The 918,731-nt window shown below is 41.5% G+C and overlaps 13 protein-coding genes, 4 long non-coding RNA genes and 2 other non-coding genes across 24 annotated transcripts; 9 read left to right on the forward strand and 10 right to left on the reverse strand.

The window, feature by feature from the left end:
* Window positions 1–17,566: 17,566 nt before the first annotated feature.
* Window positions 17,567–23,335, reverse strand: LOC110950206 (uncharacterized). Its single transcript, XR_007942894.1, has 2 exons — window positions 23,039–23,335; window positions 17,567–20,443 (listed from the first exon to the last, which is right to left on the reverse strand). It is a non-coding gene; the product is annotated as an uncharacterized LOC110950206 (long non-coding RNA).
* A 27,968-nt stretch (window positions 23,336–51,303) lies between these two features.
* On the forward strand, window positions 51,304–315,466 carry LOC110950047 (uncharacterized). 2 transcript variants are annotated; one of them, XM_051950415.1, is made up of 10 exons: window positions 51,304–51,351; window positions 52,873–53,107; window positions 80,105–80,217; window positions 284,924–284,961; window positions 290,464–290,584; window positions 305,101–305,213; window positions 305,922–305,970; window positions 310,201–310,304; window positions 312,924–313,367; window positions 314,188–315,466. In XM_051950415.1, the coding sequence occupies exons 3-10, from the start codon at window positions 80,196–80,198 to the stop codon at window positions 314,488–314,490; spliced, it is 1,194 nt and encodes a 397-aa protein (XP_051806375.1). In that variant the 5' UTR covers window positions 51,304–51,351; window positions 52,873–53,107; window positions 80,105–80,195; the 3' UTR covers window positions 314,491–315,466. The 2 variants fall into 2 exon arrangements, with proteins under 2 accessions (XP_051806375.1, XP_051806374.1); XM_051950414.1 differs by lacking the exons at window positions 51,304–51,351; window positions 52,873–53,107 and adding exons at window positions 115,087–115,211; window positions 116,315–116,458 and having other exon boundaries at window positions 79,792–80,217; window positions 312,924–315,466.
* Window positions 315,467–323,042: 7,576 nt separating this feature from the next.
* Window positions 323,043–332,024, reverse strand: LOC127534657 (uncharacterized). The gene is made up of 2 exons (XR_007942890.1): window positions 330,374–332,024; window positions 323,043–324,872 (listed from the first exon to the last, which is right to left on the reverse strand). It is a non-coding gene; the product is annotated as an uncharacterized LOC127534657 (long non-coding RNA).
* Window positions 332,025–332,489: 465 nt separating this feature from the next.
* Window positions 332,490–342,622, forward strand: nr2f1a (nuclear receptor subfamily 2, group F, member 1a). Its single transcript, XM_022192654.2, has 3 exons — window positions 332,490–333,851; window positions 335,289–335,816; window positions 339,750–342,622. The coding sequence occupies exons 1-3, from the start codon at window positions 333,419–333,421 to the stop codon at window positions 340,022–340,024; spliced, it is 1,236 nt and encodes a 411-aa protein (XP_022048346.1). The 5' UTR covers window positions 332,490–333,418; the 3' UTR covers window positions 340,025–342,622.
* A 23,072-nt stretch (window positions 342,623–365,694) lies between these two features.
* Window positions 365,695–524,506, reverse strand: fam172a (family with sequence similarity 172 member A). Of its 2 annotated transcripts, XM_022192641.2 has the most exons (11): window positions 524,379–524,506; window positions 523,450–523,590; window positions 522,661–522,762; window positions 517,741–517,841; window positions 501,721–501,786; window positions 500,188–500,379; window positions 461,410–461,628; window positions 449,811–449,930; window positions 423,389–423,505; window positions 416,774–416,858; window positions 365,695–367,294 (listed from the first exon to the last, which is right to left on the reverse strand). In XM_022192641.2, exons 2-11 carry the CDS (start codon window positions 523,553–523,555, stop codon window positions 367,134–367,136), a joined length of 1,269 nt encoding a protein of 422 aa, XP_022048333.1. In that variant the 5' UTR covers window positions 523,556–523,590; window positions 524,379–524,506; the 3' UTR covers window positions 365,695–367,133. The 2 variants fall into 2 exon arrangements, with proteins under 2 accessions (XP_022048333.1, XP_051806382.1); XM_051950422.1 differs by lacking the exon at window positions 449,811–449,930.
* LOC127534660 (uncharacterized) lies at window positions 367,161–370,106 on the forward strand. The gene is made up of 2 exons (XR_007942893.1): window positions 367,161–367,272; window positions 369,270–370,106. It is a non-coding gene; the product is annotated as an uncharacterized LOC127534660 (long non-coding RNA).
* A 4,493-nt stretch (window positions 524,507–528,999) lies between the features above and the next one.
* On the reverse strand, window positions 529,000–650,653 carry kiaa0825 (KIAA0825 ortholog). Of its 3 annotated transcripts, XM_022192630.2 has the most exons (24): window positions 650,244–650,653; window positions 645,518–645,654; window positions 635,989–636,157; window positions 635,188–635,385; window positions 634,766–634,951; window positions 634,214–634,538; window positions 624,142–624,309; window positions 622,685–622,761; window positions 622,233–622,490; window positions 617,775–618,052; window positions 616,458–616,608; window positions 614,194–614,384; window positions 612,829–613,035; window positions 612,439–612,549; window positions 610,164–610,303; window positions 607,205–607,384; window positions 602,083–602,313; window positions 601,689–601,993; window positions 601,476–601,582; window positions 599,001–599,145; window positions 597,047–597,202; window positions 595,444–595,538; window positions 538,084–538,160; window positions 529,769–529,901 (listed from the first exon to the last, which is right to left on the reverse strand). In XM_022192630.2, exons 2-23 carry the CDS (start codon window positions 645,646–645,648, stop codon window positions 538,130–538,132), a joined length of 3,840 nt encoding a protein of 1,279 aa, XP_022048322.1. In that variant the 5' UTR covers window positions 645,649–645,654; window positions 650,244–650,653; the 3' UTR covers window positions 529,769–529,901; window positions 538,084–538,129. The 3 variants fall into 3 exon arrangements, with proteins under 3 accessions (XP_022048314.1, XP_022048322.1, XP_051806372.1); XM_022192622.2 differs by lacking the exon at window positions 538,084–538,160 and having other exon boundaries at window positions 529,000–529,901; XM_051950412.1 differs by lacking the exons at window positions 529,769–529,901; window positions 538,084–538,160; window positions 595,444–595,538; window positions 597,047–597,202; window positions 601,476–601,582 and having other exon boundaries at window positions 599,029–599,145.
* A 237-nt stretch (window positions 650,654–650,890) lies between these two features.
* On the forward strand, window positions 650,891–684,752 carry slf1 (SMC5-SMC6 complex localization factor 1). Its single transcript, XM_022192609.2, has 18 exons — window positions 650,891–651,122; window positions 651,419–651,530; window positions 654,557–654,635; window positions 654,810–655,035; window positions 655,137–655,290; window positions 655,621–655,746; window positions 655,923–655,988; window positions 656,489–656,635; window positions 657,045–657,214; window positions 657,413–657,547; window positions 657,975–658,122; window positions 658,307–658,475; window positions 658,796–658,941; window positions 659,489–659,598; window positions 663,114–663,193; window positions 669,429–669,521; window positions 670,736–670,918; window positions 682,937–684,752. The coding sequence occupies exons 2-18, from the start codon at window positions 651,420–651,422 to the stop codon at window positions 683,431–683,433; spliced, it is 2,640 nt and encodes an 879-aa protein (XP_022048301.1). The 5' UTR covers window positions 650,891–651,122; window position 651,419; the 3' UTR covers window positions 683,434–684,752.
* Window positions 684,753–691,934: 7,182 nt separating this feature from the next.
* On the reverse strand, window positions 691,935–846,996 carry mctp1a (multiple C2 domains, transmembrane 1a). The gene is given in 23 exon segments (XM_022192591.2): window positions 691,935–695,140; window positions 703,525–703,622; window positions 703,880–703,989; window positions 704,642–704,751; window positions 718,606–718,620; window positions 718,622–718,642; window positions 718,644–718,664; window positions 729,421–729,537; window positions 737,887–738,006; window positions 740,205–740,279; window positions 740,812–740,913; window positions 741,513–741,615; window positions 742,403–742,505; window positions 748,241–748,334; window positions 753,867–754,053; window positions 755,041–755,171; window positions 755,774–755,938; window positions 758,807–758,845; window positions 760,401–760,512; window positions 761,578–761,657; window positions 761,871–762,013; window positions 785,440–785,560; window positions 846,066–846,996. Coding segments are annotated over 23 exon segments (2,670 nt in total). The 5' UTR covers window positions 846,597–846,996; the 3' UTR covers window positions 691,935–695,068.
* LOC127534661 (uncharacterized) lies at window positions 727,020–732,617 on the forward strand. The gene is made up of 2 exons (XR_007942895.1): window positions 727,020–728,235; window positions 732,034–732,617. It is a non-coding gene; the product is annotated as an uncharacterized LOC127534661 (long non-coding RNA).
* Window positions 846,997–847,042: 46 nt separating the features above from the next.
* On the forward strand, window positions 847,043–863,520 carry fam81b (family with sequence similarity 81 member B). Its single transcript, XM_051950423.1, has 9 exons — window positions 847,043–848,635; window positions 849,373–849,458; window positions 849,770–849,822; window positions 850,388–850,595; window positions 851,722–851,840; window positions 853,188–853,317; window positions 854,880–854,986; window positions 861,137–861,272; window positions 861,779–863,520. The coding sequence occupies exons 3-9, from the start codon at window positions 849,770–849,772 to the stop codon at window positions 862,025–862,027; spliced, it is 1,002 nt and encodes a 333-aa protein (XP_051806383.1). The 5' UTR covers window positions 847,043–848,635; window positions 849,373–849,458; the 3' UTR covers window positions 862,028–863,520.
* A 913-nt stretch (window positions 863,521–864,433) lies between these two features.
* Window positions 864,434–868,612, forward strand: LOC110950138 (uncharacterized). The gene is made up of 2 exons (XM_051950426.1): window positions 864,434–865,547; window positions 867,536–868,612. The coding sequence occupies exon 2, from the start codon at window positions 867,596–867,598 to the stop codon at window positions 868,244–868,246; it is 651 nt and encodes a 216-aa protein (XP_051806386.1). The 5' UTR covers window positions 864,434–865,547; window positions 867,536–867,595; the 3' UTR covers window positions 868,247–868,612.
* trnai-aau (transfer RNA isoleucine (anticodon AAU)) lies at window positions 865,376–865,449 on the reverse strand. Its single transcript has one exon. It is a non-coding gene; the product is annotated as a tRNA-Ile (tRNA).
* Window positions 868,613–869,511: 899 nt separating the features above from the next.
* On the reverse strand, window positions 869,512–869,585 carry trnai-aau (transfer RNA isoleucine (anticodon AAU)). The gene has a single exon. It is a non-coding gene; the product is annotated as a tRNA-Ile (tRNA).
* Window positions 869,586–869,675: 90 nt separating this feature from the next.
* LOC110950129 (uncharacterized) lies at window positions 869,676–872,871 on the forward strand. The gene is made up of 2 exons (XM_022192545.2): window positions 869,676–869,742; window positions 872,061–872,871. The coding sequence occupies exon 2, from the start codon at window positions 872,099–872,101 to the stop codon at window positions 872,780–872,782; it is 684 nt and encodes a 227-aa protein (XP_022048237.2). The 5' UTR covers window positions 869,676–869,742; window positions 872,061–872,098; the 3' UTR covers window positions 872,783–872,871.
* A 140-nt stretch (window positions 872,872–873,011) lies between these two features.
* On the reverse strand, window positions 873,012–888,451 carry skic3 (SKI3 subunit of superkiller complex). Its single transcript, XM_051951128.1, is given in 47 exon segments — window positions 873,012–873,416; window positions 873,653–873,741; window positions 873,744–873,781; window positions 874,453–874,583; window positions 875,302–875,454; window positions 876,450–876,614; window positions 876,786–876,910; window positions 876,989–877,117; window positions 877,402–877,513; window positions 877,749–877,802; window positions 877,976–878,048; window positions 878,607–878,831; window positions 879,401–879,524; window positions 879,610–879,734; window positions 879,836–879,913; window positions 880,007–880,100; window positions 880,213–880,354; window positions 880,604–880,678; window positions 881,069–881,137; window positions 881,227–881,259; window positions 881,261–881,284; window positions 881,357–881,418; window positions 881,918–881,996; window positions 882,080–882,221; window positions 882,418–882,517; window positions 882,520–882,599; window positions 883,156–883,258; window positions 883,428–883,460; window positions 883,463–883,677; window positions 883,778–883,797; window positions 883,799–883,839; window positions 883,842–884,030; window positions 884,033–884,081; window positions 884,165–884,221; window positions 884,223–884,292; window positions 884,408–884,512; window positions 885,769–885,799; window positions 886,321–886,364; window positions 886,366–886,427; window positions 886,537–886,599; window positions 886,602–886,637; window positions 886,849–886,998; window positions 887,093–887,168; window positions 887,314–887,405; window positions 887,633–887,776; window positions 887,898–887,935; window positions 887,938–888,451. Coding segments are annotated over 47 exon segments (4,266 nt in total). The 5' UTR covers window positions 887,987–888,451; the 3' UTR covers window positions 873,012–873,338.
* Window positions 888,452–888,877: 426 nt separating this feature from the next.
* LOC110950040 (arylsulfatase family, member K) lies at window positions 888,878–891,080 on the reverse strand (the record flags this gene model as incomplete). Its single annotated transcript, XM_051951223.1, is given in 11 exon segments — window positions 888,878–889,332; window positions 889,335–889,374; window positions 889,376–889,551; window positions 889,654–889,711; window positions 889,713–889,828; window positions 889,831–889,869; window positions 889,990–890,020; window positions 890,022–890,082; window positions 890,084–890,124; window positions 890,127–890,215; window positions 890,906–891,080. Coding segments are annotated over 11 exon segments (882 nt in total), but the record flags the coding sequence as incomplete, so codon positions are not given.
* A 33-nt stretch (window positions 891,081–891,113) lies between these two features.
* On the reverse strand, window positions 891,114–892,330 carry LOC127534850 (arylsulfatase K-like). Its single transcript, XM_051951130.1, is given in 7 exon segments — window positions 891,114–891,382; window positions 891,385–891,442; window positions 891,444–891,459; window positions 891,748–891,907; window positions 892,013–892,048; window positions 892,051–892,142; window positions 892,311–892,330. Coding segments are annotated over 7 exon segments (651 nt in total).
* Window positions 892,331–894,653: 2,323 nt separating this feature from the next.
* On the forward strand, window positions 894,654–902,348 carry arrdc3a (arrestin domain containing 3a). 2 transcript variants are annotated; one of them, XM_022192521.2, is made up of 8 exons: window positions 894,654–895,206; window positions 897,023–897,104; window positions 897,236–897,383; window positions 897,791–897,893; window positions 897,999–898,255; window positions 898,824–898,980; window positions 899,094–899,236; window positions 899,360–902,348. In XM_022192521.2, the coding sequence occupies exons 1-8, from the start codon at window positions 894,975–894,977 to the stop codon at window positions 899,426–899,428; spliced, it is 1,191 nt and encodes a 396-aa protein (XP_022048213.2). In that variant the 5' UTR covers window positions 894,654–894,974; the 3' UTR covers window positions 899,429–902,348. The 2 variants fall into 2 exon arrangements, with proteins under 2 accessions (XP_022048213.2, XP_051806724.1); XM_051950764.1 differs by having other exon boundaries at window positions 895,058–895,206; window positions 896,952–897,104.
* Window positions 902,349–918,731: the final 16,383 nt, after the last annotated feature.

Here is a 918,731-nt window from a genome sequence, read left to right on the forward strand (position 1 = left end):
TTTAGGTTAATACATTTGTAGTGGCAGCAAGAAAGATTCCAGTTCTTTTCCTTCATTTATGAGTGAATAAACAGAATTAATGTTTAAGTAGAATATATTATATAGTGCTACAAAATGTGAAGGTATTGCTATGTTAATGTGAAAATTTAAAAGCACAAGTTGAAGCAGAATGCCTTTTATACCTTATTGGCTTTAGGTCCAAGAGTGCTCATTCTGAGAGCGTGACAAAGGAGACACAGACTTTAGCCCTTACCTAGAATGAACTGTACAAAAACCAAAGCTATTGTAAAATCTGTGGAAATTGGTTTAGGGGAACAAGAAATTACATCTTCAAGTGGCATGACTGGGTTTGTGGTGTGTAATGGATTAGGCTTTTACTGACTGGCCTTAGATTTACGTAAGTATATTTATGATAAAATCCCTATCAAAATACAGCTCTGACTCTGCCAGTGGTGGCATACATAGTAAAATTTAGATCTCACTGCAGCACCGCAGTGTTCCCAGGCTTCCTTATTTGTTCTGGCCAATCACAAAAGCCTTTTAAACCCGGGGCCACAGCCACCATCACAGACGAATATCGCGGTTCTGTTTTCTTCTGCTTTTCCTCACTTTGGTTTGGTCAGCGGGTCACATGTCTCAACTGTATGTAGTTTTTGAAATATCTATTCATGCGAAAAAGCCATTTTCTAATTGTGTTTATTTTAAAATGGTGTGATAACCCCATCCCTGAGTAGTGCATATGATTGCAGCAAATCAAAGCAACAACTTAACTGCCAATCAGTTGTGAACAGGAAATGTATGCGCAAGTGTGGCAGAAATATGAAAGTAATTAAAAGTGAGAAAAGTGAGCAAATCAAATCCTGCTTAGGGCCCTCATTAAGCTAAGGACAGCCCTACATGCTTTGAAACTCATCTATATTAGAGAGAGATGAAACTGGTTGTTAGCCAGCGCCTGATAACATTTATCTATTAGGGACTGCAGAGGACCATCTGTAGCATAATGGCAGATGCAGCTTCATAACACATAAAGACCTCATTAGTGCTTGTTTTGTGAAGTTTCTTTGAAATTTCTCAAGCTATCAGTTCTGTTGGTATGAATTTCTAAATCTTGTGTTGAGGTACACATGAGGTAAAAGTAAGCATTATCACAAAAGACTTGTTCTTTTGTAATTGATCTGTTAATGGCAAAGACTTAAATCACATCCCTTAGTAGAAGCTCATTAATCTATGCCGCGTATGTGCTCCTAGTTGGATAGGTTGTATCCCTGCATTGGGAGAAAGGGTGCCTTGGTCAAGTAGAGTCTTTATTAAGATTAATGAACAGCTTGACATTTTTAGTCCTCTGTCTGAATCGATAATTTTAATACTCATGAGGGCCAATGGGGATCTAAGCTTGTGGAACACACGTTGTGGCCACAGGGTGCATGTTAAATGTCCAAGTGGTAATCAATGCAAAGAAATTAGCTATTGATCTCTTATAGTTTTGTAATAGGTTATCTATTGGTTTGCTCTTTCGGAAAATTCCAATATCAGTCGGATGGAATTGTGGTGGTAATATTGCTGTGGGGTGTGTGTATCTATGTGTATGCATGCACATATACCCAGCTTGTATGTGTGTCTGCATGTTTGTGCAGGGTCACATTCTAATTAGCACAGAGGGCAGACTGTAAATAAACATGTTGAGTAGCATATTGGTGATCCTCAGTTCATTACAAATAAGGCTGAGAACTTGTGATTGCTTTTATACAAGCTTAATGTTGACTAGAAGACCTGTGTTTGTTCGCAGCTATTTTAAATAGAAACATTTCTGCTTTATTTGTCACACTATATGTTGAGTTGCATCTTTTGTGTGTTGATAGTTATGGATTATGACTCTGGATGAAATGCAGCTATATAACTACTTGTTCATGTAGAAAGCTCTGAGTTCTGAGGTTAGAAAAAGTGATGTCACAGTTCTTACTTAAGAATAAATAGTATTTAAAATAAAAGTTGCAATTGGAAAAAGTACCAAGCAAATTTGCTCAACCATTGCTTGATTCATGTTCTCTGGACATACAGTGTGAGCTGGGTATGGAGCTGCTTTGCTGGGGTACAGGGGAGCTTGGCCAGACTGGACATGGCAGGACAGGCGACATCAGTCCAGAGGAAGCCCATCTGACAGAGTTCACCATGGCCAGGCTGGGCAGTGTGAAGCTGTTGGCATGTGGATCCAGTCACTCTGTTGTGGTTACAGGTACAGTTCCCAGTCCACTTTTGTAATGTTTGTTAGGGGTGTGTTGAAAACAATCAGTTTGAATGCCCATTAAGTTTCTTATTCCCTACAATTGTATATTGCTTTACAAATGCCAAAAATAGATTTTGTGATAGAGCAATTAAGACAACAACAATTAGTCATTGATCTACTTGATCCTGGAGTATTTGGAAGTTTTTGAGACAGCCTATGATAACCAGTCTGATGTACTGCTGGTGAAAGCCATTGAAATCCACTGAAGAGAGGCATTTAATCAAAGGATAGGTAAGAAACCAAACCAATATAATTCATGAGCAGTAATCGATGGACATGTTTTTCAAACTACCAGCACTACAGTAAATGAATGTAGTGTATGTACAGGACCCAGAAAATAATTTTATCTAGTTGCACGGTAAAATGGGTATTCAGTATAGGTTTCTAACACACAGTGTCATAGGCCTAGGGTTAATGCACTACATAAGTGTCTTCTCTTCCCTGCCCATGAGGTAATACTGGCCTACTTATTTGCCAATTTGATACAAACCCTGATGACGGGAAGAAAGGAGCCTCCTTTTGTACATTAGCTGGCAGTACTCATAAATCAGCAGCCTAGATAAGTCTTATAGATCACCCCAACACAGGGATCCTATACCTCTACCATCATTACAGGGAAAAAGGTGACATTTTTGATTGATTAAAATGGCGCAGGCTAGCTTAGGCTAAATCATGTTAAGTGATGTGACATTGCAGTTTCACATATCATATTTCTGTCAAGACAATGATGGTGGAAGGCATTGTCAAGGAATGATATCTGACAACAGCAGACATCTGGAGGGACCGGAGGAGATTTATGGGGAAGGTTTTAGTGGTCTGAGGGAGATGAGAGAGAGTAAAAAGTGGTCCTTTTTTGTGCATTGTCACTTCCAGAGTGACTGTAAATTTTACTCCAGTGCTGTTGGGAATTGGAGACATTTACACATCCTGACAAATTGCCTGCTGTAAAAGTATTTATTGGTCTTGTCCTCTCTTCATTCTTGGCCTACTCACAAACATATACCCCCCTCGCAGACACAGAAATATTTATCCACTGCAAATTTATGGGACACACGTTTATGCTGCGAACCTGAGCTATAGCCCAAGATATGTCATAATGGTGTCATGTTGAGAGTCCTGGTCCTCTGTTAATGTTTTAATAGAGGAACTCTTGAGTAGGTCATAATGGTTTTATATCAGCCACATTGTCTCCCATCACTGGCCATTTGGCCCAGTCAGCTCCTAGAAGAGCTTGTTTATGGAAAATTAGCTTGCCAGTGAAATCCATAAAGTGCACAGAAGAGTGAAGAACAACTTTCCTTGTGGAAACCTTCTGACACACACATACTCTATCACAAAAGGATGAGCTGTTAACTGATTAACGGTTGTCACCCCAGTGACTATTGCCAACCAACATTCAGTGACTTGCTGTAAACAACACTGATCGTGGGGACTGTTGTCATGGCAAACTTGCACAGTCTGTGCATATTATATTTTTGTGATGAGTTTTGCATTTTTGTTCAGATGACAAGTGTGACAGTGATTAATTGCAAGTGTCTTTGACGAAGCATGTTGATATGCTAATAATTTGGCTAGTATGGAACATGTTTTTTGCATTGATTCAGTGCAAATTACGGACTATAAATAGCTATTTAAATTGTAGTATATGCATCTTGCCCTTAAATAAGGGTGAAATGATAACTTTTGAGTAAACTGTCTTTTCTGTTTGCTTTTTTCTCCATGTTCAAACATTGCTACATATTTTGGAAAAGCGTTATAAATTGTTGCCACTGGGTGGCACTGTGAGACTACCAATAGGGCACTATGACACAGGCGAGTAGGTGGGGGTAGGTGGGAAAAGGGAGGCTCACACTTACCTCACACTCAGACAGAGCTATAATTTACTAATAGTGTGGGAGCCGCCATTGCTGTTATCTTTTAATAGATTTGTACGGGGGAAAGCAGGTGCCTGTTGTTAATGCGTCCAATTGCCCAAGTTGCCTACAGAATTTAGGGCATCCATCACTGTCGTCGGCGGTGACACCCTGTCGTTCTACTTCACGCGGCGGGCCGGCCGGGCTGGGTTGGTAACAGATGAGGCTTCTCTCTCCTCCAGACGCCCACAGTCACACAGAGACAACCGCCATACGTGCTTGCACATGCATATACACACAAAAACACACTGCTATATCACATTCTTAGAGGGCAAACTATGCTCATACCCAGTACAACAGAAAGTGAAAATGTATGTAGTATGTGTAGAGCTCAGATATACTCAAATTTAAATAAATTTAGCATCAAATAAATAAGTATATCCAATCTAAATGTGTAATAGAATCTTTAAACTAATGACATAAAAACATTGCGTAAAAATTTCCTGTGCTGCTAAAACTCTGCTCATTATTATGAAATACTTAATCTTGCTTATTTCTACAGTAACAATTTATTGCAAATTCCTTTTATTTAATTTAAGCCATTTTTACTTCAAAATGTTTAGTTTTTTTTTTCAAAGTCTGCTTTTATCTTAATGTGCTGTTTTCCCTATGGCCATTTCATTTCATAATGCCACTTCTTATCACAGTTCGGAGTTCCCAGTGTGTTGGACCTGTACAGAAATTGAGTGGGCTTTTGTCATTGATTAGTTTCCTGGAATTGTCTGCTCTTAACTTTTGTTGGCTTGTAGCTGTAACTAAGGCATACTAGGTCTCGGGTGATGGCACACTGAACTAAACTTAACATGGCCTGTAAACTGTATGAATAAATGGATAGTGCATCACCACTGCCTGTCACTGTGCAAAAGTGAAGCCTGACTATTGCGAACCCATAAGCTGCACACACTCCCTTAACTAACAAACACACTTCCAGCAAGAGCTGAGTGACCCGAGGAGCTGGGATGCAGACGTTAAGCCAGGCTGAACCAGATGGTAACTAGCAAGCTATACCATATTTACACCAAACTAACAGCACTTTCATAGTTATTCAGTAATATAGTTTCCAGGCAGTGTTTAAAAAACTTAATAACATGACAAGCTAACTTTGGCTGAGTTTATCATTTGCTAGGACTCTTGCTTTATTGAGTGATTAGCCATTATTGTGCTGTTGGTAACAGCATTCCTGTCTGTTGTCTTTCAGTACAGTGATCTGTTTGGAAAGCCAGCTTACTTTCATTATGTGATGTGACAGCTTTTTGTTCCCTAATATTGTTTAATACTAGTTTATTCTAGAAGGAAAGGGAAAAACTCAGAGGCTTCTGTCAGTCATTGACAGCAATTATACTTTGTAGCACATTAGTATACGCTCCTGTCCATCATCGGGTATGGCTATCTGAAAAATATTCAGTGCTTAAAAATTTGACTGATTTGACACTTGTTGATAATCAGTAAATATTGCTGAGCAATGTTAAAGACCCACTCAACAGCTCCATTAAAATACAATTTAGAATGTTACGCTTTACCTAGTAAATGATGAAAAAAAAAAGTTTTTTCACTATGAGCAATTAATACCTTATCCCATGATATGTAATGTTTAAACTATGAAATATGACTTTGAAACGTCTTGCATATTATTCATCTGTCCATAAGACCCAGGAGGGAGGAGTATACTGTAGTTGTATTTACAGTGGAGATGGATGGAGACCACAGCAGCAATGTGGGACATCTGAAAGTGTGAAACCTAATGCAGGACTGAAGCAGAAGCAGCAGGACATCACCAACAATTGTGTAGTTGAGGATCATGCTCTCCGTCAGCCCGGGCACATTAGCAGTATGAGGGCTATTTTTGTTGCTGTGTTAATGAGACCGTCAGCATCCTTTGTTCTTTCAGCCAGAAGCACTCCATGGTTTAGCTGCGGCTGCTGGATGTCACTGTAATTCTTTATATGGTCTTTATGTTAAATTGAATTTTATTCTGTTAAATCTGACTTGGAGGTATAATTATTTTTTTCACCTGAACATCTAAAAACTCCAGAATACACATTACCAAACGTTTCTCTGTTCCATGTCATTATACCTTCACTTGGCAGTTGTCTTTTTGTTTCAGTATGTCATTTTATGCAGTTCACTTTGAGTTGGCTGGTTATTTTAATGTTTATATGAAAATATGTTGGAATTGTAGGTTGGATACTTTAAGACTTTTAAGGAGTGTCAGGCCAATTTATGAATGAGCCATACCAAGTTACCCCACCAGGGTTGTGTAAAGAATTTTACAGTAGGCTGAAGTTGGCTGCCTACCAAACATGAGTAATAGACAATACAGTGAAAATTGTCATTATGAATTATTACAGCCATTGGGGAAAAATGTTATTTTTCAACAAAAGCAGACTTTGGTAAAATGACATTCAAAAACCTGCTGGAATTAAATTATATTTCATAATGAGCTGAGCTTAAAAGCAAGGTTAAAACTATTTAATGAAGTCAAGCTTGATTTAAATAACAATGGAAACAATGAAAAAAACATGCACGCTCGCCTTTTGAAATTGATATTTAAAATAAATGCTCCGTTAGAGAAAGAAATTGCCATTAAAAAAATAATCTTAGTAAACTTCGCCCCCCATTGCTTTGAATTCTTGACCTTCTAGCTGCACCCTTGAGCTTAGCCAGGGGCACCACGTTGCTTACAGGTTTGCCCTCCGCCCTGGAAAACACTCTGTGCAGCTGTGTTTCTTTAGACCCAGGCTGAGAGTTGGAGGGTATACAGAGGTGCCTGCTAATACCTTGTTAGGGTTGTTTCAGTTGCTGGGTCTCAGTGAGGTCACTGTCAGTACTGCTTTAGTTCGAGCCCCTTGATCTGCTGCATGTTGGATGAAGCCAAGGACTCATGTGCTGGCCGTTTGTGACCTGCTATGATTTTCTGCTGGAGGCCTTGTTCTTGTGACTCCCTCGGACTGTGAGAAGTCAGATGTCTCTGGTCAGAAATGGTTATTTTGATTTAGGAGTTTGAATGGTCAAAGCAAAGACTAAATAATAGACTAAATATCTGCCTTATAAAACTCTAAAAATACCTTTATTTTTTAAATTGCACACAGTTTTGTCAGTAGATGCTTGACAGAAAGTCAGTATGCTATCCCAAAACAGTGCAGGTGGAGGACTCAGCTTCGAGGTTGTGGATTATTTCTTCTTTATTCCACCTCCTTGTTTTTTCCTCTCTTTTCCATATGAGTTATGGACCATGGTTGGGCCTTTGTGTCAGGTGTTAAACAGCATATGAGGGCTGTGACCCAGCTTCCTACCCCTCTCTTCAACTCTGACATCTCTCTTAACATAAAACAGAGCACTCACTCTCACCGTAATTGTAACCATCATGTTACATTTGCACTGTTTTTCCCGTATCACTTCTACATACTGTTTGTAAGCACTGCACCAATTTTATGCATTCCTCAGATACTCTTGTCCTTTCTATACTGAACATGTAGTTCCTTTCCCAACTTAAAACAGCTTAAATTTTATTTTTATTCTTGTAATGACATCATGCATATGTTAGTGATGAATAACACAGTCTGGAAATTTTTAGAGTGCATAATATTATACAACTTGTCAGTAAAAGCAAGTATTGACACAATCTCTATTCTTCGAGTCATCATAAAAATCCTGCAGATCTCTGCAAACATGGAGAGACACATAGCTCTGTCTGTTCAGTTTAATGATGTCCATTAAAATTGAGTACAGCAGACATAGTTTGCTCTGAATTATTTGTTTCTGAAATCCAATAAGTTTTTGAAATAATAAAATAAGCTAAAGTAACAAGGATGGACAATTGACCTGTTGTCTACTCATTCCTTATTGGCATTCAGGGCACTGTTATCTATGTGCAAATCTAAAAGACAGGAAAAGGGAAGGATAGGGAGAGATGGCCAGGGCGGGACAGATGGAGACACAGACAGCCACTATGGCACAAAAAATCCTCAAGGTGCACACATGACCCTCCTTTTCTGCCTTAAGGATAGGGTTCTTTTGGAAATATATAATTCACTTGGACTGTCAGGAAACTGTGTCGTTAATATGGAGACCTACTTTCTCATTTTCTCTTTCTTCCCATCTTTTTTTCCTGCCATCTGTGCCTGTAGGCAAATACACCTTTACCTATGTATTTTATTGTCTTGTTTAATGTTTGTCAAAGAATGCAATACTCCGAATAATTCGAGGAAAGTATTGGCCATCTCCTGCATGACAACTCCAATATGTCTGCTTTGGACCGAGCTCTGAGCAGAGCTTTGATAATAATTTGCCATTTAGCTGTGTGGATGTTTTTCTAAGATTTCCCAGTTGGGAAAGGTGAATGTGCAGAAAAGGGAGGAAAGGGGAAAAATAAACCTGTCCCTGCTTCTCATCCTCTTCCTTACTTACTGTTCTTTCTGTCTTGCCGTTCCCCTTGATCTTGTGCTAATGTAGTTGAGCAGGTTAAGCATTTAGTTTTGCACACAGCTGCGCTTTAAGGTTAATCATAGAACAGAAGTGTTTATGTTGCTGTAATATGGACTTAACTCTCTCGGCGAAGCATGGAGTACTTGAAATATGTAGTTGACCATGCTGTTCCCTCTACCTTTCTTACTCGTCCTCGTCTGCATCCCTCTAAAAAAAAAGAAAAGGAAAAAAGACAAATGTTATGCAGAACAGAAGATGGGGGAAAGTCTTGCCAATTAGCAGCTAATGAGACAAGCTTGTGAGGATATCCAAATCCTCAACGTGTTAACGTTTACAACCCCCCCTCCATCTCTCAACTCCCTCAACCTATGCCTCCCCCATCTGCCCTTGCACCCAGGCTTTTGTAAGGCGGCGAGGGCACCTCGGAGGCCCTCTGTGTGATTATTCACACATGGCCGTGGCCCTAGTGCTTTGAGTGCAGAATAGGCGAGCAAAAAAGAAATGCCTCATGTATGGATAATGTAAAATGCTCCACTGACACATGGCCAAGGCTCTCTTCTTACTTTTTTTTTTTCCCCAAATTTCACTTGTCCTTTTCACCCCCAACACACACTCGCCCCTACACACTAACACCAACCTATCTCATTGTCTATAGATAGATACATAGATCCAATGAGGCACTGTGTCCCTCGCCACCCGTTCTCAATTTTGCTTAATAATATAAAGCCAGGAATTGGGTGGGTGGGTTGTGGTTGGTACGCTGGTGCGGGAAACACATTTGATAAGTGAAAAATAATATGCCAAGAGAAAAACCAGCCATCCCAGTTGCCTTTGACATGCTTTTTAACAGAGATGTCTGTGTTGGAAGTGAAAATAAAATCTGCTTTTGTAATAGAGATCTTTGGACAGCCTTGAATGATTTGCCACTACTCCTTTCCGGACTCATTTTCTCCAGAGTGTGTACTGGGAGTGTGCTTGGAATCTCAGTGGGGGAAATCAAATGTGAGTTGGCCTGGAAGTGTTGCAGTAAACAGTGAGAAAAGCAAACATAGGCCAGATCAGGGAATATCATGCAGTGTAATGTTTGGACTAAAAAACAGAAATGTGTAATGGAACAGCACAAATTCCACCCTCCAAAGGGACTTCTAATTGATTCTGTGCTTCATTACTGGTTTTCTCAGGGACAAATGGACATCTCACTTTAGTATGAAAACAGAGCCATAGACATTTAAATGGATGCCACGGTGATTATTGCGATACAGTTCTCACAGCATTTGGCAGCAGATGATTGCTTTATTGCTTTAGTTTTTCTTAAACTGTGTTATTTTTTTTCTAGAAGGTAGCAGGGAGTAACAGTTTGAATACAACCTTAACCTTGACTGAAACAATTAAATGAAAAGCAGAGAATTGAAAGAGAGAGGTTTGGGAACACAAACTAATCCAGGGCTCCACTTGATATGTTATTTGTCAGGGGCAGTACATTTGTGCATGTTAACTAACTGTGCCACTGGACTTGGCCTGCTCGTAATAGGGTTCCAAGCACAAACATTTTCTCTCAGGGATTTCTATTATTAATTCTGTCTGAACACATCCATAAATGAATAATGAAATAAATAATGAAAACGTTATTACTTTTGGCAGCTGGGTCATTTCTCGTTTCCTGCTTTTTCCTCTGCTTGTTTCCTACTAATTAACTTTCCAAGGAGTTGTCCTCCTTTTCACTAAATAAATTTCATCAGCATGGTAGGCCACTGGAAGTGTGGGAACACAGTCTTATGAAAAGACAACAACCAGAGCAATACACAACCCCTTCACTGCTTCCTAGTCATTGTCAAAGGAAATAAATTAAAGTATTTTTGAAGCTGGACACAGCTGGTACACAGTTCTTTAGCTGTTTTGTCAAAACAGGTGGAATCAAATATGGCGTTGCTAGCATTGAAATCAATTATGACAGATTTTAGACTTTGAATTTGTCCCAAAATAATGTGACCCCATGCTAACGTGTTTTTGGCTTGCTTCTCACAATAAAGTATGAAACAGGAGGCGCTTGTAGCAACATCTTATGGGGCAAATCAAGGTTTCTTCCTCCCTTTCCAGCTCCACCACCACTCATCTCCCTCCTTTCAGATGCCTGCCCTATGCCCTGCGCCATGCTGTTAAAGGCTTGTGTGCTGGGACAGAGGCTTGGTGATAAGTAGCCCTCATTTAATATGGATCTTAAAGAGGGCAGTAAAGCTAAAGCCTCTGTAAAAGTCCCCCCATCCCTCCGGCATTGCTATATAGATGACTCTTCTCTCTCTCTCCTCATTAGAGTCATTGCAACTCTTTCAGACTGCTCCTTCCTTCTCTCTGCGTTTTACTGTTAATTAGTTTGCTTTGTAAGGTTAGACGTGCGGACAGAGCAAGTTTGGGAGTGTTTGGCTGCCATCTGTGTGCATACGGCCCTAACTATGTACAGATGGTGTGTGCTTACAGACAGGTTGCTTCTTGTGTGGAAAAAAGCGTGAGAGACGGTTTTGGTTATTTTAACAAGATTTATGGCTGTTCTCACAGGTAACTGTTTAAGCCTTAATGATGATTGTTAGTCAGCTGTCAAAAAAGGGTAATTTAAGGCAAGGGTAGAAAAGAGAAGACAATGTATATTTCTTCATTTGAGCAACATTGGTGATGAATCCTTTTGAAAAATTCCTGGAAAATTGGCTTTGTTAAATTTTTAACTGTGAAACATATTGAACTAATTGTGTTACCGCTACTTCCGAAAAGCTCTAAAAATTTTGCCAAGTTAAAATACCATTAGCCACTCAGTGAACCAGGTAAGTAGAGAAAGAGGCAGAGATTGCCGAATAATTGCTTGACATGGTCACCAAATTAGAAAACATAATCTAATAAGAAGCTGACTGACTTATTTATGGTTTTGGGTCCCTACACCCAAGTGTCATATTCAAGTCCCCATTAAGTTGAGAAGTTCAAGTGTTATATTCAGTGCAAGAAAATACATATTAGAAACTCAGACTTTTAGAACTTTGCAACAAGTGAAAACCTGCAGTAAAATATGACTCTTAATTTTGCTTATTCTTTTTTGTATTTTCTTTTTTCTGTTCTCATTTTGTGACTTGGCCTGCCTGCAAGGTGCCTCTTGCTGGTGGGAAACCTGCCCTTGTCAGTTGCAGTTCAGTGCCTAATGCTTTCTACTGGGTATTGTGAATGACCCTCCCACAATTAAAAAGGGTTAGCAAAATTATCGTTGGCCTACTGCCACATACTTTGTGACTTAGGAGTGGTCATAGACAGATTGCGGACACAACGTCCCCAAAAGTTCACTTTTTCTAGCTCACTAAATTGCCCGGTGTAATTAGCAAATTGAAGGAATTGTAGGGAGAAGAAAGTCTTGCTTTTTGTTAAGACAAGGAACTCAGACTAAATATAGGATTTTTGCATTTAACTTGAATACAGTAAGACTCTTATGGTTGATAATGTTGAACCTTTAACTTGTGGTTTTTTCACTCATATTGAGGAAGAGCAAAATTGTAATCGCATGTTGTCTAATTGTATTTGATAAAATGTGACCTGTTGCTGATTTTGTAGTTCTGTAAGAACAGTAAAAGAAAATGCTGATTTTTCATTTAGTTTATTCAGTACTCGTACTGTTGGGTTGTAAAGCTGTTTGTATCTGTGCTTGGGAAGGACATAAATGTCCTTTTTATATGTATTCAAAGTGAGAAAGAGACGAAAGTGAGAAGAGTACATGTAACTACACACGAGAAAAAGATGAGCATTTTCACAGTTTTGTCAAACACAGTCAAATAAAGGTTTATTAACGATTATAATTTGCTGTGCTGACACCTTTTTCATGATGAAATGGAGTGTTGAGGCCCGGCCGAGAGGTATTGCAGTGCAGTGTCAGCACTTAAGGAGTCAGAAGAGAATCTGTCATTTCATTAGATTTGTAACAACGTTATTTATTATCATGTATTGATGCATATTACTTGCTGAGACAGGTCACAAATAAAATATAGACATTTATGCTACTCAGTGCTTTTTTTCTCCTACTCAATTGTTAAAAATGCAGAAAATTTGAAAGGCATAACATTTAATATTTTGAAGATGCAATACATTTTTTGCAGATAGTTTTTTTTTTTAAATACTCACTTTGACTGAGTCCATAAACACAAACTTTTCATTAAGCTGTGTCATAACACTGCTTCCTAATGTCTACAAATCAATACAGCAATATTTAAATGTATAAAAACTTATTTGCCACAGCTATACAACAATTTTCAATGAAAACCACCTCCTTTTGTCTTTCTTCTTCAAGACCTCAAGTCCTCAGTGTCTGTGAAGAGGATCCTCCACAAATGTCTGAAAAAGCAGACACAAAAATACTAGAGGGGAAAAAAGATTGCTTTGTTCATTTCTTTTCCCCCTCTTTCTCTCTTTCCCACTCTCCCCAAGGTTCTATTAGGAAATAGATCCCAGGTGTTCGATAAGCCTGTAGTGGACATGACAGCAGTGCAATCAAGTGTATAAATTTAATTGCAGGCTCATTTTGTGCCGTTTATTAGCCGTTTAGGGGCACATCGCTTCACTTGAACCCTGTTATTGCCAGACAGAACAGCTGCTTGGTTCCTTTTGTCTCATTGCATAGTTTGAAAAACGTACGCACTTAAATGCCAAATGTTGCATGTATAACATACATATATAAGCAATAGCAAAAACCGTCGCCCACAAATATATTTCATATGAATTTTGTTATACTACACAGAGTTATATATGCTAAAATAATTGGAATAAATTGTCAAAATACAGACATTTTAGAGGCAATAAAAAACTTGAACATATAGTATTTTTTTAATTAAAATGTGGCACAACCAGCACACATAATGCATATTGCATAAACAGTTGACTACACGCAGGCGACGAAACACAAACAAAATAACACGACTGAGTCTATATACATTCTATTTGTCTATTTGGAGAACTGAATTAGTCCGTCTTCCGTTTTTGCTGCCGGATGATGCCACACGCTGAGCGGCCTGCAGATGTACTAGCTTTGGTTGAAACCTTCTTCTGGTGCGACACCCCATTAATAAAAAGCCCAGAGAAAGCTGTGTTAATTGTTACCATGCACTCGGCCTTGCCATTCCTATAAATCATCCTACTAATTGCAACAAATTGTGGGCTGACATTAAGCTATGATTCCGAACCGGCAAATATTCATCAACATTGCAACTAGCCCCATAAAACACAGAGCTGGCCATTTCCCAGGCTTAACATATATCTACCATCTAACTCCCCCATTATTTATGGATCTCTCTTGTCCTCAGCAGTTAAGTGCTGCATTGTGAGTGAATGAGACGCCATCTTGTTTATTTATTATATCCCTGGATTAAGCCCAAGTAGTGGCAGTCGTATGACCAGTCTCAGACCTTGTTTTCCATGTTGCCCTTGAAGCCTTGTGTGTTGTACTCAATGCACTGAAACGATTACTATGTTGCCTGTCATGACAAAATTACCTTGAAGTATTTCTGTAAATGCAAGGATGCTTAGAGTTTAATTATAAGGAATGTAAAGAATAGCAACAAGAATGTGCTGTATCAGTATGTATACCTGATAGTTTACCCATCTTTGGAAATATTTAGCTTTAAATTAGCTGTGTAAGATGAACAAAGCTAAACTTTTTTGCTCTCTGTCACTGTGTTTTCAATGTTTACCAAATGCTAATAACTGCAGTAGGTACTTAGAAAGTGCTTGATTTGTCACCAAACAGTCATATGTTGGAGCATTTAACCCCCCATGCAGTGTTTATTTCATGCAGACAAAAAGCTAGTTAAATCTCTCTTTCTATGGTCCGACAGTCACTGTAACTGTCACTGCAGATGATCTATTTCACAGCCCAATGCATTACTACCAATAATGTTTCACTACGCTGCCAATTCACCCTGGTACTGTTCAAAACAGCGACAGTATGTGTCAAAACAGTACTTAATAGGCTGTCCCCCAGGTGTGCATCAGCAGCTAAAGATGTTAGGGCTAAAGGTCAGGATCTGATTTGTTATGTGGAAGTTCATGGGGAATTTTGATGTGAACTGATCAATTCCACACCCCGACATGCACATAAATCAATTCTGCATCTGGAGGGAAGGTGTACATGTGTGCACATCATGTATGAGCGCACATGCGGACATGCACACGCATGCACAAATGGACCCATGCAGCCTATAGTGTAATTAATCATAAATCTCTTTCACTATTATGTGAGCATGTTTTTATCGCCTCGTCTTCCCTTATTACCTTTTCCCCCTCGTTCCTCCCTCTGTTTTAAATTGCTGAGATCCTAGTCGGCTTGATAGACCACAGTAACTGGCACTACCATGGGGATAAGGGTGATTGGCTGAAGAAGGGAGAGCAAAAACATCCCTCCTTTTGACAATGTTAAGCATTGACGGGCTTATTACTGTGTTCTCTGATTCAGCTGGATGTGTTCAAGGATCTTCTCTGCGGTGAAAAAGGTCAGCTGCTCTTAGTTGTGCTCAGCTAGAATACTAATACTGTCCTTATTCAAATGATCTGCTCCAGCGCTTATTAAATTGATGGCCCAGGCGCTCTAATTTAATAGTGTTGCAGTCCAGGAGAGGGACACAGCTGCAGTCACCGGTGAATTAGGTGCTTCTGAGGCAAAGTTCAAGCAGGAGCCCCCTTTGCTTTTGGGATGCATTTTTCCCAGCAAATTAGCAGTCAGTGGCACTGCACAATTAATTAGTGCAAACCAGGAAAAGCTTGTCATTTAATAAGGTGCTTTTTTCCCACTCACACCTCTCCCACACAGAGAAATATCTCTCCCTATCCAACCATACCTCATTCCCCTCCCCTAATCCCTCCCTCCTTTTTTGTCTGTCTGTGTCTTTCTTCTACGTCCTCCTCTATTCCATTCCACATAAACAGAGGGAATTGATCCATTACGTGCCGTGCTATTAATACCATTTAATGTATGTCTGGTTAGATGAAAGCAGTGGGTTGGGTATTTCTGTGGCATCAGAGTTTGAAGGCTCCCTCTGGCTTGAATTGAAAGTGTAAAGATGAGGGACTTGTGGAATATTTCATCTGATCAATAACTGTGATAGGTTGATGGTTTCAACCCAGGCTGATAAGCGCACTGATATCTTCAGGGGCCCGAGTGTGTGCAGGAACTTTTGTGTGCGTGAGGCTATTTGTAAGTACAACCATGCACAGTTTATCTTGTGTGTGTCCATATGAAACCCATAAAGAGGCACTTTTTCAGTGTTTAATTGGACTTCACTTCAAGAGGTAATAAATTGTATGGGATGTGATGTGGACTCAAGTGGTTTGCAACCCAGCCAAACAGTTACGTAAACTCCACATCATAGTAGCCTTTACAAAAGTTGCAGTTGATTAGTATGGAGAATAATTTTGCTCGGTAACAGCTTTGTTACCCTGCTGTTTGACCTTCTGAGCATAATGTAGTTCTCACTTTTATATTCCATACCTTAGATCCTTTTAGTTTCACATCAGCACTGCGACTTATAACAAGCAGAAATACACTTGCATGGTACACAACCACACCGTGCTCGTAGTTTCCTTTGAGGGATACATAGTAAGTGAAACATACAGCAGTAAATGCACTCAAAATTGCCTAGGGACTGTAATATTTTTACTACAAAAGGCAATTCTTAGAAAAAAAATAGAAGTCTGGACATTTAATGAGAAAAATAAGCTTGAACTGCTCAGTGAGAACCTTGCCACTAAAAATGTGAAATAGAGCAAAGTGTGAGATATGCATGCATACATTTTGAATAATGGCAACAGGAACAGAGTGGAGCATGACATAAATTATGTCATTTGACCCACAGAATCTCCCTACACTGAAAGTTTGCTCTCATTACAAGTTGACTATATTGGTTAGTGCTCATGTTTTATATCAGAATTTACTCCTACTGTTGTGAGTTTTAAATGTTTGTGTGGATTTTATGTACAGATTTAGTGTTGCTGAGAGACCTGTAACTGCACAGTAAAATGTTGGGAGACTTACAAATGCAGGAGTGATTGATTAAAAATCTAGTTCTGGATTTCTGCATTTTGATGAGTGCAAGGTAACAACTTCTGTGATTTCCCTCATCCCACAGATTCCAAAATATGGAAGCTTTTTGAGAAATATGAGAAGATGTAAAAGATATACGTGCTGCTCAGATAGCATAATTAATGCTTGAAGAATATTCCGACAATATGAAGAAACTTTTCTTCCTGCACGTTTTAATGTGTGTGTTACAACTTTGCTTGGACAGGTAATGCTGTACCCGACGGATGAATTTCTGACTCTTCTGAGACTCACACTTGCTTGTTGAATGTTACTTTAAAAAAATTGACTTTGTCACCAGCTTTTTTTTTTTCTACAAATGGCATGCATACAACACAGATGTAGAACATGTGTTGTTGCTGTTGCTTTTTTCAGAAACAATATTTTCATGTTTATTCTTCTTATTAATAATTTGCAAACAAATTACAAGATCGAGAGTCATTTGAGGGTACCTAAAATCAGGTGATTTATCAAGACATCAGTGAAGACGTGGCTAAAGAATGGCACACAGTATTTTACACACACACACACACACACACACACACACACACACACACACACACACACACACACACACACACACGGTCAGAACTCTGTCCCATTGTCCTGTTTACAGGCTGAAGGCTGAATGCTGAACATGGAGTACAGTGCACCATAAATAAGAATGGTGGGGCTCTATCAGTGCTGACAGAGGTCTCTTTTGCCGTATGCACACACACGCGCCCACACACGCGCCCACACACACACACACACAGCCTGGCCCAGTGCCTGCTTGCCCCCCCCCACAAACTAATAGACTCTGGTGAAACCAGTCAGCATTGTTGTTCTGAGATTGATGTGACCTTGATGCCGTTTAGTGCAGTGATTTGTTTATTGGCACTTATTTTGATGCATGTGGAAGTGAGCCTTAAAAGCCATACCAGAGACACACACACAAACAGAGTGAGGAAGATAAAGATGGGAAAAACAGAGCTAGAAAGACAGAAGGGAAGAAAAAGTAAGGGAGATGGAGTAGAGGAGATATACTCCTGGGGCAGATTACATAATACATCATTCACAAACCATTGTTGCCAATATGTCTTTTATACTCCTTAAATTGCCGTTGCCATCCCAGGGCCCCCTCTGCGCTTTGACAAATGCATCACAACACACACAAACATATTGTATTCTCTCTCTGTACAGTTTGTGTACAGTTAGTGGAGTCTATCACAGGCCTCCTGGGACGCTACTGTGTGAGGAGAGGAGCTGGTGCCGAGGAGTACTGTACAGTATTGATGGAGCTGTGTTTCTGTTAGGCAGTGAAAACAAAGTCTCCCTGATGCACAGTGGAGTGTAGGGGGATCAATAGACGGGGAGCGCTTCATTTCCTCAGGCTTCTACTGAAGAAACTCTCACTGATGTGTCAGGGCTGCTGCAGTTGTTGCTTTGACATCGAGGAGATACAAACCATCAGGCTGTACTGCATGAGATGCGATGGAAGTACAGACACATTCTCATACACACACACACACACACACACACACACACACACACACACACACACACACACACACACACACACACACACACACACACACACACACACACACACACACACTTTGGGTGTGCGCACACACGGAGTATGATGAGGGAAAGGGAAAAAGAAAGGTCAGCATTGTGTGTTACATTGTGCTGTATTAGAATAACAAGAAACAGGCATGGACCGAGGTGAAAGGGTTTAACTGACACACAGGATATAACAAGACATAAGCTTGAGTGATGGGGAAGGGATTGGCCACCGCACAGGATGTAACTAGACATGTGACTGTGTGCTGGGGAAGAGTTTGGCTGGCGCATGGGATGACACAGGGCCAGAGCCTGGGGCAGCCAGGGAGAGTGGAGAGCCCAGCTGTCACCTCAGTCAGCCCCTTCTCTGGGGGCAACTGTCAATCAGCAGCCTCTCATATCGCTCCGTCATTGAAGCTAATTGCTATTGTCACCCCCAGAGACCCAGAGGATGCTAATGCTAGCGCAGTTGCCCTTTTGGAGAGAGAATACTGCCTCCAAACATGAGATAAAAAATGCAGGAGATCCAGAGAAGTGAATCAAAGGTAGTTCTGGTAGAGCATTAATAAGGCATTAGAAAATTAAAGGCAGGATCACAAAAAATTACCTCAAACGGCATACATCCAGGCCCACAGAGTAAAGGCTGGACTATAAGGGAATTTGGCAGTGAGGCTGAGTGGAATCATTCAACAACACATAAATATGCATGCAGTTACACTGTGTCTCTTACATACTCATACATGCACGCACATACACACACACTCTCACTCACTCACAAACAAGCCAGCACACATATGCACACAGCAATAGACCTAATGAAAATAAGATGGATGCTCTCTGAGAGACGGGTGGCTGTGTTATTAATTGCTGTCTGTCCCCTCCTACTGATAATGATGGGCTGTATCCTGGAGAATTTGCAGGGAATAGATTTTATTTGGAAGGATTATTTATTGTTCTTCTCATTGGAGGGGTGGTGTGTTTAGAATAGTGAGGCTTTAAATAATGGCCCGTGCGAGATAAGTCCTCGTGTTAATTCCTCTTGCGCCTCTTCCTTCTCTGGCACCTTCTTAACCACGCCATCCCCATTATATAGATTTATCCCTACAGACAGCGAGACTTCAGATGGAATATTTACTTAAGCTTTCGTTTTCAACTCTTAAATTAAAGGCAAATGGCCAAAATAAGTTTTGTGATTTGTTAATAGGCATCATAAACAGTTCTTACAGATTTGCAATCTTGCTGCATTGGTACTATTAATATTCTAATCCGTAATGACTGACTGCTGTTGCGCTAAGCGTCGCTGCCCTTTCTCAAGTGTCCACGCAAATTTGGAGCAATTACTACAATAAAGACTGTCATTCTGTGTGGATGTGAAGCCGGTTGGCTGAAACAAAAGGTCCATGTCACAGAGAAGACAGAAGAGGAAAAATAACGCCCACGTGTGCGCAAGGGAGGTTAAGTCTGCTCTGGTTCTCTCCCTTTGCTTCCCTTCTCTTGCTGTCTCATTCCCTTCATTTGTGGGAGTACAGAGGGACAGCATTATCATAAGATAACACTGCCCCCCCTCTCACCTCCAAGCCCATCACACTCTTGCAACCTATAAATCAGGACGCTGGTGTCATGGTGGCTGGAGGCGTGGTAGCTGTGGTGACATGGAGGATCCTGGTGTGGGTGTGAAATCACTTGACCCCCAGCATTAACCTTTCTGGAGTGAATGGCCGCTGCTCTCCTCAGCAGGCTGGGAACAAAAGAGGCCTGGTATTGATTAAACTCTGCTGTGCACACTTGATATTAAACACTGGCTTAGATGCCTGTGTTCCCTAAACCCCTCTTGCTCAACCCTGCCACTGCCCTACCTTATATGTATATGCATAGAAATGTCTTGAAATATGTTTTGCTGTTGTCAGTTGTGATGCTCACATGGCTAAATGAACGAATCCTCGTGACCATAAGCACACCGCTAAATAGACACAGTGGGTGAAGACTGTGAGGCTGATCATGGCTTTAGGTTGGGATGCCAAAGGTCACAGAAAATGATAGAGAAAGAGAGAGCAGGGAAGGTCTAGGTCTCCGGGGTGATCAGTGTTTTGTCATCTGGAGCGGTGTTTACTTTTTCTCAGCACAGGTTCTCCTCCCTTCATCTCCGCCCCATCTTCTGGATCGATACTCTGCATCCACAAAGGTCTGGGAGAAGGCATACGGGCATGTGAGTCAGTCAACACTTACTGAGCTAAAGGCAATGGAGTTTAAAATCTCCCAGGCTGCAGTCGGTGTTCTATCACCTTTTCTTCCACTTTTCAGACTCTGTGTAGCATGGGATGTAGAGTACATATAGTGTAGGTGTCAGGCAGATTCCTGTGTGGACTATTTAAATTGCTTCTGAAAAACTATATAAATCTACACATTTGTCATCTGTTGGAGCTATGAAATTGCTGTAAGCTTATATTTTTTAAAAGATATATTTAAATTTTTGATTAAGACACAATTTTTGACAAAAAGCAGAGGTTATACATAGTAGTACAGTACACAGGTAAAAATAAAATATTTTAAGCTCTTTAAATGAGTTCAAAGTCCACAGACAGAACAGTTAGTTCTGCTTGGATAACCTTTCAAAGAGAGCTCTTCATTTGCTCTTGTATTCTTTAATCAACTGAAATACTTCTCATTCAAGTGCCCATTTAATCAAATACAATTTAAGAGACTGAAATATTAAACCCTGCTGTGCTATTCATCCCGTAACGTGAAAATTAAGTACATTAACTTTGTCATAATAATAGCAACAATAATTTTGATTTCCGATTTTTAGAACTACAAAGGCGAAAAATCAATTCAAATGTATGAGCCTGTCAAACAGTATAAATTAGGTAAGTTGTAGTTTTTTCTGTACCATATAATGCTGTTGGAATATATGCACAGTTAATTATAGGAAAAATCCTTAAACATATAATTTAATATTTTGTCAAATTTATTTACTGCTTGTATCTGCTTAACATATGAACTCTAAGCTGTAAGAAAAAGTCTTAAATATGTAATAATCAAACTAAATCTTAAATCCTGAATTACTCCCCACTTACACCTGCTAACCACATACAAACTCTGCGTAAACCTCAACTTGAGGTTGGGAGTAGAGAGCCTCAGATCTATCGCATACAAACCACAAAACCGTTCCCCATAATGGTGGGCAGGACTTGAACAATAAAATGCATTCAGCTCCTCAGACAAGCTTCACTGGCCTTACAGGCGTACTCTCTCTAAGGCTGCCCTTTGATTATAAATGGTCCATCACAAGGCTGTTAGTTCGTTTAGAGGCAATGGTAACTCTGCTACACACACCTTAACCTCAGAGGCAGGACAGGGTCGCTTTTCACAAGGAACGCCAGCATCTGTTCCAGGAAGTGCCCGTCTCGTTCAGGCCTAATTGTCGTTCCTCTATGAGAAGGCTGGTAAGTGAGAGCAGGAGGGGGGCTGTCACGTTCCCGTCACATCCCAATGGTCCGGTAAATAGAGCGTGTGAGAGTACCCCCCAGTTACTGACGGACGAATAGCCTCCCATCCCTCCCCGTCCCTCCTCCATCCTCCCTTTCTCTGGCTCCCCCCTCCTCCCCTGCAATTCCACTCTAGCTTTCTCTCCCCTTATTTATCTCTACTCTGTCATGTTCTTCACACGAGTAGAAAATAATTAATTACTGCATCGAGTGATGATTTATGATATTACTGACATAATTAATGATACACATCAATTTTCCTGCTTAATTGAAGGGGGCTGCAGAGTGGTGCCTTAGTGCCTATCCTGGCACCAAGAAAGGCCACTGCCCTGAGAACGTGAAAACACCCCTCCACGTTCATTCACCCCACCCTCAAGTTACTCCTCTTCCTCTTTTCCCACTCTTTCCCACTTTTCTGTCTTTGACACTCAAGTACCACAGCAGTGTTAAGTTCCATGTACCTGCTATGTTTAGGAGAAAATCCTGATCATGGTCTGTATGCTCTAAATAAACCTTAAGAGCTGGACAGTTGTTTTCACATGTAGATATACATTCATACATATCTTGTGTGCGAGTGTGTGTGTGTGTGTGTGTGTGTGTGTGTTCTCCATAATGGCCACTATGAGTGTGTGTAGGTATACAGTGATATATGATTCATGAAGATGCGTGTGAGGCATATGTAATTCCATCTCTACCCTCAGGACTAGAGACAACAAGGTAGTGCATGAATATTTGATTTGCAGGGAGAAGGTATAGGATCTATGCACAGCATTTTAAACAGACAACCTCGAATATTCCACTTGGAAATCTAGACACTCAGGTTTACCATCATGCAAATATGTTTTTTAATTGTCTATTCCCTGCATTGCAACTATTTTAAAAACAAATGCATATTATATACTTTTGAGACTCAAAGCTGTTTATGTCCAGGGGATTTTGTAGCTTGTGCATAATGAAACTGGATGTCTTTAAAATTTAACAGATCAGTTTTTAAGTATTGTGTATTGCTGTGCGACATATTTTTATTGTTGAATATTCACCAAAAGTATTTTCAATGCAGACCAATGCGCAATTCTTTTGACAAACAGTTGCAACAGATTTAAGTTTTGTTGTCAGAAAAGGGGGGAAAAAAATCTTCTTGGTTTATTTTTTTTTCCCGAAAAATACCCAAAGAGCTTGACTGTGAAAGAGGAAAAAGTGCAAAACAAAATATGTTTTCCAGGTTTCTGTGTATACTCGTGTGTCTGCGTGTTTGTGTGAGTGGAAGTTCAAGAGAGTGACAGAGTCCTCTTACCTTCCTCGCGTACAGTGAACTCCATTCGAGGGCTTCCCAGTGGCTCCACCAGCGTCTAGCTAAATGTGTGATCAGGTAGTTTCAGAAACTGCCTGACGGTGTCAACACACAGAATGTGGACAGGGAGTGTGGGGGGAGTTGTGGACTCGGATTAGTCTCCATAGCAACGGCAAAGTAACCCTGTTTGTAGACAGACAAATTTTGCTACATGTGAAAATGATTGGCAGGTCTGTTCCTCCACAGCTGACCCATAGAAATTAGCGAGTAAGCGTTAGAATACTCAGCTGCATTGACGGGGTCTCCATACTTTTTAAAGTCCTCGTGTAAGTGCTTCACTTTGGCATTTGCATAAGAAACATGGCATGCTTATTGGAGGGGGTTTGGGGTTGTTGTGGGGTGCTTTCATATCTTTAGCTTGACGGCTTCTTTGTGATCAAGGGGGTTGAGGGGAGGGAGGGTTGCCAGATGAGAATAACTTAATTTCCAAAGCTCCAAGATGAGAGAGAGGAGTTGAGGGTATAAGTTCATGATGCAGTCTCACTCAGGCAGTAGTGAAGGGAAAAAAAAACCTACAGCGTCTGTGTATGAAAAATGGTTACAATTATGCAAATCAAAACCCCACTCCTATTTGTTGAGACCACACATTTTGTTTTTCTTTAATTTAAGACCACGGGCAAAAACAGCTTAACATGTGATGTAAAACGATACATAAAAGGATAGATGGTGAAGTACAAGGCTCAGGGTTGTCTTATGAAAAAGAAATTGGATTTATGTATACAAACTCTTACACCCTTCTGGGAAAAGTAAAATCTTTCCATTTATTTTCTTCACTATTGCTTAATGATGACTGTAGACAAAGGACGTCAGGAAAGATCACAAGTGCACAGTTTATAACTTGTGGCCGTGCAGTACTACAGTATGTGTGACTGCCGGTACTGACTACAGTTTACGCCTCCTGAAACACGGGGAAAAGAGAAGATCCTGCAGCGGCAGCTAATACACACATACAGAAATCACACGCTTGGAGAGGGATGGAATCAGGCAGGGAAAACAGTCCGTAGGATTGAACCTGATGTCAGTTTAAGCATAGTCTAAAATTATATCTTCTGTATGGGTGACTTCTGATGCCTGCAACCCTGTGTATAAATGTTAACATGAGTTTTGTTGCTGTTGCTAAAAATCATAAAATGTTTTTAAAGTTTTGTATGATGTTTTAAGATTTATGAAACCCTACGATTATATTGTAAATCAAATTTTAAAGTTAATTGATTTATTATTTGTTGATTAAAACTTGTTAGGAATAGTTTAAAATACAACACACACACATAGTCATATCTAATGTCCTAATTCACAGTATGTGAGTAAAATAAAGACATTTAAACCACATCAAGGCCTCTGTCACAGAGTGAATTTTCAGCCAGCTAGTATTGATTGGACATAATTTGACAATCAGCGTTGTTTCAATCAAAAGGTCATATAATTAACACTAGGGGGCACCAGTGTTCCACACAATGTTGTATTTCCATTGTCGAGAGACCACTGGAAAGGAAATTATGTTCTGATAAATGATGTGCTTTTGGCACCACAATGCATGTTCACAAGTAAGAGGAATTACAAAGTTACTTTACAAATATTTTAATTAATTTTGACAAGCCTTTTAGAATAATTCAAAAGCACTCTGACATACTACATAAATTTACTTTGGCAGTACAGCAACTGAATAATTTTCTTTTCAGGAGAAATGACTGGTGGAGAAGCTGGGGTCAAGATAGACACAAAGAAACACTAATGAAAACAATCACCTGTTATCAGTGGTTAATACAGTTCTTATTCTCATCAGTTGCGGAAAAATCAAAGTGAACAATTAACAGATGGGATTTAACTTCAGCACGTACTTCTTTGATTTTGTGTATTGATTTGTATGTCAAATAAAAAGTTTTAACCCAAATTTACAAAATGAAAAATGTGTTTTTAAAAATATTATAGTAAATAGCTTACCCCACAAAACCCACCAGTTTTACTCACCTCAGTTTTAGCTCCCAAAGAAAGTTTCAAAGTGTTGTGTTTTCTGCCAGTATGACGACAGTTATGATAAAAAAAAAACTGCTTTAGTTTGTTGGCCTCAATGTAGAATTAATTAATTTTGTTCTGAAAAGTTTCTTTTTAAATCCCTAACAAAATCACCTGAATAGTTTAAATTGAACAGTTTTACAATTTAAAGTTCTCCAGAAGATTGTAATATAAAGTGTAGATTTTCTGTTCCTAATTTGCCTTTGTTTTAAATCAATAAAATTAACAACCTCAGGTTTTTCAATAATCCTTTATTTGTTTAAAAAAGAAATGAGTTTTTAAGTCTCTTTTGTTATGTGTTTTTATATATGAAAAATAAGTGCACAACTTGAACTTTATTGTTTATTGTAGAATAAAATTAATAACTGAATAATATTTATTTCAAGTTAATTATTTCTGTATGTTGATTTAAGAACATTATTATTTAACATTGTTAAAAGTTTTAATTATTCAAGGGTTGTAAAAATTCAATTAAAAAAAATGATAAATTTCGATGTAATCAAAATATTATACACAGGAATGTGCAAACATTTTAGACACGAAAAGTAAAGTGAGTATGCTTTGAGAAATAATGCCATAGTATTTATTTATTAAATAAATCAATAAAAAGTGTAGTTCATAATGTTGAGATTAGGGCTTTGAGGGCCACACCATTAGTTGCAGATTTGCTGAAAATGGTTGTGTGTGGGGGGTTGCTGTAATGCAGCAGAATGATCTCAGGACTGATCAGACTCGTTTCTGCTAGAATTATGTGATGGATAAGTAGCTAAATAATCTATCTTAAGTGCTTAGAACTTTAAACATGGTGCTTTATATGCCAGATCATCACTGTGATAGTTTTCAGCTTTGTACCATTTAGTTTTTACAGCAAAGTTTTAGTTGTCCTTTTTCTTTTTGAGCTTAACTCTTTATCTGTACAAAGAATTATGGGCAAAGTATCTGCAATTTCTTTAAAAAACATTATTATATTGTTTAAAAAAGATTTAACGCTTCAAGTCCCTTTCTCTCTCTCCGGCGCACACACACTCAAACACATTCACACCTCCAGCTCCCTGAGTAATCATTGTTCAGTGGCTCTGGTCAGCATGTTGTCACCTGTATCCCATTAAGAACATTCTTGCCTCAGCACACAATCGCACACATACCAAATCTCTCTCTCCATCTCTCTGTCTCTCACTCACACACACACACACACACACACACATACCGTATCCTCATCTCCATTCACCCATCCTCCTCTCCTCAGCCACTGTTTGTACCCCACAGTTCCACACCTGGTGTATTGCCCTTTTTCCGACCTATGGTTTGTCGCTGCCCTTTTCCCTCTGTGAATTTTTATTTTTTTATTTTTGCCTTCAATAGCAGGACCTTGTGAATCACTGCTGTACAACACCTTTCTAGGCCGTTCTGCATTTTTGCTTTTCATACAGTTTTTCTCTGTGACAGTAAATGGAGGTGGGCTTGTGAGGAGGAGAGCGCAGTACAGACAAGACATCTGTGTGAACGAGGTTCCTTGAGGGGCTTGGGTCATGGGGCATCATAAGCCACACCCTTAACTGCCTCTATCCACACCCACCGGCATCTGATTGGTTAACACTGTGGGGCCAGGGTAAACCCGACTATCAGAAGACTTAGAATAATAGGATAATAATCAGACAAAATAGTTTGAACGGAATTAACAGAATTACAGAAAAACTGTATTGAGACAGAGCATTCTTGGTGTCTTCAGGTGTTAATTATGATAATCAGAGTTTGTTTGGCAAAGTAGAAGTTGTTGTGTACTACAAATTATTTAAACAAAAAATACCAACTAAGACAATAACATAGTAAAACCCATCGAGATGAGGTCAGAAGATGTACATATTTTGTGTAATCAAAAGAAATAGTTCATCACAGAAAAGCCAAAGGCTTTGGTGAGGTTAAGAAATGCATTTTTTTCCTAATTTGTTAGAAAATAGACATATTTTTTTTTCTCCCTGGTGTGCTCTTAGTGTAAGGCCATTTTGTGAGGTCAAAAGCTGATTAAAGTGTTTTAGTCTGTGACTAATGCTGTTCATTATTATTTTACATATTATAATAGCAGAATCTTGAAAACAGAAAAAGTAGGAGGACACAAACTGTTGCTTTTTTGTATTTTAATGTTGTATTTCTTAAAAATTCCCATTGGCTTATTTCCTGTGTTTTCTATGCATGATTTGAAAATTAAGGATCAGAATCATATTTCCATCAAATCTGAGTGCAACTATTGTTTGGTTATGGGTATACTAGTGCATGTGTATTCTATAGGTTATAGATGCATATTCAATTGTGTGTGTGTGTGTGTGTGTGTGTGCACACGTACACACTTGTATACAAAAACACACTGCATCCTCAGTGGAGCACTCCTTCCCACACAATTGTTGGTTGGGGAGTGGGTACCCTGTCCCCATCATCTGTTTGTGACACCCGCTCTGTGGGACATGGCAGCTCCCTTAGAAACCGGCAGAGTTCCAATCATCTACATGCCATAACCTTACGGCCGCCTTTGTCCTCACCTCCGCCAAGATTCATTTGTGTCGCCCCAGCAGGTCTGACCGCTGAACAATTCCCGGGCAGAGCAGGAGGGAAATACATTTCACTGATTAAAGATATCTGGTGACTGTTCTACATGCTGTCAGCACTCTGTTAGTGCCCCCTCCCTGCAACCCCTCCTTTCTCTCACTCACCTCATGTATGTCATCTCTTAGATTTTCCCCTTGTACTTTTTCTACTTTCTTCACCTCTCACCCTGTCCCACATGTGCATGCTGTAATTTCACTGTTTGAGTGCAGGTCATGATCTAAAGTTGAATACGCAATATTTATTTTATATTTATTTTTCTGTTTCTGCTACTAAGTTGTGGTTACATGCCACTGACAATGTGCTTACTGTTCTAGATTCATACAAGAATGTAGTGATAATTTCCTGCTTACAAACTAGAGCAAAATTAGCAGTAAAGAAAAAATTAGAAATGCTGAAATTGTATAAGAGCCCAAATAAGTAAAACAACTTGAATTTGTGTTGGGAAATGATAAAGAGAGTTGATGCAAGCAATCTACAGTCTGAGCAAGACGGAGTAAAATAGGCACTAATGTTGGTTGGGCAGTGTACAGAGAGAGCATGTGTATGCGTTATTATAAGTGTGTGTCTCATCTCAGTGGCTGTGCAGCCTGACCTTGGGCTTTTTGCAATATCCTCCTCCAGCGGCATGCCAGCCAGCTGTAAAATAAAATGGAGGACGGCACGCACACAGTAAATCAGAAGGAGCTGGGCCACTGTGCACTGTATGTGTTTGAGTCCTATACTGTAGTAAAAAAAGCCTTGCAGCAGGGAGCTGAAGTTGGGTGACCCCTGTAAGAGGCATGGGGCATCTCCTGACCCTCCTCCTAACTGTCATCAAATATTAGAACTGATAAGTTAAAAAGAAAATTATTCCTTGCTTTCGTTTCTTTCCGTTTTCCCTCTTTCTTTATGTCTTTTTTTCTTTTCTTCTTGCCTTTTTTCCCTCTTTCTTTTTCATCCCGTTCTCTACTTCATACAGCACTGCATTAGGGAGGAATATCCCGGAACTGTAAAATGACAGTTTTTTTCAACACATGCAGCAATTCTCCAGACCAGCAGGGGACAGTGTTACATGACATGTAAATTGATATGCTTGAACAAATACGCATGCACGATTAATTAAAGAACAAACATTCTCGTCTTTGTTCTCTTATTTGTTGTTGACTTTGTTCACATACAAGTTTTAGCCTATTTCACATGATTAGTTAGACTCAACTGCCCTGCCCACGTTGGCAGCAACACACAAATGCAGAGTGGCCTATAACTTCAAATGACTTGATTGTTCTACTTTCTTCATTAGGTACTCCTGTATATAGGTCACATGTTTTGGAAGGTGGAGATGGAGGGGATGTGGGAATTGGCACATCTTTTTTTGAACATTTTGCCCATTTCCATTTCAGGAGTCACCTCCAAACCCTAATTAACAAGGAAAGCCATCAAATCAAACTTTACCAATCCCAAAGGTGCTGTCAGCAGGCAACTGGCACAGACTTTCTCAATGCCACTCTCTGCTGCCACCTCTAGTGTTGACTCACTCACCACTGTGCCAATGCCTGTGTGTGTGCATATATGTGTGTATGTGTGTTGGTGGGAGTACAGGGGGCAGAGTTCAGTGGGAATGACAAGTGCTGCTGCTACTATGAAGGGCAAAGATCTGGAGACATCAAACCCTCCACAGGCTAATCATCCATGTGTGCATTTGTCATTGTGTGTTGCTAATTTGCGGTGTGTATTCCTGTAGCAGCACATTTGTGTTTTCATTCAGTTAGTGTTTGCGGCTGTGCTTTAGAGCGCGTTTGTATGCACATGTGCACGTCAGAGGCGACAAGCGAGTGTTAGATGTCAGCAGAGGTGAGGGACTGTGGAATATGGAGAGCAGTAGAGTGGTGCTCTGTGTGACACCAGTCCTGTAGACAAGGGTTAAGCAGGGAATAGGGAATAGTCCTGAGGTAATAGCATGGGGGCGGAGGGTTGATGAAGAGTGAACAAAGGTGATGCAGTGTTTCACAGACGCGACACCCTGATATGCTTTGTTGGCTCATTTGATAGGAGCATGTGAGTGAGGGAGTGTGCCCTCAAGGGAAATTTAATAGCAGTCAACATCAGACTTTACGCTATGAAAGTAAAAAATAGGGTAAATATACAAGGCTGTGAGAGCAGAATAATTCAACAGTCTACCGGCATAGCCCGGGATGTTTAGTCAAGTATCTCTTGCACTCTTAAGCCAATAGGGCCGTGGCTAGCCTTTATTTCAGTTATTATTCAACGTGTGTCTATGAAAACCTTGGTGTGCGTAGAGTAAAGGCATCCATCATTAAACACAGAGACTCCAGGTCTCTCTTCAGTGTCTCCTCCACTCCTCTTCCTTTAGATTCATATCAGATGTAGCCACACAGCCAGATTATGCTCGCTTTTCTCCAAGTCTACACAGAAACCAAAGCCTGTGTGTATCTTACACTATAGACCACAGAGGTGACTGATTCCCACGTGTGAAGCTCAGGAGCTGATGGGCTCTGAACTTCTGATTCAGTGTCAGCGTCCCAATGGCGTCTAGAAAAGGGTAGCAGGCAAACACTTGACCTTCCATTAATCGTCTCGCATGCATAACCACTTGTTAATTACTGGAAGAGCCAAAATGGCTTCCAAAGCTGGTTTGTAAAAGGTCACTTACCACTGGGTAATGAACAGTCTCAGCAGCTCTCAAGCCCGCTGGTCTATGGGTCTAGTAGACTGGTAGGTTGTAAAGATGTATGATGTTGTAATGTAGATTCTGTCTTATGAGTGAGAGGAGATGGAGGATGGTGCTTTGTCTTTGAAGTTTCTTTGACCATTGTCAGGATTGTCTGTCAGTTATTAGTTAGAATATAAATTCCCCGTAGACAGCCTATTCAACATTCATGCTGAATACTGTAGTGTTAAAGCGGAATGAATGGAAGTGTATGGACGTGCGAGATGCCAAAACATTAACCTTGTGGTTCATAACTTTATAACACACACACATACATACACTCTTACTTATACACACACTCCCTCATCATCTCATTAGCCTCTATCCCCATTCTCTTTATCTTTTGCACCTCGTCTGCATAAGGAGAATATATACATTCTTTGTAGTGACAGTATTATCAGACAGGGTCATCTTTCTTGCCTCTTCCACACAGTATAACGATAAGGATGTGTGTTATTTTAAAGAACCTGTTCAAAGAGAGGAGCGATAATACAGCGATAAGGTGATTAAATAGAACAGGTTTTATATGATGCACATTAACAGTTTTGTCCCTTTCATGTCTCAGGAATGATTACCTTTAAGTATCTCTCCTGCTCTTTAATGCAGCTTATGAAAGCATCTAAATGGCAGCCTAGCAACTGGGAGTTAACTTTCTAGGCTTCTTTATGTATTTGAGATTATTCTTAAGTGTCTTCCCAGAGGTGTTTTTTTTTTTTAAGTTAGCGGTTTTGTTTTGGGACAGAACTCAGTCCTTATATTTTTCTAGTTCTATTCGTTGTATGAGTATCGCACGGTGATATTAAAATTTAAAATACAGTGTGAACCCCACCGCAAAGGTCTGTTCCCATATTGTGTTAACTCTCCACCCAATCCATCTCATGCCTGTCTGGGCTTTCTATCGGGGTTATACGCAGATGCCTTGCATCACCACATATTTGATTGTTGGTTAGGAAAATGTGCTGGCTTCAACCTTGCAGGGGTCTGTAACCTTTCAGAGGGGCATGCAATCTTGGTTGATGTTTAATGGTATATTTTCACCTCTTTCATTCTCCACCTAGTTTCCCTCTCTCCTTCTCTACTCCTTTTTAATAGCTCCTGGTATTGTCTTGGTCCTTGCTGACAACAAAGGGGATAAATGCAATGCCTACTGTAAGTCCCTGTGGTTAGGCCTTGGACATGACACGTGTCAGCCTATGATAAATTGGCTGTGTGTCTGTTCAATTTCAAATGCAAAGCTCCAGAGAGAGAGGAAGAGAGAAAGAGAAAAGAACATGATGGAGAATTGGGTGAGAGAGAGCGAGAGGGAGCGAGCAAGGGAGAGAGATGCCGGCATATTTCTGGCACAGAGAGAGAAGGATGCCTCAGATGCTGGATGTTAGTGTGTGGGGTACAGATAAGGCATTGCACAAGTTTGAGTGCGGGATGCCCACGTCCTGGGGTTTGGGAGGTGAAATCTTGGCAACAGGACAGGTGCTAGACAGTGGAGGTGGAGGAGGGAGAGAGAAAGAGAGACAGGGAATGAAAGATGAGAGAGCTCTTTTCACAATGCTGATGAATCACTTTTTGCTGATGTATCCACAAGCACTAAAAACAAATTTGTGTCACCTCATTCTGCCTACTTTGCTTGAATATGTGTGGGGCTAATTGTTTTTTGTTTAGTTTTTTTTTTTCCTGTCCTTGACTTTGGTCTTTTGTATATTGTGATTAGACATCAACAGTAAACTGCATGGGGCACAATGATTTGAAAGTGAAACAAAAAGGGTAAAGAAAAGAAGTACGCAGTGCTTCCAGGAGATGCCTGCCTAATAATCTGCCTGTGCTAATCAGTGCAGCTGGGTTGGGAGAGTTGGCGCCCAGGCAGCCAAGCAGAGTGTTGGGGAAGAGGCAAGGATGTGAGCCAAATCCAGCTTGTATCTCCCAAGCAGAGCTTCATGGGGGAGTGAGGTGGGGGGCTGGGTGAAGAGACTGGGGAAAGCGGCTTCTGTACCTTAGGATGCCTGCTTGATGCTTCTATGGGAAAAGATGGCACTTTTCCGTAACAATTGGCCTGTGAGGTGACAAAGCTGATATTATGGTAATGTCAGTCTAATCACAGGGAGAGTTATCTCATGAAAATCCTTGGCACAGGACTCTCCTCGCAAATATCTCAGGGTCTCTCAGTGCATGCCCTTCGCTTATGGCTCCCCGAGCTTCTCGGTTTAAAAACTTTGACTTTGATGACGCTCTTCTCATTGCAGCAGCAAATCTTTAATGATGTGATGCATTACAAAAATAACCTGTTTTGTTTCCTTGTTTTTGATAGCACAATGAGTTGATTTCCCTCAGTGGTTAAGGCTACCTGGCAACTTGGCACTGTTCTCTGTGTCTGAAAAAAAATGTTAAGCTAATTTTAGTCGACTCTCTGTTTCTCAGTCTTTCTTTCTCTTCCAAGCATTCATCTGATTTGGCTCTCTACTCTTCCTCCAGCAATCTTGATATTCCATAATATGTAGCATAAGTCTCGCAACCCGTACATGTCATTTTGACCTTTAAATGTCATTTGCAGGTGTGTTGAGGCGGCTCGCGCTAATGCACAAATTTGATAAGAAGTTTATCTGTCCCAGTATCTAAGAGGCCTGTGAGATGGAATGCTGGTGGGTCTGCTGACATCCAGGCCAAACTGATCCTGCAGGAAAGCCACAAAAAAAACAAAATCTTGATATTATAAACTGAAAGAAAACTGAAGAGAAGGCAGAGACAATAGGAGAACAGAAAAGAAAGGTTCAAGACCGTGACTGTGCTGAGCCAGGAACTGTTTTTTTCCCTGTGATCTATCCACGCCTGAACTCTCTGACACCTCATCTACCGTGCTGACGAGACGTCGCCGTGGCTTAATTGAAGTGGGTTTGTCTCATCCCTTCTCTCCCATGATCCTCTTCTCTATGGGTCAGTGAGAGGTGGGGGAAACCCCCTTGAGTACACGGCATTGGTGGGATTGCTATTTGCCTCCTACCACCCCACTGAGAGGATGTTAGATTGAAGTTATTTTATGCTTGGCTTACCTCTCCCTTCCACTCTTCTGCATCGTATCTTCTGCTCTTTTCTCTTCCTTTATCTTTTCTTTCTCTGGCCAACCGCTCCCCCGTTCCCACCATTCTTAAAACCTCTCATGCAGCAAGAAGGGAGGAAGGCATCCGTTACAGTGTGAAACTACTGTGATTTTATGGAGGTCCTGTAGTTGAATAGGTATACTTTTCCCAGGGGAGCTCAATTGTGTCTGAAATGGCTATCATCTTTTTTGTCTCAAATGCATTGAATGTGTTGTCAGACTGGGCAAGGAATCTGAGGGAGTGGAAAAATGCCGTCTTTGGCTTACTTTTGTTGAGAATAGGTCTAGAAAAGCTGCTATGCAGCACAGTGACCTACAAATGGCCTCTTATATAGTTTGGTGTCAAAATTGTTGCATCTGTAATGTTGTGGGAATGTTTTTCTTGCAGTTATTTGTAACATTCAGACAGAGTTTCTGTTGCTTTCACACTCATGAAAAAGTTTTTTTCCAACACTATGCAGTAAGTAATAACACATTTTGTGTTGCTAGAGTGTGCGCGTGGGCACAAGTAAATTCATACGTCTGTGTGTGGCATCCTGAGTGAATGCGTGTCTCTGTAGGTTTGTGTGCCTGTATGTGTGTTCTGGAGTCAAGCCTGTTTGTAGCTCTAAGTGTTGTGCGCATTAGGGGAATGAGGGTAATGATGTGAGAGGCAGTTGTGTTTTGTGCCAGGGCGACCCTGCGGCTCACACCCCATTCCCAGCCCAATGTGTTTCTGATTCTCTCCATCCCTCATCACCAGTCAGCTTCTTCTGACAGCAACCTCATACATGCGAAGTTAACCCACAAGCACGTGCACATGCACATACTCAGACACATTTGTAATGTATCTAGGCTTGCATTCATACTTGGGCACTAAACACTGAACATGAAGGCACACCACACCTCATACACGGTCACGTCAAAGTGCGCATATTTACAGCCATGTCAAGATATGCATACACACACTTGTTATTTTTCTTCTAAGCTACAGAATGGAATGATCACTCTACCTAGCTATCTCTTCGTTTTTTTTTCCTCACATGCAGGCATAGAGCAATATTCAACCTCATTCCAAGGGTGAAACAGTAAGGTCATTGCATAAGTAGAAGTCAACCTTGATTCTCCATTTTGAGATGCAAACATGTGGGTAGACTCACATTCATGTATATAGACGTATTCCCAAAAACCTGTCAGAAACATGCCTCTGCATATTGATTTCTCTGTTGTCACCGCGATTAGAAAGATGTCTGACATTCCCTGTATTTCCCACCTTACCACTGAGGGGGTCTGGCTGGGACACAAAGGCAAATATATGACAAAGCCTTCTTCAGCACTGCTTACCTTTATGGTTCACTGCAGTAATTGGCCTAGGGTGAACATACCCGCTCGACACTGGCAGTAATGTATTTGAGAAGATATTGAAAAAGCTGATGAGGGAGACACAAGATGTGTTGTAGAATACAAAAGTTAATAATGGTGGGGATTTTGATGAATGGATCTTTAAATGTATCCTGATATCGGTCTAAATTGCATTCTTTTGCTCACATTTTTTGTGTTTTTAATTTATACATCCTCTCACTGACTATGCAAGGTGCTTTTGCCTTAGAAAGGAACAGTTCACTTTGTGTGAAGGATAGTGCATACACAAGAAGTACAGTTTTTCTATGTATATATAAATGTCCACCGAGTTCAGACAACACTATGAAACCTTCCAATACTGTCATCACACAGGCACACAGCAAATGTGTCTAAGAGTCATGGACTCGACACTCAGGCAATGTGCTTTTGAGTACATACATATCATTTTATTGCTGCATATATCACCCCCACACTGAGACATCGGAAAAGAGAGCATGATCTATACCAAAACATTAATCATCATTCATTGTATGTTAATAAATTCAGAAATTCTCCATTTACCATGCGGACGTCCATGCGTGCTGGAAATGCAACCTTTCCAGAGCTCATAAATCACACACACTGAGTCATCTGACAAAGTACCCCAAACACAGGCTGAGGCGCTGCGATCCCTAGGGCACAAACACGCCATCTAATGTGGCGGATTCAGAGCGGGGACCACAGCTTTCTGACGCCTCTTGCCGATACTCCACTGCCAACCCCTATCAACAAGAAGCGTTCGCTGCGATCTGAGAAAATAACAGAATCAGAGGGGATTGTGGGATGTCTGCGGCCTCCTCTGCAGTGGTTTTGAGTTCAACAGAGTCCCCTCTTTGTCTCTGTCTTGCTAGATTTCCTCCTCCTTTTTCCTGACTGCCTCAAGGGTTTGAGGCCATGTGCAAACAACAACACTTGGACCCAGAGGGTTGGTTGGTGCTGTGTTCTATGGGGACTCTCTGTCTTTGCCTTATTAGACAGATTTTACCATTGGAACTTTACAAGAGAGAAACTGTGAATTGCGTTACTTGGATCACTTTCAGTTGTCTCACTGTGAAAATATGGAATCTTGGTACTGTTTTCCACTAAAAAGCAAAACAAAAGATATCAAAAAGCTTGCGACTATGAGAGCAAGACAGGTAGCAGCTTTCATTTCAGTATCAGTGTGTCATGGTAAAACTTTATTTATAGTTGCTGTTTACAGAGCGCTTGTTTTATGCAGCAGAACTGCAATATTTCTCAGCCATAATCCTAAAACTAACAATAACATAACTATAGTTTAAACATTTTGGATAATACTTTTTGCAGCTCTCTCCAGAATATAGATATTAATAAAAGCATTATAGATGATTTTGTTCAGTCTATACTCTGCTCTTTCCATTCAACACAAATTGCTCTAATCTGGTGGTTCAGAGAGATTACCAAAGCAAGCAGGAAATCTGAGCAGATACAATAGCTTCTTCTCTGTATACCAGCACAGATGAGGAGAAACAGATTTATCTGCTACTAACTTGAGAAGCCCAGTAAGAATGGGTGCTATTCAGGTGTGAGACCGCTATTTGCGCATCTACATGACAGATTAAATTATTTTTAGCCTGCAGGGAAAGGATCTTCATTGTGTTTTCCTTTATGCAGAATAATCATGTGTCTTTACCTTTTAGCAAAGTGGTCACATGATCTCTGTGCTCTATATACTTGCTTTATGCTTCAGATTAAAAGATTAAAGGCTTTGTGGTGAAGAAGAAGACACAAACAGGAGCCCAGTGAAAACCATGATATTGTCAAAAAGGGGTTCGAGTCGGTGTTACAGTTGTGTTGTATACATTATAAAAGAGACCCTCTGTAGTGCGATTAGGATGATAACATCATCACATGTTAATGACCGGAGTGTTTGCAGTGTGCAAAATGAGTGCCCTCTGATATGCAAAGCACTTCTGCTGAGAGTGTCGAATTGTCTGCGTGTGCGGAAATCCAGTGAAAATAGAGATGCTAGTCTGTGCAGTATAAAACAGACAGCATTATTTATCCCCTTTTTTCCTTCTCTCTCATTTTCCTCCTTTTACCCCCCTTTGGGTCTCTGGATCCTTTCCCATCTCTCCTCTGTTGCCCAGGCCTATCCCTGGCTCCCTGGAGACAGGAGGACGAGTGGTTATTTCTGACTTTGGAAGATGGTCGTGACTAATTGATTCGACATCTGATGGAATGTGTGTAACGTCTCTTTTCCCCTGCTGCTACAGCCTTGCCACTTGCTTGGATGAGCAGAGACCATTAATGTATTGTGCATATATTTATGTACTGTACGGCTGTGTTTGATATGAGAAATGTGTTTATGCCGGCGCTGTCTGTGTTCCTCTGTAAACTCCACGTAGTGTTGTCCCTGGTAATCTAAATTATTACTGGACTGTTTGATGCTCTCCTTAGAGAACAGAAATTCTGTATACCAGTGCATTCCCACTGGTCTTATAACAATGGATTATATGGCTAACAGTCAAAATACTCCCACTTATGTATCTGTTAGATCGCTTTGTATTGTTTTTACATGTTCTTGAGATGTTGCACCGCATAAACACAATTGATCCCAAAGGCGCTTTACTGTAGGAATGCATCTAATTCATTTGTTGAAGTTTAGTTTTCTTTCTCTATCTTGGTCTTTGTGCTTTAGTTTTGGGTCAAGTCCAGAGACCTAATGAGGCGGTTCTGATGGGCCAAGTCCCACCGGTCTTGAAGCTGCAACAAGCCGCTGTTGATGCCCACTCCAAAGCACCTAATTGATCTGATCATTTAGCCGATTGGTCAAAGTAATCAGTCTCTGGTGGTCACACGTGGGATGAACAATGACAAGTGTTTTGTGGCTGCAGGCCGGTTTGTTCTCTGTATCTACAATAGGTTGGGAGGTTGGGGGAAGGCAGGACTGTGCGAGTGTGTGCTCAAGATTACGTACTGTGTGTGCTCTCAAGTTAGGGGAGTGTCAATGTGCTAAAATACCGTAGTGAATAAAAAGTTTAGGGTTGCTTCAGTTTTCTTTGCTCATCTGAGTTTGTGTTTATGAGCTAAATTTTCATGACATCTTGATACGTAGAATATAAAGTTCTCAATCAAGCTCACATGGAGTGCATAATGTTGTGCATGTAATTTTAATGAACAGTGTAAAGTATATTTCAAAGTAATACCCTTCATTTACATCTTCAAAGGTCTGCAAAGCAAGGCGCAATGAAACTTCCTTTATGAGGAAGACACATTCAGTATATCGTTTGGATGTGGAGAAGGCCACTGGGGAATGATCAAGTGTGCATCCCATCGACCCGCATCCTCTTCCCCATTACCCTGACATTTCATCCCTACATTTAATTCCAGGCCTTTCTAAAGAGCAGGTAATAGTGCAGAGGGGTACAGGGACCCAGAATTAAGCAGTTTTACACCGAAGGGTAATTTGGTGTGATAAATGTGCCGTCGCTGGTAACTAATAATACATATTTTAAGTAGCAGCGGCACAGCTCTGCGGCCCAGTAAAGGTAGCATCATTATTAATGTGGGAGTCGCTGCGTGTTTTAGTCAGGGTTACGGCACCAAGGTCAGAGCTACGTTTCACTGAATTAAAAGCCATTTTGAGCTATGGCACTCCTAATCAACTCGGACCTAAAGGTGCATAGCTCAGTTATAATGAGGCACCAATGAATTTAAATAAACAGCAAGATCTAGTGATTTATAAAGGCAATGTGCTATCCTTATAGCTCGTTAGCCATGACGGATACTCTTTATTCTCTGGGCCTCTTTACCCACAGGACCCTGAGCTTTTAACCAAGTAATGTCTGCCTCTATTGTCAGCGGATACGCATTCGAAGCAGGACACTTATCCCCGTCATTATGAAAAGTGGAGACACAATACAAGAGTAATGGTAATGTATGCCATCCAAATAGGTGATTTTTCTCCTCCCCTCCTTCCGTTTTTTTTTTTTACGAATGTAAAAACTACCCCAGAGTTTTAGGCCCATGAATTCATCATCATATTTTCTCAAAGGGGTTTTCATATATCCTGAAAGGAAGTATAATCCTTGATAGTAGAAATGTTTTGCATTTAAAGGGGTACTTTTGGTCGGGGAATTGATGGTGATGTTTGGGGGGGGCTGTAGAGAAAAGGAAAGTTCTAGTTTTTAGAGTGATCACTTATATAAATTATAATATTTTCATGAGTGAAAAAAGTCAGAGGCTTATTTCAACTACTTTACTTTGAAATAATAGAAACTTTCGCAGTCAATGTGCCGCCATTAATATGCTGATTAGGAACTTTCTAGAATAATGATGTTTGATACTCAGACTCTCCATCCCCCACATTTTAGGAATTAATTCTTAAGCATTCCCCTGTCTATTAGCAAGAGTAAGTTTTTTCCCTTTTTTTCTTTGCCAATATTGATCTGGTCTGGTGCAATCACAGTTATTGCCCCTGGTTTTGCATTTCTTAATCTAATGACCCAGGGAGAAGAGTTAGTACCTCAGCTGGGTTCAGCCGGGGCCAGACAGGGCAGTGAGGCGTGCATATGTAGCCGCCTCTGGCCGCCCCTCTGATGCTCCTGGTGGGGCATGCCAGAGCATTAGCCACTTCATCAGGTTCTTTGTTGTCCGCCTCTCTTTTGTGTTGCCCTTGAAGGATGCTTCAAGCAAAGCCATGGCTCCAGTCTTCTCAACATCTTGATACAGCTTATTCAGGGGACTTTTTGAAAAATCCCTGGTTTGGGAAGATTTTTTTTTCTCTCCAGGCTCTGGATTCAGAATGTGTTTCCCTTCCATTGATTCCAGCTTATGTAGCTCACCCCATGTTAAGAATGATTGGTTTTATCACTGTGCATTTTATGGCATCTACTTAATTACCTTTCTTTTTAAAGATTAATTTGGTGTGAGGATTGCTGCACAGTAAAGACTGGTTTTGTACCGCTGTGAGAGCAATTGGTTCACCTGTGCATGAGCATGTACCGTATCCTGATATGCACCACGCTTCCTTTGTAGGTGGCAATACCTGAGGCCACTCTGAATTTAAATTGACATAAAATATTTTCATTTTCCAAAGGACAAAAGTGTTGACTCGCCTCCAAAATACACTTGTCTGATTTCCCATGTGAACATAGTACACAGTGACACCCATAGCTTTCACCATTCAGAGACTCACTCACTCAGCCTCTCACTGTGCTCCGCATTTCAGAGTAATTTTCACTCCTGACACCACGGCTCTGCCTACCTGCCAATTTCTGTCTCGGTTCCTGAATAGGTGATTTGTAAAGCCATGTTCACCTCAACACTCAGAAGATTTACTCAGGAGTGAGCTTGCCAGGTATTTGAGCTGTCAGTTTGCTCTGTGTTCACAAACTTGCTGAAGGGAAAGTAATAGCCATACTCAGCCAGTTGACTCAGCCAGCTGAGTTGCCATTAGAGTTACAGTGGAATACATATGGTTGTTGCTATTGATTTGAGAATCGCAGCAACAGAAGCAGACTTTATTTCATGATAACATTTGAGGTTTAGTTTAAAGTTGTCTTACTTTACTACATGCAGACAACCTAGCATTTAGTGTTCCCTGAAGTAAACACATGGCCATTCCTTTAATGCCTGTGTATACCTTGTTGTCTGCTCAACTTGCATTTTCAATTTGGCTTTAAATCTTCCAGGTTTTTCTTTTCCTGGTTATGCTCCTGCCTTCCAATCACCATGATTTGTAAACAAGATGTAGTTGTTTTTAGGGCTGGAGGTCGTTGATTTGTCTGCCTCTCCCCATAGGTCATTGAGGTCACCATGGCCCCGGAAGCATCAAGCTTAGAAAATGAGAAGCCCTACTCGGCTCTCCCGCTGGCGACCGGGAGCACCCCTTGCCCGCGCCCGCCCTGATGATTAATGCCACCCCCGTCCAGCCACAAACCTTTCTGCCTCAGATAATGCCAGGCAGCAAGCGCGGCTGACACTTTTAATGTATAATTAAGTAGAAAAAGTCAGCACTGGCTATGCAAATTTTTTAAAATGATAAATGACGCTGTACAGCAGCAGGGATTGATTTGGTGTAAATGAAACTAATTAAGGAAATGTCAAACATAATTAATAAAACAGGTTTAAGCTGCAAAACATTGTCAATTGAATGAATGAGGAGGCATTGGCTCCCATTGTTCAGGCTTTATTTAGGTCTTGTGTTTAGCTTGTTCCCTGCTCCAGAATGCTCTCTCCCCTCCTCACTCCCTCCACCACCAATTCCCTGAGAGGGGGAAAATAAATTTGCTTGTCTCTCCGCTGACTGTAGAAATTAATTGCTGAAATCTTGTCCCATCCAAGTGTTACATTCACACGCAGGACATTAACATAACTAATTTGAAAGAGCTCAAATGACTGCATAATGGAGCTCCGTCACCATGCATGACAGTCGCTGGTCATACCAAATTAGCTTGGTTTTATAATTGAAAAATTTCCCCCCCTTTCTTATTTTTACACCATTTCCCTCCTCTTTTTTCATATTTTTTTCCCGTCTTCCGTACTCCTCGTCCTTCTATGGTATCATTCTTTTTTGCTCTGTTTTCTTGATAAGAACAAAGGTTCTATAATTTACAAAAGGAGTGCTTGACCTATAATTAGAGAAGAGGAGTGAGGGGAGAGGAGGGGGAGTGCCAAGTTGTGGCGGCAGAGTCAGATCCTTAGTCCTGGTAATGATGCTGGAGACCTTGTGGCCCCCAGGGAGGCAGAAGAATAATGGGATGGGCTATTTTTATGGGGGAGCAAAGCAATGGGCCACCAGCCGCTGGGATGCTGGTGCCTGGGTATGGTGCAGAGCAGCAGGGGCAAGCAGGGGGCTAGTGGGGGGCAAAGGAGGGTGAATACTCAACCTGCCAGATTGCCGGCTCTCAGCCCTGCCCATCAGTTCTGTATGTCAGCCTGATGCACCGCTGTCGGCCTCCGTGCCCCCACGCCAGCCGCTTCCCTTGCCGCAGAAACAGCGAGACTGAGCGAGAACTGTATGTGTGGGTGGATGAGTGGGTGTGGGGGTGTGTGTGTGTGTGTGTGTGTGTGTGTGGGAGCGAGCGAGGGGGGGTTAAAACATCTGCCACACAGAGGACAACAGAGGGCTCAAAGATACAAGGTGAGGGGGGCACATCTCAGCCAAGTGATGCATCTCAGATAAACACACAATACTGATCACATAAAAAATGATAAAGACCCCGATAGCATAAAACTTTGTCAAGTTATTCTTTGCCTTTGTTTGAATCTCATTTGATGAAAGAATTTGTGTGTCAGGATCCTTATGAGCCCTAAATGCTGCTAAACTAACTAAATACTCAACTTTGTCCATCTAAAGTTTGTATCAGACAAGTGGAGTTTTTTTTCACACCCATTTTGCCCTTTTGTTAACTAAAAGTTTTACAAAAGTTCTTAAACTGTAAAAGCTATTTGCTGTTGTGTATTGTTTGACCCAAACCTGGTGCTAACACAGATATCCTTAATAATGTGCATGTGTGCAGAGTGCTGCGGCAGACCTATGGCTGCCAATATTTTTGTGTTTTGGTTCTACACACTAACCACTGCTATTTATCATACTCCCACATAACAATTCTCAAGAGTTAAAGGAGCAAAAGAAACAAAAACAGGAAAACAGAAAGTACAAGAACAAAAGAAAACAAAAAAATACAAAACAGGAAAATAAAACTCTGGAACAGTCACAGTCTTTATTCCCATTGCATTTTCACTCTCATCTTTATTTCATTATTCCAGCAAGGACTCTTATGCTTTTAAAAGTAAACCCAAATCCTGGACTTTTGTGCTGTTTGTGTATTTTTTATGCATAACAGTAAGAGCTTTACAACAGCCGTAGCTCCACCATCACCCACGGAGCTAAGATGAATTTTACAGCAATGCTTTGTGCTCTGGAGATGTGTTTATTGTTTAAAACACGGCCCTTTAATGGATATCCTTTCAATGAACTATTTTCGCTTCTTTTTATTCCTGTGACCAATGAAAGTACACATAGACTGGTAGTAAGCGGCGCATAATGAGTGTGGTCGGTCCAGTGAGCTGTATGTGTTGAATTGAGCTCAAGGATATAATTTCATATGAATTATTACCACATGCATTTTTCCTGAAGCACTTAAAAGGTTATAACATGCCCGCATATTAGAAGTGCTGTGTCTTTCTGGTGCCCAGGCTGGAGATGAAGTTATAGTCTCTTTGTTTATTGCTTGGTCTTGTTCTGTAGTGAAAAAAATCACAGCTGACTCTATTGTACAGCACATACATTTATTCATGCATGTGCAATGAATTTGCTGCAATATACAAAGTAGCTTGTACATTAGCATTGTATTAGAAACAACTACAAGCTGTAGTAAATGAATAAACACACCAGCAGGGCTGCAGCTAATGATTATGTTTTATCCTTGATCAGTCTCTTAATTATTTTCTCAATAAATAGTTGGTCTATACAATGTCAGATATTGGTAAAAAAAACAATGTTGATTTGTGTTTCCCAGAGCCCAAGATGATGTCCTTCAATTTCTTTGTTTGTCCACAACCCCAAGATATACAGTTTACTGTCATAGACAAGTGAAGAAATTAAAAAAAATCAAATTTCAGAGGGTGGATTTGTTTTTTTCTTCCTTTAAAAACATAAAGTGCTAGCTTATTTTTCTTAGCTGATTAATCGGTTTAAGAAATACATTGAAATTTATGTAATCGTTGACAACTAATCAATTAGTCGTTGCAGCTCTACATAGGAATTGCATAGTGATGCACACTGTTATGACTCTCGGCCTGACTGCTTGGGTTCCTGGACTCTTTCCAGGTTTTGTGTTGTCCTCCTGACCAAGCCTTGTTTTTTGTGCCATGTTGTGCCTGTCTGTGTTGTGCTCTGGCCCAACTCTCTCTCCCATAATTAGGTCAGAGTGGTTTCAGCATCAGCTGAGGCCACTCCTCTCATCAAGGGTGCAGGGCGGGCTGAGCAGCTGTTTCAGATTCACCATCACACCTCTCTGACAATAAAAGGCCGGTTCAGACATTCATTCGACGCCGGATTGTTATACGACTACCATGTTAGTAACTCTCCAGCCAAGCTCATGCCATACGAATCCTTGTCTAGATATTCTGAAATCGGAATTGAAATCAACGAACAGTAAATCTCTTGTCCTCTGTCTGCCTTCACAGTTCCAGTTGCTCAGCCTGAACGAATCCCGGACCCAGCACAGGCAGTCAGCCCAGAGAAATCCACAGCCACGATCACGAACCGAACCACGATTCAGGCCGAGCCTAGAACCACAGCCAAGGGAAATCTACAGCCACGACCACGACCCGAACCACGACCCAGGCCGAGCCTAGAACCACAGCCAAGAGAAATCCACAGCCACGATCACGAACCGAACCACGATTCAGGCCGAGCCTAGAACCACAGCCAAGAGACATCCACAGCCACGACCACGAACCGAACCACGCCCGAGACGGACCCCGGAACCACAGCCCAGACCAAGCCCTGAACCACAGCCAAAACCCAGCCGAGATCCCCAGCCCTGCGAACCCCCACAGCCAACCCTTCCTCCACTAAACACTCCCCTCCTTTAGCAATAAAGAACCATTAACACACCTAATCCGAGTTCTTGCACCGCTTCCTACCCCTGAGCGTGACAGAACAATCCGGCCAAAATGGAAGCGGAGAACTCAGGTCCCGAAGAACCAAACCCCGCCCAGGTCCTCCAGGCTGTTGCCATCCATGGTCAACTTCTAGGACAGCACAGTAAGACCTTGAAGGATCTGGTGGAAGCGGGGAACCAGGTTTCGGCCCAACTCCAGACCCTGTCCGACCACATGACGCAGATATCCTCAGCTCCCACGGTGCTGGAACAGCACAGTCAAGCGCTTCAGGAGCTTGGAGCAACTTGTCAGCTTCTGAACAACCGATCGGGGGACATGAGTACCCAGCTGCACCAGATCACCGCCGCTCTCGCTCGACTCTCAAACCCGCAGCCCCCTCCAGCTTCCCCAGCTCCTCCGCCGAACCCCCCATCTCTCAGCAATGACCAAGCTATGTTAACCCCGAACTGGGCTCCGGAACCCAAGATACCAGACCCGGAGCGATACGCTGGGGATCAGGGAGCCTGTGGAGACTTCCTGATGCAGGTATCATTAGTTTTTAGCACTCAGCCACAGAAATTTCGCACAGACGAACAGAAAATATCTTACACTCTGAGCCTGTTGAAGGGTTCAGCGCTTCGATGGGGCTCGGCGGTCTGGCAGAATAAACGTCCCGCGTGCGCCTCATACGCGACCTTCATAGAAGAGATGAAGCGGGCATTCGATCACCCAGTACGAGGAGCGGAAGCCATGAAAAGACTGGGTAACCTGCTTCAGGGGGATCAAAGTGTGGCCACCTACGCGGTAGAGTTCCGGACGTTAGCAGCTGAGGTGGACTGGACCGACTCGACCCTCCGGTACCAGTTTCTTCGTGGTCTCTCGGAGGAATTAAAGGATGAACTGGCCCGCCGAGATGAAGCAGCGGATCTGAACACGCTTATAGATCAAGCCATCAGCTTGGATAATAGACTACGAGAGAGAAGGCGAGAAAAGAGAGTTACCCACCTGCAGGCGACGCGCTCTACCCTCGCTGCGCAACCACGACCCGGAGATTACATTCCGACGATTCCATCTACCCCACCTCCACGAAGGGTTCCGCCAGCCAGATCCGCTACAACCATGAGCGAGGAGCCCATGCAGCTCGGAAGGGCCCGCCTCTCTCCGGAGGAACGAGCGGAGCGCATCAGGAGAGGGGCATGTTTTTATTGTGGCGAGAGGGGCCACCTAGTGGCCGTTTGCCCATCCCGGCCGGGAAAAGACCCGGCTCACCTAGGTCTGGGGAGATCCGGGTGAGCCAGGCATCAGTCTCCCCTGTGCTAACACACCTTTTGGTTTCTTCCTCTCTTCACTGGGAGGGATCCCAAACACCGGTGGAAGCTCTCATTGACTCCGGAGCGGAGGGTAACTTTATTGATGTGACCTTAGTTAGACGTTTATCTTTGCCTACAGAATGCATTAAGATGCCTCTATGTGCTGTAGCTTTCAACGGTCGCCGCCTAGCCCAGGTCAGTGACAGGACCCTTCCAGTTACATTCCGGACATCAGGTAACCATGTTGAAACCTTGTCTTTTTATGTTTTATCGGGTTTGAACTCGCCCGTGGTTTTGGGGTATCCTTGGTTAAGTAAGCACAACCCTCAGATAGATTGGAAACTGGGAAAGATTTTAACATGGAGTACAGACTGCTATGCATCATGTCTGGGTTCGGCAGAGACCCCCGGTTGCCCAGAGCCTAGAACTCTGTCTTTTAACCCTGATCTATCTGGCGTACCACCGGAATACCATGATTTAGCTAATGTTTTCGATAAAGACCGAGCTAAGACCTTGCCCCCACACCGACCTTATGACTGTGCTATAGACTTGTTGGAGGGTGCACCTTTGCCGAATGGCAGGCTATATAATCTTTCGAAACCGGAAAGATCAGCCATGGAGAACTATATTAGGGAATCGTTGGCCGCAGGTTTAATACGTCCGTCTACTTCCCCAGTCGGGGCGGGGACCTTCTTTGTGGGGAAAAAAGACGGCGGACTCCGACCGTGCGTTGATTATAAAAAATTAAACGACATCACGGTTCGCAACAAGTATTCCTTACCGCTTATCGACTCCGCTTTTACTCCATTGCATGGCGCCACCGTCTTTTCCAAGCTAGACTTACGAAATGCCTATCACTTGGTGCGGGTGCGGGAGGGGGATGAATGGAAGACAGCGTTTAACACTCCATTTGGTCACTTTGAATACTGCGTTATGCCTTTCGGGTTAACGAATGCTCCGGCTGTCTTCCAGCATCTGGTGAACGACGTCCTGAGGGACTTCTTGAACCGGTGCGTCTTCGTGTATCTTGATGACATCCTGATCTTCTCCCGCGGCTTGGGGGAGCACCGGCGACACGTGAGAGAGGTTCTCGAGCGGCTGTTAGAGAACCGGCTTTTTGTCAAGGCCGAAAAATGTGTGTTTCACGTGTCGTCGGTGACCTTCTTGGGTTACATCATTGCCGCGGGGGAGGTCAGGATGGATCCTGCCAAGGTGGCGGCGGTGGCGGATTGGCCGGAGCCCGGGGACCGCAAACAGCTCCAGCGGTTCCTGGGCTTCGCCAATTTCTATCGCCGCTTCATACAGAACTACAGCCAGATTGCGTCTCCCCTCACAACACTCACGTCCAGTTCACGTCCGTTTGTTTGGTCTCCGGCAGCGAATCATGCCTTTAACACGTTGAAATCTAAGTTTGTTTCCTCTCCTGTTCTTGTTCAGCCAGATCCCACGCAACAGTTCATTGTGGAGGTCGACGCCTCGGACACCGGAGTAGGAGCGGTGCTGTCTCAGCGTGCAGGTGGAGATGGGAAGCTACACCCCTGTGCGTTCTTCTCCCGAAAACTCTCACCAGCGGAGAGAAACTATGATGTCGGTAACCGAGAGTTGTTGGCTGTAAAGATGGCACTGGAGGAGTGGCGGCACTGGCTGGAGGGTGCAGAGGTGCCGTTTCTGGTCTGGACAGACCATAAGAACCTCCAGTACTTACGGACCGCCAAGAGACTAAACCCGAGGCAAGCCAGGTGGTCTTTATTTTTTGATAGGTTTCAGTTTACTCTGGCATATCGTCCCGGTTCTAGTAATGGTAAACCCGATGCGCTGTCCCGCATCGCCTCAAAGGAGGCATTTCCTAAGAATCCAGAACCCATTCTTTCTCCTTGTCACCTGGCTTGCCTCACGTGGAATATCGAGTCAGTGGTCAAGAAAGCTCAGCAAGATCAGGTGTTCCCCGAGGCCGGTCCTCCTGGAACCTTGTTCGTTCCTGAAGCAGCCCGATCAGAAGTCCTGCAGTGGGCTCACTCCAGCCAGTTTGCCTGCCACCCAGGGGAGTTTAGAACCTTATCGAACCTTAAAAGGCGGTTTTGGTGGCCTTCCATGGCTGGAGACTGTCGCCAGTTCGTTGCCGCCTGCTCCGTCTGTGCACAAAATAAGACTTCCACCGCGTCTGCTCCAGGTCTTCTTCGGCCTTTGGTCATTCCTCGACGACCCTGGTCGCACATCGCCTTGGACTTCGTCACGGGTTTGCCTCCATCTCACGGTCAGTCGGTTATCTTGTCTATAATTGATCGATTCTCAAAGTTTGCTCATTTGATTCCTCTGCCGAAACTTCCCTCGGCCAGAGAAACCGCAGATTTATTGGTTCACCATGTTTTTCGTGCCCATGGTCTCCCGAGAGACATTGTATCTGACCGTGGGCCGCAATTTACTTCAGCGGTTTGGAAGTCTTTTTGTTCGGCCCTTGGAGCCACGGTCAGTTTATCTTCTGGTTTTCACCCCCAGAGCAATGGCCAGACGGAGCGGCTGAATCAGTCGATGGAAGCGGCCCTTAGATGCGTGTCATCAAAGGATCCGGGTTCCTGGAGCAAACAACTCCCCTGGGTGGAGTACGCCCATAACACCCTCCCCAGTGCCGCTACGGGTCTCTCTCCGTTCCAGTGTGTGTATGGATACCAACCTCCCATGTTTCCGGAACAAGAGCAGGATATTGAGGTACCCTCGGTCAGGTCCCATCTCCGCCGGTGCGCTCGCACCTGGCGTCGGGCACGTGCCGCCCTGCTCCGGTCGTCCCGCCGTACTCAGGATCTGGCGAATCGTCATCGGTCCGAGGCGCCGATCTACACCCCGGGTCAGAAGGTCTGGTTAAAAACTCAATATCTGCCTTTACGTGCCTGTCCTAGGAAGTTGTCTCTCCGGTTCATTGGTCCCTTTACCGTTTCCAAAATCATTAATCCTGTCGCTGTTCGTTTAGATTTACCTCCGTCACTGAAAGTTCATCCCACGTTTCATGTGTCTCAAATCAAACCGGTTCGGGAAGCCCCTCTGGCCCCTCCCGTGCCCGTCCCCCCGCCTCCTCGCATGCTGGATGGCGATCCGGTGTATACGGTTTCGCGGCTGCTGGATGTCCGCCGTCGGGGTCGGGGTCTGCAGTATTTGGTGGACTGGGAGGGTTATGGACCAGAGGAGCGTTTGTGGGTACCCAAGGCCCGCATCCTGGACCCCTCCCTCATTCGGGACTTCCACCGCGCCCACCCTGACAAGCCCTGTAGGGCGCCGAGGGGCGCCCATTGAGGGGGGGTACTGTTATGACTCTCGGCCTGACTGCTTGGGTTCCTGGACTCTTTCCAGGTTTTGTGTTGTCCTCCTGACCAAGCCTTGTTTTTTGTGCCATGTTGTGCCTGTCTGTGTTGTGCTCTGGCCCAACTCTCTCTCCCATAATTAGGTCAGAGTGGTTTCAGCATCAGCTGAGGCCACTCCTCTCATCAAGGGTGCAGGGCGGGCTGAGCAGCTGTTTCAGATTCACCATCACACCTCTCTGACAATAAAAGGCCGGTTCAGACATTCATTCGACGCCGGATTGTTATACGACTACCATGTTAGTAACTCTCCAGCCAAGCTCATGCCATACGAATCCTTGTCTAGATATTCTGAAATCGGAATTGAAATCAACGAACAGTAAATCTCTTGTCCTCTGTCTGCCTTCACAGTTCCAGTTGCTCAGCCTGAACGAATCCCGGACCCAGCACAGGCAGTCAGCCCAGAGAAATCCACAGCCACGATCACGAACCGAACCACGATTCAGGCCGAGCCTAGAACCACAGCCAAGGGAAATCTACAGCCACGACCACGACCCGAACCACGACCCAGGCCGAGCCTAGAACCACAGCCAAGAGAAATCCACAGCCACGATCACGAACCGAACCACGATTCAGGCCGAGCCTAGAACCACAGCCAAGAGACATCCACAGCCACGACCACGAACCGAACCACGCCCGAGACGGACCCCGGAACCACAGCCCAGACCAAGCCCTGAACCACAGCCAAAACCCAGCCGAGATCCCCAGCCCTGCGAACCCCCACAGCCAACCCTTCCTCCACTAAACACTCCCCTCCTTTAGCAATAAAGAACCATTAACACACCTAATCCGAGTTCTTGCACCGCTTCCTACCCCTGAGCGTGACAGCACACAAGACTATTAGCAACAAGTCCCATGTCTTAATTACCATCACTATGTACTGAAATAAATCTACCCATTAAAAATTTAGCGAAAACTAAAAGGGAGAAGGGATAAAAACCAATGTCGCTGAAAACATACATGCAAACATATACTTAAACAGAGAGTGAGTTGTTAAAGGGCACTGTTAAGTATTGACAGTGGTGTGATGACTTTGGAAGAAACCTACAAAAGTTTTTTTTTTTTTTTTCTATTTTCTATCAAGTTTCAAGAGCTTTGTCTGAATTGCCAAAAGAAAGCCAACTTTTTTTAAATGGTATATAATCATATTACGAGCAACAAATGCTGTTGCATTCTTTGATAACAGCCGCATCTAATATAAAGCCCTTAAAACATGCACTAAAAATTCTATGACTCGCTTTGCTAATTTTCCCCAAAGTTTCCCAAGTGGTATTTCACTTTTCATGTATTTCCTTTTGCACATTTTGCTATGACTTGTTCATGCAACCCAACCTTTAAAATGCCAAGAGTCACGAGTCAAACATATGCAGCACGGATTACAATTTATTACCCCACATTTGCCTGATAATTTTTCTCTTTTGACAAGCTTAGGTAAATCATATAGCCTACTCTATAATGTATGAGGGCTCTGCTGGCTTGATGAGTAAAGTCCGTTGCTATTGGCTGTTACCCCTGTGGTGTTTCAGTTCCCATAAGACCAATAAGGCTTGTCTGTGTTCTAACATGACTGGGATATCTGCAGGAACAGGTAGAGGTCCATGTATTTATAGAAACTATATGCAAATGCTTGAGTGCCACATTGGATTGTTAGTGCAGAGAGGTGACACTTAAATACATGTACATAGAGGGAAAAATATAGGCTTCTCCCTCTCTTTGAGACAAGTCTAATCAGTTAGGATTGCCTCCTCTCCTCATTTCATTTGAATACATTCAGCTTGAACTTAGACTAAGGAAGTGTCTCTCCCCTCCCATGTATATTATTCCTTCCCGCTGAAGGCTCATTATTTTACAGCAGGGTGTGTGAGAGGCGGCCCCAGTCTCTGAACTCTCTGTCGAGGCTGTATTAATCAAACTTCACACAGCGGGAAAGGGTCCACCCGCTGACACGGCACTGCTCACTCTACACTTCAGGACAAAAGAGAAAACACACAACCTAAGCTGTTACTGTTTAACATCTATAGCTTTTGAAGATTACCACTTTTAATTATTTTAACAGCAACTGCTATACCTATTTCTAAAGACTGCCTTAATGATAGTTCATGGCCACAAAGAGTTTTACAGAATTGTTCATGCATTTCAGCCGGTGCATCTTATGCTGACATTGTCCTCCTGTTTCTTTTCACCACAGTGGATAACAAGATCTTTGCATGGGGAAATGGCACCAGTGGACAGTAAGTAAATGTCAGAAGAAACAATATCTGTCTTGCTCTGACAGTGTGTGAAGGATGAGAATGAATAGTGATACTTTAGGGGACTTCTCAGGTGTCCATAAAACTATCCTTGCTTAGTTTTGTTTTGCCCATCGGCCCTTCAGATGTCTCCTTGTCTTGACAGTATGCTGTACAGCTGTATATTAAACTGCGGAAAGGCAGTGACTGACAGACAAACAAACAAACACATAGTTATACACAGACATAAGTTGTTTTTCTCCTGATGAGCTTCCTTGTTAAAACTTCTCCAGCCAGGAGCCAGCCTGGCCATAATGACATCTAAGGACCTGGGGGCTACAGTGATTCAGTGGCCCTCAAGTACTCAAACAGCTGCATGGCAGACCTCAGAGAAATACATAAAAGAAACAAAGGCATCACTTCTCACTCTCTCATCATTTCCCATTGTCCCTTAGTCTCCTTCTCTCAATCTCCATTTCTCTGTCTGTCTCGTTCTTTCTCCTCATGATGCTTTGACCCATCTAAGCAGGTCGGGGCTCTCTAGTGGGGAGCTTATAGTTGGAGGAGCCTATAGTTGGAGCTCCACAACACCCACTTGCAGAGCAAAGGGTGAGCATCTCTGTTACACAACTGGCACTCTGATATCTGAAAATTCCTCAGCTCTCCTGTGTGTCTCACTGGAGGCGAGAGAAGAGAAGAGTACGAGGGAGCTGTGTAAATTTAAACTGGCAAACTTTCTGATGGAAATAGCTGTGACCCCAGAGTGGTCTTGTCTTGAGTTGAAGCATTGTTGTAATCAATACGGGCTCTCGTGGGGATGGCGGGCAAGGACCTTTCGTTCCCCGTTTGTGGAAATAATGGAGAAGACTGTTTGTTATTTTTCCCAGACATGCCGCAAACTAGCAGATATGGCCGGGGCATTGCAGGTTATGACGCTGGCTCAGGGAAACAAATACAAAGAGGAGCATTTTATCAAGAAGCAAACAGCAGAGCTCTGTTTGAAGCTGCTGGGAGCTCACAGGTCACAGGGGTTCTGGGGCTGCGTTTGACCAGCTCATCTTGAAACAGGGTCTTGGATGTTCTTTGTTCACTCACACTGGGGACGCAAAGACAGAAACACCACTCTCAACGAAGGCCTATGTAAAGTCATTTGTGGCGCTACAAATTGAGTTAGGTTCAGTTATTATTTCTTCCCCTGGAACGTAAAACTGACCTCCATGAAATATGCCTGTCAGACATATGCGACCCTTGTCTGTGTAGAGTAAACACACCAAAAAGTCGCCATTTTATTGCTGCAGTCCTGCAAACTGTAAGTAGTGGATGTTATCTCATCACATATAAAACGAGAAACACAAACACTTTGTATTAATTCAAAACACTCTGATTTTGTTGGAATTGTTGTTTTATGCAACAGAATATAAAGAATTTTGAATTGTTGCCCAGTCAACCTTCACCTTAATTCTGTCTCCTGTGCATGGTAGTGTAAGAAACATTAAAAATGTATTTTTTGTTTGTTTTCTCTAGGCTAGGTGATGGAGAGAGGGCAATAAAGGATCAGCCAGGTGAAGTCAAGCTGCCACAGGAACAGAACGTTAGAGGAAGACTTGCACATGTGGATATCGTCCGTATAATTGGTGTAGCTTGTGGAAGCAGACACTCCTTCATATGGACCGAAACTGGGCAGGCCTACGGTTTTGGGAACAACTTTTATGCCCAGTTAGGCTATGATTTCCAGAGGGCTGACTTCAAAGAGCACCAGGTATGAAAATATTGTATTTACAGTAATGACCAAATTAAAACCTAATACATGTCAGCTGCTGGTCCCTTCTGAACATTTGAAAGATTTTAGGTGAAGTCATTAAGTAGACACATAACCCACACAGAACAAAACAAAATTAAACTGTGGATTTATTACATTTTAAAACAATGTCATTTTCTAATGTCCCCCTGAAACATCTACATGGTCTCTCCGGTATAATATTAGTTTTTAATTCACTGTTGGGATGGGGGTGGAGTAGGGTGGGTGGGGGCTAATGTAGGCAGGCCTATGTGATGGATACCTCAAGGGCCTGGATGGCTTTTTGTTGGTTGCCTCTCTCAATCTCTGTCCTTACGTGGCTTACTATACAGTAGCGTGCTGCTGAACTACACAAATCCTAAATTAAGTGCTGTGGAATTGAAATTGGCTCTCTTGTGAAGTGTTCCACTTGCATTGGAGCTTAATTTTGCCTACTCATATCATTTGATTCAGTCCCTCAGTCCCTCTTTTGCTCGCTGCAGCCCATCGCTCCCTCTTCCTTCTCATGCAAAATAAGCCCATTTACCGCAATGTGACAGTGTCTAGGTGAATGATTGCCACTCAACACTTGATATATGGGTATGTGCTTCTATGTGCATGTGTGCTAGAGAATATTATGTCTCCACCAGATTTGCCCAGTCTCTCGCAGTTACATTAGTGCGTTATACATAAAGTCTCAAGTTATACACACTCTCATATTGTAATGGATCGATTAAATAAATGAAGATGCTTTGGTTTTTTTATTTTTTTATTTTTTACTTTGTGTATTGTTTACTGCCTGTTTCTCTTTTTCTCCTGAACTGCAGTGAGTACACAGAAGTTTTCTTTCAAGATGGGCTCAGCTTAGCTGCCTAGACAGTAAAATTTGATGTGTCGCTTTTGGAGTAAATTTCCCTCGCATCAGTTGCGTTTTTTTCAAATAATATTTTCTTGTCATGTTGCTGGCTGCTCCTTTTGCCTTGTTCCAGCAATTACACTAAATAAATTCCCAGAAGAGATATCTTAGAGTTCGTAAGAGACTTGACTCACATTGGCGGGCAGAACGTACCCAACCTCTTGGCACCGGTGTCAAGACTCAGGCGCCAAAGCTCTTACCTCTGTTCGCTGATGAAGGTGATTTGGAACTGCAGGTCTGCACCCTGCCCTTACATCTTGAAGGATAACATGGGGGGGGGGGGGATGCAGCAGCAGAGAATGGGACCTGGTGGTGTGAGTATCTCAGAGTCACCTGTTCCTCTCTGTAGCCATAACAGTGACCTCTGATCGCCCCAGGTGGAGAACCAAACCTCACCCTTTCCCTTCTAAACCATTCTCTACCTTCTTTCATCCCTTTTGATTCCCTGTGAGGATTTTTTTCTGCAGTACCAGACGAGCTGCTCCACCTCCAGCTATCCTCCAGCCTCCATACTATATGATACTGGCTATTGTTGTAAAGAATCTGTAGGTTGGAACTGCCGGCTTCACCCTTAAGGCTCAGTTTCTCCTTTTTTGTCTGAAATGGAGTGGTAGCAGACCGCTGAGATCTAAGAAACACTATATTCTGCTCTTTATTGGCCCAGTGATAAGGTGTTGGGATTCTGCTCACACCTGTGAGCCCTTTGTTCAGGCCCGCTATGTCGTTGCACCTGCAACAGACAAGGTTAGACGGATCCCCTATTTAATGGTTTGATTGACATTATTTTAATGCAACACCGTGGGGAGCTATATATGTGTGAACGGAAATGAAAGTTAATCTTATTTTTTTTCCCCTTTCATGTCTCTGCCCCTCTCTCTCTTCTCTCATTCGGACAATGACATTGTCATTTCTCAGGGTTTTGAGGGATGTGCTTGTATGCAGATAGGACAGTCCCTCTCTGGTTTTCTGTAAAGCCTTGTATAAACATTTGGATAAAAATAAATCCAGTGTTGGGGGTGTAGTTGTGCTAGGTTTTGCAATATTAAGACAATGTCACTAACCATTTTTTTTGTTCTTGTGTGTTTGATTTTTTTCTCCCAGTGTACATGCCAGAGCTAGCTACCACCCATTCACAGTATTTCTACAGAACTAGGCAAAAAGCAACCATGGGAGCAAGAAAATAAACTCTGTTCCTAAGTGTGACACGTGTGCAGCTTGAGCTTGGCACGGCATCCGTGTTCAGCCTGGCTGCACACAACTTGTTTGAATGTCATATTTATCCCTGTGTTTTGTCAGAAAATTAACTTCCTGTGAGTTTGCGGCAGAGCCGAGCATATGGCCACAGCTCTCTGGAGATGACAGCCTAGCGGAGCGGGAGCTCGCCGGTGCCGCTGCCCTGCTCTGGCGGCAGATGCTCCGGGCTTCTCCGCGATTAAGTGGAGATCATCACTGTTTTCTTTGAGCACCGCTGTGCCTTGTACTCTGAAGTGTTCCGTTAATCACTGCCTGCCTCCCTGCCTTTTCCACACAAGCTGCCAAAGCACTCATTAAGTTTGAATCTCCCTCTCACCGTTCGCTTGCTCACTAGCTCGATACAGTGTGTGAATCTTAGCAGGTTCTGCAGGTTTGTTGTACCTTTTTGGCAGAAGGAATCATAAAAGTCACATTTTTATTTTTTGCTTGCTTGTTTGACTAGCATATGCGATTCCATCTCTGGCCTTTTTTGCTGCTCATTCCTTTTAAGACATTGTGTACACTCTGTAAAGTAAGTGTTGCTCTTTGAGCTACTGAATGTTTTCTCTATTTTGTGTATGCTGATGTGGTCTGTATTTGAGTTTTTCCCCAAGCGCTAAGATACTGGCAGTACAGGCCTCTGAGGAGAGTGAAGCCTTTGCTACACTTGTCTTTTTTATGCCTTTTTCCATTCTGTCTGCATATTATTAGGAAACACTGTTAGTCACATTTACAGTTGTCAAACATTACCCTGTTATCAACTGTGTATGTGTATAATATTAAATTTATGGAATCAGAATGCAGGTATAATGTAAATCACAACTTTGGTCAAAAAGAAACCAAAAAAAAGAGCCTATGTTAGTCTCCACTGTCTCCCATCCGCAGTATCTCACATCCAGTCATGGTGCATATATCTCCTACACAAGCAGCCATCCATTGTTATTGTTAAACATTGTGACACGCTTTAACCCTGATTGATCTTGATCTCCGACACAAATAATAATGTGATTACAGGCTTTTCTCTGCTTCTGTCTTCACCGCAGTGGAAAATAACATTAGATATTTCCTTTCATGTTAATCGCCTTGGTTGGAAGTATACCTCAGTGCACCAATAGGCCTCAGTAATGCCTCCTTTCTTCTAAAAAAAACATTCAAAATAACCTATTTGCAGCACACCCACACACACATTGCCTAGCTCTGTAACACCGTTATTCTGCACCTATCAAAGCCTGGCTTGCTTGTCCTGGTGCAGCGATCATTCCCCCACAATAGCAGGATGGCATTACTGTTCTTTTGAAAGCATTTGCATGGCAAAGCAATAACATGCACCTTGTAAATAAAGGAATTGATCCTGTTCAACGCAGGTGGATTTCCTGGATAAAGCTGTGGGAACTGGATCTCTGTGCCATCTCACGTCGATATACAGATCCCGTTTCTTCATCCTCAAGTTTACTTTGCAGTAGGTGTCTGCTTCTTAATCTTGTCAGGCAGACACACAAAAATGTATGCGATTCCCTCTGCTGCACTGGTTACTTGGCAGACAGCTGATTAGTGCCAGTTTGCCTCTTTTTCAATATGTAGATACCCAGATAGAAAGCTGGCCCTATTCATTGAGTCCAAGTACCAAAATAGCAATTGCTGCTCTCAATCAACTACGAAGAAATTGGCTTGCATTGTTAGAAGAGGTTGATTAGTGACTTTTTGAAGAGGCACTTGAAATTACTTTTAAATCAGTCTGAATTGACAGACAGCTGGTTGAGCATTCATTCTACAGTGTCAGGTCAGCAATAAAGGCTAATGTTGTTTTTTTTTTTTGTTATGGCTCATACTGTATGATTGCCATGCATTTGCACCCTCTGGGCCTGCATATTGTTATTCAACACAATAAACGTTTATCTCATCTACTCAGAATTAAATCTATTCACAACTGTACAAATTGCTGCTGTGCTCTTGGCAAGGTACAACTAATTTTTAGACGAGGAAATTCCTTGTCAGGAGCAGCCAAGGGAGAAGGTGTCAGTTTGATACCACAAGTACACTAACGGCTGTGCGGGAGCATAAGCGTTTGCTGCGCTTCGGTGGTGGTGCGTTTGATTTCAACACTGACCACCGGTGATGCCAACCCCGTAGTCCTCATCTGAGCTGCCTCTTGAGACACAAACATAGACAGCCCTCCCCCACATCTCACTCAGACTGATGCTGCTGAGGGAGAGAGACGAAGAGAGGGAGAAAGTGAGAGGCTGCCAGACAATAAAGTCGTTGTAGAGTATATACTTCTCTGGCTTGTCTATTGTTACACTGCAGTATGTGGGAACTCAGTGTGGGTGTACAGCGACCTCAACTACTATACCCATCTCCCCTTGGGGCACCTCAAAGGACACTTGTTCTGTTCCTTCTCTCAGGCCCTGGGCTCTGCTGCAAAATGAGAGACAGGAAAGAGGGAACAGAGGGAGGTAGTCTCAGTTGTGCTGGGAGGCTAACCTGTGCCTGTGGAGACCCTGCATCTTTTTAAAAGTACCCATCTTTGTGACTCTTCATTCCCTCCTCTGACTTTTTCATGGCCACAGTGTTTAAGTTGTTCAGTATGATGACTTGCGCTGCACTCTGGAACTACTCTATCTGCCATTAGATGTTATGCAAAGTTAGTGCTTGAAATCCACATTATTTTCTCAGTGTGAATGAGAGAATATGGTGTTTGTGACCTTGTTTCAGTTTGAATCATATGCCCCACTGTTTCCTAATATGCCCCTAGTGTATGTAATGCAGAAAGCACATTTATTACACATCAATAATTCTGTACATTTCCTTCTGGAAAACTAATTCTCATAATAGGATTTTGTCAATGTGATTTGAATAATGATCTCAAAACATCCCATTTTAGGCTACTTAACTAAATAGAATATTACTGATTGCAACACTTATCCATGGTAGGGGTTTTGGTAACCTTCTTTTCTGTTTCTTGCCAACAGCCAATTTTCTCTCAATTAAAGCATGATATTAGCACTCAGTAGGGCATAAACAGAAATAACCGTACACTGCTGAATATCACGCCTTGATTATGAGCTTAAGAGTGGGTGTACAGATGGATCCAGTTTCTATACTCCTATTAGAGTGCTGGTGTTTATATGTGTGTGCATATGGGTCTGTGAGAGAAAGGGAGAGGGTATCGCTGCCTGCCTGTGCATGAGTGTGTGTGTGTTTGTGTGTGTTTATAGCACTTGAGCAGCAGGAAAAGCTGGAAGTTTTCAGCTCTCTCCTGTTAAAACCTCTGGAAAGGGAGGGCAGTGGGAAAAGAGAAAAAGTCACAGGTATAGTATGAAGAAAAGTGTATCATTACATTGAGAGCCAGTCAGTAGTGATGCCAGTTGGCCAAAGTTAGCAGGAAGCTGTCCTAGTAAATGGCAGCAGCTGCTCGCAGTTCGAGAGAGCATGTCCCAGTCAGAGGAGAAAAGCGATGGCATCTACATTAATACTACCTTAATGGCCCATCTGGCACTCCGTAGGGTCCCTGGCTGCGCCACCGACTCATAGGCGTTTGACAGGCAGTCTCCAGCGCACCAGACGCGCATGGCATGCCAAATGGCTGGGAGACGCCTCCGTGGCGCACAGATCTGTCAAACTCTCTGACGCTGTAGTCACACAGGCAAGGGAAGTTAAGGCAAGTTTTCACACGTGATTGGTTCTTGACATGGATGGGGAGAGGGAGGGGGCAGGAGGAAAATGACTGGCTTGTCTATCTCTCTCCTCCACACCCTCCTCAAATGCAAACACACATATGTGCACACTCAACGGGCACACACACACACACATATAATTGCACACACCCTCACACGTTCACACTCTCCATACTAGATGCTAAGTTGCCATGACCAGATTAAACCTCAATGAGAAAGCCAGGTTAAGATTAGCCAGTGGTGGATTCACTCTGCTCTGATGGCAAATGGAGATAACAAATATTATTTTCGCTGCGAGTCACAGGCTCTCTCTGTAAACAAATGCTGGAACTAATTGCTTCATTGGAAGAAATTGTGGAAGGTCTTATCAAAACACCACAGGGGTTTCTGGCTATAATTGGCATAATTGGTTGAGAGAGCAGGCTGCAGTCCATGATGTGACACAGTGATGCACTTTATGGAAAATGACTGATCATGGCTTTAGGACTACAGATTGCCCTTTTAGATATTTAAAGATACTACGTGAAGTAATTAGTTGATATGCAAAGGCAGGACATAAGGTCCACTAGGGTCCGATAATTCTGAATTTAAAATCAAACTGTTTCATCATCTCAGGTTTACACCATCAGCTAGCATCATACTGTTCAAAGGGTTAAGAAGAAACCGCCGCGAGTTTTACCAGTGGATGATCTCAGCCAAATTCCTACTCTGCCCTATGTGCTTGGCCTTTCCATCAGCCCCTGTTGAGCCTCACAATACTGGCACAGTGGAGGTTCCTCTCAGAGCAGGTCACATTCTGCAATACACATCAGCACAGATCACAGCCCCAGAAGTCTGTACCACACTGCTGCTGGAGACTGTGCCTTCTTTTTGTATGAGTAAACTACACAGAAAAGTACAGCTAGAGTGTTTTAAAACATTTGCTACCGTTCTTTCTCACACTTTTTCTTAAGGACATTTAGAGAGATAGCAGCAGTTCAAAAATGGAACGGAAGGTTCTTTAGAAAATACATTTCAAATGGCTTATCCAGTAGGTAGCCCCAGAGGACACCTCAGGGATAAACCTTGGCAAGAAAGGAAGATAGAGGGGAAAAAAGTGAAATTGGAAAGAAGACACAGCCGTGACTAAAACACTAGAAATATATAGAGAAAAGGTATCCTCTTAACCTGCCGACGCCTCTTCAGAGGAATCACAGTGCTCCATATCAGCATTCACTCACTGAACATTTTTGCTGTGTTTATAGAAAAAGCGTAGATCCTCTGATGTCTTTTGGCCTAGACTGTCTCATATTTAGGCAGCCGGTGCAGGTAATTTCAAAATTTATATCACCACGTTAGACACTGTCCCAGTTTTGTTTTTCTTGTTTGTTGTTATTGATGTGTCAGATGTTGTTCTTGTTTTTATGATAAATCAGTGGAATAGTAGAATTTGCATGTGTTAAAAAAGAGGATGTAGCATTTTATTCTAAGTGAAACAAGGCACAAAACGAGCAAAAATTTATGTCAAGGAGAGGTCAGCTGGACAAATGCTGCCAAGTTTTGTGCAAGAACGTGAATGATGGAAAGAGGGAGGGAGCCAGACGAAGGCTGAAAGGAAAGAGGAGAGGAGGGGAAAAAAGAGGAATCAGCAAAATGGGTTTGGGGGCTTGAGAGAAAAGAGCAGGAGGAACTCTTCAACTTTCACTCTCATTCCCAGATGTGTTGTAGGCAAGATGTAGCCTTTGAAGAGCTTGTGGCAAAATAGGCAAAATATGAATACACACACCCTCCACTTTCCCTCTTTCTCACATACTTCCTCTTTCCCTCTCTCTTTCTTTTGCTCCCTCTTTCACGTACTCTCCACATCTTTATCTTTCTCCCTGGGCATCTCCGTTCCTTAGTGGCAAACCCAGCTGCGGGGTTTCTGTGGTACTGTGAGTGAACCTTCACTGACTCCTTCGGCAGGCAGCTGCACAACACACAAACACACATACTGCACTTACCCATGCCTCTCCTGCTAACTTTGATTCACTAAAATATTTCCAGATACTCCTCTCCTCCTACTTTACATATCTATTTTACTTATGTGCCAAGGTCAACATGGATAATTCACAGGTCTCCAAAATAAATCTATCCTTTTTAGTTGACACAGGAATTTCTAAACAGAAATCAAGTTTGAAAAATATTACATTTTTAACAATACTAAAAAAGGATAGGACTCATTCCCTTACCACAGCTTGCATTGCAATTTACTCCAACGCCACTAGAGGGAGCTTACATTATGCTGTGGTCCCGCATGCCAGGAATCTTTCTTGTAATACTGTTGCTGCAGCAACGGGGCACAAAGAGACAATCTTTCAAATGTTCCCCATTCTATCCCTAAATACATAAACTGTCCAGCAGTTTCATGGTTTTGACAATGTTGAGATTATGGTCTCTAACCCAGACAAGAGACAAACACCTAAATTAGTTGTAGGAGTTTGTGTTCTTTCAAACAAATACAATAATTGCTTCTCGCATTTTTCTGTGAACAGATATCTGCTTGTATGAGTCTATTCGTACATGTGCAGAGGTGATATTCTGCTGTTGTTCAGAAGCTTGAGCAGGGTATGCAATGACAATAACAGAGAGCATGCCTAGGCATGCTTTCAATCTGTTTCCCAAATGTGTAATGAGTCTGGGCAGAAGTCTGGTCATCCCAACTTGATCAAAAACGGGAAGAAATCTGCAAATGATTTCTTATATCCTGTGGAGATTCATCAGTTACACATGTCAAAATGATGCTGAGCTGAAAATTAAAAGGCATCTTTCGTCACCATTATTTTCTTAATGTAGATGGAAAGTGGAAGCATGAAAGCAATTCAGGCAGGCCAGTAGAGGAAATCTGTTTTATATGGTTCTGTTTAGAGCATAATCCATTTTATTTGATCTCACGCCATCTGTATCTATTTTATTCAGAGTAAAGGTTGTAAATTCATATAAGTAACCAAAATAATGAATTTTTCCACAGCTTTATTTCGAAGTAGTGTTTTGAAGATATTTATCCTTAAAAGTATTATATATTATACATTCTTTGATTTATCAATGACTGTGGTTGTCATTAAAGTGCATTAAGGCATTTGCCTTACTTCAGCAGCTATTATCAGCTTGTGCACATCCAGAAGTACACATACACACTGATCTCTACCTTTTGAGCACCTTTGCTGTCTTGCATTTCATCAACCTGTAGCAGACTAATGCATATTGCCAGTTAATCATATTGCCACTATCTCTGTCCCTCCCTAGTAGGAATGGGGTGACACAACATCATCTGAACTAGAGTCCCAGACTTGTCCTGCCATAATGTTACACGATCTCCGCTCTCGCATTACTTAAACAGGCTTGGCCGATGGGATTCGCCATACTCCGCACTTCTCCACTCCTCCTGCCCTTTTCCTGTGACAGGGCTGCCGATGATACAGATCCACTGTGACATTTTACATTGTGCTCCCTAATTGCAGCAGCTGATAGTGGGATGGCTCACCATACAGCTGCATATTTCCTTTTCTCCACCCTTTGCCTTTTTTTGAGGGTTTTTGCTAGGTGTCTAGTAAATGGTAGTGTACTAAACTAATTGCATCGCTCATGTGCTGTCTAATGATATACCTTTAAGTGTTTCTCCCTGATGTACAGCTCTGTTTGCTGCAACACTTCTTCTATATGTAAAAAAGCAATTAACTAAAACTATAAAATAATAATATAATTTCCAACATTTACATGAGTGAACAGCATCTTTTTTGTTCTTGTTTTTTTGCTAAAGTGTTGTCCGTTCCCCGTTTTGCTCTGGTGTTTTGTCCTCAAGTGCTTCCCACAGTCTGTGACTCCCAAACTGAAAGCCAGGATAAACCTGTGTGACAGATGCAGCTCTAATTATACAGTTGTTTTAAGACTGTCAGGTTGCTGCAAAAAGGGAGCCAGTCATTTGGGAAAGTGAAGGAGGAGGGTAGTGAGTAGGAAGAGGGGGTAGAGGGGGACAGTTTGATGGACGGACATTGTAACACCAGCATCTGGTGATAGCTGCAGCTGCCGTATCGTTTTCCCACCGCCAGCTTGCCAGCTAAATAAATATTGCCTCGATCTGTCTTGTACTAGCAAGTGTAAATTACTTTAACACGTCAATAACTAGTTTACAATGATGTTTTTTCCTGCCATTTCAGAACATATATTGATTTCACATTGCTGTTAAATGGCACAAGCATTGTTTCCTTCAGCCTGCACTTTGTTTTTCGCATAGACTCGGAATGAACTTGGCAGGCACAGTGGGGGGAAAAAAGGGGAAAAACTATATTAATCATGCAGTTATTGTACTTTTGCACTCAGGCACTAAATACAGAATTCAATTTATCATATTTAATTTAATGCCCATTATGATAACAGCAATCGCTTGTGCTTGTTTGGTAGTAATAGTGAGGGTAGGATTGTGACTTAGTTTTTCATCTTTTTTTACATGTTAACTGCCATGCAACATTTTGAGGTTGATAGTGTCACCATCAGTATCAGATATTTAGTGCAAAAGACAAAGTACGTCTATTTTTGTCTTACTTTGTTAAATAAAGCAGATTGGATTTAGCGTAGAACACTAACATGTTGAGTACAATGTTACCAGAACAATTTTTCATTTTATGCTGTGTTTCAATAGCTTCCTCGAGAATAAACACAAGTAATTATTTGAGGGAAGTGACTCTGCAAGAAACATTTCCTATACATTTTCTAACAAAACTAGACAAAGAAATCAGAGAATGCTTTGAGCTTTACGGCTGTTTTTTTGTGTGAATATGCACATGTGAGCAGTATAAAGTGGGAGCATGCACGTGTTTGCACCCATGACGCGTGTCTGCAGGCGTGCTAACACATCTATATTGTCTATTTTCATTCATATGGGTTCCTGCTCTCGAGGACAGATGTTGGGAAACCCACAAAATCAGAGCTGAAGCCGCACTATAATCACTGCGATTTTAATCAAGGTCTCGCATTGTGACCCACTTATTTTCTCACAGTGCTGATTGCACTGCAGTACAGTGACGACTAGCATTACAAAACTGCAGCCTGTGATTAACCTTCACATCATATACGTGTCCCCTAACCAGCGTACAGCGAATCCTAATCCCAAAATTACACCCACTTGGACTGGAAAACCTCTCCCTTTGTCAAATTTAAACATTTTCCTCCCTCATCCTCCCATCTTGATATGATACAAAGATGATGCCTGCTTCCTGCGTATGAGCAAATTGTGGTATGTCTGAGTGTGTAATACTCAGCTGGTATATTTCAGTCAGACATTCTTAATAGTTTTGTGGAAGAATATAGATGCAATCTGTGTGCTGCCAATTTCTTGCTACAAGTTAAAAGTATACACACATACACTGATTGATATTATAGGTTTTTGAAAGAATAAGGGAATATTTGTGCCTTCTGTGCCATTTTCGCCACGATAATTATCACATCAGTGATAATAAACCAGATTGATTATTCATTCTCATGCTTCAACACCGTTTAATTGTGTAGCCACAACACTCCAACTTGGAGGTCAGCAGGGCTCTCTTTCTCATTTACACAGAGACGCGTTAATACACACACATACACGCATGCACACACACATATTCAGAAATGTCCCGGTTTTCTTCTCTTGAGATGGTCTCAGAGGGCCCCCTGAAACATGCCTGGGCCGGAATTTGCCAAAATATCCTTTCTCCTATCAAACGCACACTGTGCCCCATCTCGGTCCCATTCCACTTATTCCTTCAACGTCTCAATTAATACCTCTTAGGAGGCATAGTGTCCCACAGAGCTGCCGTGAGACTCAGTGTGGTGGTGGATTCTTGCTGTAAATGTTCATCATACAGTACTGTAGATGCTGTAGTGCTTTATTTTAAGCCACATCTCTAAGCTATCACTCAGAGCCACCTCAGTCTCAATCAACACTAATAGATGAAACACATAGATTCATCAGCTACTGTCGATACGTTATCTGAGAATTAGTCCAGTTTTTGTACTGCATGATGGTTAAGGCATTTGGGCTTGAGCTTCATGCAGGCTTTTTAGTTGATAGTTTTGTGATAAATATATACAGGTGCTGAGTCTAAGCCATTTAAGAAATAAGAATGAAGATAACATTCTGTGAAAGTCAAAAATCTCATATGAAGGATAAATAAATTTAGTCTTTTTGTTTGTGATATGTAATTATTGGTGTGCACTTTGATGGCTTGGTAGTGTAAAAGAGTTGATGTGCTACTGAAAGACTGAAGGCTTTTATTTTTCAGCCATGTCACAGCCATACAACTGATACCTTACCATGCCCCGTTGCCTCTCTCCTCTCGATCTGCCTGTTCTTCCTGTTCAGTAGCTAATGGATTTTTGTGGTTTCCAGGGTCTGCTCCAGAAATGTTCTCCTGTGGAGATCTCGTAAGAAGTGCCCTCAGCTGGTCCCTCCGTCTGCCATTAGGCCTCTCCACACTTTTTATCCCTAGACCTTCGAGACCTCAAACTGCCAAATGAGTTGAATTATGGCCAGTTATGTGGAGTGGACCCAGAATCACGGGGGAGAGGCTTGAGTCGGTGGAACTAACTACACTCCTGACCATTAAAAGGCAGCCTGACACTGCCTCTTCATCTTCCGCCTGCTCTGCAAACCAATGTCCCCCAGAGCAGAGACACAGTGCAGTGAGCCAGGTAGCCGACCAGCCAGTCTGTCAGGCAGTCAAGGAAGCAACCAAAGCCCCAATCTAGTCCCTTACATCATTACATTTGTTTAGCTCTTCCTGGACAAATTTGGTTTTTACTTATTTCTCTTCACAGTTATTTTTGCCCCAAATCTTTGCCCCACCCATCTACTTGTCTCGTTTCTGTGTCTTCCTCTGTGTTCTTTTGTCACTTTCCTGCCATATTTTCTTTTTTGTCCTTTGCCCTTCGGCTTAGTGGGTGGGGTTTCAGGGTTATACCCACACAAGGTTAATTGCTGCAGCTAAAACAAGCATAGTGGCCACAGCTCTGGCTCCTGTATAAAGGAGGTCATCTAAGCCAGGAAGGACTCAGAAATCCACTTGCAGCATCCACAGTCACACAAATGCCAATCAAGCCAACCAAGGAGACCACAGTTTGCATCTCTTACAGCCAGACACAGTAGACACACACACACACACACACACACACACACACACACACACACACACACACACATGTTTGTACTTCTATCTTAGTGAGGACATCCATAGGCGTAATGCATTTCCTAGAGCCTTACCCTAACCTTAACCATCACAACTGATTGCCTAAACTTAATCCTTACCCTAACCCTAACCAAACCTCAATTCATACCTGTTCTCTAAAAACAAGTCTTCACCCTCAAACATGGCTGTTTCAAAGTGAGGACCGGTCAAAATGTCCTCACTTTGTAAAAATGTTCTCACTTTGATAGTTAAATGCAGAAAATGGTTCTCACAATGTAGCAAGTACAAGTACACACACACACACACACACACACACACACACACACACACACACACACACAGACACACAGAGCACTGAATTTGATCTGTCACAATAACAGGGGCATCATGACATGATGGATACAGCCCTTTTTTCCCCTCTTCTCTCCACCGTTCTGCCTCTCTCCGGTAATGTTGATGCAGTGTGTAATGTTTGCTGTAGCCGGTGGCAGAAATTGAATGAGTGATACAACCAGAGGTGCTGGGATTACCGAGGGCAGAATTGATGCTATCTGTCCAATGATGTGTTATTTTGTGGAAGTGAGGCAACAAACCGGAGAGAGAAATGGTAGCAGCACTCTGTATGATTTTACAGTTTAAGTGGTGAAAGACAAATAGAATAACAGTGATCTGCTAGCAGGGGTTGTAAATGGTTGAATAATTTTCCTCGATTTCAACATTCATTTATCTTTTCTACAGTCCTTTGCAGAGCTTCGCATGGTGGCTTGAATGGTATTTATATCTCTCGTCTACTCACAATTGCAGCATCAGCTAACTCAGCGCCCATCTTTAGAGGTGAGGCAGGTTGTGTCCAGTCTCTATTCCTCTAATAGGGTCGGCTCAGAAAAGGGTCAGAGGTAAACTAATGACACCTTCAACAGATGCTTCTTCCTGGAAGCCTAAGCTGAGACTGAACATGGGCCAGGCTTGTGGGAATAAAAGTGTGCTGCTTTGAGACTCAGCAGGCTGTGCCGGGGTCAGTCGCTAACCACTGAAAAGACTAAATTCAGCTCTTTCTGCCGGTTTGAGGCACAAGCTGAGGGTCTTTGGCTATTGTTGTGAGGTCAGGTTAAAGCCATCCAGATTGCCAGAGCAGCTGACAACCATTCATCACCATTTCAACACTGCATAGCGGCTAAGTTCTGCTTTGGTAGGGTAAAGGTGTTGAAACTAAATTTTTAGACATCACTTTTTGCTGTTGTTTTATATTTATGAGTGTTGGCATGGGTTTGGAGTTCCAGAAAAATGTACATTGTTGTTGTTTATGTATGTTCTATTTTTATTTGTGCTTCTATGGAATGTTTTGGCCAGGTAAATTAATCACAGCAGCAACTTCAACATCTTTTTACTGGGTTCGTTGCCTGCAGATGTGTCAAACAAAAGTGCAACTCATTAATTTAGTCACTATTTAGAGTTTTGCCTAAAGGTCTGTTTTGGCTTCTTCTACACAGTCGATCCATTCTTTTTGTGATTATTTCAGCTACTGTAGGCAAATTTTGACTTTTCCTTAAAATCTTCCATAATAAGAAAACACACAAACTCACCCACTTGCTTTTAATGTACAGTATTTGTAAGCTGTCTTTCCTCTGTCACATTCAAATTTACAGTATGTTTTTAAATTTAATTATTGTGTGTTTTTCCGGCTGGCAGAAAGAGACTGTGCTGTTCTGTTCGAGGGAAAAATTAAAAAAGAAGGGCTATTTTTCTCCCCCATGTAAACAGCTGGCAGCATCCCATGCTTGCACAATTAATGGGCATCTAATTGGCAATAATCATTTTTACTTAAGCAAATATAAAATAGGCAGTTGCCCCTGGAACAGACAGCTGTTGGTGGAACCTTCTGGCAACATAGCGTAAATGTTTGAGGATGTGGCTGATCACTGTTTACTGGAGGTGGTCCATACATGAACACTTACACACTGAATTGTTGGCACACACTTGCATATGCTTGTCTACCCAAATCCATCTACACTTGTAGAGGATTTACTGTATGTTGAATACAGGTGTATCAAATGCATACACCGACCTGCACAACAATGGCTTATTGTAACTTTGGCTGTACTTGAACAGTTTTGTCATTGACTCTTTTATACAGTTAAATTATCAAGGAAACCAAAGTGAAGATTTTAAACACAGCAAGATTACTTTAATTCAGAATAAATGATCCTCGACCCCTGTAAGCACCGTATAAACTGTGGAGTATGCAGTGTAAGAAACTTACAAGAGTGAAAGTTAGTTGAATAGTTAAAGTTTAAGATCGAGGTTTATATGCTTAAGTTACTGAGTCAGTATTTACACTTTAGTGAAAGAGAGACAGTCACACATTTTTACAATAATGATTTCTCTGTGATGTCAAGGACCTTTCAGCCATAATGCTTTTAACATACTTGTTGAATTCCCTATTGACAGCTTTTAAGGTCAGACCAGTGCAGTGTAAATCTATAGAATTATGATTTCATTCAACTGAAAGCAACCCTACCAAGGTTACGACTCAATAATAAAATACTATGAAAAAGTGCAGCACTGGCAGGAAGGACGAAGCCTTGCGGCTGACAGACAAGTTGGCAGTAAGCAATGAATTAAACACAAAATTGTGTTTTGCCATATAACTCATCCGGCCAGGAGTTAGTCAGATAGAAAGCCAAAGGCAGGATATGAGGGGGGAGGAAAAAAAAAGCTAAAACTCTAGTTCATGTGATAATGGTACAGTGAAAGTCTCTTTAACATTGGCTTTGGGGCTTCTAATGCAATGCACAAATTAATTGATATGATGGAGTCTCTTCTGCTTTAAGCTTTCCTCTTGCTGAAAGGAGGGACAAGTGAGGGGAAAGAGGGGGAGAATAAGTGTGTAGGATACTGAACAGTAATGTCAGACAACTTGATTGTGAGACAGGAAATGGATTAAGACCATTGTTTGAGCTAGAAAAAGGAGGCACCTTCCATACTTCTGGCTGCCATCTTATCTCACCCCCCAACAGTGGTCTAATCTGTTGGTTTAGCATCCCTGCAAATAATTTCTATCTGTCAGAGAGACAATGGAGCTGCCACCTTGTTGTGCATCACGGATTACTGTACTGTGCATCCTGTCCCGCCCCTACATAGACCCCTTACAAAGGACTTAATTGAATATCCGTCCATGGTTAATTTGTGTGTGTTCCATGTGGGAACTTGCATAAACACGAGCTTTAAGTTCACACAAAATGACTGCAGACTGAGCAACTGCACATAAACACACTCACAAAGCTGTATGCACTTAGCCCCTATAGGAATTTATTTTCCGGCTACTTGCTCATTTAGTCTGATGTTGAAAGTCAGAAATTATTGCTTCCAATCCTTATGGCTAAACTGTAAACAAATTCAATGGGCCAGATTCAATTAACTCCGTCTAACCTAACATATAATTACATGAAAGCAGAGTGAGGAGTAGCAGATAATGGAGTTTTTTACCCTTGAACCTTAACCCTACTTTTCCCATTTGTTTATCAAATTAATTTAAGCCAGTAGATTTGTTATGCTTGGGCTTAAATACATATAATCACCCATTTTAGCTTCATATTACACTTGTGCTTAAGCTAATTAATCCTCAATGTTTATCACACATAAACAGTGATGGCTTTGCATTATACATCCACAGAAGGAGTTTTTTTTTAAATTGTTATCAAAAATGTTAATTATGTAGAGCCATCACAAATGTCCTAAGACACATCCTTGTCCTTGTTTTAGACAAACATTGCTGAATGACATTGAATGATATTGGTCTTCATGATGGCGCTCTTTATAAATAGAAAATGAACATGAGTTTGTTAAAAACAACAGTTGGATAATGAAGACATTTTTCTGAGGATCTAGAATTTGCTGTCCATATTTTGTGGAGAATGTCTGTCCAGGTTTTGTGAAGTGACAGCAGTGCTTCGTCTCATATGATGATGTGTTAAACAAAACACTGCCCACATGTTTGCTTTAAACTAAGTAGCCCTTAACTGCTTGGACAGACAGCAGGCTGTTGCACTTTATGTATTTGTTTATTTTCAAGATAAGGGGCCTCTTTTATGGATAAGCAGCTGACGCTCCCGCTCTGTCAAGCTGGGACAGGCTGAGAGAAGATAAAATAGAGTCTGTTAATCTGGTGCTGGTGAGCAGAGAGAGTGATGTTATTGACCTACGCTGGCAGCAATGTGTTTCAATTATACACCGCCATCCATTTGTCAGGCAAGCAGAGCGATGGGGGGGGCACGGAGTTCAAGCCTGGGTTAGAGTCATTCTCCATCACTTACGATGTGTCTTTGGAAAGTACTTTAATTGAATTACCCAATTTATTCTTCAAGCAACAATGCCCTGGCCCAGACCCATGACGTGAGACAATTAGATACAAGTTTAAAATCAGGCAGTTTGCATACTTCATCTTTTCATGGTGTACACAGGGAAGGAGATGGCTAACTTATGGTGACTTTCTTCCCTCCTTCATCCTGAATAAATTCTATTAATGTAAGTGGTGTGACTTTATCATCAAATTTTTATCCTCTTCAAGACTCTTTGATCTACAACTTCGTGAAGCATAAATAATGATATCGTAGATGGCACTGCCTTTGTGTTGCTACTTTGCCATGTGCACTGTGTGTATGCGTTCTGTAGGATAGCAAGTGGTAGTTTGTTAGCAAGAAAAAACTCAATGCTTGGACTTGAGACATTAATGTCTTTTGCTGAAAAAGAAACTAAAAGCTAACTTGATGCAGCATTAATGTAGAAGTAGTTTACCCTTGACCAGTGTTGAATCTTTCTCAGATATTCGCCATATCCAAGAAAATCAATCTCACTTCTACTTAAAAAAGCGAACATCTACATCTGTCTTTTTACTTTAAAACTGCTCAATGGCCAGGGCACATGGTCAAAGCGATGTTGCACTGGTATAGTCATATTCATTCTTTTGTTCCCTTGCTACAATCTCCCAAGCTGATTTCCTTGAATATTTTCCCTGATATTTGCAAATTGCACAAGGTTGAGTGTGATTAATTCTAATCAAGTTCAATTTATTCTAGTAGAGCAGCTGGAAGAGGCCTAAGTGTTGACTGCATTCTGTCTGTGAGCTGTCTGACAAGATGGCCAGGCTGTCGATCACCTCAGCCCCAGTTCCAGGTGTAGTGAAGGTGCTTGTGTCAGATGCACACTGGCCCACTTGCACTCTGGCCCCAACACCTGGCTGTTCACCAAACTCCAATTGTCAGTTCATCCGTTTTCACCAAGTGTCACTGTCTGCTCCCGCTCTCTGTGTCTAATCAACAGTGTTGCTCTCTCAGTATCTCCAGAGCTCATCTTGTTAAGGGCGACGAATTGTGGATAAAAATGTACTCTCTATAAGCGTGTACTATACACCAATTATGTTAATTTGTAGTGTTGCAGATGGCCCAGTGTTGATTGCAGCTTTAGGATCAGGAGAGGCCGTCTGAAATTCGAACGTGGTACTCACGTGACACTCATTACTGCACAACCTCAACCAAATATCCCTTTGTCACTTGTCATCCATCTGTGCTTACTATCTTTGACAGATAAGACTATTCAGAACTCTAGGCAGCTGAAGAGTTGCACAACAAGCAACAGAAAATATCCCTAGTTTTAATTGGCATTTCCCTAGTTCAGCTGTATTTGGGTGTGCTCTCAAAACAATGGGCTTCGTAAATCATGTGAAATGGCAATGACGAGAAGACTGAGAGGAAAAACTAGGATAATGTCCCAGCACAAGATTCTAATGTATTTTATAACGTAAATGCACAATGACTGTACAGTACATTCTGAATGATGACAGTAAATAGAATTATTGAGATGTATGACTTTTATTTTTTCACATGCCATTTTTGCATGCCAGTGTACTCATCAGGATATGGATTGCTATCCACTCCCAGTATGTTGGCTCCGGGGGCAGGAGAATCCTCTCCAAATGCCAGTCCACTATGGGAACTGTGACATTCAAAGTGTGCCAAGGTGTGCAGTGTGAGCAAAGCATGTGCAGTCAGATGTAAATTCATCACCGTCGTCGGGCTATGATGCTCTTTGTTCCGGCTATTGAGGCGAGTCAGTTTAGCCCCCATCTTCTTTTAGACCATGCTAAAGTGAACCCATGCTGATGTTCAAATGAATGGAGTCCTTTCATGAAGCCATGGCCATTGAACTCTGGAGGCTGAATATAGCCGTAAGTCCTGCAACCTTTGTGGCAGGGGGTTCCTGCCAGGCATGATTCCTGTTTAGTGAATAAGTGGGGTAATTATGGTGCAGTTGGGGCCATGCAGCAAATGTCACCAGCAGATAAACAGTAGGAGCAACTCTTCCGTAAAAGCCTGATTTATCCACCCTAGACCTCCCGTAGCCTGCAGATGAATTAGGGGCAGTTGGGTGTAAAAAACAAACTAGCGTCTCTTGATTTCACTGGAGTTCAAGGATGCATATAATTGGAGAAACAGTAGTTAACAGATAAGACCCCCAAGTTAAACCTTACTTTGTCACACACCAAATCTCTCACACTGGTCTCTACAGGCAGCTGCTGGTTTGATTTGTGTATACCGGGGCAGAGACTGTGCGTAAATAATATACTATGACATTGTGGAGCTGTGAATGGTTTGCACTGCCTGGAAGTTGTTTTAATAGCTGCATCAGATACAAAAAGCAAGTCCTCTATTCCTGAAAAACTCCTGTTAACTGCAGTTGTAAAATGACCCCTCACACATATGGTTTTATGTGTTGCTATTAGAATATGAATCTCCAACTTATCCATTCCCAGTCCCCTCCTCTGTATCTCTGATTGGAAACCACATCTATTGCACTCCATTAAAGAGTGCCCGCTCACGCGTGACTACAGGGCGGCCTTTATAACATCATGAGCCTGGGGAAATGGGAGAGTCAGCGAGTGCCATTACATTACCTGCTGAAATGGATGCCCCTGTATCTCCTCCTTGATTAGCTTTGTCTCAAATAACAATGATAGCTTTAAGTGTGTCTAATTGAAGTCGGGCTCGCCCTCCCTCTCTCTGTGAAAGTGCTTACTCATTTTGTCTGTCCTTTTAATAATTACATTATCATTTTACACCCCTGCCGGTTCCTTGGGAAGTGGGCTGGCGCTTGTGTTGAAGTGAAAGCTCATTATTGGAGCTGAATTATGTGCAGTTTATTGATCCCCATGGTGGATTATGGTGCTCTAAGTTAGTCTAGACAGAATAGTTAGCCAGATGACAGAGAGGAAACATAGAGGCCCCAGGGGGAAGATCTCTGGGCTCAGTGAGCAATTAATGCCTGCCAGGTAATGGAAGTTAAGTTTACACTAAATCCACCAATGCCTTGGCATTTGAAGTGCCTTATAAAAAAACATTAGCCTAATGAGACGGTCAAGAGCAAGAGAGGCATTCTTTTACACATATTTTCTCTCTCACACACTTGTCCTTTCTCTTTCGTTCTTGATTATCCGATACGAGCACACTAAGGACCAGCCATCACTACTCATTTTGATATGTTGATAGTGTATGGCAATGCCTTTTTGGAAGTGTGATGTGGTTTCCTCTCTAGATTGGCCTGGAGAAAGTTTGATTGATAGGCTTTAGTTGGTTCCATTTTCCAGTCAAGCTTTGCTAATCTCCATCTTAGCCTGGGTGAGGGTGTTTTTGTGATAAAGAGCACTGTGAACCGGGGAAAGGCCAAACTGCTGAGTAAGAAGCCAAGCCGGACATTCATCTCTATAAAGCCGAGGGTTCGTTTTAAAGCTATCCATCATTATCTTGATGAACCCGCCACATTACTAACAGCATTGCCTTCCTGCCACCAAGGCTAGCAGCGGTGTGTCCTTCAGTGGACTTTTAAGGACCTAAGTCACATGAAGAGTCGAGGATTCTTTTTTTTTTTTTGGGGGGGGGGGCACTTGGGCAGCAGATAAAACATTTACACATTATCACCTTTTTAGCACTAACTTATTACTTCACAGTTTCCTATCATATTTCTTACAGTCATTCAGTCTGGCTTCCAGTGCAGCTGACCAATTTAATTCAATTCAGTTTTATTTCTATAGCACCAATTCACAGCGTAAGTCATCTGAGGGCATTTCACACAGTAAGGTCAAAACCTCCCAACGTTATAGAGAGAAACCTAACAAATCCAATGATTCTGTTAGAGCAAGCACTTAGCAACAGTGGGAAGAAAAAAAATTCTTTTAACAAGAATAAACGTCTGGCAGGACCAGGCTCAGGGAGGGTGGTCATCTGCCTCGACCGATTGGGGTGATGGTAGATAGGAATGCGTAGCAACTATAACTGATGGAGACGAGTTAATATAATATTGTCAATAATCAAAATGATATTAGTTAGCTGTATTATTTTTTCCACCATGGTTATACAACACAAAATACTGTTCAAACTAATTTATAGACACCATAGACTGGGGCCTGTCTGTCGTTTCATGCTGAGCAAATGCTGTTAAATGAATCTTTAAAAGCTTTTTTTATGCTAAAAATTTGCTGGCTGCTTTGCCGAAGATTGTCCTATGACAGCAGTGAGATACGGGCCAGACAGCAAAACAAGAAGCTGAAACCTGTTGGAGAGCTAAAAAAGGGGATATAATAAAATGAAAATGCAGAAATGCAAGAACATGAGTGCATGCGACTGTTAAAAGCCATTCAGCAAGTGATATAATCATGTATTGTCAACATGGAGTCCAAAAGCATCAATGTTTAGATCAATTTTATACTGTCAAACCAAAACATAAGGTACCACAAATCAGGGTATTGCAGTTTGATGTGCAGTGTAAATTACAAAATATAGCTTTGGAAAGATAAATCAGAATTTTTGTTCTTCTCTGTGGATGGATCAACCTGAAACTGAGCGATTCCTCTTGAACTGGCCTCTCCGTCAGTACTGGCCAACTAACGAGCTGCTAAGCAGAGTGAGAGTCGCAACACAGAGTTAATGATGGGTGTGCACAAGAGAGACCGTGTGTCAAAAAATAAATACATAAAGAAATTACAGGTACTAACTCAAGTTGGAGTGTCCTGCACCCTGTGGAGAACATGAAGCAAGCCGTCCCCTGGGTGCCTGAAAAGAGTGAGTCAGTTACTTTTATATGAAACAGATTTATCTTTCAATAAAATCAATGTCCTTGCACCCCATAAATAAGAAAATGTGATCGCTTTGGTGTTTGTTAGATGCACACACACTCACAAACACATCCTTGGGGCAGACGGCCAGTTACTAAATTCCATTTTAAATGACAGCCTTAATGAAAAATACTGGTTAGTCAGGCAGTGTTTTTGCACCTGTTAAAGAAGCCTTGTGCATCCTGTGAGCGAGACAGGAAGCCAACAACTTTACCCCATAATGAGGCCAATATCTAGCTCAAAGCCTTTCTGTGCCTTTTGTCTGGTTTACTGTGTCCTTGGCTCATGAGCCTTGATAATGTTGGTAAATACATACAGGAGCAAGGATAAACTGGGCTGTAATCCACACTACCTCTAGATGGAAGAGGAAGGGAGTGATACCGGGGGAGAGGAGTGGGAAGAGAAGCAGCTGATTAGACTGGTTTTACTGCTCCTCTGCCGACCTAGAAAAACACAGCAGCCCTGACCTTGCATAGCCCAGCCCTTATATATCTAATGATCTCTGAGTACCTTAATGATACAATGTGTTCTCTCTCCCGCTCTTTCCCTCCATTTTCCTACCATTCTTTCATGGAGCTCTCTCCCTTTTCTCTCTCTTTTTAACACAAGCGTTTGCACACGCGCACTAGTCCACACAAACGCAGACACACACACATACACACAAAGTACACAGCCTTGAAAAACCCAGTCAGCAGTTTGGGCTCAGAGTCTAGCAAATGAGCTGTCCTATTGAAATAGAAAGGAGAGTGCTCTATGCTGTAGAAAATGCTGCTATGGCAAGCCTTACAGAAGAGAGACGGAGGGAAAATTACTTGTTCGGACAAAGAAACATGAGAATGTCCTTTCACTACAAATGTACCAATTTACATTTGGACGGTGCAGATTACATCCATTTCTCCCGTACTTTATTTCTTTTTTAGCCCTCTTTTACCACCCCCATACCTCATCTCATTATCATTCATAAAACACCACTAAGTGCTGTAAGAGCTGTAAGAGAGACAAAAAACTTCCAATTCAAAAAATGTCTTTTTCTCATTGATTTAGCGTTCTTTTATCTCGTCCTAGGTGCTCCATTGGTTTTAACACTGCGATTGTGGTTGGACTCCTGCAGTTTAATGGTGGCGGCACTGTTATATAGCTCAGTTCAGTTGTATCAAAGATGACTAACCAGCCATAGTACCATCTTGCATTCTTAAAGCAGGATACTGAATACCGTGTACAAATCTTCTGTCCCACCAAGAGGAGTGTATCTCTGGGCATGATGGGTTTCCGGTTATTTACTGGCGTTCTGATAGATAATCATCTACGCCTTTACGAAAAACAAAAGTAAACAATTCTTAAGTATTAATTAGGCTTTTCCATTTTCTGTCCATTTTGTCACTGTGAAGAAAACACCTTCCATTGGATTAAGTCATTTATTTTTGTGTCTGATTCCTTCCCTTTGACCACTTAAACCTCCATTTGGTCCTGGTATTCCCCCTTCTTGCTCTATCTGTCCACGGTAATTAAGATTCCATTTTGCTCTGAATAGGAATGTTAAAATGGAGGGTTATCGCTGGGCTTCTGTAGGCTCACCCAATGAAACACCTATAGTGACCTCTCTGATTTACCCAGTGGGGGTTCCTCCGTTGCCCCCCTCAATATCCCTTTCCCCCCCTCATGGCCGTCTTGTTGTGTGGTCTCCTCTCTTCAGTTCTCTCATTACTCTCTGTGTGAAGGCCTGGGAGATGGGTGGCAGGGGAGGAGTGGGGCGTTTGCAGAGGAGGGCTTCTGTCCCTGGATGAGTGAGTGTGGATAAGAAGTTGTTTGAATTCATAATTGTGCTCTTGTGAAGGGGGAGATTTGTAAAGCAAGGCTGGGTTCATTGTGTGGCAGTGTGAGTCCGGTGGAGGGTGCGAGCCGCTCAAAGCTAATGTAATCTACGCTATTAGAGAGGGTTAATTAGCTGCTGAACTGGAGCCTGAAGAGCAGGCAGAGAAGGAGAGACACACAGAGCGAGACAGAGAGAGAGAGCGACGAAGGGCGGGCAGTAGGGATAGAGAGGTCTTCAGGGAGTCATTAGAGACTGCTTGTTGTAATACAGCCACACAGTCAATAAGGCTTCTCCTCTGAGGAGCAGAAGAAAGGCAAAGAAAGACATGCAAGGAAAGAGAGTTTCACGCTAAGAGTTTGGATGTTAGCAGCACTGCCACTGGACATATGTTGGAAAACCAGTCTGGCTTTATTTTGTAACCACTTATCCACAATATGTAGCACAATAACACAACATAAAACACAACTTGATAATTCGTAACAGATTTTTTACATTCACAAACAATTCTAGTTTGTAAAAAAAAACAAAATGTCAGAAAAAACAGAAAAGTTTAACTTTTTAAGTTTCTGTAGATTGAAATAGAAATCAGGAATTGACTTTGTCTCTCTACACAGTCCTATTTTTTCTATATAGCTGTCATTGTAGCATTTTTTTGACTGTCATAAGCTACAGTATTAGATTAAACTGTTTGTGAAACTACAGTGACTTCACAGTATGTCTTCATGTGATTGTTGGTTTGCTTTTCACAGCAAATCAGACTAGAGGAGGACAAAACAAAAAATCAAGTCCAAATGTCAAAGTACTCATGTAATTGTTGACCTGATAATTGATTTCCTTCAACAAATAATACATAATTAATCGAAAGCACATCATGTCACCCTGAGTGAAATTTCTTCAGAAACTTTGTTGCATTACATAGAACATTACATTAGATTTAACTTTATTTATTGTCATTGCAGAGAGTCCAAATACTAAGACAACAAAATGAAGTTTAGCATTGAATCAAAAGAGCAAAAGCAGAAGTGAAGTGCATTATCTGTTCTTGTATGCTGCCATAACTAGTAGTAGCTGTTAGCCCTAAAGATGCCATTCTCCACTTAAGTGAAGTCAAGCAATTCCAGAAATACAAAAGCATTGATTTCTTGATAATGGCATTAAAGATGCTATACTCTGTGTTTAATTTATCACACTATGCTTTGAATGGTAGTAAAAATGAAACCAACTAAAGTTTTTTCTTGAACTTACCTTCTTGTGCCTTGAACCTGCTATTTTGTGCATTATAATGCATAAAATACTATCTGTCATGCTTACTGTTCTCCAGCAAAAGGGCCAACACAACTTATTGCTCAGCATTTTTTGTCTCCACACCGACAACTATTGTGGCTGGATGCATTGCGTTGTGGATTATTTGTTTGTTCGTAAGTTTGTACTTAAGTGCTTTTGTGTTGTTCTTTTGAATGTGATATGTCTGAAGTACCTGAGGGGGATTTCATTACATCTGGCACAAGTGTTTACTTGGACTCATGGATGAACCAATTAGAAGTTGGTGGTCAGTAGCCACTTTGACCTCATAAAACCTTTTTTTAGCCATAACTCTCACAGATTTCTCACAGATGTCTATTAGGGAGAAATGAAGAAGGGATGGTGTTTTATATCCAGAGGGTCAGAGGTCGTCTCCACTCTACCGTCATACTGTTTTGCAAAAACACTTCTCTGGCAATTATTTAACACCATAACTCAGGAACAGAAGGGGTGATTGTGACTGTATTTCACATTTTGGTCTGATACTCAGTTTGTGTCACTAATCGTAGGTGCCACTTGGTAACTGTGGATATTGTATAGGTCTTCTGAGTTGCCTGATTTGGAATGTGTGTGAAGCGTCCATATTTTAGACTTTGTAGCTTCTTTGCAGCAACATCCATATTTGAAACATTGTCGACTGTCATAGCTAAGCTAAGAATCGGCTTTATTGACTAAGTATGCTAACGTACAAGAATTTTGACTCTGCTTTTCTTTTTGTTATGTGAACTTATGCACTTCAGAGTCTTCATTATTGTCAGAGTCTGGACTGGTATGGGTTTAAACAGCAATTTGGCTGGTTGGCAGTTGGAGGTAAACAACCTTGAGGTGATGATTCTAGTTCATTACTTTTTCATGCAGGCTACAATTCTGTTCTTACCGTAGCTCCCATGAAGCTCTGATGGCCCCCTGCTAGCATTCGATTTGTATTTATCAATTTTTTCTCTAGTAGTCCATCCTACGTCCTATGTGGTTGTCGCTCTGAGCCAAACTTCACTTTAGACAGGTAGTTAGTGTCTGTTCCCTTGGCATTTTAATTCAGATTAATTACTTTCCCTGGCTCAAACAATCCATTTTTGTTTTTGTGGATGTTTTTAGCTTTATCTTGACCTTGGGGTGAAGAAAGAAAGACAGAGGGAGAGGAAGAAAAAAAGCCCTCTACACTAGACTTATACCCTCAATTTAATAGCCGAGTGAGGTGTTTCTCCAGCATCATCAGATCAATGGAGAGTAAATAGCCCACACTTCTTGTTTCACAGTGCAGTATTGATCTTTTCCTCAGTCTCCGCTTCCCTTTCCCCAGCATCTCGTGTCTTTCAACCCCTGGGACTGTGCTGATTGCCATAGATTGGACAAGCTAACAAGCGCATGATGAGGAACCAGGCTTTCTTTTCTTCTCATAGGCTGTTTCATTTTTTCTTTGTGGCACTGGCATGAACACACACAGACAGACAGACACACACAGGGACTTAAAAACATCAGATCTACACAGCTCAGCCCCATAAAGGAGTATGCTGTTTCTTTCTTGTTCCCTCTGTTGTTCACGTTGTTCTGTCTTCATCTACACTGAGAGGATCTGCTGTAGCTGTGCCTGTCTTTGGGATGTTTGCCAGTCTGATGGAGTATACCAACTTAACTACAGAGCAACTCAGAGATACTGTGTGTTTCTTCACCTCACTGGGAACTTTATTTTATTCCAGCTGGCACCGTGTTTGTTCCAGAGTCTTCCATCATCTCTGAAAATATGTCAAGTGGCCTGCGGAGAGCGACACACTCTGTTTGCGCTGGAGGATGGCACTGTGGCGGCATGTGGGTAAGTTCAGTGTCAATGCAGCAGACAGTTTGCCGAAGTCCAGACCGGAGGGGGATAGGAGGAGAGATGAGGAGGCAAACCCCTCCCCACACATCCCAACCCCCTTGATATTACTGCATAGGCAAATAAGGTTCAGGGGAAAGACTGAAAGATTGTGCATGTGTGAGGTACAGTGACAAGAAATCACTAGGTATTTAAACTTCACATTTTCTGCATGCATGTGTGCCTTTTCATATTGTCTCGACATGCACGGTCGTAATAAATCTTGTCGGGTGGGGGTAAGAGAGGTGCATGTGTTGCTGTGTGGCTTAGGATCAATGTGAAATGTGTTTATTGAATCCAATAGTTGTTTATACGAAGAAAGGAAATAAACCAGCTGGAATAAGTGATCAGATGTGGTTTAACCCTCATTACTAGCCCGTTGGGCATATAGATCTGCTTTTAAACAGCCTTTAGATTAGATAAATTTATGCTTGAACGACGGCAAACATTATTTACTTGGTGATTTCAGAATCATGTTTGATCTTCTCCCTGTATTTCTGAGATTTCTCCTTCACAAGCTTGAATTATTGTTTCACTCACAACTAGTTATATTCTTATTTAGTTGCAGAAATTTGTCTGTTTCTCCAAAACTAGCTTAATTTAGTCTCTTGTCTATTGATATAACTTTTCTTGAAGGTTTGTTAAAGTGCAGATGATCAAGAAAAAATCTAAATTGGGGAAATTATAATTATATTTTGTTCCACTATTTTCTGTCACAATCTTTTTTTCTCCTTGGTTAAAATGCAACAGTCGAAAGAATGTTTTGCTCTGAGGATACAAAGTATAAAACAAAGCTAAAATTATTTACCTTGAACATCCAGTCGGGTTAGGAATTATTGATTGATATTGTTCAATGTTTTGGAGTCTGTAAATTATGACTTAAAATTAAGGCGTGTAACAGATTGACTGAAATAACTAACATCTGACATTTGACTACAGGTAAACCGAGCAAACAGGATACGCTCTAAATGTAAAGGTTTAATATTGATCCACTGTACTTATCACAAAAGTAATTTCTTTTTTGTTGAAAGATCAGTGGTGTTGTGCTCAGTTTTGTTTTTTGATGAAGGGAATTAAAATATGTTATTAAATTTGGCTTTAAGGTGAAGTAAAGAGGGGTGGGAATCTCCTCATCATGCCTGGGTATTCATTTGGCATTGGAACACTCAGTGTGCGCTAAGAACAAGCTAGCATGCTAATACAACAGCTAACAAAAAGTCATAGCGTTAAGATACAATTATACGTTGAGTTCAGTCAGGAGTAAAGGACTGTATTTGAAATAAATCCAGTAGACAGACAGCAATTTAATTATTTTTACTGACATTTTGAACTACAAGTTTGCTCTTGCACTGTTAGTTGTTATCTGCTTCTATTTCTGATGTCTTCATCCCAGCGTTCCCCAGCTGATCTAACCACATACAAATCCACACCCATTCTTTCTTCTCTTCTTGGCTCCCTGTGTTTGCATGTGATATTTTAGGTGACTCTGGGAGGGATGACAGTTCTAACTAGGCCTATTAGGTAACCCTCAGGGTGCCCTCAGCACTGATTTGAGCACCATTAATTTTCTATTATAGAGTGCTAAAGATGTGCCCCTGCACAGTCATTCACCTGGCTTATTGAGTCTCACACACACCAGTTGTGGACTTTTCTAGGGCAGTGTTGCTAAAGGTTTAGTGCGACCCCTCTGGGGAGCTAATTTATTATTTGCAGATATCGATCTGGCAGGTTAGGCCAGCCAAGCCATGGCCGATGTTGACTCTGCTCTGGCCTGTGGCGACTTTAACCCTTTCCAGACTGCAGCAGACACACACTAGATGGATGGTAAGTGGGTGTGTTAGAGCACTGCTGTTACTATTTGTTTAAATTTCCTTGCCCTGGACAGTGTTTTTTTTAAATATTTATTTAAATGAACAATTGATGGAAGTAATTTTCAGCAAGGAGAGGATGGGTTTTATCTTTCTGGTTATATAACTTTTTTCTTTTTTTTGTGAACGGCTAAATAAGCAGACACATCCACACATGTACGAACACTCAGACACACACACACTGTCTCGCCTGTCCAAGGGAAATAAAATCACAGTTAAGAGGAAGGAAAACAAATTTAGAAGGTCAGACAAAACATTTATCAAGCTGTGTATGTCTGGTGGGTAAATAACAGAGGGACGGTAAAGGGCATGACTCTGAAACCACCAGATAACCACAGGAGATCATCACACAGTCTCAAAATTCACTGCAGAGAACAAATATTTCTCAGAGGGTTTCCTTCAGAACATTTACTAATATTCTCTCTCCTGTATTACAGTTTTATTTTGAACATAAAACTGAGTTATTACAGCATGCACCCATGTGACTGAAATGAAAGTTGTTGTAGAGAAAGAAAGAAACCTAGACATCTTTGGGCAAATGTAGCAACGGATACAGTAGAACGAAAATGCATGTACCAAGCAATGAAGAGGAAACCCTTTTTTCTCCAGAGCCTGAGTTTAAAATAGTCAGGTTACATGTACTTCGCATTTCTGTGTGTTTAACTTACATACCAGACTTATTGCATAATTAGGATTAATTTAAATGGCGACCCCAGAAAAGAGTGAGACAGAAGGAAAACAACACTTTAAAAATCTGAATTTATCATGGCTCAAGGGATCTTAAACTAAAACAAATAATATACATTAGACATCTTGTACAGTACTTTACTACATATTCTTAAAGCAGAAGCATCTGGCTATTTATTAACACATTATCTGAATATTCACTGTATATGATAAATTCAAATTATACATCTGAGAGAATGTAATTTCATGCGGTGACATTTCTGCTGAATCCTCTATGATGTATCGAAAAATAACTTGAGCCAAAAACAGGCTTCTCAGAGATCATGTTCATTACATTCAATTAAAAATATCCAGATGTAGCTTGTGTGCATGTGTGTGAAAGTGTCACGTCTTTGTGAGATTATCTCTCTACTTATTGATATCCTTATTGTACACAAACACACTCACACTGTATTAACTTACTCTCCAGCACTGGTGTAAGGAGTCAAACAAGCCCACATACACACACACACACACACACACACACACACACACACACACACACACACACACACACACACACACACACACACACACACGTATATACAATTATGCCCAGGGACCAATAAGTCGCTTCCCACAGGCCTCCTCAAGGCCTTGCTGCAACCTCATAGTCAGCTTGGCCTGTCCTCACCCTAATTGGTATTTAATGTTCTCACTGAACCTCAGAGGTCAAGCAGCAGTTTCTGTGAGTATGTGTGCGGCGGATGTGCTTTTGTGTGTTTGTGTAAGGGAGCTGAGCCAAGTAAGCCACAGACTGTATAACCAAGAAACGATGAAGAAAGCAGTAGATTGCACAACTATGGGGTGTCCTGTGATGAGTGCTAGGTAGCCTGAATAGAGTGTGAATGATGATCGATGTCCAGAGAGGAATTATGGAGGATAATAGACCACCATTTTCCTTTTATGCCGGTTGTTATGATAGCGTTTTGCCTGATTTTTATGGCCTGGAATATAAAATAAAGGTCAGGAAATTTCCCAGAGATGAAAGTGCCTCCAACCAATCCGAATTTGTCCATTCTCCTTCTGTAAAGACGATTTCATGGTTGACAAGCCTCTCTCTTGTTGAAGTTGGCGTAACCTCAGAAGATGGCTCATATTCATCTTCCATATTCAAGTGAGTCCCTGAAACTGGCGGAGGTCACAGAAAAGACATCACTGACGAGGAAACATGATGGAGTGGATTTTCCACTGTTTTGCTGCGTAGTCTCTGCTAATGTTGTTATGAAAGAGTGGGCAGTCCGCCCATGGAGGCCTGACAGGGAGGAAGATGGAGGGAAGGAAGCCACCCTCTCCACAGGCGTTCGATGCCACTTCCAAAACTCAACTGTCTGATTATTACTAGAGGCCACAGTTTGTGAAGACGCACCTCACAGCTGTCTACACTCTGGGAGAGGAAAGAAAAAGACAAGAAAAAAAATGTGATAAATATAAATGGAATTCATGAAATGGTGACAAATAAGAGATTACCCATCATTGCTTATTTTGTTATGTCTGTGGAATGTCATTATGTGTTTCATCTGCCAGATCAGTCTGCTATAAAGGAGAAGAAGAAAGCTTTTTTTTTTTGTGGGGGGGGGGGCATTTTATGTTAAGTCTCTAATTATGCCATTATTAGGCTTGATCTGTTCTCAGCTGTAGGAGATAAGTCCAGCATCTGGACAAGACCAGGCTAACTGAAAACAAAGAGACACGCCTTGATTGAACAAAAGAAAGTGTGGAATTTCATTGCGCATCCAGATTTGTTTGCTAAAAATGGTACATGCTCTTAGTTTATCATGAAATTTTTCATTGGATTTACATCCATTACAGAGCTTTGGAACCTGTGCCATTACAAATTGCTCTATATGTAAAAGGAGTAAATGTGGTTCTAAAGCAACACAGTTGTCAATAAGCATCAAGCAGCCGTCGCTGACGTGCCTGCTGTCTCATCAGTAATCAGGCCAATCTGTTTTAGCAGAAAATGGCCATACACGGCGCAGCATTGATGGAAATGTCTCATTTCAACTTCATGGTGCCTTGAGAAGGCAAAGCAAATCAGCAAATGTTCATGAATTTGACAGAAGAAGCGTGGAAATTCTATGACAACTAGTTGGATTCGGTGAGCTGAGTGCCAGCACTTTGCATTAAGTTACACTGAGCACTAATTGGATGCTACCTGGCTCAACATCACTAGCAGCTCTGAACAGGATCAGGATCTGGCTCTGACTAACAGCAAGCTCTCTGGTGTTGCTGGCTGATTACCCTCAGCAAAGGGAAAAGCGAAACGATGATGAGAAAAAAAATCCCTTCTCTCGCACAAGCCCTTGGCCCTGTTGGCACTCTGCTAGCTTTTTGATTTTTCCTGATGTCCCTGAAATTGATTTTCAGCCATGATTGCATCGCTTCTCTGAGGATAATCAAAGATTTTGAATAATTGCTGCAGTATGACTGTACAATGGGGAATAACAAGAATAGTGGCAACTTCCCCTTGCTGTCATCTATAGAATAATTTTAGCTGAGCACTACCGTATGACTTCACAACATACCTCTCAAATGGTTCCCAGTTGTATGCATGACACCATATGTTTCATTGAGCATGCCTAATAACATCCTGCCTAGGCTTGATAATGACAAAGCGTACCATTGTCTGACTGTCTTTTTGTTTTTATTATTGAAAACTATTACTTGAGTAGTTAATAAACAGTCTCTATAGTTTTCTTTTGGGTTTAGGGGGAAAAAAATAGAGCCAAACTCTTCCTAATAAATGACTTCTCTTATCCGTGCTGATTCATACATGGTTGAATTAGCCATGGAAAGAATAACTCGATGTTCTGAATTCCAGTTACACAAGCCTCGCAACACAGCAGCTCCCAGTAACATTTTCCCTGCTTAATCTTGCCGTCATTGACTTAAAAACATCCTGAGGAAGTTGTTTTGTGCTGTTACTCCTAGCTGACTCGTATGAGAGAGACATCACCATCCTGGAGCCACTCTTTTGTGCCACAGTGAAAGATGGTCTCTCGTTTAACGCAGGAATGTAACCGGTGTTTGCAAGGGGAGAAACAGATTGATTACAGGGCGAGGGAAGATTAATAAGCTGCACAGGGCAGTTATGACACCCATTGTTTCACACATGCCTTGTAGAGGTGTGCCTCCCAAAATGCATCATTGTGTAAAATATTGACCTAAAACATATCATTACTCTTTCTGGTGTGTGCTTGCTTTGCTCTCAGAAGGAGGCTTCTAAACAGTAATAAACTGTTCTCGCCCTTTTTATTTATTTTTATTTATTTTTTTATTTTTTTGAGAGACTGCACTGGCTGCTTGAATGGAAAAAGTAAAAATACAGTATGGTCTGTCAGAACAAACTCAAAATCTTGTCATGTGCCGAAAGAGCAGAATCAGGGGCACTCAGAAACAGGCGGAGGCCACATTGTCTGGTGCCAACACTTAATAAAAGCGTCCATCTCCCTGCTAGCAATGTACTGCTCGCAAGGAAGAATCTGTCCCTGACGAAAGAGCCAGACAAATGAGAGACCTCTAGCCGTGTAGTAGGAGGTTGGATGCTGGGGTGGGATGTAACCTTGAGGAATAAACTGCACGACCCCAACAACTTGTTTACTTTTTCATAAGATCCTGTTGTTACTAACTTTGTAGAGCCTTGTGCCGAGAGTTTGGCTGGAATGAAATTCCTGCTGGCATCATGCTGTAAATGGCAGCACTCACTATTTGGTATTATTGATTTAATTTACTATGCTGAGCCATATAAAGCCCGAAGCCATTTCTCACAATAACCTTGAGCTGTGGCTGACACTGCTCAGTATCACACAATCGCAAGTTAATAAAGTTCACTTATCTGCTATCTCATTTTGTGAAAAGAAAAACTAAGAAACTCTGCAAGGATTTTATAACAGCTCCTAAAAGCAGAGAGAGCCCAGGAGTATACGGATGCACTGACACAACAGGAAAATGAGAACAGAGGTAGATTTCATGAATCATCTTTTCCTTTTGACACTCAAATTCTTATCTGTTGTATGTTGCAGTGTTCTGCTCATAAAACACACACAGAACTTTTTTATGAGTAAATGTCACTACGGATATGTTTCTCTTCACAGCGAGTAGCCAGTGAATCTTTATATTATACAAAACACTAAATGAACACATTCCAGTCTGAATCCAAACACCCACAACCTACTATTTAACAGAGAAATTTGATTAACTGTGCAGAAAACTACATAATTGATTATACACATTCTCTTAAATGCAGTATCAGGCCTGTTCATGGTTTTTGTATTCACAAGCATCTGTGTCACATAAATTTCATCGTCTGACCAAGTTTAGGAGACTGTATGCACTGCACGGGTGCCGACTGCACTGGGAAAATATAATGCATTCTTGTTTTGAGGAGTTGCTTTGTGAGAAAATTTGCCATTACCCTCACTTTTATAGTTTTCATTAGGAGTTGTAATTGAAGTAATCGCTGTTGGACTTGAGTGGTACATTGATTTTTACATACTTCCCATTAGTGGTGCCTAAAAAAAAAGAGAAATTCCAAATTCTCTGCAAATCTTGTGCTACGTCTATCTACTGTACTTTGCAGCTACAGCCCAGTAAATAACTGCAAAAAGCACAAAGTTGCAGCCAGTTGTTGAGATACATCTTCGGGAGTCCTTTGCCTATTTCTTCCTCGATTTGAGTGGCAGTGTGATGTGTCTACATAGCAGACAGATGCGTGCTGTATTCTAAGTATGAATGAAACCCTGTCAGCTGTCCGTATTCAAAAATGGCATCAGTCATTGCATCCAGATGTGGAAACTTGGCCTCTGACAATAGCCAGCCGTGATTGTCAGCTTGTGTGTCTGAGGCTTTGCTCATGCGTACTTTGTTAAAAGGAAAGTGAAAGGAAACAAAGATACACCGTTGGTAGAATGCCAACACATTTTGTAGTGGATTAAGGGGATAGCATTTGGGCTTTTATTAAACAAAGTGAACTCGCAGCACAATAAAATAAAAAATGTCAGAAGCTGTGTTCTTTTAAAGTAATGTAATAATAAACAATTGGATTAACCTGCCATATTCACTATCAACAGCTTTTGGATGCAGTCATGGATGGGAAAATAATGCTTTGCATAACAAAAATCTTTCACACAAAATGTTTTAAGTGCTAATGGCATTTCTGTATGAAGACTGAAGTGTATTCCAATTAGTCAAATGGCAAAGCTTGATGTTATCTAAAATTAGCTTTCATGTGAGATTTTCTACCCTTGTTTTTTTCTGTTACTAGCTAGAGGCATGACTTTGTTCCCCTTTCTATTTAATTTGCTGCCAACCTGTTTTATTTATTTCTGTGGTTGCAGAAATTGCCTTTTGACCTTGATGATTACAAAAAGTAAGTGAATTGAAAAAGCATTGATACCCAGAATTCAGTCGGCTGGTGCACAAGGTTATTCATCTTCCTACCTCGGTGCAGTCTCAGTTTTGCAGTGGTCAGATTTTAGTTCCCGCTTCACTGTTTTCATTATCTTGAGAGGGCAGAGGAGAGCTTTTTGCTGGAGCCCCTTATAAACTTCTATTTCCTATTCAGTACACCAGCACGTAGATATGCTCCTACACACACACACACACACACCGCGCTATCTGTGATAGAGACATGCCCCCTCCCTTCACACATTAGCACACTCATACAGAAGGCAGCCTTCATGCTAAATGCAAAAAGTGTCCATTTTGGATTTTTTTGGCTCTATATATTGGTTTCAGGAATAAATAATGTCATAAAATGACTTTAGAGATGTGTATTTGGTGAAGTTTATAGAGAAATCTCTGCAACCATCCATATGTCACCAGTGTTGTCTAATAACACTCAGCACAATATATTATTTAAAAAGACGACAAATCCAGTTTTCAGAAAAGATGGGTCTAATTTTATAGGTCAGCTTCCCTTTTACTCTCTTCCTTATAATCTTGCAGCTTCTCTCTCACACACACTCAGTATAGCGATATCATTTCTGACACCTGTAAAATATGGACGTAATGATGTCTACAGTGGATGAATGGCTGAATGAGCCTGCAATGGGGCTGTATAGTATCGTGTTCACCTTGGGGTCACTCATTTGATTCAGGGGTTGCTAGGCAGTGATCAGAAATCATTTCCAATCATTACTAATGATGGAGTAGAAGAGAGGGAACTTGGCAAAAGGCGTCTCAGTGGTCCTTTCGCTCTTAGTTCCCTTCATAATACAGAATAAATGATTCGGTCTACAGCTACCTCCTTTTCCTGCTACTGTAGCAGTGTTCACATCCCTGGGAATCATTTTTGTGGTGGTGATAGTTGGAATGTATGGGTAGGTCTGCCTGTGACAAATGTGTACCTGTGCATTTTTTTTAATCTTGGTAGTCATAAGGTCTTGGTAGCAGTACGGCTCTTTCTTTGTCTGTTGTACTGTTGGCAACCATTTCTAGTTGCTAGAGAAGATGATTGTGTTATTATATCAACCGAGCATATGTGCCAACACTTGACTCTTTGCAGTGGACACACCTGTGAAAAGCTGTGTAGGATTATACTCATCATCTCCAGAATTTTCATAGAGTTTGTTTTCTACCATTTATGCTGATTGAGAGCATCTCTCAATCAGCAGTCTGTCATTGTTTTCTTGGAGAGATACAAAAAATTGAGCACATAATGTTTATCACACAATGGTGATGTAGATGCCCATTTAACTTATATTTGTTTATATTTTTTACTTATTAATGTTGCTTACTGCTAATTCCATGTACATATTTGGTTATTGTGAATTTACAGTTGTAATATTTTAAGTAACTAATTTGTAACAAGATCTTTTTCACTTGCGCATCCAGCAAACTGTACTGTGTAAAAGTGTGAAAAGTATGGCGGATGAAAGAGAGGTAACAGGGCTGAAGGGTGAGAAATAAAAGAAAAGCTCATTTGGGCTCTCCAGTGTTGCAGTGTTTTCTCTGCTACCCTTTCAAGCTTAGAGAGGCCCGGTGGGGGCTGGAGTGTGTGAGTCTGGAGTGCAGGGAGCACGGGGCACTGTGTAGGCCGGAGCTCAGCATCTGCCAGCCCAGACTGTCCGTGGTTTGTTCCCTTTCCAGCACATTCTTACGTAATTATCTGTGATAAACTCCTCTGCAGTCAAGCCACAAATCCACATGTCAGAGGCCTGGCTTACCGAACAACTCTGAGAAAGCCACATGCACACAAGGCCTTGAAGATGCATGAAGACACACACTCACCCACACGCATTTATAGAGACGCACAAGTGTGCATTCTCACACACCTACTCATACAAACAAAACTTTGGGCTGCAGTGACAAGTGGGTTTTGTGTTTTGGAGCCAGAGGATGGAGGGTATAATCCTGGTTTCCAGATTGACACTCAGCAGAGTTCAGCAGACTTCAGTGATTCCTGTTGTGCCCAGCTCTTCCGCCTCTAAGTTCTAAGTTCCACTAAGCGCTAAGTTCCTGAAAGTCCCCATGACAAAGAACCCGCCGATACACTCTGCTGCGCCAGAATCAGCGCTACAAGAAGTCCTGCCTCCACTTTCTGGCTGTGAACAACTTTGCCTACTCAAAGCTCATCAGACAGAAGTGAGGGTTATTTTGTTCAGCATATTATGACCTTGTCTTGTATCTTTCCTATCGCTTACCTTGGAAATGTTGTTTATATCATTATAATTAGCCATCCATGCATGCACATTGTTAAGATAATCATATTTTGTACCATATTTTGCTACAAATTGGGACACAAAAATGAAGAACAATGGCCTGGTTTTGAGTTCAAAGAAATAATAACCATATTATTCTCTTGCCATGTTTTTTTTACAAGGGTTCTTGGATCTTCGTTTTGCTGTGTATTATCTAGTCTGATGCCAGCAGAACAGGGGCAGGGGATGACAATGGAGTGGTGTACTGCGGAAGACTGAAGGCTGTGCCAGCAGGATAAGAGAGAGTGAAAAACAGAGGAGGGTGGGGGTTTCATTAGCATAACTAGCGGGATGCCCAGAACCTTTCTGGAGTGGCATGTTTACGGCACCACGCTTGGCAAGAGCACACTCATTTTATAGGGTTTATTAAGGAGACAAGGGGAGGCACAAGCAGGATTTGGGATATTGTCGTTGTGTATGTATGTGTGTGCACGTTTGTGTGCAAGTGAGTGTCTGCTTTTATTTGTGCATTTGGCTGTTTTGTTTGCATGTGTGGGGTCTGAGAGGAGCTGTGCATGGTTTCAGTAGCTGTGTGGCGGCATCCAGCCCAACTACTTTTACATGTTTGTATTTTGGCTTAAGTGCCCTTTAAAAGCAATGAAATAGAAAGTGCATTCATAAGCCAATCCTCAAGAATGATCCCATTTCAGAGGAGCAGAGAATGGGGCTCTTTGTTGTGCTCTGGCTCCTTTCATCTCTCTGAGGTCATTTTCACAGAGCAAACAGGGAGACTCATTATCAACCTGCACCTGAGAGGTCAGAACCTGAACTCTCCCCCCTTCCCTCTCTCCCCGAACCCCCAGCCACCCCCGCCCCCCAAGCCGTGTCGCCGCTCACTGCTACCCCTGGTCCGCACTCGGGTTTATTAGCGCAGAACATCTTTTCCAGTGACTGAGCTTGCCCTTATTGTCTACAGCGGTCAGGGTCAAGTCAAGGGCGCTCAGCCTAGATTGGAATCATTTGTCACATGGTCCCGGACTGGAGCTGATTTCAGCAGAGGCCAGGGTGAGGTACACAGCGATTCAAACACCACCTCTGACACGGAGAGCAGGGGAGGGCAGCTACTGGACTACGCAGATGGCCTCAACATATTACACAGCCGGTGCTTGCCAACAAAGAACCCCTCTTCTTCCCTTTTTTTGCTTGCAAATTTGAGAGGAATAAAGTGTGAGTGAGAACATATAAATGGAACGTGCTCTATGCATTGTAAGGACCTATGCTTCCAAGTGTTGAGGTGTTGCTGGGACCTCGGTCTACCTTTGACAGTCCAAAATTGCTCCATGAGCAACCGTGATAATGACTACACCTTTTAAGTCAGAAAGCAAAAACATTGCCAGCAGAGGACTTATCCCTTAAATGATGTAAACCGTGCAAAGTGTTGCAATTTGGTCCGGTAGCACTGGGATGTCCCGCCCCCCCTCCCCTCTACCTCTCTTCATGGTCAGCAGGAGCTTGCATGAACAATGGATCGTGCTGAGGTAGCATGTGGAAAATTACTTTAATACACCATATAGAATGGCTTATTGCTTTGGCCAGTAGGACTGCAGTGAAGATGGTGTATCCTGCCGCTTGGGAAGGTTAGACCTGTCAAAGGGCCACGGTGACTGATTCCCAGACTCTGCTTATGAGGTCTGTAATGGGTGTACACGAGTGTGTATGTGTGCTGGTGGTGGTGAGGGGGCTGACTGACAAGCAAAGTTATAAAGGTTACATATGACACACACCTTGCCATTAAGCCTTAGATTAGTCCATATTTTTTCTTACTTTTACATCTAAGGCTATTTCATATGTGGCGCACTGTCGAGGTGGCACTAAAAGTGCTACACCATGAAAAACTGAAATTACAAATATTAAAAGAACCCTGAATCAAATAAACAATGTTTTCAGCAACCTAGTGAGTGAGAGAGAAAAGTGGAAATACCAGAAAAACAAGGGGAAATGAAAGATTGAACATCAGGCAATTTTAGCTTGTTTTCCCTCAGAGAGGGCAAGTGTGGAGGTGAAGGTCACAGAGACTAAGCACACAGCTCATAAACAGCACAGCTGGAGGAATCATTGAAATATAGCCCTTTGTTTTCTTGGGGCCGTAATTGGCCCTGGAGCCTTCTTCCCCTTCCCGCTCTCTCTGCTTCTCTCTGTCTCTCTTTTCCTCTGCACGTGTTTTGCACCAGCGTAGTGCAGTTTAGAGACCCAGTCTGCAAAGGCTAATGACTTTAAGGTTAAAGGGCACACCTGCGGTCACAGAAACAATACACATTACAATAAATACAGAAAAACATAAACAAACATACTGGGAAATAACTGTTACAGGCATACCCCCACCACCACCATTTTTTGGGGTAGCTGAAACTGTGATTAACACAGGGACAATATTATTACATTTGATCATTCTTTCTGTCACAGGTAAAGCAATTATCTTTTCCTTTTTTTACATTAAAGATGACTCAAGGTCAGCAGTAGGCTGTGTTTTTACACCACACAAGAGGCAAAAAATACTAATGTCACTGCTAATAAAGGTCAGCTGTATTTAATTTAAAACTTTCTTCTACCAAAAAACCCCAATAACATTTTCTTTATAGTTCACAATGTCTGTAAAGCAGCTAAGTATTATTCTTGGTCCGCTTTTCATAATTGTTCTAACAACAATTTTCTCATCTCTTTCTTTTTTAAAAGCTGTAACTCTGTCAGTATACTAGTCGGTCCAAATAAGATGACCTTGGTGCTGGAAGCTCGTGGGATCCGGTTTAACGGACGCCAAGAGCACCAACCACTATAATAATGTGTATGCATGTGTTCAAATATTCTCATAACAACTTGGCTTATAGGTCAGAGGGGAAAAGGCATGCATAGCTTTACTATTACAATAATTACAATGTTAAAACAAGCCATTCATTTTATTGTACCAATGTCTGCAGTACAGCTTCAAATTCAGTTTTTAGTCTATGTAATTCAATTAAACAAATGTCAGCCATAACTAGGCTACTGATAAATCTATCTGTTATTAAGTCAACACATAAGAACAGAGTTTTTATGTTCGTTCAAGCCCGTTCAAGTAAGATCAGGTTTTGACACCCATTTTTATTCGTGTAATCAAATGCATGCGCTCACAGCGTGTTTATTTTCATTAAGTTGACAGTGGTGGAACACCTCTTGAGGGATTAGCTCTGGGAGATGGCTGTCGCTCCTCCTAACTAGAGGCCTGAGATCTCTGAGTAGAGGAGAAAAACAGTATCAGATCCAGCCTGAGATAGCAAGGCTTTGCCGTATAATTACCATGTTAACCCAGATGATTCTCTCTGATCTCTGCAAACATCAGGGCGCAGGCCCCGCCAGGCCGGCTTAGGCACTGATCTGTCACAGTGCACTGTGGGACACTAGATGTATGTTAGCTTGCTAGCAATAGGACTTTTGGTGTGATCTGCATATGCTTTATTTCAAACCCCTTGCGTGTTCTTGTGCACACAATTAGAACAGGGACTTATGTTTTCAAACCCTGGAAGTGTAAATTCTAAAAAAATAAAATAAAATGCAAATAGCTGTATGAAAGGTCTGTATTAGCTGTGAAACCTTGCTTCATTGTTCCTGTTTTATAATTTAGTAAGATGTGCATACTTTAGGGATATTTTTCTTATCTCCAGCGTGTTGTAATATATCATTATGTACAATTCCATTTTTCCTTTGGACAACAATGTCTAAAATCTAAATTTTGTCTTCTCCAGATTTGTTAATTTTGTTATGTACACCTAAACCTCCTTTTTTAAAAAAAAAACAACTAAACCACACAAAGTAGGGATATATGTGAGATCTGAGACCGTTTCCTTCATTGAGTATTATCCCTCTGAATGTGAGTGGAGATTCTGTCTTTGGTTGCTTGCTTCCTAAGCCTTATTGATCTGTGGGCGGTTTTTCTCCTCCATTCTCCAAAGTCACTAAGCTTGCATCAATTCATCTTAATCTGTTTGCTCCTTAAACCCGGAACAAGGCATGTCTTGTTCCTGGTTGTAGGAGTCTCTCGGCTGGCTTCCCTCACATCCTTCCTAGCCGGGCTTCTCCTGGGTGGCAACAAGAGGCTTTTCATATCGAATCAAGTGTTATTGAGTTCCCCCACACACCTCTTATATTCCCCCCTCTTCTTCATTCTCTCCATTTTTTTCTCTCTCTTCCATTCGCCTTTAACAAAGCATTCCTTTAATGACTGTGGGATTATGGGCCAACCTTTTGCAGCCAGTCTGTGGACTAGCCTGTAATCTGACCTCATTACATCCCCTGTGACAAGCTCCTGGGTCACCACAGACTGCCTACACCTTATCCTTCTGAGAAGCCAAACCTCACACGAGCCACCACCCTGAAATGACTCTCAGTCATCCAAGTCAGGCGTCCAGTCAGGCCACCCTTTCCTCACCACCATACCTGTTCACCAAAGCGTAGGATCCCTTGATCCTGTTTCCTTCCCTTCACTTCTCCTCCATTACACCACCGCCAAGATGAATGGTCGTTTGTGGGAGCGGATGAAAACACAATTGTGCGGGTCCAGGCATAGTGGTGTCACTGATAAATGTGCAGAGGACATGTTGTTCCACAGGCTCCTAATTTTCCGACATGGCAACAGGGAGAGTAGAGCAGCATGCCTCTTTGGGATTACTATACAGCCGCATACACATTTATACACACACACTGCATGGGAACAGGTGGTTAAACACTATAGTAGTGGTAGTCAATGAAGTTCTCCAATTTGGTTAATTAGGTATGGACACATAATAATGACTGAGCTGTTTTTTAAAGCTAAACCAGCAGGCAATAAAACAACAATACAGCATATCAAGCATTAAAACACAAGCCTATCGTAATATTAATCAGGTCTGTTTCATATCAATAGGGCCTAACTGTTATGTCTATAAAATGATAAATGGTTCAGAGGTCTCTGGAACAACCATTTATTCTTTCTTTATCACTTTCTGCTCCATTATTCTCTTCAACCTCTGTGACTCCGACAGGCTTTCCCCCTCCCTTTCTGACTCTTCTCCAACCTCAGTCCATCTCCAACTCCATCCCTTCTCTCCCCCTGCATGTGTCCCTTCATCCCAGCAGTTTTTGAGGGGCAGGTGTTGACAGCAAGTTGGCCTGTTGTCAGGCCTACTATGCAGGATTGCAGTGCAGTTGCACTGTGCTTGAGAGGACAAGGGAGGCCAAGGTAGGTCCATTACATCACCCCCATCAAGACTGATTGGGCTCAGGATGGGGGTCCTTGCATGCTCATGAGTGGCTGGCCCAGCCCGGCCCATATGCCTTTAATATAGGAACAGATGTGGAGCACAGACCTTGGGCTCTCACACCCTGCATTCCCTCCCTCTGCCCTCCACACTGCCTCAAGCAGGCCATGTTGTCCAGAGCTATGTTAGTGGACTGCTAGTTAAACAAGTTTAATGGGAACTAACTGGCTTACTAAGACGGTTGGGTGGAGATTATTTTTAATTTGAAGTGACTACCTGCCAGAATTGTTTGTGTTTTGCTCTGCTCAGAAAAAGGAGGAAAGCAAATGTTGAGTCGAGGCGATGACATAAAAATGAATTGTTGGCAGATGATACCAAACTCATATCATCAAACCTTTTGGGACATGGTTTCTTTTACAAACAGGCCAAATGGACGAAATCAGGCTTAGAAAAATGTGTCAGTTGATATCTCATCACTCGTCAACTCTTTTTGGTATATTTTATGGACAGTAATAATAACCTTAGCCAAAATAAACGGCACGAACTCAAAGGATGCTGCCTGTTCAAATATTTCTTGAATAATTGTGTTTGGACATACCATGGGTGCATCTATGTAGGAGTCTGTGGTGGGGAGCAGGTGGGAGAAGCTCTGCACTGTGTGTGGACTAATGTGGTGGGCCTCAACCAGTGGTGACTAGAGAAAAGGCCGGTGCCACTCTCCAGTCAATGAAAAACTATATTCAGACCACATATATGAAGTTCAGGTGGATCAAGGCCAAGATCCTGGTGACTGTGGTTTGCCACGAGGATGTTGTACGTCCAACTGCTGTCAGTGAGCTCAACTCCCTCCGAGTTTCTCTGTGGGGCCAAAAAGAGTCGAGGTCTGTTTCCCTGTTGTCTTATTCTAACCTTACAGGTCTACTGGGGTAAAGCAGTATCAAAAAACAGACAGAAGAAATCGTGAAGGGATAAGCAGAAAGACAAGTAAAGGGGTCAGTGGGTGGACGGATAGGTGTAAACACACAGGAACAAGATAGAAGGAGAAGGGAAAACAAAATGAGGGATAAAAGAGCAGAGTGATATGATGATAGAGGAGCAATGGACAGGAAGCAGCAGGGGTTGACTCATATCTCCTCAATAGCATCCCTATCCTGTTAGCTGTGCCAGAGCAGCCCAGATACAGCCAATCAGGTCCTGAGGTCCTTGGCAGCTATTTCCTGGAGAGGGATTACCGACCCCTCCTATTGGGCGGGACAAGGCCTCCTGGTCTGAATTCATCAGCGACACGGCCTACGAGATGTAGGAAGCAGGTTAATAGACACTCATCAGACATCTGCCGCTGGGTTACCGTCCAATAATCTTCTCCCTCGATCTGCTGCCAGCAATTGATGACCACATTTTTCCCCCTAAACCCTTCAACTGCCCTCCCTCCCGTTCACTCTCTGCCTCCCCTCCTCTCTGTTCCTCCCAACCTCTCTTCTGTAACACAGACAACTGCACTCTTAGTCAGGACCGTGGCTGGGTAAATGCACACACACATAACACATTTTCAACCTCTACCCCCCCACACACAATCCTCTCTCTCACCCCTTATATTCCTGTGATGGCAAGCAGACTTTTTCAATTTGGAGGGCCACTTCTGATGGAGTCTGGTGACAGATTTTGGAGCCCAGTGGTGGCTCAGTGTGGCTGTGTGATGAAAAGTCTGCTGTCATACAAGAGCCAAGTGTAATCCTCCCTTCTAAAAAACATGGCCTACATCTTCCTGGTTCCAAACCACTTCCTGCTCACACCGCCAATGAGGAATGACAATCTCTGGCTTTCTTCTCTGCCTTTTTTATTCGGTTTTCTTGACTTTCTCATTGTCTCGCACTGTCTCTCTCTTACTCTTGTTCTCACTCCCTCTTTGTTTTTTAACGGTGTCATTTAGCAAATCGAGGTATAAGCGTTTTTTTTTTTTAAACTCAACCAAAGTATGCTTGTTTTTTTGCCTTTAGTTCCCTAATAGAACCTTTCATCAGCATTTAGCTTGTTTTTTCACTTTGTTTGAATTGTCATGAGTTTGAATCAGTTATATCCTCTTGGTGATTTGATCTCTTGTGTCAATGTATTCAGCAATAACAACCCCCTCTCACATCGCAAATACTCCCTATAGCCCTTTTTTTTTTTTTTTTTACCAATAATGACTGTTTTTTCCTATTGAGTATTTTCAGAATTCAAGGTTAGTATTGTGCTGCGGGACATATAATGACTCTTCTAATGATTACAGCCACATAACTCCAGCAAAAATCATGTGGCTCCTCTCTTATTGACTGTTTTCTCAACCAGGTTCAGAGGGCAAGTAGAGAGTGAAGCTCCCTCTCTGCAAGGTTATTTATGACTTTTCTTCCCCAAAGTTATTTTTCTTTCTGTGATTGCAGAGTGGTGTGTTAAATCCGACGTGTCGGGAGATTACTCAGCTGGCCGTCAAGTGCACATGGTCAATTTGCCATGATGAGAGGAACTGGATCACACAACCCCTGGAATCTCACTGGGATCTCTGGGGGGAAGTCCTCACATACGCGCACGCACGCACACACACACATGTTGTTGGAGGACGCCAATGTGGTAGTCATTTCGAGCGCCAAAATCAAATGGAGGTTCAATTGTTTCCACATTTCTTAAGATAACATTATGAGAGGGAGAGAGATTGGAGGGCCAGGGCAATCAAACACGTTCTGTTTGGTGAGGTTTCTATGGAAGGAGAAATAATGGGGTCACAGGATGAAAGGTGAGACATGTGTAAGAGTAGTTCCAGGGTTCAACTATAGGACAGTGCCACTTGTTTCTGGCTTCTCCACACACACACATAGCTTACTGCTGTCAAAGGCAGCCTGTTTCAAATGCCCCATGGCCACTCCTCGCAGCAATTAATGCAATTGGACCTAATAACTTTGGGAATTACTAGAAAAATGGGAGGGAAGGGGTGAGTAATGAAAACTGTAGCGTACCAAGCACATGCTGGAGTAGTTAGGTGCACATCCTTTGAAAGCTTTCTTTATGAATGAGTGACATGAATGTAAATACATGAATATTAAGGGATCACTGTCTGTTCAGGCTTTAGTGCAGTGTTTGGCGCGAACCATTCATTTTTCTTCTAAAATTTCCCGAAGCCTCCTGATGTGTGAGAGGGGAGTGCTTACATGCAAAAGAGTTAATCATAACCACTGATCCTTTTTGTGCGAGGCGTCTGTGTTGGACTGGGACGTGTTGAATGCAGCCTGGTACTCGTATTGAGGTCTCACAGGGAATTTGGGACTTGTAGAATGGGCAAAGGGGCGTTTCCTCTGTTCACACTTGAGCTCTGCCCAGCCATGCTGAACCCCCCGGCCTTCATCTCTTCTCTGGGCCATCATCTCATCTCTCCCAGCAACAGAGTAATGAAGTGGGGACCATTACGATCAGTATGGCTAATACAAGGCTAATGGAGTTCAGATAGTGGACCAGCCCACCTCAGCCCATTAAAATGGGCTACAGCAGTTAAGACACAATTAAGAACTGGGAGGGATGAACCTCGGGAACTATACTTTAGAAATTCAAATATGCGTCATTTTTTCACTAAATCAAACCTAAGGTTCAGCAGACTTTATGCTTGTGTCTACATATTCTGGGAACTACAAATGTGATGTTTTTTTGCTGTATACATGGCAGTTCTACGTAAAGTTTGCAAAGTTCTGAAATTATTTTCTCTTGCATGCCTAGAAGAATGCATACACTCGCTAACAAACATGTTTGCTGTAATCTCGGACACGGCCTGCCTGAGCCTTTAACGAGGGACTTTTTGTCACGATGGATCTCCTTCTGATCCTCAGAAGTGAAATTCCTTCAGTCAGCAGTCAGCACTTCCCTACACAGTAGCTTGCTGCTGCAGAAATCCACAAGCCAAGAGATTTTGAGTTGCCGTGCCGCCATATATGAGGCTTCTGTTACATTCCATGTTCAGACGGCCTCTGCGCTGGCCACATGATTTGCTACACTCCCCACTCCTGATGCCAAGAGCTGTCTCTGACTTCTGACATTAGCCATCTTTAAACACTTTGTACAACACTGCATTCTCTCATATTTCTCTTTTTTTCCTGTCTGTCTTCTCTCTTTTGCTCTCTCTGTCATTTGCTTTTCCCCTTTGTGTTCCTACTCAGCGATGGCTTACAGCTGAAGCTGATTCAGGCATGGAAGGGATCAGATGATTTCAGCTGGAAAAACTGCATTCTTTTTGCATATTGCTTTGAACCCTGCTATTATCCAGTTGCCTGTTTTACAGTAATACTCTTAAACAGAAAGACTAGGATGGAGAAACCTTTGCACAATCAATGTCTAGTCCATCGGCACGTAGTTTCAAAAATATCTCTGTACAGTGATTGGGTGGCACCAGAGAAGGAGAAAAGATTAGATTTTCTTTGGTATTGTTTGGCTCATGAAAAGGGTATTTATACAAACTAAAACCAACATTTATAACCAACATGTATTTTTTTTATTCATAAAACCTTTTGCCTAAAGTGAATAACTACAATGCCCGGCATGCTTATTTGCTGACAGTGTGATTCTTTGTGAAATAAGAATATTTTAAATTGGACAAATAAGACAACAATAGCCCTATTGTTATAACACGTGTTGTACATGATGAGGGTACTTTATAGCATGTTTTCCTGTGTTTCTGACAAGGCCGAGGTGAATGCAGCGTGTATCCTTTTGGATTCCCAAGAGGTTTCATGGTAATCAAGAATGGGCGATGGGCGTTTCTCCCCGTTCACACTTGATCTCTGCCCAACCATGCTGAACCCTTCGGCCTTCCTCTCTTCTCAGGGTCATCATCTCCACTTCCATCTCCTGCAGCAGAGTAATGGAGTGGGGAACATTAGGGTCACCACAGCTAATACAGGGCTAATGGTGATCAAACAGACGCCCAGCCCACCTCTACCTATTAAGCATGCAAATAAATGGAAGACTGTTAAAGGACAATAGGCAGGGATAGTCCAAGCACCAGCGGTTTTACTGCTGTCTGAGCTGCTTCAGAAATGCTCTAATTTTTCAATGCTTGCTACTAATCTTTGAATTACATCAATTGGAGCTATTTAAATATGGATTCAATATTTTGACGTTCATAAAGAGATTACAGCTTTAATCCTTCATTTAAAACTGCTTCAGGAATAGCTTCAGTACCTTGAATGGTTTTTTGTGTCCTTCATCTTAGATTAACTGGCTTTATATTGTTTTAAATTGACAATTGTATTATTATTTAAAATAATTGATGTGTATGTTTGAACCGTATCCTTCGTGCACACTTTTCTCCTTATTTGAACCTCCCTTTCCAACTTGTTCCAGTCAGTCTGTATCTCTTCCTGGTCAGTAACTATAGGAGGAAGGCCATTATTCCAGATAGAGGTGTTAGCTGTGCTGGGCCGACCTGTATTGATCGCCTGTGAGAGGACGCTGAGCGGGGGAGAAGGACTATTTGCTTTAAAGTTCAATGGCTCTCCACTGCTGTTAGTGTTGCAGCCACAGGAGCAATCGATATCTGGACAGGGACCCGTGTCACGAGACACGCTCCCCATTTAGAAACATCATAATACAGTGCTGATGCTGTTACCCCACGGCTAGAGCTTGTGTTTAGATTTTTTTTCCATCTTTACCCCCTCCCTTGCGACTAGGTTGTCATGTGCCCCTTTGCACCTTACAAGCTGCTTTCTTATTTTATACTGTAGGCTGGGTTTAAGCATGGCGGGCTGGAATCAGTGTGAATTGTAATTAGAGATGATACACATGGCTGGAAGGGAGAGATAGAGAGAAAACACTGAGCAGAATAAAAGGCAAACAGTCATTTGCAGCGAAGGTAGGTGTCACAAGGTAACTGATTATGTAAAGAACACAGTGAAGGTGTACAGTGGTGTGTGTTTGTGTGTGTATGCACTTCCGCTTCTCTGTTGTTGGGTTTTTTTTGTGGCTATGAAATATAAAAAAATATATAATAAAATGTGCTCATTGCATTTCTTGGCTGTGGTTCAAGTGCTGAAGGGAAAGAAAGAAAAAGGGCGCAATTGTTTCTAGTTCAAGGTGTGTAATGCACAGAGGCGTACATACATAATGGGGTATTGTCAAGGGGTTAGTGTGAGGATATTAATGCCCTGGTTTGTCCATGCTATTTGGTGCAGTGTTGCTCCCTGAAGGGAACAGTGAGAGTAGGCTGCTCTAACTACTCTACCCCCTCCACACCCTCTTCCCCCAAGGCCCCGACTAGAGGTCACTCTGTTTAGCACAAGGCGAAGCCCATTTTTGCCACGATGTACCAAATTCTCTCCTCTCCTCTCCTCTTAGTAAACATAAATGCCCCGCCTTGCCTCATTGTGTCCTGAGCGTTCACCCTCTTTTTAAACCCTCTCAGTATCTCTTCTCATCCCTGTGTGTAATCCCTCTCTACCCATATGCATATGCATAACTACTCTATGGCTGTGCATACATTAGCATCAGACTCCCCCTTTTGCCGCCACCCACTCCCTGCTACCAACACTTCTACCTCTGCCAATACCCCTCCCCATAGCCTCCCAATGAACCTGTTTATGTTTGAACATTTTCACTGGCATTTGAACTCATCCCATCGATTTCTTTATGGCGAGAGGTTGTAAGGCAGTTCCTTAAAGGGGCTGAAATCGACCATCTAAATATTTGACTAAGAGGTCACTGAGATCGCGCCAAGCCTGAGTGAGGAAAACAGACGGAGACGCAGTGTGAGAGAAAAGGGGAAGTGGCTGGGCGTCTCCGACAGGAAGAGGCTGGAGGGAAGATGCAGCCGGAGGAGGAGTACTGCAGCAGGATGCAGAGAGAAGCTGCAATACTGAACATTAGTTGCAATTAATGTAGACTCCACAAGAGGGTGCTGCTGGACAATCCATCCCAGGTCTTTAAGAGGTAGTGGAGAAAAAAGTCCAAAACACCCCATATATTTATATATATTCATGTTTAAACAACCTCCACTCTTACTCTTTTAAATAAAGTTATGTCCTTATACTGAAGTTACAGCGCTGAAAGCTAAATTGATTGTCCTTGCACTTCTCTAAGTACTGCTATTGTGCATGTGTGACAGTAATTACATGCTAAGCTGTCAGTGACATCAAGCAAAATTGACTTCACTCTTCCCTTGCATTGTCAATCCATCGTTTTCCCTGAACAAAAATGTATTTCAGAGATAAATCTGAATGGAGAGGGGTCTTGACCGACACAAGGAAGAAATGTGAAATAATGAATCTAATTGAATGTCTATTAAAATTATAATTTCTGCCTGATTGGGAAAATGAGTGGCAGTGTCCAGAGTATTACCTGCCACACTGTTCCTCACTTCACCAAAGCCGAGACTTTCTTCCTCCCTCTTTTTCTGTCACTTTGTCGTCACTCCTTTAGTCTTCATCTGCACATCATTTCAGGCCTCTCGTCATGATTAGACTTCCATCCTAAATTACAGCATTAGGATATTCAGATGACAACATTTGCGCTACAGTCCCCTCCCATTATGCCCACCATGACAATAGCCCCAGGGCACACAGAGGGGCTCATGTACTATCTCCTCTGGATCCTTTATAGTTAAATGAATAATGCATTCAAATATTCACTGTAAATCAAGTGTGTGTCCTCAGTTATTAGCTTATCGCAAATTATGTATTTTACTGTACATTGCCTATTACTGCCATATGTCCCTTATGTTCCTGCTCGGTTTTGAAACCGAAAGGGATTTGCATCAGAAACATTACGGCGACGCTTGTCTTCACAATAGCCTGGCTCTACATAATCCACTTGTTATTGGGAGTTGTTTAAATAATGGGAATTACTGATCTCTTTACATTGCATTCACCCCCATTAACAAGCTGTGTGTCTCCCCTTCTCTTCCTCACTGTCTCTTTTCTTGCACTACAGTTGTACGCTGCCGTGGTGTCTGTAGTCGTGGTGTCTGTTGTCATGGTGTTCAGAGCCCATGCCAGATGTCATAGTTAACTTTGAGGGAAAGGGAGAGAGTCATGCTAGAGGCTATTTTGTTGTCAGTGATTTAGATGAAACACAGAGATGTTAAAATGTTTGACTTGCCCCACAAAGCCCCCTTCCTCTTTTTTTTCTTTTTTTTTTTTAGAGAGATAGTAAATTTACCTTGAGGGTACACAGCCTTTTGCTCTGTTAAATTGAAGAGGCACACAAAGCACTGTTTGAAATCAGCAGGAACAAGTAGTTATCAGAAAAGAACCGAAAATGGCTGTGAAAAAATGTGTTTATGCTCTATAATGCCATCTGAATTTTTAAAAAAAGTCAGCTGAGGTTAGAATTACAAATTGATTTCTTCGTGTGAAATTGCATTGTGTTTTTGATTTTACCTGACATGATGTCAAAATATCAGCAGCTTCTTTTACATTCACACTAAAGTGTGTGAAGGTGGCTTCTTAATTATATAATTTAAAAAAATGGTTTCTTACAATCAACCAATATCCACTTTGAAACAAAGACATCTCTAAACACTCAACATACCGTTCTGTTGTCTTGACAAAATTTTGCTCTGTGTTTTTCTCTCTTCTGACTCCAATGCAGATTCAGTGTAACAAACCTATCTTTAATTATTCATTTTCACTGTAGCTGCCAAATATTTAAATGCAAATCTGATTTAAATACATTTTCTGCAAAATATGAATAAAGCTTAGATATCAGATTATAGCATTGTTTCTTAATGATGGAACATAAACAATTAAAAAGCATTTAATCAATTAATTTAGAATTACATGCATGTATATACACATCATACAAGTATGTATACATTAGATGCATTCAACTTAAATTGGACACATTGCAAAATAACTCAAAGTGAACTTGTTGAATTCACTTTTGGAATATCTAAAGTTGTTCAAATGAACTGGTGTTGAAAAGTTACACTTAATCTTAACATAAAGTGTATCATAACCTTCTCTAAAATATTCTACGATAACTGTTTGCTGTGATATTTCAGAGTAAAAAATAACACAACATATTAGTATTTCGTAGCTGTATTTGCTCACAGTGGAAATTAGGGATATTTGAAAATGAAAGAAAACAAAAAAATATTATCAGGATAGTTTCTTGGAAATCAAATTAATTAATTATGTTGATTATTCCTTGAATATGTAGATTTTGCACATACTTTACAGAGTGGGGCTGCTGTGAATGAATTAGACTGTAACACTTTACATTTAGGCAATAATTCATCAACTAACTTTTATTGGTTTAATTTATGGGAAAGCAATTTTCACTACCAGCACTGTGGTAAACATCATTAATCAAAATACATTATTATAATGAAGCTGTTTTAAAATGTTTATTAAAGGAAATAAAAAGGGGGTTACCCTTGCTTTGTGCATCTTTCCACTGTCGTGATAATTAATAGCTAAACTGAAGGTTTTCTTTTTGCCAATGCAGATGAGGAGACAGTGCCAGAGCAACAAGAATAGTCAGACTATAAATTTAACAATAGGTAGGCTTAACCTTAGGTGATGAATGCTGTGTAATATTATAGGAGGAGTACCGTACAAATGCACCCCACTGCCTTCACAATGCTGGAGATGACAGCCAATTAAATTCATCGATGTAAATGGACAGACTAGTTAGTTGATGCTCATTGGACAGTGGGTGGCCTCTGTATGTTTGTAGCTATTGTTTGATAGTGTTGTAAAGGTGGTATTCTGTGTTTGTGCATGTCTGTGAATGTGTGTAACACGTTACTGTTCCACGTTGAAATTCTGATTGTGAACTGTTTTAGTGAACAGAGTCAACTTTATATCCTTGCCCTCCTGGGGAGCTGAAATGGTATTTACACTTCAGGTTTAAATTCTGCAAAAATACATATATTTATATTTGAATGTCACTATATTAAATGACAGAATGTGTTCTGGTACGTCCTTTCCTGTGTTACTGAAGCTTACTGTATTTATCAAGATCTGTTGGCTACTAATTTAGTTGACCTCACAAAGTGAAGCGTTATCCCCCACCCAATTCAGCTGGTGTCCTTTGGTGACAGCCTTCTCTCTCCCTCTCTCTTTCTCCCATGGGAGGGATGAGGAATCACCCACCACTGCCACCTCCTTGAGTGCTATTTGTTAATGAAGGCCAAAGTGTTAGATGATAAATATAGTTGAAGAGAAATGGCACATGTAAGTGATCTCATTTAGGAGCATTAGATTTGAATTTATTGGGGTACTTAGAAGGGACAGAGGGGCCATGACTCTGAGGGAGAGGGGAAGGGTGAGGAGTGCAGATGACAGATTCATAATAGACAGTGTGGTAAGACACGTAGAAACTGGAGAAGGATGCAAGCTCAGTGTATTTATGTGGCATTATGTATGCGCTTAGATACAGCTAAATGTGTGTGATCTATAGGTGTGAACATAGAGATGGGTGAAATATTAAAGGAAAAAACAACATTAAGTAAGGTGTTTGGGACATCATGTGCCAAGACCAGAACAGCTTCAAAGCACCTTGGCATTAATTCTCCAAAGTCTCTGGAACTTCACAGGGATGAACACCATTCTTTCAGAAGATAGTCCCTCATTTGGTGTTTTAAAGATGGTAGTGAGGAGCGCTGTGTAACACATTAGTCCAAAATCTCTCATAGCTACAATGAATTGAGAGCTGGTGATTGAAACAACCACCGGAAATGATTCACATAATTTCTATGAAAGCATTCAGTGATTCCTTTCTGCATTAAAGGTGGTTGCACTATCATCCTGGAAGGGTCCCCTCCCATCATAGAATATAGGTGAACGCTAAGCACAACTTTGTATTGATTAAACGTGATGCTGAGGGCGCAAGTGAAGGCAAACCAGAGCCACCATATCCCCTCACTGTAGGATTCAATGGTTAAGTCCTGCACTGTTCTGCTAATGCACGTCAGACGTCCACTCACCCACTTGTCGAGAAATTGGTAACAGATCTTATCACTTAATTCCACATCTCTGTAGACCAGTGTTTATGGTTTGTACACCACTAAACTGTCAAATATGCAGTTATCCTTGTAATGAGGGTTTATGTGCTTCAATTCTAATATAAAATCGCCGTCTATGTAATCGCTGACAGACTGTTGTCGTTGACAGTCTAATGACATCCTGCACTGACATTCAGAGTCACCTGAAGAGGAGTTGCTCTTCACCTTCTCCTTACATACAAGCTAAAGCAGAAGCATCCCAGTCATCAAATGTGCAGTTATCCACAATTTCTGACCCTATTGATGCCTTTCCCACAGATCTACTGTAAATACTTTAATCACAGTTGCTATTGAAACATGAGCCAAATGAGCAATCATTGTGACTGAAGCTCCTGCCATCTATGCCCCAACAATGAACCCTCTTTCAAAGTCGCTTAGATTTTACCTCTTTCCATCTTGTTACGTAGTCAGAAATTACTGGGCTTGCTCAGCATTTTTTTACACAGCACAGTGCATGATTGGATTTTAATTGCCTTATTGTCCCACACAATGCACCTGTGTGAAAACATCTGTATTCATTGTGTTTCTCCACTCATTTATTCAGGCTTTTGCTTCAATTTGTCACCCGTCTGTATGCTTAGGCTTTGGATGTGTGTGGTGGAAGTCAAGAAGCTAAACAATCAAGAAACAACCCTATTGTAATGTGATGGTACAGTGTAGGATAGTAATAGCCTTGCGTTGGAATGTGTTTTGCTACCTCGAAACAACCAGTAGAATATCAAGAAAAGATGGAACATGACATTAAAATATACTACCTCCTTAAATTTCTGGGAACATTATCATGCACCATACCTGTCAACTTTTCAAAATTATATTTCATATGCTAAATTTGTTAAAAACATTTAAATAATCATTACCATCTTTAAACAGTGTTTGGGTGTAAAACAAGTTAAGCATGAGGAAAAAAAAAACGTGTTTATTAAGCAGGCGTTGATTTGTGTGAGGACAGTGTGTGTGGGGAACAGTTTTCACTTGGTTCAAGACTCCTTTTCTGTGTATAATCCCCACATCAGAGAAAAAGAGCTTTGCAGGAGTGAGTTGCCTGCTTGCATGGTTCACGGTTAATTTATGTTCGGTTTTGTTACAGTAACTACACCCATATTGTGCAGTCAGCTATTCAGAAGAGTCCTACAGTATCTATAAACATTGGCAGAGTGAGACACACAGAATAAAAGACCTGCAATACCTCCAACTGGTTGACACAATTTGGATTGCAGAAGACGAACAATATTTTCAATCCATTTCTTGGCCCCGATGCATTTAGTAAATACAGTGCCTAGTTGGTAAGAGGGATGTTGACAGAAAATCAAAAGCAATGTAGCAGCAGCGTCCTATAATGGAGACTTAGCTCTACTTTACACTCCTCTTACAAAGATCTACGATTTGAAAACAATCAATCCCTTCATGAGAGCTTGTTATTTTCCCCTATAATAAGAGTAACGGCTTTTCATCATTCCTGCACAGCACTGATTGTGTTTACACTTGAAATATAAGCATTCACGGCATGAGTGCGAATAGAAAAAGAGAGTATGGCAAGGTTCTTATTTGTGAAAATCCCACTCGGTCTTTTTCCCTTCTTTCACCTCTCTGTTGAATTTGTTTTGCTGCCGTCAGATGTTATTGAAGATTGAAAATATCCTCATTGCGTATCAACGGCACACCACGAAGGTGGCACAATATGCCACAGAGCAGCAGGGTGCCACGTTTCTCCTCCCTGTCTTTGATTTGAGGCAAAGCAGTCTGAGAGTTACCCGACAGTATTTTTTTATATACTCACACATGAACAATTTCATGAAACATCGAGTACTTTGTGGTCCTGTTATGTCATGCCTGTCTGAAGTCACTTTTGTCACAACTTGTGCCTGGAAGTTGCTGTAGCTGATTCTCATGGCCTGCAACGTTTTGCCTTTTTTCAGTGAGGCGTTTTAGTGCAATACTGTATCTGTGATCTGAAGCCACACAGGAACGTGGAACCTCCGAACCAGGTGTTGATGTAGTAAATAAGCTTCTTTGGTAAATGGTTCATGTTTTGACTCAGTGCAGATCAGTGTGGACTGGAAGGAATGTTTCTTGTTAAAGCCAAATAACATATTTAAGTAAACGCTGTTTGCCTCTTTCAGTGAGACTCTGCCTATGGCACAGCCTCTATTAGACCCTGTTACGTTTCTTCTAGCAAATGACCGTTTAACCGTCTTTTCCGCACCCTGACGCCTCGCCTGTTATTACCGCCATTGTCTCTCTTTCTGCTGTATACATGTGTGAGGCTGGGCCCTTTAATATGCGGAGAGCTTTTCCTAGGCTTTCCTACGGGCACACTGGTCTGTGTTTACTCCACAGTCAGAATGGCTCCTTTCCACAAGTTTGACATGCCTTTTTGTTGCCATGGTAAGCCCTTCCTTAAAATATATATTTCTGCTTTTGGCCTGGATGTTTTTTTATCTCAGTGGTTTAGAGCCTGTTGCCCCCAGGGCCAGATTTAAATGTGTGTGGGTCTTCAAGGATTTTTCTGCAGAAAAGCCGTTTTGATTGCAGCCTTACCACCATACAAGTGCGACCGAATTGTGTCATTTCAGGTTTTTGAGCCATCGTTGGAACCAAAGGAAAGTCCAAAAGAGAAGCAAAAAACACAAGACAAAAGCTGATGAAAATGGACCAGATTGGATTATGTCAGACTTGGCATGTGCCTCGTTATGAGGGAAGTCTTCGTTCTGTCTTATCACACTCTGCCTTACAGCTAAATGAATTAAAAAAATAAAAAGGCAAAGCAGCTCGGCTCATTGGAAAACAACAGCCAGATCGTAACTGTAAATACTGGCTTAAAGTGATGTGGGCTCCACATGATTTTCAGTCACAAAACAGGAAGTGAGAGGAGGGGGGAAAAAAATAAAATATATATATATATATATATATATATATATATATATATATATATATACACTACGTGATTGCACTAACTTTGGGGAAAAGTGGTCCATGTCTCTAAAGCTTTTGGGCGTTTTAAGCAGTCCATGTTATAGACGGAGCAATCTTTTCAACACTTAAATTTGCCTACAACTGTTCTCACTGATGCATATTATTGCAGACTTGGATTGCAACCTGGGCATCAACTTGTGCATCCTTAAGTGTAGAGAGCCACAGTATGTTCAGATGGGCTCAGCTCTGGGAAGTGTGTGTCTTTTGTGGTTTGCAAACTCAAAGACAGGAATTCCCACAGCTCGTAACACAAGACAAGAAATTTAAGACTTTTTTTTTTTTTTAAATCTTAAAACCATCCTAAATAAGTAGATCACAAGGTGGGTCTATTTATGTATAGGGGCCTATTATGTACTGTAATTTTTTGTTGCAATTTTATAATCATGCATTTTGTTTAGCTTCCTTCTCCTTCATTTCTGGATCCTTCTTAATTAGTGCAGCTCAACCTTCATGTCTCCAAGAGCCAGGAGGCTGCCTTTTTGTAACAATCAACAGGTAATCAAGACTGATTAAGCACTAAACATTGCCTAATTGCATTAGATCTCAGAAGTACAGTATAACTAGTATAACTGCAAACACACATGGTATGAGAAAAAAAGAGATTTGAATTTCAGAGGATGTGATGTGACTCTCTCAAGAATTAGGAGAGTCAAATGGTTGTGACTGTTACACTCAAAACCAAATATGATGCCATAAAATCAAGGAATGTGAGAACGTATTTTCAGTTTACATCACCACATTTTGCTCTGTTGATTCTCTTTTTAATCTGGTGATGGATATGTAAGTCATACAGTGTAATTAACTGACTGTACCATAGTTTTACACCACGACAAAACAGACTTGATTGTGTGTACAATATGCTGCATGTGTTGTGTCCTTCAGTGAACGTGTTCTGTTCACTCTGCCATGTCTAAACTCCTCCTGTATTACTATGAAGCCCTTTAAGTGTGCTGTGACATGTCCTGAAGTCCTTGTTTAGCACCTCTCTTTGTGTGTTCAGGGTGTGAACTGATACCTAGTGTCAGCTAGCGTCAGGGACAGAATGGTAAGAGAGAGATAGTTGAGGTTCTACATAAACGGATAGGCCTTGAGGATTAGCCTGGGGAAAGCAGGAGTCACACTGGGGAAAAAGAAATGGAAATGGAGAAAAGCAAAACAGGAGAGTGAAAGGGAGAGTTGGGGCTTTAATGGAGGGTTGTCAATTTTCTCCAATTTAGCTCAGGAGGAAGCTATTTTCTTGGAATTAGATGGTTGGATCAATGAAGCTTTCCAGTCATTTATTAGCGCACAGTGACATCAACTGTTGCTGCATTCATCGCCAGGCAGGAAAACCAAAAAACAGTATTTTCACAGGGCTCAACCTTATCACCACTTGTCAGTTAATTATGCATTGAAAGTGAGGGGCAATAGTTCAGCAGTGAAACACTTTGATTGAGCCCTTTGAACTCAACCGGGAAAGAAATCAGTTCTCTTAATCCTCGCTCCTATGTAATCATCGTAGCCGGAGGATACAGACCTCTGTGTCCATCATCTGCAGGTCAGCCAACTGCCGCACTATTAGTAATGCAATCACCCCTGTGATCTGAACTTTCGAACTTTGAACCAAAATAAATAGATAAACATGTCAAAGATATGGTGACGAATAAAAAGAAAAAGGAGGTGTAAATGAATCATCTGTTAAAGGTTCATCCAGGGGGGACGTATAGAAGTTTTCCAGCTGGTCTCGATAGCCGTAGGTGATATGAGCTACATGATATATGATCTTTTTGATCATACGAGTAATGCTGTCCTCATTAGCACAGGTCACGCTCTCGGTTTCCAAGTAGTTCACACTTTTCATCATTTTGTCCGAGAAGACTAGCATTGAAAGATGAGGATGAAAAGTTAAATGCTACATGCATACTTGGAAAAAAATAATGATCTGTATCTGGTGTAAGTATATTTAAATGAGTGTGGGTAGATGGTGTGAATCTCAAGGGTTTAACACATCTTCCACATCCAAATCAACATCTGGAACATAACAAATTGTGCAGAGATCCATTTAATTATTCCCAAACTCATAAACACTCCAGATCAAGAGCCCAACACACCTATGTGTACATAGTCGATAAATCTATTAGCACAGTTGATCAATTTTGATTGGTTAACACTTCGACTATCAGAATGTAAGCCTTCATAATTTAGAAGCTGCTCTGAATGTAGTTGGCCAGACTATATCTAAATGTTTAAAAGTCAAGTGAAGGAAGGAGACGGTTAGACCTGAAGTTATGTCCTCCAAGGGAACTTTACAAAGATCCTCTTGCAGATTTATAGCCACTTACCTAGGAGCCAGAGTCGATATTCATAAACATGGCTTCAAACAAAGCCCCCATCCACTATCCCTGCTTGTAAATAAATACAGATATGTCTCTTTTACAGACAGCAGCAATCTAAAATATTACCACCAGCATAATTTTACCACACACATTAATATTTTACGGCACATTGTATTTTACCGCATTGAATCTTAAACTTTCATGGCCGGCCCCAAGGATTTTATTCTTTAGGAGCCTGTATCATTATTAGACAAGATCTATTGCAGGTACAGCATGATTGCCTTGCTGTTGTGCTCTCCACTTTTTCATAGATAATATTTTCAACAAATCAATAGTCAACAATCAATCCTGTTTGCTTTACTAAGGATGTGTCTTCTAAAGTTGAGTGACTTTGTTATTGGCTTCTACATTATCAGTTTTCAGCCTGAGATCTTTTCAAAACTCCACAAGCATGTTTTTTACTAAGCTATAGGCATTTTGCACGTATGAGGTAAAAACTGTGTGTCTTTAACTAGACCGGAGGCTCACTAAGACATTGCTTCCCGAAGCTCCGTTGCCATTTGTTTTTCTGTCAGGTATCATTTTATTAGACTTTCAATCCATACACTATTTATAAATTGCCCATGTAATGGTAAGACCCTATTAAATCTTGTTTGAAGTGTTTAGTTTTTCCTCTAAACGAGTAAAACCCAACCTGTACAGTATCTGCCTCATTATGACGAGAATAAACTCTAACATCTGCATGTGTGTATTTGCATCTGTGCTGGTGTTTATGCCTGTGTGGTGATTTAAGTGGTTTTAGTGTCAAAACAAGTCTAATGAGCTGGTGCAATAATTATCAGCCATTTTGCTCTCACTTAAGCTAATTGAGGCTTTATATTAGAGATAATACTGCTGCCTGTGTGCTCTGTTTTACAGTTACCAAAATGTTTGGCCAGAAATAGTGCTACCAATAATTTTGATTTTTAATTTGTGCATGTCAGTGTTTTAATATCTCCCTATTAACCATATTTATGAGCGTTGACAGTTTTCCCCAGATGGAGGTCATTGATCAACTCCTTTTTTGTGTGTTTTTCTAACTAATGTAAACAGCTATACAATAGTATCAAAGTCACAAAGGACAAGAAGTTGTATCGCTGTTAATCTGATTGGATTTAGCTGTGTGGTTGTGGGAATTTTCTTTATGGCATTTTTATTTTTGAGATGCTATTTTTGTTACCTCTGTAGAACAAATGCAGCATGGCTATAATTTATTGCAAAGACCACTCATTCATTGTCAAAGTGACGTTAAACAGGCCTTCTCTTTTTACATTCTCTCTGCACTTTATTCTAAGTTGTCTATCGTGTTTCCACCGCTCTTCCTCCTTTCACACTTTGCTTCATGTATTTGAAGCGCTTTGTGAAATTCCTTTCTTATCCAGGTGAGTATGAGCTGATCCCCAGGCCCTTTGCTCTTGTCAGGAATCTCCCGGGCTATCGGGCTCTCCTGGGCCCCTGTTTCACACACCAAATTGATGTCTCCGACTGGAAATGACACTTTCAGCAGGATTTGCCATTCTAAACCACCTCAAACCCATGTGATCTCACCCATTCACTCTCAGAGGGATTGCCTTGAAATGCACCTAGCTTCAAAAGCCAGTGAGCATAGAATGCTTGAATGAAAAGCTGATACATATCCTATCAGGGGGAAAAAAAGATATTCTAAAATGCTGGCAATGTAGAACAGTATTTTTGCCTCTGAACAAAGACCAACAATCCCATGAATAAGTAGGTATTGCCTAGGGGAATGCAATGGAGGGTAAAAGGGAGTGAAGCTAAAAGAAATCAATAACCACATGAATTTTCATGTGTAGGTGCTTGTCCACCATTTTTTTTATCTTGTTAATATCTGTCTCAGTCTGTCTGTCTATGAATACAGACGCAGATGGTATGATTAATACACGCCATTCAGAGCTCGACATCTTTTTCTCACACTCCATTTAAAGGAGGAGCACAGTGACCATGTTACTTTGCTTAAGGACTAGTTATGATATAATTTGACACTGAAGTAGAAGGAAAAAGGGAAAAGGTGTGACCAAGAATCCCTCCCTTGACTTATTTTCATCCCCAAGTCTTTTTGGGGCTGCACGTTTCTCCTAGGGGGCTTTACAGACTGGCATAATGGATAAGGGCAAGGGTGTGAAAGGAGCACCTTAAGGCTCCTCATTCAACTCTCCCAATCTCTCCTGCACACACTCTTGAGCTGTGAAGGCCCTCTTTCTTTACCCTGCTAGCATGGGAGCCCTGTAATAGGCTCTAATTGATAGGGAGGTGTTGGGGTCTTTCTGTATGGGCTGAAGGGATGAGGGTAAGAGAGAGAAAGGGGGAGAGAGAGAGAGAGAGGATTACATGTGGGCATGTGGGTGGAGCGGGGGAGGAGGAGAGGCTGTGGAGCGGTCTAGGCCTGGTCCGTAATGAGTCATTAATTTCCTAGCAGTTTTGTGGCGGTTGGCTCATTACTGGTCTGCAGAGGAGCAGGAACAAAGCTCTGGGTAGGTAGGAGGTGAGCTTAAATAGTTGGGGCTCAACACTTCCCAACAAAAGGAGGAAGAGAACGTTGAATGGCACTTGGAACAGATGCAGTAAAAAGTGGCAGATGCAAATTGCGGGAGAGCAAGTCTCCCTTCAAGCACTTTTCTCTTTTTATTTTGTCAGACTGCAGCCTGAGAGTCTAATTAGTTAGTGAGGTGTTTCACTTCTGATAGGGCTGTGTCTCGTTATTGTCACAAAGAGGACTCATAGAAATGGGAGGAAACACATATGTTTCGCAGTCCCCAGTGTAACTGGCTCACTGCAATAGTTTAATTAATTAGATTATTTATTTTACCCTATAGAAACTGAAAGATGTGCAATATTTTCATGCTTTGAAAATGCATTGTGTATACTTTAAAATGTGATTAAAGAGTATGAAGATGATGCCTGCAGGTGACTAGTTATGTTTTTAATTATGCGTTTATGCTCTTCTCCCTAAAGGCAGAATGATTATGGACAAATTGGCAGTGGTTCTAATGAAAATGTGGTTGTCCCTCGCCTTGTGGAGTGTGTGCACCATGTGTCGAAGGTCACCTGTGGGGCAAATCACAACCTTGTTCTTACAGGTACTGTAAAGCACCGTGTAGGTCTGCTGGGATACACAATATTCAATTAACATGGTATCATAAAATTGATCATTAAAACAGATTCGTATTTTTTTTTTAAATACAGTCATTTGTATTCTTTATGTGTACACTGCACCAGTTACCTTTTGTCTTTAATATGGCCCCTCATAAAAGATAAAGATCCTATCATTGACCACTCAGTATCTTTAGAATATCTTAAGAAATGGAGCTGACGTCAGTAGTCATGAGCTGTCACCCTGTGCTTCAAAGTTCGCCTCTTTTACTCAGTTTTATGCGCATATCTGAGCCCTCAAGCCCTCGATCAGCACATCACCTGAGAGAGATACAAGGAAGGAGAGAGAGAGAGTTAGTGAGAATATGGCCCTGGCTCCTGATCCATAACAGTCATTGCCTGTTACATACATTTCAGAATTCATTCAGGCTATGAAGATAATCGAGGTAGTCGACAGTTTCCCCTGCAGCCCAATGGATTTATGATAGCACTGTCAAGAAAATGAGGCAAAATGACACAGTAGCTGACTTTAGCTGCAAATAATGTGATAGGCCGTACAGTGGTGCAGCAGCAGCTGCTGTCATTGCAGGTAATAGCCTATAAAGAAGCCTGATAGCAATACCTGTCATTTCTTAATGGCTGACTTCACTGAAGAGCTTTTGTGGCCTTTAACATGAAGATAATAGAAGATACAACAAATTTTACAGCTTTTGCGTTGCATCCATAATTTATCTCCAGAGGCCCCCACGCAGCAGTAGCACAACAAGGACAACATGCTCCTAGAGGTGTGCTGGAGAGAGATGCAATATGAGCTGCAGGGGGTGGGAGGCCCCGGCTGTACTTTGCAATTAATGGAGGAACTGCGCAGAGTTCAAAACATCTTCTGTGTGTTGATATCATCATGAATCTGTCTAGATAATAATGTCTTTGTGTGGTAAATTTAGAATTTTTGTTTTTAAATGAAATATTGTTACATTGAAACTGTATATGTTTTAGTTTGCCTAAAAAATCTGTTGATGACATTTATTTATAAATTGAAAACTTGATTAGTTTACTAATTAAATTTAATTTACTAATTGATGACATACAGGTGATGGCAGATTGTTTCAGTGGGGCTGTGGACGGGCATGTGGGAACACAAACAGGAACATCCTGTTCCCAGAGGAGGTGACTCTACCAGGCTTGCCAGTGAGAGACATCGCTGGAGGTTGTTGGCATAGCCTGCTTCTAACAGGTTAGTCTTTGCTCATATTTGAAACCTATTACTGTAATTCAGGCAGTGCCTCCAGGCTACATTCACAGTTTTTAAACACATAATTTTTGCTACCTTCATGTCTTGTGCCCACACTACTCTGCCATGTTAGGACACCTGAAACTGTTTGTTTCATTTCATCTGGTTGACCAGACATCCACATTAATTTATCAGTCAGTACTTATCCTTTATTATTCGACATACAATACCTTTTTCTAGAAGAAAACAAAGACATCAGCCTTGACTACATATTATTTCAACATGAATAGGAAAATACAGGTTTTGCTGATTTTTTTGGGGCTCGCGGCTTTTTTGCAGGTAACTTTTGCATTTTAGCATGCTGCTACTGCTACTACTACCAACCACACGAGACAATTTGATGTTAAAGTGATTTGTGACAGTTTCTGTGTCCAGTAGTATTATCAGTCATATGGTAAGTGTTCTCATGAGTGTTAGTAGAAATGGAGATTATGTCTAAAACTGTTAAAATACTGTAAATAAAAAATAGTTTTATTTTAAAATACTGTTTTTAAAAGAAAGCATAGTAGTGAGGCCGAAGCCTTTGTCTGCCGGTGATGCATTTTTCTGTTTATAATACATGTAGACAGAGAGTACATGCTTGCATGAATTGTACAAATGACCTCCGTGACCTGAACATAAAGTATGTGTAAATCCTTGGTGTGTGTCTTGGCCCTCACACAGACGTGTGAGTGTGTGCTTTTAGCTGTGGTGTCCATCTATCCACATCATTCATTAAGAGCTCTCCCAGGGCTGGTGCGGCTACATAAACAGAGAGGTTGAGGCCACGGCTGCTCTTTCACCTCGCTGCGGAGAACTTCAAAGTGACTTCTCCTCACACGGCAGATGAATGCTCCCTGTCTGGCTGGCTGATATATTGGCCCCAGTTGCTGTCTTCTTACTGTAGTACGGCTGCGACTGAGGCCCCATCATGGAGCCAGAGCTGGGCCATTTGTTAGTTTTAGCTGTATCTCCAAGACCTGGCTTTAATTCTGAAGGGAGAACATTAATCCTTTTAATACAACACTTTGTAGTGTCGTTTTCCTGTGTTGCTAATGCCGTCTATTATTAACCCCATTAAAAGTGTAATACAATTTAAGTAGAGTGCTAAAAGTGGATCATTTGTTGCTCCGTTCTGTTTGAATTAATTCTCAATTTATGATCTAAATGATTAAACTACAGGAGTCAAGGCACTAAACGAGATTCTTAAACCGCCAGGCATACATTTACACATATTAATACAAACATTTATGAGCACAAATTTACACAGACATGTCCAAGTGTACAGACTCACACTGAACGCCACTGTGCGTTGCCGTTGCTCTCCTAAATCCTGTAATGTCCCCAGTTTGATCCCTAGTTCCATTCTGTCATGAGGGAACAGAAATATCCATCTCCAATCAGGCCTTAATGAATAGCCTGATGAGTGTCGGGCAGAACTGAATTACCAGATAGATTTGAAGAGCGTGAGAGTGTGTATGAACTGAATGTGTGTGTACGTGTGAGGGATTGGTGGGGGGTAGTTAGAGGGTCAGTAGAACAGGACACATGTAGGAATTAATTCTCTCCAAGTTCAAAAAAGAAATTGGCTAATTCTGTCATTTGAGCGTTATGAATCGCCTTATCTATTGGTATGAGTTTTCATTTATTAGGGTCAAACTGCGGAGGGATGCATAACGGACAGAAAGGAGAGGTTAGGGAGAGAAAATCAGAGTGATGAAGGATGAGATTTGAAAATTGGAAAGAAAGTGAGGGGAAGAAGTGGGAGAGAGTAGAAAAATGATAGAGAGATGGGAAAGATGGAACAAAAAGGGAGCAAGAGAGTCAGTGGTATGAGAGACAGCTTGCCAGGGCCGGAGCATATTGAGGGCAGCAGGTGGAAGAGTGGCACAGTTAATTAAAACGCCTGTCTTAATGTCTCAGCCCGTCACTCCAGGGAGAGAGAGAGAGAGAGAGAGAGAGAGAGAGAGAGAGAGAGAGTGAGAGAGAGAGTTGCCAGGCTTGAGCTGGGCTGCACCCAACCAGCCATCTAGACAGCAAACCAACCATCCAGCCAACCCACCAGGCCACATGTCAGACATGCCCTGACACTATGCCCTTCACCCCCCTTCATCTTTTGCCACACACACATACACAGACACACACTCACACATGTGCGCAGGCCCACACACATGTCCAAACCCCTCCCACTCTTTCCTTTTTCTTATCCTCACACACCTATCTAAAGGGCCACCCCCTCTAATCTGATATGGAGCAGAAAAAAAAGCCTGTTCTCTAAAAAAAGAACAAACACACTTCTGATGTTACTGTTTTGCTCAGCAGCATCTGTAGCGTGCCTCTAGTCTAGCAGGCTTGCAGCCTTGCAGCGTAATCTGTCTGCTTTTAATAATTCATAGAAAGCACAGGCTGTGCACTATGTACTGAATGCTGAGGGTAATGGGGATGTTGTGATATTTCTATCATGGCCTGTCTGGAGCAGCGAGCGAATCAAACCAGTAAAGATCTGATAAGCAGTCTGGTCTGTCTCATAACAGCATTGGCTGTCATCACTGCCTCATCAGTGGACCTTAACAAATCCATTCTGCTCTGTAAGATACAGGCCAGCAAATTGTGATGTATAGCGAAGATTCACAAAGTTTCGAGTCACACCAGATCACAGATTTTTGGTATTAAGCAAAGACACGGGTGCATGAGCCCAGTGTAATGTCTGACGATTCTTCGAGCGTCGCTATGTTGTTTTTAAAACTGCACTCAATGCATTGTGTGAGAAAAGAGAATATTATCAAATGAAGCGTGTGAGCATCTGTCCATGTGTGAGGTGGGCCTCGAGTTGCACGTTGTGTTGTTTGACTAATGTTTTATCAGGTTTTGCTGTATCACGGCGGATTGCTTTGTCAATACCCAGCCTGGTGCCCCACTGAGCAAGAATCTGAGATTGTCAGGCTGAGTGACAGGCTGGAGATGGCAGATAATTCAAAGAAATTGGAAGTGTGAAATCTTTAAGGGCCACTTCTTAACACAGCAAATGCCAGGGTATCTTTCCATCAGCTGCTGCTCTCACAAGCCACCACATTGTTAATGGTGGCCTGTCTGTCCATCAAGTCAGCTTCAGGAGGGATTTAGACCTGTTTGGCGGCTTATCTCTCTGACTGCCTCCCACTAACCTGACCAATGCTCAGGCCTTGAGTACCTTGTGTTCCATCTGGCCAGTGAGGGTTGTAAATCTACCCCCAGAGTAATATATATTTTTCCTTTCATGTGCTTGTTTATAGATATTGATTTGTTTGATTTTCTGTCTGACAGTGTATTGATACAGTATGTCTATTGTTACACAATCAGGAGCCAGGTGTAATGGTGCTTGTAGCACTTGTTAATTTAGCTGTCAGCGCTACTGATTGACCTTAGATTGTAGCAGTAGGAGCTCATTGTCCTTGTGAGAGTGTTTCTGTGTCTGCTGCTGTCTTTCTGGTTGGACATTACGAAGCCAGTGTCTGCTTTCAGTTTGAGGCAAAAACATTGTTCTGACCAAGAAACTTAAAATGTCAATCACTGAACGGGATAACTGTTTCCATATGAGTCCCACCTTCATGCAAGGGAAAGAAACAACTTTATTATAAGCCTCAGTTGAAATTAAGTAGGGAAAATGAGATGTTTTTTTCAAGTAATTTTGGTAATAGCATTTGGACTTTATCATGAAAACTTCATAAGATTGGTTTATTGTGTAAAGCACAAAATACAGTGCGGTCCACTCAGGTCCACTCAGGTCCACTCAAACACAGCAAATACAGATTTTCCCCAAAGTGTGCAGAGGAAGTAATGGAATCATTGTCTTCTATGAATATACATTTCATTAATAATTTGAGATCTAGGTCATTTGAATACCCAAAATTAACCTAAAAGTAATCTGAAATATAAGTTAATTATTAGTTTGATAATGAGGTTCATGATTAAGAAGTTAATAAAAGAAACAAAAAGTCCTTTTTGTGCCAAAAAACTAAAACCAAGGGTTCACACAGGAGTACAGAGAACGGGTGTGTGTGGTTTTGTGTATAAGCGCTGCCAGTGCTGCAGCAAAAGTTAAGCATCAAAATTTTGAGTGGTGATGCAATGACCTAGCTTGCTCTCACTTTCTCTTTTCTGCACACACAGACTACTTACTCACAATCACTCAGTGAAAAGGGTTAAGTATAAGAAAAAGGCAGAAGAGGTCTTATGGAGAGAAGCAGAGGAAAATCAACAAGGTATAAAAGGCTTGCCCCATAACAATCTTAAAGTGCTTAGATCCTGTCCTCTGTTTGTATGTACAGAGAAATAAAGTGAAAAAATACACAGAGAAGTAGGGGAGACTACAGAAAAGGACCCAGAGAGAGGAAGAGAAATAAACAAAAAGCAAAAGAAAGAACCATGTCCCCTATTTTCCCCGCATAATGGTCTCAATTCCCTGCCAGAGCTCCCTGTCACAGGGAGGTAGTTCCCAGGCTGACACATCTCAAGCTGTTTAAACATCCATTAGGATGTTTTGGTTCATACACTCTACAAATACAGCAAGATGAGAGAGAAACGGGCAGATGATGATAGGGAAATTGAAGAAGAAGGAAAAGAGACGGACAGAAAAGGAGAGAGGAGGAAGAGGGGAGAGAGTTGATGGGAACAGCAGATAGAGGAGAAAAGGAAATTTATCAAAAAACTCATGTGATATTTAATGATCCTTGTATGTGGAGAGAGAAGACCACACCAGCTCGTTCTCCTCCGCCAAATACCGATCCCCTAACTTAATTTCCTGCTCAATTGCTGTTCTATAGTGCATAGTACAGTGATACAGGCTGGTAATATAGAAAACAGATTGCCTGTGCGGCGGAGTGGATAAGGCTGAGGCTTGTGCTGCTGGAGACCTGCAGTCTCCAGGGGGGTCTTGTCGGTGGGCTTCACAAAACCAACAAAGCCCATCTTTCCCTGCGACTGGCAGCAGCTGGCAGGTAGATCTTCAAGCAATGGAGGTGGGGAAGTGGATCTGTGGGTGTGGTGTGCGAGTTTGTGTTTCTGCAGTGTGTGTATGTGGTGCAGAAAGTCTTGCTATTCTTTGTAGTGGAGAGTTCCCCTGTCTTCCATCTTGTGTTTGCTCATGTGCTGTGACTCCAATCCACTCAAAAATGTAGGCCTGCATGGACAGCAACCATCAATCAGTGCACAGAACAGTATGTAACTACATCTACAGTGTTTTCCCAGAGACACACACACATATACACGCACACATACACTCACATCAACCTTCCATCAGGAATACATACATGCAGTACACCTGCCTGTTACTTGTGAGAGGATTCAGCAAGTATTAAAATTTCGTGCTCATTTTTTCCTCATATTATTTCATATTGACTCCCCCAGCTCTGCTTTTGATATCCAATGAATTCACCATGAAATTCAGCAACATGCAAAAATACAGATTTGCAAGTGTACAGTTCATATTCACCAGTGGTTTTTCAAATGTTGTCTGTCAAGTCCTCCTTCAGGAACCAAAAAAAAGATCATGCCCCACCACCCCACACAAATGTTATTCATCATTAACAGTGACAGAGGAGGCAAATATTCAGTCAGAATCCAAATAAAATTTTAGTACAATAAGTCTGCACAATACCATCAGCAAACTTGTATTTATTTGTTTTCCCTACAAACATTATATTCATTCAATTTAATTTCACACCACATCTTTCCCCAAGTCATCCACATCCCCCTGCAATGATTCAATTCCCCTAGATAATTAATAGCAGATGATTGTGATTTAACACAAAACAAGTTCATGAAACTTTTAAAAGTCATCTTTTCTGGAAGGAATATTTATAATAATTTCGTCACTTCTTTTCAATAAAATGATGCCTCTACTGTATCTGAATGAACAGAAAAAGGAAAGCATTGGATACAGACAATTTCTTCCCTCAAAAAACTGTATTTTTTTCTCTTTAAAACATCCCTGCAGTAGAGTCATAACATTCAGATGGCTTGAGTTACCAAATATTTTTCATTTTGTTTCCTCAGCTGACCATCAGATATGGCTCTAGGATCAGTAGAGATTGGAATAAGGTTTTTAACCTTTTTCTCAAATTTTGATCTATTTTGTATCCAGGTAGCTGGTGGGCTGCCATCTTTGTTATAATTTGTAAACAGAGGCTTAGCCCAGAAGAGGGGCACAAATTGATGCTATAACTAGGAGACGTAACAGCAGTCTTCGCCGTGGAAGATCCTGCGGCCTTCAAGACAAGAGAAGGCACGTCAGGTCAGGAGCACCCCGAGCATGCTTGTCGTTTTCTTTAACATTATGTGGATCATGGATCCATCCCCAGGTTCAGAACATTCTATGTGAATTACCTGAACTGTCATGGGATGACATTTGGGTGCTCCAATTATGTTGTGCCCGCTCACATCGCATTGTGGGTTGCGAGTCTGTTGGCCACAAGTGTCGTTCTCTACCTGCGTTACACCTAAGATTGTACTCCCTGTGATTTTTTTCTCCTCCCTCAACATTACAGTGCATTCAGCGCATGTCACAGACTATGCTTGATATGCTTACTAAGCAAGTTTGACAGGGAGCTTTCCAAGTGCAGCAGGAGCACTGGAAGCAGTGAATCACAGCACTAGGATGCTATTTCAATGGGAATGATGGGTAAATTAAATGTAGCATGTTTCTTTTTATAAGTGCAGTCTTATAAGGATTTGTTCTTACCTCGTAAAAAGGCCATATATGATGAACAGCAATAGATTCAATAAATTTGTGCTGTCGAAGGCTATTATGATGTCCATATATACAGAATCAAACAGCAAAGACATTATACTACTATTGATTAATTGGCTTGATTGATTGACATACTTATATACCTTTTCTGCCTGAACTGACGTGAAGTCTTTATGTCTTGTCTGTTTTGCTGTCTCACACAAATTAGGTCAGGATACTGACGTCTTATCATGTCTACCTGGAGATGTGATATTACTTGTATCTCAGTTCTTTTCGAGATCCTGTTTAATGCAGGAAGTGTCACTAACCTAGTTGCCACTGGGTTTTGCGCTAATGTTAGCAGTGTGAACCTCCCCTGACCTCTCAAAGTGACGGAGTTTTGTTGCGTAACAACCTTGTGTAATGAACTTCCTCCCTGGAGATGTCATTAAGGACGGGAATGTTTGTCTTCCGCTCGCACCAAAATGAATATTCAGCTATTATCGCTGCACAGTATTCAGATCTGATATGAGTATTGGGTTTCAGCTTGTGCAGAGGAGAGACAGAAAACCATTCCAGATGGATTTTACTTACTGTCTCAGCATCTCTGTGATCAGCCACCAGTTTTCTTAATTTAACACATCCAACCGGGTTTTGGAACATGAAGATAGTTAAGGTCATTTCTTCTTCCTAGACATAGTTTAATCTACATACGTCATTCTGATTTTCCCTTGTGTTCCTCTTACCCAGATATAGATATTTATTTCAACTACTGTCTTGCTTTAGGCCAAAAAAAACTTAGAATAACACTCCAAGTGTTTCAGCAAGAACGCCACGCCAACAACCACACAGATGAGGATTGAGTTGTCAGAAGGCTGCATCACACACCAGGATCACATTTGAGCAAAGGTTTTCCTTGATAAATGAACCCAGTTGGTCAGCTTATCGGCTTGATCAACAATGAACAGTAGACCGTTCAGGCCTTGTCTATTTTTTCCATGTAGGAGGCCCTGTATGGGGTAGTGCATTCGTGGTGTGTATGTGTGATATATGAGAGAGGGAAAGAGAGACAAAGGCACAAAGGGAGAGAGCAAAATATGTCACAATGATTATTTGAATTCCCTTGTTTATTGAAAATGACTGAATCCAAGGTTGGAATATTCACAAGAACAGGAAGGAATGGGAAACAACTCTCTGTCCCTGTGGGGGACGGCTTTCACCATCAGATGCCTTGATTGCCAATTCCCTTCCGAGTATCATCATCCTAATAGTAAATATAACTACAGGAAGTAATGATTTCTGCTCCAATTATGTGGATGTTTACATTACTTGTCAACTGAGTAATATATTTCTGATCAAAGATAAACTGTATGAAAGAAAAATAGAAGTTGCATTATTGCAACGGTGGGAAAGAGGAAATGGTGGGTCCCAGCAGACTGATGTACCTTGTGAGGCAACCCTCCTCCCCCCTTGCTGCAGCAAAGGAGTCCCTGCCAAGATGGCTGCTTGAGCTCCAGGCATGTAGGTCTTGACCCCACGAATGCTGCCAGACACTATTTCTCTAAATCCAACCTCAAATTGAGTCTTCAGACCCTGGCATAATTCTTCATCCTCTCCTCCCGTCCTCCTCACAACATCTCTCTGTCTACATGTTTCACTTCGCTTATATTTACCCCAATGTGGGCCACAGGGAAAATGGTGTGGTGTGGCCTATCTTTCAAATTCCTATGAATTTACAAAGGTAAGACTTGTTTTTGAGGATGAACTTCATGGAGCTGAGTGTCTGGGCCTCCTCCCTGCAGTTTTATCATGTTGGCAGCCATGGATGGCTCCTTTTTAGGGTTGCCATGAGTTGTCCTCCCATGAGCCTGGACCTTTCAAGCATAGTGGCATGAATCCTTGGCAAATGCTGTGCACAAAAAGAGCCATTAACATGGAACGTCAAGTTTAATTGCAGGCCTTACAGTGAGTGTTTCTATGTATTGCTGACCTTATGCTGAACTGTGTTGTAAATGGAGGACCACATGATCACATCTTTTATTTAATGGAACGCTATGATGAAATTTGGATTAACAGGGAACAAACGCGTTTTGTAAGCTGCACTGTACAATATGGAAAGTAATAGATTGGATTATTAATTGGAGCATGTCTCGAGAATATGAAGCCATGTTTTACTTATTTGAAGCAGTTTATTGTTTGCGTATCCCAAAGCCAAATATGGGATCAGCTGTGTCCAACTTCAATTGCTCGTGTTGAATATATAGCTTATGAGTTTAGTAAGTCATTTCAGTTGACAAGTCCCCATAATAACCACTGATTTATTGTCTTAGAAAAGTGAAATAATAGGTTTTCTGTCTTAGGCCAATCTCCGAGAGGTTTTATTGGATTTTTCCATTCCTCTATTAACTTTGCATTATTTTGGTTTCACAGCCACAGTATATACTACTAAGTTGTTCTTGTGGTCTTCATTTTCCACCATTTAAAAGACAAACAAAAAAATATTTTCCATTCCTACTAGTCACATTATAGCAATAGATCTTTGGACCAGATGTGTGCTAAATACTGTAGCCTCAACTTCTTGAGTGTTACATACAGTTTCACCCTTTTCTCCCAGTTTCTGTTAGTAATAATACCTTGCGGTTTTTTCTTTATTTCCTTAAACTCCTTTCTTTACTGTATTGTTTCTCATTGTTATAAGTCTCACAGGGATTGTTTTAAAATTAAAGACTATGCTTTAACCATTAGAGGTAATGCTTATTCTTTATTTTTTTTCTTTTCTCCGAGCACCACCTCTCTTTTTTTTTTTAACCAATGAGTGGAGCCACCAACTCATCGAAGGTCACTAGCTAGCCAAGGCAAAGACTGTTCAGCAGGACTGCAGCACACTTGGCAAATCCTGGTAAGACTCCCTGCTACTCAATGGGACATACCAGCTTCTTTGCCAAGTCAAATAACACATTTAGTGGATTGAAAGTAAGATTTAAGTGGGGCAGTACAATGCGGCCAACCCTCTCATCTCTGAGCCGGTCCTTCTCTTTGTGTGCTAGAGTGTGAAAACTGCTCTTGTTCTCAGGGACTTAATCTTTTTTTTTTTTTCTTGCATAATTATTTGGAAACAGGTCAGTTGGGTGTGGAGGCTATAACTCCACCCCACCATTTTTCCCCTCATAACTTCACGTTCATTGCTTCATCAGTTTAATTTCTCCTCACCTCTCACTCCGTTTCCCTACTTCTTTTCCCTTATTTTCACCAGCACTCTTTTCTCCTGCCTGTGTGTATAAGAACAATTTTCAAAGAATTTAATTGACAAGTTTTAGGCACTGGAAGTGATTGGCTTTGATTCAAAACTTTTTCTTCTGTTTGCTCATTTTCTTCTTTTTTGTCTATCTTCTCAGAGTATTCTTATTTCACTGATACTTTTAACCTCTTTTTTATCTTTAATATACTAATACAAAGAGGTTCATTTTCTGTTGCCCTTTCTTTTATTTCAAAGCCGTTGTGATAAAACAAAATGATGAGATATCCTGCTAATATGCTTTTGAAATACATCCATATGATCTGTCTTTAACAAATTTACACAAAAATGTATATAACTTTTTGAAAGGCACAGTTTTTGAAAACGAGACTTGGCCTGTGGTTATGTCAACAACAGGGAAGTATTGCATTCAAAAAACATTTGGCACTGAGTACAGTAATGTCTTTCCCACAGATACAGTCTCCATGTAGTGGCTTTTAGCATTCAATTTATTCATAGATTTCAGTGCTTGTTTACTTTCCGAGGATAAAAACACAGAAGTGTGAAAAGCTGAGTATGTATTAAGTATGTCTCGGTCTCAGTGTCGTTCTTTCTTTGCACACTCTAACATGTTTGGCGCTGAAGAAAAAAAGTCTTGTTCACAGTCTGATTTCTTCAGCAAGCTGTATATGTAATCATAGAATTTGAGTTATTATAAACTGCAAATAAGTAACAGTTTTTGAACACAATCACAAGGCGTGCTTGCATCTTTGCAGTAAGGGTGCAGGAAGTATAGTCAGGATCTCCTGAGAGAGAAATTGTTCTCTACATGGCCTGTAAGACATGTTTCTCAAAACCTGTTATGATTTCATTACACCCTCGTTACTGTGGGTGGACAAGACAAGAGTTTGTAAACACGCCACTTATCTGTCATCATTCATTGCAATTTCATTGATCACATCTGTTGCTTCTATCAAAACCATTTAGCTGCAGAGGAATCTCTTTTTCAGGGCCTGTTAGGGCCATAGCCAAGAAAGTTCTCACTGTGCAACACATCTGGGGTGATGATGGTTTTAAACGATGAGTCTTAATTAATGACATCTTAGAGTGTATAACGTATTCGCTGTTGTGGAGTGTTGCAAGTGTATGGGGATAATACACTAGCTACAAGCCAGTGTGGTCAAGCATAGCAAATTGGGGCCATGGGCCAGAGGACTGTTGTAGCACATTAGCTGATGCCTCAAAGAGGTCAAAATAAGCTGTGTTAGCTGGTGTGTTTGTGAGGTGAGATGCTCTGTGTTTCTGTGTAGGTGGTCGCACCTTGCTGCATGATTCTGTGCAGGTTAACCAGTAGGATAGAGACCGATGACAGTTCTTGACCTCCCCAGGGTGTACGGCTAGTGCAGACAGGGTTCAGAGTTCATCTATTAATCTGTGCTATATCTGAAGGGGGAAAAAGCAGCCATGAGAACGTTCCTCTGCAGGATAAACAGAGGAGATGACTTTCAGTGGAATAGTTGATGAATAAAAGGTCAAATAGGTTAAAAGTGACAAAATTATATTGAACAAATCTGAATAAACAGCTCATTGCTGAACTACAGTACTTGAGATGTCTGTGATTATAATTTGGGCCTTTAAGTAGAGGATGTTGGGTGTTGTGTGTGCAGTGAATCATGATGTGGCAAGGCTGTGGTAGTCTTCAACAATATACACCAATCAGCCATAACATTAACACAACTGACAGGTGAAGTTTTGTTACAATGCAACGATCTGCTGGGAAACCTGTCACTTTTATTGTGGATGTGCCCTGCCGCACTGCAAAAACATCTCAGGAATGGTTAGAGGAACAATCTAAAAAGCCCAAGAATTTGACCTGGCCTCCAAATTCCCTAAATCCCAGTCTGATGGAGGATCCACTAGATACACCAGATCAGAACCGATTCACAGAGGGCAAGTCAGTGGTGTCAGAAGCCACAGTATACCACAGTGTCCATGCCTTGAGGGGTCGCAGCTGTTTTGGCAACATAAAGAAGACATGCACAATATTAGACAGATGCTGATTTACTGTTGTTGTCGATCAGTGCATAATCAGTGTATAATGTTTTTCATTTAACGATAGTACAGTTTCAGGAATGGATACTAAAATATAACAGTGACCTTTTTTTAAGAGTGACATTTTTTGCCAAATCACACTGAAGCTACAATGGAATTATGTCGGAATCATGTTATCCACATGAAATTATGGTTTAAGAAATGAGGCATTTTAATCTAAATGATCTCAAATGTGTAACAAAAGGGCAAGAAATTGGGATACAGGGTGCAATAAAAGTTTAAAGATAGAAGAAGAGGCAAAATAGGTACTGAGTGAAGAAGAAAACATTTGTGGAAAGGAGGTAAGATATTGAGGGATTGGGAGGGTTGGGAGGGCAAGCAGAATCAGCAGGCAGTTCTCAGAATCCAGCTGGTCCCCGACTCCCAGGGTCTACTTCAAGGACCTCTGCCTGTTCCTCTCTGTCTGATACACACACACACACACACACACACACACACACACACACACACACACACACACACACACACACACACACACACACACACACACACACACACACACACACACACACACACACACACACACCTACTACACCCACCCACCACACACATACACACACAGTAACACTCTACCATTGCTCATTGTCTGGCTCCAATCTCTCTGTATCCTCACTCCCCACATCATCTCCACCCACCTTCCCCCTTCTTTACTTTTGCTGTATCTGTCATTTTCACCCCCTCTCCATGTTTGATCCACTGGCTGTTAATGATGAATTTCCCTCAACTGTACAGGAGTTGGCAGAAAAGTTTGCTCAGCAAAAGTTTTGAAAGTGAAGCGAGAGAGAGCGCAGCTTATGATATTAGTGCAAATTCAACATCATGCACCGTAAGACAAAGCCATTTTCCTCATTTAACATCTTCAAGTATGTCTTTTGCTAAATAAGCTTTTTTTTCACTGAAACCTACTGTTTTTTTTTCTTTCTCTTACTCTTTTTTCCCTTTTGCTCATTTTTTTTATTACTCTACTATTTTAGATCACCCATAGGCCATGTTAAAATCAATGGCTTTGTGGTCATGATTTTATCCAGGCTCTTGTAATTGAAAAGTTTTGTCGAATTTTAAAATAATTAAACAAATATGCATGAGTCATGGTGATATTACTTTATGATTCAAAAGCTTCTGTTGTGGTTATATTTAAACAAGACTCAAAAACATATCAGAAAATAATCTTCCCTATTTCCATTACATAAGTTAGAGCTACACTGTATACACTCAACCGACATCAGTAACTCTGTTTTTGACAAACGGCAAGTAGTAACAGTTAATATTTAACTTTAACCTCAATACTCTCAGTGGAGATTGAAAATGGAGAGCGATAATAACCTTACCTAACTTTAACTTTGGGAAAGCCCAATATCAGTCTAAAAGAGCCAAATTGCAATTAAAAACATTTTTTTTTAAAATGGGGCATATAATAATATAATTTGTACAGTATATTATATTGCTCACAACTTAAATATAATATCCTCTCATTTCTGTTGGCCAGACAGCAGTAAACATAACCACATTCATCTCAGAACACTGAAGAGAGTTAGCTATTTACTTAACCAAGTAAACCAAGCTTCAATGGAAATATGTGCATCCCCTTACTTTCACCTGCAAGAAGGGCACTGTCTAGCTGGTTGTCCAGAACATTTATCGGTTCAGTATATTCTACCTCTATTATTCCTGCCATTCCCCAGTCACTGTGAAGCTCTTTTCTGCCAAGCATTTTCATTTGATTTATGCAATCCAACATCACCTCCTAAAATTGCGCGTTTCACTCATCCTCCGACTGTGTGGCTGCCTACACAGTATGCTCAAGTTGGGGCACCCCTGGGTATACTTTCACATACAGCTGTGCCCACCCTCATTACTGACTGCACATCTGTTTCTTTTTTGTTTTTCTTTTAATTCCTACACTCTTTGTCTGAAAATTAAACGGTCCTCCTTTGGCTTTCAACCTGCATTTCTCTCTCTGCTGTCTTGTCTCTACAGCCAGGTCATGACATATGGAGGAATCTTGATACATCCTGTATACTAGAATTTCCAGTTACATGGTCCTAATTGCAACAGCAAATAATTTAAAGACGTGATTGTTACCAGATTACATTTTCCATACTTTAATTAGGAAATATTATGTGTTTAATGACTGATAAGTAACAAACACTGCAGATAAATCGGATCAGTAAGACATTAACAGACAGTTTTGTACCACCAGCATTTCTTGCACTGACATACAGCATTACTAAAATAAATGTGTAGATATGTGCAGATGCTGTCAGCACTTGGTTAACTTTAGGGAAAGATTGTGGTCTGGATTAATGTCGAGAATGTTAGCAGTGACTTGAGACACTGTGTGTTTTTATCCAAAGCCCCAGTCTTTCTCTAATTATACCTAAAGTACATTATGTTCCTAAACCAAACTACAAACAGGAGTCTCTGGTGTAAGACTCTTCTGCTTTTCACAATGTCCCTCTGCCTTATATTAACTAGATTTGGGGGACTGATATGAACAATTAGTAATCAAGGACACCAATAATATAATATTGGTACTTATATGCATTTGCAGTAAAAGTGATCTTGGTATAAAATTCCCAGCAAACAAATCCAACACAAAAATTGTTCAAATTACTTTGTTTATGATGTTTCCATATGCTTAATCCTTCATTTTTTGATAGGCTATTGCTTGTGACATTTAAGGAAGGCGGCTGCATCTGAGCCAAAGGTAGCTCATTCTAATGACTTTATTTTTTCATCAAAGAATAAACTAAATACAGACAACCAGAACAATATGACCATTGGATTTGATAATTAATGAGGCTTGAAATCAGCGTGACCCATTAATGATGAACATAATTTCTAGGTGAACTGGAGGATCTTGACCCTTTAGAATTAAAATTATAATGTAAAAAATAGCCTTTATTTAGGAAATGACTAGAATTATAGAAATCGCAAGTGTTTCTGTTGTAACCATCTAAGTATTTGTGCCAACTTCACTCTCTTGAAAAAGCTCAACAGTTCATCCTCACTTTTAGCGGCAGATATTCTTGTTGAGCCATGGCGTACTGGTGGCTAAACCAAGGCTTTTTTTTGGTGCTATTGTGCATCATAACGTTGACACCATTTAATTTCCGGCATTCATCATTTGATGAAGTCAAGAGCGGTTCTGTTAAATAATATATATTGTGGCAATTCAAGCATGTGTGTGTGTGTGTAACCATAGCCGCTACTATGGTTATTTTTGCTTTGACCTTTCCCAGCATCACTGTGGTGTTTCTCTTTCATATGTCATATGGTTCTATGCTTATTAAACTGCCGCATCATTGAGCCTCATATTGAGGATGCAAAGCCCCATCACTGTACCATTTAAAAGGGGAAAACAAGCAAGCCACAACAAGGGTAGATATTTGAAACACCTGGTTAATTGGCCTAAAGCTTGTACATACAGTAATTCAATTCCAAAGCTTCTTTCGGTCCTCCTCTCCCCTTTTCTCCTCCTCCTCCTCTCAACCTCACTGCCTCTCTCTAGGATTATGTGCAGGTTACAGAGCTAGCACAGTGTGGATTAGCAGGGGTCGCATCCTCCATGCTTTGGTGCCTCTCTTAATGTGATTATGCATCATCAAGCTTGTTTACTGTTAGCTAGTTCATTGTTGAGACCTGACAAAAGTTCAGCCCCCTTCAACCCACTTACTGGTGCCCCCGCCCACACACTCATACAGTGCTTAAGCTGTCATCACATTCCCCCCCCCCCCCCCCCCCCCCCCCCCCCCCCCCCCCCCCCCCCCCCCCCGCTCATCCTCTGACAAACAAACATACAACACATCATTTTCACATAAGCAAAGTATAGCAATGGCCCAAAAATATTCTGTGTGGCTTTCTCTTGAAAAGCAGTACCACTTTTTCTCTTTTGATGATGAAATTATATGTACAGGTATTTGGGGTGAAATACATAAAACGCAGTAATGATCACAACTGTCATGAAAGATCCATTCTATCTGAAGGATACCATTAGATAGCGCACCACAGATCAGGTGTCTGTCTTGTGTTCCCTTTAGGCTAGTCCACTATAACCATCTTTAAGCGTCAGCCGCCACCTTTCATTAGCCTAATGAAGCCATCAAGACAGCCTGTTTGTACAGAGCTTGGTCTAGCTCTGTCAGACTTCCCAGCTATGCACTCCATCAGTGCTGAATGAGCCTCTGTGTGGCCTGAGGGGGTGTGACTTAGACTCGGTGTGTCATTAGCTTTGATGTTATTGGCTCATTATCTCCCAATTAGGCTGCTATCAGAGCTAGCTGCCGTTTCATACAACGTAGACCTCCATGATCTAACAAGACCCAATGCTGCTGATTAAAGATGGTTTCAGCAATAAACATGTAGTGTGAGGTCTTTGAAACTCTTGGTGATATAGTTAGAGCGGAGGTGATATAACACAATGAAGCTGATTAGAGAGGGCATGTCTCTTATGTGCCACTTACTGAGGGTTAAGGCAGAGTAATACTGATTAATGTGCTCTTTGGTAGCACGTTTGTAAGAATGATACAGTCAATTATGAAATCAGGATTATCGTGGATTGGAACAATTAAGCGTTTCAAAAACACATGGACAATCAGATTTTTGATTTTGTCTTAAGACTCCCCATCTACAAGTGTTAGCACTTAGCGCCCCTCCATCAGCAGCATTATTACAGTATATGCACATGTCTGTACATGTTGTACAAATACAGTGTGTGACCGCGAAGGACAAATAAAATTCTGAGGTTGTGTCTGTGCTGAAGACTAATCAGCTCTGTTAATCACCCAGGGTGGGTCAGCATGTAAGGGCTGGGACAAAAATCGCCTCTCCTCAGGTAAATCAGAACAAGGAAATAAAGTCATGCAAATTAGAGGCCCTAGAAAAAGGATATAGTCACCATGTTTGTCCTTCAGTTTGACCATGGAATCAGTGCCAGCTGGGCAATACTTCTCCCTCAAGTTGTATTACTTTTTAATTAATCCACCACAGACTCCTTAGAGTGATGGGATACATTAGACTTGTCTGTTAAATGCTATCTATTATCTTTGTTGCTATAGAATATGGAAGATAATTGACATGTCTTTCTTATGGTGATGGACTGCAAGTGCGTTTTTATTTAGAATTTGTATTTCAAGTGTCTTTCAATCAGCAGATCACAAGAAGATTTGGTCCTATATATTTGACTTTTAAGCATTTTTATATGAATTCATACAATTTATTTCAGAAATGAAATAACAACAAAAGAAACTCGTAGCAGAAATGTTGGTACATGTGGGAGTGTGTTCTTGGTGGCCTTGCCTGTGTTCTGCATTTCTGCCTGTTTACCCGTTAGAGGGGTAGTTCCCTGATCCGTGAGAACTCTGTAAGTGTCTGCCTGTTATAACTCCACATCGCAGCAACAACGTCTTACCCTCACTGCATAAATGGGCTTAATTGAGGGAGCTGGCTCCTTAGCAGGAACCTCTTTCACTCTGTGTCGATTAAAACGTCATTTACAGCCAAAAAGAAACACGTTCCCAATCACTGCCCTTGAATTATTGTTCTGTAGCTCGAGGCTTGTATTTTAAAGTCACTGAATAATTGCAATCAGATTATTCTAATCAAGTGCGTGGAACAGTAATTACAGGTTGCAGTCATTAAGCTGCCCTGGAAGTCCCATACACACTGCTGGTGTGCATATTAAAAGTTTATGTCGCAGGAGATAAATTTAATGAAGAGTGAGTAATCTTTCAGCTACTTTAGATAGGTTTCACACGTATTTGAGGACCATCTCAGCCTTCAGCATAGCTACGCCCAGAGCCATTTATGGTAGATATTTTTCGTACCCTGTACCATTCTCCTCCGGCCCCCTCAGTCTCTCAGTCAACCAAGCCCAGGCAATAGTACCAAACAGTTCTCCCAATAGGACTAGACGCGTTCCCTCCCTACTCATCTCCCCCACTGATAACCTCATCTGTGCCCAGGTCTGGATTCATGTCAAAGCAAACGTTAGGTGACTTAGTGCTGTGCCAAGCTGTCAGAGAGGCATGAGAATACAATCTGGAGGTCTGTGTGACAGTGGAACCGTCTCTCCTAATCCTGTTTACGCACATCCGCATCACCCTGTTCCAAAACAGAAACTAAGTGTGTGTTGTGTGTTGTGTGCAGCATGAGCGTGCATGCGTGTGCATCTCATATACGTGTGCTTGTTTTCATCGCTGTGTGAGTTTGTGTCTTTGTGAATACAGTATGTCTATGGTGTGTGTATATGCGTGTGTGTCTATGTATTGTGTTGATGTGGAAGGTGTCGTACATGCCCTGAATGTATAATTCAATATGACTAATCATGGTGGTGGCTGCCAACCCAGCAGCACTGGCTGACAGACTGGGCCCACAGCTAATTTGATAAGGTTACAATGCTCTTGAGCTGAGATTCAGATTCAGCAGCAGTAGCAACGCAACAGTGGTAGTACAGCAGCTCGCGCAGCTACCTGAGATACCAGTCCCCAATTGACTACTTTGGGCTTCCGTCCACACCTAGCTATTCCATACTTAATCCCTATTCAGTTAGCTTGGCTGCATAGGAAACATCTCCCTCTGTCTCAGACACTATCGCTAAAAGCATAAAAAAGGGAGGGGGTTGTGAAAAAGGAATGGAATTTAACATCATAATAATCATCCACAAAACATACCTGTGCCTTATGAAAGACACAGAAGCTTATGGAAATCGATCACAATGGCATTGATCTCCATAACAGGCTTTGTGATGTATTGCTTCCCTTTATTGTCGTGAAACAGGTCACTTTCTAATCTCTTTACTGCCTGTATTTTGGTGTAATTCTTGTAGCGTGTCAGTAAATGTAGTAGCTCTACAAACTAGTTCAAGGGGATTTCATGTGAGGCTGTGAAGACATTTTTTCATTGAACATTGTGGTGACAACACGCAAGAAGACCACCATCCCAACTGTTGATGACACACCCAGCAGTGTGATATTTTTACTGAAGTCAATGTATCTTGTGTTAAAAGCTTGCTATTAATGGATGTTTGGTAAATCTGGAAGTTTACAGTGAGCTTCCCTTCTTCTGTTCCTTTATTTGTTGTTGTATACATCACATCAGTGCACCATTGCCCTGTGCTGTAATGTTGTGTACAGTCAGGGATAGCAATCAATTATCCAAAATGTTCTGTTTTGTTAGTTTTTGGACGTTACATTTAGTTTGCTGCTCCTCATGCATATCATCTCCTTCCTCGGCTGCTTTTGCTCCTCATACGGTAATGGTGTGTGACCAAGTGTTGTCAGAAAGTTTAGAGTTATTACTGTAGTCCCACTAGGGGAGAGCCTATTATAGGGCAATGTCAGTGGCATGGGCAGATCATACTGTTTTTTTTCCCATAGTAAGTCTTGTTAAAATGCTAATAAAGCTGTGGTGATCAACACATTAATAAATTTGGAAGTCCAAAATTCTAATTAGTGATGAACTTGATCAGGTTTTTGCGGTGGATTTTCTTCACTTGTTTCTGTAGGGAATGCAACTGGGGCTTAGAATACAAAACTACAAGGAAATGCAAAAATGCTAAGGAGAGACACTGATTTTCACTAAATCGCTCTACTTACCCTGAGGCCTTGATGTAACTGTTGCTAAAAGCAGTTTGTGGTTTTCTTTATGAAATGAAAATGAAAATCCTCTGATGTAGAAGAAACTACAATGTGTACTCCGCCACGAACTGCCAAACTCGATTTTGACATCCCGTCTTAGTTTTTAAGATGCAACTCCTGTTGTAGTTCGGTGTCTTTAAATTACATATTTCATCATTAGGAGAAGGTACTGGAGCAGGAAATCCTCTGTCAGATGATTTGAACATACAAATCAGTCAGCTGCTAAGTAAAGTGAAAGGATGAGGAAATGATGAGAGAGCAAGAGGCAAGGAGTGTCATCAAATGGTTAAGATAAAACTGGCAGGTTATTACACTTTTTTCCATTTCAAAGTCCAATATAAATTTCTATTATAAGGACAATTAATTACCCCTGCAAAATGGCAAATGTGCATCCTTGTCAGGTAGAGTGTACTCTGATGGCCTTTCCTCAACAGAGAATGTGAAGATTTGATCTCTTCTAATGGTTCTGCAGGAAAGGGTAATTACGGGCATGGTCCAAAGCTAAATTTGCTTTCTGCCAGATGAACTGTTGTATTTTATTGCAGGCTGACATTTTAAAGTAATTATGGCACTGTTGACCCCAGACAATTTCAGTTGTAGCGTGGTCTTGGGTGATCCTCGCTCTCCCTCTGTCACTCTCTCTCTCTCTCTCTCTCCCTGAATGGAAGTCAGAGGCCGTAACAAGGTAATGACACGGACGGAGAGAGCAATATGGGGTCCTCCATCCAGCTCACAGCCTCAACCTTCAATCATCATTACCCACCCATGCATTTCACATTGACTTTGCATCCAGACAGAAGTATATGCCAGTGCGATGATGATATGTGTGTGGGCATGTGTTTTTCCCAAGTGCATGTAGGTCAGAGTACATGCTCTGCTGTGTGGGTGAGAGAGAGGGTAATGTGTATTGTCCTTTCATCCCTGTGTTGCATTCTTTGTCCATCCATAATCCATGTATGATGAGGGTGTAATTATGTGCCTCAGTGATCATCTCTCTGTTTCTTTACTGCACAGGAATTAAGTAGGCAAAGGTCAGTGTTGGCTCTCTGAAATTGCCTGCAGAAAATCATATGCGATGAAGACAATTATGGATTTTCTCCCCCTCTCAGGGACCCCTCTCTCTCCTCCGCACTCTTTTTCTCAGTGTTTCTTCTTTTGTCATGAACATTTGAGCAGATGTCAATCGATGTGCGCTTCTAAGCAGCAACCTCCGTATTTGTACTGCAGCAACCCCATAAAATATCTCTCCTGTATTCTTGAAAAAGCATGCGGTGTGTTTGCGCTCATACACACACATGCGCACACACCACTCACATCCCTAGACGCTCACACACCAAAGTCAGAAAGTATGCTAATGAAAGCAATAGTAGGAGATGCTTCATTACCTCAGAAGATTATCCGATGAATTGTACAAGCAGCAACATACACTATATGCTTTACAGAATGTTTTCCACATTCACTGCCACTGTTTTGTACAAACTAAGTGAAGGCACTGCTGTGGCCTAACCAAATGTGTTGATATGATGCTAATTGTAGTTAGCGTTTGATGATTCCTCTTCGCTCGTTCTCCTGAAGAGAAAATGGCTTAAGAGGGATGCCCACTATCTATGTTCCTCAGTGCATCTTTCCCCGTTCTTGACTAACCATACCCTTCCATCTTGTAATATCATTTTGGATCTAATAAAGACTGACACTTGTGACACTTCAAACAATGTCGCCACCAATGGCTCCTGCCTACAAAAGAGCCCCTAAGCGCTACATGTTTTAATGGCGGACCAAGAGCAGGCCGGTGCAGCCCGGCCCAGCAGGTGTCTCCCACACATCCTGGTACTGTGAAACACTCCCTCTCATTCAGTCTGTCACTGAACACAATAGCACAAAAAGCCCTCGCCTGACGTGCACACAATGGCCACCGTGCACAGACGGGCCTATAGCTTAGTGATACCCGGTGTCTTAGAGAACATATATGTGCAACATGTTCTAGAGGCACTTCAGAATGGGCAGTATCAACAATACTGAGGAGATTATATGGATTAGTTTCTTCTCGCGATTTCTTTTGCAGTGAAACATTTGCATGATTATTTACTTATTCTAAATTTTATACAGTGTTCATGTTTTTCATCAGTGTATGCTGCAATTGGTTTCCGCTTTGTGTGACCTGAACAGGAAAAGTGAATATACAAACTGATTTATGGATGGGGGGATGCATAGGAATGAGAGAAAAAATTCCTCAACATCATAAATTGGAGTTTGTACTTGTAGGACACGGCTTGAGACCACACCTACACCTTATATGTACTGACCTGCTTATAATTAGTACATTTGCACCAACTAATTATTCTTGGAGGTGCCAAGCGTTCCAAGATATTTTGCCATTGCTTTCTCTTACGCTCAGCATCTGAGCTCTGCAATTGAAGTTATGCCTAATACAAAAGGTTTTGGGACCTTTACAACCTCAATAAACAATTGGATGGAAAGATCAAAGGCAGCAAGGCTGTTCTGTGCTGCCTGTAGGGGTTGTAAGTGAATATATAGCCTGCTGTGCATTGTGTGGCTGAGATTTCTTCTTCATCTCTCAAAGAATAGCATGCCTAATTATAAAGCCTTGTCAATTGCCTGATACAACTTTGATAATGTGAGCTTCTAGCTTAATGCGCAGTACAATTATGTTTTCAGGAAGCAAAGCCATAGTTCTTGCTAATCACATCCACCTTAGTAATCTAATAATAACTCCATCCTTCTTATTAATATGTATTGAAGTTTTTTGGTTTTTTTTTGCCAGGTGATGGTCTTGTTGTAATGGAAGAAATACTGTAACTGTAATATTGCCATATCATCAGGATATATTCAGGAGATTAATTTCTGTTGAGCTCAGCAGTGGTTTAATCACATTATCAATGGCCTTTTCAGCTTGGGACTTCAATATCTGAGAAAACCAGAGCCTCTGACAGCAACGTGTCTACATTCTAATTTGTATTTTCGATTACTTGGAATATTTTTAACACATTGGTTGGAATCCATAGTTTGTTATGGGGCTGATTCTTTTGGTTCTACAAACGAAAAAGGAACATTTTTCTTTCACAAACACAGATCCTAAAGTCAGATTAAAGTGACTCACTCTAGTGGGTTAGTAATGTCTTGATTTACTATCATTGAGTACTACCTACAGTACATAACTTGCCACCAGTTGGCCACCTCATGGGATTTTCTGAGCTGAGTGTTTGTCTCTGTGTTGACTTTGTAATGTTCCCTTAGACCTAACTTACTTACATTTGTTCAGCATGCTGTATCTTTGTGTGTATTCAAAAAGGCAGTAAGTACAGAGATATAGTGAGTCTATGGTCTGAAAGAGATAATTGTGGAAGTCCATTACACAATAAACTCTCCTCTGTCAGATAGCATAGTGTGGTTATTGTTTAGGTTCTTAGACTCTTATGAGTGAATTAAAGAAATTGCATGTATAGTGTCCACACATTTTGTACCCTACTTGATGTTAATATTATGACCTTTGTTACCAAAAATTAAATTTCCGTGGGCGGCAGTACAACAAGTTCATATTAGCTCTGCTGATTTGTTTATCTGTGTTTTTTTCATCTCCCTTGTGTGTCTCTGTTTAAACCACATCTGGGAATTGTATTATGGAGGTTGGTGTCTATATTGTTGTCAATGGGTTTTCAAAAGGCTATTTTTATTGTACATTGAGTGTCAGCTTATTTGTTTATGTTTTCAATAAGCCAAGCTCATGTACAGCGCTTTTTTGTGAGAGCCACATGTGAGCAGACTTTAAATAGTTGGGGCCTCAAATTAAAAACAAACAAACAAAAAATCCTGAACAGACAATCCACCATGTTAACAATCAGTAATCTGTTGTTTATTAAAGTGAATGAAATAAAGTTTATGTTATCCATATGCTGATGGAATAGTTTTTTCACCACTGACACACAAAATTAGTTTGTTTAATGTCGGAATCTTAAGAATAGCAAAAGTAAACCCCAGGTCACTGTATGACATATTCGGAAGCAAAACACAATGCTAATGGATACTCTGTTCGTGGCCTGTATGAGCAATTAGAAGTCTTTCTTTAGCATTAGCATAAGCCTCAGATAACTAGCTATACCTGACTGCTGCCAGACACCTTTATCTAACTGTACACTGGTAGCGGTTCAACAGCAATGAGATGTGCTCGTTTAATCCAGCAAACACACCTGTAGTTCCATCTCATCAGACCGTACGAGGCTCCACATGGTGGCATAACCAGATACTGCAGCAAATCTACAATACATGTACTGATAGTTAATGCATGTCTCTGCGGTATTGCAAGCTTGTAACCGTCCAGAGTAAGAAATAACCAAAAGAAACCTAATTCGAAGTAGAAGCCCTGATCTCAATGTTCTTAAGCAATTGATCAATAAAGTATTTCTGATTCTGTTTCAGATAATGGTAGAGTAAAACACCTGAATGTGTAATAAGTCGGCAGGTTTTGTTTTTGATCCAGGAAAGGTAATGCTAGCTGAATGTCACTTTTGAATTGATAAGTCGGAAGCTGTCCCTATCAACTGAATGCCTGTAGAAGGTTCACTCTTGGTCTACCTCAGTTTCAATCACCCTCCCACTTTGCTGTCTTTGCTTTGTCCAGCAGCGGGGCTCTTTTTGTTTTGCCAACTCGAGTTTCCACAGTTACACCAGTTCTTCCACCATCCAATATCGATAGCTACCAGAGAAAACAAAAAAGCTATCCCCTTTGTGGTTTGGCCACCCAATTTCAAAATAAACTTCCTTTGTTCCATAAATTGACCCTCCTTTTTGTCTGGGAGTTTTCCTACACAGTGGCAAACAGTATTTCATAAGGAAAGGGAGGCTTATAGGGCACCAGTCTAATCATGATGGTGTCATTATTCTGTTGACATTACATTGTGCATTTAATAATTACTTGACAAAGTATTTACTTGATAGGTTAAAGCAAAAAAAACTTGCCACTTTATGGTGACTGTAGAAAATTAGGTTGTACAACATCAAGTTGTAACATCTTGTTACATTATTATTGCGTTAGTGTAATGATTTGTTCCTTAAGCACTTGTGGATCAGGCTGAGGCTACAGGTTATATTAAGTCCCTGGAGGTGATGATAATAATAATATGACTGCTGTATTAGGTTAGACTGGTTCCGGCCTGTCTGGTCTTGAATGTGCCTTAGAGCCTGATTACTGTTGGATGAGGTTCTTAGTAAGAAAAAAAAATGGCTCTTTAATTCATCATGCAATCAACCAACCATATAATTTAAATACTTCTATGGGAATTAGTGTAATGTTATGATAATTGCTATACAATTCAGTGTAATAATTTTTCCCCTGGTTGAAATTACTCAATTTTTCACAATAAATGTGGGTGATGTGAGGATTTTAATTGGTTTATAAATTGTTTCAAAATAATAATAAGTAGTCGGAGCAAGGATGTTGGTTTGTCACATTGGAAATGCTAAAATCTATCTGTTCTACATTAACTGGAACAAATGTCAATGTGGGAAAAATCCACTTTTTCGCATCTTTTCTTTAAAAAAGACAACACGGAATGAGGGGCAAATTCATGCATGCCTCAAAGAGCTATGTTGCAGCTTACTGAATAGTGCTGCAGTTTGAATAGCTTAGGTTGTAGCAAATCACGTGTCAGAGTCAAAGTTGGAGTTGAAGAAAACAAGATTTCAGTTTCCTGTTTTCTTTTCATTGTGTGTTATACAGCCAGGTCATCACCCTGTTTGCAACACCACCTTTGTGCTTTGTCTCAGAGCAGGCCCGGCTTGCTAAGAGTATTGTGAGTAAGATTACGTACACACAGAACGATATTTTTGTATTTGAGTGTCTGTCTGCCTTCGTGTGTATGTGCACTGTGTGTATAGTGGGGGCAGGGGCATTGCTTTCACAGCCCATCACCTTCACTTCCACACCCAATTTGTCATGAGTGTCACGCGTCAGGGTGAAAGCTGAGGGAGTCACCACAAGAAAATGGCTGCTTCCACATCACAAATGGGGAAAGAGAAGGGCAGTGGCTCAGGAAAGGTGGCAGTGGTGTTGCAATGAGGACCATAGCAAGACAGTGGGAATGAAAAAACTAATAAATAAATAAACACACAGCTGCCCTCTCTTCTGATTGTGTGAAAGCACATGGCGACAGCTGAACATCCACCATCAGTAACCTGAAAGTAGTTTTCCCCAGTGTTGTGCGGTGGCAATGCTAAGTGAGTGGGTGTGGTAGGTGACATGGCTGCCAAGGTTCTGACTCTGACTGATGAGCTGTGCGGTTGGTACTGGGCATCTATAAACATCTGCCTTGCTCTTGAGTGACAGGTCATTAGCAGTTTAATCAGATTCTAGCGTAAGTGCTGGTTGTGATTATTGGCTCATACTAGCCCCTCCCTGACTCTGCATGTAATTATTGCTTTTGATGGCATCTCCTGTATTTTGGTTTACTTTGAGTTCAGCCAAGCGACACACTTCATTTACATCACTAAAAACTGTGAAACATGCTCTGCATGTGTATTCTCCACTTTAATCTGATTTTGGTTGTAAAATGTTTTGAAAATAAAACAGAACACAGAGGTTACCGAATTCCAGGCTTGAGGTAAAAATGCAGCACAGAGAACCTCATGACAGTGCTGCATATTTGAGCTGCTTTTGTACTTCCAGGTACACATTGCCATGACTTTTGTGTTGGCCAAAGCTGAGTATAGTCACAAAAGCCATTACAGAGGGGTGAGGCTTGTAGCTGGAGGATTATCGACTACTGAGGTGTGTGTTCGTCTCATGCTGGAAACTATCAGTGACATCTTCACCTGGTCAAATCCCACAGCATTAGTCCCTAAACTGAGTGGCTTGCTGGTACAATAAGACCACCAACCCAGACACAGATGCCACAAAGCTAACGATTCCAACATGCTTCACACTGAACAAAAGTTCTGTTACACATACCATTAAGCATTGGATGATTTATAATGTTTGTTTGTTTGTTGTTGTTGTTTTTTTGGGGGGGGTGTTCATATTTTTACCTGGAATGTTTTTATGCCATTCGTGTGTCTATTTATTATTTATATGCTATTCAACACATAGCTTTAATCTGCACATGGAGTCATTGATTTACAAGTATATTAGTTATAGTTTATTAGTATAACTACTAGGAACCAACTAAATTACTCATCAAACTGTTCAAACATTTGAAAAATGTGTGGGGATGTAGTGGGAACTAAATCCGGACTGGCTAAAAGGAATATCTGGGCTTGATTGACACATGTTTTATATTGGTACAATGTTTACATTGAGTGCTCTGGTATGAGGCAGTGCAGGGGGATTGGACAGCAGGAGTCTCAGTCTGATTAAATCCACCCTCTATGAGAGATGACTTCAGGAAGGCAGGCACAGACAAACTTTAACAGCTAGGTGCAGTGAAACAAAGCGGAAAAGACTTTAAACAGGTCCCAAAACAGTGATAGGTAAATTGTGAGAGCATAATCATATCCCTTATGATACTCAATTATAAGTTCATACATTATGTGATGCACTAACAAAGAGTAAAACAGGGTGAAACTATAAAAGTTCTGCTATGTAGAAATCAAATGGTTGGATAACACAGGAAGTATGACTGAGAGAAAGCTGCACGTGCTTTTTTTAACCTTTTGCAGAAGATGACTTAATTTGCAAAGGGAAAGCTGGTCTCCCTCTGAAGTGCTACCTCGCTTTCTTTCTCTCATTCTGCTTCCCTCCTTCCCTTCATCTCTCCCTCTGTCCTCTTTGGACTGTACCGTGACCTTCACTGGCGTTCCACCTGCAGGAAGCCATGTTTGATTCTCTGTCCGCCGAGACGCCTGCTTGACAGCAGAATGGTGTCATAGGACCGAGTGGAGGAATTTCTCTTTCTCTGTCATCATTAAGGGGCTTCCCCCTATGGTGAGGGGGATGAAAAGTACGATTTAATGTTCTCTGGAGAGTGGCAGCCGAAGAAAAGCTCAAAGCCCTGCATGCTGGTTTCTGAGTGGGTCACTCCAGCCCTTGCAGCGAATGGGATGTCCCTGAGGAATTTGCCATAGACTGGCCTGAAAGGATGGGGATTAAGACCCTTTTAAGGATGGAAATGTAACAAAAGGAGCACTTTTATGATGTAGCAGCATAAAATGAGGGGGTCCATTGTGTAAGTGATTGCAAAAGATCTTTGAAACAGGCGGCCCTACACTGCATGCTCGCCTGGCCCAGTGGGCTTTAACGGCTTGTACAAAATGACTTGTCTACATTAGGGACAGAGTGGCTCTCGTTTAGGAGGCAATGTAGAAGATTATTGGTTTGTTTCTATTTCACTCTTTGCTCCTCCCTCTCTCTGCCTTTCTATCATTCACTCTGTCCTCTCCATCTGCTATCAACGCTGGACTGAAATGGGCGACGGAGTCCCAGTGAAAGTTGGGTAATTTAGAGTGAGGGAGAAGGTAATTAGCATGCCCTCAGGCGTGGCTAAGCTCGAATAGGAGGCACTAGTATAGTTTAGATGTGAATGGGAAGCACCGTGCTTGGGTCTGAGGCAACAGCGACCAGATTCTTTGACTGCTCAAAGCAAAAGCCAATCTGTGAGTGAAAGAAGATGCCAAGGCAGTGTCACCACATGGTCAAATATGATTGTAACTGGTCCCTAAGAGTGTGTTGTAAAATGCTATTAGTTTTTGTTTACTTTTATTGAATAATTGTATTTATTTATTATAATTTTGGTTCAGTGGTCAGAAAACACTTTGAAAGGTATGCAGTATTTTAGCAGCTTAATTTGACTGTGCCGTAATGTAGTTCAGTTCAGTTATATTTTTAGTGATGCACATGGGGGCGTCTCGTAGTCATCTGCAGTTTGTGATATTTGAATAAAAGTAGAGCTTTTTGTATCATGTATCTATTGAATTTGCTGCAGGTATCTCGATTGATTTTAATTTTACTTAACTTGGACAATGGATGGAAACTTGCACTTTCAGTGGGAGTAGGCACATGAGAGTCCAGTGAACACTAGAGGGGGAGCTTACCCATGATGCAGCCTGAGCTGGTCTGACAGAGGGAGCTGTTCTCAGGGCCCCACCACTTCCATGCCTTTTTATCACCCCTCCGTCCTCCATCTCTCCCTCCTCTAGCACAGGCAGTGGGAGACCTCCAGGGATCAGAGGTCAAGGGTCGAGAAGAGCGACGGGCCTTTTTATTGTCATTCTCCCAGGAATGAAAGCACTAGTGTTTGTGTTGGTGTGCGGATGTGCACGTTGGAGCATCCAAGGAAAAGGAAAATGTCAAAATGTTTGTTTTTTAAAAATCTGTATGCATTGTTGAATCTGTTCAAATGCGACGTTAAAGCCTGAATAATGTTTCTAATATATATGCATATGTTTTAGGTTTTAATTACTGTGCATGTGGATTCAACAATAGATGTGTTTGTACAGTATACACATAGCAAGTAAGTTGTGAACAGAGGTGTTTGGAGAGAGGGGGGCCGACTGGCTGCTGAGTTGGTAAGCAGGGGGAGGGAAGTTTAGGAGGCCTCACACTGTGATAGGAGCCCTTAAAAGGCCTCTGGAGGGAGTGTAATATCAAGAGCAGGATTATTCCCCAATCCCTCTTTTCCTCCCCCCTCGCTCACTCCCCCCCGTCTTCTCCTTCTCTTCTCTTTTCAGCTGACCCTCATCACCTCCTCCCTCACTCCCCACATCATTTAAATGTCTAAAGAGTAATTGAATGAATTATCATAAAATTTTGACAAATTCATTGACTCGGCAGACTGTTCGAGCCAAACGCTTCCTTCCATTTGCGTCTAATAAGACATGACATTTGAGATTAGTTTATGTGCTGGTTAGACCTTTTGCCTTTTCCCTAGGTTCCAGAAACAAAAGGCCAATAAGTGTATGAGGGGAAAAATCTTAAATGCAACACATACTGCAGACTTTTAAGGAGAACGTGGTGACTACAGCCTGAAACATGGCATTTATCCATTCTGTACTCCTACATATTCAGACTGTGCTAAATTCTTTTTTTAAACTTGTTTTGAAGATAGGCTTCACAAACCGAAGCCAGTAGCAGGAGAAGTGAAAAAAGGAACTGTTGTGGGGGATGGAATTTAGCGCTGCACAGACTGTTCTCGCTGACCTCGGTGTTCCCACATCAAAGGGCCTCCCCAGCCCACTTCCCTCGACGCAAGCTGAAAAGAGGTCTTTAGTGTGGAGGCTTGCGCTTGTGTGTATATGTGTGCGAATGTGTTGCGCTGAGACCTTCAGGCTGCCTTGTATGCTGCCAATATGCGATGGCGATACCAAGTTCTTGGGCTTCTATTGAAACCCTCTGTGCTTAGAAAGGGAGTGGTGAGGGTAATAATATTTTGTGCATTTTTGCTTTAGAAATATGCTGTTGCACTTGTGTATTTTTTCCTCAGATTTCACTCTTTATTTATATATTAGGAATTACAATTGTAGATTTTGTTTTGAAAGCAGCACGGGCTCACTGTAGTTCATTAAACATGCTGCAAGTTAATTGAAGTCTAAGGTTGGAGGTTAGAAGCAATGTGGTGTATCTGGAAGAGTTCCATGTTTTCCTTTTGCTGGTCACAGCTGTGTGTCCTCTGTCTTCTGATGAGGGCAAACAAAGTTAAATCTGCTGAGTGTGTGGGTCACATGCACAGGGCGCTGAATCCCCGTACTGGAGAAATTCAGGACACACACAGTAGCTCACCAAAGTGCATACGGGTCATGCACACGCCCCAAACTTAGAGTAATGATTCTTGTTAGAGCCACTTGTTCCTCGTGTAGAATTGTTTGTTAGCAGCAGAAGCTTGGGCGTTTGCCGTGACGAGATGAAACGGCCTGCTTCCATGCCTCCATGTGATGTAACAGCTGTGCCTGCAATGAGCTGCTTATACCCCCCCCCCCCACTAAAAAAAAACAAAACTGTTAACACACTGTGACGCACAAATACGCATTCACACACTATGCATGGACATTCATATTTTATAATCACACCAAATGCAATGTAAACACCACTTGCATATCCCACAATAAAATGGTCTTCTGGTACAAAAATACTCACACTTTCCCCTCCACCTACCACACAAATGCACACACGCAGACATACACAGGACTCCCACCTCTCCTGCTGCGTGAAAAATGTGTATTTGCTGACAGGCGGAGAGAGGGCCGCCACCGTGTGCCCCATCCGGCTGGCAAACGGCTCGATACATCATGGTGCTCTCCTCTCTTCTAGCCCCGGCTCCACTCCCAGGCCAAATTGAGCATGTTATTCTCTGCTCACATCTGATTTCCCCCAGCCACCCAGTGACTGAGATTTCTCTTCTCCTACAATGGAGAGAGAGGGAGAATGGGAGAGCAACTCTGGACACACGTTCCTGCACACACACGCACAATCCAGACAGTGAAACCGACAAAGAAAGCCACACACCCTCCTTACAGGCGAGCATGGACACACACACACACACACACACACACACACACACACACACACACACACACACACACACACACACACACACACACACACACACACACACACACACACACACACACACTCTGACCTCTGTGCTTGCCACCACAAGGCTGCCACTGATCTTCAAATACAGCAGAGCATCAATCAGTTCGTGACTGCCTTTTAGTGTCATTTTTCTTCCTTCCCCTGGCTTTTTGTCCTCATCCTCTCATCCTTTTTTCCTGCTCCTTGAGTATTCTTACAGGCATGTGCTCTTTCTGGCTGAGCCTGCAGAGCATAGGTCATATTTAGTTTATCTCTCAGCTCCCTCTCACATATCAGGACTGTAAAATATCCCAAAGAGATAGAGCAGGATAATGTATGTAAATCCAAATTGTTGTATCTCAGGCACTTATTTATTCCACTTTTTTATGGAAATCTTTTTGATTTTCTCTCTCTCTTATCCTAACACTCTCCCGTCCTGACTCAAAGTCACTCTGCATCATATATACTTGAATGATACACGAATGTTTCATCTCAGGACTGTAACTCGTGATAGTATACTTCCAAGAGAGAAAACCTTTGGAATTGTCTCAGAAAATTTCCTTTTGGCAAATACTCAAGAGAGAAAAAGCAATGTGCACATTTTTGAAATGATCAAACTCAATATATTATATTAATGTATACACTGTACTGCGGAGTTTTATCTTCATAGTCAACTATTGAGTGAATACTGAATGCTTTCCAATAGATATTGGAAATTAATTAAAATGTTTAAAGCCTTGTTGCTATTTTTGTGCACTATTTATAACTCTATCTCCCCTTTTTATAACAAATCATAATATTCACTAAATTGAAATGCTTGTGCTCTGCGCAGTGTTTGAGCTGTTTAAATGTTGAGTCCTTGGTTATAATTTGTGGTCTTGCTTTTTTTCATCAACTCAATAATGCTCACATTCAGAGCCCAATTAAGTGTGACTGTGTTTATTTTTAGCTTTATGGCAAATGAATTAAACTTCTCAGTGGAAGACTATTAGACATTCCCTGGCAGCAGCAGCCTGCCAGCCAGCCAGCTTGCTGCTTTGGGAACGTCAGCGCAGTGAACACTCACCCCGCAGAGCACATAATCGTGTTTACTTGGTTGAGGTCCCAAAATAAGTGTTATCTTAATTAATAAACAAATTACAAAATAATATAAAAAAATTGTCGGCATAGAAGTTCATCAATTACCAGGATTAGCCGGGCAAGAAGCATGTAATCTACACAGAGACATTTATAGGGCAACGATTATGCCACCTTCCCTATAAGCCTTTATTGTGATGAAATTTGGAGCAATAAAGCACCTTCCCTTTTCCCCTGACAAATCCTGTACTCCTCCTCAAAATCAAAAGGTGAAGCATTTAGCAGTCCGCCTCTAATGGGTAAAGCCGTGTGACGAATGAATTGCCCTACACACATCCAGTGGTGCTAAAGAGGGTGGAAAGTCAAAAAAAAATAGAGCGAAAGGAAATTAGAGACATACGGGGCGAGTTAGAGAGATCAAGCCATTAAATGTGGAGATGTACTTTTAATAAAAATTCACAGCATAATTCTGTTATTATATATTTGATCGTATATAACATGTTGGTTATTCCATACTGAATGCAAGGGATATTTATGAGATATTCCAGCATGAATTACTTATTACGGTATCCTGCAAGGGAAGATTTAAACTCTTCCCCCCTCTACTTTTTTTCTTTTTTTTTGTCTTTGCTCTAGCTCAACACAAGCTGTTAATTATGTACATAGGAGAGAAGTGCAGACTGAAAACAGCATTGTCTCATTTGGCATACTGAGTCCTGCTTTACGTCTCTCCCAACACTTTATTTCTAGTAATCTGCTGATAGAACCTATGGATTATGAACAGCAGAGCATCGTAAGTAGGTTTCTGGCTCTCTTACCTGAGAATTTGCAGCAGACCCCTCAGCTCACTCACTGAGTCGGTGGTGGGGGGGGTGGAGGGTGGGTACATGGATAGGATGCACAGGCACAGGAAATCTCCATGTCTTTCCTTTGATATGTATATTTCCAACCACTTTCTAAAGCGGATATTTTTCCCCTCCCCTCACCAAATGCCACTCTTTTTTACCCGTTACAGTAGTCCTTTTTATTGAGGATCAGTTTGTGTTTTTTACATCTTCCCTCTACACAAGAGTAGACACATCTAATATAGCTTTGATATGCTTTAGACTGGCATTTTCATCTCTACGTGTGCTTGTGTTAGTCTTTCCCGTCTTTCATATTATAAATATATACAAGGTGATTCATTGCCAATGCCACTTAGAACATGCACTGCCATCTTTTTTTAAAATTCACAGATGATAGCTGTATCCATGACTGCTTCCATCTGAAAGTCAATTTTTTTTCCTCCATATTATCAGTTGCTGAGGGTATGTTGTGGAGTTAACATCACATCCACTCTTCGACTTTACAACGGATCTTTTCCTGTCTTAGTGTCCAGGTGTCAGCGGGTCTAAATGTACCTTCTTTATATGATGGTGCTCGCTATTGTGTTCTCAATTACTGGGCATTAATATTTCCATCCCTGCTGGTTTGATTAACTGTTGTCGGCCTGCCATCCATCACTGCCTCATGGACAGCCTGGAGTCACTGCAGAGTGATGGGCAAACCTTTGGAGAAACTTGCTGTAAATGTCAACAAAACATCTCAATGGGTGTCCAGGTCTCCCTTTGTTTTCAGGCTTGTTTTCTTTAATGAATAGACTTATAGTTAAACTCTACAAATAAAAAGATTTACATGAATTGATCACTGTCAGTCTGTGATTCATGGGAGTTCTCACGAAGGGGATTTACTTATCTTATTTCATCTGATGCGCTGTATATGACGGTAATTTTATGGTTTACTCTGCACCTATTTACAATTCAGACTCACCCTGTGCCATATTCCTCCATACTGTATGCACAGTACAGTGTAAGCTTTTGCATTGTGTTAAATATTCAGTCTTGAGCAACTAATACGAGCAACCATCCCCATTTATTCAAATAAATTAATATTCAAAGGTTAAGATATCTCCTCACAAGGTGTAATGAGCACCTCTGCACGATTGTTACCATAGGTGTTCCAATCCTGGGACTGCATTAGGGACTACACTCAGATAATTTATGATTCCCATAGTCCCCCTCAGCGGGGATTAATTTTGAATTATTTATGCTCTTATACGCACATAGAGCTGAAACATTTTAGTAGGTGTCGGATGCTCACTCACAGACGAGGCTAATGTGCGGACTAGCAGGGGAACTGATGGCAGTCTCTTGTTATTTAAAGTCTGCTTTTTATATTCCAGTCATTCCCCTAGGGAACAGAGGGGCAAAAGATGAAAACAATATGTCTCTTTAAATAGAAATATACAATTCAGACAGTGGTCGGGGTGACTCAGAACGCAGCACTGTGAGAGAAACGGAATAAGAAGAAAGTTTTGAGTTGGGGGAAGCATGCGGGGTTTGTTTTGTTGGGGGTAAATTTCTCTCTGGCTCACATGCACGTCGCTGTTCTGTTGGGAGGCTTTGACATATTGCTGACAACACTGAGTGTACGACCCTCTTTTATTAAGCAAAGAGAGGTTGGAGTGTTTTATTTGTGGAATCCATGTCAGGAGTCAAATCTTTAATCATGTTTTTGTTTTTGCACAAATGAAAATGGATGGACGTTTTGAACCCCTGAAATGAAAGGTGCTTCAGGTTAATAGTAGCTTATATTTTGCACAATTTGTACAGTTAGTCATTTCTAATATCATTAGGGAAATTAGGTGTGAGGTGATTTATTTGTTTATTCATTTAATAAATCATTTAAACCCATTCTGAATCTTAAGCATGCTAGGTGGAAGACGAATAGCCAGCTCACTGTGCCCTTATAAACAGGAAGCCACATAAATCAGGTAATAAACTTACAACATGTTTTGCATAGCGCTAATTACTAGTGTTTTTAATTTGTCCGGTTCAGGCAGGGTTCTGTTGCCGTGTGTCACATCTCATTGCTCTCTGGTGAGTAATGAATGATGTGATTCAGCCTAATTCATGTTATGGATATTCCCCTGCTTTGTTCTCTTCATGTGTACCTATTAAACTCCCTGCAGTGGAATAGAGTTGCTGTAAATATGCAGAAATTCATGTAAATTATTTTTTGTATTAATTTTCAGTGTGCTTTTTGTGGATCAGGTCAACATAAACAACTGTGGTTTTTATGTACCACATGCTGGGTGTATTTATAATCATACAGTACTTGCACACAAGAAGACACACACATACACAGTGCAGTGTCAGTCCTACAACCCTTATAACTCAAGCCAGGCTCTGTAATTGTGTTGGCAGCAGTATTGTCCTTGCCATAGGATCACTGCTACTATTGTACAGAAAAGGTCCCCTTTCTCGCTGCTCAACAATGTCTAATAAATCCTGGGGTGGGGAACATTGATGCTGGGCACTGACTGTGACACAAAAGAGGGGAATTTGGGAAGAGGCTGCAGAGGATAATGAACAGTATTTTAACTCGGCAGTTTAACCTCCGAGCCTGTCAGGACTGACCTTTCGCCAACCCCGGCGAGAGTCTGATTTCTCCTGTTTCTCTGTTTTTTTCCCTCCCTCCTCCTTCACTCCCTTCTCACTCTCTCCTCCTGCCCATTCCCTCGCCTTCCCCTCGCTTTTATTCTTCTGCTGACAGAGAGTATACTGGAGTAAAAGAGATGGAGAGAGGGAGTGCGTGTGTGTGCATGGAGGGGAGGGAGAGGGTAGGGGCTGGGATGTGTAAGAAGTGTCAGTCCCAGACATTTACATGAAAAGCAGTTAGTAGTTGAAAGGCGAGCTGTTTCACAATCTGCCTGTACATTTTCTTTTTTCTCACCCTTTCTCTCTGGCTAAGTCTCTCTCCATCTCTTTTATTGCCATGGTCCATGCCTAGCGAATTGATGTGAGAGCAGGGGCGACCCCCACACGTCTACACCAGACTGGGAGGTGTTATTGACTCTCATTGAGACCTACATGACCCTCATGCAGTATGACCTTTATACAACCTTTTGCTTCACCTGAGGTTGACCTTGAAGGAATGCGGCTCTCTGCCTTTATGTCTGCTATTATTATTGCTCGCCGACTCATGTTTTTTTCTCCTTCATTTTCCCACTTGTCCTTCTTAGTCACTTTCCATGCTTCTTTCTCTTTCAATTTCCCCCCCTCCTCTCTTTCTGTCTCTCTCAGTTACACAGCAGAGGGTAGTAAGTGTAAATCAAGCGGGGCCATTTTCTTTAGCAGGGCCCTGATTAGTGCTGATGATGTTTCCAAAGAGGTGAAGGGGACAACTCAGAGGCCACCGCAGCTGCTCTCCCCTATTCACTATGTGGAGATTTATGTTTCCCCCTCTCTTTTTTCCCTCTTTCTCCACCACTCTCAGTCTCTTTCCTACCACATTTTCAACATTATCAATATCGATTGGGCTGTGCACTTAGAACCTCTCTTTAACAATTGGCTCCTGCGGTTGATATAGGCATTAATGGTGAGTGCTTGCGGATAGAGAGATAGAGAGAGAGAGATGGAGGGAGGGCGGGAGTGATTTAAAACAGTTTGAAAGATTTATGTAATTTCACATGAATAACCCACAGATGTCATGGTAGGGGATTCTCTCTCGCTCAGACAGCTTCATCATTGTAATAGTTATCCACATACGTCTGAGTTCACATCATCATATCATCTTATCTTTGGCTAAATGTTTGCTTTTTATGGATATTTCATGGGGAGCTGAGATGAGGTCATAGTTGCAATGCTTTGGCTTATGCTGCCAGATCTGTCCTGATGTCCTGACCCTCCCTGTTTGATTTATGATCATAGGAGTCTGCCAAGGCTTGATGGGCTTCAATCCATTCAGCTCAATCACTTAATGAACTTGACAGTGGTAGGAACAAGCAGAGAGACACTGCTTTGCCTAAAACATCCAGTAAACTTTATTAATCTTTCTTTCTGATTAGATCCATTTACTGCAGCTTCTACAGAGCTATTACACAGTTAACAAAATGTAAGAGGGCAATTTCCCATATAGTTGCATATTTCTATAATGATGAGTGCATGGTTAATCTCATCACTGGCCCATGTTAATCCAGTTTGAATACAGATTTTTGTCTCAACCTAAAAACAACCCATAGCTTCTCTTTGCCCTGGGAAATCAATAAGTGAACACTTTTGTCTCACGACGATACATTATTCCAAACAAATGAAGCAAGGTGTGAAAACAAGAGGCAGATCTGATTGAAAAATAATAGATTTTAATTTTCACAGGGAGCAAGTAGAATTAGTTGTTCCACTGCATCCCCCTTCCACAGCATAAATAATTATGCACGGGTTACTAATTTGGAGACACTGCATGCTAAGTATACAAATCCCCCTTTCTTCCTCCTGCTTCGGGGTTCAGGAGGAATAACACATGACCGCGAAACAAAGGCAACATCAAGCTCATAAAATTAACATAGAAAATGACCTGAAGAAGAGGCTCGATAAATATTCTGATCTTATCACCTCTAAGTACTGCAAGACGACTAGAGAGCAGCCAATGAAAACACCCTCGTTAATCTTCCATACCCTCGGATAAACTTTTTACAGGAAGCCATCTTTCCAGCAACTCTGCAGGGGTCGGGACAAGGGCGCCTTCTCCCTAACTTGATAGATATTTTTGGGAGATCTCCGACTTTTGTTCAGACAGCTACACACTGACCTTGGACTCAGACTCAATTTAGCTTTTCCTTTCTTTTTTTTTGTTGTCTCACTTTTTGTAATGTAGAAAGTGCTGTCTGAGAGACACCGTTTAAAAAACTGTCTTATTTTGATTCTGTATTCGATCAGATCTATAAAGGAGCGCGTGGGGGTATGGAGAATGAGGTTTGTGTTTGCACGTATCTGTGTGCAGCTGCGCTTGCATATATCGTTTGTGTCACAATCCTAACACCTTGTCTTGTCCCTTCTTCTCTCCTAAAGCTGTTTATGCAAAGTGCGGAGATGGAGCTTTGTACAAGTTTGAATGTTGTCTCCTCTGAATGTTGTCAGAGGAAAACAGTCGTCGTAGAGATGAAGAGGGGATCAATCAGCCTTACCCTCCTCACCTGCCATATGTGTCATGTGTCTTTTGGTGTGTCGTTCTTATGGGCTGCAGGTAGATAAAATGCATAATCCCCCTCATTTGATTCAGGTGCATGTTTTGTCAAGCCAGCATATGGATAAAAGTGATGGTTCTCTGTGTGTGAGTTTTCTCAATGTGCTCACGGTACCCTCTGAATAAACTCTAAATCTGCTTTGTGCATCAAAACTGGAACACTGTAGGTTAGGCATAGAAGTATGTATTTTTAAAGATATCTCTAAGCAACTTATTTGTCAGTATTTCGATAACCAAAGTTCCTCTCTAGTTCCTTCTCCAAAAGCCAAGCGAAAGGAAAGTTTGCATTGGTATTTGTGTAAAGCTACAATCTGTATAAGGTAGTTAACCAAAAATAGTAATCACTCCTAGATTTACTTATCTGATCAATATTTTGTGATGTTTTTTTTTTTAATACTCAAAATTTTTTGTGATAAATTTTGTGATATTTTAAAGGTTTATTTACATGAGAAATTATTGGAAATGCATTAGGAGAAAAGTAGGCCCATGTTTTTGATCAGGATCTATTGAAAAACATACATACAAATCCTTAATTGTAAGACAACCCTCAATTACTCCTGAAAATACTTTTTAATGATATGCTGTCAACGATTTTAAATGACTGGACACAAGTGCCATGTCTGTTATTCATTTGGTGCATTTAGAAATATAAATATGCAAATAGATATACAGGGCATTATGAGCTAGATAAGTAGAGCACATCATATACATCATTATATGTTACAGCCAACATGTCCATGTTACCATCATTCGACATTTTATTTCACATTACAGTGTCTTATTTGTCATTGCCCTTCCCCAAAACTGCGAGCATTCTGCAACAAGCAGCATAAGTCATAGTGGATTTTTAACAATTCCAAATATATTCCACTATTTGTCCAGGTCGTTTCCCTATTTCCATCCTCCTGGTCATTAGATTCATTGTTCCACTCAAGGCCCATAGGTTTAAACTAGCTAAAATAGTCCTCCTGTGAGAATACAATGCTCTTTTCCAAGGCATCCTGCAGCAAGGACAAAATCAACACAGGGAAAAAGTGTCACCACTGCCTGTATCAAAGAACAGGGGCATCTGATGCCCTAGTTTCTCTTTGTGGTGTACTTCTACATTCAACTTGATATAAGCTTCCATCTCTACCTTCTTGCCCTCAAAAGTGTGCCCCTTACTCTGAGAAGTGTATTTGATGTCTCACTTTGCTCTTAACATTGGCAAATGTAGACACTCATGTCTCTGTGTTTTTGGAGTTAGTTTGTGTGAGTGAGTGTGTGTGTGAGATCTGCAGATCTGCAGATGAACGGGGAGGGACCCAAATGTCAGCATGTCGTGGACACATCAGGTCACTCGGAGCACATGAAATATGTCGCTCCTCGATGTGGCGCAAGGACTCAGTAACACACACATGCTGCTGAAGGCTGGAGCATAAATCACAATTATTGAAGCCAGAGAACACTGACTGGCCCGATCGTACAGTGCAACACAGTGCAGCATTGGGAACTTCTCCAAATAAGTCTCACTCCCCTTGCTACTCTTGCTGAATGACACTCCCAGAATAGAGAGTCGTGTGGGTCCCCAGTAGCCAAACGAGACAGGACAGGAACACAAAGTTAGTGTATTTTCAGGGCACAGCCAGGAGCCTCAGTGTCAGCACAGAGCGGGGAAAAAAAAAAAGAACGGAGGTTGGTGGGCGCTCTTGCACTGAGCCGGTGACCTGGGTAATTAGGAGATTGTGTATGTGTCGGTGTCTGTGTGGGCGTATATGCATGTTCAACTTGAGTACCAGTCCCAGAAGCCAACTCCCGTCTCCACCCACTCCCTGTTGGGTGAAGGGGACAGGTATTTGTCGTTACCAATGAGCGATTAGGCCGCCGTTTCCTTTCCTGTTTTTAACGTGTCACAAGCTGCTGGATTAAAGAATTAACATGTGACTGTCGAGGAGGAGAACAGACTGACAGGTAGAAGTAAAATATGATAAGTAGAGAAGAGTATCAGAGCTTGCAGCTGCTCAGATAACACATACTGTACAAACAATTACACACAGTTCAGTGGGCACACACATACACACACACACACTCACACACTCTCACACACACACACACACACACACACACACCACACACACACACACACACACACACACACACACACACACACACACACACACACACAATGTTTCTTTCCTGTCTGTGTCCAGAAGATATGATTTGGACTGACATTGGCTCCAGACTTCCTTACACAACTCTGATGAGTAGGCTGACCTTGTCTCGGTCTGACCTAGTGTGACCTCCTGTCCTCCAAACCCCCTCAAAGACAAAGCCTCATTAAGAAGGAGATGGCCTGAGAGCGGTCACTGTGCCATTGTGTGTACATGTGCGCACGAGTACACCCCTAGTGGTTTCCGGGCGTATTATGTTTTATTCAGCATGTGTAGAACACCATGCTTTAGCACTGGAGAGAGTAGATTGTGGTGTAAGTGAGCTTAGTGCCATTCAGATGATTGGTGATGTTTTAATTGTCAAGCTGGAGATTACAACTTGAGGTTTATTTGTCAGTGTAAAAAATCTCCATGAAGCAGATGAAGTTGCTGCTTGCTGGATTCCTGTTGGTTTATGTTTGTGGATGACTGGTAGACTTAAATATTGCAGATAGAAAAGCTTTTCTGTAGTCATTTACAGCAGACAGCAGCACACATCGTTAGAGTATCCAGTTAGTAGAATTGCTAGACCCCCTCTGGTGAAAATCAAGCTGTTTCCCTTGTTAACATGTCCATATGTGGGCTTTTTTTATGTGCTGAAAGACACATCATGAGCGGAATAAGCAGTCACCGCCATGGCTGAGCATTTCTACCTTGGAACTGCAGTATATTGATGACAGTCTCAGAAACATACATTCAGTCAGCCAGGGTTTCATATGTAACAACCCAAAGGAACCATTCCCATCAACTTGCATAAAACTTGACACATTCTGTATCATTGTTCTTCTTAAGAATTGGGCTTCATACATCACATTTTAAAGGAAGCAACAGTGCAGAGTTGCATCTAAGCCATTTAAAGGCATGAAGGGATTACTTTCATGGAAAAAACTGCTAAATATACAATTTCAATACACAGAGATGAGATTTTAGGAGTTTAATCAATGCCTGGAGAAGAACTTTAATACTTCCCCTTTTCTGTTTTGTTAAACTTGGAACTCATCCCAGACATCAAAATAAAATCAGACTTAAAGCAAATTAAGGTTTATAATTTATTTGACTTTGCTCACACATTCCTCTATCTCCACATTAACAGAGCTACGGTAGGTATTCACAGAGATATGTATGCATTGTAAAACGCAAGGATTGTCGACTGGCACTATTGTCCCCCCAAAGCTTCGGCTAATAGGCTGTAAGATGTTGATTTAAGGAAAAGAAAGGGATGTCAGCAGTGTAATAATGGGGCTGTACCACGCAGAACAAGGAATAAAAGAAGGCATGTTACCTGGATTTGCATTTCTAATGTTGATAACTTAGCTTAGCAAGCATTGGGGGTAATTTTAAGAGGGGCTGAGGCGTGCAGAGTATGCACACATTGCACTCACTAATAATGTCTCCCATGAATTATTCTCTACCATATAACTATCCAGGTCATACCTTAACAGTTTTACTTTTCCTGTTTGAGAGGGACAAATTCTACAAAATTCACTGTCATCATTCCTGATATATTTACATGACATCTTCTTTAAAATTAAATAGAAGCATATGCAACGACATTTTTTTTAACTTTTGATACACTATATAGTAATCATTGAATTGCAATATTCACTGATTTCTTTACCCATTACTTTAACAGTCAAGAAAATCACAAGACATGTCAAACTTGTACTTGTGCACGTGCTGCAACCTCAGTTTTGTGACGATAATGATTTCTTGCCTTCTTTTCCTATATTGACACCTGCCTCCCAGATCAATGGTAGATGGTCCAACAGGTAGACAGAATGCAGGAAGCACTGTGCTGTTAGTTGTCTCGACATAATAAGTTCCCCGGGGTACAGCCCAAGACGTTATTATTGCTGCTTTTCTCCCAGTCAGAAACTTTGAGGAGATAAGGAAGAGAAAGAACAGAGGAGAGGAAAAGAAAGGATGATGAGAGGAAGGGAAAATTGGGACACACTGCATGCCAGTATTAATGATGAGAACTCAATGGATGAAGAGTTTTGACTAAAAGGAATAAAGGAAGCTTTTATTCAATAAGTAGTCATTAAATTCCAGGTATTTGGCTTATCTCAGTAGGGCAGTTGTGAGTCTTGCCGAGCTTATTCCAAACAATAACACAGTTCAGTCCTCGTTGAAAATTTGCTTTAATGTCTGTTTTATGCAGTTTTTGTCATCTCCTGTGCTGTCAGACAGCAGAATACACACCAGTGGAACCTTTAATTTCAGGTCATTGTCTGACTATGCAAAATGTAACGAAAAGCACATATATTGCAGGATTTAAAAATTATTGGTATTATTATATATAAAAGTTATTTTAATGACCCCTAAATAAATGAATGCTGACAAAAGCCTTGTAATGTCAGAATCACATTTTAAATTTTTACCTGTCGATGCCTATACAGGTTATTCATTAGTAAGTATGCTGTAATTACGGTCACTTAAATGCATAATTATGAATATGTGGTAAATTATGCAGTGTACTATATGAAATACATTGATTTTTTCACCTTTTGAAAAGTGCTATCATCCATCAGATATTACTCTGCTCTTACAGACTTGAAATGTACATGTGATTCCCCAGTTTTGATCAGCTATGACAAGATATTTGACCTCTACTGCAATACTGCCATAAGTCATGAAAGAATGGCGGATGTACTTGACAAAAGGAGGAGTGATATTTAGAGTAATGGGATGCACCGCAGGTGTAGCCTACCTTCTGCTTGTAATAAATGATGTCCGGCCCCTTAAAGACAATTCTATTACCTCCCCAGTCATGTGCAATCAGTCTCTGTCAGGGAAATGGATATGCACACGTGTTACCAAATCGGTAGCCAAGGCCCTATCAATACAGGCTGATCTCAAGATTTATGCCACTGCTTTGGTGGCTGGTGGCTGGTACACATTACTGACAGAATCGCAGCCAAGTCTTTCGCTCAAGATCTAAGTACACATAGCCAAATCTAAGAGGTATGGATGACTTCCAAGGGGATGTAATGTCGTTTGTGTTCACTGTAAATGGCCCTTTACACTATGACTTTTTCAAGCCTGTTTTCATCAAAAACAAGAGTTTGTTGCAATATTTTTAGCACTGTGAACCTGTGATGGACCACTGGGACTCATTATTTTCTCTTGGAGTCAGCATAACTTCGCCTAAATGCTCTAGTCTCCAGTTCTTCACAGAGGTAGCAACATTTACAGACACACATCACTTGCAGGATTAAAACCCTGGGATGCCTCTTTTTTCAGTCCAGGGCCGCTTGTTGTTTACTGGCAGGAGAACCACATGGCTTGAATTTTTCTGTATTATGCTCTCTTTTATGTTTATTTTCTTTTTCTCTGTTTTTTTCCCCCTCTCTTCTTTTTTCTGTTGCCATTTTGCGTTTGCCCTGCGAGCATGAAACCAAAGTCAATGAGAACCAGGGGTGTATGGGTCTCAGCAGGGGTGAAGGAATCAGACCCTCTTTGAGTGTCACATGTGGGGCTGGTTAAATCGGGTCAGACCTAAACGTACACATGCATGCACACTTATACACTTTCATCCAAGCGAGCCTCGGAATAGTGGTGCCGTTTTGTAACCTCCTATCAACCATTCAATGCTTCCGTTATTACATTGTGCTGAGGAAAACACACTTGAAATTTAAAAAATATACTATAGTCTCATGATGCTAATTTTTTTCAGTGTAGTCAGGGTTTATATATAGGAACAAGGTATGAACTGTATCCTACATTATTATCTCTTTTGCCCAAGACATGCCCAAAATTTTCTTGAAAATCTGCACACCCATTTACAGCTAGCATCTTTTTTTTTCTTCCAAGTTGCACCTGATACATTTCTCTCCTCTTGTGACTGTCCAAATATTTGAGTGGGAGAGACATTTAAGAGAGACCTTGAGAGGAGCACAATAACCCTCCACTTATGTCTCCATTGGAGGGGAAGAAATAAAAGCAAAAAAGCTCTCTCAGGCAGAGGCCAGAACATCTGGAGTGCAGGAAAACACCTAAAGCTGCCCTGATTAAAATCACACTTTTTCTCCAGAGCCGTGACAAAATGACACTTAAAAACAGCCAGGCTTAGAAAAACACGCTCGCATATTAGAATAATACAACTTAAGTCTCTCTTTTTATTAGATAAGGGTAAGCACAGATGTAACTCGGATCAGGTTCAGCTCAGGCTGTGATGTCTGTTTGGCCTGCGCGTTACACGCCACCTCAATAACTAAGCAAGTTTTGTTTTCTTCTCCCCTCTTTAACTAATTTGTTTGTGGACCTTTTCAATTCTCATGATTTCATCTTAAACTTTCCTCTTAAACCTTGACCTCCGGAGTTATTGTCGAGTCCTGTGGGCTGGAGTACAGGCTGGGTGGCCAGGCCAGAGAGGCAGGAAAGAGGAAAGGCTACGCAGACTCTTTGGGATCTGTTTACACAAACTGGAAGCTTTTTGGTGGGAGATAAAAGTTAGTAACAGCAGTGAAGTGCTTTTCCCATCGTCTCTGGAATCCTTCTCACATCGGCCCTTCTCCTGTCACTTTAACAGATGTTTGGTTTAGGGAACTGTAAACGATGTCTGCATTTCAATTTCTGTTATCTTCTTATTACTTATAACTCTCCAAGCGCCATATTAAAGACTTGGCATGTCCTGTGTATCTGCTGACAAGCCAAACACTAAATATTGTAGTCTGTAATAAGCAACATACACATGTTGATCTCAGGGGACACATGATAATATAGGAGTTTTGTCATCACAGCATGCAGAATAAGATAGACTACCACTGCACATTGACAGATATAGTGAAAAAGAGTTATGTGGTTGACTACCTGATTCCAGAGAGGCATGTAAAAAATCAGCCTCTCTATCTGTGACCCACTGTTTGTCCGCGTAAACCTCCACACTGTAATCCCTTTAGTGTTCAATTAATCCACTCACTGCTGTTCCAACTTTGTATTACACACTGATTTGTATAACCCCTCTCACATAAGCTGTCTGTATCTATGTTAGCTCAGCCCTTGGGTTTTTGCAGCCTTTACAATCACCTCCACCACCAGACAGGCAGCGGTAGAGAGGAAAGCAGGGAGGGAGGGTCAACATCAAATGTGATGAATGCCTTTCTACGGAAAAGCTGTACGGAATGTCCTTGACTTTAATCAAAACTATTTGTTTTTGGGGCGGCTCGTCTGTTGTCTCATGCGCTCATGTCCACTGATAGCCTGACATTAATGACACCATAAATCAGGCCAAGTGACGCTGGGGTTTTTGGTAATGTTTCAGGGCTGCTGCAGAGATGGCGGTCATTGAGGAATATGAGGAGGAGAGTGAAGAGTCTGTTGGAATGCCAGATTATGTGGGGGTTAACTAGCCCCTTGAGAAAAAAACAAGATCTGAAGCTGAGCTATGCCAGAGCCAAGAGAACCAAAGCTAGGCTGTTTTTAATTTGCATGAGATAATATGTTAGAGACGAGAGCTACATGATCATATTTTGTTGAGAATGTTTTGTACATGGTGAACTGGGAACGAAAGAAACCATGGAAAAAAACATTGGCATTATTCTTTTAAAAAATATGGTAGTGGAAATGCAGCTGGTACACGATTCTTTTCTTTCACTATACTCAACCGCCACATGGTAACATTTGTACTTGAGCAGCATCAAAGACTCGAGCCAAACACGGCTGATAAGCTCCTCTCTGTGGATATGTGAATGCCATGATTCTCTGCTGCACATCCCTCATCCCTTGCTGTGATAGTCTGCTCACATAAACACACAAGCCCTCTCTGGGCCAGGATCTAAACAAATCTGACATGATTGATTTGACAGAGGCTATGAGATAACTGTTCATCGGCCAATACACTATGAATAGAAAGGGCCTGAAACCTTCATACGGTAGGGACGGGCCAAGAAAACACTGCTGCCCATTTGTATGTTTGAACAGAGTGGAAAAGGCTGAGCAGATGTTTAGTATTTCTAAGGGTCAGTTAGTGTAATTCTACCTCAATTAGCTTGGATTTCAGGCATTAAGATGTTCTGTTTTGGGTCAGTGTGAACTTTCACACACAGAAATCGTTAAGATATGACACAGCTTTGGAACTGACATCGGCTGTGGGAGGCAGTAGTTGAGCCGTTGCACAGAATTTTACTGTGGTCAAGTGCTTCTAATATTTTTTTTTATGGATTTCTGTTTTTCAGGGCTTAGTGATGCTCCAAACATATAATTTAGTAATGAGAGTATGGAAGAAAATTATTGCTAAATGAAAACATACCACTTCTTTAACAAGAAAAGAGGAAAAATCCTCTCTTATCCCTCTGATTGGAAATGCATGCTGCTTTTTTTTAGAGCAGTAGAGTAAGTGGTGTGTGGCTTTTTTCCTGTCACAGTCAATGCAAAACTAAGGCGCAGTACACAAGAGCTGTTTGGTTGAATCTCACATTGCCAAGAAAAAGCTATCTAGACAGTGTCTGCCAAAAGGAGTGTGCATTTCTAATCCCTAGATGGCTCATAGGCGCAACAAATCTTATCTATCTACATGCTGTCAAAAAATGTCACTGCCATATCAAATAGAGGAGACGATACCTGAAGGAGAGGTGCTGCAGGGAGGGAAAAGGAGAGGAAATATACAACAATGTGCATTTTCACCAGTGTGCACACACGCATACACCTCCTCAAATACACTGGAGAGACATGGAGCTGTCGTCAGTTGACAAACAAATGACAGACAAATGACATGTTGGAACACCTCCACCAGGCCTGATAGTAATCGCCCTGTGAGATTGTGCCAATGGCATCTCTTATGGAGAGAGGGAGAGAGGGTAGAGAGAGCGAGGCCCGTGTGCCATTTTACACAAACAAAACCTCTGCCAAACACCAGATCTGATTGCTTCCACCGCCATCAACTGTGTCCAGTTTAATCTGTCTGTCAATCTGGGTTGCGGCTACTGAGAACATGTTAGAGGAGGCAGGAGGGAGAGGTAGAATGGTAAAGATGGGGAGAACAGGTGGATTTATTATAATGGACAGGGGATTTGATACTTAAGCTGTGGCAGTATGTTAACCGGACTTTTTTCTGCTTTAATCAGTTGTCCATAAAGCTAAACAAAGTAATAATTTAATGCTTTACTGAGGCGCAGTCCCAAAGTGTAAGAGCTTTAAAGATTTTCTAGTGTGTTTTCCTCTGCCCTCAGTGTCACCTTTGTTATATGTACATTTGTATACATGTTCATGTGTTTGAGGAGTGTAAGCATGTGATTGTGTGTGAGGGGGAGACATTTGTTTTGGAGCCGTATTGCTCCGTGCAGGGTGGGTGTCATGTATCCAGCAGTGAAGCCGGTGGATAATTGGAATCATGGTCAGCATCTCAGCAGTCTGTGCTGACCTGAGAGCTGCAACAAAGTGAGAGAGAGGGGAAGAGAGACAGAAGAACTGAGTGTAACCTAATGACAGAAGGACCGAGTACATATATAATACAGGAACAGGGGGTTATTTATTTATGAATGTGAGTGAGAGTATGAATATGATGATGTATGTGTGAGTCTGTGTGTGAATGAGTTAGCGCTTGTGTCTATGTGCACGTGTTTGCAGGCACCTGCACTATTAGTGGCAACACATGATCGTGCACGCATGTTTGACTGCAAAAGTGTGCAGCAAAAAAAGGTAACATCCAATTGTGAGTGCAGGGAAATCTTACTTAGGTGCCTCTTGAAAGAAGCAAAACACAAATACAGTAATCAATGCATTCATCTGCAGAATCATCAGTCCTATTATAATTTATACAAATTATACTTTTATGCATGGTGCACTTATGACTCATCAAATTGTCATGGCGAACAATGCTCTGCGACCTTTGTGTTTGTGTGTGTATGTTAGCACTCAGGACCCTGCTGGTGGATACAGTGTAATGTGTGCTTTTGCTTTTCCCTTAATTCAATCAAGTCCCTCCCATTGCTGTGGCCTCTTTATTCCAATTCGATTAGTGAGCTAAAGCCATCAAGATTTCCTGGACAAAATGAATGCTTGTATTAATCCCCGCAATTTCCATTTAAAACGTAAGGGCATCGACTTGATTAATAAGGGCTGATGCTGAATAATTACACAGCAAACACAGGGAGGGTTATAGGGAAAGCACAGCTGGGCCTGCCCCCAAACGCCCTCTGGGAAACCAAAGGAGGGGAGGGGGGGTCAAAGTAAAGCAATGGCAATGACTGAGGTGATGAATCTCTTAGCTGGCCCCTTATGCAATTAACAAGCAACGCTTCTATTAATTTGGTTCCCCCAGAGTGGTGACTGATCAGATGTCTCAGGGTCAAGGGTCAGGGGTCGAGATCAGAGGTCAAGCCAACAACAGCTTGAAAAAGAGAAAGAAAGAGAGAAAGTAAGAAGACAGAAGGAGATAAAAGAGGAAAAAATGACACTTAAATGAAATCCCAAATTCATTTCATAGATTTAATTTGTTTCTAGTTTTTAACATCCCCCAATTTTACGTTGGGTTCATCAGTTCATTGTAATTCATTCAGAAGCTCTGTGAGAACTGAGGATGTCGGTATGAAAGGAAACATCCAGTGCACATTTACCTGGGAGTGATCAATCGTTGCATGCAGTGTTTGAGCATTCAATACAGCCTCGATCAATTCCAGGGCTGGGCAGGAGAGAGAAAACAAACAATTGGAGTGTTCTTTAAGATACAGATTAAATGTTAACATTTATTCATTGGAGATACCGTGAGGCCAGCGTTGCCACCGGCTGAAATATTAATCTAGTGATCCATCATCATCTATTGCAAATGTTGCATTGATCACACTCAAATTGACTTTTACCTCTGTTTCTGGGTGGTATTTTATCCTGCTCTGGATACTACAGTTAATATCCCAAACTGTATGTTTTCAAAGAACACATGAAGAAAACTGCAGTAATCAAAGCTTACTTTGCAGATATTTTTATAGTGAGTATTAAAGTTCAATATCTCAGTGACCGCAGCAACATTTTTTTTCTTTTTTCCATATTATATTATGTAGAATTGGTTTCTTTCTTTTTATACTTTTAATCTGAGCTGTAACTCTCCGCTGTGTTCAGAAACCTCTCAGCGTTGTTAGTTTGGGCCTTTTGGCTGTCTCACAATCAGAGTTCAGGCCTCGTCAGAATCAAAAGGTGACTGGTGTCCGGGCTTTGGAACGGTCTTCCAGATAGGATTAGGTGTTTTGGATTTGTCTTTGTTTTGAAATTTTGCTTCAAAGCCTACATTTATTAAATCATCTTCCTAACCAATAATACACTGTCATTGCTTGCAAGTTAGTGCCCTGCTGTGCTGTGTAATTTTTTAAAACTTCTATGGTTATCTAAGTAATTACACATTAAAAAAAAAAAAAACATTTTTCTGAACTACACACGTGGACAAAATTGTTGGTACCCCTCAGTTAAAGAAGGAAAAACCCACAATTCTCACTGAAATCACTTGAAACTCACAAAAGTAACAATAAATAAAAATGTATTGAAAATTAAATAATCAAAAACAGCCATTACTTTTGAATTGTTGATTAACATAATTATTTAAAAAAACAAACTAATGAAACAGGCCTGGACAAAAATGATGGTACCTCTATAAAAGATTGAAAACTATTTGACCAGAGTGACATGATTAACTCAGGTGTGTCATTTAAATGACATCACAGGTGTTTCCAAACTCATAATCAGTCAGTCTGCCTATTTAAAGGGAGACAAGTAGTCACCCTGCTGTTTGGTGAAAAGGTGTGTACCACACTGAACATGGACAACAGAAAGCGAAGGAGAGAATTGTCCCAGGACATCCGAAAAAAAATTATAGACAAACATCTTAAAGGTAAAGGCTATAAGACCATCTCTAAACAGCTTGAAGTTCCTGTGACAACAGTGGCTCATATTATTCAGAAGTTCAAGACCCACGGGACAGTAGCCAACCTCCCTGGACGTGGCCGCAAGAGGAAAATTGATGACAAATTGAAGAGACGGATCGTTCGAATTGTATCCAAAGAGCCCAGAGCAACCTCCAAAGAAATTAAAGGTGAACTCCAAGGCCAAGGTACATCAGTGTCAGATCGCACCATTCGTCGTTGTTTGAGCCAAAGTGGACTTCATGGGAGACGACCAAGGAGGACACCACTGCTGAAAAAAACTCATAAAAACGCGAGACTGGAATTTGCAAAAATGCATGTTGACAAGCCACAAAGCTTCTGGGAGAATGTCCTTTGGACAGATGAGACCAAACTGGAGCTTTTTGGTAAGGCACATCAACTCTATGTTCGTAGACTCAAAAACCAAGCATACGAAGAAAAGAACACTGTCCCTACGGTGAAACATGGAGGAGGCTCAGTAATGTTTTGGGGCTGCTTTGCTGCATCTGGCACAGGGTGTCTTGAAAGTGTGCAAGGTACGATGAAATCTGAAGACTATCAAGGCATTCTGGAGAGAAATGTGCTGCCTAGTGTCAGAATGCTTGGTCTCAGTCGCAGGTCATGGGCCTTCCAACAGGACAACGATCCAAAACACACAGCCAAAAACACCCAAGAATGGCTGAGAGAAAAGCGTTGGACTATTCTAAAGTGGCCTTCTATGAGCCCAGATCTGAATCCCATTGAACATATGTGGAAGGAGCTGAAACATGCCATTTGGAGAAGACACCCATCAAACCTGAGACAACTGGAGCTGTTTGCTCATGAGGAGTTGGCCAAAATACCTGTTGACAGCTGCAGAACGCTCATTGACAAATACAGAAATCGTTTAATTGCAGTGATTGCCTCAAAAGGTTGTGCAACAAAATATTAAGTTATGGGTACCATCATTTTTGTCCAGCCCTATTTCATTAGTTTGTTTTTTTAAATAATTATGTTAATCAACAATTCAAAAGTGATGGCTGATTTTGATTATTTAATTTTCAATAAATTTTTATTTATTGTTACTTTTGTGAGTTTCAAGTGATTTCAGTGAGAATTGTGGGTTTTTCCTTCTTTAACTGAGGGGTACCAACAATTTTGTCCACGTGTGTATATTTGCATGAGTTGAGTGACAGAATCAAACAGATGCAATGCATACAATCATCTCTTTAAGTTGTAAGGTTTTGTAATGTGGTCATGTCATAATTATAAAACTCCTAGCTAGTATTGCTGTTTTTTTCTGATTAGTTACTACACTTTTAAGATTTTTGGAACTCTCATTTGCCTCAGCTGTGATACAAATACAAAGTTAAAGGAGCTGACTCAGAACCTAAGAGAATTTTCTTTCATTACACCAAACAGCAGCAAACCTTCCTGAGTGTTGAAGAAAGAGCAAAAAAAAATCTCCAATCAGACATTTAAAAATAACAGCTGAAAAACACTTCGGTGTTACTGCCGAAGACTTGCACCTGGAGGCCCTGATGAAGGCAGAAACAAAAGTACCGGTGCACACTAAATGAAGAGCACTAAACAAGTAAAAACTTCAGAAACTTTGCTCCACTCCGTTCTTAAGCGAAGAGCAAATGCGTAGTTCACAGTAAAGATGCCTGTGCAGCCTGCAAGTTTGTTTTATGGAGTGATGAGACTAAAATGGATCAGCAGTGTGTCTGGCAATAGAAAAGACAAGAAGGACACCGTTCCACTGGTCAAACATGGAGGTTATTCTGTCCTTTTGTGGTGGTGTTTCACTGCTGCAGGAAATGGTACACTTTGCCTATGGCTGGCATCACGGATTTGTGGACACACCAGGCCATTTTCAAGAGGGATATGATAAATTAAAGCTGAGTAATCATGGGACTTTCCTGAAAGGCAGTGTTCCAAAGCATCACCAGCTTGGCTCAAGAATTTTCCAAGAATGTCCTGAACGGCCACATTAGTCCCCTGATTTGCATCCCACCAAAAACTTTTTTGTGTTATTTACAAAAAAGTGAGGCAGTGTGGAAGCAAATAATTATATATACCATGGTAGAGACTGCGATTTGGTAGAATTGGAGTCTCTACCAGTAGAGATTGCGATTGGAGTCTCTACCAGTAGAGATTGCGATCGCAATCTCTACCAGTAGAAACTCCAATTCTACCAGTAGAGATTTGTCAGGGCTAAGGTTAGACTTTTAAGGTTAGGGTCAGGGGTCAGGGCAGGGGTTAGATTAAAAGGTCAGGGTCAGTTAAGGTTAGGGTCAGGGGTCAGGGCAGGGGTCAGATTTAAAGTTCCATCTCTACTGGTAGAGATTATAATCGCAATCTCTACTGGTAAAAACTCCAATTCTACCAAATCGCAGTCTCTACCCTGACATAACTGCGGTGGAAGCCTTTGGATCTAAAGTTGACAAAGAGAGGCATTAGAAGCTTGTGAGAAAGTAGCGACAACATATACTGAATTTTCTAAAGGTTCTATTGTATTATTCTTAAATACTGAGTCTGAAGGTTGAATCATTCTGCTTAAGTATTTATTTTCTTTATTATTATTAGGAAGCTCAGCACTGTATTGTCCAAAATCACTCGAATGTTCAGCATTAAAGTTTCCAATACTCTTCACCGGGGCTGTTGATATGTTTTCATTCAGTTCTATTCACCGTACAAGAATGTGTTGCAGGTTAATGGGGTTTAATCAGTTTAACTGCAACCATGTATACTGTATATTGAACTGAATTCTGCTTAAAATGTCAGGGTCATTACCATAGCTCAAAGCTAGAATTCACTACCTATTAATTAATTAATCTCAATAACAGACTTACTGACTTCACACTGGATACTCATACTAAGCAGCAAGTACTTCAAAAGAGGTCCAGTGGCCTCAAAGTTAATGTCGTGCCAGATAAATGGAGTAGTTGTTAAAATTAACATTGTGCCAAGGTAGCTCTGCTTCCCTTTAGAATATAGGGAGTCTTGATGCTTTTATGTTTGAGAAAAAGCATTCCCACATGTTTTCAAACATGGGGAAAATGCTCCAGGGATGGACTGTCATGACCACCTCCTGTAGGGCTTCAAAATACTCCTTTGTTAATTGTCAGTGGAGGAGGAAATGAAGCCTGACACTATTTTGATTTTGAAAACACCATGCAGACTGGTACCACTCTAATGATTGTCATAGTTCCTTAAAAGGCTACAATTTTGGATGGAAACCTGAGGCGTGATGGACGATAGTTCATACTCTATGTATAAACCTACTTTACTTTTTTTAAACTCTTTTGCTGAATGCTTCTCTGTAAAGGACAGTCAGTGCATGTTTATATATTATTCTTATTACTATTCTGTTTATAATATTAGGATTGTACTCTGCTTAAGTAAAATGGCTGGTTAATAGTGCAGCTTAAGCAGTGTTAAAATGTATATGCAATGAATTTAATAACTGCTGAATAATTGTGAGTGTTAGTGGTTCCTCTGCTTACTGCCACAAGTGGATAATTGCAGAAACATATTTGTGTCTCTGTACTCATTGTTTCAGTGTGTGGTGTTTAATTTGCCGATACTGCATTTCATTTTACATGCCTTTATATTTACTTGTAGATAAGAACCACAAAGCAATTTGCCCTGAGCTAGTTTTGCCATCTGTTGACAGAAAAGCTCCCCCTTAGAGTCTCCCAGTAGTTGAAGTAGAGCAGCACAGTGTAAGAAGACTAACCCTGTCACAAAACAACAACATATGCTTATAGTCTTACAATTTGAGCAGAAGTTCCTCTCTAATATGCGGTGCCACAGATGACTGACATTGTTTTGTCTCAGCTGCACTTTTCCCATCTGCCAGCAAATAGGCTGGATTCATTACATGAGGACAAGAGGATCCAATCAGTACAAATGTGCTTGTATGTGTAGGTTTCGGACATGTGTGGTGAACATGGATGTGGGTGTCTATGTCATGCTTTGGGGAGTACACATAACTACAATATTGATCTCTCCAGTCTTGAGTCCCCTTTTAGGATGCAGAGGGCAGTTGAGGAAGAACAACCGGGGCTCTCATCCCATCTCCCCCCGGCCTCACATCCATTGCATCGCTAACTATTGTTCACAGATATAGATCAAGCACCAAGTGGAACTGCGGAGCCAAGGGACCTGGACATAAGGGACGCTGAAAAGGGAAGTGCAGAGGGATACTTGGGAAGGAGAGAGAAAGCGATGCAAGGAGAAGCCAGTCTCTATCTGCCTCTATCCTCTTGAAGGCCGACAGTCCTAAGCCTGGCTCAAGGGGCTTATGCAGATTCAATGACCTTTTTCCCAGGGACCAGATTTTACACTTAAATTACCATTAGAGCAACGGTCTCCCTGGAGGGGGCTGCGGACCAACCCAACCCCCAGCAGGGGTTAAAACCCACAGTGGCACTGTGCCTGGGCTGCATGCTAAACGATGTGGAACACTTGTAAACCTGCCTCGCCGACAGCAACGAGTCACGATTGAAGTGAGTTCCCAGTACTGGGAAGCATCAGACATGCATTACACTTAAAGTGTACATACCACAAAAATTGGGTGATTCTAAGATTCACATGATGAAGAAAGGGACGAAGGATTTTTATGGCCCATTGAAGACTATATCATGGTGAATTTTGAAGAATGTCCTTTTAGTTGACTGTGAACCAAAGCATAGCTTTTTTATCTAGAATAGATCCACTTACATGTTCTGTAGTTTAGTAGAGTCTGTTTAAGAACTATATACATTTTACTCCGATGGTGAACTACATATTTTGTGTTATTTGTGTCAGCCGTCTGTCTTTAAATCACACATACAAAAGGCGCTTGAGACTTTCAGGGAGTAGTTTTACAGCACCGATCATGTTAGCAAAGAAGGACATGAGAGGAAATGGAAAAACAGCAGAGTTCTGCCCTCATTACTCCCTTCAAACATAAGAGAATGATGGCATCTCCCCTCCCTGACTGTAACTCCACTACAGGGACACAAGGACACACACAGTGAGCACACACACACACACACACACACACACACACACACACACACACACACACACACACACACACACACACACACACACACACACACACACACACACACACACACACACACACACACACTCACAATTTCACTTCCTCTTCCTATGGCCGCAGGTTTGTTTGTCTTTAATTCCCTGCTGCGCGGGGGTAATGGGGACTCTGTGACAGCTGTCATTCTGCCGTGACCTCAACGGACTGCAGATCAGTAGTGGCACGGTGATTGTCAGGATCAGGTGTGTGTGCATGTCAGTGTGCGTGAAGGTTGGTACGTTCAAGTATGTGTGTGTGCACACAACGGGGTGTGTGCATGAAAGAGAGGAGGAGGAGGAGCGAGAGAGAGGAAAGTGTGCTTTTGATGTGAAAATAGTGATTAAATACTGAAAGGGACTTCCTCCGCTCTAACCCTCCCCAGGCCCAACAATATGCCACTACGAATATGTGTATTCAGCAGAAGACTCATTCTGACAGAAGGCCAAAACAAGACTCAGGCACTCATAGGCTGATATGACACAGGGCATTAGGAGCTGGAAAGGCAAAATCTAAGTGTCGATATGAGGAAAACATTTCCTTTACATATCACATGTTCTGATGTAGTGAAATAGTTTATAAGGGATGAAATATTAAATTTCAGATGAAAAAATATCCACAGCTACACCCCTGATTTTTATCTTCTTTTTTTCAACAGAAGATATTGTTCTGTTTGCCACGTTCAACTATTTCCCCGTCTTTCCCCTCCTCTCTCCACAGTCTCCTGAGTTTATGTTACCTACTTTAGAAGAGCTGTCAGTGAATGTGGAAATAGAAGGAAAAGGTACATATGATAGCGGGAGCAGAGCACGGTCGACTGCTGCTCCAGGGGTATTTGGGGTGCCGAGTCGAGGTGGGCGGGAGGGTGTATAGGGGCAAAGAGACAGGGAGTGAGAAGGTTCATAGTTAATGGTAATTCTGCTTACTGACACATCAGACCCAGGCTGGGAGGTTGGTGCTCAGTTCAGTGGTCCCACAGGGAGTGGGTGTCTGCGGTCGAAGCCCTGTGTCCAACCACAGCAGCAGCCACGTGCTAAAATGAAGGTGAAAAAAAGAAGAAGCATCTCTCATCACACTCTTTCTTTCTCCAACCAACACTACCCACCCCCCTCCTCTTCAAACATCACCTCCTGATCATCCCATTCTGAGCTGCCTGGGCCATGCTCACCTCTGATAGGACAGGCTGTCTCCCAGAGTGAGGGACAAGGTGTGTGTGTGTGTGCAGGGCCTTGCCGCTGTGCATGAGTCATCCTAATTGGGAAGGTCTCTGCTCGGCAGCAGATCCTTCTCCTGCTGTTTCAGCCTGTTTAAAGTGATGAACCCTGGATGAGATCAGCAGTCGGACACCACAGCTTTTATTGCCTCTGCGTTTGACCTCGTTCTGTCTTCCTCACCTCTGTGTATGTGTGAGTGGCTCGTGTGTAAGTGTGTGTGCGGTGTAAGATCATTCGCTTCATGCATGTGTATGCAGCATACATGGTGGGGGGGATTGGACGAGCAGAAAAATTTGTGTTAAGGCTGCCTCCCCTCTCTTTCCTTCCCTTACACACACGTACACACTCCTCTAAAACGATTATATGTCAGCAATCCCCACAATTTGGTTCCTACTAAAGCTGCTGTGAACTCATCGCACCCACCTGGGGAATTATGCAGGCTGTAATGCAGGTCTCACCTGCCAACGCACAGCACAGGCCCAGCCCAGGGACTGGCCGTCATGTGATAAGTCTGCCCTGACCAGTTCAAAGCTGATTTGGCCAGGGGCTGATTGCTGGCAGCTAATCATTTTAGCAATACCTAGCAGCAAGAAAGTTCAGGGGAGGTGGAAGAAGAGAACAAGACGAGTCAGTCAGGGAAGAAGGGGAAAGAGGGAAAGAAAGGGGAGAAAGAAAAAGAATTGATCTTTATTTTTATCCCCTCTATCTTTTTTTTGCTGGCACTCCTTGGTTGAACTTACTGTGAACTCTGGGATCTTTTTTATTTACTTCAAGTGAAGATTTTCAGTGAGCATACAGTGCAGTCAGTTACTTGGACAGTGACATATTTTTTGTTGTTTTGGCTCTACTCCAGCATAAAGGATCTGACATGAAACATGGGGTTAGATTGTCAACTTCTATGTTTAATTTCTGGGTGTTTACATTCATGTCAGATGAACCTTGTAGGGTTTGGCGATTTCTGTATGTTGTATATTCCAGACAGTTGTTGATTCCCACACACTTGATCTGATATTGGTGTAAAAATCCTCAAGTTTAAGCTGAAAGTTAACTCTTCACTTCATTGTTACATTAAAAATACACTGTGTTTGACCATGGAACCAAATCAACAAAAAATGTGGCATTTTCCAGACCTGCGCAGTACTTTCACCCTCTGTATTTTATTGTTCTCACTTTCTTTGTCCTGCTATGCTTTTTTTCTCCAGCAAAGACTACTTGTGCTCACCATTTGAAACAACCTTGGAGACTGCAGTTTGACCAAGTCTATGGCCAACTAAATTTGATGCTCCACAAAAGATAAATTCAGAGAAAAAGCTGCAAATATTTTTTCAAGTTCCTGTAAAATCCTGAAGGCCATGCAGCCAGAATGGGCAGAACTTGCCAAATACGCTTTACAAAAATATTCTGTAGTTCACATTGTTAACTAAAGAAAGCCCGTACCCTTGAATAAACTATTGTCATGGTTTTGATCAGCTTGTGCAAAACGTATCGGTGTATTTAATTTCCGCAGTATTTTTACTTTGTAAAATGTGTGTTTCTACATGTCCTTGTGTGTGAATGCTGGCTTTTTTCTGATTGAGACATTTGTGCATGCACGGGCTCTCTGGGTCGATATAAGCAGTGATCTTGGCAGAAGCTTTCCGTCTTGTTGTCCCAGTGGGCAGTCGTCTACAACCAAATCTAACCTGGGCTTTACATCCTTTAATAAATAAACCCTCGAATGGCGTTGGCCATAAGGCTAGAGAGAAACAGAAAGAATGAGAGAGTGTGACAGAGGGAAGCCACAAAGATAAAAATATATATATATCTGATATGGCATAACAGGGTGGTCTGCGTGTGCTCGTGTGTTCTGTTGTTGCCTCAGGATTCAAAAATGGGATTTAGTTCATTCAGGGGTTCCTTTGTGCTAATGTATATGCACTAAAAAGCTCCTCTTTTTCCTGTCAATACTTTATTTCTGGCTCCCTCATACATCATATACTCGGGCCTGCCTACCCATGTTGATTTTTTTCTTTGTCCCCCATCATCAGTCGACATAAATACCCAGTATGTCACAGCAGGCTGTGCTCCGAACGCCCCCTCAGTGCTTATCTCTGCAAAATGTGAATCTGTTATTCTACTGTAATGGAAACCATGTTGGTAACATCTTAACATATTACATTCACTCAAACACACTGTGAAACTCTATCTTACCGCTGTGTCAAAGCTCTTTTTATACTGCGGGAATGTGGGGGGGATGTGGTGAAACACAACGTTTTGCCCAAAGCGCAAACTCTACGTGAATGCACACACAGACTACAAGGTTTCTTTTTTATTCTTTATTTATTTCTTTTTTTAAGCGGACAATTCAAAAAAAAAAGCTGAAAACACAGGAGTATTGTGCGCTTTAATGTTTTGAAGCTCTTGTATGTCTCTCTCTTTACGTTTGCAGACTAGCAGAGGTTCAGATTTCTTGAGGCAATTTGTTTCAGGTAACTGGAGCTTTCAACTGCAGTTGAGTGTATCCTGGGAACTATTAAGGAAAAAAGAGAGTGTTCAAGCTTTTCAAAATGTTGATGGATCCAACATAATGAGCATGTAACTGATCACAAAGATAGACAGATAAGATTTTTTTCCTTAAGAACAGATGTGATGCTAAAGAGGCTCTGAGTAGCACATTGTTATTCACTTACTGCTCCTGTTGGGATAGCTACAGGCTGTATAAGTGTTTCTATCTGCCAGAAATCTTAGAATGGAATCAGTGCACAGTCAGCATACTGTAAGCTCCAAGCAAGAACAGCTACACATTCAGTTTTGTAAGGATCGTCTTAAAACTGTCGAGAAGTTTTTGTCTGTGTGTGTATGCTCATTGTCTTCATTTTGAATCTCTTCAATCTGACTGCTGTTAATTGGACTTGTTTTCCTCGTTGGCAAAGTCTACGTGATCACCCCCTCACCTAGGTATTTTAACCACTTTCTGTTGCCTATTGGGATACCAGTATGGTGGAGGAGAGGGAGGACGAGGCCCCGGGTAAAACATCACTATTTAGGGCATGGATCCCATGGAGGGCATCAGAGAGACAAGAGGTTGGAACAGGTTGTTCTAATGCAGGCAGCTCTCATTTAGCCTCCAGTCTTCTGGTCGACTGAGACAGTCATCACACACTGATGTCTCAGGTTTAGAGGACATATGATAATGAGTTTAGACTGACTGACGTGAACACAACCGTTGAAGGGGCGGGGTTCTACAGCTCGGACAAGAGGGCAGGTTTAAAACAGTCTTTGCCAACAGTCATGGTAGGAATAGATTAGGATGTTGGTCCCAGGAGTAGATCTGAGGCTAGGTCTGTCATTGAGGTAATTACGGCCATGGTTATGGTATCTGTAGGAAAGGCTGATCTCAGACCTGTGGCTCTGCCGGTAGCCTCTCGTCACTAAAATGTCCTTGAAGTTTTTTGGGGTTTTTTTCCACATTGAGAAATGGTGGTAAAGCTGAGAAGACTTAAAGTATTTCTTATGAAACTACTTCTTTACTATCTGATAATTTGTACAACATGATTTAAAGCAAAACCTACTGATTTGTTCCTTTCATAACAAACCACTTGTCTGTAATATCTCTTGAAAGTCTCTTTCACTGTTACACTTGTTACACCAGTAACAGTGTAGTGAAAAACATGAATGGTTGTTTCTAATGCTTTGTTAGGTGCTCATGAACTCTACACAACTCTGCAGTACTTCGCCCACTAATGTTCAACCAATTTTTCACCTCTGTGAAATAAAGCACCCCACCAAGGTTGCTGCTCAACCTCCACCATCTTTGCAATGTCAATTAGCTAACTAGCTGTCTTTAACTCCTCAGAGACCAAACAGAACTTTATGTGACCCCTCAGTTTTGCATATGTCATTCACAATTTACCACTCGCATGGTTGTGCCGAAGTGCACTGCCAAAATAGACAGATGTCTCTCTATCACAGTCCTCTCCACTCTTTTTCCCTTCTGAAGTCAAGGGCACGCTTTGAACTAAAACAGGTTCCCTTTTTTTTCTGCGCTGTCGTCCTTTTTTCTTTTATTTCTCTCCCACTGCCCACTCGCCGTCATTTATAGCCTCATGCCTGTATCCTGCTAATGATACAGATTTCACAGGGTGTCAAAGGCATGCCATAATTGGACCTCTGCACTAATAGTTTGTTCACTGGCACGGTCACATTTGTATCTACCTAGGCAGCTGTTGCACCTGTATATACTGTACAGAAAGAGCTAGAGATGTCAGACATAGAAGAGATGAGAATGGCACAGGAGACACAATGAATCTCTCCATGAAGACTAAAATTGAAATTGTATACACTGAGTGGCACTCGTTGAAGATGACATGATTCCTGTATCCTTGTCTGTGCTGCACACTACACCCCCTATCGCCCCATCTTGCTCCGCTGTGATTAATTCTTCGCCCAGGGGCTGTAATCCCTGAACTCTACCCCTCGACTGGACCATGTCTCTCCTCGTCCCTCTTCCCTTCCTCCGCCGTACCTTCCCCCAGCATCTGCCAGTTTCCAACCGCCTGGATGGCATCATCGGGTATGACAAGAGAATAAATCTGTGAGCGGCCACCTTCGCCTAACATCTGAGGGACGCCCATGACAGCTCTCAATAAACTCCCCAAGATTGTTTTTTTTTCTTCCTTCCTTTTTTAATCTCCGACGGCAGACGTTGGAATCCTGCTGTCAGCATAACGGGAGCATATTAGCAGGGCTGGCCCCACCTGGACCCACCGCTCCCCGACCTGTCCCCTCCCTGTAATTATCCCTTAGCCCCTTTCCCATTAACCTACTCCCTTTGATCCCACACATGCTGATATTATGCAAAACTGCTGAATAGAGAGCCTAGGATAGTGCAAAACAGCACGCGGTTACCCATGGTTCTGATTTCCTCACTTATTCTCCTCTTCTTTTACTCTATATCTCTCCCTAATTATCTGCCTCTTTGTCATGGATTAAATTAATTTCAAAGGAGTCTGTGAGGATAGAAAAGGGACGAAGAAGAGACGGATAGAATTGTGGGCAAAGAGAAAATACTAGTATTGGACATTTTTACAAGCCGTCTAGGATGAATTAAAGCATCTGAAAAAAGGGTCTGAAAAAGAACTATTTCTTTTAGTCTCCCCATGCATGTATCAAGTAAAACGTCTTCATTAGGTCTGGGGCCTAAAAGCAAATATCAGGGTCTGCACAATGCTGAAGGTCTGTGACTGACCTTTCTTTGGTTTTAATCATTGCAACTCTTGACAGCTTAATAAGTTGAAGGTGCTGGGTTCCAGCCTAACGTAATAAGGCCCACACCAGAGCCTTGGCCACCTATGATTGCTCCCATAAGTCTTAGCACATCTGGCTCTGTGTCCTTGGGTGAGAGATATTTTCCATAACTTTTCTTATGCTCAGAAGGCACTATCGCCTTTTATTAAGAACGGAGATGATACAGTGCACAGTGTCTCCTCGTGGCAGAGCATGTCCACGAGGCGTTAGATGTTCATAATGCCGAACCATATTCACTGTTATCCTCTCAGTTGACAAGCACAGTGCAGTGCGGCTCCAGTGCATCACACCATGCAGTGTTTAACTTGTTAAATATTCGAATAATTTATGGGTGTACTTTGTAAATCACACTACCATATTTATTTCCTCCCTGCTGAAGTATATTGTTAGGTAGAATATATGCCATCCATATTCCATGGTTTATTACTTCTATGGATGAATTACCCACCATTTATGATGCACATAAGGTGTATAATTCTATATGCAGTAAAGTTGGATTTTTATGGAGACGTAGGTTTTCACCCTCCACTTCTCATCGCCTTTCTCGGTCCACAGAGGAAGAAATTAATCCACAGCTATATGAGAACTATTGTTGTTGCGTTAAGATGAGTGGCTAATACTTAATCATTTGCATTCTTTGAGAAAAGTATGGCCTCTTACTTCAGCATTGTTTGTTGAGCAGATCAAGCAACATATGGTGAGATAGCCTTTGAAATTCAAAAAAAAAAGTAGTTGAATTTTTTGAAAGTTAAATTGTATTTAAGAGCTTTCAAATGGACAGTGTTTGTGTATTAGTGCTCCAAACATTGTTTTTTTTTTTTTTTAAGTATCTCTATTGACTTTTACATAGACTCACTAATCAAAGTCTGGTATTTGGACAAGCTAGTTAGTGGCACTATCATCCAGCAGAACTATTTTCGATACCTTTGCATCTCCGCATCCTATATCCTCATGATGACAGATATTTCATACCACAGACAGCCATACCTTTACACTGCACAAAGGCCTTTCAACATGGTGGTACTGAGCGATACCCCGTGTTCATTTGATAGGCCACAGACTGAGGTGAGCTGCTATCATTAGCAGGCATGTTAATAAAGGGGACTGGGATGTGTTTGATTTAACCGTGACATTGGCAACCATCAAAGACCACATCTGGCCACCGACTCATTGTTCTGAACAGATGCTCGTCCACCCACTTTGCCTGTCATCTTCACTGGTGTTCTGAACCAAAAGGCCAGTCTGTCCATCTGATGAATGCGGACGGCCTGTGAGCCTTAACATTCTCCTTGCTGGAAACCTCAGGTTTTTAAAATAAGGCGACTAAATCTTTGTGCTGTAAAGCAAAGGTTTGATCTCTGCTGTGTGTTAGCAGAGAGGCTAATGTAGTAGTTTGAACCCCAGAGCTTTCTGTTGGAGATATTTTAATGAATGGCCTTTGTTTGGGGTTCGGGTTGCCTCTGTGTGATCGCCATAGAAGCTATTCTGAGCCCACTGTTGATTGGGTACCCTTAAAGGTGAGGATGAAAGCCCTTGTGAGAGACACAGGGGGTTGAAAAGGGTGATGCAGAAGGGGAGGAGAAGAAGAGGTGGTATGGAGACTGCATGAAGGCATTAAAAGCAAGCCCTTGCTCTTTTAAATCCACCCGTAACAGGGACAGTAGAAATTTAAATGTAAATTGCCTATTAGATTTTCATGTAAAGCATCTCTCTCCTCCTTTGTGACTGCGATTGGACAATGTCTGTTCACCTCTTATGAACATAACAATAAGTCAATTATGTGCAATAGAGCCACTGTACTAATTTTATAAAATGGGTTATTCATTTGAGATATGTTGAACAGGTGGAGGATAAGGACTGTCACACAAAAAGAAAGTTTACAATATGTGGACCACATATGCCTCATATAGTCAAGAACATAATCTCATGAGTGCAACTCTTTGGCACATTTGCATGTTAAAATGTGTTTCAAATTTCTCAAATTCAAAATGTCCTTATCACTATTACACTTTTTTTTTCAAGTAGATAAGTGGATGGTGCTATAGCTCTTATTTTCTCAGCATTATATGTAACTTAATCATAGATATTTTCATCATAAATACGTTGTCAATAACTACTAATATTTCATGTCAGTTGCACAATCAGCTTTTACAAATAGCCCACGTAATTTAGTATTACAGAAAATTTTGTTATCCTATGGATGTACTTGGGATGTATTCTTTTCATGTAGTTTTTGCTCGTTTTACCCTTTGATCCTCATTTACCCTGACAATCAAACTTAGAAATGCATTTTTTGTATTTGTTCTATACTCCCGTTGTTCTGTCCGTCGTGCTTTTTTTCCTTTGCGGTGAGGACCAAATTGAAAGAGTGAGGCGCCAGTTTAAAGGGCAGACCCAGGTCCCTGCCTCCAGGGCTTTTACATCAGCGCTGACAGAAAGCCGTGCGAACCACTGGGAAATGTTTCATCGGTCACGACACATTATGCAGCCGAGTGAGAGCCACATTAAACTTTTCACTTACTCCATCATTGCTTCAATTTTATTGTCCAGCACGCCTGCTGACAAATCTGCAACCCTGGGTCCACTGGAGAGTTTAACAACTCAGAATGTTTCCTTCAATTAATGTAATTCCTTGGGTCTTTGAAATATGAAAATAAATGTTGCTGTGTTCCTGTGGTTCGGACACGTACATGGCTAGTTTATGCTTCCTCTGGGAGTGTGGGCCCTCGTTGCATTTGATGAGAAAAAACAAACACCTGATTGATTTAGATACTTTTTATCAAACTAAACATTGTGTCAACAGTTCATACGGCATGCACATTCAATCCCCTGTTATACTGATTTGGTGATTGATGTTTTTATAGCTGTAGCTTGCTCTGACATTTAAATGCAAGTCATGCACAGAAATGTAGTAAAAAAAAACACACACACAAACTCTTAAGATGTTGTATGACACGTAAATCATCCAACATGTAACAAGATAAATAAGTTGTACCTTGAAAAAATATTTGCTTTAGAATTTCACCCTCATCCAAGAATAATTGAAAATATGAATTATAACTGAACTCTGATTAATTTAAAGTCACTTTACAAGTTTTGTCTATGTAAAACTATCAGATAAACTGAACTTAGAATGAGCTTAAAATAATAAATGCTATCAACAACTAAGCAATTTCAACAAACTTAAGATATTAGATTCAATCAACTGTTTAGTCTTGCAAGCAAGCATTACAGCCAGATTTGCTTTCATTTAAAATGTTGTCAGTTTAAAGAGTTACTTCTTCATTTGGCATGTTTTAACCATTTTGTACTAGAGTTAGTAAAAACAACAAGTGAGGCAGCGGTCAATTCCTTTGTTTAATAACAGTATAGAGAGTAGTCTGACCAGTTGTAGACTGCGGTTGCAAACCTGCCGTTTCTGTCATGCATTTAATGTGGCATTCTTCTGCACAGTTGTGCATTACCATTTTAAAAATCCCCATAATTTCAGGGAACAACAGTCTATTAATCAAATATTCAAATGACACATTTTGATGAAGAGTTTGATCACACAGCCTTCTTCTCTCTGTGCATTATACCACTTTAATGACAGTATTTGCTTCCTTGTGTTCACCGAGTCTATTTTGCAGGGGCACCTTCACTGCTTCATTGGCTTAGCACCACCCAACACTACTATGACTCATTTAAAGAAATATAAAAACGTCAGAGCATTTTTGTCTCATAGCAGAATGATAATCGGTACAGACAGGCCATTCTCCTGCTAACACAGCGCTCTGGAGTTAGGTCTGGCTATACACGTCTAGGCATAGATCTAATTCAGTCCTTACCTTCATCAGAATCATGGCTTTCATTATCAATATTATAAAAAGTAACTATGACTTAATTTAATCGTGAACGATTCTACAAACTACATAAACATGAGGTGCTAGAATGATACTGGGAAGTCTACTTTGCTAGTTTTGTTTCTTCAGAAATCGAATTATATGGAGTCCTTAAGAGTTGACTGAATTTTCATGTCGTCATTTCAAGCTGCAATTCCCTACATTTAAACTATTTATTCTCATGAAGTTTCAGTGTGGTTTGAAAAATTAAGCAAGTAATATCACTTGGAACACTAAATCTCTCTGTAATTGTTTTTATAGTGCAGGATTATGTATGTATAGATGCAATATTCTTTGTCTCCTCAGAAAAGGTACATAGATATACAGACACCAACAAAAGCAATATTCTTATGTGACTGCTTGAAATAGCTGTAGCATTAAGAATTAGACATTGCAATTTTTAAGGCATTGAAAAATTGTATTTTCAATCTTTTTTTTCTAAAACAGAACAGGAGAACTTGTGTGACTATATTTTCTTGCCTAGCAGCATTTTGCATATGTGACAGGGCTTCTTTATTTTTTTTTTAGTTCCAATTGTGTGAATGTGCTATACATGCAGCACATTGCTTTGCATTCTTATTTTTCCCAGACTTGCTTTGAAAGATTTATTTTAAGATTTCAGAAGAAGTTGTAGTTCCACATGATAGCTGTGGCAGTGTGTGACAGAACGCAACACAGCAAAGGGATAAGTCCCAAACCAAGTGAAGATGGCTGGCTTGGTCAGTCAGCCTCAACCACTCTTGATCATGCCATCAACTGCCTTGTCACATGTGAAACCCACGGCAGGCATTATATTTGGCATCAATCTGAATTTCTCTCAGCCTTGCAGGGGGAAAATGTTCACCGGGGTCAGCCAAGGGACATAGAGAGATACAAAGTGTGAGAAAGGGAAAAAGAGAGAGAGACCAGACAAAAGTGGAAGAGAAGGAGATTAGGGGGAAAATAAATGTAACACGGACAAGAGAGCTTTATTAATAGGATTATGGGCTCATAGTTTTCGATATATCATTGGTTAGAAAAGGGAGTAAAAATGTCAGGGAATACAAAAAAGGAGGGGAGAGGAGAGCAAGAATTTGTTAACAGTAATTTATTGAATCTGTATCACTAGGAGGTGAGAATGCAATTTGGCCCAAAAGATAAGTTTTCATATGGACAGAACTGGGTTGTCCTGACACTTTTTGGAAAAGACACACAGGAAACAAGGATGGTAACCACAACACATCATTAAATGTGGCATTTCATCTAAAATGCTTTTCTTTTCTAAATTTATTAGTTGTGGTTTTATATCATAGGGCGATAGACAAAATCACTTTAATCACTGAATCTGCTATTGCTTATATGCTACTTCATAAAATTATGTTTATTGATGCTATATAGCCAGTGTCAAGCTGTGACGATTCACTAAAGCTAGACTATAAAAGAGGCCAGCACCTTTAATGGGAGGAGGAGCATTTGCTTGTTACTAAATACAGCAGTTAACCTCTTTGAAACACATTAGCGGGACCCAGTGTTAAATCTTATTCCTATTACTTTCCCACTCACTTTATGATAGCTATAGTACTCTCAAAAATTTATATTGCTATTTTGTAATGACCTTTTTCTTGGTTCATTAAGCACAAACATCGCCTCAGTGTTAAGAAGATCCAAGCCATTACCGAGTGACAGCCTATAAAATAAAGTAAAGGCAACTATTCCTTTCTTTTCAGTAGTTTGTTACATATTTACACAATTTCAGTGCTACAGTCTACACATTTACTGGGCAGTGTTTTCATCTGTGGTCCTAAAGAAAACAAGAAATTAAATTCATGTGAAGCTGTCAATTTAACAGAAAGTACTAAATGATAATAACAGGTAATTCGTAAATTCTGGCTAAAAAACACACGTGTGTTAAAGAGAAGGAAAATCCACCCACACCAGTGGTCTGTTTGTTGTATGACTTCAAATATGGATTACTTGCAATGCAGAAGAATTCACTTGAGGTGAGGAAAAGCTGTTATTTTCTTAGCATATATCATTGTCTCATTTAGTTTCAAGCTCGTGGAGGTTGGCTGTCTATGTCACGGAAGTAAGCTGATATCTGGTTCTGTTTTTACTTCCAACACTGCACCGCGCCAGCAATCATCAAACATCAATAATCCTGTAGTTACCACCACTATGTGCTGCCACTGAGTTTTCTCCAGCTGCTCACATGGCAAATCCTTTATGTCCCTTCATATAAGAATTTAGTTACAGTTGTCTGCTGTCACTTATTATCTCATTGTCGTATTGTATTTCCCACAGCGGGAAATATAACTGTATAACAGCTCTCTTGCCCTCTGTTGTGTGACTTGGAATAGTTCCAAAGACCCTGAACATAGTAAAGTACAACTTTGTGAGCCTCCTGTTAAGACGGATTGCTTTCTAAATCATTTCAAACATGAGGAATCACTCTGAAATGTTTTACTGTATCTAAGTTGACTTCTAACAGTAGGGCAAAATCTATTTTAAGCACAAAGATGGGAAATCAGCTATCGTTTAGCACACATCTTTTTCTAGTGGGTGAGGGGGTGGAGAAAGGTTGAGATTTTAAATGCCTCATTTTGATGAGCTTTGACAGTAATGCAGCCACATTGGCAAATGTAGCAGATTTCTATGACACCCATGTCATAGGGCTGTGGTTATGCTTCTGCTCGATCATTAGAGAAGACTTCTAAGAGAGACAAGTGAGAATGAGTAATGGTGCTGAAGCAAGCTTGTATAAACATGTCAGGGAGCAGAAAAGTTCTCATGTCATCTAGGTATTTTACTCTCAAAGAGTGACAAACTAAATAGCTAAAATCCCCCAGGCTAAAATCTCCACGCTCTACCACATTACAGTATTGGCTCTTAATGCCTTGAGAATGTGACAATCGCATTTTGAAGCATTTTACATATCCTTTCACAAACAGTCACCTTGTTAGCCAACTATGTTTGTTTTTCCTACTTCTTCCCCCTGTGTATTTCTCTGGAGGCATGGCTTTGGAAGTGGTGATGAATGAGTGGAAGTTGACTCATTATTAAAGGTGGGAGATGATTAATAAGGACCATGTGTGTTTTCCTCTATAGTGTAAATAAAATATATCATTCACGTAATGCGGGCCTGAGCTGGGAGAGTGATTTATGGTGTGTTAAAATGCACAAAGAGCCAAAGGCTGAAGCCCTCTCAGACACATCGCCATGACAGTGCCCTACCCTGCCGCTTTAACATGACTTAAAGATCTCACACTCCTGCTCTTGCTATCGCTCTCTGTTTCCTTATCTCGATTTCCACTGTGCTGGATTTATTTGTCTGAGACTTTCAGGAGAGTTCCCAAGATTGTTCTGAGGTCATTCAGAACTAATATAAATGAGACCTCTAAAACCTTATGTCTCAGAGCCTTGTTAAAATACATTTGTGTATCTGTCATTGATAAGATAGACAAATTGCAACCTGAAAATTCTCTTTTTTTTATTTACTTATTGATTTTTAAGAGGAGAGCTACCGAAGAATAAGTGTATGTTACGTACACAAATAAAGGACAAGATAGCATGGCCCAGATTTAGAGGGTATGTACTGGAAGAAATTGTCTTCTTTCGAGGGGACTCACTACTCAACCTTGATGTCCAGAAGAAGACACATTGGTTGTGCCAGTCTCTTTGGCAGATGGCTACCACTCCACACCCAAGATATTGATTCACTCAGACGTAACCATATTTCTCAACTTCAAATCCTGATGGAGTGTCTCTGTTTAAGTGTTCGAAGGTAGACTTCCAACAAGACACATCTTACATGGATTATCTCCTCATCAATCTCAGTGTCTGTGAAGTACACAATTAGGAAAAATAGGTTTGCACCTCTCTTTGTTTGTCTGTAACATCACATATTGGTCTAAAAAATGTAATTTGTAAGCCTCAACTCAGTATACCACAATTGCATAGTCTTTGTGTGACCGATATGTCACCATGAGAGAGAATGAAATTTGAACAAAGCAGTCATTGACTCAGTTTTTTTCTTTTCCCAGAAAACATCCATGTAAAAATTGCTGTGTAGTCAACCACTTATTTTCTCTTGTTCTGACAACTCTGGTTTCACTTAGTTTTTCAGTATTTCTGGTTTATAATATTTCCTCAGCTTTCAGGCAGTAACACTGTCCTCTTCTTCAACCGTGTTACTGAGCAGCGTGCATGGTTTTGCCTGTAACAACATAAGAAAGCAGATGGCTATATGCTAGTTTTACAGCTGTGAATAATCCTCCCACAAAGTCATGGACAGAAAAAGGAACTTGAATAGATGCTTTGGTTTTCACATGGGCATTTTCTTTGGACCTTCTGAACTTCGCTTCCCCTTTTGGAGATTGCCTCAAGTCTATATCCTTTAATACATTCTTGTACATTTCTTCTGAGGATACCACAGTTTATTTTCTTTCCTCAGTCATTTTCACAATGTACAGTCAAAGTGAAACAAATGTGTTTGTTTGATTACAAATTAGAGGGCTATTTCTGTCAGCGGCATTAAGTCTTCCGCTACGTCAGCTGTGTGTCAGTTGCCTGCAGTCTAACATATCTGGAAATTCTATTCCATAAATGAATATGTGTGTGTTTGTGTGTGTCTGTCTGAGGGAACTTATGCATGCGGAGTATGTGCATAAACACAGAACATGTGTATGAAAATGTGTGTTTTTGACATCAAAAAAGACTGACAATGGAACCTTGAGTAGCCCCATGATTCAGTATCCTGCCCATTCCCCATGGTTCCTGACCTGGGGGAAGGATCTGTCTGTCTTTTGGCAGGCTCCATAACCACTGCCCTCCCTCACTGCAGTTATCATCACTTCATCTCAAATAGGAAAATAGGGGCACTGACTGAGGCTGTTTTTGGGTTACAGCTATTTCTCCAAATTTCTTTTTAAGTCAGGCCCTTCCAGGCCCACTGGTGGCAGCAGCCTATTCTGCTGTTCACTGGGGGCATGCCCTGGTTTCATGCGTGCTGTTGTGGCGGGAGTGAAGGAGCGAGAGAGGGAGAAAACGGAAGAGAAAGATGGAGGAGGGGAATAGAAATACTCCCATTGTGCCACTGTGCCCCAACCCCAGCCAGGGTGACACACTTACCAGCCAACATTCTGCCACCTTGCCCTGGCACTGCAGGAAAGCCACGCTCTGCCTCTGAATGGGGGCACTGGGTGCAGAGGGAACCTGTTGGAGAAGACTCCTAAATCAGGCTGCTGGGGAGACGGATGTTAATGTGCTGTCTCGATGTCTTAAAGTGCAAAGTTGGAGCCACGGACTCTTGCTGAGAAAGGCTACGAGGCGCTGGCTCCCTCATATCCTTTGTTTACACAGTCAGTGGAGTGGGACTACTTTACCTGGACCCACTGAGTTCACTCACACAAATCCTCCAATATGTACAAGTGAACATAAGGAGCTTAGCCCAGAGAAAGCAATTCAGTCTGCTCTTCCAGCCGTCCCCTGGAAATGACAAATTAGAGATGTTAAACAGCCTGGTGTGGGTATTACAACTAAAGAAGCATTTTGGAAAGAGTTATGTACAAAGAGTTATTACTACAAGCAGCGGTGCTATAAGCTCAGGCTTAGGCTTAAGTTCGAGTATTAACTACACCTAATATGCTCAAGTGGAATAGATACAAAAACATACATTGGTTGCCAGGCTTTAAAAAAGATATATAACTCGTAATTTCTAAATATTATTTGGCCAGTGTGTGGTGTACTATACTTGTGTTTTTTCTATCTGTAAATGTTGACTAGATCAAACAGTTCTGTATTTGTTCCATAATATTCCTCCTGCCCAAAACTCATTCCTCCTTTCCAACAAAGCTTGTACCCAAATCACATAGAGCCATAGTAAGCGCCATGTTTAAGCTAATATACAGCATTTTCATGGAGTGGGTGTAACTGACACCAATCCCGGTGGGGCAATTACAGGAAATTAATTACCAGCCATTCCTGTATTAATGGTTTATTCCAAAATAAAGCAAGCTAATTTATTCATTTTGACACAGAAAATTGATTCAATGAGGATTATAAAAAGCTATTTGCTAAACAAAATGCAAGGGAGGAAAGGGAAATGAAGTAGGGGTTAAAAAAAGAAAATGTGAAAAATCCCTCAAAATGCAGTAATTAGTGGATGATAATGCCAGAGCTTGCAGTGCGCTTCCCCAGCACTGACTGTAGGTATTTGACAGGGATTTTACAACCATTTCCTAATGTCTGCTCAGGTTTCCCTTCCTGTTTATGCTGTATTGGAATCTCCTACTGCCAGAAAAGGAGCGGAACCTCTGCGGAGAGAGGAGATGATGAGGAGGGGTAAAGTCCTGCGGGCCTGGGGCCTAAGGGTGAGAAGAGAAAATGGGTGGGTTGTCAGGGAGTAAAAGAGTGGGAGTGGGGGAGACATGGAGCGACAATACGAGATGAGTTAGGGAGTGAAGTGGGGTGGTGGGAAGTAAAAAGGGAGAGAGAGAGAGAGAGCAAAAGAGAGAGAGCGAGCAGTCTGACAGCCTGAGAAACCTTGAGGTGCCATCTGGCGTGTGGGGGCCAAAGGACAGGGCTCACCGACCTTTGACCCAGATCCCCCTTTTAGCAAACATCCCAGCGCTGCAGATTTATGGGCTGCTGAGGAACAATAACTCTGAGACCTGAAGTGAAGGCAGGCACTGTTTCACTATCTTCAGGTGACTAGGAACCAGAAATGATTCCAAACACGGCTGCTGCCCAGGATGTGGTGTCTAAGTTGTGAATTTGACCTCACAGCAGCTTAAAAAACACAGAGCAAGAGAGGAGAGTGTTATAAATTCCACCTGCATACTCCTACAGAAGTTTTTTTTTTTTTTTGACTTGCTCTTCTTTCTTAACTAAAGGAGCATTACATAAAGACCCCTGTGATGATGCTAAGACAGTTTCTTAAAGTTTTGGCTCAACTGCCTACAATACTTGTCTAGGCTGTTTATAGTGAGAGAATAGAATTACATTCTGTGGAGTGGAGAACTGTGAGTTTGCCATACAAGTTTGAGTTGAAGGGTAAAAAGAAAGTAATACAATTCTGTGTAATAGACCAGCTTGCTGCCAGCTGATTAGTTTGTCTGTTTGAATGTCCAGGGTCGTTTTTGTCTTGGAAGCTATTCAGTTTCCACTCAGCTCAGCAGCAGCATCACAACAATAACAGCAACTGCTTGGGGACCAACGTGACAAGGATCAATACTGCCTGCGGAGATTATTAGGGCACCCTGTGGCAAAGCAACCCCAAACAGTCCCCACAATCACACATCCATCTGACACATGCATACACGCATAGGCGCATGTACATGAGCGCAAGTCTCTTTGCAGTTACAGACATAGCAGCCGCCTTTGAACAGCAAGATAGAGAAGAGCACAACACTCTTGACAGCCAGCTGTCATTCACCATCCCATTTGATTAGCCCAATGGCTACCAATAAATCCTCTCTCATGCTTTTCTTCCATTCATTTCATTGCTCACTCACTTTCGTTCCCCTTCTTTTTCCCTCTTTTTTTGCATTTTAAGTGGGGGGTGGGCAAGTCTATACATGGGCCAAGACCTGAATAGACTTTTGTCTTGCTCATTTTTCCTGGTTCTGACTGTGTCAGTTGTAGAGTGCCCCTGCTGAAGGCCCTTTCTGCATCACACGCAGGCAAGCTGTCTAGTAGCTAGTTAGCATTCAGGACAGCCAGACTAGCACCCAGCAGACTAGTCTACCATGGGGGCTGGTACAGGACTGGCTTTCTTAGACAAATTTTATTAGTGTGGCCAAACAGACTTGAACTTAACTACGGAATTATTGCTGAGAGATACTATTTTTTCTTTTCTTTACTTTATTCATTTTCAAGTTTCTTCTTCACATTAAAAGTAAAAAATAGTATCTATAGAACATCCAGCTGTTGTGATATATTGCTAATTATTTATCAGATAATATTTGATTAGTTGGTGTGAGTAATTTATTACTTCATTATTAGATTAGCTGTGTCCGTGAATGACTCGCACATGCACGGGATTTCTATGGATAAATAACTGCCCAGAGTGCCTCTCTTGTTCACCCTTTCTTTGCCTTCTCTTTGTACAGCTTGCTGACATCATAGATGCTAATATCTGCTGGCTAGCGTGGCATCTCTTAGTAGGCGGCCTGGAATTCCAGATATTTACTCCTATCGGGAAGCGGCAGGATCAGTAATGCTAGCTATGTGGATCATTCTGAGAAGATTGGGCCACAGCCGGCATGCCCTCATAATAATGCCGTGCATTTCAGCAGTATGTCTCAATCGAGGCCTGCAACAACCCAATGCCTCCATTGTTCCTGCCCTCCTTTGTGATGCAGTCAGGGAAAAAATCATTTCTTTTCTAATGGCATGAAAAGATTTCATTGAAGTGCAGATTGAGAGTGTACCGCTGCGGGTTGTGGAGCGAGGCCAAAAGCTCAGTGCCCGCTAAAATGCCCTGGCTCTGCAGTATCATTCCAACACCAAACTGATGTTCTTCATTGAAGCTGGGCAGCGTCATAGCAACCCAGAGAGATGCATAAAAGATGACTTCAGAGGTACCACTTTGACATGCACTTCCACAGCAAGACACACGATGGGCTTGTTTCAACCTTACCGAGGTCAAATGAGGTAATTCTATATAAGAAATAGATGCTGTGCTGTTCTTTCTTTGTCAAAAAAATGTGAATATATTCAAATGATGTATCCATGCATCTGAAGACAGGATCACATTTGCATGAAATGTAAGGAGTATGCATTCTCATTTCCCTCACATGTCTTTGTAAATGCATGCATTGTAGAGCAGTGGGACTGTCAGTCTGCCTAATTGCTATCTACTCTGTACATGCACACGTTTCAGAGAACATATACTCTGCTCTGGTAACTCTTGTTGGGAGCATATGCTCCTGTAAAGTACAGGCAATTGCCGAGCAGTCCATCATCTCGTATATCTCTTTGACCAGGAGACATAGTTTTTCTGTGAGCTACAGAGGCAGAGAGTCAGACTGCTCTTTAACCTTGACACCCTCTTCAGCATGTTCCCCCACTTCTCCCAGTTTGGTAATATTTTTTCGTTTGGCCTCATCTGCAGGTGAACTTGTTGGGGCTGTAATGCTGAGTAGAGCATCTCCTTGCCAAACTGCTGGGTAAGAATGGTGAAAACTGCTTGATGTGTTTAGCTGGAGATCCATCACTAGTCCAAGTGGAGAGACGATTTCAAAACCACACACGTCTTTGGAATTTCCTTCTCCTGCTCTCTGTGGCTTTCTCTGCCTCTAGCTCATTCTAACCTCTTCCGTGTAAAAAAAAATAAATAAAAAAAATAACGAGAAATGTGTGCCACTAAATAAATTCAGAAAGAAAGGAAAGCAAGCATGTGGGTTTCTGTGTGTACTTACAGGAAAATGCATTTACAGTATGTACGGTAAATGTGTGTATCAGTGTGAGACGACAATCCGGCAAGAATGGGATGGGTGAAAGGAAAAGCAATTGTCCTGTAGGGCTCAGACACTCATGAAATTAATCTATTATCTTCCCGTGCAGCTGCCATGTACGATACAAGGTGCTTGACAATTCCCCGTGCCATTGCAACTCCGTGACATTTGCCCATTCACTAAGCTCGCTGACACCAACAGGATCTGGCCTTGCCGCCAAATTAAGGCAACGAGTGGGGAAATGAGAGCGGTGGCATCGGCCAGGAAGAGCCAGAGAGGCGGGATAGATTACCCCTTATGTTTGAAGACCTGACCTAAGCACCTTGCCCAGGGGCTTTTTATCAGCTGGAGCTGAAAAACACCTTCAGGAGGGAGACGGCGATATAACCACAGCCGGTTGTAATGGTGTGACAAGGCTGTGCTGTCCTTGCACAACTCTTGACTCCCCTCCCTCCCTCCCTCCCCCTTTCACTACTATCCCTACTCTTCTTCCCTACCGCTTTCACAGACTGGGTACTCTATCTAATGCTCCCTGCAGTTGGGAATGGGCAGACTTTAAATGCCTGTCGCCCGGTGTCACAGAAGTAGCTGCACACGGGGTGTCCAGTGTCACAACACAGGCTGGGCCCTGTCAAGGGCAAAATGAATTTGTTGGAGGGAAAAAGGTAGAGGGGGAGAGAGAGAGAGAGCAGAGAAGGGATATATTATGGCGAATGATGAATAACCCCAAGGTGCACAGATACTCCACACAAACGATGAAGAGAAGAGAGGTGAGGCGATGGGAGGAAGCAAAAGAAGAGTGGTAAAGAGGGGTCTGGCCAGGCTGTTGCTGGCTTAGGCTTACGGATAGCACCTGTCAAAGGAGCAAGGTTTTATTTATTTATTGTTGGTCTGTTTAAAGAGATGGTGAAGGTCAGGCTATGTGTCTGCTCCCCAGCTTTGTTATGTGAGCTGGATCAATTTATGAAATATGTCTGTTAACAATGCTGCCGATGTAATCTCTCTCTCCCCCCACGTGCACTCTTTCACACTCCCCTCTGCTTTTCTACCAGCACTCCTGCTGTCGCCACTACAGCTACAGTGACCAAGGTAACCTCATCACTGTAGTCGCTGCTGTTGCAACAGCGTTGTAGGATGAAGAGGTCAGTATATTATTTCCTTGAAGAAGTACACAGGAGGCTCTGTCAGCTCTGATTGCGGTATCAGTGTGCTCAAAGGTTTATACGTGTGAAGCAGAAGGTTATTTATTGTGTAATAGCACCAGGATAGGTAAAGTCTTTTGTAACTCAATTGAAAGTAGTGTATTATATTTCAATTCCACATCACACACTTATCCATTATAATCATTCTGTATTCCTTTGCTGAAGCATGCCCTGTGATTGACTACCACCTTTTAAACTAATGTGGCACTGTGCATACACTACTCTGCATTGTATTTATGCAATATGCATATTGTGCAATTCACATAATTTATGTCCCTATTTGTGTTTCCTTTTAGTATGACATCTCATTGGTTTAGAGTCAGTTTCACATAACATGATGAACCAAATAGCAGCTCATATATGATCAGTTAGCCAGTCCACAGTGAGATGGATTGCATGTATCAGCATTATTGAAAGTGAAAGTAGACATTTTTTCCTTTGAGTCTAACTGCATCATCAGTCTTTACATTTTCTCCTTTGACTCTTGTCTCCTTCAAATCTGCACTATAACCAACACAACCGCACCACCCTCTCACCCTGTCAGTTTTTGTATGTAAAATCTGCCCCAAGCTGGAGCCTAATTCATGCTTAAATGCACAGTGCAGTTGGAAAATATAGTGTACAATGTTGTAGAGTTTACTCGATGCTGTGTTCTAAATGATTTCCGTAGATAATGTTTTTTGCAAGCCAGACAGACTGCGGCCTGGATCGCTGCTTCACCACCAGGCCCTGTGGCTTTTTCCTTGACCAGCAAACCAGAGCAGAGACATGTACCTCTCCATTCTTCTGTTAGAAAACTCAGCATTCACACAGTTCAGGTCAAACCTCAAAGCATGTCTGATCAGTCTGAAGATCCGTACTGTTTTCAGTGGATCCTTATTTTTTCTCAGTGGTTCAACCAGAGCAAAAGAGGATAAAAAGACATTGTTTGAAAAGTGGTCACACATCTGAGTCTAATAAGGCATTTTTGTGGAGATGGGTCACACTGTGTGTCTTCCCTTAAGTGAACTGAAGGTAATCTAGGACAACCAGGGCTCAGGGGCAGCTGGTTTGTGTGCGTATTTTTTTGCGTGCGTCTTTTTGTGTTTTACATGTGGTGTTGTGGAGGGGTTTTGAGGGGTAGAGAAGGAGGGTGACAGGGGTTGAGTAAACAGTTTGTGAAAGAGCAGCAAGGGGAAATGCAGGAAGACCAGTTTGTTTTGGATTGCTCTAGGCCCAACAATTTATAGACATAAATATAAACAGAGAGCGGGAACAACTAATCTCCCAAAGTGCAAGATTAAGAAGTGAAATGATTCCAAGATGACCGTTGATTACAGAGTGAGGGTGAGTTTGATGGAAAGGGCATATGACATGGGTACTTAGCGGTGGGCATGGAAAACCAGAGGGGAAGAAGAAAACTGGGCCATGGAAGGCCCAACTGTTGATTTGCATTTTGTGAGTGATGTAAATAAGGGCTTTGGAGATTTCTAGCCCAAGAGCCATGACCATGTAATTATCACAACTTAGGGATCAATATCCGCTCATTTGCAGAACAAAGCTACAATCTAACCATCAGTCCTCTTTGCTCCCTTCACTTGCATGCGCCTAAGTGACTTTGACAACTAAACTGTATGTGTGCCCAGTTTTTTAAAATAGCTTGTCTTCCTTTCTCTCATGTGGCAGCATATTGAGCTCTCCCACGCACACATTATTTTTACGAAATACGTAAGTGTCGAACATGTGCTCCTTGGCCCTGAATATCAAGAAAGTGACGCTGATAGAGAATTTATTTGATCCATACAGTCGTATCCCTTCACCCTTATTCAAACTGTGGATTCATCTAAATTCTATGGAATCTACAGCAACACATTCCTCTTCTTCTCTTTCCCTCTTTTTGCCCTCAGAGTTCAGAAGCTTGTAGGTCTTTAATTATGTATAATATTCTTTTGCCCTGTTTTATGGAAACTCCAGACTGGATTCGCTCAAGTCATCGACTTGAAAGTTTGAAAACCTCCAGTGACAAGAATATTAATGTGCCAGCAGTGTCATATCTGTTTCAGCTCATGCATATTCAATGTCCCCCCAGCTCTCCAAGATTTATGTCAGACTTTGCCAGAGTGTAGTTTTCCACCATTGGAGATAATAGCATGCTAAATTGATGTTATCGGGGGCAGGTTTTTTCGTCTCTACTCCTCTCCAGGTCGGGGGGTTGGGAGAGGGGAGCGAGGAGCAACCCACTCGCCTGGCTGCTATTCAGGCTGTTGGCAGCTTTAATGCTCACCTCCACCCACCGGCCTGTTCTGTAGTAGTAGCGGACTAAAAATCTCCGTCATGGGTGGAGAGGAGAGCATATTTTGGAAGGAGATTAGGGGCGATCCTGTGGATTATCTTTTAATTAAGGACGGTTGAGTTGTGCCCACTCTGGTGGAGCAAACGCCCAGCTGCTAATGAAGTTTAAACAGACATACTTTATTTAATTACCGCTAATCGCTGGGGCCCAAAGTCCGGCCCTCTTTGATCTGCCTGTCGCACTGTAATCTTCCTGGCAGATACCATCTCCCGTTCTACCCGGATCCCTTTTAGAAGTTGCTACGGGAGGTCCAAGATTAACCATGGGTTAATTGAGACAGCCGGAGTGGAAGTGTGTGTGTGTGTGTGTGTGTGTGTGTGTGTGTGTGTGTGTGTGTGTGTGTGTGTGTGTGTGTGTGTGTGTGTGTGTGTGTGTGTGTGTGTGTGTGTGCGTGTGTGCGTGTGTGTGCAACACAGAGAGAGAGGACCAGAGATGGAGAGAAGGAGGGAGGATGGGCAGGAGGTTGATTGATGTGTTTGTGGCCTTAGAAGTCATCCTGTTTTCTCGGCCTCTGCTCTCTCTCTCTCTCTTTCTCTCTCTCTCTCTCTCTCTCTCTCTCTCCCCCCACTCCCACCAGGATGTTTTGGTCACACAGTACTTGACAGTTTGACATTATGGATGCTACAGGGTCATGAATACACCTGATTTATGAAAAGAAAACTGTGCCCCCGCCCCCTTCAAGCTCTTTGTGAAGATTCCTAAACAAAATTTCCTTTCAGCAGCATGTAATATTTAGTAACATGTTTCTAATTCAACATTGTACTTTGAACTTTGAGGAATTACTTTTGAGTTACGTAAGCAACTCTGAGTCATGAAAGTCACTCAAACCCCCTCTATCTGATGGATTTCCTTCTTTGTGTTTACCAGACATGTCACAGGAGGAGGTGTACCTCCACATAGCTGTACACTCATGCACCCAATTATCATTTAGTGCAGTATTGTTTTACTGAGACCTTTGTCATTGTACATATCAATGTAAGTGGTCGGTGAGCAGCTGTTATCTTTGTAAGGTTCAGAAAGGTCAGCAGGGGCAGCAGAGAGCACAGTGAGGGGGTTTGTGTGGTGCTGTGTGTGAGAGAGGAGGGGAGGGGAGGGGAGGGGGGGTCTTTATCTGACCTGGGGGAGCTATGGGCTTCCTGTTAATTGGGTTAGTGCAGCGACCAGGGGCAAACCGTGTGACTGGAGAAAAATACTGTGAGAAAAACCCTAAGAGGCACTTTTGTCTCAGCTGAGACATATGGCAGAGGAGCTGTGAGCACACCGAGTCTTCATCTGGAGGGAGCAAATGAAGAAGGTGTGAGAGAGGCAGGGAGGGAGAAAGAGAGATACATGTCTCCCCAAATTAATGCGGTATCCCCAAATCGAGTGTAAAAGAGCCAGAGGACACACTTGCTGTGGTAAACTGATCTCCCTATCCGTATCTCTATCTAACATGCACACACACACACTCACACACACGCAAACTCCAATCCTTTGTCTTTCGAACTCTCTCACACCCACCCTCGCCAACATCTCTCTTCCATCCTCACCCTTTCAATATGTTTCTATTTCTTTCCTTCACCCCCGTGCTCTCGCCTGCCTGTTCCCATCCTCCACAGCTTAAAGATTGCCAATAAATGAGTGATTTATATTCCGATAAGAGATGTTAACTAAACCGCTGCATGCATATTCATACCTGAAGCTGTTGATTAATGCTGGCTTCACCATAACAGAAATGTGTATTGTTTTCTTTTTTTTATTATAACATGAACCATAGAGTCAGTAAAGGCTGTTACGTGCCTCACAAAGAGATTTACTGCTTTAATTATCCAAAGTAAAATGGCAAAAATATTCATAGCCCTGCTTAAAACGTGGTTGATGGAATTATGCATTACAATTTGTGAATAATTGAATCTTTCCTTCAGATTGTGACAGAATAGTTAATTTATTAATAGACGTACACAAAGTCGAGTCAAAGCCTCGGTCGGTCCTGCGGGTAGAACTGCTTTCAAGAGAATGAACCCTTGTTAAATAAGTTACAGAACACAGTCCTGCGCAGACGCCTTGGTTGCAAACAAACCCAAAAGACAGAAAGGGGAGAGGGGGAGACAGAAAGTGTGAGGAGTTTTGCAGACACCCGGTGTTAAACACAGTGATGTCTCAGAGGCCCTTCGGTAGAAGAAATGAAATATTAAATGCGTTAGTGTTTATTAATGGGATGAAACAAAGGGCTGCTTCCCTTTGACTTGTGCACATTGACACTTGGCACAGAACAAACAAAATCAAATATGGTATTGATCCATAATGGATGAAAAAACCCAACTATGAATGAGTAGCATTATTTAAGAATTAGGAAAGGGAAGAAACGATACAGGGAGACACACTGTTAGAAAACAGCTTCCTCGCCAATACACAAGTCTGGCTTAGTATACATATTTATGTTATATATGAGTTTTATCCATACTAGTCTTTCTAATTGTATGTCATGACCAAAATATCATGAGATTACAATCTTTTGTAAGCATGCAGTATTTAGGATAGTTACAAAGCATCATATTTCATTCAAGTTTTTCATTTGAATGAAAATTTCCCAGATGTGCAACAAGAAACAAATTCAGAGGATTTGGGGGAGCTGAGTAAAGAAATGTGATGCATCACGTAACCTTGGTGACAGTGGTTGATGTAAGCCACTTTGTATGTCTTTCATAGTAAAGCAGGGCTGGGGTGACATTTAATGTTGTTAGCAGTTTAACCCCTAGTCCCTATCCATGAGGCCCTGTCATGTCCGAGTGGCACTCCAAATAAGCACTTTTGACACGGGGACCCCAGGCTTGCGGCCCCTGCTTCTGTTGACAGTTCTTAACAAAGGGGCCCTCTTCCATTGATTACCCTTTGCTGTTATGCAAATTCAAGATTCTCACTGCTCCCCAACCGAGGAAGGAAGGTATGGGGTTTACAGTAAGTAGCAGTTTCTTTCTAGTTCTTAAGCTTTTTTTTGGGGTCTGTAGTAAGACATCTCTGTGTTATGTCAAAGTAGTTGAAAGTCCTGTCCCTGCAGTTGTAAACCCACTTCCTTGATTCTGTGTTTGATTCTTCTTTCTTTCCTACTGTCATTTTCACCCATACTTCCCAGAACTGCTAGTGTTTCATGGGACAGAATAAAGCAGGTCAACTACAAATCGGAGTTAAATTTTCAGGTACATGACTACATGGAGCAGTACACACAAACAACACTATTCACTGCTTACGTTGTCTCACTCACCCACATATTTAGTCTCACTAGCACGCATTTGACACGCAGGAGAAAATCCCCTATAGCCTATTCCTTCTGGTTGTGGTTCAAATTCTGTGTCCTAATGCCTTCACCAGCTGTGTGTTTGTGTGTCCCTGGGGAGTTCAGGCATAGCTGCTGTAGTGACCTGATAACATCTGGGAGTAACTGATGGTTTTGCCCACATGCTCCGGAGCCTCAGGACCCCACGGGCATCCTCGCAAAAAACAGTTTCCCTTGGATCCTTTCAACACCTCCTCGACACTCGCTTAATACAAATTCCACCAGTGAAAATCCAAACATACTCTGTGTTTTATTAAAAAGTGTGCCTGTAGGACTATTTTTCATTATCTTTGAAGTGGAAGTCCTTGTCACTGTGCAACGTAGATGGACGAAACAGTGGGAAAGGTGAATCTAAAGGGTCGATTTGCATGTTTTATTTCTACCATTATTTTTTAAGCTACTTGCAATCAAAATGAGATTAACTTAATCTGGATAAACAGTGAAAGTTTTAATGCAATGGTTAAGTCAGAACTTTGCCAGAGATTAAATAGTGCATGCCATCTGATTTGATAAACTCGCTTTTGACATTCTAGCTTTCAAAAGCTAAAAATACTTATCAAGAGGACAAGACGGGGGAGTGAGGTATAACACAACAGTGGACGCAGTTGCTCTTGAGATATTTCATGACTGCCTTGACCTCCAGACTTAAGGTTATCAAGGCATCAGAGCAACTAGTTCTGGGATTCCAAAACACAGCAGAAAACTAAGTGGAGAACTTGTTTATCCAACGCTGACGAGGTGGTGATGAGTTTATTTTTCCTCCATTATTGAACATTTACATATTGTTATAACTGCTCAGAGAGTTGCAGTGAGAGGGGCTGAGAAAGGACCTTTTTAAGTGTTTTATTTCATTGAGCTGTGATAGCAACCCTCGTGTATAGGGAAATTACATCAGCCTGTAACATTTAAGTTGTATTATTAAACCCCACGGAACCATATCCCCAAACCAGAGTATATGTAATCTATTATATATGTGTCATCCCCCTCACATTGCGCATGGAACTGTGCGCAAGTATGTTTGTCTTTGTGTCAACATCTGAAGTACAACAGAGGCAAAAAGGGAGTAAAAAGTGCATGATGGCCGATGAGGGGATGTATATGACCCTCTCCGTAGGAGGAAAAATAAACAAAAACGGAATGAAGAGGAGGAGGAAGAACAGAGAAGGCGGAGGAATAATAAAAACAGAAAAGAAGTGTTTCCATGCTTTCTTCCAGCTGTTTTCCCATGGAAAGGCACCGGTTATCCTACACAGCTTGTTACAATAGACTGAACGAGCCTGGTGGGATCTGGAATTGACAACTTGTGTCTGCTTAGTTACACTAGTTAATGACCCTAATTATCTTCCTCCTTGCTGTGAACAGTCAATAAACAATTAGTGTGGCATATGGACCCCCTAAACTCTGTGTTTTCTATCTCCAAGACAATGGGGTGTCCTTCTCTGGCAGTGGTAAAGTGTCAGTACCGGCTGATTAAAGTACGTAGGAAACAGTAATCAATGGCTTATCCTAAAACACTTGAACACTATCCTCTCCTAGAAGCCTTTGCCTTTCAGCCTCATAAGCAGTGACAAATGGAAAGACTCCATGCATAGAGTCCATCTATGTTACTTTTATCTCCTGTTCTCTTAGATAATTAGTTAAGAATGAAAGAAAACAAGGTCCTGATTCATTTGATTTCACCAGGGGATTCAAGACTTTGGCTAGCTTTACCAGGGTGAGCCCTCTTTACTGCCCATCTTCCAGATAGCCAGGGCCTTGAACAGCTCTGTCATGTGTTTATGAGTGCAACCTTTGAATAAGGCTCTCTCTCCTCAGTAGCAATAGCTCGACAGGGAAAACTAGCTAGAGGGAGAAAGAGAAGAAGCGAAACCCTTTGAATATGGATGGAGTTCAGGTGAACTACACCTGAACCCTGCCTGTGATGTCTTTATAGAGAGGTGTTTCTGACTTTCTTTTGCTTTTCAGCCACCATCAAAAGTTCAAGAGGCAGTAATGTTTTGTATTCAGGGAGAAGAGAACCTTTGAAACCTTTGGGATAAAAGAGCTGCACTGTGTCAGTCTGGAAGGTAAAGCAGAAGGAGGGAGGAGGGCCAAGAGGGTGCGTGAGAGGGGAAGAAAAGGGTGCACTTTGTTGTGCCGTTTCACAAGCCTAATCTGAAATAAGCGCTAACCTCCTGATAAATGTTAACTAGAGTGGGAAAAGTCTTACACTGCCTGATGACCTTCGTATCAATAGTTAAAGTTTTTATGAAGTCCGTTCAGTCAAATATCAGCTAAAAGTCACAACAGCTCAAACATCAAAATTTGGGCCACCCAATTAATGTCGCTATTATTTAAATTTTTAGTTGTTGGAAGAAGAAAAGGATGGTCTTTCTCAAAAAGTGTAACAGATCTTTATGTGTTTAACAGAAACTGCAGAGCTTGGGTAACTGCCAGATGGCCTAATAACATCTATCTACCCTTGCTAACTTCTCTTCATTTCTATTTCGGTGTTATTTTATTGACAGTCTGAAGTGGTAGCTGATGCAGAAGGGAAAACCACTTTGGGAATGTGACACGGTTTCAGGGCAGAATGAGGATGCTTGTATAGAAAGTTACATTTTTCATTGTGATCATTTCCTTGCAGAGTAAGTTCAGACTGCATTTGGGTTTCAGGAAATTTCTGCTGTAATTTTAGGCTTTTTTAAAACTGAAAAAAGCCCAGTAGCACTGTTTTGAATATTTCCCTTTGGCTAGAGAAGAAGAGTTCTGATCTCTTGGTACGAACTGTATCCCTGCTGGCAGAGGTTCTGATGTCTTGTAATGGCTCTCCATGGATTTGATAAGATTATTGCTTTTCTAACTGTAATGTTTTCCCCCTTACTTTGCTCCATCTATGGATACTGTTTCTGTATTCATGATAAAGTACTGCAGCCGTGTTTCTACAGTTAAAAAAAATGTTGGGGCATATAATGTGTTCATGTGTTATTGTAATGCATGGACCTATTGAGGAAAAGATACATGAGCTAAAACCTGTCTTGCAGCAAATATACATATATAGGCATTTTTGCACATATTGTAAAACAAACAAACAAAAATACTTTAAAATCATACTGTTAATTGTTTCAGATAGAAATTTCAATCTTGCTTTTTGCCCACAATATAATCATTTCTCACCATAACTCCAACGCAATTTGTACTACATGTCATTTATTTGCAAAAAGATTTGTTCCTCTGCCACAGCAGGAGCCAAGGCATAAGTACATTTTTAGTGCTGGCTATTTGTCCATAAGCAAGATTACACATACACTACTCCGCTAAATTTTATGAAACTTGGTTGAGAAGTGGTCTGTTTGTACAGGAAGAACCCATGAAGGTATGGATCTGGATCACTTTTTTTATGGGATGTTGGACCTGGCAGGGGTCTGCTCACTCCAAGTGGCCGAGTAGTTTCTTATTTGGATATCATCTCTGCAAAATAGTTCACATTGAAAAAAACATTTTTGCATGTTTTTCCCAGGAGGACCTTCTCCAAATAACTTTGCAATTACAAATCGCAGTAGTGACAACATTGTACTGAAGTGTCGCTCCCCTACTGGTTGGCTGCTACTTGAAACATGCCTTTTTTTTGTACACAATTAGGCTAACTCAGTGCTTCAGTACTAATGGTAAGACGGTCGGCTCAGAGGATTAACTTAGTCGTGTTGGAGGGTTAGTGAAGGGGTCTGCTTGTGAGAGGCCCTATTGTCCTACCAGGTCACTGATCTAGAGGTTCATACCCACTCAAGACCAGGACTTTACCCTCCTTCTCTCTCCACTTCAGCAGGCAACAGAATTGGCTGCATTGTGTGATATGAGGTGGAAAAGAGTCCACTGCCCCACCCATCCACTTGGGTCTTGGAGTGTGTTTTGAACAGTGCTCATCACAACACTGGTTGTGCACATGCACACACACACACAAATGCACTGTGGCATCCTATCTGCACTCAATAACCAAAGGGAAACTCCAGCTGGGCGAGCCATTGATGCCTTCGTAACAGGCTGATTGTTTCCTATAGGAGAGGGAGGAACGGGGAGGAGAGAGTGGGCAGTTCACTAACTCCACCCCTAGGCTTTGAGTGGGGCCTAGCAGGTGTAAACATCAAGTACTTTTCTCTTTATGAGTGGGAAAGAGGAGAGGGACCCCCAGGTAGTCACGGGACACTGCTCAGAAGGAATTGAGAAATTAAAAGCCAAGAGAAAAGAGACAGAGCTCCAAGAAGAATCACAGGCCATACTGTGTACATGTTAGACTCGGACCAGGTGTTCCGTTGTTATAATATGACTTCCCTCAGCCCTGCTGTGAGAGGCAGATAACCTCTCTATTGACCAACAAGACTGAGATCACTTTTCTGTGTCTGGGCAGCTGTAACACAACAGAACTTAAAGCAGCAGCTTAAATAGGGATAAATAGTGGCACTGGCAACGCTTGTCTGGATAGGAAAGCTCCTGTGATGATTCTGGGGGCCCATTCAGATGATGGAAATTCAGCTTCAATGATTCATCTCCATTTACTTTGCAAGGAGTATCCTATCCCTGCCAGTTTGGAAGGCGATATAGCACAGGAGCTTAGCTTGTGCCTGAATGGAGCTCTGTAAGAGAAGTTAGTATGTTTGAGACGCTTCTGATACTTATAATGCATACTCTTTGGGTAACGCTGTTGGGATTATAGAGTAGAAGGAGGCAAATATATATCGACCAGCATGCTGTTTATCCGTTGGTTCCACACCCTCCAAACAGAACCCCATTACACAGGCCAGTTTGGAGAGGCTTAACACCTGTTTTTTTCCAGCCCATATAAACTCATTCTCTCCTTCGCTCTCACTTACTTTTTGTTTTCCAATGCAAAGAGGATGAAGCCAGGGGAATGAGAAGAGCTCCATTATTGCTGTATTTTCTTTCCAGAGAAATGTTATTTACTAGAAAGATATCATCCTAGCTTTTAATCCTCTTAGCGGTGGATTGCGGTTGTACTTACAGCGCCATGCACCTGCTAAACTGCCTTCTCTTAAAGCTGTATAAACACAGCCGCAGGAGCCATTGCCTTCCCAAGCTGAACCCCATCAGCTTTTTTTCTGATTTTTTTTTTTATGAGAGTTAGAGAGAGGGAGAGAGCTCACAAGAAGTTTGGAGGACACCGTGTTGATGGGATGATGCTCATGAGAGCAAGAGGGGCCCTCTCCCTTTCACATCGGATGTGGTCAGACCTCACCTGATGCCTGTGGTTGTTGGTAGGCCTGTTGGAAAGGAGCCTCCAAACCACTAAACAGAGAAGGGCCTGTGTGTAGGAGTGTTTACATAAGGACTGTGAGCATGCTCGTATATCCTCACAGTGTAAATTCAGAGAGGCAGCCTACTTCACTTCATCTGGATTATAGAGCACTCAAGCGTCCTATCTTTGCATCTTTTGTTACAGAGCTACTTTAGGTTGTGACTTTTGTATACTGCTGACTTATTGTGATTTTAGATAAATTGCATTAATCACATTTTTATTACAATATCAGTTTAAGGTCTTCTCTGTATCAGGGTTTCTGAAATTAGTAACTTTTACCTCTTAGCTTGTGCATGTATTTAGAACACTGGGCTTGAGCAGTGTTTTTTCTTTCTTGTAAATAATCCGTCTTCCTCCTCCGTAGTAAAGGACATTTTGTCTAGCTGGCATGACAGGCACTGCACTGTGTTAATATTACGTCCTCTTTTCTAACAGGGTTACAGACTCCCTCATCCTCCCATTCCCTGATGGGGGAGACAGACAGAAAGACAGCACAAGGAATAGAGCAGCACAGGAAAAGACAGAAATAGAAAAAGTGTCCTTTATATATGTGTGTGTGAGTGAGTGTGTGTATGTGTGTGTGTGTACTGGAAGGAGGGAACTTCGACCGCAGGCAAACAATATGGAATTTGAAATATTGGCTGGCGTAGTGATTGAACATGGCTCCCTTATCACTGGGTTGCCAGGTTGGCCAGCTATAACGATGACTTATCACAGGGCTGAGGAACGTGGAGTATATAACAAGATTCTCCGACATGACAAACACTGCCCTGAGGAGACACACACCACACTCTGTAGACTGCCCCAATCCAGGGCATCCAGCACGGGAGTGGAGGATTCTCCCAGGACTATAACACAGGTGGAGTTGCATATGTGAATGAAGAAGGTCTGCCGTGTTTTCTCCTCATTATGAGATGAGATGCCAAGTACTGTGCACGCTGATAAATGTTACAAGTACTATGGCATTTTACTGTTCAACAGAATAACAGGAGTGCAATGTATCATAGGAGTTTTGATAGGGTTGTTTGTCACTGTCTTTGCCTTCGCAATTACTTTGCCAGGTGCTGACATTTCTGGCTTTCATACTCACTTTGTGACCTATGCTCTCTTTTGAAGCAACACCTTTTCAAGTGCTTAAAAATGACGATGGTGTTATGCGAAAATGAAATATGACATTTTTGAGCCTGGAAAACATTAACACGTTACATTTATACAAACCATAATTAATTAGTTTGCTCATTCTGTTTTCAAATTTTATTTCATCCACAAACAAATGTGCGGTGAATGTTCTTTACTTTTTGGTGAAATGTTAGATTGAAAACAAAAATAGTATTGTTTTTGACTTAATTAGATAGTAGCAGTGAAAAGAAACAGGAAATTTAGAAAGAGAGAGCAGGGGAATGACATGTTGGAAAGGTCCAGGCCTGCTATAATTGGAACTGGGGACTCACTGCTGACACCATGTTGTATGTGCCCTAACCACTTGGCTGTGAGGTTGCCCCCTCAAAAAGCAATAATATTTGTGTGCAACATAAACTCAGATGCAGAACAGAAATGAGACTTGTCAGAAAGTTGTTCCTTCTTCAGCTCTTAATGAGCTTCGATCTGGTAACTGTTTTTGTGTGTTTTCTTTAATTGCAAGACTGTGCTGCAGGTCAGTGATGAGCTGTGGGCTTCATTCTGTGCCTCATGACCCTTCTGTTAGATGCTGACTCTTCTTTCTGCCTCCCTCAGTCAGGGATAGACAAGGAAGGGAGAGGAGGTCAAGCCTAATGGGACAAACGGGAAAGTTGAAGGCAGAGAATTGTAAAAAAAAACAAACAAAAAAAACAAGAGTATTGTGTGTCTGTTCCTTAACTTCATGAGCAGATGAGTCCTGATAAATTTCAGCTTGGGTGCCTTCCTCATTGTGTTGCCTTGGCCTAAATTAAAACAGGGCTGAGTATACATACTGATGTTAGATAAAAAGATGTAGAAACTCCTGTGCAAGGAGTTAAAATGATTCATACCCTCACGGTGAGCTGTTAGATGTTCAGAGGTGTACCGCACAATGTTAAAGCTGGTAAGGTTTCTCAGTGTATTGGATGTAAACTTGGCTGCTTGGAACCTAAGAGCCATGAACTTTGACCTTTGGGCTAAAACAAAACAGATGCCAGGTGAGGTGACTCACATCCGGCTTTAAATACACTGGTGAGGAATTTTTCACCCTTTTCTCTGCAGTGTTATTGCTTCATCTTCTCCTCCCACTGCATTTCTCTACAAGTAATTCTCCTTAGCCATGAGAAGACCACCCCCTCTTATCTTCTTTTTTTCCCACTGTCTCTATCCTTTTCTCTGTTTCTTTCATATTCTCTCTCTGGAGTTTTCATTAATTATGTTCCTTTGGCAGGAACTTGTTTGCTTTCTCTCTGTATGTATGTATGTATTGCTGGCATTGGAATGGATTTGTTTATAGTTGTGACCCTTGCTGCTTGAAGTCTTAAAGCAGCTCTGCTGTCAAGAGCCAAAACTCTGGCAAGGTCAGCTCATTTCTGTTTACTTTTCGAGCACTATTTACCCTCTGGGGCTTTTAAAAGCACTTCTGCAAAACATCACTTCCAGGAGGGAGGGAATGAGAGAGAGAGAAAGGAAAGGAAGACTGGAGAGAGAAAAGATTAAATGAAATACTGAGAGGATGATGGTAGGATTCTAGTTTTCTATCAGTGACACTGACATTTTATACACTGGATCAGGAAATTTGTGTTGAAAACTGCAGATTCGTAGTCTGCTTCAGGTAACTGCACTGGCATATTGATATGAATATGGTGCATTAACCATAATGGTCCTAATTTTCCCTCAGCAGCATTACTACTCTGCATATTACCAACATATCCTAATGCCTTAATAAGAGAACGATAAAAAATTTTTAGCATGATAGACCCTGTGGCTGTTGCCTGAATGCAAAGCCATGGACTTGGGATTAACCCATCAATAATCACTATCTGGCGTGCCATGCATTTGCCCCGGCAGAGCTAATGATTAATCTCCCCTATATGGGACTGATCACTATCAGATTGATGAATGCACCGACCAATCATGTTCCAGCAAACCCACGGCATGTACATACACCAATAAGTGATGATGAACAGCCTGTGTTGTTGGTTATTTATGCTGGCTGTATGGAGGAGTCCCTGCGGTTTTTGTATACTGATGTGGTCATACGGTATATGCACTTCTTTGGCCTGTGTGTATGGATATCGGTTTTGGTGTGTATAGCATGAGGTGCACCGATTTATATCCCTTGTAAACCAGAGAGAATAAATGTCTGGTTAACCTCATATTATGGCTCAAATCTCAGGAACATGCAGTAGGATCCGGACACCTCATGCTCTGAAATCCCAGTGCAAACATCCTCTCTCCAATGTGTGAGGATGAGCGAGTGAAAGTTGTGTGTGTGCGTGGGCTTGGAAATTCGGCATGAATGCAAACCTATGTGGACAAATTGTGTTCCTCCATGTAAGACGTACTGTAGCTGCCCTTGAATGATGGATGTAGATTTTGTCCTTGTTGCTTGTTGTTGTTACTCAGGCTGGGCCTCCGTGTGTTCCATGCTGATGTCCTTGTATAGTCAGGCTTGGGTTTATTTTCTCTGGATCGACAGAGACACCTCCTCTTGAACTTTTATTGCCCCTCTTAGTGATGTGTATCTGAGAGAGTTGACCCGGGTCACCAGGCTTTACGGGCTTCCGCCTGCTTCTCATCTCCAGTGTTTGTTTTTCTTTCGCTTTTCTATTTCATATCATTTCTTTTCACACGTTTACACATGAGCGGAATGACAATGACAGAACAGAAATGAGAACGATTGTGAGATTTCTGAATCTGCCTTCAGAAGCAAAAGAATAAAAAATCTGTACCTTAAGCTTGAATCCCTGATGCAGCATGTACTCAAATGTACCTTTCCTCAGCCATGCAGATAATTAAATGACCTCCACACTGTCTTTTGTGATTGCTTTTGTTTGATATATTTCTAGTTTCTTCATCACAGATGTCTGTGTAGTTTTAAAACTTTCTATTTTTTGAATTTTTGCACAGGGTATCATTGTACCCAATATTCACTGAGTACCAGTAAAATGAATAGCTGGAAGTGGTAAAAGAGCAAGGCAACAGTTTTTTCTTGTTTCCCAGGGCTGATATCCACTCTGGGTCATTTCATAGTGTAAATCCCAATAAAGATAAAGTGCACAGCGTAAAGCCTAATAAATGCCAAAACCAGTAAAGTGAGCTCGAAAGACCTGAGGGACATGAGACCTCACAAACTTAACCCAGCCTTTACCTTTCAGCAAAATCCCAGAGCAACAGTCATACCTCATGCTCCCAACCTTTAGACACCTCTTACCTCTCTTTAACACACACACGCACACAGGTGCCTCTCAGAGACACAGGGCAGGACTCTTTTGGGAACTGTTCGCAGTCGCACCATCATGCCAGGTCTGAGAGGATTATATCCATATTACAAAACAGTATTTCAATACAGAGGTCTCCATCTACAAATTACTGACCAGACAGAGGGAGCTTGGGAGTCTGTGGGCCTAAGCTGAAGTGACAGTTATTGGCCCCACTAGCCCAGAAGAAAAATCTGTAAAGCCATTTGCTGTTGTGTCACATTTCTTGGTAGGGAATGTATTCCCATGCTTTTGACATGGCCACATTTAACCATGTACTCATGAGCACAGTCCATAACTTTTCTTTGGCTGAAATTTATAACAAGAGCTGCATTATGAGGTACTCATGTATACCAGCCACAGAGCACTCCTCTTTCTGTTGTCACCATAAACTGTGACACAAACCCTAAAGAGTTGTCCTTTAAATTGTTTACCTCATTGACTTTTTTTTTTTTACCCTGAGATGGGTAAAAGAGACTAATTCCTCCTGGTGTGTTTATGACCAATAGAGTCAGGCTTAGTTTTTAAAAAAACAAGAAGCTCTCCCAAGTTACAATGTTTCCTGTCTTGTACAAACAGCAGATTGTATTACCTGCACATATGAGTATACGTACATAGAATGTGTTTGTAATCTTCTGATGAGGTCCTGGCTGAGCCACACGAGGAGCATCCCACATCTCGGCCTTGGCCACATCTGGTCAAAGCCCACTACTTTCCTTTTTACGACTGACTGCTCTATCACTCCCAACACATCCAGCATTCCGTGTTCAGTCAGAAAGCCTCCACCTTAGTTCTGCAAATAACATCTTTTATCACTTCACATTTACATTCCAGTTCCCCCACATCCAATCATCTCTGATTTTTTTCCCTCAATCCAGAAACCCATGAACTAGGCCCAATGCAATCTAGTCTTGACATGTCAAATTATACGAACAGGCTAACTAATCATGAATAGAACAAGTTTTACTATTTAGGCACTGACTTACCGTTTGTGATTTCATATAATGTATATGATACATATCTGTGTAATAATTTTTTGCAGCACATGGGAAAAATCTCAGTATGCAAACATAATATGATACGCAAACAGACACAGTACATTGATGCCAAAGCAGGCATGCTCTTTTAAAAACAAATACAACAAAAGTACCCGATGGTAACACATAAGATAGGTAATGGAAAACATATGATTTTAAAATATTTCCAAACCTCAAGCTGAGCGCTGTTCAAGCACTGTTTACCCTGCTTGGTCCATTCTATCATACTTGGTTGTTTACCTTACAAGGGATTTATTTGTTCTTTTGGTTTTGTGTTTAGGTTTTAATGCATCGCAGCTCCACTGGCACCACGATGAGTAAACATATTATGGTTCCAACTAATCTCGTGCAGCAATTCCAACAAAAACAGCTAATTGTGTTTAGCTTCTCTGTGACTCAATGAGCTGTATTTGTTTTAATAATTATGCTTGTGTGGAAAAGACACCCCATTTGAATCACTTCAGGAGGGTGGGAGATTTGGGAGGATGAGAAGTTAGATCACACCACGTTGTTGTAAGAAGGATGTACAAAGAGGAGAAAGAAACCACAATTATACGCATGCTCCACACGCATATCCACACTTACATTGTGTACATGTTTAATGCTGTGAGTTAAATCTGTTCACAACAATTCTGTTAGACATACAAAAGAAGAAAAAGTAGGTGAGATCACAGTGATTTAGCGGTTTCACCATTTTAGTAGGGACAACACATCTTACATATTTTGTGTTCTGATTTAGTGCATTAACTGACTAATATATTTTAATACTATGGATTTTTCCCCTGCACTGAGAATGAGCCACTTTGTGTGTGTGTGTGTGTGTGTGTGTGTGTGTGTGTGTGTGTGTGTGTGTGTGTGTGTGTGTGTGTGTGTGTGTGTGTGTGTGTGTTCAGCTCTGAGTTTTTGGAGCACACACTCTCGATTTACTGTTTCGTCCTTGCTGAGTTGTCACAATTTTGACTGGGGCCTCCATTGTTGTTGCCAGCAGGCACATGCATATAAAGATGTGAGTGACGGTGGTTAATGTCAGTATGTTTTGTGAAAAAAGGGGAACAAAGAGGAATTTCTGCAAATGTCTCAGAGGAAGGAGGAAACCATAAAATCCACTGATAATTCAAAATTCAGAGGTGCTGATTATCAACAACTTTTGACAGGGCTTTAAAGTTCTAACATTAGTAACTTTAAATGAGTTTTTTTACACTGAATTTATCCGATTGGTTATGAATCTTTAATGTTTTCTCTTTAAAATCAGTGAATACTGTGGGAACAATCATAATAGAAAAAAAAACATACACTTTTATACCTCCTCACTGGCAACAGCTGTGGCTGAAGGCATTATGTTTTGGGATGTCCACCCATTTGTCCCATTATTGTGAACACGATATTTATGGAATGCCTTGAGGTGTTTCTTCAAATCTGGCACAAAGTTTCACTTTGACTCAAGAATGAAGCGATTAATATTTGGCAGTAAAAGGTCAAGTTCACCGTGACCTCACAAAACATATTTTTGCCCATAACTCAAGAATTTATAATGCTAATTATGACCAAATTTCACGCAGATGTCTACTGGAATGAAATGATTAAATGATGACATTTTGTATCCAAAAGGTCAAAGGACATCTTCACTGTGGCATCATAATGTTCTGCAAAAATACTGTTCTGGCCATTATTCATTGCTCAAATAACTCAACAACAGAAGGGGAGAGTACGACCATATTTCGCATTTGGTTCGATGCTGAATCAGTGACACGTATTCTGTGCACACTTTGAAATTTTGTTGATTGTGTAAATCTTGTTTCCTGGCAGGTAGAAGATTTCTGTGAAGCATCCACTAAGCACCATCCATATTAGAAGCATTGTCTGCACCTTTGTGCTCCATCACAATCTGCTTGATTAGCTGAGCATGTCTGTTTTTTGTTTTTATCAATTAACTTACACACTCAAAAGTCTCCTCTACATATTTTATGTGCATCTGGACTGACATGGATGTAAACTGCAACTTGAGGCATTTTAATTACACATTTCCTCCCAATTACATGTTTTAAATATGTTTTAGAAATTCTTTTTGCCGTGCAGATATTCGTGAAGCTTTAAACTATTTTAAAATACTTTATAATGGATAATGAAGGAATGTTTGTAGTGATCTCTACAAATCTAATGGCTGGTTTGTGTAAATGGTTATTCAGATTTTAAAAAATACTTTTGCAAAGCCATTTCCAAAATAAATAATATACAAGGTCATCAAAGTCAGAGAACTCTTAAATATTTTTTCTCTTGCTCATCCATACTGTGTATTCATCGGACCCACATCACTTCTTTGCTGGTTTGTACACATTAACGCCTGTTGGTGTTTGCCAAATTTGGTTTGCCAAACAGGGAACACATTTACTCACACACACACACAAACCGCCACACACACTTCAGTTAGACCACATCTGAGGAGAATTACCCATTCCTCCAGTGTTTACACAAGGCCGGTCTTGACGAGAGAAAGTGGGAGGTACGGATATTATTGTGACACTCACTGTAATGCCTTTCTTAACACACTGGCCAGCCATGTGTTTTCCCTGGGGTTGAGTGTGGTATTACTTGGTGTTTAGTTTAATGAGCGTCAGTGCTAACTGACAGCTCATGCAAATTATAGACGGATGAGATTGTTGGCTTGAATTTGAAGTTACAGTTTTCTCATTTGGTCTTATTTTTACTCTTGCTATGTGTTTTTTTTCTATCATGGTAGAAGAAATGTTTCTTTGAATGAACCTGTTGTGCCACTCCATGTGTCCCTGTGCTCATTAACACATACACCCACTCTTTACATGCCGAACACTTGGCAATGTCTGTTAAGCCATTTAAAGCGTACTATTCATTGGATAAATGCAGGTGTCGCCATCGCAGTTACCCGTCTGTCTCTGGGTCTCATTATCTCACACAAATGGGGGATGACTCCTATTCAAGACAAGTTAAGTATCTAGGGGTGAAAATAATGGGCTGACTTTTTTATTTTTCTTGGGGAATACCTGACCTGTATTTTGGAATGAGACAAGGTAGGGAGGTGAAGACAGAGGAAGGGAGAGGACGTTTGACAAATCGATGAAAAGAACTGCATTGATTGAAGAGTGAAGCTAGAGATCTCATGAAGATTCATGATGTTACGCTAAGGAGTAGCGTTATTCTGACCTTCTGTCGCAAAGTGGCACAACTAGTATTTTACACTAAATTCACCAACTTTGCATAATATTCTAAAAATGATCAATCTTCTCTGGTTTCTTTTTTTATGTGTACTTGTCTCTTTGCAGCGGTCCATTATTTTAGAGATCATGTGCACATCACATTTGTATGGTATTATGTTATGCGATTATGCTAATTGAAAGGCAGAAAGCCATAGTGTGTGAGACCTGTATTGTACTTGAAGATTAGCGAGCCATAATTGTTGTGTAGGGGCTTCCCACTCAAGCTTCAAAATATGCTACTTTACATCCCCCCATCCCTTTTCCTTCCTCTGTCTTTCTGTCAGCCATTCTCCCTGCTTCTTTCTCTCCTCGTGTCTCTCTCCCCCTCCACCTATCCTCGACCTGGTTCTTGATCCCTACACTGGGAGCGGGTACTTCTGCTAGGATTAATATTTCTGCCACTTTGATGTCAGAACTGTGTTTCACAAAGACAGAGTTAGGATGAGGGGGCGATGGGCAGAGAAAGAATAAGACAGAGGGAATGAAAGAAAGAGAGGGATAAGGAGAAACGGAAACTGGAAAGGTGGCAGAGATGTGAGCGATCCTTACTTGGCAGCCAAACATATAATCTCATAGTGTGTGTATCTGTGTGTGAGCAGTTGTGTGCGATTTTTTTGCATGTGACTGTGTGTTTATGTGTGTGGGGGACCCCTGTTGGCAGCTACCCGCGCTCCCACCCCAGGCTGTGTTTGCAGAGGCGTGTCGTTGTTGCTGTGGGCTAGCGGAGGTCAACAAGGGGGTACAGGCCAGGCTGCTGTTCCTCATTGGCTCCCAGGCAGAGGCTCTGGCCTTGCCCATTAAGCCAATCACTCACAGCCAGCTGACCCCTGACAGCCTATCAGCTTACTTGGCCCGGAGGCTGAGAGCAAATAGACAAAAGCAGAGGTGTCGGGGAGGGTTATGTTATTGGAACAGAGCTTGGAACGAGATGTGGTGAGAGAGGGAGAATGAGTAAGACTGCTTAGCATGGTTTCAGCTGAGGAGCCAAAGGTGAGAGCAAGTGGTGGGCGAGAGCGCCCTTAATCTGTGGCTGACGAGGGCACCAGGAGCCTCCATACAATAATTACATTAGAGTCAAATGGATCCCTGTATCTGAAAGCAACACATTTATGCCCTGCAGGAGAATCCCTGGCTAATTGTAATCCACCAAGACGGAGCAAGCGCAAGAAATGCCTACCTTTAAAGTGAAGAGGTTTAGGAGAATGCTTTTGTGTAATTTATTATGAGTATTAAGTGCATGTATGTGTGTCTTGTGTTATGATTTCTGTTAGTCTAATGGTTACACAAGTTAAAAGAAGCATCACGACAGAAAATATATGAGCTTTGTGAGTGAATTCAGCCGCACGTGGATATCTGCACATCAATATGCACTTGTATTTACTTGCGTTATGACTCTTGGCTGCAGTGTATGTTGGCAGCATTGCTTTTAGCATTGCTTGAGGGATAGGTGGATGGTGGAATGGCAGGATGGAGAGATAGTCTAGAAGGGGAATGGTTGGATGGAATGAGAGGAGGGGGGTTAGTATATCTAGTGAGCAGAGCCAGGCGCAGCCGGAGGGGAGGAGAGGTTGATCTGTTTAGTGTCCGTCTCCTGCCAGCTTTCACTGGTCATTAAAAGTAGGCTGTTATCAGACAGTGCAGGGAGGACTACCCAACCAGCCAGCACAGTGCTGCGTCTTCAGGTAACAGCTCCTTATCTGTTCACTGATTGCCTTCACGCTCCCAATCCGTCTGACGTTGGCGTCTCAATCAGTCTTTAAATAATCTGCCTCCTCACAGCAGCCCAAGGAGATCCGCCTCCATACCTCCATCGCTCTCTCTTTCTTTCTCTCTTTCCAGCTCTAGATCTTTTCCTTTCCTTGTTGTGTATGAGTTGATGCTGAATATTAATGCGGGAAAGCATTCTGTCTTGCACACTTATAAGAAATAAACAAACAAGTCTCTAAATCTGCCTGGGTGTGCTGTGCTCCCCTGGAGCATGTGCACTGTGCACAGTTCAATCCAACAGATCTGAATGCTCGGCTTTGAGCTAAAGAGCCAGTGATTCACACAGCAGTGCTGACATTACATTCTGGGCCTTGCCTTCTGAGAGGTTACTAGCAAATACAGAGTAACAATCTGAGTTTAAAAAAAATTACTTAAAACTATTTGTTCAACAAGTTTGTTTTTTTTCTGTAAATAGCAGCTTACTTGTTCTTATTACTTAGAAACATTAATTTGATTTTACCCTTTCCCTTACTTTTAACATGAATCAATTACAGTATGTTAGTCACACTGATCTGAACATCATAGTATGAATTTCGTAATAATTAATAAGCCAGATATGAAAAAGTAAATCGCATAGAGTCATATTTTGCTTGGAGCCATTACACTTTATGACTGCAGAGAGAAAATCAACTTTTACCTCAAAGTTGTTGGAGTTGTTGAGCGCAACTCTAGGGCAGCTCTAAGTTGAGCTGGCAAGCCCTGCTGCCAACAGCATGGCTGACACGCTACACCGAGCCTCCCACTCACCTCCCACCCTAAGCCCACAGTACAGGACCACTACCACTGTCAGCTCCACAGTAGTTATCTCTCCCACACGCAGAGAGGCAGGAGAAGGAAGAGAGGCAGAGAAACAGTGAGGGATAAGTTATTCACCAACTAAAACAATTGTATAGAGGGCATGAAGGCAAAAGTGAGATAACGATTTAGTGACTGGTTGAGGGAGCAAATGAGCAAGAAAACCTATTTGTTACTTCTTTATCGGACTTTATGATTGGAGAATGAATTTGTAATACAGCGTATTGATGAATCTGCCCATATCTGCATTATCCTGTGTGACTCCAACCTCTGTAACTCGCGTCACCTTTTTTTTTCTCATTGTGTTTGTAGCGGGAATTTCTCTGTCAAAGGCTGTGGAGGAGCAGTAATATGAAAGCAGCTAACAGGGTGAGACTGACTGTAAGAAAATGCTTGTTTGTGATGTCTTCTTTTGCCTCTATCTCCCATCATTATGAGCTGACTCTGTAAGGCAGGACATGAGTTCAGTGGAAATATATGGCATTATAGTTTCAAACATTCAAATCTCAGCCATTATGAACATAGCTGAATGTAAATCCACATGGTACATTTCCTAGTTTCCCTTCTTTTGAAGAATAATCAAGTTTTAGCAAAAAATTAAATCTTTCTCAAACAATGTCAAATTGAAGAAAAAACAGCAAGGAATCTTTATTGTAATGCCCTCTAGTATTATGGAATATTCACTCTGCTTCCTACTTTGGTCCCAGTCAGATTTCAAGAAGCAAGAGTCATCTATCAAAGAAATGTGCCCAGAAGTGTCAGCTGAGATACGAGAGCACAAATATAATGAAAAGGTGCTACAGTATACTTGTCTGAATAAAGTTAGCTAATTCTGAGTTATTGCACACTATTCAAGAGTTTTGTTTCAGATCAGGTGTCTTTAACTAACAAATTTGACCGGCAGTGGAAAAATGACAGCCAGTGTAACAGTCACAGTTGTGTTATTCTCAGTATTTAGGTGGACACTGATGGGAAGGTATTTGTTTGGCGAGCTGGTAGCAGCTCCAGTAGATGGTGTAATAGTGACTGTACTTATTGACTGTACTCATACCTCAGAGTGAGTCAGATAAATGAACGTTCCACCTCCGTCACTACTTCACCGCTGATGTCATATGGGATTTTAGACTGCAGGTGACAACCAAGTAATAACTCCTCTATCTCTCCACCTCAATCTCTCTTTTCTTTTGCTCACTGGCTCGCTCTCTTCTACCTCTACCTAGAAAGCATACTTCCATTTCTGAGTTATCTGTCTCTCTCTGTCTGCCTCACCAGTCCCTCTCTGTCTCTCTTTCCTTGCCCCTGCTCTCATCCATGTGATGTGTGATATGTATCATTGGTTAAGACTACTCCAGGCCGGCATGTTGACATTCCCCCGTGCCTCTTCATCTCTCCCCGCAGAGCTGAGTGCTGTTGAGTTGTGTTGATTAATGATATTGATCGCTCCACACACTGCTTGACTTTCAGTGAATGAGGGAAGGAGCGAGAGACAGAAAGTGAGAGCAGAAGAGAGAGAGAAATTGGTAGAAAAAAAATAACTCACTCAATCTCGATACAGTTTTTTTTTTTTTTCTACAAGCTCTGTTTCCATGGAAACCATACCATAGGGAAAAAGATGGAGACACTATAGATTCATAGGAAAGAGGAGAAAAAACACAACAGGTTTGGCTTACAGGTGTTGAGGGTGCATGTAAGTTCAATTGTCTATGGATGTCTGCTGCCATGTCTGATGTATGTCTGCAGTGAACAATCAGGAAAAAGTGTGGATGTGTCATCAGCATATGCGACAACACATCAATGGGACTAAAAGCGGGATGTCAATAATCCTTCCAGGATGGTCTCCTTGACACCTAATAAGTTGTGTCAATAACAATGAGGAAGTGTCAATACCTTTTTAGGAGTGGCTGATCTTGCTCTAGGAGAGTTAGTCACATGAATAGATAATATAGATGAGGATGATTGTGTATTCTATCAGGAGAAATTTACTGGCTCAGTACTACCAGTAATCATTAACCAGTCAGAATCATAGTCAGATCATTAATGGTCTCATATGTGTGGTCACTTTAAAGGATATTTATGATGAAACAAATGGGTATTTGATGCTAGCGATGGGAATTTCCCCTGTGATGCTAACTAATGGAGCTTCCTCTCTCCCAGGCCTGACAGGACACATGGGGAGAGTCATACCACAACTATGGTGGGGTTTGCAGGCTCCCATGAAAGCTTAAATCCCAGGGAAATGTATTAAATCACTGGTATGAAGCGTGTGTGTGTGTGTGTGTGTGTGTGTGTGTGCATGTTTATTATAGTGTGTTACTGCAGGACAGGATGCAGAGTGTGTGAACCAGGCTCTGTCCCACTGAATCAGCTGGTGTACAGGAAGAGGAGAAACATAATAAGTACAAGATACTCGAGTGTGCAACGTATCGTCATTGTTTTGCGTAGCTATTTGTGTGTGTGTGTGTGTATGTGTGTGTGTGGGTGGTTAAAGGAAGGAGGGATCTGAGGTGCACGCTTTTCCTCTCATATCCACAGGCAGTTCCACATACCTCCCTGTGCAAACAAACATAGGCAGGTGCCCATGTTCATTCCGCTGAGTTGTGTGTAATGGAGCAGGGCATAACCTTCCTAAAGAGTGTCACCACAGGCACGGTGCCTTGAACCTTGCTCCAAAACAGAATTGGAAAATGGTGACAGTGATACCACGTCATCACGTGCGCGCTGTTTACCGAAAGCCTTTGGCTGGTTGCTTATGCATTTAATCATGCATCCCTTAAAGTGCATGAGTGTACACTTGATTTTGTCTGTACGTGTTTGTTTGTGCATGTTTTTTTTTAACTCATGTACAAGTACATTTTTGGTATGTGTGTGGGTTTTTCGGTGTGTGTGTGTGTGTGTGTGTGTGTGTGTGTGTGTGTGTGTGTGCTGCTCATGCTTTCTACTGTCTGGCCTTCTCTTGTTCTCCCAGCTGTCCCAACACTGGTCTGTGTTGACAGTAAACACAGCTGCAGGTCACAGAGGCCTTGCTCTGGTCGGACATGAGGCTCTGAAGGCCAATGGGGGAGCCGAGCGTACAAGGAGCGTGCATGCAGGAAAGGGAAGGTACAACTAAAGGCTCTTCTGCGGTCAGGCACAGTGTACTACAGAGGAAAAAGAAGTTTGTTGAAAGGAGAGGAGACGGCTTTTTGGTCCAACATGTGCATTTGTGCTCTCTGACAGTCAGAGGCAAACTGAAGTAAGCAGAGGGGCAGAGGTGTAAGATGGTATTCCAAAAGACAAGAAAGGGATGAAGAGTATGGTGGAGAACTGCAGAATTTCTGTTTCCAGGCATCAATGTCCAAATCTGATTGGAAAATCGAGGTACACATCGAAAAAGTGAATGAGCTCGAAGAGGAGAAAGACTTGAGCGAGAAAGTTAGGAAAGAGAGAAATATACTCGAGGCAAGACAGAATGAGGCAAAATATGCGGTAACTGTGCCATACGTACATCCAGTGTTTGACATTGATTTACCATCTACATCCTTGAGGTCAGAATCAAAACCACTAACAACAGCCACCACTATGTGACCTGAAGCCATGTCTGTCATTAAGTCTCAATATCATCGGACATTTACATTTGAGAAACCTTGTCCATAACTGTGGATTGGATGTATCTTTAGGATCAATACATTGCGATAAATCTATCTCTTTGTTTTTAACAGATGACATTAGCATTGCTTACAGACACACCACCATTAGGGGTCTATGACCTTTGCATGCATAATTGATAGATTGTCTTAGCCTGTCTACGTGTCATGGCCCTGGCTGTAAGAGACACGTTGTTTTGGGAACCCACCTATCTCTATGTATACACTCCCCTGTGAGGGTCTTTGCAGGGGGGAGACTCAAAGATATGTGAGGATATACAGACACATGGACAAACACATCCCACAACCCACTTCCATTCACATACAGCAGCACACACATGCGCGCCCACACACACTAGTACCAGAAAACCACCATTTGACGTGTTCTCTTCCAGCCCCTAAGGACAGATCAGGCACAGCTGTGACTTGGGAGGTCACGAGGCTCGGAGGGGTCAGACTGAGCAGACTCTGTGAGAGCCCAATGCAGGGTCACAGGTCACTCCCAGCAGCCCTAGCGGTGTGAAAGGTCATGGGTCAGAGTCTCACCACGATGCGTCGGCTGGGTAGAGTTTCAAAAGGCGGCTGGGGCCAGTGAGAAGCACAGATTTATAGATACTGAGCCGAGCCCCAGTCCTCAGCCCAAGGTAATTACACAGAATATGAGCATGCCCGTTGAGGCTTGGCCGCCATATTTCATTTCCACCCTGAGCCCCTGTAGACTGAAATAATACATGAGATAGCCAGGGAGAGACGAGAGGCGAGACCAGGGGGCAGAGAGGCAGAGAAAGGAACATCCATTGATGCAAGGTAAGAAGAGATAGAAGGTGATGGATAGAGAGAGAAAAGGAGGGAAAGAACGTGAGAGTGAATAAGCAAGTTATTCACTCTCACACACAGTGCGAGAGTGCAGTAAAGTCAGAGTGAGAGAAGGGGTGAGTGCGAGACTGAGCAAAGGCAAAGGGTCATATTTGTTACTAAACAAAACTCCATTCTTAGCAACAAGACCTTTGACGTCAAATTCCAGTAAGACAGGGAGAAGGTCACAGGGATCATCCCCGGGGAACGCCGGGAGCCGGAATGACATGGAGCATGGACAGCAGGGAGTGACAGCCTCGCGAGAGGAGCGGAGCACAGGAACAGATGGAGCAAAGGGTGGGGGGAGTGAAAGAAAAGAAGAGCCCAGAAATTAGATTAGTTTAAAAAGTGAAGTTGTAATGCAGCAGGCTTGATATCCTGCTCAGAGCAGTTTCCCGTGAGAACCTGATCGGGCCACCGCAGGCTCATCGAGACAGTTCAAACATATTTACCCCTCGTTGGAAGGTACAAATTAAATCACGCTCTTCCACAAAGAGGAGATGTTTTCCCCTTCTGTTCTGATGTCATGGTAGTGGGGCGGTATAGAGTGGGGGTCGGCCCGCTCTGGCCTGCATGCATTTATCTTAGAGGCCATTCATCTTCCAATACCCCCCACCCCCCGATACACACACACAGCCACTTTGCCTTCTTTTCTAGATCCTTCTGTACTTTTTCCTAAACACTGTATCAAAGTCCTGCTTTGCCTAGTTACCCACACACATACACAAACACGGACGATGAAATTCAAGAGCAGGTCAGAGCTCTATCCTGTTCTCAGCACTAACTCTATCATCTCCCCTCTGTCCCTCTCTTTCTCTCATCTTCCCTCCCCCCTGCATCCCCTTTCTTCTTATCCTGTGTTATTTCAAAAGAGTACATTCTGTGGAACAATTGGAAGTGCCCATCCTTTTGTTCCTGCCTTAACAATGCCATAGCAGGTTTCATTGGAGATCATTACAGTAATTGCTTCATAATTGCATCGACTTTAGCCTTGGCTGCGGCCCATTCTCTGAGTGCATCCAGGCCCTGTCACAGACTCGGTGATGCACAGCAGTGTGTGACCTTAGACCAGGAAGCGGGTGGGTCGTTGTCACTTAGCCTTTGGCCAACCTGGCAACACTACAACATTCCTGCACAGGAGAGAGAAAAAAACTGCCTTTTTATGCCTCTGTTTTTGTACAACTTATTTTTTCTCCCTCTTTCTCTCTCGCTTTCTCTTCCTGCTCATTACTCGTTCTCATTTTACATTCATTTACTCTGTTACTATCTTGTGTTGCTGGACTGTAAATGTTTCCAGATAGTATTCTGAAGGACAGTGCGCGGAGGCCTTCACCCTCCACCCGCTCATCTTGTATTTATAGAAAGCAGCATCTGCTTCCAATGCTGCTGATTTTTCATAAAGGGAGAAAGAGTTTGATGACTCAACCAAGCATTTCGAGGAAGGTTCATACTGTATGCTTCAGGAGTTAGAGAAAAAAAAACTTGTTGAATTTATCATGTGTGTCATCACATGTGTGCTTGTATACACACATAACACATACACTTATAACAACACAATGCCCTTCCTTTCTCTGAGCGCTTATCTAGCCCTACACTAGCTCTCCCTCTGAGACAAACTAAACCACTACTGTGACACTCCAACAGAAAAAAATACTTGAGAGTCATACAAATACACAATAACTCAATCCATTATTTACGAGTGAACTCATTCAGAAAGGAAGCATATGTAATCTACTCATCCATGCTGAGAAGATGCTGAGAGAGAGAGGAGGAGTGGAAGAGAAGGAGAAGTGGGGTGTGTTCAGGGACGAGGCAGGCGGCCAGCTGAGAACGAATTCTGTTTCTGTTACTAACTCCCCAAAGAGAGGTGGGAACCAGTAAACAAACAAACTGAGTGAGAAAGTGTTTCCTTCTTTAATGACAAAGGGAGAGGATGGGAGAAAGGCAGGGAAGGAGAGAAGCAAGGCTAGGAGCTGGCGCAGTGTGTCAGCTGTCAGCCTTTTAGTGTGTGTGTGTGTGTGTGTGTGTGCGTGCCCTCTGCCCTGTTTGTATGCAGGCCAGCAGCCTACACAAAGGCACAGAGGGGCATACACACAGATGGGTAAACAAAGCAATTGTTTACTATTTTGTATTTTATTATGTCGGGAGAGATTAGTTGTTATTGATTTTTCTCAGTCAGGGCCAAGAGGAGTGGAGGCAAGTGGCGAACGTTCCCATTGGTTGCCGTATCTTCCCGCACACACACTCACACTCACACAAAGTCCTCCACCGTACCCCACTACCATTGAGTCTGTCACGCCCTTGTCAGTTCCTATCACAGTGTGTCTACCTGAAATATGCAGATGACGCCTTTGTGGTCCCCTGTCCCTGCCTTGATGCCCATTCTTTCGGGCTCAGGTCTATTATGGCCTGAGCCCGGGGCGGGTCTCCACACACACACACACACACACAGCACTCCTGGGGTCATAGCCTTTCAACCTCAGGGGCTCGACTTCTGCCACCGCAGCCTGACAAATCGCCCCACGACACACAAAAAAGCGCCAGGGCCCCAGCATGAGTGGGGCCCAGTTCCAAGCAGCTCCTCCAATCTCTGCTCTGTTACAAGCAACGCCAGTGAGCTGTTATTGCCCTACTCCCACTGGATTTGGACAAAGGGGAGGAAAGAAGATGAGGGGAATGAGAGAAGGGGAGAGGAAAAAAGCATAGGCCAAAAGGGAGAGGTGGGAAGAGAGAAAGAGATGGGAGGAAGAAAGAGACATTTGGGTTCTTTCATTTGGTGGACTATGATAAATGGCCTGGCCTTTAGCCGGTCTGTGCTCCCCCAGCGCTCTCTCTGGGCCTCCCCTGACAAGAGGGTCTTTGAGGGAGAACGGACCCCACAAATATTGCTCTTTGTCCCAGACAGAGCTTAGCCAAGACCCCAATGCTCTGACTTTAATCAAGTAAAACCAGCAAAGCAAGGGTCTGCTTTTATGTGTGAGAGTCAATCACTTTGTCTGTGTGTGTGCGTGTGTGTACGTACAATTTAAGTTCGCTGTGTGAGTGTGAGGAGAGACAGAAGGGGGAGAAGCGTAGTAGAACTGAGGAAAAGTCAGCACACTACATTACACTGGCACGTCTCCCCATTACTCCTTTAAAGACATTCAGAGCTTTGCCTTAGGGGTACGTGGGTAGATTTGGGGGAAGGCTGAATTCAGATACACCCTTAAGGCACATTACAAACTGACTCAGCGATCAAAACAACTTGTGAAGTTCACCTCTAACAAGGGGAGGTCTTAGTGACAAAAAATGTGTCTGAAAAGAAGCATTTCCCTGTACTAAATGTTAAATGAACCACTTCACATCTGTTCCACTGACTCCTACAGCTTATTATTGATCTGAGTATATGGTATTCAGCTATGATGGAGTAATTTACAGATATGCTTGTTATATTTACTGTGACTATAGTATGTGGCCACCGAATAATTACACTACATCAGGTACATCTCACTAATCCCACGGGAGCATTTACAGACAGTTGCAATCAAATTAATGGATTGCAAAAGCTGATTAGCAAGGTTGATGCCAAATATCTTGAAAAGGAGAGAGCACAGCATCCTCAATGTCATAGAAGTTTACGGTGGATTATTTTTTCTCAAGCAGGCCTACTGGCGGTGAGAGTGTACAGGGTAGAATTACACACTTGATAAAATTAATGCTCAGAACTTGAATACAGCAAACAGCTGAGTGAGGCTGCTCTGAGGATCTACACTGCTCACTTCTTCTTACAACTGTAGTATGATACTGTTGTATGGGTGTGTGACTGTGTCTGTTATGGCGTGTTTAGAAGACTGTGGAAGAAAGAGTATGTGAGACAAATTGAGTGTTTTTGGGATTGTATGGAGTCGTGGGTGGAGAGTGTAGGTTATGGAGCTTTTTGCCTTTTGTCAACCCCTAACATTCATTTCTAAGCCCTCCTTTGCCTTTTACACTTTCTCTTTCCTCAATGTCACAGTCGCCTTGTGTTTTCCTTTTGCCTGTGGCCATTCTCGAGAGATGGATCGAGGTTTAAACTTAGATCACTTTCCTGGTTTTTGAATAAAAGCGGCATATACTGTATCTGCATGTTCTGCTTGCCTGCTCACATGCATTTCCGCCAGCACATAAATAGGTTCAGTGTGTGCTTATTCCTGCACATATCCATGTGTGTGTGATGAGGGCAAAGCTCAGTGCCACGGTGCCATAATCTCCGCCCTTGCCCAGTGGCCCAGATTAAATCCAGGCTTTGATCCACCCCCTAATCTGAGTTTACAGGCTCTAGGCTGAGGGTGGGTTCTCTGCTCTGCCTGCCAGCTAGATTCTGCTTGCTTCTTTCCTTCCTCCCTTGTCTGTCTGCCTCCTTGCTGCCCCCCCACTGAGGAGCTGGCAATTGAAATCAGCTTTAGAGTTGCTTAATACAGAAGCGGGCAGAATTAGACCCTTTAATGCCTGTCATGGTCGAAGATTATATCAATGGCTCTTTTTGTCACTGCTACATTGGTGTCAATGGAAAAGCAGCAAGACTGCCAGAACGAGACAAAAGATACATTTTTAGATTCACTTGTAGTTTATCCTGTCTCCTTGGGCTCGAACGTGCACATGCACACACACACACATACATTCGTAAGCGTGCGCACACACACAACTTACAAACATTCATGCAAATACAAAAGCTAATCATATGTTGCGTGTTTTAGTTGAACTGTAGCTTCTCCGGGGTATTGAGTGATGTACATTTTGTGATTGTAAAATCAACTTCAGTGGCAACCGCTTTTGAAGTGCAGTGTGGTTCATTCGTTCAGGGTCAAACACATACATAGTCTCAATTGGAACCAAAAGTCAGAGTCTTGGCTGCGCTTTAATGCTACAGTGAGTTTGATTTACTGCCCATCTGCAACCGCACAAACACGCTTTGACTTGGCCCGGACGAAATGAATAAAGAGAGCAGGAGACTTACTGTCGTTAACCAATTTACCAGTTTATATAAACAAGCCCATGGGTGATTAGAACAGGGTCTTCCTAAAGTAATAGTTTACAACACAGCACATTAAAAATAATTAGCCTTAACACAATAAAGTTGAAGGAATTTCAGAGCCACAAGACTGGGCTGAGTTAGTGTATTAATGCTTGATGTGCTGCTCTGTGTTAGCTGCTAGCATTTGGGGTTAACCAAGCTCAGAAAATGTCCACACTTACAAAGATAATTGAGAGTATGACAGTATTACATGGATTGTTACACTGTGTGGTGCAATTACATGCTGTTGTGGCAAATAAAAATTGTGGGGATATGCAATATATTAGCTGATGATGTACTTTTAAATTAGCATGGAGTACTCACACATAGACACACACTGTTGCACTGCTCATCTCTGCAGAATAAAAAGGTCACACTTGGCGGGAAATTAGTGCTCCTTGTTTATGTTGAATGTAATGACAATGGCAGAGAGATGGAAGCTGAGAGCAGTGGAAGACAACATGTGGAAACAAGTCAGGGTTTGTTACAGAAAATCTCTGTTGTACAAACAAAAGTAAGTCCACCGCACAGGGAAGACAAGGCAGCACCACAGTGTGCTGTTTGTGTGCTATCGCTTGTCACACTCACCATGTCAGTGCTGAGCTTTAAACATCACTCCTTTTTGTTTCTCTCCTCTCCTCTGAATACAACCACATCCCACACATGTACACTTCAATGTGGAACACAGACAGGTGCAGGAACATGCTGACTGATCAACACACATAGACACAAACACAAGCCTAGAAAATGTGGGATGTCATTTACAGTACCTTTGGAAAGCCCAGGCCGTCATGAGTTATTTGTCTTGCTTATTGGCAGAGGTTGACCAATTAACGCCCCAGTGCTAGGTCCAGATCACTGGCTCTCTGCGTGGTGGTGGAGTGTGAAATGTGCCATAAATCCAGGGCACGGCCCACAGCACATAAGGGTGGCAGAAAGGCCTGGCAGAGGGTGTTTCTCACTTGGGTGAATGGCAACGGAAGAGTTCACAGGGTCCGGATGACTGATCCAATTAAAAGCTGCTTCCTGATATTATTTGCCCTCTGGTAAAGGCTTTATGCCCACATTATGAGCATCTCTTTTTGTTTCTGTGTGATATAATGTGATAAAAGTAATTTCACATGATCACAATCATTTCCAGGTAGTTTTTCCCTCAGGTCTTCAGATAAGAGGAGTATGATTCCTGAGGCTGTGAGTGATGAGCCTTAGATCCTTGAATGTGTTCTCAGACAAGTGTCCTCAAACAATCACTTACTAGATAGCTGAGGCAGGTCAAGGGGTCACTGGTCCCTCTTGTTGCTCCCTGATAAGAGATTCATTAGTTTAGGATTATCTACAGGTAGGTGCAGAATGGAGAGTTCAAAAGGTTAAATAAGAGTGAAAGGTCACTGAGAGAAAAAATGTTGACAGTCTTTTGTATCCACATCTTTTTGGCATTGTGTTTCTCTCTGTTGATACATTTTAATGTTTTAGCAAGTTTTGATGTAATCTTCACATATATTGACTGATTTCTACAGCAATGAAATGGCACATAATCAAGGTCTTCATTACTGATGTTGTGCCTCTGTCAGTTAGTGTGGTCATCTACCGATTGACATGTCAGCTGCTCACCCTTGACCTAGATCACAACCGTTCTTTGACCTCCAACTCTGTTTAAGAGCAGATAGATTATGGTCTAATAAGCTGGGCATCTTCCCAACTTACATGTCAGTAAAAATAGGGGGCCACTAACACCTCTAAGCATCGCATCATTGACACTTAGTAATATGACTCTGAATATGAATGTGTCAGTGTGCCCAAAAGGACTCTGCAGGGTGTGAAGGTTGTCTATAAGGCCAACGGCACCTCATTCTAAGCCACGCCTCTAAACTTGCCTGACTGGTGGAGGTCTTTTAGAAATGGTTGACCTAGGGCTGGGCGATTTGGTCTAAAAAAAAAAATCTCAGATTTTTTAAAGAAAAATTCGAGTTTCGATTCGATTTTCGATTTTTTCTTTCAATGCACTTAAAAATTACTGCAGACATCAGATATACTGTCAAAAGTAACTTTATTGCTGTAATTGTCCTCAGAATAAAGAAAACGCTTGTAAACAATTTAATGAACAAGTTAATGACGCAAGTTAATGAGGCTCTATAATTCAACAATTTCCCCAGGAACTGAGAGCATCTTTTAATCCGTGGGCAATTATTTCACCGGTGTGGTAATCGGGGAAATATGCTGTCCGAAGGCAGATGCTGTGCATGGTCTAGCTGTCGTTGCGCTGTGAGACTCATGTACGGCTGCATTGTCCGGCCACCTCCTCCAGCTCGTTGCGGATCTTTTGCCGAGTGGTATTGTACAGGTGAGGCAGCGCCACATCGGCGAAATACTTGCGACTGAGTACAACGTACCTTGCATCTAACACTTTCAACAGCTGCAGTCAATTCCAGCCATTTTCAGCACAAAAAAATCGCTAATATTCTATTTGTAAATAAAAAATATGACGAGAAATACAGGGAATATTGGACGCGCATCGCGAGGTGCATTTCCTTGAAAACGACTGATTCGTGGATTATATACCGACTTCAGGACATGTTTTGGACAAAATAGTTTACTGGCTTGTGTTGTCTGGATGTAAAAGGTTGGATTCTGGCGGTTTTTTGTGGAATATTTTCATCTGTGTGTAATAATGAACCTGGAAATGTGAGTCGCGCTGTGTGCGTTGAAGCCGTGTATAGAGAACGGATGGATTGATATTCGTTGTTTGTCGGACAAATGTGTTTTTCTCACCCGCTGTGGTAATCACATCTGAAAGTGGTTTATACCGGCGGATTCATGAGAATCTAAGCTTTCCATCGACGTATAGTGTTTGTATAATAGCGTTTGGAGCCTTCGGACATTCTTGAAATTCCTATGCAAATTAGTAAATGTACCGCCGGCGGTACACTGAAGTTTTAAAAATACTTTGCAGCGAGGCTTTGTCTGTTGTTCGTCTGAAGCATCAAAACCGAACCAGTTCCAAATGATTGAGTTAGCTGTGCCTTTCTTTTGAATGAGTTCTCTGTTACATGTTGCCGCTGCCACAGGGAAGGGGGCTGTGTCACACCGCGCGAAGGAAGCCCACGAGGAATGGGCGGACGGAAAGCGAACAATGCCGGAAAACTGCGGGGAAAAACTCGAGTTTGCAAAATAAAAATCTTTTTTAGCAACAAATTCGATAAATCGATTAAATCGATTTTTTGCCCAGCCCTAGGTTGACCTGAGGTTCCCCACCTTACTCCTCCTTTTCACTGGAATAAGAATTGTGTCTAAATTACTTGGCATGAAAAGGATGTAAATGAACGCTGGGGGTTGCTGAGCTCAAATCCAGCCAAGGTCAGGCATCCAGCTGTCAGTTCATGTTTGGGACTAATCGTTTATGTGCCTGCACCACTCTGCGCTTGTTCCCTCATTCTCTCTGTGTCTGTCACACACCTCTCCCTCTCCCTTTAACTCAATGTCCTGCCTTTTGTCACTGCACTCTTTTTTCCATCTGTTCAGTGCATCCTTCATCTATTTCATCTTTCAAATTTCACATCCTTACTCTCAGTCTTTTCAGCAAAGATGGTGATCTACCTGTAGTGTCATTACCTACGTTGTCCCATGGCTAATGACTTGTGTGACTAGAGAGAGATGTGTTTCAAAGTATGATGTCATGGTCACCTTGGAGTAACTCCTGCATTAGAAAGATGTGTATATATATATATATATATATATATATGTATATATATATATATATATATATATATATGTATATATGTATATGCTGTTTTGAGCATTAATATGTTATCTTAGAAATTTAGTCTAGTGCTTTTAAGAAAGCACTAAATATATTACTGTATATTTATGTAAATATAACAGTGTAGTTTAGACTTTCTACTGCCATCACCTTATATTTTTGTCTTCAATGAAATTACCTGTCTGAGGCATATGTTAAGAAACACATTTACATGCTGTAATATGATATTATTTTTCATACCTTTTCCTGTAATTATTATACAAAATCTTAGACAAATTAAAACAGAAAAATGCAAATAAGTCAAAATAATTCAAAATAAATCTTTTATTTTTGATATCAGATTTTAATTGAGCCTAAGGTGTTTGTCAAGAAGCAACACTTTACTCCATACATACCGTTTTTCATATGTCTCAGATAATTTCATTAACCCTCCCTCCTCCTCTCCCCCTGTCCCACCTTGGCCATAGACCAGGGCTACAACGGCCAGGGCCACTGCCGTCTCACTGCTGTGTCCGAGCCCTGGCCCGCCACGTAAAAATGTGGCAGGTTGCAGAGTTCAAGTCCTTCGAAATGTGAATCGAAACAGCTGCCCCTAATCACTAGCACAAGCTGGGCTTAAGGGCCTCTCAGTTTCACCCCTCATCTGCCTGGAATTTTGAATTTCCTGAGTGGAGATCAAATGGCAGCCCGAGTCAGTGAGACCTTTGATATATGGACACCCATCTCGTGAGGGCCTTCTGCATCGGGATTTACGCTTGACAACACACTTGGTGTCACCTCCTCTCCCGGCGGACGCTCTGCAACCCCTGGAAACATTGGACCCCTTTGACGGCCCAGCAGAGGCCCCCCCGAACCCCCCTGGAGTGCCCAGCAGTTATTTATTAAATTTGTTGTGCCCACCATGGTATGGTTTCAGTCGGCCACTTAGTTTTGGATTGCACTCTGGATTTTTCAATTATGTGGTTCATTTCACCTGCTTGTGTTCCTTTACCCCCCAGGATCAAGGGCATGAGAGATCACATTTAATTATTTCAAAACAAGAAGTCTCAACCGGGCCCCACAGATCTATAACATCTTGCTTCGCTATCTACTCCTCCATCGCCAGTACTTCAAATAAGCAGTATTTAGACTGTTAAAAAAAGAAACTGAGAATCTCCTTCCTCTGCCTCCGATCACCCCATTACTCATGTCAATAAGGAAATTTGTCTACCTAACAGGAGGGTAAATAAAAGGGCAGAATATGGGATTTCCAGAATTCCCTGCTTGTTGGGTCTCATATGGAGCACATTAGTGGCCACATTGATTGACAGGTGCTCCTGTGTGTAGCCAGAAGGGAGAGGCCAAGAGAGATAGGAGATGATTATATCCTAGGTAATAAGTGTGGGCTGTCCACAGCAGGCATGAAGATGCTATCTGGAGTGGCTGTGCCCTATGGATTAGAGGATGTTAGTAGGTTAGCTACTCCACTGAACAATGTCTTTATGTGTACATCTGTGGTCACATTCACAGTCTGTCTTTGTGCGCATGGATGGACACATAGTCCAGAAAGTAAGCATTTCAGCATGGCTCAGAGTTGACCGAGAGTTGTCATTTAGACTGAGTTGGAGGTGTTTGTCATTATTAGGCATAAAGAAATGACTATCCATGTGAGGAAGAAGGTAACAATGGCAAAAAGACAAAAATCTATCATAGGTATAAAACGTAGTTGATTTGCCTTAATCAACAGGTGGATTTTTAAAACGGTACACACAGGAAGACGAGAAAAAGGCAAATCGCCCAGTAGACTGAGGAGTACATGTATAGTGGATCTTTGCATGGTGAAGAAAAATGTCTTTATGACAGTACAGCAAGTCAAGAATATCTTCCAGGATGTATGCATGTAAATTTTCTCATCAACGATCAGTAGAAGACTTTATGACCATAGCTGCAGAGGAATAAAGAGAAAAATGGGCTGTATTTTATAAAACTGTACAAAAACCAGAAGAGTTCTGCAACTAAATTCATCAAAGAAATAAATCACAAATCAATCTGTCAAAAGGATGGAAAGAGGACAATGTTGAGATAAAGGGAACAGCAAAGCGCACCACCTTGTCTGTCAAAATGAAAGTGGTTTAGGTATGTCTTGGGCATGGATGGCTACCAGCGGAAGTGCCACACTTCCATTCATGAGTTTACTGCTATTGCAAACAATAGGGTGAGTGGGGACATATGCATTCCCAGTCTGTGTGCTTAGATTCAGTTACATTTATCAAAACTCATTGAACGGCAGTTTGTTCATCAGCAGGATAGCAAACAATGATGAGGACAACAAACCAAAGAGTGTCTCAAGGGGAAAAGGAGGAATATTCTTGATAGCACAGAGCTGAGGAACAAAACGTGTAATTGCTCCAACACTTACTTAACAGGGGTTGGACTGTATACATCAGTGCATGTGTGTGGCATCCTTTCAATCCAGACACATTTTTTTAATGCAGCGATTACCTTATTGACGTCATCACTCAAATTTGTACCATTACCACAGGAAATACCATACGCACTCTGCAAGAAAATCCTGTTATGGTAAACTATACATCTGCCAAAAAATTAAGAGAAGTTGTGATTTACTGAGAGCTTATGTTTTTACTAGTCATATTAACTCCTGGGTGGGTGTGTCCAGTTTTCACACCATGAAATTAAAGTAAAACAACATAATAAAACCGTCTGTATGACCAATTTTCTAATGATTCCTGGGGATTATTTAATTGGCTAGGCTTCAGACTTCAAGCCTCTTCCTACTCACACAGATGTAACATTAAATCCTCTCTGTAAAAAAAAAAAAAAGAGTAAGATTTCTTTTTGGTCGATATTTTTTCAGATGAGTTTTGATTTAACTCTAAGATTTTTTTATAATACTGTACTTGGCAGAGGTGAGATTTATTCTGGAGATTATTATCGTTCAGTTACTTGTCTATTCAAATTTTCAATTCACCTATATTTTATTTATTTAACACTAATTCAGAACATAAGTCATCTCAGTGTACTTCACATAGAAAGGTCAGTCCCTTTCAGTATTATATTGTAAAGCAAAAACCAATGATTTCCTTTTAGCATGCACTTGCCAACAATGTCGTCATGTTTTTTCATTTATCATTAAGTTCATATAAACTTTACCAGAAGAATGATTGTAAACAGCAGACACAGAAATGAGTATTTGCACTATAACTGCTGAATGGCAAAAAGTAGGCAACTAGTAGAAATCTGTTGGTTTTTTAACAAAAATGTTTGCAATCATTCTATTTTCTATTTTCTTTTGTCTGTGTAATTTGGTTCATTGGAGCCAAATGGGGCTTTGGACAAGATGAAAATGACCCCTCACATTGTCTCGAGTAGTTTTGTGATTTAAGAGCTTTGTTTTTTTAAGAGTCTCCCATCATTAAAATAATTCATTACAATGAACGTTGGAGGCTCCACAATGAATCAGCTGGCTTTTTTTTAAATTCTTGTAAAGAGCAAAAGAAGTGTGGGGCTGAGTGAGAAAATGTTTTGTGTGTGTATGTGTGTGGTGAGCTAAATGACTTCATGGTTGAACCCACAGGGGAGACATGAATACTGGGACTCCAGTAGACAATCAGAATTTATTTTCTGCAGCATACTGGGAGTGTGTTTGTCTTCTCAGGGCGTGGCAGGAAAAAAAATGCCATAGAGAAAACAAGGGGAGAAAGGCAAGCTGTGTTTTGCCATTAGAGCTTCTTTTTAGTTTTTCTCAACCTGCTTATTTCATAAATCAGAGTAATAAAGAGGCAACAGTTTTGAGGCAAAACTGTTTGGGGGTACGCAATGACCACTTCCTGACCCTGGAGTGTGGGACACCACCTGACCTCAAGACGAGGGTTCAAACGGTCAATTGCAGGTCACTGACAGGGGGAGGGGGGGTGGATGGCTCCTCTGTGTGAGTCAGCCAGAAGGTGTAGATTTTAAAGCTTATGTATGTGTGAAGGCTGGAGGGGACGTAGCTTCTGATCCCTAATTAGTGCTCGGAATGGATGACCTACAGGTTGCCCATCGGCAAACACAGCTCCCTTACCACACACCTCTCCAGCACACACATTTATATACACAACCTGTCAGAAATAGTCACACAATATCCAACTTTGCACGGAGAGTTTACATTCACCATATTCACTGACTGTCCCTACTCCTACTGTATGCTTATTTCTCTCTCTCCGTCTCTCTCCTTCCCCTTTTATCTTTGTCATCATGCTATCTTTCTTGCCATTCATCTGTCTCTCCTGTCTTAGCTACCAGGTTGGCTATCTATCCTTCTAATGAGCTCCACGGACTCCTCTAAAGAGTTGTCAAACATTCCTCACACAGCCATCACTTTTACTGGGCTCAAGCTAAGGCATAAACAGCAGCATCCTTGTGGCAACCTGCTGGAAGAGGAAGAGCAAGAGTTACTGTAGCTTAACAGACTTAGCACTAAAATACATGTTACTAGATTATGAGTGGGATCAGATGTGAGCTACAGGTGTTATTGGATCCAAACGTAACTGGGAATATGCTGGGTTCTAGCCAGCCTAAGCCATAAATCCTTCCGTTAGATAATATTAACTAAACTGAGACAGCTTCATGACAAAAATTAATGATACAAATCCACTGAAGTAGCCTGAGTAATGTAGTAAAGTAAAGATGTAAGCACATATGCATTTTTTATCCTGCAGTGGTCTCAGTGGTTTATTGTAGATAAAGTCATTTCATGAAAGTGCATTTGAGAAGCAAACATCTGATGCCACATACAAACTGAAATCTGTCTCCATTGTATCTGAACAAAGTCATTTTTCCTGAATACAATGAGTCCAGATACGTACTGACAGATGTTCAGACTCATCTACCGTCAAGGCTCAAGAAGTGCAGAGAAACATTTGAACTCCAAGCCATGTGCAGGAAACTACAGAGCGCTCTTCCTCGCGCTATCACCTCCCCCTAATTTCTCCAACCTCGTCCTTCACGAGGCCAACATGTGAACATCACTCACAGTGTCTGTGTAAGCCAAGCACCTAGTTCATCAGAAACACCTTCTGTGGCCCCAAAGCTGACCCATTCTCTCCTGGGCTAAGGATAACAGGCTGCAGGGCTAACACACTGGATGAGAAATGGACCGGAGACAGTGGCATGTGTGTGCGTGTCTGTGTCTGTGTGTGTGTGTGTGTGTGTGTGTGTGTGTGTGTGTGTGTGTGTGTGTGTGTGTGTGTGTGTGTGTGTGTGTGTGTGTGTGTGTGTGTGTGTGTGTGTGTGTGTGTGTGTGTGTGTGTGTGTGTGTCTGTGTGTGCATGCGCTGTCCCTGTTGAGCTGCATTTGGAATATATGTTTCCGTGTGTATAATGTGTATGACTTGCCTGCCAGAGGGGGCCTGTGGAGGTTACACAAACACAGAGGAGGGTTATTTATACTTCCAGGAAATTATGGTGGTTTCTGTCAGATCTGGCCCACTCTACCCTGATCTGGCTCGGTCTTGGTCTAGTCTTAACCTATTTCCAGCCCACACAGAGCCAGTGATACACAGAGAAGCGGAATTGTGCTAATATGGCTGTCAGTGACAACCCCAGTGGCTAAACTCTGTCAGTCTACAGCTCTGAGCCCACCTCCACAGATGGTCCAGCAGTACTTAAGAATTCACCCCCAGGGTTTTACTGCTCTGTTGTATGGAGGACTGTCACAGCACAGGGAGCATGTGGTTTAGATATGGGAACAGCATCCTCCAAGAGCTCTCATGGCCTGGCACAATGAGATGTCTCCACCCCCAGTGAAAGACAAGACAGCCGAGAATGCCCTCTTTTATGACAGGACACAGTCCACCAGCTGAGGAAGCTGAAGATGCTGATACACACTAAACATTACATTCTGTTTAACCCATCTGAGTACTGTCCATTTAAGCTCTTCATTTCTTTTAAATCAGAACTTTAATTCACTCCGTCTCGCTGGCTCTGTGTTGTATAACATGCTAATGTGACTTCATTTTCCATGTACTTCGTCAGTCAGCCAGTCAACCTGTCAGGCAACCAGCCAGTCAGAGGACGGTGATTTACTGTCCTGCTTCCTGAGAAAGAAAACCTGCTGTTACCTCTCATTCAGCCGGCCACCCTTTTACTCTAAATGTGGAAAAAGGCACAAATCAGCATTTGGTAATTTGTTTATTTCCCTTGTTCTGTCCCCCGCCAGAACTGCCACCGCCCACCCCACCCCTTCTTATTGATTGCCGAGCTAAAATGTGAAAGTATTACAGGGTTTGTTAGGCCTTCAGAAAGAGGCGGTTTGCTTTAATGCATATGAAGGGAGTGGGTGTAAAAAGACCCTGCGGCATGGCACCCTTCTGAGAAAACTGAACACATCCAATGACAGTCTTGTTTTGCTTTGTGTTACACTGATGACTAAGATGCAGCAACTGTTGAGATACACTAGTCCCTGAGGTCAAAGTACATGCTCGCTGTGTACACATGTCATGTATGTGTGCAAGCCTGTTGGTATATGTAATCATGTATACTGGCAAAGTGATGAACTTGCTGATGGCATTTGGACAGATGCCAGTGCGAGTCGTAAACAAGCTGAGGGTTGAGTTTAGGGGTGAGTGGTGTGAAGGGAGGGGAAGGCATTTTGCACGTTGAATGTGTCTGCCTTTGCAGGTCCCTTGCTCAAAATTCCACTGATACGAATTTAATCAGGAGTAATCTGCTTATCAACCTCCTGGGGCACTGATCAACCTAAAGTGCTTAACCAAATGAAGGGACCTATAAGATGATGTCACCGAAAAACATAAGGTGGGCTGTTGCTCCAGGTTTTTTTTTTTTACTTCATCTGTTTCATTAAAGCAAACTGTACTAAAAGAAGTTACTTTACCTCTCTGCCTTTTCTTGACAAACTTAGTGTCCTGCAGGTTTCTTCTTTTCTGTATCTCGTGGTTGTGTCTAATCCCAGGACTTTCTGTCACCTTTTCTTTCTTCTAATTGACCATCTGTCTGTATTGCAATGCATTCTGTCTAGTAGAAGTGGAAAACTTTTCAGTTGTGCAAAAATAATCCCTACAACAGACAAGTAACCCCATGAAAAACAGAAAAAACATGTTACATAATATAACACCTCATCTTGCCAGACTCCCCAAGTTGGCCCTGCAGAACGTATGAGAGACAAGACACGGCAGTCCTGTTGTTTGCTGTAATTGTGAGGACTAATAGAATAATTGACTTGATCTTGTAATGGGGGTTAAGAGACATAACCTCAGTTAATGAGAGATGAAGACAAATTTGTTCACGATAATGAATATCGTTCAAACAAAGCATGTAAGAGAGCATTGTCTGTGCCGTGACAGAAAAGGAAGAACTGTTTGAAGAAATTGTGTGCTTTCTGTTCTGTCTCTATCTTACTCTCCTTAATGCATCTGACACTGTGTGATAAGGTGAATGTGATGCTTGATGAGTTCACGGGCCATGTCAGAGCACTTGTCACCTGTGCCACCTTGTGATCATAGATTATCAGATTAATGCTGATGCTTCACGTGGGCTGTCCTCAATTTCATTTGATTCAAGAGATCAGTGAGGTTGCCGCTGAGGTGGAAGTGCTCTGACCTCCGCTATGTTTGATTCATTTACACACAATAAAACTGCATTGGGTTTGTGTGCTGCCATTTTTCTGTGTTCATATTTTCCTGTACCCCTGCAACCCACTCAGTTTCTGTTGTTGCATCGCCATGTCCCAGTGTGTCCTCTGCCAATCTATTTCCTGCTCCCATTGACCTTTCATTCCCCTCATACATGTCTCCTCTCAGAGGACAGGGCCGTGTGTGGAAGTTCTCCTCATGTTCAATGTGATCAATACAAAGGGCAGGGACCTTGCACACCAACTCTCCCGCTGACTAAACGGGAAGGATTAAAGGCCGGAGAGACTGTATGGTGGGTGCACGTATGTGTTTGTGAGTGTGTGTGAATGTGTGTGTGTGTGTGTGTGCACGCTCCTTGCATGTCTAAAATGTATGTATGTCTGTGTGTGTATGCCTAAGAGAACATCCCCTTCTGAAACTTGCGAATAAATAGTGTTGTCATCTTTGCGAGGTGGACTGGGGAAGCTCAGAGTTCATGACCTCAGTCTGTGTCACAACACAAGGTCCCTCCAGGTCACACAAACGCACACACATTTGCTGCCGTTTAACCTAAGGAGAGGAAAGGGAGGAACTAAGTGGAAACGGCAGAGAGAGGGATTAGCAAAGATAGGCAGCACTGGCAGCTGGTTGGTCATTTAGAGATTCCTATTATCCGGTTGTTGCAGTATTAATAGAAACTTGCACTCACCCAGCAGTCTCTCCAAAATAGATGCGTATTTCCCAGACTCTGACTGCCTCTGATGAGTGGGTGAAGGTACAACTCAAGAGGGCAATGGGCTGGGCAAAGGTTAACAGGTGTGGAGGTGATCAATCACAACCAAGATCAAAGGCCTTATGAAATGTTTCTTGGTCTCCTTTTGTAGTTGTTGACCACAGATTTATGCTCCCTGCTTAGCAACTAAAAGCACACACACAAACATTTGAAGAAACATCTCCAATTGTACTCATTAGTGGCCTGTTCAGACACACATAATCAGTTAAATTGACTTCAGTTTGATGTATTTCCAGTGAAAGTAACATAACATATATTTTTCGATGTTAATCACTTAAACTATCCTCCTTTCTGTTTCTGTTTTCACTGCCGTTTAAGATCTAAGAAAAGGTAACTCATTGTTATAAGCAGGTGTGGTGCCAGTACGTTAGAGTCATTGCGTTTGGGTTTTCGTAGTACTTCACATATTTGCAAAAAAGATTTACCTTTTATTCATATTTTATGTTTTTTGGTTCTTTGATGCCTTTGTTCTCTCTTGCGCTACTTTAATTGTTTAGACATATTGTGCAGCATTAAGGGCATATTTAATCTGTCTTCATTGGGATACTGTTCTGTATGTTATCTGCAAAACATAGTTACAGTCTGCAGACGGCCTGTCCTAATACACAAATATACAGACACAAATTTGTAGCACAGATTGCAGTATCTCCTCTTTTAGAGAAGAAGAGGTGACTACTTTATAATTACAGACAAATAATATTTAAACTGTTATTGAAGTGCAATAATTTTGTGATTGATCTTTACTGCCACCCCTCTTTTATGTCCTGTGGGCCCATTAAAGGGCAGTGAATCAGCCCCCTCTGCCTGCCCTCTCTAGTTGTCACTGAGCGGGGGTCCGGCCCTCTCCACTGGGCTTATCACAGGTCAACGTGCTGCAAGGACATACACACTTGGACATACACACTTACACATACACAGACCACAAGCTGGACACTTCTTAGCATAGCTCCTCGGTGCTATAGCACAGACCTTGCCACAGGGGGTCTGGTGTGTCATTGTGTGCATTTACAAACAGATAAAGCACAAACGCACTGAAACACTCACACCGGCAAACATTCTTCCCCTATCTCTGTGCAACTCAAACACAGACACACACACATGCACGCATTTCCCCTTTCCCTTGCCCTCTGTAACCCAACATACGCACTCCCAACTCCCACCTCTCTTGTCACCTCCCATCTCCCAGACCAAGGTCAGCTGTCCAGGCCTGCAGCTCTTGATGTAGAGGCTTTGACCCAACATGGCCACCTCTGTCCCTCCAGAGAGATTAGCACAAGGCAGGGACAGGGAAACTCAGCTCCATGTGGCTCCATGTTATCCCAGCCACTCTCTATGTCTCTACTCTCACTTCTCATTCTGTCTCAGATAACTCCTCACGTCTGCAGAGTGGGGACCGGGAAGAGCTGCAAATTGAATATGTCTGGCAGGCAGATCTGTGAAGACTCATGGGGGATGTTAGCGAGAGAAAGCGGAGTGTAAGTGTCCACGTTGTGTCACTCAGGCAACATACATAAAGGAATGTGTACAGGAAGATAAGAGTGGTTTATTATCCTGCTTGTGGCTTGTGTTTCTGTCACTGCCGGGTTTTTTTTTTTATTTCCTCCTTGTTTTTTTTAACATTTGCTGTAAGATAGTAAAGCACAGGAACAAGGTTGCATCTTTCAACAAGGCAAATAGAACATCCAGTGGCGTCCCGGAGAAAGTGTTGGCTGTAGTGGCACTCTTGAGGATCTTAAATGCTTCCATGTTGTCTTTGTTTTCCTATTGCCCGTCCAATTACGTTGCTGGAGTCCCGCTCATTATTTCCACTGTCGGAGGGGTTGGAGGGGTGGCTGCCACGGCAGTCAAAAGGTTAAACAAAGTGCTGCGACTGTCAGGCTGAGTGAAACCAACTGGCGCTCGCCTATCAGAAGATAATCAAGGCTAATAGGTACATAATGGCTAACAGTGGGGCCGCACTCGTTGGCAGATGCATCATGGGGGACGGAACGCAGACAGCGTGACCTCACATTCCCACCACAGCTCTCACCGCTTCAGAGTCATCAGGCGGAAAGAGCCAGACACCAGGAATTTTACCCCTCCTTTGCCCTGGGATTACTCACAGTAGAGTCGCCTCGATTACAATATGCTTGTAGTTTGCATTTTGTCTTTTTCCATTTTACTGTTAAACTTTTTTATTGTTAATTTTAAATTTGAACTTTACAGAGTCTATCAATTAATGGGCCATGAAGTGAATTGCCATTGACAATGATGTCACCACACTAGACTGAAAGTGAAAGGAGTACTGAAAAATAGCCTATTCAGCTGGGATCTTAGTGAGTTATAGTTCATGTAGCATATGCTTTCACTTTTATCTAAACCAACAAACAGAATGTTTGTGTAACTGATGGTCAGAGTGCCCAAGGTCCTGAAAGACACTTTGTTCTGAATATTGAAGATTTATGAGCCTGTGAAACAAAGAGGATAAGAGCAACATTGTAAGCCAGTATTCTGTGGAAATGCCAATAGGAGAAAAAATATCTGTCTTCAACTACAAATTAAAAACCACATCTACGGACAGTATTTTGAACTCAGCTTAGATTTACCAAATATAAATAACAAATGCAGCCCTGCAAACCTCAACATACTGACCACACAATCTCTGTGAATACATTATATTAAAAAAAAAAACCTTCACCAAGTGTGACACTTTGACCTGCCAAGCAAAGAGTTAACATGTTCTAAATTGATGCAATTGAGCAGAAAGGGTCACAGGATCATGTGTTAACGAATGTACACATGCTTGGTTCTCAGCGCTCTGCGAAGCATCCAGCCAACACTTCCCCTCTGACAGCACTTGGTTGCCCTGGACTCCTCTCCAAAGACTCTCTCTGTAAATAAAGCATGCTTTTGTTGAGGCCCAGTGCGTCAGAACCATCATCTCCAGAGGGCAAGAGGGATATAGAGGGGAGATGTAGGGGTGGGTGGAGAGAGTTAGACAGACACAGAGAGAAAAAGAGAGAGAGAAGCAAAGCGTTTAGGTGGGGGTGAAGGGCAGGGGAACTGACAGAGGTCTGGGTAATTGCAGCACAATGGAGATTGTGTTTGATCTCTGAGGTGTCCAGGCCTATTTAGTGGGGGTGAATGTGCCAGGCTGTGGAATGTTGTAGCACTGAAAGACTGAGTTTATCAGGAGTTCAGCAAGTGAGAACAAGATGGGGCGGGGGCATTGGGGGTGTGGGGGGTGCAGTAGTTTGGAAACGGTAGAGACACAAGAGAGAGGGACGGAGAGGTTAGCCAGGCTGCCTTTTCATTATTGGCTAATTATGTCTTAAAAGCCTCTTAGAACTTCACTGTACATACTGTTCACACATGTTGTATGTATTCTATCATGTGTCTCTCTCTGTATTTGAACTGAAATGAGAAAGGCCAGTCTGGTCTGTGGTGCAGTGCAGCACAGCAGCAGCAGCAGCCTCCTGATAGCAGGGCTAAACTGCTGGAGAGCAGAGAGTGCCCGCACAGAGCAGAAGGCTCTTTGAACTCTGTCTGTACTCTCTGCTGCAGAGCTTGAACTGGGTTAATCGCTATTAATATTTAACACGCTGCCAAAGTTCCAGCCCAGAAACTATATCAAAGCCAAGAGCTCCATCCAGCAGAGCTCTTTCAGTACTCTTCTGTAGCAAGCTGGCTGGCATAAACACAGTGAAGCTGCCGACATGAGACTTGATAAAGTTATTAAATTCTTTTTTAAATAAAGGAGTGGATTTTTTGCAAGAGCAATCTATTTTCCATTGAGCCTGACACTGTATATTTGAAAATATTAGCTTTCTGTCTGTATGGAAACCAATCAGAATCAAGATTTCGCTAGTAACTGTTTTTATTCTTTTTTTCTGTCTCTCTCTACGATTTGGAGTTCTTAATATGCACGACTGCAAATATCTATACGATTTTAGCCAGAGGCATGTGGCATTAGCACAGTATATTGATACATAGCGTACAACATTATCGACAAAGATGAAAAATGAGCAGATAAAGAGGTTTACTTTGTAATCAAGTGTTGGGAGGATGGGGTCGGTTATGAAACATCTTCAGGTCGCCACGGGGCTGCTGTTCTGTTGCTGCCGCTCATCTCTCTGTCTGTCTGTACTGTCAGCTCAACAAACTGGATTATTTCATCAGAGTTCAAGCCTCTATTGCCTCTGCCACTGCAGTCTTTTTCGCTCTCTTCCCTCCTCTTTACATCTATCTCTGTATCTCTCTCTCTGTCTGTCTCTCTATATCTCTCTTTCAATCTCTCTCTCCTCTCCTCTCTTTCTCTCTGCTCCCAGCGCCAGGACCTCAAACAGCATGGTTAAATACCCAGGCCAATGTGTCGCTCTTCAAAGAGACTCAGGTAGTAGATATACTGGCAATAGGCCAAGATCAAAATGAAGAGTTATTGTAGAGCATTGGGGCTGCCTTAACTTGGACCTCAGTTGAACCATATTAAGGGGTCCCACCTGGGCCAAAACCTTCCCACAAGGCATCTGAAATATGGGCCTGAGGTCCCACTTCACCCCCTCTGAAAAACCCACTAATACCACGCAGGGACTCATTTTTATTTCACTTCATAAATCAGGCCAACAGGACGAGGAAGTTCATTTGCCATAGAAGAGCTTATGTTAGTTTTAGCCCCTGTCGTAAAGTTCCTTCTCTTGGTGCATCTTACCTTGTTGTGTTTGTTTTATCTGAGCCCATTTTGCTCAAAAACAACAAAAACAAAGAGGACTTTCAAATGGTCATAGATTTGATGACTTAAGATTAAGAAATGACTGGCTGTTTGTTTCTACAAGACCTGCTTGATAAAATATTAAAGTGCAGCTGAAGGGGGAGCTTTGTAGAAGACAAAAGCTGGAAACAATTTGTGTAGCTACCAAATTAAAGTTATTCAGCACCAAGGGTAATTTAATTACCATTCTTTAAATGTTTGAATGACTTTGACCTTTTGAGTACTCTGAGGTCATGCAGGTGTATTTACTTAAGCTAATTCAGAATCAGTAACATGAAAAAGGTCCCAAATCAAACAGGCCTCCTCCCAGAATATCTGGTTACCAAGTACCAGCTCTTTTTGTTTATAAATTAAATGAATATCTATCCACCATGTCATTAGGCCCTTTTTCTCAAAACCTTGAAATCTCTCTTAGGCCCTATTATCCCCCAGAGCAGCAGACAATGACAATGAAGAGCAGTGAGAAAGACATAAGCAACAGATGAAAAAAGCTGACAGCCTTTCCCAGGATGCACCTCTCCCAGCATGGCTCATGAATGGAAACAGGTGTGTGTGATTGTGCGGTGGGTCTTGAAGATTCGGGCCTATGTGGCATGTCTACTGCCTAGGTGATTTGGGTCAATGGAGCACATCTGGTACTAGTCACAACAGAGTGCACACGTCCACGGCCCTCAGACACCCCACCAGGCGATCAGGGAGAGAGAGAGAGGCAAGGGCAAAGAAACATCTGGGTTCTCTCTTTCTTTCTCACAAGTGTGCACACACACACACACACACATTTGAGATTCTGCGCTTTTTGGGGTTGCTTGGATTCCTCCAGGTGCATCTGGACTCGGATTGAGAAGAGCAGGAGTGGTGGAGGAGGGAAGGAGGGGCACATTTGACTGACAGCCTTGAACCAGAATGTTCTCCGTGCCGGGTGAGCAACTCTCCCATCATGCCCACTCTCTCTTTTTTTTTCTTTTGTTTCTTCCAGGGTTTCTTCCCCCACTTTGTCTGTGCTCTATAATCTTCCTTTATTTTCTGGTGTTCTGTTGCAGACTTGTTTTTGTGTATGGGGAAAGAAAGGAATATATACTTTTGGGTAAACTAAGCCAGGCAGGGCAATTTCTGTATTTTATAAACATAAATAACAACCCACTGCAGTTGTTTTGTCACATGTTGGACCCTTGTGAGCAATGCAATGCAATAATGCAAAGCCAGAGATACACCAATGGACCGAAAGGACGCACACATTCACACACATGTACATAGACCCAGTCAGACAGCAAGTCTACGGTTTGGCAAAAGTCCAGGAGTGAAATGGACTTGATACACTGTGGTAATGATAGGGTAAAACTGTATATGAGACACTGTATCGAATTCTGATGCTGAGATTTTTCAGCACTGACAGCTCTCTCAGCCTCAGTTTCTCTCTCTCTTTCTAACCCACTTACCTCACTTCACCCGCTACCTTACCACATGCCCAAGGCAACAACAATAAACATGATTGGTCCTTCGCACAAAAGAAGGCGGGCCATCATTTGGACAGGCATGACAAAGGGCAAGTGAAATTGATTTCAAGTGTATCGGTCTGTGTGGGTATGTATTTGTGTCTCCCAGAGTGAGTGTGTGTGTGTGTGTTAACATAAGGTTTCGGGTTCTTTCACCAAGTTTGAGCAGTGTGACGAATATGGGAAGTGATGGCACGTTGAACGGAGCATTTCCTTCCTTCACTTGCAACAGCGGTTAAGGAAACAAATGCAGGTTCCCCTCTTTTGCTCACACAATCCAAACAAAGCGGCATGTGTCATAGATGTAAATGTGCTTGCCAGCGACTGTGTGTCTTCATGATAGCCTCGGCGTCTGTTACAAAGCACAGAACATTACATTTGACACTTTGACGGCATAACAACAGGAGAATGTTTGAAAACAGCAGACATACAATTTAAACCCAGTATATAGATTAAAAACAAAAACCGAGTCCAATTTTAATCTTGTAAAGATGCAAACTGCTCATCTGTTTGGCACCGTATTTGTTTCTATATAGCTGATGTGTTTAGTTAGATCAGTGAATTGCTTCCAGCAGACTTTCCCTTGGAGTAGCCAGTGAGGATCAGACAGAGGTCACCAAAGTCAAATGTAGGGCTGCAGCTACTGTTAAATACCAGTCGCTGATATTACCAGCTGGTATTTTTTCACTTTGTCAGTCTATTTACTACCTTTGTGAGGACCAGTTTGTACCTTTTGAGAACCAACTCTGGTGCAGAACCATTGCTTTTAGGACATGTCAAGTGATGAGGTCCTCTCATCTTTAAACAGCAGTTTGAGAGTCATGACTTACAGTTTAGGTGTGTGTCATCATGACAGAATTCTGTCCTGGAGACACCTACTGTAACAGAAACTGTCACAACTGTCACTTTTTGCTTACTTAGGCAGGAGTTCACATGTCTATCTGTCTGTCTGTGTTTGTCAGTGCAACAGCATTGCAACCGTACAAGACACAGTCGTGAAATTTTCCAGGTTTATGTTTGAGATCGAGATTAAATCTGAGTTTAACAATGAATGTAGCCTGACCCACAAGTACTGATTACTTGTATATTCTACTCAGTGTGCATGTTGACAGGTGTCACCATCACAAGATGGTCTCAAACTTTTATTGTGGATTTAAGTAATGATTATTTTATTGATTTATCAGTTTTTTAAAGTCTCAGTTCATATTGTCAAATCTTCTGTTTTGTCCAACCAACAGAGCAAAACCAAAAAAAATCAAAGACACGTAAGACAATAAGTAAACTCATATCTGAGAAGCTTTTGCACTTTTTAGATATATATAATAAAATTCAGTCATTTACAGTTTATTTTCTGTTCATCAACCATCTGATAAATCAAATAATTGTTGTGTCTCTCTTTTGTGGTTCATCATTCATCCAAAAAAGCCTAATATTTATTCTATTTCTCTTAGCTTTCAGAACTGTTTTGTCTCAATATGTTCACACTTTTTTTGATATAATAATGGTTTATGAGTATGTCCGAAACAAACATTGTAATGGGATGTAAAGTGCATTTGAGGTCCTCTCACCAGATTGCGTGACAGCAAAGTCTGTTGTGTGTGTTCGTGCAAAAACAGAGAGACAACGAGACAGACAGTGGGAGGGGGGATTAAGGGAGTGTCCTCAGGTGCCCATCTCTCCTCTGTGTGTGTTTGTGTATGTCATAATTCCATGCAGTGGTGTTAGTGGATGAAGTGAGGCAACGGCGTATGACCCAGGCTTCTTAATCTGGTTAACTAGAGCTGAATGGGTGAGAGTAATGGCTGTAATCTTCACATTTATGCACAGATACCAGACCCAAAAACCAGTGCAGAGATTTTCAATTCCCTAAATATACTTTTAATTCAACAGCCATCTGCATCTGTTTAAATGGTCGCTGACAGCTATGCATTAAACCGCGATTTAAAATCCTCATCTCGCTTTCTAGATTTATTGCTGATTCTTTCAAACTATAACTGAAACCAGTTTTTTTCAAAAGTTTCAGGCTATAATCCTTATAATTCCGTTAATGGCTTGCTTTTTGTTTTCTGTTTTGAGACAGCTGTGTTTCTAGGTTAGGGTGATCTAACTGTGTGTGTGGTTGCTGTGTGTAGGGGTAGCCTTGTGACCACAGTTACATTGTTCATCCACAGCTATGGATTCTGGCCCAGAAAGAAAGCCCACACACATTCAGCGCGCTATGATCCCACTTGGATTCAAACCAAATAATCTCTCATACAAGTCAGTCTGATTTGTGCCGTAATACCACTGCATTTGTCCATCCATCCTTCAGGGCTGCTCAGTTTGTCCCAATGAGACATAGACATGCAGCAGACTACCATAGCGAACAAATAACAAAACGCGGAATTGATAAACATGTTTCTACAGCACCGCAGCCTTCTTAATTCACAGTTTTAAAATGCGCCTTTTTCACAACGCACATTCCGACTGCATCTTTTTGTCCCTCAGTCATCCGAGGGGATTGCATGCAGTCACAGATGATGCTGCTGCTGTGAGCTGTTGATTTCTCAGGAAAGCCATTAGTGTTGTTTGTCTACTCAGAGCAGTGCCGGGTTACTAGATCCCTTCTTTCTAACAGTTGGCTCATATTGGCAGACAGTCAGGGCGCGTAACTATGAACAGGAAAATTACTTGCCCTCAATGGATTCCATTTAAATGACAGAACATATTTTGCTTTCACTACTATTTTTGAAAAGTGTGCAATTAAATTTGTCTTTAGAGACTCAATTTGTTCATGTTTCTTTCTGTCATTCAACCTTGCATCCTTTTGCTTATTTTTTTTTCATCATTTGACCCTATAAAGTCAGTCTCCAGAAATGAAAACTCAAAAAATGCCAAAGTATCCTCCTGCTTGCATATTTTGCGAATGTTCAGTATCCTTGTTCAAATGTTTTTTTCTGCAGAGAAACAGATGGATTTCCCCAAGAATGACAGCAAACTTTCTACAGCAAACAAATAGGAGAATCCTGTTGAGATAAATGGAGAGAAGGTGGATGAGTGTGAGGAATTTTGGATTGTGTAGTTTGCCCCTGCAACTCTGGAGCAAAGAAAACTTGAGAGTGGAAGCAGTCAGAAAAAGTGCATAAATTTTCCTTTTTATTCACAGCTTCTGGAAAATGGTCTAATATAGGTAGTGTCCAAACACAACACTTTCCATATTCCCCAAACGCTTGTTTAAGTCTCAGAGTGACTGGACAGTTTATACTTAATCCCCTGTTCTCAACCAAAGCCCTTTCGATGCCTTTCACAATTTCTTATACTGTATGTAACAGAATATTATATATTACTATCAGTGCATATTTTTGACTGCAGCTATGTTGGGTTTATACTTGGAGCATAACACATTTTCCTGGCCTAAGAAATTCTTTGTGACCCCAGCCAACCACATCCTCTCTCAGTCTTCTAATTGTGCTCAGGGGAAAAATGCACTTTTGCGTCATGTGGCCTTTTATAAAGATTCTATTTCCAATCATGTAGTGACCGTCAGTGCCAAGAAGTCTTGGCAGTCTCATAAGCAGTCAACGTAGCTGTTAATGAAGAGTTTTGCAAATCTGCTGTCTGGATATTTTTGTCATACCGAAGCAAGATAGCACTAATACCACCGACGTGGAGTGAGATACTTAATCATCTTCAACCAAAGCTTTGTGTGTCTAAAAATGTCTGTGTGTAGATTAATGTGTCAGTTTTGTGTTTTTCCACATGTACTCATTTAATTGTAGTTCCATTCTTGTCGAACATTCTTGTTCCGGTCCCCATTTTCTGAGTCCCAACATGTGTGTATGTGTGTGCGTTCATGCACACGAATGTTTTTCCTTGTTCAGAATGTGTGAACAACTCTGACCTTAGAGGGGGGGAAGCTGATCATGTCCTAGAATTTTCTACTCAGCCAAGACCCACCTCATCTCAAAGTAATCCCTCTTGCTTTGAAAACGCACTTTACTGTTTAAAAATACACATGTACAATTAAAATATGCATCCAAGTCCACTCTGCAAATACCTGTTCATACATGCACGCCTCCACTCAGATTTTCCCACTGTCCCACCCACTGCAGTTACCAGTAAAGGAGGGTTATTGGACTTCTCTGAAATGTTCACTGACTCTTGTCCTGTACAACATGGTTTTGGCCAGAAGGTCCTCACTGTGAACTTTTGAACCCCTCCCATAAAAACAGCAATACTACTTTGCTATAATGCTGTTCAATGTTACCTTTAAGCCCTCAGTAAGTGGGATTTAGAAATAATGCCCTTATGCAGGCTGTTTACACAAGATCCCTGCCACACCAGCCACACTCTTGCCGCCTCAGCCCCCTCCTGCCTCAAATCACATTTAATAGGGCTAGTTTGATCCCACGCCAGCATAAGCATACACTTGCTATGACCTTGGTTGGATTTAATGGGGGTTAAAGAAGTTTTCACATTGGCAGTGCACACATTAATAGTTTGTCTGGCGGATTTGGTAAATTGGAAGAGATGGAAGTGGAGTCAAAGTGTCCGATTAATTGGGTCTGCAGCCCCCACAACCCCCTCCGGTGCTATACACAGCCCTCGTCCTACCCTTAGCATCCCGTCCAGGTTCACCTTGGGGTACTCTGGAACACGCTGTTTAGACCACGGTGTGTGTGTGTGTGTGTGTGTGTGTGTGTGTGTGTGTGTGTGTGTGTGTGTGTGTGTGTGTGTGTGTGTGTGTGTGTGTGTGTGTGTGTGTGTGTGTGTGTGTGTGTGTGTGTGTGTGTGTGTGTGTGTGTGTGTGTGCGTGCACGTGTACATGCGTGTACACATAACATATGGATGTGTACTGTATGTCTGCCATGTATGTGTGGGAAAAAAGACTTAGGGGGAAAAATACACGAAGTGGGAGGTGGATGAGAGGTGAATGAGCATTGGTGGAATGAGGGGGCGTAAAGAAAGTGTGAAGTAACTAAAAGTGCACGGAATCAATAAAAGTCTGTAAAGTTACAGTGAGCTGCAAAAAGTTTAAATCTGTAAAAATGTGGGAAAGAATACAACGGTCATTAAACTGCTAGTATGATTCGCTGGGGTAAGAAAGGAATCGATATTTCACACAGAATAAATCCTGCTTGTGTTGATTTATATTTGCATATTTTTGTACACTGTCTTTTTTTCCTCTGTCATTTCTTTATGAATTGTTTTGTTCCACATTTTACTGGATTTTCTTGGATTAGCATCACTCATAGTCTATTAAACATTTTCCAGATATGGCAATGCCAGCCTCTATAATGTTATTCTTCATAAGTGCCTTTACAGGCACTCGACTGTAATATATGTGATAATAGCATGGGATATAGCATCATAGTGTGAGCCAAACAAGTCTAGTAATCCACTGTAATTGGTTGGATTTTTGCAATGAGTCAACCTCTCTGTCTGCCTGCCTCTGCGCCTTTGATAATCCAATATACAGTTCTTTAATCTTTACCCTCTGTGTTGAGCAAATTAATTAAATATTGACAAGGAATCCGGCGAAACCACAGAAAAACAGAATGTCACAGCTAAACTGATTACATCCATGACAGAGGTAAGAGAGAGACAGAGAGAGATGTATGATCTATCTCATGCACTATGAATGATTAAAGACCATAGACGATGGTTGAATCCTGCAACCTGCTGAACACTAAGTGTGCAGATTGAATACTGTATTAGCCCAGGCTCACTTTCATACACCATCAGTCTGTCAATCTTTTCCCCACTAACCAAACATGAAAGCGATAACAATGTCTTTCTGAGTGTTTCCCTCCAAGAGAGAATCCCATTTCCCTTCTTTAAAGCCAACGCACCATCTGTCACCAGGGCACTGGTAATGAAAGACTACGAAAAACACTCGTAGGATCATACAAGGAAACCTAACATGTTGTAGGAGATGATTTGAGCAGAGTCCATGCAAGCTGATGAAGTTTCTTCCCCCATGTTGACCTTATTTTGACCCCTGTCCTTTTCTCCACAAGGGTAATTGGCCAATCTGGTAGACACGCATACACTACAGAGTGGAAAAGAGCCAAAAGTATTCTGGTTCACGTGTGTGTGTGTGTGTGTATGTGTGTGTGTGGTGGCAGCGCATGTATATTCGCTTACAGTGTTGATATTTCTGCCAGCCTGTCTGGTGTTTGTGTGTGCCCAAGCATACACGTGCTTGTGTCTGTGTACAAGCATGCCTGGGATTGTGTTTATGTCTGTCTATTTGGGAGAATCAACAGACACAGTGACGATGGAGTTGATTTTATTAGGGATGAGATTAGGGTCATGTTGCAATACGCTCGCTGTGGTCTTATTATTCTGATCTGTCCGTTGGAGTTTTCTACTGCAGAGAGACAGCTGGCCCAGTAACATGATCCAGACCACCAACTACCCTGTTACTACTTCACAGCCAAGTCAAAGCCCAGGCCAAGGACAATAACTGATTTAGATTTACTAAAGACATGCACACAAAAACACATTTCTCCTTACTTTCAGTAAGGTTATGCAGTCTTTACCAAAAAAACTACCCAAACCACACAGGATAGCCTGCACATCCTCCTTCATTGGAGAGCAAAAGAAACATTTTTTTTTCCTCTCCAAAACGATGAAGAAAGAAAGGAATGGATAACTGAGAATGAGTGTGGAGGTGTTAGGAAAAGCCCTCTGGCTGAGAAAGGTAGGAGAGCTGTGAGTGGTGGGGAGGGAGGAGGCAGATTCTCACTACCATCATGTGGCTGAACCAAATCCCTTCCCTCCTCTCCTCTTCTCTTCTGCTCTGTGTGAGGAGCGAGTGTGGCCTGGGGCACATGTTCAGATATGGGTGCGAGTGATTGGTTTGCTGCCAACAATGGCAAAGGTCAAGCTGCTCTGTGCTCTTTGTTGTTGTTTCCTCAGAGTCACTGTTGTGTTCTGTTCTTCACTGCAATCCCGTGTTCCGTTATTACAGTTGGAGGTGGGAACAGTGGTGTGAGCTGCATTCGGTAGACGTTTGTTTATTTCCATTTTTAATCTGGTTTTCTGTTGCTTTATGTGATTTGTTCATCTAGTATAACACTCTAAATTCTTTACTGTCTTCGCTGCCTGAAGTTGTTTGAATTGTATCTTAATACCTATGTTCAGAAATAACATTGTTTTCCAGAGCCTTACAGCAGGTGTGTTCAGATAAAGGCTGTTATCAGTTAGCTGCCAAAAAGAGCAAAACATGGCTTTGCTGATTAAAAATTAGGGGAACTAATTAGTCTTAAGGATAGTCCCAAGTGAAACAATGAGCAGTAAAAAGATATTATTAGGCGTATGTCATCAATTATTAACTTTATGGTAAGAAAAGACAAAGGAAAAATTTCCCAAAGTTGCTTTCTTCAGAGAGAGAATAAATGTTCATCCCAATGGATCAAAAGCACAAAAATGTTCAGTAGCTTGACCTAATTTAGTCCTTTGTGTCAAGTGAGAAATATTTATGTTGTGATGCCAAGTATGGTGGCATGTTTTCATCAAGAATAATTATTTGAATGGTAATCTTTTGTCTAGTTTCTTTGCCTGACAAGAAATAGAGTTTGTAACTTAATGTAATGCCTACTTTAAATGTTCAGGAAAGATCATTTCTTCATCATGAGACCATCACATGCCCGGTTCTATATTTTCTATGGTCAGTCACAGCCGGTAATGTTGAGCAAAAGAAAGAAAATAGAAAGTAGGAAATACGCTGCAATAAGTAACACTAACAGAAGAATAAATGCCAGTGCTGCTAATTCAGAGAAATAAAGGACTGTCAGCTGGGGTGGACTGCTACTGTTTTAACAGAGGCTCATATACCTAAGTATTCCCAAGGCTGGCAAATTGGTCCAGTGTGTGCTTTTTCTGTCAACATCTGTCTGCACCAATTTAATGAAAAAAAGTGATCAATATCAATTAATCGTGAACCTGCAGATCGTACCAACAGTGTTATACACATAAAAAAGATGCTTTTAAGGCAACTGAGACATGTTTTCAAATCTAATGCAGCTGCTTATTGGTATTTGGTGTTTTGCCTTAATCACCAACTTATCCTTTTTTAAAGCTTTCTTTACTTTTTGCATGTGTGTATTCTCTGTGTAAGAGCTATTTCTTTTAATGTGGGAATTAAATCACATCATATCACGTCACATCCAAGTTAAGTACTTGGAATGTTTCATTTTAAAACACGCTGGTTGAAAACTGCAACAGTCTGACTACATGCGCCTCAACTCTTTCCTGAACAGGGTCAGTGTCATGTTAAATAAATGATGTGCAGGTTTGACTGTGTTAAGTTGGCTGTCTCTCTCCAACTTTGCGCAAGTAGTTTCACAGTCTCGGGCACTGTTTGTGTTTTGTAGGCTGCAGTGTGTATCCCCTCAGACATGTTATTTTAACCCCTGAGGTTTGTGTGTTTCATCCACTGCCCTCTTTCTTCTGAGAGGTGAAGCAAGTGCTCTTAAGACTGATGTGTGTCAACAGCACAGACAGAGAGACTACAGCCTGCTGGACCCCATTTTCCATCATGTTTTCCACAACACAATTGCATGTTTGTGCAAACACGTATATGAATGTATGGTTTGACTCTAAGATGGAAGTTAAAAATAGGAGAGGCTATATGGTGCCACATTAGCATGGCAACCACTGTTCATTAGTATGACAGTTATTTCAATATAATTAGTTGTCATGAATGCCCTAAAAAAAACAGACATTTGACTAATTTTAATTCAGTTATGTGATTTGACATTTAAATCTGCATGAAATACAATTTTACCATGGCATGATGTTCAGGGTGTCCAGAACCGCATTTCTTTAAGGAAATTTCACAGCTCTTCAGCTCGTCTTCATCGAAATATTTTGTCTGCTCAGCTGAAATTAAGTTTTCCCAAAATCCCCACTTTCCTCTGCATTCCTCCACCCTGTTATACTTTTCCTTATACCTCCACTTCTCCCCTCTTTCCATCCCATTCTATTATCGCCTTCCCATCCTCCCTGTTTTCCATATTGGCCTTTTTGCGTCTCATAGCCCAGACGTTTTTCTTCATAGAGCCTGGAAAGGCGCTTGAGCAGTGAATAATTCTGAACATGATAAATCCCACCTTAAATCCAGCCATGAGACTCCAACAGGGTTCCACATGTAATTCTAAGCCCTATTATAGGCCACTAATGCCGGTAGAGGATGGCGAATCACGGCACAGCCTGCAGCCATGTAAGAATTAGAAATAAATATGCATCGGTACCAGATAAATATAGCAAGCGGCAAATCTGCCATGAGACTGTGTGTGTGTGTGTGTGTGTGTGCGCGAGAGACGCCACAATTTGCAGGCGATGAGAAGAATTCGCAACAGCTCTCTGGGTAATTGATGGATTAAATTCGGTGGATAAGGGGTTGGAGTTAATGTGCGCCATAATTTAGTAGAAAGAAAGCTCAATAAAAAAATGTTTCGTCCATATTTAAAGAAATGTGTTTCGCTGTGGTTTCTGAACACCTCATTTTGGGACTTGTATTAGTTGTCTCAAGGGTGGCAGTTGAGGTCTCTATCGATGCTGTTTATCTAGCCGTTCATTGACTGTGGAATTACTTAATGAGGAGTCTAAGCTAGCCTGGGTAGAGCTCCGGCTCTGGTGCTGGGTAAGATTTTTTGTGCATATGGGCCCCTTTGAAGTCATAAGTATAAGTGTAATATTATTTTACTGAGCCCCGACCAGACAAATTCTTTATGCCTGTTTCCTAGAGCTGTACTAGCCGCTTAGAGCTGTGGTCCAGGAGCTGATCTCCTCACACTGTAAGGCAAATAGCAGAGTTACTCAAATTCACTACATTTCCTGTACAAAGTCTCCTCAGAAATCAGGTAGAAATCATCCAATCAGAATGCAGGATTAGGTAAGTAGATTCATGATTGAACCCAATGCTCATTCAGTCTACCTCTGTAATTTACATGGCTTACATGCCATTGTCTGTGTGGTGCACACATACGGTGATAGCGACTTTAAAATCTTATACTTCATATTTTGATTTTTTTAAAAGAGCAGAGAGGGACCTAAAATGGGATTTACAAGATATCTACTGCTCCAGTAGGACTAAGAAAGACAAAGTATCCCAATATAGCCTGATGTAGGAGCACAGCTAGTAAGGTAATCCTTGTAATGTAAACACTATTACATTGACATTGACTGTGGCATTATAGTTAAGTATTGGTATATTCTTATATATTTCTAGTTTTGAAAAGTTAGAGCAATGATTATGATACGGCAGAACCCAAAGCCTTTGGACTGTTAAATGTTGTCATAAAATTTAAGATTTTATTTAATCACTCTCTTGTTTCAGTCTTCCTTAAATACTTTCCCACCTCAGATTGTTAGGTAATACAACCTCGAAATACTCGTGTCGTGTACTAAAATCTGGGTGCTCTTATGCCATCAACAGTCACAGTGTACAGTGCACAAAGTTTGACATCATTTTTATTTTTGATATTTATTGTAATCAGATATAAAAATATAGTTATCCCATGCTGGTTAGCAGAAGTAATAAATTTGTATAATACAATTTAGAACACACAGACGGCACATTTTGCATAGCAAGGCATCACATATCAGATGTTTGACATGTTTACTAGTTGTCCTACCTCCTCTTACAACCCTTTGCCTTTTTGTGCAACTGCGCATCTTTTATTTTTGGCATTTTGAACGTCTTCTTCTCAGTCAAATAGTGGCTGTAAATCGCTAATACATCAAACTGAGACCACAAAAGGATACTATAAATAATGAAAGAAGTTGGGTTTTTTTTGTTTTAAATATGAGAAAGATTTTTTAAAAATGAAACAGGAGAAAGACAAAGGGGCTTTATTGATAAGTATCCTGTCAGAGATCGTGCTGCTTCACTCTAAAACCCTGTAGACCTGTCATTTGTTGCCATTAACCTGTGAGTGCTTATCACCTCCTGCTGGGTACCAACCCCACCATGGCGGTTACTTATTAAATAAGTATTTTGTTGTATTAGAGACCTCACTTTATACTTCAAACGCCTCATTAGATCATTTCCCCTCTGTGTTTTGACACGAGGAGTGATTTTTTTCTCCTTTATCTGAGGGCATATGCTGGTTTTTGTTCTCGTACAGTGCAATGTGGCACTATGACATGGTATTTGAAAAGCCCCAGTTTTGTTGACTTATTAATTGCTTGTGTCTTCTAACTGAGGAGTGTGGAGATGACACGGCCTGCTGTGATATTCTCTTTAGATAGTGATAGTGGTTGCGGTAGGGGGTTGGAGGTGGTGGGTGGAGGGGTTCTTCTTCACTCTTTCTCTCTCTCTCTCTGTCTTCCTTCCCTCAGCTCATCAGTTCATCAGGCTTCTCCATGGAACACTTAGCCCTGAGGAGAAGCCGTGGGTGGGGGTTTGTAACTTTTGATGAATGAATACATCTCTGACTCACTCCTCTTTTATCTGACTGTTTAATCTTGACGCTCTCTTTCTCTGTTTCTTTCTCCATCTCTCAGTTGCTCCCTCTCTGAACCTCTTCTTCTCTCTTTCTGGCCTCTGCTCCTCACTCAAGACATTGGATGCTGATTTAATTGGATTGTGCTGAACTCTGGCTCTCTGTTGCATGTCTTATGATCATCGTGGAGACTCTTTGACTCAGCCTTCCTGTGAAGTTCAGCTTTGTAGCATTGTATGAACTTTGCTTTCTGTCAGTGGAGCCTCTTTTTCCTAGGTTTTCTCCAGGTATACCGTGTAGATGAGGTTATCAATTACCTATAAACATTTTTTTTCTTACACAGATCAAAAGTAGGTTGTAGAGTATAGGCAGCCTTGAACATAAAATCAGGGTTGCTGATATGAAAGTGTTTACAACAGGTTCAGAGTCTGAAGAGCCAACTGAGAGTTCGTCATCCAGAGACAAACTCTCATGGATCCTTTTCCCATACAGGACTCTCATCCTTGGGCTTGCCCCATTGCCTCCCTCCATATACCCTCTTGCCTCTCCTCTCCACTCCCCTCCCCTTTGCTCTCCTTTCTCCAACCTCCCTGAGCTCGATTGAGGGAGATGATTAAGACATCAAAAGCTGTGCCTCACTGTAGATCAAAACTCAGGGCTGACGGGCGGGAGCCTGATCCCACATAGACTTCCGCTGCATCTCCACAGCCGGAGATTTGCCATTCCCAGCAGCTCTCCTGCTCCACTCCATTAGTATCTCCATGCCAATCGGCGGCTCCCTGGGGTTCGACATGTAGCCAAGGATGAGTCAGGGCTGTGCAATCAACCCCATCCATGAACAGGCAGGTGCTTGAGTGGTGAGACGCAGCAGTGTGTGTGTGTGTGGGGGGGGGCATCTGTATGTGTGTGTTTGTGTGTCCATATGTTTATCATAGCTCAAGGGCCTTATTCACCCCCACTGTTTTATCATCCCCAACACTGAACAGCAGCAGCCCATCACACTGCCTATATCTCCTTTTCTCTCCTTTCGCTTTCAGTCTCGCTCTCTACCTCGAGGGGCTTTAGTTCATGTGATTCCACGCTCCAGCTTTAGCTCAACTTTGTCACTTGGCAGTCTTGAAAGATTTTTTTTCTGCTTGTCTCTCGTTTTACTCCTGCTGTTAAAGTGGTGATAAAGGGAACAGAAAATACATACAGGATCACGAAAAGAGACTTCTCACTGCTTGTAAAATGAAGTGCTTCATGTTCCATCTGAGCAACGTCAGTGGAAAAGGGTGAGAGCCAGTCAGAAACGGTTAGGGCAAATTGTGGGAAAAAAAAATTAAAAATTAATAAACGTGGTTCCAATCCAGGCGTGGAAATAATAGGAGGAAATAATTGGAGTCTTTCTAGCTGGGGGGAGGGACGGGGGTTAATAATAATAGTCTAAGTATAAAAACTAGGGTTTATGAAATGATTTGGTATTTGTTTTTAGTAACATGGAGATAAAACTGAGCTGAGAACACACTGTGCAAATAGTGTTATTATTCCCCTGTAACCTGGCTATTTTTGGAATTTTTTCCATGTTCACTGTAATTTGGTGCTGATGTCATGGTTAGTATGCTGCCTGTACAGCCATTAATGTTGCTGGAAAAAAAACACCCTTTGAATAGTCTTTGTGTCCCTGAGAGACACAGAGGAATCTGCACCACAGAAACACACAACACTGTACAGACACAAGCAGGCCAGACGTAAATGTACAAATCACAATGTTAGAATCATCCCTAATTCCTCCCCACTTATCAGCTCATTGGGATCTGTGCCACTCTTCACATTGCCGGCGAAGTTGCAGTCATCTGAGCAGCCATTTGGTCATTCAGTTTTAGCCAGTCAACCAGTGAGTCAGGGCCTGGGGCTAAGCTCATTAAGGCAGGAGAGTCCCCTACTATCCGTCCCTCCCGCTATGCACCTAAGGGCGAGCCCCCTCCCTGTCAACTCCCTGCCTTTAATTGAGTTCTCACTTCTCTTTATTTTACTGTCAGCATTATACCTCTCTCATTGTTATCCCCCTCTCCATCCCCTTTTCTTGAGCCCATCTCCTCCCTTTCCTTTACTGCTCCCACCACCAACACTTTTTTTTTGGTATTTCAGAGAGTAAGCACTTTCTCCATATTAAGATGTGAAATTCATTTTGACACTGGGCTGGAAATAGAGTGGAACCGGCAATATGCCCCTATCTGTTTCTCCCTTTCCCTCTCTCTCTCTCATTTTCTCTCTCTCTCTCTCCTTCAATCCATGAATCCGCTCTCCCACCTCTTTCTCTCAAATCACCTAGAGAGTATCTTGCATGGTAAGGTCCTGTTTGCCCCAATTATATTTTCATAAGGATGGCATTGAAGAAAGGAAATAATCGTTTCCACCTCCTTCGCAGGATTTGTATATAGGAGGGAAAGAGAATAAAATAAGGGATGGAGAAAGAAAATAGAATGGATTAAGGAAGAATTATGGCCAACAAGTAAAAAGCATAGAGTGAAAAATGAGAGAGCGAAGAAAACTGCATGAAACAGACAGAATTGTTAATGTCAGTGGTGTACAACTCAGCTGTGCCCCTCAAGTCCTGTTTCAGTGAGTCAGCTGATAATGTAACCAAATGTACTGATAGAGGAGATATATTTGACATAAAGATTGTGTGAGAAGCATTGGATGAATACCACATCCCTGAGCCAGCGAGTGTCTGTCTACTGCTGCTGCTCTTAAAGTGTAACAGAGGTAGCTGAGACATGGAGATGATTAGACTGTTACATCTGGCCTCTAGCCCAGAGCTAATTCACATAGCTGAATAACTGTGTGACCAAATGGCAGGGTTGCCTAGACCGCCACACTCTTCTGGAGATGATATGATGCAACCGGATAAAGAGCAGAACGAGGCTGTATGTGTACACTTAAGCCAAGCGGTGGCTTTTCTTACATGATTTTTCATCATGGCTAAATGTTTGTTTTCCCCCCAGGGACATTAGCGTCAAGGGATCAAGGCTATAACCACGTTACCGAGGTGGATTTGAGCCGTTAGGCATGTCGTAGCCTTAAAATCACCTCTCGCTCTGAGGCATATACAGTGAATGGACATGCTTACATATATAGGCATGAACTGTAATGTGTACAGTACGCAGTAGTGCACACAGATGCAAGGACAGACAAATGCCTGAAGACACACAAAGGATGAACATACAGTGTCTACACTACACATATTCCATTCCTTGATTATGTGTTCTGCAGTTTAACATTATAAATGGCTGTAAATGTGAAGTTTGGTGTTCATTATTGCTGCCTGCATCCATTTTGGTGGACAGACATGCATTTCTTTCGAGTGTGATTTATAAGAGCTCGGTTGTTTCTGCTGCTTGTGTCTTTTTCTCTTTGTTGCCTGGGATATCAGTAATAAATAATGTGTATGAGCAGCTGTGTGTATTTATCCAAGTGTGCAACCCTGAAAACTGCCCATGAACATATTTAGTTAAACTCTGTGACTTATAGGAAAATTGTTCTGTAATTACAAGCAATAACGGAGAGAACAGACAAAACCGTTGCATACATACACAAACTCTCCCTCTCTCTCACACACACACACACACACACACACATAGAAAGCATCCCGGCTTCTAACAACACACACACATTCTTCCAATTTAATTTGTAATTTAATCAATCTAAAAAAAGTCTAAAGAAACAATCAGCGACAGCCTGTGGCTATTCAACTTAAACCCCTTGCGATGTCTGACTAGACTGAGATAATTGTCCAGTAATGTGGTCGAGAGGGCAAGGGGGAGAGGGACTGAGACAGAGCAGAAGGTCGGGGCCCATCTCCTCATCTAAAATAGCCTCTAAATGCGCAAGGAAAGGCTCCCATTATTAGGCCTTCCCAAGTTGCATGGAGATGGCCTGTTTACATTCACTGGTGATATTTGGAACGAGGGAACATAGAGGGAGAGGAAAGGCATGGAGGGGAAGGGGAGAGGAAATAAATTACCAAGATGGTCCAGGAAGTGCGAGGCAGGTAATTGCAGTTGACAGTCCAGTCTGCCACACAGTTAATTTGAGCCAGAGCCCAGGTCCCTTCCACTATAGCGCACCATACTTATACACAGCACAATCTGTCTGCATAGGTACATGCCCAGACATCATCTCAGTCTCTCTCTCTCGCTCGCTCTCCTTTCTCTCGCTGGCAGCAGAATTATGTCGTCAGCAAGATATGAGCAGCCATGTCTCTCCCGCTAGATGCACACTCCATGTCCTTATTTTCCCTATAGTTTAATTTTCCACTGAGAAATATTGAATTTTGGGCAGGGTGATAGTGTACCTGTCAGTGATAGGGCGTCATCTCTAACTCCCTCTGACAGGTGGACCATTATATCTGCGAGGGAAAATAATCCCTCTCTACTTTAAGAACAGAAAATTTTCAACCCTTTGGTTGGAAAAGAGAAGGAAAGAAAGGCCTCTTACCTAAATCTGCTCTGATCGGTTAATGAAAGCCATTATTTAGAAAGGTGATTGCTTTTTTCAAACTGAACATGGAGTATGAATGTTTGCCTTCAGTTTGAGAATCCATTTTGGTGAACCTGACTGCGTGTGCACTTGGGTACATACACACACTGTATATGTATCGTTCATCATTACGTAGAGATTTTGATCTACCTAACAGATATTAAAATGCATAAATGTCAACCAAGCAAGAATGTTTTTCCGTTTCTGTAAGATAAAATATTACCTGAAAGATAGGAAATAAGCTCAGTGCTGTCAGTCTGTTATTTTAATTTCTCAATATAGTACATCATTTCATGTCTCTATGACCCCCAGTCTCGTATCGACAAAAAATATCTGTGTTGATTTAGTCAGAAATGTAGTAATGTTTTTGTGAGCTAAGTCTCTTATCTGTTCAAACATGTGCTGCAGTTGGGGATCGGGCTGAAATCAATCCTGATTTCCCTCTGCTGTCCTCAGTGTTAAGGTTGGGAATGCCCAGTGGCCCCTCAGTCTACTGTACCATGGATGACATCAACCCCTCTGGTCCCACATCCATGCAGCCACTTGACATTTCTATCGACATTTCCCACGGTGCTCTCACATTAAAGGGCGTGACATTTCATTTGCACAAGATGTTGATTAAAATACACCCTTATGGTCTTAAAAAGAGGGGGAGGGTGTAGGCCCTTTTTGTACCCCCCACTTTGGGAAATTGAGAAGAGATTAGGGAATAAATAGAAGATCGTCTGATTGAGGGAATTATAAAAAGGCCCCTGTGCTGGTATTCAGTGAAGATTTTTAGATAAAAGGGATACAAAATGTCAGTTTCCCAACACAAAATCAGTTTTACTGCTACAGAAAAGCAAATTACAATGAAACAATGAACACATTGAACAATGAAAACATTTGCGTTTTTGAAGTTCATGCAGACACATATTGATTTTAGTTGTGTCTTTCAGGCCCATGAGCATTTGACAACATTCCTCTTCGCAATACTTCTTAATGCAAATAAAACCTGATTTGAATCAAGCCGAATTCAGTCGGAGTCCATCAGTGGCAGGTCATATTTACGTCTGTGTCAGGCCACCTGCACCGTGCTGCTGTCTGCTGATGTGTTAGCCCCAGCTGGACTTGTATGATCTGACTCCAGGCCAGGTCTCACCTGCCAGCTCCTATCGGGTCCTCCACTTGTACACTGGCCTGGGGCCTGTCACTGATGGGCAGCCTGCCGTCCGCTCTAAACGGCTGGCTTCTAAAGACATTCACTGATGTCTATTCTTCTCTGCCTTAAACAACTTCTGACAAGACACGGAGATGTTTATTTCCTGACTCAGTTCATGTTTCATCTTTGTTGTAGAGCTTGGCCTAGACTTTAAGTCTGACCTGTGAATTATTTAATGTTTAGAAGCACTGCTTGAAATTGTTTGACCAAAGAATAATTGAAATGATTTTAAGTATATAAAATAGAGCACTTGTATATTACATTTATCTCATTGTGTCTAGTTGAGTGGGGCAAGTACTGACCTGTTTCCATTTTTTCTCACTAGGCTGTGGTCAAAGCATCATGGCATCTGTAGCTCAATTATGTTGAATTAGCTCAAAGGGAAATGTATAGCCATTAAATGGGCATTTATGGTATACTTTTATCCCCAAGCAACCAATTGGAAATCAGAAAAATGTAACATAGTAACCTAATTAAAAGCAGTTGAAATAATACCCAGTGACCCCTCAGTTGTTAAACTAGGAGAGGTGCAGGGGTTAATCATAGCCTGTGAGCAGCTTCGTGTAATAGAACCATAATATGATAATTAGTTCACTTTTAGTCAAACTTATCTGTTTCAATAAAAAAAAATATAGGCATTGAGATTGAGTATATCACCCTAGACAAAACATCCACTGTTCATGTTTCATGCAGCCCAGGTTAATGCCAGAAACATGTAAAAGCATTGCAGTAATGAGTGTCTACTATTGCTACAAGGTGTTAGATCACTATTATGCCTTGCAGATAAGCTAATTTAGCAACCATTATAAGCAAGTTGCCCTTGCACCTTGGTAGTATTTCTGTAATTACTGTAGTGACAGCATCATCCCACATGGTTACGCTATTATAACCCAAGAGATTGTGTTTAAAGAGTGATGCAGTTATTAGCATACCTTGTGTCATAAGCAAACTCAGTAACCTACAAAGTGGCACAGTTAAAGTAATGATGTGACTGATGTGAGAAGAAGTAGGTCTTTTGAATATTCTAAAAATTACCAGCATATATCTTTCTAGAAATAACCACTTGCATTCTTTTTTTTGCTTTTTTTCCCTTCATAAAATGGCTTTAGTAGAGAAGTTGATCACAGTTTCTTATAATCTACCCCTATAATGAACTGCCCCATTTTCCCGCAGAGCATTGCATCACTTTCAGAAAGGTATGTGCTCCAACAGCAATTCACAGGAGCAGCTGACTACAGTTATCATGGACTGCCATCAAGTTATGGAGATGACAGTTATATCATCAACTCCATCAGCCCTTCTCAGTGAAACAATTTGCAGTGTCTACAGGGGCAGACACAAACAAACTGTTTTCCTGATATTCCTTTCCCAAGCAGTCAGTGCTTCAAGGGTCTCTCCTAACTATCCTGTCTGGAGGGGAGGACAGCAGGCCTGCAGAGAAATGGATCTATATATATATTTACATATATACAGAGAGAGTGCATAGGAATACAGAAAAGGAGGGGAGAAAGAGAGAGAGTCTGATAAAGCAAAAGTGAGAGACAGAAAGACAAAAGGGGGAGAGAGAGGAGAAGTGAACCTAAATTGGGAATCTATTACTGAGGCATGGGTGCAGCAGCCCCTCTCTGTCTCCCGTAAACACACAGAAATGTGTTCAAGTGCAGGGGCTTTATAAGTTTCCCCTTCTCCAGAGTAATGTGCTTTGAATGGCTGGTAAAATGGGACTGGGAGAATTTCATTCCCGCTGCCTCCCCAGGCGACTCACCTTTGGCCCAGCGATGATATGAGCCCTTTTCTATTTTTTCCACTTTTACTCTCCCTCGTTCCCTCTTTCCATCTACCCGACTGATGGAGAGGAGGAGAAATAAATGGAGAGCAGTGGCACAGCAGGGGATGGAGGGATGGGAGTGTAGAGAGAGGCACGGGGGGAGGAGGATTGGGATACAGGGCTTATTTATTTAGTGGAATGAGGCAGGTGCCTTATCCACAGCTCAGATTAGCTCATCTGTTTATGCTAAATGCCACACCATGGGAAGCGCGGTCATGTCACAGGAAGTACAGAAACCCATTTTTCTCACTGTGTGCTGCTCCCACCGATTGCTGGATCTGTACTATTCACCTGTCAGACCTTTTCTGGGATCGGCGTATCAGATATAGGCAACAGATTATTGGCTTTGCTTTTCACTTAGCTTTGTAGATCCAGTTACCTAATAATTTAGCTCGCTGATATGTTTGTTTCTTATTTTACTTGATTCAATTACATGCCAGAAAATCTCCTGCCCCCCTCCACCCTTATTTACAAAATGTGACTGAGGGAGTGATTTCTGAGCCACTCTTAACCTCTGAGTTCCTGCACACTCAAGTGAGTTCACTCAGAGATGAAAGCATGTTTAAGTACTATTTTGGCCCCTGTACTAACATGAAGTCATGAAGCCAAGGGTGTTGGGTCTCTCAGCACCCACTTAGACATGACAGATGGACTTACAGGCATGGTAACACTAGATGCTGAAAACATTATAGCAACAGAAAAACACTGGTCCAGTTCATTATTGCATGTTATGAACACGTATATGATGAAAGTTATAGCTCAGGGTTTTGCTTATCCTCTGGATGTGTATGTTTCATGCTGCTTGCACACTTTCATGGTAAAACTGCAGTTTAGACATTGAGCACACTGTTACATGTTGGGCACTAGATCATGTTGATGTCATATTTGACTTTTCACCCAAACTCTACATATACTGTGGATGATGTCTGTCACTGGGAGGTCTGTAAAACAGGAAGATGTTAGAAGTTTTATAGAAAGTGAAACGAACACTAATCTTATATTCATATCAATCTTTACTGGAGAATGTTTACATGCATATAAGAGATTTAGTATAACATAGATTGTTTTCATCATTTTGTATATTATACAGTATTGATAATCAGAAATGTTTATATATACTTTCTATGACCTTGTGCTCTCATCATCATCAACTTTCAATTTCCCCACCAGTGAAAGGATCAGCATATCACTGCTTCTGTGCCAGTCATTATACCAGCTGCTACGAGCCGGTCCAAATGCACATTTTTGTGGCCCTTTGCATTAGATGTGAGATTATCAAATGATAGAGCAAGAGAAACTAAATAGAAAGCAAAGCGTGAATGAAATATTACTTGTTCTTTAAGTTGTGCATTTAATGGTGTGTCGCTAGGAGGTCATATTCTCCTCCATTATCCTTTAACTTGTTCATTACCACGTGATGTTTCCACCGCTACGTACTATGAGAAGAGCGTGGCCAAGCCGCAACCTTTCACCTCTTCGTCCTCATGCGGAAAATCCTCCTGATAAGACATGTTATAGCTGCAACATTACTGCGTATGTGTGCACATCTTTGTGTATCTACCGTGTGCGTAGCATGTGAGAGGGTCACAACCTCGCTGCATGTGTGGCTCCCACCCACATCTTCTCTCCCTCACCTTTTTCATTTCACTGAGCTGTGAGACTGATGCTGGGTGTGCTGTTTTTCTGCCATTAGAAGATGCTTGGTAATGCCTCCATGATGGCACCACTCACTTCTCCAGTGGTGAGAGTAAATGGAGCAGCCTTTCACAAACAATAAATCCCTGAGGGTTCTCTTTCTTTCCCTTCTCCCCCTCACCTCTGAGCACTGGCTTTTCATTTGTTTTATTTACATAGCTGCCTTTATGAGCTTTCATCAGTAGGTCTGCTTATATATGAAACTAATGGCTTCTCAGAGCTGTAATTCGAAAGTGTGTTTGTGTGTGTGCTTGTTGGTGTGCATGTGTGCACCCATCCATGTATTTTCTGTTTGTATTTCCACCCATGGGTTTGTGTGTGTGTGTTGTCCTCTATTTTATAAGAAGAAATCAACATTTCCATGAAGTGTTGAGTGTTTTGTCCAATATAACCCTCCACCTTCCTTTCTCTGCCAGCCTCCTTCCTTGTCCTATATTTCTTGCTTTCTCTGTGCCTTAATTTTTCTTACCTACTTTTGTCATTGATTGTCCATCATCCATGATGCCTTCTACTTAATACTTCTGTGCAGCACCATGTTGTGTGTGCATCTTTATTTGATTATGTGTTTTTAAAAGGGTTTTATAGTGTACATAATATGTGGCCAACTTCTTTAAGTTTTGTGGAATGTCAGTTTGCCAGTTTTACATCCAGTTATTTTACAGTTAGCAGTAAACTCAGCAAGCAACACAGAAATAAACAGACACATTTATGTTGTGGGAAAAATAACACTTCCACCACCTCTGCTCCCCTCCTCTGCCTGTTTAACACCCTCTGTGCCCCCCTTGGGCTAAACAGAAATAGGTCCAGCTTAGGGCCATAATTGGTCTTGATCCTTAGGCTGCAGGCATATTCCAGCGGTGGGTCTGGATGGGGCGCTTGTTATGTGTGAAAAGGTGGCAGGGGAATGCCTGGCCAGTAATTAACAGTGTGCAGGGGACTGTGGAGGAGGAAATTTAAAAGTGAATGGGGGAAGCCAGTTCATTCTGTGGCTCTGCTCTGCCTCTCTCTCCGCCTCCTCTGTTTCTCATCTATTCAGTCTTGCCTGTTATTGGAGCTGATGGGTTTATAGAGATTTTCACACTTTTGGAAGTTGGGCTGGCATTGTGAATTTGTTTTAGCTTGCCCCTCGTTTCTCGCCCCTTTGCCCCAGCCCGCCACACACAAACATGTTCCCCTGTGTCATTTCTTTTTTTTTTCTTCAGTCAATCGCTTGCTCACTTACTCAGTTGCATTTCTTTGCACTTTTAATGAAACTTAGTGGTAAGAACATCAACACTTTGTTGGGAAAAAACAACAATCCCAAGCTGTTGAACCTTAGTAATCTAAGGTAACAGCTGATTGTAAGTGGGGTGTTTATGTACAAAAGAGAAAGATTGCCATGTACTTGTTTGTGTAATTGGGTTATTCAGTGTAAAATTTGCAGTTGTTCTGTGAACTACCTGAAAGTGTGGCAAAATTTCTTCATTGTGTAGTATAAAAGTCAACTTTTATTCTCATGCTTCTCAGCAAAAGACTCTCTGAACAGGAAGTGTTTGTCTCAGTGCTAAAGGAAGCATACCTTCCCTTATATCTGAATGTCCATGTGTTTCTGTGTCGTCATGTCTGTGTTGTTAATTGATTTTTTTTATTATTATTTAACCTTTATTTAACCAGGAAAGATCCCATTGAGATTAAAAACCTCTTTTCCAAGGGAGTCCTGGCCAAGATAGGCAGCAGCAGATACAAAACAGTTATAAGATCACACAGTTAAGACATGATTAATATACGAAAAAAGAATAAGAAAATAAATAAAAAGAACAACAATAATAACATTTACAAAACAAGTTATAAAAAACAAGTACAAGTTGTGGAAATGGCCTCAGAAACTTGCAGTTTTGATTTAAAGGAACTCAGTGAGATTAACTCAGTTAATCTGAAGTCTTTCTGCAACATGTTCCAGGCAGAAGGTGCAGAATAAGTAAAAGCCTTTTCACCCAGCTCAGTACGAACACGTGGAACTGAAAGCAACAGATGATCTTGTGAGCAGAGCAGGTGACGATCACAACTTTTCTGTGCTGTTAAGGCGCAAATGTCAAATGATTATCACGGAACCTGTGTTTAGTCAGGTTCCATTTTTATATCTTACCTCTGACAGACTGGAAGATGTACTCACTGGGCCAGTAAGTCCTTCTCTAAAGATCCAAGTCTCCATCTTGTGTAGATTTAGTCTACACAATGTTTCCCATGGCTGAGCTGTCTAAACAAAGAGAGGAGTTTAATATACTGTAAGACAGAATACATACACATTGCAATGCCATTGTGGATTGATGAATGTAATACAGTTAGGGCACAAACAAGTTTATGCATTTCTGACCCCTTGTGTAAAGTAAGCTTATTTTTGTTTTTCAAAAGATGCTGAGTTATGACTTGAGAGCTCTCAAATGTCTGTTGTAGGCGGCGGACAACAGCAAAACACTTTTAGAAAAAGCGGGACAGACACAGATATACAAACTTCATCCATATATAAATATGTTTGCTTTTCACTTTCTTGCAAACAAATTCCATCTTTTAAAAATTCAAAAAGCTTCACTGGCATGCCAGTTAATAAAAATATTCCCAAAAGCAAGACAGCATAAGACAATCAAATATCAGCACATTATTAATGCACATCTCCCTAAGCTCGTATTATTGTGCTGCACACCTGTAAAAACTCACAACACAACAACTTTGTCATCCTGGCTTCTTGTTAATATTACATTTGGCGGTATTTGTGTGCTTATCTGAATTATAGAAAAAACAGTGTATGCCGCCTTCAGCTACAGCTGAACTTCATTTATATTCTATGGAAGCCTTTGATTGAGATGTTAACAAAACAATGTGTACACTGGTGTGTGTTACATAGTATTCTGTAAGCCATTCAGAGCTGTTTGTGTCTCCCTCAAGATACGCTGGTGTGTTAGTTTGCCAGTATTTCTGCAAGCCCTCTCCTTTCTTCTCCTCTCCAGCCAGGCCAGGTCCAGACTAAACATGTTCGTTTGAGAAGCCTGTTTACAGTGTTTAGGTAGACAGACAGACAGGAAGTGGGCTAAGTGATGAGAAACTCCCAGACAGCCTCAGAGATAAATGGACGCCCTGCTAAATGAAGGAAGGAGAGACCTCAAATGAGCCAACGCAGGGATGCACCCTTTGTTGTTTGAAACACTTTTCCAAAGTGTATGTATGCACAGAAAGAGATCATGGGTCTTCCAGAGAGAGTATATTTTTAAGTATGTCTGTTCATGTGCAAGCATGTGTCTGCCTGTGTGTGGTTCGAGGGGTAACAGGTGGGAGGTATGCCATGTCCTGGTTAACAAGAGTGTTATTGTGTTGTTCTGTCCTGCATGACTGACCGTCAGCTGTGCAGGGTCATCCTTCTTCCCCCTTAACCCCAGAACACTAACACAGCAGCCACGCCTGCCCGCACACACATAACGCACACTTTTCAGACTCACACATACGGAGTCAAGGACACACCCAGTCATGCACACACAAACAGATTCTGTTATGCATCAGTTGGTGGCCTGTAATTGAATTGGGACTTGATCAGTGATATTTCCGATTTGGTGGCCCGATGCACCCCAGTGAAGAGGCATCTGCTCTCTTTTTCCCTGCCACGAAACTGTTCAAGGCTGCAGCCAGCATGAGACATGGCTTGAGAGGCTCACACACACACACACACACACACACACACACACACACACACACACACACACACACACACACACACACACACACACACACACACACACACACACACACACACACACACACACAAAAACCCCTCCCTGCTGCACACGTATACATAGCTTCCCTAAGTCACTCATACACGGTGCCTCAGGGCACTCTTGCAGTTCTGTAACACTACCCAACAACAATACTCCCTCAACTGCTTGGCTGTTTACTTTCTAAAAGAGTTAAAGTCTCTCACTTAAAGGATTACCTTACGCTTCCCTGAACCCCCTGCCCTCCCTGCCCTATGCTTTAGCCCACATACACATTTACACACAGATGCAGACGGGCCTGCACACATGCACGTCTACAGACACATAAATGAACACACACACACACACACACACACACACACACACACACACTCACACACACATCCAATGCCAGACTGACACCCACACAAAGACGAGAGTGAAAAAAAAATAGTCGTCCACTGATGGAGATGGCCTTTGTCCCAGCTCTACCTTAATCTCTTCTTCTCTCTACCTGCCACTGACTTTTCAACAGGGCAGTAAAGGACTGTCAGGAATCATGCATCCCTCTGCTCTGCTCCTCATTAATTTAACTGAGAGGGTTTTTTTCACCATTTACCAGGAGCGCCTACTCACATTAACCCCCTGTGCTTTTACTGTCATAGGTGTTTTACATTCTTTCTTCTTTTCAGATGAAACATCTGAAAATGTGCATTTTCAAAATTTCTTCTGCTCTACATTGCGATCTGAAGTGCTCGTGGTAACTCTTACAAGTTGAGGGAGTGGAGCCGTGCCAGTCTCTCACTCTCTCTACACTCTGAAGTGGAACTCAAGTGGTCTGACAATCTCTACCTTCTCTTACAAAGCACCCCCTCCTGGGCTGGGCGGAGCGATCTAAGCACTGAGGCGGGGATAGGGGGCTGTAACTGATGGACTTGTTTACATACAGACTAATTATTGCCCTCCCTTGTTGCTACACTTTGTAAGGCACTGTATGACTCTGTATGAACCACTGTGTTTCAAGTAAAGATGTGGAGTTTGAGGGAGTGAGAAGGCCAGAGGCGTGTGTGTGTGTGTGTGGTTTGTAGTGGCAGGTGTGTGCTCTAAGCCCTGGCCATTGACATGTTCTCGGGGCAGTTGCGTGCTTGTTTTATTTGAAGAACTTCTTTCATTTATGAGTTACGTGCGTGTCTGTGTTAGCTTTTCTCTTTGTCAGGGAGCTGTTACTGTTATCTCCTCCTATAGCCTCTTGTCTCATGGCTGAACAAAAGCCACATAAAGGTCTGGGGGATTCAGAGTCTGATGCTGTCCAGCACGCTCTTAATTACTGCTCTCAGGGCAGGAAATGCCGGGCTTATGGGGGTATCAGGGCCTGCACTGTGGCACAGTGATGTCTGTTTTGCTGTAATCCACCTCCCTGGATAAACATTCAGCAGGGATTGAGCCACTTTGCACATCTATTTGTAGTCACACTGGGGGCTAGATTGATGCAGATGGATGAAGATGTACTCACATCTTCAAGGAGAACAACAGACGTGTAATTGGAAACCAAAAGTCCACTTTTGTTCTCTAATATTATTTATACAGATACATGTTTTCTGTTTTACAATTCCTATGCTTTTTCTTTGGCACATGTTGGCATACATTGCTACTTTAAAACACAATGCTTCTAGGTAGCGCACACACACTTGCATGAAGTCACAAAGTCACTCACACACACACACCTTGGAGGCCCCCTAAATTAACATAATGTCATGCCTGCCCCTTGGAGAATGCAGTAGACAGCTGACTACTGGAGCTTATGAGAATGCTCAGTTGTCAAGAGGGAAGAATTTACATGAAGGTGCTACTTCCAGTTTATGTGCTATGCATGGCCCCTGCATGCCAACTAGCGCACATGGTATGTGCATGTGTGTGATGTGGGTTTATGTATGTGTGTGTTCAGGCGGGTTACATGTTTACGTATGCCACTTTTTAAAACATTCAAGTGTGTGTGAAGGTGTGTACGAGTTCTGTCTCTGTCTGTTTGTGTGTGTGTGTGTGTCTCTGTGTTATATTTGCGCATCTGTTGCATATCTGAGCTCTTTCATAGTGCCGTTTCAAGTTAGTGTATGTATGTGACAAAAAGAAGACAAACGACAACCAAAGAAAGCCTGATCCCACAAGGACTCAACAATCTGTTTGATGTTTCTTTTCTGACCTTGCAAAGTGCGCGAGTACGTATCCTGTTCAGAGTTTAGCTACGGCAGCTCAAAGAAATATGGAGTCAAAACATACTTTTCACATAATGGCATTTGTCAAGTAGGTTAACTATTTCACTGTCATCTTTAGAGGTCACTGTGTGGACTCTGCCTTTCTACTCATTTGTAACACACTGGTCACAGTGTGACATTTGAAATATGGGAACTGTTTTACAATAACATTATATGTAACCATCATATAACCCATAAAACCTCAGAGAAATGTTTACAGATTTGTTTTGGATTTTTTTGTTAATTCAAGAGTTAAATCACTGCATCCCCTTAGCCATCAGGACTGGAAGTGATTCAGCTGGCCCAGAGTCAGTTGTTGCTACATAGTTATGAAACAAAATCTCAGGCCAAGAGCTAAAAACAAATACACATTTATTGATGGTATTTGCTTTTAAAAGAACATTCCTAATTCGTGGTAGGAAATATGTCCAAAGGCCACAGTATGTGGTATGTTTTGTTCCAGGGTCACTCATTTTCCAGGAGGTGTGTGAAATAGCACTGACCCTACAAAACCCCTGGCACTGAAGTACGGCATGTCACAGGCCAGCCCTACAACATGGAACTACGGAACACACACACACACACACACACACACACACACACACACACACACACACACACACACACACACACACACACACACAGAGGACATCAACAGGTGACTGTTGTTAAGCATCACATTCACAGACACACTGCTCTTATTGCAGAAGCCTAGTCTTGACAAATCAGTAAGTTACTAAAGCATCAAAGTCACATGAGTCTTTACACATGTATTAATATAGAACCAAATACAGATTGGCGTTCTGAGTTAATTTCTGGACTACTCTTTCATTTGTTTATGTATTTGTTCCATGAGTGATTTTTCAATCAGTCATTTAGTGTCATGCTGTGATAAATAACAGCTTTCTCTCATTTTTATTTTTAATAGATGCTACCAGCACCAGCATATCAACCGTATAAATCCTCCTTACTCCATTTGCACACCAAGAGATCTCATTTGGGCTCCCAAATCCTAATGCTGCATATGTTCTACAGAAAAGACAGTGTGGTGGATTTTACTGATCAGTTTAATCCAAATCGGCCTGTTTTTTTTTTTTTTTAATGTGATGAGTCAGTCCTCTCTGAAGAGAAACCGGTTCCACCTCAGTTTCACCCAGTGACTCAACTCAACCCACCTTGCTCTCTGTGTCTGTCACCCCTGCTTCACCCAGCTTTCTCAACCATACCTCCCCTCAGACACCAGGCCATTTCCGCTCTCTTCCCCACTCAACAAATATGTTCTTTGGAGTCCTTCCCAGAATACTTTGGCATGCACCCATGCCCACTCCCAATCTGCTCTCTTGCTTGACACAGATCCAGAGGACAGCAAGGGGGCAGTGAAGGTGGTGGGGGGGTACACCCATATAGTTACTGTGCAGTCATGGTGTGCCTAGCCCTTGAGAAAGAAAAAGAAATGAGGGAGAGGAGAACACAGACAGAGAGAGAGACTTACCTCTTGTCCTATCCTGTGTAGCATGCCAGTAATGCTTAGACATAGTTTACTTTCAGTGGAAAGGCCACTCAAAGCCTGCTCCTGCCTAAAATATCCGTTCTTGATCTCTCTGATGGAAACTGTGACTCTGCCTAATGACTGCTGTAAAGTTATGAACAAGTGATGAGAGGCTGGACGAGAGAGAGATGAGAGAGTGATGGGAAAGGGGTGAGAGAGGGACGAGAGACAGATGGGTGGGGGAAGTAGCAGCGGAGGGTGAGACGGGGAGGGAGGGTGAAGATAGGACATTATTGGTCAGCATGTGACACATCTGTGTTAAACACGTCTTTAGTAGTTTTTCTTGTGAAGCCGCAAACAATGATGTTCTCAAAATGAAATGTATTTGGAGTCAGGGGACTTTCTGTCTGATGGTTTATAAACTAAAATATATTTTATTTTGGCTCTAACAGAAGGCACGAGTTTTACATGCAAAGCTTTGCAAGCAGAAAAAGGAGGCAACAGTTCAACATCCATGTGTTCAACTGCCTTCCAAATATGTGTTGTCAGTGTATTTTACTACTGAGAATGACTCAACAAAGAGAGAATCATTTCGTAATTAGTTGTTGTGTAATGTGTCACCTCATCACCAGACCAGTAGCTTGTATGTGTCTCTAATTGCTAGTTCACTCTGCAGTTTCACCAATAACGAATTCCTCATCAAACCATGCCTTTTTGACCCGGGCTCCATTTTTTCCATCCGTCTTTTATTTCATCAAAACCCTGTTTGTCCTCTCATCTTTCTCACACACCACTTCAGAACTGCTCACTAAGCTTGAGCAATACGCCTGTAATGGTGTTTTTAAGTGGCCTGTTTGCATAGAGGGTCTATGGAGAGAGAGTCGGTGATAGAGCCAGTGACTAAGTGGGGCTTGTTACAGTGACTGAGCTCATATGCAGAGCCCAGTCATCCACTGGGGGACTGGCTGCTACTGTAGTCTGGCTGTGGTCTCCGAGCTATCACCAGCCAACACAGTTTTAGCAGTCTACTGTAATGTGACACTTGGGGATTTTTCAAAGAGTGACGGCTATGTAGTGTACTTGTACCATGTGTACTATACGCAGTGGTTAATGCCTTTATATGTAGGTCTGCGTTTCCTTGTGTGTATGTGTGTAGTTTTGCATGTGCATTCTTCTTTGTGTGTCTCTGTGAAAAATAGCACATGTATTTGTGTCCACACACAGTTGCCTAATAATCATCCTTTCTCTGATTTGATTTTTGACCACAATAAGTCTATTTCAGTGCCCCTAAAGAATTACTAGACCTCTCCCTTCATGTCTGCTTTAGATTTCTTTTCATGGTTTCTTTCAGATTTTCAGTGAAGTTATTTGCTTTTACTTGGCCATTGATAAAAGCTACATTAAAGCGGAGTGACTTTGATGCAGTTGGAGAGGAACCTTTGGCAATGAGCCTTGATGAGACAGCCAGCCGGTCATCCAGCCAGGTTTTCATTAGATGAATGCTGTGTGGGACTCTAGCCAGATAAGATGGGCGCCAACATACTGGAGCCAACCAATATAGTTATAGCAAGGTGCTCTTTATTTCACTTCCTCTACGTCACTGTCTGTCTTTGTGGAAGTCAGGGTCTGCCTCTCCATCTCTATCTCACTCTCTGTACAAGCTGAGAGGGTAAGGCTAGCCTGAACAGCTTCCATGCCCTTTGCAAATCAACACACCCAGAGCAGTGATTTCCATAAAGATGTCTTGGCCCAGCTTTGTTTAAGAATAGGCCGACTGGAATAGGTGGCTCAGTGGTAAATGTCAGACAAAGATCCAAGAGGCAGAGAAACATGGAAAAAAAAAAAGCAGAATGAGAGAAACGAGTAAAAAAAAAGAGAGAGAAAATGGAAAAAGACGTAGTTTGGTAAAATTCAAACAATTTGAAGGTTCATGGTGGAAATTACTGCTATTGACATAACAGTATGATTTGTAATACATATGGACATACAAATATATACAAATATTCTTGAACTATATTCTATATTTTACAGTGTCTCAATTTTCAACACAGAATACTTCCTATGGTATTGTACATAATTAGCTGGCCATTTACATGTTCAGTTAATGTATGAGTCAGAGTTTGTACCTCAAGCATCACTAAGAAAGAAAACAGGATGCAGTACATTAGGACTTATGTTTCTTTACTTCTTGCGGGGTATAGGGTAATAAATGGTGGAATTTTCCACATCAAGCATCCATAAGACAGAGCTATCTAGATCCTTGTACAAACAGAATTGCAAGAATTTCTGATGTGCACGCTTGTGCGTGAGCGAAGGTCAGTGGACAGACTGTATGAAGGGCAGCTGTGCTTCTCCAAGGCCAGTTTTTAACTGGTGGTCAACATTTTGCCCCAAGACCATGTAGGATGCCATGGATTCCCACAGATAATAATAGCTGCAGAGAGCTGTGTTGAAGAGTACAGCTGTGGCACGACTTCTCCCCTCTGCCTGGTGACAGCACGCCATTTAAAATGACACCCTGACACTTTGCACCAGTCTGCTTTTTCAAAGAGGAATCTTTTTTAGATGGACTAAAAGCCATGTTATTTCCAGTAAATCCGTGTGTGACAAAGAGTAATGCCTATTGGCATCACAGGACAGAAATGAATGTAATCTTGTTTCTTATGTGCCAGAAATACTGTGATGGTTAATAAAATCTGTTAGTTAATGGCATTGATTGACAGAGCTGAGACAATTCTGCAAGGACATGAAGAAAATGTCATTTACAGGTCATTTTGGAGCACCTATAAGGCTGTACTCAAACATTTCCCTCTTACATCCAACTATTTTGTATTCTTGCATTCCTTAGCCCAGGCCCCTTGTCTTTAGTTACTACTTACCTTGTGAAAGACATGACCCCAAGGGAGTAATGCTCCTCAAAATTCACAGTTCAGTATGAACCTCAGTTTTGAAGTCATTTTTAGTCCAGCAGAGATGCAGAAAAAGTGCAAAACTTTTTTCCCCCTTTATTTTCAAAAGATGAAAACATCCAAGTGTCTATCTCGTCACAATTTTTTGTGAGTGTATCCCTGTGAGGAACGACTGAATCAGTGCAATATATTTATATTTTTAAATGGAGTTTGAAAACTCTCATGTGACTTCACTGCAAGGGAACGCTGCATGTTCAGTGATTTGTTCAAGCAACGTACTACCCTGTGTACATTAGCCCTGAGTGATAGTCAACGATTTAAACTACAGTAATCAGGCCCAACAAGTTTAGGGTAATGCTAAAATGTAGATCAGTTTAAAAATATTTCAAAGTAATTAAAATTGGTGTTCATCTCAATTATCTGCAGCAAGTTTTTAAATATCAACAAGTGTAAATATGTCAATGTGGCAGAGCTTCCAGTTCTAGAAGCTGGACATCACTGAAGAATATACGCTGTTCGACGGTCTTCCAGTTGAGGGTTTGACTACACAGTTGGAGCACCAAACAGTTTGGTGAACTCATCTTTTAATGAACTGTTCCCAATGATCTAGAACACTGAATAGACTTTCTTTACGCATCATTAATACATGCACTATTACACCCGTAGTTTAAATACACTTACGAATTTTGTATGTGCATTTATACTTGAATGTTCTCACAAACAGTGCTGCACAGACTTTTAATTTGAAAAATCTTTCCTGTGTAAGTGTGTGAATGAATTCCTGTGAGTCTACAGGTGTCAGGAACAGTTTGACTTGTGTGTTGTGTGAGTGGGCTTATTTGTCTGCATCTGTATATTTATACATGGCATGGCAAATCCTCTCACTGATTGTTTTAACTTCTGAGAGCCTGTGCGTGTGTGTGTGTGCACGTGATGCGACAGATAGCTGATATCTATCGGGGCGTTAAGCTGATTAGTGTGAACTGTGGCCAGGTTCATTTGCATACGTTTCTTATCTCATTAGATTGGTATCAGCCTCTGTCACCATGCAGGGCCTCGACCGGGATGTCTTCGTACCTCGCTCTGTAAGCACACACACCAGCACACAATCACCCTTGATGCCCCTGGCAAACAACAATGCTAATGTGTAACACCAGCCAAGGAGTGCAGGCTCCTCATCTCCTCTTGTCACCAGCACTACTACACCGCTGTCACGGCAACACATCACATCTTCTCCTCGGGCTCTCTGTGTCCCTGGTCTTATCAAGGTCATTAACTCACATCTCTTACTCCTATCTCTATGCTGTCATCCTCGCTCATCTGATGCTTTTTTCACCTCTTTTTCCCTTGTTTATCTTTAATTCTGTTTTGTTACTGAAGTGAAATACTGCATCTCTGTAATTGTAGAGACTTTTCTTTTGCTGGGCGCAATAAAGATGTTATGTAACTCTCGAGGGAGTTCAGCTGGGTTTGTATCAATTTGTGATTGCTTACTGCTGGGACATTTCAAGGATGGAGTGATCAATACAAAGAAGTCTTCACCGTGAACAGACAAAAGATGTATACAAGGATGTACTTTACATGTGCATTAAGACTATTTGAAGCGGATTATTGAATTGCCAAATGAGTCAAATTAAATTGAATTTTGATCAATCCAGGTAATGAGTGCTTTCAAGAGGGATGCAAAATAAAATCTTATCTTACTTTATTTCATCAGACATCATAGTTATCGTCTCATGCAGTGACTAACATTTAGGAACAGTGTCTGTAATTTTCTTTTACATAATTTAATTTTCACTCTTGGAAAGCTGACATGTTTGCCAGTTTAACTCCATGGGCATTTATATAAAACTTAACACATTTTGAAACCATAATATCACAAATCTTGCATCAGGATGACTCTGTGTTTTTATCACTGCATGTTCTCTTGACATGTTTATTGGTTGCTATGAATCCAAACTTGTGATTTTTCAAACTGGGACTTGAGAAAGACCAACGCATTCTGTACAGTTTGTGAAGATAAAAGTTTGGCATATCACCATGGACAAATTTTATAGCTCATGTTAAGGTGACAGTCTTGTTATTTTGACTGTTTCCAGAATGACTTGAAGAGAGTGTAAAAGCCACTTTCACAAGCTAACACTTGTGTGTGATTTCCTCAGGCTATGCTGATGTTTAAAGACGCTTCTCAGACTGCTACTAGATAACATTTTATTTACTATCATGCCTTCCTAACCAAGGACAGCATTAACACTTTGTTTTATGAGTTCTGTCAATGCTGCCACGCCTGTGGACAAACCAATACATTGTTCTCATTTATCTATCAAGTGCTTGCCCGCCTTGAGTGAGGGGACCCGCTCTGAATGCTTGTTTCAGCACTGTTCAGTGATCTCCTGTACCTATTTCCATTGTCGGGCAAAGCCATGGATACTGTTGGGGACAGACTGTATATCATTGTCTCGATAGCCAGTGGAGACAGACAGAGGTCATATTAATTTTTAGTTAGAGCGAAAAGTTACAGTCTGCTGAGGTTAGCATGTCCCTCTATAGAAATGTTGGCATCACTGCAAAGAATTCAAGACTGAAGTAGTCTGAAAGTATAATAAAAATGCCATTAGTGGATGGAGACCTCAGCTGGTCCAGAGGTCTTAGTATTAGCAACTGATAGAAAAGAGATAGAAAATTGCCTTATCATGTTTCTCAATTAAAGAATACACAGCTCTGCAGCATTTGACATCACTGGTAAAAGATTCAGGCATGTAAAACTTGAGAATGGGAAGAAAAGAACATGAGATAAGATTATTAGTGGGGAGGGAGCAGACTAGCTAACTCGCTTAAAGCAACTTTCTCACTATCCTTAATATTCTGCTATTCTCTTACCAAGTGTTGCTAATCAGTTACTTGTCATTGTTTGCACCAGGACTTGTGTGAACAATGAAACAAGTACTAATCTCAACATGCAATTAAAAATGATCTCACCTGCATATGCATTAGAGCTTGATTTCTAACAGAACAATGTTTTCTCAAGCTAATTTATTTTGCAAGTCGCTTAAGAATTTGATTTACTTTAAGTGGTGCAATAATCACAAACCTGCCCTTGACCCTGTGATGGTTGAATTGCTCTGTGGTCTGCTGTTGGAGCCAAGCAGACTGACAAATACAACACAGAGTAAGGTCAACACCGTGTGAGACATTACTGAAAAGAACACAGCGTTAGACCATGAAACCTAAAACGGTGTCACGGTGCTGGTGTGAAAGAGGTTCATCGTGCAACACACAAACCATGTCCTTGCAACATCATAGATTTGAATTTGGCACATGTTAAATGCCATCTCCTTTGCACCATGCACTACATGACTAAACAGAAACAGCTTTAAAAATGTAATCTGCACAGTGTCATGTATGGATTTTAAGCTTCCTACGCTGCACTGTGGCATATTGTCACGTGATAAATTCATGTTTGACAGTATTATTAGAAAGGTGGGAGTTGAGGAAGTTATGGCAGGAAGTTTTGTAGTCACTATATTTTATTCAGCATTGCACCTCTAAGTGCATCTCATAAAATATTACTATTTCATAAAATCCTTACTCATAAAACAATGCAGTGGAGAGGCCTACGTGTGGATGATAGTTGCACCATTATCAGGTTGCCAACATTAACATTATGACGCCATGATTTGAGCACTAGTGTACCACCAAATGCTAAGCAACTACTCCGTTTTTATGTTAACTTTTCCTGATACTTCGCACTACTGTGTGTTTCTTACTTGTTCAACTTTATTTTACACAGTTCTACAAAATAACCACAGGGAGTTGAATCAGTCAGTCATGACAGTTACATCAGATATGTTTGAAATTTACCCCTAACCTCTCCGAAGTTTAAAAAGGTGCCCAGATATTTTGACACAAGAGAGTCCCGCAGTTTAACTCTTAGTGATTTTTTTTTCCCGCACAGAACCTCCTTAGCGATGAAAGAAGTACATGTACATGCCTGCAGGTTAACTGTTAGTTAGAGTTAGTGGGGAAAAGAGAGCTACCGAGACAGCCCCTCACATCTCTGTTCCTTTCAAGAGGCTAATGCTTTATTTATAACACTGCACCCCCCAGGTGCACACCTCAGGTCCCTGCACAGCCCCTTCTCTTCCCCACAGGTATACTCTGTGCCTCTGCCTCGTACTGTGCTACCTAGCGCACCTTCACATGCCTTTCCTTTCAACATCCCACTCCTGCGGCTGCATAAGAGGAGGAAGTTGGGGAGAGAGATACAAAGACTCAGTGTGACGCACATACAATCTGCAGACTGAAGCGGTTTCACAACCATGGTCTCCGATGTCTCACTGCAGTTCTCTGGTGTGTTGGAGAGAAAGAACTGAATCCCCTATCCTCTGGCCCTGCTCACTCCCACCGAGCCGACGAAACACCACAGAGGAGACGGAGAGAGCGAGAGATGGAGAAAAAGAAATGTGGAGGAACACTAAAGGAATGGAGAAGTAGAATTGGAGGGGAGGTGATTGGAGAAGACAAAAGAAGTGGTAAGGGGGTGTGAGGAGAAAAGAGAGATTGAAGAAAGCATGATAAAGAGGGAGAGAAATAGTGTCTCGCTCTTTTTAAACTTGGAGATGCTCAATCCCTTCTTCTCACTCCAACCTGCATTTCTGGGTCACTAGAGACATTTAAACTGCACTTATAATTAACAGCTATTTTTAAACAGGGAGGGAGAAGTGGAGCGGTGGCGAGGTACAAAAGCATTAAAATTGCCCCAGATTCGCTATTGAATAGGACACATCAAGGCAATATGCTGGCAGATCAAAGTGAGCGAGGAGAAAGGAGACAGGGCCGATCAGTGGGGATAAATTGTTCCCTTTATAATGGCATAAGAATAGACCTCTTTGCCGCTGAAACAATTTAATAACTGCATTCATTACCTCTGTCCAGCCTGTCTGTCTGTCTGCTGCACAATGTGTAACCACTTTTGCCACGCACTACCTCTCTTTGTCTCACTTTCCCTCTTCCTCATTGTGTTCCAAACTTATCACCTCATTCCTTTTACTTCTTTACATCACACAGTCCTGCTTTTCTCTCCTCCCTCCTCCACCCATCCTCCGCCGAGTCCTCCACCTTTCCTCCTGCCCCCGTCCCCTGCCGCCCTGCCTCTTTTCCTGTACGTTGCAGCGGTAGCTACAGCAGCAGAGTTTCCACTGAGCCGATGTGCTGCAGGCCCCACAATGAAGATGTGCAATGTCTGACACTCTTGGAATGAGAGCCCTAATAGAAGGGGAAGCGGTTATCACAGAGCTCCCCCAGGACCAGCCTCTGTGTGCCTGACGCTAATTATGGCGCATGCAAATGAATGTGCAGCATTAAAATCAGGAGCCTGCCTGCCTGACTCTGACTGTGTGCGGAGGGGTTGCGTGTCAGTGTGTGCGTGTGGCTGTGTTTTGTGCGAGTGGCAACGTGTTTGTGAGCGTGTGTGCACGGACCACAAATAGGCTCACATACATAAAGGTGTGTGTGCATGTTTGCATGTCTGTGCACAGCAGGAATGAAGCAGCAGGCCAATACCCCTTTTACCTTTTTGCGCCTGCAATGGTTCAGACACTTAGACTGATTCATTCTTTATTGTTTTATTCATTAGTATAGACTAAAGGAGTAGGCCATGCATCAAGGATTAGGATGAAGAAACAGGCAATAACACAACCCCTCTCTCTCTCTCTCTCTCTCTCTCTTTCTTTCTTTCTCTTTCTCTCGTGCACAAACGTGAGGCTGAGCACAGAGGATCTCACAGGAGGATTCCTATAAATACATCTCCCTCACATTCACGAGCAACCTCTCCAAGAGGGCGTCTTTATTAAAACCATTTTGTCTTCCCTTTGTGCCCTTTGTATGCTGGTGTGTTTGTGCACATTTGTGTGCCCGTGCATTTGTGTGTGTGTGCGCGTGCATGTTGTTGCCCATGTGCACATCAGCATCTGTTTATAACTGTGTTAATAAATGCATGCATTGTGTTTGTATGCACACTTTAAATTGCATTTTCTCATTTGAGTATGTTTTCACACTGGCACGTTTATGTGACAGCCTCAGTCCGTTTTCCCATTGTTTGTTTGTTTGTATGTGACCGTGTGTGTGTGTGTGTGTGTGTGTGTGTGTGTGTGTGTGTGTGTGTGTGTGTGTGTGTGTGTGTGTGTGTGTGTGTGTGTGTGTGTGTGTGTGTGGATGTGTGTGTAGTCTATATGTTGGCCATCTTATCTCCCCATTAGCCTCTTGTGCCCTGACCAGTATTCCCTCTCTCCCTGTCCTGCTTTCTCTAATGGGTAATTTAGCCATGCTCGCCTGACATCTAGCCTATTCCTTGTTTAGTTGCCATGGCTACGCAGGCCTATGGATTGCTCCCTTGCTCCCCTGGCCTTGCTGTGGATGCTATAGATGTCTCAACTATTAGAGGGCAGAGCTACTAAACACAGAGCACACACATAGTCTCACACACACAGTATGGACTACATAAATGAACAATCAAGCACATTGCATGGAATATAGATTAATCTCTTCACACAACAGAGTCTCTGACTCCAGTAAACAGTGAATCTAACAGCAGATGAGAATGCATTGGTGTTTTGATGGCTGGTTAGCGGCATAATAAACACATTTTTAGACTGGTATGTTGTTTTTTTTTTGTATGCTTCTTTGAAAACACAATAATTGCAGTGAATGAGAATATTCTCAGCTAAAGCTCAGTGTGTATATAAAGTGATGTCTGTGAAAAGCTTGCTTTATACCGGCATGCCTTTCAAGGTCGCATTGTACTGATCCAACCATCATTCTTCCGCAAGAAGACGAGAAAACACTATAAACTTGAGTGGTCTCTTCTGGTATAGCTTTAGTGTCATCTAAGGTAACTTTTGGCATTATAGTTTTCACTGTATTGTATTTTTTACTAGGTTTTATCATCTCTATTTCCCTGTTACGACAGATCTGGGCCTGATCAGGGGCAGCAACCTGCTGATGGATGAGACCCTTTTGTACTTCCCAAAAAGAAATCATGACTTCAGTCCTCAGCCCAGACACCTACAGAAGCTAAAGCTAGATGAGTCAGTGTTGAAGCATAAATGCATACGTGTTCACTGTGTGCATGCGCCTACATTTGCATTGTATTGATATTTTCTTCCCTTGTGAAATATTGAGCTTCTCAAGAATTTGAAAACTTGATACAACTCTGCCTAACAAGAAACTTCATACTTTGTCATCAGTTTTGTGAGGTCATTGTAGTAGCTGCAGTGGCGTATGCAAGAGCTGCTTTCTACAAAAGTTACACAACACTAGCACATGGAAGAATGAGGGTTGCAGGCAGGCATGGGGGGAAAAAACTGTTGTGGATTTGGTCTGTCTTCCTCATGTATTTTGCAGGAATCGCAAGTTTGAGGTGGAGGGTTTTAGCAAGGGGCTTCAGGGTCAAAACAAACAAACACACTTGAAGTTTCCATGCTTTTGCAGAAGATCTTGTTTTCTTTGAAGTTTTTGCTATCGAGAGCTAAGGAGAGAGGGAGAGGCAAATGGGTATAGAGAGAGCTCGGATAGGGAGAGCAGTGAGGGAAGGAGAACAAGTTATAGAAGTGTGAAGCCCTTGAGTTGAAACTGTGCCTGCCTGGGCCTACAGAGAGCAGATGACAGTAGCTTTGGTTTATTTTGCGGAGCTCACAGTACTTTTGCCTTACATAACCCCTCCCATTGTGCTTTTTCAATTATTTGGGGAGAAATCTTAAGTATGCACTTTAAAATTTAATGCTTTCATGTGTGCAGAAATATGGGGAAAAGAGGGGCTGCATCACAGATCACGCATAAAGGAGATGGTTCTGACAAGTTTGCAGAATATCGACAATTATAATATTCTATAAGGTATATCAGCAGAGTTTAGCAGAGTGTTTTGGGAAAGAGAGAGAAAAGATAGATATATGGCAATGTAAGAGCAGATGCAAGTGGTGCAAACTCAGACATTCTTACTTTTTACCCTTCCCCCATCCCAGATTCCCCCTAAGGTGCCCCTTACTCCCCTTCTCCCCTCCTTCTGCTTCTCTGTGAGGTTAAAGCGCACCTTCCCACTAAAGGGCTCTGGGGTCACGCATCTGCATGTGAAATGTGAACCCGCTGACATTCCAGGGCAGCCCTAAGCCGTGCAGTCCTTTTGTTCACTAGGGTGACAGTGTCAGGCCTAACAAGCCCAACGGAGGTCTCTGTGAGAGGAAAAAGACGGAAAATGAAGTTGGTGTGTTGTTGATGCCCTCTGCAATAATCTGTTGTCACATATGCCAAAGAAAGAATGAAAAGTTCTGTTTTTTTTCAAATGCAATACAGATACTTTATAGACAATCTCCAAATGCAATGTTATCATGAGATGGATGTAAAACCAAACATATAGATTTGAGTATGTTGAAATTATGTGTGGAGGGATGAGGGGGCCTGTATGTTGAATAAGGTCAAGGCAACCATCGAAAAACAGTTTCCTTGACAACAGTGACAGACATTAGTGACCAAAAGACCAGTCTTGGCATCAGAGCTGATTGTATTCAAAGTTTGGTATAAAACGTGTACTGAACTTACACTCTGGACTGTTTTCGTACTGGTCAGTCCTCTGATATTTGAATCCTCAAAACTCAACTAAACTTAGTGTGTTTAACCTAACAGAAAGCTTTCAGGCAGACCTCAGTGGACACTCACTTTTTTTTAAATCAGGCAGCACACAGAGGTGCAGAGCTGGGGTCCTTTCAGCCTGTGAATTGAGTTCTGAGGCACAAAGGGCAGCTTTTCACCAGGCAGTGATGGACTTCACACTAGCCTTTATGTCCTCAGAGAGAGAGAGGGAGAAAGAAAAAAAATTTGCGACGAATACGTGAAATAGAGAACAGATATTACACAAGGAGCACTGGCATGGATTGACAAACTTTTTATTAGAAAGTATTAAGTTCACAGGACCAAAGGAATTTCTTGACATGTTTCTGTTGCTTGCTGGATTTTAGTGTTTAAAACTCACACTGAGAAGTAACAAACAGCATAAAGTTTTGTTTCCTCCTCACGTCAGCAGCAGTCAATCTTGAGATTGTCTTCTGAAGGAAATTAAAATGCCTTAACAGTCTCATGGGGATATGGTTAAAGCGAAAAGTGGAAAAATGGTTCTTTTTGGTGTGCCGGAAAAGGGTTTGTGTGAAAACAAGAAAATCAGATTTCAGTTCTTGCAGGGGTTTCAGTGAATGAAACGAAGCATTTGGTCTGCTAAGATATGGCCAAGGCACAAGGTGATTCGACACATTTTATTATGGGAGTGTTTCTAATGAGCTTATAGATCAGTTTACATCTACCCTAAATGTTAGCACCTCATGATGTCTTTTTCCTACCATTTTCAGAGTTTTCAGACTGGGATGGACTGCAGTTGGGACGCCCCTGGTCCTGGCAGCCGCACAGCCTGCTCTGCTGTAGAAATCAACGATGTGTCCGATAATGTTTCTGTACATTTGGCTATACAGTCAATTGAGGGCCCCATGTCACCCTCATTGGCTGTGTCTCGGGATGCAAAATAGTCAACCCTTTATTCCTTGCAAATCATAAGTGATACAAGTGTGAGACCAACTGTTATTGTCAACAGAAGTCAGTAGGTTTTGGGATATGCACAGCTTTCCTTTCTTATAGTGCACATCAAGACAATATACATGGAAACACATAATGTCAGAGCATTAAGAAAACTGTTGCTAACTTATAGAAAGTGTCAAATAGAAAAAAACTTTTTTTTTTTTAATGTTCCTCGAAGGTGTGTATATTTTTACCATCTTAACCGGGAACACATGGATATTTTTCCACACTGTCATTAGTCATCACACAAGTTATGATAGACTTTACTGTAAAAGAAAAACCTGTCAGGAGATTAATAAAAGTGTCACATTTGACAGTAAAACTGGGCACAGAGTGCGCACCTGTTATTGCCATCTTGAATCTCATTTATTTGAACTCGGGTCTCATTTGTGATGAATTGCGATCTCTAAAATCAACACCTCCTGTACTGAAGGATGTTCCCTGCACACAGCACTGAGACGTGTGTACCTGGACATACAAACACTTAATTTCCCACTTACGCTATGGACTGTAAATACACACACACAGTGTTGCTAATAAAGGTCCGCACTTGGAATCACCAAACTTCTAACAGTTCATCCGCATGCACACTTACACACATGTGATGTCACACAGACACCGTTTCTCGTGATACACTTTTACTTACTTTAACATATTGTAAGTGGGGCCTTACACTCCCATCCCACATTCCTTTCCCTGGGGAGCCGTGTGCAGTGTGAGTGATTCAGTTAGCATTACTACATTAGAGCTGTCCATCCATCCGGTCTGCTTTTCCAAACACATCCATCCCAGTCCTAGTTAAAACACTGGGGGATCTCCTCCACTCTACCTCCACCCCCCCAAAGTCTTTTATGATGTCCATAAAATGGAAGAGTGCAGCTTTACTTGAACTAATAATATCTGAGCTTACAGGGCTGTGATTGATGATCTTTAAAGCCAGCCCGATCGGTCTCATCTTTCTTCAGATTTTTATCACTGACTTGTTTGCAGTCATGTGCAATCACAAGCACCGGGAGAGGTAACAAGTGCTTGATGTATGATGCTTGAGCCACTTCTGTCAGCTGTGCATTTCCCTTCTCTCCCTTCGCTTTTGTTTTTTTTTTTTTCTTTTTCTTTCCTATTTTAACCCCGGGCTTCTATTTGTTGGCTCTCTTGAATTGTTGTGGACTGTTGGTTTACTGTGTTTCTCTCGCTCTCTTTTCAGATGGTGGGAATGTCTTCTCCTGGGGGATGGGGCAAGAGGTGAGCCAAACATTTTTCTACTTTTGGCCCTGCCAGGAGAGGCAGACTTAGAACTGGACTCCATGCCTTTTTCATATCATATGTTTTCTCTCTCTCTCTCTCTCCCTCTCTCTGTCTCACACACACAAACATCTTCCATTTTGGTAAGATTTTTTTTATGATTTGAAAGTGGAGATTAAAAGGTTGTGAAAGGGATCTATGTCCACGTCCTCCCTTTGAGCACTTAATATCCTTTATAGTGTGCCAAGAATGCACATCTTTTTAAATTCTGTAAATCACCTTTATGGGATCTGCTGTTTGTCCGTTTCTACTCCTCTGCTTCTCATGGACAGGGCAGGAAATCCTCTGTGTGGCATTGTCTGCAGTTTATGTATGTGCATGACACTTTGAATGTGCATAGCCAAAATTATGTGTGTGTGTGTGTGTATGTGTGTTAGTTGGCCCTGTCCCGTCTCTCCTCCTCTGCCTGATAAAGAATCCCACCTGTCACTGAGGACTGTTCTGGCCTTTCATTTAAGACGCTCTTTAAAGAGCTACATCATTACACAGCCCTCAGACAGAGCCCAGAGAGTGTAAAACCTAGGCCCACTTCAATCCCTCTATTCCCATCTCTCTCTGATTCTTTTTCCTCTTGGCTTTGGTGTTCATCTGTGAGGTCGTTTGAACGCACGGCCAAAATGTGATCACTTTTACAATGTGAAAGGATGACGCTTTGCCAGGACAGTGTAACAAACATGTAGGTGAAAGTTAGAGAGACAGGGGAGCAATGAAATTGTTAGACAGCAGTTGTTATTAGCTTTGACGTGGCCTTGGCTTCCACGCTGCGCTCTAATGTTGCAGGGTGGCTCCTCGTCTGACTACACTCATTGGGTTTTCATAGGCGTCCTCGCATCTTTATAACTTTAAGTTAGTCTCTGCAAGGACACAGTCTCTTATACTCACTCCTCATCATGTTCCTTCTCCCATCTCTTGTCCTCCCTCGCTCTTCCTCTTCTCTTGTTACTTTCTGCTCCTGCCCCTCTTCTCCCACCATTTTCTCCTTACTCTTCCTCCATCTCTCCTATCTTCCTCCCCTCCCTCTCTCTCTTGTCTTGGAGCCATTCTGATGATTGATTGTTTCTCTGTGCAGTCTGACAGGATGTAGCACACTCTCGGCCCCAGGGGCCCCCGACAGACTGCACCACCTGATTAAGACTCCCCCTGTAATCAGCCGCATAGTGCCACACCGAAACCACTCCCGTCAACACGTGAAAAAATAAGAATGGTTCCACCTTCTGAAAGATAACACTTTGTTGTTTTCTGCTCAGGACGAATTGAGATGAGGGGACATCTTGAACTTTTTTTTACTAAGCTGATACTGTCCTTTCTCTAGGGCTTAAAGGCTCCTATGTATCAGTGGCAGCAGGAAAAAGTAAAAAAAAAAAAAAAAGGTCTTAAACTTAAAGTTCTCTGTTGCCTAAAACCAGGCAGCTCTAACCCTATTACAGCTGGTAATAGTATTACAGATAGAAATCTCATTGTTTTCCTTCTATTGAGACTAAAAGACAGACAGCCTGCATTGTATCACATGATTGAGGTGAGAAGGAATTTAAATGATGTCAGAGAGCATGTGGCACAGCCGGAATCGATATGGTAACAGCATAGCGGGGTAGTAAATAAGTGTCAAGGCAAACTGGATAACTGAAATTGGTCTTTCAGACATTTTGTGTGCAAAAATGTCTCTTACGTTTAGCCTATTCTTTTATTTTATTTATACAATAGCATCTAGGAAGTTATTAGTATTACTTTGCATTATGGATTATTGAAATAGCCAGTAAGCCAGTGTATCCACTGTCATGAAAACAACACAGATGAGTGCAGAGTGTCTAGAGTTAAGTCTTGTCATGTGTTGATTCAGTGATATTAGTTTTGTGATAACAGCATCAACTGTCTGCTAAAGTTGTGTTAGGGAGTTCAATAGGGCCAGAGAATAAATAACTTGCCAGATATAAATAACCAGAGCCTTTTTCAGTAACTGTTGGTTTATTTTACAGGGACAGTGAGCATTAATAAACATTTCTTTAAATGCACCAGCCGAGAGGCTATTTTTTCATTTGCAGTCCCTGAACAGATATTACAAAGTTACCCTATAAACAGAATATAGAGTATACAATTACAACTACAAAGTTGCTGAGATCATGAACAAGCACATGGAGAAATAATACAAAAAATAACAGAATATTCATGTTAACCTAAGTTATAAACTGAATGGCAGTATACCAGCATTACCAATAAATTGAAAACAAGACACAAATCTCTCTGGGAATGATATTTTAGTTGTCTGAGAAAAATTAAGGAGTGCAACAGGACAGTCAAGTGCATAGTGAATGCAAGAAATCAGGGGGAAGTAGGCACTACTGTTATTTGTCTAATTGCCTTTCAAAAATGAATGTGTCAACCCAAAAACAGTAAAACATAAAGCCAAGCATCCATGTCTTATATGCTACTTTTTAAATACCAATTTTAAGTGACAAGAACAGATTATACATGATCCAAAATGCTTCTTCTTTTCCCTCACTGATGTCTGAAAATTGTTGTAACATAGGCAATAAGACCTTTTACTCTGTGTGTATGTATATGTCAGGTATAGCTTCAGATCGGAGTGGATATTCAGCCTGTTGAATGCAGTCCTGTTTATAATATAATGATGAGTGTGAGTCATGAGGCAAGGCGAATAATAAAGGCCTGATGGTGGTAGAAACCCTGGGCTGGGCTCCAACACAGTTCAGGCCTCATCGAACCCTGGGCCTGTTCCAAATTAATGCTAATACAGTTTGGGTTGCAGTGCTAAACTGAGCATTATTCATTCTATGGATCTACAGCTTGTCCCTTGTGTAAAAGAAGAGGAGATGAAGAAAAAAAAATATGTCTGTTTGTGCTAGTGTGAATGGGGCCATGCGTGAGGATGTTCGTGTATGTGTGTGTTGATGCATGCATGCATTCTCTAAAATGTATGTGTACATAGTGTAAGCATCTTTGCCTGTGGGTGTGTTTGGTATTTTCACCATGCTCACATTTATATCTGTCTACGTTTTCCTTTTCCCTTCCTGCTGATGCCATCAGTACACACATTGTGACTGATGACAGTCGTTGCCGCAGTCTGATGCTCTGCTGCTTAATGTCCTTTTTGTTTATTAATTAACTGCAGGACATATATGCTGAGAGACACCTATTGATTCTGCTGCTGCATTAATTGATTTTGTGCTTCACTAATCATATTGTTGCTGCAAGATCATTACTAGACCTCTGTGTTGTCTTTGCGCTGAAGCATTGATATGCTGTGTTGTTCTTAGTTTTGCGGGTGAAGTGTTAAATGCGGTTGTCAGTTTGAAAGGATATGTTTCTATTTTTATTGTGCGGTAGAGAATTGAGAATAAGGACACAATGACTCAAAATGCCTGAAACATCTCTGACAACGCATTTCGTGCAGTTTGTCCAAGTAGACATGCCGTCACACGTGTGCAAATGGGCAGTTGATCTGGTAGTGGCAGAACGGAGCGACTCCACATGGAAGACAGTAAACAGTAGGGCCCGTCTGATTTATCGGCCGGCAGACTAAATCAGCCGATTGTAGCCCTTTTCAAAATAATCATCGCCCAGAATTTTGCCGATTAAATGCCGATATATTCTTAATTTCTCATAAAACAGTAAACGCTGTTAAGTGTCGGAAACACGCAGAATGACGTCCATGTGCTGTTTCAGCTACAGCAAGGCAACATTACAGGAGTGGGCTGCCTTTATACCATTTTCTGTGAGTGTTTGTCCTGCACTGAAACACTCATTAAGTCAAAACCACATCCAGTTGTGGCCACATAAACTGAAAGCAACAGATCTTAACCAAATTCTCTGAAAAAAACATGTTAAATAATTCAAAAAAATGGAAAGTCCTTAAGTTAATTTTTTCACTTTGATTGCTTGAGTTGAAGAAATAAGTAATAAGACCTAAAAATCAAGTCTTATGATTCCGTCAAGTTCATACACAAATACAGATCTGGATACACACAAACGTGTGGATGCGTACATTAAGAAAAATCTGGCTTATATGATATTGCAGTAGCTGACAGCTTAGAAAAGGTGAGTGTTCTCAGATATAAAACACTATTGTTCTATCATTGTAACAAACACATTGCAGTGTTTGTGTGTATCAGACTGCCAAAGGTTCCCTAGTGAGTCTGACCGGGGGTTACAGTGTAACCAAAGCGTCTGTCTCCTGCTCACCAGCCAGATCTGCCGGTTCAGCTTGACTGGGCCCAGTTGTCTTGGTTTCATACTGACGACTGTCTGGGAAAGGTCTGTCTGGGGTTCAAGTACATTAAAGTCATCCGCTCCCCTCCCACTGAGCCCCAACACAGATGGCTCCAGATGCAGCTGGCACAGCATGGAGCAGCACCTGACAGTGCTCATTCACTCAGACACACAAAAATACACATATACAAGTATAAACACATTCAAATACACAAACACATGCACAAACTCAGGTATGGACACAGCTGCTCACTTAGTGTACCTAAATGCAAGTAAACTTGCATGCACACACACACACACACACACACACACACACACACACACACACACACACACACACACACACACACACACACACACACACACACACACACACACACACACACACACACACACACCTTAAATACTTAGATGCACACGCTCACAGCAGGAACATATGCTGCCACGCGTCTACAAATCCTCACAGTAGCGCACATACGAATAGGCAATTAAAGACTCCGATTACTGCATGGCGCACACATACACCCAATTGTAAACCCATACATATTGTGCTCACTTCCTAACATATGCCAGGGCATACCAATGTGCACAGTGCAGAAAGCCTTTTTCTCTGCAGGAGCAGGCAAGAAAGAGAGGAGCAGGACAGCTGAGAGAAGTCAGATTGAACATCCTCACCATTTGTAACACAGAAAGATGTAAATTGAGGACAATGCATTTTGTTGTACTGCGTGAGACGCTTTGGCTATTAGGGCTCTGTGCGCTGGATGGGGGTGGTAAATGAAACATGAAACAAAGTAGACTTTTGGATGCTGAAAGAAATATGCACTGCGCCTTTTTAAATATTTCCTCCTCAGCGACAGCCATTTGAACCAAGATGAATTGCCAGTTGCCCGTGTCATTTATTGCAGTGCAGAGCTGATATTATAACAGGGCTTTACAGAAATGCACTTATGACCCTCGGCAGGTGATCTGCAAGTCCTCTTTGACAAATATAACAGGTATGTTTTCATTCAGGCATGTCAGGGTGGCAAGAATTAGACATGAAAAACAGACTAGACTTTCAGGTGCCACACAAATTGGAAAAGTGATCTTTCCCCAAAATGTAAATGCTACTTGGAATAGTTAAATAAGACACGTCTCTGTCCGTGCAATGAAATCATTGGGAATAAACTGACATTTAATCTTGTGACTGATTTAGTATCATTATTTTTCTTGCAGGGGCAGCTTGGACTTGGAGAGGACAGGCTGCACATATCTGCTCCTTGTCTTGTCAGCTATTCTCAGCTAACTGAGGTCACACAGATACAGGCAGTGGACAGCTACAGTGCAGCTGTCACAGGTGAGCAATAATCCAACAAGAAGTAGTCCTCAGAAATTTGGTCTGTCTTTCCCACAACTGCGCTATTTTAGCTGTAAAGTATTATGTACAGTTGAATAGCATCACTTTACTTAGACATTCAAACATGTAATTGTCACTGCAAATATCTCTCATTGTGATTAAAAGAATCTTAAAAGTTGAATTCACTCTACATAATATATAAAACAACTTATTAACTTGAAACCCTGATTTTCCCAGTAGTATCCCGCACTGTGGCTTTGAGCCATGCAAATTTTTTCATCTACATCATTTCATTGAGTTTTAATTACCACAACAAGGATTCAGTGTCCTCAAATGACATCACTCGGAGCTCAAATTCAACCTCATTAGCTCTCAATATCTCTTAAGCCAAATGAAAGTGCACAATACTGCACCCAGTTTCAATTTTATGTGTTAGATGATGTACATAATGAATTTGTTGTTCAACCAGCTATCCCTAAACTACCCTGCTAAGATCTCAGGCTACCCCTGTAGCTACTTTGTTATTATTAGGACTGAGAGATAAGGAGGCATGCAATCTTTCCCACTATCCTGGCTGCATTTACTGTAATTCCTAAAAAGCCAAACTCTGAGCCCTCTTTGCTGACTAAGTCTGAAAACAGGTAGTGTCAGATAATTCCCTTTTAACCCTTTTTTTGTCTGCCATTATTCTCTAATTCCACCACAGAGAGTCATTGATCTGACACAAAACTACACTGGACAAAAAATATACACACAGATTGTAATATTCTACTAAATTTTGTCCATTTTGTTTGTATTTGTACACAACATCTCTGCAAAAAAAAAAAAAAAAAGATACTGTGGAACAAGCACTATATTGGAAGTGGTAGCGGGCACATGTAGAGTGGACTGAGACACCAGAAATCACAAGTTAGTAAAAAGGCACACATATGCAGTGTATGTAGCTGATGATGATGTTGATGCTGTCTTTTATAGTTGAGTGTCTGTGTACTGGTCATACTATCTGATCCATGACCTTGAAAGCCACACCTGACGAGGGTGTGGATCAACTCAGTGGTGGAGAATTTGCTACGACCTGAACATTAAAACACACAGGCAAAGAACCTGAACCATTTTCTAACCACAGCAATACAAATGAGATATTTTTTTTTAACTTTTCTCTAAGTCACAAAAGAACGTTTGAATGCTGCATTTTTGCAGGCAAATCAGATTTGTTTCTCAAATCAGATCTTTACGACAGACTGTCTGCACATCTATTTGCAAGGGATCAAACCAGATTTGTGTATCCCAACATTACTAACCTCTGTGCATGCACTGCAGTGGCAACTATGCAGGCGTCAATATCGACGTGCTGTGAGACATCTCCAAATAAATTGTCTTGTTCCGGGAGGTTCCTTCCTGCTTTGCCTGTACAGAATCCTCCAGCAAATGTGCTCACAGACACTTCCTTTTGACTTCTTTGCACAGACTATTTTTTATTGTGTTGTCTTCCACAGTGCTCTGCACTCTGGATCACTGTTGTCCCAAGTGTCAAAAGACACTTTGAAATCAATTTTAAGGGACCAGGGCATCAAGACTTAGATCAGTCTTTTCAGGGTTCCCACGCGTCCTGGAAAACCTGGAAAATGACTGACCAATTTTCCAGTCATGGAAAACATATGGAAAATGAGATAAAAGGTCAAGTGTCCTGGAAACTGTTAACTTATCCTGGAAAAATATTTATCGTCCCCCTGTCAATGCAAACATGTTCAAAGTTAGGCGCATGCATGACTGTTGTCACCTGATCTTCTGGGCAACATTAAGGCATACAATGTATATATATATATATATATATATATATATATGTATGTGTGTGTGTGTGTGTATATACACATTCAAAAATATAAACGCAACACTTTTGTTTTTGCTCCCATTTTTTATGAGATGAACTCAAAGGTCTAAAACTTTTTCCACATACACAATATCACCATTTCTCTCAAATATTGTTCACAAATCTGTCTAAATCTGTGATAGCGAGCACTTCTCCTTTGCTGAGATAATCCATCCCACCTCACAGGTGTGCCATATCAAGATGCTGATTAGACACCATGATTAGTGCACAGGTGTGCCTTAGACTGCCCACAATAAAAAGCCACTCTAAAATGTGCAGTTTTATCTCACAGCACAATGCCACAGATGTTGCAAGATTTGAGGGAGCGTGAAATTGGCATGCTGACAGCAGGAATATCAACCAGAGCTGTTGCTTGTGTATTGAATGTTCATTTCTCTACCATAAGCCGTCTCCAAAGGCGTTTCAGAGAATTTGGCAGTACATCCAACCAGCCTCACAACTGCAGACCACGTGTAACCACACCAGCCCAGGACCTCCACATCCAGCATGTTCACCTCCAAGATGGTCTGAGACCAGCCACTCGGACAGCTGCTGAAACAATGGGTTTGCATAACCAAAGAATTTCTGCACAAACTGTCAGAAACTGTCTCAGGGAAGCTCATCTGCATGCTCGTCGTCCTCATCGGGGTCTCGACCTGACTCCAGTTCATTGTCGTAACCGACTTGAGTGGGAAAATATTCACATTCGATGGCATCTGCCACGTTGGAGAGGTGTTCTCTTCACGGATGAATCCCGGTTTACACTGTTCAGGGCAGATGGCAGACGGCGTGTGTGACATTGTGTGGGTAAGCGGTTTTCTGATGTCAATGTTGTGGATGGAGTGGCCCATAGTGGTGGTGGGGTTATGGTATGGGCAGGCATCTGTTATGGACGAAGAACACAGGTGCATTTTATTGATGCATTTTGAATGCACAGAGATACCGTGACGAGATCCTGAGGCCCATTGTTGTGCCATACATCCAAGAACATCACCTCATGTTGCAGCAGGATAATGCACGGCCCCATGTTGCAAGGATCTGTACACAATTCTTGAAAGCTGAAAACGTCCCAGTTCTTGCATGGCCAGCATACTCACCGGACATGTCACCCATTGAGCATGTTTGGGATGCTCTGGATCGGCGTATACGACAGCGTGTACCACTTCCCGCCAATATCCAGCAACTTTGCACAGCCATTGAAGAGGAGTGGACCTTGTGCACTAATCATGGTGTCTAATCAGCATCTTGATATGGCACACCTGTGAGGTGGGATGGATTATCTCAGCAAAGGAGAAGTGCTCACTATCACAGATTTAGACAGATTTGTGAACAAAATTTGAGAGAAATGGTGATATTGGGTATGTGGAAAATGTTTTAGATCTTTGAGTTCATCTCATTAAAAATGTCATAGTTTAGCATCTTGCTCTTTAAATGTCATATTATAGCATGTCCCTCAAAAAACGTCACAGTTTAACACCTAGCTTCAAAAACGTCATAGTATAGCATGTCGTTCTAAAAATGTCATAGTATAGCATGTAGCTCTTAAAACGTCATATTATAGCATGTCTCTCTAAAAAGGTCACAGTTTAACATGTAGCTTCAAAAACGTCACAGTGTAGCATGTCGCTCTAAAAACATCATAGTATAACATGTCACTCTAAAAACGTCATAGTTTAGCATGTTGCTCTAAAAATGTAATATTATAGCATGTCGCTCTAAAAACGGCAGATGTTGATATGTTGATATAAGTAAAGATATGCATGTCACTCTAAAAACATCATAGTATAACATGTCTCTCTAAAAACGTCATAGTATAGCATGTCGCTGTAAAAACGTCATAGTATAGCATGTCGCTGTAAAAATGTCATAGTATAGCATGTCGCTCTTAAAACGTCACAGTTTAGCATGTAGTTCTAAAAACATCATAGTATAGCATATCTCTCTAAAACGTCATAGTACAGCATGTCGCTCTAAAAACATATTATAGCATGTCGCTCTAAAAACATCATTTAGCATGTCGCTCTTAAAACTTCATATTATAGCATGTCGCTCTGAAAACGTCATATTATAGCATGTTGCTCTAACAACTAGGAACAGTCCAGCACAGAACCGGCCCTCCTGACCATGTCGCTTCAAAAACGTCATAGTATAGCATGTCGCTGTAAAAACGTCATAGTATAGCATGTCGCTGTAAAAATGTCATAGTATAGCATGTCGCTCTTAAAACGTCACAGTTTAGCATGTAGTTCTAAAAACATCATAGTATAGCATATCTCTCTAAAAACGTCATAGTACAGCATGTCGCTCTAAAAACATATTATAGCATGTCGCTCTAAAAACATCATTTTGCATGTCGCTCTTAAAACTTCATATTATAGCATGTCGCTCTGAAAACGTCATATTATAGCATGTTGCTCTAACAACTAGGAACAGTCCAGCACAGAACCGGCCCTCCTGACCATGTCGCTTCAAAAACATCATAGTATAGCATGTCGCTCTAAAAACGCCACAGTTTAGCATGTCACTCTGAAAACATCATCGTATAGCATGTCGCTCTAAAAACATCATATGACCACACTTAGTACCGTCCGGTTCTCCCTTCTATAAATCTGCTTGGAATCTTCCACTTCCTGTTTGTCAAAGTGGCCTTCTACCTGGACAGGTTTTGTTGGAGCTCATGCAACAAACATTTTGGGTAACTGCACTTTAATATGGATGGATGACACTGAATTAGAGTCTGTTTTAATGAGACTGAGTTCAGATGTGTAGCTCTGTCATTAAATAGGAAATTATTTCTCAGAATTCACAGAGAAAAGTCTGAAATGTTTGCTAGGTTAGCTCAGCTAAAGCTAACTCTCCAACTTCTGGATCTCTCGAGTTGCTTGTTCTTCAAATATCTTGCTAGAGGTGCTGAAGCTTAGAAAGTCTGAAATGTTTTGTTCAAAATAAGCTCATTCTCAAATCTTATCTGAACTGTCCTCTTTTGTTTGAACTTTCCCTAAAATTAGGAGTTAATGACAGAGCAGCACATCCACTCAGTCTCATTTATGTAGAGATTAAACTTCAGTGTCATTCATGATGATAAAGTGCAGTTTTTCAGATGTTTGTTGCACATGCTCCCGACCAAACCAGTCCAGGTAGAAGACGATGTGAAGAGAAGCTCCAGAGGATGAATATCACACATTTACATTGGAAATAAATGTCCTTTAATTAGACATTGTCATGAAAAAGTTGGATTTCCCTTTAATGATGTTCAAATCTTTGCTGAGTGTTTTGTTGATGTTGGTTTCTAAATGTTTTCTGACACTCGGCCCCAAAAATTAAAACCTTCTACGGCTCACAAGCTGCAACATTTCACACGTTATCAACTAGACGAGCCCCCAGTAGAGGGCAGAACCACGCCCATGCATGATACTCTGTATCAATTTTGATCATCCTACGTATATCTCTTCCTACTTGATCTGCTGACCTCTAACTCCACAACTGAGCAGGGGACCTTAGACTGATCTTCAGTGCCAAGTTTGATTATCCTGACTTCAGCACTTGCAGAGATATGCAGAGAATGCAGTAGCCCCGCTGACGTACGTCAGGCGTGGTTAACTATCTTTCTGACAAAACTAAGATAATGAGTGAAAAACTGCCTGATTCCTGCATCATGAATGTAAATGTTTTAGGTTTTTATGACAGTAAACTGAATATATTTTGAGTTTGACATTCAATAAACCAAAACAAGAAATTAAGTACTGGAGAAAACAATCAACAGATTAATGGACAAAGAAAATGTTGTTTTGTTCTGAATTCCTCTAACATTACAAGATACATACAATTTTAATTTAATTTTATTTATATAAAATTACAGGTCAAACTGTCTCAAGATGCTTTATTTTTATATTTTTTGTCATATTTAAAATATGACAAAGTAAGAAATTTAAACCTCTTGACTAATCCAATTTATTATTTGTTTTTTAAGAGACTAATCAAAAATTAAAATAACTTTCTCCACTAAAACTAATAAACATGAGGTCAAATAGAAGGAACAGTGTTAAATCCTGCAGTCCCTCGATGACAAGAATAAAGTTTCTCAACAAAAACTAAATCTGCTGGTAGATTCCATTAAAGTCCTAATAAATGATAATAAAGTGTGATACTAAAGGTTTGTGGTGCTAAAAATGTCAAAGTAAAGATATCAAGTTTAACATCGGGATGGAGGTTGATAAAAGTTGACCTCCCTTCATTTCTCTGGAGCCGACCCCATGGATTTGAGGGATGGAAGTTAAAGATCTGGGGCCTCATTTATAAAACATTGCGTAGGATCCATACTAAAAGTTTGCGTATGCCGAAAATCTGAAATGGGCATATGCCCTTTGTCCCTGATTTATAAAACTGTGGGTAAGCACAGCTGCACGCTATTTCCCCTTTATAATCACACACCAGCTGGAAGATTGCGCAAGTGGATCCACCTCACATCCCGCCCACAACACACCAACATTTTACCATGAATGGTCAATGCAAAGTAACTCATGAATGTATCTGTATATAAATAAGCTGCTGATCCACGGCATTTTACGCAGCACCGGCCTGCAGTCTTTTCGCCTACACTGCTGTGCGTCAGGATGAATGAATCATGTGTTGACCCAGGCCACCCTGCCACTAAATTTGTTATCATGTCCAATGTACAAATAATTTGTACACTGATTGAATGTACATTTTTTCGGTTCACATAGACAAATTCATTTTTACTCGGAGCCCTTACAGCAACATGAGTGCAGTCAGTTATGCCGATTACATTTGGGAAACCAGACATTGCTTTAAATTGCCGTTTAATGTTGGCCTGTTCACCCACAGTGTAAGGAAACCTGATGTACTGACTGGTCATGTTTATAATGTCATCCAAAACAGCTGGCATTATTGCGCTGAGGGATGGTTGTGATATCTGAGACCTAAAAGACATCATTTAACTGTATATCAGACCCAAACGGGATTTAGACAACAAATGTAACCTCATATATTCTTCATATAAAACACATACCTGTCGGCCACTTCCTGCTGGAAGGAGCCGGTGTCACCAGAAACTCCTGAGTCGTCAGCTCCTGTGTCTGTACTGGGATGGCGTGGTTTCGGCGGGTGGGTCGGACTAAGACGGCCCAGTTCAGCACATAGATCCAAGAGTACTGCTCTAGGGAATCTGAATCGGCTTATTAGCCAGTCATCATGGGCCAGGAAATCCCCGTGATCCCTAAAATCTCTCTCCATTCTTAACGTGATCTTCCAGCAAAGCCAGCGCATCCATTGTGCCACATTACGCACGGCTGTCACCCGCTATTTATCCGCTTGATCAGCGATTGGACTGATTGTCACATGCCTTTTCCAAATTAGTAATCAATCAGTGCCACTCACCGCTCGATATCATTTGAAGATGGAAGTTTGATATATGAACATAGTTCTGCAAATACAGTCGTAGGCCGAATGGCGCACTATATGAACATCTACAACAATGAGGGTTTATGATTATCAGGCTCTACAAGTCTAATATGTGATAACAATAAAGGTTTGAGATCAGTCTGGTTTCAATTCACCACTTCACCCTCCGGCACTGCCGTTCCCTCTGTCTCCAAAATGTGCTTAAGCAAGCATCAAAGTTGGCGCACCGGTGCGCACATTCTCACGCCAAGTTTGTTTTTAGAAATCACAACGTACACAGCGTACGCCACTTTCTACGCAAAGGTTGTGATTTAAGCCACTTTCTAGCCCTGTTTTGTGCGTACACAAGCATCAAGAATCAAGGTTGGCGCACCGGTGCGCACATTCTCACGCCAAGTTTGTTTTTATAAATCACAACCTTTGCGTAGAAAGTGGCGTACGCCACTTTCTAGCCCCGTTTTGTGCGTACGCAAGCTTTATAAATGAGGCCCCTGCTCTTCTCGTCGTCTTCCTTCTAGTCGCTGTAAAAAGTCACTCCATCCTCGCTGATTTCAACACCTCTTCATGACAACTTGTTCTGCCTCTGACCTGGTAGAAACTCGAGAAACCCGTCGAGACTCGGATTCTTGAAAAATTCATCGGGCGGGGGAAGGTGTGATGGGCGGTGGGTGAGTAGAGGGGGGCAGTGGGGGGAGGCTGCCACCCACCTCCCCACCTATTTTCCACCCTGATTCCACCCTGACTCCACCCATGTTGTCACTTGGAAACTACGATGTCAAAGGGATGACGAAATCATGTCTTTTTTTATCTGATCTGTAGCTTAGTGAGTTAAGGGTTTGCCTATGGAGCTGCAGGTCGCTGGTTCAAGACCAGACCCTTCTTAATTTTTTTTGCAAAACTTAGACAAAGAAAGGAAAATGCTGGTGGTGGGTCTTGAACCTGCTACCTTTCACTTCGTAGTCTCTCTTCTTACCCCCTGAGCTACTCACTTAGATACTAATTCTTCTTTTTTTTTGCGCATTTATCATCTATTTTTTGTCGTTTTCAAGTTTCTTTTTTTAATTTGGGTTTCGACTCGATCGTTTTTCTCAGGGGGTTGGAATTCAGCCTTTGTGCTGGAGGGTTGAACCCTCAGTTCCAAGACTTTCCAAAGCCTCAGACCTCCCGAGTCCTCAGGACCTGAGCTTTCACACAGTTTGAGGGCTGAAAATTTCTAAGTCCCACAGTAGATCTCTGTTAGATTTAACTTTCAGACAGTCCGAGGACTGATATCTTCTTAGTTTCTGAGTAATTCACTGTTAGTTTGAACCTTCACACAGTCTGAGGGCTGAAATTTTAAAAGTTTCTCAGTACGTCTCTGTTAGTTTGAACTTTCTGGTGAACAGAAGCCTTAAAACTTGTGATCATGAGTCTTAATTTCACATTTAGATCATCCATCTGAGTTCTTCTCAGACCTTCACCTGTGGGTTCTTTAGAAATCCTGAACAAACTTTGATTGTCTTCACTGAACAGTAAAGTTTTTGGAGATCAGAAGGTAACATTAGTTTGATCAATACCTTCGACTACGAGTAAACTTTATCTGGAAAGCAGTTTTCTGAAATGAGTTCTTAATAAATCTGTCCACAATCAAACCAAGAAAATAGAAAGAGGAAATGTTTGAAGAAAGAACTTGATGTTTTCATTTCAGACTAAAAAACACTTGAAGACCTTTATCTGTTTTTTTTCTTTTTGATCGTTTTATTGTCTCTTCTGTTTAATTTAATCTTCTAAAGTTTAACTGGTGTCTTTTCAAATGTTTTGTCTTTAGTTTGATTCTTCTTAAATGTTTAGTTTTGCTCTTTTCTCCCCTTTTATTCTTTTCTAATGTCTGATTTGATTTTTGAAACGTTTGTCTTTTTAATGTTTAATTGTTGTTTTTTCAATTGTTTTATCAGCTTGTTTGAAAATTTTCCTTTTCTTTCCCAGTGTTTAATTTTGAGATTGAATCTTTAAGGTTTTTCCTTTTTAAATGTTTTAACACCTTTTAATGTTTAATTTTCTTTTTAAATGCTTCATTGTATTTTCTGTTTAATTCCTATTTAAAGTTTTGTTGTTTTTAAGATTAAATTTTCTCATCAAACACAATTTTTAATTAAATGTTTTGTCTTTTTAAAGGTTTAATAACCTAATTAAATGTTTTGTATTTTTTAATGTTTAATAGTCTTCTTGTTTAATTGTATTTTTAAATGTTTAATTCTCTAAAATATTTCATCTTTAATATTTAATATTTCTGCTTAAAATTTGTTTAATTTCATAATTATTTTTTGTATGTTTTGTTTAATTATCTAATTAAATATTTTGTCTGTTTAATATTCTTTTAAAAGTTTTACTGTATTAAATGTTTCCTTGATTTAATTGTTTCTTAATGTAATTTATTCCTTTAATCTTCTTTTCTGTCAAGATTTTGACCCCAACCTTAAAAATGAAACAAACCCTTAAATTACAATGAAAGTACTTCTGTTGTCACAGTCATGAGTTAGTCAGTTTATCAATTCAACTTTAGAACATTTCACACATGACAAAACTACAAAAGCAAAGACAAAAAACTGTAATTAAAACTCAGACATATTTTTAAAAAAAAGATTTAACATGGTAATAAAATGTTTTGTGTCCAGGGGATGGAGGGAGTTTATTGAAGTCTTCTTGGGCTCACACAGTAAATCATTTAATATATAAACTTGATATTCAGTCTAAAGAAACTGGAAACTGCAGCACAACAAAGAACCAACAATATCTCCTGTTTTCTCGTTTAGTGAGTCAACTCTTCTGGTGCTTTCAGACCAAACAACTACAGACTCTTCACAACCTGCTCAAACTCTTGGTACTGGACCTCATCACACGGGTCAAGAAGGTTTCCTTCTCATTTCTACTCTGAAGCTCACCTTCTCCTGCTCAAACTGCTGACAAGTGTTTCTGCTGCTCCAAAGTCTGGTCTCCAGAACTTCCTAAAAACTCAAAGTCTCTTCTGCTGCAGGTTGCTTTGTAGAACTGTGACAGAAAACCTCACTAAACCACATGGAGGGGCCTCAAGATAGTCGTCCAAATGAAATTGTACAAAAACCAAACTAGCACAACCCAAACGCTAAAGTCTCCTGCAGCCTACCAGAGAAGCTCTTTAAACAGAGAATCAGGACAGGAACTCTTACCTTCTGGACAACCAACGTTGGTTCACAAACAAGAATACAGAATGTGTCTGACCAAAAACCTCTAAAGACTCACTACAGCCAAGATAAAGACACAACTCAGCTGCACCAAATCCACTAATCACTGCACACATTAGCACCATGTGCTAACTGTTGCTAAAGAGTCACATTTGCCAAGACAACTATCCAGTACAAAGCCCTAAAACACACCTAGAAACACATTAAAGAGGATTTTACTGCTGGAAGCTGCAAGCTAATGCCTAAAGAACAAACTAAAGCAACAGAGCCAAACAAGGTTCAGTGAAGAGAAGCAGAGGAAATGTTTGACTGCAACCATAAAACATTAAGACACTGAGCTGCTCAGGTGTTCCTGATAACACCAAGCAGCCATCTGGACAGCCAATAGGAACACAGCTTACTGGAAGTCCAGAGGGCTGGCTTAGTGAAGGAAATTTAAAGTTGAAGAAGAAAGTCAACAAAGAAAGTTGAAAACCACCTTCTGATACCTGAAATCTCTGAGATTTTACACTTAGAACACCTAAACATGTCAAACTGGTTCCACAGTAGAACCATCACTGTAAAAACGTCATAGTGTGGTGTGTTGCTCAAAAAACATTACGACAAGCTGTCTAGGGTCGCCAAGCAGCAACACAAAAACTGGACAAACACTGGTTTCCAGGGGGTTAGGTAGCTATTTATTTGAAAGAGTAAGTTTACAACAACACAACATGTGAGCAGAAAAAATCCCAAGGTCCGTCTTAAGTTCAGCTGAAAATATTAGTTTTTGTCTTTCTTTTATTGACCAAGCTTTTCAGGAAGTAGATGAAGAATAATTAAAGCTCTCATGTAGAAGTTCAACTTATTTTGGATCCTTGTGGAGAGTTTAGTCTTAGAGTTTGTAAAGCTGTTGAGTTTTTAGAGTCACATGGATTGTTTTGACATTTAATAACCGAGTCCTGAAATACTGGCCTTTTATTGTGGGCAGTCTAAGGCACACCTGTGCACTAATCATGGTGTCTAATCAGCAACTTGATATGGCACACCTGTGAGGTGGGATGGATTATCTCAGCAAAGGAGAAGTGCTCACTATCACAGATTTAGACAGATTTGTGAACAATATTTGAGAGAAATGGTAATATTGTGTATGTGGAAAAAGTTTTAGATCTTTGAGTTCATCTCATAAAAAATGGGAGCAAAAACAAAAGTGTTGTGTTTATATTTTTGTTGAGTGTATGTCAATTGTGTGTATTTCTAAGTATTTTAAATAATTCTTGTCATGCTTCATGAGTCAGTTCAGTGTACCTGTTTCTTGTAAATGGCAATAAAGTCTATTCTGTTCTAGCCTATCTCCATGTTGTATGTATATAACAGCCTATAGCTGTAGAGAGAGAGAGATAAAGAAATATTAATTATTTGATTGCCCTTACAATTAAATCTTTTGATCTATAAACATATTTTGTATATATGTATATTTTTATCTTTTTTGTTCATATAGCTATATATCTAATTATTTACAATCTAAATTCTACATTTATATATAATAGCATTATTCTATGATACATTTGTCTTAATTATTTGTCATAGATAAATTATAGCCACAAACTGCACATCAATTGTCTGAGTAATAAATATAGAAACAATCTGGGTAAATGCAAGTTACAACTGTGCTAAAGAACACATCCAAAGAATGAGGGGGACGGGAATGTATTAGTGTATGATGTGATAACGAGTGTCTGTACCGGCTGAAAATGTCCTGGAAAAGTCCTGGAAAGTAATTTCAGGGAAAGAGTGGGAACCCTGCATATGCAATTTAAATTTCATTTCAAACCACCTCCAAATATGGTATGGATCTGTTTTCCAAAAATCACGTCTCATGTTGTTTTTTGCTCTGTAGATTTTCTCAAATCCAGCTGGATGCAATATAGATGTAAGAAAAATGGATTTGTGCTGACAGTCTGAACAAGGCCTCAGACATTTACACCTTTACAAAGTGTCAGACAACCACTTCCCCTTCAGTAGCTCTTGCCTTCTGCCAGACAGTTGGAATTAAAGTGGTTACACTACAAATGCAACATCACCCATTTACAGAGAAAAGGCGCTGTACTTGTTTCGAGACCAGGGTATATTTACAACCTACTGCTATAATGCAGCATTCCAGTAAAAACAATTGCCTATTGTTGAACAGAGACGTCTACTGGCCCTGTGTGCGCGGTTTTCACTCGAAATGCCACTGGTTCATTAAATGAACTGCAGTCTCACCATATTAAGTTTGTCCCATTTGAATTCTTGGCACATTGAAGACTGTTTGGCTAGTGAGGCCCTACCTGCCTGTGGTACAGTTATGTCTTTAAGTGATCTATAAAATGTTATTATTTAAAACAAGCTCTTTATGGATTGCTTACGAGACATGCTTAGCACATGATTGATCTGACCTTTCACAGACTGTCGTTCTTTGGGAAAACATCAGCCTTAACCTTTTTTAGCTGGATTACTCTGCCAGCATCTCCGTATGCGTGTGTGCGCATTTGTGTGTCCATCTGTGTATTTGTGTGTCTGTACATGTATGAGTTTGTATTGTAATGCATGTGTTTGTGTGTGGAGTAAAATGCCATCTAGCAACGCCTGTCTCATATGCTTTCATAAGGTTTGCTTCACTGAGATGAAAATAATACATTACTGATTGATTGATCAATCATGTCTGAAAGGGTATCTGCGTTTGCGTGTGTGTGTGTGTGTGTGTGTGAATGCGTGTGCATGTGTGTGCGCGCTTGCCAAGGCTGCGTACAGCTTGATGCAAAATAGAGATTGATGGAGGCTTGCCGTGAGGAGGATACTCAGTTATCTCCTTGTAATTAAAATCCACCTCATAAAGATTATTGACTCCCCCACCACACAAACCAGCATGCTCCCTCGCTTGGCAGGGTTTGCAAAGCGCTTCTTAAAAAATGAAAAATAGCATATTAAGCAGCACATATTTCCCATTTATGCGGAACATTTAGATGTGGTTAAGTTATCGTAATGTGCAATAAAACCTGGATGTGAAATTTGTAATCCACTTTGGAAAATTGCTTACTATATTGCTTTAACATCCCCTGAAAGAGCTTTTGAGATGTGTGTGCCAGGTTTATTGTATGCCATAATTTAAAAGTCCTCAATGCAGGCAGTAAATATAAATTTATTAGTGGTGGGTTTAAAAAGCCAGACTGAGGTAGCATGAGTGAGTGGATGCTTGAGTGTTTGCAGTATGTGAGTACATACAATGTTTTTGAGAAGTGCCAACTGAGAATGTGTTCCCTCTGCGTGTCGCACAATGAGCAAAGGTGAGCGTGCGTTTGTGTGTGTCTGTGAACACAGAGTGTGTGTATGTGCCCAGAGTGTGCAGGATTACCGTCTCAGTACACTGCTCTATATCAGCTCCCTTTTCTAAACTAAACTGAACTGACAGAATGTAATTCTCGCTCCATTTAAGTGTTTATGATTGAGGTCAGTGTTTCTTTTTAAATTTGGAAGAAACTGAAGTTGTAAGGTCCAGGAGTGGGTTAATCTGTGGTAGACTTGGGTCTGTTTTCCTTGTGGGCCTTTTTTGGCACTTGGCTGTGCCATTCCAGTAAAGACAACAAGCAAGTTCAACTCATGTAAATACGTCAGGGGCCCATGATCAGGAACTGTCAAGTTAAAATCAGCTTTTCTAATCCTGTCAAATTCACTGGATATCTCCTCACGGTCCAGGGGCTGTTCGTTCTGTGTGTACTGAAAAAAAAATCCTCTGCTGGTGTAAAGCTCTGGCTTTGCAAATGGTAACCAAAGAAAGGGGCTCAGACCAATCCACACAATACTTTTCCCACATGACCTGTGCCTGCTCAGAGCTTGTGCATAGTTGTGTTCATGCACACCAATCAGAGTGAGAAACATAGAAAGAAAATACCAACACATCCTTGTAGGTCATTTTACTTTTCATAGTTGAGAAAATATGTGGCAAGGTGACACTTTATGTATTACTGATGTATCTGTCTGAACTTTTGCCCTTTGGTTCCTATCTTCAGCAGGTGGAGAGCTGCTTCTCTGGGGTCAGATCCCTTGTGTTTCCCGGGTCAGTTATCACACAGGTCTCAAAAGACTCTGGACCCCCCAGTCTGTTCCTCTGGCAGGCCGAAAGGTGTGTGTGAGAACGGCTGCGCAAATTATATTTTCAGGCTCCTCAAGTGTAAAGCAGGTGAAAGCCTCAGGACTTTCTGAGTACATACGTTTTAGCTGGATATGCATAACTACTTAAAGGGCAAGTCCACAGTGAATCACATGTGTCTGAAAACCGACTCTGTATGGCTTCCCAAGCATGTAGAGCATGTATCACCCTGAACACGCACCAGTCATGTTTAGTCTGAGTGTAGTGCAGAAAGCATTGTAAGAAATCTCTCCTCTCTGCTCTATGAACTCACTCTTTTTGTTTGGAAATAATATGTTATTGGTTTAAAATGGAGGATGATTTTTTACTGTGTTATTTATAATTAAATACAGCAACATTTCAACTGATTTATTTGAAAAAAAATCACATTAATCAACATTCAAATAAATATAAATGTATCCGAGTTAGCTAAAGGGCAAATTTTCATCTGCAGTCCCTTTAATTTCTGTTCAGGAATTACATCATGTATCAAGAAAGTAAATGTAACTCAGAGGTCTTAGGCATAAAAATACATAATAAAAATTACCATATTAACATTCTGTCTTACTTTTTAAGTGACTTCTGTTCCATGTGATTCAACACAGTACCAAAATCCATTTGCAGGGAATCTTTGGAAATGTTGCTATGCCAGTATTGAATTTTTTCATTACTTTAATTCTAAAAACATTTTATTTTATTCAGGTGATTGATGTTGCCTGTGGAACACGGCACATGATGGCTCTCACCACAAGTGAGTAACCTGTCATCCATCCCTAAATGTTCATATCTCTCTTTAACTGGTTTGGGGGCAGTGAGGTTGGTTCAGAGGTAAACCAATCAAATTCATGGTTTTGATTCGTATTACTCCCCTCTGCCTCAACCCCAGGCTGGCTTCTCTTCCCTTTCTCCAAATGATGTCTTGTTCCTCCTCAAAGCCCCTCCTCACTCACTTTCTCACTCATCAAACCATAATTCACTTCAGAGGGAAGCATCATTAATGCACAGTAGGACCCAGCAGCTTGATGTGTGCTAATTATATTGTGTGTTTTACACGCTGGATGACTTTTGCTTAGTCAGTGATGAGCTCAGTCTCTGGTAATTGTTTTTTGGATGTGATGAGTTTATAAAAGCCTGCCTGTACGTGTGTATCTGGGCATGCTATGTTATGTTTGCATTTGTCCATTCGTGTATGTGTGAGTGAATGTGTTGATGGCGAAGCTTCATGGAAACCCACATTTGTCCGTGCCTGTGCTTGTGTATGCCATGTTGATTTAAGGCTGTGTGCACACATGTATACAGCACACACTGTTTTATACATAACCACAAAGCCAAGATTATTCTACAGCTCAACACATTATACGCTTCTGTGGACTTAATAATGATTAGCAAACAGTCAAAATCTCAACATCATTCTGACACGTTAAAACTGTGTGCAATTTTAAACTCCATCATTTCCACACAAAACTTTGACATGCACACTCAACCATGGCACCACGCTCCATTACTTGCTTGAATTCTTCATAACCAGTGTGATCCTTTTAGCACTGTACATCAGTCAGCGCCGTAGCTAGAAATGTAGCTCAGCCTTTGGCTAATCACGCTGATTGGAGGTGTCCTTTGGCTCACCTGGGGGCTTCCAATCCTATTAGGCCAACAGTCCTGAGCCTAGCGTACCCAGCAGCCGCTCGTGTTTGATCACTGGTGCTTAGAGCCCACACTTGTCCTCTTATGTTGGTGTTAAGGCATGGAGGAGAGGAGCAGCAGGGTAGGGTTTGGGGAGGGGGGTTCAAATGTGATCTCCTTAACTCTCTAGGGGGGCAGAGGGGAGTTCAGTGCCCCACCTCCCTCGCTGACACTCCTCTGCTCCTCCAGCTGGAGTTGGTCTTTAAACTTCTGATGCCACTTGAAAGGCGGAACACAGCAAGTGTTCAGAAGAGGAAGAGATGGAGGGATTGAGGGACTGGTGGCAATGAAAGATTGAAAGAGGAGCACAGTGAAGAGCAGCTTTGTCTGTGTTGTTTTGACAGTTAAAAAATCATTTGGAGAGTCTAAGTCGTTTAGAGATTCTCTCAAGCTCATATCACCCTCTTTTTTCCTCTCCTTGCTTAATCTTTCGTTTCCTCTCTCTGCACACCTGATCCCACCAGGCCTGTCACCTCTTTCTACCCTCTACCTATCAGCACCACATACTTTACCTGCCCTCCATCACTCCTCTCAGCCTTCCTCCTGACTGCTATTCTCCCTCACTGCATGCCCATCACTATGTCTACCTTGTCCCCCACTCCTCTACTCACCCCCATCTGGCCAAGAGCGGCTAGGAAGAGCCATGTGTTTCCAAAGTGGACTGGATGGGAAATCGAAGCAGGGCTTCTGTGTTTATCAAGCCACAGCTCCGTCACCTTGCTCCTACTCCCCGTCTAGAGGCCCCGGCAAATTGGTGACAGCAACAACAACCCTCCAGCACACATGCCCCCTTTTTCTGTGCGCACATCCACACACACAGTCACACACACATAGCATAGCACCTTGGCCTGTTTAGTTTTATTGCTGGTGTCAGGTGAGGAGGTGGAGGTAGGAGTGCTGTCTAATGTTCGGCTCACACACATATACGCACACAGATACGCTCACACACAGCCATTTCCACCCCTGCCGACACCTTGGCTAACGAGACCTGTGAACTGCAGTGACAGAACTCCGAGACTTGTCAGAGTCCCACTCATTTAATGCCAAGACCCGGCCCCAACTCTAACCCAACATGGTTTCTGTATGCACACCAAGCCACAAGGCCTGCACACTGATATACTGAACATGATTCTGCTGAATACCACTGCTCATTCATGTTAATATTGTTTATGTAATACTTTTATGACTGTGATCTAGACTAATTATTTCACTTAAAGGATACACTTGTGGCACGGGGCAACCCTGCATGGATCTGAGATGGAAGTGCAGATGAAAATGTCATGGTCCAGTAGAACTTCACCCTCAGTTGTACTTCATTGTCTTCATGTGCAGCAATTACTTCTTTTATCTATAAATGCTTGAATGTTTGCCATTAGTCTTACCATCCTACTTGCCTGTCTAACATGCAGTTATGTGTCTGTGAACTGATGTACCCACAGGCATTTCATCTGAAGTATCCAATAGTCTCGAGTCATTACAAGCAGTTTTGCATGGAACACTGCCCCTTTTGTTGCATGTATATAGGATACTTTCTGCTTCAATATCTTTTTCAGTGTCCCCTCTCTTTCTTTGGTGTGATTCATATAAGTGGAGGATAAAGGAGAGTTGACTTGGGTTAGAACCTGCACGGCCTTGCTACCTTGGAAATTAACTGCACAATAACGTCTGGCCATTGTGCCTAAGCACTTACAACGATGCCCATTTAAGACAGTATTGATCCACCAATGCAGGGTCAATCATTGGATCAATGGTGTGTGGGTTGGTCGGCTGGAAGGCTGTCTGACGGCATGAATGAATGGATGGTTGGATAACAGATGATAGACGGTGGATAATGAATGGATGGATGGATACATGGATTGATTCATGGATGAGCTTTAAAACTGATGCATGAAAGGCAGCAGTGTCAGGTTTTGCAGATATGAAATGGTGCAGATGTGAAGATTTTACTTGCTTGCCATCTTTTGTGTGGGACTGTGTTCATTCTGTCTTGTGTGCTTTTTAAGTATTGCCAACATTCAACACACCCTGAGGTTTGGTGTAAGTTCAAAGTGAACTTAAGTGCAGCAACAGCTAAAAACAAAATCAGCAAAAACTTTGCAATAGTCGGTCATAACTTCTTAGGCTTCTTAGCTGTTGCCGAGGAGGTCACAGAGCATTAGTGCACATCTAATACATAAGGGAGCAGCTTACTAATTACACATATTTTTACTTGGATATGCACAAGATTAAGTTGAAATCCATCAAGGAGTTCTACTGGATATATAAAGTTATGTTTGTAGCATAGAAAATGAAAACTGAGGGAGAGATATAAATTAAAAAACAGTCATTGTCATTAGCATGTTGTTGGTGGATTGTTATGATGTGTTTACACCAGGGTTGATTGACCTAGTTACCCAGCCCCTGGCAGCACAACATGGAGAAATGAAATATAATGCAACACAGGGGAGAGGTGTAGATTCCTTTATAATTTTTACATGTGAGATCCTTGTGAGTGAACACACACACAGCAGTGATCATCAGGGGCTCACAGAGGTCGTGCTTGTGACGAAGTGAAAAAAAAAAGAAAGAGCGCTTGTTTAAAATTCTGTAAGAGATGTCAATTGTGCCCTCTGCATATTTCTATGGAAAATTTGTAAATAGATCCTTTGTAAATAGCTTCTCTCTTGCCAATCACCCTGTCTGCTCTGTGCACAGCAGCATTAAAAATTGATCCTTAGCCGCACCAGGGTGAAATGCTAACATCGCTGCCAAATGACTGATTAAAAAGAAAAACCTTTAATCTTTGCTTAAAAGTGTCTACTGCCTTGGCATGCCTTTCCCTGTGCTCCTCTATCTTCCAAGGCTGTGAAGGGAAGGAGGGGGTCGCCGTGGGGGAAACGGGGTCACGCTTCATGTAGAGTCAGCGCTGTACAGCGATATAGCTCTAGAGGTGAGGGATTTCACTAAGAGAAGATCTAGCAATCGACATGCATTGCTCTCTTCTGAATTTAACCTTAAACCAAAGGTTAAAAACACATTTGAGCATTCCACAACAGGAGGAGGAAGTGCTGGCATTTCTGCTAATGGCTTGTAAAGAAAAGTAGCTTTTTTTTCCAACTTAACCATGCAAGTTGGCAAAAATCAGCAGGGCTGTATTAACAATGCAATACTGGCATGCAGTTCCAGCAAGTTATATTATAGTTGGTAGTGACATGTCAGCCGAAAATCTATGACATATCGAAAAATGAACAAGAGACGATTTTACAAAAGGACATTACAGTGTGTATTGGAGGTGTTGAGAGATGTGCTTGTGTTTCAGGGAGCAGAGAGAAGAACAGACACTATTCTCACCAGGAAACTGAAGCTCACTTCAGAGACCTTGTCAGCAATCCTGTACCAACGGAGAAAGAAAACACAGTGAAAGTAAGATAAACATACCTTGTCTTTTTTGCTCTGTAGCCCTTTTATTGACTTACTTGCATACCGTACTACTTAATCTGTAGCTCACTTGCTAACTCAACTCTTGATCACTCCTGAATGATATCTTCTTCCTCCACTCTCACTACCTGCCTTGTTGACATCCTCATTACCCATCCATTGTTTGCTTCTCATATCCTCTTTCATTTTTAGCTTGGTTTCATTTTGAATGCTGTAAACGAACATATCACTGATGAATGATACAAATATAACAAGTTGCACTTGAGTAAACAGCACAGCCCTCAAAACATTAAGTGGGTGAATATATATTCCCTCACCTCTCAGAATTTTTAGTGAGGGCCACTAAACTGTCACCCACAGTCTCTCACACACACACACGCTCAACTCCCGCCCCTCCTCATCTCTCTGTCATTCAGGTGTTTACTGTCATTCATACTCAGGGTTTTGTATAATCCTCTCACCACACCTGAGTGCTCCCCACTCAGTGTCACTGGATTTACTCCCCCACCTCCCCTCACTTCACCCACCCCGCCTCTAGTGCACAGCCTTTTTCATTTGCATCACAGTCCATTCTTTTACACACGCCGTCATTTCTTATGTAAATAACGACAGATAAAAAGACAGTAACAGACATTTTAAGATTTACCACACACCGCTCAGCGCGTATGTTTTCAGTCATCCCCTCTCATCAGCCCGTTTGTTTGTAGAAGTGTCTTTGCCTGTAGCCATAAATTAGGGGTTGTGATTTAACTCATTGAGACAAAGAGAAAGACAATGAACATGCATAAAACAAATGATGTGGAGAAGGTGAGGAAGAGGGAGGAGAGGAGGGTGAATTGAAGGCAGAAATGGGCCAGTATGTATTTCTGCCTTACTTTCACTTCGGTAAGGCTTCATTAAGAAGTCTGTTTCCAGAGCATGGTGGAATATGTATGTGTGCGTGTGTGCACCCGAGTGTGCGCATGCATCATAGGTTAATGTGTGTCGAAGCACGTGCACATGCATACATGTGTGCATGCCCGTAAAATTATTTGTGTGTGTTCAGTGAGAGAGATCTCCTAAATTATTTACACCCAGAACTCTCTAATTGGTATCAAGTTTTTTAAATGGGGTCAAATGAACAGTTTCATGCTGCTTTTCTCTTGCCTTAAGTCTGTATCATTACATCTGAGCTACAGTGCTGCCTGCTTCATTGGACTTGAACCTCTAAATGCTGTCCACCGGGCTGATTCAGAGGAGGGAAAGAAGTTTTTTTTTTTTTCCTTGCTGTGATAGAGCTGTTTTAGTCCGTCTACTCATGTCTGTTACATGGTGAATATTCTGTAATGACTCTGGTGAGTCGTAAACATCAAACAGAGGTAGACATGCTCACACACACACACACACACACACACACACACATACTGAGCCTTAGGCAGCGCACAGAGCTGGTATTAGATTTAAGCCCCCTAATAAAGCCAATTAGAATTATACTGTGCACTGATGAAGGCAACCTTACCAGGGCAATTCTCTTACTTCCATGCATGCACATGCAGGCATGTACGTATACACTCATACATGCATTCTATCTACTGTGTATGTGCTTCAACCAAAAATACTAAATAAGGAGTTGATCTCATTACATTTTATATAATTTCTTGCTTTTAATCATTGGATACATTAAGTCCTGTTTTGGACAGGTTCCTTGGAAAATATGATTAATTTCTCAGAAATATTACTAATTGAAAAGTAATACGATTATTTTTCTCAACAGCAAAAGCAGCTGGTTACACTACTGATGATATTAGTTTTGTAACTCTGCAAAACTCCATGAATGATCCCTTTGCAAACCCAAGGAAAGCTACTCTAACCTTATGTCACATCTTCTAAATTTGCATGTGGAAAACGAGACAGTGCAGTTTAACAAGCAATCGTCCCAAATGTTTGGAGAGATTTACTGGCTATCAACAGCTAGCTTTGTCTGGCGGGCTGCACACAGCTCACCTCACAGTCAGATTATGGTGTTCACAGAGATTCAGCTGTTAACAAAACCCAGCATGATCTCTAAATGGAGGCTTACCAGTTACAGCTATCGTTAACAAGCCAACTAAGAAAACACAACATCTATACTGTAAAACTTGTGGAGTTACCAGAGGCCAAATTGCTTGTTACCAAAAGTGCTTTTATTACTACTGAGAGGTGCATTCCTTTCTCTAAAGCTAACACGTTGTCGACCAGCCTGTCCAGTAAATGAACAGAGCAAAAACTGACTAGCAGGAGTGTAACAGCTTCATTACTGGGTTTAGTGACTTTAATGCAATTATGGAATTAAATTGTAATTGACTAGATTACTGATTACTAAAGCATACAAGCGCATCACTGTAGTGCTATAGGAATGCAAACGTTACTGTAGAACACTCTGTAAAATGCAGTGTTTCTCATTTTAGATATAAATAGTTTATAGTTCATAAATGGGTACATTTCTGATTGCAGTTCATATTACATTGTTTGATATATAATGCTTACTCTGACAAGTTTGTTTTCCCTGTTTACTTTAACTCTACAATAAACCTATATGTGCCACAGTAGGGAAACCTAAATAGATATTGTTTGTCCTCCTGACAGGACTCGAGCCAGGTTCAACACAAGCTGCTTCAAGGTCTGGAGACACCAGAAGGCACCGAGGAGCAGAAGACAGATGAAGAACGCAAGAGTGCAGAGGAAGAGGAAAGACATGAGCAAAAACCAAACACAGATGAGCGAGACATAGCGTTACGCGATGCAGCATTTGCCATAGCCAGGTCTGCAGCGGGGATGCACAGGACAAGAAATGACCACTCATCAATCAGATCTGGCCAGGGGGATGATAGGGAGGACTGTAGGACAGCAGGGCCGTGGGAGCTGAGGAATAGGCCATTAATAAGCAGACGAAGTAGCCGTGATGTAGTCTTCACTACATTGCATCTTTTGCCTAGATCGGGGTTAGAGCGATGCAGGCCCAGTGGCCCCACGTTGCCCCAGCTGTTGACAGCACAAGCTCAAAGCAGAGTTTTGGCTGGGGCTCGAAAGGTGAGTACTAATGTGGTTATCACAAAGGGAAGAAATTAAATCTCAAGCTTCTTACTGTTGTTTCCGCTGACGAGAATATACATGAATACAAAGTGAAGCAAGCATTCAGGTTTGCACAGTTTAAATTTAACACTTTTGTCCCAGTGAATACCATCCAAACACAAGTGTTTTGTCTTTTACTGGATAATTGAAAGTACAGAATGAAGAAAAATGTCGAGGCGTCTTGCGTTGTACTTTTATTTTTTATAGTATTTGAGAATGTTTCATCTTTTGTATGTGCTCAGGGGCTACAGATGAAAAGGAGCCTTTTGACTAACTGGCATATTTTCAGAAATGATAATCATGGTCTCAATTAAATAAATGAATAAACTCAACTAAGCTCAATCTGGCAAAATCACAAGGCCTTAAACCCGTTATTTGTTATACCTCCTATAAATGTCAGTCTTACAACATGACTGTGAGAGCTAAGTGGTTTTACACTTCTAGAGTCAGTAGTGAATCACTTTGGCTGAGATTAAAGAAACAAGTATACCGTAAGTGGTTGGCAGGCTTGAGGTGTGACTTTAGTATTGGACAGCTGCAAGAATGGTGATTTACAAACAGTAAGCAGCTGAAGTGATGAAATGTAGAAAAATGAAGCCTTCCAAAGGAAGACTGATAGACTGTAAATCCTTTGTCTATTTATATCTATATCTATATCACAATATGTCTGTTTGGCTGTGACTTTTTCTCACAAAGTTATTTTTTGTGTTTGAATTTTTCAGTCCTATGTGAACTGGTTTCACATCTATTCTTGTTATTTTTTCATTTGTCTCCTTAGGATGGATCTGCTAATCTGTCTCAGTTGGTCCAAAAATCAGGAAGCGACAGCAGCATTTTGCATTTTCCCAGACCCACACCCAGACCTCCAGAGAGATGTACAAATCCTGAGGTTCAGAAGGTAGACTCTTGTCAGCAATCAAGAATTAGAGTACACGGTGGCCGTAAGTCTTCGATTTACAATTCTTCTCCCAAACTGAGCCCTGGACAACAAGCTCAGAGGGCCTCACCTTCCTCCCACCAGGGACCACGAGTCAGAACTTCTTTTTCTCCAACTTCTTCTTCCTCTGAACCTTTCAATTAATGTCCTACACACTGAAGAATAGTTCCCTCCTTTGGCACCTCTTGGAAGAATCTGTAAGATTCCACAGATCAGGTTCTCTTCATCAGTGAAATTTGTTGATTTATTGTTTATTTCTTTATGAAAACCTGAATATTTTTTACCAATAGTTGCCTAGAATGACTGGATATGGAATGAGAATGTGTAATCAGTGGTACAGCCTTTGGGGAGACCACATACAGAGCTAAATACTTTCGATTCCAAGGTTCCCGATAAACAGCCTCTTGCTCTGTAGGAGTTCCCCTAAACAGAGTCCAGTTCAGCATTAATGGGCTCCACTTTACTTCACACTGTGATTTGGCAAATATGTTCCTTTTCCAAACCATATCACTCTACAACACTCATGAACCTTGACCTCCTATGATTGCATTAGACTTTCGTCTTACAGTCAAAGCTGCGTGAAGGCACTGCGGAGTCACTGAATCACTACATTTCAACAGAGATGAGAGAGGGTTTTCTCCCTACATATACAGAGCCCAGTTTTTTAAGACTTACAGTATGTTGTTTATTAAAAACATGACACCCTCTCAGATCTTGGCCTCTTGTAAGACATTTCACGGTGGAGCATTTTCATGGCTGCCCGTCTCTGCACTATGAGTCACATGTGCACGCTACTATGGCTCTTTTGAGTGTGAGGAAATTGATTTGTTGCAGAGATAATACTATATGATGAGGTTTCGCAACGTAAATAGGATCATTACAGGAAACACGGCTTCCTTTGAATCTGGTTTCTCTTTGTCTTTACTGTTTTGTATTCGCATTTCCTAGAGTGGTCCTTCATTAGCCTTGTGCTGTATGCAAACTGGTTTAGTTTTGTTTGTTTGTTTTCTGGTTTTTTTTTTTTTTTTGCACAATGTGGATCATCACCACATAATTCCTTTTTTGGCTTTTCTTTGTAATCAATGTACCTTGCAAATCTTTTTCTATCATCTATATTTAATAAAAAGGACATTTTTACACAGAGCAACATGTTAGCAGTGTTGGGTTAGACAAATACTCAAAATGTAGTGATAAAGCATTTAAATGAGCTCTGAGTAATATTAAAATTGATTTGTTTCATGAAAGTTAATAGATTAGCATTTTAAGCACTGATTTTACATTTTATATTTAATTATGAATCACAGTGTAAAGTTACTGTAAGTTATTCTGAAATACCAAACAGTTATATTATTGTTCCTGTTTTGCTTTTGTCACAATAGTCAGCATTTCTGTCAGACAAAGAATACATGTGGACAAACAAGTAATTTATTACCTGGAAAAGGTTTACTGTATTTACTATTCTGTTATTTTCTGAAGCTAAGCAAACTGTCTAAAGGGATACTGAATCACAGCTCAAAGAGACTAACAAAAAAAAACAATAAAGTGCTTTTGAATTGAGATTTAAATTTGTTTTTGCGAGTTGCAAACCCAACACTGACTACATACAGGAATGCAGCACTGATGGCATTGAGACATCTACCCACATCCCTCTCTGACCCTCCCTGTGGTTTGTTTTGGTGTGAGTAAGTGTTGGTTGTGTGTATCACGTCTTTGCCCTGCGAGACTCCTGCCAATCGATTCAAGGTGAGACCTGTCGATTAAACACCCTGAGCCGTGCTCTCTACCCAACCCCGGGGTGATTCAATCCCACCCCTTACACACACACATACACACACTTGTACAGACGCACACACACCCTCTTCACCTGTCATCCATCAATACCTCCGTCAGGGCCTCTATTGATCCCCTCTATCTAGCCTCTTCACCCTATGCAGTACAACATCAGGGCCAAGACGACGTCCGTGCAGGTTTAATTTCTGGCAGATTTACAATAAAGCTCAAGTTATTATTTAACTCTTCCGGCTGCAGTGTGCTCCTTGATTTAGCACCCTGGGAGAGGATGAGTTACAGCTGACACTGAGAATCTGCCGGGGCTGGAATGGTAGGCACCCGGTTCATAACTCAGCCGCCGAATGTGTAGTTAGTCAATCACTTGATCTGTAATCACAAATGCTGCCAGAAATTACATGAGTGATGAGCTGTAATAAAAGCACTTACTTTTCCTGCTCTGTCTCTTAAGTGTTATTGGCAGACCCCTCTCTCCCAGGAGGCCGTGGCTGTGAAACAAAATCCCGATATAAACTGCCTCATTGGTCCCTGCCTCACGCTCTGTCTCTGTGGTGTACAGTATGTGTGTATGTGACTGTGAGTGTGTGTTAATGCCAAGTGCTTCCACTACAGTGTAACACAAAGCTCTTTTTGACAGTCTTTCTTCAACTCTAAGATTGCCTTGCTTCAGGACAAATGAGCCTCACTCGAGTAAAGACAGTCATCCACATCTCAAGCATTTATAATCTCTGTTGTCGACAGAGATGCGAGAAAATTCACTGACAGTGACTGTTTTTAAACAGACCTGGCACAATTAATTGTTAAATACGACAAAACAAATAATCTGGTTTTATTGTGACGCTGTTCAGTAGTTTATTACTACTGCTAAAACTTTCCTTGCGTGGATTTTTATCTCAACCAAGCATGTAGTGATAAGTTACCATACATCAAAAACATGACCTATGTACAGGTAATCAAACATCTCAGGGTCACGACACAAACCTTTCTTTGACTGTCTGTGACTCCCAGCTCCATAGCTTTTGGCAAGAGGTCATGGATGACAGTTTTATTGATACAGACCTCTGTAATAATTACACAGCGTCTTGCATGCACTATTGATCAGGCCTATTGATGAAATCATATTTTACTGTAAAGGTCTGTTGATTTGATGCATTACAGCATAAATCTCTCCTCACAAGCAGCTGAGTTGGAACTCCCACTGCTGAGTGATGGATGCTCCCCCAGATAAACACACACACACAGACACACAACTATTTATATCTATTGTTTGATTGAGGTAGCATAAGACACACGTTGAAGATAGACAGAGATGTAATGATATTCGTATCTTTAGCCCAGCCATATAAATAGACGATCACACGGAGACAACAAGTGAGATCTGCTATCCAGTCCGGCTCATATGATGTGATATATAAGCGAGGGTGTTTATGGAGTCACTGCTCCATCTTATCATGATTTGTGTTGTCAGCAGGGGCGGAATCTGCATGGCGGTAATAGATTCTGATGCGGTTCAAATGCCCCATGGTGAATGCGAAATAGAGATGAATGTGACAGATCGTACAGGAATTGTCCTGTATATAAACGGCCTTCAGAACTGTTGTTCTCACAGGGAGGGAAGGAAAGATGGTGTAATGGCTGGTGTAGGGAAATGTCATCGCTGGTATTAAAATGGTAAGAACCTGATCCTCAAAGCTGACCTCTGCAGTCGACACAATGAAATTCATATGATTTCCTGTGGAGAAACATTTTATACCTTCGCTGCGAAAGTTTTTCTGGTATTAAAGAGGTTTTTGTCATATTGAAGTTGCAAGCAAGGCGAAATGCAAACTAATGGAAAGCTAAATAGAAAGTGTCAGGTTATGTGCACTGGTGCCTATGGTGTCGCGCATTATCACCCTTTGATCTTGCCATGGAAAAACATAATATGTGTAATAAGGGAAAAGAGCAAATTTATTACTATTGGAGGGAAGGAAAACAGATCTTTATGGTTCAGGTTAAAAGAAGCTTACTAGACCATGTTTCCGCTTTGGCCTGCAGTTCAAAAGCGTGTTTTCTTTTTGGACTTTTCTCCGGCTGGTTTCTGAACCACTTGGGAGTAGTTCGCAAAGGCTGTGGTGCACCAGTGCCGGGCTGGTTTTCACATTTAAGGAGCCAAGGAGACATGGAGAACATGCTCATGTTCAAGAGGCCTACAAAACTCTGAAAGCCTGGGATATAGAGTTAATTGCTGGCCCAGTCAGAGTCGAGCTGCAGCAGAGGAATGAGTAGGGAAAACTGATCCTCATCAGCAGTGATTTGTTTTATAAGCATAAAACCTGCTTCAGCGTGAACTCTTTTTAAAGCTCTGGAATTCTGATGAAAGTAACAAAGATTAGTGTTTTTTTTATTTTTTATTATGCAAACCAGTTCATGGATGCCTATTCAAAAAGAATAAAACAACACCGCTGTCTCTAAATGGCCTAGAAACAAAAAGCAGTGGGGAGAAATTACACTCAAAAAGCAGATGATTTTGTCACACAGCTGATTTTTAAAGAATATTTATAAATGTACAGTTTCCTCAGTATTTTTTGCACCAGTTGACGACTTCTACAGTGCATGATTGTTACAGCATCAAATCTATCCACGGAAAAGGCACATAACTAAAGCATACCACTGACTTTGAACGTACTCACTACTTTTGTACCGCAGCTTTCTGAAATGCTAATATATAGTCTTGTGGAGTAGCAACAATACTTCCAGTGTGTTCCCCAGAGCTGGAGGGAGAAGGCAGAGCAAGACAAAGACGGTTTTTAATCTGAGCGGGAAGCATACAGTGGCGATTCACTGTGACACGGTGATTGATATGAGTGAGTAGTGTATTTACTGAGTCTGACGGGATAGGAGAAAGAGAGTGTTTTCTTCCCATCCATACATTTATCTCCCTCCATAAATCACTGCCAATGGGATGCATAAATGTGGATGAGCAAACGTCGTATTGCTCCGACTCGGGCAATTCCACTTTGACCTTTACATTTGGCATTGGTCACTGGTGCTAAATGCGTGCCTCGACCTCCCCTGACCTTGGACTATTCATATTTAATAGCCATGAAGCCTGATGGTTTCTGCAGACAACATAGAGTATCCAGACACAAACCAGACGTGGGGTTGCTTGTCATGCAAAACAGCATTTAATGTCGAAGTTTGAAATTTTTACTCGCAAATGGCTCGTCTACTTTTCTGCGCCTATGAACATACCACACAGAGGGAGGAAGAGAAGATATAGTTGTTTCTTTTGTTCTCATCAGTCTGCGTCTTTATAGCTTTGATTCCATTACCCCCTACCCAGCGGCTCTCTATGATGTCCTATGTCCATCCTAACCTTTGACTCCAGCCAATGCTTTAAAGGTTCTGCACTTTGCCCTCTCCCATTTGACCTGTCTGAAGTATACCTTTATAATTGCCCCTGTCGCTATCAAATGCACATATGAGAGGGTGCAGGGACAGGGAGCCCAAGTCTGTCCTGTAACCTTTTGGCCTCTCGTTCATCCATTCTCCTCAAAGCAAGCACAGCAGGTTTCCTCCCCCTACCCACAATCCCATACTGTATTAGTCTACATGTCGGAGTTATTGATGGCGCTCTGGAAATATTTTATTGGTCAGTCATGACCTTTGACTGGGGCAATGCGAACACTAACCCCCCTAAAGCTTCCTATCGACATGTATATGTGTATGATCAGATGGCTAATAGAAGTATAGATTTAGAATGGCTGAAGACTTAGTCATTTGGATTTTAACACTGTGAGGTCAGCATTGCTTTCCCCACTATGCATGTGTAGGATCAATAGGCAAAACACATATTGAGTTCCTTTTAATGGAAACTATCGAGTGAAGCTCAGAAAAGGTATTTTTAGATAAATGAGTAATGAAAACACAAAAATATGGACAAATGGATAGTACTATGTCACATAAAATAAGGTTTTAAAAGTACAAATGGCACCATTGAAATATAATTCTTTGATTGCTAAAATGCAAGATACAAACAGTCGATAAAAAAACATTATATGCACTCCAAAAGGATAAATCCTTTCCTCGCACCATCCTCTTGTCTTCTCCCGTTATTCCACATAAGTCTCTTCATCAAGAGAAGTGTAGCTTGCACTGAAGCACCTACAATTAAGATAAGCCCAGCCACAACTGGACAATTACCTGCCAACTAACCTTTTCTGCCGGCACTTAAGAACGTAAGGACCCCCGAGGATAGATGTGCCCTGAGTAGAACAAGCTCTTCAACAGGCCAGAGAGAGAGGGAGGGAGGAATGTAATGTATGAGAATGGATGGGGTAGAGAGAGAGTGTCAAAAAGAGAGAGAAAATGATAGAAATAGAGAAAAAGACAGTATCATGGTGAGATTACCTAATCCTCTGTCTGAGAGGAGTATTTGAAGGACCTGGTGGTGTCAGACATGAGGCGGCTTTGTGGAGGTTTACCCAGGAGAGGCCAGCTTAGCGGGGGAATCCAGCGGAACACCAGGTGACCAGTGCTCTGTCCCCAAGCACAAACCTCAGCTTGTGGCTTTGTAAACACTGTTAAATTGATTGCAGGGAGCTGATGAGATTTCCCTGCAGCCTGGGTCATTATCACATTGTGTAGCAGCTCTAATTCACTCGTACAGAGGCCTCTATGGATTGTCAGCCTTTTTTTTCCCTCTTCTTTTTTATTTAACGCTGTCATTTTTAATGTAAGTGACAGTGTTTTCTGTCAAAAGTACAAATCTGTCGAGCAGTGTGTGAATGGAACTGAGGTGGTAAACATGCAGGAATTTAAAAACTGAAAAGCAGATTTCTTTGTATTTCATCTCCTAATTCATGGCGCAGCATTTTTTTTTTTTTTTAATACAGGTAAGGGTGTTACGATCTACCCTCCTGCACAGCGGGGTGAGTTTCAGCACTGTATGATATCTGATCCCAAAAACCCTGCAGGGCAGCCACAGCAAATCAACAATGGATTAATGGATGTGGTTCTGCTCATAAATCTCTGTGGGGACTGGAAAGCATTCGAGGACAGTCAGCCTGTAGTGGTGTGCTTAATGTTACAGGCAGTTTGGGTTTCCCATCGTTCAAGGCGCTGACAGAGTAGTAAAGATGTGGCAGCATCTTATGTCTGTGTTAAATCAGTGAATGTCAGGAATGCTAGATTGTCAGTCTGCGGTGCTGAGAGCTGTACCAACACTGATTCATTGATACCGATTTGTTTATAAATAACTCCAATGCTTTGCCATAGCTCTTAGTGTGAAAAAGAATAGCTTCATGCACTGTAGAAAAGACAGGGGGAAAAAAGACGTGTTGTGCTGATACGCCCTAATTCACCCATGTCAGTACAACCCTTCAACCTTAGCCTAGTGTGGTAAGGCCTTGCCATAGATCACAGTGGTTAACAGTTAGCTGTTCCTGCAGGTGTGTAGGGAATGGCAGTAACAGCTTCCATTACTGGAGAGAATGGCCCAACTCCCACAGCCCCCTCCAGACAGTGCTGTCATTACCCATCCATTGTGAGGCCTGAGAGGGAGCTGTAAGTATGGCAGACTTATGGCTTTGTTAGAGTGACTGGATGGTCTCCTCTGGCTCAACACAGGATAAGGAGGGACGGTGGTATGGAAGGATGGCCAGATAGAGTGATAGAGATGGAGGATGAGGATGAATCGAACAGCCCACGTGCCCCGCCGCCGCACCACCCCCTGACGTGCTTGTGAGTAGAGTGCAGGCTGTAAGGTGGGGAGGGTTATTTGGTGCTATTTTTACAAGAAACGGGTTGATTTGTCTTAGGCCATTACCGTCTATTACAGCTGCGAGTCTTGGGGAAAAGGTGGGAAGCGGCAGACGCTGGCATTCTGCCTAAAGAGAAATCAATGAAACAAATTAATCCTTCGCAGGCTGCAGTGACACCGTAATCCATCATTCAGGGGGCGCTTTTACACACTGAATCAGGGAGCAAGGCAGGGAGGAGGAGAAATTGGCGGATTGGTGGGTGGGTGCATGCTGGTTGAGGCAGGGTGGGGGAGAGAGAGAGAGAGAGAGAGGGAGAGAGCGGCCCAAGCCCCTGGGGGACAGGGGCAGACATCCATGCTTCGGTAACACTGGGGTAACAGTGGGTGGTGGCAGGGAATCGAGTGGCTCTGAGCCCGTCCTTTACATCCTTGAGCTGCCTGTGGACATACAGAGTAGGAGGAGGAGGAAAGGGACATAAACACAGTCAACTAAACCGCACTGTGGACGTGGACATGGCCATGGCCGTGATTACACACATATGCAGACGTGCATTTTCCCTGTCACTTGATGGCATTTTAAGCTGATGACTGATGGTGAGAATGATGCAAAAGCTTTATCATTTATTTACATTGGAAATACAGGCTGCCCATTGATGTGTAGAACTAACAAGGATGTGAGAAAAGCAATTAATGAATGAGGTATAATAGGTTCCACCCTTTTCTTATTGCAGCTTCATTGTAGCACATTTAAGAGCTTTCTGCATTGTCCTAGTGATGACATATTCTCTTGCATTATAGATCTTTATAGCAGCAGACCTCTGTGCAGGTATCCTCGTCCACAGATACTCAAGAAGCTCACTGCCCTCTTGCCTGAGAAGACAAAACTACACTGAAGCACGGCCCACCATCTTGCTATTCAAAGCGGAGAGCTGTAAACATGCACCCAGATTCACCATTGTGATGCGCCATTGCACAGCCAATTAGAGCCCAGATCTATCCCTGTGATTGAGACATGTGATCAGCTACCCTGCGAGGAAACAGTCTTGTCCAGGCCAAGATCCATGTGAAGCAGCTGTACCCTCCGATGAATCATGTAACAGCCGACATCAAATGGTATCACAATTCAAGTGGGAGTGAGGAGTGAAAAAAAGCACATACGCGCATATCGAGATTGATGTGTTTTTATTAAGATCTTTGCTGTGTTGCATTGCCTTTTAGTAATCTTACATCATTATGGAAGCAAGTTCAAGAGCATGATCCACTCGGTGTTACTGTATCAGCCTGCTTTGCTGGTCTCCAGGCTCCTTTGCGACACTGTGGCTGCTCGGCTGACGTTCATCGATGGTGACTGCGTGTGTTTTATACAGCAGTGACTTGTAGCCGGAGCTCTGATGGAGGGTGGTGACGCTTAGGATGCCAGGTACATTCCATTTAAGCCACACACACACAAAAAAAGTTCATACAGAAACAACAAGCACAAGCATTATTTGCCGTGTCATTGTAATAGGGGGTGCCACTTACCTTAACCAGCTTCCAGAGGAGGACTGCCAATAGCTCCCCCCTTTTTTCCCCCTTCTAAAGACACAGGTGGTAGCATTCTGTGGAATGGCATGTTAGAAAATCAGAGAAAATAGTGGGTGTAGGGGGGAAAAAAGAGGGGGGGTGAGTGAATGTGCTGGGAGAGGAGAGAAGGGAGGGAGAGTTTGAGATTAGGCAGGGTGGGGCAGCGGAGAGGAAGGGTAAAGGGAGCGAGATTGGGGATAGAAGGCGAGGAGAGGGAGGGCAGAGGAAGAATTGAAAAGATGGAAAAATGTGGGGATATTGCAGCAGAGCGGATGGTGTGAGGGAGGCAGAGTGAGAAATGTTGCCGGAAATGCTAGAGCCAGCAGCGTGTAAAAAAACCACACTGCAACATTTCTCATCCTTGACATCACTGACAGGCTTTCCAAACACACACACTGTGCTTTCAAAGTGCAGGGTTGTAATATCCAAATCTTTACCACAGCTTCCCCTCTCAGATCATACTCTTTTGTTTTCATTCCTTCTGTAAACAAGGCAGATGTCAGGGATATTAAATTTAACCAGTGTTGTAATTCTTAATTTGAAGGGTGTGTGCTTTTAGATTCCCACAGCGAATACTATAAAACATGTTTGTGTGTAATGAGAACATTCTCTGACTCGCTCAAAGTCGTAGAAGAGACACGCTGAGAGGAGTAAAGGGGTGAGGAATGACGGATATGAGGAGAAGGGAGGAGGAGGACAGAAGATTGTTGTGGAATGTTTGCAGTTCTGGCCAGAACTCGACCATCTCATTTGTCAGGGCTTGACCCCAACTCTGAGGTCAAAGGTCAAAGGGAAAATCTGAGGGAAACTGGCTCGACTATCACCCACGCAGACACGAGTAAACATACAAACATGTGTGAGAGTGTCTCTCCTTCAGCCTGCTCTCACACATAACTCAAGCTCATGCGCACTACATCTGTATATATCATCATTAAAATCCCTCCTAGTCTTATTTGTTTTATTAATACTGAGTGTTATGTTGACCTCTAGTTATGAAAAGATCAGCTGCCAGTTTCCCAAAAAGCATTCTACGGCCTTTTTCCAAAACAAATCATTGAAGAAGAATTTGAGGATGCTTGGATTCCTTTCTGAGCGGGAACACTCGGGTTGTGCTTGATAAACACACACTCCAGTAATGTACATAAGGAGAAAGAACAAAATCTGAACTGAGCGGTGTAAGTCAAAGAAGGCAGCTTCTTAAGATCAACTCTGAGAGTGGCAATTAATTCACCTTTTATGTTATATTTACCACATATGTGACTCTATGTATCTGCCAAGTGATCACTACACTCAGAGTTAGCAGTGGTATCGCTGTCACTGTCCTATAATCAAACGGCACTCGTCATAAATCACATCCCGTCCATGTGTCAGTCCTTGCACCACACCGACTTGTCCCACTGTGTTTCCGAACGTCAGGCCGCCATGTAGCTCTCTGCCTGCGAGGAGACAAACAACACAAACTCGGTTACACAGGGCAAGGTTAGCTCCACTGAATCACTCGCACAAACTCTCTGCTTCAAGTTTCAAATTAGAGGCAGCATAAAGCAGGCCGTGACAATGTGGGTGGCCCGCTTTGGTGGCAACACTGGACACCTGTGAGTCACATGGCATTAAGACAATGGCTGACAGCAGCCACACCTTGGACACTGAAAATGATGCAGTGGCGTTTTTATTAATCCCTCTGCAAACAATGAGTAGTATGACCTTATTTAATATGACAGTTCTCTCGTCACACTTCTGCAACACCACCCGTAAGGAAACAAATTGTTCATTTTTGTTGTTTAAAATTCAGCCTCCCTCCTTTTTCTCTGCTGTAAAAAACAGACAGGTAGCACAGTGGCTGATATTCTTGGCTTTGAGATGCATCTTAAATCGTACACCTTTGTCATTCTTTGGCCGGAGACATCAAACAGGTGCTATGAATAATTTATCTTAAGAGTTTCACATTGATAAGGTCACAATCTGCCAGGTCTGGACACTAAACACAGGCCATCTTCACACCTTCACTTCACTGTCTTTTTACACACATGTGCCCTCACACACACACACACACAAACAACAGACACACTCCTTTCAAAGGAAGATACACAAAAATCTCAAGAGGCTTTTTTCTGTGTGTGGGTGTGTGCGAGAATAAGATATCTTGTTTTAAATATTATTTTGGATATTTCTTTCAGTCGGAAATGTATGATTTGTTGAAAATTATACATATATATTTTACAGTTTGCTTCATTGACTGATGTGTTCTTTATTTTAGTATAATAATAAATAATTTTTCACAGGTATTAAAGGGGAAACAAATCAAAGCAAAACTTTGATTGAAGCTTCACGTCCATGTTTGTTAATTTACAGCGCAAAATATTCTCAAGGTTGTTAACATTTCTTTGACTCCAACTGCCTCTGAGAGTTGGTGAGGAAGTTATTTTCTGTTTCCTCTTTACTTTTGTAAACTAGACTGCAGCAGTGTGCTCAGTCATTCTCTGCTCCAGCATGTTGATGGTTCAGCTACACTACATTTCTAATTAAGCTCCTGCTGTGTGTTGGTTTTTTTGGGGGGGAAATATAGGAGGGAGGAGAAAAATAGTGCAGTGCTAATATCATGCCACTCACTTCTAACCTAAAGATAAACAAGTGAAAAAGTTCAACCAAAAAGGTGGCAAACTAACAATCAATGCAGGGCTTCATCCCCAGCAGTGTCAAAATCAATACAGCCACAAGAGAAATAATTAGTTTCTATGTCCCCATCAGTTTCATATTTAGTTTGATGTGCATTTATTCATCATAAATATTCATCTAAACTCTTTTTAGGTGGCTCCTCCATCCACTCCACTACTATGACAGTGACAGGACACTATGCACGGTGAGCTCGGTTTCTAAACCCCCTCTGAAATCACCCAGAAAAACACTCCTCCACCGCGTTGACCCCCTTCCTTCCTTCCTTCCTCCCCCTTCTCCTCCCTCCCCTGTCTCTCTCGTCTTGTTCGCTCTCCCCCCTCAAATAATCGCAATACTTCTTAAAAACGGTTTTGCACTCTTCTGTGTCGGAGGGTAATCTCGCTCTTCTGTCGCTGAGCTATATTTCTACGGTGTGTTGTCGGATAATGTGAGGATGGGATGAAAGGTAATCTGCGTGCAGAATTCCTAAAGCTCCCTTATCCTTGTTGAATTTCTCAAGAATTCCACCTTTGGCCCCCGGTTTCCCTGAAATAAATTACCTTAAGGGCGAGATGCCTTCACGCACCCCCGTTCAGGTCCAAGTATTTTTTTTTCTTTTTTTGCGTTGCCCTCTTTAAGCGCAGTCAAACAGGTATTAAGTCGTGTTTTAATTCACTTTATTCCTTAAGGCTGCATCGCTCACTGGATTTTTTGACAGGCAGACAAGAAAAATGTGCTGTTGATCATTTCTGACTGCAAAGTTGCACTGAATTGACGCGGTCATTTTAAAGACTATTGACAGTCATAAAAAATCAAATCCCATGTCAGTTGATTTCCTCTTAGTTTGCTCTGTGTGCGCCTCAGCTGCTGATTGATACTCTCTAGGCTTCCTTTCACACTGTATCTCTAAGAAGTACACACGCTGTTGAAAATCTGTTTCCTCTCATCCAGCTCCTGGTACTTAAAGTTTGGTTTTTTGGTGTACTACAAAATTACAGTGTTTGCACTGTGGAACCACGAGGGTTTCAGTGCTAATGGATTTATAATCTCCGTCTCTGGGACCATCCAAAGTAATTAGCACATAGGCTCTAAAGAAATGATGGTTAGTGAGCAATAAAGCCATTGCCCATAGCATAAACTGACAGTCCCTCTAACTTAACTCCAACCTCAAGCCTAATTGGGAAAGTCGTTGCAGTTATTGTCCTCAATTATAGTCTGGGATACAAAAACCCTGGAAAGAGACTTTCATTCATCACGTGCAGAACTGAAGGAGCGCAAATCTCTGGAGACGCGAGTCCATATAAAAAATAATGAGAAAAATAGACAATATTTACATGCAAACTAGGAGGATTCACACTGCAGGATAATGTCATTTTGGAGTTAAACTAAAGCCCTTGTAGGACTAAAAGATAACTCTAAAAGTCATCCATGATGTAATAATAAAGTAACAGGGTTATTATAATACGCTTAAAGTCACATTTGCCCAAACACACAGATTGCAGTTTGAATTTAAGCTTCTCCTGTTTTATGGAGACACTTCTTTGTAGTTTCAAGTGATAATTAATAAACATTCTATTTTTTTTAACTCTTGCTGCCTTGTTAACTATTTAGGTCTTAAATGCTATAAGTCTAAGGATATTTCCACTATTTCTCACGGATGGCCTTTCCATTAAGAGCAATTAGATTATGCCTATTGAAAGTTGCTGATCCATAGAAGAAAAAAAGCAATCGGATAAAAGGCGATTTCAAGTGACCTTCTCGTCCCTTTCACACCAATCTGAGCCTCCAGAATAATTTGGGGATCAGATTTGAACAAAAAAAAGAAAAAAGCAAGAGAGAATCCTCTCACCCCCCCTCCACCCAGCCCCCTACCCTTCATCCCCCCTCCTCCCCTTTTCAACACGCAAACCCACTCAAAGCAACAAAACCGCCAATTCAAACATAAGAATCACTTACATTTTTTATTTTTTTTTATTTTAATTAGGACTTAAAAACAAAGTCAACACTGTCATATATTTGTAAGTGGGCTGTATGAATTTTGCGTTTACTGGCTATTAATATGTTAAGAAATTGTGTTGTAGCTTCTGAGTTCCCAGCTAAAGGTCAAAATAGCAAAAGGTGGTTCATTTAGGTCAAAGGCCTTAATGTCATTTTACATTTGACGTTTTCACAAAACACACGCTGTGGCTGTTTACGTGAAAATGACAAGAAGGTTGGAAGCACATTTCCAAACACAAATTATGATCAAATATATATTATTAAAAGATAAGCAGGAGACTAAAATGTGTGTTGTCTTAATTGTCAAATGTGAAACAGACTGGTCTGATGTTACTGATCTTCTCTGCTGGGTCAGTTCATTCTATAAAATGTACAATCAGTGTCTTCGCTAACAGGTGAACCCGTGTCATGACACTATCAGCAGTTTACCCACAAAAGCAGCAGCATCTTTAATGAAAAGAACTTCTGGGACTGACTTTTCCACGCTGTTCAGAAACACAGTGTAAAGTTATTTGTTGCTGCATGTTTTGCTGGGTTTGATTATTCATCTGTGTCCATTCTTCACAGGAGCAGTCAGGACCAACACTGGAGATGTGTGGCGACGCCTGGTTCCCCCACATTAAGGTGTCCATCAACTTAAATCGTTTCAGTTGTTTAATTATTTCAATTTTGCAGTCAGGTGTTAAAGTCGCAGGGATCAGCTGCATGTGGCCCTTTAGCCCGGCGCCCAGAAACGTAACACTTCTGTGTACACAGGAGGCATTTGGAACAGAGGCCCCTGGAAAAGGGAATCAGCCTCGAAGCCAATACACCGTCTTATTGACTATATTCTGTGGTTATAACCCTGATGTGATTACACACAATCAATAATAAACAGACCCTCGCCCATTTATAAATCTCTACATCCGTTTGCATCGCTTTAAACGCTCTAAAATGCGCTCTTGTGGTGATCTGTTGTTTTATTAGGGGGCCTTGCACTTATGACCTCAGTGTTTTCCCAACTGATTGTTGCTGCTTGTTGGTTTCAGCTGTACTTTTAAAAAAAGCTGCATTTCGTGAGTCTTATAAAGTGAATGTGTGTACAGAGGGCATCAGTTATTGATCACACATTTGGCAAAACTGCAGTGTGCTTCCTACTCTTATAAATGTTTAAAAAAGAAGGTCCTTTGACAAAACTATCCTACAAGGGGAAATTTAAGCAGTCGTAGAAAATCTATTTGTGGTTTATTCAATTTAGTTTAAAATGGAAAAAAGTCAGAATCATCGTCTGTATTCTACTAATTATCTGTTGCAAAGCAAACCATCACGGCTCCTTTATGGTGCGCAAATGCATCCATCACCGGAATGACACGTTTAATAATGGGATTATGTAATTCTTTGCATGTTTTCTGTGAGTTCATGTTTTATAGAGACAGGCATAATTTTCTGTGCAAATTATAGAAGTAGAAAAGTTGAAGATTGGGACAGGGAAAATTAATTTTCATTGGCTTGCGTAAATTATTAATTAGCCTGAACTTTATTTGGCCATGGGAGGATTAAGTGAAATGTTATTATGTAAGGTTATTTTTACAAAGCTCCTCGACGTGCGCTTTGTCCTGGAAAAAAGTTAACCTGGCCTAGATTGCACGTCATTTATTTTATATCACTTTTCATTCCAGTCCCTCCACATCAATAATGCTGCTTTGATAAATCACCTTGCATGTCATGTAACATTTCCTCGCTGCAACCTTTTCTCACACATTACGCGTTCTTCACTTTGCGTTGAATTTTATTTTTGTCGTAAATCTATAATATTTGCATGTCGTGGCTGCCCTGGCTAAACTGGTACTTGGAGGGAAAAGAGTGTAAAAGATGGGAAACGTCTGGTCTCCTTGATCAGCCTTTTAATCCGGTGACACTATCGCTGAGACAAACAGACCGCTATCGATCTTTTCATTATGTGTTCAACCAACAAATAGCCTCGCAGGTGAGGTACGCGGGACGTGCAAAAAACAAAGTGGCTCCCATGTCCAGCGGTGCTCCAAGCAGCCTGTAATAACATTACTACTATCTGATGGACAAATCTGCAGGGAGCGCTTGGAAAAAGAAGGGAGCGAGCCTCGATAATCGGCGATAATGTGGAGAAAAGAAAGCGACTGTCCACTAGTTTCAAAGTTGTAACTCTGACACGACCCGGGTCCTGTGCACGCTTTGAAGTAAACGGTCATGTGGCGTGACAGAGAATTTAACCTTGCATTAAGAGCCATGTGCAGCGTAGAAGTGCAGAAATAAATGTTGTACTTGCCTCATCGACGGCGGGTTTTATCCAGGCAGAAAGCTGCTCCTCTACTGCAAACCGCAGTCGCCGGTGCTGCTTCTTTTAATGCCCTGCCGTCCACTTTCTCCTTTTTCTCTCGGCGTTTCCCCAGATTTCTATTAGAGCCTCTACCCTGCTCCTATTCGCTGTCCCTCTCACTCTCACTCTCCTCTCCTCTTCTCCTGCGGAGCCTCTTTTTTTCCAATCTGTGGAGTTAAATCTTAATGATACACTTACAGAAAAAAATCTTTGTCCGATTTAATCTTATTGGTTTCACCTTTTCAAAGAGCTGGAGACATGGCCGGGGAGTTTCAGTGGAGTGTCCGAGACAGGGACGGGAGAGAGAGCTCTCTTGTTGAATACTTAAAAAACAACCCATCCCTCCTATGCGTTTTCAAAGGGGGCACTTGCATATTAACGCTCCATTATACCTGCTAATATCTCTGTGTGCTTAAAGATCTGCACACAAACATTTTGTTTATTTTATTTAACTATAATTGCATGTATTATGGACAGTTACTCCTATCCAACGTGGATATTACCATGGTTTTGGAGATTATTTACGCACAGCATTTTGGGTTTAAGGTCCCTCTAAATCTCACGCGATCAAAATGCTAGTCTACTTTTGAGACTGTTTTATTTTATTCTAACTTAACACACATTTTCTGATGGTTTTTGAAAGTTTTTCTCTCCATTTTGCAACTTTTGCATAAAAGCAACTGTACATTCCTGAAACCCCAAAAAGATGAAGGACAACAATGCGCAAAATATGCCCTTATTTTATTTTTAAAGCCATCTTTAAGCTTTAAAAATGCATGTTTGATGACTTGGACATGCATTAATATGAGGCTGTAATTGTACAACGTACGCTAGATGGCAGCGCGATCCAGACATTTTTGAGTTAGAGAGGTAAGCCTGCAGAAACCCTGGTACAAAAAAGCCGGAATCCCCATGCAAATTCCCAGTAACTTCACATGATTTTGAATTAGTGTCATTATTAAGACATAATGTGACACCAGCTCAGTGATTGTGGAGACTATAGGACCTTGGTAATTATTGAATATTGCTTATTCCTCCGTCTAATTTTAGAAATTTTCGGCCGCTGGCAAGGCATCCCGTTTGTACAACATACTGTCTTTTATGCATCATTCTTCCCAGTGACATTTTCCTCATTTTATAAACTGGTTTAAACTAAATTCCAAGTTTTAATCAGCGAGATTTGTGCCGATTACTGGCGACGATGTACCGCAATGCGCATGCCAAGGACAAAACAACGTGTATAAATATAAATCCACTTCAAGCCAACAATGTCATCCGTTCATTTTATAATAAAGATAACAGTCCGAGGCAAACCATTTTGAAACTTTGGGGAATTTCGGAAACAGAATCCCCCTTTCACCGCTGCGCACAGTTTTTTTGGTTTATTTGTCGTGCGTAAAAGCTTTGTCCCCCCTTGCCTTTACCCCGCTTTTTTTGCTATTCTATCCAGGGTTTCTTCCTCTTTTTGGTGACAATAGACGGCCCATACTAATCAGGTTTCAAAGTAAATAGCAGCGCGGGGCGAGCTCAATGTAAATTGTGCCTGTCAGAGCCCCCCAGCCCCTCCAGCCGTAGATGGCAACACTGTAAAAAATATCCAACCTCAGACATCAGCCGGCTCAGCGTTCAGTCTGGAGATCTTGGGCTTTCTATAACGGCAGGGTGAATATTCCATCTCGACGCGAGATGCTTCTACGTGTTTCCAACCCCAATCGATACACCACTGTACATTTTATCACGCCGACTGTGAATTTGTGGCGGAATCTCCCTGCGCGCTCCGCTTTATTTCACGATACCCACTACCTTAAAAAAAAATCTACAAATGACTCGGAGCGAGTCGGGGAACAAGCGGAAATCTGTAAAGTGCACTTGATTTTCTACACTTTATTTTCCGAAAAAGATGACATTCTAACATTTGAACACGAGACCCAGTGACTTATTGAGATGGACATTTTTTGCAGTGACTGAACGGAGGGGGACTCTAACCAATGGAGAGAAAGAGAGGGCTTGGCTATAACCTTAGCCTCCCATTTTCTCTCTCCCTATCCCCCCTCTCCTCCTCTCCTCCTCCTCTATGCAGGGCTCTGGCCAGTCAGTCGCCTTTGATTATCAGTCTCCAGCAGCCCCTCTCTTGGCTCCTTGACATGAGCACCATATAAGGCGCAGCGATCTCCATAGAAACGTGTCAGTTTCAATAGTAGTGTCAAAGTTCACTATATACAGACATTCGCGCAGATCCCCCGTTTCGGAAACATTGCTCTGCTGGTCCTCCCGTTTAAGCGCATTCATTTTTGGGTCTCTCCTTCTTCTTGCATATTCTATTAGTTGTTGGTGTTTTTCCTCTTCTTTTTTTTATCTTTTCTCTTCGTATCTCCATTCCTCCTGCTGGAGAGAGGTGAAACTATACATGGGCACTTCATTCGGCGACGCGGTTTTCTTTCGCTGCTGGGCGAGATGATGAGCTTTATTTAAGAATATAGATGTAAAAATCCGGCTCTTCAGTTTTTTCCTCCCCTCCTATACGGCGAAGACGGGAGTGTAAAGGAGCAAGGGGAAGAGAAGAGAAAGGAATTTATCTCCGCAGCACTTTGGATCGCGTGTCTTTCCAGCAAAAAGGTTTTTTTTTTACTCGTTCCTGCGTCCATGTGAATCGCTCCTGCCTTTTTCTTTGTGGCTATTTTTTATCAAACTGCAATTTGTTACGTCTGGACTCGGGTTTTCCTACAAGATTAGGGATTCCTGAATGGCTGACTGCAATTTACCTTGGAACTGGCCTCCCGATACTTGCATATCCTGATCGGGTGCCTATTCAATCGCCCTCCTGTATTTTGAATGTATTGATCGCGTTGTACTCCCCTTCTTACCCCATATGAGATTGCGTGCTCCGATTTGACTTTGCACTGCCCGTCTTTTGAGATCTCATTTTTCTCCTCTCCGCTTCCTAAACATCGGCGATCATTTCGCTTTATAGCACTTTCCGGGGCCGAGATATGGCAATGGTAGTTAGCGTCTGGCGAGATCCGCAGGAAGACGTGGCCGGAGGACCTCCGAGCGGCCCCAACCCAGCAGCGCAGCCGGCGAGGGAGCAGCAGCAGGCGGCGTCGGCGGCGCCGCACACTCCGCAGACCCCCAGCCAGCCGGGACCCCCGTCCACGCCGGGGACTGCCGGGGACAAGGGGAGTCAAAATTCTGGACAGAGTCAGCAGCATATTGAATGTGTGGTTTGCGGAGACAAATCGAGCGGCAAACACTACGGCCAGTTCACCTGCGAGGGATGCAAAAGTTTCTTCAAGAGGAGTGTACGGAGGAACTTAACATACTCATGTCGTGCCAACAGGAACTGTCCCATTGACCAGCACCACCGAAATCAGTGCCAATACTGCCGGCTGAAGAAGTGTTTAAAAGTGGGAATGCGGCGGGAAGGTGAATATATATATTTTTAAAGCCCACTCATGATTACGCATCCTAGTAGCAGACGAGCAGGGCTGCCATGTTGCATTAAGGTCACAGGCTATATGGCTGGGCATACTGCAGTCTCCATCCGTGTTTTTGAGGGATGTTTGCATGAATGCTTCGTCTTTCTGACTGTGTGAGAGAGGGGCTAAGAGGCCAGTGCAGCCACAGCAGCTATGCTTGTGAATGCAGGTCGCCTGAACAAAGCGGCTCGTCTGGGCTGACCCTTTTATTTTGTTTTTCTCGCAGTCTAAACTGTACTGCTCTCAAGCAAAAGACAGAGGGTCCAACAAGCCCATTTTACGTATAGGGTTTAGAGCAGAAGAGTGCTCGTGTGGATGTGTGTGTGTATACGTCTGTATGTCTGTGAGAGAGAGAGAGTGTGTGTGTGTGTTTGGAGTGTGTGTGTGTTTGGAGTGTGTGTGTGTACAGTGTGCAGGGCTAATAGTCTCTTCTCCAACAGTCCCTTAAGTATGTGCAGCTTACTAATTTATAATTGTACAGTAGGATTTGTAAGCCGCGTGTGTGTGAATGTAAAACGAACACACTCCAAACCCACGTCTCTCTCTGGCTCCTTATGCTGAGTAGACAGCTCAGACACACTGAATAATGTCGCTGAAGTTGTTCATGGCTCATTGTTTTTGTCTTGGTGCATTAGAGGCCGTATAACTTTCCTCTCTGTGTCAAGTGTTTGATTCCAATTTATGCAGACATCCCTCATTTCAAGTCTATTATTTGCAGTACACACTGCAAGCCCATATCTAATGCACAGTGGCTGACATTAATATTTTATTTTTAATATTAAACAGAAGGGGAAATCCTTTTATTCCCAGTTGACCTTTTGATTTGAGCAAAATGTGTAAACATGATTGCATTTGGTAGTAATTATCAATCATATTTGTAACATCTTTGGCCACATTTAATAATTATTTAAATAAACAAAACTCCACATATATATAACGTGAAAGTAGTGTGTAGCTGTGCCTCGAAATGTCATCAGTGGCAAATTAGTTCAATTTACTTTTTGGGAGACAGAAAGTGTGTATGTTTTGTGCGTAAAAGTGGATGTATTTTCATGTGCACACTGCCCTGCTGTATAGCCTGAATCCTTAAATATAAATAGACTCCAAACAGTGTGAAGCTTGAGGGACACAGCACATCTGTTTTGATGAGATGCTCACGCTGTCGATAGAATAATTTGCTCTGAAATATTATAGTCTTACGATCAGATTACGGTGGTCAATATGTTTTGCAAAGCGTGCTGATTTTTAAATTTCAGTGCATGCCGGTTTTTTTCACTCAGAAGAAACACACTAGCTGTAGCCTGCTTTGACGGTTGCACTACTCTTGAACAATGTTTATCAGTCCTGGATGCACATTTCCTCTTTTTCTCTTTCTTTTTGTCAGCGGTTCAGCGAGGACGAATGCCTCCAACCCAGCCCAACCCAGGCCAGTACGCGCTGACGAACGGGGACCCTCTGAATGGCCATTGCTATCTGTCCGGATACATCTCGTTATTGCTGCGGGCCGAACCTTACCCGACGTCCCGGTACGGGAGCCAGTGCATGCAGCCCAACAATATCATGGGCATCGAGAACATCTGCGAGCTGGCGGCTCGTTTGCTCTTCAGCGCCGTGGAGTGGGCGAGAAACATCCCTTTCTTTCCCGACCTGCAGATCACCGACCAGGTGTCCCTTCTCAGGCTGACGTGGAGCGAGTTGTTTGTGCTTAACGCGGCCCAGTGTTCCATGCCTCTGCATGTGGCCCCTCTGCTCGCCGCGGCGGGCCTCCACGCCTCCCCGATGTCCGCGGACCGCGTCGTGGCTTTCATGGATCACATCCGGATCTTCCAGGAGCAAGTGGAGAAGCTTAAGACCCTGCACGTAGACTCGGCAGAGTACAGCTGCCTCAAGGCGATCGTGCTTTTTACATCAGGTGGGTGTCCAACATGTCACACAGAAACACGTCTATAATGAAATGAGGCCTAGTTCCAGTAACGTTACTGGGAGCGGGGTTCCCAGTGCGAAGACGCGTTGTGGTATCAGGAATATGGCTGTCAGGTATAGGCTGGTCACAAATCTGACTTTAGGAGATGTCTGTGTAGCCGATGAAACGGCTATTTTGTCAACAGCTTGCTACATATCCACTTACATGCATTCCCATGTCAGTTGTAGCCGCAGCAGAAGATGTGTAAACAAATCCAGATTGAGTGAACGCATCAAGTTTTTAAGTGTATCCCTCAGTTCAGTGGCCTTTAGATGGGAGATAATTAACAAACTCATAGGTAAATATTTTACAATTGTTGAGTTTAAACTTTTTTTCTGAACAATGTCTGAGCCGAGACCGAGATTGTTCGCGTCCATAAATTTTGGAACAGGTGTCAAATAATCGAGCGTAAAGATGAAATAGTCTATCACTGGGTGATATATGACAGCTGATGCATTTATGAGTGTCGCTGCATGCTTTTATCCTTGTTTTTCGTGCACAAACACATGTCTTGGGGGGCAGGAAATAATCCTTAGCAGACTGAGATCAAAAAAGCTGATGGAAGTTGACTCATATGTCAGTGCATCGCTTCTGTAGGACACAGAGCAGCACTGCTCCATAGATTGTTTGTTAATCTTCGCTGACCTATTAATTTTCTTAGTTATTGAGGATAGTTTTTCTTGTCGCACAGCTTTCAAAAGTAATCAGCGGCATTTAAAAACAAAAAACAAAAACAAAGTAACCTACATTGTTGATAGCTTAATTGATGGCTGACTGGGGCAGGGTCCTAAAGGTCCTTATTTACTCTCGGTGCGTAATTTAGATGCTATTTTGGAGTTAGTTGTGTGCGCTTGGTGCCATTAGGCCTTGTTATGTCAGGGGAGTGTGGTGATTATGGAGAGGAAAAGGAAAGTCTAAACTCACTCACAGGCCCTAAACTACTTGTGAACTTACCTCAAAGTTTTGACCTCATTATCTAATTTTTGGCCCATTACAAAATTCTGTAACATCCTGGTATATAATCTATAATTGGACACGCTCGTGGTAAAATCAGTTTTATTGTGGTTTTCACTTTTGGTTAAATATAGAAATAAGTGGCACTTTCAAAAATCCCTAGAAAGCGGCATAAATACATTTTATGTAGTGGGAGGTGCACACTTGTCATCCAGTATATTTCAGCAATTATTATTTATTATGAACTAAACTTTAAAGGGAACTACAACTGTCCACACATTTTACTTATACTGTTTTGTTTTATATTATATTATATTATATTATATTATATTATATTATATTATATTATATTATATTATATTATAATTTCCTCACACTACATTACAATCTCCTATAGAGTGTGTATATTTTGTAATATTGAGCTGTGTATACCCAGGATTTAAATTATCCAAACTTTAACTTCACTGCTCTTCCAACTTGTAAATAGGAGCTCAGAGATTGTATCCTAAGCTGCTAAACCGCCCTCAGCATTCAGCTTTCCTCCTTTTGGTGAGTACATCACCACATAGGTTTTTCCTACAGTTAGAGGACTTTCTATTTGTTAATATTTTTAGTTTCAGAAGCCATAATAACTACTGTTCAGTTTGGGGGTTTTGGCAGCTCGGTTAATTCGACACGCCAAATTGTGACGGCATACTGAGAGGTAAATATATGTTGTAACTCGAATAATGCGTATTTTGTCTCAGTTAACGTTTCCTTAGTAATGTGACAGCCTTATTTACTATTAGACTACACATCCTGTAATGTAACCGTGCGCACTAGTTGACCATATCTCTGTGCTGTACGGCGTCCTCAGTAATTCACCCCAGATCACCCGGAGAAACTCCATATACACATTAACATCCTCCATGTTTTCGAACAGATCATTTAGTTGGTCTGATAGGCTACAACTGGTGTCGGCAATAGAAAGCCATGTGGCACTTTGCCAAGATCAGCGTGGATTGTTTGCCTGCCTTTAATAACACCAGACTTGTCAGTATTTGATGCATAAATAATGGTGGCCAGGCTAAAGTATTTCACCACAGTTCAGGATCATTGTCCTACATTAACTCCTTATCCACATGTGCACACTGGGCTGTGTGTGTGCGCCTTTGCAAACTTGCAGAAAATAGTCGTTTGCGAATCTGGAAGCGATCTGCTCTTATGCCTGCAGTCTATTGAGGTTGTGGGGTGCAGTGTTGCAGGCAGGCCGAATGGAGAGCTATGGGGTGTCTTACACCAGCCTTCTCTTGATGCATACATCCAACTGCAGCATATTTCGCACAAAGCTTTGAACCCCCATATATCGCTGCTCTGCAAAAATCACACCACGTTTGGTGTGTGTGTGTTTTCTTTACGAGAAATTTCTAAATGTAATTAATTTCAACCGTATTGATCGGTGTAGATTTTAAAAGGGACACTCAGCGTTAATCCAGAGGGATTTGCATACATGGGGCTCTGACCGGCCGCACTAAGGTCACAGTAAATCACCCCGAGATCCCAGCGTTGCCCCCGGGTTCATAAGGTTACTGTGTCTGGCCATAGTGAGTTATAGCACTAAGAAATTAAGAATAGGCTTAAAAGCCTCTGTCCACTGCTTAACGTATAGTGCTTAAAAAACTAAAGCTGTCTTTCTTGTGTAGTGTCTACAAAAGCACAGCTCAGTGCAGAACGTTTTGAGGACAGCCCAGACTTCATGTGGGACCATATACGCCAGCGGTTACGCTGCTTGCGTTTACAGCAGTTTATAAGCAGTAGAACACGCATGCTTGGGTTGTGTGAGGAGCACATCTTTTTATAACTGACTAAAACATGTAAGACACTAACAAGCCTTCAATGCTTTTTGTCTGTCCTGAAGCGAGGCTGCACGAACCCACCAGTGAGCACCAAACACACTCCTCGCATGCGTTGGTGCACAGGCTCCTTTTCTGACATTTTCTGCCGCTTCTGTGTGACTATTGACTTCACCTCCTCTAATAAATTTGATTGCTTTCAGCGGCCTGTCCTATAGGCTCCATCGAAAAACAGGCCAAGAGTGGTCTATGGAGAGAAGAGCGGCGAAATCACTTAACAGCTTACTGCAGAGTAATTAGGTCACATTACATCCAGTGTAATTTCAGATTCATCAGTGCCGTTTATGTTTCCTTATACTTGAATCCCCAGAGTCCAGACATCAAGAGCATCGGCCTGTAGGCCCTATTGCCTACCTTCCACTGCCCCATCACTTCTCACCCTGTTCGCCACCAGCACTGTTTTCATGACATTTACCTCTATATTCTTGCTGATTGCTGTGAGGACAGGCTGCGATATCCTCCACTGAGTTGTGCATCCCCTACTCCAGCAGCAAGTCCCTTGTTTATTCTGTATGACAGTCCCACTCGGTCAGTGTGATGTAGCATGTTTGGGCAGCGTGTTTGTTCATTCCACATTGTCAATAACACGTAATGGCGGGCGTTGAATGATAACCAGGGCGCTTTTGCAGGACGCAAATTGGGTATGGCAAGGTGTGCACTTGCCAAAGCTGAGCCCACTTGAAGCATAAAAAATAATGACCATGTGGCTTTGTATTCAAATTTTGTGCAGATAATAACACCGAATCCAGCAGCAATATAAGCTGAGTTGTACACCTTTAAAAATAACCGATGTGTGTGTTTAATGTCTGTGCTTCTGCTCAGCTGTGCGCTCCTCTGCATGCTTGGTGACCTGACATAGTTTGAAATATAATTCTAATAATATATCTTCAGCCTACATTGTTTGACTTCTACCTTGAAATCTATAATATCAATAGTGGCACATCAGATTTCAGTGGCTTTTCCACAACGTGCTGTTCCTTAGGATTTAGAGGGACAAGAGCTCTTACCACAGTGTTTTTTGGTGTGTGTTTCTCAGACGCTTGCGGCCTGTCGGACGCTGCTCACATCGAAAGCCTACAGGAGAAATCCCAGTGCGCCCTGGAGGAGTACGTGAGGAGCCAGTACCCGAACCAGCCCAGCCGCTTTGGGAAGCTCCTGCTGCGGCTGCCCTCTCTGCGCACCGTCTCCTCTTCGGTAATCGAGCAGCTGTTCTTCGTCCGCTTGGTAGGTAAAACTCCTATTGAAACCCTCATCAGGGATATGCTATTATCCGGGAGCAGCTTCAACTGGCCTTACATGTCCATCCAATGATCCTTATAAGAAAGTGGAAAAAGAGAGGAAAAAAAGGACCAAAATTCAGCACCCCTCACCCCATCCTCCTTCAAGAAGACTATATATAGGACCTTTTCTGAGAAACTTGGAAGACATTACTTTTTTTCTGTCTTCTGGGACTGTGATGGAATACATTATGTACAGAAAATATTGGAACTGGACTTTACACCTGTGTAAATCCACCCTCATCTTCAAGAACAATACTCTTCATTTTGTAAAATACTAGTCTTTATTTTCCTTTTTTGTAAAAAATACAAATAAAATGAAAAACATCATATGCGCAGTAAGAAAAAAGAATCAAGACTTAGCGGGAAAATAATGTTTCCAAGCAATTATAAGAATTGTCCTGTGTCTATGTACCTCTCTGTTTTGTATTTTTTCTGGTTCTAAACCAGGGTTTCTGTGATTCTATACTAATAATTTTTTGATATAACCTTTTGCTTCTTATAATGAGTGCGATATATGTTGTCGAAGCTATGTTCTCCAAGAATTAAAATTGAAGTGAGAATTTAAAAACAGAAAAATAAAGAAATTTAGACAAATAAGAAACAGTCTAATCGCTATGACAATATCACCACTGATGGTTGAACTTTTTCCCAATTGATACGATGGACCTGCAACAGCAGCAAACTGACCTCCAGGACATTTTTACTGACATTTTTACTCCAGGACGTCTGGGGCGCCTTTCCCCGGGCCATGAGTGCGTGTGGAGTCGATCATCAGTCAAAGAGGAGAGACATGAAAATCAAAAGCACTTTTAATATATCATTTCAAATACATTTTGTTTGTTTCGTCTTGAAAAATTTTCATTGTTTCTTGAATTTTATTGGTTGTTGCCTTCAATTTGCTTACTCCATGATGCAGCTTTTTGCAGAAGGGTCGGTTGATGAAGTTGTGTGATGGTGACTGTACTATTAAAAAAAGAAATAGGCAACGATGTCTCATTCTCAAGCATTTTCCTGGACGCAAATGTCAAGATATCTCGGGCTTATTTTAAACCATCTGTGGGAATCTGTTGTCTCTGTGGGCCCCTGGTTTTGCTATATGAAAAGTGCAAGTGAAGCCTGCAGTTACTGAGGCAGAAACATATCATTCTGAATACACGGTTTGCCTCTATTGCACCTACCAATGAAAACGAGGTGATACACGGGATTAAGTGTGGTAATTACACAATAGGTGCATACCTTACATCTGAGCAGACCCACTGACATAACTGGCATTGCGGATACAAAAGCAGCAGAGGCTATACGTGAGGAACCACAGCTCTCTGCCAGCCTGTGAGCGCATTAATGTTTAATATTTTTCCCAGACAGCAAGGGAAGCCTGCGCACCACACAGAAGCCACCTCTATCCTTCCTCCCGTGGCTTAATCAAGGTGATTCTCAACAAAACCAAACAATATTCCCCCCTGTCTCTCTCTCCCTCTCCCTCCTTCGCTCTTAAAAAACTCTGCCTTGATAGTGCATGCCTCAATATTGATGTGGGCGTCATTTGGCAAAAGGGTTAGGCCCCGCTGCAAAGCTGCTGTGATATGCGTGATCAATCTGGAAAATGTATTTTACAGCATGTAAGCCAGTCGATAGGAACACCGAGTGTGATGCATTGTGTGGGAATAGAGAGGAGGAAGGAGAGGGAGGGAGGGATAGAAAGAAAGAGAGAAAGAGAAAGAGAGAGAAGGGGGGTCGAGAGACTATGGAGCCAGTGCTGGGACAAATGAGAGGAGAAACGTGTTAGGAGGAAGTCAAGTGTATGTGTGTGTCTATGTGAGGGGGAAGAGAAAGACAGAAAAGAGGTGGCCTTGGTTTGCCTGATACATTCAGAGTGTAATGAATACATCGATAAGTCCTCAATGTGTTAGATGGGTTACATAGAGTTTCTGTCCTTGCGGTGGTCTGTCTCCATATGTTGCGTTCTCTTCTGTTTTTTTTTTTTTGTTCTTTTTTGTCACCCTATACTCCACAAAATGACAAAGGAAGTCCAGTTCTGTACCTGGATCTACCCTCACTGGCGTAACTGCATTACACTCACAACCCAGAGTGATAAAATGTGATAAATCGGAAGGTGTTATGAGGAAGAAAAATGGGGTTTTCGGTGTGACAATTATTAAATTTGCCTGTTAGTCTCCCCCCTCTTCATCATCAGACGTGTTGCTTGTGTGCCATATTGCCCACATCTTCCTCTGCTGACTGGCAGTGATGAGGGACACTATGAGGAGCTGAACTGCATGCAGCGCGTTGCCATGCCTGACTTTGATATCGCCTTTATTTGTTATCTACCTTATATGACTTTGGAGGGGAGGGTTATTGGTGCCAATGGTTTATTTGATTGTATTGCTTGAAAGCGTTTAAACACGTCAGTGTTAAAAGTATAAATTAGTTGGCGGTAATGCTGGAATGAGGTAGGTTGTGCTTTAGGTTGTCGTCAGATGCTCTCTCATAAGAACACATTTTTTTATTCTTATGACTGATGTGTGTTCCTGTATATTGTACCTATAGCTAAAAATCGACCTGTCTGTGACACTGGGTCATACGCCTTGTTGTCAGGTTACTGTACAAACATAAATGTCATATTTCTTCAGTTTGGATCGTTGTTTTATTTCCCCCTTTTCGTGGATATGATTCTCCCAGAGCTTTAGGTCAGGTGAAAGCTGCACAATAATGAACTGAAGGGGCCTTTCCTTTCTGTTTTATACTGGAGGCAGAATGCACAGAATTTTGCAAACTAAAATTTAAGAATTGACTCAGATAACCAGCAAATATCTAAAACACAACCTTAAATACGTAGCCTGCAGCACTGAGTTATTTAACACGTTTGTCTTTAACGAGGGATCTTTTAAAATTTTATTTTTTAAAGTAATCCACAGGATCGTCTCCTGGATGATGAGGAGGACTGTATGTGAGAATAAATGTTTATTTTTCAAAGACAATGGCTCTGGCTTCACCATACCCAACACAACAGTCCAGGTCGTTTTTGTTTTATGTAGCTCTGGACTAAATTGTTTGCTGGGTTATTAAACGCAGCTTTCAGCTGGTTGTCTCCACATAATGTATTCAAAATCCCTCTAGAGTAACTATCTTTTATCCTCTTGCTGAGAGCATTCTGTTATACAATTGTTACACTGCAGGCTATATAAAGCAATAGTTCAAAAACAGATGAAATAGTGGCATGTGTTCCTAATTAACGTTTCTGTATAGGCAACACAAGCAAAACACATGAGCACTCGAGGAAAAGTGATATTTTGTATTTAGGCTGTGGACCACTTTAGACTCTCTTCTCTTTGACAGAGGCTTAAATTAGTTTATTATGTAACACTTCAAATATTGAAATATTGTCTTTCAAATAACAGCTAAAAAATTCTTTATTTTTCAACCAGGCGTTTATCATCCAATTTCTGATCGTGTGATGCTGTGGCAACATAATTATTAATTAAACAAAAGGAAAGAGGAAAGCACAGAGTGCACTGAGAGAAGTAAATGCACTGTCAGATTGGAGCATGACTGCGGTGGGTAAGGGAGATGGATATGTTGTACACTATAGGCTCCATTTGTGTCTCTGTAATTTCGGAAACTCCGGTTACCAAAGTGTTACTACGAAATGAGTTAAATAACCATTTACCTTTGTCTGGTTTCATTCATCAAACCACAAGTGGAGGACTCCTAACACGGGGGGCTATTTGTTTGCTTTACACAAGCAGCTGGGTGCGATTTCACGTTTGAGATATCTGTCTGAAAGCGAAACATTTATTATCCTAAGTTGTCAGCGAGCCTATTTCTCCAAAACCCTCAATGCAAACCACTGGTTTTATGCAGCAGTGGAAATGTCCTATTGGCGTCACACGTCACTACATTTCACTTATAGTAGCCCGGTTTTCCTGGTCACATTTGACAAATACTGTTGTTTGAGACAATAACAATTTCCAAATAGCGGCTCCGTGTATGAATGGGGGCCCCTCTGAAGTATGACACGGCTTATTTCTCATATTGTCTTGTGCGTAAAGATGATGACAACACAGGACAAGTGCCTCACCGTGTCTACCACGCACCTCATCCTCACGAGCTTGCAAAATGGCTGGGAACGCACAGTGAGGACAAATGTCCAAAATTAAATGGATTCCCGGGAGATGTTTTGTTATATCTCAGCAAACAGCCCGACATTCTTGTTCTATTGACTGTACACAGTCAATGGAGAGAGGCGTATCGTGTGATTACAGTGTGCTGTTCTGAGATCTGTCCGCGGACCACATAGGCAACCTTTAAGCCATGGATCAGATCCAGTCCTTCGGGGTATAAAATATGCCTGATTGTGAGAGTACCATAAGGGGACGCCTCCCTGCTCGCGCGCGCGCACGTGTGCGTGTGTGCACACGCATGTTTGTCATGACTGTCATAATTGTGTGTGGAGGGCAATTGGTGGGACGTTTAGTGTGCATTTAGAAGGTATTTCTGTATGTATGTGTGCGGGCACGTTCCTCGCATGCCCGTGCCTAAAAGCGTGTATCCCCCGAACGTACGTACGCGTGTATGTGCGCGCTACCGGCCGAGGGAGAGAGGTGATTGTGAGAAAGCCCGGATCGCTGTGTAAGCGGATCCCTTTGTGTTGATTTAGGAAGACGTTTGCTGTATATAACGTTCAAGGCTGATAATATCATTGCCTGGCCAGATAAATAAAGCATTGGCCAAAACCATCGGGTCAGCTATCGATCCGCTTTTTCTCCCAGAGAGAGAGAGGGAGAGAGAGGGAGAAGAGAGGGGGGTGAGGGAGGGGAGGGGGGTGAGGGAGGGAGGGAGGGTGAGGGAGGGGAGGGGAGGGTGAGGGGGTGGACAGGAGGAGAAGGAGGAGGGGAGGAGGGTGGATTGAGAAAGAGAGGGAGAGAAAGGGAAAGAGACCTTACTCATTAGCATTCCACAGCCATGGACTAAACGCTGACAACTAACAGAGATATCCAGCTCTACACCACTGCATGCATTTTCCCCCCTTTGTCTTCTTCCCCCTGGCCCTTCATTTCCAGCGGACAGATCTCTCGTCACAGCCAACACATTTTTATTTATGCCCTCTCCACTCCTTTTGCACGAATGGACCCCTTGCACAAGAGAGAAAACCTTCTAGTAAAGCAGAGGAGAGAAAAAAAAGAGGGGGGAGTGATGTTGTAAAAGCTGTGCAGAAGTGACAGCGCTAAGCACACTGGCTTTACTTGAGAGAGATACAATTGTGTGTGACTTGACAAAATAGAAGCGGGAGACGTTTTAAATTGCAACCTTAGCTGCCATTATTTAGATATTTTCCGATTTTTCTTTTAAATCTACAGCCTGCTTGATTCTTTATGAGAGGATAAATAATAATAAATGTATTTACAGATCGATAGTAGGGGGATATTTTTCCGCTTAGATTTTGACGCTGGGTTTAATTCAGTGCCACTTTATTTTTTGCTTTTTTTCACATTTTTAAGGTTTGTAAAACGGTTTTCAATTAAGGCTGTGCGACTTTTTCATAATGTGTAGAATGAAATAAACAGATAAACTCAAAAAGGCTGCCAGTAAAAACTGTAATTCAAAACTTGCGAAGCTTGAAAAGTTGTTTGCCACTTTTTTTATATTACTGTTCTAATGATTTACAGCTAAGCAGAAGCTAAATGTACATTTCTGACGAATGAATTAAAACTTTAAAGATTTCCGCGACTAATATAGAGGCTACTAATGACATCATTTGGACAAGCTCCTTTTTTTCTCAGATGACTATATCTTAATATGCGCTCAGCTCTCGCCCAACAATGACAGCTGTTCATCTGATAGTAACTTCTTTCCAAGTTTTCTCCCCTCCCACCCCGGGGCCCCCGGTCTCTGTCTTGCTTTGTTGTTTTAAAATATGCATGTCTCTCCGGAATGCCAGTCACGGGTGCAAACTTTGTGTGTCCCAACCTCCCACATGATGAAATGATCCTTTTAAAGCGGGCTCAATATGTCTCAATCTGCACTCCTCTTCCCTTCTCTAAAGCTTCTGGGTTCGGGACTCAGCCCAGAAATATATTAATTAAAGCGCACTGCTACGGACCTTTTTTTTTCTAAAGCACTGAGGAAGAAGCGGTTGGATCAAGTCAAGCTCTGTCAACGACGGATGGATGAAGATTCATGGCAAGAAAAGGGAAAAAAGTAAGGCTCATTTTGACGCTCTCTCTCCTTCTGTCAATTCCTCTCTCTCTCTCTCTCTCTCTCTCTCTCTCTCTCTCTCTCTCTCTCTCTCTCTCTCTCTCTCTCTCTCTCTCTCTTTCCTCTGTGTGTGTGTGTTTTCTGCACAGTGTTCGTGTGTGTTCCTCGAAGTGAAACGGATAAAGCCAGGGGGAGTGAGTGAGAAAGAAAGAGAGAGAGAAGTGCGAGAGAAAAGGGGGAGGAGGGATATATACGTAAAAAGTGAAAGAGGATGGACGTTTGTCTATGTGTGTGTGTGTGTGTTTGTGTGTGTGCTTGTCATCACTAAGAAAAATTAATCAGCTTGTGGGACTAAAAAACTCCAACGTGCAACTTTTCTCACTGGAGCTCTGTGTGTAGTATATGAACACTTGTTTGCATGAATGGTGCTGTTTACATACGTATGTGGAATAAACCACACTAGCAGGGGGATAAAGAGACCCGGATGGTAGGAAAGGAAATGCTTGAGTTTAAAAGGGGAGGGAAAAGCGTGAATCGGATGTAACAGAGCGTTCGCAGCTCAAGAGGAACTTCTAATTCCTTCTGTCAAGTTTGAGAGGATGTGTACATGCTTCTCAGCGGCGCAGTGATGCCTTTATTTATTTTTTTTTAAAATGACTGAGGCATGCCTGCATGGTGGAATAATAAGCTGTTAAGTTAATGAAATTTAGGAGGAAAGTTGGAGTTGAAGGCAGCCAACCTGTTGCTTCTGCTCCAAGCACAACAGCAACCTAAATGCTGTGATAACATCCCATGAGCCCTGCAAGCATCTCATCCCATCATAATCCACCCCCTCCAAAAATGTAAACACACCAACACTGGGAGTCGCTGGAAAAAAAGATCTGCACAAACAAATTGAATTTAATTACTGTGTTCATTTATTAAACTCAGATACGTTTTAATAGACATCCCAACAGTCTGATTATGTCAACATATGGGAGGCCACGCAGCAAGGCCCGGGCTTACATACCTGATAACGCCTGGGCTTTTCAGCAATATTTACGGCTTCTCTTTCTAATACACTCCAGATGGTGTGTGACTGTGCCACCGCAGCCAGCGAGCTCCTCAATTTTTACTCAGCAGCATTTTTGTTGCAATTACATCAACGCCGAGGCAGAATTTATCGGTGACCCAATTTCAAATGCATTATATGCAACAAATAAAAATTATTTCAGATTTATTTTTGTTCAAAAATAAATAAATAAAATGAGAAAGTTTAGAAAGCTCGCTGGTGTGGCCTGTCTTACTTGCATGTGAAGTTTGCTTTTACGTAAAAGAGAAAGAGAGAGGAAAAAATCTCATTAAAGTACACTCCTCAAACAGTCCCCCCACCTTCACTTCATGGTTTGATGGATTAATATGTTTTAAAGACAAAACACACAGGCCGCATTCATGCCTGACCAATCTTGTTGTTGCCTGTGCGTTTTTTTCTCCAGCCAGTCACTCAGGCAGAATAATGCGTGTAAAGATATAATCCACTGAGCCTATAGCCTCTGTAGTCCCTCGCTATATTATCTCCTGACAATAAATTGGAAAGCTTTTTAGCAGGTATCCAGCCTCTGCACTAAACACGGGCGAGTGTCATTTGCTAAGGATTTGGTTAATAGACTAATTCGGTTTATATATATTATGATATTAGGTTTAGTATGACATGATCAACGCCTGTGTGTCTGCTGTGGAATAATTCTAGTTTTTTTCCCCCTCCCTCTCTTCTCGTGAGTACGTTCATGCAGATACCCATAAAGCTATTATCTGAATGTAGACTAACAGCACATTTGGAGTCATACGCAAATGTGATTATTTTACATCTGTTTGGAACTAAAATTAGAGTTTAGTATTTATTTTTTGCTACGTGGACTAAGGCTGCTTCACAACTTTTACTAATGAACAAATCTATCTATCTATCTATCTATCTCGTGTTGAGTTACGGTTTGTTTCACCGTCACACTCACATTATTGCTATCTGTGTTTACCTGGATTGCTCAGGTGGCTGCTGTACGTCTATTATGATTAACTGAAACGAAGCATTGAAGGATATTTTTCATCTGTGCCACAGGGTACCGCTCCTGACAGTGTAAGGTTTCCCATTGACTCCCTTTAGTCTCCATGGTTGGATCTCTCTCTCTCTCTCTCTCTCCCTCTCTCTCTGTCACCTCAGAGGACATGCGGCATGTTGATAAATACATGTCTTTTTTCCATCTTACTCAGCACCATCCATCAAATTTGTATGTCCATGTTACACTGCTGTGCTTAGGGGAGGAGAGAGGATGCCAGCAGTCGCGCAGAAACACATTCTAAATCGTCAACAAGGGATGCATTGCTCTCGCTGTACAAACTCAATAATTACCTCTCGCCGTGTTTCTGGTCACGTTAACGCTGCTGAATTGTCTTAAATCAGGCTATGGCCGGGTTATGCTGTTTGGAGATTGAGGAGTGGTCTTTTTTTCTCTTTTTTCCCCTGCGCTCTGCGGGTTAATAACCTCTTCACGCACTATAACCGCTGCGTTTTGATCCCAGTAATACGTTGGATTGGAGCATTTTTCTGGCTTTGCCCACGGCTTGGACCACTCTACAGAAGACCAGTCGCCCTGTGGTTGCAAACTCTTTGTGGCCCCACATACCGCCGCTGTGATTATAGAAGTGCCTCCTCTCCCTTGTTAAAGAAGCAAAGCTCTAATCTAGGCTCTGTGTCGCCCCCAAAGCCAGCGTGTTATGGTGCAAATGTGCGTGCGTGCGTCGTGCGCGAAGACAGCGAGTAGTGGGGGTCGGTCAGAGCGAGAGAGGGGAAGGAAAGGGTGGGAGAGCAAAAAAAAGGGAGGAGGATGGGGTGGGGGGTTATAACGGAGTGGCCCTTTCCTTCGTTTGAGTGACACGACCCCTCTCTTCTCTTCAAAGGCCATGCAGAAATAAACGCATCTCATTTGAATGGCGATTTTTTTTTCTTCTCTTCTTGGTGGTATTTTACAGCCAAGATTTCTGGAATAGGAATGTGTATTTTCTTTTTTTTTCTGCTTCTTCTTCTACTCCCTGCAATATTGAACTGGGATGGTTCTGGTGGCGGGGTATTCAATATTCCCATCTCTCCACATGCAGCATTCTGCAGCCAGTGTGGTATTTTGTCCATGACCGCATCACCATCACGGACACCACCACCGCCACCACCGCCCCCCAAACCCGTCCAAATTCATTTGCATCCGCTGATGATATCAGCAAAGAATTGCTGGCACCGTATGAGGCAGGGTGGGGGGGAGAAGGCTTATTTGGATTAAAAAAAAACAAAAAAAAAACTGGACTGCAGAGTGGACACGGCCCTAAAGGTCAGTCGCCCATTCATGTCAAGGTGGCAGGGGGTTTGTGTGTATGTGCGTGTGTGTGCTGGAGAGGAGGGGGGAGGAGAGTGTGGAGGAGGCGGGGGGGGGGTCGGCATGGGGTTGCCAAAGAGGCTTATTTGAAAGCGGGCGTATATTTGAGGCAAAGGGAATGAAAAGAAGTGGACCACAAAGCTCGTCATACTTCAAATACGCCCCGTCACATCTTCACTCTTTCCCTTTCCACGCAGGAGGCGGGTGTATAAAGTGGGGTCTCCGTACTGTGGCGTGGCCAGCACAAAACAATATTAATAATATATATATATATATATATATATATATATATATATATATTAAAAAAAAACGTGCGACCAGAAGAGTGTATCACAGAGGTTGAGGTGCACTCAACAAAGAAGTTGTTTCCAAGGTTCTTTCCTTCTAGTGGCTCCCTTTGATTTGTGCAGATAAAAATATTAGATGAATTAAAATGAGGGGGAAGCAGCGTGGTTGTCAGAAAGTTCCTTTTAATGCTGCTGATGTGGAACATTTCACGTAACCTCGCCGGGTTGTTTACAGCACCATAACGCTGAAGAGATAGAAAACCTTTCTGAGATGATTCTTTATAGCACCAAAATAGGGTTTTGCCATGGAGCAAGCCTATAATTTTCTGATTACTAGGCTCTATGCTACAATTTTGGTAATAGTGCAGAATGTCAAGGATTTACTTCTAAGGCAAAAAAGGCACAAAAAAAAACCCGGAAAAGTATGAATATAATAGTATGTGTGCTGTATATATCCACTGAATAAAGCACTGAACGCTTAGAGGGAAAAAAGAAAGAAAACGCAGGCAATATGTCACAGTAATATTTGAAATATTAAAAAAACTAATCCTATATTTTACATTTGGAATCTCTACTTTCATACAGATTTCAGGTTATATTTTTAATTCAATAAATCACCAGGAGCCAGATGCTGAATGCATTCAATCGTTTCCTCACCACTGAATAGTAGATAAACACCCTCATATAAAGCAGAACTCCTAACTAAACTGCACATGCATTTCTCCATTAATGAATAAATCAATTAATACACTCTTCTGCCTTGCATATAGCCCAGTTTACTTCTAGGGCACAGCTACCGCACACACACACGCACGCACACACACACACACACACACGCACGCACGCGCACACACACACGCACACACACACACACACACACACGTCATTTCATCATTTTGTACAGGCTATATGGTAAAATTGGGTGAGGTACAGTGCAGAGGAAAGGAGTCACAGTTTCATTGTAATTATTTCTTCAAACTACATCCCTGGCCTACTTCTCAGTGTGCCCATGCAGTCTATATCCTAAACTTTATTTTTCAGGTCCAGAGGATGTGGAGGGATTAATGAAAGCTTTAACCAAGCGAAAATGGTCACAAATTCCTGGTTGTCGAGGAGCGAATGACAAGATAACGAATGTGGAAAATGTTTGCCCCTGACACCTCTATTTATATACCATTGCAGGAGCCAGTCACTCACACGTTGTCTTTGGTATTATTGCACTTCACGTCAAAATTATGCGTTTATATATGTATATATTTGCCCTCTCTTAAACTAAAGCAAAAATAATATTTAATGTGTTTTCTAATTCGGCTCGGATACAATGCACTGCTTTGATAATCCAGGCGTTTCAGTTTACATCGTATACGCATTTTTCCCCCAGTCTTTCTGCTCTAATGTAGACTAAGATGAATAATGACAAGAAGGCACCGGCGGCTGAATGAAGCACAGTGAAGCTTGATCATTTTAGATATATAGCTCTGCATTGATTGCTGCACTACAAGCTTGTGGCCCCTATACCCACGATCAGGCTTTTACCACCGCTATCATTATTACTCATCATTATTACTGCTTATACTGTATGTAGCCATAACTGCTATTGCTGTTATTGCACCATCATTACCAGCAATGATGTTACAGGGAACACGACTTAGCTCTGTCTTTGTATATGAAATAATGGCTGCGGTGAGGATGATAGGGGAGATTAGACTGCGAGTGGGTGAGGATGGAGTGTTGGAGGCATATTAGTGACCATTTTACGCACATGGCACTACTTTTTTTCCTTCCCTTTTTATTTGGTCAAAACTCACCTCTTAATACCTCTCAGCAGCAGTGGAGCATTTCTTTCTCCCTTACACTCCCCCTCTCTCTGTCTCCCTCTCTATACATGTGTATATATATGAAAAAATTGATTCGCAACTATGGACTGGACAGAAGATGTATTGTTTGCTTGTGGTACACATACACGTCCCGACTAAAACGCTGTCATGGAGCTGGAGAGTGATAGTATCAATTGATTTTGTCAAGTGGGGGAGTCGGCAACCGTCATCCCCCTTGCGTCACCCACTCTGACATTAAAAGTTTTAAAGCTTGACCAGCGATCAGCTGCTTTGCCACCGTCACCCCTCAGTTGGATTCGGTGGAGAGAGAAAAAAATAAAATAAAACGCAGCAGAAGTTGCACCAACACTAATTAATCACTTTATTTTAGATCAAGTATTGCTCTCGTACATGCAGCAAACTTGCATACAAGACACCGCAGAGCCTGGTTCGCGCTATGGCATGCATTTCTACAGAAAGTTTGGAGCGTTTGAGAGCGCTCAAACCGCGGCGCTTTGTTGTGGCGTCCCTCTGCGCCCCTGTGTGCCGTGTGCGTAAAGGCAGCCTCTCTCTCAGACCCTCCGTGCTGTTATTGTTTCTACCTTGGTTTGCTAGATGGCGCTCTGCGTTGTGGGACCCTCTGGCACAAGAACCTCCTCATACCCTCTCCCTGCCTCTCTCTCTCTCTGCTCGGCTCTGCTCTCAGTCCACGGCGCAGCAAAGCAGCTTTTCCATGACCGTTTTTTAAACCAGGAAATCCAGCAGCTGCAAACGACTTTAAAGCAACGCCACCGCCGTGTAAAGCGGGACACTTTTATAATTGCATTATCCTATGTCGGCTGGCGTTTTTGTTTGTTTGGTTAAGCTGGGGGAATCCCATCGACTAAAACCAGCGATCAGTAATGAATTTAATTCTAATGTAAACTCCTAATAGCTGAAACTCTCGCGCAATATTTGAGCTTTTGATAATTAATTGTTTGTTTTAGCAATGTAACGTTGCAAAACACACAAGACTGCACTAATAGAAATTTAAATGATGTCGAAATATATAAAATGACTTTAAATATTCATTTCCAAATAAATAATGTCTTGTTAATTTAAATATACACAGACTAAATCTGAAGATGCAACAGTGAATAAAGTTCGGCTTTAAAATGGACACAGCAACATTTTGGCTTTTACAGAAAACCTCTTAACTGTATCAACACATCACGTCGTAAAAAAAGGTTGTTTCAAGTGCAAAACAAAGCACATTATTCACTTTAGGAATTATAAAATTAACGAAAATTATTATTTATATAATTTATCATTTTAAGAAAATTGTGTCGATCATCTGTCCCCACTTCATTGGCTATTTTAAATAGATTATTACTAAAGAAAAAGCTCCATTGTTTTGTTTGCTGAGTGGCCCACTCTGCTCTAAGATATACTGCTGCAGTTACACTTTCACTAAATAGCGGCTTGTCGATGTCTGACGTTGATGAATGTGCTGGAGACTTGGAGAGCCTTTTACAGCTGTCTTAAAAAGCGCCGTGGCCCCAGACCAGCCACAAACACATCAGGTGCAGGGGCCTTAATACGGCAGTCAGTGACAAAGAAACACACACTTAACACACATTTGGAAAGAGCCACTGTTGCACCGAAAAGTAATCTCTAAACCTTTCATTTTGAAATCGACTTTGTCCACCGTTTTCGGTTAAACCTTGATGATGTAACCTGAAACTATATCAGTCTAATGCAAATGATAAAAAACACATGGTCGTTTGGGGGGGGGGGGGGGGGGGGGGGGGGGGAGTCTAAACGTGATTTTATTTTTATTATTAGCTTGTTTAATAATCATGTATTGAAAGCATCTTTAAATTCACTAACAGATCACTGGGCAGAAAAGCCTTCCTCTCATGTGGCTGAAGATGAACACAGTGCAACTGCAACCCATGTGGGCTGTGAATGGTGGTTTTGGCTTTTTTTCCCCACTGTTCCTTCATCTGTTCCTCACATGAAGACATCTAAAACCCAAATGTGAAGTCAAGTTAGAAGTCAACCGCATTATTACATGAGGCAATATTTTTGGAGAGTATGTCAAAGTTTTCTATTTTTATGGCAAGCAGCCTGTTCTTTATTGATCACTGATTATTCTTTTTTTAATGAACTAAAGACTTTACATTTTACTACTTGAAATGCTCAGAAAGTTCCATGGCTGTTACATGAAACAGATGAGGAAAGTGGACAGAAAGTTCTGAGAAGTTGCAGGACTTGAAGGCTACTCGCACTTCTGAGTCCAAAGACCATTTCTCTGTTGATTGAGCTGTATTATCCAACTGTTCCTGGACTCCCCCCTCTCACACACATACACTCACACCTCCTCCCCCGTTGGATCCTGGGTGGTGTGGCACAGCAGGTTCGCTTGTACCGTATAAGGGGCCTCTCCACCTGCAGCTCTCCTCCTCCAGAAGACACAAACCCAGTCAGGTTTCACCTCATTCCCTCCAAATCCACGTCTCCTCTCCCTGCTATTTACATGAGTTGGCCTACACTTGGCGAACACGTTATTAGCAAGCGGGGGAGAGAAGGAAGCAGCATTTCAATTATTTTCTGAACAATGGGCATGGGCCCGTCATACATTTTGAGTGTTTGAGTAAGGCTCTCTTGGTATTTGTTTTCCACGACTTAACAAGCCATCATCTCACACATGCATATAGAATTGAAATGGCTCCGAGATCCCGCAGGCAAAGGGCGGGTTGCGGGTTCAATTAAGGTGGAATAATGCATGGGGACAACGCGTATGATGACCTCGATTGAAATTGATCAGAAAACGCATTCACAAAAAGAAAAAAAAAGCCACAGTAGCCTCTTTGTTTTGACTTAGTGTTACCTCTTTGTATCCACACTGAGGCCTATCCGCCTCTCTCAAATACTTTGATTTTGGAAATAATTCTAACGCCTGAACGTGCAGCTAAGTATTTAATACCACCCAACCTGTGTCTAGACTAATTCACTCATTTTTTTCCTTGACATTCCTTTCTTTCCCTCCTTAATCGAATTTGCCACATTTAAGCTGGTGTGTGTGGATTTTGAAGCATAAGCAGCCATTTGGGCTTCGTCCCTGAGAATGACAGAGAATACGAAGGTTTGTCATAATTTCTTAAGTAGAAAACAAGATATTTCACCGCCACAGTGGGATTTTAACGAATTAAAATATCTCACTGCTCGCCTGTGATAAAAAGGTATGGGATTGAGGCGCACGCTTGTTAAGTAACTTGCTGTCAGTATAGTTAGCAGTGCTCTGATATGGACGGTGGCTGCAGAGCCTCATCTCTTGGGGTTTTAATTAACAAGCTGTCTCAAAGCTGTAGAGCTCCATCAAACAGCCTCCCTCTCTCCCTCTCTCTCTCTCTCTCTCTCTCTTTCTCCACCAGTAAATCCTCCTCCCGTCACTGCCTTGGGCTTTCTCTCAAAACTTTAGACATTCTGGTTCCCAAATCAACTTGTTACCACAGTATGTGCACCAGCTGATAGGGTGTAACTACTCCCGAGAAGATTTGCAAAATATAAATTGCTTGTTTTCTCTACTTGCTTAGCATCTATTTACATGCACTGGTGCGCACGTTCACTCACCAGACGTCCACATACTGTACGGTTTCTGTTGGGTTTGACATCAAGCCTGACTGGTGCATGAAGAACTGTTGCTTTCTGTGTAGCTCCTGTGATAGAGCAGCGACTTGCATAGTCTGTTAAAGAGAGGGAATTTTGATTTCCAGTCTGCTTTACCAATGCCTTAAATTTTAAGCTATTTCCTAGAAGTAGATTCCAGCACCACGGTATTTATTTGATAGTTTGAGTTACTTCACGTTTAGTGTACAAGTTGACATCTTAGCCTAGAACACATCTAACAAGCTTAGAGACTGAGCCACTCAGCAGCACATAGAACCGGTAGAATGAGCTCCACCTGAGTTAATTATACAGCAAAAGTGCTGCTTAGGATTAATAATAATGCAATGATAAAATATCTGATAGTAACTCTCAAAAGGGCAATTTCATCTGACTCAGAAGTATTTTTCTGTGGATAGTAAATCTTGATAATATTGCGTAAATGACTTCTGAAAGAGCATTTATATTGCAGTGCTGCTACTGGAAAAAAAATTTCTTTCAGGAGAATCAGGCTGAAAGTGTCAGGTTTGAAATCGAAATAATAGAACTGACAGGGTGGTATTAAGCTGAGGGAAGTAATGCAGAGGCGGACGGACCCTTTAAGGACAGAAAAGATGAAATGAAGTCTTTGTGTAAGTGTAACTCAGGATGGTTTACATAGGAAGTTGGCGCAACAGCCAGCGTAAACCGCCAACCTCTTCTCGATTTACCACAGAGTTACAGAGTGTAAGCACTGGCTTCAGAGAAGATTTGTCTTTGGAGAAAGAAGCAAAGTCTCTCTCCCCTCCTCTCTCCATCTCTCTTTCTCTCCTCCTATAGTAAACTTGGTGCTGGGCTCCCACCGTGGCTCAGACGGGGGTAATTTGATAGCAAGGCAAGGTCAAGACAGTGCGCTGTCCATGGTGCTGCGGCGGGGCAGGCTGGATGTTATCATCAAATTAGACAGGACAAGTTTCAAATCGATGCCACCCCCGGATGTCTGGAGACCGCCAGCAGTCGGAGTTAAAGTCCTAACAAGTCCCCCCTGACAGGTCAACACCTCGACACAAACACACACCTCTGATGCAGCAGCCTACAGGTCAGCAGCGCTGTGTTGGCGAGATAAGCACCAATCCCATTGAAGGCTCTAAGTGAAATATAGCTTTAGGTCCACTGTTATTCTGCGGACACTGCATGGGACTCCGGCAGCTCAGGTTGGATATCTTCAGGTTTTTCTTTTTTCTTTTGCGGTTGTGCCGATTTGTTTAAGAATCTTTGTTTATCTCTATGAGGAATATCAGACACTTCTAGATCCAGAATAAAAGACGCAGGAATACAGTGGAAAGTTTGCGTTACAGTGCAACTTTGTGGATAATTAACTGATCAAGTTAAAATGGTCTAAATATCTATATTAAATACAGATGTGGATAAAAAAAGATCTCATGCTGAGACATAAAGTGCTTAGAGAGATTTTGATGTTTTAAGTGTATTTTTGCTTCCAAAAGAGCAAAGATACTTTTATTTAATCATCAAACACGATGTCCTTAAGTAACAATTGTCTTCAAACTTGTCTGCACTATTTAATTTATTGCAGATTCTTTAGAATGTGTAATTGTAAAAATATTTCATTTTTGATTGCATGCATGTTTTATTTAATTAGAATCAGACACAATCAGATGAAATAGCTGCTCCTAAATGAAAAAAAGAAATTCCGTCATTTTGCTGCTATTGAAAATGTACTCCACTTATTATTTTATTATTTCAAATATGTTTTCAAAGGCGCATCTTTTTGAGACAGCAGATAATTAAACCTGTGAACCTTGACAGGGTTCGAGGCGGTGACAGGGAAAACTTTCGACTCGAGAAGTGCATTATGTGGTACGATCCAAAGAAGAAATGCCATTAGTAAGAATGGCATGGTAGGAATTTTCCTTCGCAAAGAAAAAAAAAAAGATCAGAAGTGTGTTTGAGTTGAGAGGGGATCTCGGAGAGGAAGGAAGAGGGCACTGATTAGAGATGCTGCCAATCTGTCACCCCCTGACAGCTTTTGCTGCGGGGATAAACAGCAATAAAGTCGAGTTGGCCGCTGTGTTGTTAACTTCACACACACACTATCACACACAGCTCGCTCGCCCACCGGAGGAGCAGGTAAATTCACTCAACTCCTCGCGTGGAGCTCTCCCCCCTTCTCCTCCTATCATCATCGCCTCTGTCTCCCTGCCTGCATGTCAAAACCACCCTCCTTTTTCCCCTTCTTTCCTCCCCCGTCCTTCCTCCCGTCAAACTCTTCCTCTCCCCTCTTTTCATCCTCCCCTGCTGACTCAGGTAGCAAACACAATGAGGACCTTAGCGACAAGAAAGGAAGCCATTCAACCGGATGGAGAGATTTCAGGGAGAGAGAGAGAGAGAGAGAGAGAGAGAGAGAGAGAGAGAGAGAGAGAGAGAGAAGGGGGAGAGAAACGTTATATTTGAATGGTTGATAAAGAAATGCAATAGATGGGAGCAGAGTCTAAGCTGTCGGATGGAAGGGAAAGGAAGGAGGAGTGAGGCTGCAAGGTGACTGCAGGCCTTTAATAACACAGCTATATTAACCACGCAAATTCAAAATGAACCCAGTTTCACTTAAGGGGCCTCACAAAACCATGAAATGCACATCAAAACATACACCTGCCAATCCCTACCTATATCCCTCCAAGCTGACTCCCACCTCCTCCCCCTTCTCTCTCTCCATCCGAGCTGTCTGTCATGGTGTGGCCCGGCTAATTTGAGTTCATTGGATGGCAATAACTTCATTTGGACCTTCATCTCTTTTTGGGCTGGATGTAATGAGGATGCAGGGTGCTGCCAGTGAAAGGCCGCTCCCTCAGTAATAATAACTCGGATCGTATTCTTACCCCACGCACCGCCGTGTTTATCCTCGGAGGGCTGCGTCCACATGATGAAACTCATCTATAATGTGTGATTTAATATCGCCTTGCACTCTTGTTTCTTTCTTCTGCTTTTTTTTTCGCTGAGATTTTAAACCCAAAAGAGAGCAGACAGTAGGCTATATGTGGTTTAGTGCAGGAGTTACACTACAGATATATAGAGAGAGGATATAGGCTGATATCTATTTTGAAGGTTGAAAGTTTCCCATCTCTATCACATTCTTTTTTGAAGCATTTGTTTCCCTGTCAATATAAAAACCTCCTCAAAAAGACACGATTTCCCTTTAAACAACTTAAAAAAAATAATGTATAATATCATTACATGCCTGAGATTATTGTCTTATTTTGTAGTATTTAAAAATTTCAAAAACAAACCATTTTTACTGAAATTAAGCTATAAATATTGACTTATTATACAGGCAGATTTGATAACTTTAAGCGTTTTCATTAAAAGAAATATTTGAAAGAAGAATATGTGGCAGATGATTCGTTTAAATCCTGTTTTTTATTTCCTCCAGTCCAAGTCAAGGCCTTTTCTCTAACTGCCAGGTAATCGATACTCCACCACGTGCAGCGCGATATTGATTTGGGGAGGGTTTGTACTTTACGGATTTGTGGAAATACCTCATTATTTCGTTGCTTTAAGTGCTGGAAAATATTGTTTCATATAAAGTCGACCTCCTTCGATTTATCACCGCTTAAAATAAGACTTAATTCTTGCAGATCGATGAATACTGGAGTTGTTATTAGTACTAATGCGAAGGTTTTGGAGGGGGAAACTAATCTTTTGTGTTCTGCTGAATAGACTGTGAGCCACTTTCCGATATGAAAATTCTACCTTTTCTATAAAAAGAGCATTGTTTTAACTTATTTTCATTTTACCTTTCTAACCATAACCACCTCATTGTTCGATTTTTATTTTTATTTTATACAAATGCAGTTTTAAATGATTGTTTTAAAGAGTTTCTTATGAAAGCAGATAAACATGGAGGATTTGAAACTGTGAAATATATATGTATTTTTAAATTATACCTCAGCTTGGTACCTGTTCAGATCATAAATTTGTTATGTTACATTTTTATTGCCCTTTATAAATTTCGCAATATCATATCGCTAATTTTATTATTTCAGTGCAGCATATTAGGTCGGCATTATCAGAAATATAAGTATTTACTCTTCAAAATATATCTTATAATAGATTATTGGTGCTCTGTTAGAACTTTGATAACACTATTTGTATTTAAATCGATAGAATAAAAACGGCCTTGCAGTCATCTGGTTGGAAAATAAAGAACACACACAGTAAATAAACTTTTTTTAAATGAGAAATTAAACGTGTGAAAGCAGCAAATTTAGTCTCCTTTCAGCTTTCTTTGTGTGAACTGAAGAAATGCTAGGAGACTCTTAAATCAAACATCGTGTGTGTGTGTGATTCCAACTGGGCTTATTTGATCAGTTCTTTTTGAAACTTGACAAATTAGAGCGCTAAATAACGCACATCAGCGCTGTTCTCTTCTCACACATCCAGCCGCATTTAACGCCTGAAAAGGGCCCCGGTCACAACACAGGGCCTACCTACCTACAGCCCCTTCATCTCGGCTGCCATTCATCAAGACTAAATGACCAATTTTTCCCCAGTAAGTCGTCGGTGGCCTGTTAAAGTAGGCCAGCGAGCTGCGTTACACTTCCTCTCCTCCCTCCACCATCAGCGCCTGCCTAGAATCATCAGAGAGTAGCCTATAGCCCCAAATCTTAAAAGTCAGTGCCCATTCTTCAAATGTATTGCATTTCAGAGGGTGTTTTTTTTTTAACTGCAGGAGTCTTTAGGCCAGCAAAGTATCAGAGGAGGTGTAATTGAGGGGGCGGTGAGGGGATAGAGTAGCGGTCCGCCTGAAAGCTGCTATTAAAGCCAAATGGACTGAACACCGTAAAACGGCTCTGCCAACAGCTGTCCCACAATCGGAGTATTATATGCCAGGATCCTCCTGAACGCACCACACACACACACATTAGGGCCACGCTGCTGATGTAGTGCTTGCTTAAAAGTATTAGACAGCAAAGCCAAGAAAATACCAACGAACAACCACAACAATATCCCATAATGTTGTATTCCTATGAGGGGGGGACTTCAGCCTGCCTCTTGGCGATTTTTTTAAAGTCTCTGCAGGCATTTTTCTCACTTCTCTACATGCTCTGATTTTCCTCGAAGTTAATAATCTGGGGGATTGCAATTTTGCTGGGACAGCTTTGCATATTTCCACATATTACGGTTATAAAAGTGCTTTATTTTTTAGTTTGACACATAGGAAGAACCAGACAGGTGAGGTAGAAGAATAGCAGGTGTGTTCATATGAGCACAAGTTTTTTAAGACAAGTTTTTGCTTATACGTTTCTCTGCATTTGTGCGTAACTGAAATGGGGATGAGAAGAGACTAAAGCACACGTGTCTGTTTTTATGCGGCGCCTTAAGAAGCCCTTCATCCCACTTTGTGCTCCCTCTTTGGTGCAACACCTGAGCCCAGACTTCACTCTTCTTTCACCCAGTTAAAGTCCTTTCCCTAAATTTAATGTCCGTGGCCCCAGAGTGTTTGTTTCAGTCTGCGAGTCCACAGAGGCGATTGAAGAGGAGTCTCCTCCATTGGATTAAACGGCTTCTCTGCAAGTCAATGAATATGTAATGATGTCTAACGAAACCGGCCACTGAGTCCTGTGCTCTCTGGTATACAGAGCTCCATATTAAAGACCTCTTCTGCTGAGGAAAAACACAGTAAAGAGTCGGGCAGAGAGGAAAAAAGGAGGGGACAGAACAGAGGAAAGGAGAGAAGGGATACAATCTTGAATGCACCTTCAAGCTTAAGCCAGACATTCTCCCAGTCAATAGATTAAAAAAAAGTATTTACTCACGGACTGAGAGAGAAAGAGAGAGGGAAGGAGAAAGAAAGAAACAGAGAGAGAGGGGTTCTATTTTTGAGGCGAGGGTGGGGGGTGAATTTACATTTTTTAAACTGCTTTGGAAATATTGTTTCTGATAAGCAGTCATGCCAATAATGTAATTGAAATGAATTGATAAAAGAAGGGGCGACGAGGGAGAGAAAGAGAGTCCCTCCACTATGATTGTTAAAGATATTTCTCCCTTAGTATACCCGATAAAACACTGATTGTTGCAGTTAGTTGACCCGTAAAATTTGGGGGTTAGTTTTCTCCTCTGAGCTGAGCATATAATTATGCAAATAGTGATCTGACAGTGATCCGCTGGAGAGTGCTGAAGGAGACTGAGTGTGTGTGTGTGTGTGTGTGTGTGTGTGTGTGTGTGTGTGTGTGTGTGTGTGTGTGTGTGTGTGTGTGTGTGTGTGTGTGTGTGTGTGTGTGTGTGTGAGGGGGCTGTCAGAGGGGTGACATTCCAACTTTGCCTAATGCCTGGTTCCTTTGGAAGAGAGTTCATCTTCTGCAGGGATGGTGTGCACATCAGAGTGGGCAGAAGCAAGCAAGCGTGACAACAACTCTCTTTAAGTAAAAATTGAAATATCAGGCTGTGTGGCAGCGCAGGGGATCCCCAACTTCTTTTTTTTTTTAATGTCATGGTCCCCACCCTTACTCCTCCTCCTCAAAGCTGACATTACAGCACAGACCCCCCATTTGGCAGGATTTCATCCTAAAGCTCCGCAGCTGTCATTTTCCGTTGTAGATATGATTCAGTGTGGAGCTGTCTGTACCATGAACTGACGACAATAGCTGGGAGAGTGAAACCTATAATCAAATCAGACATACCTATTAAACATTCACATGGTGGGCTAACTTCCATCGAATCAGACTTTGTCATTTGGGTTTTCTTGGGTAGGGGGTCCCTCCTTGGAAGGTCCTGAGACATGAAGAGATCATCTTTGTCACAGCTGCAGATGGCCACACAGAGCGAAAACTTCAAAAGCAGTGACGATTCTCTAAACTTGTTTTCCATTTCTTCTCGCATTGCCATATAATCTCTGAAGTGCGCTTAACAGATTGTGAAGAAGTCTTAAGGCATACATTAATTCCTGGACGAAAATATAATGCAATCCTCGGCGTAGTCTATTAGTCGCCTGCCTTTGATGATAACTGACTGCAGGTCATAATTTATGATAGGCTACCTCTTACATTACTAGCTTTGGACAGAAGGCAGGTTATTTAATTAAACTCTGGAAATTCTAACTAATACGAGAAAAAGTGAGTTCTTTTTCCTTCTTCTGTATCACCGAAGCTCTGAAGTTGCGCATATATCCCAAGGAAGTTCTAAACACGTTTAAAGACAGAAAGTCGAGCCTAATTCACTTGTGTGTGTGTGATTGTGTGTGTGATTGAATGCCTCTCTTTAATCTGCGGCCTGACACTGTGTGAGGGGAACTCGCCTGGTTCCACTTGTTGTTCGGGGGTTAATGGAAAAGATTTCTAAAGATTTATTGAGGGGGCGTTTAATGACCTGATCGGTTTCACCGTGTGAAAACAAATGATGCCGTAAAACCTCGCTGGGTTGGAGGGGGCTCAGTTTGCCTAAATTAATGACCAAAAAGAGGGGTATTACAGTTTATAGTTTGTTTTCCTTCTGACACGCTTCTTGCTGCCGATATAATCAATTTAAAGATATGGTTCTGTCTCAGAATAACCTGACCTATAGCCGAGGAGGTTAAAAAAATCCAAACTTTTATCTGCTGCTCAACTTTGAAAAGCAACACTGGAATATGGTGTAATTAGTTATTTTAACAGTTTAGAAACCTGAAAAAGATCCTAAACAGGTGGCCGATGCTGCTTCTGCATTTCTAAATAGGTCTATAATGTGCGCCGGCAATCTGTGAAAAAAAGAAAAGAAAAAGAAAAAAAGTTCATATGTATAGCAAGAAAATCTTAAAGAAATAAAGAGCATAACGAAAAAAACTGAACAGAAAAATATCAAAATGAAGATGCAAGATTCGTTTTATTTGCTTTAATGGGTTGATTACAAAAATGAAATCATGTTAAAGTAATTACTGTGCTGCAGAAGTGACAAAAATGATTTTTAAAGACAGTCGTTTAAAACCCAAGATGGATCAAAAGAAGAGGAGGAAAACATTTGATAATAGAAGCAAAATATGTGACCTGGCAGGATACTTTCAATAAACCAAAAGCCTGTACTGTGATGAAACAACATAGGCGTGTTTCTTAAACCATTAGAACAAATAAACCATCTGCAAAAAATAGCGTCTTCAAGAGCAATTGGCAAAAATAGTCCACTTTTATTTGCAGACTGCTTTGGATTTAGGCTGCTCTTACATCGTTAGTTCTGTTCACATATGGCTTGCTGGATATTATTAAAAACAGTGCGCAGAGTCTTGTTTATTCCTAAGGCAACAATATACAAATTGTGAGTGAAAAATGAACTGATTGTAGCTGAAAAGCAGAAAGATGAGCAATGGTATCTTGAAATGAAACTCATCAAATCAAATAATAAGCCAACTTCTTTGCTGAAACCTGGAGAGATCTGAATCAAATTAAAAGGAAATTAGGCCTGCAACCATCAGCCACACTTGTCTGATTACAGCAGAAAGATAATCCACAAAAGCCTTAAACCATACACACAGTGGGCAGACGAGGCAGGATTTCACAGTGCACAAGTTTAACAATGGTAACTGTTGGAAGTAAAGGAAAAAAAGGAGAGAGAAGTACAGTGCATCCGGAAAGTATTCACAGCGCGTTACCTTTTCCACATTTTGTTATGTTACAGTCTTATACCAAATCGGATTCAATTCATTTTTTCCCTTAAAATTCTACACACAACACCCCATAATGACAACATGAAAAAAGTTTTTTTGAGATTCTTGAAAATTTATTAAAAATAAAAAACTAAGAGACCACATGTACATAAGTATTCACAGCCTTTGCTTAATACTTTGTTGATGCACCTTTGGCAGCAATTACAGCCTCAAGTCTTTTTGAATATGATGCCACAAGCTTGGCACACCTATCTTTGGGCAGTTTTGCCCATTCCTCTTTGCAACACCTCTCAAGCTCCATCAAGTTGGATGGGGAGCGCCGGTGCACAGCCATTTTCAGATCTCTCCAGAGATGCTCAATTGGATTCAAGTCCGGGCTCTGGCTGGGCCACTCAAGGACATTCACAGAGTTGTCCTGAAGCCACTTCTTTGCTATCTTGGCTGTGTGCTTAGGGTCGTTGTCCTGCTGAAAGATGAACCGCCGCCCCAGTTTGAGGTCAAGAGCGCTCTGGAGCAGGTTTTCATCCAGGATGTCTCTGTACATTGCTGCATTCATCTTCCCCTCTATCTTGACTAGTTTCCCAGTTCCTGCTGCTGAAAAACATCCCCACAGCATGATGCTACCGCCACCATGCTTCACTGTAGGGATGGTATTGGCCTGGTGATGAGCAGTGCCTGGTTTCCTCCAAACAAAACGCCTGGCATTCACACCAAAGAGTTCAATCTTTGTCTCATCAGACCAGAGAATTTTTTTGCTGATGGTCTGAGAGTCCTTCAGGTGCCTTTTGGCAAACTCCAGGCGGGCTGCCATGTGCCTTTTACTAAGAAGTGGCTTCCGTCTGGCCACTCTACCAAACAGGCCTGATTTGTGGATTGCTGCAGAGATGGTTGTCCTTCTGGAAGGTTCTCCTCTCTCCACAGAGGAACGCTGGAGCTCTGACAAAGCGACCATGGGGTTCTTAGTCACCTCTCTGACTAAGGCCCTTCTCCCCCGATTGCTCAGTTTAGATGGCCGGCCGGCTCTAGGAAGAGTCCTGGTGGTTCCAAATGTCTTCCATTTACGGATGATGGAGGCCACCGTGCTCATTGGGACCTTCAAAGCAGCAGAAATTTTTCTGTACCCTTCCCCAGACTTGTGCCTCGTCACAATCCTGTTTCGGAGGTCTACAGACAATTCCTTTGACTTCATGCTTGGTTTATGCTCTGACATGCACTGCCAACTGTGGAACCTTATATAGACAGGTGTGTGCCTTTCCAAATCATGTCCAATCAACTGAATTTGCCACAGGTGGACTCCAATTAAGCAGTAGAAGCGTCTCAAGGATGATCAGTGGAAACAGGATGCACATGAGCTCAATTTAGAGCTTCATGGCAAAGGCTGTGAATACTTATGTACATGTAATTTCTTTGTTTTTTATTTTTAATAAATTTGCAAGACTCTCAAAAAAACTTTTTTCATTTTGTCATTATGGGGTGTTATGTGTAGAATTTTAAGGGAAAAAAATAATTGAATCCGATTTGGAATAAGGCTGTAACATAACAAAATGTGGAAAAAGTGAAACGCTGTGAATACTTTCTGGATGCACTGTATATATTTGAGAAAGTGTCTAAGGTATCATAAGACTTAGTATCCAGTTTGAGTTTTTACTAATGTCATGACACATTAGAAATGTATTCCATTAAGCCTCAAGTGGTTTATAAAACATATCGGCTTTATGGAAAAAAAATTACCATGTTTGTGTCACATAGTCAGATTATGTGCAGCTGAGCATTGAGCTAACTTTGTCACTTCTAAGTACACAAGAAGAGTACTTTGGTTGAAAGAAAAAAATTGGATATGTTACATTTCTCCAACATCTGAGGAAATATCATTCCGGCTTAGAATAATATTGAAATCTTGGATTTCCTGACATGTGTAAGGCGATATATTGAGGTTTTATGAGTGTTGTGAGCTGACTTCTGGCTCCTGTTAAAATGAGATATCCCTCAAACCCATTTTGATGCTTGACTTTAAGTGATTTTAAATATGCTCAGTGTCCGGAATTTTCCATATTCAGAACAGGTTGTGTTTGGTTTATTTGTTTCATCGCATTCAATCATCCAGAGACATCAATTTCAAGGATATCACACTGGAAAAAAAAAACAAGGGAAAAAGATATATATTTATAATAAACAGAGAAATGAACTCTCCACACTTTTTGCAAATCAAACCCATAGATGTGCTAAAGCAAACACTCACTTACTTGCTCCAAGAGATATTGGTTTAATATTAAAAAAATAGCAGTCTGAATGTGTGTATGAGACACTGCCTTCGAATTTAGCTCAAAGTTGAAAAACAAGCAAATAAATCTCTCTTTTAATAAGAACTGCAATTCCAGAAATATACGGCACAGGTTAGAACCATGTCCTAAATGACTAAAAGTCAAACTTAAAAGCTGATTGTGTGTGTGGAAGAGTCACACAAGAAAATATAAGTCCTAAAAACAATGTTAAAACAAACAGGAGTGAAGAGAGTTCAGTCTTATTAAAATGTGTAGTGGGTATGGGATGCAGAAATAATGGGGCATTAGCCGACTTTAAATGATACCGAATCTTACCAGAACATGCCGTACCAGATGAGCTAATTTCAGGGTAAGCAGTCCAGGCGTTAGGACCGGGGGGAAGAGGGAGAGGAGGGAGAGGCTGAGCAGTGCAGACTGGAGGGCAGGCGGGGCATTAGCTCAGTTCAGGCTGATGTCAGGACAATTAGAGGTGCACCACAGCGCATTGTGCACAGCGCCTGTCAGCCTTAATCTCTGCTGCTGTGGCCTGTACCCGCAGCCAGGCCACAGCCCACGGGAAGCGCTAACACTCAGGCCCATATTGCTTTGACAGTTGCACTCAAGTAGAAGTAATGCAAAACGTTATTGTGATGTATACACGGTGACCCTGTACTCTTGTCTCTTACAACAAGAAGGCTATGTGAGCGCAAAGCCAGGGAGGGCTGGAAGGGAGAAATGACACTCAGGGAAAAGAGGGGGGAAGGAGAGCTGGTGGGAGGTTTTCGTGAAACAGGGCTAGAAAAGGAAAAAAAAAATAGCAAACAGGACCCTTTTTGCACCCCACCTCTGATCCCTTGCCACCCCCACCCCACATCTCCTGTTCCAAGTCACTGTTGATGGTTTGCCTACAAATCTTGGTGTTTGTTTTTGAGGGAGCTGCTGCGAGTGGTGACAGTGTTGGAGGTCTCCTCCGCCTCCTCGTCTTCTTTCGCCTCCAGGACCTCACCAAAGAACCTGAAGATGGAGGTGAAACTCATCCAGGAGGTCAGTTCATGTCTCTCTGTGCCTACATGTACAAGAGACACACACAAAGATATTTTCTTACTGTAATGCTAGAGGGAAAGAAAGTACATGATGAATATCCTCATTTTATTATAAGGATTACTCTGCATCATGTATAAATGAGCAACATTAGAAATGACAGTGTCATAATGCTGATTACTCCCACAATGCACTGCATCTCCGTATGCAAACCTAAAGGCTTTATACGTGAGAGCCATGGCAGCCTATGACCTGCTAGCCCAATGGGACAGCCTTAATATGTTATCCAAGCGGATACCTGATAATCAACACCGCTGCACGTCCAAGGAGATGGAAAGAGGTCCTTCCAACAAAACCAGAGATATGCACAATGGGTGCACTAAGTGAAACCAGTGGAGCGGTAGTCATTCATTCTAAAGGACTGATTGAGGAAAGGCAAGACACGAGCTAGAGCGAGGTAACCAGCGAACATATCAGGTGGTCTGGTAGCGGTGGGGGGAGGCAGCAGTGCTGGGTTTCCCTCTGACCTCCTCCAGGTTAGCAAGTTCCCAAGTTGGGGTCACTCCGAAACTTGAAATCTGGTACATGCGCCTCAGGTTCCTGAGGGTTAGGGTATCACAGGCCAGCTTTTTAGCTGGATAGCCTGTAAACTCGATGGCAGATAGTTCTACTACAGAACATTGACTCTGCATTGAAGCATCGATGATGTGGACGGATCATGGCTGCAGCTGATGCCCGACTCATCTCTACTCCTGCTCACTAAATGTTCAGGGGTAACAGATAATGGCTGGTTTCTGCTGCCGCTGGCTAGCAGCTCAGCTGCTTAGCAACATAACTGGAACTGGACCTGAAAAGCCATATAGAGGTGCCCTCCTGTTTCCCAGAGGGAGAATGGGTTTGCTGTGAGATGATATTAAGAGTTCTATCCTTTATAGATGAATCTAAGATGTCTTTACACAGAGGGATGAATTAACTTAAGTGTGGCTGTAATGGGGTTTCTTTTTTTAATCTTAATTTGCACACTTAAGATGTTTTTGTTGCAAACTGCATTTGTTTGTCACAATGGGTTCTTATGATTTATTTGAAAAAAAGAAGTGACTCAAATCAGGTAGAGCTGCTTGACAAAAGCTGCTCCCAGCAGAGAAATTTTGAAAGACACAACCCTTCTATGAGTCAAGTCAGTAGTACATATAGAAAGACCTCTTTACCTCAGCTGCTTTCTTCACTGCCTTCCTTTCTCCTTCCATCCTGCATTCCTCTCCTCTCCTCTGTGTACACTGTATCAGCTATAAAAAGCAAGACTAGAGGGCCGCAGGGATACAATTAGGAAGCACGTTAAAGGCTCTCTCACCATAGACAGGCCTCTGATGACCACTGCACTGACCCCATGTTTATTAGATTGACCCCTGCCTGGACGCATTAATGGAGATGGTGTGGCTGCATGTGTGTTGGGTTTATGTGTATGACTGTAGGACTGGGGGCAAGTGCAGAGTTTGGGCTAAGAATGGATTTAGGTTCAGTTGCTGGTGGTGTGTTTTGTTTGTGTGTGTGTGCGTGTGTGTGTGTGTGTGTGTCTGTGTGTGTGTGTGTGTGTGTGTCTGTGTGTGTGTGTGTGTGTGTGTCTGTGTGTGTGTGTGTGTCTGTGTGTAATTTGTGTGTATGAGGATGTAAGGGGGTTCTCGATCACTCTGTGATAAGGGACTGCACTGTGCACTATATAGCAAGCAGACGGCAGTCAGTGCCTTGGGTCAAATTTACTGGCCTGGCAATCATGGTAGTCAATAACCCAGCTCTCTCAGTGACTCTGCTACCTGTGTAGGGCTCATCATAACACCCATCCCTGGAAACAAAGACACAGCCCTCTCACACCTCTAATCTATCATTTATATCCAATTTGAGGCACTGTGATCTTTTTCCACCTCCTCCATTTTCCCCGTCTCATTGGTCCCTCCTTCACTAGTGTTTTTACTTCTGTTTTGTCCTTTTTTTTTCTCCTGCAGAAGCGATCAATGCCGCAGCACTCTCTCGTTCACCCTGAACTGGCGATGAACTCCTCCGGAATGCCGCCAGCTTCTCCACCCTATCCCATCGCAGTTCAGGGTCACCAGGGGGGTGTCTCTGTGCCAATATGCAGATGAGCCTGTGCCCCTCCAATGACTCTAGCATTAAGCTCCACCCCTCTATATGGTGAAGCCTCTGAAACGAAGTCCACTGCCTCAGACTCATGAAGCCGCTTTCGTACAGACTTAAACACTCCGTTAACAACTTGTGCCCACTCTTCCTTTAATAGCCACAGTATGTTGAACCTAATGGATGTTGTCAAAGCTGAGATGTGATCACTGATTTAAAGGAGCAACCCCAATGATCAGAGAGAGAGAGAGAATGGGATGGAAGAGAAGAAGAGACAGAATTACATCAGCTATGCCACAAATCAAAGTAATATCTTTAAAAGATGTGGGAATCGATGAGGTGTCATCTGGCTATATCTCGTGTGTAAAGTGAACCCATAAACAGCCAATACTACTTTATCCTCAATTTTACCCTGTTACTGAAAAAGGTTCTTTTCTTTTTTTTTTTACCTGTAAAGCAGATTCTTTTATGGGCAATTGATTTCATGTATTAACAAAAGATACAATGGACCAAGAGCTTTTCCATTTTCATGATTTTAATTATCACTTGGATCTTGTATTTAATTGATGAACTTGAACAATAAAGCATCCTGCGCATTTTTGTTTTCCTTATTGAATTAACTATAAAACAAATAAGTTGCATGTGCTAATTTTAACAGGTTTATTGTAATTGCATTAATTAGTCTAATAAAGTTTATTCTAAAGACACTATTGTCCTCATTTCTTGTAAATACAATAATTACATTACTGCTGAGCTTCCGTAACATTGGGAATTGTCATGGGGAATACAGAGAAAACTCTCTTTGCTTTCACAGTGTGTTTGTAATTAGCACTGGGGAATCGCTAACTTAAGAGATTTTTCCTGCAAAGAATAGATGTAATAAATATGACAGCTGACCTACAGGTAAGACAACACGCCTGCACACAGCACTGTGATGATGTTTCGCTGCGAGGCAGTTAAGAGTCGGCACAGAAAGGTGGTCTGTGGTGAGAGCTCCCTCATGTGCTCTTTGCTCAGGTCATGGCACAGTTTCAGTGCGGCGCCTGACCCGTGCCCTGTGTTTGACCATTCTGTGTGTGTTGTCTGAGCCTGGTGAGGTTGCCTCATTATGTGACAGGCAGAGAAGAGTATTTGATCTGGGATATTTAGCCTCCTCCTCTCTGTCACAGCCACTGGAGCCCTCTCAAGGTAATTGACTGACTGTTTGATCTCCCTCTGACTCTACACTGCTACAAGATGCTGACACACACACACACACACACACACACACACACACACACACACACACACACACACACACACACACACACACACACACACACACACACACACACACACACACACACACACACACACACACACACACACACACACACACACACACACACACACACACACAACTCATGGATGGAACACATATTTTCACATTCACCTGCCCCAAGCACACATACATAGTTGTTAACATTTGCGTGCAGTGAGGTGAGGGAACAGAGGAGGAGAGTTTTGAGCGGGAAACAAGGAAACTCCTCCATAGCTATGGGCCATGCTTTCTTCCCTCTGCACCAAACGCTGCATGCTGTTACAAATGGTAATCGGCTCTGATTGTCACAAATTTCAAAACAAACGCTAGGTGACTGAAAAGCCAAAGTGACGCCCCGAGTGATACTCTGACAAGAAGTGCGAATCAAAGCATGCCGACTATAATTAGGTTCCATCTGGGCTACATTATTTAAAGCCGCACCAGTTAATTGCTTGTGTACAAATGGCCTATTTTATTTGAATCAAACTCTTTTTTTGTGATTCATAATTACATTGATGTGAAGGGGGCCATATCTCTTTACTTCATTTATAATATAAATACATTTTAAAATTAAGAGCATTTTGAAGCAAGGGGAATGCAAAGTGATGATACTTTTCTTTGTGTGAATTGAATTTCTTTAAACAATTATGAGTGCTTAATCAAATATAGTGACATTTGGGTTAAACATTTAATGAGCTTCAATTAAAAAAGGAGATGAACAATGATATTATCATGAAACAAAAATTACAAAAACAGAATACCTAACAGGACTAATAAACATGATATTATTGCACACGGGAGCAAACATTTTCTCATTTCCTCTTGTCGGAGTTTTCATCAAAAAACCACAAACAATGCATTATCTTATCAATTTCCTATCGTCGGTAACCTAAGCTTTTGTTTTATCTCGATGTGAGGCAGAACAGTGCATTGTGGTGTGGGCCTTGGCTGGTTGTAACCTTAGCTAGGCTGCTGTTTGTGGAAACTATCTGTTGCATGAATCAGCGGTGGAGAATCGCTATCTGTATCCTGGTTGTCAGACGATCGGATTTCCGCCCCTGACGCTCTCTGATATTAGAAGATCTTCTGCGGTGTGTGCGAGTATGTGAACAGTGTGTGTGCATGTACTGTGTGTTTGCGTGTATTAATTCCTACGTGCACACGCACATATAGTCAGCTATGCGTGTTGTCACCTTGCTTGCCGACATGCATAAAGGTCAACAATGTCATTTTGTCCCACATGGCTGTCTGTTGAAGGGGGCGCGACACGTTGCCACGGGAGACGAGGTCAAAGAGAGACCAGGCAGGTGACAGGTGGTCAGCCACACTGTCAGAGCAACCCTGTCCTCGCTAACACAACATAGAGATGTTGTCTTCAGTCAAAAATTTAATTAAATTAGAATTTACCCTCCTACCCCTCCCTAACACCACTCCTCAAACATCACTCAGGGAGAAGACATCCACATCAAACCCGCAGTGTAGCACAGGTATAATCAGACTTTGTCTGTGCTTTGTGCCTTCATTTTAAATGAAACTAACATGGGACTAAGCCTTCACAGGTTTATGGGAGCAGGAGAGACACACATTTATCAAAGAAAAAAAACAAAACAATACTCAAAACAGAGCTCATTCCATCAAACCAGTAATACTACAGTTGCCTCTTGAATGAAATTCATTTTTATGCTTGTTGGTAAGTGGGGTCTGCACCCCCCAACACACGCCCCCCATACTGCTTTTAATTACTTTGCTTATTATTGAGTGTTGTTGTTAGACAAAAACAAGGCAGAACTCATTACACATCCAGAGATGAGGAACCTGAATCACTAGCTACAGGGGCCGCTGAGGGGACTCTGTATTTACTTAGAATAAAATATGAACAGAAGAGAGACACGGAGAAACAAAATCAAGCGAAAGCCCAAAGAGGGGAGAACATCACATTAACTGGTTGAAATCATCACCCAACCTAAGCTACTTTACATTCCATATAACAGTTCCATTGAGAAAGAAACTTGTGACAACAAGGACTGTGTTTCTTATTTCTGCTTCTTTCTCCTTCAGTTAAATCCCTTCATCTGTCCCTCCCTACTTGCTGCCTCCCTGCCCAGACACTGCACTGAGTGCTTTTTTTTTATTTTAAAGTGAATGAGTGGCCTTGGCTGTCATAAAGGACCCCTGCTTTTATAGACTTGGAACAGAGTATTTACAAGATAACCCTGGTCCAAGGACTGCGCAGGCTATTTGATACCAGTGTCAGACTCTCCCCTCTTCTCTTCAGTAAAAATCAAAAGCCCAAACATGCCCTCGCTTCTCCATGGCCTCTCAATGTCAGTTGTTTTACTCTGCTCTACTGAAATAGATTGAGATACTTGGAATAACCGATGAGACAACTGTCCGTGGCATTTAATAGATTCTTTGGTGGCATGCTTTTTGATTTGTTTATATTGGATAATGACATGATGTAGCAACAACAGAAATGTAAAAAGTGTATTAACATTCTAAAATGAAAGAATCAGGTTAGCACTGAGTATCTGGAGAAAGTGAAAAGAAGTTGCTTAGAATTTCTCAGCCTTGTCAGGATGTACACATGGCAGGATGTGAGGCACAAATACAAATAAAATACTCCAAAACAACAACTTAAGATTAATTGGCCACTTACATTCATAGATTAGTTACTGAAAAACAATGCGACTACAAAACAGTTTAAACTATACAAATCTAGTCATTATATACAAAAAGCGGACAATGTGTTGCCCATGTAAATCATGAAACCATTTGAATAAAATTGTGCTTTTGTTTTTTACATGACTAAAAAGAAACGGAAAACTATCAAGAAATTAAATATATAACTTCTACATAATAACTAGAACACCAAGAAACATAACTGTGAGAACGCTTTAGAAAATAAAACATACAACTTCACCAGATGCACATCTAATACAACTTTTGCTATTCCTGTCCTTACAAACAACTCCTATCTTGTTTCTATTGACAATCACATGCTTCCATTAATTTGGCTACAAATGTTTACTCTGATTTGTCCAAGATTAACAGGCAGGTTTTGTTTTCAAACTGCACAAGTTCTGCACATGTACCTGTTGATTCAAAGTGTGTATGTGACAGAGAGAGAGACACTGAAAGAAACAGACTGAGTGACTGAGTGTGCACACACGTATGTGTGGAAGGGCCTTGTTGGGAGTGCCACCCGGACATTAACACTGTAAACAGTGCAGGCCTCCTTCCCTGTCCAGGCCTTTTGTTCCATCTGCACCACCATTGGTTGGGACTTAAATGGCAAACACTCGGGGGCTGCTAGCTCGCCTGACATGGTTTTGTTTTTGGCCTATTGAGGGGCAATGGAGAGCTTTTGTTTCTATGCCCAGGCACAATGTGTCTCAAAAGCAGCATGGCTGAAAAGAGAGGCCCCCACAAAGACTGTGCATTAGAGAAGGCACTACACATGCATATACTTGCACTCACACATGCACAAGTACTCACAACCAAACACACTGGCACACACACACACACACATCATGATGCCTGGGCAAGGGTCAGCACAGGCAACCTTGCCAAAGACAAGACGGACAAGATGGAGTGAAGACAGAGCATGCACAAATGTGGGTATGCCCACGCACTTGCTGACTCGCACACAAGCACAGCATCTATATATCCAAATCCAAGCCAAATTGCATACTCACTCCACCACTTCACTACACTACAGTCACTCCTCACTCACATAAACACACGTCGTCTACCCCACTTCAACACAATGAGGTCTGGCACACACACATGCACACACTCATGCGCCTCCCTTGCACCTTTAGGACAATACCAGGCGTAGAAAAACACACACTCACACACCCACACTTCTACAATATCAGACATACACACATCACTCAGTCACAAAAGAGCTGGAGGAGGAGTAGGGGTAAGAGAGGCCCCCTTGCACCTGTAAGAAAGACAGGGCGCATTCAGAATCGTTGGTCAAAGAATAGACAGCCTTGAGTGTGAGAACCCCCCTTTCCATACAAGGCTATGCTGATCGCACACACCTTACATACAACCCTGCTTTACGGACCATGTTGTGTAAGCTCTATACAGTGATTGAGCTCAGCCATTAACACCATTGGCACCAGCTTTGTGCAATGCACAGTATAACTGAAAGTATTTAAAGGTATTATACACTGACACCATGGTGAGGGAATGTATAGTATATAGCAACATTTGTTTTCAATGATTCCTCCCTCTTTTCCTATACATTCCACCATATAAGTCTTTGTCTACTTCTTATAAATATTTGTATCGCTTTATATTTGTGGCTTTCATTGCTTACAATGAGAAAAATGCCTTGCAAAAAATAAGGCTATAGCAACAACTGTTATTAATAGCACTTCGCCTGAGGATCACTTTAGCACTAGAAGCTAAAATAGCTCCTTGCAAAACAGATTCTAAAACTGGTGTTCGTCTTAATATGTTACCAGTGTCAATACAAACAAAGCTGAGACAACAAATATACACCAGCACAAAAGAGACAATTGAGAGCTTTAGACACAAAAAAGAGAAAAGAAGTGGAAATAAATGGAGCTGCTTGAATTTTACATTTACCCTCAGATTGTACTGAACCGAAACCATGAAAAAGAAGAAACACAAGCTCTTGTGTACATACACTTATCGGTTTCTTGGGTTAGAATGATGTGTAAACAAGCTCCCTAACAGATTCCCATTGGGGCTAACCATCAACAGTTAAACACTATTTGACTGAACATTTCTCACTGTTAAGCATCTCTCAAGTTCACCAGGTACATACACGTAAAAAGTCAATATAAACACACTAAAAATGATAAGTCCAGACATAGAAGAATAAACAAAAAATGTGGATATTCATGACTGAACCATGGTCACAGTTAGACTAACACAACATTATACAAAATAATCAATAGCTTGAACTGAGAAAGAGGAAAAAAGACATTTTTTGGAGAAAAATCTGCAGTAGAATATGTGATACAATAGAATATATAGCTTCTATACAATTTTGGACTAACATTCTGCCTCGAGAAAAAATTAACATGTAAATCTACTAGCAAAAGTTCACTTAGTATCATACCATTTTTGTTTCAGACACATACTACCACCTGCTATCCAAGTATACAGCTACTTGTCACATGTGACCCAATGCGATGTAACACATACAGACAAGGGGAGATAGTGTGCGTCTGTGTGTTGGGGGGATGAAAAGAATACACTAGAGGAGAGGAGAGAGTTCAGGTGGGGGAGGAGCAGGCCAGAGGTGGAGATAGCGGAGAGTGGGTGTTGAGGGTGGGGCAGGTCTGAAATAGATCACTTAATGGAACAAAGTGTAATTAATGGGTCACCACAGATAAGAGGGCTCTGGCCCTATCTGGGAATGTGCTAATAGAGCTGACACACACTCAACAAGATCAGTGGACAGCCCCTCATTGTGTGCGTGTGCAATGTTTGTGCATGTGTGCATGTACATGCATGGGTGTGTGTGTTTTAGGGATGCACAGTGGATAAATAGTGGGTGGAGAGGACTGCTAAGGTGACAGGTTAACTTGGTTTCTTCCATGACAAAGATCTGTCATCCCTGCAATCAGAGAAAATCCAGAAGGAAACACACACACACACACGAGGTTTCTTCTGCTGCATAGCCTCCCTGAGTCAGCCTCCCTAACTCACGTAGACGTCCCGCCTCACATCAAAACATGACTGATGTTATTACACTTGGCGAGCCAGCATGCCTTCAGTCGCAGGGATGTAGTTGTTTACGGAGAGATGGAGGAGAAGGAAGCCGCCTGGTCAAGAGAGGGTCAAACCTGAAGTGTTCGAAGAGAAGTAAACTGACACAAACCTCTCCTCAGACTTCCTGCCTGTGTGTGTCCCTGCGTCAGGGGAACCTGGCTGGAGCCATGGGGCCAGCGCATGTGTGTGCGCAAACTGTGTTGGTTAAATCTCTGGGTTTTGGAGCCTGACCGGGGAGGCTGGGGGAGGGTTTGCAGACACCCGCATGTGGTGGAAGAGTGAGATGGCCGGTGATGGACAAGGCAAGACAAGGAGGATTTCCCTTGTTTGTCTGAGAGCAGAGCTGCCGCGTCACACACACGCAGAGGGAGAAGTCTGTCTCCGGGACGGATTGTGTGTGTGCATGTGTGTGGCATGAGGCGAGTAGGTCATGCATCTGGTTGGTTTTGTACATAGATAGATCTGTGTGCGTGTTTATGTGTGTAAGTGTGTGCCTCTCTCAGGGTCACAGACCCAGGGGCCATCTACTTCAAACTGCTTTAGTCAGACAAGCCAAGGCCACATTAACACACGGCTTGACTTAGTAATAGAGACACCCCTGGCTTGGTGTTGCCCAGACGGGGGTAAAATCAAAAAACTTTACACATATCTTACATATGATTATGGAAATTAACAATTTAATGCCATTACAGTCACCTTGACAAGTCAATAAATATGAAATGAAGTAAATGTAACAGTCCTTAAACACAAGGGCATGACCTCAACAACAGCAAGCTGTGCACAGAGCTCTAGGTGAATCTTAAACCTTGCAATGTGTTATGTGTGCCCACAGCAGCCTGATAACTGTGTTCTGTTTGTGTGTGAGTGTCTGATGTAGCATCAGGGGGTTAAATGGAGAGGGACGAGACTCCAATCTGTTAGGACAAGGGGAGAACAGCTTCAAAGACTCAACATCAGCCCCTCTCTTTCTCCCTCTCAGACACACACACATACACACAAACATAAACTGACGGACAGTCCATTGCTCCCAGCATATCTCTACTTTGTCCTTGGACTGTCTGAATACCACTGGAGGCGAGCATGATTTGAGAGAGCAAGTGGGAACAAGAGAGAGAGAGAGACAGAGAGAAGGGAAGAAAGAGGAAAATGATAGAGGGAAGGAGAGGGAGAGAAAGGAGGCGCCCCTCAATGACATCTAAAGAGATAACTCACTCTCCAGAGCTTCTTTTCTCTTGCTATCACTTTCCCAGGCAGCACTCCCTCCACATAAGGCCTGAAAGTGTGAGTGTGTGCATTAACTTTGTGTGTGTGTGTGTGTGTGTGTGTGTGTGTGTGTGTGTGTGTGTGTGTGTGTGTGTGTGTGTGTGTGTGTGTGTGTGTGTGTGTGTGTGTGTATGAATGAGTGACAGTAGCATATGTGGGAATACAGTGTACGTGGAGGTGAAAAAGGCATGAGATTTCTGAATCTCAATGAGATTATCTAAAGGCTTATCAAGCACAGTGATATGCATACTGCACACAGCACATTGTATATGTTTGCTAGAAAAAACATTCTTGGTCTGGAATGATTTTGGTTGCCAGAGAGCATATATAAAACTACAATTTGAAAAACACAACAGCGGATTTGTTTGCATGTAACAACAACGTTTAATTACCCAAGTTGAAAACTGAAAATACAGAAAAGTATGTGTTGTATGTATATATTCATGTCAGAGTCATTTTGCGATGAGTCTGCACTTAGACGGCTGCTCAAGAAATGATGTACAGAACACAACACAAACAACAGCTGGCTTGTCTCTTGATTGAAAGTTAACTTTGGGAAAACAAAGCACTGGGCCACTGGCGGGTCACAGCAATGTTGAAAACACCCAAACAAAACAGCAGGAAAACACAAAGTGGTCCGATGCTGCCACTGTTGTCGGAAATGCTCCCCTTTACAGACGCAGACAACTGTGGGGAAGAGTTAACCTTTTGATAAGCTGCTTCTAGTCCCAGCTGTATGCATTTTTCATCGAAAAGTGTGAGTCAGAAAGAGAATAATTATCTCCTCTCGCTCCATGGAGAGGCAAGGGGTTGCAGCCCCCAGTCTGGTCTTCATAAATCAACTAAGTCCTGAAACGAAGCCATGCTGATGAGCATGGAGAAAAACTGAGTTATGCTAATTCATAACCCCAAAATCAAGGAAATGTGCAAAGTAAAACTTCACTGGTTAAGCACAATAGCAAAGGCACGAAGAAGCACATTATTACATTGGGATTTCCAGACACATTAGGATGTTCTACATTCATCTTATAATGAACCAGAATCTTCTAAGAATATTAATTTTATTCCATGATAAAATGAACCTTAATAGAATTCTGATAAGATACCTAATCCGTAAAAGTGTGAGGCTGCATTCAGATCGACAATAGCACTGATTCACATAATCCATCCTCCTCGTTCGTTTTGATGAAATCACTTTATTTGTGCAGAGAAGCTGCTATCTCATGGGGCTGCAGCATGATCGTCACGCAAAAACCTTAGCATCTGAGAATGTGCCGTTTGTCAAGCAACATGTGCATATTCCAGGTAGTTTGTGCTGTAAAACACTGCCATTTGCATTACATATAATGAGAGAGTGTAACACAAAAACGTTTTCATGCTAAAAAAAAAAAAAGGTGAATAATTCTTCCTCATATACTATTAGCTCACGTCAGCTTCTTTACATCCGATACATCTTCAGCCTGGCGTTTCTGGTTTGTATTTTATCTGTGCACCTGTGCATGTAGCAATCATGCCCGACTAATGTTTCTCTGATTAATTCTTTGATTATTGTTGATCTGAAACAGCTCAATGGTTGTTGTTTCTGTATAACTTTCCTAATCAGTACAAGAGCAATCATGCACACACAAACACAGAAGTTGAACAGTGTCTGCCAAACCGCAGCAAGGTCGCTGATCCCTGCGTAAGAGTGACCACGATCTCTCCAGAGGAGACAATCTACACCCACCCTGGCACAGAGTGAAAAAAAAACAGAGCACCCACCCCAACAGAGCTTAAGACTTTTATCTGACAGCATCAGCCAACACCAGATACACATACAGCCCTGCCCTGACCTTGCAGCACTTCAAGATTAATCAAAATTGTGGTTGGGATCAGAGGTGTGGGTACAATGGGCAGAGAGAGTCATTCATTTTGTGTGTCTGTGTTTGTGTTTGTGTGTGTGGTATGGTGGACGAGACAGTCAGAGATTGAGGGAGGGCAGGTCAGGGGAGGCACTCACCCTCTCAGTCCTCCACTATTGACTTGAGAGCAGGGAGACGGTGCTGAGCAGTCAATGACAAATGGAATAAACTGATCAATAACCTCGCACTTGTCAGGAGGGACGAAGGCACCTTTAAAAAAACAGCAGCCCAACTTGAACTATGCAAGAGGAGAACATTGATCAAATCACACAGAGCTCTGCCACCCTGCTTACATAGTTTTGTCCTCTACACATGATATGTACAACACCACCTCTCAATAACACTGTGGGAGAGGGCTTAGAGAGGGGCACAGTGAGAGGGGTGGACCATAGGCTATAATGAAGCTATGGCACAGAAGCAAACTAAAAATTATAAAAAGATAATAAAAAAAACTGGAGAAAATGGGATATCTACAGCCAGAAAACAAAACAGAATGTGACTGTGTGTGTCTTGGAAGTGGCTGCTTGGTAAGGCAGGTGTTGAAAAAAAGTGGAAAGAGAGAGGCGCGAGATAAAAAAGTTAGTAGGACTGGGGCACTGAGAGCAAAGGGAAGGAAACTGTGAGTGAAAGCGGCAGAAACAGAAGTGCGGGAAGGAAGAAAGGAGAGGAGAAAACCTACCCTCTGTCATAATTTAAACGAGCCGTGGTCTCCCAACGCTGTGTTTACAATGTATAATTTATGCCTCCCAGTTCAAACACAGCTTTATCTGCACTCAGCTGCTAAGTGATATGATTTCACTTTTTATAGCAGCCCCCCTCCTCAACCAGTCCACCACCACCCCCAGTCCCTCTGTAATGCAGGCTGGTGTGAATCTGCACGCCTCATGCATTGACTTTCAACTGTACAGCCCCCCAAGGGCTAAAGTAGCATATTAAATCCCTCCCGAACCCTGTCCTCTTCCCTCCCCTAAGCAAAACTGCCGTCGTAGACGCACACTTAAGCACCTGCGCTCTAGCGTGCGTGTGTGCACGGCCACAGACATATACACCCTATATGCTGCAAAAGGAGACGGCTGCCTCATATTTTACAGCAGTTAAAATTTCTTTCTGTATTTATTGCTGTGTTGGTGAGCGGTAATGTCCCATTTCACAGCAGCACACTCTGACCTCTGATCAGAGCCTTTCCGATGACCCTGTGGCTCTGACTGAGTTGCACTATAATGCACCACCACTTAGGTTACTTTGGTTTAATGACACTCTCACAATGACACTTTTAGGCATCTTAATACACATAATGTAGTTGTCCTGGGTTACACCCGACTATAAAGGCTTCATCTTAGTGCCGGTCATCAGTGCAGTGATGGCATTAAAGGTCAAGAAACTGACCAATGAAGGCATAAATTGTAGTGTGCTGTAGAAAATGACCAACAGAAAGGTGAGCGTTCATTAATATTCATTTTTAGTAGCAATTAACTGTTTACCCTTTGTATATCAGTAACATGGTATTAACCACTTGTACAGAAGTAGTGCAGTGATAAAGACATGTTTCTATTTTTAAGCACAATCTTCTGTAGTCATGTGATGACTTTGTACCTCATATACAATCACCAAAAACAAACATTACTTACTGAATCACATTCTCATTATATCATAATGCCACAGATCAATTTATCTGACTTCTGCAAAGTACTGCCCCTCTTCTGTTGTTCTCTGAACCCTTCACCTCTACTTTCCCACCATTTCATCTATCACAAGACTCCCTGCTCCCTTCCTCCAGCATGCCTCTTTTTACTAATTCTCTGCCATCTCCTCCCCTCTTCTTTCTCAGCTATCTGCCTACATAGTGTTTGTGCTAGCAGAAAATTCCCACTTCATCTCTGGGGAGAAATGCATTTTTCTCTGCTCCACTCGTCTCTCGTTCTTCTCTTGTATGTTTTCCATGCTGGCAAAGCTTCCTCTTCCTGCATGCAGCAGGGAGTGTACTCCGTCTGTGGCTGTCCCATAAGGGACCATACAGTGTGATGTTACAATCTCCCTATCCAGAGGGATCCTCTCTCCATCTTTCTCTCTCTCCGGCTGCTCTTTTCTCTCTTTCTCTACAAGACATTCATGTCCTTATTTTTTTTCTCGCCTCTCACTACTTTATTCTTTTCTCTCTCACTTACTTTCATAATCTGTTTATCCGGCTCTTACCCTTCTGACACCTTCCACCCTACATGCTCCCTCTCTCTTTCTCTGACACAGTCACCCTAAAAATGCAGCCTTTTTTCTGTTTTCATGTATTATTTCAGTATTGACTTCTTTACCCTTGCATCAAAATGCAAATCTTACTGATATATGGAATACATACAAAAAGAAACAATTCAAATACACATTTAAGTGAGGTCTGCAATGGAAGTCTTTTCAGTGTCTGATTGCAAGCTTCATCTTCCACATTAAAATCTTTAGTCCAGAGTTTGATTATCTTGAGGCATTTTTAAATACAACACCCTATGGGGTTCCTTTGCTTCTGTTTGTGAAGCCTGGAGCTTAAAGACTCCAAACCCAGCCGTTAGCATACAACTGAAAGCCTGACTCTTCAGTCTCCAGGGAGGTGGGTGTTTTGTGTGTGCTGCAGTCCAAGTATAACTGGCCAGCCAATAGAAGAGGGACCCCCACCATATGGCTAGGGGCTGTCCCTCTCTGGTGTCCCTGTAGGGGCACACTATGACGGGCCACCCCACAGAGACTGAGCTGGGCATTGTGCCCTATGACACACACACTGGGTAGGAAGGATAGCCCAAACACACAGTGAAGCAACAGAACATTCACTACAGATGTGGACAAGCGGGAGGAGTCTCATTCACAAAACATCTTTTACAAACTCATTAGGCTTTTTCCTACTGACATCACACAGAGCACCACAATTAGTCTATAATGGATTGTAACTGAGCTAAACAAAATGGAAATCTAGCACAGTTTAAAATAAACTTATTTTGCTGTCCTTCACTAAAGTAAGCATTCTGCCAAGCATTCGTCAACAGGAAATGAGCCACACCCCTACAAATGGAATACTGTGCAATTTTACAGTGAACTGCAGTTAATAGGAAATAACAACAAACATTTGTTCTTTCCTCTTGATTAAACCAAAAGGACAAAAATCTAGTTAAAATTAAACAGGCTGGCATGAAATGCAGTTTAACAGTAAAATTTAATCCAATACTTTATGCATAAGTTACAGAGGGAGAGAAATGGCAGTGTCCTCATATCACTATTAAAATGCAGTGCATCTTAAGCACCTCATTATCCATAGCTTCACCAAGACATTTGGAATTGGCCACTAAAAAGAGAAAGTTCCATGTGGGAACAGAGTAGTGATTATGCCTATATACAAGGAAATATCAGGGAGTTAGAGAGATACAGAGTTTTAAAGGTTGAGGGAAATCTTCAGTTTGTAGAAATGCAGAGCAATGTCTTGACTAGAAAAGATGAGGTGCTGTGTGGGTGAGATTCCCTTGACCTGCCATCTGTGGACAAGGTCTCTGGTTAATTAAGTTTCTTTTACATTCAACTGCATGGCTATTATGTTTGCAGTTCTCTTTGGAGATTAACATGGAGGCCTCTAAATCCACCTCACAATTTCTTTTTATTCACCAGGATTTCTTTTCTCTTTTGTAAAGGTTCATATCAGCAATGTGATACGGGGGCACAGGGCGGTCTGTGTGTTGTGCGTGTGCATGAGCGTGCATGTGAATCTCTGCTCTTTTCAGAAGGAATTTTGTGACTTGTCTGTGCTGAAGGGACAGATAAAGAAAGAGGAGAAGAAGAGAGAGAAATCTTTTCAGTGTGCATTCTGGCATGTTAATGTAAAAGAGAGATGTTAAACGGAAACACAGAACGTGATTCGGGTTAAAGCTAATTCACCTCTCTAAGTATTGCTCTTGGCTGAGGATGAAACATTTAGCCACGGTGTTCTCAGCTGGACAGAGATGAGCAGGGACACTAAATGTCAGAACCTGATGCCTGTGTGATCAAGAGCAATCACAAGGTGAAGAGCAAGCAGACTGTCAGCACAAAAGCAGACTTTGACAAGTCTAGGTAACAGAATCTCACAGTGTAAATGAAGAGCACAGAGGCCATACAGTGTAAGTATGTTGGTTACACACACTTTGACCACGCATATGCAGACAATCACACACACACACACACACACACACACACACACACACACGTCTAATGAGCGATTGGTACACAATGTTTGTTTGGGTGGAACTTGAACCTGTCTGTGCCCCAGGGCCACAGCCAAGCAGGTGTTGATGTGCACGTGCACATACACAATCACATACAGAGAGTAAGAACACCTGGACACCTGGGATGGGCTGCACTGGAACTGTCACACTCTCCAGGATGAAAGTGACCCTAGAGCTGAGGGGGGCACACCTGTGCCATGGGAGGCCTCCTGTCTGTTAAGGACCCTCTCATAAAAACACTCACAATGACAAAGTTGTAGGCGTTTAATTGGCACTTAAACTCACTCACTGCTAGAAAGGGGACTAATAACATCTCTCAAAGTCACCTAAACAAAGGGACAAAAGGCTGAAGACACGAAGAGGGCTTTAATAATGCAGATAAAATAACTAGCTGTCTGGCTACCTAACTAGTCCCAGGTAGGTGGCCACAGCTTTGGTAATACTGTCTAAATCTGTGTGTCTTCACGGGGCGGTACAGTGAGCAGCTTTGCACTTTACGCTGCTATGAGCAATCATCAAAGCCAGTCACACGTATGCATGAGAGCCGAGGTTCCCGAGTTCCTTGCTCAATCGCCTTGCTGGGGGCAGACTCTGTGTATTTCTGAGTGTGTGTGTGTGTTTCAAGGGATCAGGGCACTGTTTGATCATTGCCCAGCATTGTTCAGTCCAGTCATTAAAGGGCCCTCTCACCTGTGTGCTGAACAACGATGAGGGACAAGAGAACGATGGACAGAGACTGAAAGGCGGAGATGCAGGAAGACACAAAATAAGCGTGATACTAAGTCACAGAGCCAGAAGGAATATGATACAAAGCCACAACAAGAAATAATAAAAACAATGCAACAGCATAATGGTGAAGCTACAAACACAAGCTGGGCAGTTCAGATAAATGCAATGGGGGGAAGGGAGAAGGGAGGGCAGTGGGCTTGTGGGTCCTGTCCTGCCCTCGACCTGCAAATGCTGGCACACCCTGTCCTGCTGGTGGCTAAATAAAGAGCCCCAGGGTGGGCCGGGCTGGGCGGCAGGAGTAACAGACACAGAGTCGGCATTACCCAGCTAATCTCATTAGGGAGGCAGCCCTGCCAAGCTGCCAGGGGTCAGCCAGAGTGCGACGTCACTCACCGCACCTTTGGCACTCCCTTGACCTGTAAGCAGGTTTGGAGAGAGACTTATGGCCAGCAGTGGTGAGGGGCAATGAGGAATAGGGTTGGTGTTAAAGGTGAGTAGCAGGCAGGAAAGCTGAGAAGAGTGTAAATCAGATCAGTAGATTTTAAAGTTGGTGTAGCTTACAGGCTGGGAAATATCTGCATGCATTAAGTCAGAGGAAAGTGGATGAATTAAAATCAAAAATGAGACAAATATAGAGAAACGATATGAAGCAAATGAGGGAGGCAGAAACAGATAGAGGAAGAGGAAGCAAGAGAAAGGGAGATGGATAAAGAGAAAAGAGGATGGATAAGCAGCTTCCTCCTCTGCTGCTTGGTTTAATGTATTTACAGTGGATTGCATCAGGGTGCTGTAGTTAAAAGGGCCATCATCATTCAACAGGGTCATCGGTAGTGTGATGTGTCTCTCATAAAGGGGATGCGTGTGACCAAGCTTACAAATACATACACAATCACATAGTCACACAAAGGATAAAGTCATGTACCCACAGATACACACACAAACATACACAAGTGCACACATAAATACACTTGTGGTAAAATCTCTTCCAAAAAAAAAAGATGAGAAGCCAACAGGGTGATTTAAACGCTTGCCAGTTCTTTCCTATGGAGCACACCCTGACTGCTTTCTTATCTCTCTTTCTGTTCTTCCCTCCCTCTGTGAACACAGTTAAGAGCTGATACGATGGCCTTTTCAGCCCTCACTCCCTGTGCTGGTTTAACATTCAGTAACATAAGCAAAGGTTTAGAGCCATGGAGCACCTCAGTCCTGTCAACACCTCAGTTACATGCTGCTCTCAGACAGGGTCAGACACATTAGCTAATGTTACCTGCACACCACCAGCCCCTGTCCACTGTGGACGCTGAACCACTGACATCGACCATGATCCAGAACATTTTCACAGAGGAAAATTTTTATAGCATCTACCTTGGGGATTTAGTCCTCTCTATAATCTCAACTTAGTGATCGAGTTGGATTTTTATCCAAAGTAAAATACTGTCGATTTATAGACATAGTCCCAAATCTTTGCAATTAATTTTTCACTAAGGTGATTACAGTTATTGGAAGACACTGTAAATGAAAGCAGGTCTTAATCTTGACCCGTAAACTTCACCAAAGAATAAGTAGATTGAGGTCTCTGGAGACCAGGAGGCATGACCAGTGACACTCACTACTATGGACTGTGCTCTGCTGTTTAAAATTGTTGTCTCATTATAGTAACTCATGATACTCTGGAAATACAGTGGCTAGAGGGGTGTGTGAGAGAGAGAGAGAGAGAGAGCAAAAGAAGCACAGAGAAACATGAAAAGCAAGGGTCTCGCTAAGGCTAAAGCCACTGCTTTGTGTCTGTGATGACTAAAACAGAGACTTACAGTCTTTTGGCTTGGACTTCCATCATTAGCCTCTAGCCAGTGCCAGATGACATTTGTCTGTTGACTTACTGGTGTTAGAAATGAAGTGGGGAAAGAGAAATACAACAAATCACCTTTTCCACTAAGAAGACACATTTTCAGAGCTTTCTTGGGTAACCCAGCTTTCTAACACTGATGATGTCTGGCTAGCTAAGTGGCTACTGTGGCTGTTTGACCGACAGCATGCTGCATTATGACTCCCTGGCTAGTTAACTGACTGGCTGGCTGCCTAGCCGGGTGGCTGGTTGGTGTACTGGCTGGTATGTGGATAACAGCTGAGAGTTTATGTTATAGTGGAGCTCTACTCAGCACCCTGAGTGTGTTTAGACGTGCCCTGTAAACTATGCATAAGAGCATGCACTGTATATTGAGGCCATCATCCAAAACCCTCCTAAAATAGTCAGAGATGGAGTCTGGGTAAAGGGGGAGCCAGCTAACTAGAGAGGGAAGGGCACTGAGAAAAGGGTTGAGAGTTCACAGCTGAGTTAAGGCGGGCCCTGCACTGTTTTGGGCCCCTGGCCAAGGCTGAGATTGGGATAAGCTCCTGATGGTTCCACTGTGAAATGGGATCAGAGGAGGGACAGAGGGAGGGATGGATGGAAGGTTGGAGGGAGGGAGGGCGAGGCGGGTGGGTGGGTGGCTGGAGGGGTAAGTGTATGAATAGGCCAGAGCCTGTGTTGAGATTTGAAATTGTTTAACAAGCTGGTTTTGGAATATGCTCCCGGGAGCAGAGCTGACTGAACTGCAGCTGTATAGGGAGGGAACATGCTTGGAGGAATTTTTATTCATTCTACAGTAAAAAGATTGCTGGAATTGTGTGATGTGATTAGGTTCCTCAGTAAAAACAAAAAAACAAAAACAAAAAAAGACAACATAACCCATGCCAGAGAAAATTATCACCAGAGAATCAAAGTGAAGAATGAAACTTCATCTATTTGGATAAACTACATGATGTGACCTTTGTATGTTTGTATCATGATGAAAGGTAAAGATGAAAAACAAAGGTTGCACAGCCACATGAAGTCATATGAATGATTGAATAGTTTCAGTAAACACTGAAAGTTAAAGTTTAGATGCAGTTCACCAAAGTGCCCCAGGGCCCCTACAGCAGGTGCCAGAATTTCCAAACTAAAAGCTGATCAAGCTAACCTTACAGTTACCTCAGTATAAATGTTCCACAGTTGACTAAGAGTGGGAGTGCCCTTATCCTCTCAGCAGGGGAGAGAAAGAAGTAAAGGAAAAGAGAGAGGAGTGCAGAGATAAAAAGTCTTTAGGAAAGCGAGGCTCTCCTGACTAATTTTGGAGGGGTGAACAGTACAGAGTTCGGATTTGTGCCAGAGCATAATTTGCAAGAGAAGTGCAAGCACCACTTCAGTAAATATTAACAAGAATCGGAGGTACATGCAATGGCTGGATTCAGGATATGGTTGGACTCTAGGGGTGTTAAAGTTTTAATTGCAAAGTCACCAATCTAGCTGTAAACTAGTAAATATGGTTTATCATAATTTTCAACGTCGATAGAATGCAAAGCCTTCATAGACCTTGATATTAGAAAACACTCCCAATGACTTTGAATGGGCTGGGTATTTAAATGCTGATTTGGCTAGATCTTGCAAATATTCAGCCATGTCGTCCAAAAATTACCTTCTTATACAACTGAACTGCATTCTTCATTTATGTGTTGAGAAACATACTCCCTGCTGGATTATGTTTGTAAAGAATTAAAAATACATTCAAATTCAAAATATTGTCACTACTTATTTCACCACTTAATTTTTACTGCATTTCAGTCAATCAGTCATATCTTAGATGGCATGGGACCTGTCACCCTGGTAAGCCAGAAAATGGGAAATAAGTTTGAAGCATATTAATAAAGGGTCACATTTTATTTAAAGTGTGGAATTTTTCCAAACCTAACCACATAGAATGAATTTACAGACTTTTTCCCAGCCCCTAGCCAGTCATGGACTGGAAGTGATCTTTGTGCCAATAGTGGACATGCAAATTCAGTTATTACTGATGTAAAATGTCTAGAGCTAGTCCAAATTTGCTGAAGTAAGCTGTCTTCTCTGAACTGCATGCAAACGTGTGGGTGCTTTTGGAATTTCCGAACATTTCACGGAAAAGGTCTCTCACTATCTCATTTGATTTGTATGGCTGATGTTTGGTCACTGTGTGCAGGCCCTGAGTGCAGGTGTACAGACAAATGTTGTTTGGAGATCTGTTGCTATTTCCTCTTGTGGTATCAGAGATGGAGGTGACGGCATGGTTGAAGTGAGGGTAGTAAAAAACAGGAAATATCAGGCATCTGTTAGCAGATTGTTTTACCACTTCATTTTTCACACACAAGCACACACACACTTATGCAGAGTTTGAAACATTTTCTGCATAAAATACACCATGCCTCATATGCAGCACCTGGTACTAGTTTCACCAATGTTGTACAAATCATGTTAAATCTTGGTTGAAAAGACCAAATTGTACTCCTCCATGTTGGCGCTATAAAGAGAAAGTACCTGTTCTGAGCATTTTAGTTGCAAACAAAAACTGTTTTGGTGGTTCACTATTTTGATATTAAGCATTTGGGATTCTTTTTTTAAAACAGACTTGCAATGTCAGAAACTAGAATTACCATCTTGTGGTTGTATGTGTTCGCCAACCAGTCAAGTTGCAGTTTACATATTTGCCTGTCCAGATTGTTCCTGATGTAATGACGCTGGATAAAGGCCAGAAAAGTGCTTGTGCATAACATTGTGATGTCATAGTGAAGTTGAACTTTGGCTTTTTGGAAAACCATGACCTTATCATTTTACCCTCAATATTTGGGTGAGATTTTATCATAATGAGCAAATAAATTCTCGCGTTACAGCCAAAATGTGTTTTGTGAGGTCACAGTGACCTTGACCTTTCACCACCAAAATGTAATCGATTTATCTGTGACTCCATATGAACGCGTCTGCCAACTTTGAAGAAATTCCCTTAAGGCGATCCTGAGATATTGCATTTACAAGTTGAGTCATTGCCAAAAATGTGTTTTGTGAGGTCACACTGACCTTCACCTTTGACCACTAAAATATAATCAGTTCATTCTTAAGTCCAAGTGAACCAAGTGTGCCAAATGTGAGGAAATTCCCTCAGGGTAGTGAAGAGATATTGTCTTCTCAAGAATGGGATGGAGTGATGGACGGACATGTGTACAGACTTGTCGACAAACAGTTAACCCTAAAACACAACGCCTCAGGCCATGGCTATCACCAGTGCATAGACATTAAAAAAAATGTCTGTAAAATCTTACTTTCCATGTTTTAGCATTTTTTTTTTTAGACTTTGTAAGTTGTAAGATGTTTAGTAATGATTAAAGCTTTGTTTTTAGATTGATGAACTCAACGCCTTGAAAGATAAGTGAAAAGGCTGTAATTGTGACGGCTCCCTTTCTAACAACCTTACAGTGAAGTACAGTCACTCTTGACTTCCCTCCTGGTCACGCTGTAGGATGCGGCTATGTCAAAAGCCAGAGAGACAACTACAAAATATGAACCAACATCAAATTTAACGTCTAAAGCAGGGGTCGGCAACCCGCGGCTCCGGAGCCGCATGCGGCTCTTTTAGCCCTCTGTTGTGGCTCCCTGTAACTTTGGAAAATAAATTGTTCTGCCTTTCAGGCGCGTTTCAAATATAGAGAGTTTTATTATGAAATTACCGCTCTTATTTTGACGTGTCACTCTACCGGATGTGCTGCTGGGGTTTTTTCCCCCGGGATACGAGAGCGCTAAGTTGATGCAGAGAAGATGGAGAAGCAACGCCTGTAGTTTCATATCGTTTTGTACTCAGGAATGGCAAGTCTGTATATTAAAGCTCCACTCCAAGAAAGACACGTCTTGTCTTTGAGTCAAAAGTACTCATGATAGGGTAATACACGTTACTCGCAAAAACACGGCTCGATGTCCAGGCAGCAGGTCAGAGAGTCAGAGGAGTGTCATCTTGGAAAATAGGGCAGCGACTTACCGGAGAAAAGTTATTAGCTTAAGATAAATAGATAAATAGATTTTACAAGTTAAATAGACATTCGTAAAATATTGAGTTCCAGCTAACATTACGTAACATATGAGGTCCAGGAGCAAAAATGACATTAACCAGGTAAGATAAATATTAGTGGAAGGACACAATTTTAAAAAATGAATCTATCTAATTAGAGGCTTTGGAATTAATTAATCACGACTGATTAACAAGGGCATAGAGGTAAAAAAGCGACATATGCAGTGTTGTCTTCATTTTAAATGCCAAAAGGATTTTGCGGCTCCCGGTGTTTTCTTTTCTGTGGGAAACGGGTCAAAATGGCTCTTTGAGTGTTAAAGGTTGCCGACCCCTGGTCTAAAGGCTATTCAGCTATTCTGAACTTCTGCTTTGAGAAATCTACCTTTATTTAGCTAAAACATCGAGTCTAAGGATCCTTTCTCTTCTTTGTAAGACAGTGAAATTACATACATTTTAAATGTGCCTTATAATACGCTACAACTAAAATGCTGTAATACTTAATTTTTATGTGTGCATAATTTCTATGGAGGGAGTGAGTGCATGTGATGCGTGCATGTACAAGCATTTTGACAAACATACATTTGCTGTATGCAAGCGTATGTTTCAAAGCCTCAATGCACGTCTACATTCAGGGAACTCATTACAGGAAAAATCAATGCATGACATTGGTTTAAGGCGGATGGCTTTTCATCAGCCCAAGACCTCATCCCATCCTCTCTCATTTCTGGCTCAGCACAGACACCAAACATATGACCATGGACTCAAACAAAATACACAAATCAATACACTTGGTGTATACAGAAGGCACAATCATCCTTATGAGTATGATCAAACACAGCTGAAAATGTGTGAAGGTTTTATTTGTATGTGTCTGTCAGTGTGTTTGTGTTACAGAGACATAGACAATATAAACAGCTGTGCACGTCAGTTTGGGCATTGCCTTGTATGGAAGCATGTTTGTGTAATCAGACATTTGTCTAAGCATACATAGAGTATATACGTATTTTGTGCTTCTGTAAGTCATTTGTGTGTGTGTGTGTGTGTGTGTGTGTGTGTGTGTGTGTGTGTGTGTGTGTGTGTGTGTGTGTGTGTGTGTGTGTGTATGCGCGCGAGGATGTGTGTTTACAGGCAGGCGTGTCTGATGAAGATATCAGAGTTAGCAGAGCCAGGGCAGGATCGGAATGTTGAGGAGGACTGGGGGGGCTCAACAGGCAGAAAAGAGGATGCTGTCTGTCTGAAATGCGCACATCCACACTCACACCATCCCTCCCCTCTCCCCGTCATGGCCTCTGCTCCTACTGTATGTGTGGCACGCAGCATGCTTTATAGCCAGAACTATGAGGCACAACACTGTTTGCCTGGGGAATTCTCTGCCTCTACATCACTCTCTCTTCCTTTGCACATCTCTCTCAGGCTCACTCCTCCACTCCCACATTCTCTTCCCCAAGTCTGACTCTACAGAAACCCTGAAAGAACTTTTGCTTGCACAGCCTTCTCACAAAAGCGATCCAACCCCCCTCTTCTCTTTCCCTCTTATAGCCAACAAGCAGAAGAGATGGCAACCCTGTGCTCAAAAGTGATCAATTTTTAATTTCTATCCATTTTTTCAAGTTGTGTCAGAGAGAGATGTCAGCAAACAGGAGCCCTGGGGAAGCTTGAGGAAGGGGGAAGAGGGGGGTCGTAGTAGATGAAGGAAGTGCAGGTGAGGGGAAACGAAGAAGAGCAGAGGATGGGAGAGGAGAACAAATGAGAGAGCTGAAAAAACACTAATATTTGCAAACACGTTGACTGAGCGGAAAGATTTATGCATTATCACTTTCCAAACAGATAAGCATTATCAAGATCATCTCTCGTAATTTATTATACACTTTTATTAAGGTGGCAGCTGTTGTGTTTGGCCACAAGCTGGCTCAGCTCTCTGGGTTACTGTTTGATTCTTCCTGGTGACATGGGCGGTGAAAACGAGCAGAAAATCTAACTGTTCCATATCAAGGAATATTTTTACTACTGCTAATGTGACTTAAATACCTTGTTCCACAGCTGAATGGGCCAGCACCTGCTGCAAGCTCAACTAGCCTATTGCAGCTCAGTACAGCACTGTCGCTAATTTTCTGATTCAATTAGCATGCCTCAGAGCTTTCCAGTCTAATTGCAAACTACTTCACAGTTACCTCTCTGATTAATCGCTGCCCATCTGCGAGCCACTGCACGGAGAACTTAGTGGAACAAATCTGTGTATTCTCACATCAGCTCCAAATAGACTTCAATCTCATATGGTCACTGAAAATCTCTGATATTGCTCTTATGTCCCAGTCCCATGGGTCCATGGATTTTAAATACTCAGAGGCAACATTTCAATGTTTTACAAATATTGCTAGAAGGTTTTCACAATGTCACTAAACATAATGAGAGCGGCTTCTGCTGTTTACAACCTCGAGCAGACAGGTGGTCCCAGATTGTGTGAGTAATATGGGCATGTGTGTGTACATAAGTGAGTGTGTTATGCAGGCTACAATGCGAAAAAGCTATAGATTACATGTTACAGTGAGTCCAGTCAGTATGCCTCCTATTTTTCTAAATTGCCAAGTCAAAGAACAGTAGAACAATGGCAAGCTAATTCTCTTTCAGACTCCTATTATCTGACTTTTGCATTGCTTCAACTTATGTCATTTTCATTATCGATTAACCAACAGATTATTTATCTTAATAAATTTGTTAATTTAATTTGTTAACTTAATTTGTTAAGGTCTTTGGAACAAAAATATTTTGGGACGTTATTATAGCAATACTAATATATTTTAAATCCTGTGCAACACAAATAAAATTTTATCCTATTCTAACCCATGGACTAAAAGCACAAAAACCTCTAAAAGTAACAAAAGCATGTGCAAGAACAGTGGATGTAGCTTGTTCACAAAGCACAGTAACAGGAGAACAGGGGACCTTCACAGATCACCACTGCAGTGCTATGATATTACAAATCTTGGTTTGTTTATTGTGAGAACTCATATCACAGTAATGATAAAATCCTAAGCTGTACACAGGGTTTCTACATTAAAAACTGGAGGCTCAAATTTTATTATGCAATATTAAAAAGTCTGTTCCTGACTGACATCCATAAAACCAGTGTTAGAAAGATGGCTCAGGCTTGAGACAAGACAGAGGCTGTGTCCGAAATCGCATACTAACGTACTACTCATACTAAGTGTGACGTCAAAATAAGTATGTAGTGCGTTCACATTAGATAGTATGAACAGATTGAGTACGCGAGAAATACCCGGATGTATACTATATCTGGAAAATTTTAAGTATGCGCGGTGACCACACTAGTCATACTCAACCGCCCCATAATGCTTTGCGAGCTATCCACCGAAATGCAAGCCTCCACGGGATATGTGGCCGGACCGCGGCGATTTTTATTTTATGTGGTTAAGTAGCATCCTAATCACCCCACAGATTTGAGAAATAGGCGTTTTCTGACCTACGTTTTAAATTTGTCAGACGCCTCACAACGTGCTACTGAATGCTAGCAGCTATTTGCAGCAGCTCGCTTTGCATACAGAACAAGTAGCAGCTACCTCCAGTAGCCTGCAGCTACAACTGAAACGATTTGCATAATCTGGCTAATATGCGACTGTTTGTTAGCGTAAAATCGACCTGAAGCCGGCATTCAGCCGAGATATTTGATAGCTGTACTTCCGGTTTTTGTCGTCGGAGGTTTGAAATGCATTATGGGAAACGGAGTAGTATACTACAGTGTGAACGGTCGGCATTCTAATCATACTTACAGTACGCAGTATACAGTATATACTCATTGAGAATGTAGTATGTAGTACGTTAGTATGCGATTTCGGACACAGCCAGAGACTCCATTCACCCAAAAGGTTCAAATGTTGCAATTGTGAGGTTTGTTTAACTCATAAGGAAAAATAACAGTGTAGAGATACAGCAGAAGTAAGTGGTTTAAGGCTTTTATGACTTCATTACTTCATAGAAAGGAGAGCCTGTCAGAGGAAGATGTGCCAACATCTGGTAACCCAGGTAAACACCATCTGATCTTCAGTCAGACAATTTTATTCTTTCCTTGAGCTGTTTCGATGTATATTTTGCCCAATTCTCCAGCTTCATATAGTTAATGAAACCATTGAAGCTTTGTTGCTGGCAGGGGCTTCCCCAGTCACGTAAGCTGTAAGACAGCAAGTGGACCTCAAACATTGTGACCAAACACAAGAATGACTGAGCTAAAACCTTGAGTGACTATTACTATCACTTGCACAAGCCAGGGTAACCCATTTTCTTTGTCATGGTAAAGGAAGGCTTTAAGGGATTGGTGGAACTGATCAAGCTTATTGACTCTCTGGATGTTAATGAGTAGACTAGGCATACTTCCCATAAAGGTACAGATGCATACTACCTGTTTGAAATGTGGACAAAAGGCAGACACCATCATTAAGCAGATATTTGAAAGACCGACTGACTGCTACCCCATCTTAGACATATTCTTTAGTGGCACTCTCCACCTCATTAAGGGCAACTTTACGGTTCAGAGTAGAGAGACAGTCAGAACATTTAAACTGATTCCCCAAAGATTAGCAAACCTCCTGTGTCAGAGGAGAGTAAGATCTGAGACTCCAGTATGAGTCCAATGTTATTTCTGAATGGTTACAGGGAAGTTTTCATAACTACAGACTTCGGTAATAAACCTTTTAAAGACATATGGTACAAAAATACTGCAGCTATGGCCTTACTCCTTTCAGCTGAGTGGGCTGGTACAGCTGAAGGCAACAGGCTCAACTGTATCACTTACTCTGAAGTAGTTTGCTCTTGGGTTTTGGTATGAGGCATTCATTCACTTGTTCTGGTGCTGCTAAGTACTACTGGTTCATCTACATTTTCCTGCTGACTGTGCCACCCTGTATCTCCAGTCCCCTTTGACTTTGTGGGTTAAGTCATACCTGCCTGTTAATACTGCTTCAGATGTACTTTGTACCTGACACTCAGTAAGGTAAGTAGATACAGTATATGTTCTGAAAGAGCACACCTGAACTGGTACAAGAAGAGTCTATAATAAAAGTGTAATTCCCTTGCAAAGTTAACATATTTTGGGTTTTCTTGTTTTCAAGAATTTCTACACTTATCAGTACGCCTCTGGCACCAACTTGTGCGCTTTCAAAACTGCAGTTTTTGCGTGTTAATAGTTCTTGCTGTCAGTCATACTTAAAGCAGAAAAAGGCTTCCTAGTCTTTCCCAGCCAACCTGGCTATGTGGTAATTAAGTCTAACTGGTAACATTTTTAGCTTTGCTGTCCTGTTGTTGTAATAGCTGAGTTCAAGATCCAGCCTCAACCTTTCAAGTTCAAATTCCTGTTCTTTGGAATGTTTCCCACCCTCTAATGCCTGCTGTAAGATTGACAAAGTTTTTTTTTCAGCTACTCAAAAGTTAATGAAGCTCCAAAACCACGAAAAAATGTTTGGCTCGAGGTTCAGGAGAAATAGTTGCTACAGTAGACATTTTACCACTAGTGCACTCTGGACCACAAATCTGAAAAGCAAAAATAGTTGAGTCTTCTAATCATTTATCTAATAGCTTGAAGATGCTGTGTATTTTTAATAACTGATCCTGACTATAGGTCTTTAGTAACTCCTTACTATGTTTCTATACAAACCCCTCTGGAGAAGTTATGTCCACAGCACATATCTGTTACTGACACAATAGGTTACAACCCTCAATCTTTAGACTTAATGTAAAAAGTGGTGGAAGTTTTAATTGGAAAGCAGAACAAGATCATCAAGAACAAAGCTCTGGTCTAAGGTTCAGGCTCACAACAGCGTAAGCCATGTTTACTGAGCAGGTGGATTTAACTCACTGGAAAAAGGTTGCTTGGCACACTGGGAACATCGGTAAAGAAAGGTGGAAAACAGGAGTATTGGCATTCTCAACCGTGGTAATAGGACAGTCATTCCTCAGAGGCACAAAATATACCAAGAAAACACTCACAAGATATAGCTGATGCCATCTTGGAGTGACTCCTCACTCCTAGAACTCTCTCAGCCTCAACTGGACTCCAGCTTTTCCCCCCAAATTTCCTACATATCTGTGGAATCTCCAGTAGGGGATGACACCACAAATATTGCCAGCCATGACAAACAACAGCAACAACGCTTGAGAAAAATCATCAAGTTGAATAGTTGCACTGTCGACCACCACAGACTCTCATGAGTCTCATGAGGTTTCTAAAGGCACTGAGGTGTTCAGTGCCGTTGGTGCTACGTGGGCATCTACACACGGGTCGTAGTGCCATTTTTAAACAGATGGGACTTTGGGGGAAGACCTGTGTTTGGTATATATGGTAAATTAATTTCTCAGTCCAAAAAGAAAACATTATGTCAGAGTCTGTTAACTTGAGCATTTTGAACAGAGATGTACATACACTGTATAATGAATCAATAAGTTTCTTTTATTGTATTATGTATTGCTATACCAGGTGCGACAATCATACACCCAACAAGTAAATCCATCATTGACAAACAACCAACAGAGCAGCACATACAGCCATGGCCATAAGTTTGGACACAAGTACCATGACGCTTGTGAATCTTAGAAAATACCACAAAATTGTCACTTACAATATAAATACCAGTCATAGCCATCAACCAAAATGAAATATATTTCATTTTGGTTGATGGCTATGACTGGTATTTATATTGTAAGTGACAATTTTGTGGTATTTTCTAAGATTCACAAGCGTCATGGTACTTGTGTCCAAACTTATGGCCATGGCTGTAGGATAGATTAGGATAAGACTGAACTGCTTAACTTGTACTCCTTTACTAGCCATGAAGGAAAACTCTTAAGACAAACTTGCATAAATACTACTGTGGCGTCTGGATCATCATTTCCTGACTGTTGGCCTGATACTCCATTTTTCCAAACCTCCCCCAAATGAAGGATCCAGGATAGTGAAGTCTAGACTTTGAGGTCATAACCCTCATCGAGACCCACAAGTGAGCCCATCACCTCTCCCACCAAACCAGATCGATAGCTCTGTGTTGTCTGGGCTGTCGGCCAGCGTTTACTTGTGTTGACCTCTGGAGCTCATGAAGACCAGCATAGGACAGATGACAGCAGGGACACAGGAAAGCACCATGGCAGAGAAGATGAGGGCAGACACTAGACAAGCTGAACAGATATACTGCTATCAAATAAGAAAGGAATAGGGTCAGAGAAAGGAGAAAAAAAAAGGACAGCAAGAACATGAGGGCAGGGCAATATCAAGCGTTCAAGAGAAAGTGAGTGCATCGATATAAAAAAAGAAAGGCCTGGAGGAAAGGTGACCAGGGAGCTTTGACAATGAGAGAGAGGAGTGCAAAAAGATGGTTAAAGGAGTGCAGCTTGGGTCAGAGGTAAGACTGAGGTATCTCGGGTTATCACAACAGTCAGTCAGCTAGAGACTTCCAACTATCATAGCAAAGCACGTTGCTCTCAATCCCACACAATCCTCTTCTCTGTTCTCCAACCCAGCCCTATTGACAAATCTAAAACCAAGGTCACAGCAGTGTTTACACAGTCTTTAGCCCAAATTACATCATCCAAACGCTGGCCTGCTGGATGCATCACACTGTCACTGAGAGTAAATGACCTGGCAGACTGCCGTCCTGCTGAAGGAGGAAAAAACAGAGAGAATGTGAGCGACAACGGGGTGGCAGGAGCGTGGGGTGGTGGTGCAGGGTGGGAATGGGGTGGAGTCAAATCAAGAGCTAAGTCTGATAAAAGAAAAATGTGAAAGAGAAATGACACAAGAGCTTTAAATGCAGAAACTTGTCAGGATGCTCAACGTGTGCCCTCTACGACAACAATCCAATGCCTCAAACACACAATGTTGTTGTCCCACTGGCAGCATTTCCCCCTTATGAGTCCACACACAAAACAACATAATGCATATTGTTGCTGGATCCCAATAATGATGCATAACCCGGTGGCTGCGCAGGAATATAATACCAATATGTCAGGTCTCTGATTTGGCCACAATTTGCATGGTTATAATAGCTTATCGACTGGCTCAAGGTTGAGCAGGGCCAGGCGGCTTCACTGTAATGACTGGCCGTGTGCCTCCGACAGTTTATTTCAAGCTTCTGTGGCTCAGTCACCCGGCTCTCCATCTCATCAATACCCAATCTTGATCCCACTATCTGCATCCTGACAAAGTCTGCACAAACACGTCTGCCCCCACCCATATTAACAACAATCTCACCATCACCTCTTCAATCCCCTCCATCACAGTGTTCTTTTTTCTTTAAAATTTTAAATGATTTCTGTATTATGGAAGCATTTCCAATGGAGATCAATACAGGTGCAATTCATTAGGCCTCCCAAAATCAGTTTCTCTGCAAGTGTTTGCCCGTATAACAGCTATCGACCCTTCACAGGTTGGCCTGGTGCCCACCCTATTCAACATCTGTACAGCAGCACAGCAAGCTCCAAGAGAAGAAACAAACATTTGAAATTAAAATTATAGATTTTGTTTGCATCAAGGAAAAATATGCTATTGTGAGGCCTCTGAAAACAAGTGCATGTATTTATATACAAATAAAAAGACTTTGTGAATATTATTTTTTCAGGCAATCCATTGCTACTTCTTTGGTTGTAGCCTCAGTTACATTTGACGTAACATTAAATTGAATTTACCGAGTACTAATCATTGTGTTAGACATAAGCACAATAACAGTGTTTCAGCAACTACATGCACAGATTGGAGCTAACCAAAAAAGTTAGCCAATAGAAAATTATATAATTCCAAAACTACAAATCCAGTCACCAGGTCACAGATATAAAACTGCAGCTTAATGTGGTCTATATGAAGCCTATCTTATGTTTTGCTTTTACTTCGAAGAAAATTTTAAATCTTGTGCAATGCCAGTAAATAAGGACTTAACACACATACATAATAAACATACTAAAAATGAACTACTACTTGTGACATCATTGGCATGAATTTAAAAAATACAAACAGAAATAATAAATTTACAAGTGCATTAAATCTAAAGGCTGTACTTGCCTTGTCACTTAAGTCTTCTAAGTTTTCATACAATAAGCTTTACCAGGTAAATGTTTTGTTAAAAACCAAACTTTATCAAGTAAATTACACAGACGAAGACACAGCATGGTGATTGAAATCACTTTGAATTTTGAAATTAAAAATGTTAAAAAAGTAAAAAAAAAAAAACTCAAGTAATTATATCTGAGAAAAGGAAATGATAAAGCAATGAGGAAAATAGATAGAAAAGGTTGGTAAGCAAAAGGTAAACAAAAGACCTGATTGTATGCCAAAGAAATAGAGAAAGAAAATAGATGGATAACATTAAAGAAGTGAGATGGACAGAAGTACAGTCAGACAGATGTCTGTCATCAAAGAATTCTCCATGCATTTGCCATTGGAAGTCCTCCGCTTCCCAAAAGACTACAATACTTAACCTGTTAAGCTTCAGTGTACCGCCGGCGGTACACCTACTAATTTGCATAGGAATTTCAGGAATGTCCGACGGCTGCAAACGCGCTTATACAAACACTATACGCCGATGGAAAGCTTAGATTCTCATGAATCCGCCGGTATAAACCACTTTCAGATGCGATTACCACAGCGGGTGAGAAAAACACATTTGTCCGACAAAAACGAATATTCATCCATCCATTCTCTATACACAGCTTCAACACACACAGCGCGACTCACATTTCTGGGTTCATTATTACACACACAAAAAAAAAGACTCCACAAAAAACGGCCATAATCCAACCTTTTACATCCAGATGACACAAGCCAGTAAACTATTTTGTCCAAAACATGTCCTGAAGTCGGTATAAAATCCCCGAATTGACTGAAGCTTAAAGGGTTAACAGTGTGATTGTTTCAACACTAACATTCTGAGTTATTGTCAAGCGCACTGGCTTGAGAAAATATTCTCAAAGAGGCTACACAACAAGAGAAACTGTCTGATTCCTGCTTACTCTGCCTTGCAATCAGAAAAAAAATAAAGATTTAAATTTACCTGGTAAAAGAGCTTTTTAAAAATGTTTTGTAATAATCTCATTCTGGTGGAAGGCGTTATGTAGATATAGGAACAAACCTATTAAACCATGATTAACATAAGTCCATAGACATATTCCCATTTCGAGCTTAAACATGTCTGTGAACTTCTTTGTCCAATCCTCTATTGGTAAGTGTATGTTCTTACCTAACTAAACTACATTTTCGATTACAATTCCAGGCAAACACAATTTTGTTTTGAAATATATACATACATTCTCACCTGTGACACTGTCAGAAAAGTCTCCAGTTTGAAAGAGTCACAAAATCTAAGTAAGATGGCAGAATAGAAGGATGGAGGCATAAGTCAACAAAAGCTTTCAGCTTTTAAGGCATTTCAGTTTTCACTTGCGTTCTTATAGGATTTAGGCAAAAACTGTCACATTTTGACTTACACTGTCTCAATGATAACTAGGTATTAGAAGCTTGGTTAAGTTTGGGCTCCATACGTACTTGGTTAGGTTTAGGAAAAAAATCAGTTTGGTTTAAAATCTTCCTAATTTCAGAACAAGTTTGAAGCTTTTCCTCAGTTTTCTGGGCTAGGGTTGGGCCTATGAATCCAGCCTCATTTTTAATAAATGATAAGTTGGCTAAGAAGCAGTGAAAGTAAAGTAAGAAAATACATGGCTAAGGTGTGTTGATTAGAATGTATTTGTAGTATACACTACAAACAAATGCATCATGGCAGAAAATAAGTTATTTTCAATTTTCAGAACTTATTTGAGACTGCAGTTTAGTTTCATAAGAATGCCGTTTTGTGGAGTTGTCTTATTTTTTTACACACATATACCTCTTGGTTACCCATTTAATTGTCTTTTTTTTGTTCTACATATAGTACTCAGAAGCTAACAAGAAATTAACTCTCACATGCAAGCAAAATATAATGCTTTATTGTTGCTGATCACAGCTCTTGGAAATAAATAAGATTATGTAATTCTACCTGTAGTTCATTTGGAGGATCAGAACAGCAAAAATAATACTTTTTGTTGTTGTTCTTTGGTGAATGATAGATTGCAGTATATTTAAAGCCCAAAGCCCAAAAGGCATCCCACCGGTTGTCTAATCACAAACTTTTCCCACTCCTTTGACAAATCAATTCGAAAAAGTCACAGTTTTGGCTGTTGTGTAGCCATTTCCGAAATACAAAGAGGAGCAGGGGGGTTAGAGAGAGAATAAAGGGATAAATTAAAAGGGGTGGTGGAAACAGGCAAGCAGTGGTCCTCGGTCGAGAGGTCAGAGTGAAGGCAGCACAGTCATGCCCACTGTGGGCACTCAGCTGGAACTAAATGTGGACACCGAGACGCCAACTGTTGGACTGCTGCCAAAGACCTCTCACCCTGCTGCGCTTTCTCTCCCTCCTTTTGCCCTGGATTCAACAAAGACTGCAAACTCACTGCCTCCCACCTGCACCCAAACTCCCCCACACCACACCCTTCTACTGTATTTTGCACTTATTCAGTCATTCAGCTTAACATTTTCATTACGCCCAGTGAAGGGAGAATAGAATAAAAAAAGACAGCCGAAGGGGGACATAAAGGACGTTGGGGTAAACGTTAGACCTCTCACAGTCATTGTACTCAAAATATTACACACATATATATATATAACAATTTCAACACCACCACATATGAGAGTTTGAGAGTTTGTGCAGGACCACCTTCTCTGGGGTGTGTGTTGGAGACAATGGGGCCAGTGAGCTCCAAACAGCTGTAAGTGAGATGGGTATACACACACACACACACACACACAATCTGTGAGCACCAACACATGACAGAGCAAATAGGATTACAGTATGGAGGAAGACAAGGAGGATGATCCAAACACCATAATATCATTTCCAAGAAGCGGATGGGGATGGGGCAGGGCATGAGGCGGGCAGGTGTGGGGAGGGCGGGGGTGAGGGGTTTAACAGGGGGCGGGCCAGGGGCTTAGCTGGTCAGGGGTCAGGCATACAGTGCAGCGATCTAATGGCTGTCTGGTTTGTGCACCACAGCTTAGCTCATGTTTTCCAAAAACAAGATACAGAAACTAGGCCAGGATTCAAGAGATGAAAAGCGCCACAAATAGCACACCGGATAAATGAAATGCACCAAAGTTCATATAGTTCAAACCTTTTTTTTTGCCGTAGAACCTTGTTTATCTTAATTCCTCAGAGACTGAAGTTATTCAGAGGAAAGTATTTGATACATACAAACACAGAGAAATCCCTTATTACTACTGATGAAATGTGAAACATAGAAGTACGTATGGTGTGCATTCTAATTCAGGCTCATTTGTATCAACATTGCTTATGATCATACAACAAAAACCATAGTTCACAGGCAGACAGTTTTTATATCTCTGAAGTGTTGGTGCCAATTTTAGATGGCTGGTGAGCTTTGAGACCCTGCTGTGGAAAGGTTACAGGCCAACAGCAGACATAAACCTGATGACATGGTCAACATAACAAGTACTGAGTGTCAGCTACGATTAAACCTCGGGTTAAATCCTGGGTGTACCCTGTCATTCGAAAGAAACATTTTCATATCACTTTATTATCATGTGATTTGTCGACTAATATTCAATGTATTAAAAGAGATTATGGTTGCATTAGAGGATTAGAGGTCTTTTGAGGAACAAGGAATGAATGTACAGTGACCCTCCCACACCCTTCTATACACACAAATACAGCCATACAGAAAGTGTACAGCAGTCTTGCGATATATAAATCTGATTACATTGGGACTTCCAGGATGTGCTACAAAACAGTCAATTTCTCTCTCATTCATCTGTTCATCTATACATGTATTCACATCTGTGTTGACTGGTTCACAGACCTGTCTATGTGACAGACAAAGGTTGATCCTGGGGCCAGAGCAGGGCTGGAATGCCAAGTATGGGTTTAAGCTGTAAGGTAACATCTATGTCAAAAGCCTCATCATGTATAGGACGAAATCTCTGCGTTAGGCAGGTCTTGAGTAGGAACTACGAAGACAATCTAATATGAACACTTTCAGCGTGGTCCACAGGAGCCAGCCTGACATGTGACTGGCTGCGACACCTCAAGTTCAAAGGTCAACACAGATTTCAGCAAATCTGAGCAGGCACGGCATGAGCTTATATTCAGAGAGGGGAGGGGGCACGGCTTGGCCTCCAACCCTTACCTACTAAGACCCTTGAAGTTTTTTACCCTGACCCAGACTTGACTCCTTCATCTGGGATGTTAGCTATACTAATTACTACCTGATAGCTGCCTGGTGCCAAATGCAATTCACTTCCCCCCCGATTCTCCTCAACTCTGCTCCAACAGCTGGTGCCAACCTCACTTAGCGCTCATGAAGTGTTTCAGACACGAAGTACAGGCCCCCATCTTTCCTCTCCTCTTGCAATCTACTTCTTTTGTTTAGGGTTTTGTTTTCTGGCCACATGTTGTTGAGCGGATAGGGTCAGTGGCAAATAGGATGTGCACTGGCTAACATCAGAAGGTCAGCTAGAATTTAAGAACAGAATTTAATTGTAAAAAGCAATCCACTAGACAAACTACAGTGAACGCATCCATGTCTGTCCAGACTCATAATATGTAGTGAAGACTTCATATTCAGAATCATATTCCTTGTGTGTTCTGATAGAACAGAAAGTTCTAGTTATGATCGCTGACTATGCTTCAAAGGTGGATGTTGCTGAAAAGACACTACAAAGTCTAAAACATGAATGCTTTGCAGACATCTTTAACCCCACAGCCCAGAAAAAAATCACAACAGTTTCAAGACGGGTACTAAAGATTAGTGGGACCAATTCAATATTAGAACAAGTGTGAAATATGGTCAGAATCTCACCGTCTATCTGTGAGAAATGGTGTGGAATAACAGAAGAAAGGAAGGCAGAAAGGTGATTTTGCAGGACATTGTGATGTCACAGTGAAAATAACCTTTGACCTTTTGGATACTAAATGTCATCACCGCAATAATTTTATCTATTTAGTCATTTGTGTGAATGTTGTTCTAATTACCATTTGAATTCTCAAATTATTCCCCAAAAAATTGTTTTGTGAGGACCCCACTCTTTTGATTCTGAAGAGTAGATAAAAGAAAAAACATTTTCTCTGCGGCTGGGAAGACTATTACAATCTGAACAAGGGAGAAGGCAGGGTGGAGGAAGTTGGAAGGAGCGTCACAGCCAGACAGGTCCTCAGACTTGAACTCTAGGATGGGCAAGAAGACTGTCCCTTAGAGTAAAGAAGCCCAATTTATTTTCTCAATGCCCCACGGCCGGTCTTGTCCAACCTTGTGGCGACCTCTGCTACCTGATCTGCATGTTTACCACTTGGCTTTAGACCATCTTCTTTGCCCTCTGGGCCACTCCCACATCTCACTACAACAGCTAGTCATATCTAGGAATCCAGAGTGGACCCAGATCGATGTGAGTTTTCCTGCGATTATCAGCATCAGGGTGCATGTGTGTGGTATGTGCGTGTGTGTGTGTCTCTATAGGAGTGCATGGCTACATGTGTAGGGTCATCTCTGGGCATGTTTGTGTGAATCTGTTAGCATACATGCAGTTTTTACACGTGTGTATGAGGACAAGTTGCCTGTCCATGTTGATTAGATACGAGGTGTGCCCTGCAGTAGGTGGTGGATGTACTGGCTGACCAGCACAGAGATGCAGAGACAGGGAGGAGTGGTGTTTTTCTGCTGGCTCTGTAGTTTAGCCCTGAGAGGCTCACAGAGGTGATAACCAGTCTGTCTCTAGGTCACCCTGATAACATGGCTGTACACACAGCATTCTTCATCTTGGGAGGACAAGAGCAAGTGTGTTTCTGCATGTGCAGGAATGTGTGCACACATATCTCCACCAAAACATAAAGACTCGTACCACAAAACCACACTGTTCAACAAGACTTGGCACAGATGACACAGTCAGAGGACCTTTTGAGTCTTACAGTGAAAGGACAAATAAAAAAGTGACTGACAAGATATAAATACAAAGGATGACCAATGACAACACCAGTTGCCAAAGTCTAAATCGTAGAATCTCATGATATAGACAGAACAGTGTACATGCACCATATAACGTCATCCCAAAATGGATTTCCATAGTTACAGTGACCTAATGTCAATCATGTCTTTATGAGAGACTATGAAAGACAAATGGGAAAACGAAGATTGAGTGAGACCAACATGATGTATAAAATCAAGGCAATTGCATACAGACTAACTGGTTTGGTAGTAAAACAAACAACTTAGTTGCACACTGAGGAAAACAACGTGTACTCTTTATGACTCATTTATGACTTTGGTTGAACTCAGTCCCAGACCATTTTCAAAGCTGAAAAGTCAGCTGACACACAGGTCAAAGGTCACCTGGTGCTACCCAGAGTAGTGACAGGCCAGCAATGGTCAGAGGATGCTGGTGGATAAACAAGCGAAGCAGGAAAAGTGGGTTTAGGATTAGGAGTCATAGCATCAGTGAAGGATCAGTGCAGTCTATCTCATTACTCCCAGGCACAATAAGCACAACAACTCTCTGAGCACTTTATAATTGCTGCTTCCTAGGCCACAAACAAGCTGTGTTTATTACCTCTTTCTACTCCTTGGTGCCGTCACCGTAAGAAAAAAAAAATCATCCTCTAATTGCCATATTTCTCTAATACTTGCACACATTGGTTTCAGTGGCGATTTGTTTCCTGTCCTGGAGATGACTGGTTAATAAAGTTTTTATCTGTCAACATGGAGCACAGGAGAGGATTCAAGGTCAATGTTGTATACTCAAAACCAGGCTGGTCATGGAATCGACCATCACTTTTGTTTACATAATTATATAAATAAGATTTAATTTTCTTTTCTCAGCAAAAAAGACAAATAAACATTATAATTTGAGGCTGATTATGACTCAAGGACTTTCAAGGGTGATTTTTTTCCCCTTAATTTTCTAATCATCTCTTCGGCAATTACGTGCATTCCAAATATATTCTCATGGCATCCATGTTTGTTTTTTTTTTAAATTCATAACAATCACATTAAATGTGCATTTAATTATAATCTAATTGTGCAGAGGGGATTAGAGGAAACAACTGCTGCCACAAAATATCTAATAGCTTTAGCTTGACAGGAGAGTAGGCTTAAAAACACACTGACATATTAAAAGGACTGACAAGATCCATGGAATAACAAAAAAATGAAGAATAAAACTTACATCTAATTACAAAGAGTGAACATTTTCGAGAGAAAAAGTCATAAAATCAAATTAAAGGTGAGAAGAACTAACTTCTTTTTTGACTTACTATAATGACTGCATCTGTATTTCTGATGTCATTTGAAAAAACTGCAGGCAAATTAAGATAAGACAGCACTTAAACTCAGACTGACCAAGATTATGCTGTTTTGTACTGAGAAAGTAAAGACTGAACTTAATGCTTTAAGAACAAACAAAAAACCAAACAAGTGTTGACATGATACTGTATGACTGGAGTGTTTGCAGTAAATACATTTATGAGGACAAAAATACTTAATACGCTGACAAAATTGACTGAAAAAAAACAGACAACCTAAACGTCTACTGGTATCTGTGTTTTTGGCTTCCTTTCTTGGCATAATAGTAAAGTAAAATATTTTGTTTAAAGCAAAATTAGCTAATATCATATTCTAAACCTCCAATTATAATACCGTGGAGTAGTTTTTTTTTTTGGCAAGGTGAACATACAAGGATTTATAGTGACACCCTCATATGAATACTTAATAGATTAACCTCTCCCTGCCCTAATCTACTTTATCCCATCAACTAAACTACCACATGTGAGGAACACTACTGTTACTGCCAAAACATTTGCAATATTTAGATGGAATATATTTAAAAAGTGATGCAGGCAAAATAGCAAATAAATATCAAAAACAATTTCAGCAATGAGGAGCAAAAGTGTCGCTCAGAGGTGTTCCCATTTGGCTCGGTTATCCTCTCATCTTCTCACAGACAAGGTTAATGCCAATAATGATGAGAAGTGTCATCATAGTGGTGCTGCTACACAGATAACATTACAGTGACAATTGCTGGATGGCAGCTTGTGCCTTGTTAATGAGAACACTGCGATACTGGGAGACTATGGGATGAAGGCGATCGCTGAGAGTCATAGTGTTAGTAGTGGTTCGGATTTGCTGCGACCCTGCAGTCCTTATTGGATTAATTCCACACCAGAGTACGTACCTAAACTAGTCCACAACCACAAGGACACAGTGTGCTACTATGGTATTTCCTACCTTCTGACTAAATCCCAATCCAAAAGAATCTACAGTGCCGTACAGCGTGTGATGATCAGAAATGCCACGATTTTCACCCTCACTTTTTCCACTTCATCCTGCTGATGCTGCCACCATCCAGTGTTGTATATGCATGGCTAGTGTGTTCTTTTTTCTAAGTAGTTTGCCACATGTCGAGGTCATGGGTAAAGGCTGGGCGGATTAAAGCCTATATCATCTCAATGAGAAGAGGCCATATGGGCAAACGAGATCCATGTCCATGAGGCACTAATCTGGGAATGCCCCTGCACATTAGTGCCCCCATCTGACCCTGAATACTCAGAGAAAAAAGAGCCCCGATCACGAAAGAAGATTAAAAACACTACCAGAGCAAACAAACACAGTGCAATGTGCAACCATATTGGTGCCATTCAAACTAAATTTACACAGAAAGCACCGTCATGTGAAGCTTACTGCTTGAACGTGTAAAAAATTATGCCTTTAAGTCACAAATTAGTAGGATTTAAGTGAAAATGTATACAAGATACTGTATACTGCAGACAAAGACGTGCTTAAAGGAAAATTTATTCTATAGAAAGACATTTACAGTTATTATCTGAATAATACTTGCTGTGCCCCATAGAGTAAAAAAGTCATAAATAAAGCTGTAGGAGGTATGGTAAGAGGAAAAAAAAGTGGAGATAAAACAAGAAGGAGGGGGTATTTATAAGAGATTCTGTCCCACTGATTGGCTGCGAGGCGAGTAGCAGAAGGACAAATGGACAAATCTGAGGAGCTAATAAGAGTGAATACGGAACAGCCCTCATGGGCAAATCTGGTACTAAGATGATAATGAGATTATAAAACCCCACTATATTGCAGCAAATTGTATAAGTGTTTCATTGAACCTTGTTGAACTTTCATTTATGCATGCCAGGCTCTTTCCCTTTTTGTCTCTCTCTCCTTTCTTCCTTTCCCTGGGATGATGAGTAGAGTATGCAGAAGGAGGAGAGGATAAAATGCCTCCTGGATAGAGTTTACCTAGTGCAGGGGTGAACTGGAGACCATAGACTGGGCTTTCCAGACACACTTGTAGTTAGCATTACCACAATACCATAAACTGTTTTAGGGCTCTGAGTGAGATATGGTTATAAAACTCACTTTACATCTTACATGTTTATTCTTGCATTTAAGTATAGTCGATTGCTGATAGCATCATAATTAACAAACATGTATTTCACAGTGTTTTTCCAAACTCTGATGTTTTCCAGTCACATTAATGGAACCAGTTTGAACAACACCACTCTCAGTGTTGCAGAAATTACAGCTCCACATATGCACAACAACAAATAAACAATAAGAAAGAAAATCGGCCAAGGTTAGATGTTAGTAATAGTGTAAATAATGACAACTGCTGAAAATGGATCAAATATAAGCAGACTTCATTTCCATCTGTTTATGTTCTGTCTATTTGTTTACACAATCAAAACCAAGTTAACCAACTCAAGTGTGCTCCGAAGTGGGCTAGGTAGAGCAACTTTTACAAGTCAGTCTATTTATTCAAACAAAATGGAAGTTACCAACTTCAGGGTTCCATTTCTTGTTTATCTTTTTTTTGTTTTTGCAGTTTTGTTAACACAAAAAGCATTTGTAGTTTTTTATACTTCAATTCATTTTTGTTGTTGTATATACAGTGGGACAGAAAACTACAGAAAATATTCAGACCTCTTGATATTACATACAATTTTGTGCTGTAGAGTTAAATTTAAATGAATAAAAACAGTATTTTTCTCACCAGTCTAAACTCTGACCAATAATGACGAAGTGAAAACATCCTTTTAACAAATTGAGTATTTTTGTAAAAAGTTTTTTGAGTTTTGTTTTACACTTGCATAAATTTAGAAAAGCAAACTGTAAATCATGGTTTCTTAAATGAAGATAGTGGATAAAAAAAATGCAAGTTTGAACCATTTAAAATTAAATCTGCAACACAATAGAGTGGTCCAGTTCATTAGATTGTGGCAATCCCCACACTGGAAACATCTACTCAAGCAAAGAGCTCAATTACAGGTGGCCACAAGAATTTTATAGCAGCAAAGACATAGAACAAGTCATAGTCATGACAGGCAGTGTTTTTAAAAAGTCAGGCCATCATTCACAGACGCTCAAAAAAGCAAAATGTTGTGGTGTTATGCAATGTTGTGATATAGAGGACCTCCAATAAATTTGACTTTGCCCTAACCTTTTCTTATAACTATCATATACAAATTCTGTGCATACTTGATGACAAAAAAGGAAGATAAATCTTTTGATAAAGCTCTAACTTCCATGATATTTTCTTTTTTCCTTAAAAAAATGAGAAAAAAATCACAATTAAGCATCTTCAACCAGAACTGACAAGAATTTAGCAAAGGGACCTTCAAGCAACATTTCAATCAGATATCAGAAAATCCATACAAAAAAAAAAAAAAAAACAAAGTTAAAGAAAACGAAAGCAAAGAGGAGAGATAGTCTGTATATTCACCACTCTGCTTCGCTCATATCCTTTGTGTATCTCCTATACACCAGGCTCTTGATAATGAGCCAAGGCACCACTCCAGCCAAGGCAGCTGAGAGTTAAATACATTGCAATACATATTTCCACAAAAGAGTCTGGCGCTCTCAGAGTTCTGTTTCACGGGTACTTAACCACTTAAAAAAATCTGTATGTTTTCCAACTAATGTTCTCTTTATTCAACACTCTGGCACTCAAGTCAAAAAGGAGACTACCAAAATTTAAGTGGCATCAGCATTTAAAAAACCTGAACCCCTTTCTGGCTTAGTTTAGTTTTACAGAAGTACATGTTTTGACTTGCATCCTAAACACTCACTGTTCTCTGTTATTCCTCCTGAGTCTCCATGGAAACGTTCACCTCATGGCTACACCATTCTATCAAATACAGGTATATACTACAGCTGTTGTGCCATGTTTGTACACATTTAAAATTCAAGCCGATTTTGGATGGTTGGGACTAGAGTTTAAAATATAGTGGTTTCTATACAAAGACTGGCAAACAGGCATGTGCAGTATATGCAGATTTGGGATGTCACACTGGTTTGTTGTGGATGCTGAGATAAGGTATGACGGACAGACATCAACATAGGAAGAATGAAGAGGGAATAAGGGTTCCATGTGTATTGTTCAAACTAGTAGATATAAAATTCTGAAGTTTTCTACTGATGCTCTTAAAATAATAGTTGTATTGTATAACCTTTTTGACAAGCTGGTTATAAAAAGTAATTACAGGATCAAACAAGCTCCTTTTTCTTCAGCAGTAACATACCATGAATGTCCTAGATCTAGATTGAATTGCCTGTAAAACAAAGTCAGGAAAAGGAACAAACCATCTAAACAACAGCTTTGCATGACTCAACAGTGTTTTTGTTTGTCTCGTTCTCATCATTGTATTGTATTTGTAAGCCTGTCCAAATGGGTTTACCACATTTATCAAAGCTGACAGTTTGATTCACATAGAAAAACTTAACTTAACCTCCAGCTTAATATTTCCAGTTTTTGTTATTTTTAAAATTGAACAAATTGTTGTTTTTTTTCAGCTCTAAAATGGCTTAAATTTTGACTCTCATTCTGAAACTTTCACTTTCCAATTCAGAGCATGCATAGAAGAGAATACCAAAAACACCTAAGCTCTTCATTTTTTTCTCGGGGTCAAGAAAGTTTGTTTTGCTCTTCCTGAAGAAACTTGAAGATATTGAAGACATGAAGACAGTTCCCCAGCGGATGTCATAGCATAAAGCTACTGCAACTAAACCTGTCCCTCCAGAGTCTCCACAACACAAATCACACAATTCTATAAGAGGGGAAAAGGGCAAAAGAGAAAAAAGAACTCTGAACTGCTTTGATATGCTCTCCCTCTCTCACCTCACTGCCCAGTTGTGCACTTGGTGAATCATCAACTAGTGAAGTTTGTTACTCAGGTGTTTGGATTGAATTTTTTTGAACTTAAGATGTCAAAATAAGATAACAAATCAAACCAAATTATTCTTCTATCTGACAAATTAGGGGGACTTTGTTACTACTTTCTGACAGACAGACCACTCCCAGAGTTCTTGGCATCAGCATTTTCCACATCACGATGATATGGTCTGTCACAACTGTGACCCAGACAATAGCTTGATCCAGCACCAGCGAATCCAGGTCAGAGGTGAGGATCCGGTTCACCAAAGTTTACCCGTCTATTTCCTGCAACACTAGCACAACGTGTGCCGGTCAGGCTAAGAAAACACTGAAATACATATGTGAAAACACAGACACAAACACACACACATTTGCATGTGATCTTTCACTGAGGTAGCGGACTTCCACCTTGCCAAGCTGAAAAAACACTGGTTGGAGGGGGTGAGGTTATGAGTGGGTCTGGGTTTCCTCTCTAAGAATTAAGTCACACAAACATCAATCAGACAGAGTGTGTGTGTGATGAACAAGTGCAGACAGCTAGTGGCGCTTCACGGTCATCAATGCGTGGATCAGGGAGGTGCGGGTTACAGTCAAGTCAAACTTACAGCGGGATGGAGCTCATTTGCAATAAAAGCATGACAGCGAGTGTGTCAGCTTGGCTGCTTATATTTCAAGGCACTCTTTTGTGCCTCTGTGGTGTCTTTTTATTAATTACTAACTCTCAGACGTATGGGCCTTAGGTAAGGTAGAAAGGCAAATTGACCTCCCATGTCATTTCACAAAAATCATTTCTCATTTCTATGACAATATTGCATCACTTTCACAGCCCTGTGTCTGCTCTTTTCATTCAAGATACAGAAGAAAGTCTTTCAACTTGTAATTATGGAAAAACTACAGGGAAAGCCATAAAGTGTGCAAAGATTACATACACTAGCATATATGTATGTTGTAAAAGGAAATGAAAGTGAGTCCCTTTCTGCAGTCCATTACAGTTAATTACAGCTTTGTGCTGGGATGCTTGTATGAGAGCAGGGTTGGTAATTAAAGTACAGGTAAGACATTAACTTACTTTTGTTAGCCATTAATCAGTGTTTACCTTCAGAGAGCTCTCCCTTTGTAATTAATAATCAGCTTGGACAATGAGTAATCACCCAAGAGGAAGTTGTGTGTGAATGTGTGTGTCAATGTGTGTGTGCCTATGTATGTGTGTGTTATTAGCAAAGGGGTTTTCCCACCTTTGAAAGAGCAGCCTCACTGACCAAACAAGCAATCATCCATCTCACCGAAGAAAAAGTCAATAAACTAAGCAACAAAAACAGAAGATCCTTTACATGGGCCACTGTACTGTTTTTGCGCTCTTTCCTTACATCAATTTCTTGTGACTCTCACTCTCTCACATTTTATGTTTCATCCATCTCTTGACATCTAAACAGCAGAAAATGTTTGGAATAATTCAATTTTTTTTTTACTCTTACGCGTGTCAGCCTTGCACCTATTGCAACACACACACACACACACACACACACACACACACACACACACACACACACACACACACACACACACACACACACACACACACACACACACACACACACACACACACACACACACACACACACACACACACACTCGCAAAGAGAGCTTTTCCAGCAGGAGATTGGTTCCACTGTATCTGCATATTTAGCCTGTGTTCAGCGTGCTGCTAACTGATAAAATTCTGCTAGTGTGCCAGACCGCTGCCAAACGCCAGAGCAATGACCTTCTTGGGGGAACAAATTCCTTTTGCAAGATGGAAAAAAAAGAATGGAATAACAACAAAAAAGATTAAGACAAAAAAAGTTTAAAATGAAAGGGACGAAGCTCACTAGCCAAAAGGGAATGAATCCAGGTTTTAAACACATTTAAAACAGGAAGTGGAGAAGTTAGTGGACACCCCCGCTATACATTATTTTTCCTCTCTCTAAGTCCTTCCAGGCCCATCAGAGTGCCACACTGGTATACATTGCTTCACAGATGATTAAAAATAGCAGACAAGCTCTGCCCCCACTTCTCCTTATCCCCTTCTGCCAAAAGCCTACTAGCATGGTGAACACAATCATCATATCATCACTGCACACACAGGGAGGCAGGATGCAGGCAGAAAAGAGAAGAGGCAGATGTATAGTAAAAGTCAGAAACAGAGAAGAATAAGAAGGAAGAACAGACGCAGACACGGCAAAACTCCTACTTCAACCCATTCACCCATCATGTTGCCGGACAAAAACACATCCAATACTTTACTAGCCTTCAGACATCTGTGTGTGTGTGTGTGTGTGTGTGTGTGCGTGTGCGTGTGCGTGTGCGTGTGTGTGATCGTATGCCATTCTCCACAGCAGCCGAGTTGCCCCGGGCCTGGCTGAGTCTGGCTCCACACAAGAGCAGCGGTTCACATTGTGATGTGTGTCTTTGCATATGTGCACATGCACACATGACAACAAGGATTCATCGGTCTGTTTTCTGTAACTGAGACGCTTTATCTCCAGCCCTGATTACCAACACACTCACACACACACCCATGCGATAGCAACGCAGACAACAGCAGTCATGGTAGGAGAAAAGGTGACTGTTTGGAGCAGTATGTGTATTGATTGAAGTGTTGGGCCACGATGCCTTGACAGGCTTCCCTCAACCTTCTCTCAACCTCGTCACCTCTGTTGCTCTGCTGTGACTCTCCCCACAATGGCTGCTGCTTGCGAACCTGCCAGGCTGCCAAGGACACAAAGATGACTGAGTCAACCTTTGACATCAGAAGCTGCCACCAAAAGGCCAGAGACAAGCCAAGTTGGCAGCTCTGTTAACAGGCTGGAGACCCAGATCTTTTCAGCTTAGTTAAAGTAGCAAAAGTCAATAGAGCACAAGTCAATAGTGCATACATATGGATGGACACTGTGTCAAACAGGTCTGTGTTTGGACAATGCTGGGTATGCCAAAAGTTTCAAAAAGGTGACCTCAATATTTTGGCCCGATCATTGCCGTCTTCTGAATGACAGCAGTCACTGAGAAGGGACATGAATTATCAAAGTGAAAAACTGACATTTGAACATGAAATACAGCATGGGTTTTGTACTGAAGGATAGATGACATTTCGAAGAGTTGATTCACTGGTAGATGTTAAGGCCACCCACCCACACAGCTCCATGTGGAACATGGTGTTTTAGTGGAAGGGATGAGATAGGAGTGTGAGAGATGTATTCGGTGACATGTGGATCATGTGCAAAATGACCTATACATTCACCGTGATGCCAGTCAGGAGCAGGTGTTTTAAATACTTCTGACAGATATAATGTCTCCTGTGTAAGGTTGGACTTTCCTTTGTTTCTGTGTGTGTGCTTGTGCGCCTGCATGTGTGACACTCTTCAAACAACGCTGCAATCATCATCTCTTATCAACGCTCATGTTGAGGATTACAGCTTTCATCCCTAATCCTACATTAAGGACACATTCTCATGATGGACGTGACATCATCAAGGCCAGTCAACCGCAGAGAGGGCACAAGGACAGGAAGCCAAACACCACAGGAAAGGATTAATGAATATAGGAGACAGAGTGGATGATGAAAAAGAAAGAGAGAGAGTGTGCAACAAAAAAGACAAAAATAGAAACTCAAACAGTACATTTTCTGCAGTGCGTGTGAGGCAACCTCTGTATATTTGTTTCAAGATAATCTGCCACTGCTTCCGTTTCTCAGACAATGATCCTTCTCAATCAGCCCTACTAAGACCTAGAATCTACCCAAGACCCGGAAACATGTGGATGCGCACACAAGAACAAATACTGTCAACATACTGAACTGCACTGACTGCACCCTGACAATCTGCACATGTAGACTGCTATAATTCACTGTTGAAGACATACAGAGGTACAACAAACACCGAGTAATGTATTTGTATTAAGTGCATCCGTCATTTATGACAGAGGTGCTAATTTCACTTACCTGCACTGGTACTTACCACTGTCACCACTTTGAGACAGTCTCAAGTCAGACACAACAGATCCACTTTATAGTCTCAGCTTTGATCAGGGATAAAAAATTCAAGAAAAAACATCTAAACTTGTTTTGTCCATCTTCTCTTTTAGAAAAAAATGACTCATATTTTCCAGCTACATATAAGGGGATCTGTAGCCATGATTTCTCAACATTACGCAAAATTCATACTTAACTGTTTTATTTATTACTTACTGTTATATCACTGTTTGTGATCCGTTAGTTTAATCTATTTCTTATTTAAAAAAAACAAAAACACTTGGCTTCTCTAAGTAGTCCCTCCAGGAATTCGCGATTCCGCGATCGTGGCATTTTCCGCAGATTTCAAAGCTCTCCACGGAAATCAAAGCTGACCGCGGAATATAGGGCAAGGTGCAGAACATTACATTTTACATGTAGTTTTCACAGAGAAGCACACTCACATGTAACCAATTAAAGGTGAAAACTCCGTCCAAACAACAGCAAGTAACTTAAAACTTGCAACACTTATTAAGTAAACGATTGCAGAACATTTAAGTGAAGTGACTTATAAATTCAGATGACGCACGGATATAACTGACTGGGTCAGTCCTGGATAGACGCGCACACACTCAGACACGGATAGAAAAAAAATGAACACAATGTGCAGCGCTCAATTAGGACAAGAAACACGGAACAAATCAAAGATTCCCCCCAGTCTTCTTAACAGGTATTGCAAATAATTTTCTTAAGAGAATTCTTCCTTCATTATTGATTTATTTTAGATTTTTGTAATGCCCGCGGAAAATCTACTTTTAAGCCGCGGAATCAAGAATTGCTCTCCGCGGAATCAACACTTTCTCTCTGGAGATTCGTGGGGGGTCCATCTAAGGTTGACACACTGCCTGCTGCCTGCAAGTGAAGCTTTGTATTGACCTACAGCTTATGTACCGCTATTTTATCGTTTAACTATCTTGAAATTAATAAAACCAAATTACACAGTTGTTGTATTCGGAAACTGCATGCAAACCCTGTAATGCCTCAATGGCAGAAATCAAAAAAATATCATTTTGTTTACTACCTGCAGAGACTCTGGGGCAGTCTGGCAGCATAGGATCCAGCGGTGTGTCCAACGGCTCTGGACTCGACACCCAGTTACAACAGTGCTGTGAGGGGAAAAAAGATTGACAACTGAAAAATTGTGAGGGCAGACATCTTTCTAGTTAGATGTTACTCCGAGAAAATGTATGGCTTCTACATATACTGCTTGTAGCATGTGAGGAGTGTGCATACAGGAAATTAATATATGTGGCAGCCAGCAATTTTCACAATTACTCCCACAAAGAAAAATACAACACGGAAATGCAACAAGGGAATGGATTAGATATGTATGTGCTCAGTGTTGCTGATGAGTACATTCTTAAATTAAATCTAAAGAGAAATTACAATGAAACAGACTGAAATAGAAAAGAAATGGAGATAAAGAAAGGGAGGATAGGTGGGGAGGACAAGGGGAGAGGCTGCGAGAAAGAGGTGTGTGTATAGATGAGCAAGGTGGGGGAAGAGAAGAAGGAGAGAGAGACAGGAACAAGCAATTAAAAGCTATGTGACATGTTGCTCAGACAGCTTGGCGTTTGTTTGTGGTGCAGAGCTGAGGCCTTCTACCATGGTGGATCAGTGGATGCCCTGGGGGAGGGTGTCTGCCCAGCTTGCTGACCCATAACCCCCTGCAAACACCCCTACTCCTCTCAAACCCCCTGTGGTTGACAACTCTACTGTCAGAAAGAGGAGAAGACCTCTTTATCTGTTTTTGCTGTCTTCATCTCCCTGTCTGTGTGGCAACCCCTCGTTCTACCTACCACTGTAGGTTATTTCAGACATATAGAGTTTAAACCATGATGTGCCATTAATGAAGTGTATCAATGCCTTAGAATGAAGCAACTTTTCCAGTGCTTGGAGTTTTCATGCTCTGGGTCAGCAGATGACAACACATCAAAGAGTGTTTTCTCTTTTGACTGTGCAATGTGGATTGGTATGCTGTGGCTTGTAAGGTTAGTACAAAAACAAGGGAAAAGGGAGAAGGAGACAGAGGGAGGCTGAGAAGGAATGCTTAGAGAAGACGTTCCCCCAGATAAGATAAAAGTTCAATAGAAGAAAGAGAAAATGTAAAGAGATTAGAATGTGCAGCTGGCGTCCTTCTGAATCACTGCTTATCTGCCCTTGTTTACTTTCACCCTGGCCCCCTGACAGCCATTACCGCGTTGTGCGTGCTTGTGTGCGTATGTGTGTGCTTGTGTGTGTGGGTCAGCGACTGCATTTCAGGGGGTCTCCCAAGAAGATGTGCAGTGTTGTGAACCCGTCAGACTCAAACACACACCCAAACGCACACGTGCTTTGACATCTTTGCTCTCAGCGACCCTGACTCCCAAGGCCCTGAAAGAGGACTCGTTGGATAAACAAATCTGTGAAACATCTCCCACTTGAACCACTTCTACATACACACAAAAATCCAGGGTCGCCTGATACTTCTACTCACCTATCATCCCTCAAGTAACCCCCTTCACAGAAAGACACAATAGAACTTTTAGGTGCACAATAGAACTTGTAGGTATGAATCGTGGCAAATATGTTGTGTGCTAGTGTATCTGTGGTCCCTGTTTTTCTGTATGAATAGAAAGAGGTATAGTGAGACAATGAGCACATCTGATGCCTATTTCAGTTCCTCTTGGGTGGTGTTTTTTTGTTGACACAAGTGTCTGCAGAAATGTCAAAGCTGATGTCTTACATTACTGACTGCTTAACATTTTCTACAACTTCTGCAGCTCCACAGTGATTTATTTACTGTAAGCTTATAGAGACATACAGGAATTCATTGCAAGAGATGATCATGATGAAACATCTGGCACATGTATGCAAATCCATAGCAAATATCATCAAGTAAGTAAACAAATTCAGTTGGGAAATGTGTACAAAAAGGTTTGTTATTATAATAAAGTTTTCCTCATGTGTAATCCATTCATATCCAATCAAACCAAATTGAATTCAACTAAAGTGAAAACTGTATCCACCTCCTCTTCAAAAGTTCACTCCCTTTTACCATGTTTAATTTCTGTAGGCCTGTCAATCAAATGTACTAGCAGTTGGAAGGGATGTAGAATAAGAAGACCCAAAAAGGTTGAGGAAAGATCAGCAGAGAGATGAGAGGGGATGGAGGGTAGGAGGTTGGGGGATTTAGTGTTGGAGGGAAGATGACAAGTCATCTTGGTAAACAGTGGCATATTGTGTATTTTTAGATCCTTTGCTTTGCCCTAGATGTGCTCTCCTCTGAGCCTGGGCTTGAGGGCAGAACGGTGCAGAGCAGCACAGAGGCAGTGGGGCTCCTTGACTGCTACATCAAGTGTCTCATTGTATCTCCTTTAATTCATTCAGTCTGTCTGGAGGAAGATGTCAGCTGGGCTGTGGAGCAGTGGGCTGAAGGCGGCTGGAGAGAGGGGAAGGAGAGGAGTCTTTCAAAGGGCCCTCCTCCCTCCCCTACACCTCCACCATCACCACCAATGGAGGCAGGGAGGCTGAGGTTTGAATAGATTTGTCAAGGCAACAACACACATGTGCGCACAAACTCTTGCATAAATGCACACACACACACACACACACATACACACACAGCACAAAGCCCCAGTGCTGTGGGAGACCGCAGGCATAACAGCAGTCACATAAAGGCAGGGCCTGCTGGCTGGGATTAGAGAGGGGTGACATGACAAAAGGATGGCACATCACATCGGCTGCCTCTGACGCATAGCATCATCACTTCAAGCAGCTCGTTCACCAATCAATGGAGCCATTGAACTAAAGGCCGACAGAGAAACAAACATGTAAACAGATTTGACTCTTCCCCCACCTCTGCTGCTCCACGCATGAGTTTCTCTCTGTGTGCTCAGATTTGTGCTGTTTATGGACACATACATGTACCCATGCACACAGTCTGCAACACACATGACCACCAAGATTACACACAAATAATGTTCTAAAAGATCTCTTAAACTTAACTCTTGTGAGTTAGAGGCTACAGTGAACCAACAGACGAAGAGCTTGGTTCAAGAGTGAAAATGACAAGCAGGTGACAGGTCCACTCTATAAGTGAGGAAAGATTAAGAGTTTATTTTAATGTACTTACTGAATGTGTGTAATGCCCGTGTGTGAGATTCACCACCTGTTGCCTTCTACAACTCAGAGTGGAAGCCAGCCCACTGCTTTCATATATACAACACAAACACACACAAAGCACTGCATTCAATTGATGGCGGGGTATTTAAATTGAGCTATCATAAGATCAGTTATGTAGTTTATAGGTCCAAACTACTACATAGTACCACATAGCAAGTGTTACAAGAATACACTCACAAAGCATTTCAAAGGAATTCATTCTCCCTAATGTCCAAAGTTGCAGTAAACATCAAAGAGAAAACACTATGAACTCAGACCTGGCCCAAATTTATCAACAGCCTTTCAAGGTCACAATGCAAAGACTGAACATACAACAAGTGGATAAAAGTGACTTCATCATCAAATACATTGCAAAATTATCTCATGTTGATGTTTGTAGGAAACCGTTGTACAAATATAAAAAGAAAGATAAAACAGGTTTTCATACATTTGCATACACGTGGCTCCATTTGGTTGTAAACACCCCCCCCCCGCCAAAAAAAAAAAAAACAAAAAAAAAACTACCTTTCTAAAAGCACACCACACTGAGTCCCATGATAGAAACTCTCTACAAAGTGTACAAAAGTCTCCTAAACTATAACACACATGACAGCCTGCAACCAACTTCCCAGAAAGTAGTCCTGAGTATCAATTCTTGCTCACACTCCTCTGTGTCTGCCTCTCTCCCACCTCCTCCAGTTGCTGTATAATCTCTATGGATTAGGATGGTTTATTCATGACCATAGTGTAGTCTGTATGTGTGTGTTTGTGTATGCGTGTGTGTTTGTGTATGAGAGTGTATGTGCGTTCTGGGCAGGCCACTAGAGTGTGACAGCAGGCCAGCACAGTGACAGGAGACACCTTGGAGACTGTGACAGGCTGCCAGCTGTACACCATCATTCGGATTTCTCTCTCTCACTCACTTCTCCTCACTATGCTACTCATCTACTGGATCTCCACATACATCTCTTCATCCCCTCTCTTCCATCTGTATTCTCTCCATTCATATCGTACCTGTCTTTTTGTTTTCCCTTTCCACAACTCTACCCAGTGCTTTCTCAGTGGCAGTCAACAGGACCTAAATAATTGAACATTTCTCATACTTTATTTCTTTGTCTATTTCTTTTTCTGTCTCAGTCAATGGATGAGTCTTTCTATCTCTGCCTCTGCTTACTCCCTCTCCCTTCTTTTCTCTCACCTTCACGCTGTATTTTCCCTCCTTGCTGTGACGTCAGTTGCCCCTCGTCTGACCTATCTGGTCTATATAACCTGGCTCAGTGGGGTCCGATCTCTAAATCCCATCTTCTCTCTTTTACTCTTCTCATCGCTTCATCCCACCATCCAGTGACCTCTTGAAACCCGAAGGAAGGGAATTATCTCTGTCCAAAGAGAACAGAGCAGTGCACTGCTGGGATGTCCCGACCTCACATGCACCCACTGCTATGGGCACCCATATTTATACACCACCCAGGGCATTACTCAGGTTCAGTGTTAGCACCCCTCTGTGATTTACTACAGCATCAAGGCTTCCCTCCATGGGTGCCCATACCTTAGTGTGAAATGTTATTTATGTTCAAAATCCAGCTGTGTACATGTTACTGATATAGATGTCCTTTAAAAAAAATTGCACTGTATTCATCTCCTCTGTTTGGAGGCTTGTGTATTTAGGTTTTCCACAGGACCAACAAGTGTGCTCACTTGTAAACTGTGAATGCTGTTAATACAAAGCCAATCATAAAAAAACTGAGACAATGATAAGAACCTCTAAATAAGTTCTGGCCTTTTGGTGAAATTAACCCTATCGATTTCTAACTGGGACAGATTCAATTTTGGATTCAACCCAATCCTCATGTAGACTTGCTGCTTTTTAACTAAGACTGCCATCCACACGCAGCACAAAGTAATGTGATTAAACACTACATTTGATTCATACAACTGATATGAGCAATTTTAAAATATTATAGAACAATAATGTATTATTTTTGCTGGATTTCCAGCATCTGTATCAATCAATTAATTTTTTAATATAACTGCAAACCACAACATATGCCATCTCAAAGTACTTTGCACAGATAAGGTCAAAATCTGACAATATTATAGAGAAAAACTCAACATTTTCTTATTCAGCAAGCACTTGGCAACGATGGGGAGGAAAATTTCCCATTTAACAGGATGAAACCTCTGGCAGAACAAGGCTCAGGGAAGGTCCCCATTTGTGTCGACTCTTGGAAGTAAGGTGATGGGATCAGATGTTAAAATATCCAAAAACTTAACACTGATCCGAAAAATTTATCATAATTATAGTTGCAAACCCAAAATTGTTTTGGTAGAGAACCAAAAATGTAAGGAACAGAGGCTGAAAAAGAGAGTATATACAATCAGTAGGTGTACTCAATTCCTGCTTTTTTTTTGTTGTTTTATCATTGAGAAGGACATAGCAACGCATAGGTGTGTCACCGTTTCCTTTTAATTAGGCAGGCTCGTCTCTTAATTCAGCCAAAAAGGACAGTGGGTTAATGAGTATGAGAGAGAGTGAATCCTTGCCCGTCCCCTTCCCCTGACTGGACAATGAAGGTTATTTCAGATTTATTGTTCTGGGTAATCATCACAAATAGAAAATCATTTAACATTCCAATTATGTGGTGTCCCACACATCCCTTAGATGAATCAAAAATAGGAAAAGCCAAACAAGGATAAGGGGGCCAGTGCAACCTTGAATCCCCACCATTTATACTAACATACGTACACACTCACCGACAAGTGACACACTTGAGCACACCAACCACACACATGCGGAATTGGAGATCACAGATACAGCAAAAACTAAAGCAAACCTTATAAAAGAGGATGCAATACAAATAAAGGTATGATATGGGATTGTGTGTGCTTCCAAATGTGAGACCATGTGTGTGAGCGCATGACATTTGCATCTCTGGCTCTCCAGCAGCTTTGGTCTTGGCTCGTCCTCATCTGTATGTGCATACTGAGTGAACCCAGGTGATGCATATGGCACAGAGGTCACACCAGAAAGGGCAAATGCTAAAATGAAGCTAACACAAATGCACATGTGCACAGGAATTATATCTCACACTCTTACCCACAAGCACATATGAACAAATGCATGCATTCTTCCAGATACTATGCATTCCCAGCCACACACATATGCAGTATGTGCACCAGCAAGGGTTAGCTGCTTCAGTTACTTGTTGACGTGCACCCAGGAAAGAAAAGCAGAGGTGGATTTAAAAAAAACAAAACAACAACATGCAAACAATGACTTCTAAGTCTGGCTGTTAGTCTGGGCTACTGGTGTAGGTCAGCAGGGTAGTGGAGAGAAATTAGAGAGGAGCAAAATGCTTGAGACTTCGGTTCCCTGCTAAAGGCGAATTTACATGATGAGATGAGAGCTCAGGGATGGACCTCTGCACACCTAACAGCATCTCTGTTTGCCTTTGGTATGCAAGTGTGTATTTGAGAATGTATAGGTGTTTACCTGCTGCATCCAGTCCTGTGTGCTTTTGCTGGTCTCCTGTAACCAGATGTTGTGAGCAGAGTCAGTCAGGGCCACTGCGCACACTCTGTTCTTCACTTGCATTTCTCTCTGATTCATCTGCCACAAAAAGCAAATCAAACTTGGGTTAGTCATCCTTCCAGCATCTTAATCACACAGGCACTTTTGCTGAGGAGAACATTTGAATACCACAGACACCTCAAGTTGTAAGAGACATCAACTCTTTAGAAAAACAAATCATGCATTTTAAAACGTACAATGTGAAGAAAATCATTATGACATACTAATTGTGTCAGTAGATATTTGACTAATAAAAAATGTGTTCACTGTCCAACATGCGCTGTCAGCCTGCTTCTATGATAGCAACGGCCCAGTGGACAGCTTTGTAACTGGAGGATACAGATTCCACCTGCTGTATAGCATAATGTTATAAAGTGAAATATGAAAGAGCACTGCTCCACCATAGCGTGTCCTTGTCACGTTCTGTGCAAATGTCCTTCCCTGTGCACGTTCAAATACCTTGGTCCCCATTCTTAATACCCTTTCCCTTCACATGTCACAGAGAATGTGGCGTTCGCAGGCCCGTCTTCTTATTCCCCTCTGAATGTCAACGCCAAGGAAAATGTCACACAAAGGACTTGTTACCGCACTACAATAGACTTCCCACACTGCTGGTCCCACCCCAAGGAGTACTATAGCCAGGCCTTGGGAACGAGTCGTTTCACTCTGCTTCGTTTTAAGATAAAATAGGAAGAAAAGAGAACAGGACTTGCAACAATAGGTTAACAATCACTTACTGTATACATTTAGTGAAAGTAGAAAAGACTGGAGGGCTGGGGATGGGCAGAGGGTTGCAGTATAGCACTAAATTTAGTCAGTGCCTGCTCATCTATGACTGTAAAACCATACAGACCCAGTTTTAACAACATTAAAGCTTCATCTTAACTGTAAGTCTAGAGGGTGGGGGGGTGTATTTAAAACACTCTGAACAACTTAAAATGGCATTGGTGTTTATGGCTTGGTGCCTAGGAATAAGGCAAGTGCTTCAGTGGGAGATCTACGTAAGGTAAAGGCTAAGGAATTGGAATATCAGGCACTACTTGGTGCTTGCACGTAAGAACTGGATAAATATTGGCCTGTAAAAGCCAAGAGTAATAAAATAAAATTGGGCTGTGGCATGAGTATAAAGCTGTGTTTTCAGACGGAACGGAGGGTTTAAGGTGGGACTTAAGTTTGACTCTCAGTCTAGCTAATGCAGGAGCAATCACACAGACCAGCTCTGGCTGACTGTACATTAAAATGACAGTGGGCATTTGAATACATCCTCCCCTGCCCAGCCAAATTAAAGCGGGAGTGTATAGAGATAAATGGAATCTATTAAGGCACTAAGGACTCATACATCATCCAGCTGATAAGACTTCCACTGGAGCTTCTTCACCATGGTGGAGAACACAGCAGATTGAGAGGGGAGGTACAAACATAGAGAATAAAGTGCACAACGGTACAGATAGACACAAAAATGACATACGATTCACATGTATGCACAGACACATTTGCTCACTCCCACAAAATCACACTATCACATACACACCAGTACAAACGCCTCACTATACTCCCTCCTCATCCACGCTTGGTTGAAAAGCTTTCCTCTGGCAGAACTGATCCCATGGGAATAGCAAAGTCAACCTTTTAAAACTGGAGATGTCAGTCAAGGTTTTGTTTTCTGGCGGTAGCCAAATGGGCCAATCCCTGAGTAAGGGGGCTTCTAACAGAGGCCAGAAAACAGCAGACAGTGGTTTGACTGGCCATGGAAAACACTCAGCACATGACTTCAATCCAGTAAATAACATCGCCCACGCCTGGGATTTCCAAGAGGAAATTGGAAAACATTGCTTGCTGCTATTGGATGTTATTTTAAAAGAACCATTCAAATGTTTTTCACTTTTAATGGAAAACTTATTTTACATTTGCATGCTTCATTGGATATCACAAGTGTATTAAAACCTTAACACAGCTATAATAGATTTACCATAAACATTTGTCAACTTGCCAGTAATGACAGTTTTCTAAAGTCTATCTTTAGTTATTTTGACATGCTACTTTTAAAACACAGTACTTAAGATATATTGGGCGATATGCGGCCAGAGGGAAATGACAGAACAAGATTAGCAGAAAAAACAAACAGAGGGAGTGTGTGTGCATGCCTGCATGTACGTAGATATTGGTGTGTTGAAACAAATGTAAGCAGATATAAGTGCACTGCTCATGGAGTAATGGAGGGTCTGTTAGGTGCAGAAGCCAGTGAATGACAGGCAGTGATTAGACATAGATTAAGGCATGCTTCTACAGAAAAAGCACAGCTGGTAAAGTTGGAGTGAAGCTGGCTGTAGATGGTGCTGGATGAACTTGTCTAGAACCTAAATACTGGACTTAGCAATTTAGAAAACACATGATTAATCTTAGTGTAGACAGACTGTCTCAGCAAGCAGATGGGAAACTAGGGAGAATCCAAAACATAATAAAATAAAATAACATAACAAGACTGTTGAAAATCCACAAGCAGCCATTTAAACCGATTAGATTCAGCACCTCTGGATGTTTTTGCTAGGCACAAAAAAGTTCCACCTAGCTAAATTTTATTGGTTTGTAATTTAACGAAAAAAAAAAGATTTCTCTCTGCCTTTCTTTAACTAACTTCTGCGCTCAAGTTTCTCTGTGATTTGCTATTCAAAGCTATTCACACAGTGTTTCATATTTGCTGAAAGGAGGAGGGAAAATAAATCAGGAACTCTCACCAAACAAAGTCTGTTTCCCTTATGATGCCTCAACCGAAGATTAAAGACCAAAGCACTCCATCTCCCAACGCTGGCTATATCAATCACTCATTCTGACAGCCCTCATTGCCGCAATGTCTACACACAGACAGTTGGCTGTGGTAACAGTTGGGGTAATAGGTTGACAAATAATGACTCCAGGAGAGAATGCTGTATGCTGTGTGGCCTCGACCACAGTAATTTTGACACCCACAGGGTCCCATGTTTTACAAGCCACAATGACAACTGTGGTTAGCTGCATGTTGAAAGCATAATCTAAGCATGTCTGTATCTTCTTCTAGGTGAGTAACATTCAGTCAACTTACAAACTGTTATTTCCATGAGGCCACATTCCCCAAAGTGGATATAAATGTAAGCTGTCTTATCATATAACTCATCATTTTACACAATGTTAGCCTGTGAGTCAGTGTTAGCCATGTATATCCAGAATGTTAAATGTGCTAATTCACTATGTAACTGCAGACAGCAGCTTTAGCAAGGAAACAAGCCAGCTGTTGTGATCAGTCTTGTATCAGAGGGGGGAAAAAGGAAGAGAAACATGTGGAAATACTTGTTGAACTAAAACCAACACACAGCTGCGGAGGCATTTTCTGCCTTTCTGGCCTTTCTTTTAATGCTCAAGCAGCTGGATATGCAGAGTAAAGTTCAGGTGGGTGTTGGACATGTGCAGTTTGTGTGTAAAAATTATAAGAGGAGTAGAAAGGCAGAAGGCTATAAGAAGCTCAGCGGATATCAAAAGTGGTATGCTAGCAGGGAAAAGAGAGTAATAAGGAGATAAAGCAAGACAGATGAGAGACAGACAGGCAGCTGTGTACAACAAAGAATATTTATAAATACTTTATTAATCCCCATGAGGAAATTCTCTATTCCCTTGGCCCACTTCAGAGACAGATTGCACCAAAGGGTCAGCATCAGATCAGTGTCCCAGAAGCAAGTGGGCTTTTACCGTATTTCTAAAACATAAGCAGAAGATTAAACTTAAATAGGAGTGATGCATTCCATCACAGCAGTCTGAACCAGAGTACTCAGCTTGAATGGCGGCCTTCCCACCTACCAGAGTACCTTGATAAAATGTTTATCACCAGCCTAATGTTCTTCATCTATCTTCAGCACCATAACTGGCTTATAAGTCTAATTCAGTTAAATTATGAAGGCCGTTTTCACACCATAATTTAGTGTTCCAGAAGAAAAAAAAAACACGTACAAATTTTTTTTAAACACACTGCTGTGACTGTGCCTTGTTTGAATGCATTCCCTCACTGCGCTTTGGATTTAATTCGAGCGAAACTACACATCACATTTACATTCCTGTGAACTCTGATAACAGAGCTGAGTCACAACTGATGATGCAGACTTGAATTCACCCCCCACCACACATACATTCAAACTCTGGATGAACTATGAAATTCTTTTCCCTCTTTTTTACCCCTCTCCTCTTTTTTTTCCTCCTTATAAACCATTTCTTTTCTGATTTGTCTGCAGAGGGCCTGGTTGCTATAGAAACACACAAACATCACAGATTCTGACCCCCTGGTTGGCACAATTCTGCTAAATCCAGCTTTTCACAAGCTCTATGAAATAGCCAACCCCCACGCATTTGGAGCCACTCAAAGACATGCAGACACACATACACACAGACTTTTCTCTAACCCCTGTATCTTGTACCTGACCTCTCACATGGCCCTTAGCAAAGTACAGTGTTTACCGGTTTAAGCTGCTTCCTGCTACAAAGCCCGCTAATTGCCAGACTTTTTGTTGTGCATAATCTTATTTTCACCACTGACGTAGAATGTGATATGCGATGGGTGTGTATGAAGGAGGGAAGCGGGGCATATTAATCATGTTTATTTATCTGGACGAGGAGTTGAAATAAACGACGAGACATCATTTAACAGCATGCTAAGCTAATCTCTGGTCGAGATAAATACTTCATTTCTCTCCTCTCCGTGTGACGCTCCCTTGCTCACGACTGCTCCGCTGACGCTACATCTAAACACCGGCAATAATAAAGACAATTATTTAGGCCTTTGATAATTATGTGTCAAAGGCAGCGAAAGCCACTAGATAATTGGGCGAAAACTGAATGGTAATCCACAATGGAGTTCCCTGTGGGGAGACAGGCAGACTCATCCCTAGAAAGAATGCAGAGTGAGAGAAAAGAGAGAACCACGCAAAGACAGAAAGATGAGAGCTCTTTAAGGGGCCTTGCTCACTGTCAGATAGTCAATGTGAAAAGCCACAATTATACACAGAGAGAGTGTGCAAAGAGAGAGCAGCAAACAAGAGGAAGGAAAACAAGGGATAGAGAGAGAATGACAGAAAATAAGTGAGAATGGAAAAGAGGACAAAATGTAGAGTGTTAGTGAGAGTGAGCAAAGACTGAGCAGAGGCCAAGGGGAAGGAGGAGTGTGTGTCTGAGAAAGAGAGAGAGAGAAAGAGAGAGAAGCACCCCGTGACGATGCCAGTCAGAGACAAGGCTTATAATGTGGCTGCGCCATGCACTGCCAACAGCCACAGATAATCTAGGACTACCCACTGAGCACTGAAGCACTGCTTAAATATTTGATTGATTAACTGTCCTGTTGCTGCCAGAGAGTAAGAGGAGAGCATCAGAGAAGCCAGGGCGAACACAGAAAAAACAAACAAACATGCATGTGGGAGCACACCGGAAGGTTTGAAAACACATGGCGCAGACACACTACAACACATACACCCCCGTAAATCCCTACACAACAACATTGGAAGAGGGGCACAAACACAAACACACACAAACATGTACACATTGAAAGCATGCGTAGACTCGGCAAAGACAGTGGCAAGGGCTAGGCAAGGGAAAACAAACATTAATGCTGACCAATGCTCTCACAGTCATTTTTCTCATATCATCACATATAATCGTATAATGTAACATATAATAACCAGGGGATTCACCACGGGGAGGATGTGTGTGTGCTGTCTCTCCTATTTCCATCTACATACGATATGTTGCTAAATGATCTCAGCTCAAAGTAAGGCGGACAGGAGGGATAGAGCAGCGGGTTCAGCGACTTTACCTATCCTATCTGTGACACACACGCACAAATCACACTCATCCCACTTCATCCCTGGCTGTGAAAACACAGGCAGCTGGCCCCCCACGTTCCAACACCCTCCACAGGAAGAGACAACACCAGCGTTTCCTGTGGCTTTGAAGCAGCGGTCCCAGGTCCCCAGTCGGTCCCCAGTTTCCTTTGTCTTAACCGCAGGAAGGAAGCCCTCTGTAGCACGAGGCCACAGGGCCCTAGGGAGCGACAGGGAGTGTGTTTGTGTATGTGCAACCTTTGGTGTTGTGGGAGTGTGCAGAGGTTTTGCTCACTGAGGTCATGTGCATTTACTCGCAGGGTTTTTTCCCCTCCGACTCTCCAGTGTATGAACTCTGGTTGTGGCAGGGTTGTAGAGGTGGAGGGAGAGAGCAGGAGAAAACTGCAATAACTTCCTCCTCTCTTTCCTCTTTCCTGTTCTTGGCTGTTCGCCAAATGCATGATGGAGAGAAGATGAGGGAGAGAGAAAGAGAGAAAGGGGGGATGGCGGGTGGAGCGACAGGGCGAGAAGGGGGCAATGCTGAACTGTGTGAGTGACACAACCGGACACAGGGCAGTGAGAGGTGGTGCGTGTCCGTGTACGTGTCGGGGAGGATTCTGTGTGGGTATAAACATGCAAACCACACACATTAGTGCACACACTCAGATGCACGGAGATACACACCAACATCAGTGGGGGTGGTGAGGAAAAGGAAGGCCAATAAATATTTACTGACACAGCAGAGGTGGAGAATGGTTGTCCACTGGTGGAAACAAAAGGCAGAGGATGAGGAGCGGCGTGCCAGGAAACCTGCCGGCTGCGGGCGCTGTGCCCCGCTTGTGCCCGCATGGAAAACAAGAGGAAGACGGGAAGAGAGGACAGAGGAGAGAGAGAGAGAGAGGGCAGGGATGAAGGGATAGAGAGAGGGAAGAAGGAAGGGATGGATTGTGTTGTGGGTAAGAGAACACTCATAAATAATAGTGTCCTGGAGAAAAAGAAACTGCTGTTCACCTAATAAAAAAATATGATTTAGTGTCTTCAGGACAGAGTTGAATGAGAGTTTCAATATGTGGGGGAGTCGGTTTGTGCATGTGGATATGTGCTAGGAAGCATTTATTTAAAAAACACTTTCTCTCATATTACTTTTCATGTTACTGTTTGTAGCTCTCTGCACAACTGTCTTCATAATCAGTGACTTTGTTGTTCCTGCTAGTGATATAAAATTCTATAAAATAATAATGAGTCCATGAACTTTTGAATTCCTGTTGGTTTTCACTTGACTAACAACTCTTATTGTGGTGGCATTATATTCAAATCATATCGACCAGATAAGCCAAGCAACTCTTCAGACTTATGGCCCCACATCATAGTTGCTGCAGCAGAATTTAATTAATTTCTTATTAACATGTGCACCGTGTTAATAATGTGAGCTCCCAACAGTTTGATCAGTTTACATTGTCACAGTGAAGACTGCTAGTCATTGCTCAGGTTGCTCCAGCAATGTCACCAATACCCCTATAATATCCACACTTTAATGGTACTGACAAAATGAAGAAGTAGACAAAGTTTTCAAACATTAACAGTTCAATGTATTTATGTATTGTCTAGCAAGAGCAATGAGAGAGATTTTTCAAATGGTCATTTCTAATTAAACGTCACTAAACAAAGTCAAATTATGGCATATTGACTAATTAAAATCCAAGTGAATTAGAATGCATCTTAGTTAAGAAAACCGGCCCAAGGTATGAAGAGGGCAATGCCTGAAATCATTGGCCATATTAAAAGCTTTGGCCCACGGAGTGAAACGAGAAATAAACTTTTGCGCACTAAATACAGTCCCGGCCTCCTCATCACTGCTCGCCTTTTCTCTCCCTCTCTCTCTCTCGCTCTGAAAGTGCTTCTTTCTTGTCTTCCTCCCTGTCTCCCAACCCTCTGGCAATGCTGTAAAATAGAAACCTAACCTCAATATTTTCCCTCACGGTGCTGGGACTTGCTGGCCCATTAAATTCCCCTTCCCATGTGTCAGCTTGCACATTTCCACCATGAAATTTTCGTATAATTAAACTTTCTTAATGATTTATAAGCTATAATAATAGCCGTAAGTATTTCAGAGCAGGTTAAAGGGACAGCCTTTAAGTGTACACCGGGGGATGACCCTGTTTTAACATAGTTTCGGATGGGTGATTCTCGGCTGGAGACGAGGATGGATAAGGGCAGGGGAGAATGGGATTGACGGAGGGAGGGAGTGAACGAGAAGTGGGTGGAGGAGCAGGCTGAGACCTTTGGGTTGTAACTCAGGGTGATACTGACATCGAGGAAAACCAAGGGCTCCCTGAACCCTGGCAGGGAGGAGGCAGCTTACCACAGACAGGCAGGAAAAGATACACATGGAGAGCAGGCGTAAGCAACAACAGAATCTGAGCAACTGCGAGAAAAATGCGGAAAACTCTGAGCGAAGAGATTTAGAAAGATAGACACAGGTAGAAAGAGAGACAGACTGAGGGTTGAAACATCAGATAAAAATAAATCACAATGTAAACAGAATGCAGAAATACGTACCAAACTATATCACAACACGCATAAAAATGTCTGTTTAAAAAAAAGGAAAAAACACTATGACGCACATCATTTTACAAAAAACAAATTCGACTAATCCTGCTGAGGCACACAGACACTACTAAACTGGCAAAGTTTACTGTAGACATCTTAAACAGTAAGAACCAGTGTCTAAATGATGGGCAGAAACAGTTTGTACGCATGTTCTGGGGCACACACACAAACACACACACAGATGTTTGCTCTCTGATGCCTCTCTGATGGTGAGGCTGATATGATTGCCACTTAGGAAATCAGTGTGTTTTCACACCACTCTCAGCTCTGCCAAAGCTAATGTGTTAAATATCCATCGGGTACTGCTGTCCATTTCTAAGACGCACAGACACACGCTGCCTTAGGGGCTGATAAACACTGATTCCTTGTACTAACTGAGCCCAAAGTTGGCATTCAAGCCAGCATTTCTAAATTGGGGTGTAGTGAGAAAATTTCGACAAGAGATGATGTGGAATTTTCACTCTATTCTTCTAAATTTGTTGTGAGGAGGCTGAAGTAGAGCTAAATTTTAACAGTTGAGCGACTTTTTTTTCCCACTTTGCTTGTTATCAAGAAAAGCCCTTTTATTTTTCAGTGGTCACAGTTACAAGTTACATACAAATTGACTTTATGCTGCACAAATCAGCTCATAAAGTTAAGCTACTGTATGTGTTTCAGAAGCGGCTGACGGCAAAATCTACCAAATAACTCAGTGGACTGTTTTTCACCTTAGCTGTGATTGGGGGAAAGAGGAAGAGAAAGAAAAAAAAAATCCCAAAGTGCATGCTGCCCTGCACATAACTGGCAAATCAGGTGTGTGTGTGTGTGTGTGTGTGTGTGTGTGTGTGTGTGTGTGTGTGTGTGTGTGTGTGTGTGTGTGTGTGTGTGTGTGTGTGTGTGTGTGTGTGTGTGTGTGTCCCTCCAGGGCTGCAGGAGTTGAATTCTCAGGGGACATGTTTTGTTTTAACTTCCAGGCCCACTCAGCCCATCTCTACAAAGCAGTATGGACAAGTGAAAAAAAAGTTTTGGGGGGGAAAAAAAGATGAGAGGTAAAAGACAGTGCTAACGAAAGTGACAAAGAGAGTCTTCCTCCCTTCAGTTATCAAACTCTGCTCCTTCATATTTGCTCGTCTCCTGTGCCGAGGGGCAGGGAGAAAAGAGAGAGGCCCAAAAAAGAAAAAAAAAGGTTCTGTGAAGCCCCTGTACTCAAAGGAAGGAGAGAGTGAGGGAGGAGAAACTACAGAAGGCCAACTGAAATTAATGGTAATATATAACAATCTGAAATTAACTTCTCATTGCCACCAGCCATGATTTAAAACAGCTTTTTAACGAGTGGAAAGATGAGTCAGAAAAGAAAGAGAAGAAGAGAGGGTTGAGGCCATATTACAAATTGGACAGACTGGGGGAAGCTACAAGTTAATTTGCCCCATCATGTAAAAACTTTGCAGTTCTCAAGGCATACTCACTTAAATTATTATTTTTATGCCCAAAGTAATCAAGACACAAGACCGAAAGATAAAAAAATAATACTAATGTAGGATATAAGAAAATACAAAGTAATTCAATTAGTTGATTTAATAGGCATTTTAAAGGGGGAAAAATGAATTTAAATTGTACCATAATGTTCTGTTGGATCAGACTTAATAGCAAAAACAGATTGTCAAAAAAGCAAAACAAAAAGTAACAGTTCAAACTTTTGGTTGTATTTTAGCCAGCAACCACGGGAATCCTTCCTAAAATTAATGAGATTCTGCACATTGGTGTTAGAAAAGTATTAAATTAAAAATGATAATAATACTAATAATAATATACTAACAATAGGTGACACTACATATTTTAAATACAAAGTAACAACACTCACATGTAGAATCAGTTACTTTTGTTCTTCTACTATTCTTTACAAGTGATTGAGAGTGTAGTTTAATAAATTATGTGATCAACAACCACAGCATTACACTTTAGTACTTAATAAAATTACACAACAATGATTCCCTTAATAAATTAAATGTAAAATTTACAAAAAAAGCACACCAGTTAAAGTTCTTTTCAAGTGATATTGTTGATTAAAAACAAAGCCTGAGAGGAGGATGAGGTGCACACACACACACACACACACACACGGAGCACACACAATTCAGTATAAAGCATATTATTAATCTTATGAAAAAAGCAATTAAATCAAAGTGGTATAGAGCCTCAAGCTATGAGGACTGTCAATTCTGCTGGAAATGCCACAGAAGATTACAGTTGGGTTTGTGGATTCCATGAACCCTTTTTTGATTAGGGAGTCAATTATTTCTTATTACTGAAGATGCTATTTCGGAAAAAGACCTTGTCAGTCAATCATGCAAAAAGTCCTCGAAAAGCGTGAATAAACCGCTAAAGAGAGAGGTGGAGGCAGGGTGGGGGGTGGCACTGACCCTTTTCCCTACCCAAACTCCTACTTGTAGTGAAATTACCTTTTAACTATTACACCTCTGTCAGGTCTTTGTCAGCGTATGGTAATTAGGGCCTTCAGTGAAGCGCATTTGAAAAGAAAATATATTTATTAGTTTATCTCAGAGAAAGGCATTTACCCAGAGCTGAAGGTAAGTTTGAATGTGGTGATTATCTTGTCATTTTCAAACTGTTTTTTCTAAGTGTGTGCATGTGTGCGGTAGTAGGTGTTTGTGTTCGTGCGTGCGTGTCAGTGTTGAGTGAACTGTCGCAGATGATGCCAGGTAGTGTGCTGCCGTGTGTGTGTGTGTGTGTGTTTGGATGGACAGACACATGTGCATTCATACACACATATATATATAATATATATTTATACAAATGTGTGTGTGCGCGCGCGCGCGTGCGTGCGCGTGCGTGCGTGCGTGCGTGTGTGTGTGTGTGTGTGTGTGTGTGTGTGTGTGTGTGTGTGTGTGTGTACTTTGGCTGCATTCAGCACACTGATAGGCGAGCACAGCACATTTCTCCCGTCCTCTTTGTTCTGTGTTGGGTTTGACACCTCTAAACAATAACAGCGCTTCACTTCGCCCAGCCCCAACCCACCACCATCCACACACTGCATGGACGGGAGCTGCCAATTAGCACTATCAAACACCCCTCATCAGCTGTCTGCTTACCATATAAAACACAACAAATCAATAATTCAGAGTTTCCTTCAAAAACAATCACATTCATCAGCAGACTTAAGGATACATGAGGGAAGAGAGCATTTATCACTAATTACACAGTATGGCTTGTATGTATAGGAAAGATGTACAGAAAACAAACAAAAAAAAAACTACTGGTGTGGCCACATGAAGTGGAGCGACAAGCTCTCAACCAGCAGAGTAGAAACAAAGATCTGAATCCTCTCTGTCGTCTTTCCAAGTCTGGTGTCTTGAACTGATTTTGGGGCCGGCTCCTCCTTGACCCGACCCGAATCCAATCGAGGTCCCTTGTCTAAATTGCCAGGCTTTTGGATAAACAAGGCAGCTGCTCTCATGCATTATCCTTTTTTCCTTATACAGAAAAACTCTCCAGTGTGAAAATGCCCCGGCCTCTCTTTTTTTAAGTTTATCTACCTTTGTCTAATGCTGTGTTTGCCGGCCAATGGGCAGCCAGATGATATGGTGCGACCCAGGGGACAGAGGCCGACGTGGAGAGAGAGAGACATGGAGATGGGGGGCCTGTCATGGAGAGAGGGTCTCTGAGGGCCGGAGGTGAGCAGAGGTGACTGGGAGATGACTGTCGCTCTTCTCGGTGGTCCAAGACCTTTTCATTAACCCACACCCCTGGGCTTGCCAAACAGAAACAAGGGGTGAAAGTGAGGACAGGGGGATGCGGATGGGTGCCGAGCACTAGCCCTGATGACCACCAGAGACCTGCGGCCTGCCTGCCTTCCTGCCTTCCTGTCTGTCTGAATGCAGATCTGTGTCATCCATTACAGACAAGGGACTGCTTTTTAACGAAATGCAAACACAAACAGGAGCACATGCATGAGCACACAGACAAAGGCAAAACACGCGCATGCAAAAAATACATATGCATCAAAGCCTGCTAAGGGAAAGAGAGGGGTAACAAAGGACAGGCAGTGCCCCCTAGTGTTTTCATCAAAGAGAACTCAGACCAAATCAACTAACCATCACCCCAAGCGAAGAGACAAAAACAGTTGCGAAAGGAGAGCAAAGGGAAAAGAGAGAGGTGGAGAGAGGTGGGAGGTGAAGAGGCTTAATTCATGAGAGAAATGGCTTCACATGTGGACGGCACAGGCAGGGAGATGGGTGAGGAAGGTGGAGGGGGCAAGACACTGGAGACAGGCAGGATGGATGAAGAAGGGGTGGAAATTAACAAGCGGGTTTCGGTGATGGGGGGTGTATTGTACATGTTAGCTGGTTGGTGGAGGGGGGTTAAAAGTTGTGTGAGACCACCAAGATATTTTCAATGTTCAAGGCCGCGGGAGCGAGAGAGTGAGAGGGGGAGAAAGGGAGGAAGAGAGGCAGGCAGGCCATGCATGAAAGCCAGTGTCAGAAGAGTCCAGAGGAATCGCTGAGTGCGAAGCCATCTAATAGGAAAGCAGAATATATATGAGACAGGGACACACACGCCGACTGTGAATTACAAAGCCCCCTGATGTAGCCTCCTAACTGATCTGAACATGAACTACAAACTAATGACTAACATGATGGGGTTAAAATGAAAATATACTATTCTGTCACTTTAGCTTTTTGGAGTAAATGCAAACTCATGCTTTAACAGCAGGATGAGCCATAACCTGGATGACCGAGAATCTTCACACACATAACATAAAAACATTTGTATCCAAACATGAATGTGTAGAAAAAAAATCTGCATGTGTGTGTTTTTTGTTTGTTTGTGGATTTTTTTTTTAACTCGGACAGCACATCCAGTTTCAAATTCCCACCATGAAACAAGGCCTACCCTTCAGTGAGTTCCACATTCAGCTCCGAGTCGGCTAACACATCAAAGGCTGCTCTACACCAGGAGTCTCTCGCTCGCTCTTCTTCTCCCTTCCTCTCTCTGCCTTCCTTTGGTCTTTCATAACCCCATCGTATTTCACAGCACATAAAGCCTTAAAATGGCACATAAAACAGTTCATCTCTTTTCACTGTCAGCTTTCCAGGCTTAAAAAATTAAATATGTTTTACTGCAGGTACATAACTAAAACACACCCCTGGAAAAAATTGCCATAAAGGATTCAAACTAGGCTTTCCATAAGTATTGGAGGCTACAGAATCGGAAATAGATCAGATGAATAGCCAAAACGGGGTATACAAAGCTTAAAGCGCAGAAAAGACAGAAAAACATGATGACTGCATGATTTTCCCTTTTCCATGACTCCCATCATTGTGTTGTCTGTTAAAACACGGAAGATATGTGAAGAAAACAAACCACACAGTCTGCAAGTTATGCATTGATACTGAAAAAATTCTCTATAAAGGGTAAAAAAAAAAAAAAGAGAAGTGCTGTGACCCTGGAACTGAGCAAAGCGCAAAGACTACAGAATACCAACACTGCATTCACTGAACTTTCAAAGCAGTGAAAGACAGAGCGGGTGATAGGGGTGGGCGTGGATGAAGATGTAGAGTTTGGATGAAAAAAAGAAAGTATAGGAGAAGATGGGAGACACAGGGGCAGCGGAGGGAGAAAGGGTTTAAACTTCAACCCTAAAGTCACTGAGTTCACTGACATTTGCACCAGGATCCGCCGAGCTGTGCCTCGCAGCTTTTCAAAAATAACACTTTCTCTCCTTTCAGTTCCTAAGACTTATTCTTCCTTCTACCTTTGCCACAGAATAAGACCATTCACAGTCTTGAGGGCAGAGGAAAAAAACACACACAGAAAAGCAAACTGGATTCAAAGTGTTGAATTCGATTGATGCTAGACAATCTGCAACCCTGTGCGATCTCAGGATTCCTCTCCTATATTGTATGCATTCTAATGGCAGAATTAACAAGGGGGGAGGATAAAAAAAAAGACAAGTGACAAGTGATTCATTTGAGCTGTCAACATGTCATCTTCAACACATTCAAACCTCATGTCAAGCACTTGTATTCCCTCTCTGGTGAAGGTGACCTAGGTCGTAACCAGCTGACACACACAGACACAGCAGGTGAAAGCTGGAAACATCGCAGTGGGAACAGAGAATGCGAGACAATGAAAGGCAAGTTTGAGCAAAAGGAATAAGAGGAAAAACAAAACAAACACCAAAAAAAAAAAATCTTCTCGCAAAAACACTTGGAGATACTTCCTAAACGTGCATTTTCAGGGAAGAATAAAACAAGCTTTTTGCAGATCATTCATGTGGCATTTTAGATGATATGGAGACAACAATTCCACTTTCACACAAAATAAACAGCACTGTAGAGATTAATTTGTAATGCAGCAAGTAAGAATTGTGAGAAAGATGAATCATTGAGGAAATGAGTGGCTTTGGACTGAGATGTTTGTCGAAAAAGACAAATATAAAAAAAAAAAGGTGTGTAGGAGAGAGAAAGTGGGGTCAGTCTCAAGTGAAGGATCACAATTCTTGGCAAAGACTGCAGCAGCAAGTTCAATGTGAAGTTGAGGTTAAGAGAGAGAAAGGAAGAGAAAGTGACTGAATCAGAAGCAAAGGGGAAGAGCAAAGAGTAGGCGAAAGACCATAGGTTCCAGAGCACGAGATAAAAAGAAGAAAACGAGAAGAGGAAAGTTTACAGATAAGTGGTAAGAAAGAGCCGAGAGCGGAGGGGTGACCAAAGAAGCACAGAGAAGTGTGACAGACGCAGAAAAAAAAAGCAACGGGGAGTGGTTTGATACTTTTAAAAACAGGAGCAAGGGGCAAAGGAAGAAGGACTACGTGAAGGCGAGTTTGGTTGCGAATTAAGAGGAACGGTTAAAGGAAACAAATGACAGAGAGGAGCGAAAAAGTGGACAGCAATGGCCAACAAGCATTAATGAGCGAGTGAAAGACCGAGAGAGGTCTGAAGTAGAAGAGGGAGAAGGGAGCGAGACCTTGCCGCTAAGGCAACGAGCCGAGAGGAACGAGAAAGGCAGACAAAGCCGCATACTGCTTTCACAAAGCAGAACAAAGAGAAGAGGTGCATCATGGGAGTCTGAGCCTTGCGCCGCCACTGACGCCATGCTGGATAAACACACAATGGCACATATGCGCAAATCAAAACGCAAACACATGAGCCTTAATTTAATACTGAAAGATACAATTAGATGATAAGACCTCTGAGTTATTGTGAATAGAAATTTACGGCAATGAATTCTCTAGGAAAAACAGCTGTGCTTCTTCAACCTCAGTACAAGTCAAGACTATGCAAAACTGCAAAGATTTTCTAAATTCACATCTATGGTCACTAGTGCTTTATAAGCACATGATACCCCACACATAGTATACAATTAGGGTCTGTCAGTCATAAACATGGTTACAAATCCAAACAGAAAACTGAGATTAAAATTGATTTCCAAAGAGCATAAAACATGCTGCACAACAGGGAAAGTCCAAGCAAAGCAAGACAGCATCCTCTCTGACCAAGTGTATAGGTGAAGAGAAGGAAACTGTCCAAGCAAGCAAGAAAGAAAAGGGGAAAAACAAAGTAAGACAGCACAGAGGAGAGCTTTCGCTGCAGCACACTGATACAAGCAGACCAGGGTTGAAGCAGAGGGTGAAGATGAACAAGAAGGGAGGAGGGCTACTCAGGTTCAGCAGTAATTCAGGTTTGAGTGAAAATGGTAATATCTGTCAGTGTGCTGGATTTTGTATATAATATTGCAAACCCAATTATTTACATATATGGATCTGTGTGTTAACTCATGTAAAAGTAGTGCACATCATTTTATTGCATTTACTTAGTCTAGCAGCTTAATCAATCGGGCTGAAAAACTGATGACAAAGGGGTGGCATGGGAAAATTGGTCTTTATAGTCTTAGCATCAAAATTCAAAGAAAAAATATGCAAAATTATTAAGATATTGGCTCTAAAGTTTTTCATCTATCCACTATGACTCCTACTTGCCCCTCTTTTTCTTTTTCCTCTCTTTTCTCTCTCTCTGTCAGCCTCTCTCCCTTCCTCCGGCAGGTCTGATATGCCAGAGCTGCAGCTGAACTCTGAGTAGCACTGTCTCCGGGAAAAAACAAAGTGATCAATGTGAGAAGGCACGGGGCGCTCATGGACAGGCCAATCAATGGTGGAAAGAACCTTGCCCAGGGCCTTATGCAAATGGAAGCACGTCCTGTAACCTCAGGAGTGAACATGCGCACTAGATCAATGGGACAAGGGTAGAACCTTACAGCAAGATCAGCCTCAGCCAGTAAATATGTAATGATGAATCCCTTAAGATTTAACTGAACTCAAATGAACTTCAACTAGCTCTGCGTCTTATATCATAAAGTGGTGAATAAGACCCTGTGTTGAAGAGGTGGGGTGTGGGTTGGGTGGGGCAGGACAAGAGACATTAAAAAGAGCTGTTGCACAATGATGCACTGAGGACAGATGGATTTTGCACTTCCTTTTCACTAGGGGGGAAAAAAACCCAGGAAGACAAAAAGGTTAGAGGAGACTTATGAATAGTCACCTCAACAATACTTGTTTGAGATGTAATGATTTTCAATTACATTACCATGGCAACATCTTTGTGTTTTGAAAAACGAAGGAGAGGAGTGGGTAACCGTGACGACCTGGTGAAAGCTTGCTCGGCCATTTAGCACTACGGATGGTCAGACCAAGGACTAAATAAGACAAACTATTCAAAACGAAGAGCTGACATTTAGTAATGTCTTCATATACTGGAGATTGAAATTGGTATCAATCAAAGGCTTTCACAGACCAATTAGAAGCAGCGCCTTCATTATATACAAGGTAACTGTGGCGATGGGAAGGTGGATAACTTTTCTGTCTGTATGCAGAATGCGTGTAGAAAAATTACATACTGCAACTTAGTGAATTGTCAATGAAAAAAGGGAGAGCTTTTTACTCAAACTATTACTACGAGTGATAGAAGATGGAAAACGAGAAAGAGAGAAGACAGAAAGAGACATTTTAAATGACATAAAAGACATAAAGAGAGAAAGAAGGGTTCTTGAACTGACGATGGAAACTGCAATGTATGTAGGAAGTGAAGTCCTGAAGAGTATCGACTGTTCCTGCATCTTAGCTTGAGGTGAGAGCAACAGCTCCCTGTCTGCCTCTGGGCGGCTGAATGCGCTGTAGGAGAATTTGATCAAAACAAGACATATATCCCCAAGATTTTAAAAAGTTTGAAAATAACAGTGATGCCTTGAAATTGCCCTTGGTTGTTGGCTATGTCTCAGACAACTTTTATACTGTAACCATGGACGAGAAGGTAGGGAAACAAGAAAAATAAACTGTACTGAGGCATACTAGTGTCTACCTATCTATACCTGCAGCATTCCTGAAGCAAAGTTCAGGGAAATGGCTGTTAAAACGCTCAACACATCACTTTCCTCAGAGCCTCTCTTGACAGTCTATCTTTTCGGCATTGAAACAGTCCTCCAAGCAAATCTGTGTTAAGCCACTAACTCTATACAGGAAATTACTAAAAAAGAGGAGAAAATACAACTGATCAAAATCCCATTGCTGTCGACAGTATAAGTGGTATGTGATAACAGAAGGATACAAGGACTTACATGCATTTGTTTAATGCATAGAGACTAAATGTGCCTCATGTATTATATAAAAACATTCCTGAAATCTAGTTCTTTCATTGATAAGATCACAACTCCTGATTAGTAAGCTAGCTAGCTAACTACCTACTAGTTGTTGCTACTTAGTGACACACGAGAAACTGTCTGACAAGAAAATAAAATCAGAGGACTAGCAGATGCTAGCAGCAAAGAGGACACATGATAAAGGAGGATACCTCAGTGGACAAATAGGATTCACTCGGTATTTTGGCAGAGCAAAGTGGATTCTTGCCAGCTCTAGCAACTGTAATGCTTTTCCCTTTCAGTTTACCACGACAGCACAAAATAATCACACTAAAATGAGGAATGCAGTATATGTAAGACAGAGGCAGATGCAAAAAATAAAAATAAAACAAAAACATCAACAGATGGTGCTTATATTCAGAGATCTTGATTGTTTTGCAAATGGACAAAAATAAAATGAGACAGAATTAATAACGAAGGCGACTGAAAAATGTAGTAAAGAACACAAAATCCATTTCCCTAATTTTGGAAGGAATAGCAGAAGAGAGACATGAGGTGAGCAAAGTATTTTCAACCCTTCAGTCCTCTCTGACACCACAAATGCAATCTAGAAACCAAAGATGCTCCTGAAACATAGAGAGAAACACCAACAAAGGTGAGAATAATGGCAAAGTATTGAAGGGAATACTTCACAAAGCCTATTGTGCGAGTATCCTTTTCAGGCAGCAAACCCGCTGTAATTTGGTCTGCGTCATCTGCCTCTAGTCACAATGCAGCACTACAGCTTTGAAATGGATGGCAAATGAAGGCCATTTGTACATAATCACAGCAGATAGAAGAATTCAGGAGCCCTACAATGTGTTGTTGAGGTGGAAAGAAAGACCTTGGTCTATCTGTGGCAGCGAGCGCAGCTAAGGTTTGGCAAGGGAGGTCTTTTTTTCTAGAAACAAGCAAATCAATTCAAATCAAATCAGCTTGCTAGCCGTGACATTTAAACAGTTCAATTTACATCCTTATGTTAAGAGGAGAGGCGCTCTCTAAGATTCTATTCATTCACAAAGAAATTAGACGGCTATATTTCAGCCGCTTAATAGAGCAAATATGCTGTAGCTGTACGGAGGAAGAAACCATGTCTTTTCATGGTGTACAAAGGGCCAGGCATTGTCTGTCATTACAAGCGAAGCACAAAAACACAGACAGTGATAATATACATAATATAGACAGGGCTAGAAAACAGCACTATGCCTGATATGCATGCATTACCACATACGTGCACACACAAGTCCGTACCAAAACGTGTGCACACATGCAAATCCACATACACACTTTGTCAGTGGCGATGGTGTATGTCCTGAGGGCTGCTGCCCTGCTGTGCAGGCTGGCAGGCACTTTTGTCATGGTGGTCCTTTTGTTTCACATCAAACAAAACGCCACAGCTTTGCATACGGCTCCACTAATTTCTGCTAGTGTGCCCCAGCCATTTATCATCGCCTCTCACCCTCTCCTCCTCTAACGTGGCTCAGATAGCTGCTCTCCACACCAAGCTGTTCTGCTCAGGACGATACAGGCTTCTCCAGGCTAGGGCTGACACACACAAACGCGTGCATATACATACATGCATGCACACAAACACTCCACAGACCCATACAATATGCACGCACCCATTTGTAGACATACACGTGCACATAAGCACACGCAGACAGACATACACGCAGGAAACTGCACTACAACTGCACCGCTTGCAAGCCCGCCAGCTATGGAGAACCTTGAGATAAAAACAAACCTTCTCTTCATCCCCTCCAGAAGCAATAGACAGGCTAGCACTCTGAGTTTCGAAGGCGGGCGAGACATGCATACAACATTAGATGAGGGGATTTTCACAGCATTCGAATGGACGACTTCATTTGTCAACACATGGAAGTGATTTTTGTGTGTGTGATGATGAACTCAGGTGAAAGCTGCACTGGTAGTTAAAGAATATTTCTGATAAATATAAACGAGGGACTTAGTCAGATGCAGTTTAAAGGAATACTCTAGCACTTTGGAAAAATAAGCTTATTTGCCGTCTGACTGGAATTTAGATACTGTAAGAAGATCAATATCAATTTTGAATTGGTGCTAAGAGGAACACACAAACACCTGAAGGAGAGTGAAAATGAGTGACTTCTGGCTACAACAAAACATCCAATACCTTCAAATTTGTGTCATTTGTGTTGTGTTTGCCAACAAAGTGATCACCAATCCATCCGAGAATCATTTGAACTTTGCTATGAGTTAAGAAAGACAGAATATTTACTGTAATGGTAAATCGACTGCATTCACAACTGCTGACTTCAAAAAGCAATACATAAACAGCTACACTACAGGCGTTTCAAAATCGGGTTGCATCATACACGAGGAGAATCTTTACAGGTTTTTGTTCTAATCTCAGACATGCACACACTACAAGACTGGAAAATAATGATAAATGACACACTAGAGAATATTATTGAGATTATCATGTCAGAGGGAGCAGTCAGGGAGCAGTACGCCACCTCACCTAATCTCATGGTGAAACAGACGTAAACAAAATGGAGACTGTGGTGCACAGCTTGCCGTAATATTAATGACATAATGCTGTGAGAACAAGCAAAAGCAAAAGCAGAGGGAAAAATGAGTCTGGATGAGTAAATGGTTGGGAAAATGCAGTCAACACAGGTTGCTGTTTCTTCAGCGAGAACTGTAGGTGGGATTTTACCTATCATTTTTAATATCTCAAGCTAACATTAGCCTCAAGGGCTGGAATATTTAGCGTTGACTGGCAACAGTGTGTGCTGCTGAATGTGCTTCCATGATAATCATAACCATCCTGGTTTAAACTTTTAAATATCAAACATGTTTAATATTATCGATGCTGCCCCCACAAATCTAAAAGAAGTTTGGGAGGTTTAAGACTGCATCTATAAGCCCCTCACATCACCAAATAATTTGAGCTGAACATCAGTTCAGACGAACATCCCAGATAAGATTTTTCCTCTGATCAGTATGGGTGAAATAGAGGTAAATTGGCCTCAAAGTCGACTGTCTGAGACCAGCATAAAATAATTTGCACAAACTGCATCAGTTGCATTCAAGGCAGCCCAAAAGTGACCACACCAAAAAAAGACATCAAGTTTTGTTTACTGACAGATGGAAAAGGAGATTCATCACAGACACACAATTTGCTAAATACAGAACACAGGACAGCAATCAGCAAAAGTACTTTCAAAAGAAGGCTGTCTAGTAGTGCTCTCAGAGGACAAGTAGCATTGAAGTAATCTAAACCACTTCTCAGAAGGGGAAACAAGGCCAAATGCAGTTGATGGGCTAAGACATACCGATGTATGTAAGGAGCTGGCCAGGAGAGACAGTGGTACACAGTATATGGAGTCCCAATAAAACATATTGTATGGGTGGTGTTTTACCATGTTGACTACCTGGCCCAAAACAGCTCCACGCTGAACAAGGAAAAGTAGGCCTCCATTCTTCAGAGACATTTATGGGGCACAAGACTGAAAATCTCAAACAATCCTGACATTGCAAAAAAGGTCTTTGGAAGATTGTCATATGAAGCTGAAACAACATAGGAAGGATTTTTGCAAAAAAGTCCCAAAGCTCAAGCGCATGCTGTCATCAAAGCAAAAAGGAGGTATAAAAAACACTAAGATTCTGAAACTCATGTACGTAATCTATATGAGATTTGGCTTTTTAATCATTGTGAAGCTGATATTGTCATCTACTATTTGTAATAAATTCAAAACTAATGCAATGTACACATATCTTTAGAAGCGATCTCAGAAATTTGGATCCCACTGTATGTACATCTCTGTGATTTTACAGAGACATGCTGTAAAATGAGTGAAAATTGGAAACAGTAATGTTTGCCCAGCGCCATGTGTTCACTGGGCTGTTACCATGCCAGTCATGGAGCTATACAGACCACTGCCAGACCCGGAGTCCTGCACAGGGGGCATAGTTGGCAGCAACCCTGCCCTGAGGGTCACCACAAGTGGGAGAGAGGAAATTAGGAGGACGAAGGAAATGAGGACAGGAAACAGGACATAATGCAGAGCGGATTTTGGGATGTCACATTTTGTGCTGAAAGGGCTCAGTACATATAGTAATAAAGATAGCAGAAGAGAAGTGAGAATCCAGAAGACTGACTATGCAAACAAAGCAAAAATGAAACAGCTGCATTGCACAGGGAAATCACAATGAGCTTGTTTGGAAAACTCTCTGTGGTTAATGAATAGGAAATCTTAACGAGACACAGACAATACAGTACAACTACTTTTCTCACTTGTATTTCAACTTGTAAATGTGATCAAGTGCACACAATGGCATGGAAATGAAGTCCACAAGGAATGAAGAAAACCTCCGTATCTATCCGACTCACCAGCATCTCTTCCCACATCTGACACCTTGCCACATCACACATACACTATACACACACACAAAACCAAAGATGGTAGAGAGAAGACGAGGTATATTCATTATAGATTGAAGCAGATGGCACTATACAGAAAGTGTACAGAACGATATTCTGCAAGCATGCACTGTATGTATGCGATGTGTTCACAGAGGGCACTTAAAATCTGCAACCATGTTTTTGAGGGGCTGTTGTGGCGGCTGGCTGGTTGTCTGGTTGGCACCCACACATTTGTGTACTGGGAGACAGATGCATTCTTACATAAGACCTTATATAATGCTGCCCTGTCCTATCCAATAAGAGTGCTCCTTTTTCACTCTGTGAGCGGGGAGGTTAGTGCGGGTTAGACAACCCTTCCTCAACACAACCACCACTGCTTACACTTACATGTCCACCCCCCTAACTCCTGGCAATGAAGAAAGATGAAAAGACAAGCTGAGCAGAGGGAGAGATGGATTTGGCCCCCCGCTCTCTATGGCTCGATCCCCTTGGTCCCCTCCTCTCTCTCTGGTTTGTTGTGAGATTTTGTCCTTGGGTGAAGAAAGGATAATGTGAACCTGGAACCTAAACAAGCACCACCATTTAATGCATGTGTGTTTTGTGCATGTGCTGGAGAAACAGTGAGAGAAAGCTAGTCCACAGCAGGGTGAAAATTCCTTAAACTTTGAAAGGGCTATAGGAATATTAAAAACAAAGTAGGACAATTGAGGGAACATGATCCATGTTTACAGCTGAGAGAGACCAGAGGAAGGAGCAAGAAGGAACGGGCTGGCCAAGCATGAAAGCAGATGTCAGAGGAGACTAGAGATTAAGAGAGAGATAGCAGGAAGAAGAACATGGAACAGAGATGGATGGATGGATTCTGTGATCGCTTAAAAATGATATAGAGTGGCAAAGGGTGAAAAGAGTGGGGGTGAAGTGGTGAAAGAGCGCGCAGCATCCCCCTGCAGCACAAGCCTCTCTTTCTCTCTTGCGCTCTCATTCAAAGGCAGTTAGTTACTCTTTGATGTATCTATAATTAGTCAGTACACACTGTGAAGTGTTTTAAAAGAATCAAATTGCATTGAAACACTTGAGTGCTCTAAACAGGGGCTAACATGCTCCGCAGCAAGGGGAGCGAGCAGGAAAAATTAATGGCGGGCCTTTTTGATGTGCTTGATCAGAAATGTATTTATTAACTGCAAAGGGGAGTAGTAATTAACCCACAGACAGCTTGTTTTCTCTGGGTCTTCTCATGTGTCAAATGGTTCATCCCGCAAGGCTCCACTCTGCACTCGCCAGCTCATGCACACACACCTCCCATCCCATCCCGCTGGACCACTTTCTCCTCAATTAAGTAGAGTGTGCGTATGTGTATGAATGTGTGTGTGGCTTTATGTATCTCCGTGTGTGCATGCTTATGGTTAAGGATTGCATAAATACAGCAATAACAAGAAAGAAATGCAAAGTGGCTGCTTTAAATCCCAAGTGTAATTTTATATATTATTCCTGTAAAGTATGTGTCTAAGTTTGTGTGCATTTCAAAAAAAAAATCCAAACAGCCTTTATGACAATACTCTGTCACATATATAAACATTCCTACTAAAAAAACCTAGAGTGTAAAAAGGCACAAAAAACTAAAGATTGTCTTCAGAATTGGCACATCTGACTTAACCACATCTAGAGACTTCTCTCTTTCCACTAAGTTTTTGATAGATATAGGTGGGCAATTGAGGGAAGTGAATAAAAACCGTAAATGTGTAAATGTGTTTGTATTAGTGTCAGGTTGGAAGAGGTGAAGGAGTTTTGACACAGATAGTCAACAGAAGCTGCTATGGCCTCAAGGGAAACCTGACAAGGACACATTTGAACACACCGTCACCAAAAGCAAACACAGGGATCTTTCAAGTCTCTGTTTTGATTTTATTTTTTCCATACTGCATCTGGTATGAGCTATGCATTTATATATGCACATACTGTACGCGGATTCGTAAGAGGGTTTTCACATGATGAGGACATCACATAAAAGAAAGCAGTAAGAACCTCACTGAGGCCTTTACAGAGAGACAGAGAGAGAGAGAAAGAAAGCGAGAGAGAGAGTCTGACTGAAGGAAACACAGAGAGACAGAAAGATACAAATAGAGAGAATAGCTAGTCTTCGTCACACAGTGAGAAAGCCCAGGAGATTGTGAAGCTGTCACGGACAAAACACTGCATGAATATTTAGCAGCCAAATTAAAATTACAAAATACAAAACAAAAAAGAGTAGGTGAAAGAAAAAGAAGGAAAATAAAATATCCCTGCAAACACCAGTGGGACAAGTGCCCACCTTTAATCCCTCACTAGCTGTATCCTCATTGTGCCCCCTCCTTCCTTCTTACCTTCCCAAGAAATGAGGTGAGATACGTCCTAAACAATATGGAATGTAGATATAGGGACTCCAGATCAAGAAACTAGCAGACTTGCAATGTAGCCCAGGTCTGTGATCACAGAGAGGCTTGCAAACAAATCTACACAATGTGTTGGGTAGCAGAGCTTAATGCAATGTAGTCCTTCACAGTTACAGCACTTAAAATGCTACGATGCTATTGCAACTAGCACACTAGGCTAACGGTAAGTCTGGCACTGAGCCTAGCAAGCTGCAGATTGGGATTGCTGAGATTTCAGAAAACAAAAGCATCTTTTTTTCTTTTTTGCATTATATCATGCGTAATCAAGTTCTTTGTGCACTCAGCAAACAGTACAGCTGTGGGTATCATGATCTTCAAATTAAAACATTATATGAAATTATATGATACAATAAAAAAACGAAATACAAAGCCACAGCAAGATTTTAACACTACCGAAACACATTACCAACACAGTGCATGGCTATGATAAATCAAGCAGCAAGTACTAAGTTAGCAGGGTGCAAACATAAGCATGCCCACTACCTGCTATATCTCTTAAATACTATACTGTCTTGGTCAGGATAAGTCACCACAATGGTAATGGCTATCTGCAGACATAAGCACTATTATTACAGTAGGTAACTCTTATTAAAACACTACGAGAAGAGCTGGAGATGATCAATATGTGATGCGCACTCCCACTAGACATCACAGTAAACCAAAGACTAGAAAATAAAACATTAACCTCAGAGGCCTCCATATAACCCACAAAAGACACACTGTAGGCACATTTAGCTGAAGGGTAGGGTTATAAAGCCAACAAGCTGGCCAAACTTTTATTTTCACCCTCCCCAGTGCACCATTAATTCTGTCAAGTCCACTTCCCTCCCACCATCTTTCGACCTATCCACTGTCTCTCTAAAGGCTGAGAGATCTGCATGCTCTGCAGCAAATCTGGTTCAACAGCAACACTGTTGTTGTACTGCCATTCCTTCATTTTTTATCCAATCCACTTCTTTCCCCTCTTTTCCTGTTGTTCTTGATGTGCAGAGGAGGCAGCTAGTGCCCAAGGACAAGGATGAACCAGATTGTTTACAGAGGCAGCACTTTCTCAAAGAAACTAAATGCATTTTATTTTTAATCGTTCCACGATGTTTCACACACTATCACTCTGTTGTCTGTATACCTGAGGTGGCCCGTGCTAATACTGCTCTGCATGTTCGTATTTATGTGTGTGTGTGTGTTTGAGACTTTGTTGTTCTTCTACATCCTAATGTGTGTGTGCGTACATAGGTGTTGTGTTGCAACCTGGAATTCTTGTTTGCATACGAGTTAGAAAATGCAGATTTTTCAACATGTATGATAGTGGCCGCTCTGACAGGAGTGTATTGTGTGTCTCAAAGCCTCTTTATGCTGGTGGGAGGTAGGAAAGACTAGCGGAAAACTAAAACACTCACCAGCTCAACTAAAGACAGCCCTCCATAGCTGTGGGCCACGATGAAGACATTTTTGGCTGCGGCTTTGGACACAAAGTGGTCCCACACGTACTGCACGTGTTCCTCGGAGGAGGCGTTTTCCTGCAACACAAAAAATAAACTCTAATGTCATATCCATAACAAAGAAATCCTATATGCTTGAAGGCTGCCGACGTACTCAGTTGTGCAACTACAAAACATTTAAGATGTGTCCAGCCAATGAGAGTGAAGCATCAATAGAGTTTAATAACTCTATTGATGCTTTAATGCTGCAGCATCAAAACCTGCACCCTGGGGCCAGCCAAAAAGAGAGAAATACAAAAAAGTGGTGGTAGCCTGAGGTGATTTCTACAAAGAGCCACACTTCAGCAGATCAATAAGTCTTGCATATTGCAAATGCCCCAAATGTAAAACTCAATAGGCAGGATGACGTAACATTTAAATCTTAATTTGTACCCCGCTGCTGAATCGATGGGCCATCTAAACACCAGTAGAGGCATAATGGGAAGACACTAGGGGAAGGTCAAAGGAAAAAACAACAGAGACATTCACATGCATATACAAAATACACTCACTCAGGCACAGTATTGCAATCACAAATGAATACACCTATGTTCTCTCCATCTGCATGTATACAGCTGTACTCACAAATGAGCAGGAACACGTAAAAAGAAGACATGTTTAATTAACCTGAGATGTAAGTGCTTATCCAAGGCTGGAAAGAACAATAGTAAAAGTACAGGCGAGAAAAGGGCAACCGTTAATGAACTTGTGACATTGATTTTAGACTTTGATTTCCCATCAAACTGTCTGGTTCACAATAGAAATCAACAATACACTCCCAGAGGAGGTTACACTACACATGGTGCCTTGCTGACTAGAAACACCTGTATCCTACACCCCAAAACCTCAACATATTGTTACCATATTGGATGCAAACATGCTACTTACACATACATGCAAGCATACACATTTCTCTTAATTAGCATATATATTCATAGAAAAATTCTCAAAATAAACAAACAAATGGCCCATAGAGAATGGAACCTCATCTGTTAATTGAGTGTCAAACTGTTCATTGTGAAGGTAGGTGTGAAAAAAGAAACAGCAATCAAAGGCAAAGGACAGTGAAGGTGTCTGTCTAGAGACTGTCCCGTTAGCTTCACTAAATGTGCCTGCATTTTACAAACACAGTAAATTATCACAGAAGGCTAATTTACTTTAACATTCCTTCTCTTAAAGGTGGTAATTGAGGAAAAGTGTAAAACACACACGCACACACGTACGTTAGAGAAAATATGATTTAAACTTTACTTTTAAAACAAAGTAAGCCAGCTTGTGATGTGCTGTTTTCACTTGCATGCATCTGTGTGTACACGTCTGTGTGCGCTTGTACTATTTGATGATGTGCTGATGTGTGTTTTTGTTGCTGTGTTTGTCTTGAGGTAAATTAACCTGTCAGAGTGTTTGTGTTTGTGCTAGATTAGCATGAGGGGGTTGTAGTGTCAGCACCAACCTCCATTCACAGAGTGTGATGCAAGAGCAGGCAACTTCACTCTGCCCTGCCCTTCTGCCATCAAGTGCGGTGCATTTGCCCGTGTGTGTCTATGTGGTATCCGGCATGTGCTGAGTGGATGGCTGAAGCAGAGTTGTCTGTCTGAAAGGCTGTGACATCAAAGTACTTTGAAGTCTCCCTCCTCTCTCCACCACCATGTCACCCTTCATCTGCGAAGCCCATTTCATTAGCCTGCCTCTCTTCCTCATTCTTTCTACCTTCTTTTCTCCTCCACTGATGCCACCTGTTCTTCTTTGCACTCCCCCGTCTCTTGTTTTGTCCACTTCTCCACCTATCCTTTAGTGACAACATCTGACAAGGAGACATCAGGCAAGGTTTTGGTATTGTACATAACACTTCTACATGTTTGTGCATGTGACATTTACTTCATAAATAAAGTCCAAATACCTGATAATAGACAGAATGTGGCACATGAGTGATAACCGACAACATACTACTTTTTAGTCAATGTGAGATGAATGTTTTACATGTTTCTATGCTATTAGCAATAATAAAAATTAAATAATTCAACAAAAACATTGCAAGGTTAATGTCTTCATGGATGCAAGGTGTGGTGCTATGCTCCTGACTCCATCATTCAATCACACACACACACACACACACACACACACACACACACACACACACACACACACACACACACACACACACACACACACACACACACACACACACACACACACACACACACACACACACACACACACACACACACACACACACACACACACTCTTTGCCAGTATCCTCAGCAGCAGGCAACAGCGTGACTGACTACCTGGCATGGCAGTGTAGTGAATTATCTAAACAGCATTTGCATATTGTTGCAATTATTTCCTGGGGTTAATTCGCTGCAGTGGAGCACACCGCCCTGCGAGACTGGCTTCCTGTCACAAGCTCTCACACAGTGTCTTAGTTTATTTATTTATTTTCCAGAGTTTCCCCGCACTGTCTTTTGTATTTGTTCATGTGTCGCGGTGTGTTTGTGTGTGTGTGTGTGTGTATACTATGTGTGTGTGCACCTGCCAGCACCGTCACAATAGCATCCCAACTGCACACCTGTTGCCAGCATCCTTCAGCCATGACTGTCAAGGGACATTTGAGGGTGTGCACTGTTTGTGTATGTGTTTACTGAATATACAGGGATCCATACTGTCCCCCCAGAAAATATAAAATACAAATATGCACCTGAGACAGTCCCAGGACCAAACAGTCTCCAGATGCTGACAGCTAAGTATTATCAAAAAGAAAGAAAAATTGCAGCGATAGAAAGAGAGAGGGGGAGATGGAAAGAGAGAGAGAGGGAATGAAAGAGAAAACAGTCATATACATCATACATACAGTATATCTGTGTGAACCTAGACAGCATTCTATGGAAAGAGTTCGACAGATTCTTTAAGCTGTGAACATGTTACATCACAAAGAAACACGCACGGGCATAGACAACTACATGTATGTAAACAAAACTAAGGTGCATTATAATTTTCTGAAGTTATCTTCATCACACAGCTTTCGATTAAAGTGACAGTCATTGGACTCACTGGGTAGTTCAGTCAATACAGTAAGGGATACTGCAAACTAAGTCTTTGAGAATTAACCTAACATAAAGCAACACATGTAATATAACACAGATGCAGCCAATTGGTCTTCACATGGTTAGTGAAATGGAGATGATCTGAGTACAGTGAATGCTTCTCAAGTGACTGTAGTATAAAGACACCAGACTGGTGAATCAGTACTCCTGGCTATTGCTACATCAGGAAGACAAAAAGAAAACTCCAAGCAACTCAGTGAAAAGGTTACTGAAAAGCATATGTGAAGGGATGAATACAAGAGAACATTCAAGTCACTGGATATCCTTTGGAGTACAGTTACAGTTAAATCTACCATTAAAAATGGGACGGAACATGGCACATGTTTATATGTGCCTAGAGCAGGCAACCCTGAGTCCTGAGTGACCATGCAAGAAAGAGACTGGTGAGGGAGGCTACCAAGACAGCAATGACTCCACTAAAGAAGTGCCAAGCTTCAGTGGCTGAGGTGGGAGAGACTGTACATACAACTGTTGCCTGTTTTTCACCAGTCATAGCTTCATGGGAGAATGGCAAAGAGAAAGTCACTGCTGAAAAAAGCTCATATTAATCTCAGCTAGCGTACACCAGAAGGGATGTGGGACACTCTGAAGTCAACTGAAAGAGACTTCTTTGGACTGATGAGACCAAAATTAAGCTTTTAGACCATCAAGAGTACACACTGTGCTTGGTAAATAAACATCGCACATCAGCACAAACACAACATCGCCACTGTACTGTAAAGCATGGTGGTGGCAGCATCATGATGTGGAGAATCTTCTTGGCAGCTGGCTCTGGAGGGTAGACTTAGAGGGTAAAATGAATGCAGTGAAGTACAGGAACTTTGTGGGTGGACTTGAAAAGCGCTGCTCACTCATGATCCCTTCGCAACCTGACAGAGCTTGAGTAGTTATGCAAAGAAGACTGGGCAATATTGCAGCGTCCACATGTGCAAGGCTGATGGAGATCTATCTGCTGAGGCTCAATTATCAAACACGTATTACACACATTTTAGATTTTTAACTAATCACTTTGTAGAAGTATGTGTTCACTTAGACATAAAATAGTTTTTTTGTGGTAAATTCTTGTCAAAAAAGCCACAAATTATTAACCAGTAATAAATGCTGAAAAGCAATAAAACAGGAAAATTTCCTAGGGTGAATTTAAGCACTATATATATTGCACTATATATTTACATAACATTAACGGCTGAGTAGGTCAGATTACTAAAATACAGTGTGGGCAAAGTCCCTGCTACCTAATCAACACAACTCTGATTTTGTGTTATACATTACATCCACATTACAACTGCTGCACAGCATTGTGCATGAGTATCTACTCCACTTTCAGTCCATAAGTGGTTCCAACTGTTAGTCATTTGTTGAATGTGTGTCTTCCAATAGTCTACTTTCAAGAATTTGTTCAATTTTGCTGTTTCCATTACTTCGACAATAAAACTTACACTCCAGTCAAAAGCCACACCTAATTGCTTGCACCCAAGGATACACACAAACAGGCATGCTCCACTACATGCACACAGATCGAAACTCGCACACACACACTCTCTTGTTTCCTCTAAACTTGTCCGGTCCAATACTTGCCCTGTGTTTATTCACTGTAATGAGAAGCAGGGAGAGGAGAGCAGAGGAGAGGAGTGCACTGCAGCCAGAATAACAGCCCCAATGCCAACACAAACCCAGTGTCTGACCAACACAGGAAACAATGAATCTAACAACATCAACACACTCTGACAAACAACCACTGCAGACCTCCCTGCTCCTCCCTCCTGCTCCTCCTCTCCAAGACAGAGGACTTCAGAAAATGTCTGTGGAAGCCGGAATTTCTAGTTGGGAGATGCTGTGCAGCGTAGACCGGAAGGAATCTAGTGGATAAGAGCCATTATACTTTTTACACTAAGAAACCTTTCAGTAAGAGCCAGAAGTGTCAGGACAGTGTCACGGGATCCCAAAACAACTTTATTGGGTTTGGACTCTTTTGCTTGGGCAGTGCTGCTTCCAATCTCGCAAAAATGTCAATAGGTATTTCAAGGTGTTAGAGTGACAGCTAAAGGAGAAATCAAAAGTAATAGAAACACACATCACGCAACAATATTGTCCCAGAGTTTCTTTCTCCAAAGAAAGAGGCAGAAACAAATTACTCAAATTACACAGGAGCTCTCTTGCTCTCTCTTTCTGACTCACTCACTTTCTCTCACACACAAAAGACTGGCCGACCGATCTCTCAATCTCTCAGTCCCCTCGTGCTCTCGGGCCACACACTGAGTAAATGCAGCCCCAGTCATTATGGTCTTTAATATGTCCAGCTCAGCACAGAACAGGATTGTTTTCATTTGGCCTAATGATTAAATATTAAATAAGCAATGCAGGTAATTACATGTTTGGTATTAGCAAAGAGGTTATTAGAATGAGTTAGTTTATGTTTGTGTGTACATGTGCGTGATTGCGTACATGTCTCTCTGCACACAATTAAAAAGTGGACCTCGACAACACCTGTTTGCAATTGCATTCTAATCAATGTCTGGGACGTGTAGTCCTTTGCCATCCCTTTCTCTTTTTTCCCTTCCCCTCCCATATCTGTTTCATTCTTTACTCACTTTAAAGGCAGACAGAGAGCTGAGGCGAGCTGGAAGCTGTCTGGGAGCTGATGGGTCCGCTAGAGTGGGGGAAAGGAAGGTATGGAGCAAATTAGCAGCAGAGATGGGAAAATAATGACTGTGGCATTGTGGGTAATTAGCAGGTATAGTACCTATGGAGAGTTGGGAATATAATGATGTGAGAAAGAGACAGAAAAGGGAAAATGAGGTGAAAAACGTGTGCAAGACTACCAAGAGGGGGGGAAACTAGGTGTGTGTGCCCGTGTGCGTGTGTGGTGAGAGAGATGTATGTGTAGGTATGTTATTTGACTTTGCAATGAGGGGATATACAGAGTGAGAGAGTGAGTGAGTGAGTGAGTGAGTGACAGAAAGAGAGACAGACAGACAGAGAGGGGAAGGAGCAAAACTACAGCGTACATGTCGTCCCACGTGCAGATTAGCGTGCACAGACTGTATACAATAAAATAGCATGACCTTGGCAGGGTCAGTCTGCTCTGACAATATTTGCCAGGGCATTGTTTCAAATCAATAACTCATTAACAAAGTACAAAGGAAGTTGCTGTGGGTTTGTGAGATTCTTTATTAGAAAAGAGCGTCTGTGGGCCAGAAAGGTCATCGCTGTGACATCTCGGCTAGCCTCGCGCTGCCGACCGGATTGTCAGGTGAAATTACTGCGAGTCATTAATTGACATAAGGCAAAGGAGAGCGGGCAGGCAGACAAGGCTGTGTTTGTTCCAGGATGACCCTGAGGTGCTGTGCGTGTGTGTACCTGTGTGTGTGTCTGTGTATGTCTTTATTCGGGTCAGCCTGTATCCACAACAGGGTTGTGTGCAGAGAGAAAAAGAGACAGGGAGCTCAGTGGGTGGGGAGGTGTGAGGGAGGGCAGGATGGATGTGTTTGATGGTTGACCTAACTAGAAGATTGGGAGCAGGGATGTGAGACCAGCTACACTGGTTCTGCCTTGAGCAAACACACAAACACACAGGTGTGTGTGCATGTACAGATGTTATGTACATACCCAGAAAATGTTCACGCACACTAACAAGCACAAAATCTAACAGACTTACTCTCCTTTAAATCTTTCAGAAGCCAAATGCTCTCACTTACACACTGAATTCTTATAGAAGATAAACTTGCAGTTCAAACACACCTCACACTAAGGTGTACTTGTACTGTGTTCTTAAACACGAAGACTAAACTCCTAAAAACAGATAAATGTGCACACAGGTCAAAGATTTTTCAATATCACACACCGAAATACAAAAACGGCATCTAGTCAATTTGTTCTCTGCAGTATGCCAGTGAGTTGCACTCCAGCCCTGGTCATTGACCTCTCCTCTGACCAAGTTCAGAGGTTAATCAAGTCCCTACCTGTCCTTGGATATGCTGAGCCTCACATCTTGGCAAGACTGCAGATCAAAGGTCAAACAAACTCTGTCTGTATAATTGCTAGTGGGCCACAGATTGGGGCAAATGGGTGAAGGTGACAAAGAGCAAAAATCCAGTCCCACAGAGAAACAATGTAGTGCCATGTTGACTACAACAGTGTGTGTGTGTGTGTGTGTGTGTGTGTGTGTGTGTGTGTGTGTGTGTGTGTGTGTGTGTTCCTGTCTTAATGTTTATAATCAAGTTTGGTGTGCGTGTAGATGTGAATGCATGTGTGTTAGTGGATCCTCAGGTCAACGTGCAGTATAGTGTGAACATGGGGAAACAAACATCATCTGCTAAACATAGACAAGGACAATGATCTCAGCTGGCCCTTATGGACAGCCGCAGCTGGGAATAATGGGAGAGGCAGGACCTAAAGAGCTGACGCTCCTTTTTTAAGGAAACACAATACATATGATCCAAAACAGATCAGTATGAGACAGTACAAGACCCACTCTGTCACATCCGTCACCAAGAAACTGGAGAAAGCAATCCTCAGAAGAGTCCTGTCTCTGAAGACCAATAAAGCAAGACAGCCCCCCTCCCCCAGCCAAAAACAATATGCAAATAATACTTATATTAATATTACACAGACCAGCGAGTGAAGGGTGAAAATGTTTTAACATGAGGGAATTTAACAATGCCGACACCTGAAACACTAGCACACTAAAGAGATGCAGTATTTCTTCTCCATTGTGGTAAAGCTATGCCGAATGAAAAATTGTAGAGAAAAGCAGGAATATGTCACATAGTGGAAGTATTGAACGTCCTCCAGTCTCAGTCATACAGATCTCTCATTCTTGAAGTTGCACTGAAGCTGAATATAGCGGGAGGAAAAGAACAGAAGGAATAGCCTCAATCTGCTACTTCAAAATGCTACTGGAGTGAGGGCCTCTCTGTCTATCTCTCCCTCACTGAACATTTAAGAAACGTGCAATGTTGAAAGGAGAAACATAAAAAAAAAAACGAAGAAAGAAAGAGAGAAAAGTATTCCAGTCATTTATAAAAATAAGTGGTGCTTAAAGAAAGGCGAAGCTCTGTTTTTTGTCCTCTTTGCTCTTTTTTCCCCCCTTCTTCTTTCCAGGGCCTGCTGGCCTAATCCCAGCCAGCCAGCCTTGGGTGAACTCTTTGGAAGCTTCTTAAGCCCATGAATGTGCCTTTTGTTCCTGCCATTCCTCCGCTTGGCTGACAGAAAATAGCTAACTGGATTACTGCTAAAATTCAGAGTAAAGTGAACTCCCAAACTTCTATATGGCTAAGTGCTAAGAAAGTACCCTCCACCCCCTTCCCCTTCACTATCCTCATCAGCATCCCTCCGATCAGACTTTCTATCCCTCCATGCCTCCCTCTGTCTTCTCCCTTTTTCTTCCTCTTCTACCATCATCCCCCTAAACATGGCCCAGTGGTGTGTGATCTGGAGGAGCGGAGAGGAGAGGGATTAGATAAGGTTGAGAGGTTGCACACTATGAACCCAAGGCTAAAAAGTAAGAATCCTAAAAGCAGTTAAGAGCTTATTAATGTGTGTAAGGAAGCGTATTAATCAACTCAACTCTATCTGTGGGCTGCTGTGTATTTGCGAGTGTGTGTCAATCCTTGTGAGTCAATTTACGTTAAAAAAAAACCCCACAAAGCACAATTTAAGTTTATGGGTCTCACAGCTATAAATAAAGAGCAACACGTATTTGTTGAAGCTAACGGTGTGTTTTTGTGCGATGCTGGATTTAATGATATTACGTGAGGAAGCAGAGGCATATATCTGAGTGTGTGTGTGATTCTGAATGGCCTGTGTGCAGGTGGTCTGGCAGCTCAGCAGGAGTTAGAGTGCGAGGTGTAGAGAATAAAAAAGGTTGGTGAGTGTGAGTGTCTTGGGTGGGTGCTCCTAAAAAAAAAAGAGATGAAAACAACCCTCCCAAAGAGGTTTGATTTGATTCACCGCCCACCCTGAGTTAAAGGAAAAAGACACACACACAAACACACTATATCAGCTCTTTCTTCACCTCCTTTATGCTTTTGTCAGCCAGTACGTGTGTGCCTTTACATATTTGCATGTGTGCACATGTGACAGCTTACTCCGGGGCAGACAGAGGCAGAGCAGTGGAGAGTAACGGAGTGAAGGAGGAGGCGTGGACGATAAAGGCCAGGTCATATATGCTAACATCCTGCTCACTTCTGGGTCAAAGGTCAAAATTCAAGAGGCACCAACAGAGCGCAAACCTGCTCACCGCTCATTAATCTTTATCCCGAGTTTTGCAATCCATGTATCTAAAGACAAGTGTATTTGGCTGGAAAATCTAAACGCTCTACATGACCCCTATTTTTCTGGTTAATGAGGATAATTTTGTATTAGCCTGCACATTTGAAAAAAAAAAATAGAGATAAGAAATATCATTGATCTTTCTATGTTTTAAAATGCCTTAACACCAACTACCACACCAGCACAGAGTGATAAATCAATTATCAATGTGCTACTGTAGCTTAAAGTTTAATAACAGAAAAAAGGGAGCTGACAAGGCACCGGGGTGAGGTCAGGAGCTATTTTCTTCAGTTATTCATTATGTCGACTGTCCTCACTTTCATCTCGTCGAGTTGTGAAACGCCAAGACTGTTTAACTGCACAATATTTCTGAGACACTGCAGTTTCAAAAAGACACACCACTGCTCCATACCGCCCTTGTCTTAATGCATCTGACCCTGTCCAGCATACATTATGCAGGCATGGGGAAAGCAAGCAGAGCCGACTATCAGGATATGAATAATACTGCATGCTTCTTTGTAGGTTAGAGAAACCTGGGTTGGGATTGCACTTACAATCTCACACTGCTAATGTTACTGGGTGTTTAAGATTTGAGTACAGAGAAAAAGAAAAATGGAGCAAAGGCGAGGTCATTAGGTAACACAAGAAGAGTTCAAGTTTTACCTTCAAAATAATTCTTAAGAAGAGATGGATTTTTACATACATGTGCATGCACACATACAACCATTCCTGGGAACAATAATCATAAAATAAACTCACATCCAATAAGCATTATATAGTATAGTTTAAATGAAGAAGTACACACGTAGCAGTAGATGCAGATGTGTGACATGATTACTACAAATGACAAATCATTTAGCGAAACCTTCATGTCAGATGCTGTAAAGCAAGTTCATCAGCTGTGTGATGAGGAAACCAGCACACATGTAAAGAAGTGCGATAGAGTAAGATAGCACTGCAGCTAATTATCCCTTATTAGAGTGTGCATAAAGGTACTGCTGGGGGGGTGAGGGAAAAAAAAAGCCTGCGTTGACAGCTCACACACCGCCCGCTAGTCCCACAGCAGCCCTAACTCTTGTCAGACACCAGACAGTGACGTCTTTCACACACAGACATACGCGGACACACTTACACACATGTACAAACACCTACCCACACATGCAAACGTCCATCCATTACTGTGACGCTACTGTCATCAACCGAACCAACACACAGATAATCAATGAGGACATTCATCTAATATGAAAGCCTGCCTTGAGAAAAAGTCAAGGTGGACTCCATTTTTCTAACCTTACTGAATGAGAACTTTACATAAGAAACAACTGAGCTGAACGCTGCTCAAGCAGCAAAATATTAATTCTGTTGGCCCGGGTGACACACAAGACATCTATGAACGTAATTTTTCCTCACTTTTGCCAGATTTATTGTCGCAATGAAACTAGGTAAACTGGCAGAGCTAGGTGCCTCAAGCTGTGTGTGTGTGTGTGTGTGTGTGTGTGTGTGTGTGTGTGTGTGTGTGTGTGTGTGTGTGTGTATGATTAGGGGGTGCACGGTCAGTGTAGCATGATAAGAATGTTGCAGTGAGTTTCCAGAGTGTGTGTAAGGGAGATAATAATCCCAGCGGTCAACAAGAGTGAAGGGCCAGAGCTGCACTGACCAGCCCACCATCTGAGAGAGGGAAAAAAAAGAGAGGGAAAGAGGGAGAGGAAGAGGGAGAGAGGGAGGTAGCCATGTGGTTAACACTTGCTCACTGAGAGGCGACTGGAGCACAGCCAAGCTCTTCACACACAGGCTGACCACACAAGAGCCACTCTTTCTCCCTCTGCCTTCCATCCTCCCTTCATCCCTCGTTACCTAACATGCCCTTCCCTTGCTTCCTTAGCTAGCTACCTCCCACCCTCTTCCTCTCCGCACCTTCTTGCGTCTTTTGTGTCTTCCAAACTTGTCCAAATCCCTCCCTCTCATTTTCTCACCTGTCTCTTCTGCTACCTCCTCCTACAACCCCAGAACTGTCACTCTGTCCACCTCCCCCATCATGCATGTTTTTGATGAACATCTATCAGTCCATCCTCCCGCCCCGGCTGTCCAAACACTTCCTTCCCGTCTTCGTTTTCAGTCTCCCTCCCTCCCTCTAACTTACTCGTATAGGAATCCGTTCAGTCTCTGTCTCTTTCTGTGGGTTCCGGTATTTCTCATAAAACTCTCTCTTCTTTTTGCCCTCTTTGTCATCCTTGCGCTCCCTCTTCTCAGCAGGTTCGTCCGAGGGCTCCGTAGGAGAAGGCAGGGGAGAGAACTTTGCTGGCTTTTCCACTTCCAAGTAGTTCTCATTGGGGTTGAGTACCATCACACCATAGCCCTCCTAAAATAGATAAGAAACATAAGTTTGTGTATTAGATGTCATCCGGGTTTTTGATATTTAATATTTCACTCATTCACCTATATATGTAGTAATTTTGAGCTTTATATTTATATATCTTTTTATGACAAAATGCTGAACAATGTAAAATAAAAATTCAAAGGTAAAACAATGCAAAACTGTAGTACATTTGTAAAAAAAAAAAAAAAAAGGCAGAGATTTAAGTGTGTCTGTAGTCAATCTGTAGAAAATTTTCTATTATATAAGTATATTTATCAACATAACTAAGATTTTTTTCCTTAACTTCCTCTACTTTTTTTTATAGAAAGGTTTAGTTTTGTTGTTCTCCACTTCCTACACAGTGCCTATAAAATACATGTATGAACTTCAATAATAAAAATGCATTGCCAACATAGTTTTTCGTCATGATAATTTTTTTTTTTTTTTTACTTTGGAAAAAAAGGTGATATTAACTTTGTAAAGCATGCATCCATTTAAATTTAACACTGCATGATAATCTCTACTACATTACAGCTCGGAAATACTTCTGCGCAGTGGCTCAAAGAGCTCGGCAGTGGATATTTATGAGCAAATAATAACCGTCACAACACTTAAAAGACACAGATTGTGACATGACTGGGGGAAAAGATGCAAATCCAGGCTGAAAGAAATGGCAGCGAAGGAGACAGAGGAGAGAGTGTCACTGTAGGGACAAGCCTCAGAAGTAACTGGGGGATTGGAATGCAGCGACGGTGGTTTCAGTCAGTGAGTAGCATTTAGTGACTCCAAAGGCCATGTGTCACTTAATATCAAATCCAATCGATCCTACCATCACTCGGTGAAAGAGTTAGCTTCAAATGCATAAATATCTGTGTGTATGTGCATGTGTTTGTGTATATGACTTGAAAAGTAAAAAACAAAAAAAAGTCATATGAAAATAAAGAAGAAAGAAATCACATGAAAAAACAATCAGATTAACACAAAATGCCGAAAAGTAAAGAGGACGCTAAAGAAAAGGAAAACAGAAGGGAAAAGTGCATGAAATAAGAGAGAATGACAAAAGGGAAGCATATTGTGCAAAAAGGAAGTTTTTTCGCAACCTAGTGGCTTCTTCAACTTTGAAGCCATTTTAATTAACTGTGTTTATTGTCCCAAGCACTCTGAAACTAAAGCAGGAAATGGATGGATTCCTGTTTCCCTTTGGTTGGGCTTTTCACACACAACCCCCATTGTGAACACATACACACAATCCAAGACTCAAACTTCTGGGAGTACGCCTTTTCCAACACACAAGTACACGATTACACACACACACACACACACACACACACACACACACACACACACACACACACACACACACACACACACACACACACACACACACACACACACACACACACACACACACACACACACACACACACACACACACACACACACACACACACACACACACACACACACACACACACACACACACACACACTGAGGAGCACGAAAGATATTAGTGCTGACAAAAAGACCTTTAGGAGATGTGAGAGGTAGTTAAGAGAGGCAGCGTCACTCAGCTTCCTCTGCAAATCGCCATCACACACACTGTCTCCTCAAGGCAGCACGTCTTCTCTTCCTTAATAAGTGTTAACACAATGTGCTTGTCTTCCGTTGACGCAGCATGTGTGTGTGTCCCTCCTGCGCCTATCGACATCAAACCTGCCACACACCCTTTCCCTTAGCACCTGTCGTGTGTTGACAATGGTGAAATGACACTTACGGCAAAATGCCACTTTCTCACTTATTCAGATTATAAAATAAGTCTTATTCTCACTCTCTTTCAAATTCAGACAAGGCTCTCCTTCCACTATATGTATCCGTCATGTTAAACTTAATACAGAGTTATTTAACCTTACAAAACATTTTCAAGGAAGAAGTCAACTGGACATGATCAAACCGCTAATTATTTTTTGTTTTAGTGTTTAGAATGATTTTTTAAAACTTAATACCCATTACATCAGCATTTAAAATGCACTGAAAATGAAACAAAGGTATTTAAACATTTCAGCTTTAAAGAATTTTCAGCTACTTGCATCTCCATAATGACTGAATTACGTTTTGTGTTTTACTCAAAGACATTGAAAATCTAATGATAATTTAGCAAGTGATTTACAATTTAAAAAATCAAAACAAGAAAACAAATAAATACACGTTCATAAGAATGTCTGCATGGAAATTTGAGGTAGAAGGTTATTCCAAACCTGGGTTATAATTAATCTGTATTTGTTGGAAAAGTTGGAAAAGTAATTGATGAGGCTCTATTAGCAAGAATTAATTCTGCCTTCAGATATCACAGCGACATCCACACAAAAATACAGAAGTTCAGACACACAAGCGCACAATCAGACAGATGAATTGAGAGTTGTAAAAATAAAATAAAAGCGAGTGAAGACATAAGAGACTGGGGGGACAGAGAGATGTAGATGGATCGTAAAATGATAAGACAAAGACAGAGAAGGAAGGAGAGACAGAGAGATGTAGTACAGCCCGATACACACCAGCTTTGTGCCACTGCCCACTGGTGGTAGCCTGATAAAATAACTGACGAGACCAGTTCAGCCTATGGCAACAATGTCATAATTCAAAACTGATAAATTATATACACATATCTATATACTCACTGATCACTTTATGAGAAACATCAAGAAAACTCATGTGTATTACTGGGATGGACAAATTATTAGGAACACTTTTTAGTGCGATGCGGTTCAGTTCACCACAAACACCCATTTTCACTTCACTAATAAATAAAGTCAAATTATCATCTATCTGACAATGTCAACAGCTACTAGAAATGTATGTAATTTATGGCAGAGCAGTTGCACTGGATTGCATTACACTGCACAGGTGTGCCTAACAAAGTGTGAGTTTCTGTGTGTGTGTGTGTGTATGTGTGAGTGTGTGGTTGTACACAATCGTATCGTTTTCGGTGCATTTCTCCTTTATCCTAATCCAGGTTCACAGGGCCAAAAGCTAATGCTTTAGCAACACTGGTGCACGTGTTCTAATGTGAACCCTATGGCCTACAACCATGTTCAGTCTTCAGTGCTCTTACCCCAACCCTTACTGGTCAATGACTCTCCCTGGCCTTAAGTACACTAATGCTAACCTTAAATGGCCCACTTCCTAGCCTTTAGCGTCCTTATGCTAACCCTGAGTGGCCTATAGCCTTTTTCCTTTGGAGAGGCTAACACACCTAACCAACCTAACAGTGCTAACCTTTTCAGCTGTCCAGTCACCCAGAAGAACATTGCTGTAAAGGCGACCAGTGTCGTTGGCATACTTAGTCCGGAGGAGCAGGCCACAGAGTTCACCTCTATGTCGGAAACCATCATTCATTTCAACACTGAGGTCTGTGTTGGTGTCAGGACAACATTGCGCTCCCTGTCCAGTCATTTCCTCCTCTTATTCCTCCCTCCATCAACCAAATATATAACCGACACTCTGGATCTAGTGGACTCACTCAGCAACTGAAAAAATTCCTAACATTTCTTTTACACAATTTATACTTCAACTCATAACATTTTTTTTGTATCACTATTTTAGATTTTCATAAAACAACTTGACTGCAACTACAATTGGTCACTGTAAATTCGTAAGTGGATACAAGAAGCAAACCCAAATTAAAACCAAATGTTCAGAAGAAAAAACATGATATTCAAATAAGACATTGCAATGCTTTCCCTAAATACCACAGAACTAATTTCTCCCACCAAGCTAATGCTCATTATCCTATTCTGTGCATTGTTTTGTGACAGCTAAATATCTCTGCCATGCACCCTTCCAGAGTTAGGTCATTCAGTCTTTGTGTTTCTAGCTAACTGTTAAGTCCAGCTCCCTCCTCTCTGAGTTAAATCTGATCTTTGTGTTGTGATGTGCTGTCAAAGTGTGAATCTTACACAAATGCACGTTGCAAACTTTAGGTCACCCTGCTTTTTATACCGCTAAATCTCTCTCTCACACATTGCTAACATTGGGTCACCGCCTTTGTCCTATACACACACACTGTCTCAAATAAAACAGACACGCACAGTCCTCTAGCGTTAGGTCAGTCTTGTCTTTCTGCTGTAGTATGCAGGCTAAGTCTCTTCCCATGCCCTGTGGGTGCCCCTGTGCCACCACCACACTGAGTCCCTGCCCTGGGGCCAGCGGTCAAGAGGGTCACCCCGACCCCTCTAAGGGGGGACACCCCGACCCCCATCACCCTGCTCTGGACGCTCCTTAGCTCTTCATTGTCGGCCTGTCCCACACCAGATAGCACAACAAAGGCTGCCGCTGCTACGGAAACCAGGGCTTGTCTCATCATCCGATGAAACCCTTCCTCCGTCATCTCCCCACATGTAGCATTGCAAAGCTCTTTAAAACCTAAATGCTTTGTATCGTCGTGTTGTATAAGAACAAAAAAGAAACTATAAATGTTAATTCTAAGTTTAATTATTTTAAGAATTATTTGTGATTAATTATATCAAAACTGGAGCCACACTGCGCTGCTGAAACCACGCTGCCGGTCCACTTCTATGACACTGATGTGCCCTGTGTTCAAATACTGCAGCTGTGTGTCTAGAACTAGAACTTTTCTCATCTGGTCAGGCCTTTTATTATTTAAAAAGAAAGTGGATAGTGTTAGTGTGTGCGTGTCTATGCGAGTCCACATGTGAGTGAGTACACGAGTGCGAGTGAGAGTAAATAAGGTGTCCCTTTAAGACGGCAGCACCTCTATTTTTCCAGTGGCGTTGTAATGAAATGAAATGTGTCTAATGTGCAGGAGCGGGGACAGAGGCGGCTGGAATGAGAGGGTGTTTCATCTGTGCGTGTGGAGCTCCGCGAAGCTTTGATGTGAGAGCTCTCATGTAGTGAGCAGGGCTTTGGGCACAAGGAAAAGGACAGCACTTGACAGGTACAAAGCATGGCTGATAGCGGTCACGGGTGCATGCAGTGAGGAAAGTGAATGGTATGGTTGCATGAATTGGAGGTTATATGTGTTGTGTGTGTATTGTTTGCTGAACAGGAGCACATAAATGTTCTCCTTCCCATTGCACTTGTTTGTCAATGCATTTATATATCTGTGAGCACGTATTTTACATCTCAAGCATCAGTGTGCGGTCTGTAGGTGACCACTGAAATTGGCTGTCAGGCAGCTTACTTTATTAGCTTTCTGTCAGGGGGCTGTTAGGATCAGGGCAAATGGTGATGCCTTTTCTCAACAGCCTCTGCTTCACTTCCTTGTTTCAGCAAGATGCATCTCCCGATTCGCTACTCTGGCTTTGACTGACAGGAGGGAAAGGGTCAATGGGCATGGCATACCCAATAAGAGGAGGACAAGGGGAGGGATGTCTGCAGGCCACTGTCAGGTCCGAGATCTCAACGACATACAATGGCTCACTGACAAGAGAAAGGCTGAGTTGAAAAATAAGCAAGAGCAAAGCTTTGGCGTCACAGTTCGTTCACATTTCAGTTACCAGTGACTGAAGTGACAACAAATACAAGTAAAAAAAAAAAAACTCTTCATAGAGAGGGTGAGAGAAACAAGATCGTTCTTCAATAAAGAGGTATGTACTGTATGAGCTGAGAGAGAAGGTAAATACTATAATAAGTACACTCTCTCCTTCACTCTCCCTCTCTGTCAGGGCCACCCTGCTCTGCGTGACCTTGTCTGTCTCAGTCTATGAGAGCTAGCTTTGCATGCAGGGCCCCTTTATCCACTGGATCCCCCTCTTTTCTCTCTCTCCCTCTGTCTCTTTTCCCACTCCCCCTCTCCCTGAGGCCGAGATACCACACACTTCGCACAGTACTGTCAGATTAAGTCACGGTGCCCCCTTTCTCATTTTAACACAGCACCAGTCTGAGGCCCCCCATACCCACTAAACACACAGCTATGTTTCTCTAGGAGCAGAAGGGTGGGAGAGTACTTACTGTACCACAGGGGCTATGAAAAGGCGTGTGGATCTTAGAGGTGATGTGAGAGAGGATGAGACGGGATTGTCATCAGCCTGTCAGCCAAAATCAATCATCCTCTTGATAACTAGCAACAGCCAGGAGGCCATGCAAGTGCTTGCAGTGAAGACCTAAATGTTACTAAATATACTTATTTTATGGTTTCTTCTAAAAAGTAAAAAGAGGTGCAACAAAAATAGCACAGTGTTATAAAGTACAAGACATACTGTACATATGAGATACATGTGCTCTACTTGGTTTTTTTTGTATGTGCTGCTTTAATCCACATCCCTATACATTTAAGCAATCAAACAAACAAATGCTTGCATTGGAAAAAGAAAGACAAACTGGAGCCTCACCTCACCATCTGCCCTCTGAGTTAATTTTAAACAAATCACCTACTGCATGGGTTTCTCCTCTCATAAAGAGTACACATTTAATTAAGTTTCTCTAAATTCAACTTTTCACTTCAAGTTCAAAGACTCTTCGGTGTTCGCTTTGACTAATGTAGTCGTACATTAATTTGGCCAAAGTAAATAACTCTGTGGTAATGATTATCCTTTTCTTGATCTTAATGAGCACAAATAGTTTAGGTCAGAGTAAGAAGCTAACCTTTTGAGCTAGTCAAGTAGTTGTGTCTGTAATAAGCAGCAGAGTTTTTAACCTTGGCTTGGATGTCTGGGCTCATTTGGATATTGTTTATATGTGGAGTTGAATATTTATAAATGAGTTCAAAGTGGAGCAGTGGGGTGGAGGAAGTGAAGAGAATAGTACAGCTTCTGATCCCTCTTGCCTCAGTTTCTTTTCATGCTCGCATTTACATTTCTTTCTCTTTGTTTCACTTTCTATTTCTCCCTTCCTGTCTTGCTCCTCCCGACCTGACTATTTTCAGCACCTTCGTGAAAGAATAGACATAAAAACCCTCATACCGACATTGTTGAGTAACTCACTCAGTGAAATGTCAGTCAGTTTACGTGTCGGTTATTTACCATACTTAATGCCTGTGAATTTGTTCAGCCACTATCCCAGGCTCAATGGTTGATCAAGCATCTGTGTCTAGACAGACATTGCCACATAAACACTCACACACATACGCTGACACACACACACAGAGTTCGGAGGCCTGCTTCATCTGCTCTCAGCACGACACGCACAGAAGGAGGTGTAGAGTTGGGGGTGGGGGTTGCTAGATTGGGGGTGGATGTAGCATTAATCACCGTCCAGGTGGAAATTGTCAGAGCTATCGATTGTGCAAGTAAATGTTACACAAGTCATTTGTCAACTTTTTTCTTTTCTTTCTTTCTTTTTACCATGCCACTGGCCAAGACACAACTGTGAATGTAAACTCGCCGACGTTTGAGATTTTAGAGCTGTCTCACCAGATGTGCAATCAGCTACTTAGCAATCATCCAAATACATGAATCTTTTCTGAAAGTCTGATTACATCTTTAAACATCTTGTAACAATTGCACAAACTTGGATAAAGATTAAAAAATTAATAAATTAACAATATTTCCCGTATACTTTAATATTAGTGTATCTAACATGTGCTTGCCACAGCAAGCACAGAAAATACAGTAAGCAGGTCCTCCACACACAGAGGAAAAGCTATGGGGAAATAAATACAGCAGGCTTACTCTGATGCCGTTAGCATTTTGATTTATATATTCTATATTGTCTCCCCTAAGCATACACATGTATTTTTAATGAGGGCACAGTGAGATATAGATCATGGAATGATAGGTGCCTCCCTATCCTCCCGCCTAACTATTTAATGTATAAATCAGGGGGAGAGGTGAAGAGAGAGGGAAGGGCAGAGGAGCTACAAAAAGAGGGAAGACAGGAGGAGTGGAGGTGTCCCTGGAGCAACGCTGTCCTGAATGCCACTAATAAGAAAAGGAAGACAAAAGCCTGAGTTTGGTGGGCCTAGGTAGAAGGGAATATGATGACGATGATGACCATCAAGATATTTTTTTTAAAGAATTCTGTGACAATTTAAGCAATTCCTGAACAAAACTAAAAACATAAGCAATGACAGTGAAGAATCTTTGATGATCACAATGGCAACAGTGCCAGTTTGACTTCAGAAAAGAAATTCCATCACCTTGTGAATTCCTAAAGAGCGCTGTCGATGAATGTTTCTACTTCACCATCTGGACAGGTAGTTAGTGCGTTGATACATGAACACACACGGTGGGTGCGAGACGCATGGCCATATGTACTGACTGAGCCAGCCGGGGTCACTGGCAGGACACATCTAAACATTGTAGACACATGTATCACATGTACTACCTGCATGCATGCATGCACGTACACAGACCAAAGCACATACCCATCACCATGGTGAAATAATACACAAGCACATGTGTATATTCCATGGTAAATTACCAAGAATAAAAATATTTCATTACATCTGGGTGGTAAAAAAGAAATAACTTCCCATTACAGCCTCACAGTTGCCAGACACCATGTGTCATTTAGCGTACATTAAAACAAAAAACAACAGATCATGAAATTAAAAACAGAATTTCAAATTCAGAGTTTGACTTGTCATATGTGTTGAGAAAAAAAAAATGTGCAAGTGTGTTTCCTTGGGCGTCATTTACCAATAATGGGCAGTGTGTTGGATAATGAGACTGCACTGTTGCACCTAGCAAATCAATCTTACTGAACATCACAGGACCACTATGACCTCAATGGGCCAGAGGTCAAAGAGGAGTCCCTTCACCCCTGCCTTGTTATTGTGACCTAAGAGGGAAAGCCACAGAGAGAACTGGTGGTTCTGCCAACGTTGCTGACCGCTGCTGCGTGAGGCGTGTGTGATATTTCATGTTAAGCGTGACCTTTCGTGGGACGAACTTTGTTATCCTATATGTGTAAAATATTCATTTCTGTTTGCTGCGATGTATTTCACTGTGAGATTGTAACAGGCTACGATCAGTAATAAATCAGAAGGCCACCGTCTTAGCACACAGTCCCACAATGACACACACACGCTCCAACTATCCAAAAGTCTGACCTCTCTCTAAGTGGAGCAGCACTACAGGTCCATGAGTCACGGGAGGTCGCTACAGCCAATCACAAGCTGTGTTTGAAGTGTGAAGGGTAAACACTATGGCTGGTCCATCCTGCCATTTACTCTGCTTATTTTCACAGCATGGAACTTAGAAAAGAGATGGCAGAGAATATAGTATATCTGTGCGTCTGTGTATGCCTGTATGTCTGTGTTCCAGCACATTTTCCATAGTGTCATTACCACATGGCTGGGTTTATGCTTCACAGCACACACATGGAGCTACGCATGTATGTTGGAATCCCCTTCATCCTTTCGCTGTACAGTCAAATACACATGGCGGAATCCATGCTGTGGCAGCTAAGGAAACCATGCATGGAGCAACAGACATTTTCTTATTAACCTGATGTAGCCTTCAAAAATGGTTGAAAGCAATTAACCATAGAAAAGGTACACATCCTCTTTCTCCACAGCTCGTTCTCACACACACACAGACCACCCTCGACCCCACCGCCACCACAACCCTCACTAGAAGCCCTTTCAAATCGACTACTTTTTTTTAAGACCACCTGTTGTCTATTATTTTTACATACAGCTTTTCTCATAAATCATAACACTAGGTAATTAATCAAGCTGTCAAAACAGGGACCGGAGGTCACCTGGAGGGGTCGGAGGTGGTTGCAGGGCCGATGGAGGTCAGGGTCACACCGCATTCCTCATTATCAAGTTGGGATGGGAGAGGGGCCAGGCAAACAAAAGCGAAAGCAGATGGAGAGGGGGCAGATGAAAAAGAGAGCTAGAGACACAGAGAGAGAGAGACTGAGAGAAGGAGAAATTGACAAAGAAAAGTGAAAGAAACTGTCAGCTGCCTACAGATGAAGACAGGGGAGGCGATTCTGAGAAGGGAGACATGAAGAGGTGGAAAAAAAGGGAAGAGAAAAGGGAGAGAGGCATGAAAAAAGAACAAAAGAAATCTGCGAGATGTTTCTACTGTATAGACCTGAAATTGGCTGCAGAGAGAAGAAAGAGGAAAGAAGGATGTAGGGTGGTGTGGCTTCTTCGACGAGAAAATAGGGAATCAGCTGTGGAAGTATGATTGTTATCTTGTTCTCTTTCCTAGTTTGTGTGTGTGTGTGTGTGTGTGTGTGTGTGTGTGTGTGTGTGTGTGTGTGTGTGTGTGTGTGTGTGTGTGTGTGTATGGCTGATGAGGCAGACTGATATCTCTCTCAGAGGAGTGTGTATCGGTGTCTCAGTGGGTTGAGAGTCAGTTCAGAGACAGGACCAACGGGCCTGGAGTGGCATGTCACAGACTCCACAATACACACTGCTGATTAGACTGGCACATACACACACAGATGGAACACGCATACACATGAATGGAAGTCCACAGACCGACAATAAAGCTGAATGAATGCGTTGTCTTCTCTCAAGTTGGTGCTATAACTGTGAAAGTTACTTGCTTTTTATTAGGTTAATGTTTTGGGCTTTTTTTTTAACATCTTCCTGGTTCACTTAATAATACAAGACATGTCATGTGCGGCATAACATGTTCTGACAATGAAGTAAAAAGAATTACCTCATTATGATGTGTGTGAATATGTTGTGAAGTTTAGAGTGTACAATCAAAAAAATGAAAATACAGAAACTAAATGCTCAGTAGGTGTGATGAAAGGCTGAGACGGACACCAAGAATGACGAAGAGAGGAAAATATTAAAAAGAACAATTTAAAAAGTGCAAATGCCGCGGAACTCATCGTGCTATGTTTGAGTCCCCCTCCCCTGCGTCAAGCATGAATTCTCAGGCGTGGCTTGCTCTATCAAAAACATCACTCTTGAATGAGGCACCGACCATTGCGCAAAATTAGCTGTCACCCTTTCCTCAAAATCTTTGTTAATCTTGTTTCCAGTGTTTGCGGATTTATCAGCACATGCATCAATGTCAGCTCCTTGGTTACTGAGCCGCACTACTTGGGAGAAGATATAATTAAAAATGTTTGGGGAGTGGGGGGCGGAAGGGGATGGTTGCTGCAGAGCGGGAGCGCCTGGAAAGACGGGGCGGAGTGGTGTCTGGGAGGAGGAAGGTGAAGTCTTCCTCTCGTCTCGCAGCTTCCCCTGGGAGCCTCTGGAACACAAAGCCAGTGATAACAGACAAACGGGTTCGGCTGTGCCTCTCTTCCTCTCCCTCTGCTGCTGACTCTCTGGTATCGCTTGGGTCAGTGTGTGCCGCTATCTCTTTAATGACAGTAGCTCCACTGATCTCACTGGTCAGGAAACTGGTCTGATTGTTAACAGCCGCTTGACAAAGAGGAAAACAACAGCCAAATGCATTCATCTAGTGATATCATGGCCTTAACAACAATTTGACGGGCCACTAATCTATCAAAAGGGTTCCACACGTGATTGTTATGGGTGACGGGACACAACGCATGGACATTATTTTGGAGTGAGTGACTGTGAATAAATAATTTTCAAAAGCACATATTTAGTGCAACTGGAATTCTGTGATTATTTAATTATCTGTTTGCATGTTCAATGACTTAAACTAAAACAGCTTGACATCTGGAGGGGCGGTGATAAATTACACTGTGCCACCACAGCTTGATCCTTGATGTATTTCCAGCACATTTCTTATTATCATGTGGCTTTTCAAAAACCATCACTTGCCCATCCAACTTATGTCAAGGGAGAAGGGACATCATGCATTAGAAATTCAACGTGCAACTCTCCCTTGCTAACTCACAGACACACACACACACCCTGCACACATTCACATGTATACAAAACCACACACACACACCCCTCTGGGAGTGCAGTTGGGATGCTGAGACATCCCCAAGAGCCATGCCACAGTGCCAGCAGGTTTCAGGGCTGTGTGGACAGAACTCTGTCCATAGACATGACAGCTCAAGAGGATGTCAGACAAATGTTTAAAACATAGCGCATAAATGCAAATTCCTTACAGTACGAAATGACACCTACTGCAGTGGCTCTTTGTCTTTCTCTCAAGATTGGGGTGTCAAAAAAATGGACCAATTGTGCACACTTGTGTGAATATCTATGGCAGAAATTGGCAAAAAGAATACAGTGTTCAGAACTTAGCTTGTATATAGCCTTGCAAGCACAAAGATGCTAGATAATTGTCTAGTGCAGGGTTTTTAGAGAGGCATCTTTCAAACATTTAATTCTCTTTTTTTCCCCACGTCATGGTGAAGAAATTCCAGACCTAGGCTCACCAGTCTTTGACACAAGAATACAGCAGTCCCATGGCAGAGGTCTTTCTCTGTCATAGAACAGCCATGGACAGTGAATAGTACGGTGGCCTCAGGCTTAACCTCTCACCATGCTTGATACAACATGTCAACAAAGAGTGTAGCTTTTTAAACATGCTCACATATTCTCGTCTTCTGGCTCTTCTTCCTCCCTCCTTTTCTCTTCCATCCAGACCTTTAAGTGCGGTCAGGCAGGTTTGGCTGGGAGGTCGCGTATTCCCCCTCTTCATTAGTGAGAAAATGGACTCTGGTAAACGCTTGTTAAAGCCCTTACCTACACTCTCCCAGTTAATGGGAGTGATCCATTTGTGTCCGTTTCTGCCTGACAAGGCTTTACTGGAAGATTAATAGTGCGGTGTCAGGCCATGGCCACCCTCTGTCCCGTTCTCATTTCCTTTCTTCTGGGACGGACACATGCAATAATGGAGCCCCGTCTTTTGTTGTAACACCATGATTAGCAAGGGAGAAAAAGGCTCAGGAACGACAGAATGAAAGAAAGAATGGAGGTGAGAAGAGGAAAACAAAAAGAATATAAGAAGAAAAAAAGCTCTACTTCATGACGTGGTACAAGTGGAGGTTTTAAGGTTGTGAATTACCGGCACTTGACAATGGCACAGTGATATTATTAATTAATCTCAACGTGAGGTAAAGAGAGATGTAATGAATCACTTATGGATATTTCCTCTGTTTTAAGGCTGGCTTTATCTTGGTAAGATCCAGCAAGAGGTCTTAGAGTTGATGGTGGAATGCATAACCGAAAAAGAGGCAGAAAGACAGAGAAAGGGAACACCAAGGGAGAAATAATAAAGACAGAAAAAAACAGAGAGAGACTGAAAGAAAGAAGTGGGGAGAAGGCCACCCAGGGTTTCGTCCATCACCCAGGCCCCCCAGCCATCCCTCTTCCTTTCCGGGATGACACTGTCAAGTGCTCTGTCCCTTCGCTGGGTGAACCGGATAATCGCTCTTAATAATTACACAGATATTCCCGGGAAGTCTATCCTGTCCAGCAAGAGCAATTCTTCAGATGAGAATCCCACAGTGTATCAGACCTGGAAATGTGCCACATAAATGCAGAATTAAAATCTAGACAGAATACTTTATTCTGTTTTGCTTTTTTTTTTCTTTGTATTTTATCTCTCTGGGTCTTTTCTCTCTGGTGATTTCTCTGATGGGCAGACCAACAATCTGGTAAACACACAAACAGACACAGACAGGCGACCTGCATCACAACCCCCTCCTCACTACATCACAGTCGGTGCCAACGGAGAGCAGGGTGTTTCTCAAAGCAGAGGATGGGGAATTGGGGCTGGTGGTGTCTCATTAAATTCTTGGGATTGTCTAATTGTCTTTCGTGGACCTCCGAGAGACTAGTACATTATACTCATTGCAATTAACTAAACAAAAGAGCCGAACCGCCCAAGCACTGGGGACAAGGCTGGCTAGGGGGAGCAAGCTGTCCAGCCAGGACCAGTACAACAAAACACAAACACACATACACCAGACGAGAGTGCAGAGAAACACTAAAGAACAAGAGAAAAGATATGAAGGAGAGTAAAAAAATGAAGGGGGAATAAAAGGGGAGGGGGTGAGTAAGGACTCAGACAGATCTTGGGATTGGCCAGATGTCAGAGTCGGGTGGGAGGTTGGGGGTGAGACAGGGTGAGAAAAAAAGAGGAGGAGGGTGTCTGTGCTCATTTGAGACGCACCTTTGTGCTGGACCTGTCTTGTTTACTGCACTACAGCTTAGCAGTGCGAGGGTCCTATTCAGGGTCCAGGCCTTTCAGTAGGTACTGAAGGAGCCCTTAAGCCCACTTAACTACCATTTTCACACACTCTGCCTGCTCTCCTCTTTGTCCTTGCCTCCATTACATCAAACGCAGGAACAAAGGCGGGGAACAGAAACTGGGGCTGGCAGAATGGCGCCCATCACAAATATTAATTTGAAAAGGTGTTGAAGAGTAGAATCTACTTTTATGCACAAGGACAACTTGGGATTTTTTTCTCGGCCGTGTGGGGGGGCTCTTTGGGGGCCGCAATGAGCTTGGTTTTCAGGCTAAAGGGGAGGCTGAGGACTTGCAGCACAATTATCCAAGAATAAGGGGCTTGAGACGTGGCACACTGCTAAAGACTGAGCACACACAAGCACACATACATGCACGCGCACTGCCTATTAAATGCGTTCCCAAAATCAGGCCTCATTCACTTGCCAGAGTTATTAGGCAAAGCAACAAACTCAAAGAGCTCTTCTACTAGTACATTATTACCACTACAGAAAAATATACATTACATGAGTCTTTACAAAAACAAAGCAGCACACATAAACCAGAAAGTGTGAGGTGAGAACAACACTAACAAAATGTCATATATTGAGATGTTTCAAGCAGTGATTTCATTCAGACACACTTGACTGAAGCATATTTGCTGGCAACTAAATGGGTTTGTAAAACTGACCTTGAATTGACTGGTGGAAAGATAATTGTCTGAACTAGATGTAATCCACAGTCCACCGCTCTTATTGCTATTAGCTCAGAAACACATAGAAGCTGCGCGCACACACACACACACACACACACATATTCACACAGGTGGAGGGCGCATGCGTTTTCTGTGGAATGCAGTTTTAGTCGGATCACATGAGGAAAAGTGGGGTGAAAAGTTTACACTGCCATTACCCATCAGAAAAAAAGTGTGCATGACTTTCTGACACACACACACACACACACCCACGTACATCATGCACTCACACTTCCCTAGTTCAGGGAGTCATGGCCAGGTTAGTGGTATGTTGAAAAGTCCATCCTTTGTGTATATATGTAGTATCACTCTAATCTGCAGGATACAAGCTCTGCAGTCCCACCTCCATCTCACTCTGCCCGTACTCCAGGTCTCGCTGTTGGTCAAACCAAACGCCGGTCTGCCCTGGCCCTGGCTCTCAGCAGGCTGGCTCTCACCCAGCTACTCTGGCTGACCCTCCGAACATGTGGTCAACTTGGGCACGGCAGACGCTCAACTCTCAGGTGAGGGAATGTGAGGATGGAAACGGGAGGGAGAGATGAGGAGAAATAGGACACAAGACTGGCTCAACACCTTACTTTATTAAAAAGAAGATATCTGTGATAAAAACACATATACAAATAATAACAAGCTGCAACACTTACTCCTGACAAATTAACTTAAAATACTTATATTTTAAGTTGTCAACTCTTTACCTGATATCACAGTGGAAGGTACGAAACTAATGCGTGTGCTTACAATTACTAGCAGATGCAGAAACATCGGACCTGTCTATTTACTCACATGGATACTAAGTGGTAGGGAATGCAAAACGGGGGGATGCCTACGTTGATCTCCGAATCAAAACCCAGACATTTGATGGGGGAGGGATACTTTGTTCGCCCTTTCACAACCTCCTTCAAAAAACATACACAATTACGATTACTTATAATCTGCTTATGATGCAGCCCTATCGTGCTTTTGCTATTATGACCAGAGTGAATAAGGGACACAAGTGCAAAAAAGAAAGTGAGAGAGATCTAAACATGGACAGAACAGTCTCCAGGTGTCCAGAAAGCAATGCTTTTCTTAATTGTTAGCTACTAGAGACTAAAGTTTAAACATTTCACTCTATTCATGTGCTCCCAAACTTTAAAGAAAATAAGTAAGAAATTAAGTGAAGTGGAACAGGAATGAAAATAATTGTCAAGTCCTTAACTTTTAGAGTACTGAAGGAAATACTGTGTAAACACGAGTAAACAAAAAAGGGATAAAAGGAACTTTTGTCTTCCTGCTCATTCAGCTGCAGTATAGATGAATATCTGACAGACTGACTGACAGACAGATGCTGCTTAGCTTAAGGACAACACAATGCAGATGGGAGCGGTGGGAGAGTGTGTGTGTCGTTTTTGTGTGTCAGTCGCAGGTTAGAGAACAAGATGATTGAAAAAAGAGTGTGAAGAAGAAAGTCTGAGAGTTGAGGATACGACCACAGGAGTACACCTCTGGGGAGGAGTGGTGGGTGTTTCGATGACAAAGCCATCTATTTCCATAGGCTCTCAGTGCCTGATCTCCCTCTAGTCCCTCAGAGTCACGGCATTGATCTGGGCAAACTGTGTGTGTGTGTGTGTGTGTGTGTGTGTGTGTGTGTGTGTGTGTGTGTGTGTGTGTGTGTGTGTGTGTGTGTGTGTGTGTGTGTGTGTGTGTGTGTGTGTGTGTGTGTGCGTGCGTGCGTGCGCGTGTGCCCGCATTTATCTGCTCACATCTTTTTGAAGTTGATGGTGCTCTATGCACTGTTGAAATTTCTTATCCGTGTGCTCTTTTATACACTCTACATGTAACACAGAGGAATGAATAGCCGTATCTGTACCTACAAGTGCCTAGCATCTGTACATTTTAGGACTTAAGCATGTCGTACATGTAGGGGGAGACGAGGGAAGAGTCTGGAGAAATGGAGATAGCCTGGAGGGAGATGGAGAGGGTGATGTGACTGAAGATGAATGATAAACTGTGTGACAGTGGGAGCTGAGGATGACCATGAAGTAGAAATCAAAACTATTACATGATGTTATATATCATACATGTGGCTGTAAAATATCTCTAATATCAGATAGATATAGACAGATGGGTAGAAAGATAGATAACAGGAGAGCAAAGGGAAGAGAGGGAGATAGTGTTGATCTAGCCTGACAGTATACTGCCACCTATCTGTCAAATCCGGTACAACAGTTTCTGCTCTTCACACATCTGTCCTAGGATCTGTCGCTCAAGTTTCATATTATTCAGAAAAACACAACCATAAGAAAGGCAAGATCTGAGGCAGGCAAATGATAAAAGCCCTGAAGAGATTACATGCAGATAGTGACAGTTTTAGAGAGAGAAGGATAGAGAGGAGGAGAGAGGAAAAAAGAGAAAAATCATGTCTGTTCCACAAAGCCTGTTGTATCAAAAGGTAGCATAGCAGCCTGGAGCAAACGTCTGCTCACCTGCCAGCCCAGTCTGGCCGAATCTCTCTCCCTTTCTCTCTCTCTGGCCTTCGCCCGCATCAAACACAAAAACTGCCAAATACGCACAAAAGCAAATTATCAGCTTTCATTTAATTAACATCAAGCCATCAAAGTCATACCTGTGTATGCATCTAAGAACATACATGAGCCCTCCACTACCTATCCCACCCCCACATACACACCCCTCTTCTTGTCAATATCAGTATCAATCTCCTTTTCGAATTACCCAGCTGGGGAACAGGGATGGCTGCTGGGCTGGGCTACCACACTGGTTCATATGCAGGTTCCAGTTCATCCACAGTTCATGCATACTCTCATCTTTTTGAAGCAGCATCCCATCAGCTCAGGATCATGATTATTCAGGACAGAGAAGAGAAGCGTGGCATGCCATCAATATAATGTCTGCCCTACTCCCTCCCACCCTGTCTCGATTTTTTTTTAAATACAAACGCATAACTCCCTTGGAGAATTAGCACTGCAGCATTTAAACCCATGTTCTGACCCTCTGTCTAGATCCATGCCAAGTAATAATTTGTCTTTCGTTCTCATTTTGTAGCACCTCCCTGGCTACAAAAAGCACACTGCCCTAAGCTTTGAACCTTTAACTAGCCAATTTGACTAACTTCTAGCACCAAGCTGCAAAGTTAATCATGAATATTTTAATTTATCTAATCTGTTGAAGTACTTTATATAATATTAATTCCTGGACATCAAACAGACAAATATGTGCATGGGAATAGGAATCTCTTGTCCCAAGTAACACTGAGGGGCTATTACTGTGGATTAATCAGGGTTAATCTGGTTGGTGCATGTATGCAAATCCACACAGACAAATACACGCATAGAAGTTTATATTCCCTTACATTTTAGGGCTATTTGACATAATTAGAGAATATTTATGGTAACTTCTAAATGAGTGTAGAAACGTTTCCCTTTTCCTGACTTTAAAATATTCAGACCTGAAAAAGCAGTGTTGGCCCCTGAGACAAAAATAAATAAAAATGATCACATAAGTTTATAAATTGGCGTAAAATCAGTTCATTAACAAGACAGCACTCACTACATGAGAAAAACAAAAGGATATTAAAGGGCAACTAAAGTTCTTTTTAAAAAAAAAAAGCCATGATAAACACCACAGTTTTGTTTTTGTTTTGTTTTTTTTTTACATACAGCATAAGAAGGACGGGATTTTTATTTCCTGAATGCTCTGACTCAGGTTCCCCACCAGCAAGCCAGCTTGCTTTTCCTGCACTGCCACCCACTGCCAACATATGCCACTTCCATACACAAGTAAAAGCTCGAGGAACTTCACACAAACTACACACGTGCATGAAGACACAAGCACATATGTGCGTTCATCCACTTGCTAACACACCCATCCTTCTGTTGCTGCACACGCACGCACTCACGTACACAAACGCACACACACTTTGTACCTCTCATCTGGCCTCCTCCTCTTCCCGTCTTTATTTTAATCTGCAGGAGAGGAGTTCACCAAGAAGTCAGCGGGACACACAGGAGTTGCACCTCCAGCTTCCCACACTTGCATACGCGCGCACACACATACACATTTACACGCAAAGTTACAGAGGCACACAGCAGGATGGTGCAGAATCAGGAACAAGGCAAGGTGGAGGTAGGACGCATCAGCACTTTACATTAACCAATGGGAAAGCTTTTCGCATCAAGAGCCTCCTCATGTCTCGTCATAACACAGAGAAAAATAAAGTACAAAACACTAAAAACTGTATCCTTCTGTCACACTAACAGAGATGTTTGTAAAGGAAGATGAAGCAAAAGAAAATACACAAATTTACATCCTTATGTATGTGCAGATATTATTCACAATATTTATTTCACAAATGTTGCTGGGACGAATGACACTAGTGGTTAAAACGAAAGGGATGAAAAAAGAAGACAGAGGGAGTTAGAAAGAAAGAGAAAAAGAATGAAGGAGAGAGATCTGTATGTAGGTTATTGCAGTCTCACTGCACCACTCTTGAATTTCAAACAAGAACCCTGGGCAGAGCAGAGAGCAGAGGAGAGAGCAAAGGGGTGGAAAGGGAGGAAAGATAGAGAGGCGGCGGGGCGAGAGCAGCAAGCTAACACTGGAGGCTAACAGGAGGCAGGCAAGAGAAGTGGTTATTAATGAGATATCTTAACTAAAGAAGAGCAACAAAGAAAAAGACATGATATGAGAAGAGAGAGGCAGGACTTGGAAATAGAACTGCTGGTAGAGAGCGCAAACAGGGATGAGGAAGTGAATGAAAGGCTGATATCTGCACAAAATTAATGCATTTTTTTCCTTTTTAATTCCCTGCACTTTATCTACAGCTAACTGCAGTCAGTAAGACTGTGCATGACGCTATGAGTTATTTGTGAGTTCTGCTATCCGTTAAATAGTATTTGTCCAAGTATGTAACTTCACATTTTCTGGTACATGTGAATATGCACAATTGCACATTCGTGGATGGGCTGTCTTTGCGGTGAGATTGCATATCTATGTCTGTGTGTATCCAGGTGTTACTGTGTGTAAGTCTAAGACTCTGTGCACACAAAATTCTACTTGTGCGTGCGTGCGTGTTAGACAGCAGCATCTCTCTAATCACTGGTGTATTAAGAGGGCCAGCTCTTTGATCTGGGGGCTGTACCGGGCCTCAGCACTCGCTGCGCAGGGTGGTCTCCCATCATGCTCGGCTGATCACAGCCGCAGCCTCTATTGGCTGCCTCACAGGCCCTCCCATCAGCCCTGATGCTACACGCCTCTGACAACTTCATTAGCCAAATTCGACCCTCTTCTCTGCTATACTCTGCTTTGCCAGCAACAGGAAGCTAGCGCTGGTACAGCTGGCACACAACCACATTAGTTCAGGGAAGTCTCTTCCACAAATAAAAAAAAAGATGGCACGAAGAAAGAAACCAAAATACAGAAAAACACATTTGGTTGAAGGTAATAGTTAATAAGATCACACGTTTTCATTTCCAATTCTTTTTCCTCCCTGATTCTCAAAAAAAAGGCAATTACAAAATCACAAGTGTAAAATTCACAAAGCCTCAGTTTTTGTATTTTTGTGCTGTAATGTCGTATTCAGCGTGGCACACTACACCTTTATTATCAGACAAATAATTGATGAATTTTTGATCTGATGAAGAAAATGGGTAAGAGAGCAGAGTAGAATTTTAAAATGTCTTCTATTATAAGGCTTTTCTTCATCTTACTTTCTCTTGCTCTCACACACAAGCCTGTGACTCAGAAAATATGTAAGAACGTAAGGTGTAGGTGTGTATGTGAAATGTAGCTCTTAGTTATATGCAAACACCTTTGTTTTCTCTCATAATATTCTGCTTCATTACATATCATGCTTTAGGGGAACTTCAGGTGTATGTATACAGTGCATTGCTGTTACAAATTTGCATTTTTGTTCTATTCCACACAAACATGCAAGAACAAGAAAACTGTGCTCATTAAGCCACACAAAAGTTGCACAGTGCCACTTGGTATTTTTCCAACTCTATCTTTTTAAAACAAGCAACAAAATGTGAGTTTGTTTCATGCTTCATATGTGAATATGAAGTAAACATACCATACTAGGCATTGGCTATACTATACATACTATAGATCTTATGTAAGATCTATAGTAAGTTTTAACCATTGCCAATGTTTGAAATATCAAAGATCAAGATGAGAGCTTTTTCCCAATGCTTCACTTTGTCACAACAAAAACTGATTGATGGGACATATCATCAATAGCCTTTGATCTTTTACAGGTGTAGCTGACGCATCTAGGACAAAGCTTTTAAAACATCTCATTTTAAATGACAGTAGTCATAAATGTGATCCTGTTAAGATATCTTTGGTTGCATTTCATTTCAAACACTGTGTATATCTAGGCATATTTGCTCTTCAGTTTCCAGGCCACTCAAACTTCCTGTCCTATGAAACACAGAGACTACGGGGGAAAAAAATAAAAAATCGTGCTTCTTCTGAGAACAACAGCTCCCATGTAAATCCACCTGGCCAGCTTTTTGGACTGATTTGATTTCCAGGTTGCTGAACAAGACAAGTACTTGTAATGCTGGGGTTTGGTAGCCAGTAGAGCAGGTAATCCAGGTTTACCACCATTGTATCTCAGTGGTAGATAGGTGAACTATTGAACTCTGTCCCTGCAGCTGTAGTTTGGTAGTGCAGCGAGCTAATTAGCCAGAATCAGGAATGAGACAAAAAAAGAGATATCTCTCTCTCTTCTTCTCCCGCTCCACTTCTACTTCTTTTCATCTCTCATTCATGAGCCCTTGGTGGTGCCCTTGGCATTGGGTATGTAAACTATCATTTCATACCATCACACGCTCAGGATTGGCATTATAAAACCATACCACAGGTTGCATAATGAGCACACAGCTTAATGAAGTTGTTTAAGAGGTGATGCTGTGTGGAAAAGAAAAGTCAATGATTATTTCACCGTTCTGAGACACATTTTATTCAGTGTAAATGTAATTGCAATTTGTTGAATGTTATATAAAAGATTTGGAGATTGTGAAGTGCCCATAACAGAAAGCAAGTCACATAAATATTCCATTTTAAATGTTTTTTTTTTTTCATTCAATGCTTCCGTCATCATATTACTAGATTGAAATACTATATATTTGTAGCTATGCTGAATCCAAGTGCACAATTTTCTTGTGGACTATTGCTGGTTCCTGCTTACTAGATGTGAGGATTTAGTGGTTATTTTTAAATTGTATCATTGGAAACAAATTATCTTTGGATTTTGAACTGTTGATTCGGGGGGGGGGGGGGGATGAATCTGAAGATATAAACTGTGGCACTGCAATATTTTACTGTGCTTTTTTTTGACAAAACTTTTTGATAGCTTGTTGTGTCATAGCTTTGATAATTATTTATTAAATGATACAATGTTATAAAAATATATGTCCAGACAATTTCAGAAATAATCTCCATACATACAAATGTTTCTGAAAATACCTATCACATGACCATTCACATACGATAGGGTTGCGTGTGTCAGTGTAAACATGAGGTTTCTATGCTTAGTAGTAAAGTCACATGATATCAGGATTATAAAAAGAACATCATAATTTCCAAAAGTGTCTGTTTCTCCCCATCAACACTGCAAACTGGATTTGTAAAAATGTTCACCTTAGAACGAGTTTACCCAAAAGTTGGCTTTCAATTACAGAAGGCCTAAATGCATGTAAAGATATCTGTGTACACGTGGATAAGGCCAAAAAACAATCACTGGCAACTTGACCAGTGAGGACCTCTGATTATTACGTTGTGCACATTTGACATAATTGGATTTTACCCATATTCTCTCATTCAACTATTCTCTTAATCAAGTACACCGAAGTCAGATATCCAACCAAGAAAGGAATGTGTTCCAGCTTTCCAAGCAAAAAGATGGCTGGCTGGATGGCTTAGAGAGAAACTCAATCCCGCCTCCTGCTGTGGGAGAGACGAGCGCTGGCTGTCGACAGGCACGCCACCTGACTACCACACAACTACTGATTTGAAACGACAAGTCAAGAGAAGTCAGGAGTAAATAAGAGAGATCGACAGAGAGTGAAAAATAGAGAGAGAGAGTTAGAGAGAAATAGAGAGAGAGAGTTAGAGAGAAAGAGAGAGAGGAGAGAGAGAGAGAGAAGGGTAATAGATTTGAGAGTGTTTTTGGGGAGTAAACAGATGGAGTAAACACAGCACGAGGGAAACCAGGGGACTCCCACCGAACCCGCTCAATGTGTCACTGACACCGCATAGCAGAATCAACAAAGTGCTCTGAGGGCAACATGCACACATACACACACACAGCCTCCCACACAATCACACACAGTTCACCAATTGGCAGGATGCTGGGACCCAGAGCTCCTATCCAGAGCAGTGACAGGCACATGGAGAACAAGCTGGCTGACAGCACATGACAACTCCTCAGCTAGTGGAAAAGGAGAGAGGCATCTCCTGCTCTTACTTTCTGACAGTGGTTTTAACAAGTGGCTTGAATATGAGCTGGTGAAAATACAGTAATATTTTCTAATATTTCCAAAATGTTTAGTGTGAAATAGCACTCTGTGTTGAGGAATAGCTACAGTTTACCTTCTCTCATCTACCACTCGTGCCCTAAACCTCATCCGAGCACCCAACTGTATTGCTTCTCTCTCTCTCCAATTTCTTCCATGCCCCCAGACCTGCTCGCAAGCCCAAACTCTGCTGCTGTGTGCCAGCGTACCAACAGGCCTGTAGGCCTATCCAAGAGAGAGAAAGAGAGGAAGAGGGAAAGACGGAAGGTAGCCAATTAAGACTGGGTAATGGGAGAGTGAATGTGAGTGTGTGAGTCTGTGTGTGAGTGTGCGTGTGTTTGTGCACACTCGTACGGGTGAATGCTTGACTTCAAGCGGCTGTGAGTTCACTGGCTCTTGTGTGTCCATGTGTGTGGTGCCACAGGCTGTGCACACAGCCAAACTTAATTTAGCAGGCCCAGGTTTTTAACACATGCCTGAAGCTAGCCAGCAAACTATAGCTAGACCGGAGAGCCAGAAGTTAACAGGCACATTGCTCTCTTAAACCCCCTGAGATCTTGTTCCCAGCCTGAGGGGTGGGAGAACTCATTTAGTCATTGATGACCATCACTGTTCACATCCTTATGGTCATATCTTTTCATCAGCCACCTCATTACAATAAAGCTTTATGGAGAACCCTTCCAACTTTCAAGACCTTGACAGTGCTAAAAACGGTATGGTGGGCCATAAAGCACTGACGAAACTTCTGGCATTGTTTGCGATTGTTCATGAAACTGGCATTTTACTAGACTACTATCACTTGCATTGCTGTATACAGTCTGACAGACTCGATTTGATGCCATGAATAGCAACTGAAGAAAACAAAAATGGCAACATCCAACACACTTCTGTTTTTTGGATGTCCCAAGGAAGAGAAGCTTAAAAGACATGCTACTTTGTTTATGTGTGTGCATGCAGTGCCCATGTGTAATATATATGTGCGGTGCATGTGTGGCATCAGGACTGAACTGGATGTGGGAATATGGAATTCTTGTACTGTGGTGGGGCATGCCCTTGACGTTGTTGTCACTGACAAAAACACAGGCACAGCAACTATCTAAGCTGAAACACACCTTGATCACTGGTGTGTATGGGAATTCATGCCTGGGGACTCAACACAACAAAACAGTGTTGGATTGTGTCAGAACCTGCAAAACAAACGAACATATGCCAAACTAGCTAAGCAAATAGCAACCAAATTTTCACTTGTCTCGCTCACTTGCCATTTGGCGGCAAGGTTTATAAAAGCTGCACAACTGAAAATTAGATCAATTACACATGATGGTGGGTGAATACGGCCTAAAGATTGCAGAGTGACAATCAAACTCAATATTAAATGAGGCGTGTATGTTTGTGCATGCATGGGGGAGTGTGTGTGCATGGATGCATGCACCAGTATGTGTCGTCTTATTCTACAAGGTAATAGGCAGTCAGCTTCACAGCCAGAGCATGACCTAGAAAGTGAAACCACACGGCAAGGCACTAAATGTGTCACATGGGCTCAATCATTTTCTCTCTCTCTGAAGACAGAGAGAAAGAGTCATAGAGAGGGAGGAATGGGGTGAGAGAGGAGGCTTCTACCAACCCGCTGCACTCGGAAGCTAATTAAGTCATTTGAAATAGCCACAGAGGGTACCTGTATGCAATCTAGCCAAGGCAAAGGGTTGATGAGGCTCTGTGAGGCCCCAGGCTAACTTCAAAAAGAAGGCAAAGGAAGGGAATGAAAGAAAGAAGCAAAGGAGAAAGGAAGGGGAAAAAAGTGAAGTGGATTTTTTAATTGAAGCCCAACTTGAAGACGAGCATGTGTGTCTCCGTCTCCTTGTGTTGTGCAGCAGGAAAAAGGTTAAGCATGCCCCCAGCAGAGTATGTCTGCACACAGAGGCTCTCAACAGGGAGCAGGTGGGAAGATGCAGGGATGGAGGGACGGAGGGGTGCAGGAGAAAGGCTCTAGATAATTGAGAGAGTTCACTGAGCGGCCATGTCGTATAGTGTCTGAGTGTGTGTCCATGAAATCCCGCTCTTTCATTGGCATATTAACACAAACCTGTGTGTATTTGTTCTGTCTATCCCTTTTAAGACATGTGGTTAATGGATATAGTCAGTAGTGTACAAAAACTTAATTAGGAGCACCCTGATAGCTCACCTGGATGAGCTAGCATCCCATATATAGGGGCTAAAGCAGTAGCTTCACTTTCAATGTAGGCGATTTGCTGCATGTTGCCTCCTCTCTCTGCTTCACTGCATTCCCGTCACTATCATTAAAAAGGCCAAAAATAAAAATGTTTTAAATGTAAGGTAAATATACTTCAGAGACAGCAGGGACAGTCAGATAATATTGTGTTTTTAAATCAATAATCCAGTAGTAGAATGTGAAAATAGAGTTACTGAATTATCATTTGTTTTGCGACATTTCCACAGAGCCAGATGACATAAGACATCCACAGCTGTGCTTGAGCAGAACACACACATCTGAGGGTTTTGTGCCCTAACATCCATGCCCTCACCAGGGGCAAGCCTGGCAACACCAGTGACTGAACTGGGTCACATGCACACACATACATACACACACAGTATAGACTGCGGCACTGGCAGCGTGGTGATCACAGGAGAGGGCAGACAGGGGGCTGAATGTAGAGTGATTGGACTATTCTAGGTCAGCTCTCCTGACAATGCACCACTGTCTCCTAATGTGGTGGGCTAAAGGATAAAGGCTGCGTTTGGCCTGACATTACAGCTACACGTTCCAAAAGGAATATCTGAGACATACAAATATATGCACACGCGCAGCACAGAGCTTACAATGGCACAGTCAGAGATAAAAATATATTCAAAAATGCAATCACACATACATGTTCTAAAAGCAAATTGATATATTTCTATATGTCAACAAATGCTCAAGATTTCAACAATTTGATTCACCTCTCGTTTTTTTTCCATCCCAGTCTAATAAAGCTGTATGCAGCAGATCTTCTCTGCAGCCTATAGAGCGAGATCAGTCTGTGGACTTCAAAGAGGTTGCAACTAGGTCACCACAAGACATTGCAGTCAGCGAGAGTACAGTCTCTGGCCTGAGACATCTCACTTCTCTCCCTCTCCTTTCTCTCACTCTGCCAACCACTGCCTCACTCTCTTGCTTTTTCTCTCTCACAGTACAATGATATCAGTGAAATTAAAATGGATTATGGTGCCTCTCTCTCTCGTCATTCCCTGGGGTTGTACAGAACCATGTCATGTTACTGTTACTGTAATGTTACTTCCTTATCACCGCCCATCGTCGCTGGCGCTCAGCAGTTTAACTTAAGTTTAATTTAGACACAGAGCAAGGAACACGGAGAAAGAGAGAGGCAGCAAGAGGAGGCAGAGACTGAAAACGACACAGAAACACCAAGCAGAATGCAGAAACAGCCCAATCCTCCATGGTCACACACTGCCATCCTGATCTGTCAAAGGCCAAAGAGACTGACTCCAAAGGCTACTTTTCTGCAGTTTCGATAAAACAGCCACAGAGGCGGCTGCCTGTGGCTGAGGGATGAACAGGAAACAGGAACCTTAGCAAGAGCGGAAAGAAGAAAGAGGAAGGAAAAAAATTCAGGAGGGATAGGGAAGGGTGAGTTTGAACAAGGTCAATATGAACAGAGAGCTGCAGGGCCACGTTCCCCTTCTGAACACTGAGCAAAACACAACAACTCTGTTAACATGAGAAAGCAGCCACCAACATCTTAAGATGGATGCAGAGGAGAGGAAGAGAGGCAGGAGGACAGGGGAGGTACACTTTCATCAGGTATGTGAAGGACACAATATATCGTAACTACACACACACACACACACACCTACAGTCACATGTATGTCCTGTTTTCAAGTAAACCTCATCAGAAAAGATACTGAAGATTGTCAATTTATGGATAGTGAAGTTGTGAAATGTCAAGTTGAGAGCAGCAAACAATTATTCTGGAAAGCTCCTAGATTCCTTAAAAACTGTGGTCTTATGCAACATTTCAGTTACAGCAGATGTCAGTTTAGGTAAGTCCTTACAGTTAAATTTTCTACACAACTTTAGTACCATGGCAGCAGAAGAGTATATTTGTGCAAAGAAGATGTATTTTATCCAGGCTACTGTCCACCATCGAAAACAAGCAGCTGTCTCTGGTCCTACTGGACAACAGTGTTCATTAAGTTCTGAACAGAAAGTAATACAAGTACTAAAATCAAATGTGCTTAATATTAGGACCATGAAGTGTAGCTGAATATAAGAATTGGACGGGTTAAGAGTTGTATGTTTATAAATACTGTCGCAACCTCCATTCACATTCATGAACAGTGTCTTTTGTGCTGGTGATTGCATTGCCATTTATAAATGCCCATATTTAAAAGTAGTGCTGTCAAATGATTAAAATTTCAATCACATTAATCACAGGGTTGCTGTGGATTAATTTCGATTAATCACAATTAAATATCATTCATTTTTCTTCTAAATTATTGGCGTTTCATTTTGCATGAGCAAACACTCTCAAGAAAGAAAAGAGTATACCGTATGTGCACTTAAGGCGTTAAACATTTTTAAAGATTCATGTCAGAATCCTCGACTAACGCATGCTTTGTGTTGGTACTTGAAGCTGGAAGTGCTTCGGTGAAAAGAAACGACTCCGACACTTAACAGCATTTACTGTTTTATGAGAAATTATGAATATGTCGGTGTTTAATCAGAAAAATTCCGGCCAATAATGATTATATTGAAAAGGGCTAGAAATCGGCCGGGCCCTTCAGTTCACCGTCTTCCACATGGAGCTGCTTGGTTCTGCCACTACTGGATCAACTGCCCATTTGTGCATGCGCGACGGCAAGTCTGCTTGGACAAACTGCACGAAATTCGTTGCCAGAGACGTTTATTTTAAGTCATTATCATTATAGACTGTATATGTGCTGCAGATGCATTAACTGTTTTAAAAATTTGAATCAGATTAATCATGATGATACATACTGGTTTTGATTTCCTTTCCTAATGCAGCAATTTTTTCTTTTTCTTTTCTGGCTTAAGTAGACCAGCTCAGTTATGTTTTATTTTTAAATGCTGGTCAAAAAGTGATAGTCTCCATGACATTCCCAAGCTATGTTTTCCTGTTTTCATGGCCAAGAACTGCTTCTTGAGGTAATGAAAAGCCGAGAAGTGGCTCAAGATTAGGCACAGGATCCAAAATGGGCCTAAATCTGCCTTGGTGAAAAGAGGAAACAAATGATGACAGACCAGTACCCTCCACTGGGGACACAGACTGGAAATCGATGCCCTGCAGCAGGAGGCGCGAGTTGCTGCAAACATAGTTGGCTACGAGTCAACACAACATATCATGTCATGCACACACTAAGAAGTATTTACTATGCATTTTTTCAAGTTTGGAACAAAATAACCAATATACTACAATTCTAGAATATTAACTATCAAAATTAAACTTTGAAATATATATGGATCTATCTTTTGCAGGCAAGTATAATCATTTAAAGGACCACTGCAGATGCTGCTGCATCCTTCAGTCACCTGATGAAGAGTAACATGACTTCCTGGAGACAAGCTTTACAGTCCTATCATTGCATCCCAAAACAGAGTATGTTTATTTTGTTCCTACTCCAGTGTGTCTGCATTTTTCTTTCCTACAGTATGGGTGCATGCATGTCTTACAGACTGTGTATGTGTTCTGTCACTGTGTTTCTGAGTGTGTGGCGTGGTGTACTGTGTTGTGAGCTTAGGCTGACATTCGTTTGACTGACATCGGGGGCGACAGCAGCACAGTAGCATATGGTAACCGCCTGCTAACCGGCAAAACTTGACATTAGTGCAAACAAGTCAGCCAAGCGTGGCATAGTGTGCTCCTAAGAGGGTTAAGGGATATACTGTCAGCATACGGGGGGATAATAACACCTATCACAAGCATCATAATATTAGAAAAAGGGGAGGGGAGCCAGACCAAATAGACAGGTTGGTGTTGACTCAGATGAAACGGACGACAAGTTACACTGAAAAATAATGGACAAATTAGAACAAATCGGCTGTTGTGAAGCAGGGCATTCAGATCCCAATGTCAGCATTTTTTGGCATTACACAAAGCAGGAGGTTTAAAAGGAACTTTGAGTCTTACATTCAATATCTGGATAAATGTGAAATAACTGAATCATATTCACATCTGACTTTGACATGCTACTTTAGTATTAATACTGAGATTTTATCTTTCACTGAACCCTTTCCTTGCAGACTGTCACACACATTACTTCCTTCGACAATATTTATGTGAAAAGTGACAGTAAATACCTCATCTGGTTTGTTCGTCATCCTTGAATAAGCTGACAATGCATTTTTGAAAAGTAAGCTACAACGAAAGCAGTCTGCTTCTGTCACTTGCATATGTGTGTGCTTCTTTTCTGTCATCTGTCTGTTGTGCTTGTATCAGTGGACTAGAAATACATTGTATTTTTACACAAGACAAAATGTATCTCAGAAGTCCAGAAGTGGTTTGAATAACTACATACAACTTTGCTTATTCACAAGGATTTCATGCATTTTATGCCAAAGTTCAATCGAAGAAGCATGCTGATTCCTATTGTACAGGGCACACAGATATACAGACAAAATCAGTTATCCACTGACCCACTGAGCTGCAGAAGACAAAAGAGCTGCAGACAAATCTGATCACCGATGCCATCTCTCCTCATTGTCTGTCTCCCTTTCTTTAGCACAGACACAAAAGCACACATATCTTGAAACACTCAGACACCACCATCACTGCTATGATCTGATGTACTGAAATGTACATTTCACATCCACAGAGAATGCAGGATAATATCAGTCTCAAAAGACAGATAAGCCTTCAAATAAAGATTCCATCTTCAATGTCTGGTCACATACCGAGACAGAAGAAAGCAGACAGCTACAAGGCACAAACATCTATTGGTAAACAAAGATAAACGGCAGTTACAAATAAATGTATGGAATACCACTAATCATTTGTATTTGACAAACAATCCAGTGGGACAAATAATTGTAAAACTGATAGTGATATCTGTAGAGCATTCTGTTTTATCTAAAAAAAAACCAAACAATTCTCCAAAACTGTACTGTCCACAGGAAAACCACCTGCCTCGAGTATCTACTTTATTTCTAACCACAGCATCGGCATTAACTATTAACAGAAAGATGCTGAGGTTTTTTTTGCCTCTCGCCCTAACGTACCCCTAGAACCTTGGTAACCCCTATTTAAACACTAAGTTTCCTCTCATCGATCAAAGTGTGGCGCACACAGTCCAGGAGCGTGACACTGGCAGTAGAGAGCTTACAGCAGGTTTCAACTATGACCCTAACAGATTCTCAGTGTCTGATTATATGTGTGTGAGCAAGTGTGTGTGCGTGTGTATATTTCTGAGTGTCTGTGGTGAAAATTCACCAAGGGTCACCTATCTGCCCAACGCTAGCTCCTCACAAAACTCAATTTCCTCCTCGAAAGTCCACAGCTAAGCACTTTTAACCTCTGCAAACCTGCTGCGATGGAGAATACATGTAAAATTTACAAGGAGATGAAAGATCCTTTACGTGTGTGTGTGTGTGTGTGTGTGTCTGATGTAATATTAATTGATGCAAACACATAAGGCAGATACACACACCTGTATCTAAAAAAGAAGGAAAAGCTGTTACATTACAGCTGTCAGGTGGTGAACATGCTGCTGCACAGGTTGATGACTTGTGCAAAAGACTGTGGAGGGTTTTCCTGTGTGTATGTCTTCCTGTGTGTGCGTGTGTGCATGTGTGCGCGTGTGTGTGAGTGTGTGGGTATATTGGCCGTAGAAGAGTGTTCCCAGTGAGAGAGTGAAGAGGTATCACCACACACTGCCTGGAGCCCTCTGGAAGAGAGACTAAACAAGACCTTCCCACTGGGACACACATACACAGCCTGCAGCTGCAAATGACCTACTACCCACCTCACACACACAGACATACACACTCCCAGTCATGCACATACACAAAGAGGCAAAGCGTTTTTGATGATATAATTTGTTAATTTCAAGAGTAAAAAAAAAAATTAAAAATAAAGTCAATTATCACACGTGGGCTAATGAATGTACATTCCCAAATAGCGCCTCGAAATTAGATATCCTCTTCCTCTCTCGTTCTCTTTTCTGTTTCATCCTCTTGTTCTTTCCATCTCCTCATTCCCCAAGCAGCATGGCGACATAAGCATCTCTGTGAGTGCGCATGTACTGCACCATTCAAGCTATGTGGTTTTCTATTCTACTTCTATACATGTATACTTGTTCAGTTTTGGGATCTACAGCAGTAGTTTAACTTTTTAAAACCATGGCAACACATTCTAATGCATGCCTTCAAGCTAAGAGTGTAAAAGTAAATATCTATTATCAGCATTTCTTTTAGGTCTACCTAGTGTGACAAAAGTGTGATAAAATGTTTTTAAAAGGAAGCCACAAAAATTGGAGACAAATCTTGCCACATCCCTGGCCAGTTTTTATGGCACCCTGGGATTCTGCAGCACCTAGAAAAAAAATAGATTTAAGTGCTATGTTTGAAGTCACACTATTAAAATCGGATTACATTTAGAGGAGGAATCCTCTAATGCAATTTGCATGTGGTGTGTGTGTAAATTTGGAGGTACTTTTTTGAAAAATAAGTGATCTCTGCACTATAAAATTACCACAGTTAATTTACTATCTCTCAAGGTGTTAAAATCAACTTGTCCCATGTTTATAGAGGCCAATCAACACTTATTAACACCACACAATTAGCAGTTTTTTCTTTAATCCCTGCTTTTGGCCACAAAGTTAAATGTCACAATGCGTGCTAACATGCTTTTGCAAATTATGTATCCAGCAGATCTGAATTGAGCACAAATCACTGGTAATTATGGTAATCGTAGGACCTCCCAAAAGAAAAGTCATATTAAGATTTTTTTACATTATAATCCCCATCAAAGAATATGACCTGCACCAGTGACTTACAAAAACAATGTTAAAAACCATGTAATATCTTTTCCTATAGTGAGTGTACTTCAAACCCACTGTAAAGTGACATTCTCATTCATCAGTGTCTTGTGAAACAACGGCCTGTGTGTTTTCCTAGAGGAAGCCTGAGGATGAACATATCTTCTTCATATCATTCTCTGACTAACAAATACAGGCTCCCTGCCAAGAGAAACTCAATGAGACCACAATCAATATACTGCTACAAGGTGTGCACACACTACATAGATAGGGGATGATGTACGATTACCTGGAGCACATAACAATCAGCTGCATGCTCATGCAGTATGCACAAGCACACTCAGGTACTGCATACATATATATATATATATACACACAAACACACACACATAAATGCACACTGAAAGACACTTAATATGCAAATAATTTTTTTACAACAGGGACACCACTCCATTGTTCATCTGGACGAAGGGGGGGGCAGATAGATAGATAAATAGGTCTCTAGATATCTAGCTCGGACGTCAGTTGATGAAATTGCACATACGGCAGCAGCAGTGCTGTTAGGACAGGGAATACCACCACAAAATAATGTTTTCTCTCCCTCTGATCAATTTTTAATTTGGCCCGTGCAGCCGAGCCCTTGGCGGGCCTGGCCCCGGTAATTATGGTGGGTTATTGACAGCTGCCTTCCCGCGGGAGGCTATTTAAAAGAGGTTTAACCCCAGAGCAAGTCCAGGCCCCACACCCGCCTTTGAAGGTGTCAAGTGCATTGATCTGAGCTGCGGGATGCACTGGGACCTTCCCACCTGGAGGTGTGTGTATGCGTGTGTGTATGCTTGTGTGTGTGTGTGTGTTGCTTGCAGGGATACTATTACAAGGCCATGGGAAGGTAGAGCATCTTCTGACCCTTACACAGACACACACATATGCATGCACGCGCGCGCGCGCACGCACGCACGCACGCACGCACGCACGCACGCACGCACGCACGCACGCACGCACGCACGCACGCACGCACGCACACACACACACACACACACACACACACACACACACACACACACACACACACACACACACACACACACACACACACACACACAAAGTGTCCTCTGGCTAAAGCTGAGTAGCTGGATAGAATGATACCTGTCTGGTCTCGGTAGCCACCTGATGCCCCGAGATAGGCTGTGCACACACTGTACATACAATGTTATCATTGGCCTACACACACACATACAAACAGGTTAACTCACAGCTCTGGGGGAATTAGATGAACTAATGAGAAAGGAGGAGGAAGAACAGTGATCGGGAGGACAGAGAGGGAGCAGAGAGACAGAGGGATATCCTCATAGCACACAAGGCCATGACACAATGCAGACAGATGATAGAGTGTGCAGCCGATGTTGAAGAAGACATCATCGAGCAAAAAAAGAAAAAGGGTGGGGGGGCATGACAGAAATTAGAAGAGGGTTTCTGTGTTTGAGTTTGTCTGCCTCGCTGCCCCCTTTCAGTCTCCCATTGAAATTCTGGGCAGATACAAACCCCTAGGCTTTTGACACACTTTTGAAAACACCACACCCCCTCTTTCTTTCCAGTGAGTCTCCAGTGTCTAGCCTGACTCACTATCAAGAGAGTTAGTGAGCATGCTAGAGTGAGATGGAGAAAAAGGGGGTGACAGCAGCTATAGATTGTGTTTTTGCATTAGCAACTTCCAAATTAAAAGTCACTCTTCAAGACAGGAAATGTTTGTGGTTTGTGTGTATGTATGTATGTGAGTAGTTACAAATGTGACTGTTTAGAGACTTTATGTGCTTTTATTAACTCACATGTAAAAAATCGTCCAAATCAAACTATTTTATAATGCTGAAGACATCTGATAATCTGAAAGGACTAACAACTGAAACTCTATGGCTGATAAATATAACTAGAGCAATTAAAAATATTGAAAAGGAAATTAGGTTTTACCCAGATGAGAATTTTTCCAAAAGTAGCTGATAGCTAGTGTCGCCTACAAAACCAAGAGGTGCCAACTGAAGGAAAAGTTGGGAAAGAAGTTAAGAAGTGACGAAAGCAAAAGGACAAAAAGTTTGCTGTACCACAGCAATGCAATACAGAAGAGTTAGGGTCTCACAACAGCATTCATGTTTCGTCTTTCAGTGTGGACACAAACCTAAGTGAGGTAAAAGTCCTGTTAACTCCAACAGGTACTATAACTAATGATCCAACCTTTCAATATTCAACATTCACACCTTCCTCAATTATTCTGACTGTAACCTCACAGTCTGCACTCTCCCTCTCCAATCCCCCTTCCCCAAATGCCTTCTAAACCCCATGGCACACACCCTCCACCTCCACCATCTCAGTCTCAGGATGCAGAGCATTGACAGGGCCAGAAGGTAATGATACAGCTGCCATGATGCAACAAGCAGACCTGTCGACTGTCAGGAATTGAAATCATGAAGGAATAAGCTGTCATTAAGAGGCCCTCTCCCAGTAGTGGAGCTGTCAGACGACTGCCTTCTGCCTACTCTCTCTCTCTCTCTCTCTATACTCCCTTCTCTCCTCTGCCAGTCCCACCCCATTTGCAGTCACTCCCTCGTCCTCCTCTCATTTCTCTCTTGCTGCATCAATCCTTTCTATACTCCTCTCCTCCTTTTTTCTTCTGTCCTCTTCCAACCAATCACAACCCATCTACCGCTCTGCACCCCTAACACCCCCACTTTTCCGCTTTTCTACCTCTTTCCACCACTCTCAGGTTGTTTCTGGAGAAACCTCCTCTCACCTGTCATTTTACCTCTAGGCTATGGGAATAGCACCGCTTCCATGTGCACACACACACATGCACATAAAGACAACATACATGAGACCCGCACACACAGCACGAAAATTTCCCTAAAGCCAGCGATAAGGTATGCACTATGCCACATGCTGCTAACATACCCTCTGCCTGATGTGATGCGTTCCTGTCTGTCTCTGTGTGTGTGTGTGTGTGTGTGTGTGTGTGTGTGTGTGTGTGTGTGTGTGTGTGTGTGTACATACTTCAGGCTTGTCTTTAACATACACATTTTGCCAGCTTATTAAGGTGTCATCATAATATAGCACCATGACATAGAAATAGGCTGGATATGAGAGGGAGAGACAGGTGATGTACATGGTGTAAATGGTGTGTCAGAGAAAGCCTGCCCTTTCACCGAGAACGTGACTGTTTGTGTGTGCACGTATGTGTGTTATGTGAAAGGCCTGATTAACTATAGTGCAATCAGCTATTTTTCATACAATCGCGTGATTGGCAGCGGTGATCCCATCGGAAGAGAGGAAAGGCTGACTCCAGCTTCCAAGGAACATGGCTAAGAATTTCAGAGTGGTGCAGGTGCAAGCTAATACACACTACGGTGCATGTGTTTATACTTGTGCATTGCCTGCGCGCACACATTACTGTAGTACTGAGTCAAATTAATGGCTTTGTCTGTGTGTGTGTGTATCTGTGTGCATATATTTATGCATTTGGCAAAGACACAGCTTCCACATATTTCCTCTTCAGGTGACCCTTTTCTGCACTCTTTGAACCTCCAATCAGTTTCCCGTGAGTAACATCGCATGAGCTGCACTCAAGGCAACAGACTGTTGCCACAAAACATTCTGGGGAAAACGGAGCCTAATTTAAACGTAATTAAAAAGTATGCCAAAAATGTCAGAATCTGACCCAAAACCACACTTGACAAGGTCGGTAAATCTAAAATATTGAGTAGTTATGGCACCAGAGTTGCTCTTACGCAGCCACACGGAGTCAGACTGCTCCAATGAACAATTTCTAAATAAGTTTATAGTACATGACAAATGATTGATTGGAGATCCGCTGCATTGTGTTTAGCTGTAGATCATATGGGTAGGTGGAGAGACTACGCACTCAAAATGTGGACACAAATAAATGTAATAAAGAAAAGAGACATGGCTAGATTTATGCGGTCAACACATTTAGTGGCAAAGATAGTTGTTTCTTTTGTCCGTGAACAGAGAAAGGCTCCTTGTCAAGTTTCAGATCTCACCTAGTCATCACCATTTCTGCTACACCTCCCTTCCCACAACAACGTGCTGGGAATCAGATAGCCACTTGGCTGACCAATCAGGAAAGGACTTCAGACATAAATTAAAACAAAAAATAATGCAATACTCACATAATACTATGTTTGTCTTTGTGCTGTGTAACCGATGAAAGCCCATATCTTTAAAGAGTAAGATGGGATTCGTCTGTCAGAGTGCTGCATTAGTAGCTTGTACTGGTACAGGAGTTAACCAGATGAGATATTTGAGTGAAAATGAGGAAAGGAGGAAAACAGCATCATGCAATTACATGTCAAATGATAAATAGTATAATCAAAATAACTATGCCTATAGAAATATGGATTTAATTGCAAATTGGTAAATAAATTTAAGCTTGTGATTCAAATTTTAAATTTTCACAGTTTTATAATGTTGACCACTGAGTTTCTCTCTCAGTTGGGAGGGAAAAAAGCAAATTCATGTTTGTTTTTTTCATTGTCTTGACTATACATTTCTACACAAAAAAAATGACATGAAATATAAGCTACAATTTAAAGCAACATAATATACACTCCACAATAAAAACGGAGCAGGGAGAACAGAAATTTGAAATTAGTAGTCCCTATCCGTTAGGTAATTATTTAGATTGAGACAAAAATCAGCAAAAACTCCACATTTTTCAGATGGTATATTACTTGTAACTCCTGTTTATGTGCTTTAACAGACATCAAGACAAATTTCATGGTATGACATAATAAACCACAAAAATGTTCATAATAGATGCAGACAGCATAAATTGACTGTAAATATGTGTGACTGTCTTTGCAGTGCACACACTGACTACAAGGCCTATGTGTGTGGTACATGCCTGGATGATGATTTGTCAGGGTGCAAGAACACGATTTCTTGTTTACTATGATGAATGAGCAACACTCGCACCACATACACCATGTTCTCTATATCTAGCTGTCACTTTGGCTCTCTACAGCACAGCCCTGCCTTCTCCAACTGGAAGACCGGCCAGGGTAACTGTATAAGACAGTTTTAGGGTACCTGAATCATCAGTTAGCACACATGGACCTCTCCCATTTTTGTACACAAAAGGACTATACACATTAGGTAAAGCCTTCATGGTATTCACATGGACAAAGTGAAGGAATGAGGGGGAGAGGGAGAGGAGAATCTCCCATAAGTCAATTTGAACAGCAGGCCAATGAAATTACATAGGTAGTCGTGGCCAGGCTGACAAATGAGTACAGAGATGGGGATGAAAATAACAAGACAGGCAGAGCCACCTTTTGCTTGCTGAGACAAAGATATATACAATTGTTGGTGATCATATGGTACGGAAAGAAAAACTAATCAATATTTTACATTACATTATCTCCTTCTCTCTCAGCTCAGTCACTCGTGAATGCATAAGGGTACACAAGAATCATGTCTCATAAGAACGCATAAGTGTTTTCTTGTATAATAATGACCATGCTGAGGAACATGCTTCATTTCACTAACAAGACAATATAAGCTTTCATTCTGGGTTGAGGACTGTTTACTAATAGTATCATTTGAGAGCATGAGTTTATGTTTGCACCTGTGAATGAATGTTAGCTTCTTATTTTTTTCATCTGTGATTATACGATGCTGTAGAATGCTGAAATTGTTCAGCATCATATAATTTCTCTTGTGACCCCAGGGCAAAATTTTCTTTTCACTCTACACTTGTGTAAATCGCACAATGAAGTTAAACTGAACTGAGTCAATCCAGTGAAGTAGAGTCGAAGGTATTAAAGCACACAGTAGCAACATTTACCCGCAATCACATTCAAAGCCAAAGTAAAATACATGAAAAACAAAACACCATGACACTCTGTGCTTCCAAGTGTGCCACAACTGCTTCCACAGCCCCAAATACATAAGCCTGCCCTCCAAATAAACTGTGCGTGTTGTCACACTTGTCACACCAATATCCCATTAGGCTAACCATGGTGGCTGTGGTGGTGACTTTTTCATTCGGGGACTCACGAAACCAGACATATTAAATCTCTTAGTTTCTACTTTCCCAAAGTGGAAAAATAAGAAAAGAAACAGACAATATGCATATAAAGCAGACAGTAAATCAAGACAACATAATATCTTGGATCAAAGATCAGAAAAGCAGTTCCATGTCCAACAAAATAGCTTGAACTGCTTTTGTTGTTTCCCCTACCTCCATTGCTCTGTTAATGAAAGGAATCTGCGTCCCTGAGTCCAGGTCCTGATTGATGATTAGTCTACGGGCCCACTGACCGGCACGCACCACACCACTACCTTGGATCAGCACCAGCAGCTTGGATGGGTTGGACAAGGCATCTGGGCTCAGGTAGATAAAACTGGTGGGTTCATCTTCTGCAGCATCCACCTAAACATTCAGGAAACATAGATTATCATTTGTCACTAATAAAAATGTTTACTTTGTGACTTTATGAGATAAAAAAAATCATATTATCTATGGAAACTATGATAGTAATTTACTTCTATAATGAATGAGTGGTGGAGAAACTGACTCCTCTTTTTTGGATTAATATCAGCACACCAACCATCAATAATCAGAAAACAGTCATTGTGTCATTAAAACAGCAACAGAAAGAGGCTAAGCAAGTGAATAAGTATTTGTGTGTGTGCATGCGCTCCATTCACATCCCATGCTTCTTTGCATCCCTCCCAAGTATGCCTGGAAGAATCTCTAAGGAGACAAACACTGTCCATAAAAGCCATGGGTGGCAGCTGCAAGAACTTAATCCAAACAGACAAAGAGAACCAAGTGGGGGAGAAAATCTTACCCTTTATTCTCTTGTGCTCCCTCATTCCCTCTCCCTATACTTGGCTGTGGTTAATCTTCTTAAAATCTGCGGTCACAAGTTCAATGCCACGCAGGTGGACGGACCCACCACTAACACACAAACACACACACACAAACCAAATACATGCAAGCGGGTGGGCAGCAGAAAAGCCTAACAGAGCAATTTTCCAGAGGAATAATGAGATAAATAGGCCAGGCAGATAAACCAGTAAAAGTGTATGGGGGCTAATGAAAGGCGCTGACTCTGGCTAGGTGATTTATGGACACTGTTAGTGCTGGAGCTAACTCTGGCATGCTTCTAAACACCAGCGCTGCCTAACATCCCCATAAACGCGGTCTGAAAAATGATCACTACTTTTATAAACAGAAAAAAGAGCAGGGATGGAGAGGTAAAGGGGGGCAAAGAGAGAGAAACATGCTTCCAACAACAAATAAAAGGGATCAAGTGTGTGCTCTGAGCCTGGATGAGCTGGGCAAAGAATAACTCCACGATGGCGGAGTAGAAAGTCCCCTTCAGCGCAATTGAATGCAAAACAGATTAAGCATCAACATGCTGCGCCTCTGTGCCTTTGAAATGACACGTCACAATACAGTTAATTTGTTGAGGAGACACTTTTGTACAAAGGATGTGGGCAGAGGAGGGGAGAAAGAAAGACAGGGAGTAAGAGAGGAACTGAGTGAGATAGAAAAAGAAAGACAAAGACTGATAGAGAATTGGGGGAGCTGACTCCTCACAATCCCCTTTTCTTTCTTTTTTTTTTCTTAAACACAGGACACTCAATATCATTATCAGACTCTAAAGCCTAAGCATTTACGTCAATTTTCATATTTAATACTCTCTTTAATCTTCAAGGGCATAAATCAAAGAGGAAAATGCCTCTATTCACGATGGGTACTTACTGGCAGGATTGCTTTAGTCATGTTGCACTTTTTCTCCAACAGCTCATAAACATACTGAGTGATGATCTGGAGAGGAAAGAAAAAGACACAGAACACACACATAGTAAGACATTACAATGATAATACAGTGTAATGCAATTAGTATTTTTATATTGCTGCTGATACAAATCCATCCAACAAAAGCCAACTAAACTCTGTGTGCATGTGTGAACAAGTAATAGCATCCACTGTCATGCTTACAAACAGAATAAAAAATACTACTCAAAACCCTCATTTGCCCTCTGGTAAGTGTGTGTGCATGTGAGTGCACATGAGCTACTTGAAAGGCTCTGGATCGTGCTATGTGCGGTGTGTGTGTGTGTGTGTGTGTGTGTGTGTGTGTGTGTGTGTGTGTGTGTGTGTGTGTAAGTGTGTGTGTGTGTGAATCACAGTGCAGTGAGAGTGTTGAGGTTGTAAGTGCCAGGAGAGGAAATCTCCTGTACAAGCGAAGGGCTGATGTAAGTTATGTTTATCCCCGCAGCCACAGCACTAAAGAACCTTGTATACCAAGTCATTCCAACCCAGGGCCAAGCCTTTCATGGTTCAGTGACATTAACAACGTTCTTTCCCATTTTCCTTATTTTTTTTCTTTCCTTCTTTTCTTCTTCCAACATCCTGCTCAGCTGAGAAGAGAGAGAAGCACTTTGCGCAACAGATTTCAATTTTTGATCAGGTATTAGAGAGAGAGAGAGAGAGAGAGAGAGACGCACGAGTTAAGAGCGATAACAGATGACAGGGCACACAGTAGGCAGTAAGCTGTTCTGATTCTTCCTCAACACATGCTATGACAAACCCTGTGTCCTGTACATGTCACAATGATATCATGTTCGGTGGATGGACCACAGGGACAGCTGAGCAACACGCTGTTATTTATGCTGTGAAGTCTCACTTTGGTTAGCTTTTGAAGCATCAGCCCTACTAAATCAGGAAACCAAAGGCCAGTGGTGGCGCCACAGCTACAAAGCGTATCCGAACTCCAGTCACGCTCAACTGACTGACCCCAAACACAAACAAGGATCAACCAGAGACTGTCATGTCTCCCAGCACAGAGTGGGATGATGCTCAAATGTCATTATTGCATGCAAAGAGAGGGACTGCAGTGAGCTTTAATAGTAACAGTCACAAGATTTGTACATGTTAAATATAAAAGAGGCTGGTCATTTCTGGCTAGTCACAATTTTTTTTAAATGTAAAACTGTAAAAATTGACATTAACAAGATGCAAATGTTCTTCAAAGCTAATCAACAGTAATATTACTCTGTGTAGTATGTAGAACAGATCTTTAAAGAAGTGAAAAAAATCTCTCCCCTTCCCACTGCAATGTCCAGTGCAAGAATGTTGTGGATCAGAATCAAAAACTGAAAAAAACTAATAGGAATGTTTTAGATCATGATCTGCGTAGTTTTTGCAACTTTTGGCACTCACAAAATAAAACATATTCTTTAGACTATGCTTAGAAATGTCAACCACAGGACAATGAAACTACGCATATCCCTAAATTGCATGTTACAAACTTGGTACACTTTTGAAAAGGCAATGCCAAGTGCAACTTTAACACTAAAGAATGATTTTTGCCTTTAAGTCAAACAATAATTCTCATGATAATCTTAATACCATAAGACTATGCTATCTTATGTCCAAAATAAACTCAATACTAACTTCATCTACGGCTTAAAGACCAACAAGAATGGCATTACATATCAGACACATATTACCCTTATGACAGCCAATCAAAGGCCAGCAGACGGACCAAATGAAATGATCGATTTCACCATTTGACCCTGTGAAGGCGGGGGGGGGGGGGGGGGGGGGGACTAGAGGAGCTGCAACAACCCCATCTCACCCCACAAACCCCCAACAGCTAATTCAGTAAAATGTCAGCTGCTCTGATGAAGACTAAAATGATTCCAGGCCTCAGTATGCTAGTGTTTAATGACATCAATAAGCTTCACAGGAAATTTCATTTGCACTATGTTATTTGTTCTGTGCCTCAGGTGGCTCAAAAGCCATCCGATATAGAATAGAAGAAAGACTAATGGGGAATCAGAAAAGGAGAATAAGTAGGGAAAATGTGAGTTTTCTGTGTGAATATACTGTCACTGCTAAAAGAATAATATAAATTCTAAACAATATAATATCCAGTCTTGTACATAGGCTGGAAGATAATCACATCTGTATGCTTTAGTTCATAATGTAAAGAATAAGAGCTCAAGAACAACAGTACCAGCATTCAACTAGACCTACATCCAAATTGTTTTTTAGTAACAATGGGATAGACTCAGAACGAACACACACACACACACACACACACACACACACACACACACACACACACACACACACACACACACACACACACACACACACACACACACACACACACACACACACACACACACACACACACACACAACCTCCTTCTGTCTGCCTCAGAGGACTACGTCTCAGCAGCTGATCAGTACAATAAGAAAGGCCTCTTTGTCACCTAATTACCAATGTGTTATTAGTGCTTTAATGAAATGCCTGCAGGAAGCAACGCTGAGTGTCTGCATTGTCGATGTCGGACGATAGGATGAGCATGAGGAGCGGATTTGGCAAATAATATTAAGACTCACAAAGAGAAGAGAAGGGAGGGGAAGAGAGACAGAGAGATGGAGCAGGGGTGGGTGGATTGGTGGCAACCTAAATCAGTTCAAATCAATAGATTCCCCTACCATAAATATGCTTACAATGTTCTTTTAACCTGTGCTAAATATCTAATATCCATCAGTCCTGTCATTATGGACAGTTTATGAAACCTTTGCAACCACTGTAATCCTCACTGAACAGAGGGGCAAAGCTAATAATGTATACTAAAACAGCAAACTTTCTGAGAGTGAGCTTGGGACAGTCTGATCTAGACCTTTTGCAGCTGAGGTCATCTCTGTGTCTGCGGTTTGTTTGTGTGGAGGAAGCATTGTGGCGATGAACCAAGAAGAGGAGGATCAGGGAGGAAGGAAGGGACTTAGAATAAGGCTCAGTGGGAGGAAAGAAAGACGACAAGAAGAGAGAGATGGTGAAGTAATCCCCAGGAGACAGAGTCTCGTGCCAGCTCCCACTGCGGTGAACAACTGAGGGAAGGAACCATGGAAGAGAAGGAGGGGGACAGAGAACAGTACAGTACGTGGCCTTGATAAGAAGCCTTTGACTGGGTGGGCTGTGACATCAGCTCCTCACAAACTGCTGGTCATCCCCATAACGGTCTCTTCATCACTCACATACACACCAGGCCAAGATCTTAATGAATGCCATTGCAGCTGCAAGTAGATGTGCTTTAAAACTCCTCACTACAGAGAAAAAAGGCCTCCCACAATATGTGTGCATTTGTGTCAGTTTGTGTGTGTGTCGTGTGGGTCTGCTTGCATGTGTGTTCTCTCTTCTCCCACTGATTACAACAGTCATGCCTGGTTTGGCTGACCGCACCTGAGGCAATAAGGAGATGATCCTTCCCAGGCACTCACAAAACAATCGGAGGGAGGAAGAGAACCAGGACAGGAAGAGGAGAACAGATCAAGATGCAAGAAAGGTGATGGCAAGAGGAACAGAACTAAGGGAAAGAGAGAAAAAAGTAAAGACAAAGAGAAAAGAATGATAAAAGTTTGAGGATGATACGAAGGAGGCAGGAATGGTAAAGGTTGAGATGATCAAGGGCAAATTGAAAACCTGAGGTAATAATAGGGAGATAACGCCACAATCCAAAACCAGCCCTCAAGAGACAGTCATGAAATATGATTTATGTCAATTAAGCTCCATTAGCAAAGATTAATGTATCATCAATTTAGAAATAAAAATAAAGATGAGAATGAAAATTGACAAATTACATGGACCAGTAGGTGAAAGGGTCATCAAGTTCTCCACCACAGCAACATAGGCTGCTTGGAGGTGGTTGTGGATCAGGAGGGGAGACCCGTGGGTGGTGTTGCGCTGCCTGGACACAAGCCAGGGCTTGATCAACCCCATCTGGCTCGCCTGGGTGAGGGCGTCCGATGTTGAAAGACCCGAAACACCTGATGACTCCAGGACACATCACTGATGATGTGTCCTGGTGCATAACGATGATGTATGTCAAAAGCAAATCATCCAAAGTCACAGTTACAGAGCCACTTCAAGGCCTAGTGACCCCTTCAATTTAAATAATGTACTTGGAGACATTTCTAACACTTACAAGGGCCCATAAAGCTCCACTGGTTGATCTGAAAAACTATCTGAGTGGAAACCATGTGCACAAACATACTAAAGACGACAACACATACTATGTACAGGCACACAACTCTTGTCTCTCAAGTCCAGAGCCCTCTCCAAAAGCCACTTAGCCATAGAAACCAGAGAGCAAGAAGAGGCATCAAAGCTGTTTATATAATGAAACTGAAAGAGCTGCTCCGTGCCGTATCACTGACTGCACCCAGGAAAGCTTTCCTTCTTCTCCAGAGAATAGAGGAAAGGAAGAAAAAGAAAAAGAGAAGAAAATCCCCTCGAACAATGCAGCACAACAACAGCGGCAACAACAGCAAAGCATACTCAGAAAGAGAGAGACTGTGAAAAGGAGAGAGCGTGAGGCAATAGAAAGGTTGTTTATTTTAAGTCAGCCTTGTGTACCAACAGAAAGTGTATTAAAATAGGCCTTATTGTTGTGAATTTGTGATCTGTCAGTCCGCATGGGAAACAAAGAGAGAGAGAGACTGCCGTAATTCCCATGAGGTCGCTGTCAGAGGAGAGAGGGCTCTCCAGGGGAAGAGAAAGTTCTCAGACACAGACTGATAGACAGACTGTTTACACTTAGCGTGGATATCCCGCTCTCTCACTCCCTGTCTGCCCTCCCTGCACTACTCATCCTAATGGCATCATAATGACCTCCTCAGGTGTTAACTGAGAAGCCAGCAGAGGGCTAATTCAAAGTAAAGTATTGTATGCCACCGTGGGTGTCAGCAGTAGCGACAGATGTCTGTGCTGTAACTACCAGCCCTCCTGTCTTTTCGCTATCACCCCCCTCCGCCCCCATCCCCTGTCCAATTCCCTTTTCTTTCATCAACTGAAATCCACCTCACCCACTGCCTGCAACCATTTCTTTCTCTGACTATGTCTTCTTCTTCCTTCTTGCTCTCAGCAGAAGCAGCAGCAGCAGTTTAAGTGTTTTGGGAATGGAGACGTGATGGCAGTCAGTGACTCAGGGCAGACAGCTGTCATTTATAGTTCCTCTTTAGAGAGATCCCATTAGCTTCCCAACAAAATGATCCACAACTGTTATGGGGCCTCCTGGTGTTTTAAGTACAGTAGGAGGCCTGTCTCCTGGGTTCCCACCATGGGCTGGATGCAGCACTTTATGACTGCTCCATGACATTTTATAGTTAACACATAGCATCTCTTCAGCTCATGAGTATAATCCACTCCTTATTGGTTCGTGCTATTTATTAAAAACGGACAAACATTCTATTTTTGCTTGTTTAAGAGGTGAAAAAAGCATGTGAAACAAAGAAATGTGTAAATCCTTTAAAGTGACTGAACTGTAAAATGTCTTCACAAACAATGACTTCCTGAAACAACTTGTCTTCTTTTGGAAAAAAACAAAAGTTGTACTATCTGATCAAAATGAGTTAAATACCCACACTTTGTTGTTTAGATATTGTCAAAAATCCATAATGTACTCCAAAAGTGTACTGTTGCAGAGAGCTCCAAGGTCATGTTTATACTACACTTAAACAAACACAATCGTGTTCACACATGAACAATCAATATGCAAAATATATGTGTAGAACAGGGCTATTCAATTAATTTGGAATCAGGGCCAGTATATGAAATATAAGAAAGCATGCACTTAATTGTACATAACTGTACCAACAGACTGCACTGCACTATAACAGCACACGATCTATGAGCAGCTCCACCAGGACGAAGACGGCGTCCAGGATGACCAAACACACCGTCAGTAGTCAACCCAACTAGACTTCATCTGCTTCAGGGAAGGACCAACTGCATACAACAACAAGCATATTTGCACTTCTTTGACTGTTGTGAATATTCTGCACTAAATCCGCCACTTCATCTCATGGCCGTGTTTACATTTCACTCAGTTCTGCTTTTCTTAGTTGTTGCTTGGTTCTAGTTTTGCTTCCCTTGTTCTTAGTTTACCTCATTTTTGCTTTCAAGTTCTTAATTTATGTAGTTTTTGCCTTATTATATCATATTTTGTACATTACATTTCTAAATTTATAGTTTTTTTTTATCTCAGAACCTTCTAAGTGTTTATTCAATGTCTACTGTTGCACGAAGAGAGAGTAACGTCATTCCGATTCTTGGTATGTCATGTACATATTGAAGAATTGACAATAAAACTGACTTTGACTACACAAGTTTACAAGTCGCTATATTCAATATTTAAGATTGCACTCATGTAACAGGCAACGTCAAATGCATCTCCACCAACAACAACAAAAATAATAAAGTGCATAGTATGTTACAGAATAGAATTGCAACAACATAGCAGTGCATGGTATTTGATCAAGGCAATGCATTTCAAACTGCAGCACTCAGTTCAGGTGAGCCAAATCAGTGGTTTAGAATTTAACTGAACTGGCAAACAACTTCCTAGTGCACCAACAAACACAAAACAAAACTGTATATCAACATAACGGTGCAAGATATTTTACCAAGGCAAAATGCTTCAAAGTAGATTTAACAACCAATAATCACTTCATCCATTCTAAGACAGAAAAATCACTGTCATCTTCACCAACATGTTGATGCCCGTCAAATCCAACTTGTTCTCCCCAAAGAACATAATTTTAATGAAAAGAATCTCACCGGTAGTGTGCCCCTCTGCGAGGCACGGCTGTGCAACATCACTGTTACCTGTCGACTCGTCCACGGCCAAAGACATCACCTTGGCGTTCCTCAGCTTGTCCAAAAGCGTTTCGAAAATGTCCCATGCAAGGGACTCCACTCTCCTCATATTTGACGTGTCGGATATTGGAATTTGCTTAATGGAATCAATAATGGTTTTTCGGGTTTTCTCATCTGCTACCACCTCTTCAATGGATGCTAGCTTACACTCCTTGACGGTCCTGAGTCTACAAACGGCTTTTTCTTTTCACTCAATATCCATGCGACTCCTAAGGATGTCGCCGTTGCTCTCTCTTGATATGTACAGGCGCAAAACAAAATGTCTTTGCTCATAACAAGATGTAAGGCCCGATAACTTGTACCTAGCAGCAGAGCCCGGTGGGGAATTAGCATCAAAGCTAGCATGCGTTGTCATGAAATGCCGTCTCAAATTGTATTCTTTACACACTGCGACACACGCATTGCAGATTAAACATACTGGATTCTTTTCCACTGCAATAAACGCGTATTTTTTTCTATCCTTTCATTGTTGAACTGCCTTTTATGAGGTAGAGACAGACACTTTGTCTTGTTAGCGCGGCTTCAGACAAACGAGTAGGTCAGAGAGCAGCGCCAGAGAATGTTGGTCACGTGTTGTCCGTCAAAATATATGTCCGGCCAAAACGGGTAGTTATTTTACCTGTTCTGGCGCCATGGCTTAAACGGGTGCATACCACGAGAAAATATAATACACTGTATCAGACTAACCTTGTATAATAATATTTATATTATATCCCAAGGGCCGGTAAAAATAAAAAAATTGCTGGGGGGCCTCCAACTGAATAGCCCTGCTGTAGAATATGATTGGGATACATCTGCATGTAACACTACTAAGCCAACACTGGCAGTTGAGAAAAACTGTTGCAGCAATGCCAGTTCAGAAAGTGTGTTTTCAAGTGAATGTGTAGTAATATAAGTCAAGCCTTCAAATCAATCTCAGTTTGTCCAAGTCCACAATTATCAAGTAGTTGGCCACTTACTGTCCACATGTTTTCCACAAGGACCTGTATGTTCTTCACAACCAGCGCTACTTAGACGTACTGCACTGCATAATGCTGACTAAGCACAGTATAAAACAAAGGGAACCCTACAACATAACCACAAGCAAAAGCATTTAGCAGTTCAACACTGACTGTTCACACGTGTGTGCAGATTAGCTGGTCAGTTCACTCCTACATACATGTACTAATGGAAAGTCTTTTACTGAGCTAAATTCTTTGGCAGTGCAAACAAACATGAGCACCAGAACTTCGTTAAACAGTGCATATTTACAGCCCCTGGCAAAGTGATAGGGACAAGCCAAGCTAAACAGTTATCGGTTACAAATGGTAGAATACATAGTAGCATTATTGATCAGCCTACATTTTATACTGCTGGGATACATATACAACTGACATTGATTACTTAAGATAACTGTCTAATTAGACAGATGGTATGACAATGAATGAAATCCTACTAAAGGATACGTGAGGTTGGCACCTCATGGCCAAAAGATATGATTTAAACTATATACTATATTTGATCTTTATATTAGGGCCCAACAGCCTGAGACTACATCAAAAATCTATTACATTTTCATGTGAACTTGGTTTGAGGATTTGGAAATATTTATGGGCAGAAAATATTTCAGATTTCACACAATTCTAGGACAGCAGTGAAATAGAGGCAAGTGGCACTGACCATGTTTACTCATTTGTCCAAAAGCAAAAAGATGTCCTTCACTTGTAGCTCCTCTCTGGAAGCATGTTTAGAGGGCACACTGGTGGGTTTCATCTTCTCATTAGAGGCTTGTAAAAGTAAACCCAGCTTCACACTACAGGAGACTAGATCAATTTATCCTCATTTCACCTCTCTCAAAAATCAGAGGTTTCTGTTCTGGGATTTTGGTCTGAACTAATGTTTGGCCCGGATTATTTGGTAATATGAGGCTTTTACAGATCCAGTCTTAAACCTAAGAAACTGTTTCCAGACACATTGGGGTCAGCGCCGATAATATCAAACATGTTTCATATTGATGAGGTATGATCAAGTACAATTATCATGGAAATACACCGAGCTGCACATACTGTTGCCAATCAACTCTAAACATCCCAGCCCTTGAGACTAATGTTAGCTACAGATAACATCTCTTCCAGAAAAATTTTGCCTTCTGCTTTAGTTTTTTTGTTTATTTTTTCCTCACTGCAAAGTGTCATTAGCATTACAGCAAGCTGTGCACCACACTCTCCATTTTGTTTACATCTGCCTCACTATAAGCTTATGTGAGGTGGCACACTGCTCCCTCGTTGCTCCCTCTGGTGTCATAGTCTTAATAATATCCTATAGTGTGTGATGCACCATTATTTGTAAATCATGAAGTATGTGCAAGTAAAAGATTAGAAAGAATATCTATGTTTTTTTTCTAATGTATCTGATGCAACCGGATTTCAAAATCTATTAGGATTTTCAAAGAAAATTCAAACTCAAATTGGCATTCTAAGCAAAGACGTGCTTTTTCAGTGTCATATCAAGGTTGGACTGAAGGTCTAAAAGGGTAGTAAACAGCACTCTTCAACTGGATCAGATGTATTAAAAGATGGCCACACCATCAGAAGATCAATACATCAAATTTTCATGGAGAAACAGAGAAAAGCAAATGTACCACATATACAGAAAGAGCAAAACACAGAATGTAAGACTCCAATCAGCAAAAAAATCCTGTCAAAGAAGGCTGCCTAGTTGTGGTCTTCGGGGACAAATAGTCTCTAAAGCATTTCTCAGGAAGGAAAACAAGGTCAAACTCTTGGGATGGACTCAGACATACGAGCATTTCAGAGTGGATAAATGGAGAAGACATAGTCCTGCTTACCGAGGAATGTTTCAGATTTATGGCAGTAACAGAAGTGTTGATGTTCAGAGATGACGAGGAAAGAGAGAAAGATACAGCACTGTGTCAAACCCCCAGCGAAACAGTTTGGCGTGAATATTAAAGTCTACCAACTCTGGAGCTGAACACCTACACCAAATCAGCTGCACCTTGACCCAGAACAAGCAGTGCTCCATTCTTCAGAGACATGCTCCACTCTCTGATTTAGATCTTTGGGGCGAAGGATTCAAACCGCAGCAGGATAACGAGCCCAAACACACCTCAAAGCTTTGCAAAGGAGTACTGAGTGTCATGAACTTCCTGCACAGTCACCTGACCTCAACCCCAGTGAACATTTAACATGGCATTTGAAGACTGAGAAAGCCAAACATTCCTGACATCACAAAAAGGTGTTTGTGAAATAGTCAAATCAAGCAGGGATAGCACTGGTTTTTAGGTTTCACAAAAACTTGTGGAATTCATGCCAGTTCTAATACATGCTCTCACTAAAAACCAAGATACTTAGAAATTCTGGTATAGTTTTTCAGAAATTCAGGCTTTCATTACAATTGTCAAGCTTATACTATCATTTTTAAATAAAGGAATTGTATTTGACTAAAAATGTTTGCAAAATAGAGGTTTCTTAACTTGCAGTCTTAGACTTTGGGTCCATGCTGTATACAGAAGACCAAGGCCTTAAAATATAACAGAGAGGCAGCAGAGAGTGCAAGAAGCACAGAGAGAGAGAGATACATGATGAGACTGAGAGAGCGAGAGAGCGAGCGAGCGAGCGAGAGAGAGAGAGAGAGAGCTTTCTAATTCAGCCATCTGGCTAGCTTTACTTCATTATAATATTCTGACTGTGTGTGTGTGTGTTTACAAATTTGTGACTGCCTTCCATTCGACAGATGTAGACAGAGAAGAGAAGAATCCTCATTTATTAACAGCTTAATAGAGCTCCATCTGGGCCAGACCCTATGCTTGTCTTCTATCAGAGAGATTCATCACCAAATCACAGGAATTAGACTACAACTGACACCTACACAGGCTGAGGTGACCCTGCTGCACTGAGCAACACTGCACAGATAGCCTGCACTGTACTACAGCTGTAATACAGCCATTACATTGACAGTCGGAGCAGAGGATGGAAAACGTTACTAATATGAGCAGTCTGTGGGTTTTTTCCATCTTGGTTTGCCTAATATTTTGTGTTTGAACACAAACAGAAAACAACAAAGAACATATAAGATCAATCCAACAATTTTACAAACTGGGAATAACAAAGAAATAAATCCTTTCGGTTAGCACTGAACCTCTTTATTGACAGAAAACCACTGATGCTCTTTCTTAGGTTGTAGCCAAACCTTTAGATGAAACAGAGAATCATACAAAAGGCATCAGTGAGTGAGTTGACTCTGGAGGGAAAAGGGAAAATATTACATCCTCCAAATATCCCAGCTTCCCATGGAAAACTTCAGTTCAGATATTTAACAATCAGGTAATCCCTGAATGCATTCAGATGTTTTTATGCCAGAGCTTATGGTTCTGAGAGACATCATTCTCCTGCTGCATGGTTTCACTGATTCAACACACTGTACTTGAAAAGTACATTCAAACAGTTCAATTTGAGTTTTTTATTGATGTTTCTGTCCAATTTCCCTCAGCATGCCTTTTGCAAGTCCTCATACCTAATTTCCTGAATTTCAATCAGTGATTTGCTACTACTCTTTCAAAGTTGTAAGTTCCCTCTATTTCGCCACTGTTTTTATGCATCTTTTTCTTTATTCATGCAAACATGTGCTACACAATATGTGTTAACGTGTTTATCTATGCACATCACAGTCATTCTGTCAAGTCAGCTTCTAACAAATAACCCGCTGTTCATCTTCTCTCTCTTTTTCTCTCTCTAATGGGTTTAGTGGCTTTCATATTTTCTATAAGCTATATTTTCCTTTCTTTGTGGAGTAACCTCATGTCGTACCATCTCAATTTCTTTTCATTATGGATTTGTTGGATGGTTTTATTGCATTACTACTATAAACAGACTCAAACTTAATCTGCAATCAAATTTTGTGGTTAATAGGTTTTCTAAGGTGTTGAACTGGAGCCCAAGCATGTTTTACCCCCATACGTACATAAATACAGCCAGTTGCCCCCCAACAAAGTGGACCAGTGCAGCCACTTGGAAATACCATCTGCCAGTCTCTCTATATCATACTATGAATACATTGCAAAACTTTATAATTATTTTTTTAGTGATGAATAATGATTCATCGCTCTTGCGCTCAACCCAGATTTTGTTCCCATCTCTTTCTTTTGCTTGGAGGCCATCACACCAACATTCTCGTTCTCCCTCTTTCTATCTGTCCCTCCATTCAGACGAGGCTGAAGTGCAAATTGGACATCTGGTGCTGTGATGTGTCTGACAATACAGCCGCCACCCTCCCAGCCCCCTCGCAAACGTACAGACACACAAAGACGCTCACACACACGCACCGAGTCCTCCACGCAAAATACATAACCGCAATGATAGAGAGACACCAAAAGAAAGAAAGGAGAGAGAGAGGGAAGGATGGACAGAGGTATGGAGGAAGGGAGGGAGAGAGAGAGAGGAATGTGATTGAACATTAGGGGGCAATGATGATGCCATTCCATTCACACTGCCAGGGGCAAACACATGCACCCATGTCCTTGTGCCATCTCACACAGCTCTCGGGCTGAATGTAGCTAGTTCTCAGACCGTCTCAGGTGGCAGGCTGATAGAGGACATTACAGTGTGTTGTAGTGTGGTGTTGCTCCATAACAGACCTATCTGCATAGAGACTTATTTCTACATTTACCCTCATGACATCTGAAAAAAGTCTCTCTTCCTGTCTGACATAAAGAAATGAAGGAGAGCGATGAGATAGAAGACTAGAGAGACCAACAATGGCATACAGTGAATAATCCAAGCAGAAACACATCTGCATGTATTGACTAAACAGTTGCAGAAATAAGAATGCAGGTATGGCTGCGTGACACACACCCTCAAACCCATAAAGAGGCTGACTAAGCAGCATAACCTACTTTTACAACCAAAGGCATACGATTCAGTAGTTGTGTCTATTTATAATGGGGCATATTTCTTACCAGCAAAAACAATGCATTTGTACTTGCAAAGCTGTGTGAGAGAGGCACAGTATTCATTTTCTTGAATCATCTGTGGCCTAAAAACAACAGACAGATAATATTGCTTATTCAGGTAGTGCTCCTTTCTTCTCAGCCAGTTAATCTCCAGCAGCACAACTCATACAGTATTTGTTCTCATTACACAAGCTCGTATCAACAGGGATTGACACCGTTTCCTTTTTCCTTCTCTAAAGAAGATGCTTCTGTCAATTTTTTAATCACGGGATGAATAAAATTTGCATACATCTTGCTTGATGATTATTTGCTTCCTCCAAATGCTTGCCCCCCCTCAGATGCCTGAGTTCAGCTAGTTTAAATGTCTGTGTGTTCTTTCAGGGCCTCTGCTTTCTTGCTACCAAATGTTTGTTTCCACATCCTTTTTAGATGCTGGTAGATAGTGTCTGAGCAGGCAAAAGAAAAGAGGAGAAAAAAGCCTTCACAGAAGGCTGGCTCTCAAAGGAGCTACTGTATACCTGCATTGGAAATAATAAAAACACCCAGGTAATCCCACAAACGGGTCTATCACTTTGCTTTGAACTTCAAAGAATGCACACAACAATTAAAAGAAACATAGTAGGGGATGCAAATTTAAAAAAAAAAAAAACTGATTACAAAAGAACATTTGTCTCATTATCTTAATGCATATTGCATGTGGTGGAACTGTGGGAGTGTATTAGAGGTGAACTTTAGGATGGAGTATGTTTAGGTATAGGGTGACGCAGTGAGACGAACATAAAACTTCATGAGAGCATCAAGGAACTTCACAAAAGACATGTTGAAATGAAAATCATAGGCATTATATGACATGGAATTCTTAAAAGTAAAGTCCAAACGTAGCTCTCAGTGTCAATTCACCACATATGCATTTAGTGTACACTACACTAAAGAAGACTAATCTTACTTCAAATTCAAGTCATAACTATGAACAATGAAGAAAAGAAATTTAGAAAGTGCTGAACACATGATGTGTGTGAGCGGTAAAAAGAGGCAGTACTAGTAAAACACATTACTAAACGACAGATAACATACAAGTCAATTAAAAGCAGTTTTTAAAATGTGTTGTTTGCTAACGTTTAAAGGAATATACAGGAGTATCTGAATGGATTGTGAATTCTGAAGTTTAGGAGCTAAAGCAGCAAAAGCACAGTTCTTTTTATACAGTGTCTAAACTTGTGCAATAAAATGTAAGAAGAGCTTTTTCAGCCAACCTGAGGGTGCATCTAAAAGGTAAGATATGTACAGCTGGGTGACAAATCAAAACACTTAATTTTTTCAATCAAGTAATCCGGTAATGGGTTATGTTTTGGGAGGGACATTTTGTTGGCATGCTTTTGGTCCACTTGTCCCCTTAGAGGGACGGGTCACTGCAAATCAATTTGTTCTGAGTGACCACCTTCATGCTGTGATGAAACACTTCTATCCTGATGGGAGTGATCTCTTGAATGATGACAATGCCCCATCTGTAGGGCACAAGCAGTCTGAGTGGTTTGATGAGTATGAAAATTATGTCAGTCATTTGCTATGGCCTTGGTAGTCACCAGCTTTCAACCCAGTTAGACACTTATGGGAGATTTTGGACTTACAATAGCTCTACATTACCATCATCAAAAGAATTGTGTTCATTCCTCAAGAGTTCCAGAGACTTGTAAAATGAATGCCCATGCGCATTAAAGCAGGTAGTATGTGGTGGTCCAACACCTTACAAAGACAGTCTGTTCGCTTTTTCTTTGTCATTAATCTGGGGCCATTCAAAGCAAACGTGAAGAGATGCTAAAAATTGGTATCATGTGTTCTTTTCTTGTGGTCAAAAACTGAGCTGCTGCATTTTAGAACAGAAAAAGATGATTTCATGCTTTTTTTACTGACTGTAGCATACATAGAGTCACAGTAAATGAGATGAAAGGAAAAATTAGTGTTAGTAGGCAGAAATAAAAAGCTTGATTTCAGAGATGATGATCTAACTAATCAATTTAGTCCTAAAGAAGTCAAGCTCATTAAACTGAAGGAAACTGCTGTTATCCAATCCACTGAAATCAACAGGGCTGACAAGGAAGGTATACTGTAGTTGTGTGTCATAATTATCGAAATAAACTTAAAATTATTTATAATCATTTGGACTGTTCTTTTACAGTCTAGTCACAGGAGGGACACTGCGACACCAGAAATTTGGTAATCCATATCATTGAAATTCCACTAGTCCTGATACTGAACTCAATACCAAAAATAATACATTGTTCAAAATACATATTCCAACACACTTAAATAAAAATAAAAAACAGACTTAGTCGCAGTGTGCTAACACACATGCAGCATGATATATTTAGACAAGCTGAATGGCAATGATGGCAGCCTGATAATGTGAGGGACTGAAAGTTATCCTCAACAAAAGAACGTCAGTCTTTGTCTGCAAAGCTTACATAGTTGGACGCATTTCATTTTTTTGTTATTTAAACTTGATCCACTGACTTAAACGCAAAATATTTATGAACACAAATCTTGGGGTGTTATTTTTTATTCATGTCACAGCAGACTATTGCTGCACCTGCATTTGCCACCACCATTCCACATGTTGTTGATGTTGTTGTTATTCTCCCATATCGCCACTATCCATGGCACTTACAGTACCACAGGCATGAATCAGAGACATCCCATGCAAAAAGCTTCAGATATAATTCCTTATTCAAGCCTCTTGGGCTTTAAGTGGCCAGTTTAGAAATCCAGAGTGAATCCAGCCTCACACTGCAGAATACATTTCTCCAAATCTCCATCTCCAGTTATAAAACAAAGACTTGACATTAAAACCATCTGTATGTGAAAGTCAAAAATTCTCTCTGCCTTATTCCAATATGATAAAGGATGTTATGGATTTCATTTGTGGTAATTGTTTTTATGCCACAACAAGCACTGCAACATCTTGATACAAAACTGGCCAACACAGGTTTCTCTAATATGCTCAGCAGTGGAGGCCAAAGTTGCTGAACATAGATGGCCTGCATGCAGCTTTAAAAAGCATATTTTCACTTTGTCTGCCAGTAGAAACATCAGAGTACTACCTCTCCAAGAGCTTCATAGCGTTTCTGGTTCCAGCGGTGGAGATCCTCTCTGGCATTGAACACAAAGGGTTTACCCGTTTTTATATGTCTCAGCTGGCCATCTGTGGGAGAAAGATACAATGAAAGAAGGAAAAAAAACATCTGCAATGATAACAGATACATGTATATGTGTGGTTAAGTTGAACAGACACATTATAACCTCTGATTACACATGCCATAGTCAGCAAACTAATCTTGACTCCTTAGTTTCTTTTATTTATTTATTTTTTGCCTCTTGGTCCGTTTGCTTCCTTTTTCTCCCTTCCTCAGCCCCCCATCTGGCAGGTACAAGGCCTGTGGATACAGCAGCATTCTTCCAGTCACGACTCCAACAGCCTTCTGGGTAGTCTGGCAGGCCAGAGCTGGACAGCTGGTATGGTAAAAATTCTCCTTCCTTCTCTGTCTCTTCACTCGTCTAAAAGCCTCTCCCCTTCCTCTTTAACTGGGGCCATCTCTCTCTCCCTCTCCTTCCTTGTTCACTCTGGCAACAGGCCACAGTTCTGTCCCTGCCTTTTCCACCTGAAATCTCCAAGAGCAAAGACTAAAGGAGGTGTGGAAAAGGTTCTCAGCATGTTTATTTTGTGTGTGTGTGTGTGTGTGTGTGTGTGTGTGTGTGTGTGTGTGTGTGTGTGTGTGTGTGTGTGTGTGTGTGTGTGTGTGTGTGTGTGTGTGTGTGTGTGTGTGTGTGTGTGTGTGTGTGTGTGTGTGTGTGGGAGCATGAAGAGAGAAAGGTGGGCTGGCACGCACTGGCCACGACAACAACTGCTCCTTGTAACTCCTTGAGGATGCAGTCTGGGCATCAGCCAATCACCCTAACCAGTACCGCTTACACACTCAAACACAGACATTCGCAGGGACACAGACACACACACACATACATACAGACACACTCCAGCCAGGAGGACCAGGTGTGGGCATACAGTCAGTGTCACCAAGCTTAAGTACGCGTGCTTCTGTAAATGGTTACAAGTGAGTCCTATTGCCATTACAACACACAAGAATAGACAGACAATGAACAAAAAGTCTTTGGAAGAACATTTAAGTGATTTATTATAATTCAGGGAAACTAGGGGAGCTTTTTAACACATTCAGGATTGATTTCAAATAAAATAGTCATAAGATAGGAAAATGCGAAAATGGTACTACTTTTTTAAACAATTACCCCTTGTGTGGCTCTGGAGCCACTACCTTAGCAATGAGCCCATCGATCCTGCAGTTGACACTACAACACAATAAAACACTAAACAGTGTTAAATTTAATTTTGACCTTTATGACTGCAAAATTTGTAAGAGCCAAACCACAAAAAGTACACATACTTAACTCAAATAGCCAGGGGGCTCTCATACTTTCTCAATTATTGCACAACGTGAGGAAACCATCTAAGATATAAATAAATATACTATCTTTGCAAGATAAAGAAAGAATGCATGAGCATTTTTTTCATTTCCTTCTAAATTGCTACCATTTTCACACCTCTATCAATGTGATAAACCTTGCATTGCTAGCTCACTGTGTATTACAGCATTTGCTTTCATCCATAGTTGTTAGACAACATGTAAACCCTCATATAGGTTTGGTATCATGTTGTATAAAAAAATAGAACTGTGTGAGAGATAGAGCAAGAGACAAGTGAAAAGTCAGGATAAAGCAGTATGCAAACAAAGTAACTTGAAGAAAATCAATTATGCATTCATGGAGGGGTGAGGATCTAAACAGTACTGCCTAAGAGAGGCAAGAGAGGAGCTATAATGAAATCCTACTGTAGGAAGGGTGTGTGTGTGTATCTGTGTGTGAAGGAGGGAAAGAAGAAGAGCGCAGAGTGTGTGTATGTGTGTGTGTGCGTGTGTGTGCGTGTGTGTGTGTGGGCTGGGGGGTGATCAGCTCCACTGTCTCCCCCAACTCATCCTCTCAAAGGAATAACATTTTCTCAACTTTTCTCCTCTTTTTCTGTCATAATTAGCATTCTGTTCTCAATTTGGCCGCTTAATTAGGTGTACATAACCTTGGATTTCCAGTAATGGAAAACCGGAGGGCTAGCGAGATGAAGCCATCATCTTCAGTGATTAAGATACCTGCAAACTATTGTACACAGCCTCTTCTGTATTCACATCATTACATGGTCAAATTAACATTTTTGTTCCACCTGTCTCGGGCTAAGGTAGCCTGGATGTAGCTATAGAAATGCCTGCAAGCCAGAATGACGGTGAGTCGACATACTAGAGACATTGCCTGAGGGCCACCATGGCTTTAATAGAAATGCTATCCTTCAAAACAGGCCCAAGTAGAAATTGACAAGAAATACAGATAGGCAGGGGTGCGTATATGTGCGTGTGAGAGTGTATGTGTGTTTGTGTGTGTGTGTGTTGGTGGGTGAGCTGTTTTTTGGACGGACAGAAATAAAGAAATACAGAAAAATGTAGAGAAAATGAATGAGGAAAGACAGGAGCATGAGGAAGGGGAGATGGAGAGCCTTTGAATGTGTTCCTGCCTCCATGCTAGACTGAGCTGGGACTTGAGGGAGCGGTAGAGTGGTTGGCGGGTGTTGGCATAATGGCGGGTGGGGGCTAAGTCTCTGTGTCTGTGTTCTTAGGCACAGCGAGGTTATGCAAATGCTCCGTCAGGCAGAGGGCAAGGCTGAGTAGGTTACTGACGGGCCGTAGAGTACACAACATGTCCCCCACTCAGCCAGCCAGACAGCCAGTAGAGACACTGACAGAGAACAGAGGGGGTGAGAAAGAGAGAGAGGGGAAGAGACTACAGGGGAATAATAAGAGCCAAAATCACCAGCACCACTACCTTTCCAGCTCTTCCTCCTTCTCCCCACCTGGCTTGATTAAAGCTGGCCAAGGGAAACCTAAAGAGACTTTTATATCACCTGGATCCACACCACTCTGGGCTCAGCTCTGCTCCTTGCTGTCACTGTTGATTGACACACATCAATACTTGCACTCCCAAAGTGTCCCAAGTAACAGGCGAGACAGTTTTAGGTTATTAATTTAGAAATGCTGACATAACACTAACAGAACTATAATTACTAGCAGCTTCCAACCTGACGCCCTGGACTCATCCAGTGGTCACAAGATTGATCACAGGACAACAAAAGGAAGGGAAATAAAAGACGGAAAAACAGAATTTTTGGATTTTTGCTAAGTTGAAATATGGGATAGTTTCCCCTCAGGTCAATAACTCTTCAAATGAAACAAATCTTATAAGTTTTTAAGGGGAAGTCTTTTTTTTTTTTTGGTGGATATCATCAGGCTGTGGCAATGGGTTACATGAAGACGTTGCCTCATTTAAAGTTGTCACAAGCCAAAAATCACAGGAAATGAATACACATCCAAGCCACAGTCTGTCAAAATAAGTAACATGACTGGCTTTATCAAAGAGTTAAAGTGATTGCAACCTGTCATTCAGATGAATGTCATCTTTATTTTGATGTTCTTCACAGCGTCACTGAGACAAAGTGACGACAGAGACAGTAACAGTGCCTGTGCAAGATTTGCTAAATGCGTGAGATTTTATCGAGGTTCAAGGAGCTGCTAAGAAACAAAAGCATAAATCTAAACTAATAGCAAATTGGTCAATATGGAGGACAGGTTCAATTATGATCTAACAACAGGTCACTCTGTAGACTTTTCTTCATTTCAGACAGGTGATCTGTTACATAGAGTAGCCGTTTTTAAGTTATAGTTAAATTATTTGTTACATACCATAAGTCCTCATATTGAGTCCTGAGCTCCATCACTGCTGTCGGAATATTTTGTTTTTACCATAAAATCTGACTCTTTTATTACCTTTCTGTAAAGCATGATACAGTTACAATCCAATGCATCATAAAAAAAGATCAAATTAATTTCTTTAATTATTTGTTTGTTAAAAACAATTAAAAAAACAAAACGGAATTAACATGTACAACATTTTTCCATGTGCCCACGGGTATTATCAGTACATGAGTGGAAACGTTGACCCTTCATACTACATGTAGTTCGCAACTTAAAGTTTGATCTTTCTTCAAAACTTCTTTTTAACAGCTTTGAGGAAACAGCTTGCAGTTCATCCCAGTCCGGCCGAAAAGTCCTGGAATTTTTGTCACAAGACTGAGACACGAATGGTTTCCTGGTTGCAACAATTAGCACAGATTAAAAAAATTAATGATTTCTTATTTCGTTAGTCTAAATGAAATTTTTTGGAGGGGATTTTTACATGAGACGTGTAGAACAAGGTTTTATGATAGATATTCTGATTTTAACCAAAGATTAAGCTACGTTTCTGACCGAATGGCACGTCACAAATGAGTAGTTTAGGAACTATCACAATGTTCAAAATCCAATGATTCTGATGTTTTTACATGATCAGACTCTGACAAATGGTGCAATTTTGTCAATTTTGTAAAGACAACATGCCTATCTAATACACCAGCAGGTTCTAAGGTTCAGAGGGTTAAAGTTAACACATTTGTCTGTTTCATCAAGTTGTTTTTTATTACAGGGACTTTTTTTACATTGTCACAACAGAATGTCTGCAGTAATAGCCCAAAACTCCCCTACATGTATATAGAATGTGACCTGGCTAATCTTTATGTGACAAATAAAACTACGTCGCTCATCCTATCCACCACTCTGGTCAATCTATCACGTGACTGCAGGCAGTTCAAATAAGATAACCAATGGAACTTGGACAGAGAAGTGACCCGGGTGCTCATTTAGACATGAAGGCAGCAGATTTGTGGAAAATAGTGCATATTCAAAAAAGGATTTGGACTTGTTGGCATTTGAGTCTCTTATTATTTCAGAGCAACTGCCTTTGCGTAATTGGTCAAGCCACTTGAATCATAGACAGATTTGTGGTTTATGTTTTAAAGACTATATGTAAAGACTTACATTCATTGAAGGCATATTCAAACTCCTCCAGTGTTTTGGGGAAAGTAAAAGGAGGTTCATCTTTCTTCATCAGTTCATCCAAGTCTATTCTTGACAGCAAATCTGTGGAAAAAGAGAAAATTGTGGGATAAAGAAATAACATCTACAGATGATTTCCTTCAAAAAGCATATGATAACCTCAGAATGTTTAGCAGGATTATCTACATTTTGCTTTGATAATCCCCATGTCACGAAGCAACAGCAAACGCTACATTTAAGTCCCTGCTTATAATAAAACCTCTTCATCATCTTCAAGTGGAACAATAGGTGTAAAAGAGGGTACTCTCATCAAATAACAAGAAAAATTGAACGTCTATTAACATTTTTCAGCAAATTCTATCACTGAAGCAGGAAGATATTGCCTTTTTGTTGTCTATTTTTGATGCCAGCTACAGCAAACACCGAAATGGATGGGGAAAGTGTAATTTTCAATTCAGGGCACAAAAGTTTAAGAAATGTCTTATTTAGAGTCTGACATACATTTTTTAAAACACACACACTCCAAGAGAGACACATCGCTGAGACTGAATCTCTCCTCTATAGATAAGAAGCCTGGACATCATAAGTGATATAAAATTACAGTGTGCAATCTTATTCATTTGTGAACGCCAGACAAGTTTGAAATGTTGTTTGCTCTAAGGTTAAAGCAGGAGAACAGCTTAACTTAGCTCTTTCATAAACTATGTTATGTGCATTCCTATGTTTAGTTGTGTTTGTTTTTCATTTTCACAGTAGGATTCTTTAACTCACCTTTGAGTGCAGTAGTTTTCTCTCTGTCCTCCTGACCACCAACCTGGGCCATGGCGATCCACAGTATGTACAGGGGCGGTATGGCAGCAGAAAGATGAGAGAGCATGGGTCTTCCCCTCCCAAAGATCACAGAGACGAATTCTGTCAGATTAGATTACGAAATAAAACTACATTTCATCACTGCATGGACTTTGTACTTACTGGCAACGCACTGAGAGACTATTGATTAAGTCTGTCGCAAATTTGCAATGACAACAAAAGAAATTCTATTGTATTCTGGGGAAACATGTTATGTTGTGTTGTGTCATCTGTTAACATGTCTCAACCTGTCAGAGACTAAATCCTTTCTTAAAAGGCAATTCACAACAAGCTTGCTGCACCTGCAAAGTGGCAGAAGGCCAAACAATACACTTTACTGCTGTAACCTGCTTTCCTGTAAGGCTACAAGCTCCTAGCGTGTGAATAAAACATAGTCGTGATCATTTACGCTGCAACAACACACGACACCAACAGCTAACCCAACTATTTGTCAGCAGTAGTGCTATGCAACATGTAACTATTAGTCTGGCGGCAGTCGTGTGTTCCTAAACTGCACACGTGCAACAACTGAGTTAATTATTCACACAGCTCCAAACTATTCTTGCTCTAAACCACGCTGTAGGCGCTAGCAAAACTCTTAATTTTCGCAGCCACCTCAAACTGCTCCGTCATTTTCTCCTCAGCAACCAACATCTGTTTAATGCCTCGCACTCTTAAAAACAACTCCTGGAAAAATGTGCAGTCGCCCTAAATGGAGCTACTGCGAGCAGGTACAGCAGGACCCTCGTGTTTTTATTAGACAGTAACTTCAACCAAACGTTACAGGGCGGTTCGAGGAGGAACAGCTGTCTACGGGAGACGCATGCAAACTGTTTGTTTGACTCACGCACCATCAGCATTTGCGACTGACTCCAGTTGCTGCTGCTTCCTTGAAATTTCTCAAACAGGAAGGACTCTGAGCGGTGCAGCATGGAGCGCGTGAGGCTTCCGGGTTACCGGGGCAACGGACTGGAAGGGAGATTTAAAGAGACAGTAACACCGCAGCTGCTGCAGCTGCTGCAGATGTTTCCTCCCGTGTGCGTCGACCACTTGGCTTTGTCTACATTGTATTGTTCATATTGTTCACTGGTGGAAGGACATCTGCACATGTGCTGCATTTATGCATGTATGCTACTTTCCTCTTCTGCTACGACATTTCAGGTAGAAAACTACAGAAGAGGATTAGGGCCACTGGAAAATTTTATTTAAGGTCTCACTTTTTTCATAGCATTCTCATTTTTTCACAGATTTCTAGGTTTAAATTTAAATATATATTTTAAAACTAATCCAGATACCGTCAATGTAATTTGCAATATGGCATTTGTCAATAGTTTTAGTTGAATTTAATGTCAAATATTTCCTTTACATGTACATGGGCAGAATTTGTTTGTTCTTTTCTGTTCTAGTCTTACCGTGTTTACTTGCTTATCTATCTATCTATCTATCTATCTATCTATCTATCTATCTATCTATCTATCTATCTATCTATCTGCACTCTGCTTTTCTAATTTATGGTTTAGCTTAATGCAAAGTGCAGTAGGCAGAAAAACAATCTATATCATATTATTAGGTGTGACCACATGTTGCCTTTAAAACAGCAACATTTCTCATAGGTATAGCTACTTGTGCACACATCTTCAAAGTACTTGGCAGGTAAGTTGTTCCGAGTATTTTTGGCAACTTTCCACACATCTAACATGGACTTAGGCTGTTTCCACTTGCTTCTGTCCCTTCAGGTAAACCCAGACTGAATCAGTGATGTTGAGATCAGGGCTGTGTGGGAGCTATACCATCTGTTGCAAGATTCACTGAAGATAGTTATTTATGACTCTGACTGTATGTTTGGGGTCGCTGACCTGCTGCAGAACGACTTCAGGACCAGACGCCTCCCTCACGGTATTGTGTGATGGATAAGAATCTAAACATCTAAAGGGCCCTAAACTTTTGCACAGTTCTATATGTGGGGAATCTAACTCTCTATGCTATTTTTGCAGACAATCGGTGTTAATTTTCCTTACATGAAGGATTTTACTACTTCAGCCACCACTGGTGATGTTTTTTTTTATCATAATTCATTTTTTAGCCATAAACCTGAAGAGAATGAGGGGCAGATCATTTTAAAGAAAAAAGAGATATAAAGTTAGACTTTTATTAATTGGATTAGGCCATTATTTTATAGCAAAGGTGAGTGAGAATTATGAGATTTATACAGTTGCCATTAGAGTGTATGTTTTGTTTGTTGGCTAACTTCATGCAGGTCTATGCTTGTGTGTTTAAAGCACATAAAATCTATATTTCTCACCTCTTTGCCTAATATCAGTGTTTAATTCAGGGTGGGAAGACTTTATATTTTAATGCTCAGATGTAATGACCATCCATGCAAATTTTTATATTGCATAAAGTAAGATTAAATATGTGAATAAATATATTTTCAATTTTTTTTAAATAAACACTGTTAGAAAATCTAAGTGTCGTGATGGGACAGCAGGAGGAAACCCTACCCTTTTAGAAAACCTGCTCATTTGTTATATGAAAGTCAAAACTTTATGTCAAAATAAAAACAGACAGCTTTTTTTCTGACTCAGGCATGTGTTGTACCTTGTTGACTTTCAAATCAAAGTTGACTTAGATCTCTGCACCCCAAGCGGTTTTCTGGGTGTTTTTTTGTGCTCCTGTCACATTTTTACTCACTATAGGCTCATTTTTCACTACAATATAAAGGCCTGCACCTCAATGGAAAAAAACAACAACACAGTCATGGCCAGAAGCAGAAAGAACTCAAAAATCTATTTTCTGTAGCATGGCACAGATGCAATGCCAAGGATCCTAAAAAAAAAAGGAAAAAAGAAAGTTGAATTTCTATGATTATTTATTTTACAAAAAGAGTGCAATTAACAAGTTTACATTTTTCCAAGTCCCCACACATTTAACCACTACTCAAGAAAATGGCAACTCTAGAAATTCTGTCACTTCCATTTTTACAACCTTTACAAACTAGGCAATTTCACACTACCCTGCACATCAACTCTTGAAAGATATTTCACCATGATTAATGTATCTTCCAACAACTCGCTGACAACTTGCTCCTCTGTGTACTATTTTTGAGCCATGCTGCATTTATTTTATTTATCTGGTATGTTCTATTTTCCTCTCAGCCTATCTGATTTGCTTCCATACTTGTCTCCTGCCTGCTCTGAGTAAACACGGCCTGCAGTTCAGCCCAAGAGTTCTTGAATTTTTTCATCTGACTGTTGGTCAATGCTGAGTAATGTCATGGCTTATGAGTTGCATAATTTTATGATTAGATTTATTTAATTTTCCTTCGGGAGTGACTCATCACATATTTTTTGTGGAAAAGCTTTTTTTCTATTGTTTGCATGTTGTGGCTCTGAAAATGGTGTAGTTGTGGCGACGTGTCTTCCAAACCTGCTGATGGAATTCAGGCTGTCAGGGAAATTTATGTAAATCCCTAAAACAAGAAAAATACACAACACTCTTTGTTTTTATCATGATAATTAAAGAGAAGGTCGGAACAACAACGGAACTTATAAAATAATTGCACGTTTTGCAAATGTGTTATCTTAAACGTTTTTAATAATTTACTCTCAATGTCATATTTAAGGCGTTTGTGATTTTCTATCATTAGCCTCCTCCAGGGAGAAGCAGCTGTGGTGAAAGTGTTCAGGACTCTTCTCACTAAACTGTCAGAGTGACATGGTTTCAAGCACATCCCAGTATATTTAAAGCGAATGGAAGCTCTTTTGATTGAAACTAGACCTGCCAGACTGATACTGTGCTATAAGTGACATATCAAAAACTACCTGCCACATCCTGTTCACCTGAATCAGGTGCCTGCGGCTTTACTTCAATCCATTTGCTGTTGATTCACCAAAAAATACTTTTTTTTATTTTTTTTATTTTTACACTAAAGCTGGATGTCCTACTTCTGGATGGCCTCTGGAAGTTGAAGGTGTTTCTCTGGGGGGCTGAGTTATCCTGATTCCTCGAGCATATCACTGAAGATGCTGCAGAGGGACACCCAAATAAGAGACAGGGATGACTTATTGTGGCATTGATATCTGTTGAGGCTGACAAGACAAAGGACATGCTTCTTGTAGATTCCACATCAGAAAAGACAAAAGCTGTAGGACTGAGTCAAATGAGTGGGTCAATATTAAGTTTGACTGCATGAGCCCTTACAAAAATTAATCCCAAATCAAAAATTGGGTTGACCTAGATTAGAGCATCCAAATAAACATTTAGTGACACTCCATTTCATCTGTATTATTTCCCTAAAGTATTTTTTTAAATAATGAATATTCATTTATATATAAAATGCTTCTTTGCTGCTAATGCATTATTATACACTACCACTAACATCACAAGTTTCAATCAGTAGACATTTTTGACTTTTTTTTTTTTAACCTGTATCAATAATTAGACTGGTATTGCTTTATGCTGTTATCCATCAAGATGAGGGATTGGAACTTGACATTGGAAACCACAGTATTCCAGCTGAAAGATGCTCTGAAATGCCACCATGTTGCTCAATACATGCTGACACAAAGCTCGTCATACTCAGAGAATGAACATGCAAACAAAACCAAGATGTTTCTGCTTTGAACATTTGCTGTGGACAATGCACTCTACTGAGAACAATCAGTTCAAAGAAAAAAATGGTTTATTTCATATACATTTGTTTTCATGACTTCTGGGGTTCGAAAACGATTATGTGGGTTTGATAATCCCCAAATAAACATCCATAATAGAATATTTTCTGTAATGCGGTGTTGTGAATTAACTGTCAGCTTAACTGACAGTTGTCTTCTGAGCCTATCATCTGAGTACAATGGAAATACAAACGGATATGTGAACAGGTACTTACTCTGGGGGGCTGGGAGAGGATGGAGATCAAAGCTTTCATTTATTTTGCAGGAAACAGTTATCATAAAAGAAATGTTTGTCTGGTCAAATACTTATACTAATTTTTGCCACACCAAAATAATAACTGTTTTATTGTAACATTAAATGCAATATATTAAAAAGAAAAGACTACTGCTGTTTTCTTGCTGTTTATTCTTTATTCAGTGACAAAAGCAGAATTCAGTTGCTGAACATTTCTCTGTCTTTTGTATTCGCTAAGTGATTTGGCGATTGCAATCTTGCTACATTTGCATTGAAAATCTAGTTAACGAAAGAAACATATCTCTCTCTGGAGAAGGAAATGTTATCCTCCTCTCTCAAAGGAACTGTGGTGTGCAGTAGCCTTTGTGAGCTGAAATGATATTCTTGTTGATGAAAAGAGCATCATTTGAGTCACTGATTCCTTGTTTGAACACAAGAAAAATAAGAAAAACATTTGATGGATGTATTCAGAAACGTAATACTACCTTTATAGTCATAAACCAACATAAATTATTAAGAGCACAAAGATCGCACATGCTGATCATATGACAGAAAAGGAATGTTCGATGGAGAAGTCAGAATATGCTTTTATTTTCATGTTTAATTCTAAAACATTCCATCTCATAAATAAGAAAGCATGGAGACATTTGGGGGGAAAAATATACTGAGCAATAGTGTTACACATAAAATAAACGTTTTCTCAGTTTGCACAAAATACTGACTGATATTTCATAGTGGGGCAGATTTTTGGGACACATTGTAATCAAAACATACATCATCTTGCTTCCCAAACATAACATTTGATGTTTGCTTTCAGGAACCAGGAGAAAGTATGCTGACACCGTCTTTACACTCACGGTCTCAAAAAAAACTTCAACTACCTACAATGATCACACAGTCCCATCGTGTCCCAGGCAAACAAATCCAGGCTCTCCATTTCCCAGAACTGATTTCTGCAGATGTGCTCCAAAAAGATGAAATGCATCCGATGCAGCATAGAAAAGCACAGAGAGTTTGTCTGAGGTGTGTGCATAAAGAGGAAGACACCATCTCTCACTCCCTTTCTGTGCCTTGTCCTCTCTCTCATGTTTTTATGCACACACATATGCAAATTCGCAGCACACAGCTCATGTACAAACCCAATTATACCTACAAATGTGCAAACACACACACACACTCTCTCTCTCTCTCTCTCTCTCTCTCTCTCTCTACTGCCTAGAGAGCTGCAAGTGCATATTACAAGCAAACATTTACAGCATGATAAAAATTCCAACTGCGTGAACTGTTATTGGGCAACATTTTTATCGGATGGTTGTGTTTCCCCCTGGGTCTGCTCTGGAAGTGTCTCATCAGCTTCAGGAGGGTCCTGTGGTCCCGGGCTGCAGCAGCACACAAAAAAGGTCTTCTGAAGTTCTTCTACCAGTGCTTTCTCTCCGTCTTCCAGCTCTGCACCCTCCTGCATCTCCCACCTGGAAAGTATCCAGACACACAACATCAGTTGTTTTAATACCAACAAACATCTGTCACTCAGGGTTAAATGAAAACACATGCAGCAGAGCGCACCGAATTCATCTTCACCTATACATTATGCTGATGTATGAGGTTTATGTGTGTTGATGTCTATGAAATGCTCTTCGGTATAAAAGTGCATTGACTTCACAAAAGAAAAAAAATGACATCTTATTAAAAGATATTATCTTGTAATTGCAGGGCAATATCTTGTAAATACAAGAAAATACCTCATAATTATGACAACAAGAGCTCCTAACTGTGACAAAAATGTCATAACAAGAAAATGTCTTGTAATTATACAAGAAGTGCAGGATCTCTTCATTTTATGATTAATGACATAGAACTTCTAACTATAAGAACTATTAAGATGGCCTTGACATCAACCAGCACCTATAGTACTGTCAAATTTAAGCTGCTTTTATTTTTCCTCTTTATGAGACACTGCTAAATATTAATGTTGCATAATTTGGACAGAATTATTATTAGCATGTCAACACTTTGCAAGCATCTCAAGACATTAGGATTGTTCAGGCGGAAAGTCTCGCCTGACCTGCTGGAAGTTGTTCTCCTCCTAGAAAGAGAAAGTTAAACTGATAATGGGTGTTTCATAGATATGCATTGATGCATCAGAAAGACTGTAGTCAAGTCAACCATCATTCATTCATTCATTTTGTTTGATGAAACTAGCATACTCTGTGTTTGAAGTATACGTTTGACTTAACATTTACTGTAATAGCAACAGACCAACTCTGAAAAGCAGTTGGAATTGACTTTTAAAGACAATATCACAAGTATCTGATGATAAATGTTACAGCAACACTTTCACATTTAACATTAACCTGACAGGCAGCTTTGCATATGCATTGCTGTAAGTCAGCCGTATCGCCGGTGATTAAAGAGTGTTTTCTCCAACTTATAAGATTTTCCCTTGTAATTACAAGTTAGTGACTTATAATTATTTTATCACTACTATATACACACATATAGTAAATGAGGTTCACTTTCATACTTCTATTTATCTATCACTAACAGAAGAAAGGACCCTATTGCCTGCAATTCGGCTTGATTTCATCTCTCAGTTGAAGTCTGTCCGAAATACATTCTGTCAAACACACTGCAGCTTGCAAAGGCTCTACAAACCACATTTTTGCTCTTTAAGTTCTCACATGGGAGTCTTCTTCTCTTTCGTTTTTCATGCTGTGTGGGTCAGTATCACACAGGTTTCTGCTGCTGTGATACACCATCAGACACACAGTTTTGCACTCATGTATACAGGCACTACCACACTTCCAGGTATCCACACAGAGAGAACGAAGACTCGAGGAAACCTCTAGGAAACAATAAAAGTAAAAAAGCGACATTAAAAAGAATAGATGGTTTCAGTTGTCTGTATGACGGTATCTTCGCTGTTCTATCACTCTGATTCTTCCTGTAGCTAAGTCATGTCAGAACAACGGCAGAATCGCCCCTGTTTGGGTGGCTAACGTTTATGGAGGTAACAGCTCATGTTGCATATCATATTGTTGCTCCATCCTGTCTAATCGTTTCTACAATGTGTCTCCATACTACATTTTCAAATGTTTCAAATAGCTACAGAGCTCCAGAGTGCATGGAGGGCTTCAATATGAAGACATCAAGGGCAGTCGCAATGTAATTCATTCTCAGTATTTCAATTGAATCCCTTGACGAGTGAGTGTGGTCAATCAAATCCATATGGAGAGCTGGCTGAAGGCTGTCTTTGAGCTGCTGCATCACTCTGCCTCCAAAGAAGAATTATATCTGTTTGACTGCAAATGATTGCATTTTCATTGCAATCTCTGCGTCTCCTTTTATCCTGCCCTCCCTCCCCTCCAATTTCTCACTGTATCTTCAAACATGTAGCATACGTATAGCTGTGCTTTGTGCATGTGTGTGAGGCGCACATGTGAGTAAGGAAGGAGAGGGGGTAAAACACCACAGCATCATACATGTGTTTCATGCATAGTAAGAAGTGGGCCTCTCAGTGCACTTTGATGAAGTTTCAGTCTCTGTCATAGTGCATATGTGGACAAATCAGACATCCTGTTTCTCCATTTCCAAACCATTTTCAGTGTAGTAATTACCTTCTATAAGGGGAGGATCTATTTATGTAAATATGCTTTGACAGAGAGGTTTCCCCTCATGTGATGGCATTCTCTGTCTAGATACAACTTTGGCCACTAATTTCTCTTTTTTACCGGGTAATTTATGTGTGAGTCTCTCTTTTTGTACATCCATCACAGTGTGGCACAAGTGGACTGTCTCTCAAAAAGACAAAAAAACAAGGGAGAAGTTGTGGCAGAGGACCGCTACAGGCAGACACGTTATCCTATATTATTTTTTCAGCGACATAAAATTAAAATGTTTTCTACCAAGTAACCATTATGAGAAACAAATACACAAACAAATGTCACACAGCGAGCAAAACAACAGCAGAAAGGGAGTGAGGGAGAACAGAAAGCTGGAGGAATGGCAGCCAATAAAGGAGGGAGCGAGAGAGGAAGGAAGACAGGAAGGTACGCTAAAGGTTTTTCAATGTTTAATTTTCAAATAGGATTAAGCAGAATGACATTTAGCTGAAGGTTACAGGCTCAGCATTGTCTTAGCTGATATTGATATGCAGGAGGCGCCCTGCTTGTCACTGGGACAAACACTGTTGATGAATGAGAAGCCTTTCCCCAGGAAGGTGTTAAGTGCAAATTTGAAATGAGAGAGAGGTAGAGGTAGAGAGAGAGAAAAAAGGGAGCACACAGAGAGAGATTGAATTACAACAATAGTTGCCATGTAAACTGTCACTAGATAATGTTGCCAAAAGTGTAAATTGTTCCGTAAAGTATAGGCTGCATATTTGTTGAGGCTGGTTGATCTTGTGCTGAAAATGAGCTAAAAAATACACAAGGTGCTTTGCTGTGTGTATCTAATTTCAACAACTACAACAAAACAATGCTTCTTAGAAATGCATAAGTAGGCTAAAGTTGACAGTAACTTCACTGTATCCTCATTTCGGCAAGTTTTCCCCCGGAATTTACATCTTAATAAGGGGAGTCTTACCCTTTAATTCTTATGGGCTCTGCTCATTTCTCATGCATTAATACTGGAGCTGCTGACTTGGCTCTTCCTCTGAATACAGAATAGGACACACATATTAAGACTCATATATTTACAGGATTGATGCCACGGGAGATTGTCTCAGAGTGAGATGAAAAGGCTGCCTCAGATATATTTCAATGTGAACATCAATGTAAGCTGTCCTAATCATGGGATGATGCAGGCACGAGACAGAAAGCATCTATCCTGATTTTCAGCTGATAATGAGTAGTGATGTTCAACAAATTAAGAGCATAAGCCTTGTTCAGAGATCATCAGGCAATCAACTTACTCACTAAATCTTATTCAAAACACAACACGGATGAAACTTTGATGTGTGACTTCGGCACGGCTCTGTCTGCCGGAGACAAATAATACCAAAAAGAAGATGTAAACTGTGAAAGAGGGGGGAAAAAAATTGCTGTGGAGTAAAGCACTGGAGGAAAAAAAAAGCGAGCAAGAAAGAAAACACGATCAGCAACAAAACAAAACAGACAGCGGTACACGCGTAGACTATGTGAAAGAAAGTGAGTGAGCAAAAAGACAGAGTGCCTGAAAGATCACGAGAGACAGTGGCCAGCGGTTGCTTCTGCAGCTGTCAGAGGGCTGAGTGGTTTCTCTCAGTGTTGGGTGTTTGTGCTGCACAGGGTGCCCTGCCTGCTCTGCCACTGGGACCTCTGTTTGTTTAAAAGGCTCGCCTGTCAAACAGAGAGCGCCACCGACAGCCAGACACTCAGCTAAATGACTCCGACAGCAGCCCTAATCAGAGGCTTTGCACATTGCCGCGGGGCCTGGAGGATCCATCATAACCCAAGCCTAAATATTTAAAGTGCTAAACTTTCCAAAGGTCAGGCCTTTCCATGCATGCCAGGGCGACATGTGTCAGAGAAGGAGAAAGAAGAGGCACTGAACAAGAGAGCGACATACAGAGACAGAGAGAGGGATGGTTAAATGGTGGAGATGGTTCTATTTTTTCTTCACCCTTGTGAGATCCACTTTCAGTTTTTGGATTTTTGGAGTCAGGTTACTCGTACTGAACAGTATTTTGTCTGGTCGTCACATCTTCAAATATTTAATTTAGAGTGAGAATCTTGGATTGATGTTGAAAGTTGAATTTAACAAGATTTTAAAGTAAAAGTAAACTCTACTTAGCCACTCACATCAGGGGCTGTTGGGCAGCAACTGACAAGGCTGTCTCAGACTAAACAAGATACTCAGATTCACCCTGCGTCTCTGGGAAAAAAATCTATAATGAAGATGTTTCAGAAGTTTAGTTAGAAATATAAATCTCGCTTCCCGACTGCAGCAAGTGAGCAGTGCTCAGTGTAAGCTGGACTCACTAAAGATGGATGAACCTTTTCAACTATCTGACCAGAGCAGGTTTTTAAAATTCAACATGCTGCTTCTTGCTGATGTCAGAGTTTAAGGTTAGAGGCTTGGAGGTGAGAGGTAAAGGTGAGGTCAGTGCATGAATGTACAGTAGTTAGAGGAAGGATGTGCACAGTGTGTCTCCTTCAGATCAAGTGTAGCCATGTAAAGTCCATACTGTCTCATTTTATTCTCATGTACCAGTTTTGTAGGTCCACAAACAGCACTGCAGTGCTGGTGTCAAGGGATAGAGTACATGGGAGAAAATCATTAGAAAAGAGAACACAGAGTAATCTAAGAGACGACATGAAGTCCTTGAACGTTTTGTCTACGATTTGATAGTAGTTCTGACTGAAGCAGATTGTTTATTCACCAAACAAAGTCAGACTTTGTCATACAAATCTGCCTAAATTTAATCTCAATCAACTGTGCTCCTTGACATAAGGTTCAAAAATGAAACTAGTGTTCACTCATGTTGAGGTGAAGGAGACAGAGAACAGCTTTAAAATAAACTCAGAGAAAAATGAGAAATTACATCAAAAGAAAACAACAATGAATGTTGTACATTAGAAACTAGTTTAACTGGGGTAACTGACAAGTTCACAATACTGGGCATTGAGGTCATTTCTTTGACTCGATTTCCATTGAGAAGCAAACATCCAATTCAATTTAGATATGTGCCTGTGTTAGGCCATAAGCCAGAGGGAGATTGTAACTGACAGCCATTGGACAGCTGGCTGGATTTGAATATTGACGAGACAGAGACTTGACAGAAGGGATTATGCTCTACCTTCTGACTTACTAGCCTCCACACTGATCCATTCTATTGTCAGATCAACTCAGTGTCAGATCTACAGTATGTCCGTGCGGTACGGTGATGCCACTCAGTATTAGACCCTACCTGAGATCCATCTCAATACAAACTGATGTCCACTCAAAAGCAACAAGGCACTCACTAATGCCAGACGGACAAAAATATGCAATATCAGAGCAAATCTATTTCAAAGTAAACAAGAAATGGGAGCTTTAACTCTTCAGCTCCAGTCTTCAGTGCAACCTTATACTGTACAGTGTTTGCATTATAATACAGGATGAGACCTTTAGAGCATCAAATGAAGGTGAGGATGACAAAACCTCTGCAACATTTAGTCTTAAAGCATACTTTCTAATCTCATGATGACACTGTGAGTTTATATAGAAAAATTAAAATTTTGCATGTGTCACATTTTAATAATTCCTCACATGTAGCACCCTACAACAAAACGTTCTCCAAAATTTCAACTATTTACACTAGTGTTTACATGTTTGTGTGTGTGTGTGTGTGTGAGCGTGCGGGTCGTAAACACAGTGTCACCCATGTCAAACCAGTCTTGTCTCCCACCCGGCACACACCCTCCCATCTCGAGGGCAGGCAAGTCATAGAATGTCTGATCAAAGGGCCTTGGACAGGTCTGTGAAGGCCCTTTGAAAGGACATCCACAGTTACACAAGCTGACACGCTTTTTCTTGCTTGAGCTCAGACACACACCCAGGCTCAGGGGCAAGCACACACACACACACACAAGTGCATGCACAGAGGGACACACAAACACAAAACTTCAAACACGCCACGCTACAACTCTAAATCCAAGCAGCGATAAGCCCGGCGTATCAGAGGGCACAAAGGGCCTTTTCCTTAAATCACAACAGAGTCCGAATACGGACAGAGGTGGAGGGGAACAGAGAGAGGGAGGACTATAGATGTAATGTTGTGACATCTCCACTGAAGAGTTCTGAAAAAAAAATCAGATTTAATGGTGTATAAAGCCAAACAGTTCCAGGGACAAATGGCATGGATATATATGGGTAAAACGCTAATCTATAGGTTCTATAGGATGGATATGAATTACAAAATGCGAGTACAATATGGGACAAAACAATATCACTGCTCAGTCATATAAAATGAAACTTGGGCTCAACACGAATCCTGTTCCCAATTCCCATTTTAAAATTTGAGTTCTGTGTTAAACAAATACGATATAACATAATAATTAAGGATGTTTAGAGGTGCTTGTGCTCTTTTTTTTTTAACCTTTACACTGTATCCGAGTCGATATATCCTCCAGTCGTCAGTCTTTATGCTTAGCTGAGTCAACTGTCAGCTGGCCCTATTTTTAATATCTCATCAATATTTCTCAAAATCAGCCAAAGCAATTACTGTGAGTTGCTCTTTAAATATACGCATAACTGTGTTTATCATGGGAAACTGGTATTTAATTATTTTCCGTGATGCTGCTGGTGATGGTGGTGGTATCTATATCTGCTACAGTACCAATGTATAGAAATGAGCAATAATATTTGTTTTGCAAAATAACTCTTAGGGTTGCATATGCATTACTGTGTGTTTTGTGGGCCAGTTTTGCGAGACACTGTTGTATTATTTGGAGGAAAAAAGAGATATCATGTGACCACATATTTCAAATCCCTCTGCATGGCTGTTCCTAGCTTCTCACTATTCTCTCCACTCATCCAGGGGAAAGTTTGTGTAAATTTGCAGTGGCTTAATTACTGAATAATTTAGACCATGCTCCAAATTAATGTAGACATTTCCATATTAATGTGTTTGCCTACTGATTCCACATTTATTTGTACTGTGGACAGGAAGGTAGCAATTATCACAGCATATCATAGCAGTTGTTCTGGTATTTCAGACATCATTAGGCGGGTTGTCCACCACAGTGTGACTGCAAGCACTAGAGTATTGGGCACAGTTTGGTACATTCCTCAAATAGGCTCACTGTGGATAAGATCTATCAGATCTCGCTCCGGGAGAAAAGGGTGAGGGGCCTTGTTTGTGTTTGACAAGGTGAGATCCAATTTAGAATCCTTGCTGCTTGTGAATGTATTATTATATGCAGTAAAAATCAGGACAACAGCAAATAACCAAACACCTGCCAAGTCTACACAACTGTCTGCTGGTCAGTGCAGCCACTAGCTGACTGCTTCACACAGACACTGAGTTCTGCATGTGTCCCAGGAGGTTGACAGCTCTTTGCTCCTCTTATCTTCCATTCTGACCCCCCTTTTCCTCCCACCGTACCTCTCCTTTCTTTTCTTCCTCCTCAGTCTCCCAACTGTTTGGCTCTTGTTAGGAGCTTGGCTGAGCAGGCTGGCACCTTTCACTGAAACAGCACCCCAGAGGAAGTTGTGACACCGAGAAACGCGAGCATGTGTATGTGCTTATGTGTATGTGCGACCTCTCTTACTGGGGCTGCAGTAAATCATTACAGCAAGGCCCTTCGTTAAGAAAGCCAACCACCTTGGCACCTTTCAGCCGTGTCATGTGTCTGACTGCCTGACACTGCCTCTCAGACTCCCACCATATAGGGCACAACAATTATTTCCAGCAGGAACCAAAAAAGCGATCACAAATAAATCTTCATTTTTTTTCCCCCGCTGACCACAACTCATGTGTATTTCTGATGTTACACTCAGAGAACAATGATATCTCTGAAAAGTGATGCATGTGCATGTATCTGAGCATGACAGCCTATGCTTTTCTTCCATATATGCCTCATGGTCACCCTCTCCCTCCTTCCATCTCCTTCCTCTTGCTGTAACAAAGGATGACCAAGTTCTCTGGGCAGGCAGTAAGTCAGTCATTCAACCTGGCAGACAGGCAGGTACCTGTTAACGGCACCGCTGTATCGGTGGGTTTCTGGGATCAAAAATCTCAGTAGAGGAAATCTGTCTTGTACCATGAGCTGTAGAGGGAGATAGAAAGGAGGAGAGAGATTAAGGGAGAGAAGTAGCAGGAAGAAGTTAGAAAGCAGAGATGGTAGGGAGGGCTCTTGTGATGCAGAAAGAAAAATATGTGAACATAACGCACACACACACACACACACACAAAAAATCTGCACATACGTAATGTAAAGAAATAATCTAAATCATAAACTAAAATGTAAAGACAAGATATAAAGCAAGACAATGTCTTAACATAAACGCTAACAGTCCAGTGCAAAATTCTGCAGATGTTACAGGGGTTGTTGTCCACATCGTGTCAGCTCCTGCATCTTTATGGTTATCTCTAAATGCATCTATGTGCCACAAGAGCATGGCAATAACTATGAGTCTTCTCTCCCTGTATCTTTCTGCAGGTATCTCTGGCTCTGGAGTCCCGTGTTTCTGTTTTGTAGTTACAGACCTCACCACCCTGCCCAGTGCCTATTGTGAACTTATTTGTTGTTTCTCACAGCTCAACATTTCTCTCTCTCCTCTTTCTAAACCACAACTGGTCAAGAGAGATGGTCGCCCTCCCCGAGTCTGTTTCTGCTGGAGGTTTCTGTCTGGTAAAGGTTAAAGTTTTGCCCTCCACTTCACTATGTGCTTGCTCAAAGTAAACTGTTGGGTTTCTCTCTGGAATATTGCAAGGTCTTGATGTTAACATTTAAGGTGCTCAAAGATTGCTATTCATACTTTTTATACTGCATTGTAAATCCTCTGTGTCAAATTGAAAACACTTTGGGTCAACGTCTGTTGTTTAAAATGTGCTATATCAATAAAGTGATTTGACGTAGTCCGAGCTGGCTCTGCTCACTCCTTCATCAGTTCCCATGACCATCTAGTTTTGATATAAACTGCCAGCTTGGTTCTTTCTCAATCAATCAGTTGTCTACAGAGAACAACCTTCCCTACCGTCCTATGCCTTCCCCTACAGTCCACCACAACAGAAAGGTTCACTTATCTGCAGTGCAAGCTCACTTGTTGCCATCATCAAAGTTTCCCTGCAGTCCACTTGAACCTTTAACTCCCCAATCCGTCATCCTCTGCCACCAGCTGATCTCCACAGCCCCAGCTTCCTTTAGAGAATAATTACAAAAGCCTCCCATAACACATAGTGTGCCTCAGTGTCTTGTGTCTGTATTTGGGTCTACTCCTTTCAACCTTGTCACCAAATGCATAAAATATAAACCATGAATTAATGAACAAAGATGATTCAGATAAATAGTCAGTAGCTTTAGATTTTGCCCTCCTCACACACACACACAAGCACAAACACAAAGAACAAGAACTCACTCACGCAATCTCCCCACTGAACAGCCTACAGAGGGGAAAAAAAGTTATTTGTTGTTATTTCACCTCAGTGTGCTACCAGGAAATATCCTATTACTTATTCAATACTTTCCCTTTGTCATTTGTGCATATATGAACTGTAAAATCTACTAAGGAGCGCTGAGGGTTGAGAAACTGCCGCTTGCTCTGAGACAAAGGCCTCGCTCTCAGACACTGATCTGGCAAAACTTCTGTTCAAACCCAGCTATGTATAATTTCCATAGCCACTATGAATAAATTGCACATTTCAGCATATTCTACTTTTTTTATGGATTATGTAGTGGCTTAGCTGGGTGTGTTGCTAGTACGGTTGATATAATGGTGAGAAGCGGAGTGAAGAAAAAGACAGAAATGCTAAAAAAACGTAAGTTACTGGAAGCCAATTGAAAAAAAAACATCTAAATATCAAGGTTAATTAAGCTAATACAATCATTTGACTTGGTTGCATCAAATCAAATGTTATCTATTCACAGGCTACCTGTTAGACTGATGATAGTTTGTATTTTACACACTCTCCTTAACACTGATTAAGCAGTAGTTTTTTTTTTCTCTGCACAGACAATCAGCAGGTGTAATTTCATGGCCTTTCTATGCAATGATAACACTGGGATAGGAATGTAGCTTTCTACTGTGGTATCAAAAATGTAACAATGCAACAGATATGCAGGGAGACTCAAACTAAAGAACCACTGCATGTTTTGTAGTAGTGAAGCAGAAAAAGCAGCAGCAAAAATTGACTTTGAAGGTACAAAATAGCGGGCATTCACACATTACACTAAACTCAATGGATCCTCAACAGAGAACACGTTTGTTTGATAACCACTTAAAGTTAAAGCAAACCCTACCTAAAGCACCATTTTCAACGTAAAACTTTGTTTTTAGTGACAGCAAAACCAACACTTTTACTTTAAAGTGTGGAGAAATGAGTGTCTCTAATGGACACCAGTTGGTGTGGAAATCCTCACTGAAGGCCACACTGTAAATACAGCAGCATCCAGGCTCCATTCATAATGACATTATTAGCACAGGGCCCCTGTGGTTTTGCTGGGCCTGCAATGAACTGATTAGTCCATGAAGACATTGATCTCACCTTTCTGTTTTGCGTGTGTGCATATGTGTGTGTCTGTGCATGTGTGTGCACGTACGTGTATGTATGTGCGTATTAGTCCGTGGCTGGGGGTGCTCTGTTATTGTCTATCAGATCAGGGCCTTGTTCTCTTACCATTTCAAACAGTTCATTTTCTACCATGCTAATGGCAGTTTTAGGGGGTTAAGGAGATAAATAAATCCTCGCTGTCACCTCATTTAAAATCAAATGCCACTTAATTATAGCTGTATGTGTTTTCAAACACTTTGCATAATTTATTGTTCTGCTCCATCCTAATCTCCAGATCCTTATCGCATGTGCTCTATTTTACCCCCTCTGTCCTTATAATAAAATTATAATGCTCCCTCTCTCAGTTTTTCTTCCTCTTTCTTGCTGCCAACAGCAGTGTGAAAGAGATAAGGAAAGCGATGAAAAGACGTTTTTAAGTTTTGCCTCACCTTGTAGGGATTTGATGCTGTAAAGGTCTATTGTCAGCTCAGGAGAGCATACATGCACACTCTCACACTCTTACACACAGCCCTCTGGCAGTGTTGCATTTCTTACAAACAAAGAACAAACATTGTCAAATTCTATGAAAAGAGCAGGGTAACATCATCATTCATGATCTGCTTGTCGGCACGCACATCACAAAAAAAACAAAGAACACAAACATGACATGCCGATTAGATTTTTCAACCTTTATCTATAAGATGTCAGGAAGTTTCTCCTCTTTTGCATACGTACTGTACAGGCCCATTCTTTCATTTCCTTGTAGCACTAATGTGCCAGAAAGTACTAAGCACATTAGTGGCATTAATGCCCTTGAACAACGAGGGTCATAAAGGGAAGTGAGGGGCACTAATATGCTACTTCAGTGGCTAAGGCTGCCATCATCAACACTAAATGTCAGATCACAGTCATTTTCCCTCTTTTGAGAGAAAATGCTGAAAAGTTCAGTTTCCAATGATGCTGCCCACAACTTAGTAAGACTTTCTTGAGACAGTTAAGGCAGTGGGTCAGAGGCTTTAAACTTTGAAACTCCAAAAAACAAAATGAAAAAGCTTGCCAAATAGTATTATACCAACTGAGCTTGGACTACTAGTAAGATTTACAGTCATCAATTGCAATAAATGCACTGGATCATTAAGATAGTGATAAGTAACAATGCATGACACAACAAAAACAGGCAGACTTTAGACTGATTGTGAAGTAAAAGTAGACTGTATATACATCTCACTATAAATTCATACATTTGCCATTTCTATCACTTTGTATTCAGGGAGGATGATGTACAATGTGGCTGCAGCTGCTAAAGGGGTGTTACAGAATTGTCCAGCAGCACAGTGGATCGGAAGACAGATGTAGTCCTTATAATCAGTAGAGTTTGATTCATGAGGATTTTTATCATTCAACTCCGTACAACAAGTAAAGTGGTCATTTTAATGAGCAACCGCAGGGAACATCTGAAACGTTAACAAAATTTATCAGAAACTGCTGATTATGAAAGCAAGCAAAACAAAAGCAGCAACTCTGTAGGCATTGTTAAGTTTTATGCAATTAAAGATCAATTTAGGAAAGGCATTGCAAACTTACATAGACCACAAATGCTGAAATATGGGGCACATACTTGTCAAAAAAAAAAAAATCCTTAACACAATTATAACAATAGCATGCACTTACATGGCAGGAGATCTTACTATTTCTTAACACAAAATACGCAAAGCAGAACAAATGGGCCTTATTAACTGAATCAGAATCAGAATCACTTTATTCATCCCCGAAGGGAAATTCAGTAACTGGGAAATAAATAACTGGGAAAGTTCCTTACTTTGGTCAGGCAAATAAATACCTCTCATATACACTAATGGATCCACACACACATGGACACGCAATCGGTAACACTTTCATCAATGTGTGTGAATTGGGAGTAAATGGTGTGTGCATACCTAACAAGATGTGTATGAGGCTTTCCGTTCCAGAGACTGAAAAGCAGCAGCTGTTGCAGTGCTACCGTAACTAGGTAATGGATGGGAGGAGCATGCAGTTGTGCATCCTCTCTATGGCCCTTCCATCCTGGGCCAGTCAATGGACCAGACAGGCTGGGGCTTAGTATATCACATAGATCCCATAGCTGGACAGCATAGCAGACAGATACGAGTCAATAGGAGGGTGCTGCCTTTGAATATTCACTCAAGTGTTCAGTGGCAGGCTGCATATTAATTGGCAACGGAATAGCAGAGTGAGAGTCTTTCATGCAGGTTTTACAAAGATTCCAAGAGACGGGAAGAAGTGCTGGCAGTAGTTGGCATGTGTGTGTGTGTGTGGTGTTGGCTGGAGGTAAGAGGCGGAGTTCTACTTCGCAATTGAGTGACTTAACAGCTGGGTCACTTCAGCCAGCAAAGTCAGTGTCAGCTGAGTCAATCTGGGTTCATAACACAAAATTCATTCCAAATAAACTAATATCTTGGAGTATAAACTTCAGACGGACACTGAACTATATAATTACACTAAGTAGATTGTTTAGCCTCAGAAAACCATCAATCATATACAGTGCAGCCATTTCAAACATATTCCCTAAAGAGAAGCATAAAGATATTGCTATCGAGCTTTCAAAATGTCAGGGCAATGGAAACCGAGGCATTGTGCAATTACATAATGATTATTGCAAAACTTTCTCCCCCTCACTCAGTGTGGCTGTAATATGCAGTGCATGGCCATGGGGGTTCATTAGTGAGAACAGGCTGCTGTTGAAAAGCTCCAGTTTCACCTCTGATCCCGGCTAATGTGATTTGGACCTGAGATTGGTAGTGGAGAGATTAGATGCTAGCTCACCTCAGGGTGGGAACCAGAGAAGGAGACATACATCAATGTTGTTTGCTTTCAAAATCAAACGTCTTCTCACCTCTAATTTGCTCTGAAGCATCTGCAAAAAAGTGTCGAGGAAGTATTCCTAGTCTAATTTGTTTTTCAGCGACAAAGTATTGGTGGGGCTGAGCGGGCGCTCGCTAATCCACTATGCTACTTTTTGGAGTGCATGATTTGGGCTTTCACAACAATAATAAATCAATTGCTTCGTTGTGAGTATTGGAAAGCCGAGGATCAGCTACGGATGACAACTGTGTTAGCGTTTTCCACTTATTACCTCATGGCTTACCCCCGTGGCCTGTTCTGCCAGTCGTAATGTCAACCTACTCCTTCTTTCATTTCCTTTTCATTAAGCCTCTGCTTTCTCTGTCACTGCTTAGCCTCCATGTTCTTCCATATACTCCTATTGCCCCCTCCACCTCTTCCATCATGTCTCTACCTCTTTCCTCTCCCTCATTCCCCTCTCCCCTCTCATTAGGTCATAGTTGTGGTGATTTGTCAGAGTGGCTGTGTTGATTAATAGGCCAACGAAGCCCCTATATTTGGGGGCTGTCAGCGGGGCTCCAGAATGCCAGGGCCGCCCTGCTGAGCTCCCTCACCACCCAGGTGGCCCCATTTGGGCTAAATGAGCTGTGAAGGGTCCCGGCTATGCCCGCCTGCCCCACACTAAGATGTTACGCACAAACACACACGCAGGCAGAGAGACAAAAAGGCACAAACACATGCGGGTATACACACACACACACACACACACACACACACATTTGAGAGGCAAACACCAAACACACATGCAGGCATGCTCACGTACTCAACACCCTAGCTCTCACTGCCACGCACCCCTGCGTTCCCACATGATTTGTCACACTCCATCAATAGACAATAAGTTACTGCCACTCTAGCCTGTCAATGGGTCCTGTCTTCAGCAGGACCCCTCTATGCCATCTCCTCGCCTGGAGGGGGTGGGGGCAGGGTGGGACAGGGAGAAAGTGGTGAGCATGTGGTGGTTGAGTAAAAAGAAGGCACTGAATAAAAACACAGCCAAAGTATGAGAGGGGGAAATAATGCAAGTGCATGCAAGAGAAAGAAAATAAAGACAGACGGACAGGAGATATTAGACAAATTGCTTTGCTATGCATCCCACATCCCGATGGAGGGCTTACAGAGCTCATCCTGATGCACAAGCAAATAGCCAGCTTCAAGTAAATGGGAGTGTGAGCCTGTATGTGTTTCCGTGTGCATAGAGTAACATGGTTCAGCTGCTCTAAGCCAATTGCCTGGCCTTGGAGTCAGAGGCGGGCTGCGTGCGTGAACACGTGTGAAAGTGAACGCCCCTCTTTGCAAGATTATTTTTGTTCCCCCTAAAGTAGGGAAGGGGCAGACCTTGGTGAATGAGATCATCCTGCCATATTTGCAATCACACACACACACACACACACACACACACACACACTCCCACCAAGGCACACACGCCTCCTCGATGATTCAATCTGATGATGAGCTTTGGATAGGAAACTGGAATCTGTGAAGGTCAGAAAAGTCTGAACAGTAACATCCACCACTGCAGGCTACTGCCACTGTCTCAACTCCTACACTGTCATTACTGCTGGCCAGCTCGCTCTCATTATCAACTTACTTCATCAAATACACTTCATTATCAGCTTGTCCTTAACAGACAGATGGGATGGACCCTCCAGCAAATGACAGAGTAACTGGTATAAAGCGAGTCCTTTTAAAGTCTATTCAATGAACGGGTCATAACATATATAGTCCTCTGCTATTAGTTTATCTGTGATTTGTACTTGATTGGACATCTGGAGGAAGAAAAAAGTGGTATGTTTCTTCAAAAAAAAATCCAGTTTAATTGTACCAATGGCTATGCATTATAATTACATCTGAAGTGATTATAGTCATTATGAAGTCGTTATTTCTGAGACTGTTGAACATATGAAAGGCGGATGGATACACTGGCTGAATAGACAGCTGTTACTGAAGATGTAAGTAACAGACAGCCCTATCATGCTGGCAATATGGACGACCATGAAATTAAGACTCAACGTATAGTAATTACAATGACAATGAGCTTTGTTCGAAGTGTCAAGTATCAATCTAACACTTGCCAGGCAGCTTTCATATCATAGCTAATAGGCAGTTGGTGAGCCAGGCCGCTGCCAACCACTGAACCAAGCTATTCATAAGCTGGCCCTTGTCATTGTGCTTAGCAGTTGATGTAACAGTAACACACCCATCAGCTACATGTGCCCCCATGCAAATGAGTGCATTAGAGCAGACCTCAGAGAGCGGAGTGTGGCCAATAAATTCAGCCGGGGTGAGAAATGTAGCCTTTACCATGCGTGTCCAACCCCATCTATTTAACCTAATTACACACACCATACCAGGTAATAAAAGTCTGCATGCCATCAATTCTGACATCTCATCCAGGGCACTGCAAGAAATGTCTATTAGGATCTATAAATCCTCAGGGTAGTGATCTTCTTTGGGTGTAAAGTGTGTGAAAAAGTGTCTCTATGGGCGGCTGTGTCTTTCCTCTGCATATGTGTGTAAGAGAAGTTAAGCAGTGTTTCCCACATACTTATCACGTGTGTGTACGCATGTGTGTGTTTTTAGCCATAGCTCCTGGGACTGTATCAGAGCACACACACGAGTGAGCACAGCCACCTTCATGTGAGTATTAGGTCAGTTTTAGGATGCAGGAATCGCCACACAAAGACATGAACTCACCGGTGGAGTTCAATGGTTCCTGTTCTCTTTATTGGCTCTAATCCAAAGTGAAAAGACAAAACAACAAATAGCTGATTCAGACAGCAGTTAAACATGTGAGCAATCCTCGTTTTGGCTGGCTGGTGTTCCTATCCAGGTGTTCCATGTTGCTCGCTGACAGGCCTGTCACGCCTGAGGCCAGGCGGAACATGGCTGCAGGTACTTTCACTTTCCAATGTCATGCCTTGCATTTAAGAAAACAGCACTGAGTTGCCGAATGGCCGCAGCCAGTGTTGTAGCCACAGATGGCTGGATAAATAGATGTGGTCACAGTAGCTTCACTCGCTCTTTCGTCGCCTTTGTCTGCAGCACACCTGAGTATATGCCTGACCCCCACCCGTGGATGTAATTCAATGAAAGAGAGAAGGAAGTGGTAAGATGAAACAGGGCAGAAAGGGAAGAATGAGGGAAGTGAAAAACAAATAACCGAGAGGTGATGAATCTATTGTTGCAAGACAACAGTGTGAAGCATTTCACCTCTCTGGTCAATTGGCTGAATGAGAATCAATCATGTTAGAAAGGCAGCATCTTGGCATTTTACATGAGCTACTGGGTGAGTAAAAGTAGTTTGTTAAATAAACCCAGTATGAATAAAACAGGAGGAGATACATAGGAGATCACAACAGCTACTGTACAGTCAAACTCAAACTGAACATAATATTTAATGAAGAAGACAAATCTTCAGCTAATATACTTCAGCACCATAAATATGAGTGAAGCTATTCGGGCTACATAAATTGCAAACATTTGACAAACATCCATATCAACCTGTTTATGTCCCAGATTCTCTTTCTGTCTCTCTCTTTTACACACATCATTTTGATGGCATATTACCCACCCAGCCCCCAGTTTCCAGCTCCTGGAGGAAAAGAAAGAAAAAAAGAAAAGAAAAAAAGGATCACCACACCTGGATTTTCACTCCAGGATGTCATCCATGGAATTCAGCAGAAAAGCTAATCCATCAAACTCTCTAAAAAGAACAGTGTGGGTGTGTGTATTTTCTATTAAAAAGGATTACTCCATTACCAAAACAAAACTGGTTTTAAAAACCAGGCTTGGAATGTACGGTTTGGTAAATTGATTTATGAATGATTTATCTCACACCAACCTACAGTGCTGGTTTTGGGATAAGTGCAGGCTTTGCGTCACAAACAATTACTGTTTCATATAGCTGCCTAAGAAAGATGGTGAATTCTCAGCAGCTGGTGTCAGAACATCAGACCATTGTGGCCACTATCACTGTAGAAAACACTAATTGGTTGTGATTGATAGAGGGCTTTGTTGGGAGGGGGACTCGTGTCTCGCCGCACTTTGCGCTTGTTTTCAAAAAGGCAAACCCCGCGACAGTCACACACACACGCACATTTGCACAAACATAAAGATTTAAAAACAGGAGACACTCACACGTATACAGCACTTTCCATGAACATACACACTACACACAAAGCCGGTTAAATGTTGATTCGCTGTTGGTTTATAAAGATTATGCTCTTCTTCATTGTCACATGTTTAGTGCATTGTGCTGCGACTCTCTACAGAGCTCCCAGCTTCAAAGCCACTCCAGTGCAATTGTTGCCTCAGTCACCTATTATAAACAACACATTTTTAGAGAAAAGACTGTAATTGTGCAAAGTGTGGCACAAATGGCTTTGTAACATTACTGTATGCCTTTCTTCAATGCAACCCATACACAGGACCCTGAAAGCTCTTGCCAATTGAAGTTCGGCTTTCATCCAGCATAAAAGCTACGCTTGCAATTGAGCTTTGGTGCTATACCTTTCCTCGCCTTTACCCCCACCTTCTATGCCTTGTTACATATGAGTGCACAACCACAGTGGCTTGAGTAATGGGTCCAAAATGCTTTTTCCTCAAACAAAATCACTGTTTTTGTGGGTCATGCAGAGGTAACTTTGAGATCCATACAACTCAAACAGACTATTGCTATTACTAATTCCTTTCTCTATTCTAATAGTGAAACCATTCTGTGGTACCTCACAGGCCTCATCATTTAGCCTGGCTTAGTGCAATGCACACACATGAGAGAGGAAAAGTAAGCGAAAGAGAGAGAAACATACGGAGAAAAACACAGGGGAGGAAGAGAGAGAACACAGGTCAACCACAGAGCTTTTTCCTTGTTTGAAAATGTCAACTTCAAAGAGAAGCTTCTCTCCAACATGGGGGCGTGCTGGTGGGCCGCGGATGTTTCCTTGCTGCAGAATGAATTGGGGTCCAAAGCCAAACCAAAAACGGTCTAAAATAGCTTATATGAGTTAAACCTGCATGAACTCAGTGCACAACTACTGCATTAGTCTAACTAAAAACATGATAAATAGAGGAAGAGAAGTGCTTCAATGTCACTCTGACTCCAAAAGTTTGATGTAAAAAAATACTGCATTAACCTAACATCCTTTAATTCTGAATTTCAATGACAAACATCTTGTTATGAAACTTAAAATATTTAAAATTCTTCTTGCCTCTTGCAGTCTCTAGCAGCTGTAAATGGACCCTAGACAGTGCCTTCCAGTTCAAACTCTCAGCATCTCACCTACTGCTGACGTAACGTCCTTTGGCATATATCCTCTATCACATATGAAAGCGTGTTGTAGGTGCGAGCACGTTGTGGGTGGGTGTGTACGCCTGTGCGTGTTTAGAAGCGTGAGCAGGCTGCAGACAGTGGCCACTGGGAAATCAAGGAGCACTTTGTCATGCATCCTTAAATGTGTGACACTGCGTCTCATGAGACAGTGCCTGATTGGTCTACGAGGCATCAAAGAATGACGGGTGAGTGATGGCCTCAAGGGGATATAGCGTGTGTGTGAGTTGTGTCGAGAGTTGTGCGTGTTTGTGTGTGTGTTGGCTGAGGTTAGAGACACAGGACAGCACTGTGACATGTCTGGGTGGCACCCTGTCAAAGCCAGCTGGCAACGTGTCGTAATGCTGCCATCAGGGAGTCATACAGCACTCCAGTCTCAGTTTTCAAGATTCAAATTGTTTTAACCCATGTGTGAACTTCACTCAAATAAAGAGAAAAAATGTGATCAGTCTTTAACCCACCAGTGACTCTTTATATGGTGATTTGTTAGACCAAAGGTATTATAATGGACGCATGTCAAAACTCAACCACATATGTGCATGTAACAAAAAAAGGAGGATTTAAACAACATAATGAGTTTCAGACTTTATCTGTCAGGAAGCTCATGTCAAATTTTCATATTTACTGACAGAACTCAAAATTCCTGATTGCCAACTTAACAACCAAAGCAAAATGACTCAAAGTTTCACATAGGATGTATACTAATGAAAAAAAAAAACAGGATGCAAAGATTATTTTGAACTAAAATGGCAGTTTGACTGTTCAGTTAATCTGTGATTAATGTGAGATGTGCAACATATATGCCTACATTGTATGAAGCATTCAATTTTGACTTTGACTGGTTTACTGTAAGTCAGATATTCTTTATTCCCTATGAAGTATTTCAGGAATTTGCAGGAATGTGTGAACTTTGGGTAACCAAGAGATAATGAAACTGTAGTAGAGAATCATGGCCTTCACTAATCTTAAGTCCACTGACTGCATTTCATTAATGGCTGCTGAGGCTGCTGTCAATGTCCAAATGTATATTTCAGCCCAATCTCACGAGGATTCGTGAAACTGTCACGTAATTTTTTTGTTTCGGTTTCGTGCGCACCAACACGATTTCGTCATGTTTTTCGTGCCGCTCACCACGAAATGCACACCAATGTATTTTAAACAGCGGACTTTTCGTGCCACTCAGAACGTATTTCAAATGAATGGGTATATTATATTTTTAAAGTAAAACCGTGGCGAATCCAACGCTATATTTTGCATGACATCATCCCTAACCATAACCCTAACCATAACCTAACCATAACCCTAACCATAACCCGGTGGTACACTTACCAATTTGCATAGGAATTTAAAGAATGTCCAACGGCCGCAAACGCGATCACACAAGCAGTATACGCCGATGGACAGCTTAGATCGTCATGAATCCGCCGGTATAAACCACTTTCAGATGTGATTACCACAGCGGGTTTCGTTGTGAGCAACACGAAAAACATTTCGTGGTGAGCGGCACGATAAACATGACGAAATCGTGTTGGTGCGCACGAAACCGAAACAAAAATTTACGTGACAGTTTCACGAATCCCCGTGAGACCAGGTTGTATATTTATCTCTTCAGTGATTGGAACCTCCATCTATGTACAGTATGTTGAATATGACTGCAATGCTAACTGTTCCAACAAAAAAAAAAACAAAACACAATTTAAAATGTCAACATTTTACCCTCGATTTCTTTAAGTTCTTTAACTTTGTTATGGTCTACAAAGCACAGTTGGGAAAAAGACTGAAATCTGAGGGTAAAATGTTGACATTTTAGATGGTGAAATGTGTGTTTTCTTTCTTCAAATGCTACGGTCACTGCTACAATTGATGTGACCTCTTTGGGCATTAATATGGCAGAATAAAAAAGGAACACCAATGAAAGAGCTAACAAAATTGGCACAGAAATAAAAGGTACATAATGATTCTGTGATGTCTGAGGTATTACAGCTTGTATGCAATATAATAATAAGACACCCTCACCCTATTACTGTTATGTTGGGTTGAGCATGCAGTGTTTTGCTTAGTTTTTTTTACTGCAGCTTCATTCTCCACTGTATGAATCATGTGTGGCTGCTCTAAGGAAGAGCTGAAATCCAAAACCAACAGGGGGCAGGCATAATTACCAGCATGTCCCTCATATTTACTATCTCTTAATAAGCTGCTGACATAGAGCAGACAATGGCCTGTCAGCTTTATTTTGCGTTTATTTTTGTTCTGTTTAGCTGTTGTATTTTCATCAGGAGATAAGGACTGGCATGGAGTGAGAGAGAGTGTTTAACTTTGTCTCCCTGGTCTCTGTTTCTGATCGATGTTACCACCTCTTACCACCAGAGAGGTGGAGAGAGAGAGAGAGAGAGAGAGCATGAGAGAGACAGCGAGACAGAGTGAGAGAGGAGGAGGATTTACGCTGGCACCGCATTTTTGTCCAATTAATAGATTGCCAGTGTGTTGCGTATTTTGCATGACAAAGGAGGGTAATATTAAACTGCCATTTGTAATGAAAATGCACTTTGCAAATTAAAAAGTGCAGAAACCCAATTTTTCCTACCTCTTTAGGAAATAAACAGTCCTTAACCAATTAAAGCGCATTGTAATAATTCTGTGATTTATTGCAGGTTGTTTAACTTTCAAAACTCAGCTAACCTATATTAAGGTCACAATCCATCATGTCTTGCATGGAGTGCTGTGGAGTAATGGCTGTTGTATTAGCTGCTTTTGATGATAGTATGAAAGAAGTATTAGCACTTGTCAACAAAACTGCTTACAACATAACATTAGCATGCATGAGCTGCGTCGCCTATTCATTATCTTGGCAGCTCCGCACACGCGGTTGCTGCCTTATACAACATTTTGCCGGTCTGAGAGCACATGCACAATGTTTGGTTTTGAGATAGAGTGGCAACATGCAAACCATGGGGCACGCTCTGGTTGCAATGCAAACAGACATAGGAAAGATGAAACAGTCTCTATGACACACCAGTGAGGGGGAGAGGAAAAGGGAGAATGAGAGAGAAGCAATGAGGGATGGGAAGGATAAAGGAGATCACTCTCCATCTTTGGCATGATCACCTCCAGTTAAGCTTCAGTTAAGCTTCAGTTTCTGTGTTATAAACACACCAGAAAATGTCCACCAGTTGACAGAGGAAGAAAGGCAGAGAGGACGGAGGAGACAGAATGGATGAATGCACTGAGGGTGACATAGAGTGCAATGCTATGAAAAAGCTACCCGCGTTTAGCGTTCAGCTGAGTCTGAATGATGACTGGCAAGAAAAAGGTAGTGCCTGAAGAGAAATGGGAAGACACAGACACAAAACAAGCTAAGCTGTGAGGGTAACATTTGGAGGACTGCTGAGGCAGATACAATGTGGAGAAAGAAAAAGCTTCTGTGTAAGTAGTAACTGATTTGAAAGACAGAAAGATGGACATGATGAGGGGGTTCAGAGTGAGACACGGGGTGAAGCAGAGAGAGAGAAAGAAAGCAGAAACAGATGTAAACACACAGAGAAAGAGTTACAGCTGAAGGGCACGGCAGGGTACCAGCCAGAGAGAGAAAGATGCAGAGATGCAGGGCGGTGTGACATGGTGACATTTGCCTCCGCAAATGGGTTCTCTGGCTTTAGCCGCACAGTCTGGTGCGATGCCCCCCGACTGTGAGCCAAGAATGCACTTAGCTCAACAAGAGCAAATGAATGGCCCTGTTTTGACTTCTACCATTACACTCCTTCTCCCTGATAGCTGGTGCTGGGCAGAGTGGGCCTTTGTTGGAGCGCAGGGTTCCCTGCGTGTTTAAACACCCCTGCACCATGGTCTAATTAGTGTGATAAATCAGCACTTGGATAATATGTGGATTCAGTACTCAGTCCTTGATTCTCCAGTTCTGATTCATCTGGCTTGTTGCAGTTGGAAGGGAAGTGAAATTAAAATTGATTATCAACATACCCTGCTACAAACAGCAATATGCTGCACATTTAATGCCAACTTCAAGATAAGAAGAACTTAAACAGATGCCGTTTTATTACCTGTAGTTGCTGTTCTGGATATAGGATACACTCTATGTTCTTACTAGATCCCCAACATAGAAGCTTGTTGTTTACTTCCCATAGAGTGGAATCTACTCATCTACCCACCACAAGCCATGCAAACACCTGACAGGCCCACAAACATGTCAACAACAGGCCATTTAGCAGCCAAAGCCATCACGCCGGCTATTCAATAGGGCTAATTGCAACCGCTAAGAATTCTCATATCCTAAGGGAGCGCTACTGAACATCAGGCTTAGATTATTTATTTTTGCCTGGAAGTCCATTTTAGACATGTGTGCTCACCCCTTAGAGCAAGAAAACATACATCTTCTCCCTTCATTAACTACTTAATCACAAATAGTATTACACTTTTTTTTGTCAGTGTCAATTTTTACGCATTTCTTTGTGTTTCCTGTTTACTGAACTTGAAAGTTAATTACTACGTTGGAATGTAACTCTTGTCCAACACGTAAACACATTGGCTCATGCATTCACTGTATGTTTCTTAAAGGTATTGTACTCAAACCTGAAGAAGCACGTATATGCACAGAACAGTCTGACTGGGTCACTCCTATTGATACTTGGCCTGTAACACAGTTACCACTACACCTCTCTATACACTGTCTGTCTCTGATCACTCAGTCCCCTCATCCCACTCTGCATGTGTTGATATTCAAATCTCTCCCTTTCTCTCTGCAGCTCCAGCTCCCCGATGATTATTCATGTGCATTTAACTCTCAAACAGCCCCTCATTAACTGTGGCACACTGGGCCATACGTTGGGCCAAATTACGCGGCTCTGACATACACAAACCAGCAGGGGGGAGGGCGGGAGGGAGCGGAGTTGTCGGGATAAAAGGCCTGGCTCTCTACTTGGTCCTCTCTAACCATAGATAATGGCTGCCAACTTGTCTGTATGGTCTTTTAGAGCAATCAGCACTTTCGCTTTTAGAGGAGTAGGGTTGGGGGTGGGGGGTGAAGAAGGGGGACAGCGAGGAGAGGAAGGAAAAAGGGGGGAGAAGTGGTAAACACTGAGTCAGGATTGGACCCTCATCATCAAACACAGACGGCAGGGAAGGTGGGTAAAGAGCAAAATTGTTAAATTTAGATTAGGGATTTTCAGAGTTAATGTACAATTGGTATCAGGTCCAATTAAGGACTTTATTTTTAATTGACTGGTATTATCTACACAAAGCTCAATGCATTCATGAGTCTTTATTGCCAATTGCGTCAGCTGACAAAAACACTAATTTGTATGCATTAAAACACTATAACTTATTCTTAGCAATAAATAAAGAGCAGCAGGGAGTTTCGATGAATGATATGCACAGTTTGTGGCAAGCAGTGGGGGCACAGCTATCTTGATTTTAGGTCGGTTTCGATGACATCTGCAGGTGTTGCTGTTGTCTGAAAGTATGTTTATGAATATAGAAAGAACTGTGTGGAAGATATAGCCTTTTAACAGATAATATTTAAAAGTTCAGGGATTCAGAAGTAATAGTGCAAAATATGTACAAACACAAGTCATGCAGAATCATTATATTTGCTTTTTAGATAATCCTTTGCAGCTAATGAATGCATGACGATGCACTTCCGGGACTTCAGCTCTTGCTTGCTGTGGGGTCTCTCTCTGCTCGCCAGTAAGAGGAATGCAGCTCAGTCGGATTTGGATCAAGTGATGGACTCAGCCAGTCAAAAATTCTCCACCTCATCTGTCCGAAAATCTCTTTGATTGCTGCAGTCCTACGTTTTGGATTGTTGTCCTGCTGAATGATGAAATGTCATCCAATGAGTTTTGATGCATTTGTCTGAATCTGAGCAAACGAACTGCTTCTTTAAACGTCTGCATTCATTTCGTTGCTTCCATTAGCGTGATATCATCAATGAATGCCAATATGTTCCATCTTGTCCTCTAGTTTCTTCTATTGCTGAGTCTGCTGTGGCTATGGCCATTAAATCCTGTCTTGATCACTGAAAAAATATATCCTGAAAAGTATTCTGGACTTTCTGATTAGTCATGAAATGATGTCCCTCCATCAAGCAAAGGATTTTTCAGGCAGCCACAAAATCTGTGCCCCTCCTCAGGTCATCTCTCGTTTTCTAGTTTTTACCTGCTTTTTTCACAGAATGAACCCAGCTGTTGATTTTGACTAATTACCTTTATCCGATCGGGTTTTGCTATTTTTTCCAGCTCCATTTTTTTCACTTGCATGGTCACCTCTCTTGGTAGACAAGTCTGTCTCAGTTGAGCACTTTTGTGCCTGAACTAATGTTAAAATGACACACGGCTGCCCAAGAAACATTTAGCAGCCAAGTGTCCAATTATTTTTCAATCCCTAATCTTTGGGCACTGTGTCAAAATGGCTACGTCTCAAACACAATTTATTCAATAATGGCATAAATCAAGTCAAATTAAAGCGGAGATTCTGCGCTTTATTATGGTATCTATTATTTTATTTGAAAGGGATGTGCTGAAGCGCCGGAAGAAAAAAAAGGGAAATTGTCCAAAACATACTTATCTCTGCATTTGAACTTCTTGTGCTCTATTCATGTTGCAGATGAGGAGAAGCTGTACGAATCCCTCCAGGATTTCCAGGCACACAAGATCCAGACTCAAACTGCTCTTTCCACAGATATATAAAACATAGTATGTGCAAAACACCACAGGCAACCCTAGCAGGAATGCTGTGATGCAGGCTGTAGTCTCTTAACCTTAATTGGGCCAGTTTTAAAATTTAATGTAGCCCTAGCGTAGCCTAACTATGTACTGTGAAGCTGTATTATAAGAATGTGTAAATATCAGATTGGAACATGACAGATACTTGCTACAAGCTGACTGGGGCTGATATCAGGAGAAAAAAAATGATGATTCAAATGTTCTAAGTGACTGATAATGAAAGATGGCTGGCGAGTATATAATATAGGGATAAGGAAGAGTTATTGAATTCTCACTGCTAACGAAGTCAATCAGGAGATTAAAAAGAAGCAGAAAATCTAAAAGTAAAACCGGAGAAATAGCTAATAAAGTCAGGTATTTAGATGTGATAATGGCAAGAATTTGTTCTCTTGCTGCCACTTTTGGAATTATATTTAAGTCAAGAGCACAATCAGAACCGTTTTATTCATTAAGAGCTGATGGCCTAATAACTGTGATCACAGTTAAATAGTGGGAAAGTCTAACAATGGATCTTGGTAATAGACAAATCAGCCTTTAAAGCAACAGAGAAATTAACCCTCGAATAAGCAATCAGCACAACGGCAAGGTGATTAGTCTCCGTCTGACAGTCTACTGTACAGCCTCTGCACGCATAAATACTACCACAGTTCATTCAAATATACATACTATAAAGTGGAACCAAAACGAGATTTTTAGATACTTCATGGGTCAAGGCAGGGGTCTTATGCAAACAGCAGCCTGACAAACAACAAGAGAGATCTGGCGATGTTATGAAAATCATGTAAAAAGCCATTATTGTAGCTTTTCAGTGAAGACTACATTGTGAAAGTTTGGACAAATGTCAGAGTGAAGTTGATTTATGTGTATAGTTTGAGTTCTTTCGATTAGCGTAGAGAAGATTAAATTTGAACATATGACAGATAATAAGTAAGAAAAAAAAACAAGAAAAATATTTTAAATATCCATACCTATAAAAATCACAAGTCCAGAAAAAGGAGTGTGAAGAAGTAAACACTTCTTTTCAGCAATCAAATACATCTTAAATTGCTACATATTTACACATTCATAATCATTCTGCAGGTGCAACAACATCATCAACAACAATATCACATTCCAGAGTGAAACCAAGCCTCCTCCTGACCCCTGTACCTCACAAAGACTGTTTTTTGTGTATCGCTTCAGCGAGTTCAGCGTCTAAGTCATTCCACAAATTGATCACACAAATTGAAACACGTCTTCAAGGTAGCACAAACACAATGTTTTCTTTTTCTTAAATTACAGTTTTTCTCACAAGTTATAATCCCTCCTTACTGTCTGAGAACATTTTTTTATATGTTACAGGAACTGAATTTTTTCTTGCTTTGTTCATTATTTGTGCAGGCCTAAATTCTACTGTATCTATGAACAGCAAATTCTTAATGTGACCTGCTCACAAAGAAAAAAATGCTTAAATACTAATATGTTTTGTACTGGAATGAAACAAGCAATATAATATAGAATCTGCACTAAAATCAGAAATCCATTCTGAGAAATCGCAGATTATTTAATTCACATGTCATGCCACTCAGTTATACGACCAGTCCCGGTACTGTAGCTGTGCTTAATGTATAAATATGTCAGTCACTGAGTCTTACAAAAAGATACAAATGACTGTACATGTCTGTTATCAGCTGTGTGCTGTGATACACCATAATAACCCTGAGCGTGGGAGAACAAGTTTTTTGGATGACCTCACCCATCGAGTAAACACAACACCGCCATTACGAATCAGTCTTTATTGAAGTGCCGGCTGAAAATCACTCATCATCACCTCTCCACGCACGTAGTTGGGCAATCAAATCAAAATGCGCCCTAATTTGACAGTTGCTATGATAGTGACCCCAGCATAATGTGAATAACTACCCTTTATTACAAAGAAGAATTGAGACTAATTCTGCATAGCTTGTCACATCTGACGTTGGGCCTTAAGGTTTGGGGGGAAGGGTTAGCGCCATATGCTCAGTATATGACAGCTACATAACAGCAGTGTGACAACACAGAAGTGTATACTCCTCATGGGATGGTGTGGGGCCGAGTGTGTGTTTGTGTGTGTGTGTGAGCATCACAGATGTTGCAGTTTGAGGTCTGGTGCAGATGGCTCTGGGCACACTTGCCAGTGATCTCCTTCCAGTAAGAACAGCACCCTCACACATTGCTACCTGGACTCTGCTTAGAGGATCGGAAGTGACAGCCTGCACTCACATGGACACAAATGAGACCGAGAAACTAATCAGATAAATCAATTAATTGAAACTACAACTTTCTAATTGACTGAAGCTGGCCCATCTTGCCTATAATAATCACAGCAACAAATCAAAGCTATCCCTACAAGCAAACAACCAGTCGCTGAGAGTTAGCACGCACTTGTCATCTTGGCTTCCTATGTAGCAGCTAGCAGATTTAACCGATGTAACCCAACTATGAAGGACGACGAGGAGAGAGAAAACCGGCCAAACGGTGAAGAAACAGAAGCACCCATGGGTACTGAGAAGGCAGAGCTGGTAGAGAAAAAAGAATCTGTGTTGGTTGTGTGGGCACACTTTGGCTTCAGTAAACATGATATGGAGCAGAAAGTTTGGTAGGAGTACGAAGAATTATTTTGAACATCTTGAACACAAGCAAGTCACAGTATATGGCGAAATCATGGGCAAGAAGGTAACCACTGCAGTCCATTGCATGATGTTAATGCTACTGCACATGCCGAAACTATTTCATTTGGAAAGCACCTTTGTTTGGAAATGCCTGCAGTATTTAAGCTTTTTAATTTGTATTTCCTCAGGAAATGTGACACAATCCTACATTTTTTTTAAATTTCTGTAAATGCTGAACAGGGAATATGAACCTGTGAATATGACATAGGAATGTTGTCATAGAAATACAGGCTGATAGTTTAAAAATGGAAGGGGACTAGAAAATAGATGCTACTGTATAAAGAAACAAAAACAATTGTGAAGTGTTTCTACTGTTACTACATCGGTACTGCTGAATCCATGATTTTCCATTTATTGTCTACTTTGAAAACAGATTTCGTGTACAAGCGTATTAAAGAAAATTAAATCAATTATTACTGAAGTAAATGTGGCAATTAATCGTGATATTGATTTTAGGTGATATTACCCAGCCGCAGACACAGAGCAACATGGAAACTACTCATTTGCACACTTGCACACACTAAAACATCAAAAATACACACAGAGCACGCAAGTCAAGTCTTTGCTTTTTACTCTTCTTGATAAAACAGGTCTATTAAACTTGACCTACAAGCATTTTTGGAAAATTTAGAGAGTCTCTACTGTACAAAAAATGTCAAATTTAATTATTTCATCTTTTTCTCCAACCATTATTGCAACATTCTTCACTTCACACAGTAATAGCGCAGACAATAAAATGTTCACTTAACTTAAGTGTGGCTCATTCAATAAACATTCCTGTAAAGTTTATGTGAGAGAAAGCACATTACTAACTGGTACGCCACTGATCCATTGATAGCTAGCCCTGCTGAATCTGACTTTTCTTAAGTAACGGAGCATTCATTGTTGCTATATGTGCTTCATTTTATCATACCTTTTACACACATGTGCATGCCTCCAGGTCCAAAGCCTCCAGGTCATGAAGCCACAAATCACAGCCAGAGAGTTTAGAATGAGAGCCTCATTGTAGCATCACATTCAAACACAGTACACAGACACAGAGGAACACTGGGTAAAGGTGTCCTCTGGGAGATTTAAAAGCCTCAGGGGATTTGTCTTAGTGCAGAGTGCCACCTTGTTGTCAAGACTGCAATGACACATTTCTTTCAAAGCCACTCCTGACAGACGCTCACAGAAGAGAAACGTCATTTTGTGATACACTGCAATATCAATGCTAGCACATAAATAGATACTTTCTACAGTATCTATTAAGATGAAAAAGCAGGGTGTGGACTGGCCAGGGGGCAGACACAGTATGACATGAGTGTTGTCGTCATATGTGATCTGCCATTACCTCATTACCTCATAGCATCTGATTTTAGTGGCTGTATCTCCATCTCAGACTTCAAGGGCTTTATTGCCTCCACTGAAAGTTTTAAAGATGGATTATAACTCTTGGTGACAAATTGAATTATTCTTTATAATTTAAGAATACTTGCAAGTAAATATGTAGTATGTAATTGTACACAGCATATTATCCATGCTTTAGTCCACATGTAGCATATGTTTCTTTAGGACAATGCCATAAAATCAGAGTCCCTCCCTTTTCTCTAAAAATATTTAAATAAAATATCACTTTACATCAAATAAACCCTCCTCTATTATAAATATTGTGGTCCAAATAAATTGACTAAGAAAATACGTTGAATTCTGGCAGTCAACGGTCATTGTCAGTGACAATTATAACTGTAACCTCATCTTCATCTGACGTTTTCCAACACTTATCAGGTGGAAACTGTGTTCAGTGATTTGGAAAGATGTGCAGCATAAATGAAACATCATGACCATAAAATAGTGTTTTTTTTTTCCCTTTCACTAATTGGAAAATAAAAGTAACCTATGTGCTATTTTTTTCATTTCACTATGAGAGGAAAAACTGTCCCCTGGGAGAAAAGTTGACCTCACTGCAATTTATTTCAATAAACCTATAGAGTCAATAGTCACATACAGGCGTGAAGATAAAATCATCCAAAGCAATGTTGTACTAAAACTGTCAGAGACAGACAAATGAAAGATTATGAACATGTGCATACAGGTGAGAGTGCATAGAAGTGTAAATGGAGAAAAAACAACCTTCATAAAAGCCACCTCCTATAGCGAGGAAAAAAAAGAACATAGTGGACATGTCCGTTCAGTAATGTATTCATTAATGTGTGAGCAACCAGAATACAGGCAGCATAGTCCTGGCCACAGTCACTTTTACTGGATGAAGAAGTTAATTAAATGAGGAAAAGGAGGATGAAAAGACAGACAAATGGAGGAGAAGTCAGGAAGGACTGAGGGTTGATTGTTAACAGGACATCTGGCACAAGCTTGTTTCTCTCTGGGAGAAGGGAGAAGGAAAGATGAGATAGCAGGCGCAAGTACTTGACCTTCCACTTGTCTGACTGGCAAACTCAGACGCGCAAAATCAAACTCTAACAAACAAGCGTGCACCTACAGTGCGACTGCATACATATGCAAAAGTGTACGCTTTTCATGGGAACAGGTTCCCAGAGATCCGAGAGAAACAGTGTGAAGGTGAACAATATGGCCGGCAGGGTGCAGACACGTTAGAGACGGAGACCAGAGGATGAGATCACTGTCCCGCCTGTGGGCTGTAATCGTGACGAGAGCCTCTCTTGATGCACACGCGCTCACATCAACAGACAAACATATGCGCACGCGCTCAAAAACAAATAGGCAAGAATGCATGCCTACACACATACTGTACACACTTTTATATGCACACAGACACACACACATACAGCCTCACAGTGTCTCTGGGAGTATGCAGTGAGTGTCTGTGCCTGCTGCATATGTGGCCCCATGCATAAACAATGTGCCCTGAGAGACAGTGGAGTGATACTATGGCCCTTAGCACAACTCCCATGAGCCTCTCTGCCCCCTCCATAACCACTATGAGTTTCTCTCTATTGCTCTCTCTTTCTCACTCTTTCGTGTACACACTCAGACACACACAGGCAAATGAACAGTAAGAATATACACATTAAAAAAAGGAGCAGCCAGCACAGAGAAATAGAAACACAGAGAAGGAGTGAGGGAGGTGTGCATGAAAATGTAGCACACACATGCATGTTTCCTAGCTAGATATGTGGGTGCTTAGTGCATGTGCATACAGTAAAGCTTACAGTCATATACAGGAATACACACAGGCACTGTGTTTCAGAAACACAAGAGAAGCAGCTGTGTGAGGTCCCACTGTGAAATTACCTGTCGATAACTGAAGATACCGACTGCACGCATATACAAGATATATTGCTGTCATTTATTGTTACTGCTGGCTTATAATACCGTAACAAAACTGAGACAGAAGTACAGCAAGCACACAAATGTTTGAATCGATTAAAAGCAGCACTCTTCTACAATTTCATGTAAATTTTCCCTCTCGCTACTTCCCATTACAGATTGACATAACAATATAATGGCGGTTCTCACGGCCACTTCATTTTCCCCGCACTTCTTTCACTTTTGCTGTTGTAAACATCTGGTGTCAAGTTGGTCTTTCATGGGAAAATTCCTCTTGGTGCACAGGAGGACATGCAATTTAAATTTCCAGGAGCAACAGCACCAGCAGTTTGATTGGAATAAACATAAGAGGAAATGGGTGGTTAGAATTTGCAGCATGGCTGTAGGAAGAAAAAAAAAGTGCCACCAAAACACACTCTCGCCTTAATACCTTGACTGGGAAGTGATGTCAGGGAGGTGCAACCCCAATGTACAACAAAAAAGATCACATATGAGCAAAGTTTGATAAAATCTAGGTTGTGGCAATATTTGCTACATTTAAACCTGGGACCCTGCGGGTGACAAAATATGCACAAAGTTGAACAGACGCACTCGCACATAAAAAGGCAGATGTGACAACAACAAAATCCTGTTGTGTGAGGACACAAGCTGGCATTGTGAAATCAGTATCATGTCTTTAAGTTAACCTATGACAGAATGAGGGCAACCAAGGTGAGGATGAAATATATAAAGGTAAATTAGAAATGGAAATTTAACAGGCAGGGGTACAGGGGTAGAGAAGACAGACGGAGCACGGGGTGGGGGGTGGGGTGGGGGGAGACAAAGTGAACTGGCGAAACAAAGAGGAATGTGCTCAGTATTACGAAGGAGATAATTGAGATATCCAACTCCTGACAAAATGTGCTATTTCACTGGCGCTGGGGGAAAAAAAACACAGAAGAGGGGGGAGAATGAGAGGAGGAGGAGAGATAGAAGAGAGGGAAGGGGAGAGGAGAGGAGAGGAGAGGAGAGGAGAGGAGAGGAGAGGAGAGGAGAGGAGAGGAGAGGAGAGGAGAGGAGAGGAGAGGAGAGGAGAGGAGAGGAGAGGAGAGGAGAGGAGAGGAGAGGGAAGTCTAGAGGGAGGTGACAGTGGTGTATGTGGCTGTGCTGTCTGTCTGACCTGATTGCAAATAAGCGAAGGAGCTCCGCCGTGGCCCAGAAGCACTTCCTCATGCACACAACTCCTCTCTCTCACAAACACACAAAGCCTTTCCCTTTAATAAGACTGCTTAATGGTGGCTGTACACACACACACACCACAGCAGTAAAATGTGCATGTGCGTATATGCGTGCACATGTGTTTATGTGTGTGTGTGTGTGTGTGTGTGTGTGTGTGTGTGCACACATTCATGTATACATGTAACTGGTGAGGAAGGGGACAAGGAGGAGGTGTATGGAAAGTGGAGAGGGTTGCTTTAGTGAGACAGCAAGGAAAAAGGGGGGAGAGAGAGGGGAGCTAAGGAGGGAGGGGCAACGGTGGATTTCCGAGATGCATTTGCAATTTAAAACACGGTTTGGTATAATGAAAATGTAAAGCAGTGGTTTTATTTTATTCAGTGTGGCAGGTTCAGATTCCCAGAGAAGCTCCACTCGAGCAATCAGTCCATTAATAATTGAATTTTGTTCAGGAGCTGTGCATGTTTGTGTATGTGAGCATATGAGTGTGAGCATATGCGCGTGTAACATGTATACACGCGTGCGTATTATGAGTGTGTAAAAGTGCGTGCGACAAACCTCTCTTCTCTTTCCAGCTGCTGACCCTAATATGAAGCAGCCAATTAGAGATCTTTATTTAATTGCCGGGCGACTCGTCCTCGCTGCACACCGCCAAAAGACTGGCACTGTGGCACTGGGGCAAGGCCAGGGACACACACACTTACACCATATGCGCAAATATGGGTACACTCTCATAGACACTCGTGTACACTACTGCAAGAATTTCCTTGATAATTCCCAGAGGAATATGCCTTGCTGTAACTGGACTATTTTAAGTCCTACAGTAGGAAGCAGCATTATTATGCTTTGATATCTTACACCAAAATTAAAACATGTTTGCAGCAGAACAAACTGTGCATTAGATATAACTCTGTAGAGCTGAGCAGAGAAATGCCAGTTCCCCGTTCTTTCAGCCCTGTTTCGTCCTTCATCCCTCACTCCTCACTGACTGCTTTTTTCTCTCTCTAGGTCCCAACTTTATGCCATCCTTCCTCTCTGCCCTAAATCTGGTCTTTCTCCTCTCCCTCCCTCCTCCATCTCTATATCTCTCTTTCTCTCCCCTTCTGCCTGGCTGTCAGAGAGTATCAGATCGGTAGTTAGATCCATTGCTGAGGCCAAGCCGGCCTCTTCGCTCTCAGCACTCTACCACAACACATCATTACAGCTGACAGCAGGACTTCACAACGCACCAAATATGCACACACACATGCAAGTGTGCATCTACACACATGCCGCCATGTTTATGTGCAAGCTCTTATTCGCTCTGTTGGTCTCACGCACGCACGCATGCACGCACAAACACACTGTTACGAAGCATGAGGTCTCCACACATTTAATAACAATCACGCTGTAAAGATTGAACAACTTTTTTTTTTCGTGTGATGCATTCACTAACACAGCTGTTTTTTATTGGGCAAATAGTTTTTTACAGATTGCATGGTGGGGTTTCATAAAACAGAGATTCAAAATGAAGGGGGGAGAAGAAGGGGGGTGGGGTGCGGTGGGGGAGACACCACTTCCAAAACCAACAGCAGCAATATGCCAGCGCTGGCGGGAAGAGTTAGCCTCTGTATAATACTTCCAAAGAGAGGGATAGTCCCCTCTTGTAAGCTGTAAGGGCCAACTGCGATGTGTGTGTGAGTGTGTGGGTGGATATTTTTTAAGCCAGGCTGGGGACTTTAAAGCTTCTGCTAAAGTGGGGTTTACATACACACACACACACACACACACACACACACACACACACACACACCCGCACACACCCACACCACTTGAGAATACACCTGAGAATACACACAGCCATCACGCCGAACAACATATCCAACACTTTGCCCACTTTGATCAGCTACCCGAAAACAAGCCAGTGGAGGGGTAAAAAGGTTGGGCCCGGTTGTGGGGTGTGGGGGGTGAGTAGACATGGGAGGAGGGGTTACTGAAAAGATTTGAGATAAGGTGCCCAAAAAAAAGTGCCCACTTCCCTCCCCTCTGGTAAGATGACAGGAGGAGTAGAAGGAAAAACAAAACACACTAATCTTCTGGCTTCACAGGAAGCCACAAAGCATCATTTACACAGTGGAGTTAACAGGAGAGCACCAGGCTTCCTGATTTGCAGCGAGCAGCCTTGTTCTAGATAGAGATATTCAGACTGTCAGTATAAACTGCTTCTGTTTTCGTTTTGCATTTATTTCAATGCCAGACTCAGGGCATAAATTTTTCATCACCTGCTAAGCTATGAATAAAAGATTAAAAAAGGAACTGAGAGGGGAGTGGAGGGGAGGGAGGGAGGGACATCGAGAGAGAAAGAGAAAAAGAAGGAGAGAAAGAGAGCGAGAAGAAGAAGGAGAAGAAGAAGAAGGAGAGGTACAAAAAAGTCTAACAGATGTGGCGCATGCGGTGCAACGTGCGAGCACAGTGTGCATAGTGAGAAGGTCTCCCTCTCCCCTTTCTCTTTGCCCCCACCTGCCCCACTCCCCCCGCCCCCTCGCTCTCCACCATCCCAATATACCTCTAGGAAGAGGAGCAGTGGCTACGGTGCAGGGTAAAGATGCTATAATGAGCGGGAGGCAGAGGAGCATCTCACCTTGGCTTTTTATAGGATTACCTGAGAGGTGAACTCTCTGCTCTTTCAGAGGATTCATCAGCACATCCACTCTCTCTCTCTCCCTGTCTCGCTCGTGCTCTCTCGCTCTCTCGCTCTCTCTGCCCTCAGCGGTCTTTGACAGGCAGGGCGAGAGTGAGATGTCGAAGAGCTGCTGGAAAATTCTCTGCAATACAGAGCTGACAGGTTCAGGTGTGGGTTAAAGAAGGGAGAAAAAGAGGGGGATGGAGGGAAGGTCGAGGAAAATGCACAGATAGGAGAAAGAAATGCATCTCTCTTTCGAACTCTGTAATTCTGTCTCTTTTCCTCTTTCTGTTGAGTTGAGTTTATGAAGCTGTACATTCTGCCTCATATGGCCTATGACTGTTAAATCCGTATATACCTCACACCATTACCTCCTCTCCAACCAGCAGACTCCCACCATGACAGTATGCCACCTTTATTACGAGGAGCGCTGGTGTCACTTGCATACTAAATGAGAATCCAAGAATTCTAATAGACATGCCATTTATGCCCAGTTGTGTTTGAATAAAACATGTCCAGAATACATATACATCTTTATATTCTGATGTTTGTTTTTTCTATTTTGCAGGTGAGTTACAGTAACCGTCTGTCAGCAAATGTACGGAATTTTGACCCTGTCAAGTTATAAAGTGTTAAAAAGCTGACTATCAATAAGAAGCACGAGTAGTTTCCCAAGCATTTGCTCGTTAAAATCACTGCCCCAAGTTATTATTTTCTATCAGTTTGTGTACACCAATCTTCTGCGACTTTTTTGTGTCATGTGTACAGCAGAAAAGATTCTCAAGGCTGTTTCTGATTAAAGCCGGAGAAAAATGGGCGAAAAAGTTCAGTGCACAGGTGACAGAAATTTTAAGCACACATGTAACGAAACACACACACATACGCCAAGTGCACACAGGCCCACCAATTAACCTAATCAAACAGAGTGTAGTCTAAGGAGACAGGTACAAGGAAGCAATACAACAAAAACACAGTCTACATTATGTCAAGCAGTGTGTGTGTGTTTGTGTGTAGTAGATGTGTGAGTGCTGGCGTCTGCAGGGAATAAGTGTGATCCACGCTCAAAACACCTGATCTAAATAACCACTTACATAGATGAGCAGTCACAGCAAACCCACTTAGCACAGCATCCCCACACTTGTACATATATGCATCCATAACCATAGAGATCTATTCGCATGACCTTGTCTCAACATTAATGCTGGACTCCCATGAAATATATACATTACACTAACACAGAGAAAAGAGAACACCCACCAGCATGTGTTTGAAAACACAAGTGCAAGCATGTGTGTGTGTGTATGTGTGTTTGCGTGTGAGGTCACAAACACACATGCATGCTCATGCAGTATGTACACACGCACAAATATATTTCATGTAAATATATATATAAAGCCAGAAGGCTGTAGTGTGTGTAGGTGCAGGGCGGAATTCATCTCTGGTTAGAGTAGAGGTAATATATCCCACTAGGACCTGCGTTCCTCTTAGCAATTTAAAATAATTATTGTGAGACCTGATGCTAGATGTCAGTTCCAGCCTTCAGCATTTAAATGAGGCCGTGTGTGCATGTGTGTTTGATCGCCTGCATTTTAGTGTTACCTACTGGAAAAACATATTCGGGACAGAAAGAAGCGCAGCCCCAAAACCTCCTGAACCCTGGCTGTGGTTATGTTTAATGCTATCGATCAGGAGAGGAAGCATGATGTCAACATGTACAAAAAAAAACAAACCATTCGACCAATCAGATGAAGCCCATGCTGGCAGTGAGCTACCCTCACATTCCTGGTTGTACGATTGGTGGTAACTGGGTGGACAGCTAGCAGCATGGCCGAGAAGGCAGCAAGGGAAATGCGAGTTCTAAGAAAATATTTTAAAGGGAGAAAGTTGACTGATTGGTTATTCAAGTGCAACTTGTTCAAAAAAGCATGCTCAAAATAATTTATTCACTTATTTATTCAGTGATGATGGGCTATTCAGTTTAGGATCTATGTTAGAAGTTTCCCTATAAAAGCAGAAAGACAGACTTTAATATTCGTTCATTGGTTTTAATATTGAACAACCTTTTCGCACATGGTAGTGTTTCCTCTTAACATTCAGGTTGAGTATTTTTACTGCGAGGGTCTTAAAATACTCAAGACTACAAGCGAGACAACAGAGCTGCTATAGTTGTACTAGAAAGCCTGCAGTGAAATCAAAATGATGAAGACTGGAGCTGTGACATTAACTGTCAAAACAGTAAGTTCAAGTGAAAACATAAAAAAAAATTCACAGGAGCTGTAAGTTTCTGAAAATATGTGTCTGATCATGATAATGACACTGCAAACTAGGAGAGTGCAGTGGAGGAGAACACACAATGAAAAAAATAAATAACTAATGAAAGAAAGTGTGAATGGAAGGGGGGAAAAGCTATAAATTCAACAGTAATTTTCACCACTACCCCAGCAATAGTACTGCTAACCCCCTGTGTGGCAGAATCACAGATTGAACGTAACACGGCTATAATTTCATAGTTTTTAAATAGCTTTGTTTTCATGTGTAAAAATAGATGCACCAATTTGACTGTGTGAAAGTTGAATCAAAACTGTGAGAACGGTTTTCTGCCATGGAGGCTGCAGTTTGGCCCTTGCACCTCCAACTCGTACACCTCCTACCATTTCTTCATATCACCACCTACTCAACACCTTCCTATCTCACCTCCTTTTTCTTTGAATCCCTGTGTCATTCTCCTCGTCTCCCCTTCTTCCTCAGCTTCCTGGCACCCACTGTCACCCTCTATCTCTTCTATCTGAATCAGAGCATTTCTCATCCTGCTGTACTATGATCTCCCTCCATCCTCCCCCAACACCATCTCCTCTCAGTCAGGAATAAGGGTGAAGGCCATGCCAGGAGAAGCTGGCATCAACCTGTCACCCTAGAATTCCCGCTTCCTCCTTCTGCCAGCCTGCTTAATCAAATTACCCCCCTTACACATGCACACAGAAGCCCATTTCTCAATCAACTTCCCTCGATGCTCTCTTTCCCTTTTTCTGCCTCTCCTTCTTTGCCTTTCTTGAACCCTGTTCCCTTAAGGCTTTTGCCTGCCAGCTTCCAACAGACTGTTTTCAAAAACAAAAATAAAAAACCAATATATAATACATATATATAGATAAACAGGCACAATCCATCTGGCAAAAAAAAAAAAAAAAGTGTGTTGATGTATCTTGTCTGTACTTGTGTGTCTGGGTGATTTTACATGTTTGTAACTACAGCACACACTGCAACGACGGCTGAGGCTGCTGTTTCATCATAGTTAAATTTCCCTCCTCTTTCCTGCTTCCTTCCTGTGTGCCCGCTTGCCCACGCTCCAAATGTCAACAGGATTTGGGCACATGGAGTGGCATCTGGTGCCACATCACCCAACGCACATGGATACAAAAAACCTCACAGCACGCCGAGTTAACCTGGAGCGCCGCCAAGCCAGCAGCTACTTGCTAGATAAGTGCCACAGCGCCAGTCAAGTGCCCGTTCGGCTGTGCGCCCACCCGCATCACTGCATCACTCACACACACACACTCACACATACACACACACGCGCGCTGGCACTTTCAACCCCCAGTGGCACTAGGCGCTGACAGGGAGACAGAAGGGCCTTGCCTTGCTGAGCCGCTCCCTGCCCCCAGCACATACTGTACAGCTCCCTACCTAACCCCAGAGCCATACTGTATCTCCATACCCTCACTGGCTGTCTTTTAGCGTGGGCTACACACAAACAGACTGCGCGTTATGCCGTTAACACACTCTCCCACCACGTGTATCATCATATACGGAACATGCATGCAGATACACATCACCACTCCCACAAACAACATGAAATCATACACACTGCCACACTTACACTCAGTAACACACACACACACCCACACAGAGCTCCTCTTTGATATGTTTGAACTGTCTCAGATGGTACCATTAGAGGCTGGGGTCTGGCCTTCCAAAACAGTGTTCCTCTGAGCTATTACTGGCTTCCCAAGGTTTTACTGCGGATTGGGCATTTTCACCAGAAAACACTCAAAGACACATGAACATGCTCGCACAGACACAGACAGAAACACCCCTGCTATCCGAACTGTCTATTTGGTGTGGGAAGATACAAAAAGTAGATGTGCTGCTTAAATCCAAGGACGGCAAAGAGAAAGAGATCATGTGTGTGTGAGAGAAGAGAGGAGGAGAGAAAGAGAGGGGGAATGAAAAAGGTAATCGACAATAGTGACCTTGAGTTCAGGCTTTTCCTGTGAGGTAGAGTTGGAGTCAAATGGATGTGTGTGTGTGTTGTAGCCCTGTGGACAACACAGGAAAGACGAGACAGAGGAAGATGATATAACCGCAGCCACAAGCAGAAGAAGAAACAAATCTCCAAGACATTTAAATTTTTTGGTCAATAATATTTGTATTCTAGTAAAATAAAAAAGGAAAAGAAATTCCACTGCACAAGATTTACGCTACGATAAGAAACTCCCCATAAATTCTGGGATACCATTTCTTCCTTACTTCCCACACTTTCCTCAGCTTGCCTCCATGCAGATTAGAGTTGACTCTCAATTGCAGTCTATCTCCGAGCGCAGATGACAGTGTGAAGCAGGCCCAAATAAAACACATCAGGCTTTTCAAATAGGCTGGTTCAGGACCACTGAGCAGCCAACAGTGCCAGCCAGCTAGCCAGTCAGCCAACTCCATATATACATCCATAGCTGTGAAAAGAGCTTAAGGAAGCTAGAAAGCTAGCCATGCTGTCTGAGCCCAACATATGTTCTACTCCAATCCATGTCACTCTTCATTTGCCTGTTCCTCCTTCTTGATCTCAGTGGCTCTTTCATTCTCTCTTTCTTGTGTCTGCATTTGTCCTAATGATATGGACTCCTTCTCTCTCTCTTTCTCTACATCCTTTCCGCTTTATGATTTGGCAGCGCTCAACTGGCTCTTACACGGCATTAAAGCTTGATTTGAGTGAACGCTTCTCTTTACTACATCTAAATACTGACCAGATCCATAGTAGGAGGAATGTGGCTTCATTGTCTTATCTTTAACAGGACAAGACAATTATAAAAAAGTTTAAAAAAGGAGAAGAAAGAGTACAATAGCCCATTTGAAAATTTAAAATGCAGTAATTTGGCTTAGTTTTGGAGCTGTATGCACATAAAAACAGATGCATGCTGGCAAACAGAGCCAGATAGAAATGAGCCTTGGTGGCTGAGGAGACTGGGCTGAACAGAAAATCTATGGGATTATTTATGGAGGAGATGCCCCACATTATTTGTTTAGTGCTTGTCATTCTATTGAGTGAGATAATCAGAGTGATTATTTAATGTAGGAAAACACACATGCTCATATGGTGGTTGCTTGTAACGATGTCAACACATAGGAAGCAACGGCACAGCTTTTGCATCCACACATCAAGTGATGCATCGTGTGTTTTGTAGCAGAGTGCATATACAGCATGTTTATGGTGGTAGGCAGGCAACATGCATCTGTGTGTGTGCACCAGAATACATTCAGGTAATTGGGTTTGTGCAACTTCTGCATGAAACCTACTCAATGAGTGACCTCCACTTAGAGAGGAAAGTCTGTCTGGATCTGTGTAGCTACTTTCACACCAAAGAGAAACAAAGTAAGTGCTGCTGTTCCAGTTTAGTGTAGGCAGGACAGGCTGAGGGGTAAGAGAGAGTTCATTAAGAGGTTTCAAGGCACCTGAAGTTCATTTGTCTCCCTAAAGCATCAAAACAGGATAATAAGGACAGGGGAGGTAGGAAACGGCAACAGCGAGTCCTGTCTTTGTTTTTGCCTCTCTTTAACAATTCTCTCCTTTAAATAGCAAAGCACTTTCATCCTTATCTGCTGCATGTCTCTAGATTTCAGTATGAAAAACTCCTTAATACCTTCCAGTGTCATGGTTCATGCAGGGCAAACCCGTCTCCTTGCACAATGTAGTAAAGATAAGGAAAATAAAATTACTCCCGAGAAAGTATTTCAATTCAAACCTGGTCATTGCCTCTCCACTGGTGATGAAGTGCACAAGGCTTGCTCATCTCAGGGTTTTCAGGCGATGTAGATTTCAAAATATGAGCAATAGTATTTTCCTACAGCATTGATCCATTGTTGTGTATTTGTGATCTGTTAAAATTACACATATAGAAAATTTGTCTGCTCACTGTCTCTATCCATTTGAATAATTAATGGGGTTTAATTGTCATTTAGTTTCTGTTCCAGGCTTACCTCACTCAGTGTACTTTTGTACCTGTGTGTGTACTCCTGCCCCTGCCTCGCACACGGCCAGTGCTGAGGCTAATAAATATGCGCTTATAATCCTGCTGCTGGTGTCATCCAAGTGTCACTCCTAGACATAAGGCAGGGCGGCAGTGGGGCGTCCCTTGCAGTGTGTGCGTAGTGTGTGTGCTTAATTTGACTTTGCATGAATGAATGCATGATTGTGTGTTTATTGTGTTGGTGTGTGCGTGTCCTGCATACTTTGCCGTGCGTGTCTGCGGGACTGATTAAGACACACTCTTCTCTAGTGTGGTGGGACACCTGGTCTTAGTGGGAAAATGGGCTGTGGGCCACAAGGGCAAGAGGGTAGGCAAAGAAAGAGAGGCAGGGGGAGGCAGGAGGGAGGCAAGGTGAGCTACAGGGAAACACTGTTATCCACTTCCGCACCAAAAGGACTTTTAATTTAGTCACGGTCAGATTAGACCACATGGCATAGGTGGGGAGACAAATGGTTGCCAAGCGATTAGGTAACCCAGAGTGGGCAACGTGACAACACACAAATAGATATACTGTATGAACACAAATATACACTGATGCTCTTGGGAAGGGCATGGAAAACTTCTACAGTATATGTGTGTTTACATAAGCTTGATATATGCTGAATGCAACTGGCATGGATTTGACTATCAAAGCTAATTCAGTACAGACTGTGGCAAAACAGATACTGTTTCACTCAGTTTCATTTAGTTACAATTCAAGCTGAGTGATGAAATGATAAATCTGTCAAAAACAAACTTATGTGATGAGTTTGCTGAGGAGCTTGTGACATGTTTGGTACGTTTTATAATTTCATGTGGTCAGAAGGCATTACATAATCTAAATCACACAAATTATTTAGAAATAATATTGATTCTAATTATATATCTATCTTTCTTTTTGTGACAGCTATTCTATTATTGCTATTTTTGATAATTTGTAATAGAATCAATTTATAGCTTCAATTGTTTCATTTGAAGGATTTTACAAAGGACCACAACACAAGTTCTTTTTTTGTTCATTAGCATTGATGCCATACTGCTGTTCCTCCATAAAATGTGCTTCTTTTTCACCATTACTCATGCTGCTTTTGTTTAAAGGCATCACTTTACATCCACTTCTCTCTGGGACCTCTCTGGCTTGTGTGCAATATCAAAAGAGAACTGAGAAAGATTTAGGAGGATCTGTGCCTGCTGATCAGGTATTTCTTACAACACCCCATGATGTAATTTGATTAAGATACCAATGTAAGGCCTTGACATAATAGCTGAAGTAAGTGGAGAATGGCTGTGAGACCTGATTGCAAATGTGGGGTCCATACATTAAACCAAGTGTTCCTACTGAAATGTATTGATTTACGTTGAGGGAACTTGCTTTTTCCCCCAAAAGGAATGTGACTGTGTAAACAGATTTATGTCCCCACAGTAGTAATACAAGGACACACACATACACGCACAACATGCACGCACAACACGCACACGCACACGCACACACACACACACACACACACACACACACACACACACACACACACACACACACACACACACACACACACACACACACACACACACACACACACACACACATCAACAGTAAATAAAAAAGCCTAAGGCAGCCTGCAAGATTGCAGTAACAAAGCTAAGCAGGAATGGCAGTTTTCTTGGTGTCTGCTTAGACTTAAAGTAATTGCTGCATGTCTGTCATTGCCAACGAAGGCGAAGAAAATGTCTTCCTCAGCTGCTCCCCTGCCTGTTTTGTTCGCTGCACTTGTGTAAAGTGGGAGAAAATAAGTGTCATTCAATGAATGCAGCTATTCTTCCCATGACAGCTTCATATCTGTGAGTTTGGGAGGGGGGGAGTCCACCCCAAAATCCTCCTTTCTATTGGTAACGCCTTTGACAGGGTGTTAAAAAAGGCCCCACCTCTTTGTCCAAGCATGGGTAAGCGCACACACATATAGACATGCACACACACCTACGTCCCTCTCTAATAAGTTTTTACACACCCACTCAATAACACGCAAGGACACGCATTCACATGCAAGCGCACACACGGACACATGCACAGAGAGAGAGGGAGCAGTGAAGGGTGTCTGTGCTGAGTGAATAGATGCCCTTTTTAACCCTACTCAGCAAGTGTCCCTGTGTTAATACAGCTGATCAGATGGCTGGAAGAGAGACAGAACAAGAGAGAAGGAGTGACAGAGAGAGCAAGACAGAAACAGAGATGCTGCAGAGGAGTCGAAAGTAAAATGACTTTCCCATATTCTTATAACTACATCTGTGTGTCTGTCAATCTGTCTGACCCCATCTCACATTTATTCTCAAACTCCTTTGCCCTCACTTTCATATACAGCAGGCAAATGGGTCAGTTGCCATGGTAACAGCTGAGAGGCCAGGGATCTTCTAGTTTATTAAGAAAAGTGGGGACGACGTCCCCACCAAACCTCATATACACATCCTCATCCAACTGTAGAGCAAAAAGTGTGAGGGGAGTTGTCGTGGGTGAGAAAGGTGATGATTGGGTAAAACATATAAACACAAGCACACACACACACAAACACACACACACACACACACACACACACACACACACACACACACACACACACACACACACACACACACACACACACACACACACACACACACACACACACACCTATATAATAAGAAAATGCATATATTTATAATAAGAAAAACAATATCAGCAACTTCGTCAAGTTCCCAAAATGACGTGTCTACATTCCAGAGGAAAACCTCTCTAAAACAGGAGTAGCACCTGCGACAGGATCAAAGAGAGAAATAATATGATGCTGTTACATATTTTATGTACAATCATCATGGTTCCATGACTTCTTATTTTAATCCTAACCATAACTTTTCCTTAGATCTAACCAGCTGTTAACCATAGCATTGTCACATCATAAAAGCGATTTATTTTAATAACGGTTTTGTAACCATTTTAGAAGGCACAGGCAAATGATGTCATCCCACTATTAGAAGTGTCAGACCAGAAAACGCTTACATCCTTTGCTCCAGAGGGCACGGATGTAAAGTAATGCTATATAATGTGCTCATATATGCTTGATTAGTGTGGGCAGATGCAGGATTCGTCACTTCTTCCAAAGTGTTTTATTTGCCCTTTGGAGCTGAAAATACCACAGAATTAGACTCAGTTCTGTAGAATTATTTTTACAAGAAACTGACAAAGTCTTGTATACTTTTATGTTTTGAAGTACAATATCATTTCTAAATACGGAAGGGAATCTGAGATTTGGCAGTTTCCAATTAAAGTGCATTGTCTTTTTTTTTAAACTTAATAAAAAAATGTGAATTTCTGTGCATACATGGGCTGTTTTGGAGACTGTTCATTACGTAGCTCTAAAAATGTGACCTTCTGAGCTCTCCAAGAACCTATTGGCTTCCTGATCACTTTGCTTTCCTGTACTGCTGAGTTACCCTCACTGATGGTGCAATTCCTTTAATATTTCAATGACCAATTAAATATTAATACACTATACTGAGATGATGAGTACAGGAAGTAAGGGATGGGGCTAGAGTAGAACAAGAGAGTGATGGAGGGAAGTACTGCCAGCTGAGGAATACGGGAGAGAAAAAACAAGATTGTGAGTGCTTCTTTTTTTCAACTGCTCCATAAAGTGCAATTATTTTTATACTGAACTGAAGTAAATTCACAAAAATACTGACATTCTTCCAATACAAACACATAAATGAAATAATCTATACAGGCTAATATGCCAGAAATTCAAAAATAACATGTTTTCAAACAAGTAAGCCCTGTTTGCTGAAGCAGGGCCCACCAGAGGAAAACTTGGGTGCAGACATGACTGGTCTTTGACATTACCTGAGATTATATTGTATAAAGCTCAGTGGCAGAGAGTGAGCGAGAGCGACAGAGAGACCCCTGCGGCTCACACTCTGGTGTGTATGTTACGCTCTATTAAATTAGCATGACTCCAATATTAAAATAATAACATTTACCTCCACAATAAATGCTTTGGGTTCCAAAATCAATATCTCTCCCCTATAATGCCAAAGTATCATTACAAATAATAAGAGCAAAGTTGTTGCATTATATTGAGCATTTTAAAAAACTCAGAAGGGCATGCACGTATTATAGATTAAATAATTTCATTTGAAATGTCACAGATTCCCACCATAAGTGTTAATAGAGTTACACTGTTAATGTGATTTTTTTTTTTCTTTTGGTTCTGTGGCAAAGAAATCGGGAGGCAACTCGGTGATAATGTAAGGAAGAAAGAAAAAGGCAAGTGTGTACTCTTTGTGTTTATAACCATTAGGGAAATGTGTCTTTTCCAATTGAAGTTTTAAGACTGAAAAAAAAGGAAATCCAAGGCAAACTTGCTAAGTAAAGGTTTACCTCATGCTTAATTGCTCGATCGAAGCATCCTTCATGAGCACAATCAGAGTAACTAAGGCACCAAAGAGTCCTATCTCTCCACGTCCACAAAGCAAGCCTATTAGTGTTCAAAGAATACTCAACACATCAAATCGGAGGGAAAAAAATCATTGATTGAGGTACACAGATGACAGATGAATTAGTGGACTTAGAAAAAAGGACATAAAATGTTGGAGTGGAGTGATGATTGTATCATCTTTGAGTTGATAGAGTCGAGTCTAAAGGTGAGAACAGAATGATAGGGAACTATACAGCTGAATTGTGAAGGCCCCTGTCATGCTGTCTATGGCCTTATTGGATGAGCCACTCTCAAGGTACTCAGTCTCCATTCAGAGCATGAATCAATGGCTCCTGATTAGATTTCGGAGGGTTACTATGCTGTTTTTGTTTGTTGTGACATCTTCCCTCGCTTTGTGAGGTCTCTGTGCTCCTGCTTGACAAAGGCGCCACCTCCTCTGATGGAGGAAGAGAGAAATGGGGAGACAGGAACTGGGGGAGGGGGATCATTGAAAGGGACCGTCAAGGCTGTTCCTTCTTGTTTCTTGTTATGTTGTGTTCCGTGGTGCTGTTGTGTGAAGCCGTAAATGCAAGCTTTAGTGTTTTTACGTCTTTGGCGCTATGAAACATTAGCCGTCATGGAGCGCTCATTGAGCATTTGTTAAATATGTATCAGCTGAGAGTATTCATGTCTGTTCTGAAATGGAATTGAGTTAATTTTTTCTGTCTTTTGCTGGATGTTCCTGCTGCTGTTAGTCCCTTTTTTGTCCCTGCCCTTCTACTCTATTCAGTGGAGGAATTGGGAAGAGGAACATGATGGAAAAAAAGGAAGGCATTTGCAAGTGATGAAGGCTCTCGAGTTTCCAAGTGTTCATTATACCAGAAAATGCGGGTCAGAATGACATCCCGTCCTGTCTTGTCTTCCGACGGCTACTTCAATGGTGAAAGTCCAAAATGGAGACCAACTACTCCTCATGAGTCCTCTGCATGAGCCACATAAAAAACTATTACACTGTTCAGTGCATATTATACTGCAAAATCTTCAGTAACGGAAATTTATAGCGAGAAATGTTTACCAGGAGCTGTGAGAAAATATATCCCTCTACATTCCAGCCAAGGCAAGGCCAAGCCTCACAGCCATCACAAGTAAACTGCCTATGTGATAAGAGGCTGGAAGAATCCGATAAGCTCTAAATCTAAACAGGGCCAAAGCATCTGCCTTAATAATAAATGCGCCATGCTAAAAGGTTACTTGAACTGCCGAATTCAAATTTAATTGAGGCTGTGTGTTGAATAATTAATCCTTTTCCCAGGGAACACAAGGCGCACTGGACAAGCCAATGCTGGGAGCCCAGAGAGACAGAGAGAGAGAGAGAGAGAGAGAGAGAGAGAGAGAGAGAGAGAGAGAGAGAGAGAGAGAGAGAGAGAGAGAGAGAGAGAGAGAGAGAAACAGACGCAAAGATGGAGGGGAACAGTGAGCAGTACTACACCAGCCCTCAGCACCATCCCATGAACTCTGCCAGAATGCGACCCACTATACAATACAGTCAGGGCATGATGTCATCTGCCACATCATCACCCCGGTAACCAGCCTGCGTGCGCGTGTTTGTGTGCAGAAAGGAATAAAGAAATCAACCTTTCAACAACCGAGCACCGAGGAGAGTGTGAAAAAGGGCAAAGCCAGAAAAGAGAAAGGAATCAAAGCATTAGCAGGGAGAAAGGGGGGGTGGGGGGGGGGGGGTGGGAACGCACCATGAGATGATGTTTGGTAGTTTTGTTGTTATTTTTGTTGTTGTTGGGGTACAAAGCTGGTATAAAGCGGAACGTTTAACGTCTGTCTTTAATGTTAGTATCAGTTTGCCCCCCCTCTCGTTCTCCTCCTCCTCCTCTCCTTCGTTTGTAGGTATTTCGGTTGGAGGCGTCTCCTTAGATCTGTGCCTTTTAATGCTGACTGCCGCAAATCTTTTGAGGCCGACTACAAAAGCAAGCTGGCAGTAAACTTTTCCCCCTGAAGGAGAAAGAGAGGAGTGCTGTTTGGGATAGCTTCACTCTGGGGAATCTCCTCCCCGGCAAGGGCTGATGTGAGGGTGCCACTGCCCCTCCTCTGGCCCCGACAGGCCTCCAAACACACACCTGCAACAGCGAGAAAGCCTGTTTGGAGTGGCTGCATGTCAACTGATTGTGTTTGGTCCATGCTGATGGATAAGTTAAGGTGCTTTCATATACTGTTGCTGCATGTTTCTGATATGCCTTGCTGTATGCGGCGCAGCACACGGAGTATGAAAACACAAAATTACGCATAATCATGGTTGTTTTATTGCAATCAGGCTACACCGTCGTCGTCTGCCCCAACAGCAACTGCAGTTCCGCTCAGTTTTTCAAGGCGCGCCCCCCCCTCCACACTTCTCTCTCTCTCTCTCTCTCTCTCTCTCTCTTCCTCCCATCAGCCCCTCTCCGGGCATAAGGCAGCTCCTCTCCATTGTTGATCTGACTCTGGGCTCTACATTGCTGAGGTGGCGGATTGTGGCGGAGAGATGCCTCTGTCAGGAACGTGCTTATCCTCTCACTCTAGCCACCCTCTTATACATAAAATATCAAACATCTGAGGGACAATATGCTGACCTGCTGTGACCTCCACACATGCGTACGCACACAAAAGGGACACACTCACCCATTTGCACACAGACACACGCAAACACGCACACACACACACCCTGGAAAACAGAGACACACATACACATGCTCGCACAGATGAATGCCGGCATACAGTGACACACACACACACACACACACACACACACACACACACACACACACACACACACACACACACACACACACACACACACACACACACACACACACACACACACACACACACACACACACGCACACACGCAAACGCTCAGATAGCTCAAGTCAGCTCACATCCCCCACTCGTACGTGCCTTGACTTTTTTCCATCACAACCGTATCCCTCAGATGATGTATTTGCGACATCTGGCGGCACTCACTATATTCATGGGTACTGAGATACGCGTGTAGGAGGGAGAGAGAAAGAGAGCGCTAGAGAGAGAGAGAGCGCTAGAGAGAGAGAGAGAGAGAGAGAGAGAGAGAGAGAGAGAGAGAGAGAGAGAGAAAGAGCCGTGGCTGCCTGAGATGGCACAGCAACTGAGGGAAAGCAAGAAAAAAGAGTGAGGTAGAGCGAGGGAAAGGACCCCTAACCGGGGGTACATAGAGGGACGGATTCGTTGGCAAATATACCATCCGTTGCGCTATAAAAGCCGCGAGCACCTCGAATTCCGCAGCAAAAGGCTTGGGTACCCCCTAGTGGGCGCCCAGTGGCAATCTGGCCCTTTTGGCGTTGTGGGGTGCTGCGGTGGGCTGCCATGAATCCATCAGAGTCAGAGGTCAGCCTTCTTGAGTTGCAGTGACATCATGACAATGGGACACTTCTAGAGCCTCAGAAACACAAGCTGATCCATTCTGCTGAGCTAAGGCACCAGGCCCCTCTTTTCCCACACATTCACACCCTGTGTCAGACAGCGAGAGAGGGAGCGAGCGAGAAAGCAGAGAGGTGAATATGTAGGCCTCACCCCCAGCACCCCCACCCACTCAGCCCCATCTCTCTCTCTTTCTCTCTCTCTCCCTCTTCTTTCAGGAGCTAGATTAAAAGAGATGGCTTAATTCTGTCTAATTATCTACCCTTACCCTCTCCCTGCTCCCTCCCCCTCTTTTTTTTCTCCCTCTGCCTATATCTCAGTGCGTGGATACTAATTAGCTGACGTGAACTGTATCTACTATACAAATACACTGTGCAATTATGTGAAAAATGTATATCCCTGCCTTTTAAAACACTACACATTTGTACCACTGGTGTGATCCAGAAATGTTTCTTTTATCCACCGAGGTAGTGCAGAAACAATCTGCCGGCAACTGTCTTTTCTGTGGACCAATCAAAACTATGACATTATGACTGATGATATTCATCACACATTATCAAATTGCTCAGATAATTGCAAGACATAAGGGGAAAGCTTGGTGTAAATGCCCTAAACACCAAACAGCACTGCCGACTAAACCTACAGCATTACTGCAACATTTGAGTCATCGCTCTAACTGTATTAGCTTAACAATAAACAATACATTCTACATGTTTATTCACTTTATGTAATAATACTGCAATCTCTGAGTGTGTACGTACAAATGTAAGTGAGCGCGACTGCGTGCACGTTACATAAGCAGAAATCACATTAATGAGATCATACACTAGTGTTGAAAGTGCTAATTAGTTGCTGGGCTCAGGGTGAGGAAACTAGGCGAGGATCCTAGTGACTTCAACCATTGTTTCCTAATCCCCTTCACACATTCATAATTCATTCTATCATGGACGGCAATGATACAGCAGTGCTCGTTTTGTCTCTTTTTCTTTCTCTCTGGTTGGGGAGATGATGGTTTTCTTTTTTTCCTCTTCGCTCTTTCCTTCTTGCTGTGAGGTTTCACTGCGATCATAATAAAATGTGCGAGAGAGGGATGTTCGCCTCGGGACCCAGCTGTCGGGCCACTTTGACAGCTTCATTTGTGGTGTCGCTCTTTGATCCTTCCTGTCACTGATATCCAACATATATTTGCCCCCACCCCTACCCAAATAAATAAATAAGTCGTGAACTGTGCAGTGCAGAGCCAAGTGAAGCAAGGTTTCCAAGCTAGTTTTGCTATATCTGCTGTGAACTAGCTCGCCTCCACCCCTTTTGCTCTCCCTCCACTGCAGCGATGCATTGACACCCTCAGGGCTGATCCCTTTGTAAATGATCTCTGACGCAAACCCACCTACCCACATACACAAACAAACACTAACGCAAGCACAACCTTGTATGGAAATAACGGCAGAATCCCTCCCAACACTGACTCCCTTTGCATATAGTGCATATTCCCAAAGTGCACCATTACTGCGTGGAAGAGAGCAAGAACGAGCGAGGACAACGCTAAGCAAGAGAAAGACAAATACAGATACACCGATACACGAGTTAGGTTGCGATGCAGAGAAAAGAGATAGCAGGAGGGAGAGCCGAAGGGGGACTGATTATGATCGGTGCTGTCAGGTCTAAGATGCTGAGATGACAGAGATATCAGCCATATCTGCTCTCAGTGATACAGATACTGAGAGACAGATATCAACCCACATTGGCCTCCTACTGCCTCGACGCAACCACCTGAAGAGGAAGTGATGAGCCGACTCTATCCAATACTGAATGTTAATGTGTAACAAATGTGCATGATGCTTTATCAAGAAATAAGTTAGTTTGTTTCTCATGGCTTACCTCATCAGCCTGTCAGTGATTGTGCTGGGTTGTCCATTATGAACCGAATTTGAAAATGTTGATTGATGGATAAAGCATAATTTTTTTGGGAAGATGTCATGCACATATACAGAAGACAACTCAAAAACTCACAACTATACCCCTAACAATATGGAAACAATGATTCTGTGAAGTGTCACAGTGGTTAATAAGGACTAATTAAAGCAGGATTCCTGACAATAAAGTTTACATTTCTGTATTTCTAAATTTGGTAGCCATGACCTGGACACTATCTCTTACCAAACACAAGTGGAACTAAAGTGCAGCGGTCTTGATGCTTGTGTTGTCTATATTAATTACAGTGAGTACACCGGTGTCAAGGAGACAACTATGTCTGCTTGAAATTACATCCATATACTACTAAATTACAATGCAAAGATGCTTTTGAAGAAGCGCAATGGCATCTCATTATGTTTTTATTAACACAATTAGAATGAATTGCAACTGATATGATGTGCTCTGTTGCACAATGTTGATACTGACAGTATCCGTAAATGTTCACTGACATCTTTTTTGTTCTTGCTCTCTGCCCTCATATCACCTTACCATGATTGAGCTTTCAACATTATTCAGGTGGCAATTATGCTTCACTGTGAGTATAATGGGCTAAACAATTTAGTAGTACATAAACATGATTTTTAGGAGACAGGGTTGAACAAAAATGCAACAAGAAATGGGAAAGAGTCAACTATCTTGCAGACTCTGATGACAGACTGACTATCCGTTTGACTCTGTGATATGTTTGTTTTCTGATGGGAAAGATATGAGCCCAATTTGTCCTGTTGCAATCATCTGAACTCTGCTTCACTGCTGCAGCAGCATATTTTTACCCCCCAAAATGACTCTGTGTTCTTCATTTGCAATTGAACTTAGCAAAATAATGTTGTTTGTCATTGTTGCCACTGCAAGTGCTTTAGATGTCTTCTCAGCCATTCAAAAACAGATAATCAGCCACAGTAATAACTACACCAAAGAGAGGAGAAGCTAACTTTCAATCAAACCAATCACCATTAATTCATAAAAAAGAAGTATTTCAATCCATTTGTTGCGACAATCTTTGGAAAGTATCAGAACAGGTTTTAGTCTTAGTAATGCTCAGATTACATCACATATACTCTGTCAGACATGGACCGAGTGTACATATAGGAGAACCTCTTTGAAATGCCTTTGCTGTTGGCAGGCTCCAAGACTACTGCGGGCATTTCGACCACTCTACCTGGCATGTGGGCACGAAACTACATACCCTGCAGATACTCACAAGGAGAGGATGGGCAGACCAATAAGATGCAACAAAAGAAAGAGAAAAGGAATGAGATGGGTTTATGGCTCAACTTTCATTCAGTGTTTTATTCTATAGGATCTAAGAATGACAGCGCATGCCGACAAGTGTACTTCTACATCTATCTTTAGGAGGAATGGGTTGAGTTGTAAACCTTGGGACAGAGGACACTTTGACCATTCTTCACTTTCTGATATATTGTCAAAGGACTGTTTGAGAATTTTTAACACTTGTTTTTACAGTTAGGGATAGAATTAAGTTTAGGATAAGGTTTCGGGTTAGACAGTCAGTTGTGATAGTTAAGGTTAGAGTAAGTCCTGCTGTCTTAATAGAGATATCCTTACAAGGGTACAGTGAGTTAAAGTTAGACCACATTCCTATTGAAATTTCTATATGTATGTGTGCAGGTGTGTGTTGACAAGGTAGAGAGGATAAAAAGACGAAAGCAAGATGTGACTCACTTTGAGAGATGAATCACCTTTAAACTTCCACTACTTTGTCAGATGTGCATAAGTACAGCACAGAGAGCTGGTAGAAGATATATGGAGGTCAAAGGGAAAGACCTACTTTGAGAGGAAGACCTAGATGGCTCTTTTGCGAAACACATATGAAGAAGGCGCATATGAAGGAGAGTCAAAATATAAAGGGCGCAGAGAGAGGCCAACCTTGAGAACAGTGAGGGGCAGAGGGAAGGTCTACCACACGGTGATAAGAAGGACTCTTTCAAAGGACTAAAGGAGGAACACTCAGTCGAGAGGACTAGGCAGGCTGACTGATTGCGAGGTACAGCCCAAGGGTCACACTCAGACTCAGTGAGGGCACAGCTGCTGGACACACATGCACACACATGTCAGGTTGCCACTCATTCAGATAAAAACACCAACTTGTCTATTCACACACACACAAACAAGCCATACACACACATACACACATACACAAACTGGTCTATACCTCTCTGACCAGCTCTTCATCATCACAAGTCAAACTCAAAATGAAGAGAAGACAGATTACAAAACAGATGGAGTGATAGGAGGGCAGATAGGAAGAGACAGGATGGGGAGCCTCGACAGTAATCTAAATGTCCTTCCCCATGATTGTCATTGGCGTTCTTATAGACTGGCATGTATCAGCACAATATGTCAAATAATACCAGTCACTGTTCAGTCTGCTGTAAAGGGTAGACCTGTTTCCATAATGTCATAGGGGAAAAACATCTAAAAAGATGCTTCCAGCAAGCCTAGGTCCTGCATCCAAAGAATCCATCAAGATCACTAAATGTCTCCAGTGGCAAATTCAATCAAACAGACTGTTCTTAACAGTCATGACAAAGCAAAGATACAGAGGAAAACAAAGATGTTTTTTTAAAGAAAATGAAGGAGAGAAAGAATTGATTCCTGCAAAGGCAATTCACCTCAGAAGAAAAATTCCAGCGCTTTGCTTTTATGTTTCATTTTTTCTTTCTCTCTTTTCCTTTTTCTTTGTCTTCTGTCAAAAACAACTTGGGCTAACATCACAAGCTGTCACATCAAGGCCATCCCCTGCATCTTACAAAAGGGAGAATTCTGCAGTTGGATGGCGAGGCAAAGCTCTCAGACACCCAACCATCGTTTACACACATGAGGTGTAAAGAATAAGGGGAAAAAAAGCTTTTTCTATTTGAACCAGAGTTTGTGCCCTGAGGACAAACCCATTATGACACAGTAAAGGAAGTTTTCCTGGCAATAACTGAACAAATAGATATGGATGGAATGCTCAGCATAGCAAGATATGCAAATCCCAACCTTTTAAGCTATTTAAAAACAATGTAAGAATTTCACCCACTGAGGATTTTATTTTTCCTAATGATTACAATGTCAAGTGATCATTATATGTCAGATACAGTATGCAAGGATGCCTTGCTTATCAACCAACTTGGAACATAGCTACAATGTAGCTGCAACTGATCACAACCCAGTGCTATAACAGAGTCTTTCATCATGTCTGAGTGGACACACACAAACTCAAAAAGGCACGCACACACACAAGCTTTCAACATCAGCAAATGCTTTCAACCATCAACATCATAGAAGCCAGATAAATGTGCCCCCTCTTTTGCAACAACCACTGGGGAGGTGAGAGGCCTTGTAGTCAACATGCTGAAAGACTACTCATGATCAAAGACTCAGAAAAACATGACCCATGATGGTTTCTCTGAGAAGATAGCAGGTAAAAGGAGAAAGAGTTGAAAGAAACATAGAGTAAAAGCTGCAAAGGTGGGGAACCAGAGAGTAGGAGAGTGCAAGCACATATTTGCCATTTGCCACATGATAGACAGCCCGCCATATTTACAGTACAGACTGACCCCCAACTGTGGTGTGGTTTGTTCTGAGTTGGAACTGGTTTTTGCTTTATAATAATTAGGGATTTATTAAGTTATTCGATTGCCTATATGGATTAAGGCATTTGGGCCCACTGTGTTCCCAGATACATAAATATATTTGCGTATTGTAATGATTACAATACGGTGGACTTACTGTAGCAAAAAGTGTGGCTTGGCCTTGAAGAAGACAGGAGAAGAACACATGGTTAGATGTAAACACTGGGTGAAAAGGACATCATATCAGTGAGGAAGTTGTTTTGAGACACTAAAGCATTTACTACAGTGAGGTATAAGGCAATTGTTACACTTTATGCTTCTGCTAAAGTTTGTATGGTGCCATCATCTCCCTAAGTCACTAAGGACTCCTCTGCGGATGTCCACATGCAACCTAAAATTTGTGTGTGTCCACCTCTACAGTACAAGGGCAGTGGTGTCAATGCACTGAACAATGATCTACTGCCTAAGTCTGAGAATCTTCCAAGTAGACTAAAATCAGATTTAGAAGCAGTATAATAACAATAACTACTGTGGTCCATGCAGTGGTCCATGTGTGTGTCTACAACAGAGTACAGTCAAGGTATAGAATGCAATGGCTTTTATAACCCTGGTCATAAGTAGAAAGCACAAGTATATGCATATGTCAAATCAGTTAATGTTGGTTCATCAATCTGTTAAAACAATACTCATTTTGGACATGATAAGGTAGACAGATGATAAAATGATACAGCCAAAAACCAACACAAATTTCTTAAACATAAAATGACTAAATGTCTCAGTCTCTTCAAAATAAGTAATTTTGGGGTTTTCTGCTGACTCATATAATACTGTAAACCCAAATTAGAATTTGGTAACAGGAATCAATAAACACATTCTGAATCAGTGTGACAAAAATCCAAACAAAACCCATCTTTAATATTTATGGGATCCAGGTAGTGAAGGCATGTGAAGACAGGAAAGTATTGTGGTGTGGAAAGAGGAGAGGAGAGGAGAGGAGAGGAGAGGAGAGGAGAGGAGAGGAGAGGAGAGGAGAGGAGAGGAGAGGAGAGGAGAGGAGAGGAGAGGAGAGGAGAGGAGAGGAGAGGAGAGGAGAGGAGAGGAGAGGAATGAAGAGTGGGTTGATTCCAGCTGGAATGTTCGCTCTGGCTGTCTATAGATTTGCCAAGACAAGTGTCAAGACAAGTGCACCTCTGTGCTTACCTGTAATGGCACAGGGGCAGGAGGGCGGGACCGACCATTTCAATTCAGCAAAAGCGTGTCTGAGTAGGTCTAAGTGTTAGAGTGTGTGTGTGTGTGTGTGTGTGTGTGTGTGTGTGTGTGTGTGTGTGTGTGTGTGTGTGTGTGTGTGTGAGTGATTGCATGTGTGCATTCCTTTTTGAGACAAGAGAGAAAAAAAGAGAGAGAGACTCATAAAGAAAGGCAAAGAAAAAGTGGAAACAAGTGTAGCGAGAGCTCCTGGACAGAGGGTAGAGGCACAGAGTACAAAGATGACTGCATTAGAATATGAATCCAGGGCCTTGGCCACTCTTGGCACTTAAAGAGCCCCTAAAGTCAAGTGTCAACTATTATGTGCCATCAGTGGTGACACAGGGTCACAGAGCAGGACAGATGAGGTCAGCAATGGTACTCACCCTCTCTCTCAACATGCACCATTTAGCAGTCCCACAGTGTGCAGAAAGGACTAGCTGTCATTGGGTGGAAAATAGGCTTTCTATCCAGCTTTTTACATTGGATTTTCTTGTACAGGATGAAACACTGTCTATGATATTCAATTAGGTGAACAGAGTCAATATTTGCATAGACACATTCAGCTAATGATGTGATATTTTACATAATACGTGACATGTGCATTAAAGGCGGAAACATTCACAGATGTACCTCATTTCCCCCGATTAACTATCAAACAGGTACAAATAAAACACACGGGCAACACGCTGAATGTATAAAATGCTTCAGTTGTTTGCTGCTAAACCAGCTCTGTAATTACCTGAAGGATGTTTTAATTGTCGCATGTTCTACTCTTAATATTAGTCAACGCTTTAGCAGCTCTCCGAGTGAGATTGATTGGATAAATCAGTTGGAATTATGGGGAAACAGGAGGCCTGCCAATCAGCGATGTGTGTGTGTGTGCGTACGTGTGTGTTTTCAGCATGTGTGTAGCTGGGGATGTGCCAGTGCATGAGCACATGTACAGGTTTTTTTGGATGTGTGTGTGTGTTTGTGTGAGCGTGTAAGTACTGTATATAGGGCTGACAGCTGGGCTTGTTCAAAAGGCTTACTGAGCATTCTGCCTGTTTGGGAAGCAACAAGCACAGTCTATCTGAACAGGGATCTAAAACCTGTGTCAACAGCGTAGTACAACTGGTGTAAACAGCCACTGAGTCAACATGCTATCATTCACATACCAATGGAGAAGCAAGCTCTGATATATTTTAGTGTAATATGCTGCAGTGATAGAGATAAGAAAGATGGCAACAAGACAACTCAATTGGTCACAAGTGAAAAAGAGAACATTAAGAAAGACTAACACTCCAATTCGGCAGCAGACTTGGGAAGGAAGGATGAGAGAGATGCTCTTTGTGTGTGTGTGTGTGTGTGTGTTTTGCCTGTGTACAGTATTAGTGTGTGTGCAGGTACTACACTTCCTCTTGCATGTGTGTGTGTATTGACTTCCAGTGTGTGTACAGGAGTATGACACCGTGCTGTTTGTGTGTAGACATGTGTGTCAGTCCATCAGCATGTCGGCGTCACAGCCTTTCACTAAGTCCCAGATTAACAGTGACAGGCAGAGATCCCTCTAATTATCTCTTCCTGGACCACATGCAAATGGCAGAGCCAAGTCGAGAGCAACGATTGGCTGTGGCTGGTTGGGCGCCGCCGACGGGCTAATGAGCCTGGCGACAGGATACAACCTCGTGATGTACCACCAAAACAAACCCTCACCGTCACACAGTCTCACACAGGAGGACACACACGCACACACATGGACATTATGCTTTACGCATTTAGCTGATGCCCTTTTCCAGAGTAACTTGAACTGAAGGAGCAAAGAGAGTCTCAATGCCTTGCAAAAATATATACATGATATTTGGTTGCTATAAAATCTAAAATTGATCTTTTACGCGTTTCTGCAATGGAACAGCCCCTAGGTTGCACTCATGCCCTGGCACATGTCCATGGGAAGAATATACATTAAAATTTTGAGCTATTATGCATGCTTATGCATGTGTTAAACTACTATTACTTATTAAATCAATAGTTATTTCACTGCCAAAGCTGGTAGCGTATGACTGGTGGCATAAACAGTGCAGCTCTTCCACAGTACAATACTGATACAGTTTCATTCAACATTTAGTATTACAGTGTAACCCTCCGATACACTCATCAAACACATTCTGTGAGGTAAAACATAAAGTAAAGTGTCACCTCCAGAGGGTCTGAATAAAGATGGCACATGGAATAGTAAAAAACTCCCAAAAAACAAGTAGCGAAGGCATACAATGATCGACTGGAACAGACGGTCACAAACTGGCTCTTGACAATGGACTGCTGCAGTCAGCTAAAAAGTCATCTCAGTAAATCAGCAGGAAACATGGCAACAGTGTCAAACAGTCGACCACGTCTTGAACTGAGTCCCAGTCCATCTAAACTGGTTGACAAAACTGGTTCCAGGGGCAAAATATGGAATTATTTTGCTGACAGAGCTCACAAAAACAAATACCCAGTGGACATAATAGAATTTCAAAGAAAAAGTTGCTCCAAAGCTAGCAGAGTCAGGTGAAGCAACAAAAGACATGAAGGTTGCAAGTGTGGCAACTTAGCAGAGTATCTCAGCGACCATTGTGCTGTGGCATTACTTTAGTTTACAATTATAAAATACTGAATTTTTAGCTAAGAGTGATATTATTTCTGTAGAAGGGTCACAATGCCAGTGCACAATTGAACTTGATGTAGTATGAGAAGGTTCAGTTGGCAGTCGGATACAATTTTTTTCAAGTCGGATGTATGAGATGATGCAGAAACCTCTTATTTCCTTGGAACACAAACCCTTCCTTCAAATGATTAAACTTTGTTTCCTTTTATTTTCACACTAACTGAAAAAAGTGTAAAATAGGCATAAAAAGTTGCTGAATCAAAGCTCATTTTAAATGCATACAAACCTACTTTAAATTGTTGCTCAAAAGGCTTGTGTATCAAGTTATCTTGCAAGATGTAGTTCAGCTTTACAAGGCTCCAACCACACTGGCGTCATCCTCAAAATTCTGGCATCATCCAAAGAGAAATTCCTTCCCTCCAACACCCTTGCCCATATTAAAGACAAAAAACATAGCTTTCTTTTTCTGGGTGGAATACTGTCTTTATTTTCAGCACCAAATACCCCAGTGCATATGAGGAGCCTTGGGACTTGCCATTTTTAATCAGCAACGGTTGGCTTTGTCATGTCTCTGTTCCATCCAACATTTCTATCCATCCTTGGAGGGTTTTGCAGCAGATTAAGTAGCATTTTCATTTAGCTCTGGCATTAGAATCTCTCCAACTATTTATCCATTCGAGGTTTCAAGTTGGAACAATCACACAGGTTGCTATTTATATTATGAAATTATCTGAAAGTACGATTTTTAAGAGTGGAATTGGAGAGGTCAGGTGCAGTAAGTTGACAATACTCAAGGGATAACCACATAATCCTGTTGAGCAGCTCGCCTTGTGCCATGAACACTATGCACTGATAATTATGTCAGTTATTAGTGATATTATTGAAATAATTGTGAGCAATTGTAACTAATTTTAACCCAGTGGGAGTGGAGATGGGAAAATAGTATGTGAAATAATAATATGAATGACATGGGAAAAGTGGAAATCACAAGTAAAGATATTCTTACTGTATCAGTGTATAGACTTAGAGCTGGACACACTTAGCAGTAGGTATTGCCTACCCGTCATTTCCATTATTTATACTTCACACAAACATATTCCTTGACTTTACTAAAGCAGAATCATACGTTGCATAAATTAGGATTTATGTGAGTTACAAGAGGAACCTGATAGCACAGGTCAGAGAAAAAAGTTAGCATTCCAATGCTGTAACCACTGAGTAAGAAGCAATGTGCAGCAATGACTGATGTCTTGTGTCTCTAGAATGGTTTGACCATGACCACTCTCTGAGAAGATGGATATTCCTCGACCCTCGAGATCGTTTTTAGAGGGACAAGACAAATATTTCAGATGTATCACACTGAGGCATCATGCTGGAGGTGAGAGGAGGTAAAGGGAGAGTGAGAGATAAATACAACAGAGGTGAAAGAGAGAGAGGGGGAGAGGAAAAGTGCAGCCTGCCTGCCTGGCTGACAGTTGACTCTGTTGGATGTGACTTTCACAGTCTGCTGGCGGTTTGTGTGGAAGCCATCACATCTGTGACTGGCCGTTTGATTAATGAGCCTCTCAGCTTGTCTGTGCAGCTTGAGGAGGGGCCACGGCCTTATCCCAGGCATCACTGATTTATTCGCCTTTGGAGCAAACCTCCAAGTATCATACACACTAAAATGTAATAGTGAACATTCACACACATGCAGGCAGACACATGTACGCCCTCCATGATATGCTTACAGTATACAAGTTGGTGCAGTGCAGATGCAGACGCACACAGGCAGGGATGGAAGCAAGCGCGTCCCTCTCCTCCGCCACCTGCTTACGGCTAATGAAAACCTCAATGTGTCAGTGCTGTCCAGGGGTAGCGAAGACAAAACACACCATGTATAACCAAGCAGACAAAAGATGTATTCTGTCTCCACCAACACAAACTCCCATCCCTAGCTGTCAGTCAGTGGAGGGGACACACAAGGGGATCGACGAGAGAAGAAAGAAGCCCTTCCTCAATGACACATCACACTCTCCTGATTTTCAAAAGTGACAAGTCTTTTGAATTCCTGGCCTCGCACGATGGAGAGTGTGATGATGGCTTGAGAGCATTTCTTCTTGTTTCTTTGGCAGCAGCAGCCATGAAATGTCACTCTGGCTAACCTTGAAGCTCTTTTCTCCTGTGTTGTTTAATGCTTCCAAGACTAGGGCAACCAACTGCTCAAAATGGTATGGTAACATCCCCCTTTAAGTCAGATAAATGATTTCAGAAATACTTCCAGGTACATAAATGCACATTAGTGTGTGCATGTGCTCACAAAAAAGGCACATGTACTCACACATACATAGACAGAGCCACGCCAACCATGAACACACACTCCCTCATTCCCTGAAGCGTAAAGTAAGACCATTAATCCAGACACACTGAGATCCAGCTTCTCCCCAGGTTGATCAGCGTCCGTGGAGGAAGACGAACATTCTGACATATTTGTTTTTATTTTATTCCCTGAGAAAAAGGCCCGCCATATGGCAGCACCCAGGAACAGATGGCGATTGCCCACTTCCTGAAAGCACAAGCGTCTATCGCCGCAATTTAAGGAGCCGCTCAAGCAAGAGAATGCCACAGACTGGCATTTTTCCACAAACTGCTATTGTTATGGACCTGAGGGGTAACAGAAACAATGAGACAATGCAGATGAAATGCTTTAGTGTTCAGTAGTTACATTGTAGCTTACCATATTAAGCTACCAAATCTATGGGTCAATGCTACTAGTGCTCTTTTTACTGTCAATGTGTGTGTAATAAAATCATGGGAACGAGTGCTTACTCAGAAAATCAGCTGTGAAAATAGCAGAAGTCACAGCATATCTAACTTAAAATTTACTGCCAGTCAAAGCGTAAAGTCTTCATGTTGTTCCACGCACATTACATGCAAGTAAGGTTATCTGGAGGAGTAGAACCAGTAGATCAGAGCATGAATGTCCTTGGATGATATTAGGCCCTTATGATGGAGTGGAAGAACGCCCTGTGACACATGAAGCTTCATCTCTCATACTTGGCTACCCCTTATCAGCCAGGTCAGAGGACCTTCCCTGACATGCAGGCACAAGGAAATGGTATCAAAAAGTCACCTTGGCAGATGACACTTAAAACGTGACTTTCATCTGTGGCAGTACTCCACACTTTTTCAAAGATTTGTTTTATTTTTCTTGGATGGAAAAGAAAAATGACATAAAAGACTACAGCACATAAAGGCCTTGTAACACAATCACAGTCAGAGGAGAAAGTGAAGGGTCAGCACTGCTGCCATTAATTTCAACCTACAAAGGTGTTAAGTTGCTTTTGACTGTTTTGTACAAAAGTATGCTGAGACAAAGTTACACTAAAGAGAATTTCAAGGGGTAACCAAGGACAAAGCAGATGCACTATCAATTTGTAGATCATTAGCTGAAGAGAAACTATTCAGTCTCATTTGAATCATTTAGCACTTTAACTCTATGCCTCTACAACAAAGTGTGGCTCATAACTTGAAGTCAAAGACAGAGGCAATGTGGGCACATTTCAAATCGGTAGATCATGGCAATTAACACCAACCTATTGTGTGCAATTAGTTGAAGAGGAAATGTCAAGTACATATTAAGAATTTTGGCATTTCAAGGAACTTTGCTTTACAACAGCTAAAGGCCTGTGATAGAAAGGGTGAGTCAATGATATAAATCTGAAATATACTGTAGACCTGTTGAAGTCTGCTCATGGAATCTGATTTTTGAATGATATATGATGTGCTATTCCTATTGCATACTCCTTTCATAAGTCAGCTTCAAAGAAATATCTATCAAATAAGCTACGTGGCATGATTTAAGTATTAACAGAGACGAAAAAGGTGAAGTTGGGGAAAGGAATGTGTTAAACGTAAGGACAAAGAAAACAAAAAAGTAAAAAGGTTATTGAAAAACATCTCTATAGAAAATATAGAAAAGGAATAAAAGACAATACATATAGCTGCAGATTCAACTTAGGACATGGTAATGTAGATAGAACTAGGCTGGGAGTGCCAGCAAACAGTCACCCAGTTATCCTCTCAGTCAGTCAGTTCATCACTAAAACTGTAATCCATTTTGAGACCTGACATTGATCAAAGCAGGCCAACAACCAACAGGTTGGTCAGCCTCTCAGCCATTTCAACAAAATATAATTTAGCCTATCATTAATCCGGCAAGCTTTTCCACTAATTGCTACTTCTTACATCTGTCATACAAATCAAAAGGCACATCACAAATCCAGTCACTTTTTAGCTGGCAAAAAAAGCCGGCTAAAAAGTTAGCACACACACAAGTCATCCATCTACCCACTCAAACCACCAGCCCGCCAGGAAGCCAGGTCAGCCAGTCAGCCAGTCAACCCTGGGGGTCTTACGGCAGTATTAATCAGTCTGGTTTCTGCTGAAAAGCTCAATCTGCAGATGATGGATGAGCCATCATGCTGTGGGAGCTGAAGTGACAGGTGACAAAGAAGGACACACACACCTGTATAAATCCACTCTCCCTCCTGTCTGGCCACGATGTTACACCGTCAAGGTAGCAGGGTGAAAGTGTATGTATATGTGTGTGAGTGAGAGCGTGTGTGTGCAGGCACAAGTGTCCCAGCATGTGTCCTGCTCTGCTAATGAAGTCATCTGAACAGTGATTTAACAGCCCTGGTTTAAAAGCCTACCGCCCTTAACTCATAGCCTTGCTCCATTAGAATGTGATATAAACCCTGGGCACAATAACTGTCCTGCCACTATAACAATATATAGGAGGCCAGTGGGCCACACTGCTAACTCACACAGTTCGGGGAGCAGGAAAAAAAGAAAAAAAAATATTGGCTGTGTACAGGAAAAGGGAAGTCATTCAAGGAGACTGAAACTTATAAGATAGAAAATGCAGCTCATCACAAGGTCACAGTGATAGATGTTTTTGTAGAGTATGGGGGGACATTACTAGTAATACCATCAAGTGTGTGAGATACACAATGCAGTTGTTTGTCTAGAAACTGGAGGCAGTAAAAGAGTAATTGTTGTGAAGCCTATGTGAAAACAGCCGAGGGCACTTCAGCCTGTGGTTATGCAGAAAGCGTTATTCTTATCTCTGCTAACAAATGGATCACTGGATCAGACATCAGTGTGCTTATCCCGCGAATGGCCCTCTATAGCAAGAGAGATATTTTTGAGTCAGAGATGGATCTGAGGAAAACTTTGACAGTTTACATGTCGCCAGCCATGAAAGTAACTTCCCGCTCTGTGTGAGCGACTCAGGCAGAACCAAAGCCATTCTCCAAATCCTCCATGAAATCTGCTCCTCTGGCCCAACAAAGAGAGGCTAATGAGGCAAATGACAGAATCTCAGACACTTTGATATTGTGAGATTAGGGTGAATTATATAACCTTTACCCCCTCCCACTCCCACTCTCATCCGCCTTGATACTTTTTTGGTTCCGTGTCAGAATTGACTACTCTCTCTCTCCACGTCACTCTCAATCTCAAACAGAAAGTCCAATCTCTCTCTGTCTCTTCCTATCTGACTTCATATCCGCTTCATTCAATTTCTGTTCATGAATGCCCAAACACTAATTTGGCTCAGTCAAGCAATGACAGTATCTGTTTTAACATGCAACAAAGCAGCACATAAGGGGAGGAAGAATGGAGTATGTGTATGTGGGTGTGAGAAGGAGGGAGGGGGGGGCAGAGGCATGACGGCGACAAAGCTCGTCACAGCACAGCACCGAGCTGCGTACTTCACCCTTATTAGGCCTGTGTCCTTGGCAGATGCAGAGCTTGCCCTTTGTTAGAAAGGTGTGTGCGTGTTACAATGGCAGTGATTTAGAATGGATTGGGCGTAGGCGTGGAGACAAGGTGCAGTAGCCCCATAGCTCCCTGATAGCTGGCAGCGTGACAGCTGTGAATGGAGAACAGGGAACAGCCTGAAGTATTGCAATCTAATATGTGTCACATACCTGCATAAATATTTATGCCTGTTGCAGAGCAGAACAGGGGGGGGAGGGAAGGGGGATGAGAGGAGGATGGGACAAGAGTGGTGGACTTGGGCGAAAGAAAAAAAACTTCAGGTGACACCACGATCTGAGCCGGCAAGTCTTTATCCATCTTTAACTACTTCAGCATCAGTCTGAAGGTCTCAAAAGTACCCAGTGAACAGGCATAGCTCAATTACCCGTGCCAAAGACAGGGTTTTATGATTAAGCACACACTGCACACTATAACACTCCAATATCTTCTTTCCAAAGAGTTTTTCAACAGCTCAGCCTTCATGACAGAAACCACAATGGACAGAATTGAAGTTTAAACCACTGATAAAGAACTACTTGATACCACTGATTTTGGAAGCTTTATGTCACAAAAAGAGCACAAAATTGAAACACCAAAAGACACATGCGTATATGTAACAAGTGAAATATTTTACCTGTTGGCCAGCAGACTTTTGAAGGTGACCTGACTCATGCCCTGATAGGCTGGCAGCAGCCTCGGCCAGTCCCATGCCCAGTCGACCACGGCACTCTGTTGATGTATGAGGATAGCGTATTGTTAGTTATTAATCAGGGTTAATACCATCAGTGCATTACCGCTCCAGCTGGGACCCACTAACAAAGGAGGAGGGGGGTCTCCAGCGCAGGCCACCGACATCAGGCGATCAATCATGTCCGCACAAGAAGGTTTTTATTCCAATAAGACAGCAATTAATTTATAAATCCATTTGGGGGGATGTAGCCATCATTTATAGAAAGATAAATCAATTTTTGGAGGGAGTCGTTACTCTTCTTGCTATGCCTTTTTTTTCTTTCTATCTTCAGTGGCACCCCGCCAACCCCCCCTTTCTCCTTTTCTCCCTCTCCATGTCTTACACTCCCTCTCTTTTTCTTAAACACACACACATGCGCACACGGACAAACACACTTGGCACTATCACCATATTGGGAAAGCAAATAAAAATCAGATTGCTTTGATTGCAAAAATGTCACTCTTAACTCCAGGCTGAGTTTTATTGACAAAAGGAGGAGAACTCCACTCGTTCCATCAATCCATCCAATCCCCCTCTGCTTCTTCCTCATAGGTGATTGATGGATGTAACTTTTTTTCCCTCCTCCCTCCATTTTATTTGACAAACAACACAGGCACCTGAAGCGGAGAAGGCATTTTAATCATTCTCTTAATAGGGTGTTTCTATGCAAAGCTATGCAGCCTCCTGTGATAAGCCGAAAACAGTCCAAGACTTAGGATTAAAATGTGTCTGTTCTTGAAAAACAATTGCGACAACACTGCAACATTGTAAGGGATCACAAATGTATAAATACATCTGATCCATTTTTTAAAAAGTAGACACACAAGCATATCTTGAGGAAATACCTTTGTTTATTGCTTTGTGTGATGTCAACAGTATTTCCCTTGATAGTAGGAGAGAAAAAGGGGGGAAGTTGACTATTCTCACAGTGAACCTCAGCTACCTGCAGCTAGACTTAACCCCTTTATGGAGAAAAGAAAATCTACAATTAAATGAACATCACGGTGGCACTCATGGGGATAAGTTTGGGATAAGAGGGTAAATGGTTCAAAGCCCCAAAGAAGTGCACTTCAAGCCCGCATTCTCCTTTAACATTCCTCATTTCTTTATGAAAAAGAGAACTTCTTTCAGCTTTTCACCTTTTCAGCGTTCTTTTCTTCCTGCCAGCCTAACTCCTACTTGGAAAAGGCAGCGACCTATTGGGAATAGGAAAGCCAAGCCCCAGAAAGACCTGACAGCTTCAGAGACAGCCACAGTATCCAGTTCACTAGAGACTCAAACAGCTCCTAACCTTCAACATTAAGCCTCTGGCCTTGGTTAAAGTTAAAATGACACTCTGCATGTCACAAGTACACCTACACAGCACAAAGTCATAAAAAAAACTTGAAGAAGCTCACTTGAACAATTGCTGGAATATCAAAGACATTTCATGGAGCTGAAATAAGGAATAAATATATTTTTTACTACCTGAATAAACCATGATTATCCCTAACACGGCTTCACTAACCTGATCCAGCTTCTTCTTGCCAATGTGGTCAAACTGGTGCAGAGGGTTGAAATGGGCAGCATCAACATGACTGCGAGAGCCGAGGTCAAAGTTCACCAAGTGCGGAGGATCATTTGGCAAGTCTGTGTTTACACTCAGTTTAGACATCAGTAGCTCCTGTATGATGTAGGGGAGATGCAAGGGGAGAAAGGAACAAAGGAGACAGACAAGACTGATAAGACTGACAAGAAATACTAGCAAACAAAGACCACTACAAAACAACCAAAAAGATATGTACAAATAAACCTACAATATTCACATTCAAAGGGCAGAGCATACTCTATGACAGTCAGCATACCGATATCTGGAACATTAATAATGATGTTGAACATTTCTTCTAATGCCCAGTTTGACTGAACCCCTGAAAGCACAACTTCCTTAAGTTCAGATACTCATACTGCCTCTTTACTAGACAAGCATATATAAGGAATAATGGTCTTCAGTCACATTTTTCCCAATTAATCAGAGCTGTTTAGAAGTTCAGTTATGACTGCACAGAGTGAAATGAGATATTATGTCGATGGATAGAAGTAAAGAAAAGAGGTTTTCAGATCATCAGTACACTTTCTAATCCTATTTCTGCAACCTTTGCTCTGGTTACATAGTACAGGTGTACTGCAAGGGTATAAAGTAATGAGTCTATGTACAGTATGTCTTCATGTGTGTGCTCAGGCGTACATGGGCATCCTGGTGTGAATCCACTATATTCCCATCCGTCAGCTTGACATGGCCTCTGAACCTCCTCTCGCTCCACCTCAACACCAGCCCAGTCTGTCCCTGACCTGCATGCTCTTGCCTTGACCTTGACTGGGTAGAGATGCTGGAGCTGCCAGGAGGGGAACTGAGACCATTCTTGGGAATCCCATTCACACTATCAAATTAGCACGCAGAGCAGTAGCTGTTTATGGATTACTTCAAGAGCAAATGATGTATATGGCTGATCCTAAATGTAGCATCCTTCGCAGAAACTCTGCTGATAGCAGTTCCCAACAAAGACACTCTTCAGCCATGTTTGAGTGATTTTCTATAAATGACAGTGTCCACTCTTTTAATTAACTTATGTAGCTTTCCTGGAAGAAATGATTATTTTTCAAGATTTATGTCCACACTCGTAATTGACAGACATAAAGCTGGGCTGTCAAAGGGTCAAGAAGTCAAAAAATAAAGAGAAATGGTCTACCACATTGTTAGTCTTAATCCTTTCGTGGAATTTGTTAATAGTAGATTAACTATTTCCAATCATATCTTGTGGTTAATATTATCACTGTATAGAATAGCGTATGTCTTGTCATGAATAAATATATTGTATAATTAGGAGGAGGATGTTTCAGTTTGATTTCCACTTTAAAAGAAATATGAACTCTCCTACTTGTTATGGAACCTCCTGAACTGCTAAACATAACTACTTCTATGTGCTTTTACATTTAATTTATTTTCAGAGTCTATGAAAACTTTAAAGCACTTGTTTTACCAACTGTGTACTGTGGGAAAATGCCACTAAAACTTTCTCTCTCCCCTTCTTCCCCCCTCTCTCTCTATGTTACATTAACTGAAATTAATGTGAGCATTTTCTAGAGAATAGGTACTTTTTTCAAGTGACGTCAGCTTAAAAAAAACAACTTCCACTTCAGTTTTAAAAAGAATGACTGTTCTTTCTCACTCAGATCTCCTCCAAAGAGTTTTAGACTGAATCTGGTAACTCCATGTGGCTCCCTCTCCTCTACATGTGGTGAGTGTATAACACAGAAAAATCACTGTAGGTTTGCACCCTTGAGGTCACCTGAACAACATAAGATCAGAACAAGCAGACTGCACACAAGCAGCAGCCTTCTTCCCTCTGTCTCCCCCTCCTGAACAGCCTGCGGCCTCAGGCCAGCAGCCACCTAATTGCTGGGGAGAGCGAGTGCTTCCCTACCTCATTGCCTTGGATGATGTGATAGATCTGCCTCAGGTAGTTGCTGCCACCTGCTTTGTGGCAGACCTCCAGCAGCATCAGGCCTATTTTCTGCTCAGTCAGTTCAGCCGCAGCAACTCCTCTCTCCCTTCCTTGCTCAAATACGCTGAGAGAGAATCAGAGATGGGGAAGAGGAGAAGATGGGAGAGAAAACACAAAGACAAAACACAAAGCGGGGAAACAGAGAGGAGAAGAAACAGGAACAGGGAGAGTGTCAGCTCACATGTGAATTCCACCTCTGGGTAGAGGAAGTATTTTCTAGTCTAGAGAGGAATTTGACTTGAAATTTGGAATTTGCTATATACCAGAAAATTAACAGAATGAGTTAACAAAGATTTATTTTTTTTCACTTTCTAGACAAATCATTCACTCCAGAGGGCAAATGAACTTAAAATGTAATTTTTGGTGAGGAAAGAAATTACATTCTACTGCAATATCTGAAAATCACACAGTTCAGTCAAGGCTGGGTGAAAATGAGTGAGAAATACAAACAAATTATTAAGGGTTCAGTAACAAAATAATTCTCACTGTTTTCATTACAATTCATGAGATACGTTGGACATTTTGACCAAAGGATTCTGCTGCACCAAAGTGATTGGTGTGTGTGTGTTTTTGAGCATGTACGGTGTGTGTGTGTAATTGTATGTCAAGGTCCTCATGCATGTACGGTCGCCAACCCTGGCAGGCGCCCGCATCATTTTCCTGCCCTTCCTGTATGGATGGATATCACACTACCGTCCATCAAATCTTCTCCTTCACATACACTTCCTGTCATTGTTCCCTCTCTCTTTCTCTCTCCCTCTATCCTTCCCTTTGTAATTATAAGGTGGCAGAAACTGTGTCTCCTGTCAGCCAGCCATTGGCTGTTTGACATTGAGAGTGGCAAAAGAAGAGGAGTCCCGTCTCGTCCATATACATCGCCTCATTCTTTTGCCTGCCGGCCTGGCGGTAGTGTTGTCGCCGATGGTGGCTGTGCATCCGTGTCAGCACCTGCGCTGTATCCTTTCCTGTCCATCACTGTGCAGGTGAAGCAGATGATTGGATTCAGTCAGCGGGGTGATTAATGAGGGCCCCTCCGGATTTGGGACAGCCTATCAATCATGTCATTAGGGCCAATGTGCCCTGAAAGAGGCAGACCTCCGCCAAGGAATAACTGCATTCATCTTCATCTGTGTATGCATCCCGTCAGCCCAGCCAGGGTCACCATGATGGAGAACAATAATCTTCTCCTCTACAAATTACTTTGCAAAGACAAGGTGGGTGCTGTGGCGAGGGGGGTTACAGTTGGGAGAGGAAACAGGGAAAGTGGGATGAAGGAAGAGAGGAGGGCTTGAACAAGGGGCAAATATTCTTTGAAAAGGGGTTTACTCTGCATATGTGTGTGTGTGTGAGATGCCAATGAGAGAAGTGCCAGTTGTTTTTGGAGTTATTAAATCCACGACTCTCTCTCTCTCTCTCTCTCTTTCTGACACTGTATTCTGATTGTTTACAAGCCAGGCGTCACTTCCCTGTGAAGGTTAGTTTAATGAATAGTAATGATCCCACTGAATGCCTCCGACAGGTGATACATAATCACTCTTCTTTCACTTTTCCACTCCACCCCTCACCACCCCTCCACCGCCCCGTCTCATCTCTTTTTTTTCTCTCTCCCCCTCATGCTCTCTTCCTGTCACTGTAACAGACATCATTTCCTAGAACTGGCCATAATCCACTCAGTGTTTTTATTTATTTCATATTTTAAAAAATTGTTACGCCACTGAATCACCTTTTTTATGAGGATGGATGCATCCAGAGTTTGTTATGATGAAGTGAGCGACCAGAGACACCATTTCTGGGAACGAGCTACAAAACGCAAAGCCAAAGGTCACAGATCAGCCCAAAATGAAAGCTGTTTTCCCATCACTCCAGTCTGCAGTCCACTCAGACGGCATGGCCATCATTTACCACAACAAACACATGTGAGATTCATTGATTTCACTTATGGAGCCTTTCAAAGAAAAACGATCTTGATGATACGATACATCAAGATTTAAATGTTCAATTAAAAAGACATATTTAAGTTGCATTGTGTTCAGTGTTTTATTCAGTATCTATTTTAAATGTCAAAAAGCTAAATGCACCATCAGTCAGTTTGATCAGTTTAACCTCCCCCTTCATCAAACTATCAACCCTCATCAGCCATCTTATTATTGATAAATCCCAGAATGTATATATTGGGAAACTGATTTTCTAAAATTGTCCCTTTACTGTAAAAATGCTCTCAATAACATGATTACTCTTTTTTTTATTGAAGGCTTACATAAATTTTCAACTGGGATTAATGATGTATAATGAACAAATGGCCCTTTTCTGAATGCACAGAACGATTAAAATAAGTTACTGTCTGAATCAGTCTGACCTTGACCTCTTGCTAAATCCTCACAGTTGACCTCTCACCTGTCTGAGCAGAGTTTGCGAGCTTTCTGCAGCTGCAAATTTATCCACTTGGGCCTTTTTTCCTCCAAGGCCTGCAATACTTTGTGCACTGTGGGTTTGGGAACACCCTGTCATGACACACATCAAATCAACTATCAATATATTGAAAGGATACAGACAAACATATACGTGTACATACCATACCAGAATAGAATAATAAATCGCAGCTTTTACCTTTTGCTGAATGCCCATGGCAGCCTGTAGGCACTCTGCCAGTAAGGATAAACTGTCCTTTGCCCCACGATCCAGAGCCACACCACTCGTCTGTTCTAGTGTGTCTGGGTCCTCCAGGTCCTGGATCAGACAGCCCAGCAGGGCCCAGAGCAACGGGCCCACTGAGCGCAGCTGCCGGGCATGCTGGGAGAGGTACTTCTCTGCTACTTGGAAGAGGAAGCGGATGGAGAGAGGCAAGGATGCTACGGCCAAGGGCAGGTTGGTGAAAATGAAGGACAATGCTTGAATTGCTAAGGATATGATGGCTGGAAGGAGAAAGAAACGTTAGTTTTAGAAAGAAACCTTAAATTTCTTGGGAATAGTCTTGAAAATGTGACACCCAGCCTGTACATACTCTTATTGCCCGGCTCCTTTCTCCTTGGATTCAGTGGTGTGTAGTGCCAGTCCTTAGGTATTTTAGACAGGACACTCTCTGGCACATTGCGCTTGAACAAGGATCCACTGGGCTCCTCTGTGGCCTGCCAACCCAACACCATGGAGACCAGATGTACCAGGAGGCTGTTGGTGGACTTGGTGACTATCGCTCGGACACAGCTGATCAGTACAGGGACTCCCTGTGTTGTGTCTGACAAAAGTGACAAATAAAGTGGCGCTCAAATTTAGGGATCTAAGACCTCAAGAATTTTCTCAAATTTGAAAAATGCAAGAGAAAAAAATCTACGTCTGGCTGTAACCTATCTGCACATTCTTTGATAGGGTGTCTGCAGGCTTTTTGCACCTATTGAACTTTCCTATCAGTTTACATTGAGCGGTGCTTCGGTCGTGGAATCATACTGAAATTCTCCAAGATGTTGAACATTTTTGGCTGTATACTGCTAAAGTGGAGAGAAATTACCTCACTGTGTTAAAAAGTGGACCAACTTGGATGGAGGAGAGGAGAGGAATGCTGCTTTATATGTTTCTGTGCTTCTCAATAATCTTCTATCTTGTGTCAGAACAAATGCAACATTGGACATGTTTGCAATTTCTGATGATCTGTTGAAGTCCCTATATGGCTGTTGATTAAACCCCTAAAAACTCATCTCTGAGTATCAAAGTTACATATTTAAAAGTTTGCTATAAAAAAATACCTTACTGAAAATGACTTCCACGTAACTGTATACTCTTGTTTCCTGCAGGATGCACTGATCCACACTCAACAAAAACATAAACGCAACACTTTTGCTCCCATTTTTTATGAGATGAACTCAAAGATAACTTCTTCCACGTACACAATATCACCATTTCTCTCAAATATTGTTCACAAATCTGTCTAAATCTGTGATAGTGAGCACTTCTCCTTTGCTGAGATAATCCATCCCACCTCACAGGTGTGCCATATCAAGATGCTGATTAGACACCATGATTAGTGCACAGGTGTGCCTTAGACTGCCCACAATAAAAGGCCACTCTGAAAGGTGCAGTTTTGTTTTATTGGGGGGAGTCCACTCCTCTTCAATGGCTGTGCGAAGTTGCTGGATATTGGCGGGAACATGTCCGGTGAGTATGCTGGCCATGCAAGAACTGGGACGTTTTCAGCTTTCAAGAATTGTGTACAGATCCTTGCAACATGGGGCCGTGCATTATCCTGCTGCAACATGAGGTGATGTTCTTGGATGTATGGCACAACAATGGGCCTCAGGATCTCTTCACGGTATCTCTGTGCATTCAAAATGCATCAATAAAATGCACCTGTGTTCTTCGTCCATAACAGATGCCTGCCCATACCATGACCCCACCACCACCATAGGCCACTCCATCCACAACATTGACATCAGAAAACCGCTTACCCACACAATGCCACACACGCCGTCTGCCATCTGCCCTGAACAGTGTAAACCGGGATTCATCCGTGAAGAGAACACCTCTCCAACGCGCCAGACGGCATCGAATGTGAGCATTTGCCCACTCAAGTCGGTTACGACGACGAACTGGAGTCAGGTCGAGACCCCGGTGAGGACGACGAGCATGCAGATGAGCTTGCCTGAGACAGTTTCTGACAGTTTGTGCAGAAATTCTTTGTCTGAGTGGCTGGTCTCAGACCATCTTGGAGGTGAACATGCTGGATGTGGAGGTCCTGGGCTGGTGTGGTTACACGTAGTCTGCGGTTGTGAGGCTGGTTGGATGTACTGCCAAATTCTCTGAAATGCCTTTGGAGGCGGCTTATGGTAGAGAAATGAACATTCAATGCACAAGCAACAGCTCTGGCTGACATTCCTGCTGTCCAACCATTCCATCCATTCTCTATACACCGCTTTATCCTCACTAGGGTCATGGGGGTTGCTGGAGCATATCCCAGCTTACTCGGGCGAAGGCAGGGGACACCCTGGACAGGTCTTCAGTCTGTCGCAGGGCTACATACACAGACAAACAATCACACTCACATTCACACCTACGGGCAATTTTAGAGTATCCAATTAACCTCAGCATATTTTTGGACTGTGGGAGGAAGCCGGAGTGCCCGGAGAAAACCCACACATGCACAGAGAGAACATGCAAACTCCATGCAGAAAGATCCCAGGCCCAGGCCGGGATTTGAACCAGAGATCTTCTTGCTGCAATGCGAAAGTACTAACCACTACTCCACTGTGCAGCCCATTCCTGCTGTCAGCATGCCAATTGCACGCTCCCTCAAATCTTGCCACATCTGTGGCATTGTGCTGTGTGATAAAACTGCATCTTTCACCTTTTATTGTGGGCAGTCTAAGGCACACCTGTGCACTAATCATGGTGTCTAATCAGCATCTTGATATGGCACACCTGTGAGGTGGGATGGATTATCTCAGCAAAGGAGAAGTGCTCACTATCACAGATTTAGACAGATTTGTGAACAATATTTGAGAGAAATGGTGATATTGAGCAAAAACAAAAGTGTTGCGTTTATATTTTTAAGTGCATAAAGAATAATTAAAACACAGATAACATTGTACAAATGCCAGTACTAAATTGACTCACTTGGTGTTCTAGTTTTGACATGGGAAATATCTGCTTTTGCAGTTGAATTAAACTCAGATAGATGAGAGCAGAATTTGTACAGTTTCTAATATTCTAGAATGAAGCATGGGTTGTAACATGTTTTGGAATTTTTTTGACTCCATCAACAGACAGAATGACTTTTCTTTAGAGAATGAATAGAAATCGGTCATTAAAGGAATTTATGTCTTGCTATATTTAATAAGCAGATGTGTTGCTGCTGTAAAAATCATTTTTTTTTATTTATGTAATAGCAGGCATGCAGCACAAAGAGGTCTCTCAATGTATAATAAAAACATGTAGGAGCTTTCAGTACTATTCTATGGAAATACTATTTTACTGGAATTCTAAAGCATAAAAGGTTTACACTATAAACTTGTTCAAGACCCACACATGCCATTCTATTGGCACAAAAATGAAACATGACTGCTACAACATTAGATTAGGTTACATTTCATGTCATGGTTTTTGTGCTCTGGACTTTTCAAATTAGCTGCAGTCAATGTAGTCAGTCAGTCTATGTCAGAAATTAGTCAAAAAAAAATACAAAGGCATGAATAACTTGTGAATCCATATAGCGCAATATGCTCTTGAAATATCTGCACTAAAGGCAAATAAACCAAGTTAAATTCACATGTTCTCGATCAAACCCAGGTGGCCTGATGGTAGGAATCTTACTACCTTCTCCAGGTGCACTTGGTCTTTCATCACTCTGCCCTTTCATATCCTGCTCATATTGATAGCAGAGCATGAAGTTGTATGGCACCCATAAACTTCCTACAGCTCCGGCTGTAAAACCAAAGGCTACAAAAGAGAGAAATAGTATTGTGGCAGGAATGGAATCTCAAGGGATGCCTAACAAATGTGCGACCCCAGAGCCACAGAGAAAGAGGAGAGCAGAACAGAAAACGATAAAGCTTTTGGAAGGAGAAGCGCTCTGTGGCAGGTGAGACCTAGACCTATTTTTCAAAGTCACTTGATTCTCAGACTTTATACCGCCTGCTACTGTATTGACTAGTGTATTGATCTGAAACAACCTGCTACAGTGTGATGAAACATCAGTGTAAGTGGAGAAATACTGAAACTCTCAACGTAATCTATGAAAGTTAACTCAGTGAACAGTTTAAATAGAAATGGGGGCACTGGGGGTATCCTGTAACCAAAATTATAATACAAAGATTTGGAACAGTCCAATAATTAAACTAATTATCCTGTGAGGATAAATGATGATTGGATGACATTGAGAATTTCTCTCTGGCACACTCTATCTCTCTTTCGTTCGTTTCCTCTGTCGACCCCTCCCTTGCTCTGTCTCCATCCAAATACTCTTCTCCAATCACCCTAATTTATGCTACAATAATTACAACTCACCCTGGATATAAGAATCACCACTAAAAAGAGCTCCATACTCCACAGGAGTTCTGATTATGCTCTGTATTAAAGCTTGCACCAGAAAGAGGCAGAAAGAGTTGGGGAATAATTGCAGTCTGTGTAACAGAGTCTTATAGCTGTGCTTTAGCTCATGTGTAAGAAATGTCAATACTGGCCTTTAGGGAAAATAAAAGTGAGGTATTCTTTGTGCGCAGGTTCGCTTCTGTATATAGAAATATATACACCACATTTTCTTACAACAATTTGTTCATCAGTGAGAAAATGTGGTGAAATGTCCAAATAGGTTACCTACATTATTTTTTGTTACCCAAGAAAGAAACAAGTGTGTCTCACTATCAATATTTCCATGAACTGGCAAAAGCAGTGGCTTTAACATCACTTTATTTCCTATTGTACCATCTATATATGGTACAGTATAATTCCGTATAAATTAAATAATTTGAGCTAATGAGCAATGGAAGTATATAAATTACATTGTAGTTTCTTTCCTGTAAGAAATATTTACAGCGCCCTCCATAATTATTGGCACCCCTGGTTAAGATGTGTTATTCAGCTTCTAATAAATTCATTTTTTTCTAAATAATATAGGACCACAATGAAAAAAAGAGGAAAATCCAACCTTTAATTCCAGTGCATTTATTCAGTAGGGGGGGAAAAAATCACACATTAAGAAATAATTATTTTACACAAAATCATCATTATTATCACGACTGATGTTAATACTTTGTACAACCCCCTTTTGCCAACAAAACAGCACATAATCTTCTCCTATAATACATTTTTCAACAATTTTCAGTGTGAGAGTATGTTTCTGCAATAAAAATTGAATTTACTTTAAGGTTTTCAACACCTCTTAACCAGGGGTGCCAATAATTATGAAGGGCGCCGTATATTCTCTATTAGTTTAAAAAATAAACTGTGATTCAAGCAATGTATTTCCAAGCACACGATGCTTGTGACACCACAGGGTTACACATTGCTACAATATACAACAGCACTGAAACTTCAAGTACGACCTTGTATATCTACTGTATCTCCACATCAGTGCGATGCCGGGAAGTGATAATGACCCTTGAACCACAGCACAAGACAGCAGCTGGCTGTCACTTTACCTGCTAGTGTGTAGAGGTGTTCCCATATATGTACCCTCTCCAGGTATGGTTGAACGGCTTGAGTCAAGGCCTTGGGAACATTATTGAGGCAGGAGAAAAGGTTGAACAATGCAACTATGAAGTCATCTCCTGCCTTGCAATTCTCTGTCGACACTTCTAGGCTGCTCTCCTGGCAAAAATCTGAAAAATCAGAGTCAGTTTGGTGAGACACTTCTGTGAACAATACAAGTAAATGTGCGGATATTCAAAATGTCACTGAATTTATGAAACCCTGACAATCTGGAGCCCTTGACACAATCACAAACAAATGGATGCACAAAGAGATGAAAAGGCTGACTCATACGCACGCAGGGGTGTGTAGGTCAGTGCAAAAAATTTGCCTGTTTTTTGAATTAGAATTCAGACAATATTAACCTTATGGAGGTAGGCAGAGAAAGATGTAAAACCCTATGCTATGAAAAACAGCATCTTGATTTCTGCGAACAAAAACACATTGGAAAATGTCAAGGCTGCCCAACCTGACACATGTTAACAGAAAGGCTGAACAAAAGGCGTTGTGGAATAGAAGGGGAAGGAAAATCCACATCTGTGTTAGATGGAGGGAAAAAAACAGACAAAAAAAAACAGAAAAAGAAACAGATTTCAAAGCCCCTGGCTGTGGGATCCACAGTACATGGAGACAGGAAGTGAAAAGGAAGAGGTTTTGACAGGGTGTCCTTGTGGGGGTTGCTGTCTGAGCACAGGGCTGAGGATGGAGGTGTGTGTGTGTGTGTGTGTGTGCAACCCATACAGATGTCTATATACTGCATGCGTTTTGTATGCTTATAAGTGTGTGTATGTGAGTGTGTGTTAAGTTGACAGGGGTTGCTGAGGAAAGGCCCATTGCTCCAGAGGTGGCAGACATCCAGCGGTCTGTCAGTCTGCTGTGTGGGAGATGACAGCTATTTGAATAGGAGAGTGAATGCAACGCAGCAGTCAATGAGGGGGCGCTGTGATGGAGGGCAGCGCGGCTTCCTTCTGACTAATGCCGGACTATTTTAAAATGACAGGGCTAAATTAGCTGTTGCATTACGGTGACAGTAATATCAGCCACCTTAATAACATTCAGGTAGGAACCACTGATACCACTCAAGGTCTGTATGAGAAATGATTTCCTCTATCTCCCTGTCTCAAAGTCTCCCTCTGCGTCTCTCACGCTTCTTTTCATTCACAATCACACATCTAACATGCACACTCAAAAGTGTCAACCAGCCTAACCTATAATCAGTCTATTAGGCAGCGTTATTGTACGTGGATTATGCAGGCATCTTGTTCGCTGCCTGTCTGGTAATTGGTCCTTAAGGAGTGAGTGTTCCAGATATCACTGCTGTGACTGCAATGGTCCAAGGAAACAGGGGTGACTAACATTAATTTCCACTTGGGGTGGTGGAGAGCATGGCAGGTTAACTAGGTGGCTTTTAATAATGATCCCATTATGGAGCAGCAGATGACTTCAGAAAAACAGATGTCAGTGCACTGGCACATCTCTGTGGAGTTTCCATTAAGTCGTGCTCCACAAAATAAGTCCAATGTGTTTTTGTTTCTACGCAGATTTCTCAGTTGCCTTTTCTATTTTCCCTCACTCTCTGTCTCTGAGCTTATCCAACCTTGATACATAGCCAATATATACACCTGTTTATCTTCCGGACAACCAGTCAACCAGTCACAGGGGCCCTCTCTGCAAACCTCTGTAATTGGAAGCAGACACGCTGAAGATAATAAAAAGGCTGTGTGTGCTGTAGTGTGTGTGTGCACCAGGAGTAGTTTACCTTCTAATTTAGGGTAAGCTGTGTAAACGCGAAAAATGATACTGTAGATGAGGAGGAGGCACATTTTCAAACAATCAGACAATGCAAAGGCCATTTAAGTGGCCTGCCAGCTTGGTAAAAAGTTAGTGTGCTTTGATAAGACCGATACAGAGCATTTAAGAAAGTGCCATGAAGTACAACAATATTGAGAAAGTGGTGAAATGAAGTTAGTGTATTAGAAAAAAACAATATGCCGTATTTTAAAACAAAATCGTCTGACTGTTCTAACAGCAACAAAATTTAAAAAAAACACAATGAACTAAATTTAATTAGCTAGATAGAGCTAGATAGAGTCCAGAGTGATTCACTGAGCTACTTATCCATGAGTAAGTTGTACTAGAATTTTTATTAACAGAGCACTACGACACGCCCCAGAATATACATGTAGTGGGAAGTGCAGTGGCTTCCGGGAGTGTAGGCATTCAGTCAATCTGTTTCTTCTGTCTGTCTGCTTCCTGGTTAATTACCCCGTCACCGTGATAACACGTGAGAGTCAGCGCTTCTAACGTTGATTTACGGCAGCGTGCAGGGAGAAGCATTGCAGAGCCTTTGAGTCAGACTCAGACCGAGCGAGAGAACAAGACAGTGAGAGTTGTTATTAATGAGGTCGCTATAATGTGAATTAATGTGCGAGTGCACAACACTCTTTAAAGGTTAGACTGTTGCTGTGTGGAAGAGAAAGGAAGGAAGGGAAAATCTTTAAAGGTCAAGGCGTGTGCTCTGCCTGGGCCTGTTGAGTGTTTATTACTGCGCTCTATTGATTTAGTGATGATGATGACCAAGGTGAAAATGATGATGATGGCAAAGATGCTGATGATAACTTCATAAAACAGATAGAGCTCATCTCAAGTCTGTATAACTCGCTTAGGATCTTAGGGCACCATAATTAAGACACTGGTAAACACTTCCCACACATGTCCCCTGTGGGATTTGTTCTGTGGGTCTAGACTTCTAAAAATAAAATGAATTATTAAAGAATAAAACAAAGTGGCTGCACTTTCACTCTAAAAGATGGACAGCTAAGCATATGCACAACACACATGCATTCCCGCTGCTTCCTTTACCCATTAACACATACCAATCCATGCACAGTACAAAAATAACAGACTCACAAGAATTTTCCAGGAGTATTCTGGGCAGGTGACAGTCTCTGTACAGCAGCATTCGCAGTAGCAGCTTGGGATTGTGTCCTGGGTCAGAGGTCAGCAGCCTCAGCTGACAGGCCAAGGCTGCCTGGCCCACAAGGCCATCTCTGAGAGAGATTGAGGGGAAAAAATGAAAACAAAGTTGACAGTTCTGCAGTGTCAGGTGAGTATACAGATAGAAGTCCATTTAGCAAGAGACAACAAAGCTTCACAAGTTAAAGACAAAGACAGAAGTCTTGGATGACAATCTGGGAGGGAACAGTTGGGGAATAGCTACAATGGTAACTTCCGTCAGTGTCACTCACTCCAGATTCAAGATTAGTCTCCAAATGCCTTCACTCTCACTTATTATAAGTAAGTGAGAGTGAAGGCACCGGGAAGGAATTAGCTCTAATCTTGGCCAGCTAAAAGCAAATTAACATTTGGGAGACAGCCAAATACATGAATATACAGCAGTACCCCCCTCCTGCATCTTTTGTATAACCAAGAGGCTGCAGCCAGCTGTGGCTAATGAGCCGTATCCTTGGTGTGTGTGAATGTAAGCCTGCGCGTGTGTACTCTTCAGAGCCCGTGCTTGTGGTTATTTATGTGTGCATGTGTGAGACCATGCTGACATGTGTGTGCCTGCATGTTACTTTATACATCTCAATAAAATATAATGGAAGGAATGGACAGAGTTTGTCTGTAGAGCAAGGAGGCAGGAGGCAGCACAGGGGGTGTCTGCCCAGAAATTAACCATTCTATTTGAGCCAAAAGGCTAGAGCAGGGTGCACCCTGCTGCTTGACTGAGGAAAACTATGCCTCAATCTGACAGCACAATTTATGATGTCACTGGGACTGCAAATCCAGAAGAAATCCTCTTTTAACTGCTCTGATAAATCTACCCGGCTACAGCGCAGGGTCAGCTTACAGAAACAAGACACACAGATGCAGACACACAGATACATACACACACATAGGTGCAAAGGCAAGAAGAAAAATGCAGAGAATATACATGGACAAACACAGAAAACACAGTTTCAGGTGCTTTCTTTATAGCCTAGAATGCTGGGTGATTTATTTACTTTCTCTGCAATTTTATTATTGTTTTATTTAATGACAATAACAATGGGCTTTATTTTAATGGACTGGGGAAAGATTTGGCCACAGAGGTTGGGTCCTGGATAAGGACCTGTGGATCTGGCCATGTGCCACTGGCAGCCCCCCGGCACCCCACGCATGAAGGCAGGAGGTGCAAGCAACGAAATAAAGAGGTCATAAAAATAAACTAATTTCAGCTCTCCAATACTTAGAAGCGAGAGAGTGGGGGTTAGTTTGATTTGTGATCCATGAGCACGCAATGACATCACCTCTGGCTGTGAGGGAGATGAGAGGGGAGGAGGGTGGAGACAAGGGTGAGGGGAGAGAGTGATTGACTGTGTAGTGGAGGTCACAACAGTAACTGGACACACGGATGCTGCTCAGTATGCTTTTGAGGATGCCTCGTGTGTAAATGTAACATCCCTTCAATCGATGTCTGCTGTATTTCCTTTAATTTTTTGATGTTCACATGTCCTGTTGTTTCAGTCATTGCCCTTGTGTGTCTCCGGCTCCCTTGATTATCTACACCTGCCCAAAATGCCCATGGTTTTTCTCCCAGCCAAGTCCATATTCTCCCATTTTCCGTGTTCCTCTGCCAGATTGTCTTTGTTCATCGCTTTCCAGTTTTCTTTCTAGCGCAGGTCTCCATGGTTTTTGACCCTGCTTTACTCTTTAGTTTTTGGATAGTTGCCTACTCCCTGCCTGGATTTGTTTGCTTGGTTTGGACTGATTACCTGTGTGTGACCACCTGGATTCCCAGGAAAGACTTTGCCTTTTTGACTTTTACCTGAGTATTTCTCTACATCTGAGTCTCTGTCCTGCCTAAAAGCGTCACAGTAAAGCCATCAGCTACCATCAACATAAAACAAACTCGGTGTCGGCAGCAACGGTAGACTGTTTATTTTTTTCTTCCTCAACCTGCATCTGTGTTATATTACAACAGGGACTGCAGCTTGAGCTCGACTTGCAGGTTATATATTGTATCTGCACATGCAAAATGCACACACACATATGGTTCTCTATAAGGTGGGTGGATGTGTGTGATGGCTTAGCATACCAGAGTGTGTGTGTGTGCATGTGCATTTGCATGTGAACATGCGTACTGTATGTGTATGTACTGAATGATAGGTGACAGATGGTATGATGGGTGTAATTTACATACCGTATGGTCTGCTCTGTGAAGAGGTCAGGGTTGATAGCATTGAGCCAGTGTACAGCAGGGCTTTTGGGCTGGCGTGGTGTCGAGTCCTTTGTAGCATCAATCATAAATGTCCTGGAGGAATCAAAAATGAACATGATCAACATGTCTTCGGTTTCCTCTAATAATATTAAAATAACAAGTACATCCTCCTGTGTTCATAGTATACTTTTGTTAATCTTTTTTCACAGTTGGCAGTCCACTTTTGTCAAGTTTAGTGTGGGACCTGTAGCCATTTGACTGTCTCTATTCAACAGTGTTCAATGGAAAGTACAAAAACGTGGGTATCCATTAGTCTCATTTGACTATAAATTAAGTTAAATAACAAAAACACAATGCGCATGCAATACCAACCTATACAGCAAAGATACAGGTGCTGTGACAATGATGAGGACTGTCAGGAGTTGGTCACACAGGCCGTGGATTACATAGGGCCAGTCGGAACCACCTCCTATTATGGTAATGGCCGAAGTAGGGTTGGAGCGCACCAACGCCTCAGGACTATCACACACGCTCCACATGAGATGGTCCACATACAGCAACACCGCTGTAATGTCACATCTTAAGTACAGGATGAGGGAAGCAGAAAAGGGATAAAACCAGAAAAGATGTAAGTGAAGAGGGGAGAACACATAAAGATCGTCTACCGTTACATCATGACATAGGGGCCTCATTCCACGCGCAGTCAGATAACAGAACCTCCTTGTGATTTTACTGTTGGAAAGTGAAGTGTCCAGGGTTTGGATTTCGCTATAAAAGTCCTCTATGTTACACCCACCCATTGGTTTTACATAAACAGTCGTATATCTGTTCTCTCAATTGGTTTAGGAATGCTGCTCATCATCTCTCATCTCCTCATCCTTGCTTCCCTATGGCCTAAATCATTATTATAGACACACGAGAATGGGCTGATACAGGAGGGGTGAAGTAGCATAAGAGTACCCAAGTGAGTGCTATACACATAGGAGACCTGGAGAAGATTTGAAAAGACATCTGTTTAGCCTAACTTCACACTTTACAACTATTCCTCCTGAAATACATACATCTCCAAGCAACATAAACCAGGCTTTGTGGTGACATCCTGAGTTACAGCACATGCCTTCTGCACTTTATCTTCGTCACTATTTCTGCCTCTTACTGTGTGTCACAGTTTAACTCATCTATTGTCATCACTTAGCTATTAGGGAAAGAAAAACAAAGAGGATACAGCGAGTGCACCCACGATGTGCCAACACTATGATCGGAACTCCACCATCAGACCCCCACCATCACCCTCAAACCTTAACATTTAAACCAGCATGAGCAAGAAGTCCTTAAAGCAAAAAACTGAAGGGCCATGTGGAGAAACTGTTTTCTCAGTTATCATCCCATTACATGTCTGGTCTGCAGCCACAGTACGTGAGAGGGATGAAATCCTCTTTGAAGGTATATTTATATTCATATTGTAATGATGAAACTTGTACACTTCATGTCATGATTTAGTAAATTATGCAGAAAGAAATGAAGCCCTGTTTTGGCTAATCCAGTGAATTCAACAGCTAGGAATCAAGGTACTTGATTACACCGCTATGTTAAGTTTTGTATATCAAAAATTGGCATTAAGTAATCAATGCATCAACAATAAACATAAAGTGTAGTTAAGGACTGTGTTTGATACATTATATTTCAGTGGCCTCATTTATATTGATATCTATAAAACTACAATACATGACAATATACCTGATTTGCAGGTGTCTCTTGTATGAAGCACGGGCCCTGGCATATCTTCGCACCAGCAGCTGTAAAGTCTCCGACAGCACTTGGCCAAGCAGCTCTTTGGCCAAGTCTTCCGGAAGGACCGCCCACAGGTCGCTACGGAGCCCACACAGGAAGTAGAACCACATCTGCAGGGAGAAGGAGCAGCGCTCGCCCTGTGGAGGAAAGTGGTAGATGGGAAGGGAGGGAGAGAGGAGGGTTGCAGATGAAGATATGTTGCGATATGGACACTGACAGTGAAGCAAAATCACAGAGGAGATAAAAATAGAGGGAGAAAAAGAGAGGGTGAGAGGGAAAACCTGAGGGATGAGAAAGAGGGAGAAAGAGACAGAGGCAGGTCTGTCAACACCAGGATGTCTCAGTGGTCATGCCACCTGCACTCTGCACCTGGGTTTCATCTCCCACTGGGATTTTAGACTGCTTTAAAGTCCTGAACTGGAAATCACATCAAAACAGGCACACACTGGCATGCACATACTCGCTCACACATACAGAGTGACTGAAAGAGAGGAGTGGAGAAATCCAGAAGTTTTCTAAATAAAGTCAGCAAAGACAAGTGAGAGTGAGATGAAAGAAGGACAGGCAAAGCAAGGAAGACAGAAAAAGATTATTGTCCTGGCAGCCTGCATCTTTGTTGGAAAATGTATAGAAGGATGCATTCTTTTATCACCTGTATTTTCTTCAAACTCCTTATGTTTAACCTCCAACAGTAACCTGATGGTGCGTGTGTCAGTGACAAACCCAAAGCTCATCAACTTCCTCACACCTTTAACTCATTATGCCAATGAATCTATTCTCATTTTCCTCCACCCCTCACCTCATCTATCTTGTGTTTTACTTCTTCCATTCTTCTCCCTTGCTCTCCTCCCTGCAGCCTGTCATTCATGCATCGATCATTGATGGGAAACAAAGCCACGCTCCCATGTCTGGGATTCCGTTGCCATTTTCTGCCTGTGGACTCAGTCGAGCTAACGCAGACAGAGATGAATCCATTGGATCCAAACCAAAAGCAGCCCCAACAAAAAGTCCGTTTGCACTCGTCCAAGTGAAACATTATTTTACCAGCCAGGTCAACTATGAACAAATTACTATTAAAGATGATGGCCTGGCAAGAGTGAGGACTGAATCTGGGATGGACAACTGAGAACAGAATACACTTGGAAGTGTTTTTTTTCCCATTAAATTAAAATTAGACTCCAAAGGCTCTGAAAGTAAAATCCTGACATGCAAGGCAACTAAGGTCATGTTCAAAATTGGCTTTGTTCAACTTAACTGGCCTCATATGTTGCTATTTTACTGGGGCATATAAAACATTTTTCAGCCAATAGCAATTCACATGTCAATAGCAATTTAAAATAACAAAAAGAAAAATGCAAGTTGGAGACGAGTCTGTCTGTACTGAGCTTTGAAGGAGCCAAGATACACGTTTGGGAACCAGGGAATGGAAAGCCTATGCATACAACTACACATACAACAAACATCAAAAAAATATAGATACATACACATACACACACCAAAAGAAGCTCATCCTGAGATGCTGCAGCACAGCCATACATTCACTGGTACAGATGCACACAGGGATGGTTGAACAAAAGCACACACCTGCTCACAGCAGGCCTGTCTGACACCAGTGACCCAGGGAAGGAGGGAGGAACAAAGGGAAAAAAAAGGCAAAAGTGGGATAAAGTATGAAAGAGAGGGGAGGTTTAGATTGGTTTAAGGGCATAAAGGTAGGGGAGTTCCAGGGGCCCTATGCTGTTTCCAGACAGTCCCAGTGTAGACTGCAGACTTCAGACAGCTGAATCCCTGGAGCCCCCAGGGCAACATGGAAGCCACAGATGTTCTCAGGGAGCTCAGAGTAGAAGGCTCAGTTAGAAGAGGGAGAGTGGGAGGTAAAGGTGTATTGTGGGAATGAAACGAAGAAGCAAGAAAGCTCCAGAGCATAATTCCTAGAGTTCCTCAGAATCCACTGAACAAGTCTGCTAAGACACATGGCATTAGAATTTCCTCTTTTTACAATGAGCAAAGCAGTGAAATCAACACCCAACAACACTGGAGCTGTTTAATGTGCTATTTTTTGATTTATGGGTAAACAAAGCATACTGAAACAGGCCCAAATGACATAAGACAACCAGATATTTTTAATCCCAGAAGAGCTTATCATTGAATGGCTAATTATATTTCAAGGTATTGTCAAATTGAATATATAGTATGTAAGGACATTTTACCTCATAGAAGGGTTTGGGATCAGCCCAGTGGTGACTCTCTGCGTCCTGAAGAATGCAGGTGGAACAAACCTGGGTGCAATAGCCAGTTAGCTGATCTCTCAAGGCCTCCACTGTCTCTTGGCACTTCTGGATAGGCAGCAGGGTCAGGGGTCTAAGCACAGAGGAAGGCAACAAACCTTTAACAGTAATGGCATATAATACATAATCTATAACACACAAGGCATGTTAGGAAAAAGAATGAGCTAACAATGGTCAAGAGTTCAAGAGGGCACGATCCTGTAATATTTAATTACTGTATATTCAGGAAGCTATCAAACAAACATGAGGGGAAATGATCAGATGAAAGAACAGTTGATTTATTCTAAAAGTTCAGTGTGACATTTCATATCCTTAAAATCTGCCTGCCTTGATACTTTCCAGAGAGAGGAAAGGCAGGGGTGCAGGAGACTTAAAACCAGGGGGACTGAACGGTGTGGAGGAGGGGGGTGCTTTATGACTGAAGGGGGCACAGTGCAAGTGCAGGTGGAGGGGCGCAAAGGGCCAGAGGTGGGACAACTGGAGCACAGAGGGCACCTGGGATGCCTTTAGAGGGGATCTGCAGAGAGCAGAGGTTAAGGGGGTATTAGGGGGCATAAAAACTCACCAGATGTAGACACAATATGGGTGTCATTACCACCTGTCAATCATTTCTATCCTTTAAAAAAAGAAAAACTGCCTGATCAACTCTTATTAATCTCAAATTCAAAATCTTTTGAATTGTTTCTTCTGTTTTCTATTTCACAATTTTAGAAGGAATCGCTTTGATGTACTGCTTCAATCATTTGTTTAATAAATATTTCTGTTATAGTTCAAACCGGAGTCGAAAATCCTGTGACGATATACACAATATAGCTGGAGCAAGTGGAGATATACGTACCATATTAGTCTGTGGTACAATTGTTTGTATATGGTATAATGCTATGAATGAGAAAAATAGTGGAACGATGGAAACAAGTCTGAGCATAGGGGCAGAGTAAAAGAACATAGTATCTGTGGTTCGGATGTTGAACTAAACTCCTCAACATCTGTAAACTCCTATTATGAACTTAGAACCTTACAAATTTGGTTTCTACTGAAATTATTCCCATATCTGACCATTTTGGCATAGCATGATGTCCCCTGTAGTCACCATCTGTGACGAAGGATAGACAAACGGATATGCACACTAAAATACAGAGAAATATGAATATTTGTAAACACATGGCAGCCAGTATACCATCTGATTCTGACAATCCTAATACCCACTGAAGGGCTCACATGCATACACCTCTGTCTTACACTTTAGCTGCTGTGGTATTTGAATCCTTCAGCCTGGCATTGTAGTGCTCTAGTCGTTGGTGCACATAAATGCAAGTGGACAGCAGAGCAGGCAAGTTCTTCAGGGGTGCAGAAGATGGGACCTCCAGGGCCCTCTCCTGCAAACGGGCCAACATGGCAAACGCTGCTCTGCCACATGCCTCTACAAAGCTTGATCGCACACCCAGGAGAGAGCTGTCCCTGCAGGCTGCTGCCAATGGTAGTAAAGCATCCAGTTCAGTCATGATTGCTCCACAGAACTGAGGGGGGAGAGAGACGGCAAAGATGAGACAAGATGATCTCAATAACAGAAGGAAAATCTGTCAGTAAGAGGAAAAACAGAAGAAAAAACATCAGAAAGAGACCTCATTAGATGTAAATAATGGAACATTTGCAAGGAGTCATCGGAATGACAAGGATTCAAGACCGAGCAGAGCGTTACACATTACAGCTGAAAAGCAAACACTGATCAGTGCAAATGTAGAATACAGATGTCTGAAGACATGCCCTCGACATACGCTTTGCTGCTGAACATGCAGAATTGGTAACCTTTTACTTCTGAGGAATAGATCAGCACATCGGTCTAGTTTTATAACAGCATGCGTCATGTTAGTCACATTCAAGCAGAAGTATTACAGTACATATCGGGCGAGGTGGGTAGTCAGATAGGCTGTGAGGAAAGAAAAAGAAAAGGTCACGGAGAGGTGAGAATGGGAGAGAGGGTGAGAGAGAGCTGCTCCAGCAAGGTAAAATAACGACAGCTTATTCTACAAACTGCCAGAGCAATATGCAAGACTTATCCACATTTGTCCTGGAGAGAGGCCTTCAGGGACAAGGCTGTCTACACCTTTAACTCTCCAGGGCCCGTGGAAACTGGCTGATCAAGGCACTTCAAAATACTCAAGCGTGTGTGCTTGCAGAGACACAAAGAAGCAGTCTGGGTATTCACTAGTATTTACCTATAGGAGAAATCTTTACTGTTCACAAGACAAGGCTAATCTATCAGGTTAGCCTCGTTGCTACAATTTCACAAGTATAGCACAAGACTTGCTATAGTTCGAACCTGTTTGATGTTCATAATAGAAAATATTAACGTGCGTGAGGGTGTCTGTTGTGTGTTATACTGCATACAGTATAGTGGTTTAATGTGCATCTGTAGACAATTTGAAAAGCACCACTTCTGTGAAAGCTGCGCACCAAGACATATGCACGCACACCTTGAGACTGCTGCCTCCACTACCTCATGTGCTTCTTATTGGTATCACACTGGAAACAGTGAAAGATGATCATGCACAAGTCAGGGAGTCACATATGTATGTGAGTTCAAATCAAAATTTATATTTGTGTGTATACATGAGTTACGAGTCAGGTGGATCCTTAAAAAACTTCAAACAAAGCACATTTCCCCATATTCCCTACAGCTACCGAGCCAGGTCACACTGAGGGAAGAAAATGTAAGTCTGAATACTGTATGCCAGTTAAATCGATCAGTCAATCAGTCACAGCATGTTTTACTGGCTTTTACTGTTGCACTATTACTGGACTTACTGTAGGGGCAGACTAGGAAGTTCGACATTCTGCCACATCAGAGCTATGGTGTGCGTACACAATTGACAATCCTACAATCTCTTTGCACAATTTTGTCCATAAAAGCTTCCAGTGGGGCCTGGAAACAATGGCCGTTTGGACAATTAAGTCAATAACTGACTGTGTGTAGTCATTAGGAGCTTAGCTTTGAGAGCTGGAGAGCAGAGGCATGCGCACAGCATTGCCAGGGTGAGAACCTGAAGAAGCCTCTCAAACACTTACAGTATTGGCACACAGGCACACACATACTCGGGATATAGTCATCCTCGCAGGCACACTCACACAACAACAACCACATGCGTGAGTCCATGTTGAAATCTGACTGAAACCTTAACGAGCTAAGATCAAAGCCTAGAATCCCACCAGGACTATTGCAGCAAGGTGAAAGAGATTGTATAAAGTTTTTAAGTGCGAGGGAGGCCTGTTTGTGTGTGCAGAATGTGGAGTAGACAGACGAGTAGAGAACTGAACACACAGGTGAGGGCTTGACTGAGGTCTGAATACAGAAAAGGTATGTCTGCTGTTATAATAGAGAGCTGGCATCAAGGTTACAAGGGTCTGGTGAAACAAGGAGGGTTCAATCCAAGGTTCTGACAGGAGGGCGAGTTCCAGCTGTTGAATGAAGCTATTTGCTTTTCCATATACCTGCCAACAGAAAAGTGCACTAAGTACCCTGATGGATGAACAGTATCATTGCAGCCTGCATATTTATGGTAATACAGACAGTGAAGTGGGTTCACATGAAAAAAAAAGTGAGGACTGAGGTATGAACATATGAATATAAATGTGTGAAATATTGATTCATCGTGATGCCTTTGAACTGGCAATATTTCATGGTTACATCTTGTAAAGTAATTTGCTCTCTGCTTAAACACCAGGGCATGTGTCAAAAAAGGACGGTGGATAAAAATATATATATAATATCTTACGGTCTTGTCTTGAATGTCTGTCTGCCTCGGTGCTACTGAATGCAAATGCATGCATGTATAACCTTTGGGCTGAAAGGCTCTCATCTTTGAAGCACTGACCTACACATAAATACGATGTACAGGTCCTGAGCGCAGACAAATTCTGACACTCGTTAGCAATGAGAGCCACAAATACTGTCAGTGTAAAAGGGCTACAGGAGGGGAGAGTGGGAGGTGGAGGAGGAGAAGGGAAGGTGGGAGAGAAGGAGGATGTGGAGGAGGAGGGAAGAGAGGTAAGGCAGTAATGATAAGAGTCTGTGCAGTGTGCAGTGCAGAGGAAGAGTAGTGGGTAGCGGAAAAGTTGAGAGGAGGATGGAGGAATGTGAGTTAGAGAAAGTTTCATGGATTTTCAAGTGGAACTCCCTGCAAAGTTGTTCAGCAATATTAAAACAGGCAAGAAAATGAAGAGAAGCAAAAGAAAAAGCAGCATAGTGTCAGTAAGTGTGCGACTGACCAGCCCCAAACACTGGAGATCCTTTTGTAGAGTTAGATACTAAGCCTGGTTTCACATCAGACACTGGTATACCTCCTGAGAAAAGTCAATCTCTGGTGTCTGCATCACCTCACGTTGCCATTTCCCAGGCCCTCTCTTCTCATCCCTTCACTCTCACTATCCCTTATTTATCCTGCTCCTTTCCTCATCCTCTGTGCCCCTGTGATACATCCCTCTATCACCAGGACACCGTATATCCTCCATTTCCCCCATTCGAGACCTTTCTCTACACATCATCTAACCCTCATAATATCACCTATACTAGTTCTTGGTCTCCCCCTGCCTCTCTTTTGTCCCTTGAGCCCTCCCCTTCAAGTAATACTGATGACTCTTCCCAAGGCCCTTTCTGATCCAGGATGTCAACTGTGTCAGGCCCGAATCATTTGGGCTCTCTATTACAGAGGGAGCGTTCCACTGGGGCGACAAAAGACATTAATCTCCCTGGGTCTGGGTGTTGTTTGTAGACCTGCATTGTTCAGTCAGGTGGTAATAAAGAAGGATGAACAGGACAGGGACTCCACTGTGTACGGCAAAGCAAGCTCTTGCACAGGATGAGGAGTGACAAGTTGGGCGAAAAGCTGACCTATATATTAGCGGTGTACATTTTGTGGACTACGGCTTCACAGATGAAATGTAACAAACTGTGTGCAGAACCAGCATTTGTTGGCTCAGAACACAATAGAAGAGCTGATGTAATATTCAAGATTTAAATTCCGGCCTGTTTCTGTGTTGAGGGGCGGCATGGCTCAGTGGGTAGAGTGGCCGTCTTGCAACCGAAGGGTTGCCGGTTCGATCCTCGCCCCGTCGTGTTCGAGGTGTCCCTGAGCAAGACACCCAACCCCGAATTGCTCCTGATGGGGTCGTGGTTAGCGCCTTGCATGGCAGCTTCCGCCATCAGTGTGTGAATGGGTGAATGTGATGTATCATGTAAAGCGCTTTGGGTACCTTGCAAGGTATAGTAAAGCACTATATAAATACAGACCATTTACCATTTTGTTGTTTTTTTTTTTGTTGTTGTTTTTTTTGAAAATCCATTCGGAAATTGAAATCTTAAACAGAGGCAGAGAATAAAGACAACAAACTAAAGACGACTGAAGTAACCATGGGATAATTGTTGACTTTTCTTTGTCATCAAGTCCATGCACTGCATTTGCAGAGTAATTCTCTCAAAAATAAAGTGTTTTAGATTAAATATGCCTGGAATTTCCATGACACATTATTTTCTATCAAAAATAAAACATTGTTCTCTCACATAATGAGCTTTTCTGACAAGAAGCAGGAAGGAGAGCTACAATTCTAAATAAGTGAAACTGCTTCAGGAGTGTCCTGAAGCAAATATGCTTAATTAAGAAAAACTAATTTCGGTCTATTTTACGTGATACTGGAGAGTACCTTGGCAACCATTCTGGGAGTGTCTCTCTCTGAGTAGGTGTAGAAAGAGTCTTCTTTGAGGTGTGTGTTGCTGGCAGCGTTGGTGCTCTGTCCACTAATGGGGCTTAGGGTGACAGAGGTGTGTCCAGACGAACGTAAGGCCTCTTCTTGTTGCAGATTCTTGGCACACACGTCATCCAGCACCACTTTGACACAATGCTCCATGTGGGGGGCTAGTCCCTTAAATGCTGACCTCCAGTTAAATTCCAAAACCTGCGCCTGAAAAGCAGAAGATGAGCCAACAGCCAATTAATGTAACAATGCTGAAGGGAATATTTCACCTGTTCCATTTCACTGCTACACATTATCTTGCCTCTCTGTAATTATGGAAAATCATAATAAGCTGGAATGACATTGAATAGTCGTAAGAGAACAGAAACTTTCTCGCAAAGAACACAAGCAAAAAGTCTCACCTCTGGTGTGTGGACTGTTCCTGGTTTCTTTCCATCTTTTGTCGTGTCTGAATCTTCTTTATTCTTCTTCAGAATGCCTAAATGAACAGTAAGTTACTTAATTGGTTAATTGATTTAAATATGATACAAAGTAAATAATTTAAGTTGCAGTAACTGCTTGGTGAAGCTCTCAACTCACGTCAGTGAACTTTCAGCAGGCAAAACACAAAAGCTCATGAGAAATCCTGATTTGAAAATGAAGTGCTGTGATGTAATATGTAGCATCTTTCAAGTCGAAGCATTATTTAGTACTTAAATTGCATTTCTTTTCCCCCACTGGACAATATGAGACACAGTGATCAAAATATAACTGCACACCCCCCCAAAGAGACTTGAAAAAAAAGCCACTGGCAATGGCTTTACAAGTCTAAATTTGTGAGTTTGTTTTCAACGCAGATAGTATCGTCCTTATATGCAGTAACTCCATGATGTGCAGATTGTGTGGATGTGTGCTGAGATGGGGGACTGTAGGGGGGTAACGTGAATAAAGCACACAGGATGTTGGGTTGAGTTGCAATTAAAAAGCATGAACATCAAGGCCACCTTTTCCTAATCAGAAGGCGAAGAGTAAGACCCCAGGCGAGGCAATTTAGCCGAACAAGACCGCATGCAATGGAAGAAGGAGGAAGCAGCAAGCGCATCACTTTTTGACCTTTAAGCCCATCTGATGAATTTCTGGTAATTAAGCCATTTGATTGCCTGGAATTAATGATTTGGATAACTGCCCTTTAAAGGCTGTTTACCTCTCTGTAAATTGAGCCTTTCTGCAAGTCTTGTTTTTGTAAATGTAACCTTTATGGAAATTACTCCATGCACCAAAAGCTTTCATTTAACATCGCTGTAGCGGCAGTTCAAAGGGGAGAAAGGAAAAGGGTACTAAAGGCTTATATAACACCCAAGATAATTCCCAACTAAAATAACACATTTCTTCAGCCACAACTCAGACTTTCCGCTAGAACAAGTAACAATCTATATATGTGCGTTTCGGGGTGTATGTGTGTGTGTGCGCCTGGGGTGATGGTACACACGCAGGGCTGTAGTCGGAATTTTAGGATTTGGAAGTTAATAGTCCCCCCACTGTAACCCCGCCACATTCACCAAAACAGGTTTTTAATTATTCGATTTATATATTCGTCATCTGTTTAATATAGTTTGGTAAATTCAAACCATCTATTTCATATTCCAAATGCTATTTTAGAACCTTCTCAATACTTACAGGCCAAAAATCTTGTAGGGAAACACTGTTATCACTATTTTGGGAGCGAAAATTTGCAGATTTTAAGGACATTTAGTGTAAAGAATATTGAAAACTACATAATTTGACATTGTAGAATGGAAAATGTATTTTCGACAAACAAGATCATCGTGTCAGTGTCTACACGGATACATGGGTGCTTTTTGGATGGCCGGAGTTGTACCTTTAACACAGGGACTGTCTCCTGTACAGTTAATGAAGGTCATGTTCGTGACCAGCTCCCTCACGTCGCTCTCAAACCTCAGCAGAGTGCAGGCCAGCTGGGTTAACGCCCTCAACTGGTGGGAGGTCAAACTGAAGCTCCTGCTTTTCATGGGAAGCTCCATCGGTGCTGCCAAGGGGGGGAAAAAAAAGACAAGACATCAAACACACACTGCATATGCTTACGAATGTATGACTGACAGAGAAATGCACTACAGTGTACAGCTGAGTAAAGGAATAAACAATTTCATGAAAACAGGTTTTCAACCCAACCTCCCCGCCTACATGCACTCATCAGAAAACACCCCCCCTCCTGAAGTCTTGCCTCGCACGACACCTCTTATAAATATCGACCCATTCATGTTTTCCCAATACACAGTATAAACAAAGAGACAGTGAAAAAATATGCAAAACTTTGCTCCCTGAGAAGTCACACATGCACATCCTTCTCTCTCAGCACAAAACTTTTCTCCCCCTAACCCGCCGATGACCCCCTCGGCAAATATGGATTTCCCATTTTGGAGGCTGCCAAAGCCATCACCCGGGGGATGTTCCGCATTAAGCTGGAGAATGGGCGGCTGGGAGATGCGTTGCCATACTCCCAGACACATGCACAAATACTTTTGTGTGTCCGCTTAAATGAGCTCCTCCACTGCAAAGGCTCAGTATTAGCCTTGACTCTAAAAGCGAGAGATGATTGAGCGTTGAGATGGAAAGAAGAGGGGGGGTCCTTTTCCAATAATTGTAACATTATTGCCTCTGGATCCTAATGTAATTTTGTTATATTGTTAAACAAAATCTGACAATATGACAACATACTGTCCCCAAGGATGCTTGGTTTAATCATGCATGAGGTCTGACTCCATGTGTTGTGTGCGGGCACTTGTGTATGTTTGTATGAGTATTAATGAGTGAGAGTCGATGAGTTTTTGTGTATTTGTGCCTGTTGAGTGTGTACGCACATATTTATGTTCATGTAATGCAGGTCATTATGAATAACTTGATTTGTAGAAGACACTTTCACACACATTTGCACATGTCAGTCTTGCAAGATAATTGTCACACTGCTACCAGATTTTGTGGTCACTGTGGAATATATTCTGACCTCAAGTTTGTTTGTGTTTGCAAGTCTAAGTGTATGCATGTATTTATGTGCATGTGTGTGCATGTGTGTGTGTGTGTGAATGCATGTATGAAATCGTAAGTGTAATTATTTGGGGTGTGTTTTAGCGTGTGTGCTTGTCTGCGTGTGTGTGTGTGTGTGTGTGTGTGTGTGTGTGTGTGTGTGTGTGTGTGTGTGTGTGTGTGTGTGTGTGTAATTAAGCTGCATGGGTCTGCAGCTCAGCAGCTGCTCTGTAATGGGGTCCAGTGGGAGTCTGTGCTAGAGAGACGACCTCATGCTGCATGTGTACACGTGTGACCTGGTAGACACCAATGTGCCAGCCTTGTTCCCCAGCTTGCGCTTTCACGCACGCACCACCAGTCTTGTCTATTCCTGAAGTCACCAACAAATCAAGAATTTTCTATGCTTAACACGGGGCCAACCTAAAGCTGTCAACAACTCAAGAGCAAACATCTTAACCAGACTAGACAGGACACGTTCGAGAGAAATCCAGCGGTCCGTGTAACGCGTTGCAGTTCTTTGTTTAATTTGCTCCATCAAAATGAATCAAATAAAAAAGTAAACAAATGTGAAATGGGACTCACGGATTAATTCACTGTGTCCATGGCAACATTACGCTTTCTGTTTCTTGTTAAAGTTTGTATCAGCTCACACGAATAAAGACTTAAAGTGGTATTTTCCAAAATACTTGTTCTATTGCTCTAGCTCTTATTTATTCCACTACATGAAGCACTCAGTGAATTTGCTACTAGTTTATCAAATGCAACACACAAAGAAGTTCTTTTTTTTTTTAACTTGAGTGCGATAAATAAAATAATAAAACAAAGCCATTTTTCTTTTGCGTTGAACTGATAAATGAACGAACCAATTCTTTATTATTTTATTTTCTGATTTTGAATTCTCAATTGAATATTAAAAGAATGAATGATGCACAGATTATAGCCATTTATAGCCACTGGATTCTCCAAAAACCTATCACCACTACCCAATTGCCACCGTCTAACCTTCCTGGGAGATTCATGTGAGCATAACAACCATTAGCCACCTCCTCATCTGGAGCACCACCTTCTCCAGAGCTCCAGCTCCATCTCTCTCCTCCCTTGTCATTCATTCTACTCATCCTCTCCACCTGTGACCCTATGACAGTTTCACTTGCTCACTCAGTCACATTCTAAATAGTCACCCATGACCTTGATGTTTAGCAATGCTGCGTCTCAGCTTTTCACTGGGCTCTGCCGTGTGGGCTATATAGGTATTTATAGTCGTCTCCCTAGCCAAATAGCCCTATAGCCATAGCAGTCTAGTACATAGCCATCTAAACCTCATTATACCTTTGTCACAACAGTGAGGCCAAATGGAGGCTCCCATAGCCAGTTGATGGAGAGGGTGTGCTTAAAAGCACCCAGGTGTGTCATATAGCATAGTACATAGCATGTCTCATGGAGCAGAATGAGGAAGGGCACTAGCAGCCAGAGAGTTCAACCAAAGGTCAATGTACTGAGAATCAATAAAGGAGGAGCTGGTGCTGAAAGCAGGGCAAAAATTACATGTTTATATAAGCGCTCCTGCACATGATATTACAGTGTGAGGATGACATTATGGCGTGAGGATGTTTGTATAAACAGAAAGATAAATGGAAATCCATATTTTAGTGTGAACCATAAAAGCAGTAGGCCTCTTATCAAAAGCTCGTAAAGCAGACAAGCATATGTTATTCAACGAAATGTGTGGGCCTTTACATTTCATGTGGAACATTGTAGAGAAGTGTCTGAAAATATCAAACTCTGTCAGTCTACAGTGGCCGGTTTTAGTTTGTAGGTTTTAATAATGATAACAGTGGAACACAAAAGGATTGGGGGGGGGGGCAAAGTGAGCAGGTATTTTTGGCGAGCCATCAGTCTTCTGCTTGTCTCTGTGGGTTCCACCAGCTACACAGCATCTCTCTCTCTCTCTCTCTCTCTCTCACACACACACACACACACACACACACACACCACACTGCTCTTGACTGGCAGGGAACAGAGAGAAGGGAGAGAGGAGGAGATCTGGGGAAGGAAAAGGGGTGGTGGATAGGGATGAAAACATGGGGAAGAGAGGGAGGGAAAGAGAGGGAGGGGCGGGATAAGGGAATTCCCTTAGCAGTTGTTATTGATTCCGGTGTTTACGGGCGAATAGTTTAGTGCCGTTTACAAAACAGAACAGATGCAGCCAGTGAGCAAAAAGGTAAACAATTGCTGTGTGGCGGGCTGCCAAATCCCCAGTCTGATGTATTAAACTCACGGTGAAGAGCATTTCCCCTTTGGCTGCACTTATTGCCACTTCATTTCCTCTTCGCTCACATACACACTCTCTCCTTCTTGCCATCTCTCCCCTTCTCTGCGTCTCTCTCTTTCTCTCTCGTTCTGTCGTTTGTCTGAAGTGAAAAAAAAAGGACAAGGGTGTATGGCGCTTTTTGCCGTTTGGCTATTTTGTGTCCTCCTCTGACCCAGGAGGCCCAGTTCTACCTAACAGAGCCATTAGTAGGGGGAATTGCATGTGTCTGACATGGCCGAAAACCAATTATTAGACACTTTCTACCAAATGATGCCCAACTCTTTGGGGAATGGACAATCATGCAATAATTTAGCCACTGATTTAATTTCTCTCCCACACACCATCTCTCACTCTCTCATCCTCCATCCCTCATTTCCCCCTCTTTCTCTCGTTCAGTCTCTCTGTAGTGTATATCAGACCATCTGAAGGGTGGTCTGCCTCTCTTGCCGCACTGTCCAACCAACGACAGGTCTCTCATCATGTGATTACAATATATGAAGACGAGTTTTCTGTATTTGTGCAGAAGTGCATGTTGGACAACACCCTCTACAGGTGATGTAAGCGTGGGATTTAATTAGATCCAGAGAGATTAGGAAAAAGGATTTCACAACACAAAGCACTTTTACTTCATTTTACACACTAGAAAAACTAAGTGCTTTGCATATTACACAAAATGCATAAACGTGAATTAGACAAATATCCGTTTTAGGGATAAACTTAAGAAATTAATTATATTATTGTTGAAACTAGATTTTGAAGGATCTGCTGTTGCTGAACAGCTTCTACGAAAAGACACAGTTACCAGCTGAAAATAAAGCATAGATCTGCATTAAGATCCTCCCTGGACATGAATGCTCTGCAGAAAAAAGACATTTGCATTAACTGAAGTTAGGAGAAGATATCCAAAGACTAGGAATCACGCTATGAACTTTCAGCACTTCTGAGTTGTCTTTATTTGTTCAAGTCATTGCTTGTTCAACTGTGCATTGACCTATGTAAAGCTGCAGGTTGATGGTTAAGTTAGAAAGTTATGAAGATTTCAGTATCACCTGTATGTTAATTAAAACGGTACTTAAACCAAGATTTGAAACTGATACAGCAGACTCAGAGTAATTGTTGCTTTCATTTCATATATCACCCACAATGAATTGACCACCAACAGTTCATTAGGGTGTGTGATGATAGCAGCTAATGTAGCAAGCAGAGAGAAAGAGATGGGTATGGAGGTCAAGGTAACCAATTTATTCTCAACTCTCGACATAGATTTCTGATTTGTCTTGACTGTTATTAGGGTTCCCTCAAATTACGTTACTTGAGGCAGTTTTTCAGACTTTGCGTGGCTCTCTTTGAAGCTACAGAATGCTTTACACAACTTTTCCCCCCTCCACAGATGCAATAGTATTCCTCAAGACTTGTAAACAGACCTCTATTGACCCTTGTCGTACCCCAAAGAACAAAGTTGCCTGGTTGGAAAAGAAATTGCCAACTGAAACTAAACATCTAAACATCTCCTGTCCAGTTTAAAGTATTTCAGACAAACTGTAAAAGAAATACGGAGAAAGGTGGAGAAAAACTGAAAACTTAGCACCAAGTGGATATGACTTGGTGCAGCTCTCCTGCAAGTTTCTCCTGCAGTGCCCATTTGTACTATTTTTAAAATTCTGCCTGGGGTCCGCATTAATACCCAAGGACTTAAATATCAAAATGGTCTGGTTTTGTGTGTGTGTGTGTGTGTGTGTGTGTGTGTGTGTGTGTGTGTGTGTGTGTGTGTGTGTGTATTTGTGAGCCACTTCATTCATAACATGGGGCTTTACTCAAGAGGTGCAATGCTATGCAACAGCTCTTCTGTGTGTGTGTGTGTGTGTCTCTCGGTGCACACGTTTGCTGTGTACCCATGCCTCCTTGTGTGTTCATCTCATAGGGTGTCAAGTGGGGTCGTGTGGGTGCCTTGGGGTACGTCTGTGCATGTATCAGTGTGTATGTGGGTAGAAGGAGACTATGAGCCACTGTAGACCGCCTGCTAGGCCGTGTGACAGCTGGGGTCCTCTTCGTCAGTTGCGGCCCACTGCTCACTCAGACAGCCTTATTATGGGAGGCCTCCTGCTGTGATTCCCTAATATACACTCTGACACATGCACGCACACACACACACACACAAACCACCCAAGCCCTGGTCTCTTGTGGCCCCTTCCCTGGGTGCTGTCCAACCAGGCCTCAGCAGGGGCCACCTGGCCTTCACAGAAGGAGAAAGTAGCAATATTTGATAACTCAATTAAGTCGCTTTGCCAGGAAGGAGGCGTAGTTGTAATAGTGGAGTTTATGGCGGGTGAGAGAGGAGCAGGGCTAAGTTTCATCTGCTTTAAATTTGTTTTTCTCTCCTTCTCTGTCTGTCTTTGTTCCTGGCTCTCTTTGAGGTGAACATTGCAGTGAGATAGGGGTTAAGATTTCGCTGGCTTCCTCTGCGTACTTGAACCAAGTAGCCTGGATGAAGAACACGAAAGAATGTATTGTCTTGATGGGAGCATTTCATTAAATCCCACTTGTTTAGTGCCCTTGTTCGCGTTATTGTTTTCAAGCCCTCAGCGAATCACACTGACTCTTCATCACAAAGTGCTGGCTGCTCTCAATAAGCCAGCCATTTTTGTCTGTGTTTTCTCAATAGAAGGTGCCAGGAAAATGTTCATATCCTTGAGCTGTTCAAGAGTGATACACAAAAGCCATTGTGACCACTCTGTGGAAATTGCGGGGAAAAAAATAAATGGCACGCATAATACACATTCTCAAGGGCCATGAAACATATTCTTTTCTGCGATTTCATTGGAGCCATGATTTAGAGAAAATGAACGCTGACATGCACACACATTAACACAAGCAGAGAGTAAAGACCCCGCTCTTCTCATTAAGATTAGTAAACAACCACTTGTTCTGTGTGGTAACTTTCTTAAACAAGGCCTTCTCATCATCTACAAGGACACAAAGAGAGCAGTATAAAAAACATCATTCATAAACCGTACGCATCACGCACGGAGATGTGCTAACGTGCACACAGTGACACACGAACCCCCCTACCCAGCCCATAATTACATGGCAGCATGCGGGTGCACGTCCCCGGCTGACAGTGTGTATAAACTCAGGCAGAGATATGATCTAGTGAGGAGCTGCTCTTATTAAATATTAACAAACGCCATTCCCAAGTAGCCTCAATCCCCACAAGCACCTCCAATGCCAGTCAGAGCCTCAGCCGAGCTATCTCGCGTCACTACAGAACCTCTCTCCCCGCTGAATAGGCTGCTGTGCTTTCTCTAAGAAAGAGTTCAAAGAGCCAGAAAGGGCGAGGAGGGGGGTGCGGCGGTGGTGAATGTGCTTCCTATACATGTTCCAACTCAATCCTTTTTTATCTATAGGGAGCTGCCGACGTCGTCATATGGGGAAATTAGTGGAAGTGGAATTCAAATCAGCGCTATCAGAATGGGGTTGCAAAGTGTTTGAACAGAATTTCACAACCTCGACTTCACCCCTGTGGCCGATTGTTAGGGAATGAATTGTAAGTGTGTATGCAGTGAAGTTGGAATGAAAGCTTTTGATGTCCTACAAAAACACGGATCTCCTATGGATATGTATGCAAATTACTGATGCCATATGGAAATTTAATGATGCATTTTTTAAAGGGAGGCATTAAATGACTCTTGATCACACAATTTTCTAAGTAAGCCAGCAATTAGTGTGCATACATGCACACATGCATTGGAATCAACTCATGGAAAAAATAGCCAGGTGCGTGACATAGGTTGAAAGGTCATTGAAAACACACTATGTAAGTAAGTACGGACACATGAAGACCTACACAGCCACACATGCATACATCGAGGTAAAAAAAAATAAAGGTAAAAACATATCAACACTGTACCAAAGCAAACATGTTGGTAGTATTGGTGTTTTTGCACTTTTTTGGTTACATTTCATGGAATCATTGAACTTTATCTGTAGGTTTATATCTTTTGTTTAACTTTTGTATTACATTTTGTTTGTATGAAAAGTGCTCTACAAACAAAGTCTGAATGATTGATTGAGAATCATAAAATACAAGAATTTGGGAGATTGCTTAAAAGTTTTAAATTTGTAGCTTATGAGCAGTAACTTTCATTGCACCACACTGAGCTGGGCTCTTAGAAAAAAAGTGAATTACTGTATTTTCTTTATTTTGGCACAATTCAACACACACACACACACACACACACACACACACACACACACACACACACACACACACACACACACACACACACACACACACACACACACACACACACAGACATGCACATGTAGACTTGGCCCACCCACTCCCCTGCAGACTCAGTGAGGTGTGTTAGTGAGGTCTAAAGTCTGTATTGTTCCTGACCAACCAACCTGTCTAGTACAATCCCCCAGTCTCTCTGTTCACCCCATTACACTTGGAAAACTGCAGGAAAATGGGAAAAGAAAAAGGGAGAGGAAGTGGACGTGGGAGAGATGGAGTAAAGGAAAACGGTTGGATTGTGGGGGGGTGGGAGGGCTGAGACCCTTCACATCTGTCTAGGTACAATGTCAGAGCCTGCCTTTGAGTCGGTGGGGTTAAAAGAGGAGGCAGATCTTGCTGTGAACGCTGTTAAATGGTTCAGTGGTTTGACAGTGGCTGATGCTACAGACAGCGCTGCTCCCCTGGGAGCCCACAGAGTCTCCCAGGCATGGCTCTTATCAAAATATACCTACCGCCAGCCTCTACTTCAGTAATAAACAATAACACAGCGGGGAAGGAGGGAGAGATCTAAGGAATCATTGCATGCTTATGAAAACAGAATCACTTTTTTTAACCACTGTCATAATTGCCTTGACAATTATGGGCGTAACATACAGTATAGACAGTAAAGTGTGAAAGCAGATTATGCATTAATGTTCAAGCTTTGGCTCTTTAGGAGCCACGGGCATTTGGGTGGTGGATATGTGGGTTCTTGAGCTTTTTGGGGGGGACTTAAAACATGAACAACACAAAAATGTAATCCCAGTTGTAGCCCTCAAAGCTGTGTTGCAGCTGATAGTCAAACACACACACACACACACACACACACACACACACACACACACACACACACACACACACACACACACACACACACACACACACACACACACACACACATACACACAGAAACACATAAGTAAAACCAGCACAGGCAAAACTGCTCCATTTTACCATCATTACACAGCATGGGTCCCTCGCTCCCTTTGGAGCCATGTTCTGCCTCCGGTGCTACATTTGACGGTTTGTTGAGCGGCACGTAGGTGTGTAGCCTCCGCCGCGTTACGTGATCAAACAGCCCAACTGACGCATGGCCAATTATCCTGGCTGCCTCCTCTCATCTCACGTTTAAGGAGAGGGAAAGTAAAAACCAGAGAGGGAGATGGAAAGAGAGAGATGGAGGGAGGGAGAGAGGGGGAAAAAAGAAGCGAGGCTGGTGGTGTGTTTATCGAAGAATGGCAGATGCAAAAGCACTCCTTTCCCTGTTCCGCAGGGAAGCTGACATGTGCACCATTTTTGAAAAAGTAAACAATGGCTCACATACAGTTTTTTTATTGTGCATATTCACCCTTAGCAAGCCGTAAATAGGCCAATACGAAACAAACAAAGAGAATATGGGGGGAATTAAGTATAAGAAGTGACATGGTGTGTGAAGGTCTGTGCTCGTCTCTAGTCTCGGTGTAAAACATCAGTGCTTGTTCACAGTGACATATTCTGCATTAGTGGCGAATATTAAAAGTACTTCTTCATGTCTTTTTTCTCTCAAATACTCCTCTGCTGTGTAACAAGGTCAAGAGAATGTTGAACCTTGCTCTTCTTCCTGCACCAGCTTTTTCTCTACACCCTGCTGTTCTCCCTACACAGCTGTAACGCTGCTTGAAATTTAGTGGAAGGTCAAGATTAATCAATTTCTCGTCTCCAACGTAAGGTCAGGAGGTTGTATGAAGGTACGACTGTAGCACTGCACTTGTTGTGTTTTAATAAACTTTTATATTGTTCACTTTTTATGGCATGCATGTAAAGAGGACCACTGAGATACGGTTATTAACACTAAATCCCCCATTGGCCAAGGTGACAGAATATATTGCCTTACATTTCAGATAAAGAAGCGAATTAACACGGGCTTAAACACACTGCAGCCCAAACTTTGGACATTTTGAGAACAAGGCTTATTTCAGTCATCTATGCAGTATGTGGTAAATAGTGCTTAGAAGTAGTTTCAAAAGAAGCCTTGGCCTTGGAAATACTGCTCCTCTCCTTTTGTTGGCAAAGAGAAAAGAATGGCAGACAGAAACGAGGGCCGTAAAAAGAAAGCAATTACAATGGGAACAGCAGTTACTGACAGTCACTTACAGAGGCCTTGGCTCTGGCTCAGATCACTACACACTACAGCTGAAAAGTAAAAGAAAATGGAGAGGACAGAGAGAGAAAATCACCTTTGTTGAGTAACAATGAGAAGCGGGAGGAAAGGGAAGAGTGTAGGAATGAAAAGACGAAACAGCACTGAGGCTCATCTAAATAAACTCTAAGTATATCACTTACCTACGGTTGCCCGGGTCTTGGCTGAATATTTTTTGATCTTGCTGCTCAGCGCGGTGTTGTCCCTCTGGGCAGTGTCACATTCTTTCTCCATCAGGGAGGCCAGCTCTTGGGCCACGGTGCTGAGGTAGGCTGCATTAACAAAACCAAGGACCGTGTGGGGCTCTGCTAGTCTTGGGAGGACCTGCAGTTCCTCTGTGAGGGCTTGGGTCAGAACTGGGACCACAGAGGAGAAACTTATAGCCAGTCTGTCAAAGCCGGTCTCACCGCCTGGGCAGGAGCTCAGGGCTGAATGCAGCACAGACTGCACAAATTGGCATCTTAGAGCCTGGATACATAAAACAAAAATAACACTGTAAAATCACTGGTGTACTACTGTATCATATTGGTACAGCAAATACATAAAGTTGATTTGGAATACAAGAAAACAACAACATAGCTCATGATTGTAGTGGAAAAAACAACTGCTAACACTTATGCTTAAACACAAATAGAGACTGAATTTAAGTGGATTATTTCACTTGATTTCATTATTGTATTACAGTTTTACTGCACCTGGTAATGTGTGAGCACCTCACACTCAGGATAAAGAAAGAAGAGCTGTTGCAGACAGTGGGCTCGATCAAGCATGGACAGAGTGAAAATCTGTCTGGGCCCAGGATGTTCTGGGCTGCGGGAAGACAGCCGGTCCATCAGGTAGCGTCGCAGCTGGAGACGTACGTCATCCCACGCCACCTGGATCTTAAGGAAAGAAAAAACGGGTGCAAAATCTCACTAACGACCAAGAACACTGCACAGGAGGTAATTGAATATTTATCTTTAGTGGTTAATAGTGTCATAACTCAGGTGAAGTAAAACAAGTACAGCCTCTTCATTTGAGTACACTCAGCAGCTGAATTACACATTAAATTAATTAAGTCAACAACAAATTAAATACTGTAAGAGAACATTGAACTGACTCAAAAACTGTGCATTACCTCTAATGAGGAGTCATCTTTGACTGTATGCACCAAATGGATGGAGGAGGCAGTCAGTAGAGGATTAAGAGAGGAGGATGAGGTGCAGGAAGAAGATAGGGTATAAGGGAAGCAGACGCCGCACTGGGCAGACAGATTCACCAATAGCTGCAGTGTCACCTCTTCTTTCATCTCTTCTTCAGATCTCAGGTATTCTTGCTGAAAGGACCCAAGGACTGAAGACGTTAATTTCACAGGTTTCACAGCTGTTCTTAGTTCTTAGTTGCTGCTTGGTTCTAGTTCTGCTTCCTTGTTCTTAGTTTACCTGTTTTTTGCTCTCTAGTTCTTAATTTACGTACTTTTTGCCTTTTTATATCTTACTTCGCACATTACATTTCTAAATTTTTATTTCTTTTATCTCAGAACCTTATAAGTGTTTATTTAATGTCTACTGTTGAACAAAGAGAGAGTAACATAATTTCGATTCTTAGTATGTCAAGTACATATTGAAGAATTGACAATAAAGCTGATTTTGATTTTGACTTTGATATGAGACCTTTCAGAATGAGTTGTCTTCTGACCTGAAGGCCTTGTAAACAAACAGCTGCAACTCAAAGGATAGCTGAATACGGACAATGTCAGGACATTGTAGTTAAATGTCTAATAGAGCTGATTTATTAAATCAGTATGGTCATAATTATCAGTCTTCTAGATTTTTCACTTAAGAGAAAAACTGCTTATCTATAAAACATTTAACACACATGCTACAAAAGGTGGAGGTAATCACTATCACTTAGTGTTATCATCATTCAGATGTATTACCAGAGCTCTGAAGAAGTTCATAAGCTCCTGATGTCCTGGGGAAGCAGGCTTGAAACGGCTTTGCATTCTGACGTTGAACCACTGTAGGCACTCTGTAGGACTTGGTGGACGGTCGCCTGTCCGGGAGTCTCCCATTTTTGCCTGGAGCTCCTTCAGCTGCTGTTCAATGCTGAATGAACGAAATATAAAGGTGCATTGTTGAAGTCTAAGAACTAGCGGCTATGAAACTAAATAAAAGCCGAGAGTACAAGAATAAGAACTCTCGAAATTGAAGTGAAAAAAAATAATTCTATTAGAAGATTGCCTCCAAAGAGCAAGTGCTAAATCCTGACAACAAAAGAAAGGAAGAAAATATGCAGAAATGCAACATTTTATAACAAATTAAGGCTCAGCTTTATGGTATTTGCGTTAAAAATGGACAGCTTGTACCTTACGACTATTATTTGGATTAGAGCTGGTCTGTCTGATGGCCACCATGTTCCCGTTCATCTAAACTACTCTCTTACCCACTTTTGACTGACAAAAAAAAATGCTTGACTGTCCAGATCTGCTGGGACAGCGTCTCTTTTTTGAAAAGTGACTGATGAGACATAAAGTAAATCCCAATCACTCAAACACACCCAAATAAAAACACTGCAGCTGCACCACAAACAAACGGCGACGATACACACAACGAGCCGCACTGCTGTCACACAAACACACAGACACGCCGTCGAAGACACACACGGACCTACACACGCCGTCACATTCGGCTCTCCCTCACTCTATTTCGATGCCTGTACTGTGAGGAGACAGATACAGAAGCATCAACAGTAATGAACACAGACATCGATATATCAGTGTGTGAGCGTGTGCTAAGCATCTGGTGTGAAGTGGCATTACAGGCATCGGCAGGCATCTGAGACACACATTTCTTGCCATCTCATGTCTTACTCGTTCCCCTGACACACACACACACATAGACACGCACATACACAAACACCGCTCTTTTGATTTTAACAGACGGCATCAGCTATTCAGTTCCCTCTTTAATATGACAGATTAGAAATGACATCTTTGGGCTCGACATGTTTAGTCATTTCCATGCAAATCAATGCATATATATTTGGATGTGTAATACAGAGTGTGTGTGTGTTTGTGTGTGTAATGCGGGCCTACATACCTGCATAATTAAACATGTTATGGCGTTGTGAACACTGTCATTGTGTTCATGTGTGGTTGTGTGTACATAGAAGGCTCCATAAGTGACTGTATGGAGCGGTTCATATAGTGGAGTGGAAATGATCAATCACACAAGCCATTATCTGATGTGCTAAAAGCAATTAAGAAAATAAAGTCGAATAATGGTTTGTGCGTTTTTTATCAAATGTTGATGATGTTTTAACTTTTTAAAGCCATGTTCTTTTTGAAAAATCAAACACATCACTATGGCCTCTGTGGATTTGCAATGAGGGCTTGTTATGACATTCGATAGGCTAAATGATTAATCAAAAAATTCTAAGAAATAATCAATGAAAAATTCAAATCTGAATTTGTTGCACACCTGCATCTCCGTATCCCCAACATGTGTGTGTTTATATATGATACAAAGCCAAAGTGCCATTTCTCCACCAGACAGCTCATCCCCTACCGCAGGTCTATAAACTGCCTCCTGCCTGCTCCTGGGCCATGAACACATCCAGATGTCTTACAATGGCAACACATTAAATAACCGTTCAATCTGACACACTTTGGTTTCAGAGGGGAAAAACGCAAGGGGATAAAATGTTATAGACTGTTACAAACCGCTATCCTCTAGATTGAACACCGCCTAATGATATTGTTCTCTCTCTCTCGTTAACTACCTTACTCTCTCGCTCTTTCCTTCTTCTTTATACAGGCCAGATGATGCATCTCACTTTATTCTCTTGACACCAATGTGCTGACTGACAGAACCCCTGATTATAAAGTGGGTGTTTTTTGTGTGTCTGGAGTGATTGGATGCCAGACAATATTTGCTACACAGACTGTTCACTAAAGCATCTTGTTAAGTTATTTTTTTAAACCTACTGTGATACTATGCATATTCCTGTTTATTTCTGTATTATATAGGAGAGACATAGCCCTGTGACAGATTGTGTGAGTGCAGCATCTCTTGACTCTGCTTGCCCAAAGCTCACTAGCTGTAAACGAAAACAACTTCAGCAAGGTCCAAGCAAAACCACCGCGGCTCAGGATTGCTGACGGCACTGTGTGTAAAATTAATAGACACCACTTTCAACAACACAAAGAACTGTTGCGATGCTGGTTTGTTTGTGCGACCTCTGGCTCTGCTTTCTCCATGGAGAATATAGCAATGAGTTTCTGAAAAAAATGCAGCTCTGAATAAAGCATACTTAAAGTGACATCACCGCTCTTTTGTTTTTTTTAGGCCACTCTGGGCAACGAAAACATAACGAGAGGAAGAACACTTTTAAGAGTAAATGCAGAAGTTAGTTTAGATTTTTGGAGAGATTTCTGTCACATGTCGTATCTTCCAATGAGCACTTGCTGTAGATTAAATGGCTGCACAGAGCACTGTATGTGTGTTTATGGTACGTCATAAACATGGATGTTCGTTCAGGGCTCCACCCCAGGACTTTACAAAGACAGCAGGTTTCAAATGAGCTTCCATCTGTAGCTCACTTTTCACCAAATCTCTGAAGTTCATTAAAAGCAGAAAATGTAAGTAGACGATGAAGTTTTCTCTTGTTACTCAGTTTTACGGCAGAATTAACACTGAATTAAGCTTCCTAACCAAACTGACAGCCTCAGACTGGGACACAACCTTGCCATAGACATGTACGTGGACACAACAGAAAGAGATTGTCGACTTGAATCCAATATGAAGCCATAGACTAAGACAGGAAGGGGAATGGCTTTTAGGCTCCACAGTCTTTCCACTCCTCATCATCTCACTCTTGCCTTCACTCGGGAAAACAGTGGACTCTAATGGCTACAGCAACAACACTTGCCTCTTCAGATACATTTCCAGGCCTCGACTCCATTGCTTTTCTCTCTCCATTCCTCCTCTTTCTTTTCTTTCTTCTCAAAAACTCTTACTTTCCTAATTTTCTTTTCTTTACTCTCGCCTTTCAATTACCCCTCCTTAAGGCCTTGTGCTGTAAGTTATAAAGTCAATGTGGATGGTCTGTGTCAAGAAGTCCATCCAGCTCTCGACAATGTAGTGACCTTTTGCCCGCTGGTGTGAATGCTACCTGCAGCCTAATCAACTTGGCAGGATTAGCTCCGAACCTGATGACTTCGACCGCCAGGAAGCTCAGATGCCGAGGAAAGAGACAGAAAGAGTATAAGAGAAGAGGACGGTAAAGACGGGCAGAAAACAGAGCAGTCACAGAAAATAAAACCACTCAACTTTCTGAGTGAGCACGACAATGGACAAACCCTTAATGGCAAAAACGCCACGGCAGAACTCGACAAAAGGGCCAGAGAATGAGAAAAGAGGCAGAGGAAACTAGGAGGAAAGAATTCTTTAGGCCTCTTGACAAACATGTCAATCATTTTACACTAACTGACACACACACACACACACACACACACACACACACACACACACACACACACACTTGCACTTTCACTGCCGAAGTGAAATTTAATTGTTTTTCAGACCAGTTCAGCCAGACAGTCGACACCGCAGCCACACTCACCCCAACCTTCACCACCGCTGAGAGAGAAAGGGAGCAACTGGAGGTCTTTTATTAGATATGATGGCACATTTCACAGCTCCCTGACTTACAGAAACCCAATCCTGCGATTAGTCAGCGCTTTGACGTTATCTTAAGTTCCTTGTCAGAATTAATTTAGTGTGGGTGGGCTGCTGTGGGGCTGTCTGTCTGTCGTGCTCCGCTCCCCTCCGCTCGCCTACAGGAGGTGGGGGGTTGGAGACAACGGGGGCAGGAAGATCCCTTTCAAATAAGCCCCAGCTCCAGTCAGTGCCAAACCAGCCGCATGAGAACTAAATATCTCCTCCATCAAAGGGTCCTATTCTGCGAGGGGAAAAGGAGTGAATGGGCTTGAATGAGCAGCCTGAAAACAAATCCCGTCTTGGCCCAGCCTGTCGCCCACTTAGTGCCCTCAGCCTTCATCCCCCCCCCCCACAGCCATCCAGCCCTGCCAGTGATACCGGAGAACTGATACAGATGATATACCGAGTTAACACACGTGTCACGCACAGCTAAACACAAAATCAACTACATACTGCAAGGACTACAGATCAGTATTTTTGCTCAATGAAAAGGAACCCTGCACGATATGTGGCCAGCTTTCAGTTCCCTTGGCTCGCACACGCATTCAGTATCATGATTATGAGAAGTGCTCACACACATGGAATCAAATGTAAAACTATTGATACTGTACCCTGATCAAGATTGGCAGGCGACTAGCGAGAGCCATTTGTCTTGCCAGTGTGAAACCAGGCCTGTCTGTCGTCTCCAGGCCTGTGCTGCTGACACTTCATTAGAGATCTTTTCCTGGTGGCCCATCCCCATTCGGCCTCACTCTGCACCCACCCCTGCACTGTCCCATCTGATGAAAACTAATGGATTACAGCATTTCAATTTGGGGGAGCCAGCTCCGTTGTCAGCCTATCTTAATCTCCTTCAATTAGGGAGCAGCTCTTAGGAAAATCTCTGACATCTGAGAACTGGGAGCAGGCCAGTCACTCTGACCCATAAACAGGCTGAAGTCCTTCACGGGTGTGGGCAGCTCTGTCTCCTCCATCTCTCGGTTTCCTTTTCCTCTCCTCCACTTCCGTAATTTGTCCCAGACACTGATAAGTCAATTAGGCAGCAGGTGAGTGAGCTGTGGATGTATGTGTGGGTGTGTATACGTCTACAGCCCACCCTGGTTGAGGTAGAAGGGGGCCCTTGCTAGGTTTTATTTGCTTGGATGTGTCCCAACAGAAAACGGGTTGTCCCGAAGTAGTCTGGGAGGAAGTTAGCTGCAGTCTGACAGAGATACTGACCAGTGGTCCCCCATGGCGAGAGGAGGATTGCCTTATTTTTAGCCCCATTCTCCATTATCTGGATGCTTTGTTCTCATAATGGTTATCCCTCTCCCATCTGCAGGAACACAAAATAACCCTTTAATGCTTAGAAAGCAGAAAAATGGCCCGGCCTTCAGTAATAAGCCTTGAATTACCTACCCAAGGGTTTTCGTTTCAAGATGTGGAATCTTCAATTATTATGTTCCCATTTAGAAAGAGGAAGGAAAGAAAAAGAGAAAAGGGGAGGGAGACAGTAAGAGAGAGTGAAGAAGGGATGAGTCCCAGACACTAATGGTGCCAGAGTGAGCCTTTGTTCACTTGCTACATTTAGCCTGTCCTTCATCATCTGCCCTCAGCCTCACAACGCCACAAACGATAAAAGACCTGAAATATAGATTTCTCTTTTTCTTCTCTGCCCCCGTGTCTCACTCTTTATCAGTGTATTTGTGCTCTCCAACTATCCGCATCTGCAGTCAGTGACAGATATCTATACTTCAGTCATCAGTGTGCACAAAAAGAATATTAAGTATGTTTTTTTTCCAAAACATATGATGACAATATTGCTTTTTAAAAAAATCTATAAAAAAGAACATTCTTATTTCATTTTATTTTAACAAATAAGTGACCTTAAAGGTTAGAAACATTAGAAGACAGTTCTGAAAGTTTAAAAGGGGTTTCAATACAGCCATCTCAAAGCATCTCAATCATCAACAAAGAGAGAAGCAGAATGTAACCACAAACAATTTCATTTCCCTTAATAATGTTAAAAAGATCATATTCAGCAGACCTGAAGCACATTTACATGCACACAGCAAACCAGTTAACTGAGGAAAATCAGAGTAAAGCTGAATCAGGCAACAAGTTCCCATATACAGTGGTAATCTAAAAACCCACTTCTACATATAACTGGTCAGAACTCCCTCTGTGTGCTGCTTGCATTTTGACTGCACAGTAAGAGGACTGTAATTGTCAGCTCACATTTTCTGCTGCTGTGTTGTGCGGCTTAATTTTACAAACAGGCTGTTCAGCTGTGAAATTATTTACCTTGGTTTCAGAGCCACTTGTAATCAGACATTGGATTTAATTACTGTATTAAAGATTCAAGAACACACAGGCACAGGAAAAATCTGTCTTTTTACTTCTCCACAGTGCTGCGTCCTGTCTGTATACTACATATCAAGTAAAAGCCGTGTTAAATATGTGTGTAACCAGGGAATCTGATATATCTGGCAACAAACTAAAAAGAAACAAACACAAAAAATGAAATTAGGAATTTCTGTCTGCTAAAAACAAAAGCCTTTGTTTTAAAAGAAAACAAATTAAGCAGTTTTAATGAGCTATTTTTTTAAAGCCCACTGTATGTGACATTCAGAACTACTAGATGCCACACTAGAGCACCAACATCTCAGACTGAAAGAATCAGATGCATGGGCCACACCTTTCCACTTCCTTTTTTCATGCCTCATTTTCAACCAGAAAGGTTGTGCACATCAGAGTCACGAAAAAACAAAACATTAGTCCAATAGGCCAGCCTAGGGGGTAGCAGTGCACAAAAATCATAGTTGGGTATGTACCCTCGTTTTGAGGTCACAGTTCAATACATTTTTGGTACAGGTGAAAACAGGAGGTAAGTCATTACTGCTACAACTGGCTGCAATCCACTAATGAAATATAACATTGACAAAATATATCAATCAAGACAAATATTCTCTCAAATGAGAAATGAATAATTTCCATTAAAGTGCAGCATTTCAAAAATGAACTACTACTACATGAACTGCGTCATTCATGTCAGTCGATACTCAGTAGCTCTAGATATCAATCCACAAATCTTTGGAGCAACAACAGATGCATTGAATAAGTTGAGGAAAACTGCAGCATGTGCTTGATTAAAAGGCTGGTGTGACTTGCTGGTTGACATGTGCATGAAGGGCAACTTCGTAACAAGGTTTGAGTACTTTCAGCATGTGCTTAAAACCTGTGTTTTCGACAACAGAGTATGGTTGCATATCAGTAGCTTAAAAAACACCAGTGGTATTCGTTATTACTTGGCCCAGTCTGAACTAGCAACAGACTGCCTACACACGTGGACAAAATTGTTGGTACCCCTCAGTTAAAGAAGGAAAAACCCACAATTCTCACTGAAATCACTTGAAACTCACAAAAGTAACAATAAATAAAAATTTATTGAAAATTAAATAATCAAAATCAGCCATCACTTTTGAATTGTTGATTAACATAATTATTTAAAAAAACAAACTAATGAAATAGGGCTGGACAAAAATGATGGTACCCATAACTTAATATTTTGTTGCACAACCTTTTGAGGCAATCACTGCAATTAAACGATTTCTGTATTTGTCAATGAGCGTTCTGCAGCTGTCAACAGGTATTTTGGCCCACTCCTCATGAGCAAACAGCTCCAGTTGTCTCAGGTTTGATGGGTGTCTTCTCCAAATGGCATGTTTCAGCTCCTTCCACATATGTTCAATGGGATTCAGATCTGGGCTCATAGAAGGCCACTTTAGAATAGTCCAACGCTTTTCTCTCAGCCATTCTTGGGTGTTTTTGGCTGTGTGTTTTGGATCGTTGTCCTGTTGGAAGACCCATGACCTGCGACTGAGACCAAGCTTTCTGACACTAGGCAGCACATTTCTCTCCAGAATGCCTTGATAGTCTTCAGATTTCATCGTACCTTGCACACTTTCAAGACACCCTGTGCCAGATGCAGCAAAGCAGCCCCAAAACATTACTGAGCCTCCTCCATGTTTCACCGTAGGGACAGTGTTCTTTTCTTCGTATGCTTGGTTTTTGAGTCTACGAACATAGAGTTGATGTGCCTTACCAAAAAGCTCCAGTTTGGTCTCATCTGTCCAAAGGACATTCTCCCAGAAGCTTTGTGGCTTGTCAACATGCATTTTTGCAAATTCCAGTCTGGCTTTTTTATGAGTTTTTTTCAGCAGTGGTGTCCTCCTTGGTCGTCTCCCATGAAGTCCACTTTGGCTCAAACAACGACGAATGGTGCGATCTGACACTGATGTACCTTGGCCTTGGAGTTCACCTTTAATTTCTTTGGAGGTTGCTCTGGGCTCTTTGGATACAATTCCAACGATCCGTCTCTTCAATTTGTCATCAATTTTCCTCTTGCGGCCACGTCCAGGGAGGTTGGCTACTGTCCCGTGGGTCTTGAACTTCTGAATAATATGAGCCACTGTTGTCACAGGAACTTCAAGCTGTTTAGAGATGGTCTTAGCCTTTACCTTTAAGATGTTTGTCTATAATTTTTTTTCGGATGTCCTGGGACAATTCTCTCCTTCGCTTTCTGTTGCCCATGTTCAGTGTGGTACACACCTTTTCACCAAACAGCAGGGTGACTACTTGTCTCCCTTTAAATAGGCAGACTGACTGATTATGAGTTTGGAAACACCTGTGATGTCAATTAAATGACACACCTGAGTTAATCATGTCACTCTGGTCAAATAGTTTTCAATCTTTTATAGAGGTACCATCATTTTTGTCCAGGCCTGTTTCATTAGTTTGTTTTTTTAAATAATTATGTTAATCAACAATTCAAAAGTAATGGCTGTTTTTGATTATTTAATTTTCAATAAATTTTTATTTATTGTTACTTTTGTGAGTTTCAAGTGATTTCAGAGAGAATTGTAGGTTTTTCCTTCTTTAACTGAGGGGTACCAACAATTTTGTCCACGTGTGTATATGCCATGGGAAGATGGGTTTGCATGGCATTCTTTAATATTTTTTCCAGGACTGAAGTTTACATGTTCGTTATGTCATTCTCAAATAAGGGAGCAAATTCATCATACAACAAGCTACATACCAATTGTAGCAGAACAATGCTGGCATAAAACATTTGTCCAATTCGCCAATGCTAGTTTTATGTTCAAAATCTCAGATAAAGAAATTCTGATAGCAGGCAGACAACAAAACCGTGCAGCAGGTATCATAACACTGACGGTATGGCTGAAATTGTAAACAACGCTGCTGATGTTCTTTTTTTAACTGTTAGTCATGCAGGTTTCTTTACACTGTGTAAATGTGTGCACACAGCCAGAGTAAAAAAAATAAGCGATAAAAAGAAATCTGAACTCATTTTCTATTTTCCCACGCTCAGCCACTTTGAACGATACAGAAAACGGCATCGATATGTGTGAAAATTGTCTGAGAATTAGCACATTGTATTCAATAAATGTAAACACAAAGCTTTAATTCTGTTTTTTCTTCATAATTGCAGTTTAACACTGTTTATTGTGGCAGTGTTATGTTTTCATTCTAAAATGAACATTATATAAAGCTCTGCTTCCTGCCATTCATCTGACATCCACAAAAAGAAAATGAAGCTATTCTTCCCTTAAACATATGCAGCTTTAAAAATGTCACTGTCTTTATTTCTTTGGGTGAAGCAAAGTAAATATCGAAAAAATGACAGAACTATACATTTACTGTGGTAAACATGAAGAGATCTGCTTCCTTGCTACCTGGACTCACCTGCTGGCATTGAGATTGAGTTTCTCCTCTGTGTCTTTCAGCAGCTGCTCAAAGTCCAGATCACTGCCAGCTCCTGGAACCAGCAGGTCCACAAAGGCATGGTCGTCTGGAAAATCCCCCGGCCATTCCATGACGCTCTGCAAGAGAGAGAATTGGCTTTATACCATTAAAAACATCCTAATTTGATGTGCACCAGTTCATGAAACACAATAATACAAAAGATATCACTCGTGTCAGGAATGAATCAACAATGTAGATTGACATCAATCAACTGCATGATCTGGAGTGTTGTATTATCACAGCTGTCTGTCAAGAAACACACACATTCCACACACTCGACACCGACACAGCCATGTGCTCTACAATAATTTGAAATTTCCTCAAACAGGAGTGTTATTAGGGGGCACAAATCAATTTCACCTGAAACAAAAGGAAGCTTATGATCAACAAGAACAGTTTCTTCCAGTCCCCCTCCCTTTTTCATGGAAAATCATTTGCAGTAGGAGGGCCCCTGATCAAAATGCATTGCCTCAGCCTCCAACCATTTCCACCTACTGACACTACACAGAGTTAACACAGGGGAAAAAAGACCAAATAAATAAACAATGAGGTGAGATGCTCTTCAGTCAGGGCTTTAAATAAACAACTCATGGTCTCTTCTAGAACTGAGGGCTACCTCCCCTACCCTGTGGTGCTTAACGCTCATGCTAACAGCCAATCCCACACTGGTGCAGCGCTGCTGGATCTCATATCAACATTGTCATCAGCGCGAGTCAAGTGGAAGGTAATGGAGAGTGTCTGTGTCAATTTGGCTTTCTCACACTCCGCCTCTCGCCCCTTCCTCGTCATCTGCTCTGATTTTAATAATCCCTGTCAAACTCCAAACAGCTCCCCGCACTCCGCTCTGCTTCTTCGCTGCAGCATACAGTCTATGCCACTCTCCCTGACAGGGTAGACAGGAAGCTCAACATTCATTTAGCCTGCACAAAGGGAGGCCTGTCCAGCTGGACAAATATTATTTTCCTCCGCTGACAGCCTCACCAGTTAAGCTTGTCCTTTATTATTTCTCCCTCTCTTCTTCTCCCTTACTGCTTCCCCTCATCATCACGCTCCCTCTGCGCCACTGTCTGAGAGGGGGTCTATACGCAGTCATTGCTGAAAGGGGAGAGGATTTTCAATCCGTGGATTAGGAACTCAACATTGTAATTATATGGACTGAGCAAGACAGTGTGTGTGCACGTGATTTTTGGATAGTGTCTTATTGTGTGAGTGTGTGCATTGTCTACAACATCACACCTTTCTTCAGGCGTTTAAAGGACAGACAAACAGACGGATGGAAGGTTTGAATGTCCATACTGTACGTCTGCTGGGTGTCTACCTCCTGGTCTGCCGTCATATCATCTGTTATCTTAAGCAGCAGTGTGCACATGTGAGTGTGTGTGAGTTAGGATTCACCAGGCAGCACACGGGGCCTCATTAGTACTATACTTTAAATCATCCAGTCTCCATTGTCTTGTCATTAGCTCTTTAGAAAGCAGATGTTGGAGAAGCCCCCATGTGTTTCACAGAGTTGCAATAGGGACGACTGGGCCAGGCACTGAGACGCTGCCTGCCTGAGACATCAGCTCCACAGAACAGGAGAAGAAACGCACTCTTTCTCTCTCTCTTTCTCTCTCTCTTTCTCTCTCTCGCACACACACACACACACACACACACACACACACACACACACACACACACACACACACACACACACACACACACACACACACACACACACACACACACACACACACACACACACACACACACATCACTGTCCTAGCTCTCTTGCTGCTGCCTGTCTACACCAGCTAGGCTAACACACAGGCCCATTTACAGTAATGAGTTTGTCCTGAAATATTTAGCAGCATGTCCCCCAGGCTGCCGCTTTAAAACCACTTAGAGCATGTCAAGTTAAAGTCAACATTATTTTAAAGGGGTACCTAACAGTCTGCCGTAAAAGAAACATAATAAATTAAACAGGTGCATATTCTAAGATCACAACAGTGCTGAGAGCTATCTCATGCACACCCTGGGGAGGGACGACTTCGCTGTTACTGTACAATCAGGTAAGCCTGCTCCATTACATGGCTTTTGACTGATTTTTTTCTGTACAGCAAGACCTGTCTGCTTTGGACCTTAATAAATTTGTCTCATCAGTTCTGATATTTCTGCTGGATATGGCAAGCACAAATCTTATTAAAATGCATCGGTCACTTTTTTGTTGCCACAGGAAAAAGTGTAGACATAATATCTTCTTAAAATATGATGTGTACAGCCGTTCAGAGATCATGGTGCAACAGCTTTGCATCGACAATACAAATGCCTTTGTGATTAGCTTACACTCAGGGAATGAATAATACATGGCATAATCCCAATATTACTAGCTGTTGCTGTTTTGCAGAGTGATCACCATTATTCAACAGTATTAAAGTATCCTGAGCAATGAGTCAATTACAACCCTTGAAAAACCAAACAGTATTGTCACACTGGAGCAGATCGTATTATGCAGTTTATTACATCCCAACTGTTATGCTTTCAGTGAACTTACACAATCCGATCCCAAACATTAACAAACAAAACATTAACATAGCACAAGTGACATATACACACAGTTGGATTGGGTATGACTGTACAGGTGACAAAAAATGCAAAAAAGAAAGGGGAAAAAAGCAAATATATCAACATACTATAAATTTTAAGGGTTTTTGGTGCCCAATTTGCATCTATTTATAAATCCGTTAATATAATAACAAATTCCTTATTAGTGAGCAATCTTTTAATCTGTAAACTCTTAGATAATATTATAATATAAACATCCCAATTTCCAAGACCCTTCTGCGAAATTCTTTAGCATCTTGTTTTGTCCAGTTAACATAAAGTCAAAAACCAAAGATATTTCTGTTACAGAACATTGTAGAAAATAAAAAAGGCAGGAAGTCATCACATTTGAAAGGCCAGTGGATGTTTTTTTTAATGAATTCAGAAATGATTCATGTATTATCAAATCAATCAATAATTATTTGTGCTTGATTAAATTTGTCAATCAGTTAATGAATTATAAACAAAGCATTTCAGTGCCAGGGGATGAAATGCATTTTATTCTCATTTGATTTGCAGTTTGTAAAATTTTATAGAAATGTTAACAGTCTCTTCTAGTATGAAACACAGACATATGTTGACATGTTTCAATTTTTTTTAGAAGTAATGAGAGTGTTCAGCTGTTGACCTTTACTTACTTTTTTGTGGTGGAGGTGTTTGCTCAAGCATTGACACTTTTCAACCTTTTATCTTTTTCTATCGAATTTTTGATCACCCTAATTCCTCATTATCAACCACAGAATATTAGAAAAAATTAAAACATGTCCATCATAATTTCTGAGAAGCCAATTTAAAACATTTAAAAGCAACGTAAAATGATTAATGAATAAATAACTTACAGTTTATCAGACCTATAGTTAATTATTAATTAGAAGCTAACCATGTCAACAATAAATCTGTTCTCTCATTGTCTTTTTCAGACTATACACGTTGTACAGCCTTAAACATTCTGTGTGTTTGTCGGTAAAACCAGCACATTAACCCTCATGTTGTCCTGCGGGTGAAAACTGACCCGTTTGAAAATGTGTGTGTGTGATGTCCACATTTTCAATCTTTTTTGAAAATCTTTGAACATTTTTTGGTGGAAAAAAAAAGAAATGTTAAAAATGTTTCTTTTTAAAAGTTTAAAAGTTTTACTGATACATGTATATGTAGTCACCTTAGATGTTTTTAGGATTTTTTTGGAAGATATTTACTCATTTTTGAAAATATTTACTAGAATTTTCTTGCAATATTTGGGGGATTTGGGAAATTTTTATTGATATTTTCTTCCTGAAGGTTATGCAAATTCTTGGAAATTTGGGGAATTTTTGGATTTTTTTCAGATGGGGAAACAATATTTTTTGAGGAGGACAACAGGAGGGTTAATGAGAGAGACAGACATTGGACTACTGACTTTCCCCTGTTTGTTGTTGTACTTGTCCATGTGACTGGCCATCCAGATCTTTCAGATGACAGTAGTCTGTGTAGCTATAGCACGGACGTATCACTGTATTTCCTGATTGTCACAGGTTATCTGTAATTTTTTACAAAATGTTGTGGATTCAGGGCATATATGTTACATAAACAGTCCCACCACCTCAACACACATCACACTGCTGGTACTGTGTGTATATAGCATAAATCCTAGATCTCATATCCACTGTCCATAGTGTTTACGTAATTTATACTGTCCATTCTGTCATTTATCCCTCATTAATATTTGCATCTATCCATCTTTACATTGTTATTTATGTAGCACACTCATATTCCCTACAACTTATTGTATTTTTATACTTTTTATACATTTATGTATCTTGCATACTTTCATGCAGTGTTTTTACAGCTTAAGGTGCATATATTTTTGGACATCCAGACTGTACTATTCTAGTTTCATATTTCATATTGCACTGTATTTTTACAGCTTCTTTTGCACTTCAGGTTATAAACTAAACTGCACGTAGTTGTATTTGTACACGTCCTCTCTACAATGACAGTAAGGCTGAATCTAACCTTCTCGAATCATCTCATCTAATCTAAACATGACAACTGTGTGATGTTATGGCAGACAAGGCATCGTTTCAGTGTTTCTTGGGTGTCTTACCGTCTACAAGCTCCTTAATCCAGCCAGTGTTAATCCATGACAAGGAAGGGAAAATGCCAACTACATCGTTTGCGCTCACTTCTTGCAGATATTCATCTACAGCCGCTATTTTCAGCTCTAATAAAACGGCAAACCAAGACAATTTAACAGCTAATATGCCAGCATGTGGTATAATTTACATTGCTATGACTGACAGCGTATCTATCGCTGTGACTGAGCGCAACACGTCACTGAGCAGTTTTTTGTGAACAACTGTGCGGCTTTAAAGCAGATTCTGTGTCAGAAATCACGTTCCACTATTATCGATCAAATATTGCTGTTAGTTAATCAATGCTTGATGATCTTCCATGTATTTTGGCCGTTTCCGGGGGCTGAAAGCGTCCGTGACAACAACCTGGAAGTAGCTCTGTGAAAACTTCCGCACTGTGGAACGTTCCAACTGTTAAATCAAACAGGGGGAGGAAGTAATTCACGGTGATAGGGAAATATGTAAAGTTTATAAATAAGGCACAACATGTCACACAATACAGTATTTTAGTTAAATTCACGTCTTTTATGTCAGATATTTAGTGGACAAAATCTTGCAAATCCCTGTAAAATATTTCCCCACAATGAGTGTCTCCCCTTTCCCAAAATAGTTAGCTACACAGCGAAGCTGTCCACTCATGGCAACTGAACGGTGGACCCGCTTCAGGATCAAACGCATTTCTACCGTTTAGCAACCAAAATGAGCACATTGATAGACGTTTATGTTGGTTTGCGAAGGTGAGCGACATTTTGGAAGCCACATACTGATCCAAACGCTGCCACGTTGTTGGATGTCACTGTCAGAGTTTGGGCACGCCTAAACTGGGAGTCCCCGTCGGTGGTATGAGAAAGGTACTTGATCAGTCAGCCAGCTGTGTTTTGGCAGTGAACTATTGATGAATGAAAAACAGTCAAAGCAGATTCCAGTCATAATCATGTGCTCTGACCTGAAACTCAAAAATGCAAGGTTTATTAAAAGGAGTTTATATAGCTCGGAGCTTTGGTAGAGCCATTCTTTTTTGTAACGTGTGAAAGCAGTTTAAGTCATGTAGTCTAACAAGAAGTGCAGCATTATTTTCCCCAGTTAATATCACGACTATCATATAATTGTCTCCACTTTAACCTCACTTTGTCTGTTTGCTCGTCAGGATGGAGAGCTGCACACATGTTTTCCAGATCTCTGGGATCAAAACCAAAGATAAGAAGAGGGCTCTGGTGCAGGGAATCCTACAGCTGGGTGGCAAATACATTGGTGGCTCAGTGAGTACAGATCCCTTAAAACATGCCGTGAAAACGACAGGTGCTTTTCAGATATTCTGAAATTCTATACAGTACCGTTCAAAAGTTTGGAGTCACCTAGACAATTTCGTGTTTTACATGAAAACCTCACACTTATATTCATGTGCTAACATAATTGCACAAGGCTTTTCTAATCATCATTTATCCTTACAACTCCATTAGCTAACACAATGTAGCATTAGAACACAGTAGTGATGGTTGCTGGAAATGTTCCTCTGTACCCCTATGTAGATATTCGATTAAAAATAGTTACTTTCCAGCTAGAATAGTCATTTATTACATTAACAATGTTTAGAATGCATTTCTGATTAATTTAATGTTATCTTCATTGAAGAAAAAAATGCTTTTCTTTTGAAAGTAACCCCAAACTTTTGAACAGCAGTGTATATTCCTTTACAAAAGCTTTAGGTTCCTGGCAGACAGTTGTTAATGTTAGGTAGTGTTTCTGTAAATGTGCAACAAGGTCACATTTTCATATGCAAATTAGATTTGTGGCAAAATGTAGTGGGCGTCTTGTTATCTTTCAAGACATAGTGTACAAGTTGTACAGATTACGAGTCTGTCGTAGAGACAACACACACTCATCCAGAGTCATGCTCACTTTCACACCTACGACCTATTAAGAACCACTATTTAATTTAAATCAGAGGAAAGCCATGTACAAAGGAGAACAGCTGACCAACAGGATTGGATCCAGAAACTTTTTGGTGAAAGGGAACAGTGCTAACAATTGAACCCCTGTGCAAGTTTTAAGAAAATAAAACAAAAGAAATTAATAAATGACTACAGTGGAAAAAAAAATAATTCTAATTATCTGAAAAATTGCCTGTTGTCTGCTGTTGCAGCGTTCTCTTGCCAGGGGAAACATGCCAACATCCACCAGGCAGAAACCTACCACACTGAAAATTTTGAGTTTTGCTGAGGATTTAGATCACGTTGTAATGCCTCCCTGTTGCTTTTTTTTTTTCCTGTGGATTATCACAGTTTTGAGGAAATACTGGTGCTGCATGGTGAAAAGAATTACAAACTAGCCACTGCATTGATTTTCTCTATAGCAGAATGACAGTGTGATGGAGCCAGAATGGACTGGCAAAGCAAGATTACCTGGAATGCTATCTATGACAAGCAAAAACTGACATGTAGCTAACTGATTACCACAAAGTTACTAGAAGTTTAGCACTACTGGCAAACTGTGGTGGTGAATGTGTTTGCCGAATGTGGCAAACTTCTCATTCTTGGCAGAATGTTGCTGAAAGTTTGCCACTACTGGCCAACATTGGCAAACCTGTGACAATGTGTGTTGGCAAACTAATGTCTTTGCTGCAAATCGGCAACAAATGTGCCACAAAACTGCCACCACATTTTTTACTTTCTGATGTATCTCATGGGATCAATATACGTATAATTGCGGGACTTTTTGTAACATGGTTGACAGGTATCATAGTTGATATTTTTTGCTGTTTTCAGGCCACCAATAACCAAACATCACATGGCATTTTTACAGAAAGATTCTTCTAAATTGTTATATTTACAATTAAGTAAAGTTAAATTGAAAGTTTTTTTTTATATAAAGATATTGCAATAAACCTGGTGACATGACATAAATCCACACTTGACTCACACACTACTTTATATTAAATAACTCAGAAAGCCTTGGAGTTAATTGCCAGTCATTTCTTCAGGAGGAAACTACATCATGTGGAGGACTTCATGTGATTTGGAATTAACACACTTCCTTCAGAGGTGTTTTTGTAATGGGTAATTTAGCTAAAAGGGATTTTTTGGGCACAGATATTTTTTTTTTTTTGCTTTCCATATAGAATTTGATATATTGCCAGAAAATAAATATCTGTCATGATTATGTCAATTTAATAAAAAAGAACACAATCAAAACAATTTTTGAATAAGCTCATTTTATTATTATTTAGCTAATTAGAAGGTGGTTGTATTTAAATTCGAATGGTTATTCAGTTGACATTTTAGTGATATCCAGTCATTTGTTTTATTATTATTATTAATAATAATAATAATAATAATAATAAACAATAATAACAATAAGTGATTGTTTCCATAATAAATAATTATGGAATTTGTAAAGACATGATCATAATCAGCATACGTAAAAACAGTGGTTTAAAATATGTGCAAGATATTTTCCATGGACTTCAAAAGTCCCTCAATTTTAAACTGACCCAATGATTATTCGATATGAGATGTAGTTTAACAACTTTTAAAAAAACTGGTTGCTAGCATCACTAGCCCGGACTCCCAAATATAGAAAATCAAGCAATTGTTTTTGCTTTGAAGATCAAGAAATTGTAACTGCAGCAATGTGCCATCATGTAACAAAACTCTATCACTGATGTTCTGTCATTTAAGTGATTCATTGAATGAGTGACTGGTTGTGTACAGTCAGTCTCCAGTTCTGTGAACGACAGCGAGGGTTTGATTTTGTTGTTATCAGCTGGCCTGGGACCCTAAATCTATTTTTAAGAGTAAAATCAAAAAATTATTTTCAGTTCCTATGCTTGCACCTCTCCTTTACTATATGCTTACTTTTACATATTATGTTAAGGTAAATGTATTAATAAATTAGACCGTGGTGCTGAGCATCATCCATCGACAGAGACTGGCTGTATTGTATGCGTCATTGTTTTTGATTAACTGCTTTGTGTAACAGTAAGTAGGTGAATGACATGGTCCCTCTTTGGTCTTTTTGTTGTTGGTAAATCTTCAATTGTCCTGTGGTTGACAGCAGTTTCATTTTCTGTCAGTGAGTGCAGTTTATATCAGGTAGATGCTTTCTTCATCTGAGACAGACTACGTGCCTTGTACTGCAGCTTATGCAACTGATGTATTCATTTGTTTTTTCAGGTTTGATGATAGGTCAGTATGATTTGAATACTTACTAATGATTTACTGGGATATCTTTTATTAAATGAAACCCCACTGGTGTTATATGTACTGATGCAATGCTTTTGTTACAGGTGTATCACTACGAGAGCACCCATCTCATTATCCCTCAGGTTTTGTCCAGTGAGAAGTTTTTGGCAGCCTGTGCTGCAGGTCAGTTATGATTATTTTAAGTAATAAAAACAAGGTTTTCAAAGATAACTCGTATCTTGTTTTCTGAAGCTACAGTATATTACCCTAATTCATTCAACTCTTATGTGTCTCATGACTAACATAACATTAGTCCCCTTTCACTGGATTTCATTCTTTCTGCTTCTCTCCTAACAGGAAAGTGGGTTGTGACTCCAGGTTATGTGTTGGACAGTGTTAAGAATGGTTCCTGGCTTCCGGAGGGCCCCTATGAAGTGACCATTTCCACCAGTTCCACTGCTGCCTTCCACCCTGTCAGACAATGGAGAGAGAAGGTGTCCAGTGGGAAGCTAAAAGGAGCCTTCCAGGGCTGGAGGGTTCTCCTGATGGTGCGAGAGCCCACCCGGAGAGCCATGTTCAAACGGTGGGATTCCAGGCAGAAATAATTAATTGGGAATCACAATAAAACCTTCACGAAAGAAGTATAATAATAACAATAAATATATTATTCTTTAATCTTTCCAGGCTGCTGAAAGCAGGGATGGCCAAAGTGTACCACTGCCCTCTCCCCTCTCATGCCTCCATCACTCATGTTATGGCTAAACCTGTTACAGAGAACTCAAAATCCCACAATGCTCCTTGCTACCCTGTGAGCCACATAGTCCAGCACCTCTTTGGGGTAAGTCAAACTAAATTCTGGAAGATCTAAGGTCGTAATTGAGGAGTGGGCTTCATCACAGTAGTTTCATTTTGCCTTTCAATTTTTCTTCTGTTGTATGGTCTTCAGTTAAATTTTCCATCAGTACTCAGGTTTTAAAGTTTGCATTTTGCCTCCAGGTGGTGGCTCACACCTATTACTTTCTCAAATCTCGTTGTACCCTGTATAATGACTATAAAGCATATTCTATTCTATTTAAACTGATTTATACTGCTTTTTTTTTTTTTACCAGGAATATTGGCTTGAAAATATTGTTTGAAAGTCTTCAAATGCCTTTTTTTCGTTTGGCAGAGCAATAATGTGGACATGAATTTCCACATGGCAGAGGATCATCCAACAGAGATGAAGGCCAGATTTGTTGATGCTGACTTCTCTAACTTGGAGGCAGAAATCAAGAACTACGTAATCAAGCAAGAGGTGTGTGTTCATGCTGTTGTTTTTACCTGTAAGAGTGTGTTGCAGAGAAGCATTGAATCATAATGTTTAGACACCATTTAACACACTCTTAGTTGGTTTGTATTCTGCTCACTTGAATGACCTTTTATTGCTGTTTTGTATGTATTTGACATTGTTAATGGGGTCTTTTCCTGTAGGGCCAGCCAAGACTGCACTTCCTTGAATTTCTGGGTTACCATGACCCTTATCGTCCCCAGTCACAGGTAGACGTGCATACATATCAGCCTCCTCACTACAATACATCTCTAAGATAACTATGTGTTTCATCAAGAGGATCAGGTCATTCAATTTCCTTTATGTCATACATTTCAATGGGAAGTGACATCTAGAGCAAGGACGCATCATAGCCAGGTCACCGATTTAACCACCACTGTCAGCTGATCTGAGAGTTTTGATTGGCAGCCCTATTAACGATACTCTCCCCTGTACTGTCCATACCTTACCCAAGTGGATATCCGTTGGATTGCTATTAGACGTGCTCATGTATTCCCTTTCTATCCTTTGAGTCCATATGCTATTTGCCAATAAGCGACAGTCAGAAGTGACCCCCAGAAACTTTTCATGCTCGTTCAGTTCTTACTTCCATTACCCTTCTGCCCTCGTTTTTTTCTTATCTTTCCCCCATCTGTCTCTTTTACTTCCGTGTTCCCTCCTTCTTTTCATACACCTCTTACATTTTCTCATTGTTCCTGTATTCCTTCAGGCAACAGAAACAGATTTCAGCAATGTTGGTAGTATGATCGAGTGTGGACTCTTCACTGAAGCCTTGGACTCAATCAGAAGCGCTGTGTTCCCAGGCCTGCTGCCACCAGCGCCATACCTGATCTCCCTCTTAGAGTATGCACAGCAGGTAGGACCAGAATTACCGGACTACAGAACTCCCCACCTTCTGCTGCATGAGCCCCAGAGGCTGTACAGAAGTATTACTTGTCCCTTTTTGGAATTTGGAAAGCTTGCTCAGACAGAAATTTTTGTTTGGCTGAGGAGTGTTGTTGGATTGAACTGTAATTGAGACTGATGACTATTTTTAACTATTAATTAATTGGTGAAATAATTTCTTTGATCAATCATTTTGTCTGTAAAATATCAGGAAATGTCCTCATAATTTTCGCCTTTGCTTGCTTGAAACAGCACTTAAAAGATTAATTTTGTGGTATCAACAAGTCAATTGTTGCAGCTCCACAGTAGTTTGGCATTCTGTTGCATTCAAATATTCAAACTGATTGAACCTCAAGTGTTCTGTGTTTATTATGCCACAGGGTAACGCCACCTCTGTCTTCCTGAGAAATTTCCAGCAAGTCATGTACAAACTGCTCCTCACCAACCCTCCATGGTTGGCTCCCAGCTCAGTGAAAAAATATTTTTCTCAAGTGTTACAGTGTCCTCAGTGCAAAAGGGGCTTGTGGCCTTTTCTAGAGACCGCCATCAGGTAAAGATGTTTTGTGAAATTATACTTGTTAACAATTTGATAGTTTTAATTGTTTAGATGTTAGGACAGCAATATTCATCTTTTTCAATTAAAAGGAACAATTTGCATCTCACATTATGCACTCTACAATTATTCTGGCAGCAATCCCATTAATGTGAAAAACACTCCTCATATCAACTGGTACATGTGATCTTCCAGGTACTGCCTGTCCAGCGAGGTCACGTGTCACCCACTGCCTGGACCTGCCCTGCCAACACTGTTACATTTCCACTGTGACATCCTGGGACTTTCCCTCAAGCTCTTCCAGGGGGAACTCCACTCCGTCACTGCCGGGTAACAACTTCAGTCAACTGAGGGGGAGATAGGACAGTACAGTTTATCAACCCATCACCAACTCATCTGCCTTGCAAGTGCATAGCTGTGGAGGGATGTTCCCATAAATATGAGCTGCTCTTGGCAGAAATTCTTAAATTGTATTATTTTAGCTGGAGGTGATACATATTTGTTTTAATTCCTAACAAGGGAGTAGCTTACAGTCATACAGCATAAAATAATGCAGATGCATGTCCTTGTTAGATTTTTTTTCAGTTTGCACTTTTCTGTGTTTTTTTAATGTAAAGTTAGTAAAACTACACATTGATACCTAAACTGTATATTTATTTTAAGTACTTTATGCCACTATTTCTATTTTTATAATAATTTTACTGGTTCTTTTTAATATTCTGTCTTGCATTTATTACCCCTGCGTTTCCTGCCTCAGAGATTTCATGCTGCCACAGGGAACGAGAGTCTCTCCAGCATCAGGCTCTCTGCTGTATGGAACCTTTTGGACTGTGTGGGAGCGCTCCACTCTGCTGTCGTCTGCTGTGAAACAGCTAACTCAGCTCTTGATACAGGCTGCCATGGAGGTAAATACTTTGCTATTTTAATTGGATTGGATTGTTTTGTTCATATCAGGCAGCAAAATTGGGTTTATTGTGAGCTGTAAGAGCCAGCTGGGTTCAGATTTGTGATCTGACTGGAAAAATAAAGTTAGCGTTGCTCTGAGAGCTTGCTAGGTCCACAGTGTGATGTTGTTTATCTTCACTGAAGGACTATGCTGAGAGGGATGAGAAGCAGAAGCTGCATTTGGCCGACACCCTGCTGGACCTCCTGTCTGTGTTGGTGGAGTTCTGGTGTCAGCAACACTTCAAACTGAACCGGATCCTCGTGGAAAAAGGCCTGAAAGACCTCTCAGAGCACCTCGCTGTTATAAGCCAGGGTATGGAATCAGAACTGAAAAACTGCAGAACAGGAAAAATAACTGGAAGAATGTCTGTTTTTAGTTCCTCTGAAAGTTCTGCTGTGGTTTTGTAAATGTTGTCTTTGAGTTTATAGTTAAATCTTTTCAGCAGCAGCCGGCTGAATTAAAATGCTTTAAAGTAAATTAGTCGCAATGTTAAGCACAAGTTTTGCATTTTTAATCATGCACTCATATAACGCTGGAAGCCTTTTTTTGTCTTTCTGATTTTCTTCATATATAAAGAAAAAAAATGTGACGTGATGTTGTCTTACATATTTCATCTCTGTTCTGTACCTTAGATGCAGCTCCAGTTGTTTTGGTTGAACTGGTCGTCAGAGTTCGCTCTACCAGGCTCAAGTTGATGATAGCTGATGCCATATTCAGGAATCTCTGTTGCAAAAATGGAGTCACCATGGGAGATGAACCGCTCTCTCTCAAGAAAATGGTGTGTAAGATTTCGGCTCATCGCTCTTCACAATCCTGTCACCCTTTGGCATCTTCCAGTTGAAAGACTTTGTCATAGTTGGATACATACACTTCCATACTACTAATGTGGCCCGCAGCCCTTCCTTTATTTTTAACTAGTGCTGAAAAAGTCCTCTTCCACAGTAACAACATCATGAATATATTATATAATTACGTTCTCACAAATGCTTGTAAAAGCAAACAACATATAAGTAATTGAATATACCAGCTCTAACTCTAGAAAACTTTTTTGTTGTAGTAAAAAGGCAACAAAAAAAAACAAAAAACGCAGATGTTCTGCATTAGATAATATGGTAGTTTGAAAATTGGTGTAGATTACAGTTCTGTGCTATGGAGAGAAAAGATTGCTGATGTGGTCTAACCATTATATTATGTTGCAGAAGAACATCTGGCTTTCTCACTCACCATTGGTGTCTTTGTGCCTCCTCAATTCCCCAAAGACACATACATCCACGTGCAGTGTAAAGGCGCTGTCTAACCTTGTGTGTCTGTATGACTTCTGACAGGTGCTTTCCTACCTGCCTGTTCTGGGAAGTTTAGCTCAGACTCCCAGTGGTACTCGCCTCAGGACTGGACCCACCTCGAACAGCTGCACTAGTCAGGGGACCAACTGCAGGTCAGTTACACACAGCTGTCTGTCTATACCACTCTTAGTCTCCATTGTACAGTCTCACAAGAGCCTGAAGCAAAACATGCAAGGACATACATGCAGAGGTGGAAGCTGCACAAAGGTCAGCAAGTTGGTCTGGGACTCCAGTGCATTTTACACCAACTTGAAGATACTTTTGACCCTGTAAGTGCTTTCTCACTTCAGTGTCTTGTGCTAGACTGCAAGAACATTTACTCATGTTTAAAGATCAGCCGGGGGATTTTAAATGGCAATGTGTGTTTTTCATTGCAAGTCCTTGGTCCTCTGTTTTTTTACACTCATATAAGTCATTTTTCATTGGTTGAAAAAAAGCTTCCTCAGTAGAATATTTTTTTTATTGTGGTTTCATAGTGTTTTGTTGCTGCACAAAGAACTTTTGAGAGTTAACAAAAAGGCTTGTGTAACAGAAAGTCTGTTGCTGGTCAGACTTCTCTGAAGCTGCGAAAGAAAACCTGCCACCCTGTCAGATTAGCTGCAAAAGTTTTCCACTTATTTTCATGCCATCTTTGTGTCTCTAAAATAACAGATCTATTCAACCGACAGTCTACTATACCTCCATTGTCAGGTTTCCACCCACATAGTTACGTTTAGACAGCGCGGTATGAGGCAAAATGGGCGAAAATGTACAGATCCGATGAGAAATGTGAGAGAAAAAGGAACAAAGGAACACCTGGAGAGAGGAGGAGTGTGTGGAGGTGAGGAGCCGAGATGCATGAATGGAAGGACTGAGGGAAAGCTGGAGACAGACAAATGGAGGTCAGATGGAGCGTGAGGAGTTGGCATGTGATGGGTCATGCCCAGGTCTGATCCTATCAGTGTGTGCTGGCTGACAGGAGGGGTGCACGGGGAGGTTAAACCCCTCCTCACACACACACAGTACTGAGTCTGATTTGGACAGGGAGCCGACAGATAGACCAGGATATCCCATCAGGCTTTTGTGTCTTCCCTTACGACCACCAGCTCTCAGCCTTCACCCCCTTCCCCGCCTCTCTTGATCTACCCTCGCATACTAAATCCCTTTTTTCAATGCAATCACACACACACACACACACACACACACTCGCACACACTCGCTCCATACCCCATATCAGACATCTGCTGTTCCACCAGCAGGTAGTTGGCCTGGAGAAGGGCAGGAGTCACCAGGGAGCAGGTTCATGTGAAGGCTACTGGTTCATGTACTGTACACATCCCCTCCTTTCCTCCATCTCTGCTCTCTTTCTACTTTCAGTCCCCCCCCTCACCCCCCCAGTTTTAAGGGTTTAGTTTATTTTGACGCAGACATGAGAGGAGCTGAATAAAACAAGGAACGCAATCTGCACGGCTGAGATAAAGAAATGCCAAAGGGCATGTAAAATCATTTGACCCTAAAAGAAAGAATGAAATCAGAATGACAAAGCCTGTGATAAATTTAGAACAGAAGCAAAAAGGAAATCTTGTTTCCTCATTTTCATGCTTGAATTCGTGATATTATACATATTTTTAGGGATCTTGACACTCTTAATCAATTAACACATCTTCTGTTGAAGCATTTCGGAGTCTGACACACTCCTGCATTTCTAAGCACTTGCAGTACAAAATCCTCTGTGTTGAGAAAGCTGCTATGACTCAGTAACAATTTAAATATTTCAAGTAAGAAATCAAGTATGTTGTTAGAACACTTGTCTGCAATGCTTAGTCTTTGAGATGTGAAAACAAAAAAACTTCAAGTCTTAAGCTTACAGAGCACAAATATGATTATGGTGTCCGCATAAAAATACTGGTATTCAGTTTGTACTGCATTTTAAAACTGAGAGCAGGAGGCAAAATCCCGGCAAGATGTTTGGTATTTGATTAATGAAAAAAAGCACATCAGGCCACAGAGGTTGAGAGGAGCCACGTGACCCTTATATCTCTGAATTCTTGCTGTTAGAATGCATTAGGCTGTATTTTATGTGACTTGAAGCTGGTGTAGTTATATATGGGAGATGGTGAGTGTGTTTCTTCTGCACCAACAGACAAGCTGGCATTAGGGCACATGTCCAAGCTATACCAAGCTGACAGGGCTGCTGATTGACCGACTGTTTAGACGGCCATTTGACTTGCCGGCTGGCAGCGTTGCACTGAGTGCTGTTAGCAGAAGGGAAGCTGTAATTAAACTGAGGTTTTCCTCCTGCTGGTTTAATCAGGCTCTGTACATTGCTGTATTGCCGTTGTCTTCTCATACCACCTGACTGTGTCATTATTTATCAATTATCGTATAGTGTTGGTTGCCAGACTCAGCTGGGTTTAAGAAAAGCCTGCAAAGAGACAAACAAGATCCACTATTTTAGATAAAAGGAAGCTGGGGAGTTTATTTCCCAGTGGCCTTTTTGTAGTTAAAACTGGTAGAAGGTGCCGTAGATAGGTTTCTCTTGCTGTGGCACTTGACATGCACTTCCGCATTACTTCAATTTTCTTTAGTTATTGCTCATAAGTTTCTTCAGAGTTGTCCTCCAAGGGCACACACTGCTCCAGGCCCAGAATTGATAGCTGGGCCACTGACAGCATGCTGGCCTCCAAAAAGCAGACCGTGAGGGAGGAAGAGACCGAGGCGTATACAAGCCAAGTACTGTCAACCTCTACCGCTGCCAGCCTATATGGACAGGGGACACTTGGGTGAAGTGGTTTGAGATGGGAAGCGGTACGCCCTCATCATAGACACTGTTATGGAGTCTCCCTCGTGCGTGCACACACACACACACACACACACACACACACACACACACACACACACGCACACAGAGCTCGTCTCATCTCTTCTCAGCCTTGTCCTTGCTAATAACAAGCAACGTGACAGGACGTGTGTTTCCTCCTCACTGCTGGGAGCTCCTTCCTGGCTTCTGAACAACCCAATTACCAGGGAACAAGCCTCTTCCCTGTAATACGGGTGGCACTCCACTTCAATGCCACGCATGCGCACGTGCACAGACGTATACACACAAGACACCTGTCAGGCTTCATGCAGGCAGATCTTCCATACCTACACACAGGACTAGTGACAGCCCACAGCTATTAGCACGCCACTACTTTGAAGAGGCTTCACTTTCTTTTACTAGTTATTCCTCCTAATGTGCTTGCTCACATCGAATTCTTCGTCTGTGCGTTTGAGGCGTTAAGTGGGAGGAAAAGTACTTTGGAGACAGGAATAGAGGAATGGGTGTGTGAAGTGTGTGTGTGGCCAACGCAGTAGGGGTTTGACAGATATTGTCAGATTTCATATAAGATGATCCCGCGCCACGAGGGATTCATTTGCTAATGGCACTTTTCACAGTACAATGATGCCGGGTTCCACTTTCTGTACCACTGGGTCTCCTTGCTGTCATGCTGAAATGGTCAGTCATTGAAGCCCTGGACTTGTTTACGTGAATCATGGGGTAATCGGTTTTTGAATTTGAAAGGATTAGCAAATACATGTATATTTTCCCATAAACACCTCGACCACGTTCTTTGTCTCCATACAGAACCCAAAACTCTCTGGTGAATGAAACGAGCCCGGAGAAGGAGAATATCCCCAGAGGTTTGAACAGAGTCAACGCAGCAGGTATGGCACATGCATGTACACACACACACACACACACACACACACACACACACACACACACACACACACACACACACACACACACACACACACACACACACAAACTGCTTGACAGTATAGCTTCACATTTGCAACGAGCGGACTTTTAATGGACTGATGCACTGCAGTAGGTCATCAGTAAAAAGGGACATGATAGCTCTGTCATCACTTTCAGTTTAATGAAGAGCACATAATGTATGGAGAGAGTGATTGATTTGCATCGGACCACGCTTCCATCTAGTCAGCTGTAAGAGCAACTTGACTGCATAAGTAGGCCCGCCGTGTGTGTTTTGTGGCAGAGTTTGGACCGTATTCTCACCGCCGTAGCACGCCTCCTCCACTTATTCTATTCCCATTGAAATTCAATACGGCGCTTTTTGTTTTGTTTTGCTTTTTACCTCATGTCTTATTCACCTTTTTTTTTCTTTCTTTTTTTTTCAAAGCGGACAGATAAATAAATAAATAAATGAATAAATGGCATGGACAGAAATAATGGGCTTCTCACACAAAACAATAACACATATTAGTACGTGCAGTGTGCCTCAGATCTCCATTTTAGGGATATTAAATGCAGCAATTAGGCTAGCGCTGCAAATATACAGCGGCTGCACTGGTGGAACTTCCTGCAATTAGAGGCATGGCACTCTGTGTGAACTCTCGAACGTGTCAGAGCTCATATCTCCCCCCTCCACCTGATCAGAAAGGCCCTGTGCCGGTGCAAAGGAGGGGTGCAGGGTAAAGGAGAGGCAGTGGGGGAGCGGCGGAGGAAGGGCTGAGGCAGTAGACTCAAGGCTGTTGGCATGTGTTGTTTTTCCACTACGTGATCTCTATACCGATGTGCTTGGCATTAATTTTTGATGAACCATCGGCACAGCATTCTCCCCTCTCGCCCTCTCATCCCTTTCTCTCTCTCTCCCTTCCTCTCTTTCCTTTCACAGGCTTTTTCACCCACATATGTAAGCCTGCTCTCTTATATTCTGCACATCTTTGCTTTAGAGCATCTGTCTCACCTTCTGGAACCTCTGTATCTTTGTCACGGGAGCTGAGAGGGGTTCAGGGATTTGGGATGAACTTTTTCTTTTCCCGTCCCACCTTTGCTTTGGGAAACTCAGCAGAGATTTCAGTTTTAGGAAACAGTGTGTGTACATTGTCATACAAGAACTGCTGAGTTGCACTGTTTAAAATCTGCTTGCATTTAGCTCCATGTAGTTCTTGAAACAAACCATGAAAGTCAGCATCGGCACAGCATCGTTTAAAAGCCAAGTAGATTTTTCTTGATAAAATAAAGCTATATTGAACGACTTCTAGAGCAAAGCTGTTTAACAGATTAGTGTTTGGAAGTATGGATTCACTAAGTATTGTCCTGGATCCAACATTCAAGATGTTTCTGATTAGCTGTATTGTTGTCTTTTATTGCAATACAGATAATGTCAGGTACAGTAGTCCTTCGTCTGTTGCAGGGTTTGACAAAAATTCGCGAAGTAGTGACCATATTTTATTTTATTATTTATAAATATTTTAAGGCTTTTTAAACCCTCCCCAAACACCACACAACATCACAGAGCAACACTATGTGCCGCAATCAGGCGTCTATACGAAATAGCCGTAAACTGAAGGCTGCTACACGAGACAGAGGAGACTGATGCTATGATAGCTGAGCCAATCAGAGCCCAGCGCTGTACGCTATGCATTTTATTTCGATTATTTCTTTTAATATGTCTTAATTAATATTTTTTATGTTTGCATTTTTTTCAGGCTAGAAAAGGCTTATTTTACCGCAAAATAATTAAAATAATGTAGCGTGCGCAGAGCCGGTTGCTATGACTGAACTGTTGTGCTGCGATGCCATATGGGAGTTCGGGGTGTTGGGGGTTTAAATATCATTGTGGTTTATGCTAGTGTTACAGTGTTATTAGTGTGTGTGTTTTATTGTGTTTTTGTGGTTTAGTCGCTCTAGTTAGTTTGGTGTTTTGTTGTCAGGACTGTGAGTGTGAAGTGTGTTTGATGACTTCCTGCCGTATTTACGTAGTGCCATTTTCCGTGTGTATCAAAAAAAGCATTTGTCAGTTGCAGAGTGCATTAAAGGCAGATATCTTTTCTCCAGCTCCATTCTTCAATCCAGCTTGCCATAATAAATATGTTAAAATACCTGTATACTGAAAAATCCCGTGATATAACGAAAAATCTGCGATGCAGTGAGACCGTGAAAAGTCAACCGCGATATAGTGAGGGACCACTGTCCTTAAAAAATGAGGTACTTTGGTTCTGATGCAGCCTCTCTGCGGCCTTACGAATTATCCTCCAACAGCACTATCAAGTAACAGCCTATCAACTCTGAAGAATACATGGTGAAAAATGGTCTTTTAATTAAATAAATGGAAAACATAAATCAGCAAAGACTCTGATGTTTTTGTGTTGTTTTTTGTGAATGAGTTTGTGTTATTCTGACACCAGGGTTGCCATTCTTTGTGCAGCTGTTCATGGTTCTGAATCGGTTTGATCGGTCACTGTCTGTAAGTTCTTCAATGAGAGAACTTAGTCCTTTTCTGTTCATGTCACCAGATTGCACTCTGTGACTCCAGTCATTTCTAGCTGTCGTCCTCTCTACTTTGAAACACTTACCGATACTAGGAAATATGACAGAAGTGAGAACACTGCTGTGCAATATCGCTTAAATGTCAACTGTTTTAAAAGGATAACACCTCACAGTAATTGCATCACTTATAAGCTGAACAATAGGGTACTTGTGCATATGTAGAATTAAACTAATAGTTCGTCTGTATTACGAAAGCAGGCTGCTCTACCGGAACTCTGTGCAACAAAAGTCAGTTCACGCTTCATTATTATCTGTCATGCATCAATTACTCCTGCTTTTTTACAACACTTCATGTCTCCACCTTTACTTTTGATGATGGGGCTTGATCTTACTCAACATGGAGAGTGCCATCTTTGGGGAGAGATGCACTGCCATCCTGTAGAGACATTTCCTTCTACTGCCCTTTGCTGGAAGAGTTGTGTTCTTCTGTTTTATTCTTTAAAATACCCTAAAGGCGCTCTGTTGGATGGAAGTCAGGCGACGCTGTATGCCAGATCATATTCTAAAGTTTCTTGAAATTCTTGTCTGACTTTCTAAATGTGCTTTAGATTGTTATCATGCTGGAATAATCCTCTTTTGCTAAGCTTCTGGAGATGGAGAGTCATCTTGTAAGCCAGCGTTTTTGTGTATTCACTGGTGTTAATGATGCCACCCACAAATATCACATACATAAGAATTTTTGGACTCGTGCAGCCCCGTATTATCACTCTCCTGCCTATGTACTCCGCTGTTGACTCTTTGCTAAGGTTTACGTTAAAATTGCTGGTCTTTATCTGAGCTGAACAGATTTATCTTGATCTCACTTGACTGGTGAATGTAATGAAAGTTCACTTGGATGCTGTGGCTAGAGGTTGACATTATGTGCTGTAATTCACACGTCTTCACATCCAGATCATGGAAAAGGAAACTTTATTGTTATTTTCAGAAGACAAACACTGCAGTCCTGATTAGTGGCACTATGGATCCTTCTTTACTTCTTGATTATTGCTGCAGTTGTCTTTCTGCTGAGTTTTAGTTGGTCATAAATCTTTGCATATATTCTCTTCCAAATCTGTGAAGCCTCACAATCGAATTTGTCAATACCTCTGTCACTTCTGTTCCATGTGAAACCATGATAAAGACATGCAGTTCAACCGATTCTCAGTGATCAAAAGTGTATTCACTTTTGTTGCACCAAAATTCTACTTTGAGACCACACTAGATCAGGTTTTTATACGAGTCTTTGCTTAATATTAGTTGAGACAGTTTGTGTTTCTGTCTTATTACTTCCTGTTGGCAGAGAGGATGGCTTAGAGGGGCTCTGTTGTGGTCCAGAGCTGATTTTGACTGATTAAGTGGAGTTATCCTCAGTATTCCCAGTCATATTTTTAAATGATGGTTGCACATGTTAAGGCCAGTTCTTTTTTGAGACCTAGTGAAAGCTGTGGTAATCTTGACTTTCGGGAATTATCATGCTGCCGTTGCTTTGAGAGCCAGCGACAGTAGTAGTCTTCAAATAGTTTTAAATATATCCAATAACTGGCACCGAATACCTTTCTAACACATTCCTGACAAATGGCATTGTTACAGGCTTCCAGCGGCTTTTTGGTCCAGGGATCAGCAGGCCAAGCAGCACTTTACAGGAGTGTAGCAAGCAGACTGAGGGATATAAAGAGCAACACATACATTTAACTTTTCTATTAAAGTGTGAAACGGGGGATTTATAGAAAAGGACAGGCGGATTTATCCTTTCCGTGCTTGTAAATGCTGAGCATGCAATTACCCCTATAATAGAGGCGTTGTGTCCAAATTGGAGCCATTAAAGTGATTTAACAGTGCGTGGATTGGCCCTGGCATTTGCGAGGATGTGTACACATGGGGTGTAGTGGAATGGGTGTTTAATCACAACGTTTTAGCGCCCGGTAATAGCAGAGCAGCCCATGTAGAACACTGACGTGCCACACAGTACAGCTTACTCATTAGGGACTGTACTTTGGACTGGGCTCCACCCTCTGTTTGGGTGTTGTGTTTTTTTTTATAATTTTTGTTTTGTTTTAGTTTGGGAAAAATGATTTGTTTCACTGATTGGCCTCATTATTGTTACCATTGCTGATACTGTACAACCACCAGAAAGGCTCCAGAATTGTGACTTACTGTAATTTGCCTTGTTTCTGAAAGATATCTATCATCTAATCTTATATAGAAAGTTTGCAGAGGTTTGAAGTTTGTACAGTGATGACATGTATAGCTGAAATGTTCAGAGTAAATGTGAATATTGCAGAATACTGTATGTTTTTATGTGTGTCTGAACTGGATATAATCAGTGCTGAAAAATTTCCCTCTCTCTTCTGTTTCTAAAGTTTTGCATGACATTCTCAGTGAAAACATCAATGATCCTCTTTTAGATAAACACTTCTTCCAATTCCCGTTTTTTTTTTTTTCTTATTTCCTTCCACTCTTCAACTTCTTAACTGCCGGCGAATGACATTTAATGCATCTTCTGCTTCCTCAAAGACACCTCCTGGAAGAAAGGGATTCTTGGGAATGAATAGGATCCAGTATTCTCAATATTTTGCCTACATGCTTTGAAATGCAGGAAACCCTTTTACTCTCTCCTTCACTGCTTCTTCTCCTTCTTCTTGGCCGCTCTTTTCCCTCCTCTCCTCCCCCCCACTCCTCCACCTCTTTTTGCCCCTCTCTTTGCTCTGTGGTGCGCTCTGGAGTGGTGCCCCTGTACAGGCGTGGCGTCCTGGGGAGAGCTAGTAAAGCATTTATTACAGGCTTTGCAGTTCTGTATTATACTGGCAAGCACAGAGCCACTCATGCTTGGCCTTTAACTTCCCTCTGAAGTTCAGCCATACATGAAAAGAGGGGGCTCTGGCCCGCTAATATATTCCTGATTTAATATTGTATCAGAAAAAGTGAGGGATGCGGTAAAGATGAGGGGGAAAAAAGGGGCAGAGCAGGGAAGAAAATTGTGTTTAAAAATGTAAATGGAATCTTTGAGAGTTTTTTTTTCTTTCCCTGTTCGCTGGTAGTTTGCTGATTAAATATCACGTGGTGACACTGGCAATGCCCAGCGGAGCTTTTGAACCCAGGATCTGTGAAGAATCCTTTTCGAGGCTTTGTGCGTGGGCTGTCTACCATAACTTCCTCTCAAGTAACAATGTAGGGATGAGCGGACAGGAAGCGAAGCTACTTTCTCACCGCTACATTCATTCACTCGCCGACTGCCCTGATATTAACTTTGTTGGGCACGGGGTGTAAGTGGAAAATCTCCCTGTCTATTAAACGGGAAAAGAGTGGGGCGAATTAGCCCAACTCTCCATTTTTAATTTTTTTCCTCCCGTCTTTTTTTTTTTTTTCCCTTGAAAGATCTCCCCCCTTTTCTCATCACTCTTCTTAAGTCGCGTCCTCATTGGTGGGTCGTACTTTTTTTAGGTCAGGATTTTTTTTTTCTGTTTGGGGACATTTCTGTGGTATTTTATTGGTGTGTTCACCATATGGCGGGGGACAATGGGAAGGACATCAGGCACACCCTAATTTTGGATTTCTCTCTTCTCTTCTGCCTCTTCTCTCTTCTGGGTGTGTTTGTCCGTTGTGTGTGTGTCCTGGTCGAAGGAGAGACCCTCCTCCACAGAGCTTGCAAGAGGAACCAAGTGGAGACGGTGCTACAGATCCTGGCGCTTCCTGGCACAGACGTCAATGTTAAAGGTAAGACTTTCTCGCTTTCCCTTTTTTTTGTAACCTCTGTCTCACCGTCATCTCACTTCACTCCCACTGTTTGCTCTGGGGTTTCGAAGAGCGATTAACATTGGAGAAAAAAACGGCAGAGAAGAAATAGGAGTGTGTGTGCGTCATCATTGAGGTTAACCTTTAGCTAAAATGTAAAGGGTGTGTCTAGAAAGAACGGGATGGGTTTGGAGTCTCAGATTTATAGATTTACGACCACTTTGCTAAGTGAATTGAATGCCTTTTGATATTTCAGAGTGACTCTCTTTAGTCCCTTTAGGTCAAATATAATGACTTGCTCTTCCTTTATGGAAATGTGCCGTTTCAAAGGTTTCTCTGGTTTTGTAATTGTCCTTTAATAGCAGCCTAAATTGACTTGCATCTCAGTCAGGGGCTGATGTCCAAAATGTGATCAAGTGGAACTATGTTCAAAATGGCGAGATTACCGCTGTCAAGTTGCAGTTTTCTAACAAAACAAGGCCCCCGCTAATTGAAGCAGAACGTTTTCATTTTTCGAGGAATTTTTCTTTCAGCTCAAACAGATCGACGCTGCGATGCTCTCAAACTTGTCTGTTCTTTATTCATCAGAATTTCTCCATCCTCATGTTTTAAAGTGAAAAATAGCTCCATAAATCCTTAAAAGATGACGAAATTATTTTAACGTCTTTGTATAATTACGTTTGACATTACAGTATCGATGGGTAACAACCTATTCAAGACACTGAAATAATAAATAATTTTTGACTAATGGCACATTTATTATCACGAATCAATCTCTAGCATCCTAAATTCAATCATGCTGATGCTCTTAGGAAAAGACAATAAATATTTTTTGAGCTTCATCTTTTATGCAAAGTAACGCGGTGTGTAAATGGGCTTAATCACTTTGCAAGGTTTTTCCTGTTCATTTCCCAGAAGTTTTGCACCACGCCCTGTTTGCCTATTTGTTAAGAGTTAGTTCTCAGAGTGAAGTAACAATTTTCGCTACAAAAAATGAGCTTTTCGTCATGAAACTCACAAACTTTAAATTTATCCAACATCATGCTTGATCTTCAGATTCATGAGGCTTTTAAAGACTTTTTTTAATTCTTTTTAACCTTAAAAGATGAGCACTAATTAAACAGTTTTGCTATTTTTTTTCCTTTGTGTGTGTGTGTGTGTGTGTGTGTGTGGGGGGGGGGTTCTTAACCATGAAGACCATGCAGGCTGGACACCTCTGCATGAAGCGTGCAACCACGGCAGCACTGAGTGTGTGGAGGCTTTGCTGCATCACCGTCCTGCCCCTGTGCTTAATAACCAGGTGGGTGGAGTGAGTCCGCTGCATGATGCCCTGCTGAACGGACACATGGACATTGCCAAAATGCTGCTGGAACATGCAGGTGGGTAACTTTGCCAATACACACAGCGGCTCACTGCATCAGAGCGTGAGCTGATGCCACAAAGTACTGATTTTATAAGATGGAGGCAACACTAATAAACACAGATAGCTCATCTATGATCTTTACAATGCTAAACAACAGTCAAATCTTATTCTTTTGCCACGTAATATTGGTCTTGGAGGTTATAGCTTTGAGACACATCAGTACTTCTGAGTATCCCTGTCATGGTTGGCCTCTAGAGGGTAGACTCCATTGTCACACACTTGAGAGTTGGCTGCAGTGTTGCATTCAGGAACTAACTGGAGACTCATTGTTATGATCAATACAGTCAACAGATGGATGCACGTGAACACATGACTTTCTCAATGTCTACACAAAAATGTATTTAGATGAAAATGAACTTATGCGTTTTATCTGACTTTGACCATTTGTATATACAGGGTGGGCCATAAGTTTCCATATACAGGAAAAATAAGCATTTTATGTTGGACAACCATTTTTATTTATATAATGTGCTCTGTATGATAACCATTGTTTTGAAAACTCATATTAATGTGTTTTCCACTGTTGATGAACTTACATTAGCACAGCTGAAGTTATGCTTGTAATGGCGTTGGTGATGCGTTCCTCGAGATGATTTATGTCTCGTATCTTCACCTCATACACCATGGCCTTCAAGTGCCCCTAAAAGATGGCGTTAAATGAATCTTCTGGGATATCTGAAACATAACAAAATATACTTAATACATTTTCCTATGTATGGAAGCTTATAGCCCTCCCTATGTGTTATTTTTATGGTAACACTTTTAGGTTGAAACAGACACAGCAATGGTCTTGGTGCTTTCTTTTGTTAAAATACAACATCTTTAATTTGTCTGGCCACCTGCCACGAGAACTAATCTGTAACCATTTAGCCAATTAACCATTTAGCTAATGATTTACTACAGTGTCACCGCTGCTGTAGCCAAGACAAGCTTTCAATTGAATGTAGCCTGCAAATGTAGCAGAGCTTACCGGCCGATTGAAGGCTGTTTTCAGCCCTAATTAGTAAGACACGTTTTATCTTAACTAGCCTTCTGGTAGGGTACGGGACCTGTTGATGAGGGTGCATTTAAATAGGTACTCCACAAATTCCAGTTTGTCTATCAACTTTTCTGATTGTTGCTTCTAAAAGGGTTTATGTGTATCTGGAGTGAAATTTCCAAAGTCTGACATCTGATAGGGGCTTAAAGACTTTATATAGCTACATACTTTTTAAACAAACTGAGAGCGTAGAGTTTGAGAGACAGTGGAGGAAATTTGGCCAGGATGGAGAATCCAACTAAAGGCGTTATTAAGTTGCATTATGGGAAATGTAGGATGTAGGGGATGTAGCTTGATTTGTCAGGAGTTCTCACCTGATTACTCTGTAAAGTTTGCAACTTGGGTGGTTATCCATCATGAGAAGTCCCCATCAAAATAATTTAATAAGAACAAAGCAAGAGTCTGATGTAGACGAATCTTTAATTACCTACAATACCTGAAGAATTCTAGACTTCTGGGGACAAACAGAAAATGGCACCGGGCCTAAGAGGTTGTAGCACCGTGCTTCTTCACAGTGCGAACAGTAGATCATCTGCACCATCTAACTCTCTGCCCCCACAGCTTCGCTTCATGATCCACATGCAATCCTGAACTACAGCGTCTGTCCAAACAGATTACAGCAGCACCTCATAAGATGTCTGTTAGCGTCTTCTTGACGAAATTAGAGGCGTCAGGATCCGCCGCGTTCAAAATTCACATACAGGTTTTTGTGGAAATGTGTCACAACACAAGCAGTTTGTGCGTCTGCATGTCGGCGTGCCACGTACATTCTGAGCTCGGGAGGGTTGAAGCGAGCGTGACGGGTGTCGGAGCTCAGGAGAGGGTGCCGTCGCTGGCTGTATGGCAGCAGGTGGCAGAGGAAATGTGTGTGTGTGTGTGTTTTTTGGGAGGGTGGGGAGGAGTGCTATTTGCCTGCGTTGAACAAGTCTCCCATGTAACACATACCTCTGCCTCAGCTCACTTCTCAGTTTGACTAATTATAGTTAATTTGATTCGACTTTCCCATTAACACATGTACATATTCTGTCCTCAAAAAATAAATTAGACTGGGATTGTTTAGTCCCGGAGAGGAAACAAGAGAGCGCTCCCCCTCTTTTTTTTTTTTCTTCCTTCCTCAGTAACAGGAGGGAGAGCAAATTAAAAGAGGTCAGATGAAGCAGCTATCTGTATCTGTAAAATTAGAAGAGAAAGAGAGCATGTGTGTGTGTGCGCGTGTGTGTGTGTGCGCGTGCAGCAGACGTCTGGCTTACTGTCTAGGCCAGGTCTTTTTGCAGGGACCGAACAGAACAACAGCAATGAGAATTCTCTCAATTTGAAACACCTGCAGGCTTGTACATTACACTTCTTTTTCTCACTCGCTCTCTCCTGACTGTTTGCTATTTCCTCACACCTTGATGGTGGGTTGTCTAAAGGCTACAGCAGGGAGTTTGTGAGGAGGTGGTCCTCTTGACTCCAGGCTATCCTGTCTCTCATGGTCTCTTTTCCATGATCTCCATCTGGTTGCCATGGACACCATCGATAGGCCTCTGCTTTTTTTTTTCCTTCTTCTTTTTTAGATCTTTAAGTCCAGGCTGTTAAATGCGGAAAGTTTTTGGCTCCGGGGGGCTACATCATGCTTAGTTACCATAACAATCTTTATGTTGTTGTCCGTACCATTTTTTTTACTCTAAACTTAAGCAGGACTTTTTTGCTTGTGGCTGCAATTCAAACAGCCATACATCAGACTACTTTCTACATTTTGGCCAGGTAGACTCGCCGCACTGTTCCATGATAGGAAAACAGGCTAGTGGGCCAGATGCATTTCCATTCCTCCCCCTCTTGTTATTTATTATATTCCTGTGTGTTGTATCCTTCCGAGTGCCTGCTGCATTTCCTGAAACTATATTTTTCATGGAGGCATTCACCCTGTTGTCCTAGTTGTTTCCAGCAGACAGGCCGAACCGAGCTGCCAAGGTTTTGGTAGGCCAGAGAGGGCAATACTGACACTGGCACACCAACAAAGCCTTTATTTGGGAGTGATCTCACCCCTTTGTAAGCCTGTCTGCTTGGAGGCCTGTGCTCTGTGTGTGTGTGTGTGGGTGTATGTGTGCATTTTTAGGGGTTGAATTGTATTAGGGGGGTGAGGAATGGATAGATCCCACCCCCTCTACCTCAGTCCCCCCAGGCTTATGGAGCTGGCAATGAAAGGATGCCATGGCTGAGGGCAAGGCTGACTCCGCTCTCTTCCCCTCCTCTTCCCATCGCCCAAGGCCACCCCACATGACCCTGTATATGTGTGTGCGCGAGTCTGGCTTGTTTTTACGCTGCACTCAAGTGTCCTTGGCTGTATATTTTGGTGTATGCATGGTTATGTGTATGCATGCACAAACATTTTCCTGAATCTCCATCGCTGTAATGAGCTGGCTTGCAATTAAGCATCAGTAAGTGTGTGTGCTCCTTCCTCGCTTCCTCGTGCCCCTTCCTTCCTCAGCTGTTAGAGATGTTTAAGTTTTGCAGGGTGGCCATGGCAGCCGGTACCCCTGATTGGAATGGAAAATGACCCGGAGCCTTTAGCTGTGCAGTGCAGACCTGGCACACACGCACACAGAGGAGGCGTGTCAGTTAGCGAAGAGGGTGGAGAAATGAAGAAAAGGGCCTTTAAGCTGTCACCACCCGGCCCCGTGACCGTAATCACTGATGGTGCCCTCTCAATACTACCCGCCACGTTAGTAAGCGCAGCTAGTCCGCCTCAGATTGTGAGCACACAGAGATTCGCCCTCACACACACACACACAACGACTCATTTGCAGAGGAAAAAGTACAGGAAAAGCTGAAAGAACTGCTCAGGTTCGAGTGTTTTCTGCTGTTTTTTCTTCGGGAAAGGTTGCCACATGACTGCATCTTTAATTTCTCTTTGGATTTTAGCGCATATCTTGGATGCACACGTAAACACACACATATGCTTAATGCACTGGATCCCGTGGTCCCTGTAGATCATGATGTGAATGAGTGTTTGTGGAGCAGAAAGATGTCATTTGCTCAGTGGCACAAGAAACACACAGTCCCCTCGGACCGCCGCAGTCAGTCGTGGTGTGTCTCTTGTCTGTTTGTCTATCTCTGTCGTAGATACACACTTGGGCCTCTTCCCTGTCGACACAGTAAAGAAATAAAGAAAGTTCATTGTGCTCGGCACTTATTTCCCCGCGGGTCCTGAACTGGCAACTGTGAGGAGCCGAGCACTCGTACTATTAGAGGTGAGGCTGTGTTTGGAGCCCTCAGCTTCACTCGGGCGTGTTGATGTTTCAACTGCAGGTTTCTCCAGGCTGTAGTTCAAGGACTTCCCTCGCTGGGAATTTTTGACTAGTCTTCTTTCTCCTCTTTTCCTGTCTCTTGCTACCATCCACCCTCCCCACCTCCTCGCATACACACAAATACACACATGCACACTCACACACCTTTCTTTCTGTGTTTTTCGGGTGCTTGCCAGGGATTAAGTCTGGAGCTCTATCCAACAGTCTCCTCTCTGCTCCTCTCTGTGCTCCAAGAAGAGGGTGAGACCCCTTTTCAGATAAACTCTGTGTGTGTGTTTTCTACAGACGAGGGCCAGAGAGGATCAGAGGAGGGAGGATGATGATTTTGAGATTTGTTACCAAAGGTTTCTTGCCTGCTACTTATGCCCAGCACCATTTTAAATGTACAAACACACGTCTTGCCCTTTTTGCTCCCCCTTTTTAAAACAGCAACAGCATTCACTGAGCATGAAGGCCACTGGGAACTTGCTTCTGTGAAAAGGAGAGAGCAGAGGCCAAGGCACATTAAACTATTTTTATTTATTTTGCTGTCCTCTCTCACCTACAAGGTTCAGCCGGAGTGTAACGCGGTATATTTATTTGTAAGGACTACATGAAGAGGTGGGCAGTAAATTTGTAGGTGTTGAAACCATGCTCTTTCCTGCCGCAAACAAAGCTGAGTTTCAAGGTTTAATTCATTGCCTTTGTTCGTTTCCAGAGTGCTGGAAAAGAAAAGAAAAAAAAAAAAAGAAAAAAAGCATGGTCACAGTCCAAGATGGTTTTGTTTTGCTGGCCATGAAGATCGTTCTCTGTCTCAGTGCTCCAGCCGTGAACTTAAACTGTCATACACTTCACAAGAGCAAAATGTTAGTACTTTTATTTTACGGTTTCAATTAAAACATTCAACAACAACTCAGGAAGAAATTCAGTGGTATGTTGGAAAAAAAAAAGTTGATACAAAAAAATGCAAACAAGAGAAGAAGTTGTGCGTAGTTGAAATTCATTAACAAGAGGGCAACAATAGGTGGGTGTATGAACTCCGGTGGAGCGGGTCATATAGTGAAAATGAAGTGTAAATGAAGACATTCAACAGCGGTTAAGTGTGTTCCCTAAAGCATTCTTTCAATGACAAACTAAAGCCTGCAGCGTATGTAGCGTGTTTTAATTGTTGCGTTATTTGAGAACACCTCTAGCTCACCTCTAAATTGTCAAGTCTTCTAAAGGACAGAAAAGAGTTTTGGAGCACCACAAGAGCAGAGACTGAAAGCCATCATTCATTCTTTTAACAACAAGAACATCTGAAGTTCTTAAATATAACTTTGCCGGCACAATGTTAAACGTAAAGGCTTCATACTGTAGAACACACAGAGCTGTCTCTGTTTAAAGGTGCACTCAAATGTGACATTCTTGCTTCCAGGGACGTTAGTTTTATGAGATTGCATCAATACGCAATTGTTCAAAATCTTGTTCACTCATTTAAGGTTAAGGGCTTTATATGTTTTTGAATTTACCAAAACTCCATCAGTTTTAATTTGCTTTTTCACATTATAGTAAATCTTAAAAATACTTTTGTTCTCAGTAAGCTTCATGGGGAGCAAGAGAAAGGGATTTTTCTTCACTATGAACTGCATCCAGTGTATCCCAGACAACAAAAACCATTCACCCAAAATTACATGAAAAATATTTTCTCATTTACTCAGCGTTTCTAACCATAGGCTGTGGAAAAATGGTCCTTATGAAAACAGGTTTTTTGGAATTCTGATGCACAGGAACATTGTATTTAAGAGGTGATGCTGCTGCCTTTTTTGGGGGGTAATTTATTTTACTTTTCATGATCATCAGAGGATGTATTTGGTGATCTTCTGACCTTTCATCCAGTGTTAGCACTTTCTCACACTATTTGCTTACGTGTACTTTATATTCACTACTAATTTTCCAATGCTAACATGCTTAACTAACAGTAAAAATGGTGCATTTCACTCGCCAGACATCAGCATGTTAACATTGTGAGCATATTATCCTGGTTTTAACTGTAGTAGCACATTAACATGTCTGCAAAGTGTTAGTTTTGTTACCTCACCTTGTGTAGCATTGAAATTCACATGTCTGTGCGTCTTACTTTTGCACCTTCCACACTGTACCGTGCATGAACAAAAGATCTTTTCAAGTACAGAGGAATGCAAACACGAAGTTTCATTCACCGTGAAAATAAAGCACACAGACTTTTCTTTGTATTAAATTATTCCACCAATCAGAGCTTTGCAGACGCTGAATTCTAAAATCACAGCAGTGTTTATGCATTTATTTATTTTTTTGTGAGCCTTTATCTTCCTCTGTGTTCACCTTGGCTTTTTTTAGGCACCTTTGAGTCTACTTCTGTCAAATTAACTTCCAAATAGTTCGAGCAACCAAAAGAGGCCCCGCACATGTTAATGGCATCACAAGAAACCGTTTATTTGTTTGTACTTAATGATTTACTGCAGGAGATTATTAGAGCTCAGGGTTGATGGCAGTGACTAGCCCTTTCTGATTCAAGAGACCAGCTAAGGGTTCATTTAGGGCTCCTGTCTGATTATTTAAGATGCTAATTGCCCACCGCTGATCAGCCTCCAGTAAATCAGAGTAAATCGGATGCCCCTTCGCACTGCAAGTGCTGTAGTGGCATGGGATTACACAAAGCTAGCAGTTGGTATCCATGCCTTCATCTCACCTTATCTGCCCCACCTCCTCCAAAAGGCTATGATCCAACCTTTTTGCAGACCCCTGGAAGAGCCGCTATTTTAGAGATCCAAAAAAACGAAGCAAGCTGTGTTTGAGTGAAGAGCCCAGTAATCAGAGACAACCTGTTAAAATCACCTGTGAATCAAAATAATGACTCTTTCTATTGAATTTAAAAGGGAAGTGAAGCACAGGCAATGTAGTGCTGCTACCCCTCCATTGATATTGATACACACACACACACAAAAAAAAGATTTTAACTGGACTGCTTCAACTGATCTAACCTCCACAGGTTCTCCCATCTGTGTGTTTCTTTAATACTCTAAATATCAAGGTGGAAAAACATCACCGCGCGTTCAGACACTGTTGCTAAAGCAGAGAGGGATTTTAGCATATTCGCATGTCTGGCTGTTTTTTCTTTTTTCTTTCTTTTTTTTCTCCTGCATGTGATGCCTCTCCGCTGGCTGCTTTGGTGCTTCACTTGGTTGGCCTTGTTGTTTTTGCTGTGGTTTCTAGTCGCTAGCTAGCAGCTCCCTGTGGATATGTGATGCCGTGCCCCTGGCTGCAGTTCACACACTCACCCTGCCTCTCTTTTTCAGGCAGCGAGGGGGAAAGACGGAGTGAGAGAGAGAGAGAGAGAGGATGTTTACCATGCTGTGGAGCTGCCTGCTTCCCAGCTTGTCTGCCTCAGCCTCAGACCAGAGACAGAGACGTAGGGGGAGGGAGCACTGCATCTTTCTTTCCTTCCCTCCCTCCCTTTTTTTTTTTGCGCCAATTTTCCCTTCCTCCACTCTCGCCTTTATATTTCTTGTCTTCGCCTGCCCTCTAAAGGCCAAAGGGCTTTGCGCTCTGTATGTAAATGTGTGTGTGTGTGTGTGTGTGTTTGTGTGTAGCAGCCAGGCTGCATCTGGCTGGTGCATCAGGCAGTGGCTTTTGCTCAGCATGTGAATTCCCTCCCTCTGCTGTAGCTTCAGAGCTTAGGTCTTAGTGGGGTATTTTCACATTCATGCACACACACACACTCTCTCTTACACACACACACACACACACACACACACACACACACACACACACACACACACACACACACACACACACACACACACACACACACACAAAGGATGGTGTAATTACCCTATGCTCTCATGTAATCCCCCAGGTGTTGTATTTATCTCCACTGCAGCATATCTGACACCCAGCGCCAATACCTGGATTCACTTCAGTCACAGTCCCTGCACCAAAACCAGTCCCCAGGCTGTAGTCTCATAACAACGTGTGTGCGTATATATATGTGTGTATTACATTATAAACAGCGTGCAATGCTGTTTTCATGTCTTCTGTTATGTTCAGATTTGCTATTTAGCACTGGATATGACCACTGACATCTGTGTTAAGTGCAGTTGAGCTGTGCGGTTGAACATTAGAGTGGTTTCAGTGATGGATAATAACATTCTCTTGTTCAGCGGTTGAAACGTGCAAGTCAAAGGGGAAAAGAAAGGCCTGGAATAGCGAAGACATGAGCTGATGCTTAATGGGAGTAAAACAGAGAAAGTCAGGGAGGTAAATACGCAAACTGCAGAGAGAACACACCGGTGCTCACCGTTAGCTTACAGGCAGACTGATCTACAATCAAACACACAGCCGTACAGTCGGCGTTACAGGCTTTCAGGCAAGCCGAGCCCAGGGCCGTGCTACAGGGGCCCTCTCCTCCCCACACCAGTGTCATCCCTCTGATTGGAGTCTGTCTGTCAGCCGAGTTTGACACGATGACAGCAGGGGAACATTGGAAAGCCGCGCTTTTTGTTCTTGCGTTTCTTTATTTCGCACCGGTGATGTGCAGCACTGAGCTGTTTTTGAGACATGACAGAAAGTCAGATTGGACTAAAAGCACTGGAGCAGATTGCTGTTATTTGATTTTGGGTAGAGTTTTGTTTCAGGCAGTTTTACAGTCATTTCTGATTTTCACAAGAGCAGAGTGAACTTCTTTTTTTCTGTGGGTCAGTGATTCTAAAACACTACTTACTAAGATTTCTATTGTCTGAAAATGAAGCTTTGTCTGACTTGTACGTGCCACTTTGTGTGGGTATTATTCCTATTTCTGTTTTAATCGTTTACACATCTTTGCAATAAGCCATTTTCCCACAAGTTTTGTCTTATTTTTGTAGTGCATGCAGATTTTTGAGCATTTGTAAGTGGGATTCAGATTTTACCCTTTTGTGTTCATTTTAATGTTCTCTGTACTCAATGGCAGTTTAAATGTCCCTGTATTGTGCCGGCTAAAAAAAAGTACTGCTGTATTCATTTTTAGATGAAAGGAGAAGTATTAAGTGGGAGTGGGAGAAGTAAACCTTGTCCTTCCTTTTTCCTTTTCTCCACTTCAGGTTGAAAACACTCCACAGAGTGCTTGAGTTCATGGCACAGACTTATAGGCCCCTTGCAGAGCTTTATCCAGCACCAGTTCTCTCAATGGAAGGCACAGAACGGATAAAAAAAAACCCAACCTTAGACTTTGAAAGCCATCCCATCTCTTTTTAGTGCTCGTCCAGAAGGGACAAGGATGAATCTATTGTTCTGCAGATGTGCTTGTTGTTGCTTGTGGCCATGTTTCTGTATGGAGTACTATATAGCTGTGTATTCTTTTTTTTTATATTTCTATAAAAGAAATCCACATTCTATTGGACCTGAAACTTTCTACAATGTGTCATACTGGGGTTGGCTTCACGCATTGCAGCCACTCCTACTGGATGAGCGTAATGGTGAGGACAGCTTGTTATAGAAACCTGGTGATTATGACCTGCTGTGAACAAGCTCTTTCTCTCTCTCATCCACCACACTGCTCCGTCTCCCTCTCCCTCCCCACCATCTTTCTCTTGTGGCCACTTTGATCAAATCTGTGCTCTTACGTCCTTGACTGCTGCCCCTGACGCCTGACCCCTGCATTTGAAATTTCCCCGCTTATGTAAAAGTTTATGTAGATTAATGCCACAATTTATGCAGATTGAGTTTTTGCCACTCAGACTTGAAGCACTAAAAGGTAGATGAGCGCTGACCTCCCCCGCTAACAGCTACGTGAGCTCTCACCGATTATCTCATAACTGCTGCACACAGTGTTAGTTCTGCAGCAGACACAGAGATGGAGAGCAATTTCAGAATTCATAACGTTGCATTTTTAAACTTTTTTTTTTTAAAAAACACTGTCATTTAAAACAGGCCTGTCTTTTTGTCAGAGTGGCATCTGGGAGACTTGGAAAGTGTGGTTTGTGTCATGATGCAATGCACACACAGGATTGTCCCTCCTTTAAAACATCATGCTTCCTGCAGCCCCACAGTGTCTGTCAAACAGAAACAACTGCCAGCAGTGGTATCAAGCAGCTTTTCAGCTGTCTGTGTGTCATGCCAAGCCTCCACAGAGCCGTAAACTCGCTCACAAGTGGCAGCAGCATTGCCGAGGTTGAACAGTCAAGTGCCATCAAGAGCAGTTTGCCATAGAAATGGGTCTATCTGAAAGCAAACAAAGGGCTCACACTTGACTCGACCCGCTCCATGTAGGCTAAATGCACACGGGCCTGTCTGACACTGGAAAATGGCTTTCAGCCTGAACAGAGAAGCAGAAGAGTAGAGAGAGAAGCTGGTAAATGTCACCATTATAACTTTGCTGGCTTTGTAAGAAAAGAGGAGAGAGAAAAAAAGTGTTACTTTCAGCTATGACTGTCATGTTCAGTTTGAATGTAGTGATGCGGGGCTGAAAGGATAAAGTAAAGGTTGCTGGAGTTGTTTTGATTGTAAAGAACTGCATTCAATCTACAAGTCTAGATGGAGTATTTGTAGCACGCTCATCAGTGGATTAATGTATTAAGTTTGCTTTTCCAAATTGTCCCCACTAACCTTTTTTTTCTCTGTAAAGCACAAACTTCTAAAGGTGCCATTCACCGATGTCACAGTGGAGCTGTGTCGTGAGTTATTCGCCGCCGGTCTCTGATGAGAGAAATTAGCTCACTTACAGGGCAGTTTCAAAAAAAAGCAGGAACGGCAGAGTCTCCCATCAGGTCACTAACCCGCTGCACCTTTTACACAAACACAAAGTGACCCACCAGTCACCGAGTTAAGACAAGGTGTCAGCTGAAGTTAGTGCTGAAGTGAGCTAAAAGCCCCGGCTGGCACCGAGGTCCAGTGGGAAAACAGCTGTTCATTTAAAACTCTCCACTTCACACAGTGTGCGCGTGTGGAGGAGAGTTTTTCTTAGCATGTGTGTGTATGTGGACTGTATAGCATACTGTTTGTGTGCGTGTGTACCATTTATGTCTGTTGCTGTGTCCTGCCGTTGACCCGTGTCGTGTCTCTTCTGCCTTATTTCATAATGATGCAGCAGCCTCAGCTAGCTTGGCTGCATGTCAGTTTCGTCTGTTATGATGTTATCACTAATGTTTCAGCTGGCTGTTTACATTACACTCATTAACCTCCAAGTCTCAGGCCAATCTGCCACTTTAAAATATTTAAAATCTCATCATTTACTCTTGCACTGTAAATTTCAGGCGGATGGTACCTCATTTAACCCGCATTTAAAGTTTAACACCTAATGTTCTCTCTGCTACTTTACACTCAAGCACTTTCAGATGATGCCAAATGGAAAAATGGCATCTCTGATTGCTTTAAATCAGTTTTCTGTCTCTGTGTTCTGATGTGTTTGGTCTGATCAAAACAATACTTGAGGTGACTTTTAGGAATGCAATGACAGAATCTGTTGTACAAATAAATTAACACTCTCTGTCAAAAGTATTGCTTCCTCCTGCTGCAGTATTTTGATTCTTGCAAACACCTTTTTATGTGTAATAATATGTTTGTAGAATTGCAAGCTGCTGTGCTGCACCTGCAAACATGTAGCAGCTGTTATAACAAACAAAGAGTGAAGGTTGGGTGATCTGATTATGTGGACCTCTCTCTCCACCAGGCTCAGTTCTCCTCCGGCAGACCGATAACGACGGTCGGGTTCCACTGGATCTGGTCTCTGCACCAAGTCAGAGGGAGGAGCTGCTGCACAGCGCGCAGGTTGGAGACTCGACACTGAAAACCCCAGTGACTGAGGTCTCCAATCTTGCCCTCCTGGAGGCTGGATCCTCTCTGCTGGCCCACCTCATTTTCTCCTACCAGCAGGAGAGGCGCTTGCCTGGCCACATGCAACCCGGCGACAAGCCTCGCAGCCTGGTCTGCAAGATGGTCAGAGCCCTGGAGACGCATTCCTTCCAAGAAGTGACTTTGGGCTGGACGGACCAGCGGGCAGTGAGGATGGTGGAAGACGTGGAGACACTGCTGGAGCTCAGCCAGGGGAAGCACCAGGGGCAGGTGTCTCAAGCTGTGAGAGAGTGTAAAGGAGAGAACACGCTGTTTCTGATGGAAATACTGGAGGATCTCAGGTCTCGAGGAGAGGCACTAGTAGCCGACTTGTAACAATAAAGACTTCAATACACAACCTATGTTTGAGTGTTAACAAAATGGAAAATGCGTCACTGTCACATAGTTCACTAAGGCCTTACAGTATCTAAATGGGCACCGAACACCTTTCCCTCCCTGGATTTATATCTCTAAAACAGTGTAGAAGTTGGATGTATATAAGTTTCTCCAAAGATATCATTTTGTACTCTCTTGATACTGACATGAGTCGACTATATTTTGCTACTTTATTTTGGTTCAAAATGTTTTTTGCTTGGCGAATATTTTTGAAATGTACAAGTATGTTTATGTTGAACATTATTAGTTGTATGTTTTTTACATCAACATTTCACTGTAGACTGTCACTACCTCACATTTTGCTTTTCTATACCAACTTGACTTATGGTGTTTGTTTTTTTTTTGTTCACGACTATTTAAGACAAAATAAATGAAAATACATTAGTTAATATTAGCACTCCCTGCTATGGTGTCAAGAAATTCAGGTCGCAGTGAATCTACGGTGGTCTAATATTCTATAAAAAGTAAATCAGCAAAAACGGGTACGGCAGTGTGACGCTGAATGAAGCTCTGACAGATGAGTTCCTTTATGTGGTTACCACAGAGAAAAATATAGCAGTTCCCAAGTAATCCTGTCCTGAAATGGTGATGTGCACTCTGGGTCCCAGCTGCAGAGGCAACAGTGAGGAATGAGCAACTTCACGAAGCTGAACGAGAATGAAGAGAGCGGCTTAGGCCAATGTCAGGGTTCCCACACGTCCTGGAAAACGACTGACCAATAATCATTATCAGCCTCAAAAACCCACAAAACACCCCTCTATACTCGACCACACTTAGCACAATCCGGTTCCACCTTCTGTAAATCTGCTTGGAATCTTCCACTTCCTGTTTGTCAAAGTGGCCTTCTGCCTGAACAGGTTTTGTTGGAGCTCATGCAACAAACATTTTGGGTAACTGCACTTTAATATGGATGGATGACACTGAATTAGATTCTGTTTTAATGAGACTGAGTTCAGATGTGTAGCTCTGTCATTAAATAGGAAATTATTTCTCAGAATTCACAGAGAAAAGTCTGAAATGTTTGCTAGGTTAGCGTCCCACATGTTCTTTGACTCAGCTAAAGCTAACTCTCTCCAACTTCTGGATCTCTTGAGTTGCTTGTTGTTAAAATATCTTGCTATCCGGTCCAGGTAGAAGACGATGTGAAGAGAAAGCTTCAGAGGATGAATATCACACATTTACAATGGAAATAAATGTTCTTTTATTAGACATTATGATGCAAAAGTTGGATTTCCCTTTAATGAAGTTCAAATCTTTAAGTGTTTTGTTGATGTTGGTTTCTAAATGTTTTTTGACACTCGGCCCAAAGATTAAAACCTTTTACGGCTCACAAGCTGCAACATTTCACACATTATCAACTATCTATCTGACTAAACTGAGATAAAAAGTGAAAAACTGCCTGATTCCTGCATCATGAATGTAAATATTTTTGGTTTTTATGACAGTAAACTGAATATATTTGGGTTTGACATTTTATAAACCAAAACAAGAAATTAATTGCTGGAGAAAACAATCAACATATTTATGGACAAAGAAAATGTGTTTTACAACATATATTTCTAAATTACTCCAAGATTACAAGATATATACAATTTTAATTAAATTTAATTCATATAATGCCAGTTACAGGTCAAATTGTCTCAAGATGCTTTATTTTTATATTGTCTTCTCATACTTAAAATATGACAATGTAAGAAATTTAAACCTCTTGACTAATCTAATTTATTATTTGGTTTTTAAGAGACTAATCGACAATTGAAATATTTTTGTCCACTAAAACTAATAAACATGAGGTCAAATAGAAGGAACAGTTTTAAATCCTGCAGTCCCACGACAACAAGAAAAAAGTTTTTCAACAAAAACTAAATCTGCTGGTGGATTCCATTAAAGTCCTAATAAATGATAATAAAGTGTGATACTAAAGGTTTGTGGTGCTAAAAATGTCAAAGTAAAGATATCAAGTTGAACATCTGGATGGAGGTTGATAAAAGTTGACCTCCCTTCATTTCTCTGAAGACAACTCCATGGATTTTAGGGATGCTGGTTAAAGATCTTCCTTCTAGTCGCTGTAAAAATTCACTCCATCCTCGCCGACTTCAACACCTCTTCATGACAACTTGTTCTGCCTCCGACCTGGTGGCAACTCGAAAAAACCCATTGGGCGGGGGAAGGTGTGGTTGGTGGTAGGGGAGTAGAGGGGGGCAGTGGGGGGAGGTGGGGGAGTACTCTCCACCCTGACTCCACCTTGGCTCCACCCATGTGGTCACTTGGAAACTACGATGTCAAAGGGACGATGAAATTGTTTTTTTACCTGGTCTGTAGCTCAGTGAGTTAAGGGTTTTCTATGGAGTTGCAGGTTGCTGGTTCAAGACTAGACCCTTTGTAAATTCTTTTGAAAATCCTGACAAAGAAAGAAAAATGCCAGTAATAGGTCTTGATCCTGCTGCCTTTCATTTGTAATCTCTCTTCTTACCCCCTGAGCTAATTGCTCAGATATTAATTCTCCTTTTTTGCGCATTTATCATCTATTTTTTGTTGTTTTCTAGGTTTTTTATTTTTAGTCTCGACCGTTTTTCTCAGGGGGTTGGACTTCAGCCTTTGTGCTGGAGGGTTAAACCCTCAGTTCCAAGACTTTCCAAAGCCTCAGACCTCCCAAGTCCTCAGGACCTGAGCTTTTACACAGTCTGAGGGCTGAAATTTTCTAAGTCCCACAGTAGATCTCTGTTAGATTTAACTTTCAGACAGTCCAAGGACTGATATCTTCTAAGTTCCTGAGTAGTTTTCTGTCAGTTTGAACCTTTCGACAGTCTGAGGGCTGAAGATTTAAAAGTTTCTCAGTGCGTCTCTGTTAGTTTGAACTTTCTGGTTAACAGAAGCCTTAAAACTTGTGACCATGAGTCTTGATTTCACATTTAGACCATCCATCTGAGTTCTTCTCAGACCTTCACCTGTGGGTTCTTTAGAAATCCTGAACAAACTTTGATTGTCTTCATTGAACAGTAAAGTTAGTGGAGATCAGAAGGTAACAATAGTTTGATCGATGCTTTCAACTACTAGTAGACTTTATCCTTAAAGCAGCTTTCTGAAATGAGTTCTTAGTAAATCTTAGTAAAGAATATCTTTGTAAAGAACTTGATGTTTTCATTTCAGACTAAAAAACACTTGAAGACCTTTATCTGTTTTTGCTCTTTTTGATCATTTTATTCTCTTTTCTGTTTAATTTGATCTTCTAAAGTCAAACTGGTGTCTTTTCAAATGTTTTGTCTTTAGTTTGATTCTTCTTAAATGTTTAGTTTTGCTCTTTTCTCACCTTTTATTCTTTTCTAATGTCTGATTTGATTTTGAAATGTTTTGTCTTTTTAATGTTTGTTGTTTTTTCAAATGTTTTATCAGCTTGTTTGAAAAATTTATTTTTCTTTCCAAATGTTTAACTTTTGATAAAATCTTTAAGGTTTTTCTTTTTAAATGTTTGACCACCTTTTAATGTTTAATTTTCTTTTTAAATGCTTCATGGTATTTTCTGTTTAATTCATATTTAAAGTTTTATTGTCTTTAAGATTTAATTTTCTAATTAAACATTAAATTCTTTAATTAAATGTTTTGTATTTTTTAAATGTTTAATATTCTTGTTTAATTATATTTTTTAAACATTTATCTAAAATATTTTATCTTTTATGTTTAATGTTTTTGTTGAAAAAAATGTTTAATTTCATAATTACATTTTGTATCTTCTGTTTAATTGTCAAATTAAATATTTTGTCTGTTTAATATCATTTAATTGTATTTAATGTTTAATATTCTTTTTTGAAAGTTTTACTGTATTAAATGTTTTTTTCCTTTGATTTAATTACTTTTTAATGTAATTTATTTCTTTAATCTTTTTTTCTGTCAAGATTTTAACCTCAACCTTAAAAACAAAACAAACCCTTAAATCACAATGAAAATATTTGTGTTGTCACAATCGTGAGTTAGTCAGATATTCAGTTTATCAATTCAACTTTATTTGTTTAGTACCTTTCACACAGATGACAAAACTACACAAGAAAAGAGAAAAACTATGCTAAAACTATGATTAAAACTCAAAGACTTTTTTTTTTTTTTTTAAAGATTTAACATGGTAATGAAATATGTTGTGTCCAGGGGATGGAGGGAGTTTATTGAAGTCTTCTTGGGCTCACACAGTAAATCATTTAATATCTAAACTTGATATTCAGTCTAAAGAAACTGGAAACTGCAGAGTGACAGAACCAACAATATCTGCTGTTTTCTCCTTTAATGAGTCGACTCTTCTGGTGCTTTCAGACCAAACAACTTCAGACTCTTCACAACCTGCTCAAACTCCTTCTCATTTCTACTCTGAAGCTCACCTTCTCCTGCTCAAACTGCTGACAAATGTTTCTGCTGCTCTAAAGTCTGGTCTCCAGAACTTCCTAAAAACTCAAAGTCTCTTCTGCTGCAGGTTGCTTTGTAGAACTGTGACAGAAACCCTCACTAAACCACATAGAGGGGCCTCAAGATAGTCATCCAAATGAAATTGTACAAAAACCAAACTAGTACAACCTAAACGCTAAAGTCTCCTGCAACCTACCAGAGAACCTCTTTAAACAGAGAATCAGGACAGGAACTCTTCTGGACAACCAACGCTGGTTCACAAACAAGAATACAGAATGTGTCTGACCAAAAACCTCTAAAGACTCACTACAGCCAAGATAAAGACACAACTCAGCTGCACCAAACCCACTAATCACTGCATATTAACACCATGTGCTAACTGTGGCTAAAGAGTCACATTTACCAAGACAACTATCCAGTACAAAGCCCTAAAACACACCAAGAAACACATTAGGGAGGATTTTACTGCTGGAACCTGCAAGCCAACACCTAAAGAACAAACTAAAGCAGCGGTGCCAAACCCAGGTCACTGGTGAAGAGAAGCAAAGGAAATGTTTGACTACAACCATAAAGCATTAAGACACTGAGCTGCTCAGGTGTTCCTGTTAACACAAGGCAGCCACCTGGACAGCCAATAGGAACACAGCTTACTGGAAGTCCAGTGGGCTGGCTTAGTGAAGGAAATTTAGTTTAAAGTTGAAGCAGAAAGTCAACAAAGGAAGTTGAAAACCATCTTCTGATACCTGAGTTTTCACACAAAGAACTAGCCTAGCCGCGCTAGACCCAGGTCTGAAGACACAAGGGTCGAGGAACTCTTGACAGGGAGGGAGGCGGGCTAAAAGGTTGTCTTTCAAATCACTCTGCAGAAATTGGGTAGGTATACAACCAATCAGCGCAACGAATAGGCTGACGTAGTTCCTCGAGCGCCAGAAATCAGAGGATGGGCGAGTTCGGTGAAGTTTTATTTATACAGTCAATGGGTGAAGCTCAAGTATATTACAGACATGTTAACAGAAAGATTATTCAGAGTCGGTGCTAATGGAGCTCAACGACTGTTGTCATTTTTATTGTACCCTGGCAGAGAATTAAATGCGTTGCCATGGGTTGTCTAGCATGGCTAGGCTAGTTGTTTCCGGTTGTTTCTGTCAGAATCGTCGCGCTTCTGTCGTCACTTTTTAGGAGCATCCAACCTCGAGGCTTACCGAGGGTAACTAGACCCACCCTGGCAGAGAATTAAATTCGTTGCCGTGGGTTGTCTAGCGCGGCTAGGCTAACAAAGAACACCCGAACATGTCAAATTGGTTTCATAGTAGAACCTTCACTGTAAAAACGTCATAGTATGGTGTGTTGCTCAAAAAACATTACGACCACCTGTCTAGGGTCGCCGAGCAGCAACACAAAAACAGAACAAACTCTGGTTTCCAGGGGGTTAGGCGGGCATTTATTTGAAAGAGTAAGTTTACAACAACACAACGTGAGCAGAAAAATCACAAGGTCTGTCTTAAGTTCAGCTGAAAATATTAGTTTTTGTCTTTTTTTTATTTACCAAACTTTTCAGGAAGTAGATGAAGAATAATTAAAGCTCTCATGTAGAAGTCCAACTTATTTTGGATCCTTGTGGAGAGTTTAGAGTTTGTAAAGCTGTTGAGTTTTTAGAGTAACATGGATTGTTTTGACATTTGATAACCCAGTCCTGAAATAAAAGTACAGTTGTGGATTTCCGTCATTTAGTCTGGACTAAACAAATAACTGCAGCAAAAAACTCAAACGTCATTATGAGGAGTCTAGATGGCCCTGGCTACTATCTATTCATTTTGAAATGAGGACGATTTCTGAGGAATGTGAACATTGTCCCCGGTAATGGCTGATCAACACTTGAAATCCCAGGTTCAAGTGGTAATGCGCACACTAGTGCCTCATTGTTATAACATCCAAAATCCTCAAAGTGACCTGAGGGGCTGGTTAAAAGGAACATTCCACCTAAAACCTCAAATATAGACCTGAAAAGGGTGGTTTAGAAAAAATCCTTCAATGTAGACCAAAAAAGTTAGTATGGAGGAATATTCCACCTGAAATGTAAACCTGAGAAGTTGATTTGAAAGAATATACTGTCCTAAACATCCTTAAATGTAGACTAAAAGACGGTTTGGAAGAAAAATTCCACCTAAAATCCTCCAATGTAGACCTAAAAGGTGAGTTTAATGGTATATTTCACCTAAAATTTACTACTGTAGACTTTGGAGGTTGGTCTGATGGTATATTCCACACAACATCCTTCAACAGAAACCTAAAAAGTTTGTTTTCAAAGAAATATTCCACCTAAAATCCTTCAATGAGGAGTATTCCACCTTAAATGTAGACCAAAGAATGGTTTGAAGTAATATTCTACTCTAAAATCTTCCAGTGTAGACCTAAAAGGTTTATCTGATGGTATATTCCCAGAAGAACCCTTGAACATTGGGCTAATGGTATATTCCACCCAAAATACTTATACATATACCAAGAAGTCAGTGTAAAGAAAGTATAGACCTAAAAGGATTGTTTAAAGGAATATTTAAACTATTATTTTCATTATTTTATAATCTGTTATCTGTCAGAACCCTGACAAATTTATTTTCATCAGTTTTTTTTAGTGGAAGTCACAAATAAAGGAGCTCTTGGTTTTTACCGGCGTTACTGAGTCAAAAGCTGCTGTTTCAACACAGACATGTTCACATGCATCCACAAACCTCTCAGTGCTCAAACACTCACTGACAGGTGGCCAGCCGGGCCGAGGCTCGGCGGCGTCCTCAGACCCACAAGTCGTGGAGCCGTAAACTTGTTGGTCTGGTTTGAAGGCCTCCGTGTAGTCCACGTATCTTGAACCACAGCAACTGGCCGGCATCAGGTGGAACCGGCTCGTCCTCGTAGGACTCCTCCTGTAGCCTTGAGGGGACCACAGGAACATTAGCTGTTGGAGTACTTCCTGTCAGGCTGGTGGTAGAACGGCTCTGAAGTATCTTGTACTTGTCTGGAACAACTCAAACAGCCTAAACTGTTAACAGCGGTGTAAAGAAGCAAATACACAGGCACAGACTGGGACTCAAACTTCTCGGCTCATCTTGGAGGAGGACGTGTATCATTGACAAGGATGCAGCAACTCAGTTTTATTGAGTTTCATTATTTTCATGAAAATTTACACTTTTACGGTTTCTTTATAGACGACCCACTGTGACCCAGTGCACACTTATTATTCACCCTACTTGTGTTTGTATCTAAATAAATAATAAATATCTGCTTGTATCCCTGCTTTCATGCTATTAGCATGTATATATACTTATTATATGTCAATTGTGTACATGTCTAAGTATTTTAAATTATTTTTGTCATGCTTAATGAATCAGTTCAATGTACCTGTTTCTTGTAAATGGCAATAAACTCTATTCTGTTCTATTCTATCTCCATGCTGTATGTATATAACTGCCTATAGCTGTAGAGAGAGAGATAAATATTATTTGACTACCTTAAATCTTTTGATCTATAAACATATTTTGTATTATGTATATTTTTTATCTTTCTCTTTTTTGTTCATATAGCTATATATCTAATTATTTACAATCTAAATTTTACATTTATATATAATAGCATTATTCTATGATACATTTGTCAGAATTATTTGTCATAGATTAATTATAGCCATAAACTGCACATCAATTGTCTGAGTAATAAATATAGAAACAATCTGGGTAAATGCAAGTTACAACTGTGCTAAAGAACACATCCAAAGAATGAGGGGGACGGGAATGTATTAGTGTATGATGTGATAACGAGTGTCTGTACCAGCTGAAAATGTCCTGGAAAAGTCCTGGAAAATAATTTCAGGGAAAGAGTGGGAACCCTGACCGTGTTGGCGTTGGACGAGTGGGCAGTGGAGCAAAGGATGCGAGTAGAGAGAGATCTGAACCTGAAGTGGAAGTGTAGTTGCTGTCTAAGACTGAGATGAATTTCCTTTTATTCCACTTATTTACCAGCATTGCCTTAAAAATGATGCAGAAAAGATCTAGACAGTCTGAAGATGATAAAAAATATTTAATCTCTTTTTTTCAAAATAAGTAACATACATCAGATGCATTTCATTATTCAAATCGGAGATACACATCATATTTTCTTTTGCCCTTCTTGACCCAACCCAGTCTCATCTCCTACAGCGATCCTGTCCGGAAATGTCATTGGTCAGAACTGGGCACATGAAGATGATGTCACAGGCAGGCAACATTGCAGGCGGAAAAGACAGATCTTAGAAAATGAGGCAGGCATACACCTACTTTACAATATCATCACCAGACCATCAACAGGCATACTGTATAAAATACGACCATAAATTAATAAGTAGTTAGCTATGTACAGTATAATTTAAAAAATAAATAGTCTCATTTAACCTTGGTGCAAATAAAAGTGCTTTTTTATCCCTTTACAACTGTCATTCTGATACATTCTGTTTGTTTAAGTTATTTTCTCTATATCATACAAAATAAAAACACTTTGGTTTGCTTTAAAACAGCCAAAACCAAATAAATGACAAAAAAAGACAGTATTTGGATGCAGTACCACACACTAGTAACCACAATTTGCTGTAAAATGACTACATATAGTAGTAGACACATACATATCAGGTATTAAAGCAGTCCCTTCAGGCATTATAAAAAGCCGTCCCTCACGAGTCACCAAGTGTGTTCGTTGAGGAGGCTGGAATCAGTTTGCGACGCGGCTCTTGGGGAAAGTTTGTTATTGTCTTTCAAGTGGATTCCTCAAAAACAACAAAGCTAAATCAGCGGCCCTGACAGATCCGAGCCTGTTGATATTTAAGCATGGAGATGGATGGGCGGGGAGGGAGGGAGCAGGAGAGGATAGAGGTGATGGGCGAGCAGACAGACGAGGCGAGAGGATGACATAAATGGCAGAAGAGCACTGTGGTTGCGATGGCGAGGGGGGGTTTAGAGTGATAAAGACAGACAGAGAGACAGACAAAGGGGAACCAAAAGAAGTAGAGAGCGGAGGGTGGTGGAGGCAGGGATCAATAGGATGAGAAGAGACCTCCTCAAACGTAGCCTGTGCTGTGATCTTTCAAGAGATGCTCAGCGAGAAGCCCAGGAGACCGTCCCTTCAGACAGGGTCGCAACCCCGCTCACTGACGAATGAGGGAACCGCAGAGAGAGCAAACGGAGGGAAAGCATGATGGGAAGAAGGATCTGAAATAGCATAAAAACGCACACACACATACACACATTCATTCGTCTGTCCCTGACATCTCAGGCCTAAGTCCCCTCGGAGCCTTGTCTTGTCACACAATGACTTGCTGCTCATCTAGCATCTCAGCAAACTCTACACCAAATAACAGCTGGCACTTCTGCTGCACCACACACACTCACGCACACACACACACACCGACTGAATCTCGGCATCAGTCTACAGCTGGAGGGGAGAGACAACTAACACACACCGACGCTGAGAAAAGCAACATGTCTTTGATTGCATAAATGCGTATACGCAAACACTCTTACACAGTTCACATATACGAGCCTCTGTCTCTGGAAAGACTGATCAAAGTTGAGCTGTGGGCACAGGAGGTGGGGCAGATGGAGAGGGCGGCCAGCCTGGGGCACAGCATCACAGAGAGCATGTTTGTGTTTGTGTGTCAGCTTTATGTGTGAGTGTGTCTGAGAGGGAGAGAATGTTCCTGCTCAAATACAATGTTAGGTTTTCATCTGTGAGCAAGTAGGTACCGTATGCGAGATCTCTTGTATTCACGTGAGAGGACGGGTTTTTTGTGTGCGTGTGTGTCAGCATATATACACATGCAGAAAAGTGTGTGCATGCGTGTGTGTGTGTGTGTGTGTGTGTGTGTGTGTGTGTGTGTGTGTGTGTGTGCGCGACCGCCAAGGCAAACACACACAGGGAGATGAGAGGAAAGGAGACCAGCCTTTCAAACAAGATTAGGGCTGTGGCTGCCTAAAGGCCTGCCTGCCTGACGACACTCTGCATAGACTGGGTGACATCTATATTAACACCACGACAGCAGGCCCAGTCTGCTGCGCCTCCTGACAGAGAGAGGAGGTGTCTCCTTGACTGACTGGGGATTTTGACATGATTTTAAGAGGTTAAACAAGACTACGGCTAAATTATCTGCTCATTTAGTAGTGAAAAAAGGTTCAGGGTGTAGCAGCCACTGTCTAATACTCAACAGTGCTCATCTTTTTTTTATCCTATGGGTACTATTTATTGAAAGTGATGTCATTACAGTCTATTTTTAAGAAGTAGAAACCCACTGTTCTTTAAGCTAATGATACTGTGGCTTGATATTTTTTTTTGATTTGGAAAATATAGCAAATTTGGCCATTGTAGTAAAGCATAGACAGACACCAACACAAGCCTTCAGCCTGTTGGTCCAGATTTGTGTTTGTGTAGAAGGACATATCTGGAGGCTACCACCATAATTGCTAATCAACTTGGCTGGCTGAGTTAAGTGGAGACAATCCAAATTACTGCCAGTGAACATAACATCATTACCACATCCAAGATTGGAAGAAAACAAAAGATACTTCAGTACAAAATCAATTAGAAAATATAAACATATTACCAAAATCATTTAATAAAAACAACATGAGCTAAAAAAAAAAATCTATTGCAGAGAGATAATGCAGGATGATAGCATAAGGCTTCTATTTTTGATTCACATGGATGCACCCAAACATGTCTTTTTTGGAACAGTTAGAGTAAATGTTAAACTCATTTTACTTATTGTGTGACACTTGAGGCAAGCAACTAGACAGAGTCCTCGGCGCTGTCAGAGGGATGGAGACAAGGAATGAGGAGAGCGGCTCACACGGCTGATATAAAGGTCATTCCATCCATCCTTCCTGCTAGCATTTAAAATCAAAAGCATAGTGGTTATGATATTAATTCAAGAGGCTTCTTGTACTCGTTTCATTTTTTTTTCTTAAATGACACTTAAGGAAACTGTACTGTACATCCTAACTAATTAAAGACAGAAAAGAAGCTTAAGAGAATGAAATAGGAAATAAAAAATGGAAGGATAGTTGAGCCAAGCTGCTCCAGAGCCGTCCTCCTCTGCTCCTCAGTGTCCAGTAATAGACCAAGAGAAGAAAAGTGGAGAAGAGAGGAGTTGGTGGGCGGACACAGTCATCTACCCGGGGTTGTTTTTCTTCCTTTTATTTGGACTGGGATTGGGATCCAGTTTCAGCTCTCGGTACTGCACCTGTTAAAACACACAGAAACACACACGCACACACACCACCCGGTCAGGTGGAAAGAGCAAAGGATGCTTGAATAGCACAGAGACCCTCCAGAGGCTCCAGTCCAGCTGTGTGGAACAGTGGCCTCGGGGAAGGGATTACACACTGATTACAGCACACGCATACACACAGATGCAGGCAACACTCACATGCGCGCACACACACAAGCACAACACACGTACACTGTTTAAAGTTCCAAATACACTCGTGCTCACTCACAGACGCACACGAGTGTACGTGTACACGCATACTTCCACAGATGTGCAACAGTGGCCTAAGGGAAGGGATCACACAAACAAACAAAGAACAGGGCGAGGGCTCATGGGAAAGCTTGGAGAGACAACAGTCATCTCAGCGTAGCAAGATGGCGAGCAGAGAAAGGGCAGAAAGATGGGGAGGAGACAGAAGGTAGAAAAAATGCACCGTAACCCTTTCAGAACCAAAGCTACAGTTACTACAGTACTAACACATTACTAATTACATGTAGCCTGACGGATACTGCCTTTATGCCATCTAGGTAAACCCACAAATAGCAGACACCATTGAAGTCTATGCCCATTCTGATAACAGATCCCACCAAATGACACAAGGAGCACTGAGGAACCATTAGACAGGCAAACTCTCCACCATCCAATAATCCAGTCAGTCCATTCTCTATTTAATTCTATGACGACTCCAATCTGTGTGGTCTTTCCCTCCAAATTACCTTCAAAGGTCCTCTTGAGGAACAACCATGGAGGTTGTTTGCTCAAAAATAATTCTCCTCTCCTATGACTGGTTCACCTCAACACTGTATGCCAAGCCATCAACCAACTAATGCTCCAGTTAAGTCTCCTGGTAATAACCCCCATTTGAAATCTGTGAATGGACCATAGTTGTTCTGCACGGCATCTCCAAAGCAAGACAACTAAGCAGGTATTCAACCCTTTACAACCTCCAGAAGTTCACAACGCACCACAAACCAGCCAACCATGTCACTGATCATGATGTCACAACTTCTAATAAAAACTGAAAAGGCACCAGGTTGCCAGTTCTGCACCATCTCCACCCTCATCCCCCTCAGCTGCATCTTCCTAGCCCCAAAACAGTAATTTCTGGAACAGGGATGCCAGTTTTTCTTCCACTTAAGCCCTTACTGCAACAATGAATACTTGGATATGACATTACCAATGAATCATGTGATTAAGGTGTGAGTGTGTTGTTCGTTCATGACTATGAGCCTATCTGAGATTCTTGTCTACTTACTCATGCATTAGCTCACCTAACTCGCTCCTTCAGTTCTGGCTGGGTCATTAAAACTCACTGTGCATTTATTGTAATCATATATGTGCAGTACACGTTCTGCCTTGATCATAATCCCTAATGGAAGCATACATGGACACCACAGACATGTAGTTGTTATCATACAACTTTCCAACCCACTTGGAGGATGGATTAATCTACTGCACAGTTTTCAAACACGTGCAGTAGATAAGCATTCATCAGTTCGATCCTGTCAAACCCTTACATACTCGCATATCATAATACTGACTTTGTTTCTGGCCAATCATAACTTCAGTATGTCCTTGTATACTTCACTGGCCTTAGTTGATGACGGAAACAACTTTTGAGTCAGATATGTGATGAGACAAGTGGAAAAACATTTTAAAAAATCAGAAGGCTATAGGAAGGATGCAAATATGAGAGTACAGTTGTGCTCAAAACGTTCACAAATGCCACATCACTAAATTCTGGCATTGGAATACCAGTTTCTCTCACCTCTATCCCCCACTTCAACAGTCTTCTGCTCTTACTTGTGCGACCAAGATGCCAGTTTCTCTCACCTCTATCCCCTACTTCAACAGTGCTCTGCTCTTTTTTCTGGCGACAGGAATCCAGTTCCTCTCACCTCTATCCCCCACTTCAACAACCGCCTACTCTTCTTTTTGGCACTGGGATGCCAGTTTCTCTCCCTGACATGATTTCTTGATTGGAAGCAGTGACCTCCTGGAGTTTTGTTGTCACTTTGAGTTTGCCAGGCAATGAGCAGAGATTTCAAGAAGGCAGTGTCCTCAGCCAAAAAGTAATCCAGCACATAATCCACGTAATGGTGACACTTTATCATTTTTACATTTATTTTTTTCAGTGAAGTAAACAAGATATAGTGAGTTCATGTGTGCATTTTAGAAATGCTGGTAGGTAGATTTCACCAACCAGCCTTTGTCTTAACCTATGTGAACTGTTTCAATGTTTACAGTCTTTGTGCTAAGCTAGGCTGAATGAACAATTATCTGACTAACTTAATATTAATATGAAACATGAAAGTGGTATCAATCTAGTCTTTCACATGATAAAAGAATGAATAAGCAACCAAGGCTTCAATGTTAAAATTTACCATGACATTAATTTTCTGATTAATATTTCTCTATCACTGTAAACCTAACAGAAGCATTTTTGTTGCACATTGCTTGAATTCCTCTCTTCATAAGATGTTCAGCATTATCACTGATGGAGTGTCACCGATGTCTCCCAATAGGAACTGATTCCCACTTGACGTGACACTTCGCAAAGATGGTGAGCAGATCTTAGAAAGAAACTGTTCTTTTACCTGTGAGTGACGGACACTCAGAATGTAACAGCATCACAGTGGCTGAGCATAAACAACCAGAGACTGTCATTGGCAGTCTCTCACTTTCAAATGTACACACACGTGGATGCACACACAAATACAGTTGCTAGCCTAGACAGATTCAAGACACTGACAAGCAGTAGCCACTGAATCAGAATACTAATGGAGAAAAAAAAATAGACTTAACAGTCACAGCACCAAAGAGCCAGTATCGTCTGTGGAATCCCTCCTAAGTTGACGTACTATAGGCTACTCTGCCTGTCTGACTGACTGACACTCTCTGTGATTCTCCAGGCAGACAACAAACTGACATCAATATGGTTTCTCTGTTCTGTCTCATGGTGGGTCTGTCTACTGTGGACGGAAACAGCAGCATCTCTCAGCACTGGCTGGGAACAAGCCTTTATCATAAATCTTCTACTGGTTCCCACTGTCGCTTCAATGAAGCCTTCCAGTCATCTGCTTGCAATGTACAAATCTGAGATGCAAAGCGGATGTGTGCACATCTCCCACATCACATAGAAATACTGAACCTTTCCACCTTTATATCATTAAAACCCCATAACAATTCACACACTTCACAATGGAGTATTTCTCCTCCTCTGTCTCTTAGTGGTGATCACCAGTGTCCGGTTAAGGTACTTAGAGTGGTTAGCCCAGCATGTGTTTCTGTCTTCGCCTCACTAGGCAGCCAAACTGCACTGATTCTGATCTGGATTCTTCTCATTGTCCGCAAGGCAAACTAACATCCTCCCAAACATCTGCACAAATACAACCTGTTTGTGTCCAGTGAGGAAGAAAAAGAAAGAGCAGAAGATGATCTGAAATGTAATGATGAAGCAATTCAGGTGGAGAAAAAAAGAGGAAAGAATTATGGGAAACAAGACAAAGAAAGGACAAAAATAGACAAAAAGATCAAGGGAGCAAGGGCAGAGAGCGGGGCAAACAAACAAAGGAACCAGGAGAGAAAACAATGAGAATGAAGAAGAGACTGGGTGAGACAGAGGGGGATCTGTGGACACTCGGGTGATGACAGATACTGTTCTCATGTGGGTGCGGATCCTTTTATAGCCCTGCCAACTAAAGCAGACAACGCAACAAAAACCCAGGGGATGGAGAGGGCTTTATATGGCCCCATCTGTGTGTATGTGGGTGTACATGTGTGCAAGTGCAGTAGTAGTGTTGTTAGGGGACCATGACAGTCCTGGCAGCGTGCCCACATTGACTGTGATCAATGACAGTGGTGCATCCTTGGATGAACAAGTGAGTGAAGGGCTGAATGATTTAATTCATTCATGACAGAAGGAATACCAGCACATCTGTAGTGTGAAATTAGATGGTCATGTATCTGCTAATGTCAAATGACAATAAAACTTTTATTTGACTGTTTCTACATATACAACTCATTCTCGTCTTTTCCTGTTAGGATTACACAAGCCAGCAAGATATCCAAAAGTAGGACAGGTAGTGAGCGGGATCACTGGATGTTAGTGGTCCCATTATACGGCCAAACGCCTACAGCAGCAAAAAAGGAACACAGCAATTTAATTCTGCGCGTTGACATTCCTGTCCAAACAAAATTCTCTGTGAGCGCATATAAACAAAGAAAAGTTTGCTTGTCAGTAGAAAGTACGGTTTTGTTTCTCATGAAGTGCAGCGAAGGGGATCAACAAAAAGTAAGGGTGCCGGAAAAAAAAAACAATATTTCAATCAAACAGGAGTTTTCTCTGTGAAGATCTGCCAGCCAGGAAAAATGGGGCTCATGCGTCACAGGTTCAATTCCACCTTACAGGTGACAGGCCTGCCTGATGCTACACCCTTGGCTCCCCGCTCACCTCACTTAATAGCACACACACACACACACACACACACACACACACACACACACACACACACACACACACACACACACACACACACACACACACACACACACACACACACACACACACACACACAGGTACTAAACCAATGCAGACAACAAGAGCTAGTTAAAGTCAAAAAACAGAAGAAAAGGCAGAGGAGGCGAGGAGAAAGTGGAACGTTAGCAAAATAAAAGGAACCGGAATTGGGTGAAAGTAAAAAGTGAGGTAATGCAGCAAGCACATAAGCAATTTGGTACACGAGTGGGGAGCTTAAAGGGAACATTGACAGGAGAAGCAGTGGGTAAAGACCCAGCGCTGCTCAAAGGCTGCTCCACCCTCGCTCCTCTCCTCTCCCAAATGTTGACAGTACAAGTGCAAAACAGGCTTTGAAGTGTGCTCTGCTGAAGGGGTGCCGTGTACCGTGCATCGTGCTTCGTTTAACTGTGTTACCCACAAAGCATCCCGGGACCTGCTCCTCTCTTCCTCTCTCACCGTCTCTCATTCTCTCTTTCCCCCTCACACTGAACCTTTGACAGTGTTTTGATGATGCGAGTGTGGGCAGACAGACAAGGCGAAACCAAGGTGGGTGACAGTGAGCAGAAAAAAAAGAGGCAAATAGGCGTTGTAAATAAATGAATTCCAAGGGAGCTACATTTTAATGATACTACGTTATTCTTCTCTTCAGTCCTTTTTTTGCAGAGAGCACAAAACTCACCGAGTTTCATCTCGTGTGACAACTAATGGAGCATAAGGGTTATTAAATGTTTCCACGGAAACACTATTGTGTACAGTTCAGACATCTGCAGATTGGAGGATTCAGCACTCGTGTCTGTTGTTATGTTGAAAGGAAAGGCATGCCAAGGTGACATAAGCCAGTAAGCAAAAAAGATGCTAAAAAAACACAAAGTAAGTAAAGTTTTGCCTATTAGCTGAAGTGGCAAGGCACATACTGAACAGTGACTAATTGTGTACTTGCAGTGAAATGTTTAAATTTGTCACTAAAGTGGGGAAGGACAAAGCGAAGGAGACAGAGACCTCTGGTACACGTGAGTGATGGCATCTGGCAATGTTTCAACCTTTAACGATCCTGACTTTGCCCCCTGTATTTCCAGTGAGGTTTCATCCCCTACATAAATGTTGTCCAAAAATATTAACCCGACTCCCCGCTGTTCATTAGCCACTAAATTGGAATTCATGCTTATTTTTGTATTGGGGATTTGATCCGGCTCCTTTACACCGATCATAAAGGGCCACTTGGCATGCTAATTGCCTTGGCCCTACTTATGCACTCCCTGGCTCACATGGCTAATGGTGTCGTAAAACATACTAGTGCACTGACACCTCCCAAACACCAGGTAGGGAATACTTAGCGCTATGAAGGTGCTCAGTTTGGCCTCGTTTAAGAGGACATGAAGGATTCCCTGATAATGACCACAAAGACGGCTTACACTGGTAAAAGATCCAAACCACATAAAAGAAACTGTTATCCAAAGAGGGACAGTGACTTTTTCCACATACACTTGTGCTACACACCATGCCAGGCTTTAACATGGCTGCTCACAAAGGGAGATAATGATTTAAGTAAACTGTTCAGGTGGTAAAAATGAGTTGCAGCTTCCATGCACCACTGGGGATTTAGTTTATAAAAGATGTTTGGTGGTACTGTTAGGGGCCTAGTGTCCAAGTTTGAGGACTTTGTTTGCAAACTCAAGCACAAGTGATGAGAAATGAGTGTTGCTGCAAAGTTTCTTTTATGTAATTGAATACTATAAACAGAAATGAAAAATCTGAAAAACTATGAGAGTTCAAAAGTTGTTCCACAGTTACTGTGGCACTGTACAGCTATATACGCTATGATGGACTGTGGCCCAGTGTGGCTGCCCTTTGTATATAAAGTCATTAGAACCTCATCAGTTCTGGCTGCACTGAAGCACCTCCAAATGATGCGGAACAGTGCGCTGAAACACCCCCGACCTACCTCACATGCACAACTGCTGGGAGAGCTAGTGTGTGTGTGATTATCTACGTGTGTGAGGTCACAACGGGGCCCTGAAATAGCACTTCATTAGTCATCCAGGGTGTCAGCCATAGTGGGCCCCTGCACCAATGCCAGTGGGTGCCATAGACACGTGCCCGTGAGGGGACGCTCCATTTGGACCCCAGCACCTCTCTGCATCATCCGAGAGCCTCAAGGGCTTAATCCCCACAGACGTCTTTGACCCAGTAAGGCGAGGGCAGGCAATGAGGTGAACCCACCACCGGAGGCAGCAACGGGATGTACGGCAGAGCAGAACGTTCTGGTCTGTTTTTAGCCAACGACCGCAGAGCAGGGTGTCTTCTCAAAAACACTAACCTTTGGATTTAGTGGAAAGTGATCAGTAAAGGTTTCAGTGTCTGAATTTCACTGGCAGTTTCCTAATGATACCAATAAAATACCCTGAACTAATGAATAACATGTAACAATCAACTCCACTTATACCTTGTGTTGTCAGTCCTTCTTGTGGTTTTTTTTTTTTTTACATCTTCATCTTTCGTCCTTGGCATCTATTTTTACACATCTCCCCCAGTTTTTCATCCCCAGAATCCAAACTCTCAGTAAAACCTGGCAACAATTACCATTCCAACAGCTGCAGCAATAAGTGTTACAGTAGCACTTACAGTATTACTTATACAGTAGGCACAACTCCAGCGGGACGGGCACCAGACCAGATCAGCATGTCTGCCCCCACCTTCACCAGCCAGCAGGCCCTCATTAGGGGCCTTGTAAAGGCCTCGTACCTGCCAGGCCCGAGCCCCTTTACCACTGCACTCCTTCAGGCTCCAGGTGTATAAGGTGGCTGCACTTCACCAGAGGGGACAGCTTGGGCTCATTTAAGTCGATGGCTACTTGCCCTGCGCCTGCTGCTGCAACAGGCCCCTGTAAACTACAAAACTGTAAAACTGCACGGGGGCCAAGAGGGGGAGAACACGGGGGGTTGGATGAGGTGTGGAGGGGAGCAAGGATTATGACCCTGTAAAGATGAAAGAAGTTGGCGGCAACAAGCAATCAAAGAGGAAGTGTGTCAGCGCTGATGTGGCGGGGGATTGGTCATATCGGAGGCCCCGGGTCGTTCAGCCTCAGCCTGCATCTGTGTATATCTGTGCATTCATGTGAGTGTAGTGAACTCAGCTCAGCAGGGCTTAACGGCCGCAGTGGACACCATTGGTGCTGGATAACACAACGGCTTTCACAAGCTGCCGCTTAATTGCAGTTTAAACTGCACTTTGTCCTGGATAGCACAGCGTGTTACAGTTAACATACACACACACAAACACACACACGCACACACAAACAAACCTATATTTTACCGAAGGAAGCATCTGTATTCTACAGCCACAAAGTTAATCTGATCTCACGGTTAATGTAGAAGCAAAACCGCATGGGGCTGGTTAACAGTTGGTTTACACTCTGTTCTAATTACTAGCATAGCTGGGAAACAACAGCTAACTGTAATTGTGTGTGAGTGTATGTGTATGGAGTCAATCAGCCTAGTTATATGCTGGGCACTAAACTCACTTAACCTTGTTATCTGACTACACAGCTCCAGCCATGTATGTGGAAATTGAATTAGACTAGGAAGCTATTAATAGGAAAACACAGAAACAGCTTTGAAATAATTAGATTAGATGTCTGCATGGCTAAAACAATGGATAGTCAGTTCACCCAACATGAAAGCACAACAGTGAAGAGCCAGCGGCTGAGAGGAGAAAGAAAACAGAGTTGAAGACAGAGGAGAAAATAAAAGGAGCCCTAACCCTTGCCCAAGCCTGCAACTGACAGATGTGATGTCAGAAAGATATAAAAGATGAGATGAAAGACGGAAAGTTCACCCACCACTTGTACATCTGAGGGCACTCTGGACAAAAAGTCTAGCAGCTCGTTGTTATCAATGGAGTAAGGGTCTCGCAGCTTCTTGGTGAATTTATTCACCCCTGTAGAGAGAAAAACAGTGGGGGCAGGTAGGGACAGAGAGAGGTAAACATCAGTTCACATTTTAAGTCATACAAGTTGCTAAAAGTCTTTATCGTTTTTGTGTTCTCTGTAACCTTAACTGTGTTCTTTTTCCAATAAAAAATATAAAAAGCAGCATTGAACAAAACAAAGAAATTTCTTTGCCAGAGATTTACTTAGAGTAAATATGTTCAGCTATATATTATGCAATGCTGTATAAAGCATGACATTAGCTCACCCCAGGCCAACACAATGTATCTGAGCGGGATGAAATAGATGATAATGGTAGCCACTCCGAGAGCCACAATGGCTAGCCAGCTTAGGAAAGGCACAGTCCAGTTAAATGTGCTGCAAAAAGAGGAAAACGGAGTGATAATTAGTGGACAGGACAAAACTCAGTCCAGTTAAACAAACAAAGAAATACTATGAGGAAAAGTCGGGCAAAAAGTTTGCCTATAATCTTGCATTTCAGTATTGCTGAGTAAAACTAGCACAAAATTTAATACAAAGTACATTTTAACACACATAATCAGTAAAATGCACTCAACTGTACAGAACAACAGTTTATTTCAATTTAAAAGGTATTTATTTTCAACTGAAGACAGAACTTTAATGAAAACAAAATCCCCTGTCTTCCCTTTGCTTTCTATGCATCTACAGTGTGTGAAAATGAGGCTGCCTGTGTTTGCAGGAGTGCACAGTAAATAAATGGTTTCTGTGTGCACATGCAGTGATGTGCATTTAATCTGGTATGTACACGATTCAGTTCAGAGGTCATGCAGGGTTAAGCGAGAAGTGACGGACATAAAGACAGACAGCCTTTGTGTTTGTGTCTCAGGGTTGGGGTGTCACGCTGGCAGTATTTCCTGAGAGCAGCACTGAGCTACACTCAGTTAGGCTGGCAGGGGGAAGCGGGCCAGCCTTGCATTGCGGAAAAACACTAGGACGTGCAGAGCAGAGCAGAGCGGGCTGGGTGCCGAGGAGCAGGCTTACGACTCACTTCTTTATCCGCTCGCCATAGGAGGCCACTTCATCCAGTGCATTCTGCACGCTGATGCACACGTCCTGAATGGCATAAAGCTTGTTCATGAAGCCCTTTCTCTCTGAGTCCTGCAAGAGGACAGATAGAGATGTAGGCGAGGGAGAAAGAAAGCAAGGATGAGGGAGGGAGAGATGGAGAGAGACAGGGAAGAGATGGGGGGAGAGAGAAAGAGGAGAGAGAAGACAGAGGCTGGGCACAGGCATCTTTGTGAAAACAATACATTTTAAATAGCGTCAAAGATTTGGAGTGGGGAGCCAAATCACCGGATATCCTGCATGAAGTGACGGAGTGCTTTCTTTCCAGGCAGTAATAGAGATATAAAGTTGGCAGAACAAATCAAAATGTTTTCCTCTTTACAAATGCTCACACAGGAAAATTTGAATATGTGAACAGAGAGGCAGAATTAAACTGAAAGCCGAATGGATACATCAATCTTTGGGCTCTATCTCTCTCTCTCCCCTGCTGCCAAGACAGCGAGGCAGACTGGGCAGAGCCCTCTTTTGTTCTGCTGGCTGGCACACTGTGATGATGTCACCAGCCGTGACATCATTATCATCCTTATTAACGCTGTCACCCACCATGAAGAGCTCTTCCTTTTCAACTTTTGATGGTTGTGAACTTGAGAATATTGTCGGAGTGGGGTGGGGGTGGGGGGGTGGGGGTGGAAACCACAAACTAGGCAGGCAATCTAAAGTCTACCTCCCCCGCCCCGCTTACTGAAACAAAGTGAAGAATTTAAGAAGTCATGCAACAGTCAACGAGCTGCCCGCTGACTGACAGGCAGGGACAGGACGGATCTGGACAGAATGAGGTGACAGAGTGATCAAAAGCCACTGGCTGAGTGAGGACATCAACACGCAGACTGGTTGTGGCTAAATGTGATTGGTGGGCATGCTTGAGAGACAAAAGGGAGTAGAACTATCCTGAAGAAAGTTACACAAGTATCCAGTGGTACTGTCACGGGTGGTCAGTTTACAGAATGGCAGCAGTAGGGTAATTTGAACAAACTGGCAAAGGAGAACACTGTAATTAAAGGATCATCCAGTGCTAGTGCTTTACCAAAACCAGTACTGTAAACACCCTTTGAAAGAAAAAAAGTAAACTGTATTACAGATGCCAGAAACTTTTATAGCTGAAACAAGAAAGTGGACTGTATTACACAGGTGTCTGGAGAACCCGTTGATTAACTGTAAAAACGGGAAAAAAAAGCTTCATTAGGAAAGGTTTTGAAAAGCAAGAAGATTACAGCATAGCCCTACACTGCCAACAAGTGTTTCTCTTTTGTTAAAGAAACAGCATGCATAGAAATAGCTGATTTATTAATGAAGACATATGGACACTGTAGATTAGAGAAGTACAGCTCTGAATAATTCTTATCATTATATCCTAAGAAGACAGTAAAGCAGTCAAAGACATAAAACCTTGAGGACCTCGGAGGTTTTTACCACATTTCACTCTTTGAGGCCGCCCCCCCCCCCCCCCCCCCCCCACAACCCTCCCACTGAGACCCAAACTGCCCCCAAACCCACCCTCTCTTTTTTTGCTCTCCATCCAGGATCAGATAATGTGAAAAATGAACCATGGAGCAGCCAGGGAGACCACATGGCCTCCCCGCAAAACCACACAAGACAAATAGATATAATTAGACAGCGTCTCTGGGTTATTTTTCTTCACAAATATTTTACAAGACTCCCTTTCTTTCCTCCTCCCGCTCTCCTCCTCTTTTCAGTCCTTCCTCAGAGTCCATCTGTTTTTCATTGCTCACTCAAACAAATCTCAGAATGCAGTGTCTATTGTGCTGGGCCTGGTAAAGCCTAGCCGAGCCGGGCTGGGCCGGGTCAGGACATTTTATTTTTGAGCTCAGACTCAGGGGAGAGTGTTTGAGGGCCACGGGAGTGGTGTGAGAGAGCGGACGGGGGTGGAGAAGATAGGTCAGAGGTCACTGAAGTATAAACCATTGCCACATGCCCTTCGGACTGCGGTCTGACTCCTATTTCCTGTCTTCAAACACGGCTTGGGGAGGCGGGAGGTAGCAATAACACAGAGGGCCACGGAGAACCTTGTTTTCCCAGCTTCCCTGCACACTGCGCACATATGGAGTCAGGCAACCTGTTCTTATAATGGAACCTAATATGCACACAAACACACACACACCCTACAGCTATTAGATAAGGTTGATCTGCACACCTGGTCTTGCTGTGTGACTCTACAAACAATACTATATCCCAGCACAGATAGGTTGATGAGGGCCTCTGACTTCCAGAAATGGTTTCTTTCTCTGCTGAGCAAGTTTGTTTTGGACTGCAATGTCATGACTGATAGAGGAAGAACTGATACAGAAGAGAAAAGGAGAGAGACAGAGCATTCACACATCACAGTCAAGGTTAAAGAAAGCTTTGTGCTGACTTAGATTTTTACGCAAAATTGTGAAACATTTGAATCATGGAGGTGAGCTTTCTAAGACACACATTTACATGTCCTCACAAGTTGATGGATTATTAGCAGATTAAGTTAAATAAAGGACTCAGTTTGGTCATGCTGTATGTGCATGTGTGCTAATTTCTTGACTTAAGAGGACGACCGAGGCTTTTACAGGAGACCTAGGGCCTGTGTATCCATCTGTTTCTTCCTGTGTCTGTCAGGGAAACTAAGTGGGTTTGTTTGGAGACCTGAAGGCAAGGCTAATAAAATGAAATGTGCGTGGCCTCTCGCTTTAACTTGGCTACAGATGCAAGCCGTGTTAATGCTCTAAGTATGCTCCAAATCCCAACACCTCTGACAACAGTGTTCTGATGGATGGAGCTACATGTCTTGAATCATTCAGGCAGATAGTGTAATAAGACTGCCTTAATGTGTTTAGCATCATGAATTTTAATGGATTGAAACTCTAGGTTCACCTGCACAGTGTTGCACTGGCATGTTACAGTAAATGTCAGTTCTGTGTGTTTCCAACAAACTGTTAATGCAGTGGAATGATAGAATATTCATTTGTGATGATTTTAAGACAGCTCTGAATCTATGCACATAGATAGGCATACATTTTGGTCCAGCGCACATACCATCCATGCCTGCGTATTCATACACTGAATGGAAAATGATTGGAAATCAGGTAGGAGCAGTGACTGAAATGGAAACAAAATAAATGCAGGGATATCAAAACACTGAATACAATGTAGCATCCTCAGTTGTCAGTTAACAGAATATATAATAAGAGAGAATTGTTGTTTTTATTGCCGATGATCATCAGTCACCTTCTAATGCAAAATATAATTAATTTATGTTGAATACATACTCTGATATACATGCAAGGGAATCTCAAGGACTTTACACACTTCTCTGTCATTATTAGCATGAACTGAATAATTTTGAAAATGAGTTCTAGTGCAATCAACTTTACAGCAAAGGTTCAGGGTCGCTCAGACTGTGATGTGAGTGCAGTCTAAAGCAGCCCTCTGCTTTGTAATAAATGAAAAGTGCATTGAGACAGTTTGTTTATCCTGTGAATGAAAGTTTCTATATACGTGCAGAAGAAACTCTTTGACATCAATTAAGTCTCATCAGCTTGCTAGCAGAATTATTTAGTGAGTCGGTAGCCTTTGTTGGGTGAGAGTTGCATGTTTTAATTGCATGTATGCCATTTATAGACAATAAATGCATCTTTTGTGGTTATGTCCGAAGTTTGCATCATTGTTTGGATGTGTGGAGTGTGATAAGAAATCTCAGCCAAGCAGCCATCAGTTTAGCGGCAGGAAGGCTCGTTAAAGTGATGGGAGTTGTTTGCATGCGTTAAGGAAAAATAACCCTCAGTGATACCAGCGAGAGCCCAGGGACACACACACACACACACACACACACACACACACACACACAGACACACACACACACACACACACACACACACACACACACACACACACACACACACACACACACACACACACACACACACACACACACACACACACACACACATACAAGGAAACAGCCAAGTAAGGCTAACCACATTGCACTTGCTGGTAAATTGTGGTAAACAAATGTGGTAAACTCCTTGAAACACTTGATTAAATATTTAACAAAGGAAAGATGCAGAATGCCTCTGTGTACTCGGCTGCTCCATTTCTCTTTCAGAGAGATACCATCATGGCAAAGTACATCTATATGCAAAAGTGCAAAGTGAGCAGTTGTAAACTTTGCAAAGACAGTTTGTTCTTCACTGACCCAAGGCCTAGAGCTAAACAAGAGAGAGGTCACTGAGGACTTAGCCTATTACGATGGACTCAAATATCTGCCCTATATCTACTGGGTGGAAAGAAGGAGCCATTTGAGACTATTTTAACCTCCGATCACATTGTTCTCCCTGCTGGGTTGCACCATAAAAATGATAAACCTAACGGTTATAATGTAGCAGCATATATCCCATCACAACACAAAATCAGTCTGAACCACAAGTGGCTGCTGCTCATTGCTGCTGTGCTAAAATTGCACCTGTTTTTCTTTGTTTTTCTTTTTTGCCTCCCTCTCTGGCAGCACAGTAAAAAATTGAAATGTCATATAAAACGTGACAGGATGCTAATATGTGACTCCCAGAGGGCATCTGAAAGCGTTCGTGTTGATTTTGTAACTGTGGAGAGAGTCTGCATCCCTCCCATTTCCACCCCAGGAAAAATGAATTAAAAAAAACAGTGAAAACTTGAGCAAGTTGAGGAATGCAAAAGGGGCGACACAAATTCAATTTCAAAAGCCTGTAGAAGAACTACGGATAACACAATAATAAATAGTGCATATTAGTGTATCCTTCAAACTAGATGTGTTAGTACTGCTCCCTGAAAAATCAAATGTGGAAAAAGAAAACTAAGATTTGTTTCAATAAAGATAATCTTCGGTTATACACGCTTCTTTTTTTACTTACTATAATTAAACGAATACAGAAATAATTCAGTGGTGGATAATAGCGTACTTCATTAGAAGGATAGGAGGCCTTCACTGGTTAATTTGCATTCACTGCTGGTATCCAGTAAATCTAATAGTGGAAGTATACATGAGTTAAAAACAAATAAATGTTCAGATGGTCCATATCTAAAACAAAGCAAGCAAAAACAAATACAGCAGGCACAAAGAAAAACATTATCCAAAGTCATTAGTTCATTCATGATCAAGGATAACAGCTCAGAATTTCCACATTTTTTTTCGTGTTTATCAGCATGGAGAGCCAAATCTGTATTGTATATTTTGTATGAAAATGTGCGTAACTGTTAGTAAACTGGTAAAGTAATTTTTCCATTTTCACTTGTTCATTAGTACTTTTTTTTTTTTTAGAAAAAGCAGCTTTAGTAGCAAATGCAGCATGGAACACTTCTTTATCTCTTATGTTGGCCATTTAAATAGTTCAGCTCTATCACTAGTGTTTTATTGGTGTCTATTCCAAGCGTTACCAACTCCACTGGGGAACGATGAGTCACAGATTTTACCAACTGGGAATTAAGAGAAACCCCTCAAGGGATAAAAAGAAAAAAAAACTTGAGGACCCAGTGGCCTAGAAGAACATCTCCCTTCTGTAAGGAAATGACAATAAGACAAGACAAAGACCCTGCAAATGGCCTTGGATACCACCATGCAACCTGGCACCTCGCCAGTGCCACATGAAAGAGGCAGATGTTCTTTTTTTTCGGAAGGAGGGGGGCATTTTAATAAATAATTTATCCCTTACAACAACTAATCCAGGGGCGGATGTGGGGAATACATCTATTTCCCTCCCTCTCTTTTTATCAAAACACATAAATATCTGTTTAACTAGGGTGTTGAGATGCACAGCACGTCCTCCTGGCCCTCATCAAGCAGCGTGCACACAGAAAGGCCATGTTAAGCTGTAAAGGGGCAAGCCACTTCCATAGGCCCGAATGGAAGAAAGTAAGGAGGGAGTGTATATGTGAGTGTTTAGAGGATGTACTGTATGCTTGTTTGAGAATATCTGTGTGAGCTGAGGGTTCGCTCCGCAAAAGCCAAAGTCAAACTCCAGTTAAGACTGTCAGCTGGAGGTGGACCAGGCACACACAATGCTCTCTAGTACTAATTAGTCTCTTCACCCAGTCAAGTCCCACAGCGAGGATAAATATACACATATGTAAAAGAGAGGGATGGAGAGAGAGAGAGAAAGAGGGATTAAAAGGAAGAGTTGGTGACTTATTTTCAGTTTGACCTCCGGTTCCTATCCTAAAGAGAAAAGGTTCCTGGTGTTATGAGTGTGCGTGTCTCTAATGTGTCTGGTTGGCAGGAGGTTGTTTGCCACTGATCATCTTTACCCATCTCCCCCTGGGGCCTCTCATCACCTCCACCACACCAGCCACTCTATCAGGCTCAAGGTCAGACGCACACACACACCCGCATAAATGACTACCACCCCACAACTTCAGCTCTTGATCACTTGATCACCCCTTCCTCGCCTCCTGCTGCACACCACCCAACCCCCACCCATCCTCCACCCACACCCTGCCTCACCTCTGCTCCCCTGCTCCCGCACTCTCCTTCCCCTGTCCTTCCCAGGATCCAGCCTGGCAGAGTGTGATGAATGGGACAACATTACTCTTGTCCTCTGTTGGCCTGGTTTAGCTGCTCCAGCCCCTCTCCCCCCGTCTGTCAGTCCGTCTATCTGTCTGTGTCCGACATAATGCTGCTGCACAACCTAAACTCTAACTTGTTTTGGTGATACCACGGTGGTGGCACATATAGGCTTTAATTTCTGCAAACAAGGTACAGAAATTAGGCACTTAGAATAGAAAGGAAATAGATTTTAAAAAAAAAATCAATCATGTGTCTGTACAATTTTAAACAACTTTTTTCTTTAAATCATGTCTTACTCTGGTTGAGGTTAAACTACATCTGATTCATCACCTCGGCCTGTGAAATCTGCCAACTTTGGCATACCTTTAATTACATATTCATGTTCAGAGACACACAGGCAATAGAAACAGCTGTAAAATCCACTGTCTTAAACTTTGTTTTGGAAGAAAAAAAACAACAGAACGAGAGTGCACTGCTATGAAGTGAAGGGATCACATCTTCAAAAAAGTAAATAAAATATGCATCCTCTCTGTGCTCATTACAGATTTATGACTCTTGTTAAAAGAAAAGGTGGCGGCTGCCTTCTTACATGTCTGACTTTCAAATTCAGACGACACTGCTGTCAAGTGTTGTGCTCCACATTCTGTCCAATGAGAGACCGGGAGGGCTGAGAGTGTGCTATCTTCAACGTCTTATTCGGTGAGAGTCTCGAAGAGACTTACTTTGGGTGGATGAGAGCACAGAAGAACTCCTCACCTACAGTGCAAGGAGCGCTCGTCGTAATCCTTTGATGCATAGTTCATCAATCAAAAAGTTCAGTTGGTTCAGCCACTTGTGTGTACGCGATTCAGAACAATAACATTTGCGGGACTAGACATTGTTGCATTAGGCATAATGAGCATTGGGATTTGCTTGAGCAATATGAGATAGTTTTACTGTTCTTGTAGCAACTTTAAAGGAAAAGCACTCACAGGCACATTCAAATCACCCCACCAACCACAACACACACATGCACACACACTATACTACACACTCCGGGCACTAAAAGTCATTAGAAAATTAGTTTGTTAGGTGCTTATTATCAGTGACTCAGGGGTCATAAGGTGTGAAAACAATCATTATTTTTGAGATGAATGTAATTAGTGCTTTTAAAAACAAGTCTATGTTTTGGTTTGAAAAAAGTATTGTAAGCGACTCTGTGAGGAGATTTTATTCCCCTATGGCCCCCATTACTGCAAAGATTTTATTTTAAAAAAGGAAACAAATACACTCAATTGACTCCCCATGTCACTCTTTATTACTCCAGAGCCAGAAGTCCCACCATAGAAAAGACACTTAACATACCATCACACCTCGGTCTTGCGGTGTAACAGGTCTACAGTGCTACAGGGAAGTCACACAAAAAGATAGGAGCAGCCTTCCATGCTGGAGCTCTCTTTGCTTCCCCATCACCCTAAAGAGCAGGCACAGGCAGAGCCCTTGCGGTGGGTTTGGGTTGGGGTGCCGAACGTGCAGCGGGTGGGTGTTAATTGAGACGTGGACAGGGGACAAGTACTGTACACAAACCCCGACAGGACGGCAGACAGAGGCCGCTGGACAGACGATGAGCTAAAGAGGAAACCGGAAGACAGCGACATACACCATTGGGAGTCAGTGCCAGAGCCACACACATGTCCACTTACCACCATCGCTCGTATCCACTCAAAGTGCCAGGAAGCCAACATATCCTCGAGGATATGGTATTTATCAGGGGTGTCCTCCCAGGGGTCTGGTTTAGGGTCCTTGTGGATAGATTACAGTGAAATGTTCTCTTTACAACCCACAGAAATTAAAGTAAAAGGGTTAGAAAATGTGGATGTCTTACAGTTGAGGTCTTACACATTTTTCTCACCAAATGCTCTGCAGAGACTAACACTTAAGCACTGCTCTGGAAACAGCTTTCGCCTTGCAGTGCTGAGAAGATTTTATTTTCAGTACTCACCTTTTTTGTGCTTCAAAATAACTGCATCTGACAGTTAATGAAAAGTGGATTGACTTAACAGCCATTTCAGGCTTATTTTTCCTGGGTTCATTAGACTCTGACAAAGCCACATCCAGAGGAGCATGCATGTCCCTCATCTCTATAAAGATTGTGACGATTATACTATAACCTATATGAATATTGTCCAAAAGAACAAAAAAACAGAACCATACTTGGGGGGTGGGGGGGGGGGACTGAGGAGAGAATGGCAGAAAACAGAGAATGAAGAAAGAGAGAAAGCAAAAGACAAAGCAAGAGATGTGTATCTGGGGAGAACAGAGATAGTGAGAGATGATCCACCTGATGTATGTGTGTGACAAAGAGGAAAAACAAACAAACAATGCAGTGTATTTTGCATAGAGAGACAATACCCATCCATGCCTCTTTCACCCTCCTTTTTGTTTTCATTCCTCCCTCTATTAGCCAAACATGATTAAAATGCAGTTCCTACCAGCGTCTCTGCTGAACAACGGGGGGAAAAAAAGACACTGAGATGGGAAGAAAAATGAAGCGGAAAAGTCAAAAGCATCTTTTACAGCGTGACACTTTTCATCCTTCACAGGCGCTGAGAAGAAAAGAACAGAGACATTCAAACTTTTTTCTCTTCCCTGCTCCCCTGCTCTGTCTCTCTCTCCCATTCTCCTCAGCAGCTGAAACCCCCCGATACCTGAGGACAACCCCACAGCATCACAAGCTCAATAGCCTCCCCAGAACAGCATTTCAGTCACACTGTTTTTTTTTCCAGAGCATTGATATAATTCCCAATGCTCTCTTTAGTCCAATTACATTATGCCATGTCACTATCTGAGCAATCGGCGCAGCGCCGTGACTGGGACTGAGAGAGGAGTGCTGAGGCTGGGGAAGGTGCTGCAGAACTCCATATGCAATCTGGAGATAAGTTTGAAAACTTGCACTGTTTTTAACCAGATTCATACTGAGATGAAGTGTGTGCTTTGTTTAACTTTACATTGAGCAGAGAGCCTGGGTACCTGCTTAACGGTACACAGAGGAGACAAAAACTGAGACAGTCATGAGGAGAGAAAGACCATAGTCAGATAGATGCAAACAGATATACTACGACTTAAAATCAGTAGTGGAAAATGGCTGAAAGGCCTGTAGGATCTGCAAAAGTGTGCTAATACTCGGCTTTCATTGGGAGTTACTTAATAGCCAGAGAACCATTGATAAACACAAGCATGGGCAGCACTTTGTGTGTATGTGTACGTGCATACATGTATGTGCATGAGTCATGCCTACAGGGAAAGCAGCAGAGGGTGAAATGGCTGTCTCAGCACTATAGATGGAAAGGATAAAGAGATACTGTGATGCAGGAAGATGGTTGTGTGGCAGGAGAGAAGACGAAACACAGGATCACCAGCAAAATGCTCAATCTCAAATCTACAATAGAGTCACCAGTAAGACCTTTAAAATACAAAACTGATATCTGTGTCATGCAAGATTTACATGCTGTACATTACAGAAAATCCCAAATTCTATGAAGATAATGAGCTGCTACCTCAATCGATCAATGATAATACTGAGAAAGAGCCAGTAGGTTTAAACCCCAAAGTGGATGCCTTGAAGAATTGGGTCCATAAAAGACGACTAAAAATTCACATTTTCAGGTCAGTGTGCTCACGCTAAGGCATAATGTCTGCTCTATATTTACTATCAGGAGAAAAGCAGCGAGGAACGAGAGAGGAAAAAGATTTTTTTCAGGTACATGTGGTGCGTCTGTGTGTGAGCGAGATATTGACAGATAGACATAGAGGGAGAAAGAGAGAGGGAGTGCACCGAGCAGTAAGCCCGTGAGCAGGACATGATTGCAGTGTGTATCTTATCTGTGTCAGGTCCTCCTGAGGCTAGTGGAGCCTAGCTGAGCGGAGCACAAGCGCTTCAGTGACCAGTCAACCGTGTGAGGGTAATCTCCTCACTCCTTCAGTCTGTCTCTCTCTCATTCACTCTCTCTCTCCATTTTCCAGTAAGCCCCCCTCTGGGAGGCAGCTGAGCAGCGCACACACACGTGAGACGCTCACACAAATACACAAACATATTTATACACACACATGCACACACACAAACACTCGCAGCAATTTGCAGCCTAAAGGTGATTGTCTCATGCCAGCTCCGGACAGCGAGCCCACAGGTGAGAAGAGACATCACAGGCTGCATTATACGGTGAAGCCGCTGCTGCCAGCAGCCTGTAAATATAGGATTGAGTAGTGCGTTTTTACTATCTCACACTGCTTAAGTTTTAAGCTGAATTTAAAGCTCCTGAGAAGGTCTGTAAAGGATGCATTTTTAAAAACAAAAATATATTTTCCACGCTATTTTAGGGACAGAATTTAGTGCAGATATTTTTGTCATAGCAGAAAGTCGCAGGTGTAACTGATGACATTAAAATTAATATCACTACTTTGCACTTTAATCAGGTCCAGGGTCGATGATTTCAACTCAACCTGTGTTCAGTATTTCTTGTCATGAAAACTTACTCTTAGATTAAAGCAAAGAGTACGAATAATAGTAATATGTGAATACATTGCATGCAAGATGCTCGTTGAAAAGGGTTCTACATAGAGCTATGGCATTTCTTTAGAACTAATCTATGAAAGCCCTTCATACAATAAAAACTCCTTCAATGAGCCATTAATTCTTTCAGATGGAATATGTGCATGTCATTTCTATGTGTATGACTAAAATAACTTTGTGTCTTATATTTATGTCCTGGATCAATAAAGGGAAACAGTACATCTGCACTTGGCACCGTGCTTAAAATTAGTTTTCGCGAAAATAGAGGTTAAAAACTGGGGCGCTCTACTGCTGCCATATTATGTGTAGATGTGTGTGCATGCATGTGTGCAGATAATACAAATCAAGCAACATTCCATGCTGAAGAGTCAGACGCACACAACACAGTGTGTGAAGGAAAGGAGGAGGAAAAAACTGTTCATGTCTAACATTCTTTCACCCTTCATGTGCCTGCCTGCTTGGCTTTAACAACTCAGCCGTCCCCATCAATTAGTCTAGATGCTGGACTTTCATTGAGATTAAGTGACTAATATCAAGTGCTTGCTCACAAGAAAGACACTTTTCACGTCTGCCCAACAATCTGTTAAGTCAAAACACATGTGGTGATCCAAGGCAAAAAGCCTGCAAGGGGTCCCTACTGCAATGAAAAACAGGTGCTCTACTTTTGGCCATGTAATACCCCATTTAGCCTCTGGAGCAAAGGTTATCCATTAATAGCTGCCCTTGTGGTGCACTGGAAGGCTATGCACATGGCCGGAGTAGAACATCTGGGTACGGAGTGTACATACTTGCCAACATATGCTTCCAAGTTCAATTTAAAATGAGGGCTCTTGGCACATTTATTAATCTTTTATTTCCTCTCTTCTCTCTCGGCTCTCTCTCTTCTTCCCACTCTCCCCTATAGCCTGTGCCATAAAAGAGGCCTCCTTTGACCCGTCCTTCATACTTACTCATACGATCTGAAGCTGTAGCTCATATCCAATGTAAAGACTTCATATCCAATGAAAAAGACAAATTTGCTAAGCCTTGAAACTCCATTTGGTTCTGCCACTTAACCAGGTTGGAGGGAGAGCAAAAGGAAGAGAGTGAGTATGTGTCAGAATGAAAGAAAAAAAAGGCAAGGTAGGGGGACGACTGAGGAAAGGGTAGAAGGAGAATGGGAGGGGAGCGAGATGTAGGCGAAGAAAAAAGAAAAATGCCCCCCTTTCAACTTCCCTACAGCTCAAATGAATTGCTAACAGTTGAGAGGAGCAATAGATCAAAATGTATGAAGCCAGAGTTGGTAAATTGTAGGCCTTTGTGGCAGCTGTGCTATCCAGCATCCCAGCCCTGGTGTGAACAGAGAGCAAGGCCTTCTTATTTGAATAATCAGTTTGGCACCAATCTGACAGAGGCCGCACAAGCTGCTTCTGCCACCTCATTTCAATATGAAAGTCCAAAATGTATTTCATATAATCTGCAGCTTTTCAAATGCCTGTATTTTATCTGTTTCCATGAGAGGAGGTAGGAAATGCAATGAAGGAGGACAGATGTAAAGAAGGGGTATAAAAAAAAAAAAACGGTTCAAGGTGCCTGGTGCATATCTTCAGTGCAGTACCCCGCTGTACATTTCAGCCTTGGAACTTCACAGCCATGAAACTTTGCTCTGCATCACTGTGGGAGAGGATGTAATGCTCACATATCTTTGTGCGCTCATATCCAACTGGTTGCCTGGCTGACTGATTGCTTGACTGGGCTGGCTTGCTATTGGATGACTATTTGACCATCTGTACAATAAATGTGTTTTTTGTTGCAAGCGAACACTACTAATCTTTATAAATGGAGAAGCTGTGGTGATGGTTGTTGTGTTGTAAAAGTAAATTCAGCAACAACGTCCTCAAGCACAATTAGATGTCAACATCAAACTGACTGGCCCATCCAAACAGTCAGTTTTCCTCCCAAAAGATACGAAACCAGACCGTACAAAGCACCGCATCTCAGCATACTAACATGTAGTGCACTGTAGTGTGGCTGTAAGGCATCGACTATCAGCCTCAAAGTCAATTTCAGTTTCCCAGATTGTCCAAGGTTTTCACAGTAAAAGATTTGGATTTCACTCAAGGTATAATGCTGTCCTTGTTTCACACTGCTGAGACTCATCAGACTGGAGTATCAAACAGAAAATGCTTTCATTTCCAACTGACCACAAAACCAAGACAACACAGTGGGTGGATAAAGAGCTGTACAATTTCAATACCGTCCAAGTGGAACATGACAAGGAACTGTAATCGTATCCATGGGCATTTGCTTCAGTAGCTGTTCCTACAGTGTAAACGAGCGGAGGCAGTAAAGCAGCCACCCTGTTGTTACCTGATAGTGTCTGGACAAAGCCCAATGCTGTTTTACTGGGACATAAAGGAGCAGTGAATGGACCTAAATAGCTAACTAAGCACTTTATAATGGGGCGCATGTTCTCAGGAAGAAGTAAATGTTAGCGGCGCAAATTCAACATCGTGTTGTATGTACAGAAATATAAGGCAGCGCACCAAACTATTCAAAGCCCAAACCAAAGGAACCACAAGGAGGAAGGTGAGGAATGTGCTTGTATATGCAGACAGAGAAAACTTTTGAAAGGTTAAAAGGTTGTACAATCTGTAAACATGTGTTTGCGCCTCAGGCAGTGAGAATAACTGAACGGGGGAGGAGATGGGAGGGGAAGATGGAGTCATTTCGTTAGTCTGTTGTGTTTCCGGTCTGTGAAGCAGTGTCAACCCCTCCTGAGGCAGTGGTGTATGTGTGTGTGTCTGAGTGCATCCCTGACACAAGACATAATTACCTTGTCATCTTTGTCCAAAATCCTCATCTTCATCCTCCCAGCAGGTCCTCCACGGCTTGCTGACAGTTGCAAACGGGAGGAAAGAGAAGAAAGAGAAATAAAAATGTTAATGTAGCAACTACAGTGCAGATAAACATTAGATACACAGGGTTAACATCATCAGAACAGCCAAAGAGGCATATTAAAGCTGATTGGTTATGCTTATGTCTGGCAAGAGTTTGTTAATGAGTATGGAAAGCATGAAGATAGCACAACTATTGGATTTGTGAGTGCTAATATGTCATAAGCTTCAGAATGGTTCTGAATTAGATTTAATTTTAGAAACATTCTGTTGTTCAAATATGTTGACACGTCTGGAAATGTAAGCAAATGCTCTGGCTTTGAATTTCAACGGGCTGAGGATTAAAGTCATTCATCCACTCAAATCGCATTGCACAAAAGCATTCAAATCTGATAGCATTCAGAAGGACAAGACAGCGGAGCTACTTTTCTTCTGCTTCTGCTCGATCTCGTCTGAACCTCCTTAACCTTTGCACTTGTGTCTCACCTCTACCTCCAATTCTACTCATTCACCTTCGTATCGTCTTCACATGCTCTCACACGACGATGCTCCACGAGAGAAGACAGAGGAAAGCCTGAAGCCACAGAGGCAAGTCACAAAGAACACCAACTATTTGCTTCAGTGGTCCAAACAGATGAAACTGAAGCTGGTTGTAACTCCGAAGCCCAAGACACCCTGAGACATACTGTACAACACGAAGAAAAATGACATACTGTACAACAAGGAACAAGTACAAAGCACACAAGGAGACAATACTGCACAACACAGCGTACAATATTTTAAATTTAGTAATATAGCTTTTAAATACACATTAAAAGACAGATATAAGAAAATGGCGCTATAGAAAACGCAGTCCTTCACATCCAGACCTCCGTCGGTATTTGAAAGCAAGCCAATAAACATATGTAACAGCATAAAAGGAAAACCCTGAGCCAACAAGAGCAGTTCAGCTACGTCTGATTAGTGTTCAGTGATATGATACTTGAGTGAATTTGTCATGGTGTACCTCTAATTTGTCACACTTGACAGATTTTTGCGCTGGTACTTTTGTACTTTTATCCTTGTAACTTTATGAGAGGTGTGTGTTCTTTGTTTTGGTTCCTGACATGATGTTAGCACTCGGCATAAATGAATGACTTAATTTGTCACGTTTCCTCTAAGTTGTCACACTTGACGGGTGTTTTTTTCTGCTACTTTTTGTGCTTTTATCTTTGTAACTTTCACAGAGGTCTGTGGTCCATTGTTTTCTGACATGGTGTTGGGGGTGTGGCACATACTGCATCCACACCGTTTACCACAGCAGAGCACACCTGCAGTTCACTTAAATGAATACATTTGACATACAGTAGAGCAGGTATTAGTTGCTGGTATCATTTTTTCCTTGGCATCGTCATCTCAAATAATAACAACATAAACCCTGACCGCTCTGACAGATCGTTGCTTTGTTTAAGGTGATGCCTCCTCCCATCAGCAAATGTTTCCCCTCCATTTAAAACATAATGCTTTTCCCATGACACTTGCCAGCTTGTGGCACTGCTGTAGGAAAAGCAGCACATCCCCAGACTATGGCACCTCCCACACTTAGATTTATTATCCAATAGATTTGAAACCATGTTCAACCACTTACGAAATGGCAATTTCATAAGTGACTACAACTATTTCAAATATTATTATTTTGTATTAGTATTGTTATACACTCAATATTTATTGAGTCTTGAGGACACAGCTGTGTTGAAACATATGTCTGCTTGCAAAATTAAAGACTAATGTGCTCCAGTTTCCCTTTACTTTGCTGTCCTCAAGCTGAGAAGTACCTGATTCAGCTGGATTTTGCTGGACAATGCTCAGAAAGCACTGTTTAAACCTGAATGAGTCTCTGTAATTCTGAATCACACAGGCTAGTGCAGCATCATATCCACCCTCTCTCTGTCAATCACGCATTATGGCTACAAGGTCATATTGTTGCTCACAATTTACATAAGCAAACACCCATATCATAAGCCTTACAGCTGTCAACCTCAGAATTCATCTGCTCTCATTGTTGCTTTGTGTTACCAGCCCCAGCCCCCTAAAGCCTTCACCCAGCTCTGACATCACCACAACCCCCTTACCACCTTCAGAACAGTACAAACTAGTTTGGAGAAATCCAAAAATCATTACTTAACAAGACAATAGCTTTTGTCCTTTTTGTTTTTCATTGGAATAAGGGGGAAACTATGTGGCGGCTGACATAAGCCTCTTATGTAAATGCAGCTTCCCACACAAACAAAGAGGAGTTCAGAACAGCAGAGTTGAGAGGGTAGAATCAATAGTGCATGCGTGTGTGTTCGTATGTGTGTTCTATCAATAGCTCTGAATCACTAGGGCAAAATGTCGTATATACGTGGAACTCCTCATTTTCACTGTCTGACTTTATAGCAACTGGTTCTTCCCAGTTCACTTCATCACTGTCTAGTCAAATAAGCTTGACTGTTCACATTCGACAATCTCTTTATTGACACAGAATACACTTAGTTCTACACTATACAAACACGACAGAGGGAATTCTTGCGCTCAGCCACGGCAAAAGATGTAGACGTGATACTGTAAAATGAAAGCCTTCTGGCATCTCTAAACAAATGAACTCTAACTGTTTATAAAGACATCATGGTTTCCTCTAAATCCTTTCACCCATGCCAAAATACAAATATAATGGAACCCTCCACACAGAGGCTTTACTAGGGCATGCCTGGCACATGCTCCAAACTTTAAACAAAGGAATGAGCATGAGCTAGCTGGAGAAGCATGACCTAGAGAGACAGAGAGAATGATAGAGTCGTTTGTCTCCCTCTGCTCTCCGCTCTGCTCTCTCCCTTCTATCGCCTCTGGTAACAGAGAGAAGTCATGTTTCCTGCAATGAGACACAGTGTAAAATTAATAAATAAAAGACATGGAACATGTCATCTGCCCTGAAGATTGCCACGGCTAAATGCGCGCACTGAAGCTACTGTCTCAGTAAGGGAGGATATAAATTACCTCGGTGCAGCCGATGAATTCCAAACATCTTTCTTTCCTCCTCTGTATCCCTCTACCTCTCCCTCTATTTGTCTCATTCTTTCCTCTTTCTAAGACCTGTTTGGTGTATGATATCATTTGTCTGCTTATCCCCCCATTATCATGTTGTTTGAATTACTATCATTATAGCACGGCTGCATCAAAGCCTTGTTGTCGGCAGGATCGCGTGGGGCTCACATTGCCTGCAGAGCTGCTCCAGTCAATTCAGTATCTACTGAGGTGAGGATTAACATATTCAGACCTATTCAAATGATACAGGGATGATGCGGGCTACTCTTACAGATTACAATGTGCCCCGTAAATACATACATAGATGATGATAATATAAAACACACACAAAGAATGTAAGTGTGCACAATGACATTGAGAGTTCAAATGGCTCTGAAAGTATGAATGCATCCGTTTGCCCTTATCTTAGACCTAAATAAAAAAATAAGATTTGCTAGAATTATGTTTCTGTTGTATTCACATCCATCACAGGCTCTGGTACTTCATGGCTATACTTCCCATTAAGCCAAAACACTGTCTTTGCTACACAATAAATTTAAGGACACTACATTTAAAACAATAGAGCAGCGACAACAGATCAGAGGTGGTGTAGTATCCCTTTGCTTCAGTGTCTACAATTCATTATTGTATCTTTGCTGACTATTGATTCAGTCTTCTTGGTGATTGATACTTGAAGTACTTAGAATGCTTTTGAATGTCTGGAAGCTTTATGCCAGCACTAATTTACATTCATGCTTACAGGGTCAGATCTTTGTGTAACATTTAGTCTTGTTTTTTGCCAGCTCAGTTGCACAGTGCTTGCAAAAATCTGCGATAAATTGGGGTAAAAAAAAAAAAAAGTCTGGTTAAAAAAAAGAGGATTGTAAGGTAGACAAAAAGTTCAGAAAGTGTTTCGATCTGATGTTTTCTGATGTTTGAGCAAACTCTTACTATACAGACAGACTGACTGTTAAAAGAGATATTAAAATGTTCAGTGATATAGTTTTAAAAAAAAAAACTTTTTCAAGAACAATCTACCAAGTAGAACCCAAAATCCACAGGAAGCCTCTTGCACAACTTCAACAGTGCAACAGCACCCCTAGTGTGTTTTCAAGGACAGAGAGCAAACTCTCAGGGTCACAAGGAATTATGACTGTGATCTTCAGCGGTGAATGTGATCATAAGCCCTTTAACTTAAATCATAGTGTGTAACTGTGTAGTACCTGGAGTACAGTATCTTCAATTTAAAATTGGCCAGTCTTGATTCATGTCCAGTTGTATCCTCCTCAATCCTCCGACTCAAATGAAGTTAACTCTATCTTTGATGTTGGAGGATTAGCCATGTGGCTGTACCTTACAGAATTTATCCCTTACCTGTGACACAAGTGAAAACAGCCCAAACAAGTTTCCAACTCAAAGGGTACAGGCAAGGATAAAAAGGGTAAAGAAATGTGGAAAATGTCTAGAAAACAATTAAAAAAAATAAGACCTTACCAATTACCTAGTCATATAGATTTATAATTCAAAACTATGCTATATGGAGACATGGCAAACAAGAGAATTTAGAAGAAGTCAGGGAAAAAAGTGCTTAGAATGGATGGATTTCATGGAAATAAAACTGAATAGAAACTGTCTGGATCAATGACACTCCATAGAGGGTAAGTAAAATTCCACTACCTGAACTAGTAGCCACATCATTTTCACCCTTCCTCTGAAATGCCTCTCAACTCACCCCTCTGTCTCCCTGGCCGGACTGAGTTCCACTATTTCCCCTCCTCTCACCTTCCCAATGACAGCCGCAGAGGGAATTGACGCCGAGGCAGACATCCTGGTGAACATGAAGATATACTTTTTCCTTCTTTTTTTCTCCCATTCCTCTATCCCTCCCTCCGTCCTCCTGCTGCTTTTCCTCTTTGATACGTGAGGGGGTTTTAACCTCTCCAGCTGCTGAGGTTTGGCCGAGTAGCTGGCTGGGGGATCTCAAGGCCCTATTTGGTATGCACTATCCATGAGTGCATGTGTGTGTGTGTGTGTATGTGTGTGCATATTGCCTACACCACAGTTTCTGCAGACTGGGGGAGAGCTGTGCTTCTGATAAGGCTGAGCCTGGCTGACCCACGCAGGCCCTTCACAAGCTGTCAGAGCCGTGGCCCTCAGAGGGGGGCCCTTCCATCTGCACTGCCCAAGCCAGGGCTCACCCAGCAGGGGGCTAGATAGGGGTGAGGCTGAGGTGCTACCAGAGCTGGGGGCTGGTGGTAGGGGTGAGAAGGGCGGCTCCATTTTCATGAAAGCGGCACCAAATCTGTGGGCATTGGAAAAGATTGAGTTTCGGGATTGTACTGTGGCACTGCTAACTCGCACGCACAATTCATACTGCTTATTTACTGACAAATCAGCGAGTGTGTTTTGTCAGAGATTAGGCAGCTATCCAGATAAAGTCAGTTCTGAAGGCTCCATTGCCATTGTGGAAAGTACGTAAATATAGTGATGTTTGTCCTTCTCAGACAGATAATACTGTTGTCTCTTTTCTGTTCCCCCACATTCAACTGTGCAAAAGAGCTCTAGAGCTGGTAACATACTTGATGTTCAATCTACTGCACACAAACACACACATCCGTAGACTTAAGCTCAAGGTTTAAACTGAAAAACTCACAAACAGCTACAGTGGGTGTACTGTAAAGACAAAACAACAACAATCACTGAGGCAGACACCCTGAACTGCTGACGTTGTTAGCAAAGAGCACAGACAGTTACAAAGGTTCAGTGTGATGAAGGGAGTTAGACAAATGGAAGGGGGGAGGAAGCGAGACAACATGATGAAAAAGGAGGTTGGGAGGATTCTGCAGTGGCATCGCTGATGCTCCCGATGCTCCCGTCCCGCTTCAAACTATGCCCGTTGCCTGTCTTTCTGCCTGCCAGCCTGCCATCCTATCTGCCAGTTTAGCAGAGACAGAGAGGCAGCGAGAGGAGCAGAGATGAGCGCGGTGATGCCGGGACGGCACGGGGGAAATCAGCGGGGCACAGGCGCTCCCAGTTAAAAGTGACATGACCTTTTGATTTTGTCACCTGTCACCAAATGCCATGTCTGACTCCGCACTGAGGAGTGCCTGCCATCCACCGCTGCTTTCCTCTGCCTCCGTCTTTCTGTCGCTCCGTCTCTCTGAATGCCTCTCTGTCTTTTTCTGTCTCTTGCTCCCACTCCATCTCCGTTTCTCATTCTCCTTGTCTTTCCAGAGTTGTGGTTTTATGGGGAAAAAGTGGAGGTGTGACTTTCTGGTGGAGCCGAGGTATAATAGGCAGCACTCGTCTGTTCCTTGGAGCTTTCTTAATATTTACTCTTCTCTACCTGTGTTGTGCATGGCTCTTAATGAGGGCAGATGTCAAGGCAGAGTGTGTTTAGAGATGCAGAAAAGTAGGGGTTTTTTTGAGATGCAAAATCAGGGAGAAAATAGAACAGATAAAAATGGCAATGAAGTCTTGTTCTAGAAATGATACAACGCTCAAATAAAATCAGATAACATTACTGTCTTGGAAATATAGCTGATTCTGTTTACACTAATGAACAATACACTCCTGTCACACTGAGCACTTCACAGTCAAGAAAGATTACTGGAACTACGCAAATTTAAATAAATATAACATGATAACTTTAGCAGAACACCAGAGTCAATTATTTTATATTAATGAACAACTAAATGACAACTCCAACACAAAGATTAAACTCTATATTTGTTTTTATGGAAATGCTATCTTGCTCAGGATGTAAAGTGATTTGAAAGTAGTCAGCTTTCTTGCCACTGGAGGCAAGTCTGTAAGTGTGAAATATCTTCAGGCCATTAAGGTCTTCTCTTCCGTAATGGCTTGGCGGATCCATTGGGTGAATCAATGTAATGGTCTGAAGCATGGGATAAAGAGGATGGTCCTCCAGTGTGACGAGGCCTAATTGCCCGTCATCCTGTGGTAGAAAGAGACATCACCGTGTTCCATATGTACCCTCTACGACAGCCTGCACTGAAATTAACACCTTCATAACATCTGGTAAGGGCTTTTCTGGGCCAAGAGAACGGCAAGGAAGGATTTCTATTGGGATGTGTCCCTGCTTGTTCATCTCAGTGCCCATCATATACATTCATGCAAGCAGGAACACTCACATGAATACGACACACTGCTATGAAAAGCTACACGCCCGTGTGCATATGCATCTCGCAGTCTTTTTCCTCCTCCTGCAGAGCTGCCTGTCCTCTGGTTGACCAAGCCCAGCCTACTGGCAGCTTTCTTTGCAAGAGGCTAAAGATGGATCCAAGCTCCAAATTGTTCCAGGTTTCCAAACAAGAGAGAGATGGCGAGAAGAGGGTCATGTCATTAAAATGCTCCTCCACCTCCCAACAATAGAGGACTCCACACAAACGCAGAGGGACAGGATGAGCCTTCCTTGATAATGCATTATCGGCTTTGAACATCAAAATAAAAGCAGCGTCAACCTCGGCATAGATTCAAAAGCATAAAAGGTCCTCTTGTTTATTTGTTTCAGAGAGCGTGTTACAGCATGACACACAGGTCAGCTAACAGTGTTGAAGAGTCAGCATTCGTGGGTCAGAGTGCTACATGATAAGAGAGGAGGTCGGGGACCTTGCTGGTGCAGTGCCTCCTTTAATCGCTGTTCTAAGGACGTTCTGACTGCTTAGCAGGTACTGGTCAAGGTTGGGGCTAGGGTAAGGAGCGCTGATCCGGGATCTGTTTGCAAAGCAGCATGTAACCACACAACAGTCAGTGACCCTGAGTGGTGAATTACAGCGTGTGGAGAGGACTGTGTTTGTTTATTTGCTATAGACAGGGCTATGGACTGTGGTTGCGGTGTAAAATCGGAGAAGGCTCCTCACATTGAACCCATCAGATGAAGCAAGTCCAGTTCATTAGGAAGTCTGTACTCAAGTGTATGCTTTTGGTTTTTTTTTCGTTTTCTCTCATTCTTCCCCTTCCCTAACCGTCTCTCTCTCTCTCTCTCTCTCTCTCTCTCTCTCTCTCTCTCTCTCTTTCTCTCTCTCTCTCTCTCACCCTTCAGAGTGAGTTCAACAGAGATTCCTTTGGCATTACCCTCACCCCGGACTGCTGGAAAACCGCAGCGCTCCGGATGCTGACCCTTGCTCGGCTCAGCACAATGCTTTAATTTGCTGTGTTGTTTAAAGTAATTAGAAAGCCTTTTCCCCCTGTTTTCTTTTCTATTCTTTTCAGTTCTCTGCCAAGAGCAAGAGGGAAACAGTGAGTCGTCCATGACTTCAGCTTGATAAAGACTGAGAAGAGGAATCCAGGGGACCGGGAGAGGAAGCAAAGAACACAGATACTGTATGCTCTCGCTGTGCCCACTCCTCCTCCCCCCCTGCACCGCTGCAGATTGGGAAACTGTCTGAAAACAAACAGGGACAGGACTCAAGGGATACTTGTGACTGAATGTGTGAGTTCGAGTGTGTGTGCGTGCGCGTGTGTGCGTACACAGCATTTGCAAACACAAATGCCTGAAAATAATGAATGCTTACATCGCACATTACTTTGACTGTATGTAAAACTCTTATTTGACATAAGGCAGTAATATCGCGACTGAAAGAGGCAAAGAGTTTATTGTGGAGCAAAAAGAGAGGGTTCATCACATTCACCAATCCTTAGGCAGTAAGATCGCAACGCGGAGACAAGAAGGACAATGATTGTCAGAGAATTTTCTTTGTGTCGCCCCTGCTGCTCTGTACTGTTCAGCGCAACTGTCACAGCAGCAAGAAAAGGAGCATTAATGGTGCTAATCTTTGACAATTAATCCCACTTTCATCAGATATATTGTTGCAGAGAATGTCTGCACATGCTCATGCATATGCACGCTGAACAGCAGATAAAAATACACACACAGAGACAACTTTTATCTCCATGTGCACACGCTGTATTTCTCCACACACATGCAAGTACCAGGCAAACACACACCTGGACTCAGCCACTGAAGAATTATGTGGTGCAGCTTACTGATCTAAATGTGGAAGTTTATGTCAATCAAATCTGTAGTGCTGAGATGCTACTATGACAGTATCAGATGTTAAAACAGCCAAACTCAAAGATTGCATATGTCAGTACACTATTAGGTGTCCATATCTTCTCTCGTCTGTGAGCACAGAACATTTTTGTAGAACGAAGCAGAACAGTGTGGTCATACTAAAAAGCACTTGCCATGTGAGAATCAACAGTATGAACATGTCCTAATGTTCCAACCAATTCCTGTGATACTTGAGACACAATAGCCCCTTTCAAGTGAGAAAAGCAATTCCACATGAAGTGGGAGTTACATGTACTTACTCGTATGTGAAGTGAGAGTGCCGCATTACAAGAATATGTAACCTTTGTTGCCTCACTTTACTTAGGAAGTACACAGGAAAAGAATATCATTAGGTCTGGATAAATACAAGCAGCAGGTAGGGGGACAAATCATCCTGCCGGGTTTTGTCTTAAGGCATGTGGGATTTTTCATCAAGCAATGTCGCCATCTACAGGTGAGGAAAAGTGTCCTCTGAAATTTATGTCTGTGTCATTCACAAATTGTTTATTTTGTCTGTGAACTTAGTTACAGTTTTAATCCTTGACAGTGCTATATTCAGTTTAAATATCCTACTAAAATATGAACCAAAAACTGCAGAATGAAAAAAGCTGTTATCAAGTAACAGAAGACTTGTATTTGTGTCATTTTACTCATTTTAACGGCAACTTTTCAAATTAACAAATATGGAAAGAGAGGCTTATAAATAGAGAAAATGAGCTCTTTAGACTTAGCAAATAAATCTGTGCCGTACGTTATGTACAATTCGCATCTAATTCCATTTCTGTGTGTAATATTACAGTGACACACAGCTATTAGATTTGCTTCATTATAATGACTGAATTTAATACCTCTTCCCAATCCAATCTAACCCAAAGAATCCTTATGAAGAGATAAATATACATACATAGAAGGAGCGAGACTGCAAGAAAATCTGAAGTCTGTTAACTGGTTATTTCCAAGTGAGTCTTGGAAAAAGGCACTTATTAAAATTAATCACTTCATTGTTCACGCTCACTCCATAGTCCAGCTTTCTCTCTCGTTTTCACTCTCTACTCTCCAAATGTGCCTGGCCATGATTAAAACATGTCTGTTTCTCCATGACATTGCTTTGACATCATTTAATTGGTATAAGAGATAAAAATAAATGAATTAAATAAATATACTACCAGGTAAGTGGCGTAACATAGCTCAAGGTGACAGCCTATTATTTCTTCCTTTTCTTTGCCTCAAAGAAGGCATAGTGAGAAAAGTGAGATTGCACTGAGAATGCAGCTCCTCATGCGGCAGATGGAGTTTTTTTATTAAGAAAAAAAAGTCTGCAGAGATTTTTTTTTTAAAATGAAATTCTAATTCTGCTTTGTGAGGGCAATTTAATCGAAAGGTATATTCTGACATTTCCCCCCAAAAGTGTGCTACTTTCTTATTGATCTGTATATCTCTACCAATTATGTATTGTTTAAATAAAGTCTACAAATGAATGCATATAAAATTAAAGACATAAAAGAATCAGGAGCATAATTTCTCAATAGCACAAGTGCGGCTGAATTTTAACCCTGCATTGTGTGTGGAAATAGGCTTTTACAGTGAATTGAAAGAAAGGCGGAGGGATATCGAGAACGGGAAGGATGGGGTTACTCACCACATCTTGTCTGGTATCCTTCCCTGACGCAATGAGGATGTAGTTCCAGACCAAGGGCAGCAGCAAAGCCAGAGGAATCATATAGAGTTCAAAGTTCCAAACAACAATGACAAAAAGCTGTTGAGACAAAAACAAAACAAAACACAAAATGGTTGGTAAAAGAAAAGTGAAAACAAATAAGAGCGAACGGTGTGGGCTAAGAGTGTATACATTCAGCACCCCATACTGACGCTCAAAAGGCTAACTGTTGAGAACGTAAGCTGGCCACATGTGCCATTGGAAACAACGCACATTCATATGCAGAATTGTAAAAGAGTAAAAGTGTAAGCCTGTGCTTCAGCAAAGGCACAGACCCGGTGTCGGTGAGCCGAGGTCCAGCACCCTGACCCTCAAAGGTTTCTGGGTCTCCAGCTGTGGAGGAGGACGATGACGAGGATGAGCCTGAGCCGTCAGAGCCTCTTTCCTCCATGCCAATCATCCCTGAGTCTGAGGTCATGTATCGTTTCAGCCACAGCACGTCAACGCTGACCCTTCTATACTCAACCCCAAACTCCAGCATATGACCTCACACACCCCACAGCCCGAGTCCCTAACCCTGTCACTCCAAGCCCCAATACTCTTTCCAAACCCAAAAGACTCTTATGCCCCGTCTCTAACCTCCTCTGCACCCATCTGCCAAAACCATAACCCCTATACCTCCCCTCTCATTAACAAACACGAAAAGTACCATCTGAAAATTAACCTTTCCTAAAACCCTGTATTCTGGTTTTGGCAGGGCTCCTTAGCCTCTGACAACAGATTACTGCGGTGGTAGCGAGAAGATATCTGTGGGAAAGTGAAATTGCTAAGGATGGAAGCTTGATATTTTCTGGCAGTATTGTGTCAATTGTGAGAAAGCATTGTGTCAATTGTCGTTAAAATGTTAAGAGAGATGGGGAACTGTGTGGGAATACAATCTGTCAGAAACAAACAGAACAAAAGAATATTTATCTTTTCTAATAATATCATGTTTAAGTATACAGAGATTTCTCATGATTGATAAAACCTCGGCAGCAATTATAACAAATGCTGAAAATGCAAACCATGCCTAATGCTCAATCTCCTCCAGCAAAACATATTTATCAAATTCAAGTACAAGAAATCTATTATTTCAAATATGAGCAAAGAAGATTTGAAATTAATTACTGTCTGTATGGAAATGCATCCCTGTTAAACAATCAGTTTTGATGGGAAACTTTAAAGAGTGGTGAAATTGAGACTATTACTGTATAAAGCAGATTTATTGGTCTGTGTACCACTTATGATCTATCCTGTTTGGCTGAACAACATCAACAAGAGACAGAGGAGGCTTAACAATCAACAATCAAATTGTTTTATTTCTGTGTTTGTGTGTGTGAGGGAAACAGACGGAGAGAGGGGAGAGTAAAATCAAGCCCTTCATTGTGTTTGCAGTCTGAGGTTAATGTGAATATGAGGTTCAACAGCCCCTAAAACAGTGCGTATCAGGACTGCTGTCACTTTAGTGGAGCCACGGACACTAAACGGCACAAACACACACACACACACACACACACTTGTCTGTACTGCACTGTTACGGACAAACACGTGAATCTGAGAATGACTGCGAACAGCTCCTTACAATAAAAACACATTCAACTCTACTTTTTCACTTCTCATGTAGGAAAGTTTGAAAGACTTATATTGGAACTTTTCAACTGAATTATAGCTTCATGTAAAATTAAGTGACAGACACTGCATATACAAAGCAAAAAAAAAAAAAAAAGAAGACATAAATTAAACATTAGAAATGTCCAGTACATCTGCATAATGCTTACAGCAAAATTTCTTCTTCAAATAAACCCGAATGGCCTTGGTGCAACAACCAAATCTCCCATAAGGATCAAAATCATTCTCTGTCTCTCTCAGGCTCAACTTCTCTTTCTCGCACACACAGAGTCTTCCTCTGACACAGCTGTGTAGGAGAACTGCAAAGAAACTCTTCAATAATTCATATTTGTATACTAATAAGCAACAAAACAACTTCCCTTCATTCATCATAAAAAAAGCTGTTAGGACCACGAAAGCTCAACAACACAAACTTGCATACAGACCAACACAACTGCAAGTATTCCCAGAAATTTTCTCGACAAAAATTCTAAAATTATCCATCTTCCTGCAAATTATTCTAATTTGTAAATCTGTATGAGCTGTTACATTGATAAACACTGGAATGATCTCCAAACAGTGTGCGATAGAGGTGCAGACACTTGACTTCAGTTGAACAAACAAAGGAGCTCGCTTGTTTTTAAACCTATTCTGGTAGAAGCTATAAATAACTGCTCAATTACAAAGATCTTCATGCAGATGCACATACGCTCCTTTCAAATACGCTGCTATAAATATAACTTACAGGAGAAACATACTGCACTGTAAATATACTCAGTGTCTGGTTGTCTTATCGTTCCCAGTATTATCACAGCAGAGAATTTCATTGTACTTTGCTATCCTGATGATTATAGTAAACCTTAAAACCCTCTTTTATGTTTTTTCAATCTCACTATTTTCTCCACTTAACATGTCATCCCCCTTCATTCCTCTTCCATTTGGTTGAAGTGGCTGAGGGCGAAATTTTGACTGGCAGCTGAGGAAACCGGACACCCAGGCTCAGCAGTGGCTAGCACTCAACCGTCTTTGTGCCCACCGGCTGGGCAGTGGGGCCCTACAGTGCCTGGACCTTTCCACCAGGACTGGGAGATCACAGCCACCCCCCGTCGCTCGCTACACCAGATAGGAGGCTCTACGCCTGGAGAAGAGGGAGTGGGAAGGAGCCTGCTGTGGATGTCAGTGACCAGAGAGAGAGAGGCGGAGGAAAAGAAATAACGATGAAAACATGCCGGATCGAAGGGGAAAAGAGGAGGAAAATGCTAAATGAAGCTCCAGATGTAGTCCATGGGAATAATCTGTAGTTGACTGGTTTTGGTCAGAGACATGTTATGTAGTGGCTGGTGATGGCTCATAGTGCATATCTGAACACGCACAGAAGGAGTGCTCATCATGCCTCGTTCCTGCTTTGTTTAATAATGCTGCATCCTTGATGTAAAACTGTGGATATAAACACTGTCCCTTTGTTCGTCTCTTTTGGTAAATGTACTTTCATATTACTCAATAAATGCAAACTCGCTGATTTAGTTTTGAGATTAGAGAAATGAATGTAAAATTCCTATATGCCTAAAGTTGACAGCTGGACCCTGTTTTTCCTTCTCATGCTAGTATTGCTGGAAATATTTTCTGCAATTATCTAAATTACTCAAGAACACTTCTTTATTTTAGTTTATTTTTTACTATGATGGCCACTTAATGCTGTCAGAAAACCCACTGGCAGTACTGTCAAAATAAAAACAAGTCATCAGGACTAATAAATTACCTTTATCTGGCAAATGTATTTTGTCATAACAACAGACCATCATTTCTTTTCAAATTATTTGTGTTTCAACACTCTTTTGTAAAATATTGTATTTTTTTTAGGAACAAAACTACTCAGTTGTCATAAAACAAAGTAAAATAATATCTTCCACTGTCAAATCTGCTAAACCTGTTTAGATTTAGTTAGAGGCTACATTTGAACTGGGCAAACTTCACATCTGAGCACAAGCCGAAATTCAGATGAGATGTGTAATTAAAAAAGACAATTACAAACATGAACAAAGTAAAACCATGGCAGCATAATTTGTAATATTTTAGGTAGAAAACCAATACACAAAATCAATAAACTAAATTATTCTGACAAGTCTCTGTAGACGCATTTCATTGCAGTTCTAATCTTTGATGCATTCTCTTAATATTAAAAAAAATTTAAACACAAGACGCCACATTAAAAATGTTAAAACAATAAGTCAGAATGATTTATTCAAGCACTTAGCGTGACACATTGAGAGTTGTATTATTTGTTTCAAAACACAACCCGCGTCCTTACAGCTCTTTGCCGCAGCACTGTGGGAGGGTAATATTCAGTACTTTGGCTTACATTAACCACACACCAGGCTAACTTTCCCCCTGCTCTGTCTCAGAGGAGTGAAACTGAAGTTTGGATTTCAGAGTTCCCCTTTATCTTTCTTACATCAATTTCCATGCTGGCACTAAGTGTTGCCAGATAGCAACTAGAAGTCCTGTTAAGTTCGAGGGAACAAGGAGGGAGGGAGACTATGTCCTGTTTGTGGCCAGACCTACCCAACATTCAGTGGTGCTAGACTGCCCCCTGCTGTTCTCCAGCAGAATATAGAGGTACCACACAATTAACACTGTTCATCTGATAAAAAGCAGTCCAAATCACTAAAGCTTAAAAGTCAAAGCCAGTTATTTTGTTTGAGCACAGAAAAATTAAATGGAGCACTCACCATTTATGGCCACAATTGTACACCTGCAGACTGGTACTTGTTAGAAGTCAGGATACTGTATCCACGACTCCGCAACAAACAGCCTCACACATTTTTCCGTTGAGTCTCTATTTCTGGTGATTAAACTCTGACTTGGTATTCTCTGTTAGTCATGCCACTATATTTCAACTATCATTCATTTTGGAAATCAGGAGAGCAGTAAAATGTGAAAGTATATCTTTCAAAGCTGTCCCTTGCTGTGGGCAAAGACGAACTCCCGACTTTAAAACTTTTAAAAGTTAGACAGGTTCTTTGAAGAAGAGTCAAAGGAGCAATTTAAAGAGACCTGGAGTGGTGCGTACCACAGACTGCTATGGTGTCTCTGCACTGTGTGTGTATCAAACTGCCAGCCAGACATGTGCAAACACACACTCCAATAGTTGCTTCTGTACCTGTCTTTGCTTTTTTTTTTCCCTTTTTTATTTCAGCAGGGTGAATTTTTATCTAAATGCAAAGCAGGTGATAGGTGCTCCAGTTTCCTCTAGAAGTAGCTCCCTTGTCTGGGCTCTCTTCCTGATAAGAGTCCTACTTTGCCTGACATAAAAGAGCCCGGTATCATTTCCCCTGCCTCCCCAACAACCCCCAGCTCGCTGCCCTCGCCCTTCCCCGAGCTTCACAAAGCTGCCTCTATTTGCTCCCAATTCAGGGCCCAATTGCAGATAAAGTTACAGCAAATTTGTTTGGAGGAAGAGCTGCTGAGGCCTGCGGTCCCTGGGGCAATAACAGCCTTGTCTTGCAGGGGCCGTGGGGAGAGCTGGCAGCAGCAGGAGAACAGAACCCAACACCGCTCTGCCCGACAATGGCCTCAACTCTCCGGGAGGGGAGGCAAAGGGAGGGAAGGGGGGGGAGAGAGAGAGAGAGAGATAAAGAAGAACAGGGATGGATAGATGGATAGAAGGGAGAGACACTAAGCTTGCAGGTGTGGAGAACGGAAGCAGACACTTAACCCCGAGACGGGGAACAGAGACACCACCCACAGACACACACACACTCACACACACTCATGCACACACAGGCAGACACCACCCATCATGCAGGACAGGAGGTAACTCCAGTCCCGTCCATTGTGCCAACGCCTCAGGCAAAGCTGCCACGGTGGCTGATTCACTGTCGGGATGGGTGGGTGACAGCAGTGTGGGTGTGAGAGAGAGAGGGAGAGAGAGAGAGAGAGAGAGAAATGCTGCATGTGAGACTATGCGATATCTCTCCTTCTCGCACATGCACACAAAACACACACAACATACACACTAATCACAGCTGGCACTAATGGGTGATGTGTACATGCGGCTGGCATTTCAGAATTGGGCAGAAGGAGAGTAAGGGACCATGAAGGAAATTTTGAGCCTTTTTGTAGAGGGAGTGTTGTGCAGTGACAAAGTATGACAACTCCATTTTGGTGTGTGCTACTGCATTCACAAAATCCCACAAATATCTGAGCACGCTTAAATTCGCCCCCTCAGGCTCACTTAGCAGTTAAGAAGTGGACACATTTGTAAGTTTAGAGGCTGAACTGCCCACAACTCCACCTCTGTGGCTACAGCCGTGCTGGAAAAGTTAAGTGTAACATCTGTCTAGAAAGACGGCCAGAAAGAAACGCACGAGCACATGTGTACAGACACACACATACCATAATCACACACAGCAGTACACCTACAGGAACGCACCACCTTGGCCAGATGGCCCCCCATAAAAACCCACTTAAAGAGATGAGTGAAGTGATTAAGAGGCCTCTCAAAGTAAGGGAGAAATGAGAGAGGAATGAAGAAATGGAAGGGGAGGGAGGGAATACCTGTGTAGAGGAGAGGCCCTAAATACTCTGATGCTTTTAGCTAAGTGCATACTCCTACGTTAACAGACTCCCAAAAGAGCGGGGGACGGGGGGGACACGATGACACCTAAATTTCTGAATTTCTATAAACTATAAAACACTATGTCCTTGGCCTAGATACGTCCTTTGTCATCATCTGAATACTTTGAATATAAGCGAGTACAATGAGAATATGAATAGTCAGAACTGTTACTCTGAGATGGATGTACGGATGTGTATGGATGTGTCGCTGTGTTTTAAAAAAAAAAGGTTGAGGAGCTATACAAGGCATGCACATGTGTGTTTATCTGTGCTAACATGGAGGCTACACTATCCAAGGCTGCGTCCTCTCCTCTCCATTCACCATGCAGATTGGCATTTTCCAAAGTGACCTTGTTTTCTGTGAATTCCTTACATTTTTATCTGACATTTTCACTTATTTTTAAAAGACACGACACAAGGACTCGTGCCCAGATCAACCTTACATGAGAGCAAATGCAAACGTACGTGCACGTGCCAGGCTCGCACATCAGCGTACTCGCACGCACAAAGGGGAAAATGTTAACTGATCAATACTATGTCTCTTCTGACCCATGTCTTGTGATGACACTGTGACCTGCTGTACAAACACACACACATACAAGCCTCTGCAGAGATTAGACTGGTGTCAGACAGCCAAATGCTGCTAATGTCTAATGTCTGCTGTGGAGACACTTAGTGCTCCCACAGTAAAGGGCTGGGGCAGGGCGGGTCCACCTGTCCTGTAGCTACTTAAGTCAGGACACTAAACCAGACAGGATTAAATGCCTGCTCTGTCATCTTTAGGGTAGGAACCTCCATGCAGCCACTCACTGCCCTGCAGGAGAATGTATTTTACCGATAGCTCTGCTGTCCAATTACACTTCACCTTTTAATACCAGACACAGATGACAGGGGGGAGAGAGAGGGTGAAGAGAGAGGGAGAGAGGATGAAGAGGAGGCCGATGGGTGAGGACAGAAACAGGCTGCCATTTCAACTGTCTGCAAGAACAGCTTGTCACACTTCAATAGATTGTAGTTATATTTTCGCAGCATGGGGACATCTGAGGGTCTAATAAAATACTGTATAAGATGCAACATCAACGCTCAACTCATTCCCAGTGAGTGAGTGTCAAAACAAACACTTGTCATATACAGTATAGGCCATGTGTGAATGTACATTTCATACAAGGACAGAAAAATAAACTTCATCAACTCATCATCACAAGTCTGCTGTATGAAGATATTTGAGTGTGTAAGTAACAGTCTGTGGGGGGTGTACTTAACCACGCTTGAGACGTCAACAGTCTCTTCTGTTAGAGTGTGAAATTACCAGTGAAGCATCTATACTTTGTTAGCGGAAATGGTCCTACAGCCTCATTCTGTGTGTGTGTGTGTGCTGTGTATGCTTAGCACAAAGTATGTAACCACAAAAATATACATTTAGAATAGTACTGATCAAAACAGGTGGGGTTTATGTAATTTTTCTGTGACACAAAAGAAGGCCAACTACATTTAGATACAAATTTGAGATCGTCTTTCTTTTACATTAAATATCTAATGAACCTACTTAGTTACAACACAATATAATCCATCTTAAATATATGTTATGTATGTCTAGACATATAGACTGATCAGCCACAACATTAAAACCACTGACAGGAGAAATGAATAACATTGATCATTTTGTTGCAATGCAATGTTCTGCTGGGAAATCTTTGGTTTTGACTTGGGTCATGGGGATGTTACTTTGACATATGCAACTTCTGTAAACATTGCAGACTAAGCACACCGCTCTGATGGCAACAGCAACTCCCCGACCTAAGGGACCTCCCCGAGTAGGCAGCCCGATCGCCGAACCACACCTCAAAAACCTGCTCTGAAAAGCTTGAGGAACACAACCAAGAGCCCAAGGCATTGATCTGACTTGCAAACTCAATTGATCTTAATCTGATTGAGCAATCATGAGATGCACTAGGAACAAACCCAATCTATAAAGGCTGCATCCCACAATCCACAGCACCCAAATGGTCCCTGGCCAGCATCTCGGTTCCAGACACAATATATAGTGTATAAATAAACTTATGTCTATGAAGTCCTGGTTTTGTCCCAACACTGGAGGCTCTTTTCATACCTTTTAAATGTCCAGATTTGTATGTGACATGCCGCAATTAATGATAGTGTCTATCTAAAAGCACCTCTACATACCACAAAAGCACAGATGCTCCTCTGCGGAGACTCCCATTCGAAGCAGCTGTTGATGTAGCAGCCTGTGTTTATCAGGAACATGATGCAGCGTCTAACTCGGTTGAAATTGCGCAATAGCAACTGGAAAAGGAGAAACAAGTGAACATTTAAACAAGTGAAGGCATGTTTTGTCATTTCATTGTAAAATAATGCAAATAATATGCAAACATGCAAATAGTTGATGGGACTAGGTGTGACACTGAGTTGGATATTATTAAAAAATGAAATGAAAACAAACTAAATAAAACAGGAGTGAAATGATCTGTTGAAGTACAGCTATCATGGTCTCTCCCCGTTCTAGAAGCTTGTGGTTAAGAGATCACTTCTCTCTCCTTTATGTTTAGTGAAGATGCGAATTCATCACAATTTAAAGAGTGAATATGTTATATAATATAATTAGCACATTAGCTGAAAAGACATAGTCTCAATAAGTCTTAATATAGTGGGCTGATACTCTATAGAGTCTCATTCTGCTGTTTCTTTTTAAAGGTAACTGAAGCATTAAGTTACTTCTCAAGATTTGTCGCTTTGACCTCACTTCAGATTCGCCATTACAACATTACCGTACTGAGGCCACCAAGAGGACATCAGTGTGTTTTCCGTCTTTGAAAAGCTACATATGGATGTGGATCAGAATAGGACAATATGAATAGTCACAGCAGATTGACTCACAGTGTTTCTTTAAGTCTACTCTCGCCGTGATAAAGTTTAGTATAATAATAACAATTTCCAACACAGTCCCTGGATTCTCCTCCCTGAGCGTTCTCCAGGCATTTGGCCAGAGATGAGAGGGAACAGGCTAACTGCTGTCATCCCCTGGGTTGCCAGCCATTCAGGGAATAGCATAACAGCAGCGAAGACCGCCAACCACCCAATCAGGTCACCACCAGGAGAAAGTGCTCCCAAAGGACAAAGCGTGTCTCCAGATAGCTGTTCAAAAAATTCTAGGGCATTATTTTACTCTTTGGAAAACTGCATATGTGTTTACAAATGTGTATATTGTGGATATACACTTTGGGTTCTTAGACGTAAAGTCTATTAAATGTATGTGAATCGGGACAGATTTGCATTCGGTTAGGAGTGCTTTGGCTGCTTTGATGCTAGATGAGAGGAGGATTTCTCCTTCTCTATGTGTAATTATGTGAAGCTTTTTGTCGCCAAACTGGGGATGACTATACAGTGTCCTGCTGGGGACACACAGACCCTGAGGACACCAAGACTGCAAATCATCCATTTCCACATTCCTCAGCACATGGACTTGATGTACATGCTGTACTCTTCTTGGCTCATTATTGCCATGGCTGCCTTGATAAGAATATCTAATTTTTCATGAATTATACCGAACAAGGCCATTAGTTTTTCTTTAAAAACACTTAGAAATGTGGTGAAGTCATTTATTAAATCAAATGTCATAATTACAATTAAATGCTTGTGTTTGGCAGGCGGTGTATGTGCATGTTTTTTTCCCCCCCTTTCCTTTTCAGTGTGTGTGTGTGTGTCTGCACACTAAGCAGCAAGCATCAGCGGGGGAGCTGCTACCACACAAAAGAGCCCTCACGGGGCAATCCCTCCAAAGCAGCCAGTGACATCATCATTGCGAGACGCTGACATGGGTCATCTCTATGAGTCAGGGGTGAAATGGAGATGAAAAAAGAATTCGGCACTTGGGAGAAAAGCACAGAGTGGTGCGAGATAGGGAGCAACAGAAAAGGCAGGAAAAGTGAGGAAAGCAAGGAATAGATGGAGGGCTGACAAGAGTGTGGTGTGGGAGCTGGTGTGTGTTGTGCGGGGCTGGGCAGGCCTGTGCTCGGCTGTGCATAGTGCAACATTGACTGCTGAGCCCAAACGGTCACTCATATGACATGTCTGATGTGGGCCAGCCCCTACTATTCATCCCTTTGTGGTGCCGCCACACTGAGCAGCGTGACAATGAAGTGCAAAGCAGCAGTGGCAAAGAGGGCCAACTATAAGGATGGCCAATCTACTTATGCACCCCAGAGCTGACAGCTTGACATTTCTATTCACCACTCAGAGTGGATGCGAGGGGGTAGAGATGAGAGAAGGGGGAGAGGAGGGAAGAGAAAAAAGAAACAAAATGCTGTTTTTCCTTCAATCATCCTGTTGTATCTTGCCCACACAGTTGTTGTGCTTTACAAGATGCCACTCACCAAGGCTGTTGGTTATGCTTCCGACAGTTAAGCAGCATAAGGGATGCAGTGGTGGACACAGATAAAAATGAGGCGGAGTGGTAGGAGATAAGTGTTGGCTGCTGGATGTACCTGTTTGGACACTCTGGGCTCCTCCTCAATATACTTCTGCTCAATGGGAATCAACGTCCTGAGACCTGCCTTCACCTGGATGATGGAGTAAACAAACGCAGTGTCATAAACAGCAAATGGTGAGACAGAAATATCGCTTTAAAGTGAATTTTAAAGACACACAACATGATGACAGTGATTTAGCGAGGAGCTATGCCTTGATTATATCAAAGGTTTTTCTAACGCTCTGTGCTCTGGCGTAACATAGCACCACATGCATAGAGCGTGCCCCATGTCAGAGGCTAGAGAGAGCGAGAGAGAAAGCTGTAAGATGGCCGCTATAGGACACACACAGTGATGGTGAATGGGCGAACAAAGGCTGCTGAGAGGGAGTCTTCGATAATTAAAGCCAAAACGAGGACGAGGGACAAGGGACGAGGGATGAGATGGAAGCAAGGGAGGGGGGACAAACAGAATAAAGACAACAACAGTGTAGAAGGGGGGAATGCAGGAGACAACAAGAGAGGGATAGGAGAGAGAGAGAGAGAGAGTATAATAGGGGGTGGGGGGCAAAATAAAAAAAAAAAATCCAGGGAGGAGACTCAAAAAAAGCAAAAGAAAGACTTACAGCATTAAAAATCACGTCTATTTCGAGAAAGATGACCCCTTTTGTTGGCCCTGTCAGCTCCTTGCTTTTCAAGGCGTAGGCTTTGCGTTCTCCATTTTGGATCTGTGGGAGAGGGACATGACAGGCGTCTGTCTGGCAATACCCGGCTGAATCGGCTCCCCGGGCCACCTTTGAACCCCAGCTGCTGGCGCTGACAGGGAACCCAAAACAACTGTGGCAACTCTGACAAGTACCTGTTCATTACCCACTGCAGCTCGGCTCTGTCAAACAGAAATTAACTATCCTGGGGAATCATACTGTACAGCAGAGCATGGATATATTAGATACACAGTTCTTTCACAGGCTATCTATATTTTTTCCAAATATAAGAGACACTCTTCCGCCTCTATTTTTTTTCTCTAAATCACATTGTTCCGTCTCTCTATCAGTGTCATTTTCATATCATCTCTCATCACCTAACTTTCTTTCTTCTCGGCTATCAGTCTCTTCGTTTTTTCTCAGCCTCTCTTCCATTTTTTCTCCCTGCTGTCATTTCTTTCTCTTTGTGAAATAATAAGAGTGTCATCAGTGGAGTTGCAAAAATAACCTCTGCTTTTTATATCTTTCTGCGTCTGTTTTCATTCTTTCTGTTCCTCTATGTTCTTTCTATTATTCCCAAGGGAAAGGAAAAAGAAACACGCAGAAATCTGCCTTTGACTCACATTTAGTAAAGGAATAGCCACTTTCCCCAGGAAGTCTGCACTTCTGTCTCGGTCCTCGTCGTAAACAGTGACCTCAAGTACTGAGTGGATGTCCTTCACGTTGCTGGACCACACACAAAGACATCACCAATGACAGATATACTCAAATGTGGGCTGCAAACGTGAAGCAGTATGAAATCCATTCCATCTTGCACAGCCTTCTTTAAGTATTGAAAACGCACAGAAAGGAGTTTAAAATCTGCAACATCACATGAGACGTTAGAAATTCCTTATATCTGAAAACTCACTTTTACATGTACATTATGTTGAAAAAAATCACCACCAACATATTTTATGGAACACTAAACTACAGTACAGAATGAGCTAAACAGAAGTAAAGTGAGAAGCTCAGACATGTCAGACGGCTGGCAAAATGATGTTTGATGTGTTGTGTGTTAAGGCACAATTAAATTAACTAATCTCATCAGACGTTTGTGATGAGATTAGTTAATTTAATATATATATATAGTATATATTATTAGTAGTACTATATATATTTATACATATTTGAAAATTAAATTGAATGAATAAATAGCATAAAATAAAATTAAATAAGCTGTTGCATAAATGAATTATTAAGTTCATGTACAATTCAAAGCACTTTAAACTGTGATTAACAGGTATGTTTTTAGCGCTGAGATTGTCCCTGAACGAATCTACTGAATAAAAACAAAAGCGAACCGGTGAAAGTTATGAGAAAAATGCTATTATAGATTTTGCTTTTTTATAAAACGATGACTCTAATAACCTGTCATTCGGGTTACATGTCAGTTAAAAGGGGAGCTTTTATTTCATTGGCAATGATGTCAGTGTGCATGCACAGACATATAGGTATTGTAAAAGGCACTCACAAAGTGAAGACCTTGTTCCACTCAGGGTTAAGGTTTTTGTAGACAGTGTGCGTCTGCAGTCGATCGTTACTTAGCTCCACCACGCAGAATGGGTCGCTCTTACCTGCCAAGAACACACACACAAAAAAAGAAAGAAAAAGCATACAAGGATGACCTTGTAGTGAAACAATAGATATAAATACAGTAGATACTGAAGTTTAGTTAGCTTGAGGTCTCAAAGCAAGAGTCTTAATAATTCCAGCAGAATGAGTCACTCTTACCTGCCAAGAGCACAAAAACAGAAACAAAAGCATACAAGGATGACCTTGCAGTGAAACAAAAGATATAAATACAGCAGATACTAAAGTTTGGTTAGCTTGAGGTCTCAAAGCGAGAGTCTTCATAATTCCTGCAGCTTTTGTCTATCTCCAATCCCTCATATTATTAAGACATGTAGTATATAACGTCCTCCCTTAGACCAAATGACAGCTCAAATACCCTGAACTTATCACAACTGTAATAATATGATTCTTTCATTTTTATCCTTGATGTCACGTACATTATACAAGAGTATATCAGTGTAACAGCTGCAAGCCATTTCTATCAGTATCCTGGGAACATGGACAACTAGAAGATAAGCTCCAGGACAACTGTGCCCTGGGCAGTCACAAGGAGGGGGTGGGAGAGAGAAAAGAGGGAGAGGACTTTGAGAATGGATGGTGCAGGGAACACAGAGGTCGATGTGCCTCTGAAGGCCAGAGAACTTCTTAGTAGAAGATAAAGACGGCCGAGCATGGGGTGTGAGAAATGTAGCCGGTCCGTGATGAGCGAATCCAAAGCGGGCGGTGGGATGGTAGCGGCAACAACACAACGAAAAAATGAATGAAATCAAGGACAACGTGAGAAGCAAATGATAAAAGAAACCTCTCCTCACTATCATTTTTTACTATTTCTATTAATAGTGAAATAAAAGGATAAAAAAAACAATAAAAGGTTTCATTGAAACTGACACAAAGTCTTTCAGGAGATTCCAGACCACCAGCAACAACTGGATTTTTTTTCTTTAACAAAAATAACAAAACACTTATCCACATTCAGATTTATCCTAGAAAATAAATCGCTCAACGGAAGAACATTGCTTTAAATCATAGATAAGATATATGCTTCACTATAAATCATATTCATTAATGGTAATTAATTCCAACAAAACTTTCAATTCAGAATTTACCACAATTATGTAACTAGATAGGGAGAGTGTGAGAGACCAAGAGAAGGAAATAAAACATAATCAGAGTTATTTCCTCCTCCTGAGAATAGCATACTGTAGTATAATAATCAAACCCAGTAATGTCCTATATATTCTCTATTTGTTTACTAACGTCTCACATTTCAGATTCTTTGTACACAGAAAGGAGTGAGACCAGCTCCCCACGCCTGCCAGCCCACCTCCCGTCGACTGCCTCCAGATGAACTAAAAAAACAACAAAAACTCTTAATTCTGGCTTTGATCGCTATGTTTTATTAAAAACTGTTGGGAGTCGTTGTGCTGTTTGTTCGAGCTTATCACTTAAAAAGGCTGGGTCACGAAGTTTAACAAAATATGCTCCAAACAAATTTCCAGGGAAAATATTAGGAAGATTGAAATATTAGTGTAGTGGGAATGTTGCGTAATAAGACTCAATAAACTTGGGATTGAGTTCAAAGCCGTCTGAAGTGTGCGTGCGTCTGTCTGTGTGTGCGAGTCATGGGTAGAGCGCGTGCGTGTGTGTGTGTGTGTGTCATTGATTGGTGTGATTTTCTTCAAATGTTGTGACAAGGGCAGGACATTTAGTGGGTGTGCAAAGTAAATGTCACTGTGATCAATGCTGAAGCGTAGGTGTTGCCTTTCATATCTGTTTGTGGCACTCTATTGATGTAGAGTGTTTCAAGTGGATATTGACAGCTTTGACTTCTACGACAGAAAACAAGATACATTAAAATAGACAAAAGGCTACAAAATCAAGAGCCTACTTCCCAGTGCACGTCTGTACGCACTTTGTTAGCCTTACACACTGCTCGCGAAATGTGTATTATTAAAATGCAAATTCTTCCCCCGTCCCATCCTGAGTGCACAAAACTATTTATTTTAAAATTGCAAACCTTTAAAAATAATATTTTAGCAGCAGTTTTCATTTAATAGTTTTACAGTAAAAAAATTCCAAATCCTCCTTAATCCTCCCATATCATAAACGATTACAGTGTTGTCCCCACAAATCAGGTCTGATTAAATTTAAATGCAATCATCCAAATTAAGAGATGGAAATTATTTCTGCAGAACCCCGTCCCTCCCCCCGATCTTCTCTCTAATATTCCGTTTTTAATGACATGGCAGGCTGTGTTGCCGCAGAGAGCCAGTTGTTATTGGCGATGAACTTTCACCTTATTGGCCGCCAGCACCAGAGGCGGCTGTCTTAACCAATTACACGCTCCGGTTTGAGCGCCACTCAGCGATCATCCAGGTAATGTCCGAGTAAAGCTCCTCCCCCCTCTGGGTCCTGTCCCTGTGGCACTGGTGAAGGCTTTGCAGCAAGGAGTGGGCTCAAATTAATTTCGGAGCGCTCTCAGATAAGTGTGGAGGATAAATACAGTATAGAAATGAGGGAGCATACTGTAATTGCCTCACAGAAAGCTCAGAGTTAGTGAAGAGTTTGAAGTTGGAGACGGAACACACACTCTCATGTTCCTGTAATATCACAATTAATCAGGATTTGTACTTTAAAATAAGGCCGCATGATACTTATGTTTTCCTCTTCTGTGATATATATTGCAATATAAAATAAGTACAGGAGTTTTCACCAGATGACTTGAATAACTCTATTTGGAAAGAATTTATCAATCTAGAATGATTCAGAGGATTTTATATGCAATAAAAATAAAACAAAAAAAAAACTGTTAAAAAACAGCATTTAACTGTGAAGAATCTTGTTGAATATGAACTGTTTGGAACCTCTCTATCCCGCTATAACACTGCTAAACTCATCTGAAATAGTTTTTTTTTTTGCTTTGGATGGTTTTGCACTGCTATATATTGCTTACATAAATTGTCAGACAAATCAGTTGTGTTTCTTTGCGTAATAGCAACAATTGCTAGACACTGCTGAGAGTGTTTGTTTTTGGCCAACATCGTCCTTTCTGTAGCTAAAATACTTTATACGTCTCATGTTGTGTTTCTATTTGCAACCGAAGCGTCGGTGTTTTTCTCCTGTTCTGTGGCTGTGCACGTGTGGAGCCTGTATGTCAACAAATTCTGTGTCTGTTGAATATAAAAAAAAAAAACTAGAACTCTGTATTCAAGCATCAATCCCTAAACGACGTTCTACCAGACAGACTTCTGTTGTAGATTAGTCATGGCATATCATAACCGTATGAGTTTCCATTTTGTATTAAGCCACAATAACAATTGTAGCTTCACATTGTACTTACTCTGATGTGACTTCTGTGTATTGCGATGTCGACGCTGAATCGATATAACATGCAGCCCTACTTTGAAATGCAAATCAACCGTATTCTTCTTGTGTTTCCTTTTTCATTTCTTTATTCTTATTAAAATGTTAAAAAAAAATACAATCTACAGTTTTTCCTCAATGTGTCATGTGAAAAATGTACAGGCAGGCTTTGAGTTGACTGAAAAGAGTCTACACATACTGTGATGCTGCTGCTCAAAGTGTGTGTGTGTGTGTGTGTGTGTGTGTGTGTGTGTGTGTGTGTGTGTGTGTGTGTGTGTGTGTGTGTGTGTGTGTGTGTGTTACTATTGAAATTTTCTAACGGTATAGCATCCACTCAGAGGGACAAGAGCTGGCAGACAAAAGGGATTGTTGGTTTTAGAGACTATTTTCAGTTATCCTACTTGGGCTAGAGTGGAGCTACTCCACAAAAACACTCCAATTAGAGAGAGAGATGGTCAGAGAGGAGAGAGAGAGAGGAGGAGGAGGGAAAAAGATGGGAGAGGAGACAGGCAGCATGAATGGGAGAGCGATGGTGAACTCTTTCTCTCTCACTGACCTCCTCTCTCTCTCCCTCTGCCTGTCTCTGTCTGTCTGTTTGTCTGTCCTTCTGTTTCTCTCTCACCTTGCTCCTGACCCTCTCTTGGTCTGGGTTGTTAAAATAGGGTGTTCATGTGGTGAGGGCTCTTATGTGGCTCTTACAGAGCTATTGTTTCTGCCAGTGACACGCACACTGACACACACACACACACACACACACACACACACACACACACACACACACACACACACACACACACACACACACACACACACACACACACACACACACACACACACACACAGCTTCAGACTAAAAACAGGAATAAGCCATCTAGAAGCAGCCCCTTCGCCTGTCTGTTATCAGTATCAGTTCACTTACTGTATTCATCTGTGTGGTGTTAGACTGGCTGAAAGGTGACAAAAGAAAAAATATTCCCTCTTCTTTCTGAGAAAATACAAATGAAAATAAGGTTTCAACATTGAACTGTCTGAACCTGAAATCAATGTGGCAAAAAAAAAAAAAACACACCAATATTTTCCAATCTAATAAAAATGTGCTCTTTGCCGTAATGCTGAACAAAAGCATGGTTTGTTCTAAGTTTTTAAATCGAGGTGTTTTTTGTTATTTAGTCTTAGTGTATTCTATGTAAAATATGAGCCGTGGGTGGCAGCACAAGACATGCTGCATTTGTACTGTACAGTGAGCGTAGCAATAATTTCAAACCATCATGGGCAGTAGAGAAACGCTCTGAAATCAAATCAAACATTTTTTGATGGCCGTGTCAAAACCGCAGAGACAAAGTGAAAGACAAACAGTAATAGACGTTTCCACTGTTTTAGCCTCTTGATATTTTGAGGAATGCGTGAAGCTCAGACTGAATGATGAGCTCTACAGCAGAGTCACAGAGCAAATTTCTGCTACGAGTGAAATTCAAGAACCAGAGAGCCATTAGCCTTGCACTCTGACTGCTCCGGTCCCCTCCCTGCAATAACCCAAATCAACTAGCTCCACTCTGTATTTGCTAATGGGACTGTGGATGTTTCAAATGGAGAAAAACTCCAGACTTTCTCTCTCCCTCGCATGCACAAGTGCACACACACACACACACACACACACACACACACACACACACACACACACACACACACACACACACACACACACACACACACACACACACACACACACATTCTCTCTTTACTAGATAATACAGAGTGAAAAACTAGGCCTGTCCACTGTAGACCTAATTAAAAGTAAGAATTAATGGAGAATGGAGGATTCAGAGAGAGCAAGCAGAGAAAGCGCGGGAGGAGGGAGGAGAGAGATTTGTTGGTTCAAATGTGTACTTTTTCTCTATTATTCAAATGAGCAGCCTGCATCTTTTCTAAAAAATGCAGAGACAAATTTAGTGTCCTGCACAAAGTAGACTTTAACTCTCTCTGAGGAGTCTTGTGGAGGATCATCCCTTAGACCAAAATTACACCTTGACTTTAACTTTGGTTAGATTAATGTCAGATTGCTGCTGGTGGGGGAGAAATTGTGCGACGGAAATTGTTCAATGTCTACATGCAAAATGAAGCAAAAGTTATTTAAAGCAAAAGAAAAAAAAATACTCTTGGTAGTTGCTTTTGACAGTGTCACCTATCAGATGTCCTGCTAGTGCTCGCTCTGACACAATAAACAGAAATTGCAAAACAACAGCAAAGCTTTTAGGGTTATGAATATACGAGCAGGAATCCAAGAACAAAAAAACAAGAAACTAAGTCATGACAATGCATATGAGAACTGCAAAGATTACAGCGCCGATGTTTGAACTTAAGATCATCGTCTTACCTGTGACATCAGCTGCCATTAGTCCCTCAGCCCTGATGACCTTAACCTGCACCACACCGACATCTTTCAGGTTATGGAGCGACCTCCAGAGGCTCTGAAACATCACAGGGACAGGGGTGAAAGGGCAAAGAGGACAGCAAATTAGCATCGAAGTGAAAGGCAGGTCAATAGCCTGACATTTCATTAAGAGAGGAAAGGGTAGAAAATGTCCTTTACTAGCCTTTATTTGAAAATGTAGAGCTGGCATTTATAGTCAAGTCTAACAGAGGACAAATCATTGAATTTAATAGAACAAAATAGCTGCGCTTGCTTGTTTGAAATGCTTCCTTATGCAGTATTTTTGAAATAAAATTAATTTTGTGACTTTGGTGAGGAAGATGAGCCATGCAGAAATGGCTGCAACAAACAAAAATAATACACAGAAGAGACTGTGAGAGACAACAAAGCATAAAAACAGTACAGATATCAGCATCAAATATACTCCAAATACACAATAAGAAAGCTAGCTCAAGAAACTGCCTTATCAGTCTCACACTTTCTACTGTTACACTTGTTTGTTCTTTCCCATTAAGTTTTAACCTCAGAATGTCACTTACATACAAACAGGTCTCTGCTGTGTTTCAGTGAAAACTGGTGTTTCTCATAGTGTATAATAACCATGAGAAATTACAGCACAGATGCATAATTTGCATGTGACGTGCCCGTGTTTGCTTCATGGAGAGACGGAGTGAAAATTAGGCTGATATGATAATAATTATATCATGGTGAGTCGACACAATAGGTGAAGCATGAGTGGCAGTGATATCGTAGTTCCGAGGCAAACGCGCACACTGACCTCCAGATGTGCCATGAATCCCTGTGACTGTCTACAATGAGAGGGGATATAGTGTACCAACATGGTTTCAATAACCAGAAGAGAAAGGGAGGGATGATTGTGTAAAAACTAGTCTGTAAATCTGATGAATAAGAGAAAAATATAGAGATCAATGACTCAGCCATGAGCCACGGACATACACTGACACACACACTCATACACAGGCACACACACACACACGCACACACACACACAGAGTTGTAAACTTGTGCTTTTGTTCACACCCAAATACTCAGGTATAAACACATGCATAGAAAACTTACACTGAGGCCAAATTGAGTAGCATGTCGGCATGTCTTAAAAGCAGAGTGGAAATGCACTTCACTTCAATTTATTTCTCTCTCTCTGGCAATAACCCCTTCCATCCCCACAGGAGTAATTATAATTTAAATTTCAGAGTCAGGGCCAGGCTACAGACTTAATTCATTATTACCAACTCTGTCAGACTCTGCCTGTTTCCAGCGATATCATTGTCCAAAAGCTCTCTAAAGGAGATGAGAGGGGAGAGTGTGTGAAAGAAAGAGAGGGGGAAAGAGTGTGCAAAAGAGAGACATACAGAGAGAGAGGGAGAGGGGACAACTCTCAATTTTAAGGCACGATTTCTCTGAAGATACAGCTGCTTGTTGTGATTATTGGGGAGCAGCCGAGAAGAGAGGCCGAAAGAGAAAAAGAGTCAGAAAGAGGGCACGGGGGAGGCGACAGAGGAAGAGACGAGGGCAAACTAATGGCTGACTAGTTGGTGTACTGGGGTATCAAATATAGTACATTTTGTTATTACACCAAAAGTCAGGTACCACACCATTAATATTGTGACAATACTGCAACAGTGGTTTTCATATTAACACACAAATACACAAGAATGGCAAAGAGACTGAATGAAGAAATGAAAATTACTTCATTAATGCATGAATGCTGAAATTTTCTCTCACTCATCCCCCAATCATTCCTCCACTCTACATCCCTTCCTCCCACCATACAGGCTCCCTGAAGGGACATTTAAGGTTCAGCCTCAGTCCATGATTGGTAGATAAAGCAGACCCATCCTCCACAAGGATTCAAATCCTCATCAGAAAGATAGACAGCAATAGATGGACTGGACAGACAGGTAGGGAGAAAGAGAGATGAAAGAAGGCCAGGACCAACCCCCACACCCTTCATTTATGTCTACCCACACCCACATCAGCATGTAGGTGGAATGATGAGGATAAAAAAAGGATATGAAAAGGAGGGATGAACAGAAAAGAGACGAGAAAAACTGGAAGGACAGAGTTATCTTTCATTAGACAAACCTCCGCCGTTTCAGTGACTGACACCTCGTCACTGTAACGTCTTCTTCTCATCTCTGTCACAATCCACAGACACATAAACACACAAATGAATCAGCGGTGGCACAGGCCTATGACTCGCTGTCATCTTTGCAGCTCGTCACCTTTCATCACCGCTGCATAACATTTCACACAGACACACTAAGCATCTGCCCAGCAGCCCTTGTGTTTAGGGGATATTTGATCAAATGACTGTGAATGCTCAAACACAAACTAAATGCTAACAATTTCCTCATCCTCCTCCGATTCCCACTCATCAACTCAATCTCTCTCTGTCAAGAGTCTCTGTTAGAGTTGCTCTTTGCTCACCTGACACTTTAGTGCAGCCCCTCATCTCACTTCCTGTCCAACTTATGTCCTTTTGCTTCACCTTAGAGCAGTGCACCAGAGTGGGTGGGAGAGGTACTGCAGGTGTGTGTGCAGTACAGCACATAGGGGTGGGTGTTGAAGTGCCACCACTTCAGCGGAGGTCACCACGTCCTCCTTCGCTCATCCAGCCATCTTGTGGCCACCTCAGGCCCATTAAGAGCCATTAGTGTGTGTGCTCCTTTGCCATCATAATGCATAAATCTCTTCCTCTCCTTCTCTCTCTCGCGCTACGTCCCCCTCTCTACTTCTGGGAAACAGTAATTAGGGATGAAGGAAAGGTTACAGTGAGCAATAGAACATCTAAGGCAGTTGTCTCTAAGTGACTGTATTGCACCATGTTGCATATATCCCTGCTGTAAGTTGCATTCAAAGCAGTTTGTGGTGGAAAATCTTGTGTACTCATTCACGTGCGCGTATGAGGAAGAATCAAGTGTACACAGGCACACACAGAGACCAGACAGACACCAGCGCACACAGTGTACGCACACAGAAAGCCATCACAATGCAGAACAGCAACGCGGAATGAGGTAGACATTAATGAGCTCGGTGCTAGCAACAGATCCCGGCACTCAGGTGTCTGTTGTTGGTTTTCATCAATGGCCACAGATTGAAATGGGAAAAATAACACCTGCCAAATTCAGCACAGTGACCTCATTGTGACCACTTGCGGCGTGATGTGTGTGTAGTTGTGGTGTTAGTGTGTGACAAAGCGACACATGCATTGCTAGGACTGATAATTACGTAAAATAAAGACAGTAACGTCTTCTTAGAAATTCAGGTTTTTAAATTTAACGTGCAGGATGTAGGTGTGTTTTTTAGTCCATGCATGCAAACCATTACTACATGCTGCCTTAAAGTTACTGTGCGTGTGTTTTCATGATGAGCAGAGTGGGCCACACTGTTGAAGGGTGGGACAAGCAGAGGATTTCAATTGTCTTCTCTGCTTCATCATCGCTTGTGAAGGCATCTGCTCTTTAAAGCTGTGATGATGACAGCACAGCACTTGTATTGCTCCACCAACCGCTACCATTTTATTAGATGGCTGACAAAGGTAGACACTGTTTTTGCATGTGCCTGTATGTGCGTGCTTGTTTGTGATTAGCTGCAGTGGATGCTTTGTGCTGGACTGATTTCAAGCTGATAATATCAGTCGGTAAAAATGTGCCTACACATACACCTACACATCCACACACTGGGCAGATTAGCAGGCTTTGAGCGGCACTGTTATGCATTAGTGGTGGTTCTTGGTCCTAGCAGTGCTCTTTGATAAGATACATCTTTATTAAATTCTCCAACTGAAAGACTGCCAGTCTGAGGAAAAGGAATATGTTAGTAGGTAGAGACCATTCAAGTCTCCACCCGACCTCACTGTGCCCCTCCATCTGCAACCCCCACCTTCCTCCACCCTCTATCTCTCCATCCCTTCATCTAACAGGAGGGCCACAGTGGCGACAGACAAAGAGCCGAGGTTGCTGGGAAAGCGGGATAGAAATGGGGAGTGCAGCGGAGAGAAGGAAGCAGGAAAAGAGGCAGGTGAAGGAAGCAAAATGTGTCGCCTTCAGCCGAGCAGAAAAACGGGGTCTGCACAAGTTGTGAGAGAGGTGAAATAGCTTTTTCTTTTCATTTTACACGCCTTCCCTTCCCGGTGCAACCCTCACCCTTTACCTCTCGCCCCCTATTACACACATTCACTCAAACGCACACACATACACTGGCTCTCCCCGCCCTCATTTTGTGACAGTCAGTAGAGGCACGGTGTGCTTGTGTCTCAGTCCTAGAGCTCCCCCCTCTGATTCTGGCTGGTTCCTGCAGCGCGGAGCAGAGCGGTCGACCTCCTGTGGCTAGCCAATAAGGCACCGCCACGGTTATGTAGGTCGTGGCACCGATGTTCAGCCACTGGAGCTTACGCGCACATTGAAAAAGGCAAAGATATTCGAGCTGGGAAGAACCATTCTTTGAAATCCGAACATATCCTATAGTCCCACAAACTCCATCTATACGAACATTCACATACAGTCAACCTACACTTTTACAAGCACATAAAACTAAGTGATACTCTGACTTAAGTACTATCCATCCTACTGGCCAATTAAATACAATAGGGCCACAAATAAAACCAACTTTTTTGTTAAGTCGTATAATAAACAAAGAACATTATGTGAACAAATGTCTTGTTAGTCATGGCTTCAAGCAACTATGGCTGCAGCATTAAGAATCAACACCACACAGAATAAAGTTCCATGTCTTGGCTGTCAGTAAATGAAATCTATGCGAGTTCTGTGAGTGTCTTTGTGGAAAGAAGTGAAGATGACAGGGTGTGAAGGGTTAACAAGGCTAAGACAAAGGCATGAAACCATTGTGTTGGGTGGGGGGCCTCCTGGAGCAGATGTGGCCTTAGGTCTCTCTGCCTTTCTCCTTCCTTCTCTCAATCTCTCTAATACTAATTTCAAATGAAGCAAGCTTCATTGCAAATGGTGACCAAGCTGAGGCATTTTACACTCAAAAGACTGAGGCTGAATGTATTCCTTATTAATGCAAAGCACACAAATCACTGCAGGTTGCTGCTAAAGTACCACTTACACGGTACCTGCTGCATGAATCATTGCAACAAAAGCAAACCAGCAATGTGATCCTATGTACTTTTCAAACAGATAATCCAAACCAATCTTCCTTTAAGAGATTTGTGATTTCCCTTCTACCTCCCTTATTTCTCAGCCCGTGTTCTTTCATTTCACTGTGTTGTGTCTGCTGGCCACATCTTCCAACTTTAAACCACATCAGCAAATCTCAACAGAGAGACTGTTTTGGATGAATAAGTAAAAGTCTTCATGACTTAAATTGGGGGCTTTATAACAATGAGAAGTCTGTCTATAAATGAGCGAGGGAGTTGTTGTTTGACACATCAATCTGACTAATGACAAGAGAGAAACAATACTATTCTTTGTCTTTGCAACTTGGACATGTCAACACACACACATACACGCATACAGCAATCAATACAGAAAAGAAGCCACAGCAGCAGGTAAATGGTCTAACTCTTACTTTAAAACTAACTCACATATCTCTGTGTGATCTGGTGTCTCTCGTGCGGGTCATCCAGCATGTTGACTGACAGGTCTGAGATGGAAACGGCAGCGGAAGCAGTGAGTGTTACTAGCAGCACCAGCACGCCTTCACCTTCTTCCAGTGGCAGGTCCAACTTGTGCGTGTGCTCTTTACTGAGAAGCGACAAGTCGATGGTACACCTAAAGTAAAGCATGAAAAAATAGAAGCAAAATGACACAGCACTGTACATTTGTGGGGAGAAGATGAAACAGATGCTACGTAAGATGAAATTAAGCCATACAGACTAAACTTAACAAGATGCAGTGTAGCCATTTTGAGAGCTGGCATTTGCAGGAAAATTGCCTGTCGAGTAATCATAGCCATAGAGAATCTATGAAATCAGTAGAGGGCAACTGGACTTCCTTTTGGTCCTAAATACTTCTGACAGGAGGTGAAAAATCCAGTTGCCTTCGACTGAAGCGCTTGGGTTTACCTGGATGACCTAGAATCTCCACAGATGCAATGTCAAAGTTCACAAAGTAATCACACAGAAAAAAATCTCCAATTCCCTCTTGTAAATAAAGTGCTGTTTCTGTTTGTGTGTTATCTTATAATCAAAAACACTTTACACTTTATACACTGTACTGGAGCACAGCATTAGCAGCAGTCTAATAATAGTAAGCACATACTGAGCGTTATGTGTGAAGGATATAAGCAACTGAAGATAAGTCAGCCACAGCTGACACAGTTAATACCTTTTAGCATGCACTTGAGAGCATCTTCTTTGAACTGCATTGATTTTCTGACATGCTCTTAATATAGCTACAGTTAATATCAGCGTAGGCCAATAGTAATTATTGGACTTGGATCAAAGGGGTTTAAAGCAAAGCCATGCTCAAGTGCCTCTAACCTGATGAAAAACTAGGAAACACATTTCCACTAGGAAATAGTAGAGTATGTAAATCAAGACTACAATAATCTATGTTGTAGAGAGGGCAAAAAATGAGGACATCCATATAAATGAAATGCATGATCAATTTGAACTGAAACGATTGCAAATGCTGACATTGTGCAACTATTTCTGTTTAAGTAACAAAAGCCAAAGCTACATGTAATTTTGGTAAGTTACATCTGTTCAGCTTGCAAACTCAAACAGACTGAGACATGACTGGTGAGCACCACTGTACCTTCCCATAAAGTCATCCTTCTTTCCAGCATCTTTGTCCCAGACCGTGATGTCCACGTAGCCTCCTTGCTCCTCATACAGGTGGAAATCAAACTGTTCTCTCCACTGCGGGTTTAGCGTTTTGGGAATTGTCTGAATAAACCACATAAAGGAAATGTATCTTTTGTCCATGTGTCTGAAATGTTTATACAAGGTATGTCTTTGTGATAAACTGTACACATAAGTTGATACAGCTAGTAAAATATGGATAGCATACAGAATGTTTGATTCAAAGGACATTAAATAATTTTATGAGAGTAGAAAAACGGGTGACAGTCTGGCACTCATTTCTTGCTGTATGCATAAGCCAAAAAAGAGTAAAAGAGCAAATTAAGTTAAAAAGGAAGTGTGTGGATGATTAGAAATATTCATAAGATGTATATTGTAGGAGCAAGAACAGAAGAGATCATTTTCTTAGTGCAAAACCAGATCATCTACCAACATGCTTGTTCATGTACTGTAGAATGTTTAATACATTTTTCCACTGAACATCTGAATGTGAATAACAGCAACAATCAGAAACATATAACTGAGTCACAGTAGCTCCACTGTGTGCTGGAAATATTGAAATTATAAAATGTAACATAAAAATGTTCCCTTTGTATTTGATCTCAAGGCCACAGAGAGGCTTATTCATATTTACATGGTGATAAAAGCCGAATGAAGACAACATAATTAAACAAGAGTGTGTTTACCTTGCTCTTGTACTTCTGGTGACCCATTCTGAATTTGACATAAGGGTCACTGAGGCCGTTGGCGTCCATCGGCTGCAGGCCACGACCTTCTATCAGACTGATGCTGACTATACCTCGCCACAGCTGGGCTTTTCTGTGCACATCTGACAGACGCATACTCTGATACTGCAGCAGGCACACACACACATCCAGAGAAACATTTACACAAACGTGTGCATTTATACATATGTACAGAAACATCCACAGAATAAACACATAAAGTAGGCATTAATTAGCCCCGAGGTAGAATTACGGCTTGTGCACACTTTGTACTCCGTCCACAGGAAAATAACCGATACCAAATAAACTGAGACAACACAGACAGTAGCAGGCAAAACACACAAAATAACACTTAAACACAAACACAAATGAGATCCTTTACTTCTGAGGTGTCAGATCACCTGACAAATGAGGACATCATTATAAATTACCAACAACTTATTCAAGCAATGCAAGTCTAAAATCCTGAACAATTTCTTGGGAGGTCTGGCAAGCAGCATGACTTCTGGTAGAATCCACATTAGTGAGTCGACAGAACATTTACTGTAACTTCTTTCCATCATTTTAGTGTTTCCTGAGAATCTATTATGAAGAAAATTGCTTACAGTCAGCACAGGAATGTATATTTTCAGTCTGTTTATTGTACAAATTCAAAATACAATAAGAAAATATATAAATAAACGAGAAGTGATTTGTAGGCTGTCTTCTCCAAAACAGGCAACCACTGAGTTGCAGCGTCCTTCTGTACATTTCTTATTCCATCTGGCTGTACTGTAAGTTGACAGCTCTGCAAATTCAGATTGATCATTCCCCATATTATAAGTTAGCTTTTTTTCTTAAACAGTTTTCTCAGCACTCACAGGCCTATTTAACCTCTCTTTGAATCATGTCAGTATCCTTCACTAAAACAAAGAGCATGGTATTTATTTGTCAAACAAATACATCCCCCTCTTCACCCTCTCTCTCTCCCTCTGCCTTTCTCTCTCCTCCTTCCTCGTTAGGGAGAATTTATTAGCATAGCTTTTGTTTTGCGGGTGAATTTCATTAAACTCTGAACAAACCCTGCCTCGCAAGCGCAGGCCTTTGATCTGGAGACGGAGCCTCTTAATTTCCATTCTCCAGACATTAAACAATGCGAATAGCTCCCTGCAATAAAGCCAACCTCCCATACAGCAACTCCCACATCTTTCATTTCTGCTGTTCACTTGCTACGAACACACTGTATACTAATGACGAGAGGTCACTGTTATGTCCTACCGGAGCACAAGCCTTTTTCCTTCTTTCCTTGTTATTGTTGCCACATATTTCTTGCTACAGAAAACCATGGGCTGTTTGGATTGCGAATCCGTATCCCACTGCCAGAACACAGCAGGATAGAGATCATGCACAAATAAGTTCAGAGGCTGAAAGTCTCATACGAGATGCTAACACACAGTTTAAGAGCTAATACTGCCTTGCACATGGTTCAACTTCTGTCAGCCGTTTTTGGAAGAAGAAAAACATTTGTGCCAAAATAAGAATTTTGCCCAGTGGTAAAGTCAGAGACCTGGATTTAATCTGCCTCTAGCTCGTAATTATTGTCTCAAACTACTTCTTGAAAAGTTTGTATCTTCTACAGTAGGTTTAACACTCACATGTTTCATTAAAAATGAGTGGTTGAGTAAAAATAACCGTGCACTGTATGCCGTCGAGCACAGAGGCAGGGAGGCAATCAGGAGCAGCGCCTTTTTTTGGTGGGGTAGCACAGTAGCTAGTTAGTCGGTGTTTGAGCTAATTCCCGAGTCACAGGCGGGGTGGCCCAGTTTGGAGGCTTCAAAAGATTGGTTTGGGGAAGCACGATACAGCAGGACGTCTGCCCAGCTCCAACCAAGCACACTTCAAATGTATGTCTCTTGGCAGTATCAAACTTTTTACTGTTAGTTAAGGAAACACTCAGTGACTCTAGGTGCAATTCAGGAGACAGAGTAGAAGTATAACGGAGTTTCCAGATACAGTCTGTTTCCCTGTCAGTGATAAAATACCTATATAGGAGTGAAACATAAGCAAAAAAAGCTGTGAAATAAACCCAACTTTGAACGCAAAATCATCCCTGATACTAACATTTCTAATTTTGTTTGAGAAGGTGCTTCATGCATGTCAATAAGAAGAAGCAGAACCTTGACCAGCATGCTTCCAGTTCAACCTGACGGCCAACAAGAATCACAAAACTTGAAATGAAAAGATAGCAGTCTCTTACGCACAGCAAGATGGAAACTCAAAATAATATGACAATCAAAGGTTTCTACTAGATGTAAAGGGGTCTAAGAGGGTCCTATAATCAGTCAACAAAGTCAAAAATTAGCAAACGTTCAGATTTTACAACTGAATTGCATTACAGGACTCTTTTAAAACCCCTAAATATATATCAGTTGCTTTATTTTCTCACAGGGTAGCTGCAATACACTGTGCAGATCAAAAGTGGAAGAAACATGAAGATATTAAACCTAGAGTTCAAACTGAGCAAAAGCACTGGATAATTTAGACAAATACAAAGTCTCGTGTAATGATGTAAAAACCTCAATTGCAATAGCTCTTAAGTCCCCAATCCAAAGAGAGAAATAAAAGAAGTAAATCACTTATTACTTCCACCCTTGATGTATATACAGCTTATGATTTGCCTTCACACATGTCAATACATTTAACATTTAGGCTCAGTTGCACTTGCATTCCAAAATAAGAGCTCACATCCCACCAGGTGACGCAAATGTCAGGTAGCATATTGCAGCTTGCGGAAAATAAGCTGGTGACGATGAGAACGAAATAACCGTCAAAGAAAAAATAAACGGCAAATACCACTGTGGAAGGAGGAAAAGGAGGGAGGAAGGGAAAGGGCCAAGGAGACTCCATCCATGTACCAGGACACCAGTGAAGAAGGATAGGCGAGGTGCAGTGCGGTCGGTAGTGGGGTTACAGTACAGTTGGAAGTTTGGGGAGTTACATGCTGTTTTAGTTTACCTTACTAGATCGTTTCCAGTTCCTTCTCAAAAGCATGGTCTGTAAATGAGACAAAGCGGTTACAGAGCGCCCACCTAGTGTCTCCCCTTAGAGCTGAAGGACCAGAGGTTAAAGGGCATGAAGTGTATGAAGGTCGGATGTTAGCCCTGGCCTGGTGCAGGGGGGGTTAAATAGAGCAAGTGGGACAGTCGTCATCATGCAAGTTAAGGAAGCAGGGAGTGTATAAGCGCTTTTACTTGTCATGTGGTGTTTATATCTGCAGACATGCATAGACAGACACATACACACAGATGTATGTACGCTGTATACAGTAGCTCCAGTTTGTGTCTTGCACACATGATATTTTCAACTACCTATTTCCATCCTAGACTCCTCAAAAAAGACAAAAACTAAAGTTTACCGCCGCTTACTTTTTTAACCAACTTGGCTTTTACTTGTCTGGGTCCAAAAATGGAGACTAACCTTGAAAAATAAATTAGCAACGCATTTTACTCGACACATTATACAATACTGTCAAGGCATAAAGAATAAGGAATGTTGTTTTGCTCTTTGTCTCAAAATTTTGCCTTGTTTAAGGTTTGACAAAAACATGGCTTATCTCTGTGAATTCAATGCAAGCATCAGTGAAAAGCTTTCAAAAAAGAATGTGAGGACTATTTACAAGTGCATAAAGGAATACACAAGATTCCCTCATGTCATCCTCACACTCTTAAATTTGTAAACAAACAGTATATGAAACAGATGATTGTATACAAAAACATTGTTGTTACTGTATGACTCCTAAAACCACTGGATTATTAGCAGCTGAACACAAGATTATTTTTAAAAAAGTGTATTTAAGATTCATCTATTATCTTCTCCTTCCATACCAGTAGATGGCAACAAAGAGAATGTGCTAGTATAATATAACCTTGTACTCAATTTCTTCACAGTTGGAAAAATCCAAAATGATGCTTAACCTAAATAGAATTTATTTGTTCTGTCAATTGTGGACTCTCTGAACTACAGCACTAAATAAGCAGCAGAATTAAGACATCAGATCAAAAGGAATAAAATATTTCCCCCATGACTCTGCCTTGTTCCGAATCGAGCATGCAGGGGTCCAATTAACCAAACAAATAATTGAACAGAAATAAATGCAATTCTGAAACATCGAGCATGTCCACAGAGGCACAAGCCAACATAATTAGGAAGAAGATCCAGTGCTCTTTGAACATGTAACTTTTCTACACAACATATTAATTACACTTGTGTTTATGCATATGTATTTGCTGAGTTGAAGAGTTTCCAGTAACTGAGGCTGAACGCAGCCAGCGCATTCCAGTTCCACACAGCTTGTCTGATCTTCTGATGTATTAAGACACAGTTTTCCCACAAATAACATTCTTGATGAACTTTATCAATGTAAGTAAACTTATTTAATCTTATTGTATTGATTTGTGATTCAGTAACTTCAATACCGTTCCTTATTTTGGACAATCAAACAAGCAAAATGCATGAGAATGACTCCCCAAAATAAGGAGGATATATAGTATTAACAGTAAAGACAGAGATGAATGGATAATCTCACAGAAAGTTCATATAGATTTCTTACAGCATCCCTCATGTCTCCCTCCTTCGGCGACAGAGTCACAGCTAGTTCCAGGCTGCCCAGGTTATGTTCAGGGTACTGTGGGTCCTTCAGGTCCAGTGTCACATCCAGTGTCCTACAGGAGTCAAAGTAAACCATCTTCACAAACAAAGAGACTGTGATTACATGAGTAGTGCAAATTCATATCCACATAGCACAAGGACTCCACCAATGAATACTGAATTTTGGGAGAAGAAAATGCATCCCAGGAAGTCATTCTGACCTGTCACACGAGGAATAGCACAGGTATAAGTAATTAAATGAAAGATGGCTGAATTCCACTTGGACCTTTCTTGGTAAAGACATTTGTCCATGGAAGACATTTTTATTTGTCATAGAGAAGAGGAGAAACACTGATCAAACCAATTCTGTCAATAATGGCTCTGTCTCATCAAGTGTTGTGTAAAGCAGCATCAGTGAGCCAGGCCATGGAGTTGGCTCATCTGAATGGGATGCCTTTGTTTTTAATGTCATCAGTAACACACCTGTTCTAGCACCTCCTGCTATGGCATGTCAAAATGCCCCCTCTGAAAATGGTCTGTCGTGCATGCTGGCCAAGTGTCACACTCACTGCGTGCTGTTAAAAAGGTCTACGACAAGCTTTGCTTTATCCACCCTTAACCTGTCTAGAGGTGAAACCAGCCAGGAAGATAGAAATCACTTACATATGTGTGTAAGTCCTTTAAATTTGAAATATTCCCACTAAAGAACGTGACACACATAAACACTACTGCATGACTAATATCACAGTAAATGCATGAATAAATCTTGGTAATTGAATTGTATACATCTCTGCAATTTAACTGTTAAGGTCAAAAAGAGAATTACCAAACATCACCACTAGAGGGAGGCCAAAGCTTATATTTGATCCAAATGACTGCATCATGGCAAGCAAGCATGAAAGCTGCTTGCAGAGAGTTGTATGTCACACTATTTGTTGGATCGTGACACATCAGTTTTTCTGAACATACTCATTACTGAGAGAATGCAGCTACCAATTTAGTACTTCAGTTACATTCAGTAGAGTCATAGAGCAGTTCAGTTAATAGGAGAGGAAGAGTCTAAAGGTGTGTTAGGTGCCGGTTGAAAGACAAGAAGGAAGCATGCATTAAAAAAATGGATTCAAAACAGACAAAGAGACCTTTGGTGTTCCAGAGACTCCAGATGGAGGTACGCTGAGCCCATGAAATCATCCTGAAGTCCAAAGTCATAGTCAAAGACCTACAGAGTGACAATAAACGGCAGGTGTCAGCACAAGACCCTCAGCACCACATTGCTGGTGTTGTTTGACATTATTTTCACATTGACTTGTCATAACCTTCATCAAACAGAAAGTTGCACAGAGAGTTTATATCCTTTGAGACTGTGCAAAATAAAACAGAATTTTACCATGGAATAGGATGGCATTTGAAATGTAGAATTTGTCGACTGTACCTTGACATACAGCGGGTCCCTCAGCGTTTCCACTAGAAGGCTGACTCTCTCGTCCCACACTGGGTTGAGGTTCTTATGGATGGTTTTGCTCCTGAACACCTCCTTCCCTGCAATCTTAAACTTCACATACGGGTCGCTGGTCCCTAAGGAGAAACAAATGAAACACAGAGAAACACTGTAAGCTAATATTAAAAAGAGAACAAACAAAATTAAGGTAGAAGCTAAAAACATTACGGTTGTGTTTAAAGTCTCGTCCAGCAGTTTACCTTCATCAGCTGGTATCACTGGTCAAATGGTAGTACCTATTACAAAGACTGCAATAAAGTAGGTCCCCAATAATTGCCCATGGAAAATTGAATAATCATATCAAAGAGGATTTCAAAAATAAAAGTCGATTGTATATTTTAAAATTCTGACTGATTGCATTTCCTTGTATACAAAGTGGGTATGTTGTGCAATTTCCTTCTTATTACTGCTGTAGTACTATCTTAGGAAAATACATATTTTGTTCCCTCAAATCATTTTTAAATCTTAATCATTTTTTAACATAGAGATACAAAGACATGCTATTTTGAGACCCAAAGGAGAGAATCAAGTTTGTCATGTGACTCATGTTCTGTTGTAGTCATATGATTAATGACAGTATTTAATGTTGTCCTTTGCAGTGCCTCTATGTCATCACTAGGTGGTGGCATTGATTTACATTTGTATTACATTTAAACATGCTCTATCAGTTTAACTTTTATTAAGAAATGAATACAAACTTAGGTACTCTGCGAGATATACAAACGGCTTAGAATCTATAATTTATATTCTCATCACATTTACCATTTATCATGATGACTAAGAAAAATACAAAGATATATATTTCTACATCTACATTTTATTGCTCTGCTTAATGGGACTGATCCTCCAGTTGATTGCATTTCTGCCTACCCACACTTGTAATCAAGATGGAGTGCCAAAACAAAACTTTGAAATGTGAAACTGGAGCATATGTTATTGAAACTATGAATATATAATGAAAATTTCAAGTCACATAAAGTTTACAGATTAGAAGTTTTCTCTGATTAAACAATTTACTTTGATGATACAGACTCACATAAACACAAACTTCATGCACAAACACAACAAATATTACTTATTGTACATCACACTGTATACAATGAAAGTGACTTCCAAGTTGTAAGTTGTAATGGCTGTGTTCTGAGAGGTTACACTGTTTGCAAATATCCTGAGCGTGGCTGGTTCATCTCAACTGTTCTACTCCAACACATGTATGTGAACTACTCGGCACAACAGTGATGACATTAAAACACATCGTAAGTTCCCCTCATTTTAAAAAGCATCAACTTCATGCTCTATTTTTGTCATCTTTCCCATTCAGCAATATTAATGTTTGTCATTTCAACCTGATAACCATCACTCTAATAGTGTTTAAACAGCTAACTAATGAATCAGACCATCATCCTTCATAAGATTAAAACACGTCTTCTTGTCTGTCGCTATCTTAACTGTCCATACTGCAAATTTACTCAGTCTATTTTGCACAAACATCTGTTGCATATCTACTGCTTTTGAGAAGATCATGCTCTCTTCTTCTTTTCAGGTTGTTCTTGTTACTTTTTGCTGTCAATTGGGTGATTTTTTTAGTACCCAAAATGAGGCTCTGAGGTCAGGAGGTGTAACATGCTGTACAGATTGAGGCAAATTTGTGATTTGTGATATTAGATGAGGAGTTTGCATCTTCTCCTTGTGCCTGTGTGGGTTTTCCCTGAAGGCTCTAGCTTCCTCCCACATGCCAAAGACATCTATGTTCGGTTAACTTGTGCTTCTAAATTGGCCATATTGTGAGCAGCTTTGTATTTTGGCCCAATGATGGACTGGTGACCTATCCAAGTTGTACACTGTCTTATATCATCTGGACTAGGCCAAAGTAGGTACAGAAAATTCTTGCATGGATGGATATCTGGCTATATAAATAAAATCTAATTGACTTGACAAGGTGTGAGGATGATGAGCAATAGTTCCTACTGAACGCTGTCCTGGCGTGACCGTTTGTTTGTACTGAAACGTGTCTCGAATAAATGTTGTGTTATCATTCACTGTGACCAAAGTGATTACTAAGCAAACAGCAAGGGACGGAAGGAATCTTATCAAGTAATTTTCATTCATACACATACTTTGCATAAACACTTCCTGTGACCGATCCTGTCTGCCAGTATCTAAAGAAATAGTGCAGTTTACGTTACAATATGATGAGTAGCTGTGAAGATCACAAGCAACCGTATGCCTGAAACATATCTTTTATCTATTGGAGTCTGCTCTGTTTTCTGCTATTCAGCCAAGAGGGCGGACTGACAGCATGTATGCTAGTGGATAAAAGCCTGAGCTCTTCGTGTTCGTGCGCATTTCATCACTTCAAACTAGAGTCTAACAGTATCTAACTCCCTCATAATGACTTTCCTGATACTTAGGAGTAATGAACAGTAATGGCAAGAGCGAAAGAAATGTGAGAAAACAGATATAGTCTAGTAATGAAAAGCAAGAAATTATATGGACTATTCTGTAATATTATATTCTGTATAATCTGCAGTTATCATTTGCTACTGGTACTATTCACCACATTAAAAACAAAAGCATAAAATCTGCTTTGTCTGGGTAAAAACTGCTGATGTGATATTCAGATGCCAGAAAGTGTTCAAGTAGGAGCAGCGAACTACGCACTAACAATGGTCTGCCGGGGAAAGATGTCCATTTAATAAACTTCAGATGCCTTCATGCTTTCCAGCAGAGCTACTAGAGAGACACACTTACACACACACACACACACACACACACACACACACACACACACACACACACACACACACACACACACACACACACACACACACACACACACACACACACACACACACACACACACACCACACACGTTTGTTTTTCTATACCGGTGGGGACTTACCATTGACTCCCATTCATATATCAATGCCTAACCCTAAACAAACGTTTTTGCACTTTTACATTTTTTATTAACAACAATATGGCCAAGAAAACGGTGTTGCCACCCGTGGGGACCTCATTTTAGGTCCCCACCGTAAGACAAGTCCCCACCTTTATAGCAAATAGTCAGGTCAAAGTCCCCACCAGTATAGTAGAAACAAGTACACACACACACACACACACACACACACACACACACACACACACACACACACACACACACACACACACACACACACACACACACACACACACACTCTTTTACACACTGCTGCCCTTGACATATCACTGTGGGGCAGCTGCAGCAACGTTACACAAATGACAGAATACGGAGGCGGAGAAAATGGATATAGCCACCAATTTCTGAGAGGGCATTACCATGTAGTGAGATAAACATCGGAGAATTGCAAAAAATATGCAATCTCTTTGCTTGTTTCAAAATAACAGAATAGAAACTATCTCATGGACATGAGCTGATGCCATACAAGCTATTGAAAAACACGCACGGCTAAAGAGAAATGGTCCCAAACCACCATCACGAGGCAAAGGACCACTAATCTCTAAAAGTGCAGCAACTGCCTATTCTCTATGTCGTTCCTTTTCTTCGTCCCAGCAGGTCAATATTCTCCTGACACACATCACTGACTCTGAGTCTCTGCATCCCACAGTGCCGGCTTTATGGGGCCATAAACACGCACAGGCAGAAAAGTATGAAATGGAAAAGGCTGGCGCTGTAGGTGGGTGATGGCTGAATATGAGTGAGTGTGGGTAAAGTGCAGAGGAGTGATTGGAGATGCACTGTCTTGGAAATCTACCACTATGTATGACATTTATGGCAAGTTTTTCAAAAGACATCACACTCTTGGAGAAAGTCCGTAAAAAAAAAAAGGGATTGGATCTCCCAAATGAGGGCTGCTGGGCGGATAGGTCAATAAGCTATAGGTATTGAAAGATCAATATGCCCTAGAAGAATGAATAGTGATTGACATGAATGTCTAAAAACAAATGGGACTCAAGACAGCAGGTTTAATGGATTGGAGCCCCACGGACATTTGTCCACCTTGGAGGCAGAAGGCTATGAAATAGAAGTGCTTGGTAATGGAAGACTTGGTATGAGGAGGAAATGTGTCACACAATGATAAACTGGCAAAGGTAAAAGCTGTAGGTACTGAAGTCGAGCCATGGGATCATGATTTTCTGCTTTTCTGCTTTTGAGTGGCATTAGTGCAGAGCCCCAGAGTGGCCAGAGAGAGGGAGAGAAATGTGTGTGTGTATGTGTGTGTGTACATATATATATATATATATATAAATAATATGGCCACATTTTTAATATACTCAAAGTACTATTGCTTATGCACAAAACACAATACATTGCCATGATTCAAATAATTCATCCGCACGTTTTGATTCATTTGTGTGTACTTGGTAAGTGTATAACAAGAACCAGCATAACAGATGAGCTTTATTCAAAAAGCATGAAGCGCGCTGCACCTGCTGCTTGAGTAAAGGTGGAAAAATGTTAACAGCTTCTAATTTTTCAGAATAATAATTTATAAGAAAAATATTGTTATTTTCAGCCAAACGTCCAGCATAGACAAATTACACAGAACTCTATAAGCATTTGCTGTGAGACGAGTAAACCAAAAAGAGATACAACAAAACATTCATCGAGTTCACTCCAAAGCAGTGTTAAGCCTTTGTTTCCCCACAGTGTTGTAACAGGAGACCACTGATGTGACAACTGATATCGTGTCTCATTAGTATGAATCAAATGCCCAGCCAGTGTTGACAAAGATGTCACCCAAAGTCAGGCACATTCTCGTATGGCTGGAGAGGCTTCGCTGGACAAAATTTCTTTTTGCCTTTTGTGCAAACATGGAGTTTGTTTTGCAATCTGTGTCTGAGGGATTGTTATTCTGTGACTAACATTACCGAATGTTACACACAGCTGACAATGAGAAGAGTGGAAAAGAGACACTGAGACAAGACACTCAGAAGCAAACAAATACATCTCATTCTTTGGATTGTCATGGAAAATTCATCTAGAGTCCTTAATATAGAAAACAGACCACAGGCTGTTGCAGGGAATCGAAAAACTCAATTACAATCCATTCACATATTGGCAATAAAAAATAATAAATGCTTTTACAATAGTACTTGACAAGAGGATAAACCTAATGAGCCTGAACAGACAACCAATTCTGAAGAGAAAAGAAAGATACAGAGAGAATCACCCTATAAGCTGATGGGACTGGTTCCTTAAATCTGTTACATATGAAACCCTGGCTGTCTGAAGCTGTGCTTTTGAGACTGTTATTGGTTCTCTGCAGCTTGAAGATGGAAATACTCAGCTGTGAATCTGACAGCTTACTTTCTCATGGTATATCTCTATAATGGTATATCTATAAAATGCACCACAGGAACAAGTTAACAAGATTTTTTTTAAAAAGAAAGGATTTTCACCAGAAGGGATCTTTAATGATCTTTAATGCTAAGTTCAAGTGCCATATACCAGGTTAGTTTAAGAACACCGGCTACCATAGCAACAGAGTGTAAACCTTGTGTTTGGAACAAGGGTTTTTCTGTCAGCCAGGCTGCTGTAACCGAAAATCCGGGATTTCGCTGAACTGTGATATGAAAGATGTGGTTAACTTCCTAATCCTCTTTCCTGAAACACCCGCTGGGTCCACAGACTACTGAGTGAGACAACAAGAAAGTGACTGAGTGACGAGAAACTGGCAAAGAAGACACAAAGAGAAATTGTGTGCATCAAATCAAGGATTTAATCTTTTCATTGATATTCTGCTACGTCAACTACACAACAGAGTAACAGTTGCCAAGAGTGAGAATAAATGTATTTATGAGCTGAGCAAGCATTGCACAGAGCAGGTAAATTTGCCTTAAGTGCAGTACATAGACACACCTAAAAGTCCATAATTTCTTTTGGAAAGCAGCATTCTGTCTTTTGACAGGCAGCTGAGAACATCATCCATCCGGACATTTATCTCTTCTCAAAACCCACTGGGCTGCAGCCATAAAAATACCGCTCCCTGTGTCCCATTGTCAGTAAACCAGACTGCCATGCCAGACACCTGAGCCCACAGTAACCATAAAAGAAAAAACTGTGATCTAAACGTAGCAAAGCTCACACTAGAAAAAAACCTTCCACCACCCTCTGAATGGTCATTCAATACAAGAATTAACAAATATTACAACAAATGAACAATTGTGAGTAAGAAACACAAATATGAAATCCTCCAACTATAATTCACATTCTGCAATTACAGTTCAAGTATATACCCTAAAAGCATATGGTCAACTGTTATAAAATGAGCCTTTAATGCTCGATTCAATTATCATGCTTATCCAGCCTGGAGTGCAGCATTAACAGAAGGGTAAGTCTGGAGGGTGAATCTATGACTGTAGATGAAACAAACTGAAGTATACTCCACCACTAATGCCTCTTCATACGATATTCTACAGTCCATGATATCAACAGTGACTCCCTGCTGTTGAAGTCATCACTTCTCTCTCTCTCTTACTGTGTTGCACTGTTTCTCATTTTCCACAGGGGAAAGCAACAACTCCTTTACTATCAATGTTGTCAGGTCATTGTTTCTGTCTACAGATACAACATGAGCATACGTATTCACATGTAAAGTGTATCTGTGCGTGTGCGTGTACATATACTTCTGGACTGCCAATGATTACAGATTTGTCATGTGTGTTGAGACAGATTGTGTGATCCGGCAGAATGAGTTAACTCACAACTACAATATCTATGTGTTACACAACCAGGAAACTTTGCAACTCTGCAGACAGATTAATATAAGCGAGAAAATAGGAAGAGCAAAACTGTGTACATAAGTAGATAATAAAAAGATCACACTGAAAAATGTTGACAGTAATTCCAAAAGTTTCTCTGTTATATTCATGAAAAAGCAAAATGATCTTATAGGAGTTTATCCAGCCCACAATGTTTGAAGCAAAACATTAAAATGCAAACAGGTTTGCTATTGAATTTTTACATTACAGAAGCAATAAAAGAAAAGCAATAATCTTAGCATAATGTTATTTGAGTGAAGTGTGGACTAGCAAAGTGCACACTCATCTCTCCTACTTTACACCAGCCGTTACCAAAGGGAGGCAGTGTGTATCCATTAACAGCACACACTCACTCCCAGGATAACCATGAGGAAAAGCCATTCACACATCAAGTCATTTCCACAATGTTTCCCTTTGATCTTCAGCTTTTAATTGTATTTAAACACAGACTAAATACAATTGTGACCATTTATTTATAAAATTTGACCAAATCTTTAAAAAAAAACCAACGTATTAATTCATACAGCAATCTTCTTTCTTTCCTGGTCTGTCTATGTTTCTTTTCTTTTTTTGCTCTCCTCCAGTTCTCTCAGTTAAATGACTTCATTAAGCCTCCCCACACAAACTTTCAGTTGATTTTTTGCTGTAGGTGCTTAGACAAACTTATGGCTTTGGCATATTCACATGTTATCATCTGACGCCCTGTTTACTCTTCAAGAAGCACAATTTTGCTTAATGAAAATGGGACTTGCAACATCAGCGTGGTCAAATGATGAAGCATCACATATTATCTCTTCTCTCGTTATCATCTGGCAGGTTGTTCAATCTTCAGGAGGCCAGAATTCCCTTTACACAAAAATTGGATTTGCAACATCAACGGGGCAAAAATGATGAGCGTCTTGTCACACTTAATGAGCTGTTACAGAGTTTTGTCACAGATATTCGAAGAAAATATTATTATCACAGCAAAAATGTATGGAAATATGTCATTTGCCAAAGTAATGAAAGTAGACTCTACTGGAAATGAGGAAACCATAGCATTTAATAAACTTCTACAAGGAATGAAAACCACAATAACAGGGTAATTGACAGTGTTTTAACATACATTACATTGTATACTGTGCAGAATAGGACATACATTATGTCATATAGCAAACTTCTTTTCCTTTTGGCTTTTCACTTCAGGGGTCGCCACAGCGAATCAATTGCCTCCATCTAACCCTGTCTGCTGCATCTTCTTCTCTCACACCAACTACCTTCATGTCCTCTTTAACCACATCCATAAACCTCCTCTTTGGTTCTCCTCTAGGCCTCCTGCCTGGCAGTGGGAAACTCAGCATCCTTCTACCAATATATTCACTCTCTCTCCTCTGGACATGTCTGAACCATCTCAGTCTGGCCTCTCTGACTTTATCTCCAAAGCCTCTAACATGTGCTGTCCCTCTGATGTACTCATTCCTGATCCTATCCATCCTGGTTACTCCAAAGAGAACCTCAGCATCTTCAGTTCTGCTACCTCCAGCTCTGCCTCCTGTCTTTTCCTCAGGGACACTGTCTCCAGACCAAACAACATGGCTGGTCTCACCACAGTTTTGTTAAACCTTTCCTTTCATTTTAGCTGAAACTCTTCGATCACACATCACACCTGACACTTTTCTCCAGCCGTTCCAGCCTGCCTGTACACGCTTCTTCACCTCTTTTCCACACTCTCCATTGCTCTGGACTGTTGACCCAAAGTACTTAAAATCCTCCACCTTCTTGATCTCTTCCACTTGGGTCCCTCTCATTCACACACAGATACTCCGTCTTACTGCGGCTAACCTTCATTCCTCTCCTTTCCAGGGCAAACCTCCACGCCTCTAGCTTCTCCTCCACCTGTTCCCTGCTCTCACTACAGATCACAATGTCATCTGCAAACATCATAGTCCATGGAGACTCCTGTCTAACCTCGTCTGTCATTCTGTCCATCACCATAGCAAACAAGAAGGGGCTCAGAGCTGATCCCTGATGTAGTCCCACCTCCACCTTGAACTCCTCTGTTACTCCTACAGCACACCTCACCACTGTCTTACAGTCCTCATACATGTCCTGCACCACTCTAACATACTTCTCTGCCACTCCAGACTTCCTCATACAAAACCACAGTTCCTCTCTGGGCACCCTGTCATAAGCTTTCTCCAGATCTACAAAGACACAATGCAGCTCCTTCTGACCTTCTCTGTACTTCTCTATCAGCATCCTCAAAGCAAATATTGCATCTGTTGTACGCTTTCTTGGCATGAAACCATACTGCTGCTCACAGATGTTCACCTCTGCCCTTAGTCTAGCTTCAACTACTCTTTCCCATAGCTTCATCGTGTGGCTCATCAGCTTTATTCCTCTGTAGTTGCCACAACTCTGCACATCTCCCTTGTTCTTAAAGATGGGCACCAGCACACTTCTCCATTCCTCGGGCATCTTCTCACTATCTAAGATCCTGTTGAACAACCCAGTCAGAAACTCTACTGCTACCTCTCTGAGACACTTCCATACCTCCACAGGTATATCATCAGGACCAAGTGCCTTTCCACTCTTCATCCTCTTCAATGCCCTTCTCACTTCATCCTTACTAATCTTTGCTACTTCCTGGTCCCCAACAGTCACCTCTTCTACTCTTCGTTCTCTCTCATTTTCCTCATTCATCAACTCTTCAAAGTACTCTTTCCATCTTCCCATCACACTATTGGCACCTGTCAACACACTTCACTCCTTATCCTTTATCACCCTAACCTGCTGCACGTCCTTCCCATCTCTGTCTCTCTGCCTGCCAACCTGTACAGATCAGTCTCTCCCTCCTTACTGTCCAACCTAGCATACAAGTCATCGTAAGCCCCTTGTTTGGCCTTTGCCACCTCTACTTTCACCTTACGCTGCATCTCCCTGTACTCCTGTCTACTCTCTTCAGTCCTCTCAGTGTCCCACTTCTTCTTAGCTAACCTCTTTCTCTGGATCCACTCCTGCACCTCCTCATTCCACCACCAAGTCTCCTTATCTCCTTTCCTTCCAGATGACACACCAAGTACTCTCCGACCTGTCTCCCTGATCACATTTGCTGTAGTTGTCCAGTCATGTGGAAGCACCTCCTGACCATCCAAAGCCTGCCTCAACTCTTTCCTGAAAGTCATACAACACTCTTCCCTTTTCAGCTTCTACCATTTGGTCCTCTGCTCTGCCTTTGCCCTCTTCATCTTCTTCACCACCAGGGTCATCCTACACACCACCATCCTATGCTGTCTGGCTACACTCTCACCTACCACTACTTTGCAGTCACGGATCTCCTTCAGATTACACCGTCTACAGAAGATGTAGTCTACCTGTGTCCTCCTACCTCAACTCTTATAGGTCACCCTATGTTCCTGCCTCTTCTGGAAGAAAGTATTCACGACAGCCATTTCCATCCTTTTTGCAAAGTCAACCACCATCTGTCCTTCTGCGTTCCTCTCCTGGATACCAAACCTGCCTATGACCTCCTCATCATCTCTGTTTCCTGCACCAACATGTCCATTGAAGTCTGCACCAATGACAACTCTCTCACTTTTAGGGATGCTCTGCATCACTTCATCAAGGTCCAACCAGAATTTCTGCTTCTCCTCCCGCTCACATCCTACCTGTGGAGCATACCCACTAACAACATTGAACATCACACCTTCGATTTCTAGCTTCAGGCTCATCACTTGATCTGACACTCTTTTTACCTCCAGGACATTCCTAACAAACTCCTCCTTCAAGATAACTCCTACTCCATTTCTCTTCCTATCTACACCATGGTAGAACAACTTGAACCCTGCTCCTAAACTTCTAGCTTTACTACCTTTCCACCTGGTCTCCTGGACACACAGTATGTCCACCTTCCTCCTCTGCATCATGTCAACCAGCTCTCTACCGTTCCCTGTCATAGTCCCAACATTCAAAGTCCCTACTCTCAGTCCTAGACTCTTGGTGTTCCTCTTCTCTCTCTTTCTATGAACACACCTTCCTCCCCTCCTTCTTTGACCAACAGTCGTCCATTTTCCACCGGCACCCTGTAGGTCGACAGCACCGATGGCGGTCGTTGTTAACCCGGACCTCGACCGATCCAGTATGGAAGTCATACACTTGATTCGCATGTTTGATTTGGCCAAAGTTTTACGTCGGATACCCTTCCTGACACAACCCTCTGTATTTATCTGGGCTTGGGACCGGCACAATAAGACACTGGCTTGTGTCCCCTTGCGGCTACATTATGTCATATAGCAAACAAGATTTCCAATTCTGATTTTGTTTAGGCTTTTTTTGTTGTTGTTGTTTTTTGTGACAGCTATTGTTTCTCTCAATTTGGTTTAAACCTTCCTCATTTATAGCCACACATTTCCCAAACATTGTTCACTTTTCAAAGACCTCTGGCCTTTTAATGATGGATCATTTGATGGTTTTATAAATAATACATAGCCCAGTCAACTACAAGTCCATTAAGGACTGAGCAGATTTCACGGGGCTGTGATGTAATAGTCATTACATGGAGAGGCTCAAAAGACAGAAAGGCTCATCAAAGTCTAATGCGTCCATTGAAATGCCAACACTGCTCTGGGAGTACACAAAAGTCCAAGTGCATGCAAGTATGCCTTGCTCCTGGCAAAACCCTAAGCAATAATGAGGATTTATTAATTTCACACATGCAGGAAGGAACTCATGAAGGGTTTGAGGAGCTTAGTTCCTGTGAGTGTGTTTGGGTAATTAATATGTGAGGCAGTTATTGCACACAAATACAGTCACACACTGAAGTGGTCAGCGAGGAACACCATTGACCAAAGCCCTGCTACAGTGCTTTGACCTACGCATTTTATTACTAACTCACAACTGTATCTCACTTTACCAATAAATTTGCAAAAAATTGAATTATATTAGTCAAGAGAGACTCAAGGACAAACATCTGTTTGTCTGTATCAATACAGACAGAAAGCTTTAGACCTTGGAAAAAAAACATTTGGTTAAACAATAAAAGATGACTCCTGCCTGTCTGAAGCAGTCGGACGGAGAGCAGACAGTTCGAAAACATGAATGTTAAGGAGGGGAGACCTTAACTGCAGTTAAAATGGCATAATTTGAGGTTAGGGCCATGTTCAGAGTTAATAAAACCATTCTTCACCATTTGGCACACTATCTTGATCAAGGGTTGCAAACACGCTGTTGCTGACCACAGAGTGAAAGATGATGAGACGATAATAGTGATACAGGGTCTTCTCTGTCATACGGATTCACATTGATGCGCAGAACAATTAATTATTCTGCTTACCCATTTTCATCATCAGTCTGTAGATATTCATTACACATTCATGATCAATAGCTTTCTGTCTCAGTCCACGGCATAAAAATGGTCCTGAATTATTAATTGATAATTTATGAGCAGGTAATTAAATTTCTACAGAGAACAGGGTGATATCACGCACTAAAAATAAGTATTAGAGAAAAAATTCAGTGCATTCAGACTTTTTTACATCCTTCTAAGTTTCCCACATTTTGTTATGTTCCAGATACATCAGAAAACCGATGCAGTAATTTTTTTCTTATCCACACACAATTGTCCACAATGACAAAGCAAAAACAGGTTATTAAAATGTTTTATACAGTTATTAATAATAAAAGACTGAAATACCACTTTCAGACAGTTCACTTTGTACTTGGTTTAAGCATCTTTGGGCAGAAATGAGAGCCACGAGTATTGGATGTCTTGGCAGACTCATTCAAGCTTAACCAGACTAGATGGGAAGCACTGGTGTCCAGCTATTTCAAATCTGTCCAGAAATGCTGTATTGGTTCAAGTCCAAACTCTGGCTGGGCAGGACTTTCACAGTTTTTATGAAGCCACTTGTCCAGTTTCTCAGCAGCATGCGAGTTTTCAGTCAGGACTGCTTTATATTTTTCTGCATCCATCTCTCTCTGTCTCTATCCTGACTAGTCTTTCATTCCCTGTCACAGTAAAACATCCCCACAGCATGATGCTGCCTCCACTGCGTTTGACTTTAGGGATGGTATTAATGAGGTGGTGCTTAGTGTTTGGTTTCCTCCTCACATGGCATTGGTAATTGTGGCCAAACAGTTCAATATGTGTTCCATCACAAAAGAGGATTTTGCTTCTCATAGTCAGAGCATTGTTCAGTTGTCCTTAAGCAAACTCTCAACAGTCTGTCTTCATAATGCAGAATGACCACTGGCCACTCTACCATATAGGCCTGGTTGGCTTACTGCAACACTAATGGTTGTCCTTCTGAGAGACTCTTGTTCTTTATGACTGCTGGATTCTTGGTTACCTGTTAGACCATGGCTATATGTTGCTGATTGCTACGTTTTGCTGGGCTGCCAGATCTGCAAAGACTGTTGGTGATTTCAAACTTCTCCCATTAAGAATGATGGAGGCTACCGTGCTCTTATGAGCTTTCTTTGCTGCAGAAAATTTCTTGTACCTTTCCACGGATCTGTGCTTTGACACAATCTTGTCTCGCAGGTGTTTGGAAATTCTCTCGAGCCCATGGTTTGGTTTTCATTCTGAACACCAAGTGACACCTTTCCTAATTATCTCCAATGAATTCAACAGACTGTTTACAGAGCAGCCAGTTTGACATGAAACAGGTGAACACAGGTTTAACTAATCACAAAACAAGGATCTGTCTGTCTCCCAACCTTCCTTAATGATGTTAGTAACACATATGTTTACCAACTATATCAAGTCACAGCAGATGATGTGAAAAATTTTACGCCAACAAAGTTGTAGAAGCATCTCAAATATCATTAGTGGAAGTAGGATGTACACTTGTTTAAATACAGTGTCATAGCGAAAGTTTGATTACTAATGTAAGTGGGATATTTCATTTGTTTATTTTACGTAAATAAATATTAAAAACACACTCTAAAAGCCTGTTTTGGCTCTGCCATTACAGAGTATTCTATGTAGATTGATCAGTGTGGAACAGTCTAAAAATTCACCAGATGCACTGTACAATCTCACTATATAAATATAAACTTCAGTGACTCAATAAAGCATATCCCTTTTAAATTACACTAATGATTCAATTACACAAAAACCACAAACAGCTTACATGTTTTTCTTACAAAATAAATCTCAATGAAAAGATAAGGAGTGAAATTTTCCAGCATTAAACTCACAGGAACCGCACCAAATTGAACAAACATGATTTGCATCAGAGCAAAACCTTGCAGATCTAATGACATTTTGAGTATCAAAATATAATGAATATGGATGACAAACCACCTGCTGAAAGTATCAATAATTCAAAATGTCAGATTAAAATTGGTGTTGTTTTATTCTACCAAATAACCTTGTTGTTCAGTGTTCAAATGTGATCAAAATTAAGCTTACTTAAGCCACAAAAATGTGCTATTAGATTCAGTGACTCTACAGTTATGTACGTATAGCAAGGATGACAGATCTTTCCCAACAGGTAATCATCACTGTCAGTCCCAGTGAGATCAGCAGGATCTTAGTTTGTTGTACCATGCAGTACTACACCAATCTGTATTTGTTTCATAGATACAGTACCTAAGGTCAATCTACAGCAGCACATTTCATAGTGAATGTTTGTGCTCAGCTGTTACAGAGTGATATTGTGCTATGATGATTTGTCAAATGTCTGGAGCATCTGTGCTGTGCCATCTCCTCCCAAATGTAATAAAACCCATGCAGTCAAACAATATTTACACATTCATTCACACTGCATGTGTCAACTTTGAAAGCAACAAATCAATGAAATAACAGTTTTTCACAGTGTATAACCCTCACCTTTTTTGAAATAACGAAATGAATTAAAGATAAAATTGAACTGTTGAGATATACCTTTAGCATATGCCAAACATCTCTGTGAGACAGTTTGCTGGAGGAAAGCCTGGATAATATTGAAGCGTGCAATATATTTATCCACTATGCAAGTAGCCATGGTGATGAAAGCATCTGCTGCTATTAAGGTATTTTTCACTGAACACATATTTTTGCAAAAGGGAACTACACAAGTGCAATTGTTGTCATTACTAGCAACTACACTACATGGATGTGTTCCAGTCCAAGAATCACTGAAAGAGGGCCACTGTAAGTTACACCTGTGCTTTTCAAGTCTGCCCTGATAAATGTCCTACCACAAAAAAATTAATTAAAAAAAAAAAAACAAAAGAAATTTAGCTAATAGTAGGAAAACAAGTATTAAGCACATCACCCTGCTTGTAATCTCACAGATATTAAGTAAATGAACCATTTGGGTAGCCTAGCCGCGCTAGACAACCCACGGCAGCGAATTTAATTCTCTGCCAGGGTGGGTCTAGTTACCCTCCATAAGGCTCAAGGCTGGATTCTCCTAAAACTGGCCGGACGAATCACCATGAAGTGTAGAGTCAGAAGGCGGCGTAACTAAGTGACGACAGAGGCGCGACGATTCTGACAGAAACAACCGGCGCACAATAAACAGTTATCTTTCGACTCTGCTTTGGCCACAGCCCTTAAAGATTTGAAGCTAAAATTCAACTTGAAAGATAAACAAAGGACGGCACTGAAGTGTTTCATTGAGAAGAAAGACGTATTTGGACTTACGCCGACGGGATATGGCAAATCCTTAATATACCAGTTGGCTCCGCTGGTTGGGAAGCTAATGGGACTTAGCCACAATCCGTCGGTGCTCTAGAAACTGCGTCAGCCTATTCGTTGCGCTGATTGGTTGTATACCTACCCAACTGCTGCAGAGTGATTTGATAGACAACCTTTTAGCCCGCCTCCCTCCCTGTCGAGCGGCCCTAGACCCTTGTGCCTTCAGAACATGGGTCTAGCGCGGCCAGGCTACCATTCGGGCTAATCTGACAATTTATCAAAACAAAATGTACACAGAAACAAAAAAGACACACATAACACAATTTGTCTCATTTGATTGTAAGATTAAGAAAATGCAGCCTCATATTAACCTCTTTTGATTGTTCTTGGGACTCACTGCATCACTGATACGCTGTGTAGGAGAACCGATTCAGAGTTCTTTAGCACACTGCCTGTCAAAAACTCTATAATTAAGAACAACACCATAGGGGAGGCTCACCGATGCTTGTCATGAGATGTGAGAACGGGAGAGGCGAAAAATGCAGTAAAGCTACCCATAAAACCTTCAGTCACGCTTGAGCTGCAAACCTGGAACAGCTCCACATTTAGACTGGAGATTCTGTGTGTGGCTGAGCATCTGTGTGTGTGTTCTTGATCTGAGTGTAGTGTCAGGACTGACGGATGGTTGCAGCTGTGGGGTTTCCTAATACCCAGAATGCAATCTGCTAAAGAGGATGCACTGGGGAAGGCTGCAAAGACAAGACACCCTATCATGGGATGCACACAAACTCAGACCATATGCCTCAGTTGCTTTGTGCTTAAGAGTTCACTTTTTTGTCTTTTCCTTGCATTTAGTCTAAATGAACCGACGGTGATGTGCAACATGATCCTGCTGCAATTACAACCTGAAGTGTGACATAGCATAAAGCTTTGATTTCTTTTTGCAGTTGAGCTGAATGAGCAGAGACAAAAATAAAGCAGTGCACACACAGCATGTGGGGAAAAAACATGAGAGGTGAGAAAGTAATGAAGTGGACTTAAAATAAAACAAAAGACAACATGCCGACAGTGGTGTCAAGCTCTTGCATCGACTTACATCTTCAGAAACTCATCATACTTTGAGAACTCAGAACTAATCAGTGTAAACTTTCACACCATCCTTAGCCTGAAATATGCACACAGAACACATGAACACAAAATGTGTTAGCACATGCAAATAGCAGCGACGACAACTGTCTTGCTGGTTATTACTTCATCTCAAGGGGATGAAATTACAGTATTTTCTAAGAGGGATTTTTAACAATTGGCAGTCAGGCTACAGTTGCAGCAAATTGCACTGGTTTATATATAATTGTACTTATGTCTACTTTAACAATACATTTTGCAGATAAATTGTGCTGATATATATGATGTGGTTCTTCACATCAGTTGCTGAAATATTGCATCTGCATTGTGTCTCACTGGCCTGAATGCAGCAGTATATTTAGGCCACTTATTGTTAATCAGTCTGTCGTCTGTTTGATTCATCTGCTAGTATGATAGAGATTATACAAAATTCCACCCTAACAACCCATCTCATGCCTTTCACTTATGTAGCTGTATGAATTTTTGTGACAAATATGAAAAAATAAAAATAGAAGACAAGAAATGATGTGTGCAAGGGGAGAAAAATCAAACACATCATTAGAGTGGCAGTTAAACAATAACAGCCATCAGGTAAAGGAGGTCGATGTGAAGCTTAGTCAGATGAGAGATTAAAAGAGAGAATAGGCAGCTTACAAGAACATATATTAATAGGAACATGCTTTAAGCATGATAAACAAAATATTGGGTTGGAGTCTGATATTGTGAGCTGAAATTCACTGGTATTACTGTTTCAGTCCTATTTTCAGCTCCAAAATTGCATTACCATTCCAATTCAGAGATGTGAATATATAGTTGATATGTACTGCACTATAACAATTAATCATTGTATAATAGACTTACATGAATACGTTTGCATATAGTCAGGCAAGTGCAAATTTGCAAATTTCTTTAAAAAGGGTAGCTGCGTGCTGATCATAAGGCACATTTACCATTAAGAACACTTATCCAGTGGTGGCAATTTATCATTTTGCATCCAAATGACATTTAATTACACCTACAGGGAAATCCGCACCTGGTGAATTTGGATAATTATCCTTCAGTACATGTAAAGCAAGGAGTGTAGAGCAGCAGAAATAGTTCTGTTGAAGTATGCAGGAGTCAGGAGTCCACTATTCAGTTTAACAGCCTGAGGGGAATCATTCAGCCATATAATTTAAAAGCCCTTTTAAACACAATGGATTTGTTGAATGGTAACTTTAAAAAGCTATCTGACAAATCATATTTTGTATCCAGACAAAAACTGGTCAAAAACTGTAATCGCACACATGCACGCAAATATCACTGCAGGCAAATCTCACCATTCAGCAGTTATTCCAGCTAAGTGATTTAAATAAATGAACAGAGAGCTAGAACTACATTTCAAATGGTCACCAGGAATCATTTAATAATGTCAGCAGCTTAAAAGTTTGGTATAGCGCCACACAATGACTGCTGATTGTTGTATATACAGTATAGCTCATTACAACACTACAAGTAATCCCCTCATGATCCCATTTTTTTGTGTTTAGCTGTAAAATGTTTACTGTGTTCATTTACCAGTAAGTAAACACAACACCTCTAAGACCCTGAGGCAAGATTTTTTTTTTCTCCAAAATTAATGAGTAAAGTCAAAAGAAATTCAGGAACATGCATCCTCAACGTTCTCCGTCACACACACACACATTACACACAGGTATGGCAAGATGGAAGGGGAAGAAGCTGTGCCAGATCTTGAACTGCTGAAAAGGTTCACCTTGTGGCACCTCACCCACAGGGAGTATACAGAGGGCAAAGTGTTTTCATCTGAGGTCACCACAAAGCTACAGAGCTTCCATTGGTGGCTCGACATATATGACAGCTAAGACCTGGTTTAGGACTCTACGGACACAGCAGGATCTTGCCGATATAGCAGAAGGTAAAATTCAGGGAAAGATTTCTTGATAGAATCTGACTCAGCTGGGACAACATGAAAAGAAAATTAGCTCTTCAAATATCTTTTGTTGTCAAACAAATGGCTATCATGGTTTTCTTGCTTCTTATGGTTCAGGGCTTTTAATGGTTCCCTTTTAGCAGTTTAACCTCAGAACAAATAGCATCAGATATCGGTTTAAAAAAAAACAGAAGCACATTTAGTTGGGTAAAACATCAACATAGATCTACTTTGTGTTTTCTTTATTTATTTGCGTGCATGTATGCTAGCATTTACAAGCTTTTATTTATATTTTTCCAATCAAGTTGCGGGAAATGTCACACACTGAGTTTTTTTGTGAATCATTGGCTGTGAATAAAACACATTTTTTGTGTTTGTGAGGTTTTGGGAGTAATTTCACCCCATATGTTTCACTTAGTGAGTAAAATGATTTTACTCTAAGTTATTATGGCTACAAACAAAAAGCTCTGAAATGGCTCTTGTTTGTTTAACACCAGACAAGTGATTTTCACGAACTCCCATCTGAAAGTCTTGCACTGTTGTTTTCCGAGGATGACAGAAATAGTCCCTTGGAGGTCTTTGTATTTTTAAGTCTCAGCTTTGTAACCACCAACTTCTGAGCATTGAGACAAGTGCTGAAGAGGTGGCTGATAGGCTAATATGAATTCCACCTACACTCACTAATCTTTACATTCATATTCACAGATATTTTTAACTGTAAATGAAAAAGATTGTGGTTGATTTTCAAGAAAGACCTTTGACAAACAGGTCACACAGTCAGAGTAGTTCCAGTATGTCTTCTTAATGCCTTCATGTCTCCTGCCGACATTCAACGTCCAGCCTCCGCCCTCAGCAGTGAACCTTTACAGACATAAATTGACAGCACCTGCATGCTCAGCAGAAAACCACAAGTATCTGAAAATGCTTTAAACGTGACTGCTCTCAACAACTAGAAAACTATGGCCAGTACATTATTTAATATGCAGATTAATCCCATTTAGAAGCAAAATTATAGTAATATTGTAGCAAATCTGATGAAATTCCATATAGAATTGTATCACATGATAGTGGCACAAAAACTATACAGAGAGTTTGCAGGCGAGTATTCCTGCTGTAGCTTTATGGTTAAAGAACACCTAGAAATGGTTTAGAAAGACTGCAAGACAATGCTCAAGCACTTCATGATTTAGCAGAGGGATAAAACAATCTTCACATAGTTTTTATAAAAACATGTCAAACTTTCTGAGCCTTTAGCCAGTGGGATTGTATTTGGTTCAATATGACATGCTTCTCTCCTCATGTTGTCTTCTATCAAACTGAAGGTAAAATCCCCAAATGACTGAAACTCTGTTCTAAATGCTACAACACAACAGAATATCCTCCTTCGCTTTCAGAATCAAGTGTTTCCAAATGTTCACTGTGACTGGAGATTGAACAGTGGTAGCTGAAGGTGTATTAGAGAAAGGAACTCTTGATTGAAAAGCAAAAAGATGTTTACGGTTTGATGTTGTAAATAGTGATTATTCTGCTTAAAATGTCGAGCAATTTACAATGTAGTATTATCAGCGCATTATATTAAAAAGGAAAGCATTTTTAACATTATTCTAACCAGTACAAACAACCCAAATTATTAATCATCAAATACTGAGAAAGTTTTTCTGGAAAATTAAACGGTCAAAAATAATGGCACAGTTGTTTTTCCAATTTCAAATGCTCTGCCGCCAATAGTGATTCTTCACAAATCAGTCTATTTAAAGCACATTGTTTGTATTCACTTTTTCTAAGATCCCATTCTTTCACCTCCTCAAAGGAATTTTTTTATGGCAACACATCCTTCAGTAATAAACCTGTCAGGGCTGTTCCATTTAAAATTTAAGTCAAACTTCCTGGCCTTGTTCCCAGCCTTGCTTTGGCACAAAAAGGCTCCCTTCATCACTTAGAACTTCACTGAAGGGACATAAGGGAAGACATGGCACTAATGTAGAACTGAATGCCACTGAACCCTTGTCATGCCCTCCTTTGTGTCTGCCTTGTCAACCTTGTCTCTGAGGGCATACATCACTTTGATGCATGGATCAAAGCTGGGGTGTCAAATAAAGCGTCCCATCTCATCTGTTACCTCTGTGCTTCTGGAAACTTTTTGTGAAGCTCCACTAATGTCTCCCCTAAAGGTCCCTCTTCTGTCTGCCTCTACAAGTAATTTTCAGGAACTTGCAAACCATTTTAGGGCAACTAAAACCTCTGTGCATGTTCTCAATGTAGTAACCGCTCAGGTAGAGCCTCTTTCAGTGCCATTATCGTAGGAGAAAAAAAGTCTTTCTCTGGGATGGGTATCGCAGCACAACCCTAAAAAGCTGCTGATGAGAGTGGTTAAAGTTAAAGAGTATAATAGCATGAAATGGGCATTATTTTTTGCCCTCTTACTGTCCTTGTCAAGTAGCAGTCTCCTGCTCTAAAACAGTACCATCAGCAGCGTAAAATTTGCCATACAGGCCAACATACACCTTCCACCGCTCTATTTCCTACACGCTCAAAGAACTAGGGTTCAATGAGAAAGTCCTATTTGTCAATGTTTTGATGCACTCTGGGGTTTTGTCACAATCAAAGTCGGTATCACTATAGAAACAGAAAGGCTAAATGGACCATTTAGGTTATTGTTTCTGTAAATGTTCACAGCACCTTTGGCCTGCCCCGAGTCCCTGCAATGGAAAGCAATCTTTGTTTGGTTGTAAATTCCAGCACCCCAGAATACTTCAGCATGATATTAGAAATCACCTGAATGTTCTTGTTTCATTTTTCGTTCAGTGTGTAAAATTCTGCAAAGATGCTGACAAACTGGAAAGTACATGTTTCATTTGTAATTCATGCTATGGCTTTCAGTGAATCAATAGGTAACAAGCAAAATTGCTTCTTGGCTCTCCCAGTAAAATACTTTCATTTTATAATTCAGCTCTTTTCCAGTATACACACCTGACAGGGCTAGACCAGGCTACACTGTTCGGCTAAAAGAATGTTTCACCAATCCTACATCAGTCTTCTGCAATTTATCCATTGCCTGCTGTAAAAAAAAAAAAAAAAAAAAAAAAGCAGCAAAATGTGAATATCCTGACACAACTGCATGCCAAGATTTAGCATCAACGGCTGCATATGTTAAGAAGCTGCACATTCTGATAAAGAGCTCCTTACTGAGCAGTGGGTGACAAAACAGCACGTGTTACAACACTGATTGTGATTAAAATATGCTCATACTTAATTAAATTCACCTTTTCGTATGTTATTTGCCTGTATCTCTGCATCTGTCTTGCTCTATAATGAGCTGCTGTGACGAGCTCAGGACAGGACAGGTGAGCTCAGCACCTCGCTGCTCATTATCTGGGCGCACAGGTAGTCAGGCAAAAGGTATGGGAAAGAACCCGGCAACTCGTACTGATCTGTTGTCATGGTGACTGCTACAACACTTAATGAGACCTCGCTGTCCATCACCCAATCCACTGTCCGTGTGAGTTTATGGGAAAATCTCTGGCTTTGCATGTTTTTGCTGGTTGGCTTTACCACAATATTAGTGCTACGTTCAGACGGCTTTCACAGGCAAAAGGTTATCTGTCCTGAGCTTAAAATCACAAACATACCTCAGCTCCAGTGAAGCAGAAAAATACTGTTGATCAGAGTGTTTTATTGTGAGACAATATCTTTTATACTGGTCAAAAGAGTAGATAAATTTGATTCCTTCACACAATAGCAGAAATAGATAAGTGCAGTGAATGGAACAACTCAAGACAGCGCTACATAAACAAGCCCACCTCCACTCCACTGACCTCTCTCAACCATTATGAAATGCCCCTCAGCCATCTTTGGAGCTTCTAGTTCTGATTCTCTGAAGTTACTAAATTAAATATTTAACAGAAAATGCAGAAACAAGAGCATGGATAAAGAAGACTGCATCCAGCCAGGCACACTGGGTAGTGAAAGGAAGGATTTAGAAACGGGGACCATATAGGTGTCAGTCTTCTTGACTCGAAATGTGACAATGTTCTAGCTTCAGTCAAAGCTGAATCCTGTAAAGCACACATTCACTAAACATCACCCTCATCATTCTAAGTAACTCCACCTGACTTCACACAAAGAAAATCGATTGAGATGTGAGGATGAAATGTGTGAATTAATAAAAGCCTACACGGAAAGAGGAGCGAGAGGGAATGGGGTGCAGTAGAAATAAAGAGGAAAAAAAGTCCAAAGAGAAATATTCCACTAACAAAAAACAGATATATACATATATATAAAAGAGACATCCAAAAAATAACAGAAGAGTAAAAGATGAAATATCAACAAAACTGAAGGATAACTTGGATGATTCTCCATATTTTTTTATGGTCAACAAATCCAACAAACAGACTGAAACCAATAACACTGATCCTTCCAACAAGTATTGGCTGTGTGTTCAAAGCCTGATTCTACTCTTTCCTACTGAGACATGGTGTTGCACTGGATAACATGCTTCTTCATCAGAAAAGCCTATGGACACTATAGTTAATTTAGAAACAGCTCCACAGACTAATATCAGAGTCTCTGGGTAGTTGTTGCTTTAAGACTGAGGTCACGACAGCTGCCCAGTTCTGTTTACACTGCTTTGGCAAGCTACTGGCGTACATAACACAACTCGGCCCAAGTTCTTTGAGAAATTTACAATGCCTAGGACACAACCTGATCAATAAGCCTTGGAATACAGGATATGTCTGACTCAGTGCTTTTTTTAGTTTGTTTTAGTTTTATTTTAATTGGTTTGATTTTTCACTCCAATGAAGCTTTTCCAGGATGATGAGCTGACTGAGGATTCAGACACACAGCCAAGATTTGTTAATAAGATCAATTCACTGTTGGTTTTTGTCTTTTTGATTTGTTGACGACCACATAAAAAAATCACCAAAGTTATCTTTTAAGCATGAAACAGTTGAAATCTTACTAGCATTCAGCGACAATGCAAATTGGAGAAGTTATGACTTCATAAAACTGTTCACACGGTCCCTCAGCATAAATCTCAGCACTACTGAGGTAGCAGGAAGAATAAACAGGTCCCTTACCTGTGCGATCTCGGATGGCAAGGTTTTTTCCTTTCTTTAAGACAATATCCAGCTGGTACATGGCGGGACTAGGAGGTTGAGGCAGGGGCTCTGCATTACTGGGCCCCACTATGTTGATGCCCTGTAAAGACACATAGGGACACAGGTTAGGCTATATAGGTATACCATAACTGTCCAGATTATTCCAGCATCATTATTTTTCACAAAGGCTTAGAGCGAAAAGCAAAAGAAAGAAAGGAAGAGAAAACAAGAAAATTTTACAATGAAATTATATAAGCCGTAAGCCATCTGTCTAGTCATAAAAGAAACAAGAAAAGCGCTCAAAGACCACGATACTCTGCCAAGGCTGCTCAGTCACTGTATCATTTCCGACGGATGAAATCGTTAATAAAAAATTACCTTGAGCTGAGCACAGGTGTGTGTTATGCATGTGTACATTATGCACGGATACCAAAACTCGTGACCTAAATATCTAGCGGGTGGCATGAATTGATATTCAATTCACACAGTTGTGCCTTGTGTCATTTCCGACAGATAAGTTCCGATAAGTCTGCAGTGGCCAATTTTAGTAGGATCGCAATCATGATCGTCAGCAAACAGCTGACGTAGCGTTCACTTGTCGTCATAGTTACAGTGAAGCCGTGCCGTGATCTCACAAAACAGAAATCTTTAACAAATCCATGGATCCAGAATATAAGCTGCATTACTGCCAAAATCTAATCACTTTGTTCTTGTGTCATTTCTGACCTTCCCTGAAAATTTCCTTCAAATCCATTAGTCTGTTTTTGAGTAATGTTGCTAACAGACAAACAGTCTGACATACGTACACCGATTGTCACATAACTCTGCTGCATTCCATGGCGTAGTAATAAACACAAAACACACACTTTCAAAGAACATCATAGTTGCCCTGACAATGTGTATATTCTATACATGCAATCAGAAACCACACAAAATTAGACGACTGTTTCAAATATGAAATATTTAAATAAATCCGAGAAGTAACTGCTCAGAACTGTTATTTTTATAACAAAATGCAGAAATAAAAAAAATAAAAATAGTGGTCTGCATAACACTGGTTACTGAACCATCATAAATATTTGATGAGCATATGAAAGGGAATACTGAAAAAAATATAAAGGCTTTAAAATGGCTTTTGTGACTAATTTTTGTTGCAGCATTAGTACATTCGGAATAAGAGGTTAAAAAAAAAGAGAGAGAGATTACTCATGCACTGAAAAGTCCATGTTTAGATATTGCATAATATGCAGTGGATGTATAGTTTGATAACTAACTATCGCCAGCATGCAACCTCTCCAGGATGCTTCTAGGGATCAGGGTCTTGGAAAGGGTCATCTCTGTGCCTTTGCATGTCATGCTGTAGCCCTGAGGTCAGTGCTGTTCTCCGCTTTGACAGAGATCCCCCACTGGCTCTGATTATGGTTGCTGTTGGAGCCCCTTTGCAAGCCACATAATAAACCAGGCTACGCTCTAAGATGCACAGCAGCTTACATTCTTTCTCGATCTTTGGCACATCTACCATCATTTATCTCTCCTCCTCATTAGACAACCCGTGGGTGGTCAACTACTGTCATGTCTCACCAGATATCGTACTCTGTGATGAGGCTAAGAATAAAACAGCAGAAAAACTCTAGTGGATCACTGGGACACTGCTGAGAGACTCTCAAGGCTGTAGCATAAGAGAGGGCTGCCATTTGACAGGAGCAGAGAGATCTACAAACAGAGATGGAATACTCTTGAGAAAACTCTGTATTAACATGGTCATCAAAATGCACGGTTTATAATAAGGCTGTTAGAACATATCCTGTAATTGTTCATAGCACCATTTTGCTCCAGTGTAATGCCTGATTGCCCGAAAACATAAAGTGGCCTGGTGGCTATTGAATTCAGCAAAATTAGCAAATCTATGAATAATAATGAAAGCTAGAAGGAGCTTTTGTATTTCTGTTTATCAAACCCATAATGAAGTTTGCTTTCAATCAGAGCATACAAGTCATGCACATTACAGCAGTCCTCCGACTTCAGTGTGCAAATAACAGGCATACAAAAAATTCTGAGATTGTTCCTATAAAAATAAAAAATCTAAATTAAACTGGCCATTCTCCCTTTAGTCGTCCTGTGCGCGATACACTGATCCGAGAGATCCTGTTTGGAGCACTCCATGGAAATACCTTCTGTAAGCAAGTCACAAACTATCTGCATGCTGGATCTCCTCCACTGTGTCAAAATGGTGACCCTTCAACCTGGATTTTATTTTGGGGAAGATAAAAGAGTCGCAGGGAGCCAAATTTGGCGAGTGGGGCAAATGGAGGGCAACGAATGCGACAGTGCAGCCCAAAAACATGTACATTTTAACATATTGTGAGCATGTGTACATTGGCCAAATTACATGCACAGCAGTATAGGTCATTTGCAACGAATGCTCTCCCTCAGAAGTCACAGAAGAACATTGACAGTCTGACCCAAGAGGTCACATGGAGCATGGCCTCATGGATATCGAAAAAAATTACAAGCATGGTCTTGGTGCACTGACTTGATGTGCCTTCTTCAGTTCTGGAAACCACAGCCTCTTCCACTGAAGATTGCTGTGGTCTGTGGGTCGCAGCCACAGACCAAACTCTTGTCACCAACAATGATCTCCAGTTTGAACACAATTTGATGCTTGGTCTCTGCACAAGTTAGAGGTCCATGGTGAAAATTAACTGGAATGACTTCCAGAGAGTATTTGAAATGAGGCAGGAGCGTTACGAATGGCATATTTCTGCATAAAACCATTTTGAAGGGAATGGCAGCTAAATTCAAATTGGGTACCATTTTTCCACCTTGTAGATTCAGTCACTTAACTTTGCAGCTACACTGTGTAGGAAAACGAGATATATGCTGTGTATATATAATTGATCATCTTGTTTAAATGAAGAAAAAGAGAAATATTCCACTTGTGAAACAAAACAACTGGGTCATTCCAGGGGAAATGACCAGATATTCCTTGGGGGTGTTACTGCACCATTTTCAAATTAGTCCTAAATTTGTATGCCATTAGATAGTCACAAAAGTACTTTCTATGCAAAATTGTAAGCATGTAGCTCAAATAGTTTCTGAGTTGTGGGGGTCTGTGGGGGTCCTGAGGAAGCTGAGGAGCACTCGCATCCCCAGACCTTTGATGGTGAACTTTTACAACTGTGCCATCAACAGTGTTCTGACGTATGGGTTCTTAGTGTGGTTCTCCAGCTGCACTAAGGTGGACCAACAGGCTCTCCAGTGGGTGGTGAATCCTGCGGAGAGAATCATTGGAACTACTCTCCCTGAGATCAGCACCATCTTCTCCGCCCACTGCTTGAGGAGAGTGCGCAACATCATGCGGGACCAGCACCATCCTGCTCACCACCTTTTCCACCTGCTGCCTTCAGGGAGAAGGTACAGGTCCATACAGGCCAAAACTGCAAGACTGGCCAACAGTCTGTATCCACAGGCTGTGAGGCTACTCAGTTCTGCCCCCTCCCCTCTCTGCTCCCCCATTCTCACGGACAATAACCATATCCACCAATTATAAATTTGAACTGGTTTGCATAGTTGCAGAATGTCACTATTCACCACCCCCCTCTCTCATGATCCTTCTTCCCCAACGGTTATGTCTTTGTTGCACTGGGTGATTTACGGTATTTAATATTTATTATTGTGGGTTTTTTTTGTTTTTTTTTGTACTGGGCTATTTATGATATTTATTACTGTGAGGTCTTTTTGCACTTATCAACTCTGCTATATGGATGCTCCGAGCGTAATTTCGTTGTTCTTGTGACAATGACAATAAATATTCTGATTCTGAAATTTTCAGAATTTGGGACATAAAAAGCCTCGCCAGCATTTTTTGCATCTTTAAGTGGTTATTTCTCAGCCTCTAGACATACCAGAGAGCTGTGAGTTGGTAAACAAGGCCTCTGCATGTAGCTAGTGCCCCACAAACATCCCCAGGTGTTTCCCTACACTCTGCAGGCCATGGGGGTTTGCTAAAAATGCTAAAAATTAAGAGATACCTACTCACGAGTGGGGTTTGGGACCTTAAAAGTACTAGAAATACTGCACAGAAGTGTTCTAACACCCCTGGGTTCCATTCTACACAAACTTGTGTGATAACTTAGCAAACTGGAGCTTTCTAGGTACCTCAGTTTGGAAAATATGAGCTCCCAAAGTTGGACGAGATTTTTAATTGGCTATTTTTGGTGGCAAAAATCTCAGTGTGGGACAGGTACCAGAGACCCCAAATTTTTCTACAAGACAGTTCCATCTGTCTTCTATCACTGTACAAAAAAGCAGCAGGGTTATATTTGTAGTTACTGAGATATTCTTACTCAAAATGGCATGGGTAATGTCAAAATCGTTTTTTGCTTTTCAGTACTTTAAATTGGGATACAAGTATTAGTAGTCATTCCAATGGTAGTATTATGTATGTTTTGTTCTTTTTGAAATGTTAGTTGTTAAAGGTGACTACCTTCAAAAAGTGTAATGACATGTTGACACCCATTTGCAATGCATACATGTAATTATAACATACACATACAAATTACACGTACTAACTTGAATTCAGGGAGCTCTGTAGTAGTTCATGGTTGATCAATTTAAAAATAACAACAATAATGTTGAATTTTACAGTATCAGTGCAGTGGGATTAAACATTTTAAATTTAATTGTACAATGTCATGTTACAAGCAAAAGAACCTATACCTAAGTTATAACTTAGGTATACCTACGTTATACCATTACACTTTGTGAAGGTAGTCACCTTTAACAACTAACATTTCAAAAAGAACAAAACATACATACTACCATTGGAATGACTACTAATACTTGTATCCCAATTTAAAGTACTGAAAAGCAAAAAACGATTTTGACATTACCCATGCCATTTTGAGTAAGAATATCTCAGTAACTACAAATATAACCCTGCTGCTTTTTTGTACAGTGATAGAAGACAGATGGAACTGTCTTGTAGAAAAATTTGGGGTCTCTGGTACCTGTCCCACACTGAGATTTTTGCCACCAAAAATAGTCAATTAAAAATCTCGTCCAACTTTGGGAGCTCATATTTTCCAAACTGAGGTACCTAGAAAGCTCCAGTTTGCTAAGTTATCACACAAGTTTGTGTAGAATGGAACCCAGGGGTGTTGGAACACTTCTGTGCAGTATTTCTAGTACTTTTAAGGTCCCAAACCCCACTCGTGAGTAGGTATCTCTTAATTTTTAGCATTTTTAGCAAGCCCCCATGGCCTGCAGAGTGTAGGGAAACACCTGGGGATGTTTGTGGGGCACTAGCTACATGCAGAGGCCTTGTTTACCAACTCACAGCTCTCTGGTATGTCTAGAGGCTGAGAAATAACCACTTAAAGATGCAAAAAATGCTGGTGAGGCTTTTTATGGCCCAAATTCTGAAAATTTCAGACCCCCACAACTCAGAAACTATTTGAGCTACAGGCCTACAATTTTGCATAGAAAGTACTTTTGTGACTATCTAATGGCATACAATTTTAGGACTAATCTGAAAATGGTGCGGCAACCACCATCTGGTGAAACCACATGAAATGACCCAACTACGAATGAGCTTGTATTCTTTACATATTGTGCATCTCACTGAAGCAGAAACACAAAAGGCAATCCAAAAACCACAGTATTATTAAATTACAGTTTGGGTAGTATCAATACAGAAAATCGCTAAATGTTTGCAGAAAACTCAGTACTGGTGGCCTGCTGAACCTCCCAAAATCCTTCCTTACCTCTGTCATCACAATAAGAAAAATAATTAATTCTTATGCCTATGATTATGGTCTTCAAAACATTCATGTGCAGAGGATAGTACAGATTTCACACTGCCGAATTTAAGACCACAGCAGCTGGTTGAGAAGTGTGGTACTGCATAACGCTTGAAACTCCCAAATCTCACCAGTGTGTCAAGCCAAAACAATTTAAGCTTCACAGCACCTGTTGTCACACAGGCAAAAGAAACAGAGGGAAGGGAAAATAGTCTTGATATTTTGGAGGAAACGAGAAACTGAATTAAGTCTAACAAACAAAATGCAATTTGTTAGATAGCAGGTGTACTAGCTCTGCAAGTACCTCGAGAAATCTAATTTGAGCATTCAGGGACAGACAATAGAGAAAGCTGTGTGACTTAATGGCATAAGCCTGGGGTCAGCGGTGCATTTAGGCCACTGTAGCTTCACTGTGTGTGTGTGTGGATACAACAATACAACTGCACAAAAGATGAAGGGCTCTGACCACGTAACATTAAGCCCTTTTGTCCAGGACTGTGACTAACAAACAGCGACAAAAAGGCACACAAAGCAACGCAATGTCGAGTCCAGTCACATCCTAACAAATAAGCGATTAATGAAATGACGGAAATTCCTAGTCGCGCTGTGGTCACAGAGAAAGATGGCATGTGTTCTTGCTGCTTTCTCTGTGTTGAAAGTCTTGAAAGTACAAACACACATCAACATAATAGCGAGAGCAGGATTTGAAATGGATTTGCTGACAGCACCGGATGCTTGAGAGTGATGTAGTCACGATATGATAAATGAGGCCTTTGCTAAAACAAGAACACCAGATAAAATAGACATGCTCCCAAGGAACAAACACGATAACCCTGCACAGAAAGAAGAAAACAAGCTGTTGCAGACCGAGGACTACTTTTTGCTACACACCCAAACTTTTTCAATAATTTTTCAGTTTTTGCCAGTATTAGCTTCAACAAAAGAAATCAAACCTGCTACTGAATTACAAATGACCCCAGTGAACCAACAATACAAGAGACTATTACAAAGCAGATATTCATTATTTCCTGCTGTCTTCCATATGTAGTCAAAAAATGATATCTGACATGAAAATGCACTATATTGTTGGTTCAAAAACTAGAGCTGAGCAAAGCTTATGTATCAATGGATATTACAATACTGAGTCGTCCGTAGCCGTCCGTCATCCCTTGAACAGATGTGTCTCTATTTTAACCTATCCAGCTGTCTAAATAGGCCACTCAACAACTTGTGCTTTACACACATGCGTAAATGCAGCAAAAATAATTTGTTTTTCACAATTCAGGTTTATTTGCTTTGGCTTACACACCAACATGTAACACTGTTGACACAGGCAGAGCACTTTAGTAGCTAAAGCTGCTACAGTTTGGCTTGTTGCAGCTATTGGTGTATATGTTGGCCAAAAAGTAAAAAGAAACTGAGGTACACATCTGCCAAACTAGCTTTGAGGAAATGCAGAAACTTTAAATATCCAAATCAGCATGTACACACGTGGACAAAATTGTTGGTACCCCTCAGTTAAAGAAGGAAAAACCCACAATTCTCACTGAAATCACTTGAAACTCACAAAAGTAACAATAAATAAAAATTTATTGAAAATTAAATAATCAAAATCAGCCATCACTTTTGAATTGTTGATTAACATAATTATTTAAAAAAACAAACTAATGAAATAGGGCTGGACAAAAATGATGGTACCCATAACTTAATATTTTGTTGCACAACCTTTTGAGGCAATCACTGCAATTAAACGATTTCTGTATTTGTCAATGAGCATTCTGCAGCTGTCAACAGGTATTTTGGCCCACTCCTCATGAGCAAACAGCTCCAGTTGTCTCAGGTTTGATGGGTGTCTTCTCCAAATGGCATGTTTCAGCTCCTTCCACATATGTTCAATGGGATTCAGATCTGGGCTCATAGAAGGCCACTTTAGAATAGTCCAACGCTTTTCTCTCAGCCATTCTTGGGTGTTTTTGGCTGTGTGTTTTGGATCGTTGTCCTGTTGGAAGACCCATGACCTGCGACTGAGACCAAGCTTTCTGACACTAGGCAGCACATTTCTCTCCAGAATGCCTTGATAGTCTTCAGATTTCATCATACCTTGCACACTTTCAAGACACCCTGTGCCAGATGCAGCAAAGCAGCCCCAAAACATTACTGAGCCTCCTCCATGTTTCACCGTAGGGACAGTGTTCTTTTCTTCGTATGCTTGGTTTTTGAGTCTATGAACATAGAGTTGATGTGCCTTACCAAAACGCTCCAGTTTGGTCTCATCTGTCCAAAGGACATTCTCCCAGAAGCTTTGTGGCTTGTCAACATGCATTTTTGCAAATTCCAGTCTGGCTTTTTTATGAGTTTTTTTCAGCAGTGGTGTCCTCCTTGGTCGTCTCCCATGAAGTCCACTTTGGCTCAAACAACGACGAATGGTGCGATCTGACACTGATGTACCTTGGCCTTGGAGTTCACCTTTAATTTCTTTGGAGGTTGCTCTGGGCTCTTTGGATACAATTCCAACGATCCGTCTCTTCAATTTGTCATCAATTTTCCTCTTGCGGCCACGTCCAGGGAGGTTGGCTACTGTCCCGTGGGTCTTGAACTTCTGAATAATATGAGCCACTGTTGTCACAGGAACTTCAAGCTGTTTAGAGATGGTCTTATAGCCTTTACCTTTAAGATGTTTGTCTATCATTTTTTTCGGATGTCCTGGGACAATTCTCTCCTTCGCTTTCTGTTGTCCATGTTCAGTGTGGTACACACCTTTTCACCAAACAGCAGGGTGACTACTTGTCTCCCTTTAAATAGGCAGACTGACTGATTATGAGTTTGGAAACACCTGTGATGTCAATTAAATGACACACCTGAGTTAATCATGTCACTCTGGTCAAATAGTTTTCAATCTTTTATAGAGGTACCAACATTTTTGTCCAGGCCTGTTTCATTAGTTTGTTTTTTTTAAATAATTATGTTAATCAACAATTCAAAAGTAATGGCTGTTTTTGATTATTTAATTTTCAATAAATTTTTATTTATTGTTACTTTTGTGAGTTTCAAGTGATTTCAGTGAGAATTGTGGGTTTTTCCTTCTTTAACTGAGGGGTACCAACAATTTTGTCCACGTGTGTATGTTAGTAACAATTACTGCCAGTTTCCAAATCAAGTTTGTGTTTTTTGAAGACTACATATCAACCATTTTCCATCATAATTCTCAGCCACAAGAAAACAGGAAAAGTGAATTGAAATAAAGCATCGACTAAAGGTTGAGTGCGATTAAAAATAAAGCTCAGACACTGAGAGAGACATAAGGACACACATTCAGACAGAAATACTCAGAAACTCCGACACACATTGTTTCTGGGTCTAGAACCAGCAATTCTGTTCCATTTGGTTTGGTCTGCTCCATCCTTTGGGACAGACTCGGTGAAGAGAAACTGCCTCCCTCCTGTCCTTGGAGTCCAGTAGGCCTCAGCCCTCATCTCTGAACACTGACACCTCAGTCAAGAGAGACACACACTACACATGGATTCATTGTGATGGAAATGAAGAGGAAGAGAGGAAGGAAAGGAAAGGCTGCCAAGCTCCATCCCACTCCACCTGCTCGGTGTTTCATGAGTCCTTTAAGCTGACAGAACTAAATAATGCCCACCACAACTCAATCTTTAGTCTTTCTCCAGTCTCACAGGGCAATAAAGACTGTTGCAGAGGGAGACCTTACAGATCAACACACATGTTTAAATGACTGGGTATATTACTTACAATTTCTGTGCACTGAAGGTATACTGTTGTAACAGCAGACACAAAAAAGCCAACATTACTAAATCACATTCAAGGTTTCTGGATATAAACACAATTAAGTAGCTTTTCTTTTTCCAACGTTGTCTAATTAAAGGTGTGTGATGGCCGTGCTCACAGCCACACAGAAGTTTTCAGAATTCAGTCACCCACAAACACCATTGTCACATGTTTAAGTATTTTGAGTTACAGTCACTTAAATTACAACACACAGTGGTTTAAAATTGATTTATTAGCATGCACATTTAGTTTACATATTTCATCATTTGGCTGTTTGTTGGTAGTAACTCATCTTTCTTCTGTTTGAGTTACCTGGCTGCTTCATAGAATTTTGGCGTGGGCAAACAAAAGATGAGGCTAAGGGCAGAGCAGAGCTTTATGCTGAAGGCCCTCTCATGGACCATACCAAGAATGTCTACATCATAGGGGGAATCAGGGTTTCATTTAGTTAGTTTTATTTATTGTGTATATAGGTTCCCCCTGTATGTTAAATGTGGTCTGTTCCATCAGTATATATGTTGCCCCAGCCTGTTTGAGTTGGTGTCTAGGTTCTGTCACTCTGATTTTAAGTGGAGTGGTATTTTGTTGACCTCTTTTAATGGCCCTATAGCTTTGATTTAATTATATTTTGGTCATTTGTTTGTAAAAGTTGCTTTTGGAAAATATATTCTTTCCTTTTTTTAACTTTAAACCTGTGTTATTTTGTGCTTGACTGCTTGGCCCACGACAGTGTGCATACTGTTCATAAAGCAATCCTAAATTCCTAGCCTGTGTGTATGTTTGTATGCATTCATGTGTCCCCAGCAGCAAAATGTAAATAAATAAATAAATAAATAAATAAAGGAAGGAAGGAAGGAAGGAAGGAAGAGTTCCATTATGTGGCTCCAATCCTGTCAGATGAGCAGAGCACTTTACATTTTCATTAAATAATCCCCAGAGGGCTGCACCGGAGAGAGCTCTGGATATTTGGACACAAGCCTTCAGCATTTCAAAGACAGCCTTTCAGCCTGAATCCCAAATGGCTCTGTTGAAATATCAATAAAAATCTCTTTCCTTTTCCATTAACTAAAGCTACTTTGACGGGATAAATGGTGTTCAACATTGCTTTGCAAATATTTATGACAATGTTGCATCCTCCCATCACCTACAGATGTCTCGAACATGTGGTTGCAAGCACAAAAACTGCATGTTTCAGAGTTTTTGTCCCTCATTTCTTTATGTGGGGTGAAAGTCCTGCCTTCAGCAATACAAGGAGAGCGGACGATTTATCACGCTTCTGAAACGATGAGTAAATATTGAATAGGATATTCAACACCGCCAATAAATCACATGTAAAGAATGCTTTTTCTTTTTCCAATAAGATATTCTACACCAATAAACCCCATTTAGACATAATGCATGTTGTCTGCTGCTTACAGTCGAAGAGGTTGGGCACAAGAGGGTAAGGAGATTATGTGGATATACTGCACTGAGCTTCAGCTGAGCTCCAAGTCATGTTATAAATCCATACATACCACTTAAGTCAAATAGCCTTACTACTATTGACTTTCCTGCACCTTAATTAAGTTACAGTGCAAAACAAAACCCCCACATGTCCACACACAAGATCATAGCTTGGCCAGGGCAGCAGCTTTAGTAGTACAAAGTAAAATTGTACCCAACATGACATATTGAACAAATTTATGTATTCATTTTTGCCGTGATATCTTTTCACCGATTCATATGAAATTAAAATAAATGCAACATATTTTAATGAGAACTGTTGAAAAAGAGAAAATGCAATTTTTGAGGTGAAAATACGGATGACGAAATTAGTCGGCAATAAATTTAAATGTCACCATGTGTGTTTTTCATGCAGACTCGAAATGTGCTGACACGAAGGCTTTACTGCTTAGTGGATTGAAGTGTCACCACCCTATGTGAGGCGCTGCCCGATGCGATTACAGAAAAGCACGTATCACCTTCACACAGTCTGAGGACATGCTGCCAGAGGAACACGCTTACAGCGGAACTCAGCACAGGAAAACCGAAAGAAACAATGTATGAGCAAGCCTTAATAAGCAATATTTCTGCCAGTGTATGCAAACAAAGCGGCTGGGTTGCCTTGGCTGATCCCCTGTTTGACCTAAGCATCAGGGAAGACTTTAGTTAAACTGCAATTAATGTGCAGTGGTACTAGGCCTGGGCTACAAAATGGTAGCAATGTGTACTGGCAATAGACAGTCAATAGCAATAACAAAACTGTATTGGATGGAAATGGCTATGAATGCACACCATGAAAATTCAAAGTTTCACTGCATGATTTAACCTCAGCTGTGCTCCCTTCTTAGCGCATCAGCATTTTATGTCTTAATAATTCAGCCTCTTGGCCCCCGTTGCTCCCTCTTTGACTTTCATAAAGGGCTCCGACTAGTCCACAGCCACCGGGGCCTCTTGTTGCCTCACTTGGTGGAGGCTGCTCTGGTCTAAAACCACTCATTACTGTGTCTTCCACCATTTCCATCTAAGCACCGCGTTGGCGGCAGCCGACTCCAAGAGCGGACAAATGTAAGGTACGGCAGTTCCTGTCCAGTGAAGTCTAGTCCTGGTCGGCTACACAGAACCTGGGTTTTACTTGCTTTCTTTATTAAATGAGTCAATGAAAAAATATTCCTTTATCCTTTTAGATTCTCAATTATTTGTAAATGTATTTATTTGTGTGCATTTTTCATTGTTTGGTTAAAATTATGATTATTTCCTGTGTACCTTGATAAACAGGCTAAAGTGAATGAATTGAAAGTAAACCTTTTCACTGCTACTCTTTATTAAAAATTAATCATTAAAAATGGTCAACAAAGATCAACAGACTGAAACAAAATATATTAATATGATACATTTCTAGGCTGTGTCACTCAGCGCTAGGTGGTACAGTTGGCAGTAACACCCAACGTTGCTGACAGTTTTGTCAAGTCAGCAACATTAGCCTGATGTGAGGAGCACCATGTCCTCATTAAGTTATTATACAAACTATATAAGCCTACCTGAATGGCATCAGCCTGTCACTGGCCCTGTTAGACCGTCATAACATCCATTAAGTTTTTATTGGCCCTGTTGGTGTCCTCTGTGTGACTGTCATTCGGGTTGCTTTAACAGCATTTTTCCATAATGTAGCCTAGTATTGTTAGCATTAATTAACAAAAATCACAAAAAAACACCCACACTTTACACTACATAAGTACACAATGAGCATCTTTAATGACAGTCACCACATGGCTAAAACGATCTCAAGCTAAATTCAAAGGCAGATACCCACTGATTACCCCAACTGTGCAATTCATTATCCAAAAAGTCATTCACTCATTTCAATAATCAGTAGATTATTCGACTGTTAAGTCAGTTATTAGTTGCAGCCTTAATTTGCTTCTATTTGATTTCTTAGATCAATATCTGGCCTCAGAACATCAGTGTTTTTAGCCATAGTCTTAACCTCATTCGAAAGAAACACAGCAAGCTTGGATTGCAACATCAAAAGGTTGGTCATCTGGTACCTCATGTTCCAATCATTTATAGTACTGAATGTGAGAAACCACTGGTAGTCGTTCATCAGAGATGCATCACATCTCACACATGACCCACAGCTTTCCACTCCTTGACATCAGTGCTCCCCAGCGCTCCTGGTGAAAAAAGCCAGGTCAGTCTGCCAACTCACACAGAGTAGATTATTATGTGGCTCTCTGACCACATTACTCTCCACTTCCTGCTGAGTTGAACTTGAGCGTTATGATGTAACTTCCCTGCTGGAGTAAGGCTAGACTCAGAACTTTGCAGGCGGATGTAGGGTGGAGGTGAGGCTTTTGAAATGTTACCATTTGTGCAATGTGTGAGGAAGACTAAACAAAGAACACTATATACTATCTTGCTGTTTAGAAATAACTGCTCGTCTCCTCCTCCTACCAAATTTCACTAATGCCTCACACATTAGGTAATAGGTACCTGACATCTCAGTCGGTTAAGTAACCAGAGCACCAGGTTACTAGACCTGGTAAAGTTCATCATCAGTCACTGTCCCTTTGACTAGTTTTTCTGCATGAGTTCTGTACAAGTTCTCTTCCAGCATGAGATACAAAACATTTAGAAAGCAGGAAGTTTCCATGCTCACAACCCCATAAACTTGAAGAGCACTTGAAGCATTAGAAATGTAATTCTCTAGTTCCATTTATTAGTAATTCAGTCCTGACACAGGAAAGTTATTAGTATTGATAGCAATGCCAGCCCTGAAGTTTAACCTTTACTACTGCTTCAGATAAGTTAAAAGTGATCAATTAGGAGAGTTCTATGGAAGTTCCTGTTTCACACTTGAAGGGAAAATAATACATAACAAAGCTTCTTCTCAAACTTCTCTTTTGGGATACAAACCAGAGTCATACATTTCTTATCCCAGATCATGTGTCATGGCAGCGGTGTCGTTATAGAGGAGGAAGCCTGTATTTAGCCCTGGGCAATGTGTGGAGCCAGACTCTCGTTTCTCACAGTGATGACAGGTCATTTCCAGGCTCTGCTCCTCCATTTCTGCATACCAATAACCTATTCACACTTTTCTCATTAGCAACGACATTATGGCAGTTCTCCCTCTTTTAGTTGAGATGCCCCATCCTGCTAATCAGTGAAAAATTGTATTTGTCTCTCTTTTTTGGCATGAGATCCTCTCTGACCTTTCATTTCTCTGTCCAAGCACTATGTCACACAAAGTTTTTGGCATTTACAGTTTTCCACTGCCTTGTTAAGAACTAACTACATTCAACAGTTTTGTGATTTTGTTTGCAGTTGTCATGATTATCACTAAGGCTGCGTCAGATAAAATCATGCACATCACATAAACAACAAGTTACTTTTTGTATAACAAAAACATTGATTTGAGAATAATGAATACAGGCTTTTTATATAAAGGCATGACTAATTCATTTCCATTTTAGCAAACTGATATCTTGCTGGCTCCTGTGCTACATGTTTAGGAGTAGAACTAATGTGAACACATTAATAGAGGAAGGCATTTTCATTTATTTTCATGCTCTTTGCTGAATACTAAGACACAAGTGAGCATCAAAGCCATAACCATTGACTTTAGTGGCAATTAGCAATGACCTGGAATGAGATTTCACTGTGGTAGCTGAAGAAACAAAACCAGTCTGCTACTACTAATTCATCAAACAACATGTCTCTCAAATTAAACATGGCCCTTAAATATATCTGACATTGACTCATGATGAGAGCTAGATAATTCAATTGATAAAACACTTAAAGCAATTCCACACAGCGATGAAATAAGTAACCTAATGAGCATCTGATGAGCATGTACACACGTGGACAAAATTGTTGGTACCCCTCAGTTAAAGAAGGAAAAACCCACAATTCTCACTGAAATCACTTGAAACTCACAAAAGTAACAATAAATAAAAATTTATTGAAAATTAAATAATCAAAATCAGCCATCACTTTTGAATTGTTGATTAACATAATTATTTAAAAAAACAAACTAATGAAATAGGGCTGGACAAAAATGATGGTACCCATAACTTAATATTTTGTTGCACAACTTTTTGGGGCAATCACTGCAATTAAACGATTTCTGTATTTGTCAATGAGCGTTCTGCAGCTGTCAACAGGTATTTTGGCCCACTCCTCATGAGCAAACAGCTCCAGTTGTCTCAGGTTTGATGGGTGTCTTCTCCAAATGGCATGTTTCAGCTCCTTCCACATATGTTCAATGGGATTCAGATCTGGGCTCATAGAAGGCCACTTCAGAATAGTCCAACGCTTTTCTCTCAGCCATTCTTGGGTGTTTTTGGCTGTGTGTTTTGGATCGTTGTCCTGTTGGAAGACCCATGACCTGCGACTGAGACCAAGCTTTCTGACACTAGGCAGCACATTTCTCTCCAGAATGCCTTGATAGTCTTCAGATTTCATCGTACCTTGCACACTTTCAAGACACCCTGTGCCAGATGCAGCAAAGCAGCCCCAAAACATTACTGAGCCTCCTCCATGTTTCACCGTAGGGACAGTGTTCTTTTCTTCGTATGCTTGGTTTTTGAGTCTATGAACATAGAGTTGATGTGCCTTACCAAAAAGCTCCAGTTTGGTCTCATCTGTCCAAAGGACATTCTCCCAGAAGCTTTGTGGCTTGTCAACATGCATTTTTGCAAATTCCAGTCTGGCTTTTTTATGAGTTTTTTTCAGCAGTGGTGTCCTCCTTGGTCGTCTCCCATGAAGTCCACTTTGGCTCAAACAACGACGAATGGTGCGATCTGACACTGATGTACCTTGGCCTTGGAGTTCACCTTTAATTTCTTTGGAGGTTGCTCTGGGCTCTTTGGATACAATTCCAACGATCCGTCTCTTCAATTTGTCATCAATTTTCCTCTTGCGGCCACGTCCAGGGAGGTTGGCTACTGTCCCGTGGGTCTTGAACTTCTGAATAATATGAGCCACTGTTGTCACAGGAACTTCAAGCTGTTTAGAGATGGTCTTATAGCCTTTACCTTTAAGATGTTTGTCTATAATTTTTTTTCGGATGTCCTGGGACAATTCTCTCCTTCGCTTTCTGTTGTCCATGTTCAGTGTGGTACACACCTTTTCACCAAACAGCAGGGTGACTACTTGTCTCCCTTTAAATAGGCAGACTGACTGATTATGAGTTTGGAAACACCTGTGATGTCAATTAAATGACACACCTGAGTTAATCATGTCACTCTGGTCAAATAGTTTTCAATCTTTTATAGAGGTACCATCATTTTTGTCCAGGCCTGTTTCATTAGTTTGTTTTTTTAAATAATTATGTTAATCAACAATTCAAAAGTAATGGCTGTTTTTGATTATTTAATTTTCAATACATTTTTATTTATTGTTACTTTTGTGAGTTTCAAGTGATTTCAGTGAGAATTGTGGGTTTTTCCTTCTTTAACTGAGGGGTACCAACAATTTTGTCCACGTGTGTACATCAAACGAGTACACATACACAAAGGTAAATGTCAGAGAAGCAGGTTGTGCTCTGAATGATGTACTAAAAAGTGACATTAATGTGATAGTGAGGTATGTTGTGCCTAAAGCTGGAGATTTCAGTGTCACAAAGGCAGCTCTCTTAACCTGGTTAGATCACTATGGTAAATTATGCTACACAGCTACTTTGTTCTGGAGGAGGTTATGTCCAGAGTTTGGCTTTCAAATTGCTTGTAAAAAGCGTGACTCTTTCGTCAACAGTCCTTTTCCTGACTACATTCCCTGTGAGTGATGCAGATTCTCAGCTAAAGGAATACATCATATCTGCAAACCCGTTGAGCTGTGAGTAAGTAATGTCACTGAATAAAGCCGAAAAATCACAGTAACAGTATGCTGCCACATCTGTTACGCTGCAACTACATGAACATAGATAAAAAGAAAATGATTCATCTTTTAGTGCGTATCACAGTGAAGATTAAATAAACACTGATTTCACAATGGATTGGCCGAAAGCTTAAGATGTTTCCACACGTTCTTCATTATGCTACAGTGCTAGACTTCAATGCACTTCTTGAGTACCATGTGTAAATGTATGAGGTTTAAGGTTTAAGCACTATGATATACTTAGAATAAGCTGCAGATATTAAGAGGGCACTGACTAGTAAAACAAATATATCATTTACTACCACTGTAGTGATATCGCCGATTCAGGTTTTAGGTTTTGTCAAGCTACCTTTCAAAAGAAAGCCTGGATATATTGAATTTGCTTCATAGTACACTCTTCTAAGCTACTTGATGTGGGCAAAACAAAACACAAAAATGACTTGTTATAATGTTCTACACAAATCATTGTTCTTTCCATTTGTCACACTAACTGCAATCAGAAAAAAATAGCAGTATTTGGTTCCAAATTTGTCCAAATCCATACTTTTACAGATGACAGTGCTGTTAAGAAACATTCTTCTTGTAATATTAGTTGAGGCAGCAACACAAACTCTATTCAGTTCATTAAACGCAGATAAAGTTATCCCGACAAGTCCTCAGAACTCCAGCCAAGACCTAAGCCAATTTGTATTCATTTGTGTCTTGTATTATCAGTTAATAATCTTACAGCAGTGATTAGTCTGCTGTCGTATTGAAGGATACAACACTCGACTCACAGCTGTTGATGGATACACTTTAACTCATGCATTTGTTGACAAATGTGACGGATGATCTTGCTAACCACAAAACCACACAGACACGATGAAGCAGTCTTGGGTTCATGTGTAAAATCTCTCTGAACTGCAGCGACTCTGCTTGTAATCACTGAACACACTGGTAACTATACTGTAGCTAATCTTTATGGTCTGGATAAAAGTATGAGCTGAAACAAATCGGTTATAATTAAAAAGCATTAAAGGGCAAAAAAACTTAAAAGTAGATTATTTATACATTATTTATCAATAATAAAAGTAAAAAGAAAATGCAAATGCAATGTATTTTGTGCCTGTCAGAAAAGGTTAGAAATCTGTCTGATACGTGCTGACTCTTGCCTACTCTTTGAGAGCTTGCTTCCTTGAGACCATAAATTTGGGTCTTGTGCAGGCGAATACATAGGATAATATCTGAATGTTGCTATGCAACCACCCAATCAAAAAGCCTAAAAAATAAGGCTCACATTCTTATATTTAATGGGAAAACCTATCTTGCTGTTTTCCACAATGAACACAAAAACAGCATAGGCAGAAGATGAGCAAAAGAGGTGCATATAATTCCAAATCAATACAGTGATATTTTACAATCTTAATGCAGTGATCTCATTATTTCTCTATATGGATTCATCTTCAGAAATAGGGTCTCTTAAGCTTTGGCCGCTCAGAATATGCAATGCATCCATTAAATAGATATTTCAGGTTGTCCAAAAGAATAATATGTAAACACAGCACCATAACACCCACACATAGATGCATTAACACATTTTGCATATGCACATAGAGACACGAACACACAGACACTACAAAACAGAATACTCTCAGACAATACAAGGGACAATACCATTAAAAAAAAAACAACTTTGAATTTATAAAGAAGATGGGTCTATCATCAATCTAATCTACTCCCTCGGATATGGTCCTCTACAGTTTCTACCAATAACTGTATCAACACACCTACAGTACATGGATACTTGTAAATACAGACATACAAGGATAGGAATGCTTCTGAGGTCTGCCAGGGAGGTCTATTGAATTTCTAGAAAAGCCTCTTTTATGTACTCGATCTAATTATAGGACACATGGGGGAGGAAAATACTGTCGAAGGAAACGGAGGTTGTTTCCAGCTCTATGTCTCACAGTACAGTACAGTACATACTGTCAAACCCTCCCAAACTGTGCAAGACCAACCTAACACAAATATAATGATCTGAAGTTCCCAGGATACCGCATATGAAAGAAGCACAATCACTTTTTGCTTTTTTAGCCTGCCTTCCATGTGGATTTTGTAAGCAACTTACAGAAAGTAAAATCTGTGTGAACAAAATCTCTAAACAGAAACTAATAGCAGCATTTCTCTACAGCTACATGTTATGGAAAGTGAAAAAACATCTAGCATCCTTAAGCTATTACTACTAAAGCTGTAAAAGGAATTATCCGAGAGAACGTAATGATATGAGGCATTAAATAACTTGTCCGATTAGCCATCTACCACGTAAAAAAAACTTTGACTCAATGAATGATTTAACACAGTAAATGAGCAGAAATGCTGCACTTTAAAATCGCCACTTTGCTGACTGAGCCACAGTTCCATTCAGTCAGATGTAGTTACAGATGGTAAAGGCTTCAGCAACAATGAATTTGTCACTTCATCAACGACAAGTGAATTGCTGCCATGCTCCATTGCCTCTTTCCATCCCTCTCCTGCTCTGTTACTCCACTTTCTTTGTCTCTCTCTCTCTCAGTAGGACCCCATGATAGTATTACACTATCACAAAACCCCATTTCCACTTCCATATCTGGGACTCATTACAATATTAATTAAACTATTAGGTATATATATATATATATATATATATATATATATATATATATATATATGAAAAAGGTATTTCTGCTTCTCATCACGCCAATCTCAAAACCTTGAAAATGCTCTCTATTAAACTAGCCCACCCAAGTGAGATACTCCATTATCTCAGGGCCATTACTGAGCCTCTCCTCTCCTGAGTATGTGCAGCCAGGTAATGTGTAATGTGACAGAACACAGGCCCAGTGCAAGGTAGCGGGTAGACTGCCAACAGCCACTCCACCAGATAATGAGGTCTCTTTGGTGTGTTCTTTTCTTAATAACTGCCTAGCAGTCTGTTGTACAAAGTGCAAGCTTCTTCACTCCTAGATCTCCGACTGGGGTATTGAATCTGTTAATGCAGCGGATATAATGTCCTCCTGATGACAGCTTGAATAGTCGCTCAAGTGATTGACAAGACGATTAAATACAGGCAGGAAGATGAGTCAAGGGTGGCGAACTATATTGATATATAAAAGTAACTGCCAGACTTCACATTAGTGGGGAAGACCCATAATTTTGTAATATGCATGCAATGCAGAGACCTTTGTTTACTAGTAAACTGACATTTATTACACCAAAATGAAATCTTCTCATATTCCATTCTCCTGCTGCTAAAATAGGGTTAGGCAATAAAATGACTGTGATATGCAGCAGCAAGAGGCACTTTGACTATAGCAATAAGAAAATCGCTTGATGGAATGATTCATCATTCCAATAATATGCATCACATGCAAAATGAAAGCACATAAAAAAAAAGATGCATGAGCAAATCTCAAGCGTGCTCCTTCCCTGGATCACAACAGTCTTATCCCTTGATAATAGAGCCTGTTCATCCTCCAAAGGCTCCGTCAATCCACAGGTGCCTGGGCAATTCCTGCAGATCTGCCCTGGGGGAGGGTTTGTCCAATAGAGGGTTGTCATCACAGTCAAAATACACTCAGTTCTGATTCCCCACCTCTACCTACACTGGTCACCCTTCACGTACCTCAAGTACCCAACATTTGGAAATGACTTAGGCTGCAGCGCACAGATATTGTAACATTGTATTTAGTAAGTTTAACTGTTTTTTTAAGTGTACTTATGTATTGCATCTTATTGCTGTGAGGTCATTTTACCTCAAAGTTGATATTGCTGCTCGCAGTATCAAAGGAGAGGATTTCTTTATCATCATTTGTTTTAATCCATGCTTGTAAATATATGTATTATTTTTGTTTTTTTAATGTTGTAACATGAAATAATTAATTGTGTGAGCTGAAAATAAAAGCGGCTAGATTCAAAGAATTTGGTTGATTTCAAAATACACTTTTTTTCTGCTATAAATAGGTCATTTCATTAAAAACTAGCAACAGACTGAAATGTAACATTTGATCTTGATACATTTTTCAGCAATATCACCCAGCCATATGCTAGGAAAATGTTTAGCAGCTCAGAAGGTAACCTGTCAGTCTAGAAATTGTCCATGATCATAAAAGAGAAACCCACAGAGAGAGTCAAAGTCACAAACATGGGAAGTAATTAAGTGATTAAAAGTGAAATGATGAATGAAAACAGAGAGGATAAAGAATGAATTAATAGTCTGTAGCAAATTTCAGCTGAGATGTTGACCTTATTAGCACAACCGGGATCAAAAGTCAAACACTGCAAAGAATTCAAATGAAAGTGTTCACTAAAGCTGGAAAATTCATCTCAAAATTTCTTTGTTACTAATAAAACTGAAAACTTGCAAGTTAAAAAAAGGTGAAAGCTACAGTTTGAGTTAAATTCCTGCTTTATTTAAAAATTAACTACCCTGTGACATATATGCAAGATTAGCCATGGCTTTGATGGACTATACGTTTCCTATCCAGCATATATTTTGACATACTGTCTTTACATCTAGTGTTCTGTCATAGCTGGCAGCTACTATCTATTTAACACAATGCTCTGTGAAGGTGGTTTATTGTCCACATGACCTTGGCTTTGGTAGAATAAATTTAGGCAAAGCAGCTTTCTGTGAATTCTCTAGGCAGTAAAACTCTCAATTTTAAAACAATACAAAGCTCCCTATTGGCTTGCAGTTCAACATTTCAGTGCAGGTGACTGACTTTCACAAGATTATTCTCTTACAGAATTCAACACGTATCCATCCCTGGCTGTAATCAATAGCTCTTTACAGCCATGATGTGAAACAAGTACTTCCTTCAAGATGAATGGACACCCAAGGGGCTCTAATTAAATAATGGCTCTTTTAAAACTGTCATCAAACGACCAAGCATTAATCTTTCATTATCCTGCACATATCAATATAAGAACAAGCAATGGGCAGACGTGAAGTCTATCATATAGAACAGAATGAATGATGACTAAGAGAGACTAACTATTGTAGATGGCTTTGAGTGATTGAACAGTTAGTGCAGAGAAAAAATGCATTTTTTGTACTCTTTTACAAATAGATAATGCCGAAGCCAAAACAGTTTCACTGGTGATCGCCAAGGACAGAAAATCTGTCTTTTAATTCAAAGTATACTGTAGTGACACATATTAATGAAAATATAAACACAGAGAGTACGATCTGATGACTCAATCTACAGAAACCAAATACTCTTAATAAGGCAAACGAGTTACAGAGCAGGCCTTCCAGGGATTATTTAAAGTGTGACGGAGGGCCTGAAAGCAGTATTGCTGCTCAAGGAGACCGCATATATAAATCAGGTATGTTTTTGCACTTCTCAAGTGCAGTTACAGAATTTTTTTGATTGCACCTCGTAACCGTAGATAGCGTTATTTTATCTGTTTGTGAAGGTGTTAGTCCTGAAAACACAAAACATATCGGCTGATCCCTTCAAAGAAGTAACCTGGCAATTAGTGGGTAGCCCTACCCTAAAGCCTGATTTATTGTCTATTTTTCACTAAGGTTGTTGCTAGAGGTACGGACCTGTACCCGTAGCCTGTGGCCTACGGATACGGCACTTTCCATTTGCCAATCAGATACGCGAGATCTGGTCACATGACTCCCGGTAGACGCTAGTGGTACGGACCCGTAGCATCGGTACTACAGGTACGGACCCTAAACCTAACCCTAACACTAACCCTAACCTTAACCTTTGCTTACCTTTCAACAGTTTGCAGTGGTTAGCAGCTTCTTGACTCGCGAGACTCGCGTACGGGTCCGTATCTGTCTGGCAAATGGAAAGTGCCGTATTCGTAGGCCACAGGCTACAGGTACGGGTCCGTATCTGAAGACACTACCTTTCACTAAATGGAACCATAATTACCAAATGGACATCATGATGCATTTGGAAACTATTCAAAGTAGAAATTCAGTCTGTTTACTCTTTAGGAAAATGTGTACTCAAGTGACAAATCATGGAATAAGCAGAAACAATTAGTTTGTTTTTGCAATGAGCAGAATCACCCCATAGCTAAAACTGCGTCACTGAGTCATAAAACAGACAGACCTAGAACTTAACCACGTTCAAATGCAGCAGCTAAAGAAAGTGACATCCTGATGAAGATAACCTGAATTAGAGCAGGAGTGCTATTATGCCATTTTGTGTTGTTTTCCAGGTAGTCACATTGAAATAAGTGCTAAAACAAGAAAAGAAAAAAAACAAGGAGGAAAATAATTCTGTTTAAGGATTGACAGTCTCTTTGTGTCATACATGGCAATTTGTCTGAATTCACTTAAATCATCCACCCAGTGACTGTAAGCTGGAGTGGGTAATTGGAGTGCATAATGGTTATATCAAAAACCTGACTAATGTCCAATAAATATGTTAATTCTTTCATCACAGAGTGGAAATATCATGTCTTTCCTGGAGTCTCTTTTGACCATGCCTCCAGACTTACTATAAAAGAGTAGCACCCGGTAATGATTATGAGACATCATCATCCTTCTTATCATGATCACTCAGTGTCATCCAAGCTGCCCCCTCTGTGTGGGACTCCACAGCCCTGACCTCCATACTCAGAGGAGTAACCCAGTTTCCATTCTTCCTGCCAGCTGTGTCAAGACCCTCCCTCCCAGTTGTACCAGATGTCAGGGCTCATCTGCATGGTTTGACCTAGTTTGGTTTATGGTGGAGTGGGTGGTCAACGCTGGGTCATATATGGAGTAGAAAAGGTCATTGTCTCTTTCCTAGTAAATCCTATGATAAGCAAGATTACTTTGTAGTCCTTCAGCATGTCTGTGGGTGTGTCTATATATTATTTTTGTGTGTTTAACTACTACCTCACATGATCCATCATAATCTCTTAGCTTGGTTCTATTTAATTTTACTATCTGACAACATATTTTTGTTTCCGATGGTTAAAGAAATATTTTGACAAAAAAAATCAAAGAAGTAATCTTTCATAGACCTCGATGTTAAAAGGACCCGCTCTACAGCAGAAATAAGTATTTTTACAGCCTGGTACGAAGACTAATTTGATCTTTAAGGCAAATTCCCCGGGTCATGGCACCACCACACTGAGATTCAAAACCACACTTTAGAAACGCTATGGTTGATATCACAGGTGGTTCGTCTATCTATGCATACATACAGTCCATTTACTAGGGCAGTAAGAGCACGTCACTAGAAAAGAACTTCAATTTTAGGCACTTAATGAAAAAACATGAATGAGAAGCAAAATTTTAGATATAAATAATTGATATTTTTACCAGGTGTGACGGACATGCTTTTCTTGAGTGTTAAAGACACATTTGTTCGACCAATTGAGGATAGTTTATTAAGAGTAACAGAGGAACCTTTGGTTGGTAAAGGATTTATTGTGGCCATTGTGAAAGGGCAATTTTGAATGTTAGTTCAAAGAAAATGAAGCTGTTGTCTCTATAGTAGAGTCAGCTAGATTTGTTAGCTGGAAATTCTTTTGTCCAAGACAGGGATGTCATGTCTATGATCAGAACATCTATACACAAACTCAGTCATGACAGGTCATAGTTACAAAATCTCATAGTATCACTGTAGAGATTCCTGTATACCTCTTAGGGAAAAACTACTTCAAGGAAATGTCCTGTTCAACATTTCAACATAATCCGTTCCAGATTAAAGTGCTAAATGTGTTACCATCACATCCTGATGCAACTGTATTAAACTATCATTCTTCCAAGAGATAAGACATGATTAGAGGTGTGACAAATTGCATTCACAGCTATGTTGACAAGGACATTTTAGACAGAAACGTGGCCGGTATCGAGTAGAAATTGATGCTGGAGACACAGCTCTCTTGTCTGCTGCACCTGACAGATACACAACGCAACCACTCTCCATAAATAATGAATCGGAAAGATCTTCCACTGAGAGAGAAAACCAGAGGCGGAGGACATGAAACAAGAGAAGAAAGAGGAAGAATGGTTGCTTGAAATAGGAAGAGGTATAGATTGATGAACAGAAAAAAGCAGGCAGTTGAAAGGCTGTGACTAAACAGTGAGGGTATGACAGCATGAAAGCTGAAACCAGCTAAATGAAGACTAGCAGACACCCCAATGGAAGCATCTCTAGGCAGGCAGAAAAACAGTGACTCAGTAAGACTGAAAAACACAAACTAATTTCTCACACAAAAAACATATGGGCGGGTGTGTTTGTCGCTGCTGAAGTTGGTGCAGTGACAAACTGAGCCGGGAGCGTCGAGTCTTGCTGACATTGCAGACAGACAAGCTGGTTGCCCTGCTGCCAACCCAACCTGTCAACCAACCAGAAACGAGTCGGTGCCAGTCTGAGATCACGCCGACACGACTCCCAAACTGAGCGCAGCACATCCGTCAAGAACATGTTGATCCAGGCCTGCGTTTGCTGGCTCAGCAACTTCACAGTAGAAATAAACCAGATCAAAAAGATTGCTGATGTGCCTTTTTTATTGAAGTAACATCCTCTTCCACCCACCACAACAGTGTAAATACTATACAGTGTATTTGAGCAAGAGAAGCGTTACTCTCTGGATTCCTATCGAAATCCCGGATGCTATCTTTCATTGATTGCGCATGGTATCTCTTTCATGCAGCATATAAACTGTCAAAAATCAAAGTCACTTAGCACAGGATTGTTTTGGAAAACAGAAGCCAAAATCATCACTGTTCTTGGCATACTCACATATATTGCTCATTCTCATCTTTACTATCACTCAATAATTATTTTTTTTGCGTTATGGTTGTATTTTAACTGCAATGTGTACATATATGCCAGCATTAGCCACTGCAAGACAATAATAGGGCTCTATATTTTATAATGATGATATATTTATATTTTGGATATAAAGGACAATGTGAGTGCCTAAGTTTTACAAATCACAGACGTTTACCAGGAAGACATCCATCACGAGCGGCTGTAGCTCAGCTGGTCATCCACTGATCACAAGATTGGCGGTTCAATCATCAGCCAAAGTGTCCTTGGGCAAGACACTGAAGCCTCGATTGCTCCCGATGGCATTCAGGTACCTTGCATGTAAGTTCTGTCGCCATTGGTGCATGAATGTGTGTGTAAATGGGTGAATGTGAAACACTGTAAAGTGCCTTGAGTACCAATAAGGTAGAAAGGTGCAGTATCACAGAATGACAAACTAATGCTAATCCAAATTTGATTCTAAGCTAATGTATTCCAATGCAGTGTGGTTTTAAAATGAAAATGATCGTGTGTTTATGCAAAGTAATACACCATTATGTGCAGACAGATTTTCACATTTCAGTTTACATGAAAAAAAAATTGGCCTTGCTTGCTGATTAGTATCAACTTATGTAATAGCTCATTTGTGTAAGAATGATGAATTACTTAAATTCACACAATAAAGTGTTTAATGTGAGTGCTGTCCTGGATTCCAGAATCATGAAATACACACACTGTATATTTCAGGATGTGTAAAGAAGCACAAGTGCCAGAATGTCCAATATGTAACTCCATATTCTTGAGAAATATATTTGTTTTATGATGTTTTTGAAATGGGAATTCAAGGAAGTGTGAAAATAAAAAAGGCTATTATTGTATCACCCTAAAAACACTCCTCTAAAATCTGACAAAAGCTCTGAAAAGCCAGAAGAAATAGAAGCTTTTTTATTTTCTCTGGTCACATTTTACAGTTTCTCCCATACAAACTAATGAGAAAGAAGGAGGCTTTTCTCAGCCATTTGTATTACTCTTACTGTTTGGGGGATTTGACTTCCATTTGCCTTAGCGGGGTGCCACGTGTTATGAGATGCCCCATTTTAATGACATCAATGACTTTATAACGACTAAGTGTGACAAGACATGGCCTCATCAGCATTGACTGAACCCGACAGCACAACCTCCCCTTCCTGAGTCGTGATGCTGGAATATAGATCTGGTCAGATCTATCTACATCTCTTCAGATGCTTCTCCCTTACACTGCAGCATAAATACAGTGTTTGTTTCATTCGATTTTTCAATTAATCAGCATTAGCCTCTAGTTTGCTTATTCACTGTGCAAGCTTTACGTGTTACACAAGAGGAATTATTAAATCACAGCACTGCACAACAGAAACAGTGGAAGCTACAACATTACGGACGAAGAACAAACTTAAACCTACACCTCTTGTATATGATCCAGCACCACCTGCTCTGTAAAAGGTCAGGGACACTGACCAGACGGACTGGCATCAGTCTGACAATCTATACATGTGCCAAAGTCTTCATAAAATATTTCTTGAAGGACTGCTGAATCTCAGACTCAAAGATAGAATAAACTAAAGCAATTTATATTTGATAATTAGCTCAGTCTACAATGTGTCTGCAAACTGACTATCCAATCCAATGAATTACATCTTTTTCTACATGTACAGTTTGTCTCCATGCCAGCTACCACCATCTCTTCCAACCAAGATGATGGAGCTGATCAGAGATTGTGGACAACACCTCTACACGAGCAAATAAACTAACTGGCAGAATGACAAAACCCATGACAGTCACGTTTGCTAGAAGATGATTAAGACGTGAGAGGAGTGGGTATCACTACAAAGACCAGGTGCTTCATATGAAGCAATGCGCTAAATGATGACAAGAAACAGAAAGTGCAAGATGCAGAGCAACAGAGGGAAAGAAGGAGAGATGTTAAATAAATCTGATTCATATACAGATACAAAAGCATGCAGAATATTTTAAATGAAATTCTGAAGTTCCTTGAGGTTTTTTTTTTTTTGCCGCTGTATGAAAAGTGAATAAATACCGAGGTGCCAAAAGCTCCTGAGCAATATCAACCTGCATAAGCATTCCTTCACAGCTCTAGTTGCACACAGAAGGAGGTGATTGCAGCTATTCTTCAGCTGATACATCACACTTATTATGTTATTATATTATTCCACCAAGAACATTTTGTAATAAAGATAAATTTACCCACAATTTGCTGTCTTGAATGTGTTACATTTGAAATGTATAGTAACTGCTGAAACATTCTGGTCTTTGTTCACATTAGACTGCTCCAAAATGAGAAGCCAGTCAACAACAGTGTGCAACTGAAGCGGAACTATCACATCTGCAAAGGGCAGGTGCCTCCTCCTCTCTAGGTCTCCTCAGCTGGGATATTTACTCCAGCAGAATGCAGCAAGTGTTGGCGGATGTTTAACTCTGCTAGGCGTTCTGACCGGTAATCAGTCATTGTTTGGAGGTTCTTTTAAACACTGAAACTTAGTTTGGGAGTCAACATAGGATCAGTAGCTGATGCAATGTAAAAATGTAAGCTGGTTTTCAATACACTGAGTAGTTTCTTAAATGAATGACAGACTGCAATACATTCTACATGCTCAGAGCACAATGCTGATACAAAGCCTTTAATCCATACTAAAAGGAATAGGAGCTGTGTTATATTAAGATTACTGGTCCTAACCCAGTCATGTATGTAATAAATTAATCAATGTTAGCATTTCCTTAACCTTCTTAGCTTCTAATCTCAAAGCTCTCTTTATCTATACAGAGAGATATTCTATCTTTCTTGCTGGCTTTTATGTGAATGTAGTTCATTAATATACTGAAGTGTGCACAGTATATTGTAATGCAGTCAATGCAATTTAGATGAGAAATTAAATGATTCAGTCACACTTCGGAACCACTTTCCACATTAAACTTTGTTGCAGATTCTGCACTTAGCATCTAAAACACATTAGTCTGTCCCAGGAGGACCCTCATAGTATGCATTATGCATGTACTGTACACTACTGGGTATAAATGCAGCATACCCACAAACACTATTCAGGAATTCAGACATAAGCTGCCACTTTTCTCGCAGTCATCTCTGAGTCGAGCAGGTTTGATTATTTTTAGATAACACAGATTTAGGGGATTGATGTGAAAATTACCAATTTCATCAAATGTTTTCTTGCCATGACCTAAAATTAATGAAAACTGAGCTTCCAGTATAAAGGCGCCTGATGAAACCCTGCAACTTATCCAGCATTTGTCTGATGAGAGGAAAAAAAAATCAGTGGAGAGTCTCACACATATTCCCCACTACACCATTCCTCTTCACTTTCCTCAGGCTACCCCCTCTATTTTCACCTGCTGTAGGCTTTTTCCTCTTTTCTCTCATTCTTCTTTATTCCCAGGTCTTATCCAACGCCTTGGCTCAATTCCCCCTCTCACGACTCATCGTTTTCCTCCTCCATCTCTATCTTTCCTATCCCCCCCTCTCTTCCAGTCCTGTATTTCTCTCATTCTGAGCACGTTCAGCACCAAGCCCTTGAAACAGGAATTAAGGAAACAATACTGGAGCTGGCAGAAGGGTGTGGACTTGGGACATGAGCTGTGGGTAGAGAGCACATAGGCTATCTAATCTTTCATTTTACTTGTTATCCGGTCAAGATGGAAACACAAGCAGTAAGATCTCTCTCTTCAACTGCATCAGTCTGACATCTGTGAATCCCATGTCCTCCCTGCCTGTGTGTTGTATACCCTTGTTTTTTCTGGCTCTCCCCTCTCGTGCTCTCCCTCTCTTTCCGAGAGTCTGACAAACAGTCCCGTGTCATGTCACACCATCAGCCAGCTCAGGTTCCACACTATTGGAAACTGGACACGACACACCCACTGCACACCACCCTGCCATCCCCCTCCACAAATACAAACACACACAAACACCTGCACATAGTTTACAGATAGCCAGTGCCTTCTATTGGCAACAGTAAGTGCAAATTACCACGCAAACCAAGCTGGCACTCAGGTCTATGGAAATCCTGTATGAAAATCTGTTCTGCATGCAAATGTGTGAACGTGCCAAAGTGATGGAAACATTTGTCTGATGGCCAGCACATTTTAATCCCTATATCACCTCAGTCAAATCCTCAGAACTGAAATACTCCTGGAATAAAAGAAATCTTTAGTGCAGCCCCCCATCTCAACCCTGACACTCAATATCCATTATAAAAAGAGATGCATATACACAGAAATTACAACAGCAATGAGTAGCCTACAAAGAAAACCAGCAGGTAATCAATCAAAAGAGCATGTGCATTTGTGTATCTGTGAGTGTATGAATACCTACAGTGAGGCTTCGTCCCGCAGCTGATAGAGGCAGCGCTAACATCCAGACACTGAACACGCTCCACTGTACTACTGCTGCTGCTGCTGTTGCCGTACTCTATATGAGAGCGGCGCACACACACACACACACACACACACACACACTGGCTCGCTCCGTACCTTGCTCACTCACATGCACAGCAAAGGGCAACCAGCTGTGAGGTTCTTGCATACCCCCCCAGGCAGTCAGTCAACCTCACAACTCGACAGATTTCGCTGTCTCTCACTCGCTGTCACTCTCACACACACACACAACGGTGTGGAGGTACTCAGTGTAGACAGACTAATTCACCGGGATAGAACGATTAAAAAAAGAAAAAAGTTTCCAGTGCTACAGCCAGGGAATCGGCACCAGCTGCTGCCTCTGTGTCTGCAGATGTTTAGCCAGCGAGAGAGCTGGTTTTATATTTTATCTTCACCAATCCTCTCTGCTGGACACATGATTAAGACAGTGGCTGATAACCCCAAAATAGCACTGGGATTTTTAACTCACAACATCCCCAATGCAAACATACTGATCACTTCTAGGCTGTCTGCCCCTCCGTTGTCGCTTTAAATGGGTAGATGCACTGTGTGCTGTTAGAGGTTTAATGTGTATTGATGTCTAAATATTTTGGCATATGACTACTGTAAGCCCCACAGCCAAACACGTGGGCGTTTGTGCTGGGAAATGGTGGAACAAGTGGAGCTAAATTATGGGGTGCGTGCGTCAGTGTGCCACTGTCCATAGTACTGAAAGAGAGCAAGAGGAGATCAAGAGGAAGACTGACAACAGAGAACACGTCACTTAGTTCAGCTTCTTACTCATTCATTACCGTCTTTCAATTCCATGCAGTAATTGCCTGTGTTTGTTTGTAAGTCCATATTGCAAAAAATCAGACTGTTATTTCCAAAACTTGCTGGGAATGCTTCTTCCTGAGAAACCATTACTGCAGAGTTTCCATGAAATAACAAGCAAAGCTGTCTATAGTTGCTCTATCAACTAGAATACTGCGGCATAAAAACTCCAAAATAAGAGCTTTTTTGTGTTTTTCTTTTGTCCATAAACTATTGCATGACCCCCTTCAGGTAAGACCACTGGATTAAGATGACATATCAACACTACAACATAGAGACAGCAATGGAAGGTACAAAGAAAGAGGTAGCAAGAAAATATGGACAAATATGGAGATGACTGCATTTTATATAGTGCTTTTATATCAATTGCTTTACATCATGCCTCTGATTTACTCACATATACAGCACTGATTCAACTGCTAGCCACCAAGGACAACTGCAGCTCAGTGGTGGCTTAGGGACACTTCAGTATGTGTACAGGAAGAACTAAGGAACTGAAGCAGCAATCCAGTCACACCCAGCTGCCCATATACATACTGATTAAAGACTTACTCCTGACAACTTCTTTCTTTTATTTTCCTTCCTATTCATATTTCTTTACAGTATGTTGGCAATGGAACTGTCTTAAAGTATCCACATGCACTTAGTCCACTCACTTCTTACTTTGAACCCGTTCTCAGCATTGTGTGGTCATGTATAAACTCTGGTTGACTGACGTTTCCTTCATTCTCCACCCTGTCATCAATGCAGTTACAGATTGCACTGTCAGAAGGGAAAGAACAGGAGAAATATCCTACTACTCCAAATGAGGAGCATTCATTTCTGCTTGCAAGATAGTTACCCCCACCAGCAAGCGTTCTGCTGAGTGAATGCAATGACTACTTCCATTACTGTAAACACCTTAAAAAAGCTACTTTGCCATGCTTATGATTTTGAGCCATTTGTTAAATAGTGACCCTAGATACTAGATATAAGTCCTTGTAACTTCGCTCAACTGATTGATCAGTTTTAAAATGTAACCGTTTTTGGACATACCTGCCAACATTTTGCCACCACGTTGTTAAATCTTCTTGTAGATTTTTTACACCAAGTCTCATAATGTTCCAATATCTACGGGCTGCGTTTCTAACTTGACTGCTTATAACTACGGTCTAAATAATATGATATGAATGCAGCATCATAGCACACGACCCAAAATAGTTCCATTTCAAACTTCATTTTTTGGGCTTTGACGATTCCGTAAGACCTGCACACAAATATTCATGGATGATGAGCTTCAATGAGTAGAGTAGGATGTGGGTAGAGAGAGATGAGGACAAAAATCACACTTCCAGGATGCAGCCAATACGACTACAATCACACAATGATCAGTCATAGCTGGGAAACAATCAATGAAAACTGTTAGCATACAGGTTTTACTAAAATCATCCATAAAAGGAAAAATAACATTTTAGCAGTTGCAAAATGGCTAAGCGGCTACATAAAGTTTTCAGTGCTAAATAAAAATTATTTCTTTCATATCTGTCCTATTTTGGGAGTCTCTTTAGCACATTTTGTGATTTCAGATGGTAAACCTTTTCAGCATTTTGCATACTTAGCTGAATCTTAAAGGCATTATGGAGGATGTTTTTTTTTTTGTTTAATTTGTCTGATTCACATAAAATGAATATACTGACCTTTAGTGGACTTGTATGTATGGTTTCTAAAAAAAATAAACAATTAAAAAAATAACTGTGAACATGGCAGGACCTGAAAAACATCAGCCAATCATTGCGCTCGGACCGAGGCGTTTGGTTTGCTCCCTTTCCTGTCAATCAAAAATCTTCCGGCTCAGGCCTAGGTACGTAGATTACGTACGCCTTGGACTTACGTGTTTTCTGTATGTGTTGCTTTGGTATAGCTTCATAGTTAGCTGGCGACTTGTTTTGCTCATCTTTTTTTACATAATGGCAGATAAAGATCCAGGGGGACCCAGCCGTAAAAGACAACTTCATGAGTGCTACGCAAGTTTCTGGAGGGGGGCGTTCCTTCGTAAATGTTAAGAGGGGGGAGGTTAGAGTGGGGTGAGGGAGAGGTTGTATGTGCGCATGCGCATGCTACGTTCAAAGTTGTAGGAAATTAAATCTCCTCTAATGCCTTTAAGCCTGTCACACGGTCACTGTTCTAGCGTCAGTGCCGGTAAAGTTAGATGAGAGTTGTGATGTACAAAACTATCAAGATTAAATATCCTTGTCCGAGAATACCTGTAATATTTAATGTTTATACATGATGAATAAGGTTAAATTTCTTAATTCCCTTGACTGTTTGGAATTTCTGAGCAAATGCATATGCATTACTAATAATATTCATGAAAAATAAATGCAGATTTGAGCATCGATTGCCAAGGCAACCGTAGACAATTAAGAGATTTGATGCATTCTGTTAACCCTGACCAACGTCAACCTGACTACAGGCATAATCACTGAGAGGAGTTGAAACACCTATGTGGGCTGGATTACTCACTGGAACCAAAGAACTGTTTATACTGCATAAAATCCTGTCATAAAAAAAACCTCTTCTACAGTGTATTGTATACATTCTTGTCATTCTTCAAAAAAAAATCGCTTTTCTCTCTCTTGCTGAAGCCATCTGTTAAAAGTATTAAAATGTTGAAAAGCCATTTAGTGCTGCTTCGGCTGGCGTGCAATCCTTTACACGCCATAACATTCACTGTGACAGACTGACAACTTAAACTGGTGGCAAAATAGGAGAAACATTTCTTTGGTGGGGAACAACAGAAGGGGCGAAGACCTTCCTCTAACCAATTACTGGCCGTGCTCTGGAGCCACAGCTTATCTGCTGAGTGGGTATTTCTCCTTGGGACATTATGCTGAAGTACTTGAGTTTTTTTTCCACTTTGGGGACCAATCAATGTTAAAGAAACTATTTGTAGACTGTGTTTAAAGAGCAAATAATAATTCCTTAATAAGCTCATTTATTTGTGCATTGTTTAGTAATATTGAAAATAGTCAATAAACAAAAAGTATTAATACAAGATGAACATGCGTGGTCTGTATGTGCATACCTCATGGTGCAAACCTCCCTGCATGCTTTGAGAAGGCTGCATCCTGTATGCTCCTCTTGATTACACAAGTGAGTTGTAAATAATGTAAAGCTCAATCTCCCCACCCGTTATCCTTCTCTCTTTTTGTCAGTGCCATCCACCGTGCCTTTCTGCCTGCTGGCTATTCATATCACACATTTTGAGGGTGCTCCTCACCAAGAGCTATCAGTCCAGTCGAAAAAATAGAGCCTAATCCTGAGGGAAACTGTGGAAAAGTTCACTTCACAAGTCAAAAAAAGAGATGTGTTTTGGGGAAGCATAAGAAGAGGTGCCATAAAATAGTACGAAAATGTACATCAGTGCAGATGACTGAAAGGTCAACCAGTTGCAGAAAGAGGAGACGGAGTTAGACATAGGGAACATTACACAGGAAAATATTTGACAGCAGCATTGGGAGCGACAACAAAGGAGAAAAGTCAGGGGCAGAGATGAGCAGCAGGAGAGACTAAAATGGTCCAGTAAAAGAGGAATGGATATATAAAACTATAAAACCCAGCAGCACAAAGAAAAGGAAAGAAATGCTGACAGACTTGCGCAAGAGGGAGGCGTATATATTTTCTCAGTCTCTTCTGTAACACCTCTTGCATTTGGGAAGCGAAACAGGGTGAGTGTCTTGCCATGCGAGAGGGCACGACAGCAGGGAGGCGCCACTCTGCTTTCTGGCACAGACGGCTCTGCAGAGCCACGACAAAACTCTGTCAAGGCACAGAGGGGGAGCGTTTTGTGTGTGTGTGTGTGTGTGTGTGTGTGTGTGTGTGTGTGTGTGTGTGTGTGTGTGTGTGTGTGTGTGTGTGTGTGTGTGTGTGTTCTTATATTACAATAGAGTCAGATCCCGGGACACGACAGCTGTCCCTTTCATGTGTGCTGTTGTATCAGCCTTGTTTAGCAGTGTGTCTGTCAGCAGGTCTTATGACTTCAGTTGCTGAGTTCAGTCCAGAACAACACACCTCACATTCACAGCCTAAAGCAAGACAGAGACAGATCAAGAAAAATCGCAGCACTCTCTCGAGAAAAAAAAGCACTAGCACAATAGTTTAGGATGCTTCAGTGCATTTCATAATAAGATGCTTTTTCCTCAAACCAAAGCTATTCTGACACTTTAAGATGTGATATAACACAGACCTGTGGAGCTCAGACAGAAATAGCTGCATGCACAGAGCAATATGCTTAAGTCTGCACTTGTAGTTGTGCATAGTGATGTATATTAAGTGAACACGTGGTAACTGAGGGAACAGTCTTCCTGCTTCTGTAATCACTGTTGTGTTCTTTAGTTAATAAACAACCGTCTTTGCCCATACAGCTGCACATGTCCTCATAAAATGTATGAGGTTGTTTTTCTACACTCACACAATCACGCACGTATATGAAATAAACAAACACACCCATGCTGTCCATCCATCCCTGCTTGACTCGCCTGCGTTGGCATGTCTGCAACACCGAACCCTGGAGAGCTCACCATCTGTCATCTCATTACCCACCGCACATCACAGAGCACACGCGTACACACATATGCACAGCATAACATCAGTGAAACACATATACATACATACTTGACATTTCAACCATAGAAAAAGCTTTTCAAAGGCTTAGCAAGTCTCTCATCTGTACTGCAGTTGTATCAATGGAAGAAAAAAAGAGACAGGCTTCATGTTTGGTAGTGGTATGGTGGCTTCAACTAGCAGACAGATGGACGGGGAGGAACAGGGAAAAAAATAAGAGACAGGCCTGCAGACAAGTGCACAAGAAAGACTGATTTATTTATTTTCTCAGCATGCCTCATAGCAACCTTATGACATTTACTTTGGAACTCAAATCAATAATCAATTAAACAAATGTAAAGCAGTTACTGGGAGTAGGCTGTGCATACAATTACAGGGATCAGCTAATCTCTATCCCTGCAGGAGCTCACAGCGAGATGCTTGATACAGGTGGTACATTACGATACTTTGCCCTTAACGTTCCTGTTGTTATTCTTCCTTCTTGTCAGTTCCCTCTCTCATCTTCTGTTTTCTTTCGTATTCCTTCTTCAAATTTTAACCTGCAATATCTCACCTTTGCTTTTTATCCATTTGGCATTTTCTGTTTACCGACTCTTAGAATCACAGCATCGAAGTGCTGGCTTCCCATTTTTTGGCTTTTGGCCTGAAACCGCCTGGGGCCGTCTGCATGTTCACCCACACACACATTGTCTACCAACACATCTTTGTCTTGGATGTTAGTGCAAAGTAGGAATATTAGTTAAAAATCCACATGCATTTGCAAGGTGATGAGTCAGGAGCTTGCCTTCAGTGATTTAATGATACTTATGGTGTAATTTTATTTTTTTCAACAAGACTGATGTAGGAACTAATGAAGAAAAAAGAACAATTAGGACATCATAATGGGCATTTATACCATTATACAGACTAAACAATTATTATTTTAAAATGATAACTCACATTTTAATTGATAAGTCCATAATTTGTTGGTTAAACTTTAAAGAAGAACTGCGGAAAGCAAAATAAAACAGAACATGTATGACAGAATCATCCTACCGTCATTTTTTAAAAAAAGGTTTCAGATCTATACATGTGCAATGTGTTTGTAAAAAGCAGTGAGCACAGCAGTGATGTTAAGAACAGTCACTGGAATTAACAAGAGACAAACACAATCAGAGCAAGATTATGAAAAAAAAATTAAAAACATTTCAAAACAGAAATAATAAACCAGGTGGCCTAAATGCAAAACATGCAAATCGAGTTATTAGAACAAGGACAGAGGGCCATGGTTCAGAAAAAATATTAAATCCAAGAGATAAAAGAGGAAAATGAAAACAAAGAGACAGAGATGAGAGGTTTAAGTCAGGAAGGATAAAGGATGCGGGGATGTACAAAGGGCACAGTCTAGCTAGCTGAGCAGCCCCACTGACTGCCAACAGAGGAGGCTAACACACACTGGGATGCAGGCCAGACACAGAATAACTCCTCCTGGGAGAATCCCCCCAGATCTATGGATGGATTTATCGTCTCTGTTTACGTCTGTCTCTGCCTGTCTTTCGCCCTCCTCCTCCATCGCTCCTTGACATTGCTCGGTTCATCAGTTGCTGCTTGTGCGTCTGCCGCCCTCCTGACTGTGTCGATTGGACGCTCAACCCTCTGCCTCCCCTTTCTCCTTTGAGCTCTCAGTAACCTTGGGCAGCTTCTGTTTCAGTCAGAGTGCCAGTTTGCATTAAACATCTCAAAGGCAATATAAAGACAAACTTAAAGTAATCAGTCAACCAAATTAGAGGAAACACAAGGAGGAAAACTCTGACCTTAAGATAAGTGGTTGAATCGAACCTGCAATCCTCACTCTGGTCATTTGAAGACTATTTAATGAAATATACATGCAACATGCATAATTGCACAGTACTTTGCAAAGGTTTTGGCAAAGGACATGGAGGCTTTCAAAAACAGTGCAATGACTAGTTTATAATTCACTGAACAAGTGATTAATAAAAGTTATACAGAGTTCAGTGAAGTGCTTAAAACAATGTTGACACCCTTTAAACAGGGGTGGTAATCTCTTTGCTGATGCACACAGCAATAGGTCCACTAGGTACAACTGATACAAATACTCATATCTGTGCCAAATTCAGCTTTTCCATTAATTTGTGGACTGGCTTTCATTTAGGAAAGGAGAATCATCTATCCCAAAAACAACATGCCCACAACCAAGCATGGTGGTGAGAATACAATGCTTTAGGTATGTTTTTCAGTTGATGATGGCCAGTAAATGGCATATTGAAAAATGACAACTATATTAAGATTCTGGAGAAAAAACGTGGCCATCTTAACCAGCAGTGAATCTACCAACAGGACAATTATTCAAAAATCCACCAAAGTGGTAAACAAATGGTTATAGGAAAGCGATTTCAACATTCAGTCAAGGCCTGAATCCTATCAAGAGTGGAGAGAACTGAAGACCAGAGTGATGGGAGGGCCGTCTTTTGATCTCAAAGACATGGAGATCATAATGAAATGATGGTCCAAAAGGTGGTGGTCCAAAATCTTGGTGGAGACATTAAAAAACGTTGAACACAATTCTAAGAATTGTTTGACTGCTGTGGCGGCAAATGAAGGCTTTGTCACTGAAACCGTAGTGAGAGTCTAAATACTTGTGGGTATGACTTTTTAACTAAAAAAAAACAACAAAAAAAAACAAAGCTGAAAGGTAGGAATATTTCCAATTTGCTAACAACATCTCCAACACAAACTCTTATGTTTTGTGACATGTTTGTGTCATTTCCAGCCAAAACGAACGAACAAATCAAATTTAAAAATGACTAAAACAAAATGTAGCATAATTCCGTACATTTGTCCACACTTTTTAAAGTTCTTCACACGTAGGTTGCTCAAAGCATCTTGGAGGGTTTGACAGGGCTGTGAATTTACCTTGTACTAGCTGTTTCTGTCTCTTCACATAATCTCAGACTGATTCATGATGATGACATCAGAAATCTGTTTGAATACGGGATGAATTTGCAGTCTGGGACCATTTGTACAGGACTGCCTGCTCTTGTCAAATGTTTTGTGCATACACAATAAAAAAAAATCTTGTTAGAACTTCCCCTTTGGCAAAATCCACATCTTAGTAGAATAAAACTTCTTCTCTAACCTGTCAGGTTACTTCCTGTAACAAGTATCCTGTTTTTCATGTGATTTACCTGGACATTTTTTCTGCATCAGTCTATCCTCAATGTTTCATACACCCCATGTTATTCTATATTTTAAACAGTCTGATTTAGCCAATAAACCGATCAGACAGAAACAGATATTGAAACTAGTAGATATATGGCTTATTTATTTCAATGTCTGTCTTTGTGTTTTCCTCTGGGTCTGTCTATGTCTTATATATTTCTGTTAACTGCATCCACTGGTCTTGGATAGCTCTGTTACATGCAGCACACAGTCACATACACAACCGCTAACAAAGCCTTGACCTTAGAGGCTGAAGGAGATGGAGCAATAAAAAGGGTTGGAATTACCTGGTATGAGAACTGTTGGCAAAGTACGTGACCTTCTTTTCCAATTTCAGTGGGCCCGCTTTGCTGGGATATTTCTTTCTTTATGCTTTTGTGCCTCAGTGTATGTGAGTATGTGTGGAAGAGCTAACGCTTGTTTGACTGTTTATATTTAACCCTGTTTATGCAGAGAGTCTTTGAGTGATGAAGGCGTACCTGAAGTTGAAATTCTATCTTTCCTGTTTGTTAAAGGTCACTGTAACTGGAGCTAAGGTGAAGGCAACAGAGGTTGTGACCTCATTAAAACAAGTCTAACTTTGACTGTTAAAGGCATTAGAGGAGATTTAATTTGCGCATGCGCACATACAACCTCTCCCTCACCCCCCTCTAACCTCCCTCCTCTTAACATTTACGAAGAAACGCCCCCCTCCAGAAACTTGCGTAGGACTCGTGAAGTTGTCTTTTACGGCTGGGTCCCCCTGGATCTTTATCTGCCATTATGTAAAAAAAGATGAGCAAAACAAGTCGCCAGCTAAGTACAAAGCTATACCAAAGCAACACATACACAAAACACATAAGTCCAAGGTGTACGTAATCTACGTAACTAGGCCTGAGCCGGAAGATTTTTGATTGACAGGAAAGGGAGCAAACCAAACGCCTCGGTCTGAGCGCAATGATTGGCTGATGTTTTTCAGGTCCTGCCATGTCCACAGTTATTTTTTTTAATTTTTTTAATTTTTTTAGAAACCATACATACAAGTCCACTAAAGGTCAGTATATTAATTTTATGTGAATCAGACAAATTAAACAAAAAATAAAAAACATCCTCCATAATGCCTTTAAATCGCATAAGCAGCTGCCTTGTGTGTGGCTGTGACTCCTAGAACATAGAATTCATTATGCTAAAATATCATACCAAAATGTGGGATTTAAAATTGAAATCAAGTCGTCCATTAGGGAACATGAAGCCAAACTGTGTCTCCATGAATTCTTTTACTTGCCAGACTGTGATTCACACTCTGTTAGGTTAATTTCCATGAAGTTACTGCAGATGCGTCGTGACTCGTGACTGAGCTTTGCACATGAACTCAGCTCATCCAGTAAGATTTTTACACTCCATACAGCCAAAACTGCAATATTCAGCAAGTGCGGAAGTTCAAATGCTTTTTCCTTATCTTCACTATCCATCTAATCACTATAAGAGTTACTGGTCTATTACTGGCATGCATTCCTGAAACACGACGCAGTGCTGCCTCACAATCCCTCCACTGCAATCATAAAGCCACTGCCACACTAATTCACTGAAAAACAGATTGGTTTTCTTTACCTTTTAATTTTTTACTATATCTTCAAGACATCAAATGATAACAGATTCACAAGAAAAGAGAATCCCTGATAGCCAAAAGGAGAAACATTTTCTATTCATCTCCAACACTCATCTTCCTTTTGTGAAGAAACAAACTGACATTGACCTACACATTTTGAATAACTGCTATTGATTAGCTGCACACAAAGAGCCGTGCACAAACTAAAAATAGTCTATGTGAAGAGTATAGTAAGAACTCTCACATCCTCCTTATGTATGGAAAATGCAGACGAAAGTTATGTCTTCAGATACTTTAGCGCTTGACGGTTTTTTTAAGAAGGTCAGCAGTTAAATCATGTGGTGTGCTATTGAGGGTTTATTTCCCACTTACCCTTTAATGGACAAAATGAACTCTCCACACACAAAGAGATTTGTGTCAGCAATATATGCCAAACTCTCTGGACAACAGAAGGCCCTGTCTGCAGAAAACATCACTTGAACTAAAGAATGAAGAAGATAAAAATCTTGGGAAATGGTGTGGAAAAAAGCTGTTGCGCTTCTAATGTTTAAACCAACAATTTATCCATTCTAAGCTGTCACAGAGTTTATTAAACACCTGTCACCATGTTTTGCCTATAACAAGCACATAGTTCAAACGGTGCCATTTTGGTTGATGAGGAAGCTATAAACAGATGATGTGGGAGTGTCCCTCTGTTCAAGACTTTTGTCACCGGGTGTCTTAAGTTTAAGTATCTGAACTGATTGACAAGACCATAAAATGAAATCCAATTTTCCAGCTCCTCGCTGATGATTCACAGTGAGAGCTGAGTGATGGACAGCACAAGTTACTGCTGGTAGGTTTTACGGCTGCCAAAAATGTGTTAGTTCAAAGATGGCTGCCCCCTCATGATCTCTACCAGGAAATGGCTGATATATTTTCATGATATAGTGCTATGTGAGCTGTCTTCTGCCGGAATTAATGAAGCAAAATCTTCCACTTTGGAAATGACAGCAGTGCAAGTAAAGACTAAGGCTCCTTGGGTCATGAACAGAGCAACGATACATGCAAAACCTAGAGATCCAGGGGTGGGTTCTCTTAGGAGGGGTGTTTGAAGGGGGATGGGAAGGGAATGGGGACATGGATTCATGTTTATGGAAAATATGTTGATTGATATCTGTCAAATCAAAACAATGTTCTCAAGCAGTACCAATATGCTGGTATAGAGATAATGATTTACTTTCTAAATTAAGACAGATTAAATTGTACTGGATGGTGGAGGGAGCAACGATAATTTGGTCATAATGCAATATGTACAGACAGGCAAAGTAGGTAAACCCCTTCACATGTAGGTTATAGAAGTACAGGTCCCTTTCAACTTCTCCATATAGGATTCACTAAAGAAAGCCAGAAAGAATTCTGGTCCACAAACTGAAAGAAAAATACAAGGCTGTGTACATAAATTCGCAAGAAGAAAAATCAAATATGAGTCCCGAAGAAGCATTGAATCAGAACGTTTGAGGTTGTTCAGGTTCAACCGCACTGTGTACTACACTGGAATTCTGCAATGTGATTATTCAGAAAAACTTTTAAATCTTTATGTCAAGAACCATAATGCTGCAATATGGGTAAAATATCCAGGGGACTTGTGTTTCTATACTGACAAAATTAAACTCATGTGAAGAAAAAATGACAAATAATATTTATAGTCACTTTGTTGTACAAATGTTGGTGTTTGTCAGAAAAAAAACAAAAAACAAATATCAATTACTCAAGCAAGTATCTCTGATATTTAGTGTTTTTCATTTTCTTGATAGTTTTTTTTTTTAACTGCATTAAATGTAAATGATATAACACAGAAAAAAAACAGAACAAACACACTTATCAGTGTGAATCTTTGATGTCCGGTTCAGGGTTTTGTTAGAGTTTTACCTGAAAAGTTCTAGTGGATCTGAAGTCATTTTTTGACCAAGAAGACAACTGTGGGAAGCTTTGGTCACATGGGTTGACTGTTCCCCACTGTGATTGTTTCAGACACTATAAATAGTGCACACAGCTTCATCAATGTTTGCCTTGTATCATCCGATCTGAGCCCAAAATATTCCCGAACAGGCTCGTCTTCTTTCTAACCCGGGAAACACAGTTGCTGTTTTTTTTTTTTTTTTTTTTTTACAGTACTGAAGATTCCAGCTTTTGGGATTTCTAAATATTTTTTTACTAAGATGATACAGCTCAAGCCTACACATTTGCAACAACAACCGAAATAAACATAATCAAATAAATATATACCCAAAAATCCAGGACTCATCGCAACAGCTACTATAAAAGCTTCAGGAGAGGACAGGCTTTTCCTTGAACAACCCGAGATTGTTCCCCCACACAGTGCGTCATCACAACAGCCTACACTCCAGACCTGGAAAGAAGCCCACACTCCAGACCTGAGTGATTGTAGTAGCAAACCTTACAAGTTTCACCCGGTGATTCATCCTCTTTCATTATAACAGCGCCCACATGCACACTCATAACGCCACATGGTTCTATTACTGTATAATTACCAAGAGCTCACTGGTCCCTCAAAACTCATTGTCATGGATTCTTCAATAATTAAAAAAAAAAAGGCTCTTCATGGGCTCCATCACAAAAACGGTCCTTCTAGGCTACTGTATTATAGATAGGACAGAATGTCCCATCTCATTTCATCTAAAAGACATTTCACATCAGTCTCTGCAATGAGATTACAGTACAAGACTGTCAAGTAATCAGGGGGGTCAGTAGGTTCTTGGCAAACAACTCTGGTGTATCATTGAAATAAATCTTTCATGTGCATCTAGACAAGTAGGTACAGTTTCAACTATAATTAATACTGTATTCTGGTTAATATATTGGTTTGAAAATGACTCTGAGCAGCAGGATAGATTTTAATATTAAAGGATATAAAAAGAAAAGCAAAGATGAACAGATGGCTGATGAAAAGTAACATTCCCAGTTTCCACGTGGTCACTGACACTTCAGTGCTACTGCCAGGCAATAATATAAAGCTAAATGAAGATTCTCCCTTTCTGCTTCTGTCTGTCTCTACAGACAGGAAATGATCCCATTTCGTTCACTGTCTATCTGAGTATGTCTGGTATTGATAGACATTTGTAAATCTACTTGACAGAAAACAGTAGTTACTGTAGTAGTATCTCTACACAATAAACAGTATTTTCTGTTAAATAAACACACAAAGAGTTCCACTTACATGACCTCTTAAAGGCCAACCTCCTACCATTTCGATGTTTTTCTGATATAAAACAGTGAATGAATTTACACAAAAAGAAATAAAAATGCTACCGAGCTGGGTGAGGATGTGCTTTATTTATGGTTATGTGCTGCTGTCATGTTATTAAAGGCCCCCTCCGGTGATAAATCAAGCTTTGTTTGGTGTTTTTCAAAAAATGAGAAGACAACCAGGGTTCTATATGTAACAAACCTGATGAATTAATGTTGTCAAATAGTGGAGCGGGGCTTCCTGTATCATTATTCTTCTTCGCAATTGGCTTCTGGATTTAAACATATCCAATTTGCTGTTGTATGATGTATAGTCGGTTTAGTGTGTTTGAGGAGAGTCGTAGGTGAGTTGGTGTGCTTCACTTTTCAGGGAGTTGTGGAGGGACAGTGGTAAGTCCATCGATTAACTCAATGTAAAGGAAGTAATATGGATTTACATCTAAGCAATTTGAAGGCAGGGGGGGATTATTTTAATGGAAAAACTTCCAAAAATGTAATCGTGGTACAAAGAGACTAGTTTTAGGAGAGGGGCTTTCAAGGTAGTGCTGATTACTAAAAAAGTATTACATGTACAGATCTACAGGAGTGTAATTTGGAAGCATTTTCTGTCAAATGTGTTAAAGGAATGAGTGTATTTAACTAAATGTCAAATTGTTAGTTGTAAATGTTATTATTATTACTAAGGACAATCTACATGCTGTAGCAGAGAGGAAGATGTTGTCAGAACTACTCTCCATCATGGACAACGCCTCTCACTCTACACAGTGTTCTAGTGAGTCAGAGGAACACATTCAGCAAGAAACTAATAATGACTCAATGCTCCACTGAACATAACAGGAGACTAACCCTTCCCGAGGCCATTCACTTTAATATTTCATCTTTCTGCTGAGTTGTAATTTATTTTAGTTAAATAAAGTTTTAATTTTTATTATTATCTGATTCTATCCCTTTGCAACTGTTACAAAGCAGTTTTCCTGCAGGGAATAATGCATTTCTCATGATTAATATCTTTTTACGGCATAGATTTGCCACAAAATAACAGTAAAAAAGGAAAATCTAGAAAAGCATAATATAGGTAATTATTTAACTTGCTGTATAAAACATCACAGCTACAGCACTGTGATATGAAACTCACCCCTGATTCTGTGGAGCTCATGGATGAAAGAAAGCGCAAAAAATCCGACGCCTCTCACAGCAGCAGCGCACACAAAAGCGAACTATGAAGGACTGACGGTGAATGAGCAATATGCATGCGCCTCTACTAACATGTGGGCAAGTGTGTTTGTGTCAACACTTGTCCCACCGTGTCCTGCATCTCAGCCAATGTGTCACCAGCAGATGTGCACACCAATGGGAAAGAGAATCTTGTCTAAGCTCACAGCTTTAGAGGTCACCAGTGAGGGTGCACGACGCTAATTTAAGACGGATGATTTAACAGCTCGCCAGGATGAACAGGAATACAACCTTCCTCACTCTTCTGTCAGGATTTTACAAGTCATCAACACTGAGACTATGAACATCTCTGCTATTTGTCCTTGAAATGGAAAGTTTAAAAAAAAAATTAAAAATAAATAGATACACATTAGGATCTGGAGAAAAGACATGCAGACAAGTGACACAGAAAAAAAATGCAAGCATGCAATGCAGAGATTGAATAAAAGTGACAGGCACTACAGAATGAAATGAAATGTAAAGTAATTCTGTGTCACAACAAGTCTTTTTATAGTCACTATGGCCTGTGGTCATAATCATGACTTCGAAATAGCAGCCACCTGTTGGAGCTGGAGATTCCAGCACAGAACTGAGGCAAACGCTGAGTGGGTAAGCTGGTCTCTAGTGGGAAATGGAAACAAGCCCGATTTACACAACCAATCACAATTTGTCACAGGAACAGGGAAGCAGAGACAGAGGACCAAGCATTACAGATGCTGTATTCCTCACTATACAAAGACAAGAAGTGGCTTGTAGGGTCGACCAATATTTATCATTACAAAATTAGTTATCAAATTATCTGTATTCTTTTACCAATATCTGATGAGATGAAATCATTTTCAAATGCACTGCTTTGACTCCAACTCTCACTTCATTTTCTATGCCAATGTTCCGCCCTCAACACTCTGATTGATGAGCATTATTACTAATAGCCTCCAAGCTGAAGGATTAATCTTTCAAAGTTACTATTAAATTACGCATAAGCAAAACAGAAATGAAGTCGTTTCAACTTTGTGCATCAAAGTTGATATTACTCTAAATCTAAATTTTCACTGCAAATCTATATTTGTTCCAAGTATCGGTTATAAATCTCCTTGATTACAAATAATACAGATCACTGCTGAAAAAAACAGTCAACCACTAATAGCTTGCCCTAATGAAAACTTCAGAATTATATATTTTTGTTGATATTCATAAGGAAACACTATTTGTACGATTCTAATTCATATAACAAGTGAAAAGGTATAACATTGACAAAACCACTGTCATATATATTTTTAGGCTGTCCAATACAGCTCCAAGTGTCATGGCATAACACTGCACTACATGAGAAAAGAAATCCCCATATGATAAAGGAGCCACAAAGTACTGAAAGTAGAGAATGGCTGTTACTTATAGCTTGTTGTTTGTTTAAGAAATATTCATTATTATTATGCACTAGAACGCTGCATTGCATTACAGTTCAGGAGAAGAGGTTGCCATGCTCTGTGATTTTCAACACAAACACCCAAAAAGAAACTTTAAATGCTTATTGCCTGAGGTAACTCCATTTTCAAAGAAAAAATCAGTTTAATGTTATTCAGCAGTTTAGTCACTGAAAAATAATACCCTGGCCTTCAAAAATGCTAGTACGACCACTTGACAACAAAATGTTTATAAATACTGGTTGTTCAACATCGATCACACTTTACTGTCTCATTAAAAACCCGTTTGTGGGTGTCTGAATCTGTGGTTTACATTTCAAACCATCATCTACACAGGAAGAGGTTATTAAAATCAAGAGACCACGATCTTTTAATATGTGCTCTAATGTTTAAGAACAGAGATTAAAGCTGCACTATGCTACACATGATGAAAGTGTTATTAATTGTTCATATTATATATGCACACATTACTTATTAATGCAGTGTCTGCTCTATTTTTTTAACTTTGGTCGCACAAAACCTTTACTCAAAACTTGCAGTTGTAATGCAAAATAGATGTATCTACATAGAAAAAAAATACAACAGCTGTTCCACCTACATTGAGATCAGTTGTGATATTTTGCAGTGGCATAAAGAAAAGGAAGACCTTCTCGTGTTTGTTTCCCACACAGAACTTGGAGCAAGAAGAGATCATGATGGCAAAGTCTGAGACAAAGATGCACTTCAGTTGTATTGTCCTGACACATACTTTTGTGACGCTTTCCTGTCTATCTTCTTATTTTACTAGAAATCATGCATGAAATACAAGTAATTATTCCTAGAATGTGTATAAACAACGCAAAAATGTAATATATAAGTTCTTCAGTTGAATGTTTTTATATTTTGTCTCAGTATTGATCAGGATCAGACAGACGGCAGTAAATGACAGGAGGTTCTGTATGATATGGATCAACAACATGGTGCATAAACAGGTGAAAATCACAGAGCTGCATTTAGAATCCCTTCTCATGAGCTGAGAGAGGAGATGAAAGCTGAGCTTCAGAACCCGAGAGAGCTAGTTATGGAACAAGCAAAAGCGAGATCCCTATTTTGTAAGCCGGACATAAGGTGGGAAATGGCATAAAGTTGGCTAAGCAAAAGGGAGGAAGAATGCAAGGAGAACACTGAAGAGGACGAAGAAGGTGAAGAAAAATTTCTGGGCCTAAAGAAATTATTTTTTCTGAAATATATTGTGAGACTAACAGCAACATTACAGTGACTAAATGCTTCCAGTGGCAGTCATTTCAGTGATAGTAACATCAATGATAATAAGTCAAATGATACATCCAATAATGCTCACACTAGTTTACATGCAGCTAAAGGCAGGAAAAAGAAAAACTGTCTATGACAACAGCCAGTCGATAAAGGAATCCGACAAGGAGGAAAACACAAGGAATCCCTTTCATGTAAACTCCAGCTCAACCAAGGAAGTCATGGTTATGTTCTGTGGGGGAAAAACAAAAGAGGAAGAAGCTTTGGTGATGGAGAGAATGGAAGGAATGGATGGACAAGCAGGGATTCAGAGAAAGCTGTAACAACACAAAGCTAGTTGGCCAAGAGAATACTAAAAAACAAGGAGAGGCAGCACCTCCTGTATCACAGAGGAAGACATAAAAGCAGTGGACACCTTAAAAGTGAAAACATATCTCTGTGAATTAATCCTCACGTCCTTTGTATGTGGGGAAGATTTGAAGATGAGGCCTGAATACACAACTCATTAAAACATTTTTCATTTGTCTTTTTGCCATCTTTTATAAAACACTCAAAAAGTTGAGTAATCAATAAAACATTATGCATAAGAAATACAGCTTTCATAGACTGATCTGCAGAATGGCAGAATGTGTCAGCCCTACAGGGAGCATATATGTTGGATCAGCTGTTTAAAAAAAAACAACCGCCTATTCAAATCCTGCGTCTCATAAACACTTCATACTCTACGTTCTTGTCTTCTTCAAAAGGAAATCTTCAGTTGCGAGAGTCTACAATACACACTGCAGTGCAGTTCTCTTGCTAAAAATGTATGGCAGAGACGCAGATCAAATGTTTCCAGATGTAGACTTTCATCTATCAGTGAAAAAATCTAATCAAACCCATCTGAAAGCATCCCAGCTTCAAAATGTCAATCACTGAGTTAGACTCCTAGTCCTGAAGCATACAAAGTATGCTGTATGAGATTTCAGACTTATAGGTTGAGCCAATCCACAACACATATGTAAATCTGACTCCTTTAACAAGAAAATTAATTTAACAATGTGAAAAGAGACAAGGATTCATGTATGTATAAAGCCAACTTTTTCCCCTTCCATTCAAGAGGCATTGTACAATTTACATTTTATCACCATGACATTAACGAATCTAAAACTGTCCTTCCCATGTCTCTACAGTGAATATCATGGTAAACATGAGTGAGGAGGGAAAGAAAAATGAATGAATCAATAAATAAATAATAGGTGAGTGTCTTTTAGACTGAAATTTAATAGTAGTTAATGTACAATTGCCTTTTAATCTCAATAAGAGAGTGCAGAGTGCAAAAATGAGTTTACAGTGGTTGTGGTTTGATATTAATGGCTTGCTAAGCATCACATGCATCCAGTCAGCCAAAAGCCTCACTTATCGTACACTGCCAGTTTCCTCTCTTCTCTCCAGAGATCTACATCAGCTTTGTACCAGTAGGTGGCACCAAGTCCCTTCTAAGCTCCAGCAAAGTGCTGAAGGAAGATAAGCAGTGCCAGTAGCACGACTCACTATTTCCCCATCACTTCTCTTCCTCTCTCTAAAGTAAGATAGACTCAGATTTGGCGCTCTCAGTTTCTCTACTAATGGGTTCAACTGACCCTCAGCTGATCCCCAGTGCACATATGGAGACAGCATCCAGGGAGAGCTGCAAACAACATCGGAGTAATGTTTCTGTCTGTTATTGTGGTCTTTTTTTCTTTGTTGTGGATTACTCTTTGCTGGTCATGTGTCAAAATTATCCAGTCCAAGCACTAAATAAAAGCATACCACCAGAGGGATGCCAGCTTCACAGGGAGACCTGCTGAAACAACCTTTTTTTAAATGATCATAAGCCTTCATGGTTTGAAATACAATTTTGAGCAAAGCTTGAAAAATGATCTAACTACCTAAATTCAGGGAAAATTAAGCTTCTTTTAAAAAAAGCTTTCCAAGCGTAACAAAAGTACAGCATCGGCTTTGTTTGCTCGGTTTTATTTCCAAAATCGAATCTGATTTGATCATTGGGAGTAGAAAGAAATATACTGGGAGCGTTTATTCAAAGCCCTATGATGTACAATTTAACACAGGTTTATATGCAAGATGAACACAAACCTACACTGCAGACCTCCCTAAATAAAACCTAAAACTGTATGTAAATGCTTTCAGCATCAGAAATGTGAAAATATACATATATCAGTATGATACTGATCTCTCACACATGCCATGCTTACAAAGATATAATGGCGTCACTGAAAGTGTGCCTGAAACACTGTACAGATCAGCAGGCTTTCATCTTCTGTCACCACTACCATTTTGATCGTCATCAACATCTGACCTGTGGGAAGCTTTAAATAAACAAAGCATGCTCTCATGTGAAAAATGCATCTAGCTTTAGACAGCCACGATGAAGAGCATCCTTCCACACCAATGTTTCAGGACAGCAGCCGTCATGTTGCACGCTGTCTGTCTGCATCATGTTGGGATGGAAAGCCAACAGGCTGAGCTGCGTTCACCCAAATCTCCTGTAACCTTTGTGAGGACATTGAATTTACCATACTGTCCTATTTGCTATGTAATAATAGAAAAACAGGATAAGGTTGATGTCTATCATTTCTCAAGATTGATCACAATAATAGTGATATTTGTCTCTCCTGCTCTACTATATTTTCCTATGCTCTTATCTGAAATTCCCTTCCATCAGAGTTTTTCTCTAGTAGCACTGCAATATTTTGTTGCATTAAAGGGAACGTCTTTTGTACTCTATACTAGCTGTGTGACGTCATGGTGATAAGGGAATCTACCCTGTATTACTCATTGTAAGTTGCATAATGTTTCAGTTAAGTGCTTTAATGTAAATGCTTTTCATTGAAGTTTATTCTACAAAATTGGTACACGAATTCCCTCAGCTACAGTCTGGAAGCATTAGAAAGACTTTTACATTTGCCTTGAGCAAACTGAACTCCGCTGTGGAATCTGACTCAACACAAGCCATCAATGTAGTAGTGGATTTATGTATATATATCACAGTCTGCTGATAGAAGTAAACCAAATGCTTTTGGAGAAATTAAGTTAGTAAAGGGTGAAGCTTTTCAGTAGCTAAAAGTATGAGTGGACACACATTTAACCTGAAGTACCCAGTTCATTGATGAACCTCTGACAAATAGATTACTATATTACATAATTAGAGACTGAAGAAAAAACTATAAAGGGAAAGAAAAACACGCTGCAGGAAATCCCGTCCCTTTTCCACTCATCCAACAAGCAAACAAGAACACTTCAACCAAATATAAACAAACTGTTACTGAGTTTGATACTAGACAGCATACACATAAAAAAATGCAGAAATTCATATTGAAAGAAAACTGATAATGCTACAAAGAAATTATGAGGTGCTCATTTGTAATGGTACAGGACTGATAATGAGATTTTCACAGGTAATAAAACTGCTAAGAGACAAGTTCAAATCTACATCAGTCCTATAGCCGATTAGGTTAATTTTCTTCTGCTACCAAATTTACCAAATACTGGCTGAATGAGGTGAGGTTTTATGTTTAAATTAATTATTTCCCCTTGCAAATATTTCCCCCAGTATTACCAACTCTCTTTCAGTCTCTCTGCCTCTTTCTCTCTCTGAATCAATACAGTGCCTTTTCAGATGATTACAATGGCTTCCCAGGAAACCCAACAGACGCATAAAGACGCTCCCCTGAGTTCAAAGGCTGCAGGTCTACTTAGTACAGGATCAAATGGAAGATTATGACGTGGTACAATTCCACTGTTCTTATTCCACGCTGGCACTGTAAAGGCTAAATAAATAACAATTTGGGCAAAAATCAAATCAAACTCCTTACAGTGTTTTGCAAATTATTTCTGACTTAATTAAAGAAAAAGGCAGAACAAAAAGTGACATACCTGTCTATATAATCACGGCTTTAGGGAATACATACAATCATTACCTAATTTGTAGAAACAATACTGAACAGGGAGCACTATCAGATGTCATAGCAACAATAAGTAAATCAGCTCATTTGAAATTATTGAGTGGTTTTAGGAGCAATGGGCTACATTCATAATTGACATGGACTTTTTAATAAGGTGCAGGGACACACCACACAGTGGGATCACAATGAGCTCTGAGATGACATGCACACATTTCCTCTTAATATTCAGTACATCCAGCTCCCAGCCCAGATCCCATGTTGATCTTAATGGGCTGCAAGAACACACATGACTCAGTGGCGACTACTGGGGCAGCTTAATCTATGCTACAGAGAAGCTAATTTGCAAATATTCAATATCTACTCACCACTGAGGAAGTGGGATCTACATTGAGTTGCAAATGATCTATATTTGACTAGCATGAGAGGCAGGGAACAAACATACCACAGCTTTTAGTCATCGTGTGTTGTTTGGTCTGGAAAAAATGACCACAGTCCACCTGTGCCATGTCACTGCGGTCTGTCTGTGTCCTTGCTTTAATCTTGTGCATTCAACCCACTTATAAAAGCAGCTAAAACTCAGCCGCTTACAAAATTCAACTGAGTCACAGAGGTTGTAGAAAAAAATAATGGGTAGCAGACACAGAGGCTTTGTTTGTGTTTGTTTGTGTCCTAAACATGAAAAATATGCAGTAGGTCACCTCATTTTTTTCCACTCAATAACAGCAAAACTTTTCCTGACATTCAGTAAATATCACAAACAGTGGTATGCCAGCCGTAATTCGACCACCCTCCTTTCCTGCGTATCCCTTTCCTGAGCTGAGCCTCTGTTTTAGTCTGAGTCGGCTCAGCGATGATTAATCTGTGTGGGAGGATAGCATTAAGAGTTACAAAGCTAATTCCCAGGCTTCATCTATTGATTTGAAGTCTGACCCATCTCTACCTGCTCTTTCATTGCTCTGCCTGGCAGTCATGTCTGCCACCGCTTTTGGCCTCTGCTGCTATACAGTGTGCATGCTCAGTCACGGTATTACTGTATTAAGAGTGAAGTGGGAGTTTATTTTGAGTGATAGTCACAGCAATCACCTTTTCTCTTTCTATGTAATGCCTCCATTCACAAAGGCACAACAGCATTTCTGATTCTTTTAGCAGTGTCATGCTTAACCTCATACTAGTCTGTGTATGGCTGTGCACGCCTTTATATACCTTAAGACATACTTGCATGTGTTTAAGTGTGTGTGTGAGACTGTGTGATGGGACTGGTTGAGACTGCAGACAACAACGCTGGAGGGCAACACAATGTCACAGTGCAGAGTTCCCATCTTGCAGCACACAGACTGTTCCTCTGACAGGCAAAGATATATTTTGGAAGCGTCCTTAGAAAACTCTTTGTAAGGAAAGACTGCTGTTATCAGAGAGACTAGCAGTGGGATCAGAGGACGGGAGATGTGAGACAGATCAGGAGACAATGCAGGTAAGGTTATCCCTCAAGGACATGGTGGAGGACTGATGGAAGGAAGAAAGACACCTAATTTTTTTTGATCACTGTGGACATGAAGTGACAAAAACACCGTGTGACCTGGCTGCAGAAACACTTCAGACAAGGTGCTTTGAACAGCCTGGCTGAACTCTTCTCCTTTACCTCTAACTCCTAGATTCGCACTATCAGTTCTTAATAATGTTGAAGTTCTTCTAGTATTTTGAAGACATGACAAAGAATAAGAAGGCTACTTGCAAGAACAACATATATGCATACAAATATGAAATGGCCCAAGGCACAAAAAATAATGACTTCAAATTGGAAAACATGTAGTGTTATTTATTCTTCTTTTATGACTTATCATAAACACAAAATCAAGGAGACAGCATGGTGTTGGGTCACTGCTTCATAGCACAGCCATCCGAGAGGTCATAGTCAAGTTTTAATCATCGAGCTGAAACTTCTGACAACAGAAAACAGTGAAGCAAATGGATCATTGGACATAAGCCTCAGTTTCCAGGCCTCCAGAAAACACAACTTAGCCAGAACACCCCAGGCTTTCACTAAAATTAAGTCCTAATTTGTCGCTCTCAGATGCATTGGACTACAGGTAAGGAAACCAATCGAATTCACTACCACAGGTCATTCACTGATTTCCATGGCAGACAAACTGACACACTCTCAGCACCACGAGACACTCAATCACAAAGTGGAGAAAACCCATCAACATCTCCAGATGCCGTCAGTCATACTTTCGTCAATGTGAAAAGGTTTTATTTTTTTTCTTATTTCGAGATGCCAGACATCTAAAGGGTGAGCATCAATCAAGTGTCAGTGTGTATTACAACTGAGGGTCCTCCGGGCTGTAATGAATCCTGATTTAAGCTGCCATCAAAACACATCCAGATTGAGGCCACAGGCTGTTTCCACGTACCCATGCCGCTGTCCTCAGAACACTGCTCGAAATCGGCCACAAGACAGATATTAATTCCCGCAGGACATCCAAACATAGCTCATTTCACAGTCGCTGCATTAGCAAATGACAACAAAAACTAATAAGTTACATTATCCGATGTGCAACAAGATTAGTTTTCAAGATCGAGCGATCCATTATCTATACACTACCTCATTTCGGTAGTGGGGGGACTGTAGTCTGTCCCACCTGACTTGGGTGAAGGAAGGGGACACCTTGAACAGGTCACCAGTCTATCACAGAGCTACACAGAGAGACAAATAATCGCACTCACACCTACGGACACTTTCGAATGACCAATTAACCTTGGCATGTTTTTGGACTGTGGAAGGAAGTGGACACGTTCATCCAGGCCATGCTACCCAAAAACAGGTGCATTCAGTTCAAACATTACAAATCACTGTTTCTGTGACATCAGATGAATGGAAATACCCCCCACACATCTTTTACATTGGGTATATTTAGCATTAGGCTTAGAGTGAATAGTCTCTGTGACACAAAAACCTACTTCCCTGGTTGGTAAGTGTTAAATATTTTAAAGTACTCCATATGAGCCGAGCAGAAGAAAAAAGGTAGAAAGCATGACTGAGAACTGGGAGCTGAATATTGACTCTCAGAGTAACAGCACAGAACATAAAGACTGAGATTTGTTCTCTCAAGTACGTTGTTTTACTTTGACTACATTGGCCTCCTTTACATCTTGCATTTTAAAAGTATGTACCATAATGAAAAGTAGTATAAATACTTAGAAACGAAGTTGTGACATTGTTTGCTTATGTTGCTAACATGGAGACAAAAATACAACTAAAATGACAGCAAGTGATTATAAAAGGTGACCAGAGCCTAAGGCATCAGGATTAATCCTACTTTAAGAAGATTCCTGAAAGCATGTGCAAAGCAGTACCACAGACAGCGACACTTCAAGTGACAAAATGTAAGAAAGCAGAGAGATGGAGTCGAATGTGCAAATCATTGCAAAAGCCAAAGGTGGAAGAAGTATTTAGATTTGTTTACATGCAGTTTTGTAACCATGGACTCCAGATCCAACTCTAAGGTCTCCTTAGATGATTATTTTGAGAGGAAAAACCCAGAGACTAAGCTCTGATACACAAATCTGATTGAAGTTTTTGAACTCTTACTCTAGCGTTTGGATTTATTTGAGATATTGGGCCATTTCAATTTACTGATTAAAAAACCATGTGAAAAGTTCAGAGGGAAGAATCCCTACTTGATAGAGCTGTCAATAACTTATACACATCCAGAACCATACACTGCTTTTTGTGAGACAGCAGAGGCCAAAAAGGTTGGAAACCACTGGGTTAATATTTAACAGTGAGTTGTGTCTTTAAAGCTTGTTATATTATTAATTGTGTTAATTTTAACAGCAGCTGAAGTTGTCAGACAAATGTAGTGGAGAAGAAGGTACAGTATCATACTCTGAAATATAGTGAAGAGGAAGATAAAGTAGCTTAACGTGGAAATACTTAAGCACAAGTGCAGTACTTCGAACACTTGTACTGCTCTTGAGTAGAATTTCAAGATACTTGTAGTCCAGTATAGTAAAAGTATCATAAAACTGGCTTTAAGTGCAGTACTTGAGTAAATGTTCTTGCTTACTTGTAAAAGCACAGTCACAGATGCTATCAGTGAATATAACACCAAAGCTTGACTCACCTACGTTGAACCATTGCGGGTTTATTTATGACAGCACTTCCAGAGTATTTCCCAGGGGACGTGGGCAGGTGAACTAACAGGGCCTTTGACGTGTGAAACACGGTTCGTTGATGAATTTGATGAAAATGAGGCAGAAGAGGGACTGTGAATCAGGCCATGTTTGCATGCAAACATCTATCAAAGAAAGACATGTATGAAATAAAGGAAAAAAAACATGGGTAATTTTTTCATCCATGTTGTCCAGTAGAAGAGATAAGATTTTGTGGATTTATTGTTAACATTTGTCAGGAGTCTGTAAACTCCAAAACTTTGAATGAAAACACGCCCACAACTGATGCTCAGATTGAAGTTCCAGATGTCCACCATCTCCTGGTGTACAGTACATGAGGCACACGAGGCAGTATATTTGAAGCTATGGCTGGTTATGTTCAGCAATGTTGCTTGTCGCAATATTGCGACTTTGACGCTTAAAGGGTTAAATTACAAGTTTTCCGAACTGACTAGTTGCCAATAAAATTAGCGACTAGTCAGTTCGGAAATTAGTCGAAATTCCCATCCCTACTCACTACGAGGCTGGGCAGGGGGAGTGGACAGGGTCCTGGGAACTGATGGCCCAAGGGTGCTCACCGCTGGAGTAGGTGAATGACAGGGAGCAGCAGTGGCAGTCCGAGAAATAGCAGGTGTGAGCAGATCCTCTGCTAGGGATGGGTGTCGGAGTCTTGCAGGTGGGGCAGGAGTGGGGCAGGGATTACACCGAGGGCAGGGCAGGGCAGGGCAGGGCAGGGCAGGGCAGGGCAGGGCAGGGCAGGGCAGGGCAGCAGAAGAGTGAAGCAATAATCTGGCAGGGAGTGAAGTGAGGACCTGACTTACATGGAAGAGAAGATGAGGCAGGTGTGCTGTACCACAGCTGCCTGGAGTTCTGCTGATGAGCTGATGGCTCATCAGTTGCAGCTGCTGCAGACAGCGGCACAGTGGAGTGAGCGAGAGAGTGAGAACAGGGAAGGGCAGAATTAAAGGGGAACTTCGTTTTTTTTCAACCTGGGGTCTGTTTTCATATGTCATTTCATACATGTGAATGATGGAGAAATGAATTTTCAACATAGCTCCAGTATTTAGCCAGACTGGCAGCTTAGCAGCTCAGCTAGCAGCTCAGCTAGCAGCTCAGCTAGCGAAAAGTATGGGGCAAGAGGCCCCCCCGTGTCAAAGTCCGCCCTAACGTGCTTTTTTTCCCACACTGACCGGCTCGGATAGTCTCAATGAGTGTCCCACAACATACTAGAGATGAGAAGTGAACGAAAACCTCCACATTACCTGGCGATCGCTCTTTGTTGTGGTCTGTATCCAAAGCTCAGGACGCTAGAAAGCAAATCTCGTTCCAAAATCGCACGATAGCTTGCGCCAAAACTGTGAATCAGGCCATGTTTGCATGCAAACATCTATCAAAGAAAGTACTCTGTAAAAGTACAGCCGCCTCAGTCTATTTTAGTCTGCCAAGGAGGTGGAGACACGGTGGTGTTATGTGAGGATCTATGCTAGTTTGTCTATCTGTCTGTCTGTTAGCAACATTACTCAAAAACGGAAGGTCAGGGAAGGTCAGAAATGACACAAGGACCAACTGATAAGATTTTGGAGGTGATGAGGTTTATAGGCCCAACCTTGGCGGGCGGCATGGCTCAATGGGTAGAGTGGCCGTCTCGCAACCAGAGGGTTGTGCTCATGTCGAGGTGTCCCTGAGCAAGACACCTAACCCCTAATTGCTCCTGATGGGTCGTGGTTAGCGCCTTGCGTGGCAGCTCCCGCCATCAGTGTATGAATGTGTGTGTGAATGGGTGAATGTGATGTATCATGTAAAGCGCTTTGGATAAAAGCGCTATATAAATACAACCATTTACCATTTATAGTTTGGATTTGTTCAAGATTTCTGTATCATTGCAAAATAGCGGCATGGCGTCACTATAACTATGACAACAAGTGAAGGCAGGCAGTACATCAGCTGCCTGCTGACGATCACGGGATTGCGATCCTACTACAAATCGACAGTTGCAGATTTATCGAGACTTATCCATCGGAAATGATACAAGGAACAATTGATTAAAGTGTGGGGGTATTTCCAAGTCCCATCAATTCCCACCACCTGCTACATATTTAGGTCACACAATTTGGCATCTGTACATAATGTACATATGCATAGCACACGCCTGTGGTCAGGACAAGTTCATTTTGTTTGTGGGTACATCTATATTTAATGGGCACATTCTATGGTGCCGTGATTTCTGTCACAGATTTTTTCAAGATTTCATCCGTCGGAAATGACACAACGACTGAGTAGCCTTGGTTGAGCACTGTGCTCTCTGAGTGCTTTTCTTGTTATTATTATGTACATCATATCCAGAAGGTCAGTCAGATAATGACAGAAAGGTTACTATGCCTGACAGCGAAGGCTAAAAGAGCTAAGCACAACAGTAAAGGACAACTGAAGAGCATCTATATGCGACAGAGGAACAGGGAGAAATCAAGAATGTGATGCAAGCACTAGAAATAATGTGATCCATCAGTACAGTATACAGTGTGTAGCGTATTGTGTATTTAGTGAAGGTAGCAAGAGTGTATGTATGTACTTGTATGTATGAAAAAATGATTGAAACCTCCAGATCCACCTAAACCTATTAGTCTAGCGATGGAACAATAGAGTGAGATGTGATAAATCTTACAAAATGAGAAATTTACAAGTAAAGCATCAGAACAATGACGGACATAGTGTTCATACTAACTTCTCTCAAGGTGAAAAACAGGCTAAAAACTAAGGATATAATGAGCTCATTCTCTAGCTTCAGATTCATAAGTCATTTTGACACATGAAATATGGCATGTACAAAAGGGACTGAAACTTAATATCTGGAAAATGGCTCTAATAATTTTGTATTTCAGCTGCTGCTTTCCCCTGTCGTGTTTTATTGTAGCCTTCGCACACATAGAAATACACACATACTAAAATCTAATCTGCATTGAAAGCAGCAAAACTTTGAAGTTGTTTTTTTCCCTGTGTTGAGTCAATAAGGAAATTACTTCTGGTGCTTGGAATCAATCCCTTTCATCACTCATTTTACAGATCAAACTATGAAATAGCCTCTTACTTAATTCATGATATGGCTTGAACCTTCACATAGTCTCATTTTAGTATTGGGAAGTTGCATGCACTCACCTAATGCTGGGTTTATGTATAAAAGCACATGACTTAAGTTGTAATCCTTGATGGATTAGGACACAGAAGTGCATCATCTATGCATCTGCAAATTCTGTATTTGAAATCAGTGTGCATGCAATAAAAATGCATAAAAAAATAAATTGCTAGCTAGCTCATTTCCCTGTGATGCTGTTGACTTACTCCTTTTTGCCCTTCGGTAATAGTAAAGAATGTCTAATCTCATCTAATTCGTTCTCATCCCCTCTTTTCACGTCTCCACTCACCTTAATCCTCCCCTTGCACTCCTCACATCATCTCTCATCTCATTTTATCTCATCCCGCCATCATCTCTCATTACCTTTAACCCAGTCTTACCCATCTTCATCACCTTTATTTCCTCTCACCACTCATTATGTTATGCCCTCTCTTCTTATTTCTTCTTCCCCTAACCCAAATAAATATTAGACTGGGATTACGCTGTGTATTCGTATACCTGTAATTGTACATATATGCAGTCCAGCTAACAGTAAATGACAACACCACTCTGTTATGACTTGAGAAGATGATTCTTCACTGAATGTTTACAACTGCTCTCTTCTTTCCAGACATGAAGAAAGTCCAACATCTTAGCAGCAGAAGCTTGGGTAAGCATAGCAACAACAGAAGGTAACTGGAGGCCGAATGCTAAAACTTTATTTGGCAAAGCGAGGTCTCTGCATATTATGTAACTGTACAGTGTTATGATGAAGTTGTAAGATCAATCTCAATGAAATCACTGTGCTTGCTTTCTTCTACCTCTTCAGCCGAGCACGCTGCACTTTCCGTAGAGAATTAATGGGTGAGAGATCTTTTGCCAGCTCCAGCGGGGGAGAAGTGTACTCAAAATGCTTAAATCACTTTTTGACAGCAATCTGGATGATGCTCAGAAGCAGGTCTGGGACCCTTCAGAAGTGCTGAGATGAAAAGCTCATAGCAATAACTGCTGCCACTGAAACAGAATGCATTTGTGCTTTCACACACACTATGTCTTGAGTGTTATTCCCTTACTGTTAAACATCAGAACAGCCTGTCTGAAGTGACCTGCTGTAGGTCACTGGGCCATAAGCAATCAAAAAAGCACGAGTCCAGAGATGATATTGGAGCCTCTTTAAAAAAAAACAACTTTTATTATCACTCTGGTCAGTAGCCTTCACCACTAGCCTACACTAGCTGACATGTTCTCCTAATGCTGTTTCTCCTGGGGCACCCTGACTCATCACGTTGAGTGCTATGGGAATATACCTTCCAGATACTGGTGGCGGCCTGTGGTGATGACTGTTTGCCATCTGGCCACTTTTCGTGAAAAGAAAAGGCATTCTGTACCCCTGAGCATACATGGGCCTGTTGCAGTGTCTGCACACAGCCAAGGACACTGTGACAGATGGACTGTGAAGCTAAGGGGACAGTCTTTATACTGGAAAAAATATTGTGAGCCACCAATAGGAGGCTGTTAAAGCAATCAGGGCATGTAACCTGTGCAGAAATTCATTCAGGGATTCTTAAATTGAAATAAGCAGCCAGGATATGTACCATGGGATGGTGGTGACATGACACAAAGGTCGACACTGGCACTGCTTGTTCTCAACTGACCAATACAGTCCTGCATGCTACAGGAGAGAGTAAAGAAATCAGTGGACTGGAAAATCAATGAGCGCATCACATGACAGGAGCAGAGACGGCGACGTAGGATCATCAAACTTGTCTCCTTTATTTAATTTCCATAACAACGAATTCCAGCCTGCTTCCTTCTGGATTTTTAACCTTTGTAGTAACCTTACTTGGTAGTAATAGGTGACCTGCTAGATGCGTGTGGTACTACACGACTCTTTACTCACAGAATCACTTGCGTTTTTACGCAGCTGCTCCTCCTCTCCTATCCCCGCGGCCGGGTCCACCACCAGCTTCTCGAAGCACGCCGAGCCGAGAGAGGAGCTCTTCTGCTGATACATGATCAGCTGGGATACGGGCAGTTTGGGGCTTCCGTGACCCGTCAGCTCCGGTTTGCTCCCCGTGGAGCCAGAAGCTGTTCCAAGGCTGTGTAGCAGAGGCTGACCGTCGCTGCTGGTGCCAGGGACCGCGTCGCCTCCAAGGGACTTATCTCCTTCAAAAGGCGCCGGCGTAGAGCAGAGGTTCGGCTGAGACGACGAAAATACCCGGTCCAGTTGTTTCTTTTTCCTCTTAAACATCCACAACCCCGATTCCTTTTTAGTTCCCTCCGCGCCCCCGGCACCGCGACGCTCCGACCCCAGCTTCGGACTGAGCCATGGCTTGGTTTTCACTTGGAAATTCTTCCACATCCTCCGCTGGTAGGACAGAGACTCTTGTCCCTTGGTCGTGCTGTCATCCTTGGGTGATTTTTGCTCCATGGTGCCTGTGCAGCAGCCAGCCAGCCTGAGCTCACTCTGTGCAGTGGAGGGTTGTCACAGTTGGGCTGCTGCAGCTCGGGTGCACTTCACTGATGATCAGTTCAGAGCGCCAAGAACGAGACGCACGGTGCGATGATGAAGGGGGTGTCAGTCTCCCAGCGAACCTCGTAGACTCTCCAGCCAGACAGCTCTGTCAGTTTTGATCACACTCTGCAGCACGCTTGTTAGACGGCAAGAAATGTCCTTATCTGCTGAAGATTATATCTCACTTTAAAGGCAAAGTTGGAGCTCACAAAATGACTTCTACAAAAAAATAAAAGCCTACATATGCTTGCAAAACACGTCGCTTGGCTGTCTTTGAAGACCTGTTCTGTGCACCGTGTTTAAACAGGGGTTAGATAAAGTTGCTCATTAATTGTTGTTGTATTCAAATGAAGGACGCAGAGTGCACCGCGCCTCCCTCTGGCCAACCATGTCACTTGACTGGATAATCTGTATGCTGGTGATTGCATAACACGACCCCACAGTGCCTTGGGGAGATGTTTATGATTCCGTGGTGGATCCCCTGTCACCCTCATCTGTGTTTATCTCTTTGTAATATGACGTGTGTGTGATATGTGCTTAATGATATACACCTTTTTTTAGTTTTATTTTGAAGCCCTGACCTTGGTATATCCAGAGCTGACAGTGAGTCTGAAACCTTAGATGCTTCACTGTCATGTTCTCTTTTGTGCCATGTGCATGTTCCTGCACTGTACCCATGTCTAGATATGTTCCTCCCACCAAATAGGTCAGGCTTCAGAGAATGTTATCACCCACGTGCAGCAGCGAGCCAGCAGCACTGAGGAGCCTCCTCTCTATTTAGTTATCCTGTGCTGCTGCGGTGATGTGTATAATAACTCATTACGTCTACCCCTCTGGCCATTGTTTCAGTGCTGGAGTGCTCTGTCCCCTCGGTTCACACTGTCTCACATAAACAAAAGCACAGAGGGAGTGAGACTGAATACATCTTTCCGTCTAACTCCACGTACACACACAAGAGGTCACAGAATGACCTTTTATCCCAAAAACTAAGTAATATACAAAAGAGAAAGAATGTTAAACGTGACTGAATTACATTCCACTGAATGTCCAAAGCCTCCTGTGCTGCTTGGATGGACATCCATTCACGTGGTACGACCTTGGCATCACTTGTAGGAGTGATGATGCAGGTATGAGTGGTGTTGATGATGCCTTCGGTTGGGGGCGGTTTGCCTTGACCCATTAATAATGAGAGAATTTTAATAAGCTGTCGACAGTGTGTGATGATTTTAGCAACACTGGCTTTTACAGAGGAGGACATATAACCTCTTTAATCTTGCTACTTTCTCGAGACACACCCGCGAGCTGTCTGGATGTGTGTCAAACATGCATTGAGTTGCAAATAGCATGTTTTGTTGCGTCATGGGATCTCTTCACTTGGTATCTCTTTGATCCTACAAAATAAAATACTTTAATTACAACCAGCAGGCCAAGCTAACTGCCCCGAACCGCACTTTGAGTTAAGTAAATGGAGATGTGAGAATGTGAGCCAAACTATTCCTTTCTGCTGCCATAGGCTTTCCATCAGGCTCGTGAGGAAAACCGATGAGTCTGCAATGAGCAGCCTTTCCTCTTAGTGCCCCTGGTCCTGTTGATGAGAGATTGATCCAGAATGTGGCCGCACACACCTGCAAACAGACAACAAATACACAGACACTCATGTTCTGTCACTGAATGCAACTGCATGTAACTCAATGCCGCTACTGGATTTTAGTAACACTATGATAATATAGAGGTAGTCCTGGTAAAATGAAACACGATCAGTCCATACTCTTCATCATAGCTACATTAAAAAAAAACTTACATTGTGGATTGGATGCTGAGTTCTTTTATTATTCTGCTGCTCTTCTCTTATTATCTGTGCCTGCTTCAAATAATCACATAATCTGTTTTACAGTCTTGGCCACAAGAGTCGCACAGGACAGTTAGGATTAGCCAGACAGAACGGCTGTACTGAGGTAATTTGAAGTTTTAGTGCTCTACTCAAATAGCTACAGAGTAGTTTTTGAAAAATGATGTATTTGGTTTTTTTAGTATGAAATGTTTCAAATGAGTATAAGGTTTTAGCTAATGGTTTTAGCTTTACTTTATATACAGGTGCAGTTTTTGTCATCCTTGTACAGCAGGACAGAGTACAACAGCTCCACAGTGAATACCTTTACTTCAAATCAATGTAATCAAAGGTTCTCTCACTCAGGAAGTTAATTAAATGTCGGCAGTGTGCATTTGTAATGTGCATAGTAATGGGACACTTGCAGCTGCATTAAACCTCTTTCTGATAAATATTTTCTGACATTTAACAGTAATTAAAGCGGGCTCGATTGCTGTACTTTCAAATGCAATAAACTCTGAATTAATGAAACTCTTAAGTCAGTAATGGAATATTAGTAGTTTGAAACTCCAGTGAAATACAATCAAGTACAATACCTGATGACAGCAAATGAAATTAAAGTTTTGAGAAAACATTATTAAGTCACTTACTGGTAACTTTATAACTACATTTGACAAAAGCAAATCTAGATGTGCTTTGATCTCTGTTGTCATAAGTATTGCACTGATCAGCTACCAGCTACATTTCTGAGAGCTGCACCAGTGCTCACACTTTGGTCGGCAAATATTTCTCTCCACTGAGTTAAGCTGCCTCACCACATAAACAATGCATCATTCTCACATTGCTGTTCATGCTGTCATGCAGGCACACCCTGCTCAAGGAGACCACAGTTACTAAGTGACAACACAAACACATGACCCTAAGAGCTGGCAGAAGGAAAGCACAGAACTGTGAGTATTCTGATATGTGAGAAATGAAAATCGCTGCTTAATGTATTCTTGTTAATAAAAGAGAATTTATTATACTACACAATATGGGTCTCATTATGCCCGCGGAGGAATATTACTCATTGTATTGATTTTAACAATAAAAAATGATGACACAGTTAACAAAGCAGTAAGGCGAAAAGAGCAGTTCAGACACATCAGTCTGAGTTATATATGTGATGACACTTTTGACAAAGCAATAAGGCTAAGAGCAAATTATGCATATTTGAGAGAAAGCTGCCACACTAGTATATGTAATGTGTGTTTCTTTGTAGATGAGAAGGATGTCACAGGAGTCAAATTTACAGCTCTCTCAGAGTCACACCAGGTAACTTTATTCACTTACTGTCTTTCATTTTTTTTTATTGCAGCCAGCGAAAGTATTACAGTTTATAATATAGTATTGTCTTACTTATTTTTCACCTTCCTTGATTAAAGTGGGTCACTAATTCTGTTTCAAAATCAGTCTGGGTAGAAGAGGTAGATAAGTTCTGTTTCCCCCATTGATGGGATGGAAATAAGGTTGGGAACCTTTCTAACGCTGCTGTGAATCACATTGATAAAATTAATCCTTAATCCACAGTAGCATCAGGCAGGGTGGCGCAGCATGCACAGGGACGCAGAGACAATAACCCGAGGGCTTGAAAACCAACATCATCTCATTCCGTCTTTATTATTACTCTGGGTGAATGAATGCTTTGTGGAATTACACTGTAAAAGGATGTTTTTTCCCCTCAATGTGTGTCTGTGCCTATGGGTCTTGAAAATGTTGACATGACTTTGCATGATTTGCAGCACACAGCCTGCACCCCTCACTTATCAGAATATCCAATAGAGAGATTTTACAATGCCATGATTCAGAGCGGGGTTGTGTTTACTTCCTGATTCATCAGGCCTGATGTCTTGGAAGGTCATTTGAGCAGTCAGGGTAGGACGCTGGCTGTGCTGCTGGAGCAGGCGTTCAGGATCAAAGAGGAGGTGGCAGCAGGTCTGCAGTCCAGCCGTGGCTCTGTCCAGGCCGAGGCAGCTTCCCGCAAGCTTCTGGAGAATCACATACTCACCATCACACGTATTGTGAAGCAGCTCAGCATGGATATTCAGGTAGACAAATAGGCATATGATGAGGGTTAATGAGGAAGGTGCTGTCACATGCACGTTTTATTTTGCACTGCAATTGTTGTGCTGAAGCCATGTGACCTGCTTGTTTTGTGTACCGTACCGCACATCTTGCTATGTGGGTGAAGTTGTCCATCTGTGTTGATTGTCTCTTTTTCTTGTGCAAACTCTCTCCTCCTCTCCTCGTCTCGTTTGATGTGCAGCACACCCACACCGGCACAGACTCATGCCCACAAACTCCCAGTTGATTTGATTACACCTGATAGAATGGTGCAGGGCCTGAATACAGTCTTCGTCACTCCTCATCATCAGCAGCTCATTGAGATTTTGTCTGTATAAACAAGACCAAAAAAAAACTAATGATATGTGCACAAGATGGTTAAATATATGCTATCAAGCTTAGATTCTAGCTAATAGCATTCTGGAGAATTACTGGGAAGTGTATGGAAATTTGAGTTGTGAAACAAATGAGTGGGTGTTTGGACTCGTCTCTGACTGAGCAGAACATCGAGCTCCACTCTGATAGCTGACGTATTGAAGCAGGCCATCTAAATGAAGTACACAGCTCCATTTGTGCATACCAAATGAGCCATTAACATGATTAGAATCTATCATTATCAAGACTATCACACGAATGCCTACCAGCTAATTAATTCCGCACATGAAGAAGTAATAAGCTAAGTCGTGAAGTGAATGCTTGGCTAAATCAAATGAAAACCACGTCACCCAGTCACTGTTTGCTCTCATGATAGGCCTCGGGGTAATCTCTTTGATGTTGGGTCATTGCACACGTTAACATCATCACTGTAGGATGATCATTCATGCAAAGGTGATGATGACATATTTTTCTTATTTTATTGCCAGTATGAACGTATCTATCTCAGCACAAGTACATAATGTAGTCTGCATTCCTCAGTGTTTATTGTGACAACATTAAATAGACATGATCAGTCATCATCCCTACCTTTCTGACAGCTCCTAATAGCCTTTTTTCAAAATTTATCATCTATATTTTCCTAACATTGACTTTCTAGACAAAATAGCTACAATATTTTAAACTATAATAAAAGATATTGTGAATAAGATATGCTGTCTTTGTTGCCCTGAGTAGACACTGGAGAGACAAATCGCCCAGCGGGACTCTGTTACCTCTGGAACCACAACAGCTGTTCAAAACCTGGAGCAGAAAAACATAGCTGGCATTGGAGACCTGAGAGGAAGAGTAGCCAGGTAGTCACATGAGTCAAACAAACACTGAACTGCACTAAGTGTGATAAATACAACAAAACATTATTTTGATGAATTGTACAGTCAGAATGACATGACATCCCTTGCTGATATTCGACTTGTTTTTCTCTAGGACTAACAAAGTGAAATTGCACGGCCTGCATCCTCTCACAACTTCCAATCACAGACAGACACATGCAATTATTTTATTCTCACCAGAGTGATTTTTAGATTTAACACATCTTAGATGCTAATTAGCGCTTTCTGCTTATTCTGTGTCAGTCGCGATCACACTTATTAGACTGGATTACTACAAAGTCTGGTGTTTTGCTGTGAATTATTTTGAACATTCCTGGCAACCACTGGTCAATGCATCTTAGGCAATGTGATCCGTCATCAGACAGTAGATCAGATATGTAGCGTTATTTTGTGGATATCTTGTCTCACAACACTCCTGCTTGTGCTATGAGATATAAGGGGTCAGCAATGAGACGGGAGATTGCCTAGAAAGCTAATTTACGGTCCAATAAAAGCAGCAGAAAAAGCTCAGCTACTCTGTTTAATGACCACTCGCATGTTAGTCATAAATAATCATAGGCTAAGGGCCAGTGGTTTTTGATCAGCTGTACTGGTCAGTGCAGCCGTTCGTAGAAGCTTTGTAGTAGTGTGCAGGGAAATAACCAAAATTTCACACTTGGCATCTCAGTAATTAGTTGCTGGATTGTGTTTTATCACAAACATAATATTGAAATTCACACACACATAGGCCTGATAAGGACAAGGAGGGTGACATCTTAAATCAAGCACAGGAAGGAAGGAAGTGAAATGCAATGCAGAATATAAGGGTCAATGCAGTTCATGGTTATCAAGTAAACTGAGCAGAGAATATGTTAGAAAAAGGGTTTTGCAAGTGAGAGGCTAGAAATTATGTTATCACAGTGTATTTGTAGGTAAGAATATAAAATAGATTACCTCATTTGATGGGTTATCATATTCTACTGTGTGTTTTATCAGTAAATTGGTTAGAGATGCAAACTTGCAATCTCTGAAAGCATCAAATGTGCATGTTCAGTCTTCAAAGTAAAGCTTCTCATTGCTTAGAATTCAGTAGGGTATTCTTTTGACTTCTAATGGCTTTTCTTGAAAAGTATTGATAGCGCTAGCTGTCTGACTTTTTTCCATCCTGCTGCCTGATTGTATATCAAAGAAACGCTGTGTTCTTTAGTAAAGAGCTTCATCCCTATTTTCTCCAGCCTTTTGCTCATCTCTCTTTCTTCACACCTTACATTAACTCCTTCCCATCCAGTGGTTTCTCACCAGCCCTATCTGCTACCCTACCTATTATCTCAGGTGTGATGCCAGCATTGTCAAGCTGAGCGCTGACAGGAGCTCTGGAGAGCAGCAGGTGATTCAGCTGCAGAAGGAGGTTTCAGAGCTCAGGGCAGCTGTGGGTGTACAGCTCAAAGAGCTGGGAGTCAAGGTGAGAGGCACAGCATCCATTCAGACAAATGGTTTAGAATGACACACAAGGCAGCTACAGCACAAGAGCCAAAAAGAAAATCTTGATTCATTTTTTAAGTCACTACTCTTATACATGTGTACATATGAAAATTCTTCATCAACAACATTTTAATTTTGTTTAGACAGGTTGAGAAAACTCATAACTGTGTAGACCCCTCATCTTTTCCTCCAGCTTCACCAGGAGGTTGACATTTTTGTTTTTATGTGATTTGTCTCTGTTACTGCAAAATTGTGAATTTTGGTAAAAGCATTTATTGTGTGAAGATGATGAACTCTTACTACTATGGAGATCCCCCAAGTGTTCATCCAGCACCACCAGTGGTTCAAAGTTCCAAAAATGTGAACATACTGGCAGTGACATTTAGCTCAGAGCACAAATACAAACTGGAAGACCCACAAGCAAGGATGTAGATCATTTTTGTTATGTTTTTTTACTTAGTAGGAAAAGCTGCAAACCTAACCTAATCATTGACCCTATTCTTTGTTGAAGGTAGAGTCCACGATTCCAGAAATTGATTGTTGATATTTAACTTTGTAGCATATTTAGACAGCTGGCATGTTCTACATTTATTGTATGTTGTCCTGTGCACGAGCATAAACATGCATCGGACATGAATGTGTAGAATTGTGGGGGTGCATCCAAGTAATTTTATTTGTTTCCTACTTACCAAGCCAGAGCAACCAGTAAGCAGTTTTTTTTTTTCACACATAGAATGAACAGCTAGTGGACCGTGAATAGGTTTTCGCTGAATTTGACAGAAACTGTGTTGCTCAAAACCGCTTACTCCACCTTTAACACACTCACATACTCAGTGCAGAGCTAGGGAATCATGAATGTTCTACTCTCAAATTCAGGATTAATGATTTGTTTTGTGATTTTGTTAGAGGTTAAATTCATTCAAACACTGGATGCATGGAAGCAATAATAACCTGACAAGATACGTAGGTTTGTATTTTGCTGGCTGGCTGTTTGGTTGACGATTTAGCGCTAACTGCTGCTTATCAAGAAACCTCAGAGGCTCAGCCATAACCACAGTCTGAAAGAAAGAAATGAGATGTGAAATTAATTTAAATAGGGATGTCAAGGTTTTCATAAACATTTGTTACTGCGCTTCACGCCTCTCTTTTTTTTTTACAAGATCAACATTTTTCAAAAAATATTTAAACCGTGGATTAAAACACATATATCACATATTATAATACTCTTACTCACTTTGCTATATCTTAAACCAACCACCACTGCATGCAACACATGCACAGACACACACCCTCACAGTGATTTAGCCAGCACTCACTTTTGTTTGTGGCACAGAGTGGTAAATCACTGTGATGGCAGCACATTAGCTGTGGACCAGTGGTCAAGCATGCACCATAAAAATAATTGAAAATGTGGAGAAAGTGGGTCAACACTGTAATTCCAATTTTCAGCAGAAAACCACACAAGGTAAAGGTCAGACAGTGAAGCTGGAAACACAAAACCTTCCAGCATCACATAATGGCATGTGTTTTCCCTTTTACCAGTTTGATTGTGACCTTAGGAGACAGGAGGCTTCATTGACGAAGCGCTGCGAGAGCCAAAGGAGCTCCATAGCTGATCTGTATAGACAAGTGAAGCTACTAGAAGACAGGTAAGGCCATTAAAGAGTCAGTGCAACCCCAACACACCAGGATTGCTTTCTACTAACATTAATTCCAACATAATTTTTTAACAATTGAGTGTGTTGGTGTTTAGCAGTGCTTTATATTGATTATGTTTCCTTTTTCATTCTGTCCAGACCATAATAATACTAGAAAGTAGTTAATTTATTAAGTTTCTAATTTGGTTACCAAATATCCCCTGGCAGTCCTTGCTTCCTTTATATATGCTCCAAGTGGAAGAATCTGAAGCCATTGCCATCTCAAATTTGTAATTCAGGCTGAATAAAATGCCTGCCAGTTTAGTGGATTTTACTAGCCCAGCTGGTGAATAATATGCACAAAGAATCGTATAGTTTCGTCAAGGGGAAACAGAAGCACAGAGACATGAATGATAAATATGCTCTGTTTCCTAATGTCGTAGATCTGTAATGGAAATCAGGTCACTGATCATGTTAGATCCAAGAGAACAATAGATAAAAATAGATGAAACAGTGACTCTCTCTGAGTTTCTGAAACAGATATGATAATGGCAATGGCCTAGCTACTTTTATTGAATTTGCATAGTTATGTCTAATAAAAAGGTATATCCACTCACCAATCTATGGCAGGTTTAACTGTTGAAGAATCATGTTGAAATAGCTTGAACAATGCTCTTTCAACCTAATATTGTATGTCTGTTCTGAGAGGCCAAGTCATTTTTACAAGGTAGACACAGCTGTTTTTGGAAATCCTCTCAATAAAGTTCAGTCTACAGAGGGCCTCGGTAAAGCATTATTGATGTCAGTAACTCTTCGTTAAACATTCAGAGCCTGAGACATCAATCTCATTTTTAGTTTTGACCGTTTCATTCATGCCTAAGAAACACTGAGCCGCAGCTGCTGTCAGGTTTTGTTAGAGGCAGTTTTGCCATTCAGGGCCTCATAAGCTGGAACAAGACAGTCGATCACAGATGTCCTTGGTCTTTTACCAATATAATCCAATATACCCATTTGACCTTTTGTATTTGAAACCAAGTATATTTGCGAGTATGTCATCATCCTCTCAATTGTATCCTGCCATGTCATGTCTGTTGGCACACAGAATGTTGTTTTGTGAAAGCACATCTTACATTCCTTGAAATAAACTAATCTTTATGTTGGTTGCAGTTATACATAACTCACAAAACCACTGTCAAAAGAATCCAACATGTTTGGTAATGACTTTAGACAAGCAGCACTTTTACCTTAAACATTTTGTGGTTGGTGCAGACAGTCTGATTTCGGAGTCTGATTTGTACTACAATCAAGCATTGAGTCACAGAGGCTTTTACCTCACTGATTGTTTCAAGAACACTTTATAGTGGAGGTATCAGAGGAAAGAAGGCTATGAGGTGCTGTCTTTTGTGTCCTGTACTATAACACGGCCCACACAGTTTTAGTCAGTTTGTCCAAGGCTGCAGCTTCCATCTGAGACATTTTAACTCTGTTTGCCCATTGGGCTGTGTTAGTACTGTGAACCACATGCATCGATATAAACAGCAACCTCTTCCAATATTACAAAGAAAGGAACGTTTGTTTTGTTCTCCCAAACAAATACAGTGTTCAGAGCTACAAAAAAAGACCCTAGAACCATTGCACTACAGTTTCTTTCTAATATTTTCTCACCACTTTTTTACTTTAGTGCTCAATGCTGGGGTTGGCATCAACTCAAACACACGAACAAAATAATACTGTATGAGGAATTCTCATTTCTAGTTGCCAGAAAGTGCACTTCTGAACATTGATTTTAAACCAGCTTCAAGTAACTGAAAATAAAACATCCTTCTTTCGAAATAAATGTGCAGGTCGTAAATAGATGATTTATGATTGACATTCTGTTTCGCACCAGACATTTTATTTCGTGCAAGTTGTTTATTAGACAAGGAGGTCCAATAAAGCATTGGTAATGGAAACAGACAAAACCTTTTTATTTCTGATGCCAAGCTCTAAGTAAAGCCAACTAATTCAATTCAATTCAATTCAATTCAATTTTATTTATATAGCGTCAAATACAGTCAAATCGTCTCAAGACGCTTTACAGAACCCATATGCCTGACCCCCAGAGCAAGCCCAAAGGCGACAGTGGCAAGGAAAACACCCTTTTAACAGGGAAGAAACCTCGAGCAGAACCCGGCTCTATATAGGGGGGACCCATCTGCCTGCTGGCCGGGCGGGTTGAGAGGGACAGAGGAGGGCAAGGGGGAGGGATGGGAGAAGAGGGAGGGGTGAGAAAGCAAGTAAAACACAACACACATTTGGATACATGTATGACAGGATATGTGAACCAAACAAAGTATAAGCTAACATTGAAAACTGACTCATAGTTTACTCTTATTATGTACGGTTCTGACATTAAACATACTCCATATATAGCTAGCAGTAAAATTCAAACAGTATGTAAATTAGCATAACAAGTATAGTGAAGGCGATGCAGAGTTGACTGGTGGAAAAGGGGAGTTGGAAGCAGAGGGCTGGAGGAAGGTCAGCAGCAGCATCCCACAGTGGACATGATGGAGACTAGACCAGCTGGTGGAACATCGACCGCAGATCTGAAGCATCCAGCTCTGGGACCAGGGACACTCGGAGAAATAGCACAGGGGAAAACAGAGTGAATGTACTGCAATAACGGTATACACACGTGGACAAAATTGTTGGTACCCCTCAGTTAAAGAAGGAAAAACCCACAATTCTCACTGAAATCACTTGAAACTCACAAAAGTAACAATAAATAAAAATTTATTGAAAATTAAATAATCAAAAACAGCCATTACTTTTGAATTGTTGATTAACATAATTATTTAAAAAAACAAACTAATGAAACAGGCCTGGACAAAAATGATGGTACCTCTATAAAAGATTGAAAACTATTTGACCAGAGTGACATGATTAACTCAGGTGTGTCATTTAATTGACATCACAGGTGTTTCCAAACTCATAATCAGTCAGTCTGCCTATTTAAAGGGAGACAAGTAGTCACCCTGCTGTTTGGTGAAAAGGTGTGTACCACACTGAACATGGACAACAGAAAGCGAAGGAGAGAATTGTCCCAGGACATCCGAAAAAAAAAATGATAGACAAACATCTTAAAGGTAAAGGCTATAAGACCATCTCTAAACAGCTTGAAGTTCCTGTGACAACAGTGGCTCATATTATTCAGAAGTTCAAGACCCACGGGACAGTAGCCAACCTCCCTGGACGTGGCCGCAAGAGGAAAATTGATGACAAATTGAAGAGACGGATCGTTGGAATTGTATCCAAAGAGCCCAGAGCAACCTCCAAAGAAATTAAAGGTAAACTCCAAGGCCAAGGTACATCAGTGTCAGATCGCACCATTCGTCGTTGTTTGAGCCAAAGTGGACTTCATGGGAGACGACCAAGGAGGACACCACTGCTGAAAAAAACTCATAAAAAAGCGAGACTGGAATTTGCAAAAATGCATGTTGACAAGCCACAAAGCTTCTGGGAGAATGTCCTTTGGACAGATGAGACCAAACTGGAGCTTTTTGGTAAGGCACATCAACTCTATGTTCATAGACTCAAAAACCAAGCATACGAAGAAAAGAACACTGTCCCTACGGTGAAACATGGAGGAGGCTCAGTAATGTTTTGGGGCTGCTTTGCTGCATCTGGCACAGGGTGTCTTGAAAGTGTGCAAGGTACGATGAAATCTGAAGACTATCAAGGCATTCTGGAGAGAAATGTGCTGCCTAGTGTCAGAAAGCTTGGTCTCAGTCGCAGGTCATGGGTCTTCCAACAGGACAACGATCCAAAACACACAGCCAAAAACACCCAAGAATGGCTGAGAGAAAAGCGTTGGACTATTCTAAAGTGGCCTTCGATGAGCCCAGATCTGAATCCCATTGAACATATGTGGAAGGAGCTGAAACATGCCATTTGGAGAAGACACCCATCAAACCTGAGACAACTGGAGCTGTTTGCTCATGAGGAGTGGGCCAAAATACCTGTTGACAGCTGCAGAACGCTCATTGACAAATACAGAAATCGTTTAATTGCAGTGATTGCCTCAAAAGGTTGTGCAACAAAATATTAAGTTATGGGTACCATCATTTTTGTCCAGCCCTATTTCATTAGTTTGTTTTTTTAAATAATTATGTTAATCAACAATTCAAAAGTGATGGCTGATTTTGATTATTTAATTTTCAATAAATTTTTATTTATTGTTACTTTTGTGAGTTTCAAGTGATTTCAGTGAGAATTGTGGGGTTTTCCTTCTTTAACTGAGGGGTACCAACAATTTTGTCCACGTGTGTACATATTAAATGTAAAGGTAGATAGAGAAGGGCTCAGTGCGTCAAGAAAAGTCCCCCAGCAGCCTAGGCCTATAGCAGCATGACTGGGGGCAGAACGAAGGGACGTCCAAGAGGGAGTCAGCTGTGCAATGAAGACACAAGCCGAACCTCTGTGGGCCACCCAGTCAGCCCCAACTATAAGATTTGTCAAAAGGGAACGTCTTAAGCCTGGTCTTAAAAATAGAGAGGGTATCTGCCTCCCGAACCCAAACTGGGAGCAGGTTCCACAGGAGAGGCGCCTGATAACTGAAGGCTCTGCCTCCCATTCTACTTTTAGAAATTCTAGGAACAACAAGTAAGCCTGCAGTTTGAGAGCGAAGAGTTCTACTAGGATAATATGGTACTATCAGATCTTTAAGATATGATGGAGATTGGTTATTAAGAGCTTTATATGTCAGAAGAAGGATTTTAAATTCTATTCTGGATTTAACAGGAAGCCAGTGAAGAGAAGCAAGTATAGGGGAAATATGATCTCTTTTGCTAACTCCTGTCAGTACTCTCGCAGCAGCATTTTGGATCAACTGTAGATGTTTAAGAGAGCTATTTGGACAACCCGATAATAAGGAATTACAATAGTCAAGCCTGGAAGTAACAAAAGCATGAACTAATTTTTCTGCATCACTCTGAGACAGAATGTTCCTGATTTTTACAATATTTCGCAGGTGAAAAAAGGAAGTCCTACAGACTTGCTTTATGTGTGAGTTAAAGGACATGTCCTGGTCAAAAATAACTCCAAGATTCCTCACAGTAGTACTGGAGGCCAATGTGATGCCATCCAGAGTAACTATTTGCTTTGAAAGCGAGTTTCTCAGATGTTTGGGGCCAAATACAATGACTTCAGTTTTGTCTGAATTTAGCAGTAGGAAGTTAAAAGTCATCCAGGTTTTAATGTCCTTAAGACAATCTTGCAGTCTAGCTAACTGATCAGTTTCATCTGGCTTCATAGATAAATACAATTGTGTGTCATCTGCATAACAATGGAAGTTAATACCATGCTTCCTAATAATATTGCCTAAAGGAAGCATGTATAATGTGAAAAGTATCGGTCCTAAGACAGAACCCTGAGGAACTCCATGATTAACTTTAGTATGCTCAGAAGAGTTATTGTTGACATGCACAAACTGGAACCTATCTGATAAGTAGGATTTAAACCAGTCCAGTGCTGTCCCTTTAATGCCAATTGAATGTTCTAGACGTTGTAATAAAATTTTGTGGTCGATTGTGTCAAACGCTGCACTAAGATCTAACGAAACAAGTATAGAGACTAGTCCATTATCTGATGCTATGAGAAGGTCATTAGTAACTTTCACTAGAGCTGTTTCTGTGCTATGATACACTCTGAAGCCTGACTGAAACATTTCAAACAAATTATTCCTTTGCAAGTGTTCACATAATTGATTTGCAACTGTTCTTTCCAGAATTTTAGAGAGAAATGGTAGGTTGGATATCGGTCTATAGTTAGCTAACACATCTGGATCTAAAGTGGGCTTTTTAAGCAAAGGTTTGATGACAGCAACCTTAAAAGCCTGTGGTACATAGCCTGTTACTAGAGAGAGATTAATCAGATCTAACATTGAAGAATTAATTAAAGGTAAAATCTCCTTAGAGACCTCTATTTAAGACCTCTATTTAATGTAAATTATATAGAAAGTATTGCTAGCTCTTAAAGCTTCACATTTCTGGGTATTAGACAATATATATGCATTCCTGAGACGTTTATAATCTAATCTAATCTACAAAATGCGTTTTGGTGTCTCATTTCAAAGTAAATCCTGCTGCATTTCTCTTTTTTCTATTCCTGGTGTCTTGGCAGGATGTCAGATGAGCTCAAGGAAGCCAAGGAGCAAACAGAAATACTGAGGAAGTGGACAGAACAACAGCTCAACAGCTCTGTCCAGACGCACGCACAGGACAGCCAGCAGCTCCGCTCACTATTAGAGGGCAAAATGGTACAGTATGTGTATGAAATATACTGTACACACACTTTATGTAGAGTTGTCCACAAAGGCAGAGTATCAGAAAAAAAAACAGTATTCAAGTCTGGTCACATGTGCAGTATCAGACACTACCAGTCAAAGATTTGGACACGCATTCTCGTCAAATTGCATCAAATGACCTGACCTAAACCCAGGCTCAGCATCTCTTGGAAATCCTCAAAGACTGTTGGAAAACCATTTCAGGTGACTACCTCATGAAGCTCACCCAGAGAATGCCAAGAGTGTGCAAAGCAGTAATCAAAGGGGTGACTATTTTGAAAAATCTAAAATCTAACACATGTTCTGACTTATTTCACACTTTCTTGTTTACTACATAATTTCGTATGTGTTCATTCATAGTTTTGATGCCTTCAGTGAGAATCTACAACGTAAATAGTCATGCAAATAAAGAAAAACATTAAATGAGAGTGTGTGTCCAAACTTTTGACTGGCGGCGTATGTATGTGTTCTGTGTCCAGTTAGAGATAGAGTCTAGATTAGATGGTCATGTGCTTGCTCTGGAGATACACGTGGAGCAGTTTGAGAAGCAGCAGAGTCAGACCGACCACAGCCAGTATGACCAGCTGAAACACTCTGAAGCCAAACTCAGTAAAAGAATGACCTCAGTGGAGAACAGCATTCATCAGGAGCTGCAGCTGCTCAAACAGGAGTACCACAGAGGTGGGTGGTTGCTGTCATCGGTGAGCAAACATGCACATGCTACATGAGCTTTACTATATACGTCAAGGAAAAAATGCACACTCGAAAATAGTCACAAACAGAGACACCAAAAGAGAGAAAAACTGATCAGAATCCAACATAAACTGACTAAAATTTGAGGTGCCTCACTGCATGATTAATGTCATTCATTTCATTATAGAATGTTTATTATCTCAGTTAATGACAGTGGTCAATGACTTGGTGATGACATCTTAAATTAAGCATGAGAAGTGAGCTATATTTAAATTATGCTGATGGCAAAGGGCAGCAGAGCTCACATGCACAAGAGATATGTGCCTGATTCGGAACCTTTTGTGCTCACGTGTCATGTGGTTTCAACCATAAAGTGAACTGCATTTGTGTATTTCTCTTGTCCTACACGTTCAGCTACTCCATGCAGCTACCATAAAGTCACGAAAGTAGGAATACAGAGCCCCTGAGCTCGCTGCTGTTGACATCCATCCCCATCCCATTTCCCAGGAAGCATCGCACCACATCTCAAACCTACCTCACTTTCTCTGTCTCAGCTCTTATTAAAGTGTTGGAAAGACACAAAACTGCCCTCAGTAAATGAGACCGGGGGTAAACTGATCTATGAATCACCACTCAGCCATCCCGATCCCACTGCTGGAGAGCCATTCATCCATTGCTCTATTTTAAGTGTCGGATGAAAAGCTAGAAGTAGATGGTATGAGACGGGAGAGGATCAATGCATAATAGATGAGCGTCGTAAATATTCGTGCCAAGACAGGCATGGAATTAGATAGAGTTGGCTAAAGATATTTAATATCCCGAAGAAAGTCTGTCTTTCCACCACAGTGACTGATACTTCTTACAGCACATGTTATGTTGAATAATATTATTATTACTATGTTGTTACCTATACGTCTAACTTTAGCCATAGATTTGAAACAGAGATCACTAGGATTTGAGTGAGAGCAAAATCCCAGCTAAAATCAGACGATCTAGCAGAAATGTGACAGCTATATAGCAGCTCTTTTGCAATATTAGAGCATCAGCAGCAGCAATCACCAGAATCATTTTCACCTCAAATCTGTGGTGACGATTTCTACTCCCTGCTTCTTTTGTGGACAGGCTTCCAGTCTGTGTGTGATGCAATTGAATCCCTGAGGCAGATAAATGACATCAAATCCCATCTTGACAAGGAGAGGCTTCAGAAGGATATTAGGCACATCAGCAGCAAGGTGACAGAGTTTAATGACTCGTGACATCAACTGAAGAGGAACTCCTGTTTACTGTCACACCTATCCTGAAACAGTAGCTCGAATCAAACCCCTTTAAACCAAAATCCTGCGGGTGGTTGGCTTAATTGTTGCTTCATGAGCCAGCAGCTCTGTAGTTCATAGTTATATATCTACAATATAATGCAGCTCATGCAGTTTTAATACGAAAGTCATATAGTCTTATAATTTGAGGTAGACCATCCCAATTTTGTGCAGTTTTTTGCTACTTTCTACTTTTTCACCACAACTTACTTTAACAGATGTATTATTTTTCAGTCATAGTCTGTCATTTACACAAATTTTATTGCATTTGAAAGTGTTTTTAGTCATTGTTATTTTTGATTAATTGCTTTTAATAAAGTAATTTGTACAATATACATTAATTGTTTTTGTAACATGGTTATGACTGATGGCTTTCTGTGTTTCAACCATCATTTCATTGGGATCCAAATGGGTTCACAGTTTCATTATTCAACAAAGGATTTGTACTGCAACACTATTACTATGTTAGTCTACAAGCTACCTTGTGTGAATACTGATTTTTTTTAACCATTGTGCTGCATGGCATATTATTTGTATACTGACATTGTCTGAGAGTACATATCTGTCTTGCACAGGTTTCCTTATTCACACAAGCATGGTGCTGGTAGTAACAGAGAATGCTACATGCCAAAACCCGGGATCAAACCAGGAACCTTTAGATCTTCAATCTGACACTCGCCTGACTGAGTTATTACAGCTTCCATAGTAGGCCTTTTTCGCGCAACAGTTTCAAGTCTGCCTAATATAGAAAAGCCGTTTGATTTGTTTATAGATTGTTGTGTAGACTTTGATTTATTTTGTTCCTTAAATCCCCTGACAGTGTGTTATTACAATTAGTAGAAGACAAAACCATAAATAGAGTGACTTAACAACTGATTAAAGCAAGCTTGTGAAAACCAAAACTGTTTGTTGAAACAGTGTTGCCTGCTGTGACAATACCTCTGAAAATCTAATTTATTCATATCTGTGAATAATATTTTGGTATAAATGAGAAAGCGGTGATTTAACTGTTTTATTTACCAAATTTGTAAACAACGACAGACCAAATCCAGGGTCAAAAATTTCTTTACTGAAATTTGTCATGTCTTTGACTAGAGTATACAAGTAGAATAAGGACTTCCATAGTTTATTTTTTTAACTCAGTTTATTTCCATTTGGTAACATTGGTGTGGATCACTCAGTCAGACTGCATGAGTGACTAACAGCACCTGGATAATCGCAATACAACTGAAATGTGAGAGAAGGTTTAAACAGCCCATACAGGAATCAAACCCGCAACCTTGGCGTGATTAGCACCACGCTCTAACCAACTGAGCTGACCGGCCATGATAAGTGAGGTCATGACGTCATCAGTACATCCGTAGTCCCCCCTATGGCCCAGGTTTAGTCAGTTGTTGTTATGGGAGTTATTACCAAAGCAGGAACTCAAACTCATATTTCAGTTGAACTTGTGAAAATTTTACCAGCAGAAGTCTTGTCAGGCTCACGGTTTACAAATTGGGGCTAAGACTGACTTCCCTGGGGGGACCGACAGGGAGAAATGTGAAGTGCAAGTAAATAAAAATGTAATGAATATTATTCATGAATGGTGCTTTTGGTAGCCATCCACAAGGTTCTGGCTGTATCTTGACCACTGCTCTTGATAGAACTGGTAGTTAAACTAAAGTTGTATGCTTTCTGGCACGGACTTGTTTCTTCGTCACAGTCCATTACAGAACAGTGGTTTAGGGTTTAAGTCAGGACGTGGGAAGGCCAGCAGATTTATTCATTGACATTTTGTAACAGCCCAATGTGTAAGGAGCTGATATTTCCTGTTGTCTCATGTGTTTTTCTGTGTTCAAGGTGAGGTGAAATGCAGCTATCTGTGCAGTCCAGCTTGGATGTATTTTAGTATGAAAAAGACCTAAAGAACCTAAGTAAGCTAGGAAAGGTAAAGACTTTATTACAGTTTTTGAGACGCATATTTGGCAAGTGCTGAGAATCAGCAGTCCAAATTAAGATTAGCAATGCGCCAACTGAGCATTATAGGTACAAATGCAATCTAATTTGAAATTCTTGAAAATTCGTATTTGGCCCGTACGGGGATCGAACCCGCGACCTTGGCGTTATTAGCACCACGCTCTAACCAACTGAGCTAACCGGCCATGTGAGAGGTTGATCCGTGACGTCATTACAACTACAGTTGAATCTTACTGAACAGAAAGTAAAACTGAGTGAGCTGACAGAAAACAACTCTTCGACGGTAAGCTGGAATCTTTTCAACCTTTGAAACCGTTTTGCTCTTCCACGTGTAATGAAGGACAAACCAACATAATGAATCATGTCAATTTGATATGATAATACAGATGTATGTTAGGTTGACACAGAGTCTACCTAATTTATCATCTACGTCAGTGGTTCACAAATCGGAGACAAGACTGGTTCCCACAGCAGGGACATACAGAGAGAAATATGAATTGCATTTAAATTCAAGTTGAATTATCATGATTCATGAATGTAAAACTAGCCTAATAATGGTAGTCTGAGAGTAGCTGCGTTCATGATTATGATTAAGCTTTTTAAAACAAAATAGCATGTACGGGGATGACAGTCTCTTTAAAAACGGAAGAAATCCGTCTGATTCAGTCAAAGAACATGAGGCTGCAATATCAGGTTTTGCTCCTACAGCAGAGAGATACTGGGGTGCATCCTGATCACTATTAGTGGACTGGCTAAGCAAGACTAAGGAAGCACCAAAACACAAACACACAGGACAGCCAAGCCTATTTGTTTAGCACTTCTCAACAATAAAACAATTCAGACTCCTTTAAACCTTGACAGGGTTTAAAAGCAATACACATAAATAGGGTTTACAAGAGCAAAATAGGGGCTGCTCAGTGGAGTAGTGGTTAGCACTTTTGCCTTGCAGCAAGAAGATCCCTGGTTTGAATCCCAGGGTGGGCCTGGGATCTTTCTGCATGGAGTTTGCATGTTCTCCCTGTGCATGCGTGGGTTTTCTCCGGGCACTCCGGCTTCCTCCCACAGTCCAAAAATATGCTGAGGTTAATTGATTACTCTAAATTGTCCGTAGGTGTGAATGCGAGTGTGATTGTTCGTCTGTGTATGTAGCCCTGTGACAGACTGGCGACCTGTCCTGGGTGTCCCCTGCCTTCGCCCAAGTCAGCTGGGATAGGCTCCAGCACCCCCCGCAACCCTAATGAGGATAAAGCGGTGTATAGAGGATGGATGGATGGAAGAGCAAAATAAAAGAGAAGGTGTATACGTTCAAAATTGGACCACAGATTTTCAGGGTGTTTTCAGCATCACAGAGAATAGAATGTTTTGAATTGAAATTTAGAATGTTTGATTTAAATTTCAGGATGAATAAATGATGATTTCATATATTGAAGGAGAAATGCTGTCCAGACCGATCTTGCTCTGCGTGAAAATGTATTGTATTGTATTTATTATTTCATTTCAGGCAAGTATATACAATAGAACCACCTTTTATACATACAAATGTATTGTTATTTCTGTACAGCAACTAAAAAGCTATAGTAGGTATTACATACAGTAGGTTCTGATGCCTGAAAGGGAGTGGGAGGAAGAAAACTTAAATGTAATCGTCCCTTTAGCCACCCATGTACCAAATGATTAAATTCATTTGGCAATTGAATTCAGTTTCACCAGTCATACCAAATAAGATTTTTTTTAAATTTAAATTATACTTCATGGCACACCGTTTTTGTTTTTGTTTGTTTATTTTTTTAAAAAAAAACTAACAAGGTACTTCTATCAATATTCACGTTTGCAGATTTGTGATTTTGGACTACTGAAATGTGTAACTCTGCAGAATCAGACACAAGAGAAACAGACAAATGACAGTTAGTGTAATATGATAATACAGATATATGTTAGGTTGATACAGAGTCTATCTAATCTAATCTAATTTATTGTCTAGGCCATTAGGCTGTACATCTAGGCTATTACATTGTGTGATTTCAAGGGGTTGACAAATTATCGACCTGGCCAATTATTCTTACTTCAACGAAGCTTTGTGACGAAGTTTGTCTTACTCAGAACTTCAAGAACAAGATTTTAAGTTTTGCTGTAAATGTATATCATGTCCAATATTATTTATCAGTCTAATCTAATGTTCAGATACTAAAACATACTGGTCAGCTCGTCTGCTATGAAAATGGTACACCTCTGCTATAACCCAATGCTGCATTTTTCTCACATTTGTCACAGAGCTGCAGATTTTTGTGGGGCCTAAACAACACCCTTCACCAGCCACATCCTTGAATCGGGATGTCAGTGCAGTTCTCAGGGTGGGAGGTGGTCGACGATGGTGCTTCGTTCCCTGGTGTGATGCTGGGACCATCACAGACGCCTCAAAACCGGGGCGTCTACACTATGTACCATGGGACTCGTGTTTCCAGCGCACGGCTCATCATTGCTAATGGTTTTAAACAATCAGCAGGCGGCACGCTGGGACAGGGAGTGTATGTCAGTCGTGATAAGAAAAAGGCAGATGGTTATCCAGCATTATGTAGCCCCTCAGACCGTGTGGTCCTTGAGCTTCGTGTGCGTGTTGGACGTGTCAAACGTATTGACCAGCTCGGTCATCCTTTGCAAATATCTTGGCATGCGCAGGGCTATGACACCGCCTGGTTGCCACCCACGTTTGGCCTAGAGGAAGACTGTGTGTTTGATCCCAAGAGAGTGAAGGTGGTGGGCATTGCAAATGCACCCAGCACTGCCATACAGACAGAACTGCAGCAGCTCCTGGCAAAAACACCAAAGAGTCCTAGGAGAGGAGGAGCTGCTGCTGCAGATGTGTGTTCCCTGTGTAAGAGGAAGACCCAACAAGGCTCTCAGCACATCAAGCAACACTGCTGGAAGTGTGGGCAAAACATCTGTATTCTCATGTCCAAGCATTTCTGTGCAGTGAAACCCTGACATGGGATTGAGGAAGAAGATGGCTCAAGAAATGGAGTGGAAAGATAGCACAACGGTGCTGGAAACAGAACGGAGGCTAAACTAAAACTGAAATCAACTTCAATATTAATTTTCAGTAATAATTTTTTTCAAATGCTGGATACATTTTGGGGGGATCTCTGTAGATGATCTTGTTCATCAACAGACCCAACTCATAGTAAGTTAAGTCCACTTAAATGTTCATTTGTTATTCTACAGTACCTGTTGCTTTACATTTTCTCATCATTACTCATGCTTTGATTGTGTGCATTTACTGTGATTTAAAGCTGCTGAATACAGAATTATGTAACGGAGCAATTATCAATAAAGGGCACTGTTTAATTATAACATCAAGCATCTTCAGCTTTCTGAACCTCCAGATTTATGTTCTACATTTATCAGAAAAACTATATAAGAAACACAGCTTTGTGAATTCATATTGTGTAATTTCACCATTCAGAATGCTGTAGAGTAGCAGGCAGGTATTACACAATAGATGAGAGAAGAAGGGCAGAAAAAAATGCTCATAATCAAAGTTGACGTATAGAACCAACAGCTACAACTGACTTGTTTTAAGTGTTGCTGGTCTAATTAATTTCCTTCTGTGTGCTGCGAAGCTGAAGACCTGCTGGCTGCAGTCTGAGGTCCAGCTGAAGATATGTTGAAAGACTAATCAAGTAACCATTTCCTGAGGGTGATGTGAAACTACATTTCCACTAGTTTATGACCTTAAATCACACAGAGTAATGGAAGTGACATAATGTTTACTACCTTTTATGTGAGACTGCTGTTGCAGAGATCATAAAGACGGAAAATTTAAACAGTCAGTCCCAGCACACTATAAATGATCTGATATGTCTAAGGTGCTAAAGGTTGATTTTTTGAGTCCCTCTTCTTCAGGACCTCAGTGGCCTCAGGATCAATGATAGGTGCAGTACACGCCTTACAGTCCTTCTCAGTTGTAACTGAGATTCAGTGGTGCACTGCGCAAAATTACAAATTATTTTCTCACTCAAAACCATGCATAAAAAAATCAAACTGGAGCTTTTGGCAGTGTTAATGGGAGGTGGCTCTTGCCAAGTTGTTGATCCAGTTTCCTAGCAGTTCATGTAGCTGACACACAATACAGTTGCTTAGATTCAAGGCTATATTGAACAGACCATTTGTGAAAAGGAAATTTCATCATTTCAAGTATCAAATTGTAAAACATAATAAGAAGTTTTGGAATTCGGTAAGAAAAGCATCATTGGCCCGTACGGGGATCGAACCCGCGACCTTGGCGTTATTAGCACCACGCTCTAACCAACTGAGCTAACCGGCCACGTCACCATCGCCGAAAAGTCGTGTAGATCAAGCAGTCTCAATAAGGCGTGTCTTCAACGTGATTTCTAATTTCAAAGGTGAAAGCATTTAGAAACTGCTGAACAGAAACCGAAAGTTATTGCGATTTCATAGAAGGAAGCAAGTGTTCACCCACGGTAAGAGTTAAAGTTCGTTTACCTCGAATTAAAAAAAAACCTTAAAGCTCAAAAAGAACAAGTGACTTTTATAATGACAAAATCAGTGGGAATGAGTTAGCCTTAGGTCGTTTTCTTGTCTCTACGATTAGAGCCTCCAAGTGTGTTGCTGTAAAACTTCGCTAGCATTCAGTTCACTTGAAGTCGGTTTCTGCTCAAAAACATATTAACCCTCAGTCTGAGTGCTCGAAGCACGACAGTCATCAAGTACTGTCGAATATGATATATTTAGGGCAAATTACCTTAATAGAACTTTAGATGGTAAAAAGTGTAGCAGCTAGCTAAAGATGACGAGTTTTAATGTGGAGGGGGGAAGCAGTGGGACGGCACTGTTAAGCTTCTCCGAGGTGTCGTGGACCTGACAAAAGGGAACATCAGTGAAGATAACCTCAGTGACATGCTGCTTCCTGTTGTCCATCTCATTTACATGTTTGTGGAGGACATGAGGAGCAACCATAGACTGTATCAACATGATGGACTAATAAACTTATAAGTAGGGAGCGTAGTGGGGTTAGTTTACTCACTATTTATTCCTTCTCATCAAATTGTCTCTAATTCAAATTAAAAATGTTGTTTGGAATTTTTTTAATTATTGGATTTCAGTTTTAGAATGTTATGATTTCAATCATAGAATGCTGCGGTTTGAATTTTAGATAGAATTTTAGATAGATAGATAGATAGATAGATAGATAGATAGATAGATAGATAGATAGATAGATAGATAGATAGATACTTTTTCAATCCTGAGGGAAATTCAAGTATTTTGCAGCTTACATACAATAAAAGGCAGAGTAGTAACCAGATTAACATGAACATTAAAGGTTAGTATATACTCTGAAAGAGATGCTCTACAATACTACAAACGAAACACTCTAATTTTAATATCTACAGAAATACTAAATGTATTAAAAGTCGATATACAGTGTTTACACATTTCAAGGCACGGTGATTTAAAGTGATTTCCACAGGTAGTAACAAAAAACAAAACAAAACAGTTGAAGTAAACTACATAAGGTGCACAGATATACACTGACAGTCAATAGAAACTTTGAGACCATATTTTTCAAAATAATTTTTATTTTGAAGCCCGAAACTGGATTTTCTTCATATGAATCATTTGTTTAGCATATTGGCATACAGAAACAAAAATCTAAAGTTTCAAAAATGACTTCAAAATAAAGAATTTCACAAAAGAAAATGGCACCTGCCAAACACAAAGTCACAACAGTCAATACCGAGTATGGCCTCCATTTGCTTCGATGCAGGCAGCAATCCGTCGGCGCATGCTTTGGACCAGGCTTCTGATTGTGGGTTGGGAACAGCCCATACGCCTGGCTACATCACTGTAGCTCAAACCGGCCTCCACCATACCCAGTGCCCGGAGACGTTGTTCATGTGATAGGCGCAGCATGATGCTGTTCACTGAACTAACAATGGTGGCCTTTTTTGGGCCTTTATATAGGCCTTCAAAACCCATTCTCAAATTGTGCAGATACTCACTGAGTATTGTTTGGTGTGTATTTGGTTCACTTTTGCAAAGTGACCAACCCATGTGCAATGAATCATGACAAAATGACAACTCATCATTATCTCAACTACCAGGGCACTAGCTCATCAGTAAATCCACAATGAATAATTACAACCCCCCTACAAGTAGAATTCTGCGTACATTTCTACCTCAAAGTTTCTACTGACTGTCAGTATACTACAATCACGTTGGATCGATCTTGCTGTGATCATGACTGAGACCCTCTCCTGACCACTCAGTGATGAGTTGTACAGTCTGATGGCTAGAGGGACAAAAGAGTTCTTGAGTCTGTTCGCTTAGCAGGTCAGAGACAGCAACCTGGAGCTGAACACTTTCCTCTGTCTGATCACAGTCCTGTGCAGAGGAGGCTGAGTGTTGTCCAGAATGCAGAGAATCTTCTCCAGGGTCTTTCTCTCTGTTACTGAAGCCTGAGAATGTTATGATTACAATTTTAGAATGTTACCATTTAAATCTGAAGTTAAATTTTGTAAAATTTATGGTAGGCTACTAAACTTATCCGTAGAGAGCATAGGGGGGTGGGTTTCTTCACTGAGTGCTCATTCTTCTTTTTCGGCTTGCCACTTACATTTTTAAATTATAATTTATAGCCCAGGTTTTAAAAAATGCTACAGTTAGTGGCATAACATCTACCAACATCTGTGATCCACAATCTGTATCACTGAAATCAAAAAAAAATTTCTTTCTTGGATCTGTTATAACATAAGAGCATTTTTGTTTTACTCCCTCACAGAGCTGCTGATCTTCACCCTTCATCTCTACTGAATTAGGATGTCAGTCCAGTTCTTTGGCTGGGAGGTGACCTATGACGATAACTCCCCTCGTCAGGAGCTGGGAGCCTCCCAGGCGCCCAAAGATCGAGGTGTCTACACCATGTACCATGGCACCAGCGTTGCAAATGCACGTCTCATCATTGCTAATGGTTTCCAACAATCCCAAAAAGGCATGCTAGGAAAGGGCGTGTACGTTAGTCGTGACAAGAAAAAGGCAGACCGCTATCCACTGAACAACAACCGTTCAGACCGTGTGAACCTTGAGCTGCGTGTCCGTGTTGGCCGTGTCAAGCGCATCGACAAAGACAACCATCCTATGCAGTACACTTGGAGCGCACAGGGCTATGACACTGCTTGGGTACCCCCCAACTGTGGCATGGTGGCTGTGCCCAGCGGCCTGGAAGAGGATTGTGTGTTTGACCCCAAAAGAGTGGAGGTTGTGGGCATTGCAAGGGCAGACCCCAGCGTACTGACGGAGCTTCAGGAGCTTGTGGCTAAAAGACGCCTCAGTGGAGGAAACAGTGGTGCAGGCTCTTCTGGTGGTGCTGCTGTCGCCGATGTGTGTTCACTGTGCAAACGAAAGAAGCAGCAGGGTTCTTCACACTACAGTCAGCCGTGTTGGGGCTGTGGGCAGAACATCTGCCCTCTTCAAGTCAAGCATGTCTGTTCAGTTCGTGTTTGACAAGTGTAAGGGGCTGAAAAACTGTATGGCTGTGACACACCTGGATCAAGGTTCTTCTAAACTATACATGGTGCAACATGTTCAAATAATTACTGAACATGTGCTTCAGATGTATGTATGCTGTCTACAAAGTTGCTGGGAAGTTCACCATGCTCCAATTTATGCTGCAATCATGTAATACTGCCCATTAGCATGTGTTCAGGTTATGTACAATCAAGATGAGACACTCTTTATATGAACAAAATGTCTTTATTTCATCCTGAATGTTGATATTGTTATTCGATTTTTAGAACATCTGAAACATGCAAATAGCAGTGATGAGTTAAATTAATGAACTGATTTCATTTCCTGAACAATGCCAAATCAAATAAATATGTTAAGCCAATAAAGTCACATTGATGATATCAGACCCATGATCTCATGTTTGATAAGATTTCATAATTAGTTGAAACACTCAGAGAAGTTGAAGTGGTGGTGGTGTTTTGTCTGTAAACAAACCAGCTAATGCATGATTTCATAATGTTATCATAGATGCACAGTGATACAGTTGCAAAATTCAGGAAGAAGAGGCAAGCAGTGAATGAAACTCCAGCAGTCTTTGATCTCCATTCATTTTGGCATGTTGCAGAAGGACCTGCAAAAAGATGAGAGTACATTTTTACTATCAAAGCTGCAGTAATGGTAAAAAACAAACAACAAAACCAAACAATACAACAGTAAGACAACAAATGTGACCAGTTTTTGTTTGACGATGGCTGAAATTACTGTTTCCACAGAAGTTGTAGATGGAAATTTGCGCTTCAAGTAAATATATATTAAAAATATTTCAGTGTGGTGCCAGTGTAGCGATGAGGCAGCTGAGTTGCTCACATTCATGAGTTCCTGGTCATTTTTGGCATGTAAGTGTCTAAGGAGATACCAGCTGGCCACCTGCACCACTGTCCCTGGGAACTCTTGAGGGGAACATATACCAGCCTCTCCAGCAAACGCCTTGTTTCCCTGCAGACAACATAACACAGACATGGACAAAGGAAAAACGCGATTGTTCCATAACTGGACAGCCCGTGCCTGCTTTAAAAACATCAACAGCAATTGGATGCTGCTGTTGTGTTTGTCATCTAGCTGAAATTGTCTGGCAGAGAAGTCTCATCTGAGATTACACTGTGCTTCTGTTGGTCTGGGTTGAAACTGCACCCATAATTGTTCTCTGTTTTTCCAAAATATTTAACACTACATACAATAAAAGAAGCCATGTCTTTGTCACAACAGGGGCTTTTAATATTGTGATTATGCCTGGCACAGGGGAGATTCTTGAGCATTCCTCAAGGAACTCAGCCAGGTCATGATTGGCATTTTTGTTCTCCTCAGCTCTCTGCTGAATGTAGCACTCTAATTGAGCATCCTGGCAGGCCTGTGAGCTAGTGACAGAATGCAATTATGTAAGGACAGAAAACTTTGCAAATTGCTTTGCAGCTCCAAAAGTACCAACATCTTGAAAAGACAGATGGAAGCTTAAATCTCAAGAACCTAACGCTTGCCTTAAATCACTTAAGATGATAAACTACATGTCAGTGGGGTAAAATTATTTGCATATCTTTGCTCAACAACCCACATGACTACAAAAAGCATGGAAATCCTGCAATGGAAACAGCACTGAGAGAAGCACTGACCTAGCAGCCATCTTGGTCACATACTGGAGGAGAGCCTGGAAAAGGAGGGCCACTGGGGATGAGCCCATCTTCAAAACCTCAGTAGTAGCTTCAAGCACCAGGTCCTGCCAGTCATTTCCTGGGACACCCGCCTTTGAAGTTAGATCACACAGGGTTTAGAATGAAACTTTCAAAAACAAAAAAACAGACAAACTTCAGTTTTATTTATCTACTAAACTAGTAATGCTTTCCACTGTATTGTTTGCTAACACCGTGTGTAACACCTGCCTGCTACAGAATGTGTCAGTGATGACTTTTACAGATGCAGTGGCTGTGATAAAAGAATGTAGTATCTAAAAATAATGATAAAAATTATATTAATCTCACGCATGTTCACATGGCTTGCAAAATGCCAAAAAAAACAAAGCGCTGTATTAAACAACGCTGGGCAAATATACGGTTTGATGTCCTTTGACTAACGAACTAAAAACCATAACCAGTGTTTTTGCCTTTCCACTTGTCTTCAGCCGCTGCTCCTATGATTTGCAGCTAAATATTCACTCATCTTTCATCTCCTCTACCTTGCTTCTGCCCACTTGACAGGAATGCAGATAGGAACTGCCTCTTGCTTTGTGTTTGCATAATAATACGCAACTTTGTCATTCTCTAAAAAGAAACTACTAGTTCTAATTGGTAAAAACACTACCTCTGGGATAAAATAAAAACAGTTCTGCTCTACTTGCATAATGTAATGTCCACAATATTATTATTTGTAGTTACAGTAGTGGTATAGCTGTATTGTTGTGCTATTATAGCTGTATTTTATCATCCTCAAATTTAGATTTGTGTTTATCCCAAGCACAAACTCACCATACAGGGTCCAAGAGCTAACAGGGCAAGTCGGAGCAGGCTGGCTACCTGGCAGCTATGCGCGCCAAGCTGTGAGGCCAGCTGCAGACTATGTCTGTAAGCCATGACTGCTTGAACCAGCAGGCCCTGATTACGATATACCTCAGCCAGCCACTGAAGAAAGGAAAGTAGGAGAGTGATGAGACGAGCAATGATGAGGAGGGACACGTGGGAGAGAAAATATGAGAAGTAAAGGAAAATGTTTGACACGAAATGCCAGTCTCTTGTAAGATGAGAATGAAATATATGTCTATTAACAATGCAATGTAGGCTTCATTATAATATCAAAGAAGGCATCTCTCTACTTTTCTACTGTAGCAACAAATGAACTCCAATGATATATAATTTTATCTGCACAAATACAGACTTACAGAACCTGCATAGGCAATTAGTTGCTGCCATTAGATAGACCGTTAACATGACAGGACAAGTCCATAGATGGAACACAAAAGTACAAAGAGGAACACAAGGGCTGAACATAAAGCAATAAAAACAAAAATAAGTGTACAAGTTGTTTTCCATGCACTTATGGGTGGCATGTAAAAAGGTGAATGGAAAAATCCCAACAAAGAAATGGAGACACACAAATGCAAATTCTTCTGTATACATGTGTATCATTTTTGACTGCAAGCTAATTCATTATTTACTGTATGTAATCTAGGTTTGTGGAGGATACACTATGACATGGCAATATCACTGCAATTCTAACTCCACACTTGTACTATTACACTGTGGCTGTAGCTACGGTCTGCCAACATGTTCAAGGCTGTTTCTCTCCTGCTGGTAGCAGCCATTTGATGTTAAGTGCAGCAATCTGAGGTCTGGAGCAAGTTACAGAAATGGACTTCATCAGTTCACTGCCTCATACAAGCAAGCAAAAATGGCAGTGGTAATATGGAAAAAAATCCTTTTCAGAGCAAATTGTCCAACAACTCACCACTTCAGTCAGTATTTCTAGGCTTTACTACGTAATAGAGATTACTAGAATTGGCTGTTTGTGCTACATCTGTATGTGTTTGTGAAAAATGTGGTTACCACTAAAGTAATGTAGTGTGAAATTGAAATACAATCCGTGCTAAAGTGTTTTAAATCATGGCGTGTCAACTTACATGCCATGCCCCCAGGTTGGTGGGGTTCATCATCACGGCATTGTTGAGCTGCTCCAGCACAGTGTCAGGGAGGACAGTACCACCATTAGCCAGAAGGAGGCGCTGACACTGCACTTGTCTCAATGACAGCATCACTGCTGGGTGTTCAGGGGACACGTTCAGCACCTGAGACAAAGAGGGAAAACATGAGGAAGACAGTTCGGTTCAGTTTTACATTATTTCTCATTACATGGCATTGGTTCTCAAGTGGTGTCAAATAATATTTTTTAATCCTTTCTACACAAGTAATGTTGAAGATATGTGTTAAACCTGACTGCCTGTGTGTTCACATCCCACCTGTGTGCAGAGGGCCTCCGCCTGCTCCAGCTGCCCCTCCAGCATGAGACCCGTCACCGCCTGCTGTAGAACCCAGCCTTCCAGAGTCTGAGCTAGAGGACGTTCTATCTCCTCCACATTACGCACTGGAAAACCAAAAAAAAAGGTGTTAGCTACACACTCATGAAACAGGACACAAAGCGAAAGCACATCAGTGAACACACCTTTCTCAGAAACCACTGACATGAGGATTTGCTCCAGTGCTTGTCTGCAAGGGGCGGAGCCAGAAAGATAACAAGAAGTGTTTTCTGTGTGACAGGCAGCCATTAACCCGGCCCATGTAGCTGGATCGTCTAGAGTAGAGAGAGGGATAAACACTCAAATACAGATGGACTTAAAGAAGTACTCTGTGCAGTCAAACAGCCAAAATCTATTCTACTCCATATCATGAAAGACATTATTATGTGGAGTAGAGATTTTACGATAATTCCACTAAATCCAAGAACTTTAAAAATTAATTTTCAGATACTAATGTTTACCTTCCATCCACATTTTCTGTTTTGAAGTAAAGGGCAGCAGGGAGTATTTCTGTGTGAGGTAGTTTAATGAGTTTGTTTGTGTTTGTATGCGTATCTACCAGGACAGAGGAGAACAGCTCTCTGCATGGTCTTCAGTGCATTCTTGTGCTTGTCCTCTCCAGAGTTTCTCCCACTAGCTAGCTGATTCACTCCACTGTACAACAACGCCCTCTGCAGTCACACAAGTTAGATCATCTCTGTTTAACATGTATTGTTGCAAGGAAACCAAGGTTAAAATATCCACAATTACTAAACTAAACATTGATGAAGTTTACACAAATGGACATGTATGTAGAACTGAATTACTGATAATGCGTTATCGTTAGAAGGATGGTGAGTTAGACAGAGAATACAACAGACAAAGAAACTATGCAAGTTCAGCAGAATTACACAGTCAAACTCTTACCTTTCCTTGGGTCATACTGGAGAGACAGGCAACATGGCCAGCCACTGCACCACCCTATGTCACACAGAAGCCAAAATTATGAACAAGTTCCATCACATTACAAATGTTCAGCAGCTCAACAGCAGGAGTGGATGAGACTGCTCATTTAAATGTGTGTTACTTTACTAAATATCCTGCTTTCCTTCTTAGGATCTTCGTAATGTTTGTGTACACATACGCAAGCTTACATTTGCCTTTCTGGGGTAGTATTGTGGTACTACTCTGGACAGAAGGGCCCACAGAGATGGGTTTCCAGGATTGCTGTAAATATGACAGAAAAAAGGAAGACCTATTATGTATACGACATACTGCTACACAGACCGGGGAAGTATTGCACCTGGTAATCATTCAGAAAGGCAGAGGAGAATCTCATCAAAGCATCTATTGCACCTTGCTTTGATCATTCAACAGGGCAGATACCAGCCTACGGTGGTGCTTTGTTCATCCTTTCTGATTCATCAGTGAGATTTCAATAGAATTTACTTTAAGTCAATTCATTTTTTAGCCACAGATGTGCTTTATGTTCACACATAAGTCTGTACTAATACACTAACAGAAGCAGATAAAAGTCAATTGAAAACAGTCCCAAAACAATAAATGATGGTAAAATTGGTGATATAATAATACACATTTATTGTACTATGTTCTGTAATTTGTGCAGTCCGCCACAAAACACATAAAACTACAAACTGTCCTTCCGTGTCAAAAGTGCAGTTTAAAGAATAATTAAATGAAAAATACTTGGTCTTTTTGGAAACCAAATTAGGTAGTTCTAGTGCACAGCATATCAATAAAGAACAGTCTATCTTAGTAGTATACCTGTGTACAGCTCTGGAAGCTTCTCTTTGCACAGCACTGAAGTTTCCCTGCAGAGCCAGCAAGGAGCAGGTGAGCAGACATCGCTGCTCCACAACGTTCCCAGAGGCTGGACCTTGTTTTAGCAACTCAGTCAAAGCAGCAGAAGCTAGTGTAGCATCACCGTGGACTAATCCCACAGAACACAAACACAGCAGCGACTCTGAGATTGGCTCCTTTAACATTGAGCTGTGGACACAGACAGCAGGCAGATAAATAATTTTAGTGCAAGCAAGTATAGCAACTATCGCAACTAATCTGCACTGTAGCCCAAGAAAAATATAAAAAATCCAGTATCATGTTATCACTAAGTCATAACAAAACTGTCTGACACAATCAAAAGGTTTTGGGGAAGCTCTCCAATGTGAGGATTGGCAGTTTTCTGTCAAGCAGCATCCAATAACATGCAGGAAGCCAGCATATGATCCTATGGGATCTTTCTACATACATTTTTTTTTCAATTTTTTTACTTTTAGTTTGGGCATAATAGCTTGTGAATGCAATACTATCTACAAACAATGTATTAACAATAAAAAAAAACATAACTATCTCTTGAAATCTCAAAAAAGCATTATACGACTTTCAAATACACCATTTTCTCAGCAAGATCTGAAAACACTGTAATGTAACAATGACATACTAGCATAAATTGAAAACAAACCACAAGTAAGGAAAATAACACATCAATTTCTGAGGAGTGTTTTGGCTTGGTGGACAAGAAAGAAATCGGTGCTATCCAGAGAGCACAGTGGACTCACCATTTAAACAGCAGAGTCTTGGCTGAGTCCAGGTTGCCCTGCCGGTGCTGCAGCAAAGCCAAAGCTGTTAGTATGTAGGCCTTTTCCTTTTCATTGGAAGCCACAGCCAAGGCACGTTCATAGGCTAAAGAACACACAAAGCAGTTTATTCCCTCTTACGTGTAACCACATCTACGCTTTCTAATTTCGGTACATTTCAGAATTCTTACCGCTAATGCTTTCTGGGACGAGACCTGCCCTGCAGTAGGCCAGAGCCAGCCCAACGAGGTCACTGAGCTCCTGTAGTGGAGTAGAATTATAAACCTGAACCGCCTCCTCCCACTGGCCAGAGGTGCTGCAAAAGATTGAAACGGAAAATAGAAAAGTGATGTTTAAGGTGTGTGGTAAGCACTTTAAAAGATGGTTAAAGTACATCATAATGAAACAGCAGATTACCACAAAGCCCGGCCATAACAGCCCAGAGAAAAAGCCAGCTCTTCTGAAGAGGACGTGGACTGAAGCAGTTCAACCGCTCTGAGGAGACAAACAGAATGCAGGAAAGTGAATTTTAAACCCACAAATTAAACATTATGTTCCTTACAGATTAAAGAGAAGCACATCAAGCACCTTTGGTAAGCCTGCAAGGCCTGCCTCTTCAGCTGCAGATGCTCATTCAGGTAGCCCAGCATAATGAAGGCATCAGGGTCAGACTGGATCCTCTCTGACAGGGAAACAAAAAACACTTTGCATGACCCAACATCCATCAATAACACATGACCCAATGAAAATCAGCACATCTGTGGATATTACGTGCTCACAAATAGATGATTTACCTGTGTACTTGCTGAGTGCCACCTGAGCAGCAGAGACTGCATTCATCTGCACAATGTTGTAGCGATACAGTTCAGAGTCTCTGTTGCTCTTATCCAGCAGGGTGGAACAAACCCAGTAGGCATAACCTTTCACTCCTTCCATCTGACAGGGCAAAATATTAGAATGAAGTTGGCGAGAAAAGAAGGGAATCTAGAGCCTGACAAACCAACAAACATCTGCTGCATTTTTGGTTACATCATTGACTAATCACAAATTTCATACTAGCAGCAGCAAAAGGCTTGGAACTGAAAATGTAACGGTGACTAAGAAAGGTGAAGCAAAGATTGTTATTATCCAGCTAATAACTAGGTATTAAAATTGCAAGTGCAGTGGTTTTTGGATGTAACGTACATGTGTGCTGAGTTCAGTGGTGTGCCTGAAAAGATCCATGGTGTCATAGCTTCCCACGTTTTCTGCTATCAGTGCCTGGTAGGAAGACAAAGGGGTACAATTATAATTAATAAAGACAAAGAGATTAAAAAAGCCACACTAACATGCCCATCCTCCACAGCTGCCAATCATTCCTAATCAGTCTCATGCACAGAACTCCGGGCAGCTGTGGTTAGGCACACCTGGTCATCATCATCCTCACAATAAAAGCTGACAGTCACGACATTCTAAAATCCTAATTAGAACAATTTAAGATTCAAATCATATCATTGTAAAATTCTAATAATTGGCCATGTTGGATTTATATTATATGTGCATGCAACAAAAACAACTTGATTATCAGGCACAGTGAATAAATGCTGAATGTACATTTCCTTGACATTGTGGAATTAAAATCACATTGTGCTAAACTGCTATGATGGTTACCTGTCCAATCCAGCAGCTGACATAAAGTGGCTCCAAGGATTGAGCAATCTTGAAAGCCTCGTGTGCCAGCTAAGACAATAAGCACATATTTTAACGATTAAAATGTCAGCCAGCTTTGTTATGTTGTTATGTTGTGTATGGAGAGCAACCACAGAAACCTCTATGTTGTCCTTCTTCAAGTACAGAGTACCAAAGGTTTGTCCAGGCAACAACATTCTGGGATGGAAAAAAGAAAGCGACATAAATACATCATAATATTCATGATCTGGGAAAATGTGCAACACATACATTTGGCTCAACTTGGATGGACTTGATGAAGCAATGCTGAGCCAGAGCATAGTTCTCAAGACCTAATGTGACCGAAAAAGCGAAAAGAAACAACTGCATTAGTTTTTCTGACAAACACTGGTCAAAAGTAGAGACATTATTTGGACTATTTGAAAAAGCTATGTCTACAAACATAGCAAAGATATGCATCTTCGTCAGACTATTTAACACAGTCTAACAATACAACTTTTTAAATATATATTTCAAATATATTCACATCAACGTTCTTTTATTGCTACCTCTGGCAATTCATAACAACTAGTAGCTATATACTATACTAGTATCCATACATGGAAAGCTATATAATACAAACTGTGATATAATTATTTATGAAGAAATTTTGGAATACCAAAACATTTCAATCCTACTCAGGGTGATGCAATAATACGTAGAGCTTTCCAAATTGTTGTTCTTTGTACTATGCTAGTTCCCCAGTAATTTCTAAGGCCAAAGCAAAGGATCCAAATTTAAATACAAAAAGCTGGGCTACAACATATGATAATATCTGACAAAACGTATTACCTTTGTTCATGGAAATCACTCCAAGGGCATTCCAGTGGCTATGGTTCCCACTGTCCATCATGACAGCCTTTTTCAAACACTGAGAAGCAAAACAAGACTGTTTAAAAGACCATTTCTGGGAACAAACAATTCCAAACCGTTGTGTAGGATTCTTTGAATTACCTGTTGGGCCTTTTCTAGTAGCAGAGACAGGGAGGTCTGGTCTCCCTCCAGTGGTTTGGTGGCCTGGCGGTAATAGTTGATTCCTAGATCATACCAAAGGCTGGGGACCTCAGGCATCAGCTTCAAAGCATGAGCATAGCACCTATGGGTAGGAACATGTGCAGCTGATGTTCAGTGTTCAATATCTATGCTTGACCAACAGTGGCAGAAATCATACCCGAGGGCAACAGAAAAACAATCATGCTACTATGTATTAATGTTACACAATGACTGCTTTGTTAGACCAGTAGTGATTTAGATGTATAATTTGACAGAATACCAATAGTATAGACAGATACCTCTCACCAGCTTTGAGCGCCTGTGACTGGTTCAACATGTGGCCCTCTGTGTTGGGGTCCAAACCAGCCAGTAAGGCAGGCACTAGAACCTGGGCTTTGTTGGCGACACGATGCAAACTGTGGTGCAAGCATCTCCCAGCAGCTTCCACAAACAAGACAGGTCTGGTCGCAGCTGTACAGCTCTGAAGAGCACAGAAATGTAACAGGATAAATAGATACCACTGGAGATTGTGCAATGAATCACACATCATCAGTTCATATTAAGGGGAACTTTGTTTTTTTTTTTTCAACCTGGGGTCTGTTTCCATATGTAATTTCATACATGTGAGTGATGGAGAAATGAATTTTCGACATAGCTCCAGTATTTAGCCAGGCAGGCAGCTTAGCAGCTCAGCTAGCAGCTCAGCTAGCAAAAAGTATGGGGCAGCTGGCCCCCCCGCGTCAAAGTCCGCGCCTAACATGCTTTTGCCCCACACTGACTGGCTCAGATAGTCTCAATGAGTGTCCCACAACATACTAGAGATGAGAAAGTGAACGAAACCTCCACATTACCTGGCGATCGCTCTTTACTGTGGTCGTATCCAAATCTCAGGACGCAGAGAACGCAAATCTCATTCCGAAATCGCGCGAAGCTCTCGCGCGATTTCGGAAAGAGATTTACTGAAAACAGACCCCAGGTTGAAAAAAACCGAAGTTCCCCTTTAAGTTTTGCAAGCTGAACAAATGCCTGGTCATTACCTGAACAGGTTCTGAGATAGCTTGCTGAATGAGATCAATGGCTCCTCCACTCTGCAGTCTTCCATTAAAGTTTTTGCCAGAGACAGCTGGCACTCCCCAAGACCTGAACAACAGACCATATCAATTAACTTAAATGTCACGGTTTGGGCAGTTTACACACTAGAGATTAAGAACTCATGCAATAAATCCATGATATTTTATTGCATGACTCTTGCCAATAACATGAAGTGAAATGAAGTGCGTGTACAGGGTAGAATGAAACAAATGCCTACCTTTAAGGGCAGGAACATAGTCTTGCTGTGCGTGATCTGCAAGTACTCTGAGACTGCCTCTTTGAACTTGCCCAAAGTCTGTTTAATAGCAGCAACCTGGTAGACACTGTAGATGGAGCAGGGCTGAAGTTGATGGGCCTTACCAAAGGCCTTCAGAGCGGCTGTGAAGCTCCGGCGGTTAAGGTAGGCCTCACCTAAACACTCCCAGCACACCCAGTCCTCAGGATCAGCTCTGAGAGCTGCCTGCAAACTAAAAACATAAATTAAAGTTTCAATAACACTTGCACACTCAAACAATTTAGACCAAGGTCATGTCATGATTTCAGTTTTCTTGTATTTAAGACTCTTACTCAGATATGGCCTGTTGGTGTTTCTCCAGTCTTCAGGTAGTAAAGGCCTCGTCTCATCCAGGCCATTTAGCTGAGCCTGGAGTTGCTTTCTCTATCACTGACTGAAGTATTGATAATGCAGTGTCCATATCCTCCTGGCTCATACTAAGATCCACTGATGCAGCTCCAGACTCAGCATCCTCATCGTCCAACTGAAAGGCCTTCTTATAGCAGCCTTGTGCACGGCCATAATCATTTGCTACCTCTCGATATAATGGCCAAGGTAGCGAAATACACAGCCAAGGTGTGGATCTAACTTTGCAGCCTGAAATAGACAAATGAAGATTCTAAACTATAATTCTCCTTACCTTCCATTTATTGACAAATTTTAATAACAATTTCACTAACCTTTAGCAAGTGAGTATGGGCCTTGCTCCGGTCTTTACGGGTCTCTTCTCCCATGTCCCCAGTAGAGCTGTCCAAGCAAGAAATAAAACTCTCCACAGTCTGGTCTCTGGCTTGTGGCCTTCAGGAAACTACACAGCAGAAGCACAAGAATACGCAACTCAAATGTGGCGAAGGTAATCACTTAACAGTGAACAAATGGACTGTTTTCCTGAAGTTTAACAGAGTACAATGCTGCTGAAAAACCTTTGCTCTGCCTGCTGCTGCTGGCCTTCAGCTATGTGTATCAGTCCTCTCAGTGCAAATCCCTCAGCCAGGTTTGGATTGGAGACCGCCAGCTCTTGATGACACCTACAAAACACATAATTTGACCTAATAAGACACATATTCACAACACTGCATAATCAGGAATTGAAGGGGGCACTCGGTATATATTTACATGTCGATACAGGTTTTGCATTTTTTTTGTGTAGTAAATAATAAAGAAATTCTATTTCTGGGAATTTTCCCCAGAACTTTTCCTGGATTTTTATGGAACTGCTACCAAAAATCTTCCTGGGATTTTAGGGAAATTTTCCAGGAACTTTATGGGAAATTTATGGCAGTGTCAAGTGTAGCTAGCCTGTGAGGTGTTTAGAGAACATCTGTAAAATGCAACAGAACTAGGATATGCAAAAACAGCTGTTCATCAGCATGCATGGTGGATTAATAGCTGTACTGAACCAAAATAAGGAAGTGGAGTTGGAGCAACCAGATTACTTGCTGCTGCGACCAACCAGAGCAGTTGGTAGCACCAGTGCAACCAGTGAAAGTTAGTCTGGGAGTCCTGGAATATGTTATGAAATATGTATTGATGAAATTCAGTGTTTTCTATGGTTACAATAAAATAAGTGTGATACTTTTAATCAGTGGGTAAGAGGTTTTTCTACCTTAAGTGCTGATTAATCTGTCCTTTGCTGAGATATGCCCATCCTTTAAGCGCTAAAAGAACAGGGTCCTTTTCAGCCTCTGAAATCTATATACAAAGAAAGAAAAAACAAGCTTAGACATCACATTCACTTTGATGTTCTGTAGTCTTAAATACATCAGTATGTACATTCTTACAACTGCCAAAATGCCTTCATACTAATTAGGAAAAAACAGTTAAAAATTGCAAAAACACTGAATATGTATTATATAAAAGGAAAACTCTACAATATACTACATTCAGCATGCTGAAAAAGCAGAGAATTAGTCAGTTACGGTACCTGTGAAAATGTCTCCAAAGCCAGTTCTGCAGCCTTCTCTCCACCCACTATCTCACTGTAGCTTCTAGCTTTAGTCGCAGCAGTTGACCCTCAGCCCTTGTCTCCAGCAACACATGGCATTCAGACCTAATGAAACGAGATGAGGTTAAAATTCTTGTTCTTTCACCAAACCCCTTGTTTTTTGTGTTTAAATCCTGCTGAAGTGTGACTGGAGTCTGATGGGTCACTGGATTTAAATTTATCTGAATAACTACAGAGATTATACGTATCAAGGTTACCTTGGGAGCATGAATCGTATAGCCGTCTGTTGGACGTATCTGTGCACTTTAAACTGAGCTTCCTGCCAGATTTATACCATACCAGTGGTTGAGTTTCATTTTTCCTGAGTCCCCTAATATATGGCAGAACACACAGATCGTTGGCAGTTATCACAAAAAATCCTCATTATGTTATGTAATAAAGTCTTCCAGACTCATTTTACAGCAACATCAGAAATACATTATTTAATAATGGAAAACTAACCTGTGAGAGGTCCTTATTGCATCTTGATACCTCCTTTCTTCGTTAGCTTTGGTACCAGACCTAGGTGGCCTAATCCACTGTTAGGAGCCAGATCCAGGATTTAGTGAAACTGCTAACTGCATCCTCGTCCAAAATAACCTTCAAAATGAAAATATAACATAATTATGGCATTATAACATGTATTTCTGACACACACAACACACTTGTGGTTACTAGGATATATTTAAATATAACTGCCATTACATGCATTCTGCCTCCTGATTATTCCTGCCAATGCTGTGGAGCTAATGCTGTTTTTAATGTTTTGTATTATTATATTGTCATTAAACTCTTTTATATGTACTATGAACATAACGTGACTATGATTTTGTGAACAAGATTGTGTCTCACCTGTTTTAAGGTAGTGGACTGCAAGGACCTCAAGAGGATAACTTGGTTGGGTAGAGGGACAGCATGGACTGGCATGCTACTTTCATTTTGTTTTCTTCCAGTGGCATCTGCAGTAAGGGCAGTTCATGATTAACATTTTATTCATTGAAGAATTTTAGGAAACAGTTCCTTTCATTTCTGAGACGATGAGGCAGATATGACAGATGATGCACTTACTTTAGAAAGACATTTAATATAGTCAGCAGAGAGCTTCTTGTGTTTCCTCTCCAGGTACAGGATCCCATTAAGAGCATGGCCTTCTCAAATGCTGTGATTATCTAAAGGCCACAAACACAAATATTCCTCAGTTAGCGGTACAAAACTGGAGCTGAGGGCTTCCATAAGGAAGGCAACTGCTCTAGTTCTGTCTATATTAAATAGATTAGATTTGAAGAGATTGATCTGATGCAAAGTGTTTGTACATAAAAAAAAAAAAAAAAAAATCACATTATGTTGCTGATTTTAAGTCCACATTTAGAAAAGTCATACATGCTGTTGAGTTTCATTGTCCTGCTCCTCCTCCTCACTGAGGCAGTCTGACAGGAGCTGGGTCATCTGCTGCAGTAGCTGCACTAACTCTTTCTTATCCACAGCCTCTTCCTCCTTCAGCTGGACAAGCTGCAGCCAAACCTTTGCCAACTGTTTGCACACATACAAATTTAGTTAAATATATTATATAAAACACAAGCATCTGTTTTCATTAGTCATGACCACACGTCTTTAAATTACATACCTTTGAATATTCTTTGTCAGACTGATAAATCTCTGACAGCTTTTTGATCACCTCATAACATTTGTTTTTGTCTGAGCTGTGAAGGAAGAAAAATATTTTACAATAAATAACATCACAAGACAAAAACTGCACTGAAACCTACAAATATCAATATGAAAGTAATCAGAATTTCAATAATGCTTTAAGAAACCTGTCCTGATAAAATTGTTTACATATCTCACCTTGCATAGAGCTCCACAAGCTTCTGATAGATGTTAGGCAGCTCAACTTTGAAATCCCACTGATCAGTCTTTTCATAAAGATTTGCAAGGCCCTGTAAGAAAGAATGCTTTAGTGACACATTAAATAATCAATTACATACAAATTATTCTTTTTTCTAAGTTCTGCTCCACTTTTTAGTGGCACAAATGTAATTTAACTGTTCTAATTGCAGTTCAGCTGATTATTATCAGCAAACTGATTTGTCCCAGTGTAAGATAAGTAAGAGTAGTGAATGATATTAAACACCAAAAGAGAACAGCTTATATTTTTGTTCCTTGCCTGCCAGGCCAGCAGCTGCTCAGGCTCCAGCTCCACGGCCTTTTTGTAGGCTGTCTGTGATTGATCAGGCTGCTCCAGTTCACTGGCTGCCAAGCCGATGAATACCCATGCATTGTAATTGTTCTTTTCAAGTTTCAAAACAGCCTACAAGCACGATTAAAGACAGCAAAGTCAGCTATACAATACATTCCTTCTTATTTTGAGGAAGAGATGCTTCTACATGATAATACTTGACGTAAATACCACATTTATCTAAGGACTTTACCTTGCAGTGTTTTAGAGCCTCTTTGAACTCTTTGTTTTAATGGCCTCTCTGGCACTTTCAGTGCCGCTTTTCACTTCTTTATTAGACATCTTGAGGTGTTGGGAGACAACGAAGAAATATATTAAAGAAATACTGTCACATAATCGCCTAACTGAAAGTACTGCTAAGCTTAGCCGAAGCACATCGATTCACACATTTACAACCAAAGACACGTCTGTATGAAACTAAAAAGGACTCACTGACCGTGGCAACTTAACCCCACTACAAGTAAACATTATCTAACGTTATTAACTACCAAATAACAGTAATCTACCCGAGTTGACAGTAAACTTCAGGACTGTATCAGCTGTTAGTAGCGTTAGCTTGCTAGTGTTATACTCAATTTAGCATTAGCTCTTAGCTTGCTAGGGTTATAAACCGTGTCTTTGCTTTAGAATGAGAACTGGTTTCAAGCCTTATGTTTTTAGTTATTAAATATTTATTGAACTGGCCAAGTTTGCTTTAACCCTTGTACGTTAAGAAATGTGTATAAAAGATGGGTCCACCTACTGTTACGTTGACAACTTGCACAGCCCGCACCTGAGTGAGTGACACGGAACTGAAGGACACTTAGCATTTTCAAAGTAAAGCACTTACCGCTTGAGACATAGCAGATTGAAATGGGGGTGGGGGGGGGGGGGGTCATTCTATTGTAGGATCACTTTTACAAGTGCATAATTGGACACTTTGTGCAATAAAAAAACACCTGTCAACATGTTATTATTTTTAATTAACCACACAGTGGAAAATACAGCAACACAGCGTTGTACTGTTTAAGTGAGCAAGCTAAAACATGGATATGGTGGCTAATTTTATCTGACAAGCAAATTTAAGAAAATAGTATTTGATACAATTTAGAAATTTAGATATTTTAATACAGCCGTGTACTATGTGTTCCTCAAAAGATGTTCTCAGTGACTCAGAGCCAATAAGCATTCATTTCATTTCACTTATCACTGTGATTCTGTAATCAAATGTCACTTCACATAATGTCATGCCCACTTAATGAACATTTAATGACCATTATGATCATACCATGCGAAGTTCTTTTTTCCCATCCAATTGCCCTCACAACAACGCTGTAACAATACTGTTTGGGGTTATTTTTTATTTATTCCTTAAAAAGACACTCAGTGAAAATTTGAACTGTCTAAACTTGCCTGGTGTCCCATCTTAGCAGTACTCTTACAAAAAATATAACGGAAGCCATAGAGCCCATCAATGACTCTCTACTGCCAAAGATCTGTGAGTAAAAGTCAAAATCCACATTCAATCAAAGTGCGATTCCAGCTCGCTATAATAAACATCCCAAAGTTAGCCATCAATATATTATAAAATTATTAAAAAGAGCCATAGAGCCACTCGTCAACAGCTCTCTCATTGGCTATCACATCGTTTGCCAATCCACATGCCACCTCAGGTTAGCAATGACATGGCCTGTAGTTCTTCCCCAAACTTCTGCGCCACGCACCAAATGCTTTTTTATTGTAGACATGGACAGCTGTAGAGACGTTTGGATAGTCTACAATGCTACGCAATAGCTTGTCCAGGTGTGCCTGCACATCTGGGAATTTATGAACCACATTGTGAAGTTCATCCTTGTCCAGTCTAAGGTCTGTAAAAGAGGGAAAACAAATAGAAAATGGCACAAGAGCTTTATAATGATGTTTCTGTTTTGTTTTTAAATAATATATGGAGTCTGAAGCTTAGAACTCACCAAAAAGTTGAGGGGAGACACTCAGGCCGTCTGCATAGGTGATGTATTTCCACCGTTCACCTTCTCAGCATGTATGTAGAAGCATTGACATTACAACCGTGATATTCACTCAGTACCCAGTCTGGATGCTGCTTCTTGGAAAAAACACTGGACTTAGACATTAGAGGAAGGAGGAGTGGCCACTCAGACTACCCACTTGTGAAATATCAGCAATGTCTGCAAAATAATGAAAAAATGTTGAATTCCTCCACATCTTAACAGCTATGACACTTTTATGCGGCTTTTCAACAGACATTCTTTCTGACTTTTATATCATGTTTTCTGTTACCTCCTTACCCAGCACAGTGGGATAGAGATCAACCAAAGACAACAAGTTGGTTGACCTGCAGACCAGACATAAGTCCAGGCCCCATGATGAGCAGGGGAACAGGAACTGCCTTCAAACATCGACATCTTATAGAACTGCCGGTGCCCTCCATGGCAAGCTCTCCGTGGTCAGCCGTAAAGATCACACTGTGTTGCTGAGCAGGCCAGTCTCTTCTCAGAGCTGAAATCACCTGACCTGGTGGACAGAGCGTGTGGGAACAGGGAGTAAGACAAAAGGCTGACGGCTGACTGAATTTTAGTTAGAGTGAAAGATAAAGCAGTGTGAAACAGGATCTCATTTCTGACAGTTGTAATAGAGAAAATACTGTAGAGGTGCAAACATGAATTAATGTGACTATAAATGGGAGAAATAATACAGAAAAAATATAACTATTATAGTTAAATTTAAACAGTATAACAATATTTTTTCTTCTTCCACATGCAGAGTGTAGTGATGCAGGAAGTGCAATAAACTCTCACTTATGTGCAACTTCTATATTATTATTATGCCTGAGCATTTACTTTTATTTACCTTTAATTGTACAGTGCTAAATGTTCAACAGGCCAGCCCTAAGTGGGCAACTGCTTAACTAAAGTAAATATGTACTGATAAATTGATTAACTGCTGATAAAACCTAAAATATTTGTAGTCCCTTCTGTTGCATGCTACTAGAATACACATTGTTTTACAGTCAGAGCGGTACACTGGCTTTGCTACAAAACCCTGTCACAGAAAGTCTCTCTCTAGTACTACTTTTGTTTGTATTTTTCTCCAGCTGCTACCCATAAAAATGGTGGTTTGTGTTTTCTTTCTACAGTACAATAGTGAACCAGAGGCAAATGGCAGCTTCAAATCCTTCAAGGTGAGATCAGTCTCTTCGCTCACCCAGCATGGCGTCTGCTTCAGCACACATGGCATAATAGAAAGCCCGAATGCTGATGACCTCCTCCTCAGTGAAAACACCACTGCAGTTTTTGGTGACAGTGGAATAATAGTCCACAGGGTGCATGGCAGCCATAGGCAACCATTTGGGAACAGAGATTAGCTCAGAAGACACCTGTGTGAAGTAAAAAAAAAAGTAGGAATTAGGATTTCACAGGGATTTGAATCGAGAAACACTATCAATTTGCAACAGTTGAGGACAGAAAAGCATGCCTTTTTTAAGCCAGTACGGTGAGGTACGCGAAGGTGGATCCTCCTGCAGTGGGCCCAGGGATTCAGTTTTATATGGGTGAGGTAAATTGAGGCCCAGATAAAGAGCGAAAGGCTGGTGTGAGGATGCAGCCATCTGGCGGATCCACTGTGTAGCCTTATCTGTGTTTTGCCAGTCTTTCGTCATGATTTTTACAGTCGACATGTTCCCAACAAGTTCAGAAACGGCCGGCCCTCTTGGCGCAGGAGGAACTGAACATCTCGGGTCCACCGCCTCAATTCGGTTGCTGCAAGTAGATGAACAAAAATAGGGAGTGGAAAGAAACCAGAGAAACAAGGAAGATGATTCACACTGTTCTGGGGGAAAAAAAACTGCTCACATAGACAGTCTGCTATTGTTTAATACTCATAAAATAGCTTCGTAACTATTCTTTTGTGTGTATAGGAGTATGTATGTAAATTTCGTCTTCGGTTGTTACAGAAAAATATAGAAAAGTTAATGCAGGGTTTTCTTACGGAGACTACACTCAGCTTTACAGACATGCACAGAGAGATCTCCGACAGGGTGTGCCTACCTGACCGAGTGGCTCCCTGAGATATAATCCAGTTTGCCAATCATGTTGGTAAGATATCCACTCTTCTCTAGCAAATCCATCCATGTGGTTGCATTTTCACCTAAACACTTAAAGTTGTTCCACGACTGAGTGAGATGAACAAACTGGCCGCTCCACATTGCTAAGAAAAGAGATTATACAATTGAAACGCAAAACAAATACCCCACCAGCTGCACTTGTAAAGAAATATTTCAAGTGCATTTCAGTGGGAAACTCTGCTGCTTACCTGCTCTTGAGGGGCAGCAGATTGGAGAGTTGGTGTGGCATTAAGAAAAGTGGAACCCAGCTGCCTAAGATAGTTTATGTAGGGCAGCTGCACAACTTTGCTGCCAGGATCAAAAGACAATCGACCAATCCTTTAGAAGGAAAAGAAAAGGAACGATAAAGATCACAATCAAGGAAAGATTTAGACACTGTATAAGCAAAGCTGGTAAGGGTGCTAAATCTGAATCGGAAAGTAAAGTCACTGCTAGTGAGCAGTAACTATACAGTGATAAACCACAGAAACTTAATTCATCACTTACAATGCATCATCATGCACCATCACGATGTTGGGTCTCGTTACATTTTGGCAATTACATTGACAATAAAACGCGCAGAAGGAAAATGAAAGCGAACACTGGCGCGTTCATGACAGCGTTTCACCTCCTACAGGTTAGGTGATCATCTGCTGAGATGAAACTCAAAAATCTGTCGCGATTTGGATGAAAGTCATCAGAGAAGATTGTACAAGACTTTTCCTCTTCACCAACAGGTCTGGTCAGTTTTGATCCGGGTCACATTTCAAAATAAAGGCTTCGTTTTTGTTTTGTTGTTTTTATTAATCTTAATATGAAGTTGTGGGGAAATAATTCTGAAATATTTAAGGTTCCTTAACCCTATGTCCATTCAATAAAAAATAAAAAAATCAGAGAACAAGAAAACTTGATAGACATAATCGATCCCCCTTTTTAACGTGTAATGGCAAACACAGCACTCTAGAGGGCAGCATTTATCTAAGTATCAAAAACACCCACACCTTGAAAATGCTGCTGAGCTGGCACCACTGCAATGATCTCAACTGTATGCTGCTGCTGCTGCAATGAATTGTTTAAGCATCACAGATATGCATGTCTATATTTTTGTGGGTAGCTAAATATTTATTTAGGCTAATTCTGTTCAATTCATTTTCATTTATATGGCATTAGTTCAAAACATATGGCACCCCAAGGCACTTCACACAGTAAGGAGAAGACATGACAAAATTATTGGGAGAAAACCCAACAAATTTGGAGGAAACACTCGGCTCAAATGGGAAGAAAAACTTCCCATTACCAGGAAGAAACCTCCAGTAGAGCCAGGCTCATCAAGGGCAGTCATCTGCCTCAGCCAGTTGGGGTGAGGGTAAGGGGCAAGAGAAAATGATAGCAGAAAAACAAAGCATAAGAGAAGAAACACGTGGGATGTTGGTGAGGCCAGTTACTGTAGTTTAGAAACATGTTGTTTCGGTCAGAGATAGATAGCCAGAGAGGATAAAACATATAGTGCAGAACAGAGAAGACACAAAGTAAGTGGCATGCAATCATGGCATATAAATGTGAAATATATGTGGAGAGAAAGAGAGGCAAGGAGTTCAGTGTATCATAGGAAAACCTCCAGTACTTTAGACCTATGACAGTATAAGTAAAGGAAGGTTCAAGTCACATGAGCCAGCCCTAACTATAATAGTGGCATGAACTAGTACCATATGTAACAACAAAGGGTGCAATTTTAAATTGAATTAGGTGACATGAAAGCCTTGGATTGTAAATTGTTTCACTGATTAGAATTTAATCAAATATCATCCATTTTAAATCAGATAGCACTGATCTTTGCTGATATTCAAACAATGCACCTACAGACATAAGCACTTTACAATACGTTTTATAACTCATATGCCCACTGAGAGAAATATTTTACTGAATACTGTGTTACCTTGTATTCAACCACACTGAATCAAAATCAAAAGTGATGTTAGTCATGTTTTTGGCAATCATCAGGTGGTTACTGAAGGCAATGCACCTGAGTTACTGAGATGTTCAACAGGTGATCCTGCAGCTCATGTTAGAAACACTGGCAGCCACTGGGTGGCGTTTTGAGCCTCAGTTGTTTTTCTATAACCTGGGAGTCCAGCACAATGAGAACAGTCCTCTATGTTTGTGCCTGGATCATTTTAATCTAACTACAAAAACAGAATATATGAGATGTGAATAAATATAGGTAGTTTTCCTGGCTTTTCTTCCCCTTTAAAGCATAGGCCTGCATTGATGTATACAGGATTCCTACATGGCCTTTGATGCAGGCATCATGCAAAATGCAGCTCTGTTCATATTGTCAGCTATGCACAGATGTAGACGTTGCATGGACTCTGGATGTGAGACATTGTGGGAGTGGATTAGATCTCAGGTGAATATGCACACAGATAAGGTATATGCCTGAACAGGGATGGAAGCTGCAGGCTTATATAAAGACTCTAATGTGATGTATGTTGCATGAATCGATACTATATCACAGATTCTACAGTGGTAACGTGGTATTTTCATTTATCTGTAGCACAATCAGAAAAATAATCATCATATCATCCTTTGAATTAGAAGTCTGGATATAAGTTCCGACGACATTGTTTTGCTAGATACATTCGTGTATTTTATCGTAGCAAATCACCCTCTAATGCCTCACCCATGAAACTACGGCGGTGACATTTCTTTGTGTAGTTTTTCAGCTGTTTGACCTACTTGTCATCTGGCTGTGTGCCACACTTCTCTGCCTTGTTCCCAGAAGGCGGAAGGAGGGGGCAGTGAAGCCCTGCGCAATCGCGCTGAAGGTTTGTTTTTCACACAGCCTGTCGCTTAAAGTGAGCTGAGCTCCGGGGGTTTCCTTGTCTTTGACTGGAGACCAACAAGAAGAGAGGCGGATGATAACAGCATCCATTGCTGTTATTCAGCCTTCACTCATCTCAATGAACTGCTCGCAGAGAAGCCACTGATCGTGCCTACTGCTTCTTGCAGGCAGAGATACTGATCAGTGTCTAAAAACTGCATCCCTTTCTTTCCTATGAGATTATTTTTTCATAGACTCCTTTTTAAATTTCCAAGGTCTCTGTAGCCTATCTCTTTCCACCATGGTGCTAGGAAGGTAAAGAGCTTCACAGTAAGCTAACGACTGTCTCAATGACAGCAATGTTTCCCGTTTTCTCCAGCGGGGACTGCGTCTCAGGGAGGGTGATCATCGAAGTCACTGGAGAAATCCGTGTGAAATCTCTCAAAATCCACGCAAAAGGATTTGCAAAAGTTCGTTGGACTGAGTCGAGAAATGCTGGATCCAACACTGCCTACACGCAAAACTACACGGAAGAAGTGGAATATCTTAATCACAAAGATATTTTAATTGGACACGAGAGAGGTAAGAGCATTTGGTTTTCTTTCTCAGAAGTTTAGTAGAAAACTGGCTGTGAGATGCTCTTTGGGGGAATCATTGGAAGATGCAGTTGCAGGTGGCGATAACAAAATAACAGGCATCGTTAAAAGTTGCTGAACTTTAATAGTGTGGCTTTATAGTGTTTGGTGGCGTAGAAGTTTAAATCAGATGACATTGCCTACATACAGCTCCATCCTGGCTTGTTTGTGTCAAGGTGTCAGAATGAATGACAGCAGCTCGGGCATCTGCGTTTTTCGCAGCATTATTAAGTGCAAAATAAAGATTTTTTTCGTTTTTCACACACGGGTCGACAGGGCAGAGACTTGCTGCGATGTATGTGCAGCTTTGTTGGGAAATTTCATCGCAGAACCGCATCATATTGGGTGTTTCTTTGTAGCTTTTCTTAAGTTTCCACCTATTGTTCAAAGCGGTTCAATCCTGTTCAGAAAACTGGACCGGGAGGGGGCGGGCGATGCGAAGGGTCCTGCCCTGCCGCTCTGTGATTGGCTGAGGTGCTCATGTGTGGCCAATGACATCATTGTCTTGCAGACTGACAGAAAATTCTGCAACTTTTAATTAAGAAAAACAAGCTGGAAAACAGGAGCAGCTGCGGCGTGAACTGTTGCATGTATTAAAGGCTGTGAAAAAGATTTTTTTTTATTTCAACCGTGCTTGTATTGTTACATTTCATTTCCACCTGCGTTTTACTGGAAGATAATATAATATCGAGGCTCACTGTGAGATGGTTGAGGCGTCTGCAGGCACAAATGGTGTTATTCTGTCAACTACGTGTGTGGCAGGTGAGCCAGGTTAAGCTAGCTGGTATTTTCAGCCGTCCTTCTGTTGCTAAAAATCATAAAAATGAAGAAAAGACGGCAATTTAGCTTAATTTTCTTCGCAGCTTTTAAATGCAGAACAGTGTTGCAAACAAGCCCTGAGAAGTGTTTAACCAGTGTCGAGAGAAAAAGGTGCATTTCCGTGCTAGCTCGATATAAAATAATTTCAAATTAGGATAGAATGGTTGAAAATGATTAGAGTCGGTGGCAGGGGCAGGCTCCTGTCTTTCTCCTGGCTGCTAATAGTGACTGCGGTGTCGCACAGTGAATGCGTAATGAGAGCAGCGCGGCTGTGGGAAGCTGCTCACACCGGTTTAGGCCGGTCTCCTCCTGCTGGAGTCTGCCGTTTGACTGACAGCTCCGCACTTGTTTACCACACGGCTGCTGCTGCTGCTGCTGCTAGGAGGAGGGAGTGCTGAGCTGGCAGAAACACACCCGGCCTGCTCTCCACCCCAGCTCTTCTAAATGCACTCATTATGTTGTAAATGAAAAAAAAAATATTTATTTGGATTAATTTGCAACATTTTCCTGAAGCGAACGTGGCCTTCCTCCTTGAAAACTAGCCACCATCCTTTCTTTTCTCAGTTTCCTGTAAGCTCGCCAAGAAGTAGTTTATCCAATTTATCTTCAGATTAGGGTTTTATAGTCGCCCCACATCCCCTTTATAGTCGTTCTATTTGCACCATATATACTCCTAAATGAGACCTCTGGGATGTTTTTCTTTGTTCCTTTCAAAGCACTCTCTTGCAAGCTCAGTTTCTGCCACCTCCTAACTTCTCCAAACATTCTGTTTGTCTCTCTATACATTAATTTATTCACAGATAGACATGATAGTAAAAATCGTTTATTCTCTTTTGTCTTCCCCCCACCCTGTGTTTTTGGTATGACTTTCAGATGTCTCCGTAGAACATTTTTCCCAGGTATGGTATACATGTGTTTGGAATATTGTCCTCCTTGTTTTTCAGACGATGACAACTCTGAGGAAGGACTCACCACTATCCATTCAGGAAGACATGAGTATGCATTCAGCCTCGAGCTTCCGCAGACGTAAGTGTCCCAGTGCTGCATTTGAGATCAGATATCAGTGGCGTCATTATTCGGCTGCGACATACATGGCTTTTAGCAGTTATCTTAACCTCTTTCTCTCTTTTATCCTCCTACTCTTATTTTCCATGCAGACCTCTCGCTACCTCTTTCGAAGGGAAGCATGGCAGTGTGCGCTACTGGGTAAAGGCAGAACTCCACAGGCCATGGCTCCTGCCCATGAAGACCAAGAAGGAATTTACAGTCTTTGAGCACATTGACATCAACACTCCATTATTGCTGGTAAGCTCCTCTACAGCAGCCATTATTCTGGAATACGCCTCTCATCTTGGCAGACATGTTTTTGCAAAGGAAATAAAACTTCAGTATGACTCATACCCAGCATAGTTCTTCCTAATTACCGGATTAGAATTTGCCATTTTGATCCCTTACGTCAAGTTTCCATTTCTGTTGTCGTTGGCCTCGTGTTTTCACAAATATGCCAGCAGGTTTGACATATAAAGCCTGAATTATGGAAAAATATTCAGTGTACAAATGAAGAACTAATCCAAGTCGAACTATGAATAGCAACAACAGGGAAGCCAGTTCAGAATTAACTGCCTGACCGTCCCTTTTTAAACTGTTGGTTGCCAAAATAAAGGAAAATTCTACAGATTTTAAGTATTATATCTGTGTTTTTTTTCCTTCAGTCACCACAGGCCGGCACAAAGGACAAGACGCTTTGCTGTTGGTTCTGCACCTCAGGTCCTATTTCCCTAAGTGCCAAAATTGAAAGGAAGGGATACACCCCAGGTGAGAATAAGTATATGATGGCTAACCTTGTACACACTGGATAAATGGCTAATCATTTGATATAAATGAAGAGTATCTTTAATTAATTTGGCTACAATTCTTTAGGAGAGTCGATCCAGATCTTTGCTGAGATCGAGAACTGCTCATCCCGCATGGTGGTGCCAAAGGCAGCCATCTACCAGACTCAGACCTTCTATGCCAAAGGGAAGATGAAGGAGGTCAAGCAGTTGGTGGCCAACCTGCGAGGAGAGTCTCTGTCATCAGGCAAAACTGAGACCTGGAGCGGCAAGATGCTGAAGATCCCACCTGTCTCACCCTCCATCCTGGATTGCAGCATTATCAGAGTGGAGTACTCTCTCATGGTGAGCCTTACACTCCCACGCATTCTTGCTAGCATTTAGCATTAATGCTCTTCTTATTCACTTACACTCTGTCTTTGTTCAGAGATTAAGGGTCTCTGCTCTCATTACATTCTCCACTTGTCCTTATTACCACCATTAGCAGCGTAGAATCCATATTTCCTAGTAAGCCGTTATCTGTCCTGGTAACGGGCCTGGCTGACTCAGCTCACATCGCCAAATCTGTGCCTTGGATTTCACCAGGTGTTATCTCCACATGCAGTTAAGAGCATTAGCCCAGAATATCTGTAGCAACACCTGCCTTCAGGGTGCTTATAACGTCTTTACCCAGACAGCAGGCGAGGGCTCTACCTTGCATAAGTGACTGACCTCAAGACCCACATATTGTAAAACTACTGAATAACCTATTGAGCTCTGGCTAATGTAGTGCTGTTTTTAGAAGATTAAAAAGCTGTTGGGTTTTGTGCTGAATTCTCAGCTCCAGGGCCTTTTTTTATTAGCCCTATTCCATTATACCCTTGAATGACTTGCATAACTTTAATGGCTGTGGTATCCTTCTGTCCATGCTCAGGTATATGTGGACATACCTGGGGCAATAAACCTGTCCCTGAACCTGCCCCTGGTCATCGGGACCATCCCACTCCACCCATTTGGCTCTCGTACCTCCAGCGTCAGCAGCCAGTGCAGCATGAGCTGGCTGGGCATGGGTCTGCCTGAGAGGCCTGAGGGTAGGTTGGATCTCATTCTCATGGCTGAAATGTTTTTTTTTTTACTTTATTAAATAAATACAGGATTAATCATTTCCAAGAATGCTGAAGCGACATTTCATCTTCCTTTGCAGCTCCTCCAAGCTATGCAGAAATTGTGACAGAGGAGCAGAGGCAGAGCAGTCTGGATGTCCCAGCAGCCCGAGAGGAACTGGACGGACCTCTCTTTGCCTACATTCATGAGTTCCGCTTCCAACCTCCCCCTCTGTACTCTGAGGTAAGCACCAAATAACAAAGAGCAACGCATTTGTTTTAACTGTCATTCTATTATAGAGTTAATTAAATCAGTGCTTTGTTTCCTTAAATAACCCCTTCCTTCCTTTTCTATTTCCTGATCCAGATTGATCCTAACCCAGATCATGCCAGCCGTACAGAGGAGCGCAGGCTTGACACCTGTCCATCACGCTGAGGGTCTCCCTGAAATTCCCCTGACTGTCTCGGGGAGCTCAAAGGAACTTGCTCACAAGGCTCAGCTTTGATTATTTTTCTCTGATAACAGCATCCACAAAATGCTGCAGACATCAAGAGAAAAACAAAATATCCAATCAACCAACAAAGACTTACCCTCAGTTGGATTGGGTTGGACAAATCTGTTCCTGCCTCCCCTCAGCGAGAGAAACAGGAGTCACTGGTTTGGGGTGTCACTTCCTTCCAGTGTCAGCCTGCTGAGGGTGGAAAATGTACAGATGAACACATATTCAGTCTGTATGGAAAACCCTCCCCACAAGTAGCGAGAGCCCTGGTGATAGTATTGACGATGACAAGGAAGAATCACCAAGGCTCAGCCCGCTAAGCTCCTCTTCACCCTTGATTCTTCTGTACTCGTGGCACATAAGGACATGGCTCCTCACACAAAGGGCAGGACTAATCATGTCCAGACTTCAGCAGAATCTCCTTAAGAAAACAGAATGAAGAGAAGAAAGTAACAACAGCAATGTTCTAACCACCATAGTCTGTATGAATGAAAGCTTTCAGCAGCAGCAGTCAACAACAGAGCAAAGATTAGGTCCTCCTGCCTCATTTGGGATTTGTTTTGCACATTTTATTCTTTACTTGACTTGTGTGGCTCTGTTAATGATATTTTTTTGAAAAATCACTAATAGTTTGGTTTCAGCCTTGCAATGCTTCAGACTAAGAATATGAGACTGCAGGCTTAACTTTTAAGGCCATCATCTGCCTGTCTTTGAGCAATGCTGAGAACAGGATTTGATTTTTGAAAAACAAAAAAAGACTGAAAAGTACAAGAACAATGCACTGAATTTGTTTAAACTGTTTAAGAATTTTCAGTTGCTCATTACGACGTTTCCGAGGTGACTAATGACAACTAGACTGGACTTTTACAACAATTGCAACACACTATCCCCATCTGGAAGCTCTTTAAGACGTTGCCTCCGAAGCTTGGATCCAAGTGTGGCTTCCCTCCTCTTGAGTTCCGTTCTGTTATTCTGTTCTTGTGTTCCGCTCCAGTCACAGAATAGCTTTTAGCTTTTTTTAGTTTTGAGGTTGCTCTGGATTTGGACTAGGAGGGTTGCAGACCTGCATTTGCCACTCCAAATGGCAGCTGACCGGAAAAGTGTGACAGAAGTTGGTACATTGTGGAGGGACTCACCCTAATTGCCTGCAGCCCCTCTACTCCTAATCTCAGGGCAAGCCAGGCTTGCATAACTGCCCAAAACACACTGTCTCAGGTGGTCTTCTCACTTGCCAAATGGTTGGAAAAAGAGGAAAAAAATTTAGTTTTTTTTTTTTTTTTAAATTGCACTGTTAACGATGAGGAGTTCTTTTTTTTTTTTTTTGAACTACCAAAACGAAAGAACAGACCTGCAGAGAAGCAAGGCAGCTTTCTGAGATGAATCACATTCCCTTTTTGTCCTGCTGCACTTGCCCACTTCATCCAACCACCAGTTAGCATTTACTAGACCAGTGAAGCCAGAATGCTTGTTATAAAAAGAGGAACGAGACTGCTTCTGCATTAAAGAAGCAAACCCAGCCCAAGTGAAAAGCTGGGGACGTTGTTAAACTTCTGTTTAAACTGGTCAGAACAAGTAGTAGTAGTAGGTTGAAATGAGTAATACATTGGTTTTCTAACTCATTCAAGATAAAAGACCAGCTGTAACAGAGGTTTGACATAGTCTGAAAAGAAAATAAGCAGCACTTTTTTTGATAAGAAAAATAAGAAAAAAAAGCATTCAACGGTGAAGGTCTGGAGAAAATCCATTTGGTACTAACAATGTAATGGTAAAGGATTTTTCAGTAAAGCAGTGTTGTGTAGGACGTTAATGCATTATTCAATCTTTTTCAGATCGTTAACCCTCTATTTTTCCGTTTACATTTTGAAACGTAGCTATCACACGTTTGTATGTGATGAGTGCGTGCACGCTCCTATCAAGATCGAGCTGGCAACTAAACATACAGCTTCTGACAGTAATCGACAAACTGAAGATTATTAAAGTGATCTTAACTTAGTGGCCTTGACACAGAGAAGACCTGATCATGATTCTTCATTTTTCAGCGTCTATGCTAACTCTTGTTCTTGTTTATTATGTTTGTGAACACCTGTATGTTTTAGACCTTTCTATGTTTATTCAAAAGGACAAAAAGGGAAGAGAAAAAAAAAGTCCTTTAAAGCAAGTGTTTTTAAAACGAAATGACATCTTGGACAGGCCTCTTGATTGTTATTTTTCTGAAGCTGGTGAGGGTTGGCTATTATCTTTTTTTTTTTTTCCATGTATTTGTGGGCATTGATTTAGGTTGCTTTTTAATTTTAACAAGCAACCTTCTTGAGGTAGTCTCCCTGACCTATCTGATCCCCCTCCAGCCTGGGGGTGGCAGCTGTTGATCAGCACCCTACCCCCCCACCCTCCCCAAGAACCATTTAGGTAACATGGAATAGCAGACAAACCTATTGTAAACTCACGTTATTTGCAGTTCTTTGTTTGGATTTTATCTTAGGGAAACTGAATCAAGCTACGTGGTAATGAATAAGCTTACATATTTGTTTCAGGTTGGTCAGTTCCATAGTCCATTTGATTGGGCCACAGAGTAGTCCAGTGTCAAAACTAAGCTAAACTCCTGACCTAATAATGGCAGGACCTGAAATGTTCAGAGATAAAGAACCCGGGAGATGGGATCTGAAACATTTTAGAAACAAAGTGCAATATTACTCACTGAATTTTCTTCATTCTCCATTTTTATGTTTTTTAAAATCTTTTTTTTGTCTGTTAATCATGAGGATGTATAGATATTCTATGAATATACTATGTTCGGAATGATTTAACCTTTTGTCTAGTTCTTCCTTTTGATTTGAATAAACATTTTGTTCTAAATTACCGTGGACTCTGATGTGAATATCTGTGCAAGATTGAACGCGGGGATACAGATGCACCATATATCTAATAAATGTACTGGAATTAGTGTAAATAAATTATACATGTATTTACGATTGTTATGACAGATCATCACGTTTTGAAGATGCGATGTTTTTATGACACAATTGCAACAAAACATGCTTTCGACAAAAAAGCAAACAAAGTAAAGAGGAAGCTGCAAAAGATTAATCATTATCCAACGCTTTACTCCGAAAGAAATCCTATTTTAAGTGGGTCATGAGAGTTTTAGAAGCACACAGGTTGGCTCAGTTGGACACAGATTATGTCTAAAAAGTAGAACAGCACTGCCCCTAGAGGTGGATTAAAAGCAATACTCAGGTTTTTTGGCAGAAAGATGAACAATACTCAGGTCTAAACTGGTTCTGTCTCACTCTTGTCATCATTGGCAGCATATTACCAGTTAAGTTTAAAAACATGCCTTATTTATTTTTAACCCACTATGGCTTCTAAGTCATTGCTCGGAGCAGAGGCCAGAGAAAAAGACGGATTTTTCTCTTTGCGTAAGTACTGCTTAGGTGAATAAAATGACACAGAGTGCTAAATAATTAACCAAGGATCTACTCATGTTACATTATGGACTTATTTGACTCTACTGGTGAAATGAAATGTTAAAGTTCTCAACAGAATATTAACCTTGTTCCTTAAATTACGTGTGTGTTATTGATATTTTAGCATACATGTGCATTTGGGATAAGCATGATTCTGTGATCTAGTGTAAAAGCACAGTCATTGTAATCTTGCACCCTTAAAAAAAAGAAGCATTTATGTACCGTACTCACAGAAGCCCTGTCTAGGAAACTCCCATTGTTACATAGCATAAGCTGGTGGCTGCAGGCCAACTGATCCACAGCCATATAAGTGGACCTATTGCAAAACATATGATTTATTGACCCATGCTAAATGATGCATGTCCGAGGGAGGATATACTGGCCTGATTTAGGGGAAAAACATATGAGCGTTAGGTTTACAGGTGCTAACCATTTTTTAAAATCTTTCGCAATCTGAACATGCAATGTTATGACGCTCAGGTCTTTGTTTTCACGGTAAGGGTCACAAATCTTTTCCACTTAAGTGTTTCTTCCACTAAAGTGGGTTGCCTCTGTATAGTTATTTTGTGTTTGTAGTTAGTTGTAGTCAAATCTAAGCTGTTCTGAAAATCCCTGATTGTTTCATGCTGAGGCAAATATTTCACTTGCACAGGTTGCAGCTTTCTGACTTTAAACAGGGCTGCTCTCGTTCTCGTACGAGTTTGTCCACATACGACCTAGTTATTATGTTGAACACTCTACTTCATGGGCAGTCAATCAATTTCACTCGTAGTGTATCGACTTACATATTACGTCAGCACGGATTTATTCTAATTGATTCTTTTCGCAAACTACGAGCACACATGCACAAATGAGCTCAGCAAATTCGATCATGCCGGATGTGAGTGAAAGCGTCTCGTAGGTCAAGCTGGAACAAAATGCACAAAGTGATCTCTGAAAAGCATGAAAGTCATTGGTTGTTGCGTAACTGAACCTTGCAGTTTTAGAGATCTAAACATTCCCTGTGATGCAGGAACCTGTAGAAACTGCAGTCAGAAGAAATGAAAGAGCTGCTCAAAGCTAAACCTTTATCCAAAACTGACATGTTTAATCCAAAGATACAGCTCATCGGCTTCACTGGGAGTTTTTGCAAATGATCAGTCAGAGCCAGCTTCAGTGATGACTCAGCAGCCCCGTCAGCTTTGACCAAGCACTTCTGTTTGCCTTTGTCCCCTCCACTCACACCCTCAGTCCCCCCACCGGCCTCTTTTGACTTTTGTGGACCCGGGCCTTTGTGGGTGCCTGACCCCTCTAGATTGAAAAGAAAGGGAGGAGGGGATTATTGAGGGGGAGCGTAGATTGTGACAGTGTACATGTATGTGTGTGCGGTGAGAGTGTTGATTAGCAAGTGCTGACGCTACACAGGCCTCAGCTGTTTCCTCTCACCAGCTAATCCCACTACCCAGAAGCCCCCTATGATCCAGAGGTTCCCGGCAGCTTGGTGTGACCAGGCACGTTCAGAATGGATGTGGAGGGTTGGACTGAGGCCCCTGTACGCCTGCTTGCCAGTGCCACATCATCACTGTGACATAATAGAAATACACACACACACACACACACACACACACACACACACACACACACACACACACACACACACACACACACACACACACACACACACACTCACATATCTCTACAATGAGGCGTGGAGAGCAGGAGTGATGTGAACCCACACATTCCTTGAAACAATGGAGCAAACAGTGTTACTACACGTCTGAAAAAGTTATGTTGAAAAGATCCAGATTGAGGGATATAGCTTAATAGGTGTAGAATATGTGAGAAATTGTAATTTATGACTGCTGTTTCATTAAAGTCAAGGAAGTAGAGCAAATACAAATGTTTCATTGGTTTACTGGCATCACTAAATGTGTCATCATACATAGGTGAGTTGCACTGATTTCTTACAACTAATACCTTTAGTGATGTGTTTTTCAGACATGTCATCTCAGCCATATTGCCTGCCCCTTAAAAGAAGCAGTTGAACCTCTGCAGCTGATAATTTACCAGAACGTAGCTACTGTTTAGTTATCATTAACTCACATGCTTCTCTTTCAAATCCATTTTACTGTCAACCAGTAACACAAATGACAAACTTGCCTCACGGGGCCTTTCAAATCCAAGTGACATAGCAAAGAGAAAAACACATTTTTATGAATACAGGGAGACCTTACAGAATCTGGAACAATGCAGTGACTTTTTTCAAAAAGTATTTAGTTCATACATTTTGTATAGAAGTACATCAGAGAACATTACGAGCCATGACCTTTTAAACATCCCCTTTCCTTTACACAGAACTACAGCCAGCTCTTTATTTGCTTTTATTGTTGCGCACAAAGAAAGGAACAGAGACAGAACTGGTGGACTGCACAGACGTGGAGGGGCAAAGTGATGTTCCTTCTTTCTTTTTTTCCAAGGGCTTTTATTTCCACGATTTTTCTCGTCAGCTGGTTCATTCCAGTTTGAAACACTTCTGCATGAGGAGGCTGACAGCAGAGGCTGCTGCTTTTTCGTCCCTGAAAGCCGCACTGTTTTTTGACCTTGCCAGGAACAAGTTGTTTACCTCCGCTGAATGCACCACATCGGACTGCTGAAAAAGAGAATAATACTCAATGACACAAAGCAGGGCCTACAGAACATATATGAACCTCATGGAGACCTTTCATCTTTACATCTTATCTCTGTCAGCACTTCAACTGAACCTTCTTAATGCATCAGCCTGAATTAAATGAATATCGATAATGTACATGCATGTTGACAGCAGCTGCTGCACATAAACCGTATATGACACTTGCCAGTTTTTAGACCACTGGACTCTAAGTTAGTCCCTCCATGAAAGACAGATGTCAGATTCCTCTTCTAATCTCGGCCTGAAGTCTCCAGAGTCTGTTCTCACCCTGATGATGTGTCATGTTTTCTCTGCAGTGCATGAGTGTGCAATTGTAGTTTTTTGACAGAAAGAGCTGGAGTTAACTGGTTCAGTTGCCTTAAAACAAAGACTAAGTATAATTTATGATGATGGTGCTAATTGAAAACCCTGTTAAATGTCCTCAGTGGAGTTTTCTGGACTGTTGTGGATCCGTGTTTAGCATGGAGGGGAACTTGATAGCCAGAGTGACAGTGTGTTATGTTCTCATGCCAGGACTCCCATCCCAGCCATACCAAAGTCCCAGCATGGTCAGCATTCCACCTCCAACCATCTATTACACACACACACACACTGCACTCCAGTCCACTCCACTGGCATGTTTGCAACTCTTTACACAGCACCACAAGTTCAAGACCTTGCTGTTACTACTGCTGGGAGAAGTCCGGCACTGTTTGCACCTCTTTTTTCTCCCACTGGAGAACTGGCAACAGCCAAAAGGCAAGTTATTAAAAGTAGAGGTCTAGTTCAAGGTAGTGAAGAATATATTAGGTGTCATTTAATTGTAAAAAAAATCTATCAAATGCATTTGTGAATCCAGCCTTAAACTGTTCGTTATAACTGAGAGTCATGCAAAACACATACAGACGAATGACGTCAGTTTGATTTGTGTTGTTCAGGCTGCAGAGGGATTAAACAGTCTACACCTATTTTGCTGCACAGGTAGGATGTCATCTATGCTCTTTAGCTCATACCTTCATGTTCTTGCACTTTCGTGACTTTTGCACTCCTCTGTTTTTTGTTCCTAAGAGCCCTGTAACGGTAAATTTCTCCTTTGTGAGATTAATAAAGTCTATCTTATCTTATCTTATCCCTTCCCGCAGTGCAATACTTTACATACTTTAAAAATCCTGTCAGAGCCAGACCACAAGGGGAAAGAGTCACCTAGAGTTCATTTTTGACACTTTGCATTTGGACAGATTCCTTCCTCGCTCTTCCCTTTCACGCTTCTTGCATTTGTCATCTGCAGCATTTTGTGCATCTGCGTTGTTTTCTTTCAACCCTGTAGATTCCATTTTGAGTCCCATCTCACCGCTGGATATGTTTGAAAATCTTTACAGAAGCTTAAGCTACCTCGATGGCCACTGCAGCACCATACGAGACAGCATTTCTTATCATAATCATGTCATAAAGACTGACGGCTTTGGACACTTTACATGACATGGACCCAAGGAGAAAAACAAAGTCAGCCTGACATTACCAGCCTGTTCCTATTTTCAAAATTTACCGCACAACATAAAGCAAAGTGGTGTACCATGTACAACTCAAATTACTGCATATCCTCACCACTGTGAGCAATGTCGGGTACTCTGCTCTATTTTGAGAGCTCCAAGTGAGGAATGGGAGACGTTTTCAGCGGTGACACTCTTTCTCCTGTTACGTCAATGAAGGTTTGGCTCAAAACAGTGAGTGAAATTCTGCTGTTGAAATAAAAAGGACACTGGAATGCTCTCACATAAACTGCAAAGATGTTGCACTTAATATCTTGTAAGTGGTGAAATGATTATATGTCTGCATTCTCTGCATCTGTGCATTTAATGAGGGGAGAAGCTGTATCAGAGATGGGATTGACAATATAATGTCACAGAAAAGGTGATCTCAAGTAAGTTAAGTGTTCTGACATTGCTCTGGATGTTTGATATTAAGTGATGTTTTGGTCTTTTTACCACATATAAAAGGACTAATTGCATGACACTGAGTTAAACATGATTATCCAAAGTGAAAGTTGTTTTTTTTTTTTTTTTTATGCAGCTCCTTCCCATAAAGTCCTTGGTCGCCTTATGTTCTGTTTCAAGGGGATGAGAGGCCGGTCTGAGGAGTGCTGTTTCACCACTTGTCTTATTTTACCCTGCTGGTCCCCTGTGGAAGTTGCTCAGCTTCCTTTTTTAGCCACGGCTGACTCATAGCATAGCTCCCATCCCTCCCCCTCTCTGCCCCCCCCCCCCCCTTCTTTGTAAAGTCCCGGCTCAGCTTTAACTCTCCCTCTCCGAGGCTGCTCAGATTCTCCTGAGTCACAGGGAGCAAAGACACCTCCTCTCCTCATCGCGTTCCCGCATCTCTGTGTCTCGCTCCTGAAAAACAACAGGTGCATCTGGGGCCTAGAGAGGGCGGGCTGTCTGCTGGAAAACGTCTCCAGGCTTTCCAGTCACTTCTCACTGTTATTTCACCCCTATGCCTACAAACGTCCAATCTGTCACCTCTTCCCCGCCACCAAATCCTTCATCCAAGATGCCCTAAACTCTCTCACCCTGTCTGCCCATCCCAGCACCTCTGTCCCTGCACTTGCTCCAACTCCTCCTCTGCTCTAATCTCTAATTCCCGCCAAATTCCAGGCAAATTATACGTTGCCCTCTGCAATCTCACCTGCACGGCAAATAATTTAACCCCAAGCTCATTTTCTTTAAAAATAGTCTATTTAATGTCATTTTTTGATGCAATTTTTCCCTCCACTCTGCCTGTTCAACTCCATCTCTCACTATCTGCATATCGTTCTCTTTACTGCAACATACTGCATATTGTATGATTTTACTTTTGCTTTCCTTTCTCTGTACATGCTTACTTCTATATCCACTCAATGGTGTGCATTCTGATGCTTACAATAGTTCACGAAATGTCACATTTTAGCCTTCCTAAACTTTGCCCGGGGCCATGTGATTGGTAGGACAACAATTTGCTCTTTGTGTGCAGCCTGCAGAGTTTGTAGGCCCTCGCTAGTGCTGTGCACACATTAGGTTGCACATATCATATGGCTTTTCTTCTCTAACCTAAATGCTTTTGCTTAACACCCTCTTGGTGATAGCCCAGTGATTTCTAAAATAGCACGGTGCCCTTATCCACACTGTAAAATAGGGCGAGCGTACAATACAGCTCCAGTGGGGAGACTACAGATGTTTACAAGTCCAAAAGGAGTTTGTTAGTGGGTTAGTTGTGGAGGCTGTAGAAAGAAAAGAGCCGTATTTTTCCTCACCTCTTACAAAAGTTGGCATTTTTAAATGATAAAACGTGTTACTGTCTGTTTACTTTAAAAACCTACTGCATGTCTACGTCCAGTCAGGCTCACTGCTCGGTTTTAGAGGTGCTGAGTAGATGTTTCTGAGGATGCTGCTGGAGTTTGAGACAGAATGTTGCCAGAATATTTTGAATTTATACTCATGCGTAGCTTTTGTATGTGCTGTTGCACTCTCAAGACTTAATCCATCTGAGAACTGGTAAAATCTTCCCTTTGGCCTTGCTCAAAATAGGACTCAGTTGCTGTTGAGTGGTCTATGAGTTTACAACTAAACACATCTTCGGAACTTGATCGTAAAGAGCTGACAAAAGCCTCAACTTCACAGAGATGTGTGTAGATGTTTAGTGTTCCACAAATTGATAAATATCATCAAACACATCAAATATTCTCATTTACTGTCTCGCTAAAGAGAAGATCATGGAAAACCTAAACTCTCCAGCCATTCCATCATTAAAATAGCTTGATAAGTGGGTTAATCGTCTTTGGAAAGACTCTTTTGCAGGGATCAAGATCCTGAGTTCAGCTAAGTCACACTGTTTTAAAGACTTCAGCTATTAATGGAGCACAGTATCAAAAAACAAGAGACCTAAATTTCTCGTCCTCAAATTTGTTGCCAGATATCACAGGACCCCAGCTCAGGTTCCAGAAGTTTCCGACTGTCTGGTCTGAACTGGATTGGACTTGGTTGGTATTTCCCCGGGCCTGTATTTGCTCCTTAGGTCAGACTGACATGTAAACAACATTGTCTGTCGCTCCAGCTGGTGTCTGTAAAGCTGAATCCAGGAGAATGGATAGGAATGACCCGGTAGCTAAACAAGGAAAAGGCACATATAAACACCCAGACTGAAACACACCCTCTCACACAATTCCAAACACAGACACGCATGAGTTGTGTGTCCAAATTGTTCCTTAGCAACACTTTTAGTCGTATCCAAATGACAATTTGATGAAAGCCACGAAAGATATTAATCACAGCGAAATGAGAGCTGTTGAAATGTTGATGGAATCTGAGCTGATGCTATAACAACAGTGAACAGACCGGCATTACATAACAGATAAATGACCTCTGAGAAAATATAATTATCAAACTTTTTCCAGTTGTTGCTGTTTCACAAAAAAAACACACACGCAGGTCTTTTTCTTTGGCATTGCTTTCGAGATGAGTCACCACAATGTATATTCTCCAAAAGCTGAATCAGTGACAGGCAGAGAGCAAGAAATCCATATTTGTATAAACGTCCTCTCAGAGTAATTATCATTTGAGATAATGCGAGAGGGTTTGGAGCGAGGCTGAAGCTTCTGTCAGGGCTGTGAGTTTTGGCAAATGCTGAGCAGTGGAGACAGAGGGATGACAGAGGAAGGGGTGTTTAGTTAGAGAGAGGCTTAACTCTGGAACTTTCTGAGACTTATAAAAACTCATCAGAATTCATATTTCCTTTTATTTGCATTCTGGCAATATGGTGCTATTGTGGGATGTCCTGTCTGTTCAGTTTCTCTTCCACTCTCAGTTCACTTCTTATAAACTACCCCTTTTCCTTTAGCAGATCTCCTACCTCTCTTTATTTCTTTATTGTAAATTCTGCTCTTGTCTCCTGTGAACCAAGAATCACCACTGAGTCATGAGGGTCCTGTCCTGAGGTGTGGCTTATTACTTCCGCTGAGCGAGATCAGCCAATAAGAAAAAGAGGACAAACCACACCCTCGCTGGTTCCACTCATGCTGCTTCCTACAGCAACATCTGATTGCATGCAGAATGCTCTTTCCACATGGCACAAATCAGAAAATGTGTATGATTTTTCCTAACTTTCATGGAAGCAGCTCCTCTGCTCTTGTATTGCATTGCCCCTTTCAGTCACTGTCCTGTTCTTTTGTTCTTTATTGTCTCCTAGAATGCAAAGTTATAACTAGATGGTGAATTTCTGAAACACAATATGCTCTTTAGCTTTTCCCTCCTGAAACTATTTCCACTATGTTGTATTAGAGACACATACACAAGAGTCACTTTAGGACAAGAGCAGCCTCGTCTGGTCTGCACCAGTTCTGTGACTCATTTTAATCGTTTGGAGCGGCTGCAGCAAAAGAAAAAAAAAAAGAGGGAGACTAAAAGGTCTATCTCATTTCATCTAACTGAGTCAGTTTTTGGCAGCTGATCTCCTTTCCCTCCAAATGAGAGGAGCTGCAGCAGCCAGTGCTCCAAAGAGCTGCGTTTATCGCCAGTGTGAGCTGAGCAGACAGAGAGGAATGCGTGACACATAACTACAATCGTCCTCTGACCGGTCTACTCTGCTCACCACATGCTCTGCCTGTCCTTGGTTTCTGCCATTTTCACAGCAAACTGGAGGAAGACATTATTTGATATGGATCATTTATGAGGCGAGTCATCCTTGTATTCAGTATAATGCTGTTTTCCAACTTTTTACACACTCTGACAGTGTAAGAAATAACCCTCTAGCAGCTCCACCAAACTACCTGTAAACACATTTTCGGAGTGTAACTTGGTTAATGCAGCATAATATGAGAGATTTTAAGGAGAGACGTGACCAAAAGGTTGTGTCAAATTACCTATTTAAGAGGTAAATGGCTTGAGGTTGGCTTTAAGGCTGCAACAATGTGACATAGAGGTCAGCTAAAGTTTTACATAGTTACAGTTGTATTTATGTATCTCATGAACTAACATTGTTCTGTTTTCTTGTCTAGTCTTTAATATCTTTTCTATATGTGTACATTCAAGCAACTTAACAGACATTACAGAACACTGTGACCATTCAGTTGCTTAAAAATCCAGCAATTCCCTACATTAAATTCGCATTAGATTTAAATGTATTATTTCTCATTGTTTGTTGTTATACACTTGACTCCACTAAAGAATTTGAATGGAGGAAAACACATTTCAGGTTCATTATTGTGTTGAAATACACAAACACCTGCACAAATACCTCCTCTGTCACTAAGATCACTCTTCGCATGAGATACTCTCCTGCCAATATGAGACAACAGGTGGTCGACTACAAACACTACGACCTACGAAGCATGCAGTATATAAAAATATCACAATAACTCAGAATGAATGCTTCCTGGTAAAGATGTTCATGGTACTAATCAACAGTGTATCACTGAAGTGGAAGATGTGTGTGACCGGGGAGGATGTATCTCTATTTTTGCTTTTTGACCTAATTTTTAAAAACAGTTTGTCCTCAGTTCTCAGATGTAGATCTTGTGTAGCTTTGTAGCCGAGGGGAAGTCATGGGAATAGTGTAAAAGGCAAGCTATCATGGATATGGAACTTAATAAAAATTTAAATTGAATTTCTGTGCAGCTCAGGCCTTCCCCGCCTCATCACAGCAGCTCCATTGTTTGACTTGGGCAGCCGGCTTCCCCACCACCAGTCCTCAGGTCCTGTCCTGACTGCCTTGCATCTGACATTTCATCACTGACACACAACAATAACTGATATTGTTCTTGTATGCAGTCAGAGCCTGTCTGGACCAGTTCCTCTGCCTCATGCCATGATGCTGCTGCTGCTGCTGGACGACGGCTGCCGGATCAAACCAGCTGAGTCTGGCTGAACACACACAGAGGAACCAGTGTGACATGACGACTTTCTCTCTCTGATGTGCCACTTCCTTTGGTTTGTAAAGGTCATTTGTCTCTTCACTGAGGTCACCACTGGACTCAATTTATATCTCTTGACTCCAGCAACTTTCCCCCTGCTTCCTTCCACTTTGGCTTAGCTGTTGTCCTTTTGCAGAAGCCTGATATCTGTTGGGCGTGCCTGTACACTCTAATAGAACCTCTGTAAGTGATATCTGCCGGCATGATAAACCACATTTCCACTCATTGTGTTTAGATTGTGGCATTTATAGAGGGCGGGCTTACCTCTGAGGTCAGAAAGAGCTCTTCCACTCCACACAAACGACATTTACTCATTTGGCAAATTATCCTCATTTACTTTCACTTGATATAAACATTTCTGAGCAGAGATGAAATTAAGGAACTTAGACATACTCATTTGGGTGGCTGATGTCGGGCACATTGTATGTGATCTTATAGAAACTGGAAAAGTTTCCTCCCTAACTACATACAGTAAAGGTAGAATCTTGTACAGTGATGCTGCTACTGCTGTTATTGATACTGGTGATGGTCATAGCAGTGAATGTGGCAGTCATAATAAGCAGCGATGCTCTACATAGGATTGCAGGGTACACCCCTATCTTTTTCACATGTATCAAGCTGTGACAGCAAAAGCAACTTGTGTGTGATAAGCGAGAACTGGTCTCAGCCTGCTTGGCGCAGTAATGCACACCAGAGAGGAAAGTTTGCAAGAGAGTTTGCAACAATCTTCACTCCTTGCCACAGATAGCTGATGACTCTCAAATACTTCATCAAGGCTCGTAATCGGCTGCACTGTGTAGACAGACGCATACACACACTGCTTGTGACAGACTTGATCCTCTCCGGAACATACAGCTGTTTACACTGAGCAATCAAAAAGCAATCCCAATGCCTACAGCTTTGATTCTTTAAAGCTTTATCATATAAATTGGTACTCGAGATGGCAATGTACACGAGTTTCAGATCTGATCGAATGGCGTTCAGCAAGGTCTACATTTCCAGCAAAAACAGCTCGTCTGTCCAAACGTGATGACTATTTCAGGCTGCTGGAGTAGATAGATATATAAATAGCAGGCTATAGCTCCAGAGTCAACTTCCAAGCCATGAAAACATATACAGTACCAACACTCACACCCAGGCATATGCTGGGGGTGACACAGGGATTTGCACAGACCTTTACCAGCATGTTAACATGCATAAACACATGCATGGCCTCATAAGTTTTTGAGTATACACACACAACTACTAAACAAGCAAATACATGGATGCACTGTATGGTTAATATGCACTGATAAGTAAACACATGCTGGGCAGGAGACGATCTAGATTTCTGGCCAACCAGACAGCATAGTGAGAACAAGACAGAGTGTCATTTGCAGACATGATATGTCCTCTGATGTTGGCTACAAGCAGCCCCGCATTTACACCCAGTGGTCAGTCATGATGGCAGGGCTGCCATGGACAGTGTTGTCTTTCATTTTTGCAGAAGTGCATCTTGTAGAGCAGCTAAAGCCTGCAGCTACAACACACTTTAGTTTGACAGAGAAACTATAAAACATATTTTTTTAAAATGCTAGAATCTAGAACCAGCTAGAATCTAAACAAAGAGAAAATCTTGATTTCTTTTCCTTCTTTCTTTTCTTTCCCTTACTAGAGTTGAATTTGTGATTCTGAGCTGCTCAGTCGTGTTGGTCTATAATGTTTATATCTATGGCGTAAGACATCGTGTTTCCTCTGCTCCGAGCTACATATCTTCTTTTAATCTGCCTGACTATGAGAGTCTGTGGAAAGAAAGAGTGTGATCTGGGTGTTGGTTTCGGGACTCCTTGCTTAAGCAAACCAGTCAAATCAGGTTTAGCTTTAGCAGAGGCGATCTATGACTGGTGTGGATCAAAATAAAATACCAAACCTTGAGGGTTTTGATACAAATCCAGTTTACACTGACAAAGCTTTCACTGTTTCTGGCCTATTTGGGTTTTATAAGTTACTACACTCCCAGCCACATCAATAGAAGCTTATAGAGCCTTAAATATTGTTAAAAACACACTTGGGTACTGTGTGACATAGCTTAGCTGTGTGGGCGGCGACTTCCTGACGTGTTTACTGACATAATTCTTCTGTTCTATAAACTTTTACAAACTCATATACTTAACTCAATTTGACTCTGTTGAAGGTGAAACCAGTTCTCATACAGTATTTTCCAGACATTAAAGTGCATTCCATACTCCAAAGAATGTCGAACAGGCCTCACCTGAGCTTTGATAACCCTAACCCTAACATTAGCCCAACCCTAACCCCAACACTGACCCTCACCAGATTTTTCATGCACCAGAGTCAGACTCATAATATACTGAATATTACTGTTGATTCCTGTTACTTGCAGACCTTGGAGAGGCTGCTGTAGTCTGGTTAGGTTACACAACTTTTAGTGCCTGTTAGTATGTTTATTTAGCATTGTGATTTAAACAGTGTTATAGTTTCATTGTTTCCAATTTATGTGGCATCATAATAGTTATCACAGTAAATTAAGTAAGTTGTTTCATAATATTTTATTTAATGACATATTTTATACATATTATATTATACATATTTTATACATATATTTTGATGTAGCCTGCGGTTTAATGTTTTAGTAATGAAGCATTTTGTTTTGCCTCAACCAGTACCAGTATGTAAAGTTCAAGTGATCTACTCACTGTGGCCTGATGGGTGTACCCAGTAGTCAAAATAATCTAAATACTCAAAATACCTAAATATTTTTAAGTTTGGACCAGCTTTTGTTTGGCGAAACTGACAACTGGCAGTAAATTACTAGACGAGAGAAAAAGTAGCGAGCAGTGCAGCCTGAGCAACAACACAAAGTCACTGTACTGCTACACAACCAGTCGGCCAATCTACTTACCATGTTTTGGCTTGTTTGTAAACTCTGTGTTGTAGCTCGTGCAAATTTTACATTGATTTTACAAAACATTTATATATTTTATGGTATAATACGAGAGTGCTTCCCAAAGTTCTCAGTCTCACCAGAAAACATCACAGGAGAAAGATTGTTCTTGCATTGTTTATGTATGTAGTCGTCTTTAACTTAAATGCACTTAGTCCAGTGATGTAGCCTAGCCGCGCTAGACAACCCACGGCAACGAATTTAATTCTCTGCCAGGGTGGGTCTAGTTATCCTCCATAAGGCTCGAGGCTGGATTCTCCTAAAACTGGCCGGACCAATCACCATGAAGTGTAGAGTCAGAAGGCGGGCGTAACGAAGTGACGACAGACGCGTGACGATTCTGACAGAAACAACCGGCGCACAATAAACAGTTATCTTTCGACTCGGCTTTGGCCACAGCCCTTAAAGATTTGAAGCTAAAATTCAACTTGAAAGATAAACAAAGGACGGCACTTAAGTGTTTCATTGAGAAGAAAGACGTATTTGGACTTATGCCGACGGGATATGGCAAATCCTTAATATACCAGTTGGCTCCACGGCTCCGCTGGTTGGGAAGCTAATGGGACTTAGCCACAATCCGCCGGTGCTCTCGGAACTACGTCAGCCTATTCGTTGCGCTGATTGGTTGTATACCTACCCAATTGCTGCAGAGGGATTTGATAGACAACTTTTTAGCCCGCCTCCCTCCCTGTCGAGCTTCCCTAGACCCTTGTGCCGTCAGAAACATGGGTGTAGCGTGGCTAGGCTACCAGTGATGTTCAAGATATGACCTTCTTCTGGAAGGGATTTACACCCAGTGGAAGGGATCCAGAAGAAAGTCACATCTTGAGCCTCTAGATTCTCCTCAACAGCATGGATGACTCCATCGTCACTCTGAAAATGGCAACCACACAAGTTTGATTTCAGTTCGGGAAACATATAGAAGCCAGTCAGTGCGGGTCGGGTGAGTAAGATGCATGGAGCAACAGTTCAAAATCACTTTTGGTGCATTGTCCTGGAACAACAGCAAGCAGATCAAAGCTTTCCTCTTGACTGTCTTAGATTTTTTCCAAACATTTGAGTTTGTGGACAGTGATAGAAGACTTTGTAGTACACACTTATGCTGCAAAATAGGCATTAAGTCCATAGGAGAGCTTTCTGAAGCATCCTTGAACATTTTAATATAGTAAAACAAGTGGAAAGTGCTCAGCTCCACTCCAAACTCAGTATTAACCAAATGTAAACTTGTTACTCTGTTGACAGTTTTCAAATAATATTTTATAACAAATAATGACACGTTTGAGCAATATAGCATTGTCATTGATTGTAAGTCTCTTCCCATATTCTGTCTATTATTCAATAGCGTGGTAAGGAGCTGGCTTATATATTCTTAGGTAGAGTCCATTTACTTCCAAGTTCCACAGTAGAAGGCCAGAGTCTTCATCTAATCACCCAAGAATAAACTCACACTCAAGGACTGGGCCACTACTGGCACTGCTGCGGCCACCAGATACCCTCCAGGAGTAGTTGGTGATGTCAGAAGCATCGCTGTAACAGTGATGAGTACCATGTAGTTGGCGGTTGATGACAAGATGGTTTAAATGACAGTGTGGCTCGCCGATATTCAGAAAGAGAAGCATGCTCTGACCTCGTTATGGAAAAGGTCATCATCTGCCTTCTTAATGAGGGTCATGAAGCTTACATAGCCACACACATGCATTGACACTGATGTAAGTATATATTTGCACCCTGTCTTTGCTGAGCTTCCTGTTTGTTTCCTCCCATGGACATGCGAGAAGATGAGTAGGTACCTTTAACATATGCAAACACATGTACAAAAGCACCCTGTCCTCAGCAGCCCCAGTCAGAAATGTTTGCTTTCACCCTGCTATGGGTCACTCTGTCTTCTCTCCTCACACTATACAGCCTTCTATATATGAATGAAATGTTTCTGCTGACTCTGTGTCCTACCTGCATTCAGTCAGTGGTGTGTTTCGGGGAAGGCTGACAGGAGCATGGGGAATGTGGTGGGAGTACAAGCGCCATGTGCGTAATACTCAGGTTCACAAATGCTTACTAGCAGCGCAACTCATCTGTTCTTGAACTCGACCGAATCCTCAGAGTGTGAATGTGGACAGCAGTGCTTGCTCAGCATCATCTCTAGAGGACTGAAAGAGACGGGCTCAATCTTTTACGTAGTGGTATTATGGACAGAAAAGTTAAATTATGGGTTCCCTTCACACTGTGTTCCATCTATTTGTGGCTGATACATTTCTACTTTTTTTTCCTACTGCCTTAAATTATGTAATCTCTGTGACTGGTTAAAAGTCTATAATCAGATTCCACGCCCTTCAGATTACCTTTAAGCAAGTTATTGATCATCAGACGTCACAGCGGGGTGATTGGAAGATTAAATTACACCGATACTGCCAAGGTACTTTTAATGAGGGATGCTTACGGTAATTGGATACAATCTGCCGCTGTGTTAGACTTTCAGTGCATCAGATGCACAGTCACTGCAACAACCCTCCTGAATATGTGTTTTTCTCTACAAGAACACTGAATAATGATACAGCTCAGGTCATTTTAAAGGTGTGAAACACAAAAACAGGGCTCTTAACCAGGGCAGCGGGTAGCACGGGGTAATTTTGCGAATCCATCACTCATCTGGTGGTTTACCCATCCCTCAGCACCACAGCGACTCTTGACTCATTGTCTGGCTGTATTGATTCAACCAACAAAGACTCCTGCTGCAAAGCTTTAGTGTATATGTGGAACTGGGTCATTTCCATTGTAGTCTGGGATGAGCTGTTGCATGTTACAGTAAAAGGTTGGGCTAGTTTGTATTCAGCTAAACCGTGCATTTATTCACAGTGTAAAGAATTAAGGTGGAGATTTGTTACATTTATTTTGCTATAGAGAGAGGACAGAGAAAAAGAAAGTCAAAAGGTGACATTATCATATTTCTGAAATTCACACCCTTTCCATTGAATTTTAATGAGTGATGTAATCCATGGGGATCACGGTTGTCATAATAAACTTCAGCTGAGCTTCATTTCTTATTGTTAGGTGGTGTAATTTCACTTCTTGCATCCTTTTTTTTTTTTACATGGGGGATATTGTGAAAGACAAATGCCCTCGGTCTTAACAGACCAAGCTTCAAGGGTGTGGTGAGTCATGGAGAGCTAAAAATGCAGACTCATCATTGGAGCATTCATACAGACCGTGAGCGATTTGTGAATCAGACAGATCGAGAGGGCTCGTG

Source organism: Acanthochromis polyacanthus, chromosome 7 (assembly GCF_021347895.1).
Source record: "Acanthochromis polyacanthus isolate Apoly-LR-REF ecotype Palm Island chromosome 7, KAUST_Apoly_ChrSc, whole genome shotgun sequence".
In the NCBI taxonomy this organism is placed as follows: domain Eukaryota; kingdom Metazoa; phylum Chordata; class Actinopteri; family Pomacentridae; genus Acanthochromis; species Acanthochromis polyacanthus.

Excerpts from the sequence above, each read along its gene's own strand:
- LOC110950129 (XM_022192545.2), top strand. The coding sequence starts at position 872,099 with ATGTCAGTCCAGTTCTTTGGCTGGGAGGTGACCTATGACGATAACTCC.
- nr2f1a (XM_022192654.2), top strand. The coding sequence starts at position 333,419 with ATGGCAATGGTAGTTAGCGTCTGGCGAGATCCGCAGGAAGACGTGGCC. Across the intron at positions 333,852-335,288 it reads AGTGGGAATGCGGCGGGAAG|CGGTTCAGCGAGGACGAATG; the intron begins GTGAATATATAT and ends TCTTTTTGTCAG. Across the intron at positions 335,817-339,749 it reads GATCGTGCTTTTTACATCAG|ACGCTTGCGGCCTGTCGGAC; the intron begins GTGGGTGTCCAA and ends TGTGTTTCTCAG.
- fam81b (XM_051950423.1), top strand. The coding sequence starts at position 849,770 with ATGAGAAGGATGTCACAGGAGTCAAATTTACAGCTCTCTCAGAGTCAC. Across the intron at positions 851,841-853,187 it reads CTGAGAGGAAGAGTAGCCAG|GTGTGATGCCAGCATTGTCA; the intron begins GTAGTCACATGA and ends CTATTATCTCAG. Across the intron at positions 853,318-854,879 it reads TCAAAGAGCTGGGAGTCAAG|TTTGATTGTGACCTTAGGAG; the intron begins GTGAGAGGCACA and ends CCCTTTTACCAG.
- LOC110950138 (XM_051950426.1), top strand. The coding sequence starts at position 867,596 with ATGTCAGTGCAGTTCTCAGGGTGGGAGGTGGTCGACGATGGTGCTTCG.
- arrdc3a (XM_022192521.2), top strand. The coding sequence starts at position 894,975 with ATGACAGCAATGTTTCCCGTTTTCTCCAGCGGGGACTGCGTCTCAGGG. Across the intron at positions 895,207-897,022 it reads TTTAATTGGACACGAGAGAG|ACGATGACAACTCTGAGGAA; the intron begins GTAAGAGCATTT and ends CTTGTTTTTCAG. Across the intron at positions 897,894-897,998 it reads AAGGAAGGGATACACCCCAG|GAGAGTCGATCCAGATCTTT; the intron begins GTGAGAATAAGT and ends ACAATTCTTTAG.
- fam172a (XM_022192641.2), bottom strand. The coding sequence starts at position 523,555 with ATGCTCTCTCATCTTTCTGCTGCCATACCGCCCCTGTACATACTGTGG. Across the intron at positions 449,931-461,409 it reads CTGAACGGATTCCTATACGA|GAAAACGCCTCCTCCGAGGA; the intron begins GTAAGTTAGAGG and ends TTTGTGTTGCAG. Across the intron at positions 416,859-423,388 it reads CACAGGACTGGATGCAGCAG|CACTGTTGTAACTGGGTGTC; the intron begins GTAAACACCTAT and ends TTCCCCTCACAG.
- LOC110950047 (XM_051950414.1), top strand. The coding sequence starts at position 79,916 with ATGCTGTTTCTTTCTTGTTCCCTCTGTTGTTCACGTTGTTCTGTCTTC. Across the intron at positions 115,212-116,314 it reads TCACAACCTTGTTCTTACAG|GTGATGGCAGATTGTTTCAG; the intron begins GTACTGTAAAGC and ends GATGACATACAG. Across the intron at positions 116,459-284,923 it reads GCATAGCCTGCTTCTAACAG|ATGGTGGGAATGTCTTCTCC; the intron begins GTTAGTCTTTGC and ends CTCTCTTTTCAG.
- slf1 (XM_022192609.2), top strand. The coding sequence starts at position 651,420 with ATGGAGAGCTGCACACATGTTTTCCAGATCTCTGGGATCAAAACCAAA. Across the intron at positions 654,636-654,809 it reads TTTGGCAGCCTGTGCTGCAG|GAAAGTGGGTTGTGACTCCA; the intron begins GTCAGTTATGAT and ends CTCTCCTAACAG. Across the intron at positions 657,548-657,974 it reads CTCCACTCCGTCACTGCCGG|AGATTTCATGCTGCCACAGG; the intron begins GTAACAACTTCA and ends TTCCTGCCTCAG.
- kiaa0825 (XM_022192622.2), bottom strand. The coding sequence starts at position 645,648 with ATGGAATGGCCGGGGGATTTTCCAGACGACCATGCCTTTGTGGACCTG. Across the intron at positions 614,385-616,457 it reads ATCCCAAACCCTTCTATGAG|GGCGAGCGCTGCTCCTTCTC; the intron begins GTAAAATGTCCT and ends TTTCCTCCACAG. Across the intron at positions 597,203-599,000 it reads ACATCATCCAAGGCAATGAG|GAGCTACTGATGTCTAAACT; the intron begins GTAGGGAAGCAC and ends TACATCATACAG.